This window comes from Hesperophylax consimilis, chromosome 9 (assembly GCF_061612785.1).
Source record: "Hesperophylax consimilis isolate HC1 chromosome 9, BYU_Hcon_1.0, whole genome shotgun sequence".
Lineage (NCBI taxonomy): Eukaryota > Metazoa > Arthropoda > Insecta > Trichoptera > Limnephilidae > Hesperophylax > Hesperophylax consimilis.
In genome coordinates, this window is record NC_142844.1 from 16,951,212 (window position 1) to 18,104,644 (window position 1,153,433).

At 33.1% G+C, this 1,153,433-nt stretch overlaps 1 protein-coding gene and 1 non-coding gene across 2 annotated transcripts; both read right to left on the minus strand.

The window, feature by feature from the left end:
* Window positions 1-119,094: 119,094 nt before the first annotated feature.
* Window positions 119,095-611,037, minus strand: LOC149420992 (protein O-mannosyl-transferase Tmtc2-like). The gene is made up of 11 exons (XM_089635668.1): window positions 610,841-611,037; window positions 576,564-576,761; window positions 491,001-492,219; window positions 337,804-338,836; window positions 256,309-256,423; window positions 185,791-185,876; window positions 175,763-176,007; window positions 173,612-173,737; window positions 147,339-147,462; window positions 121,002-121,125; window positions 119,095-119,985 (listed from the first exon to the last, which is right to left on the minus strand). Exons 2-11 carry the CDS (start codon window positions 576,647-576,649, stop codon window positions 119,952-119,954), a joined length of 3,192 nt encoding a protein of 1,063 aa, XP_089491794.1. The 5' UTR covers window positions 576,650-576,761; window positions 610,841-611,037; the 3' UTR covers window positions 119,095-119,951.
* Window positions 611,038-840,847: 229,810 nt separating this feature from the next.
* Window positions 840,848-840,920, minus strand: TRNAT-AGU (transfer RNA threonine (anticodon AGU)). The gene has a single exon. It is a non-coding gene; the product is annotated as a tRNA-Thr (tRNA).
* Between the last annotated feature and the right edge of the window lie 312,513 nt (window positions 840,921-1,153,433).

Here is a 1,153,433-nt window from a genome sequence, read left to right on the forward strand (position 1 = left end):
TTCATAACAGACAAAATAATAAACGTTGTGGATTTGTGACACATAATGAGTAGATTATTTTGTTGTTTTTTTAAACATCGTAAAGGATAAAGCAAACATTTTTGTACCTCCTGAAATCTTTCTCGTGTGACCAGAATCCTCGTGTAGAGTAAGCTTATGGTTTTGCTAGCACATACATGTATGTATCTCTGTATAGACTAAGTGCTTTACATGACCGCTGAGAACAGAAAGAGTGATTCGTGAAATATAAAACGGTTTCGATAGTGAGCACGAAGTATGTTATCTGAGTTAGATGGAGTTTGGCAAATTGTCAAGATTTATGGATTTCCCTGACCATGATTACTTAATTTATATGAAATATTATTAAATGTCGCCCATGAACGATATATTACACAGAAAGAAAATATTTTTTTAGGATTTCTTATACACGGAACTATTGAATGCGATCATTCTCATTCTAATTTGTTTTCCTCTTCTCCTGTTTATTTTACGAAAATTATTACGGCGTTCCATCACTTCCACAATACATTACTCTAACCTCAATTTTTTTTTCTCGAATAATAAAACTTTGAAAAAATATAATTTTATATATTTTATTTTTATATTGTATATTATACTATTTATATTTTGGGGAATATTCTGATCACTATTATAAATCACGAACATTACCTAATAAATCACTTATTCAGTTTCGAAATCTCAAAAAATCTAAACTCACCGTTTTAAAAATATCCTTTCTTTGTTTTTTTTATGTAAATACCACACAACAGTCCCAACTGCTCTCACCCGCCTGGAGCCAGTGAAACTAAGGGGTTCCCAATTTGGATACGTTGTGAAACTAAATGGTAGTGAAGGGAGGAAGAAGATGGGGAAGCGGAAGGTGGAAAAGTATCTGGATATTCGGTTGTGTTAACGAAACATGGCTAAAGCCATTTCAAGCAACGTTTCAATTCTGAATGGTAGTTTTACACCAGGGAGACACTGAGAGTATCTTCCACAAATATACTAAATATTATGTTAAATAACACAAATTTTTCAAATATAATTTACTTGCGCACGCCGGGATTTGAACACTTAACCTTCAGCTTGCTAGTCGAGAGCCTTAACCCCCGGAGGCCGTCATAATCTATCCCAATAAAATCTAGTTAAATCAAAATCTTAACGACATTAGTGATGAAGTCGTATAAAAGCACTATACGACCAACGGTTGACTTTGCCCTAGAAGGCCTGGAAAATTGATCTTTCCGTGGGGTTTATTTTAATTATATCTGATGAACGAACGTATTAATAAAATCTCAAATATTTCTAGAGGAACACCTCGGGAAGTTACTAATTCATCGTCTATAAAAATAACATCTGTTGCTTACTAATTTAATAATTGCAAAACGTTTAATAAAATATTTTTTTAGAAAGGTCTTGTTCTTATTAATCTTAAATATATAAATAACTTATATCCGTAGGGATCTATCTCTCAATTTGAGATTTAAGTAATACGTTTATCAGAAATAATTAAAATGTTAGCATCGAGCAATCTTCCATTATTACAATCTAATGTCGCATTAATTGAAATCATTTTTGATCCATCCACTATTATAATAGTGTGTTTTTCTTTGTTTTAATAACAAAAACAGTTTATAACTTCATTCACTTGTAAGAAGAGAAACTTACCTAAGTTTGGGAGTCCATCAATATTAAATATTTTTGTTGACTGGCAACAATTCTAGATGGCAACAATGTGTAACAAAGCGGTGGCACGGGAAGTTGTTGGCACTCGCAGCGCAGCCTCAGCCCGCTGAAAGATGTAGTTGGCTTAAGTCGGAAAGCATTTCGCCCTCATATTTCATCTCTCGGATATCGAATCTCGGACTCAAATGTGCTAAGGATTAGCCGACTTGATAAACGTCCCTCACGATACAAGGGGCGCAAGTCAAGTGTTTTAATTTTGCATAAGTACCCAATGCCGATCCGAATATTCCCCAGCCAGATTAGGACAAGGGAAAGAAAGAGAGATGAGTTAATTTGAGATTTTTTTGTTTTATTTTTAAATGTGCCTAAATAATATGTTTTTGTTTTAGTAATTACCCGAGTTCTTCTATGATTTCAACATTAATTTTAAAATAGAAGACAAACGATTTAATATATTTTTAAATTTTAATTAACACACAGTCGAAGAACTGGTTTTATCAGCATTATTTTAAAAAATAACTTGTACAGGATGGTTGAAAGGTATTTATTTTTACATAAGTAACGCGTCAGTTAATTTGACATTTATATTTACCTAAGTTTTTGTTGATCATAAAATTAAATTAACTTTTAAATTGATCATCAAATAACATATACTAAACTATACTATATCTGAATAGTACGCATCAGGTTCGTATTCTAAGGTAAACGAGAATTTGTGTGCAAGTGCACACGACGCGGCAGCGTGGAAACTTAGCTTAACATACGTTGCGAACATTTAAATTTTCATGTTTTAATGTGCAGATATATATTTTTAATTATTTTGTGAATGTTTCGCTCCACAAATGGTGGAAATATCGTAAGAATGAAACGACATGCATTTTTCAGACGACTTCATGATGCCAAAGATCACAACGCTTCATTATAAGCGGTAAATGTTGCTGGTGTGATAATATGCATTGTAAAAGCATATTGAATACGGTTTAAACGGTTTTACGGTTGTTATATTAAATTTCCAAAAAATTAAATATATTGTTTGATATTAAATCCCAATGGATAAAGGGAAATTATTTCCCAGTACCTAGTGCCAAATTGTCACTGAAAATAATAAATATTTATCATAATTCCTACGCGCACGCATCCTGTATGTTTTGTGTTTCCGAAAAATCTTTTTAAAACCATAAATAGACACAATAAAAACGTTTTATTCTGTCTATTTATTTGAATTTGCCTGCTTAAAGCATCTTAATATTATTTTTTTAACATTCTGTTGATCTGACGTTATCATTAATATTTTTTTATTGTGCTTAGTATTTTATAAATATTATTATTTACAGTAAATGAAAGTTATGTAATGAATAGTATTTTATTTTTAGCCATTATCATTCTGAGCCAATTGAAAGAGTCGTCTTTCATACACCGAAAGTTCTGTGGAAATTTTATAGATCAGATTCCAAGTTTTAACATTAAACCTACGCTACATATAACACCGTCATAAAAATTATATTTTTGAAGTTGAAAAATGAATTAACTAAGAGAATCTGTGCAAATATTGGACCCAGGTACGACTGGTACATCGTTGGCACTAAAAATATTCTGTGACCTACCATTGATTTTTAGTTTTGAATTTCATAAAAACTCGCTTAATATCTTTAAGTAGATAGGGCAATTGAATAAAAAAATAATATAACCTGTTCACAGCGATCGGTGAAATCTGGTGTTTTTAATTCGTGTCTATTTAAGATATATTTATCATGATGGGTCATATTATTCATTTCCTTATGTACATAGTCCTCCTCAATAGGGATTCCTGTTCTAAGACACTTTGTTGATTTATTTAATTTAGTTATGTCTACTTTTATTTTATTTTATTTATTTGGGAAAATCAACAGATTATTAACATATATAAGAATAAACTAAATAATAAAGATAAAATCCAATAACAGATTTTCACTTAAAATTATAATAATAATAAAAAATATATAAAAAAAACTAAGGGTTCTGTACCCGTGGCCTGAGAGATTTACAAAGAATACAATATTGTAAATAATAAATAAAAAAAAAATAATAAAAGATGTAAGAACACAAATAAATAAAAAATTAAAGTTAACTGATATACTAATAACCAGCTAAATTTCAAAAATTTAAATTTAACTGATATACTAATAACTAATAATTTCAAAAATTTAATACGAATACTAATCAATATGTAAAAAAAAAGTTTTGCGTTTCATATTCATCAGTTAACCTTCCCTCTGATACTTTTTAAAATTATGAAATAAAAATCAGACGATGCTAAATCCGGATAGCGAAGATAATTATTGTTGTTACTGTTTTGGTGTTCATTAAACCAAAAAGTGGTTAAAATTGGTTCAAAAAGTGATTCAAACCACACGATAAAATGTACCTTCACAGTGGCCTCAAGGTAATAAGTTGTGTATTGTGAATTGGGTACCTACCCTGCCTGATAAGCTTACGCTTGTTTTTCTATTATGTGGTTTGCGGTATTGCCATGATAATAACTATTTAATTCAATGGTTTATTTCCGGTCTGAATTTTCAAATCACGTGTTTTCAGAATTGAAGGCTTTAAGCTTGGGCATTAACTGATTATTTGATATTAAATTAATTCCGCTAGCAATTTTAACATGGCGTATACGTGCATGAAGATAGAATTCAAAAATATACCTACTATATGTATGAAAATATAAAAGTTAGTGTTCTAAGGGTAGCGGGGAATAAATCTAGTACATCACATGACTTTGGTAGAAGATATTTGAACAAGATTTCCAGTAGGTGTGTTTATTGTGTACTGACAGAATTAAATTTAATTTAATAATAAACGAATTAAGTCCATTGCTTTAAATGAACACAATTGATTAGTTTTTTTATTTTAATAATTAAATGTAATCAAAGGAATAAAGTAACGATATCTTGAAATAATTAATTGGTTCAGCAAACATAAGGCCAATAGACCGCTGGAATGGATATGAAAAAATTGTGACACATACCTTTTTTTATCCAAATTAATACATCATATTATGTATCTACACTTCTGTTAATCATTAATTATTATATTTAAAATACAAATGAGTTTGTTATTCTGTCAAATCTTGATTTTTTTCCTTGATTGTGTGTCATTGCCATGTCTTCCTGGGATGTAGGTACACGAGCATATCTTTTATCACTTGATTAATCAACAAAAAAAGTGTAAAGTGATAAAAAATACACAAAATATGACAATATGTAGGTACCAATTTTAAAAATTGTAGATACCTTTTTCAATTTTTTTGATGATTTAAATAAAACTTTTCTACACGAGTAGAGAAAAACAATATTTTCTAAATGTTTATTTCATTTATTTTCTCATCAGTCACCTACAATATCCGTGATGGGTGAAATCAGTAATTGACACTATCCCATAAAATACATTTATTCTCAATAGATACATTATTGGCTGTAGCCGGCGCGGCTTAAAGGGAGGTTTCAGGCGCCATTTGGATTAATTTTCCATTAGTTTTGGCTGCCGGGGCTGATCGTCACGCCGTTCAATTCTATTACACTTTTTCACCAACACAACCACCCTCGCTATTTGGGGTGAGTACCTTAATAAATCATGGTACTGATTTTACATAATATAGCTATAAAAGATTTACGAATCTTTATCTAAGATTTTCAATTGGTACAGAGACATTCAAAGCTATTTAAAAAAAATATTTACTAAAAAGAAACCTTAAGTTCATCTTCACCGGGAGGCTTTCGGGTTCGATTCCCCGACAGGGAATATAATTTGTTGATTCTTTTGTTCAAGCTGCTTGAGGTGCGGGTGTTATTAACAACATTTATACTATTGTTTTGTCAGTAAGCAATTAAGGAGGCGGGTATGGGTACCGCCATCCCGGGAATCATACATTGGATAAGTCACCCCGAGTTGTTCGCCATGTTCGGTGACTTCGCAGGGTGCCCGAGGTGAAGTTTGAAAAAGTGTAAGGTTTGTCAATGCGTAAGAAGGATAGATTCATACGTCCGTCACTCCTGGACACACTGACTCCGAGTTTCCTACCCACCACTACCTTTTACCATACTCCTTTTCTTCCAAGAACTTTCTCTCCTTCCTCTATTTTAAAAACCCTCCACACAGCATCCCCAACGACGACATAGGCCCTGAGAGAATTTATTTTCATCAGGGCCTCCTGTGTAAGTAAATAAATCAAATTATAAAAAAATATAATGATATAATTTCCAGCAAGGTTTGACTTGACCTATCACTTCCCTTTTCTTATTCTCTGAATTTTTTATTTTTTTCATAAATACTATCCTATACTTTTAATATACATTTTTCCTCTAATTTTGTGTTACTTATTTTGTTAATTGGACGTAAGTCTGTTGTAAATACGTTTTTGTTATTTATGTTTTCTTATCTTTTGGCTTATCTTCTCAGGGCTGTGTAAAGATTTTCTTCCTGTTATTTCATGTTGTTGGCTAGAGGCTGTTCAGATTTTGTTTAGCACTTGAGATTAATTTATTTTTTGTTGTTTTCATGTATTATTTTCAGAAATCCATTTAATTTCAATTATTTTCCATTTCATAGTATCCTAATTATAATATTTAAAATAAGTTTATCTAAAAATAAGTTCTGATATGTAATTATTAAACCGTGTCAATGTGTGAAAATGTAACAAAAACATTTGTTTAACAAGAGATATTGCCATTTTATGACAGAAGGTGCATCGAGTTTGCAATATGCATGGTTAGCTCCTGTCACACAAAATCACATGCTTATGTCGCTGTGGCTTATTCATTTATGCAAATTAAACTAATATCATAAATTGGGATTTCGGTTGATGACTTTTGGCTTCACTTGAAAATTTCATCAAAATTTAGGGATTATCATAATTATTAATAAATTTCGCTCAATAATTTGATTTATTCATGGATTAAGTGATTTAAATCATTATTTATTTATGGCTATCGTCTTACAAATAATCACTAATGTTTGTTTTTTATTAATCATTTATTTATAAAATATGAAAAAAGTAAATAATATAACGTTATATACCTTTGTTCATTAATAAACATTTTTTTTAATCATTCGCATAGCGCCGTTTTCTATCACCTCGGGTGAAATATCTATACGAATTAGACAATGAATTATACAACGTAGCCGGGCGTCAAATAACTAAAGAACTTACATTTCATTTAGTTTTGATCCCCAGTCAGAGACCCTACTTAAGACTTTCGTGGAGCACTTATAGTTTTCAGGTATTCGTTTCGTGACTTCTGGGACTTCAAAGTAAACTTCAAAAAAACTGTTTTCAAAGGAATTCAATTTTTTTAATTCGCTTTTTGGAGGACATTAGCAATTAATTCATATAGCCAAAGACAGAATGTTCAATGAATTTTTGTAATCCCTTCTACTTATACTTAAGACTAAGTAATTCTCATTTAAATAAATTCTTTAAGGCAGTTTTTAATTTGGAATAAATTACTTCTCGAAAAATCCCGAACATTTTTAATTTCCAATTACCATCTTTCTGATAGACGATCCGAAAACTAAAATCATAAAGAAAAAACAATAATAATTTTTTGGAATTCTACCCGATAGCTAAAAATTAACAGTATTCTGATATCCTATATATTAGTTTAAGAGGTTACCCATAGATGGCGCATAGCTGTCGATGTCGGTAATGCAGGGATCGAGACTCAAGGTCTAGACCCAAAATCATTTCTACCTACCGCCTGCTAATAATAATATCAGCCTGTTGTTTTGTATCACAAATAAAGTGCCAAGTGTTTTGTTGACCCTAGAGTTTTTATTTAAAGAGTTTGTGAGGCACAACAAACTGGCGCAGTCCGTAGGACTAACTTTTGGGTTTAGATCTTGAAGTTGCAATCGTATTTATTAAAGTATCAATCCCTGCATTACCGACACTGACAGCTATGCGCCATCTGTGGGTAACCCCTTAAACTAATATCTAGGAAATCACAATTATTTTAATCTGTAAAGTGAACTCAACCGAACGTAACCTGAGCTTATATTTACCCATAATAATTGCTCATTATGATTAAATTTGTTTTACCTATTAACAGAAAAATAAAATAGTGGGATGGTTTTCCGGTTTTCAGTCCACTCATTTAAAAAACCCGCCATTGAACTTTGTTCAGCTTTCCGGATAAAATATCACATAGGTTCAGAAAGGGCAGGATTTGTACTACCGTCACTTTGTTAGGCTTTGTTGGACTATTCTATTTAACAGTTTTGTTTCCTCTTATGGAAAATTATAATTGTTCGTCGCTCTATCCGTTTTTCAAAGAATTGTGTTGCGAGCTTTTACGGTTTATAAAAAGTAAATTTTAAAAGTAACGATGACGAATAATTATTGGCGAAATTTTTTGATCGAAGTTTCACTGCAAAAATAATATAATAGAGTATCAGTGGGCATATCATTTCATGATATTGCATCATGCGCGACTTCCGCAGTTGAATTTTCAACTCAAGTAATTAATTATTTTTTTTAAATCGCCGTTATTAATTTTGTTACACTCAAAAAAGTATTTTCGTTGTGCTGAAATGGCATTGGCATAATTTTTCATGTTAGAGCTGTTTTGCTATTTGAATGTACGTTAAGTCAGATCTGATACTTGAAAGCATATCTTAAGAAATAATTCCTCCGCCAGTCAATCGGTTACTGAATTTCCGTAAAACAGGCGATTCGCAAACTGATACTCGACTTCGCGTAGATCTCTATATAACTTGACTATTTTTACATACACGGAGCTTCTACCCCTACCGGAAGAGAGTCGAACATCCGAAGACTCGAATGGCTTGACGTTTATACGGATGTAGGTTTTATCTCAGCGGAAACCGCTCTGCCAACTGTGCCACCAGCAGAGGTAAACAGATACTAGACGAAGGAGAGGGGGGGGGGGATGAAGGACATCATTTCGCTTCCGCAAAGTCGCCAAGTCACATCGGAGGCAGGATTCAGAAATGCAAAATTTATGATTTGAATTTAAACGAGTTTGAAAATTAGGATAATTTAATGACAAAATTCTGAAATTATTATAAGTAATAATTACTAGTCTGAAACACAAATATAAGTCAATAATAATAAAAAAAATATCATACTTGAAAAGTCAAAATATTTATTTTTTAAATGAAGGCAAAGATTCGTTTATCAAATGCGTTTGAAAGACAATCATTGGGACCCAAACGCGATGTCAACTCAGCCACGGAACGGTCTACCATTAAATGATGATATAATATATCTCGACGCCACCTAGTAGATCATTTTGTATTTAACAATGCCTTTCCTACAAAAATAAAGTTGGTTGTTTTCGAGCGAAAAAATCAATAAGTAATAATTGTTGAATAAAATAAAATACTAGTCAGGAGGAAGCGGGTTCAATTCCCGTCGGCGGCATTTATTTTTTCAGTTTATATTTGTTTTTCAGGCTAATAAATTAGATTTCTCTCTGTGTATACTGAGAATCTCTTATAAAAGAGGTGCAAGTAATATTTTTAACACATTTTGTGGTAATTGATTTTATTAAAAAATTTAATTAATTAAAAATATATATTATTTACCTTATATTTTTATCACCACGAAACCTGAAACCGAGACTCGGAGCTAACCGCTATGGAAAAAAGATAAAATAATGAGATAAAACAATTGGGGTAGAACGAGTAGAAACTATACTTCTTAACTAGAGTTTCTTCTTGTTTTGATATACACTGCACACTGTCAATACAAATTCCTTTAAAGTTACGGAAAATTAAAAGAAAACTTTTAGTTTTTTGAGCAGTAGTTCTCGTGTCCAAAATTATGTTTTTAATTTTGTCTTATTTAATAAATCAAAAACAAAATTTCCTCTGAAATCACAGTTTTGGTAGCTGGTAAATAAACAATTACCTACTTAAATATAAACTATGTGTTATAAGTAACATAAAAAATAAGGAATAATATAATTTTTCTAAGTAAACGTTACTATCACAATGACAGTTAAGTTTTATAACTTTCTTTAGGCTAATAGAAAAAAACTTAAAATTGAAAAAAAAATTGAAAAAAGTCAAAATAAACAAGACGATTTCATATGTAAAAATAGAATCTTTGCTGAAATATTGAAACGTCCACCATCTTCAAACGTAAACGGAGCATACAAACAAGTTGCAGACAGACAAAATGCAAAACTTGCTCAGTTAAGAAAATTCATCTAATAAAACCAAAAAAAATCTGGTAGGTAGAAAGGTACTACTTCGTATCAGATACTTTCATAAACGATGGACCCTATAAAACATTTCATATTTTTAAATACCCTTTCGCTTATGCACTGAATTATTCGCCCGCCATTCAATATGATTTATACAACAAAATGGCGCTTAAGCCAACAAAATTTGCAATTCTAAATTTAAACGCAATGACGAGCAGTAGCGCCGCCTGGCGGAAGCGGAAGAAGTGTAACTACCCCCGATACAACATTTCGGCCGCGCCCACTGCGCCCGTTCTCTTTGAATATTATGCTTCATTAAAACTATAAATCTGTGTCGAGTATTATGAAACCCCCGCGATCTCGAACATCTTGCTAGGACTTAAAGGTGTAGGATATAAAGGTGCTTAATGTGCAAGGCGATTTGTACTTGATGTGATAAAAGGTATATAATATTTATTTAGATGAGACAAGTACAAAACTGAACAGGGCAAAAGGCTAATTTAAATAGAGTTTGAAAATGACTTTATAATATTACTAGACTAGTTATTGTCTCACAAAATTCATATATTTCCCCAAAATTATTAATTCAAACTTTGCTAATACATCTGGGGGCGCAACAGCCAAATTACGAAGTCATTGCTGTCACCAACTAAACTTCGCTGCTTAAAATAATTTAATCACTCTGTTTTATACATATGCTTGCAGTGAAACAAAAACAAATCAGTAGTAACAACGAGTATCAACAAGAATCGCCACCATTTGCAAGCTGTTGGCACGTTAATTTTAGTTGTAAGTTTCTACATATGTAATTATATATTTCATTAAGATAGTAGTTATAGGCCTTAGTCGTAAGTCACTACATATAAATCTTAGTCACTAGTTTTAAATTAGTAGTTCTAGTATTAACTATTTAATAAATATATTTGTACAGCGCCCTTGAGGTGATTTCTAACGAAAACGGCGCTATATAAATTAGCCAAATATTATTATTATTACCACTTCACCACCTTACAACAAAAAATCCGCCAGGCACCTAGGCTAACTCTAGTCGGCCAGTATTCAATGCAACTTTTAAATACAAAAACGCAGCCCTGTCTCATATTTTATTTCTTTAATGCACATACATTGCTTGAATATTTATTCAGACAATACATATATTTAAATGTTTATTCAAACAATAAATGTGTATTTACCGATGAATTGTTTTTCATTGGCTTTTATACTAGTGTTTACCGAGTAATTGAAACACTTTCTAATCACACACAAGGGCATTTTGGTACTTTTTAAGCCAATTTTCTTAGAGGTAGCACACGACCTTACACGACGCGTGACAGTTTAAGTACTAAAACTACGAAATCGAAAGCACTAAAATTGACGTTTTTTCTTGCAATCTTGAGATTTCTACGGCGCATCTGTTTATATTGTAACGTCATTGGAGTATGATTAATTTCTTAAGTTGACATAAAACGAAATAATGTTTTTTGATAGCCGCCCTCCTACAAATTGCCAATTTTAAAAGGGAAATGCACACACCTATAGATTTTATTTTGTTATTCATGGGAAGTTATCAACAAAGGTATTGTGCATCGATAATTTATATGCTAGACAAAGACATAGTTTTGTGACTGCTTTGTGCAAAAAAGTCATGCGAGTATGTAATTCACCTAAATAAACGTTTAATTGCTTATCCACGCTTCTAAGTACATCATGCATTGTTGTTTTCGGTCAAAGCTAACTTAATTTTGTAAATATTTTTAAAATTTTGTCTAGAGAAAGTACAGCAATCAAAACCATGTATGAGTAAAAAATTTACCTATAGCTTGACTAGGTGTGAATCCGTTAAATTTCTAAATTCAACTATCGTGGTGTTTCACAGTACCTACTACAACATTTTTTAATTGAAAGAACACTCCCAAGTCACCAGGCGAACCAGTACTTAGTGATAATCCCGCCTTCGGCCATTTTTATCAGAAGATGTTTCGCATCAAGTACAAGTTATTCTGTACAGCCCCGGACGACTTGGAAAACTTTTACTAATTACGTATCTTCTTAAAGCTGGTTTCGCATTATAAGCCTCCGTTTAATTTTTCATTTTGGTAAGTCTTTTAAAAGGAAACACATCTTTACTCGAACAACAGAACTGAGACAGGATTTTCTTTGTAGGTTTCGTTAAAGAAGTCAAGCAACAATTACTGCTTTTGAAAATCTCTTTAGCCTAATTTTGATAAATTACTTTGGAATTTTGTGAAACTCTGTGGAAAATGAAAAAAATATATACATTTTATGCAAGCTTTCACAATTTAAAACAATGTATTGACAGATTTAGCTTCGTTTTATTTTCAAAGATCAATCCTTTAACCTTCTGCATGCCAAAATGCAAAATAAAACTTGGGTTATCGTGAGCAGTGACTCTGACTCTGTTACCCCAGGCATTTTTTAATTTTAATATAATATTTTCCATGTTTTCTATAAATTTTATTGCAAATAATTCTTATGCTTTACAACATTTAATTTGTCTGCTTGACATATATATCATTGTAGCATTTAAAAAAAAACCTCTTCATCCATCAAAGAAGTGGTCTCCGATCAACGGCTGGGGTTGGACCAGGGGGGTATAACTCCGAGAAAAAAGTGGGTCAGAAAAAAAAGACACGGTAATCTCTATGGGTGACTTGTGACGTATATTTTCCACAAACCAATACGAACTTCATGCATGTTTATAGGCCGCTGTCATTGGCCGATTTTAGGCTAGCCAATGGGTTGGCTCCGAATGAGAATTATATTGTCTATGGTTGAGCCTTTTTTATAGTTTCTATCCTAGTCGATGGTGAGTATGTGTAGTAGTGACGTATATTTTTCAGTTACTGACTTTTATCTATGGCAAACATTAGGACCCATGGGCTCAGTACTAAAAACCCGAAGATATTGATCTAGTGAGTGGTTCATTTATGGGTTGGACTGACTTACCGCGTGTGATGGACGACAAATGATTTCGGACGATTACCTTTCCCCCTCCCGCAGCTTTGGTAATAACGCGAGCGAGTAAGAGGGCGCAAATCACCCGCGAGGCAGTCACAGATGTACAATGATTATCTACACATTTAAGATATATTTTCACATAGCACTCTTTTTAGGGTGAATTGCCTAATACAAAAAAAAGATATATTTTGTTCTAGTTCTTTAGTTTATTTTTTTGTGGTATGTTAAGTGTTCACAGATTTTGTAGGAAAACAAAAAAACACGTAATTTTAAAATGATATTCGTAATATAGTAGTTTTGGAGATTTTGGGTAACCCTGTTGGCAACGGAAAGGTTAATCAATGCAACCAGGATCTTACAATTCAAATTTTTCCGGGTACACGCGATCAAATAGAAGATCTTCAATTCTTATTGTTTGAATAGTTTCAATTATGGGTTATAATAATAGTAATAGTACTCGAATAATTTGTATACTGGCATCTATTTTTTCAGTATCACCTCACGGGAATTTTGTCTTTGGTTCTGATTGAGGTAGAACGAAACAAAATAATATTGTGTGAATCGTGAACCTGGGAAGAGGGCATTACATTCTAATGATTCAAAATCATGCCTTGTCCGGTTAGTTAATAACGAAACCGTCGCAAAATGTATTTATAATTATAACTGGTGTTTATTTCGTAGAACCCTTAGATAATGGATAACGTCCGTCCTCCACAACTATTAACTTTGTTCAGATTACTCATATGGATTAAATTGTTGTACTGGGAATGTTGTGTGATGTTGGAATTAGACCCCAGTATCTACCCAAACAGGAACATTAAAATTCCATTTCCGGGATATGAGGGGAAGTGGGAAATGAATAATTACTTTCCACACTCACATTCCGGACTTTATAAATTATATATTTGATAAAAAGGTAAAGCGATTACATAATGTGCTCGCGTTTCGTTATTTCATGAGCTTAGGTTACTCAATTAGTCCTCAGGATAAGTCATCGAACCATAAAATTCTCGCGAAATGGATCTGACTAGGTACGTGGCAGAGCGGCAAGATCATTGACTCCGGCTCAATTTCTTCAAACAATAATTATAGTCTTGAAAACCCATCACCCAAAACCGTCTTCACTTTCTCGACCGCACATGCGTCGGTCTTACGCCCGTCCTTCTTCCAAACATCACATTTCGGAAAATTATATTTTTATATTGTCATGGAACTATTAAAAACGAAATCCTTTTTTTTATTTTTTAAACCAAGTTTCAACGAAAGTGATAAGTGAAAAGGTACAATGATTTAATCACTATGATTTATACTCATTGGTAAATAAATTTCTTAATAGTCATCCACAATCAGTCACGTTGGAAATAAAAATGAAAATGAATACTTGCTTTATCGAGGTTTTCCATAATAAACTACGTTCATCAGAGCAAACAGAATCAGATTACATTGAATAATATTGCCTTGCATTAAATCCTCACTGTCCCTTTGTTCCATCGGATAAAAAGAGGATAAACGTAATTCAGGTTACTGTAAACATGCTGAGAAAATTCATCAGTATTTCGTGTCATTTTTTAGAATTCTACTTTCGATCAAGCAACGAAGCTGGAATTAGGTATTACATGCTTTTTTAAACTCGTCAAATCGAGATTTTAAAATTTATTGTGAGTTTTTTTTTCATAGGTTTTGCACTTGAAAATATGGAAATATGAGATGGTATCTAAATTAAACTCTATTGAAATGACGTTCATGGTTAGCTCTGTTGATAAGTCTACCAAACAATGGCAGAATACTCAAAGATAAAAAGACTTACAAAGTAACCGAGATATTCAATGTTTTGAATATCTATTTCTTATTTGTAGTTCAGTTCACCTCGGATCACTTTTCAAATCGTCATTTCCATTTAACAATAATTATGTTTTGATGTATTTTGCTAAACTTGAGCGGCCCAATGCGTCGGGTTCCCACCATGGTCGTTTTTTCAATCCTCTTCCAGCTTAGTCCTCCATCATCAGCGTTAAAATAATTATACTCATTAAACATGATATGATTTAAACTAACTAAAATTTACAATAAGGCAATAATAAAAAAAATGATAATCGTAATATGCATAATCTATAATAATGTGGTATGTTTTTTTGAATGTTCTTTCAGTAATATTAAAAATATCTCCTACTTCTGCATATTGGTTACCTGAGCTATGGAGTGATACAGGATAGCATATAAACAAACTGGTAATAATATAGTTACACATAGTTACAGTGAAAGTTATTTTTAGTTTGGGTGACTCTATTAGTAACATGAAATTAAATCAATTGCAATAATGCAGGACCTTCAGTAAGGGAAATAATGATTTTAGAAAGGAAAATTAAATCATTAAGACAGATTATTCGTCACCTGTTTTAGGCGAAAGTTAATTTTGCTTTTTCATTATTTTTAATTTGTTTGGCTAGGAAAAAGCTATCAAAAATTAAGTCATAACAAGTATTTACAAATAATATTGAATAAATCTGTCTTTCAAGAACATAATCCGGATAAACTGGATAGTCGACATATTTTTGACTGAAATGCCTACGGCAAAATCATGCGCGAATAAATCTGTTTGGATTAAATGTTAGAACAATCTGCATGGGTCGCTTTTACGATCGATTTACCCCAGAATTACGTGCTCCGGCTGCTACCACCCCATGGAAGAGTTACGTATTTACTTTGGGGTGCAATAAGGGCGCGTGCACTGTGCTGTCTGCAATGGCGGACCTAAAAATGCTTTGTTTTGGACCATTTCAACAAATTTCACATCATTTGAACCACTTTTCGATATCATTAGACTGATATCAGAAATATGAGGCAATTATAATAATAAGGTATAAAATTTTAATGGTTGAAAGTGAACAGGTTTATTTGCGGCTTAAAATTATAATAAGTAACGGTTAAGATAATAAAATTAAACTGAAATCAACGACTCTTAATCCCCGTCTCTTGAAATATTTTCCTGAAGTTATTTTTAACTTTAACGCTAAACCGAGCCTCTACCCTTGGCATTGTCTACCGGTTAAACAGGCTTTTCTTTGGCTGTGGTGAGATTAGAACGATAATAATTATTTCAGTAACATCATCCCAAAGGTATTTGATAAAGTAAAGGATTAAGTTTTATCTGCCTCTACCCTCCAGTCTAAAAATAGACGATTTTTTAGACCTTCGTAGAAAAAGATGGCAAATATTTCAAAACGTAGAACCACAATAATCTCATTTGGAAGGGTAATTTTAAGTTTAAGCCAAACTTTAATCTTTTAAATGCTTGAAAAAATTCAACTTTTTAAATATTAGGTGAACGGATAACTCATCAAAATGATAATTCATCACATATTTAAAAAGTTATATAAAGTCATGGAAAGTGATGAAACAAAAACTTTATTAACTGGGTTAAGTAGGTTAGGTTTAAATAATTTTTCATCGTTTTTAATGATTTTATATCACTTTTTAAAAGTGTTTTGAATTGTCATTGTGTTGGTTTATCATGGAACCAAATATTATACCAAATTGTGCAGCGAATAAACAGCTTGGGCTTGGACGACTAAAATGTACTCGTATTATTCCATAAAAGTTTTTCTTAAACAACTGTTACATATTAGATTTGTAACAAGGTGTGTGCATCACTTTATTTACATCGCATCTATGGTCTTGGTAGGTGGGACCTTTAAGTACATACACATTGTCATTTTGATATTGGTCAAATTGACAGCCCTGGAATTTTGACTTGGAGAGTTGCCATACCTGAGGGAGCTAGAATCAATGAATTTGCACTGGAAGCAGTGACATTCTTTGATCACCAGCCCAGAGCAGCGGGCATTCCTCTTAGCATTGACTATTGGATTGATTGAATCGGATGACATCTGTCGATCCTGATTGGTTAAGAGGAACCCTTTTGGAGACCAGTAGCGCGAGGCTATTTTGCAATGGACTACATGATTATTTTTTGGATAAAATTTAAACTGGGATAGTTGCTGTGAAGAACCGGAACCTACTACTCCGCATCAAGAACGAACTGGTATCACACCTTCATTTTACCTATGCAAGCCCTTTGCCAGACAGATTTAATAGGAGGATGCTAATTTTTTTTTTTTTTTTTGTTGCAATACATTTTACAAGGAAGCCAGTATTCAGATGTTTTCAAACAAATACCATAATAATTATTAAGTAACACAGGTAATCGACATGCACATTAGTTGGTCACTCCTAGACATACTTACCTCCAGATTCTAACACAACCGTCATATTTTCTTTCTTCCTAGAACTTTCTCCCCTTCCTTTCCTAAAAATACCCTCCCCACAGCATCTCCAAAGATGACGTGGGACCTGAGGAGAAAATATTTTCTTCAGGCCTCAATGGTCAGTTTTGTCGTCATTAAACATGAACACATTTCTCTGTTTGAATATTTTTAGAACAATGCAACTATTGTATTATTAGTTCCAAGCGTCATTACTACCAAGAGCTTTTGATGTTTGAAGTATTCGTTGCTCTGTTAAAAAATGAGGTTAGAACATAGAAGCAATCCTGTTGGTTTGAAATTTTATTAAATATACTAAGACTGGGATGACTTGATAGTGTGAATTGTATTATAAATTACAACAATAAATATCACTGACAGCTGTCGAGTTTTTTCTGTGTCTTACTAGAAACTTATAAATAGAACAAAAAAAAACAGTGTTTTTAAACAAGTTTCAGTATACTGCAACATAATTTAGTGCACTACGTTTATTTATTAATAATCATTTCGAAATCATCGTAAATATTCACCATTATTATAAAATTTATAAATCAATTTGTTTAATAATCAATTGTGCACAGTGTTCCCTACGTCTCGCTCTAACAAGTAACAGGATAAGGTATTCTCTCCCTCGCACTTACTGGATAACACTTGTGGACGCTCCCGCTACCTACTTGAGTTAATTACCTGTACATTGCGAGCAGGGTTGTCACTCATATTATTTTCTTATAAAAAAAAAAATTTAAATTTAACTTTCGAAATGAATAATAATGAAGCAATTGCTTTCCTAAACAAAGCTAAGGAGGAGATTAATAGCATCCACAATGCCATTACCGATCCTGTCTTAAAAATAACAAAAGACCAAATGGCAAAAATACTCAGTAAACTTTCTAATCTATCTGGAACTATGCAAGACCTAGGAGTAACTGTTGGAGTTCTTGAAGGAAAAGTTATGACATTCGAAAAAATCATTGAAAAGAAAGTATTACCACAGGAAACAACGCCAATTTGTGAGGTGCTCGCTGAGATAGAGGAACGCAAGACCCGCTCGAAGAACATAATTTTACTCAACGTCCCCGAGTGTAATTCGAACTCAACTACAGTGAGCGTCTTGGAGGATGGAAAAAAGGTATTAGCAGCTATTAGTGAAATTAATAGCGAGTTCAATCTAGAAGATGTGAAAATTTACAGGCTCGGAAGTAAAATTCCAAACAAAACCAGGCCAATTAAATTAGAATTTGATGAAGTCAAACAGGCGAAACTAATACTCTTTAACAAAACTACTCTGTCCAATGGAATTATAATCAAACCTGACAGGACACTACAACAAAGAAATCACTTAACTGACCTCTGGAAGGAATTAGAAGAGAGGAAAGAAAAGGGCGAAGTCGATTTACGAATCAAACATTTCAACGGAATTCCCAAAATCATCAAAACCCAAGCAAAAAACTAAAAAACAAACAGAACAGATTTTCTAGACTTACAGGATATTATCAAAATGTACGGGGAATGCGTACAAAATTGCACCAACTTAAAACTAACTCCCCAATCTTCTCACACGATATTCTGTTTTTAACTGAAACATGGTTAAATGCTGATATCAGCTCGTCAGAATTAGGCCTACATCAATATACCACATATCGTTCTGATCGAAATTCTATTACGAGCAAAAAGTCTAACGGAGGAGGTGTGATGCTGTGCGTATCCAAGAATATATCATCTACTAAATTACCGGTAAAACACAAAAGTGTTGAACAAATTTTTGTATTGCTCAATATACCTAATGGAAAAATTATTATTGGCTGTGTCTATATCCCACCTGCATCGGATTTGCAAACGTATAAAAATCACAATGAGGACATAGAAGTACTCAAATTCAAATATCCTAAAGTAAAATTCATTATTGCTGGTGATTATAACCTTCCTAACTGGACCAGCCAAGATGACAACGGACCTGCTACAAACCAAGCCGATTTACAGTGTGCTAAATGTAGTGAAATTCGTGATATGTCTTTATTTTTGGGACTAACTCAATCAAACAAGATTTTCAACTTTAACAATCGAATGTTGGATTTAGTGTTTTCAAGTGATTCGAAAATAGTGGTTGAGCTATCCGACGAATTATTATTACCATTAGATCAACACCACCCACCGTTGGACATTATCATAACAAATAGGCCTTTAACATCTTCAAAAAAAACAAGTGTCCCATCGTATAACTTTTCCAAAGCTGAATACCATCATATTACGGAGTACCTTGCCCAAACAGATTGGTCCTTTTTAGATGAGGAAAATAATATAAATGATCAATTAGAATACTTTTACTCGATTTTAAATACCTCTATAGAACAATTTGTTCCCAAGGTTAGCTTTACATCATCTAATTATCCGAAATGGTTTACAAGGGAACTAACTAATTTAATTAATAAAAAAAAATGTATCCACAGAAAATATAAACATACCAGAAATTCTAACGATTATATAGCATTTACTAAACTACGAAAACAATGTAAAGAATTATCAATAAAGTGCTATAGTGACTATGTTAACGTAATTGAAAATGAGGTACATCATCACAATGTGAAAAAATTCTGGAATTTTACTAAATCTCAACGAAAAGACAACTGTGGATATCCTAATAGCATGTTCTTTAAAGAAAAATGTGCCGACAGTATTGAGGGTATAGTTAATCTTTTTGCTGACTCATTTAAAAGTGTCTACGACAAAGATATTCCCATCAAAGCAGTCTCCAGTACGTCAGTGGAAGAGTCATTAAACCTAAGTCAATGTTTCATAAAATTAGATTCCATAGAAAGAAGCATAAAAGCACTAGATAGTAATAAATCTGCTGGACCGGATGGTATTCCTCCCATATTTTTAATAACTTGCATTGATAGTTTGATATATCCCTTACATAAACTTTTTAACAAATCCTTAGCGTCTGGCTGTTTTCCGGCTCTGTGGAAAAAGAGTTATTTAACGCCCATTCATAAAAAAGGCGACAAAAGCGATATATCTAACTACAGACCTATTTGTATTATGTCTGCTTTACCCAAACTTTTCGAGTCATTAGTATTAGATACCATTGTAAAACCTATCAACAATATTATTGTTCCTAACCAACATGGCTTTATCAGAGGTCGATCTACCTTAAGTAATTTAACTATCTACAATAATTACATATCTGAATCGCTCAGTCTGAAACAACAAGTGGATTCTATATACACCGATTTCAGTAAAGCATTTGATAAGGTTCGACATCATATTCTTATATCCAAACTCCGACTGTTAGGCATCAAAGGTAGTTTATTGACATGGATTATTAGTTACCTCAGTAATAGAGTTCTTTGTGTCAGGATTAATTTTATAGAATCCTATGTATTCGAGGCCACAAGTGGTGTCCCGCAAGGGTCCCACCTTGGCCCAATATTATTCTTAATATTCATTAATGACATTGTAAACATATTTAAAGATGTACAAGTCCTACTTTTTGCAGATGATCTAAAATTGTTTAAAAGAATACGAAATATATATGATTGCCTAATTTTACAAGCTAATTTAGATAAATTTTTTAAATGGTGCGAACAAAATATGTTATTTTTGAACATTGAGAAATGTCAAGTAATACGATTTTCCAGAACTCATTCTCATATCTTACATGAATATAATTTAAATAATGTTAAATTAACACCAGTATCACAAATTCGTGACTTGGGAGTTATATTCGAATCAAACTTAACATTGACAGCGCATATAGATGATATAACTAATAAGGCTTTAAAGATTCTTGGCTTCCTTTGTAGAACCCTAACTGATTTTAAGTCATTGGATTGCATGAAAACACTCTACATTTCACTAGTTAGAAGCCAAGTGGAATATAATTCACCTATTTGGTCTCCTTTCTATAAAGTACACTCTAACAAATTAGAACGGGTTCAACACAAATTTCTTAGGTACTTAAATTTCAAGCTTAAAATTCCAATAGAAAACATTAATTATGTAAATTTGATGAATGGACTTAATTTAATTACGCTGTCTGACAGAAGAACCATTTCAGACCTAATTTTATTATACAGAGTCATGAACAACCTTATTGACAGCCCTGCCATCGTTGCTGCTATTAAACTCTATGTACCGACAAGAAATACTAGACAAAATACAACATTCTTTTGCGACACATATAAAACCAACTATCAGTCAAACTCACTTACCAATAGGATGCATGATTTGGGCAACAAGTTTGGTGGTATTATAGATATATTCCATGATTCCCTTTATAATCTTAAATTCAAATTAAACCAACACTTTGTGGAATCATACAAATTATTGTAATAGATTTAACGATTAGATATGTTATTGTAATGTTTTATATTATATTTTGTTCTTTGTTATTGTTAAATATTATGTTGTTTAAAATGTTTCTTTACGCCATATTCTTCAAAAACTACTTGTATATTTTTTTAAAATTCTTCACTTTTATAACTCTTAGTATAAATTCTAACTCGATAACTTATGTAAAACTTATTTATAATCTATGTAAAAGCCCCTATGGGCGTATAACAACAACAATAAACAATAAACAATAATGAATCGGTTTTGTTTTAAGTGAAAACAACACTTTGTTGTGTGTTTTTGGTGAAACACACAGGATAAATATACCCGCAAAAGATGTTTCCCATCAAAGAATTGATTTTATTGTTGTGATGATTTTAAAATACATCATTTGACTTAAATAAATAGAAACTACAAATTGCTTGAGATTTTCAGGGCCCTTTTTCGGTATTTACTTTTGGGGTACTATGCCGTGTTGCGCCACCTTCTTGTCACCTGTCAAAATATTATTACCGATCTGCCCCGACGATTGTAGCTGTAACGCAGTCTAAAACGTTGGCTAATCAACCCTTTCAATGACAGAGTTCCTTCTGAGGAACATGGACAAAATAATTATATCTCTTAATTTTGTGGTAAAAAAAAAATTACCCCAAATTTGTTGGGTCAAATCACTTGCGAAGAATATTCCTCAAGTTGTCTATTTTTAATGCTAGGTTGCAACCTTTATTCTAGCAACAAAAACAGTAAATATAATGACAGATACCGTTTTGGTTGTTTTGCTTGGGCTGGGATCCAATATTATTTTTATTTTTTTAATGTTATTTTTACATTTTTGCACGTAACACTATAAATTCTAAGGGATTGGCTTGGATTGGATTGGAAGGGATTCTAGGGATTCCCTAAAATAATATGTTTAAAATCTGCTTAATGCCCTCAAGGCGTTGGCGTTGTAAGGAATGGCGCCAGCCTACACATCGGAACTATGTATCCGACAAAACGTAAGAGATACACAGCTTACTCTAACGTCAGCAGATCTAAATGTTAGTAATCGCCTAATAGAACTTTCTACGTCAAATCGAGTCGTATACTATGATCGCCCTTTTCGTGTAACAGACCCGCTCTTTTAGAATAAACTCTCCTCAGCTCTTACTAATCTCCAGATTTTGGTTGAATTTAAACGGGCTTTAAAAAAAACATTATTTAAAGATTCTACTATTCATAAATCTTTTCAATATTTTATTAAAAGTCATATTCTCAAGCTTTCGGTAATTGTTTGGTTTCGGTTGCCTCCTTATTGTACCTTTTTTATGATTCTCATTTCTGATCCCAAACCTCCTGTTTTATATTATGTTTTAGTTTTAATCTTCTTGTTTTATCCTGTCCTGCTGTTATTTTAACTCTTTGTTTTGTCACCGCTTTGCATAAACTTTACAATACAGTGTTATATTATTAGATCTGTATTGTTATAGTAAAGCGCACTTGAAGTGATATGACATATAACTGGGCCATATAATTCCTGTCATTATTAAATTAATATATTTTTTAATTAAAAAGATTGTTTATAAGATATGTTTTTTCCTTTTTAATAAAAATAACGTTTAGATGCCTAAAAAATTTAAAAATGAAATTAGAAAAAAAATTGAATTAGTGGGCAAAAAACTATTAAAAATTTTTACAAGGAAAATTTTATAATAACTGTGTTTTGTTATCAAGTTTAAAATATAGTCTATATGTGGAAATAAAGTGCTGTGCTGAAATGGTTAAGGACGTAACGAAACACGACATAATATACGAAAAATAAATCACAATAATATGACCTTCTTCGCACACGTGTACCCGCGAGTAGGCAGTTGGATTTGCAGACGAGTGGCATTACATGGAACTCGAGTGAGGCCATTGCTAAGTGGATTTTAAGTAGGTATTACGTAATCTTACCTTACTATGTACCTATTTAACTTGAAGCACATATTCAAATGTAATAAAAGCAAGGTGTACGGATATACAGATGTGGGTAAGTTCTCTAACTCATTTATCTAAAATTTAAAGCATTTTACAGTTACGAGTTCCTACATCGTGAATAAATCATTTTTGATATTTTCGTAAAAAAACATATTTCATACATAACAATCAGAAACGACTTTTTTATTTCGGAAAGCTGTTGATTTTTTATAAAACGATTTTTTTTTAAATTCTCTGTGAATTGTGGCATACCGGACATCTGCATGGTATCAGGATTTTCAATAAAGACGTTTGACTTTTGAGACGTGTTATCAGAACTAAAACAATCAACACTGCAAAGTTTTCCAAAACTTTGGCTTAACAAAGAGGAAAGAGAGTGATACAGCCTATTATAAAGAAATGATAAGGTAGGCGATACATAACGCTATACGCATCATGGCTTGGCCTATTTCAGCATATCACTCGCTATACACTATTATTGGGAATGTATGGCGAGCGATATGCCGAAATAGGTCAAGCCACAAAATTATGGCGTGCTTATAGCTTGGCCTGTCACATGCTTAAACTGCAATACAAACAAAATAACAACAGTATCATACAGAAGGAAGTGTATCAAATTGTTACAATAAGGGGTTGGAGGGGGTGGTGAGATAGTGTGTAGGTACTTGGCTAATTTGATAATCAATTTGTTTTTCTATTTTTATATTTACGTGACACCTCACAAGAGCGCCCCTCTTTGTACAGTGAAAAGGCAGGGGAGCTCTGGGGCTACCCATTTGGCCAGCATTGTGAGGCGGGTTAACGTAGGGGCTATAGATAGGGCTTTATCAATGCAGGCCTTGAAGAGGCCGGATAATATGAAGGAGGAAAAACAGATGACGGTAATTCGTTCCACATAAGAACCGTCTTACGCCAACATCAACTATGAACGGGTGTTCTGCTGGTGCACGTCGAGTTTAACGCGCGTGCACCAGTGCACCGGGCATCAATGCTGCTTGCTCCTTAGAGCAGGCTTCATTGAAATACCTGTATAAAAGACTGCATTAGAGATGGAAATCGGTCTATTAACAATTAATTGTCACTCAGACGGACCGCTCTCCTTTTAATTAATGTTGTACTGATATGAAGTAGATTTTGTTAATTTATTACAAATCTGTTCATGTTACTCGTTTTCCTGTTAAAAATTGAAATGGATTCCAATTAGGAATGATTTGACAAATTTCATAACAAACTATCTGTAAAGCACGAATATGTTATTATGAAGTAGGAAAACGTGTTCTTTAAAACAATCATCAATCATCACCTGCGTGAGCATGTGTTCAGAGATATTCCGAATAACTAATGTTCAATTGAGAAATGTCACATTTTCAACAGAATCATTATAAAAATAGCTTACTCATTTTTCTTCGTGTATTTCATTTTCACTCTCAGTTCGTTGTTTTTTCGGATGTATTGTTTTTTGTTAATAATTTGTTCGTTATAAATTACTTATTATTGAATTTTGAAACAATTATTTATTACTCTTTTTTTAAATTTTCTCTTTTAATAGTGTTTGAACGTTTTTAGGTTATCTTTTCGTAAAAATTAAATTTATATTCAGTGAAAACTTTAACAAGATAGAAAATAATTATGATAATACTTTTTGTATAACTGTAATAATCAATTGTGTCCCAATTCTCTTCCCATCACAAGCGTAAATTATCTGCCATAGTAACAACAACCCCTCCTGAGGTCCCGACTGCCACTGAGATATATCATTTGCGACAACATTGGTTTCCCGATGGGCCAATGTAGTCGCCATTATTTGTCACCAAATGCGACATGAAGATCCCTCGTGCATATGTGGCCAGCCATTTTCATTGTACACCATACAATTTCAGTTGTTTCCAAACCAAAAGAAAAACCCTCAACAAAGTGGATGTTGTTATAAAAGCAGCATCCAATTTTCATGTGGTAAAAGCATCTCTCCATAAAATAATTCAATTATGATGAATAAACAAAAACAAATACATTTCTTTCTCATTGAAACTAGTCCACACTTCTCATGTTTGTAAATCTATTATAATAAATAAATTATTCACATTTTACGAACAGTCCGAGAAAAATAAGCTGCGTTCTACCATTTGTCAATTCTTCTGTTCCGGTTTCGAGATATTGACGGCCGGCATAGTCCAGTGGTAACGCATTGGACTGCCATTCCGAAGGTCGCGGGTTCGAACCCGGCGTGCCCAAATAAATTTTATTTGATTAATTTGCGTTATTTCACAATTAATTAATTAAAATAATATATAGTATATTTGAGGCACGTTCCAGAGTGGAAGATACTACCAGTATCGCCCTGGTGTAAGACCACCATTCAGAATTGAAACGTTGCTCCAAATGGCTTTAGCCGTGTTTAGTGACTAGATCTGAATAGCCAGGTACTTCCCCACCTTCCTCTTTCCCTTCCCCACTTACCTTCAGCCTCACAACATCCCCCAATTGGGGATGCCATAGTCTCACTGGCTCCAGACGGGAGCAGTTGGGACTCTTGTGAGGTATTCACTATAAAAATAAAAAAATGACCGTTTTAATATAAGCCTGTCTGGAGAAAATACTTATGGTAGATTACGTACCTGCTATATTTGTTAAAAATATGTATAAAACCACTATCTAATAGACGATATAATTTACAAAAACATAATTTTTCAAAAAAACAAACATATTTTTTTCAAGACTGTGACAAATACAAAACTCTCTACATGACATTCCCAAAGATGAAACAGGGAAATCATTTTCCTCTGGACTTTTTGTATTAATAAATTAATAGAAAAAATTATACTATCAGAAGAACACCTAGTTGAAATCTTAGTGAAATCAATAATTTATTTTATCTCCTAAATAATGCACTTCATTTGAATGTTTTTCTTTAATTTTGTGTAGAGTGTCCAAAGGCTTTCAAAGACTATTTCAAAATTATTATACTTAGTTTGCAAATTTTTAGAGTGAGAAAGCATTACTGTTTCAAAGTAGCAACTTTAACCATGCGTAAATATCTGTGTTCATCAACCCAAAATATCTGTGTCAGGTCTGTTAAGCAAGCAACACACTCCATGGCGAACACAAATGCCGAATAGACGATGGCGATAAAAGTTACGTACGTATTTTATGTCAAGAACAAATTGTGCGTCCTATTTGTCGTGTCCTATAAACTCACGGAATATTCTAAGCCCTGCGACCCATGCATCAAATAAAACGCTTCCAAATCCAAGACAAGGAACCCGATCGTATCGTCTTGTTAAGGAATGCCAGTATTTTATTGCGGTCCCTATAAAATAAATAACGAAGCCAGGGTTTACCAAGTCTTCCAAGTTTACCTGGTGTCGTAAACTACGGCAGTGACGTCACAAGACGGAATTTAGTTTTTGTTTCAGGACCTTCCTTGCAACTAAGTTATATTAAATTTATGTAACGTCTCGTTTCATTTTTATTTGGGAGGTCGGTTGGAGAAACGTCCTGAATATTGAACGGAACATTGTTCTGCAGATAAATTGGTTTGAAATTTTCCACTTGCCGTATTTTTTTGACTGGCGGTAGTGAAACCCTGTTTTAACTCCACCATATGTCTATTCTTCTGTCTGTAAATTTGTTTATTGCGTTCAGGTTCCGGCTTCGAGATGTTGACCGTTTTAATATGTCGTGCGCCGCAGTAGCCGATAGGTACTGATATAATTAGCCTGTCTGGAGAAAATACTTATGGTAGATTACGTACCTGCTATATTTGTTAAAAATATGTATAAAACCACTATCTGATAAGACGTTATAATTTACAAAAACATAATTTTGCAAAAAAACAAGTAATAATGAAAATATCGTGAAAAACTTCTAACACCTTTCTACAAGGCATCATTTATGCAGTGTACTTATCTCATACTCCATGTATGGCCAGATAAACAAAAAATATTGAAGTTCAATCATATTAATATTTTGGACTAATATTACCTGTCCAAGCACCTAATTAAGTCAAATCGTCATGCACACCAATAGTCCTATTACGTTATATTTTTTTATGATTATGAAATAACTAGAAGTTATGTGAAGTAAAGAATTCTCGTATAACAAAATATGTTTCTCTTATTTTAAATCAAAATCGAAATTCCTTCACCAAAATTGACAAATAATAGTTTTGCGTTGGAAAAACTTATGCATTTTTGTATGGACGTATCGACATACCGTTGATACGTCCTACATGTTATATTGAAACTTTTTTTTTTTGTGGATTATGTACTTTGAAAGTCAAAGCAAACATATAATATGTTGGTTTTTATTAAAAAAAATAATTTTATTGTAGAACTAAAATATATTGATATTTAACTTAGTGCTAACTTTTTATTTCATCATTATTACATCATAATTGGCAATTTTCGAATTATTTTTAAATAAAGATGGCTTTTTACATTTGATGATATTATATATCTTTTCGGTAATAATTTAATCTAGTTAATATATGCCAAAAAGTTTTTCGACAGCAGTCAGCAGTCAGCAGTCAGCAGTCAGCAGTCAACTATCTTGAAAAAGATTTTTTCTGAATCGGAATATAAAAAATATCCATAACTGATTTTGCCTATCCTACTTTTATGGTAAAAAAAACAATTATTTTGTTGGTCAGTGTTACCACCTCACTATTTTTACATAACAATACGTAGATAATAAAGATGCAATAACAATCACAATAAAGAAGTGATTAGTTACTCAACAGCTCTAATGGATGATAAAACTCTATTAACAGTCGTAACTGAAATAGGCACACATTCGTACTTCCCACAGAAAAATACGGACTTAAGCTGATATAATGAATTTCCCAGATAAAATTTTGCCGACGCTTGCAAAAGGCGATATACCTTCCTAGAGTTTCGGAGCGGATTAGCGGAGCAAGTGAGGTTATGGAATCCTTAATTGGGCTACGCCGTGAGGCTGAAGATCGAGGGGAGGGGAAGAAGATGGGGAGATGAAGGTGGGGAAGTAACTCGCCATTCAGATCCGGTCACTTAACAAAGTTAAAGCCATCTCAAGCACCGTTTCAATTCTGAATGTAGTCTTTCGTCAGGGCGATACTGAAGGTATCTACAAATCTGGAACGTGTAGAAAATATATAATTATACATTATATAAATAAATAAAATTAAATATTGATTGAATAAACACACTTTGTAGTACACCACTTTTTATTTGAATTTATAATGACTGACAACCGGGTTTCGCTTATCTCAAGCTTCGTCAGGGCTTATTATATAAACTATAGATAATTACATACAGAGACATATATATGTATGAAAATAAAACAATGAGTGAATGAGATACAAATAGGAGAGAAGGAACCTTATTGGTGGCAGAAAGATATCGAAATAGAATAGAGAGAAACAAAAATATTAGAGAAAATGGAATAGAAGGACACAAAATATTATAGGAAGGGTAGGTAGGGGGTGGGAGTAAACAATTTCAGCGAAGGTTAACGGAATAAATTCAAAATGGGACTATTAGTTAATTTTTTTTATTATTAATTATGTTTAAATTATTACTAATGGCTTTTTTTAATTTCGAGGGCTTCTTAATTTTTTAACCTAATTCCGATTTCATTTTTATGTGTTTGCTTCATTTGAAAATAAATAAAATAATAAAAATAAATAAAATTAATTTACTTTTGCAAGCAGGAATTTGAACCCAGGACCTCCCTATTTGTAGCCAAGGATCATTACTACTCAACCACGAATATTTTTTCCAAAGGTTCTGTAAAGTTCTGTGAGGTTCTGTAGTAAATGTGAAGCGTACGCGTGTTCCGTCAAAAACTCGTCATGTACAGATTCTCATATTTTGATAAGTCGAAACTCTAATGCATAAAATCATCACTATTTATGTCATCAGAAAAATATCGTAGTTCATGATCGACACCATGATACTGGGTATTTCATAAATTAAAAAAATATAATCTAAATTTTGACACTCACGCCAGAAAGCATTGCGGTGTTGAAAGTAAAAAAACAAACGGTTATCACAATAATTGTTTTATTATCTCTGTTGTCAACTTACGTTGAATTATTCCACAATACTGATGATTATAATTGACCTTAACATCATAACAACGATAGATATTATGACAAACCACTGTCATAACTGCAAAAAAATAAATTATTTGATGATGAATGCTTAATGATAATGACTACACGGTCACTGTAAATGTCTTCACAAAACAGGCAACCGAGCATCCTAAAAGATATTTATTTTATTTATCCATATTAAGTATGATTGTAAATGTTTTTTTGATGCCTGTATCACTATGTATGTACACTGTACGCACATGCATAATAATGTATAAATACTAAGGTTAAATATATTTTAACGTAATTTCTTTAAAGTCGGCTGAGTATTTTAAACAAAGGAAATATCCTATAAAAATAATATACATAAATAGGTTAATCTTGGATAGGTTCATCCTGTGCGAGGCATAGAATTGACTGAATGCTGTTGAGATATGAGATACCTGAGGCGTGTGTGTGGTAAAACCAGGTATGATCGCGTGAGAAATGTGGAGATTCGCAAAGACTGCAAGGCTGATGTAAGCGTAAACGAGTAAGATTAAGAAAGGGACGCTTAGATGGTTTGGGCATGTATAGCAAATGAGAGAAGAAACGAGTGAATGGAGACTATATGACGCAAATGTGAATGGTAGCAGAAGTCGGGGATGTCGGAGGCAGACATGGCACGATCAACTGAATAAGATACTTGAGTCAGGCCATGTCAAGAACAAGACTAATAGAAGAGTATGTGTGAATGTGAATGAGGTAAGGAGGTGTGCCAAGATTTAGTTGCCTACCTCTGCGGGAAACGGCTAGATGGTTAGTTAGTTAGATTAATCCTATAAATTAGAATATTATTACAAATGTTGAAAGAAAAGATGAAATAAAATATACACAATAGTATTTATGGAGATTATATTATTATTAGGAGTAAAACTGTTGTGGAGGCTAGTTTGAATTTAAATTAATTAAGCAATAACATCTTGTTTTCTTTCGATGATAATTGATTTTTCTTTGTTTTCGAGGATTCACTTGTAGGAAATCAGTTTTGAAATATCCGCACCAACAAAACTTAGGGTGTTAAATAAGGTGAAAGTGTTGTCCATAATTGAGATCCTCTTCAACTCAGATGGTTGGTGTGAATGATGGCAAACTCTGAAAAATTACTGTTATTTAAATATGCAGGATAAAGGAAAAGCGCTTCTGAAACCAGTAGAGCAATTAAACATACAAAATTTTGTTTGTTATTCCTGCTCAATGCGTACTATTGTTCAAGTTAAATTAACTTTCAATTTTTAAATTAGAACTTCTTATCATATTATGTCAGGAAAGTTCTAAATTAGAAACCAACATTGCGTATTTATTTTGTTCAAATTTTCTTTAGATGCGTAAATGAATTAATAGAGTAAAGATACGTTATTGCGACAATGCTCGTGGACATAATTTAACCACCCGTTCATTTACATATTCTTTGGACGGCTACCATTTTCGTAAGCGGTGCTGCATTTTTTGAATAAACATTTCTTATATTTTTATAATTTCGTTGGACATATGTCGTAATTTTTTAAGTTTTCTAACATTCGAAAGTAAATTTCTTTTTTTGAAAAGCAATGATGCTGAGACAACTTTTTTATGCATGATTTCGGCTTCACGAATTCTATAATTATAACATCGCTCATTTTTTTACGGGTCTAAAGCCTAAAATAAGGTTCACAACAAATGTAAGTTTACATTGTAAATTTTAGTATTATTAATTATTTTAGAAAGCACACCCTGAATAGAAACACCCTGTGTAAAACAAGTGTATCGCGATTTGGCTGAATATTGAAAAGAGTCCGGAACCGGTTTCTCATCAGTCGATTATTCGCCCACCCCTGGCTGTTTGTAAAACGTTAGCTTTCCATAAAGGCGTCGGGCCTCGGTACTCTTAGTAGGGATTGGATACGTTTGCGTGATACGACCAACTCCGCCCAAATCCTATCAGCCGACGATAAATCATAATTTACTTATCTACTCGTAACGCTTTTGGAAATTGATTACTTTAAACGGCCTCACAAGATACAGTTATGCGGATATGCCTGAAAATAGCTTATAAGTACAAATACGCTGTATTACTATATCCCTATACGGTTGCATAGATTCTATTTTGGTTGAAGATTTTAGATTTTACAAAAAATTTCATTATCATTTTTTTTTTATTTATTATTTTTTAATAAAACATCTTAAAATGTTTTAGTTAGCTTAAAAAATACATTGTTTAAATTTTCCCATACAAGTAAGGAGGCAGATTAGAATCACTTTCCCGGCCTTGTGATCAAGGAGGTTTTGCTTTCACTCCATCGCCGGAATCGGAACTTACTCGGTTCTTCCGATATAGCTTTTGCACAGGAAGCCACGTTATATTTCAAAAGGTAATTCATTTTATTTATAATGTTATTAAATAAGTTATTTTTGCGGAGGATTACGATAAGATGTAAAATTTTTTTGACAATTCCAATTTACTGGAAATCGTATAGCACCCAAAACATCGAAATTTTTTTTCCTTACATATACCTCACGAGCATTAGAGATGGATAAATTATTTCACAACAACAACTTCGTGTTAATTTTTGTACTTTGTAGTTCGTGTAAATAACCAGTAATCGTAATTTAAACTTATGCTTAAGTATTCAAAATATCTTTTTGAATTTTTATTTTTGTATTGCTTATTCTTTAATGTTAGTGCGATAAGAACTTAACAAGTATATTGTCTTTTATGTTTTATTTTTTAATTTACTTATGGTGTTGTTTTCAACGCAATATTTAATCGTTACGTAAAATCCCAAAAAGACGTTAATACATAAATAAATAAATGTTTTATAAACCTTTTTTGTATTAATTGAGTTTTTTTGAACTCGCGAACTATCTGTATTATTTGTTTTGTAAACTAAAAATAGGTCTTCTTCGTATGATCTTATAAAAACATACAACTTAACATTATAAATTACAATTTTATTATTTCTTAAAAAATACAATTTTTTTTTAAAATACGCTTATAGCTAGCTTACAGCCGTAGGCTCTTTACTAAACCTTATACCAATAATGTACCATATGAAAAAAACTGATATTATTAATTCTTTATTTACTTAAGTAATTCCATATATATGTAATGAGAACGTCATGTTTCGTTCAATAACTATTGGAGAGTGTCAAACTGAATCGAATTTTGGAAGAACACAATTCATCTCATCCTCAAAGACCCCGTCATTGTATGTTTACCGATATTTGTATATTTTTAACAAGGCACAAGTACATATCAGGCCAGTGGGAAAAAAATCTAGAGCAACGCTGTAAAGAAATTAAACGATAACATATTTTTTTGTAAACGACTAGCAGGCAGGAGGTCGCGGGTAAAAAATACTGATATGTGCAAATAAAGCATATTTTATTTCATTAATTTTGGTTTCTTCACTATTCAATAATTTAAAATAGTATATTTGCGGCAAGTTCCCGGTACTTACTCGTATCGCTTTGGTATAAGACCACCATTCAGAATTAGAACGTTGCTTGAAATGGCTTTGGCCGTGTTTGGTGACCAGATGTTTATAACCAGGTACTTCCCCACCTTCCTTATAACCCCCCCCCCTCAAGCAACACAACTCCGATTGAGGATTCTATATTATCATTGTCTTCAGACGGTTAGGAGCAGTTGGGAATTTTATATTTTAAAAAAATGCTTAAATAATACAACGACTTTTCAATGTTCAATGGCAATCAAAAATTTTGTTTCCAGGAAGTCGACAGAATGAAGTAAGGCGTACTGCTGTTTACCAGGAATATTCTCGTAACTGTAGGTAGGCTTCATCGCTAAGTAACATTCAAGTAGTGATGTGAAGGACTGCGGTAGTGTGGGCGGTATCTAAAGCACTGAAAGATAACACTTTGATTGAACGAACGCGAACACTGAAAATTCGGGGAAATGCTGAACAAATTGGATGTAAACAGTTTTCAGCACACAAGAGACTTCATTATTTTTGCTGCCGACATATTTTATATTTGCCCATATCTTCTGAAAAACCCCTTTTATAATGAAATTCAAACACCAACGCTCTTATTTTGTTTTCTTGTCCTTTTTGATGTTCTACTACAACCAAATTACAATATTTGTGCTCCGATTAGTTTGTTTAAATCCTTTTTTTCGATATTAGTAAATATACATATTTTTTTTAAACCAACGAGAGTCTCAACTGCTTCTAACCGTCTGGAGTCAGTGAGAATGTGGAATCCCCAATTGGAATATTTTGTGAGACTAAAGGTAGTGTGAAGGAGAAAGAGATAAGAAAGGGGAAGGTGGTGAAGTACATGTCTATTCAAATCTATTTACCACCACGGCCAAAGCCATTTCAAGTAATATTTTAATTCTGAATGGTGGTATTACATCAGGGTGATGCTGAGAGTACTACTAATTTGAAAAATGCCGCAAATATACTATATATTATTTGAAATGATTTATTTGTGAAATAACACAAATATAAATATAAAATTTACTTGCGCTCGCCGGGACTTGAACTCGCAATCTCCAGTTTTCTGGTCAATATCGTTACCCCTTGACCACGGAGGCCGTCAAATTTAATTATAAACAAAATTGTCAGTCTAAAAAATAACTCATCCCATAGATCCATGAAATCGATGCATCCATCGGCAGTTATTATTCCTGTTTAGAAATATAATTAGAATTATTCATTAAACCGTGTATTGGATGGGGGGAAATGTACATTATATCCGTTTTAGAAACCTCAGACAAGTACCTAACTAAGTAGCAGTGGCGTAGTACAGTACAATCCAACCCAGGTGTAGTGTGTTCAATTCCTTGGCTGGATAAGTCCTCCATCACAATGCAAGCAACATTTTCCGCTTACTGTGGTGGTAGTAGGAGATTTTCAAATATTGTCAGGTTATTTGTAACCCAGTAATGTTTGTCATTCTTTAAAGTGGCGGCCCGTGACTTTTCAGTGAGCTACAGGTACTATTGAAAAGGTAGGTATGTAAATGTAAAGGTATGTAGGTAAATGTTACTAATAGTAGATGTTGTTGTATGTGCTCGTATCGTAAGTAAAACCTAAGTAGATATTAAGTAAATAACCGCCCATGGCATTATGAACTAATTAAAAGTTACAATTCTAAGCCTTCATTGGACAAGACGCAAGGAAAATAACAAAAAAACACACTTTTATAATAACGCCCATCAAAGTTGCCACCCGGTAGAACACTATAAGAAAGCGCAAGGATAAAAATGAGTATTGCTGATTTATAGCAATCCGTTTATAAACGGGGTTGCATTTTTAATATATCGGAACACACATTCATGCGCCAGCATACAATAACAAAATTTGAAAAAATTCATATTTTTATGAAGACGTGTTCCGACATCGCGATAACAGGTTGGGGTTTTACTGAAAGTTTATTAAGAAACCTATAAATTCATTTGTTAAAGGCTTGCAATCCCGTTTTTAACCAGATTACGAATAATTTGAAGAGTGTTAATAAATTACCCATATTTTAAATTTGTAAGTTTTCTCTGTTTTTTTACTATAATATTTGAACTCGACTTAAGTGCATTTTTCAAAAGTACATAAATACTAGATACCCACTACGTGCTTAGTAATTCTGGCATATTATTTTTTTCACCTGTTGAAATATTTCATTACTTAGAGCTCCCACTGTAATTATCAAAGGCTGGAAAGTGCTAACACCTGTAATCATTAACATTAATTATTCTTATTTCTACTTTGATCTCGGCGCGGCAAGTCAGGCTGTTCAGAGTCAGTCTTTATGCAATCAATTTTCATTAGGTAAATGTTTCCCGCACCCATTTACTACCTACAGCACTACCTATTACCAGAGGTGTCTAATTTAATTTAAGCTACAATCTTGTGTTATCATCAGCCGGCCTTGTTTAGTTCCCAGTATAGTAAATGTGATTACATAATATTGTTCACTGACTTATAAATAGGTTATAAACATAAATGCCATCGAAAATTTAGTTTCTCAAAAAACAGCTTAACCGATATAATGTTGTTCACATATGTAATTTTTTGTATACATACTACATGGAAGTTCCAACTGCTTCCAACTTTCTGGAGACAGTGATATTAGGGCATCCAAAATTTAAGTATGTTGTGAGGCTAAAGGTAGTGGGAAAACAAGTATAAAGCCATATAAGCAAGTTTTCAATATTTTTGAATGGTAGTCTTTCACAAAAAAATCTTTTGTGTTACGTATATATAATATTTTCTGTTTTTTTATGAGCAAACCAGTATAACGTTCAACAATGTTCCTGTTTCAGAATAAAACAAAAGGTTTTGGTTAATTACACATTACAAATATTTATATTAAATCACATACAACGATTCATCAAATTTTCAAATGCACATTTTTCAATTCTTGTTATCGAATACGCAGCAAATGTATAATATATTGTGTACACAATTATTCACTGTTTCAGCTAGATAAAAGCTAAAAAACACAAAATTTAATTATTTACTGCAGGAATTTTACACACATAATAATTATTATTACTTTTCGCAGAAAAATTCAGTCATTTTTGTGCGCAACACAATTTTACACACATACTTTTCGCTTAAAAATTCAGTCATTTTTGTGCGCAATCTCAATTTACGAAACTAAACCTAGTTTATAAGGAAGTGAATTTTGTGTTGAAAATAAAATAATTAACTTAAAATAATGTTAATATAGTTAATGGCTTTTTGATCAATATAAATATAAGCTGAACTTTTTAAAATAACTCCCTACAAAATAAATAAATTACCATTTCATTGCATAATCCGAAAAAACTACTGCAAAAACATATTTGAGACAACGCTTTGAATTGGCTAAAAATATTTATTAGGACGTAGTGAGTATACTATACGTTCGTTCAAAAAAGCAGTGCTTACTTATTTTATAATAAAATATATATATTTTACCTTTCACAGTGTATTTAGTTACAGACTTGAATTCGAAATAAGGACGCCAAATGTGATGATTATTTTGACCACAACCACTCCATTTATTAATCTTAAATTTAATTGTGAGAGTGGGTTGGATGATTATCCATAGATATAATTAGACTCTCTTTGTATTTGCTTAGTGATGGCAAGAATCACAGGAACCGTTGTCAAAATGGCCGACTGAGGTTTATTAAAATCGTTTCGAATTCATTGACTTAACTGAATAAACAGGGAATCTCGATTTAATAATGAAAAATGTTATTTTTATTAGAGGATGTGGGGAGGCTAGTGCAATCCCACGCGTCTCATAAGGATATACACATTTATTTTACAATAGATATGTTAAAATGCAAAAATGTATGAAGAAAAATAATTTATCTATAAGTACAAAAGATTTATACAAAAAAAATCGATCTTTCTCAATTTATTTTACTAAGGGGGTAAAGTCGTGTGATTTATCATAAAACTTCCATTATCGAGTAGTATTTTTGTCCGCATTGCTGTGGTCTCAGTCCTTCCCTGGCAATGTGTTTCCTAGAACATTTTATCTTGGGCGGCCAACTCTCCTTGGTTTTTAAATTAATAAAAAATATATCTTTTGCAGAAATGCTGGCATTCAAATCAATTTATATGTCACGTTCACAATATTTTGAGTAGTCATGTAAAGTGACGCAAGATTTTGATGCTAAAAGATTCTAAAATGATGAAGCCCTAAAGAAATCCCTATAGTATTCATTAATGCCGCGCTTCTCAAGAACCTCTTTTAAGCAGCTTTGGCTCTCAGAGATACAAATATTTTGAATAAGACAATTTAACTGTATAAACATGTTTTTTTCTATTAAAATTATCACGAAAGATTGACTAATTCCAGGAATATGAAAATTGCGTTTCAAAAAAGTCAAAAATTTTGGAGCCTTATTTGGTTAATTATGAATTAATATAATGGAGATTAATTTCTTAAAAATATCCAGAATTTTGAATGACGAACGATCCCCTTCATTACGCAGAAAGTATTTTCCAGCTATTTTCAGCTAATTTTCATCTTGCCGGCTTTGTGCTTGCGGCGGCGAGGTTTCTTTGCGTACGGCTAAAGGGCTTAGCTTAAATTTTAATTAAGAAGCCTTTTCACAGCCCTCCTCATATGAGTTAATAGCTAACTGTCGCTGGCGGGATTATGGCGGCTCGGAGTAAAGTTCGCCGCTTTGGGGGTAATGAATAGCCATGGTGGGATATTGCAACCGGCTTTAGGCGCTACCTACTCTTCTACTCTTCTACCCTCTACTCTACTCGGTTACAAAACGAAATTACACAGACGCGAGTTTTACGTACTGATAGTACACTACCAAAATTACACACGGACATAATTACACTTGGATGAAATTACGTAAGGAGATTATTTATTTACACTTACTCCAATCAAAAACGTTGAAAACAACATAATCTCATCCAAATTTGTGTATTTTTCCAGTATTAAATTTATTTAGTGCATATTAAAACACATTGTAGTCGGGAGCTTCAAACAATAGACTTTAGCCTATAGCGGGTGTTTTTCGCGATTAGCGCAAAAATATATCGCTTCAGCTAAATCTTCACCAGAATGGACCGACAAATTATAAGACATTTTCGAAGGGTAAAAGAAAATATCAATTAAATAAATTCCACTAAAAAAACACGTCTGTTTTGTAACTCTGTATATCATAACTAAAGCACGTGTATATTAGCGCCACTCTATCTTCACAGGTAACGAGTGCCGGGAATACATCCAATTGCTAAACAATGTTTGTGTTATCTCTCATTCAGGAAATGATTATTGTAATAAAATCCTCGGGATTATCTCATAAAAGTAAAGGTCCAATGAATTTATAACACGTCATAAAAATATAATAGGTACTCATATTCCCAGTACAACTAACAAACAATCTTTGAAATTTGACTCGATAAAATTGCCTAATTATTGCAAGAGTATGTGTGTACATAAAAGAAAAACGGCTTATCTTTTTTTGTTATATGTGTGTGTAGTTTGTAATGTCTTCAAGCGTTTAGATTAAATAGGCACGGGAAATAATAATAATAATTTTCCTTCCTCGCCTTTGAAGTGGAGCCGGCGTAAAAGGTATTTTTACCCGTCCCGCCGATAAGCACCAGTCGGCCGCGCGGGTAAAAATACCATTCCCGCTCATAGTGTGTTAAAAACGAAAAAAATTAATCCAACCTATTAAAAACTGATTTCTTGAAATATTTTATTGCAATGCGTGTATTTTAAAAACCTAGGTGTATTTCTATCTATATAATATTTCGTCAATTTTTAATTCAGGAATTTGAAGTTTGGTTAATGTACGCTTGTGTAATCTCGTCCTGACACTCGTAGGTACTATTTACCAACGCACGACTTTATGTGCGGAAGCTGCGTAGTACCTATTTATTGTGAAAATACGAGTACCCAGGCTACTGTTTTCAAGGTATGTTCAAAGCAAATTATTACAAAAAATAATCTTATTTGAAGTAGGTAAGTGAGAAGAGAAGAGACTAGAAATGGTTGGAAGGAAGCTAACAATGACGTACAAGTTTCGTGATTTTGAAGGTTTAAAAATAATATCTTTTTTAAACATAATTTTGATTACTAAAGGCCTTCAGGATAACTTACAGTTTTTTACGGTAACGTTATTTACCTTTTAAAAAAATATTGAAAAATAACGCACACGGAGAAAAATGAGTACAGCTTTTTTATCAAGAAACTGTTGAATATATTTTTATTTTTTTTGAAAATTTTATTTTTATATGAAAAATTTTCAGCTTGGGTATGCAGCGCTTCTCCAAACTAAAATAATCCATAAAAACTCTTTACATGTTTTTTTTCAAAATTCCTTCTAGCTAAATGAAAAGTCACAGGCCGCTTGACTATTTTCTAGTACAAATGTGTCATTCAGAATATACCTGACTTGTGTTCAACGCATGTGGCCTTGTCCGAATAAATATAATGGACGAAATGCGGAGAAATTATTATTTTGAAGATCACGTATTCTGACTTCCTCATAAAATATTCGTGCTTTCCTGATAGTTTGTTATGCAGCTTTTCAAATCATTCTTTATAAGCCACTAGTCCCGTTTTAACAAGAAAACGATTCATTTAACAACATTCAAACAAAACTACAATATTTCAAATCAGTAAAGGTGTTTTCTCCGTGTATCATGTGCCACTAATAGCTACAAACAAACAAACTACATATTGACCTAGTAACCTAGTAGTAGGTACTGTAAGCTCGGTGTAAATAACAATATATTGACCTTGTCATCTAGTAGTAAGTACTGTAAGAACGGTGCAAATAACAATATATTGACCTTGTTACCTAGTAGTAGGTACTGAAAGCTCGGTGTAAATAACAATATATTGACCTTGCAACCTAGTAGTTGGTACTGTAAGCACGGTGCAAATAACATAAAAGTCAAACTTTGTACATAAAATGTACTTATCTTTATTGAATAGGGAGAATAATTTATCTTGCAGTGATTTGTTTTAAACTCTTGTGAAATATTAAAACTTTTTGAGAAAAATCTAAAAGTATTTAGCATTTAAAATTTAGTAGGTTTATAATTTACCTAGGCAGCTGATATGAAATCAGGTTTCGATATGGAATTTATGTAACAAAAATGTGGAGCTATATAATATCTTCCCACAAAAGTGTGAGGCACTAGCAGGCATATTTAATATATTAATAAAATGGTGTAGGTACTTTAATTTACATTTTTTTAATGAATTTTATACATAATTTGTAACCAAAGTTCCGAAATGAGAGAGCAGAGAAATCACGGAGGCGAAATGGGCACATCCATCGGCGCGGCGGTGAAGAGTTCAGAGCAAAGTGCAGAATCGAGGGCGGCAGCAGTTAAAACAAATTAAATGTTCGTGTTATTTTACGGAACGGAATGTACAATGTACAATTCTCGACTCTTTCGGCATTAAAATAACACTTATGAAAGCTGATGACTATGAATACAACATGATTTCTACGGTCGAGGGAATATGTTTGTGGTATGCTGGTACATTGTGCTCACTGTTATGTGGGTCTGGTGGGTTACAAATTCAGATTGTAACATGAAACCCTGTTGATTTTTACGGCTTGATAAAGGAATTTCTTCAATATTAGCTCAACGACTTAATTAATCAACTGCTCTCTCGACGCATCGCCGTGCGCCGCAGTAGGAGGGATACATGCATATGTATGTCACTCCCGGACACACTAATCCCTAGATGATTACCCAACTCTCAAAAATGTTAAATATGTTAAAAATAAATATAATTTAGTACGTACCTATCAGCAAATCTGAAATTTGTGGTCCCTAAAACTACATACAAGCGATTCGCTCATCGACAATTATGGTTCGTTGCTGCTTAAATAATAAAAAAAATAATTGAGCACCGATGTGAAGTCAAATAATACAGGTATATTCCTTTTTACTATCCGTGTTCAACGTTGGATATTGAAAGGGGAGAAGATTTCTTTAAAGTTACTATATGAGTTAATAACACTATAAAAAAGAAATCATTTTATCGTTTTCCAATTACTTTCATTATATAACTGAATTGAAATGTGAAAATGTGACCATAAACATGTACATACTCTTTGAGATTGGAACCATGATAAACCTGCATTATAATTTTAAAATTTATAGTGCTTTTATTTTTTAAACTTAATAAATAATAATCCTTGGATTATTTAAATATAGCCGTTTTCGTGAGAAAATCACTTCAAGGGCGCTTAAAATAGGTACTTATGCTATGATTGCGTTTTAATATTACTTCTCTCATGCTATTTACATATTCTCATTAGTATTTTCTACAATATATGTGTTTTGATAAAACATTTTATTTTTGTTGTGATTTAAATTAAGATTTTTAAATTATTGAAGACAACCTTAGCAATTCCTAATCAAATATTTGAAACAGAAAAATTAGAAAAAGATACGGTCACATCAAGGACTGGAACCCAGGACCCTTGCTTTGCCGGGGCACAGCTCTACAGACGAGCTAATGGTACCCTATCTCCTTCGGTCATATTTAACTGTATGATACAGTAAGGTTTTACTCCTTAAGTTATTTCAAAAAAATAAAATTTAAGATAAAGTTTTTTCAGTTTTTTTTTTGTTTCTAGATAACATGTTATTGTAGCAATTACATTGTAATAACCTTTCACCGACTACCGTGAAACGGGCAGGAGCTTAGTATGGAAGTCAAGAAGACTCAAATATATTACAATAGAAAAATGTTTAGCAAAAGTATCAATACGTCTAATTTTCTACTCCTTCCTAAAAAAATATTTACTTCAAGGTTAGCGTTGACGGGCGACTTTAGTCAGACCAACAGTTTTTTGCTGAAACAAGTCATCAAACGTGGTTTGATGGCTGGTGTTTAGTGCTTTTTAGTAAGTTTACCGTGAATTAGAATATTTTAATTCTTTACATTTTTTTGCCAGATAAAATACGTTCATATTAGATCATAGTAGATGTCAATATTCCATTTCCGCCTTACACATTAACTCATCGGCATAATAATTTTTATTTGTGACGTCTGTGCATACTTGTGAAGGAATTAGACGCAGCCGAATATCAGAGAGTAAACAAAAGTTGGATAATACAAGATTACAGTTCCACGAATAATTTCAATAATACTCGTTTTGATAATATAACAGGGAGGTTGATGTAGTGCGCTGGGCGATCACACCGCATTCAGTATTTGGTATTCCCACACCAACACACGATTCTCCCTCTGTTAGCGTATTACATATTTGGAATAATGGCTCTCCGGAGAAATTATTTATTTAATATTACAGCCGAGGTCCGACACAATACAGACATGTAGACGAAATGAAGTCTGCATTAATTAAACGCTGGATAGTTTGAGTTACCTGTTACCAATGAATTTAAACCACCCAGAAAGGTTTATGCGGTCAAATTGTTGATTTCATCTCCTCTCAAAAAATACTTTTGTTATATGGAACCATACGTATTATTATTAGTAAAATATAATGAGTTCTTTATTCCTCTTTCATGATCCTCGTTTATGTGACAGAAAAAAACTGATTTGGTTTGATAATCATTTCACATTATTATTACATCTAATATAAAAAAATCATGGGGCTACCGATGTTTAATACGTTTTAAGGGGTCTCTGGCTCCGGAGGTGTATTTTTTAAAGGTTGCAATCCATCCGTAAAATTGAGGTAATATTTTACATGGATTTGTGTTTTTGTAAAGGGTATCTTGGGGTTTTAAACCTGATGTGGCTGTTAAATTCAATAGTAGGGCTCACTTGTAATTTGTTGTGATAATTGACATGTTCACATATTAGATATTGCAATACAAGAGGACCTCTCTAGTGTTTTCCATACATTTGCATATTATTCCTGTGTTAAGTTTGCGGAAAGCCGAATGTAGAAATTGTACAGGGATCCATTTCCCGACTGACAATAAAATAACAACGGTCTAACATAAACGTGGAACTCACTGTAAGTTCAAAATGTTCGGTTAATTTATATTGTTATTTAGTTACCGACGTATTGCGCACTTTAGGATAAAAATACAAACAATCCAAAAATACAAACAATCATATAAAAGTGAAGCAGTTGTGGGAAAATCTAATGTAATCAGAATTTTATCATCAGTCGTGCGATGTTAATATTGATTAAAACCTGTTAAAACCAGAATCAAACGGTAGTAAAAAAAATCTTAGTAATAAGTACACGAATTTTCAAACTCTGAATATTTAAAGCTTTATTAATTTTTTTTAAGTAAGAAATCCCTCGGAAGGCAGTTTGGTTTTAAGTAAGGGATCATAGATGTTTAAGTTATTTTATAGTAACATAAAACTGGTGGGGGTATTGAAAAAATATAAATTGTTGCATTAAAAGCAATTCAATAATAAAACTTTACTTATTGTAGTCATCTGATTATTGTTTTCGGTTTTGATACCAAATCAGCACTCAAAAATACAAACTTTTTAACTGTTAAGGCAAGAAATATGAATGACTTGTCTGGAAATTGTATACGGGTAGTGAATAAAATGTTTAAGGTTCACAGCGAAATTTATTTTAAAATGTTCTATATGAAATGTACGTACTCGAAATTTGGTAAAAAAACATTTAAAAAATTCCTACACCGTTTTTCAAACAGCTTCTTTACAAACGTCTCGGTAAGTATTTTATAAAATTTAACAGGTAACAGCTCAAAGATTTTTGTCCTTCAAACCTTCTCCAGTTTCATAACAACGTGCATATTATGTCACATATCACACATGTCATTGGTATAGCTTTAGTTAGGAAACTACAAAGTGAAGCTTAGGGAAATTTTTGGGGGCTGTACCAAGTTTTTTTACATTTATGGATTTTGTATGCGAAAGGACTTGTAAATGGTTATCTGCACTTATCAGATGTAATGTCTTTTTTTTCATCATTTTTTAGTATCCTTGTATTTCAAATACCTTTTGTACATTAACTCTACACAGGGGGCACTGATCAAAATAATTTCCCTCAGAGCCTATATCGACTTTCGGGATGGTATGTGGAGGGTATTTTTAAGTAAAAAGGGGAAAATTCTAAGATAGAAAAAGGTAGGTAGGAATATGGGGATCGGTGTATGGGAGAGACGTATGAATTCTTTTTGCAGTGTAAGGCTTTGGGTCAAGAGAGTCCGACTAGAGATGTCAAAGAATCTCTGCTCTCCCGATCCACCCCGCCATGCAGCTGGTAGGCAGATGCATCCGCCACCAAGACCTGGACAAACCTCACCTCTTGAACCCGTGCACTCCTGCTTAGTGACCAAACTTAGCAAATCACTTGGGGTGGCCTATGGCAGAGATGTTATCCAGTGAATGGTTCCCGGGGCGGCGGTACCTAAACCCGCATCCCCTATCTTAAATATTTTGTATAGGTTGCCTGTTTTGAATAATTCTCGTACATTTAACGTTCATTACATAATATCTACATACAATATGTTTAAGAAGGGGTGTACATAGTTGATAAAGTGTTCCTTTGAGAGCGATTTGAAGTAAGAAAGGATCCCCCGAATAGAATACTCAAGTTAATGTATACATAGCTTAGGTTTTTTTAGGACAGGTTGTTTCACAAAATCTGAAAAATTCATTAAATTTCAAAGTTGATTTTTAAGTTCTCTGAAGATTCTATTCAAGTTCTGTTATTATTTCAGTTTTGTGAAACAACTGGTCAAAAATGATATAATAATAGAACTTCAATAGAACCTTCACAGAATTTGAAAAATGGACATTGAAATTTGATGAATTGTTCAAATTCTATGAAGCGACCCATCTTTATATAGTAACTATAAAAACAAAGTTGCTCTATTTACAATTCATTGAATATATCACAAATATAAAAACAATAATTTGATGAAAATTAATAATATCCACAAATGCATATAGATTTCAGAAGCACCACGTTAATTAGCGCATATTACGAAGAAATAATACATTCCTGATGAACCAATCAAGACTAATTGTGAGCTTTAATTTGATTGCTCGAGTAACGAGCTATTCGCCTCGCTCCTGTAGGATATTTATTTCACTCACCCACTGCACAATAAACGACACGAGACAACTTACCCTCTGTTGTTACAGAGTGCAAAACACGGAGCACCCATTCTATGGCGTTCGGTTGTTTTGAAGTAGCCTTAATTGTCAATTATTAAAAAAAATGTGTTTTCAGATGAAATAGCAATATTTTTCAATCATACATTTGAAGTTCTATCTCCCTTGGTGGCATTAATCTCATTAAAGCGCTTCCAGCGCAGTCAAAGCCGCTATGAGCTTAGGATGCACAAATGGGGACTTGAGGATTCAATTTGTATACAAATAAATAAGGTTGTTTCACAGCATACTATTGAAGTATGTCCACTCCACCACTTCCAAAGGGAATTTCCGTGTTGTATAAAGTGACCCTCAGTGTTTTCCAATGGCCAACAAATCTCACTAACTCCTAGATACTGATGCATTCTAAAACTCATTCCGTTTGAAGAAAGAGTGAATAAATTCTCCTTAATAGTGTTATGTTGGATATAAAATGAGACAACCTGTGCATAAAAGTGTCATGAAACCATTAATGTATCCATAGATATAAAGGATTTTTTAGGTTTATGACTGTTTCACATAAAAAAGTGGTTATGTGCAATCCACAACTCTGTTAGATCGACTCAACAAATCCATTTGTTCCACTGTGGCAATCATACCATGAACTATTCGTATTATAACTCACCGTATCCACCGCGAACGAAGCTAAGAACAATAAAATTAAAAAAAGGTTATTTTATGCTAGTATTTTGAATTTTCTCACTCCCGCTGCTTTACGTTTTAAGTAATTTCAAATAATGTGAAAATGTTAAATGTGGAAATCTATTATTGGTATTTGTATTTTTAAGCACAATAAATATTTAAATGCAATAATAAGAAGTTAATATTGAATATTTCATTTTTTAATGAGTTTTATTTTTAATTAATAAGTATATTTGTTTATTAAATTTCATTTACTTTGCTACCGGTTTCGACACAACCGTGTCATTAACTAGCAATCTTAAAACTAACTTATAAAAAAAAAATATACAAATACAGAAATGAAAAATAATAAAAAAAAATAACATAATAATGAAAAATAAAACTCAATAAAAACAAAAATGTCTAGAAATTGTAACATAGTTAAAGCCCAAGAAATACAAAAAATTGAATATTTCAGTTGGATATCTGTACAAATGAAGTAAATTAGTCCATATTCATATAACTTCAAATATACCTGTATTAATATTTTATAGTAAAAGCTTTAAAATTTGTGCTAAAATAAAATAAAAAAACATTATTTCTTTTTTTTACAAGTTAATCTTTGCCTACTTATTCAGTATAATCATCCAGTTGATAGATTTACAGCTTAGAATCATTTCGATTACGTACATAATATAATAATAATGCAGAAAATGTATGCTACAATAAATGAAAGTTTAATACCTCCAAAAATCATAAATAATGCTATATATCATTTAAAAAAACTAGCGTGAATGCTTTTCATCACTTCATAAATAACCATATACTATGCTTTTTCATAAAATAAAATAACTTTGTCAAGCTGGCTTGTTCTAGACTAAATCTAGACGGTCCACTGTGCGGCTCAAGTATCGGGACTCTATAGAAGCCTGACTAAATTTGGCTTCCATCAAACTGGGCTAGCAGATTATAGAATAGTAACCAGTTGCTAACCCTATACAAATCTTAAGTACGCATAAAATTTTTATTTGTAAGCCACCTCTAGGCCGGAGCCCCACAGTACTTTATAAACCTACTCGATTCTGTGCAAAGGATGGTGGTCCATTGATTGTCAGTCCATTGTTAACAGACCGATCGCCACAGATTGAGTCTGTTTCACAAGTATTTTAATCTTTTAGTCTGGCAGCGTTGATCCCCAGTTCACCGGTCCACGTGCGTTCAACTGGAGGTACACGATCGGAACACACGTTTACTGTTGTGGCTTTGCGTGAACGGGCCGCTTTTTCGACTTGTTTTTTTGGTATAAAACGGGTCGTGTGGAATGAGTTACCGGCATCTGTTTTCATTATTTATGTAATCCGGGCCTCTTCAAGACCAATATTAATAAATCCCATCCTACAGCCCCTACCTTAACTCACCTCACAAGGCTGAAAAACCTGATGGTGATTTTGCACTCCTGCCCATTACACTGTATAGTCAAGAGCGCTCTTGTGAGGTATCACAAAAAGGCAGGGTCGACAAGAAAAAATCAAAGCTTTCGAAAAGTTGCGCGGCATACACAGGGTCATCCGAAATCTAAAATTTTGTTCTTAGTTCTAAAACTCAGACGATCCGTCATCTTTCTTACATCCGTGTTGCAAAACAACCCTTGAAAACGTAAGAAGAAATCCAGCGGAGACGGGGAACGGGAAGTTCACTAATTGTTCCTAGCCAATTAAAGCCTGACGCACCCCTCCCGCTATTTGCGCGGGCGACCTCGTTGCCAAGGAGAAATTCGTCTTCATTGCATCGGAGCGTGGAGGACTTATGCCTTATTTGTATTTATTATTCTATGGTAATGGCCATTGACTAAAGCAAATAGGGACGGAGTTGGGGTGATGGGGTCTTAAATTTGATTAAAAGTTATGAACCTTCTTCTTGTTAAGTCGGTTTTAATTCCGATGGCACAAGTAACATCACCATTTTAAGGTTTAAAACTAATTATTGAATTACGTTGGCTGATTTTTGGGTGTAAAACCGTGTTATACTATTTCCTCCTTATTAAGCCAAAGTTTTGCATAGCCTTGCTGTGTCTATAATCATGACAGTATAAATACGTGTTTTTTTTCTGCTTCAATCTATCTGGTGTGTGTGGCTACAATATGAATATTATATATCCACGAGTGTTTGTGCTTTCTTAAACAACTCGTTTTGCATTTTTTCTCTGGCTAAATAATAATAGTTTTATAACACCGGTCAGTGGTTGAGTGGGCATAGCGCTTGGGTCTCACCCGAGCGTCGCGTGTTCGATTCCTCGGCTGGCTAAGTCCTCCATCACAACACAAGCAACATTTTCGGCTTTCTGTGGTGGTAGTAGGAGATTTTAAAACATTGTTGGGTTAATCGTAACCTGGGAATGTTTGTCTTTCTTTTTAAAAAAAAAAAAAAAAAAAAACAGTATTTCTCTCCTTTGACTACTTATTATATATTATGAGGTTTAACATTATCACTTTGTGCACTAAGTTTGTATATTTTTTAGGACACTGACTGAAACGTGAGAAGATTCTGTAATTCAGAGGCAGACTCAATATTTCCTCAATTGAAAAAATGAAAAGTAGACAACACCTTCTTAGGATAGAACTCAGATCAATTGACTACAGTTTGCAGGCCACATATCTGCATATGCTGTGCTATTTGTTGGTGTAATTTTTTTTCTTCAGAGTAATAAAATTATTATGTGGTATTGGTTATTAACTTTGACTGGGATGACACAACGATCTCACAAAACCGTTCAAAAAATTGATTGAAGATCAAAAAACTTTAAGACGAGACAATACCCTAAAATAAAGTCAGAATTTTAACAAAGCAAGTGAAGAAAAAATATGGCAGGCCAGGTCCTGGTGTATTGGACAGACCTGCGGTTTAATTTTCCCTGGCAAATCTCTAAAATAAAGTAGAAATCTTCATGTGATGAAGTCGTGTAAAAATATTATTCGGTGCGCGGCCCGGCGAAATGTACGGACCTACGATCGAATTCGCCCTTGCAGGCTTAGACATTTGATCTTTTCGTAAGGTTTATTTTAATTATTTTTGATGAACGTATTAATAAGTTTAATCCTAGATGTTTCTAGATGGATCTCTCGGGAAGTTACTAATTCTGCAGTTACTAAAAAAAATCTAGTGCGTACCGCTAATTTTATAGTTGAATAACTATTTCTAATTTTTTTACCGTTTTCCAAAGAGTATTATGTCGCCTTAAAATAAAACATTATAAAACTTATGGTAGGTAGTATAACCATGAACAAAATTCGTTATAAACGTGATTCTTCTTCCATGAGTTTTTTTTATAATTAATAAAATATGAAACCGTCTTATAAGGATACATAATTTTCTAATCCGTTCTCGGAAAACTTAAAAATTTCCCCATTTTCGCCCCAACCACCGACAGAGAAACTCACTTTAATGACGGCGCTAAGTATTTTAAATCGGCTTATGCAAAATTTCCACTAAATAGAAATTTGCTGACGAGAAATTTCAATTTAACGAATTGGGTGTTTTCATTTCACTTCGTAATGATATTAATGCATTTATGGAAGGATTAAAACTGATGAAAATGAGGCCGTGGCGAATTGTTGTAATAATAATTGGATTATTTAATGAACTTTGTGCATTATTAACAAGGTGCGGTAACTTCGCATTTTCTTGATCATTTCTAAATAAATTATTTATGGAAATATTGAATCTAAAAAGAAATTATTTTATTTAGAAGATACCACAATGGGCATCAGTTGGCAAGTACTTTTGAATAACATTTAAATTTCTTTGTATAATAATAAAAAAATAAAATAATATTCTTAAGCTGAACACTCACGCGTTATGAAATTCACTACCCTCATAATTTAGTTTTCATTCGTGATCAGGGCCAGCCCAACGCGGACGCAATTGGAGCAGTCCGCTCCGGGCGCCAGATTGTCAAGGCGCTGATAATACCTAACATCTAACAGTCCTAACACATCACCCCCAAGATTACTTTTAGCGCAACACAAATATACAGATCATCCGAATATTATTGATACAGTGATCATCAACTTAGTTGTCTACTGATTTTGACAATGTGCGTCAAAATTTTACTCGCGCCAGGCGCCGTTTCGATCAGGGCCGGCCCTGTTCATGATGAATAAACGACTGGAATGAAACTGAAATTTTAATTTTGTCACCGTTTCAGATAATTTCGACGTCAATATAAATTACTGCATATTGTCAGCACACTTAAGCACTTCATTAATACTTCAAATATAATAGTACTGAAAACTAGTAATAAAACAATTATTGGGATATTACAATATAAGAATATTAAACATATTATTTTTCGGTTGAAATAACAAATAATATTTCCAAAAATCAAAAAAAAGTATATTAATAATTTCTATAGATAAATAATAAATATCACTTATTCCAATGTCATTCCTTTTTAAATATAAATTCCTGCTTAATGTAAAACATATAAAAAAATTTCAACAATTCTTACCTGGAAACCTTATGGTAAGGAAAAATGCAAACTATTATAGGGACACCACAATAAATATTAACTAAATGTCTTTTAAATTATGTGAATAACATAAGTGACAAAGAAAAAAATTTGTGAAAAATCACATCAGCGGTGCTGTTCAATAGAATAGCAGTAAAAAAACTGAATTTAATTTATTGTAAATAGATAATATTGCTAGTAATTAACAATATTTACTTAAGTGTAAAAAATTCCAGAGCTAAAAGTAAGTGTCCTATTCTGAAAATGTAAGTGACTGCCTGATTCCAGTCCGGTTGGAAAGAATTAAAAGTGGAATATTGTGGATAGTGGAATGAAGGTTTGAAAATTGGTTTCATTATACTTTATTCACACATACACCAAAGTCTTTTGAATACTTTCAATTTCTTCAAAGAGTTTCCCGTGTAAACAAATATAAAATTTCGTGTCAGTCAAAAATGTTGTATTACGTTTATTTTACTTGTAGGTATATCATAAAATTTTGTAAGGTTAATTTATTTTATAAATTTTTGAAGCTGCACACTGCAGCGTTGTAAAATTCATCTTGCATAACGGCAATGTTTCTATGTTTCGTTGTACGGCCCCAACGCGGGGTGGTTCGGACAAGTTGCCTCCCGACCGGCCGGACACGGCGGACAATAAATCAGACAACAGGAAATTAAAGTCACATCTAGAGGGCGATACATGGGGCTACCCGTGCCGTGCCAACTCGCTAGTACACCGCTCTATGGTTCAGGGCTAGGGCTACACGGTTACACCCTGGAGGATGGACACTACCGAGGTTATTTGGATGCTTTACAGAGCCACTTCAAAACCAGCCTAAATATACCGCCATTTTATATCACATATTGTGTAAACGTGTTTCCTTTGATTTTCGTTAGAACACATTTTTAAGCAATAATTACATTAGTGTTTAATAATTATAGTTATTCGATGACATTTCAATAATTGGTTTTACACAATAATAACAAACGTATTGCCTAATAAATTATGTATACTAGCTGATGTGTGACTTTGCGTTTTTCCGGGTTATAAATGGTTTGGAATAAGGTTTTGAGGTTGTGATTTCTAGTATACCTGAAAAAAGGGTACATTTTTAACATGGAAATAATATCATTGTAAGTAATTTATTTATTTATTTTATAAATACATATTAACAAAAATTACAAACAATACAAAACAAAATGAACCTTTGTCTGTCTAACTGGGAAGGATTCCCGTTTCAGGACAGCCAAATTGTGTTCTTGCAATGGAATGGTGATGCTGTCAAAACAAATTTTGAGAACAATGTTAATTGCATTCGAAGTGACAAGATGGTTTCTTTATCCTTGAAAGAATCGCAAAGATGTAATTTATTACCTAGGTCAATTTGGATAACATTAGTAATTGCATTCAGAACAGATGAATGGTTTCTTTCGGGAGATCACAAGTCTAAGATTCTTTCCAGGGCATTTTGGAGAACATTTACAATTGTGTAGTTAGAATTTCCACATTTATAAATCAGTATAAGACAAATGAATCCTATAGTACTAAATTTTTAGAATTTCTTAGGTGATGGAAATCACACATTACTAGACCAGAATATATGCCGTAAGACATATGAATTTCCAATTTTAAAATTTCGAATCTTTATTTATTAAATGGCTAGTCATTATTATACAGTAATCGAAATAAAATCGCGAATAAAATAAAATTGAATAAGTATTTTTTTCTCTTAATCGTGCCATGTCTTCCTCGACTTCTTCTACAATTCACGTCCACCTCATACATTTTCCTCACACTAGTATTTGTTTCCCTAAATAGAGCACGTCTTCCTCCAGCGGCCCTGACATATTCAACCCTTCAATTAATTCTCCTTACAACCCTTTTTATTAATCACATAAGCTTAATTTTACCAAACATAAGTTTTTTTTTTCACTTAAGGCGATGCACTACGTTGTGTAATATTTTTAATTGAGCCGCTATCAATAACAACCCTTACGTAGATGGCAATAAGGTTTAAATTCCCGCTTAACACCATCCGCCTGTTTTGATTTATGCAAGAAAAAAACATGGCCAAAAAGTGCTTTTTATTTTATTTTGTGGATGTTCAGGCATAAATATTAAAAAAAAATTCCGATCATTTTATAAATAACTTAACTTGCTACATTATACAATAAAATCATAACCGAAAATGGGTTCGTAAGTAGGAGATTTTGAACTTTAAAGCAGTTTTAATAGGCCTATACATTATTTTTTTCTGGGCTTATTAAAAGACTAATTTAAAAAATTACTCTATTGTTTCAAAGGCCAAGATATATTCTACTCGCATTATTTAATTAAAGCATCTGAAACATTTCTAGGCGACCAAATTTTCAAAACAAAAACACATGATTTTGCATTACTACGTATGGCATCGCCTTAATTCTGCCACGTCTTCGTCGGGCTTCCTCGGTTTTATCTATTATCCACTTCCACTTTATACATTCTCCTTAAACCCCTTTATGCGTTCATCACATAATTACTTGATTTCTTTGTTCGTGCCATGACTTTCTCGGGGGTTCTCGACTTCTAAAACCATCCACTTCTTCGTCATACATTCAACTTACACATTTTTCTTCATTCATCACGTAGGTATGCCTTATCTTACAAAAAAAATAATTTGATTCATATCTTCCTCATGCGTCTTACTCACTTCATGTGGTCTTCTTTCAGGAATTACTGTAGTTAAAGTCAAATTCATTCATGTAGTTGGATTCAAATTCATGTAGTTACTGTTATAAAAAAATCATTATATTTACTGTAATACGTCTACGTATCTCATTATAGTGTTAAGTTTTAAACAATGTTAAGTTTTCTTCTGGCGTTACTAACTTTTTGTACCTTTACCTGTTGCTATTAAAAATTTTCACTTTATTGTCTTTAATTTGAGTACGTACTTCTTTCCAGTGCTTAAACAACTCATAAAGTCATGTTGAGGCGTCCCGACATCTTCTTCCAATCAACTACAACAACTATCAAAACAATCCTTGCATTAATCAGAAGAAATTTTGAAATTTTCAGCCAAATCGATCTTGCAGTTTAAAGGATAGAAATTTTTTTAACCTCTGATTTACCCGATGAATCCTGTGCACCGTAATCAACGTTTCATATGTCGCCCTTCTGATGTTGATTGATTAGTGTTGTTTTGCTGAGGGTTATTTTCCAAAAACCCCTGCAAAAACAATGAAGCATGCCCACGCATACTACCTGTCGGCTAAGAGCCAAATCTTTAAAAAAAAGAGAAGTCATTAATTATAATATCATATTTTATATTTTCGATTCCGTTTTAACCACCACTTATACACGGTGTCCGGAATCTAGTACTACAAGTGAAAACTGGTCGAACTACACCGAATTTAAAACTTTGTGGTAAAAATTTATTTGAGTTTTCGTTTTCGAGTAGGTAGGTATATCAATTCCGTAGTGCGATTTTTAATTAATATTTGCTGAGGAGACTACTATAGGCTGTTTATTGTATTTTAAGCGTGTACCCGGTTTCAAATGCTTTTTTTAACCCTAAAAAAAGGAAGATAGTTTAAGATCGCAATGCTTGATTGATTTAAAAAATATTTTTTATAGATTTATACGTACATTCTAATTTTGATTCACCGGCTTCCTGCTTGTACCATTAGTTTCCGGACATCATGTATAATAAGTATCTTTCATTTCAGTTTCCGAACAAAATGAGATTTATACCTTTTATTACCATTCTTGCCAACCAAATAATTTTTTTACCGTTTTAAATAAATATAAACTTTTTAAGAATCATTCTATAAATCTAAGAAAATCGTATTTTCTCACCAAATTTTTTGAAAATTGATATTCTTTTTTTTGATGTCACTCTCTCCCTGATCTCTAACTGATTCCGAATTTTCAACGTATACTGAGTGAAAAACATTGTCCCCTTTTACTAATAAACGTGATTTAATTTACACAACTGATACACAACTATTTACCATACATTAATGAATGTTTTGCAGTTGTATAAATTTTAAAACAAGTTTGAGAAATACTATACGTATTATATAATAAGTTAAGGTCGTCAAAAGCTTTGCCCAAGTTGTGGAATGGTTTGTGAATTCTCCCCTCTAGAGCCGTTATTTTTATGAACCATCATATAAATTGTGCGATTAGTTTTTCCGGAAATTTTATCGTTAACATAGTTTGCTATTCGTAAATGAAATATGAATTTGCTTGAATCGAAAGTGTGAGCTATATTTATTATTATCTAAAATACAAATAATAGATTTTTCACCAAGTCGTAAAAACCAATGAAAAAAGTATTTTTTTCTACAGTTGTGCTGTTTTTGCCGAAATACGTAAATTGACTTACGAAAATAAAATGAGTAAGTATTGTTTAGCACATTTAAGTTTAAAAGATACTAAGATGACGAAGACATCTTAGAGTGTAATTTTTTTATTGGTATTTTTGGATTAAGTTAAGTGTTGTGTGTTAGTATGTTGATATATGTTGCTTCAAATAGTGCCTTACTTTCTGAATTATTCGTTTTGCTTCTCCATTGATTTTTTCTGCGAATAAAAAATTGTATCAACAGCTTAGAGATATTTCTATAATAATGTAAGTTTTTCGTTAAACCCACTTTAAATATTACACTCAATAATAAACTTAATATTACGAAATTTGTTCTAAAATTAATAACAAACATTGATGTCATGCTTGAGCGTTGTACTTGACGTCATGCTCGAAACTGCCATGAGCACTCACACAACTCAACAGCTTTAAAATCCGAAAAAAGAGTACGAAAAATAATTCTGAAGTTCAAATCTATACTAAAAATATATTTTACTAAAACAAAAACATATTTGAATACTCCAATATCCAACATAAATACTCAACCAGAACAATAAACCAAACTATACTGGTTGGACAGAGACATATTAAATTCTATGCCACAAAATTATACAATGCTCTACGAAATCAAACAAAAAATAACGGAAATAAATATATTTAAAACAATAGTAGAAACATGACTGAGAGAACAAAGTTAATTATGATCATATTACAAACATTATGAAGTGGATTTAAAGACAACTTGAAACCTTATACAATAGTTTAAATAACTACAGGATACCTCAGAAAAGGAAAACCCAAGTGAGGAGAAATTTAAAAAAATTGAAATTATATTTATGTTATACTTTATACCTACATCATGTACAAATTTTGCCATTGAAACTAATAAAAAAATATTTTCTCATGTCTATGATAGCATATAACTCCATACCAAAATAAATATATTCTACACGAGATGCAACAATTGAAATATCTTACCTAAGCGTTCCTTTAGAAATGTGTTTACGAAATACGTTGTCAAACCGACAGGTGTTACTTTGTTAAAATGACAAAAAGCCACCTTTTGCGGTTAACAGGTTCACAAGGTAAATATTTATAATCAAATATAGGTGTATTTAGTTAAATTAAAAAAGGGAGGCTTGGATCGTTTGTACATGTAGAGTGATTGAACGAAGAAAAGAGTGCAATGATAATATATGACGCGAATTCGAAAGGTAGAAGATGTGAGGGATGCCTGAGGAACACATGACACGACATGGCGTGATGGTTAGTTCGTTTATCTAACTAAATAAACTAATTGAAATATTTTACTTATATGTGTAATTTTACCATATAATGATAACATAACATAATGTAGATTACTTCACGGATGGTTGCAGTACATAGAAGTCATGTTTCACAAAGGCGGCATTTGTAATTTGCTAGCAGCGATGCAGACTGCAAGGTTCACGTATCCCCGGTAGCAGCCGACGCGCCCCGAGAGGAAATACCGCTTGGGTGTTGACTAGAACACCGTAAGGACTTGCATTCCGTCACGCTAGAATAACCTTTGAAGCACTCGTCTTGATTTCAGCAATCTAAAATTTTGTTGCATGATGCGTTTGTTTTCTATGTAAATTTCAATTTTGACTGCTGCACGCTAGCATTTTATATAGTAAATAACATAATTGCAAGGTAAGAATATTTATATTAAAATTATAATTTACCTACTTTCGATAAGAATAATAAATATGTAAGACAGGAAATAGTATTGTATACTAAACTTACAACACTTATTATGTACCAATATTTATTTAAATATATTACATTTTTTTAATATCTACCATTGTGTGATAAATGTCATGTGATATGCACAATTATTTTAACTCTGGGACTTTACATTAAATATGATCAGACATTAACTTTGTATTGTAACGTTAAATCTATCTTTTGCTGTACGCTTTGTGAAAAAATACTTCTCATTAACATTTGTAGGTACCTACCCAATACATTTTGGGAAAGTTTAAATCATTATGAGGTCATAAAACAATATTTTTGGCTTTGATCTGCAGTAGATTTTGATATGAACGGGTATGACTTAAAAATATAAATTATAAACAAACGGGAAAAATAATGCGTTTTTATGTCTTATTTTGAAATAATTAACCCTCCGCATGTCTGGTGGGGTCTGACAGACCCAGGGAATTTTAAAACAGCTGTACTTGTTTAAAAATTTACGCGCGAATGTTAAACGTTTTAGTAGCTGCCGCTAATGAGTCGCGCAAGCAATACATGAAAAGAATTAAGTTCTACCCATGCTGCCCAAGAAAGCATACGTTATCTAAGTTTGCGTGGGTCTCACATACCCTACCAGGCATACGGAGCAGTTGTTTGTAAGTAGCTATTTAAAATTTTTTTTTTAAATTTGCACTATTCACGATGTCTTCGGGACTAATAGTAGACGATATTGAAGAAAACCATGATTTTGAATAAACGAAAAGTTTAATTCACACATGTTTTCTTGATGATTCCAACCAGCTTTCCAATATAAATCACAGGTGAACAACATGTCTTTAAACAAAGTATCACAAGAAAAAATTTTTGTGTCACTCTTTCAGTACTCTTATTATAAATGTTCTAACAATCAATTTCAAAGTACAAAATCGAGTGTCTCCGGATTCCAAAAACCCTACCAAGCATAACTAATGGTAAAATTTTACCAGAAATTCAGAGGGTTAAAAGTGCATTTTACACTTCCATTGCTCATTATTGAAATGCCGTTCTTGTAATTAAACAAATTTTTAATGCATTTCTTGTAAATATTATTGTCACCGATAAAGTTTTGAAATTTAATTTTATCTTCAAAAAATACAAATGCCATTTTAGTAATTTATTTTTGGGGTATTACACCGTGTTGCGCTACTTTCTTTAGCTAAAGTTTTGGATATTGTTACAGTGTCCATCATCAGAGCGGATGTATAATGCTGTCTGAAACGTTGGCTAAATAAGGAATTAGTAACTAACTAACACGGCATAATACCCCAAAAATAAATGAATATAGTAATTTTTCCGTGAAAATCTCAAATTGTAACAATACAAAAGCCATGTTTAAAACAGTTTGGAATGGAAAAATAATTAAATGCATTGACAATATTTCAGTAGGTAATAGAAATAAAGAAGTTTTCGTTAATTTAATTTTTTAATGCATATTATAATATCACATTTAAAGAAAACGTTATTGGCAATCATTTCCAGCAGAAACGGGTAAGAAAACTTTACGAATACAGTTTTACAAAATTATTCTAATTGTGCTCTCCGAGAATTAAAATTTATAACGGAATATAACATTTGAAGACGTTGCGGCGAAGTGAAAGAAAAACCCCGAGGCGTTTCTCCATTATGAGAGACTTGCGCAAGTGTAAAGTTTAGCATGAAGGATCCCGGAATGAAACGAAAATACTTTTAATTGATACAAGTAAGGGGAGAGACAAAAGAGAAATTATAAAAAAGAAATTCAAACGTTTTTTTTAATGAAATTATTTCGTTTTGTCCGCAGAATAAAAAAAAATCTTTAGTGAAATAAAAAAAAAAACATCAAAACGAGACGTTAAAAATGCTTCCTTTCTAATGAATGTATTCAATGAATTTTTAAGCTAAATGACTACGTACTCTTTTATTTTTTTAACGAATTGTTAATTTAATGAAAAAAAAAAACAGTGCGGGTGATATAAAGAAGCCTTAACAAGTCTAGACATCTCGTTCACAACAACAACAACATCTTAATTCACTTTATCTACATTACCGAACTAAAAACTGCTGTCCTCACGATGTACCATTAAATAAGAAGGCGAACAGCCTTTTGATTTATCTAATTACTCAATGCGCAGATGTGATACTTAAACATTATGTTGTGATATCTGTTTAAATAGGTACTTACTCATACAATGAAAATCTTATTTATTTATTTTATAAATGTTAAAAAATTACAAATTTTGGTGACTTTCTCAACTACCACACTAGACTCATGCCCGTATTATGGCTGTAATAAAATAATAACAATCACAAAACATAACGGAAACAGAAATTGTTATGGTAAAACAAAAACTAAAAAATGCTCATCATTAGAGACACCATATAAGGAATATAAATAAATATAAAACTAAATAAATGATAGAGTTAAAACATTTTTTTAATAGATTTTTTAGTTTAGTTTATTATATATTTAATATGTATTTTTGAATTAGATAAATTAATTTGTTTGTATATTTCTGCTTATTTTCTAAGCCCAATTACATTTTTGATAAAACTTATTTCAAGACTTAAAATGTAACTACATATTACAAAACAAGAATTGTAAAATAAAGATTTCGAATGTGATATTTCTTAATACTATTTAATGTACATATGAAATAATAGTGAAGCTATACATATATATACATCCTTTTTACAGTAAAATTATTATTATTTATTATTTGTTCAGAGTAAAATATTTTTAATTTCTATTGGTATGGTATATTTATAAATTGAAAATTCCCCCGAAGTAGGATTTAATTTAATCGTTAAAGGTAAACCGTGGGATATTACCTTGTAGTGACCCAAGTTAGTAAAGAAAAAATACCTGAAAAGAACCTTGGATTATGATTCTTAAAAAAATACAATTTCTATTAGTAAGAGCATAAGAAGTGTTTAAGAAAAGCAACAATCTTGAGATTCTCACTGCCAAAAGTTTTATAGTGATTTATTTTTGGGGTATTATACCGTGTCGCGCTACCACCTTCTTTAGCCAATGTTTCAGACAGCATTACAGTATCCATCACTCATCTGCCCTGATGATGGACACTGTAAATCTGATTCTAAAACGTTGACTAAAGAACGAGATAGCGCAACACGGCAAAATGCTCCAAAAATAAATCACCATAAAGCTTGATTAATTTTGAAAAAAAAAATTATCTCTTCAAAGGGAATGTATTCTGAGAAGTCGATTTTTTATATAAAATGAAAAAAATACACTTAGTAATACACCACTCTTATATATTATAAGGTGTATTTTTATTTAATGCAGAATATTATAACAATCTCACACGGCAAAAAATTTGTTTATTTATTTAGGTTCATATTAGGTAACTAATCAGATGCACATTTTTTTGTGTTACGTTAGCAGTATGTTTTTATAAAACATTGTTTGGTAATATGTTTCTCCTTGCCGAGGTCACCATTTTACAATTTTATAAGATACAAAATATAATAACTGTGTTAAAAAAAATTAAATTTAAAAAACTTTTATGAAATATAAAGAAATAAAAAAAATAAAGCACTTAACATAACATTATAAAGGCAGTCATAAAAAATAGGCAATATTTTTGTTATTATTGGAACGGTTGTGTAAATATGTGTACTACGCTTAATTTTTTTCTACCAAGATATATATTTTTTGTAATATCCATGAGTGAAAAAAGGGAGTACACAGGTTCCCCGATATTCAATTGAATTAAAATAAATCAAGTTTGCATACTAGTGGCACAGCAACAAAACTTAAAATCAATTTTAAAATATTCTTATATTATGTGTAATGCAACCCTGAACAGCCCTGCTATTTTTTGTTGTTTGTTTTTGGGGTGTTATGCCGTGTTGCGCAACACGACATAACACCCCAAAAACAAACAACAAAAATGCTTTTGGCCGTGAAAATCTAAAAACAGCCCTGCTATTGATCACAGACAAAAATAAAACTAACAGTGTCTATGCCTTTTTTAAATTAAATTCATTGTTGAATATTCATGGGTTAATTTTATTTACAAAAATTAAATAAAAGTTTTCAAGCAGCACGAAAAACAAATCAAAAGTTTTAACTATGATCTGATGTTTCAAACAACATGTACCTAATTTATTTTGGAATACGTAATGAATGGAAAAGGAATGAGTTTGTGTATTTGTGAAGAATATTTAGCTGATAAGGATAAGGAATTATTAAGGACGGGTTGTTTCAGAGAATTTGAACAATTCTTCAAATAAATGGTAATTTTCAAGTTCTGTGAAAGATTTTTTCAATTTCGATTATTATTTCAGTTTTGTCAAACAACTAGCCTCTAATGATATAATAACAGAACTCGAATAGGATTTAATTAGAATTAATGTTAGAAGAAGTTGGGGACGGCCAAGGAATATAAAGCACGATCAAGTGAATAAAATAATGATGTATGGTAAAATATTGCGTATGTGATGAACGAAGAAAATGGGGGTAAACAAAACGTATGAAACAAATGGAAAAAGAAATCGTGGTCGCTTGAGGAAGACACGGCACAATCAAGTATAAAAAATACTTATCTATGGTAAAATGAAGCTTATGTATAAGGCTGAAGTAAGCGAAATGGATGACATTGTTCGGGCATGAAGAGCGGATGTACAGATAAACGAGTGTAATGGATGACATTGTTCGGGCATGAAGAGCGGATGTACAGATAAACGAGTGTAATGGATGACATTGTTCGGGCATGAAGAGTGGATGTACAGATAAACGAGTGTAATGGGTGACATTGTTTGGGCATGAAGAGCGGATGTACAGATAAACGAGTGTAATGGATGACATTGTTCGGGCATGAAGAGCGGATGTACAGAGAAACGAGTGTAATGGATGACATTGTTCGGGCATGAAGAGCGGATGTACAGATAAACGAGTGTAATGGATGACATTGTTTGGGCATGAAGAGCGGAAGTACAGAGAAACGATTGTAATGGATGACATTGTTCGGGCATGAAGAGCAGATGTACAGATAAACGAGTGTAATGGATGACATTGTTCGGGCATGAAGAGCGGATGTACAGTTAAACGAGTATAATGGATGACATTGTTCGGGCATGAAGAGCAGATGTACAGATAAACGAGTGTAATGGATGACATTGTTCGGGCATGAAGAGCGGATGTACAGTTAAACGAGTATAATGGATGACATTGTTCGGGCATGAAGAGCAGATGTACAGATAAACGAGTGTAATGGATGACATTGTTCGGGCATGAAGAGCGGATGTACAGTTAAACGAGTATAATGGATGACATTGTTCGGGCATGAAGAGCAGATGTATAGAGAAACGAGTGTAATGAGATTATATGACGTTGAAGGGAATGGTGGAAGAAGTCTTTGAATTGCAGAAGAAGACACTGCAAGGTCAAATGTATCAAATACCTGTTCTTGACAATATTATTATTTCCACCTTAAGAGCACACCCAGTTAACTAAAATTCACAACCTAAAAACTTTACTACCAACCATTCATAACCCCAAGCAAAGACAAATACTCTTCAGCTAGCACTAGATGAAAGAGTTTTTAAAAAAATCTACAGTTTTATTCCAAGATTGATGAAATTTTCACAATTGACCTTCAAAACAAGAGAAAATTCACCGTTTATTTGACGGAATCCATGATCGAGGGCTAAGGCTCTCGACTAGCAAGCTGGATGTCGCGGGTTATAAGTAGATTTTATATGATTCATTATTTTACAAATTACTCATTTAAAATAAAACATGGTATATTTGCCACTCGTTCCAGAGTGGAAGATAATCTCAGTATCAACATGGTGTAAGACCATAATTCAGAATTGAAACGTTGCTTGAAAAGGCGTTCGCCGTGTTTGGTGACTCGATCTGAATAGCCAGATACATTCCCACCATCCTCTTCTCCCCCTCTCCCTCCTCTCTATTCAGTCACGCAATATACCCCAATTGAAGATGCTATGGTATCACTAGCTGCATACGGTTGTTTCACAAAAACCTAAACAACAACAAAAAAACTAAAAACTTAAGATTTTGAAAAACTACCCATACCCTCTTTTTCCAACCTATAGCACACTTTGGTACGCATTGGTGAATTTTTTTTACACTAATTTACAAACTAGTTCAAATTGATAGGAAAATTACTTTGTTCAGCTGATTTCGAAAAAGTCTGTGTAAAGTCCAGGCACACCAGATTTTTCAGCTGGCTAATCAATCATTTGACTTTTGTTATTTATTGCATCATTATTGATTAATCATGAACATTAACATCAGATGAAGACTTCACATTATATAACATAATACAGAAAAATTATAAAATATGTGATATATGTATTATTATGGGATAATAACACTTTACCTAAAAATCACCTCAGCACTGGTTCTCCTAGTGAGATTTTAACAAAACCCACACAGTTACGGATTAAAAGCATTTTTTTATAACTGGTACATATTACATAAATTGTGTGTAAGATAATAGAAATTATTAATTTTACCCATATGAGTAATATATTGTATATGTGTGTGTATTATCTACCTAAAAGAAGTGTTTTTTTTAATGTGCATCAAATAAAATATGTTTTATATTATATTACCACAAAGTATAAAAAAAATATCAATTTTTAAATTTCACAATTTGTAATTGAGATAGTCAAGTCTTATAATATGATAGCTTGAAAATTATCAGACGTTGCTGAGTTAATTTGGCTGAAAAACTTTCAGGCAAAGTTTCAGAAAAGACAAACCAACCCTCCGTGGAACCTCCAAGTAGAAGCCTGCCGTATTTGTGTTGCAGGAGTCGGTCGGTGGGTAAACCTGACCTGGACTAGCAGTTAACTCCGCTGCTGAATATTTTACATCAACTGTGTCAGCACCTACCAAATACTAGGCACTACCGGCTCGTAGTTTTAAGGGTTGAAATTTTGCGTAAAGTTGTTAAAAAATATTTTGTAATTTAGTGACTTTATAGTGGAATTTTGTCGATTGAAACGCGTTTTTGTTTGTGTACATAATGTTTACTTATTATATTATATTATCCGTGGCTCTTGAGTAAAAAGGTATGACTCAATTTTTTTTATCAAATTTAGTTAAATATACCTACCTAATGCTAATTTCATCATCGTTTGAGTAAATGCGAATATGAGTATTACTTTCTATAAGCTGAACGCTGGTATTTGAAAAGGAAGTTAGATATAAAAGAGGGTGTTGTGTTTGAGTAAAGGGAAATAATTCAAGTTATATCTCTTTACTCAAATAAACTGCTGAAAAAATTAAATAGACCAAATTCTTTAGAAGTCATCAGTCGATAACGCAGAAACTTTCTCCTTAGAAAAATACAAAAACTCTGTTTTTTTATTCACTTTTATTGACATGTACACTTTTAGCCCAGAGCCACGGATTTATTATCTGTGTCAGTACTTATAACATAATTATTACACTTGTTGTGGATTTTAAAATTTGTATAAAACCGTTAATAAATAGAATTTTGAAAATTAATTTATGTTTGGTATCTGTTAGCTCATTACATGCCAAACGATTCCAAAATAGTGAGTAATAATATATTTATTATGCACAAATCCAAAATTTAAGAGGTGATGAACGGGGCAATTTCTTTCGATTGTGCACCAGTATAAAAAATGGCCTTTTATTAAAATGCTCGTAAAATAAAAGTTATTTTCCATCTTTAAACATCTAAATTTTATTGTAATTAGGTAATTATCATTGCTCGCTCATTGCTTATTCAAAAAATAAACGTGAGCATGCTGAGTACGTTAGGTAGTTAATTATAACTATTCACAGCATAGATCTTATGCGCACCTTTGTACAGGTAGTGTGCTAGTGCTTTAGGTACTCAGCATTTTTAAAGTATGCATGAGATACGGATATTTATTTGTTCATTATGATTTATTCTGGACATCTTTTATGACCACAATCGTAAATAAAACAATATATTCCCGCCTTCTTGTTTTTTACAAGATTTTAATTAAAATATTTAATTATTATTTTTTTATTTAAAAATACATTATTAAAATGAATACTCTAGGTACAAAATACGCCCTTCTCTTTCACAGAAACCGGCACTATTCAAACAAGCCAGTTAATTTTTAATTATAATTTATTTACCTAAAAATGTTTAAAAATATTAATAACAATTTTATTAATCCTCTTAACAATATTGAAGAACACTTAGTATTTTTTTCCAGCTTAATTTTACCTAACGATAATTTTCTCCGATGCCTTAATAAATATAATGGCGCTCCAGAATTAATAAATACGCAATTATTGTGTAGCTGCGTCTATATACAGGATGATTTAATTAAAGCTGATTAAGGCCCCGTGGCCGTTTTGCAAAGGATAGGAATTATTAAGACAAAACAAATCCCTCCCCTTTTTTCTTCAACACAATACTGTTAAACCTTATCGTTTTTTCTCCAAACAACCCTTAAGCATTCGGCATTCAATAAAAGAGTCTGTTCCACTCAATATTCTAATATTTTGCTGAAAGAATAGCGTTAAACTTTTTTACTATGTGGTCGCATTTTAACTCAGTTTTCTTCTTTTATAATAACTAAGATATTTACACATTTCTTGTTTGAAATCAAGCATAAAGGCACCTAATAAAATATGACGCTAATAACCTTTCAAATTTTTCTGTTTTTGAAAATTAATTAACTTTTTTTGCGCTGCGTTCTTAATTTATGGGGTGGGTTTTGGGATTTTGTGAGAGTATTCTGTAATAAGGGACTTTGGTGCTAGCGATTTCACGATTATAAGCCGAAACTTCTGGAAACTGCTGAACTTCGAGGGGTAGGCATTATTTTAATAATTATTATTATCGGTGCCTACCCCCCGCAGTACCAGAGGTCTTTGAGGCATCCAAAACAAAATGAAGAGGGTAGCACAGACGGTAGGAGGACTGATTACAGAAGTTGATTCTGAGATACAGAGGGCAGATTGATAGGTGCAGAGAATGGGCGCAGAAAGTTAGGTGGTAGATTGAATAAAGTAGGCTGGAAGATACAGAAAATGAATCGTAGGTTTTGGTTTTGACTTATAGAAAGTGTGTGGCAGGTAGAAAGCTATAATAAGAGTGTAATTTTATTCTTCGTAAGCCACATGGCACGAAAAATTTGTACGTAAAACCTACTTAAAAGTCTGCAGCCGATTATTGGTGGCTTAAATAAATTGGAAGTCGGCAGTTCGTCTTACGTCAGAGGTGAAGAACCTCCAGCCGGCGGGCGAATGCGGCCCGCGAGAACATTTGTCCAGCTTGCGAACACATTTTGTCCGACCTGATAAAGACACCGCAGGTAAAAAAATAAAACATATAAAAAAACCAAGACCGCTATGTATATAAATAGAGATATTTAAATATGATTTTTTCATCAAATATTGTTCATGAACAATGGACAAAATGGACAAAAATATGGTAAAATTTGGTAAAAATTTGTAAAAATAGAAATTTTCCGTGTAACTTGGAGAAAAGTAGGAAAAAAAATAAATTATTATTCGATACGGTCAATGGTCACACGTATTAGAAATGGTTCGAAAATCGTAAGTACTTTATTCTTTAAAACTTCATCAAATAAAGAAGGTGGATTCGAAACTACTTTTAACTCAAAATAGGATTTGAGCTTTGCAGGATTGTCACACACGCATACTATTCTATTCAATATTTGCTGAAGGTAGGTAACAGTATCTTTGTTTTTATCTGTGACAGATTTATTAATGGCTTGATTAACAACGATATCCGATTATCCAATCTGTATAGTTTCAATTAAGATTTTTTTCTCCGTGATTTTCTTTGAACCCTCTTATTTACGTGTCGTCACATGTTACAATTGAATCTGATACTAGTCCCGAAGAAAAGCAAATTAATTCACCTGATTTTTGATCAAAATGAAGAGTTAAAAAGAACTAAAAAGAGACAAGAAGAGCAAAAAACAATCAGGAAAAGTCAATAAGAACCAGGAAGATCCGAGAAGAGTCAAGAAGAGCCAATAAGATTTAAAAAAGAAGTAAGAAGAATGACATAACGAGAAAAAAACAACTCTCAATCGATTCCTTTGTTCCTGCCCATCCTAAATTCCAATATTGGCTGTTTACCGTATAGGCTGTATAGGCTATTGCCTGTATACCGGTCGATTGAACTCCAACATCCTTCCTCTCCTCGGAGTACATGTTCCAAATCCTAGAAAATCAGGGCCCGCTGGTATATACCGCTGACCACTGTCCGGTCGCACCGGGACAGGAGTGCTTTTAGCTGGGGTTGTACAATCGTATTGTAAGCGTGTTCTTTTAGCATGTGCATCACTTTGAAATCTCCGTTTTTTGAAATATCAGAAGAAAATTAGCCCATGCTAAAATTTCAATAGCTTTTAGAAAAGTTACAATGCAAGTTCGATTGTTCTTTTAACACTGTTCTGCAAAATCATAGTTCAGTGTACACTGATAATGGGTTATAGGGATTAATATCAATATCTAAGCCGACACCGTAACCGTTAGACACAAGATAATGAATTGATTTTTTTTTCCAACTTTTACAACTTGACAGCAAGTTAGTAGCGATAAGAGTGACAAACACAACCAATCACAACCTGGCGCTTGGACTTGCCGCGTTGCGTTTATTCATGGTCCCACTAGTTTTTAATGAGTCTGAAGGATATAAATAAGCAATGTTATACATGGTCTTAGAGCTCATTAAATATGAAAAATAGCGTGTTTGGAGTATTTATTTATTATATACAACAAAAATATTCAACTTCAAAATGCAATTTTGCAAATATATGTTTTTTTTTACAACAATCTCATTATTATTGTCCAAACTAGTCCAGATAACAAAAAAAAATATTTAAATAATTTTGACGAAGTTTTGTAAGCAGAATGATTTTTTTTTCAGATATATTTGTATATTTTAGTTAAGGAGATATAAGCGTTTTAGTAGAACCCTACACTTTATTGTTTGGTGGGGCAGAAGGAGGAAGTAAGCGGGGAAAGAGTGGAGCCTTTTGGGAAAGTAATCCCTGCGGTAGGTACTATTCACCAGCAAAAATTCAGCTTTCCCCTAATTTGTTCCAGTTAGGATCGATTTTTTGTATAGATAGACTGGGCTTTATTGAAAGTAGGATTATTAATTGGTGACTATTAATTGGTGCCATTATCAAATAATATATGATGCTCTTTTAAAATAAGTACAATTCGCTTACGGACTGTTGAGTTTTCCAAACAGTCTTACTGTGTATTTCGGTACACTGCTTTTCAATTTGGGAGGCGGGTTTGGAAAACGCCGTCCCGGACACCATTTATTAGATAGACACCTCTGCCATAGGTCACTCTAAGTGGTTTTCTACGTTTGGTGATAGAGCAGGTCTACCCGGGTTCATGGGGTGAGGTGTGCTTAGCATGCGCCTGCCCTCCAGTTGCGTGGCGTGCCAGATCGCTAGATACTGGTTTGGGGAGATCATTAATTTGACCTCTACAACTAGTCCAAAAAAAAGAAAAGTATGTTTATTTTTTTTATGGATTTTAAATAGATACATAGTTTGGTACTTACGACCTAATAAAATGATGCATATAATAATTATTCTAAATATTTTTTTTTCTTCATAAAATAGTGTTTCCGTAATTTTAAAATAAATTTGACACGTTTTTCCCTTTAATTTTAATTTCATCTGGTAAGTCGTCAAATATATTAGTTAGGATTATATAGAAGTTACGGTATATAACTTGTGAAAAATGATTGCGTTATTTTATAATAGTATAGATTTCGTGTATTGATTAATTGTCCTGCTTATGTCTAAAAGTAGTCCTGAAAAGTTAATATTTCAAATTCAATTTGATTTTATTTTAACCTTAACCTTACTAAATAAAAATGTGATGATGTAGTATTTAAGCGAAATCGTTGTCTATAAGTAAATATTTATCTAAATTATATGTAAATATCCTGACTAGACTATCAAACGTAGGTTTTAATTAATCGTCCCTTGATAACATAACTCTCTTCACTCTCATATTATTACATTCACCTCCTTTTAAGTCATACTTATTTACTTCTCTTGGTTTCTCTTTGCTCCACGATTATTGCTAAATTATTATTAAACGTTATGTTTACAAAACATCAGTTGAATTGCAATACACAGCAGGCAGATGATTTATTGCCAAAGTCCCCCGGTCTAATTGGTATTTAAATTTTCGATACATTGGAGAGTATGACTGCGCTAATTTTATTTGTAACGCTCATGAGGTAAAATTAATTTTCTAACGCTGGTAGAAACGGCGCAAAGTTCCGCCAAACTTTGCGAAACAAATTAATCATCAACAGTTCTCTCGTGCTTTCACACTCAGATACAATTATCTCAGTTATATTTCAAGGGAAATATTCATAAAGTTGGTCGGCCGAAGTACTCCTAGATACCTCCACAGTATTATATAATATACATAGTGCGTAATTACATGGATCTTTCGTGCAGCGTCATTTTTCTGAGTATCAGCCTTCGTTTTTTAATGTGAAAACAGCAAAAAAGGCCCAACTGCTCCTACCATATGGAGTCCGTATCGAGTGAGACCGTGATACCCCCAATTGTTGTATGTTGTAAAGCTTAAGATAGTGAGATGAGAAGGCGCTAAGTAAGAAGAAGGTGGAGTAATGCCTGGCTATTCAGATCCAGTCACCAAAAACGGATAAAACCATTTCAAGCAACGTTTCAATTCAGATTGGTGATCTTTTACCAGGGCGATACTGATGTGCCGTATATTATTTTTAAAGATTTTACTGTGGAACGACAGAAATTAATTAAATAAAATTGAAATTAAAATTGAGGCAAATGAAGAGAAGGAGTACAATTATTAATTGAAAAAAAGGTTTTGACCCCATCGTTTGGCTTTTACATTTGTAGTGGTACGCCACTACTTGACTCGAACGTTATTCTAGAAGTTTCCAAACAAGCTTCTTGGATTTTATTTTATTTTTTTGATATTTGTTTCTGTAGCAACTAGAATGTTCGAGAATGTTTTATTTTCCACCTAGATAAGCGACAACGTGAATGAAATGCGTCGCCAATGGCACAAATATCAAAACCCCAGAATCAAAACGGTCATCAACCGCCTTCAAGCCCAAATTAAAAAAAGCACTAACAGAGCACTCCAATTCAACCTGGAACGACAAGCTACAAAGCATCAACCTACAAGATGGCTCCTTATGGAAACTTGCAAAAGCCCTTCAAACCACCTCCATACCAAACCACCCCATCCAAACCTCATCCGGGCTCATCTTCGATGACCCGGACAAAGCTGAGGCGTTCGCAGACAGCCTAGAAAAACAATTTAGCCCCAGCCTAAAACACGCCGACCCCATACACATTACTAACGTCAACCGCAAAGTAAACTCAATCTTCAACACCCTCCCCTCCACCAACATTGATTTCACCACACCCGCAGAAGTTCGCCGAACTATAAAAAGTCGGAAGAACAAAAAAGCTCCAGGTCCCGACGGCATCACAAATTTCGCACTAAAAGCCCTCCCCGTAAAACAATTCTGGCCCTAGTAAACCTCTTCAACACCGCCCTTCGACTGCGCCACTTCCCCAAAAGCTGGAAGCACGCCCACGTCATCGTTTTAGCCAAACCCGGCAAAGACCGGCTCCAGTGCGAAAACCACCGTCCAATCAGCCTCCTCTCCAACATTGGAAAAATCTTCGAACAAATCCTCCTCACCAGGCTCTTCAAGCATATACACGAAGTCTCTACACTTCCCGACGAGCAACACGGCTTCAGAGCTGAACATTCTACCCTTCATCAACTCCTAAGAGTCACCGAACTCATTCTCGGCGGCTTCAACTCCCAGCGGTCAACTGGCACCATATTCCTGGACATAGCCAAAGCTTTCGACAAAATATGGCTCAACGGCCTACTTTTCAAACTCCACGACACAGGGATCGATCCCCAGCTACTCGGGACCCTAAAATCTTTCCTACATCGCCGCACCTTCCAAGTGAAGTACAGCAGCGCCCTCTCCACCACTCGTTTCATGACAGCAGGCGTCCCCCACCCTCTTCAATATCTACACACACGATATCCCACTTCCAGAAAATTCAACCCCTCACTCCAAAAAAGCCATTTATGCCGACGACGCGGCCCTTCTGGCGCAATACAGTTCTCCCAGGATGATAACTTACCGACTCCAACAAGACATCAACAAACTCCAAGACTGGTATGACAAGTGGCGCATCGATGTGAACCCCTCCAAAAGTGTAGCGGTTTTCTTCTCCCATAGAAAGAACCGTTGCACCCCTTGGAGGGCTGTAACTCTTCACCGCGAAGTCATACCGTGGCACAACACCGCCAAATATCTTGGAGTGACCCTTGACAAAAAACTTTCCTGGACCGCCCACATTTCAGAAACGCTTAACAAGGCCAGGAAAACCTCTAGTGCCCTCTACCCCCTCCTTCATGCAAACTCAAAAACCTCTCTTTACAATAAACTCACCATCTACCGCGCTAAAATCAGACCCATCGTTACCTACGCCTCCCCCATCTGGGCCACGGGGAACACCAAACGTCTGGAACAATTCCAAAATGCAACGCTCAGACGATACACCAAAAGTCCATGGTTTGTCAGAAACTCGATAATAAATTCAGGCACGAAAATCCCCCGACTTAGGAAACACATAGTCGATCTGGCCAAAACTTTCTTCAAGCAACCTAGCATCAAATCCCAACCCCAGCATCTCTAGCCTGGGTAAACCCAACCCAAGCGACACCCTCTCCAAATACCCATACCCCATCTCCATTCTACTCCCCCCCTAATGTGCGGGCTTAACAATATATTTTTAAAAATAAATAATTAAATTATACATACCAAAATACAAAACAACTAGTATTGTAAAAAAAAAAATAGTACCCCCGCCATAAAATAAAAAAATTAAAAAAAAACAATCTCACATCACTCAGTCGCCTAAAAGCAGCCCGCACATAGGGCACAAAACCCCCCCTCCAGGTACCTGCGCACTTCAGACAACGAGAAAAAAAGCTCCCAATAAGAGACTTTGCACCTAGGAAAAAAAAATCCATTAGATATCAAATGGTCAGTACAGTACCAGCAACCGCGACATCGTGACGCCCTTCGGAACATTCTCGAACCTTTCTTTCGTAAATCATTTTGCTGTATTTTCTACGTTTATTTATTGTTTTCGGATGTATTAATAAAAACCGCTCCAGCCAAATTTTGTCCTTATTTATTGATAAAAATAATACCAAACATAACAACACATTTATATAAGCGTTTGGTCGTTTTATTCGGTATGCTTCACCGTACCCAATTTAAAATTTCCACCTATCAGGGGTTTGTCAACAAAATATCGGTTTCATTGTATACTATCACTCCGTACACTGCAAATTATAGATGGCTCAACTAAACTGAACCCTTATCATTCAGTTCATTGTATACTATCACTCCGTATACTGCATCTTATAGAGGGCTCAACTAAACTGAACCCTTATCATTCAGTTCATTGTATACTATCACTCTGCATACTGCAACTTATAGACGGCTCAACTAAACCGAACCCTTATCATTCACGTTAAGGTCTATTTGGTGCCAAAATATTACAACTTTCAGATAATTTGATATTAAACGACTCGATAGTGACCATTCAACCAAAGAACCCTAAAAACGTGATTAGCTCCATCTGTTCAAGCTAACTTGAGGATACATCTCTTTACAAAATTCATATCATCCATAAAAACACATGGTGATATCGTTGTTAGAGGTTAGAGGTTGCTATATATAATAAGAAAATTTTACCAAAAATATAAATGAATATTGAATTATATCTTCCACTGATAAAAACCTTCGTTTCCTACTTACCAACTCAAAAATTTCAAAAAAATCTGCAATGCAGTGTTTTTAATTATAAAAACACCGGGAAACACTTTTCGTATTGGAAAACGTGTAGTCGTTATATGGATCTAGGTACATAAAAAAGTTCTGTTTCCTCGCAAATTGCATCGCCTTGATAATTTATGCCACCACTTTTATTCCTATTTTGCCTCCATTACCTGTGAATTAATGCGTGGAAACTTTCTGCAAACCGTAGTATAATTAAGGTCTCACCGATGGGCCAGGAAAAGCAGTGGAAAATGTTAAACAATTATGTATATTTCACGATTATTTAATATTCGAATACGACGAAAGATTCTGTGGTCGTTACTTTATCAAATAAGATTATGACATCCTTTTCGCTAAGGTATTTATTAACAGAAGACACAAAAAGCTTAAAAACAAGCAGTTCATCATTTTTACTATTCCAATTTTGCTATTTTACTGTACAATTATTATTTTTATGATTACTGACTAAGTAGAGTCAAACCCGCGCCAACTCTTTGATTTGAGTGTTTTGCCAGTGTAATATTTTCCTTAGTTTTTTTTCTGTTTTTTAAATCCTTCTTTATTTATTTTATTTACCTATAGAAAACGAGGAATTTGCATAAATAATGCCTTAGTGTTTTTTAACAAAGTGTCAAATTAAAATTGATTGAAAGAATATTAATAAATTTCTAACAATACGAACAAAAATAAAAAAATGAGGTGTGACCGAGAGTGGAACTCGGTTAAAAAGTTTAAAAATTATTATTAATTTTGAAACATTAAGAGTATGAACCAGGTATGGTCCCTGCACATATGTTTTGGATCCATAAAACCTCTTGAGTTCTAGATCAAAAAAGATTTGAACTTATTTTTTCTAGCTTGAAACTGCAATATTGCAATTTACGACAATATGCACGTAGCGAATCGAAATACATAGTGGTACAATCCCAATGCTCGAATATTTTGGTGTAAACGCACAGTGCGTAAATACACATATACCAACAACAGCGTCTCAGATTCACCCTAACAAACCACGACACAACATAATATGGCCATAATCGTATGCTCGAATATCTATGAACTGCGTACACACATACCAGGACCAAGAGCTGCAAAGAATTTCGCGAATGCTTATTTACTCCCGCCTGTCTAGAACTTTTAAGGCTAAATAGATAAAATACTATTTGACTAGAGCATGTAATATGCAAAACACGACATTAACGTTTATGCGTGTAATGCACAGAATAGCATAACTTATCACGAATCGGGTGATTATTTTTAAATAGTGTGTGCGTGATGAATTTTAGCAGTTTAGTAGTTGAACATTGTTGAAACACTAAATATAGTTATTTAATTAAGGATCTTTAAGGATGTTTCGGAGCGTAAAAAGTGTAAGGAACGAATTTTATATACCATTTTTATCAGTGATTTCATCTTGTTCGAAAGCTAGTTTGTGTTTTGATAGTAAGTAAATATCTATTTATTGTCCAATATCTACAACAAGTTACCGACCGTAACTCTGTGTACCCGTTTGACATTAAATCAATTTTGTGGTAAAAATTGACAGTTGTTTAATTTTTTGAATAAATAAATACACAATTATATACTATTCCTGGAATGGGAAGTATTCCTACTTCCCCGGAAGCCGGGTACAGGATGGGTACCTACGGAATACAGGGTGGGTACATGGAAGCAAGTTATGTAAATGGGGCAGGACGGGTATCGGGGAATGGGTAACGCCGAGAGACGCGTCGGGAGGTAAACAAAAGTGAGCAAAGTAAAAACAGGAAACTGCTCCTGCCAGGAAATCCCCCATTATCGGATTATGGTTAATATTACAACACTTGCAAATTGTCTCTGATAATTCTATTTAATATCAAATTTTGTATTTCGCAGTGTTCATTATTTGAATTGGGAAGATACAGGATTGGTATTTTGTGGTTAAAGGACACGACTATTAGAATGATATAAAAATAAGTTTATTTAATTTTTTGTTTTAGACAGATCCACCAAACATATAAATCCACTGCATAAAATGACCCGTAGCACCGGTGAAGGAAAAAATTAACAAATTTTGTTCATTTCTCATATGCAGTTAATATGTTTTAACACATTATGCTAAACATCCATTATTAAGCTTTCGATAAAAAGTTTAAGTTTTAGTTTAAGCAGTTTTAAAATGTTTGCATTATCGGGAAATTGAAAAACTATGTCGAAAACTCGAAAACAATTTTTTAATATTTAAAAAAAATGTTTTACACTGTTGAATTAGGAAGCCAAGGCAGAAACGGGCGGTTCGTTTGATAGATCTTAATAAGGGGATTGTAAACTAGATTAGACAAGATTATTATTATTATTAGACAAGCGTACAGAGAAAACATAAAAACTCCGACAGTAAATTCAAGCTTTGGACAAAGACACTACCAATACCATGCAATAAAAGCTTTCAACAGTTTAAAACTTGAAATTAAAATTGAGGAAAATAAAAATAAATTCACACAAAAAATTACAAAATGGATTAAAGAACAAAAAAGACAATATTAAGTACCAAAATTTCATAGCATAAAATACAAATAAAACCTTCACGTAACACACAAAACCAATATAAAAACACATCACTCACAAACACACAAGATTATTTTAAATATACTATTTTTTTTTTTAATTTTAAATATATTATTATGTATTTTTAATTTTAATTGTATACTTTTCTCATTAAATGTATTATGGAGTTTATATTTCATATTATAAAATGAAGGCCTCAGCACGGGCAAGCCACCCAGTGAGGCCTACATTACTGGAAAACCTGAATTGTAAAAAATATTGTACCTAATAAAAAAAAAAAAAACTTAAGCTGTGTAAAAACGTATGCTGTAATTTTATTGTGCTTATTACAATAAAAGATGCTCCGAGGAACTAGCGTCATTGATCCTTTCATTCCCTGGCACCGGTGTATTCTAGAAAAACACGCCAAATGCGCATCCAACATATACATTGTAAACATTCATGGTTGACATTTGTAAAACGAGAACGGGTCGCTTCTACGACTCATTCTTGAGTCCAACAGCTCGGTTCTGAAACGATTCCGGCCTCTGTGTTTTCTCCCTCCTACAATATGGTTCTTCTCCTCAAAAATACCCTCTACATTGCATCCCCACCCACCTGTGTGGATTAAATGTAAAAACATATTAAATTAAAAAATATGGATATAAAAAATGCAGCTTAAAAATAATAATGATTTGAGAACGTTGTTCGCAAAAATAATACGGTCTGTAGTATAATTACCATTCTAAAACTTTTTTTTACATCCTCTTCCGTAGTAATTAAAAACCATGTGATGTGATTATCATGTTACGATTCTCGTAAGTAGGTAAAAAGCACGGGTCTGATTTAGTACACCCCATAGTAAAGAGCTTCGCTTCAAATTGTTTGTTATCCATATTTGCCTCAGAATTTCAATACTGATTGTGTATATTTTATGAAGTTTAATGCTCGCTAACAGCATCATTAATCATACATTATTTAGTGTTTATATTTGGTTATGTTAATGCAACGTGTTACGCCGGGGCATGACGCGTTAGTCAAATGATGTATTATAATCATCTTAAGGAGTTTGTTCATTTTCCCTTAACAAAGATGGGGGGAAGATTGTAAGGATAAATAAAGAGCTTCCATGTTGGAAATAATTGTAATAATGTTTTATAAACACATATAATACTAATGCTAATCGTTCACAAGTATTACCTTTCCTTATGAAATACTAAAATATAGACATAATATGTAAAATTGAAGTAGAAATTAAAAGAAAAAGAGAAATGCTAAACTACAGAGACAAACTTTTAACCCGAGTCTTCTTATGGTTAAGGGTAAACGTTACATACGTTATAATCTAGGCGTTCATAGATGGTGATGTTTCAATTATTTTATGAAAGTTGCAAGTCACGCTTTTAAATAGTAAGACGAATTATTTTTTTGCTCGCGTACGTACGCAATGTGAATATGAATAAATTGTTTTGTCCATATAAAACACTCAATTCTTTCAAGAGAGGATTGAGTTAATTACCGATACAATATTTAAAAGCATAACTTTAATAATTCAATACCAACCATCGATTCATAGCGACATCTATAAACGCGTAAATTATAATTTTCGTTAAGTTTACTTAATACATAAAAATATTGTGATTGCATTCAAATAATTTTATTATTTCATTTTTTCTCCGCAAGGCTATCTGCCTATTTTTTGCAGTGCAAATCACCGCCAATTCTTACTTCCGCTTTTTGGAAAGCTAGTTTTTTTTTGTAAACAGAATATTTAAAACATTTAAGTGAAAATGAGTATTCATTTTTTCAAAATTGATCATAAGCTAAAAGTACCACATCAAATTTAACAGTATTTCACACTCAAATAATTTCATTTATTTATTATTTGAAATTTTATCATTTTACATTCATTCCTTTTTATAAAAAAAATTCGCTGCTTTCATTTTATATAATAATTATCATAAAAGCAGTCGAGATCAAATCACTCTAACTTTAGGGGCTTTGCTTTCAGAGAAAGTTGTGCTAAGAATTTTTAGATCGACGCGATTATTTTCTACTTTTACTTAAAAAAGTCACTGAGATTCTTTGAAATTATTATCAATCACTGAAAAATCAAATGATAATTAGTTATGATCTAATTTAATTTGGAAGATCTCTAAATATGCTTTTTTAATTTCTTTAAATTGAAAAACGTATTTGCATTAAAGGAAATTCTTATCTCCTCACGATTTTCTAAATGTATAAAATATGCGTATGCAGGAAACGAAAAATATTTCATCTAATTGAATTGACAGATATATTTTATGTTTAAAAGAGTACTTTAGTGTAATTCATGTGAAAAAATTAAATACATAACATGCTTCTATCTAGCGTTTACAGTGAAAGGAAGTAACTTCTTTGTATAAGCAAGCACATTATCCAGGTAATGCGACCTCTCACCCACACCCCCCATCCCACTTTGTTTCTTTATAACAATTAGTTTAAAAGCATCTGCCAAACAACCACCCTTAACCAACAATACAAAGTACCCATCTTAAAGCTCTCCAGACATTTTAGCCTTTAATATTTTTCCATCTTGCTAGAAAGAGCGCAAAAGAGTATTGTCTGTTTATCTTTGAATTGTAAAGTGTTTTGGGATAGTGTGGCCATAGCGACTCGGAAGCAAAAGGTGAGCACGATCCGTCTGTAGAATGTAGAACATTGTCCTACACCTAGACCTGATGGTGTATGGAATGACGTCATTAGACTTACGTCACAGAGTCCATTAAATTGGAATTAATGGATTCTTAAGATTAAATCTTTGGTTTAAACACAACAGTTCTAATTAATGTAGAAAATTAAACATGAAGAAAACTCTTTGAAACTTTTCGGAACGGGTATTAAAATGTACATCTCTAATAGAAATTTATTAAGAAAGTTATGTAGGTATCTAAATATGTAATAGTGCAAATAATTCATACATTTATTAATTTAATTTGAATAAACTTTGTTACATGTTTACCCGAAAAAAAATGTTACTCATTGCAAAGCACACTATTTTATATGAGTAAGACGAATTTAGGATAAATTAAATGGTATGCGTTTTAAGGTTTAATAATAACTTAAGGAAAACAAAATATTCAAAGCATACAGAAAAAAATATAACCCAGTTATACCGAATCCGATTTTGAATATCTTGTATAAAAATTACGCTAAATATGGTCAAACTACTTTCTGACGTTGACAGTTCTACAAAATGTAGTTAAATATTTGAGCGACAATACATTTTTTCATACTGTTTGGTATTAGGACAGGAACAAAAGCCATAAAAATAACCGTCAAAATCCTTTTCAAGTGTTTTGTTACCTCACTTCTTATACGATATAATTTAATTTTTGTACTAACGACAAATAGAATCCTCCGAAAAATCATTTTACTCAAGGTCTTTGTCATCTTTGGGGATGCTGAGCGGAAAATTTATAAGGAAAGTAAGGAAAGAGACGAAGTTCTGGAAAGGAAATGGTGTGAAAATTGCGTAGGAATCTGGGGGCTAGTGTGTTATGTGTGTGTGTGAGTGAATGAATTCATCCCATCCACTGAATTTGAAGATTGAAAATATAAGTCAATTTCTAACTGGTTAAAATACACTTTTTTGGACAAGGCTATCCACCAACAGTAACAAATTAAAAGCACCCTATTGGTGATTGAATAGCGCTTCATAAAGTAAACATTTATTCATTAGGTATAATATTATCATGGTATAAAAATCACAGTGAACTTTATGAACATATCTACAAAAAACAAGTTACTTTCATATACATAGGTTCTTGAAAAGAATTTTAGAAAGTCTGTTATTTTCCATAAAACACTTATGTTTCGTAGAATCTGAACAATTCATCAAATGTCAACATTCATTTTCAAGTTCTGTGAAAGATTTTTTCAAGTTCTGTTTTTATTTCAGTTTTGTCAAGCAACTAGCCTACAATGATATAATAACAGAACTTGAATAGGACTTTCACAGAACCCAAAAATGAACGTTGAAATTTGATGAATTGTTCAAATTCTCCGAAACAACCCGTCCGAAAAATGTGTTGATTGCTGAATAATCCAGACCTCTTTTCCCAGTAAAAAAATTTCTACGTGTCGCATAAATGATGAATACTTGAATATCTACATGTTTTTGTTAGGATTTTACGTCAAATTCCAATGACGTTGGCAAAAACTGGCAATGAATAAAAATGATGCTCAGTCATAGTCTTTGTAACACGATTCATAAATAAGCATGATACATTTCCTCCATTACGTTAATCACTGCGGAATGAATGGCGTCTCCGCTAATTATAATGAAAGGTTCCTTTCTTGGGTTTCCGCTAACAGGTTGCATGATGAATAAGCGCCATCTCTTGCTTGTCTTGCAAACTTTACACAATAAAAATGATCGACGACAAACGGATTTCTTAATTAATTGTGGCTTTAAATTGAACATAAAGCATGTCTTATACCTTTTGAATGGAAAGTAATCATGGTAAAAGCGCTGGTAACGTTTCTCCCCTAATGAAAGCAGTGCGACAGTACACAAAAAGTTGTAGGATGTAAGATTAATCGATTGCTTCAAAAGTTTAGGAATGGAACCATCCTTAAAATAACATGTCATTTTATAGCGGAGACGCGATTAATGCCGTATTTCTTCAGGCTTCAGGTAGATGAAAACATTTTTGCTTACAATTTTGTTTTGTTCGGGAGATTTAATTTTAGATCGACTTTAAATTTCTTCAGTATATAAACTCCTAATGGAAAAGGACCTGAACGAAACCTCAGAACCATGTCATATTTGAGGATGCTTTGTGGAGATTAATTTTAAGGAAAGATAAGTTTCTCAAAGAGATTTTGAAGAGAAGATTAAGTGTCCGTTATAGGATTAACACTATTTAATCTAGAAATTCGGCAGATTTCTTCTGATTTTTTTCTATCGTTATTCCACAAAATAGTTTTTGTGAAAAAAATCACTTCAAAGACTTTGAGATAGAAAAAAACATTGCATATAAATGAATTATTACCCCGAACATCTTTGTTGTTAATTGTTGCTGACTGTAACTATATATCAATTAATTATTATTAAAAAAATCTTGGATATAATATTGGTTAAAATAAAATGTGTTGCTCGTAATAAGTAGTCACAACATTATCTGGATTTCAAGCACGCAATTCATCGATATAGTGGAATTCATATCCATTGCTTATCATTCATTTATAAACTTATCATAATGTATGTGTAACACACTATTATAAGTTACATGAGTAGAATCGTCAATGGTCGGGAGAGGGTTAACGAGAGAAACAACCCTCATTTTCACCATCATTGGTTGTATTTTTTATGTAACGCTCGAAGCTTTCACGCATGTATCGCATTATTATAATGTAGAATTCTGGAAAAAACACATATTTGCTGTCTATAGTGTCTAGACGGGTTGATTTATGACTTCAAAATACCCAGCCCAGTATAAAATGCTCGTGATCACACAAAGTCGTGTAGGATTTCTTATCTCTACTTTTGAACCTGACTTGGTCTGTCTGTTTAGAAAAGTTTATTAAACAATAAAATATATGTACAGCATTTCTAAATATTTAACTATTGTAAATCGCTAACATCGTACCCTTATATTTATATTAACTGTACACATTTTCCAATTTTTTTCTTAAAATAAATAAATGACCATTATGTACCTAAACATATTCTAAATAAATATTTAATTAGAATGATTAAGGTACTTTACTTTCTGGCAATCGATAATACAATATGGAATTATAGGAAGGAACGTGGAACTTATAAAAGGCACACACAACCGCTTTACATAGCACAAAAAACAATTTTATTTAAACCATACATCAGAACTTCGGTTCAAAAAATTTGAAGTCAGAAAACAAATTGCAATATACTTCTAACATATAACATTACAAATTTACACAGATAATAATAATAATTCCAAAAAAACTGCAAAAATAATGAAATTTAAAAAAAAACTTGTATTTCCCCAAATCTAAAAGATAAAAAAAAACAATTGAGCAATTTAATTATAAATATATTCGAAATTTTTTTAATTCATGACTAAAAAGATTCAAACATGTCAATTAAAAATATATATTTTTTTAATTTCACCTTGAAAAAAAACAACACTGAAAATGTTCACTGAACATAGTAACAATTTGGTTTATTGCAATACAAATACTATGAGTTTCATTGTACATGTATTATATATTTTACAAAACATTATAAGTTTTTAATTTATTTAATTAATATAATGCATAGTTTAACAATTCAACATGGACACGTTGCTTGAAATGGTTGCTTAAAACACGAGTTATTCTCAATTAGGGAAGTATTAATTAACAATTAACAATAAAAAATGGCTTTATCCGTGTTTAGTAACCAGATCTGAATAGCCAGATACTCCCCCACTTCCCTTTTCCGCATTTTCTTCCCCTCCTCACTACCTTCAGCCTCACAACATACTCTAATTGGAGATTCCATGATCTCACTGGCTACAGACGGTTCGGAGCAGTTGGGACTCTTGTTCGGTATTAACATAAAAGGTTATATTTAGTCATGTTTACCCCATCAGAAAAGAGGGACTCTTGTGCCTAATAAGGAAGCCACGATTCTTACTTTGATTGTACTTTATAACATGTTAAGTTAATTTTGTTTTGAAAAACTTTTTAATATTATTTTTTTGTTCTGATAGGTTTATAATACAGCACAATTCAGAAGGGAAATGATTGTTGTTTTTTATGGCTGGTTAAATATAATGGTTTTTCCTTTGTGTTGTTTTTAGAATTCTTCATATTTTTAATATTTACAAATTTTGTTAGTTGAAATTTTGATAGCTTAATTAAATATATCATCGACATTTGGTACTGGAAACAGTTTAAAGAGTGATTTTTGTTGAGAAAACTAAACAAACAATAACGTTTATTTAAGTCAAATAAATAACTTTGTATGCACCACTATTTAATCAAAAGAATCGACATGTGTCAAAACAAACAGCTTTTGATAGACGTAAAAAAATTAACAAATTTAAGAATAGACAAACAAAGTTCCTTATTTTATTTAAATTAAAATGATGAGACAAAGTGAATTTGCTTTTATTGAAGAAATAACACTGGGATGCATACATATTTTACATTATTATGAAAAAAAAAACATATTTAAAAAATCTTGGTTACATTTCTGTCGAACTGTGATTTTTGTAGTTGAATACATTAGTGTAGTTATTTTTTGCAGTAGGTACTAGTTTTTCAACTTATTCTGGTGTCCTCTGATATCGGAAGTTGATGATCATCAATGTATCAAAGAATTGCAGTTAGAAAATTTCAGCAAAACTGTTTTCCTATAAGACATGTATTTTGGTGTCAACTTGATACTGTCAAGTGAAGCGGCGTCTTCTTTTACCACGTGCTCCATCAATCTTTTCATGTTTTATCAGTTTGATATAACTATATTTGTCGCCACACCATTTTAAGTACAGATCAATGAGATATGGTATCATTTTCACATTTTCTAGAAATTTAATACGACATATGACATAAGAGTCCCAAATGCTCCCAGTTGAACTAAGTCACCTCCTATTGGGATATTTTGTGAGGGAAAGGGAGTGCAGAGGTAAAAAAGAAGAGGAAGAAGAAGGGTGCAAATTAGGTACTTAGCTATTCAGATCTGGCCACCAGAAATGGCTTTTGCCTTTTCGAGGAATGTTTCAATTCTGAGTGTTGATCTTTGATCAGGGTGATGCTTGGAGTATCGACTACTCTGTAACGCTCTGAAAGTAAACTTCTTTATTTTTTTATACTAATTTAAATAAAACATGTCAAATAAATAAATAATATATTGTATGTTGGTACTTGATCCCACGACCTCGCGGTCTTGTAGCCGAAGATCTTAACCACTCTCGGTCACCTGTATTAAACGAATACAAAAAAATATAACCTTCTTACAACCCTTTAAATATTAGCAAACCAAATTCATATGATGTTTGGGACCAAATTTGGAATACTAAGAAATAATTAACGGGTTAACAAGCGCGATATCGACACTCCAATCAATTTTGGCACATCGTTGCATTTTAAGAATGTCGTCCGAGCTTGGTAGGCGTGAAACCAATAAGATCAAAAAAGGTTCTCCACTTGTTATTAGAGCAGCACCTCGCAATGTTCATCGAGAATCGAATACCAAAACACTTGCAAAAGCTCTAAAAGTTCAGCAATTGGGACCAAACTGGCCTGTATCCTGAGCTTTTTACAGATGCTTTCCTGAAAAGCACTTTGGTAATGAGTTTCAGAATTTAGCCTGGGGATTTTTCCCTGAGACAGGTAAGGTGAACAATCCCAAACAATAACTTGGAACCTTTGTCCACAGGATGGCTGAAACGCGTGTAGTATGAATGAGTATTTTTGTGACAATAATGGAAATAGCAAAAGGCTGTTTGTTTCGCTTCTTCACAAAATTTCGCAAACAAAAATTTCTGTTTCAATTTATTTGATGAAAGTCTTTTTTGTGTTTAAAATGGTTACAATAATGTTAAGGTTATTGTAAAACCCCGTTTTTAAATTCAATTGTTATTTGAGGTTTTTAAGAACATTGTCGTACGCATTCAAAACGAAGTTACCTTCTAGTTTTTTAAGTTATTTGCATTTTTTGTTACCGCTTCTAAGGGTTGCTAAGTTTTTTATACTTGAAGTAAAAATGGAAATAAACTTCTAAGAATTAGATAATAATACATTTTACAGATTATTTTGGTTAGATTGAAGAGTGCCATAATTTTTTTTAGAAAGTTTCTGTTGCATTATATTACATAACATGATGCATGTTTTACTTGCGATCAGTGGCTACATTTCCTCCTTAATCATACTGTAATATAATCATATTTACAAAAGAATTATAAATCTCAAACCATATTTTGATAATGCGTTTCAAACCTTAACGGTGGTGACACAGTAATTATTAGATAATGCAAATAAGTAGAAAAAAAATAGAAACGACAGAAAAAATCTAAATTTTGAAATAACTACCTCCGTGAAAACGAGAAAATCTCAATATTTGCTGTTTTACATAATCTATAACTTATACAGTATAAATATGGTGTATACATTTGATACTTCTTTTAAAGGTACCTTAAATTGCCAGCTTACAATCTAAGCTACACAATCAAGCAGAGGAATAAAGAAATTTTATCAAGTTTTAAATTTAATCTTGTTTATAAGTAATTCTTAGGATGGGTAGTTTCAGATAACTTGAAAAATTCATTTCAGTTTTGTGAAACAACTGCCCAATAACGATGTAATAACAGTACTTGAATAGAACCTTCATAAAGCTTGAAAATCAAATTTGAACATTCATGAATTGTTCCAGTTTTGTGAAACGACCCGTCCTCAGTGTTCCTTAGATTACACTCAAAAGCCTAATTAAATTCGATGAAAACTAATTTCTAATGGAAATATCTGAACGTTTGAAGTTGCAACTTTTTATTGTGAGATTTTGTTTGATAACTATTTTGAATATATTTTTTTATTCATTTATCATTCCAAACTGAATATAATTTAACATATAGGCACCTACCTTCATATTAAAAATACACTTCAAATAAGCCTAATACCTTCCCACGATGAAACACCTAATATATTCTTAATCTAATAAATTTAATCAATATAGATAGAGTTAACAATGAAAAACTGCGAAACTTTGTTCCACACTTTGTTGTGAGTGAAAATCTTGAAATGCAGATGAATCGCTTTAAATACACACAGAAATCTGTATTAAAATCTCAGAACGGCTATCCTTGCTTTTGTGTAATATTCCACTGGCGACCGGACACAATAAAAATATCCACACGAAGCAGGAATTTCCGAGTTATTCCAATAAAGTGGAGGTATGTTCCATTTTTTAGGGACCTTCCGTCCCAGTGCCGGAGAAAGGTCCCAAGGCAAGTAATGAAATACATCCATCTAAAGTTCCCCAGTCGTGCCCATAAAAACATTGCCGCTTTTGAGAAATTACAGCAACAATGTGATATTGTACCGAAAAAAAACACATAAAAGAAATACTTTCATAAACTATTTATCAAATGTTTTAATATACGAAAGGTTTGCTGCGCTCAGGAAACGGGTCATAAAAGTATCTGGAGTGGAAGATTTCTCGTATTTCTCCATTAAACTTGTGTTACTTACTGTTGAAACAACCTTTCGTTGTTATTTGTTATGAATCACACTATGGACAGTAAGGAAAACATCATCGATGCCGACGAATTGAATAAAGACTTGTGTATTGGAAATTACATCGAAACTTAAATAAAATAACAAAATGCTAAACTTGTTTGCCAATACAATATTAACATTAAAATGCATCTGGCTTTACTGATTATTTTATTTTATTTTAAACGTTATGATATTTAAATGCATCATAAAAAAATGAATGTTCCACTACATTTTGGTGTCAATGTAACACTGTCAATGGCACACTCATGGGAATTTTGGGAGGTAAAGATCTAAAAACGATGATTTAGACTGTAGAAATTTACAGCATTATTATCGCCTTTTTCTAGTTATGGGACGTCTCAAATCCAGTAGCCCATAACTGTTTTCTAAAGCAAGAAAGAAAGGCTTTTTTGTTATTTGTTTTTGAGGTGTTATGCCGTGTTGCGCTAACTCCTTCTTTAGCCAACGTTTCGGACAGCATTGCAGTGTCCATCATCAGGGCAGATGTGTTATTTATTTATTTATAACACATCTGCCCTGATGATGGGCACTGCAATGCTGTCCAAAACGTTGGCTAAAGAAGGAGTTAGCGCAACACGGCATAACACCCCAAAAACAAATAACAAAAATACTTTTGGGCGTGTAAATCTTAAATCATATTTGAAGAAAGAAAGGCATTTTTCTCTTTTAATATTTTTGTATGAGTAATATTATTTAGTATCCAACCAATTAAATAAAATGAGGCCTCATTCCTGTCACTCAAAATATAATTTTCTAGGAAGATGTAAACTGCCCGGATAGCACGAGGAGATTCGATAAGTAATAGACAAATCTCATTCAAGTCACAACCAACGGAAACAATATAGGAAGGTGGTAGTGGCGGTCGGAAACTTTCTGTAGAAGGGATGCTAAACAATAAATAGGTATACGAATATCTTCTATTAAAGCCGTAGGTCACCCTAAAATCATTCGCTACGTTTGGTGACTTAGCAGGGGTGACCGGGCTCATGGGATCAGGTTTGTCTAAGTCTTGGTGGCAGATGCGTGTATCCACCTATTGCGTCGCGGGTCGGATCGGGAGAGACTGGTTGAAGGAGACCTATTGATCTCTCCACCCGGACTCTCTCTAAACTCATCGTCTTGCACCGCAGTGGGAGGGATGGATGATGAGGGACTAACTAACTAACACTAACCCCACATTCCTACCCACCCCTCATACCTTCGTCCTTCCCAGAACTTTTCACCTTGCTTTTCCGAAAAAGACCTTCCACACAGCATCCCCAAATATGACATAGGTCAAATTTCGAAGCAATCAAAATGATTACATGTCAATAATATCGCAAAATTTTATCTGAAAAAAACGTGAAGTTAGCAACTAAACGCAAAATGCGAAATATACCGTGTTTTTGAGGATTGGAACTAGTCAAAAAATATTACATGAATTCAAAACAAATATTTTAACCCGAGCAGTATACGAGCCTCCTCACCGCATAGCTATACCAGTGCAGCAGCGGCGTTTAAGGGAATCTTTATAAGTAAGACTGTTTGAGTCTAAGACGCTGTTGCTAGTATGTGCGTATTTACGCGCTGTGCCTTTACACGAAGATATTCGAGCATTGCACATGTATAAATTACTTAATTTGTAGTATTTCTGTTTTTAATAAAGCTTTTAATTCAGAACACAAGAGAGTTGTCAATCCAAAGAATGTATGAAGGGACCGTGCCTGGTAGGTAGGTATCTCAGGACAGATCGATGTTCGAAGCAATTGAAAATTATAAGTAGTCGTGTAAGATAAGGTGTACTAGCCAAGGGATAAATCGTGTGTCGAAATTACTATTCGAACACGGGTTGCCTGTTGCACGTGAAGTCAGATCGGACAGCAGATGCGACTTATCAATGAGATAGATCATCTACAATCTTTAGGGACACCGTCTGTAGATAAGGCCTTCACCACGTGGATTCCTAAAAAGAAGTGATTAGACACTAGCTATTTTCTTAAATGCTTCTTGGTATTTCTTGTGGATACAAACTGTTGTGAAGCCACTTTAAAAACAAAAACAAAAAAACAGCCACCTAAACATCGATACTTTGGAAAGCAGATTGCATCAGAGAAAATTAATGACACGTCAATATTTAAATTAATATTTTATATTGTGTATGTGAAGAGTATTATTTACACTAACCCAGTAGTTGCCCGATCCCGGGTAGCCACATTTTTTATTTATTTATTGGACAATTTGTATAGCGCCGTTTTTGTGAGATATCACCTCAGGGGCGCTTAAACTCGAAACTGATGCCAATTGCGCAAACATGTCGATTGGTAGAACATGGATCTTAACATTGGCCATTACGAGGCGAAGATTGACAACCGTCACTCGCACATTCGTCAAGTGGGAGGTATTTTTGTAAAAAATCTAATAAATCGTATGTCAAGGGAGTTTTTACAAGGCATATTTTGATAATTGGGATAAGTGTTTTTAGGATAATTATTATTTTGATATATTTATCACCCGTGTGATAAATTTTATATAACGTGCTTTGTATTGACATATCTTCGCTCTGTTAGATTTCTGTTGCGACTTGTATGAAAGATTCGCGTTATGCTTAACACAGAGTACCCGGTTTTGCCTTACTAAGGTATCTGATAAGTTATTCAGTTCGTATTTATTTCACATATATGCATATTCATCTAATTTCAGAGGAAAACAATGAATGAAATGCATTGCATTAAAAAAAATGCCTCTCTTATAATGTTTATTTATTTGGAAAAGTTGACAGCAAATCTTTAATTATATAATGATACAATAATAATATTATTAATTATGCCAATTATGAACTTTCCACTGATGAATAGTTAATAGTGTTACAATGGTGTACAATGGCATAGAGATGTTCTCTTAAATTAATTTCTTGTTTAGTTAGAAAATATTAAAAATATTAAAATAAAGGAGGGTGGGGGGGAGGAGGGGGAAATATAGGATAAGGATTAAGAGGCAAAGGACGGGAATATATAGGAATTGAACTTCTGTTGTGGTAAAGAAGATTTGAACACCCTACCGTGATAATATTTTTTTTCACTAACCCCACACAGGAGTCTTCGAGGAAAACAATTTCTTCGAGGCCCTATGTCAACTTTGGAGATGCTGTGTGGAGGGTATTTTTAAGGAAAGGAAAGAGAGGATGTTATATGTAGGATATAGATAAGAGGGATCTAGTGGGCAGTGTGTCCAGGAGTGACGCTGCTGCTGCGGTGCAAGACGATGGATGGAACACACGCAGGTGAGCAGGCGCATCCACCGTAAAGATCTGAACACACCATACGCGATGAATCCGGGCACCCCTGCTAAGTCACGAAACGTAGCAAACCACTTTGGGTAACCTATGGCAGAGGTGTTGGTTATCCAAAAAAATGTTCCCGGGGCGGCGGTACCCATACCCGCCTCAAAAATTGATGAATACATTACTATTTCTGATACATTTGGTCGTAATTTAAGAACAAAAAATAATTAATGTTTTATAAACTTGCCTTAAATGCATGATTTATTTATTTTTCTGGAAAAAAATATATTTTGTAGATATTTACATGCATATGCAAGGAAATATAAAGAATTTTATTTTTTGTAATTTTTTAATGATATTTGATTTAAAAAATTTTTTTGCAGGTTTACACCATATATTTAATAAAAAATAATATGAACAATTTACGTATGAAAAAAAAATAAAAAACCTAAAAAAATTTCTCAAAACTAATAAGTGTACCGGAAAAATACGAGTTATTACATATAAGTATTGTATTATTGTATCTACTTACCTAAGAAAATCAAAATAATAACAGCAAAACAAAACTGTAATTCTAACCTCCAACCAATTTTCGAGAATCTTCACTTTGTTAAAGAAAAAGTGACATTTGACATTCGCGAAAGAAAAAAAAGGTGATGCCACTCGATAAAATATATGACCGTGAACTTGATAATTCTAAAACGGCGTGCATTAAGTATACACCAAAGAGTTAAAGGTGGTTTGAACGGTATGTTGCAGTTTTGCAACAGTATGCATTTAAGGGTTTATGTAATGCGTTTTATTTCAAAAGTAATTATTTAGTACATGTACTAATAATTGTGTACCTGTTATCGGGTACCTGTAAGGGGTATTTGGGTAGGCATTCGATCACCCGGTACCCGATAAATAGCAGGCATGGTACCCGATATACAGGCCTCTTTTTTTCGAAGTAAATATTTCCTATTGCATGTTTTTTCGTCCAAATTTGTAGGCCTGATCGCTTAATTATTTTCACTGAGCACAAATGATAAACAACAAGTTCAGTTAGGCACTCGTACATTTAGTATCAGAACATTCAATAATTTTCTTCATTTTAGGGCTTCTCACAAAACATACCTGGTAGCTAAGTCTATTTGTTGGAATATTAATTTTAATATGTATGTAATTACGATTGTAATGATACTAATCGTCCCGTTATAAAAATAACGGTTCCATGATAACTCAACACAGTGACAATTCAACACACTTTTAAAAAGTGATATAAAATCATTAAAAACGATGATAATTTTTTTTTACCCTAACCTAACGTACTTAACCCAGTTAATAAAGTTTTTGTTTCAACACTTTCCATGACTTTATATAACTTTTTAAAGATGTGATGAATTATCATTTTGATGATTTATACGGTCACCGTAAATAACATAGTAGAAGTCGGTAGAAACATTTTTTTTATATATTTTCTTTTACTGATAATTATCAGTACGATATACAATTATCAATCCAATATCTGGCACGGAATTCCTTGCATTAGGAAAATAAATGATTTACTTTCGTACGTGTCATTTTATGTGTCTTGCAATAAGAGTGGTAAGAACACCGCAATAATAAAGTCATTAATCATTACCAGTCGTACGTCGCGTATAATAAGTTCACAAACAACCTGATTTCGCACGCATTCTAACTCGCCTAGATACAGCAGCATAGTTGCGCGCCCGAATATCTCAGTTCTGTGCGTAATTACCGAGTAAGTAAGCTTTGGATGTTATTTTCAATGGTTTTTTTAATGTCAGTAATTAATTGAGAACACATTTATAAAAAAAAAATTCATTTCGGGAACATGCCGATCTGGGGTCAATGTCGCGCCAACGCTCAAATTTAAGCCACTGTGCGTCGGTACGAAATCAGCTTCGCGGAGAACTAAAACAAATTCATGTTACTTTAAAAAAATAATAACTCATGCGATTCCCTCTAACATCTACAAGCCTAGAGGTATGTATAAATATACACAAAACAAATATATAAATTCTACCTGGAAGGACGAAAATGCTTTGTTATCTTTCACGCCTTTGTTTTTTATTACAAGTTATACTATTATGTGACGTAACATTGGTGTTGACATTATTCTTGACACAATACATTACATAAATATCCTTATGGGCGTATTTACCACACATTAAGGCTTTTTCGTGACTCTGACATTTTCCACTCCCTTGTAAGTGAGGTTAGGACACAGAAACGGCAGAACCATTATTTTTTAGAATCCTTCAGATTCCATAACCTTGTAACTTGGTCTTCAAAGGATGCGAGTACACCGGTAAGTGTGAGGGTAGCAACTTCCAACCCTATTGCGTTCAAAAGTGGGTGTGAAAAATCTTTTAGGATTTATTTTAAAACCCCCACTGTTTTGAATGCGAAACTAATTTAGTTCTCAGCAAGGATGGAAGTTTTAAGGTCACTGTTAACAATACAAATCAAATTAGTTAAATTTTTAGGATTTTTGAAAAACGTTTTCAATAAATTTAATGAAGGTTTGAACAAAAGTTAGTAGTTAATTAACATAATCTATTTACAGAAAACATATTTTTGCATAGTAATATTGGTATTTTTTATCAAAATAATTTCAGATTTTTTTCACTACGGCGGGTTTTGGTGAATTGAATATTCGTGTAGAAGAAAACATTGATAATATTGCGCATTTTCCAAGTCAGTGTGTTAAACTTAGCCGGGCGTGTTGTGACTTTAATTTTATTTATTTATCGATTTACCGAAGAAAAATATTTTGTTTGTAATTTGATACCTTTTTGATTTATCTTTATTAAAACTTTTTACGCAAAAAATGCTTTCTCATTTTTTTATGCCGTCTGGAGTGCTTCAGGTAAGAAAATCACTTTAATTGTTTTAAAGAATTTTTTTCATATGAAAAAACTGAAAAAATAATGTCCATAATTAGGGCTTTACAATCGAAAAGAAATAGCTTATTTTTATGAAAACTCTTTCTAGTAGTGGCAATACATAACCGGATGGATAACAAAAGTGACATGTAATATTAAGCACCCCCACGTGTAAGGATGTGAAGTGCTGAAAGACATTGGAAAACAGCTTACCATTATTTATGTTGTTAGGTAAATTTTGTTTTTTTCTTATGTGTAATTTGTGTAAGAGCAAATTGTACACACCAGTGTAGTAATTTTTCAAACCCACAAAATTATATTAAGTAAACTTATTTGTCACCTTCTTATTGAGATTATCACAAATGTAATAGTTTGAGTAGATTTAATTTTTTTTCTTAATAATAATTTCTCCACGTGAATTGTAAATACACCAGTATAATCAAAAGTAGTAAGATAAAAATAAAATATTTGAGAGTGTCTTCTGAATATCATCCTCAAAATATTGCTAGCACAGGATTACTCAACTAACCAACCGATCAAAATGTTATGAGAAACTAAGGTACAGTGATTGGATTCATCACTGATTCATTTATTTATTTATCTAATATCAACGGTATAAATATACCATAAACAATGATAACATGACACAGTTAAAATCGTAGAAATATTTTAAAAAAAGAATTACAAATATATTTGGCATTTGAATGTGAAATGACATTAGAGAGTAAGTAAACAAATTCAAGTACATTTCACGCACAAAAATCGTCAAGCACTTCAGGTGAAACTTGAAAATCTCTCAGAATACCAATTAGTAGCATTTACATTCATCAAAATACTTTTTAATTAGTTGGCCCCAAGTTTTGTTGGGGTGAACGCAAAATAGTAAAACTTGTTGCGCGGCAGTCATAATGAATAATTTGAAAGGTTCCGACACGTTAAACATCACCCGGGCTGGCTGCACAAGTGAGTGGTGAGTGGTGAGTGGTAGCTCTGGGTATCTCTTGTCATTCAGAGCTAGCCAAGTGCGCTTTGGCGGGGCTTCTCAAGAGAAGCAATTAGCGAGCGGCAAGGGGGAAAAAGTTTCCAGCCGTGGCAGAGATGCCACAATATTTCTGCTTTTTACACTTTATATTTTTTGATGCATATTTTATATAAAAAAAATATTTTTTTACAACAAGTATCTTATTTGGTACTTGCATTGTTTCTTTAAATATTTGAAAAAAAATCCTATTTATTTTTTAAATTTACAAAAAAATTAATTTAATATCGTAGAAAATAATATGTTAAATGTAATTAATAATTAATTAAAAATTATATTAATATAATTATGTTCATTTTTACAATCTAATGCTAATTTACTTCTTTCTCCTTTCTAATTTCCATCTTCTACTTTTTATTACAATTTTTCCAAAATTTTAGCTTCATCTATAGTTACTAATTTCATATGTTTACACTAGATTTCATATTTCATACAAAGTAATTACACTCAATTGGTCACCATGAAACAGGCAGCCGCCTAGTATGGTGATTCATAATATCTACTTTATGTAAATTTCAAAATAATGTAACATGTATTAAATAAATAAAATAAAATTAATAAATTAGTAGAAATTATTTCACATATTGCTTTATTTTTTTACACTAATCCCACACAAGAGACCGCGAGAAAAATAATTACCCTCAGGGTCTTTATCATCTTTGGGGATGCTGTGTGAGGAGAGGGAGGAGAGGATGTTCAGGGAATGAAAAAAGTGTGAATAATGACAATCTTGGGATCAGTGTGTCCAGTAGTGACAAATAAATATATCCCTCCCACTGAGGCGTAAGCAATGAATAGGTCGAGATATCAGTTGGAGGGGTCAAAGAGACTCTCCAAACCAGCTTCTCCAGATCTAGTACGCCACGCAGGTGTATCCTGAATATACCTCAGCCGATGAGCCCGGGCACCCCTGTTAAATGACCAAACGTAGCGAACCATTTGGGGTGACTTATTGCAAAGGTATTGGTTATTCAATAAATGATTCCTGGGGCGGTGGGACCCAAAACCGCCTCCCACTCACTAATATATAAGATGTTCCACCATACAAAAGCCAGTCTTGTGTGTATGGAGAATACGTCATTATGTTCATTATTTATTTATTTGTTTGTTTTGTTTCTTAGTGGTAAAATTGCAATTTAATTAAGTATATGATTTTAAAATTTATCAAAAATGTAGTTAATTAAATATACCAAATATAAATGCACTTATTTGTTTGGATATTTATTTTTCTCATTGGACCGGACAAATGAGAAAAATAAGTAAATCAGTCGACCCGAAAATATTGAAAGGTGAAACATAAACAGATGGTTTGATTATGATGAACCGATATTGGAATGAATTTGACCAGCGAGTAGATTCGGGATTCTTTTAGGAAAACTTGACACGATCGAGTGAGATCATATATTATATATTATCGATCAAACCTGACACTAAAACAACTATGTTATTGAGAAGTTAAGGATATAATTATACAAAGAGGACTTGAGAACTGGGCTGGACAGGACTGATCTTGAGGACTGACCATCTCCGGATTTGACTACCAACACTGAGGCCCTCAAATCCCACAGCTACCAATAAATGGAAAGCTGCTCCAATAATACGAAGGAGTTGTCGAATAATAACAAATCTTTAATATTATTATTAGTTTTACTACAAATTTATATTTTTGTATTATTTTATTCTTATTTGTATATTGTTACCACCAAAATATGGGCATTTGCCTAGTTTTGGGCATTGTAATAAATAAATAAAAATAATATATATATAATATTTAAATATATAGAGATGACCGAAGAGTTTGTGTATGGAAATAAATGATTGTGGATGAAACACATTGTGAAAGATGGGTGCATAAAATGATACAATCCTAACCACTCTGCCTAATTCTTCCAGGAAACTCCGTGATGATTAGGTTAGGTTAGATTAAGTTAGGTTAGCACAGCAAACAATTTACAAAAACATAGAGAGCGAAAAACATTTTGGTAAAACCAAGGTTGCGGGCGAAAACACAGAATAATGAAAATAAAAAGATAATATTTAAAATTTTCACCACAATTTGACAAGCTCTCCTATTGAAGGTAGTTGGTAGAGCGTATGCGGGGAAGGGGTAGAGGGTAGAAGCGGACTGTTGAGAGCCTCCCCGCGGCTGCGGTAGAATCTTCACCCCACTGAAAGTTCCGGTAGTAATTGACGATCGGAGCCTCATTCACGGGCTTTTGATGTTTACCTTTCAAACTTACCAACTGCCGAATGGCTTTTTAATCTCCTTTGTCCGCAAAGAAAAATACTCGATGAAAGCTGAAAGCACATATCTAGAGGTTAGCGGTTAACAGGCTCTTAGATTAACTCGTAAATCCACCTTCATAATGTCGCTTATTTTAAAAGTAGTATCGGCGTAAACAGAGGAAAATTAATATTGTTTTGTTTCTCGATTAATTAATTAATCTGTTTCATCTTCGTGTAATTTAAGAAAATTATTGAGTAGCGAAGATTAATTATAATTTTTAAGACGAGAGCAGAAACGATACATTTTTATGTCTTTATACCTAATTTATTTTGTGATGTTACTTCGGTGTTGAGCTAGATAACTAGATACCTGTTTTAATGTGAATAATCGCTTGTAAGTGATATGGTAAATACCTATAGACCCCTGTGAAAAGATTAAAAAAAACATCAATAAACCATATCACGGGTAACCACAAAAACATAAAAAAATCCTTAAAACCCTTACATATTATATTATTTGAAGAACTTAATGAGCATGTAGCCCTGAATAAAAATTCAATAACTAAAAATTAATACTAAAAATAGTGTTTGAATTGTTTCCGTAGTGCTTTTTTCATGAGAAAATCACGTGAAGGGTTCTTACCATTGATGTATCCATGCTTAGTTAATGATTCTTACCCTATCCCTATCGGAAGGTAGTGTGCATAAATACCTAATGATAATGAAAATAATGGGATAATTTGAAAAGCGCCGTTGTTGTGTAAAATCACCTCAAAGGGCACTGCAAAGACAGGGATGAGACAGAGAATGGGATCATTTATACGTTTCATGATTTTGGCTATGTTGTATGTAGATATAATATTATTTAGGTATTGTTAGGCTTTGTACCGTAATAGTATTATGACAATTATGAGGTGCCTTTGGAAGGTAGTTTTATTTATTTTGAATATAAGAGAAAATAATTCGATTTGGTGACCACTTTGCGTATTTGTTTTACAGGGTGTTAAGGGACGTACTTGACTTTCTTTAACTGGTAAATCCTGACATTATTTGGAGTAAAAAATTAGAATAAAATTTTGGTCTCCGGTGACATTTTTTTTAAGCGATTAAAATAATATTTTCGAAGGAAGCAAACACTTTGGGGTGCGACATTATATATTAATTGAAAAAACACACTTTGTTGGACACCACTTTTTATTTGAATTAACAATGAGCCAACCGGGATTAGCTTATCTCAAGCTTCATCAGGGCTTATTATATTAACTCATAATAAGTAATAATCCTAATAACTAATTAATATAATAAAATAATCCCAGCAACTAAATAATAAGTAATAATCCTAATAAATAATTAATATAAAAAACTTATTAATAAGTTAGTATTATAAGCCCTGTTGAAGCTTGAGATAAGCGAAACACGGTTGGCTCATTATTAATTTAAATAAAAAGTGGTATTTTAAAAACTGTTTTTTTTTGACACGTCGTCATTGGTCTTTGATCACTCGAAAAAACAAAAACAAAAAAACACCAAAAATGTCATCGGAGACCAATATTAAATTAATTTTTTTTTTATGTCAGGATCACTGGTTAAAGAAAGTCAAGTACGTCCCTTAATACCCTGTATATACAGGGTGTCCGGGGGTAAAGTTCGCTAACTTCGAGGGGTGATTCTGAATGCTTTTAAAAGTAAAAAAGATAAAATAACCCTTTTTTGAAATTACAATGTTTTAAGGTAATTGTTAAGTAAATAGTTGAATTATTTGTATGGGAAAATAAATATTCTTCTATGAAAAAAAAAATCTGTGGGATAATAAATATTGGAGTTTCGAAAAAAGTCACCTGACCTTTTATTCTACCATCATGTATGTAGAATCACCTTCCCAAGTTAGCGCATTTTACCCCAGAACACCCTGTACATAACCATACATTATTTCTGATAAGGCATTAATAGATTGTTACGAGAAAAAGAGTACATTGAAAATTTACAAAAAAATGCAATTAATACGAACAAATTGTCATCCATCTTTTTTTCTAGAGAGAATCTGCAAAATAGAAAATGCAATAGTTTACCTTATTTTTTGCATCATTATTGCTTTTCATGCATGTAACTTTTCAGAGACCTACTACAGAACTCGGAAGATTGTATTGTGTGTGATTTTAATAAAATACCGTCTTCTTATCTTTTGTTGAAGATACCAACGCGACTTGGATAGTCGCCATAAATGTTTATTAACTTCCTAAGAGTTTAGAGTTTTCTACTTTAACTTTCCCACTTGTTCATGCGCGAGGTGTCGCTTCTCTCTTTCAAAGTCAAAGAAACACAGTCAAATCTTTGGTACTTTAAAACTGAAAAGATTGGCCTGATTTTCCACGAAACTTCATATCGAGAAGTCTACTGGGTCATAATTTGTAATAACAATTTCCAAATACGTACTCTTATTTCGTAGAATACGCTTAAGTGTATTATATTTTTTCATTTATTTTTATTGTTACATTAGAATAATATTTGTATAAAACATGTTTTGGTAATGTGAACCTCACTTGGTGCTTTACTCGTGCTAAGGCCACAATTTTAAAATTTCTATGACAAATTATGCAAGTAAATAAAAATGTACTGTATTTAAATCATTTAAATTCGTTTTAAAATAAAATAATTAATGCAATCATAAACACTGATAGTCAGTTGTGTACAATATGTGTAGGTATATTTTAAATAAATTTATTTTGTAATATAGCCATTTTTGTTTTTAAATCAATATAATTAGACATAAGGTTCAGTTTCTTCACCACCTAGGATTCTTGCTGCAGAGTTTCCATTTTTTATCTTCGTCGAACGTCACAGCGGTGCTGCCAACTGGTCTGTTATCTATGTGAGGATATTGTGTCAGCGCTTTATTAGTAGCAGACACATACCTGGACGGATGACGAACCTCGTGCTGGCACTGTTGGTGGACGCGGTAGACTCTCGCTGCAGCAGCTGGTCCAGTTTCTTCACCACCTAGGATTCTTGCACCTATTCCTGTTCTTCTCACCAATTCCTGTTCTTAATTTTACTTAACTTAACTTCACTTTATTTTTGTAATACCTTCATCAACTGTAAAGCGCTCCTGAGGTGATATCTCACAAAAGCGGCGCTACACAAATTGTCCAATATTATTATTATTATTATAAGATTTGAGAATTTAAATGTAAAATTTCCCTAACAAGATACATGGTCTATTGTATTTTTTAAAATATTTTTCATATGGTTTGACCGGTTGAAATTTACATCTATTGTGATACTTTTTTTGAAGATAATATGTAAATATAGTATATTGGTACACTTTTATATTTAAAATGCATAGTAAAATCTGTTTCTTATTAATTATAAATTGAGACGAAGCGCATATTTAGGTAGATCCTTCAGTTAGCAGTCATAATGTTGCAGGATTGTTGAACCACCTTTTTTATTGTTTTTGTGTATCCTGTATTAGTATTTTTTTAAATATCGTACATAAATCAAAGTAATCAAAAAATGTAAATCTGTTTGGGTCATCAAGTTTGTGGCAGGCTCGTTGGAAACGTCATCACCATAAATGTATAGGATATATAAATTAAAAAAAATTAAACACAGAATAATTTCTCTCCGTAAAAAAAGATTTTACATACGAAAATCATGCAGGTGTCGGATTAAATTTGAAATTTCGATTTGAATATAATTAAACTCTATATTTACAGGTACCGAGGAGTGGTTTTTGTTTAGCAGAGAGCGTTTGTAATGAATTTTGACAGAAAAGCACGTGTGTTAAAAAGTAATATATTATGTTAACGCGTGTTAAGTTAACTATTTATTACTGAAGTCAGCTTCGTGACGTAAAAACATAAACAAAAGCATTACAGAGCCCGATTTCAATACGTGGGTAATGCCATTGTTAGAGCTTTTCTGGGACAAATACGACATCTTTTCCCCCAGGAGTGTGTTTCCTACCAAGGAGCTTTGCAGAAATGACATTAACTATTTACACGAAGAGCATTGACTGAACGTGACTTTTTCCACACTCGAAAACAAAATCTTATATAGTTTATAAAAGTTTTTTTTCAAATTTAAGCTTTTTTATAAATATTACCGTATATAGCCAGTGAGACTACAGCAAGTGGGGTATATTTTGAAGAGAGTGCAGCAGGGAAGAAGTAAGATGGAGGTTCTATCAGGTTATTCACATTTAGCTTAACAAATACGGCTAAAGCCATTTCAAGCAAGGTTTCGATTTTGAATTGTGATCTATCACAAGGGCGATACTCATGGTATCTCAAGCACTTCACATATTTGTTCTGTAAGATTTTTTAAAAGTCTGTCGTTTATCGTATTATACAAACCGTCTTTAAGTTTTTAAAATCTGAAAAAAAACACATCTTTGCACGCCTCTGCTAAGATCCTGAATAACTATGTTCCACCCTTTTATCTCCGTTCATAATAATATTTTTCTCTTCCACGTGGCGTCTAGAGATCGGATAACATAATTATATCAGACTCTGTGTTATCTTTATGGCGTACCAACCTTTAAGAAGCGAAAATAATGGGCTTCGTTGCGTAATAGTCGATGTACTTGATTCTGAAATGTGGGTTTCGGGGTCGATTCTGTCTGTGTCATGATTTTATTAGTGTCATAAATGGGTATTGATTAGGTTTAATGAAATTGATATAGTTCGATGGACCTTTATTTTTTTCATCTATGGATTAACCACCTCGGGGTATCTAGCACGGTCGATCAATAAAGTTTTATCGATAAAGTCGGTAACTTGTCATCGTTTGCGAGCTGGCAACCACTGCAGATCGATAATGTACAAACAATAGCTTACTTAGAATAATTAAAGAGCATTTTGCCGTTATGAATAGTTTTTTGTTCGTAAGCGGTCTGCAGTCATGCGTGGGAGCGATAACAAGTTACCGACATAATCAATAAAACCATTATCAATCGACCGTTCTGGATACCTAGCTCTGAAGATATTTTTGGCTTCTAGCAATTTTATATATATGACAAAATGATCTATATAAAGGAACCATCAATTATATGAATGATTATTTAGTTCCCGTACTGCTATTATTTCTGAGTGTAATCGTTGGAAAACAGACCACAAGTGAGTTTGCTGTATTATTTTTGTGGTATTATAAAGGATGGTGCTTTTTTACGTCGGTAAATAACCAAGGATAGAATCCTCTTCAGAACGACACACCACCTGTCGTGTTTTCTACCTCCTACAATTGATGTCTCAAGACACAGGTTAATCCATTCCTCTTCTCTAAAATACCGACTGTAGGTAAAAGTTTCTTATAAATGGCACAAGCGCTGCGAGAAACGTAATCTTAATTTTATTTTGTCGTGTTATTTAGTAATACATTAAATTTGAAGTTAGTTTGATTGGTATTCAATAATCTTGTTATATACTTACAACCATGTTTGTTGTAAAATAATTCTGATAATATCGGAATCTGATTGTATTAAATTTGTAACTTGATAATGAGGACAAAGTCAATAATATAAGGAGAAAATTTTCATACATCGGTTTTTAAATATTTTCTTATCATGCGTGTTCATATCTACGAGAAATTTTAATTAAATTCAATCAGAACATACCAAGTTATTTCTTTATAAAGAAAGATAAAAACTACAATCGCAGATATCATATCATAGCCTTTATCATAATTGCCTGTGAAATCATCAAAATCAGCTGTAGTTTAACCATTAGTAGATGAAAGATTCCCAAAGATTCTTAAAGTACCAGGTTATGTCACATACCACGTTGTCGAGATGTGTTTTTACGCTATTTCTAACAGTGATTCTCATTTTTTTATGGTTGGGAAGGCCCCTTATGTCAGAAAAATATTACAATGTAGATTCCAATAACCCATTAAAAATTCTAAGCTTCCAAGATAAATGAGGTGCGGCCTATCCTTTATCACGTTTTTAGATAATTAATCTTATTTTTGACATTCAGTTTCTTCTATTTATATCTAATACAGTTTTGCAAATATCGGGGACAATACTTTCAACACATATGTCGGCGTTATAATAACCTTATTTATTTTCTGTATCTTATGAAGTTATTTATTTTATTTGAATAATTAAGGCCCATAATTCATCTGTATATTTATATTTGCCGTACATTAATAATAATTCAGAAAGCAATACTTCCTACGGATAAAATGAAATCTCACCCCCAGGGAATCCACCCTTATTTCTCTAGTCGGCGCTGGCGTTTCAATATCTGGGTAGGTTGATTTTTGAACTACAGCAGTAGTGTTTGTTGACGTCTTTCTAGAAATCTCCCTCTTTTGATCGCAAGTTTCTTCGACAAATTATTCCACGATATCTTACCGGGAAGGGGTGGCTCTGGAACTTCTGTCAAATAAATCACTGCGAATACACAACACGATTTATTAGTTGCTTCGAAGAATTTATCATCAGTTCTGCTAAGATAAAGAAGACGACTGTTCTCCCGGCTTAGACCGAATCTGAGGTTGGATATTGTTGAGATTTCGGTGAACCGAAATTAAGGTTTCGATTATAAAAATACTGGAAAAAAACATTACAAGGAGCAGAGAATTTCAGTAGAATCCAAGTAGGCTTGAAGTTTTAAAGGACAGTGTTTGATGAATTATTACTCATTGTTGTTTTTTAACATTTGAGCGTGCTATACTTATAAAAAAGACCTTAATGCACTATTTGCGAGACAATTAAAGTATAAATATCGAGAAGATAGGGTAGATTGAAAAGATTGAACATGATCATTTACATTCTCAACGTCTACTCTCTCGAATCTCTGCCTGCCGGCGGCTATCTTATTCCCTTTTCAGGGTTTTGGGTTCGGTTACTCCCACAAGGAAACATTCCAATTATTAACACTAATTACAGATGTTTTACTGATTTACCATTTATTGATATTAAAGTTATACCTACTATTACTAAATATATTTAACCTTTTGCTTTTAAACAATCAATCCTAGAAGTTACGGGCTCTGTGAGATTATATTTTTAAAGGTAGGTACCATTTTATAAAGCGCTTACTGGCGTGGAATCGTTGATGGATGCTCTGGTTACTTTCAGGGCTTGATGTGATGTTCTTCGGGCGGATGTCGTCATTGATAGCCGCGGATCAACTGGTTTTTTTGCGGGGGCTAGCGGCCAAAGCCGGGTGATGCAGCTCGCCTAACCTCTATCTCTTGGAACTGTCAAGGTTCCTAGTCCCGGCCGGATCATTCCCGCTTTTTTCCGTGCTATCTCCCCCACCTCATTGCCTTTTATGTGCATAATTTCAATGTGAGCATTTGCACGTGATCAAGGCATACTTTTAACTGCATCGCCTTGTGATTGATGTCGTGGCGTGTCCAAAATATGTATAATTTGTGGTCGTAGGGATGCTTGATGGAGGATATGGGCAAATCATAACAAGCTAATTATTTTGTTCTCGCACTCAAAGGGTATAAAAAATTACCATCGATTTTTAATGCTATATAAGAATTAGTGATTTTCACTAAATGTTAAAAAATGTTCCGTTTTTTGCTGTTTTGTGCCATTTTGTACTTTTTTGTTTCGTTTTGTGCCGTTTTGTTTTATTTTATGCCGTTTTGTGATGTTTTGTGCTTTTTTGTGTCGATTTGTTTTGTTTTGTGCCGTATTGTGCTGTTCTGTGCCGTTTTGTGATGTTTTGTGCATTTTTTACTGTTTTTTATCGTTTTGTGCCCTTTTTTCCGTTTTGTGCCGTTTTGTGCTGTTTTGTGCCGTTTTGTGCTGTTTTGTGCCGTTTTGTGCTGTTTTGTGCCGTTTTGTTCCATTTGTTTCGTTTTGTTTCGTTTTGTAGCGTTGCCTTTCGTTTTGTGCTGTTATGTGCCGTTTTGGGCTAGGCTGGTCTTTTTTGTTTCTTCTTGTTTTGAAATGTGCCGTTTTTTTTTGTATTGTGCTGTTTTGTGCCGTTATGTGCTGTTCTGTGCCGTTTTGTGATGTTTTGTGCAGTTTTTTACTGTTTTTTATCGTTTTGTGCCCTTTTTTCCGTTTTGTGCCGTTTTGTGCTGTTTTGTGCCGTTTTGTGCTGTTTTGTGCCGTTTTGTTCCATTTGTTTCGTTTTGTTTCGTTTTGTAGCGTTGCCTTTCGTTTTGTGCTGTTATGTGCCGTTTTGGGCTAGGCTGGTCTTTTTTGTTTCTTCTTGTTTTGAAATGTGCCGTTTTTTTTTGTATTGTGCTGTTTTGTGCCGTTATGTGCCATTTTGTTTCGTTTTCTTTCGTTTTGTGCTGTTTTTTGCCGTTTTATTTCATTTTGTTACCTTTTATCTATTTTGTTTCTGGCTATTATTGGTTTCTTTTATTTTGTTTCTTTTTTGTAGAATAATTTAAATATGTGAAGCTAAATAAACTTAAATTATGTAATTTCGATGATTAGAAAAGTTACATCGATGACAATTTACGTGATACTGCTAAATACTTTATTTAAGATTAACTGTCTGGACTAGTGTACGTATAGTACCATTTTGTTTCGTTTTTTCCGTTTTGTTTCGTTTTGTTTTGTTATAAGTAACTTAGTTGACATACCGTTACTTTTATGTACTTTGTATAATAGTTTTCTCCTATATTCTCCACGATAATTCCTGTGGTTACTTAACTAAATTCTTTTAAATCCTTCCACTCGAATTCTAAAGAAATCGGAAACCTTTTTCTCAAATAACAATTATGTTGCAACCCTGCCCAGTGTTGTACCTGCACTTGGCGTTCAAAAGATTGCGAACCCTCAAATTGTCAAGTTAATCAACCTTGATTTTTGAGTGGCTCTTGGCAGTTTGTTCACCCAAAAAATCGATGGGAGTATATTAAAGGTCGACGTCGTATTAATCAAAGCGTTACTCCACCCATTTCCTCGCATCTTCTTTGTCATGGCAGACGTTGCTGCGCCTTCTTTCTTTCTCCCTTTCGATTGAGCAATTTAATTCCTCTGATTATCCTTGGTATAAAATCCTTAACCAAAAATGCAGTCCCCTTTAATTCATATGTGATCTTTCCGATAGATGTCTCTGCCATGCTAGTTTTCGCCATCTTCTTTGGATTGTGTCACAACCAACATTCAGTACTACTCCATACACTGTTGACTTACAAGAAAAATGAATTTCCTCTATATTTTGGCCAAAAATTGACGCGTTTTTTATAAAAGTTAATATTTTTTCGTAACAATGTCTCATCAAAGGTTGTTGTGTGTTGTACATTTTAGGGGCAAAAAAAATAATATGCCTTTGGGCTAGTCTGGTTTATCTGGTTTATTTACTATAAAGCAATAAAATGTGTTTAAATACCCGACTTCTCTTTACCGTCTGGATCAAGTGGGACTATAGCATCCCAAATAAGGGTATTTTGTGGTAGCAGGGTAGGAAGGAGGTGCCATAGATCTTTTTTTAAGGGGTGAAGTAAGACGGCAGAACATTCAAAACTAAATTTACAAAGATCTCACCTGTGTTTATTTTATTTATTTTGATTTAAACTTTAGGGGAGCGGTAGTTTATTAAAAATACAATTAAAAAATCATGATTAACAGATATTATAAATCATACAAATTCCATCTCTCTAGTTAACTTTTTGCAAACTCATTTTAGACGCAGAAAAAGTGTGTCGCGTAATACTTTAAACGTTTTTTTACAACGTTTATTTATTATGACAAAACATTTTAGACTGTAATCAGATGATCAATATTTGGTGGGAAGTTTTTGTTAAAATAAAACCGTTCGCTATCAGTTTTTGATAAAACAATCCTTAGTTTGGGTAAATAGAACATTTTGTGCCGTTATAAATATGTAGAGATGAGTGATTGAATACAGGAGCAATGTATAAATGAGAAAAAATACTCTTTGTGGCTTTGTTGGGATTACTTTTTGGATTGATCGTTGTGAATTTATAAGTACCTACGTGTAAACATTACTTTGTGGCTTGCCATAATTACAATATAAAAATATGCATTTATTTTCAAAAATTGCCTAGTATTTTTTTCATTTATTTATTATGTATTCGTACATACAGTTTACAAGTAAATAAATAATGACTTCAACTAACACAAAAAATCTCAATATAAAGCAAGACAGTAGAGCCTAACATAATCAGTAACTGTGTGTAAATGGTTAAATAGAAATGTTTTGTGAACACCTCACTAAAACAACCCGTGCTGAAGTGTTTGCATGTTCTAGGTAAAATGTTATAGAATGTTGTATATATTATTATGTTAGCAGCAGTTAGAATGAATTATTATAGTCTAAAGACGTATTGACAAACAAAGTAGTGAAAATGAAAGAAAATAATAGGTGAAGTGAACAATAATACAAGACGAAAAGAGAATAAAACAAAATAAATGTAGACAGTAAATTTATTAACCTTTAAGTACTACACTGGGCCATTCGGACCCGACCAAAAATACATTCTTCTTTCCAGCTACTATTGTGCGTACACCACCGCTTGCCCCGGAACTGTCTTAACTTATCAGTACCATTTGAACCGTATTTGCAGCAAGATGTTACTTGTCATAGTCTTCAAGTTATTTAACATTTATGTTGGGTCTGTACGGACCTAGTGTAGAATTAGTGTCGCATGAAACACAAAGGCAAGTTGTTTTTGTATTCATTTAATTTGAGTGAGTTTATTATATTTTTGATAGATTTTATGCACAATTATTATCATCATTATTGATAAAAATTTGAGGTAATTTGTCATAGTTTCGTTCCTAGCTGCAATGAACTCATTTAAGTGTACTAACAAAATACTTACTTATAATAGGTTAGCGATGGGTAGAATTTGATCTCAGTCTGGGCGTTGTTTGCATCAGCTTTTGGGTGATTGTTGGGTTGCAAATAAGGCATAGAGAATTACGATAGGATAGATATCAGGATTAATAGTATGTGAACAGATGTGAACAGATGAAAGAGGAAAGGTTCGAACTTCCGTTCTAACTATAGGTACTCTAAATTGTATCATGCGGAGATAGGCTTACTGTAGAGGAAGTCGTGACCAGGGGACATTGGTCGGTCAGCGTCCACCTAGTGTGCTGATGCAGGGGGGCGGCTACCAACGGCGGAGAAATAGTCTACAACGCACACCCGGCGGAGGCGACGGAGACGGTCGTTGCTTCTGATGATGGCGGGAAAGCAGTTCTACAGCTCCCATCAAGCGATGGTAGAATCTGTGGCAAAGGAATCAAAACACGATGAGCATGAGGGACAGTCATGTGAACGGCTTCTTAATCACTTTCAAATCCATATATATTACTTACACCGTGCCGACGGGTCACGTGCAGCGCGTCTGGACGTGTAATTTTATTGTTACTGTCGTTAGTATAGGAAGGAATGATTTTACACCTTTTTTGAATTATAATCTTACCTTATTAAACTAGGAAGAAAAAATGAATAATCTTGCACTTGCACAAAAAATATAGTTACAAACAGACTAATAATAAGCAACGCATAAGAGGTGCATCTTGCAGTGATTTTTTGTGTAACGAGCATCATGTTATAACATGCACGTTATTTGTACAAAAATACGTGTTTGTACAGAACGTACCATTTATTTATTTTTACTATTTGAAAGTTTATTTGTTTTTAGATAAATTATTGTTGATTTTATTTATATATTTATTCCATGGAAGAAAGAAGGAAGAGGAGATGGCACTAGAGCAACTGAACTCATTTTGAACTTCATAATATTCAGTTTGTTCATCTGAATGAAGTAGAAGAAAAGTTAGTAGAAGAGAGAGGTCCATGCAATCCATTTTCATACAACAACAACTTTATAAGTTTTTACAAACTCGAAAATCATATCAGAATATGTTAAATTATTTAACAATCACTAAACAAACATTATTTAGCAAATACAAACCAAAATTTAAAAAAAAAATCATTTTAGACAAAAAAATTTATAAACACCTTTCTGACAACAGATGATCTTCGGCGAGCCAACGTTTTGCTTTTGGAATGATAGTTGAATTTGGGAGGCGGGTTTGGGTACCACCGTCCCAGGAACTATTTATTAGATAGCTAACACCTCCGTCATAACCAACCCAAATGGTTCGCTACATTTGGTGATTTAGCAGGGGCGCACGGGTTCAACAGGTGAGGTGTGTTCAGGATGCGCCTCTCCACTAGCTGCATGGAGTACCAGATCGAGAGCGGCTGGTTTGGAGATACCCTTTCACCTCTCCAACTGGTATCTCTACCCATCGCCTTGCGCAGCAGTGGGAGGAAAATATTCATATGTCCGTCACTCCTGGACACACTGATTCCTAGATTTCTACTCAACCCTCATACCTTTTACCTTTTAAGAGAACTTCCTCCCTTTCCTTTCCCTTTAAAAAACCTTTCAGACAGCATCCCAAATAATGACATAAGCCCTCAGGGAAAATATTTTCTTCTGGGCCTCCTGAGTGGGGTAAATGTAAAAAAGTTATTAGAGTTGTTACAATCAAGATTTTTTATTCACCAGCTTTCTTAAGGATAAATAAACATTATTGAAAAATAGAATACCACAAAAATATACAAATATATGGTACAATTTTTTTTTTCAGAACGTTCACCACAGCGAAAAAACATCAAATTGGGGGTTAAGTTGATTTCCCAAGTGGTTTTATTTTTGTATATTTTTTTGCAATGGCGCGTACATGGGCCTACGATAATAAATGCACTTTTAAAAAACATTTCTTAAATGGTCAAAAGTAATTGTATTTTTTAGATTTTCATTTAGAACAGAGCCCGGTTCGTAAGCACTGATAACAAAATAATGACGGGTTCATATGGACCCAGTGTTATATTGTCGTTTGGCGAAAGTAAGTGTAGTACTTAAGGGTTTGTAAGCATTTAAAAAATCTATGACATTTTCATGACTAATATAAATGTATTATAATGATTTATTTTAGGGTATTATGTCGTGTTGTGCTACCTCCATCTTTAGCCAACGTTTCGGATAATATTACAGTGTCCATCATCTGCCCTGATAATAGACACTGTAATGCTGTCCGAAACGAGGTAGCGCAACACGGCGTTTTACCCCAAAAATGAACCACTATAAGTAATCATTTATTTTGAAGTAGATCTAATTATATAATCAAAACGCTAATTAAGTACATGTAATTTGATTCGGGGAAAATATATTTTGAAAATTATGTAACAAATATTATCTTTGTTTGATTTGGGGTAAATATATTATGGAAATCTATACTTTGAATTTTAAATGGATGTATGGATTGTGTTTTTGTATCAGGTGTTTTCTAATAAAATGTTCAAAAATGTTGTAATACGATGTTTTAAGCCAAACTCTGATTTGAATTGCAAATATGTATTAGCCATTTTGGTCTTAAATTCGCATTTAGTACATAATATTTCAAGTTGATTAATAGGAGGAACTTACAGAAGCCTTCAATTACCTACGTACCTACATCATTCAAAGTCATTTCATAAATGAAATAATATATAATTACAAAGAGAAAGCTAAACGGGTCTCTTTGATCTCTGAGGTTCCCTCCTCTCCAACTCCACGAATCAAATATAAACTAATTACTCTAATCTTGCGCTAAATAGACATAATTATATAGGGTGACTACAAAGCTGATTGCCTTAATATTACCTTTGTATCCCACCTTTTGGAGGACAGCTTATCAGATTAAGATTGGATCAAAGGAATATCCTGATCACCACGTTAACGTCTCAAGTAACGCGTGGTTATCATTACATAATCTCGCTGAAGCTTGCGTCTGTTCACAGTCAAATATTAAAGTTCACCTACGGCATCTTATTATGACTTGGTAACTCCGTTTTATCCGGCTTTCATTTGACGAGTATTCATGAAATGGGGGTAAGTATTTGATAATGAACAGGTAATCCATATAAGTGTGATCTACACCGATTTGAATGAACGTTTAGAAAGTGAAACGAATCCTAGGCCCTATAGAGGCCAATGATTTTTATTATCAGACACATTGCAATTAATCAAATAAAATGTACTTAAGCACGCCGGCATTTGAATTCGCAACCTCCGTTTTTGCAACCGAGAATTGTAGCGACTCAGCCACGGAGACCGTCATTTGATAAAATTTTTCTATTAGTAAACGAAAAATAAATTTAATTTCGGGCACGCAAATTCTCCCTCAGCACGGTGATATTGTAAAGCTGTTATTCACGTATTTAATGATCCAGCAGAGATACTTAGGGCTTTTGACTACGGTTTAATGGCTTATTTACGAAAAACGTAGAAATGCCAATTATTCATCGCTTACATACCTTTGAACTTTGTAAATTTGACTTCCAAGAAAATGGGCGTCTTGTATAGGGCTAGTAGATTCTTCAATAGTAACCAGCTGCTAACCCTTTATAAATCTAAAGTACGCTCAACATTTAAACTTGGGAACCACCTCTGGGCTGGAGCCCCACAATAATTGATACACTTATTTGATTCTGTCAAAAGGAGGGCGGTCCGTATGATTGAAAATTACACACAGACAAACTGTGGGTAAATGTATTTTAATGGAACCTGCTCTAAGAAGCTAGCAAACATTGATCCACAGTGAGTTGATGCAAAAAACTCTGTGGATGAAACTCGACTTACATGAGTGGAACAAATGTTCACTGCTGACGTTGGCTTCATGAGAACGGGAAGCGTCTTCGACATGTTTTTTGTGTAAGACGTCTTGTATGTGGAACGAGCTACCGGCAACTTTTCCGCATTAATAAAGCCTTTCCGATAGCTCATACTTTAACCCACTTTACAACGCTGCCCAACTTGTTGGCCACATAGTTTCCTTGCCTTCACACTGTAAAGACGAGGGCGCTCTTCTGAGGTGTCATATTTATGTTAATTTTACCGGACTATTCTCCCGACAATTTATCAATAGTTTATTTGTGAATATTTTGTCCATAAATAAAAAAAAAAATGCATCGCATTTACAAACAGTTTATTTCGTTGAGTGCTGTCGTAAGAATTCGTATTTTTCTTGATAAAAACTAAAAAATCTACAAAACTGTTGCAAAATCGAATATTGTTTAATTTTATTACAATGTTTAGCTGAACTCTTCATCTACAGACTCTTTATGTAAAAGCTTTTGAAGAATACCTTAAATATTATTTTCTATTTTAATTATATCGGTTACGATCAAAAAGATTTGACTTGATAGAAAAAAACAAGCCCCCTCGTCCCGATTTTCTCTCCGTTCCAACCCTCTTAACTTCCCTCCCTCTCTTGCAGGAAGTTATCTATTAACAGTTAATAAAAGTAAATGTATTCTCATCAACACCGCTACACAAGGTACCATCTCTTTCTGGCTGAAAAGGTAGAAAAGGAGGGAGAATCGGAAGAAAAATGACCGAGGCCGCGAGCGATTGTTCGCTTTTGCTTTCCCAGAATTTTTAATTCTGTGAAATGTTATGGTTTGTACGCTTTTACGTATACGTTTATATTTTCTGGGTGGAAGTAAAAAAAATTAATTTAACCCCCGCAACAATACGCAAAAAATTAATCTTTGTTTTGTTTGCCCATTTTATGCTTACTTTCTTCAACGTGCATTTTTGAAGATATGTTGACAATATTGACTTCAAAAATCGCTTCCCGGAACTTGTACGACTAGTTTACTCAAGCTTTTTTTCCAATCATTCTAAAAAAATTGAAAACATCTGAAGACATTTTAAACAACATTGTGAGAGGTTTTTTCCATTTCTTTTAAATAATGCAAACACCGTTCTTTTAATAAGATATTATGTTTTGAAAGTTTTAGTAGATAAACCTATGTGTCATCATCAAGTTTCACTTCATCTACTAATCGGAGTTTGAATTAGAGTTAACGTTCTTAAAATCTGACAAAGACCGATTGACGTAACGAGACAAGTCCGACTCTACCAACAATACATGGTTTCCATTTTTAGCTTTCTCAAATTAGGGTGGAGTCCATTTGATAAATGAACGGCTCGAATCATTTAAATTGAGACAACTGAATGAATTAAAAATTGTCTCAACGGAGACATTCCTGTTATAAATCTTCGTCCAAAATGGAAAAGAATTTCTTAAAAAGATGCTGCAAAGAGCATTTTCAAGATGCTTCGTTATCTTTCGGAAATGTTTACTTGAAAGCATAAAAATGCTTTTAATTAATCTGAATTTCCAAAGAGTGAAATGATTAAATTGAATTCCCGAAATATCTGTTCAGTATGCCCACATTGCAAATAAATACACGAAAAACCAAAATAATCAAAAATTTAATTTTTGTATTTACGTCCAACTCTCAGCTAATATATTTTTTCATGGTTGTCAAATGCTTTAGACTTAATTTTCAGGGTTGTTTTCTGCCATAAACTTATTATTAGAATTATATCCAAGAATTTTTAATTGTATGGGTGCAATTTTTGTGGAAGTTTTTGTGAGTTATATTTATTTTTTACATAATCACAAGGTTTAAAACTAATGTCGCCTAATATACTGGCATTTGAAAGAATAAATTATTTATTTATATTTATGAGAAGTACTACGAAGTAATGCAACATCATGTGTTATTGGTTTGAAAATTTGATCCCTTAGAAAGAGTGTCATGAAATGGATATCCGAAATGTTTAACTTTCAACCTCGCAAGATGTTTTATATCAGGTACTAATGATTTTCTGTTCGAAAATAGCAACAGAAGACATTCATTTTCATCGGTCAAGGTTTTTAAGAGAGAGGGTTGCGAAAGTCATTCTATTCGAACAACGACTGGGTCGAACAACTCGTTCTATGAATATAATTTTGGCTTTGTCGAGAATCGAGGCCAAAGGGTAAAGTAAATTTAATTGTTGTTACAAGTTTTGGTTTATTCAAAGATTTGTTTTTGCTGAAATACATTTAAAATTAATAAATTTTCTTCAATTTCGTGCACAAAGAGATTAAAACTTTTCCTAGAAGAGCAGAGGAATTTTCTAAAATATAGTTCTCCAAAGGGGGCATTTTAAAGCAAAATGATTAGTTATATTTATAAACACATCTGTGGTTTATGTACCTCCATTTCCGAACATCATAATAAGCGTTGAATTTTTAAGTCAGCCATCAATGAGCTGAAATCACGGTAAATGACTCCCGATTAAGCAAGTGAAGAAAAAGTATTTGCTTTTCAGTTCATAATAATTTACCAGCAAAACAGATTGAGTCTATTTCCTTGTGTAAAAAGTAGCATGCAACAATATTTCCGATGTTTTAATTAAATTCTGCCAGTAGAACAACAGCAATACCTTAAGAATAATCGAGCGTCTTGTCGATAAAATATTAAGTCTTTTTATAAGTCAAGAAAAAAAGAACAGAGACCTGTAAAAGTTGTTTTGAAGTTCAAAATGTCCTACCTACAAACCCTTTTTCGGATAAGGTGTTATTTTGTATTGTGAAAAATTATTTTTTTCAAGAATTGGAGAAAAAACATTTACATATTTGAGCCTTAACCGCAAAATAAAACAAAACACACTTTTAAATCAGAAGCGGCCCGATTCCAAATGTTACATGACGTGGTGCATCGCCTTAAGTGAAAATTAAAAATTTGACGTAAGGGTGTAATTTAAGAATTAGTTACCTAATTATTTTAGTTCCAGTTGTTCCCAACCATCTGTAGCCAGTAAGACTATAGCATTCCCTATTGGGGTATGTGAGGCTGAAGGTAGTGGAAAGAAGAATGAGATGGGAAGAGAAAGTGGGGGAGTACCCGGTACCTGGTTTAGATCTAGTCACTAATCAAGGCAAAAGTAAAGCCATTTTAGGCAACGTTTCAATTCTTACACTACGGCAATATTAAGAGTATCTTACACTCTGGAACGTGCCGCAAGTATACTTAACAATATTTTAAAATATTAAATTGTTAAATGACACAAATTCATCCATTTAAACTTACTTGCGCACGATGGGATTTGAATCCGCAATCTTTGAATTGCTATTTGAGAGCATCACCCCTTGACTACGGAGGCTCAATGTTTCATACGTCAAAAAAACAGCCTCCTTTTACCCTATGTAAGATAAGAAGTTTTGCATCCCTTTTCCAAGCAAATCTGTAATCCGTAGCCTTTCTGTAACTCGTTCCATAATATCTTAACTTACATCTCAACCGTTCCTTAGCGGATCACAGAGGAATATTTTACCGAGTAATTTATTTAAGCACTCACTCATCTCGACAGGAGTGCCGGAGAAGCCGCGCACTGCAGAAAGTAACGTGAGACTGGAAGCTGTTCTGGGTAATCTTTAAAACCCAAATTTTCTCCCCTCGTTGACAAAACATCGTGGAAGGCATAAAGCCTTGTTACTCCTTTGAAGGTTATCAGTTCCTGGTATAACCGTGTTACCTAAATTGGAATTGGGTGAACGGTGAACTAAGCTAACTAAAATTAATTCTGAGCAGAAAATGAGCACGAAGGAATACATAATTCCGTTTCATAATTATTTTTAGAATGGAGGTTAGCGCAATAAACATAATAATATATTATGTATTCTATGAATAACTATTCTAGACATCACACAATAGTGAAAACAGAATATTTTGAACTGCGTAATTGATAAAATGTCTAAATTTTAAATGTACCGCAATGCGAAAATTACTACGTGACATGACATGATATGTGTTTGCATTTAAGCAAATTTTGTCGTGGCGATAATCCACTTGATTTTAATGTTTTTTTTTTAAATCACCGCCTTTGAAATCTAAAACCTACTTATAATATTATCAATGGTTTTCTTATTCATTCGAATGGGAGAATGATAACATTGCTATTATATAGTTTAATCACTAATTGTACTAAACGAAATTATTTATAATTGATCAGTAGGTCTTGTATTTTTTAGTGTTAATAGTATTCAATCTTATTTATTGTTACATTTAAAAAAACGACCATTATATAACCAACCATTTAAAATAGAAAAAATGTTATTTAAGCTAAACACGAAAATATACGATGATTTCATTGGAAAATAATTTGTGAATAACACCGCCATTGGAAACACGACGAGCCTTTGATTATTCACTTATCCAATAAATAAATAATAATATCCCATTCGGTATTATTTCATCTCTTCCGCCCCAACATCACCCGAGGCTAGGAAATGTATCAAGAAAGGTTTCCACTTCCAACTCTGTATGGCGACTGGTTGGAGGGAGTGGATATATTTAGATAAGAGAAGAACATTTTGCGAAAACCGATATTTTATTACAGTACTTATCGTGCGGCGAATATTTCCAAAGACAATGGGTTATGGAAGATTTGGAAAATTCATTTGGGCGATTTAGCGGCTGATTTAATTTCACGTTTAGGTTGTTTTTTTGTGCAAATTAGTTCCATGTGTTTCCAATTCTTTGTTATTATGAATTACTAAATTCATTTTGGCGATTTAGCGCGCAGGTTTAATTTCGCATTTAGATTGTTTTTAATGCGAATTTCTCAAATGTGTTTCCAACTCTTTGCTTTTATGAATTAGTAAATATATATTACTAAATTCGTTTGGGCGATTTAACGCACTGATTGAATGTAGTGTTTAGGTTTTTTTTTGCAGTGCGAATTAGTTCCATGTGTTTCTTATTCTTTTTTTCTTTTTTATTGACAATCAAAGAGAAAGTAACGTAATTAATCAAAATTTTAATGTATTTGCGTTTAATTTGAGGAAATTTATTTCAAATTTATTTTTTTTTTTATATATTTTCATCAATATTACTTTATAATTTAAAAAAAACAACCCACTTATAAACCAGTTACGTTATTTAATTATTATTTGCCTTCTTAAATTATATCAGTAACTGATAACGTCAAGAAACTGTGGTGAAGCCAGTTATTAATAATAACAATATTTGGGTGATTTTTATAGCGCCGTTTTTGAGTAAAATCACCTATGCTCACGGGCTCACAGACGGTATATTTCTATTATTTCCAGATAAACACTTAAAATGAAAAACAATTTTTCATTACTTTTATTACCTTTGCCCTTATTGATTTCCACGTAAAATGCCAATGATAATTACACATCAGAACTTGTTTGTAAATAACCTGTTTTTCGTCCTTCAAGGAAAATGGACAATAAGTTACCAAAAATAAACATTCGGAGATTGGTAACGATTGAATCAACGGTCACCCCACACGTATGTTCCATCTGCGGGAGAGCGAGAGAGCCGTGTGGTTCTGAGACGCTGAGGGAGGCCATAGTGTCTGCCGGGAGAGAAGTGGGCGTCGGGGATTCTGACGGCTACGAATAATCGAAGACATAAAACCGAACGAATGCCTTCTGATATTCCTATGAAAGCTTTGACGGGTAACTTGAAAGCTTTTCCACGCCGCTGCATACAAACTATGACCGTTGGTGCAAATAAAATTCTATACGCCTCCACTTGAAATTGCTTTGTTTCGGAAACGCTACGCCCGTTTATCATGACTTGGCATTGAATATGCATAGCGAATGTTCAACGCTCGCGAATATTATGGACTTATTATTTAAAGACTCGGGTTTCGCGGAACAGATAGCGATGATGGCTGAATAAAACACACCTCGCTGACATCGTGCAGTAATGTTAATGTATTATATATTCAATGCCTTGTTTACTCATAAATCATAGCACTTCGTCAAGGGTTAGCCACTTCATTTCAAAACAACTTGGTTATAGGCATAATATTTTTTTGTATTCGAATTTTTTTGTTTGTTTTAAATGCCAATTATTTTTTTTGTTTACACAAAAGTCTCACGAGGCCTGGCTGTAGTGTATAAAGCCAGAAGAACAAAATGGCATTTACTTTTGGGCTTTGTTGTTACCCAAAGTTAGGGGCAATAATGAGAGATCTCTAGAGGCTCAGCCGACAACGTCATTTGTGTACCACAGATAAGTCGTCAATCCATCAATAGTTCATTTTTAATCGGTGAACTAACAAAAAAAAAAAAATTATTACGGTATTTTCGTCATCGGGAGTTAATGCAGAATTCGAATATATGATTAGTTAAAAGACTGATTCTTCAATGACATTACGAAAATTACAGTACGATGTTGGAAATTTATCAACTTTTCTCCACCGGAAAGATGATTTGCAAATCGAGTCGTCTTACTTGCGATAGGATATTACCAGTTCAGACGGTAGGCGCTTGTTCACTGTGGAATGGACCTTTATAACTTTGTTAAGATTAACATTACCGTTTAACCCAACTTTTTTCCTTGCGCAATGGCCGTGGGCCATTACAAGTTATTTCCTTTTGAATAATTCGTTCATTTGGAAAGTCTACCGTATGTGAATAATTCTGCTACAATAATTACGGAGAGGAAATTGGTTCACCTCCCAAAACACTTTAACTCAGATATTATTATTCTTTGCGTTATGAGTTTTGTTAGAAAAACATTAAAAATACTACTTACAACTTTTGATTCTTGTTTCGATAAGTTTTAAATCGTTTTATGAGGGATAAAAAAGAAAGCGGTGTTTTTCGTAGGGGCGAGGTGGAATTGGCTATACTAGGTAAACATAGTAGGTCATATATACTTTGGTAGGTAAGTTCCCCTTTATTACCATTTTTTGTACGACTGTGAATAGCACTGTTATTGAGCCATGTAAATAAATGGGTTTAGAGCCATCTAGACAGCTACAGGGTGATTGGAGAAATGTTTGAAAATTTTGTTTTAATCATGTACAACCATATTTAATTTTTAATTATTATTTAACTAGTATTGATTTTTACCATTTAAAAATGGCTGTATTGTTTTATGGAATAAAACATAATAAATAATTTTTATAAACTGTGGATTAGGTTAGGAAAAATGCAGTATCAGAACTTCCAAATGAGTTCTTCAGTGCAACGAAAGCCAATCCCCAAAAATTTAAAATGGAACCGCGAAATGAAGGATTGAAAATGAAGAAATATTTTTAAAGATTGAGATAATTGCAAAAATGGGCTTTTATTGCATTAACGTATTTTCTTTCAAGCGTTAGCGAAAACCTTTTTTTATGCTACTACGTTTTCACTGAAGCTACTTAATGAGACCAGCCGGGAATGAATTCCATCACTCAGGCTTTGATATATTCTGTTTTTTATCGTTTATTTCCATGTAGTCATTTCTATAGAGTAACCCTGCGCGAAGCGTAGCTCGCTTTAGCCGTGGGCGCAATCCGAATAAAATTGGCCCTAATAATAATTATTATTAACTATGGTGTCCTAAATACTTCAGGACTCATGTGAAAGAAAGGCAAAAATTGCCTGGCTTTCTGAACCATAGTGGCTAAACTAAAAGTTCACTAAACTAATCTAAAGCCATTTTTAGTAACACCAACGTTTCAAATCTGTTCTCTGATATCTTTTCTTGGGTTCTTTTGGCTCTGGGCCTCTGAATCAATTTTTTTTTCTACCATCCGAATTTTAAATCTTATTTAATTTATTTCCATACTTTACTTAGGTGAAAAATATATTTCATTATTATTTATATTTTTGTTTTAAAGAAAGCAAATATTCCCGGGTTACGAATAACCTGGCAATATTTGAGTATCTCCTACTACCACCACCGTAAGCGTAAAATGTTGCTTTCCTCATGGTGAAAGACTTAGCCAGCTGAGGAATTGAACTCAACATGCCCGGGTGGGATCCAGATGCGATGCCAACTCAGCCACTGACCGCTCAATTTGTTTTCAATTATATGTATTTAACAATATTTACAATACGTGGTAGAATTACATAAATTTATTTCCCCTGTAAATCCAAAACTTTCTGCACGAATTTTCTGTAAATATATATTGTTTTAATTAATGTTTGTAAGAAATGTGCAAGAAATTTTAATTTAATTTTCCTTTTTTATATGTTCATTGTAGTCCCCGGTATTTCTAGAACTTACTCTGATGAGTGATTGAACGACTGTTAGAACTCAATGAAAGTTACGAAGTATCAAACTATAATAGATTCTCTTAAAACAAGTAAAGAACTGCTAAATTTATGAAAATATTTGGTCATCCGCAGAAGCTAGTGTAATAAAAATAGAATGCTCAAGATGTATAAAGGATGGAAATGGACATAAAAAACATAACTGTTTTTTCATTGCCATAAACCTCAGTGAAATCGCACAACTTATAATCGTAAACTATTTTTTTTTTTAATTTTTGTTGGTACTTAATCATATAACTCTTCTGCTGTGTGAAACTTTTATCGTTACCACAAGTATTTATTTTACTACACTTAAACACAGTGAATAACGTACAAGATTCCCAATTGCTCCCAGTGAGCCAGTAAGACTATGGCATTCCTATTTCTATTAAACTATTTTTACTATTGACCATTTTTAAAATGATTTAATTGTGAACCAACACATTTGTGTTGGTTTACAATTACATAACATCGACTAATAAAATTGGTTGGTTTAAACGTTGACCTTACACCTCAGCCACGGATGCCGTCAAAACTTTATTACTACTATAAATTTTGGTTGGTGCTGAAACTAGACGATAAGCCAATGTTTATTTGACCAAACATTTGTATCTTTTTAATAATTTAGTGACAATTGAGAATAAAACAACTTCTTACATAAAATAAATTAAGCTTTATTTCACATTCCTTAATTTATTCATAAATATAATACATGATCCTTTGGGAGATATCTGAAGCTTTAGGTATATATTTTTATTTTATCACTTAATTATTTATTATGATTTAAAATTAAAATAAATTAACATAAAAATGCAATTTTAGTACACAAAGATAAAAGCAGTCTGAAATGGGAGATCTCTCTTATAATAAAACAATATTGCATTAAAATACGAGTTTCTTCAAATTATGAATCGAGAAGAAACGAAATAATTATGTATAAAATAACCTTATAGTAAAAGTAAATGGAAAAAAATATTTATTTTAATTTTAATTTATTACATGAATTTAATTAATTTTTTAATTAAAGGGTAAACATACCGATGCAAAAGTTGTATGAAAATTTCAAGATCCCCCATTTAAATTTTAATTAAAATTACTCATAAATTGTGATATTTTCATACGGATTATAATCTTAGAAATATGTTATTATCTGTCACGATTGGAATATTAGCAAAAACATTTTCAATTCGGTTGTTATTTACACAAATCCATAACAAACCACTTCACGCTGTTGATTACATATCCAAACACTATTCACAAAAATTAGTCTATGTTTACAAATTGGTTATAATAATAAAAATAGTTGATGTAACTTTATTATTTACAAAACAAATTGTGAACAATTTATACATCATCATTATTTATAAACGCTTATTAGGCTGTAATTTTATTCATTATTTTTAATAAAAGCTAAAATGTACATTGCATTTTTTACAAGCAAGCAACGATATAAAAAGCAAAGTGAGTTTGTAGGTTTTAAAATCAATATTTACATTAATTGTATGCAATTAATTTTTCTCAGAAATTTGTTATCTTTGGAGCCAATGTATGATATTATTTGGGTTCGGAGAAGAATATGACATTCAGAAGTACAGAGACAAGAATTTGACAGTAAATTCCACAATTATTATTTTTCCATTTATTAAAAAATCTACTTAAAAACTGGTATGTAATAACATTTTTTTACTTTGCTGTACATATTGTGTAGGTTTTCCTGTTAAAATTAAGCGAATATTCTTTATAACGTTTATTAAAAGAGATTATAATATTATAAGTGAAAATCATTTTTAAGTCATCTTTTATGAAAGATTTACCTACCAAAAACGAGTGACAAAAAAGTGTTCTAGGGTTTATTGTTCATAAAAAAAGATAACAAGTTCATTAATTGAATTATAATTTTTAAAGTTTGCAAAATACAATTTAAAAACAATAAAATACTGTTAATATTTACAGATTACTTGGTTTTAGGCCATGGGAAACATTGCATTTAAAGTAAATACATTAATTTTACAATACAATACATTGTAATTGGTTAAAACATTATTAATATTAAGGTCATCAATTTTCAATGGATATGCACAATCGCGCAATAATAATTATTAAAATATGCAAATAAGTATAAAAATAAATAAGCTAAAACATTTCGTTGGGGAAACCTCTCGATATTTTCTAATTTACTTTAAGAAGCTTTAAAGTATTATTATATAAGATGAAATATTTAATAATGACAAAAAATTATGTTCAAAAGCAAAGGCATCATAGTTTAAAAAACATATTTATAGGCACTTGAAGAATATTACGGGGAATGTTGAAATTTAAAAAAAAAAACAGTTTCTGAAACACGAAATTTTAACTAAGTTACTATGGGATGTTGATATATTGTAATAGTGAAAATAAATTCATCATGAAACATCGCATCAAGTTCTCAAAAACACAATAAGCTTTTCATTGAGGCACTTTGTATTATGTCTCAATCTTATCCTTTACTAAAACATGTTCAATTTAACTGTTTTGAAATAATTTAAAAACTTTAAAATACACACCGGAATCATTACCGTTTAGATAATTTTATAGAGTTGTTGTATTTCTAAGGAATTGTAAAAAAATAAATAGCTCTAATTGTTGCTGATAAATTCATGAGACGCCAATGACCCTTTAGTGTTAGTTTGTTAAAAAAGCAATAGATGGCGCCAGGTATTTGCATTACGTGCAGCATGAATTTGGCGGTTCCACAGGCCTGCAAATAAAAAAGAAATTAAGATTCATGCATTTTGTAATTATCTCTTATTTTTGTATCAGATTTAGCAGGTTCTAAGAAATTTTCACAAATCAAATCAAATAATGATTTGTAATAATAAATTTTGGACCTAAAATTTAAAAAATTTTAACTATAACTCAATTTAAAAAATAAACCAACTACTGGTTATTCTTTTCTCAGAAGATTTCTTGCTATTATTTGTGGAAAATAACATAATACTTGTACATGAGAAAGAACATTATTTAGTAATTTAGATAGCAATCCCATTCTTGATTAGCTATTTCTATTCAACAAAAATGCTGTACGGGAACTCACTCATGGGTTAATTTGATATTTATGAAGCAAAATATGGACCATTCATAAGATTTATGAAAATACTGATTCAGATTTAACAAAAATGAACCGTTCTAAAAATTAAAATGTTCCGACATTGCCGAGACACATTCGTTTTTTACTGATAGTATATTAGAAAATTTGTCAATTTATTCGTTAAAGGCCTGCAGTCCCGTTTATAACAGGAATCTGAATATTTTAAATGAATTAGTAATATTTAAAAACAGTATGTTTTATCTCTACGTAACCACTGAACATATAAGCCCAAGGAATGATATTCCTATTTGAAAGTAAAGCAATATTGCCGATTTGCATCTTTTGCTTCCTACGCCCCAGAACTGCTGATTTTTTTAATTAAGTTGGTGGGTTCAACAGTTAAGATTTAAAAAATTTAAAAAATTTTGATCAATTTCAGTGGGTAAAAGGAAAAAAAATCAGCGTTGTTTTGGACAAACCTACGCGCCGACAAACCTTCTCGGGCTATCTCTTTAGTGACAATATTATAGTTTAAAAAAATGGAAATATAGACAAAAACTGAAGCAATTACAAATTAAAGGCAAGATAGACTAAAATACATTAAACATGTTACTCGTTATATTTGTAAAAACTTACATTTCGTTCTCGTAACAAGGTAAAAACACAGTAGGGATAAGTTTATTTACCTGCAGTTTGAAACAATCATTCCTGGATCATTGATGATTGAAGAAAATAGTTTAGATTTCATCTTCCTCCTTTCTTTGTTCCTGGCCAAAATGACTTGGTGACCTAGCTTCTTCAACAGGTATCCTGAAAATAAATGAAATGATTGTTTTTTAAATACGTATTGTAGTTGAAAAAAATATCGTTTATGTTAAATAGCGACAGAATATCGAATCCAAAGGGATGACAGAAGTTATTACAGGTATTTGTGTATTACTTTATCTTTCTACTGTACTCGTAATACGGAACCAGGATTACGTGAAAAATGCACAGTAGCTTTGGCGCTGATCGGAGGTGATTAAGCTCCGTGTTTTAAAGTAGGTGGCGCAATAACTTTAAAAGCAGCATGAACCCTTTCTCATTTCATAGTTTAATTAAGGTTACAGCCAATCTATACCGATGGAATCTTCAGAATATTAATGGCAGAAATTAAGGAGAAATGTAATTCTCCTCCATGTAATTATTTTCAATTTACGATAGCATCCGAACACTTCCGAGTTTGGAAAACACGAAAAACATCCGATCGCGATAAATTTACCCCGTTCAAATTAACGTTTGAAACATTGGAGAAGTAATTGAGTTCCTACGCTATGCAAATACAAAAGGTTATTTTTTACAACACATTGCATGTTAGGGCATTGTTAAAGGCTTCGAGCGCTGAGGCTTTATAATTACCACCCCCTCCTCCCTCCTCCCCGAATTACTAACTCTTCGAGATAGATGCTTTTGATTAACCGAAACTTCTTTTGCTGATACTATCTGATGAGGCTAATAACGTTGGAGTGGGTTTTTGCAGACGATTTCAACCATTAAAAGGGAATTTTTATGTTTCGTAGAAAGATATTGATCAAATTTTTCCCATCGGCCACCCACTTCATTTTAATTAGAGGTTTGCAGGAATCAGGTCAATTTAAAAATTTATTGCATTATTTTTATATTTCCAATTGTTTGTCTAAGCCTTTAGGATAATTTGAAAAAAAAAATAGGTAATGTAATCGACCCTAAAATATTTAGCGACCTTAGTTTGAGGTTCGGGAGTTCATTTTATAATATTTTATTGTATTCACAATATCAGTTTTTGACGTTAGTGGGAGTTGGATTTAACTATTTAACCTGATATTAATGTTGCGGAGTGGTTTCACAGGTATTCGGTGTAATAAGTTTTAACTCACCTAATTTGTTTTAGGAATGCCACATAATTTGAAGGAAAATGGAACAGGCAGACCAGATGTTTCCCAACATTGATTATTTAGAAAAAGAAAGATTTACAGATCTCGTTTTCTTCACAGTGGACACAACATTACTTTTTTCTACAAATAAGCTAAACATTATCGTCCAGTGTAAGTAAAACAATAACTATCCAGTTATATTAGATTTAGTAAGAATGTTTGAATAGTTTTTTTTTCTCCATTTTAAAGTCAATAAGTGGGTTATTCAAGAATCCACGCAGGTAGGATCAATTAAAATGTTAAATCGTTTATTAAAAACTCTAATTGTATGTAGATCACTAAATAATGAGATACCGTTTTGATAAATGGAAAATATATAAAGCAGCTTTCAGTATTTCAATTAGAGATACAGCGAAGAGTGCGAATAACTTGAAATAATGAAGAATGGCATGCGAAGCGCCTGTTTTAAATAAGCAGAGATAAAAAATAACAATTGTGATAGTAAAATAATTATTCCATTTGGAAATTTCTGGTAGGTTTAAGTGCTTCCATTATTTTCTTAATTAAAAATGATGGGTTAAACTTACAAGGCATGTCGAAAAACTAAGTAGCAGAGTGGGTTTTTTTACGAATTTTGGGGACTACTCTCAAGGCCTTAAATTAACAAATGGGTCATTTATTTTTCTTTCTTCGTGTATATATCGCATTCTATTTTCATAATATTACGCGGAGGTCTTAATGACTGTTGTTACCTCCCAGAAGAGCAAAGTCAATTTTGAGGGCTGATTTTTAAATCTATCGAAAATCACATTAAAAAATGATATAAATACAAATTATCAGATTTTTATTTGTCAATAACTAATAATTTAGTAAGGTTTATATTGTGAACATGACCCAGTAATGTTTGGATTTTGGATGCTCATGAATTTCAGTCATGTAAGTGGTGTGTTGAAATGGTTCTCTGCAATTAACTTCTGCATGCACTGCCTTAAGGCAGAATTTTCATACTTTATTTCTGCAAAATTTCATTACCTCATCATAGAATATAACCTTCATAACGTGGATAATAATTTCGTGTTTTGTAAAAAAATGCGTCTCTAGGCGATACCTGACAGTAATAACTGGGGTTGTGTAGACTCATATTTTAATTAATTCTGACCAATTTATTTTTATATAAATTTTTAAACGGAAACCCTCAGATGTAGGTTATTTATACTTAAAATTAATAAAAACAGTACCTTTACATCAAAATATTTTACGTAAATCGGTTTGAAAATTTTATAAATGGCTTGCAACTATAATATTAGCGTTAAGCACCAAATTTTTTTTTATTTAATCAATTTGTAACTTCCCGGGGTATTCAATTAGAAAGGTAGGTAGATTAGGGTATTCATCTGAGATTTTAGTAACACGTTTATCAGAATCAATTAAAATAAACATCGCGGAAAAATCCATTTTCTAGGCCTGTCACTTCATTTTAAAGTATTTGCTAGTGCAAATTTCACCGTAGGGCCGTCCAATACAATGGGGCCGCACATCACATATTTTTGTACACGCCTTCTTCACTTACGTCGTTAATATTCCGATTTTAAATTTTGGGTCGTCCACTCTAATAATAAAATTAAAATTGATTGAAAATTCTTCAGTTATTTGCGATACATCGTTGCATGTATGTCATTTATTAAAAAAAAAATTCTCTTTTCAAAATCTTCAAGTGGTATCAAATAAAATCTAAACAATCTATATGAATTCGAAATAAGCAATAAAAATAACATTTTCAATTATAATAACATAAATGTAACATTTATTTTTTCGATTGTTATTAGTTATTAAAGTCAAGTTTTACCATTAGGATCAGCAGATTTTTAGATTTGTAAAAATAAATTAACATATTAAATTGTTTGAACCAAATCTAGTGTAATTTTTCAATTTTTTATTTTATTTTATTTTTTTTATTTATTGAAACAAATAAACAAGGTTACAATTTTTTTTAACAATATAAACACCAATATATCAATCACTCTCCTAATAAAGCAGCTGCTTGTGTTTAGGAGAGGACAGCAAAAATATTTTTACATTTGTTTAAATTAAACAAAAAATATTAGTAATAAAACAAAAAATAACAATAAAAGTAATAAAAATAAAGGTTAGTTAATAAATGATTCAAAGAATTTAAAAGGCAAAAACATATTTCTAAACAATAAGTAAAGTTATGAGGTGGTACAAGAGTATTTTAATTTAATTTTTTTTTTATATTTTTCGTAGTTTTCTTCCGATCAAGGGGTAATTTATTAAATAATTTTACACCCTTGAATATATAGTGATGTTGTGCTGTTGTGGTTCGTGCTAGTGGCACGGTTAGTCCTCCAACAGATATTATTCTTTTGCTAATATTCAATTGTGGTAAATTATTTTTACTAAAGAAATCTTTATGTATTTGTAGAAGTGCAATTTTGTCATAAATTTTTGTAAGTGGGGGAACCGGTAAATCTTGAAAAACATTTATAGTTGGGTAGTAATATGGCTTTTTTAAGATGATTTTTATTAGTATTTTTTGAATAGTTTCCAGTGGGAGTAGGGATGATTTATATGCACCCCCCCAAGCCACGATTCCATATTGTAGGACAGAGTGCGCCAGTGCATAATAAATATCTTTTAGTATTTTTAATGATACAATATTTCTTAGTCTAAAAAATATATAGATTAGTTTTCTCATTCTGTCTACTGTGGAATTTATTTGACTTTTCCATTTAATGTTATTATCAATAATTATTCCAAGATATTTTATTTCTTTTTTACTACTAATGTTTATACAGTTTGAATTACAGGGTGCGAATTTAAGGAGGCAATTTCTTTCGTGAATTTTTATGTTTAGATTTACATTTGAGTTATTCCCTGTTAGGCTATATGGTATAAAATGGGTTTTTTCGACATTCAGTGTCAATAAATTTTCGTCAAACCATATTTTAACGATATTTATTGCATTATTAGCTGATACTACGACCTCATTCCATGAATTTCCTTCAATAGTTATAACTGTATCATCTGCGTAAGATATGATGTTTCCAATGATTGGGAGTTGAAAAAGTTCATTAACATATAATATAAAAAGTAAAGGTCCCAAAACAGTTCCTTGTGGAATTCCAAAATCTATATTTTCTATTTCACTTAATTCGTTGTTTACTTTAACCTGTTGAGTTCTTTGATAGAGATAACTTTTTAACCATGTTTTAGCTTTGCCAGTAATTCCTATATTATTTACTTTATTAATTAATTTTGAATGTGAGACACTATCAAAAGCTTTACTGTGGTCAATGAATATACATTTTTTGCCTCTATCTAATGTTTTGTAAATAAGCTTAGTTAATTCTGCAATTGCGTCTTGTGTGCTAAGTTTATCTCTAAAACCGTATTGACTAGGGTTAATACTTTTTTGGTTATCTGTATAATCAGTAATTTGTTTTTTTATTACTTTTTCGTGTATTTTTGCAATGTTGGATAATAAGGATATTGGGCGGTAATTGTTTACTTCTTTTGGATCTCCGGATTTATATACTGGGATTATAATGGCTTTTTTGTAGTTAGACGGGAATATTCCGTATTTAGTACTTACATTAATTATATGTGTAATCGGTTTGGTTAGAAAATTGCAGTATTTTTTCAAGATTTCTGTAGTTATACCGTCGTATCCTGGCGCACTACCATTTTTAAGTGATTGTATTATGTTTTCAATATTTTTTTCTGAAGTCGGTTTAAAAATTGAAAGATTGCTATTTGTTATTTTATCTTCATGTATGTCATCAGGTCGATAATTTTGGTCAATTTTATATGCAAGTTTTTGACCGACGGTAGCGAAAAATTTGTTGAAAATATTTGCGCACATTTTTGGTTCACGGATAGCATTTATTTTAGTTCCATTATTGTTTATGACATTTATTGTAGAGTTATTTTTATTATTTTTATTCATTATTTCATTTATAGTGTTCCATGTTTTTTTAGGGTTTTCTTTTGTGAGGATTATTTTCTCCCTGTAATATTTTTCTTTTGTGTCTTTGATAATTTTAATGAGTTTGTTCCGGAATATTTTGTATTCGTTTTTTACTTGGCTATTGGTAGGGTTTTTTTTGTGTCTATGAAAAGTTTTTCTTTTTTCCGGATAGATATGAGTAATCCTTGCGTAATCCATGGTTTGATTTGCCTTAATTTAGAACTTGGTTGATTATTTATAAAGGTTGTACAGTCTGCGATATGAGCATTTAAAGTTTCTTCAAAGAAGTTTGCGCACATGTCTGGGTTTTGGCAATTTAGTATTGAGGACCAAGATTCGTTACTTAATTTATTGTTTAATTTTACATTGTTCAATTTGGAAATTATGTTAATATTTTTTCTAGAGTCATTTAATCCTAAGTTTTTATTGAAATCATAAATAAAAATATTTGTATGGTGATCTGTTATATCATTTTTCCATATAATAGATTTAATTTTTTCTGTGTGTTTAATATTGCTCCATATGTGGTCCAGGCATGATGGCGATTGGTTTGCAAATTCTCTTGTGAAATTATTTACACATGATATAAAGTTCATTTCATTCATAGCATTTATATAATCTAATTTATTTTTACAGTGGTTATTAGGACCAATATTAATATTTAAATCACCTATTACGATACAATTTAGATGGTTTTTGTTACATAGTATTTTTTTTAATTCTTCTATAAATAAAGGTACATCAGAACTGTGTGTTCGATATATTGCGATTATATTGAATGGCATATTATTTAAAACAAAATTTAATGACAAACAGTTTGCTTTGCATATGTGTATTTCGGTAATATTGATATCAGTAAATTTTTCTTTAGCGTATACTACAATTCCACTATTTTTATTAATCTGATAATTTGTATTGTAATTTTTGTAGTTTGGGATGATTGGTATATTTATGTTTGCATGTATGTGCGCCTCGGATAGTATTATGAAATCTGGCTGTGAACATAATGTATTTAGGGATACCAAAAGTTCATCCATGTTTTTATTTATACTTCTAATGTTTAGGTGCAAGATTGTTAGTCTATTTATTATATTGTCATAGATCTTATTGCATTCACTGGCTGCTTCACATACGTATTCTTCTATATTTAGATTTTTATCAATTTCGCTTAAGTTAAAATTTTCCATTGTATTTATTTAGGTGTGATAAAATATGTATATAAAATTCTACGAGTAAATGAATAAGTAATAATGCTCATAATTAGTGTAACACTATTCTTGCTCGATTTCAGTTCATATTTAAAATTGTAGGTTTTGATTTTTTCTATAAGATTTATTTTATGTTTAGATAATACTCGGAGACATAGTGAGTATTTGTTTAATTGACAGCAATAATTAATTTGATTCGTTCTTCTTTTTATAATAATTACAATAAAAAATAGCGTTTGTAAGAATATATCAATAGTACAAGTGAACATATAGTGTAGAGATTTATTGCATATAGAATATTGGCAGCATGATATATGGGTTAGTAATGTATAAAATAATAATTTTGACAAATTAATAAATCTATAATTAGACTTTAGTATTCTGTAATTTACTAGCATTCGATAAATGCAGTTGTGGATTGTTATTGTATTTTCTATTTGCTGGTAGGAATATACAAATGTAGAACGTAGATGTAATGAATTGTAAAAATAAACATAAAAGTGTAGTAAGTAGAGATGTATTATCATGAAGAAAATATTTAGGTTTTTTATCTTCAATATAGAGAATGATTTAAATTTTTTGGTTTTAAATACATATATCCTGACTTTAAAGTATGTAGAATGATGAAAGATTTGTCGGTTTTTTAATGTATAAACTATATTATTATTATTTTTTATAGCTTGTGGATATTCAAAAGTACATGCGTATTTGTAAGACATTGAGAATAGATATGAAATATTTTTATAGACATCTTTAAAATTTATAACAATATTCCAGTTTTTGTTCCGTGAGAGCAAGTATTTTTTTGTAATATTGACAGTTCGTTTGATTATGGACATTTTTTTTTTAATTGTTAGTATCATTTTTGAATATTTCTTAGAATTTTCAGTTTTAATAGTAAGTATACTTGTTTTATATACTGGAGATTGATAGGGAACATCATGTTTTTTTAAAGAATATGTCATAGCATTATTAATTTTGTTAGTTTTTAAAATTTTGAAAGTGCAGGTACATGCATAATATATTGACAATAAACATGAGTTACTATGAAAAATATACCTTGAATCCAAATTAGTATTCAATTTTCTGTTGTGCGAATGCCAGCATTTTTTTATAATATAAACAGTTGGTTTTATCATTCGCATTATGATTGGTAGGAAATGACAGTTGAAATCTGTCATTTTGAAAAGTGCAGTTTACACACCTCGGTTGATTTGTTGAGGCACATTCTTTGAACAAGTGAGCAGCTCCACAGTGCGAGCAGGAAGGCGAATTGTTTTTCTCTTTCTGGTTGCAGTTTCTTGATGTATGTCCGTAACGTAGACAGAAGTAGCATTGTATTACTGGGCAGGCGTCGACAACCGTAACTCACTGGTAGCCAATGTTTATTTTTTCTTTATTCAATAGAATCTTCCTGGTTGTGCTGTCTACTTCTACTATGTAGTTAGCGGTGTCATTGTATTGTGTTTCTGGTGTGAGAATGTTTTAGTTTTCCGCGTTTGTTTTTATGATTTAATCAATGATTAATACTAAATTCGATTATCTAGACTTGGGATTCTCATTTTTTTTGGATGTAGAACCGTAAATGATTGATTTTGTATGACAAAACGCCTCTCTTTTAAATAACATTAATTAGTTATTTCTCCACCGGAAGACTTGGACCTTACTAAACGGCATCCAGTCCCAGCCTTTGCGCATATTTGATGCATAAATGGGGTCAAAATAATTTTAAGTAGCTTGAATATGGACATACTCAAACAACACAACACATCGTAGTAGAATATACCTGTCATCAGTTCTCCTGTTTCACATATGTGCTGAACCAAGTGACTGTTGGATAATCTCGGCATCCCACCTTGATCTCCACTAAGTATCCCCAACCATACGAAAATAAATAAGAGGATAATCTATATAAACCTATAGTGCAAATATTTGCTAAAGTTCTTCACTTCCAATTTCAAGTAACAATATTTCTATTAAGTCCGATATTTCACGATTTCCACAAAAAATCGACATCTGCTGTTATAATAATAATAATAATAATAATAATAATAATATTTTATTCCAGGATGTGGGGAGGTTTGTGCAATCCCACACGTCCCATATAGATATACATTTTTTTTTTGTACAATAGATATAATAAGTTATCAAATAAGGAAAACTATGCAGGGTGTGGTCTTGAGTGCGCTTGGGCCCAGCGCTCACTCAGGAGTGGCGCTTGGTGCTGGTAGGCTGCGGTCACCAACGTATTGGCGGAGGCCATTAGCCGCATCCTGGCTCCAGTGACCCGGTGTCTCATCAGGCCGGCAAATCCATTCAGTCCTAGTTCCGTGAACATTGTCGATGCGCTGCTGTATCTTCGGTATCCAAATATTATTCTACAGGCGTCATTATATTGAATTCGGAGTCGTTCCATCGAGCAAGTTCGGTAGTAACACCATGTCTCACACGTATACAGGCCAGTACAAAATGCGTTGAACAGTATTTTTTTAACGGTATTGCTGCATTTGCAAAATCTGCGGGCAATCATGTTAGAAACTATGCTAAGGCTTCTCCTTTGTCGTTCGATATCGCCATCGTCCGATAGGTTTTCATTAATAATGTGCCCCAAGTATTTCACGTTCGAACATGTATTTATTTTTGCCTCGTTAAGGTATACGGGGAGCATATTACTTGTATCTTGACTTTTTCCGTGGTGGAACGCAATCAATTCCGTCTTCTTCGGGTTGTACATCATATTATGCTGTTTTCCATATTCTTCACAAATGTTTAGGAGTAATCTTAATCCCTTGATCGACGGAGCTAGGAGGATCATGTCGTCCGCGTAGCTTATATGATTCATACATATACTGTTAACACGACAGCCCGTTCTGATGTCCAGGCGACTTGACAACTCGTCCATGTATACATTAAATAGAATGGGGGACATACACCCTCCTTGCCTTACTCCTGACCGCAAATATATCGGCTGGGAGTATGTACTTGCCCACCGTACAACATTTTCTTGCTGGGAGTGCCATCGGGATAGTATGTTTATAAATGAGGTAGGTATATTCCTAGCTTTCAATTTATCCCATAATGTTTTATGACAGACCCTGTCGAAGGCTTTACTTAGATCTAAGAAGCACCCGTATACGGTAGTTTTTCGTTTCTTGTAGAATTCTATTATTTGCTTTGCAGTATATATTGCCATATTAGTGGATAGTTTACATTTAAATCCCATCTGGTTATCTTTAGACATTAGTTTATCATTTATCTCATTTAATATTACCCTTTCAAATAATCTAGCAGTTATAGTTGCTAAAGATATTGGCCGGTAATTGCTGGAGTTAGTCATGTCAGGCTGTCCCGATTTCAGGATTGGAGTTATAATCGTTTTCGTCATTGCACCCGGTATATGGTTGTGTTTAAGTATTGCGTTGAACAGTATGTGTAGTAGTTTGGGTATGTATCTACCTCCGTATTTTATGTGTTCAATACTTAAGTTATCATGTCCCGGAGACTTACCAGCCTTAGTGCCTGTTATGGCCTTCATTATACTGCTTTCAGAGAGGTAAACGTTTTGTCCATCAAATTCCATAATATCAGGGACAGACGGTATTTCATTTCCAGAAATATCTGCAAAGGTTCTTCTAAAAGTATTAGCAATTTCCTCCGTGTTTGTAGACCCATCAATTTGGCTGGCGATTCGATTTTTTGGTTTGATCAGGTTATTGCTTTTCTTCCAGAACTGGGCAAACTGCTTCGTGTCAAGTGATTTTACGATATCATCCATTTTTGTTTGTTCAGAGGAGCTTTGGCAGTGTTTAAGAGCTATTTTGAACTCCTTCCTTTTTCGTTTTCTTTCATCCGCAATGGGACCATGTAATGGTCTCCCATTTTTAATCCACTCCATCAACGCCGATCTGGAATTTTCGTAGTGTTCCTTAACTTGTTGATTCCACCCAGCAATGTCACGATGTGTTTTTGGTTTGTTTTGATCGTTCTCCCGATGAAATACGGTATTGGCAGCCTTACTTAGAGCTTCAACGATGTCTGTGTATATATATTCCATGCTTTGTATATGGTCACATCTGTCACATATAGAATCCGAATTACAAATGGATTTGGAGTGTCTTTGATAGATTACACTAAGTAATGCTTCTGCTACAGACGTATATTCACTGATTTTCTTATTATTATTCCTTCTCCATATTATGTTATTAGGCTGTTGTGGAATATTAAAAATAGTTGCAGGTAATTTTTCAGCAGCGATTACGCAAGATGTCGGCCTGTGATCGGACCAGTCGGTATCATAATGTATTTTTAGACTATCTATTTTGTTCTTAAGATTATTGGTGCATATACAGTGATCGAGCCAGGAAGTGGTATTGTGTGCATCGCTTATATATGTATATGTGTCATTCGGTAGTCTTTCAATATCGATACAATTGTAGTTATTTTCGGTGTAGAAATGAGAGAGTTCTTTCCCGAATATGGAGGATGGGTGAGCGTTGAAATCTCCCATAACAATGGTTTCAGAGTGTTCGTTATCTTGAATGATCGTATGTATTTTGGAAAGGTAGTTGGTGAAGTCGGTAAGGTTGTCCGCGTGACATACCGGCATGTAGACAGTCAGTATGCTTATCGTCCCTCCGTTGGTGGTTATCTGAATACCAGCGATGCGGTCATCTCCACACGGTATTATTGAAGCTTGCAGCTCGTTCCTCCAAAGTACTGCGACTCCTCCGTAGGGTCGGCCTCGTAGCGGTCCGTTTGATAAATCTACAGCAGAGGTACCCCATCCCTGGAAGTTCGGGTGAATTTTGGATAGATTCGATGTTTCGTTTTGTAATAACCACGTTTCTTGCAAAAGTATTACATCGTAGATATCGCACATATCTATAACGAAGTTGACGTTTCGTTTAAAACTTTTGCAGTTTATTGAGATTATCTTAATTTTGTTCTTTTCCATTGTATTTTTTTTCAATAAATTTTCGGAAAACAGTACCAGTCGGCCAAAATTCTTTGTTCATGTAGGTTTTGAAATCCGTATTCGGTATAGTCAACTTGAAAGATCCAAACTGCGTGGGATTTCGTTGTATTATTTTTTCTATTTGGATATTACTTCCTTTTATTTTACAATTGATAAAGTTTCGAATATTGTCCTCAGTTACACTATTGTCGAACCTCGACACATAGAGCGTTGTTTTTAACTCGGCTATTTTTAGGGAGTTCTCCATCGCTATTCCAGTTGCAATAATATTTCTCGACCTCTTTAGTTTTCTTGTAACGGTTTTATAACCTTCCGTATTAAAATTAGTTGTCTCTGGTTTAAATGTATTTTTGTGAGATAGTGTGCGTGCAACTTTGGCTGATTCATCCATACCCTGTTGATGTACCTGTGATGTCTGAATTATGACTTGTTGCTGTTGTGTGAGAGAGCTAGACGCCGCTACTTTATTCCATGATTGAGGAGAGTGCATGACAGGTGGGGCAGCTAATGTGAGGGGCGCGGGCGGGGTTATCACATTACTGCAGTGCGCATTGTTGTCCAAATGTATTTCATTAGTTGGCGACCGTGAGTTTGAGCGGTTCTTATCTATGGCTACCGGTATGGTGACCTTCAATGTGCTCAAGGACGACGGCGATGTGTTTTCGTTTTGATTTGGAATACGGTTATGTTTATTTATTTTCAGTTCATTCCTTAGGAGAGCCATTTCAGAGCGTAATACTTCCAGATCGCTTCGTTTGGACATTTGTGACTGAATTGTGGTTAATTCACCCTTTAATGCCGTGATATCTTTTAGGAGACAAGTGACATCTACGTGATCGAAATTGACAGGCGGTAGTTTGTGTAGATTCTGAGCGACAAATGTCGGTAGAGCTTCATTCTCTGTTTCCTTCAGTATTTTAATGATATCATATAAATTCTTAGACTTCCTACCTTCGCCTTTCCTCATAATCCTGCGTTCAACTGTTTCACTGCACAGAATGTCTTTCGCAGCCTCCACTTCGTCTTCTGAGAAATGATTGGAGCATATTTGAACCGCGGTTAGTTCGTCTAAGACATCGATTTTGTTTTGAAGAAACGTTAGAAGTTCATTAATAATTAATTTATCACTTTTTTTCGTAATATTCATATTGTTTTCGTAAACGGCGGCAGCGTATGCAATTCGATCCTGCGCACGAGCAGTTCCGATCCTGCGCACGAGCAGACTGCAGCACAGTTTGTTTCCAGAAGTGAAAGAATTTTTTGAAAGCTAAATCTACATTTTAAATACCAAACCATTGATCTACAATGTTATGGAAAATAAAATCATAACCATAGATACTTAGTATATGTCATTGGACTGGCTTGTTGTGTATTTGTCCTAACATGGTCCTAACAGTAGATGTTTTGTTCTCAAGAGTATAAATCATTCAACGCAATGTTCTTAATACTACAATAAGTTACCTATTTGATCATTGTATGACAGCACCCTATTTTAAAAGTTGCTATTTTTGACTTAGCATCATATAGTTATAAGTTGAGGTTTCTCATAACCCGCTAGGTTATGGTACGCTACGCTCACTAGGCTAACCTGTGTTGAGGCAGTCATTTTGCAAGTTAATTTATAATACTTCTTAATATACCTACACTTATAAAATCTGTTTTGTTAAATTAATAACTTAGAATTTTGGTGAGTGCACCGTTGAACCCAATCAATATTTTTGATCCGAACGATTACGTTATCTTTGAAATTTTATCGTGTTTCACATTTTGTAGGGTATCAAAAGTTTCTTTGACCAAAAGTCGTACAAATTTCAGGAATTTGGAGAAAATTTTTGCTATTATTTCAAGTACGGTGAGTGTTTAATCTTTTTCATGCATGAATCAAACTGATTTATGTTGGTGGAAATGTGTGCAGTGTTGTGTTTATATTTACTAAAATAATTCTTGTTTTCAATCTGATCATGTCATCTGTAAGATGCTACGTAATATTGAACATACTGACGTCAATATTTTATTTTATGACAAACGATACTGCAAAACTCCTCCAAACATTAAAGAAGGACAATCCATGCAAAATAAATGCAAATAAAATGTTGTAAATAACGTTGAGAGAATAATATTTTTGTGTTTATGTTCTTCGGAAAACTGTGAATGTGATATTATTTTATTAAGTAAAATCTCCTTTTATTTTTTTCTCGTTTGCTTCTTTCTATTATGCATCACTCTAAATCACAACTTCACTTTTTCACACAATTTAAAAAAATCTCAAACCTCAATAAATTCTTATTGAAATAATATCTCATATTTTTCTTTGAATCATTGACTAACAGATAATAACAGATTCATTTAAATAATTGCAATTAGTAGAAACGAATTACATGAAACGAACTTTGACCGAATAACCGATGCTTTATTGCCACATATTAACCTTGCAGACTAATTTGTCCGCTTTTGGAAACAATTAATGTCTAATATAGATCGTTGTTCCTCTCTTGCGTAGCAAGAAAAAATACCACGCTTTATATTCAATTCTAAAAATAAAATACAAAAAAATTGAATTGTGCAACTTTATGAAACCAAAGGTTTCGACTGCAATTTGAGATTATCTTATGAGATTTTTATATGAAACAGCAAAAAAGTGAAGTGACTTACATTTATTGTAAATTTTTCCATTAAAATAAGGGTGTTTTTATCTATCGTTCCACTATTTTTGTGACAAAAAAAGGAAGGTGAGACTTTATTTGCCATTTTTTATGTTAACATTAAAAAATAACATAACACACATTTATTTTTTTTCTAATAAATAGATTTCAGTATATTCAGAAATATTCCATTATTTTGATTTCATTCCTAAGCGTAAATACTACGACTTTCTGACAGAAGATGGCTGAGGCTTGATTGATGAAGTTAGATTCCAATTACTATGTTGTTTTTTGAAATAATTATCCACAACCACATTCGTCAGCTTGTACGAAAATCGCAGTTTTTTAAGAAACCGTGTTTAAAAAACTGTACTAGACTCTCTAAGTTAATGCGATAGCTCGATTTGCCTTTTGGCTGAATTTGCCTGAGCTGTCTCAAAAAGTGAAAACTTACACAGCCAATTAAAATTCGAAAGAATTTTCAGACTTATTATTTTCCAAGAATCGGCCTTTGTTAAACCCTTAATTAAAATAAGCAATTATTTAACTTTAAAAAAAATAATTTTGTGAAGAAATTGCTTACGCAGATGTTATTCATATTTCACTTAGTAATTATAAAAATTAAAATGCGTAAAATAAGTTTTAAAAAACTTTCTTTGTGATACGCGTGTCATACTGTGATAACTACAGGTTTCATACCTAAAATGTATCTTTCTAGTAAGTATATACAAGAACTTTGCAGTGTATTACAATGAGCTTGATGATAAAATAACAAAGCCAAAATAATCATTTTCAACCGCGATGATGCAAACATTTTATATCGTCTGAATATATTTATTTCGATTTCTGTCTAAGCTTTTCTTTGGGGTCGTCCATCTGCAATCATGCAACAATTCCTTTGTTATTTAAAAAAAAATAATACATGTCTTTTACTGACTATTTCGGAATGAGTTCACGAGTGGGCCTTGTAAAGAAAATGTAATTTAATAAATTACAAGGAAACTCGCCGCTTTGAGATCTCCCAATCTAACCTTACAACATTTTGATAAAAAAAGTTAATAATTACACAATTTCTTTGTGAGTATTACTTTTTAAAAATGTCAATGGGTAAATCGAAACTTACATGAGGGATACCTTTAACACTATCTAAAATTTGACGAATGTACATTCCATCAAAAACTCATACTCCTTAAATGTATGCATTGTGCCACCCTGTTAAGAAATATTGTTCACTGTAAAAGTCTATGCAATATACATAAATATGAAAACGTCTAGTTGTTTTACACGTCTATGTAAGTGTTAGTATATCTCTTAGCGACCTTTTTGCTCACAAAGGAGGGAACGCGTCTCGCGCCCGTTTAACAGTGTCACCAACGGAACGACGCGACGTGAGACGTATTGTTGTTTCTGTTTGCAACTGCATGAAGGTTTTGTGCTTAGTTTTTTGTGCAACTAAGCCACGTTGCCATATCTTACTTTTATGTGAATAAGTAACAGTAAGTACATAGCATTTGAACCAGCGTGTAAAAATAATTCATTCAGTAGAAATAATACCACTGCAATTGATTTTACGTTTTGGATTACAAACTACAGTCTTACTAATAAACGTGTTTTAAATTTTACACAACTGTTTATCTAAAATTCATACTACGAAACTAATGTTCACCAGCCGTATGATGCTCATGAAAAGTTACACATTGCTTACACAGCGGAGGAGATTTGTTTAGCTGTGTTTTAGCGTTTATTTTTATGCTGTGTTAATAAAATGCATGCAAATTTGAAAAAAGATAACTATTTTAGTATTTATGATTTAAGATTTTCACGGTCATAAGTATTTTTGCTATTTGTTTTTGGGGTGTTATGCCGTGTTGCGCTAACTCCTTCTTTAGCCAACGTTTCGGACAGCATTGCAGTTTCCATCATCAGGGCAGATGTGTTATCTGGATCAGTTATCAGATAACACATGTGCCCTGATGATGGACACTGCAATGCTGTCCGAAACGTTGGCTAAAAAAGGAATTAGCGCAACACGGCATAGCACCCAAAAAAAATATGTTAGTTCTACTTAAAAATTTGTAGTGCAATGCAATTTTTCAATCTGTCAATATAATCTGAAGATCCGGGCCTTGCTAGTAACTCTAAAATGATAACGAAGAGTGAGTACACGTAACACGACTTGCGATTTTCCTGATGATATTATTGATTGTTACCTTTATTACAAGGCGACAGCAAATGAAGGCTTTAGACGTCCATCATGCCCATCATTACACCATAGGTATATCATTCAAATACCGCGATGTACACCGATGCCAAAATTAGTACATTATAAATATTTTAGAATGATCAATTTCTTATATATTACCAAACCCCGTACCATCTAAGATGATGGTGTGGGGGTTGATATATATTATGTTTCCGTATATTTATCTAATTTTAACGAGCTGCAATGGACTACACATCAGGCTCTAGTCTAAGATAATGTTATTTCAAGCAAATATGTTTACACTCATGCTCCTCTCCATTTGAAAGCTAATTTATTACCATGTCAGTCTTCATTACTTACAATGTTCGTGGTTTGTGAAATTCATATGAAATAATATTTATCTATTAGTGCAAACGTTTCTTTATGTCTTCGTAATGCCGTCTCAAAGGCATGCTAATGGTCTCTGTGTGTTCAGCCCCTAACACTGCTCTGGCGAACTTGATTTACAGTCCGACTCTTTAATAAAGTGTAGGGGTGCTTTTTTACTTGGCGAAATTATAACAAAGTGGTCCCCACACAATGGAAGACAGTCCACGGAGCAATGTGAATTTATTTACCTTAACGAGATTTACGTTGATACTATATGATTCTCCGCTACTCTGGGCTCAGTTCTGTGCAAAGATACGCGCCTTAGAAGGCCTGTTATCCTAAACCTTTTTATGGATTATTTTTAATAAAAAAATTTCAGATGAATGGGTTTTTTGTTTGCTCGGTTTTTCATTGTAACGTTATTATGGTGGCTTTGGGTAGATATAACATTGTCCACCAGGGTGAAGAAATTTTGCACAATAGTATATTATAGTTTAAATATATATTTTAATATATTATACTCGTAGTATTAATCTTATAGTTTTGTTAGATCAGTTAGCGTTGGGCATTATCATTATACTCTTTGATATCATGCTCACGAATAGCTGATCTGTTTTCGAGCGGTTTTTTTTTGTTATGAATAATTTTTGAAATAATGTTTTCACGATGTTTTCATTCCACAAAATGTTATCAATGAGGTTATTAAGGACTGGATCATACTTGAGAATAATTATCATACTTGACAATAACTACCAAGGGCTCTTCCAGATGTTTCGTGAGCTAGAGTGGTAAGATTGAAAACTACGACATTAGTGACCAAGTCGTAGCTGAAAAAACTTTTTTTTTTTCAAAATTAAAATTTTTGTATGAAGATTTTTCAGTTTGGGAAAGCACAGCCAGCAAAAAAAATTTTTTCAGCTTCAATAATACCAATAATATTTTATTTTTCAATCTTACTTGTCCACTTACTGAGTCACAAACCGCCACTGTCATGCAGTGCCATAAAAGTATTTTTAATAAAATAATCGAAAACAAATAAGAGGTGGAATAACTGTAAGGTAAAGCATTAAAATAATACACGCTAAGTTACGCATTGACTCTATTTTTACTACCTGAATAAAATACTTGATATTATCTTTCTGGATTGTCATATTTTCACATTCATAAAATGCCTGATAACGTTTACTGTAAAAACCGAAAAAATAATATTTATATCCGCAAAATTTATTATAAGCGTGAAAACTTTTAGTTTACTGTTTGTTTTTCTTACTATTTTGGCCTTCCCGTGTACTTACGTGGTGAATTACCGTATCATTTTCGTATTTTCATTCATTTGCCATGTCAGATGCAGGAAATCCTATTCTCTTAGGCTATTTTTTTTTCTTTCAAGAACAAAAAAGCACGCTTAAAGTTTTGAACGATGTTGAAAAGAAAAACATGCAAATAAATCTTCATCTTATCTTACGTAAGCTAATCTTATAATAAACTAAAAAATATAACAATTTCATGAAAACTTTGTAATCCTCAAGAGAATTATCACGTTTTGTAGGAGTATTACTTAAGTAACACTTCTTGGCTCTATATTGCTTCGTGATAACAAGACATTAAGGTTCCTAATGCAACACACTCGAGGTTGGTTTATTCTGCTACCTTTGCAGGGGTCGCTTCACAATCGCCGTATAAATCCCACCGGTAGCCCCAATGCACTGCATTGGTTCGATTGGCTTGTGTGAATCAGCACTTTTCCCGGCCATTTGAAGAAGAAAAAACAGAATATAGATTACACTGTCTGGTGGAAAATGAGATTATTCTTTTTTTTTAATTCCGGTGAACTTACTGGAACTAAACTAAACCAATGTGTATTTTTTCTAGTAGAATCCTTATGACAGTGGACGGTTCTGTTAATAAAGAAACTAAGACGACTAGGTAAGAGTATGTTTCTAATTTTAATTATTTAATAAATCAAAACCAAAAATTATTATTCCAAAGCCAATTTTTATAATAATAATAGTAGTCTTTATTCCTGAATGTAGGGAGGTAAACGAAATTCCAAACACCCCATAGATGTGTGGGATTGTATTTACTTAATAGCTTAATTATTACTTAATTTATTATAAACCCTGTGTTTTGTGCAACATTTTATTTAAAACATCAAATTATAAATTAGTCAAAAAAAACGTCACAATCTCAATGACAATTCCGTTTTGAAGCTTTCTTCAAGCAAATAGGAGCCATAATTTTAACCCCCTAGGCCTCTGGCATATTCTGTCAGAAGCTCAGAGCATAACCGTTTTGCAGTAAAATCCAAATAAATGGAATATTTCTGATTATGAATGGGACGTATTGAAAACCAAAAACTGTTTTTGAAACGTGATGAAATACGAGTTTCTAATTTTATTATTAGCACTGGGAACATAACATTTTTGTAAAAATAAAATTTTTATGCAAATATAAAAAAGTTTTAAAAATGGCACACCTTACGTTTTAAATAAATTACTGATACTAAAAAAACAAAAACACACACAATGTATCAGAAGAATGTATTATAAACACAGACATATGAATATTAATAGACTAAAACTTAAAGGTGAGGGGTAAAATCAACTGTTGAAGAACGAAGAAGGTAAAGCTGACTGTGATTCGTCAATAAATCAATCTGATAGTATATAGGTATCTCGCATCATAATATCACTATTTATTTCTTAAAAGTAAAATCTGCTTTTGAATGAATAGACATTTTTACATAGGAGCGCAAATTACTCGCCACGTTATGAACAAATTTGCGAAGTCCAAATTCGGCAAAGAAAAATTCTTCTATTTTCAGAGTCGAATATTTTGTTTACGTATTTGGTTAAGACACTTTTATAAATGTTCATAATTTACTTCCCAGTAACAACGATGCGCACACTTGAGAATCGCCAAGAGAAACCCAATGTTGGAGGGTTGTCACAACCGCTCTGTTCCTAGTAATAATAAAATATTGAAATCTTCTAGAAAATATATAATATTTCACTTTTAAAAAGATAATAGAAAAGTAAAACAACTAAACAAATGAAATTATATACACACAGCTTTTACCAGCAATTCCTAAGAGTATTCGGAGTAAAAATTTAGACATCATTTTGCCTTCCGATGACACTTTTTCAATTAATAACAAAAAACATGATTTTCTATCACACATCGCCACTCGGTATAACCTAGCGCATTACGTGATATGCACTCCTTCTCGTTCCAGCAGTACCGTACATACGAAACAAGCGCGTACCTAACACGTGGTCCGTTGCGACGTGTGATAGTATGATCCAAAGATAATATGTGATTGGTGGCGACGTGCGATAGAAAAACATAATATTTTTAATTTTAATAGATAAAAAATATCATCGGACAGCAAAATGACACATACATTTTTCATTCCAAACATGCTCACTGTATCTGCATTTTACTTCCAAACATACCAACTTTTCACAATTGATAACCAACCATTTATCCTATATTAATTGTTGTTTATGAGTTGTGTAAAATTCAAAACTCGTTTAGTAATAACGCCATTTAAGTGGAATAAATTTAAAAATGATTGGTTTATTATCCTTTATTAATACGACGGAGTTCCCGCAAGATATAACAGATGAAAAAATAGAAGTTCCAAATGATACGATTATGGATTTTATCAAAGCACAAAAGGCGAAGGCACATCCCTGATTCTTATGCAAACGGCTTTGTATTTTGCGTCCAGATGTATCTCGATGTGATAGTAAATGTTTCTACAACTGATCTTTTTTATACGATGTGAATAAGCTTAAAATAATGCTTACATATGGAATGTAATACGACAATTGGGTTTATTCTCTTTTTCACATCTATTTTTACTAGTTTTCATAGCACAAGCCACCATTTTGCCATGTTATTTCGTAAAATGCCTCGACCTATAGCTCGACGCTAGTTCGAACAAGAATGATGACGTCACATTTTCAAGATTCAGGGGAGGCCATACGCGAGCTCAACCGGCTCCAATAGAACCGGTATGGGGAGTGGGGAATAATACGCTTTTAATCACTTAGGGCAGGTCTACTAATATTCACATGTCTATGATTATAAACGTTTTGTATAAAATGTAAAATTCACGAAGTTTCATAATTTTTCCTCAAATTGCAGTGGGGATCTTTGGTTTCACAGAGGTGCACATAAATTTTTTTCTGTGGTTAACTTCTAAATATAAAGGGTGGTATTTTCTCTTTCTAACACCTCTTACATAATATTTCTTACCATGACAGTAAGGGATACATAACGATTTTTATGAGACTTGTATTAGCTGTTCCTAAAAGCGAACAAATTAGCCATTAATTTAAGGTGTTACAAAAAATGTAAATGAGAATAAAATAAACACGACGATTTCTCATTCGATAAAAGAAACTTAACTGAAACAATAAAACGGCCACCATCTTGAAAGCGAAGCGGAACGTACAAACAAATTTACAGAGAAACGAAATGCAAAAACGTCCTATTAAAGCAGGGGTTCGCTATGCTCAGCTAATTATGATTTTCGTCGTATGATTTCGCACTTGATAACGATGATGGTCCTATACATTTCGGGTTCGATTTCGATCAATATACGTACAATTATGATTATAAGCAGAAAATATTTTGTTTGAAACAGCAAATACAAGACAACTGTACTATCGTCAAATAATTCTTACGGCTCTTGTGCACAGTTTTTTTAAGTCAGCGAATTATTTTCAGCTTTCAACGTCGTAGACCTTTGCAATTATATAATTTCAGGCGGAAATGTGTCTTCATAATAGATAAGAATAATAGTAGAGGTGAAAAATACCGAACATATTTTCCACTCGATTCCGATTATTAATTATTACAATTATTAGTCTCAATCTGCACAAATTGCTGATCCAAGCTCTTAGTTCGTGACCATTTCAAAACGATGTCAGTTTATTCAAAATGTCATGTTTTTACACATTGCTTCCCCACCCTCTCCCCAGTAGATATATACCTCTTTGGTCCCTCTATCTAATACAGCTTCCGGTACCGATGGGGAACTTATCTCAATTTAAAGGCTTAGACGGGAATTAAAGCTTGTAGCCAAAGTTAACAGTGAGAACACAAGGGAAAGAAGAAGGAAGTTAGTTGAAAACGGTGAAGTGGGAGAGAAAGAGATACATTCCTCTTAAAACATCCCGTACGCCATTTCATATCCTACAAAAGTTTCAGTAAAAAAATATTAACGAAATTTTCTAAGGTTTCGAAAAACAGTTATCGGAAGCGTGAACTTATGTTCTATTTATATATTTGTTTAGTGCTAACTTATTAAAATATTTATTATTATAATTGAATATATAACAATCTCAACATTTTGTGTTGGGCTATTTTGAAAATGGGGTCGAAAAGTTCAGAAATGGCCGGTGAATTTGCTGAAATCCATAAGAAACAACGTCCATAGTTCGTAATGCAGAAAAGTGGCTGCTGTGGTAGACTGCATGAAAAAGGAGCACGATGTTACCTACTAAAGTCCCGCTGAAACTTTTCTCATTGCCTTTGGATTGCGTCTGTTTGTGTCTGCGGTTATAGAGGTTACATTATCATGGACACACATACAGCTTGATACCACAATACGGGCAGTATAGAAGTACATATACCAGCTGTACAACTTTCGTGTACTGTAGGCGGTGGGTAGAGTCTTTTAGTCTTTTAGATTTACTCACGAACCCACTTTCATATGTGCCTATGTGGTGTGTAGGCTAGGCACCTAATATCTTGGGTACTTCTGCCGTAATCTAAATTTAGAGAGTGGTAAATACTGTGCATCTAATTGAAAACAAGATAGACTAACGTGGAGACATAAGCTATTGGAGAACTAGAAAATTACCGCGTATCAGATATAACGTTGGAGCCGAATGCTGGCAAATTTTCAAAACAAAAACACATGATTTGGCAGTTGTTTAGTTTTGTAGATATAATTAAAGTGATTAAATAAGTAAAAAATAGAAACAAAGTTCAAGATAGTGGAAACTTGCTATGAAATATATATTTTGCTAACAGAGTATAAAATTAATTTTACATAAGATCAAGAGAACGCGATTTGTGTCAAAAACTTTTCCATACATTCAAAAGTATAATTATTAAATTTATTTTACCCGGTGTTGCTCGACTTTTCTCTACTTTTTTATAGTAGAACATATTTGATAGTAATGGATTGAAATGTAAATGTAAATAAATAAAACATAATTCTGGTTTTGGAGGAACTCGAGAAATTTTTGAAAAAACCTAGTCCCTGCAGATAAGGCACGCTTCAGTGTGTAATATAATAAAATTCTCAACACAGCAAAATGCGCCAGCATATTATGTACCCTTGTAGGTAAAATGGTCAAAACAAAAATAGATAAATTATGAGATCCTGGCCAACCTATTTTTGCAGGAAGATTTTTTTTTTATAACCTATATATTTTAGATTTTTCATGAAAATCGTTTTTTTTCTGGAATCAAGATCAAAGGGCCTGATTCAGGCTGTATGGGCGTTGTTCTAGCTGTAGTTTTACAGGTGTCACGACCTCGTAAGATTAGACAGCCATGGAGAATTATTAATATTAATGATATTCAAAATATTAATTACGATGAAAAAGCTAAATCTGATTACGCTGTCTGATAGGCGGGTTGTCTTTGACCTTGTTCAATTAAATACAAAATTTAATTATGGTATTGACAACCATGAATTTCACGCCAAAATTAAATTACATGTACTGAAAAGAAATACAAGATAAAATGTTATTTTTTTCTTTTGTAATTTATCGCAGTTTTAAAATAAACTATTTATAAATGTGTAAGACTACACTTATAATTCGACTGCAAAATGTTTGCGAGTGGTTTGTTGAATATTTTAACGTTTTCCGAATTAAAAATTAAACGAATTCTTTTCTGAAATGCACGTGTTAACAACTCGTAGTGAATATACATTTGTTCTATTTGTTTATTTTGAATTAACAATTTATTTAATATTTTGTACTTGTTACATATTTCATTTAATTTGATAATCTAATTTTTTATCAAAACGTTTTTTTTTAATATTATTTCACGTAGGTTTATTAAACTCAAGCGTTACGTACACTTAGTAACATCATTAATTTTATAAATCAAAACCGATACAATACTTAATATTTAAATGTTCACAATACTTGCTATACCATATTTTACATTAATTTCATGTAAAAGCCTCCTAGGGCTCGAATAAATAAATATTGTATCCATCTTAATAGAATACGTCATCAGTGAGTGTATCTATGTTACCTTTCTATAGGGGAGTGCATTTATATAGAGGTTAAAAAGCCTGTGATTACTGGCAAGAGGCGGAGGTTGTTCGTTTGAATATAAGCGGTCTGGGTGAGACTTAAAAACTATGTGAAAACCTATTATAAAATCATCAATTAATACTTTTGGGCTTCACTATGTAGATTCACATACCGTAAACTAATACCGCATTATTACAGAAAAGTTGTCCTATAACGGTTATGCCATACCCACCTACCAGCATGATAATTGTATCCTGCCAAGTTTCCATAGAAACCACATAACAAAATAACGCTGAACTTAAATCCAGAGGCGTTGTCCGGTCTTTTCTAAAGCCTTCGATAGGAATCGATTTACAAAAGTTTGCCACTGCGAATGGATTCCTACCAACCTGTTACAGCGTTAACATTTTATATTCAGGTTTTTGTTAATGTTAATTGACGGGTAATTGACCCTGCTAATAAATTACATCTTTGCGATTATTTCAAGGATAAAGAAACTATCCTGTCACTTCGAATGCAATCAACAATGTTCTCAAAATTTGTTTTGACAGCCTCGCCATTCCATTCTAAGAATATTATGTACTAAATACACAATTTGGCTGTCCTGAAACGGTAATCCTTCCCAGTTTGACAGACAAAGGTTCATTTTGTTTTGTATTGTTTGTAATTTATATATACATAAAATAAATATAATGAATTAACATAAATTATCCTCAATATGTTTAAATGAACAGATATATTTTGTATTTTATGTAATAAATGCTAAAATTGCCCTCTAAATGGATTAAAAAAACTTATTTAATAAATGTTTTCCGCGTGGTTGCTCACATGAAACATTTTTATTATTTTAATAATTGAAGACAATATTTACGATTCTCAAGAGAAAATTTGAAGCAGAAAAAGATATTCAGAAATTAAACCCAGGACCTTAGCCTTGCCGGGGCTCTGATCTAACCACTGAGTTAATTCGACCCAATTTCCTTCGGTCATATTTAATTTTATCATACTTCGACTAAGAACTACCAACATTAACTTCATTTTCTTAAAGGATATTTTTATTGGCTGCTATCTTTATGTATGATCACCAGATTCTTTCCGAACTTAATGCAATCTAGATAGGGTCTTGGATATTTTAATTTTAATGTGTGACATTTGTTGACCTTTTTCAAATCTGCGATATGAGATTATAGATCAGTATGCAATTTGAGATTTTACTCGTTAAAACATAAAAATACATATGTTTGTTTTTAAATAACTTTATGAGTAAAATCTCAAATTGTAAAATTCAATCATTGAAGATAGCGATTCTCCAACAAAAATTTGAGACAGAAAAATCAGAAAAAGATGCGGTTGCATCTGGGTATTAAATCCAGGAACTTAACTTTGTGGGGCCCTATTTCATATTTTACTTTATCTTACATTGATGGGTTCAACTTCTAGATGAAACCGTATCTTTTTCTGAATATTCTATTTCAAATTTTCGTTTGAGAATCGCTTATATTGTCAAAAAAGATTAAATATGAAAATTTAAGGTTATATCTTCAAATTATTCCAAAAAATAAATATACTTATTTAATAAATTTAGATATAGTAACAAAAATGATCAGGTTCCCAACTAACCTAACCTAACCCAACTTAACCTAACCTAACTGTGGGTATCCTTACCCGTTATGTTACAATGACAGATTTAGTATTTTGGCTGGGAGGGTATCCTGAATCTCGAAGAAACCTAAATTATTAGAACCAAACATTAAAAAACTTATGAAAACATCACAATCTTTCAATACGTATTAAAAAGATTAAATAAATGGAAATGAAGGGGCGTTCCGAATTACATACATATGTACATACAAATGTAATGAATTTTACAATAAATCCTTGATTTTTTGTTTCAAAAGGCACTATCTAATATATTAGGGGTAATTTGGATAGTGTTGCCAACATATTGAAAATTGGTAGCAAATAAAATACAAATGACCTACGCTAGAAGTGCTCTTGTTTTCAACGAGTGTAGGAAGTAGGAACCTAATAATGTAACAGTACGGAGAGTATGGACTATAAAATTTAAACTTTTAACATTTTATTCGTTCGGAAGTGCTCTTTAGACGATGGCCATTTGCGAATATTGTCGCTTTGGAATTGATGACATAAATTTTATTGTGGTAACTGCCGAAGTTTGGCGACTTGCGAAGAAAAAGGGACTCGAAAGAGGTTTGCAACGGAACTACTACATTTCGAAACAAATATCGATTACGTCAAATTTTGAACTGATAAAACACCTTTTTGAACAACAAAAAAAAACCGAAGGAGTTGTTTATTATGAACCATTATCACAAATTAACAAAAGTCATTCGTTTGTTCGTTATAAATTTTATAGAAATAAGATTTTAAAAAGTCTGCGGAAGTACTCTGATCGTCATATAAAAAAAAAAATTTGAATAATAAGGTACTTGCCATTATTTTTCTCATAAGGTTCTATTGATGATTTCTTCAGCGTGTCCTGATTGAATCCAGGTCGAAGGAGAAGAGATTTGAACGATCTTCTGTAGCGGTTCTCTACCCTCCTCACTCGCCATCTCTGTAAATAATAAAAATAATTTTAAATTAGTTGCATTAGGTAGGTACCTACATATTATGCCCATAAACGTATACTTAATGAAAAATGTATTTTCCCGTTGATACATTTTACAAAAGAAGTCAACAATAAACGATATTACTTAAATACCAGATGTAACGTTAAAGAATTGTGCAAGTTTAGATTGCCAGGGTAGTGCCCGATTATTGTTTTGTTAAGAGTTTTTCGGGTGACTGCCCTGCAATCGGTTGGACAAGCGGGCTAAATAACGAGGGTAGGAAGGTCGGGTGACAATACGGGAGAGGACGATTACGCGGTGTGCGAGTGCGTTGCGTTTTGCCAGAGAAATTGATAGTGAAAAATTTATTATTCTGTAGTTAATTTAAATAACTTAAAATATATAAAAAGTTTGATTTTTTAAGGTTCGCTGAAACGCATCAAATATACGGCATGTCCGGTGTGACGTCACAGCTTTCTTGTTTAAATGTACGGCATATCGGGTGTGACGTCACAACTTACTTGTTTAAATATACGGCATGTCGGGGGTGGCGTCACAACTTACTTGTTTAAATATACGGCATGTCGGGTGTGGCGTCACAACTTACTTGTTTAAATATACGGCATGTCGGGTGTGACGTCACAGCTTACTTGTTTAATTTGACAGTCGGTACTCGGTATTTAGTGACGCAGAATCAAGACATTTTTATTTATTTCTTAATTTAACCGCTTTCAATTGACGAACGCATTGTGAAATGTGGGCATCTCGTCATTATTATTGTCGAATTGTACCATTGTGCAAAAATAAAGCCGTTTCCGCATTCGATTCAACTTTTCCTTGTTGTTAAATCTTCCGATCTGTGCTTTTAAGGTTAATTTTTTTGATTAAAAATGGCATTTTTTTATTGCATTCATAGTAAACCATAACTATGTTAAGAATAATAGTAATTTATTAGAGAACGACTAATGAGTTACCTTGCTAGAATCAGCATAATCTGCAGAAGGTTTTTTTATTTGTGGTTTTTTCTATGGTAAGTACTTTTTATGTCAGCTTCATTCGAATGCTAGATTTTATTTAAAAAAATAAACAATACGAAAAAACAGATTTACTTCTAAAATATGGATACGGACTTCATAAAAATACTTTCATCTTTGTGAGATTCATTATTTAAATATATATATATATAAAACACTACATTTTTGACGAATTACTTACTACAATTTTCATAACTTACAGAGAATTTAAAGAAATCATAATATTGAGTTAAGAATTGGACCACAACATTTTCGGTAATTTTGATTGCAAATAACCTTTCCTATCACCCCACTTCATTTGATTCATGGCTTACAGAACATCCTGTAAATTTATAATCGGCGTTTGTTGATCTATGTGAATATATTGACACATAATATATGTTGTTCCAGACGTCCTCCATCATGACACAAGCAACATTTTCCGTCTACTGTGCTGGTACTAGTAGGAGATTTTCAAAATATTGTTATTTGCTACCCGGGAATGTTCGTATTTAAATACACATCATAAAGAATTTCATGTTAAAAAAAATATTAATACAGATATATATGTATGCCTTAATTTTTTTATTGGAGTTTTTATTACATCAATTTAATCTTGTATCATTTTAATGATCAAGTGATTTTAGTCTTTAAATTATATACATATTACGTTTTATATAAAATTATAGAAACAAGATAGTAATGATAATCAAAATAAAGAATACCTTCCCTGCTAAACCCCCGTCTTTAATTGCGCATATAAACTACAGTTTGAACTTATTGTACCTCAATAACAATAGTAATATTATAAATATATTTAATTATTAATGGTCTAAAATAGTTGAGATGGAGTTCAAAATTGTGTCACTATGTTATTGTAATATAATACCAACACGAATAATTGACAGCATCAAAAAAATTAATAATATTGACACATAATTTATTAAAAAAAATTATATATATAATGGTTTTTTTTATAATCTTAAACTATAATTTTAAAACAAAGGCGTAATTGCGTTTCTCTGTAAAAACAAAAGATTTATTAACAGTACGTATTTACAACTCTTAACCATCACATTATCTGTTAATAAAAGATTCACTCACCTGTAAAAACAAAAGAAACAACATTTAAAGCCCTTACTTCAGGTTTCTTAATAATGTGAGATGTTATATTCAGGTGTATTCGGTGTATTTAATGAAATAATTATGACTCTTTTACTTTTCATATCTCGCTTTAATTCGCTAATGTCAAAGCTGTCAGCAGTGACATCTTGTGGGCCACCAAATAATGGATAATAAGACGGAACAGCTAATGATCAAAAACAAATTACTAGACGTAAATAAACTATTCATGAGGAAGATCATTTACAAAAACTGTATCAAAACTTCACATCTCCACATACCTCACTCGCAAAACACAAGAGAAAAAATTAATAAGCACTTTCAAGTTCCCCATATCAAATCAACTTTTGCAAAAAAACACGAATCTTACCTAGCACCACACATTTTCAATACCTTCCTAACACAAACAAAAACTTACGTCACCCCAAATAATTTGAATTGGCTGTTCAAAAGATTTGTATTATGGCTGAATGAAAAGGAAAGAAAGGATATTCAAAATATTCTAAATAAATAACATTTCATACAATTTCTCACGAAATTTTATAAATTTCTCACGAAATTATATAATATTCAAATAAAACAAATGCGAGAAACTGCAATTTTGCAATACTAATTATCATGTAACCGCTATATCTATATTCAATGGTCACAAAATTTAATTTACTTTTATCTATGTTACATAGGCAATCTTCTCATGGAATGTAACTAATAAAAAAAATAAAAAATATGTATGTAAATATTTAATATACCACCACATAATTGTATCTTTTTGTCTTTTTACATACATATATATATATTTTTTTTTAAATACATACATTTCTTTTGGAACAAATATAATATGTGATTTACCCGCCTCGGAACAGACTTTGTCTAGTGAGGCGGGTAAAAATAAAAGAAAACAATGTAAACAACCATGAAATTAAATAAACGCCCGGGTTGCCGGCACTGAAACTGAACTGAACTAACTTGTCGGTAACGCGGCAAATTCAAACTTAAGGAAAGCACTCCTAAGTGGTTTTCTTTACATATATATTTACGATTTTCATTTATTTTAAAATGATTATAATAATAGGAATTTTCTTGAATCTATTTTGATAAAGTTTTCCGGAAGATATGAATTTTATTGTACTTGGGTTAAGGACGGATTATTTCATTATATATTCATTATATATATATATATATATATATATGCCACGGTGGAGCTTTGAGCGACGAAACCTCTCACTAAGTAGGTGCCTAGGTACTCCAAACAAATGAGTTATCGATACTTCATTACTTTAGATCTGCCTCGAATCGCTCATTCTCATGTCGTGTATAAAATGGTTTTAATTTCGAACCTTATTTATTTTAAATAAACTTCATTTGCGTTCGAAATTGCAGTCAAACATTTATTACTTAAATATATTTTTAAAATTTACGTAAATCTTATAATCGTAAATTTTATTTAAATAAATTATTACTCTCGTATAGAACAGGTAAAATGATTTCTTAAAATGATGAGTAGGTTCAGTACTTTCTTGGCATATTAGTAAGCTTTTAATAGGTGTTATTTGTTTTTGTTAATAAGCAAACGATGAAGACATAAACCATATTATATTCATTTCATGAATAAACTTTAATATATTGCCTCCCATGGCTATAATTTTGTGCGTAACACCAATAAGCTCATGTTTTAGCACAAAAACATGCCATTTGAAGACATTTTTCCTATAAACACTGCCATAAAATTATTATGATGCTATTATAGAATCGAGGACGGCCAATAAAAATGATAAATTTATTAGCGAATAAGAATCATCAAATAAGAAAAAAAGGTTTTATAACGTCTATAATATTCTTAGTAATTTGACGTAGCTAGATAAATTGTCCCTTTAACTAATCTTTTGTCAAAAAAAAATCATTTGTAAGTACGTTTTAACTTTATTGTTGAAAAATTAACCCGTACACAAAACATTTTTTTACGACATTTAATCTATTTTTAAATGTTTTTCATAACTTTTTTTGGTTGAATAAGTATTGAAATTTCTTGCATTAGAGTAAACAACTCTAATAACCCCGCTAAATGCAGATGGGGTAAGACAAACAATTTTTTCGTATACTAACTGCTGTAATATCTTCCGAATTCAGAGAAATTTGTACATATCCGCGTGTGTATATATGAGGTTGCCAACAAAATAAAGTTGATTGAAAGCATTTTCAACGACAACGAGTCTGCCTGCTGAGTTTCAGCTTGATTGGATATTGGAAAGTGGATTAGTTTCCGCTTTCAAAATTTTACATCAAGTCATCTATTAATTTGCAAAAACAAAAATAAATTTCAAATTCATGTATTTAAAAATGTGTAACATAACTATAAATATTAGTACAGCATTGGCTAAGTGAATAGTGATTTGTGGTTGAGATTGAGCAATGATTGATGAAATTTAAACTACGATTATTTATTTAAGTAAAAATAACAGACAAATGGTTTCTCAAGTCTATGGTAAAAACGTTCTTATTTTTTCTTTGGTAAAATCACAACACACAGGCAACAATATTTTGGGTTGTAACCTAATTCTTTTACTTATTTTTTCTCTCTCTCTATGCATGTTATGTTATAAACCTGTTAATGTTCCTAATAAAATAAAATAAAATAAAGTTTTTTTTTCTAAATAAAAGTTCATACTTTTATTCACAAGCAATTGATTTTCTGATGAAGTTATTAGTTCAATTCATTTATTTTAAAATGATTATTTAACAATAGGAATTTTCTCGAATCTATTTTGATGAAGTTTTTTGGAAGATTCGAATATTATTGTACTAGGGTTAAGGACGGATTATTTCACAGAACGTGAACAATTCATCAAATTTTATATTTGATTTTCAAGTTTTGTGAAAGTACCGCTCAAGTTCTGTTATTAACGAAGTACTGTGAAACAAGCGGCTCATTATTAAATAATAACAGAACTTAAATAGAAGTTGCAAAAACTCAAATTTGAACTTTGAAATTTGATGAATTTTTCAAATTCCATTAATTTAACAGTCCTTTAGTGTCTTTCTGTTGGGTTGTTGTCGATGAAATTCAATGTTTATTATTCTATCAAAAAGAATATAAATACTAAGTGAGTGATTATTATTGACAGATTATTACCGTAAATTTTGAGATTATTACCGTATTTGGTATCTGTCCATGTCAAAGGAATGATTGTAGATTACACTAATCTACAACTATAATAATGTTTTACATTACATTTTTGTAACGTTCATGTTTATCGAACCCTTTATCTTTTGATAAAAAATCAAACGTTTTAACCTGTAAGCCACATATGTTGTACGAGTTCTAATAATGTCAAAGGCCAAGTTACCTCACATAATCACTCCATGAAACTAGGATAAGATCATAATAGCATATCCATTACGGATGCATGTCCGCTACGTATAATGTAAAATTTACAGCACGAACACAAGGCGGGGATCTATATTGTAAAACACCTATTGATTTCAAAATACTTAGAAAAATAAAATAGGGCATATTATGTTAGTTTGAGAGTCTTAATTTAAACTCAACTATGCCGTCTCCATGGCAGTGTTCCAGAGTAAAACAAAAATCATTCCAATTGAAGTGACACGCGGAAAGCATTGACTGTGCCGATAAAGGTTGGGTTTAAAATTCAATTAAAGGCCTCTTAATTTTCATATATTTGTAATTACCACTGAAGATATATTATACTGAAAGATTTGTGTTGTAAGTCCGAAGGAAAGTAATTTTTTTTTACAAATACCGCACAAGAGTTCGAATTACTCCCAACCGTCTGGAGTCAGTGAAACTATGGCATCCCCAAATGGGGTATGTTGTGAGTCTGAAGGTAGTAGGAAGGGAAAGGAGGTAGGGGGAAAGGAAGATCGAGAAGTTTCTGGCTTTTCGTATCTGGTCACCAACTAAGGCTAATGCCATTTCAAGCTATGTTTCAATTCTGAATAATGGCTTTTGACCAGGACGACACAACATAATATCCTCCATTCTTACTTCCAAGTGTGTTGTGGGCATGCCTGTATGCCCAAGGTAGAAGTCAATTTTAAGTTACTTTGGATAAAATTGATCAATCAATTTCGAACGCCAAAATTCTCTCTTGAGAAGCAAATAAAATTCACTGGCGTATCTGTAAAATAAGGTTGAAAGGTTTTCTGTAAATTGACGACATTAGCATCCTTGCAAATTGGTATAGATCACACCGCTTAAAGATTGTCAGTTTTCAGTGATGTCAATATTATCGTCACTATCTTAATACGTCACATCATAATATCAGTATCATAATATAAAACTACACAATATTAGTATCGTAATGTCAGTATCATATTAAAAGTATCATTATGTCAATTTCTATCCCAATGTCCGTATCAAAATATCAGTATCATAATAGCAGGATTATAATTTCAGAATCATAACATGACATAGTTGCGGTTGTTCAATATTTAACAAGCACTAAGTATGTTGCATTATGTTGTTATATAGCACTAAAAATGCTTTGAAGTCTTTTTAACAGGTAGCATCGGCATATCAGCTTTTGCCAGGTTGTAAAATAAAATATTTTCTTCGTATTTTATAAAACTTATTGAAAATGTCAAGCAACGTTATAGGAACATAATACTAGCTGAAGTTCCCGGCGTTTTTCGAAATCAGATGTAGACAGTAATTTTATTCTAATTTCTTATTAAGTGTGCAAAATTTCATCAAGAAGTATCAAAATTCTCTAATGGGAAAAGGGGGTTGGGGTTATTTTTCGATATCATAGAATCTCATTCAGACATTGACATTTCTCCTGTTCTGAAGGTCAAGTGTGCACAATCTCCTCAATCTCAGATTAAAACTGCAAATTTGTATTAAAAAAAACAAAGTCGCCGCCACAAACATTATTATTAAATAATAGTGTCTGTCTAATCTAATAAAATGTATGTAGAGATTACCACTGCCTTATTATGGGCGATGGTATAATATAAATTGTATACTGGCATCCGGTACGTTGGTGTCCTCAGCTCTACGGAGAGCTTTACTGACTTAAGAAGAATAATATAACATTACATTATGACGTGTTCCCTGTGAATGTAATGTACCGTAGGCTGAAAAGTATTTTTTATATTTATTTTAATGTTGCGAACGTATATATTTTGTATCTTTATACCATACGTATAAAAATACAAAAAAATGGAACCCGCAATTTCATCTTCAGGTGGTACGGTGAAGTTTTTTAAATTTTTATGTTTTACCAAATTTTTTTTAACTTTCTCTAGCTTTTATTTTGTTCTAGGCACCCTTAAAAATATCTTAACCCATATTTCGCTGACGGTTCAAAAACGCACCATCCTGGTTGCTTGGTCATATTTTGATAACTTGATAAGGATTCACTGTTATTCTTTCAGGTATTTATAGAAAAGGTTTGAATTTACCGTTAAAACTAAACAGGTAGAAATATATTTGCTTCAGTCGCATTGTAGACGCCCCCAAAGTCGGACAAAATACGACACTCAGGTAAGCAATTTTTAAATAATTATTATATTTAACATATGACTAAAATTCTTAATATATTCTAGCATTTTTTAATACAGAATTGACTAGTATTTAATAATTTGAGCACTTTAAAAAAAATAAAAATTTCAAAAGTACTCATTTTACATAGTTTATTTAAGTGGTGCATTAACGCACCGTCAGCGAAATACGGGGGTAAAAACCTTGGCATTATTTTATTCATAATTACCGGCATCAATCGCTAATACTGTGTTTTTTCTTCTGAATAGGATGAATCCAAATGACTTTTTTACCGCACAAGAGGCTACTGACTTTATCACAGAGAATTGGAATGTAAACGATGAAGACGGCGAAGAAGATATTCCAGATGTGGTCGTTTTACCACCTGAAGTCGCCGAAGTTACTGATGAAGAGGATTTTGATGACAATGATTTACATGAAGACGCTGCATTTAGCCATACTTTCGGAGATACGGCAGGAACTTTGGAAGTCCACTCCAAGAGGCTGATGAGTGAACCTTCAACAACTCCATCCCAACCCCAACCATCAACATCTTCGTCATCAATGCCAAGGGAAATGCGTTGGAAGAAATCGAAACCTAGTTATTCGCAAGTGCCAAACAACGTTGAGAATAGAAGCGTCGAAGATGTGAAAAGAAAATTAGTGGGTAAATCTTGTACCGAGTTCTTTGAACTATTTTTTAATGATGATCTTATTAACTTAATTGTAGAACAATCAAATGGTTACGCTCTATTAAAAAACAAAGTAGCCACATTGTTGACGATCAATAATATAAAAACATTTATAGGATTTTTATTATATACTGGGTATCATAGGTTACCTCGTGAAGAAATGTATTGGTCTCGAGATGAGGACATTACAAATCCTTTTGTAAGGTCATGCATGACCAGACAAACCTATCGTGACGTCAAGAGTAATTTACATTTGGCTGACAATTTAAATATCAATACGACTGACAAACTTTATAAAGTTAGACCATATTTATCCTGGTTGAATAAAAATTTTAAACAGTTCGGAATTGTAAGGCATGCGCTGTCAATAGACGAACAAATGATCCCTTATAGAGGAAAACATTCGTGTAAAATGTATATTCATGGCAAGCCAATCAAATTTGGATATAAGTCGTGGACATTGGCTTCTGCAGATGGATATATTTATGCATTTGATATATATACGGGAAAAAACAAAGTGTCGTCAAATACTAATAATTTGGGTATGGGAGGCAACGTTGTGAAGAATCTAACTGGTCGTTAGATGGAAAGATAGTACTGTAGTTACAGTGGCATCTAATTTTGATAACGTAGAGCCCATTAAAAACGTATCGAGGTATTCAAATATTAAAAAAAGATATATAAATGTCACTCAACCCAGCGCTCTTACCCAGTATAATCGTTTTATGGGAGGTGTTGATTTAGCGGATAATTTCGTTTCAAACTATAGAATAAGGGTTCGTGGTAAAAAGTGGTGGTGGGCAATATTCTCCAACTTCTGTGATGTGGCACTTTGTAATGCATGGAAACTATACCAAATGGTTCATCCAGAAGAAAATATGAGCCTTTTGAATTTTAGAAGAAGTGTGGCCACCGCTCTCATGAAGTCGTCAAAAGTAAATTCTTCTTCTATTGGCAGACCCAGTAGATTTGCGACAACATCGAGGTCAAGTATAACAGAGAGTAGTCATTTTTTAAATAAGGGGGAAAATAGAAAAAGATGTCGCATATGTCATTCACACACATATTTTATGTGTCCAGAGTGTAATGTGGCATTGCACCATAAATTTAACGAATTATACCATACCGGAAAATAGTGTTTATTATAATATTTGTGTACGCTAATTTCTTATTATGTCTTTTAGAAAGGTGCACTTTCCTACCTATATATACAATATCTTTAATTTTAGTTAATATTAGTAATATGATTAATAAATGAAGAGAAATAAATCCACTTTCAAATAAACTTCTTTGGTTTCATACATTTACTTTTTACCCCCCTATTTCGCTGACCGTGCGAAAACGCACCACCTCATATTTTTGTAAGTATAAGTTTTTTCATTTTTTAAAATATTTTATTTTCTTAATTGTGTGTTTATATACCACATATCCAAATTTCATCAAAATCTGACCACGGGAACTGATAGCGGCGAAATATGGGTTAAACATCGAGTCAGTAATCACCGCATATTGTGGATACGTATACTCAATGATAAAATATGGAATAATTTTTTGGGGAAACTCAGTAAACGCCAAAGATGTTTTTATCATCCAAAAGAGGTGCTTACGAAAAATTACAAACTCACTGGGATTCATGTAGACCAGTTTTTTTAAATTTCAAACTTCTGACAGTGACGGACATCTATAAAATGGAGTTATGCCTGTTAGTTCGATCATCTCCAGAAAAGTTCCCGCAAAAAAACTCAACGCATAAACACGCTACAGGTTCACTGAAAACTTATTAATCCCAAAAGCAAACAAAACTATATTTAGAAAATGGACCACACTACATGACCATTAAAGTATATAACAACCTTCCACGTAGCATTAAACAAATAACCGACATATTTAAATTTAAATTATCACTAAAAACATTTCTTTTAAACAAATTTCACTACACCTTAAATGAATACCTTACATAAATTATATCCCTCTGTTTTTTTTTATTTTTTATTTACATACATCTGTTAACATGTTGGGTTATGTAATATAATGTGTATTTTTTGGGTTAGCTGGAAGAAATAAAATGTAATATATAAGTTATACCCTTTGTACTCTGTATTTTTGTGCAATAAATATTTTTTTGAATTTTGATTTTGAATTTTGTGTTTTAAATGTTTTAAGTGTATTTAAAGTTTCTCAAACACAGGAGACGAAAAATATTTATTTTATTGGGTATTTTTTTGTAAATAAGTGTGGCATCAGAAAATCAATGCACGGGAGTGATTTTGAGTTTCGTTAGCTTCGCGTCTAAGAAAATTTGCGACTGTTTGCTTAACGGAAGTCACTGGAAAGAGTTGTAAGAGCGAGAACAATAGTCCAACACGTGCCACCATAAATAATAATAATAAAAGTTACTCGGATTGCGCTTGTGTAGAGCTCTAGTAACAAGTAAAAAAATGTTTTTTGTAATTTTAAGGTAAACAGCGCCACCAGAAATTTCTGTCAAAAAAACATTAGTGTTTTTTTCTCAAATGGTGTAGGGTAAATGATTAAATATTTAGGGATTTTTAAATTCTAAACATAAAAAATAACTCCGACCCAATGCGCGTGGCTTGTAGTAGTGATGTAAAGTAATGTGTAACATTTGGAGGCTGTGCAAAAAACGACAGCCTCCCTGACAGATTCTGTTACCGCAAAACCTCTATTCATTTATTGCGCAACGACAGTGGGCTAATGTTGTTTTGATGAAGTCACGTTTGCCCCCGCGAATTACTTATGCTCTATGGCAGTAGTTGGCAATCTGCGGTACGTGAGCAAATTCTTCATATTTTGTCGAGTTTACCCAGTGTATCATTTGAGATTCCCCGCAAGAGTTATAACTTTTGGAAGAGAATAGAACGATGGCATCCCCATTTTGAAGTACTATTGTGACCTTGAAAGGCGAAACTGAGTTTCTTCCAATTTGTAGCGAGAGGCACACACAATTAAAAAATATATTGTAAGAAATATCCCATAAGTTGTCGTCAACTTTGATTCATTTCTACAATTTAACATTCACCAACATAATAATACAGTCGATTCCACTTCCATGGAATAAATCTCTTGTCTTTTTATACCCAGTGATCGATTATCACCTATTAGTTTATCATTTATTGACTGCATATATTTTACTGGATTGTACAAATATAATGGAATTCCAAATATCAAAGGCCATATTTTTGATCTCATCCTGCGCACTGACTTCAACAGGTCTCTGCTAGTGATGATCATGAGCTCTTTTCTATTTGATATGAACATGCTATTAAAAAATTGTATTCCCAATAACATCACCTTAGAGTCGCCCAAAATCCGCAAAAATTGTGTAGGAATATTAAATACCCGCTTTGTTATAATTCGCTTCTCTTTAAATTAACAAAAGATAAATACAAATTAAACTTAATAACAATAAATAAATACAGAGTTCTACAAATTAAACTTAATAAAAATAAATAAATACAACAGCTTTAAGAAATTCAAGATAAATACAAATCTTTCTGACTAAACCACTTTCTCTGTACTATGCTCACGCTACAAAAAAAATATCTGATATCTTCAACTTATTCTTTTAACATTTTATTTGTGTCTGAAACAATATTGCCCGAAACCTTCAGATCCTACCAGATAATCCCAATGAGCCTTGAATTGCTAGCACTCATAATATGGAAGTCAACTAACATCATATTCTAAAACACCTTGAAGATTTACGAATAGATTTCAAAAAATGCGCCGGACTACCTAAAATTCTCCTAACTAAAATTCTCCTAAAATTCTGCCTAACACTTGAAAAACAGCATTTGTAATTTCCATATTCAAAAATTTACAAAACTCGTACGTCGAAAATTATAGACCGATATCACAGCTCTGTATTTTCAGAAAAAATTCGAAAAATCAGTTTATGACCAGATGTTTTCGGTCTTGAGATCGTCATTCAAAATCAATCAAAATAGATTTGCGAGGAGAAAATCTACAATCATTGACTAAAGGCGTCCATCGAATTTTTACAAGACAACGTGGACCAACGCGTACAAATATGATGCAAAATACACGGACTAAATTTTTGATTTAGTAATTCATGATAATCTTGTTGATCAAACTTTCACAAATTGACGTGGGTACATGGAGACGGAATTTAACATATGTATTAATGACTTTGGAAAATATTTTCACCACTATTTTATTTATTATTCGCAGATGCAATGAAAATATTTTCTACTATGCACTATACTACCGTACATGCATACAAAAAGATTTAAATTGTCTAAATATTTATTTTATAGAACACAACCTTCAAATAAATGTTAATAAATCCCGTGTTATCAGCATCACCAAAAACAAAACCCCATTACTTTAAATTATGCTTTCAACGACACAATGTTGATAAAAAATGACAAAATCCAATGAATTAGGAGTAGTGTTAGACACGAAATTACTTTTTGACTACCATATCGAATCCATGGTTAAAAGGGCTTCCAAGGTACTCAACTTTATACTCAGAACATGCAAACATTTAAAAAAAAAGTAATTACTTAATTGGTGCTGTACTTTGCGTATGTACGCAGTTCTTTGGAGTAATTTTCTCAAGTTAAAATCTCAGGTACATATTACACACAGAAACGATTGAGAAACTGGAAAATCATTTTCTACGATACCTTGATTTTCGGGCCTTTGTCCTCACCTGAGGCCTGAGGACTCAGAAACGCTTTCTACGATTTCGTTACTAAAAAATCATAGAAATTCCACAGAAAATAGCCACCTTTATATTAGTATGCCCAGAATTACTTCAAAGAATTTAATTAAGTGTGCCCCTCAGACAAATCAGACAAAACCACACATTAAACATCCCTCAATGCAACACTAACCCAAAACAAAATAACAAAATACACTACGCTTTATACATTTCAACACTTGATACAGTATATTCGACTTATTTAACACAGCGTCCTATATTTTCAAACCTAAAACTATAAATAACATACACACAATACATATTACTCAACATAGACGAGATCCATCCTATTGTAGCTCTCTTCTCTTTGATGTTCACTAAAAAGATACGTCAGTGAAAACCTTTTATTGGTGGAATAATTAGACATATTTTACTATACTGAATTGAAGATAGGTGCAAATAAATTAATAAAAAAATTCATGAACAAACAATGACATGTTATAGTAACAGTAACCCAAAAAGTGCACTGCAAACTGAAGAAAATTGGGTTTTGAATGTCGGCGGCAAATAACCGGCGTCAGCGTAGGCGAAGTCTACCGAATTACTGCCAAATAAACTCGGAACACTCCCCTCACCACATACCGCATGCCGCTATTTTAACCAAAATTCGTTTACTGAGACACGTTTTGTATCGACTTTAGATGGAAATTTGTCCTAATTAAAATTAAAGGAACAGTATCCCAAATAACCGAAGTAAATTAGTAGTAGTTACTTTATTTGGTTTCTGTTTCTTGGATTTGGTCCCAAATAAACGGTTGTCTCAATAAACCAGTGTACCAATTAAACAGATTCGACGGTATTTAAGATTCTTAGGCGTTCATGACATTTACAAAAATATTATTATTCACCGATCGCCACAGATTTTAGCCGCTGAGCTGAGCAAAACCTTATTCAAAAATAATATTTTTACATAAGGTTTTGCATTGATTTTCAATGAAGTCGTGTTTCAAAGTTTCGAAAACAAAGCAAAAAGCACAATCCGAAAGTCGTAAGTTATAAAGGATTTTTGTAGTTAATGAACTAAAGTTCACCTCACGTTTTACTGAAACCAGTTTTTGTTTATTAATATTATTTAGATTTTACAATATTTTTGATCAGAAACCGTGTAAGGTAATAGGCGGAATATTTATTAGAAAAAAGGTGTTGCATAAAAAAGATTTTGACCTCTGGTATTTATATGGAGATAGGTAGGTACCGAGCCAACCAGCGGAGATACCAACCGGTTGCTAGCCAGAGATACCGACCCGAGATAACAACTTGCGTCGTTAGGGCGCCCAGAGACGTCCACCGGATGGGAAATTGTAAACTTTCAAGGGACCTCCAAAGCTTCTCTACGGTGAAGGGTTTTCAAATGGATAAATGATAAAAATTTTGTACATTTTAACGAGCTTTTATCACTGCTGAAAGGTTTTGGCTTATTTAAAGAATTATAAATCATATCCCGTAACTATCCATATCCAGTAAAGAGGCCTATTACAATAATTTAAAACTTTAAAAATAAACAGAAAAGAGATTATTAACCAAGGTGGAAACATGCCTGTTACTTAAGTACCTTATTCATTTATCATATCGTAAATAGATGGTGGCTGGTACTTGCCATGAAATAAGAAGAATGTAATAAGGAAGCTATAAATAGACTTAGTCTGCCATAACACGGGGACATCCAAGCATTGTGGCCAAAAAATACACCAAAAGTATTCAAAAACCTTACTTTCCATTTCTTTATAATCACACATTCATCCATAAAAAAGTCATACACTCATGGCCTCAATTTTTAACCATTGCTCATATTATAAATTAAATCTGGTCGATGGTAAAGTCGGGGACTGAATTTTTATTAGACAGTACATAATCCACCAATCACGTTGGTTGTGTATTTTTTTATAATTGAATGTTTTGTTTAATAATGCTGTGGTGCTCTTAAAATCAGTCATTACATTGATATTATTTGTGTAAAAAAGTGTAGGGCACAAATATAAAATCACTGAATAATGAGCATGCATTTTGTAGTTTGCTTAAGCCATTTACGGGCGGATCAATTGACAAAAAAAAATTAAAAAATATTTAATAAAATAATTAAAACACTTTGTTTTTACCATCATAATCTTTATTTTTTATATAAAGTCAACCATTCATTTGACATAAATACTGGTTTTAAAATTTTACACAATAATGTTAGTGGTTTTCAGTTAGACCTTTTAGAAATATTAGAAATTAGGAAAAATGTCAATAGAAATTTAAATATTATTAATAATCAAACTAATTTTGTGAATAACCCTATCTTAAACATATTTCCATTGTAATTTTTTGTCTTTGATCTTCTAAGCACCTCCCCTTTCCACCTCTCACCCCTCCCCTCAACCCCCCCACACTACTTCCTTTTCTACCCACACCTGTCTCTATATAATTGACAATTTAGTTTTTAGTACATTAATTGTCCTGATGAAGAGAAGATCGTTCTCGAAACATGTTGACTTTATATAAAAAATAAAGATTATCGTGGTAAAAACAAAGTGTTTTAATTATTTTATTAATAAAATGGTGCCACAAAGAGAAATTGCAAAATTTGAAGAAGTAAAAAATATTTGTTTATTTATGGTTCTCCTTTTAAATGGCTAAAGCAAACTTTTAACATTCTATATCATGCATTCTTCGGCTGATTGTAAGTATTGTGGTTGAACTGTGGAGAAATGGCGTTTACGTGAACTTTGTCACCACTTTTATATTTACATAAACTTGGTCTGCTGATATTTTTCATCAATAACCAGTCATCGTGTACATTATGCTATTTGAAGCCTTCCTAAAAACAAAACAAAAAAACACTCCGGGCAAATCCATTTATTCGCCAAATCGATTAATTTAGAGCGAAGAGGGTTTGCGGGAGGGAATTTTTCCACCCCTGTATAATAATATGGAAATTCCTGCGGCGTACCATTATGGCATACAGTATACAGTGCTCCTTTCAGTGCGCCGCAAAAGGCGCGCGTGTATCGAGTATAAAATAGGTGTTTGGAAATTACATTTGTATTGTATGAGGCGTGTGAAACTCAAACTGAAACTGAAACTGTTTTAACACTTAGAATTTTGTAAAACAAAACTATAGACTGGACATAATTTTAGTCGATAAATCTGAGTCTAGAATTTTTTCAACAATTTATCAGTATTATTTTCCTTGGTACATTTAGTTTTAGTTTTATTTTGTATTTATTTTTATTTAGACATTTAGTTTTATTTTGTATTTATATTTTATTTTTATTTATTTATTAAAGAGGATATTAAACCCGTAGCAAATAAATAAGAATCAAGTTACAAATTTACACGTGAGCTAAAACTCTTAAAAACAAAATAAATAGTTTTATTGTACCTTTTAAAAAAATCCACAAGCTTATGCTGTAAAAAACCGGTTATTTAAACACTGAGAACCAATAGAGGAATGAGTGAAAAAATGTTTAAAAATAAAAAAAAACAAGGAGACAGTTCGGAATTTATTTAAAAATTGAAAATTCCACTTGTAAGAGACGTCTACAATATTGGTTTCATTAACCTAGTTTAATTCCGTCACTGCATTTCTATCAATTGTCAGCTTTTTGATGTCGCAATTCTGCCTAATATGCAATTGAACAGTTCATTCGAACACGTTTTAAGAGTTTTCTGAAAATCTAAAAAACATGGTTTTGCGAAAATATTGTTTTTTTTTTCATTTCCAAGTATGTGATAAAGTAGTGAACTCTTTTCATTCATACTGGTAGAATAAACTTGTTTACTCTTTTCATACATACTGATAGAATAAAGAGAACAGAAATTTTTGGTAAATGTTTTCGAGAATACACAAATCTGACGAAAACTGAATGCTTCATAAATCTAATACATCAAGACTTTGAGATGATGTATTTAGATACCAACATTGGGACAATAATTAGAATTTCTTGTGGTTAAATTAATACGTAGACAATATTCTAACCATTTTCTTAGAATCCCATTCTCCAGTCTCTTTGTATGTACATAATACAATGTCGCTAAAGGGTACTGAAAACTGATATTGCTGGGTGTACAAGGGTTGATAATGACATTTAGCCTTCCGCCAACGGAACAATTCTGAATGTTCTCAGATCTTTCAGCGCAAAGTTACTTCGTGTTCAGGAAATTAAAGAGTTTGACTGCGGCAACCGAATTTATGATATATTGTTATAATAATATATGTGAAAAGTTTTGTGAAACACATCGCGTTGTTTAGTATGCAAAACGGAATAATGTAATCTAATGTTACTAAGTAATGTGATACTTTAATGGACTCAAATAATTGTTACGACTGAGCCTATACCGCCTATGTTGTAGGAAACGGAAAATATTAATATATTTTCTCTGTGTTTGCCGCCAATTCAACTGGCAAAATTGTTTGTACAGTTCGACATCAGCAGGCCGCCTAAACGGCACTAAGAAGATACGACATATCTCTTACAGGCTCGCTGTGTTTGCCGCGAAATCATTTGGCAACACAGATTGACAACAGCAGGCTGCCTGAACGGCGGTAAGCAGATAAGCCATATCTCTTGATGCCGCCAAGTTAACCATTTAAAACAAAAAACGTGTTCTGAAGGCATTGGAAACTAATTCAAGACTAATTAAATTTAATAGCTTCTCCCCGAACCTTTTCACTTAATCAAAAAATAGTCAAATTTAAATAATTCAATATCTCGCATGGCCCATAAATCCATCATATCTTCGCATGTCATCTTTCGCTTAGTCTGAGCACGAGGCATTAGAAAATTTGGCATAGTGAAATGGCGGCCGTATAATAAAAATCTAAAAGTAGTAATTTCGGGGGGAGGTTTCAACCTCCACCCCTTTCTGCTACCCTCCCACCGGCTGCGGGTGTTCAGGACGTCACGAAGTCACCCTAATGGACTCACGAAGTCGACGACAGCTGTAATAATGTTACATTAGCCGAAATTACACCACTTTTAAAAGCCATTCCTTTCTATTTGATGTAAACTAATGATAATTTATCAAGCGGCGTGTATTAGATTCGCGTTTTGCCCTGTATATGGGTTTTTTAAACGCGTGACATTTAAGCTCTGCACATCGGCCGGATACGACTTATGGAGTTGAGGCTTACGTGGTTCGTTTATTTGTTTATTTAAACCCCTCACAATATCCGTAAAGAGCTTTTTAAAAAAATCTATTTGAATTTCACTTTTTTTATTTTCAATAATGAACGATTGCGAATCTTGGGATCGAAAATTAACCCACATCCCGGCATTCTATCGAGCTGATACTTGGCAGATAGACTCCTTGTTAATGACTATGAATTCTATTAACTTGGTGTCAATCACGAGACACACACGGACATATAAGCATTTTGTCTACAATCAGAAGATAGTATAGCAGTTAATACAAGATAAACGCGGGTCTTATACGATCGGCATCAAACAGATTAAATGAAAAAAACTTTTTTTTTTACGGGTTGATTTTTTTATATTGCTTGTATAATACTTAGGTCAATAATGTCCACTGAGATTTCCTTATAAAAGCGTGTTGTGAAGTAAGCTCAATGTTTACTTACTTGGTAAATTGAGAAAACAATTATTTTAGATGTGCATTTCGTTCTCTAATAGATCATATATTTGATTAAATATCTGGGGCTTAGGAGTCTAATGGTCTTACATACAATTTTAACATCAGTATTCTTTCTCGGCATATATCACTTCTTGTGATCTTTTAGTAATGACGCCCTTCCACACGAGCGATTTTTGGCATACTATGCCAAATTTGTAAAAACGTTTTGAGCGATCGCTCGCCATATTGTGCTAAATTTATAGAACCTAAAAATATGTGATAAACGGTGAAATTCGCGTGAATTTATTGGCTTTAAATCGCAGTAAGCAGTTTTATATGTTTTTGTATTAATATTTTGAGGAATGGTATTAATTATATAATATGGTAAACATACATATATATTTATGATTCCAATAGCTCGAGTGGGACTGGAAGGCAAAAGGCAAATCTCTCGTTTACAGAATTTCTCTTAATTCATACAATTATTACTTAGTTAATACATTAACTGATGCACGTCTACCGCTGCAGGTCGACAAGTTATGCATAATTAAGGACAAGGTGCATTTGCGCGGAATGGTTCAACAAAACGGACTAATGTAATAACAATAAACAAGGTGTGGATATTGGAATTGTCGCTGTCAGAATAACAAGTTATGTATAATAAACTATGTTTAATATTGGCTTTGAGGAATCTTTCATTCAATACGTACATTATATTTTTTTTACCATTCGTTTATATGATTTTTACAGAAATTTAAAAAAAAATAAATGATTTCGATGGTGTTCCCTGTGTCTATGAGTAACTCCGGTTCAATAAACTTTAGGACTGGTATTTTCTTTAATTTTTAAAATTGGAATCGATTGTAGGAATGATTCAGATAAGAGATGAAGTAGGTAGATAGTTAATAAATTAATAAATAATTAGAATTTTTTAAAATTTTTCTCTTTTATTTAACAGTTTCGTTGATGTCGTAATTTTGAAGTCTGAGGCAAATTTATTTGTTGGTTTTTTTCTTTTCGTTCCATTTTCTATTCTAAATTAATTTTTTATTTTGTCCGCCTGTGATTTTTGAGCCAGAACTACTCATAACGCTACGGAGGCCGCCATGGAAATCAATAAATCAAGGAAATGTTGTTATTAGATCTGAAAGACTTGTGGAAAAAGTTTCAAAAATTAAAATTAAAGTTTTAACATAAAGGATGCATTCCCAATTTCTATCATTGTTTTCTTATCACCAGCTTTCTTATTTGGAAAACTTTTGTACTTCATTTTTCAATAAATGATCGTAACAAAAATCTGAATCTTAGTGAATCCCTAACTCGTAGACATAAATATAAAAAGTTAAAACTTAAATAACCTTTATTAATAAGTACGAGTATTGTATTACAGTAAGCGTCAACAAACAAACAACAAAAATTATTTTTACATAATAAACAGTATTTTTGGGTCCTCATTACGGACAGTATTTTTTCTCTTTTACCTGCTTCAGCAAGACTTGTAGTATTTTTGTCGTACGCTTTCCGTAATGATCTTGAGTTTTCAAAAGCTCAATTAAGATTTAAATACCGGTGACAAAATACTAAACTGCACTCACATAAATTCTACCCACATATTCCCCCATTAATTATTCGAAATCCATGGGGGGTGGGGGGTTGTTAGCAAATTTCTGTGATACATAATTCCCACAAAAAAAAATTCAGATGTGTACTTCACCACAAAATATAACAAATCCATGGGGGGGGGGAGGTTGTTACAGAACTTCTGTGAATTTTTTTTCCGCACAACTAAAAATTCATATATGATTCCTCACAATAATTTTTCAAAATCTATGGGGAGGATGGCAACGGAATTCCCTGTCGAAAAATTCCCCACATTTTTCCGATCAAAAATAAAAAATACCCATCAAAAATACCTGGTAAAAGTACCTTTTAAAAATATTTAGTCCCAGTATAAAATACTTGTGAGTATTTTGGAACCAGGTATTTTGGAGAGTACAAAGTATCGCATGAAAATACCCGGTACTTTTACTGGGTACGATAAATTCGCCTCACCTCTACTCGGTACCTTCCACCATCCGGTTTAGAACATGGTACTTTCCCTATCCGGTTCAGAACTCGGTACCTTCCACTATCCGGTTCAGAACCCCGTACCTTCCACTATCCGGTTCAGAACCCCGTACCTTCCACTATCCGGTTCAGAACCCCGTACCTTCCACTATCCGGTTCAGAACCCCGTACCTTCCACTATCCGGTTCAGAACCCCGTACCTTCCACTATCCGGTTCAGAACCCCGTACCTTCCACTATCCGGTTCAGAACCCCGTACCTTCCACTATCCGGTTCAGACTCTGCCAGCAGTAGTAGACATTCGATGCTTGGTAAATTTATTGATTACTTACTCTAAATTTAATTGCCACACCATCAGCATAATATCGTTTTATATTTTATGATTGACTATGAAAAAATACATTTTATTATTACGCTAAAACTTTGTTTGTTATAACGAACGCATGTATTAAAACCCCAATTTAAATGTAATTATTGGAACTCGCTTTGAAGCCACCGGTATTTTACAGGGTTAAATTTGATAGCCTCAATAAAAATATGTAGATCATGCCAAAAAAATTACGGTGGGTTATCCAATCATACGCCTCAAATGGAGGCTTAATTACATTTTGCAGTAGGCGTTACAGTGTGATATTCCCGCAGGACGCACCTGAAATATATTCACAAATTTGGGAGTTATTAACGTTGATGTATTGTATAATCACGCGGTTACTAAGAAAATGATAACATTATTAATGTTTACCAATGTGTTAAAACTTATACAACATATCAAACTATTATGTGTGAATCTTGTCTGATTATTTGGCGAAATTTGTGTATCTAAAGTCCGTATTTATTGCTCGTAAATTTTTTTCTAAATAATATTTTGTAAAGTCTGGTTGCTGAGTTTCACAACATAAAATGAATATAATTTTACGTAAGATGAAAATTAACATTATTTTAGAAAGCAGGCTTTGTGGTTTGATATATTTAATAAAATAAAATACGTAATAATTTTTACCCTGAAGATGCTTGAGTAAAGCGAAACCGGTCGGTTCTAAAAATTATTTAAAACTCGTGGTTTTAAAATAAAAAGTATTTTAATTTATTAAATTATGAAAATTAATATAAATTTAAAACTAAATAATCTGTAAACGCTATTGTTTATTTTGGATTTTTTTAGAACCAAATAGCCATGTGTATGTTTTGTTTTGTCTTTCCATGAAATTTAATAAACTGTTTTCATGCAATGGTCTTAAAAACACATTTAGGATTGCTTTCATTTTCCTTTTATTTCATTACCTAATTCTACCTTTCAGCTCTCATTATTATATCATAAGAAAGCAAAACCCATTACAAAAGTACGTTTACGGATATACAGATGAAGATAAAAGGTATTATTTTATGATGAGTTTGTTTCTCCGGATAATAGAGGTTCGTTTAAAAAATAAGTTTATTGTTTTCGACATTTTTCGTTTTCATCTAGTTGCCCGGTCGACCCAATTTTGTTTTATCTTTCCGCAAAAAAATGGCGAATGATAAAATTTTTCTTCATTCCAACAAAATTGTTTTCCGAATCTATTACAATTCGATTGACGATAATAAAACATTGTAGCCACAAATGATATTGGTAAAACATCGTGCCACAAATGGCATTAAGGCAATCGGAGCGTTTTCGCTCCTAAACAGAAGAGAATGGAATTGAATTCCAATAAAGAGAAATAATTTGGAGGCTTCGTGGGTAGTTTTGCCGCTTAAAGTGTTCAGAGGCTAACAAGCGACACGAGACAAGATGTCCGGTGGAAGAGGATATTGAACATGAACATCTGTACATCTGTAGTTTACCGCGGCCGTTGGCCTTTACAGACAAGATGCTGCTACACGAATCTGCTTTCCTATTACGACCACTATTTTCGGTTAGTCGATGAATTGGTGCTTATTTTATTGATCCATGTTTTACAATTTGAAGACTAATTAATGTATCTCTGTACGAAATTATTCAGAAGTTTGTTTTAGTAGTAGAAGGTTTGTTGTTTCATGATTTTAGAGAGATTTCGTTACTTTCAATCTTTTGTATGTTTTCCGGATCTACTACCATAGATGTTTACATTACCAAATACAAAAACAAAAATTACCGTTATAATTTTCATTTTTGCTTTAAATATCATAGGTATATAATCATTTATATTTTGCTAATACCTCACAGCGTGAATAATTTTTTTTTTCTTTGGATTATGTTTAAGAACGTTCTTTCGTATCGTCTTATCTACGTAATATAACGCTTTATCCATTTATTATTTAACGGAAACGTAAACACCTTTTTTCCTAAAATATGCTTTTATAAAACGCAATGACATTATGGGCCTAGCAAGTAGGCAGACGATAAGTGCTTTAAGAGCAAAATTAATTGTCAAACGTTAAGACATTTTTTATATTTTTAAATCTCGCTGGAGATTGCACGAACCTCGCCCTTTAAACGTCAAATTAGATTATAAATATGACACCTTTTGATGATAGTATCAAAATGGCTCATACCTTGCACAGAAGTGTGTGCCAAGACCGCGTTGTTTGGCGGACCGTCCTCTCTGCCTACCCCTGCGGGGAAATGGCGTGATGGTTAGTTAGTTAGTAAATTAGTTAAACAGTTAACATTACTGTATTATAAAAAATTGTGTCATTTTTTATCAGATAATGCTTTCATGCAACATTCGAGAAAATAAAAATAACTCCAAATATAAAATATAAAGTTAGTAAATGTGCTTTTAAAACATCTTAGACATAATGACAAATATTATAGTTTATAGTAGCGCAGACCTGTGAAAAATCAAAGGATTATCTAAATACTAAAAACAACAGTTTTAGTTTTGAAAATAACATTTAAAATAATCTTCATTAATAAAATAATTAAAACACTTTGTTTTTACCACGATAATCTTTTTTTTTTATATAAAGTCAACATGTTTCGAGAACGATGTTCTCTTCATCAGGACAATTAATGTACTAAAAACTAAATTGTCAAGTATATAGAGACAGGTGTGGGTAGAAAAGGAAGTAGTGTGGGGGGGGGGGTTGAGGGGAGGGGTGAGAGGTTGAAAGGGGAGGTGCTTAGAAGATCAAAGACAAAAAATTACAAAAGAAATATGTTTAAGACAGGGTTATTCACATAATTAGTTTGATTATTAATAATATTTAAATTTCTATTGACATTTTTCCTAATTTCTAATATTTCTAAAAGGTCTATCCTCACCATGGAAGCCCGCCTAACTCCATCCTCCAGCATTGACGCACACTGGAGAAAAATACTAGCTCCTATAATAGTCACGGCTCCCTAAAGGCTTTAAACTACTATTTAACTTATTATTATTATAATCACATACAGACAATTGACATTAGAATGTTTGATAATTCGCATGAAAGGCCCTGAGTGTAACCGTAGGGCATTTGGCAATATCGTCTAAGAATGATATATATTGTACAGTATGTACATTGTACAGATAGTGGTTTTTGGAAGAGGAATAAGTGAAATTGATATTACGAGAGGAAGGACAAATAAGATCGGGCAAAATTTACTGGAACCGAATTGTAAAGCTTAAAAACTAGTCGTTTTCATACTGCGGATAACGTCTACCGAGTAAGTGCCGGGCTTAAGTATGGCGTAATACCAATCTCCCGAAGATGTAATATGCAATCTGTTCATCGGTGCATTTACTAATATATTTATTTTTTTGAATAACGTAGTTAGTAAAACGTAAAATTGTAATATTTAATTATTGAAGACAATATTAGCGATTCCTAAACGAAAATCTGAAACAGAAAAAGGACTCGAACCCAGGACCCTTGCTTTGCCGGGGCACCTCTCTACCACTGAGCTAATGGGACCCTATCTCCTTCGGTCATATTTAACTGTATCATACTTCGAATAATAACTATCAACATTGTATTCATTTTTCTCACCGCACATTTCTATTGGCAACTATCTTTATGTATGATCGCAAGATTCATCCCGAACTAAATGCAATCTAGACAGTGTTTTTAGATCATCTTTTGATTTTAATGTGCGACATCTTTTGACTTTTCTGCAAGTCTAGGATGAATGTTTTTTTTTAATAACTTAGACTGGACGCGCACAAGGCAACCAGGCTGCCGCAGCCTGCAAATACTCTTAGGAATCAATGGTAAAAGCTGTGTGTATAATTTTATTTGTTTTTTTAGCTGTTTTCCTTTTCTGTTATCTTCTTAAATGTGAAATGTTATATATTTTCTTAAAGATTTTATTATTATTAGGGATAGAGCGGTTGTGACAACCCTCAAACATTGCTCGAATGTAGCGATTCTCAAGTGTGCTCATCGTTGTTTATTGGGAAGTAAATTATGAAACATTTATAAAAGTGTCTTAACTAAATACGGAAACAAAATATTCGACTCTGAAAATAGAAGAAATTTACTTTGTCGAATTTGGACTTCACAAATTTGTTCATAACGTGGCGAGTAATTTGCGCTCCCATGTAAAAATATCTATTCATTCAAAAGCAGATTTTACTTTAAAGAACTAAATGGTGATATTATAATGCGAGATGCCTATATACTGTCAGATTGATTTATTGACGAATCACAGTCAGCTTTCCCCTCTGCGTCCCCCAACTGTTGGTTTGACCCCTCGCCTATAAGTTCTCGTCTATTAATATTCATATGTCTATGGTTTAGATACAGAGAAACTTATTCGAGAAATCGTTAGCAATATGGGACATGTCTTCAGAAGAATATTGCTATCGGGATGTGAGAGACAAAGATGGGAAGAAATCACAAATATAATGTGTGAGGAAAGCTTAACGGAAAATGAAAAGAATGCATTCGATACGAGTATAAGTACCCATAATTGAACTTTTTATATTTTCCAAGAGGTTATCAAACGATTCCACTGACATTCTTGTATAGTTAAAAAAACGTTCTTCATGGTTACGAAGATTCTTAAAATAATTATTCTGAGAGTCCTTCCAGTAGAAGAGGATGAACCCTAAATCTTATCTTTGCTATGCGTTCCTTACAAAACAAGTGGTAAAGAGTTTTTTCTTCTACGTCCATATGGCTTGACGGAACTGGCTGTTCAATATTTAGTTTAGCTTAGTGAGTAAAACCTCAAATTAAGTTCGATCCTAGATGTGACCGTAACCTTTTTCTGTTTCAGATTTTCGTTTAGGAATGGCTAATATTGTCATCAATAATTAAGCAAAAATAATAGATTAATGATTTTATTGGTAAAGGTTCTAAATGGAATAGAAATCAGAAATCTAAAACAAGCGTTAACACGGTTGATTAAAATTTTCTGGATATTGATTGTTGAACAGTTTACAGTCCTTTTTATGAATAGAACCACAAATTTATTCGCAGACAATATTTGCGACTACAAGTACAATAAGCCCAAAAGATCAAGGCATCTAGTTATTACGAGCATCTTCCATCATGTATTCGCTCTTACCTCTGCAGGACTATGAAGATGTTGTGATGGGCTGTACTCCGGTGTTATTGCCGCCTCCCTGTAGCGGTCTGCCTCAGGCCAGCGTTGGAGGCGACCAAGTGCTTCACTCATGAGGGCGTACAGTTTCTAGCAGGAAAACATAATTATTTATCAATAAATGGTTTCAGAAAACAGTATGAAAATGACACATCGTTACTAAACAAGTGGGATCAGTTTGAATTACGAAGCTAAATCGGAAAATTTTACATGTTTGAACAAAATGATTTTAAAAATATTAAAGATAAATAACTTCATTGAACAATAAAATAATATAGATAAATCGAAACGAAACGTGAAATAGAACAAAACACAGAAAAATAAATCTATCGGTCACAACTGGGAATCGAACTCAGGATTCTGTCTTACGGGAACAAATCAATTTTTAATTAAAAATCTTTACATATTACTTCTTTATTGTGACTGTTACCTTTTTTAGTTTTATGTGTCTTGTTCTGTTTCATGTTAAGTTTAAATTTATTATCATCTTCTTCTTCAATGATGTATTATATTGATGGGGATACCATTTAAAGTTATTTAACATTTATTTTAATATAATTAAATAAATAACTGCGTATACTCGTATACCACTATTAAAAAAATTGGTTATTTATCTGGGAAGGGTTTTTTTACAGAATTTGAACAATTCATCAAATTTCAAAGTTAATTTTAAGGTTCTGTAAATATTTTATTCAAGTTCTGTTATTATTTCAGTTTTGTGTAACTGGCCAGCAGTGATATAATAACAGAACTTGAATAGATTGTTCACAGAACTTAATATTTAAACTTGATGAATTCTTCAAATTCTGTGAAACAACCCGGCCCTTTTGTTTATTTTTGTAAAAGGCAGATGTGTTATCTGATACAAATAACAAAAATACTTTTGGCCGTGAAAATCTTAAATCATATTACACATTTCCTGTTTTTAAAATCGATTAATTCCGGAATCTGTCTCAAAAACAATACATATAGAGAATATAAATATCAAAATTATGATAATATAGAGTAGTTTAATATGTTACCCATACTAGAAAGTACATAGTTGTCGGTAATGCAGGGATTGCGACCAATAAATACTCTTCCAACACCAAAATCGAAACCCAGATAATTTCTCCCATGTGCTAAATTAATGAAATTTCATTTTAATCTGTCACAAATAAAGTCGAAAATGTGTTGTTGACCCGGATTGTTAAATAAAGGGGTTGGGACAGACAATCCTGGAGTTACATCAAACATCTGTATTAGACAATTGATTACAAGAAATGCATTAATGTTAATTAAATGCCAAATTTCATGCGAAAACAAAATTTCATAAAAATCCTTAAGGCGATGCACTACGTCGGGTAATATTTTAAATTGAGCCACGTAGATGGCGATAATGTTTGAATTCCTGCTTAACACCATCCGCCTTTTTGATTTATGCAAGAAAATACATTGCCAACAGTACCTTTTATTTTATTTTGAGGATGTTCAGGCTTAAATATTTAATTTTTTTTCAATAATTTTATAAATAATTTAATTTGCCACATTATACAATAAAATCATAACCGAAAATGGGTTCGTAAGTAGGAGATTTTGAACTTTAAAGAAGTTTTCAAAGGCCTTTACATTATTTTTTTCTGGGCTTATTTTTTTTTTATAGTGAATACCTCACAAGAGTCCCAACTGCTCCCGTCTGGAGCCAGTGAGACTATGGCATCCCCAATTGGGGGATGTTGTGAGGCTGAAGGTAAGTGGGGAAGGGAAAGAGGAAGGTGGGGAAGCACCTGGCTATTCAGATCTAGTCACTAAACACGGCTAAAGCCATTTGGAGCAACGTTTCAATTCTGAATGGTGGTCTTACACCAGGGCGATACTGGTAGTATCTTCCATTCTTATAAAAAGACTTATCTAAAAAATACTCGATTATTTCAAAAGCGAAGATGTATTCAACTCGCAGTATTTAATTAAAGCATCTAAAAAATTTCTAGGCGACCAAATGTTCAAACCAAAAACACATGATTTTGCATTACTACGTATGGCATCGCCTTAATAATCGTGTAAATGACAAACTTACATAGCGCTGTTTTTGATCACCTCGAGGTGCAATAATAAGATTCTTTATAAAGTTGTTACCTGCGGCCTATAGTCCGGAGGTCTCGCCGTCAGCGCTTGCTGGTACTCCTGTAGCGCCCTCCGGTGGCGGCCCTGCGCGGCGTGCAGCGCGCCCAGGTACTGAAGCGCCGCGGTGCGCGCGTATGCGTGCGCGCGAGCGTCGCGCACCCCAGCGCCGTCCTGACGTGCGGCGCGCTGCAACGCCGATGCCGCCTCCACGCAGCGGCCCAGGGCTGAGAGAGAGGCGCCCATGTTGACGTACGCCACTGGAAGAAATGAAATTGTTAGTATGGATGTTGTTTTCAGATAAAATTATATAATTTACAATTTTTTTTCTGCAGGCGGCTTTTGCACGGCTTCGCCCAATTTGATAATGGTCTCTGAGAGTAGAGTTTTAGTACCATATAGGTATCATATAGGTACCTACTCTTTTTTCTATAGTAAAAAAAACACTTTTGTGAATATCATTGTTATGGTTGTCCATACGTACTTGCAGACCTACCTACGCATCTAATTATGGATACAGCTATGCACGTGGCCGGAAGTCAATCACGCGCTCATAGCATGTCAACACTACGTACGTATATGTAAACATACCTACACAAGCGACTGGAAGTCGATCATGCGGCCGTTGCGTGTGTGAACAAGCATCTACACGTACCTACAGCCAAAAGGAACGTTCATTTCAATAACACATGAACTACTGTGGCACGCTTGACCAATAAAATTGCTCAAATGCAAGCATCACCATATATGGGATATCCCCACCACGAGACCTCTTCACGCGAGCGGGACTGGGAGAGCCAGCGAGCGACGCCGTTGCGGGCAGTTGCCTGCAGACCGCGTTGAGAGTAACACATGGACCTTTTCTCTAATCCTCGGCTAACCGCTGACTCACTGACCCATTACATTGTAAAACTGTGTCATGTCTCCGAGTCCACCACCTTCGGGGCCATCACCAGCCACCACAGAGACATTACACTATATAATTGTGTCATGTCTCCGCCTACCACTGCCGCCCACACCAGACTGAGGCGGTGAACTTGTAGCCTCCCGCCCCAGTGCTGTCCATCCGCCCACGTTATCCGTTCCCCGCCTGACGCCAGCAGCCAATACTCAAGGCCCTCGCCAGCTGCCAACCCAGAGCCTTGCACCTGTCCACACCAGACTGAGGCGGTGAACTTGTTGCCTCCCACCCCAGTGCTGTTCCTCGTTGGCGTCCTAGGCGTCCCCGCTTAGGACCTCCTTCGTTGTTAACACGTGAGCTACTAATGTACTTAATTCTATCAGAGCCTTAAGATTCAATAGAATGCCCTAGTAACTACAGGTCTTAAACTGGTTATTGTAACTGTCTAACATTCCCCCTTTTATGTGTTAATAAACCTGTCATCCCAAAATTACCTGTTTCATTGGACATTGTACTACGGAACCTACCCCCAGAGATGGATTTCTATCCTCTGCCGGCACTCTTGTGCGGCGAGCATATAATACACTTTTACACAGTAATCTTATAACTTTATATCTTAACACTGGAATATACATAATGTTATGTATAACACTGGCGCTAACATGTTAGCCTTTCTGCAATATACATAGAGTTATACATAATAACAACATAATATACCTAAGCTCAAAGATTGCCGTAGATATTTCAAATTTTCAATTGCACAAGAGAAAATTGTACTTTCTACTTATCGGCGTTCTGTTTTCTTGACATGAAGAGCTTACATGCTTCTCAGACCTGAATTAAAACAAAACACTTTCAATCAATTGTAAAAAAAAAATCCATCCTATAGTGTTGTATAAATCAGTTTCCAATCGTCAACTCTATTGCGACAACTTATCCTTTGCAAATAAATGAAATAGTTGACAGTAGTTTCGACTCCATTACCGAAGATTAAAAGAAAACAGGTTTCGTCTGCCAGTCGCCTCGGCTAGTGACTGCCTCCGGGATGTTTTGTGGACGGGATACCGGATCGTGTGCAGCGCTGATAACACTCGTAAATCCAAGCAAATACAATCTCCTAAACCTGCACGGTAGCTCTAAAGCGAAGCAAAAACTGGATGATTCGCGATTTTATTTAGATAGATCAATTTGCACGAGCGTTTGGGTAAACATAAACGTCATAAAATACTGATGTACTTCAAGCTTTATGCGTTTAGTTTCGTTAAGGAATTAACGTGCTGTGCAGCTTTCCTCGGATAGCGCAATATAATATTTAAATATTTTGACCGGTCGGTGGCCGAGTTTACATCGCGTTTGGGTCCCACCCAGGCGTAGTGTGTTCAATTCCTCGGCTGGCCGAGTCTTCCATCACAACACAAGCAACATTTTCAGCTTACTGTGGTGGTAGTAAGAGATTTTCAAATATTGTCAGGTTATTCGTAACCTAGGAATGTTTGATTTTCTTTAAAAAAAAAAAATATCACATTTTGTTTCGAAGAAACAATAATTTTATTTGATTTATGCCTAAAATTTAATTAATATTATTTGAAAGGGGCAAAATAATATCACTCGCCAATTTCTCGCCCACATACATAGTTTAAGAAATTAATATAACAATGGTGTCGAAATTTTCAATTTAACAAGTTCGATGTTTAAAACATACTTAAACAATTTTTTTTTATGTCAAAATATTGTTTTTCGTTTATTTTTTTATTATTCTATTTTAGCAACTGTAATGTAGAAAATTATTTTTTGCAACCCATTGTAATATAATTTACCCAATCTAAAAATTGTTAACAATATGTACCCAAATGTAATAGCCCCTCAGGCATATATAAGAGTAAATAAATATCAGGATATTTTCATGACACAGCCCAATTAATTCAAAATTGTGAAATTCAAATCTGGAATTATTCAAGCAGAACAGAACTTTCAACTGATCTCCCAGAGTGTTAACAACTACACAGTGATCGATAACAGTATCTACACATTTTTATGAAATTAACTTTTTTAAGTATATTTATTCGTCAAACTTTTTTACTGAAAGGCAATTTTAATATGAAATGTTAATACTAAGGATTTGTTGTTTCATAGAAGCTGAAAAATTCATAAAATTTCAAGGATTACGGATCAAGATTTACGGGTTCTGTGAGAATTCTATCCAAGTTCTGTTTTTATATCGTTATAGGCTAGTTACTTGAATAAACTTAAAAAATAACAGAACTTGAAAATGAGCTTTGAAATTTGAAGAATCGTTCAAATTCTCTGAAACAACCCCATTCTAAGTTAGATATATTTGATAAACAAAAGAAAATATAAATGTTATTAATTTTCGGTTGTAAACTTTTGATGCTGTCAAATATCGATAGAATCGATTTTATCCGACGCTTTTTACAAAATTATTTATACCCACGTACATTAAGAATTGTGAAAAGAATTTGATTTTCAGCAATGGCGTCATTCATTCTTGTTACAAAGAAATCACCAACGCCAAGATACTTTGTATTTTCCACTACAAACTTCCTGGGAACACAACAACTTCAAGAAGTCTCTGTAATATTTCGTGCAAAAATGTGCAAAGTTCTGAAAATAAAGACAGAAAGGAACTGACGCTATCTCCAGAGTTTCTTCTTGAACACAGCCGAGTAAATCGGAAGGTAGGAGGATCTATGTATCTGCCATTTCTTTTGTTAGGGAGATCTCCTGAGTTGGGTTTAAGTTTATTTTTAACAAATACTAAACATTTTATTTCTCATAGTTTTTGCATTCATAACTCTTGAAATAAACCGTGCTAAGAGTTTTTTCTTTGAGGAACGACCTGGGAAAACTCTTATTTTAGTTCGTGTCTCAAGCTTCTGTCTGGAGATTCATAAAATATATTTATTTTCCCGAAGTAAAATCGCGCAATAAAACAGAATATTTAATGGAGTGATTAAAATTTTTAAGAATAAATCAGCTCGATTGAAAACTCCATCTGAAAGTATCTTTTTAATGAAAAACAATACTAATTCAAGCCAAAATGCTTGCCTTAAGAGACTGTGTTCAACGTATAATAAAATTCTCTCTGATATCGATATCTTAAATTTGATGCACGTTCCAAAGTGGAAGATACTCTAAGAACAACCTTGTGAAAGACCACGATTCAGAATCGAAACGTTGCTTGAAATGGCTTTAGCTGTGTTTGATGACCTGACTCGAATAGCGAGGTACATCCCCGCTGTTTTATACTCCAAATCCTTCTTCTATCACTACTTTTTTTATTTTATTTTTTTCATTTTTTTTTTTATTAGGTTTAATATTTTTTACAATTCAAGTTTTCCAGTAATGTAGGCCTCACTAGGTGGCTTGCCCGTGCTGAGGCCTTCATTTTATAATATGAAAATATAAACTACATAATACATTTAAAGAGAAAAATTATACATTTAAAATTAAAAATACATAATACATAATAATATATTTAAAATTAAAAAATAGTCCATTGAAAATAATCTTGTGTGTTTGTGAGTGATGTGTGTTTATATTGGTTTTGTGTGTTACGTGTAGGTTTTATTTTAATTTTATTTCAATTATTATTATTATTATTTTATTTTTTTTAATTTTTTTTTTTTAATGTAATTCTATATAACGAACCCTGATAGTGGAGGCCATATTCTCACCAGCTCCAGACGGTTGAGAGCAGTTGGGACTCGAGTGCGGTATCCACATTAAAAATTGTATTTAAAATGATAAAAATATGAACAGATTACAAGAGTTTCCTCTAGAAATTCACAATTCGTCGAGCCGTTTCAAAATTTTGCTCCGTCTAAAGGTTAACTTTATGCTTGGAAGACCAAAACCCAAAGAAGTAGTAAGATGGGAGAAAAAAGTATACGGCGGCTACTTCTGAGAGATAAAGTTTTTCTCTATATTGCATTGTTCAGAATTGAGGAAGTAATAATAACTATTAAATGGAAATGATGCAATTTGGTTACAAAATAAAAGAATGAAATGAAAAAAAAATAATCTACCTTTTTGTATGTGAAACTTACAAGACTCCTAACTTCTCCTAACCGTCTGGAGCCAGTGAGACTATGTCATCCTCAATTGGGGTATTTTGTGAGATGGAAAGTAGTGGGGAGGGGAAACAGATGGGTAAGAGGAAGGTGGGTAAGTACATGGTTATTCAGATCTGGTCACCAACAACGGCTAAAGCCATTTCATGCAGCGAGTATCTATCTATATGCAGATGAGAATATCTTCCACTCTGGAACATGCCGCAAATATATTCTTAGCAAATCCTACTAAATACCCCTTAATCACGGAGGCCAATTTAATTTAAGTTTATTTAATATCAACGATATAAATATATAATAAATAATTACTCATATACAGTGACACCAGAAAGTATAAAACGAAAGGATTCTAGACGACTATAATATTAAGAAATAAAAGTACATGCAAAACTTATAAGAAGACTTAGTTTATACTAGTTTTGATTTAAAAAATATATATTGTAGCCTTCTTGTACCTACATTTTATGAAGTTAAATAAATCCGCTACATCTGTGTACCTATTACTAACTACAGATACAGGCGAGTGTTTGAAATGCGTAGTCCCTGTATTGTTACATTTAAAACATGATTTTGGAACTACTAGTCTACGTGGGTATTTGATATTCAATATTAGGGCTGTCTATACTACCATTTACATTTTAGAAAATAAATATTAAGTCGGATATAATCCTTCGATCTAAGAGTTTTAATAAATTTAATTTTTTCATCAAATAATTATAGTTTATGCTTTTAAATAGAATGTTGAGTTAAAAATTAATGTAATTTAAGAATTTATATTGAATTTTTTTGATTGAATCTGAGAGTTTTAGTAAATTTAATTCTTTCATCAAATAATTATAGTTTTTGCTTTTAAATGGAATGTTGAGTTAAAAATTAATGTGTCTTAGGAATTTATGTTAATTTTTTTTTGATTGAATCTGAGAATTTTAATAAATTTAATTCGTTTATCAAATAATTATAGTTTATGCTTTTAAATGAAATGTTGAGTTAAAAATTAATTTTTTTTCGGGATTTATGTTGAATTTTTTTGATTGAATCTGAATGAATTAATGGGGGAAGCAGATCCAAGAGTTATATTTGATTGACTTCGATTTAAAGAAATATACAATATATTTCAATTTAATTAAATTAATGAAAGTAAACGGAATCAATTTTAACTAAACTATTTTGAAAATGTTCAACAAAAAATAATATTTGAATATATCTGAAGGCAGCAAATTTAAATTACATTATATTATTATTCTATTTACTATGGACAATATAAGGTTATATATTTACAATGTAAGGTTATGTAGATACTTTTGAAAAAATACTGCTCAAATTTTGATATAATTAAGGGATATAAATTATAAACGTAATACTCCCATTGAGAATATAAACTATAACTGTGTAATGAAAATCTAAGATTAATATAGCTGTGCGACAAAATATTAACATATTTGTTACCAATCAACAATGCAAATATTTGTACAAAGTTTGCAAGTTAAATTAATGAAATATAAATTTGGCTGTGTGTATTGTCATAAAGAATAAGCTTCTCGGTGAATAAATATTATCTACAAACACATTGAATATCGTCCGCTAAAACGTGTCTAAACAATCATATAAATAGAGTTATTTTTACAGGAATGCTTCCATTAAATATCACTTACCTGGAAGTGATATTCTTGTTGTTTTTTTTTTCTTTATTTTAAAGGCTGTTATAATCGTTTGCTGTATACTAACTCGAAATCTTGAATGTTTCTTAAATAAAATTTAAACTGTTTTTAACCTAATATTTCATAATTAGCCAACTAAAAATGGACGATCAAATCGTCGATACGTAATGCTGGACATATAATTGAAATTTGACAATGTGGATTTTTTAAAAATGCAGGCGAAGAAACTATTCTAGACTTTATCTAACAAAGGATCCGCATTGGCATATGCGTATGCGATGCTTATAAGTAATTAATTATATTCTCTTTTAGTATTATTAGAGTATTTTCTTTATTTATTCTATATTCAATGATTAAAATTGTTTTCGTCTTTAATAAAATGTTTTATTCTATATTAAAAGCCATTTGTACCATAAATAAATAAACATGCTTGTAATATGATTGTAAAAATAAAATTTTCTAATCTCTTTAAGAAAAATCTAAAAAAATAACTTAATCCCACAATAAAATGAAGTTTACTTCTTGAAATTGTAATAAGAGTTGTCTTTGCCAACAAATATGAATTCAGAACTCGATGGTTTGGAGAATAACGTACGAATGGTTTAATAATAACGTAAACATTCTCTCGTGACTCCATGCTTCCCTAATACCCGAGCTGTTAAATACCCAAATATTGCAATACTAACAAAATATGATAATAGAAACACATTAAGAAAACACCATAAATATTAACAAATAAATTCTTGGGAGCCGTTTTAAATTTTAAATAGCGCAATAAAATCGTAAAATAACCATTCTGAATTATAACAGAGGGTTACATTACATAAAATCGTAGTCAATGCCACTATTTTGTAGGATTTAAAAAGAGAGGAATTTTTTGCAAAGTTTTTCCTACGCAGATCTTCCCGTATGATGACGTGGTCGTTTAGGATAAGGGAGAAAATGGGGTAGGGGTAGGGGTGGATGGAAGTGGGAGGAGGAGGGAAAGGTTATATGGTGGAGCTATTCGAGGATAACATAACTTTTCGTTCAGCATTAAGTCTAACCTCAACCCCTTGGACGATTTTTTCCCTTTTGCCAGAATTTATCACGGCATACAGACTCTCTGTATTAAAACACCAACCTATTTATATTATTAATTAAGACACTCGTAATTTAAAACATAATAACATATTTAGTATGCTGCTAATTATGTCAGCTACATGCGCCTTTTTATCTTACCACTTTTATGTAATATTTACTCTGGTGATATATATAATTTTAGAGAATTGTTAGGTTAGGTTAGGCATAAATGCCTTGTGGACGCGTTTTGTGATCCAAATATTTTCCCAATCGGGGCTTGAATTTCCAATTCAAAAAAGTGTTTACAAAATTCGTTTTTTTACGATGTCAGCCGAGTGTAAGTGAGACAGAACGCTGGTCTATTGGGTGAAATGGAGAATTCGTTTCCATTTAAATTTGTAAATAAGGCATTTTTTAAGAAAGCACTGGTTTTTGAGGTATTCTATTGCTAAATCAACATCTACTTCTATTGCAAGACACTTTTAATGGTCAGCTTGCGGACAGTCAGTTTTCTTGCAGTTTGATAATGCCTTCAGAAGGCGAAACAGCTGTAACGTGTAGTAATAACTACACAGCAAAACGAGGTTAAAAATAATATGTTTTTTATAAATTGAATAATAATATATTGAATATTTAAAATTTAAAAAAAAACCGTACATATATCTAAATATATTATATCTAAATGTAATGTCCATTAACATTCAATTTGAAGTGGCTAATAGTCTAGGATTCCGACACAACAAACCCAAGTACACAGATCAAATTACTTTGAAGTGAAAATAGACATTTAATAAGCCTGAAAAAAGTTGGTCTATCTGTGCGCCTGTTGGAGGGTTTTGCGTAGTCGTGGAAATAGTGAACGATTTTTATCGTGAAAATTTCACTATTTCCATGACTGCGCGGAACCTTCCACGAGGCGCACCAGCAGACCAACATTTTTAAAGTTTACTAAGGACGGGTTGTTTCGGAGAATCTGAACAATTCATCAAATTTCAACGTTCATTTTCAAGTTCTGTGAAAGATTTTTCAAGTTGTGTTTTTATTTCAGTTTTGTCAAGCAACTAGCCTACAATGATATAAAAACAGAACTTGAATAAATCTTTCACAGAACCCGAAAATGAACGTTGAAATTTGATGAATTGTTCAAATTCTCCGAAACAACCCGTCCTAAATGTCTATTCTTACTTGAAAGTAGTTTTTTCTGTGTATTCGATGGCGTAGGTTTTGGTGTATCGGGATCCTAGGCTATAAATATTAGGTTGTATTGTATTGATTACAATTAAAATAAACTTTACAATATATTTTTTTGACGAGACATTTTTTTCCTTATTACATATTAGATAAAGAAGATACAATTATTCCCTTTTGCCTGAAAACAGCTTTTAAAGGTAGAAATTTCAAAAAAGTTATTTTTTTTTACTTTTTGTACAATGTATAATATCTTTTCGTTAGTTAGTTAGTATACTTTACTCCGGACACCTTATGATAATATGTCCTAGAATATTTGATTTTTTGTTTCAACAAATAATGTTCTCGAATTGAGAGTACTGGAACTTGAGCTTTTCAAAGCGTATCATTTTTGATTTACAAATAATCTTCAATAGGAATACAGAGCGGTATAACCCATGCAAAACAGGTTTATGGATGAGGGTAGTGAAAATGTATTTAATAAATCAATTTGAACTATTATTCATTTGGGTGTAAATGGATTCTTCGTTTGGTTTGGTTCCTGCTCACAAGCAACATGAAGAAACTTGATAATGAGTTTGGGTTTATGCCACAACAAAGCATTCGTCAGTGTTACAATTATAGACGTGGTTGAATCGATGACAGTACAAAAATACATTGGATTGTAAAAGATTATAACGACTTTATGATTATTGTTATAACCTATATAATATTTTTAATCTTCAAAATCTATTCCGATTTAAAAATGACGCCCTTTGAAATAAAAGAATTGTTTTATTTATCACTCACAGCTAAAAATAGTTCACAAAAACAAAACACGGTAAGAGAAGTTAAAATTTTTGGTTGCATGTATTTTTGGATGATAAAACTGAAAAAAAACCTAATTTTTTTAAAGTTTTAGATCTCAACAACAGCGACATCTATGAAATCGGTTGGGTGTCGAACAAAATGACGCGTGAATTTTTATTATAAAGATAACAATTTAATTAAAAATAATTATTTTTACATAATAACAGTAATCAAGTACTTATAAGCGATAAAAAGTATGTAATAATCATTTTGTATCCTTCCAGTACCCTACATCGCACTTTTTGAAATGTTTTACATGTTTACATAAAAGTGTACTTATTTGTTGGTACTTACGTGCAAGTGATGGCCTGAAGTGGATGGCCCTCTCGAAGCTCTGGATAGCTTCCTCGTATTGCCTCTTTCCCTGCAGAAGCACGCCCCTGTCGAGAAAGAAATAATATGACACATTAATCAATTGCTACATTTTGATTCGGGTCGGAAAGCATCATTGAGCGAAGTAATGAATCATCAATAACAATAAGATGGGGAGTGAGATAGACGAAGCCTCCTGGAATAAATGTAAGTGCTAAATAATGTAGGGATGACGGGAAGGAATTGCGTCATATTTTATTATTTCACTCTTTATTATTTCATATTCTCTTATTATGTTAGAAAAATTGGTTTCATCGATTTATTATTATTGGATACATTGACCAATTATTTTGTTGATTTTTTACAAGATCTTATTCATTTGGCCATAAATACGTTAGATAATTAATGTTGTGTACATTTTTGACGTATTTCTTATTTATAACTGTTTAAACTATAACCAATGCAAGCACATAAACATATAATGCATTATTGTATTAATCTAAAACATTGTGTTTGTTTATTATAAAAAACAAGAAATTCAATATAAACTTTGGGTATTTTCCCAAATAAAATGTTTTGTCAATCTTTATCATTGTTTGAGATGTAAATCGTTAACAGATTCAAGGCTTGGTCAACCAAGGAGCTAGGATATTGTGAACACGCCAGATGTATCCATTAATGTTGAACGAATGTCATTAAATAGGCATTCAACCAAATATAAAATAAGAAGTGCGATGTAGGCGTGTTTCGTGATCAAAAAGTTGAGCCGATTGCACGTCAATTTCAAATTCCCAACCCTTCAGGCTTTTCAATATTTTACACAGTTTGTATGTAATATTTTCGATGTATTTCAAATGTTCTAGGTATGTGGTTGAGTTAGCATCGCGTCTGGGTCCCATCCAGGCATAGTGTATTCAATGTTTCGGCTGGCTAAGTCCTCCATCACAACGCATGCAACATTTTCAACTTACTGTATGGTAGCAGGAGATTTTAGAATATTGTCAGGTTATTTGTAACCTGGCAATTTTGGGCTTTCTGTTAATTTTTGTTAACCAAATACTGCTTTAACAACCAGATTAAATTATCTTTCCGGTGTAAGCATTAACACAACAAATTGTATATAATTTAAATTTGAATATCAAACTTGAGAAATATTTATTGAACTTGATATTGTAAGAACACCTGCCTTTTGTTTAAAAAATTCGTGAAAAAACTTTTCATCTTGTTTATACGATAAAAAAATAAGTTTTAACCAGTAAACGGCGCGAAATAGGAATTATTCACTTGGGCTATTTTTATAATCAGTTTATCAGTATGTATAATTGAAATAAACCGAGAATAAGTATTATTTTTATTTCTAACGTCTAAAAATTACAGCATGATAGAAAAAAAAGTTTTTTTATGAAATATGGACGCCCAACGTGACCTTAAGACGTTCAAGGGGTTAATTTATTCGGTCTATCAGTAGGTACAAATTGAAACTACTTTGCAGATATTTCTATTTGAAGGTGTGTGTTTATTATCTATTAAGTGCACTACACGGGTAAGATGTATGGATACATATTTCAGTAGTTAAGTTAAATCGGTTTATTAAAGGGTGTGCGAATATTTTTCCTAAATATGAGATAAATACGGTTGCCTGGATAGACAGAGAAGCACTCATATCAATCCTGACAAAAAATCCATGATTCATCTACAATCATACAACCTCTATTATTTTTCAGATACGTTTCATGACTTGACTAATGACTAACCTCAGATATTAATTCAATACTAAGTGTCTTCTTTATACAAATTATTAGCATTATGAATAGTAAACGAGTAGAAAAGATAAATAATAAAGCTATTTTTAACTTATCTACACTGAAAAGAACGAATGGTAAAAACACTAGAAAGGTATTTATTCGATCGAACACTTCATTAATAATTTACGGGCCATATTGAAGGCGGAACGTATTCTTAGTAAAGCAAGAAACAATAAGGTAATTTAAGGGCTTATTAAAATTTAATATTCTCAAAATACAAAACAGGAAAGATCTAATCCTGTATTTTTGTTTTACCAAACAAAGCGATGAATATTATACGAGTTCACAGCAAATAATCAAATATTCAAATAAACAGGAAACAGGTAGATAAGATATGAGCCAAACGTTTGATACACAAAGGTAGACAAAACAGGAGCCAAACATTGAATACACAAAAGAAAACAGAACAGAAGCCAAGAATACACAATAGTAGACAGGACAGGAGCCAAACATTGAATACATAAAAGTAGACAGGACAGAACCCAAACTTTAAATACATAAATGAAGACAAGAAAGAAGTCAAACATTGAATAGACAAAAGTAGACAGAACAGGACTCAAACATTGAATACACAAAGGACTTCGATGAATTTTTATTGTAGTGAGCTGTTTAATATGACGATCGATGGTTCAATACAAACGCCGGCACAACGCACTGAGCCGCTCATAACTAACAAACAAATAAAGTGTCTAAAATCAGCAGTGACTAAATACTGTATTCGGGCTTTTCCATCAATGTTCAAATATTTAGTACATACTTGCTAGATTTTTTGAGATTTATGTTTGTTTATCTATGTGAGATTTTTTTGCTATTTATAAAAAATATATCTTAATTGGATTCTACAATTTCATTTAATTTAAGGAGATAACTAATAAGTTCTTAAAATTTAATTATTTTTTTATGTTTTTCTTAGTGTTTAATTTTTTTTCTAGTGATGTAAGTAACGAAAAATTTTTATTTCTTTAAACATGTTCCACAAAATAAAATAACACAAAATTAAGAAAAGTTAAAACTAAAATTTACAAACCCTTCACACGTCGCAGAGTTTTTTTTAAATGCACATTGGAAAGCGTTTGTAGGTTCTCCTATAAAACAATAATACTACCGAGAGCTAAAATTTTCCACAAAATTCTTGTTCATAGCAAAATTGTTTGATTTCACATGACACCATGTGCGTATTTAAATGCCCCTACCAAAAAACTTTAATTGAAGGAAAATTTATTGCAATGAAAGAAATTACATTTTTCAGTCTGTTAAATTTTAATCTTGCCGAACGGCGATCAACTGACGCCAGTTCTTGGGATTTTATGAACTTACATACACGACGTTAGTAAATAAGGGAGGTTTTTAATTTGAAAAACAGCCATTTATGATCGTATTTTACAAAGGTTTTATTTTTACTTCACATTTTTGAAACATGATGATGATGATTCAAGTATGGCCGAAATATTACTTTTTACATTGTACTTACAAATACTGCTCTCACTCTAGCATTTCTTTTCAATTATAAAAATACGTGTTTTTGTTGACTTACATAATTCAAACCAACTGTACAATTTTCTCCCTTATTTTGCCAATCAAAGTATAAACATCATACGATGAATTTTGAAAATTGTCTTTTTTAACGGTCCAAATGAAAATAATAAGATAAAGAAAATATCGATTTACTCTTCATAATTTCTGATAGCTTTCCCATCATCTTTGCTTGGAAAGCCGTTTCATTTCTTTATTACAGAGTAAACAGAGTTAAAGAGGATAAAGTTGTTAGTCCCAAGGAAGTTATTTTCACGATATAGCTACAAACTGACCGACACGCAAACCCAAACAAATTTCATAAATACAGCGTAAGGAAAATTCTACCAGTTGAATGTCGCAACAGAATATGAATATTCTCATAATGTTGAATCCCAAAAAGAGAGTGAACTCAATAAAATGATCTCACCATACAGAATTTTTAAAAAGATTTCCGAACGTACAATAAAACCTTGTGATGTAAGGGTAGTAAGTTTTCCAGCTTATGTCTTCTTTTGCCAGCAGCCCTGAGGGTAGTTTTTACGGATGGGGGTGAAAAGGGTTTCTTTTTCCGGTTTATAAATAACCCAATCTCTACCCGAGGGAAGGAAAACTTTGCCATAGTAATAATTAACAATACATAAATGAAACCGTGAAGATTGATGCCCTCCACGTTTTACGCTGATTTTATTTTGTACTTGATATAATAATAAACACGTTGAAAGGTTAGATATATATTTTAATTTGTGTTACAAAGGTGAAGAGAAATATAACGGTTTTGATATTTATAAATTCGAAGTCGAAGCAGAAAAAATAGTTTTTTGTAAAAGCTCTCTTAGGTTAAGAAGTACTTATTAATAAGATGGCACTATTATATGAGATATTTATTGATTCCCCTGCCGGTAGACCTATCAGTCTTCGGCCCCTTAAATAGCGGCATAGTTTGTAGTTGTAGGCCCAATTAATTAGGTATCTGCTTCACTCAACCTCATGGCCAACGTCGGAAATACCCATCTCATACAGGACCCCACCCAGAGACAGCCTGGGTTCTCATTGCCTCGCAAAACCTGGTCCGCCATCAATAGGTTAAGGTGATCCCATAACCGCTGTGCCCACATGATGCACAAATGGGGCCTCAAAGAGTCGGCGATGTGTGAATGTGGTGCAATGCAGACCACCGAACATGTGGTCCACGAATGCCCGCTCCATTCATTCCCCGGCGGGATTGATGAAGTCTATATGGCGACGCCTGAGGACCTAGACTGGGTCACATACCTAGATGTCCCCCTCTGACCCCCCACCATACGAAAGAAGATTATATGAGATGTTTCTGTGACCAAATTTAATAGTGTACTATATTATCAAGAGGAAAAGCGATTAGAAAATGTGAAAGATCACTAATTAAAAAATATATATAAATATGTCTGACGTTCGGAGAAAATTTGTAATTTAAAAAAATATTTGACCAAATTTTTGAAAAACCTAATCCATGTATTTAAATTTTAAATAATTAATTACTTCATATTCAATTTTTTCTAAGAAATTAGCATCAAAATTTCAATTGTCGGTACTTACGAGCCATTTTACAGATATCATTATTGTATGGCATGGAAAATACGACTCGATTTTTTTAACCACTTAATCATATTTGTCCAGAAATGTAAATTTATTCCGAAATTTAATTGTCCGTACTATGAAATGGCCACTCTCAACTAGGCATTTGAGTCAGGAGCCCAGAAATATTATGCTTCCAACTGTTTGCGTCGAGCAAGCAAACGGTGCATAATTATGCTTGCATTATAACCCTGGAGAGGAGCTGCCAGCCTAACTTTACTTGATTGTAGTCAGAGTTTTCAATGGTCCCACCCTTTAGTTTAAATAGCTTTACAGCTAATAAAACCGTTCTTCGAAATGTTAATAAGTGTCAATAAAATGCTAACACTGAGTTTTAAGTGTGCTCCCCCGAATAGAATAGAATACCACAAAATAATTGTACAAGTTTTATCAATAACTAAAAAGTTAAAGTAGTAATTTCGAAATTGAGTTCCAATACCCATTTCGAATTCAAGGATTGTTTTTCAATGATTTTCAAGGATAACAAAACGATATTGAAGCGCTGTAAAATTGATTAATGTTTTTACATTACGAGTACCAAATCAGTGCGCGATTGAAAGTAAACTGAATTATTTTCTTGAATAACAAAATGTCTTTCTTTCTGTTTCATCTCGTTTTCCTAGTCAAGTCCGGGACATATTGCTACGACAAGGCGCTTTCGGGAATTTTCAACATGCTCTACTTCTATGGTCTCCGTTTATTGCAGGCAAAGTATATTCTCGTATAGCATCATTTTCTCTTCCCAGTTTTGTCTGGGGCTACCAATTGAACTCTACTTTAGGATTACCGATAGAATTCTGAAGCAGTAATTCCGTTTATATTATGAGCGCATTCGTAAGCTAGTTCATTTAGGATTTTTCTACAAAGAGAAGTGGTGACGTGACGCCTTCCGTGATCGAGGGGTAGGACATTTGACTAGCAAACCAGAGATATTTGGGTTCAAATCCCGGGGTGCTAAGGTAAATCTTATTTGACAAATTTGTATTATTTCGCAATTTACTCATTTAAAATATTATCGTTTATTTGCGGCAGGTTCCAGTTGGAAGATACTCTCAGTATCGCCCTGCTGTAAAACGACCATTTAGAATTGAAAAGTTTCCTGAGATGGCTTTGGCCTGTTTCTTGACCAGATCTGAAGAGCCAAGTACTTCTCCACCTTCCTCTTCCCCATCTTATTCACCCCTCTACTACCTTGAGTCTCTCAACATATCCCATTTGAGGATGCCATAGTCTTACATTCTGCAAAGGGTTGGGAGCAGTGGGACTTTTGTGCGGTTTCACATAAAATAAAATAGTAATTCGAAGATCGAGAATCTCATTTCAACAGTCTGGACACCATATTCTCATTCTCTGTTGTCATCCGAATATCCGTATAGAACGATAAATAAATATGTTTTCACTTTATTTTCACATCTGTTCACCTTATTTCATTAGAGAAAGTTTTTTATTATGAAGAAATTAAATACTGTAAAACAACCTTTAAAAAACCAAATACAACGATCAGAAAACACCATAATATTACAAGCCGTTTTGCTGAAAAGATTATTATTTAATTATTTTTTTTTGTTACTTCGGCTTAAATTGATTAAAAACCAACAAACGAGTACCGCAGTAAATCTTATAAACCAATAAATACTGATTAGAGATAAATACATACAGGCAATCTGAGGTTAATGTAACGTAAATTCTCGTGACAATCAAAGCGGCTTTGAAAAGCAATAATACAATAATATGTACTCATTAGGAGTAGGTACAAACCAATACTTGAAGTGTTTATAGAGAATTCTAATTGAAGCCTCATACGAAATGAAAATCTAATCTAACGGCATGTGTTGTTAACACCCTATTAAGGAAAGATTCGACAATTGGATAAACGATAATGGACATTAAATAGGAATATATCGGTTCATACCAAGAACTTATCTTTCAGATATCAAAGCAATTGTTTCTAACCACGCACAAACCGAAAACTTACATCGTATTAAGGAATAGATGTATTTAAGGAATTGAAATGTTCTCATTTTCAGACAAATTATCTGATTCTGGGAAATATAATTTGAAACTCTCGTTTCACTCCAAATGGAAAATTTTAATTTTTAAATGAATATCGTCTTGATTTCTTAGCGCCCGATTTAGCCAGGGATGTTTAAATAGCCCCAAATTACAAGGGCATTCTACCATTAGAGTAATAAAATTGATTTGATACTCGGCGTATTTTTACCTCAAGAATTGTGCTCATATATTGCCTAAATGTATATAAAAAAAGATGCACTAGCCTGAAAGTGATGTCTTTCTGCAAATAGCAAGGCTCGTAAACATCCAGATCAATCCTTGGCACAAAAAGCACCATTCGCAAATACATTATGTTTATTGAAAGAAAAGTGGAAACTCGACCCAACGGAAGCAAAATTCACAGTGAATAAGCAGGTTTTAAAAATGCATGTGACAACAATAAATTTGAATTTTTGTCTAATTGGTCATTGTCATACCATCAAGTATGCTTTTCAATAAACACCAAATATTTAAGTCCATTGACCTTCCTCTTTTTTTAAAAGTCAAGTACAAATTTTTATCAACTTGGAAATAAAATTATAGGTAGATTTGTATACAAATCAAATCCACGCCGCCCTCCCGCCTGCTCACCCGTAACAATCAACTTTATATAAGAGATAAACAAACAAAAAAATACTCACCTAGTCAGTAATAGGCTAGTCACTAAATATTTTTGAAAAAGGAACAATCATTTATTTTCTAAGTTCATCTAAAAGCAATCAATTAACCATAATAATATTTAACCGTGAAATGATTTAGAGATCAACTATTTCCCTGCCATGACTAATGTAAATCATTAAATACTTAAATGGAACTAAAGAAGATAAATTAAAAAATGTTCTATGTTTCTTAAAGTAGATCAAATTCCACTCGAAAAACCAAATAAAATAATACATTAACTTAGTGAAAACCTCATAGTATCAAGGTATATAATGATTTTTAAAAGAATTTGAAATGACAGGTTGGAATCCTTCTTTAGTAAGGTAACAAAATAAGATTTATAATCTTAATTTAACACATCTTATGTAAGTTATTTTAAATGCCTTTATATTTACAAAATGCATAAAAGTTTTTCTTGTTTCTCGTAATAATTCTAATTTTCTTTTTCTTTTTTTTTTTTGGTTTTAGGTGAAATGCCTAAAACCAAAAAAAAAAAAAAAGAAAATTAGAGAAAAACTAACTAAAGGCAGTTTTTTCAGAATGTAAGTAAATGCTGACAAAACCAAAAAGATTACTTCCAACTAAAAATCCTTTATTGCTTCAAGCAGCCAGATATTCCACCCCAATACCACCCTTATCACCCCGCGTTGGTTTTCCTCCCCGCTTGTAAGTTCTAAGAGCCGAACTTCATTTGCCTTATCGTAACGGCATCGTGCGATTCACCAAAGGCTATATAACCGCATCCCTTATTCCATAAACTTTTACCTACACAGGTAATGTGTCAAACTCGGAGGAATAATTATCGGAATCGATTTGGTAGCTGTTAGTTCTACTATCAGATATCAGGTGGCAGGTTTAGTGCCAACTTGCGAGTTGTGAGTTTGAAAGACAATAAATTTGCAAGTTAATTTTGCGTTACCGATCGCAAAGATATTTCGGATTTCGAAAATTAATATCAAGTCAAAAATAAAGCACGCTGTTTTAATCTTGAGAGGTAACTTTTGACATTGCACGCTTTCTCTTCGAATATATATTTTAAACATATAATTTTGTCGTCTTATAAAATACGGTTTTAGAACTATCTTTACGATAAATATTATTTTTGACGCAATCGAAGCACCTTAGAAAATATAATATGATTAAGTCAATTTAAAGCAATGTGATCAATATTTAGCTAATCTGAGTAAGTAACTATATTTTGGGATTATATTATAACATCGTAGAAATACATATAAATATTCTAAATAAATGATTTTAATCAAAGTATTGGCGGCAATTATGAAGAGTGGCCTTTTTATGTATTACTACTTGTACGATTCTGATTTCAGTAGTTTTGGTAGGGCTCTTAAATCCTGAATTTAAAGTCTTTCGTTTTCATATTATTTTTCGCATGAAGAGACAAGCACTAAAATGCACTCATCAATTAACAAATATAAGATTGTCGAAGTTTGTAGTGGAAAATTGGTGCACTACTTAAAGGCTATGAATAAAATCAAACAGCACGTAAAATATTAGTCAGCGAACCCGCAGCCTGCAATTTATACCACCGATTCGTAATGCATAATAGAAAATACGGCAACTCGTTGCTGCTTGCAACTCTGACCTGGACGTTATTTAGATTACGGAGCGCTGGCTCCCTACCATGGCCAGCATTATAATTAGCGATAAGGCGCTGGCCTAGTGCTGACCCAGTAGCCCGGAATGGTCGCCAACTATTCACGTGGTAATCAGTTCATCATTACGGCACTTTTGAAAGCCATTAAAACTACTGAAATTATCTAAATCTGGAGAGCGGTTCGAAGTTTTTAAAGTGAGGTTAGACAACGATATTTATCTCATTCTCATTAGCATTATGACGGAACAGAATTACACCAATATATTTATTTACAATTTATTTGAACTTAAAAGATTAAGAGAATCAAATTGCAGAATATTTCATCGCACATCGCTGAAGCTATGCACATTTTATACCCTGATTGGTTTATTTCACCAAGGCGATAATAAAAGTATCTTCAGCTCTGGGTATCTTGTACAAAAGAATATAATAAAACCTTAAGGTGATTACAAAAATAATTAATAACTCGTAACGTAACTTTGATAAAATTAAAACAAATAATATAGGGCGTATGTGTTTTAAAACCATGATCATTATTATGTTTGTGGTCATCTGAATACGTAAGCGTAATGATTTAATAATATTGAGACTTTCCCATGGTTATGACAAGTAAAGTAAATGAACCGAAAGATGTGACACGAAAAACGGCAATACCCAAATCATTCAAACATTCGGTGTTATTATTATTATTTTACGGAGAACTTATCAAGGGCAATATTAGAATGTAGGACGATGTTACACGGTTAGATATTTTATTTCGGTAGTAGGATCATCTCAGTCGAAATAATAGGAGCTCAGAGTAAGAAGAATATTTTTCATAAACATGGATCCAAAGAGTAGACTATTAAAAATTTGCTTACCCCTGCGGTGAAATGGCAGTGGGTAGGAGAAGGAGATGGATAATAAAAAGGTGGGGAAGTATCTTGCCATTCAGTTGGGATACAGTAAATTTTTAATTGTGCCTATACTATAGATAACATGCGAGGATAGGTGATAGGGAAGGGAGAAAGTGGGAAACATGAGGGTTTACCGGGAACATGCTTAGTACGGGGCTTAACGTTAAGTGTAATTAATTGTTATTAATCATTTAACCATTGTTATTGAGGGGTTTGTGAAGATTACATTACATTACATAGTTAAGCTTTGTTATTGATAAGGTGGGATCATCATTGTACGGCGACTTAAATATTAATCCCTGCAGATGAATAATATTGCAATGAAGGAAAATGCATTTGATATACAAATGATTCCTGTATATATGGTGTTACATCCCTGACATACTTTAATCATTAATTCCTGACCTTATTTGGAATTAAAATGCCAATGTTATTTTGGTCTCAGGTCTATTTTACTCTCATTTTTTTCAAATTTTTATCAAATACAAACAATACTGGTCGCTCACTGGTCGCTCAGACCCACTTCCTTATCCTAACAACTGTCTTATTTCTTATGTCGTTTGTTGGAAAAAAAGGTCACCGGAGACCTAAATGCTTTTCATTTTTTTATTCCAAATTGCGTGAAAAATCCATTGGTTAAAATAAGTCACGTAAATATTTTAACAACCTGTATTTAAGATAGAGGTAAATAACAATTTCGATTCTTACGTACAATTATACAGGGAAACTACTTAGCAGTCAGAAAAAATGTATTATTTGAAATTACTATAAGTCCCTCAATAATAATCATAAATTAGTTGAACATGTTCTAACTAACACAATCGTATTATAAATCAAAAGGAGAATATAAACCCAGTTACACACACAGGTGGAGGAATACAATCATAATTACTATGTAAATCAGCCCATTTAGTAAGTTTCTCTTGTTAACCAGTACAAATAATCGCCATTGAGCAAGCCGCTATACAATTCCGAGGTAACCCAGAACACAGGACATAGGACAAACACATGCACGGGAGCTTCTACAATCTACAAGGCACAGGTTATGCCAAGTTTATTTCCTCATAGAACCAGAACAAGCAGAATCGCAACCAGAACTCGATGGGAGGTCGGCTACTGCGAGTTCACGTATTGGCGCGAGCAATAACGGGCACTAGTTTATCGAGCAAGTTTTCAAATTAAGATGTAAGATATCCCAAGAAATATCATTATTCTCTTGTAAACTATAGAGGATGCAAAGATCCTCGGAGATTGTGTAAAATTGGAACTCGATTGCACTGTGAATTGCACAGACGTAGACAATCTAAGAACCGTGGGAATTACTTCCAATTAGTAAGTTGCTGAATTTACAGGGAGCTGAAAGTACATGGAACGGATTGGAATAGAGAGTTTTAGAGTTTAACAAGATAGTATGGTGTTTCAACATGGGTGATTATTGCGAATTTCTGATACTAAATATGAATGAGTTATTCCAGAATTCATGTTGTTATTAAGCAAATTCTTGTATGTTTATACATAGTCATGACGTGTTGTTGGTACTTATTAGTTTCATGCCTACCATATCATGTCAAAATTGCCTGTCATGCCTATAATGTCAAAATTAATGTTAAATTGAAGCTGCAGCACATAATCAGAATTATCAAAAACATTAATTTTAAAAGTAGAAAGTAAGAACCTACCTAGCACGGTAACAGAACCAAGCGAGTTTTTACTTAGCGACAATTTATTATAGTTCTTGAAATGTAAAATCATTGCATGCTCGCTAAGCTCAAATCTTTTTTTAATATCCAAACGTGTAGTGCTCTAGGCTTGAATCGTATGAGAAAAGCGGTTGTGAATTGAATATTTTATGAATTGCAAAATACATGCCTTCCAACGAATTACTTTGGAAAAATTCATTACCATTTATTAGGGACAGATTGTTTAACAGAATTTGAGAAATTCATCAAATCGTAAGTTGATTTTCAAGTTCTGTGAAGGTTCTATTCAAGTTTGGTTATTATATTATTACTATCCAGCTGTTTCACAAAACTGAAATAATGTCATAACATAAATATAATCTTCAGAAACTTGAAAATCAACTTTGAAATTTGATGAATTGTTCAAATTCTGTGAAACAACCGGCCCTTAGTTTTTTTTAAAAAAAATTTTGTGATATTATTTGCAGAAAAATTAATTTCATGTCTAAAAAAATACACTCCACTATAGTAACAAATACAAAATCGCGTTTAAAATAAGTCGGGCTTGGAATAGTATACTTAATTTTTACCATTTAATTTTTTTTTTAAGGATGGATTGATTCACAGAATTAAAACAATTCATCAAATTTCAACTTTCATTTTCATGTTCTGTGAAAGAACGATTCAAGTTCCGTTAATATATTGTTATAGGCTTGTTGCTTGACAGAACTGAAATAATAACAGAACTTGACAATTTAATTTTAAATTTGAAGAATTTTTCAAATTCTCCGAAACGACCAGTCCTTAAAGTTCGAGTAAGATTTTTCATAGCTGAAATGCTTTTTTTACAAATTTTCTACATATAGCTTATAGCGCCCCTGAGATGATTTTTCATAAACACGAAGCTTTGCAAATGATCCCATTATTATCAAAGATATCTGCATACGTAATTAGTTTTAGCGATTGAACGAATCCAATGTAATAATTATTTTTAAATTATTTAATAATAAATTGAAACACGAAGGCAAACAAACACATTCAATTTTATTCCATCGAATAGGATTGTGCTTAAATATCTTCAATGTACAGAGTGTAACTTAAAGAAAATTGGAAAAAATGTTTCTTACGGTAGTGGGTTTACGATAGGCGATTTCCTAACTGCGGCGCTCATAGGAAGGTTTGGCGTAAACGGCACGCCTTACGACAGGAATAACAATGAACTTTTATCTGTTAAGCGTTGAGAAACGTCAGAAATACTTCGCAAACATGTTCCCAGTGCAATCAAATATTTATCACATATCTAAGTCTAATAAATGATTGATTCAATAACGATGGAACAGCAAGACTTACGACCGAGTAACTTTGGTTTAAACAGACAGCTCGGATATTTCTATCCGCCAGAAAGCAACTTTGGAACAAATAAAGTTTTATCCGTAATAAGATTACTATCTTATTTATTTCACTTTGATTGGTTCGGTTGCGTCGTATCTTAGAACTTACTCATGAGATGCGAACCTTGTTTTGAGTTTTAGAATCAAATACCAACCATGTTTTTCAGATTCCGATTGAAAATCAATCCAAGTTTTGAGTTTCTAGTTGAAATATTCATAATACAAGTCACTTTGGCGTTTGTAGATATTTTGAAAACTTATGAGAATTGTGTGGTCGAGATTTATTATTTTACCAAAAATTGAATCTACAAACGGGTCCTTCTTCTAGCGAGACAGAAATAGCAAAAACTATAACTCTTATCCATATAAATTAAAGAAATACAACATTAATTACAATAAAAAATAAGGTTTTTGATGTATGATGGATGAGTTTGAAAAAAACAAGGATTCATTTTTTTTCATTTCATTTAACATATATTTTGGAGAGAAAAAAATTTATCGGAAAATATAAAAAAACGTGCGTAACGGGATTATGATCTAAAAATGGTGTTCAAAAGACATTCTAAAAATGTTCACTGAGTAACAAATATAGGTACAGTTCCGTATTTTATCAAAGATTGAAAAGTTATAACTAGAATTCACTCTTACGATTTTCATCACAAATGTATTTACGAGCTGAATAGCTGAATGTTGAATGAATGATTCTTAATGAAACTACCGACCTATACTCATTTTAAAATTGAGATGTGATCCGTAAAAACGGCACCGAACATGATTAATCACAGCTTTTTCCCAGAATTTACAGAAAAGAACTTGAATATATTAGTATAAAGCTAGTTTCAAGCAAATCCAACGCTGAACTCTCCTCGTTCACATTTTTTTTTTGGTGCAAACAAAGCAATAATCTCTGCAAGTTACTGCATCAAATATCTTGGCAGTAGTAGATTGTCAGCTTCCATCCTATATTATCTCAGATGAAGCATTCCTCGAGAGCATCTTTCCTTTCTTAATATGGGAAAAGCAATCCGAGAACCCTGGTCCGGTGTCCCGGATTGAGCCATACACCAGCTGAATATAGAATAATATACAGTCCCCGGAAGTAGGTTGCCATCGGAAACGGATAGAGACCCTGATTAAATTTCTTATTCCGTTCCCTGCACCCTATTCGAATACGCGAAATGCAACTTGCGCTGCAAACGCGAAAGAAGATTATCTTTCAACGAGATTATGAAAGGATTTTACTGCACTGAATCTTGCATAATATTATTCCTTCGTTATAATTTATGCAGCTACCTACTTATGAAAATTCTATCATATCAATTTTATATTACATTTGCTTTTGAAAAGAGAAGTGTAGTCAGTTAATTGTTATAATACAGGGTTTTCCAATAAGAGTTATTATTTTGAATAGCCCACTATTTCAGTAGGTGTTACTTTTGAAGTTGTCATTTTTTAACATTTGACAAGTAAAAACTATGCCATTAATAAAAATGGAACAATACACGCTTCGACAACGCATTGAAATTATTAAAATTCACTTGAGTGAATCAAATGCAAATCATCTTGAGTGACGAGGCCCATTTCCACCTCGATGGCTTCGTTAACAAGCAAAATTGTCTCATCTGGGGCTCGGAAAACCCAAGAATTATTGTGGAAAAGCCTCTTTCTCTTCAACGTGTGACTGTTTGATGCGGTTCATGGTCTGGCGGAGTCATTGGGTCTTACTTTTTCGAAAATGAGGCTGGAGCAACAGTTACGGTGAATAGATTGCGCTATAGAGAGTTGATTAATGATTTTTTTATGGCCGGAATTGGATGGTATTGATTTGGACAGCGTTTACTTTCAACAAGACGGTGCTACGTGCTACACAAGCAACGAAACCATTGATCTTTTACGATTGAACATCAAAATAACACCTCTTATTGGAAAACCCTGTATATGGAGTATGTTGTATTCGTGTACTGAACTCATTCGCTAATTTTTTTATGTAAATACCACGCTCTTCAGAGTCAGCGGACTATGTCATCCTCAATTATTAGAAGTGATTGACACAGTGGGGTGGAATTGGGATGGGAGAAATTGAATGGGGGGAAGTACTTCACCATTCAGACCTGAAATAAAACAAAGCTTCAGGAATGTCAAGTAAGAATTTAGGTCTCTCACAGGGCAATAATACAAGGAATACCTTTCATTTCACAGAACGAAGGAGAATATATTATCCGGGAATTGAACCAACCATTTTCTCGATCTAGGACCAATTACAGTCACGCCATAAAGGACGTCTAATACGCGTAGTCTTTAATTATTGCAGTTGGATTCATTGCGCTTGATCACAGCGTTTAATATAACGAATATTGTTTATCTTATAATGAATCTTCAAAATTAATTACGTTTAAAAAATAATTGATCAACATTTTAAATACCCATAAGCCTCTACATACATTAATTTCTACTTGTAAGGCGTAAATAAATACCTACTAAAAATAAATTAGACATTTTATGAAAAAAGGAAAAAAAAATATTGTGCATTTGCGGCATGTTCATGTCGTTGATACTTTCTGTACACCCTGTGAAAGGAACCATTCAGAATCGAAAAGTCGTTTGAAATGGCTTTTAACCACATTTAAATAGTAAAGCACTTTCCCACCTTTCTCTTCTCCATCTCCTTCACTTCATCACTACATACCCCGATTGGAGATGCCATACAGTTCACTGGCTCTCTTGTTATAGACGTGTGAGAGCACTTCGAACTCTTGTGCGGTATTCATATTAAAAAAATAACATTGTATAGACTTCAGGCATGCAGAAACGCACATAACATACGTATGTATTTTTTATACTGCGTTCTACAAGATAAATGGATGTTTATTTTGTCAATCACCGAGATTTTTCCAAAGCAAAATCCATTTCGGAGGAAGGTCAAACAGTTTTATTGAATATCGAAGTAGCAGAAGAAAGCTGTGAGGACACGGTGACTTATTGTGCCTCTAAACCGAGCAAACAATGAGTCCATATTTTCCGTTTTCCTCATCGCTGTTTTCCTCCCCTCCGCCCTATTCCTCCTTTCTCATTTTTCTAACTTGATCTACTCTGGGGCCTGCTTCTGACACTTCATTAACGCGTGCCGGGCCACGTGGGAGAAGGAGACAACACGTCTGCGTGACAAAGGCCCGATCCAGCAAAGTGGGTCGCCCGAAAATTTTCATTATGTGGTCAAATAATAGGGTGGAAAATTTATTTCAAGTATTTTATTTGTCGTTTTAAGCGTATTCGAAAGCAATTACGCATTCGAAAACTGAATGAGCTCTTTAAGTGTTGACTGATTTCTGTAGTTCGAAAATATATTTTGGGGAGCGGTATGATCTTTATGAATAACTACAAAGGTCAAAGGTTTGGAAAACTTCACAGTAGAAATCAGGAAAATTATTATACATGAATTAACACGACAGTAAAAGAAAATATTTAGATTCCTTCAATCTTAAAAAAAAAAGTATAGACATTTTCCCTTAATATAAAGTATTCTGAAAGGAAGTTAATCAGTACAGCTTTGAATGGCTTTTTTAAAATTATTTATAATGGTTGAGGAATTATACATATTTTGCGTTCTAACTATTATAATAAAATATTATCATGTTATCTCACAGCTATGTTAGATACATTAAAAATATTTAAAAAAAAACCTCATTAAAGGTCATTATAATTTATTTTTTTTAAATATGTTCAAAATTATAGATAAGAGTGAATAGTTTGTTTGTAAAATGTATTTATTTGTTTCTATATCTTTAGGCTATATTATGTAAATTAATATGCCCACACGGCTTATGCTTCTTTTACCGCCCTCAGACTTTACTGTATTAGTATCATTGAAGTTTTATATTTATTTGAGACGTGGAAAATGGATACCACTTCAATACCTTCAATTGACCTCTAAGACCCTAACTAAAACGCGTTCTAATAGTGAAGCACGTTTTGACGAGATGATAGTACGCAATGGCCCCTCTAATTATACAGCTGTATTTGATAAGTGTATACTTGTATTAGATTAGTGTATACTTTATTATGTTGTCTCGTACAGTGTTTGTATTTTTTGCATTAAACCCAGACAGGTCACAGGAGGGTCTTTTTTAAGGAAAGGAATGAGAGAAAGTTCTGGGAAGGTAAAAGGTGTGAGTGTTTGATAAGGAATCTATGGAGCAGTGTCTCCAGGAGTGATAGACATATGAATATAATCTCCTCAAACCAGCCTCTCCCGATCTGGCACGTCACGCAGCTGGTGGGCAAGCACATCGTACCCAAACCCGTCTCCCAAATAAAAACGCGTACTTGTGTTGTTTTATATTTTTTTTAAAGAAAGACAAACACTCCCGGATTACGAATATTATTATTGAATATGATCTGGATGGGACTCAAACGCGATGCCAACTCATCAACTGACCGGTCATTATAATGTTGTGTTCGTGTGAATAAGTCTATATTGTATTGTGTAGTGTTGTTTTTATCTTAACCACATTTTATCTCAAGTTTCATTCGTACAATTATCTAATTTTCATTCAATTTATTTCTTGGCATATCTATGCCAAGAAAATCTTTTCGTGGATTTATCTGGGTTATAATAGAGGACTTTTTTATGACTTTGTTCTATTTTATTTGTAATTCATTTATTTTAATTTTTGTATGTAATGAATATTTTTTATCATAATTAAGTGGGATTGGATTAAGCTAGAGTATAAGCTCCTCTTTACTTGTGTTGGTAGAAAATGAGCCCTTTTACCAAATACACCAATTAGTGGAATGATTTTTTCTTTTAGTTTTTCTATGTGCTGTTTAAAGATCATATGTTTGTTACTATAATACGGCCTTAGAGATAGTAGATAATTGGATCAGTTGAGTTGTGAATCATATTAAAAAAATTATGGCAAGATTTTCAGAATGTCTTGTTTCTAGACTAAATCTATTCGTTTTCTAAAATAAGCCTACATGGAATATGCATCTCGGATAAGTTACATGCGTCCGCATATTGACATAACTGAGATTTTTTATTGATTTGTTCAGCATATTTATAAATTAAAATTGATGTAGAGTACATACAGCGCTAGCATACTGTCTTGTGCTGAACAGAATTAATGCAATAAAAATGGCCTTATAACACTGCTAATTAAATAAATATTTTTTCAATTTGTTTTTTTTTTTCATAGAATCTGTTTAATCAGCAAATATCCAATTAAAGAAAGACACACTTAGTTCATCCTTATTCCAAATCCTAAACTGATACAGAAGTTTAGCTATGGAGAGAAATTGTAAAAAAGGCTTCGATAAGCATTTTAAGCACGGAGCAGTTAAACAAGACCTAAACTTGTCCCCATGAAATTGAGTCTTGGTACTTCTGTGACTTTAATTAAAATTGAGAACGGTGCTGCGAGAGCTGACATTATAAATTATATAACATTTAATTAAAAGGCATAAATCTATCTATTTACACGTACGTATAATGTGTCGTGTTGTATTTTATTGTTGTTTCTTCATACATACGTATATTATCCAAATTCAGGCGGAGTGTAATGAAATTTTAGGCAGCTGAAAAATGTTTAAGCACGCTGATTAAAACAGCTACGAAATTTCATTAAATTTTGTATGTAGGTATTTAAAACATTAATTAAGTTGACTTTTGTTGGCAAACCGAAAAAAAATTAAAGAGTTAGTTCAATATTTACTATTCTGTAGACGAATTACACAAACACAATTTTTTTGTAAGTGAATTTAATTATTTAATTTCTATAACAAAAGTAAGATCCTTTTAATACTAGCACACATTCTTTTCAAAAGGATTTCATTTCTTCCGGCTTTTGACATGACCTGCCTCATGAACTTGATTAATCTGACAGTTGAATGACTTCCTGAGACATAACTCCTTCCATCCCCTTGGGTTTCATAATTTCTGCTGACACAAGAAGAACATGAGTATTGTTAATTTGTTAATAATATATTCAAGTTAAAAACGGGATTGCAGGCCTTTAACTTTATATTTTGAATACTTTATTAGGATATCAAAACACATTTTAGTACATGTATTCCAACATAAATATTTTTAATTGATTAACAATAGTCATTTTTCTCAGTGCGTCTCCCCAAATTACACAGAAAAAATCGTACCTTTAAAATTACCTGCACATATTGCGTGACTTATTTGAAGGTTTTAATTTAATGGCTAAACACAAAATGATTCAACTTTATTGTTTTTAATATTTTGAAACGAAACATTTTGGAGTTCCACGTTTCATCCAGATCAACTTAAGCTTTTCTCATTTCTATTGCTTTTATTCTCGTTGTTCAATAGGTTGTTGGTGCGAAATACAAAAATCACATTCACACAGTCCTAAATCTTAGTTATCAAGTCATATGCTAGAAATCTAGAATTTAATTTACATTTGTATATAATACAACCCGGTAAAATGTTTGTTTCTTACTTTTCGTGCTTAACTTCAAATGCAAACAACTCTCTCGCTCACAAGCATTTGTCACGGAAGCATTGTATACCGCCTTCATAGAAAAAAAGAACTCCACTGAAAAGTATGACCCTTGAAGAACCCTAAACATGTGAGACTTAATTCATCAGAACATATTTTAAAGACCGTTATGTGTTGCACAAAAATCCTATCCTTCTTTTGTTCACCCTGGAATATATAACAGACGAGTAAGAAAATACGTGAATATTCAAGAATCAACACGCTCTGCGACTGAAAACTGAAAAGAATTATTGTATTGTACAATGCCAAAAAAACATCGCTTCTTACACCTACATGTATCGGTATATAGACTAATGCTCGCCAGTAAAGGTTTGTCGTCCGCGAAGAAAAAGCTGTTCCGTACATACTGCTTGAGCCAGTAATTTGCAAACTCTGGGTCAGATTCACACAGAGTATGGTAAAATCATGCGTACAGTGTTTGGCCTCCCCTGGCAAAGCAGCGTCTCGCAGATGTTTGTGGAGGGAATGGAACATGGGTTCGCTGCTTTGATGCTTCACAGAGTAGCCAAAACAAGTCTTCATTTCTGGAAATTTATTACACGTCATCATGTAATTTTATGTGTCATTTCTATATTTTTTTTATATTAATCTTAAATTGGAGTCTTTTCCTTTTTTATGGCAGACATAATATTGCTTACCGAGCTCTGTTCCGCTGAATTAAACAATAAATACAAAATAAAGCCCATACAGAATGTTGATTTGCCAAAAAAATACGTGGTATACCTAAGTAATAAATGGCTGCTTTGATCACAAGCACGCCAGCTACTAATAATTTACCTGTAGTAAATGTACTTCAAAATGAAATTATCAAATCTGGGTGTGGTATCATTTTCCATAGTTCAAGTGAGAGCTTTCTTTCCCTATAATTTTGCAACATTACTTTTACCATAAACATTGAAATTGCTGTCATTATAAATGACGATATCGTGTAAGTGATTGAAAAATTAATTACGAATTAGGTAAAATTCTATTAGAATTTTCTTTTATATATTCAATAATTTAATTTTTCAATTTATAAAATTACTTTATTTATAAAAACTATGTTTGATAATACCTTCAGAAAGCGAAACAGCTATCACGCATAGTAACAATATTAATAATTAGAAAACATAACTTGTTTGTAAAAAAATTGTATCTTTATAAATTGAATAAAAATAACATTGACTACATAAAATAAGTACTTTAAATAATTAATTTCATTTTGATTTCATAGTGATATTTTTATTTTAACATTTTCGAATAAGGCCGAGTTATTCAAGATTATTTTTTAATAATGTAAAATTATAATACTATGAGATCGTACATAGCATTAAATTTTTGATTAAATACATACTTTCAAATTTTATTGATTCAACAAATGTGAAAATTACATTTAACTAACTTAATATTATTATAATTACACCCCATAGTGCATATGCACGAATGAGGAATATCAAAATTAAAATTATCGCCAAGTTTTTGTGCCAGCTTTGGTAACTTTATGGGGTATGATAATTTCACTATCAAACTAACTTCGTTAGTATTCTGTGTTTTAGACCGAAAATATATATTTTTTTTTGTGAATACAATAACTCGTTACTAAAGATCTCTCACTTTAATTGCTACTTACTTTGGTAGGAAAACGCAATCCTGTTTTCAATGTTTCGGCATGCGGATTTTTGATAAAAATTATCCACTTTACATATAATTACTGCATTTAAAAACTTTTTTTTTTTAAATTAGACTAAGTACTGAATTCAATGGTATACTAACAACCTCGCAAGAAGGGTGAAAAATAAACATAAATCCTTTATTCAGTGAGAGTCTTTGATTAAAATTGTTTGTAAGTGATCGTTTTTACTTACTACAAATAACATTAAATCCTAGAACTACCGAATGAAAAAGAAAATAACCACCTTATTAAAAGAGAGAAACAATGAAAACGAATGCACTTATTTGAGCGAGCTTGAGGAAACTTTTTTTTGTTAGTTGTCGTGAATTTACCCCAAAAGATGATACATTGCGGAGTGGTTGGTTGGTTGGCTTGGTACTAGGAAATGTTTTAAATAGACTGGCATGTTTGGGAGACATTAGAGATAAAGCCGATTAAGTATTCACACCGCGGTTGGCTCTATATCCAATACAGGAGCGTGAACTAAGCTAGTTTTATCGGTCATAAAGTGGATTCGTTTCACTTTAAACTCCCTGAAATGCCCACTTCACACCTTTTGTTTGGTGCTAGTTGGTTTATCATGCCATTCAATTGATGGAGTTGCGCTTCATTTTGATTATTTTACGGGGCATTTAGAATCACGGAACTACAACTTACTGTACCAGATTCATTGTCATGATTACCTTGGATTTTATTATCATAAGTGATTTCAGCACTGATTAAAATCTCTTTGAAAACAAACGAAACTTTTATTTTTTAAATATATCTAGTCCGTCTTTTTAAAAAGGTGCCGACAATTATAGATACATATTTAAATTTGGACGGTATAATTATTTAAAACATTAATTGAAAGAATAATTGATAATCATTATATTCTTTGCATTGTGGAATATTATATATATGTGGTTTCTTTTTACGACGATGATTACAGTCAAAATTTTTGCTAAGCATTTCTCTAATCGTAAAATAATATTTTCTGCTTTTGATGTAGGTAATGTGCAATAAAATAATCTTAATAGTAAAGACATATAACGTACATTTGACGAATAATTATAATTTAGTTGTTTGGGTTTTAATATTACCAATACGAGTAATATCTGAATGGTTATAATTATTAAAAAATATTTAATGAGTGACAATTTCAATATAATACATGATTAAAGACGAAAATATTACTAACGACACATGTAACAGAACAAGTCAGAGAACATAAAAAGATAAAAACTAGGAATTGAACCCACGATCTCTTGTATTACCTTCTTCTTCAATGATATAATTGATAGGTATAACCTTTAAAAGAGTTTTAAAAATAGTGTTCCTGAATATTCATTTCTAAAAACTAGAACTGGTTTGTAACCTAGAAACTATCTAGGTTACAAAACAATTCATTGGAAATGATCATTAAAAATTAAAATTACATTACAAATATGGGAAAAATTAGTTAAGATGATATTGTTAATTCTGAATTTGAAATATGAGATCGACAAATAGGTACCTATAGTCAAGTGGTTAAGACGCTGTCCTGGACTAGAGTTCCTGGGTTCGATTCCTAGTTGTGACCATTATCTTATTTTCTGTGTCTTGTCGTGTTTCGTTTAATTTTTTTAGTATTATGATTTACTTCATTAATTTATTTCATGATTCAATATATTACTAGCTGTCGTGTACCCGGCGTTTGCTCGACTTTTTTCTATTTTTATAAATATAATATGCATGTATCATATACATAAACCTTTCGGAAAAAAATATCCAAATAATTTTAAAAATTCTATCACTATCCGTTACGTAGTTTAGAATACCTAAGCGCACAAAAAAGATATTAAAAAAATTTATAATATAGAAATTTATTAAAATTATTATGTACCATCTACGCGCTATGCGGGAAGGGTGGGTTGCAGTACCCTCCCATCAATACGAGCGTATTTTTATAATTCTTTTTATAGATAATTTTATTTTATTTCGAAAATAGAAACATCGATAATACTGTGATGCCTTTCTGTAAAAAAATAATGAGGTAACATTTTGTTAGTATTCGGAGGCAAGAAAGCAGATATTTTATTATTTTAGTTGGCAGAGTATCAATTTCCCAGCATACGAGGACATGTTTGCCGAGTGTTCCAAGAGAGGTCATGAATCATAAAAAGGTCCTTCTCCGTCTCATCAAGCGTGGAGAGTATTGACAGCACGATTCGGGAATGTTTCGGAATATGGAATTGTCTTATAGTATGACCCTGATATTTAAAAAAAGATTGATTTCATCTCACTCTGATTAATGCAATTTTAAGCAGTGATTACTGAGGTTATTCGGGTTAAAAAAATCTTGATGACATTTTAGTCTCCGGTGACTTTTTTTTCAACAAAAAATGTAAGCAATCAATTTGACAGTTAGGGTCGGAGTGTGGGGTTAGGCGTTTACTCGCCTGAGGTAACATTTAGACATTTCTGTTTTTAATTTCAACCAACTACATGAAGCAAAGAACTGAGCTGTAGCTTTCGGAAAATATCCCATAAATGTAGGGTGCATACACTGCATACCTACACTAGTGGAGTTAGTTCTGGACGCCTTTAGTAAAATTTTGATTTATTTAAAATCTTAGTAGATTATTAGTCTTTGAGTGTCCAAAGTGTCCAGAAATAATGCCACCATTATATCCCGTGTTATAAAATAAGCAACTATTGGTAGAAATTCATTCACCGATGGAGCCATGTTTAGGACTGCAATGTGGACACTGCCACATTAGGAGGCATATATTTAGTAGCTGAGTGAAATAACCAATAGCTATAGGAAATACGTCGTCGATGAAAATATACAAACATAGTTTATGGTTCTAACGTCCCACGTTGATGGAAATTTATGTTGTGGATACAAGAGATTTTTTCATACACTAACCGACGACTAGTAAACTCGTAACATTAGAGATAACACAATTAACTTACGGCCTGAGTCATGGCCAATGTCAAACAGCGCCTGGCGCGAGTATAATTTTGGTGCCCCTTTTCAAAACCAGTAGACGCCTAGCTACACTGAAAACAATAATATTCAGATGATTTGTGTTTCAGTGTAACGCCGTTTTTATGAAATAATAATATCAAGGGCGATGTGTTAGGTATTATTACGAACGTTACTATTATTCGGCGCCCGGGGCGGACTGCTCCAATTGAGCCCACAAAGGGCCGGCCCTGGTCTGAGTTCTGAAGACCGCATATTGCAGATAAATATTTGTGAAAAGCCCTAGTCAGCGTATTATTAAATTAACTAGGCTGAAGTTCCTGTCATACCGTTAAGTAAAAACCTATATAGCAACAGTCTTCTTCAACTCCAAAAAGTCGGAAAACTTAAGTATTCAAGCCTTATTTGCCATCAAGAGATATTATTTAGAAATTCTAGTCTCCTCCGGACAGGCCATGTTTTTGAATAGTGAATTTGGAATGGTCCCGATGACGTATTTAATGGGCGCCATGGCAGCCCGACTCAATATTTCAGGCACGGTAGGCAATAATAAATTAAACGAGCCGCCGACAGTTCGAGGGCTTTCCGCACTTGTGGTCTGGCCGCTTCCCACTATGCGATAGACCTCCTGCAAAACAACAGCATGGTTGTAAACAATACGCTTTATTGTAATTATATGTGATCAATTATTTACTTAGCTACTCGTGTTTTTATTTTTTATCACAAGATTGTACATTCACAACTAATTCGTCATTCTACCGTGGTAGTGTGTAGACGTGTTTATAGAAAGACAATACATTATTAGAGAATTGTCACATTTATCTAAGTTTTGCCGGGAGCGAGGTGTTCCGCGAGGCGGTCACAAGCTTAACCCATTATGGACGTGCTGTCGATAATAGAAAACATAAAATTAGAAATTTCAAATATTTCTACGGTAAAGGACTCGAAAGCTAAAAATAATCTGGAATTAAATATAAAACTATTAGAAGAAAAATGGACTCAGGAAAAAATATCTTTTCAAAACGAGATTGTTTGTCTGCAGTCAAAACTAATTGAAAAATTAGAAAAAAAAATCGAGAATACGAGCTATTTTGAAAAAAAAACATACGCAAGTTGTCTCAAAGTAATCCCGGAATCCAAATTCTCATTGATCATCAAAGGTGAAGATTCGAACATGACATCGGATGCTATTAAAGAACAAATCGTAAAGAAAATTAAAATAGCAAACTTGGGTATCGCAGTGAACGGAATACGAAAAGCCTCGCAAAATAAATTAATTATATCTTGTCCTTCAAAAGAACATGCAGAGAAATTGACAGATGAAATCAATAAAACCCTTAAAAAAAACATGGTTGCAGAGGAATTAAGAAAGAAAAATCCAAAAATATTCATAAGAAATCTTCAAGTAGATTTAACTGAAGAGGACATAATTGAGGCAATAAAAACACAAAACGATGGAATAAAAGATATCATGAATAGCGATACTAAAAACACGATTAAACTAATAAAAATGTTTAAACCAAAAAACCAAAATGGACTCACTAATTATATATTTGAAACCAGCGGAGCAGTAAGGTCTTACCTCATGGAAAAGGAAAAAATTAACATTGGTTTTAGCAGAGTACGAGTGGAAGATGCCAGCCCCTTGACGCAATGCTACCATTGTCTCAAATTTGGTCACACTGCATTAAAATGTTTTAATAAGGACAAACGTGCGACGTGTTTACATTGCGCAAAAGATCACGAATGGAAGGAATGCCCTAACAAAAACACTGAAGAAAAATGTAGTAACTGTGCACATCAGAACAACTTATTCAAGATGACCCTAAATACCAATCACAAAGCTAATAATACTAATTGTTCTTACTACAAAAAGATGATGCATATCGCTCAAAGTCGTATAGACTATGATTAGGTATGTATTATAATTCTAAAAAACAATTACAATGCTAATCACAATTTTTTCATTTTTTAACTTCATATTATCACTTTCATTTATGCATCGTAATGTATATAATTTATTGAGACATAAATATTTCATATCCTTGCCGAAAATTTTTGCCATTTATGTTACAATGCATTATCCCATTGCCACAGTGTTAAACGCTAGTATACTGAAATCTATGATTATATTGATGTTCGCGCACTCTTCGTGTATTCGTATGTGTAGAAAAAGTTCAATATGTAATTATTGTTGCCAATTAGTAAACCTACCTTGTTCTGTACAAAACTATAATCTAACCTGGAACATATCGGAAATACTAACTGCTATATTGTTATGTATCTATCGTATTTATATTTATAAATCCCAATACATGTTTATATATTATTGCTGCCAATTAAAATATTATTCTATATGGGTGACTTGAACTGTGATTTTGATTCAGCAGAAATAGATTATGAACGCACGTCAATTTTTGAAAACTGGGCTACAAAAAAACATGTGTTAGGAAATAATAAAATAACTGCCCTCAACTTAAATATACGATCTTTATCTAAATATTGGGACACTTTACTATTAATTGTTTCTAGCTCTTTGAGAAACATCGACTTAATTTCGCTATGCGAAACGTCTATTAATGAAAATAATATAAATCTTTATAAATTACCGGGATTTAATTCGTACCATTTTTGTCGAACAAAAAGATCGGGTGGCGGTATTATTGTGTACGTGAAAGATCACCTTACATTTGAAAAAATAAATATTATGACTAATAATTTTGAATGCGTTTACGGAACCATTTCAGTAAACAAACATATTCGCTTACATCTTTTAGCAATATATAGACCGCCAAATACAAACAAAAAATTATTTCTTGATGAGCTGGAGACAATATTGGGAAATATTGATATAAAAGAATCCGTATTGGTTCTAGGTGATACGAATATTAACTTATTAAATGTACACGAACCCATAACTATGCAATATGAAAACCTCATGTCTCATTTTGGAATGACCAGATGTATAAATGATGTGACTAGAGAAGCGATATTGACTAATTATGTAACGGCTTCATGTTTAGACCATATCTATGTAAGAGTGAAGGAGACGACCGAAATCAGTTCATGCGTATGCGATTCAATAATAGCTGACCACTACCTAACTGCAGCTAGTATTAACTTCTGTTACTATGATAAATGTACCGTCGACAAATCGCACCAAGAGTATTACACTGCACTATCGGACAAAAGGATTGATTTATTGATCGAAATCACCGATTGGAATGCAATGTTAAAATTGTCTGAACCAAACATTATTTATGCAGAATTAAAATCGATTTTTAAAAATATTTATGAAAAAAGTACCTTTACAAAATTAAAAACAAAAAAATTTCGAAATAACCAAAAAACTTGGATGAATGACAGTCTCGCTGAAAGTATTCTAATACGAGATGCCATGTGGAAAAAGTGGAAAAACACGCCTAATAATAAAAAATATGAAATCTCTTTCAAAAAATATAGAAATAAACTAAATAAACAAATATTAAACACAAAAAAGGCATACTATAATAACAAATTTAATCACTGTTTCAAGAACATTAAAAAAACATGGAATGAAATTAATACAATTTTGGGTAGGAAAAATAAATCTGGTTGCGATGAAGTCTTATCTAAATATTTCCTAAAGTCACAATCTTCTGATGCAGTGGCAGAAAATTTTGCTAACTTTTTTGATGAAGGAGTTAATAAGTTGTTACATGAATGTGATTTCCGAGCGTCTAATCACTTGCAAGAATCCCTACCGCATTCAATGTACTTACCTAGAGCTAATGCTAAGCAAATTGAATATATTATCGGAGGTATGAAAAATTCAAAGTCACCGGGCATAGATCTAATTCGTATGTTTGATTTAAAAAAACATGTCAAATTACTTAGCCCTGTTATTGCTCACTTTATCAACAGAATAATCGATACCAGCCTCATCCCCGATGAATTAAAAAATAGCATTGTAAGACCTATTTTCAAAAATGGAGATCACTCCGAAATTAACAATTACAGGCCAATTTCTATTCTCCCGGCACTAGAAAAAATTTTAGAAAAATATATTTCGATAAATTTAGATAAATATTTGAATAATTTGAATATTATAGATGAATGCCAGTACGGGTTCCAGAAAAAAAAAAGTTGTGATAAATTGCTGGAAAATTTTTCTGATTTTATAAATTCTCAACTTAATTCTAAAAAACATGTACTGGTGCTTTTTATTGACTACTCAAAAGCTTTTGACACTCTCAGCCATATACAATTAATTAAGGTTCTTGAAAACATTGGAATCCGGGGTAAACTCCTCTCATTCTTTAAAAACTACTTAACTAATAGAAAAATGAACGTAAAGATTTTAAATGATATGAGTAAAGGAAGACATATTAAATCAGGAGTACCGCAAGGATCAATTTTAGGTCCAAAATTGTACATTATATATGTTATTGTTATGTCAAAACTCTTTAAAAAGGCCTTTAGATTCATTTTTGCTGACGATACTGCACTTGTAGTATCCAATGAAAATCCTATAATAGCTATTCAACAATTGCAAAGTGACTTTAACGAGCTACTTAAATGGGCTCATGATGTTGGTTTAATTATTAATGTTAAAAAAACAAAATGTATGTATGTAAAATCACCAAGCCTGGGAATATGGAATATACCCAAAATAATTGCTCATAATTCTGAATGTATTCATAGAAAAATTGAAAATATTTGCCACTGTGAAACAATTGACTTTACTAACGAATATACTTATCTGGGACTAATAGTAGACAATAAATTTAAATGGGATAAACAAGTGGCTAAAATCTGTAACCAGCTCCGATCTTTTGCAAGTAATTTTTATAAACTGAAATTTGTTTTGCCTCATTGTACTCTTAAAATAATTTATTTTTCTATGGTCGAATCCATACTCAGATATGGCATACGAACTTGGGGGCACTCAAGCAATATTTATATTAAATATATACAAAACTTACAAATTGCTATAATAAAAAAAATTGTACCACCGAATATCTACAGACAAAGAAGTAATCTAAAACTACTGTATGGTTCTGAGGGCCTACTTCCAATAAAGGGTCTTCTTTGGTACATTATTATAATGGATAATGAGGGAGATAGCAAATATAAAAAGCAACCGGTGCATAATCACACAACAAGATTCACTGAAAATAAGGGCCTCATTATTCCAAGAGTAACAAATAAGTATGGAAGCCGAACGCTTAAATATTTAATACCAGAGATATTCAATAAATTTAATAATTATTTTAAACCTCAGAATAATGAGAGACCCTGCCCCAAAAACACTAAGCGTTGGTTAATAAGCGACGAATCAATGTATCTCTGAACATTATTATTGATGTATTCCTGAACATCTCAACGTACCTGCCTAAATAATTTGTATATAGGTAGGTACTTTGATATATATTATTTTGTGATATTGTTTATTGTATAATTTTGTGTCATACATGTATTAAAAATTAAAAAATGTTTTATATATATTATTTGTAGAACCTACAGACAAGCCGTCATGTGTGACAGCTTTGTGGGACTGCATATACCTGTATCTTTAAAAATTTATAATAAATAAAAAAAAAAAAATAAAAAAAATAAAAAAATTTTTTTTTTTATTTATTTATTAAAGCCATTTTAGGGAATTTTACACCTGAATTGTAAAAACTACACGGCATTTGAGTCTAAATTTATTATGGTTCTGATACACTCACAAAAAGTGCTTCAAGTAAAATGAAAATAAGTAAATTATTTTTTTTTTCGCAAAATATCACACTAATTATGTTGATATTTAGTATAAAGGTATATTTTTTATATTCAAAGTGTTTCAAACAGTTTTTCGTGACATCTACAGATTTCCGAAAAATTTCAGAGCGGGTTGTGCAAGTCAACGAATCATTTATTATACCTACAGAACTAAACTTATAAACGATCTTCAATCTTTCAATTGAAGATATCTACTTACTGGGTATAATTATTTTAGTCTTTAAATATTCTAGGCAATGAGGAATACAGATGGTAGGTAGTCCCGGAATATCTGCACTGAAATAAATCCTGACTTCTTGTATTCTGAAGCGTAGCTCAATTCTGAACTATCAAATGTATCACTTATAATTTTACATCGAAATACCAAGTAATTGAAAATCATTTTCTCCGACATTTTTTAACACATTCAGTTGTAGTTAACGTATGTATATAATATACCTACATTGTCACATAAATTGACTATAATAATTCATTACAGAATTGCAGATACTCTTAGTCTCCTCATAGTAAGCGACTACCATAATTTAGAAATAAAGAATAGCCTGAAATGGCTAAAGCTGTGTTTAGTGACTTTATTTAAGGCACATACTTAATTTTATCCAATCATCTTTTTTCATTTGCCTCCCCTTTAATATATTATATAACGTGACTATTTCATGTAATTAATTACTAAATTTATCGTAGGTAAATATTTTCATAACCATAACAGTATCTTCATTGAATTAATATAAAACTGTACGTTAAATAAGGTTTTATACTAACAAAACAAAATGAATAGTGGCTAAATATTTGATATCCACATACTAGTACACTTTATCACTATATTCTGATTCCGGGGTAAAAGATTTTTTAAATTCAACCGTGACCACAAAACAGCAACCAACCTAATTTCCTTTTAATTGCTTACGTTACATACATTCATTTAATTTACCAGCGCGTATCTAAATTTACCTGATAAACTTATTCCCCTTTCACGTGCTCGCTAGTCGTATCTTTGATATAAAAACCTTGAAGCCCTCGTTTGTTTACGTACAAGTTCACCCTTAAACCCCTCTGCCGACCCCTGCTTATTTATAACACAGTCGCCACTGGGTAGTGGAGGTATACATTATATGTAGGTGGCGGCAGGGGTAGGCACTAACTTTCCCAGACGCCATTCTCGCCTAATAAATTTACATGGGTCTTCCGATGCCGGCAGCCGCCACGTATATCATTATTATACTTTATACGTTCAGGCAGCGTTTAATTGATTTTTTTTACTGTCTACCTTTTCGATTGCGTAAGTGAAAGCAAATCGTTAAATAAACGAATTATAAAACAAAACATGTACACTTTTAAAAATCAAATGAGGTGGAACTAAGCCACAAAGAGTTCAGAAAAATATTGTAAAAAAAAAACTTTTGCTTTGGATTTTATCGAATTCACTTAATTTCAAGCGTAATCATTTTCAACTTCTTCTTAACAAACGTAATTTTTCTAATAAATGAATTAGAAAAGACAATGAAATGATTTATTACCGGGATATAATATTGTTTTAATGAATGTATATAAATTTCTTTAACGATGTTATCGTTTTCATTATATTCATAACACTCAACCAGGATCCTGTTGTATTCACCGATTTGACTGATTTGACTGTGAACAGTGCAAATGATGGACATATCTTTGTAAACGTAATGAAACAACAAAAAACGAAAAAATATTTAAAAACTAAAAATTGTTTTTCACTTATGTTTACTGAAGCCGTCCTAAAATAATAAAAGGTATATGTTTATATATATCGCATCAATGATTGCAAGATTGAAGATACTCTCAGTATCGCCCTGATGTCAGACCACCATTATGTAATGAAAAATTGTTTAAAATCGCTATAACTATGTTTGGTGACCAGATCTGAACTGCCAGTTTCTTCTCCACCTTTCTCTTTTTCATATCCTCCCCCTCCCCACTACCTTCAACTTCACAACCCCCCCAGACGGTCGGAAGCAGTTGGGACTCTTAGGAACTATTCACAAACAAATTCCTTGAATCTCTTCGTTTTATGTCATGTTTTACGTGAGTAATTCATTTACCAAACATTTAAAAAAATTAAACTTACCTCTTCTCTACTTGTACGAATAATTCTTGTAGGGGCTACTTGAATTTTTGAAGTGGCTACCTGCGGTAATAACGTGAAATTAACATGTTTTATGTAGCGAAAAGAAAACGGGAAGAGTAATTAAGTGAAAGTATAATGACGGTAATTCCGGTTGATGATTATATACTGTGAAATTAGAAGCTACCTTTGGCTCCAAGCCTGAGTAATCAGGACTATAATAATTTATATGAATAACAATGTGCTTTCAATACGTAAACATTAATACAAAGATAAATTGATACAAATATATTTATTCTCTTCTAATGGTATTTTTTTTCTTTATGGTAAAGATAAATCTCGGTAAAGCCGTAATTCTGACGGCCTTGTGGTCTATTTTACCAAGATAAGGTTCTAGATTACGACTTCAGAGGTTGCGGGTCCAAAGTTCTGCATGCTTCAATACATAATAGACATTGTAAAGTGCGTCTGAAGCTTGTTCCAGAGTTGTAGATTTCTTCAATATCACCCTTGTGGAAGACCACCAATTACTTGAAATTGCTTCCGCCATGTTTGATTATCAGATCTGAATAATCCAGGCTTCCATACCTTTATATTTTATTTTTAAAGTAACAAAAATAATTTGTTGTTTATCCAGCTCAAGTAACATTAATTATCGACGTGAAAAGCTGCTTCCGTCAGATAAAAAGTTTTTTTTTTTCATATCAACAAACGTGAATAGGATGGTTAGATCTATAGTTGACACGGGAAGTCAACTAGACACAGTATTTTTACAAAGAACATCGCATTACCAATTCACAACGCTTTCAGGAAACGTGTTTTTTTACGTCCGTATCGTGACAGTGAGTGATGTACTCACGTAATTAAAGTTTAAAAACAAGTATATATGTAAATACCTAGAACTATATTGTGTTGATACGTAAATTCGTAGTGAATTTGGTCTTCGAGGCAACACAGCTATGTAAAGCTTTTTTAAACTTATTGCGTAAAAAAGTATGACGTTTTATTGAAAATATATTGATTTTTTTAGTTGTTGTTTGTTACAAAAAAAAATATTGACTAATCTTGCTCCAACCGATGATCACATTTCCTCTCTGCATCTAATTTCCTAGAATATTCAGTTTTCTATATTAACGAGAGGCCACGAAGAAAATAATCTCCCTCAAAGCCTATGTTTTATTTTGACAGGCTATTTGAAGGGTTTTTTTATGGGAAGGAAGAAGAAAAAGTTCTGGGAAGATGAAAAGAGATGTGGATTGTGTAGGTTGGTTCAGTGTTAGTATGTCCAGGAGTGACGGACCAATGACTATCTCCCTCCAACTGCAGCGCAAGGCGATAGGTCGAGAGATAGGTCAAAGGATCTCCCCAAACCAGTCTTTGAGCTGATCAAATCAGCGGATCTGGCAAGCTACGCAGCTGGTGGAGAGGCGCAACATAAACAAACCTTACTCTATGAACCCGGGCACCCCTGCTAAATCACTTAACGTTGCGAACTACTTGGGGTAACTTATGGCAAAGTTGTTGGTTACACAATAAATTGTTCCCGGGACGGCTGTACCTAAAGTCAGTAAACGACAGTCAGTGGGAAGCAGAATATTTTTTGACAGTCGTAAAAAACACAAACAGTCCATGATAAACAAATCTAGATTTAACACGGGTACAAATTTTGAATATTAGAGAAAAAGAGTAAACCTTTATTATTCTTCTTCTTTTTGCTTCCCATGATTTTGCAAGTAACCTCCCAGCCACTGTTTATAACGCAAAGTTTTCCATTTAGCCGCATAAAAAACTTTTTCGTTTTCTTTCCAGCCATTCGCCGTATATCGGAAGTCAGTTTGTAGGCCTAATAACGAGAAAATAAAAATACGACCCGAAGTTACAGAGACTCCATGTAGGTACTTTTACGTGTGGGAACATTTTATTATGATTAATCACCTTCATCACGGATTATATAGGTACCAACAAATGTATTTTTGTATTAGTTTTTTATTTTTATTTTTTTATGTGAATTTGCACAAGTCCCAACTGCTCCCAACCGTCTGGAGCCCGTGAGACTATGGCATACACAATTGGGGTATGTTGTTAGGTTGAAGGTAGTGGCGCGGGGAAGGAGTGGAGGAAGAAGAAGGTGGGGAAGTTCCTGGCGATTCATATCTGGTCACCAAACACGTCCAAAGCCATTTCAAACAACGTTTAAATTGTGTGGTGGTCTTACACCAGGGTGATACTGAGAGTATCTTCTACTTTAGAACGTTCCACACATATACTATTATTAAATTTATGTATTATTAAATTTTGAAAATTTCTAGATTTTTATTTTTTTGTTTTTGTCGAATATTTTCGTTGTTTCAACAATTTCATTGAAATTAAATACACTAATAAAATATCACTTCACAACCGGTAAAGGAGGTTTTTGTTACACGTTGTTTTATAATTTCTAATTCGGATTATTACTAATAAAAAATGTCTTTGACTGGTTTCGTAAGATCTGACAACATAGCCGTTTGGCAGACTAGCGCATGCGTCTTATGTCTTATACAACTGAAAATTTACAGCTTTGTTTTGTGATCTGTAATTTGTGATTTAAAATATGTTTTCTGTTATAACTTCTATTCTAATGACTAATTCACTATAATATTTGTATAATTCATTTTATTTACTATAATTTTTGTTATTTTTCGTCAATTTTAATCCGTTAATAATGTACCAACATAGTTTTATGCTACCGCAAAAAAGAGATTATTTTTACTTGACTTTGACCGTTTGAATTTAATAATACTTCCATGAAAATAATGTTTTTTAATAACATACATGCCTTTTGCATATGTATGTACATACTAATTTAACAAAAATCAACGTTTAACTTGTGCCAAAATTAGGAATATTTTGGTAATACTATGGAAATTATTATTATATTTCTTTTATTGTATGAACAAGATATAAAGGGAAGTGACGATTTTCTTTCAAATACTATAAAATAACGTTAATAAGTTGAATGAACGTTTCAATCAAATAAGTTTGTGATTAACTTTTTTTTTAAATCTTCACACTTAAGATTTAAATATTGCACTTTTGTTTATTTCAAATACAATAATCCAGAAAATATAGAATAGTTAAAATACCTTGGAAAAATTCCGAATTTGGTGAGAAATCATTATTCAATTTTATACAACAGTTAAACAACCCCACATGACTAGATAATCAATGTTAATCTTAGGTATAATTCCATGAACTATTTTATGTTTCAATTAGGTTAGGTTTATCAGTTGAATAAAATTTTCTCATTGCTTTTTAGTAAGACCGATTTTCTATACAAATTTTACTCTAAAATCTCGAATGCATATTTCCAAGAATCATCGCTTTGGATTTCACTCCTCAACCTCTAATTAACTCCCATTCAAATCACACCTTTTTGCTCCTCAGGGTATAAAATTTGTATTTGTTTGATATTTAATACGTTTTACAGAACACCGAATCACCATCCCAATTTCGATTTGACGCAAATAAAAAAATGATCCATTATTTATTTCAATTTAAATTAGTTTGTATCAAATAACGCTACGTCAATTTGTCTCTCGAATAGATTCGATTTCAGCCCAAATTCGAGATTCCCGATATTCCTTTTATTACAAATTTGAAACTGGCTTTACAGTGGGGTTCAAGATATATTGTCTGGTTAGTTGAATTAAATATACCAGATGCGTTGTATTATCTATCAAGATAATAGCCTGAGTATTATCTATCAAGATAATAATGGCCTAAGTACGTTTTATATGTAAGAAATTTATTAAGAGCTTTGGATATTTTTTTCGATGTTCTTAGGTTATGTACAGTTTTGTTGTCCTTTCTTATAATATTTTAACAGTTATGTTAAAGATTATCTATTTCCTGATTATTTTTAATGGGTTTTAATGCTTTTGTTTTTCATTATAAGACCCCTCTTTTAATATTTTTAAACACGCTCACACCCACATTGAACATGGATACTTTATTTTATATTATTTTAAAGATTTTATTACCACATCTGAACTAAAATAAAGAAACATACATAAGCGTGGACGTAACTACGTTACAAGACCGTAAATATAAAATTGAACAGTTGTTCTTTTTTACACTCAAAGTGCAGTACGTCGGTTTTATCACCTTATCTACATGCTTGTAAAATTAAAGTCAAATAATCGATTTTTTTATCGTTGTCAAGTTAATTTTGAAAAACTTCATTTCAATTTTAAATTTTTTGTTTTCATATTCAATAATATTATTATTTAATTTATGTATAAACTGTTTTTACGCATTTCAGCTGTTTCGCCTTCTGAAGACATTATCAAATTGTGTGTTAGGATCCTATCAGTAAGAATAATTATGCGGCAGAACTTGTTTATAAAAAAACTGCTTATTTATTAATTTATTTGAACACATTAAGTAAAAACTTTGAATGACAAAAATGACTTGAATTATATCACATTATTTCTGAATTTTATCTGCCTGTAAATTAAAATTCTTTTTTCTTTATTTAATTATCTTTTGTAACACATAAACTAAGGTAACATAACATAACATAAGCACCTGTTTTTTGCAACGCACATAATTTTTTTTTTTTCGAATTAATTTTAGTAGAATTTTTCCGGCTAACAAAAGCAAATACAACTCCTTTATACTTTTATTAAATAAATTAATGAATAATCTCTGATATAAAAAATACTTGTTTATGAGAGATTCTAAACGTCTCAAACATCAATGAATCTTCAAAATATACGCGATGCCATTATAATAATAGTATTTGTATTATATTATTCATGCAGACCCCGTATATCTGCAGTTCGCCTTCCGCAGTTGCTAGTCGCAAGTCGCTCGTTTCCAGTTCTTCAAAACTTCACAGACAGGATTATTTGAAAGCATAAATAATAAGCCTCGAAGATTGTAAGGGCCACTGGCGACTCGGAAGATTATTCATGGCAGCTCGTTGTGGCACGGGGTTCAGAACTACTAGGAGGTAACAGATATGAAAATTGAAGCATGCCAATATGTCGGTTTATCTCATTAAATAAAATTATGCGGTGAATGCGTAAGAGACGGGTTCAAAATGAGTTATTTGAAAATATTTGCTTTCCTTAGTAATGTTTTGTTTCGCTTCCTATAAATTAATTTATCTTATACATAACAGATGAGTCGGCAACATGCATACATAATTTATTTATTTAACCTAATATAAGTTTTCTAATGAAATTGTACTTTCCTTAGAATGATATTTATTTTAAATAACTTCCAAGTGGCAGCAATTTAAAAAAAAATAATAATTTCTAAAACAGCTATGTATCTTTTACATGGGTGATCTTTAACTTGTTCTTGTTAAGAATAACTTGAGTTGTTGCACAACAAATAATTTATAATATTTTTTTGTTTATTTAATTGAAATAGGACAACACGAAAATGTTATCGAATGAGCTGAATTTATCTTAATTGTGTGTATTTACGTCACTAACCAAGTAGTTAAAACTCTCGAACAACGAGTTTTAATTATTTATTTATAAATACATGATATTTCACATGGACACTTTCGGATATTAAATAAACACACTAAGCGGCTGCCTGTTTCATGGTGACTATTTTTTTTTTGGTTTGGCGTCATTTAAATTGCAGTACCTCTTTTTTCCACAATTTATTTCTGCAAATATAATTTTTGGGTCTCTTGAGTTATAAACCTTTAAAATATCCATTATAATTTCATAATAAGAACAATTCACAAATTGTTTGTTATATAATTATCTTGTCTTGTGAATAATAATAATTGAAATTAGGAAAAAAATGTTGTAACTCTGTGAATTCGAGTAGTAAATATGGAAGTTGGTTGACGCCAAAAATTTTAAACATTAACCTTTTCTATGCGTCATTAATTTGTATCACTTCGTTCACACGCGGGGCTATTTATTATCAATCTAATTTATGACTTTAAACAATAATCACGCATGGATTTTAAAATTTGTTTTAAAAAATACGTCGCTTATGTCTTGAATTATCTTTTCAAGTATAAATAAACAATCCGAACATCAATGGGGCTTGATAAAAATTCGAAGTATATATTCATAATGTAACTGATATGGTATGCCCGGGCGGCCATGTTTATTTCAAGGTTAACGATACACATGATTATAAACATGCCGGAGTAGAGCTCTTCAACTGTGGTGCGATGTAAGTGGTTGATTTATGGGTGCGATGTCGCGTTTGACTGGATACATGAAATATTGACACACTTAAAAAGGTTCATATAATAAAAAATAACTACACTTAAATTTACAAAAATAATGAAATAATTTTTCTGTTATTATGTCACCGTAAATATGTATCACTCAATATATTTTTTTATCGTGATTTTGAAACAGTTCTCAACGCATAACGGCAGAATCATGGCTTTCATGTATTTCAGCAGCTTCGCAATTATTATCGACGTCACTGTCACTAATTTCAAAATCTGAATCTATTTCTAAAGTAGCAACAAATATTTCTTCGTCATTAAGACCACGACCCGACATTTTGTATTTTGGCAATAAAAATACTTTCAAGAATTGATAAAAAGTCAAACTTGTACAACTTTACACTTGATTTTTCACTATAAAAAAGTTTTAACCACGTATCTTTATTTGAAAATAATCTATCACTGACGAAATTTTATATTTCTTCAATAGTTTGAATGAATGTATGTAACTGAACTTATTTTAAAATATGATAAATCAGATTTAATGTACACTGTAATTAAAATAGTTCATATCCACAAAAAAGCAAACAATAATTCGATAAAACAATGTAATCTACACGGCGAGCGTCTCTGTTTGAGAATCTTATAAAATGCGCCTGCGCAATAACGTGTGTAAAGACGCGGGAAGAATTCAAACTGATTCATTTTTCGCTCCGAGTTGGAAGATCCCTTCAAATCTTTGTATCGATGATTAGGATACGTATTATGGATAAATATCGTAAGATGTCAGTAGTGTAAAGATGTGAGATTTTTTAAGAGTATAAGTTTTACCGCGCTCAAGCATGTTTCATACCCATAACGCCGAAGAAACTTTGCGTCGCACAGATGTGCCACCCGCGTACAGGGCATGTACAGTGCGTCGCAGGCGTGCGTCTCCCGCAGAGAAAAGGTTAAAGAGTCCATCTATTTCCTGGATTCGTCGAAAAGTTGAAAAGTAGTTCTTCGCTCTAGACCCCAAGGAAATCTGATATGCAGATCTTGTTGCACTTTTATCTAGATCATAATATGTACAGGTGTGAAACTTTACAGTTCACGGCGAACTTTCGCGCAACTACTCTGAGAAGTGACTCCAACTTACGAACGCCAAAGTTTCGGTGAGTTTTACTTTTTGATTGATTTGAAGTCGCTAGAGATTCTTATCAATATTTTAAAATTAAATTCAAAATGTAGCCAAGAAATTTTCTTTGACGACTGGATTTTTTAAAGAAAAAAGTTTCTCTCTTAAGAAAAATGTTATCCTAAGATTTGTGAGTGCTGAATTGCAACTACTTAGATTTTCATAAAAAAATTGAATAAAAATGCATTTGCTCTTAAAAAAAGTCCATAAAAACGTAATCAGCCATGCTAAACTCGCTACGACCTGCAAGAGAAAATCTGTAAATCCAAAATCTCAAACTTTAATAATAAATTATGGAAACCCTTCAAACAACGTAATACTTTATGAATGTACGTATTGCCAGGAACCTTTTGATTCAATGAAATCAAATTCGGTAACTTTGTTGTCTTAATAAATTATTCATCCATTTCACAAAAAGAGTCGGCATGGAAAAGGGACACTGTCATGGCCCATGCATAATAATTGCATATTTCTCCTTTCACGTTCATAAATATTATTTGTTATATTGTCTATTGATATGAACAGACATAAAAACTTGATTCTTGTGACTATTTTATTCCGTACCAAGTCTTTACGTATCGCCTCTGACTTCTTAAACTATAATATTATCTCACCATCCGCATGATAAATTGCTTCTTCGGGAATTGAACCTGAGACCACTACGCAGAGATATTTGCAAATATTAAAATTTCAACAAATCAATGACACTTAGTACGTGCATTTGACACACTTAAATAAGAAAATTTGCGACTAAAACAATTTGCAACTGATATCAACAAACATTTTAATTTACATAAGAAGTTCGCTAATTCCGTAAAGTGAATTTCAGTGAATTGGGTTACGGAATGCCCGTAAACTATGAACTTAACAAGTGAAGTATTAGCATGTTCTTCCTCTGATTATTTCTTTGTTACTTGTGCCAAGGCTTTGGTGCATTTCACCGAGAAAGCCTCGCCGAAAAGAAAGAGTTGCCAGCTTGCACTGAAAACGATATTTCTTCGTTTTTCCCTGCACCTTTGCACATGTTTATGGTTCCTGTGTTCATTGTAAGTTGCGCAATGCTTGTTTTAGTGCCCTATAACCTTTAAGTGTACGGTGGAAATTGCTGTAACATCTGGCTACTGAGAGTATTATCACAAAATGAAGCGGTTGCTTCCACCTAACAAAAATTATTGGTATTGAAGATAAGTACCTACTCTCACTCAAAAAACGCATTAATCTCTTCTATTCTCCTAATTTAAATATAAAATGCTTTTACCATCTGATTTTGGATAGCATTTATATTTCGTGTTTTAATTCAAATAAAGATAAGGTATATAGGTCGTATTGATAAAAAAAAACTGTCTAAGTACCTACTACTCCGACAGTAAACACAATGTAAAAAAGAAAATTATTATAAATGATCTCAGTGCGTGAAAATAAAGTTGTGCAGAATTTTTCCACACCGAATTATTGATTTCACGATAAACCATGTTATAGAAAATATTAATTTAATGACCCTGAATTGTTGCTTTGTGTGATTTTTTGTAACATTTTAAAACTTCAATACCTGTGTAGAAACCTGCATTTATAGCTTCTCATTTAAATGGCTTCATATTAAAATGAATTTGATATCAGCATGAAAAAATGAGAATGCCGTCAAAATATCACCGTCAATAGTCAGACAAAAGCTTAACACATTTTACAGAAAAGTATGTGAATTTGCACCCAGGTATTCTCACATTCATCCAACAGATGAAATGACGGATGGATATTATGGTCAATGATTTTAAAAAAATGTTAAACCTGTTAATATAGAGTAAATAAATAGTATTCAATCCTCTCGCAATACGCTGAATATGCTCTGGTCGCGCTTTCCGTGTTAATTGCCACGACACGTAAATCGCATGAAAACTGTTTTTACAATTCTCTCCCACCTCGTGCGCCGTTATTTCTCTCGCTCTTATGATTGTGTCGCATAATAGCGGAGTGTATGCCTTCTGTAATGGAATTGCCCCGACGCACGCTAAGTACCGAGAAAAAGTTGGGAAAGCTAGTGATATCCGGCAGTACCGTGTTGCTGACTCGTAAACACGAAGAATACTTTTCAAAGTGCTCGAACATAAGATATTTTCATTTTATCGCCTGGTTTCAAAGAAAATGCGAGTTATTTCATACAAGTTCTCAAAGGACTTGTATGAAATAACTCGCGAATTAATATTTTCTTTTGCATTATAACATATTTCAGAGCTTCACAAACATTTTTGCTGGAAACAGAATGTTATGTTCAATTTTATTGGAATAAATTTTTAAAAGTTATATCCATCAACGTAATAATTTAAGAAGAAGATAATAAATCTAAACTAAACATAAAACAGATATTTAAAGAAGGTAACAGTCGCAACTGAGAATTAACCAAGAATATCTGTTTTTAGTATACCGTTACCTGTTAATTTTCTTTAAAGTCCCTTTCATTGAATAGAATTTTTAAAATATTTATTATTGCTTATGATTAATTTATATTCACTAAAAAAATATTTGAAAAACTTTTTATAAATTTATAAATTCACCATAATAATATTGTAATCATAATCTTTTTTAATTGCTTCATAATAAATTATTGAGTAAATGTCCTCTCTTTGAACTTTTAAAAGAATTATTATGTTCCGATAATGGTAAATGAGTTATAAACTTAATTATCATTAGATTTTTAATAGATGTAAGCGCTATTTTTTCCACTATATTATTAAAATATATGTTAATAAATAGAAATAAGACAACAGTATCTCTGTATTTATTCATCGATATTGAGCTAATTTTCTACTGTTCTCATAATTTTGAGTTATTATTTTGAAAAACAACCAATTTTGATATTTTGTCTCTCAGAAAATTAATTTTTCAACATTGTTAAATGACAAACTTACTTAAGTTATAGGTTAGATTAGATTTTTACGGAAATTTGTTGGTCTGTATTTTTTTTTACAGAAGTAGGATCTATTTGGATACGGAGTAAATACTTGAGTTGATAGGTTAGGTTACCTTGATAACTTACCACGAGAAATTTCATGAAACATTAATATTTCTGTTGGAATTACAACGAATAAAAATAATTGGACCGTTTTTTGCTAAATCACCTTGCCGGCCGGAAACAACACCGAACACTGCCTACAGTGCCTACACCCTTAATCCCTATTCATCACATTAAAGATGTATGTATTCCCGTAGGAATTCAATGGAGCCATCCCGTCCCGGCAAATATCCCGAATATCTTATTACCAAGTTCGGTTGGCTGCAGTAGTGGAATGGCTGGATTCGCCATGGATTTATGTGATCGATATGACCCCAGAGACTCCGGCTCCACTCAGCAGGTGAGCTCCGAGCTCCGAGTTCATTCTCCAATCACAGCTGATGGAGTGCTGAAATTATTTCTCGTGCGTCTATAGAAAGCTAGTCATGTGTCTAATTTTGTATTTTATTGTTATTGATGAGACTAAAATGGAAGATATTAGAAAATTTGTTATAAATATGGACATTCATCATGATAAAAAAAACTACGTCAAATGATAATTTAGGGTGGTGATCAGGTTTGATTTGTAAATATTAAAGAGGAAATTTTTTACATTTAACTATTCGTATAACATTAAATGTTTCTTTTTAAATTTCTTTATGAAAGGAACCTACTTAACCCTACTAGGGTGTTATGAGTATTTCTGAGCAATTTTAAGTAAAAAATGTACATGACATTTTCGTCTCAGGTGAAATTTCTGTTATTGCAAAAAACTTTAAAAAAACAGTTGGCGTTTGACATATAGAGTCGTCTGATAGAAGTGTCCAGTGACATGTGAAAAATATTTTTTTTAGCTTAAAACAAAAAATCAAGAAAGACGAATATTTGATTTACATTTTTTTCCGAATAAGGTCAGGAATGACCGGCTTAAGTTTGTCAGATACGTTCCTTAACATCCTAAGTATATGTTACGTTTTCGTTAAACAATTTTCTATAACAAAGTTAATACTTTTAGAATAATATTTTGATACCATTATAAAGTTCAAAGCCGGTAAAAATATGGCATACAAAATAAAGGGAATATTATCTAAAATAGGATGTTAGAAAGCAACGGGCTATTCAGTTTTGATTACCACACATGAATTACACTATTTCGATTTCGGTTTTCGATGGTAGTTTTTCTCTAAGGCGATTTAAAGAATACTAAATATAAAAAAAATTAACGCATGAAAGGATAAAAATGTTATCTAGAACAAGTTAATGCCTATTTAAATGGTCGGTTTAAAAATTAAATAACATCTATTCGTTGCCCTAAACACAACACCAAATCGAACGACTTATTTAGAACACCACACTGTAAGGCCAAATTATGTGAAAAACTCTTTAATAGGACTATATTTTACACTCACAATGCCTCTACTGTTACTTGAAAACATATACAATGCAGCTAACTTAACTGATTAATAACTTAATTTTTTATTTTGTAAATTAATTCTATCTACTTAATCTAATGTATTGTTTTTAGTATAATCATGCGAAAACTGTTAATTACTACTAACTGCCTTTAATTGTTTTACAAAATTTTGTAATTCCTTATAATGTTTATTTATTTTTATATTTCTTAATCATTTATAAATATATTGTGTAGGTGAGTATACTAAATCAACAACAAAACTTAATGGAACTTTAATGGTCTAGAATATACGAATAATTACTGTTTATGCTAAATGTATAAATGACTTTTAAAAAGTGAACTATAAATAAAAAAATAAGAAATCTACCTTATTCTCAGTGCTTCTTTAAAAAAATATATAACTCGTAATGAACAAGTTTATCATCCAATAAGAATTTTATTATGATACAATATTATGTATTTTATCACAAACTTGTCTATAAAAAAATATTGAATGTGTTCTGGTGTGTTGAGGGTTTTTTAGAAGTAATAAGTCATTCCAAAAATATGTAATTACAGCAAGTTGCATGATGACATGCTCCAAAATACGGCATGATAATAAAAACATTCATATAATACGGTGTTTAATGTAACGTTCGTCATCAAATTCACATCAATTTAAGGGAAACAAATTCCCCACAACCCTTCACATAATGTTAGGGCGGGATCGCGTGCCGGTGGCGCCAACATGAGGAATGGCCAAGACAAATATACACAAATACATAAACAACAATAGCCTTCAAAGCTGAACAACTTTCACAAATTCACATTTGGTAATGCGATCCCAGGCGCCTTCGATAATTTTATGAAGGATTGCTTTAGATTGTTTTTATTTCTAAGGAAATATTTCAAATATTTTTTGCATTTTTTTGTTGAAGCTTTTATGATATTGTTCTCGAAGAACACAGCGTCGTTTAATAGCGAGGATGAGATTTTTACATTAAAAGTATATGAAAAATAGAATACCGAGCAAGAGTCTCAACTGCTCAGAGCCAGTTGGAATATAGCATTCCCAATCAGGATATGTTCAGGAGCTGAAGAGAGTTTTAATGAAGGGGGAGGTTGAAGAGAAATGTTGGGAAGTACCTGTTGAAGTGCATACTAAAAACATAGGTTTCAAAAATTCATTTCTAAGAGGTGAGTAAATATTTACATTTACACGTCGAATCAGTGATTGTGTTGATTTAAATGACTTTATTTTAATTTTCATTGACTTTATAACTCAGAGAGAAAGAGTCTTTTTCTGGCTACAGTGTCTTTTTTTACCCGTAATGCATCTTGTGAAATAATTATAATGTACCATTAAAAATTATCATCAACGACTTTGCTTGGAATATCTCCAGACTGCTAATTTTTGCAGAGAAAACTTACGATTACGAAAATCATATTTTATATTTTTGTGGTACACCGAATTTGTACACAATATATCAAACTTTTTTAAAGATCCTTTTTTGTGTACCGGTGAGTTTTAAAATTGTAATGTTTTCCCTCTCCCCTCAACTTCTTGTTAACGAATTAATCTTTTGCTCGTTTGATTTACAACTTCCCGCGGTTTATCAACCCTTCAATCTTAACGAATTAATATGTCACGTTGTGTCAATTTTTTTGTTTCGACAGGGATTAATTCATTGAAGGATCCTGTTAATTGGTTGTGGTAACTTTGGTTCTTTTTAGATGAGGCGTGTTACATTCTGTATGGTTTGAAAATAAGACAATGACCGACTACCCTGATTTTAACTACCTTTTCCTACCTTGTTTGCTCGCCCAAACGTTTCCGGTTGCTGCAGTTGATAATGTGCTAATATAATGAGACAATTAATTACAAATTAAGTACATAAAATTCACTATAGACAATTCAATTCAAGATGCACAAGATTCTAAGTTAATGATTTGACTATGGATTGTTAGTTTTGTGAGTTATTTCTATGAGTAGGTATTTTCGGGAATAGCTAGAGACAAAACATGTGTTGCTTTCGATTGGTCTCCGTCCAAATCCCACCCATCAACGTGACCAGCTCGAGAGCAGCCAAGTTGATGGTCCAATCCCAACACCTCCAGAAATGAATTGAATATCGCTCAGCGACAGATGAGATAATGACATGTTTTGCCTCCTGCCGGAGGGTGATGAAGGTGGAATGTGGGTCCTTGGTGGTAGCTGTTGATGTTGATGTTGATGATGAATGATGAAGATTCATCTTATACCGTTAGGTACAAGGAGCTGCTCTGGTCCGGTGGCATGATAGCCTGGTGTCAGGAACCATTTGGGTCACGTGGGTAGCGCGAGGTTTAGGTCGCGTCAACCTCCCCCAAATCGATGATGAGTTGAGCTTCGCCAGCATGCCGAAAATTAGGAGTCCACTCTACTAACCTCAAACATAAACATATACTGAAGTGGTTTGCATCAGCAACGTCAGGAGTTCGGGAGTCCCGTGAACACCCCTCTGGTTTACGCTCGTAAGGATAATGATGAATTCAGCTTCAGTTTGTTCGACTTCGCCTCTGCAGTCACGCCACTCCAAATAGCTCCTGGCTCCAGTCTATACAGCTTCCCGTTCCAGTAGAGGTAATGACACATATTTATCATATGTACAATACAGAACATACTTCAAGTCTTTCGTCCACACTCAAAATAGTCATGTCAATATTTAATTTGAGCGGGGCGTCCATCCGACATAACGAATGTTTCCTAGACGGGAGATTTTACCCCACTTCAAAGTCATGGTCATTCGCTCTATCGTTTGTTACCCTCCGTTCGCTTCAAATATCAAAGAATGGTAGAAATTGATATCCTCGACTTCCGGCGCTAAGGATCAGGGATACTGGAATCATCAGGTCGTGAATCTGAAATCATCCGATCTCCGTCAGCTCAAACGGTTTCAGTCGGAGTCAATTTCCAACCTAATTCTGGATGACTTCTCCTCCTATAGTGGGGTAAGTACTTATTGAATTTGACAGGAAGGACGTCAGAAATCGCCGAGACAACTTCATATTCGTCACGATCCCTTCGTTCTGTCAGCGAGAAAATCCTCACCATACGCCAGACAAGAATAGCATAGCCCTTATCCGCTTTGTTCCTTCGTCTACCAGCTAACTCAAGTAGGAAAGCCCATTAGCAATTTTCGTTCCCTTCGATCTGAACTCAGTGAAAGCGTCCTCTCACCAGCTGAAAATACTCGAAACAGAGGTCTATTCCGGGTGACTATCTAAGGCTGGTCCGCCAACACCTTCGACAGAAACCGGTGCTTTTACGGGAATAACTCAACCACACCAATAGCAGGGGAAAAAGCCGGCGCTGCTATACTAAAATAGACGTTATATCGGTATCCAGGGTTATCGACTTTGCTAACACAAGAGTCCCTATTAGGCAAGCCAAATTACAAATTTCGTTCCCTTCGCTTTTGTCGCTTTGGTAAGATAGGACAGCCTACGGAAAATTCGTATACTTCGTCCCCGTCAAACCTATGAAAAATTAAAATCTCGCTTGATAGAATAGGAATGCCAGACAGATGCACTCTCTCGGCGACTAGCCTCGATCCGCTGCGTTATTCCGATTCAAAAATGAATTAAAAGAGTGATGTTTGAATAAATTATATTTAATTAAACATATTTTATGAATTCCGTATAGAATAAGTTGAATTCCCAAGGAGGATACGACAACTCATTTTCAAATAACAGGCATTGAAGCATTTAATTTACCGTTCTATCCGTTACTATAAAAACACTGCATAAATACAATGGTTTGTGTTCTATAAATTTTGGCGCTAAATATAACTACTAGAGAATTATTAAATCATTTTAAACTCATAAACAATGTCTATTGTTGGATGATCTAAAGCGGTTTCAGGGTAACCGTTCTTCGTCCCTTTTTTAATGGCCAGGTCTCGTAATTTATGACCTCCTTCGCTAACGGGTACCTATAGTGCTCAAGTTGAATACCCTTACTTCAAAATACAATTGGATTATTTGGTTTACATTAAGGAAATAAGTGTTAATAATTAGATTATAATAGACTTACCGATACATCTTAGTGTCAACAATCCAAATAATTATAAAAAAACAAACACAGTCACATGCAGAAAACTCATGCTGTTAGAAAACCGCACCTTCTACACTAAATGATTTTAGCCGTGTTCGCGTCCCGACGATTAATTCTTGTTGACGCGCTTCCTAGTTTTTTACTAACTCGACTATCTTAAAACGCTGACCGATCCTGATTATTCCTGACCGTCTCCCAGACCTTGAAACTCTGACCCCCTTGACTTTATTTCCCGCCTCCCAACGTTTTCAAACTGACTATCTTGAACCGCTTTTTCTAACCACCGACTATCGACTTCCTTCCCCCGTTCTTCAACGCTGACCGTCTCCCCGCCCGGGCTCATTAACCACGACTATCGACTTGCTTCTTCCGACCTTCAACGCAGACTCTCTTGAACCGCTTTTTCTAACCACGACTATCGACTTCCTCCTTCCGATCTTCAACGCTAACTGTCTATCCGCCCGGGCTCATTAACCACGACTATCGACTTCCTCCTTCCGATCTTCAACGCTGACTGTCTATCCGCCCGGGCTCTTTAACCACGACTATCGACTTCCTCCTTCCGATCTTCAACGCTAACTGTCCCGACCGTCTCCCCGCGCTTTCAAATCCAGACTCCCAAAAACTGACTACCCGCCCGCGCTCCTTAACCACGACTATCGACTTGCTTCTTCCGACCTTCAACGCTGACTGCCTTGACCGTCTCCCCGCGCTTTCAAATCCAGACTCCCCCTTCTCAAACCAACCCCCCAAATCACCATATGCGATTTCTAATTTATGTTCTTTTGAATTCTGAATGCTTTTTGTTTTCAAAAGACAGAAATGCACTAAAGGAACACATCAATTATGGCCCTAGAACCTGTCACATTAATTTTAAATCGTCTCAAAACCAATAAATTGTTACTCCTCCAGTGAAATGTCTAACTCTTTGTTCAAAGGATGAAACTTGACTACCCCCAGTCCAGTGGCGTGTTGGCCCACCAGCATTTTAGCTCGGCTTACTATTATCAACCACCATCACGGAGGTCTCTGCCGATACAGTGCATGTTCCTATTTTTTTTTCTCTACCCTAATAAATCTAAACACTTGTTTTAAAATCAGTTGTCCAACATCTGGTAATCTCCTATGTCGTGAGACCAACTGAAAATTTCTTTCCCACCATAATAAATCAACAATAAAAAAAATTTATCCCAGGGCGAGTCCATCACAAAATCTTTCCATTTTTTAAACAAAAAACACAAGTAAAAATTGGTTTGTACCGCTCAAAAACAATTTTATAAATAATATAAGCATAATATTCTTAAACTGTTTTATTTTGTATTTAGGGTCATGTGATTGTATACATAATATACATGCTTTTATATTCTGTTATAGGTACTTTGTTTTATTTAGTATTTTGAGTCATGTAATTGTATACATGCTTTTAAATTATGTTATACTTTGTTTTGTTTAGTATTTCGGGTCATGTAATTGAATGCATAATATTTATGCTTTCGTATTATGTTATACTTTGTTTTATTTAGTATTTCGGGTCATGTGATTGTATACATAATATACACGCTTTTACATTATGTTATACTTTTTTATTTAGTATTTCGGGTAATGTAATTGTATACATAATATACATGCTTTTAAATTATGCTATACTTTGTTTAATTTAGTATTTCGGGTCATGCAATTGAGTGCATAATATACATGCTTTCATATTATTTTATACTTTGTTTTATTTAGTATTTTGGGTCATGTAATTGTATTTATAATAAACATGCTTTTGCATAATGTGATACTTTGTGTTTTTTAGTATTTCAGGTCATATTATTTAAATTTAATTTACATCACAGGATTAGTATTTTGCTAATTTGTATTATACTTGTTTGATGTTATGCTATGTTTATATTAATTTATCCTGCTGTACTAAGAAACCGTAAATAACTCCATGTAAATGCCCGGTAGGGCGTTAATAAAGGAGAAGTAACTAATGGCAAAGAAATTTTTTTTGCTATTGTTAAATATTTAGTTCATGATTTTTGTGTAAAAAGAAAATTAATTTAAAAAAAAAAAATCCTGTCATCTGAGCAGACACAAATAATGTTTATAATAAAAAAAATGTGCGTGGAACAAAAAATACATATTTATTATTCCTACGTTTATGTTAAAATGGTAGGTAATATAATATGTTATATTCAAGCCGTCATTATTAAATAGGTACATACATTGTACAGCCAGAGGCAGCCTTCCATCACGCAAGAGTGACGCAGCCAGTAACTGTTACATGTTTTGGAATAACTTACAGATTCCCATTTTGATAATGCCAAAGTGTTTTGAGAATGAAAATTAAAAGCAACCTAGCCCGATTCGCAATTCGGTAAAATGTCAGTTATTTGTGTTTAAGGCCAAAACATTAGATTATGAATCTAACATGAATAATAAAGTCCTAATAAAAGACCCTAAACCTCGTCTATAAATTTATGCGATTTATTTTTACAAATTTACACGCCGTTAATACCAATTATTACGTAAAACTAAACTTTGATAAACATCTCTTTATAAACAAAACTAAAAATGGTTTTACATTATTTATGGAGATACAAGAAAGGATTAAATTGTTGAAGGGCGATATATCGCCTCCGAAAGAAAACAAATTTTTCAGTAGAAGGAAGAAGCGCAACGCAGCCGCAACAATTTTAAATCATATCAAATTGGTCAGTAATTTAAAGTCAAAGATTCACGTCAATTTTAGGGTTCTATAAACTAGATACAAACAATAAGCTTTTCTTGTAAAATATTGAAAAATACTAAAGATTTTTTTTCCTCTCTCATGATAATACTTTTAAACCTACTTGTCCTTCCAATAACATATTCAGAATCGAATCGTGTTGCTTGAAATAGCTTTAATTACTTGAAATTGTGTTGTGACAAAATCTGAATAGCCACTTCCTTAGGTCTAAAAACATTCGTCTACTTGATGTATTACTGGAACTGACACTTATTCAAAAATCACACACAAAAAATCTCGTAAAAAAATTGCGAAACTTCCGTATTCAGATCGTGGCATTCAATATTACATTCTTCGTATTTTATTTTAGAACAAATTCACCCTAACTTTCCGGTTCAAATACCTCCTAGACAATGCAAGATAACCACCGTATCCACCCCCAAACCCAAAACCCAGAACCCAGAACCGAGGACATACCTGTAGTAGGTAGTGAGTATCCGGGGGTTGTTAATGAAGGGCGGGCCAAAATGGCTGCACGTTGCGACAAAACGATCCCATCTGCGAGTATCATCCACCACACACACCCCGTTCTAATCTACCCAGATTTATAATGTGTCCGTTACAGGGATGACAAGGTGTCCATTTTGGTAATTCAAATCCTCAAATATATTTTCATTAATAAGTCAAAATATTTTTTCAAAAACCAAGGATTATAATGATATAATTAATTATTGAATTTAATCTTTTTTGAAGTGAAACTTCTTTACGCGCGTTATGCATTTTCGAGGACCGGAGTAAAACCGACTCATGACTGTCACGAAAAACCGTGATCATTTCGCTATAAGAGCCTAGCTAATATTATATACTTAGTTTAGGTCACTCTCCAAACTCAGCTTCGCGGTCTAGAGGCAGAGCGCCCGACTCTCGTCGTGAAGAACCGAGGTTCGATCCCCGCTTTAACTAATTTTTTTTTTCTTTTTGTGATTTTTTTAATACGAGGAAAAGTGATAAAATGCTCTCGTGCTGCGACTTTGTCAGGCATAAATATAAGAAGATATTTACATGATTGTTGTCAAAAATGCACATTTATATTTTTTTATTGAGTAATTTATTTTTAGAATTTTTGCGATCGAACCTTCTAATTCTGTTTGAAACGATCGATTGAAGGAAGCGAATTTTGTATCGTAATATAATATCATATACAAACTCCGTTATAAAAATAAGCGCGGGACAAGTCAATTGAGGAGTACACGTTGTATACGCGGTTCTCGTCGTGCGAGATATTTCTCCTCGCGGTCTAGAGGCGGAGCGTTCGACACTCGTTATGCAGGACCCGGGTTCGAATCCCATATTTTTATAACTTTTAATTTTTTTTATCACATGCTACTTATAAATATGTCAATATTAGGAATCTAGTTAAACGTTCATTTGTTAACAACTCGCCTATAAATAAATTTATGCTTTTTAAAACTATAATGTACAGCATTATGAATAATAATAATATGAAATGAAAAGAGAGAGAGAAGAATACTAAAAGTTTCACTTCCTTCGTGCGTAGGCTTGCCACACACTGTATTTAAAAAAAAATAATTTGCTAAAAATGAATTCACTAGAACTATTGTGACAACGACGAGAAATTATTTTTATAATTATATTCATAAAAATGAGGGATTATTGTAGAAGAAGAATCCTCTTCCGGAAATACACTTTTTTCTAGATTTCTAGTCATGGACCAGAAATAGAGCCATTTTCTGAAATAAAACTATTTTATTCAGTAGGTCAATAGCATAGAATCTCTTTCATACAAGGAATCAACCTGTGCTAACGAGCACAATATTTTATGGCGAACACAAAGAAAAATCTTATTCCAAGAGTAGAAAAATATCTTAGATTTTGTTTTCTTCACAAAGTATACTGCGTTGTGCTGGTGTTTTTTTATCATTTGATCCGTTCATCGTACAAGAAATCAGTCACTTGCTGTGATCCATGTAATATTTCCGACTACAGTGAACTTTTCAATACTTTCAGTCAGAAGATACAGAATTACGTTTATTTGTACGAGTAGTTTAATTGACCTTCAATAAGAGGTTTTAAATGCATGCATAAAAAATCATTACCTTGACGACTTTATATTTTGTATGTTTAGATAAATTACAGGATTTAATAGTTCAGAAAACCTCTGCGCTTCAGAAATCGAAAGATAAGACCCCTGAAGTGATTTAAGCTTGTGTATTCAGTTGGAAATATGGCTCTGGATTGAAGGTCCACTGAGCGGAGGACCTGAGACAATGCGGTGGGTAAAGTTCATCGCAAGTTGGCCTAAGCCGGCTCACATTTTCCTATCTACTACAACTACAATACTTAACTCGCTATTGTGCACTATGCAATATGAATTGTGTGCTGACGGCCGGATTATGCGACCTGAAATATTATGTCGATCTTCTGCAAAATCCTTTATCTAAATTTGTTTAATTAAGTCATTTTGTTCTAAGATAGCATATTTTCACCTTCTGTCTTCTTCTTAATAGTGAGATATTATATATTTATATGCCGGTTCAACGTTAGTATCGTAAAGCCGGCCTTGAGCCTTTTTTTTGTTTATTTAGGAACACCAACAGATTTTTTACATTCTTAAATAATCAACTTATAAAAAATACAAATAATATCTAATGATAGGTTTTCAATTAAAAAAATAATTATAATAACAAACTGAGGGTCCAGTACCCGTGGGCAAAAAATATTTACAGAAAATACAAAATACTAAATAAAGTAAACATAACATCGGATATAAGAACACAAGTAAATTACAAAATATCAATTTTATCCTCACACAACACCGATAATCACCAATATATGTATATACCTCCAACTAAACTGAACAGATGTTTATAAAATGAGTCACTTGTAACTGGACAGGGTTCATATCAACAACATGATAACTTGCAGTATGTTATTAATTATTATTTAATAATAGCTAAGGAATCTTTTTTAAATGTTCCTAAACTACACGAAAATATGTCAATATAATTAAAATTCTTATTGTATAGGGTACAAGCTCTGAATATAAAAGCGTTCTGTCTGAGATTAGTAGAGCATTTTTGAAGATGAAAAAATGATTTATCTCTAGTTCTAAAGCTTGGGATTCTAAAATTAATCTCAGACAAAAGGGGCGAAAAATCAATAAGGCCATTGATTATTTTATAGAGATATATTATATCTGCGGAGTCTCTTCTAGTTTTTAATGGCATTAGTCCATAATATTCCATCGAGCTGTTAATCCCGTGGTTACCAATATTCATCTTAAAATTTAAATGATTGACAATTTTTTTTTGGATGGCTTCAATGCGCTTTACATAAATATTATATTGAGGATTCCATATCTGAGAAGCAAATTCAAGATGACTACGAACATAAGAAAAATACAATATTTTAAGTGTTTGAATTTTATTGAATTCTTTTCCAATACGGAATAAGAATCCTAACATTCTAAGGGCTTTCTTCACAATCATATCAACATGCGCCTCAAATGTAAGTTTATTGTCAAGCAGAATACCTAGGTCACGAATTTGTGTAACCTTTTAAAGTACTTGACTGGCTATGTAGTAGTTATGTTCAAATTTTATTTTGTTTCTAGTGAAGGTAATAACATAACATTTTGAGGTGTTCATGTTGAGATGATTGATAATGCAGTAGTCATCAAGTCTATATAGATCTTCTTGTAATTTATAACAGTCAATAATAGAATTAATAGGAAAGAATATTTTCATATCGTCGGCGAAGAGTAGAATATTTGCATAACTAAAGCATTTAATAATGTCGTTGATGAAAATTGTGAACAGCAACGGTCCCAGGTGAGATCCTTGGGGCACACCTGAAGGTATATTTACAATCTCAGATATGAAGCCATTAATAGTTACTCCTTGAGTGCGTCCATTAAGATAGGAGACCAGCCATCGGTACAAATCCCCGTGAATTCCCAGAGCTAGTAGTTTAGATAAAAGAAGACTGTGATCAATTTTATCAAATGCTTTAGAGAAGTCTGTATAGATTACGTCAACTTGGATTTTATCATCCATAGATTTTGAAATATTTTCAGTAAAAATTGCAAAATTAGAGACAACTCGGCCCCTTAGGGTCAAAAAAACGTATCTCATTTTTTCTCTACTTTACAGGAGAGCAAGAAAACATAGTTCTCAATTAATCAGTGTTGTATACTTTTAAACAAACGAAACATATTAATAATTTCGTGCTTCTGAACCATCTTATAAATATAAAATAGTAATTCATTTTACCATCCGTAACTCAAAATCGATAAAAATTGAGTTACGTTTTTTTGACTCTAAGGGGCCGATACTGATCTTTTTTTCATGAATCCATGTTGGTTAGCAATTATTACAGACTGGACACAGTCATACAGTTGTTCATGAACAATTTTTTCAAATATCTTACTGAATATCGGTAATTTAGATATTGGACGATAGTTCCGGACTTCATTTTTTGCCCCAGACTTAAATACTGGTGTAATATGAGCACACTTCCAGCGATCCGGAAAGACACCTTCTTTCAATGAGGAAGAGCAATAATAGGGGCTTCGAGATTACCTTGCTTCACATTTTGATAAAGAATGCCGGAATTTTATCGCTACCTGCACTTAATGAGCAAGAAATAGTATCAATTATTTTTTCTTTTTTTTCTTTGGAAACTGATACCGAAGATATGTTAACTTGATTGTCTACGTGATAATTGGTAGAGTGAACATCGGAAACAGTTTTGTGATTAAAAGTTGAGACGAAGTATTGTGAGAACAGGTTGCATATTGCGATGGGATTCACGGCAGTTATGTCACCCAGTTTCATAATATGCGGTAAACCAGAATTATTTCTCTTTCCTTTAATATAAGTCCAGAAATGTTTCGGGTCACGGGATATATTAAGTTCGGCGTTTATTATAAATTGTTTAAGACATTCCCTAGACATTTTCTTTTGCCTTGATCGAAGAACACAAAATTTACGGTAGTCCAAAGGATTTGACCACTTTTTCCACATTTTGAACACTTTATATTTTTCTTTAGTGAGTTTTATCAGGGCTGGATTAAACCAATAAGGATAAGAGTTGTTAATATGAATTTCCTTTGATGGGACGTTCAAACGAATAATTTCATTTAAAATAACATAAAAACGGTCAATGTCATTATTAGTTGATAGGTTTAAAAATTCTGCATCCCAATCAATATTATTGAGGATGTTATTGATCTTTCAAAATTAGCATTCATGAAGAGATAGATTGTCCTTTTGTTGTCCACCATAGGGGTTTCCAGAGCTATATTGATGTCAAAAATAAGAGACTTGAGAATGGTATCCGTTTAATCATACAAAAGCTGTGGTAATAAGTTTTTCACTGTTCGTGTGTGTCCGCGAGAAAGGGGGTTTGTATGAAGCAATATAATTTTAAACATATCTAAACAGGGATGGGATGCCTATTTTTTCCTTAGATTTCAGAACAAGTTTGCAGGAGGTGAATTTGAAAATTTCCCGAAATCCTTAGAAATTTAAAATTTTCCAGTATTGGCTTGATAAGTTAAGAACAAAATATATATTTTTTTTAATTTTGCGGTTTTTCAGGTTGCTTTTAGAGCTTTCGGTTTTTTATTACATTAATAACATTTTTTGCAATATACAATTTGGTGAAATATTAATTTTTTCTAATGTAATCAGATGTTTGTGCTTGTGAAAGGATTGTTCGTTAATATAACAAAAAAATAAAAAATGTATCGACTAAAGAAAAAATATACAGAAACTGAATACCTAACAATTTTATAAAATTACCAATGTATGTAAATAATATGTAGTATTTTATTTATAAGTAAACGAAAAAAAGGAGAAGGTATTGAATTTGTCAGACTGATTAAAGGAACAAGGCTAATATCGTCATATTGTCTACCAAAATACAAATTGTCATAAATAATTCAGTTTTTACAATGCTTTCATTTCTATTGTTTGGACTGAAAACTATATTATTTATATTTTTTAAACAAATACAAACATTCCGCGGCTATAAATAACCTGATAATATTTGAAAACCTCCCACTACCATCACAGTAAGCAGGAAAATGTTGCTTGTGTCGTAATAGAGGACTTAACGAGCCGGATAATTGATCTCACGACGCCTAGGTGAGAACCGGACGTTATGCCAACTGAGCCACTGACATTGTTACATAAGTAATTTGTTTTATAACTTTTTTTTAATAATAACATTGTGGTTCAAGCGTATGCACCCATATATCTTCAAATTGGACATTTTTATCAAAAGCTTTTAAGAATTACGCATTTTTTGAGAAAATTGTAGCGGTATAATCAAAAGTTCTAATCATTCTCGCCAGGTGCCATCTTAATTTTGAGGTTGATCAATGAAAATTAATCTGAATATTTTATTTTTGTACGCATATTTCAGATTACTATCAGTGACCGGTCAGTGGTTGAGTGGGCATAGCGCTTGGGTCTCACCCGAGCGTCGCGTGTTCGATTCCTCGGCTGGCTAAGTCCTCCATCACAACACAAGCAACATTTTCGGCTTTCTGTGGTGGTAGTAGGAGATTTTCAAACATTGTTGGGTTATTCGTAACCCGGGAATGTTTGTCTTTCTTTAAAAAAAAAAAAAAAATCTTATATTTTTTTTACTAGCACCGTCAAAAATATTGTCAACGTGTGATATGATGACGTACCTATATCTATGTGTAAAAAACGCATACAGATTTACAACTAGTTAGTGTAGTTATCGTGAAATACTTGTGTTTTATACATACTTCTTACGAAATCACTGATTCCCAAATCTTATCGAGCTCTAGCAAAAGGACATAATCACAAGATCTTGATCGACAACAAATTATCCCGGCCATCGTGGAGGCTGGAAACTAGGTTTTGGGTAACCGAGTAAAATTCTTTGATAACTTCAGCCGTATTTACTCCTAAATTTTTTCGCCGGACCGTTAAACCATTCAGGTCCGGCTAAATAAAATTTCTTTAGCGTATCGCGACGAACAATGGCCGCCTGGCCCATTCGATTACGTGTAACTGCTCAAAGCGGTCCACATCGAGTTTTTCATTAATTTCCAATTTTTCCGCCCCATAAGTAAAGTCACCGGCAAGTTTTCCCACCCCCTGGGACCAATTGATTTATAACCATCCCTGCGAGAGAGACTTGTGGGAGGTTTACCACCCCGTCGGTTCTCCAGCCCTCCCGCCCACAGCTCCCGCCCAGAACGGGACAGAAATGTCGAATAGTGATGCAACTAACAACGGAACCTTTTCGGACTAACTTCGGTGACGAGTTTTGCCCCTTTCCGAGAATGGATGTAAAGTTAGAAATAACTTCTAAAATTAAATTATTGTTCAAAAAGATGTATTTTCTCGAAAATATATTCTCAGAATGTATACATACATTTTATCCACGAGTCAAAGAAATTTATTTACGAAATTACAAGAGTTCTAGGTACCTATGTTTATTTTTATAGTTATAATAAAATTTAAGTTCGTCACTCTTTTGAAGGACTTTTGGAAGGTGGAAGAGCTCTTGGGCACCAAAATATGAACCTTTTAAAAAGCATGATTCTTCTAAAAGCTCGTGAATCAATTCTGTCGTTGCGCCTCTACTTCTTGAAGCTCATAAAGATATATTTAATTTTTCACTTCACCATATAAAAAAACAAAACAATGCTGTTTATTGCAAGTGTAAAACTGTTTATTTTATTTCAAACCTAAAACATAGGCACTAATAGATAATAAATAATAGGTGTAACGTGTTCTATTACACGTAAATGAACTATAAATCAAATCCACCCAAAAACGACAGTATTAAAGCTCATTCAATTGGTTTTGAAAAATCACGGGAAAAGTGGAATGAAGGAACAGCCTACCTTGAATTTCCAAGAATCCCGGTAATAGGGCTCTCGACAAACTTGCACTGTTCACGGGGTGAAATTTTCTCCAAAATGAGATAATCTTTAATATGATTTTGATATTTGCAAACAAAGTACAAAGCATGTGAATAATACGACGATGACCCGAAGATTGCACCTTAATGCTACACGACACGAATTGGAATGCTGTACTTGGGACAATTTTCAATGCAACAAAAAATCTTCTTCTTTCCAAATGTGGGTAAGGCTGTTTCTAAGGAAAGAAATGGTTAGTACATAATGGAAAAAATGGCAGGTTTTATCCAAAACTGTTTAAATACTAAACAATAGGTATCTACCGCGTAAATAAATAAATTTAAAAAAAATATATGCTCTTAAATCTAATCCCCAACTACAACATATTTTTGAAAAACATAACATAATGACAAGGTATATTTTACCAGTTTAATAATATTTATTAATACTGGATTCTTAAGGTTCTATAGTAAGCCTTCAAAAAGAAGAAGAAGATGGTTTTAAAGGGAAATGTGTAAATAACAATGTTAAAGGGAGCGCGCTTATATAAACAAAATGATAATAACAAAGCGAAAATTATGAAAATATTTCATAAACACGACTCGTTTACAGTACACCAAAAACCTCTCGACAAATTCCTAAGTTGCTTTTAAAGATACACTCTGAATTATTTCATACCCATAACATATTAAATAAGAGAGCAAAATTTGTTTTAAATAATTAGAATACTTTGCAATTTTTTCCATCGGTGGAATTTCACATAAATACCCTTTTGGCTTTACAAATAGGAAATTACATATGCAAACTATTTTAAAAAATAACATATATTTTAGGGATCTTAAAAACTTAAAAGTATTCAATAGAAATATGTTTTATCAGGAAACTGCTTGCAATCACGTTTTTAACCGGATTACCAATAATTAGGAGTCTAAAATACAACATCAAAACTTGTTGCAGAGAAGTTCCTTCTAATCTAAGTAATGAAGAATAATAAGTGTTGCGTATGAATATAACACGATAAATTAATTTAGTTAGGCAGCTGAAACATATTTGATATAAAATAATTACATGCATGATATCGCTGTGGTCGAATTTCATACATATCAAAGGCCAGATGTCAAACAATAATTTCAACTGCTTCACTTTGATTCACATGAGAACCTTAAGAGGAAGCTACAAGCCAAAAATGTGTACATTCTAGGTATACCTTATATCGTATGTAATAGGCATTAAAATCGCTTGACGAACGGAGTCTAGAAACGTTCGATTTTAAGCAAAAAACTGGTTTTTATTTATTTGTAAATAATTTTATAAGAAAACAAAAAAGTTAATCAAGTGAAACTGTCACAGATAATCTTAGCTATAATACTGTATTTTTTAAAAGTTTTTCCTTTATGCGTTCATACATTTACATTAAAAAAAAATTTTTTTTAGTAGTTTGCATTTATATTTTTTACTGAGTTTTTTTTTGTATTCTACTCAAGCGAAGCGATAGAAAAATCTTCAATTTATCTGAAGCATATTTTTGGTATTCATAATGTACACTAATTCGTCATAAAGATTAATCAAAATAGTGATTTGGCACTAAACTTCGTCTTAATATCTAAAATTTTAATTAATTTGGCCAGCAAAGTAGCTTCATTAATCTGTTATCTAACCTAGCAAAAGTAATACCACAACGATTACACATTATGTAATACATATAAATAACAACAACGAGTATTTCATAAAGTTCATTAACAGCATACTATAATATGTACTATCACGCCTGTTGTGTTCGTATCTGATAACGGTTTTTTTACGGATTTGGAAGATATTTTATAACATGTGCCCCTGGAATAACGGTTACCGGACATTTAAGGACAGTGGAAATTCAAAACACATTTGAAAAATGATATCAAGTCATGAAAAAAACTACTAATGTTCTAAGTTGCTTACTTGTTTCATGTACCTATGTGGATTGCCACTGTCCTAAGTTGCCAAATAACCGTTGTCTAGTTGTTTCAAGTGAGTACTTAGGTATATTGCCACTGTCTGATTTGCCATGGAACCGTTGTCTACTTGTCTCATGTACCTATGTAGATTACCATTGTCCTATATTGTTATAGAAACGTTGTCTACTTGTCTCATGCACATGGGTAGATTTAGCGTTAAACCATTTTAAAAACATTAGTGATAAAGTCGCCATGTCGGTGAGCGAGTCTCAGTTTGCAAAAGGACTGTGCCTTTAAAGCTATTTATGTCACATTTAAAAATACGCCAAGTGACCATAAGAACATAAGTACCCAGTATTCCATCATGGCTACATGGCCACATGATGTAGGACATATATTATCATCATATAGGGCATATTGGTAGGATACATTTTCAGATAGTCTCAAAAAATACAGAAACGTAAGGCAGAGCTCTAAACGAATAACTATATTCATTGGCACAGCGTTCTAGATTCGAATATTTTATTAGTAGGTATTACATAATGATAGCCCGCATAGTAAAATAGCTATCAGAAATTAAACGTTATTTGGATTTGGCAGTTGTAGCTTTCTGGCACGTTTACCAGATCTAAATAGCTCAGAAGGTACTCTCCGTCTTTCCTCTATATCTTCCCTTCCCTTCCTATTTATCCTCTGCCTCACATTACCACCCAAATGCAAAGGTCATAATATAATAGTTCCCACGTTAAAGAGAGCTCATCTAGTGTGTCATACTTAAATGTCCTCGAGCCACGCGGTGCTTGATAGTGATGGGGAAGCAACTTGAAACGGATCCCCGCTCCCCGTTCCCGCTCTGGTTTCCGTTACCCGCTCCGGTTACTGTGGAGAGCATCTTTGTTAAAACACTCGTGAATGAAACGTCGATCCGTCTCTGCCAGTGTCACGTTACCTCCCGTTACGGAGATGGCCACTGGATTTGCATAGTACGCACTTGACCGGTTTTTGTTTTTGACAAATTGCGTCAAACGCAAGGGGCTGAACGGATTATAATATGCCAGTATTGTGGACCGTGACTAGCTTTAAACAGGGATGTCATGATCCTTCATTGTCCAGTACCATTCCAAAGCGCTCATTGATACGTCAGAAGCAATGACAGAACTCGGCATTGCGAGCTTATGAACCTTGGGTTATGCTTAAACCATTACAAGTAAATTACATAAAGGTCAAACAAGTGAAAGATAAATTATTACGCAACGTGTTTTGGCACCCTTTTTGCGTTAGCGATTACTTACTTGGAAATTAGGATTTCAAATAGCAAAAATTTTTCTAGATGGTTTTTGATCAAAAATTCACTAATATTAATACAATTGAAAAAAAACTTTATGAATTTGTATGTATTTTACGTGTTTTTTTTTTATTTAACACAAGGCAATGCATGACTATAACATAAATAATAAAAATCGCAAGATAAATATTATATTTAACCGTTTTCAGCTCGAGGTCTTTTAAATTTCTCAGAGCGATTGTTATTTTACCATTTAAATAACCTTTTCCGGAAAGTGTAACAAATTCCACAGGTTTTCGCAGCATTGAATCCGAATGAATCAATGTTTTTCTTCACTTTCTTTGTTCGTTTCAATTCATCCCAGTTACTTTCATATTATTTATCCTAAGCCTAAGTTGGAAGTTATTAATGGCGGCTTTTTGTTCCAGCTTAAAGCTCTCTCATGGGCAGAGCTTACAGTTGCGAAGAAGTTGGAATTGGGAACGTGTGTTACGAATTAGATCCGGTTGATTTGATTCCTGTTTTAGACTTGTGTGGCTAACCTTGTGGAAATGGGAAGTAGGAGCTATCGACACGTATTTCCGGTCGTACTGTGGGTAGATGGGAGATACATTCTCTTTATTTGTTTGAGTCTTTTGATAAGGGAGACGTCTTTGTAGAGAACTAAGTGATTATGTCAACATAAGACATTGTTCAACCAGCGTCTTAGTAATTGACTCTTTCTTCACATTATCAGACTAAGAAAATTCAACCTTTGCAAAAGTTAGAAACTTTTCTCAAAGAAACTGAGTACTTCTCTACTTTTTCAAAAATTTGGACAAAAAATAATTTGAGTAAACAAAAAACTATATATTATAGTAGGTACCTACCTTCATTTTTTTTATTTTACTTTCATCCCTTCATTTTCTTCTCCCTCTACCCGACCTAATTACAATATCTGTATCTCACTCTATCCAGGTTAAGTTATAATCATACATATTATTATATAATAATTGCACACCAAAAGTCACTCTACCTACAACTGCGTCAAATTAAACCAAGCTGATACCATTGCTTAATTGTTGCAACCTGATTGTGTTTTTTACATTTTTTTTATTTAAATATTCGTTATTTAAAAATAATACGCTTTAAGGCTTTTTATGTAATATTTCTAAAAATAATAAATGATCAAACAATATAAATTTTCATCGTTATTGTATCATATTGTTTTAAGAAATCTTCAATGAAAAGTCGTTAAAAGAGTTCAACCCAGATGTTGTTGTTCTGTAAAATCTCATTTGTTCTTGTTCTCAATCACGTACTCTGATAATTTCTGTTCCTGCTACTATAAAATCACGAACGCAGATAATTGTTCCTGTTTCTGTGAAATGACCAATATAGATAATAACAAATCTTTGGGTGAAAAATACAAAAACGTAACTATTAAAAATAAGTTTTTGAGATATCGATAAATACTCACTATAATCGATTTTATTCTTAACGTAAAGAAGTATCGCCCCATGCTCTATAAGTAAATAATCTGAAACATATATCATTATTTGCATGTAAGCATAAAACATAACAACACATCGCCTTTTACGTTTATGTGGATTCTGATAATGTTCTCATGCTAAACGGCTGTATCGTGAAAGGTTAGAAACACAAAAACATATCATACTCTTATATTTTTATATTACCAACTGGAATATCTTATAATTCATTTTTAATTTAAAATTTAAAAACTGAAAATGTTTAGTAACACAAACACATAAGAGGGTAACTTGATTTAAAATAGATTAAAGATTTTCGTTAACTTTCTAACTCAAAGGCCTCATATACTATGTGTCGTATTGTATCAAGTTACTGCTGCCACTACCTAGCATTTACATATAAACTTTACATTTCTTATTAACTAATTTAAATCTGTTTAACTTAGGAGAAGGAATATTCTTATTTTTATTTTTGTACTATTTACTTGCTGTTATAATATGTCAAATGGATATGGTTATATGTATTTTTACTATTACTTTTGTGAACTTACAATCTTCAGAATATTATTTTTTATGAACTATGTATGTAAAAGCCCAATGGGCGTATAAATAAATAAATAATAATAAAAAAAATTAAACAACAACAAAACACATTATATTTAAAGGAGAGCACGTCATTCTTACAAATGAAATTTACAATTAAATATTTATTTTACTTTTTTGGAATAACTTAATAAGTAAAATTTCGATTTGTAATATTTAATTTCTAACAGTCCTAGATGTGACCGTATATTTTTCTATTTCAAATATTCGTTTATGAATCGCTAATATTGTCTTCAGTAATTAAATAAATATTTGTTAATATATTTATTCAAACAAGGTAAATCACATACCAAAAATACTTGTTTTCTGCTTTCCTGAACATTTTTCATTTTGTAGACATATGTCTGTGTTTCATTCCAATTGAATGGTTCGCATAAAAATCGCTTCAGATAACTGTTCCTGTTCCCATAAAATCACAAATCCAGATTACATTAAACGTCAAGTTTATGTACGTGTTTCTAATATCAAATCAGGCCATCAAAGAATCGCCTGTCACGACAAGCGATGCACTCAGTCCTGTAACTATTCGATTGCAGATTTCGCAGTCGATTTGCTCTCACGCGATATCTAACGCGAACACGCCACCAGCAGCCGCAAGCAGCGGCCGACAGCTGGCGGACGGACCCGATAAACCTATCCGAAAATAATTCAGGCCTAATGTACATTCCACTCGCACTACTCGTCGTATCAACAAACAACAAACTACCATAAAATAATCAAATTTTGCGTTTATTTCGATATTTTTGGGTTTGAACGTAAATCAGTGTCCGAAAGGCAAAAAGAGATGAGTCGAATAGCGACTAGTTTTTCAAACAACGAATCATATCATACTTCTTTTCCTTCAATGAAAGTCTAATTTATTTTATATGTTCACCTACATATGTTTTTCTTTCTTTCATTTTATTGTTTTAATTTATTTAATTTTTATTTTTATGTGAAACCGAACAAGAGTCCGAAACTGCTCCCAACCATATGGAACCAATGCAACTATGGCATCCCCAAATGTTGTATTTTGTGAGACTGAAGTTAGTGGGGATGAGAGAGAGTTGGGGAAGAGAAAGGTTGAGAATTACCTGAAAATTCAGATCTGGTCACCAAACACGGCCAAACCCATTTCAAGCAATGTTTCAATTCTTAATGGAGGCCTTTCACCTAGGCGATACTGAGAGTAGCTTACGTTCTAGTACGTGCTGTAAATATTGAAATTATTTTTAATATTTTAAGTGAATAAATTGTGACATAACATAAATTGATCAAATTAAATTTCCTTGCGCACACCCAAATTTTAAAACTCGACCTCCAGCTTGCTAGTCGAGAGTCTTACCCCGGTCAAAAGGTACTAGACTTTTTGACTCATTTCCATAAAAATTAAATGTATGTGGAAGGGTAAAATAAAACCTTTATTAATTTGTTAAGCCTACATTTGGTACACAATTTTATACTAAAATGCCCACGTTAATTTTGTGGGTTTATCTTTGATCTCTTACTTTAAATTAGGTTGACCTTAATGGGAAATCATATTATTCTATTAAATTAGTTATCATAATCATATTTATTGTGATCTGACTTTAATATACGAAATTTTCTTTTGTTATTTGTCATTCATTAGAAAAATCATTAGATTTCCATTAAAACGTTGACAGGGCACAATTTAAAATCAATGGCGTTTTAATCCAGAGTTGAAAGAGAAAAAAAGAATTATTCATTAATATTTGTTATGATTACTATTTAAATCGTTATTATGTTGACTTACGAGTTAATAATAAAAACCTCAATCGTGTTAACTCACAATTTAATAATTAAAATCTCAATTATACAAACTTAAGAGTTAATAATTAAAACCTCAGTAATTCAAACTTACGAGTTAATAATTAAAACATCAATTATGCAAACTTAAGAGTTAATAATTAAAACCTCAATTATGCAAACAATATATATTCTTACAAATAACCTTACTCATAAATTTACAAGTTCTAAGCCTCTGTTATAATACAGATCTCGTTTTCGGTACGACAATATAAAATAAATAATTTATCCAAAATCACATCCGCTTAACTTTACAACAAATACGCGCTCCTGTCGTTGTCAATACATACCTTTCAATAATTTCCGTGACCATTATTATTTCGATTCATTGTAGATAAATAACGTTTAGGTTTGTGTTTGACGTGATGTGACATCTACCATTTCAATCTTTACAAACAGGAACATAATAATGATTGAGCTTTTAAAATAAAAACCGAGATTCACATCGGTGATATCGAATGATGAACCGCATAGAGTATTTTTAATGGTCATTTTAATGTGCATATTGTGTCATTAAACCTTTTAATCCTTAATGCCGTACTTTAATACATTCATTATTTGTTATGACAACGTTTCAAAATACAAAATGTATAGGTACATTCAATTCAAGAGGATTTAAAATGAAAAACGAGCTTTGCAGGATTTCCGATGTTTTGCGAGGTTTTGAAGTTGAGTGTTTTTTTTTCAATCCATAGTTTAATACAAAAAATGCCTCCATAACTTCGTACAGTTCATTTTAAATCATTCCATTGTGAATTAAACTATTTTATTTATCGAACAATGCTGTTCCAAGTTTCGCTTTGTCCTTGTTGGTCTGATGGTTTGATATATTTACTAGTACATCTTTGTTTGTCAACTAACATTTACTCTTGATTTTGGTTATGCCTTGGACTTTTATTCTATAAAATATATTTCTTAGTTGTTATTGGTCTTATGATCCCACACAAAAATGCTAAAAATGAATCTTTTAGTTTGTCGATTATGTTACTTATTACTTTTATGAGTATCCCTGTGTGCGCCCCATCATACTTTACCTTTTGATATTGGGAGAATAAGTAAGATGGATGTCAGTTTAACGATGTCAAAATTGCATTAACTAATTTTAATTCAATGTAAATTTTTTTGGAAAATAAAGTTATTGTCTGCAATCAAGTGAAAAAATATTTGCCTTTGCTATTTCCGACTCCGTTTGCCTAAATTTCCAGGTAATCGATTTCGTTTTATAAATTAATTACTATAAGAATTGGAAAAAAAAAAAAAAATTTAAATTTTTCAGTTTTTTTTTTAAATACTGAATGTACAGGGTTTTCCAATAAGAGGTGTTATTTTGATATTCAATCGTAAAAGATCAATGGTTTTGTTGCTTGTGTGGCACGTAGCGCCGTTTTGTTGAAATTAAACATTGTCCAGATCAATACCATCCGATTACGGCCATAAAAAATCATTAATCATCTGTCGATAGCGATCCATTCACTGTAACTGTTGCTCCAGCCTCATTTTCTAAAAAGTAAGGTTCAATGACTCCGTCGGACCATAAACCGCACCAAACAATCACACGTTGAAAATAAAGAGGCTTTTTAACAACAACTTCTGGGTTTTCCGAGCCCCAGGTGCGACAATTTTGCTTGTTGACGAAGCCACCGAGGTGGAAATGGGCCTCATCACTCAAGATGATTTGCATTTGATTCACTCAAGTGAACTTTAATAATTTTAATGCATTGTTGAAGCGTGTATCATTCCATTTTTATTAAAAACGTAGTTTCTACTTGTCAAATGTTAAAAAATAACAGCTTTAAAAGTAACATCTACTGAAATAGCGGGCTATTTAAAATAACACCTCTTATTGGAAAACCCTGTATTATACTGAAATTCGTTTCCTTGAAAGGTATATAACAAAGTGCTTATACAAATATTATTAATATCATAGCTTTCCTAATTCTTACACAAATAAATACATATCGGTGATACATTAAATAAAATAAAATAAAATTCTTTATCTTTATTATCAACCGTAACAAAAAATCCATTAAAGTGTTATCTTATCCTTGATTTAGCACATTAGGCAATTGAATCATCCCGATGAACGTCCGTATAGATATACAATACCCTTCTGAAAAGAAACCCAATCAAGCTCTCGTTCTCTCGCAACGCCACCGGTATGATGAAAATGTAGAAATATTTCATCCCCTCGGGGTCTTTTATTTAAAGGCATCGACTGATGATTTATGGCCCGGGCCACCCGCCCAACCCCTCCCGGGGGTTGGTATCGGAGAATCTTTTAATTCCCCCAAACGGTGGACCAAGTTTACTATGCAAATGAGTGGATCCTTCCCGCTTCTGTTAACGCTTATGGTCTGATGCCGCCCTAATATCTTCCCCGCAATTTTGGAATTCTTACCGATAAAAGTCACGGAAACTCTTTAATTTGCGAGCTTTATTAATTAAAAAAAGGAATCCCCTCGACTTTTTTGAAAGGCTTTATTTTTTGGTGAAAACTACTTAATTTACTGTAAAATCCAAGAATTCTAGCACACATTTATCAGGATTTGCTATAAATTTTGGTGAGAAAGCTCCAATTTAACTTTAGAATTCAAGAATATCTAAAAAAGAGTTATATTATTCTAATGGTGCTTTATTCCAGTGATGAGTATTCTTAATTCTCGTTTAACCTTCCCTCTTCGGACAGAGATTATACACATCTCGCAAACGAAAGTTTTATTCAATATCTTCGTATTCTTTTAGATAACAAATCTTTAATTTAGTTAATCCTAGATGAACTATTCGGTAATCGATCAGCATTTTAGAAACATTATTTGACTTAATTAATCCCCCCCAATTCATTTTACTTTAGATAAAATTTTCGTCGCAAAGAAGCTGCGAGTGCGATCGCAAAAGGTGCATTTTACTGGAAAGGGCTGCAATAATAATATACTGTTACGCTCGAATTCGTGCTTCAATTAAATCACTTTTACCGCTGTGTGACTGTTGGGCAAAGATGGGCGCATTGCCTTTAAAATGGTAGGTAGTAAGTAGAAACTAATATCTGATAGTGACTGGAAAATGTAAAATTAATATTAAGAGACAAGGCTCTGCGATATATAGGGGGCTTAGTGACCTGCCTTTTGTTTGTACGTGATTTTTAGATTCAGGTACCAAAAAGGAACAAATAATGAAATGAAAAAGGTATAGAAATATAAATTATGCAAATATATGTTAATAAACTAGCCCTGATGAACCTTGAGAAAACCGAAATTTGGTTGGCTGTCAGTTATTAATTTAATGAAAAGTGTTGCATTACAAATGTTTTTTCATTAAATAATAATGTCACAAGTATTTGCTTCCTTCGAATATCCACCTATATACGAGTTTGAAGATATGTCGATATATTTGTAGAAAAAGCAATAAATCGATGAATCTAATTGATCAAATAAAAGAGAGTCATTGTCATCTTATATCAAATAATATGTTGTTTGAATTTATTTTTCAAACTCATTCCACTCCAGATTCTTCGAAATCACAATGATTTTGCCAGTTTTTTTTCTACAAATAGATTTTGTTCGTAATGAAGAGACTCGAAAAAATTTCTTTCACGGCTTTGATTTTATCTCAACTCTTTTTTTCCTGAGCGAAGCGATGAAAATATTGTGTATTTCTAAAGGATAAGCTCATTCTTCAATCACTCCCCTCACAATAAGGCTTTATACAGCGTTCTCTTTCATCTTATATCTAGATGTTGGACCAGTAGAACAAAGTAAGTCGGGATCCGGTGGGTTGATTGTAGTGGTGGGATATTTCAATAGAATGAGGAATTTCAATAATTATCAAGAGGGGCGTCAAGGGATTAATATATTAATTTTTGCCTACGTTTTATTCTCCGTTAAAAGTTAGGACTCGATTCCGCACCTTTGTGTTTCCCCGGCCTCGATTCAATTGTGATCTTTCAATCGAATCGACCACCATGTTTAAAAATGCTGATCCTTTTCAAGGGATTTATTTTAATTGAATATTTTTAGATGGAGAACCTACGGCGGGTATCTTTGATTCGAGATAACATCGTTGAAATAATATTGTTTTTAATTTAAAAGCTTTCTGTGATTTCAATGGATGCTTTGATGAAATTCATTTGTCTGATGAAAAAAAAGATTCTGGCAAAGATTTACATTTACATTTGAAAACACGTTATTAATGGCAAAAATTTGCTTATTTTCAATAAAAATAATATTTTTTTCAGAATGACTGATGTTATCTGAGCGAACACCGTAACTATGGTCACGATATACTGAGGGAAGACAGTAGGATACTGGTAGATGTAGTGGCAATTCCTAAAACCGGCCAGGACTCTTCGAAGGTTGTAGGTCCGAAAATAATGATCATGATTCATAGCAACAGAGCTTACATTATTTTAAGTTCAATAATTTAATATTTCCTTTTAGAAATGGTGTGCTATGGGTGAAGTACCGCTGATAGATCTGTTACAATTTACACACCCTTCAAGAAAATATCAAATGGGGTGCTGGTGGACAGAATAAAAATCTGTCTTTATTCGTAAATTTCAATACAATTTTAGTTACCAAATAACAAATGTTTAGTTAATTTTTGCTTGATTATCGTAGGTATGGTGTACAACGCCATCAAAGGGACGATTTTAGCTTTGCGTTCAAACAAAATGCACTGCAATAATTATAATAAAATACAATTAACTCACAAGTTGTAATGGACGTCCGCCATGTTGGGCCTGTGACGTAACGCCTCGTGGAAGGCTACCTCCGCCTCCTTGACTCTGCCCAATCCACTTAGTACGCTTCCCAAGTTGCCGAAAGCTGAAAACAAACAGAATACATGATCAAAACGAGTCACAAAGGAAACATTGTTGTACTTATCTCCTAAGGGTGGGGGATGTGGGATATAGTGCATAATATAATGTGTAAGGGGGAGAACTAACTAAAACGCGTGGCTTCATTGATACGCTTCTAAACAAAAAGCAAAGGGTAAAATCCGACCCACTTAAAAAAATTAATATAATACGGTTTATCGTTGTAAACTGAGAATAAACTTTTGATCTGAAAAAAATGTATCCTTACACTTGTATTTTGTGTTTTTACTGCCCCATTCTCCTATCAAGGTCACTAAATACTATATAGGTAATGAGGGGAATAATGGCACAGTAGTAGTAATTTTTTATCTTGGTGTAAAAAAATTAGAAAATTACTTAAATGTGGAAACTTTTCTTCAAACAACGAAAAGTTTCCATTCAACATAATAATCGCAAGTTCACATTAATTAACAGGTAAATTATGTGAATGTGTGTATAATATAATTCTCACTCTCTATTGATTTCCATCATGTAGACATTGGTGTACTTAATAAGGGTACCTACCTTCCAATCATTTTTTGTTGTTGTTGATATTTTTAGTGCAAAATTATGTTCATTTTCGATATGCGATACTTGGTACACCAAAACTAAACACATTAATTTAACTAATTTTTATAATGAAATACTAGCCCTAAGACGATTAACCGTCGCAACATGGTATCAATTTTACATAAATAAACACACAATCCACACATCTGACACTATGATGGACACCATAAGGAAGACCAAAATATAGGCCGAATTCCGAGATATCGACTTATAATTTGGGAATCGTTGTTTAATTCCGGAAAATTTGGAAAGTTCGCGTACTGAAGACGTTAGATGTGGGTTAGATGTTGATGAAATTTCCAGAAACACTAATAAAAGATGCTCATTTTAGTTTCATGGACAAAATAATACCTACATTATCGAATAATAGAAAAACGGTTAAGCCTGTTAAAAACTGTGTAAAGAGTGTAGTCACACGGAGTAAAATCGATTTTCGACCCCATGGTAAATTAACAGGTCTCATTATCAATTTAAGAATGTTTTATCGATTGGCCTTGATAATATATTATGATGATACACAGAAGTTTCCTTGTAATGCAAAAAAAATATTCTTGAGAACACGTCTTCCGACACCAAATGTATATTATATTTGTATTTTTTCCCCAATAATTCTATTACAAATAAGTATGCACATGTACTTTTAATATTTTATTTTCATAAAGACATCATTCTAACTTTATTATTTTAGCAAGCTACTTGATATTGTGACTTATTCAGTATAGTTTATTTCTTTATTTAATTGATACAATAATAAAATTTTTAAATTTAATATTAAATATCTTTACTAGAAAGTTACAAAAACTTTACCAGGAAACCCGTTTTCAACCTATTTTAGCCCAAAATCCCGTTATTAACCGGAATTACCAAGAATTTGAAGAGATTCTTAATAAATGAGCAATAGTCATTTTCCTCCATCAGTGCTGAATAAGGTTTGCAATTTGTTTTTGTTTTTCTTTTTTTTCCTTTTTTTGTTATCTCTTCCCTTTTTTATTGCTTTTTCTCTTTAAATGTGATTAATTCATTTCTGAATTCAAAGTATTTATTTCATGTAAAATGGAGGACTGGCTTGAACTATCCTACCAGTATGTTTATTAAGACATTTTTAAACTGATTAAAAACTTAAAGTAATAAATACCTACTTCTTAAATATTTGCAAAATCACGGTAATTTCAAAAGCTTAACTTTGATTACAATAATTATTTTATTTATTTTGTGTAATTTTTGTTAATAATAATAACTAATTAATCACGTCTTATTTTAATATTTTTGGTCCCTAGACACTGATTTGTCTAAATGTTTATCAATTCTTATATTGTACACTTAAACATGACGTATTCCTCTTGTTGGGATCCCTTTCAAGGTGAATAAAGTTTTTTACTTGGAAGATAAGTATTAAAAAGCACCTTGCAATTATTGCTTATATAAAAAATACACAACTAACAACTAACGTACTAAACAAGTGTTGGGCATTGAACAAATTTACGAATTATGTAGACCTTTATGAAAAAGGTCAAAAATGACAGATTTGTATACCATGGGTTTATGTTAAGCTATATCTACAGACTAGGAAAGTTTATGACATGGAAAAAGAGTTCTAGGAAACTAGGAAAATCTGTCGAAGCCATTTATTTTTGCCAAAAATTTAAAAATAAGTGCCAAATCGAAGAGTTAACAATATCCATCATAATATATACGAGTGTATTGTTTCATCATAATTATTGACCTATCTACTTTTCTCAAAGATCATTTCATAATGACATATTTTTAATTTCAAAATGAATAATTGTGCTTTCACCCAATTTAAAAAATGTGTATATATTATATATAATTGCATAACATAATTGTTACAAAATTATCATGTCATGAAAAAAGTAGGTCAATATTTATTTATTGGAAATATCGATTTATTATTTTAATTTAAATTATTCATTTTTTCCCTAGAATGTTAAAAATCAGTGGTAGGTACCATTAACTAATTCTTTTCACGTATAACTTACTGCTATGTATGTGCACCTTTCTGTTTTCCGTTTTCAGTCCAGTAAGAGTCAACCGTTAACCCTCCGAGACCTACAGAGGAATCGCGATAAGATCCATCCGTGGAAAGCCTAGGGGATTTGGCAACTCCATTCCAAAGTCCTTGCGATAATGAGAGAATTCGCAAAAGGTAGGACGACTTAACATCTGTAAAGGGCTGCCATCCCCCACCCTGCCTTATCCATTCTGAAGATTTGACTTTAATTCTTAAACACTGGACACGTGATCGCACGCACTCCAACACGGCTCTTGGACAGTATCGGGAAAATCAAACCCATGTTTTTGTTTGGCTACATATTAAATAATAAATTTGTCGTTGTATTGTGTTCCATAGATATTTTAAAAATAATATAACGATAATAATTTAGTCGATCTAACTTAATTTAAATCATTTTAGAGGTCATTAAATTGGTTAATTTAGGAATGTAAGTGATCGGATTGTTCGACAATATATCCGTAACGCGCAGTTTCCTTGTGAAATATTGATTATGGATTATTAAATCTTAATTTTGTGTATGCATATCCATAATGGCAGTAGTTGTTGAATTTCGGAAATTGTAGGTGGTGTTAAATAAAATCAGGCTTACCCCCATTATTCAGAAGGTGGTTTATTGTATAAAACTAATTATTATTATTTTAAATAGATCGATATAGTTATAAATTAATCATTTAACACAGGAGCAAACTGGAAAAGGGCAATTGGTCTAGCCGAGAAACAAAAAAAACAATAATTCTTGTGCGTCAGATCGGAGGTTTTAATCATAGATTACATAAAACTAAATACAAGATATTCCCAAAGTATTTCCCCAAGTGATTTATATTATCACTTACTACATTATTATACAGAAGAAAGTCTTGTGACCACTTCACCGCATTTTCATTTAATCATCTGTTTTCGATACTAAACCTAAAAAAAAACTATTCGATTTTGGTCTTAAACAATGTTGAGTTATTAAATGTGAGGGCACTATTATTTGTTTTGTAATACAATACGAAAACAACATGCTTAATGTTTACCTTATTTCGTTAAAATCCGTTTTTGCAATTAAATTTAACGAGCCCCCAAGTCGAGACATGTTTAATTTTAATTTATGATGATTTTAACCTTTGTCACTTCTTATCCGCCTTATTTACATTCTGTTAACAAGGCAGGTCGCTTTCTTTGTAGAAACAGACATCAGAGGACATACCATAAATATTTTCAAGAGAAAACATGCTTTGAATCCAGGCAAAGTTACTTAGGGACCCTAAAATACAAACGTAAACAATTTTATCTTATTAAGAAGTTAAGAGACGCAATTAAAACAGCGTTTGTTTTTTTAAGTTTTGACGTGATCGTAATTTCTTAACAATAAATATTTACGTTGTAGGATTGCTACAACTTTTGGAGTGTCGTGAGAAAAGTTGATCTTGTTTAAATAATAAATAAAATAAAAATTCTCGTGATAGAGTATTTTGGCCTTCAGGCATTTCGAAATCATTATGAAAACTTTGAGGTTTTCATTTCTTTGTGGAAGCTCAAAAAGTTTTTAATTACTTCTGGTTCCGAAGGCATCAGGGAAATGCTAAATTGTTTAAAGGTCCGCGCACACTAAGATAGAAACCATAACAATTAATTAATAAAATGGACTATTATATTCACAATGAATTCCTCTCTAGATTCCATTACTGCCAAAGCCGGCTAACTGTATTGGATGCCGCGATGGAATTTCTGCTTAGTTTAATGGCAAAAGTTATTTAAACGCAATCTGCAGGGCGATAATCTATAGAGTACCGATAATCATATTCATTATTTCTCTCGTGGAGCCATGATTGGGTAATGGTGTTACCTGCACTTTGCGAATGCGGGGGTGTTAGTTAATTAATGCGCTTAACATGTTTACATAAGGGTGAGCTTTCACATGTTGGTCTATGCGTCAAACAGCTCTCTCATTTTTCTAATTAAAATGACTAGTTTACGGACTAATGCTTTTATTTTATAGACGTAAAAAGGAAAACCGATAAGTTACATTAAAGTTAAGTAACACGGAATTCGATTTGAGTTGATAAATGTAACTTTTGCACGCTCTACGAGAACACTCAAATTACAAATTGATATTTTATGATTGGGTAAATTTATCGAAATCCCCATTATTCATATTTGGGTAGACATAATCACTCATCTGCTAAATCATATTATAAAGAATGCCATTTGCGAGAATGAGAGCATCTTTCGAGAGGGTATGACTGCATATTTTACAAATGAGAGTTCTACGCACTTTCTTACAACATAGTTTTACCTCTTAAATTATATCCTTCGTTTGTTTCACATTCGCTTTAGCCTTGTTTAAGCAAGCGAAAATTGTTCGCGTACATAATTTACCAGCAACTTCTCAGATTTAGTGTCGACAGATATTTAAGTTGTCTGTGTATAGAATTGTCTTTGTGGATGTATTACAAGACCGGAATATCGGAAGAGATCGTTCCATTCCAGAAATATCTTTTCAAATTGTGAAGAATATACTAACATATATATGCCGGAGAAGTTTTTCATTTCTAACGAAGAAAATTTATGTTTAAATACTTACGCTAATCCGCTGAGGAAGCGTGTGACTCAGCCTGAGACATTTTTCAACAACTCATTTTTAAAGTGTTTATTTAGTTTACCTACCTTAATGATTTTACGCTAAATGGAAATATTTTACCATTTCATAATACTTTTACTTACAAGCAAAATACTAGTATTTTTTAAACAGCTGAGGATATTTGAATTCAAATAATGATAGATCTGGTAATACAATCGTTTCGTGACAAATATTATATTGCTTTTTTACCATATTGTAAGACAATATGGTAAAAAAACCCGCTTCCAGTAAAGAAATAAGACCTCCCGATATAAAGAAATGTCATTGGACATGGCTCTGAAAATATACTTTTATTATTTAAAAATGTTACATGCATGTCAAATGTGTTTTTGGAAATATCACTTCAATGGTTTCATGTAGAAAATTCTAGTACAACATGATAACTATTTTTTGCTGAAAGGTATTTTTAATAGGTACTAATACTAAATTGTGCGTAGTTTTTCGGTTAGTTCTAGAAATCCGTAACTGAAATTACTCAACCCTCAAATATCTCATATTTATAAATAGAATTGCTAATAAAATTCTAAAAAGCCAAATAACCACTATCATTCAATCATTAAAATATATAATTAGTTTTCACAATCCGTAATTATTTGTTTTTATCGTCTCCTGTAAATTTTTAATTTTGTATCTTGAGGGGTTTTACCAATCAACAGTCGTCGATATAATCTATTGTATTATATTATCGTCATTTGATGTAGTTACTGCTTATTTCTAGCAGATAAATCGCTCATATAATTGGAGGAGGTTTTTTAACTGGCATTTTCAGATTAACTTTTACCAGCTTTTAAGTCTGGTTCCATCACAAAACCGCACTATATTACAGAGTAAAAATAATGTACTGTTATTATTTTACGGCCACATAAAAAAAAACTAAAAATAGTATTTTATCTTCGACGAAAGTCAAAAATTCTCAACACTTATAATTTATAATTGATTAAAAAAACTTCCTGACTTTCTGATTTAATAATGTCGATGGAAAACATCAGCGTCTCTATAAATTCCTAATGTTTTACAAAATGAAACTGTTCCCATCATTCAGCGAAGAGCACTTTCCTATTCAGAATTCATTAGGGTTGAAAGTTTAAGCCAGACGATTAACTCAATTTAAATCTGGTGAATTTGTGAACCCCGGGGCCCTTATTTTGGTACGGAACCTGGGTCTAAACAGGCTTTATTAAGCCGTCCTACCTATAAATAAATAATAAGACAGGGCGCTTAGGAGGGTCTTCTCTCGTGTACACTGTACAGTGTACGTGGGTATGCAATACACTGCAAAATGTAAGTAGGTACGACGTACATGTATCTTCCGGGTAGCTACCGAGAAATTATCCGAAACTTTGGGCTGAGTGAATACAACGCCTCGGAGAGACCGGGATTTTATGTGGAACTTTTATTTTTGTTTTAAAGATCCATGACCTGAAATTAGTACGGTAATTTCATTTAAATCACTTATTTTAGTAGTTTTTAAATACCTATGTAAATAAAGTTTAATGAAATTACTGCGTGGCAAAGTAATTTTCGCGACATTCGGCTTGTTGGTCCAGAGCCTTACCCCTTGACCACGGAGGCCATCAGTAATGATTAAGTAAAGATTTTTTGCAAATTTAAAATAGTCGTGTTTATTTAGGGTGTTTTACATGATTTTTTTTCAATATAATGGCACCTGCATGAAGAAAGAACGTAAAAATAATTTAGTTTCTTTGGACAAATTACACAATTCCTAATTTGAAAAAAAATCTTTTCTCAACCTAATGGATTCTGCCGCTGTAAGTATAAACACAGTGTCTTCCTTAAAACTCTGCAGGAAGACACTCTGTGTTTAACCATGGAAGTAATATAACATATATAAAAATAATAATTATATTGAAAACTCAATTACTTTGTTTATGTCACTTTTTGGAAGTAGTGTTAATGAAATTATTGGGTTTTCAGTATAAAGCTTATAATACTTTTAAAAAATTTAACTACGTATTCATTTACAAATCTCTAAAATATTCTCGTTTTAAAAATATGTAACATTTTTGATTTTTTGGGGGAAAATTTTTGAAAAATTATAACATACACATAAATTTAATAACATGTCAGTTTTCTACATTGTGACATATACAATTTTTGCAGTAAATCGAATTTATGAGTTTATTAAATTTAAATATTGAATTACTCGTACGTAATTAGAGCGCATCCTTTGACCAATAAGAAAAAACCGGATAATTCTGTTATTTTAAAATTGTTTTTAAATCAATTTAAGAAACTGTTTATTTTCCGTGTAAATTAAATATTTGTAATCCTTTTTGCTTTGGTTACATATTACCAGCCCGCCGCCATAAGGTCATTAACATGGTTCTGTTTTACCCGACTTTAAAAATTTCATATTAATATAACTTTTCGCATCATAATCCCTTCCATGTCATTCACAATTTTATCATTTAATTTAATCTCGGATTCCGCCAAGTTAAATACCCTGTGAAGTAGTTTGAAAGTGGCGGCGCCGCCAGCTCCACCCTCCCTAACACCACCTAGCACCACCCAACACCACCCCCTTTACACCCCACACACTCCTCAGGACAAAGTTGTTCTAGATATGCAGGAAACTCTATCCCAGCACGATGAGCATAGTGCCAGATCAAATTGTTTGAGAAAGACCCCGCTGAAAACGAACAACTTAGATATCTACTATCATTTTGCCAGTCATTGTATTTGATAAATGCGAGATACTGGAATGTACAAACACAACCTTAACTTAGCAACTCAGAATATCTGTTTTATGCTATTTAACGTTTTTGGGCTAGAGATAAAAATACTTGTTTTAAATTTGAATCCAAGGTGACCAATACAAACGGTTCCCCGCTGACCTAGCCGGTCAATCGCGGAGCTTTGGACAATCCTAATAGTTACGATTTTGAAAAAAATATTGTATTCAATTTTTAAATTTACAACCATGGAAAAAATTACGTATCCTGGTCTTGGGGATAAATTTGATTTGCTATATTCAGGATTATCTGTTAATGAAGTGATTGAGTGGTCAACGTTTTAAAAATAAAAAAAGTCACAGCAAAACCTGACTATTCAGATCTGGCCACCAAATACGGCTAAAGTCATTTCAAGCAACGTTTAGATCTCGTTTATTTAATTTACTAGCGTACCGCAGTTCATTCTTTATTTATTTTATTGTAGTGGTTGTTGTTTTTGTAGTGTTGTGGAGATTATTTCGGTGGTGGCTGTGGTGATTATTTTACCGTTTCTGTTGTGATTATTTTGGTGGTTGTTGCCGTAGTTATTGCGATGGTTCATGTGGTAGTTGTAGTGGTTAATTCTGTCGTGTTTTTTTGGAGGTTTTTTGGTTGTACTTGTGGTTGTTTGTTTTCGGTGTGGTTGTTGTTGTCGTGGTCATTGTGATAATATTTGTGGAAGTGCTTGTCGTGGGATTTTCCATAAGAGTAGTTTTAGAAGTAGTTTATTTTATGGGTTGCGGTGATTGACGTAGTGGTTGTTGGGGTGGTAGTTGTTTGGTAGATGTGGTGGTGGTTGTGGTGGTAATTGTTTGGTGGAGTTATGGTGATTGATGTGGTGGCTGTTGTGGTGGAGGTTATCTTGATAGTTTTTGTGGTGTGTGTTGTGATGTTTGTGGAGGTTGTTATGGTGGTAGTTGTGGTGGTGATTTTGATGATGGTTGTGGTGGTAGTTGTTTGGTGTTTGTGGTGGTAGTGGTTGTTTTACTGGTTTGGTGGTTTTAAGCGCAAAAGTTTAGTATTAATTATTATGCGAAACAAAAAAAATTCAAACCGTTGAGTAAAATATGCATGCGTATGTATTTCATGATGATAGACGAAAAAACAGTATGTTCGTTAATACCCATAGAAACAACAACGTGGGAACTATTCATTAGTTTTATGTTCAGTGTTATGAGTTGCTCTTATCCTCCGTTAATCAAGCATCCCTAAGACCACGTATTACTCTTGAGACTTATTAAAAACATGCAATTTATTTATAAACCAGCTAAATTCCCTGGCGTTGCGAGTTTTAGAAATCTAATATAAGTGTCCTTCTCGTTTTGAAAGTCAAGTGTGGAAAATTTCTTAAATTCCGGAATAAAGCTGTAGCTTTGTATACAAATCAAACCCACGTCGCCCGCCGGCGGCGTCCGCTACAGGCACTCTCTTTATATAAATAGATGGCAAATGAAACCTCACGTGAAATGCTGAATCTATTGATACTTTTTAATTACGCTTGTACATTTAATGACAATAGCTGATAGTTTTAAACATGTCATTAATTAAATGATGTCAAAAGAATTTGAAGGAAATACACGGGACGAGAAATACTTTCAGTAATAGAGTAAAATAAAATATACATATTTAAAAATTGGGTATGCTACTGTATAACTTATAAATAAATTAGACAACTAATTATTAGAAGATTTGAAAGATTATAAGTAAAAAATAAAATGTTTAAGTACCGTTTTTTAACAAAATTAGGACCTATGTTAAGTTCTTTCCAAGAAACACAACGATACATTTTTAGTTAAATAAAATTAAAAATCGAAAATTAAATAATCAGAAAAATATGCGGTCACATCTAGGACTGGAACCCAGGACGTCGTCTTGCCGGGGCGTGTCTCTTCTAATTGAGTTAATGGGACCCTATCTCCTTCGGTCATATTTAACTGTATCATACTTCGAATAAGAACTACCAACTAAAACTCCAACGGCTCGGAGGACTTTGAAGCAGAGAATGGACAGTTATCTCGAGAGTATTTCCTCCTGGGGTAAAAATAATCTCGTCGAATTTAATGTTTCAAAGACCCAATCCTGTCTGATTACGTCTAAAAGGTATCCAAATGAAAATCTACTCTCCTTCCACAGAAGCAATCTTCCGAACAGGCCTTCCATTGATATGCTTGGTGTAACTATAATTGACCATTTTTGTTATTTGTTTTTGGGGTATTATGCCGTGTTGCGCTAACTCCTTCTTTAGCCAACGTTTCGGACAGCATTGCAGTGTCCATCATCAGGGCAGATGTCAATAAGACATCTGCCCTGATGATGGACACTGCAATGCTGTCCGAAACGTTGGCTAAAGAAGGAGTTAGCGCAACACGGCATAATACCCCAAAAACAAATAACAAAAATACTTTTGGCCGTGAAAATCTTAAATTATAATTGACCAGCTCAGGTACGGGGGCTCCATCGAAGCCAGAGTAAAGTTGGCCTCTCAAAAGCTGGGCGTACTGTACAGGGCCCGCAGATACTTTAATAGTACACAACTGCTGACCCTGTACAAATCGCAAATGCGCCTTACTGTCGAATTTGGCAGCCATCTCAGGTCCGGAGCCCCTAAATACCTGAAAAAAACCCTTGACTCTGTGCAGAAACGGGCGGTCCGTTTGATAGATTCCCCAATCTTAACAAACGGACTGCAATCTTTAGAGCACAGGCGTCAGGTAGGTATGCTGTCCTTGTTCTATCGGTATTACAATGGAAGATGCTCTGAGGAACTAGCGTCATTGATCCCTTCGGTACCGGTGCATAGTCGGGATACACGCCAAACGGGCGCCCAACATTTGTACACGGTTGACATTTGTCACATGAGAACGGGTCGCTTCTATGATTCGTGCTTAAGTTCAACAGCTCGGCTGTGGAACGAACTGCCGGCCTCTGTGTTTCCTCCCTCCTACAACATGGGACTCTTCAAGACCCATGTTCACTCCTTCCTCTCCACAAAAAGACCCTCCACACAGCATCCCCAAAGATGACATAGGCCCTGAGAGAAATTATTTTCTTCAGGGCCTCCTGAGTGGAGTTAATATAAAAAATATTTGTTTATATATATATATATATATATATATATATATATCTTCATTGCTGTGATGTGACCGTATCTTTTTTCTGTTTAAAATATTCATTAAATAGTCGCTTATATTGTCTTCAATAATTAAATATTAGGTACTTCAAATAGTCTTCAATAATTAAATTTAAGATTATACTCATTGAGTTATTGAAAAAAAAACAGCAAAAAAATTTTTATTGCTTGAGTTTGTAACGAATGTTAGTAACAAAATGTATTATTTGTGAACTCTTAAGGGGGGTAATGTCCTTTTTACGAATTTCGGGAAAGGTATTATCTGAGTGGTATTATGACTGTCCATACCAAAAAGAATAGGAATGAATACTGGTCATTCAAACCTCTTAAAATTATTTGTTTTAACATGTTTCACGATTAAGATTACGAATCCCAATTTATAAAAAGACAATATAATTACCTACCTTTTACCTTAATACAACTTAATATTCTGTGTGTTCTGTAAAATACCACCTTCAGACGAAAAGATTGCGAAACATTACTACCTTCTTTCATTAAAAGTTTTGAAATGTAATTACTGTTAATGATACTCTTTGACTCGAGTTGAAGCTTTCAGCCTTTAATGAAGGTTCCCGACCTGTGAATAATCGGCGCTTTTTGCCGATTTAATCAATGTAGTTGTTTGTGAGAATTCCTTAATGATTAACTCGCGTACTGCCAAACGACAATGCCTCTCTTAACAATGACAGGGAAATTCATTAAAATTTCGGGCACACAATTAAAAAGGCAGGCCTTCGGCACTGTCTGAGTCCATTGAATTATAAAAAAACCATCATTATTTGCACAACAGAATAATTGAGTTGACCGTTAGATGCAGACGAATATTTTTTGTTCTGTATAAGCAAATAATACTTTTTGTTCTCCATAGACAAACATTTTTTGCTCTCCATTTTGTGGGGTTTCATTGTCTCTGGTTTTAAGTTGCAGAATTTCAGAACATCAGGGGTAATGGAGCAGTTAAAAACAAAGCTTTTATTATTTGAAATGCCGAGCTTTCATTGGGCTGAAAACACAGGGGTGTAAAATGTGTACATGGTGCGGCTGATTGTTACTCCCTTACTAACAAACGTGTTTTAAATTTTACAAAATGATAAATAACCATTTATCATACATTATTGGTTGTTTAACAGTTGTTTGAAGTATAAAACACGTTTAGTAGTCAATTGAATCTCAGCAGTGGTTTACTAAAATAATAATATTTGAGAGGTTAATACAATGTTCGTGGAAGGAATATTACTGTTAGAAACGCATTTGAATGGTTCAAATGGTCTGGCAAAATTAGAAGTTAATATGTTTATGGTTTCTGCACTGAACTATTTTTAAATAACCATATATAATGTTTGCTGATAAAGTATTGAAAATATAAATGTCTTTGAATACTAAAGTTTTGGTCAGTTAATTGAACATTGTTTGATCTATTCCAAATTTATAATAAATGTAATAAGTTTGTATGCATTGTTAGGTCGTTGCACTGCTTTAAATCGTCATACTACCTCAAGTCGTTATACTGCCTTAAGTCATCATACTGCCTTGAAGGCAAATAAAGCTAGACAGTCTACAAAATTAATTGACTCTAAAAAAAATAATTTTGTCCGTTTGAATAAATATTTTAACTTTTTAATCTTTTGAAGCCGTCTTGAAGACCTAATTTTCACAAATATTGATGATAGTAAAGAGTTTAGAACTATTTTTTTAGATCAATTTTTTTTAATATCAAATTTAGCATTTCATAGAAATTACGTGAAGCGATTTTTTTAGGTTTCCCAACTGGTTACGAAAGCGATTTTTTTGCTTGCAAATTTTTCTCCTTTAACGTTCTTTCAACTAGTAATATTTTCATAGAATTACAACAAAATTACATGTAGTTTTTTATCCTGACTACTGAGATTTTAAGGAAATTGAAAAAGCCAATCACACCAACATTAAAATTATAATGTACCGCAGGCTTTTAACTAGACATTTAAAGGTAAAAGTTATAATTTAATCGAGCTATATAAGTTGTGGAGTAAGCTCGGGGCACTATAATTTGTAAACAGCCACCAGAATTTCACAAAAGAAATGCAAAGAAACAAACCTTAATGCAAATGAACCGCTTTTGACTTATAAACACAATAAGCCCAAGCCACTATAGTTCAGTTAACACTTCAAGTGTACTACAACAGTATTGTAAAATATTTCAAGTAATGCAATGCAACGTATTATTAATTTGTAATCTGATAATTATTTACCACGAACGCCTAGTTGTATCTTCGCTTTCATATACTTATTTTCTCTCAAATTTTAAATTTTACCCAATTTTTCATTTTTTTTATATTCGCCATTAGTGTATTACCTACTCAATTTGCTTGTCATATTATTAAACAAGATAGTGTTACTATTATTTTTTTTTAATGTTACTGTTATGTAATTGTAATTGTGTACATGTATGATAATTTCAAACCTGTTAATTTGACTGTTCTAAAACGGGAAACCTTCCTAGTTGGTCAGTCAAAGCTTCCTTCCATGTAATATAATGTGTCTTTTCAAAATAAATAAATTTCATTGTCAGTATCGGACTAGTGAGAGATTATCGTGAACAATCTAATATTTATTTTAATGGCTGGAACAGTAATAAAAATTATTTTATTATTAATAGACGCTGTGTAATATAATTAATTTTGTACTAAATCTCACATTGCTTATACCATAATATATTTCCAATTAATGTTAATTGCTAGTGACTTATAATTAAAATTAAATTTTGTACATAACTAGTGACAAACAACATTACAAAGATATTTAGCATTTACGTATTGAGACTTATAACTAGTAACTCACGTATAAAACTTATAGATATTGTAAGTGATTGGGTCAACATTGATAGGTATTTATTCTAAAGACTCCGTATCACCTTTCTCGTTTTCCTTTTTCCTGACTTTATACCCCTTTTGGAGACTCCATAGTTTCCTAGCCTTTGGCAGTTAAAACTATTATATAGTAAAAACTTTAAAAGAGGATACTAACCTTTCTCAGCTTACTTTCAGAAGAAGGGTAGCTTTTTTACTCAAAATCCATCACTAAAACCAATACCAACTGTCAAGTAACTATCATTTTACCGAATAAATATACTAATACCTTGAACGTCATGATCATGCTCTTTGTTCCTTTGTGTAATTTAGAAAGTTGCAAGCTTTGCTTTTTAAACTTGATTCTCTCAACTTTCAAACTATCCCCAGCAACTTATTTTGTTTCTGTATTTACACTGACAATCCGTATTATATTCCTGCCTCTTGACCATCTCGTAATAAAATTACAGCTTCTAAGCTTTACGCTTTGCGCTATTACTAGACATAATACTCGTACAGTATTAAATATCTTCTTTTGGCAATCAAAAATCTATAACTTTAAAGGTACGACTGCAAGCCAATACAAGAAAGAATGTCGCAAGAAATAAGTTTGTAAACTGGGTTAATGCTTCTTCGTCCGCCCCTTTCGTGTTTTCTCAATGCGGTCCTTATCAATAATAGTGGTAGGCGGAATTGCCAAATGATACTCGATAATGCATAATGATTACCAAATAGTTGCCTGTGATGCCAACATTCAAAAGGAACTTTTTTGAGTATTTTCCTTAGAATGATCATTAGGTTATAATAATACCATTCTTACAAAGCAAATGGGTAGGAATCAACTTTCGTTAAAACTGGAAATCGTCGAAAAAATTGTAAAAGACTTGTGATTTTGGTCATATTATTGAGGAAAGTAGAACAAAAATTGAGAAGTATTCATGAAAAAGTATTAATACTCGCTCCCATTTATGAATTATTTAATCATTTCGAGGTAACTTATCTATTTTGACAGATGCTCTCTGTGAATGACAGAGTTACAATTCAGTAGAGCCCAGGACTGAATATCTCAAGTCAAAGTTTTACAAAATTATCTTTTTATACTAAAATAAATGAAGTTTTACTACGTCAAGATTTGGTTCAACATGAGCTAAAGGAGCAACCAGAGACAAAGGAAAAAACGTCTGCGGCCAGCAGCAGTAAAGGTCAGAGGTTTGTTTCCAGGATATTGCTTTCTTTCTTTCGCTCACCTTGCTATAATAATTGAGCATCATTCTGTGAAAGGATTCATTCAGAGAAATGAACTAAAAATATTAGTCACTGGGATAACTATTTGTCTTTTCTGTTAAAATGACGAAATTTCTACCCGTTTAACGACGAAGAAAAACCAAAGGTGTGAAGTAAGAAATAACTGAACTTAGAAAGAGACAAAAATTTAGATGACGATTATTATTAAACATGCTTTTAAGCTTGTTTATCCATAATAAACAATAATAACACGGCACGGCTTTTTATATCTTAGCCTATGAAATGCATTAAAAGATGTATGAAAGAGAATTCAAGTGATAAATATTTTTTTCTCGTTTTCCTCTACACGGAAAAAACTATTAAAAAATAAAAAATTACATTGATACAAAAATAAATTTACAATCGAAGAATTTATAAATTCAGAATAAAAATTTTAACTTTTACAAGGAGCGCAGATTGATTGTTTATTGAATCAGTTAAGAAATAAATTATTTTCAGAAGGTTGAGAAGCCAATAATATCAAGGTCTCATTCAAAGGTGATTGCATGTCCGATTGGGTTTCTGTGTCAATTAACAGTTAACAAGTATATTTTTGTGTTGTTGTCTTGTTTATTGGAAAAAAAATTTTATGACTCGTATCATAAATGTAAAGATGCACAATAAATACAGACATAAGCTTTTAAAATTTCCTCGACCCCTTCTCTCGTCAATATTTTCAATCGCATCAAAATATTACTAAATTTATGCCATAGATCTCACTGTCTTTGGACAGCTTTTGTGGGACGTCGTATTTAAAAAGTCGTGTTTATTTTATTCTTTTTACCACTATTCTTCCAAAACTGTCATAATATCATAATATTGGCTAAAATCATCCAAGCAAAGAGGTTTGTTCCAATTCAGGCCATACAGCGCAGGCATCATTCGGTTGGCACATAAATGGAAGTTTTTCTCCGGCACATAAATGATCTTGTTCCCTCAAACTGCTGGGGAAGTTTAATTTGAAAGTTACTCGTGTATATTGGGCTCGAGCGTGACTTTGACGTATCGACTATGTGCGGGTGTTAAAGCGAATGGAAATCGTGTCAAACGAAAATTATGTCAACGCCCGGGCGGCGAATTGGATTTTTATTAAGACCAAGAGCGGAGTTTTTAAACCGGCAGCCACGACTAGAATTCGGGCTGGGTACGGAATTATTTTAAACATCAGAGCCGAGAAGGTCGAACATATTATAAAACTCAAATATTTTTTGGTATTGAGAATAGTTCAATGCTGGCTTTTATTTTATTCAGACGCCGGCACCTTTATACTACCATACAATAAAAGTAATGATTGATTATTTTAAACCCGCGTTTTTGGATATTGGCAAAATATTAGATGAATCGACACGTGCGTGTATGCTAAAAAGATTACATTTTGAGATAATAATATATTATATGAACATATAACTGACACTCTTTCCAACTCATCACTTCGCCATGAGATGATACACGCCACAAAACTGATTTCGGCATTCTCTCCTTGCTATAAAAATATTTTAATTAATAATTATATCTTTTATCACGTACCATACGTTCAAAAACAAGTATTAAATGCATTTGACAATTAAATATTTATATATATAATTTTTTTAAAGAAAGACAACCATTCCCGAGTTACAAATAACCTGAAAATATTTGAAAATCTCCTACTACCACCACAGTAAGCGGAAAATGTTGTTTGTGTTGTGATGGAGGACTTAAGCAGCCAAGGAATTGAAAACACTACGCGATGCCCAAGCGCGATGTCAACTAAGCCACTGACCGGTCGCCGATATTATACTAGCTGTATACCTCCACGCGTTGCTGTTACACAGTCTGTCCATGCAGATAGAGAAACAATTTGCGCGTTTTGCTTTTATGTCCAACAGATGGCGCTGTTTTTAAAATAAACATGTTTTTAAATGTAACAGGTAACATCTATTTCATATGGATGTAAAAAACGCGCGCGTTTTCAAATGTAACGTTGTGTCGAAATTTCAAAAAAACTTTTGGAGTTTTTAAATTTTGAACAAACGAACATATACAGTTTTTATTTATATGGAAAATTTGTAATTTAAAATAATGTATATTTTAGGAATTTGTTAGAAAAAAATCAATTCATTTTTCACAGCGTTTAATTAGTAAACAAAATTTAAGCTACGAACTTGCTTTTAATTCCCAGAAAATAACAAAAAACTGAAAATTTTAAAGCATTGCTTGCACATTTTAAAACGATTATTTCTTCGATACATGGTTACCTACGCATGCATTAGGCATTTACGTTATAAAAAACACCACTTTAATGAAGTTCTTTAAAAACCATTAGATTTACATTTGAATATTCGTATAATCGTTTGAATCTACTTATTCATATAAAATGAAAATATATTTTATAATATGCAATTAGATTGCAAAATTAAAAGCAAATAAATTGGTTCTATTTGGAGTAAATTACTATGTACGTATAATGTTTTCAATGGACGTATTGTGTTGCAATCTTAGAGCACAACAAATAATCCCTCGTTAGTTAAGGCACGAATGCGGTAATTAAATCAGATACTATGCTAACTGAAACACGGTCATCTACATGTTTAACTCAATGAGACACTAGGGACACTATAATACCCTTCTCATCTTCTGTTATTACATTTTTTTCTGACTTTATTAATTACTTGTGTGTTCTGTTTCAAATTTATTTCGACAAACAGTACCTACTTATACATCCCTCAAGCTTATTGAATTTAATTTTTTTTTTCAACTTTGTATTTTATAAATGTGAACAAAACTTTAAAAAAAATTGCTATTTTCGGTAAACTTACTATACAATTTAAAATATTTAACAAATTTAACATATTAATAGTGATTTTACATTAAAAAGTATGATAAGTACACAATTAGTAATTAAATAATCACTTACTGTTTTTTTGAGTGTCTATTCAAATGTGCCAAAAAAAAAATTGAAAAAGTCGAAACGGGCCTATGTCTTATTTTGGGATGCTGTGTGGAGGGTAATTTTTAATGACGGTATGAGGGTTGAATTCTAGGGATCAGTGTGTCCAGGAGTGACGTACGTATGAATATATTCCACCCACTGCGGCGAAAGCCGACGGGTCAAGAGACCAGTTGGAGAGGTCAAAAGGTCTCCCCAAACCAGCCTCTCTCAATCTGGCCTGCTACAATCTGGTGGGCATAAGTAACTAAATACGTCTTATCAAATAAAATAATCTATGATAACCAATTCAGCTTCAGAGAAAATTAGGCAATTAAGATGCAATCGCGAAAATAACCTTAACAATGCATAATTCTATTAACTCAGGAAATAATTGTAAGGTATATTCATCGACTTACAAAAAACTTTAAACAGTATATGCCACTGGAAGCTTATCATTAAATTAGAACATATTGGAATTCAAGGTACAGTAACAGTTTGTAAGTTATTTATCTAAACGACACCAACATGAGAAAAATAATAATGTATTGAGCAAACCCACACATTCAGAGATTGGAATCCCTCAAGGAACAGTCCTAGGTCCAATATTGTTTATCATTTACGTGAATGAAATGCTCATCAATTCCGAAAACTAGAAAAATTATATTTTTCGCCAACGACACAGTCTTGATCATACAACAACAAAATACCTGGGAAGAAGCATATCAAAGCGAGAATGTAGAAATAAACGGGTTAAAACGAGGAAAAAAAATATCTATCAACAATAAATTCAATAATGCTTATGCATAACTCCTTTAAAAATTATTCTGACGACTCACCAAAATGCTCAATAATGACAAAAATAATTGCAATAAATATTGATGCATATCGATAGATCGACTCATTAAATGGACAGAAAATTTTGCAAAAACTTTTAAAAGAATATTTAAACTTCACAACATTTTCCTCAAAATAAGATATATTCTTAAAAAATCTATGCTACAGAAGGTATACTATGTATTAGCCCAATCAACTCTACAATATGGAATAATAGGCTGGGAAGGAGCATATAAAATCAACTAAGCCTCACTGGAAATAGTCCAAAGAAGACTCATTAAAATAATTCTAAAAAACCGTCAGATTAGTCAAATCGTGAATTTTTCCACGAATTAAAAGTTATACAACTAAATAGGAGTAGAATCTACCGAAAAATGCATTACTTCAAATCAACAAAGATAAGCTAAAAAAGGAGTCACTGAGCACCAGACCAAAAACCACGGAACAAATAATAATTCGTAAATTCGATACAACAACGGCCCAACGTCATTACTCCTACTTAACTCCATTAAATGTTTTACCATACTCCCTTAAGAAATACAAGCTGAAAAATAAAGTAATTTTTAAAAATAATTAAACTAATTTGGTTGTGTGGCGTAATATTGTATAAATCGATAAAAAAAATTATATATGCACACGGGGATTTCATTTTAATTAAAATTTTCTGTAAAATTATTTTCCCAAAGTTATTTTATGTATAATACTCAAGACGACACTCCCTCCCTAACAACGAATTATTCACAATATGTATTCACTTCATTAATAAAAAAATAAATAATAGTAGTTTAACTTTAGTGCTGTTCATATTAGTAGTTAGTTGTTTCGTGCCACGTTAAATATCTAGAATAGTTAGTATTTTACTAATATGTTTTAAAGAGATATTCAAATAGTCAAGGAAAACGCTCTTTTTATTGGGAGGTTTTTTCTCAGGTTACATATATATTTTTTATTACTGAATATTAAAAATTGAGCACTTCAGCATTGAGAACTTGCTTGAATCTTTATTTGAAGGAAATTTTTCATAAAGAAAAAATATTACGTCAGGAAAATATAATATATTAGGATAAAAATATTAGGTTATGTCCACCCCATGGTTTGATTTACACGTTCAAATATTTTTTGTCCAATTATTACACATGGAAAATCAAATATCCAAAAATTCCGTAGTCTTCCGTGAAGCCGTATTTTCATTAACGTCACAGGAGAAAAACAGTTGACCATATTAGTATCACATGAAAGGTAAAAGTTGTCACATGATAGATAAAATGTTTTTTTTTATAACAAATTATATTTTTCCATTGATTTTTGAAGCAGGCGTTTTGGTTAATAAATGTATGAAATTCCAATACTATATAATATAATGTATTCCACTATACGCTATGTTTTCTGACCTCTTTTGTAACCTTTTTCCGAATTTGCGTGACAGACACCCATTTCATTATGTGACTGATGTAAACAAGGGCCCTTATGTTAGCCTGGGTTTCTACGTCGCTACGAAAGGACCAATACTACGGCAGTACGGTGCTACAGACCTTTGGAGCAGGTAAAAGCTGGCAAGAAGAAAAATGTTAGAACTGTCTGTAGACGTGGGTGGAGGATGTGTCGGTTACATTAAGTATCTGTCTCAAAGGAGCCCAACAGATTATAACGCTGTTTGTACACCAGCAGGTGGTCAGGAAATTTATAAGAAAACACCTAAATTTTATTTCATTGATTCCAAAAGTTTAAAGATGAGTGACACCACATAATTTATTTTTATTGAAGTGAAATTTATTTACGCGCGTCATGCATTTTCGAGGACTGGAGTAAAACCGACTCATGACCGTCACGAAAAACAGTGACCATTTGATGGTGGGGGTACGGGACCCCCACCACCGCTCACCGTTCACTGTCGCTCTCTCATCGTAGTCGCTTACTGAGGTGAGGGAGCCACTGACGAACGTTCTCTCTCTCTATTGTCTCTTTTCCTCTCTTTCTAGCCAACGACGCCACGCCAGGCATCAGCTGCTTGCTTCGTGTACTGCGCGGTGAGTGTAATACGAGTGAAATACGTAATTGATTGTGGTTTATTCGATTTGGAACAGAGTTTTAGTGTCAAAAATGAGTAGTGACGAGATAGAAGTGAGAAAAACATTCGTGGCACAAGAATAATGGAATGCAAAGAGAGAGAAGAATACTAAAAGTTTCACTTCCGTCGTGCGTAGGCTTGCCACACACTGTATTTTTTTTTATATGGCACATCACAAATGTGCCCATGTCTGTACAGTGTGTGGATGAAATAATTAGAGGAGTTATGGCGCCACCCGGATGGGCGTTTTGTGAGATGGGTTAATGTAGGGAATGTGGGAAGGGATTTATTAATGCCGGTCTTGAAGAAGCTCGGATAACATGGAAAAGGAAAAACAGATGCTGGTAGCTCGTTCCACATACGAGCCGACTTACGCAAAAAATTATTCGAAGAAACGGCCCGTTATCATTGTGAACGGGTGTTTCGCTCGTGGCTGTCGGTTTTTACGCACGTGCAACGGTGATCAATACTACAAAGCTCCTTAGAGCAGGCTCCATTAAAATACCTGTAGAGTAGAATCAGCATACCCAGATTGGTGTCTGTGCATTAGAGATAGTAATCGGTCTGTTTTTTCTGTACCATAGGTGTTGGTTTTTTGTCTTCGCTATGTCTTCGCTAGTATTTAAACACTGTGGAATAAGTGTGTCTTTAGTAAATATTCTGATTATGGTAAACAAAAAAACTCTAATGCTGAATATTTAGAAACCTGGATATGTAAGAAAGTAAATATTAATTTTATTTCTCGCTTTTAGTTCTTAGTGACAAATCGTCAACTATAATTACCCATTTACATAATCAATTAATTATTTATAATGCATCCATTATCGAAAAGTGAAGAATGTCCCAACATGTGACCCACAATATCGAAACTCGAACGCGGCATTTCGCACAAATATTTAAAAAAATATATGTATTTATATTTTTTTTTGCATATATATAATACAATACAGTAAAGGTGCATTCAGAACACCCGGTGTATGTTTTCTTCTGCCCAAATGACGAGGGTGTGCCGCATGCCATTCTAGAACAATCTACCGGTAAAAGCAAAGCGTTGAAACCATACCAACAATTCGCTTACAATAAATTATAATACTCACACACGAATTACAGACCTTAAATTAATAAGTAACAATGCTACATTGATAATATGTGAAATTTATGTTCAAAATATAGATATAATATCTACAAAAAATGTCTTTAATAATATTGTTGATTTACCTTGTGGCATCATTTTAATTAAATTAAAATGATTTACTTTGTTTGAACCATTACCTTAGTTGTTTAAAATACCTACATGCATGAAAAAAAACCGTTGGTTCTAAAACCTGTCGGTATATACATATATGTATTTATGTAATCATGTAATAATTATAGCTACCATGAAAATGATTTTTATTTTTTAAAATTATTTATATAAATATAACTATTAAGATCATATACCTAGTTGTGTTGTCTGTGGGTTCTAACAAGTCATTATATAATATATCCAAATATTTAATAAAACGTACATCTCTATTTTTACTTATGGTGTAGTAGTTTCCATACATGTATATTATTTATTAAAAAAAAATTGTACCGTTTTTCTTATTTTCCAATCATTGAAAACTAAATAACAATAATATATTATCCTGAAAAACAAAATACCATCATGCAGACTCAATAACACACATTTCAAAGATCACGAGATCTGAAATTCAAAATACAAGCGACAATATTTTTTTTCTAAAATAATAATTTATGTGAGATCATTTTATTGATTACGTTTTTTGCCCATCAAAACAAAATCAAAGGAACAATTCACATAATAGATTTTTTTGAATATATTTGTAAATACAAGCTTTGAAAATTTGAAAATCATTTCAGTGACTTCCTTGCAAACTTATTCCGGGTATGGCTAAGTAACACAATGTTAAATAATTTCATCTCTCGTAATATGTAAATAGTATGTCCCGTATGCCCGTGGCTTTTCCTAAAAATCATCGAGGCTCCCTGTTATTAAGACGAGACAATACCCTAAAATATAGCCAGAATCTTAACGACGTAAGTGAAGCGCCCGTGAACAAAAATATGCGACGCGCGGCCCTTGTGTATTGGACAGACTTGCGGTTGATTTTGCTCTATCAAATCTATAAAATAAAGTGGGAATCTTAACTACGTAAGTAATGAAGTGGCGTAAAAACGATATTCAGATAATATTACCTACGGTCGACTTTTACGAAAAAAAAATTAAGGATGAAAGTAGATTGAATGCTGTTGAAATGAGATCCCTGAGGCGTATGTGTGGTTTTTACCAAAACATGGTTTTCATGTTTGATCGTGTGAGGAATGTGGAGATCCGCAAAGAGTGCAAGGCTGATGTAAGCGTAATGGGTAAGATTAAGAAAGGGACGCATAGATGGTTTGGGCATGAAGAGCGAATGAGCGAAGATAGGAGTAGTCAGGGACGCCCGAGGAAGACATGGCACGATCAAATGAATCAGATACTCGAGTCGGGCCATGTCAATAGTCAGAATAATAGAATAGTATGTATGAGACGATCTATGAATGTGAATGAGGCAAGAAGTGTGTGCCAAGACCGAGATGTTTGGCGGTCTTTCCTCTCTGCCCACCCCTGCGGGGAAACGGCGTGATGGTTAATTAGTCAAATTTTCCCTAGCAGGCCTAGAAAATCGATCTTTCGGCGGGGTTCATTTTAATTATTTCTGATAAATGCATTACTGAAATCTCAAATATTTCTATCACTTAGAAAGTTACTGATTCATCGTCTAGGAAAATCATTAGGTGCTTACTGTTAATTTAATGGATCAAAAACGTTTTATAAAGTTTTATATAAAATATTTTAACTGTAGGGTCCTGTATTTATTAATCTTTAATATAAATATCTTATATCAGTAGGGATCCCTCTACAAACATTTGAGATTTTAGCAATACGTTCATCAGAAACAATTAAAATGTGAGAGTCAAGCAAACCCGTGGCATTAGAGTCATATGTCACCCAAGAAGGCAAACTAAAAAGACAAACATAAACATAACATATTTTGTTGTTTTTCTTGCAATAAATAATATTAAAGTGATCAAATATTATAACATCACGAGAAATATAAATTTGATAACTCATTCCCATCATTTATGAAATATTTATTTTTTATAATAGATACAGAAAAGATTCAGTTACGAGGGGGAGGGTCGAATCAGGTAGGTGCAAAGCCCCGGTAAGGTTAAGATCTTGGGTTCAATTCCTAAATGCGACGGAATGTTTTTATGATTTTTTTTTGAGAGTCGCGTTCGTTGAATGATAAAAACATAAACTTTTTGTTTGCAGGAGTAGAAAATATTGGCAGACTGATTTAATTGACCTTGGAAATCTGTTCCAACAATTTAGGTCGATTTAACTTAATCATTTTCCAAACTAAGCTCACATCATATTGTATAATACATTATGAGCAGGATAATGCTTAAGCTCTTTGAAATTATATTATCATAGCAAACGGGGATTAGCACAGGACGGAGTTTGTCTGAAAATTGAGGAAAACTTTGAATCCTCAATTGTTTACAGGATTAGCAAATCCTTTTTCATATGAAGGCACAGACTCACCCCCACGTTGTACCGAGAGTAAAATTTAAATTATTTGAAATCTTGGAGGTCTTAGTGAGGATTTAAGGACGTTTAATGGGAAACGTTTTATTCAGAGGGGGATTAATAAGTTTTTAGGTTATTACGAAGAACGTGATACGATAATGCCAACTTCAAGCACACGTATGGTGGTATTACGAAGCGTTGTTCTTCAAGTAGGTACTGGGAGGTTTGGTGTATTTAGTTTCTTTAATATATTAAATCTCTCCAGAAAAAGACAATTTTTTTAATGTTTCGCTTTTAAAAATTAAGATTTCTTACTCCAGAAATCATTTTTTTCCTAGTACGTCCATTTTAAAAACTTTTCAAGCTAATATTGATTACTTGAAATAAAGTAAATTATATATTTTAACAATTATTTTACAAGCAATAATTATTCGCCTGAAACACTCATCCACATTGAAAAATCTCCTGGTAAAAGATACATGACGCCAACGGGACTCGAACCCGTGTCCCTTCGATTTCCGGTCGACAGCTCTGACCACTGAGCTATGGCGGCTTATCTCTTATCCGCGAAATAATTCAATATATACTAGTGTTTCATTCAACAATTACTGCTTGTTACATTTTTTCACCTGAAAACAACCAACTTTATTTTATATGAGAAAGGCATTGTAAGTGCTAACTCTCTCACTAGATGAGTCCCGTTGGCGTCATGTATCTTTTATCAGGAGATTTTTCAATGTGGATGAGTGTTTCAGGCGAATAATTATTGCTTGTAAAATAATTGTTACCCTTTGTGCTATGCATAAAAAATCTTGTCTTAAACATTAGTTTACCAAAAAATAATAATTTATATATTTTAAACTTACTTCAACGAAGTTGCATATATATATACAAGACTGGATAATATTTGTGTTAATTACTTCAACTAGCACTGAATATTTAATTTGCTTCCAATGGTTGGCACTATTCAAATGACTAGGTTTTACCATAAATGGTTTTTTTTAGTATATTGTGAAGAAATATTTCAAAATATAACCCAGTTCCTTTTTGTACCTATTTTCAATACGAAATATTTTATGGTCCTATGGTCGACGATCCATCGCTAACCATAAGTAACCATTTGTTTGATTAACCTGATTTGCAGGAATTACTATGCAATTAAGAAAAAATACATTATCTATCAGCAAACAAGCATCAGATCTCTTACGGCGACATAAGACTCTAATAGCGGGGGTTTGCTCGAGGCTCACATTTTAATTATTTCTGATGAACGTATTACTAAAATTTCAAATGTTTCTAAAGGGATCTCCACGAATGTAAGTTATTTATATTTAAGATTATTAAAAACAGGACCTTACCATTGAAATATTTTTTGGAAAACAGTTTGTTTTTCATCCATGAAATTAGCGGTAGGCACCTGATCGAAGGATCCCTCTAGAAACATTTGAAATTTTAGTAATACGTTCATCAAAAATAATTCCCCATGGAAAGATCGATTTTCTAGGCCTGTTGGGGCAAAGTCAACTGTAGGTCCGTCGATAATGTCGGGCCGCTCGCCGAATATTGTGACTTAATCACTTATGTCGTTAAGATTCCCACTTTATTTTAGAGATTTGATACGGCAAATTCAACCGCAGGTCTGTCAAATACACCAGGGCGGAGCGTCACACATTTGTGTACACAGCTGCTTCACTTACGTCGTTAAGGTTTAGGGTATTGTCTCGTCTTAATGTAACTGTTGACAGTTGTTATTCACAGTATTTATTTTTGTACCCACGCAAGCCGTGTTTCTCCTATTTTTGAACAATACTTTCCTAAAGTTTGCGTTATGTTTATCGTAAAACCAATATTCTATTATTATTTTGATGTTTTATTCCGAATACCTCGGGTACAAAAGGTCAGATCTGCAAAAACTTTTTAAACTTGTAAATTCATCATTGCGGTTTGAATTTGTAGTTTTAGCAACATTATTGTAAATGAATGACAACACGCTACCAAACTCCAGCTGTTTCATATTCAATAAACATTGTTTTAATTTTAAAGAATGTAACATTTAGTGTTAACCAAATAACTGGGAAAAAAATGGTATATCTACATTATTCCGATGAACGCCAACGGACTCTAATGTAATGTACAGATTTGGGATGATCACATTTTCAAGGGATTTTGAGCCTTAAAGTTTGTTCATATAATACGTACTAATATTTTCAACAGATTTTTTTTCATTTTTACTCTATGTATAAAATAAATATAAAAGAAAGAGATAAGTTATTTAATATGGTAAATGAAAACATAATGTTCAAACTCGCGGCAGGCCAGCAACTAAAACTAGCTCAATAAAGTAATAACTACAGTGAAACAATATTATTATACGTAACTTGAGCGAATCATAAACTTACTTACGCGTAAAATATTATTATTTGAGTAACACGTAAACGTGATATTATCTGAAACTTTCAGCCCATAAACACTGTTTCGCCCTACATACATTCACGTTTGTAATGTTTAAACTCCCCATGAAGTAATATTCCACCTAGTGAGCTGTCAACATAATATGACATCTAATGAAGGACATATTCTTGATGTATTTCGTACATAATTCCAATAAAGAATGTATTATTTTTGACAGCCAGAATGATAAGAGGTACTTTGTGGTGTTTATTTTAGTCTACCCAAAGATATTAATATGCCCTACCTGTGTGAGAATATTTCCATGATATTGCCGGTAGAATCTGATATTATTATTACGCTAACGTCTGGACGGTTTCGGCCCTCTGATTGGTCAAATTCAAATCTTTCTGCCGCTGGAGTAGTTTGTCTATTGGCCGACAGAGCGCACCTCAGGCGGCATTATAGCGAAATAGTGTTTCATTTGAAACAATCCAAAACAAATAGGTGCGTACAATTTCATTTATTCAAACAACGGTTATTCTTTACGTACTACCGTCATAATACGCATTTAAATATAAAACAAACATTTGATTCATCTTAATGACAATAAAACAACTCTTTGCACTTACTATTTAAAAAAATATTGATATTAAATATTATTTACGTAAATAAAAATTTTGAACCATTTTGACAGAAAACCGATATGAAGTTCGCGCATAATACGCGTTTGTTTGTAGGAAGTGTAGGCACTGCCAACCCAATAAAAAAACATGAAACATAATTGGAAGCTAGAAACGCTTCATTGATTGTAAAGTTAGCCAACAAATCTCTAATCTGACATGTACAAATACATAATAAAATTATAGAAATTAAAATTATAATAAATAATGACATGTACTTATATGCATAGTAAAATGATAGGTTATTATAGGTTAACTGTTGTTAGTATCACTTAAACTGGGCGAAGACTAACGAAGTGCCGCCCGCAGGGCCTAGCAGAAAAAAACCGGTGGAGCGGGTTTTTAACTGCTAGAATGAATAATTATTATTACTTGTTGTGATATTCTGATTTTGTTATCATTGTTTTAAAGGAATGCTGATCGATCAATCAAATAAAAATTTGGGAACCGATATTTTTTCTTTTACCTTTTAACTTTCTGGAATTATAAAAAGAACTGGTTTTGGTATTTATACTTGGTCAAATGAAGAGCTTCTCAAATTTTTTTATTCAACTAAAATCAGATAATTAATGGAAGGTTTCTCTTTTATTTGAGTTTACTTGGGTGCTTTCACAAATAATAATGCATTGGCTCGAATCCATAATCTACTTTTCACCGATGCAGCTGAATATTTTATGAATACAATTGAGGGATAAATTCATACGTCCGTCACTCAAACTGGACATACTATTTTCCTTCCAGATATTCTCCTCGTTCTTTTCCTTAAAAATACTCTCAACACAACATCTCAAAATATTACATAGGTCCTGAGGGACATTATTTTTTCTTAAGGTCTCCTGGGTTTTAGTATAAAAATGTTCTCAACGTTCTTCCGGAATTGAGTGATAATAACGAATAATATTTTATAACGCCTTAATTTGTTTTTAATATACAAATATACCGATCTATAACAAATTCATCCGTAACAATATATCATAATTACGGCAAGCCACAAAGTGATTGCCGTTCACAAAAAATATTAAAATGAAGTTATTGCATCATTTCATTTAATTATGGCAAGCCACGATGAACCTAATTGATTGCTTTCATGAGCCCTTTGACATTAATTGGAGTAATTTTTATATAATAAATCAATATAATTTATTGCATTAATAATGTTTAAAGTTGATATTTAATAATACTGCTACCTACCATTACTTTTTTTATCCAAACACTTGGGAATTGTTGAGAGTCTTGACAGGAACAGCTTAGTTATTTATCAGTAAGAGGAGTTGTTGGTGAAACAATCATTCAACATCTGTCATCATTACTTTCAGACGTATTTTCTCCTTTCTTACCTGATCTTCTGACCGCAAACATCAGTCAAAACCCAAGAATCGGGAGTGGTACCCAACCTCAAAGGGTTGACTCACCACAAAAAGCTTATGACCAAAATACTGAATTGATTAATTTCTGAGTAGCTTTATTTAAGTGAAAACAATAGATTCATAAATATAAGAAAGAGTTGTTTATAATTACATTAAAATTAAATCTCAGTTATTAATTTGAACAAAATGTACAACATGATGTCACCAATGTGGCTGAAAATTATAATTTATCAGCAGTGTTAAAAATAAAATTTCATGAAAATAAATAATTATGTATAAATCACTATTTAATCCAAATAATCGGCATGTTTAGAAATTAATGGTTTATTCGTTAGGATGAATATATCATTAAAATCAACATATTTAAGAATTGACACATAAGTTCCTATGAACAAAAATACTACTATACCTAAACAGTGCTTAATTACTTATTATGTAATGTTAATAAAATTATTTAAAAAGGGTAAATATTGCATTTATGTATGTATCCAAAACTTTTGCAATATTAAACAACACAATTAAAGTTTAGGCAACTATTTATATAGGTTAAGTGCGCTCTAATTAAAATTTTTAAATTTCTTAAATCTTTTGTTTATATTTGTGTATAAATTTATATTAAAAGCAGTTTGAATACGTAAAATTGAGAATTGTAACTATGACTCATATGTTTGTTTATTTGTATAATAGTATGGTGAAATGGAAATGGACAATATCAATCAATCTCAGACAATCTCACAAATCTCTCGCCAATACTAAGATTTTATTAAACTTACCTTTCATTTTTTGACAACAAACATTGACAGTCCTTAAAACAGGAATCGGCCTTGCCGACGCGACTTAATTACAAACAAATCGCAGAGGCGAGAACCTTTCATAAACAATATGATCTAACTTTCACAGGTGGCACAAGTGGTATATAATTGATCCAAAAATAATACAAATATTATAGTATTATTTTATAAGTCATGATACAAGTAAGATGCTCCCCGTATACCTTAACGAGGCAAAAATAAATACACGTTCGAACGTGAAATACTTGGGGCACATTATTAATCAAGACCTATCGGACGATGGCGATATCGAACGACAAAGGAGAAACCTAAGCATAGTGTCTAATATGATTGCCCGCAGATTTTGCAAATGCAGCAATACTGTTCCACGCACTCTGTACTGGCCTGTATACGTATGAAACATGGTGTCACTAACGACTCCGAATTCAATTTAATAACGCCTGTAGAATCATATTTGGATATCGAAGATACAGCAGCGCATCGAAAATGTTCACGGAACTAGGACTGAATGGATTTGCCGGCCTGATGAGACACCGGGTCACTGGAGCCAGGATGCGGCTAATGGCCTTCGCCAACACGTTGGTGACCGCAGCCTACCAGCACTAAGCGCCACCCTGAGTGAGCGCTGGGCCCAAGCGCACTCAAGACCACACCCTGCATAGTTGTCCTTATTTGTTAATTTATTATATCTATTATACAAAAAAATGTATATCTTTATGGGACGTGTGGCATTGCACTAACCTCCCCACATTCAAGAATAAAATTATTATTATTATTTTTATAATGCAAAACATTTGTCTGACATTTTTTTCAGTGAAAAAGATCATCTCAAACAATGTCCAATTAACAGCAAAATTAGTTTTTTTACACTGTGCCATTCCTACCTATTAAACTCTTCACACCCAGTCGGGCTTTACATTCTCTTGTTATTGGTCGCCTAGGAATTGGCCGACATTCTCACTGAATTATGCATTGCCATTGCCATTTCCTTGTTTGCAGAACAATGAAAATATTTAGTGTTTAGGAACATATGAACTTAAGCAGAAAATTTAAAAATCTCTGATTTATATAGACGTAATTATACAGGTTGGATTTTTTTCGTGTAACAGAACAAATCAGTCGTGAAATGTTTATTTAGTATTAATGAAGGTGCGAAGAAATGAGCTTTCACAAAAGGGCGTTATTATGAGCTTAAATTTCGACAAACTACAACAGTATATTTGAATCGCAACTTTCTATATTCTTGTTCTCTGCTATAAAAGCGGATTTATCGGCATTCGATTGGTTTTTTTCTCTGTGTTTCGAAAAAAACTGCAATGTTAATCAAAAATTAAATGTATTTTATACACGTTCAGATTTAACACGATTTGGTCGGCTGGCAATATATTTTGCCCATTGTTTATTGATATAATATGTTGATATCTCAACCAATATTTGCACTCGGTATGTATTGTAATTAAAAAGGATATTCACAGAGCGATTTATTTTCATTAAATTAATATGACGCCACCAAATGAATGTGCATTAGTCGAAGAACGTAATAAATTTATTTATTTATTTATTCCTTCATGTTCTTCATAAAAGGTTATTACCTACACCAATCTATTACGGGGGAGATTAAAAATTTAAGGTACATATATGTACTGTTTTCAGGTAAATGGTCAATATAGAATCGTTAAGCAGTTGATTCACTCTGTTGATTGTTGATTGGCGCGTTCTGACAGGCAGAAGTCCTCGCCCTTGAAGCATAACAAAGTGAACGGAATCTCCCACGAGTTTACTTGTTTGGCACATATACCTAAGCTCAACCCTTTCAAACTAGGTTGATAAAGTATAGTTCCAGATATTAACTGAGATTTTTTTTACCTAAATCATAATAATAACTAAATAACTATTTCATTTTTTTAATAAATTCTTTAAAAAAATGAATAAATTGACATTTATTAATCTTTAGTATTTCATAAATATCCTTCAATCTAATATGATTTAAAATAACACATCTGCCCTGATGATGGACACTGCAATGCTGTCCGAAACGTTGGCTAAAGATGGAGTTAGCGCAACACGGCATAATACCCCAAAAACAAATAAAAAAAAATAAAAAAAAATCCTTCAATCTTGCCAACAAAATTTAAAACTTTAATTATCGATAATTGAGCCAAGTGAAAAAATTGTCAATTAAGATAACTTTTACAATTGTTTTTTTTTTTAATATGTAGCTACATTACTAAAAATTGAAATAGCTAGAAATGTTTTAACAAGAATTTCTTAATTGAAGAAGATCGAATACAAGGGAACTTTTAAATTTAAAACTTCACTTCACTGAACCGTAAGGTGAGCACATTTTTTTCCAAGCACGTGTCACAGTTAATAAAAAGTAAGAATACTCATTAGAACCAAGGAGAAATTTACTTATGTGTTAGCATTTCAAGTCTTGCAAAGTTCATCCTGAAATGGCTACTATCGCAGTCTAATATACAATACAACTTGTTTGATATTTGAACTATTGATCTTGCAATAACGTTTAGTAGTTTAGATAAACTTGTTTTCGCAACTTCTGAGCAAATTCTTTCGTAATTTCTCAGCCATGATATTCTATTGTCTAGTACCTATTTTTACGGTGTATCCAATAACGGCATGAAAAGTAAGTAGGTAACTAAATGTGTAGTTTATTTTCTAATACGCTGGTATAGCATTATATGTGCATGGCAAAGTGAAAAGTCTTAAAGTAGGATGCTAAAACTTTATTATTCGAAAGAATACCTCAAAGATTTTCTGTGATGTGTCTCTGTAAATAAGTAATAAAATAAGCAAATAATAATAATTATTTATCAACATGTCACAATTGTCAATAATATGATATCATTTTTCACTATGTACCTAGTTATCAACAAGTGATGAACATACTTCATAATGATCCTACATATAGTTTCTTAAATCTTGGGAATACTCTGTGTATCAGGTTTGTTTTATTCAATTTTTAGAAAATAATATTTTTTTTTAATTAAATTAGAATTTTTACGGAATTATCAAGGGGGTCAAAAATTGAGTCGGGTCATGTCAAAAGTTGGGACTACGATAGAGAATGTTAGAATGTAAATGCAGCAAGAAATGCGTGAAAAGACAGAGATGTAAGGTGTTCCATCATCTTCGTCGAAACCTGCGGTAGAATGACTTTATTATAATAATTATTTTTTATATCCAAGTGGAAACATATTAGAAAGGTTTTAAATATAAATAAAATAAAATTCATATTAAAATAGAATATGACCATGTATTAACCGTTTCAAAATTAAATAAAATTTTAACAATTCAACGAAGTTAACTTCAAAAATTGGAAGTTCCATTCATGTCCTCTTATCATTTTAGTTACGTGAAGCAACTGGCCCATATTGATATAATAACAGAACTTGAATAGAACTTTAAAATAACTTCAAAATTTGATGAATTGTTCAAATATCAAAGTAAGAATTCAAGTTCTGTGAATGTTCCCTTTATATTTTGTCATTATTTCATAACGGGTCAGATATTTCATAGTAGTTGAAAAATAACTTAACCTGAATAGGACTTTTACAGAACTTGAATATTTATTTTGAAATTAGATGAATTTTATAAATTGTGGAAAAACTCTTCCTTACTGATTAGTTTGTTTAATTACACGCAACAAAAGGTTGACAAATTATTAATAAATTTAACACGATCTCCTTTATAGCTGTTGTACTGCCCTATAATGAATGGGTATGTTGGGTTATAACGTGTTCAAGCGCTTATTTATCTCTCGGGTGCTTTGGTTAATTTGGTGAAAAGAGTAACTGCTTTCGATCCGCCGAGATAAATGGAAACTGCCTTACCGACCTGACGACTGTTCCCTACCGTACTCGGTACGAATATTGCATAATTGGGAAACCAATTCAAACCTTCGGTCTCGAACTGAATCATTCCGTATAAAAATAATGAATACATATATACCCAAACAGATAATTTACTATTTCATGCATGTTCGAGGAACGAACAAGGGTTGGAATAGCCGCACTTTAAAGGGCTATTCCACACAGATAAAGTATAAATGAAGTCTATGGCTTGTGATAGGCGAATGCAAAACACAATGCGTAACGTTACTTCACAATCAACTTACCGCGAGGCGATGGTGAAATCTGCATAGTGAGCATCATCTGTCAGCACTGGAACGTTTAGCGTATAAATATAGCTATAAAATACGTAAGGTAGTTATTTCGATAAAGAACCGGCGATGATGTTTTGACAGGACGACCGGTTTTTGTGCAACTAGTTCGGCTCACGGCTCTCCGTGGTTTTAGCTGACGTGTGCAAACTTAAACTACACAGTTCAAATTCTGACGATACGATTGGTTAGTACACGGCCTGTCAAAAGCAATCGGCGTTACGGAACAATGCATGTTATAAAACCTGTGTCAGAAGATGCTATACACATCAAGCGTTTTTTTGTTCGTAACCTATTTGGATTATATTATGTTGTAGTGTTACACGAAGCTGTAATTTTTTTCACTAATGGGAGATCAAGGAATGTCATTTATTTGACCACGGCACCTCCATAATTGATCTGACCCCCCACTATTTCACACTTATAAAACATCATCTGTCTGGAGTGACATGATTGTATGGGATTATATAGCAAGTAATATGGTGATCTTTATAGGCGACGCCCAAAAAAACGATTGATAAGTATAATAGCGTCGCCTGACACTACTACTAAGGTTGCTATGCAACAGCCTACTACAGATTTACAATCGAATCTCTGTTCATAGACTGACCGCAAAATTAATTACTGAGAATGTCTGTTGTCTATATCAGTGAGACTTTAAATGAGTGTTAAACAAATATCGAAACCAAAAATAACACGATAACTCGAAAACATGCTGTAAAGAAAACCCCTTTAACACATTTAACACCTTTTATATATTATAACAAACAAAATATTTGGATCTTCCAGAATGCGACTTTTACATATTGCTCAGTAAAATTTAGCCTTCAGGCCAGTTCCCACAGTTCGTATTTTAATAGTATTGCTATAACTGGTAGGTACAGGCGTACCTACGCAGGAGCTAGTGTTGAAATAACTGGTAGGTACATGCGTACCTACGCAGTCAGTCCTGCATTCCATCTGACGGCGTGTTCTCGTACCACGATAGCATGTACCTAACAGAAGTTCAAAATAAAAGGTTTATTATTATTACTATGGAGTATCGAAAAATCTTGATAATCTTATATATATTCTTCCAAAATGTAACAATTCCAGACTGTACTATTAATGCTGAAAATAACATGACAATATTTCAAGTCACCTCAGAGGACGAAATAGTATTTATTATAAATGGTATGAAAGGAGGTTCTGCACCGGGCTTTGAAGAAATTACAGTTAGTATTTAAAAAAAAACAAATTTCTAAACCATTAATGTACATAATAAATAGAAGTATTCCAATCAATTGAGTTTTATGAAAGGTAGAAGCAAACAAGATGCAATTGCTAAATTAACTAGCCTTTTTTATAATTAATTAGGTAATTCATTTCATAGATTTTGCATAGATCTCAAAAAAGAATTTGATGGCATATCACAAGATAAACTTATAAGTAATTTAGGTTCTATTGGATGAAATGTGTGCAGCTCTAGAATGGATAATTAGCTACCTTTTCAAACGCCCTCATGTGGTAAAAATCAACGATGTGCTTAGTCAGCAAAAATTAATTAATTTTGGCAAACATCAAGGTACTGTCTCGGGACAATTACTGTTTATCATTTATGTTAATGACATTTTTATACAAAAACTAAATGCTAAAATAATGTCTCACGGTGATGAAATTGTCATAATAATTGAAGGCACTGACTGGAATACTGTAAATAACCTACTAGACTGATTTAATATACTGAAAAACTAGTTCGATGAAAATCTCCTTTTCTTAAACACCGAAAAAACAAAATTTAACCCATTCTCTATGAATAAAAAAATAAAACAGAATAAAAAATTGTAATACACCAACAAAAATATAGCAGAACTAATTACACTCAGCATGTTCTATTATTAGTCCAACATACAGCATTACATATCTTGGGGTATATTATATAAATCAAGATTTTTAATGATGAGTCAAAAGAATTAGTAAATGTATTCAGTATCATATGAAAATATTTTACATCCAAATAAATAAAATAAAAATATTGAAAAACAAATCTTCATTTTCTTCCGTCAATCTCTTTTCAATATTCAAAGTACTAACAATAGACAAAATGTATAAAAAATATTCTGTACAACTATTTTTTAAGGAAAAGCAGTTAAATAACTTATAATTCAATATATCAGCAAGATATCACAAAAATTACAAGAAATTATTTTAAAATATTTAAATCCCAAAATTTTTTTTTTTTTAATATTAACTCCACACAGGAGGCCCTGAAGAAAATAATTTCCCTCAGGGCCTATGTCATCTTTGGGGATGCTGTGTGGAGGGTCTTTTTGTGGACAGGAAGGAGTGAACATGGGTCTTGAAGAGTCCCATGTTGTAGGAGGGAGGAAACACAGAGGCCGGCAGTTCGTTCCACAGCCGAGCTGTTGAACTTAAGAACGAATTGTAGAAGCGACCCGTTCTCATGTGACAAGTGTCAACTGTGTACAAATGTTGGGCGCGCGTTTGACGTGATTCACCGGTGCCGAAGGGATCAATGACGCTAGTTCCTCAGAACATCTTCCATTGTAATACCAAACACATTCAAAATACTTATCTCTATCTAGGTATAACTTACTTTAACCACCTTTCTTTAAATTTAAAAATTATCGAAATCATCATGAAAATTATCTAAGACTATTTCTTTTTTAAATCTGAAAATCTGTTACTGGTAAATCTTTCGTTTTTATAACTTATCTTTTTGTTATAACTTATTTATTTTTTACAATATTTTATTAATTCCGTATATGATTTTGTATAATTGAACTAGAATTTCTTCACCAAACACAAGAACTTTCCCTCTTTATGGTGAGAAAATGATATTTTTAGTTTTTACATTACGATACTGCATGACATGTAAACATTACATATTTACTGTATAAAATACAAATATTAAATAGTAAATATTTTTACATATGTTTTTTTGTTGGAATAACTAAATGACTTAAACCACAAATTGTAATATTTAATTATTGAAGACGATATTGGCGATTCCTAAACGAAAATTTGAGATAGAAAAATCAGAAAAAGATACGGTCACATCTAGGAAATAAACCCAGGAGCCTTGCTTTGCTGGGGCATCGCTCTAACAACTTAGCTAATGGGCCCTATCTCCATATTTAATTGTATCATACTTAGAATAAGAGCTACCAACACATCTTCATTTTCTCACCGCACATTTTTATTGGTTGCTATCTTCATGTATGATCGCAAGATTCAACCCACTTCAACTAAGACACTTAACTTGCAATCTAGACAGTGTCTTAGATAAATTGATTTAATTTTTATTTTAATGTGCCACATCTATTGACTTTTTCTGCAAGTCTAGGATGAATAGTTTTTTTTTAAATAACTAATGAGTAAAACCTCAATCTGACTCCTCTCTCTTCTTCAGATTTTTCTGACTCAAATTTTCGTTTAGTAATCGCTAATATTATCTTCAATAATTAAATATTTCAATTTGATATTTCACTTATTGATTTATTCCAAAAAATAAAATATTCACATTTGCAGAAAAAGTCAATCAATATCGCACATTAAAATAAAAATAATACGTATTTATCTAAAACACGCTAATATTGTCTTCAATAATTAATAAAAAACAATAAAAATTTCGAATATATTCAATGGATAATTGAAGATGTTGGCACGTGCATTTTTTAAAGATAATGAATTAATTTATTATAATAATTTTTTTTACAATTTATCCGTTTTTTTAATAAATTTTAAAATAATATTATTGAATAAATAAAGATTTTTTAATTGGTACCGACTATTGGTTGCCCAACTATTTTAATGCTTATTTTAATCGGCATTTTAAAATAAAACTCACAAATAATTATTATCGAAACGGTATAAATTTATGGTAATATTTATGAATTACTCCAAAGCAATTATTTGTCAACCCAAAGGCTGGTGTTATTTTTTTCTCAGTAAGTTAATAAAATTATTGTTAAAACAGTACCTTATATTTCTTTGGCAATTAAATAATTTGAGTGAGTTTAAAATTCAAATCGAAAATTCATGGAAACAGAAAGCTCCAAAAGAGACTTCATAATTTTACTTCTAAGAAAAAGCGTTTATTAATTATATTTTAGAACTGTCAAAAAATTTGTTTTATTTCAACGATTTTTTACGAAAAAAATTACCTTATTAATATTATGAAATCAAAGTTTTGATATCATGCCTAATTTCATTGGCGGGGAGGTTGTTTTGTATGATTTTAAAATACAATAGTCATTTAAAACAATATCAGAAACATCCCTTATTTGATGAGATTCACATAAAACTACTGGCTTCGTCCAAGTTTCAACCCTCTTTTTAGAGAAAGATTTTTCCATTTAACAAATAAAAAAATAACTTTGGAAACACTACTTTAATTTTTCATACCCAATGTGAACCAGGTTCCGCTACATCCGTAGCTTCTTCCGGGCAGTATAATAATTAAACCTACAATTGTGTAATAAATATATCACCTTTTTTCAGAGGATTAAACAAAAAACTGGTGTTTACAAAGTTATTGATTTATTTAAAATTGTAATGTCACATTAAAAAAATTATGTGCCTCAAATGAAAAAAAATGTTTGAACGATTGAACGGAATTCTTAGTAAATAGTATTCTTAATAAAAAAAATGTTTAAACGATTGAACGGAATTCTTAAAGCTAACCTAGGTTCTAGGAGATCAACAGATAAAAATTTTCAAATTGCTTTAATCTAGCGCTCATTTCTAGAGAGTTTTTTTCATCATAAAGGTTTTATTATTATGATTCACTAAGCGTAAATTTAAATTTAGAAAATCAAGGTACCTAGTTGTGCCTGAATAATCTGCGCCTCGATTCTTGACGAAGTCATTCCACTCGAACAACGAGTACTTCGACCCACTCATTGTTCGAGTGGAATGACTTGACGTTTGGCGTATGTACATATGTACTTCGACGATACTCAAGAATAAACTCTTCGATCAATGTGTGCACATACATTGTAAAGTATGTACATGTAAGTATGTGCTTCGAAGAGACGCAAGAATAAAATCTTTGACCAATGTGTGTACATACATTGTAAAGTATATACATTCTTGAGTCTCGTCGAAGTTACATACTTACCGCCAAACGTCACTAAACATTCCACTCAAACAATGATTGGGTCAAACCACTCGTTGTTCTAGCGGAAGGACTTTTCGCGAATCGAGCCTCTGAACCTTAATTTGCAGCGAGCGAAAAATTTCAGTGATATTTCAATGAAATAATTTTTTCGTACATTTTTGAAATATTCAGCCCTCGTAAAGAACATAACGTAATATTGCGGAAAACCTTTTCTATAATAGTTAATAAAACTACGAAGGTTCGTTCTTTCGTAAAAAAAGTTATGTCTACCCTTCCAGCTAGCCCTAGTAAAAATATCAAATAATCCTTTGAGGCTGGAGAAAAATATCTTAGTTGAAATCCCTTTGTACGGATTCAAAAGAAAATATATGGTTTTATTATCTTAGGAAATAAAGTGCAATGGTTTGATTTTAAAAAAAATGAAATGTAATAAATCACATTGGTGTGCATTTATTTGATGTCTTTTCTTCTTAGTTTTTACAACATCCACTAAATGAAAAAAATGTTGTGATACAATCAAATTTCTTAGTTTATGTGATTCTTGGTGACTGTTATGAACAGTTCGATCTTTGTGGTTCTTCTTCATAAATGTTGACGTTTCAATTTGCTCTTTCAATCGCACAAAGGTTTTTTAGAAATTATAAATCATATTGCCTGAATATATTGTGAAAATAGTAATATTAATTCAAATAACATGAGTAATTTGGCGGTGGTGAAAGAAGTGCCTTAGACTGGCCGCGCACTAGGCAGCCAGGGTGCCGCAGCCAATCCACATACGATGACTCATTGGAGCCCGCGCACTAGGCGGCCAAGAATTCCTGGCTGCGCCAGCCAATAGATCGCGTAAGATTACACGGCAGCCACTTCTACGCCCATTTCACTTGAAGGAAGGGTGACTACTGGCCGTCGACTCTGGCTGTCTAAACTGGTTGCTCAATATTTTGGCTGCGGCAGCCTGGCTGTCTAGTACGCGGCCAGTCTTTTTCAAATCAATCTCAAAAACTTGACAACGTCGATCGTTTTACCTGTAACTGTACTACTAACGTTTTAAAAAGTGCTGATTGGAGTGAGTGAGTGAGTGAAAGTGAGACATTAAAAAAGCTTTAAAGTTGTATTTACTGTATATTTATATTAAAATACCTACTTTTTCCTCAATCCCTTTACAATACGTGTCGGAATATTATAAAAAGGTGTGTATTCTACCAAATTTAAGGGGCAATTCTCATAGCACAGGAACATTGTAAAAGTCGTTGTAAAAATCATTAAATGTATATTGTTCACGGAATATAATTTACTTTTATTATAGCTCAAATTTTTAGTACCTCGGCAGATACCGCATACCTAACACAGCAGAGCCATAGCCTGCCCTCGGGGCTCGTTTCTGAAATAGGTTTGGCTGAATCATGTTTTGAATAACATTTCACTTCATCCACAGCCCAGGGCACTACGCCCCTGGGATTTTAACCCCGAAACCTGAAATAATATATTCGGATATTTTTCATGGGCGCCCTTCTTTAGAATATGAAGTATATGATAACAATGTTTTGCATACGAAGTTTCAGGAAACTCACTCGTAAAGCAGTTTATTTTAATCCCTTTCAAACGTTTATTTTATTTTATCCATATTGTTTTTGCTTCATATTACACTTAACATAAAAAAAAAGTAAGTTAGCCTTTGCTTTACATAAAAACATATATATTTTTAGGCTCTGTTCCCTTAATTTCTGGGGGTTATTTTTTATTATGAGGCATAGTACCGCTACCTTCACAGAAAATGCGATATTATTTAATTGTTCTTTTATTTTTCTAAATAAGAATTTTACGGTAAACGCTATCGAAAAAGATAGTTTCAGTGTTTTTTTTGTCCTTGAAAATATCTACGATGGTGAAGGCATTTTCGTTTTATTTTTATAGTGACAAAAAAAATTTCTGCCACGATTTAAATTGTGCTTTCTTCAATTTGGCGCCAAAACGATAAAAAATCTTTTTTATTCGTGAATATGGTGGCGTTAACATCACGCCGGGCAACGTTGCTTACCATCCAATGGTGTTTTTGTCATAATGACTTTTTAGCAAATTGCGGTTTAGTTTTTTAAATCAATAATTTTATTGATGAAATTATTAAAATAATATTTATTTTTAGTATAGTCAGAAATCATAATCAAAAAAATGAACTTTAAATCTTCCACACATTTTTAACGAAGTAAGTGAAAAATTTTTTCAACAAAAAAATTGTTTATGTAAAAAAAAAAGTTGTTGCTTGACATTTAAACCACCTTTTGGGAGTTATTTACTCTGCAACGCAATTTATTGTAAAATATAAACAAACCTATTTTGTAGTTATTTATTTTTTCATTTATTTAATTGTGCCATGTTGTGCTACCTCCTTCAAACGCTTCGGATAGTATTACAGTATCCATCATCACGGCAGATGTGTAATAATTACTCTGCTGATCACTATCTTATAATTAATTATCTATCTACTAATTAATTAATTAATAACACTGCTGTCCAAAATTTTGGATAAATAAGGAGGTAGTGCAACACGGCATAATACCTCGAAATAAATCAATTTAGTTATTTTGGCCGTGCAAATCTAAAATCATATCTTACCTATTTTAAAGTTTACACAACTGATAAACAACCATTAATTTAGTGTTAATGGTTATTTATAATTTTTATCAGTTGTGTACATTTTGAAATACGATTATTAGTAAGGGTTAAGTATCCTACTGATGAGCATTTTGATTTCAGTTTGTTTATTTGAATGTTTGATGAATATTTTACACATTTTATATTTTTAAGGAAACATTTAATAAATGATGTGAATTATTGTTCTGGGAGAAAGTCTGCTTAATTTTTCTACCCATTACAAAATTTAAATTAATTTAATAATCCCCTGTTTGGAGCGAGGAACTACAGTAATTCCGACTCTTTGGCAACACAGCATGCAACAAATACGTCCGTACCCAGTGCAAAGGATTTGCAGCAAGTTTTCATTTCGCATCATCCACCTTACTCCCCCTCTTTCCTCTATCACGCTTCCCTCTACCCCACTGCTACCCTTATTCCTCCCCATCATAGCCGGAGTAAGCCCTTAAAATGCACCGAATGCGACACTGAACTTTGAACGCGACTTTGTAAAGTTTTCCAGCCGGAAAAATGGGGGCGGTCAATCACGTAAGCATTTACATTTATGTTTTAAATTTAAACTGGTGAAACGTATTTTGGGTTGAGGCAGTAGCGTTTTTGAGAATAAAATTGATTTAAGTTTGTATGAATAAATTTGTATATGTATACCAAAAACAGAATGTGAGTGATTGTGAACAGTACACTAAAACTTCAAACAAAGAATACGCGCAAATCTAAAGAACAGTTTTTATTCCCACAGGTCTCGAAACCGACTCTTGATCGCCGTTTTTGGAATTAAATCCGTCCAATGGTATTTTTTCTACATACGAAATACAAGGGTTTTACGACCTCCAATGATATAACTCTGATTCTGTCGTGAAAATCAACCCTTAATTTTCTCATTTAGCTTGTTCCGTGAATTTTGGAATAATATTACTTGAAAATTTTTGAGGTTTCAAATAATAACCCATATTGTTTCAAATATATCAAATACACATGAAAAATTCTGTGATAGCTATTTAAAGGTTGTCGAGCAAGTATTGTAGTTCGGAAAATATTCTGCTTATTTCGATTAATTTATTCGAGTTTTATATTGTAAACAAATGAAGAACCCTAAATAAATAAGTCAATTAGTTTCTATGATACAAAGTGACGAAACATATATTCGAAATTAAAAGAGCAATGATTTTTTTTCGAATTTAAAACTAAAACATCTCATTCAACTTTGTTACCTGTTTTGAAAAAATCTCGATTCTTTGCAAACATAAAAAACATTAGCTTCAAAATAGCCACATTGTAAAAACAAACGGCTCTTTGTTCCGACAATTCAATATTGACAGATGTCGTATCTATCCAAGCGAGAAAAATTTACCATAATTTGACAAGGGTTACCGAAGAATCTGTCAATATTGAACCATCCCTTATATTCTGTATAAAAGAGTGAACAACCCGACGCACGTCGGGAAATTAAAGTTCGACATGCCTCCTCTTTATTTTTATATTTTATATTCATGTCAGTCAAAGTCTCCATGCAGTCGGACGGAAGCGATAAAGCTGCCTGGAGGTTTTATCCCGCTTCTAACCCTAAAGGGACCATTGTTTGCGACGGGAGGGAAGGTTCTTAGTTCTTACTAACCCTTAAATTAAATGTATATTGGTTAAGGCTCTCTAACGGTTAATCACCACACCAACTTTATGAAACCAAATTTAAAGTATGTATTTAATAATTGTTTGAGATTATTGGGTAAATAATTCAATTAAATAAGATTTCATGGAGTATTTTTGAAGAAATAAGTTCTGGAGCGATTTGTAAACAAAAATTATGTTATGCGTCATGGCTTTCCAAAACGTGTGTCGTATTATTAATATTAGCATGATAAAACTGTTGCAGTAATATCAAGAATAATACAATTTCAGACATGGACGTGTATGCAACTTTTATACTTTTTACGCCCACGGGGCTTTAACAGTGGGCACACGAAATAGTTGCAACTTTTTACACGAGGTTTAGAGGTAAGTAGTGTTTGCAAAGAATAATGACTTTCATTATAATGGTTCACAATTGGATAAAAACAAGTAAAATTATCAGAAATAATATTTTTTGCGAAAAACTTCTAAATCTTGTAAGTTTTTATTATATTTTTAGACTTTTGTGTTCATTCCTTCATTTCGAAAAGTACATTAACGCTCAAATTTATCTTACGTCTTTTGGTACTCCTTATGTGTCCCAGAAGAAAGAGATTTGGAACCTAAGTTCTAACAGATATAAAATTTGACCAAATGGACCACTTTATCGTTCCATGCAAAAGACATTGCTGTGCTGGACAATCTCGAAAACCGTTTTGTTAGAACGAAGTGCAAAAATTGTGGGTTGTGTATTCTCGTTTATCCATGTATCACACAAAACCATTAAAGGTTATAATAATAATAATAATTAAATATCCATGTTATTTTTTACAAGCTTGAAAAAATATTGGTCTAGCACTTGATTATTAAACTTTTTACTTGTTACCATATTTTTGCACCGACTGAAACCATATTCCCCCAGCGATACCGTAAGGTAGCAGCTATTTTTTTTTGTGAACTATATTTTTTAAGATAAAAAATTACAATGTATATTTTCACTTTAGCCTCATTAAAACTAAAAAAATGGAATAACAAAATTCATAAAACAAATCTAAGCAGTCGTTAGTTAATAATCCTTAGTTGTTAAAAATGTATATTATATTTGCATTATGAGGAAAAATATGAATTAGTTAACCTAGATAGACAAACAACCACACTCATAAAACTTTATATGATACTTACAAAAAGTAAAATTGTAATAACTCACGCCATGTGAAATCGAATGTATACAAAAAAAACAGTACAAAAAGTTACATTTTCAATAAAATTTATATCTGCGGCAATAACGTCAACACCTTTTTGTGTTGAGAATTGTTTATTATGATTATATCCAAATATTCCAGTATCATATTTTCTAGGGAATCACTAAATCAATCATCCGTAGCCGCAAACAATCGCGATGCCTTTTCGACTTTGTCCCGGCAAAACGTGATTCAACAAACCCTTTCACGAGCGTGGGTGTGAGGGCGCATTGACAGAAGACATTTGTAAATGATATTTGCTCCCCGGGGAGCCGAGCTATTTACTTCTCTACAGAAATAGCGCTATGTAAGGGATGACTCGGCTGAAGAATTTACAATTAGCCATTGAATTGAAGAAGCGAGGGGAAGAAACTAAAAACTCACCCTTTCGAGATCAAACCGTCGCAGTGGGGGGGTCGTGAGACGACTCATTGTCATGTGCAACGATTATTTGTTTTTGGCTTTTAACGAGCTAGTTTTGCATTTTTCAGACATGTAAATAATGATGGGGAGTGCTAGTAAAGTTGAAACTGTGTGTTTATCTTTCTTTATAATAATATGTTTTGGAGTATGAAGTTAATATTATAATAGGATTTGGAAAATTTTTACACTGCGACGAAATTTTTAGCCGAATAATACTTGCGATATTCTGATGAAACATCGTATCGTTCATTAAAGATAATATCAACTGCTTAAAATGGCAGAAATAAAATTATTGAAAAGGGTTCAATCCACAGGACGTAATACAAATTCCGTACCCGATAACCGAAAATGCGTTTTTGTTACATCTAAAAAACCAGATAGAGATGGGAAAAGACAAGTGGGAGTGAACTCTTTTTTTAGATCCAAAAATAGCCTATTCTCTAGTACTCCAGGTATTGTATCGTCGATAGTGATGATTACTAAAGTAAAACAAGGAAAAGCAAAAGGGGGAAGAGGTTTATAATGTGCGTTTTAAATATATTATTAAATGAACGCAATTACTAGATGTTATCACAGAAATTATTAAAATAAGACAGTCTGTGAGTTTCACTGTCTGTTGAAGCTATTAGACAAAGAAAAAACATAAAACAGAGGCGAGTAATAAACATGAGATAAGTGGCAGGCCCTCGGCGGTCTTAATTTGATACGGAATTGATATCCAGCCTCGCGCGCCCGTACACATGTTTCCGCTAGTGACAATATAAAACGCCGTAAATGAGAATTTACGATGTAGAAGCATTCTTGTATTGGATTCCCCTAGAACGGGGTGTCTCGAGTCTACGGTATGGCGCATAGCGTAGCCAGCGAGCGCCGTAGACCTTACAACTTTAAGTCTACAACGCCATTGCTACGGAGGCAAGTTTTATGCTGTAGGTATAAAACAAGATAGCCTTGCTTTATTTGTTTTCCCCGGCACGATTGTTGCTATAGCAGTTAAGATGCAGACAGATGGTGGGTGATATTAAAAACGGGCTTCAAATATTCCGCGAGCAATATATTTTATCGACTCCTATAAAGTGCCTCTCTCCGATAAAATATCTTTTCTGATCGTTAACCACCGAACATTTATTTTTGGTACTAAATTGCTTTGTTCAGACTTTTATTCCTTCCGGGAGTCCGGTATTCGCTGAAATTTTACAGTTCGTTATTAGTTAGAGGTTTTAATGATTGCATTATTTGAAGGGGCGGCGCGCAATGAAAAAAATAACGAGTCTTTGCACTGCTTTCGGTTTTAAAAATTAATAAAGTAATTAAATTTGAGTTAATTACTAGTTTTTAACTCAATAAGCTCATGTTATTATCGAAAGTAAGCCGATCTTTTTGTTGACCTTGCGTAGAAAAGTCCTGTTTTAACTCGAAAATTTTGCAAATCATCTGTCTGTTTTTTTTTAATTTGTTTATGTTCCATGTGCGGTCAATTTTGTCAGGATGGTAGCCATGTTTGATAGTACCCTTTTATTCCGCCGGATCGCTTGCGACTGTTGCGAGTCGGAGCAAACAACATAACGCGAAGCCTAATATTCACAGTAGTATAAGTATTATATTTTTTCGTCACACTGTAATAATGCTTTCCGTAAATGGGAAAGTGCGGCGTTAAATATTGTCACAGCTTAACTTAAATTAAATGATCGATACAAGTTTGTTTGTTGGGCGTGACATTCGGACATGAACTATTCAAATTTCAAAGAAGATAAAGAAATGTAAGTTTGTTATGATTTTATTACAAGTTAATTAGCTTACTGAAATGCGAATTGACCTCGTTTCTAATGAATTTAATTAAAAATAGATAATATGATTTTAGATTCACGAAAAAAGGAAGTTTCTATGTTAATTTTGACAGAAATCTTAAAAGCTTTTATTGAGTAGAGTAGAAAAGCCTTTGATTGCAAAACCATGTAATTAAAAAATAACACAAAATTAAACATATATAACATAATTTTAGTTATCTATTTTCATGATGTCAATCATACTGCACACATTTTTATTTAAACTGATGGAAATCGACTTACTTATTTTGGCATGTTCTAACTAATGGAAAATGTGAATATGAAAAATAAAGCATTCCTCCTTATTATAAAATAAAAAAAGACCAACTATTTTTTTTTTTTTTAAAGAAACACAAAGATTCCGGGAATTTGATACACCTGACAATATTTTTAAATGTTCTACTACCACCACGGTAAGCGGAAAATGTTGCTTATAAGAGGATATGTAGAAAGTATTATTGTGTGAATTCCTACGTCGTACATTAAGCAGGTTCATTGCAGTAAAACGAAAACATATTACCAAACACACATTTGTATACGAAAATGACGTTGATATATCCAAGACACTAAAAAGAAATTTCGCCAATCAATAAAAAGCACTCAAACTACAAACTGTGAATATTTTTTTATCGAGACTTGTGGAAAATGTTAATCAGGTTTGATAGCGCGACGGACGTAGGAAGACGTCAGGAAATCCGGTGTCCGTTTTACTTCCTATAAATTTCACATTTCTCCCTCGTGTATTTCCCTCTACCGTTTTATTTATTTCTTGTTCATTGCAATGCGATAAGGGGTCGTGAATTTATATTGGATTTAGACTAAAACTTATGGAGTCATTTCTCAAGGATTTAAACGACGCCTTCACGTTATTTGTGTGCATGCTTACGAGATTGATGCATTTTGATAATAAATAAATAAAATTGTCACGAGATGCCTGGCATGTGTAATACATAGAAATTGATATTTATTTTAGAACGGGAAGCAGTGCATATACTTGTGATGATTTTTCATTTGCACTGTCACTGACCCTCTTATTCCAAATCAATAAACACTTGCAATATATTAAGAAACATCGTCCCGTCGCGCCATACAAGAATCAGCTTTCTCCGCACAGAATTATAAAATATAAAGATAGATAGATATAGATAAGAAACACTAATTTTACCCAACACCTTTATACACACCAAGGAAAATGGCTTTTTAATAAATTACCAAATTAAATCAGAATCGTGAATGATAAAGTACAAATATTGCTGCACTCTATCAAAAAATATTTAAGAAATTAATATCATTGACAAAAAACTTCATCCCGAAGGGGAAATAGTTTCACCTGAAAATCATACAATTAATCATGTAATATTCTTATAGTCTTGTAATCAGATTACACATCTGCCCTATGATAGACACTGCAATGCTTTCCGAAACGTTGGCTTAACATAGAGGTAGCGCAACACGGCATAATACCCCAAAAACAAATCACTTTAATACGTTTGGCCGTGAAAATCTCAAATCATTCTTGTAATATTCTAATCTTCAACAATTTTTTTTCTATCCAAATACGTAAACATGTTTGTCTTTAATTTTCATAATCATGGTTACAATGTAATCATTACTAGTCGCATTTACGAAAAAAAAACTATTTGAAAAAATTCTTTATTTCGAACAGAAATTTTCACATAACCAGCGTTTGGACGGCTTAGGCCCTCTGATTGGTCGAATTCAAATAGTTTGTTTCGGATAAATACCGCACAGGAAAGTATCACGCATTCTAGGGTTCCTTGAAAATGTCAATCCCTGCTTTACCGGCCGCTGGAGTAGTTTCCCTATTGGCCGACAGAGCGCAACTCTGGTGGCATAATAGCGAATAATTTCATTTGAAATAAACCATAACAAATACGTACAATTTCATATATTCAAACTACCGTTTTAATACGCATTTAAAAAGAAAGCAAACATTTGTACTTATATATTACTTATATATTATAATTAGAAACTCATATCCGTTTCGTAACACAAAAACACTGACGTTATTATATAACACACTAGTCCTAAGTGTACTTGAATCAAACTCGATCATCTGGGCTCCACATGAATTAACATACACTTTACGCATTGAAAGAGTCCATAAAAATTTTTTAAGGTTTTTATTCTCGCGGCTCTATGGACGTTACCCTTGGCTTTACCCATCGATTTATATATTAGGCATGACCAATTACCACTCCCTAGAGACACGTAGAGGTATTGCTTTGCTTAAATATTTTTTCCAACTAATAAACGGTCACTTATCTAATAATGAGATACTGGCCCAATTAAATTTTTTTGTACCAGAGTCTCACTCTCGAGGACGTCATCACAATCTTCTATATAGTAGAGCAAGCCGCACTAATTTATTAATGAACTCACCTGTGGGGAGAGCTACGTGCTTTTTGAATGCGGTAGATAAGAAATTAGATTTATTTTTTGTGTCCTATAGCGCATTTACGAGATTTTTGGCATTGCATATACACTGCATAAATGGTACAATTATAACGTCTTAGGCTTTATTACCTGTAATTGTTATAAATAAATGTACAAATTATATATATAAATAAATATAAAAATAAAAATAAAAGTATAATAAAATGTACATGTCGTCTATGTATTTAATAAAATGAATGGTTAGTTTAGGTTAGGTTGGGTAAGGTTAGGTTAGGTTAGGTTAACTGTTGTTAGTATCACTTAAACTGGGCGATGCCCAACCAAGTGCCGCCCGCAGAGCCTAGCAGCAATAAACCTGCGGAGCGGGTTTTTTAATGCTAGTGTATATTATTACACCTAACTATACTTGTACAAAATTAAAATTGTACAATAATGTATAGTTAAACACATGCTTTTTCAAATGTACACTCCTCTTCCTTCCACGAGCAAACAATTCTAATTGAAGATCAGTATAAATCATAAGATACTATTGTAACTTAATTATTAAGTAATGTAAAAAAAAATATGAAAAATGAAACAAACAGAACAATAATTTTGGAGGCCGGGCAGAAAGAGCCGACGAGTCACGAGGCTGACCGAATGAATCGTTGTTCCGTCGTTCCGTTTTGCCACGCTAGCTAAGCAAAAGTCAGTTTTACCCCTCTTGACAGGGCAATAAGATTTTTTATATCAAAAACATCTCTCAGATGGTCTGCAGGGGCATGTGTAGAGCCAAGCCTTCCCGGCATGGCAATGGTGTTGTTGGATTGGCGCAGTGTGCGTCATAGGCTTCCCATGCGGTTGCGGAGTAGTTATTTTAAAGAGTTCCTTCATTACAATGTACATAACGCTACAGTACCTAGTTTAGTTATCATAAATAAGATTGCAGGATCTTTTATTACCAGTAAAAATATCAATTTTTAAGAGTTTTTAATAGAGATAAGATTTAATCAGAAAATAAGATCATTACATATTCTAATTAAATAACCATTTCATAGACGTGAAAGCAATATTATAATATAGTGTCATATTTAATGTAACAAATCTCATGTCGAAAAAATGATTCTAATCAATTGAAATACATGTGAGAACTTACTACGGCAACCCTAATTTGGTGAAGCCAGTATAAAGAGGCTGAAGAAAGTAAGAGACAAAATTAACTACCTAAAAATCCTACACTAAAGTAAAAGCAAGAAAATATAGGAACTATTACAACAAATTCGAACCGTAAAACCTACTATAAAATTTATCAATTCATCGAAGCAGTGTACTGAATCGATCACAGATTAATATTTATAACCTTTTCAGTGGTGGATATTAAAAACCAATTTCGCTCGATGAGCTTGGAAAGTGTTTCATATTTTATAGATTAAGCTGTTACCAATCGTGTTCGCGAATAACTCTTCAAAATTGTTGGTTATTCGACAAGTTTGGCAAATCGCCAGAGAAAAACGGTGATAAATTTCGTGGGGAGAAATACGTGGACCGTAAACTGGCTGGCCTGGGTCCTTTTGAAACGACTGTATCGCTTTATTACTAAGATTTACACGTTTTTATTACTATTTATTCAAAAACGATTATAATTGGGTTAGTGTTCACTTCCTGAATGATTTCCATTAGTTTGGAAAAAAGTAAAAAAAAATGATTGCACATTTATTTCAATATTTACCTTTCCCAGAAAAAAACCGTTGGGGATCCTTCGCTCATAAAAAAGTATTCCTAGTTTGAAATATGCCATTTTTGAACCCCTTTTTAGTATTTGTACCAAAATGTTCATTTTAATGGAAAGTACGGGACCTTGGTTCGGAATGAAAATAAAACTGTGGATTTATTCATAAAAGATGCTTCCTATTCTTTTGAGAGACTTAACGTAACTTTCGGCATCGTACAGACGTAAAAAAGTATGATATACGGGTATCTACCACATCTACCACAATTACCACCTACCACGTCTACCATATCTATTACATCTACCACATTTAGGACATCTACCACCTTTTTTACAATAACTCCACATAGGAGGCCCTGAGCAAAATCATTTCACTCATGGCCTATGTCTTTCTTATATCTTTTGGAATGTTATGTGGAGAGTATTTTTTAAGGAGAGAAAAGAGAGAAACTTCTGGGAAGGTAAAAGGTATAAAGATTGGGTAGGAATCTAGGTATCAGTGTGTCCAGGAGTTACGGACATATGAACATATCCCTCCCACTGCTGCGAAAGGCGATGGGTCATGAGACCAGTTGGAGAGGTCGAAGAGTCTCCTGAAACCAACATCTCCCGATTGGTCAATTGATTTTTTTAATTTTTTTTATTACTAACGCTCTTATTGATTTTCAGGTAAATTGTCTGAAATTATTTGATGTTACTATGCAAAGTTTCCCCACTTATATTATTGCGGAAATCTCACTAAAGTTCGTTAAGACGATAATTTAAGAGTTCGGCAATTTACTCGGAAATTAATAAGGGCGTTGGCAAAATAATTCAAAGCAACCTGAGTTTCATTATAAGTAACTGAATATGATTAGTATAAATAAATCGTTTGTAAGAGGCCTCCCTTCAGTTTGTAAGTGGCCTCATGCAGTTTGTTATAGGACCCGCTACAGTTTGTAAGTGGCCTCAGTACAGTTTGTTATAAGCCTAACCACAGTTTATTATTGGCCCACTACAGTTTGTAAGTTGCCTCCCTACAGTTTCAAGTGGCCTCCCTACAGTTTGTTAGTGGCCTTCATACAGTTTGTCTATAAATTAGCCGTTTTTCATAAATGTCATAAAGATATTACTTTTTAAGTTAAAGAAAAACATACAACTAATCAGTTTTTTTAAATTTACCATTTTCCAATATTGGGTATAAAATCTCACTGGCTCCGGGCAGTGGGATTCTAATCCGGAATTCACGTAACAAAAACATTGCGATTCTAACAGTATTTATTAATTTATTCTAATTTATTTGCATATTTGAATAATTTTTTGTAGGTATTATTTTACAAACTCCCTAAAATTTAAATGACATACCTAAAACCTTCCTAATACCTATCCATCATTATACATTCTAATTTGGAAAAAACTTTTTATTATATTAACAGATTGTTTTATGAATAAATGAATTTTGCGCGGTATTCCATCCCGTTTCTTTGAGATCCCAAATCACAAGGTAAACAGAATTCGCATTTATTCTGACTTTTCCGTTATTGATATGCCGTTTGTTGGTTTATTCAAATAACCTGTCGTTTCTCGTAAATTATTATGAATAAAACTTTAGCATAAATCACAAATCGGATTAATGTTTCCAAGAAAAGTTCCATCCGAATGTCAAGATTACTTTGGGAATAATACCGAAATCAATTCAAATTATTTGAATTATCGTTCGACCCAAGTTTGAGCAAATAATATTCAAAAGGATGTTTTTTTTATTACAAATACCAGAGTTTTTAAAAAGATGAATAGAGTATATTTTTAATAGCATCCTTTGTTAAAAGAATTTTTTATGTTATACAGTGTACGTTTTATGTTCCAGGTGATGTTTTAATAATTTAATAATTTTTAAATGAAATGCAATTTTATAATTAATTCATTGATTATTATGGTCTTTAACATTATGGAAGCCTCTAGCCGTGGCAATGGCAAGTTTTAAAACGTTTTCGCAGCAAATTTAAACATTAAGGTTGTGGTTGGTTAATTTATTTTTTTGTATGTTTTTATTTAGTTATAAAAAAATACATTTAATATCTAGTATAAATTTTACTAAAAAACAACTTATTTTTTATAGTATTTAGGCAAAACCCACGAAAAGCAGAAAGGCTCTACAATTTATTTGTGTACACCTTTTCCTTCAAGTACCGCCATAAGAAGAAATCGTGAGGGGGGGGGGTTAAATCGGGGAATTGTAGAGGCCAGTCGCTATCACAATTTTTTAAAATTATTATTCTGTTAATCACGCAAAGTTCTCCGCGTTCACAAGTGAACAATTGTTTAATTGTTGTTACTTATAATAATTGATTGTTATCGACTAGTCTACGACTGTCAAATGCTACCATTGCCAACCGACAAATATCATCCAAACCAAAATGGCGGCCAAGCAAAATCGACCTGGAACATAAAACGCACCTTGTATCATTAAGTGAATTATCGATTTCCTTTGTTACTCAAATTATTATAATAATATTTTCCTTCTGTTACAAATAATGGGTTTGTACAAATTAGGTTTATTTCAAGTGAATACCGATGTATTTGAGTATGTTTTCTCTCTTAGTTATTGAAAAACTAGAATAGAAAAATCAATCGGGAAACACAGAAAAAAATTACTTTATTTATAAGGAAGCTTATTACAACAACGATTAAAGGAGGTTTAATTATTTTGATCTTCTGGCTAACCTTGTGGGTAATGAATAAATTAAAATATGATGATAATTTATTATGCAAAACCATCATCAATAAAGTCGTCTCCTAATCCGGTCCGATCAGATCGATCCGGATGTCGATGATTGAGAATTCTTTATAGAAGCTATATCTACATAAAAAAGTACTGTATTCAAATTTAATAAGCATGTTCCTTGAAATATTTAAATTATGTACCTACTTTATAAATACTCGTTACTTTAATTGGTTCACTGTCATAGATAATTGAACCTATCTTTAATTTAATTGGTTTACTGTTATAGATAATTGAACCTATCTATAATTTAATTGGTTCACTGTCATAGATAATTAAACCTATTTATAATTTAAGTAAAAAAGGCGTGGAGTAAAATTTTGTGAAGTTTAAGATTGAATTTATTTTTACTGGATAAATGCAGGAAAATAATATGATACGATGCGAATACGAAGCTGAACGAAGAGCATACATCATCTCAAGATCCTCTCTCCCATGGGAGCTCATCACATCTGAGGAAACGGACGAGAAGTTTGCTTTTTAGGAATATACGTCGGGGGCTACGGAAGTAATGTTTCACTTAACGATATCTGACTCCATCTTGAGTTTTGGTTATTTATGGGGCCTTGTTATATTGAAGGCTCACGGGATAAAAAATAAAATTCTTGATAAAAGTAAGACAGCGGAAATAAAAAGAAATATGATTCATTCGTCTGAGAAAACGTGATAAGATGTACCTAATTAAATATTTTATTAAAACAAATCAGCTACATATATTTTGCATCAACTTTTTCGTTACCAGCATCATGTCTATATAGTATTTAACTGCCGCATCGCACTTTTATTAGCTTTCGTAAAATGCTTTCTAGAAAACCTTTTAGTTATTACAAATTTAATCGAAACACTTTTTTTTAATATTTGTTTTATTTGTACAAAATTATTAAATTTATTTTTATTATTCACACTTATTTACTGCACCGTTCATGATTTTGTTATTTCTACCCATTTATATATGAGTGTACAATTTTTTTTACTCAGCTTTTAACGGGCGTAAATGAATAAATTAACAAACAAACCAATAAACTAGACCCATAGGCAATGTAGAATATAAATGGTAGATACAAGGTAATTGTGAAGCTTAGTGAAAATTATTAAGGTTAAAATGTTAAAGTTGTACAAAACAAAGAAACTCCTGTCGTATAACATATATTCTCTTGTAATAAAAAACATGTCTGGTAAACGTTTTTTTTTTGTTAGTCGTCTGACTCCTTTGGGTTGGTATTACAGCAAGTTACTCGCACTTGATATCCAGTTGACTTCGTTATTAGCTCCTTACTCTGTACAAGTACATAGCAATAGCAATAAACGTGGTGAAATAATGAAGTCCCTCGTCTGAATAGGTTACACGCCATTAGGTTACAAACGAGATCGTAAAAGAATCATACAATTTACAGGGACGACAAATTCACCCGCGCCGCGTCGCTGTCAAAGGCGAAAATTGGCCTACTCTCATTATTTCTGCTTTTTCCCGCTTTATATTTGTCCTTTGAGCAGAAAAGTGGAATAATGAGGAGAACTGGCGAGAAATATGAGTTGTAAAAAATCTGGGAACGTTTCTTCTTGCCAGGAGCTGAGATGCTTCTTAACGATGCTGCCCACCCAAACCTCGTTATCAGTTTCACTTTGTTTGCGGTAGACCAATAAACTTCTCCTGAGCCTGATTGTTGATTCAGTATCATCACTTTTTTAACACTTCAAAAGATTCCCTTTCTTCTCACTCCTGTGTTGTTCTTAAGCGCTTTTTGTGATTTCAGTGGCAGACTTTTCGTACAAAATGACATATCCCACAGAGTAATTTATCTCAATAGCACATTCTTAAATGAGTATTTTATCTTAAATAAAATGAAGTATTTAATTATTTTCGTGGTTTATTGATTGTTAGAAAAAAATCGACAATTTTAACGAGCATTTAATTTTTCACAACAGAAATATAATACCCTTCATCTTAGATAGTTTTAATTATCCAGTTTAATGAGGGAAGTGTGATCTACAATATTTTCAAACAATAAAACTGACTAAAAAATAGTATTGTCAAAAACATTTGTTCTATTACTGTCGAAATTACAAAAAACTAACAGTGCCTAACTATCGTAATAATTAATTAAGCTAAAACTACAACAAAGGAACATTACATATTATTTTTATTCCCCTGTTCAACGGTCACACCGCGAATATAAAAGTTATTATACATTTCTCATTTTGTGACATTTACAAATCGTTCATATAAACACACCTTTGTGATTATTATTGCTTCAGAGTTTATTTATTTTTTATTTATTGTTTATTTGCAAAAACAGTATGAACCAGAACATTGCAATATCGATAATTAACATTTACAAAAAAGTGAATAACAAATAGGTACATTTACAAGTGGGACAAAGAAAAAAATTTCAAATTTAGATTTACAATTTTAAGTATTGAATAATAATATTTCACGTTTAAATACGTTGTAGGACATGTGGAAAATATCCACATTTCCTGCGAGGCAGTTAATTAACCTAGTGATTCTTCCCAAGGGCATCACCATTGGTAAGTTAGTTCTGCACCTAGGAAGAATCAAAAGCCTGTGTTTGCGGCCTCGCGCGAAATTATCCGGGACATAAAATCCTATTTTAGCCAGAATGTCTGGTATTGATACTAAACCGTTTAGTAGCTTATACGCCATCAGGAGTAATGCAACATCCCTTCTGGAACTAAGGCTGCATATACCCAGCATTCCCGAGATAAATGCTGTTGGAAACAGCCATGGGTAATAACCAAACTCTCTCATGTAGAGGTATCGTAAAAACTTTTTTTGTATCTTCTCGACCATTAGTACATAGACAGTGTCCTCTGGCCCCCATACCTGAGATCCATTCTCGAGAATGCTACGCACTAAGCTAAAGTAAAGCAGCCTTATTACTGCAAGGTTGGTCAAGTCTTTCGAATTGTGTATGACAAAACCCAACATCTTAGTGGCTGATTTACAGATCTTTTCAATATGAGCGTGAAATGTTAAGCGAATGTCGTACACAATTCCCAAGTCCTTGCAAGTCACCATGTGCTTCAGTGACGTATCTTTCATTTTGTAATTAAAATATATGGTCTTGTGTGCCCTTGTAAAGCACATCACTGAACATTTTTGGAAGTTGAACCCAAGTTTGTTATCAATACTCCAGTCAATAATTGCATCGATATCTTCCTGGAGCTTTCTACAGTCTTCTATCGATCTTATTCTCAGAAAGAGTTTGATGTCATCGGCAAAAAGTAGAAAACGGACGAATTTAATCTTTCCCTGAATATTGTTTATAAAAATTAAAAACAATAGGGGTCCTAAATTGGATCCCTGCGGCACACCAGAATTTGTAGGATATGCATTAGAGTTGAACTCACCATAGGACACGAATTGTTCTCTTTCACTCAAATAGTTACAAAAGAGTTTCAATAAGTTTTCCGAAAAACCAATTTCTTCGAGCCTATTTAGAAGCACTAAGTGATCAACTCTATCGAAAGCCTTTGCAAAGTCATGGTAAGATGCGTCAACTTGCTCGTTGTTATCGAGTGCTCTCGACAAGTAATCTGTAAATACCATTAAATTTGTAGTGGTTGATCGGCCATGTCTAAATCCATGTTGTTGTTCGATCAAGAATGGTTCAACTTTGGTATAAACATATTTATGGATAATTATTTCCAATAGTTTAGCAGGTGCGGAGAGAATCGCTATAGGACGGTAGTTGGTTGTTTGATACTTGTCGCCATCTTTGTGTAAAGGGGTGACTTTCGACAGCTTCCATAATTTAGGAAAAATTCCGTTTTTAACCGTAAGATTAAATATATATAGAAGTGGCTTACATAATGGTTCAGAACATCCCTTAATAATAAAGGGTGGAATGAAATCAGGACCATACGATGTTTTTGGTTTCAATTTCTTTACTGCTAAAACAAAATCTACAATATCAACGCTATGAATAGATATATTTTGAGCTTTTGTTGATTCAGTCTGTCTTGGAACATAAGATTCAGAATCAACTTTTTTTGAATTATATACGGATTGAAAATACTTTGCGAAGGCTTCCGGTATGTCGGATCCTTTGTGTGTGCTATCATTTAGATTAACATGACTTAAGAAACCTCTGTCACGTTTCTTGTCAGAAATATATTTCCAGAATGATTTCGGATCGTTTTTCACGTTATTCTCTACCTCCGAAATATAATTTTTGTGGGCTATTGAAATATTGCGTTTAATTCTAGTACGATAAGTTTTAAATAACTCGTGTTCACTTTCCAAACCTGATTGTCTCCACCGCCGGTGATGTATGCGCTTCATCTTGTAATGTTTTCGCCTTTTCTCCATTTTCTTTTATTTTTATTTGTTTAAAACAATATAAAATTTTCTTCTCTCTTGGCTATGACCGATATTTAATTTTTTCTCTAAGGCTTTGCATATGTGTTCGCAGGGATGGAAAATTCCTCCCCTACAACACATAAGCCTCCATGAAAATTGGACCCTTTTCTTTGATATCTACAGAAAGCTACTTAAAGCTCTCTTGTACTATATATCTTCATAGACATATGTACTCAACTAATTAATACGTTATTTACGAACTTGAACGCAAATATTTCCGTATTTATATTGTAATTAAATTCCATCAAACGTTGTGTAATTTTTTTGATTTATGATATAGGATTTTAATTACCTTCATTTTTGTGGTAACCCCCTTGGTTCTGATCGAGGTGTTGAGTTTCACAATTTTATTGGTCTTTCCATTGCAAACCTAGACTTAAATGAATTCTCTGGATGAGCTAACTTTCCTATTGTAATTATTCTGATTCCCTGCACCCTAACAAAGTCGTAGTTAAACGCTGATAAGATATTATACATGTTTATTTGGACAGGTAATTTGATATAACTCAAATGGTTAATTGTTAGTAAATTTGATTTTGGTAAACTCTTGTGTCTGTGTGGCGCCACTCCTTCATGATTCTGCTGCTATAAGGTACATGTAAAGATTGATTTAGTAGGTTAATGTAATTAGTTAATTGCATATTTGACGAACTCGGAATAGCCCATTTGCTGGCATAATTTGGCTCCAAATCCTCCTGCAAGTAAACGAGATGATCGTGAGTCAACAAGAAATTTGCACAATCCTTTGACACGGCTCTTTGATTGATACCTAAGTTATCGCGTCCCAAAGAGCCTTCCACGTCATCATGTACTGCATTCAAGTTTCCCCTCGGGTCTCGATACCCCCAAATTCCGACCCCTCCTTGGACTACAATTTACTTAGGGCGAACCGGTTTCGTCCTATATACAATCATATACTCACGGTTGGTGTGGACTTACGGGTCGTGAATCCTCATTCCACGCTTAAAAGAAAATGCGAGAGTGGTCTACCGACCTAAATGCAAGCTGTATGCAGGTCCGCATTCTCCAGTAAACAGTACATACCAATAAATATATGTATACATACAGTTTGGGAAAGGTTTATAACTCGCAATATGAGGCTATCTACCTCGCATCCCGAGCTCGGATCTCGCGCCAAGAACTCTGCGAAGCTCTAGGTCTGGTAACCGAATATATACGTACTAATAAGGTGATACTAATAAATACTAGTAGAATAAGGTCATATTTGATAGTTTGTTTTGGAGAGCTATCGAACTCCAGGCTTTTGTTTGTTTGGTTTTGACGTTTTTATTTAAGAGAATCGCCATCTCTATTTGATTTGGTTAATGGTCTTGTTATAGGAGCGACCACTGCCTCCTATTGATGAACTGTATTTGTTTTAAATTTTTCCTCCAGGGTTCAACATTAATTTTTGTTCATCCTATCCCGTGATTTTCCAATTGTTTCAAGTAGTTGATTGCCACATTAGAGAGTACTCGACCCTCAAATATCTCAGGCAACTGATGGGGTTTTGTATGAGCACCCAATCAATAAAATTCAAATGTTTCGTATAATTATTCGATATAAATCTGGCTAACCCGTGATTTTTCAATTGTCGATTGTGAATGATAAGTATTTGTGAGCACGCATCTTCCAGCTGTTTCAAGTAACTAATAAAACTGTGCGATTATCTAATCAATGGTATTCAAATGTTTCATGTAATTTTTTGATATAAATCTGGCTAACCCGTGATTTTTCAATTGTCGTTAGTGATTGATAAGTATTTGTGAATGACCCAAATCGCTGCACATTGCACAATAACATCCTGATGTTTATTCTTATAACTCCGATAAATTATCTAATTACGGCCGAGGTCGTTTCCAAACTATGCAGTTGACCCAATTCTCCAGTGAGCTCTTTATTTGTAAACAAATAATATAAACATCTCCTGACACACTAACCTAAATGTGAGATTTGTTTATTTTAAAATTCCTTAGAAGTCATTTGTGCCTCTTTACTTTTATTGTGCACTATTTATTAAAATATTTTTAAATCCTTTATTGAAGTTAAACTATTTTTCATTTTCCGAATTTAGTAAACTTACTAGGTTAAATGAAGAATAAATATACATATATATTTAAGTACACATATCTCTATTGTCAAAATATGTTAAATAAGAGTACATATATTAATAAATAAATATAAAATATATGATTCTACATAGTCTGGAATATTAATAAATACATATTTTCTTTTTCAATAATATAGATATGTCCTCGGGTAGGTATTAAAAATCGCTACCATTTCGATGCTTCGATTAATAAATAAAATACATATATATAAATACATTACATATATATTTTTTTCTTTATATACAATATATTATTTTATATTTATAAATATATATACAAATATACAATATACATATATTAATGTGTAATTCTTTGTTTTGTTGTTTTAATTTAATATTCAATTGATATACTTCCACTTCACAGCCCTTCTGTGTCTCCTGGGACCTGAAAATTATTTATAATAGGAAAACTCACCCACGTCAAGGTATTTCCGGTCGGGTAGTACACAACAACCTTGATGAAGAAATCCTACCTAATTAATTGTATTTTTCAACTTATTTCAAAATAAATCTTTTCGACTATTTATTCCTATTTAATATTTTATTCTCGCTTGAATCATATAAATTAGCTGATATTTAATTTTTCTTCCGAACGAAATCCTAATTCAGAAAACCCGTTGATTTAATAACACTTTTCTAGTTTAGGCTTTTGAATGATAGCTGTTAAAATACTTTTTTCGAAATGGTAGATTGATGTTTAGAATTCCGGTTAAAATGACAAACACTTTTAACACTGTCGCTATACGCACGATGAATTTTAATTGATCAATTTTTTTTAATTCTAAATTTCTTTTTATATATTTTTATAAGAAAATTTTTTTCGAATTGCGCAGACTTTTAATTATCTCGATTCTTAATAAATTAATTTCTTTTCCGAACTGTTAATTTTAGAACAAAGGTTTAAACGTTTATTATTATCGAATCCTTTTTTTTTTGTTTTTGTGTTTCTTTTAACCTAAGATGAAGTATTTACTATTAATAATTTTAAACAAAATTATAATCTATTTTTAAATATCAATTCACGAGCACATCCACTTTAATTTAACGATAACAAACTCTTAAATTTAATTTGAATGTTTTCACTTTGAATGAAATAATTATTTTTAAATTTTAATTAAATTCTTAATTCCGTAATCACTTTCTGCACTTCACTTAACACTTTTAAGCACTGAGTTTAAATTATATTTATTTTCACTGTTTGATTTAAATTAACTGACTTATTAAATTTCACTGACTCTTGTATTTTTCACAAAATTTTCCTAAGTCCAGGGCTTATTTAAAATTTAACACTTAAAGATTTTTCACTGTTAATCCTACCAAAGACGTAGTACTGCCACGTAACAACTTTTCGAATCCTCGGCGCGACTGTCTCCTGACTGATGTGTTCCATCTTTTATACTCCTCTCAGGTTCCAAAAGACGTATCTGAATTTCTCTTGATGCTTAATTCTATCTCCTATCAACTCGTAAATCCGAACACCCCTTCCATCAATATCGATTGTGCTTCCATAAGATGTTCTGCTTTCCGGCTCAAGGCGGTGGTCAGTTTCCATCTCACATATCTAAATCGATAGGGTCCGAATCGGGTAAGTCTGTGTTAATCGTCCAAGCTCCCTTTGTCCTCTGTTCATACAAAAATGTAGTTAAAATCTCATGATTTTGTGTTCCTTTTTTTTCTCAATTCGCGATAGGTCCATCCTCAATAACATATATATAGATCTCAATTTTATGCATCTCGTGCGAAATTGTTTAAATCCATGCTGAAATCTTTACTACGCATTTTTGAATTTCGATTCGTCTAAATTCTACTCAATTTTATTGTCCCTTATATGGGCTTTTCCATTTTCACCAGTACTTTCTCTCTTAATGCCGCAGATTTGAATTTTTCCTTATCTTCTTGGATTTTCTTTTATCCGCGACGTTTTCTTGCACAATTTCTTCTTTTTTTCTTATGTTATTTCTCATAACTCTATAATTAATTATTTTCCAAGTCGTATTTATTTATTTCACGGATAAATTTGAATTGTATCACTTTTCTCCACTTGGATTATTCTTTATCTCCGTTCTTTACCCTTTCTTTTATCTTTTCTCCACTTTTCCCGATGTGTGTGGTCTCCAGGAAAATTTCATACTTCATCTATTATTAATTAATATATAGTTTTCCACACTTCTATGGGAGATATACCTAATTTGACTCTGGGATATCTGTCACTTTTATTGCCTGATCCAATCTCCGCCCCATCCTCCATCCCTCACTTACAAGATTTCACATAAATTATATGTCTGGACACCTGTTTACGTTTAAAATTTTGGTACTAGACTCGTAAATTTAATTTAATTTCAAACCTATTAATTTTAATCTCTTTTGCTTAATCTAAATACTTCATAAGGTCCACGTTAAAGTTAATCGCTTTTCTAATCGTTTATTACCTTAACGTAAATAAAAATCATGTTCGGATTTTGATTGTTTATCCTTCAAAATATACATTAGACCGCCAACCTTTTATCTTGTTTCGATCCCTCCGTAATATTGGGTAACTCTAATATATATCTAACCTAATAATTATGTAAAATGTCTCCTTTTCCTGAATCTAATCTATCGCTATATGTTTAGTTTTACTGTCTTCTTCTGATACTCGATTTTCACGTCCCTAGAACCTTCGTAGCAGTCCAAAATCTCTGTATTATCCTTCCATTCGATCGCCGCACTTTTCTAAAATGTGTATTTTTTTTTGCGAGATTTTTCATTCAAAATTGATTTACCAATATGTCCGTTTCATCTTAAATTGATAACGATTAATTTCCATTGTTTCCAAAACTCTCACCTCTCTTTAGTACGATTTTTATCGAACATGACACCCTCCTTCTATCATAAATAATTGTACTACAGTTGAAAATTCTGCCAGTGATTTTCCTTCGCTTTTCCCGTCCTTTTTTTATACTATCACGTTTATAGTTTTTCCATTGCATTTTCGTGTGTGTGTTTTTCAACTTGTAAAATCTTCAAAGCACTCGATTTAAATGGTTCGCCATCCCATAAACGTCTCAGTTATTGTAAACATTTCCAGGAGTTTGTCACCTTGAAAGTCGATGTTGACCCTAAAGTGCGTTCACCTCTAATTTCTGTGGGAAAGAAGAAGCCATTAATTATCTTTTTTATTGCCCGATCCAAAGTTTATTCCTTTGTCTGTCGTAGACACACTCCCCTCCGCTCACTGATTGGTTACTCAAAATTTTATAGCTCTTTGTTCAGATCTAATTGGTTGACAAAATTCAATGTTTATTTTTAGGCCTAGGAAAGGGGATGTACCAGTCGTCCTAGACGATTTTACGACCTCTCTGCTTTCGTCCCGGAACCTTGATTTAATTTCAACTATTACAGGTGTCTACTGCAAGCAAGCTGGATCAATTCTTTCTCCGCCAGATGTCGTTAGCATGTCCGTTTTCATAAATAATTTGCATATTTTCTTGCAGCTATGGTTTATCTGTTTTTTTTTTTTTTTCACTGTGATTTAAAGCCTCTCATCACAATCTTTATGTCCCCAATAATTTCGCGCGAAAACCATTTAGGATAGTTTTCTTTTCGATGCCTTTTTTTTCTTGGGAAGCATTCATCTAAATACGCGAATAGGATATCGTAAAAACATTTAACTGCCTCGTCAACATCGGAAATCTCCAAGATAGCCTGCCAATTGTGGTCACGCAGTTGGCTGTACAGCTTCTCAAAGTCTCCCTTGTAGAAATTCCAACCACGGAAGTTATTTTCTGATAGTATATGATGATTTTTTAACGGTTTATCATGTTTAAGGTTAATTTCTGACAAAAGTGTGGGATGATGGTTGTCTTCTGGAACAAGACAGAAATCAGATTTTTCTATGACCATATTAAAATTACCTAGCACTAGATCCAAAGTACGACCACTTGAGTTCAGAACTATATTAAATTGTTTCAGCTGAAATAGTTCCATAACATACGAGAGTTCGGTTTTCACAGCACGTGGATTTTGTGAAGAATTGATATTAAAATCACCAATCACTAAAATTTTCTTGCGAACAAGGTAGTTTAAATTACTAATTAGCATTTCGAAAAAAGTCGTGTAAACACTTGTTTTGGAACTGGGTGGTATATAAACCGCACAAATAAACAAACAAACGTCGTGAATAGTGACCTTGACCCATAAATTTTCATCGCCCGTTTCTAGTTGTGAAAAACGTTCTGTCTTCATGTTTTCTTCATTCAGTAATGCCATCAGTAGTCCACCACCTCGTGTTTGTCCAGTGCTTCTGTCCTTTCGGAATACGATGTATCTACTGTCAAAAATCTGTGCGTTGAAAATCGATTCATTAAGCCAAGTCTCAGTAATTACGATAAACTTATGTTCTTGGCTAAGAACATTTTCATAAAATTTGTTCATCTTCGATCTGAGTCCTCGCACGTTTTGGTACAATAGTAGTCATTGTGTTTGAAGTGGCTTTTTATTGTTTTCTTTGTCAGAAATACGTTTTTTGTAAAAACTAAAATGACGGACAACCACTCCTCGGGGCCAAAGTTCTTCTTTTAATAACAACTCGATGTTCCGCTCGTCGACTCCTATTTTAAAGGATGAGTATTCTTTAGAAAACGCCATAAACTTTTCAGCATTACAGCTGAGAGCTGTATTCGTTTTGACATGGGAAATGACTTCCTCCGTCGTCGTGTCGGGATCTAAGCGTGAAACGATAATAAATTTTTGTTTGGGTATTACTTTAATCTTACTCGAGTCATTGGTTCCTACGACTAAAATTTTGTTTTTATTGCGTAAGGCGGCACTGTATGATAACAATGGGCAGGAGGGCGGCTCGGTGCGGGGGGTTGTCAGTTAGTCAGCTGTTCTATTTAAAGAATGTAAGGGTAGTTATTTTATTATTCTTAAACTTGCAAAAGTAAAGCTAGGATTACACTGGACAATTTTAAGTAAAAAGTTTAAAAAAAAATAAGAATTGCTTAATTTAAAAAGACATAGATTGGATGTTTTTCTGAGATTAACATTAATAACCAATCCCTTAAGTTTTACACTATGAGCGTGGAACTCGGTGTATAATATAGTATCGTAACATTTTAGTTACTAATGTAATTATTTATTTTAAGGCAACATACTCATATTTTATAAAAAACTACATAATTATAATCCGTTCTTCACGAAATTTATTCAATCAGATTTTTCGATTATAATATTTACTGGAGTACCCGGAGTTGGATGGACTTTTTTTACGTGAACACAAAGCTTTTCGAAATCAGATGTAAACCATACTTTTCCTCTTATTTTGAACGCGAACTGCGTTATATTTAATCAAGAAGTATTAAAATTCTTCTTTGAAGCTTGGAAAGGGGGGGGCATGGTTTTTTCTGAATCTCATGTACACAGTGACCTCCCTCCAGTTTGAAGGTCAAGTGTGCATCAATCTCGGAATAAAGCTGCATACTCGTTAAAACAAACTCACACGGGACTCTCTTTCTTATATAAAAATAAGCTGTACCCCGCCACGCATTGCTGTGACTTCTAGAACTTTCAAGAGCATTATCGAACTTTCCGAAACCTTCTAGACTCATCGACACACTCCGCCACTTAGTGTGGAACTTAATAGAATCTTCATGAATTTTCTCCTTCCTGAACCTTTTAGAGTTTTCTAGAACCTTCATAAACTTTCTGGAACCTTTCAGACTCACCGACTCAGTCGCGGGCCCATTTTGAAATAATTTGAAGGATTCGCAGCCTTCCCATAACAATGAAAATTTTCGTCACCCCTACCGAAATCTCTTACTTTCGATGTGACACGGGCTATCCATCTCCATAACAACCCTTGGGTGGCAGTGGCTGGTAGGGAAACACAGGTTTCTTTTTAAAAAAAATATATATATATATATTAGTTGGTACTAAATGTTTTATTATATTATATTTTTATTACAACTAGAGCCAATGACATCATCTTTGAGATCTTCTGTGCTAAGGATTTCATTTGCGTACTAAAATTTGATTGTATTTAGGAAACCGACCTTTCATAACTTGGCAATGTTCGGGGTTATGAATGGTTTAGAGTAAATTTTTGAAGTTGTTCATTCCAGTGTACCTGAAAACTGGGTGTAGGTTTAAGGTGGAAATAATATTATAGTTGAGTATTAAAAAAGCTTGTTTTTTCAAGATATTTATTTCACTCGATCATGACATGTATTCTTCGGGCACCTTGACTTCTTCTACCATTCACTTAAACGTAGGTAATTCAATAAAATGGAACAATTAGATTGGCAAAAATTTTATAATTTTAGCACTATAAATGAGGCGGTACACCTTTTTATATTTGTATCTATAGTATATTTGATGCCTGTTTTCTTTTCTCCTCCCACTAGAAGTAGTCACCGATATAAGATGTGGTTTTGCCGTGATACGATCGCAAGCATTTGGGTGAAACATGCTCTCCATAAAAAATTAAGGCTTCTGGCTGTTAGCGTGACCATGATGTGTTCAATGCACATAGAGCAGTAATTAAGCACAACATTCGCACTGCTTTCCAATCACATGTAAATTCAATTGAACACGATATCAAACATGATCCTGAGATGTTCTTGGACTATGTCAAATCGCTACAATATTCAAGATACCATGATGCATCATGATCGGGAAGTTCGAGGAGTGGATGTAGTTATCGCGTTTGCAACACACTTCCAACCCGTATGAGTCTCCAATACTAAATATTGATACTGCTGCCAAGTTAAATTTAAAGGGAGCCCAAAATATCGCTATTGGTCAAATTGATGAATCGGATACAGAATCGTTCAATCGGAAAATGAAAAATACACATTCACTTGGTTCAGATTCTCTTCCGTTATTCTTTTTTAAGTTTGTGCCGAGTTTTTAAAACTGCCCCTAAGCTTCTTATTTAACTTATCACTAAAAACTGGTTTATTTCCTGATTTGTGGAAAATATCAAAAAATTATCTTTTATGATTTATAAAAGCGGTACAAAGACTTCTGTGGAAAATTTTAGACCGGTGACAGTACTATCTGCAATGGGTAAATTTTTCGAATTGATTCATCATACATTCACGCTACCACAATTAGAACCGTTATTAATTTCTGAACAGCATGAATTTAAAAAAGGTCAATCGACAGAAACCAACCCATTGCGTATCAAAATCATTAGACTAAGGCCATCGAGTAGATTGTTCATGCAATGACTTTTCAAAGGCCCTCGATACTGTTTGTTGATCACCACGTCTTACTCAATAAACTGGCTATAATAGGATTATCCATAGGACCGCTCACCTTTTTTGCCAGACATCTCGCAGACAGAAAGCAGATTGTTTCTCACGGACTATTGCAATGCATACATTTTTTTTATCGATCGGGGTTACCCCAAAGCAGTAATTTAGGCCCACTCCTCTATTCCATATTTACTAACGACATTTAAAAAAAAAAAAAAATAATAATAATTCTGCACCCTAGGTTTCTTCTCTTTGCTGATGACCTAGAACTTTTCTTATAAATACTAAATTTAGAAGACTGCAATCAACTCCAGTCAGATATTGATAGAATTTTTGACTGGAGTAAAATGAATTGGATCGAGTTTAATGTTTCTAAATGTTTAATTTTGTCATTCACTAGGGCGAGTCTTGCCTGGAATTATCGGTATACAATGGATGCCAGAAGTTTAAAACGTGTCTCGACCATGAAGGATCTTGGTATCATGTTTGATAGTAGGCCGGCATTTAATGTTCATATTGAGACGGCTTGTATCACTTCACTGATTGCAAGGAATTTTAGAGATACCCGGGTTCTCAAAGTTTTATTTAATCCTTTAGTAAGGAGTAGACTTGAAAAAGGGACGGTTATTTTGAGTACACGCCAGGTAAAGTATTTTCTTATGTTGGTTAGAGTTCAGAAGAAATTCTTGAGATTTCTCTACAATGAGGCAGTATGGCTACTAACCGTGGCTTTATCTTATCGAATTTCTTTTGTGTGCGCTCATAATGAACCATCTACGTGTCAGGGGAGATTTGCGCATTCCTACACATTTCTTTTGACTAATTCATGGATGATTTGAAAACTCTGTCATCATGGAGAGCATTCATCTCTATGTTCCCGATGATTATCTTCGTAACCGATAACACTGTTTTCCCGGCCTCCAGGACTTACTTGCCATGGTCATTCAAGTGGGGAGAGCAATCTTGTTGTTGAACGGAATAAACTCGGATATTGACATGTATAAAGTTTTTAGTTTTTACTAATATAGTTTATATACGCACCGTCTATATTTATGTAAGAATTTTCGATATTAAATATATTAAAAAATTAATTAAAATTAACCATTTACTAATCTTTATAAAATTTATATATAAATTATAAAAATTGAACTTAATTTCTCCTTACATCCCTTTCTTCGTTCATCACATACACCTCATTTTACCACACATAAGTTACTTCAAAAGTCTCTTTTTTTGACCATTCACTTAATGTAGTGCCATGTATTCCAGATTGCTACTGTTATAAAACATTACGCTATATTATGACTTCGTATTTCAATTCCGACTTTTCTATCATTCATTACTCTGTACCACATTGTTACTGTTAATTATAGATTTTGATTCGACTCTGTATCTCATTCCAGTGTCGGGATAGCGAGCAATAGTGAAAAAAAACACATTGTTTCAAACAAACTTCGAGAAATATAATGTACAACATAGGAATAGATTCACCATTATTAAACTATTTCTCAGATCACACAAGTAATTTGCCACTTTCAGTGGCATCTGATCTGAAAAATCACATAAATAACAAATCAACAAAATTATACCTTTCATATGACATTCAAAACAATCCCATTTTCATTTAGGACCATCTTTCATTAACAATATGAGTCCACTTTTTGTATTTCTAATTTACATTACAAAAAAAACTTCAAGACGGCGAAAGTCCTTCAACAATATACCCTCATTTGGAGACACTATCAGAAACCCAAAAGTTCTTTTATTATATCTAAATACATCTCGGAACTTTTTTCGGAGTGTCTCTTTCTTACCAGGACGGAGCTTTGAAAGTTATATATGTATATATATTATTTCTTTATGTCTCCGAGCTTTTTTATTCCGTCCCTGAATGAAGATTTACAAGGAAGTGGATTCAGCGAATTAAATTGATTATTAGGATGGACAATGCGGTCTCGAATTCGTAAACAGATTTACCGGCTTATAAAAAATATATCCCTTCTTCAGAGATAAGTATTTTGGTTATTTTGAAGCGGATGAAAATAAAAAATTTTCAGAAAACATGAGATCGACAAAGGATTAATGTAAAAAAAGTTTTCGCAGAAGAGATATATTATTTTCTAAATTTATCAGGTAGAGAAAAAAAAAATGGTGAATTATTTTCTAAGATTCTCAAAAAAAATCCTTTGTGGCTTTATAAAGAATAATTAAAATTAGCGTATATTTCATTTATTTATTCAAGCCAGTACTTCTTGAGTTTTGTAGTGACAATTTACTGCGAACACAAGTCAACACTTCTTATTCAAAACCGTGTTTCGCACATAACATACGAGATTTCTTGTGTTTTTTCATGGTTAAATTTGTATTTATATGGACAATGTATCGCGAAAGAAGGGACATCGTAATTAAAACTCTAGACCTAGAAATTCCTTAACAGATTTTTTGTACAATTTTTATGCGACAACTTACCACCGTCAATGTGTTGCTGCAAGCAGTTTTTTTAATTATAATCAATTACAATGTTATATCTTTCAAAATAAAATTCATGATAAAAATACACCGCAAAAAATTATCTATATATTTCTTGTAATTTCTTATAAGTTATTTTGAAATTCGGGCTTGCTACCTCATTAAAGTATTTTAATTTTACTCGAAATATTCACCAATTAATTTAGTAAAAAGTATAAGTTTTCTGAAATAAGTTTAATTTTACTCTAGTATGATCAACGATTCTTGGAATAAAAATCCGCAATGAATGTTTCGCCGGCAAGAATCTAAAGCATCAAATCACGAATTTTACAAATTTGTTCTGTAAAATGAAAATTTCAAATTTACTTGTTGAACTCGTCTTTCAGAAGTTTATTTGGAGATTTGTTTGTTGGCAAACGCCTTATATAAGTTTTTCATTTGGATTTATAGGGCTGGGAGTGGGTACTACTAGTCGGGGACGGATTATCGAGTTACTTACACAGAATAATCACGATAAACACGCAAAAGAAAGTTAAGCTCCTCAACGCTGAATTTTGTCAAATTAACATACGTGGATGAAGAAAATACATTAACAGTAAGGAAGAAGCACGTATTATTAGTACAAGATTTAAATAGCTTTATGGATAACAACACATTAGGGAACACATTTTGATGAAAGTTTTTGTAATCTTGTTTTATAAGTACATCATTTTGGTCTATGTACGTATATAATTGTACATTTGTTTGTTTGTTGTATGAATATCAAACACTATGTGAGATTAAGTTTATTTTGAAGTTAATAACTACATATTATGATTAATTAGTGAGTCGAGTAGTAGAGGTTTGGAAAACGAAGTTAGCCCTTCTATCAGTTCTGATAGAATATTCATCATACTCGCAATACTCATGTGTCAGACTCTCTTCGAGGATTTCGAGTAATTTACCTTAAAAGTGTGATTTACGAGGTTTGAAATGATTGTACCTATGAATGTTATTCATATAAAATGATAAGATAGACACGCGGCAACAAAGTGAAGGGTATGTTACCCATTTACAATGGCTATACGAAAAACAGATTTTTTTTAAATTTGTCTGTTTCGTTTTAATTTTTAATGTAGAATGTCTGATGAAATTTTAACAATGCTAACTATTTAATTTATTTCGTATGGACCGAAAACGTGGTTCAAGTCTTAAATATTAGATTCATACAATTGCGCCATAGATTTCTACTCGACTAGGTTGGACACTTTTGGAAGCCTTGTTAGTTTGAAAGATCGCTAGGGGCTGGTATACGGTACATAGCTTGTACTGGGGAAGGCTTTATAGATGCGTAGGAATAATTAACGGTACCAATTTATCTATCCGGATATCCTAGACCCATGTGAGGTAATTTGGTAGGCTTCAAAATTGACGTGATAAACACAGTTAATGTCAATCATTTGGCCAGTGTGGTTATTGCGTGCTCATTTTAATATTTATTTTAAACTGGTTCCTAGTTATTTTTTTATGAGAACAGTTCGTGTGAAACTTCCGCGATTAAATGCGTGTTGACATAACTGCAATTGAACGCGAAGAATTTTAGTTAAAATGTACACATTGAGTTCGATACTATACAACTGCCATCATGATGTAGACGAAAATTTGGCAACACGTAGTCTTCGTCACGAATATTTAAAATACCACACGGCAGAATACATGTTCTATAATGTATTTTATTATTTTATAAGTACCTGTCTTCCAAAATATTGTACTGTTAACACAAAAATTACCTTTCCAAAGAACCTAGTTCTCCCAACCTCTCTCGCAAACGTGTCAGCTATATAACATCCATTGTATTGGCAATATTCCGGATATATCTATTTAGCGATAGCTTCCATAACTTTACAAAATCTCTTAAATCTCTAGTTTTAACTTGACTTCACTCTCAAACATGTTGTCTCCTGTTTTTTTACATGCCTACTAATTGTTTTATGTTTTCACATTGTTGTGAACCGTTATTAAACCGTTGGTATTAATTCTCTGTGATCATTTTTAATAATGTGTTTGTTGTGAACATTGAGAAACTAAATAAATAAGCAAATTTCATTTTGGTTATGATTTGAGAATTTGGCCAAAAGTATTTTAGTGATTTATTTTCCTGGGAACTGCGCTGATGATGGACAGTGTAATAATGTCCGAACCGTAAGTTAAAGAAGGAGGTATCGCAACAGGACATAATACTCTAAAACCAAATCACAAAAAAATTCCATTTTATTTGATTTTTCTTCAGACGAGTTTCTGTATAGCGAGTTATGAGGTAAGATATATTAAATGGTGTTCAAATGATTTTGCTTCATTATTTCTCAAAAATTCAACTATTTTTCAGTCCATAAAAAGTGACATAAAGTGATTTGTAAAAGGTAGGAGTACTTCCGAAACAACTTGCCTTATTTTAAAGGAAGTGCTGCAGATTGTTTTTCCTTTTTTTAATTTTTTTTTCACAAATTAATTTATAGGTATCTTATTCTGATTACTGAAATTACTCAAATACTAGGGGACGTGGATTCGTGAAGCAGTTATTTTCAGTAATATCTATGCGAGTTGTTCGAACAATGTGCAAAACTTGTGTTGAATTGTTATTTTCTATATCGTGGTTTTTCGTTTGATTTGTTGACAAGCCGTTTTAGCAGTTTAGAGGGTGTTTATAATGAAAACTAAAAAAATATACAAATAATGATATGCAATTTCTCAGATATATATTACAGTTCTCCATCGTCGATTGGCGTTCAATCGGTGTTGAAGTGCAAAAGAACATTTGATAGACGTGTGGAGTGAAATAGCAGTTTTAGTAGAATTTGATGGGAAGGAATGTGAAACGTTATGAGCTGCAGTAAGCCGGAACAGTCGAATTCGCAATATAAAATCTTCTATGTGTTTTTTTAATTTCGTTCACCTTTTGCCCGTCTGTCAGTCTGTGTAAGTGTGTAGGTGTGTAGTTTCATTTGTTTGATGTTTTCATTTGGGATTTGTAATTCATTGATACCTTATCGCAGTAATTTTTTAACAATTGATAGATCATTAATATTTGTAACTGATTTGATCATTCCGACAAGAAAAAAATTACTAGTTATGTGTTAATATTAATAATATTAAATAAATGAAATAATATTACACAGATTAATATGCTTATTGAGATATGTTATTGTGTATTTGAAATCTTTAAAAGTCATCAATTTCTTTTATCTTTCATTAATTTACTCCTTCTTCGAAAGAAAATTGGTTGAATGCCCCCCCCGCTAACGAATAGATTCCGTTTTCATATTTTCATTGAGGGTTATTTCTATTTTTTTTATATTATCTTAATATATAAAAATCACTTGTCACCATGTTAGTACACGCTAATCTCCGAAACCACCAAACCGATTTCAATGAAATTTTGTGAAATTGTTTTATAGGTTCCACTTTGCAAATATAATAGTTTTGGAACCGATATATAGCGCTGTTGTCCTATCTAAAAAAAAAATCATATTGGCCAAAGATGAATTGACAAAATATATTGTTCACCAAACCGCACTACATTAAGTTAAAATTCATTACTACAATTTAATACAACAATGTTGTTTAGACTTTAGAATTAATCTTTATTTAACTCATTTATAACATTTAATTTTTACCTAATACCAATTAAGAATTTTCATTTTATTTATTACACTTGAATATGAGATAAATAAAAATTGAAGTGAGAAATGTATATTGAAAGTGCTATTTGTCACACTGTAAAACATATAGGTTTACTTATTTTTTATTGTACTCAACAATAATTACAATCTGCTGAAATGATCGATATCAAATGAAACGTCAAAATAATATCTACGATGGATGTGACTTGCGCATGTATTCTATATGTAAAATTAATAACATATCCGACAACAGCGACAACAGATAAAAGACGGTCTACATAAAATGAGGTCTATATAAAATGTGGTCTACGTAAAAGGCGGTCTGTGATTTTATAAAATGAAAATATAATACATATTTAATGATTGATATCGTCTGATGATTGGTGATTATTATAATATTTAGTCTTCTTTTATAATAAATTAATTTATTTTTTCAATAATTTTAATATAACTAACTAAAAAAAACTTTGATCACTTCTTCCCACGATAGATATTCACGGCATTCACTTATAGGTACGAGACATATTTATCTGGGTAGGTATAAAATTTGTCGGCGTGAAGTAACATTCATAGGTTTTTTTTATTCTTATCATTGTTGCATAAAAAAAAATTACATAACGTCGTGAAAACCTCGAATTTTAAAACAAAATATGTATTTCTTATAAATTGCCAACTTGTCAGAATATTTTTTTTTAACCAGACCAGTGACAATATTACGAACTCCAGGAATTAGTACAAAACATAAAATAACTAGAAATTTCCACAGTTTAATAACTTCGCAGGAAATTGAAGGAATCGGCCAAGCTGACAGTGCGCTGGTTCTGAGAATTTGTTACTTGACTGCAGTCAGGAAAATAACACGAACATTTTATTATGATTTGACGTAAAATGAAAACTTTCTCTGGCGCAGTGGTGGTTCTTGCAGTGAGGCAAAGAAGGCTCTACCCTAAAAAATGTAGGAAATAATAGGAAAAAGATATGCGTATCCATTCTTGCAAAATAAAGTATTAGCAAGTAAAGTTACTTCAATTTGAATATTATCCATTTATATTTTCACTAGGACCGGCTGTCTTTGTAATATTACATTATACTGGCCGACCACACTTGGATTTTAGTTTACCGAGCTACACATAACTGTGAAATTCAAAATACCCTAGCTATAGTCCAGTCAAGATGTACATCCGTGCTTGCAAAAGGTCCAGTCATTCTGAATTTTTTATATGTTGTTAGGACCTAAACCAGTATTAAAAAAAAAATTTGCAACTTCGAAAGTGCTGTGCGAGCGGCGGTGGACCTAAAAAACCAGGAAATTTTCGGATTTTTTTCAGTTTTTGCTCAATATCTCAGTAAAGGAAGGGTCTGACTGGTGTAGTCGATAAACACACTTTTAAAGAAGACTAAATTTTCTATAATTTGAGACCAAAGCAAGCTATATAAAGCCATTGGTTTTCAAGATACAGTTCTTCAAAAATAGGCAAATTTTTCCAAAAAGTGAAATTTTTTCGAAATGGTCACTTATTTTGTAAAATAATTTCTAAAATACGCATCTCACGTCAAATATTGTATGAAATAAAGTTGTTGTAAATTTAATAAGCTTTTATTTGAGACTAGATTAATATCTGTAGACTAAACGGTTATCTCAAAAATGGCAGATAACCAAAAACAGTCATAAGTGGATTTTGGGTGAAATGCAAATAAACTGTTCTCGCGTCTTTTTATGGTTTTATTGTGCTGTGAAGTAAATCCATTAATCATCGTGGGTTTATCCTAGGGTTATAATATAATTACGACTATTTCAAATTTCAAGTACCCATTAGTACCTATACCCATGGGTACCCATATGAATGGGCACGCATATTCACGAGCTGTTCGAGCCCACATTTTGGCAAACCTCACACTGGCCAGCATTGTTTTTTATGAGGTTGACATAACTCTTGAGGAGCGAGACGAGACTGAAAAATTGCTGCGAGACACTGAAAGGTCTCTCACTATATCAGCAGAAGAAATTGGTACCTACCAAATACTAAAGGCAAAATTTAAAAGTGCCTTGGAGAAAATTAAAGCAAATGGTCCAACATCACAGTTGTGGGTCCAATACTTCCGTATGACCACTTTGATAAAACTATTCATCCAGGCAGAGCGTGCTGGTGATTGGAACCTTCATTTGTACACTGTCCACAAGATGCTCCCTTTTCCACGCAGCTGGACATTTTTTGTATGCTAAGAGCGCGCACCTCTATCTTCAGGATATGATGGCTCTATAAGATCGGATTGATAAAAGTGAATACGACATGTTCACAAAAAGATCCTTCACCATTCGCCGGTCTGACAAGTTTTGGTCTGGGTTGTGGTCAGACCTAACAATTGAGCAGAAGCTGATGCGATCCATGAAAACCTACGGTGGGTTGACCCAAGGAAGAGGAATCTCCGAAAGTGTTCTGGCAAGGTGGACAACAGGAATGGTGTTTATGTTGAATATTTTTGAAGAATTGGAAAGTTTTTGCATCTTATCAGGTCATACTGGAGAGCAGCATGTAGACATGAGACCTTCTCGAATCATCCGAGATAATAGTGATGTGTAAAAACTAAAAAACTGGTTTGCTCTCCACCCTCCATTTCCCAAAACTGACAGTTTAATTTCTATCAGTAGTGGTTTACTGGCAGGTCCTGAAATTAATTGCCACACAGCCCAGAGAGTTGGAACGGAAGGAGTAATGAAAATTGTGGGGAAAATGTACGACAAAGTAGTAATAAAACAGAAGAATAAAGTTACCACGCTGGCATCGATCACCTCAACCGTTAAACTGCCGGACAAAAACAGAAGAGTGGCTGTGGATCCGCTCACAATTCTTCAGCGAGTGTGTATTGCAAAGAAATCTGAACAGGATTTACAGGATGACTTCAAGTTGGCCCCGTTCCCGATGTCTCTGTTCAATGAACAAGGGATGCGGAGGGGCACAAAATCTACTCTGTACTCTCCCTTCACTCCTCTTTCCAGCCACACGCCGATAGATGCCAGCACTCACGTCATTTTGGATGTTGGCTACCTCTTGCACAAGGTCGTGTGGCAGCGGAAAAGCACGGTTCGAGCACTTTTGGCGCGTTATACCACTTACGTCCGAAACCACTTTGGGAAGAACGTCTCCATCGTTTTTGACGGCTACCCGAAGATGCTACCAAAAAAAAACACCAAAACAGCGGAACGACTCCGGCGCTATGCAGCTCATTCCAGCTACGAATTGACTTTTCCAGCTATGAATCCACAGTAATTCAAATTGCTCAAGAGCATGTTTTGGGCAATGAAAACAATAAGAGACGCCTTATAACTCTTCTCTGTGACGCCTTTCAGAAGGAGGGAGTAGAAGTGGCTGTTGCCGAAGAAGATGCTGATCGAGAGATCGTCATGATGGCGTTATCAAAAATAGCAGATGCCGATCGGGTCGTCATAGTGGGAGAAAATGTCGACCTGCTCGTTCTTCTCAATGGTTTAGGCGCTGAAGAGACAAACGTCTATCTTCAGAAGAGCACGAAGGGTGAAGCTGGTTGCTGTCACTACTCTACGACCTCCTACAACAACCAGGACTCCCGACAATTACCAGGAACGGTACTATTTACCCACGCGTTTGCCGGGTGCGATACCACCTCAGCACCGTTTGGCCAAGGAAAGACCAAAATCAGCAAACTTCTGAGCAAGAGTGAACCACTTGCTGAGCAAGTGGAGGTCTTCCTTCGGCCAGACTCTACCCCACAAGCCGTGAGTGGAGCAGGCATCAAGTGCTTTGTGGCTCTATATGGGGGTGACATCGCGAGGGATACTTTGGATTTCCTGAGGTATAAGACGTTTGTCACTTCAACAAACATAAACCTCGCCCGTTTGCCACCGACGGAAGATGCTGCAGGCCACCATGCAGCAAGATGCTACCTCTAAGTGTAGAAGTGGCGGGGAGTCAACTTGAATCCCACTGAATCGGGGTGGAAGCTGTCTTCTCAAGGACTCACCCCCATCCCCACCACGATGGATCCCGCACCTTCTGCCCTCTTGCGAAAAATTTCGTGTAAATGCAATGAAGGATGCTCTGGGAGCTGCTCGTGTAGAAAGGCTGGGCTCCACTGCTCAGTCCTCTGTCAGTCATGCGGTGGCAAATTTTGCATTAACGTCCCGGATGTGGAGCTGAAATGCTCGGACGATGAAGATGACCCGACTACAGACTGGGCGCCTCTCCCAGCTAAGATAAAAAGAAAGACATGATTTGGCAACCAAGACACAATACCTACATGATTTATATTAGTTTTATTTTTTGTGTACATGTAATTTGTCCTTATAGTAGGTACCATGATGTTTGTACAAGCATTTTGGTATGTAGGTATATACAATGTTTGAAGATGACGTAATTCCCGATAGATGTAATATCTTTTCTTTTTTTCATCAAAAATCTGTTAACTGTTTGATAAATAAAACCATAAAAAGACGTGAGAACAGTTTATTTGCATTTCACCCAAAATCCACTTATGACTGTTTTTGGTTATCTGCCATTTTTGAGAGAACCGTTTAGTCTACAGATATCAATCTAGTCTCAAATAAAAGCTTATTAAATTTACAACAACTTTATTTCATAAAATATTTGACGTGAGATGCGTATTTTAGAAATTATTTTACAAAATAAGTGACCATTTCGAAAAAATTTCACTTTTTGGAAAAAATTGCCTATTTTCGAAGAACTGTATCTTGAAAACCAATGGCTTTATATAGCTTGCTTTGATCTCAAATTATAGAAAATTTAGTCTTCTTTAAAAGTATGTTTACCGACTACACCGGTCAGACCCTTCCTTTACTGAGATATTGAGCAAAAACTGAAAAAAATCTTTTTTTTAATACTGGTTTAGGTCCTAACAACATATAAAAAATTCAGAATGACTGGACCTTTTGCAAGCACAACCCCCTTTTCATGTTTAACTTGACTGGACTACTAGGCAGATGTACGGATCATCTCCGAGAGCGGATGATTTTATGTAGGCGCAGGGCACTGGGTAAGTCCCATGAAATCGAAATGAGTGGTAACTGATTTTTTAATTTGAGGCGCGCCTCCAACACTTATTACCGAACTAAAACATATCATTATCCTTTTGTTTCTTTTTTAATTGATAGTAAATTATATGGTTTTGGATTTTGGTTTAGGAATATGCCCGTGTTGCGGTGGTCGGAGTAGTTCTCCATTTTATACGATCACTGACGGCCGGCGTGGTCTAGTGGTATACGCTTTTGACTACAGATCCGAAGGTCGCGGGTTCGAACCCGGCGTGCGCAAATAAATTTTATTTGATTAATTTGTGTTATTTCACAATTAATTAATTTAAAAATAATATATATTATATTTGCGGCACGTTCCAGAGTGGAAGATACTCTCAGTATCGCCCTGGTGTAAGACCACCATTCAGAATTGAAACGTTGCTTGAAATGGCTTTAGCCGTGTTTGGTGACCAGATCTGAATAGCCAGGTACTTCCCCACCTTCCTCTTCCCCATCTCCCTCCCCTCCCCAATACCCTCAGCCTCACATCATACCCCAATTGGGGATGCCATAGTCTCACTGGCTCCAGACGGGAGCAGTTGGGACTCTTGTGCGGTAATACTGTAAAAAAAAAAAAAAAAAACTATACAATTTTATCTATACAATTGCATTGTAATTGTAATTAGTAAAAGCACAGAATATTAAAACGGTCACATTTGATTTCGTTTGCCCTTTTGACTCATATAAATGTATTTATTGGTAGGGAACTGCAACCAACGATTGGAGCACGTGACTTTTTATTATTCTATAAAAACAAAATACGAAATATACTGCTTATTGATCCTAATTAAATTTTCGTACGTAGCATTTGAATAAGGAATAATTCATGAATACTATACAATTTATGGTTAATATATAGAAAAAAAAAGAAATATTGCTAGGCAATATAATTTATCGTCATTTGTAAACAAATAAATGATTGAATCAAAATACGTACGTAGAGGGAAATTGTGATAAATATCGTTCGAGTATTTTTTGTACTCAACATTTCGTTGCACACATCAACTTTACGACTAATAAGACTTTAAAGATGCTTGGTTTCCTTTGCAGAACTTCTACTGATTTTAAGTCCTTAGCTTGTATGAAAACCTTCTATATTTCATTAGTTAAAAGTCAAATAGAATATAATTCACCTAGTTGGTCCCCTTTGCATAAAGTTTAGTCTAACAATTTGTTTTTCTTTCCTTTATTCGTAAAATATATTTGTATACAGTTTTTTACATGCTTTTCGACTACCACACTAGACACATGTCCGTATTATGGTAGTCGATAGAAAAAGTTCAGCACAAATACTTAGGTACGTTAATTTGATGCTGAAAATTTCAATTGAATACATTAACTATGTCAGTTTGAAGATCAATTGCATTTTATGACGTTAAATTGATAGGAAAATTATGTGAAATTTGGTTGAGTTACAGAAAGGCATTAACAAATTAATTGACAGCCCTGTCATCTTTGCCATTATTAAATTTCATGTGCCGACTAGGAACATGACAAAAAATGTAATATTCTTCTGCAAATCATACACAACCGACTATCAGACACACTCACTAACCAATAGAATGAATGATCTGAGTAACACATTTTGGGCTACTATTTGTATATGTATTGGCTCCATTAATACCAGCACTTTGTTGAATCCTATAAATTATATTAGCGTCGGTAATGTAGCTTTAGTGATTTGTCTTATATGTAGTATTGTTCTAGTTTAAATATTATTTTATGTTACTGTAACATGTTTTGCTAATATTTATTCAATCAATTTACTGTTATTTAATGCTATAAAAAGTTTGTATACAATTTTTAATAGCTCACTAGGAATGGACTAATAAGTTTGGCGTAAAAACAAATAAAATAAAAATAATCATCACAAAACTCAAAATTTCTGATAAATCCAATAGTATTTTTGAAAAGCCTTAACTTTATTTAACCGGTTTCTAAAAGCGTATATAATTAAATACAAACTTCTTGAATTTATTGGCATGGGTTATGTTTTATGAAAAATAATATGCTTACTAATTAAATTAAGAGTTCAGTTATGAATATGGGGAGGCATTTTGTAGGGGTGCCGACGCCAACTAGATGGAAGATATTTAAGATTAATTTATTAAATTACATTACTAATTACGAGATAAATTGCTATTGTGCTGCCATCGCGTTACGTAGGCTGCCTGAAAAGCCAAGGTGATATTCAGCACGTAACCCATATAATAATTGAATTAATTTCTACCCAATATTCTGAAATGAATAAACAAGCTTGCAAATTAACGATAACAACCCGATTCGCAAGATCAAATAAATAGGATGAGGACGACACTGTTTCATTATTATCTCACTTGTATATATCAGAAATCTGTTTTCTCAGGTTCTCAGCTAGTGATCATAAGACACAATTACTTTCAATTTGTAACGTTATTTAGACAACAATATGAGTTGATATGATATTTAAAAATAAACTTTACGACAAAATTACGAATTATTTAATATGTTTGCCTTCATGCTATCTTCAGAACCAGCGACCTTTACCAGTTTTTGGGCTCTTAGCGTAGAGCTCAATTGCTCTGTAACAGGGTTTGTTTAATAACGAATTGATTATTATGTTAAGTACGTTTGATGACCCCAGAAATAGTATTAAAATTAAACAATAATATAAAAGCACTCACCTTTGGGAGGATTAACCTTGACAGCGCTCCTGTAAAGACTTTCCTCATCCCTCCAGTCCCTGTTGCGCACCAAAGTCCTCGCACTTAGCGCCAGTAGCAAGGCCCCCAGAGCCGCCACGCGAGCCCTGCTGCCCAGGCGAGCCCCCACCTTGGCGCCCCCGATACCCATCAATAAACTAAACCCAACGCTTGGCAGATACAACACCCTCTCAGCCACCACAAACCCCACGTAAAAAAATAGATTCGTCGCTGGCAAAAAAGGCAGTGTCAAGAAAGAGGCAGCCAGAAGCAGAGCAGAATGAGAGCTCTTTCTCATGTACACTTTGGGTTTTTCCAATGGCGGCCAAACACTAGCAACGGCTACGTAAGGCGAAGGTGGCGCGCAAGCACAGGTGGACTGAAGCCCCATGGAGTTGTTGTTATTAACAGCCCGGCAAGAACTGGAATGGTGGTCAGTCAACACGTGCCTGCAACACGAACAATGACAAACAGTTTTGCCATTCATTTTTCCACTGCTAACTAACACTCTACCACTTTTTATAACACTCGTATAACCGCACAAACTATTGAATTGATAAATCAGTCCGTTTCTGTTCACCTTCAAGCACCGGCTCCCGTTGATTCCATTCTTTGGGTATCCATAACTGTGTATTTTATTATTGTCTTTTCTAAGATTAATTAATTGTTTGTTTTTTAGTTCTCCCTGGCGATAGACGGCTAAACTGCTTTTGTACAGGATTTTTGATACGAAATAGTAAAATGATATTGATAAAAAATTCCTAGGGTCCATCAGGGAGGTTATTCTCGGTACTGCATCCATGGACCAGTCAAAACTGAGGGTTGAAGGGCAGACCAGGAGGAAGAAGTTGAAGACTGGAAGATAGTAGAAGGTAAGGAAGCGTGTGACTATTGAAGGATCTCTGGCTGTGGGGTTATCGGCTCTGGCGAATTTTGGAGTGGCACTGAGTGGGACGCGAGCAGCAAGAAGTGCAATGAGTGCGGCGAACAGCATCCCAAGACTGACGATTCGCCTCTGAAACAAACAAGAAAAACACACGTTAATATATATTAAAATAAAATTGTGCTTATAAGCCAAATAGATTTTTATATGATCTAACACAAGACTTCACTGGCTATTTTCACTGTTATTAGATATTATTTATCTAGATATGTGCAAAAAATTATGAACAAAATAAACACATATCGGTAAATAAAAACAACTATGTAACGTATATTATGCAAAAAAGATGGGACACAACCATTAGCAGATACATCGGTTAGTGGTGAGTTTGCATACACCTTTATAAGTTTTAGATGACGCTTTGTATTTTATGTGATTAATGAGGAATTTCTTACAACCACACTGAAAAATACTCAGTTTTATCACAACTTCTAATACTACTTATGTTAGTAAGACCAACACTGTATGTAGTGATGTCCTTTTATAGATAATAGTTTCTTGGTTTAGATTTCAGATATTAATCAATACAAGGTTTTCGTAAATTTTATTTTATTTTTATTTTGTTAATTTTTAGAATTAAGTTGTTAGAAATTAATACGTACAAAATATAAACTAATTTCTTGAGTTAATGATACAGGTATGAATTGATAAATTACTAAATACTATTAAACATCGCGTAAACAAGTAAAACTTACTGATATGAAATAACGTTAATTTATTAAAAAGAAGTTCAAATTATTTATTTTCCTGCTAAAAACGGGATTGCAGTTCTTTAACGAATTACACAGAGTAAAGTTAAAAGTGAAAATTTTATGAGGACGGCGGAACACGTGTTCACACAAACATTGATAATGATATTGACGTACTAATATTGTAGCATTATGCCGTGACATTTATTAGGAAAATAGCACGCGTTCTACATATTATATCCTAATATTTTAACAAGAAATTGGCATGCTAACACTTTTTTAACAGGGTCATTTTTCTCCAAGTGCAGCAAAAATTTTACGTGTAGCATCGTTATAAAATAAAATAAATGTTTATTTTAATATTATTAACTGAAAATGTGAAACGCAAATTGATAGATTTTTCATAGGTAGGTAATCACTGCGCATTGTTTCTAAAATATCGAATTGACCCGTCAAACAAATTAACTAAATTTTGGAAGGAAATATACGGTTTACGACCCGTTCGCATCATGTTAAAGAAATGTTTACATTTTACGCTTCGATATCGAATTTTCGTATTTACCTTTTTTACCCTGCGGAAGCGAGGATGAAGTTATTATATGTAATCAGATGCTAAAAAGCAAAATAACGAGCTTTCTGTAAGCTTTTCTTCCTTGGCGTGTTGCAAAGCTTTTCATAAATAATTCAGTTCGAGTAGGTATCGATTTCCTGCTTTGGGAACGATTCTCATCTCTTTTACTTTTAATTTAGTGCAAGAATTTTAAACTAAGCCCCTTTGTACACGCCATTCCTCTTCGCCTCTGGGCTTGTTTATTTCAAACACATAAATCATAACAATTACATGTAATAATATACAGAAGTATTGCTTGCGGAAAATAATTATTTTGTATTTTGGAGACATTTTGCTTATTGGAAACAAAAATATTATTATAAACATCAAAACAAACAATATTTCCTAATGATGTACCAAATAAACTTGAGAGCATGATAACTTAATCAGATATTTATAAATAACTACAATGATGTACTGTACAGTGTACATTCCTATTCCAACCACAAGCTAAAGTTTCATGGGGAATAGTATTCCAATATTACAACAAGTACAAACACATATAATATAAATATATATATATATTATTGGTAAATGTTACGATATATCTACTTACTTTAGATATTTTCATCTCCCGAAATTAACCCCATTACGTCGTATTAAAGGTAATTAAAACAAGTAACATATATTACCCAGTCAATCATTCTAATTACAATTAATCGTGATTACTGTTTGTGTTACTATGCCGTATTGTACTTCCTCCTTTTTCTACGTTTTTGACAGAGTTAAACCGTCCATGATCAGGGCAGACATCTAGATTGCGGTGAAAACTGTGTTTTTCTGATACTGTGTTGCGCGTGTTAATCCTTATTATTGATATTGGTATAAGTATAATAATTACTTGAAATGGTGTAGTTTTCGGAATTTAGTTTTGGTGTAGCCATTAAACGCCTTGGTGTAGCTGTAAAAGGAGAAAGAAGCGCAAAATGGCAAAAAAAAAAAAACAAAAAATCATCATAATACTTGTATCGAATGTGAAAACACGAATTTATTGCATTAAATATTATAAAATTTACGAGTTGAAAAATGCAGCAAAATAATCGGTTACTAGGCGAATCAAGCCGGAGAAAAATCAAAATATTGACAAACCAGTCGCTGGGCGAAATTGTTATTCTCACCTAAAAACACCTGCGTCTGAAACGTAAACAAGTTGTGGTAAAGATATTGACGTCACAAGAAGGCTTGCTAGAGAAATTATAAATATAGTGGACGGAATACCTCCAGTTAAATCGCGATCTGTTAATTATAATTAAAAATTGAAAAGAACAGGCCTTCCATTGATATGCTTGGTGTAACTATAAGTGACCAGCTCAGGTATGGGGGCTCCATCGAAGCCAGAGTAAAGCTGGCCTCTCAGAAGCTGGGCGTACTGTACAGGGCCCGCAGATACTTTAATAGTACACAACTGCTGACCCTGTACAAATCGCAAGTGCGGCCTACTGTCGAATTTGGCAGCCATCTCTGGTCCGGAGCCCCTAAATACCTGAAAAAAACCCTTGACTCTGTGCAGAAACGGGCGGTCCGTTCGATAGATTCCCCAATCTTAACAAACGGACTGCAATCTTTAGAGCACAGGCGTCAGGTAGGTATGCTGTCCTTGTTCTATCGGTATTACAATGGAAGATGCTCTGAGGAACTAGCGTCATTGATCCCTTCGGCACCGGTGCGTAGTCAGGATACACGCCAAACGCGCGCCCAACATTTGTACACGGTTGACATTTGTCACACGAGAACGGGTCGCTTCTACGATTCGTTCTTAAGTTCAACAGCTTGGCTGTGGAACGAACTGCCGGCCTCTGTGTTTCCTCCCTCCTACAACATGGGACTCTTCAAGACCCATGTTCACTCCTACCTCTCCACAAAAAGACCCTCCACACAACATCCCCAAAGATGACATAGGCCCTGAGGGAAATTATTTTCTTCAGGGCCTCCTGTGTGGAGTTAATATAAAATAAAAAAAAAAAAAATCCTTAGTGTCAACTAAATCCTCCATCACGGCACAATCATTTTAAAGATTACAACTACTTGCAAGAGCTGTTTACGACCGGCATTCTATCAGCTGAGCCAGACGCATCAGTCATCATTACAATAATGGGGCGTCTCCGTGTGCCGGCTCTTATAATCAAATGACCATGCTGCCGCTGATCACCTAGAGGCTGGCCAATCCCTGCTGCATTGATGCTGACAACCTAGAGGCTGATGAATTCCTCCTGGCTACCGACTGAACCAGTCACAGATGCTGACAACCTAAAGGCTGACTAATACCTGCTGGCTACCGACTGAACTGCCCACTGCCGGTGATCACCTAGAGGCTGGCCAATCCCTGCTGCATTGATGCTGACAACCTAGAGGCTGATGAATTCCTCCTGGCTACCGACTGAATTAGCTATTGATGCTGAAAACCTAGAAGCCGGCCAATTCTTCCTGGCTACCGACTGAATTAGCCATTGATGCTGAAAACCTAGAAGCCGGCCAATTCTTCCTGGCTACCGACTGAATTAACCATTGATGCTGAAAACCTAGAAGCTGGCAAATTCTTCCTGGCTACCGACTGAATTAGCCATTGATGCTGAAAACCTAGAAACCAGCCAATTCTTCCTGGCTACCAACTGAATTAGCCATTTATGCTGTAAACCTAGAGGCTGGCCAATTCTTGTTGGCTACCGACTGAATTAGCCATTGATGCTGAAACCTAGAAGCCGGCCAATTCTTCCTGGCTACCAACTGAAATAGCCATTGATGCTAAAAACCTAGAAGCCGGCCAATTCTTCCTGGCTACCGACTGAATTAGCCATTGATGCTGAAAACCTAGAAACCAGCCAATTCTTCCTGGCTACCAACTGAATTAGCCATTTATGCTGTAAACCTAGAGGCTGGCCAATTCTTGTTGGCTACCGACTGAATTAGCCATTGATGCTGAAACCTAGAAGCCGGTCAATTCTTCCTGGCTACCAACTGAAATAGCCATTGATGCTAAAAACCTAGAAGCCGGCCAATTCTTCCTGGCTACCGACTAAATTAGCCATTGATGCTGAAAACCTAGAAGCCGGCCAATTCTTCCTGGTTACCAACTGAATTAGCCATTGATGCTGAAAACCTAGAGGCTAGCCAATTCTTCCTGGCTACCGACTGAATTAACCATTGATGCTGAAAACCTAGAAGCCGGCCAATTCGTCCTGGCTACCAACTGAATTAACCATTGATGCTGAAAACCTAGAGGCTGGCCAATTCTTCATGGCTACCGACTGAATTAGCCATTGATGCTGAAAACCTAGAAGCCGGCCGATTCTTCCTGGCTACCAACTGAATTATTAGCCATTGATGCTGAAAACCTAGAGGCTGGCCAATTCTTCATGGCTACCGACTGAATTAGCCATTAATGCTGACAACCTAGAGGCCGGCCAATTCTTCTTGGCTACTTACTGAATTGGCCATTGATGCTGAAGCCTAAAGGCTGGCCGATTCCTGCTGGCTACCAATTGAACTGGCCACTGCTCCAGCAGTCACCTACGCCATTTGCTGTATCGTATGGCGCGATGATGCACAATGAGGTCCAATCTGAAATTATAGCTGAAAGGATTCAGATTGTATCAGTTTTCTATCTGTGTTTTAAATCCCAGTTGTATTGAAATACATATAACTATTTCTTGTGAATTGGGTTGGCTGTAAAAAATAGGAAGTACCTATAAGCTACACCTCTTTGTACGTTCTGTATACCAGAACAATACTTGCAATTAAAACGTGAATCCTGATTCGAATCGTCTTTATTTTATGATGGTTTGAATAGAACACCTCACGGTGTTTTACTTAAATCATTACCCAGGTTGAGGACTGATGTGTGCCGGTGCTTATTATTTACAGTCTTTTCTTGTGCAGGCAAACACGTCCCGTACAATACTTTTGTCTGTGAAAATATCAAATCACGGATTTCCAATAACAACTTATTTAGAAGGAAGAAACACAACAAGGCAAACCAAATAATCAATGATGAATTTTGGCCTTGTAAAATGTCCAATAACATCTTACTTCACCATGCATATGTTTAAGTGTTATTAAGGGTGTTAATGTACCAAAAAATTATATTTCGCATTCAAAATTTTCGATCATAATCATAAAATTGTTCCGATTAATTATTTTTATTATTGGTTAATTATATGTTATGTATGTGAACACCCTACTAGTTTGGATCTTTTTTTAACAACGAATGTTTTTTTGAACTAAATATATGTATTTGTTTCATTACAATATGGCTATGTCAGAAAGGATAAGCACATTTCGGTACCAAAAAGCTGATCACCTAAATACTTATTTAATTATAATTTCGAAGAAATCTTAGAATTGACCCTGTTGCTTTTCAGAATTCCTTATAGAACTATGTAGATAAGTGGCTGGGATTACTTGGAAGGTTATGATTTGTAATACAAACAACAATAACAATAACAAACATCAGAAAAAGAGAGCAAGTAGCTATTTGGCGTAAACATCAAATTTGAGCCGATCGACCGGGAAATACAAAAATAGTGTTTTTTTTACTCAATACGTAGTAACAGTACTATAGTTATAAATATTTTACATGAGTAAAGACAGACATCACTTTATGTAACGTTTTGTCCTAAATATAATATATGTAAATATTATTTATTGTAAAACACCACTTTATTTTTTTAAATACTTATTTTTAATATAATTATTGTATTTAACCCTGAATAAGGAACGATGATTCTGAAACCGGTCAGAATAATATTCTAAATAAAATAATTACCGTAATTAGTTTTTGGGTGTTATTTCACCGTGATGCGATTCCTCATTCTTTAGATAAGGTGTTAGTAGACAGCAATAATATCAACGGGGGAGATGTAAACAAAACTTTAAAACTCAAATTGTATGTTTAACTAATAATTTTTTTTTTTTGGTTTTATAATAAAAAATATTCGCCAAGTAAATTGACAATATTCTGGTTACGACCCAAAACTAAGTGATTTAATTTGTTTTTAGATTCAGGAGACCCAGATTTTTTTCCCAAGGGTCTATGAAATCGTTTGGGAGGATATACGTATATTCCTTCCACTGCGGCACAAGGCGATGGATAGAGAGACTAGTTGGAGAGGTCAAAGGGTCTCCCTAAGCCATTTTATAAATTTGTTCAATTACGTTTGCTAGCTTAGATATTAATACGAGTAAATACCTTCTTTGAGATCCTTGATGGTCCAAGCTAATTAGATTCCGATGATTACGGTTTATCATGTGATATAGTAAGGAGACAATAGTATAATACGCACATACCCTCCAATTACATGAATTCTGCTTGCATGAACGTCCTTGTGCTTTGTGTACTCCTCTGACAGAAAGCCCACTTGCCAATGAGCTTTCAGCGTTATTAAGCACTGCGCCGCAAATCCCACTAATTGCTGCAAGTCACTAATGACAGATGATTCCGAATGATGAGTCAAAGGGCTTGTGATCGACATCGGCTGTCAAAAATGTACTAGAGCTCAAGCCCCTACACTTTGCATTCGGCCCTTGTGCAAAGCGCAGAATGAAAAGTGTTAATTGGAAGGCTTTTTTTAAAATACAAAAAGACTATTGAATTATGCTGTTTTAATGCAACTATCTCTCTGAAACTAGCTCTACGAGGTGTTTTGTTACAGCAAGGAAAAAATAAATTAAAATGTTATTTGGAAAAATTCATTAAAAGCATATTTGTTGATGTAATAATACAGGGTTTTCCAATAAGAGGTGTTATTTTGAATAGCCCGCTATTTCGGTAGATGTTATTTTTGAATATGTCATTTTTTGACATTTGACTAGTAAAAACTACGTCATTAATAAAAATGGAACGATACACGCTTCAACAACGCATTGAAATTATGAAATTGAGTCACTTGAGTGAATCAAATGCAAATCATCTTGAGTGATGAGGCCCATTTCCACCCAAGAATTATTGTTGAAAAGCCTCTCTATCTTCAACGTGTGACTGTTTGGTGCGGTTTATGGTCCGGCGGAGTCATTGGACCTTAATTTTTCGAAAATGAGGCTGGAGCAACAGTTTCGGTGAATGGATCGCTATCAAGAGATGATTGATGATTTTTTATGGCCGGAATTGGATGGTATTGATCTGGACAACGTTTACTTTCAACAAGACGGTGCTATGTGCCACACAAGCAACGAAACCATTGATCTTTTACGATTGAATATCAAAATAACACCTCTTATTGGAAAACCCTGTACTATAAATTAAATAAATAAAAAAGAAAATAAGTTTAAATCATTTGCGCCATTTTTGTTGCCAATCGTTTTCGACGGCGCTTCCTTCTTTCTGCAAAATGGGTGTTATGGTAGCCCATTTACCTTACTACGCATAATAATGAATATATCAGCACGTGGCCGGAAACATAACATGCGTCGACGGCATGTCAACAATCGGATGATTACCAATACATACGCGGACGTTCGCGATATCACTGCATGGTACGGCCTACGCGTACTAACGACCAATCAAATGTCCGAATGAGGAAACGTGACCTTACAAGGAGCGATGCGACCCTCTTCCACTTGCCTCGAGTAGCAAACGGCAGAAGTACTTGCCGGCCGACCCAGGCCGCCAGTCATTGAGACCCGGTTGAGATTAACACGATGGATTTAGTCTCCCGTCCGCGGGGTGCCGCCGATTCCCGGCCTCATTACGTTTTATAACTGTGCCGTATCTCCAAGTCCAAGTTCACAACTTCAGGACTATCACCAGCCAACCACACAGACATGGATATAATTGTGTCATATCCCTGTGCCGCTGCCGTGCACTAGCAGCCGACCAAGCTGTACCAACTACAGGCCCTTGCCGCCTGCCGCCCTCCTTCGCCCGGAGCCGCCCAACAGCCGCCCTTGCTGTCCAATACTCAGTCTCTGCATCTGCTCTGCCGAGGCTCTGTCGCTCTGCCGCCGCTCTGTTGCTGTCTGCCGCCGCCTTGCAGTCCTGCGCGCCCGCACACGCTGCCGCCGCCCCTTGTAGGCGTCGTACTGCCGCCCTCAACAGCCTAGGCTCTCCACCTATGGCATCCTACGTTAATTCACACGTGAGCTACTAATGTACTTAATTCTAACAGAGCCATAGATTCCGTAGATTGCCATAGTAAAATATAGGCCTTAAATTGCCATGTATCTTATAGAACAGTCTGACCTTCCGTATTATGTGTTAATAAACTTGTCATCCCAGATAACCTGTTTCATTGCAAATTGTACTAATACCCACCCCCTGTATAGAGGGAGTTTTATCCTCTGCCGGCCTCGGTAGCCTTTCTGTAATATACATATAGGTATGTATATAACACAATAACACGATAACATGATAACTTTAACTGTCCTAAGTTAACACTGGCGACCCAAGTGGTGCTAGGTTACGTTAACTAACAATTAAACAGTTAACATGGGTCTCTTCATGACCAAGGTTCATTCCTACCCTTCATTAAAAATACCAGTTACACACCTAGCTTGTCCTATACCGAGTATCTGTGCGTTTTTAATGATGTGTGTATATTTTCAAGTAGGTACTTGACATATTTATTGTTACTGAAAGGTCAAGAATATCTTAAAAAAACGCCAAGTTTAGTATAAAAACCTAATATTTTCACGAAAATGATCTTTGAATAAGCGGCGTAACCTATATTCCCACGGTTCCCCGTTCTTGGCTCGGTAATGTTGTTATACGGCAAGCTTTCAAACACTTGCTGTGTGCCCTAACTCTAGAGTGCTGTCCATAATGACGCTTCCCAGAATCGCTTACCGCGATGCCATTGACTTATGCCTGTCATAAAACAGAAAATAATATCATCAACACATTTGCAGGATTTAAACCGTTTTGCCGTGAGGATGGCTTTTTCTTCAGAAATATTCAATTTTGTAAACCAGAAGCCAAGAAACGATCTGTTATTTTTTAGACATCAACCTTTGAGTGTGGGTATTTTCTACATTTGCAAAACCTAGTGATTTCCTTGGTCCTACAAAATGGGCTTTATAAAATAATGATCTATCTTCATGCAAACATTGATTACTTTTAGCCAAACATCCAGATATCTGTCACACTTGTGGCATGCCAATTTCAGACTTTCAGTAGTACCTAGTTGTTAGTAGACGTAGAAGTTACGCATTTGAATCCCACCACAGCGCGTGCATATTACTAATGTTAACTGAATTATACATTTTTATGGGATCTGCCAATATGAATGTTGTGATATGGATAATATTGGAATATTTCAAAGAGCTCTAACCCACCAACTTATTATATAAAATTACTCATGGTTTAAAAAAAATTGTTTTACAAACATTCAAACGATACGGAACAAAAACTGTTTAATGTTATGTCTTCTACGATTGGTGTCATAGTTACTGATTTTAATTGTTCAGAAAAAATCGCTCTAAAACATTTATTAAAACCATCTTTTTTTTTTTTAAATTTATTTATTTCATCAAAAAATTACAGAATATATATAATATATCATTAGTAAGTTGTATAATTATATGTCAGTTAGAAACAATGAAATTGTTGAAAGAATAATGTTACAATAATACGGCAGTTTCTAATATAAGAAAAAATATATATGAATGTAAGAGTGTTATATAGAAATGGCATAATATACTATATTTTAGGTTGTGCATAACCTGCCTCACTAGGCGAACCTGTATTGAGGCAGAATTTTTAGTTAATTATTTCTCCATTTAGTCTATGGTTTGCTAATATGTAAATGTTTAATATGGGTTCCCATACAGCAATCCATTATCTAACCATATAACCATCGATATAATTTAACAGATTGATGTACCTTACAAAGTTGGTTTTAATACTGTGGCAAGGAACATTGACAGTTTAATTATCGCATGTATGCAATGCTTAGTGACAGTAAAAAATTTATCTTCCTATTCCCATACATAATTATTGCAACACAAAATAATAATAATCACATTTTTCTACCTGATTTCTTGTAAAGTGTTTTAGTAGGTATTTGAACACTTTAGCAAATGTAAACTTGTTTGCATAATCAGGAAAATTCCCAGCAAAAAAAAGAAATTTTGAATCTGGTTCCTATGTTTTTACGAAATATACAAAAAATATTCTGAATCGAAATTTTTGCAAAGTGGCAACCCTGATTCCCCTGCTTCCTTTCTCCCCCACCTCCGCAGTGCTAGTGTGGCACGTACACGTACAGGCTTTAATTGCTATTCGCATCACATGTCTCTCTTATTGCCCTGAATACGTCATCAAAACACGGGAGAGTGGTGACTTTTGCAGGGAAAAATACACCGTCGGCGGAAACATACCGCCGCGCCGCGCCGGCGAGTCGCTCCCGCCACCGTTAGCAGGGCCGGGCTCAAAATTTAAATTTTACAATGACAGGCGGGTGTGACACTGACGAGGGAGCAAGCCGCGCCTCGAATAATCGTTACGAATTATTCGAATATATTAACTCAATGGGGGTGGGAGAGGTTTAAAGTTACAGAGTGAAGAGCGTTTCACAGATGGTATAGCGTGAAGGTCACTTTACAACAGGGATAACCCTAAAATTCGATTATTTCTTCTCTTCACTGTGACTGTTAACTGTGGTGACATCTGTGACCTTTATAAGAAATGACACGATAAAATATTGTAGATAATTTATTCCAAAGCTTTCAGTAAAGCTGTACATATATACATCAAATACAAAGTATTTTCTAAATACATATTTAGCGCGAGCGATTCTGAACTTATTTTTCATACAGTTCCTAGAAAACAAATTCTTCGATTTTTGTATGGAAGACACCGATGTCCCATCCACAGTTGACAGGGTAAATACATGTGTATGATTTGTAGGTATTTTAGTACATACAATTAGAAAATGAGTTCAAAATAGTACATTTTTATCACTTATGCGTTGGATTTTAATGAAAAGTGTACATAAATAAAATTATAGTTGCCCAGCTGCGGCTTGCTGTTATATACCACATCCGCATAATATGAAGGTCCATCTGTCGTAAAAATAGTGCTTAAAACCTATGGTAATTTGGTCATTTTATCGACATTTACCGCTGCTACTCAAAATTCGGAAAATAGTTTAATTTTAAAGTATTTAAATATACGGTTTTGAATGTTAGTACAGCTAAACTACCTTCGATTTTAAAGACTGATTTTGATACAGTACAGGAATCTGGGGCGCAATCTGTCCAGGTGTGATGGACGTGTGTATCCATACCTCCCACTGTGGTGCAAAGTGGTTGGTCGAGGGAGAGTTCGGCTGAAGAGGTCAGATCAGTCTTTCCCGATCCGACCCGCCACTCAGTAAGGCAAACCTCACCCTATGATTCACGGGTACCCCATGCTAAGTCACCAAACGTAGCAAACCACTCGGAGTGACCAATAAATGGTTCCCGGGTTTGCGTCACCAATACCCACCTCCCAAATTGAGAAATTCCTTGACAATATTGTATTTTATACATAAACCCGTGCACCTTATTTCGGTTGATAATATACCACAAGAAAAACATAAATTATTAGTATTACACAAAGAAAAAATTGTACTACTTTTTTATCAAGATACTGTTTAAGTGTGACTGCATGACCATTTCCTTATAAAACATTAGTCATTAAGGATATATCTGAACACGTGTTCAACATTGGTAGCCCTTGTCCGAATTAATAAAATGGACGAGATGCAAAAATACTATTATTTTGAAGAACACGTGTTTCGACTTCCTCATAACATATGCGTGCTTTACTACTGATAGTTTGTTATGAAATCTGTCAAAACATTAGCTGTACGCCTCTAGTCCCGTTTTTTTAACATGAAAACGAATAATTTCACCATGTTTTTTAATAAATTCACAATATTTCACTAAGTTTTCTACGTGTACATGCATCAATGTGCATATTATTGGTTATTATACACGTGGAAAAAACAGCGAAGCGCAAATTAATAAGCACATATTTTTAGAATTCGGGAAACAAATATTGGTTGTAGACATAAAGTGTAAACATAATAAAAACAACATTCATTTTAAAATAATTAAGTTCCATGTTTTAATCAAAATAACAATGTTTAGTATTTAATACATATTAGAAATAAAAAAAATAGTTTTCTTAACGTTGTTATATTTTCCAGATAATTTTCCATTTCGATAAAAAAAAATCACCACGTAGTTCAAGCCTTTGAAACTCTGTATCATTGATTGGAGGATCTCTGGAGGATATGGAAAATTGTGTATTGAGACGGTTTAAAAGCATGTGTTTTTTTATGTTTTTTAAATTACTTGCTGGTCGAGTGCCTTATCCCTCGGCCTTCGTGGTCACGACTAGAAAGCTAGAGGTTCGAGGTCGCAGGTTCAAATCGCGGCGTGCTCAAAGTAATTTTTATTTGATTATTTTGTGTTCTTTCACATATTTTTATTTATACTGGGTTTTTACAGACGATCTCACTAACGTGAGAACAATCCAGTTATAAAAACTCAGTTAACATACAAATACACACACAAAGACACATTAATTCTCATATACCTAAATAAAGATTAAAATATAAAAAAAATAAAAATAATAATTCAAAATTAAAAATAAATATGAAATACAAACATTACAGAGAAGTAAGAGACGCAAGTAATACATAATATAATCAGTGAAACATATTATTTAACAAGAGCAGAATTTTTTTTCTGAATCCATACAAATTATCGACAAATATATCTACTTCAGCACACTCAATCTTATTGTACAATCTACACATTTGGGTCAAAGGGCTAAAATACGCGATATTATTTTTGAAAATATGAATGTGAATAAGACAAGAAGTGTGTGGCAAGACCGAGTTCTTTGGCGGTCCGTCCTCTCTGCCTATCCCTGCGGAAAACGGCGTAATGGTTAGTTAGTTAGTTACTAATTAAAAAAAAATAGTATATTTGGGCACTTTCCAGATTGGAAGATAATCTCAGTATTGCCATGGTGTAAGACCACCATTCAGAATTGAAACTTTCCTTGAAATGACTTTGGCCATCATGTTTGGTGACCAAATCTGAATGGTCTGGAACTTCCCCACCTTTCTATACCCCATCTCCTTTACTCTCCACTACCTTCAGCCTCACAATATTCCCGAATCGAAGATGCCGTAGGACTGGCTCGAGACGGTTGGGAGCAGTTTGGACTCAACAAATTATTATAAGCAATAATGACTCGCCTGAAATATCTAAACAAATTGAAAATATCTCTCGAGTAAAAATAAATGCCTATGACGAGAATTGAACCCGCACCTTCTGATTGCAGGTCAGGTGCTCTGAAGCACTAAGATACGTCAGCTTAATTTATTCATTCCCTTCTTCTCTTTTTTTCCATATTTTTTTGTATAAGACATTTGACTGTCCTAAAACGGGAATTCCTCTTATTTAGATAGACAAAATATTTTTTAAATGTGTATTCGTATATCTTGAGCCAATTAAATAAATATATTTAAAAAAACGATTAAATTTTGTAACAAATGAAATTCGAAATTTGTATAAAATTTACATCTCTGCCTTTAGCATTTTCAATTAGACGATATTCAAAGGCTGCCGGGAAAAATGATTAAATGAACGTTCTAGAGAATAAATTACATTATTATCTTCTGTCAGCTTGAAAAAAGTTAACTGGAGCATGGCACTCCACGTCACTCTTAATTATTAACTTATTTTGACTTGAAAGCAATTAGAAGCTCGTGAGGATTTACGTAAATCAGATTGCGATTTATAACTAACGAAACTCGGCTCAGGTATTCTTTTTAAGTAATTCGCTGTGAATTAAGATCATTTGTATGTGGGCGAAATAACTTTTAGATGTTGTTTCTTCACTGAAGACAAAATTACGAAAGTTTTTTATTATAAAGTGGAAATTTAAAAATGAAAGATTAAACTATGTATTTTTTGTGCGTTTGCTTGTAACATTTTCAAAATTTAATAAATATTGTATGTTAATAAAAAGAAAAGAAGACTGTTGATTATCAGTACCATAAAATGCCTTTTCTATTGAAAGTGCTTAACTTTCTATTATATAATGCCTTTCGCTTCTTTCTTGCTTATGATCTTGAAAGACCTGCAAATATGTCATTACCGTCAATAAACGGTGTTTACGTAGGTACCAAAATAAATACTGGAAAAAACATAATTTTAAACGTTTAGTAGACTAATTTCCCAACAAAAACATCCCATGCTGGCCACAAAAATCATAGCTTCGGGATATGCAAGACCTTTTTTCTCAGAATTTGGTTCTTTCTATGATCTTTATTTATGGAGATGTATGTTGAATCCTCAAAGGAGGTCTAAACAATGGTCGATCCCCAAAGGTTGGAACGTGGAATAAATCTTAAATCTGCTCTACAAAAGTAGACACCTCCAATAAAATATATAAAGTGGTTCGGTTGACTTTACTGATAAACCTATATCGCTTAGGGCGATGAAATAACAAAAGGATCGAGTGTTAAAATTAATACGATTTTCGGGATATTGAAATTGATAGGATCACTCACCCAAATCCTTATCAGTAGGTAAACATTACATTTAAATAATAGAAAGTGAGGGGTGTTCAGTATCTATAAATATATCAGTAATCGCAGCTTACCACTATTTCGCATACTTAATAAAGCTGATAAATTCAGGATGAAATTTACGCTGTCGTTAAAAACCATATTTATGTTCTACATGAAAACCATATCATTAAAATAAAATTTTGAGAGAGATCAGCGGGAAATGGGTTAGTAGTTTTGAAAGAGAGACAAATTCTTTAAAAGGAAACATGTATAAATGGCAAGAAAACTATTGCCCTTTTCCTAGACCTGGCCAAGGCATTTGACACTATATCTCATAAAATTCTTTTACAGAGACTTAGAAATATAGGAATAAAGGGAAAAGCTTTTCAATGGATAGAAAATTATATATCTAATAGATTTCAACAAACCAGAATTAACGAGGCTATTAGCACTTCACTAAAATACACTTTTGGGGTACCACAAGGAAGTACACTTGGGCCCCTTCTCTTTATTATATACATAAACGAACTTTGTAACCAACACATTGGTGGCAAAATTATCACGTTCGCTGACGATACAGTTATTTTGTTTGAAGGAGATGATTGGAAAGAAACACACCACCTTGCGAACACAGGTATAAACAGAGTAAAACAGTGGCTGGACAGTAATTTGCTTACATTAAACATACAAAAAACAAAATATCTCACATTTAGCGCTACCCTTGCAGGTCAACCCAAAACACCTAATCACCTCACATTACATAATATTAAGTGTAGCCTTGGAAATAATAACCATACTTGTAAATTCGAAACCCTTGAATGTGTTAAATCTATTAAATATTTAGGTATAATAGTGGATAACCATCTTAAATGGAAGCAACAAATTGAAAACACAGCTAATAAAGTGCGCAAGCTTATTTATATATTTATAGCATTGCGGGAAATTATAAAAACTCAAGACATTAAAAAAATATACTACGGGCTCTGTAACTCCGTCATAACCTACGGTTGCATTGGATGGGGTGGAACAGGATTAACAATATTATACCCGCTACTGAAGGCACAGAAATCCATTCTACGCGTCATTATGAAGAAACCCTTCAGATACTCGAGCGACGCTCTCTTCAAGGAGTTTAATGTGCTTGATGTTCGACAGTGTTACATAAAAAAAAAAACAATCTGCGTCCACAAAAATAAAAAAAAACGATAACAGTCGATCATAATCATCAAACCAGAAGTAAGAGCAGAAACGACCTTTCTATTCCAACTAGCAATACTGCGGCTTATCAAAAAGTTTTCTCATACCTGGGACCAAAAATATACAACAAAATCCCCTATCAATTTAAACTGTGTGAATTATCAGCCTTCGGTACTAAAATTACTAAATGGTTATTAGACTTAGGTAGGACAGATTCCGAAAAATTATTAAAAAACGTAGTCTGAGTTGATTTCTTCGATTTTGTATTTTGTATTTACCTAAAAAAAAAATTTTTTATTTTTCTTTCCTACATGTCATTGATATATTATATTTTTATTTTATATTTTACATGTTAATGGATTTTATTGTTTATTACTGCTAAATTGTATTTTCCTAAAAAAAATTATTTTCTTTCTATTTTTCTTTCTTACATTTATATGTTATATTTTAATTTTATTTTTATATTTTACATGTAACTACCTGGAATTATGTACACGCAACCTGCCAATTTGACTGTCCTAAAACGGGAAACTTCCTAGTTGGACAGTCAAAGCTTCCTTTTATATTTGTATATCTTGTATGTAATAAATGTAAAATAAAAAAAAATAAAAAAAAGCAAAAAAAAAGGTCTATATTCTTGGCATACCTTATATTGTAGGCAATAGGCATTCAAATTGCTTGACAAACGGAGTCTAGAAACTTTAAGATTTTTAGATTTCAAGCACAAACATGGTTTTTATTATAATAATATTATATAATTTTATAAGAAAGCATAAAAGTTAATCAAGTAAAACTGTAGCTATTATACTATTTTTTTAAAGTTGTTTCCTTTACGCGTTCATACATTTCTAATAAAAAAAAAGTTTTTTAGTAGTTTAAATTTATATTTTTTAATTAGTAATTTATTTTTTTATTTATATTCTACTCAAGCGAAACGATAGGAAATCCTTCAATTTATCTAATGCATATTTTTTGGTTTCATAATATACACCAATTCGTTTTAAAGATTAATCAAAATAGCGATTTAGCACTAAGCTTTGCCTTAAAGATCATTTTTTATAATATTGTTATTTTTTTCTCTAATGTCCTTTATCAGGGTAAAGGCTTTGGGAATGTTGGTGTTTTTTTTAGATGATATGAAAACCTTACAAATTTTCCACTTTAGTTGGATTAACATTAAAATGTTATGCTCTTGAGTTTATACTCAATAATTTAAAGCACCTAGATTAATGGGGTGGTGTGTACGGTTTTGGCAGCGGATGCGTCTGCCCATTTTCTGTGTGGAGGCTGGATCGGGAGAAATTGATTGAAGGGAACCTTTTGACCTCTTCAGCCGAACTCATCGCTTTGCACCGCAGTGGGAGGGATGGATTCTAACGTCCTTCACTCCTTGACACATTGACCTCCAGATTCGTATCCACCCTTCATACCTTTTTCCTTCCCAGAACTTCTTCTCATTAATTTCCTTCAAAATATCCTGCACCAAGCATCCCCAAAGATGACGTAAGTCCTGAGGGAAACTATGTTTCTCAAGGCTTCTTGTGTGAAGCTAATGTAAAAAAAAAACAAGTTAAGTTTTTTTTTTAGTAAAGTCCTATTCACATATAGGCGATATTCGCTGCCGCTGTGGTAACGAAATCCGAGTCGGTGTGCGATGTTCTCACTGTTCTATCCGAATTAGGCGCATTTTTTTTCTGCTATAAGTTTCTCAAGTCTAGTTAGTAACGTTCCAGCCATTCGTAAATAAATACATACACTGTAGTCGTGCGTGACCACCGAACAAAAATTGTTATTGAAATGGATAGTGATAGTGCAGTTGCACTATCTAGAATTTTTTTCTAAACTATATACTTCTTATATTCTCTTGAACTCTATACGCCTTATTTTCTTGTGTATTGTAAACTTTCTATATTTCTTTTAATTTCTTCTATATCATGCATTATATATCCTCTTAATGTACTTTATATATACTCGTAATCAACCACCACAAAACGGGCATGTGCCTAGCTTGGTGGTCTAAACATTCTTAATGACTGTTATAAACAAGGCACTGAATAAACAAAAACAATGTACTGTTGCATTCAGCTAATCATACTTTGTTGTTGATCATTAAAAACATTAAATATTTTCACTTGGTAAAACACCACTTTTTTTCCAAACGATTTCTGAACGACTGTTCCTTCAGGGTTAACATATTGTATGAGGATAATATATTGTTTTATAACGGGTTTTCCAATAAGAGGTGTTATTTTAAAGAGCCCGCTATTTGGGTAGATATTACTTTTGAAGCTGTTGTTTTATGACATTTGACAAGTAAAAACTATGCCATTAATAAAAATGGAACGATACATGCGACAACAACGCATTGAAATTATTAAAATTCACTTGAGTGAATCAAATGCAAATCATCTTGAGTGATGAGGCCCATTTCCACCTTGATGGCTTCGTCAACAAGCGAAATTGTCGCATCTGGGGTTCGGAAAACCCAAGAGTTATTATTGAAATGCCTCTTTATCCTCAATGTGTGACTGTTTGGTGCAGTTTATGGTCCGGCCTTGTTATTGGACCTTACTTTTTCGAAAATGAGGCTGGAGCAACAGTTGCGGTAAAAAGATCGCTATCGAGAGACGATTAATGATTTTTTATGGCTGAAATTGGATGATATTAATTAAGACAACGTTTACTTTCAACAAAACGGCGCTACGTGACACACAAGCAACGAAACCATTGATTTTTTACGATTGAATATCAAAATAACACCTCTTATTGGAAAACCCTGTATTCCTGTATTACATAACTCTGATGATGGAACGGCGGTGGTAGCGAAACCGGTCGGAAAAATTCTCTAAATAAAATATTGTTTTACTAAGTGTTATTATTTTATAAAAACACAATATATGAATTAATTGGGTTAAACATTATATAGCTTTATATTGTATTTTATATACCTCTTTGAATGCATTTCTTTTAAAGTAAATATACTGCAGCAGCACCGGCTTTGTTATTCCAAATGAAACTCAAATAATGGAGATTTCCAAATAGAAAAACCTATCGGTAATATTATTTCTTGCTCAATTTACTGAACTGAATCACCACTAAGATCCAAGATCAAACACATTATCGGCGGCGGTGCATTTGGTTCTATATTAGTTTAGCTGCGTCGAGTTTCCAATTACAGTGATTTCATGCAGCGCCACATGCACTGCTGCAACTGCAACTACGACTGTTTGACTCCTACATATTAACTGCAGCTGTCACGGTGTATTTGTCCGGGAAATGGAGAGCGTCTAGTTCGGAGAGCTAAGTGCATTCGACATTCTACATAACAACTTAGATTGACGCCGCTTGCTGAACTGCAGATTGCGCCACGGCCTGCTTTGTTGCGCGTTAGCAATTATTGTATTCGCGATCGTAAGTTAACATGATTACGTTATTAATGAATACGGAATTTGTGTTGGCTTGAGTTAATTTAAGATTGAGGCAAGGAATAAAATGTTTTAAACCACTGGTTTACGGACTCATCTGTTATAATAACAGCTATTACTGAATAAATTATAACCGCGTTTACGCATGCATTATAGACATAGAATAATAAATAACACATGTGCCTTGTCGGCGTGTTTCGTGGTCCTAATATTTGCCTAATCGAGGCTTAAATTTCTGAGATAATATTTTATTACGAAATTAAAATGGGATGGAGATCTACGATGTCAGTACGTGAAACGGAGCGCTGGGCTATTGGGCTAAATATAACATTTTTGGTTAACATTCAAATTTAAATTGACGGTTTTTCCAATATCTTATTATTTATTCTATGATTAAATAAGCATATTTTATAGTCCTTTTCACTTTCAAATTCTGTACGCGAAAGTGAATTAAAATAAAATATCAACTCAAAAGACGAAAAGCAAATAAACAGTTTTTTTCATTTATCTTTGTACAAGAAAACATGTCTAGGCACACGACTCCTTAAAAAATCTCTTGTCATAACGGACAGATACGCTTATTTTGTAAATAAATTCAATTTTATGCGGGTATTTATGGAAATTCTAACAATTTCATTATTTGCCCGGGGCTTTTTTGTAAGTCCACTTAATATGTCCTTTCTTACATTGGAGGTCAGTCCATCGCTCCCGGCCGCATAACCTGACAAATTTCAATTGCATGATATAGTACAATTTAGAATGAGATACAAGTTGAATTAAAGTCGAAATTGATATAACATGACGTAAATGGTTGGTGACGTCGCAGAGGCCCGAGGAAGTCGATCAAGTGAAATAAATACTTACAAATGATCTTTTCCTGTTTTTTTTTGGTAAATATTATTTTTTTACCACATGAATTTAATAAAACTATATAATCAAATAATGTTTTTCAACAACCTTAAAGCCTTTTGAGTATTTTTATTTTATTTTTTATAGTGAATACCTCACAAGAGTCCCAACTGCTCCCGTCTGGAGCCAGTGAGACTATGGCATCCCCAATTGGGGGATGTTGTGAGGCTGAAGGTAAGTGGGGAAGTACCTGGCTATTCAGATCTAGTCACTAAACACGGCTAAAGCCATTTGGAGCAACGTTTCAATTCTGAATGGTGGTCTTACACCAGGGCGATACTGGTAGTATCTTCCACTCTGGAACGTGCCGCAAATATACTATATATTATTTTAATTAATTAATTGTGAAATAACACAAATTAATCAAATAAAATTTATTTGCGCACGCCGGGTTCGAACCCGCGACCTTCGGAATGGCAGTCCAATGCGTTACCACTGGACTATGCCGGCCGTCAAATGAGTATGAATGTAAATGTCAATAAAAAGGTTTATATTGTGACAAAGTTTCCGATTTTTTGGTTTATAATAATAATTTTTAGTTGTATGAACAAGATAAAAGTGAAGTGACAATTTTCTTGCAACTTTTTTTACATAAAATACCTGTGTGTTGTGAATTTTGAATTCTGTAAAATTTTTCGACGTTTTGATCAAAAAAGTTGTTTGTTTTTAAAATTTTATAATATTAATACTAAGCTAGCAGTTAAAAACCCGCTCCGCGGGTTTCTGCTGCTAGGCCCTGCTAGGCGGCACTTGATTGGGCTGCGCCCAGTTTAAGTGATACTAACAACAGTTACATTTAAAAGATAGATATTAGGTCATTCACAGAGAGAGGGTGAGTATATATTTTTAAAAAACGGAACAGGAAGGAGTTAATGAATAATAACATGCTCAATTTAGGCATAATAAGAATGACAGTTGTTTGAATAAATGAAATTTTACGTATTTGTGATGGATTATTTCAAATAAAACACTATTATTGGCTACATGTCTACAACTGATATTAACTGTTATGGTACCCAATATAATTTGCTCATAGGATACGTGCAGTGCTTAAATGTGTGTTACAACTGTCAATGTCTATAAGTTGAATCAATATCGTATAGTTTGTCACAACAATTAAAGATAGTTATAACAAAGTTTACTGAAATAATAGATTATTACATATTGATTAATTTTACCCGTGTTTATGGATAAAATGAGGGTAATTGTGCGATGAGATTAGCAGTCGGTTTAATTAAAAGGTGTGAACTTTAGTCCAACTGGTGGTAATTCTTTACCTTAAACTGTTACTATATCTAATAAAGTTTAAAGTTAGATTATATATCCACCTTCATCAGGAGAGTAAAAATCTATATATAAAGGTAGATTAGTACAATATAGCGCCCCTGAGGTGATATCTCACAAAAGCGGCGCTATGCAAATTGTCCAATTAATAAATAAATATAATGTTTACATTTTATTATGTACGTATGCATTGATATACAATGGAAATAGATAAAATAATGTTATCCGATTAAACTTTATTTTATTAAAAAACAAATAACTTTTTTAACATCACTTTATTATACACAACCAATACATGTTTCATGAACGAAGTATACACCGAAGTCAAAAATTAAATATAGATTACAATTGGAAAAAAGAAGTGGAAGGGGGGGGGGGAGGGGTAAGAGTTGGCAGAGTTTATAAGAATTAGGAATTACAATATGAAAGACCAGTTAAGTGGGAAAATATTTAAAAGAGAGTTTATAAAAAAAAATTCTTGTTAATTATATCTACTTTTATAAACATGTTCTCTTATTTCTAAAATTTCGAAATTATTTATTTGTGATGCTTTATATCCTGTGTGAAGTATTTTAATCCCTGAAAAAAATTGCATGTAACCATAAAACAATATATTCATAAGACAAATAACATTTAATAACGGTTATTCTAATAAATTGATAGTTTAAATCTTAATAAAAAAATTTAACATATTCTCTTCAAACGGTATTTTTACCCTATTTCTTAAGATATAAGTAAACAATGCGTAGAATTCTGTTTGTGGATAACGATACTTCTAAAATTATATATGAAAACATTCCTGGTACTATTCAACGGGCGTTTTACACTAATAACAGAATGAAGAAATATATTCTTAATAATAAAGATGGCGAAAATCAAAAAAAAAAATTAGGAGTTTATAAACTCAATTGGGATATTTGTAATTTCTTTTAAAAAGGTAGAACCAATAGAAACTTTGAAGTCAGAACTAAAAAACATCTGAGGGTTCTAAATGGAAATAGTGAATCTGAGTTTGCAAATCATCTTTTGAATCACACTTTCGATAAAAATTCAGGTATTAAAATACTTTGCTCAGGATTAGAGCATGGCAAATAAATAATTTTGAAATTTTAGAAATTAGAAAACATGTCAATATAAAATCAGATATAATTAATAAGCAAAAAAAAATTATAAATAATAATGAAAAATGCCATTGCAAAGTTGAAATAAACTTCCAGCGAAATCTTATTATTAAACGCTTGATGTTCAAGTAATTTTGCATATTTAAATATACGCGCCAGTAATTTGGTTCGTTCTTACACCGCCAGATGTGCGCTCTGTCGGCCACCTATTGCCGCGGTGCGTATCGGGCATATTGAATTAACGCGTGCTTTTTTCGTCAAACGTCAAACGTAATCACGTAATTGTGGATAATTTTTACTGTAATGTAATTAATCTAATGGATTATGAACTTTCTAAAACATATTTTCTTCGATATTATCCAAAAATTGTATGAGCAGAAACGATATTTTTGAAAAAATATCGTATTACATGTGGCGATTCTATTTCAGTATGAAATCGTGTCTTAATTTTTAATGTCTAATTTTTTTTGTATCCGGTCGCCTGCAAACCGAAATGAACCTTACGGTTGCTTAAAATTGAGGGGCAGAGTGGTATTTTTTGCCTGCCGACCCCTAATGTAGAATTTATCCGAATTACATAATTTGAATTTGACCAATCAGAGGGCCTACATCGTCCAGACGCTAGGACAGTAATACTATCAGATTCTGCAGATTTTCAAACCAGAAAATACTTGCAAAACTTCATTATAATATTTTAAGAATTAAAAAAATGGAGATCTACGAATTAAACACAAAAATAATTTATAATAAAACGTTGGTGATAAGCTTTATTTTCAACCTTTTTCATGTTTGAATTTAAAATATTGCACTTTTTAAATATGAAAATACGAATACAAAAATCGCAAAGATTTATATTTGGTTTTTAAAATGGTATTTGTTTTTACGAAATCATCAAAATTAATAAAAAAAAAGCATTGGAAATAATTGGGAAAAAATTCACAAATGCGACGAAAAATTGCTATTATTTCAAGTTTACACAACAGATAAACAACCATCTTTGACCGGATAATCAATGTATATTTCATATGCAATATATTATAATATATATTTTCCGTGAACTATTTTATGTCAGTTTGTTTATTACGTTTCAATTAGTGTGGATTTCATGCATAATTAAAAAAGGTTTCACATTCACGGTCGTTTATCAATCGAAATTTTTTTTCTTGTATTACTTATGCACCGTTGTTTTTAATAGCAAAAATGAATATACAATAAATTTAACTCTGTGTTGCTACGACGCTCAGTGATAAACTTTATGGTATCTGACTTGAAATGATATATTTTAGAGTATTCACCACAATGGTTATTTGAAAAAACAAGCCACATTTCTCAAATATTAAAAAAATGATCAAGTTATTTCTGATATACAAGGTGAAAACTCTATGATCATTAATATTTTTTTAACGTGTAAGCCTCAAAAAAAGTTAAAATTTATTTTTATATTATAATGATGATTATTTTGTATCTGAGATAACTTTTATAATGATATATTGAATCAATTTGATACTTTTATTCACTTATTCTATTATTTTACCGTTACCGGTTTAAGCGTGTTATATCCATCTTTATGCTAGGACAATTATTCCTTAATCTTTGGTTTATGGGAAGTATTTGAGGGAAGGGGTGGAAGTTCACTGAAATGGTTTGGGTCAATTTTTACATGGATTTTCCTTTCGTTTCTATGTGCTGTTTTACAGTTAAATTTCCAATTATTTTGTTATTACCAAAAAGCATATTTACTTCTGTTTTACGGATTAATTCACTATTTATTTAGGGAATACCTAACTTAAATGGTTTTCTCCCAACTGGTATTAAATTCTAACACCTCTAAACCGTTATTTAAGGAATAATTTAACCAGTCTGAAGATGGCTATGAAAAGCTAAAACCGGTCACGGTAAAAGAAATTAAATATGTGGAAAAAGTTTCAATATATCATTTAAATGAAATTTCACCACGAATATCATGAGTATCATAAGCTTAAGTATTCATTGGAACATTGACTGCTTTATCTAATTGCATTATTATCACGCCATCATCATTCAAATGTTTTCCACAAAGTGCAAATTCACATTTTCCGAACATATTAAAATAGTCTCAAACTGTTACAATGTTGTTGTGTAAGCTTTTGTTTATATTCAATAAAGCTTTACACTCAAAACTGTTCGCAACACGTTTTGAATTTCATCACAGATGTATTCCAAATAGCAGTGCAGTCTGTTTTGATTTCGTTGTCTAAATAAATCCGCAGTAAAACTCGAGTCTTTAGGAGCCTTCAACTACTGTAAAATAGTTTGCCTGCGCATCCATTCAGTATTCTTCTACTATCATTTTTTCCCACTCTGACAAGGATGCGAACTAGTCCGGAATGCAATATGTAAGAATTTCTTTTTAAAGACTTATCTTTCTTATTGCAAGCTATATTACTAACATAAGATGGATATCAAAAAGCGTACTGTCTTTTTAAGAAATTGCGTTCAAATATACGTATTTTATGTGCAGATTTTATAATGACTTATTACCAATCACAAAAAACGGAATTTTTCACAATCTTCGCTTTTTCTCAATCAATTGCTTGTAATGAAGTCCTGGGCAAAATATTGAAACCTGGCATCGCCCGAGATATAGGTATTGAACATGCCTACTAAATGTACCTGAGTGGGATATTTTCAAATTCATTAAAATTAATTGGAATTATATTGAATTTACTGAAAATAGTTGGGAAAACCATTAAACTATGTAGATTCTTCCTTCTAGGCCACAATCAAAATCAATATCAATCACGGTCTACTAAGAAATCCCGTAACTTTCCATTTTCCTTTCCAATACCACCATAACCTTCTCCCAACCTCTTTTATTATAGTCGACCCGTTGTCCACAATAGTAAAATAACATCCACTGTAGTGACAAGATTCTGGACATATGTATTGTTTCATAATGCTTTCATATAAACAAACTATTGAATTCCCTAAGTCTGAGTTTAAGACAATAAAATAAAGTAAGAATCTTAACGACATAAGTGATGATGTCGCTTAAAAACATTATTGGATCCGTCAAGTCCGCTTGATGGTCAATTTTGCCCTAGCAGGGGCACGTTTATTTTAATTTTTCCGATGAACGTTTTACTAATTTCTCTGATTTTTCTATAGTATTCCCTCAGGAAGTTACTAATTCATCGACTAAAAAATAAAATCTGGTGCTTGCAGCTTATTTGATAATTAAACCGTTTCAAATAAAATATTTTAATAGTAATGCAATGTTTTTATTAATCTTAAATATAAACAACTTGCATCACTCTAAAAAAGGATATTAACTTTACGAATTCGTCGAAATTAATTAAAACGTGAGCTTCGAGCGTTTACAGAAACTTTAGAGCGCACAGTTGACACCCGCGCTATCAAGCAGGTTCCCTACAGAGCATTGGACCACACCCCCTCTCCCTCGAGGTAAAAGCAAAGACAGAAAACATTTTATTCTAGCGGTTAGAAGATTCCAAAAATACTCACACTTTCGAACATTCTCTTCGTCTTCTTATTCGTATTCCTCTCCTTACTCCTGATTCATCTTATGCTCCATTCACCATTGCTTATCCCTCCCTACGTGCGCATCTTTTTTTGGATGTGACACGAGTGCTAAGCCTGCCGAATGATCAATATCAACCTATTTATGTTGTGAAACAGAAAGCATGTTATGTATTTCTGTGAATTTATTAAAGCGATATAAAACATGTTTTTCACCACAGCCTAAAGAAGCTATGCCATTTATTATAATACATGTTTTACATTTCGATCTTACGTGCCGTATGATTCAGTCGTATCTTGCTGATGTAATACATGCTTACAGCGATCCATCTCGACGTGTAAAAGTGCGTTTTTGAGGGCGAAATTATACAAACGCAATTTCAATTTGTTTGAAGTTGAAATTCAAACGAAACCCAGCATTACATTCGGAATCAGGTGAAATCACACAATCCTTAGGCGAAGTAATTTAAGATAAGGTTTTAATTATTGCTTAGCACCGACGCTGTGATTTGTGCAAAAAAAAACATCGCTTAAATACATATTTTATTTTATTTTGTGAAGTTCAGCCACAAATCTTGCGTATATTATTTTTTAATATTAAAACGTTTTCTGATCATAATCTAAAGAACTTATATTGCAAAATTATACCACTAAACCATTTACGGTGATAAAATGTGTTCGTCAATGGGAGACTTTGAACTTCGAAGCATTTTTTATAGGGCTTTGTAAATACATCTATTTGAATTTTGCTTTTGTTTTTGAAAATAAATGAAAATCTTAGAAGTAGAAATTAACCCACTTCGTGACATAATTTCCAGCATAAACTGTCGATAACTATACATTCTGCAAACAGATGGTATTTTCTCCTCTTTCAGTGCAAAACACTTCTCATTACTCGTTGAGTGAAATTTATGATTTGATTTTTTTAATTTCTTTATTAATCTTAATGATATAAATAACAGATTTAATTTTTTTTGCGTTATAATCGTGTTACACTATTTTTATAGCAATGCTCACATTTAGGTAAATAACGTTTTAATGTAAGGTTTAGAAAAACCTTTAAGACAGAGCAAAAGAGAAAAAACAAATAGATTTAAAAAAGAAAAAAAGTAGATTTAACATAGAGAAATATTATACGATGTTACAAAGTATAATAAGTTTATCGAAGAAAACTATTGAAAGTGTTTGTTATGCTTTTGAATTTGGTATAATTTGTTTTTTTTTTATCTCATTGTTAACTATTTAAGAAATATATTTGTACAGCGCCCTTGAGGTGATTTCTCACGAAAACGGCGCTATATAAATTAGCCAAATATTATTATTATTATTAAAGGGTAATTTGTAACTTGATTTGGTAATTCACTCCAACACATTTGTAAAATGATTGGGTTTTGGTGGTATTACGGTATGAACGGGATGGTTATATAGCCAAGAACATTAATTTGGTTTTTTGCTTTCCAAAAAAATTGTTTAATTTTCATTTTAAAATCAAAAGGACTATTTTTTATAAATAATTTGCAGTCAAGGGATAATAAATTTTTGAAATAATCTGACAGTGGGGAAATCATATGGTTTATTTAAATTAGTTTTATTTTGTTAATGACTTCTCATGGCAAGGAAGACGTTTTGAATTCATCACCCCACCCAACATCTTCATATTGCAATACAGATTGAATTGGGGAAAAATATGATTCAAAATATTCTAAAATTCAAATATTTTTTATTGTGTATTATAGTTAAATAAACATAAATATTTCACTGTCTGACTAATAACATACATAAAAGCTAAATAATTTTAATACACATAACCGCCCTTGAGGTGATTTTTTCACGAAAACGGCGCTATACAAATAATCCAATCATTATTATTAACAATAATAAATTTACAACCACAATTATATATATATATATATATATATATATTATCTCGTTTCAACAATTATTCTACATGAAACGTCATTATAAATTATGTCACTTATCTTAAGATTGAACAGTTTTTTTTGTCAATTTATTTATTTGATTCTCCGTTTTAGGGTACCGAGGAGGTTTTAAATCCAAAACCCACAAAAAAATTATCATGGCCAGTTTTTTTCTTACCCCTTTCATTTTTTAATGTATTAGTATTCAATTAATTATATTGTCTTGTAAAGTGTTGGTGTACTATTGTTGTGGCGTTTTTATAAATGTTGTTTTCGTTAATAATTGTTCTGTGACAACATTTTTTAACACCCAAAGAATAATACTTTCATAATAATTTATTTTTTATAGATTATAATTAGGTAATAAAATGTGATTTTTTTTACTTTGTTTAATATTTTTTTCACCACGCTTTCACAAAACCTTCTCATGATTCCTGAAAAGATAGAACCAAATAGAAAAAGCGTATTTTTAAGAATTTAGACTTTAAAAATCTCGTGGAAGCCACTAAAATACGGTTTTCAAATTAAGCGACGAAGTCACATTCTTGGTTTCAATTTTGTAATGAATATTTAAGTCGTTTGCTTGAAATGGGACTTAGCAAAGTCAAAGAAAAAGTAATTTAATCAATTCCCTTTGTTTTATTTAAGAGAGTTGTCGTTTTATGACTTCGTGTTCAGAAATAATCATTTCTCTTCATAATTTACTTGGAACAGCGAAATTGTCAGATAAATATCAATAATTTAACACTTAAGCGTTTCGTAAATAACAAACTACGCCTTTTTTTATTTTAAACAATCTTTTACATAATGATGCATGTTGATTATCATTTAAAATGAATGATTTTTTGTGGTAATAGTCTCAAAGTAGAAAATAAGAATGATATTATTTACCTTTTTTTAAAAAAATATATATTTAGATAATAATAATTGTAATATCGCTTCGAGGCGTCATTCCGCCATCCCCTTTTCCCACCCTTAAAGCACCAGTCATAATTAAGTCACGATAGTGCAATATTATATATTGACGGCGTCCGTGGTCGAGGGGTAAGGCTCTTGACTAGCAGGTTGATGATCGGGAGTTTAAATCCCGGTGTGCGCAAGTTAATTTTATTTCATTAATTTATGTTATTTCACAAATATCTCATTAAAAATATCATAAGTAATTTTTCAGAGCAATCCAGGGTGGATCAAAATCTCAGTATCACGCTGGTGTAAGACCAACAGAATTGAAAATTTGCTTGAAATGGCTTTGGTCTTGTTTGATGGCCAGATTTGAATAGCCAGTGAAATACTGAGGTACTTCACCACCTTCCTTTTACCCATCTCCTTCCTTTCTCCATTACCTTCAGCCTCACAACTTACCTCATTTGGAGAAGCCATGGTTTCACTGGCTCTTACATGGTCTTGTAGCTTATTTTTAAGCCATGATTTTACTTAGATTTATTGAGAACGGATAATTTCTTTGCAGAAAACGAAAAAACTGGAGTTAAAGACATAGACACACAATTGATATTTGTGGGTTATTTAATATGCATGACCCTATTGAAACAATATAAATTAGCTTTAATAATTGAAAAAAGGAGTTGAAATCGTGACACAGTCCTTAAAATTTAGATTTTCTTCACAGAAAAGCTCTTTGTTTGACAGTAACGATTTACAAGCAAAAACAAACAAATTTAGAAGTGTATGTTTTATTGGGTTGACAATAACAATCACCATTCTAAAACAGAAACGGAACATAGAAACAAAACAGACCACTGGAAATTAAAAGAAAAATGTATTAAAATCGAAATGATTGTGAATGGGGAGAGAGGCGTCGAAAGTGGGAGTAACGCCGGGTGTGGTGGTTCGACGTAAAGAATTAGGCACGATTGGACGCTTTTTATTTTCCTGTAAATCAATATTTTTTTTTAAAATACACTCTAAGGTCTACGGTTCGGAAATATGTAGATAATTTTTATTAAAATGGTAGATTAAACAAAGAAAATTACTTTAATTTTTATGAGGATTTAAAAAAATATATACTTAAATGTGAATAGTATGATTAAGAAGATGATTAAGTATATTTATTACGTACGATATCCGAGATAATATATATAATGCAAGTTTAAAACGAACAAACAATATATTTTAAACTATTAATAACGACAATTCCAAAAATTTAAATGTGTTACTATATTTTTGCATTGAGCGGGAATCGAATCCGAGTCTAATGTGTAAACTTTCACCGTTAAGCTACTGAGGTAGTTAATGATTTCCAACATACATAATAAATAGTATTAAAACGGAGATTTTTTAATTAGGTTGTCAATTTCTGATTTGAAAAAAAAACAAATTTGGTAGGTTTAATTTTTAATTAACATATTATTTTATCCTTTAATTACTTATTATGCTTATACTATCCATCGATAACGAATTAAAAGTTAAAATATACACTCGTAAAAAAGTTTTGGTTAAGAAATAATATTATAGAATACGTTTCACAAAGAATGACTTATTTCGTGTTGATTTTATTGTAATAGAATGATAGTACGGTTTGGCTCACGCAACGTGCGTGATTCTCGGACCATTATTTACCGACTCGATAGTGGAAAATAATAAATACGGAATGCAAACAGTTAAGCTACCTGTCAATTAAAACTTAGCTTTAATCGATATACCTCGCAAATGCAATACCTAACCAACACAGAAAAAATAAAAAATTAAAATAAAAAATAAAAAATAAAAAAAAATATTTTAAAATCTTTACTTTAAAACATGAATTTGCTATCTTATTTTCTGGATCCTTTAAATGATAAGCTCTGACTTCAACAATGTTTTGGAATATTATCTTTTGTCTGGAATATCCAAGACAAATCATTTTATCTTACAAACATATTTCTTTATTGAGTTATGGAGCTTTGAAAGAAAACAATTACGTTCGAGCAGTAGGGCAGGTATTTTTTAAGAATAATGCTTTATATTAAAGAGTATTCAAACTGGAGTGAAACTATATTATATTATACATCTAAATATGCAGGTAATTTTAGTATTGTAAATATTTTATATTTATTAATTTTTTGTTTTTATAATATTAATATAAAAAAATTGGTTGAGAGGGTAAAGGTAGTGGGGAGGGAAAGAAATTGGAGTAGAGGAAAGTGGAAAAGAACCTGGCTATTTAGATCTGGTTACCAAACACAGTTATTTCAAGCAACGTTTCAATTCGGAATTGTGGTCTTACACCAGGGCGATACTTAGGACGGGTTGTTTCGGAGAATTTGAACAATTCATCAAATTTCAACGTTAATTTTCAGGTTCTGTGAAAGTCCTATTCAAGTTTTGTTATTATATTATTGTAGGCTAGTTGCTTGACATAACTGAAATAAAAACCAAACTTGAAAAAATCTTTCACAAAACTTAAAAATGATCGTTGAAATTTGATGAATTGTCCAAATTTTTCGAAACAACCCTCTCTTAGAGTATCTTCCATCGTTTAACGTGTCGCAAACATACCATATATTATTTTTAATGAATAAATTGTGAAATAACACAAACGAATATAGTAAAATTTATTTACGCAGGCCGAGATTTGAATCCGGCTTGCTAGTCGAGAAACTTACCCCTCAATCATGTGGGGAATAAAGAGTATTCGAAAGTTCACCCAAGGAAAAGCATTATTAATAAATATTAAATGCATAATTGCATAAAACGAACACATTTCGAGGTACTTGCATACGGTATATTATAGTATAGGTATTGAATATTGGTTGTTAGAAAATAATAATATATGTATTACGAACCAACAAGAACAAATAAATAAAATCAAACTTTTTTTCCAAAAAAACTTATATTAAACAAAAATAAAAAAATAAAATATATATATATATATATATATATATTTTTTTTTTTATTAACTTCCGATTTAGTTGTCCGGGTTAAGTCTTCCCCAAAGGAAAAACTTAACCCTTCCACTCACTTTTCCACAAATGATCAGCTAGTCAATCAACACTATGTAAGTGCATTATATAAGTAAAATAAATACAAAACAATACAAGAACAACAACACGTCAAATCACCAGATATCAAATGGGAAAAAAAAAATTCACCGTCTCCAGATATTTTCATATCAGAGGGTTCGGCTCGGTAGAACTTCTAACAGGGCCTATAAATCCTACTGATCCCTCAACATAAATATTTAAAAAATCTTTTGTTATCTTACATGTATTCAAAATGACCGACTTTTGCATCTTTATATATAAATTTTTTGATAGATCTAATACGTCTAAATTTTTAATTAGAGAGCTAGGTATAATGCCAGTAGCCGAAATAACGAATGGTAATATTTTTATAGTCTGAGAATGCCAAATTCTTTTTATTTCATTTCCTAAATCTGTGTATTTTCTTATTTTTTCACTAACAGATTTTTGAATATTATTATATATATATATATATATATATATTATTATTATAATATATATTATTATATTATTATTATTATATCTCATTATGAATTATGAATCTAAGTAAGAATCGTGGCTCCCTTATCAGGCACAAGAGCTCCTCTTTTCTGATAAGGTATACATGACCATATATGAACCTTAATATTATATTTTGCAAAATATGTATGTAAATGTAACCCATATGATGTATATTAAAATAATAAAAAAAAAATATATATATATACTTACGCAATACAAAATACGACTAGGTACAATAAATAGTATAAAACGTGGATAGGTAAATAACACATAAAAACAAATCAATAAACCACTTGCAGGATGTATCACCCCCACCCCTTTGATTGGCCATTGTTCCGAAAGCAAGAAGTTGTTGGGGTGGGGTTGGGAGGCTACAGGGTTTGTAATCCGCAGAGAATAAGAGGCTTTTCTCTTCCCCCTGCGTCAGAGAGGTTATTTAAATGCTATGTATGAAATTTATCTCTTGTTCGGCCGGAATAAGATGCTTCTATCTATGTGGAGTACGATTGTGGGTAGTTTTGCTGAAAGGAATTGATGGCGGGCTAACGAATGGGTATTCAATTCCCGACAACTCAAAAAGTAATATCATTCTGAATTACACAGAAAGGAGAGGATTAAATTAATTCATCTCGGTTTTTGAATGTGATACGGTTAATGGCTTCAACGAACACAAGCACTTAGAAGCTCGATAGCAATACTTTCAAAAAGTCTTAGATTAAGCCATTAATTAAAACTAAGAAAATACATTATTTGATTTGACACGTAACTAAGGTAATAAAAGTCTACATTTTCACCCACGCTACGAGTGAATTTAGGGAGTGGAAATTTTATGAAATATTAAACTTAAATTTGAATTGTTTGTACGTTTGCTTAAGATTTTGAAACATTCATGGAACTTCACATCTCCTCTTTTTTACCATACATTTTAAAGATCAAATTTTTATTCATACAGAAAAAAATTAGTAAAATTATTTTTTTGTACCGTAAACACGAGATGACTTTGATAATCCTTCAAGCTTTGACCTTCTGAAAACTTTATTTTTAATAATTTTGGCTATTCACGTTAAAGTTTTTTTGTTTAGGTTGCTATTTATTTAATCAACCAAATATTTCCTCTATAACAATAAAAGTATAGTTGCTTTGTTGTCCTAATAAGGTTAAGTTCTTAATTTGAGAGACAAATAAGTTATTATAGTTACATTTTATTTTCAAGCAATAATTATTAGCCTGAAAAACCTATACAAATCGAAAAATACATGCCGCCGATACTAAAAATGTTACCATAAGTACCAGTATAGTCGATATTACTGTAAGTTCTTAGTATTTTAGAATATCAATATGAATAATTGACAAAGTTGGATACAAATATCAATTTGCAATCGTTTACCGTTTGTAAGTTAATCATTGAAGGTAAAGCCTAGATATTAAAATTTCCGTTTTAAGCCTATACTTTCATTTTAATCTGAAAGAGATTTGAATACATTACTGAGAATAATTAACAATTACGCAGTAGCCATTGGTATTTAAAACACTAGACTGAAAACAGGGTCGCAAATATGACGTTTATTTGTCATTCACAAAAATGAAGAATATGGAAACTAGACTACAGCCGGACTTTTTTACCATCCCTATTTTCACCCCCTCTTCTGATTCGAGTTGGGGTATCCTGTAATTGTAAAAAAATTTCTATAAGTATATACTGAGGAATAATAAAATGTTATAATCCATAGCTAAAAACAATTAATAATTATGCAAATCCAGTAAGCAAAACGTTGATGTGTGAAATACATCAAAAATATGTTGAAATTTTCGATCGAGAGTTCAAAATTATAACTATTCATATATTATATGAAGACCCAATGAGCCCTGAATATATATCTCAGAGCCAATTGGCCTTCGAGGATTACTGATTTCTGTTTTCAACCGATGGTCGTTGAGTTAATTCAAAGGTGTTTAAAAAAACAGTTTTAAATAAGAGGAAGGTTCCATCTAGTGCACTTTACATATATGAAAACGCAATGCTACGAAACTTTAGTTGAAATTGTGTTAATATGTTAATTATCCTCACCGATTTTCAATTTGAAATAACAAATTTAGCGGTGGTAGGTAGTTAAATTAATTTATCGCAGTGATAATGTTTGTGTGTTCTAATTAAAAGTAACCATGCTTTATACAGCCCAATTTGTAAATGAAAAACGTCATTATGGTTTTAAAACAAACATTTACACATACTCAACATCCAACCTTTCATGACCATTTATATTTGCTGCTTATATTAAAAATAACAATAGACCTCCATAGGTTTACTAAAAATTAAAAAATATATATATTTTTGTTTTATTCTAACAACTTGTAATATAAGTTATAATTTTGTGGATTAATTTGGTTCCCTAAATTTTCAAGATGTTACGTTATGTTTACTCTTTGGCCATAAACTATCCCAGAAGGTACAATGGAAAATTATTTTGCCTGACGTATTTAATTATTATTATTATTGACTTATTAAATATGAATTGTTTCGCTGAAGCTACAAATCACGTATATTATGCACAAGTATTTCAGAACAGAGAACATGTAGAGAACGAAAATCACATTTCTAAAGTTTTTTTAATAAATCAGCCTGGCAGAAAAATATATATTTTTTTAATTTTTTACAACAGATATAAGTATTTAATTTAAAATGCTATTTATTTATTTTTAAAAATCTGCTAGGTGGTACTGAGTTTTATATCACTTAAACAGAAAATATCAAATATGCTCAAAAAAGGCCGAAAGTGGTTGGCTACTAAATTTATAAATAGTATTTTCCCAACCAGCAGAGTAAAATTATTTATATTTTTTAAAAATAAGCTTATGTTTACAACACAAGGTTTTGATGCAAAGCACAAAGGATAACAAATTATTGTAAACAATAATAATTTTTATCCTGAAACACCCATATTCGATTCCCGTCGGCGGCATTTTTTTTTCTGAATATTTATAATTTTATAAAGATATTTTAGGCTAATAATTTTTGTATTTAATAATTTATTATCCCTGATGCTGCGCATAAAAACCTTGTTTAGTAAACATAAGTTTATCTTTTAGAAAATAATAGTTATTCATTATTTATTTCATTTAATCAGACGTAATTTAATTATAAATAAACATTCTACCGATGAACAGCGAAGAGTTAATAAATGTAAGATGTGTATTTGACGTGATAGAGACCTTTTTAATATGCGCACTGTGCATGTGCATTTTGTGCATGTGTATGCAACATTAAAGCAAATTATGCACATATTGCACACGCATATTGAAGTACGTTAATATGTTTGCGCAAATGCATGGGTGACTAATTTGAATAATTTTAAATTAATGTAAATCAATTGATACGTTTTTCATGATACAGGTTCGCGTGTCTAATTTCAAAGTTTTCCTGTTCACTTCTAATTAGCAACTAGAGAAAATTGCCTAGTTCCCACCCATTCTCCCAATATCTGTGGTCCTCGAATCATGATAAATAATAAGATAATAAGGTTTTCATTGGTACAGTTATATTATTTTATAAAACATGGTAATGTGGGCTTCACTGACTGCTTTACCTGTGCTGAGGGTAGCTTATATGTCGTTTCCCCGCAGGAGAGATCAAATTAATAGCACGTCACACGTTTTTCAGTAGGTATCAACTTTTCGCGTATACTTGTACAAGAAAGTGGTCATAGTACGTCATCAACGAAGAATCTCCCTTAAGCTTATATGGAAACAACAACAACAAAAAAGAATGACGTTTCGTAAGATATCCATATGGGACTACTTTAGTATTTTATTGACACGATGCAAATGAATTTGAATAAAATAAAATAAAAAATAATCACTCTATTATGTTCTTCAATTTAATCATCTTAGGGCATCTCCGACTTATTTTTAAATAAAATTGCGTTTAACGTTGCATTCCTGGTTATCTTTATAGCAACCAAATTTTAATTAACTTGTGATAACGCTGTATACGACTTATTATTATTACTGAATAGTTGCAGATTGTAAAAATGTTGAAATTAGTAACGCGTAAGGCTAGTAATATTTCTCATTCGAATCCTCCTTCATTATATTTATATAAGACAATGTTATGCAATACCTTTAAGATGAACAGCTGCGCTTTTCAATAAAATACCTAAATTTGATGAAGCCACAATACGACCAAACTGATTTTTTTTTTTAAAATCATAAGGTATTTAAAATATCTAGTACGGATGTGAGCTACTTTAATTAATTGTGATTTAATTTATATATTATAAGCCACAAAGAATTCAATTTTCGATTTATGTGGTAATTTAAAGTTAATGGTATTTATTAAAAGAATAATCTTGACCAACTTACCATGGAAAAATAATGAAACAAAACAAAAAAAATAAACACCTTCCAAAAAGTGATTGAAGGCCAAAATTTAAAATTTAAAATCCAATGTAAATTGGTCATTTACAACCATCAAAATAATATTTTATAAATCATTATATTTACATAGAGGATAGTAGAAAATTATGTTTTTAAATCATTATCATTAACTTGAATAATTGTTAAAGTTGTCGAATCGATTTATGTTTTTGCCTAAATTGTATATTTTGAGACAAAAAATATACGTACTAGATTTTAAATGAAAATAATTATTCAGTATTTTGACCTCATATCCAAATTTATTTTTGTACGAAAAAGCTCGCAGAGTTGTTGCTCTTAATAATTTGTATTGCTCATTTTCCATGGTTTGTCTTTTTTAAAGCCTATGCAAAGATGACCTTCATTGTCCGTTATTTCATCTCAAATACTTTTTCCCTCTTAGAAATGTGAAAAAAAAAAATTTATTTATGTTTTTAGATAATTACCTATCTAGCTCACTTATACTGATGGATAGTCTCTAAAACTAAAAACTACTAACAATAAATTGTAACACAAACAACACTGTATCAAAATAATGACGACCTCCGTGGTTGAACGGTCACGATCCTCGGTTACGATTCCGGAGGTAGTGGGTTCAAAGTCCGGCGTGCGTGAATACATTTTACTTGATTAATTTGTGTAATTTCATAATTTATTAATTTTAATAATAATAATAATAATAAATCATTTTTGCGGCACGTTCCAGGGTGGTGGGTACTTTCATTATCGCCCTGATGAAAAACTACCATTCATAATCAAAATTTTGCTTGAAATAGCTTTTGTCGTGATTGGTGACCCAATCTGAATAGCAAGGTACTTCCTCATCTCTTCCTCCTCCCAGCTACCTTCAACTTAACAACATACGCCGATTGAGAGATGCCATAGTCTGACTGGTTTCAGTAGGTTGGGAGCAGTGGGACTGTTTTACGGTACCCACATAAAAAAAATTAAGAATTACCCTATTAGCATATAGTTCTTCCTTACATATTGATGACGCCAAACTACTTATTCCGAACACATGCATTTCCCCCAGGGTCCGGGGGTGAAGTGCATAAACTTCTGGAGGTGATTAAACATGATAATACCAGTAAATAATATGAATAACCTTTTAAATAAAATCAAACATCGCGGTAGCATTCAGGAAAAAAGTAGAATTTTGAAGTTGGAAAAAAATCTTCAATGAAAATATATTTTTTTACTTCTACCATTAAGTTAAATCACCTCCCAAGTTACTGCATTACCCTTGGACATCCTCTTTGTAATCTTCGGTAACCGGGCAATTCAGGATAGTTAATAATGATATAGTCATAAATAATGTGAAAAGTACAATCGATAAAAACAAAAACTGGCCATAAACCCAAAAATAAACCAGATTAAACAGGTAACGATAGGTTAGGTTTATAGACCAGAACTTTTCTTAATAACTTTAAGTGACTTTATATCAGTGGTGTGTTAAATTTCCACTGACCTGAGTTATCATGCTAACATCTTGTGAACAGTTATATAAAGTGCAACATTATTAATAATCTTTACCATGCGACGCATCAGCGCGTATTACGCCACTGCAGCAAGGTACACATCCTTCAATTAAGTATTAAATTTCTACCTAGGTAACAGAAGTGTACAGCGGGTAACGACCTCATTCTGCTGCAGGAATCTCCAGACTGGATACGGGACGATAAGATGGAAGATCGCTCATTTAAAATGGCGGCAGATATTTATGAGGTTCGCTGATACCCGTCCATAAAAACACGGAGCTGCGCGACTTTTTACAGCCAATTTAAAGAGAACGACACAATGCAACGGCGGTGAAGTCTAATCTAATGAATTGCGAAATGTTAATGATTGCCATATATTGTCAAATAACTTGTCAAAACTTTTTATATGGTGTCAATATAAAACCTTATAACTGAACATAAAAATTCTAATTATGAGGTTTTATCGAATAATGAAAACAATAATTTTTGATTATTCCATTAATAATATTTTGTATGTTTCTGTTTCGGACTTGGGTATTTATTTTAATTTGAAACTCAATTATATAAAGCATGTAGAATTCATATCCAACAAAGCTTTGCCAATATTGGGCTAAAGTTTATTCAGTATTCAATGACTTTCATAGTATCAACACTATCAAAACATTGTATGTCTCTATTGAGGATTTATATCGAGTATAAATTCCAAATTATGAAGTTAATTCCCACTCGGTTGAAAAAAATCAAAATAAAATCCAAAGATATGTAAATTTTAGAGTTTGTATTCTTGTTGAATGTCTAAATTACGGCTACCTACTTTACTGATAAATTATCGTAACGGAGAATTATTTGCTAATGAATACTTACATTTCCCATATGTCGCTATATTAAATTTTTTTCTATGTTCCTGTGAGGACAGTTACAAAAAAGTTCCTACCATATTATTGTGGCAATTCTTTTTCAACATCGCAGTATTTATAACATGCCTGTGAGGCGAATCCAAAATATGGGAAACATATACTATGATGTTATAGATATATTTAATTCAACAATGTTACATTGTAAGATGGCTTCAAAACGTTTTTTTTTATCTTCAAATATAGCTGATTAATTTAGTGAAAAACTGGTTTAACTTCTGATGTGCAAAATGATGTTGTTTTATGTACGCTAAAATTTAAAATGTCTTTCTTTTTTTCTCATTTGACTTTGTTACTATATTGTATAAAATATATGAAATGTAAAAGTTTATTTAACGGGAGTAAAAGATAAATAAATAAAATTGTCTTAATCTTCGTCTTCTTCTCTCGTATGGTGGGGGAGTCAAAGGGGGACATCTAGGTCTTCGAGCCATTCAGAACCTCATCAATCCCGCCGGGGAATGAATGGAGCGGGCATTCGTTGACCACATGTTCAGTGGTCTGCACCGCACCATATTCACACATCGCCGACTCTTTAAGGCCCCATCTGTGCATCTGGGCTATGGGAGCACCTTAAGCTATTGATGGCGGACCAGGTTTTGCGAGGCAATGAGAACCCAGGCTGTCTCTCGGCGGGGTCCTGTATGAGATGGTCATTTCCCACGTTGGCCGTTTGCCACTCAAATTTCCACCTATCTTCTGGGCCGAGAGGTAATCGAAGGAGCCTCTCTCCTTCCGCCCAGAAGGGCTTTCGGGACTTTAAGCGGCCTTCTTATACTACTTTATGCAAATTCTTCGACAATGTAACTACAAGGTAACATGAAAAGAAAATTTTGTAGGTAATGATACTTATTATATTTTTGTTGTTTGTTTTTGGGGTGTTATGCCGTGTTGCGCTAACTCCTTCTTTAGCCGACGTTTCGGACAGCGTTGCAGTGTCCATCATCAGGGCAGATCCGGTAGATCCGAAGATGTGTCTTCATCTACATCTTCGGATCTACCGGATCTGCCCTGATGATGGACACTGCAACGCTGTCTGAAACGTCTGCTAAAGAAGGAGTTAGCGCAACACGGCATAACACCCCAAAAACAAACAACAAAAATGCTTTTGGCCGTGAGAATCTAAAAACTTACCATACTTATTATATGTACTTTTATATTTTATCTGTATTATTATGCCTGTCTTCTGTATTATTCATCTTATATTATATCTGTAAAAGTCCTACGGACGTTCGATGAAAAAGTAAATATGTGTAAAAAAATGTGTTTATTTAATTACAATTTCATGAACATTTAAATCGTCTATTCTGATATAATAACAGAACTTCCTACAAACTTTAATATATTAACTTTTGAACTTTAATGAGTTTATTTTTCAAGTCTGTGAAACAACTGGCCCTGCTATATATCAACCTTTTTTATGTGAATATTTCACAAAAGTCGCAACGGCTCTCAGCCGTCTGAAGTTTATCAAAACGGTTTGTTGTTGTTTCACAACATGATAACCAAAATCCTTATTTGCAAAATTACATATCCATCGGCTCATATTAATGCGGTTCAAGTTTGAACTCAATTTAAGTGGAAGAAGGTATTGATTTCAACGTGATTATAAATGGAAATCTGAGCCTAAGAACGTCTGAAATAATAATGCTGTATAGTTGTTAGGTTCGGTTCAGGAAAGGCTCGGAAGATAATTCCAGGTGCCTCTCAATGGTATTAATAAACGTGTAAACATATTTAACAGATTCGCAAGCAGAACCTTTACAAGGGTGGCGGGATGTATAAAATTAGATTTTACCGCAGTTTCTAGAAGGAACTGCAATAAAAGTAAAAGATTTCCGATATATGATAACATAATACTTTAAGTCATTTATCTGAATCAGCAAAAACTCTCAAAATATTAGCTATGGCGTAATGACTCTGAGCTAATTTGCACGACTTTCCCAACTGTTCCCAACCGTCTGGGGCCAGTGAGATTATGGCATCCCTAATTGGGGTATGTCTGAAGGTAGTGAGGAGATAAGAGTAATAAAATGGGAAAGAGGAATGTAAGGAAGTTTCTGGAAATTTAGATATGGTCATCAAACACGGCTAAACCCGTGTATGGCATCATATTATGGTATCCCCAATTGGGGTATGTTGTGAGGCTGAAGGTAGTGAGGAGGGAAGGGTAAGAAAATGGGAAAGAGGAAAGTGGGGAAGTATCTGGATATTCAGATCTGGTCATCAAACACGGCCAATTTTAAACAACTTTTCAATACTAAACGGTGGTCTTACACCAGGGCCATACTGAGAGTACTTTCCACTCCTTCCTGAAATCCTGACAATTTTAACTGGCAATCTAGAAATTTGAAAGTAGGAGAGATCACCACCCACCACTGGCGTCTTTGCCTGTCCCTGTTTATGTACTTACAAAGGTGTTTTAGAACATTACATACAATGTACATAATGTATGTACATATTTTTATCAGTGCCACCACACGCAGCACGCAGCACGCCCGGAACTAATTTCGGCAATGTGGCAAAAGGCGTGCCCGGAATATGGAAACCGATTTTAAAGATATATGCGAGATTAAGTTACTTCCTGCCAGGAGTCTTAACAAATAAAATCAGGGGTAATTCTTCCCAGAACCACTTTTTACCAGCTGTCCGTCCTTGTCTGAGGATATAGAATTAATGACAACGAACTACTCGCAGGTTGAAACGACACAAAATATATTGAATAACACGTTTTATTGATGCCTATACCGTTGAAATTATATTATTTGGACGATGTTATTGATTAAAATATTTTAAAGGTAATCATATTCAAAGCATAAGCTAGTAATTACTCTTCTTATGTTAGGTACTGAAGGAGTCCCGAGTGCTCCCAACCGTCATGAGCCAGTGAGACTATGGCATCCCCAATTGGGTATATTGTTAGGCTCAAGGTAGTGGGAGGGAAAGTGGATGATGAAGAGGAAAAACGGGATGTACTTAGTTCCGATTGTCAAATACATCTAAAGCCATTTCAAGCAACGTTTCGATTCTGAATAGTGGTCTTTCACCAGGCAAATACCGAGAGTATGTTCAATTTACTTATTTGACTAAAATTTAAATATTGAAGACAATATTAGTGATTTCTAAACGAAAATCTGAAACAGAAAAATCAGAAATGGATACGGTCACATCTAGGACTCAAACCCAGGACCCTTGTCTTTCCGGGACACTGCTCTACCAACTGAGCTAATGGGACCCTATCCCCCTCAGTCACTTTTAACTGTATCATACTTCGAATAAGAACTACCAACATTGTCTTCATTTTTACACCGCACATTTTTTTTTATTGGCAACTATCTTTATGTATGATCGCAAGATTCAACCCGAACTAAATGCAATCTAGACAGCGTCTTTTTAGATAAACCTATCTTTTTTAATGTTTTAATTTTTTAATTAATTTTATTAATTAATTAATTCATTTTTTAATTAATTTTAATTTTTAAGGTTTTACTCAATAAAGTTATTCCGAAAAATAATATTTGACTAAACATCGTGTCGATTATCCACAGGGGTAGGCAGAAATGATGTAGGTAACACAACAATACTCGGTCTATGTATAAACTACTTAATTCAGCTATATTTATTCATACTTTTCTGATAGTTTGAATCTAGAGATAACCGGAATCAAGTTTGTTATTGATCGTAACAAAACTTTCCATTTATCCATTCACTTGCACATCATTTGCGTTTTGACCCACTTTTCTTCATCCCGCCGCTTGGCGTGGATGAACCATACATACACCAGAAATTAACTTTAATTAGTTCTGGAAGTTCATCACATCATACCTATCATGTTTATTTACACAAAATAGATTTTAAATAAATTATGTATTATATCATGTGACGTAATACATTTTTATAAATGAAATGAAAAAACGAAGTATGTAATCCACGACTTTTATGAATTAATAAATGACAGCCAAACAGGTTTAGTTTTTGTGCATAAAAAATGTTTTTATACACATTTAACTTAAACTATATATTGAAAATAGAAGAAACATTAAACATATTTATAATAGGTAATAAATGGCATTTACATTACCCTTGATTCCTTCAAGGCTTAAACTGTTGATTAAGCTTCGTCAGGGATCAAGTAATCACAATCTCATAAATACACACATATATGCTGTCTTAGTCTGCTTCCATAAAGGAGAAACATCAAAAAATTCAAAAAAAAACTAATTTTTATATATCATTATTGTTAATATATATTACACTTACCTTTTTTATTAAATAAAAAAAAAAAATAATAAATAAATATATATAAAAGTATTATTTTCTCATAAATGTATGTATCTATAAGCCCTGACGAAGCTTGAGATAAGCGTTGGTTGGCTATTAATTCAATAAACTTGATCTATTACAAAATGTGTTTTTTTCTTAATGTGTAATGTCTCACGTCAAAGTATGTGCTTCCTTCGAAAAATCAATTTTATTTATTGATAAGGAATAATTTTGATAAACGGATTGATTTAAAATATGAAACCTTAAATTTGGCAGGAAAAAAAAATTAAATACATTAAAAAATCTATTGATCGTGTACACTTTGAGATTAAGGTAGTGACGATAACGATATCCTTAGATACAAATATCTGAATATTTTACTACACCAGTGTTAAACGTTTGAGAATTTTGGCTGTTTTGGCACAAATAGTTATTTTTAACGTTATTTATAATCCGATTGTCTTCTACTACAATGAAGAGCACAGGCTTCCTACGTTAACTTAACATAAAATAATGAAACAAGGCTTCTCTGAGGCTTGAAAAGGCATTTGAAATTGTTTGGAAGAAACCAATCATAGAGTACATTAGTGTCATGCATTATTGAACGCAAGTTAGTTAACACAAAACGCAAGAAAGCGTGGAGTGTCAAAAGGAGACGTATTGGAAACGGAACGTTTCCCGTACAGCTTTAAGTAAACATTAATTTATTTCCCAAAACCACAGTTTATATTACTTATTGGAATCGCTGTCAGTAGATCTTTCTTAGTTCTAACCATCGATGAGGAATAAACTAGATAGCCTTCGCAGCAACAAATACGTCTTCAAATCGATTAATTTGGAAACTAATATATTTTCTTTACCTTAATAAATTTACTCTGATTCTGAGTGGCGTGACGGGATGACACTCTTAAAAACATGTAAAAAATTATATTTCCAAGATAAATAATCAAACTCCAACTAAAATGCTGAAATTCTTAAAAAACCTTAATATGCTTTTTTATTATAAATTGAAATGACTCTGTACACCACTATTTAATCAAAAAGGAACGTTTCAAAACGTTCATAAAAATATATTAAAACATTGAATAATGGTGATTAAAAAGTTATTTATTTTACTGAAATCAAAATGACGCCACGCCATTTGTAATGACTGAAGAAAATATTTAATGCTTTTTTACTAACCTCCCGACGTATTTCTGTGGAGAAAGTATTGTTTTCTGCCAAAAAATTAGTTATGGCAAGGACAGTGTACAAAATCAAGGGGTAGGAGAGTCCTTCTTCTGGGCTGTGGATCGAGAGTTATTCGTGATAGTCGCCAATATTATTTAAGCAAAGGGGAACCCAAAATATAAGAAAAAAGTCGTTGCATATAACATGTTGTGCTTCAAAAGCTAATACTTTCTAATTCTCCTTGAAATGCTGTAATTGTAGACTGTTCCTTTCTAGCTTGTCATCTTCTCCTTAATTTTAAAGTTGCCTTTCTCACAAAGGGCATATCTAGTAATGTCTTAACCAGTGGTTCTAATGGATTCCATATGTAATTCTGTATTCAGTGTTAACTCGAACACATGAACGCTTATAGAATCTGAGAATCGTTTACATAAGAAATCCATTAATATGTTCCCACGGAGAAATAGGCACCGCTGTTTGTCTCACAAAATACAAAATACCTGCTACAAATGAGATGTCTCGCAGAGTTGTGTGTGCCGATGGCTCAATCACCGGGGATGTTAATGTTTACCTGTAACAAATGAAAATGTAATTAGAAACAGGAAAGATTTTATGCAGACGATGATGACACGTGGGAGCAAAGAATTTCGAGGATTTAGTTTTTTTCTTTATATGCATTACTCTGGCAATCATTACAAAAACCAAATTGGTTCATTATGTGGAGTAAAATATTTTCTTTTATGCAGTATTTATGAAAATTCAGATTCAGAGTTTTTTTTAAACTAAAATCTAAAATGATAATTATTCAACAATGACAAAAAATTGCTGATTATTTTGTAGTGTTAGATTGTAATTTACTCATGTGGTAATTAGGTTTATTTAACATTCAAAGAACATCATTAAAAAACGAGGAAAACAAAAAAAGTTCAATGACAAAACATTTTTGATAGCAAAAATTTAACTTTTAGGCAAGTACAATGATTTTTCCGTATTTAAGTCAGTAGAAGGTGCAGCAAATTCAAGATTTCTAAGGAGTATAGTCGACTTGGAGAAGAAGTGCGAAAAGTTATCCCTCACACTTCACAGAGAAGAAAGACATATCTAGGTTTTCTGTATCAGAGGGAATGTGTGTAGTAACTACTCTTGACTTTATCTTACTTAATCCTACCAATTCTCACTTAGGCATGACTTCATATCGAATCATATCCAAGTCAGAAGAGATAAGTATTTTGAACTGATTTCTTCGTGGGTGGATTGATTCACCCTTCATTTTAATGTGTCCTATAATTATATTTATATCTTCCAAGTTGGCAACAAAGACAGTTCTCTAAACCTGCAGGACTGCCGATAGAGCAATCGTGTTGTTGAATAGAATCGTATCAGAAATAAAATTGTTTTCTTCAGTGAGGTGGCATTTGTACGGATGGCTTTTATATGACTGGGCGCAAACAGAAAATTTAATTTTTCACTTTTGTTAGGAGTATCGTAAAGATTTAATATAGGTAGGTACCATAATATATTTTTTTGGAAGAACGAAATTGATGCAAATGAAATGGTTATTGTTTTCTAGATAAACCTAAATGCATTTCATGGATCGTTATACTTGATGAAAACTTGTGTGCATTGTGTAGTAACTAAGTGATATTTAAATATAATGAACTCCGCTGCATTATGGTATACTTACTAATTCTTCGTGTTAGAAAGCTGATAGGTGCCAGCAATAATGTCTTCACTTTAATTGATAATCCAAGTCTAAAATCCAAAAGTCCCAAAGATGAATTTTAGCCATTGCTTAAAATAACTTTTTTCCTTATTAAATTACCAGATCTGACTAGCCAGGATCTTCTCTCCACTTTTATATATATCCATTCACCTCACAACATTCTTTATTCAGTAGCGTGCATAATAGTTCGACGGACTCTAAGCCGTTTGAATTAATGTGGTGTATCATATAAAAAAAGTTTGCTATTTTAATGAAAAATCCAAGCTGTCGCAAATGGATGGAAAGCAACAAGAAAAATTCTCTAAAATTTTATAATTGGAAAATAACAAGAATTCGAAAATATCTTGCGACGTTACCGAATGGTTAAAAATAGTCTGTCCGATATTTTCCATTTATACCCCTAACCCGAACGATCGAATTCCCGACATGTGGTTTTCTCAATACGGTTTCCTACTTTATTTATTATTCAAGCAGACAAATTGTTTTAAAACAAAGAAAATAATTGAATTCACGCGGTAGAATTCTACGAAAGCATAATACGGTACACGTTTTAAAGACGAATCTAGTTAAATTGTGCGCCGTACCAAAAATAATTCCTTGTTCGTACCGGTTGGTTTCCGCTGTACCATTTATTCACACCTCCACATTGTACCATTTACATTGTACCAATGTGGATAATATCTCACCAGACGTATCCGTAACTTGATTACACACGTTTTGCTTAGCACGCTTTCCTTCTCCATTCATAATCAACAACCTTACAAACCCTTTTGTCCTTACAGCAGGCGATGGGGTGTCTAGGGCGCAACCACCCTTCCAATTTTCTCTTTTGTTAACCCCTGTTTGAACACAATGAAATTTAATCAACCCCACGTATTAATTTATTCATGCTACTCACCTTGATTTGCAAATAGCTGCTTACCTGCTTTCATAACTGATTTCATACTTTCAAACGTTTATTATTGAATTACCTACCAAATATCTGATATCGAGTTGGCAAATGAGGCAATTTCTTGAGGAATGACCATGAATTGATAAATCATTAGCTTTTTTCCGCTGGCTTCAAAATATCGTTAAAAAAATATGTTTAGGTTAGTGTGTACGACGCAGTTAGGAAAAAAATGTTAAAAAATTTGTTCACAATATTTTGCAAGGTAAACAAAAATAGTATAAACGAATTTATCAGCGTTTACCTGTATATGAAAAAACGAGGGGCATTCCAAAAATATTTTCATATTTCTTTTACAACATTCATGGTGGATGATAATTCGGAATCAAAATGGTTTCTAATTTGATTGTTAAGAAAAATGTTCTCTTCATTTTCATGATAATAAAACTAACTCAGTTTTTATTGGAACAACTTTCTATGGTTGTACTCACCAATGTAATATTTCATTGCAAACGACAATAATATTAACAAATCTTAACAAAACATGGGTTCGATTCCCGGTTGAGACTGATCTTTTTTTATTTTGTGTGTCTTGTTCTGTTTCATGTTTCATTCAGATTTGTTAGTATTTTCTTCTTCTGCAATGATAAAAAATAATCGTTAATTGTTCATCAGTTAATATGAAATATCTAACTAACGAAGGACTGGCCCAGTGTAGCTAGGTATTATGTTGCAAACAAAGGACCTTAAGACTATGTTATTTGCATTCCATGACGGGAATTGTTATTGTCGGGAACATAATTAGTGGTGTGCATTTAAATCCTCAACGTTTTCAAATGAAAAGCGGATAAAAATTCCAGTAATTGGTAACTTATTTAATAAAAAAAATAATTCATCTCTGTCGTGATTTCAGAGAATTAATAAGCTTTCAGCTAGTTCTAGTTCAATTGTGTAGGTACGTATTGTTACCTGCATGGCACGGGTTGCATTATTATATTGCGAGTGAAGGGTGACATACATTTTTTGAGAATAAAAAACAAGTCGTGTTAGTTAGATTAAGTGCAAGTATCTTTTTTTATAATATGGTAGAAGTCGTGTACAACAGTATATTTTTAAGAGGGCTGAAAATCTACTGAAATTTATATTATTGTCACTGATTTCTAGATTCCAAGTGCATCCAAATAGTATCCCTCCGCCTGAATACAATAGGAAATAAAAAATGCTACATGGTATCTTGATTTATGAACTTTTAAAATAAATACGTAAAGGATTGCAATTCTTTACAATCTACCGGTCAAGAATAGGTTTGTGGAGATTCGTCGTTTCTGGATCTAGAAATTTGCTTATTTCAATCAATCTATCTTTATCTACATATCTTAATTAAAGTGTGATAATTTCTATTGTACATATTGAAATCATCCCAGGATAAGCTAAACTTTAGTACCTATAATAATAATACCGATAAATAATAATTACACAACAATCTTCGTATTATTGCAAGTTATGTGGCATTTGCTTAGTTAGACCGTATCGAATAATATAATTGCATTGTGGCCAGTAGTTCCAGTATCTGCTTGAATTCCACATTCTACATTCCACAATCGCAATCAATGCGCAGTTATAGGAAATGTCTGTAACGCATTATAGTCAATTCTCCTTGCAATTTTGACCTTCTCATTAATTAAATGTGAATAATAGTACTGATTGTTCGAAGTATGCAGAGACAGAATTTTTGATTAATAGAGTCTGATTATCCGATAATAGAGTTTTACCATACCTTTCCATTTTATTTACAAAAAACTTGACAAGACAATGATAAAAAGAATTGAGAAAAATAGTGTTCAAACCCTTTTTAACTTTCTCTACACGTGACTGTCAAAGATCATCAGATGATCTGGTTCGGATAGTAGACTTCTTTAATCGTATCACAATTGTTTACTCAGGTTAAACAATTACCTTTTTTGTATATTGGTACCTAAATCAATGTGATTGACTTTTGAAATATTGCCACATGAAATTATATCACATCTATAAAATATATTATTAAAATTGGATTACATGTGAAGTTAATACTACCATAGCAACGACTACTCAACTTTATTGAGTGCCTTAAAAAATTTTAAAAGCCTTTTTTCAAAAAATACATTTTATGGAATAATTCTTATGAGAACTGTTCAAAGAAAATCATTTTTTGTCATAAGGTGACAAGGGCTTGTCATTTACAAAAAAAATGTTCACAAAAAATCATGTTTAACAAACGTAACCCATGATTATGAACAGTCGAATTTAATTCATTACTCAAATAACATTTGACCTTCAAATAAAAATTATTTCCTTATCAACATATAACAAAAGTAATTAATATACGCATTATAAATTATTGGTTCCCTCTATAAGCGTAACTTGTTCAAAATCATACCTTGAGTGATTTCCCAAACTAATAAATATAATATTAAAACATTTCGAACACAAATTGTATCCATGAATAAAAAATAACGATCCTTTCTGGCAAAATGTAATACGAATATTTAGTAAATCCATAGAAGGCAAAGGCAAGATAATGCGAGTAAATATGACGCCTTGTGCCAATATCCAGCGATTCTATGCGATCGAGATTCAATATCAAAAATCGGCATCGTATTAAGGACTGTTCTCTTGTATTTGGTCCAAATGCGGGGATTTTATTTTATCTTCAGGGTCGTGAGTCGAGATAGCACGTTTACCGAAACTTGTTTTTGTATTGCCTGTACGTCCTTTACTGGAAACGGGCAGATTCTAGAATGAAATAGCACTTTTAAAGGAATCCTGGGAAACGTCGTCATCAGTTCTACAGTAAATAGTGGAAAAAAATAATATGAGATCCAAGTCGACCAACATTCTATTTTAAGGTAAAGAACTTTTGTTGGCTGGACAATTTTAGCGGTGCTACGGCTTTTTGCGGACAAATTCATTGTAAACCACTAATAAATTGTGGTAATATATAAAACAGATTAGGATAAACCAAACTGCCTTTGCAAAATGCATTTTTATCATTTGATATCCGAAAAACGGTGGAAATAAAATGAATTGGCCACAAACATTTAAACATTTGTTTTTAAAAGTTTGCAAATGATATGACATTGGTTATTAAGGCGATGCACTACGTAGTAATGCAAAATCATGTGTTTTTGGTTTGAAAATTTGGTCGCCTAGAAATGTTTCAGATGCTTTAAATAAATACCGCAAGTAAATTACATCCAGGCCTTTGAAATAATCGAGTATTTTTTACATAAGTCTTTTTATTAGCCCAGAAAAAAATACTTTATAAGGCCTTTGAAAACTGCTTTAAAGTTCAAAATTTCCTACTTGCGAACCCATTTTCGGTTATGGTTTTATTGCATAAACTGGAAAATTAAGTTGTTTATAAAATGATTGGAAAACATTTAAATATTTATGCCTGAACATCCACAAAATAAAATAAAAGGCACTTTTTGACCATGTTTTTTTTCTTTCCTAAATCAAAACAGTTGGATGGTATTAAGCGGGAATTTTGGCCTTATCGCCATCTACGTAAGGAGTGTTATTGGTGGCGGCTCGATTCAAAATATTACACGACGTAGTGCATCGCCTTAAGCCCTATAAACCAACAAAATTGCTTTAATGGCTGTCTAATGAAAATATTTGTATAATTAATTATCTAGCTACATGTCATTATTGTTTGGTGAATTTTAAACGTTCTGTACCTGCAAATAATTATTTGTTGAATTGAATTGAACATAATAATAGTCACGTAACAAAAATGTGAATGTAAAATATATTGAGTTATGCGAGCGCAAGGAATTCCCTGACTAATATAGCTTCATGGTTATTCTAATTTCGTAGTTTGTAATATTTTGTTACCCAAACCCTCACAAAGGAAGAAAGTCAACAACTGATATCTTGAAATTTCAATCATCTTTGAAACATTGTATGAGGAGTAATATGGGTGCGCGGTCTTATACATTATTACCATTATTCCTTCTTGAATAATCTGCCGTCTCGTACAATGACCGCTTTCTGAAAAGGACACTCTATGCTATGTGAATTTATGCAGTCTGAAGGAAATAGCCTTCCTATAGTCGATGGATCTTATGCAGTATTGAAGAGCGCTTACCTATTTTCGATAGGAATGGATGCGGCTATTGAAAGAGAATAATCACATACAAAGAGTTTCGAAGCACAGCGATGAAGCAGTTCGGAGAAAATTGAAGCGTGTTTTCTTGGAAAAGTGACGTTTTCAACAAATGTTTTACTTATTATGACGGTAACCGTATTTTAATATAATTTTTTTACTCCTAAAAATTGGTGAGGTTTATACAATTCTCATAACACACGCATTGCAGATTAAAATGGATTTGAATTTTCTTACAAAATTACGAGATATCATTAAAAATTATCCAAATATAATATTTAATAATATCTCAATCATATTTGGATAATTTTTAATGTTTTTTCAGGAAATCAAGTGTTAAATATAATGTGTATTTTTAAATACATCAATTTGAAGTTCACTTTTTTTTCAGGTGATGAAAGAATTCAAAACTCGGAATCGGAAATTAACCCACTTCCCGACATTCTCGAAACTGAAACTCGGCAGACTTATAGTCAATGACACACGTTTTTCCGAAATTGGATAACATTATACCAATATACAGCAGTTGTTGTACGAAATACATCACTATGTTCACTTACTATGGTCATTCCCTGGGGAGGAAGGTTCAATCCTCAATAACAATTTGTTTTAAGTTTTATAAGATATTTAAAAAGTTCATATAACGTTTATTTAACTTTTTATTTATTTCAAATATGTTATTATGTAATTTGTCCAAAGTAGTGTCACTATATCAGTGATTATTATTATTATTTTAAAATTTTCTTCTGCAGGTAGGTATCTATCATAATATTAAAAAAGCGAATAATCAATTCCAAACAAACATGACATTTTCTTAATTGAAAAAAATTTTTTTAGAGAAAATACCAAAATAATAAAACGTATTCTACTGCAGACTTTTAAATGCTATCGTAGCCATAATATGAAGATTCTTTTTCTTGCAAATAGACTGCTTCATTCTATAAGAAGTACCTTGAAGTTCCACAGTCTGGCTCAAGCGGTCTCCACGGTGGACTTTTCTACTCTTTTCTCCGTGCAATTTACATCCCCCGATAAACATATAAATAGCAGGTCACAATGGTGCGCCGGATCCTCGCAGGTTGTATGGCTGGTACCTTGAGTTTATAGGGTGTAGTGGTGGTTAGTGGAGGGTAACGGGAGTAGAGGCTGGAGAAAGACCAGTTACCGTAGTGTTGGTACAGTTTTTTAGTAAAATGCTTTCAAATTACAACTTTTATTAAGATAATGACTTGGACTCAGAATCCGGCTGTTTCTTGAAAAAGTTTGCGAAGCTACCAATCCAAAAAAAAACAAATATTTAATTAGAAGATGCCTGATTTTTTGTATGTGGCACCTTACAAGAGTGCCTCTGTCTGCACAATAAGGAAGGGGAGCTATTTCGTCACCCGGTAGGGCAGCGTTTCGAGGCGGGATAAGGTTAGGGGTGTAGGAAGGGATTGGTTAATGCGGGTCTTGAAAAGGGTAAAACAGATGAGGGTAGCTCGTTCCACATACGAGACGTCTTACACAAAAACAAGTCAAAGAAGCAACCCGTTTTTATGAAGCCATCATCAACTGTGGACGGGTGTTCCCCTCGTGTACCGCGAGTTTTACGCACGTGCACCGCCGCACTGGGGATCAATGTTAGATCAAAAATCAACTCCTTAGAGAAAGCTCCATCAAAATACCTGTAGAACAGACTCAGCATTCCCACATTGTATATGTGAATTAGAGATGGCAATCGGCATGTTAACAATGGATTCTCAAACAGACGGACAGCCCTTCTTTGAACAGAATCAAGTAGGTTTATCAAATATTGTGGGGATCCGAAATTCAACTGTTGGGCGTACTCAAGATTTGTAAGGGGTTAGAATCCGGTTACTTTTGAAGAATTTGCTAGCTCTATATAAGTCGCCCAGTTTCTTGGAAGCCAGGTTTAATTGGGCTTCTATAGAGCTCCGATACTTAGCTGGTTGTATATTGTGACTGGTTATTGGGGAAGGTTCTCATTTGAAAAACTGCATTAGGTTTATTCAAATTACGTAAAGAAAACATCACAAATAAAATCATGAACGATCATGTGACGAAAAAATCATGAAATATTATGTTCATAAGAACACCATACCTCTTTTATAATTTTAACTATGAAAAATATTTAAAAAAACGTAAACTTACTCGATGAATGTCTTCTTTCCTTGAATAGTACAAAACTTTGTATAAAATATTATTATTATTAAAAAAATGTTGTCTACTTGTTTGAAAAATATTATATTTTTGATTTTGATTCACATTCTACGACTTGTTCTTGACATTTCCTCCCACCTACAAGATGGGTTTCTTCAAGACCCATGTTCACTCTTTCCTCTCATCTAAAGACCCACTACACATTATCCCCATCCACAATGAGGGACTAGACTACTAGATGTTTTAGAGTCTCCTGTTATCCAAGTATTTTTATTTTTATATTATTATTTATTTTTTTAACATATACGTTTTTTTTTAGTCTTCCGATTTTATTGTCCGGGTTAAATCTTCCCCATGGGAAAAACTAAACCCTTCCACACACTTTTCCACAAATGATCATCTAGTCAATCAACATTATGTAAGTGCATTATATAAGCAAAATAAATACAAAACAATACAAGAACAACACGTCAACTCACCAGAGATCAAATGGGTATAAATAATATAATATAGTATGTTCAATTCCTCGGCTGGCTAAGTCCTCCATCACAACACAAGCAACATTTTCAGCTTACTGTGGTGGTAGTAGGGGATTATAATAAATATATGTAAATAATTGTATTATTATTTAATAATATTTTATTATTTGTATTATGTTACCACCATGATACGAGCAATTGCCTGTTTTAGGGTATTTAAAAAAGTACATATATATTTACATGTATAGGCCGTGAGGGAAAATGTTTTTCTCAGTGCCTCCTGTGTAGAGTCATCGTAAAATAAGTTATTAAGCAACATAACAGATATAATGTTAAAACAAAAAGATTTGTCTCTTTCCAATAATGCCTCATGATTAATTCATTCCACCAGACAATAAAACGAAATCTCGTAAAAATGCAGCCCCCATTATCCATACAACTTCCACAAATCAAATTCCCTCTACTCGAGCATTTCCTTAATGGCGGTCACCCCACCGGGCCGTTGTCCTCGAACGATTTCCAAAATTATCAACATCCCTTTCCGCCAAAGTGACCATTGTTTCAGCGCCTGTGTTTCAGAAATTCTGGGACCGGCCGAACCCCCAAAGCTCCAAAGCTCAAAACGCCGGTAGTAGAAACACTCGACTTCTTCCGGTAACCACTACAACGCGGCGTAGCCAGTTTATGTCTTATTCTAACCTAATGACTTAGGGTAATGTGTTTATCTTTTCAGTGTATTGTGTGATAAGAACATTACAACAGTGGGATCGTAGTTTGTTTTGGTTAGTTTGAAAGGAAAACCTCCAAAAGGTAAATTATGAATCTCTCTCATTGCAGGTGAATCGAAAACATGGGTATTTTATCGTTCACAAAAAAACATGGAAGTAGCAAACATTTGGAAAAATACTGCTGCTAAAATGTTTTGTAGTTTTTAATTTATTTTTTAAAAATAAACTTAATAACCCCACTTGTAGCTGCAGAACATGATTTTTTGATAGCACCGTTCGCGATTCGTGCCTAAAAGCTAATTATAAATCTATTATTGATGACAGCAAAGTATGTTTTCTCACATAACAAGGCTGAGCTTGAATTCTAAGACAAAGCCGTAAGGACATTATTTTACAAATTATTCTTACGGATATTCGAAATTACACACTCAATATTCCTGGTACCTATTTATAATATTAAAATATTTGACTCCAGTGGAAAGGCTCTCAGAGAAACTTACTGTTTCAGATTCCAATTAGCCAGCTACTAGTTAGGTCGACTATCGAGTCACCTTTATAATGCGCGGAGTATTAATAAATCCCTGATCAATCTAAAAGAACCACTTATTTATTTACTCCTTCCAAGACGAGTTGGAGACCTGTTTGTTTGAACACAACACATTTCAAAGTTCAATTGTTCAAGATGCTAATGACCTTGCCAGATAAAAAATAATTGCTAAACTTAATAACGTACTGACAACAAACTTACAAAGATTCTTATATTCTATGTCTCAATTCTACCGCGTTTTCTTTTGACGCATCACTGACAGTCGAAAATGCTGAATCACAGGATCGGTAATACAAAACGTAGGACCGCTGCCTGTTGACCTCAGAGCGCGTGACCGGTCCCAGTAATCAGGCCAGGCCTGCATCTCATAATTGCAACCGCGGCCCATTTCGCCAGCCCGCAAGCGCTGCGGCAACCGGCACAGCATCCCATTCCGTACATTGTGAGCGGTGAGTTCCCGGATTCATATCGTATTACTTGTATAGCCGGGAATACAATGTACGTACTGTTCAAGTGAACAGCCCTGGAATGGCAATGTGAGATGAGCTACATTCCTGATTGTAATCCTACTTCTCGTCAACACATGTTTGAATTTATACACTTTTTGATATTATTTACCACGCTTTCTGAAATAAAATGGTTAATGGAGTAATGAGTTATTATGGTCGGTGGCCGAGTTGACATCGCGTTTGGGTTCCACTCAGGGGTAGTGTGTTCATTTACTCGGCTGGCTAAGTCCTCCATCACAACGCAAGCAATATTTTCAGCTTACTGTGGTGGTAGTAGGGGATTTTCAAATATTGTCAGATTATTCGTATCCTGGGAATGTTTGACTTTCTTTTAAAAAAAAAAAAAAAAATTTCACCATTGAAGAGAGATACAGATAAAGGTGTTAAGGGCGAATTTATGTGCCCGAAATTAGCTAAATTATTTATTACTTCATCTATCATTATGTAGATATTGTAAGTGAGTTGTTTACCCAAACCAAATCCAAAACCAAAAACATTACACTCTTAAACGGTTTACAAATAAAACATAATAAAGTTTTAAAAAAAACTTTTCAATTATAATCCAGATACTCGAAGATAAAAAGTAGAAAATTTAACAAATGTCGCATATTTAATTTACAAAATACAAAATGGACTAATATCTACTCGTACTTCAATTTGGCCCCGAGAACTAAATATCAAATAACAAACAATTCTGCCATAGGTCTCCCCAAATAGTTCGTTACGTTTTGTGACTTAGCAGGGGTGCCCGAGTTCATCGGGTGAAGTTTGTTCAGCATGCGCCTGCCCACCAGCTACGTGGAGTGCCAGATCGGGAGAGGCTGGTTTGGGGAGACCCTTAGACCCCTCCAACTAGTCTCTCACTCCGTCACTTCTGGACACACTGATCCCTAGATTCCTACCCTCCCCTCATTACTTTTTCCTTTCCAGAATCCTCCCCTTTCCTTAAAAAGACCCTCCACACAGGAAAGAGGGGAATTATTTTCCTCAGTGCCTCCTGTGTGAGGTTAATGTAATAAAAAAAACATACGAAAACAAAATTTATAAAAACGGCACAAGTATACATCATAATAAATTACGAACGTAAACAATACTTAATTGTATATTACGTTCATGTGGAATAATTTTTAAAAGAAGATATTATGGATTTTTGTTATATTTTATGTAAATTTATTATAATTATAATGTTGTTGAATTATGTACGTAATTAGAATGCGAAATATTTATATTTCTTTAAATAAAACAAAAAAAATCATCTAGGAAAATTTGAAACAATACTCAAACAAGTAAATAATCATTGCGGTGATAGGTAGGTATTGTTAATTTATTGGTTCGTAAAATGTAGGTATTGTTAATATTAATTGTTTATCAAGAATGAGAAACAAAAAATTATAGTTGAAAAATATCATTTTTTCGCAAAAATAAATGTTTTACTCGGAAATATTATGAAATGATAATGCATAGATTTAATATTATTGTTTTTAACTGGTTTTCAAATAATTTATAATTTTATTCAGTTTTATTTCACTCCATTTATTTTGTCAGAATATTGGAGGCCTTTTTGAATTTAAACGCAGATGTTATAATAAGCTTTTTTCTTAGTTTTTTATGAGTTTTCGATTTTGATTGATTGATGAAATTTCGATGACAGTCAGACATCTAATTATTGGGAACGCATCTTTTCTGATTCACATATTGTAATATTGCACTTGAAACATGAAAAAAGTTCTTAAACTTTTACAATTTTTGAACATGTGCTATTATTTTGTATCTTTTATTTTCTGTCAGAATAAATGTTTTCATCTTTGACAGTTGGTATTTACTTATTTAATGTAACGATATTTGAAATAGTGTGACTATTGTAAGCCACATTGCGCTTTAAAAAAAAAGAAAACTACAAGCAACTCTTCAACATTTATCAAGTAATTTTCACAATTCTTCGAGATTCCGCAGTTTTTACTCTCGAATCGCAACATCACGCGATTCACGAGATCTTCATACCGCTGGCACATTTCTATCTCCTGACACGAGAAGCCGAGAACCCGAGAAACTGAGATTCTGACTTATTCCTCGTGTAAAACCATTTTGCGTTTTAGGTGAAGAGATTTGTATGTAGGAGTATTTCGGTGGAATTTACGACGACCACGTTTACTTTATATTGTACCCCGATGGTCCCTTTACGGCTGTGTTCTCCGCCAGAGATGTTTGATAATATTAAACCGAGCAATATCCCGCTAACATAATATTACACAATAACACATTCAACAATACTTTGAAATATTATGTTCTATTTCACACTTAACGTTATTTATTACGCGATTAAAGTTATTTTCATAAAACACTGTGTACAAATTACTGCGGAACGTTATTTATGTTAAGTTCTTACTTTACTCAAAAATACGTAACACTTACCCCATCATAATAATTTAAGCTTTACTATAATAGCGTTTTATACGTAAGTACTTTTATAAATTTGCTTTACATGTGAGGTTATTGACAGTAATAAAATGGCCAGCGGTACACGCACATGAAACATATCACTATTTTGATAAATCGATTTTAATTTAGTTTTTTTTTCAAAGTTTTTCTGCCATCTATGAAATTTAAAAAAAAATCTGAATATTCAGATGTTTCTTATACCAACCTCTTTCTCTTATATTTAATTATCCTATTTTCTTCCGTCTGCAACAGTTTTCTCTTAGTATAGTACTTAATAATCTTACTTTCCCTGGACGGGCAGACATTCGTACTAATGAAAATGGAAAAGTAGACTGTAAAGATCAATAGAGAAAATAATTAATTTTGCGAATAATGAAAAACCCTTGTAAAAGTCCCTCGGAAAGCCAATATTATCTAATTATTTCAACGCTTTACAGTTCATTTGTTCACGTTTACAACATCAAATAGATTGTAATAATAATAGTCGAATGTGAACATAAAACCCTTTGTTGATTACTGTTTCGGCTTAAGCGGAAATTACAAAACGAATTTTAGTAGCGGATTTTCCTTCCTGCCGCCCTAAGCATTTTATACCCGGCCCTGGCTATAAATGTACCCCAAACTCCGACACCTGTATAACAAAGCAGCACTGATATAAGTGACACTCGATATCCCCCCGAAATAAATTGGGCATACCTACGGGTTTAATTCTATTGGATGGTCCGATACCCTTCGCGTCAACACATGAACAGCGTGGGTGTAAAATACTATATGCTAAGTTGACATAGTTTATGGAGAACAATACTTAGTTCGTGTGAAAACCTTTAGTTAAAATTTAATACAATTTGGATCCGAAATATCAACAATCCGAATGTCTTCGAAAGAATGAGAATTTTATTGTTTTTTTTATAAATATACGAAAAATTTGCATATATTTTGAAAAAAATGCACCCGTTTACCTAGTCACAGTTTTTTTATATATGCTCTTTAGCATGCATAATATATGTAGTTATTTTACACAGCAAAAGCCAATCTAGTTTTTTCTAAACCGTTGTTGGAAAGCCGTGAGAAAACATTGGCAAAGCTTTTTATGCGTGTTATTTCATTTATGGACAATTTACGATCCGCACAGTGTTATCGTTTTATTTGTAAAATAAATATTGCCTACTCTTCTCCGTGACAGTGACACGCTCGAATCGTCTTAACCTTAATATAGCCAACAACAAAAAAAAACTAATAGAAAATCAATAACGTGCGCAAAGTACCCCGTTCGAATAAATAGAGGTACCGTAATAACATAAACTACTTATAAGTGACATTTGACAATATATTTACTTTCATACCTTTAAGTACTCTGTCTTTATTTGAAGGGCATTTTTTATATTTTATAAAATTAGTAAAGTTACTACCCCCAATTCTCGCGAGTCTCATCAATATTTTTTTAAACGTTTATGCAACATATTTTGCTTTTATCTTTGAGAGTTTATTGAATATTTAAAAGACCTATGATTTGAAGAACTATTCGTGCCAGAACTCCTAGATGAAAAGTTTTACACGTTTCTTATTAACAGTTTTAACAAAACAGATTGTTTAAAATAATTTAAAAAATTTTGATCTGTTTTTAAAAACGCATTAAATATTTATGGTATGGTTATGACATGGTTATGACCCGGTTATGATATGTTATATACATATAATATGTTGTATATAATGTACAACATATTATATATAGATCCTGTTAGCTGTGTAAAATTATGTTATATTATTAATACAATTGATGGTTGAGCCAAATAGTTTACATCAGCTGTAGGCACACTGATGGAACCTAAGCGCAAGCCAAATACTAAGTTTGGTGATCGCGCTTTCGGAGTATCAGGGCCGAAGGCTTGGAATAAACTTCCTCCAGAACTAAGATCCATACCAAGTCCAACAGAATTCAGGTCTAAACTAAAAACTTACTTTTTCAAGCTGTCATACCCTTAATTTAAATATACCATTCCTTAGAGAAAGTCCAGTTATATCCAATTATTTTATTTATTTTTTTTATTTATTAATCTGAAGTTAGCTCACATCTTCGTGTGTGCTAATAGTTAATAGTATGTCCTAAATGAGGTATCTAAATTTCGCTTATAAACAATCAGTTAATTTTATTTAAGTGTTAATCTCAAGTGATCTACCAGGTAAGTATTGTACTGTATAATATCTCCATATATAGTAAGTTATAACATAGATCATTGTAGAAATGTATTATATACTTGTACAGCGCCCTTAAGGTGATTTTTCAGAAAAACGGCGCTATAAAAATCATCGAAATATTATTATTATTTATCGTAATACGTAATACCTCACAGTTTCATTAAAAATAACATCATCGCGAAAACGATGTTTACGTTAATAAAATAAAGCAATTTACAAAAAATTGCAAGTTTTACTCTTTAAAATGACACAAGACTTTGCTTACTTATGCATTGTTCGGCTATGGAGGGTTGGTTGCCTTATTTGGCTGTAGAGAGTTTCTTGGTTCCAAGCGCCATTACGCAATAGCTCGATCCTCTCTGTAAACACATAGCGCTCGCGCTTTCCATATCACCAATGTCAGCAGACTAAACATCGCTTAAGTAATATACGTTTTACGTGCATACATTGTTTATCAACAGAAGTATTGATTTATACAACCCTTTGAATTTTACTCCTTCGCATTTGGGAATAAATTACGATTATTTAACATATTTTGGAAACATGCAAAATTAATGGGTTACTTTGTAATGGTAAAGTAAGTATTTTAACGTTTTAAAGAAGATACATTTATTTATTTTCTAGGCAAAGTGTAGTGCAACTTGAGATAGGTCAACAGATTATATAATCCAACGAAATGAAAAAAGTGTTAAAAAGATCTTATGAATCTTTTTTTGGAAGCTTTAACTTTAAGGCTTTCTGTAAACAGTAAATCTCCTAGTTTGAAATAGACTTTCATTTTGCAGAACCAACAAAAATTTCAGGTAGGTTAGCGTCAGTCATTGGTCCAAAATGTTCTAGCAAGCACTTTTGGTAAGATTTTATGCAAAACCCAAAATATATATACAAGGTTTTCCAATAAGAGATGTTATTTTGATATTCAATCGTAAAAGATCAACGGTTTTGTTGCTTGTGTGGCACGTAGCTCTTGTTGAAAGTGAACGTTGTCCAAATCAATACCATCCAATTCCGGCCATAAAAAAATTATTAATTATCTCTCGATAGAGCAATCCATGCAACGTAACTGTTCCTGTTTAACTAAGGCTCCAGCCTCATTTTCGAAAAAGTAAGGTCTAATGACGCCGGACGTTTTTATATATATTTTTTTTTATACACTAATAAACCGCACCAAACAGTCACAAGTTGAGGATAGAGAGGCTTTTCAACAATAACTCTTGGGTTTTCCGAGCCCCAGATGCGACAATTTTGCTTGTTGACGAAGCCACCGAGGTGGAAATGGGCCTCATCACTCAAGATGATTTGTATTTGATTCACTCAAGTGAATTTTAATAATTTCAATGCGTTGTTGAAGCGTGTATCGTTTCATTTTTAATAATGTTTTGTCAAATGTCAAAAAATGACAGCTTCAAAATTAACACCTACCGAAATAGCGGGCTAGTCAAAATAACACCTCTTATTGTAAAACCCTGTATTTATTAAAATGACAAATTATTATAAGCAATAATTATTTGTCGGAAATAAATATAAATTGACGAAATCCTCCGGGAAAAAATAAATAACAAGTCAATATATTTCACATCGCAAAATATTTCACCATTAAATGAAGATATAATATATATCGAAGCCACCTCGTGAGAAATTAAGTATTCCAACAAAAATAAAATTGGTTGTTTTTAGGTGAAAAAACTAAAAAAAGCAATTATTGTTGAATGAAATACTAGTATTTATATAATTATTTGGAGGGTTAAAAATAAGTCGACGTGGCTCAGTGGTTCCGTGCACCAGGGGGTTTAGCACAGTAAAAATAATAAATTTACAATTTCAGATTTATAAACGTAACTGCCGATGCGTTTATGCCGATTCATAAAACACTATGTCAATACGATATTTACGAAATCTATAGTCAGTTCGCGGTGTTCGCGAGCACGGTAAAAATATGATTCCGATAGTCGGTAGACGAAAGCCGCTGTTTTTTGCGAGGACTCCAAGGTGTTGGATAAGCTGTCAATATCCACTACTTTTTGGATAATGTCGTTAGTTATGCGAAATAACTGGCTAATTAATGAATGGAGGTGAACTAACTAAGTCCTTACGTTGAAAGAAATTGTATACACGATTCATGGACGATCGAAACGCGATCGATTGTTTCCGTTTCAACTTGGGGGAGCAAAAGTTGTTAATCAAACCAGTTTACTAAATCTCTACAAATTCGTTGCTTATTCCGTTTACCGATCCGATATTGTAAAGTTATCGATATATACTGGCAACACTAGGGTAATTTGACATTCCGAATCATCAAACGTCATATATTTACGTACAAATATTAACATAATTAATATTAATAATTTTTCTTTCGTATGGTGGGGGGTCAGAGGGGGACATCTAGATCTGCGAGCCATTTTAGGGCCTCAGGCGTCGCCATGTGGACCTCATCAATCCCGCCGGGGAATGAATGGAGCGGGCATTCGTTGACCACATGTTCGGTAGTCTGCACCGCACCACATTCACACATCGCCGACTCTTTAAGGCCCCATCTGTGCATCATGTGGGCACAGCGGCTATGGGAGCACCTTAACCTATTGATGGCGGACCAGGTTTTGCCAGGCAGTGAGAACCCAGGCTGTCTCTCTATTAATTAATAATTAATTGAAATGCTCACCTAAATATCCATTGGCAGTCCGTATTTACTTTTTGGCTTTAAAAAGGGAGTTAATTAGGTCTTTATTCAAGTTGGTCAATGAGATCTTTAGTTATAATATTAGATATACGAAACGAGCGTCTGAATTTCGGATTTCCTAGTACGAACGGATTTAATTGATCGCATAAATTACGTCTTCCAATCCTAGGAGATTCGTTAATCTGCCTCCGTTCATTCATAAACCAGAAATTTTGCATATAAAACGATTATTAAAAAAATTACGTATATCAACAGTCGCCCAAATTTAACTGAAAGCCAAGGAGTCTTGGTTGGCTTTCTTTGTCGGAATTTCTTATCGATCGTCCACTGTTCTAGGGGATATTGCTAACTGACCATAGATCACGAATTTAATCAATATCATTTTGACATATATTATGGTTTTATCGATCGTCCTTCTTAGGCCTCCCGATCGGCAATCAGAAGGTGCGGGTTCAATTCCTGTTGGCAGCATTTATTTTTTTCCGGAAGATTTTTTCAATGTTCTGTGTTTCAGGCTAATTGTTGCTTGTAATAATTTTTTGTTGTTTTTTTGCTTTTCATAAATCATTGTCTTATAAACATATGCTTACCTTTAATAATTAATATTAATTAACTAGAATGATTGATGTATAATTTTAATGAAGTCATGGACTTTTACTCGCTAACTTAATAAGAAAAAACATGTAGATATCACGAACAAACGATTAAGCTCGTTTAAATTTTACATTATTCTTTTAATAAATCTGTAATAAACGTTTACAACACCATTTTAATATTTTCGTTGAATACATTTTCATTCAAAACACATAGCAAACTCTGTGACGTGGAAGCTGGCTTCATCCCCGTCTAGTCAATCGTCCCTTTGTGAACTGTTCCGATTACAGCGCGGATAGTTCCCGTGCGATGAGGCTGCATTCTGCGAAGGTTTATGACAGAAGTGCAATTCAACCGCACTACAAGTGCCACAGTTAATCAATAACACATTAACATGCGCAGTAATTTTACTTGTCAAGCTGCTAGTAAATAAGCAATGCACTGGAGAATTAATCTAGGATTTTGTAATTCCGATTTTAATATTACTTACAAAAGAACAATGATGCTTGTTTCCCTTGTGTATATTTGTAGATAAATGTAAAAGTATTTTAGTTGAAGTTTCTAAATCTTAAACGCTCGGTACCTAAGTTGGGTTGAAAATAATACAAATTAAAATTAATCCTGAGTAGTTGATACTCTGATTGCCTGGGTGAAAGACTAATACTTCAACTTCGCTTAAACTGTCTTAAGCTGTGTTGGGTGACTATATTTGAAGATCCAAAATACTCCTCAACCTTCCTATTTCCACTATTTTCAGTCTCACAATTTTGAATCTCCTCTATACAAAAAGCACTTGAATATAAACCCCAGCTGCTCTTCAAAGAAAAATCACTGCTTTTATAGTGTGTACATGTGCATGTACTCAAATGCCAGCAGAACGACTACTGTATGACATTTTATCGGCACTTCTATAGGGAAGACATTGAGTTGATCGACCCTATCAAACCTGTGCAAAACAAGTGCAGGGACAATGCAAGAAGCAACAGATTCCATCTAAAAGAGCGCAATAAAAGAGCGCTAAAGCCTTATTGAAACAATGGGTCCCTGACCATTTTAAGAAAATAAGTTTAAATCGATAACCAAATTTTATTTTATATTAATTACTATAAAACATTATAGGTACTGGCATACTAATATATATCCGACATATTCCAGAGGGTCTGATGCTCTCAGGAGTGAAGAAAAAAAAGTTGGTTGAAATGGCTTTGGTCGTGTTTTATGACAAACAGCCAACCTTCCTCTTCAACAACTCATTCCATTTCCTACTCTCTATAACCTCACAACGTATCTCAATTGATAATGCCACAGATTCTCCGAATCCGAACAGTCCCAACAGTTGAAACTCTTTTTTACACAAAAAGTTGAATTTTCAGTGATAGAGCACTACCGTACATAAAAAAATAATTAGAGTTAATTATTCACAAATTTTAAATTTGTCTTCAAGTATCAAAATTAATTACGACCAATGAAATAAATAATATCCGCAGCAGGTGCTTTTAACGGTCCAATAAAACTTGAATGCAATCAACGAGTTTGCCCAAAAAGTAGTTGAAATCAACGGGTGAACATTAATGTTCCGCTGCCAGAGAGTATTTTACTGCCCCTACCGACTGCAGCCCTATTAAAATATCGTTAGCATTTTTATCTTTTAAACTTCAATTTTAGCATAATGAATAATAGAGCAGCAGTAGCAGCGAACAGTGACGTGGCTCAAACAAAAAGCTCTGCAAGCTACGAGTATTAAAAGTCGAGAAATAATGAGAAGTTCGTAATAAAATACACCCCACAAGACTTGTACTGCGACTATTAGTTTCCTGTGTAGTATTAAGTTATAATCTGTATGCAAAACGGTCTTCCTGCCTCGGAACATTTTGCTATTCTGTGGGACATGTTTTTAGGCGCTTTTTATCCTCCGCTTTGTAACATCCGTATTACACGTTGCCTGAGTATAGCCTCGGGAATTATATATTTATCATTATTTTATGCTGCGGGCGAGAATGAGACCAGACGTGTGTTAAAGAACGGAATTATTACCAAGTCGCAATATTAACGGGCGGTGCCGAACATTTTTCTCGAGGTGGACTAAAATTTTATTTGTTTTGGGTATTTTTGAAAGTCACTACAGATGAATTCAAGTCGTGTGTTTATTAAGCAAGATAAATAAATAAAAAATACAGACATGTTTCAAAATATCCTAAGTTATTGTCTCAGCATGGGAGATCCCAGTGAGGATATAATTATCTCTATGTTTTGTCTCTAAACACATATTACTAAAGTTATTCTCAATTAGGGAGGTATTAATTAACAGCTTGGAACATTTACTATATACTTAACCTTATGCAGATGATTTGAAATAAAATACTGTTTTGTGTTGTTGTGTTGGTATATATACTTTGTTATTATGTTGCAATTTTCTTAACATTAACCCTCTATCTGCTGTAAACTTAATGATGTTCGTACTTATCAGTATGTTTTTTTTTATTTTATTTTATTTTATTTTATTATTATTATTATTATTATTATTTTTTTTTTTTTTTTTTAAACAAAAAATTTATTCAATAAAGAAATTTACAATGTGTGATATACAATGTACAATATACAATGTGTGATATATATATATATTTCACTAGTAATAAGATAAGATATTATGATATGATTAATATTTATTATTTTTCAATGTTCTCCCATAATAAACAATTGCTTGTGTGTATGGGATGAGGTATTATTTGTTTAGTTTCTTAGATTTTTATTTAATTTTTAAATTTTTTGTTTTTGTTTTTCTTTTATTTTTTTAATTTTTTTTTAATTTAGTTTAGGTTTTCAGTATATTTTTTTAATTGTGTTTTGAATTCTTTGAAACTATCATTTAGTGATCTTATATTTTCTGGCAATTTATTGAAGAAATTTGTTCCTAAGTATTTGTAGTTTTGCTGATGTTATCTTCAGTTAATAAATAAATAAAAAGGTTAAAAAAGTAATTTGATTAATCCCTTATTTTTATTAGTATGTACATAAGTGCAGCCCTTTGTAAACTATATGGATTGTTAGTTTAGATGGTTTTCACAGATATAAATGGCAGAAATCGTAACTAAAAAGCAGGAAAATTTGCTTGAAGCAGCTAATATTCTAAGATTTTTTTTCTGTAATAACCAAGCTAACAGGTTTCAGTTGACATTGGTATTTTAATAAAGAGCTTTTAAGTTATGAGGTATCCACTAATTTGTCAATTAATAATACTAAACGTAACGCCATATTGTGCAATTAAGAAAAAAGCTTTCGGTAGATTCATAGTTTTGAAATGCAGGTGGCAAAGCTTATAATAAAAAAACTACTCAATTGAAAAGCGTGCTTATGACTAAGCTATTTGCAGAACTTAATAATTATGTTAAAATTTAAAATTTTAAAACATATTTTGACAAATGGTTTTTTTTTTTGCAAAATGGGAGCAAAAATAAAGCCGAATTATTCTGGCACAAAAAATAACAAACAATTTTAAGCTCATACAAACTGAGCAGCAAGCAAGGTGCTTATTATTTCCTAGGCTTTAAAGCCGACAAACCAAACAACACGGTGTGTCGCTTGAATCTTTCCTCTCACATAATTACAGAATCTTCACAGGGTTACCCGGCAAGTACGGCCGTTGGGCCAATTTGTATGGCAACTCCACGCGCATACATTCCTGTTAGCGCGCCCTGTAATCCTAAAACTACACAGTCATTACATGGGAGCAATTTTGCCGACAAAGGACAAACTTCCTACGCGAGCGAAACAGCGACTGGAATTTTGCAAAATCTTTATAATCATAAAGGGAATGGAGTGCAGGCTTTTAGGATTTTGAATAATTTAGCTTGTGATGTCATAAGGAGATACTTTTTTAATTAGTTTGTGTTTAATTACTTAAGTAACTACAGACATTATTTTTTTAAATTTTGTTTTGACACCACATACTAGAGATGAAATTATGCGGCCAAATATCAAGAGATTTCCCCAAATTCAAATGTCTACGAAATCGTTTAGGATAAAACATAAAACAATTATAATTACTAGCAGTTAAAAACCCGCTCTGCGGGTTTTTTTCTGCTAGGCCCTGCGGGCGGCACTTGATTGGGCTTCGCCCAGTTTAAGTGATACTAACAACAGTTACATTTAATAGGTAGATATTAGGTCATTCACAGAGAGAGGGTGAGTATATATTGTTAAAACACGGAACAGGAAGGCGTTTAGGCATAATAATAATGACAGTTGTTCGGGTAAAACTTTACCTTTCCCGAATAATTGCCTAAATGGCTAAAGGTAAATTAATATAGGTAAATATTCGGAATCGCTGGACACGGAAAATAGGAAATATTTTTAAATAATACCTTCTGATTTACCTTAATTACTATAAAAGGAATCGAACAGCATTTGGGAAAATTTTAATTTTAGCTTTTTAATTTTTAATTACGTAAAATGAAAATTCGCTTTCGCTGTATGGGATGACAGCCTGAATAATTTCTGTTGATAACATTTTCTTTTGTCGGTATTCCTGAAATGAGCGGCTAGAGACAATTGAAAAACGTAAATTAAAAAAATATAATGTAATACAATATTCCGGCAAAATAGTGCCTACTTAGCACAAATGATTTATTTGACTATTATTTTATTTAACCTCACCTATAATAACCTAACCTAACCTATAATAATCCAGCCTAACCTATAATAATCCAACCTAACCTAAAATAATCCAACCTAACCTATAATAATCTAACCTGACCTAAGCTTACCTCACCTATAATAATCCAACCTAACCTAACCTATATCCTAACCTAACCTATAATAATCCAATCTAGCCTAACCTAACCTAACCTAACCGTACCAATCCTAACCTAACCTATCCTAACCTAACCTAACCTATACAAATCCAACCTAACCTATAATAACCCAACCTAACCTAACCCATAATAACCCAAACTAACGTTACCTAACCTAACATAACCTGACTTATCCTAACCCATAATAATCCAACTTAATCTAACCTTACCTATAAACTAACTTGATAAATAATATAATAATAACATAGAATTTATATAGCGCCGTTTTGTGTTGTTTCAATTCAAGTGCGCTTAACTATAATAAACTTAAAAATAAAATTTCCTATTGTGTTCCTTTAAAAAAAATTAATTACATAAAATGAAATAAAGAATAAACGGTTTACACAAAAAGAACTATACTAATCCAACCTAATCTAACCTAATCTAGCATAACCCAACCTAACCTATCCTAACCTATAATAACCTTTTTTTAAATATTTCCTTACTTGTAAAAGAAACCAAAATCCCAAAATAATATTTGCATAGAGTTAATTATGGTAAAAATTCTAGACACTCATATCAGGAATACCAAAAAAAGAAAATGTCATCAATAGAAATTATTCCGGCTGTCATCCAATACAACGAAAGCAAATTTTAATTTTACGTGATTAAAAATTAAAATGCTAAAATTCAAAAATTCCCGAATGCATTCAGATTCCTTCTATATTAATTAAGGTAAATCCAAAGGTTTTACTTAAAATATTTCGTATTATCCTTGTCCAGCGTTTCCGAATAATACCTTAATATATATTATATAAATATTTATACCTGGCAAAATGATTGTTTTATTATACATATAAGTACATGTCAGATAAGAGATTTGTTGGCTAATTTTACAATCAACGAAGCGTTTCTATCTTCCGATTGTCTTTCATGTTATTTTATTGGGTTGGCAGTGCCTATACTTTCGCGTATATCATATCGGTGTTCTGTCAAAATAATGCGAAATTATTATTTACGTAAATAATATTAAATATCAATATTTTTCAAAATCGTACATGCAAAGAGTTGTTGTTTATTGTCATTAAGTTGAATCAAATGTTTGTTTTAGAAACGATGACATTGCAAAGTTTAAATAAACTTCCAGAAGAAATCTTTTTATTTTGCATATTTAAATATTCGCGCCAGCCCCTTGGTTCGTTCTTTCACCGCCAGAGGAGCGCTCTGTCGGCTATCTTTGACGCGGTGGCCATGCGTATATATCGGCCATGTTGAATGAACGCGTGCTTTTTCGTCAAACGTCAAACGTAATCACGTAATTGTGGATAATTTTCACTGTAATGTAATTAATCCAATGGATCATGAACTATCTAAAACATATTTTCTTCGATATTATCCAAAAATTGTATGAGCAGAAACGATATATTTGAATAAATATCGTATTACATGTGGCGATTCTATTTCAGTATGAAATCGTGTCTTAATCTTTAAAGTCTTATTTAAACACAATTTGAATTTGACCAATCACAGGGCCTACATCGTCCAGACGCTGGGACAATAATACTATTAGAAGACTAGCAGTTAAAAACCCGCTCCGCGGGTTTTTGCTGCTAGGCCCTGCGGGCGGCACTTCTTGCACGGCACTGATATTAACTGTTATGGTACCTAATATAATTTGCTCATAGGAGACTTGCAGTGCTTAAATATGTGTTACAACCGTCAATGTCTATAAGTTGAATCAATATCGTATAGTTTGTCACAACAATTAAAGATAGTTATAACAAAGTTGACTGAAATAATAGATTATTACATATTGATTAATTGTACCCGTGTTTATGGATAAAAGAAGGGTAATTGTGCAATGAGATTAACAGTCGGTTTAATTAAAAGGTGTAAATTTTACTCCAACTGGTGGTAATTCTTTATCTAAAACTGTTACTGTATCTAATAAAGTTTAAAGTTAGAATATATATACACCTTCATCAGGAGAGTAAAAATCTATATATAAAGGTAGATTATTACAATATAGCGCCCCTGAGGTGATATCTCACAAAAGCGGCGCTATGCAAATTGTCCAATTAATAAATAAATATAATGTTTACATTTTATTATGTACGTATGCATTGATATACAATGGAAATAGATAAAATAATGTTATCCTATTAAACTTTATTTTATTAAAAAACAAATAACTTTTTTAACATCACTTTATTATATACAAACAATACATGTTTCATGAACGAAGTATACACCGAAGTCAAAAATTAAATATAGATTACAATTGGAAAAAAGAAATGGAAGGAGGGGGGAGGGGTAAGAGTAGGCTGGGTTTATAAGAATTAGGAATTACAATATGAAAGACCAGTTAAGCGGGAAAATATTTAAAAGAGAGTTTATAAAAAAAAATCTTGTTAATTATATCTACTTTTATAAACATGTTCTCTTATTTCTAAAATTTCGAAATTATTTATTTGTGATGCTTTATATCCTGTGTGAAGTATTTTAAGACCTGAACAAAAAAATTGCATAAAACCATAAAACAATATATTCATAAGACAAATAACATTTAATAACGGTTATTCTAATAAATTGATAGTTGAAATACTAAATAAAATAATTAAACATATTATCTTCAAACGGTATTTTTACCCTATTTCTTAAGATATAAATAAACAATCAGGATTAAAGCATCGCAAATAAATAATTTTTCAATTTTAGAAATTATAAAACATGTCAATATAAAATCAGATATAATTAATAAGCAAAAAAAAATTATAAATAATAATGAAAAATGCCATTGCAAAGTTTAAATAAACTTCCAGAAGAAATCTTCTTATGAAACGCTTAATGGTCAAGTAATTTTGCATATTTAAATATTCGCGCCAGTTGTTTGGTTAGTTTTTACACCGCCAGAGGTGCGCTCTGTGTCGGCCAGCTATTGCCGGCCATATTGAATGAACGCGTGCTTTTTTCGTCAAACGTAATCACGTAATTGTGGATAATTTTCACTGTAATTTAATTAATCCAATGGATTATAAACTTTCTAAAACATATTTTCTTCGATATTATCCAAAAATTATATGAGGAGAAACGATATTTTTGAATAAATATCGTATTACATGTGGCGATTCTTTTTCAGTATGAAATCGTGTCTTAATTTTTAATGTCTTATTTTTTTGTATCCAGTCGCCTGCAAACCGAAATGAACCTTACGGTTGCTTAAAATTGAGGGGCAGATTGGTATTTTTTGCCTGCAATGCCCCCAATGCAGAATTTATCCGAATCACATAATATGAATTTGACCAATCAGAGGGCCTACATCGTCCAGACGCTGGGACAATAATACTATCAGATTATGTAAACGAAAATATGAAAATACATAAACGTGGAATGATGTAATAATTTTTCATTATAATAATTGCATGATAAATACAGGGTTTTCCAATAAGAGGTGTTATTTTGAAATTCAATCGTAAAAGATCAATGGTTTTGTTGCTTGTGTGGCATGTAGCGCCGTCTTGTTTAAAGTAAACTTTGTCCAGATCAATACCATCCAATTTCGGCCATAAAAAATCATTAATCATCTCTCAATAGCGCAATCCATTCACAGTAACTGTTGCTCCAGCCTCATTTTCGAAAAAGTAAGGTCCAATGACTCCGCCGGACCATAAACTGCACCAAACAATCACACGTTGAAGATAGAAAAGCTTTTCAACAATAATTCTTGGGTTTTCCGAGCCCCAGATGCGACGATTTTGCTTGTTGACGAAGCCACCGAGGTGGAAATGGGCCTCATCACTCAAGATGATTTGCATTTGATTCACTCAAGTGAATTTTAATGCGTTTTTGAAGCGTGTATTGTTCCATTTTTATTAATGACTTAGTTTTTAATTGTCAAATGTCAAAAAATGACAGCTTCGAAAGTAACATCTACCGAAATAGCGGGCTATTCAAAATAACACCTCTTATTGGAAAACCCTGTATAATCGACATAGTTTTAAATAATGCGCGCCAGTTCCTTTTGCCGTATAGAAATTAATACATAGTCGATTTAATGGGATGAACAATTCGTGAAATTTCAAAATTCGTTTTCAATTTTCGTGGAAGTTTTATTTGAATTCTGTCATTATATCATTGTAGGCCAGTTGCTTCACAGCAACGAAATAAGAACAGAACTTGAATGAAACTTTCACAAAACTTCAAAATTGATGAAATATTCAATTTTTTTAAAAGATCCGTGCTTAATATGCATTTAAATTTGATAATGCAAACATCGTGTATCAACATCCATCTCGGTGTTTCTTTGTTTTTTTGGACATTCACGGAACATTTTACTACAAGTTATATGGTTCTAAATCAAATTATACGTGGTTAATATACCTATTACGTATGTTCTTAAAATTTGTGAGTAACGATAACAAAGAATATTAATTAGGAAGAAAGTACATATGTGGACAGCGGATGAACCTTTTTTTTAAATCAATTAGTATACGAAACTTACGAATTGAAATTGTCTATTAATAAAAGTATTTGCAATTTATGTGCAAATTGTTTTTGAAATATATGTTGCGCTAGAAATTTTATTTAATTAGTTTAACACATTAGAAAAAATCATGAAAAATGTCTAGGTTGAACAATTTTTTGCAGTGAGTATATGATTTGATTGTGCGAGTGATTGGTGAATTATTTGCTGCATTATTGTATTTGGCGTCTGTATGAAAAAGCGTAGAACGCCTGTTACGCCTCGTTGAAACATTTAAACCAATGACAGATAAGGATTTTATTATTTAGCAACTTATATACAAGTTAGAGGTTGCATATGTTGCACTGTATTTGGTTGTAGTATCAATTTTGGAGGCGGGTAACAAACACTTATTCCATTGGTCACCCCAAGAAACTCGCTATGTTTGGTGACTTAGTAAGGGTCCCTGCTCTTCAGCTACGTGGCAGCCCGCTAGGCAGTTAGCCTCTTCAGCTGGACTCTACCGATCCATCTCCTTGCACCGCAACGGTAAAAATAGATTCAGACATTCGTCACTCTTTGATTCGCTAACCCCCAGACTCCTACCCACCCCTCATCCGTTTTTCCTTCTCAGAACTTCCTCTCTTTCCTTTCCTTAAAAAGGCCTTTCACACAGTATCCCCAAGTTTAAAACAAGCCAGTACAAAGGTCTTTTCAGACACAGGAAGCCCTGAAGGAAATAAAGTTTCTCAAGGTCTCCTGAGAGACAATGTAATGACGTTTGTGTAAGAGCAAAAGTCAATATTAATGTTTTTTTATATGTTGTTAATATACGTGTACTTGTTTTTATCTTACTTTCTTTATTTCTTTTATATCTGTGGTAATAAGGATTGGAAGATAAATTCCTCACCTGGATTTCTCGTCCGAATTTATTTTATCTTGTCAACATGTCGGGCTCTCTTACCTGTGAAAAGAAAAAATATATTATTAGCATTTTGATTACGCATACGTTCAGTGTATCGACATATTTATTCGAAACGAAAGATTATTTTTCAAATCACTCGAAGTATTTACGGATTCAATAATCAATTTTGTTAAAAAGTAAGGAGTAAAGAATGTGGTGTATTTTGTTTCATTTACATATTCTATTATACGGTTTCACGATAACTCAACACAGTGACAATTCAATACACTTTTAAAAAGTGATATAAAGTTATTAGAGACGATGAAAAAAAAATAACCTAACCTTACCTAACCTAACCTACTTAACCCAGTTAATAAATTTTTTGTTTCATCACTTTCCATGACTATATATAACTCTTTAAAGATGTGATCAATTATCATTGTGATGATTTATCTGGTCACCGTATAATACACATCCCCATAGATCGTAACGGAAATGTTATTGCAATCTGAAATAAGTTGACTGAACATACACATTAGATTAGGTAGAGTTGTAGTCATGTTTATTTTAAATTCCATATATCTGCTTCTTTCTGTGTCACAACTAAAAAATAATGTAATATAGATACTTTCCCAGTTGTTGTTTCTCAGCACATTGCAGTTATAGGCAATGAGATTTAAAACTTGAAAGGCTTAAGAATAAACTTCTAACTACAAACTACTGTTCTGAGATATTTATACTAGCTCAAACAATAAAAAAAATCTAACACTAGATTAATTTCATATTAAATAAAGTTGCATTTTTATTGAGTGCCAGTAGACGTATCTTCTTGTATCATGAATAATTCAATAATTAATTAATACAAATATCATATAAGTCTCTCTGAATCTAATTCTGCTTAAAATTCTGACGTAAGTAGTAAGAAGTCAATCAGATATTCCGCAACATTGCCTAGTGAAATTAAATTGCACTGTTTTTTGTTGCCAAATTCTTAATAAAAATGGAGCAAGATAAAGAAAGACCGTTGTCACAAACAATAAAATCTTATAATCCGACTGGCTGTATCACGCTTTTTTATTATTTTGAATACTGCGCGTAATGCCAACAAGTTGGTACAGATAAGTTAAATAGCCTGAATATTAATTAAACAATTATTAGGAAACCTTTTACTGTTTAAACAGAGATAACCCTTTGCTGCTTTAATATTTACAGCTCCTCATGAATATATTTTTTTAAAGCACGCAATTTAAAATCAAATAATATCTTTGTAAACAACTTACACCTGCGCTTGGTATTAACCTGAAATTTGGGGTAGTAAATGCACCCCACGTTCACGCTTTAGATCTGGTATACTCTATGTACACACCTTTTATAGCCGCAAAATGGCGTCCCATTTCTGAATTAAAATGTCGTTTGGACTGCAGAGGCGAGGTGGAAGAATTGTTACAAGGAGTTAATTTAACAAAATAAAAGATTTTTCTGCACTACAAGATTTTATTTCAATAATATCTTACTATTATTGAAAATATTATATGGTGGATACACTACTTTTACAAAATTGCCTCTTAGGGCCCGTTCCCACTTCCGTTTTCAAATCGGAGGCGGATCCCGTTTTAAAATCGGATGCCCCATGGCCCTGTTCACACCTCCGTTTTAAAAACGGATCCATTTTAAAATCGGATCCTACTCTACGAAAAAAATAATTGTCGATTCAAAACATTTTATTTGCTCATTCTTCAGTAGACGTTTGTGCGCAATAGACGACGATGAAGCTCTTGTTGTCATGTGGTCCTTATTAAAAAGAAGGAAAAAAGTTAAACAAAAATTTTGGGTTCACCCAATCATAGCTGAAAGCTTTTCTATAGGAACTTTCCAACTTTTAATTGGTGGGTTGAGAAGTGATGAGCTAAAGTTCTTTAATTATTTTAGAATATCTATCACTTCCTTTAACCATCTACTGGATTAGAAAGCTTAGATTTCAGAAAGCTTAACATATCAAAATACAAATTTGAGAGAGTGCATTTGTCCTGAAGAAAGGCTATCGATACTTTTAAGGTAAGAAAACAAAAACAACTCAAATTGATAGTTGACCAATTTTTTTTCTTTGTTTTTCTTCTAATTTCTCAAAATTCGGCATGAATAAACAGCACACTTCTCGCCAAGCCGATAATTTTAATGAATTATTTTCATACCCTTCTGTCGTTTTATCCCACAGCACAACTCTTTCTTCAACCAGTGGGATTAAATTTTCAGGATTTATTTCCTTATCCATTATTACAGTTTTAATTTATTTACACAAAATAACCAAATACAAGTACGCAGCGCGCCTGCTTCCTTGTGACTGGAGCGGGCGGGGAGTGGTTAGGGTGTGGCGGGGGCTCTGCCGGAACGACTAGGCGGCAAGTGTGAACAGCTCCATATAAAACTATGAGCGAGCGAGTTCCAACACGATTTTGAAACGGACGCGCTGCGCCTGGCGATCCATTCCAATCCAAATGCCGGATCCGTTTTAAAATCATGTCGGACAAGTGTGAACAGCTCCATACATCCACTACAGCTGCTAGGGAATCCGATTTTAAAACGGGACCTGCCTCCGTTTTTAAAACGAAAGTGGGAACGGGCCCTTCTAGTTAGTGCGAAGGCAGAAAATGAGATAATTGATTTTGTAAATGTACCTATGTACTATGTACATATTTTACATTTTAAGAACTTAATCTACTATATTTGGGAATAATCTAAAATTATTCGAGCTAACACCCCCCGGTCTTGCTTACTTTGGCATACTCTACGTGCACACATTTTATAACCGCAAAATGGAGTCGCATTTTTGAACTAAAATGGCGCGTCGGACTGCGGGGGCGAGGCGAGAAAATCGTAACGCGGGGTTTATTCAACGTAATTGCTATTACGACGCATTTTTCTGTGAAATCAGTAGATTTAAATTTGAGAGTCATTTAGAAGATTTCGTTTTTAATGCTCTGAGTAAATATCGAACGGCGTGAGGTGTGAGCGACCTTCAGAGAGAAAATAAGATTATAGATTACGAACAGATGCGTAAATTACATGATTATTAATAGACGTTTATTTTGTTGAATTCCATTGTCGATTAATACTCTGTTTGTTTGAAATGACATGATATATTTTTAAAGATTCGCCAGGACAGCTGGTTTCCCCTTGCTAGAAAAAAAAACTTTTCAATAACAATAACATTGTAAGTACACTAATTGGACGTGGATTTTTGTGATCTATATATTTCCGGTAAAATGTATTTGCATTATATATGTAAGAACTCATATTTCGCAAAACACTTTATTAAATCATTTTAGCAATTTTTTAATCATATGTATTGTATCATATGTATTTAACTAATTCCTACTAAAACTGTTATTTTCTTCAAATGATTAACAATGCTAAAATGTTATTAAATAATTATTATATGTTATTCTTTAAATTACTTATTTATGGTCAGCGAAATAGTTGGTGAAACTGTATTTCTATTGTATTTCCTTAACATTTTTTTTATTAAAGAAATTAAGTAATTACATATAAAACCGTAGTTATTTGGTAGTTGGTTTTCTACATATAAAGAGATTTGAAAACTAGTCTTGTACAGAAGCGTCAGCTTGTGTTTAGAAGAGGAGTGTACATTACATTATTCTAGTTATTTATAAGTAATAAATAATATAATATGTATCACGTGTTGTAGTAATTACATTGCAGTGAGAAAGTAAAAATAATTATATTACAAGTTTGGTGGATGTGATATAAATGTAAGTAGGTAAGTAACATACTATATATAAAAAAGTGATAAAGGTTATTTTTAAAAGCTATTCATGTGGAAAAAAAATTCTCTCACTGTGTTCATAAAACATATCTTAAAATTTCTTGAATTAACCGTAAACCTTCATTCATTTTTTCAAAACCTTTCTAGACGCAGAAAACATTATTTAAATCCTCATACAAAAAGTAGATATGAAACGACAGAATCCTAGTCATAAACAATAATTCCTTCCTTTGAAAGGTCCCCATTAAGTGGCAGGATTTTAGGAGAGGTCCGGTGGGCCCCACCTGAACAATGGACCCTTATACGTGGAATGTCCCTGGGGTAAAGTTTATTGCATGCATTCTCGTTTATTTGCCTCTTTTTGAATGGGATGATATAATACATCACCAGACCGGAATAATAATGCGGGCTCTTGATATATTACAGTTATGTGAATTAGTCTGATAATATGTTATGATTGTGCTTTTTATGTCTGAATTTCTATTTAAACTGAAATACTGTTCTATAAATTGCTGACGTCATAGGTTAAGGTAAGGAGTTCGGACTTTGCAACCACTAAAGGAATTTTTTTTATTTTTTTTATTGTTATTAAGTTTAATTTGTAGAACTCCATTTTATTTTTTTATTTTTTATATATTCAATAATATTGTTATTGTGTTTATAAAAACAGTTTATTTTTAAACAAGTTCTGCTGTGTAATTATTACTACGCGTGACAGCTGTTTCGCCCTCTGAAGGCATTATAAAACTGTCTGATATGACAGTTTGATAATGCCTTCAGAGGGCGAAACAGCTGTCACGTGTAGTAATAATTACACAGCAGAACTTGTTTAAAAATAAACTGTTTTTATAAACCCAGTAACAATATTATTGAATATATAAAAATAAATAAAAATAAAATCACTACTTATAGGAATTTTTTTTTTCTAAAATTAAACTTGTATCGTAGGTTTTGGCATTTGGTCTAAATTATTTTTAATTTTAAACATAAAGTTTACATTGGAAATGGCGACAAAAGTATTTAATTCATAAGCACTTGTACAAGAGAGTCACATTTGGAAAGATGTTAGAAATTGCCCGAAGAAAACGGATGTATAAAGAAACCATGAATAAGAACACCAAATTAAAACCGCTATTATATAAACAATATAGATGATATTGACATGTTGAATGCTAACTTGGTAATTTTTCGAGCCTTATTAAATATTTAATTCAAACCTATTCTTAAACTAGATAAATGATTTTTTAAATTACTGTTTCTTGTGTATTTTATCTGTTGTAATTTTAATTTTATTATTTCTTCAACATGTCAAAAATTGTGTATTATGTTAAAGTTGTTTACCTGTATGCAGTAGGTCCTTTGCGAGTTAAATAATAAATACAAATAACTAACTGAACAAAAATAGTTTCTTTTTTCACAGGAGTAGGCAGAGAAGGCGGACCGCCAAACAACTAACAGCCTTACTAAAAAACCACTTCACATTCATTAAACGGTGTTTTTGTTACAGGTTGTATAAATAACGTAAAAGTTACGATTCGAGTTGGTTCTAATAAAATAAAAATTAACAATTTTAATTTTTACAATGTTTATTGCGACTTCGCGCCTGCGCATTCTGATATTCTTTAAGCTCAGAAGCCGCGGTTAACAATTTTTTTGTCTTTTGAAATATCTTCAAATCAAAATCATCAAAACGAGTTTTGTTAATAAAATTGTCAATTTACTGTTATATTCGTGTAATTCAACGTATTTACAACTTATGCGTGTTATTTTTCATCACGTTTGAAATTAAAACATAACATTTTTTAAATTTTAAAGCATATTTAAAATACAAAATGATTTCGAAATTCGATGAGAAATTATTATTGTTTCAAGATTTTACAACAGAATAACAACCTCCTGTGACTGGGTAAGCAATATATTTTATGTATCTCCCCATGAAATATTTTGTCAGTTTCTATTTTACGTTTCAATTAGCAAAGTTTTCACATACACAGTCGTTTCAAATGAATAAAATATTCACCACGTTTTTTTAGTAAGACCGTAGATGAATAAATGAAATAATTCGAAAAAATCATGTGAGGCAAAAATTTCTTTAAATCGGAGATTATAGGCTAAGTGCTTTTAAATATTATGTTTTTTAAGTATGAAGTCGAGTCACAAAGAGGCAGTAGAAACAGAATATGAATATTTTATTATATGAATTATTTATGGAGTATTTTTTTTTATTATTGGTGCATCTCTCTCCAGAGGGACATTAGGGGGACTCCATCCCCGTAGTCAGGGCGATGTGAAAATTATTGTTGAACCGACTTAGTTCGTAGTAGAAAGAATATTTTGAAACGTTTTTGATCTTTTTAATTACTTAAAAAAGTTTAGTTGCATCATTCGTGAGTTGTGTTGACCACGGGGAGTGACTGGATAATAAGTTTTTTTCGACATTTCTACAATCACGATCTCTCAAGCCGCATAATAATTTGCAATTATTTTTGTTGATTGAGAAGTATAGTTCTCAACTGTTCACGATCATTTATTTAGGAATCATAAGTTAAGATTAACAAATAAAGAGATTGAATTCTATTAAATGTATTTTGGTAGAAACTTTTTTTTAGTTAATCACAATTTTCCGCTATTCAAGAATAATAGGTCATTTTCACCCAAAAATAGAAGCTCGTAACATCACAATATGTAGGTAAAATGTTGTATTCAAACTGTTTTGGTTCACCAAATACAAGACATGACAAATCTTTTCTTGTGTTGGGCATGTTTATGTGGCAGCAAATATGTGTGGCATCAAGAAATTGATGAGCGGAAGTGGTTTTGAGTTTCATGCGCATCTCGTCTAAAACAATTTGCGACTGTTTGTTTTAACGGAAGTCACTAGATATAGTTGCAAGAGTGAGAAACTTAAATTGTGCTTTTTGAGGAGCTCTACAAACGTATCATTTTTTAAAATAAATTTTATGTTAACCGCGCAACCATGTTATCGCAGGTCAATATAATATTGTCTTTTTTCTTTAAAACAAAAAAAAAATCACTTCGGCCTAATATATTGGTACATTAAAATGTTTCACATTACTTAATTTCAAAATATCCGTACAACATCGCTTAGTGTTTTTAAACTTGAGTCTAAACTTCATACTTTCGACCATAATCGTATCTTCTTCCTAAAAATGTAACAATTTTTAAGAATAAGCAATTTGAGATTATAAGTTTTATCGATAAAAATTGACTTTTCTCTAAATGTCTTAGTGCATGCTAACATTTTTTATTATTTTAATGATTTTCCACTAAGAATAAATAAATTGAATACTAAATTATATATTGAGATCATGCTAATAAACTTGATTTCTTTTGAAAATTTTTTGCAAAAGTTTTTACATTTTAAAAACTTTGTAGTTACACGAAAAATGACGCATTTTCACCGACCATGTTTTTATTTAAGAATTTAATTTTTCTTATTATGATTATTGTAATAAAAATAAATAATATTAATATTTTCATTCAGTATAATTGATTTCAAAAAAAGTCTAAAACCACACATTCCAAAACGGTTCCAACTGGCTACATCTTCATAATGCATATAAAATACCAAAGTCTTGTAAGAAGGCTGTAACCAACGTCGCCAGGCACGACGTCAACGCCGCTGAGTACACGAATTAAAACGAACATGTTGTTTTGGTGGAAAATCGAAAATGGCACTTTTTAAATCGTTGTAGTAAATATAAAATAAAAATACCTTCTTTATCGTTGATATTTTCCTCAATTTTTCGAAAATAAAAAAAAAATCGTGAAAATACTCTTATTCGCATCAAGCAGCTTTACTGAATTATAAACTGGTTTTGGGAGTCTTATTTATGTACCGCTGGTAGCCTCTTAAGAATTAAAGGGCACTTTTGTGTCCAGACGCTATTTGATGAATAACTACGGGTATTGTTTTTATCAGAGCAGAAGATAAAATCGTCAGATGGCACCTATTTTTATTATTACGCGTTTATGATGTATTGTAAGACTATGATTATCATCAGTGTAATAAACTTTGTAGAAGAGTGGTGAGCTACTTGTCTCTGGACCTAAAACCTGAGATATTGCAGTTTTTTTTTTTTTAAGAAAGTCCAACATTCCCAGGTTACGAATAACCTGACAATATTGACAATAAACCGAGGAATTGAACACACTACGCCTGGGTGGGACCCAAACGCGATGTCAACTCGGCCACCGACCGGGCAGTGTTCCTATAATATTAGTTAAAAAAAATCAATGATAATATAGGCAAGAAAATATTAAGTTTACGCCAATCGTTAGGCCAACCCGATTTCTCTCAAACCAAATTCAGACTTATCGGTGACAGAGGTCTTCAGGTCGTCGATCGTTAATTATTAAAATCAATAATCATTTTCACCAATCTGTACGTTGATATCAATTATTTTTAGTTTATATTTAATTAGTTTTTTTAAACTTGAACAGCCTTACGAATAAAAAATCACTTCACAGCAGTCAAACGGTGTTTTTTTTATATTTTACTTTAAAAGTTCGAGTTGGAACCAATCAAAAAAATATGTTTAACTCTGTTTTTCAAATTTCGCAACAATGTTTTTTGTATATGAAACCGCGGTTGACAGCTGTTTTTGTATCTTCTCAAAATATCTTTAAAAAATCGCGTTTTGTTTATTAATGGTCAATTTAATATCATATTCGTGTATTTTTTTTTCGTTTTAAACATGTAATTATTTAATAATAGCAATTGTAAAATCTACTTTCACGTTACGTCGTAAAGTGGGGTTGAACGGCTATGCCAATATTCAAATTGAGTTTTATGGTCTGTATCTAATCAGAACTTCATAAAAGAAATCTGTTTAATAACATGAATGCCTGATGAACGTGTTGGTAACCATGTAAGTTAAATAAACGTTTGACAAGCATGTTTGCCAAATAAACGTTTTAAAATGTGCAAGCAATGCGTTAAACATTTCAGTTTTTTTGTTGTTGTTTCCTGGAAATAAAAGGCTAGTTTAAACTTTTTTTAATATCCATTTTTTGTATTAACAAGATAAAAAGTGAAGTGCTGGCTTACGTGCAAATTTCTAAATTTAAAAAAATGGGTTTTTTTATTTTAATTTTTTTGAAAAATATTTGTGGTAAGTTTTTTTTTCAACTTTTTTTCATGTTTGAAATTAAAATATTGCGGTGTTTAAATACTACAGTATATTTCAAATACAATAATCTAATAGATATTTTTAACTTGTTTATAAAAAGTATTCGTTATTTCGACATCTTCAAAATTAAGAAATATATACGAGTACATAGAACATTTAAAATACCAATTTCCGAAATTGGACGAGAAATATTATTATTTCAAGTTTAAACAACAGATAAACAACCCTCTCGACTGGATAAGCAATGTATATATCTTATGTATCTTTCCATGAACAATTTTATGTCAGTTTATATTTTAGTATTCAATTACTAAAGTTTTCACATACGAGGTCGTACATGGTCGTTTATCAACTGAAAAAAAATCACGTGTTCAAGTGTTTTGTGATATTGGTTTTCTATTTATGAATGAAAAGGGCTACCTATTTTAAAAAAGTTTAAATAAAAGCCAAAAAAAGTTTTTTTGAATGGTCCATATTGAATCAAATAAAAGGAATATAAAACTCGTAGATTTTAGCACCATCCTTCCAAGAAATCTAGAAACAAAACTCAAATTCGTTAAAACCCTCCTCGGAACATTTCAATGAAATCCATAAAAGAAGAAATCAGTTCAGTGCTATCTTTGTTCCCGATTTCGCGTAATTACCATTTATCGAACTCACCCCATAAAGTGGGATGAAGGGGAGGTACCTTCGTACTAGCGTAGCGAGATACCCACCGACGTAGAAATCTACTCGGCATAGCTAGGTACCTACCCGGTGTACCTCGCGCCCCCCTTGCGCAAATTTAATATCGTAGCCACCCCGAAATCGATCTGATGGCATTGTGCAAAAGGGCGCATGGATGGGCTAATGCACGCCAATATGTTGTTTTACGGGTTTTTGCGCTTTGTTTACGGCGTCGGAAGTACGTGTTTGCGACTGGCCTCACGTCCCGTCGAGTTTCTCGTTCCCCTTTTCCCAATTGAACAATGAACCTACGGAACATACTCGTATTCCGTTGCAAGAATACATACGCCCGCTCATTGGACGGCTGGACGGGTTGGTTGAGTTCGGCTGCAGTTCACGTAATTGACTGAAACATTCAATTTAGAACCTGCTTGCATGCTGATGGTGACAATATTATTAAATATACAATATACACGGTGTTATCTGACCTACTTGTGATTCTGAAACCATTTGTAGTAAAAAAGGAAGGTAGTCCCTGGTGACTTTAAGAGCGTGAGCACACAGAGAGCGGTCAGGAGTTCCGAGTTCCGAGTTCCGCGTTCGGCGTTCATTAGAATGTACTGATACTATAACAACAACGTACACAGCGGGCAGTCAGACCGCGGCGGTCAAAGCGGAACGCCGCGTTCTAAGAGTTCTTTTGCCGCCGAGGCAGAGAACGCCAGAACGCCGTGATGTTTGAGGTTACAAACACAGAAAAGTTAATTGAATTGGTTAGGGAAAGGAGTTTGTTATACGATTTAAGTGATGTAAATTATAAAAAACGCGAAAAAAAAGTCGAAGCTTGGTTTGAAATTGCTACTAGTAAATTTAAATTTCAAGTAAATTTTATTATTAGTAAATTCGCCTTGTTCTTCTCGCGTTGTGTTGATTGGGTGCACCCAAAATTTTCTTTTCTTTTTAGAAGCTGTTAAGCTCCACAAGAGCAATATATTTTCACGGATGATGAACTTTCTAGTGACATGTTGCATATGCAAAGACCCAAACGAAACTAGAACGCGAGAATTTGAACGCCGCTTGTGTGCGTTGGAACTCTTGAGCGGTCAACGGTCACTAGAACGCAGAACTCTGACCGCTCTCTGTGTGCTCACGCCCTTAATGTATTTTCAATTATATTTTTAAAAAACGAACAATATTTTTTCTTCTACATGTCGTCACTAGTCAATAACCCACGTAACTCTCAACTCTTACTGTCAAATGCCTAAAACGTTTTTAAATATTTTAATTGACAAAAATATATATTCAAAGCGTCAACAAAGACCCAAACAATGCCAGAAATCACTGGTTGAAGTAAATCGGGTACGTCCCTTAACACCCTGTGTGGATCGATGTAATTTTCTATATGCAATATTCAATAATAAATAGATACATCCTTCTTTTATACATTCTTCTAAGATGGGCATCGATTGGAAGATGTATTGATGATGTCACTGTGTACGATAACAACATTGTTTATCTATTGCAGCACAATTCTCGAAAAGTGTGCTCTGGCGTCATTAAATTTATATACGTGGGTTTAAGACTACATGGCATTGAAGTGTTACAATCATGAGGCTGAAAGCGGTTTTGAATACGATCATTGTTAGAGTTTTGTACAAAGTATTTTTGAAGTGGTTTTTGGAAATGTATTTCAATTCTTTTTGGGGACAGAAATTTGATAAAAATAATTTAACTTTTATTCCGTACATTCCATTGGCGTTGTACATTTTCATCTTTTACTTTTAACATATTAAATAAGTAAGATTGAATATTTATTTATTTTTCATGGTCTCTGTAAAACGGTTATACATACATCATATATTATTACATATTATCGGACGCAATCTGCGTGATGCGGAAGTCTTTTTGCAAGATATCCAGGGACCCATTACTTTAGTTACGAACACAATTGTACCGTCTTAGCAGGGCAGTTAAAATAAAGCATTGTTGTGTACTAAAAAGACTAAAAAAAGGCATCGTTGTGATCAAAATCATTATAAAATTATTGAAATTCTAATTTATTAAAAACTAATTTTATGTCAGTCTACTGACGGCGTAAAGTCGTCGTTAAAATATATAGATACAGCTGAATAGTAATACATTTTTGATTTTGTTTCTCTGAGTGAGATTGGCGAAATGACAAATATTGTTTGAACATAGTTCAGTTCAAAGAAAACAGTCCAAACCATAATAGATTGAACGGTCTTGGAGTATTATTATGTTCCTCCACAGAGATAATTTAAAGAAATAATATACATTGTATTTCATTTTAAATTCAATATATTATACTATACCACGACAATATTGCGTTTGTTTCATAGTCATTTGAATTAGAATACATTCAATTCATTAAAAAAAAAATACAGTGGATACATTTTTTTTATTGTGACTTCAACCACCATGCTAAGGACGCCCCCAAAGATATTAGAAGAACGAGATATGCTATGTTGGCCGCCGGACCGTAGGCGGAGTACTACCTAATTAGGGTACTTTGAATACTGTCGGGACGTGTACGCACAGAATTCTGTTCTATGTATTAGTGCGGATACCTTAGCGTAAGCGAAGGTGTGCAGTAGTATTGGTGAACAAAACCGGCGACACTCGGCAAAACAATTCCACACAGTATGAACTGCTCATAGCACATCTCGTTCTTCTAATATCTTTGGACGCCCCTGTGTTATGAAGATTATGGTTATGTTTATTGTTCCTTTGAATATTTCATTAATTACGTTAATTTTAGTATTAGATTTGACAAAACATTACAATGTCAGCTGTGAAAAGAGCAACACCAATAAATAATTATAAACACTCGTTTGATAATAGTGTTTTTCTATTCCACGAAGAAGACATGTTAAATAACTTAACCGTTCCATGGTTGAATGGAATAAAAGTCCCCGCCTTCTGGATTAGTTATTACTATTCTTTGTTAGATTTATCCCCATAGGACTCTTAGATTTAAAAAAAAATGGTGGGAGTAGTAAATTTCGGTTTTGTTTCAGTGAGCTCCGGCTCAATTTTCTCCTAGCGCACCCCAATTCCAGTTCTAGCTCCCCGCAGTCTACGTTACCTCAACTTTATTACCCTCGTAAATATTAATGATGCAGATGAAGTTAATGTTGCAAATTCCTCCATAACCTGCCGACTAGTTACTAGTGGAGCTACTTAGGCTTGCGCCTGCACAATGCCCTCTGTGCCATGTCGGGAACCACAAAAGAATATTTAAGGAACTATTGAAAATTATTTTAATGAATGTTCATAGGAGTGTACTATTTGTTTGACTGATTAAGTGAAGATTTTCTGGAAAGTTGAGTATTTAGGTCAAAACAAGTTTCATTTTTATTTGTGTGGCTGCAATGCATTGCAATTGTTATGATAAAGATCTAATGTTTTAAGCAAGAAAGTTTTCATATTTTATAACAACTCTTTCTAAAAATACCTGACGAAAGAATGAAAGTCGATAAAGAATACAGTTTTTAGATAGTGCATCTAAGTTTTATTCTCTAAATTTCGGTTTTAACCGAGATCATAAATAATACCTTTCAATTGAAAATATTGGTGACGATTTTCAAATTTAAAATTTTTATTTGACTATACAATTCAATACAGGGTTTGTCCTAGTTACTTTACATATCGATGCCGGAAAGGCAAAAGGGCTTAGCGACAATTTAGTAAAAAATTGAGTTTAATAAACCGTTTTGATCAGACAACAATTCTAATCAACACTGTATGATTCACTTATTTTTGTCTAAATTTTCGCTTACGCCATTTTGCATTTCCAGAGACGATATATTAAAAATATATAAATATAATAAAAATTACACCCCGCTACTGGTATCTCCAAATTAATAGATTATGATAAAAAATTATCATGTTGGTCAAGATTTCTCAATATCAAAGGATATTTGCTCAAACGAATCAGTTACAAGTCCAAAATAATTGAAACTAGCAGTTAAAAACCCGCTCCGCGGGTTTTTTGCTGCTAGGCCCTGCGGGCAGCACTTCGTTGGGCTTCACCCAGCTTAAGTGATACTAACAACAGTTACATTTAATAGGTAGATATTATGTCATTCACAGAGAGAGGGTGAGTAAATATTGTTAAAAAACAGAACAGGAAGGATTTAATAGATAATAGAATGCTCAATTTAGGCAAAATAAGAATGACAGCTGTTTGAATAAATGAAATTTTACGTATTAGTGATGGATTATTTCAAATGAAACACTATTATTCCCTACATGTCTACAACTGATATTAACTGTTACCGCATCTAATATAATTTGCTCATAGGAGACTTGCAGTGCTTAAATATGTGTTACAACCGTCAATGTCAATAAGGTAAGTCAATATCGTATAGTTTGTCACAAAAATTAAAGATAGTTACAACAAAGTTGACTGAAATAATAAATTATTACTGATTAATTGTACGCGTGTTTATGAATAAAAGGAGCGTAATTGTGCGATGTGATTAGCAGTCGGTTTACTTAAAATGTGTTAATTTTACTCTAAGTGATGGTAATTCTCAATCTACAACTGTAACTGTATCTAATAAAGTTTAAAGTTATAACAAAGAAGAATGAAATAATAGATTATTAAAATATAATGTTTACATTTTATTGCGTACATATGCATTGATATACAACGGAAATAGATAAAATAATGTAATCTTTTTAAACTTTATTTTATTAAAACACAAATAACTTTGGTCTTAAAATACTTCACACGGGATATAAAGCATCGCAAATAAATAATTAAGTAATTTTAGAAATTAGAAAACATGTCAATATAAAATCAAAAATAATTAATAAGCAAAAATATGATAAACCCTCTTTTAAATATTTTCCCATTCACTTGGTCTTTCCCGTCTAACGATATTGTAATTACTAGTTCTGATAAACTTCACCCACTCTTACCCCTCCCCCCTCCTTCCACTTCTTTGTTCCAATTGTAATATATATTTTTTACTTGTATACTAACTGCAGTGTATACTAACTCCTGATAAGGTGAACTTTGTTCATGAAATATGTGGAGATTGTCAATGCAAATCATAATAAATTGTTTCATGAACTCTGAACATAAATATTATCCAAGTTCAAGACCAGTAAGATAGTAACATGATGTAAACAATTAAAGTTATTTGTGTTAAATAATGCCATCACAAAGTGTTAAGCTTCCAGAAGAAATCTTCTTATTAAACGCTTGTCAATGGTCAAGTAATTTTGAATAACTATGTGTATTGTTAGCTGCATATTTAAATATTCGCGCCAGTCGTTTGGTTCGTTCATATACCACTAGAGGTGCGCTCTGTCGGCCATCTATAGCCGCCGACCGTGCGTATCGGCCATTTCGAAGGAACGCGTGATTTTTTACAAACGTCAAACATAATCACGTAACTGTGAATAATTTTCATTGTAATGTAATTAATCCAATGGATTATGAACTTTCTAAAAAATATTTTCTTCGATATTATCTAAAAATTATATGAGCAGAATCGATGTTTTTGAAGAAATCTCGTATAATACATGAAGCGATCCTATTTCAGTATGAAATGCATGGAGGTCTTAATTTTAAAGTCTTATTTTTTTGGATCTGGCCGCCTGCAAACCGAAATGAACCTTACGGTTGGTTAAAAATGAGGGACAGAGTGGTCGAATTTTGCCTGCAGACCCCCTACGCGGAATTTATCCGAAACGTACGATTTGAATTCGACCAATCGGATGGCCTAAACCGTCCAGACGCTAGCGTAATAAAATAATAATAATAATAATATCAATATAAGTGGAATTAGTGCAAAGATTTTTTTATTCATAATTTTATTAAGAATTTTTTCAGGAAACAAACTCCAAAAAAGAGAAAAGTAACATATTTTCCATGTTTAAATAATTTCTATTAGAAATGTATGAGTTTTTAAAAATAATTAATATAGGCCATTTGCGTGCTTTCTAAATTAGTCATTCATATACATTTTCTCAGAATTCAGTTTATTACAACAGGAACAAATTTGATTTATTTGTTAAAGAAAATATGAATTATGTTCATTATATGATTTGAGATCAATAGATGTTCGCTCATCCATCATTGATTTAAATAATTCATCTCGGTCAAAATCTCAGCACGCTTCCGAGTTATACGATTTGTAATATTTTAACATTTTCAATGGAAGTTAATTATATAATATTCCTGAGACGGAAAATCGGAGTTCTCATTTTCATAAAACGACATGACACGATTATGTAAATTGAGTTCGCAAAGCGAAAAATTACACAAATTTCCCGTTCTCAAAATTATTCAAATTCAACCTCAGCTGTTACAAAAGTACCCAACATTTTGTTTCAAACTATACCACGGAATCAACTTTCATAATAATGGATAAAATATTATTTAAATAACGGTATTGGTTTTGAATTAAAGTCGTTTACATAAAATTTTGAAACGGGCATAAATTTAATGTCTTGCAAAACAATTTTGTGCTTGTGTAATTTAACAAATCAGTATGAAGTTTCGTTTTTCTTTTGATTCGGAATTTTACAAAAGCATCTAGTAATAACTAACTTTATTTTGTTAACCTACACAGAGTTGGTTGGATTATTATACTATTATACGTATTATGCCATTAAGACACGATTTAATCAAAATCACTTATCACGAAATGAAATCTTATTTGAATAAATTTGTCATGGGAAATATCTTTCAATATATTTTTCGTAAATAACAAAATATTTTTAAAAAAAAATTGTGAAATCTCGGTGTTTGACGTACAATACGAAGTTGTTTGGGTGTAAGAGATTAACTAGAAATGAGTGTGGAAAAGCTCATCTGGCAACCGAGAGATCGGTATTAAACATTTATCAAAACGTATTGTATAGTGGAATAGCCGAGTAGGTCATTATTTTAGCAATAAGTCGGCTTACGATTATGTTCACTACGCAAAATAACGTATTTTCCCGCTGTTTCCATGCTTTCAGCACGCCATTAATTGCAATAAAAATGTAGGATTATTAATTCCGTAATTCCTTCAAATTACTTGCACGAGAACTGCCATATAAAATAAAGAATGCCATTGCGGAATTAAAGCATTCTATGTTATATCGGTGGGTTGAGCACAAGGTAAAAGTGCCAATGCATATTTTATTAGGAAAAAATCTGGCTAAATCCTTATCCGCCATCGAGAACTAAGTATCATATTTACGGCTTTTTTCTCTCCTGGACTCTAGTCTTATATTCGGGGGTAGTTGCCAGTTGCCAGTTACCACCCCCAAAGCAACCCAGTTTCCTCCCCAGGCCATTCGGCTGAAATATAGGTCCGCTGTCGGTGCCCGCCGCAGCCTTCGCGTAAACCTTCTGAAGGGCCGTGAAAGAACCTCGCCAGGGATGGACTTATTTTTTTAAAGCTCGTGGGTCAGTTATTTATTTTTAAGGGTGAAAATACCACTGTGGGTTGTCTGAAACAAATACGCACTCTCAAGAATAAGTCCAACTTATGGTTGTTTAGAAGGGTAGAATGTTATACTTAACACTGTTAAAGTCATTAATTATAATGAGGCGTAGCGTTCGAAAGAAGCGTATTTACGTAAGCAACACACTGTCACGGTAAAGTCTCATAATAATTAAACGTAGAATATGCAACAGAAAGTGACTTGCAAATCTAAATGTTAAATGTGATCAAAACTTTATTGGTTTGTTGATTTTATTTTATTTTCTAGCTCGAAATCAGCAGAAAATTATGTCATATAAACGATGAAAAGCTAGATTTTCCATAATCTCTTCATCAATGTATCATTTTATATAGCTACAAAATAATAAATTGGAGTGTTTTTTTTTAAATAAGAGAAGTCCAGTTTTGTTTAAGGTATCCAATTTTACTTAATTATTTATCTTTTTGTCGTATTTTTCCTTAAAATAAACTGATTTCTTAAATTAATTAATTTAATTTACAGTAGACATTAAACAGTTATTTCAGACAAAAAAAAGTTATTTCCAAGCAAATCCATTTCTTTCAGGCACACCACTATAATATGGTAAATTAAGATAATTTATCTTCTTAAAATATGTTACTTGGTATAACTATCTAACCTTTTGTTACTGGCAGCGTCTTATCTTTCTTTACCCCTGGTTATGAAATAAAGAGATAACGGTTAGAGGTGTTAGACTGTTTGACATTTCCAAACCTTTTCGATTCTGGAAAATTTTGCAGATATCTGTGCGAGAAACAATAATTCAGACTTCTCTGAATATTACTATCTGGGAGGTTAAATATACTCTCTTACTAACTGTTTGTTATCGATAGGATAAATTTAAGACAAAGTATTAATATCAGGAGGTCGCAAGGCTTTTATATAGATTTCTTCTTTCTGCAATCGGAGTACAATAACGTGTTTATAAAAGTCAGCATTTATTACAACGTTTATAACCTCACAAATGGAATCACAATTTTTAATATAATAATAATGTTTCGTGAGTTTTGGAGTTTTAATTATTTAAAAAAATACCCACCTGCTATTAATAGATTTCTTGAAAGGGAAAAACTTGCATTTCTACGAAAGAAAATTTGCAGAGTTAGCATTTCAATTGTAGTAATGTTCTACCAAAGTGCACCTGCTTTACCTTTTGCTACTTTTGTTAGAATGCATAATAAAACTTCCTTTATTTTTTACTGAAAATAATTATTTATTAGTCCAGTTTCTAGGAGAATCTTTCTCGTCGTGAGAAAATAAATACAGATCTCTCTACATGTTACTACAGAATGAAAATTGCTCAAAGTCAGTACTTCTGCTGTTACATTTGATAATTTACACTAGTGAAATATTTGTTTTTCATTGAAATGTGTAGTTTATGTTCTTGTTTTTCCTTGTTTTGATATTTGGTGCTTTAAATTGATCTATTAAATAATGTATACTTGATACGATAAACTTTAAGCATATGAAAAACATTAATTGAAAACCGTGGAATTTGCAGAATTCTACAGCAACGAATTATTTCTTACTTCTACGAGTACAAACCTACGCTTTCTGTAAAAAGTTGTGGCAGCTCATGACTTTTGGATGTGTTTTAAGATAGAATTTTTATAACATGACATTATTTTTTAAAACATGGCATTAATGACGTTTTTTATTTTCAAAAATTCGGTTTTATGTAAGAATAATATACCTATTCAGGAAATCAGTGCAATGCACTGCCAAACTTAAATTTCCTGAAAATTTTCATACAAAATACCTTATTATTGAAAAAAAATCTTTCTGTGTTAAACATCATCAATAATGTCGAATTTTTCGAACACTATTACCTGCAAAAGTCTCGAGCCGCCACTCTTAACGACCCATGTTTTCATTGCCAACGTAACTCTGTCACTTTTGAAGCATAATTTGGTCTATTACTAAGGCCTTGATATGTCTAATATCGCTTAGTTTTATATTTGTTATTAGTTTCTAATAAATTTAAATGTTTACTATAAAAAAATAAGAGCAGCTCAGTTTTTTTTGAATAAATCGTGATTTTTTTATTCTTGGTCATGAAATTGAATTATTCTTTACAATAGGTTTAAAATAGGGTTTTTTGTTCTGAACTTGATATTAAATAATTTTTTTTTAAATTAGTTAGTTTAGTAATTAACAAATTTTTCATTTTTACGCTTTATTTCAAATTGAAATAAACAGGTATATACATTGGTTTCAGGTGCACCACTACATAACATTTATACATAAACAGCTATATACATTGGTTTCAGGTGCACCACTACATAAAAATGTATGTTGTTATAATATGTTATTTGATATTTTGTTGTACAACCTTTTGTTCCTGGCAGCGTCTGAATTTCTAGATACGACTGAATTTTTTTCTGATTTTTTGTTTAAATTTTTGTTTGAGAGTAACTTATATTCTCTTCGCTGATTTAGTTATACGTTGCATAAAACGTATCATAAAATAATAATGTCACAATTTTCATGAATATATTGATGTAAGGTGTAAAACAAATGCAAACTTAATTCTACATATTGGCAATACGAATTAAGATGCCTGTTTGAGTTTTCAAGTTGCGCAATAATTGAGTATACAGTGTAGAAGCATGGACAGAGGCAGGGCTGGAATATGGGGAGATGTGACTACACCCAAACAGAGGGAGCAAGTTCGGTTCGGCGAAGAAGCGAAGTTCTGAACCAAGTGGGAAACTTCACAGATTCAGTGCAATTTACAGGATGAAATAGCAACAGACGCAGATTTCTAACTAAATGTGGGTGGATTCTGGTGTTAGTGCTCTATTTTCATAAAACTATATGAATAAAGATATTCATTTATTGCATTTTGTGCCTTACAAACTGTTAACTGGAAATGCCCTTTACGACAGATGTACATATTTTTTGAGTTTCCACTTATCTTAAAAAAGAATATAATAAAACCATACGTAACAGAAATAAGGGTGGTGTAGTTGTGAATCATTAATCGCTTGAAATCGCGCCCTCACGCGCGTGTCGCAAACTCACTTGATTTAAAATAAATATATTTTAATGCACATAATTGTACATTTAATTTTTATTTAAATAAAAAACAAAATAATTTTACATATTATTTTATATATCAATTTAAACACCGGAAAAATAAGTTGCATTGATTAAAAAATCCAAACATTGAACATTGTAAATAAATAATAAGATAAAAATCTTTTCATTTTCCATGATTTTCTTTGTCACTGCAATTTACTTCCTACAAGAAATACTTGTACCTATAATTTTATAAATAACTAAAATAATGTACTGTACAGTCTGTACACTCCTCATCTAACGACAAGCTAACGATTTCACGGAGGAGCAGTATTAAAAACTCATTATATGTGGAAACCTAATTTAAATACCATTTTACATTTCTTATTTCTTCATTTCTTCAAAAATATGTAAGTTCATTAAATGAGACACACATTTTTTCTTCATCTAACTAATTCCAATTATAACCCATAATAATAAAAATATTTTGATGATTTAAATAGCGTTTTTTTTAACATTATTTCTGGCTTTCACCCTTCAAGGGTGTTCTTGGCCATCATTTAAAATTATTGAGAAATGAAAGGTGAATTTAAATATTAATTTTATTTAAATAGGCAAATTTCAAAATTATAATGAAAATTGGAGTCGAGTTCAGACTTAGAAGAGACGAGATGTTGAATGGAGGGGAGGCAATTTTAGATAAGGCTTGATAGAATAGAGGATATTTGTTTAGAGAGGGACAACCAAAAAATATGTGATCTAAAGTTCCCACTTCTAGACCACAGAATGTACAATCTGGGGAGTCAACAACGTGAATTTTAAAAAGATGGGAAGGAACGGAACAATGTCCGATCCTCATTCGAATGAGTGAAGAAATTTCTTTTTTGGAAAAATGAGGGAATTGCTGAAACCACGGTTTTGATGGAATAGTCCTTTGTATTGAGGCATAGCAGGCTCCCTTGGATTGACTAGCAATGTGCCAATACTCCGACCAAACATTGCGGGATCTATCTTTGATGATGGAAAAAATGTCAGATAGGGGAATGTGGTTTACGAGGGTAACAACAGGGTTGGACGCTCCTTGTTTTGCCAAGGCATCCGCAATATCATTACCCATGATACCAACATGTCCAGGAATCCAAATCAGAGTTACAGTTTTACCATAACTTTGAATGGAGGCTATCATCTCTCGAATAAGGCATACAAAGTGATCATCAGGATGAAGAAGAGGACTGGATTTAAGTTTTTGGAGGGAACTGAGAGAGTCAGAGAGAACGAGGGAATGTTCAAAATTATTTTTGATTATATATTTGAGAGATTCTATTATAGCAATGCACTCGGCTGAAAATATTGAAAATTGATTTGAAATTGAATGAAATATTCTGTCATTAGAATTATTGTGGTAAACGTTAATACCTATACCACAGTTAGGAGAGTCGGGAGATTTGGATCCATCAGTAAATAAAAGAGAAAAGTTGGGCCATTTAGATGAAATAATGTCATTGAACATATTATTGACAGTTCGGGCCGGGAGATTGGAATGACTTTTAAGGATTCCGATCCCTTCTATTATTGTTGGGGATAGGGTGACGTGACTATATTTTAATTTGTATAAGGGTAGTAGATCATTTTGGATGATGTGAAGCTCTGAGAGAGACTTAAAATTTTTACAGATGTCAGGAAGAGGTTTAGTTGAAGCTCTGTTTGTAGATGAATGGGTTGAGTCAATGAACAACGAGACGCTGGGGATAACCTGATGACATTTAGAATTTAAACATTTAAGAACAAATTTGTCAGCAAATAGTTGACGCCTTAAATAAAGAGGAGGATCAGAACATTCTACTTGAAGGGAATTGATGGGTGACGATTGCATCGCTCCAGTTATAATTCGCAAAGATTTAGATTGAATTTTGTCTAATTTATCAAGTACATTTTTTGAGGCAGTACTAAAAAGTGGGCAGGCATAGTCAAGATGGCTTCGAATAAGTGCGTTGTAAAGCAACTTAATGCAAGTAGGGTGAGCACCCCACCAAACGCCAGATAATGATCTGATGATATTTAAATTTTTTTCGCATTTAGTAACTAAATTATTAATATGTGAAGACCATTTAAGTTTCCTATCAAATGTTACTCCCAAAAATTTTACTTCAGAAGCGTTGGGGATTGGAGAATTTTTAAATAAAATTTGAACGGGGGGGTTTTTATGGCGGTTTGAGAAGGTGACACACTGAGTCTTTTGGATTGAAAGTTCAAGACCATTTAACGTGAGCCATGTGCAAAGGGCATTCTTGGCTTCGTTAAGATATTTGACGGCGAGAGGGATGATTTTGGATGATAAGAAGAAAGCTATGTCATCTGCGAACTCAATAACTTTTTCTTGTGGAGGAATAGCGACATGCATATCATATGTGTATATATTATACAGTAAGGGGGACAATACATCGCCTTGTGGTAAACCCTTCCAAATAGACCTACTTTGAGGAAAAATATCTGGAAGTTCAATGAAAATTTTTCTATCTAGAAATAGATTAATAATAGATTGGACAAACATGGGGGGAAGGCCAAGGCCTAGAAGTTTTTTTTTCAAGATTGGGATGGAAACATTGTCAAAGGCGCCTTCTATATCTATAAAGACGGCAAGACAAACTTCCTGTTTAGAAATTGATAAATTAATATCAGTACTGATGATGGCAAGGTTATCTTGAGTGGATTTTTTTTTCCTAAATCCAAATTGAGATGGAGAGAGAAGCTGTTTACTCTCGACAAAAAATTCTAATCGGTTTTTAATTAATTTTTCATAAAGTTTACTGAGGGTGGATGAAAGAGCGATTGGTCTGTAGTTGGATCCAGAATTTGGTGATTTGTTTGTTTTTAAAATAGGGATGATTATTTGACAACTCCAGTCATCAGGCATTATACCAGTCTGGAAGATTTTATTTAAGATGCTTAAGAAGTGGTTTAGAACATTATCATTACTATTTTTGATTATGCTGTAAGGTATACCATCTCTGCCTGGAGATGAGTCCTTGACTGTTGATAAACAATTTTTTAGCTCAAGTAAGGTGAACGGAGAGTCTAGCCAATGATTAGACATAGGAGTATTATAGATGGGCGTTATTTCATCTAAGTTAGGTACAGAAGGGGGGGCAATTTTGTCCGAAAATTCATCAATCCATTTAGAATGAGACGCTCGAGGAGATGGTGAACTGAAGGAAGATCTAAATCTTCGGATCATAGACCAAGCTTCCAAAATTGGAGTGTTCGGAGATACTGAACTGCAGAAGTTGTACCACCCGGATCTTTTTTTTGACCTCAATACCCTTTTGGCATTGGATTCAGCGTTTTTGTATATAAGATAGTTCTCCATAGTCATATTGTAACGATAGGAAAGAGATTTAGCTTTCCGAATTCTTACTACTTTGGAACATTCCTCATCCCACCAGGGAGTTGGAGGGAGTTTTTTGAGAGATTTAGTTTTAGGGGGAGGATTTGATTTATTTATTGCAGTTATGAGCATTGATTTGAAGTTATTATAATCATCTTTGACGGAAAATATATCGGTGGCGGGTGAATTTAATAGGAACTTGTCCATATGAGAATTAAATTCATCCCATTTGGTGTGTTTCGTTTTAATTTTTGTCGAAATATGAGACTTGTCTGATTGGAAAGAAGTTTGATAAGTAATGGTGATCGGGAAATGATCACTGGAGCAAGGGTCGGGGGACACCACCCACGAGGAGAGAGAAGCCAAACTAGTAGAACATATCGATAGATCCACTGCACTGGGGTTTGTGCTGGGGCGTGAGATCCTAGTAGGAGATCCGTCATTCAAAAGGAAAAGGTTGGATTGATCTAGGAAATCCATCACACTTCGACCATCTCGGTCGGAGAAAGCAGAACCCCAGACGGGGGAATGGGCATTAAAATCGCCTAATATAAAGAAAGGAGGGCTTAGTTGACTTACAATTTGCAACCAAGTTTGTTTATTGAAGTGGGCTGTTGGGGGAAGATAGACTGAAATAAAGGATGTGTCCTTTATTTTAGCTGCAACCATTTGGAAGTCAGCATTGGGGGGTTTGATATTATTTATTGGGGAAAATGATATGGATTTTTTAATAAAAAGGGCAGCACCGCCGCCCGAACCTTCCGGGCGGTCGTCGCGGAGACAGGAATACCCTCCCACATTAAAGTGGGTGGATGGAGTAAACCAAGTCTCCGAGATAGCAGCCAAAGAAATAATGTTGGAATTTAATAGGTTAAGGAGATCAGATTTGTTAGAAATAGCACTTCGGCTATTCCACTGAAGTATTCTGACATCCTGAAGAGTCATTTTGAATAAATGATTTTAATGTGGAAATAATAGTAGCAGCGTTGGACGGTAGATTAGTTTGAGAAGAAATAAGGTCAATTAGAAGCATAATAAGAGTTTGGATAAATGAAGAATTGTCTTGGGAGAGTTTTTCAGAAAGTTTAAGAGAGTTCATTGAGGACGGATTATAATTATTTGCACACCCATTTGTGACATTTGAAAGAGGTGAACCATTGGGATTTAAGAGTAGTGAGTTGTGTTGTTGCTGATCGTATCCAGGAGCCGGTTTAGAAATAGCGTTTTTGTATGTGAATTTAGTTGAACGAGAAGAAGTTGTTGTATTGGAGGGAAGAGGGTTGGATGAGGAGTTGCTGGATAAAGCCTCAGCAAATGATTTTTTGACAGGCGGGAATAGTTTAGAAGCCTGCAGAAAAGACAAGTTCTGAGAAGCCATAGAAATTTTAATATTTTTTTGGCGAGATTGTTCTGGGCAAGATGTGTTGATAGCTGTATGTGAGCCTGAGCAGTTAAAACATTTAGGTGAGGAGTAAGAAGGACATTGGTCAGCTGCGTGGTTTTCTCCACATTTAAAACATCTGGGTTGAGATCTGCATGCAGCTTTGGTATGACCAAAACGGCAGCAATTGAAACATTGAGTGGTGGGATAAGTATACATTTCAACTGGTAATGAGTTGAAGAATAAATATATATGGGAGGGAAGAGATTGACCTTCAAAGGTGATAACGACAGATTGGGAGGGCTTCCAGGAAATTATACCCTCAGAGGAGTCCTTGTAATTTAGCCTTCTGGCTTTTATGGGATTGCCAATGTGTTGGGGGGTTGAAAGTGAAGACAGAATTTCTTCGATGGACAGATCGGTCGAGATACCTCTGACCAGGCCCATGCGAGTGACATTGAAAGTAGGGATATATGCCTTAAACTTTGAATTAGATGAAATGAAGATATTTTTGATGAAACTGTTGGCAGCTGACCCTGAGAGGAATTCGACGGAGATTCGGAAGCGACCCTCGGCTTTTACACCTCCAGGCTTGATTGAAAGATTCTTGCTATTTGATAGGAATTTGCCAAATTCAAGAGGGTGGATGGTTTTTCCTTGCTCAGTTTTTTGGGCGTATACTATGAATGGGCCACGGGAATGAAGAGAATAAAAGTTTGTTGGAGGAAGTTGAGAAAGTGCTGGTGGGGACTGTGAAGTCGAAGGCGAGTCAAGTTTTATTGGGGAAGAAGGAGTAAATTTCCTTTTTTTGGTAGAAGTCAAAATGACAGAATCACTGTCAGAAATTTCTACATTTTCCCCGTCTGGGGGGTCCGGAGAGGGATCTGGGGGCTTTGTAGGGGGTCCAGGAGGGAAATCTTCCTCCATTATTCACAACAGTAAACAACTACAATAATAGTATGAAAAATGACAGAAGTAAAAAAGTTTATAAATATCTGGAAATCAGCAGCGAAAAGTGACTCCTGGAAGATCAAAAGGGAGAAGAAACCTCAAGGCACAACACACTACACTTTTTTTTGGCTAGAAAACAAAATAGAATGGAAAAAAATTAATTTTAGATAGAGCAAAACAAAACAACTGATGACAGCCAAATGTTATTGTTGCAATCCCTTTATATAGCGTTGTTTTTGTAAAAAATCACCTCAAGGGAGCTGTTTAGGATTTTTTGTTTCACAAAAATCATTATACAGAATAATTCTTTTTAATATTTTTCTTCTTTGTTGAACACACTTTTTCTCTCTCTGTTCTTATTAATATTCTTCTACGCTACGGAAATTTTCACTCGAATGCTTCCAGTTTTGCTGGTTCATCTGAAACAAGCAGCTCTATGTAGGTCGAAAGGAAGTATCATTTAATTTGTTTTGACTTTTATTTGTTTGAAATCCGACATGTTGCAATAATTGGAACAGTCATGCGCTAGCATGCATTTGTAATGATAATTTAAATATGCAAAAAAAAATTCCTTCGTTGTTAACTTTTTTTTTGAGTTCCAGTGGGGTTATTTTTTTATTTTAATTAACACTTTATTATTTTTTTAACTATTCGATTTGTTAAATTAGCTCAATAAATTCGTGCATTATTTTTTTCACATCCCTAGAACTAATATAAATATATTATTAATAATATGCTTTTATTTGAATACATCTTATACGTTGCGATATGGTCACCGTATCAGTAACAAATAACGAAACGCCTAGGAGCAGATTGCAGCGGAAAGAACTATTTCTGGTTCATCGGTTCAGCGTGATACAGACGGTTAATTAGTGGAAGTGGTAAAAACTACGCTAGCCGAGTACGTAAGGGACGCTATAACATCCCCTCATATCCTTTTCAGCCCATATATAACCTACCCCCCATGAGTCGCCCACAGCTGATTTCATCGCCCCTCACGTGGGGTGTTTGTATAAATGGCCTACCCCGCGGCGTATAAATGTTGTCACACACTTAAGTCGTGCCTTTTTCGACATCGTTGTATAAGAACTTTATGCTCATGTGTTTGCGGTTTATTGTTATTTAATGCCCATGAACTGAATTTAATTATTATGATTAATGGTTATTGTAAGCACCAATGCGCAATCCTACAAAAATTGCATGTCGTCCATGAATTTAATAATCATTTGAATTGAAATACCCTTTAACTCAAATCAAAAAAACATCTTATTGATTTTTTTTCAATTACGTGTTTTTTTTTTACTTACTGCTACTTTTAGTACACTTTAGTTAAATATTCGGTTATTATTATTAGCCGTATATCGAAGCGGTGCATCTTAAAAGCGTGTACTTGACCCAATGAAAATTGCCGCATTGACGTCAGGTAAATATAATTAGTTGCTTTCTGGCTCTATTTAATTTGCAAAATATTTTTTTAAATTGCTCGAGAAAAATGTGTTTTTGACAGCTTATCAGATTTTATAACAATTCTCGAATGAACACAAACTTTTCTGCAGACCGTAAGGTATGGCTGAATTCTCTGTTTAAAAATGTAAGAATCGATAAGCCACCAAAACTGGTGCTAAATTTTCTCAAAAGTTCCTGTTACTGAAGTATATAACGAAGCCTAGAAGCCTTTAGTGAGAAAACCCCAATTTCTGGAAAAGCCTTGATAATTTCTGTCCCCTAATGGTAAGGTCGACTTTGCTATCTCTTCCCTTTAACGAGTTGTGGGCTTTTGACTCTTTTGATCTTACCCTCTCAAGATCCAGCCCCACGATGTTTGCCAGAAACAAAGGATATCATTTATATTTAGAATAATAATTTTCACTTTAAAAAAATAAAAGAACGACGCTCATTAAAATAAATATTGGAAACCATCGTAGCATTTTTAAATCTTTCATCCAAAAATCATGTATATCACTAGAGAAATTTGCTTGTTTCCTCAAAGGTTCATTAACAAGGTTAAAAAAATGTAAATAAATAGATAAATATGTAATTATAATATAAATAAGGTTAAATATAATGTAAATAAATGCAAACAAATGCAATTATAATTATAAGCAAGGTTAAAGAAAATTTAAATAAATTCATACATACGTTATTTCGTATATCCTTTGTATGGTGAACGGATATATCATCCAAACGATAATTCATCACATATTTAAAAAGTTACATAATGTCATGGAAAGTGATTAAACAAAAACTTTATTGACTGGGTTAAGTTGGTTAGGCAAGCTTAGGTTAGGTTAGGTTAAAAAAAACTTTTTTCATCATTTCTAATGACTTTATATCACTTTTTAAAAGTGTGTTGAATTTTCATTGTGTTGATTTATCATGAAACCCCTTTGTATATAATACATCCTTTGGCTAAATAAGTACATTTTTTAATAAAATAAAAGGAAATTTTACTAACTCATAAAAAAAAACATAACTCCTTTTGAAATAAACCAAGATTGGCCAACATTATTAATTTAAATAGTTACTTCGTAACTACTTCTACTTACTTACAAATAAATATTTTTGCATAAACATGTCGATAAATTAATTGTACATAATTAAATGTTGACGCCGTAGGTATGAAGTAAATTTGGTGTTTTCCCATTGATAATATTTTTTCCTGATAAAATAATTGTGTACATACGTATCAACAAAAAATTTTATGAACACCCTTTTCAAAATAAAAATGACATAAAAAGTTTTTAACTATAAATAGATCAAGCAATGTTTTCAATTTGTTGAATGTGTGAACGTAAGGGTTGCACGATAACTCAACACACTTTTAAAAAGTGATATGAAGTCATTAGAAACGATAAAAAAACATTTTTTTAACCTAACCTAACCTACTTAACCCAGTTAATAAAGTTTTTGTTTCATCACTTTCCATGACTTTATATAACTCTTTAAAGATGTGATGAATTATCATTGTGATGATTCACCGAACGAATTTTATAAGAGTGTTTTTTTTATGTTTAGAAGTTTTTAAAATACTGTTTAACCTTGTTTATATTATATTTACAAATGTATGTATTAATTTACACGGTGTTTAACCTTGTTTATATTACAATTACATATATATGTATTTATTTACATTTTATTTAACCTTGTTTAATATTATAATTACATATTTATGTATTTATTTACATTTTGTTTTATCTAGTTTATATTATAATTACATATTTATGTATTTATTTACATTTTGTTTTATCTAGTTTATATTACAATTACATATTTATGTATTTATTTATTCCCGTTGACTAAACGGGACAACGGAAGGAGGAAGGAGGGTTTCAACAAGGAAGGTTTAAAAGTTTATTTATTAAGGTTTGAAAAAATTAAATTTTTAATTTCATTTCGTTATTAAGAATAAACGACCCTCGTAATCCCAGAATAGCAATCGCCGGTTATACAAACTGGTGTACACAGATCTCATTCTTCTCCCAAGCTCACATATAAAATACAAAATATAGATATACTTTCTTAAAAATATTTAACTTATAGGTAATAAGTATCATGTAAATATATCCTAAGGTATTAAGTATTAAAAGTATAAGAAAACTTTAAGTTCAAAGAACTTGAAAGTAGAGTGCTTATAGAGAAGGTTATTGTATTATAACATAAAAAGGTGAAAATAGTTGTTTACAGCATAAGTTCCCAGAAAAATTAAGTGAAATAAATAAAAATCCAAGAATTATGAAATATTTAAGTATACATTTAATATCAAAGATATTTTTCTTTAAATTAAAAAAAATCGTAGTAATAAATCTGTAAATAATGCGTTGGATGAAATTACAGTGGCAAGAAAAAATCATAACAAAATAATATTGAATACTTTGTATTAGCTTTTTTAATATGTGTACCTACATAAATATTTCGCTAAGCGAATAAATTAAAAGTCATAAAGAGCTGTGTTTAATTAGCCATATTTCCATAATCTTCTCCATTTTAAGCTTTCATCTACCGAAATAGCCTTGAAAAGTTTTCGACATTACAAAGTTTGCAAATTATTTATCAGGGCCTTTTCGCAATTTTCATATTTTTCCCTTCACGGAGACTGGCCGAGCTTTGTTACAAAAAGAATTATAAATGGAATTTATAAAGTTTCTAAATAATACATCCGGCACTCACATTTATTTTTTTCCAGTTTTTTTTTTATTTCCGTTGGCAAACAGGAACTTCAGCTTATTTTAAGTACATTTAATAATATTATTTTGACTACCAAGATTAGCTTTTTTCATTCATATTATTAGTTTTGTAGGAATATTTGTTTCACAAAAATGTGTAGGTACAATGTCCAAATGAAACGGACTTAATGTTAATTTTACGAATGTCTAATTTATTTGTATTCTCTCGATTACCTTAGTAAACTAATGCAAGTATCATGGTAGTCGTACAAAGGTTAAATTATAAAGCAATAAGAAGAATAATAATATTTTAAATATTTGTTTAGATTAATACCACGCAGGAGACTATGAGGAAAATAATTTCTTTGATGGCTATCTTTGGAGATTCTGTGTACATGATCTTTTTAAGGAAAAGAAAGGTTGGAAGTTCTGAAAAGGAAAAATGTATGAGGGTATAGAGGTCAAATGGCAGTGCGTCCAGGAGTGGCAAACGTGTCAATCCACCCCTCTCTGTATTGCAAGTGATGGGTCTAGAGAGTCCAGATGAAGAAGTCAAAAGGTCTCCCTCAATCGGCATCTCCCAATATTCTCCGCTTGGCAGTCGGTGAGCAGAAGCAACTGCCGCCAACACCTGAAAAAACCTCACCCCATGGACCTGGCCCCCCCTGCTTAGTCAACAAACGTAGCGAATCACTTGCATATAATACAAAAAGTTTGTTTATTTTACCTTATAAGGAGACCAAGTAATTTATTTTAATGCATGTTATTTTAATGTACTTTAAAGTAGTACGACGAACACTTAAATATCTACGAACATAATAAAAATAGTATTTATTTGTGAAGAAGAAGACCGAGTAATTTATTTTAAAATTATAAAAATCTTCTCAATTTAATGACTAATAATATGATCTACATTTTCCCCCAGTGAACTGAAATCAAAACTCCTCAAGTTAGTTATCAAAACAACCCCTCAAATATTCACAGGTGGTGTTCAAAAAATCTTGGTACATCCATAATAAAATATTTTCCGCTAGCTCAGTAAAGGGAGGAATCGTTGCAAGGCTAAGGGTTGGGGGGACTCAAGGAGGCTTTGATTTAAAGCTTCTGCGCGCACTAAGTCAGGGTGTCCGACACACGGCCGCCTTTAGAACCAGCCTGCTAGCCTCCTAGCATCCTAGCTGCCTACAACCAACTTGTTGTAAAGGTGCCGGGGCGTCGGCGTCGTATTTACTAAATTCGTTAGAAAATTGAGTTTACGAAATGAACTATCAACTTTCGACGTTACCGGAATCTTTATGGACACATGTATTAATTATTTTACTTCTGCCTTCTTTCGAAGATATTTTTTTTAATTAGAAGTCCTTGCGACATCGGTTGAAAAACATGCACATCCTTATAACATATTTACATTTGATGTCGGTTAAAGAGTTTTTCAAACAAGTTAATTGTTTGTTGTGTAAAAAAATATTCCTGCGTATACCTTCATCAGATAATTTACGTTCAATAAACTTTTAACTTTCAAAATTCGTTGTGGGAACAATTCAAACAAACGATAAAATAAGCAACAAAATTATTTATTTAATGGATCGGTAATTCTATATTTAAAATGTTTATTTCTTTTTTAAAGATTTTTAACTGTGTTAATTCGAATGGGAATTTTCTGTTCGTCTCTAAAATAAACAAATATTATTTCATAAATACTTCCAGCTTCGCAAATACCACAATTTTAATATCTAGTGAATTTCAATACTCTGCTCTACTTTGTAATTTTGTGTCATTTTTTTTCTGTGAACATAATTAAACCTCGTGGAACAGTACTCATTTGCAGTATTTTATGTAACAGGATAAATATTGCAATAAACGTTCATAAAAGCATCAGATCTATTTACTGACAATATCAAGGAATTGATTATATTTTTGTATTTTACGATGCATATTTAATTCTTCATAATACTGTACTAATGTAAGCTCTAAAACGCTTCATTTCACTAAACGAGCATAACCCTGTAACCCTTCAAAGATAATATTTAAATCAAATTATAAAAATATGTTTAGGAATATTTTTTAACAATTTATTTCAGTAATGTCTAATTTCAGCACTATCACACAGTTATCTGCTCCACAATAGCCATAAGTCTTTTCTAGCCTGTCATTTTAATGGTTTATTATAACGTTTAAAATATTTTACTCCCTTCTTTGCTTGACTCTAGCACGGCCCACACAAATCAAATACTCCTCCATCTTGCCATCTTGCTGGGGGAAAACTATTATTTTTGTGAAGATTGGCCAAATGAATATGATAATGAAAGCTGTAGTCAGTAGTGGAGGCAGTAGTGGAGGTGGTGTAATAAATATCCTTTAATAGAGGCGGGGTGGATTGCGCCTGCAGCGATTTGTCCTTAAATATATTACACTTGCCACGCCAGCGGTGCCTGACGTGATAATGGAATATTTAATGACGAGAACTATTATAATTTCACTCAGTTTTGAACAAGTGTGTTATTTGTTTTGGGTTCATTGTATTTTGAATTTATGTACAAGTAGAACTGTTTCGTACAAAACTTTAAAATTTGTATGACAGAGGTTCTTTGCATCAGTATTTTATTTTTTTATAAAGAAAATTTGTGTACTCACTTGAATATATTTTACGTTCGATCCATATTTAAGCAAGTATAAATAAATAAACATTTTTTATGTTATTTTAACATATATCTAAATTTAAAAAAAATAAATTTTGGTAACAACGCATTTTAATAAAAATTATGAGCATATTTCAAAGTCAATGTATTCCTTATCAGTATACAATATACACATGCTGAAAATAAAGATATATAAGAATATACAAATAAAAATTGACAGATATGTAGACAAATATATAACAATAAACAGTGGTATCTGATAATTAATTAGTTATTATTGTGAAAAATGATTATATATAAAAAATAAAATCAAAATTATATTATTTTAATATACCAAAAAAGCTATAATTTAGGTTTTTCAAGATGTTTATATTGTCAATTATTTTTCTGTAATAATATGTAATATATAATAATTTATTTTTATTTTCAAAGTTAAAAAAATTCTATTAAATTCATGTTATTACTTGTAAATAATATTTTATTATATATTTACTCTCTATATGGAATGTGTGGGATACCACAAATCTACCCCTATTCCAGAAAAAAAATAATCATAAAATTATTTTTGTTGTTATTTTGAAATCGTATTGTTTCCAAAACTTCGAAAATATTTTTAAGCATGAAGGTACCTCTGAAATAATGAAGTAAACTGGGGTACATGTATAGAATGATTTAATTTGTACTTTCTGATTAAAATACAATAAAAAGAGAGTATTTTTATGAAAACTCGCCGCCTTTTTCATTAGGATGAGGAAGAAGGGATATAATTCAGTCTCAATACACCGCGATAAAAAAAGGTCTTTTTATAATGATGATTTCTTTTGATGAAAGAATAGGAAAATTTAATCACAAATAATTTGGCAAACTGTGTATATATATAAGAAATAATTCAATGAGTAGAATAAAAATTTAAAAGGACGACACTCAGATTACTGAGGAGTAAGTGTGAATAAATCACGCGAGACTGTCTGATGAGGTGTTTTAAATTAATGTTATCACACCTAGAATGGATTAATGTAGATAAAAAATTAATGGCATCAACTTGGATGGATGTAACAGTCGGATTCTTCCTAGCAGGACACAGAATCATCAAATAATAAGCATCACATTATAAAACCAATGAATTTTTCAGTAGTGAAAGTATGCTTCTTAATATAGCGGTAATTTTTTTTTTGGTATTACAAACCCAGACTCGCGTGGTCAAATAAGCAATTTTTCATTGCCTGTTTTATCGAATAAGTTCGTCATAATATTTATCCTAATGAAATACTTCCGAGTGGTCTCAAGTAGACGCACTCGAACATAATGTCACGTCGTCTGTCACTCTCCTCTTTCGATGTCCTAAAATCCGTGGGTGGCAGAGATTGGTGTGGGGATGGAGAATGGTGAAGGTAGTTTGGAAAGCTTGACCGCTACAAACCACTCCAAATATTTATTCACTCGCCACATACATTTGTATATAGAAGCTATACATTTCTGCGAACGGGACATTGGACTTCTATTGACAGCAAATATTCAGTCAGCAAATAGCTCGAGTTTGAACTTTAGGCGGAAGTGATTATTTAATGAAAAACAAACTGAGAAAGGGTTTTATTCAAATTATTTTTCAACAGTTTACTGGTTCCAAGAAGGTAAATGAAGTTAGTTTAATAATTTAAAGTTTAGTATGATGAATTATTTAATTTTTGTTAAATGAAAATATAAACAAACTTTTTAATACACCACTTTTTTATTGAATTAATAACTGACAGCCAACCAGGTTAGTCTCTCAAGCTTCATCAGGGCTATTATTTTAACTAATAATAATTTCATCGAGACACATTTATAAACTTTAAAAAATACTGTGAGAGAAAGAGACAAATGGAGAAACAGACATCACATTTGTGCCAGAAAGAGATAAAATAGAAAAAAGGGAGACAACACATTATAGGAGATGTAGATAAGGGAAGGGGAAAATAGTTTCAGCGGAGGTTAAAAATTGTAACAAACTTAATTGTCGTGATTGTTGAAACTGTTTTGATAGTACAGAAATTCCACAAAAAAGTTTTTATTCTTCGCACACATTCAACTGATATAAATCATACGAGTATAATAAATACTGTTATTTACAAAGATATACAAATGTATATAGGCATAAAATTTATGTATATAACAATTAATAACGCAGACTGTAAAACTATTGAAATTTGTTGAATTCATGCGAGAATGACCATTAAATTTAGAAGCATATTGATGATTTATACTATAGCACAGAAAGAAAATATTTAAAATTTGAATAAAACCGGTCGGTCATGGTAAATTAAACAAAATCGTAGTTTTATACAAAGTTATTGTTGTTTTATTTCATTAACACGTCAAACCACAAAGTGACCTTTCTACCGAAATATGCCATCAGTTTAATAAATATACAACTAGATCTATCGAATTACCCCACTTTAAGCATGATCCTTTTTTATAGTGATTTATTTTTGGGGTATTACGTTGTGTTGCGCTAACTCCTTCCTTAGCTGACGTTTCGGACAACATTACAGTATACATTAATAGGACAGATGTGTGATGATTGACACTCTCATGTTGTCCAAAACGTTGGCCAAAGAAGGAGGTGGCGCAACACGGCGAAATACCCCAAAAATAAACCACGACGATAATTTTGGCCTTGAAAATCTCATATCATATGTTCCCTTTTCTTTTTCTACGCCAGCTTTTACCCTCTCTCTCTCTTACCTACTCTCACCCTCTACTCTTTACCCTCTCTCTCTCCCCCAAGTCACTCACCGAGGTTGATGTTCTCTCTCCCACTTCTGTGTTTCCTTTGCACCGTATTCCTATAATTATTTTAGTATATTTTTATAAAACCCTTAGGAAAGGTAATGCGGAACTGTTAAATTATGAACTCGTAAAAGTGGAATCCAAACAAACTTGTTTTTATTTAAATATAATTATTTATCTAAGTGATTGGTACACGTCAAAGAAAATATTTAGTTGCTTGATTAAATTCCAACAAAATTTTCTCCACTTACCATGTGAATACGTTTCTTAAAAACAATACAACAAATTCTTTTCATCTTGATTTCCTATCGTCCAAAGTTTTTTTTCAAATAAAATTTGGGTCCAGTCTCGCATTCATTGAGATATTACAGCTTATCTAGCTTTATTTTATTTTCTTTGATGTCCCAGGCAGAAGAAAGATACACTTGAAAAAAATCACAAACCCAGACAAATAACACAAAGGGAAAGGTAAGTTTACCGAGGCAAAAAAATAGGATGAATAAAAAATACAAATGTATATCCATTCATCTCTGAAAAAGCTCGCGAAATCAAAGCGCATAGATTTGTCCTTGTTTGTTTTATGGAACCATCCGTCTCAGAAACTCAACGGGAGCGAGACAACAATTCAACCTTATCGCGCACTTGTATCGACAGCGGACGAATTTATGAAAATGTATTCAACGTTTTAAATCGGCTACGCCGTGCCTATGCTGCCACGGCTGCTACGCGGCTGCTCCGGGCCGTAGAGCGAACAACGGCACCGTTTCGGCAGTGTAACGTTTAGCTGTGTCCAGAATTTGCATAGCGCTTTAGCAAAATTTGCATTGCGAGAAGCTGAGGTTCGCTTTTTCGTCGAGATATCATGGAATATCGCGAAGAGCTCATTAACAAGTCTAATTCTTTAACCCGCTGGGGCACTAATTATTGGCAAATGAGTCGGTTTATTTTTCCTACAACGTTAGGGCACTGTGTCGGTTACGGTGTCACGTGTAATTCCGGACTAGATTAGGCACGCAACCCTCGCTTAATTATTATGCAATTGAATAGCGAATTATGCAAAGCTATTGGTCAAAATGAATTATGACTACTTGGAATATAATTATACCTGAAATACTCAATAAGAGTTCTTTTTCACTAGTGAAACATTTGGTTAGTTGATATTAATAAATTACTTTTGTGTTAGGTTTTTAATATATATCATTTTTACCCTCTTTAAGCAATTGCTCGGCCGTCGCGCTTTTTTTTACAGAAACAACTCTATTCTAAAACAATACTCCTTTATATTCATAAATATAAAACACATGGAATAACAACTGACACATATATTAGAAACACTAGATCTCAGGGTCAAAAACATATCCAACAAACAAAAAAGCTTTCTGTACTATGGTACTAAACTTAACAACAAAATACCAATCTCATTCAAAACTCACAACAATATTTTGATGCGAATACAGTTGACAACCAGGTTCTTGTTTAATTCCCCGAAACCACTTAGACGCGATTTTGTGTGAATAAACTTTTCGTTTATTATTTAATTAAGATATAACACCAATAAATAATTGCTAATTTATCTAATTGGTAAATCATGGAGGGTATTTTATGTTGCTAAAAATTCAGTTTTTTGAATCGTTCTATTGATGATTAATAATACGATTTATCTTGTAACACTATTCGAGGTATATATCTCGAAATTGAAATATTCAAATCTGAATTAAATCAGAAAGCACTGCTTTAGCGCTGTTGTAATAATAAATAAGAGTAGATTTAGACCACGCCATCAATCAAAGTTTTTTTTCATATCTCAGAGCAGAGCTCCCACTTATATTGGAACAAAAACGAAAAAGCTCCGTCAAAAAAAATTATGTTCTGAAGTTTACACGTCTAAATTGTGCCAAACAAGAAAACTTTTAATATTCTTTTAAAAAATATAGATTAAGGTCATATCTTTTTACTCTTCATCGTTCCGTACACAATCTGCAAATTTTCAATATAATATTGACGCCAGAAAAGCAAAAAGGATTAAGCGACAATTTTGTCACAAATGAGTAAAATATACAGTTTTGATCAGACAAAAATTCTAATCAAAACTGCAACTCATTTTTGACTAAATTGTCGTTTACGCCCTTTTGCCTTTCCGACGTTGATATGTAAATGTGTTTTGTCTAGATTTTGCTTAGTCGAATGGGATAGGTTCTTGCGCGCTATTGGAACACGGTGTGAGGCAGAGATAGAGTTTTTTTTATTAAAATGGCCGACATAATGGCGCACCTAACGGAAGAGATAACGCAGGCTTTGCTCGTTTTTCATCCACAATGTCAAGGATTTCATAACTGTGGGATTACAAGAACTGCGGCAGGATTAACAATTTTCTGAGCATTTCTTTAAAAGGGTACTGGTGTATAGTGGTCAGTGTGTAATAAGAGCGGTCTTTAAAATACTCCATTTGCAACTAAATGGCGTGAGTTTGAAACTCTTAACAAAAACGTGTACCACTTAATACTTATTTTATTTACGGTTTATTAACTTACGGCATATAATACGAGCTTGTGGGTAACGGTTGGTAAAGACAAAGACAAATGAAAGATGTGTGGTCTGGTGGTGGTGGTGGTGGAGATCACGGATCTTTCTGGTTCACCAGTGAGATGCTCAATTTCCCAGGACGATGTTGGACACCGTGAATGGTGGAGATAAACGGTGTTGATTTCCGAAGTGTGTTCACAGCAATGTAATTGGTTCTCGATGCCATGCGGGCGGAGGCTGGACAGTGCGCTAGGCTCGAGTCGGATTGGGCTTCAGAAGCCAGCGCGTGGCGTTGGCCTCCTAAGTATCGTCAGTGGTGAGTACTGGTAGACTTAATCGTAGCTAGACTTTGTTTGCTAGACAAAACTGAGCCTGAATTGTGGCGTGGTGCTTTTATATACGCGCGCGTTTTGGTAGAGCCGCCCAGACGGTTCTAGGCAGCGCTCGCCCGCGTGCTGCTCGTATACTCCCCAATTCTCGCAGATTCTAGACTGTGCTACATGCACTGTTATAGTAGCTTGTTACTACGGGTATAGAGCACTTCTGGTTTAATAATTCACCACAGTTAAATTATCACAATAAAATGGTAAACATATAAACTAACTACAATTTATTTTCGCAAATTACACCTGTTTAGAAGTAATCAAACTTATAGTCGTTTCCGATCAAGTTATGTTTACTGAAAATACTTGTAATAGTAAAAATGTTTTGTGTACAGATTACAATTTGTTTTTAAATTTATTAAATTTAAAACAAAAAATTTCATGTTTCGTTTGCGAAATGTAGAAATCGTCCATCTTTAAATGGATCAACGCATAATTAATGCTAATGATTCACATATCATCTATCTTTAAGCGGATTTATGATTAGTGCTAATGATACACGAAAAACAAAATATAAGTACTGCCACCTCGGAACAGGCTCATCCTAGTGAGGTGGTTTGTACAAAAAAATTTTCTATTAAATTATTTAAGTATTTCTACTCAGTATTTCCTAATGCGTTTATAATTTATTGAAACAAGTTGTGGAACATGTAAAACAGTATTGTTTTCTGATATTATTTGTACGAGTGCAATAAAACCTTATTTCTTCATATACGAATACGATTTCACATTAGTTAAATTAAATCAAGGCTGCGTTTGCACAAAACGTTTAGGAACGCCTTGCCTGTATATCAGATACATCCACACCCGCTGGCTGGGAGCAGTGTGGTGGTGGGGGTGGCGGGAGGGGGCGGTAGTGACGACGCCTGGAGGTTGTATGGCGCAATACAAATGACACGATTTCCGTTCAGGCCTTTTGCGGTCACGCTTTATTCCGACCCCTTTCGTATAAAGTATACCTCTCGCATGTATTTTTGTAAGTCATTAGAGTGAATTCATACTCAATATACAGGATGTCTTGTTTAAATTGCCGAGTTCAATGTGAATAATAATTATAAGCTTAAAATAATTTTGCACATCGGACCGCAGTGAAAAGGTCACGAGTATTGTTCTCAGTGTCGTGAGTGCGTGCGTTCATGTTACAAGGTTTGCCGTAAGCAGAACCGTACATTTTGAATAAATATTGGGTAACTTGTCAATTTTGGAGCCACTAACACTACCTGGTTATTTGGGAATTTAGAAAATATTCATACTTTGCTCTTTTACTGGTTTAACATTTTTGATTTACAGCCATCATACTTAAGTAAACGGTGATTTGATGTGAAAGATATAATTTTGTGGTTTATTTTTCTATTCAATTCATATTTCTTTCAAATAATCATCTGTGAGAAATGGTCAAAAGCAACTTACGGTACGGAGGACTGTGTGCCAGTTCTAATCAATGTTTATTTGTTTGAATTCAGGGGTATATTGCTGATAAAAAAAATCTTTGAATACGAATGGTTTTGTACTTATTTATTAATTTTCTGGAAATACTTAACATCTTAACAGCATGTGAGTCATGAGTATTAATTATATTAAAAATAAAACCAATCATTGATTTCGTCTTCGCGACTTATAGATAGGATAAGACAAAAAAATAAATACATTTATAGCAAAATTATAAAAGAAGCAAAAAATGCGAGTGTCGAAAATCTGAAGTGATTCTACAAATCTATTTTTAGATCACAAATTTGTACTGATTTTTCATTTGTTGTGATCTATGAATTATAGTTATCTATCATTCGTAGTGATCTATCATTTGTAGTGATCTATCATTGGTAGTTATCAATCATTTGTAGTTATCTATCATTTATAATGATTATAAGTAGTGATTTATCATGTAACATGATCGGGCTTATAGAAACACAATTAAATAAAAAACAAAATGAATAATAATTTTTTTCATTTACAAACATTTAACCTCGCATTTTGTTTGTTTTAGTTAAAAATTTAATTATTGCTATTTCTTATCGAGAAGTTAAATATCTCATATTGGTCGACTTAAGTGGGACACCCAGTCTACTTAGTGCTGCGCCGAAGTAAAAATATACGAAGGTGAAAAATGTTACCGTAAAACGTAATATCCTCGCCACAAATTGAGTGAGCCAGAATATTTCCGGTTGGGAAATCCCATTAAATAGGACGTAAATTAGGTGTTATTCCTCATTTACTTTGAACGTCGCATTACATCACAAAAGAATTTAAATGGGTTTGGGTAATTCAGGCTTTTACACTCGTTCAGTTTTTTTCAACAAGGTAGATTATTCTAATTATAAAAACCCATACTATTCTCGAAGTCGTAGTAGCACCATCCACATGTCATAAGAGAAGAAAATGTACATCTAAAAGCAGGTTAGTTTTGTTAATTTTGTCAATAATGTACCTTAAGGATTGGTACTAAGTGATCAAAGATGATTTGAAAGGGACATATTATGTATATACGAAAATTAGAGGAGACGCGCTTATATAAAAAAAACGATGATAATTCAGCGAAAATAGTGAAAATATTTAATAAAACACGAGTCGTTTGAAAATGAGCAAAAATCAATGTGAAGTTTTTCATTCCAATAAAATTTAGGACGGGTTGTTTCGGAGAATTTGAACAATTCTTCAAATTTCAAAGTTAATTTACCAGTTCTGTGAAAGATTTTTTCAAGTTCTGTTATTATTTCAGTTTTTTCATGCAACTAGCCTGTGATGATATAATAACAGAACTTGAATAGGACTTTCACAGTACCCGGAAATGAACGTTGAAATTTGATGAATTGTTCAAATTCTTCGAAACAACCCGTCCTTATTAAAATAACAGAATAAAACGTGTTTTTAATAATTTTCAAAGCTTCCTGTGCGATTTTTTTTTTGTATCGAGGAAATTTCATATAATTACCGGTTCGGCTTTTCAAATGTACGAGTATTTATATTATCTTCAAAAATAACATATATTTTTAGGAACTTTAATTGTTCAAGATAAATATGTTATAAATTGGAAAAATTTCGGAATGCGGGGGCTTAACACAGCAATAAAGTAATTCATGATTTGTAAAATACCCACACCTATCAGCGTCCATTATAAATATATCCTCCCAAATCAAAGTTAAACACGCGGACCACTTAGCCACGTTGATCGTCTGTAATTTATTTTAGTTTACTTTTGATTTAGGTTAAGAAATGTTTCTCCTCAATGATTTCCAATTCATGCAATATCTTCATAAAAGCAATTTATTTATTTAATAACCTGACTTTTATTTTTAATAATAATAATAATATTTGGTTGATTTTTATAGCGCCGTTTTTTTGCAAAATCACTTCAAGGGCGCTGCTGTTGCACTTAATGATATATTGTTTAAATTAATTTGAGATTGTAAGTAGCGTAGGCGACAGGTGGGAATACTGTCATTGTACTACCGGTATCTTATTTAAAAATTCTCCGAGGAACTAGCGTCATTGATCCTTCGGCATCAGTGCATAGTCGGAAATCACGCCGAACGCGTACACAAAATTTGTTTACTATGGACATTTGTTACAATATGATAACGAGTCGTTTTTACGATTTGTTCTTGAGTTCAATAGCTCTGTTGTGAAATGATCTGCTGGCATCTGTGTTTCCTCAATCTATATGTTTTGTATGGTGACCGGATAAATCATCACAATGATAATTCATCACATCTTTAAAAAGTTATATAAAGTCATGGAAAGTGATGAAACAAAAACTTTATTAACTGGGTTAAGTAAGTTAGGTTAGGTTAGGTTAGGTTAAAATTAATTTTTTTCATCATTTCTAATGACTTTATATCACTTTTTAAAAGTGTGTTGAATTGTCACTGTCTTGAGTTATCATGGAACCGTTTATAAGGGTGACCGGATAACTCATCAAAATGATAATTCATTACATCTTTAAAAAGTTATATAAAGTCATGGAAAGTGATGAAACAAAAACTTACATCAATACAATGACAATTAATTGGGTTAAGTACGTTAGGTTAGGTTAGTTTTAAATTTTTTTTTCATCGTTTCTAATGATTTTATATCACTTTTTTAAAGTGTGTTGAATTGTCATTGTATTGATCATGGAACCGTTTATAAGATATGAAATAGTCTCTGAGAATTTAATTTACAACGGACCTCCTGTGCGGTGTAGAGTCGTAAGTTTTCTTGACTTCCTTATTGTAAAAATAAATATTTTAAACCAAGTAATTTTTTTGTATAAAATTAATATGTCGTTTGGCTCTATTGCTCGTTATTATTGATTTGACAAAAATACGTTTTAAATTTGAATTTTAACTTCACATGCGTCATATTTGGGATGCTGTGCATAGAGCTTTTTTAGGAGAGGATCGGAGTGATCATGGATTTAGAAGAGATTTATATTGTTAGAGGGAGGACACACAACTGTCAGGTCGTTTTGGAGCCCAGCTGATGAACATAAGAACGAGTCGTAAAAACACGTACCCTACGTTAAGTACATTTTCTGAAAATTTTACTTGATATTAGCTAACAATGGACAGAATTTTTGTTATTTTGATATTATTTAACCTTGAGATTATGATTTAAACTAAATTTGTTTTTTTTACATTTTCCATCTTAGTCCAAAAAATTACCTTTTTTGTAAATTATGCGTAAATCATAGTTTCCTTGTCTATGAAATTATTTTGTAAAGTAAATACCCACAAGATTAAGAAAGGGAAGCTTAGATGGTTTGGACACGTACAGCGAATGAGCGAAGAAAGGAGTGTAAGGAGAATATACGATGCTAATGTGAATGATCGCAGAAGTCGGGGACGCCCGAGGAAGACATGGCACGACCAAGTGAATCAGATACTTGAGTCGGGCCATCTCAAGATTCAGAAAAATAGAAGAGTATATGTGAGACGATGTATGAATGTGAATGAGGCAAGGAGTGTGTGCCAAGACCGAGTTTTTTAGCGGTCCGTCTTCTCTGCCTACCCTTGGGGGGAAACGGCGTGATGATTGTTAGTTAACTACCTACATTAACTATTTACTTATCACTGTGTTGGTTATTGGTTATTACCATTTCATAGAGCAATTAAAAAATAAATAAATGAAAAGTGGGCGTGTTTCGTGATTCAAAAGTCTGGTACGTGGACCATATCTATTATATAATTTACAAATCAAATGAAATTTAAATGGGATGGCAATATACGATGTCAGTCACGGGTATAAAATAGGGTTCCATGATAATTCAACACAGTGACAATTCAACACACTTTTAAAAGTGATATAAAGTCATTAGAAACGATGAAAAAAAATTTAAATCTAACCTAACTTAACCTAACCTGACCTACATAACAAAGTTAATAAAGTTTTTGTTTTATCACTTTCCATGACTTTTTTTAAACTTCCGATTTAGTTGTCCGGGTTAAATCTTCCCCAAAGGAAAAACTTAACCCTTCCACTCACTTTTCCACAAATGATCATCTAGTCAATCAACATTATGTAAGTGCATTATATAAGCAAAATAAATACAAAACAATACAAGAACAACACGTCAAATCACCAGAGATCAAATGGGAAAATAATTCACCGTCTCCAGATATTTTCATATCAGAGGGTTCGGCTCGGTAGAACTTCTAACAGGGCCTATAAATCCTACTGATCCCTCAACATAAATATTTAAAAAATCTTTTGTTATCCTACATGTATTCAAAATGACCGACTTTTGCATCTTTATATATAATTTTTTTGATAGATCTAATACGCCTAAATTTTTAATTAGAGAGCTAGGTATAATGCCAGTAGCCGAAATAACGAATGGTAATATTTTTATAGTCTGAGAATGCCAAATTCTTTTTATTTCATTTCCTAAATCTGTGTATTTTCTTATTTTTTCACTAACAGATTTTTGAATATTACAGGAATTTGGAATAGCGACATCAATGATAAAAGTTATTTTTTTAATTTTGTCATGTAAAACTATATCGGGTCTATTATGACTAATCGCTCGGTCTGTTAGTATAGTTTTATCATAATATATTTTATAAAATTCGTTTTATAAAATATATTATGATATATTATATATATATATTTTATATAACTTTTTTAAGATGTGATGAATTATCATTTTTATGATTTATCCGGTCACCATAAAAAAGATGCTAAATGGGCTAGAACCAAAAACTGTTAATTAATGGGCGACATGGGTTTTCATGCAAATCAAAACGGAAGGTATTGTTTATTTTTTGTGTGAATTATCAATTTACTTTTTGTACTCTTTGTAAAAATGAATATCATAATACATCTTGTGATACCTGTAGAAGTGTCAGTTCTGAAACATTAATTTGTTGCCTTTTACAGCGATTAAAATTTACCAAAAAAGAACACTTAGTTCTAACAAAATCAAATATATATTAGAGACAATACATATTCCCGTTTCTGGAAATTGTGTAATTCTGAATTAGTGAAACTCTACTGATTTCTGATTGATGACATAATTATTGAGCGTTGTCTTGTGAAACTAACCACTTAACACAAAACTCAAACAGAGATATGATGAGGTAACAAAGCCTTCTAAAGTGTGCTTATTTGCATTTAATATGACGGACATATGAAAACGTCAAACTGAAATTTACATAAACAATACAGAGTTATTTTTGTATTTATTTTCTGCATATTTTGCTATTTATTGCTTTAACAATATTATTATTGACACCCCTTTGAAATGCCTATTTTGGATATTGTATTTAATTTATTTAGGACTAGTTGAAGTTCCCGGCGTTATCCAGGCTTAACGCAGACTTTTTAGAAAACAGATGTATTTAATCAGAGGGTAATTTTCTTCTTATATTGAACTTTAAGGTAACATTTTATCAATAGGTGTGTGTGAAGTTCTGCTTTGAGGAGTGGAAAAGGGGTACGGGAAAGTTTTTTGAAAATCTCATAGAGACAGTGACAATTCTAACGTTCAAATGTAAAGTAAAAATCATTATCGGGATAAAACTGTAGATTTATTAAAATAAAATCCACGCCTCCCATCAGATAATATCAAATATATAAATAAAACTACATGTTTTACAATAGGTACTGAAAAAGGTTAAATTATTATATTTGAAAGCTCCATTTTAGAGAAAAATGTCCGCATGGTCGCCCAAGGGATAATTTAAAATTAACATAATTTTGGAACACATAAATTCGAAATTTAATGCACAAATCGTTTATTCTATTACCTAAAATAAATAATGAATACTTTTTGTAGGTAACTGAAATAAATTTGTAAAAACCGTTTCATTTATAAACTTGGTAAGTCCTGTACCTTCTACTCCAACAACTCCGTAACTATGTATATAGACTCATCTAGCGTAATTTGTATGCATAATTACCGTCTCCCACACGCTCACCTGTCAAAATCAACCTCAAATTATAACAACAAACCTTGAATCATTCAAAAGTTCGTTAGCATAAATATTTTCAACTTTCAGGTTGAAGGTGGGGTGGAAAAGTGAAGCAATAGGAAATCTGAAATCAATAAGAACAGCAGCTGTTTTTGAAGGGCGTATGTTTTAAACTACTAGCATTAAGAGGGAACATGTGGCCCAAAGTAAATATAAATTCTAACGAGCATCGCCATCTCATGATATTTTGTACCGAAAACTTTTCGCTAATGTCCGATTTTAATGCCTGCCAAAAAGTTTTTATATTTGTTATAAAAGTTTTAAGTATTTCGACAGCAAGTTCTTGCAAAAGGTGAGAGCCGGTTACCTCAAATTATTCGAAACATCTGTAATTTATTGAAATTTTATGTACTAAATTAATATCTACTTTCCAAAAGTCTTTTTAATCTCTGTTTTCCATTTGGTGTATACATAATTTATGTAAGTGTTATAAGGGTGGGTACTTTACAACAGCTGTGAAATTGTATAATATAGCCAAGAACATTATTCAATAAATAGAAAACGGTTAACGGTTTTTCAGATAATAAAATGCAACGAAAGTCAGTTAAATAATGATAATAGTATTTGGACGACTTGTACAGCGCCGTTTTTGTGCGAAATCACCTCAAGGGCGCTGTACAAATTTATAATACATTTCTACAGTGATTTCTTTTATAAATAACTATTTTTGGAGATAATATACAGTACAATACTTACGTGGTAGGTCACTTGAGATTAACACTCACTTATCATTAAATAATTGTTTATTAACGAAATTTAGATACAGGATCTAGGAAATAATTGGAAAATTGGATATAACTGGACTTTCTGTCAAGAATGGTATATTTAATTTAAGGATATGACAGCTTAAAAGGTTAAGTTTTTAGTTTAGACCTGAATTCTGTTAGACTTGTTATGGATCTTAGTTCCGGAGGGAGTCACCACACTTAGTATTTGGCTTGCGCTTAGGTTCCATCAGTCTGCCTACAGCTGCTGATTTTGCTGATCTAAGAGTTGACTGCCTCAAACCAGTATTTTTCGGGACGCATAATTCTGAGATGTAGGGTGGGGCCATTTCATTGATGGATTTAAACACCATCCAGCACAATTTGTACTGGATTCGTTCAGGGCACTTGAGCCAGTGAAAGTTGATTGAACACTGATTGAAGTTTGTCATTTTGATATTTTGGAAGGCTGACATAAATGCCGTTGCAGTAATCGAGACGTGAAACTAAGTAAGAGTTGGTTGTTAAGGTTGGCTTCCTTTACTTAGAAAAATACACTGGATATTTACTCCGTTTATTAATTGAAATTGTCCCGCTGTCCGCGCGCTATCGACACATTATTGGTTGTCCAAATAAATAGTAATTATCTGTGGCAGAATAGATGAACGCCGCACAATTCTGTGGTGAAACAAACTTCTACATACCACACTCACACAGCTACTCCTAGTATTTTAACTATTGAAATTCCCTATTGTTTGACAAATCGATGTTCCAATAATCTTGGGGTGTCCTGAATGCTTCTTCCGGTAATTTGTGAGTCATTTTTTCTCTTGGCACTCGTTAATCCACTTCACACTCGTGGGAGATTCTTTGCAGTTTTATGCTCCGAAAGCGAGAGCTTCTGTCTCTCAGAATGCACCAATCAATAGAGCGACTGAACTTCTTAACGATGCTGCATAATTGACCATTGACATTTTCTACGTCATTTACAGACAGTTTAGTAAGTAACATTTAACGCATGTCTCAAAATAGTAAAACCGCCCCCCATGACCTTTGTATGTCTTTGCTCTATTTCCTATCAACCTGTTCTAGTTGTACCAACGTAATACGCGATAATGTCAAATCTTGCATGTTTATTTGATATTGTTGTATTTAGTTTTGCTTTAAATCTTAAAATTATCTCATGTAATGTTTTTTTACTAGTTCTCATTGACTGTACTTTTATATGTATTCTTAATTCGTAATTTCTGTAATGAATTAGTAAAAAACTGGTTTATGGAAACTATGAAAAATAAATAAGTAAATGTCGAAATCGTATTAGCTTCCATATCAATTTTTTCATTGCGCTCATTGTTGGAATAACATTATTTCAAAATGTTCTCATTCGCAATAGCTCATTCTAGGTTTTAAAATGCGAACGCATCAGGGACTCAGTGTTTAACATTTTCAAATACCAAAGTTCTTCATTAGGAACATGAAGAAAAAAAGAACATCTCTTGATTTTGTGAAACAAATCGCCCCGTATTTTGCTTTTCGCTTGTGAAGGATATAGTGTAATTATAACGATACTAGCATCCTACTGGGTAAATTAATATTTTCTTAAATGAAACAATTGTTTACATGATAGGTTTTTTCCTTGTTAAAATAAAATAACCCTTTGAGGCCTAAAAATAATAAAATAAAAAAATAAAAATTTAATTAGTAAAACAAAAAATTAATACACCAAACATAGTCAAATAATTATTGAAGGTGTTATCGATCATACAATATGGTTTCTTCATGAAAACAAAAGTGTGGTACTGAAAGGGTTAACTAATGTCATATAGTAGGTCAACTATCTTAAATTTTATATATCTCTACTTACAAGCAAACGGTTTGGCCAATGTTTGCATTGAATTCTATATTCGTACATCTTGTTTACTCAATATCTAAAGAAATCTTAGGATTTTCTCATCAGTGTTGTTTTTTCAAAGGTCGTCATTGAACTTTATTGGCTCTCACTGCCAAATATTTCAAAGAAGGTTTTTTGCGGGAGAGCTATGAAGATTTATGATTAAAGATATTACTCGTACGGGCTTAGAATCGGTAATATATTTAATGGTAGCCTTTTTATAACTTATTTTATACAAATCATCTGAAGAAATCTTATCCCCAGTGGATTTAATTATACATTAGTGGAAGTAATAATATTAAAATACATCAATGCTATGTAGAACTACGGCATACTTATTTTTACGGATATTACATTCAATTATTGACTGATTGAGTAACCAATCTGAAAATAATGACAAATTATGTTTACAAATATAAAAATCGTTAAATAATTAATTCTATCAGTAGAATATACAATGCGAAGGTAAAGTAAACTTCAAGAATTTGGGGGCCCCCAGTAAAGAAATGGCACGATGAAGTAAATCAAATACGCAAGTAAGGAATCAGAATAACAAAAAGCATTTGTTACTCAACTAACTAAACATTAGTATTTTCGATTTCGAAATTGACAATGACAGTAAAGTTCTAGAATACTTTTTGTTTTTGACTTCTTAAAATAAAAGTACATTTTAAACGCCCTGTCAAACAATCCGTATTGAGGATGTATTGTTTCTCAGAATCTGGTTCTATTAGTGTTCTGTCATTATATCATTATTGGCCAGCTGATTCACAAAACTGAAGTAATAACAGAACTTGAATAAAACTTTCATGAAACTTGAAAGTTACCTATGAAATTTGATGAATTGTTCGAATTATGTGAAACAATACGTTCTAAAATTCAGGCCAAATATTTTCTAATGTTTTTAAAATGGAGATCCATTCACATTCTTGTAAATAAAGCAGCTGTTTCGCCTGCCGCTAGAAGGCTGCTCAGCACGCGCCGCGCCGGTGGAAAAGGCTGCATAAATCCCGCCGTCTCCGTCTTGCCATTTTAATGACATAAATTATCAAATATTATACAAACGACCACAAATGGACCAAAAGCCGCGAATTTATGTAACGGTTATGGAAATTTCTAGAATAAACAGGGTTCTTGTAAAAGGTTTATGCCACCGGGAAATGTGCCAACAGCATCGCCATCGCCGCAGCCGAGGACGGCCTCTTTCAAATCCTATTTAACTTGAAAGGACACACATAACTGAATTATGGCACCAGTTATTCACACTGTTACCCGCCGCACTTCCAGCAAAGGCTCTGTCTCTGTACCTACTCGTAACATGTTACTTCTCGTGACAGAAATAACCTTCAAAATGCACTTTTCAACCTCTCTTTTAAAATATACCAATTTCTGAAGCATTTTCAACAATGATTAGTGGTTTTCCGATTTCTCTGGAGTTTCAAGGTTCGTTTAGAGAAAATTGAATAATTTCAGACTGAGTCATTTTATTGATATATTTTTTTTATTTTTATTTGTGGATACAGCATAAAATCCCAACTGTTTCCGATTGTCTAAAGATGATAAACTACCATTTATGGTGTATTTTGAAACTAAAGGTGATAGGAAAGGAAAGGAATGTGTAAGAAGAAGCCGAACACGGCGACGCCATTTTAAGCAATGTTTCGATTGTAAACAATCATCTTTCACCGGGGCGGAACTGACAGTATTTAACACTCTGGTAGAAGTATCATAGTTTCCACAAACCAAATGACGACATGGTCTCAATTTTTAATAGTATTTTTCATTGTTCTATAATTTATATTGGAATGAGGTAGTAACCTGAAAATAGTTGTGTTGATTCAGAAATTCTGAAAAAAATAAACTGGGTATATTTCATTGTAAGACTTGCCTCACACCAAAACTCTGAAACCTTTGGGTACAAAACAGAATGTAAGAAGAAAAAAAAACATATTAAACTCTCAATATTTATACGGTTATCTTTAGATTATCAGCAATTCTATTTAAAAAAAATATTTGGCACATATTAATAATTTTTACGATTATCTTTAGATTATCAGCAATTCCATTTAAGGCGATGCCATACATAGTAATGCAAAATCATGTGTTTTTGGTTTGAAAATTTGGTCGCCTAGAAAAGTTTTAGATGCTTTAATTAAATACTGCTAGTAGAATACATCTTGGCCTTCGAAATAATCGAGTATTTTTTAGATAAGTCTTTTTATAAGCCCAGAAAAAATAGTGTAAAGGCCTATGAAAACTGCTTTAAAGTTCAAAATCTCCTACTTACGAACCCATTTTCGGTTATAATTTTATTGTATAATGTGGAAAATTAAGTTATTTATAAAATGATCAAAAAAATGTTTTAATATTTTTGCCTGAACATCCACAAAATAAAATAAAAGGAACTTTTCGGCCATGTTTTTTTCTTGCATAAATCAAAACAGGCGGATGGTGTTAAGCGGGAATTTAAACCTTATCGCCATCTAAGTAAGGGTTGTTATTGATAGCGGCTCAATTTAAAATATTGCACGACGTAGTGCATCGCCTTAAAAAAATTATTCGGCACATATTAATACTAATATGTCAAAACAAGTAATTGTGCCACAACTTAAATAGAGTAATGTTAATTGAGACTTGGCAAAGTCTTTATGGTCGTTAAATCTTATTGTCAGGTCATCAGTTTGTTTCTTTGTCAGAATTACTGAATTATTCAAAGACCATTTCATCTGAACGGTCACAATTTATCCATAGAGCTTTTTTATTCCACACGAAAAAATATAATATAAAATTTTTCGAGGTAAACGAAAAATATAGGGTCATCACGAAATTTTAAAAATTGGCAATTGTGCATTATTTATTGGGCCATAATATTATTAAAATATTTATTTTATCTTTGAATTATTTAGCCCAACGGTCTGAGAGCGTCGGGTCGGTATTTAAATATTTTCAATGGCAAAATTACATTCAGGTAAAAGAGAGTTGTCTTAATAATCTTTTGTTTAATTAACAGGATCAAGCCGAGGTGTGGATTATAAAAATAAATATTTCAAATAACAGAGTGATTTAATTTGTTATTTGACAATTTAATCAATAATTCCAATCTCTTTTGTTTATGGTGACACCTGATTTTTGGTGGAACCCAGTTTAGCAACGTTGTAAGATGGGTTAATGAAGTGGCTTTAGGAAGGGATTTGTTAATTTGTACCTTGAAAAGGCCCGTATTAAATATAAGAGGAAAACATTTTTCCTGTAGATCATTCCATATAAAATGAGCCAGCCAGTGTCGTGAATTGCCGTATAACTGATGGTAACTGTGTATAGTTTCCGAGTTCGGGTAAGAATTATCGCGCATTGAGTATTTTAAAATGGGCACTATATTGTCAACTTACGCTAATTGTAGCGGCCTAATAATACCTATTTGTATTAAAAAATAATTCTTCGTTTTTACAAAGGTAGGCACAGTTTATTTTAGGGTAGGCACAGATTTTCATCCTTTTCAAACGGTACACCACTGGAGTCAATTTTCACTAAAATGTTTAATTATTTTAAGCTGACATGAAATAATTCTGCTTCCATCACAAACATATTCCCTTGAAGCTAAAAATGTCAAACAGTAAGTACTTGATTTTTGTTAGGTTATTCCATACCAACGGACATAATTGATTACGAAGCAGAAGAAATACTTAATCTTATTTCATTGGATAAAAAATACATATCAGCAACTCATTATTCATTTTCACTAAGAAAATAAGTTTTGTATCATCCTATTCTAGAAATAAATATTAATTTTTTTATTCTTGAAATCTAGAAACCCATGGCCCCTCAAGACTTAACTTTAAGAAAGCCGACTAAGAAATGTTTGTATACCTTTTATATTCCATTACATTTAATCTTTTTGTCACTTAATTGTGTAAAACTTTTACTTGGCTAATTATTGTACCTGCAATTACTAAACATTAATGTATTTAAATTATGGGCGGCGTGCCTATTTTACGTACTAAAATAAAATAAAAATGAAAATCATGGCACATCTTTTCGTCGTTCCTGTATAAGAATTTATCGGACGAAATAAATTATTATCAGGAATATTGTCACTTTTTTCGACCATGTGTGATAATATCAACGTATAAAAGGGATAGGGTATTAAGCCGTAAAAAGGGTTTTCTTTGAGGAAATCATCGCTCGAAAGGTCGGCGGGTTTTCAATCATAATGGTCGCGAGGAGACGATTTCCTGACCGCTGACGTCACCGATCAACCCCCCCGGGGGAAGGTATGGGAAAGGATGGGATGAGGTCACCTTCCGGAAAATGTGACGAATAGCATCATCGTCAAGAAGTCTTAAAAGTAAGTTTGTATCGTGGAAGATTTTTCGGGCAAAAGAACCAACCTTTTGTTGTCTTTCAATTGTTTGTCCAATCAAATAACAACGTTAAAAATTTTAAACCAAATTAAAACATGAAAAACACATAGAAATATTAATCGGATCTGATAAAGCTTTAAGGTACAAAAATTGTGTTTTTTCAAATATTTTCTAGGTTTACATTTAAACATGGAAAAGATATCATTATTAATAACAATGAAAGAAATATATCTTATTTATTCAATCTGCTCTTCTTCAATTATGCAGCTATTCTGTTACTAAAACTTTTCAATTCAAACTAATAGTAAAACAGGAAAAAAAATAAAGAAATGTGATATCATAAAAAATATCAATAAAAACTACATCGGTAAAATACATGCTCTACATTGTTAATAAAGTTTTAGCGTAGACCCGTGAAATAATGGGATATTATAATAAAATGACTTTTGAAGCTTGAAGTTTTAAAAAAGATATATTTTACAGAATAATTGTTTTTCGAAAAAAAACATTGTCAATTTTAGAGACGATCAGAAATTTACCTTTTACGAGAGAATGAACGAATTTAGTAAACCTGAAAAATAATTTAGTACCTTCTCGTTGTAGTCCGTACAGCCTTCCCAATCAAAACAATTACTTGTACATTATTTAGTTTCTTCAATTCTTACACTTCGCAAGGAAAACTTTGAAACTACAGCTGGTTCTGTAAAAAGTAAAAGAAAGCGTGTCCGTGGGGTTGGGACGGAAAAAGAAAAGAAGGGTGGGAACCCACCCCCGCAAAAACTAGATGCGGGAGCCAATTTTTTAGCATCCCTTGACGCTTATATGAACTGGGTCATCCAAATAAAACGGAGGCATCTAACTGATTTCATTGGACGGCCAGACGAAAGAAAAGTGACGGGTTTAAGATGAAAACGGAAAGGTCCGTTTTTGGCGAAATAGGGGTGTCTTTTGCGATATTTTGCCGTCTTTTCGGGGGTTTTCCTCCACACCCGTTCTTCTGGAAGACGACAAAATAAAAACAAGGCTGTCGGGGTCGGGCTGACGGGTGAATTGATGATGACCGGAACTTCGTGTACACTATATTTGTGTTAGGAAGTTAAGGCAGTATTTTACGGGGAAATGTGTGATGCTGAAATGTTTATGGTTATTTTGCAATACGTTCAGATTTTTCATGAAAATACTTTCTTGAGGAATTTTATCCATGTTTCAGCGAACGTAATAGATTACTCTTTCAGATCATTTTTAACAAGACTTCTTTAAAAATATCAATTGTTCGTGCTCGTGTTTATAGCAGGCAACCATTTTTATTAGTAAATTGAAAATTTTATCGTAAATGTCTCGTATTTTATCATTTTCTTGGAATAATTGATAGTTTGAGTGACCGAAAATAGTTTTAAGAAAAATTATGTATTTAGTTATATATCATCATCTTCATGCTTTTAAATTTACGCTTTGAAAGCAAATACTCTACCATCATTCCAGCTAACTGAATTATTATGTGATAAAAAAGTATGGTGCAAAGTTATTTAATATTAATATCGTTCATCAAATATGATGTCTTTATTAAAACCTCTTTGGGCTTTTTTAACATTGCTTCATTTAAAAAAGAAAATTTACACTTCCTGGGTTAGTAAGAAATTTGTTGAAAAAAGATTGCTGAAAAAAAAAGTTAAAATTTTTAATATGATTTCAACTAAAATTAAATTCGTGGTTTATGACGTTTGAGACAGTTATCTTGTTATTTTTCTATGTCTTGTTGTGTTGCATATTTCGTTCATATTTATTAGTATCTTCTTCTTCTTCAATAATTTATTATGTACTTTAGTTCTTTACAATTGTTTGTTTAGATATGTATTGTGCAAAGTTCAGTGGGCGTCTATATTAATAAAATGTAATGGGTTTGGTTAAATATAAATTTAAAGACGTAATACCTACGTTGCAATACATACAATTGTAGTCTCAAGATATCACACTAATCCGATCATAAACGCGAAAATCTTATATACTATTAGGAAGTATTAAAGTTATCTTTTAATACATTTTTGCTTGATAAATTCACGAATGTCCTTGCCGTAAAATGACAAAAATATTTACGAGAATTTCCTTTTTATACTTAACTTGAAAAACAATATCCAAGCATAAATCGTTTATTCATATTTTTTATCGATGCTTCGAGATCAATGATGTCATAAATTTTCCTCCGAAGTTATCCCTCTCCCTCCTACACCTTTCAGAATTTACAGGTAAAGCGATATTGACCATATTTTTTCAATGAAAATTCCACGGATAAATACTATCAAAAGAGGCTTCTTTAGGCTTTCTACTATTTTCATTTAGGGCCTATTTTTATTTCTCAGCACAAAAAGGTAGTAGTACAAATTTTTTATTTTTTATTGTGAATCATATATATTTCGTATTATTTTAACAAAGGTATCAATTAATTGAAAAAAATTATTCCTTACCTTTCTCTAACTGTCCAATTAAAATAACAACCATTGGTCCAAATGCGACAATCGTGTAAAATGAAAACCTGACATATTTTACGTCACGATCTCTTGAAAACATATAATATTCATCGTGCGGTGTCTCTCACGACCATGACCTAAGCGTCGCTAAGCTTTCTTATGGACTTTCCTTATTTTTACTTAAACAAAAGACATTTAGTTTACTTAAACAAAAGACGCGCATAGGGGAAGAAGATACCAAAGCCGCGGACATTTTTTTATATTGACCCAGCGAATCGTATGTACTGAATGAAAATGAGTGTATGAAAGATTAGAGGTAATAGATGTCACTGCTCGTTACTCGCCGCTGCCGCTCGCAGCCCTGCTATTTCGCGGTACATTTCAAATAAATTAAGAATTAGACCAGTTTTTTGGAAGTCCATAATTTATTATTATTTTTGTCTTATATTTTGGAGGGTCAAAAACCAATTGACCTAAGGGAAGAACCGCCCCTGTGTTTTATGTTGACCATTCTGATAACAACATTTTATTATTAATATTTTTGTTATACATTAACTACCTACACAACTCTTTAATTTAACCTCAAACTAGAGAAATTAGAAAATTTACTTTGCTTTATATGCACGGTGTCTGTAAACCCATAGTATAAACGGGTGACTTGTGAATCTACATCACATAGAGAATAAAAAATTTAAAAAATTTCAATCGGTCCATCTTGAATTTTTTTCTTTTTACATTTTTATCGACAACTGGAACCGGGTCTACGCTTCGATGCATTTTAAAATACATATAACATCTGATACTAACCCCCCCCGCAATCATTTTTGTTTTACGTTGTCGACCTAAAAAAATTCCAAATTCAGACTCGATTTACTCGAAAACGAAAGCTCAAATCAAAAAAAGTTACATTGTGAAATCGAGGCAAAATGTGATTTAGATTAACCATTTTTTTGCTAGCTATACAAGTTTCCGGACACCATGTAACTGAACTGAAAAATAAAATTTGAATAATTTGAGTGTAGAGGGTCAAAATTGCAAGGGTCTTATAACTTGGACGATAAGAAACTTTTCATTGAATAATTAATGAATCTAATCTTACATGCGAAGACTTTAGAAATATGTGGATATTTTTTATTTCACCAAAAATATACGAAATTCACGAAAAAGGAAACTATTTCCTTCTGGAAATAAAAATTGACCAGTAAAAAGAATGAATCGAATTTATCAATCGTCAGTTGGTAAGTAGCTAAGCCAACTTTCTTTTACGTGAGGTAAACTTTTTCAAATTGAAAATAAAACTTCTCTTAGTTGGGGCAAATGTACCCACATCTACTGGGAGTTACGTGTCAAATATTCTTAAGAGACGCTTTGCCAAAGTTAGGGAACAAGTTGCTGGCTTTTGCCGAACGAAAGGGCAAATTTATATCCAAAGGGTTATAACAAATATGAAATAAGTTAACATGTCGTCAATTTTGTTTTGAAGAAAATAAAATAACATTTTTCGCAATGATTTTGGAATGCTCAAGGACATCTATATTTTTAATACATTTTTTTCCGTATCTTATATGGAGATACGGGAGGAAATGGAGACCCTTGTTTTAAAATTCATAAAAATCCAGCAATATGAAGAAGTTTGTTCTTACATTAACTTCATAAACATGAACAATTATTCCATTAGTCAAAGGGCTGCAATCCTGTTTTACCCGAATTACCAATAATATTAAGAGATTCTTAATAAATAAGCAATACTCATTTTTCTCCGTGTACCTATCGCCTATGCACTAAATGATACAATCCGTTTGTTAAGATAGGGGAATCTATCATACAGACCGTTCGTTTCTGCACAGAGTCAAGGGATTTTTCACGTGGTTTGGGACTCATGTATACCAATCCGATAGTGAGGCACATTTGCGAGTTATACAGGGTCAGCAGTCGTATGCTATTGTACTAGGTATAGTGTTGCGAATCCCAAATTAACGTCGGGAGAAAACACTGCGTCTATAGGTTATCTCTCGTGCTTTCAGAAAAATACCCAATTTCTTAGAACTTCGGTTTCTCGCTGCGTCCTTCCATTTCCATGTATCACAAAATACAGTGTTTTCCTATACAGCTACTTTTACGTAGATCTCTCAATACTCCTTCGTTATTATTTGAAAGCCTGTTTCGTGGTGGATGGCAACCTCAGTAAAGCCGTGTCAGTTAAGTTTTGTCATTCCACTGACCTCAGGTTAAGTCAGTAACCTAGCCTAATTAAAAAAAAAAGAACCAGAAATTTCAATTCAATACTATGGACGGGTTGTTTCGGAGTATTGGAACAATTCATCAAATTTCAACGTTCATTTCTGGGATCTGTGAAAGTCCAATTCAAGTTCTGTTATTATATCATTATAGGCTAGTTGCTTGACAAAACTGAAATAAAAACAGAATTTGAAATAATCTTTCACAGAACTTGAAAATGAACGTTGAAATTTGATTAATTCTTCAAATACTCCGAAACAACCCGTCCTAAGATCCCTCAAAGAAAACTCAGATCCTCTACATATTAATCAATTCCTTTTAATTGCACTCGAAATTAAGCTCCCTACGGAGAATTTAGGTTCCCAATAAATACATAAATTGTCAAAAAGAATTTTTGGGCTAAAGCTATTCTCCTTAAGCCCGAGCTTTTCTGGGCAAAAGTCAAGAAAGATTTATGGTTGAGGGTGTACCAGGTTCAATGTCTTCATTGAAATGGTGATTTAGTCAAATTCCTGACTGCACACAATGGCAAGTATCTAATAGAAAAATAGTGACTCTCCAAATCTCTGAAGGGTCCTTTGTGATATTGCGACAGTGTAACGGAATATTGATAAATCTGAATTTCAAAAAGAAACCTTTGTCACACACATGTCTGTTTTTAGCTTAAAGCTACCAAATAATACCGAATAACACAAAGATAGAAAGTTAGAACTATTACTTAATAAAAAAAGTTGTTTTAGCAAAAGGGATAAGTAAGAGATTATGTTCTGATTATGTGAAGCTAGCAGTCTACAATGGAGTACTGGTACCTACCCTGATTTATGGAAGTGAGGCATGGAACTGGCAGAGAAAGGATGAAAGCAGACTGAATGATTTAGAAATGAGATACTTGAGGCGTATGTGTGGTAAAACCATGTATGATCATGTTCGAAATGATCATGTTCGAAATGTGGAGATTCGCAAAGAGTGCAAGTCTGATGTAAGCATAATGAGTAAGATTAAGAATGGGACAATTACATGGTTTGGGCATGTAGAGCGAATGAGCGAAGAAAGGAGTGAAAGGATAATATATGATGCAAACGCGAATGGTAGTAAAAGTCGAGGACTCCCGAGAAAGACATTAATCAGATACTTGAGTCGGACCATGTCAAGAGTCAGAGTAATGAGTATGTATGAGACGATTTATGAATGTGAATGAGGCAAAAATTGTATTCAGACACCGAGTATTTTTGGCAGTCCGTATTCTCTGCCTTCCCCTGCGGGGAAACGGCGTGATGATTAGTTAACAACAGTCGTTTTTTCAGGGTCTTTCGAGTGAAAACCACATTCCAAAACTTAGGCTTTATTATCTTAAATGACTTGAATGTACCGTTACTGTTTTTCTTTTCCAGTAATCACGTATTTTTAATGACAACCAAACAATTTAAGTATTCAAAAAAAATAATTTATAAAATTAGTTGGTAAAAAATATTTTTATTTCATCACAATAGTTACCAGGACACTTATGAAAACTGACGGTACGTACATACATCTAAATCTACAACGGAGTACAAAATCATTTCTCTATATTACGAACTTGTTCATAGTTGAAAAACCCGACGTATTCCTGGTTAATATTACTTTTACCGCTTTTCCACGAAGCTCTTCACTGTCAGGCACTTGTACTTCCGACTTTTAAATATCATATTTTATGTTTCAAATAAAGCAAAAGCTTATTCCGTAAATATACAATGAAAGCTTCCAGCATATTCTTAACCGTCTATGTTATTTGCAACAGTCAAATCGAAATATCGCCTGAAGTAATTTTAATCCGTGTGAAGAATGTATTATTCACTTATAATAATATCCAATGGAAAATAAGTTCATTCTAAGACATTATAAGAAATTCCAACTTCTTCGTCTGAGAGTAAAATATAAGTACAATTCTTTACCCTAGTAAAATTTCCAACCCTTCTATATAATATACCTTCTTAAATATTAACGTAAAATGCATTGGTTTCACGCAACAATTTCAAAACAAAATTAATATCCTTCCTAATCATGATATTACACTTGTTTTGCGGGTAGGTTATGTAATTCCCATTTCAAAACTTGAAATTTCGAGAAAAAGAATTTCGCATATTATCTTCTCTAAGAAAAATTGTAACCCATGTGAAATTTTCCTAGTATTATAATTTAACTTCAGTACAAAATGTATAGTTTATCGAAGTACTAGTACAATTCCTGAGAGAGTCAGAGTCAGTTATGCAATTTCAAGAACCTGTATAAATAGGATTAAATTTACTAAAAAAAAAATTTTTGTCAAGTATTTATAACTCACGTGATAATTTAATTTCAGCACAAAATTAAAAGCTTTTTTAAATCATAATTTTAGGACATCTTTGTGTTAATTCCTCAGGCTTCTGACATATTGACCATTATATTTCTTAAAGATGCTGTCAGGAATTCTGCGTGTTTCCGTTTTTTAATAAAACCCACATAAATGGAATATTTCCGATCATTTTTTAAAACTACAAAATGTTCTTGAAAGATTATGAGATAAGCCTTCGAGTGTTATTATTAAAATAAACTACTATTTATTTTCTCAAATAGCGGTCAGAACATTTGGTTTCATAGATTTGCACATTTTAGTTTTTCAATAATTATTTTCTACTTATTTTATATAAACTGTAGTGTTTTTCTTTCTAACACCGTTTAAATTATATTATTCACTACGACAATAAGGAATACACAAAGATTTTTATAAAACCATACTAGCTGTTCCAAAAATCAAACAAATTGACTCCACGGATTCGTTCGCAGAACCCAAAAAATTAGCCTGAGGGTTTAAGGGTAGGTTATGAAAGTTAATACTACACTAAACTTGGACAAATTTCATATCTGAAATGTTACTCAGGTATAATATAATTTCAATACAAAATAAATAGCCTTTCCACATCATGATATTACGCTTCTTGGTTTGAGAGTAGGTTATGCAATTCCCATTACTACACTTGCACAAATTCCATATATCTTCTGGGCGATAAAGCTTCGCTTACCTATTACAGTCGACGTTTTATCATTCCGCTGTTGCTAGTAATAGATTTCATGTTCTCCAATACCGTGTCAGCTGTGCAGGAGCTGCAGCGTGCTACGGTAACACGTATACTCCGAACCTAGACATGGAGGGGTCTTCAACCCGCTGTACTTCAGTCTACTAAATTAAAATATAGTTTTTAATTCAGTGTGTTGAAAAAAAAATCGGTTTTCCCGTTTATTTAAATTGATCCAATATTTTCGAATGGCTTTTCTGTGGCTATAATGTTAAGCCGAGTCAAAAGGAGTTATACAAATTGGCAACATCCAATCTCTTTCAAATCGGTGCTTTCAACATACAATGCATTGGTATATTTAGCACTCTTCAAAGCATTACGAACCAAACTTTATGCATTGCACTCAGGTCAATAAATTTTCAAATCGATAATAATATATGCCAACGGTTACAGAGCACAATGTTTCCAAGTAATCATCATTTCGGTTATGACCGACTAACCACCGAGACAATCTTAAGATTCAAACATCAAATTAAGCTTAAATATTGCCTAAATGTTTGAAACGGCATAAATATTTGGAAATTAAAAAAAATATATTTTAACCACTTTTTACAAAGAATAATAAATTATAAACAAAATTTTGTATAGGAACTATTCAATGATATCAGTAGCAAAGAGGTGAATTTCTTTACTTTGTTAATAAGTGTTTTTTTTGTTGTATTAATGAAATAAAAATGAAATTACTTCATTGACGGCCGGCATAGTCCAGTGGTAACGCATTGGACTGCCATTCCGAAGGTCGCGGGTTCGAACCCGGCGTGCGCAAATAAATTTTATTTGATTAATATGTGTTATTTCACAATTAATTAATTAAAAATTAATTAAAATAATATATAGTATATTTGCGGCACGTTCCAGAGTGGAAGATACTACCAGTATCGCCCTGGTGTAAGACCAACATTCAGAATTGAAACGTTGCTCCAAATGGCTTTAGCCGTGTTTAGTGACTAGATCTGAATAGCCAGGTACTTCCCCACCTTCCTCTTTCCCTTCCCCACTTACCTTCAGCCTCACAACATCCCCCAATTGGGGATGCCATAGTCTCACTGGCTCCAGACGGGAGCAGTTGGGACTCTTGTGAGGTATTCACTATAAAAAAAAAAAAAAAAAAAAATCTACGTTTTTGAAACCCTCATCTGCGCGTCATTGGTGATAAGATATTAACTAATTACTTAGCTACTTCAGTACTTTCTAACCTTCATCGTCTCTTTTCACTTACCTATATTATTTAGCCTGACTACACTCAAATATGTGTCCCATTATCTTGAGCAATTGGAATTCTTGTTTGTTGAAAAAATCTCCTATATATGAACATAATATTTCTTGCCAATGTTTCTTATCACTGCAGAGGCTAGGAAGTGATCCAGTGGTCCATGGCGGAGCTATTTCACCCGATATCAGTGCAAGGAATGCAGTTTGAGAGAGTTATTCTAGGCTCTATTCGATCTTCTTTTCACTGCGGAATAATATGTTACTTCAAAAAGGATGGCTTTCGGGAAACCGGATTGAAGTTATTGATGACATTCTGGAATCGAGATCTTTTATTTTTCTAGGAAAATTATTTGATAATTTAAAAAAAAGTCGTTTTGGCACTTCGCTTGTATTTCTTATACTTCTACCTTCCAAGCACATGGGTATATAATAATTTGTAATAACTCTTTTAATAATAATACCTACATATTTTAATTAAGTAAACACTTCGTAATGTGACACTATGACATAAAATAAAACCAAAACTTTGTTTTATACAACTTGCGTAAACACTAAGATATTATTGTTTTATTATTTACTGTCCATACCCCGCCACGATATAAGAGAACATATAGATGGCCTTTTTTCAAATTGGAATGTTTTCTGAATGCAACTTTGTGTCAATTTTTTTGTAAAGCGATCGGTGAAGACTTTTTGGAGATTTAAGATTTTTAACAAACATTTGCATTCATATATTTATATATAGATTGATTAGTCTGTGACACTCTGCGGGGGCTTACAATTAAAAGGCTTGTTTTTTTTATTATATAATTTTTTATTTATTTATTAACGCCCTTTTTCTGGGCTTTTACATGAGAATATTAATAAATATACAATATATATATTGTACATTACTTAATTGCTTCATTAATAACATTTTATATTTACTTAAAGATAATTTGAAGATGTTCACTGACTTGGTATAATTGTTTCCCCCCATTAGTATTCTGGGCCAAGAGGAATACATATGGTAGTTAGTCCCAGAATTTTTGCACTGAAATTTTGAAAACTACCATATGGATGCATAATTAGAAATAGGTACCTCTGGTTTTGATGGTAGAACTACTCTTACGATGATAGTAATACGCGGTATTAAATGAAAAGCATTAAGATAAATACATATTTTTAATATGTGCATTAACACTAATTCGTTTGAAAAAGTTTAATAAGACACATTGCCGGGTTAATTTCTTGTTTTCGTAAAAAAATATATAAAGGATAACGAAATTCTTTATGATTCCTCAGAGAAGAGAATGAACCCTTGACCTTTGCATAATGGCATCAGTGAGAAAGTTAGCGCCAACTCGACTGCATTTCCATTTAACGTTGGCAACTCCCGCTGACTAGTTTCGCTTCGTGACATCTTCAACTGACGACTAAACTTCACTATTAGTTTAGTCCGAATGCGTCACCTCGCTAAACTTGTCACCAAGAGAAGTACTCGTGCTTGCCAGCCGTGAAATGGTACAGATTCATGATTATATTACACGGGAAATAAACTATTTCTGGTCTGAAATGCTGTCAGAGATACCTGTACAAAAGAACTGATTGGCAAACTATCTTCTAAGTCTACGTATACCAATAATACTGCTACTAGAATAATTTCTAGTACCTCAATTGAAGGGCTGGATATAATTCTATCGCTTTTTGGTATCTCTATTCCTTATTTAAGTTACACAGTTTGGGTTACACGAAAAACTTTGAATACTAGTTTTTTTTAACACTAACCCCAAACAGGAAGCCCTGAGGAAAATAATTTCCCTCAGGGCTTATGTCATCTTTGGTTTTTTTTAAGGAAAAAAGGAGAGGTTGTTCTGGTAAGGAGAGAGGTATGAGGGGTGGGTATGAATCATGGGATCAGTGTGTCCAGGATTGACGGACGTATGAATTTATCCCTACCACTGCAGTGCAAGACGATGAGTTAAAATAGACCAGTTGGAGAGGTCAAAAGGTCTTCCCAAACCAGCCTCTCCCGATCTGGCATGCCACGCAGCTAGTGCGCAGGTGCATCATGTATACATCCTGATGAACCTGGGTACGCTTGCTAAGTCACCAAGCGTAGCAAACCACTTGGTGTGACCTATGGCAGAGGTGTTGGTTATCCAATAAATGGTTCTCGGGGCGACGGTATACGAATTACGTTAAATTAGAAATCAATAACTAATAACAAATTATCAATAAATAATTCAATTGATATACTTAGCTAAAACGTGTTTCTGCATAATCTTAGCAGTTTTCACGGGTTACACAGAAACAGCTGGGCAAAGCGAAAAACGCAACATAAATTTTATTAGGGAATACCTAAACATTCCATCTATTTCACAAGGGAATACCTAAATATTCCATCTATTTCTAAAAGAGTTATCGTACAATGAAGTTTCATACCTGTAAAACCTTTTAACTAATCGAACATTCCATGTTTGTAACAAAAGATCAATATTTCTTACTTATTCTTTGCTTTCTTTCACAAGTTCAAAATTTCTCAAATAAATAGTGTTGAAATTTCCGTTCATGACAAAACTGAACTATTTAGAATATATACTTAAATACATACTATGAGAAAGCAGGAAATAATATAATTTAACTTCAAACAAAATAAGACAGTGCACGGAACAAAAGAACGAAGACGCGGTTCAAACACAACGTTCATAGATTGCACTTTTAAAGAAATAGACTATAAGGCTTGGAATAAGTTTCCATGTAAGGTCTTATAATAAAAAATACTAAGCAGAATTCCAAACCGATCTTAACTAAGAGCTTATACTTATGAAAACATCGATTTTTACTATAAGATGTACAACAAAAAAAGGAATTTGTTTACAATTATGTTGACTCTTGTACAAATCGCTAGTGTGCAGTACAGGTGAATTTGGCAACCACCTCGGGTCTGGAACCCAAAAATATCTGAAAAAAACCTAGGCTCCTTGCCGAAATGGGCGGTTTTTTTGATATATTCTCCTTTCTCAGCAAACGAATTGCAATCTTAAGAACACAGGTGCCCACTGGGAATGCTGTTCTTGTAATACCAGTATTTCGCACATCCGGGAAACATGTCAAACGCGCATCCAAATTTGTACCCAGTTGACATTTGTCACCTGAGAACTGGTCGTTTTTACGATTTGTTTTTGATTTCAATAACACGTCTGTGAAATCATTTTCCATCCTCTGTATTTCAAGAGCCAGATTTTACTTCTTTCTTTCCTCAGAACGACCCTCCACACAAAGATGACACAGGCCCTGTGGCAAATTATTTTCCTCAGGGTATCATGAATAGAGTTAATGCAAAAAAGGTGTTATTTCACAAATTTAATACAATAACCTATTAGCATATAATATCTAGACTATATCCCCAAAATATAACATTTTAAACTCTAAATATATAACAGTCCGCAACAACGCAACAAATAATGTATTATGTATAATATGTAAGTGTATTCATATGAGACATTGATTTAATTTTTAAATGAGTATTAGATATAATTTGAATTTTTCAGTAGTTCAACGTATTTCAAAATACTTCGAATAAAACTATGCCCCATTTAAATTTTCCGCATATATTTAATTGTCGTTTGTTTGTATTAGGTTGCAGGAGAAATGATACTTTTAAATTCGAAAATTTGGTATTGCTTGAAATGTTTTTAGTTTCGTTAAACCAGATCTGAATAACAAGACATTTTTCAACATTATCCCTCCCTTTCCTTTTCCAACAGCATGATAACTTTCCCAACATAAGGATGTCGTAGTTCCATCGGCACCATTGACTGCGTAGCATTTATATGAAATTATTATTAATCAAATATGTATAAATACTTCATGTTCTCTGTAAAATAAAGCAAGTATCAAGCTCATTTCATAATTTTACTGTTCAGGATTATCTCCGTTCTCTCCGGACGGAAACACAGAGAAATTACTTCGTATTATGCAATTGCCAGTGCAAAGCTTTCTCCTCTGCAAGTAAAGGGCACATCGATGGAGACGAAGTGACGCTGCATAAGATCCTTTGTAATAGTCCGAGGAATATTTGCCTTTAGTAAATTTCGACGAGAACGTAATAAAGTCGAGATGGAGGGGGAGAGGGATGAAAACAGTTCCATAGGGTAGGAAAGAGAAGGAGATAGAGTGTGCAGAGGGTAGATTGTAAAGAGAGATAGTTCGTATAAGAATAACAAACTTATGCAAGAAAGAGTGAGTTGAACAATGATTTACAGAGCTAGGTTCATAATTGATTCTACGTCTTATTGAATTCTTATGTCTTATTCTAGTAGTTTTTTTTACAGTCTAAAGGAAAATTTGTATTATTTCATTATCCTTGAAGGTCACTTTCACCAATTAAAATCAAGCAAAAAATTCCACCTCAAGTACGAGCCGCGGTAAACTCCTGCGAAGGAATACTAATTTAAATTTGGACCATCATATTTTAAGCTTTTACTATGCGGTATTAATGCATATTTCCAGCCCGATTTTATCAACCTTAAAACATACTCAAAACTTTTGATGTCTATGATGATAGTCTCTCTTGAAATTATATTTAAAAAGAAGATTTCGATAAAAAAAATTACTTCGTGAGCGAACAATACGGTCTGTCGTATTTTTATGACACCGATTTTTGGTTTGTGAAAAAAAAACTTCGTCAAAAACGGCTTTTAGACTGTCATGTCCCAGATTTAAAATTTTTAATGTTTTCATCTTATGGTGATTTTTTTGAAGAAAAGGTCTGAAGAAAGATATTATTTTCGTGTTAGTTAATATCTTATATCTCAATTTTTCAAGCGTTTGCGACATCTAATTGAAATATAAATAGTAATGAACCTTTTTTCATCACTTCGCTGAAATACCACGTGGGTGCTAAAGCTCCACCAACACGCAAATGTACTTTATTATTTCGAAACACGCAGATTCTTAAGCTCAATAATAATTAAAAGGCTACTGATTAAATGCACAATTTATTTATAATTTGATTACCACGTAGAAATAAGGTCAGTTGCTGTAAACGTCATTAATGTTTTGCATGTTTAAATCAGGTAATTTCTATGTGTTACACATATTATGTTACGTACACGAAATTATATGCTTCAAGCCACAGGTACGTCAAAAACTATGTTAAAGGTACTTATACTAGGTTGAATTTAATACTTCTGCATTTGGGAATCATTAGTTTTCAATTATAATTATATTTTTCAAAAAATATTGTTTTATAGAAGGCAAGTCATACACCAAGGAACATTTTACAAAAAGTGTGAACAGAAATGGAGCTTGTTCATAAAAAACTTTAAATTTTCTTTTAAAATAATTCAGAATAAAGAGATTAATTTATGCATTATATGCTCATATGGTATTTTATAAACATGTATATATTAATTCAGTAGAACAGTAATCAAAAGAAAAAAATATTTGAAAATTATATAGAATCTATGCAGAAGAAACGTATAATGCTATTCTTAATTGTAGTTATTACGGAGATATGTTATTTTGGATTTATTGTAACTATATGCCATGCAGTTAAACACGTCTACGATTTCTGTGAAAGTGTTGCCAACTTCATTCATTCTAGGTACAAGTGAGTATCTAAATGATTCAGTCATGATATTACTATATTTGACCCGTTTGACGCGTGCTTTCTATATTAGCGGTGATCACAAGTATGTACATTCAAATGAGAGCTTTAAGGATTCGATTCATTTTCGTCAAATCATTTTGCCTCATTTAATAAAAACTAATTAATGTGTCAAATAATAAGGCCACATTTAATATAAACTGATTTATATTTCAAATCATTGTGCCTCGTTTAATAGAAACTAAATAATATGTCAAATTGTTGAGCCTCATTTAATAGAAACTGATTAATATTTCAAGTCATTATGCCTCATTTAATATAAAACAATTAATATGTTAAATTATTATTCCTCATTTAATAGAAAGTGATTAATATTTTGACTGTGTATTAAAAAAAAATTCGCATAAAAATATTACCATAAATGAATTAAACATATTAAATAATATTTCCACTTTTCAACGTAATAAGGAATTTGAGTTATTGAATTATTAACATTACATTCAAACTTAAATTCTGGTATTTTTTTAATTTCGTTTTCATGGTTAAATTAATTCTCCAAGTCTGAATATTTTTAGCCCGTCAAAACGATCCGAATCCGAGCGGTGAGTAGCGGGAGGGTGCGTGACGTCATAATTTTTTATTCTTTAGTAAGGAATTCCAGTACTAATTATCAGTGTTTATTGTCTAACTAAAGTGAGGGTATTTTTTTAAATATCAAAATTTCATATTAAAATTAATTATCAACATTAGAATTTGTGATTCTCGTCAAAACATTGCCAGACAAAGCCTGTACACTGGAGTCTACACGGTATCATCGATGAACATACGTAGCTCATGCCGCAGCAGCACCGCGGGCTCTTGCCAGCGGCGTTATTGTCATTGCTTTTACGTAAATTTGATATATGTTCCTATTTATTCATTTTTACAAAAACTTCAAATTGGCATGTAGGTGATTTTAGTTGTTTGAGCTGCATTACATTATAAAATAGCTTCAATTTTAACGTTTTGAATTTAACAAAACCTTCTAAAATGTCAGAAGATAGGTACTACGATGTGAGTTAAAACGATCGATAAAACTAAAAAAACTACCACAAATCATCTCGAAAACTCAGAGCAACACATCTAACTATACAATTCAAAACTCTATAGCAACCTCTCCCTCTTATTATCAAAGTACGCATGTAACTGAAAGAGATGTTTAATGTTGTACAAACTTAACACAGAGTACATTTGACATTATATTTCATTTAAGAACGATTTAATAATTCTGAGAGTAAAAATGTATATGTGTATTCAGAATTGGTGTTTTTTAATCTACAAAAATATACTTTTTACTCAAATTCCTTGTTGTTTTTCATGGTTCGATTATCACTGCAAAAAAACACAGTCCAACATTGCAAAAAAGAGTAAACACATAAATTTAAATAATTTATTTGAGATATTAAGTACCTTTGTATGTAGGAAGTAACTATACTAAATATAAAATATTATCTCTAATTTTTTTTCTTGAATGCATCAAAAAAATAAAATGTATTTTAACAAAGACGAATCGGTGAGTTCTGTTTGTTAAGGTTGTTCATTTTTATTAACGAATGCTTTTACTGGTCTGGGGCTAATGGAGATATTACGGAAAAGGTTTTAACGCTTATTTTATTTGAGCTTTTGTACATTCTCTTCCGGCACTCGCGATAATGTTTACTATAATAGCTTTTAAATTGCTGCTGGCTGCCATTTTAAAATTGAATTTTAATTGATGAAAAATCATTGAAACTGAAATACTATTTGTGGTGAAAATATTCGGTTAGCAAAATACTTTTTTGAAAGGCCCAAGTTCCTCAGCATCTTATAAACGTGATTGCAATCCCAACGCTTATCTAGGTTCCTATAATATTTGAAGGTTGCTTAAGAGTGAAAACCACTTTTAAGAATTGAAACGTTGCTTGAAATGACTATTATATAACCATATTTCGTGACCTTATCTGAATATTTAAATACTTTTCAACCTACCTCCTCCATCTCTTTCCCATTATCACTAACTTCAACATTACAAACTACAATATTGATGAAGTCCATAGTCCTACTGCCTTTCGACCATTAGGGCAGTAAGAACTTTTATGTGGTATTCACATAAAGAAATTTAATACAATGTAAAATCAAATATTATTATGGGGTATCGTGAATCATAGATATTGATTCAAAAAGACAAAACCATATTTTTTTAGGTTCCTAGGCTTGATGACGCGTAGAAATAAAAATGTCAAAACACTGAAGTGACGAGAAGACCACTCATTGTTCCATCAAACCCTTGTAACCAACAGCACAAGAACTAATCGATTAGCAAATATATGTCACGTATACCAAGCACGAGAGGACAGAGTCATAAAACGGTGTACGAAGCCAAACCGTCTGGTCCAGGCTCTTAGACAGACCAAGAGAGCTCTTTATGGACAACGTTCTGGCCGATCTAGAGCAAAAGGCAATAATATCGTTGGATGTGGAAAGGCATCATTAGGAAAGCAATGATTGCATGGCTGTTGGACTGTTAAAATAAGGTTATAGTTTTCACTTAAGGACTTTTACCAAAAATTGTACCGATATTCTTAGAATTCAAATAAGAGAAACTCGCCTTCTTACTCTATATTTTCGTAAAACTGGTAATAAAGTTTGACGACTCGACGTGCATTATCGTTTCCTTATCAGATCACAGATGTCAAACGTAATAAAACATTAAATTATCTTCCAGCCGATGTACAACAAGCTAAAATTCTGGCGAAATATTCTAAAAGTTTTGATGACAGACTTATACAATTTCAAGATGAGATTTAATTTCAAAAATGTCATGATTGACTTTCTAAATACACGTGTAAAACAATTTAACAAATATGTTTTTTTGTATTTATTTATGATTTTGTTATGTTTAATTATTTGTTTCTTTCCCATCCTCTAGACACCTTATTGTTAAATTAGTATAATCGTTGAAATGAATGTTTTCAATAATTTTAAACTAATCGTATTTAACGAAACGAAATATCATTGGCGTTTAAACACAACCATGCCGACAATTTAACTATGCCAACAATGGTAGCAAAATGAAAGCGAGGACACGCCGCACCGAAATTGAATTGGACTCAGCCAAATTTGTCCCGGCGTTAACACAGTTAGCGAAGTAATAAAGTGGGTGTATCAAACGGCTACATTGCGATGCTTTCGACCATGTTTTCCCAGTATGTTGTTCGGGACAGTCAAGTTAACAACTTCTACTTCTTTTTAGCGCAGTGCCGCGTCCGAGCGCCAAATTGGTTGCATTTCCAAGGACCGAGAATCGATGAAAATTAATGTGATTTTTTTATTTTTTCGAATTTTTATGTAAGAACTGAAGATGATTTTTTATGTACCTACTTATTTTTGTCAACAAATAAAACAAATCAAATACTTTTTCATAATTAAATCTATATCATAATATAGTGTATGACTTCAAATTTAAAAATTAACACACCTAACTAAACAAAAAAATATTTGAAAACGTACTCATTTTTTTGTTTTATTATCTACGAATATAATTTATGAACTATTTTTTCTGGCATAAATATGATTGCATGTTTCGATTTCTAAGTAACATATGGGTTAATCCAAATAATGTCAAAGGTGCAGGAAATATCTTAATAATTATGATAAGAATTACAAGTTTACATAGTTTCAAAAAAAAATTGTGAGCTTTAAAAAGTATATTTTTTAATTCCAATTTAAAATAAGTTTAACAAACTTAATCTGGAAAGAAAAACAAGTCGCCACATTTTAATTCACATTAAACATAGCCTTCAAAGAAAAATACGTAAACATTTTTTGAGGGCGATAAGCTGTCCTTTACAAAACATTGATATTTGTGCAGATAATCGTCTACTCTTTTGAAATTACCTGGAGGGCTGAAGATTTTAACAATTTCACGGCCACAACAATAACAGTGCCACGTTTTGGGTCCTTGATCTACCATGTTGATCAACATCACTACTATAATACGGCATATTAACCTGTTTATGATTTAATATAATTTTGTGTAATGAAATTTTTCTTATTATTCTAAAATGGTACAAAAAATAACGTAATAAAACACTTTTAGTACAATTTCGTAAAAAATAAGCTTCATTCGCCTTCCCTAATTCCATCGTCCCTAGGGGCAGCCCTGCCGATGCCGAAGGAGGAAATTGACAAAAAAAGCAATCAACGTAAAAGCACGGATAATCCACTCCCTGACATAATGTCCCCTGTCCCCTGTCGCAGTCCCCAGTCCCCAGTTCCCTGCCCCGCTCAGCGTCCACAGTACGAGACGCCTGACGTAATGAAATTTTGTTTGTCTATTTGCTCGTTGGCTTGTCGAACAATAATAATTATTGTCTTATACGCTTTGATGTTGAAGAAACGACGACACGAAGCTGCTGCGCGTAAAGATTAGAGTCGAGTTAAAAAGTCCACAACAAAGAAACTACAATCTTACCCACCTTATTTATCTGCACACAAACATACAATTTTTGCAATAAGGTACAAGGTTTTTTTTTATTTTTTTTTTATTGTTATTAAGTTTAATTTGTAGAACTCCATTTTATTTTTTTATTTTTTATATATACAATAATATTATTATTGGGTTTATAAAAACAGTTTATTTTTAAACAAGTTCTGCTGTGTAATTATTATTACGCGTGACAGCTGTTTCGCCCTCTGAAGGCATTATCAAACTGTTTGATAATGCCTTCAGAGGGCGAAACAGCTGTCACGCGTAATAATAATTACACAGCAGAACTTGTTTAAAAATAAACTGTTTTTATAAACCCAATAATAATATTATTGTATATATAAAAAAAAAAAAAAAAAAAAAAAAAAAAAAAGTACAAGGTTTTCTCTATAAGCATCTACAAGGTTATAAAATATAATAGTTTGAAGAGCTGAATAAAAAATATTCATAATGATAAGATAGTTTCATCATCGTTATTTCGAATTTAGTTGATAGGTACTGGAATAGAGTAGGTTGTGTCTCAATGATTTACCTAGAGTAAATTCCGACCTTCTTTATATTGAACCAATGCCTTTAAACAGACTTTTCCAAAGTAAAAGAGCGATTGGGCAAGAGAAGAAAGAATCAACCAACATAGTGGAATGTTATGTGAGAGTCCTTTATTTCTTTACAATACTCTTTAATCTCCTAGAAAAAAGTCGCAAAGGTCTTAAAAATGATTGTATTATTTCATTTCATCGGATAGCTCATATAATTCAAATTTATTAACATTTTCACTTTATTCACATTAAGAAAATAATTTTTTTTAATTTGTTATTCTCTCCACCAGACAACTTTTATCCATCCATGAATATGTATTTACTTACTTTAACCTGAACCTTTCCATTCTAAGCTTCCTTTTTTTTAATCAGAATATAGCAGGCGTAGGTGTTATATTATTAATTTAGCAAGTAAGTTTTGAGTGTTTACTTTACAAAAGTAATCACTCTTTAATGCCCGAATTTCAATACTTTGTTCTTTTCTAACAATAATTATTGTAAAATATGATTATTCGATTTGTTCTCGTTGAACAATTGTAGTTATATCAACTTGTTTCAATAATTTACCATCAAATGGCTATTTGGGTGCTTTATAGGTCATGATAGAAATGACGCTGAGAGCTCACGGAATGATCCATGCCTATTTGCACGCCACAAAATATGTACTAAATATAAATATGACTTGACACCAGATTCCCTACGTTTCCACCTAATGCCGCTGCACCAAAAGTGAGCACGCCGCTCGCGCTGCTGTTGCGAACAAATTGAATAGATACTCGACTCTCTCGGGAGATGTCACATACGCTGCCGCATCCATTGACACGCGAGTTCTCGCGGAGGCATGCCACCCAACAAGTAGGGGCGCATCGAGCTGCAGAACGGTGTCAGCGATAGCTCTAGCGGCCTCCACCACTTATGCACTGTTATGTAGTCACTGTCTGTACACCGTAAGCTGTACGGAGGCGTTCGTGTGCATATGTTGCACATGTTGCCTGTAGCCTCTTCCGTTCGCTGCACCCCTGGTAACGGTGAAACTTTTCTCATTTAATGGCCGCGGGGTGGATACAAAAGCGCATCGGAGATTTGGTTGTATTATTTTATAAAGAAAATACACCTTTACTAAATGCAAATAAAACATAGTTAAAGCACGTGAAGTTTAGAGATAAAGATAAATTCAGATATAATATATAACATTTGATCGAATCGGATTTTCATGATAATTTAAGCCGAAGTTTTTTTGTTAAAATAGCCATTATCTAAGTTTATTATTTTAATCATTATATTAACGTTTGAATGCAAAATATATCAAAATTTATATTCAGTTTAATAGTTCTGATATAAAATATATTCAATTGAGATGTTCAACACAAAAATTAACAATTGTTGAAATCATGTCATTATTTTTAGTTTTGAGATTGATTGATTCAATTAATGGATGCATGCATTGAGCTTTGAAAGCCTTTTTACTATCCGTGTTCCATAATAGATTCCTGAAAGAAGGACGATTTTTTTAAAAAACACACAAGTTACTACCACAAAAGGTTGAAAAAATTCTTATCATTATATCTTTTTCCATTTTTTTCATATCGCTGATTGACAATGTGACAACAAACATTTACTCTTCTAGGTAGTTCTACCATATTGACGTGCTTTAAAATGTTTGTTTCGTATAAAATAATTGATATAATTTTAAATGGTGTATTTTAATGGCGTATTACTCAGTAATATTAGGATTTTTATTTCTATTTTCATTAAAACATCGTTTTTTTATCATAGACTTTAATCTTTATTTCTATATTCGTATTTTTTTCCTTAAATGTATATTTTTTCCTTATGCTTCATAATTATTTTCCAAAATGCTATTTTCCTTGTTCCTACATTATTACTTAAATCATTTACGGCTACCATAATAATAGCATGAGTTTTGTATACTAGTTATGAAAATCACAAAAAAAAATCATTTATAAAATTTATCAATAAAAAAATAATCAATTCTTGCAATAGTCCATTTGTCTTTTTTTATAACCTTACCTATAATATTTATATTCCATACCATAGCATTATGTTTAACCGTTGATTTGCCAACATATGTAAATAAGTACTCATGGACTTGTGTATTATGAAAATGGTTTAGTTAATAATGAACAATTTTGTAGAACTTTTAAACTAACTATTTCACATGAATTGTAAACATGTCATGTTTCCAAGCAGGTTAACGAATGTCCAACATCGCACATTATGAGATAGGCGCACGTAATCGTTATTTAAAAATTTATTAAAATATTTGTTAGTAGAATAAATTTATTTGTAACACACGCCTTAGGCTATCAAGTCTTACAAAAACATTCGAAATTCAAGGGCATAAAAAAAACCTGCTGAATTTAGCTTTGAACCTAAAATGAACGAATGCTATGAAAATTATACAAGAAAAACGTTTAAAAAAGCTATACCCGATGGCTATTACGATTTAGTAGAGCGTTGAAATGATTGAAGATGGTTACAATTTTAATACCTTGCCATGAAAATATGATGCATTTTTTGATGTTTTTATACTTCGTTCGAGATTGCAATACTTTCAGTATTAAATTCATAGTTTGCCTGAGTAGTCTGATTTGTAAGAAAACTAATGTCGTCAATCACATAAAATTCCTTTCACTATCTAAATGCCGGATAAATCAATTCAATTATATATCTGCCCACGAAAGAATATCAACCATTGAAAATACTTTATGAATTTCGGCAGAGGTTAGGTAAAATTAAGTTTACTTTGGGCATACGAACATACCCATAGCAAACTTCTATCGTTTTGTCTCTTCAGCACAGACCAAACTGTTAGTTGCAATTTCAAAATCCAGGACAGTGAAAATAAATCAAAAATTAAGTTAATAAAAACTGTAAAAATTAAATATTATATTGTTTTAATGAATTGTAAGGGTATCCAATTGTATAAAAGGGATATCCGAGTATTAAAGAGACTAATTGGTATACAATAAAAGCGTATGGTTGTTGTGTTTCATCGCCTACCTTACTAACTTGTGCCATCTTCCTTAACAATAATTACCTAGAAACAGCAACTCAAGCATTTACTTGATAGCCACCGCTATTATTCATACGGCAACAGTAATAACAGTTGGCACAGCCGACAAAAGAAGTGACCAAACGTAAAAGTGGGTTCATTTCACACAAACTGAATATTTAAAAAATCATATAGCTTATATTTATGCACTTTCAGCATCTTAGGTAAGAGGTCATTATAAAAACAATTAAAACTTCGCAACCTCATTCTTCTACTTTTCCCACTTCCTTAGTACCACAACGCACTATACTTGGGGATGCCATAATATCACTAGCTTTAGACGAATGAGATTTTCATGTAGTAGGATATTCAAATAGAAAAAAAAAACGTTTCTATTAATTTTACAGTGTTACTTTAACCCTTATAGTAGTTTAGAGCGTGATTTTCATATAAATATTTCACTAAGTTATTGAAAATTTTATTTCGCTTGAACATCCAGTTACGTAAGTTTCAATTCTCCATGAAGTGCTCCTCGTGCCGAATTATCATTCAAAGCTTCGCTGAAATACGATATTTTAATAACTAGTACTGCAAGTTTCGCTATTACGAATGTGCATTCCGTTAGAAGATTTTAAAGCTCCCGACTCGTTGCGGATGCACCACTGAATGTGACAACAATCATTTTTTAAAGTTAAGCTAGCTCAGATGTAAGCCTTCATATTCTCATCATAGACTCCTCCGTCGGCGTCATTTCAGAATATTATAACTATATAAAATTCATTGCTTCTACTTTATGAATTTCAACGATATCAAATAATGTTTACATCGTAATGAAAACGCAGTGCAAGGCATTTTGTATGCGAAAATGAATAGATTTCATAAGATTCAAGTAAAAAATGAGCCCAAAATATATCCTTATTGAAGTTACAAATTTAATTTTTGCGGAAAATTGTCGAATGGCGGGGTATTATGGGTACTAACTAATCCGTCAAGCATGTTGGGATTGTTTCTCTGTAATGAATGTAAGTAATTTATTGTTAGCACAATTGAATTAACAATTCAAATTCAAATTGCACAATTCAAATAATTACTTAAATCAGGCATTCCCTATGCCCAACCTGCGGCCCAAAACGAAGTTTTAATCTTTTTATTATATTTTGTGAAATAAAACATTCATGTTATTAGACCTCGGACTCTGCATGTGGGTTTTGATTAAAAATCTAAACCTAAAACTTTTGATTAAAACCCTCCTCCTAAGATGCGACTACCCTTTTGAGACGAGTTACAAAACAGAGAAGTGGTATAAAGTTCAAATGCTTCCAATCATTATATTACTAGTATATTTGTGAACAGTGGTCTTCGCGTCATTGGTGATATTCGGAGAAATGATTTTTTTGATCTTATCTATCGTTTTCTGCGACGCACCACAGGTTAAAACGGTCACCATCTTGAAACAGAAATCGGATGGTAGCAAATTAATTTATAGTCAGTCTAATTATATAGGACTTCGCTACACTCAGTCAACTATGGTATTCCATCATGAGCTAACTGCTTCAAAAAGGCAGGCATATTATTAAATTTTATTTTACTTTACCCATTATCATTATAAAAGTTTCCTTCGACTATACCTCTGTATTATTTTTTAACTTATGTTTTATTTGTGAAAATTTATTTGATTTTTGATAAACATCGTTGTCGAATAGGTCAAGGTTTCATACAACTCTGTACCCGGGTAATGCGATATTGCAACATGACTGCTAATCGATAATGAAGGCTCAAGCAATATTCGCAGTAGTCGACGCGTTAATGGGTGAATGGGTGACCACTTTGACCTCCAGACTGCGGCTAGCTGGGATGTGCAGTTAGAGGTAAATGTGACCACCTGACAAGTGTAGAGGTAAGCACAAGGATTGTCGGGAGTGCTAGAAATAGTAGCCCCAAGCGTGTTGTATTTGATTATTGGTAATTGAGAGAATGTTAATAAAATAAATAAAAACATATAAAGACAATTTAACACAAGATCAGGAAAAGAGATAAGAAAATGGCGATAAGGTTTGAATTCCCGCTTAACACCATCCGCCTGTTTTGATTTATGCAAGAAAAAAAAAATGGCCAAAAAGTGCCTTTTATTTTATTTTATGGATGTTCAGGCATAAATTTTTTTTTTCGATCATTTTATAAATAACTTAATTTTCCACATTATACAATAAAATCATAAACGAAAATGGGTTCGTAAGTAGAAGATTTTGAACCTTAAAGCAGTTTTCATAGGCCTTATACATTATTTTTTTTCTGGGCTTATAAAAAGACTTTCTAAAAAATACTCGATTATTTCAAAGGCCAAGACGTATTCTACTCGCAGTATTTAATTAAAGCATCTGAAACATTCCTAGGCGACCAAATTTTAAAACCAAAAACAAATGATTTTGCATTACTACGTATTGCATCGCCTTAAATTAAATTTGACTGTTTTAAATATCCACTCAATATGTTTCGGAAATTCATTAAATAATAAAAATTTTACGTAACCATAGTAATTTATACTATAAAAAAATACCCGGCGTCATCCGTAGAGAAAAGCAAATTAAGAAAAGTTGAATAATTTAGATAAAAAAATATATGTTTTCGCAGTATGATATTCAGAAACCTGGTGAAAAAGCTGAAATACATCACATATTGGTAGCTTCCTTTAAAATTCTGCAGAGATTTTTTATAATTTAAATTTAAATGATTTTTACCTTATTGTTCCACGTAGCGTCTTGCGCGGCGCGCACCAGGTCGTAGAGCGCGCATGCCGCCAGGGCTGTAACTCCAGTCTCCTTGCTGAGAGTGGCAGCAGCGGCCAGCAGGATGCAGCAGAACAGCGCCCCGTGGCACTTCCAACCCCAGTTGCCCCCGCCCACTCCACGACACTTCCCACACAACTTATTCACTGAGCCACTGCTTTCACCCAACCTTCCATCTTCACCCTTATGACATTTTGCAGCCCCATTCACTAGGCCGTTTCCGTTCTGATGATGATATGTCCCATTATGACCCGCGTTACCGTTTAATAATGCATTATGTCCAATTCCATTGCAGCTCGTCGCGGAACTCTCGACATGACTGTTTCTCTTCACGTCGCCGTTTATGTTGTTATTATTTATGTTCGTGCAGGGTCCTTTCTTCAACTGCCACGTATTCAATCCGCAGGAAATAAAGAACTTCACGACACAAATAATGCCTCCGCTGGCGGTAAAGTCTTCCATTTTCCCGAACCAATTGCATTGTCTGATATTGTCGATCAAGTGGAACAATATATTATGGTAATTCAAGCGTTCCGCGTTATAAAGGAAGGATGCCTTACTTCTTGATAAAATATCGCTTTCCGCTACGTAGCCATTAGTTACTATATGCCCGTTAGGCGCGCCATTTGAAGTGTGCTCTAAGGTTTTTTTTAAGGTCTTTTTGACTTGATTTACTCCGTTTATTCTGCTGAGGCATCTTTGAACGCAGCACCCGTTTAGAGGTAAGTTATTGAAGGTGACATTGTAGTTTGAAGTGTCCCTGTATTTTACGTGGGCCACGTAGACTAAAAAACTGAGTAGGTAGAAGTTACAAGCCGCTAGATCAGCCCTTCCTACCACTCCCGCCACCGCCTCCGTGTGGATGGGGTGGGAGGCGAACGTGAGTCCCGCGATTGCTGAGCCCAGTTTGGTTTTGGCTGGTGGTAAGATGGCTCGGGCGACTCGCACTACCAGGGCCGTGGCCAGGCAGTGGAGGAGCACGTTAACCAGGTGGTAGCCCCAAGGTTGGAATCCTCCCAAGAGATAGTTGAGGCGGAAGGTGAACACGCAGAGCGGGCGATAGGACCCGTGAGAGCCGCTGTCTGTCAGAGGAGTTCCCCAAAAATCGTTCTCCAGGAGGTTCTGCCATGGTGTACTTGGCAGAAGATCGGGGTTGCTCAGAATAGCTCGTCTGTAACAATAAAACAATAAATTATTACCAAATAACATCAGACAATCTAATTACCGTGATTTACATCATTAATCATCAAAAATACTAATTTCCGTCGTGCGTCTGGCCCCTAGTTCCATGGTCTGGCCTGCTGTACTATGGTTCAATAAATTTCCGTCGTGCGTCTGGCCCGCTGAACTGTGGTTCAATAAACTCTTGGACTCGGATATGCTTTAAATTTAAGTATCATTTTCCAAATTGGAACAAATTTAGCGAAAAATTCTAAATATTCCAAGTAGATACCTACCTGAAAATATTTTTAAGTTATTCATTATTTAATGGACAGGCAGCATTTTGCTGAAACGCTTTTATCTTATTTCACAATTAAGTTTCACACTAACAAGCGTTAATAAAGAAAAACCACTTCACTTTCGTTGAATGGTGTTTTGTTACATATCCATTTATTTATTATTATAAACGCCCTGTTGGGTTTTTACAAATATGTGTATTTGACATGATAAACTACATAGTTCAGAGACACAGTAGTTTTTTAAAGTTTAGATAACTAAATTTAGATACAAATCTTCAACAAATGAACACATCACATGGCTATGACATTGTAACTAACAATCAACTTAGCAACTAGGGCTTTAGCTGTTTCCGTAGTTTGTGTGCCTTAGGAATTTGTTAAAAAATTTGTTTTTATTTCCGCTTTGCAATGAAATGCGCATGTTTTATCTGTTTCTATGAACAACTTAAGGCGAAACTTAATGCAAAATCACTATTTTGATTAATCTTTATAACAAATTGGTGTACATTATGAATATGCTTTAGATAATTTAAAATTTTCCTATCGTTTCGCTTGAGTACATACAAATAAAATAATAAATTACTATAATAGTAGGTAAACTACCAAAAAAAATATTTTTTCAATAGACTTGTATGAAGGCGTAAAGGAAACAACTTAAATATTATTATTGTTAAAATTATCTGTGACAGTTTAACTTGATTAACTTTTTTGCTTTCTTATAAAATTAATTACTAAATAAATAAAAACCAGTTTTGTGCTTGAAATTGAACGTTTCTAGACTCCGTCTGTCAAGCGATTTTAATGCCTATTACCTACAATAGAAGGCATACCAAGAATATACACATTTTTGGTTGTAGCTTTCTCTTAAGATAGGGATGTACAGCGTTGTCTGTTGTATTAAAACTGTGAAAATTTAGATTCAAGATGCCATTAAAAACAAATATCTTAATCTGGGCTCCGAAAAAAACTGGCAACTTTAGATTTTCCGCAGATTGACCCGTGAAATTCCGGTCTTGAAAAGTTAGATTATTTCGGATATATTATTCTTTAATTGACTGTTATCACATGAATTAAATATGAATTCTATGAAAGTGATATTTTATACTAACTTAAATGTATGTATGTATAAGGGTAAATATAAATCGTAGAAATCAAATTTTATGTTGCGCTAACAATGAATTCAAAATGTCATTTTTTTTATTATTCTCTGGGAATGATTATAATATTCATTTAAATTTACTTGTTTAAACGACATTAAAAGTACGGTTAGAGTTTCTTATAAATTCCTAAATAAAAGGAATGTGTTGAAAAATATCGCATTCTTTCAATTTTACGACGATTGGATTACAAATATTAAAAACAAAAATTAAAATATTACAAATTATAAATATCAAAGTCTTATTCAAATTAAAAAAATTTAAATGTATTTTTATCTAGCTTATTAAAAAGCTTTATTTTTACGGCATCTTCGAAAATAATAAATATAATATAGCACATTTAATTTTTTTTAGAATTATTCTGAAATTCGATAAGAAATTTCAAGTTTATACAACGGATACACAACCCCTTTTTAGCTGTGTAAAAACAAAAATATATTATATGTAGGTATATATATCTTTCTATGAAATATTTTATGTCAGTTTCTTTATTAGTACGGTTTGCACAATCACATAACAGAACATTATTTCAATTGTTTTTTTCAAAGTTGTAATTTTAATATCCCGTAATTTATCACGGGCCTGCGCGAGTTTTGCAATAAAATCTTAAGACACGCTTTCTTCACATAAAGCAAGACATTAGCTTAGTATTTTTATGTACCCTGTTCTTTGTTTACCCAACTCAAATTTGGTGAAAACTTATTTATCAGTTGAAAAGGGTTTCCTTAAGTAATTTGTTTCAATAGACTAGCAGATAAGCCACGAAAGGCTGGATGTGGATAAGGTATCTTCCGGTCGGGCCTAACGGATGCACGGTGGACTTCCCCACTAAACACCGAACGGCCGCCCACTGAGATACCATCTTACACGACGCTAGCTGACCTGGTAGACTCGTGTTCAAACCTAAGTTTTATGTAAGGGCTTATGTTTATTATAAACGCATAGTATAAAGTTAAAAAATCAAAGAAAATAAAAAATTTTACAACGATCCTAATACTTCCAAAATTTAACTGCTAAAGTAAAATATTCGAGTATGTATACATTTCGTTTATACAACATGAATACACTGAAAATGGTTGGACATAAAATAGAAAAAATATGGTCAAGTTACTTTTTATATTATATTTTCAAACCGTTAGTTAATAATTCTCAGAAAGCTGTGAAAGGGCACAACACACGTTCAATTTTTATTTGCTGTGTAAGTACATAATATCAAAAACTTTTCTCTTTGCAAGCATGCACTATGTGGAAATAACGCAACGTAATTTTAAAAGTCTAGGTTGGTATCAAAATTGGTAAATGGCATCAGATATTAAGCTCTCTTTTATACAAATACAAAATGAACGTTCATAATTTGAATACGGATATGTACACATTATGATAAAAAAAACATAAAAAATGTACCTAATATGTGCATTTAATAATACTTTTAAATGTAAAGCATACTATGAAATTATATATCTATGTTGAACTATTTATGTATGATAGATACGATTTTTATTTATGGTTATGGAATGTCAATTACCTCTCAGTAAAGAAATATTGACAGGGTTAGCATAGATTATAAAATAAGCTACTCTAACGATAGAACAGTTGTGCCGAAACCAGTTCGAAAATTATTATAAATAAAGTGATGTTCTGAAACCTGCATTTGAATAAAAATAATACTCGTATATTCGAAGAAAGTATTTTAATTTGCGGCTTGTCAACCACAAAAATTTGTGAAACCAATTATTTCTCTACCGGTTTCGGAAGAGGTATTTCTTCAACAATCGTGTAAATCGTTCAACAGCTGTACAATCACGTATATACTATTTTCAATCGGAAAAGGATACGTTAAAAAAAATATTTTCTGAATATAATTCGATATTGTGGGGAAACTGCATATAGTAGATAAGATACAATTATTGTAAATATATTAAAACATTATCTGGTAGGAAGACACAAGTTACAAACATATAATTTTGTAAAAAACAAGCAACTTATGACGAAAATATAATCAACACCAACCACACTGAGATTTAAAACTAACAAAATAGATGACTGACAGATATGCTTAATTATTTTAAACGTTGGAGTGGGAGATCATTAAAGGGCAAGGGGTCATTAGTTTAATTGGTTTACCTCATAATTAAACTACATAATTTTTTTTAACCTCACACTCGGTTAAAATATTATCCTGATGAAGAAAGATACATTCCGAAACAGGTAGAGCGATAATTAATAAAATAAAGTGGTTTTGAACATGTATGTGTTTATATTGTAAAATGATAATGTTCTACCGCAAAAAAATTTTTTTTTTCTAAAATCTTAGAAACTCGAAAAAAACGAGTGAAAAATTTCCAATAAAACTCGTTAAGCGCTTCAAACAAAAAATTTAAATCAACAAATTTGTCCAATCGCGAATTCTCCTATCAACATCAACACATATCCATTCCACCCTCCCACACCACGGGGTGGATTAAGGTAGTTGGGGTGTGTTAGGGCGGCCGGGGGTATATCGCCGCTAGTCCGCCGGCCAGTAAGGTTTATCTTATCAAAAGCCAGAATTAACTGCCAAGCGATAAAGTTTAGCACACTACTTCAAGGCTTAGGGGTGTTCTGGATTCAGATTACATTTCGTCGAATCGTTTCTCAGCTGTTTTTGTGCGGGGAATATTGCCAGAATGTTGGCCAATAACATGTGTTATTTCGAAGGTTCGATAATGTGGCATTTCGAAACTTTGTTTATTTCAATACTTTGATTTTAGGCGGTGGTGAAGCATTGTTTACTTCAATATTTTGGTTTTAGAAGTGGTGTAGCAATGCTTATTTTTGTATTTTTTCTTTGAAGTTTATCGATAGTAATATAATCCATTTGTTTATTTAAAGACTCAATAGTTGCTCAAATTTGTTTATTTTTGTTGTTATACTTTTAAGTTCAACGTTATAAATACTTTAATGTCAGTGTATTTTTTATGAAATTATTGAAAAAAACATTGGAATGTCAAGATTTAACGAAACTTGAAGAGGCCTCCATCTAGCTGTGATATTTCAAAGGCTGATAATAAATAATAAAATTAGTTAATGAAATAATTCGACCATTATCAAAATTTTTAACAATGTTAGTTTTTGAAAAATTAATAAGTTTTTATAAAAGCATTTCTAACCACTAAAGCGATAGCTATCTAGTTTTGGACAGCACCGCTCATGCCCTTGAGCGAAAGCTACCCAAATTTGGTGAACTCTAATTAAGCTATTTTATAATTAATGTATTTTTTTACAACACTAAAATAAATAGGTTAAACGGTGAAATGACGATGGATTTATTGATTTTAAACCTAAGTAAGCAGTTTATATATTTCCTTATTAATATTCAAATGTGTGCGGCCGAATCTAAAACCAAATATCTATAAAGCTTTTTATTAAATATGTTATTGCTTGAGTGGTTAATTTATAATTGAGTAAATATCCCTGCAATGGATAACGTTTTTCGTTAGAACGGGCCTACCGCTGATGCAAATGAAATAGTTATGAAAGTGTGACCATTCCAGGAAAAATAATATGCAATGTGTTAAAGCACTACAATATTATACACTAAAATGAAGCATAATTTCTACTCAATAAACAAGCTTTCTGCTGAAATTCTGCTGATAAACCCTGACCTGTGACTCAGTGGGGCTCCGTAGGCTCGCGTGCCCCCATTTGCAAACCCCTGCCGTAGCGATAAGTGTATTTACCGAGTGATAAAATATTTTATTTACACCCTTTAGGTTGGAGGGTTGCGGTTAATGCGTTAAATTATAAGGGCGAAAAGGACCTTTTAAAAACAGAAAAATCTTTCCACTACAGTTTAGTTCTTTCGTATTAAAAAAAAACTGTAATATTATAAGTTAAACCATTATGGATACCATATTTTACTCAAATGTTGTGTGTGCAGTTATTGAATATGTTTTTGACTCTGAGATCTAGTGTTTCTAATATACGTTATAGCTGTTATTTCTTGTGTTTTGTATTTGTGATTATGAAGGAGTATTGTTTTAAAAAAAAGAGTTGTTAAACTGACATTATGTAAACATTGTTGAAGATTTCGTCAGTGCTAGTTTTCACAGGGACTTTAAGAATAATTTTCATCACGGTTTTTAGGGTTTTGATTAGCGATTTTAGGATATCGTAATTGACACCGCCCCATCTGATAATCAAAATAAAAAATAATATTATATAATAACCTAACTAGACAGGATACGACATTATATTTTTTTTAAATATTTTAAATGTATAATTTAAATGAAATACACCATTTTGTATTTTTTTTATTCACTTACAAAGAAGGCGTAAAATATAAAATCTAAATACCTAAAATCAGTAATTTTTAGTTTATCGTAACTGACGAGTTAATCAAATAATTATATTGAACTAACCAGATATAAATATATGCTCATACCCACTGACTATAATTTTAATATTGCAAAAGATAAAAAGATGTCTATTCTATTATTAAAATTATATATATTTATTTATGTATATATACGCCTAAAAAGGCTTTTACATAGAAGTGATACATGATACAGTGTACATAGGAGAAAATTTGTATTATACAGAAGATACTGACAGTAAATAGATGTTATCCACTGTAAAGAATTTAAAAAATACACAATTGTAAAATTGTGATAACAAGTATTGTGAGAAAGTATTAGGAAATAATTAAAAAAAAAAAACTAAATATGAAGCAATATTAGTAAAACGTAAGAGTAACATCAAGTAAAAAAGAAATAACAACAACACTACATATAAGACAATTTGACAAAGTGGTGGTATGGATTATGCTTAATTCTATAAATGGAGTCAATAAATAAATCAATAGCACACCCATACTTGTTGCCCAGATCATGCATCCTATTGGTCAGTGAGTGTGTCTGATGGTTGTGAGTACATCAAATGAGTTATTTTAGTTGCGTAGATGCCTAAATAATGAATTATCGTGGACGCGAAATTCTAAACGGTTTATCAATTCTTATGGTTATTTATTTGTATTATAATATAGTTAGTTATAACATTTCTGTAAGTTCGGTAGCAAATATTTTTCTATAAAAACTTATTTACGAATCATCAAAGTACGCGAGAGCAAATTTCGGAGCGGTAAAGTGAAGGTAATCGATATTTTACAACTGCTATGAATTTTAATGTAAGCCATAGATATTTTTACTATGGAATAAAAGTTTTGTATGAACACTTTACTTTACTTAAATAGCGAAGTGAAACGTTCGCTCAATTCCTATGGTGAATTTTTATTTTATATTTGTATATTGGATTTTTATAACGACCTCCATAGCATGATGGTAAAAAATGCAGTGAAGCGTTGTGCTCGGGCGTGATTTTAGATAAATAAATAACTTTATTAACTAGTATTGTAAAAAAAAGTCTCCATAATTCCAAAAATAATTCAAGTCATAGTCCCATCAACTATGATTTAAAAAAAAATAATGCGAATGCTGCACAAGAACCCCAACTATTTGGAGCCAGTGGGACTAAGGTATCCCCAATCGGGTTGTTATGTCAGTGAATGAAAAGAAATCTGAGGCTTATCCTTAATAAGTTGGAACATTTTCTCCACAAATGAGTCGGTACTTCTTCAACCTTTTCAAATATCTTACGGCTATTGGTGCTTTACTCTTCCAACGACTGTATAGTATATCTCCAGAGGCAGCAATGTCAGCCCGACAGCCCGACTAACTCCCTTAGTGAGTTTGTATCCATATTAAGTAGTTGTTCTCTAGATCATTTGGGGTTAAGACCGTCCAAGAGTTCTTTAGATTGTATTATTTTGGAATAAAGGTCGAACAACTTCAAACACAAAAAAATCCAACAAACATTTATTAAAGTTTTATGCGTAGTAATGACTTTGTTCGGAAACCACTTTTAAGTAGACAACTTAATATATAAGACAACCAGTTTCGGTTCCACCTGAACCTTCTTTAGCCTCTAAATTAAAGCTGAGTTCTATATTATTGTAATATTTTTGTATTTTTATTGTATATGTTTTATGGAATGTGTGGGATTGAAAAAACTCCCCACATTCCGGACTAAACTCGTTATTATTATTTTACTGATAAAACTTGGGTAATCTTTTGATCAATTCAAAGCATAAATAAAATGACTTTTTAAGTAATTCTGGCAACGGCAAGCTTAGATTGAACGATTTTCCAGCATTTTAAATTTTACGCAAAACTGGAAGATGTGTTAAATCGAGGTTGGGTGAACACATGAGATGCCTCAACAGCTTAAGCTTTTCAAAATTTACTTAACATTTAATTAATTAATTGATAAAGTTCACTCATCTAACTGATTAATTTATTGATAAAGATTTCAGAAATCTTTGGAGGTATTCATACTTTATATAAATGGAATAGTTCAACGTCTGAATACTCCAGAAGTTATAGAAATCCTTCAATATAAAAAAAAATAATTTACTAAATAAATCGCTAGATTTATAGAACAGCCTCACTTTAATAACCTCTCCCTCTACCTCGAACTCCCCCCTTCTTCCCACTCAAGTTGAATATTTACTCTTACCCTTCTATGTTTTAGTTCAACTGTAATTTTGGAGTTATTTTATTATGTTTTGTCGACATCGGTTAGTATACGTAAAAAAACCTGGTAAACATTTATTAACTTTGAAATAATTTTGCGGTTTTTTTAAGTTGTTATTTTAATGCTTATATAGCCTAGTCGTATGATTGATGAGGAACGCAAATATGTTATCAGTCATATTCTAATTAGAAAAAAGATAATCACTCATAGACACAAAAAACGGCATTATTGTGTAATAATGTAATGCTGTAAAGCGCGCCTTTTCCTGAAACAAAATTAAAAAAATTACTCACATTAATAATGAGTAATTAATCTCAATTTGTCGTGTAATATTTCCTAGAAAATAAAACATTATTTTGAGGAGGGAAGCCGGCTGACGTTACATCCCACAATAACATGACTAATTGTTACCTATTGTCACATAATACATGTCTCATAATCATCATTAGCTTAGGTACACCTGACCTTACGTTGACCTCTAATCTGATGTGAAATTAATAGAGATATCTACCAATATATTTGGTATATTATTATCACTGAGTACTATATTAATTTTGAAATGATGTTTTGCGAAATAGACAATTTTTTAATGTGATACCTCAAAGGAGCGCCGTGTAAAGATGGGAAATTTCACATATATTCTGAATTTCTACTATTTTCTCGGGAAATCGACTTGCTATCACTTTTCAGCAGGATCATTTGTTTTCGTGTGTGACGGGGTGTTCCGTTCGTGTTCTTAACTTTTTATTATGACTCAATGAACATTTTTTTGTAATTTCTCAAAATGTATATTTTATTTTTTTTACCGTCGCAGTTCAGTGTTGCAATATTAGTTTGTTGTTAAATTTTACTAACACGATTAGAAGGTAAACTCTTAAGAAAAATTAGGACTAATAAACATTGAATTCAAATACGCAAAATTGTCACTCATTCAAATTTACATTCCTTGTTTTTTTCCCTGTAGTCCCCATTGTGAGGTAAAGTATTTCAGTGTTGAAAATTATCTCCTGTTCGCCTTTTTAAAAGATTCCACCATTCAGCATAAATACATACCAGAAATTTTCTTTAGCCATGTTTAATTGTTTATGAACCAGGTCCTAATAAACTGACTCATTCAAACCCACTATTGCACCTTTACCTACCTCCCTTCTTCACCATTTTCTTCTAACAACATTTTCTTTATTTTCCAGAAACTTTAGACTAACTTAGTCCGAACAGTTGGAAAGTGTCATCAACCGATTAGTAGCGTGAACAAAAAAGCTGAAGGTTCCCGCCTCGGCATCGTATTGTGTGTTCAATCTCTTTCTATTTAAGTCCTATATAATTTAACTTTAAAAAATTTCCATCTATAAAAATAAAAATTGGAACAATTCAAATATTCTCAAGTTATTCGTAACCCCGGAAAGGTTTTATTTATTAAAGATTAAAAAATATATATAACCCACCTATGTTTACATATTTTCAATAGTTTTCCCCAAAAAAATAAAAGTCCCTACTCTTGTATATTAACTCTAGTGGATTTTAACTAAAAACTACAGAAAATACCCACAACCGATGGAGGACAACATAAAACTTGGTAAATTACAACAGCAATTCCAAGACAATGTTTCTTTATTGCTAGCCGCTTCTACGAAGGACAAATCGCCATTAGCCTTATCAGATAATAGCAGCCCTGCAAGTATTTCACAGGCTTCTTTCCATCGATATAAAAAAGGCATTTTTGAAACCAGTAAAAAACTCCCGACTTCTGAGGATTATTAAAAAATCTTCGTTTATAGAGTCGTTGTGCAAATATGATCGTGACTAAATTATGTCTATTAAACACAAAATTAAATTTCATCCATTATTATCTAGAAAATGCCAACTGCCAAAGTCAATTTCAAGAATTTTAATATTGTGTGTAAATTCATCGCCGCGTCTTCCACGAACCATCAAAAACTATTGATTTTCAATAAATATATATGTACATTAAAACTTGGAAGAAAAAAACTTTTTGTGTATTTTACTGTAGAAGGGTTTGAAATAGTAAAGTGCTAGAATTTCGATGGAAGCACCTCAAGGTAAAGAGATAAAATTTTTATTTAATACTATTGTAGTCACCAGAAATAGAGTTCATAAAAATTGAATATGAAATAAACAAAGTATTCTATTCAATGTAAATATATTTTTTCGTGTTGGAAACAAATGTACTGCCAGAAGTCATTAAGTGAAAAATTTGTCAAAACTTTAAATTTTATTTTGGGGAAATTAACAGTTCGCAATGCGTTTGGTTTATGCACGTGCAATTTACTTAACTGATAAACCAATTATAGATTTCCTCATTATACAAATGCATTATGTATTTGACATTTGTACACGTATTACATCTATATAATTACAACAGGAGATACTCCATCATTACATAATATACCATTACATTTTATATAGTTTGATTTTGGGATATTAACACATTTTGGATAGAGATTTAATATTTATTTTCGTTATAAATGAAGATATTTACACCAGAAAAAATATTATTTATTATGTGTTAAAGACATTATCATTTAGACGAGCTTGAGAGAGTTTGTTATTAAAAATATTAAGCGAACGTTCGTGCCGTCTAGATCCAAATCTATTCTGTTTAAACATTCAGGACAGAGGCGATTTACATAGCAGCAAGCATCTGAAAACTGTTTATGTTCACTCAAAATATTTGCATCCAGAAAATTGTTAAATGGATTGCGTCATTATTTATTATTTAGTAAATGAGTAATTGTGTCGAATAACACATTGTTTATAACTAATTAAGCACCCAATTGTACGCAATGCTCAAATTGTAAATATTTCAACACACAAATATTTTAATGACTTTTGAAAGTGGAATGATGTGTGGAAATATACATGAAAACGCAAAAAACTTTAAATAATTACTAAAAAAATATGTATATTTTTCTAATATATGAATAAAAGTGCATTTTTGCAAAATTTTGCATTTGTGCAAAAATCAACTTCAGTTTTTATTTTAGCTTAGATACAACTGGTTAAAAACAGTTGAAACTTATCATTAAATAATTTACTTCAGTCAAATAAACCATTTTCTTTAAAAACTTGAAGATTTTAACCAGTTCGGTCGGATGATTCGTTCAATTTATTTCTCACAATTTATTAACAGACCTTCAATTACATAATAGATAATACATGTACACACCATGTAGATTTGAATAACCAATTCTGCCATTGTTATCGCACGTACCTTTTGATTACTAGATCGATACAGCCAATCAACATTGCGTACTCTGTATCTCTTACACTACCTGATTTTGAATCACGAAAAACAACTACGTATTTTCGTTATTTTAAATTATTTTCCACCAATCTCGTACACTTTATACCAATGGTTTGGTTGGTACCAATTATTTACTTGGGGATAGAAGGTTTACAGCCTGATAATGAATGGATTTTGCCACCTTTTCTATCTTTGAAAAAAGGCTCTATGTACGGGGAAGGGAAGGTAGTCACTGTATACGGTAAACCGTACGTATAGGAGTATATTATGTAAGCCCGGTTCGGATCTACTCCCGCTAGGGAATCGGAAGGTAATAAAACTGAACGTGAAATCGGAAAATCATTAAAAATAAAACGACTACCACCAAGTAGTAAGTTTTGACCAAATTATTGATTTTTAGTCTTATTTTTCTATTAAATCTGATATAGTATAATCACTTATACAAAAAAAATCAAACAAATGAATGCAGCTATTAAAAAAAAAGTATGTTTGTATCATTACGATGTAATTTTAAATGTATGTTATGGGTTCCACATTATATCATCGATTTTCATGGTTATAATTTCCGGACTGAGAATTTTTTTATAAAATAGTGTCATCTAGTCTAATAGAGTTTTAGTGACAAAATAATGCTTCTGTATTTTAGCAAGATCACTATTGGCAACAAATTATCTGGGAGAGGTGATGTGTATAAAGGTGAAACGGTTGATGATTCTTCCTGCAGTCACTCATTTTTAATCGATTCCACTCTGAAATAATTAAATGCGGTTTATAGGTAAGTAAGTCAGAAGTGCCTTCCACTGCGGCTGATTACTTACTGTCACCCAAGGGAGGAAGGGACCAAAGAATAATACATTTCCATATTAAAATCTCGGTTCCCGATAGTAAAAGCCATTCGCCATTTTGGGCGCAATCTGGTATCATCTGATGTAAATGTATTCTCTTTCAAATTTAGATCTGAGATATAAACTATAAGAAACCGAATGATTTTCAACCTTAGTATCTTTATTAAAAACAATCTACTAATACTTGGTAAGGAAAATATCGAGACAGCTGGAAATATAATCTGTCTATGGCTATAAATGTATTGTTTTGTAAATTTTTTCGTTTTATACAATCTTTTGTTTTATTTATTTTTTTAAATTCACATTTCTTTCTTACAAATTTAATTTACTTATTTCATATTATGCTGTCTCAGTAGAGGTAAAGTCACAAATAGGAAATCCATAATTGGTTTTATTGGTTATATAATACTTATATACAAACTGATTAAATGTAAACTGTGGATTTCCCGAAACTTAATAATATATATAATATATTTTAATTTAAGCACGCGTAGTTAGTATGTAGTTTTTTTACGCGAGTTTAATTGAGTAAAAGCTTATCAAAAACCTATTAATTCATATGTACTTCCTGCAATCTCGTTTTTAACCGGATAACCAATAATTTGAAGAGATGCTTGATAAATTAGTATTACTCATTTTTCTCAGTGTAGATGACAGGTTAGTTTTTTCAAAAACCATAGCGGTATTATTTACCTGTAAGGTGGAAAATGTGTTTACTGAAGTAGAAAAACCTCAAAAAAGGTTAGTTCTAGTGTCATGAAATTATTGTACAAAACGAAAAAGTTATTTAAAAAATGTGTCTTGAAACACTACCAACGTTGCGTCATGTAGTAAACCAAGAATCAGTTTCTTATAAAATTACCCTCAACAAGAGCATTTCTTATAACATCAAAGTGAACATTATGATAATGCCACGTTCTCTAGAGAAATATTAAATCCGCCATGCGGTAAGCACCGGCACTAGCACTAGGTACAAATCGCCATTTTCTTCGCATTCCGCGCGCTCTCCGCCCTTACAAGTTTCGAATGCAAAATTTCGAATTTAGAACATCGCGCGCGCCTTACTTCCCGCCATATAAACATTCCTATTTTAAATTCCCCGCTTCACACGTTGCGGCGCGTTGAATTTCTCTCTCCCTTCCTCTCTCACCACGGCCTAACATTATGTGTGGGTGGGTAAGAAATATAACCCTGGGCATCGCAAAGATCTGTCGCTAGAAGCCAGACTTTAAGAAAGGGGTCGTGTTACTACGAATTTTTAAGAGTTAGCGTTTTATTGGTACGATTGCTCTTCCAGGAGGAAAGAAAAACTTTCAAAATACTTTAACCTTTTTTTTATATATAATAATGTTTTTTATACGTTTCTTGTATTATGTGTTTATTTCCTACATTTCAACTCCTACATAAGTAAACTTAAAAATAACAACAAAACACACGGTAAATTTATGTGATCAGAATCATTCATCTGATTCCATTGGATTTTTTATGTATCTGTTAGTGGTTTCACCATAGTTTGATAATGCCTTCGCAAGATGAAACAGCTGTCACGCATTATTATAACGACATAGCAGAATATTTTCATTTAAAAAAAAGCTTTTTTATTGCGATTTTTTATAACATAATTTTATTTACTGATTCTTAGTGATTTAGTAATTAATGTATTGTATACGCGCACATATTATATTGAAAATTTAAATATTTAAACTTTCATACACATTATGTTTTACATCATAATACACCTAGAAATATTAAAAATATACGCAAGTAAGTACATGATAATGAACGTTACAAAAAACTGTGCAGTGTATATTATATTATATTGTAACATGAAGTAATTTCTTTACAAAATTAGGAAGCTAATTCAAATTATTTGCGAAGATATTAGTTTTTGTTTGTTATAAGAAGATATTTGATACGTGTGGTGGCAGGTAAGATTAATGTTTTTGGCGAACATTAATTTAATATAGGGTACTTGAAAGTGTTTATTTTAAGTCCTATGTTTTGCGAGTATTTTTACTCTTATGTTTTGAAGCATGTGATGAGTTTATGTTTTAATAAAGTTTTTGAAAGTTTATTAACGTGTGTAATTTGTTTTTAATCAAGTGTACAATTTTGTAGGCGGGTATGGGTACAGCCGCCATAGGAACCATTTATTGAATAACAAACATCTCTGCCATAGATCACCCAAAGTGTTCGCTACGTTTGGGGACTTAGCAGGGATTCCCAAGTTTATGGGGAGAGTTTTGTCTAGGTATTGGTGGCGGAAACGTTTGCCTATCTACAGCGTGGCGGGCCGAAATGGGAGATACTGGTTGAAGGACACTTTTTACCCTCTCCAACTGGACTCTCTCGACCCATCACCTAGCACTGCAGTAGGAAGGATGGATTTATACATACCCCCAGATTCTTATCCACCTCTCACACCTTTTTCCTTCCCAGTACATCCTCTCGTTCCTTTCCATAAAAAGACTCTCCACAACGCATCCCCAAAGATGACATATGCCCTAGGGGAATGTTTTTTCTTAAGGCCTCCTGTGTGTAAATAATGTAAAAAACATAATAATATTGTAATACCTTGAGTCGACCGCACAAAAACAGTTCACATAAATTTCGCGTAAGAATGCCTTTTAAAGGTGCCCTTTATTTTCAAAATAAAAATGTGATGTCTTACAATATTTCCGTTACTAGTGCTACAGACGTAAGGGGTGTTGTCTCCCTTTGTACGTTGTATTTTATTTCACGTGTTATATAGACAAAACCAAGAGAAAGCCCTGTGACCGACAGCACTCTTAAGGTTTTCCATTTTATGACTCCTTGCAACAGAAGAAAACCATTAGATGTTCCAACCGGTGGCTTGGCATGACACTACGTGAAAAAATGTCATACTCCCCTCTTGAGGCATTGGTAGAAAACCTTGAAATGGGTACCTTAATTTGTTGGAACATGAAATAATATCTCAACGGCCTTCGTGCTCTGGCCGTCTTTGGTGACCAGATCTGAATAGCCAGGTACTTCCACACCGTCCTCTTCCCTACCAATTCCCTTCCCCACTACCTTCAGCGTCACAACATACCCCAATCGGGAATGCCATAGTCTCACTGGCTCCAGATGGTTGGGAGCATTTGAGACAATAAAAATAAAAAAAATATTTCACTCAGCCACCGGTCGGTGAGTTGACATCGCGTTTGGGTCTCACCCAGGCGTAATGTGTTCAATTCTTCGGCTGGCTAAATCCTCCATCACTACACAAGCAACATTTTCCGCTTACTGTGGTGGTAGTAGGAGATTCGCAAATATTGTCAGGTTATTTGTAACCCGGGAATATTTGTCTTTCTTTTAAAAAAAAACAAAATATACATAAATAAATATATATTTGCAGTATGTTTCAAAGTGGAACTACTTTCAGTTTTGCTCTGGTGAAAAATTTTGAGTTTGTTGACAAGATCTGTAAATCAAAGGTTTTTGTGACTGATTAAAATGATAATCCACGGTTTATTTTCCACGACTAATCATAATTTGAGGTACTTATATTCGGCATAAGAAATACTTTCAATTGCATTATTGCAGTTAAACGGTTTAGTACTTCCAAAGAACAATACAAAAAACTTTTCAAGTGTAAACCAATATCATATTAGAAACTTGAATACGTTCATCTGTAACTAAATAATTCACTTTACATTTAAGCAAGAAGGTACTTATGTTTGAACATCATTCAAGTAACAGACTTTTCACCCGTTGGATAATTCAAGGCATAATTTAATTTCAGTTACACAATCCGTGAGTAAAGATTAAACTTGTCTGGCACCGATGAAGCACTTTGAACACAATATTTCATTGAAGTTTTTGCAACACAAATACTATATTATTAAAACTAAACCCAACCACATTGCAAGGTTTCCCGCCCCTGGCCAAAGTATAAACTTCCCTAAAACTGCTTCAAAAGCACGCCACCCGTATTGTACTACAGGACGCAAAACAAATATTTTACCATCGGTATATATTCACCGTAGAACTTTTCTTTTATTTGAAACTGTTTGGAAAAAGTTTTCATTTCGAATTTGCAAACGACATTTGGGATTTGGATGCGTGGCTTAAACTTTGCAGTCAGATTGAAATGAACATTATTTATAGATTCTTCTGTGCGATTCTATAAATTACTGGGAAATTTCAGTTTTTGTATAGGTTCGTAACAGTGGCAGTCTGCGACTTTTTAATGAGCTTCTTGAGTGGTAGGATTGAAAAATATGACACTTATAATGTTAATGTTACACACGTAAGTACAAGACTTTTAAACTCTTGAATTAATATTTTTATTTTTTCAAACAAATCGATTTATATTCGGATGAGGTGTATTCAGTTCTTAGGGGCAGAAGCGTCTGTCCACCAGCTTCGTGGCGGGCCAGTTTAAGGAGACCCTTTGACCTCTATACCTAGTCTCTCTCAACCGTCCGTAACTCCGGGACACACTGACCCTTAGATTCCTACCCAACCATCATACATTTTTCCTTCTCACAACTTCCTCTTCTTACTTTCTTTAAAAAGACCCATACATAGCATCACTAAAGATGACATAGACCCTGTATATATGTTATTGAATGAAATGAAACACTTTTAATTCTTTTAAGATAGACCAATTTATTTATAAGTTATAATGCAACGTCTTTTGTAGCCTGAGCTTGTTTTTAGAGAGCGGTATGAAACGGAAGCTTTCCTTTACATAGACAACAGACAATTGACATATGATAATGCAACAGACCTCAAAGGAAGTAATTTTTCTCAGTGATTCCTATGTGTGGTTAACGTAAAAAAGAAAACAAGATGTTTCGAAACCAATGATTTTTTAATCAAGATAACCATTTTATTTTATTTATTTATTTATCTATCAAAATAAAGGTTTTTAATTGTATTTATCGACATCTGTCTCACTAGGGTACACCTGTGTCGAGACAGACGTATACATATAATTAATTAACCATATAATTAACATATTATTATATTTATATAGAGTCGAAGAAGCCATAGGTTTCAAAATATGCGTAAAATGTGATTTATTTTTAAATGACGCCACAACACGAATTAGCAATTGTTGAAAAAGTTATATTTTCCATTTTTCTATTTCTACCTTTCATTTTTTTCATTTTCACGTTTGAGTTTTAATAAAATAAGTACTACTCCATTACACGTTTAAAGTGTTTTTGTAATAGTGTATTTTTACCAACATGCATTTAACAACTGGTAGTAGCTGATTTGACAAATGTGTTTGGGTACCTCCCTTCTAGCTTCATCAGAAAAAAAAATTCTTCTCGTAGCGTGTAATTGGTAGTAGATTTGGTAAAAGATTGCCTGGTTAATCGTAACCAGGGAATGTTGTTTGTACATAATTAAAAAATAAATAATTTATATTTATAAGTATAGTAATCAAAACGTAACTTTTAAATGTATAGTTAAATTTACATAACGTTGTTTCTCAAAAGTAGATGTAACCTTATTATTTGTAACTGTATTTTTTAAATAAAATTATTTTGATATTCTATTATTTAGCAAGACATGACAGTGTTCTGCAAGCCCGGTGCTTTGTGTTGTTCGAGCATTTTCCTTCACTTCATTCAGAAGTTCACGCTTGAAACAAACTTAAGCTGGTACGAATCTGTGCCTGCGTATCTATATGTCCCTACTTCTACTGTGTTTTGTACCTACTCACGAGATCTTAAACTCCCTACCGCCCTCTTTCCCTCTGCCCTTCTACCCTCTTACCGCGGAGCTTCATACGAGTCAAGTTCTTCACCAACTCGACTACTGTAGAGATGCATATTTATATCACTAAATGCTTCCACCTTCATGTATTTCTGCCTCTAAAAAGAGATTATGTATGCACGTAATAAGTGGAAGACTTGAAAATTTACTTCAAAGTTATTTTTTATCGTGGAATTTATCAACTTTATTGCGTAATACCTACGATACCGAAATAGACATTGCGCAAAGGTCCAGTTGTTTCGCAGAAATTCACGAATAACAAAGTCATTCAGCGCCATTTTGTTTGTTATATTTGAACATTCCCCGTTAAACGCCGATTCTAGGTGTGTTGTAGCTTTCTATCAAATTAAAATAAGCCGACAAGCTTACCAACATAACAATCGTCCTCGTCTGGTGATCACAATTTATTCAAACGCAGAACTGGAACTAGAATCGACAATTTAACGGGGACCTTTCTAACTGTCAAAAAAACAAAATGACGCTGAGTGGCCATTTGATCGAAATTTGCTCTTATTATTGTATATTATTGTTTATATTTTATGGGATGTGTGTGATTGCACAAACCTCCCCACATTCCACTTGTATTTTTATTATTATTATTATTATAGGTAGTCAGTAACTGACAAAAAGTTCTCACAACTTTATAACGCACTGGTATGTAGAGTGGATGGCATTCAATCCTTGCTTTATTTTGTATCATAACTGATAATTTCAGTTTATATTAATAATTATTATAATTTTTCTTTTTTTAACCAATGTAATGTCAAAATTTTTTTTTGCAACCATCGTTATATTCCTTTTGTATAAAAAAATCATAGTTAGGTTTAAATATTTAATTCACTCGAATCTGCCTTTATCTTCCCTGTTTTTTTTAATGGCATGTGTATATTTTTATTTAAATCAAAAAAATATATATTATGTTATCCGAATGAAATCTCTATCACTTTAATAAACGTATCATTTGACTATTTTAATCCCGATTACTATGCAAATACTAGCAGATGTTACCCATTTACTTAAAACAAAGCTATTTTAAATCATAATTTGCGTATTTTGCCCAACTAATTGAGCAATAACTATTCCCTTGTCAAATAACGATGCAATTTACTGAATTACAAACCCTCATTCCGCGTTACAATCCACAAACGTAGGAACGGATGAGTATTTGCAAAAGCGCATATCTGCAACATAAATTTTGCAATATTATAGGTCTATAACGAAGTGCACCAAACAGATGCAGTGGCGTATTATTCATTTGTACCTAGATGTCTGCAATGTGCATTTTGCAGTTCGTACTGTTCCACTGCAGTTTCGCCTTATATTTGTTATATTAAAATACAATGTTACTGACGTGGCTGTAACAGTCTGAAGTAAATTGGACACCCATGTAACTTAACTCTCCTATTGCACTTTTATTTCTTAAGTAATATCTCCAGTGTATTTGGGGGGAAAATAGTTACTTTATAGGAATCTTCCGTACATATTTTCTTTGTCATTTTTCTCTAATGCCCCAACAGGCCGAAGTCATTAGAAAAAAAACACGTCCAGTTCGGAGAATTTCGCGAGAGTGATAGAAGTGGGTAAACGATTGACGTCATCAGGTTTGTAAAGATATATTCAGATCTATTTATGCCTTTTCGATTTTAAATGTTGGCAAAACAATGTATTTTTACGGCAAACTGTTTTTAAAAAATGACCAAAACAATATTTTCTTTTCTAAATTAATAAATCATGCTTTTTTCGTAGGTATTATTATATGATTTCCGATATTTACTCGGAAATCAATATGGCGTAGGTAATAAAAATAAAATATATTAAATTTGTTTTCATAATAAGTACCTTTTTGAACAAATATAAATAAATTGTTTGTAGAACTTTTGGCAAATTCCGTTGAAATATTAAGGAATATATAATGGAAAAAAAAATAATTAAAATGGAGTTGGAGTGGATATTATCATATTAAAATAAAACACTAACAATAACAAATTTAATTTTTATGTATTTTGGAAAAATATTCCTGTACTCATAGTTTTGTACGCTACTGATTTGAATGAGTTCGAAACTCAGCAACCATACAAAATGAATACAAATTTATTCACTGACTACGCTCACATAATAATAAATATTTTCGTATTGATTCGTCTATTAGCCATACAAATATTTTAGCGTCCATCACAAGTAAATTGTTCCTGTTTATTCAAATTGCAATAAGTGGAATAAAGTTTTTTATTTGTTTTATTATAATATATTGCAATAGTAGAATTGTTCTCATAATAATTCACACATTAATATATATAAATATTCATCATAAAAAGCACAAGTACCTATCCTAATGGGTTTTTTATTGTTTGAAGTTCGTCATTTTTGAAATGTTTTTATAACTACTAAATTTTTTATTTGAATTGTCAAAAGGATGAATACGATATTTAATAATTCTATTTATAAAACTAAACTATAATAATGTATGTTCTTATCATAAGCACTGCCAAAGTACTTGTCTTGTGGTGGCTCCTTACAAATAAGCAAACTAATGAGTTATGCGAGTAGGGTAGATAGGCGCTTTCAAGTTAACTTGCAGTTAAGTTCTCCCCAGAATATAACCAAACTCTTGTACAATGGGCTCAGGATACAATAACATAGTTATACGACTTCTCGGGTGAGGTAACCTTTAAAAAAAACTCACCTTTGCTCTAAATTTATCACGTATTAAGATCTCAAGTGTGCCACTCAATTTTTTTCATTAATATTTATACTTCTCTTGATGCGTAACCTTCTAATGTCTCAACAAACAAACAAAAATAACACTCCGACACTTCACACTATCTGACTTCAAAATAAAACTCCGACACTTCACACTATCTGACTTCATCGATCTTGCCATAAACCCCCGCATTATCAATTTATACCGATTTACAACGAATTTTTTAAGTTCCAAAAAATATATGTTATTTTTGAAGATAATATCTGTACATTTGTTATGCCGAAACGGTAATTATATGAAATTTCCAAATGTTTAAAGTAAGTTCCGAGAATTATTAAAAACAAGTTTTGTTCTATTGTTTAATATGTTATAGGTATGAAAAAAATCACAGTGTATCTTTAATTGCATCTAAAAAATTTGTCGAAAGATTTTCGATCTATTTCAAACGAGTCGTGTTTTATTAAATATTTTTAACATTTTCGCTTAATTATAGTAGCCTTTTCGTTTTTTTTATATATATTAGCGCTCTCTCTCTAACATTCGTTTATACATATCTTCCTTTCAAACTACCCTTAAACGCTTACTTCGGGGTTAAGTCCTAAATAATTAATTCAAAATAATAGATGTGTTCTTGTTATAAGAGGGCTATAATAACATACTTTTTAAATAATTACTTATGTTAAGATAATACTTTTCTTCCGCATCACTCATGGGTAGATACTATATAATTGCATTAGCTAATTTTACTTCATGATTAATTTTGCAATTACTGTATCATATGTTTTTTTTTAAATCCCGGGGGCTTAATATTATAAATAAATAAATTATTTAAGACGTCCCCAACGTCTGATATCTACTTCTGCTTACTTCTACATTTGCTCTTTTTAAATGATTTTCAATCTTCTGCTAACTCGGTTCACTCCATAAAATGTTCAATATAACAAGTATCAGCACTGAAAAATTCATCAATCAGAAGACGTAGAATGTTTTGTGGAAAAGAGTATTTTTACTGGGCGCCTCAAATTCCCCTCTCGGACATAAGAGAGTTTAGTAAACTTCTTCATCTTTCTCCTTCCTGTCACGTCCTGGACCAATTGTATGGCAGAGCAGACGTATCCTGTTTTTGCTTTATCTCGTCCGAACTTTTTCCTTCTTTTCTTATTTTCCAAGAGCTTTTTTGTCATCGCATGTGACCATTCGTTTGTTCAGTCTGTCTTTTTTCGGAAGTTTTGCAGCCATCTTGAAAACATGTGCACCAAGAGTAATGAGTTCATTTCCTACTCTTCGCCCGACTTTCTCTCTGTTTTGAATATGGGAATATGGAAAAGTTTTTCTTGTGGTTTTGTCATAACAAGTTTCTCCAACGAAAATTACAGAATAATGTTTGTCGGTTGAATAGTCATGATTTTTCGTTGAAAAAAATTTGCTAACTCTGATTATGTTTTTATGTTAATTCCAGATAAGATGGTCGAATTTTCAAACCGAGGAATTTTCAAAAGAAAAATCTTTTGAGACGTATCGAAACAAATGAAAAATACAACGGTGAGAAGAAACGGACATTATACTATGGTAATTAAACATAGCTTAGAATGATTAAATCATTGTTCCGATAGTAATCACATGGGTCTTTGCAATGCTCACTTAAATGCTTAATTAGAACAGTATATAATAATTGAAGAAATCCTAGCATTGCATACATATTATATAACACATTCAAATTAATATTGAAGCAATATAAATTAGGTACCAAATCTTACGAATAAAAAAAAACAACCCAAATAGAGGAGTACTGCCAGAGTTGGCATTTTAAACCTACACTGTGTTCGTGACATAGAAAAATATGAATAGTGCTTTCATATTGAAAGAATTTTTTTTTTCTTAGGTTTGTCAACAGTGATTCATATCAAAGCTCTCGAAATACAATTACATTAATTAAACTTGGTTGATACTATCACTAATTACAAACAAACACAACATTTATGAACACAACACTGTAAGTAAAGAATAATGTACATGTATGTACCTACATGCATACATGTATACACACATACATACACTTCATATACATTTCATAACAGCAACAGTAATTATTTTTTAGATCAACACGATAGGTAGCTTTAAGTCTTGTTTATGTTTGATTTGAAGGTGGCCGATGATGACATTGACAAATCAATGGAATGACTTTTATATGTCTCGTTAAAATAACGGCACATTCTCGGTAAAGGTGAGTCATACCCCAGCTTAGTTTTATATTTGATTTATATATAATAATAATTTGACTTATATATTATATTTTGAATCCCGTTTCTATCACAACAGAAGAAAGTGCGGAATTTCTGTTTTTATCTTATTTCTCTGATATGGACTTTATGAAAATGAAATTGATTTTACAATGTTGCAAAAACTTAACTTCAAAAAGGACCTGTAAAAGACTACGTCTCCAATGATGTCCTTCCAACATCAATCTCCGGAAACAATGTTTTATTAAGGGTATCAAAATTCAAGGTAAATATTTTCCTGAGAATTTCAGTAGATTTCGATTGTTTGAACAGTATCTGCAGAAGGCAATTTCGGTGGGGGAATAACTTCAGTCTCTCCCGGAATCTCCTGAGCACCAAGAAGAAAAATGTCTTTACAAATATATTGGACTTCATCTTGAATTTCAAATTTGATACCGCAAAATGGTTTCGGAGGGACTTTTCGATTGAAATATTATTATTCGTAAACGTTCTGTTACCAAAAACAAACAGTTTCGATTTTTAAATACGTCTATTTGAATTTCACTTTGTTTTCGTGAATGATTGAATGTAAATCTTGGTAGTGGAAATTAACCTACTTCTCGATATCCGATCGAGTTGAAACTCGGCGGTTAGACTCGTTGTTGATGACAATTCATTTTATCATTTTGGTGGCAATCACGCATGCACACGCGGACGCATTCGTATTAACCAAATTATTAAAAAAATCTTACCATTAATAAATCTTAACTTCTTTTCAATATTTTTAAATAATTTATATTCTCAAACTTCCTGAAATTGTTTGGTTTCGGTTGCCTCATTATTGTACCCTATTTAAATGTCTACTCAGAAAATTCTTGTTGTCTTGTTGCCTCATGTTTCATATTACGTTTGAGTGTAAATTTTCTTGTTTTATCCTGTCCTGCTGTTCTTGTTATTCTTTGTTCTGTCATCGCTTTGTATAAACTGTATTTTTAGTGTTATATAATAAGATCTGTATCGGGTAAGGCACACTGTAGGAATAACTTAAAGAGCATGACCACTTATACTAAATTACTGTTTTTAAGTTTGTTATGGTAAAGCGCACTTAAGGTCAAATGACACTAAACTGCGCTATAAATATTATGTTATTATTATTCTCTGTAATTGGATGATATTAAAGCAGTTAATATAATAAATAAATTACGTTCCTACCCAAATAGCGCGGTTGTTAGCACCTGTCTGACCTCAGTTCTTCGGGAGAAAGGTTCACTCCTCATTCAAACCAAACAAGCCGGCCCAAGAGATGGCGCAAGTAGGTCGAAAATTAAAAATAGATTTATTATATTAATAAAACGTTTTTTACCGATTGATTTTTTATAATATTCTTTCAGATATTCAAATAAATTAAACATTAAACTCGAGCATTGGAAGCTAGCCCACCAAAGATTTGTTAAAAAAAAACTGACTCTTTGAAGCTGTACAAATTTTCGAACGGTAAGCTCTGGTGGCGTGAAATTTACACAAGATTTCAGAATAGAATTTCTATTAACGCAATTGCATATTTTTTAGCTGTCGACGTCGTGCATAAAGTAATAATTTTACTTGCGATTTTTACTGACAAAAACAATTTTAAAAAAAGGATTTGCAGAAAAACGTCTGGCAAATCCGAGTTATAATTACAAGAAGGTACCTATTTTAAAAATGCTTTTACAAAATTTTTAATAGATACCCAAAAGAACAAAGAAAACACAAATTTTTGATTCTGAGTGAAAATAAGATATCTATTGCTAACATACTTTTATAAAATAACTCGACCAACAAATTGAAAAAAAAACCTTCTGTTTGCAACATTCTACCAGCCTTCAAACCCCGCATTTTTCCGTGTATACACAGTACCTTTATATTATTTCGTTCGTGGGCAAGTTGATACAAATATTTTATCGTCATACCATACCGTTTTGTTGGTACGGAATAAACTCAGTTTTGCAGTAGACAGCGCCGATTTGTTTTGCGCCGGTTCGTCGGACACATTTTTCAGTGTCCGGTTCAGATAGCTATCGAAGGCGGTGCTCGTGATTCCAATACAGATACAATAAATTTCATTTAGGCCATTGGAGTCTTTTGCGCTATACTGGAGCTGGAGTTTGTATTTCGGACATATACTTCTGTTAAAGAAGGAATATTATTTTATGTAACACACAATTATTTCTTGTGACACCCCACAAAAGCACCCTATTCTGTAAAGTGTAAGGGCAGGAGAGCCATGTCGCAACCCGATTGGGCAGCTTTGTGAGGCGGATTCAGGAAGGGGGTGTACGAAGGGATTTATTAATGCGGGTCTTGAAGTGGCACGGATTTTATGAAGGCGGAAAAACAGATGCCGGTAGCTCGATCCACATAACAACCGTCTTACACAAAAACGAGTCGAAAAAGCAGCCCATGAATATAGCATTAACTGTGAACGGGTGTTCTGCTCGTGTACATCGAGTTTCACGCACGTACACATAGCTCCTTAGAACAGGCTCCATTAGAATACCTGTAGAATATGACTCAGCATGCCCACATTACATATGTGAATTAGAGATTGCAATCGGTCTGTTAAAAATAAATTGTCAATCAGACCGACCGCCCTTTTTTTACACAGGATCATGTGGGTTTATCGAGTATTGTAAGGGCTCCAGACCAGAGGTGACTCCCATATTCAATTATTGGGCGTATTTGAGATTTATATAAGGTAAGCAGCCTGTTTCTATTGAAGAATCTGCTAGTCTTATACAAGACAGTATGATAACATATAAATTTTCATACGTACTTGTCAATACAATGCAGGTAGTAGGGGAAGTTAAGTTAGGTTAAATCTTCTTGGGTTAGGTACTACAACTAGACTACTAGTTTTAGGAGTAATCGTAAGTTTATTGTATACTTAAAACAGTGCGGTATTACACCGTCCATATAAATCTTAGATTTCGTTATAAAGTAAGATCAACGGTTAATGAATTCTTTTATATTATTTAGGGACAATGTAGTACAAATGTACTAGTTACCGCAAAGTGAGTATAGATTGCACCAACGGCTGCAACTTTGCACTACCATCCGCCAAAACTTGTTACAACCATTTTTCGTTGGTAATCGAGTGTTTCGAACGGAAAACGTTTGCAAGTCAACAGATGGCATTTAAAAATATTACTTGCAAGCATTCTGACCAGCTTTCATATTTTTGTGAAAATAGCATATAACCGTCAAATTTTTTACCAAAATTAGAGATGACAAAATCACACAAAGAAGGTGATTAGTATCTAAATAACCGTAAATTTACGCAACGTGTCCACCATACCAAGGTTTATATTTTGGAAATATGTTTTAAAGTGTAATAAGTCCAATAAAAATATGTTTTTAATCTTTTTTTTTAAATCGCGTTTTCTCTGTAATTTTTTAAAATAAAGTCCAATAGAGTATGTACTATTCGAAGAATGCACTAGGCCTTGACTAATAACCAATAAGCCCATATAATGAGTGAAATGTCCACCACAACTGTGTTTTAAGGTATAATTTGTTTTTTTGAAAATGTAAGTACAAAGTTGTACGGTGCACGAAGTTACTTAGGTACACCAATTTAGAAAAAAAATTAATAATCTTATATTATTTCTAGGTATGCACGATGTAATGAGTTGTGTTTGTTATTTTAAGTTTTTTTTATTACAATCTTTACTGTTTATTTATGTGTATATTTAATGATTATAACTGTATAATTTATGCTGAAGCTGAGTTGGCACTACTTCTTGGTCCTACCCGAGCATCGTAAGTCAATTCCTCGGCTGTCAAGTCCTCCATCACGAAACAAGCAACACTTTCCTCTTACTGTGATGGTTGCATTATTCGTAATCCGTAAATGTTAGGCTTTCCATATAAAAATAGATTAATTGATTGTAATTTAAAGAAATATATTATTTTACTACACGATGTTGATAAAATTGCGTATTTATATTAAATTATTTATTGTATGCTGATGATGCGGTGCTATTGCTAATAGTATGGATGATTTGCAGTCTCTCGTGTCTAGGATGAACGAAGTATGCATGAAGAATGAGTTAATGATGAATGTAAGTAAGTCTAAAGTAATGGTGTTTGAAAGAGAGAGTACGAAAACAGTGTGCAATATAGTTGTGAATGAGGAATACTTGGAGCAGTTGGATGAGTTTGTGTATTTAGGAAGCATGTTTACGAGAGATGGGAAGGCTGACAGAGATATTGAAAGAAGAGTAAATGCAGGTAACTCCATTAATAGAGGACTGAACGCAGTTGGCGCGAACAAAAAATTGTCCAAAGAAGCGAAATTAGCAATCCACAATGGAGTGCTGGTACCTACCCTGATTTATGGAAGTGAGGCATGGAACTGGCAAAGAAAGAAGATTGAATGCTGTTGAAATGAGATCCTTGAGGTGTATGTGTGGTAAAACTATTTACGATCGCGTGAGGAATGTGGAGATCCGGAAAGAGTGCAAGGCTGATGTAAGCGTAATGAGTAAGATCAAGAAAGGGACGCTTAGATGGTTTGGGCAAATTTGAAAAAAACACGTTTCAGTTGCCCAATTGTCACTTTTCAAAGAGTATCGATGATTATATCTGACTTGGATTTGCTTAAATATGCCTGCACAAGAAAGAAACATTAAGTACCTACCAAATTAATAACACTTTTAACCGACTTACGTCATAAAACTAACTCCACGGTTTCTGTTGTTGACAGAACTAAACTGAGCTAACAAATATTCCAAACCGCCCACGCACTTTAAAAATTCACGAGTGAACTTGTAAAGAATTGTGCAAGAAAGTAACAAAATCAAAGTTGCTTGGGTTTTGAAGATAATTCTTTATTTAAAATTTCGTCTTGATACCTGTAGAAGTAGAATTATTATTTTACTTGTTTATAAATACAGTTTAATTTAAACTAATTACTTTTATTTTGTGTACATAGTAAAAATATTTTTCTGGTTAATTTGCTATTGTGCCTGTAACAAGAAAAAAAGTGTGATAATTGTTAACTACAATTGTTAATGTGTATAGTTAATTCTAGATCTTGGAGAGGGTGGTGCAATCCCACGAGTTCCGTATAACACATTGATTACAAAGTTTAAAAAAATGTGAGATGATACATAGAAAAGAAAAATAATAAATTACATTCATAAAAAAATAATAAAAATAAAATTGAATTTTTAGATATTTATGACATCAGTAATTGGCTCCATCTCTTGAAAATGGGCCCCTGCTAGGAGTCCAGTGCTGCCATCAGAAAAGCATTTTTTATTATACGTTTGGGTTTTATTAACTGGGGAGACCACCATAAATACATAAATATGTAGATTGATAGTGTTGCATAATGTCAACATCTTTCTAAAACAGCTATCTTTAAGCAAAGTAAATCTTTAACATTTTATGATATAGATTCACTTTGGGTAACCGTACGCGGTGAGAAAGTGTACGAGGGTGATAATGTGTACGCGGCGATATTTTCGTGCATGATTCACCTGCGTTAATTCCTCAATTCTGTTGTGCTTCAAGGCGTCTTTAATTCGGCCATGTGAATAGTGAGCCCTACGTTGAAAATAAAAAATTGACATGTAAAATAATTTTCATCAAGGTTTTTTTTTCGCATTTATTACCGATGGTTGCTATTGTAAAACCAATTGTATCAGAACGGTGGGTTCCATGACAATTTTTTTGTAAAATAGTGTAAGTTTCACGGGTGCAAGGAGGCATTTTTCAATTTCGGTTAATCCACCGGTTTTTTAGATAATTTTATTTTTTGTACGCAGTTTTGTGGGCGCGTATACTTACCCGGACACAAAACAAAAAGATTTTAATCGCATACATAACTCATCTTACTGCAAAATATTCCGCGAGCAAGAAAGCATCCGGATAGGTCATTTTGCACCCAACAGCAGATTGAAAGCATAGTGCGAATACTTACACAATGCTATGCGTATACTTACGCCGTCTACAGATGAAGTATCCGAAATCAATATATGTGCGAACTTTTTAACACTCATTTTGGATTTGTGAACCGTATAAGATTCTTTTAATTTGTTGAAAGACCTTAGTAATGAATCATATTAATAAACAAACATTTTGAATAAAATAACTAGAGCTTTTTCACAAAAATCTTGCTTTTGAAAACCCCGCATGACGCAATATATTGTTTTTTTTTTCGAAATTACGTTCGAACCGTTCATCAAAACAAATAAAAAACAAAAACGGGCGAAAGTTCGTTAACAATATGCATAACCATGTATATTAGGTTAATAATCCGCCATTTAAGATTGCTTGCAAAATATTTTATGCCCTCGGTTATTTGAGAAAATAAATTAATAAAGACAAATTCAGGAAATACGATCACCATAAAATCAAAAGCGCATGATTCTAATAAAGGAAACTTTACGAGGAAAGTTGTCCAACAGTTTCGAAATGAATATATCATTCCATTGTCTTACTCTAAATGGTAATAAAAAAAAGAGCCCACGTTCTCGACTTCAAGACATAAATCACTGGAGGAAAATTAATTTAAGAATCCCCAGTCTCTAAATAAAGCTCGCCAAACACAAATTTTGTAATCTCACTTCCTAACTGGGCGGAAATAAATATAAAAATTCTAAAAAAGTTCTTGGATTACGGAGAAATCTCGCCCTAAAATCATTCTTACTTCAAATAACCTTGGCTTTAATATACCTTAATAATGTTATTATGTCATACCATGTCTTGGAACTGGGCAGAGAACGGACCGGTCCGCCTTGTTGATGATTCATTATTTTAATTGGATTAAACCATCCCTGTTATTACATTGATTGGAAACACAAATTCTAGATTTAAACACACATAAAGTCTACTTTGTCTGCCAACAAAATATTACAAAGAAATACCCTCACACCGAGCCTAACAATTATAATTTTAAAATTCATGATATTTTAAATTAGTTTCAGTTCGTATTCCAATCAGTCTAAGCTTGCTAAATTAAAACAGCCTAGTAATATATATGAGGCTTTTAGCGGAGGCGGAATAAAATTATTTTATAACTTGATGCCATGAAAAATTTGCTTCAAAAATAGGGAAAAAGAAGGCGTTCTCCCCGTTTCGAGGGAGGAAATGTCCTGCTTAGCATTTGCAGCTAAAATCTACCAAAATCTTGAGGCGTTTTCATTATTTGTCTAACAACTGGTCCACAAATTTTCAGAATGAAAATTAATAAAAAGTCATCAGTTTTGGTGCTTTGAATCTTGAAAAAAGAGAGATGAGTTAAGTCCTTTATACTTCGTGGGCGTGCTTTATATGTCATTAGGGCTTAGTTATTATCCTTGCTGGGTAAACCTTATAAATATTTCAATAAAATACTTAAATTACTTTCCTTTAGAGAAGCTTGGAGTCACTCCTGTGTAGTATGGTTTATTTAACAAGATTTTTTTTTGTATTTTTAAGACTTGAAAATTGTCTTTTTATTTTTGGATTAAAATAAATCAAAAGCTTTTACAATTTCGCTCAGCTAAGCACGAGAAGTGAGCAAACACGCATAACCGTACATCAAGGTAACAGACCTTTTTATAATTAATTACTAATTTGAAACAATATTGAAAATAAAGTACCGTAAAAAGTTTTTCTATATTAAATAATGAATAAAAAGTGTTGAAGCATTTGATGAAAAAAAATCGTAATTTAATAATTATTATTTAAGTTTTGAGACTATTAAACCAAAAAAATTGTTTTTTTGTGGTAATTTTTGATGGCTTTTAAAACATTGTAATTTTTGTGGTAATTTTTTGATCTTTTCTAAATATTGTAATTTTTTGATCGAGTAATAATTATGTAATTTAAAAAGTATGTAATTTTGAAGGTAGGATAGTTTTCTGTTTCACGTTTTCACAAAACAATTTGGTTATTTGATACCCAGATAAAGTGAATTAGCGGGAAATAAGTGTTTGTTGATAAATATACGTATCTAAACATTTTCACAGATACTAACTAACTACTTTGTAGTTAATCAATACATTTAAATTAATATTAAATCAAAAAGGAATTTTGTAACATGGTAATTTATAGTGATGTAATAATTTTGTCAATAATTCAGCCCTTCAAACAAGTTTTATTTCAAATATATTAATGATTTCATTATACAACATGTATCCAAATCCCCCCACGCATAAAACAATAATAATAATTGGTTAAAAAACAGCCAGTAAGTAACCGGTTTTCAGAATCAAATTATTTTTTTATTCGAAGTCTTTTTCATTGTGAAACCATTTCGCCAATCAATTATTTGTAAAAACGTTACAAAAAGCGTACTCCAAATAAGTACGATTTGATCAGAATTCCATCACTTTCGGAACACGTGCTCATTTTATAAATATTAAATTACAATGCGTCGGAGGCTCGTGCTATTTTTTACTAATCAGAGAGAGCCGCGAAGCCTCGCTGAGTTTTTATGCGCCTTTTTTTAATTACAGCCAGTTTCGCCAACGTGTAATCAGCCGAGTAGCCTTAACTTCGTGGAAAAATATTTCGTATTAAATAACGCGCGTCGGAAACAAAAACGAAAAAGGGCAACCGGCAACATATCTGGTCCTCGCGTTTGATTGATTAAAAAAACATTTCGCTGGGACGCTATGCGTGGGTATAAGCACTGTCTCGTGGGAAATCATAGGTATTCTGTTATCCCGACCTTTTATTGTTGCTTTCGTGCCGACACACTTACCTACAAACTCTAGGTGTATTAGTGTCCCACGTACTCAGTGGTGTTACAAACACTTTTAGTGTGGTTTACTGGTGTCATGGTTCACTACGGTACGGACGTATGGTACGCGTCAGGTACGGTTTATGTCAGTACTAGGCACACTTCCATTAATATATTATGATTGCTTATATCCATAGTGCTTTTGCTTTTGCCACTGCAAAAAAGATTAAATATATTATACAGAATATTTAGGTAATTGGGTACCTACCCGATTCCGGTTAAAAAATAAGCAAAACATTATTATCAAAAACCAGTGGGATGTTTTCATTTTTTCAGATTCTGCGTACAAACATATTGAATGAACGCTTCGTTCACTTAGAAACAGAAATAGAATAAAGGTATTTTGGTATGTTACAAAATGTGAGAATATTTAGTCAAAGGTTTTATTATGGATCATTATTATTAACATGACTGGCACACTACGGTACAAATAATGGCATAATACTTTTATAATATGGTGTAACAGTCATGCTACCGAAGCATAAAGAAGAGGCACTGTGCACTTCAATTATTTTTTTTTAAAGTGTGAATACCGCACGAGAGTCCCAACTGCTCCCAACCGTTTGAAACTAGTCAGACTATAGCATCCTCAATTAGGATATGTTGAGAGGCTGACTTAAATGGGGAGGAAAAGGAGATGGGGAAGATGAAGGTGTTGAAGTATCAATCTGGTTATTGAGATTTGATCACCAAATGTGACTAAAACCACTTCAAGCAACGTTTCAATGCTGAATGATTGTCTTTCGCCAGGGTGATACTGAGAGTATCTTCAGCAGTGTATCGTTTACAAATAACACTTTAGTCCTTTTATTATTTTACTTGTTATCTATATCCTTAACTACAGAAAAAGGGAGGTAGGTACAATTTTTTCGTTGTTGTGTCAAAATTTATTATTTACAGCGATTATAAGAGTACTGATTGGTATTATAAAACGCCACGTACTCTGGTTCACTAAGTATGATTTATTATATAAACTGGGTTTTAACAGATGTTCTCACTTCTTTAGAATAATCCAGTTAGTATATCCAAACTTAGTTAATATACATACAATAACAAAATCTACACAGATATATTAAACATTAATAATAATACATCTAAATGAAGATTAAAAAACAAAACAAATAAAAATAAATAATATAAATTATAAAATAATATGAAAGCTCACTGAAATGACAAATAATACACAAAACAAAAGAGACACAGGTAGATTCACAATAATATTATAATTAGGGTTATATATTTTTTACAACAGCAGCACATTTTTTTCTTAATTATTATTTGCATGCCATGGTAATTATTATGGAAAAAGTACAAAACTTAAAGTTAACTTCAGAAATCTGATGAACTTAAATGATAATTTTATAACATTTACTAGTATGGTTCTCTAAATATGGCACACTTCAAGAATTGTACACTTTACGCAAGAAGTGCGAGTAGGCATGATATGGCTCTCAATACAACGAAAGCTCAAAAACTGGCTCGTGCGACAGGCCCAGAGCTTTTGGGATGACGTGTTATGTTTTTGGTTTTACGCAACTTTTGATTGTTTTCAATATGAAACCACAGGCGGCGCTCGAGTAGAATAAATCAATTACTCTACTCGTTTCCGATGTGTGGCACTTTTTCCAATGATATCACAGTGTCTTTTAGAAAACCTTATACGTGTTTGATGGCTTTATTGCTTATATATTTTTGGGTAAAAATTGGTTAAATGTAATACCTAAAAATATCAAGTAAATTTATGAGACAATATTGATTTTCTCAATGAATGAATTTATTTGAGATTTTGTAGGTATGAGAATTGTAATTTTTAAAGTCTAAATTGATGATCAACCAAATTAACATAGATCAAACATCTGTCGTAAATCTATTTGTTTTCTTTAAAAGAAAGACAAACATTCGCGGGTAACTAATAACCTGACAATATTTTAAAAAGTCCTACTACCACCATAGTAAGTGGAAAAAGTTGCCTGTGTTGTGATGGAGGATTTTGCCAGCCGAGGAATTGAATACACAACATCTGGGTGAAACCCGAATGCGATGTCAACTCGGTCACCGACCGGTATATAAAACTCTATATCAATATCGTATTGATATAGAGTTTTATCAATCGATCATGCTAGATACCCCGATCATTTGTCTAAATAATAGGTATCTACTCAGAAAAATGTTAACATTGTTACAATTATACATATTAATAATTGTTTAAATATCAAAAACTACTGCCAAAGTATTTACACGTCTATTTAAAACAGATAAGCTTACTCTCACATTTGCGCTCTTAATAAAAGTTTTGTCAAAAATCAGGAGCTACAACTCGGTAACAGATGGCGCCACAGTCGGAGTAGAGAGCGGAGTGGTAGATATACATTACATTATACGCTAGGGATGCGGATGGGGTGTTCGGCGTTCGTGTTCCCGAGGCCCGGGGAGCAGAAAAGCGAAGGGGTGAGTCTGCTGAATAAATAATTTATACCGACGCAACCCTATTTAGGGGATGCAATCTGTTTACCTACAATAATAGCACGTTTGCTGCACCGGCGCACCGCTCGTCATTTTTAATTAAAACCATTCACATTATTTATTGATACATCCTTTTGTAATGGGTTTTACAAGTCTTTGTTACTTTGCAAGTGTTGTGTTGTATGGCTACAAAGCGGTTTTTTTTTACTTGTGCTTATTGTATTACTCATTGTAGCCAAAAGGGTAGGCAGACAAATGGTGGGTCGTAAATGGTTGACACATTTTATATTTTGGTTCAATATTGCAATCGCGGATAACAACATTACTTATGTTTAAACATTCCATGTCATTATTTTTTTTTTTCATTAAATTCGTTTTTTTTTGTGAACTTAAATATTTATTTTCAATGTGTTTTACGATTTCCAATTTTGTTTATTTTCAATTTCGTATGTTTATTTATGTATCAACTCTTTTTATAAGTTAAAATAACTAAATAAATAAGTGATTGGCGGATTCAAAATTACATTAACGTATAGAGAAAGTTTTTAAGATAATGATTAATATTATTATCATTAACCATTTAATATGGTCGAAGTTGTGTTGTGGCAAAGTCTTTAGTGACGATCCCTACTACATTAGATTCAATCATTTTCTGATATTTAAATAAGAATCTCTAAAAAAACTCAAAAAATACAAACATAGATATCCTTGAAAGAATCTCAAATCTTAAATACAAAAATAATCAAAAATAATAACAAATCTATTGTTAACAAGTTAAACTACTTCACAACATAAGCACCAACTGCTTGAAAATAAAAATGTAAATCGCTGAACGAGGGCCGCGTAAAGCTTTGGGGATTTTTATTCCTCCATTCAAAGTCTATTACCTGAAAGCTTTCCTTGAGAGCAGGGATCAACAAGAGGCATTGTGAAATGTTTGGTGTCAAGGTGAGGGCCCTTCGTCCTGATCGCCATATTTTATAATTAATTTCTTCCTGATACAGCGCTTGAACAAAGAGAAAAAGCTGCAAAAAAGTGGCAGAAAAAGTCTTTCTCAAATGTCAAGTGCTTACTTAAACTGTGGGTCTCTTAAATTTTATTACTTTAAAATTTTCAAGGTGTGCTTTGCAATTAAATGGTGTGAGGACATTAAATTATAATAAATATTTAAGTTAGTTCAGAACAAAGGCTTTATTGTAAGGAAAGTAGAAAATAATTAAAAACAGTAAAACATTTATATAAAAAAAATATAATTATACTCGCGGGAAAGGCGATACAATGGGTTATCTCCGACTCAAACATCTTATAAGTACTCATATCTAACTAACGGTTTTCAGGTTTGAAGCCTATTGCTAGATCAAGAAATCTCTAAGACCTCACTGGAAGAGACGACACATCTCATTACCAGGATCGGGTTTTGTGCCTTCGACGGGCTTGGGATCACTGCTCGTTCAAGGCCATCCTTGGTACATCATTTAGTATGTAGCTTGGAGCTAGCATCTGATTAGTTTGTTAATACTTTGCGTAATCAGTACGAGATCTGCAATGTCCTGCGTTTGTTGCGATAGGAATGCCGTGATAGGTGTGAGCGAGAAAGTATTCGGGTTCGCGCGGTTATGTCTCATTACAATGGCTATTAAAAATTCCAGAGCTTTGTTGCTTTGTTGTATTCATTTAAGATATTGAAAGATGTCTTAACTTTGCAAGAAAAAAATAGCTAATTCATATAACCGCTGCAGCATAGGATTACTTTACCACCGTTAGTAATAATAACATTATATTATTTGTAAAGCGCAGTATTGCATTATTTCACTTTAAGTGCGCTGTTTGTACAGAATTCTCAAATAAAATATATGCCGTCGCGTCGGTCTAGAGGAAAATTTTGGTGCTTTCTGTCGGGAGAAAATATACAAATTTATAAAAAATCTGAATGTTTTGAAAACACATGTTTTTCGCCATTCAAATTCGTTGAACCTTACAAAACGGTACCAAATTAAAACAGTAGGCATCGATAACCCTCCAACAAAACACAACAACTATTTGTGCCTTTTCACCCATAGTCAAGTATTAGGGTAGCAGCTTCAGTGGCGCACCGCAGGGGTGATTGAGAGGATGCGGGAGGCGGGGAAGCAAGGGGGTGTGGAAGGGAGTAGCGGAGGAAGAAGGGAAGGCGGAAGGTATATGCTCCAGACACCAGATATTAATATCACTGAAGGGCGGGAAGCGGTCGGCGCACGAAATTGCTTTAAAACGATCTCGATTAAACTTGCGTGTAATTTTCGGCTAAAAACAGGAACTAAGATTTTGGGCATATTTACATTTTCTTTTATTTGTCTGCATTACATGCCAACAAACTGCTGTGAATACATTTTGTTGAATAAATGGAACTGATAAGATTTTTTGTCGCTTTAGAATATTCAATGGAACGGTTTTTTATTATTTGTTGTTTTATTTATCTGCGTCTTTAATATAAACCTTCAAAATTTGTGTGCAAAACTTGGATATGTTAAGAACATCAAAATGACACAATATTTTTGGCGGATACCTACTTTATTGCTTATCTGATCGATTATGAATTTCTGAATTATTCTCCACACAAGCTGTTCAAATTTCGAAAATGACACATAAATTTAAAATAAATTTGTTTGACGTGAATTTAGTACGTTTGATTATTTACAATGCTGCTTAAATTCAAAGCAAATTTGATATCATTGAAAGCAAATAATTTCAGATAGGAATAACGCACCGACAAACGAAATTATTGAGTTTGATCGGCTTTGAAAGTGGTTGGGAAAATATAATTTAATTTGAGAATTCGTTTTTTTTTCTTTCGGTAGATACACGTAATATTTATGCATCACACTGCACAGTGCCCAGCTCACGGGCTCTGCGAGAGTTGCGTCGGTTGCATCTCAGTTTTCCGGCGTGGCTTCCTTACAACCTAATTATTTTATCCAGAGGCGTCGCGCAGCGTTAAAGCGTCGGCGTCGCCGCCCAGGTTCAAAAGCGTTAGTGAAGTTACTTTCATGGAAAGAAGGCTCTTCATAATTTGTTTCGACGTCATATGCATTATATTCACCAGCGCCCATTCTGAAATGAATCGCTTAATTAGACTAATGTCAGCGACATTTATGCTTTTATCTTGAGTACTAATTATAAAGCGTAACCACCGGCCAAGTTGTTAATGGCAAATTTGTTCTTAGTAGATAAAAAAAACGGTGCTCATTTTGAAGACAAAGGAATAATAATTTTTACATATAAAAATACATAAAAATAACTTTGTTTTAAATACTACTTTGACTGACAACTGACCGGTTTCGGATAACCCATATTAAATATATATATATATATATATACAAATCAGTGTGTCCAGGAGTGAAGGACGTATGAATGAATCCCTCACACCGCGGCCCGAGGCGTCGAGAGACCAGTCGGAGAGGTCAAAGGGTTTCCCCAAAAACCAGCCTCTTCCGATCTGGCACGCTACGCAGCTGGTGGGCAGGTGCATCTTCAACAGACCTCACCCGATGAACTCAGGCACTCTGCTAAGTCACCAAACGCAACAATCGACTTGGGGTGACCTATGGCTGAGGCGATGGTTATCCATTAATTGGTTCCAGGGGCGGCGGTACCCAATCCCGCCTCCCATATTAAATATCTACACAAATCTTGGCGTGATCGAGAGGTCATTAGAATATTTGGATCCATATGTCACAACAACAATCCAATTAATGCTAAATTGTATGTCGCTAATTGCTAGTCCCAACTATCAGTAAGATTACGGCATCCCCAATTGTGGTACGTTGTGAGAATGAAGATAGTGGGTAAGGAAAGGAGATGGCAAAAAGGAATGTGAGAAAGTACTTGGCCACTAAGATCTGATCACCCCACACGACCAAAGCCATTTCAAGCAACGTTTCAATTCTGAACGGAGGTCTTACACCAGGATGATGCTGAGAGTATCTTCCACTGTGAAACTTACCGCAAGTATACTGAATATTATTTTGAATGAATAAATCGGGAAATAATACAAATAAATTTTTCAAAGCATTGTTGCGAAAGCGGGGATTTGAACTCGTGACCTGTAGATTTTTAGTCAAAAGACCTACACCTCGACCACGGATGCCGTCTTTTAAGCTCTCTCAGGGTGACATCAAATTTATGAATTAATAATCATGTTTTCGTATGAACCATTCACACTTTGATAGATTTGACTGGCTTTCCATTGAAAGTGAAATCAATAATTACATAAAACGATAAAATAAAATGAGTCAATTTTTTTTAACTTAGTCCTAAAACGTGAATATTATTCTTCATTATGCTTTTTTGTTGATGAGTCTGAATAAAATCTTCTGACTTATTTAATATTTTTAATTACGCTCGATTATTAGTCCTCTCGACATTTCTCCGTTTCAGTTTCAAACTCGGTCAGAAGTCGGAAAGTTCATATATTACCGCGACAAATCGATGAGTTATCGCCCTATAAGGCCACCCAGTAACATAAATCAATGTTCCGTGAAACGAACGAGAAAAGTTCAATAAATATTCCCGGTGACTGTAATGTGTAATTCATTAAGCGAGGCTGGGACACCACCCCTGTGGCCGGTGCTGTACATGAGATGTCACATCCCTCCAGAGATTGAACCAAGGCCGTATTTCTGATATTGATTGCGCCATAATGTCGGGTAATCAGTTTTGTTGAATGAACATTCTTTGGACCTAGCTTAACCCTAGAAAGAAAAACATATTTTAAGTACCTACTTTATAATATATTCACATCTGTAAATGATTAATTGATGTTAAAAAGTGTTTTCTTCAATAATATCAAGATCTTTTCGTGATGTCATTTTAGTTTAAATAAAATAAAAACTTTTAATATACCACGATTTAGTCAAAAAGTATCGACATGTTCAAAACATGTCTAAACGCATATCCTGCCGAAGAAACATTGATTTTTAAGCTGTAGATCCGTTTTGATTATATAGTGGTTTTCAAAGTTATATAGTGGTTATTGAAAAAAATTATATTTTGTTCTATACTTTAATTAAAAATGTATTAACACGTAGGTCAATCACAGGAGAACAGCATTTTCGTTGAGTAAGACATGTTTTTGACTAACTTTTGGCATTTTTCTCTATCACGTTAGGAAGTCAAGATGCCCCCCCAAGAAAATAGTGACAAATTTAAAATTATTTAGTTTATGCAGAGACTTTATTTTATTACTGTTAGTAAAATTGAATGTAAATTGACGTGAGAGTAAAGTTAGGTAGCAAATCCATTATTAAAGCTTATCTTAAAGTGTTCAATCTGTGGACAACCCACCTGAAACGCTAATGATGTCAACCGTCATCTGTTCATCCCATCCACCCTGATACCATTTCTCTATGACCTTCAAATCTTGAAATACAAAAAATGTTTACCGGGCAAAAGATGACTATGCATAAAATGTACCTTGATGAACATGTGTTTTGTAGGTCTTCAATAGTTTCTAGACAATTTCGGTGAAGTATTAACTCGCTTTGTATTTAGTGTACCGTAGGTATACCAAACTGCAACTTATCAATATTTTTATTTTTGAGACCGATAATTCGTGGTGGAATTCCATTATAATATATTATAATTAGACAAATAAAAAACTTTATTCCACTTAATTTTATTTTGACCGTAACCGGTTTCAGCTCGTCAAAGCCATCTTCAGACTGGTACACAAAATTCTTAGTCTAAATAAACCGTAGACTAAGAATTTTGTGTACCAGTCTGAAGATGGCTTTGACGAGCTGAAACCGGTTACGGTCAAAATAAAATTAAGTGGAATAAAGTTTTTTATTTGTCTAATTATAATATATTGCAACTTATCACGTTTTCCTTTTCGTCCACATTCGTAATATATTTCGAAACACTGCGGGACCAAGACTTATCTTGACCGTCAAGTTTTACTGTAAAATATACAAAATTGACTTGACTGAAAAGATCACTGATGTTTGCACTTTGACTGAGAATGATGAATCTGCCACAGATATAACAACAATAATCAGAGCTGTTTTTGCACTCATGGCGAGAAACAGCAGAAGTGTCTCTCATTCCTCCCCACCTCACTCTTGGTCCGTGGAAGAGCCTGAACTCTTGCTCCCCTAGATCCTAGGCAGTAGCCGCATTAAGATAATTGGTGGAGAAAAAAACCTGACGTTATTGATTTGAAAAATCTTAAATTGCTGAAAAATCAAACTCAACAGATATTATGTTCAAAATTGTTCTGTGTGATTCATGCATTCAAGCTACGTAAGAAATTAAATGTAGGTAATATACAAAGCTTAATAATTTATACGTAAATAATAAAATTAAAACTACCTTATAACATTTAATGAAAGTTTTTTTTGTTTGTTTTTATATTAACTCCACACAGGAGGCCCTGAAGAAAATAATTTTCCTCAGGGCCTATATCATCTTTGGGGATGCTGTATGGAGGGATATATTTAAACTAAAATAATTAATGTCTTCTCTTTCCTTTAGTATATACCAAGTATATACCCAAAATTATGTTTATTTTTCACTTACATAATATATAACCTAATTTATGAATGAAAAGTAATATAAAAAAAATGATAAAGGCTTACGAAAATATCGGGGGTGTAAAAGTTACACAAAATATGAACAAACGTTTCTCTGATTCATAATATCCCTATATTTAGTTTATTACGGACTTAGATCAATATTTTTGCGCCGCGTACGTTTTTGGAACGTAGACTATCTTTTCAGGGTTAAAACCTTTGCCAGTAGTTTTATTATTGATGTTGAATTTCTTCATTGTAAGAAATGAGTTATTGACGAGTTAATTAATTTATCGGATTTTTCTTATGTATTATTAAGTAGACTTATTCCGAAACATTTAAATGAAATATTGTTTGAATTAATAATATGGTGGATTATTTACTTCTTTATATGAATATCCCGAAAGAGTACCAAGTGTCGTTCATAGACGTTGTGTTCAGATCTGTCCTATAGTAGCTTTTATAATCTAATGGAATAATAATGTTTGTCGCCAGTAATCTCCTTCCGTGGCTTGAAGGATTGAACATATGTACCGAAATTTTAATCTGTTTATCTTTTTTTTTATATAAATACACAAATTTAGCTGGACTTTATTTAATAATGGCCATCAAAACAGGCGTTTCACTTTTATTGGATTAAGCAATACCTATGTTAGAACGGCCATCAATTATTTTTTTTATTATTTATACCAGATTGAACATACATAAATTATAATAAGCTAGATAAATAATATTCTCAATCATTGAAAGTATACTAATATTAGGGCTATTGTTATTTTATTATCTTGTACATTAATAATGAAATAATAATATCTACTGTACTCAAAGATATTAGAAGAACGAGATGTGCTATGCGCAGTTCGTACTGAGTGGAATTGTTTTGCCGAGTGTCGCCGGTTTTGTTCACCAATACTACTGCACACCTTCGCTTACGCTAAGGTATCCGCACTAATACATAGAACAGATTTCTGTGCGTACACGTCCCGATACCGTTCAAAGTACCCTAATTAGGTAGTACTCCGGCTACGGTCCGGCGGCCAACATAGCATATCTCGTTCTTCTAATATCTTTGACTGTACCTAATAATTATAAATAAGTAAAAATCTATTATTGATTCAATTAACATACATAATAAAAGATTGTAACTATTGGTTTTTACAAAAATATAACATATTAGTCATTTATAATAAGCGAAGTTTTAATAATCTTGCGGGTATTACACGTAACGAGACTTAAGACTTAACATAATATAGTTACTATAATATCTAACTAGCATGTGAAGAAATTCAATGACAAAGCAAAGTAGTTTGGTATTGCCAGCATAATGAAAATTGTTAGTTCTTTTTTTATACATTTCTTGAATATTAAGCCAAGCTATTCTCTCAAATTGGGCACCTTTTTCAAATGGTTAGAATACTATATTAAATTGTAAAGTCATTTTTAAAGTCACGTTTTGTTTGAAGATTATGTTTTGTTTTTTTAAATAAACCGTTTAGGCTAGGTTGGTTTACTATTAAACACAATAAAGTATAATAAATTTCCTGATAAAAGAAGGGTAGGTAATTTAATTATCTTTGTGCTATAAATGTTACCAGGAATATATAATGTAATATACATATATCGAAATATAACCTTTCGATAATGAAGTTAAACAAAGAATTTGAATTGAATTATATTTTGTTTCCAAACAACTCTTTAAGCAACATAAAATTAGCGACCTTCGTGGTCGAGGGGTAAGGCTCTTGATTTGCAAACTAGAGGTCCCGGGTTCAAATTCCGGCGAGCGCATTTTAAAATTATATTTGACTATGATTATTTCACAGATTTTGCTTTAAAAAAATAAATAATGTGTTTTCGGCACGTTCCTGAGTGAAAGATACTTTCAATATCACCCGGTGTAGACCACCATTAATAATTGAAACGTTGGTTAAAATTACTATGACCGTGGTTGGTGAATAGATCTGAATAGCAAGGTTCTTCTCCACCATACTTTTACCCATCTCTTTCCCCTACTAACATACCCCAGGTTGAGATGCCATAGTCGCACTTGCTCTAGACGATTGGGATCAGTTGAAAAAAACCGTAATCAAGCCATCTATAATGAAATCTCATTTAAATAAAATTTCGTATTTCTTTTTCAGATCCTATTAATAATTATTGACATTTTCATTAAATCATATTGATTTCCAGCGTTGATGGGTAAATTTTCATCGGATGTGGATTAATGCCTTGGGAAATCTAGAGCACGATGTTAACCCGCTCCACTCCGAGAATATAATCAACCTCGTATAAGATTTATATCATTTTATTTATTGTCTCTTTGGTGAAGATATGTTACGGACTAAAAGTTATGTACCGCAAAAAATATTTGGCCCAACCGATGATAAATGTATGACGTGTACAGATTTGTAACGAAGTTGTATATTTCATGACTAAGTAGCTTCTTAGATAGGCACTTTTTAGCAGAAAATAATGAATTGAATAATAAATATTTTAAGCATAGTCGTATTATTTAAGGACATAATCGGCAAGATAATAAATTATTAAAAAGTGATTTTTCAAACATACCTAAGTAAAAATTTATGAATTTCAAAGGAATAATGAATCATAAGCTATAAGCATAAGAATTATAAGCTGTGTAACCAACAAGTTTAAACCTCATTACGCCCATAGTTAACTGTATTTACATTTTCAAATGGGTTCTCAGTCATGGCGCATGCGCTGAATCATTACCGTTTCAAGATGGCGCATCTGTCAGGTGTTGTGGATGACTTGCGCAATGATTTAGATGATTTTAAACAGTTTCATAGTTTGGGTGATTTCGGAAAAATTAAGAAATAATATTTATAAAAGTGAATTAAAAAAAATTTACTCTCTTAAAACGTATATATTACAAAGTAACTAATAGGGAATCACTGGGATTTAAATGAATATACGGATGGTTTCAGCGTAATTGCTTTTTTAATTATTTTTAGTTTGAAGTCAAACGAATCTTTTCTGCAGCTTATCTTTTAAAATAAAATTAATGTAAAATTCACAAGGATATAAAACAACATTTTCTGGATATTTTTTTACGGGCATTGCTTGTGGGTTAGAAAAAAATCCTTTGGGTTGGGATCTTCAGCGAATAAAATATCACTGGATGTTTATGAAGTAGGATTCATCAAAAAGTAAACATTTTCAAATTTTGAGTTGGATGGTATATACCTAAAATGATCCAATCGGCGATGCCATAGCCCAACTGGCTGCGGGCAGTTATGACTCTTATCTACCTTAGCAGTATTCTCGTAAAAAAAAACAAAAGAACTAAAAGATAAGATGTTAAAATACGTGAACCAAAAAAATAGTCTTAAAAATTTTATCATTGAAGACAATATTAGCGGTTCTTAAACGAAAATTAGTGACAAAAAAATTCAGAAATTGAAGTTTGCCATATGCTATAAAAATCATTGTGTTTACATCTGAGAGTTTATATAATTTGCTGCAATTAATACAAATCCGACCACAGAAAAATCTTAGTATCAAAAATGAAATAATTTATATAATTTACTAGCTGCGAAAGCTAAAAAAGATAAAAAGCAGAGTTTTAATACAGTATTCATGCTCTCCATATTATAGTCCTTTACGCTGAAAGCCCAGAATAAACTACTGTATCAAATCTTCCCGGGAAAATGATGACAAATGGCGCGTGTATAACGCCACGCAGAACTGCTGGCAAAAAGCAAAAATAAGGGCTGTTTTTGTCCGCCAGTCCCTCAGGCTACGCAGAACGTGAGCTGACCCCTCTAATCCAATTTTGATTAATCATCTGGTGACGTTTTCTCCAAATATATACACAAGTCCCGACGATTCTGCAAGATTATTACAGGCTTCATGAAAGCCGCCCATGAAGGCCGCCCTGAATGCTAAGGTGAAAATAATGGCACGACTGATTAATGGAACACCCGGTGATATAACTGGTCAGAATTTATTTTATCGGTTTTGTTTGTTTGTGTGATTTTTACTACTTTCTGCTAAGCAGGAATATTGAATTCGCTTTGTACTGAGTATGTCACACAAAGTATGACGTACTTTCAATAATAACAATAATCAATTTTTAAATTATGTTTGTTGTTTATGTGAAACCTAGAGTCCCAACTGCTCCCAACCATCTGGAGCCAGTTATACTATACCCCGATTGGCTTTGTTGTGGGGTTGAAGGAAGTGGGAAGATAAGAGGAAGGTTGGGAAGTACCTGGCTATTCAAATCTGGTCAAGAAACACGTCCACAACCATTTCAATAACGTTTCAATTCTAAATGGTGGTCTTACACCAGGGCTATACTGAGAGTATTTTCCACTCTGGAACGTGTCACAAATATACTCTTCATTATTTTAATGAGTAATATGTAAAATAACATAAATCAATCAAATTAAATTTATTTCTTAACCCGCGACCTTCAGCTTGCTCGTCAAGAGCTTTAGAATAATATAAATATATAGTTGCGACATCAAAGCAATAATTGACTGAATGTGTCAGCTATGTTTTAACGCGATCATTTCGGCATTTCACCGGTCTGTAAATTTGTTTATTTATGTTCCGCTTCCGGTTCAAAATGGTGGCCTTCTTGAATACATGTTTTACCTCGCCAGAGTTCGTATGATCGTGGTTCTAACTTTGAGCTGGCTATATTTTTCTACCTATCAGCCTGAAGAAACGATATTTTAATTAAACGATATAAGTAACTAATTACAAATCTTATAATTTCAGAGGGAATTTTGGTTTTTGAATTATTTAATAAGGGAAAATTAGAAATATGCTACTTTTGGATACGAGGTCTACTTATTGTTCAAAAAACTATTAGTTTATATTTATAGGCAACAAAGGAAATATACCCAACGTATAAATAATACTCTAATATCATTTTCATGAAAAGAAATTCGATTTATTTCAAATAATCAATTAAATCACGGAGAACTCGTAATATTATGCAAAGTCCTGATTTAAGTTTAGAAATACAAAGTTTTTTATATTTAAAGGAATTTTTATTTAAAACCCTTAAATGCATACTGTTGCAAAACTGCAACATACCGTTCAAACCACCTTTAACTCTTTGGTGTATACTTAATGCATGCCGTTTTAGAATTTTTAAGTTCACGGTAATATATTTTATCGAGTGGCATCACCTTTTTTTTCTTTCGCGAATGTCAAATGTCACTTTTTCTTTAACAAAGTGAAGATTCTCGAAAATTGGTTGGAGGTTAGAATTACAGTTTGGTTTTGCTGTTAATATTTTGATTTTCTTAGGTAAGTAGATACAATAATATAATACTTATATGTAATAACTCGTATTTTTCCGGTACACTTATTAGTTTTGAGAATTTTTTTTAGGTTTTTTATTTTTTTTTCATACGTAAATTATTCATATTATTTTTTATTAAATACATGGTGTTGTAAATCTGCAACAATTTTTTTTTAATCAAAAATCATTAAAAAATTACAAAAATAATAAATTCTTTATATTTCCTTGCATATGCATGTAAATATATACAAAATATATTTTTTTCCAGAAAAATTAATAAATCATGCATTTAAGGGTTGAATAAAGCTTTAAAATAAGCCGGGAAAACGCAGTTTTTGCTTGTGTCGGAAGAAATACAATTGGTCAATTTTCATTAGGAAAGGCATGCGGAGCCGCACAAATTGTATTCATCAATGAACCGGGCTGTTCACAGAGACAGACGATTGCATCAGCCGTTAGCCGGTCCACTTGTGATTCGAGCAACGTTCAATTAGGCTTTGCATTGGGGACTGCAATAGTGGAACGGTGGAAACTCAAGGTAAATTGCCATTTCCGACTGCATGCGGCAAGCGGCACTGAGGCGCATGCATTATTATTTCAATGGATAATTAATTGTAACTGCATATCTTTGGTTTGGTAAAATGATATTGTAAGCTCCTTTGAATAGGTTTATAAAAAGTAATATTAATAAAAGCATCCACTAGAAAAAGCCAAAAAATAAATGATTTCGGTAGTTAGCGCACAATCAATGTGAAATATTCCTGCCTAATATGTTATATCATTCAAGTTCCATGAAATTTAATTTTAAAACTTGCTCATAAACGCATAACAAATACATAAATCATATAATAAAAGCTATAAGGTTGGTAATTAAATATTTTTATTAATTAAGTATTTTACTAGTGGACCGTTCATTTGGCTATTTCATTGGTAGATATACAGTGTTTTCCAAGAGGTGTTATTTTGATATTCAATCGTAAAAGATCAATGGTTTCGTTGTTTGTGTGGCACGTAGCGCCGTCTTGTTGAAAGAAAACGTTGTCCAGATCAATACCATCCAATTCCGGCCATAAAAAATCATTAATCATCTCTCGATAGCGATCCATTCATCGTAACTGTTGCTTCAGCCTCATTTTCGGAAAAGTAAGGTCCAATGACTCTGCCTGACCGTAAACCGCACCAAACAGTCACACGTTGAGGATAGAGAGGCTTTTCAACAATAACTCTTGGTTATCCGAACCCCGATTGATAATAACCGACAATTTTGCTTGTTGACGAAGCCACCGAGGTGGAAATGGGCCTCATCACTCAAGATGATTTGCACTTGATTCACTCAAGTGATTTTTAATAATTGCAATGCGTCGTTGAAGCGTGTATCGTTTCATTTTTATTAATGACATAGTTTTTACTTGTCAAATGTCAAAAAATGACAGCTTCAAAAGTATCATCTACCGAAATAGCGGGCTATTCAAAATAAAACCTCTTATTGGAAACCCTTTATTATTTGACTGACTATCCTTTTCAAAAGCGGTAAATTTTTTGATCGATTAGTATGAATATAAGGTGTCTTTATATGGATATTATAATTTTTCACTAAAATTTCAAAGGTAAATTTCTTCATTTGAAAGGCAAATATTTTTTGTAGAAATAAATTCATCTTTACAAACCCTACAATTATAATATCCCGTCACATTTAACCGGTTTGCGATAGTACATCAAAAAATTCAAATGCTCTAGCTTACTTAATTTTATCAATAAGTGTGGGAAATTCTAAAGGTTGAAATTAACACATAAATTTATTATTTCAAAGAAAATTTAAATTTTGCTTGTTTATTTATTTATTTTAGATTGAAAACAAAGCGTAGTTTGATTTGTAATACTAACCTTATTTTAGGAAACTAATATGGTTTTTTCGAATGACATAAATACATTATGAAGGTAGGTAATGTTGCGTCTTAATCAAATGGGAAGAAAATAGGTGGTATTTAATGATGAAAAAAAATAAGGCATACAAATAATCTATAATTCTCTCCGATTCCGTAGCATTTCAACAAATATAGCCTGTTACAATCTTCCAATTTGCAGTAAATAAATAAACGTGGCTTGTATGACGGAAAAAAGATAAGATACTCTCTGGCTTAGAATTTGTACCATAAAAATAACGTTCAAAGCGGCTTGAAGTAGCTAATCTTCTTCCGCCTTAATGCGATGTTTTTATTTAAGTGTTTTGAAATCAATGTTAAAGTTATATCTGATATTTAGAGTGCCAATACGAGGATAATATATTTTTTCCTCGGCGAGGTTTTCAATTTTACCATGGAGATTATGTTATTAAATCAAATCAATTATTTTTACGAACGTAAGCGTTAATACCCTATCACAAACGATTCACTACTTAAATAATAACAATGATATAGATTGAAATACACTCAATCTATGTTATTATTGAAGACAGTATTAGTGATTCTAAAACAAAAAATGAAAACAGAAAAAACGAGGTGTCCCGGCAAGACAAGGGTCATCATTTTTCGGTTTCAAATTTTTGCCAAGAATCGCCAATATTTTCTAAAATAATTAAATATTACAATTTGCGGATTTACTATCTATACATACTATACTATTGTATTGTTTTTAACGTCCTCCCTGGGCAAAACCAAAGGAAAGAAGCCAGATAGATCTTCTTACCTCAGTTCTTGTTAACGGATTAATATTTTGCTCGTTTGATTTGGCTCTTCTCGCGGTTTATCAACCCTTCAATCTTAACGAATTAATATGTCACGTTGTGTCAATTTTTTTGTTTCGACAGGGATTAATTCATTGAAGGATCCTTTTAATTGGTTGTGGTAACTTTGGTTCTTTTTAGATGAGGCGTGTTACATTCTGTATGGTTTGAAAATAAGACAATGGCCGACTACCCTGATTTTAACTACCTTTTCCTACCTTGTTTGCTCGCCCAAACGTTTCCGGTTGCTGCAATTGATAATGTGCTAATATAATGAGACAATTAATTACAAATTAAGTACATGAAATTCACTATAGACAATTCAATTCAAGATGCACAAGATTCTAAGTTAATGATTTGACTATGGATTGTTAGTTTTGTGAGTTATTTCTATGAGTAGGTATTTTCGGGAATAGCTAGAGACAAAACATGTGTTGCTTTCGATTGGTCTCCGTCCAAATCCCACCCATCAACGTGACCAGCTCGAGAGCAGCCAAGTTGATGGTCCAATCCCAACACCTCCAGAAATGAATTGAATATCGCTCAGCGACAGATGAGATAATGACATGTTTTGCCTCCTGCCGGAGGGTGATGAAGGTGGAATGTGGGTCCTTGGTGGTAGCTGTTGATGTTGATGTTGATGATGAATGATGAAGATTCATCTTATACCGTTAGTTACAAGGAGCTTCTCTGGTCCGGTGGCATGACAGCCTGGTGTCAGGAACCATTTGGGCCACGTGGGTAGCGCGAGGTTTAGGTCGCGTCAACCTCCCCCAAATCGATGATGAGTTGAGCTTCGCCAGCATGCCGAAAATTAGGAGTCCACTCTACTAACCTCAAACATAAACATATACTGAAGTGGTTTGCATCAGCAACGTCAGGAGTTCGGGAGTCCCGTGAACACCCCTCTGGTTTACGCTCGTAAGGATAATGATGAATTCAGCTTCAGTTTGTTCGACTTCGCCTCTGCAGTCACGCTACTCCAAATAGCTCCTGGCTCCAGTCTATACAGCTTCCCGTTCCAGTAGAGGTAATGACACATATTTATCATATGTACAATACAGAACATACTTCAAGTCTTTCGTCCACACTCAAAATAGTCATGTCAATATTTAATTTGAACGGGGCGTCCATCCGACATAACGAATGTTTCCTAGACGGGAGGTTTTACCCCACTTCAAAGTCATGGTCATTCGCTCTATCGTTTGTTACCCTCCGTTCGCTTCAAATATCAAAGAATGGTAGAAATTGATATCCTCGACTTCCGGCGCTAAGGATCAGGGATACTGGAATCATCAGGTGGTGAATCTGAAATCATCCGATCTCCGTCAGCTCAAACGGTTTCAGTCGGAGTCAATTTCCAACCTAATTCTGGATGACTTCTCCTCCTATAGTGGGGTAAGTACTTATTGGATTTGACAGGAAGGACGTCAGAAATCGCCGAGACAACTTCATATTCGTCACGATCCCTTCGTTCTGTCAGCGAGAAAATCCTCCTCACACGCCAGCCAAGAATAGCATAGCCCTTATCCGCTTTGTTCCTTCGTCTACCAGCTAACTCAAGTAGGAAAGCCCACTAGCAATTTTCGTTCCCTTCGATCTGAACTCAGTGAAAGCGTCCTCTCACCAGCTGAAAATACTCGAAACAGAGGTCTATTCCGGGTGACTATCTAAGGCTGGTCCGCCAACACCTTCGACAGAAACCGGTGCTTGTACGGGAATAACTCAACCACACCAATAGCAGGGGAAAAAGCCGGCGCTGCTATACTAAAATAGACGTTATATCGGTATCCAGGGTTATCGACTTTGCTAACACAAGAGTCCCTATTAGGCAAGCCAAATTACAAATTTCGTTCCCTTCGCTTTTGTCGCTTTGGTAAGATAGGACAGCCTACGGAAAATTCGTACACTCCGTCCCCGTCAAACTTATGAAAAATGAAAATCTCACTTCATAGAATAGGAATGCCAGACAGATGAATTCTCCCGGCGGCTAGCTGTAACCCGCTGCGTTATCCCGATTCAAAAATGAATGAAAAGAGTGATGTTTGAATAAGTTATATTTAATTAAATATATTTTATGAATTCCGTATAACCTAATCGTTAAATATTATTACTGGAGAATTATTAAATCATCTTAAATTGCAGAAAACAAAATTGTCTAGCTCATAAACAATGTCTATTGTTGAATGATCTTAAGCGGCTTCAGGGTAATCGCTCTTAGTCCTTTTGTAATCGCCAAGACCCGGTCACTTCAATGCATTAGGTGATTTATGGCCTCCCTTGCTAACAGGTCCGGACCTATAGTGCTCAAGTTAAATACCCTTACTTCAAAATACAATTGGACTATTCGGTTTACATTAAGGAAATAAGTGTTAATAATTAGATTATAATAGACTTACCGATACATCTTAGTGTCAACAATCCAAATAATTATAAAAAAACAAACACAGTCACATGCAGAAAACTCATGCTGTTAGAAAACCGCACCTTCTACACTAAAAGATTTTAGCCGTGTTTGCGTCCCGACGATTAATTCTTGTTGACGCGCTTCTTAGTTTTTACTAACTCGCCTATCTTAAAACGCTGACCGATCCTGATTATTCCTGACCGTCTCCCACCGTTTTCAAAACCTGACTATCAAAACTGACTACCCGCCCGCGCTCCTTAACCACGACTATCGACTTGCTTCTTCCGACCTTCAACGCTGACTGTCCCGACCGTCTCCCCGCGCTTTCAAATCCAGACTCCCAAAAACAGACTACCCGCCCGCGCTCCTTAACCACGACTATCGACTTGCTTCTTCCGACCTTCAACGCTGACTGTCCCGACCGTCTCCCCGCGCTTTCAAATCCAGACTCCCAAAAACAGACTACCCGCCCGCGCTCCTTAACCACGACTATCGACTTGCTTCTTCCGACCTTCAACGCTGACTGTCCTGACCGTCTCCCCGCGCTTTCAAATCCAGACTCCCCCTTCTCAAACCAACCCCCCAAATCACCATATGCGATTTCTAATTTATGTTCTTTTGAATTCTGAATGCTTTTTGTTTTCAAAAGACAGAAATGCACTAAAGGAACACATCAATTATGGCCCTAGAACCTGTCACATTAATTTTAAATCGTTTCAAAACCAATAAATTGTTACTTCTCCAGTAAAGTCTAATTCTTTGTTCAAAGGATGAAACTTGACTACCCCCAGTCCAGTGGCGTGTTGGCCCACCAGCATTTTAGCTCGGCTTACTATTATCAACCACCATCACGGAGGTCTCTGCCGATACAGTGCATGTTCCCATTTTTTTTTCTCTACCCTAATAAATCTAAACACTTGTTTCTAAAGCAGCTTTAAGGCCAACATCTGGTAAACTCCTACTTCGTGAAATCAACTGAAAATTTCTTTCCCACCATAATAAATCAACAATAAAAAAAATTTATCCCAGGGCGAGTCCATCACACTATTATGTACTTGCCTAAAACAACATGTATTCATCACCGTTGTTTGCAATTCATCAGAACTTTTAAATTGATGCGTAATGAACAACTATGTGTGAAACTTTGAATTACACATGAATTCAATATTGCAAAGAATTTGTAAAATAATCGATAAATCTTGTATATTATTTAAAAACTACAAGCAATATCGTACATCTACATTATACGATGCATTGTAAAACATACGTTAATCCCCTTAAACGCAAGATACGGGATAACTTAAATTTTAATCCAGGTACAAAGTTTCGCGTTTGTAAAATCTAAGTTTCGAGTTCTAGTTTCCGAAGAGGCAAAGTCACTAAAGCCTTACGGACTCCTCCCTCCCCTATCTCAGATTTCCCACCCTTTCCTCCCCTATGACATTAATCCTGGGCCACAAAGGAAAGGCCGAATAGTCCCGCATCTTCCACAGTTTTGTCTCTACTCATCCTCTCTGTCATTCGTATCTCTTTAAGTGAGAATGATATTTGCTTTGTTTTGGGAGAGGCAGTTTAAATGGACCTTTTGTGACTTTATCAGGATAAATCCGGAATGAGAGATCACGGCTGAAGAGATTTTTGTTGTTTTAAAAGTTGTGGCAGATAATCAGATGTTTCACTTGGATATTAATATGTAGAAAATAATATTCACATTTTACAGAACTGTCATTAAAATCATGGTTTAAACTTAGTTAAATTTTGATAGGTTGAAAAGCAGAATTCTGGATGATGAGCAGAAAATTACTGGAATTGCAATCTAAACCGATTTTACAGGAAATCCTTAATCGCAATCTAAACCGACTTGAAAATAAATCTGGAATCGCAATCCAAAACGATTTGAAAAGAAATCTGGAATCGCAATCTAAGCTGATTTGAAAGAAAATCTGGTATCGTCAATTAGTACAACGAAGATCAATCAAATTGATTAGGTAAAGAATTTTGATTTTTTTTAATTTGTTTGCAATTTCACCGGAAGTAATATAGAAAGTTTTTAGAAACATAGAAACGTTTTCAACACACTGAGGTATCTATCGTTTTATCCCTTCAGTGATTCTATAAAGTTGATAGATTATTTCCAAATATTAACATTTTGAGGCTTTACAAATGGAAATGTATTATTTTTTTCTGTGGAAATAGAACAAAAAGCATGCAAAAATTGTTCGTTATTTAAATATAGATAAAAACATCGTCCATCACACATAATCAACCCCAAATTCTCCCACCACACAAAGCGTTAATCTTTACGAATTCACGAATATTCTCAACAAGGAGTAAAACTGAGAACAACGATAATAGGCACAGTGCCATACCAATGTTGTATGATTGGCTCAAGTGAAAGCGTCCGGACAGGCGCCTCTGGTTGGCGAGGGACCAACAGAGATCCGGACACCCAGAGAACCCGGACACCCCCGAGAACTCCGGACACCCCGGACGCCCGGATGCTGAGCACCGTGCATATATCATCCCCTAGACCTCGTGCCCTCTCACCAAAGCAGATAATGTTTCAACGGGAATATTTTGCATGCACGTTTCTCGGCGTATAGCACTTCTATGTATACGAATTATTATTTGTTTGACTCGTAAATTATTTCCCTCAGACTGCGGAGATGTTTCTACGCGCCGTTATAGCGGTTTGTTTCGGTATAAACTGGTACGATATTAAGGTACGTGTTTAAATGAAAATTACATGGTGAATGCAGTATTTTGATATTTAACAATGTTTTATTCATAAAAAACAATATTTACAGTATTAACACTTTATTTTATTTAAAAATCAATGAAAAATTAAATACTAGATAGTCTGAGCATTTATTTTCGAACAAGGCAATTCTTTCTTATCACTTTGTTATAAAAAGTCAGCAAATTAAGATTTTAACAAATTCCGTCAGCGAAACTTTTCTATCAAACGTTTTGCTCATAAATATTCCTTCAGTTATTTAAATTCTCAGTTAAACAGAGCGATTCTGAAGTCACTAGCTATAATATGATGTAATAGTTTTAAAAAGATGTGGAAAGGAAATTTTCTAACTTTAAGAACTACATTAAAGTACTTTGGTTTATCTTAATGATTTAACTCAACACCCAGTATTTGCGTTGTCTGCCAAAATTTACGAATACGGGTAGCACGTTCTACTGATTTAACACCCATGGAAATATTAGTTTGGGGAATCATTTAGTCTGAGACACATTATGGAATAATAAAAGATCATTATTGTTACTGAAACTATGTTTAGGAGAGTACCTGAAATGCTTGGTCATGTGTTGTGAGAAGGTTTGTAAATTAAAAACCACGTACAAACTAATTTAAAACAAATTTGTTTTTTGTGAAGTAATAAACAATTTCGCAACTTTTGAATAGAATATTGTTAAAAAATTAATAATAATACGAATATTTTTAGGAAATAACAATTCGATTCAACAGTATTCTTATACAGGACCATAATAATAACTATTTACATTGTGGAAAACGTCAAAAGATGTAATAAGGCTAATTTTTTTGTCAGTCAAAGTTTCAATATTTCATGTGTTCTGACAGCATCGACATTTTTATTTGATGTATTCGTATTATATTTTTTGAAAATAGTGTCAAATAAATGTCACAGTGCTTTGACATTTATGTTGTAGACATATAAAGAATAAGTTGACGAACAGCAATGGAACGATACACACCTGAAGAACGATGAATTATTGTTACTGCTTATTTGACCAATTTCCGGTATTTTATTTTGAAGCAGAGTGAATTTCAGTGCGCAAACAATTAAACGTTTGGCTGAGTGTCTCGACAAACCTTGAAATAAACTTTCCGTCTAAACAAATCCCTTTTTTTTCTAAGAAAATGGCAGTTAATTCACATAATGAGATTACTTTTGCCACATTTGCTTTAAAACAACAGATCGGAAATCGGTCAAATAAGCAGTCACAATAATTCCGCGTTCTTTAGGTGTGTATCGTTCCATTGCTTACTGTCAACTAATTTTTATCTGTCTAAAACATAAATATCAAAGCACAATGACATTTGACACTATTTGAAAAAAAAATTGGAACATTCACATTATGACATTACTTTTGCCCCACGCCTAAAATGTATCAATTCAATAATAAGTTTCATTTTGCAATACAAATTTATTTTCGTAAAACTCATTTTATAAAAACCCTGTCACTCTGCGTAGCAGAAAAGTTCCTTCGGTACAAAGAAAAGTTTTCATTATTTTCGAAGTTCAATCAAATAAATAATGAGATGTTTTGACTTATAAAAAGTTTGCGCAACTTAAAAGATCGGATGCTGTTTTGTTTGCTTGTTTACGTTGCTAAAGAATCAATCATCTTCAAGTTAACATATTCTCATAATGAACATCGAAGGCTACAAAAGGAATCAAGTAGGTTTGATGAATAAAGTCAGCTTTAGAGATAACTTTATTTGAAATCATTATCTGAAAATTAAAATAACGTACAAATAATGACGTTCAAGATGATATTTCCTGCACAAACCGTTCACAATAATTATTTTTATTTACCTTATCACTTAATATACTATCATTCGCACATAAAAAATGTGATTATTTAATTAGAATCCACTTTACACATCAATATTATTCTTACAAAATTCAACAGCAAGAAGTTAATTAAGAAAAAAGTTTGTTAAGTCCCACTAATGCCTAAATAAAATACCATAAGTTCCCAAACATTGTTACTAAACCTACCTTGCACACTAAAAAAAATCGTTACTTTGTTGTTTGAAAAAGTCATCCACATTTTTTTACTTCAAATTACTTCAGGAATCACTGGTTAAGGTTTGTCAGGTGCGTATCTCAACACAATGTGTAGAGAAAAACTAAGAGAAGTGTTTTGTGAGCGTATACATTTGCCATTTTCTTACTATAATATCGAAGAACTTTCTTAAAAAGATAATTTAATTGGCTTGTCTGTGATCAGGAAGCCAATGGTCTTTTGTTTATTGGCGACATCAATTTTCTTTAAGATCGTCAATGTTTAGATCACACTTAATCTGTTTTACAATACACCGATACATTTTTCTATGATACCTACTTTTTTCGAATACATTTCTGTATTCTTCGTGGCTGTCAATACAACCACAATATAAATAAAATTAACATTTGAATTGTTTAACCAAAGTTTTGTTTTTGAATGTTTAGTTAGATTTGTGCAATTTTTTCATACATCTAGAAAGACATAACGAAGTTGTTATTTACATTCAATGATCATTTAGCAGGCTTTAGCTTTTTTTCATTCCTCACTTTAACACCGTTACAAATGCCAATAAATCTGTAAACCTCATTCCACCAGAATGAAAAACTTGAAAAAGCCTTGTTCTGATTCATGTAGATAAGTGATTTATATGGTCTGGAAGGTGGCACTCTCCTCGTGATGAATAGCAGCGAGGTTATTGCAAATTTTGAATGATGGTCCGTCCATCGCAGGTGACGACGCCGCTGACGCTGTGTACGTGGATTATAAGTAGATTGATCGACAGTCTCATGGTCTACTGCCACTTGTAGCGAGAAAGCTCTGACGGATAAAGCTCTAAGAGCAAAGTCAGGTCTGGGCTTTTTGAAAATGGAAAGATGCTGTCAATAATAAAATGGCGCCACATTGTGTACGAAAGAAATGATGAAAAGATTTGTAAAAAATCGCTTCTTTTAAAAAATGTTGACTTCCTTCGAAAAATACACACATCGTCAGTGAAATATTATATTGCTTAAAGTGATGTATTGGTAAACATTATAATAGTAAGTGATTTCTAGTGGTATTTTACGAAAACGTTTCCATTGAATAATAAAATATTTTAAAAACCTTTTATAAATTAACCCAAAAAAATTACGGAGTAACGAAAATTAACCAAATACAAATTATTTTGAACATCGACATTAATGTTAAAAATAAATTCAAAAGATAGCTTTAAAAAAAATGGTTATTAACAATATTTGATAGACAACATACATATTTTTTTAAGAAAGACAAACATTCGCGGGTTACGAATAAGCTGACAATATTTGAAAATCTTCTACCACCACCAAACCCAAACGCGATGTCAACTCAGCCTTATAATTATTAATACAATAATTTTATAATAATTTATATTATTTTTAATTGTTTTTTTTTTTAATAATAACTTATCACCGCTCATGGTAATAATAGTTTTGTCCATATATACTTATTTGTCTGTACTTGCTCATCTACTCATAAAAAATTATTAATTTTCACTATACGTTTAACCTGACGAAGAAATCATTGGTTTTGAAACATTTCGATTATTTAGATTAAATAGTGGTATATGGAAAGTTATTTATTTTCATTAAATATAAAACATGTTTTCCTTTAAGTAAAAATGAAAGGGTCAGTGTATTTATTTATTTATTAACACCCTATCGGGCTTTTACATAGTAAGTTGACAGTATATGTATGTAAGTGTAACATGTACCTGGATAAAATAGCTAAATATAATTTACTCATAAGGTATTTAGAAAATAATATGGTGAAGTAAATCAAAGTGTGAAAGCAAGACCTTTTTTTAAAGCTAATAAATAATGAACTTTGATAACTAGCAAATAGGTCTAAAATTAGTTGCCTAACACCAAATATATCAATAAGTTTACAATATTTGTAATGATTTCTTGGAATTGGTGAATACATAGAGTAGTTAGTATTGAGGTTATTGTTACATTTAAAAGTGTCTTTATGAAGATGTATGGTGAGGATGAAGTCGAGGGTACATCTGAGGACACACCTGAGGGTATATAAACGAACATTTATGAAATACATGTAGAAAAAAATCATAATTTTTTCGAATAACAGTTTTTTTAGCGCGTGCAACCATAGCTCCTGACATAATATTTTCATAATTTAATCAAAATTTCATACATTTTGATTAATATAATCATTTTTTTAAATTGTCTAAATTAAAAAAAAAATGTACAATCCCTTTGTATTCAAAGATACATTATGCTGAAAAAGCAAATAAACTATTTTATTAAAACTAGTATGTTAAACAAATCATTTTAAAGAGTACTCGTTTGAATATATTTATGCACACCCATTGAAATTTCAAAAAAGTTTTTCCAATTGGTTTGGAATACCCGCCCGCAGTCCCCTCATACCCCGAAAATGTCCAAAGATACAGACTTTCATTCAATTCGACAATGTTATTTTTGTTTGTTTTTTTTTATTATTTCATTCATCAGCTTCACAACAAAAACAAAATTATTATTAAATCAAATTATTATTTATAGTACATCCAAGCAATGGCCTTTTTAAAATGATTTAACTGTTTGTACCTATCTACTCGCTTCGGAATGCTCTGTTCGCTCTTCGCTACGTTCACTGCTACATGGCAGGAGTGCGGCCGGCTTTGCATACATTAGTAGGTGGATCGCCGTGCGAACCGCCACGTGTTGGCTAACACACTATACATTAATACCAGCACGACAAAACACTAAGTTTAAGTTCAGCAAATGTGCAGTTAATCTTATTTGTTGAATTTAACTGGTGTTGTTCTAAGGATCATCCAAACAAGATTTTTTGACTATATTATTTTTTGTCTACGAAATTTGTTTAGTTTATTGTTCTTGTTTTTGGAGATGATGAAGAGTTTTTATTTGCAAAATTTGTTACTGGACTTTAAATCAAAAATCAAAGAAATATTCGTAATTAGAATGGGATGACAGCTGAAATTAATACCGGATAGAGGAGAGGCGTATTTATCGTACCCAGTACCCAGTACCCAGTACCGGGTATTATCATGCGGTACTTTGTACTTGTGACAAATCTTCAAAATTCCCGGTTCCTAAGTATTTGTCAATATCACAGGTCATGAAATTAAAAATACTTGTTTAAAGTACCGGTTGGAAAATACTCATAAGTATTTTATACTGGGACTGAGTATTTTTATTAATTCTTTTTTCTTTGAGTATTTTGAACCGGTATTTTTAACAGGTATTTTTTTGTACCTGTACTCACTGTACCCAGTAACGAAAAATACTGACAGGACCCACCTCTAGTACAGGAGCGTTTTAAGAGGGTCAAAATAAAATAAAAATTTAGTTTTTTTTCCTGCATTAGTTTTCTAGCATATTCTTCATTTGGGTATATTTATCTTAACCGTATACATTAATTCTCATTTTTTTTGTATTTAAAAAATATTATAATCATTTGGTTAAAGTTAATCAAGTACGTCCCTTAACGTCTAATATGAAACGTTGTTTTACATATTATTTTTATGTTTGTTTCTACAAAGTAATAATATATATGTACAAACTATAGTCTAGACAAACTATTATCAACGTATGGCCAACAGATTGCATTCACCGGTTGGTCGACAATGCATTTGACTAATGAACATGATGCTGCGTTAGACTGTGCACATTCAACAACAACAATCATCACAAGTCTGACGTTTGTCATTTCGCTCCCTATTAATCTTATATTTTCTTCTAAAAACATCGACCCTTATCCTAAAATTTTAATACCAGCTGATAATATTCATAGAAGTGCATTAAAATACGAAAGTGAGTGTTTGTCTGGAGTGTAAAAAGTGCTAAATCTAGAGTTTTAGTTATTCTTCAAAAATCTTCAAGCTACCCACAGTATTGTAATCTATTGCAGCCGCAAGCCAAACATAAGATGGATACAACATGCAAATATTGCGTTAAGCAGCTGAAACTGGCTGAGTGTATAAAGTGTTCAACCTGCAAATGCACCATCCATTTCGAATGCGCTGATATTTCGGCAAGTGTTTTTAAACGCATGTCGCAAGGTAAAAAGGATGCGTGGAAGTGCAATAATTGTATCCAAACCCTGGACAATTTAGATACCCAATCCTGCTCCTCAGATCAAAGCAACATACTCCTAACTGTTGAGATCAGAAAAATGGCACTACAAATAGAAAAAATGAGCAGTAAAATGGCGGAATTCGAAAAAGTCATCATTTATAATAATAATGTAATGGAAGATTTTTCAAGTAATATGAAATCTATAAACGAAAAATTAGCTAAAATTGATAAACTAGAAATGGAGGTCTCAGAATTAAAACAAACAGTTTACATGTTAGAGAGGGGAAACGACGAAAGGGACCAGGAACTTCTATCCAACAATATAGAAATACATGGAATGCCTGAGACCACCAACGAGAATCTACCTACCATGATGTCGAATATCGCTACAGTCATTGGATGCCCTCTCCATCAAAGCGACATTGAATACGTTAGCAGAATCAGTAAGCGCCATCGTACACAAGCCACGACAGATGGACGTCCGGGTAACATAATCGCCAAATTCACCTCCCGCAAGAAGAAGGACGAATTTATCGCAGCCATCAAGAAAAGAAAAGGAATCACTACCAAGGCCATCGGGATGGTTGGAGCTGACCAGAGGATCTTCGTCAACGACCATCTCACGCGGAAGAATAAATCTACATTGAGGTGCGCTAAAGCCTTTAAAAACGAAAACAACTATCAGTTTTTATGGATAAGAAGTGCAAAAATCTACCTACGGAAAAACGAAACATCACCACCCATACACGTCTCATGCGAATTACAGCTAAAAAACCTTATCTAACTACCATTGCAATGTTAAACCACCTATCCTCTCATAACTACTATTTTTTTCGTATTTTTTTTCAAAATTTTTTCAACATCACCCTTTTTACATTAACCCCACATGCTAATAATTACACTAACTGCTCACTACTACATTCTATAATATACTCACTCACTTTAATTGATAATAATAGTATGTTGTGCTTTGCTAAGCCCAGTGGACTCATGACTAATAACATAACTCTAGAATATAATATTCTTAAAATATATTCTACAGAAACCGAACATAATAATGTAATTACCGAAAATTCTCAATGCATGATTCATTAATAATTTTTTATCAAAATTCAAGAGGTTTGCGCTCGAAAACACTGGAATTTCATCAAAATATACTGCTCAATAATTATGATTTGATCTTCATTACCGAAAGTTGGTTGGTTGATAGTATCCGAGATGAGGAATTATTCGATAATCGCTATTCTGTTTACAGAAATGATAGGGATATACACCGCACTAGCAAATCAACTGGCGGAGGCGTACTCATAGGAATTAAAAAAGAATTTTTTGTTACCCCTCGCTCTTGGAAATCAGACGCTGAGGATATCTGGATAACTGTCAATACATCAAAATCGAATCGTCATTGTTATAATATTCATATGTGCTGCGTGTATTTACCTAGCGTCGGTCCAAAATTAACATCTTCAGAAAGATTAGCATTATTTACTAGTCATACCAATACTATTTCTGACTTAACAATTCGTTTTCCCAATGACAAGTTTTTAATCATTGGCGACTATAACATGCCCAATATCGAATGGAATAATCAACAAATGCCAAGTAATAGAGATCAATGCGCACTCGCGTTACTTAACTGCTTATCTTTTGCAAATTTAACCCAATTTAACCATTTACCTAACAAATACGGTCGAATTTTGGACCTCGTCTTTTGTAACACTTCAGTTAATGTGTCGCTTGCCGACCACCCATTAGTTAAAGAAGATGCTCATCATAAATCATTGATTGTAGAACTAGAATTTCCATCCACTACTGCAACCCTCTCAACTCCTCGAACAATAAAATTATTCCATAAAGCAGATTATGCAGAGATCAATGAGAGACTGAAAGAAACCGACTGGTCAACCGTTATAAATGCACCAGATGTAAATACAGCATTAAATTCGTTTTATGTTATAATTGAACAGATTATCGAAGCGTTTATTCCTAAGAAAGTTGTGAAATCTGGAAAATACCCACTATGGTACACGGCAGCCTTAATAAAAATAACAAACGAAAAATTAAAATTCTTTAGAAAATGGAAGCGCCATCGGAACCCCCTTGATTATCTCTCATTTTCATTGCTTCGCAAAAGGCAAAAAACAGTCGCTTCAGCAGCTTACAAAACCTACATTTCTACAATAGAATCCGGTATACAGCACAATGTTAAAAAAATTTGGTCCTACGTCAATTCTCAAAGAAAATCTCCTGCCATCCCTGATCATATGATTTACGGTGAAAAAACTGCTAATGACAGTGGAGGAGTAGCCAACTTATTTTCTGAGTATTTTGGATCTGTATTTTCGAATGCTCAACCTGCACATACAAGCAATGCCAGTCTTTGCTCTAATTCAAATAGCATAATCAACTCAATCGAGATCAATGAAGACATCACATTCAAATACCTTAAGTCCATTGATATCAAAAAGAGACCAGGGGATGATCAACTTCCAGGGATCTTCATAAATTATTGTAGTAAACAATTGACACCCCCCATTTTTGTTATTTTCAAACTATCGCTATCCGAAGGAACATTTCCCGACAAATGGAAAACAGCCCTGATTACCCCAATATATAAAAATGGCAGTAAAAATGATGTCTCGAACTATCGACCTATATCCAAATTACCGATACTAAGTAAAGTATTGGAAAAAATTGTTTACGATCAATTATATTCTACTATCTCACCCTCACTCTTAAATAATCAACACGGCTTCATGAAAAATCGCTCAACAACTTCAAATCTTGCATTTTTTACAAATTTTCTTCATGCTCAAATGGATATGCGATGCCAGGTAGATGCCATTTATACGGATTATTCTAAAGCATTTGACCGTGTTAATCATTATATTCTTTTACAAAAGTTATTAGGTCTAGGAATTCACGGTGACCTCTATAGATGGATCGCATCATACGTCAATAATCGGCACCAAATCACGGTTGTCAATGGTTTTGCATCTTGCTTAACGGAAATCATCTCAGGTGTGCCCCAGGGATCGCATCTTGGACCACTCTTATTTAATATTTATATAAATGACATTTCCGTATGCTTTAAAAATAGTTACTTTGTTTTATACGCAGATGACATGAAAATTTATAAAGCTATACGTTGTTTATCCGATTGTATGGAATTGCAAAGCGATCTTGATAATTTGTGCGTATATTGTGAATCAAATTTATTGTCCTTAAACATATCTAAGTGTCACTCGATTACATTTACTAGAAATAAAAACAAAATCATCTATCCATATAACTTGAATAACAAACCTTTACAACCTATGTCTACGTGTAAAGATCTAGGTGTTTACTAAGATAGCAAATTAATTTTTGACAAGCACATTGAACACATTATTTCTAAATCCTACAGAATGCTAGGTTTCTTATTAAGAATATGCAAAGTTTTCAAAAGTGCTAAGACTCTGAAAATTTTGTTTTGTTCATTGGTCAGAAGTCCACTGGAGTATGCTTCCACAATATGGAATCCTCAATATAAGGTATACATAGATTTAGTAGAAAGTATACAGAATAAATTTTCGAAACATTTACTCAAGAAATACAACAATACTACAAATAATATGTTAACTTTACAAAAAAGACGCACATTGTCAGACCTGTTGTTTCTACATAATCTGCTAAATAATAAAATAGATAGTCTCGAATTACTATCCGTCATTGGTTTAAATGTTCCAAGGAGGCGTACCAGAAAATAATTTTTTTTGGGCAGTAGGAAACTATAAAGATTTAGAATTTATCTTCCTAAATGTGATACGTTCCTCGGTGGGACAGATTGAGGAGTAAGGCTTCATATAATGTAAATTCAATCAGAAAAGTGTGATTTGGAAATATTTTATTATATTATTATTTTTTCACTATAATATAACCAATATACGACTACCATGATACGGTCATGGTACTACCATTATATTATAGTAATCGAGAGAAAAAAAGTTTATACGCAAACTTAATTTTTTTTTTCAAATTAATTCAAATCTCAAATTTCGTTAGTATATTAAATCGAACATCTAATAACAATAAAAAAACCTGGGTAGGTAAGTAGGTACCAAAAATATTTAAATTCTTTACGATTCTTAACACATTTCCACGTGAAAAAAATGTTCTAAACTACCGCATCGTTTTATTCTATTCAAAAATGATTGATCTCTCGATCGCATGCTGTCAAATCGGGAACGAGTTACCTGTAATAGTGTCAAAACCTAATTATTATTGTTAATTGGAATGTTAATGTCCGCAACCATTATTGATCATGGCCGCAAATTGTCAATTCATCGTATGCCAGGAGGCCAGGGCGGCCGTTTCATAAATCAATTGGCAGATATCGATTTGTCAGCTAATATGGGCAGATTGATTAATCGCTTCGATTATCCCTTTATCAACAGACGCTTTGTTGGATCAATGTCTTTGTTTCTTTTGTAAATAGACCCTTGACTTTACAAACGCTGTCAAGCATTATACGATGTGGTAGATAAACTTAGAAGCCTACTTCAAATAGGAAGAAGATTTTTTAATAACAGGTTGAGTAGTAAGGGGTTGCCTTGTTTCTAGTTATTAGATCATAATTTTCAGCAAGCAGTATGGTAGGGCTAAGTACATGGTTTCGAAACGAAGTTTTTCTACTGTTGAAATAAAAATAAATAAACATCTGAGACCTTTTTAACTAGGTACTTGGTATTTACACCTCCTTTCAACCATTTAAAGTAATATTCTCAACTTTAAATAAATTGTTGGCAATTTATAAAATAATGCTTTTTATTCCAACTTGGTTTTTTTATGCGTACAGTAAAAAAAAACAATAACATGAAAAAAATATTTTTTATAAATAAGCTGAACAAAACGTTTGAAAGAGGAGGGCGGCTGGGTTCAATTTAAGAGGCGGGTTTGGGTACCGCCACCCCATGAGCCTTTTATTGGATAACCAACACCCTTGCCATAGGTCACATTTGGTGACTTAGCATGGGTGCCCTGGTTAGTGGAATGAGGTTTTTTTAGGTCTTATCGGAGTTGCGTTTGCCCAGCTGCTGCGTGGTGAGCCGAGTCGAGAAGTAATGGACTCTCCAAAGCCGGACTCTCTCGACCCATCGCTTTGCACCTTAGTGGGAGGGATGGATTCATATATCCGTCATTCCTGGACTCATTGACCCCCAGATTCCTACCCACCTACATACCTTTTTTCTTCCCTGAACTTCCTCTGCTTCCTTTAGTTAAAAAGACCCAACACACAGCATCAACAAAGATAGCATATGCATGGAGCTTATGTAAAAAAGCACAAACCGACAAAGCACTACTAAATTAATTAAATAAATTAATATAAATTGAGATTTTAAGAAAATGCAATTTACTGGCAAGTCCTGTCATGTAAACATTTAACAAATATATTTTTTCCATCTTTTTAATGAAAGTCAAACGTAATCAAAATCATTAGCTATTTGTTGTTATCAAAAGATTTGAAAATGAATGCAATGTGATTATTACTATAATACTTTTTGAATAGGTTCAACTACCTCTATTTAAAATCCTGTGGGTGATTACAAAAGGTCATCTAATTCCTATTTTAGCCTAGCCTCGTGCGCTGTTTTGCTCCGAGCACCTCTCACTACAAAGGGGATAAATGTGTAAGATAGATAATGGAGCTATCTTCAGTAAGCGGTTTATAAGGGACTTCGGGGATATTGGGGATAGCCAGCGCCATCACGGATTAGTGCTGGAAAAAAACAAGAAGAAGTGATGTGTAAACTGGTTAATGGAGTCAGCCGCTTTAAGGGTTAGAACCAGTGGCCAAGGGAGGTTAAAATAAAGAAATTCTTTTTTTTTTTAAATCGTAACCCATCTTTATCATAATACATGGAAATTTCCTGGCTAAGCGGGATATAAGTATATTTTTTCGTCTTTCTTACTTTATACTTTTAATTTCGTCAACTGATTAAATTGGTTCAAGCTGTTGAATTCATCCAATTTTATTGATTTTTTTTTCAATTCACTGGTTGACATCAGACCAGTTTTTTCTATTCACTGATTGACATCAGACCAGTTTGTTCTATTTACTGGTTGACATCAGACTAGTTTTTTCTAATCACTGGTTGACATCAGACCAGTTTTGAAAACGTGTTAAAACATTATAAGAAACTGAAAATCGACAGAAATCCTTCAAATAGAAGATTAAACGTAATGCGTGCCGTACCTAAAATGATATTTTTCAAAAACTATGTACATATTGCATACAATAAAGAAGTCTGGTCGAAAGTACACAAAAAAAATGTATAAGATTAAACAGAATTTACGCATACAGTACAGAAAATTAGACTCAAAACAATTTTTTTTCAAACTTAAATCACATGAATGGACTTATATCTAGCATTAAGTGAACATCGATTTGTTCTTATGATGCAATTTAATACTTCTTGGCATGTTGTGCAGCTGTTTTTATTTTTATTTATTTCTTGCTTTTGATGCCATTCTAGAATGAGTTCCTCGATGAGCGTTTATATTTTTTTTTAAATTATTTCTTCTCAATCGACTATAGATTTCATATCAAGGCTATTTTCAGGCCATGGAGCGTTGGAATTTTGCATATCTTGTTGATATTTTTGGACAAATTCGGCATCGTGGCAGGGTGCCTTGTTGTGCATGAGTGTTGCATCACCAATTGGAAACACAATCTGAAATATTTAAAAAAAAACAAAGACCAAACATAGTTATAATGAATAATAGAAAAACAACTCAAAACAAGATGAATAAAATTATCTCTGTAATTTCGATAAAATGTTAAAGATTTTTTGTCGACGAGCTATTGAACGTTTTATTATCGTCTGTTTTAGGAATCTTATCAATAAAAATATGATTACAATATCTGATGCTTACCATAATTGATTCAGTTTTTGCGTTGGTTGTTATGAATGAAGGAAAAGATTAAAAGCTTAATTAAAATCGACTTTGTAAGCGGTTCAGGAATCGAATGTCCCGCCTGCATAGTGCACAAGCCTGCAGTGGACATCGCCGTTAATACGAAAGTTTTAATGCTTTTTGTATCGTTCTAGGAAAAATACTTAAACAACTTCAATGACATAGAACTACGTCACTACATTATCGTTTTTTTACTGCAATACAAGTGGAAAATTCCAGTCAAAATATGTTTACAAGTAATTATTTTTATTAACTTTTTGGAAAAACTTAGTTAGTAAAACCTCATATTGTAATATTTAATTATTGACGACAATATTAGCGATTCCCAAACGAAAATTTGACACAGAAAAATCAGAAAAGGATCTAGGACTCGAACCCAGGACCCTTGCCTTGCCGGGGCGCCGCTCTACCACTGAGCTAATGGAACCCTATCTCCTTCGGTCGGATTTAACTGTATCATACTTACGAATAAGAACTACCAACATTTCGAAATACAGCGAAATAAATTTTAAAAATTGTCCATCTACGTTCAGGCAGCCATCGCTCAAGGCCTAGATGACAATGAGACCTAAACATGGGTAGCCATCGTACTACTGACTAAAAGTGAATTTTGTTAAATGCAGATGCTTTAATAAAAATTTGTAGCGCCGTTACATTTGACACGAGGTTAACGCTGAATGATGTTCTTATGCTAATTATTCCAAACCAAAAACTGATTGCTGTGGCTCAAAAGCTAATGTCAAAGAAGTATTTTTGTAACTGATAATTCTACTATATATACTCAAAATAAGTTTAATAAAGTTTAAAATTGTTTAAATATATCATAAAAAGGTTTGAATACTTATCATTTATTTATTTAAGCTGAACTCTGTTGCGTCTTATTTTTAATGTCCAATTTTCTTTTGTATAATTACGCCATAAATTATATTTGCGCAGAATTTTATTTTGTCATTTGAAGGCAAAGTATGAAATAGGGTCCTAGTAGTTCAATGAAATATGAACAGTTTACTTTACAATGTAATCTTGTAACTTTCTGCCACTATCGGAACATTATTAGAAAACCCGGTTGTTTTACCTAATGAAAATCACTCCACAAAATCACTATTTCTTCTGTAAAATTTCTTTTAAAATACGACGTGAAAGCCATTTTTTCCTTAAATAAATATAAGATTATAGTAAAAAGATAAAATAACACGAAATAACTGAAATCAGAAGGCAAGCGTTGGGCCACAAAGCATTTAGGGGGCGTAGCTTGCTGGTTTCCTCGAGTTGAAAAGCTGGTTTCCACATATTCGATTGCACGCTAGGGGTAGCTAATAATACACCCACCCCATCTGAGTGGGTTCTTATCTGAAATCTTCAGACAGACTAAAACTACCACCATCATCATTTGTCTTGATTAGATTTGCCGTCAAGTGTCTTCAGGCTGACAGGGTGAATTTAATCAAACGATTCAAATTATAATATAATTCATCATCACGTGTGGCTTACACATTTGTCATTAATTATTACGGAAAGATGCTGCAGTAACGTCTAATACCATAATACCAATAATTTTTTATATTCCCTTGAGTATCAATATATCTTGAACACTTAATATCACAATCCCTCAAATTTCCTTTATTAATTTTTTTCAAACTGTTTCTTTCAAACATAAGCTTTCAAGTTCAAATTGAACAATTTTCAAGTACGTATTTATTAATTTACTTGCTAGTTGGGAGCGGCTCAGTCCGTTGTATGGGCGTCGTAATGACGGATCCATTAAGCAAATTCGTTCAGAGCTACATTTTAAACCATCTTATCTGTGATTTTAAAATTATTGTCACGTTATAATTTTCATTTTGCTTTGCTAGCCAGGTAAGACGCCTGCGGGCATTTTTATTTTGCGCTACTTCAGTGGCCTCTTTCATTGCAGGCCCAGTCTCTACTCTTGTATCTGTCTATGTGTTCAACTACTTTGTCTAAAGTCTTGAGCAGAGATTCTCAAAGTTGTTTATATGGCTCCCACAGGGGTCGATTTCGGCTTGCTGGGGGTCGATGTCAGCGAGAAAAAAATGTAAGGGTCCACGAGAAAACACAATACACCTAACACCGATAACACAGTTATCGGTGTTGCACATTATATAATACTAATAATAAACATAGAAATTACTTATTGAACTTTTGTAAAATCGTTTATTGAAGTATAGTTAAAGAAAAGTCACAGTCCTTAGAGTTAAAGAAAAAAACATGGGAAAATATTAATTTGAAAGCCACAGAAGATATACATAATCTAAAAATATGGTTTGACGATAACCTTCTGTCGTTAAATAGTGAAAAAACATATCCCCTTTGGAATAAATACCAACAGTATATCTCCAAATCTTCAATTAATCCCACATGATCATTCTCTCAAACAAAACGACGCTAACCTGTCGACAAACATGCTCTTTTCAGAAAATAGCGGATAAAATTACATCTAATAAATAAATTCAAATACAAATAAAAATATTTTTTTCCTGTCAGAATTAACATGTGGAAATAAAACATTTCAAAACCAGTTCCCTAACTTAACGTTAACAAACGTTCAGGGTATTGACGGTCTACGTTCAACATTTAAATGTACTTATTAGTAAAACAGTATGAACCTACTAGTAAAACAACGAATGTACGCCGCATTTACCTTTATAAAGCGGCTACGTCGCAGTACCTGGGACAGTCAGTTTTAAAGCAGAGAACATTCAGTAAGTAAGTCCTGAGAAAAGGCTAGCCGCCTACTGAGCGGCCGGTCACCCATCCCGCGCGACGGCCTACGCGCCGCGTCCCGCTCTTACCTCATCACGCCTCAATGGGCTACGGACCTACTACACCCGGCATTGCACGACTTTAAAGGAAAGACATCGACTACACGTGATTACAGCAGCGTATTGGCCTTGTGATATCTTCCCTGGCCACCACATACTTCACACTGGAGCACCAAGAAGACTCAATGTCTTCACCAGTGATGAACACCACCTACATGCATCTACGCATGATGCACACCAACTGACGACATCGTCGTTCGTCGTCGGTAAGATCGGTCTGCACCAAGGTGTTTTCCAACCACCGACTTTATCGCAATAACTCCTTCACTCCGTTCATCTCCGCTTCATCTGGTGTTGAACATTGACCTTTGGGATTCGCCACTGACTACATCCACCGACGCGGTGTTGATTTTCGGCTCAGGGAATTGGCCACCGATCAAGTCCACCAACTGCGTTATTGACCAGGAATCATCTTTCACAACTCCACTTAATCAATAAATGCTGTCACTTTACAATCTCTTTAATTCGTCTCCATACCACGTCTCCAAGTGGTGACTCCGATGTGATCTGCAGCCCGACGTGATGTGTTACCCTGACTCATCGGTAGCCCCATCTCAAAAATGGGTGATTGGTAGAGACACCACGTAGCAAAAAGAACTGATCGGAATAAGCACTTATGAATAACTTAAGGGGCAGTTCCATCTTCAAATTAAAATTCCTGTTACTTGATCCTGCTTTATGGTCATTTTTATGTTGAGTTACGCCTCACAAAGGCGCCCTTGTCTGCACAGTTTAAAGATAGGGGAAGTATTTCGTCACCCGGAGGTTGGGCAGTCAAGTAAAGGGAATCTTCTTACGAAAAAGCAATGAAAATGAAATTCGGCGTAGGTTTATGAAAATTCCATATTCGGTCCTGCCTTCCGGTAAACGGAAAAACAATCGGCAAACTATCTACGGGGCAAAAAGTTTGGGAACCTCTATTCTAGAGCGACTAGTTGGACGTCTTCCCTCTAGAATTATCGATAGAATTGTGTTCGGTCGTCGTTCTACTAGCGTACTGAGCACATTTTCAAACACTTTATCTGGGATTTTCTATAAATAGTAACAGCAGGGGTTAGAGCGTTTCTCGAAAAGTGGAGACTCCCACCACCCCCCTTTCAAGAAGCTAAAAATGTGGATAAAAAATATCATCAAGCAACTGTTGTGGTATATTTATTTAAAGTGAAGCCAATATTTTTCTGTGAACGTGGAGGAGTATGATTTTCACTGTTTAAAAAAACCTATATTTTTTTATTTAAACTACTGCAAGTAATACCCAGCACACAGTATTACATCACATCACAGTACCTACTACTTTCCATTTTCGTAGTTTTGTTATATTTTAGTTTTTTTAATTCATTATATTTAAGTATATTATTTTTTAATTTATTTTATTTTAGTATTTCAAAATGGATATTCGTAATGATCGCTATTCACTTTAACTTATTAAATTCTGACACTATCCTGCGGTATGTTTCTAACTCACTTGAGAATGTGAGAGACAGAGCTTTACAATTAGTAAGGAGTATCCGCTAGTAGGTGATTGAAGTAAATTTGAGTCCAAAAGAAAGTAATAATTTATGAAATGTCTGTGTATAAATTCAAGGGATTTCAAAATATATAATAAATGACTTTTTGGCTATTTTTTTTTTTAATTTCTCTACCAAATAACCGCAAGCACAGAGACTTGTAAGACCTCTTCCGAGAAATCAGATGAACACAATGGGTAACATCCGAGTGTGAATGTTAGGATGACTTCACATACTCCGTGAGGGTGGCTTTAAGCCAAGGGGAGAATGACTGATGTTCTTATATACTGAGGAGTTTCCCTCTCTCGCCGGCGCCACCCCTCAAATCCATTTCGCACCTAATGGTAAAGTTATAATCTCACCCTTAGGCCCCGAAAGATTTGCGTTGCAGAAGTTGCCAATAGGAACGAAGAAAAATAATTCATTCGTATATGATCAAAATTAGGAAATATGTATATTAAAAAAAGAAAAATTTCCCTTACCACAATAATGTAATAAAATGTTTAACAAAGTTTCTGGTACATATTAGTAAATTATATATATCATTCGTAAACGCACCCCACAAGAAGATAATATATAATACTTAAAAGATGTTTTTCGCGTGTGATTCTGAAAATCAAATCTGATACCTGACAATGTCTTATAATACAATATGGACCAAACATATTGTAATTTTTATCGACCTAGAATTAAAAGTTTTTCTGAAGAATTGTATTTTTGGTGCCTCGCGGATATGAATCAGATGCCCTAGTTTCCACATTATTCTCGTCCGAATAACTAAAATTTTGTGAAACTGTCTCCCCTAAAAAAACGTAAGAATATAGGCGTGATGTGAATAATCTCGTCCTATCTCTGATTAAAATATATGTAACTCTGTATTCATTTGGCTAGAAAAATGAAAAATATTTTTATTGCTTAAGAGCCATTTATGTAGAATTCGATGGTTCCGATGCTAATGATACTGTCCAACCATTTAACACCGCAAAACGTACAACATGCCAAACAAACAAAATAATCATACGACCTTCTCTCTCTTCATCAATCACCCCACAAATGAGTAACGTAGGAATTTATTCAAATGTTACCGAATAAATTTTGAAAACAAATATGAAATTACTATCATTTTGCATAAATTTAATAACGTACGACCGAGGGTGGGTTTGACATCCCTTATTCACTGGTATTTGAAGCACATGCATGGCTTGGGACGTCTTTCTGCTATATTCAATTTGTTATACAAAAAATACTGAAGTTGTACAAATGAGATGCAGAAAGGGTGACTTTTTTACAAAGTTGGATGGAAGGGTGTTAAGGGGAAGAAAATGTTACCAGAGGCAGAGAATTTGATGGAAAATTATGACTTTTTAAATTTTTACGAGTGTGGCTTTTCTCAATCACTTAGTTAATGATTAGCGGAAGTGGGTTCCGCTATGGAAGAATTATAAAAATGAGTGTGACGTGCTTGACGTATTTCAGCTATTCTGATTTTCGAAGGCACAACCTATATATCTCATTTATAAATAAATCATTTCTACGCCTTTTTTTAAAGATTGATACCAACCCATTTCAGACAAAAACTTGCTTTTTATTCAGGGTGGTTACAGTTTATATAAGTAACGCTAAACTGGATTACACATTTACATCAAACAGTTATCAGAAGGTTTGACAAACGCAAACAAACCTTCCTATAATGTGAAAGTTAATTATAATTATCAAAAAAATGTGTAAACTACTGACATCACGTTGAACGAAAGTTAAAGACAAAAAAAGGTTATTGTGTACTGTATTCGAGAACATCCTTTGAATTTTGCGACATCGCAACGTTAATAATTCTCCTCCGCAGTATGCGGTTGATAATTCTGCATACACAATATACATGATCCGAACATCTGCCTCGTATTTCGTTAAACGACAAAAGAAACGCCCGTTACTGTGCGAATAGCACCCGGATCTGTTGTGGCTAAACTCTAAACTACAAGGGATAGAATTTAGTGTTTATGGAGGCAAAACAGCGTTGGCAAAATGCGTTGTCTTCCATTTGACAGCTTTGGATTTTGTTCGCTAGGAATTGGAAAAAAATCTTTAAATACAGTAGTAAGGTGTTAATAAAGCGCTTGTGTTGAGTTTGCGGCAAAAAAGATTTGTTATTTACTTAAGCTAGGAAATCCGGAAAACAACAATTTTAAATATTTTCGTATCTACCAAACTAATCAAAGGTTTTTTTTATTTATCTTAAATTAAATGTGGATTTTATATTTGACTAGTAGATACAGTAGGTACTTTGTCAACAGGTAAGTACATGATAAAATGGCTTCTAAACGGGTATAGTTGAACGTTGATTTTATAGGATAGGTGAATGAATATCTCTATCGTGCAGTCATTATTCCAATTATGAATAAGTGCATACGTTGTTTGGGATTATTACAAATAAATTTAGTAATGAAGTAAAATTATAAATATTTGACTAAGAAAGTGAGTTTGTTAATGATTACTACATGTCCATTTTTGCGTTCCTTGATAACTCAACACAGTGACAATTCAACGCACTTTTAAAAATTGATAAAGTCATTAGAAACGATGAAATTTTTTTTTTAACCTAACCTAACCTACTTAACCCAGTTAATAATTTTATTTCATCACTTTCCATGACTTTATATAACTTGTTGAAGATGTGATGAATTATCATTGTGATGATTTATCCGGTCACTCTATGTTTGTCTTACATCATCTTTGTTTCATGAATTGCTCTTTCTGCTACATACCTCTTAAGTTATAAAAATATTTCCAATTATTGTTTACGATTTTATTAGTGTTTGTTCTACGTTCACAATTTTTTTTTCATTTCTTTCGATAAAAATATTTTTATTTTCAATTTTATAAAGGAACTAGGAACCAAAATACTAGATCCATAAAAATGGCAATTGTGTACCTATATGTGCGTCGATTCGATCTCAAGGCATTAATATATTGTGTTCAAAAATACATGGATGTTAATAGGAACTGGTAAATATACGATTATCTCGATGTAAACATCATCCCCATTAGGAGAGAGGGCCATTAAATACAGATAAATGGTATATCCGGGGGTCGTCACACCTTCAGGGGTAGAATTTCATTTGTTGGGAGAATAAGACTATTAGATACACAGTTTTATGTACGAGATTATCTCGTGCTCATACAATGGAAAAGGTTTAGTTAAATTTTAAATGTATTTTAGTACATATTTAATAATATACCTACCTCTGTGCAATGACAATTTATTAGAGGCGACGGTAATTGGACAGTTTTTCGCCGATATTTAAACAATTTCTTAAAAAAACATATAATCTAAAAGTATCTCTTGTACTAGTATCATTTAATATAAAATTATTCTTTTTTGGTTAATTTATTGTTGTCATTAAGATAAAAAAATTATGAATGTCCCAATTGCACTATCATCGCGAATGATAGTGCAATTGGGTATTAATGTTTTAAATCCATATAAAACAGCTTTCGAGAATATTTCTATTTTTATTATTTATAAAAGAGTTGAGGATAAAAAATAAAAGACATTATAGCAGAAGGAAAAGACATCTTGGATAAAATGTGGAACAATTTTATTTTACGATTCCTATGAAATTTTTCGTAACATTTCCCCTCCTCTAGACATGTTACACATTTCTTCTACACAATTAACTTTAATCTGCCATAAAGATGATAGCAATTTTCTAGAAAAACATTATTTTTCAAATCTGCCGTAGCAAAAACAGACTTACGGCACGGAGAATATGGGCTATGTAGTATTATAATATTGTATATAGCGCTTGTTAGCCGAAACTCATAACGAGATGGCTCGGGGTTATTACTCGCTGGAAGTTTATGTGTCGAGTTTCAAGATTAATACCGTCAGTCCCTGGTCCTGTGCTTGCTTTTCTTATATCACTATACAAGATAACCACGCAGCCACTTAAACCGGTAAATACAGTGGACTAATCTCAGAACCTTGCGGAACTCTTTTCAAACTTCTAATGAAACATGAAATCATGGAAAAGTTTTTATCATGCTTAGCGCAACATGAGACATTTTATTTCTTTGTATCAGAAATTGATCCGGTAAAGAATGGGGAATAAACAGACTCTGTTGTTGAAATTTTTATCATTTCGCTATATTTAGTTAGTTGGCAAACTAATAACATGTTTTAGATTTTAAATTCAACTAAATTACTTATCATGTTGTAATATTTCTATGCCAGATAAGTAGAAATGGCAATCTCATTGATCAATACACTTTGCTTTAAAAACAAATGTTTTTTTTAACACCCTATTAAAAAAAACATTCTTTAATCTTCTACTACCATCACAGTAAGTGGAAAATGTTGCTTGTGACGTGATGGACAATGCCAACTCAGCCACTCTAAGTTGTTTTAAATAAAATCTTTGCAATATCAGTTCGAAGGATAGGTTGTCATTAAATAATAAGGTTTTTCCTTTTATTCGAAGGAATTTAATTAAATTTTTGCTTTCCAAAACGAAAATAAATAATATTATTTCGAAATAGTCTACCAATTTACGTAATTTACTAAATATTTTTTTCTAAAAAAATAGTTCCATTATATTTTGAATCCACAAATAATACCTATCAAAATGATTACCGTGTTTATTTTGGTAAGCATTATTTCGAAAACACAAACGCATAATACCCATAGATGAAGAATATACTAGGGAAATAAATCAATTAAATTTAAGAACTGCTGTGACCATAACCCAAAAAAATAGAACTTTCTATGTTTATAATATTGATTGACTACTTTAAATCAAGTCAATGTATACATTTCCTAAATATTTATTTCAGTCGATGAATTCTTCGTTTACACGTGGTCTTTTAGCAATGCAAATAAACCATTGATTGACCTTTTTGAGTTACGTACACACCCTTTGAATGTTTATTTTTATTGAACGATTCAAAAGTATATAACATGTGTTTAGATTTGCCAAATACAACGGATACTTCGCAAGCTAAAACTAGTCGAGTCTACCTGTAAAACCTAAAATTAAAATAATGTGCAACTTCGATGCACAAAATGACATCATTTTCTGCTTAAAAATGAACACATTTTTTGCTGCTTCGTAAACACATAACACTTTGATAAGGATTATGTTTTATGTGGGCGAAAGGCAATAAAGCCAACCTTGTGCGTTCTTTATCGAAGGTAATTACTAATAAATTGTGTTCGGTGACAGCCAGTCCAGGACACGGAGACATTGCTCCATTGTGACAATGGAATCTCGGAAAACCCTTTATTAGAACCATTCATCATACAAAATGAAACATTCTGACAAACGATATTAATCGTCGATATTAATCTCGGTGGACAAACAACGTTTTTATAGCGCAGGGCGATATTGCCGTTTATTTAATTTTGTGATGATGTTTTATTGCCATTGTTTTAATGAAAATATTCAATAACATAATTTTTAACAAAAAGCTCACCTTTGTTTCGTTTTAAACAAGTATATAACGTAACATTAATTTACATAATGAATTTATTAATAACATGCCAAAATGAACACTTATCTATTATTAAATTTTAAATATTCTGATATGTACGTGGTCATACATAATGGAAAACCAATAGTTTATTAAATAACAGATTCCATAATATTTTAACAACAACTACCTACTTACTCATAAATCTATTTCAGGTATGAGGGTTTTAGTTGGATAGTGAATTCTCACTTGTTTCAGACAAAATATCAAATATTGCCTACGCAATAGTTAGATAACGAACACGTGGATACTGAACATTACAATTTGGATTTTTTACCCACTTTAAACATTCAATTTTGAATAATTACATTTTATAGCAGTAGAAGAATTTAAACATTAATTTATTTGAACTGTTTTAAGCCTATAATATAGATGTTAACTTAATATATAAAGGCAATTATTTAATACGTTTTTTTTTGTATTTATGATTGGTTGATATAGGTAGTTAATAGGTACAGTATTGGGATATAACGAAGGATAGACTGAATTCTGTAGAAATGAAATCCCTGACTCGTAAGTGTAGTAAAACCAGGTATGATTGTTTAGAAATTTTGATCTCCGCAAAGAATGCAAGGCTGATGAAGAGAATTTTGAGCGAATTAACGAAGAGCTGAGTGTCAGGAAATGCATGACAAAAATGTGAATAGTAGAAGAAGTTGGGGACGCCTGAGGAAGACATAGCACAATCAAGTGGACCAGATACTTGTGTCGGGCCATGTCAAAAGTCAGAATAATAGAAGAGTATGTGTGAATGTGATTGAGGCAAAGATTATAGGCCAAAACCGATTAAAACCCAAGGAAACGGCGTGAGGGTTAGATAGTTAGGAAGGAAGATTAAAAGTTGTTATTTGATGTCCTTTTTCTCATCTCAAAAGGTGATTTGTAGCTCAGTATGTAGACAGATCTAAGTGTTCAGCTCTCACCGATATTATAAACACACAAGTCTTATAAATTATTTTCACGGATATGTTCACGGACTTCAAAAAACCATTAACACTCGTATTTCAGCAAGAACACCATTGGTATAAGACCATTTTAGGTCATTTTATACGTCAAGTACTGAAACATATTTAACATAATATTTAAATCTTTGAACGGCACTGACTGCATTTTTGTGTTACAAATAGTGAGGGCTGCAAAAAATCTTAAAATGGGCAGTTAAAGATATTATATAATTATAGTTAGGAACCTACTTAATCGCTAGTCTGAATTTTTTCCACAACAATTCAAATTTTAAAAATGACATGTAAATTCAAAACAAATTTGAACTATATTTCACAAGTAATTATTAACACACATCACAGACAACCGAAATTAGTATTGGTATTGTTTGATGATGTAGTTATTTAGTTTACTACTTGAACTTCTTGATGATGTCCTGTCATTAAAATATGAACTATCGATTAAAACGATATTTTTGCTCTGTTTAATGGTCAATATTATAAAGTAGATGTACTATGGTATCCACATTGGGGTATGCATCAGGCTGAAGGTAATGGGGAGGGGTAGGATATGGGGTAGAAGAATGTTGGAAAGTGCCTGGCTTTTCAGATATGGTCACAAAACATGACCAAAGCCATTTTAAGCAATGTTTCAATTCTGAATGGTGGTATCATACTGAGAGTATCTTCTACTCTGGAATGTGCCACAATATACAAATTATTCAAATAAAAATTAATTGCGCACGCCGGGATTTGAACCCGGCTTGCTAGTCGAAAGCCTTACCACTCATTTTCTTAAACATCCAATAAATGAAGCGTACACAAACATAATGATATGAAAAATATTATTATTAACCTCTCCATATTAAAACATTTACAGTTAAAATGTGTTTGTCAATTTAAATCTGTTTACAACCGTCTTACGCAAGGGAATATTGTTAAGTCATAAAAGTCACATTTAACGACTTAAAATTATTATGTGATGGGGCAAATAAGCAAGAAGCAATATTTTTGGTAGAGCATTTTTGTTTAAATACAGATTCCCGTATTTCAAAATTACTACAAAAAATCAGAACTCCCTCAGGGTTTGTGTTTTATAATATCCTCTATGGTTGACGATAAGAAAAACGTTTTTAAATATCAGAAAAATTAATTGAATGCAAACACACGTCCATAAAGCTGAAAAGCTATTTCGAGTAATTCGTGCTTTATCTTTTTTCCAGGCATTTCCAGCTTTCTCGAGTGTACTTTCAGAAATAAGGTAGAAATATTTTCCCGAGTTCCTTCATTGTTGTGGCATCGCATGCAGCTTGGGCTATAAACTTCCCTGGCACTGAGCTTTGAATAAACGTGTTGAAGTAGCTATGTTTATTTTGGGGTGGTCAAATGAATAGTTATATACGCAGTTAACATTTAATTTATAAACTCACTTAATTTCAAACCTTTTTTTGTGTCATTTAATTAAAAGTTATAACATCCTTTCGTCACCTTGAGGAATATTAAATAAAGGTTAAGAATAAAACCCAGAACCTTCTATCAAAAGTAAAAGAACATAACATTTACTGTAAAAAAAATTATAATGGAATCTTTGTAGAACATGAGACTCTCGAGAATTATATTGACAAATCTTAAAAATAATTCTTAATCTCTGTTGTGGTTTTCATCTCGAAGAGACTCAAAAGATTGCTAAAGTTAATATGTATCATACAAATAATTATCTATCTACCCACAAGTGAAAAGATTAAAGTCCGAAAAATGTCATAGTTTTAACCTAAGGGTGCCAGTCTTCCTATAGTCATTGGAAAATAAAATTTATATTAACATTATTAAGTGACTACCAAGTCATGAATTTAAATAGGAAATATGTACGTCTCACGCTCTCGTTGTTAAACCCCATCTCGGACACGAGGATCTCCTCTCACAGACACTATCACCCGACGGTACTTGTTTGAAGACTCAAGCCCGGGTTTGTCTTTGGAAATCTCTTCTCTGTAAATTACGCGTGGCTAGAATTCTCGCAGTCCCATTTCTTGGTAGGTACTCTGTGACGGACGTAACATATCAGTTCGTTACAAAGTTTATTCCTATATAAACTCTATAATATATTTTTTTTCGAAATGCACCTACTTAATAAAATTAAAACAATAATGGAACACTCTTTAATAATATTTCAGCTAAAATTTATAGAATACACCGGAATTGGAAGCTAAAACCGAGATTTTAAAATCAGTTACGCAGATTTTTTCTTTTGAAATTCAATTTCAAAAGTTTAAATACCTCTGTTTACTCCCGATGGCGTTTTAACGACTATATATAAATGTACTGTAAATTTTAAACATGAATGAAGGAATGAAGCCTTAACTTCACGTACATTTTGTCTCATTTCGAAGTTCACGTTGCTTGTGTAACTTTGAGTTCTTAAGTGTACACTTCGTAACCTCAATCTATTTATAATTCTACAACACGGTATATTATTTGGGAATGCATAATTCACGCGATTTATTTGAATTTTCTAGAATAATCCTAGTTTGCAGGTAACAACATTTCGAGTGCAAAACGAATAAATATACGAGAGCTCAATAGCTTGCCATCTAATGACCCACAAGATATACTTCAAGATATACTACACATGAGTTGGAAATCTTGAAGTCCTTTTCTTTCTTGCTTGAATTAGGTATAACTCCGAAAAAAAAATGAAAGGAGCAAGGGAGATAGCAATATTTTAGACAGCTTTTCAGAATATGGAATGAGTCTCAAAAAAGTTTCAATATAAACTGTAATGGATATATGTCTACATAATGAGAGAGATGTTCGTATATGAGAGACGCATCATGATTTGGCCGAATATAATAAATGTCTTTTTACCTATAGCTTCGTTCCAAGTAACATGTGCCAGTAAGCTGCAATAAACGTGTAAATAGTGTACCCATAGTCCAGTATTATTATTGTGAAGCTACTCATCATTATTATACTAGATCGTCGACTGATATCTATCCGAAGAAAACATAAAGTATTAAACAAAGAGGAACCAGTCCAATACTAAGTGAGTCAGTAGTCACCAAAAATCAGCACAAACGATCGACATTAAACAACCTCATAAACTTTGAAATATCAATTTAACGCTCAAAACATGACGACGTATCGTATTTTTTCAATTGCTCAACTTGACATTTCGTAGTCAAATATTTGTTTAATTATGATTTCAACATAACCCCCATTTGATTCAGGTTTAAAGATCTAATCTCCAACTAAGCATTTAGAATTATGACAAAATGTAAGTTTAAGAATAACGACGAGTAATTACTAAACGTAATGTCTTCATTTATCATCATGAGTCTACAAATGTTAACGATACTGTAAATTTTATTTGCTTTAAGAAATGTTAATTCTGCCCTGACATTCACTTAACAGACCATATTTCAAAGTACGCTGGACTACTTTTGGTACAAAAAATCACGCAATACAAAAAAACATAAGGGGAGGGTGTAGGTATTAGGATATTTTAATATGATCTTGATTACCTCCAGTAACTCATAAAATACTAGAAACGCTAAATAAAGACGTTATTATCATAAAAAATAACAAAACCGAATAATTAAATATCCATTTACATGTAAAGTTGACGTGTTATTAAGAATAAAATGAATTAGGTATTTGATGTAAGTAAATTATTTTTATTAACAGTTCTGTTTCGTGCTGTGTATTTATCGTTTTTAAATCAAAAATACTATTTTCGGTTTTCTATGCATCCAGGGTAATTGTGGTTCAATGAAATTACCTTTGAATTTGTATCATTTTCGAAATTGGAACTGATTGTGTAAAAAATTCAGAAGAGCCGTAAAGTATCTATCTATCTATAGTATAATATTTTAACAGAAAATTATTTTTACTCATATTAGATTTATCTCCGAAATAAGAAATAATTTGTCAAAAATTCTGACGATCCCGTGATTTTCACTCGTCTGCGTTAGTAATTCATAAAATTACATATGTCAACATGGAATTAAATAATAACAGTTAAATGAAATTATTTATTTTAAAATATTGTAAATTCAGTTCCCAGGGCCATTGCGGTGCTAGAATTCTAATACTACAAAACACTAGTACTAATACGGAGCTTTCAAATATAGATTTTACTGTTGCAAATTTGACAAGATACCTAATTGTAAATAAGGAAAAAGATTTCGTAAGAGTTGCATTAAATCTAGGGAAAAACCTGTATATAGTCGCTAAAATACTCAAATCATATTGACTGTGTTTTTAAACTATGATATGTATTTTATTTATAAAATCATTTAAATTTTATACAGCGTTTCAATTAAACATTCGTAAATGATTATCAGTACAACTGTGATATTAGTTTCTAATCGTAGAAAGCTTGTCAGGTAGGAAACAATTCTCTCGATTATTATCAGCTGATAGAAATAGTCCGTACAATAATAGGATACTGATAGAATTTTTGTACATGTTTATTAGCCCCTTGACTAAAATAATTGTCTCCATTAGATATTTAATTTTAAATCAAGTGATGTTTTTTTAAAGAGTTTGCATGCAAAATTTAAAGCACAGAGGCTTCAGGTGTTAAGTTGAAAGTTTTGTCGGAGATGTGAAATTGGAAAGTTTTCAGCGAGCTTCCGGAGTAACATATAAGCGTAGAGCCATTCGTTTGTAGCTGAAATTCCAATTTATGAGATCGTGTTCAAACACTGAAAGTGTTCAAACAAAGAACAAAAAGCTGTGTTCTCGAATACATAATACGAATAAGCCACGTAGTCTATAAATTGGCAGCTCGTGGAGAGGGGCGAAAGCTAACCGAACTTTAAAACGCTCTTTTATAGGCAAACATTTAAAAAAAAATTGATTTAATCCATGCCAGTTGAATGTGAAAGGTTATCAGGATTGAGTTCTCCTCCTGTCAAATTACTAGGTTAGAAAATCGTACAACGCTAAGGTAAGTTTTAACCGTGATTTTCAGGGAATGCATGGCCATAGCACGTCGGTATTGACCCTGTTAAGTGATTTAAACAAAATAAAGTTTCAAGTCAAGTCATAGACGTCTTATAATATAAAGTATTTATTAATATAATTTTGAATTTATAGATACTGGACTCGAGCAATGTCTACTGTACTAACAGCATTACAGTGTACAGCAAATGGATAAACATCTGACCTGATGATGAATACTGTAATGCTATCCGAGACGTTGGCTAAAGAAGAAAGTAGCGCCACACGGCATAAAACACCAAAAATAAATCACTATAATACTTATACTATTATAGCTTTGTGTATTTGCATTTCGCCAGAGATTTTAGTGTCAGAAACTCCCTGGCAAGAAACCGCCACTCAGAATTGAAGCAGCCTCCTTATGAAACAGATATTAAATAGAGTTTTATGAATTTTCCTCTTTGCTTTCCTCTTTACTTCCTTCTGCCAGTCTTAATCCCTAATTTTTGTATCAAAATGCATCTTCGACCTAGTTTGTAAATGGAGAACTTTAATATTTAAAAAAAACTGATTGATTGTGTTAATTTCAGTTTTAATTTTGTGCCAGCTATTAAATATACCACAAAAGGAGTATAAGAAGAATATATAACGCAAATGTAAATGGAAGCAGAAGTCACAGACACCCGAGAAAGATATGTCACAATCAAGTGAATCAGATACTTGAGTCGGGCCATTTCAATAGTCAGAATAACAGAAGAGGATTTATGAGACGATGTATGAATGTGAATGAGGCAAGGAGTATGTGTCAAGACCGAGTCAGTTAGTTAGTTAGATACGTTATACCACATTTTTATTTGTACGTTTTAAGTGGTTCATTAATTTAAAGCTGAAAAACCGAATTATTAATAAAATCAATATTTGTCCGAGAATATTTTTCAGTTATCGCCCCATTAATGTCGACAGGTTTGTCTAAATTGTTTTATAATGACGTGAATACTATAAATTAAAGTCAATAGCCACCAGTTATTACCCGACTTAGAAAATGGATGTAAAAGTACGCAAAAAATTCTTGCATTTTAAAAAGGTATTTTAAAAAAAATTGTTTTTTTATTTAATTTTCAATTTATTGAAATTTTTTAAGAAGCGGAGTACAGAAATTTTTTATTTTATTTTTTACTTTGGTTATATTTGGTTCATTTATTCTTTATTTTTTTCTATAATTGTGCATTTTAATTTAATCTATGGCCCTTTCTTTTTATATGAAAATGTTAAGAGTCGTTGTTGACAAGTATGACGGATTTTTAAATGTATCTATATTTATTTTTACTATGGCAATTATAGCTTATTGAAAATTATCTCAGAAACTTTAAATTTTAATTAAAACTGTTGTTATCACCTCACAATTTTTTACAGATGTGACTTCACAGAAAATAAATTTGAGATTTTCTTGAAATTCCTTAACGCTTGATCAAAATCAACTTTGTTAGTGTCCCTAGCAATTATGTATCTAATACATTGGCGCAGCCACGTAGCATTATTTCATGATCCCCTTATTATGCTGACTTAGAGATCATCATTTTTTAAATTTAGATGTCGGCGGCGTCGATAATATAGATTTTTTGCATACAAAAATCTATGAATTGTAAAATAGTTTGTACGACCATCATTAGTCGTTTGGCCACCTCTATCGATAAATGTGTTGAGCAAGAAAAGGTTATCTATTTAAAGTAATAGTTCACAATGCCGACTATATCTTTATATAAATAGTATGTATAGTATTCTCACCTGTCATCGTAGACAAACCCCGCGTCTAGCGTGTTGTAGTAGAGCAGGAAAGCCAGGAGGCTGCACGCCAGGCTGACCCAGTCCATTGCCAGGCCAATGGGCGGCTTGCCCCACGGCGCCGCGGACTGGCGTGCCAATCACGTGAGGTCCAGCGCACCGGAGCACCACGGAAACACTCGCATTTTCACCGCACTAGCTCTGCAAAAAACGAAACAAACGATTAATAATCGTATTCTTTAATCATAATAGGTGGCCAGGATAGGACATGAACTTAGGTCGCCAAAAGACTGACTGGCGCATACAATACTGGCAGCTATTTTACAAGGACGAAGTCCAGTTGATTGGACTCTCGGATCCCTATCTGACTTAAGCATTTTATTTGCATAAGCATTATTTTCTGCATTCATGTACAATGTTTAGATCATATGTTACACTAGCATTCCTTTTTCTCCTTCACATTTTCAAAAATCGTAAACTCAATAGTCAAACTGAGTACGAAAAAAATACGGTGATAAACTGAACAAGTGGACAGCGTGCCAGATGACAAAACATAAAAAAGTATCCAAGTAAAGCCTCCCAGATGTAGGACTGCGCGGAGGATAATTGGAGCAGAGCGGGGAGGCCTGAAATCTGGAGAAAAATGACGAGGGGTATTGGGATTCAAAATTTTAGTTTTAAATTCACATTTAAAATATAAAAAAGTGATGGTTTTAAAAATGCATATAGAATAGATTTTTTTTAAATTCTTATTCGGTAACTTGATCATTTCATTCCTGCATGGAATGTAAGGAAGAAAAAACAATAAACTTTTTTTTATTTTTTTTTTATTAATTTTTTTTTATTCTGATAAAATAAGAAACATATACGCATCATTACTTAACTGTAAATGTATTATAAATGTGAAATGAAAAACCTCATATCGTCCATCGCCCCCGTTCTGCCAGAGAGCGTTCACTCTCGTTTAGCGTTTTCTGCCAAAACGAGGATGATACTCTAGAAATATATATTTATTTTAAATGTCACGTGAAAGTGAGGCTGTAGGCAGAAGAACGCAATATAATAACGAAGTCGTGTTGGCAAACGGAAAACATTTGTATTTGACCAATTTCAATGGACTTTTCTTTTAAATACTTGAAAATATTTTTCTTACTACGTAACATTCTATTTAAAAACATGACTTAAAATGATTGTACTAATTTTCTTTCCAAGTACATCTGATATCGTGTTTGATGTTATATTTTTATTCATATTTGAAAAAATAACTTACAGATGGATATCTTTTGAGTGTATTTCCATTTTCCTTGATAAAAATAAATAGCGTTAATGTTTATATTTAAAACACTTTGTTTCTGAAATTCTGACTTCTCAGGGATCACTAACCCCTTGGTTTACATATGTAAGACCTAGAGCTGTGTTAGTGTCTAGGTGATGGAAAACGTATGAATTTTTGTAAAATCTGAGAGTCGATATGTTTTTTTGCTCTTACATAATTCATTTTTCCGAATGCGCCAAGTGTCAGAAAATCCGTTTTAGAAATGTAAGAAGGCGAGTGTATACTTCTCCACGGTACAAGGCACTTCGTTATTCCAAGTTATCCTTCCAAAAATGTGGGATGAAATAAAATGGGGCTCTAAATAATAATGTATTTTTTTGACGCGGCGATCAGTACTTGAAGACTTTCCAGAGACTTATTTTACTTTCTCTGGTAACTTTCATTCTGAAATAAAAGCCGAATCTAAGACAGTATTTTGTACGTTTTCTCTGCTTCTGCCATGTAAATAAACAATTTCCTCATCACACCGAGTGCTTTCTCCTCCACCAGCTACAGGAAAATCTTACTGGGAAACGTCTTAACAAAAGCGTAATTTTCTTCAAAATATTATCATTGGCCAAAACAATTTATGGCTGTAAAGTCTATGGAAACCGCAAAAATGGTTTATAAGGCACCTCGCCATGCATGACTTGTTATACAAGATATGTTCATTTGTGTTTTCTTTTAGTATTTTTTCAAGGATAAATGTATTTTAAAATTAATTTGTCAATCAAGAATTGCTATTTTTTGCGTTTTTTACAAATAATAAAATATATAATATGTGTGAATAATTATGTTTTTCTTTTTCCTTAAGTTTCGAATTGAATATTTTTTCCGAGTACCGGCATAAAATATTATTTTCACTCGCTCGTAATTACTCACACATTCATTCATTTCGCAAAATACCAGCAGGATAAAGGTGTTTGAACGCCTGAACAGCTCGTGTAAATGTGGGTCGACACATATCACTTCGGTGAAGGCAAATTTTGATGCATCCAAAAAATAACAATTGTTATAATGCACAGATGAAAAAATACTTTACACATATTCTAGGAATATCGACTGGAAGAATAGATTGAATGCAAGCTTGTGGTAAAAAAAATCATGCAGCTTTAAAAATTATTAATATATACGCCAATCTCAAAAAGGAAAGAATATTCTTTGAAGTTTCTAACGGAATAATGGAATGAATATAGTGTTACAGCAAATTCAATTAAAAATAAATGACTTTCTGGCAGATCTTTGTGCAGGCAGATCCTCCGACTGCCACTCTATCACATCTTATTTCCCTCCTCTCAACCGTTCCTTCCATTCTGTCCTATCTCTCGACGCCGAGAAGAAAGGCCATTTTTCTTAATGCATGAATAAAAAACGACGCCGCCGAGTGACGTCGCTATGCCAAAGGAGCGTCACTCTTCGTATGGCGTCGCTACCAAGTCAGGGAGAAGAGAATAAAACGACAATTTTTCAACTCAACTGAACATTTCTTTGAATTTCAATCACATACTACATTAATCTTCTTCTTTCTGCAAAATAATGTGTTTGGTAATGAAAAATTCCCGAAGGTTATTATATGCATGATTTCATTAAGAAATCGATCCCCTCTTTGCGTAAGATAAGTTCAAGGAATAGATAACACGTTAAGCAAAACGTAACACAATAAGTATTAGAAAATTCTCTTTAAGGAGTTTCATAGTCGTCTAGCTCTTATATGATTAAACTTTTGCTATCTCGGGTAGTTATTATGGTCACCGGGGGTTTGTTTTGTTTTTCCAAAAAAAGTATAACCTGTTGTGGTTAAAATGTAATTACTATAATAATACACAGTTTTTTGGGAATGCGTCTTTTGGTCCCCATTTCAGAAGATTCTATCTTCTCCGCCAATGGATAATTTATGACCATTTGGCGCGGAAAAATTGAAATACATAACTTATGTTTAGTCGAATTTTATTCAAAGCGCACATAAAAAGAATTTAACAAAGATTTATTGTGATTGAAAAGGTAAAATGATATTATAAGATACAAAAGTATTCACAATAATACTTTCGTATGAACTTATGTACTAAAAATATGGATTTATTTAATGTTACCTACCTATGTGAATTAAAAAAGACTTATTCTTTGACTGAATTCAATAATAATATTATTCATTTCGATAAATCTTCTTTTTTCCATAGTATTGAAGTATGGGGAGGCTTTATTTCTGCCTCCTACTCCCGGCAAATATATTATCTAGATAGGGTCTGGTTGCCCTGACAACCGTTCCTGCTCCACTGACTGCAGGCTGTGAGAGTGACAGCACCATGGAAAAGGCTTTCAAGCAAACGACAAGATGAGGCTGCACGGAATAAGAGAAAAATAATGTTTAAAATTCTATTTTTCAGATTTAAAGTCAATATTTAGGATTTTACAATTATATTGGTGACTAACCCTGCTCAAAATATCTAAAAGAGATTTTAATGTGGCCAGCTTTTTAAGCCACATTGCTCACGTTCAAAGACTATAATTACTAAAAAAATATTCAATGAAATTAACTGATGTAAGTACCTACTGCTTTAATATCCGTTAACACCATAATGCATACAGTTGCAGGCTCAACCCTGTTAGACAGTTTTTTAATGTCCAAGCTATATAAAAAAGTCAAAATTCTTAGTTGTCTTAAATGCTATAAAATCATAAAAAATCGTATTTTACCGTAAAAATATCGTTTACCAAATATGGACATGTATAAAATAGGTTACTTTTGGAAAATATGGTTAACCCTGTTAAGAATGGTGAATATGTAGTAATTATTGTCAAAATGTCTCAAAATATTCAAATGAATACAATCACATTGTTTTAATTTTACATATAATGCAAAGTAAAGGTTTAGATTAAAAAAAAAATTTCCTGAAAATTTAATTGTATTTTAGAACTAGTGATATGTGACCTTAACTGCACATGAAATGACTTATTTAACGATCTGCGTTTTTACCCAATAATGTCCATTCATCGTTTGTTATGAAGACAAACCTATCTCCTAACAAATCGAAAATAAGCAGGATTGAAAAAAAGCTTTAAAATAACATGTTTTTGAGTAGTGTTTTAGAAATCCATTAGCACCAGCATCAGTTCGGGGAAGTTTACCGTTTTGGGGTTAAAAAATAGGGAAGTTCCTTCTCTACCAGGTTGTTATACATCCTTTTCCCTCAACCCTTAACTGCGCCTTCGACTATCTCTCCTGGCAGCCTTTCCTCCTCTGTTACCCTCTGCTCCTCCACTTCTCTTGCACCCTCTTCGCTTCCCTCTACCCGTGCGTGATACGGGACGTGGCAGACAACAGGTTACCTTGAATCAACAATCGTACCGGGTAAATATTTTTTACGGGAGGGTGTGAAATTGAACATTTCTCCTCGGAACATGCTCCGAACTCTACAAATGATTTAGGTAAATATTGTTTCCGGCAGTGAGACTTACGACGGTTATTTGCTGGTGTGCAAGGGTGAATTTTCAATGCAAACAAATAAAAGAATATACTTTATTACCTATTGCTTAGATTATTATAACTGATATTTAATTTTGTTAATACCTGCAATTTTTAGCAAAGAACTAGAAATATTAGCACACACATAAGATTTATTGTTAAATGTGTTGATCATCCAATTAAAAAATATTTTATTATGAAACCGACAGAAGTAGAAAAAATGTTCAGATATCGCAGTATTTGTAAAATAATTGAAGACATAAAAGCTAGAAATACACGTCGTTGGGTTGTTTTCCTCAAATAGAAACATAGAAATAGGGTTTTAAACTTTATATAACTTAGTCGGCGAGTCTTGAATTTTGATTCTGTGATCCTATATTATTTTTTTTCGTAAATGTTTATTTATTTATTTTTATTTTACTTCTTAAAAAAAGACAAAGATTCCCGGGTTACGAATAACCTGACACTATTTGAAAATCTCTTACTATCACCACAGTAAGCGGAAAATGTTGTTTGTGTTGTGATGGAGGACTTAGCCACCCGAGGAATTGAACACGCTACGCCTAGGTGGGATCCAAACGCGATGTCTACTCGGCCACCGACCGGTTTCACTATTATTTTATGTAAATGACGCTACAAAGTAATTTTGCAATTAATGAAGAAGTTTACACTATTTTTAAAAGAAATAAAAGATATTAGTTTTAATGTTCTCATAGAGAGACAATCGAAAATGCATTTATGTTAAAATATTGTACAATATCTCTTCGACTGAACTCGTACACGCAACTTAGTGTGACCGCGAATATTAGATCTAGGACCATGATATTTGTGCAGTTTTCTTAGAATTTGTACATTGTCAGTCATCATGCTTTGAAATAAGCTTTTTCATTAAAAAAAGGTTTTGTTTTGTTTTTTCAGATTGTCATAATTATGTGAGTGCCGCACAAGAGCACCAACTGCTCTCTCCCGTCAAGAGCCAGAGAAACAATGACATCCCCAATAATTGCGGTATTTTGTGAGTAAATAAACAAGTTTATAAAAAAATGGTCGAAACTCGGATTGATCAAACTCATCGAGCGTGCAACGGAAGCTGCACAGAAGAATTACGTTCTATATTCGATCCCATACAAAATAAATATTGTTTTATCCAGTATACCGACATTTACACTGCACGGGGGCCATGCTGCAACTTCGCTAACCCTCTTGCAACACGTGCCACATTATTATTTATGAAAACTGTATTTTTAAATATTTACTTTACATTCTGTATTAATAAGCCGAATGCATAAACACTGTTATGTAATTCAAAGTTGTTCGAATGGAGTGAATTTGAAAATAAGGTGAAAATACGAACAGGAAATTCATTTAAGTAATAGGTATATATCTTATCCATTTATAAAAAGTAACACATTCCTACCCAGTACTACTGAATACTCGTTTGAATGAATTGTTCATATTTACAGCGAATACCTAATTAAATCATAAAAAGTTAAGCGTCAATAAAATACTTATACATATAAAACTAACCTTTTCAGTTCTTAGGTTTTTTTTTTATTCAGCTATATAATTTTTTTACAGTTGTTTTTCGATATCTGCCTCACTACGATATACTTGTATCGAGACAGACGTATTGAATACATAAATGAGTATTTAAATATATGGTTGTATTGGAGATGTTAATGATGTAATATTGTATATTTATTGTTTTGGTGTTTAATTTGTAGAACTCCATTTAATTTTTTTAAATAAATAAAAAATATTCAAATTTAATAATGTTATAATGATTATTAAGTTCTGCAAGTATTTCTGTTATTTTTACAGTTTTTTAATGTGACAGCTGTTTCGGCTTTTGAGGCCATTATCAAACTGTCAGTTTGATAAAGTCACATTAAAAAACTGTAAAAATAACAAATACTTGCAGAACTTAATAATTATTATAACATTATTAAATTTGATTTATTTGAAATTTATTAAAAAAAAATAAAAAATGTAATATTGGTAGTAATGTTGTAGAAAATAAAACTTTAAATATTACGAACAACTTTGAACGAAGTCCACGGGATATTAAATAAAATATAATTAATCACGTCATCCCACGAGTCGGTAAAACATGTTAGTAACTAAAAATACTTAAATCAAACTAATTTACCAGAAATTTCATTTCAAGTTTTCAGTTTTTGCTTACGTGTTTAAAAGAACCGTTATTTTATATTTCTCCAATGTCTTACAATCACTTATCGATAGCTAAAACGATACTTTTTAAAATAACTTGACTTTTCCCAATTGGAATTGTGGTTGAGTTTCGTGATTGTATCAGTTAACTATGTCATCACAGCATCGCTGACGAAATTGGAAAAGGTTTGTAAACATGCACCTCGAGGGAGGCAAGTATTTTGAATTTTCGTTGGAAATACTCGGAATTTTTGCATGCATCGAATGTAAATAGGCACGCTCTTTTACTATCGAAATATCTAAAATATTTCATGTTTATTCTGCGCGATGGAATGATTTATACAAACATAGGGTAGTTTTCAGTTGTTCAAAAGAATGCTTGCATTTTCAAAAGTAAATGTACAGCACAAACAGAAGTGTTTACAAAATAAAATGAATACTACCTTTCGGCCCGACCTGCGTTAAGTCCTTTTTATTTCCTCTCGGATTCTAGAGATGGAAACATTGATCGTCTTTTGATCCCCAACAATAGGGGCTCATGCTGCTGAATAATATTGACCCGATTCCTCTTCAAAAGAGATATATCATTAAAACTAAAATTTTATTTTTAGGAGATTTTCTACTGATTTGTCATATTATTTGTATTTGAACCTACAGATTTTTACTGGGTATTAGCTAAAGTCAACAGCTTTGCCCGGGTTTCACAACGTGTATTTCGAAATCAGACTTAGAAACTGACTTTCTAAGGTGGTTCTTTCTTTTTAAGGTGAAGTGTGTAAAATTTCATCAAACTCAAAGCGGTGTCTACCATACGGCCATAAGCCACAGACGTTCTTCTTTATGTAAATAAACACAGATTTTATGAAATTATTTACTTAACTTGTTAATAATAAGTGAGTTTAATTTCTTATTGTTATTCGTTTAAGGTATTTTTGACAGACAATTATCAATGCTGCTTTATTTTTTTCCTCTATGGGATGTGTGGGATTGCACTCACCTCCCCACATCGTGGAATAAATATATTATTATTATTATTATTATTATATATTTATGTTTTATGCGTAAGTTATATAACAAGTCAGCGAATTTTGATCCAAATGCGTATTAATAAATATTCGTAAGTACATTTAAAACAATAGTTTTGTGAAGATCCGTCAAAATTTGTTATCTTGTTATATGAGGAAAGGTATTTATTTATATTAAATTGTATCTATTAAAAGGGTCTATTCAAGATATAAAGGTCTTCAAGATTACAAAATTATGTGTAATGCATATCGTTCAAAAAATTTAAGTTCAATAAAGAGTAGTCTCTGAAAGATCATATGACTACGTTTTTAGGGTTAGAAAATAATGTATTTTCCTAATGGTTGATCTCGAGTGATATGCGAAATAAATATTTAGGTATAGAGGAGAACATTCTAAATGTTCTTGTAATTGCAGTTTTACACTTTAAAAATAATGGACTTTGTGCATTTGCACTTTTAATTGAAAATGTTAGTTTGAAGAGAGGGGTTTGATATCTTGAAAGAAAACTTCCCAGAGCTAAAACCTACTTTAACGGCAACGTTTCACAAAGGCAACTACTGTTTTTTTATTCCCTTAGTGAAATGAAAAACTTTCTTACTTTATGAAATTTTTTATAAAACCCTTTTTGTTATTGTAACATTTTTAATACTTCATTACTTATTCAAAAATGCTACGACAATTTAATTTCAAAGCTCAGGCCGTAACAAAAAATAATAACTGAACACAGCTCTATATTTGTCGTAATGCTCTAAATAATTCATTTTCTTTGTTTTGGGTCGTTGCATTCAAAGCGTAGTGGGCAAAGCATCGACTAGTTATCAGAAAGTTACAGGTTCGATCACGGAGAGCGAAAATATTTTTTTACAAGAATTTAATAATAAGGATGTGCATGTTGATTGTATATCAATGTACATCGATTGTTCATTTTGACGGTCCTTACAAAAATTCTTCGAAGTCTGAACTGAATAGTGAATGCTATCTATAAGAACCGTGATAAGAAACGTTTTATTTTGTTTGCATTCTCACATGCGTTCATGCGGTTTCGTTCGTTACAGTCTTCATGCGTTTTCCACATTAAACATTACGTTTAGTTTCTTTTCCCATATCATATTTTATATAGACTTCGCGGGTTACTTCCTCCCTCTCTATTAAAATCGATTTACCATGCTATGATTCACTCACATCTAATATATCTCGCCGGAATCTGGGGATTTGCTACAAAAAAAATGATTTCAGAAATCCAAGTCGTCCAAAATAGAGCCCTGCGAAATATTTTCAGTCTACCTTGGGACACACATGTCAAAGACATCTACAGAAACACCCAAATACTTCCTTTTAATACCATTCCCACTTTTGAAATAACGAAAACTATATTACAAGTAATTCAACACTCGGCACATTCCAACACTACACTCTATTACAATTGCGACGTACACCAACACAACACAAGAAATCACAACAAACTTCATATACCAAAAATCAAATCAACAAAATATGGACTAAGATCCCTAGAATACATAGCTCACACAAAATATAATCAACTACCAAACGAGATCAAATGTGCAAGTCAATGTAAAAAGATCCAAACTAACATGCTCAAACTTCAACTTTTTAATGACTATCTGAAATAATAATGTTGTGTATGTCCCATCATATGTCCATTTAATACATACAACTATATGTTTCATGTAATGCGTATCATTCCCGCAATGAGTTTATTAACTCCTGGGAGTACGATGCTTTATATAATATACTATATTCTGTATTGTATACTTTTAATAAAAATAAAAAAAAATAATAATCATATAATATTCTCGTTTTTCAACACGTGTTGTTAAAGCTGACAGATACAAATGTTGTATAGGTAGTCATGTATTTATACTCATCTTATATTATCCCGTTGGCAGTCTCAAAAGAGATAAAGCATGAGCGTGGGTTATTTTTACGACTTGTTATTGAGATATATAATAATAATAATATCATATAAGTACTATTAAGGCTTCGTATTATGCGTTCAAAAAGAAGAAGAAAATGTTTTGAAAGAGAGATATGTAAAAACGAATGTTAGGGGTAGCCCGCTAAGATAGAAAAAATATATTGTAAATGAGATACGTAAGCGAAAAATTCAATAAAGAATGACTTATTTAAAATAGTGAAAAAAATTCTAAAGTAGGATTTAAAGAAACACTGTAATTTTTTTCAAATCTATAAAATATTAAATTATTTAATAAAATCTCTTTTAATACTTTTTCGAGCATATTTTGCAATATTTTTCTAACGAGGGAATGTCTTATAAGTAACGCTTTGGCTCAACAAATGCGTAGATAATGTCTTTAAAAAATGACACATTAGTTTATTTTGAATAAGAATACTTTATATCCATATTTTATCAAAAATGAACTTTACACAGTTACTATATTGCTATATTCAGGAGCGTTTTCATAACTACACATTATTTCCACAATGGTGTTAGTATAGTAGAAACAGGTAACAACCTACATTAGTTTGAGTTGAGTTTCCTACGTAAAACACAGGTCTCTTCAAGACCAATTTTCACATTTTCTTCGTTAAAATACCCCAAAACTCCTACACCCCCCTTACATGTGACCAATGGAAAACTCTGACTCAGTAAACTTTTTTAAATTTCACAATTATAATATTCGCATTTGAAATTCGAAATTTTTTGTTTCCCGACATCACATTTAAAATGTTAACACCGCCAAACATTTACAGAGCAGAGTATGCTGGTGATTGGAGGGTAAATTCGAGTTTCGTGATGACTTCGGGACAAATTTTTCCATTACCGCTCTCTGTTTGCTTAATATTATTCGCGGCGAAGGGCGGCTGAAGCAGCCTGTTGACTAAACCTCTCGCGGGCCGAGCCGTATTGTGCCAAACTAACAAATTGAAAAACCCACAGACGCAGAATATAGGCTTATTTTTTGTTATTCAAACACTAGATTCGGTACCTACTGACTTTTGTAATGTACCCGATAGAGAATTAATTAATAATCACAAAGAACAATAATTTTAAAAGCGTACGAACACTACGAAATTAATTTTCAGCCATAATTGATGTTTGTCAGAGTTTATTAGCAGTCACTTATATTTAATCATTAGTTTCAAAGGGTGGACTACTACTTACAGTATTATATTTGTAAATTTGCACGGCAGAAGTATATTGCAATCTGTTTTCTGACTTAACATTCTTTAAACAGCATTTCTGATAAATATTTATTTGGTTTAAATAGAATTGTTTATAATATTCTTTTTTGTGCTGTTTAAAGTGGTTGTAAATATTCAATTTATTCAATTGTCACCTGAGTTCCATGCTAACCTATTTCTGAGTACAATTATTTATTTGAGATTGTGAATACAGCGCCCTTGAGGTGATTTTGCACAAAAAAAGCTCTATTAAATTTTTTTAATATTATAATGGTTTCTTAAACTAACTGCAGATGGATATTTTAAGACCAACTAACATCACAAATCTGGCGGTGCTACCTAGTGTTGTGATTTTACATAAAACGAAAAGATATTTAGTTTCAGTAGTGTATTAGTATATTTCATCGCCACCCAAATTAAAATGCGTGTGTCATAGTAGTTATGTTAACCACCGAAAGATATCTTTATTTTAGTCTCACCTAACCTTGTCTAAACAACCAATAAACCTTTAAATCTTGTGTCCTCATTTCTAACCTCGCTAAGGTAACAAATAATAATATTTGGTGAGATTAAGGAGTAAGCATTATTATAAGATTCATCTATTAAATTTTGCTTCATATCGATGTAAACAACTTAAATACGTGGTAAGAGAAAAACGATGTCTTAAGTTGAGCATAACTTGAAGTACTTCTTAAAACAAATTTGTATTTCCTGAATAAATCATTGATGTTGTTAAACAAATTCAGTTTCAGAGCAAAAATGCTTTCTTTAAAACAATTGTCATACTGATTTTATCTCTTTAATAGTAATTATTACGGACAACATTTAGGAAAAGTTGTTTCACAGAATTTAAACAAATCATCAAATTTTAAAGTTAATTTTTTTAATGAATAACTAATGTTTATAAGCCAAGATTTTTTATGCATAGCACAAAGAATAAAAAATTATTATAAGCAATAATTAGTTGCTAGAAATATCCATTCAAATTAAAAATATCTCCTGAGTAAAAATAAATGCCGCCGACAGGCGTATTTATTCAGATATTTTCAATATTTATGGATATATTTTAAAGACTAATTATTGCTTATAATTATGAGTTCATTTTTAAGTTTTGTTATTATATCATTTCTTCACAGAACTAAAATATTAACTGAACTTGAATACAACTTTGACAAAATTTAAAAATTAACTTCGAAATTTTATGAAGTATTTTAAATTTTGATTATATTTATTGCTTTAGCGGCCTTTAGCGGAAAGAATTGAATTTCCATATGCTCATTTATCTTATTATCCTAATCCATCCCTCCCCTACGCATCAGTATATAATGTAGGGTATAAGGATGACTTTTATAACCATCAAGCACAACCCTATAATACACATGACTAAATAAATGGATTACGTCAACAAACTCAGAGCAATATAGAGTTTCACACCAGGCCACAATGTCAATTAACCACGTTACCAATATCTCTTACGGCTCAATCTTCCCCCCCCCCCCACCCCCATCTGCTCTCATCTCCGCACATAGTGAGATTTCACCCCGTCCTTGGCCATTTAGGAGGCTGTTGCGAGTATCCTGTTCGCAGTCTTATCTGGATCCTGCCAATGTCAATTGATACATCTTATGATATGGATTAGCCAAACGTTTTTAAGATATAAAGTATTAAAATGTTTTATCTTCAAGGTCGGTCGGGTTTTTAATGGAATGTGTATAAACGGAATTAAAAAAATACACTTTGTAAAAAAAAAGAAATAATGTGCTTTGATATTTTTTTCTTATGACAGCATTACAAAAAAATATAAATCGAAAATATCTGCTCCAGATTAAGATCCACTAATAAAAATTACTTTCTTTAACCATAAATAGATATTTCAGTTTCCACCGGCGATTTCACTCAGACAGTGAACCCATCGAGCGAATTCATCGGCAGGGGAATTAATTATATTTTAGAGGACCTTTCATAATTCATTCATAGAATCGCATGCTTCAGGCGGGGCGGGAGGAATCAATATCTCATGTTACGAGGTATGAAACAGAAATCTGTTTGATCAAATCTTGAAAAAAATATTTATTTTCTAGGTCAATGCAACTATTTTTCAAATCATAACGTCATCTCTAAAATGATATTTGGGTCTTAAATAATGATTTAACTTAATATATCAAGATAAGATATAATAATTGCAGATAGACTTATGCTGTATTCATTTTAAGTATTGAGTACAAGCACCGTTATGTTGTTGCAATTGACCTGATAATAAACTAGATATACTTTTTGTAGTTTAAAAAGGTTTTACTTATAAAATTATAAAGTAAATAATATCCGTGGCCGAAGTAATATGTCGGTGAATGTAGATCATTCAGGGATCGTGCCAGGGAGGCGTTTCGGCAACTACCCATGTAAATAACGCCCATTTGTAGTACGTGCGTTTTTTACAGTCCCGCCGCTTTCGCTGCTATTTATCGCCAAGTGAAATACACAGCCTTAAATAACTCGCCGGAAGGCTAACGATTGGCGCCGTAAAGTAACGGAAGTCGGACCCAAGGTGTCGAAACTTCATTTGTATATAAAACACTTTGTAACCGCAGCATTATAAGGTGAAATCAAATCAGTGGGGAAGCAAAAGAGAGAAAGTTTTTTTTAACATTGATAAACTTATAAGAGTTTAAATAAGAAGCTTTGTACATAAATGATGAAACTTCGGAAAAAAAATAAATATATAAAGATTTCTGCTCATTTAAATATGATTTATATGAGTCATTGTTTATGTATACTAATGTTTTTTAAATGAATTTTGTTATTACTAAAGCGAAACAAACTCTTAGCATTGCTTTGGTGAAAGATATTCCTTAAAATGATAAATGTGTACACCTGAATAGCCAGGTATGTACTTCCTACCTTTTTTCCTCATATTTTTTCTTCTCACTTTTTCAGCCTCAGAATATTCACTAAATAAGTTAGCATTATTCCACTGAAAATTAATTGAACGGCTGAGTTTTACGAATCTAAAAATATCGAGATTAAAAAAAACATTTTTACTAAAAGGTAAATAATTCAAATTTAAAGTAGCAAAAAATAATTCATTTGTTATAATGTATAATTAAAAAAAAAACTTATATATATTTTTTTTTAATACATTTCTTGACATTTTTTATGTGCATAGTATTATCATTTGAATATTAAATAAATTTAGAATACATCCATACCAAATTAAAATGTATGTAGGTACATATTATATTATTTCTCAGAATAAGTTTATTTTCTAGTTTTTTTTCCCTTTAGTTAAAATTAAATTATTATTAAATTAAACATATTTTTTATTTCTATGACTTTAAATTCACTAGAAAAATGAAAACCAAAATAGTAGGAAAGTTCAAAAAACGTTATAATTAACTGTATGACAAAATCAATTGATTAACGCTCCGATCTCATCACCAACTCAAGAAAAAAAGTGTGTAAAATTAAAATAATAAATTTTAAGTTATTGGACGATGCGTGATGAGGGGATTCCACAAAACCCTCTGTCTGCTAAGATAATACAACTTTAATTATAACTTTCAAATTCCAAGACATAAATAACCTGATCTGTCCGGTGATAAGCGAGGGTGAAATGCAAAAATGTTAATTCATAAAAACCGGGAAATCCAACCTTCTTTTGTGTTAAATTTACTGAATATTTCTTATCCGGTATTAACAGTTGCTGAAATAGTAATGGTAAATGGGGATAAATTGTCTGAAAAGTTAATGTTTTATGCCTGATTATCGATGAAATGTTATTTTGAAATAATATCAATAAACTAAAAAATAATAATAAACGCAAAAGAAGTTATGGAAAAGACTAAATACTCAATGAAACAATATGTGGCCTTCATTTTTAGAGCTTTACATGGCTTAGAAGTTAAGAAGGTAAGGCCATTCGTGCACTGAGATACTTACAAGCGACTCAAGTCTTTTGCGCGTAGCATACGCGCCGCTCGTCTATGGGGAATTATTCTGCTAAGTCTGTTAGGAAATCTTTGTACACTGCTCATGGACTCCCTTTTAAATTCGTTTTCTTATGTAAAAAAATAGTTTTATTTATTTTGTTAATGTTGTCTTTCCCGAAATGAAATTTTTAAACTCACCGGGAAAAATATACCATGATTGTTATTATTTTTTAAGGTTTTATCACTAAATAAATAAAATTCCGAGCATGGCAAACTGAAGTTAGGGCAACATTGTAATGCGTTGTTGCCATTTATATTTCATTACAGTCATTTATTTTTCGAAGTGTGTATTCATCATTATCGACATCTGTTGAAATATTAAAAAAAAGCTTTTAGTTCGAATTTGCGCCGTATAGGATTGAATGAGCGCTACTTTACGGCAAGAACATTAATTATTTTAATAACCTGGCATATCTTATTTAAATAGTGGTTAAAAACATGTTTAGGAGACGAGAAAAATAATAGCAATTTTACATCTTTATTTTTTTTAAATAAACGTAAACAAATATTATTAATAAAACTTAAAAAAAACACGAAAGTTAGTTATTGTGAAAAAATAAACTAAAATCCTATTGTACTTCATTTTTTACTTTAGTTTTTAGAGAAAACTCTCAAGAAATTTTTTGAGGATATTCAACATTTAAATTTTTTTTGTAAAGCATACGAAATACGGTCAGAAAAATGTCACCTTGATTTTGATAAATGCTAAGCTTATTTAATACTCTACTATTTCAAATTAATAAACAATTACTCTCCGCAGATACGCATCCAGAGTCAACAAATGGGATGGAATGTCATACGCCACTGTACTACTAGTATACGAAAATATCTACGTCCAGGTTTCTTAAACATACTCGTAGTCACTTGTAGTTACTCTCATCTAGATCTCACATCCAGAGTCAACAGATAGGATAAAATGTCACACGCCACTGTAGTGCTAGTATACTGAATAAAAGAGAAAATATCTACGCCCAGGTTTCTCATACTTATTCGCAGTCACTCGTAATTACTTTCTTAGATTAATAAGCTATTTTGAAGACTTATATAGGTACATTCATATTTAACTTTGCTTATAGTTTTATTCTCGTAACACTTCATTTTTATAAACGATGTAGGTATCCAAATAATCTTATCGTCTTTTGATTTATCAAAAAATAAATTAAATTCGGTTTTCTTAAAAAAATAAACAAAATAATGCGTGCTTTTGTTTACATTAAAACCAATCTTACGACTTAAGAGAATATATATATGAAAATATTGTAACTAGTTCAGACCCATGAAAATCACGGAATAGTCATAAAAGCACTTCTGCGTACATCTTGTTCAAACGTGTTGTGTGTTGGGAGCGTTGGAGGTAAAATCGGACTAATTGCAGGTAAAAAATTTCAACCATATTTTTGTCTCATGTGTCATGAAAATATAATACATCAATAAATATATTCTGAATTCTCGATAAATCAGTTCCAATTTTGAGAATGGCAATTAAAATAATTTTCCGTCGAAAACATTAAAATACTTATTATTAGTAGGTACTTTATCACATGTCTGAATTCTCCAAATAAACATTTTCACTTTGGAAAATTATAAATTTAAAACAAATCGAAGAGTTCATTGTACCGGAGTTACAGATGAAGTCACAACGTATGTTAAAGCGTAGCTTACTCCTGTTTTAACTTGACCGCTTAGCATTTTTTGTAAATTTTTTTGTAGGTTCCGGATGCGGTTCAAAATGATGGCCGTTTAAATTGTTCCTAAAGATTCGTTTTTCAAATATGAAATCATTTTTATTTGGACTTTATTATGAGTGTTTTTTTTAAATATTATCGCATGAAGAAAGTTTGAACAAAGAATGATCTTTGATGTTTCTTTGGAAAAATTATTTCATTATTCCTTATTTGAAATTTCAAAAATGTTGCATAAAAGTTTTATTAAAAGATGGGTTGTTTCACAGAATTCTAAGAATTTATCAAATTTAAACGTTCATTTTTGGATTCTGTGAAAGTCCTATTCAAGTTCTGTTATTATATCATTATAAGCGAGTTGCTTGACAGAACTGTGATAATAACATAACTTGAAAAAATTAACTTTGAAATTTGAAGAAATGTTGAAAATTGAAAAAATCCACCCTAAATACGTAGGTATTTAAGTACCTTCTTAGAAATCCTTTGATTTCAGAGGAAATTTTGGTTTTGACTGATTAAATAAGAGAAAATTGGAAACATACTTTTTGGACGGGACGTCTAATGTTCACAGAGCTTCTAGTAATATAATATTGACACTAAAACATCCGCTTATCTGTCTGATATAGGCAGCAGGCACCTAATGTAGATGGAAATGTCTAATTATAACTGACGCCCCCTTTAATTCGAGCTAAGTGTACGTTGAACAAACTGTATTAATAATTAACCCTTTGCCAGGCGCATTAGTAAGTAACTCCTCCAAACAATACTTTTTACACTAATGTTCGTAGAGAAAGTAAATTGCCGAGGACCGGAGTGATGGCATACCACTGTCGGCTACCGAAGGTTTTTAATCTTGGAAACTCCGTGTGAAATGGCCGGAAGTAATTTAGTCTGACAGGCGAGACCAGGCCAAATTAGCTTAGCGCAAAAAACTCCGCTAAGACAGAGGCAATAGAGGAAGACATTGTTTATTGTGTGAAGAACTAACCTTCTTTAAGGCAGTAAGTCGTCAAAGTCTAGAACTTTCGTCCGCTCAATTGCAGCGCTTTGTTTAAACAAAAGACAAATTGCCCTCTAAATTACTAAAGAAAATATTTTTTTATGTAATACGGGTTAATAAAAATGATAGGTACTGTGTGGACCCTCAGACATCAATATAGTACTTTCTTAAGGCGATCCATTTTAACTCTTCAGTCTGATATATTTTAATATTTTTACCTAATAAGATTAGAAACTATTTTGAAAATATTTTTACCTATTGAGACTAGAAACTAATTAGATAATATTATTAATTAATAAGATTAGAAACTTTTCGGAATTTATCCGAAGTATTTTAAGAGTTATGGTAAAAAAATACAATTTTAAAAATGTTGAGATGTTTGTATCTCAAACCAACATTTACGTTTTTAAATAATAACATTTTAATATCAAAAGTGAAAAAATTAACAAAAAACTTGTCGAAATATTTTGTCTTGAAACGTCTATAATTTTGAAAGAAATAATAAAAAGATATTTGGAAAACACATTCTTTTTGTGCAGGGAATTAGTAAAAAAACCGTAACTTCACTTTTAAAAAAATATATAAACGACCTATGCTTCTTTTATAATAATACAGCTGGATCACCCGCTATGCTTCACTATTGCTAATGTCTTCCTTGGGCGTCTCTAACTTTTTCTACCATTCACTACTGTATATCACAATGTAACCGTTAAAATTTACATTACTTCGACTTTAATTCTACACAGTATCTCATTACGGTGAAGAGACATAGCGTATTTCTCGGGCGTCCCCGACTTCTACCATTTAAACACCTCTAAACACTCCTGGCACTATTAACAACAAACTTTGAAATCTTCAGCGATGTTAATTGACCGCTTTTGGAGTTTTGCGAGCACAAACATACGCAGGCTGATTTTTTTTTATATATTAAGATTAGAAACCGGTTAGAATTTAAATCAACCATTTCAAATGCCTTTTATAATATAAGACGTTGTCCTGTCATAGACCGCTATGTTAAGAAGTTAAAATGTATGGTTGAATATTTTTTTTTGAATGAGAAATCTGAAAAAAAATTTTTTTTGGTCCAAAACTATAATTTATTTCAAGTTTGAACCAACCTTACATATACTCATAATTTCATTGAAATGGGTAATTTTGGAAATTAGCGTGTACGAACACAGTGAAACATGATTTTTAAATAGTTAAATGAAAATATACCAGTATTATTTTTTATTGTAACCGGTCGCGTTTATAACCGCTATTTTAACATGTCAACTCAATGCGCCTGTCGCATCGTAATTAATGAATTACTTATATTCATATAAAGAAAAGTGGATGTTTTCGACGAAGTGTGCATTGTACAAATATGTTCCACTAGTTTCCACGAGGACGAAGTGGAAATTGCCAATAGAATCCGTCCCTGGCCATCGCATCGCAAGAAAGGGTGACGGAAGATAGCATAAAGACCACGAAGGAAACAGATCCAGACCAACTTGCAACGTTTGTGGCCCGTGATCTTAACAAGTTACCTCCAGTTACTTTGACCATATTGACGTCACAAGACTGCTCAAAGAAAGCCGAAATGGCCGGAAAGGCAAAAATATTCAATACAAACGCTTTAAAGCACGAGTTCAGTCAAATAAAAGAAATTGTCAAATCACACAAGAACACTCTAATCAACCACCGAAAATGTGAGTACTTTCATAAATTTATTCAATATTTTAAACGATAACAATTCAAGTCACGAAAATTCAATAAATATGCAACGCTTACCGCCACTCATGGAGGTTCATAAAAATAGTTCGACGAGGGCCCTTCCACCGTTTCTACAGATTCTGCTCGCGATCTGGCCCGAAGCAAAATGAACCCACCTATCGAAACTGCGCTAATCCGGCCACCGACAAATGTAAATCATAATTACGATAGCGGCAACCGAAATACGCCGGACTATACAGTTGTTATAAATAAACATCGGAAGAAACGGCTGTAAGACAGTCGTGCCATAGGAACTAACGTAGGAAATTAAAAAGTAGCAAACCTGTCAATAGGGCTGTATCGAACGTCATCAGCATCATCAATATAAAATGTACATCAATTATAAAAAAACACAACAAAATGCCATCATATTTACCACTGTCGAAAACTATGTAAAACCTTCCATAAAACTAATGTTGATAAACCTGCCTTACATATAGGTAACTCATGTTTAAAAACCTGCCCTGCCGTTTAACGGTAAATTTTATCGCTCGGACCTAAACGGCAGTTGTCTCGCTTCAACTCAAGCAACCATCTTACTCTGGCTAGGCAGCCGCTGATTGGCTAAGCACAAAACCTGCTTGAGCGACCCACGTGTATCCAAGAGATTTGTAAAAAAATACAAATTTGCAAGCCCTTCCTGTAATAATAGGAAACAATGTTAACTAAATAATTATATACAAAGATACTTATATGTTAATTAAATAAGCTCGAATAGAAATAAAATATGTTACACGTAAGATAATTATGTAATCAGCGAAACTCTGAAAATGTTACAGAGATTTGACCACTTATCTTGTAGAATATGTCTTATTATAACTAAATAAACAATATTGCGACGATGTGGTTTTGGCAGGGCGACAGAGGCAGATAAGGTCTAATATTATAAAATATTCCTATATTTCTGAGATAAACAGATTTAATCCTACAAGCGTGGCGAGCTTCATAGCAAGAAAAAAGCAAGCTCGTTACGGGAATTTCATAATACAATCAAGGGTCGGAGGCGCGGTCCTATAGAATCTTATAAAGGCGCCGCAAAAACCGGTCCCTTCACCATTCCGCCATAAGCCCTGGACCGAGCAACATCTACCGCTGTCCGCTCTGCCTGACCCGCTTCGCTACCTGAGAGCAACACGCTGTGTTTGATTTCAACCCGGTTCCCCCCCCCGCTCCACTTCCGCTGTCTACTGCAACTGCCTGCTGCTGAGCTCGCTGCTCACCGACAAGCCAACGACGCCCCGACGTCGCGGCGCCTCTGCCTCGGGCTTCACTGAGCCTTCCCAACAGCCAGCCTCGGAGAGAGGATCTGCCATTGCCTACTGAACCAGCCAGCGCCCCGCAGAGCCGTTACCGACTGAGCCTGGAGGGATACAAGAAGTTGCACCCGCAATAAAAACCAACCGCTTTTATAAAAGCGTTCTTTTCAATATGCAAATTACAAATGTCGAATATATCGTCTTTCTCAAGACGCATTCATTTATGCAAACATACAAGAGTCGATATTCCCTGGATCGAGGGGACTGAACGTTGCCGACTGAGCCAGCCCGCCTGCCAGCCCGCCTGCCAGCCCGCCTGCCAGCCAGTCCCGGAGAGCCTTCCCTCCAGCGTGCGGTCCTGCTCACTGGCCCCGATGTCACAGAGCCGTTACTGACTGACCTTGGACGAATACAAGGAGTTTTATCCGCAATAAAAACAACCGCCTTTATAAAGGCGTTCTTTTCAAAAGCAAATTACAAATTTCGAATATAGCGTCTTTCTCAAGACGCATTCATTGAGGCAAACATATTACAATAGTCGATATTCCCTGCATTTTTATGATATTTTAAATAACTCTGTAATGGTTCAAATGAAATACCTCAAGTGCTTTATTTGAATCATTACACAGGACAAAGGTAAATGTGTGCCGGTGCTTATATTTTTACAGTTTTCTCTTGTGCAGGCGACACGTCCGTACAAGGGCTATATTACCCGTTTTGCACAATATTGAAATCCTAAAACCTTATAAGAAAGCTAATTTAGTATATTTAAGATTATGATCCAGCAAAACGACATTAAAACTGTAATGAACCATGATTTCTGGCCTCAAGGCACAGCATTCAGAAGATTCAGAGAAGTTATCGAGCGAACTACGAAAGAATGAAAACAAAATAGGCCTTAGCACGGGCAAGCCACCCAGTGAGGCCAACATTACTGGAAAACTTGAAATGTAAAAAATATTGTACCAAATAAAAAAAAAATAAAAAAAAATGAATTATCACTTCGATCAATTGCCGATCTGTAAAAAGAGAAAAAAATATTTTTGATTGTGTACTATAAACGACATTATTCTCTTATAAGAGACATTAATGTGTTTGTCAGCGAAATTTACCTTTAATTTATGAGCTATGGTAGTTTAGCGGTAGACATCTCTAATGGTACACTAAGATGACGGCCGTATGGGGGACTAGTTATACTATGGAGGAAATCATTCAACACAGTAACGATCGACTGTCATACTCCCAGAAAAATAGCGATTGATTTCACACTAGACACTAGAACATTACTTGTCATGTGTGTATACATGTGCCAGTGGACAACACTTATAATTGATCAGAATATTTATCTATCTAAATTGCCTATGATTATCTTGGAAAGAGAAAACCCTAATTTTATAATCCTGGGAAACTTTAATACCGAGATAAATTCGCCGGTTGGGCGTGAGCTTAAATAATTCTGCTCATAATATAAACTACAAATTACGGATATTGACATGCTTCCGCCCGACTGGTACACATATGTAAGCGATGCACATAATACAACTAAGTGGCTCGTTCATTGTCTCGTATCTCAGGCAGTACATATACAATTGAACATATTTATTGACTACAAATCCGACTGGTCTGTACAATAGCTATTGATCCATGCCGATGGTGGTCCGGAAGTCGAGCACAAGTGCAATCCTAATCGAAATATCCCCAATTAGCAATAGGTCAACATGAGAAAATTTGTGAAACCAACATAGCAACTGATGACAGCTCCATGTTAAACGCAGCCCACATCAATGATCTATATAAAAAAATTGTACAAGCATTACGTACCACAGCAATATCTGCGCTTAATATAGAAATAAGGCCTACATATGGAAGAAAATGGAAGACTACAGCTGGTTGGAATAAACAGGTTACCTTACATTGTGAAACGTCAAGAAATGCAGAATGAATGACCTACTGAAGGTCATGGAAGCTCGAAAACAATGTAGATCGCTTTTAAGAAAGAGTACAAAAAGTTTCAAAGAAACATCGAACAGAATAAAATGGATCAAATAGCAAACGGCTTTCCATGCAAGAACTTTTCGTCTTTCTGGAAGAAAACCAATGCTGTATTGAAAGAAAAACATACCGCACCAAGCCATACTGATGGAAAATTGGAAAATTAGGATGTAACTAAAGTTTTCGGGAATAATTTTTACCCCGCACAAGTTTAACCACAAATAATGGATATACGGATTGCTGTACGAAGGCATCAAACAGAGCAACTGCCGTCTGAAAGCTGAAATATTCCAGCGAGCAATACGCAACGTGGCAGGATCTAAATCTGCAGGTCACGATGGACTTATCATAGAACACGTTAAGCGTGCTTAGGGTAGATAACAACACTGCTCGCTTCTCTCTTTACTGCCATGATCGGGCTCGGACACATTCCGAAGGAAATAATACCGTTATAATAAAACCATAATAACAACAATTTCAAAAAGCCGCCAACTTAACTCAAAACTTGGATGCTCTACTGATAGAGCCATATACAGAATAAAACAGACAATCGAACACTACAAAGCCAGAAAAACTACGGTATACGCTTGCTTCCTGGATTTAAGCAAAGCTTTTGACAGAGTTAATCATAATAAGTTGTGACGACAAAAACTGACCAACTATCTGACAAAACTGAGTACCACCGCAAATTGTCAATATATAGAGCACATGGTACGACCAGCAGGAAAAAATTGTCAGATGGAATGAAAGCCCATCAGAAGCAGCTAAACGAAAGTGCGGCGTTAGACAAGGAGGATATCCCCACTGCTTTTCAACGTATATATAGACGATATTCAAAGCCAATACTGGTCCGGCTATCATTCCGTCCATATGTCTCGGCGGAGCAAATCTCAAAATCTGCAGCAAAATAAAATATCTGGGCACGTCGTCACTGATGACCTAAAAGACAAAAAACACATACAACGTCAAAGAAGAGTGTTAAGCGTGCGAGCCAACATGCTCGCCAGGAGATTCTACAGGTGCAGTCCTCCAATGAAGAAGCAACTATTTCAGACATACTGCATGAGCTTTTACATTAGCGAATTATGAAAAAGCAACACACAAGGCATCATGAACACACTCTGAGTACAGTATAACAGTATACAAGGCGCTGTTCGGCCTCCCTTGGCAATGCAGCACCTCACAGATGTTCGTAGAAAGGAAGGTGCATGGGTTCACTGACTTGATGCGTCACAGAGTAGTCTTTGAACAATTCTTCAAAATTTAATGTTAATTTTTATGTTCTGTGAAAGATTTTTTCCATTTCTGTCATTATTTTAGTTCTCTCAAGCACCTATCCTATAGTGATATAATAACAGAACTAGAATAGGACTTTTATAGAAACCAAAAACGAACGATTAAAATTGATGAATTTTTAAAATTCTGTGAAAAAACCCATCCTTAATCGTCTTTTTTATATGTATAATTATTTCTGATAATTTCAGTTAATAATTTTATTTTTATTTTATCCAATTGTAAACCACTGTAATGTAATTTTTTTTGCAATCATTGTTAATAACCCTTATGTAAACATTTCAATGCACGCAATGTTAAAGAAACACTTGTCGTATAAAAAGATTAAATAAAATTTAAAAAAAAAACATATTGACCATAACCTATTTACGAGAAGGAAACGATGTTAATAAATATAAGGGAATGAAATATTGCAATTAAGGTAATATCTTTTCTCTAAAATATCAAACGAATTAGTGAAAAATAGAATAACGTAAGGAAAGCTTAAATTTAAAGATTTTTTCTTATTTTATTAAATTAGGATTAAAGAAATATTACAAACGATTTATTTACCCCCTTCATACTGAAAATAATTTGCTGTTGTTTTGAATATTGAAATAGACATATTATTCGCGTCTTCTGATTGTGAATTACCTTTCATCCCTGAATTACCTTCCCTCCCATCTCGAATAAACATTAATACTGATTATGGAACGTCGTGAAGTTAGTTCATTTAATGATGGAATTTCCGGCACTCAGAGACGCTGCATGAAAGGTATTGGAATCGAAATAAGACGGTTGTTGTAGTAAAGAGAAGCTATGGAGTCTAAGAAAGCTTTATTGGTGTAGGTGTGAGGGTGTACTGGAGTGATCAATTTACTCACCGGTGAATACAGAATTATTGAATGTGTATGGGTGCATTGTGTGAAGTTGTCAGTATAACGTGTATCTGTGTATACTCAAGCTGTTTCAGTACATTCACTGCCTTTGTACCAAATCAATCAGATTAGGTTCTAAATTGTAGCTTGTTGACATATGTTTCAGTTTGTAGTAAAGTCATTTCATAGTTCAAGGAACGAACCTCTAATCAATTCTATGAGCAGATGAACGAATTTAATTTGCATAAATTTTAACTTCATACTTTAGATCAAAGGGACATAAAAAATATGTTTCCATATACACTTGGGTGTGTGATTAAGGTGTTATTTCTATAAGCCGTTATTTAAACGTTTTTTTTTCATTGCCGCACGGCTTGCATGGTTATTTCATGGTGTTTATGATATTCTGAATTTAAAACAGATGCGTTAACCTGGACATTTCTGACTAAAACATAGAGCTATTAGCTTAAGAGTTTTCGCTACGCCAAATAAACAGATGTTCTGTTTTACAGCTGCAGTAACAGAATGGTAAATGTAAAGGATTTTTCAGTATCACTCTAGTGAAAAACTTAAGAATCGAAATATTGCACGTGGCTTGAATTTACTTTTCCGTGTTTGATGACCAGATATAAATGGCAAGGTACCTAATTTCCTTTTCCCCGTTTTCTCTCCTTCCATAAAACTCTTCAACTTCACAGCAAACCTCAACTGGAGATTATGTAGCTCCATATAGTCGGTAGCAGTTGGAACTCTTGTGTAGTACTCACATAAAAGGATTCCAAAATTTAACAAAAAATATAGATAGATAACGAGACACAATAATTATGGCTAGAAATCCGGAGACAAACTACCCTAAAAATGAAGATAAAATCAAAAAATTAACTGTTATCAAGTTAAATATATAGTAATATGCTTGTATATTAATAATATTTAGTAATAGTGGGCACATTATTACTATGTAAGTTAAATATATAGTAATAATGTGCCCCGGCAAGGCAAGGGTCCTGAGTTCGATTCCTAGATGTGACCGTATTCTTTTCTGATTTTTTTGTTTCAGATTTTCGTTTAGAAATCGCTAACCAAATATTACATCGCTAACAAACATCAATAATCAAATATTACAATTTGAAGTTTTTATCAATAAAGTTATTCCAAAAAATATTATAATAATATGTTTTACTTGACAGTGTGAAAATAACTTCAGAAGGCGAAACAGCTGGCACATGTAGTAATATTTACGAAGCACAACTTGTTAATAAATAAACTGTCATTAAAAATTGAATAAATATTTTTGAATTTACAAAAGTAAAACTTACTAATTTTCCTTTAAGGATTTAAGAAGAGTAGAATTGATTATATTACTAACGTATCATACAAGTAATGTTTTGTTGCGCACAAATATCTCTGGTAAATTTGTAGTGTAACTATTTAAATGTATTCTTTTATCTGTAAAATTTCTTAAATAATCATCATAATTTTTACGTTACACCTACAGCTTAAAAATAAATTAAAACCGTGGGTATTTATCGCCTAGGCGAATTGAGGTCAGCACGAATCCAATCACCAAATCTGACTGGAGCAACCCTGCGATGAATAGCGAATTGTCCGATGAATTTGAAGTTTGCGAATTAGAGGGAGCTGGTATTCAAATGCGCTTACATTAATTCAAGCGTTTCAATTAATGCACAGATGGGACCTGACTGAGGCCCAGTCGTGATTATCCCTTTAAATCCCCTGTAATTTGTGCTCATAAAGGAATTGCGGCGTATTGTTATCATAACTGATATTATGTTAAATAAATATGTCTTATATATCTATAGGCAGAAACAATGAGAAAAACTGTTCAAGTTTGTGCCGAAAATGAAAACCTTTTTATATTAATTCCAAACAATTTTCAGATGTATTTGTAAATAATAAACCTACTAATTTAAGGTTTAATTATACAATCTGTAAACTCAGTTACCAGATTTTTTGTGTAATAGTAGTAGGTAAGTACTTGAAATGGCATTTTTATGTGTTTATATTTCGTATTTGGTATTAGCAGAGTGAAGTGAATCATACAAATGTCAGTTACAGTTACATTTATCAGAGGGGCTACGATTAATTGGTCAGCTGTCACTTGGTATATCGGCTTTAAAATTGTGTCGCTGAACGTCACGAACGGCCGGTGGAGTTTAAATTGAAACAATTAACTCAATTGTAGATAAGTCCTCGGACGTTACCAATTCAAAGTGACCTCCAGCAACATTAGTTGCTGGCGTTAATTAAATGCTACAAGTGTTAAGATAATAACTTGTGATTCATCTGCATGAGTGATAGAGCTTTGGAACTTTTTATGACTCTTGATAAACTGTTCGTGACAAACTGCCGATAAACTCCTGATAAACTCCTAGTCAACTCCTGATAAATTCCCGGTACACAATATGACCCTTGATAAACTGTTGATGAATTGTTCTTGACAAACTGCCGATAAACTCCTGATAAACTCCTGGTAAACAATATGACTCTTGATAAACTCACGATAAACTGTTTTGGAAACGAAATGAAAGTGATGAAATAGAAAGATGGAAAAATGTTGACGAGTGAGGAAAAAATTAAGGAGAGATGAGAGGGATGAAATATTTTGAAGAAATCTTGGACAGCCACCTGAGTGATTCCAGCGGCGAATGAAATATAAAGGATGATGGGATGAATGTTACTAAAATCAGCATGGATGAAATAAAAAAGTCCATTAAATGTGTGAAGAATGGTAAGGCTGGTTGTTTTGACAATATTGCTGCGGAATACTCCAAATGAGCTGTATAATTCTAACACGGTTGTGCAAAATAAAGAAGTGTTTTGGATGGTTATACGCTGTTATGCGATTATACGATGGTTATACGAGTATTAGATTGGAGAAGAGCTGTGAACGTGCCTCAAAGATAAAGGGTCACGTATCGAATGTGGAAATCAAAGGGCTATCAGCCTACTAAGTTCAGTTGGAAAGCTGTATGGTAGAATATTGATTGAAAGAGGATTAAGAATGGAGACAAAAGAAGTGCAAGGAACTTTCGTGAGTGGAAGCGGATGCATGGACGAGATTATTACGTAGCGTATGCTCACTAAAAAGTTTATGGCAATAAACCAAAAACTTTTTTGTGTATTTCTAGACCTACAAAAAGCTGAGACTGAGTCAATAGGAAAAATCTATAGAAGATGTTGTCCAAGTACGGAATGAATACGAATCTCACACAGGCAATTGCTTCTTTACATGATGGAAGCGTTGCATATGTGAAGGTGAACTGTTGTTTTAGGGATGGTTTGACATCACGTGAAGTGTTAACCAAAGCTGTATAATGCACCGTGGTGAATCAATCTAAACAGTTGTACGAAAAAATGAACGAGGTGGGATTGGACGTAAAATTGAGTAATCTGAAAGTATGTTGCATATTTTAAGCCATTTCTATCAATACGTTAGATCTACAGTATTTTGTGCCTATGATGAATGAGTTAGTGATGAATGTGGTGAGTCTTAAGTCATAGAGTTTAAAAGAGAGTACGAAAACAGCATGCAATATAATTACAGTTGTGAATGACGATTACTTTGAGCAGGTGCATGAGTTTGTGTATTTTGACAGTATTTTTACGAGAGATGAAAAGGCTGCTAAAGATATTAAAAGAAATATAAATGCAGGAAACTCCATTATTGAAGAACTGAACCCGGCTGGCGCTAACCAAAAAATGTAAAAAGAAGCGGAGGTTGCAGTCCACAATAGAGTACTTGCAGAGGAAGAATTAAAATGTGTTTTGTGTGGTAAAACCATGTGTGGTGGTTCGAGAAATATGGAGATTCCCAAAGAATGCAAAGCTTGTCTAAGTGTAATCAGTAAGATTTAGAAAAGGACTCTTAGATGATTTACGCATTTAGATTCAATGAACAAATAGAGCAGAATATATGATGCGAATGCGAATGGTAGAAGAGTCGGGGACGCCCAAAGAAGACATGGCTCGCTCATATGAACCAGATACTTGAGCCGGGCTTTATCAAGAGTCAAAATAATAGAATAGTACGTATGAGACGATGCTTGAATGTGAATAGGGTAAGGGGTGTGTGCCAAGACAGAGTTTTTTGGTGGTCCATCCTCTCTGCCTACCCTTGAGGAAAACGACATAGTTGTTAGTTACTTTTGACTCTTTCCGGGAATACGATTGTTTTCATGTAACAATAAATTAGAACTCACTTGCCACAATAAATCATCAGTTTAATAGTTTCTTCACAATAAACATTATGCTAGAGAGTTAATTTAGTTTAACGTATTATTACCAAAAACAAATATTGTGAACATATCACGTTACGTGTTATTCACATTATTTCGTTATATTTATAACGGAATTCACAATGTTAATTTATATTTTTGCTGTACGGGAATCGAACCCGCAATCTCCATACTCGTAGATACATATATTACTTTAAATATAATAATAACATTTATTATGTTCTTTTTGAAAATAAAGTGGAAAAATTGGATTAATGAATTACGCTCAGTTTCACTCTTTCATCTGATTACCGAAATGCAATTTTTGTAAGTATCGGGTTAATAAATTTAAAAGAATGTTGCAAATTTAGCTGTGAAATTTCTCCTCCTTTTTTGTGAAACAATTATTATATTTCAGATTCTCGCAAGATCTGTATTTGAAAAGATCAGAGGGATGGTTTACTTAGAACCGAACAACTAAACTAATAATATTATTATTTTAATACCTAGAAAACTTTTTAAACTACCAGTTTTTATGTCACTTTCTTTTCATGTTTTTAACTTATTAACTTTACTAAATGTCATGAACCTTTACAGCGGCGTTTAGCATAACATGTGTTCAATTTTAGATACGAAATTCTTACAATAATATTATTTATATTGCAGAAGATAATTATGAGAAAGCAATCAAAAAGATAAATAGTGACTTAGAAACATTGTCAAAATGGCTCAAACTAAATAAATTAAAACTAAATGTAAATAAGACAAAATACATGCATATAGGCAGAACAAATACACATGAGGAACCAAAGGTTTCTATAAATGGAGAAATCATAAAAAAAGTGGAAGAAATTAAATATCTAGGTTTTATTATAGACTCAAAATTGAACTTCTCAAAAAATGCAGACTATACAATTAAAAAAATTGCAAAAAAATATCATTTCTTGGTAGAATCAGAAACAAAGTAAATAAAGGAACATGCCAGATAATATACAATACAATTATATCACCACACTTTAATTACTGTTCAAGTATTCTTTTTCTCTGCAATAAAGAGAAAATGAAAAAAATGCAAATACTGCAAAATAAAGCAATGCGAATAATACTTAAACGCAACATATACACACGGATAAGAGACATGTTAAAGGAGCTGAATATTTTGACGGTGAAACAAACTGTGTATTTGAATGTACTTATTTTTATACATAAAATTAACTTAGGGATGATGTCTAAGGAACTGAAAAGAAAAATAAATTACAATAACGAGATACACGGACACGGGACGAGAAATTCTAAGCAAATTAGATTGCCAACAAGAAAAAAAACAAGCACCCAAAAATCTCTGATGTACCAGGCCGTTCAACTCTATAAAAAAATCCCGAAGGAAATTGCTGTGATAGAAAATATTAATAAGTTCAAAAATGAATTAAGAAAATATGTCTACCTCAATTATTAGGACGGGTTGTTTCGGAGAATTTGAACAATTCATCACATTTCAACGTTCATTTTCGGAATCTGTGAAAGTCCTATTCAAGTTTTGATATTATATCATTATAGACTAGTCGCTTGATAAAACTGAAATAAAAACAGAACTTGAAAAAATCCTTCACAGAACTTGAAAATCAACATTGAAATTTTATGAATTGTTCAAATTCTCCGAAACAACCCGTCCTTAATGTTTCTTTTTTTTGTGACTTTATTGAAATATTAAAAGAAAGATTATGTTTGCCAAACAATGTACATGTTTATATGTTTATAAAACTATTAGCACACACGAAGATGTGAGCTAACTTAAGATTAATAAATAAATAAATAATAAACTTTAATGATCGATTATCTCAAAACAAAATATATTCTTTAACGCATTAAGTTTTTCACAGGTGAACGAGTTATTCTGAGAATATTTTCCTACATTTTATTTCAATGTATTTCATTATTGAATATTTATTTCAAACTCCTCGTCAAACGACGTAGAATTTCTCGAAAATTCTCTTAAAAAATAACTTGTCTAGTAAATAAGATTACCATATAGTTTTGCCCCTTGCAGTTTATAATTTTAATCAATTCACCTCTGACACATCATTTAAAAATGTTCTCATACTTGTCATCTTTTGTAATATGTTGAATGTTCTCTACAACTTTATAAAATATTTCTGAGGCAATAGCGTACATTATTGAGATCTACATTCGAATTTTATATAAATTCTTGAAAAATCATTGATATAATTTGCAGAAAACGTCAAGAGTGATCAAATGTCTATTTATTGTAATTAAGTTTAATTTGTAGAACTCCATTTTAATTTTAATTTTTTATATATTCAATAATATTGTAATTGGGTTTATAAAAACAGTTTATTTTTAAACAAGTTCTGCTGTGTAATTATTATTACGCGTGACAGCTGTTTCGTCCTCTGAAGGCATTATCAAACTGTGATATGTGTTTGATAATGCCTTCAGAGGGCGAAACAGCTATCACGCGTAATAATAATTACACAGCAGAACTTGTTAAAAAATAAACTGTTTTTATAAACCCAATAACAATATTATTGAATATATAAAAAATAAAAATGATCATATGTCATTATTCAAAATCCATTATTTAATCCATATTTTTGTAGGCTCTTATAAAATTAATTCTTATTTATGGATATCGAAAGGTCTAAAACGGACTATCGATTAAATCCTAGAACAATATGATTCCGACAGTCGATAGACGAAAGCTACTTCTTTTAGCGCGACCTCCAAGGTATCGGATAAGCTGTCAATATACACAACAAAATAACCTGATTATTAATGAATGGTAGTGAACTGAAAAAAATCCTACATGTGGGACCCCTGGACTTAATCAATTCATCTAAGATGTGACCAATTGATTCCAACATCGCAGAAAAAAAAGTTGTTGGTTATGACTAATGACCTCAAGTTGATTAACTCACTTCTTAGCGCCAAAAACTGCAAGCAGTCCGCAAGGTGTGTATAATAATGTTTTCATTTCATTTAGGTACTTTTAATAAGTATTTTCAACTTTTATATGGCCGGATGACGTATAGGAATGTCAATTCTTAGACAGACGCGCCAGTATTGCCCGCGTATGACAATTTGCAGTATCAATATCAAGCTATGGAAATCGGTGTAAAATTACAGGTATTGGTCTGATATTGAAAAGATATCGATTTTACTGTGCTAGACCCCTTGAATCAAACATTTCTTCTTCTATATTTATATTTATAATGGATGATCTGATCTGAATTATTTATTTAACAACAACTCTTGACATGATCTCATGTTCTGTTATTATAACGAAATTTGAATCAGGAAAAGCACCAAAATTCTTTAAAATCATAAATATAATATTTGAGTAGGAAATATAGTACTTATGGACTCGTGAATTAAATTTTATGAACCTCATTTCATTATTATTTTTTATGGTGTCTGCAGTTAAGATATTGATTTTTTTCTCTCTCTTTCGTGTGTTCTACAATATATGCACCTTTTGTACCTACCATGTATTATGTCGTTTTTTTTATTATAAATAAATAATTCCATCTTCGGGGCAGATATTATAATGCTAAGGTAAACTAGTTATTAAATAATATTTTTTTAAATTTTCAAAAATGTGTGTAATTTTCTACATGGAAAAAATTCGCTATTTTTAAATGATTGTTATTTTAAATGGACCGCAGTATTTTATTTAACCTTTTCAGCAAGTATTATATTATAAATTGAACAAAGTATAAAATACTCCCAGGCGCTTCACCGAAGCAAGTGATCGAGTTCATTGCACAACCAACGTCGTATGAGGTGCCAACGAACACACTTTGATCTGTGAACTGGAAACTGATGCATGGACCAGAAGAATTCGTTTGGGCATCAGTGAACTCAGAAGTAAAAGGTCAGCAAATTTACAAAACTCTACGTGAATTTTCACCTAATTACACAAACAAATTTTTATATTGAAATAATTTCTTTTTCGAATCGAAGTTTTGCTTTTCTTTTGATGACGTGATATATTATTTCCGAGCGGAGTTTAGCTTTGACAATTTTTTATTACGCTTAAATAGGTAATATTTTTATTTCAATTTAATTGGAACTTATTTGGGTTTTCATAATATTTTCAAGTTTTTTCGTATTAAAAACATCAGAAATAAACGCGAGAATAAAATTTACTATTAGTTCTTCTGGCATCACAAAATTTGAACAGATCTGTTTATCGTAAATTTTTGAAACCGGTTCAATATTTTTTTTAACACCTCAATACATAACATCCACCACAATTATGTGAATTAACAATAAAATGAAAAAGAATTTAAAATGTTTGTTGCATACCTTCTGATATACAAAATTTAAATAGTTGAATAATAATAACAGAAAAATGTTAAATTTTCAGTTTTAAGTTTTTCTAATAAATAGTAATTATTAATTCAGATTTTTTTTCTAAAGTTATTTTGTAAATTGTGTTATTTAGTGCCTAAGCAATTGGATACCAAAAATATAAATAATATCGGTCATAAAAGGCCCTACAAGGTAAAATAAAAATAGTAGGCGGAAACCATTGGTTTCAAATTTACATTATAACATAAGGGGCACACGTGCCATAAAAAAATCCATCCCTATTTATCTAACTGTCACCCCTTTGAAATAATATACGTAACTCTTACAATCAAGTCCCATAAATTACCCAAGGGGATGATTATTTTAATTAAAGGAAATAAATTTATTTGATGTTCGTTTTAATATTTGTAACTTGTGATTTTTTATTCCATTTTATGAGTTTCAAGTTTAGGGTCGTCAATAATAATTATTTTTGTCTGCTTTGATTGGTTGATAATGATATTGAAAGACAAAGAGATGATAAAATACACGAAACCCTATTGTTATAATTTTGTAAAAGTTTATATTTCCGTCCCAGCTGTGTTTTCTTTTCTTTAGACGTCCTGTATGTTCTTTAGAGCTGAAAAAGCATACATCGTTCACATTGACTTTTCAACATATGTAAAACAAGGAGATAACATAACAATGAACCAGCTTCCCATGGAAATCCCTTTGAAATCTCTCGCGCTTAGGGATAAAACATTAAACTTACATTGTCAGTCAATCCGATTTGGTGAGAGAAAAGTTTAAATCCGATCCTCAACTTTGCTTGCACCCAATGGAGACGGAGAGAAAAAAAGTGTCACCCCTTATACACGCGTAATACGATTTATGTTTATAAAGACGCGGCGCGATTTCACATAATAATAGCGTCGTGACGCCTCTTCGAGAGACGCTCACCGCTCAAACGCCGCGGCACAACTGACGCGCTGCGAACTAAAGGGTTCGAATATAAGACACAAACAGGCGTCGCGGAAATATTTGCACCACCGCACATAAAACCCGACCACCTCAACAAAAGTTATAAACCACAATCCAAAAGCTCACAAAAAATGTATCGCGTTATAGCTAAGTGCCACTGCTTTAATGATTGTTTGAGTGTGTGCAGACAATTTTATGAGGATTCCATCTCTCTTTCTCCCAAAGAGCGGCGCAGCTTTCCCGGTAATCGATTGGCCGTAAGGGTAGGCAGTGCGAGCGGGACGACCGGCTTCCTACTGGCGCGGGTGGGTGCAGAGGGAGGGGGTGGACACGTATGACCGTCTAGCTCGCACGCTGCTTCCTGTCCACTCTGCGCGCGCAAATTTGTAATCGGTAATCGCGCGCATTCCGAGCACGACGGCACGGCCGGCAGGATACAGGAACAGGTGGTTACTGATGCCGTGTCGCGATGTCAGTGGCATTACTTCATTAAAAGTTATGTTAATAATGCACTGATTCATATTCATACCCAATTAGAATAAACATTTTTTCATAATTCTTTCTCTCAAAATTTAATTAAATTTGAAGCGTTGCAAGTTATAAGCTTTATAAGGCTCCAATTTTGAAAATTTCAAAATATTTTTTTCTATTTAATCAAATAAATGCGACCAAATCACATTTGATAATATTTATATATAAGACGACTTAATATGAATGTGAATGTAGCTGAATATCGTCAACCCTATAATTTATTATTATTTGGGAGGCGGGTTTGGGTACCACCGCCCCGGAAACCATTTATTGGATAACCAACACCTCTACCATAGATCACCCTAAGTGGTTTGCTACGTTTGTATTGGTGATTTAGCAGGGGTGCCGGGCAGTGGCGGTTCGTGACTTTTGAGTGCTATGTTTGGAAAATTCGACAGCATTGATGTTGTTTAGTCCAGAAAAACTTTATTTTTTTTTTTCGAAATTTTGATTTTTTGTGTGAAGATTTTCAGGAAATTTCAGTTTAGCCGTACGGATTTCCTGAAAATCTTCATCAACCAAATTTAAAAAAAAAAAATTAGTCGTTTTAAGCAGGTGGCTAATTGATTCTGATGGTTGTCCTTACCCGAGGAACGTGGAGCATCTTCCGTTTTTAATGAGGTCAGATGCTAATGTACGACTTTTGTACGAATTCCGTGAGTGAATAAATACAACTAACTAACTTTTTGATTTAAAAATAAATCAGAAGTAAAAATATTAGTTTTTTATGTGAGTGCCGCACAAAATTCCCAACTGCTCCCAACCGTCTGGAACCAGTGATACTATGACAATCCCTCAAAGAAAAAACTTGATAACAAAAAAATATAGCTAATTTATTAAAAATCTGATCACATCATTCTTAATAGTATTCCTGTTAAAAACGAGATTGTGTACCTTTAGTGAATGAATTGATAAGTATCATAAAAAAAAAAAAAAACTAGCAAGGTTATGTTACAATGTCCGACTATGTGTTCATACAAGTCCTAAATTTTTCGTAGGAGATTGCGTCCTGATATTTTATTAATACCAACGCAGGTGGATGAACACGTTTTCCGATATTATTACGAATTTACCAACACTTTATCAGGATAATGACTGATAATATAATTTAAAGACATATTCAATAAATCAGCACCACTCATTTTTCTCCGTGCAATCGGAGTATGTTGTGAGGATGGAGGTAGTGGGGTGAGGAAGGAGATAGAGAAGAGGAAGGCGGGGAAGTATCTGGATATACAGATCTGATGACCTAAATTGTCACGGCTAAAGCTATTTCAAGCAATGTTTCAATTCGAAATGGCGCTCTTCCACCAGGGCGATACTGGGAGTATCTTCCACTCTGGAACGTGCCACAAGTATACCATGTATTATTTTTAAATGAACAAATTGTAAAATAACACAATGTACAACACTTGCGCATGCCGGTATTTGAACCCGCGACCTTCATTTTACTAGTTGAGAGCCTTAACCACCAACCCCGTGGACCGTCATTAATTTTCAATTCGTTGTTATCACAGTCAAACTAAAATTCTTTAAAATCCATAGAATTAAATAAAAATGTGAATATTGAAAATTGAATTGAGCATTGAACAGGGCCTGTCACGCGACTTTTCCATGTGTAGATGTAAATCCCCGGATAAATCACTCGAGCCCGATAATAAATCGCCGAATCAGCAACATAAATGTGAAATGCCAATTTTTAGTAGTGAATCCAGTTAGTCCAAACCAAATAGGCTATACATTTCATTTCAAAGCCTGGAAAGCTGAATGAGCACCGATTTTTGTATCATTGCCGTTATGTCACTCTCTACAAAATAATGATGTTGGTTTGTAAATATTTTTTTGATTTTTTTTCTCGATTCAAAATGGTACGCATAAAACAGTTTTAAAGGCCTTTCAAAACGTTTATATTTGGTTCCGAGTAAATAATGAAATACAAAATTAAAAGACATGTTTTAAAAAAAAATCCAGAGATGAAAAATTCGTCTTTACAATTAATTTATTGGTAGCTAAAGGCAACCTTTAAAATTTAAGTTTCCATTGAAAAATAGCTTAATACTATTGCAAAAAAAAATATTATGCATAAATAAACTACTGTTGAGATGTGAAAATGGCTTTAGATTACGGGTCCTCAAACTTATTTCGACCACCGCTAACTTTGATTTAAAAAAAATACTAGTGCCCCCATATTTTTTTAATTACCTTTTTACATTGCCATTTATTGCGTACCTTAAAAACAGTTATTGCAAATGTATCATTTTTAAACATTCATTATTTTATGGATTGGATTTATAGGTTGTGACCCTTATTCTATTTCTGAGACCAAATAATGTTTCAATGAGGAAATAAAACTCAATCTTGATCATATTTAGAAGTATTTTTATTAATATTAAAAGGAGGCTTTAAATTTAAAACTTATCTCATATCATGGATGAATTTGATGCATTTTGACGAGTTAGTTTTAATATCGAGCTCAAATTTACTTCAAAACAGCCGCAAGTCACCGAGTTCAGTAACTTGCAGCCGCTTTTTTTCTCTTGTATTTAGCAACGTTGCCACAGCACTATACCCACTTTCACACAAATATGACGGTAAGAATAAGCGAATCAGAAATTGTTGTACAACCGACCATAACCCAGTGGGCAGGGTACAGTTGGGAGATTTGCTTCTGCAGCCAAAATAGTTGGTCGTCATTTTTGAATTTAATTTTAAATTCTCTGTTTGTTGTCAGTTCCATAAGTTGTTCTTCTAACTGAGTCGACCCTGCTGTATTGACATTTGATAAAGAATCCAACCTCCAGTCTGGTGCATTCATGTTTAAAATGTCCTCAAATCGTTCCTTAAAACAGTCGTTGAGGATCTCCAAGTTTTGTTGAAGGAAGTAAAACAAACGCTTATTATTTAATTCAGTTAGATTCCCTCGGATTTTTATATATGTACTCGTAACTTGTTTGCCGTCGTTCCTCTAGATTTCCTTAACGCCCAAAAATTTTCTTTGATCCTTTTACTGCCCTCCCTGAAAACCTCCATCGCCCATTTTGCGAAATACTGCTTTAGGTGATTCATAATTTTTAACCAGGTGAAACATAAAAAATCATTTTAAAATTATATATATGCGTATTTAACAATTTTTTCTGATGGTCTTTTACATAATTAATAAAATGATCAAATTTACTTTTAATGGAAGTGATTTGTGAAAAAAAAAGTTAAAACATGAAGCAATTCACAAATTTGAAAAACTTACATTTAGGAACGGCTAAAAGTGCCTTTTAACCAAATATTTTAGTAACAATTTAGTATTTATCTAGATTCAGTACCCAACAAATTGTTTTACGTCAATACCGTACAAGAGTCCAACTTACTTCCTGCTAGCCGGAGCCAGTTGGACTATGGCATCCTCAGTTGGGGTAGGTTAAAAAGCTGAAACCTTATTGAAAGGCAAAATAGAGGGTCGCAGAGGGCCTGGCCTGCGATTCTGGAGTTAAACGATCAATCGTTTTCGTATGCGCCGTCTTCGAGTGAAAAACTACTAGTCGTCGCGACTAACTTTTTCGAATGTTTCAATTTTACGTATTCTTGAGCGTCGAACGGTCGAAGTTGGTAGAAGAGATGATTATATTGGCACCCCTGTGAATATTGTCTATGTTCCTGATGTTTTTGGGATTTCTATGGTGTGACTGTCAAACGGACAACAGTTATTCGTTATTCAAAACAGAAATGGCTGCGGGACATATTACAAATTGCCAAAAGCAACTCTTAATTGAGCTTGTAAGCTCCGATAAAGACTTAGTAAGTGGGAAATTTTTACCCACTTTTACATTTGCGGAGTCCGCGCGGTAAAACAAAAATTGACAGCTAGACTAGATTTTGACAGCCAATTCCATAGAAACGCCAACAACCTACCACTCGCTGCCCTGTTTCTACTGGTTATACCCAGTAGTTGTTGTGTAGAACGACTTTTGACGTTTGGCGTCGAAGTATGTACCTTCGACCAATTTCGGGAATAGCAACGACGGCCAACGTACGTACTTTCGACGGCAATTACGAGCGCCCTCGATTCAGGAATAGAGCCCCTAGTAGGAGACAAATGTCTTGGCTGCGAAATATACGAGAGTAGACCGGCATTAGAAGTGTGGAGGAGCTATTCTGGGCAGCGCAAGACAAAGAGACATTTTCTAGAGTGATCGCCAACGTCGGGGGGGCCTGATACGGCACATACCTAAAGAAGAAGAAGAAAAAGCTGAAAAATATGAGGAAGAAAGTAGACGTGGGAGAAAAAGGTGAAAATTACCTTGAGATTCAGATCCTGTCTTCAAATACGAATACAGCCATTTCAAGCAAACGTTTCGATTCTGAATGGTGGTTTTTCCACAGGGCACTACCGAGAGTACTACCACCCTAGAATGTGACGGACGTAAGTATATTATTACATGTTATTCTTTATTTTTACACTACTTAAATGTGAAATAACACAATTTTTGAACTAAATAAAATTTACTTCGATTCGAGCCCACGACCAACAAATTCGTAATCGAGAGCCTTACCCACCACGGATGTAGTCATTAAAATTGAAGATAAAAATAATACATTCTTACTGCCAAGGTCAGTTAGTAGGAGAGAGGATTTGGGTACAGAAGGTTATCTTTTTTTTTTTAATGTATATTTTATTTAGTTATAAGAGTTTACATCTTATACCTAATATATTATTTTCTATGACTAATACAATATTATTTACTACTTACATACTAAAATTTAGATTTCACAACATTGAGACATAATCCACGAAAAACTGCAAGACTTTTAGCTTCCTTAACAATTACCGGGAGTTCATTGAACATTTTAAAACCTTTATAATAAATATTGTTTTGTGTTCCCGATAAATGTGTTTTAGGAAGCCTAAAATAGTTGCAGTTTCTCGTAGGATATAAATGAACTGCACTATTAATTCTAACATTCTTTGACATATAGTCAGGTAAAATTTTATTTTTTAGCTTATAAATAAACACTAAGGTATTATAAACTAATCGTTGCCACACACTTAAAAGATTGAGTTAACGTTGCATGGTTTTTATTCTGGTGTACCTGCTACAACACAGTATTGACCTCGTGCCTCTGTTCTGGATTAGCCTCCTTGCAGATCTATTGAATATTCTTTCTTATACTGAAATATTTCTGATATGTAGGCACTTGAAGGTTTCTTCGTAAGGATTAGAAGACTTTGTATAGGAAATATTTTTTAACTAGATTCGGTATCGATGGCAAGACTTTAATTGGGGTGTTTTTTCGTGGTTTGAATTTCAACTTTGCATAAATACTTACTGGTATTTATTATTTTAAAATAAGATATCATTTCATATATTGCAACACAAATTACTTGTGAAAATGAAATGAGCTTTTTTGACATAACATGAACATAAGCTTTGTAGCTAAATGAAATATTTTCTTTTGATATAAAACATATTTGATGTTTTTTAGACAATCGTTTTTGAGAGATTTTATTTTATTTGTTCAAACATAAAATCAACATGATTTATAATTACTAGGGTTTTTTTTCTCCTTTCGACTGAAAATCCGTTTCCATGTCAGATCTAGTCTGTAAACGTAAAGTTCGCTACAATGATTCTGAAAGATCTGATATTATGAAAAGGGATTTTTTTATTATTCTGAAATTTTTTCTTCTTTTTCTACATCGGAATATGTATAATTTCTCCTTGTTTACGTTATAAAATACACACTTCAGTAAATATCAGTATAGACAAAATATTAAATTGACACCTTACTAGGTAGATACTTTCAACAATAGTAGTTTAATAATTCTACCCACCCATCTCATTCAACCCTTGTACGAAAAGGGATAATAATTTTAGCCGAAAAAATCAGTTTTTTAGAGGGTTGCGAAAATAAATCATATTTACGTTGGTTTAGGGAGAAATATTTCAAACATTTCATTTCATAATTTCTATCAAATGCAACAAAATAATACGGATTAAATCAACTTAACCCTTCCGGCTTAACAATATTTTTTCCTTTAAGTCCCAACAACACGCTGAATTATTTTTGGAATGCTTCCGACATATTTTAAAAGTGCTATTTTTTTATTTGGAGTTGTCGTAAAAACAAATAACATTTTAGAAACAAGATAAAAATTTATTTTAGATGTTATTATGATTAGTGCATTTTAAATAAAATTTTACCAAACTTTTACTGACACATCCACAGTTAAAAAAAAAAACTATCACTTAACATTTTGTTTCATTCTACAATAAAATAATATAAAATGTTTATTTAATTTTCAACTGTTTCAACATAAAAACCCCTAAAAATTTAAATAACATTTTTTTATGATTTTATCCACAGAAACACGTTTAAATATTTGAGACAAACTGAGAAAAATATTTTTTTATTTATAACGACGAACAGATTACATATCACCTCATTATAGAATAAAAGATAAAAAATATTTTTTCGATGTTTGGACTCCCGGTCAAATCTGTCCTTCAGAGGCTCTAATGAAATATGATGTTTGTGCCAGAAATGTTCTTTCGAGGTTTAAGGGGATAAATACATTTTTATCCCACTTTCGTAGAACCGTAAAGACTAAATAATAATTACAATCTTAGGGAGACTTTACTACGGTGAAAATTTTACCGCAAAAGGGGTAGGAAGGAAACGGGTGATAAAAGGAAGATTGCGACAGTTGGACTTGTCGAGTTAAAGCAACCATTTTTTCATATCAGTCTTCTGTTCTACCTAACCTACTAATACTGGTAGGATTACTTTCATAATACAAAATTTTTGTATTAATAAATTATATTTTTGAAATGTGCACTATTCTATTGTTTAATATTTTTGGGAAAATCTTGACAACTAAAGTCGGATTAATTGTACTATATAGAATTCAGACTATCCCGTGATTTTTCACCAGTCTGCGCTAGATTTTGTACTTAAAATAAGTTTGTCAACCCTGACAAAAAAAAATCTCAGTTCGTCAATTTTTTGCATCCATCATTTGGTCCCGAATTGATACGGGCCCATTTGGTGCCGGCTCCGTGCTCGCCGAGGGAGAAATAAAGCAATGTTTATTACCGGGCGGATGACTGCAAGATCCAACGGGGCTGTTGAATTTATACCCAAATATTAAAGAATTATATTTTAAGTTACAAGCCAAATTAATTAAACGGTTAATACGCGAGCATGAAGCAAAATTTATAGCAAATTGTTTTATATGAAATTTTTTCCATGCTGTTCAAATTATTATTTCTGTTTTAGAAGGGGTAAGTGATTTTAAAATTAATATTTAATACGTAACATATATATCGATTTTTTATTGTGCAGTTATTGTGTGTTATTTAATTTCTTTAAATCCGTACTTATTTCATGTCAGACACATCCGCTGCCAAGACCTGCAAAGGCCTCACTCCATGACCCAGGCACCCAAGCTAAGTCACCAAACGTAGCAAACTACTTGGGGTGATGGTGTATCTTGTTATTGAATGGTTCCCGAGGTGGCGGTACCCGCCTCCCAATGCTCGTTAGTCAAACCCTCAACTTCAACCCTCAAAATAAAATCAACACACTACCATTTACGTTAAGGCGATGCACTACGTCGTGTAATATTTTGAATCCAGCAGCTATCAATAACACACCTTACCTAGATGGCGATAAGGCTTTAATTCCCGCTTAACACTATCCATCTGTTTTGATTTATATAAGAAAAAAACATGGCCAAAAAGTGCCTTTTATTTTATTTTGAGGATATTCAGGCACAAATATTTAAATCTTTTTCGATCATTTTATAAATAACTTAAATCGCCACATTATACAATAAAACCATAGCCGAAAATGTGTTCGTAAGTGGGAGATTTTGAACTTTAAAGCAGTTTTCATAGGCCTTATACATTATTTTTTTCTGGTGTTATAAAAAGACGTATCTAAAAAATACTTGATTATTCCAAAAGCCAGGATATATTTTACTCGCAGTATTTGATTAAAGCATCTGAAACATTTCTAGGCGACCAAATTTTCAAACCAAAAACACATGATTTTGCATTACTACGTATTGCACTGCCTTAATAAAGTGTTGAAAATGTTATGTTATTTATCGAGATTCGAACTTGTAATCCCCAGAAAAAGTTTAGAAACTACAAATCTAATGCTACGGCGATGAAATAATTGCGACTGGTCAGTGGCTGACTTGGCATCGCGTTTAAGTCCCATCCAAGCGTCGTGCGATTAATTCCTCGACTGGCTAAGACCTCCATCACAAAACAATCAATATTCTCTGCTTTCTGTGGTAGTAGTAGAAGTTTTCAGGTTTGCTTTTCTTTAAAAAAAATCCAATTTTAATGCCAAAAATAATTCAAGAATTTATCTTTTTTTAAACTAACAAGAAAATATCGGTCACGAACATCGAAGCAATATATTGACATTGCATTTTGTCAATAAATATTTACAGAATTGGCCTATGTAGTCGCATCAATATCCCTGATATAATAATATTAGTATTTATTGAGAAATAGAGTGATGGGAAAAATATGCCAGAAAAATGCTAAATTACTTTGAAAAATGCCAAAAATCTTCATCTTCATCTTCATCTTCATTGTAATATTCTCCATCTTTTCGCCATTCTTTTATTTGTTTAAAAACAATATAAAATTTTCTTCTCTCTTGGCTATGACCGATATTTAATTTTTTTTTCCTCTGAGGCTTTGCATATGTGTTCGCAGGGATGGAAAATTCCTCCCTACAACACATAAGCCTCCATGAAAATTGGACCCTTAATTTCTTTGATATCTACAGAAAGCTACTTAAAGCTCTCTTGTACTATATATCTTTATAGACATAAATATGTACTTAACTAATTAATACGTTATTTACGAACTTGAACGCAAATATTTCCGTATTTATATTGTAATTAAATTCCATAAAATGTTGTGTAATTTTTTGATTTATGATATAGGATTTTAATTACTTTCATTTTGTGGTAACCCTCTCGGTTCTAATCAAGGCGTTGCGTTTCAAAATTGTATTGGTCTTTCCATTGCAAACCTAGTCTTAAATGATTTCTCTGAATGAGCTAGCTTCCCTATTGTAACTATTTTGATTCCCTGCACCTTAACAAAGTCGTAGTTAATCGCAGGTAAAAGATATTATACATGTTTATTTGAACAGGTGATTAAATATAACTCAAATGGTTAATTGTTAGTAAATTTGATTTTGGTAAACTCTTGTGTCTGTTTGGCGCCACTCCTTTATGATTCTGCTGCTATAAGGTACATGTAAAGATTGAGTTAGTAGGTTAATGTAATTAGTTAATTGCATATTTGACGAACTCGGAATAGCCCATTTGCTGGCATAATTTGGCTCCTAACCTCCTACAAGTAAACGAGATGATCGTGAGTCAACGAGAAATTCGCACAATCTTTTGACACGGTTCATTGATTGGTGCCTAAGTCACCGCGTCCCAATGAACCTTCCACGTCATCATGCACTGCCTTCAAGTCTCTTCTCGAGTCCCGAAACCCCCAAATTCCGACCCCTCCTTGGACTACAATTTACTTAGGGCGAACCGGTTTCGTCCTCTATACAATCATATACTCACGGTTGGTGTGGACTTACGGGTCGTGAATCCTCATTTCACGTTTAAGAGAAAATGCGAGAATAGTCCAGAAGACCTAAAATGCAAGCTGTATGCAGGTCCGCATTCTCCAGTAAACAGTACATACGAATAAATATATGTATACATACGTTTTGGGAAAGGTTTATAACTTGCAATACAAGACTATTTGTCTTGCATCCCAAGCTCGGATCTCGTGCCAAGAACTCTGCGAAGCTCTAGGTTTGGTAACCGAATATATACGTAAGAATAAGGTTATACGAATAAATACTAGTAGAATAAGATCTTATTGATAGTTTGTTTTGGAGAGCTATCGAACTCCAGGCTTTTGTTTGGTTTTGACGTTTTTATTTAAGAGAATCGTCATCTCTATTTTGTTTGGTTAATGGTCTTGTTATAGGAGCGACCACTGCCTCCTATTTGATGAACTGTATTTTTCTTTCCCCAGGATTCAACATTAGATTTAGTTCATCCTATCCCGTGATTTTTCAACTGTTTTCATGTAATTGATTGCCACATAAGAGAGTACGCGACTCTCAATTGTCTCAGGCAACTGATGGGGGTCTGTTTGAGCACCCAATCAATAAGATTCAAATGTTTCGTATAATTATTCGATATAATCTTACTAACCCGTGATTTTTCAATTGTTGATTGTGAATGATAGGTATTTGTAAGCACGCAGCTTCCAGCTGTTTCAGGTAACTAATAAAAATCTCTGCGACTATCTAATCAATGGTGTTCAAATGTTTCATGTAATATTTCGATATAAATCTTGCTAATCCGTGATTTTCAATTGTCGTTTGTGAATGATGGGTATTTGTGAATACGCAAAATTGCTGCACATTGTACAATGACATCCTGGTAATTATCCTTATAACCCTGACAAATTATCTAGTTACGGCCAAGGTCGTTTTCAAACTATGCGGTTGACACAGTTCTCCAGTGACTTTATTTATAAACATATCGAATAATATAAACACCTTCTTCGACACACTAACCCAGATGCGATATTGTTTATTTAAGAAATATCTCTACTTCTCCTTGTAATCCAGTTATGTTACCTTTTATTGTACATAGTTAATTAAAATATTTTTAATTCCTTTTTTGAAGTTAAACTATTTATTTCATTTTCCGAATTTAGTAGATTTACTAGAGGTTAAATAGAGAATAAATATAATTATATATATATTAGTGCACATATCTCGATTGTCAAAATATGTTAAATAAGAGTACATATATTAACAAATAAATATAAGATATATGATTATATATATAGACTTGAATATTAATAAATACATTTTTTCTTTTTCAATAGTATAGATATGTCCTCGGGTAGGTATTAAAATCGCTACCATTTCGATGCTTCGATTAATAAATAAAATACATATATATTATTACATTACTCATATATATATTCTTTATATACAATATATTATTTAATATTTATATATATATATACAAATACACAATATACATATTTTAATGTGTAATTCTTTGTTTTGTTGTTTTTAATAATTTAATTAATATACCATAATCAGCTGTGCCTCCTCACTCCTTGGGCCTGAAAATTATTTATAAAAGGAAAACTTACCCTCATCAAGATTTTTCCGGTTGGGTGCCACACAACAAAATCTTGTCGAAGAAAACCCTACCCAATTAATTGTATTTTCCAACTAATTTCAAAATAAATCTTTTCGACTATTTATTCCTATTTAATATTTTATTTCTTGCTTGATTCATATAAATTAGCTGATATTTAATATTTGTGATATAGATGTGCCGGAAAACTATAAATTATTTAGTTCGAACTATTTTTGTTATTTTCACTCCTTTTTAATTTTTTTTTTATATAAATTTATAAGGAAATTCATTCCGAATTGCGCAAACTTTTAATTATTTCGATTCTGAATAAATTAAATATCTGTTAAAACTTTCTTCTAAATTGCACTGGTTTCATCAATATTTTAACCTATCCACAATTAGTTTTTTTTTTTTTTGAACTGTTTCTTTTTGAACAAAAGGTTGGGCGTTTATTATTATTGAATCCTTTTTTGTTTTTGTGTTTCTTTTAAACTAAGATGAGGGTATTTACTATTAATAATTTAAACAAAATTATAATCTATTTTTAAATATTAATTCGCGAACACGTTCACTCTTGACTAACGATAAAAACTCTCAATTAGATTTGAATGTTTTCACTTTGAATGAAATAATAATTTTTAAAATTTTAATTAATTCACAATTCACTTTTTAGCACTGCTCACTTTACACTTTTAAGCACTGAATTTAATATCTATCTTTTTTTTAACACTGTTTGATTAAATTAAACAGACTTATTAAAATTTCACTGATTCTAGTACTTGTACTATTCACAAATTCTCTAAGTCCAGGGACTTATTTAAATTTTAATACTTAGACTTGTTCAAAATTTAACACTTATAGATATTTCACTGTCAATTTTTACCAAGAAACGTAGTACTGCGGCGTATGCACCTCTTCAAAACCTCGACTGACTGTCCCAAAACTGGTGTGTACCTTTATTTTATACCCCTCTCAGGTTCCAAAAGACGTATCTGAATTTCCTTTGATAATCAATTCTATCTTTTAACAACTCGCAAATCCGAACATACCTTCCCATAATTTCAATTGTGCCTACATACGATCTTCTGTTTTCCGGCTCTGGGCGGTAGTTAGTTTTTATCTCACGACTCTAAATCGATAGGGTCCGAATCGGGTAAGTCTGCGTTAATCGCCCAAGCTTCCTTTGTTCTCTGTTCGTACAAAATGTAGTTAAAATCTCATGATTTTGCGTTCCTTTTTTTTCTCAATTCGCGATAGGTCCGTCCTCAATAACATATATATATAGATCTCAATTTTCTGCATCTCGTGCGAAAATTGATTAAATCCATGTCGAAATCTTTACTACGCATTTTTGAATTTCGATTTGTCTAAATTCTACTTAATTTTATTGTCACTTATATGAACTTTTCCATTTCCACCCGTACTTTCTCTCTTTATGTCGCAGATTTGAGTTTCCCCTTTTACTTTGAATTTTATATTATTCGCGACGTTTTCCTCCACAAATTTCTTCTTTATTCTTATGTTATTTTTCATAACTCTTTAACTAATTATTTTCCAAGTCGTATTTATTTATTTCACGGATAAATTTGAATTGTATCGCTTTTCTCCACTTGGATCATTCCTTATCACCGTTCTTTATCCTTTCTTTTATCTTTTCTCCACTTTTCCCGATGTGTGTGGTCTCCAGGAAAATTTCATACTTCATCTATTATTAATTAATATATAGTTTTCCACACTTCCATGGGAGATATACCTAATTTGACTCTGGGATATCTGTCATTTTTATTATCTTACTTGATCTCCGCCACATCTTCTATCTCTTACATACAAGATTTCACATATATCATACGTCTGGACATCTGTTTACGTTCCAAATTTTGGTACTAGACTCGTAAATTTAATTTAATTTCAAACCTATTAATTTTAATTTCTTTTGCTTTATATAAATATCTCATAAGCCCAACGTTAAAGTTAATCGCTTTTCTAATGGCTTATCACCTTAACGTAAATAAGAATCATGTTCGAATTTCGATTGTTTATCCTCTGAAATACACATGAGACTGTCAACCTTTTATCTCATGTCACTTTTTCTGCAGTCTTGTATAACTCTAATATCTATCTACCCTGATAATCATGTAAAATGCCTACGTTTCCTGAATTTAATCTATCGCTATATGTTTAGCTTTATTGCCTTCTTATGGTACCCTATTTTCATGTCCCTAGGACCTTTGTAGCAGCTCAAAATCTCTGTATTATCCTTCCATTCGGTCGCCGCACTTTTCTAAAATATCTATTTTTTTTGCGAGATTTTCATTCAAAATTGATTTACCAATACGTCCGCTTCATCTTAAATTGGTAACGATTAGTTTCCATTATTTCCAACACTCTCACCTCTCTTTAGTACGATTTTTTATCGAACTTGACACCCTATCTCTATCATAAATAATTGCACTACAGTTGAAAATTCTGCCAGTAATTTCCCTAAGTTTTTTCGCCCTCTCTTATACTATTACGTTTATAATTTTTCCATTGCATTTTCGTGCGTGTGTTTTTCAACTTGTAATATCTTCAAAGCACTCGATTTTCTATGGTTCGCTATCTCGTGAATGTCTCAGTTATTGTAAACATTCCCAGGACTTGTTCCCTTGAACGTCGATGTTTACTCTATAGTGCATTTACCTCTAATTTTTGTGGGAAAGAAGAAGCCATTACTTATCTTTTTTATCGCCGGGTCCAAAGTTCATTTCTTTTGTCTTCCGTAGACACACGCCTTTCCGTTCACTGATTGGTTACTCAAAATTTTATAGCTTTTTGTTCAGATCTATTGGTTGACAAAATTCAATATTTATTTTCAGGCCTAGATAGGGGGTTCCTTTCTCGTGCTAGACGATTTTACGACCTCTCTGCTTTCGTCCCAGAACCTCGATTTAATTCCAACTATTACAGGTGCCTACTGCAAGCAAATTGAATTACTTTTTAAATCAACAGATGTCGCTAGAATGACGGTTTTCATAAATAATTTGCATATTTTTTTGCAGCTATGGTTTATCTGTTTTTTCACTGTGATGTATGCCTTTCATCACATCATCTTCATCTTCATCTTCATCTTCATCTTCATCTTCATCTTCATCTTCATCTTCATCTTCATCTTCATCTTCATCTTCATCTTCATCTTCATCTTCATCTTCATCTTCATCTTCATCTTCATCTTCATCTTCATCTTCATCTTCATCTTCATCTTCATCTTCATCTTCATCTTCATCTTCATCTTCATCTTCATCATCATCTTCATCTTCATCTTCATCTTCATCTTCATCTTTATCTTCATCTTCATCTTCATCTTCTTCTTCTACATTAACATCAGCTGATGTGGAAGGCTGAGAGACGGAGTCGTAACTTTCTTTGGTCGCAATGCAGCGTAGTACTTCGTCAGGAACAGTGTAAGAATAACAGCACTTTCCTGCTCTCTTTAGGCCAAATTTCACGGACAAAATGGCATTCAGGGTTCTCACCGCCGAACGATTTCGGAGTTTTGTTTTTATAGGATAGAGAATCAACAAACGCCCGAAAAAGTGTTGTCCATAGTGCAAGTAAGGTGGGGAGACCGACAAAGTTATCGATATCATTTTTGTTAGTTAAAAAATTGGTTTTTATTATTTTCATGTTTCTGTAAAAATAAGCCAAATAAATATGCTATATGCTAAAAGCATAATAGTTATGCTAAACATGGAGTAATTATGCCAAATTTAGCATATAATATGCTAACTTGGCGACACTGCGTGTATATAGTGTTTGGAGCTGATTTATCGAGAATTCAGACAAGCGATAAAGTACTTGCCAATTTCTAATAAAATTTATTTTTTAACCAGAACATTATTTTTATTCTGTATTTGAAGTGTATATATTTTTCTTCTTAAAATTATAAGGGTTTACTTGAGATTTTTACTAAAAGGCATCTTTCGTACCATTTTATAATATTTTATAATATTACTTACAGTAATAAAATGGTCAATTTTAAATTACGCCGTTTCGTGATGCAATCGCTTCAATCAAGTTGGGAGGCGGGTTTGGGTACCGATGCCCCGGAAACCATTTATTGAATAACCAACATTCCTGCCATAGGTAATCCCAGGTGGTCTGCTACGTTTGGTGACTTGGCAGGGATGCCCGGGTTCGTGGGTTGAGGTTGTGATGTTTTGGACACTCACATAAAATAAACGAAACGAACGTGCTCAAAAAAAATTTTTGTTTAGACAACGACGGGAGATTTATTGACAGACAGGCCTGGAGTAAACACATTCACACGGGACAGGGCGCAGGGACGGGCAGTCAGGTTTGGAACTTGAGTGCGTTGACAGCTCCATGAAATCGATACAAATGAGAAGTGTTGTGTGAAATTGCAGTGAATTAGTGGATTCAGATGGTGTTAATAGTATTGTGGAATTTTGAACTAAAGTGAAATATTATTGAACCGGTTTTTGTGTGAAGTGAAAGTGGTTGGACTCAGTGAGAAAACAATTAATAATAATGACAATAAGGAACAATCGGATAATTTGTAGAGCGCCGTTTTGTAAAAAACCCACCTCAGGGGCGCCAGGTGTTGTGCAATCGCGATTGTGTTATAAAGTTGTGTTGATTTAAACGTGAATTCGTATACAGTTCGAACTAGATTGCTTGTCTTGAAAACATGAAAATAATAAAAATAATGATTGCGTTTTTAAGACAGAGTGAACGTATTTAAAGGCAGGAAGTGTTTAATCGGGCTAAGTTATTGATTTGGCGAGATGGCATTCTATCCACGGAGACCGAAAACCAGAGAATCAAATAGATTATTAACTGTGGGTTCGAATCCTAACAGATTAGGGAGGTACAATTTATTTACAGGAATATTTAATTACCCTTTTATAAGCGTAGGGAGGAGGTCGAAAATTAAAGTGATTTAGCTATATAGTGTAACCAGGTAAGCTTCGCGCTGAGGATGAGAGGTGACTAACTGGGTGAGTTTTATATTATTTATTAAATTTCAGAGGACCTTTTTAAAAGACGGATACAACCGAGGTACAGGAACTAAGTTTACGACACCTGCCGCCCAAATAATGTTATCATTAACAGGGATGTGCTAGGCGAACCGTCAATCAGCTGTGAGCGAGAGACGAGTCAACGACCTTTTCATATATAGGACAAGGCGCGGTGTACAGTCAGTCAAAGGGGAAGTTTTGCTAGCGTATGCCGTCCCGAATTGAAAGCGATCAGATGCAACCAGACGGAACAAAATGAAAACTTTTCTTCTGTTATTTGACTTTCTAATTTAATACTTTTCATCTATTATTTGACTTTCTAAGTTACGAATTGGGATGCACAAAAATATAATACTTACAAAACCAAAACAAACGATTATTTGCACACCAAGAGACCACCCGCCCTTCAGTTGGTCAATAGACCGCGAGATTGCAAACAATCTTTACCTGAATCATTGTAAGGGAGGTCTTAGTCCAACCAGGTTGAGGACCACCTAAACACGCGAGTCGAGGGGCGTGTTTTTTCCCAGAAAAAAAAAGAGATTAATTTTGAGTTTATCAAAATTAGAGAAAATTCCATAAAATAAAATCTACGCGAAAAGAAAATAGAAAATACAATGTGATTCATAGTCAAGGTTGCTAACAATACAAACAGAATGAGGGGGGGGAGAAAGGAAATAACAGAATGGAAAGAGAGATAGGGAATAACAGAATGAGGGGGGGGGGAGAAAGGAAATAACAGAATGGAAAGAGAGATAGGGAATAACAGAATGAGGGGGGGGAGAAAGGAAATAACAGAATGGAGAGAGAGATAGGGAATGATAGAGTGAGGTAGAGAAAGGAAATAACAGGAAGTGATGTAGGAAAAGGAATAACAGAACGAGGGGGGGAGAAAAGCTAGACTACATTTTGAACACAATTTCGATGTCTAAAGTAGTATACAACGTTAGCCACAGCAAATTGAGTTCAGAGGGGGGAACTGTGATGAAAGGCTTTAAATCACAGTGAAAAAAAACAGATGTCAGTGCATATGTTTTATGTGAATCCTGGTATGAGAAAGATAGAAAATTGGGCGGAGATTGGGTCAGGCAATAAAAATGACAGATATCCCAGAGTCTAATTAGGTATATCTCCCATAGAAGTGTGGAAAATTATATATTAATTAATAATAGATGAAGTATGAAATTTTCCTGGAGACCACACACATCGGGAAAAGTGGAGAAAAGATAAAAGGAAGGGTAAAGAACGGAGATAGGAAATGATCCATGTGGAGAAAAGCGATACAATTCGAATTTATCCGTGAAATTAATAAATACGACTTGGAAAATGAGTAATTATAAGAGTTATGAGAAATGACATAAGAATCAAGAAGAATTTGTGCGAGAAAACGTCGCGGATAAAAATAAAATTCAAAGATAAAGGAAAAACTCAAATCTGCGTCATGGAGATAGAAAGTACGGGTGAAAATGGAAAAGCTCATATAAGTAACAATAAAATTAAGTAGAATTTAAACAAATCGAAATTCAAAAATGCGTAGTAAAGATTTCGACATGGATTTAAACAAATCCATGTCGAAATGAATTGATATTTAAAAATATCAATTCACGAGCACATCCACTTTAATTTAACGATAACAAACTCTTAAATTTAATTTGAATGTTTTCACTTTGAATGAAATAATTATTTTTAAATTTTAATTAAATTCTTAATTCCGTAATCACTTTCTGCACTTCACTTAACACTTTTAAGCACTGAGTTTAAATTATATTTATTTTCACTGTTTAACCAAATTAAACTGATTTAACAAAACTTCACTGGTGGGGTTTTCAGAATTTAGAAACTGAATTTAAGACTTTTTACAAAACTTTCTAAGTCCAGGGACTTGTTCAGAATTTAACACTTAGATTATTTCACTAGAATTTTACCAATAGACGTAGTACTGCCACGTAACAACTTTTCAAATCCTCGGCGCGACTGTCTCCTGACTGATGTGTTCCATCTTTTATACCCCTCTCAGGTTCCAAAAGACGTATCTGAATTTCTCTTGATGCTTAATTCTATCTCCTATCAACTCGTAAATCCGAACACCCCTTCCATCAATATCGATTGTGCTTCCATAAGATGTTCTGCTTTCCGGCTCAAGGCGGTGGTCAGTTTCCATCTCACAACTCTAAATCGATAGGGTCCGAATCGGGTAAGTCTGTGTTAATCGCCCAAGCTCCCTTTGTCCTCTGTTCATACAAAAATGTAGTTAAAATCTCATGATTTTGCGTTCCTTTTTTTTCTCAATTCGCGATAGGTCCGTCCTCAATAACATATATACAGATCTCAATTTTATGCATCTCGTGCGAAAATTGTTTAAATCCATGTCGAAATCTTTACTACGCATTTTTGAATTTCGATTTGTTTAAATTCTACTTAATTTTATTGTTACTTATATGAGCTTTTCCATTTCCACCCGTACTTTCTATCTCCATGACGCAGATTTGAGTTTTTCCTTTATCTTTGAATTTTATTTTTATCCGCGACGTTTTCTCGCACAAATTCTTCTTGATTCTTATGTCATTTCTCATAACTCTTATAATTACTCATTTTCCAAGTCGTATTTATTAATTTCACGGATAAATTCGAATTGTATCGCTTTTCTCCACATGGATCATTTCCTATCTCCGTTCTTTACCCTTCCTTTTATCTTTTCTCCACTTTTCCCGATGTGTGTGGTCTCCAGGAAAATTTCATACTTCATCTATTATTAATTAATATATAATTTTCCACACTTCTATGGGAGATATACCTAATTAGACTCTGGGATATCTGTCATTTTTATTGCCTGACCCAATCTCCGCCCAATTTTCTATCTTTCTCATACCAGGATTCACATAAAACATATGCACTGACATCTGTTTTTTTTCACTGTGATTTAAAGCCTTTCATCACAAGGTTTGTCTATGTCTTTGAATGCGTTCATCTGCTGCTTGGTGGGCCCGATTGAGGGAGTTCTTTTAACCTTTTTTGCCAGAATCTCTAAACTCATCACCTTGCACTTCAGTGGGAGGGATGAACTCATACGTCTCTCACTCCTGGACGTATTGACCCCTAGATTCCTACCCACCCCTCATACCTTTTTCCTTCCCAGAACTTACTTTCCCTAAAAAGACACTCCACACACCATCCCTAAAGATCACAAAGGCCCTTTAGGGTTTTTTTTCCTCAGAGCTTCCTGTGTAGAACGAATGTGAAAAAGGACATTTTACACTGGATATTTTAGGTAGATTTTCCTACAAAAAGTTTTCAAAAACATGTTTCTGATCTTAGACTAATGGAAGGTTAAACTAATTTTTTCCCACCCCGCTGTCCCCATACATTTCAATTAATTTTGTATTGTAATGTATGAATGTTGCATAATTTTGAATAACGAATGATATTTCTAAAAGAGCTGTGTATATTAACAACTAACCGATACTTACCTAATACTATGTAGGCCGCGCTAAAATTTGTATATCGTCTTATTTTGTTTATCGTGCTTGCAAATATCGCTAACTGACCATAGATGACATAAAATCGTATCGATAAAGGGTATTATCGATCGATTGTATTAGATAAACTAAACGCGAGTCGAAATAGCCAATGTCATTATTAGTATTCAGTTGCACGAAGTGTTTTAATATCTAAGAAACTTTTAACAAGACATACAACATTCAAAAAACTAAGTCGGTTCAAGTCTTTTTGATCGCTTAAGGTATTAGCTTCCTTCAATAATTCCGTGCAGCTCCCAGGAGAGCATCAGACAGTGAAGAATAAATCCACTAAACGTTCGCTACACAAAAGGCACACAGGTATAATACACAACACGAATATTATAACATCCTACATTCATGTTATAATACCTAATCTCTTTCGCTTTCTTAACTCATGTTAAACTAGTCAGCTTTTCTACCGGGAGCGCGGGAGATTACACAGCACAGCTCGCACACAATAGGATCACACCAGTAGGTTCATGGTTCAACTAGTACATTCAAAGTGTAAAGGTAGTGTTAAATCATTTCAGATATACCCTTGCTTGTGTAGTGGCGTACAGGTAAATCATTTTAACGAGACCCTTGCATTGAATGGGTAAAAAATACGGTTACTTACATTTTTAACGCTTGACGTTCGAATGCAAACAGAAATTAAAAATTTAAAAAAATAATGAAATAAAAAGTACAAAAGGATAAGCATTTAGGTATTCCTATTTCTGATGGCTAACCCAATTGATGAAAAGTAAAATATACGTATAATATATTAAAGAAAACATCAAAAAGTGTAAATATATCTAAGTCACGATGATAAATTGATAAAAAAAATATTGTTAATAAATTTGAATGGAATTTATAAACGTCGCTATTCACCCAGTATGGCATTTGCGGGAATAGTGGGGAATGAGTATCCCAAATTATTTCGAAAAACATATTTTAATCTTTTGATACTATCGGTGATCGGTGTGACCAGATACATTCAAACATGTCCTTTTTGGAATAATGTGTCTGCACATAACATTAATATTCTGACGACTGCATAAAAACAAGATGGCTCAGCCATCGTGACCGAAGAAATAATGCTAATGGCTGCTGTCTTCGACCGAATTGAGCAATTGCTTATGTAAAATAAGTTGACAGTCCTAACTCGGGTAAGCGGTGGACAACTTACAGTCCTAACTCGGGTAAGCGGTGGACAACTTACAGTCCTAACTCGGGTAAGCGGTGGACAACTTACAGTCCTAACTTGGGTAAGCGGTGGACAACTTACAGTCCTAACTCGGGTAAGCGGTGGACAACTTACAGTCCTAACTCGGGTAAGTGGTGGACAACTTACAGTCCTAACTCGGGTAAGCGGTGGACAACTTACAGTCCTAACTCGGGTAAGCGGTGGACAACTTACAGTCCTAACTCGGGTAAGCGGTGGACAACTTACAGTCCTAACTCGGGTAAGTGGTGGACAACTTACAGTCCTAACTCGGTGTCTTTACCGCAGCCAATCCCTTTATTCCCCCAGCGATCTTTAAGGCATGATGATTTATACTAATAATAATAATGTATTTTAGGTTTTTAATGAGTTTTTATTATTCACAATGTACATTTGTTACGTATAAATTTTTTATAAAATTAGCGACCGGTTTTAAAATAGCTAGTTAATGACACGGACGTGTCGAAACCGGTCGCTAATTTTATAAAAAAATTATACGTAACAAATGTACATTGTGAATAATAAAAACTCATTAAAAACAAAAAATGTCTAGAAATTGTTACATAGTGAATGCCAAAGAAATACAAAAAAATAATAATGTATTTATTCTGGAATGTGCAGAGGTAGTGCGATCCCACACATGCTATGAAGCATAATATATTTTATCAGCAAGCTCTTTAACATTTTAACTCTTGTTGTTGTTGTTGTTGTTGATTGACCTGGCCAATAAGTTTCACTAGTATGCCACATATAACTGTGATGCATCAATACGTCCAATGATTTCAAAACACCCTGTTGACAAAATCTCAGACAACAAACTGAAAATACACAAAACTTATTCAGACTCTTACACACAAATACATGCTTTTATCAGCAAGCTCTTTAACATTTTTAAATCCAGACGTAAGTCGACTCGCCCCAAAAGCTCGCATCTATAAGACGCGGTATTGCCTGGCTTTTGTGAGTGGCATTCGTTTAACCGCGGTAATTGTGCTTGTCAATTCACCGGCGTGGTTTCTCAGCCCACAACCGCATATATTTAAAGCGCGATAGGGCGGTTTTCACCTTCAAAGAATGCAGCCTTCGAAGGTGGAAATTAGATTTAGAACGCAACGCCACCACGCAGTTAAACGGTGCTGGATTATAAACGATCGCGAGCTAAGTCGAAATCATTGGATGTTTGCCGGTGGCGTTTGCTATTACAAGTAATGTTTTTTTGAGAATCAAGTCTTCAAAAATCAAGACTTGGAAAATCGTGAAAAATAAAGGAAACACTTAAACCGATTACAAATAAAATTTAAAATTGCAGTTTATTTTTAAAAAAGGATTTAAATAAGCATTAAATTCAATATACTTGTGAAGTTACTATCACACTCTCTTTAAAAAACCATTTAAATTTATATATGAAAACGAATATGCATGGTTTCGTAATCAACGTTATTTGTTCAAGTACAATTCCGTAAGTTTTTACGGGCTACAACGTAAAGCTATGTAGCCAGCCTCTGAGAAGACAGAGCACCAAAACAATATACATATGTTGTAAATTTTGCTAAAATTTTTTTTTTTAATCTTTGAGATCTCTCATATACCAAGCCGTTCAACTATATTTGTAGAAAAATCTTTAATTTTAAAACAGTAGAAAAAAACGTCCGCCACATTCATTAATTTTAAGTTAATAATTGAATATCCTTAAACTTAAAAATATATATTTTGTTTAAATATAAGCATATAAGACTTTTTTCTTTTTTAGTTTCTCTCCGACCGGTTTCGAATAATAATGCAAATAATATTAACAAATTAAAAATAAATACAATAGCTATAAGCAAAATTGTACCAATCTGAAGATGAATATGAATGTCCAAAACTAGTCCGGTAGGAGAAAAGTAAAAGTGGAAATAAGTTTAAAAATTGGTTTATTTGTACTTTATTAATTTGATGGACTTTCACTAAGTTTTAACAGTTGAAAAATATACAACTTTTGAAAAATGTTGGCATATGTTTATTATTGTTATTTATTTATGTTTTTACATTTATAAACATGCACAATGATGTGAGCTAACTCAAGACTAATAAATGAAAATAAATAAATTCTCCCTCCATAAGGTTTATCACGTCGGGATGGTAATGTCAGCAACTTCCGACTCGCGTTCATGTCATGTACCTAAATTATGAGCCACTGTCCTACATTTTCCCTAAAAGTCGTTATTTTAAAACTTTTTTTTTTATTTCTATGATGAACTAGATTTCCTACCAGCAAAACTTTTTCCATAAATAATGTCTCTGGTTTTTAAAAAAATAGCAGACCCTACGTTTCCATTAAGCCGACATGAAAAATAATAATTTCACTGAAAATTCCTGTTTTCAGATGGAAAAAAACGGAATCCGTTTCTTTTTATTTCCTTCACTTGTCTCCCAGTGAAAGTTTGAAAGTGAATATATTTATGACCTACGCATCAGAATCAAACAATGTATCATTTTGTTTACGGTATATTAGGACGTTGTTTTTTCGTCTATTGGAGCACGACATAAAAAGTTTCCCCTTTTATCACGTAGGAACATTGGAATATAGTTTGCTAGGGAAGCTTTCGTATAATCATGTATTTCCTTATCTTCATTTTGTTTATCTTCGTTAAGGTAAGAGCGCCTGCAGACAAGAGCTTTAGTCCCAACAACAGTTGGAAAACACTCCAAAAAAACGTACAAATTCAAAAAATTCTCCCAACTCAAAATCTATAAGTGCTGTAGTGGATTTTTATGCCCGCTACTTTTGCAACACAACTGTCTCCGTAACTAAAATGTCTTTTCTGCGGACGCCCTCTTATTTTAAACATATCAGTTTGATTTTTTTTTAAATAATTTTGATCAAATAATCATGCATTGATACCGAGAAGTTTTTGGACCACTAAACCGCAAAATAGTGTATTAAAACTTCCATTAGAGTAATATTGGGAAACTGTATGAAATAAGGGAAAAGCAAGGGAAGAATGAATGGAAGTACCTACCTGACTCTTCTGATCTGTTTACTAAACAGCGCAAAATTCTGAGTTCTGGTATTTCACTGGAGCGATATTGATAGTAACTTCCCACCTACAATACTTTTAGCACGACAATCATTCCCAATTTTTTCCTTTATTAGTATCCAGTTATCAAAACAAAATTTTGCTCCAATATTCATATACCCTGTAAGTCATATACTTTTGCCTAAGCTGGATCGCTTTTAATTAGGACATGGTATTGCTCTGTAGTATCCTATTAGTTGGTATTCTGGCAAATCGCAGTCTATGTGTTTTTGAGTAAAGTACCTAATGGTCATTATCTTGATGCTGAATAATGTAGTTTAAAGTCTGGTTATCATATTTAGCACACTGATCTATGTTATCAATCTGTCATTCTACCACAAAACCAATCTCAGAATCCTTGTACACGAACTTGCTTTTCACATGTATTTTTATACGTCTACCATTTATTTACCAATGCTCCGAAAAATATTCCTTAAAAACTTTTACACATAAATATAAATAATAAGCAACGTATCTCATACAAATTTCGGCAGAGAATCATCTCAAATGTACCGTGAAAGGGAGAGAAAGCAAAAATGCGTGATAATGTCTTTCAGAACTGCTATTAGCAATTTTAGCATATCTATTCAATGAGATAGCCCACATCTCCTGTAGCAGAATAAATGCCCTAACTTTCATTGTGGCTTAAACGTTAAACGATATCTATAACATTTAATATAAGTGCGAAAGTAACAAATAAAAAGGAATTATTTCAAAAAAAATGCTGTTTCGAGTCCACGACGAATTTTAGAGGGTGTTTTTCTTTTGTTAATTTTTTTTTTTAAATTGATGATAAATATTTATCTGGGTACTTTACCATGCATAACTAAGGCATAATATTATTTAAACCCTCTTACTAATAAAAAGTGATTAAAATTTAAAAAAAAACCACTAACCATACATTTTGTTGTCTAACAACGGTTGGTTGTCTAACAGTCGTGTTAAATTTAAAACATGTTTAATAGTAAGGCCCTAAGTGTTAAATTCCTGCATTCAGAGAATGTAAATATTGCGGTCCTCACCGGTCTTTTTTTAATTTAAAATCGTTTAGTAATTCGCAAAAACTCTTCATCGCTCACTAACGAGTTTTGACTTGTTTTTTTTTTCTGAACTATAGTCTCAATTCAATCCTTAATTTATATTGCACCGGTTTGTGTTTATTCTGGAAGTGTTTTTCTGAACTGTAGTCTCATTTGATTCTGTATTTTATTTTTTTCCGGTTTGTTTTAATTCTGGAAGTTTTTTTTTCTGAACTGTAGTCTCATTTTTTCCTTTTTTTACTTGTCTCAAATTTGCGTTGATTCTGGAAGATTTTTCTGTACTCTAATCTCATTTCATTCCTTATTTTACCTTTGTCTTGTTTGTGTTTATTCTGGAAGTAGTTTTCTGAACAGTAGTTTCATTCCTTATTTTACTTGTCTCGGATTTGTATTTATTCTGTAATTTTATTCTAAACTGTGGTCTCATCTAATCCCTTATTTTAGTTTTTCCAGATTTAGGTTAATTCTGGATTTATTCATTGAACTGTAGTCTCATTTCATCCCTTATTTAACTTTTTTCCGGTTTCTGTTTGTTTAGATTTTTTTCTAAACTGTAGTCACATATAATTCATTATTTTACTTGTCTTTGGTTAGTGTTTATTCTGAAAGTTTTTTTTCTTAAACTTATAGATTATTTGTGACCATTGATTATTTATTTATATTAAAAATATAGTGTGAAATTAAGTGTAAGAATGACAATTCAAGCTTGGATTCAATGAAAATAATGACTGTCAGAGAAGCATTTTCATTAATAAAATGATGAACAATGTGAGAGAAACGGTGCTACAGAAAGTTGATTTATGACTTTTTATATAAAAAATAACAAGATTGTTGTGAAAGATTTTTTATTTTAAAAAAAATAATAATATAATATAATTATATAACAAGGAAGAAAAGTTCCCACTTTTTAGTAGACTGTCAATTAGTGCTTTTAACGGAGGTAAAACGTATTTTATTTACTTAAATTAGCGAAAATATGTACATATATATAAGATATGTGTAAATATATATACACATATAAAACAATTCATACAAACACACATTATAAAATAATTTTGATACTAGAAGAAATAATAAAAATAAAACATTTTAATTATCTTCCACACGGCAGATCTACAGTGATAATATCCAACCACAATAAAACTGTAATAAAACCAGGTGTGTATGCATGGGGGATGCGTCATTTAATTCGTTATTTTTGATATAAATGCCAAAGTATTCCGTTTATATTTTTAGTGTGTTTTTTAAAGTGAATTTTAGAATATTTGTTTATATTTATATGTCGGATACTTTCTGGTAATGAATTTAAAAAAATAAGATATTTATGGTTGAATGGCCCCATTTTTTTTACATATATTTAGAAACTATAAAAATCAAATATTGTTAAAATATACTGTCAAGTTACCCATTTGGTAACTTATCAAATACATATATATATATATATTTTTTTAAATTTTGGTGTCTGTATGTAGTATTACTACATGTTTGTGATTACTCTATGTTTGCTTCACTCAAATGTAAATTATAAATCTTGATACAGAATTAGTCCTAGGTTAATTTTTCCGAGAAAAAAACATGATTTATGCAAAGTGAGATGCAATAAATAAATAAAAATATTATGTGCACTTAGAAATAGTACGATTTTAGAGATGATAGTCCAATACAAGTTTATTATTTTAGCAAGCCAAATCTTCAACGTAATATAAGGTTTTAGATTTGCACATTTTTTAAGTTGGTGGGTAACATATTAAAGTAATTAGGTATTATGTAGTCCAGCTATCTTTGGTCAAATTTTTTAAAGGGTTTAGGTACGATTGTGGTCCAGTCTATTTAGGTAAACAAGGCTATTCATATGCTGAAATATTATTTTATCCCACGAAATTGCTTTAACCGAGAAGTTTAATAAAAGTTTGGGATTATTATACCTTTCATGAGATAATAATTTAACTAATGAATTTTGAATTGATTGATCATGATCAATATTTGTTTAACAGGAAAATCCTTAAACCGTAATTCATCGTTTTAAAATATGTGTTATGCCAACAAGTTCAAATATACCTCAATCGCTGAAAGAAAACAGATAATGTGTTTCGTCGATCAAAGCTTTTAAAATAATTTTACGGGGAGTCTAATATTTTACATTCTGGTTACATAAATTTAAATCATCTACACCGTATGATAATATTATTTTCTTGTTAAAACATTTGTTCCGCATTATCGGATAACAGAAGTTACATTATCAAGGCTTACAGCTTTGTTTCAAAGGTAATTCATTAAAATATATCCAGCAATAAATAACAATTCTTTTGGTTATAAAAAATAAAGAAATCTCCCCTTGAGAAAGTTTTGTATTAATGCTAGATTAGCCTTGGAAAATAAAAATATCGATTAGTTCGAGTGGGATGTTTGGTTGGCCAACCTTAAGCTTCATACTGAAATAAATATACAATTGATTTAGTAAGTCACAACTGCAGTCCCTGTACACATTTCAGGTGCGCCTAACTGTTCAGCTAAGCAGTTATCTGTCTTATGAAGAAACTTTTGACCCTTTACAAATTTGTGCAATTTTTTGATAGATTTCCCTTTCTTAATGGGATTAAAATTTGGAACATGTAGAAAGCAGTGTAAACACTGGAGAGAATATCATATGTGTCCCTTTACTCATCCATGTAAATAGAGCGTCTGTAGAGTGATCGATTTCTTTAATTATTACCGTACTACAACAAAGAGACCCAAGACCAAGTCTTATACCTAACTATCCTTGTAAATAATCTCATTGTGTCATTTCCATGAGCTAAAACAGAACATTTTTCTTTCAACTAATGAGTTACATAAAAGCCACGTAACCGTTCGATTTCAACTGATTTTATATGAAGATCTCTTAATATTAAATAATATAGGCTAGATAACAATACAAAGTTTGCTTGAAATTCAAATTGTTTTTTAAAAAATTTTGGAAAGAATTTCTTTGTGAGGGGAAAATCATAATTCTGATCAAATTATAATTTAATGCTTTTCAGTTCAAGTCCTTAAATTTGAGATTATAAAAACGAATAGCCCGCAGCATTTTAGAATACATGGGCATATTTTTTTATAAATTTAGTATAAACATATATTATACATATTTATTATTCTTGTTTGCATGAAGTATTCCGGTAGGATTTTGGCTTCAGGCGTTTAAGGTAGGCAGTTACTTCAAATTCCAATAATATAGAAATTAACATTTACGCCAAGCCAACCGGTGACCTGTTTGTGAAATATTACATACCAACTAATAAAACTGTAATATCAAATGTATAAATTGGGAAAAAATAAAGGAAATAAAAAAAAAAAAAACTCACTTAAAAAACTCACTTAAATAAAATCATCAATAAAGTCATTTATTACCTGGTTTTGCGTCCAACGCAAATTTAGTTTTAAAATATTAACTTGGTGGAATCTAAGTCATTTATTACATGGTTTTCCGTCCAACGCAAAGTTAGTTTTAATACAGCAAAATATAGTACGGTAAAATTAAAAAAAACTTTCTTATCTTGCAAAACTCCGTACAAATATAAAACAGGTAGAAATCATTTATCAATTGTAATACAATCATTGGAACCACCTGACCTATTAGTTTCTAAAAAGATTCGATCATCAGCATCCGTGTCCCATGATGTCCCATGATTTGACGAGTGACCATATAAGTATGGATACATTTTATTGACCGGGTATATCGAATCTCGTTTTTACGACAGACAAATAAAGATGGTCGCCATGTTCAACCTACTTATGTCAATTGAAAGTACTCGATCCAAGATCGGGTGACTTCTACTAGGGTCTTGGGTACGGAAGATAATTACTTTAAAAAATACGATTTTTTCGTATATCTGAAAAATATGTACCAAAAAAGCCACTTTTTAGATGTTAAACGAAAACAAAACAAAACTTAATTCACTGATCAAAATAATGATATTTAAAAAAAATATTCTTTTCCCCTTGTTTGTTTAAAATTAACTATCTAACTCGAATGTGAAGAAATTCAATGACAAAGCAAAGTAGTTTGGTATTGCCAGCGTAATGAAAATTGTTAGTTCTTTTTTTATACATTTTTTAAATATAAAGCCAAGCTATACTCTCAAATTGGACACCTCTTTCAAATGGTTAGAATACTATTTTAAATTGTAAAGTCATTTTTAAAGTCACGTTTTGTTTGAAGATTATGTATTTTTCTAAAAAAGAAACCGTTTAGTGCTAGGTTGGTTTACTATTAAACACAATAAAGTATAGTAAATTCGTGATAATAGAAGGGTAGGTAATTTCATTATTTTTGTGCTATAAGTGTTACCAGGAATATATAATGTAAAATACATATATCGAAATATAACCTTTCGGTTATGAAGTTAAACAAAGAATTTGAATTGAATTATATTTTGTTTCCAAACAACTCTTTAAGCAACATAAAATTAGCGGCCTTCGTGGTCGAGGGGTATGGCTCTCGACTATCAATACGGAGGTCATGGGTTCAAATCCCAGCGCGAGCAAATAAATATAATTTTTTAAATTTTACAATTTAATCTTATAAATTAATATAAGAGATATTTGCGGCATGTTAAAAAGCTAAAGATACTCTCATTATAAACAACAATTCAAAATTGAAACGTTGCTTTAAATGGTTTTATCCATGTTTGGTGACCAGATTTGAATAGCCAGATACTTCCCTATCTTCCTTTTCTCCATCTCTTTCCCCTTCCCCTCAATTTCAGCTTCGCAATATACCCTAATTGAATGCTCACTGAATCCACGCGGTTGGGAGCAATCAGAACTATTATGCTGTTTTTACACAAAAAAATTGAAACCAAAACTTTATTTTGAATGGAAATAAAGAATTGAATTGAAAAACAAAACACTTACTTGGAACGTAGCTTTATTACACGTGTATCCATTTGAAAATCAAAAAGATTTTTAAAATACTTCCTCTTGTAAATTTCCCTACGTATTCATTTTAATCCACCACCATATAACCGATAATTAAAATACGAAAACGCATATTTTCATTCCATAAATTTCCTGATTTTCCGTGAAGTACTCCATTCTTAAACATCAAATTAAATGAAACAATAATTGCTACTTTGAACATGCAAGACTTCGGGTTCTGTAGACACAGCACCCAGTTATTAGCTGGCAATTAATTAAATCGCTTCATGGTACAATTAATTGTCTATCCCAGTAACGCACAACCAGCAGGTTTTGCTAAACGTTTGCAAATCCCACTTTTGAATTGGCGTCGTAAGTGCCCGGTGCCAATGGGATTATTGCATTTCCAATTGTGTCGTCTTCTACAGCAAAATTTCATATATTTTTTTAAATAATCACATTATTAGAGCTCGCTGAATTCAGAACTTTTGAAATATTTGGAAAATACCGAACAGTAGTAGTAAAAATTTTGATATTTGCGACTGACCTAAAAAACATGAGATATCTACCACTCTAATTATTATACATTTTTTAATTTGATATTATAGAAACAAAAAACACATCACTGTAAACAATTTACAGATAATAAATATTTCATATTGGGTACCTATCATATGTTTCCTTGTAATATCTTGGATGTTGAATGTAGATTTAGTAATTACCAGATGATGTGTGCAGTATATAGGTGTGTTTGTGTAGGTGTGAGTGTGTGTGTGCGTACAAGTATGCATTATGAACAATTTATGTTTTTCTTCAGTTTATTTCGGCTTTCTATATCGGTAAGACATCACGTAATGTTAATATTAGGATAAAGGAGCATCTTCGTTGCCTCAATAATAACGGTTTTTCCGAATTCGCAAATCATTTGATCGATAAAGATCATACATTCTGTCATAGCACCTGTGCTATTTCTTACATAAAAACGGGCATGGTAACAGACTAAACAACTTAGAGGCACTAGAAATTAAAAAAAGCTGTAAAAACCAAAAGTCAGATACTTAATAATCAATTAGACATATCAAGTAGTCCAATATTAGGTCTGTTTCCAATAAACCCATAAAAAAATTCCCAGTTCTCCTTACCTCTTTACCACCATGCCAGTTGATGCTTTGTTTCTCCCGATTTATTGATATAACCCATTAGTCTACATAATTATCTAGCGGTTTTTCCATTACTTGTGCACTTATGGTAATGAATTTTATGACCGTCTTTGTGTTGCTTATATTTGTATCATGTTGTCTCCCTCTATATTTTGTTATATATATATATACACACATTATGTACTTCTTGTTTAGTATTAATTTGTACCCTGATGATGCTTAAGTAAAGCGAAACCGGTCGGTTCTTAAATTAATAAATATCGTGGTTTTAAAACAAAAAAAGTATTTTATTTTATTAAATATTTAATAGTTGGGTTATGTAATATAATGTGTATTTGTTGGGTTAGCTGGAATAAATACGATGTAACCTATAAGCTATACCCTTTGTACTCTTTTTGAACAATAAATATTTTTTTGAATTTTGATTTTTTTAATTTGTACTGGGCTGAAAATAACCCAAGGTTACTTCACCGGAGATCTCTTTACTCCCCAAATGTGACCGTAGGGTGTGCGATTTCCAACTTTGTGGTGATTGGACTTATTTTTTCAAGGAGACTCGACGAACCGTGACTGTCATCGCGCAGCTTTATGCTTCTACGATGGAAAAAAATTTTATACCTCAATTGGAAGAACTAACGAAGGAAACAGCTATAAATAGATATCGCTTCTGGAGGCCATCATTTTTCTGATGTCGTCTTCAGGATTTGATGCATAAAACGCCATAATGTACAAAATAAAATAACACTCCATTTCTGTAAGTTATTCGAAAACGGGACTGTCTGTTTTGTTGCATCCTATATCTATCACGTTTCTTGTCATTAAATACAATTATTTACAATGCTTACAAAAAGGGTTTAAATGAAAATTTGCATCATTATGTCGAGTTTCACGCACGTAAACCGGATTACCAGGGGTCAACTCTACTAGGTCTTTAGATCAGGCTCCCTTAAAATACTTGTAGAACAGACTTAGCATGTAGACAGTAGCAATCGGTCTGTTAACAATGGATTTTCAATCAGACGGACCGCTCTTATTTGCATAGAATCAAGTAGATTTATCAACTATTACAAAAAAATTAAATAAAAAACGTTACTTGCTGAACTTAAAGAAAAAAAAGTAGTGATAAGAGAGCTTACTGACTAAATGGATCTGATGATCCCAAGAACTGTGTTCTAAATCGGACTGTACTTATGTATTTGAAAGAAAAAAGAATAAACTTACATTCAATTGCACACATAACACTAATATCTTTTGACTCCTAGATCAATTAACATAGTTCAAGAAAGCAATTAGACATATATTTTTTTTTTTTTTTTCCTCATTAGAAAATGGATTGGAAAAAATTGGGATATGCCCTAAACACACATATATCGGTTGATCTCTTCTGTAAGCTGGCCAAATATGTATTGAGCTCTAAAAATTGTAGTGCTATCTGAAACGCAATTAAAAAAATTATATCAATAAAATAATTTTCAGTAAAAAATATATATTTTATTGATTGAAATTGCAGAATAATTTATAATTTAGCGCAATATGTTCCCCAATGGATAGAATATAAATACAATACTGAGGGAACCAAAGCGCACACCAGATATAAAATTCAATGAGCGTGTTTTCGGAGTGTCAGATCCAAAGCAACAAAGCCTGGAATAAACTTCCACATGATTTAAGAATGATAATAATTCAATAGAATTTAGAGCTACTCTTTATATTTCAATAAATCGTTTCCATAAAGCGATTAACATATTACTTTTACAGTCCGCGGCATTGTAAATAATTAAATATTAAAAAAATGCAAATAACTGTTTTACGATTTCATATTATTTAAACCAGTGTAAATGTATTAAAAATATATATAATAAGACAAAGCCTAGGAAGTAATATTTGTACACCGCTATTGAGGTAATTTTTCACAAAAACGGAGCTATACAAAATGTCCAATTATTAGTGTCATAATTTAACATCTTCAAAAAAATTCTTCACCACGCAATAATTATTTAAGAGCACAATGTTTGCTGACTCCTGCTGCTTCACATCGTTTGAATGATATATGAAGCATGAACTACCAGTAGTGTAGTAGGTAGTACAACAACTGTAGACCAGTCCGATAAATTCTATCACGGTATCAATTAAGTACAGTTGTTACGACGAGGGGTACGGATAAATAATTCAAAAATAGTCGGGGAGGGGGCAGATCCGAGATAGTACTGAGGCTTGAGGTCCGACTCTGGGGTCACGCCCCCTGCTCAAACAACTTGCGGAAGTATGCTACTGTTTAACTCTGCTTTGTTTACTGCCCTGCTGAACTTTGGATTTCAAAACAAAGTTATTCTTTACAAAATTCAAAGGATGTTCAGAAAATAGTTAAAGATTAATGAATCAGATTTTGAAGACTTTTATTTATTTATTAGATTAAAAACTGAAGGATACTAACTCAGGGAGTTAGAAAGACAAGTGAAAATTGATAAAAAAATTTGAAGTCATGAAATAAGTTTTAAAAGTATGCGGATATTGAGATTTGAGTAGCCACACAAAATGGGCCGTTGGCATAAATTTTTCTAAACAACAACGCAATTTTATTTTCGTAAATGATATGCATTCGTGATTCGGAAGTCATATATAAATATATAGCAGAAATATGTATATCTGAAGCAGCGGTCATGATTGGCGAACGAAATTAAATGTTTTCTAAGCGACTGTTTTCAGACACCACGATTTTTTCCATCGCATGGAAAAAATCTATGGAGCTTATAAAATTGCATTATTTTCAAAAAGAACCACACCATTGGAGTTCGCAAATTTGAAAGAAAGTCAACATTTTTTCAACTTTTCATTGCACGTTATTCCCAACTTGTGATGTTGAACGAAGTTAGATAGCAATTCAACTGAAGTCTATAATCATTTTGTATTCGCTGGAAACATAACTCATGGCATGAGTGGTACTTAATGTTCAGTTTGTTCAACATATAGTATCCGATAATTCATTTATTAACGCCCTATTGAGATTTTACACTAGGATTAAAAATTCAATTAAAAATAACAGCAAAAAATAAATAAAAATATTTTTAATATAAATCATGAAATAAAACTATCACACTAACTAAAGATCCCTTGGAGTAAATAATCAAACATACATTATGAATACTTATAGTAATATATCCATAAATAAATCAATATGAATAAATATATCAGTAGATCATAAATTTGGTTCAATGATAACTCAACACATTGACTGATATAAAGTCATTAAAAGACATGAAAAAAACTAACCTATAAACCTTACTTACACGGCGATAAAATATATAATTTATGTCCTCATGATAAATTATCAGGCCTTATTAATATAACGTAAATTAAAAAATGTTTTGTTGGTTTGCCTTAAAAATATTTGGATTTTCATGAACACGTGTTCTGACATCATGATAACATTTTCTTGATTTACTAAAAGTTTACCTGAAAACCTGTTAATTCATGCGTAAGGCCTGCAATCCCGTTTTTATCTGGAATTACCAATAATTTGAACAGATTCTTAATAAATTACCAATAGTATTTTTTTTTCGTGAACGTAATCTATTTAACCTAGTTCTTGTTTTATCACTTTTCATGACTATATATCACCTTTTAAAAGTGTATTGAATTTTCAATGTGTTCAGTTATTCGGTTACCCATACATTTCAGAATGTTTATAATCGCAATCTGTTTTAGTTTGCTTGGAAATATGAAATGATTTTAATTTCTACATCGTACGTAACTTCTAATTGAAAGTCAACATAATTATTACCAAAAACAAATTATTTATTATTTTTTGAACGTTTATTTGTATTAATGATTAACACTTGGGCCAGCACTTGGGCAATAAGTAGATTTTTTCTTGTACCTACTTATTTTATTCTTTGCAAATTCTGAAGTCACCCTAAGTAGTCTTCTACATTTGGTGACTTAGCAGGGGTGCCTGGGTTCATTGGATGATTTTTTTTAGGTTTTCTCTTTACTAAGTAAAATCGTAGGAATGCTACCATCAGCGCAAACTTTTTTTTAGTTTGGAAATCATGATGAATCTTCTCACACCCATTTCTGACTTTTTTCTGACAGCTAATCAAATGACTAACTAACTAACTACCAAAATTGACTTTTGAAAAATATACCTAATATGAGGAGGAACACTGTTAACTAGACCTCGAAGGTTAACGGACCTTAAACTCTTAAAATGACAACAGGTAGGCGTAAAACACAACTTTTCCCGACAGAACATTTTTAAATGCGCATTTTTTGTTGAAAAATGTGAACACATGAGCAATTCAAGTGCTTAAAAATTCACGTTAAATATTCAAAAGGGTTCCGTATGTTTAAAATGTTCATAGTTCAAACACGATACGTATTCTTTTGATGCTGAAATTTCAGGCTGGTAAAACTGGAAACATTTTTAATTTATTTACAATGTTTTTCAAGGGAAAACCTTAAATGCATAAAGGATTGCTAACATGTTAGGGACAACAGAAGTCTGTGTACTTAGGACAGCTTTGTTCAAAGGTTCTACTAGAAATAAGGCTCTGGGCCACAAATTCAACCCTTATTTTATAATTCAAATAAACAAACTTCAGCACTATGCGCTTATATATACAGGAAAATTATAAAATAACACAAAATGTTAGTAAGAGAAAATTTTTGTTGGAATTCTTCTATACTGCTTACGATTGACTCTTAACGTCAAGGCACAGTTAATTCTTGGCGTTGCAGATTAGCAATGGCAATTTATCATGGCAATTTTGAAGATAAGAAAAATCATTAAATGATATAATGGAGATTTTTAATGTCAATTGGAGGAGATTGTTTTTGTATTAGCAGCTCGATGGCGTTCTCTGCGTAAATACTGATAAATAACATGCAGGGTCCGTTTTTATTTGAATTCTCATTCTCTATCAAAGGTTAGATGTCGTCACCAAAATCTTCAAACAGTCGACAGACAAGTCACATAAATTATAAACAATTGGCTTCCTCTTTATTGTCTCTCAACAATCTTCCTCGTACTTTGTCGTTAAACAACAAGACAGAATGGATCACACTGCCGCGTGAATGCATCCAAGTGTCAGTGACTGAGAGGCGATAAGAAGTTAAGCTGATAATTTATGCCAGGACTGCATAATAGTTGAAAAGGTGAGGCTATAGTTGTATCATTTAGTTCAGGAGATAAGCTTAAAATACTTTGGAAAGGCACGCATAACTCGTTGGTAAGGAGGGACCATTATTTAGTGCTGATAAATATGCGTTTATTGAAATATTTTTTACAGTTTCATACAAAGCAAAGTATATTTTACCATTTGCTACATAAGTCAATAGCATTTTAGCTTAACCTATTCGGTGCAATATTACTGTCATATTGGTTATTTTAAAATTGAAATCTTTGAAAGTAATAATTAAGGCAATGTAAAACGTAGTAATGCAACATCCAGTGTTTTTGGTTTGAAAATTTGGTCGCCTAGAAATGTTTCAGATGCTTTAATTAAACACTGCGAGTAGAATACATCTTGGGCTTTGAAATCATTGAGTATTTTTTAGATTAGTCTTTTTATAAGCCCAGAAAAATATAATGTATAAGGCCTATGAAAACGGCTTTAAAGTTCAAAATCTCCTACTGACGAACCCATTTTCGTTTATGATTTTATTGTATAATGTGGCAAATTAAGTTATTTATAAAATGATCGAAAAAAATTAAATATTTATGCCTGAACATCCACAAAATAAAATAAAAGGCACTTTTTGGCCATGATTTTTTTCTTGCATAAATCAAAACAGGCGGATGGTGTTAAGCGGGAATTTAAACCTTATCGCCATCTACGTAAGGGGTGTTATTGAAATCGGCTCGATTTAAAATATTACACGATGTAGTGCATCGCTTTAAGTAGTAAAAACAGAAGAAAATAGTATTATTTTAGATGTACAATGATGATAACATAAAAAATAGAATTTAAGTGAAAATGCAGGACAGTAGTCATGCGATTAGTAGGGCGTAAAGAAATACCAGTTCTATTTCTTCATAAGGTCTTCAATTTTTGGTGATCTTTTCTCATTAGCCATTCAGTGGTGTTTTTGCTGAAGGAATACTGTGTAGTGGCCTCAATTTAAGTATTCCTGTGTCTATATTATGGGTAATATGCATTGACAATTTTTATGCATGGGTTGATGATGATGAGCTTTATATTTTGATGTTGGTGAACATTATCTGTTGATGTTATGAGCATTACATTTTGATTTTTATGAGCATTATCTTTTGTTGTTGATGAGCACTATCTTTTGAAGTTGATGAGCATTATCTTTTGTTGTTGATGAGCACTATCTTTTGAAGTTGATGAGCATTATCTTTTGTTGTTGATGAGCACTATCTTTTGAAGTTGATGAGCATTATCTTTTGTTGTTGATGAGCACTATCTTTTGAAGTTGATGAGCATTATCTTTTGATGTTGATGAGCATTGTCTTGTATTACAATTGCGAGATATTGAGTATTCTTCAATGAACTAGACACAATGGACATACTTCAGTGGCATGATCGTCAAATAATAAACATGTTTTATTTGCTTTGTATAAATGTAGGTATTTATTTATGTCTATTCTCGAATACACATTTTACAAATGATTACAGTGGTTTATAGTGTAGTACAGAAAAAAGTACAAAAATTAAAAAAATATGTTGATGAGGTAAAACTGTGTGTGGGTAATATTGTATATTACGTGAACCCTCACTAGGAGAACCTGTGCTGAGGTGTTAACGTGTTTGTCATTAAGTGTGACAAGTATTTATGTGTTGTAGTGCAAGACTCGTTTTAGTTTATTAGTGATGAAAATTATGTGTTCAGTCCAGTGTAAGTGTGTATCAATAATAACTCCTAGGTATTTTGTTTGTTTTACCCTTTCGATGTATTCGCATTGGCAATTGGATGATGTTTGTTTACAGTCATGCAAAAATAAGTCTACGTTAGAAGGAGGTTGATTTCTTTGTGTAATACTATGTGTGATGTATTTTTTTTTTGATTGTGTTAACAGTAAGAGTATTTCTGTGTTGCCATTTTTTGTCAATTGACAAACTGACAAAAAATTTTCAGCTGTTATGAATAAATTTTTCCACGTGGGCTGCTTGACACAGAAAAACTGTATCATCAGCGAAGGTCACGATTTCACCATCAATTTCAATGTCACATAATTAGGAACATCCATACACGAGGAATATTAGCGGGCCAAGTACACTTCCCTGTGGGACTCCGTGCGTAATTAAAAGTGGTTCACTTGTCTTGTTGTCAATTTTAACTTGTTGTGTTCTGTCGGATATGAAACTTTTCATTAATTCAAATTCTACTCCATTAATGCCAATGTTTTTTAGCTTTTTGAAAAGTTGTTCGTACAAAATTGATTGAAATAACCTTTTTGCATCTAAATTATGGGTAATAAATTCGGTTTTAGTGGAAATTGCGTTTTCTGTGTTTTTTATAAAGCGATGTTGGTTTACTGAGAGTATCTGCATGTTTTCCAGATAATGTTTGCAGCTGTTCTTTTATTGCTTTTTCAAGAATTTTCGACAACGTGTTTAATAATGTAATGGGTCTAAAGTTGTTTACATTATTTTTATGTCCTTATTTACAAATTGGAATAACCAGGCCTTTTTTAAGCGAAGATTAATAACGTATGATAGTGGTGTAAGTAGTTGTTTGCTTAGTGTTATTATTGTTTTAGATTCTATCCCGTCAGGTCCTGATGTTGTGTTATTATTTAGGGAATGTATTAATTTTTTGGTTCTTCTAGAGTTACTTTAGGTAATTTGAAAATACTGTCACTATTTTTACTAGTGCACTGAGTCGGAATATTTTGAGGTTTTTGACTATCGTTACTAGACGAGTTTTGTTTTATATTTTTGGCTAGGCTAGCTCCAATAATTGTGTAATATCTGTTAATGTAATTAACACTAGAAAGACCGGGTACTGCTCCATACCTCTAAAGACCACAACGGTCATTTTGACCGCTGATAGCATGCGAGTTTATTATTATTGAAATTGTGTAATATTTGGCATAATATTAAATAAATAAAACAATAATTATGCATTGATATGACTTACTTTAATCATTTAGGCGCACATTTAGTACAAACTGTAGTTTTTTTTATAATATCCGAGGCACTTTCCGCAAACAGATTTCTTACAATTATCACATGTGTCAGTTGTTTTATTTTGCTTACATTATTGTTTTGATTGTAATTTAAATTTAAGCCCGTCAAAATGCTTCTTATGATAATTCATATTTTCAAATTTTATATTTCATTATTATTTATATAGTTTGTAGAACATTTTTTCAAAATTATTATCAGTAATTCACAAATAATGATTAAAGTTATGTCTAAACTCGTGACAAATCAATTTATTTAATAGCCCATACTTTATAATTTGAAAGACAAATAAATAAAATAGCATATTTATGTATTAGATATTTGCTATACCTTTTGATAAACAAAATAAATACTCAGTTTGGTCAAACATTTTGGCCTAAAATCTACATTTAAGTCGTGTATGAAAAAGACCGCGCAGCCGTTCCTCTTAAGCCAATATTTCGAAAAGCCTCCAAGTATTCATCTGAAAAATTATTTGTGAGAAAGAAGATACTAATTTAGCTTTAATTAGGAAAAAAAGGACTATCTTACATTAAGAATTTTTACCAGGGTGATGGCGATGGTCATTCTAAGAATTGAGTTTATGTTAAATTTAGATTCAGAACAATGTTTTATAGTTTTTTTTGTTGTTTGTTTTTGGGGTGTTATGCCGTGTTGCGCTAATTCCTTCTTTAGCCGACGTTTCGGACAGCGTTGCAGTGTCCATCATCAGGGCAGATCCGGTAGATCCGAAGATGTGCACGAAACGTCGGCTAAAGAAGGAGTTAGCGCAACACGGCATAACACCCCAAAAACAAACAACAAAAATGCTTTTGGCCGTGAGAATCTAAAAACTTACCTGAATGTTTTATAGATTTGATAACGATGAGAAAAACTACAAAAACCTTTTGAAACCTTTCAACTCGGTGTGTTGTTATTCACACGGAAGTTGATAAATAATTAACGCCTAAAAGCAGGAGTAAGTAGAAACCAGCAAAACTAACTCTAAATAAAGTTTTGCTTGTTAGTGAAACAGGAAATTAAGAATAATTATCTACATGTTGAAAAGTTTTTCTTAACATTTTCGTTAAATATGAATACGCTCGTGTCATTTTTATTTAGGTATCAATTAAGGTGAGCTGAGTAGTTATCAATATATGTTATATATATATATTGTTTATGTACATAAAAAGAGAAGCTTTTTCGCGAAGATAAATACTACCCAACGGTTTTTTTTAATTTATTTTTATTCGCTATGTAGGTGTCTATGTAAGGGCTAATTAAAAAAATAAATATATTCACCTGCTTTAAGTGGAATAAAAAACAAGGAATTTTCACTAACTATTTCCACTAAATATCTACATCCATCTATAATAGAAAAAACCCATTATTATCTTATTTCAATGATACTGAAAAGGCCTTCAGTTACATAAAAAATAAACTTTGCTCATTCCTAATCAATTTTTTAGCCTTGGTATTTTTTTCCTTTATTTATATAATTATACATATTTTTAAAATACAAAAATAAGTATCAAATATTAAAAAAAGGTAAGTTAAGGCAACCCACAAAAGCACTACCTATGCGTGGGTAATGTAAAAAATTACCAATAAAATAAGAATAAAAATCTACTTTCCAAAGAAAATAAATTACTAAAATACCACATCAAGCAAGTTGAAATGTAAGTTTTAAAGTTACTATGTATTGATGTAATACCGTTGTTAACAAGTGAAACATGAAACTTCACAATTTAACGTCTGAACGTATCAACGGTAGGAATTAAATTTGAAATTTTAATCGCAAATATTTATAATTATTTCTTAGGTGTAAGTAGGTACCTAAAAAGATCAAGCAAATGTTCAATTCTATTTTACTATGAACTGCAATTTTATTTTATGACTAATATGCATTTATATATATTTCGTATCGTGATTTTTTTCCGCAATTTTTTTCTTAAAAAACGAGTGTTTGTCAATAATTAATTGCGTGTCTTTATGCATTTAAAGATCATCATAAAATATTGACCCCGAGTGATTACTCAATTAAAACTGTCCCATGAAAAAAAAAGAAAACAGTCTTCAATTAGCGTTTTCTCGTAAGTATTATCAGAGTTTTTCTTGATATCTCTCAGCCGAATCCATTTTTGACTGAAGTTGATACGATTTATAGTCAGTAAATTTTGCCAACCTTCGTATTTCTCTTCAGCCTCACAACGTACCCCAATATGGATGCTATAGTCAGGAACTTTGAACGCCGTTGATTGTTTTTACCATTTAATCATTGAAAAATATAATATTCCCTACTCTCAACTGTCAATGAAAATATGAAATAGATAATACGAAAAGAAACAAAATAAAAAGGGTAACGGTCGCAATTAAAATTTGAGGATCAAGGACTCAAGACTGGAGCACTGGAGTTCGATCAATAGTTACAACCGTTAGGCTTTTGTTTTATGTCTTTATCTGTTTCATAATATTATCACTGAAAGTTATTGATATTATCTTATTTAATAAATGAATTGCTCAAAGAGGTTTAATAAACTTGAATAAGTTAATAAATAAATTAACCATTAATTCTATTTTAAGGTATTTAAGGCAATTATTTTCACAATTAGCAAACGTAAAAATTATTTCGTATAAATTTATAATCTATTACAGAGCTTGAGAATTTGTTTAATTAGTTTCAAGAACTGCGAATTGTATGATAACTTAATATCATTAGCATCATAAAGAAATAAGCAAAATGTTTTATTCCATATTTAATTATTACAAAATTTCTAAGAGCAATATTTACGATTGAAAAGTTATTATAGGAAAATATTAAGTAGGTACTAATATTTACGACGCTACCGAGAAATTAAGCAATTAATATTCATAAATGAATAATGGTCGGTGTGGGTTAAAATTATTTTGGGTGTTTATGATTAAATTTAATTAATTATATAAATAATAAAAAAACGAAATTATATAATAAATTAATTTTAAATAAAAAAAAAAATTTTGTTTTTTTATTAATTAATTATGTAAAAAATTAATAATAAAAAATAATCAAATATAAAATAGATTAATTAATTATATTTAAAAAAATCATCCTTGCTTTATTTCGATCGTATCAAATAATACGAAAAATATTATGAGCGTACCAATATCATTATTCTCTTCATAATTTTTTTATTAATTTTCCCAGTAAACTCAAGAACCCAGCGCATCGACCAGGCGCCTCTGGGCACTCCCGTATTTCACTTATTTAACTGCCTCCTTCAAATGCTGGCTCATAACCGTTCAGGCTAATTTGTTCGCTTTTGGGAACAGCTCATACAGGTAAAAAAATCGTTGGGTCTCCCTCACTGTCGTGGTGAGGAATATGATCTAAACGAGATCTATCGAGAATCTATAAAGAAAAAGAAAAAAAAAAAAACACCACGTTTTATATTCAAATCTAGAAGCTAAACACAAAATAATTTAAAATTACACTTCTATGAAACCAATGTTTCCAACTGCAATTTGAGAAAAAAATGACAGTTATTCAAATTATATTACAATACTAATATATGATTGTCACAGCATAAATATAAGACTTAACTGTCGAATAGTAGCAGATTGCAAAATAATTTAAAAATAAACATTAAAAACTACATAGACACCTTGTATTTTGCTTCAGACTCGGCCACTCGAACAATCACATGACGTATTGAAAAAAATCGAATGCGTACAGACAAGGGATCACTAAAATCGTTGATAGTAAATAAAGATATATTTTTGTTACATTTACAATTCAGTTCTGACGTCATAGTTTCCATACAACACGTCACTACTCACCAGACAGGAAGATTGGCAACCAATGTGGGCAAGGCCGACTACGGTATATGCCTTGGCGCGCAACCGATTTTGTCACGTGATCAAGTCAGTGCCATCGAGCAGCAACAATTTGCAAATAAATACGGCGGAATTTAAATATGTTAAAATTCGTTGCAAGGAGTGTGCGTTATTTTACTGCAAGCATATTTATTTATTTTTATCATATGCCAATGCAGACTTTTAGATACATGTAATATGAATAATAATTTAATGGAACATTATTAAAGACGTAAAATTTATAAAAGAAATTATAAAACAAAACAAATGCAAAAGAATAATAAAAGCTAACGTTCATATTTTATTTTATTTAACTTTTTGGTTATTATAACCTTCTTGTTATAACACGTCAACTATTTCTGAGAAAGTATTGTTAACTGCATGCAATCTAGATACAAATAGGTATCTAAGTAACTAAGTGACTCATTGACAGAAATACAAATATCCTCCTCTGTACGCTGTATACTCGTGTAACTTTTATGTAAAAGCCTTTTTTTGACATTCACGAAGAAAAATGAGTGTATCTAATTTAATAACAAACTATTCAAATTACTGACAATCCAGTTTAAAACGAGATTGCAGCCCGTTTCCTGATAATTTTTTTTGAAAATTCGTAATAATATCGGAACACGTGTTTGTGCACCTGCGTTTGTTTCGATTATATATAATAAAGAAATGCAAAAATATTAGGATTTACCTTACCTATCAATTCATTCAACAAGGGCGTGAATCCCGTTTTTTACCGATTACGAATAATTTGAAGATTTTTAAAAAATTTGAAATTTTTTTTATTAGTTATTTTTCTCAGCGTATAAATAAATCAATTAAATTAAAAATACCTGCAAAAGTTTATTATTTTAAATAAAAATATTATTTTCTGGAATTCATCCCGAAATTGGAAGTAGATAAAAATAATATTAGTGTACAAGGTAGTAGTAACCTATATATAGAGGGGGACAAGGCGGTCACCATTTCGCCAGATCTAAATCAAACCAACAATGCGACCGCATTTTGTGGGAACGCAATCCCGGCGTAGGCTTAGGCGAACTACGCCTGTAATCTCGGTCGGATTATATACAAGGTTATGGACTCTATCATATACAAGTAGCGCCTTCCTGAAAATTGCTGATTTCAATTGTTTGCGATACAAAATCCGTTGACTAATTGATTAGAATTGTTTCTCTATAAATACAATTTAATAGTAGTCGCGTGCAATAGTGAATGATTATTTAATAAAAAACCATTCATGGGTACGAGATATTCTCAAAAAATGTTTTTAAGTGCATGCTGTTTGTTTGCGCAGTTGATAAAATCATATAAATGCGCGTGTCGTTTTCTTTCCTACACTCTCTTTTTCTCAATAAACATCTGGATAAAAACTACCTACATCGACTCATTGCATATACCAACACCGCTCTCACAAACATTAACATAATACTAAAAATAATGCATTACACATTTCTTTAGATAGTGTTCCATCGCAAAGTAACCAATTTATATGCCAAAAATTTAGATAATTCAAAGCTCCATGTACGATCGTTGCTTTGACCTATAAATGCCATACATAAATGTTTGTAAATTTCATGGCGTTAAGGCTCACTGCTGAGACATAATTTTACGGCTTTTCACAAATGTTTAGCTTTATGGTACCTAATATTTGTGATACTGAAAACAATGTTTTTTTACTATAATATATATATTTTAGTAAACAATACTTTTTTTTGGTTTGGTGAAGATAGAACCTTCCTCTCTAGGAACTGGAATAACAACTGAGCCAAACCCTTATTGGGTAAGACCGACATTTATTTTGTGTGTAAACTGCTGTAACGTCATCCAATTTCAGAAAAAATCATATATGTATACTTACAGCGACGCTACGAGATTCATCGAGAATGTCCCGTCAATTCAAAAAGCATCGTAACCAGAACTCTCCAGACAATGCGAAGCATTCCTATCTTGCTACCTACCTGTCTAAGAATACCTACTTGTGAGCGAACTACCTACTCGCGACGTCTAGAGCTACCTACAACAATACGTTGCAAATTGGACTAGCACATTACGCGCATTCGCTAGAAGGTTCTAGCTTATTGCTTAGGCATAATTCCAGCGCCAAAAAAAGTACCAGAAGCACCCAGACTGAGCGAGTTGTCTCCATTTTACAAGCGATCTCGTGCAGCTACTGACGCCATCGGCCGGGCTATATGAATAGCCCCGACGCAGCGAGCAGTCAGTCAGTCAATCTTTAGTCATTCAACAATTTACAATACTTTGCGAGTGACATCCCGCGCACCTCAGCTGCGTGCAGGACAATATACCCGGCTCTGCATGGTTCCTTCATGGACTCCAACGGGATCACACCGCCCCGGTCATCGTTCCTGGCCAGCGCTTTACCGGATCACAGCCCCTGGTTCCAGCACATCTGACCAGCGCTACATTTACGCACCTAGGCCATGCGGCATTGGTCCTCAAGTCATCTCATATACGTCAACTTGACTCAAATAAAACATTGTGACCTTCACAACATTTTTCATTGCGTGCCTCCTTGCCAGATCCCCAAAGATTGCCACCAAAGGTTGATAGAATACATTGTCATCGACAACGAGTTTATTTGCTAAGTTTCAGCTTGATCTGATGTCTGGATGGAGGTTGATTTCCACTTCCAAGATTTAAATCCATCCTTTTGTGAAAACAAAATCGAAATTCAAATAGAGGTATTTAAAAAAAAACTTTCAATTAAAACTCTTTCCATTATTAAATTTATATAATTTTCGACCGAAACAAATGCATTGAGATAAAACCCGAATACCTACAAGTTTGGTAAGTGTATTCACGTTCAAGATCTTGAGTTTCAAAAACATCAATAATTTGACAGTGTAGTTTTCCATTTGACTTGAATGAGTTAATTCAACCTATTCTTTAAATACATCTCTTGATGTTTGGGTTATCTTAAAATACAGTGTACAGGAAAAGCTGTGCAAATTTCGTGACAACAGAGATAAATTAAGATTACGTTTATTGGATACGAATCCAATTGCAAATAGATAGTCAAAACATTATGTACTTCCTGGTATTAGAGAAGAGGCGAATAGAAAGTAGGCGGTTGCTGACCCCCCTGAATGTTGGTTTAGGGAAGGGATTGGAAGTGTATAAGGGGCAACCGCATAACGGAATTGCCCGTTCCGCGGCCTGTTTCCAATTTCCACGGACAGATGCTGCCGTAATCAGCCCGCGGCAGGTAGCGGCCGGGCACGCCACTGTATATAGGTATGGAGGGCCATTTTGACGCTTACGGTCTAATAGACGTATGGAAAACATTTTCCACTTAAAAACAGGGTAATGAAAAAAAACCACTTTGCTCACTTCGCTAAAAATATTATAATAAAATGCATTATAAAGATAAAATGTACTGATGGCGGAATCTTTTACACAAAAGGAAGAAATAAAATATATAATGTGTATTATATCTAAATATATTTTTGATTTCCAGAGTCGTGGATGCTATTAGTATCGCCCTGGAGAAAAGTATAGTTGATTTAAATGGCTTTATCCGGATCTTAATTTCCAGTTACTTTCTAACATTATTTTTCTTCCCCTTCCCGCTACCTTTGTGTCCGGACCCATTAGAGTTATGGAATCCGCGATCAAGTTATGTCATGAGGTGGAAAGGAGTAGAGAGGTGAGAAAGGTTGACAGAAAATTATAAATAATAACGATTATTTATATCTCATGATACAAATAATTGTTGTGAGGAGTATTTTGAGTTTTTCTTTAAAATTACACATACTTTCAAATCACACTGCTAATCGGGAAATTTTGCTTTCTTGATACCTTCAAACTTTATTGCATAAAACCCCAATGGGTTTTTACAAGTTACGCAAAGAGAAAATGAAATATGAAAGAAATTTACATTATTTCTATTTTTTATGAAGGAGGATGGTGGGTTTTTAGAATTGGATTAAACCCGTTTCCCTGGCGGCTGGCGTGTTTTTAAAATGCATAAAATTACATCACCTTTCCGGCTGATGCCTTGCCGAAAATGGTATTTAAACATCAAAAAATGTAGAAATAAATATTTTACGTTGAAAACAAATTTCGGGTTACATGGAGAATTTTAATCCTAAATTTTTCAAACATAAAAAATATATTTTCGTTATAATGTACTTACAATTAACTAACATTAAAAATTAAAAGGTTTATTAAAATATCATACATTGACAATGATGGACATTGCAAGGTTATTCTTAACGTAAAGGCCCCGTAGTAAGCGTTCAAAGATGGTTTGAAAGGGAGATATCTTGATAAAAATATTATAATGAGCGCGCTCATATTAATAAAAGATAATATATTTGATTAAATGCGACTCGTTTGAAATAGGGATAAATTTTTCAATAAATTCTTAAGTTGCATTTAAAGACACACTGTGAATTTTTTCATGCCTATGACATATTAAATAACAGAAAAAACCTGTTTTAAATAATTTTCGGAACTTACTTTCCGATTTTTTTTTATCGAGGGAATTTCATATAATTAACGTTTCGCACAACAATTATCTTCAAAACTAATAAATTGGAACTTGAAAACTTAAAGAATGAACGAGTAACTTGTTATAAATCAGTAGAAATTGGGTATGCAAGGGCTTAACTTAAAAATGCAATATGGCTCTACACCTTTAATCTATACTTTTACTATTACTTAACGCATATTGTTTAGACACGAGTGGCGGTTTATCGATGGTAATTTAAATGGACCTAATTTTAGAAATTTTTGTAATTTTAGGTAAATCAATTTCGAGTGCAACCAGAATCACGAGCCTTTTTAAGCAAAGACAATATGTACGAATATTAAAATCTTGTCATCTCTTTGAATTTTTCTTCATCTTTCTATAAGTAGGTAATACTTTTACCCTTAGAAAACGGCTAGTATTAGATAGATATAATATTGAATATTATATTTGAAATAATTGACAGGCATCTACAATTTCAACGTTTGAATTTTCATGGACAATGTTGAAATGCGTTAAAAACTTCTAAAACCTAGCTCTATACACTGTACATGGCAGTGCACCTGAAGGTAGTCATGATTTCACTGAACTGCTATTGTAGTTTGTAGTATCTTATGAGTTAAAGGAACAAGGTAGATGAAAATATTCTAAATGCCACCTTGGTCCATGGAATAGTCCCAGGGCTAAAGAAATATAGTTTTGATTTTCATCCCAACGCTATCATTGTAATATAAGAGAGGTTTAATAACTCGTCTATAACTATTTCTGTGGTCATCTTCTGTCGGAGGTTGGCGACCACTAATACCATATTAAAACAAAACTGTATATTATGAATACAATAAAACTTTCGTCATTAGCTAAACTCCAAAATTGACAATGTGGCGGTACTCTATGATCATTACATTTATACCTACCTTTACGAATATATATAGATTCAAAGGTTTGAACAGACTGCAGATTTTTGCAAAAAAACTAAAGTCAAATTTAAATTAATAATGAATTTTTTATGAAAGTCACATATTAACACAAATTTCGTAACTTTTTTGACTTAGTTTTTGAGTGCTTGAATACATTTTTTAATTCAAATGAATCATAAATTTTACAACACATCTTGGAAAAAAATGTTTGGCTATTTTCAATAGTAATTTATTAAAAAATATGATTTGGAGAAAAAAAATTGAAAGATTGTTAATGAAATTTTTCCTGTCATCTAAGCAAATTTTCTAAAATGTCACGTTTTTAACGGTAAAATAAATTTAAATGTAAAAACTCTTGATTTAAGTGTGCCCCTTTGTTTGTTAGTCCATATTATGTTTATGTAGTTCTATAATATTAAAAAAATCCAATTTTGCTTTGCCTTAAGCTTTCTTCTGCTCTTTTATCACGAAAAGCTGAAAAGCCAGATACACTTAATCTCAAACTTTTATTTATTTTTTCAGTGCAACGGTGTGAAATTGAATGAACACGATTGATTCTCTTCCGGAATCTTTGTTTATCCGCCATTGCTTTAAACAAGCAAAGCTTCACCGTAGATAAACGTGAATTGTATTTGTAATCGGTATTTTTCCACGTGTCTTTATTTTTTTTCATTTCAGACTAGAGAGAAAATATTGTCAAATGAAATAAATCGGTTAAGATTATAATAGCAACTTATTTTTGGTGTTAAGGGACGTACTTGATTTAATTTTTACTGCAAATAATGTAAAGAAATTTTTGTCTCCGGTGACTTACTGGATTTTTTTTTCTAAAAAAACATAAAAAAATAGTAGAAATTGGACAGCTAGGGCAGATGTGAGGAGTTCGGCGGTTACGTGGCCGAGTGATCAGTGCTGACATGTGTAAGATTTTTTTTATAATTTTTTTTTATAATTTTTTTTTATATATTTTTTTTAAATAGTAAATTTTGAAAAACAAGTCGTTTCTTAACAGCCTGCAAATATTGATCTTTTCAAATGTGTATAATATTATACTATACACATAAATTAGTAAGATAAAGTTTATAATTTATTCTTAAAAAAATTCTTCGTGCTTTTCTTTAGTTCAATAACAATGAGTTGAATAACAAAGATTTCAAAAAAATGATTTAAATGATAAAATTTAATGGCCTAGTATGCGTTAGGGCGTTGTTGCTTATGTGTTCCATGATTCTCGATCTGATGCTCAATGACTCTATTATCAGCTTCACTTTGTGGATTTGAATTAATGCATTATTTTAATGTCTTTTTGGACTATTTACAGCAGGGCTAAGTAGTAAGCCAATTACTCAATATTGTAGAATTGATCGGGCTAATGCATAATAATATAGGGTTTATGTTTTTTTAAATAAAAGCAAATCATAAGCATATAAGCCTTCATTTTGGTGTGGTTTCACCGTTTCAGACTATTAAATGGGTAACGAACGCGAACCGCTGAATCTGATTATCCTATGCCCGGGACCTTTTGGTGCCACGGAAGCTGCAAACACATGCTGGCAAATCAAATCAGGATTCGAGCAATTAAATGCGAAAACACTAATTTTCTGGTTGGCAAGCTACTTCAGATGTGTTACGAAGCGCTAAGCTCTTAAATTGATAAAATATTAAAACAGTATTAATGTGATTTTATTTTCGTAGTTTTGTGCCAAACGCTTTCCGTCTTTTACAAATTTTAACGGTGACTAAAGTGGGTAGATAGATTTCACATTTATGAAAAACAATGTATTTTCACAGCACATTTTTATAAAACTATTTGAATAACTTATTTTGAACAATACCTGCTTAGTGTTTAACGCTATATTTTTGTCAAGTTTGTAAGACAACAGCATGACGGCCTTCTTGGTCGAGGGGTAAAGCTCTCGACTAGCAAGTTGGAGGTCGCGGGTTCAAATCCCAACGTGTGAAAGTAAATTTTATTCGATTAATTTGTATTCCTCATTTAAAACCATCTATAGTATATTTACGGCACGTTCCAGATTGGAAGATACTCTTGTATCGCCATGGTGAAAGACCAACATTCTGAACTAAAACGTTGCTTGAGATGGTTTTGGCTCTGTTTGATGACCAGATTTGAATAGAAATATACTTTTCCACCTTCTTCTGCCACTTCTCTCTCCCTTCCGCTCTACCTTCAGCCTAAAAAAAACCCGATGCCATATTCTCACTGGCTTCAGACGGTTGTGTGCAGTTGGGACTGTTGTGCGGTTTCACATAAAAAATTAAAACGACTATGTTTTTATTAATTTGTCGACTCCGAAGATATAATGATGTTTTTTTTCTTAGTACACCTAGCATTATTGATATTACTATCAATACGACTTGAAAAAAAAATCGATCGTCAAAAACTGTTTTTTCAGATGCCATAATAATACAAATAATGATGTTTCTGCATTTTGAATGGTAATCATTGCTCCCTTTATATGCGCTTAGTAATGGTTATTGTTCCATACATTATCTATTACGTATATTTGATGCATTTCAAGCGCTTGCGCAACATTGGCGCCACGTTCAACGACACAATATAGTTCGGTTCTTATTTACATAATGTGTATCGCTATTCATCTGACAAGTATGTATTCAAAGCTTAGAACGCAATCAGAAATAGTAGAATCGTTCTACTTTGCAAACAACTTCCACTATATTTACAATTTAAATTATGTCAAATCACTCCACTCCTAAAAATGTTCTTCTTCTTAAATTGACATCAGTCCTAGTCGTAAGACAGCAGTGTTTATTATTCAATAAATATATTTGTTCTACGCCCTTGGGGTGATTTTGCGCGATAACGGCGCTATATAAATCAACCTAATATTATTTTTGGGTTAAAATTTCGATATTGTATAATGCAATGAACAGGCTGTTACCATCATATTTGAAAGAGCTATGTATGGGTCAGTTTTACCCAAATACAAATTACACTCCTGTAAAACAGAGGTACCTGGAGAAAAATGATTATGTTAAAATGGTGATATTATGCCAATTTCCTGATAAAATATTAGTCTTTCAGAATATATCAAGAACACGTCTTCTTTTTCCTAATAAATATTGTGACGGAACGCGATAATATCCAGTATATTTTCACGTTTTCCGCCAACATCATAAAACAGAAGATTTTAACTGATGCTCGGTTATAAACTCTGTTGATTAATTCATTAAAAGCCTGCAGTCCCTTTAACAGGAAATAGAATAAATTAACCAGATTTTAATAACTAAACAGTATTTTATATCCATAATTTTTTGCCGTGTATTACAATATAACGATATCTCGAAATAATTTAATGTTGCAACAGCGCTATACAACATTATTCAATGATTTTTTCAGTTCTGTGATAAGTAAGGAGAGTTTGTGTCCATCTAAAACATTTTATTTACAGCCTTATCATCTGCATGTAGTGTGTTTCATCGTAATACATGACTCGGTATTGGTTCGTGTAGAAACAAAATAATTAAGAAGTAATAACTATGTGATTCATTATTAGTAATAACTATGTGATTATAATAATTCCGATGTGATTCATTTCCATCGTTAGTATTACATCTCTCAATGTGAGTACAATACCAGAGTATAATGCGTAATGAGCCCATTCCAAAATCCACCAAATACAGTAAAATTTGTAGAGCATAACGTTGCTGAGTTGAACTCTTATAATTAAACTGCTTCTAGAATACAATAATAAAAATATTCGTAAATTTATTTAAACAGCTAATTTTTACTGCTCAAAAGTAGAGTAGGAGTAAGTAAATCTTAAAAGATGACAGTGCATTCGCGTATCTAAAAACTGCACGGTATCTTGCTCGTGTGATTTACCTCCAAGTCACGAGGGTCAAGAAATGTAATTAAGTTTCCAGCCTGTGGGGTTCTGGACCATTAAGGAAGCGGAAGCTCCCTCTTGCCGCCCTGCGACAAATATGCCACTCACCCCCGCGCTCTCAGCGGCCGGGTACAAAATACTCCGGAGCTTAAAACTTAATTGTGAGGTTTTAAATAAATGGTGCCGCCCGCTTATGTCATTTTGCCTAGCTAAGAAAAGTTTGTAGTGCGGCTGTCTGTTGTGCACTTTCTTGGAACTAGATATCTTTACGTACAGAGGCTTTGACTACCGTTGTTTAAGGAAATATTTAATACCAGCTGCGACTGAGAAATAGAAACATTTTAATGTTGAAATTTTCTATATATTCATGTACTTATCGTAAAAACACACTATTCATTTATCGAGTAGCTAATAAACTATTCTTTGCTTTTTGCGAAATGTGACTTACTTACTCGTCGAAAGTATCTAATATCACAAAATAATTTTAAAATTACCTCGAAAAAGGTTCATTTTTTCTGACAGAAAAATGCACTTTGATATAGACTCCTACCGGATAAAGTTCTTTAACTTTGCGGCGTTTTGTGAACAGAAATGAATTTGAATTATGAAAAAGGTTTTATATTCATATTAAATGCATATTGATACTTCTTTCTATCTAGCGGAAGATATATTTTGCCACTTAAAAAGTTCCTATCGGAAGAGTGATGTTCGCAGAATTTTTTTCCTGTTTTAATTTCCACTGATGATATAGCTACTCGATCTATTTCAATTAAATTGAAATATACGAGCATTCCACACATGAGTTCTAACTTCCATGAGCCGTTGGTGCAATGGCTTCTTCTGTGTAGGAAAATATTTTAATATTAATGGAAAGTAATGAAGGAAGACATATTGTGTAATGGTTGGAATAAACTGGTTAGGTTTTCAGGAGTGTTATTTGAGCCTATTTGAAGCCATATCAAGCAAGCGAGCAAACAATCTCAGAATGGTGGTATTTCATGCGAACAATTATAAAAAAACCATCCTCCCAACTGGTCATAGAAAACCTTCAAATTCAATCCTGAATGCAAGTTTAGATGTAAACTAAAATAATTATTCATTTTATGACATAAATACAAATATTTACATATTTAAAAGCTTTGTAGATGTCATTTAATTCGTAATGTTTAGCAAGACAATGCAAGTGTTGATTTTGGAAAAGTTTGTATTCTCTAAAAAAAAACGTGAATATTTATGTTTGAATGATATCTGAAACTCACAAACGGTGAGATTTGGCTTCCTGAAAGTTACATAGCTTCTGGCCTAGAGTTTTCAATAAAGTTATCTTTTTTAAACTTTTCAGCTCACATCGCCATTTTTATCGTGATCTATATAGTTCAATAATCTGAGCTGCAAAATAATATGTGGTTCCCTTAATATAACATTTTTTTAAATATACATATACAATGCAACTCATATTATTTATATTACAAAATATAATATACCGTACATGTATAAGAGTATATCATTTTTTTACAGGCAAACGTACTTATATAAATATATATGTACGTTTGCTTCTAAAAAAACGATAACACGTCAAACATTGTCACAAGAAAAGATTGTTGGGTAACGCCGGGAGGTAATGGTTGTATATTATAATTATTATGCAAATTTGAACAACATTCCCCAAGTTTCCTTCCAGAAAAAGTGGCCACCTTGAATTTCAGGCATCTTGTTAATCGTTTTGTTCAAAATGCCATAATGCCAAGGAGATTTTCGGCAAGTTCACTGTTAAATATGTTTGGCTAACGACTTTGTTTGTTTAATGAATATTTCGTACAAAGGTCTATTAAGTTTTATTAAAATTACAAAGGGGGTAGTTTGTTGGGCAATATCCCCCGCTGCACACGATGCCATCTTACGGGAAATGGGGGAGCTGTTTACATTTTAAATTCTCTCCTTTAAATATTGTGCTTTAATGGTTGTGAAGATAATGGCTACGGTACACTAGAAAATTTACAGTAGGTACACATTTATGTTGGTACTTTAGTGAGGTAAAACACGGCCAGGCTTTCAAATCGTACAAGCAGTATGATTAACACTAGAGTTAAATGATATTTATGTCTTTCGCTATGAAACAAATATAATAATAGTGCTACAGTCGTGTTTTATTCCCAGTTACTTCAGAGTTGTAGATATTCTCATTTGGTGGCCAAGCGGTAAGGCTCTCAACTAGCAGACCGAAGGACGCGGGTTCATGTCCCGGGGTACGCAAGCAAATTTTATTTACTTAATTTGTGTTGTTTCAATATATATTTTTTGTTCACATAAAGTAATACATAGTACACTTGCGACACATTCCAGAGTGGAAAATACTTTCAGTATCGCTCTGGTGTAAGACCTCCATTCAAAAATGAAACATTGCTTGAAACGGCTTTAGCCATGTTTGGTGAAAAAATCTGAATATTCAGGTACTCCACCACCTTCCTCTTCCCCATCTCCTTCCCCTCCTTACCACATTCAATCTCACAACTTATCCTAATTGGAGATGCCATAGTCTCACTGGCTCCAGACGGTTGGGAGAAGTTGGGACTTTTGTGCGGTATTCACACAATGAAAAAAGTGTACAACAACTGAAAGCCGAAAATTAAAAATCACTCGAAATTATTTTAGTCAGGTACTTCTAAGTAATAGTTTTCAAAGCCTCTACCTTCGTCATCTCCTTCCCACTCCCTCTCACTGCATTTCCGCCTCAGCATTCCTCCCGGAGAGTGTAGGTAAAGATGTTTTAATAAAGTACTTTTATGGATATTTTTAAAAACAATAAATGAGCAAATTTAAAAAAATAAAACAATGTCACTTTCGATCTGGGTGTAATGCTAGAAGTACATGTGTCAGTTTTTAGTTATTTTGATTTAGGTACAAGAAAGTACTTTAAAACATCCTATATTTAAATTCTTCCAATATCTATGTCAGGTGTTCTTGTTTGATGAAATTGTGGCCCATGTTATAAACATGACTAAATATTTTTCGTCATTTTTACGACAGTAAATAAATTTCAGAGCCATTTACAAATTTGACATAGTCATTTCTAGCACTAGGCCTCAGAATTATAATAAGACATAACTCAACATGGAACCAAATATCATGGAAATTTTAATTAGTAGACGCTGTCAGAAAAATAAATTGTTAATTTAATTACAGAGTAGAATGACGGCAAAAAATTACCTCACGTGATGAGATGTACTAAATATAATGAGTGCCTATTTATTTAATGGGACAAGAAAAATACATTTTTCTAAATGAAATTGGTTTACCTGATACGTGATCCTAGAGCAACACTTACTAAAAATAATATTTTAGAATAATCTTTTAGCTGAACGAAAAATGTCACATTTTTTTCTGGAATTTTTTGTGTTTTTCAAACGTTAAAACCTTTATTCCACTTATTAATGAATGATGCTACTAATAATTGTTTTGAACAATGTTATGAACTAAGTTTATCATTTTACAACAATGGAATTCCGCAGTGGAGCAGTGGACCAAAACGAGTTATTATCAGATATGTCAAAGGCAAACCTTCAAACATTCAAATACTTTGTTAAACTATCTATTACTTTCAATGAATAAATACTAAATACCGCTTTATTTATTTGAATCTAAAAACTTTCAAATTTGAGAACCAGTGGGTTTATAGCAAATTATTTTATCTCAAATTATTTGGGATTATTTTCATGCAGAAGAAATAGGGGTGCAAACGAGAGATGAACCTAATCTATTGTGTTCATTCTGAATGACGTTAACCATTGTTATTGGTACAAACTAAAAATATCTCAATCAACAAATTATGTATAATTATTGAAGAGAATTGAGTTTTTTTATGTACAAGTGGTGTCTAAATTGTAGAATTTATTTGCACCTCTCCAAGTTTTCAAGCCATAATGGGTCTTATTCTTTGGTCACAAATATTAATACATCCCTCCCATAGCGGAGCAAGGCGATGGGTCGAGAGACCAGTTGGAGAGGTCAAAAGGTCTCCCCAAACCAGCTTCTCTCAATCTGGTCAGCAGACACACCTGACCCGATAAACCCGAGCACCTCTACTAAACCATCAAACGTAGCGAACCACTTGATGTGACCTATGGCAGAGGAGTTGGTTATCTTATAATTGGTTCCTGCGGCGGCAGTAAGGAAGTAAACCCGCCTCTAAAATTGAAAATTTCACCCCCGTACAATAAATAGTTTTTTTTTTCGTTTAAAAACTTTGTTCGTTAAAGAAAGGCAAACAAATGCAAAACTGTATCTGAAATCCGATCCATTATCGTATTTCGAGTTTCCCTTTCCCTTACTGTGCTAAACACATCCACGCGTTCCGTGCTGTGTAGTCAATACACATCTCAAAATCAGTGATTTAATATAGGAAAAATATGAATTTTTATAGCTAATCGATTATGTTTATTATATTTTATATCAAACATGATAATAATTGTAATTTAATTGCTGAAAACATGAAAAAACCATCGGCAGATGCTAAAGAAACGTGCGAGGGGTCAACATCTAATGACGGTTTGCGAGCGACTGGCTAGCGGCTGGCGCTGGCACAAACACAGCTGTGCGGTCGTAGGTATCGATGATCTAAATCAAAATACAACTGCAGACGTGTGGATGTCTCATGTCCCCGTATAGCGAATTAAAGCGGGACATCAATAGCGTGTCATTTTCTCGCACACTCTTCGCGTATTAGTATCACACGGTTGATTGTATTGGTGTATTTGTTCCCGATTTTTAACAAAAATCTCCGATTTTTAATTGAATTTGAAAACAATGTAAAATATTATTTTTTAATTCAGTGCATAAATGTATAACGGAGGAATATCTAAAATCTGAACCTAGAATTTATTATATTTATAGAGTTATTAAAGTTATTAGAAGCAATGTGTAGTAAATACACACCACAGATAAGGTTAACACCACAGTTAAATGGACAAAACTATTTATTCATGCTCATATAGCGTGTGTTCGGGCGCAAACAAATAATAAATCTTAATATTTTAAAGCGTAACTAGCAACAGTGTTTTTCCTAAAATAATGAAATTAGTACCATCTACGAAACAGCAAATTAAGAATCCCTTCGTGTTTACCCTTAAGTCATATTTTTTACGATTCATTACATAAATTTCTGCTCGTCAGATTATACTAATCCGAAAAATATAGGTATCTTCGTCAAATTTTATAGTACAAATAAATTGCTTTTAAACTCCCGCAGCTTTGGATATTGATGCAGTTATTTATCAACCTTCAGGTACACCATAAGAGTTGAAGATTTTATCTCAGAAAAAATATGTTTGTTTCAAGACATCTAGGTATTTATTTTCAGGGCATGTAGCGTTCATAACTCACACGTCCTGCTTTGTTTACTCAAAGTCTTATCTCAGCGAGAAAATACTCACATCGAATGGAACTCGAGTAAAAGAAAACATTCCTACATTTCCGATACATTAGGCTTTCATTATGTATGGTGAATGCATTCCGCGCTAAACAAAGTAGAGTAATTTATCACCGAAAAACTAGTAGTCGGAAAACAACCCCCTGGGCTGTGGGCCGTAGATAAACACATAACAAGCCAATATAAGACTGAAACGTTTTACACAAATGCGTTTATTCTGAAATGATGATTAAAATAGTTTTTGGCTTCTTTCGCTGGTACCATTTCCTATCAGAGGTTGGAAACTATCAGGTAAATCCACTAGTATTCATATAGGTTTCATGTCTTCCTCTACAACGTTTTTCATCAACATACTAATTATTTTCTTAGTAGGTTTGTAGTTTTTGCTCCTTGTGATGTAAATAGAGTATTTTTAAACAAATTATTATAAGTAATAACTAATTAGCCTGAAATACAAATATAAATTGAACATTTTTTGAATATAAATTGAAAAAATGCCGCGGACGGGAATTGAACCTGCACATTTTGATTGCCGGTCCAATGTGCTACGTTGGCTTATTTTTAAACGCCAAATAATTTAGTTAGTACCATTATTTCATTAAAAAATTATTGATTTTTTTTTTCACCTGAAAAAAAACAACCAATTAATTATTAATAAGTTGGTTTTACCCACAGACATAAGAATTAATAGACGAGAAGATAATGGCGAGGGGTAAAATCAACTGTTGAAGAACGAAGGGGGTTGAGCTGACTGCGATTCGTCAATAAATCAATCTGACAGTAAATAGGCATCTCGCATTATAATATCACCATTTAGTTCTTAAAAGTAAAATCTGCTTTTGAATGAATAGACATTTTTACATGGGAGCGCAAATTACTCGCCACGTTATGAACTAATTTGCGAAGTCCAAATTCGGCAAAGTAAATTTCTTCTGTTTGCAGAGTCGTAGTTAGTTTCAGAGTATTTAGTTAAGACACTTTTACAAATGTTTCATAATTTACTTACCCCAGTAAACAACGATGAGCACACTTGAGAATCGCTACATTGTGATGTGATAGTATATGTTTCTAAAACTGATCCATATAATACGGTGTGAATAAGCTTAAAATAAAGTAAAATAATACTTACTTATGGAATGTAATACGACAATTGGGTTCATTCTCTTTTTCACATCTATTTTTACAAGTTTTCATATCACAAGTCAACATTTTGCCGTGTTATTTCGTAAAATGAACCGATGATGCCTCGACCACAGTTCGCACAAGAATGATGACGTCACGTTTTCAAATTTCACTTGAGGCCATACGCGAGCCCAGCCGGCTCCAATGGAACCGGTATGGGGAGTGGGGATAATACGCTTTTAATCACTTAGGGCAGGTCTTCTAATATTCATATGTCTATGGTTTTACCACAATATTAATCGAGACCTATCGGACGATGGCAATATTGAACGATAAAGGAGAACCCTAAGCATAGTGTCAAATATGATTGCCCGCAGAATTTGCAAATGCAGCAATACCGTTAAAAAATACTATTCAACGCATTCTGTACTGGCCTGTATACGTGTGAGACATGGTGTCACTACCGAACTTGCTCGATGAACGAATCATATTTGGATACAGAAGATACAGCAGCGCATCGACAACGTTCACGGAATCAGGACTAAATGGATTTGCCGGCCTGATGAGACACCGGTCACTGGAGCCAGGATGCGGCTAATGGCCTCCGCCAACACGTTGGTGACCCCAGACTACCAGCACCAAACGCTACTCTTGAGTGAGCGCTAGGCCCAAGCTCACTCAAGACCACGCCCATAGTTGTACTCTATTGTTAATTTATTCTTCTTCATATATTTTTGCATATTTCACCTATCTATTTCACAAAAATATGTATATCTATATGGGACGTGTGGGATTGCACTAACCTCCCCACATCCTGGAATAATAATAATAATTATTATTATGTTCGTAGGAAAGGTAATGTTAAATATTTGATTTTTCACTAGGTGTCGTCGATATATATATTACATGTTAATTTTAATGCTGTAATATTTTGACTTCTCAAATATTATTATTTTTTTATTAAAGGTTTACTTATGTTTACAAGACTAGGTTTTTATGCGAAGCACAAAAGATAACAAATTATTATAAGCAATAATAATTATTAGGGAGTATTTTTTTTCTTTTTGGATATACTGCAACATTGTAATTTTTGTATAAACGATTAACTATCTACTTCTTAACTCTTCCCTTATAGGTGTTTGGAAGATGTGTCTAAAGGTCCAGATTTCAAAAACTTCTACCTTTTTTTCAAATTACCTACTACATAATTTATACATTTAAAAAATATTATACTAAACATGCAAACATTTTTTTATATTTACTTTTACTTCATCTTGCTAGGAGAACACGATATGAAACACGATCCCAAGATATTCTGGGACTACGTCAAATCGCTACGTAAAGATGGTGGTATTCAAGACACCATGATGCATTTTGATCAGGAAGTTCGAGGAGTGGATGTAGCTTACGCTTTTGCAACACACTTCCAATCCATGTATAGTAATGAGTCTCCAATACTAAATATTAATAATGCTGCAAAGTCGAATGTGAAGGGAGCCCAAAATATTGATAGTGGTCAAATTGATGAATCGGATATAGAATCTTCCATTCGGAAACTAAAAAATACACATTTAGTTGGCCCAGATTTTATTCCGGTATTCTTCTTTAAAGGTTGTGCCGAGTTTTTAAAACTGCCACTAGCTTGCCACTGCCACTAGTTTTTTATTTAACCTTTCCCTAGAAACTGGTGTAATTCCTGATTCGTGGAAAATATTTTAAAAATTTGTCCTATTTATAAAAGCGGTACAAAGACTTCTGTGGGAAATTTTAGACCCGTGGCAATACTATCTGCACAGGCTAAACAAGTTGAGCAGTTCTTAATTTCTGGACAGCATGGATTTAGAAAAGGTCAATTAACAGAAACCAACCTATTGGTGTTTGCGGATTTCGTATCAAAATCATTAGACAAAGGCCATCAAGTAGATTGTTTATACAATGACTTTTAAAAGGCCTTCGATACTGTTAATCACGACTCAATAAACTGGCTACAATAGGATCTCCATAAGACTACTTAACTTTTTGCTAGCTATCTTGCAGATAGAAAACAGTTTATGTCTCACGGACTATTCCATTCTATACATTTTTTTGTACGTTACGGGTTACCCCAAGGTAGTAATTTATGCCCACTCCTCTTTTCCATATTTATTGTAGAAGTAATTCTGTACTCTAGGTTTCTTCTCTTTGCTGATGACCTAAAACTTTTCTTAAAAATACTAACTTTAGAAGACTGCAATCAACTCCAGTCAGACATTGATAGAATTGTTCACTGGAGAAAAATAAATCGTATTGAGTTTAATATTTCTAAACGTTTAATTTTGTTATTCACTGGGGCGAGTCATACCTGGTATTACGGGCATAGAATGGATGCCCGAAGTTTAAAACGCATCGCGACCATGAAGGATCTTGGAATCATGTTTGATAGTAGACTGACATTTCATGCTCATTTCGAGACGGTATGAGCACTTCACTGAGAATTCTGGGTTTTGTTCTACGCACTGCGAGGAATTTTAGAGATACCCGGGTGCTTATAGTTTTATTCAATTCTTTAGTAAGGAGTAGACTTGAAAGTGGGTCAGTAATTTGGAGTCCATACCAGGTAAAATATTATCTCATGTTAGAGAGAATTCAGAAGGAATTCTTGAGATTTCTCTATATGGAGGATTATGGCTACAACCCGTGGCTCTATCTTATATACTTTCTTTTGGGTATGCTTGGAATAAACTATCTACGGGTCAGGAGGGAGGTGTGCATTGCTAAACATTTCTTCAGACTGATTCGTGGATGGTTTGAAAACTCGGTCATCATGGAGAGCATTCATTGCTATGTTCCCGATGGTTATCTCCGTAACCGACAACATAGACTATTCTATCTCCCAGCCTGCAGAACTAACTTGCTAATGGTCATGCCGGTGGGGAGAGCAATCTTGCTGTTGAACAGAATCAATTCGGATATCGACATTTTTTGCATCAATGAAGCTGCCTTTAACAGACAAGCTCTATTATTTCTGGTATAGTTCATTTGCACTCTGTTTATATTAATGTAAGAATTTTTATTACCAAATTTATTTAAAAAACTCATCAACATTAATATTAACTGAATTGAATTGCATTGAATTGAATTGAGATCACATGTAATATGCTAGGCAAAGATTTGGTGGACTTAACTTAGTAATTCATTTTTTTTCCTATATTCATTGATAATTTTATATTTACAACAATTTCATGTTTTTTTCGGCCACCAAACCACGAGGATTGTTACGTAAGTAATTAAATATCCTATCATAAGATAAGGTAATCATTACACAAAAATGAAAATCAAACATCAAAATTTCACCCATGCCATAAACATCAAAAATAAATTACGCAATTAAACGAAATGGGGAAAGAGGTGAATAAAAATCCAGTTTTGAAAAGCCATATTTACTCTTACGTTTATTCAATTTGTTTTATACTCGGTGTGAGTTTCTTACAGTTGTTATAGCTTTTAACAGGTTAAAAAATCAGAGCTTGTCATTCCAATGTTACTGTTACAGTAAACTTATATTTAGCTTATCCGCATGCTTTGCTCTGGTTTTGTTATTATATTAGGTGATAGCCTTTTTGCATATTTTAAAGGTGAACCAGAATATTTTTAAGAATACATATTTGGTATACCTAGAACATCGAACTGTTTGAAGAGTTCTATTGTTGACGTCCTCGTTGGGACCTTTAAAATCGGTTCCATGCTAACTCAACACAGTGACTATTCAACACACCTTTAAAAAGTGATATAAAATCATTAAAAACTGTGAACTTTTCTTAACCTAACCTGACCTAACCTACTTAACGGAGTTAATAAAGATTTGTTTCATCACTTTCCAAGACTTTATATAACTTTTTAAAGATGTAATGAATAATCATTTTGATGATTTATCCGGTCACCTTAAAATGATATGTATGATTCATTTCCGATTTAATCGTATATGTATATAATTTAGCTTTATGTGTGAACCCCATCTTACTGTTCCATATTTTAAAGAATGAGAGTGGCATAAAGCCATATATTTCATTTTATTTTTTTATTTTATTAATACAAATGGTTTTTGTGATATTTCACCCTCCATGCTAGGGATGACCCTGAGTTATGGCGGGTGAATTTTACAGTTTGTACAAAATCTATGCATTATAATCTCTTTAGATTCTTAGTTGACAAGATATTTGGTCATTTTTTGAAAAATTAGATTTATTAGCTTTTTGAGGTTCCGTTATTTCATTAATCCTAGCGGAGTTTATTGTTCAGAGAGAATTTTTATTTTTATTATTCGTTATTTAAAATTTGTGTTGCTACATTTCAGCAAAGCTAAACTGATTATTCAGAAAAATTAGCTTACATTTGACAAAATCGTTACTTTTCATCATAATTACTCACTAGGCTTGTAGTCTACGATAAATAGAATTCTGATGCATGAAAGTACTTACTGACCTTTATCTGATTGAGATGTAACTGATTTGTTTACTTTTCATTGATAAACTTAGAAGAATATTGTTATAACGTGAAGCTGACCGTTTAGGAAACTTCACAATATGCCATTACTATTAAATAATACTCGATATTGCATGCTGCTGTTTAGTATTCAAAAAATATTGTTAAAAAAACTTCGTAGCGCGTTCCAGAGTCTGCCGCCCTGTATTTACGTCTCCTTGAAGCACTTTTACAATTACCCTGCTAAAATGGTAATTAGTAATTACGCAGGTGGTTGAACCTGTAATGAAAGAGGTGCAGTTCTTGCGACAGCATGCGAATGGGGTCGATTGCGCCACTAATGATGTCTTAATTAGCCCTTACCCTCAGGAACTCCTCAAAAGTAGGGGGAGTTGGAATATCACCTGATTCTTATCGGAGGTAAACGATTACGTGCTCTAGTTCTTAGAACGTATTACAATAATGGCGCGTTTTACTTACATCATACTCTCATAATATTTCTCAGTGAATTGTAAGTTATTTTACTGAAATCATGATCCTGACACTTTAAACTGGTTATTCATTAAAAATACAGAGCCATTTTATATGCAGAAAACGATAACAAAAAAGTTTTGGAGAATCATTTATTTATTTATTTTATTTTATTATTATTATTTTTTATTTTTTTATTTTTTATTTAACAATTTTTTATATAATATAATGTGTATTATTATTATATTTCTATGTCCCAAAAACAACAAAATAATGTTGTTCAGATATCATTAAAAAATCTTAACTAAAAATTACTATTTAGATTTTCTTGGTTAGACGTAGGTACTTGCTAGGCAAAATGAAACTGGAGTAATCTTAGGAATCTTCCCGTAATGCTTTAGCTTATTCGTGCCCGAAACTATAGCCGTTGTATACGTGGGTTCTCCTGTAGTATGAAATCGGAAGAACAGACGTTCTGGCACATTCTAGAAATGCAAAAGAAGTGTTGGTGGGAACGTAGTTTCAGAACAAATATAATGTAATATACCACTATATTATACACATCTGTTACATATTTGCTATATTATAGTAAATTAATTCATCGTATAAATTAAGATTGAATATAAGATTTAACTGCAATTTGAAAAATCTCAGGAAAAAATTGTAATTCGGTAAAGCCAATGTAAGCAATCCACATCGGTTTTCGGACGTGAGGAAACTTCCAAAAATGTGAGGCAAATAATTTAGAGAAAGAACGTTTAAATTTATTATAAATGCTCTAAAGAAGTGTAGTCGTGAAAACTGATTGAGGGATCAACTGCCCTAATAAATCAGTTTGGGAAAAGGGCAGGTATTCTCTTCCCACAGAAAAAAGTAAACTATTAATACATATTGAGTAAACTTGAGTACTCTCTGGCGATTGCGTCTTAATTACTAAATATAATATTAGTGATTCTTAAACGAAAATTTTAAATAAAATTTAAGATACATTATTCTTCATTAGTTAGTTATTCCAAAAATAAATATTAATCCTGGATTTGCAAAAAGGTTAATAGATGTCACACATTAAAAAAATATATTTATCCAAGACACTGTCTAGATTGCATTTAGTTCGAGTTGTAAGTTTGTAAAGATAAAAATGTGAGGTGAAAAAATTAAGTTAATATTTGTAATTCTTTTTCGAAGTACTATTCAGTTAAATATTACCGAAGGAGATAGGGTCCCATCAGCTCAGTCCTAAATGCGACCGTATCTTTTCTTATTTTTCTGTTTCAAATTTTAAATATTGTCTTCAATAATATTAAGCTATTTAAGGTTTTACTCATTAAGTTATTTCAAAAATAAATAAAAAGATATTTGTTTTAGGGAATGATTCAGCCTATACCTTTGAGGTAATGTCGTGAAAGTTTAATATTATGTAAAGCATATTTATTTAAAAACCCTGTCAGACAAACGTTATTCATTCGTATGTCTTGTTCTATTCATCGATTGATAATACGGAAGCGTATAAAGAGGCCAGGAAACAGAATATCTTAATTATTCAGTTTTCAACATTTTGAAATGGAACGGAAGTCATGAATATTATTTTCGACGAGCCTTAATTTGACGTGCGTGGAAAATAATATATAATTCATACATGTATTCCTTCCGGCATAAATGCTTATGAAAAGTTTTAAACCTTTTTTTCTATTCTTGATTCGGTCTCCATAAAATCAATGAATTAAGTTTTTAATGCTTTTATGCATCATGAGCACTTTCGCGGGCTTTATACCCACATTTTACTCTTTTCGTGAGCCCGATTATATCCTATCTAACTTCTTCCAACATTTTTCCATATAAAATGTGATTTCTTGAATACCTTTTGGCTGCATTCGTCAATCATACAGAGTGGTTGATTAATTAAATTTGGCTCAAACGCGATGGTTTTAAATTTGAACTCTACTAAATTCGGTTTCTTTAACAGCAACTTCTTATTACGACCGTGCATTGAAGTTTTCAATTGTCTGTATATATTCACTATCAGATCGATATAAGTCTTTCTTCCTTTCTCCCATTACCATCAAATTCCATTTTCTCATTACTCTGATTCCTTCTGCCTGTCTTTAACTAGTTTAACGTAGTTCAACGAATTATAGAACTTTTCATTTGAATTTGGATCCATAACAACTCAGGACAGTGGCAATTCCCCACAATTTAAAAAAGTGATATTAAGTCTATAAACCTTACCTAACATCACCTATTTACCTAAGTTTTTGTCATCACTTTTCATGACTTTATATCACTTTTCAAAGGGGTGTTGAATTGCCACAGATCTGAGAACAAAAAAAAATATTTTAATTGTAAGTTAATCGTAACTAGTTTATCGAGAGTGAGGTCGTCTACTACTTGGGTATTTTATAAGTTGACAGTGAGGTCGTCTCCTATTTAGGTATTTTGTCTGTCGAGAGTAAGGTCGTCTCTTACTTGGGTATTTTATTTGTCGAGAGTGAGGTCATCTACTAATTATGTTTTTTATTTAAACGAACTGTTTTTTTACAAATGTATCATACAAGTACCGAAGATATAAGCCAACAAAATGTTGATTTTTGTGGCCGGCTGAAAAGCTTGTGACATCACGGTACTGTAGTACTGCTATTCTAATTATTAATTGTACTTAATCGCGACTCTTGGGACGTCACGAGACATCATTGCAAATGTTTTACCCAAGTTCAATTCAAGATACCAAATATAATGACAAAATAAAAATAAAATAAAGACGACCTCCTTCAGACTCCACTGTGATTTTTGCAGTTGTACTTCCTCAAAATCGTCATCGTCAACGTAATAAATCTCAAAAGCTGAAGAATTATTAATTTCCTTCAAAAAGAATCTCCATCGACTTCGGTCCCTTTCCTCATTTCCCCATTCTATAAATCTTTTCCTTTTGATAATTTATCAATATTTTTTTACGTCATTATTGCATTTTTTTCTTCATTTTTTCGGGAATGAAAAAAAAGTAAAAATACTTGATTACATCCCGTCAATTTCATTAACTTCATACTTGCATTTTTAATAAAATATGTAGTATTAAATATTATTGTTAATTAAATAAATAGTAAGCACCATTATTTAATTTAAAATGTCTAAACATGTCTATTGTTTCAAAACCGACAAGTAAGTATTAAAATATATATAGACAAAAATATTAAAATGAGCGGTGATCAATTATTTAATATTTAAAAACAATTATAAATATAAAATAAATTAAATTATCATAAAATAATGTAGGAACAAAACATTTTTTTTTAATTATTACCAATATTTGTATAAATGCAATAATAAATTAACATAATAACAAGCGGTGATTAATTATTTAATATTTAAAAACAATTATAAATATAAAATAAATTAAATTATCATAAAATAATGTAGCAACAAAACATTTTTTTTAAATTATTTCCAATATTTGTATAAATGCAATAATAAATTTAGGAGTTGACTATTCAAATATAAATACTTGGTATATAATAATATTTAATTGATAATTTTTAACAATTTTTTTATAGTTTCTAAGTCAAAGTCAAATTAATAAACCCCGGTTGGAATCATCCTTATCCTTGTTATTTATTTTTATTTTTTTTGTGATTTGATATAAGCATAAAAAACTGGGCTTTTTAAATTATCAATTTTGAAATATGATTATATGAAAATACTATTTTTCTCCACTCTTACATTGTCAACAAAATCAACTATGGGTGGATAAATATAAGATCTAATAATTTTTTTCTTTTATTTTGTGTTTAACCTATTATGAATTAATTTCGTAGGCATTAAAACCATAATTGATCGCATTTGTTTAATTATATACAATTCTAGAGCTGGTAAAATCTACTAATCTAATAAGCATGGTAAAAAAGCTAATATATTTTTAGCAAAAGTTTGTTTTAGTTCGATATTTTATATGTGTGCTGTGAAAAAAAATTCAAATTTATTTTTGACAGTGGAAATACTAAAATACAAAAATATGTTACAATTTTTGATAATTACTAACTCAAATAATTTTTTTTGTGGAGTTTATTAATGAAATTTAGGAAAATTTGAAATTGTATTTTTACTAACATAACCTTCAATTATTTCCCATACTTTTGGGGTGCTTTCTAATTTAATCTTTTTTGTGTGTTTTCTGGGTTCATGTGAGTTGTGAGTTTTGAGTTCGAATCCCAGTTGTGACTTTTACATGTTGATTATCTTTACCTCTTTCTCTTGAATGTTTTCATTGAGAGTTTTGATATTACTTCATCAATTGTTTACTATATAATTATCTTTTTCCAATAATTCCGAGGAAATCAAATTTTATGGAAACTAATTTAACTATAAACTTTCATTTGGCGGTGTATATATAGAAACACCTTTGAAACTGCGTTTGTATTTAATTCCGAGTTCAATAATGAAATGATAAATGGCTTTCAAGCTCTGGAAACAAGTATCTATTCCTACTTTGAAACAAATGAAACTACATTATATTCAAAAAATAATTTGAATTCCGACATCCTTTGTAATTATCGGAGGTATGCGGGCGGGTAGGAGGAGGGTTGGGTGAAAGGTCAATGGGAGGAGGGACGGGGGTGTTTATTGTTGTTTGGGGGGTTACTCACCCCTTTTGGGTCACCATCCATTTTTACATTCGATGCCGACCTACGATAAAACAAATTAATTTTTAATTAAAACCCGCTGACTTCGCGTCATGTGGTGTGATATTAAAATGTTTTCTTTTCATATGAAGCAGATACTTTCATGTGATGTGAACAAAGCTATTGTTTTATTTGAAATTAAAATGTTTTATCTACTTTCATATATTATAGAAAAATACGCGTTTGTACATCGTACAAACATTTCAGTGTACCGAAATCATTATTTTTTAAGGTCAACGTTTATAATCTTAATTAACTGTTCCACTACTTATGATTATCATTCATTCCATGACAGGTGGGTATACGTTTCACTACGAAAAAACTCACATATGTGCAAAACAGTAGTATCGTAATAAATTTTCCACCCGGACCATATTTAAACGTAATCCCCAAATTATTAGCCACGAAATGCATTCGTTATTAATAAATCACACCTGGTTTAAATGTAATATGGGTGTGTAGCTAGTTTTTTGAAGCTAGAATTAGAACAGCAAAAATACTCATATGACGCACACGAGTTATGCCTAAACTAATCTCAAAGAGGTGGATTATATAATTCTTCAAGTAGTCGTTTATCGATCCTCAATTTGACCAAATAAGTGGGTTTTCATATAGTTTTCGTTTTAATTTAAGGCTGAGAGCTGATCAATTTTATGATATTAGATAATGGAGAACTCTTTACACGCACAGGGAAACAACACAAAATAAGGAGAACAGTGGAAAAATTAAGTATGCCAGCAATTTAAATTATTTCAATTCCAAATGAATATTTGTTGTTGTAAATAAAATAATAATACAAATACATTTACCACCTAATGTTAATACCGTTTTTTTATTATTAAACAATCGAAATTTTTTGAACAAGTATTTCGGTTGAATGTCATTATTTTTTTGTTCCATGCCTTAAAAAATCCTAAACACTGTCAAATATGGGCTTATATGGACTGTGTGTTATGCTAATAGATAAAATAAATAGAAACAATAATAACAAAATAAACTCTTTGCTCTTTAAGACCATTTTAATATCGAGTGATTATTTAAAATAGTGATAAATAATAAAAAACATATTTTTATGTTTCCCTCTTGAATACCTACTGACTTTTAAATATTTATGTTTACCTCTTGAATACTTACCGACTTTTAAGTATTTATGTTTCCCTCTTGAATACCTACCAAATTTTAAATATTTATGTTGAGCGAATTGTTCGCTAGAGTCCTCCGCCTTGATTTATTTCTAATGGAAACGTTATTCTTTGGGGAAATAATAATAATTGTTTGCTTATTTTGATTTATTGGATTGATTCAATCAAACAATCATACCACAGAAAAATATTGCGTTAACAAAACACTCTCATGTCGTCCAATTTACTTGAATCCAAAACACATGATCCATTATTACCACGTTGCGTGTGTCATGCACTGAAATTATTCATAAGTTTTTTTTCAATTATCTGATGACTTGCGTATTGATATCAGCCTAAAAATGGCAGAAAGGGAAAACTCACCTTATGTAAATAATTTACACAAAATTACAAGGTTATTTATTCTAAAAATGTACAACATACAGTATAAATAGCACGGGACAGCTAAAAAACAACACAAACACCAAAAAATACATGAATGTTTATACACCGACATCTGCAATTTCCCTTCTCTAGAAAAAACAGAACAAATAAAATATCTAGGAATTGTAATTGACCATTACCTTAGATGGATACCTCACATCAAACAAATCACAAATAAACTCCTCAAAACAATATACATTTTTCTAAACAATTGAAAACAATATATTTCGCACTTTGCCAATCAATAATAGAATATGGAATTATTCCTTGGGGAGGAGCAACAGACTCGGCTATCAATTACATAGAAATCGCACAGAAAACGATCTTAAGGGTAATACTAAAAAAACATAGTCTGACTGATACATACCAAATAATCAACATCTGTGACGTACTAGATATACGCCAATTATACGTCATAACACTACTAATGTACATTTTTGACAAAAAAACAAATTTCAACATACACAAAATATCACTAACAGACCAGTTAGACAAGCGTACAAAGAAAACATAAAAACTCCGACAGTAAATACAAGTTTTGGACAAAGCCACTACCAATACCATGCTATAAAAGCATTCAACAGTCTTACACTTGAAATTAAAATTAAGGAAAACAAAAGTAAATTCAAGCACAAAATTACAAAGTAGATTAAAGAACACATAACACATTATTACCAAAATTTTATAACACAAAATAAAAAAACCTACACGTAACACACAAAACCAATATAAAACACACATCACTTACAAACACACAAGATTGTAGATTATATTTTAATATTATAAAAAGAAAGCCTCAGCACGGGTAAGCCACCCAGTGAGGCCAACATTACTGGATAACTCTGAAATGTAAAAAATATGTACCAAAAAAAAAAATAACCCATCAAACTGCTTTACGAAAAATAATCATCGATAAATTTTTTGTTATTTATTTGATGAATTAGGACCAGTTTAAGGGCTTTTACATGTTCAAAACTTGACTGCCTCAAAAACAAACGTTTGTATATATTTAGACATATAATGAATATATCTACTGACTCAGCAAAGTTAGTTATCTCCATTAGTATATTTATTATTTATAAATATATTGATAATTCGGCACGGTTATCCTGGCTCGCAGTATATTACGACCTGTATCTATATAAACTAATCAAAAATTACTTGAACTTTGTCACTATTTTGTATCATCCGTTCAACGACTATTATTGTCAAATGTTTACCTTTCTTGGTAACCAAAACTTTTAGAAAAGTGCTTTTAAATACATGCTTAAACAGTATTATAACAAAATTTCGTCTATTTTCTGGGAAAGTATTTTATCATTGTTGAGAACCGCAGCCCCGGTTAACGTGTTTAAAAAGAACTTTTATTTCAATCCTCAGCACGGGAGATCCCAGTGAGGATATAATTATATCTATTTGAAAAAAAATTAAACAATTATTATTATTATTATTTGCAAAGACTTGGTGGATAAGAAATCTTAAATCCTGTAATAACCTACCCTACCTAGTCCTACCTACTTAATGCACCCATCCCAAAATGTCAATAAAATAAAATTATGCTAATTTGGATAAACCTAAGACAACACTACGCCAACACTATAACCGTGGAATAAATTATTGTGAATATAATTTAATATTCATATTTGAAGTGAGCGCATCCAGAATCTGGCAGACTCCCATCTGCGATGGGTGAGTTCCTTTTATCCTATACTCCAATATGGGCTTGTCTTATGTTCCAGAAGTCCAGGCTTAATCGTTGAGAAATACTATAATTCAACAATTTGTACTTCTATTGCGAAAGAAAAAAGATTTAAATAACAGTATTGCTCAAACTGTAGCACGTAAGTAACTTTAAAACCGTCACCATTTCAGAAAAATATCCCAACAAATTAACAAGCCTCAAATGAACACAAACAGTAAGTACGAGTACTTGCGGAATGAGGTTTATTTGTGGTGTCTGGTAGAGTATTTTACTGGCTTGTGAAACTACTGTCCACAAGTACCTTCATTATGCAAAAACCAAAAAGGGGTAATTGGAAAAAGCGTTATTCACAGTCACACCCGCGCTTCCAAACATTTGAGGTATGCAAATGTTTATTTGGTCTGCAAATTAAGGGAGGACCAAGTCCTAAATTATCAGCGGAATATCCTTCCAACTTCCAACAATGGCGAGGTTTTTATACCACGCGGTGGTGGAGAATAAATAATGGCAATGTTATTTATCGTCCACAGGTTATTTTTCGTTCAATGGAGGATCTCAACGGGGTCTGTGCGGTGAATTGTTATTTTAAATTACTAGAATAAATCTTTTCCACAAGTACACTGGTACAGTCCTTAGCCAATACAACACCCTTTCCCATGTTTGTTTATAATCGCAATTTTAAAAATGCTAGAATTTTAAATGGGTGGTTCTCGCTCGCGGTTGCTTTATTGACTTGGTAATGGCACACTCATAAACTTAACGGGTTTTTATGAATTTTCATGATTAAATATTAATTTGGGAGGCGGGTATGGGTACCGCCGTCCCGAGAACCATTTATTGGATAACCAACGCCTCTACCATACGTCACCCCAAGTGGTTTGCATCGTTTGGTAACGTAGCAGGGGTATCCGAGATCATGGGGTGAGGTTTATACGGGTTTTGGTGGTGGATATGCCTGTCCACCAACTGTATGGCAGGCCGGATTGAGAGATATTGATTGAGGGAAACCTTTTAACCTTTTGACCCCTCCCACAGGATTCTCTCCAAACATCGTCTTGCACCGCAGTGGCACGATGGATTCTTACGTCCGTCACTCCTGGACTCACTAATCTTCAGATTACTTCCCACCCTTCGTACCTTTTTCCCAAAACCCATCGTTCATTTCTTAAAAAGATCCTCCACACAGAGCATCTCCATAGATGACATAGGCCCTGAGGGGAAATTTTATCCTCAGGTCCTGCTTGTGTGGAGCTAATGTAAAAAAAACGAATAGAATGAGAAAACAATACATGAGCGATGACGTGGTAGCTCGCCACCACGTACGGGTTAGAGGAAAGGATTAGGTCGTCTCTCTGCCGAATGAAAACCTGTGATACCGATACAGGAATGCGCTGTCCCAAACCATTCACAGAGTAACACACAATATTTTACTCACCAGCAGGTTTAATTATCTTGATGTGTTAAACTCAAAGTATGTAAAACGCTAATCATTGCACAAGCACACGGCGATCAACACTCGCAATGATTATGTTTTTCCACAGCGTTTACGGTGAACCATATCAGTAGTTATTGACACAGAGCTTATAATATGTAAAATAGAACATTTTACTAGTGATACACTCGTCGAATTCTCGAGTCATGAGGAGGTCAGAAATCGTGGCAGACTCGACGCCGCAGGCGACCACCAGTACCTACAATAATGCATAGACTCAAGTTAAAGGTTTGAGTTCTGGTGAAAACAAAGGAAGCGTGAACGAATGGCGTTACGAAACAATACTTAAGTTGTTTTTTTATAAAGCGATGTGCGGAAAACTTTCAACTTGTTTAAAATTTCACACTGACATTGTGAATTAATTAGAGTATTATAACAATACTCAAGGTTTTTTAAAAGATGAAGACATTTTAAATATTCTAGATTTAATAAGCCGAGTAAATCTTCCACGAAATTCCTTTTTACGAAGTTTGTAATCTTGATAAATTAATGCTTTTCAAAACACCCTATAGTTTTTTTAAACTGCTTTTAACCCGTGCGTGTAACACATATTGAAATGTTAGATTTCACCTAAATTTTTCACTTCACTTAAACCTCTGCATTTATTTTGCATATTGCAATATATTGCAAGTGTATGCAAATAACACGGTGACATTTGAATGATTCCAAACCTGAATTGATGATTTCGAAAAAAAATATCATTTACATTTAACCGTCACATTAAGAACGGGACCATAGCCATTCCATTAAAAAGATTTGTTCAACTCTTCCTGTACGGTTTTTGTTCCAGTGTGTTTTTTAAATTTATTTATTTTTTATTTGTTTTGAATTTATGACTGCGGGTTGGAATGTATCAAAAAATTTCTTTTGAGAGAAGCCTAGTTGAATGACTGCAACACCCCAAAAAAATATTGTTACTATTTAAGGTTTTTCAGATTGAGATATTTCTGCAATAGAATATCGACCCATTTTCACGACCCATGTGGTTTGGATTTAGTAGACGTGGAGTTGATAAGTTTTGTTGAGCTGCACGGATAAAATTCAATGATTAAAAATATTTCTAATTCATAAAACTCTCTTAAAATTATTCGTTATCCAGTTAAAAACGGTATTGCAGGCCATTAACGAATGAACTGATAAACTTTTAGTAAAATATCAATGTTTTTCACGATGTCGAAATACGTGTTCCTAAAAATCCTAAATTAAGATAAACGCACATGCATGAACACGGGTTCCGATATTATTACAAATTTACTAAAAGTTTCTTATGAAGCGGCTTGCAGTTCTATTTTTAACCGGATTACAAATAATTTGAAGAGATTTTACTAAATCAGCAATACTCATTTTTCACCGATGATGTTTTCAAATAATCACATCTTACAACACAATATTATGCACGTGCATATTAACTTACCTAAATTGCCAACACAGGGCAAAAAAGTTAAGTAGGTACGAGTACCTAATATAATATTTTGCAAAAGAGGCATAACATTAAAAAAAAAATAATAATGTGGATCAACGAACTAAGATAAGTAGGCAAGGTAAACTATTCTGAGATGTTCGAGATGAAATGTAAAATAAACCCAATAGGGGGCCTATCTACGTAAACCGATTTACATAAGTAAGCAAACAAATCGTTTTTTATTTATTGAGCTAAGCATTAAAGTTTTTTTTTTATATTCAAGAAATTTTTTAACAGAATATTTAAAACTAAGACTGTCCTACCAGGAAATTCCCGTTTTAGGACAATAAAATATTTTAGTTCATATTAGGTACATTCATGTACAAGAAAAAAGATATATAATATCTACATTATTTATGTATTTGTAAAATTATTTATTAGCCAATAAAATAACATACATTTTTTTTTACAATCCACCTCACTAGGCTGAGCCTGTTTCAATGTGGCAAGAGTTTAATCTAATTTTAGTTAATGAAAATTTACATAGAATCAGAGATATAAATAAAATTATGTATAAAAAAATAGTTAGATAGATAAATAAAAGAAAAACGTACGAAAGACATTAAAATTTAAATAAATGAACTAGGCCAAAAGAGAAAAATACAGGCGTGGAGGGTGTTATAATTTATAATATTATAGATTTTATCTGTCCGCAGTATACAATGCCTTTGTTGACTATCCATTTGTGAATTTTGTTTCTTAGATTTAAACTTGCTGCCAGGTCTTCAATATCTTTTTTTTGGAGCCAGATTGTGAAAATGACTTTGTCCATAATTGATACTTATCTTCGGGGTCATGTGTTGATGTCTGTTTCTTGATTCGTAATTGTATTGTACAGTATGATGGTTAAGTTTGTCTTTTGAGTAATATAGAGTTATAATTTTTATGTATAGTTGCTGTGTGTTCAGTTCGGTGAAGTCCTTAAATAACTGTACTGTCGAGAATTTAAAGGCTTTTTGCGCTTTGTCAAATATAAGAGTTAAGTTACATACTAAATGCTATTAAGTGAAGTGTAAGTTTTTTTTTACTATTTATTAAAGGTATAATGTACATGTATATGTATTTAAAAAAACGGACAATTTTGTAGCAAACAAAAGGTTTTATAGAGCCAATATATTTTATTTCTACGGGTATGGCGAAATTCTACGGAAAGGATATTTCTATCATTATTCTATAAGTTATTATTTATTTATCATTATCATCAGTAATAGATTCGAAAAACTCGTCTTAATGATTCCATTTTATCGCGAAAATAATAGCTTTAAATAATATAATGTAATTTATAAAAATACCCTCTATTACTGTTGATAATAGACACCATTCTGCATCTGTGGTATTGAAGCAGTGGCGCGGCGCTGATTTCATTGTATCGCTCTAATGGGTCCAATAACACGGCGACATTTGGCTGATTCGCCACGATTACATAAGCGTTAATATCCGTTACGCGCTCTTAATGAAATCCTCGGCGCGATGGGGTGATGGCAAGAAATGTCGCTGGGGGCCAGACTGGTCTCAGTTGCAGCCGTTTTTTGTTGAGAGATATAATCACTTGATTAAGATCACTTCTTGCGTCCTTTTTTTAGTTGTTCACATACCTATATTACCCAAAATGCAAGATCATTTTTATTAGTTTTTTTCCTTGATTCAAACCTTTTAGTTTAGTGAACAAAAAATATGTATGTGCCACTAGCGGCATAAGACATTGAAATGCCACGTCTCCCCGGATAAGTGCTAGATTTAGGTTCTTTATAGGGTTCTTCTAATACAAAATTCACTATTTTTATATGTTTTATTAGCATTGTTTTTGGTGTGTTGATTCAATATTTCTCTGACAATCTGTTTAGTTTGAAAACTACCAGGGTCAAGACACAACGCCACGATAATTCAATTCTTTGGCAAACAAATGTAATTATAATCGCTAACCCAATCCATACCCTAAATCCTGTAACACAACACAGCGCGCCCAAGCTGCTATCTTTTCATCCCGCCTGTTTGTGATTGTAACACACCCTCCATCCCTTCACCCTCTATCATCTCCTCTCCGATGTGTGCCTCTGGCCCGTAGCATAATATTGATGGGGGAGGATTGACATATTTCACATATTAAAACAACGACCTTTTAACCTCTGCTTAATGAAAGCAATTCGATATTGCTAGCAAATATTGTTTTAATGTGGATTGTTGAATTTTGACAGTAGATTCAATTACAGATTCATATTTTTTGTGAGAATTATTGAAATATTAAGGATGTGGTGGTAAAAGCTGCTCGTAGCCAAATCAGGTACTATTGAATAGCTAAGTAAAACCACATGTGACGAAAAGCATGTTGAATTTGCGCGGTTCCTCTTTTTAGTTTCGCTTTGATTTGTTTGACGAGTAGGTTGTTATACCTACTAGCTTAAGGCAGTTAAGGCAAAGTTTAATGCAATATCATTATTTTAATAAATCTATATAACGAATTGTTGTACATTATGGATACCATTAGCTTAAGATAAATTAAAGGTTTTCCTATCGTTTCGCTTGAGGAGAATACAAATAAAAAATAAATTACTCAATAAAAAATATAATTTTACACTACTAAAATAAATATTTTTTCAATACAAATGTATGAACGCGTAAAGGAAACAACTTTTAAAAATATAGTAAAATAACTAAGATTCTGTGACGGTTTCACTTGATTAATTTGTTTGCTTTCTTATTAAATTTAAAAAAAAAAACAGTTTTATGCTTGAAATCGAACGTTTCTAAACTTTTTTGTCATGCGATTTTAATGCCTATTACTAACAATATACGGTAAACCAAGAACATACACATTTTTGGCTTGTATCTTCCTCTTAAGAATTCCTATGACATTCTAATTTGGCCCACTGGATAGGGTCACACATATGTATTAGTTAAGTCACTGGTTGTAAGACACTTGTTATCATAAGTCTTAGGTGTAGGTCTGAATAGTTAGTTGCAAGTTATATAATTCTCAGTTATAATTCACTAGTTATAAATCTTAGTTGTGAGTAACTAGTTATAAACTTTGGTTGTGAGACATTAGCTATAATTAATTTTAGGTGTAAGTAAAGTCTCAGTGGTTAGTTACTCGGTATATATATTTTTATTTTAAGTCACTAATTATATATCTCAGTTATAAGTCACAAAAAATAGCTCTTGGCTGTAAGATATTAGTTATAAGTCTAAGTGACAAGTTATAAGATAAATAAACAAAGTTGTAAAGATCCCTTGAACTGATTTTCTCACAAAAATGCCGCTATAAAAATAAACCAATCATTATTATTATAAGTCTAAACCGTAAACTACTGTGGTTTAACTTTAGACCAATTAAATAATTACAATAAATGCAAAGTATTATGAAAAAGTAATTAATGAATAATTAATGCTAAATATTATTTAATCATTTAAGATAATATTAACTCTCAAACGAAAACTGTTAAAAAAGATTTAGAGTATTACTCTATGTTATTCCACTATTAAAAATGCTAATTATTATGTTTAATCCCTACATATATTAAACTAAAAATTTTCAATTATTCCAGACATGTTTGTTTCTGTTCCGATAAAGTTGATTATATTCATACAAGGCTGGAGAAACAGATACAGAAGCTGTGGGAGGAGAGATAGGGTCTGCAATGGATCGAGGCCAACGAAGTAGGACAAAATCGGGTGGAAGGGGAGGCGCCAAGAAGAAAATATGAGCCACCCACCCAATCTTAAAAAGTGGATTATAATTATTATGGTACTATTTATCCAACCCGACCCGTAAAAATACCTGAAGAAGTACGTATTTTCAGGTATCCGGGTATCTAGCACGGTCGATCGATATAGGATCTATCAATAATTTCGGTAACTTGTCATCATTCCTGAGCCCGACTGCAGATCGCCAACGAACAAATAACAGTTCACAACGACTAATGACGGGTTGTTTCGGAGAATTTCAACAATTCAAATTTCAACGTTCATTTTTGGGTTATGTGAAAGTCATATTCAAGTTCTCTTATGATATAAATATGGGCTAGTTGCTTGATAGAACTGAAATAATAACAGAACTTGAAAAAATCTTTCACAAAACTTGAAATTTGTAGAATTGTTCAAATTTCTCCGAAAAAACCCGTCCTAGGTGTTATTAATATATTTGACGTGAACTGTTGTTTGTACCTTAGCGATCTGTATTCGTGATCCGGAACGATGACAAGTTATCCACACTATTTTTTTTTTAATCGACCGTGCTAGATACACAGGACAAAATTACACAAGCGTGAATTTTATGTACCAATATACCTGCACTATTGCACTGCCAGAATTATGTCCATGTGTAAATCCGCACCGACGGGATTACACATGGAAGAACTTACGCATGGAGATTATTATTACACCTACTTTCAATAATACCAAAATTATAATTTTTTTAATAGGTCAAAATTTGAGAGCAGTTTTCTGTGAGCTAAACAAATTCCACATTGAAAAATAAACATTTGTTACGTTAGGTTGAGGTTGAGAACTCCAGTAGGTATTATTTTATAATAATACCTACTGGAGACGGGATAGATCAAATAACATTTCAATGAATAGCATTAATAACTAAAAAAATTCTCGTCGAGGCGGTGGAGTGATGATCATAACACATAACAATCTTAACGCATACCCTCGCGAAGACATAGTGTGCAATGCTGAATGCATTTGGTCACTATTCCTCCCTCTAACTATACATCCAAACGTACTATCCATGTAGCTTGTGTATATCTCCCACAAGGTCATGGATATGAAACCGCTCTCAGTTCATTTTTTTTATTTTTATTTAATATATATAAAGTGGGTACAGGATACATATGAGTACATAAAGAATATATTTACATTACAAAATATATTTATGTTCGCAATCTCACCAATGAAGAAACTGGTTCTTGTGCTTGGTGAGAGAGTTACACTAATTATAATAAAAATAGGATCATTATGCTATAAGTAAGTATATGTATGATAGGAACAATATATAAAGAGATAAAATCTAAATACAGTGGAGATGAGTATAGACTGATAATAAATATCAATGAATATCAATGAAGGGAAAGACAGTCAATTATTTAGTTGATTATTTCTGAAAGAGTAACTTTAGTTTTAGTTTAAGTATGTTAATATCCTTTAATTTCTTTATTTCAATCGGAAAGTTGTTGAAATACTTTATTCCTAAATATTTATAGTTATTTTGCATTTGTTTGGTATTACATTTTGGAATTTTGATATTGTATTGATATCTTTTAGATAAGTGGGTTTCAAATTTTTTGATTATATTATCTTTATAAATTTGGAAAATTGCATTTTTCTTGAATATATCTTCTACTCGGGGCACCCCGAAATCTGTAAATAGCGTTTCTGTTGGATACGTGGAGGGTTCCTTGAGGATTACTTTGAGGATTAACTTCTGGACCACTTTGATCGGGGTCAGAATCTTATGGTATGACCCCCCCATTCAATAATTCCGTATTGAATTAACGACTGGATTAGTGCGTAGTACACCCTTTTTAGGTTATTTCTTTTTAAAATATTTCTTAATCTTATGAATATGTATACACACTTTCTGATACGCTTGACCAATTCACATATATGTCTTTTCCACTTCATATTTTATTCTATTATCACTCCGAGATATTTAATTTCTGATACTGAGTTCAATATTGAACAGCCTTGGATACATATGTTTTTATTACATTTGTTATTGTGAATAATTATTTGAGTGTTAGGGAGTGTTTGTAGTTTTTTTAATTGAGAAATGTATATAGTAAGTCTGGTTAGTGTTTAATGAGAAAAGATTTGTATCAAACCATTGTTTAAATGTGTTCATGCAATTATTTTCTTGTTCGTTTACTATATTCCAGTCGATCCCATTCACTATGATAGCTGTGTCGTCGGCATAGGATATTATGTTTGCGTTAAGTGGTAGTTTGAAAATATCGTTGACATAAATTATAAATAGTAGGGGGCCTAGGACTGTGCCTTGCGGTTTCCCGAAATTACTTGTTAGTGGTAGACTAAGTGAGTTGTTTATCTTGACTACTTGGCATCGTTCAAATAAATAGCTTTTTATCCATTTTAGAGCTTTATCGTTTATCCCAACACAATTCAATTTTTCAATAAGTTTATCATGAGAAATACTATCGAAAGCTTTTTTAAGATCTATGAAAATTCCGAGACATTTCAAAGATTTGTCTAATGTGTCCTGGATTATGTTCGATAATTTGGCAATTGCATCTTGGGTACTTCTATTTTTCATAAATCCATATTGTTTGTCGTGAATTACGTCATTTTTGTCAATAAATTCAGTCAATCTTTTTTTGATAATTTTTTCAAAGATTTTCGCAATGTTTGAGATCAGCAATATTGGACGATAATTTGACACTTCTTCTAGGTTGCCAGATTTATGAATTGGAGTTATGATGGTTTGTTTTTATACAGTTGGGAATATTCCGCTTTGGAGACTTATGTTGATTAAATGTGTTAAGGGTTTTGAGATATGTTTTTTGATAATTTTTAGTGTTTCGACAGTAATTCCATCGAAACCTGGTGCTCATCTTCCCTTCATGCTTGAAATGATTTGCACAATTTCCTGTGCTGAAGAAAGGTGAAACATGTCAATTTTGTTTGAGATATTAATGTTAAGGTTCTGTACGTCATTGGACGGTACTTTTTGAATTTGATTTGCAAGGTTTTTGCCTACATTTGCAAATAAGTTGTTGAATATGTTAGCGGCATCTAAAGGATTTTATTTGCATCGTATTTTGATATTGTTATTTGTGATGCTTTGTATTTAATTTTTTTTATGTTTTTTCTTGTCTATGATTTCATTTAAAACATGCTAGACTTTTTTTGCATCGTTTTCCGTTGCTTCCAATTTTTGCAGAAAATAGTTTTCTTTTGTGTTTTTTATTAAATAAGTGAGTTTGTTTTTGTATGTTTTTAGGTGATTCTTTAGTGTTTCATTTGTAGGTTGTCGGATAATTTTTTTGTATAGTGCTTTTTTGTGTCTGATTGATACAATTAATCCAAAAGTTATCCTTGGCTTAACCGGTTTAAATTTTGATGATTGTTTTCTGGAATCAATGAATTGTGCAGTACTTACGTGCGTTGATAGTTTTTTTCAAATAGTTCGAAGCATTTATTCGTGTCATTACAATTGAAGATGTCGTGCCATTTTTCTTTACCTAGATTATGTATTGGGGCATTTATGTTGAGCGTTTTGCGTCGGCCGTTGTCCTTCTCCGGAGTTAGAGTTTGTATTGGTAAACATTTTTTATCGTAATTGTACGCAAAAATGCACCCGAAATGATATGTGATTGTCGTTTGTAAGACTGCAGATACTATGTTTTTTACATCTTGAATATTTGTGAAGACATGAACTATGCACGAAGGTCGTTGACCTGGGATAATTCTCGTAAATGAATTAATACACGAAATATAATTTAATTCTGCAATCATATTCAGATAATTATCTTTGTCATATGAAGAGTAATCATTTGCGATATTGAGGTTAATGTCTCCGACAATGATGGTTTTCTTATTTCTGTTCGCAAGAAGAATGTGTTTTAGTTCATCTACATAGGTTGGTAATATTGAGGCATGGGTTTTATATATGGCGAATATGCTAAAGGTGTACTTTTGGAAACTGATTTCCATATTTAAAATGTTTACATTGTGCATGTGGATTTCTCTGTAAAAAGTCACAACATATTTATTTGAAATAAATATTGCGATTCCGTTGTTTTTATTAATTTGGGTATTTGTTGCATAGTATGTATAACCCGGAATATTATAATTTATATCACTTGATGAATGCGTCTCTGTTAATATTATGCAGTCTAGTCTGTTAAGTGATTTTATTGTTACCAGGAGTTCGTCTAAATGCCGTTCTATGCTCCTGACATTCATATGAAATATGGTTAAGCTAACTTCGGAATTTATCGCTAATATGTTGTTTGTTCCGTTCACCGATGTATATATTCTTTCGTCTATTGATATAGTTTTATCTATAGCATTTACCACAAAGTCATCCATATCGAAGAAATAATAATATTGAAATTCATTAGTAGCCGTGAATCACCTTTGTTCGTTTCACTGTTGGAGTTAGATTTTATGGAGAACGGACTTGTTGAGAGCCTTTGTGTTTTTTTTATCGCTAATAAGTAGGTGTGCAATTTTATTCATATTCTATTCTCTCTTTGGCGATTTGAAGCATTTTTTGTCTGTATGTGCAGTTGATGCTATCAGCACTGTGGTCGTCCGATATGTTTGCTTTGAATTTTCTATTATTGCAGGAACAGTTGTAACAGATTGGTTTATTGTTTCTTCCTTCCTTTAACACCAAATTATTTTTTAGATATTAAAACTTCATTTCTAATGAACTTTAACATAAGAAACTTCTGTGGCGTGACTTCAGATAACTTGTATATTTATATCTATCATTTTATATTATATAACAGCTGTTTGTTTCTTACAAAATAAATAATGTGATTTTCTCTCTATAATTTGATATCGTGTTTATTTCTGGTATTTTAATATTGGTACTTGAAATTTTTGCCTGTGTAGTCTATTCATGTGCGTAATCCTTTTCTTCTTGGTGACTTTATAATAACAACAAAGAATTAAAAAGTTTTATTCTAAATATATTCGTTAAAGATTCGATTATTAATTTTTAGGCATTTTCTAATCATATATTTGCAAAATTGTTAAATTTATTCTAATGATCTGAAGAATTGAATTGATTTCTACCAAAATGTATTGCTGACAAACCCATACATTTTACAGCGCACAATCACGATATATTGTTAAACAACGTTTACCCTTACGACCAGGCAAGTAGTAGTAATGGGACGGCAAACCTTCGCTCGGAATAGAAAACAGAATGGATGTACAAAATAATGGCGGGACGTTAGAAAATTATTAAGGAATGTGTTCTTGAACGTTCTACCTCTGCGGCCATCTTGTGCGGGTAATACCTGCTACAGGCTAAGTAAGGGGTGGACTGCCAAAACAATTGCACTACAATAATAATTATTTTTTAAGTCCGTGTTTTAAGATAGACTATCTGACTCTCTTATATTAATATATAAACTAAATTTAAAATATTATTCTCAGTATTACACGGAAAAAAAATGAGTACGGCTTTTTTATCAAAATACTCACAGCGTTTATTCTGAGTCAGTTGGTTGCACAGTTAGGAGATGACAGTGGATCGATGAGGATGATACTAGGTGTAGACGGCGATGACGGCGATAGTGTGGTCGAGGCGCGGGTCAGTGAGTCGACGCCGCGTTGATGGAGACCGGACTCGTGGATGTGTTCAACACTGGTGAAGACGTGGAGACTTCCGGGTACTCCGGTGTGAACGAGGTAGCCAAAGGTGCGATGGGCCTGTCGGCAGATGAGCGGGAGATGCAGGCTGGTGAAAATACCGCGGGGCCGAGGCGCAGACCGGCAAAGATGTCGCAGGGTCTAGGCGCGTGAGGTCAGCGCTGGCCAGGAATGATAGTCCATAATGATTGTAGTCCGTGCAGAGCCGGGTGTAGGTGATGGTCCTGAGGAGGTGCGGTGAAGTAAGAGCGGGACGCGACGCGGGGGAACCTGCGGTCGGTGTCGGCCATGTCATGTCGGCATGCAGCAAGCAGTAACGGCGCTCGCATTGGTCACTCGTAAAACTGCTAATTAATGACTGACTGACTTAGTACTTCTTGATGCGCCTCATTATATACCCCCCCCCCCAGTGCAACGAGATCATTCCAGAACTGTAAGTAGGAACGCGAACGCTCACATGCGTCTAAAGAGTTCCCGCTAAAATGCGTTTTGTACGGGCGATCATTCCAGAAAATTCTCGTAGCATCGCTACAGAACATTACCGTCTGACTTATTCTACAAAAAATCTAAAATATTTAAAATTTGCAAATTATTTGTGATGAAAACCACGAAATATATTTATAATGGATTAGTTAAAACGATTAATTATGTAGTTTACGTCCACCAAATCAATACCAAATTAATTAAACACTTATTGTTCCGCGTACATTTAATCTTCTACCAAAATAAATATTAATTACTAATAATATGACAACCATATTACTACCATAATACGGGCATAAGTCTACTATGGTGGTTGTCAAGAACACAAACAATGGTAATCACATAAATTTTATGAAAAAAAAAATATAACTTATTATATAAATTCGTTGTTTTTTAGTGTTTTAAGTAAAAGCCCGGCTGGGCGCAAAACAAAATAAAATAAAATATCTTGCGGCATCATGCAAAAAATTCAATAGAATATCCTTAAATTGAAAATATTTACAAAAAAAACGTTAGCTTGGTATTATGAAGGGAATCACATGTTTTTCCAGCATTTCAGAGATATTTGCTCAATTATTCGTTGTAGTCAAATGACAAAAATCTCACTGTGTTTATAAATAATGGCGGGCCATTAACTGTCAAATTCTACCGGGCGGTTCTAAAATTGTTTACAAAAACCTGCGTTTTTATCCGAAATTGTGTAAGAAAATTTATTTAGAAAATTTATCTGAAGGTGTTGAAACACTGTTCATATAAATTCGTTGTTTTTAGTATTTTAAGTAAAAACCCGGCTGGGCGTAAAACAAAATAAAATAAAATATCTAGCGGTATCGTGCAAAAAATACAATATTAAATTTAAAATATAAAAAAAAATCGTTAGCTTGGTATTATGATGGGAATCACATGTTTTTCCTTATTTCAAAGATATCAGCTCAATTATTCATTATAGTCAAATAACAAATAACTAACTCTGTTTATATACTGGGTTTTCCAATAAGAGGTGTTATTTTGAATAGCCCGCTATTTTGGTAGATGTTACTTTTAAAGCTGTTATTTTTAAAATTTTCGAGTAGAAAATACGTGATTAATAAAAATGGAATACACGCATCAACAACGCATTGAAATTATTAAAATTCACTTGAGTGAATCAAATGCAAATCATCTTGAGTGATGAGGCCCATTTCTACCTCGGTGGCTTCGTCAAAAAACAAAATTGTCGCATTCGGGGCTCGTAAAACCCAAGAATTATTGTTAAAAAGCCTCTCTAACCTCAAAGTGTGACTGTTTGGTGCAGTTTATAGTCCGGCGAAGTCATTGGACCTTTTTCGAAAATGAGGCTGGAGCAACAGTTACGGTGAATGGATCACTATCGAGAGATGATAAATGATTTTTTATGGCCGGAATTGGATGGTATTGATCTGGACAACGTTAATTTTCAATAAGACGGCGCTACGTGCCACACAAGCAACGCAACCATTGATATTTTACGATTGAATATTAAAATAACACCTGTTATTGGAAAACCCTGTATAATGACGGGCCATTAACTGTCAAAATCTACCGGGCGGTTCTAAAATTTTTTACAAAAACTGCGTTTTTTTCCGAAATTGTGTAAGAAAAGTTTCTACGAAAAATAACACTGACTAATAATGTTACCCATGCACAGACAGTACATCTGTGGGTTCCCTTAACTTAGCTTTATTTAACGTTTATACGTATGTATGTTTTTATTCTGAAAATATGTATGTAAGCTATGTACAAAAAAATACTGGGAAAAAAGGGTAAATTTCTCAGTCTTATAATTATTGCAGCTCCCAAAACGCAATAGTTACCTGAACCTGATTTGAAAAAATAATGTGTTTTGGCTATTTGACAACTAAGGTCACCAAATGATTCATCTTCATAAAACCCGCTTTATCTTATTTGCCTTTCAAAAACAAATATTAAATCATTAAATATCATCATTATTAAAAAATATAATGACAATAAAAATTTAATATAAAATATAACACACATATTTCCATTAGGTATGAAATTATTATTTATATAAAATAATAAATAAATTTTGGTTCTTTATCGCTTGTTTGAATCAATCAATTCCAATTTTGAAAATGACAGTTAAATTTGATTTCATCGAACTTTAGCATAAAGTCGTGGACTCATCTTCAAGCTGTAATCGTATCCGTTGGCAACGGATATTTTAAAATATTTTATTACATTTCTAAATTTTCAAAGACTGAGTAAATGGCCGCTTTAATATTTTTTTAACTATGAGCATAAAAAGAAGTTACATCGTACGGCAGATAACTTATTATTACTTTTTATTGATTCTCTTATTTATTTCTGTAAAATAACATGCAAATAAAATCCATTAAAGAGAAGAAAATTAAGGCGTACAACTCACTCCGCTAGAAGGCGCTAGTATAGCATGTTGCCATCAGAATGAATGGAAAATGTCAGACGTTGAAGGTATTATATTTACATATTACAGTGTATTTGTAACCAGGTTCTAATGTGTAACCTAGGCCTGTATACATGCATTGGCTCGCTGCGAGTCGTTCGCGAACGTAACGTTAATTATGCTCGCAGATGAGTACGCGGCATTACACGACATTTTATGACACAATCACGAATGTGCACACCACCGACAGCTAAAATTAGTATGTTTATTGGTATGTACACAGATTAGTACCGAAATTTGTAGGTACACAGAGAACCTTATAGGAAATACATACACCTTGAGGTGATTTTGCACAAAAACGGCACTATACAAATCATCCAAATATTATTATCGAGAATCAACAGCGAAAGATAAATTAAAGAAGCAATCCCAAATAGAGAAAAAAATTTGCATTCAATAATATATAGAAAATTATGTCCGCTTGATTTTTGAGAGGTTTCTAAAAGGTCTTCAAGACAAAAGGGAAAAAAAATCGAAAAATGACTTTCTCTCCTATACGACTTTCAAGGCCCTTTGAATTGATGTTTTTCTTCGAATTATGAATAAATGCATAAAATATCTGTTATCAATGTTCCCTACTAGTGAATATTTTTTTTAAAACAAAAACCTTACTCGTTGGTTGTAGGCCCTTCGGGAAATCTCCGGTAACTCCGGCGAGTCCGCCCCGCGCAGGCTACAAGAGGAAACGTGGTACGTGGCACTTCCGGTGCAAGAAAAATAATGGCGGCTTCCGGCACGGGGCTCATATTCCTGGATATTTATTGGCAGAAGTATCCATGTAGCTGCCTATTTAGCCGAGGAAATGGCGCTTCTGCTAAACTGATTTATGGACCCTTGTGAGGGAACGCTGTTATTATTATCATTGGTTATTGTCATGGAAACAAAGCATTACTGGAACAAGGGTAATGAATAAGATAAAGAGTGGGACGCTTCAATGATTTTGTCATAAACATTTCTTGGATCATACGGTATGATTGTTATTTTATTATGCGAATTAACACCTGCTCAGCAAGCTTATAAAAGCGTGCCTTGAAATAAATTTATTTTCACGTGTACATATATTTAAAAATATACGCATATGAATATAAACGAAGCAAAAGAGACCAATGTTCTTTATTCCATTATGACTTATTTCATAGATTGCATTTAAAAACATATAAAAAGAATAATGTACGATTATAAAAGTACTAGCTTTTAAACACAATTCTAAAGTTATAGGTGTAATTTAGGATATTCAGTAAGTTAATTAATAAATGACATTATGTCGTACCTACTCATAAAATCAAAGTAGAAAAAAACATTCCCTTTCAGAACGCAGTTTTTTTCCACATACCTACCTGAGAAAATTATTTGAAAACGTTTGGTTTATGAATATATTTATTTTTCTTTTGCTTAATAAGAAGTGTAATTTTTTTTATGTATTATGTTGAAGTGAAGTTTTTTTTTAATAATAAATAATGATGGAATCCAGACCAAGCAAGGCCACTGAAGCGGGATATATCACTATATATCGCGAAACACTTGCGGTTGCTTCGTTCCTTTCCCATAATTCGTTGTTCGGCTAGTGTTTTTTTTTCTCACGTGTACATGCAGCATAAAATGCGGAATTTGTCGCGGGAACAAGGATTGCCACCTAGCAAAAAAAAAAATAAACACACACCATGGAATATTATTTACAAGTGATGAGTAAAACACGAGGACTGTAAAATAAATAAATAGTAATAATTTTGTACACGATGTACGAGTATAATATAAATAGGTATATACTTATATTATACTCGCACATCGTGTACAAAATTTGCAATAGTAACTAATATATTTTTTTAATTGATTCATCAAATAAGGAGATTTATATATTTTTCTTCTCGTTATAATAATATAATTATTCTTCACTACAGTTTGATAATGCTATGAGGGCAACACAGCTATCATGCGTAGTAAGAAGTTATAATTATGCACCAGAACTAGTTAATAAATAACCTGTTTTTATATTCAAATTCAATAATAATCGTATTATTATTATTGAATAAATATAAAAGATTAACTTAGAGTGGTAAGTGGGCAGAAAAGTGGTAGCAATGTGCTATTTGTATATGGGCGGCCTCCGCGTTCGACTATCAATCCGGAGGTCGCGGGTTCAAATCCCGGCATGCGCAAGTAAATTTCATACGATAAGTTTTATGTGGAGGATATCAGTATCGCTTCTTGTAATACCACCATTCAGAATTGAAAAGATCTCAGATCTGAATGACCTTCTCCTTCCCCTCTTCACCACTTCCCACTACATTCAGCCAAAAAACATACCCCAATTGGGGATGCCATAGTATCACTAGCTCCAGACTGTTGGGAGCTTGGACTTTTGTGCGGTATTCACATTAAAAAAATACATTAATGATTTGTTGAGATTATTTATAAGTCGTCGAGTTGACCTGCATGAGAAACAGTTTCAGAGGTCATATAAAATATATTTAAATATACATTCGCAAACTCTGTACACGAAAATATATTCGAGAATTCTATATATTTCAGTTATAAATTTGGTATTTAAATTAAATGTTATTTGAATTAAACAATTACTTCGATTTACATCACAAGTTTATGTTTGTCATTATAATATCGTATCACAAAGTGTTTCAATATATGGATCGTGTTTCAAATGACTTCTTACAAAATCAAGAATGTTGATGGTAGCACTAATATATTTTTTTCAAATATGAATTAAGTTGGATAAAAAGTGGTTATTTGATTTTTTGTGGAATATATATTTTATATTGCACTTGCAGCTTAAGATTTTGTTTTCGAAGAGTTTTATTTTATAATAATTAGAATTCAGTAAGATAAATAAGCATTAATTACTCGCCTGAAATATCCATACAAATTAAAATTATCTCCCGAGTATAAATAAATGCCGCCGACGGGAATTGAACCCGCACTTTCTGATGTCCAGTGAGGTGCTCTGAACCACTGAGCTACGTCGGCTTATTCCCAACACGCCAAATAATTCAATAAGTACTTCAATCGACAATTATAACTTATTTTATATGTTTATGTAGAATAATTTTCTCGGTCTGTTCGAACGGGCGCGCAAAAGCGTTCAGTTTGAGACAAAATTCAAGACATAAGACCTCTGAAGATGGACAGTGAGATCTGTTCGAAACGTCAGGAATTAAAAAGTCCTTTTAAGGACTACGTAACGCGGGTAAACCGAGGAAATTACTCTACAACTTACACCCATGAAAACCTTAACCATAACATTGATATATATGTATACATCAATGTTTATGTAACTGCACTATTTACGTAACTACCTACAACGCCTACCTCGACACAGCAATTTCCCAGTAAGTCAGGCCTTTAAAAATAATTTGGTATTTCAAGATTGATAAAAAAGAATGTTAAAATTTTCCAATTTTGACCTTCATTAGATACTAAAATATCAAAAGTTTTCAAGGACATTAATTATTATCGCTTTTTTAGATTTGGCAAAATTTTAATTTGTGAGAAGTTGGCTAAAATATTCTCATGTCGAGAATCAATATTGAAATTCTCAATAAAAAGCAAGTTATTGAAAGATTTTGAAATATTCGCTGAGTATATTTTAAAGTTATTAGTATATCATATTCCGTATAAGATAATTTTGTAATAAATGAATTAAAGTGCTTTTTAGACTTTATTTAGCTGCATAATGTTTTGAAAATCATAAATATTGGCAGTTCGAAATGAATACGTTTGAATTCATTTGACATACAATAATTATCGAATAAGAGACAAAGATAGACAAAATAAACAACGCTATATCTAATCAAAGGGTAAACTCTGCTGTCGTGAAATTTGTGATTTGGATTTTTTCAACCTATATCTACCTTTCTTACTGGCAATATCATACCATAGAGAACTATAGATTCAAACAATATCAATAAAAAATGATTTGTTTTTTTAGAGTGAGATCAATAAAATAAAATCAATAAAGTGAATATAATAAAATAAAAAGCATTACATCTTAACCTAATGCTGTATTTAAATCCGTGGTCGAAGAGTAAAGATCTCGACTAGCAAGCCGAAGGTTACAGATTCAAATTAAATGACTCTAGCCGTTTTTGGTGACTAGACTTGAATAGTTAGGAACTTCTCCACCTTCCTGTTTCCCATTTTCTTCCTCTCCCCACAACCTTCAGTTTCACAACATACTCCAATTGGGGATGCCATATGCTCATTGACTCCAGACGGTTGAGAGCAGTTGGGACTCTTGTGCGGTATTCATATAAAAATACATGCTTATGCTTTTGTCTTTTAACCACAGAATTTATCTTTTACTGTTTGATTGTTTAAAATGTTTTTTTTTCTCTCTAAACCTAATATCTGTTTGTGGTTTAACCTAGACGGGGCAACTGGAGTAAATCGTGTGACGTTGTATGTGACTTAAATCGAACTCAATCCCGCCCGCTCTCCCCTACCCGTAGTGCGCCATATTGTTCTCCCACTCGGCGCGAAATTGGATTTAGACGTATTGAGTCGACTTTTTCGAATTAAATTTGTTCCATTGTCTGCTCAGACACACGCCCAAACTGTGGATTGGGGAGGGCAGGGCAAGACGATGCAGCGGGTAAATTGTTTTTTATATTTCTTAAATACCTGACCCTGAAACCAGAACCAAACTGGTAGTTTTCAGGTGTAATGTGTGTTTATTTACAGTCGTGAAATATTAAAAAGATTTGCCGTCTTTATAATTGCTGTGTGGGGGGTAAAGTAGAAAAATAAACATATTTAATTTAGCATTTAAAATGAAAGTTCAAACCATGTAGATACACTTTACTCTCGTAAGCAAGTCAAAACTATTTAGGTGAGGTTTTTTATGTTTCCAGGTCTAGATTCTCTTGGTCGGGCCAAACGTAATTATATAATGAAAATCACAAGAGGAATCAACTGTAAAATTATCCTTCAAATATCAAATAGCAAACATAGTGGCCTCTATTTCCTAAATTCAGCAAAAGATTAGTATAATATCATATATAATATTATATTATATATTATGTTATATTTTATTTTATTTTATTTAATTTTATTTTATTTTATTTTATCTTATTTTATTTTATTTTATTTTATTTTATTTTATTTTATTTTATTTTATTTTATTTTATTTTATTTTATTTTATTTTATTTTATTTTATTTTATTTTATTTTATTTTATTTTATTTTATTTTATTTTATTTTATTTTATTTTATTTTATTTTATTTTATTTTATTTTATTTTATTTTATTTTATTTTATTTTATTTTATTTTATTTTATTTTATTTTATTTTATTTTATTTTATTTTATTTTATTTTATTTTATTTTATTTTATTTTATTTTATTTTATTTTATTTTATTTTATTTTATTTTATTTTATTTTATTTTATTTTATTTTATTTTATTTTATTTTATTTTATTTTATTTTTGTTTATTGCAAAAAAAAAACAGTACATAATTACATATATGACAATAGTTACAAAGTTATAAAAGTTAGTACAATAATTGGTACCAATGACAAATCGCTGACATATATACATATGAGGTATATTATACATTTTACTGTTAAGCTACATTTTTAAATTAAGTTAATTAGTGTGCTGGGGAAAGAGAGAGGTGTGTGTGAATGTTTGTGTGTGTGTACGTGTGCATGTGTGTCTGTGTGTGGTTGCATGTGTTATGTGGGCGAATTCAGTGTGCTAAAAAAGTTTTTCTTAAATAGAGAAGTAAATCAATATTATAGTATAATATTGATTTACTCGAATAAAAGATGGGTATTATAATTGAAGAAAAGTTCTTGCAAAAACGTGTAAAAATTTCAATGAGGTTAGCGGATTTAAACTGTGGTAGGTAATACTTTTTGAAAAATATTTTTGTGGCTATTGCTTACATCTACCCACTTCTCCTCTTTTAGATATAACTAGTGTTGGATCAATGTATTTTCTTCTTACATCGAACTTGCATAAAAGTTTAGGATTGAGGGTGTAAAACTAAAGGTATCGGAAACAAGGGCGTAAATTTTACGATCGCATCTTCGTCTTCTCTCACCAGGTGAAAAGTCACAGTGCAATCTGAAACTAGAATCGAAAATTTAACAAGGTTTTTTATGCATAGCACAAAGGATAACTTATGATTGCTTATAATAATTTGTGAACATATGTATATTGATATTATTTCCACGTGTGAGAGATATTCCAATAATTATTGTCGGTCCCTTTTAAGGTGATATTCACTCAATGATTAGACTACCAGTAATTAATATTTTGTCTTAGTGCGTTTATTTTATATTGAACATAGGTTTATGAAATTTGTCACAGAAAATTCACACATTCATTGAAATAGAGTTGGAACAAAAGTATTTGAAAACTCAAAAAGTGTATGAAGAAACGGGATGAAGATGCTTTATCAAATAAGTATGCACGATTACTGTGAGAATACGTCGATGGCTAAACTGTGACATATACAAAATATGTATGTATTAATGTAACCCATAGGATCTATATTAAAATAATAAAAAAAATAAATAAAAAATATATATATATATATAATTATGATATCAAAATACCAATGTAAAATTTTAACTATTAACTCCCAACTAAGTATTGTTCCTCTTTTCCTAAAATTATTTTTGTAACTCATCGGGATCGCACATATACATATATATATATAAAGAAATATATATATATATATATGTATATTTTATATATTTATTTTATATATATATTTTCCTATTATCTCTCATGACCATTCTTTACGGTTTGAACCAATATAGATGTTCCAAGTGATATTTCACTTACTTTTATCATTATTTCAAATACGCCTTTATTTTAGTGTCCAAAAATAAAAGTAAAAATATTTCACGTGATTTTAAAAAAAATGTTTTAAAATTACATGAAATATTTGGCACTTGAAAAAAAATTTATTTCCTCATTGATTCAAAATGTGCCTATTCAGCGGAAGAAAGTTAACTCGACGAGGGACTGACAAAATGCAATAACATTGTGGGTAAGGGATAAAAAAGCAAAGAGACTGCGAATGTCTAGAAAATATTTCTTAAACACGTTTTCGAAGTCTGAAAGAAATAGTCGTTTATATAGGTATCTAAAACTGCAAACCTTCAAATATTACATCTGATGAACTAAGTTAAAGGAAAATTGATGCATTTCGTCAAGTGATGTTACGTTATTGCCGACCAAAAAGACCAATTTACCTAGCATCTAATCTAAATTTATTTATAAAAAAATTTATCAGATCTTCTATGGCAATGAAAAAAAAACTTCTGCCTTCTGAAAAAATCCCACTATAGAAGAGTTATGACACCAATGACAAAAGAAAATAAGATTCTCTAAATATGAAACAGAATGATCAGAAATTGCAAAACAATGAGGGCCATCACGTTTGTTTGAAGGCGATAAATTGTATTAACGGCGTAAGCTGATTATTTAAAAAAAAAAAAATTATTTAACTATCAGAAGACTGGATGGTATTATTTTCGCGATGAGTGCAATCGAAAAAAGGGTAGCTCTGTAATAAGGTCAGGTATTTTGATATACAATATCAAGATTACCATCATCTATTACACATGTGACTTCATTTTCAGTGGTCAGAAACAAACAAAAAATGATCGCAGTGGCCATGCGGTGAACAAAATTGACTACTTGCTGGTCAGAAAAGTTTACAAAACAAGAGAATACGCTCTATTTATCGGATGGCTTGGCAAAAACCAAAGCCTTATTATGTTAAATCACTTTTTTATTCAGATTTTTATGACCTGCAGGCTCTTAAAATATAACCAATGAAGAAAAGGTAAACTGGCTTAAAATGAAATGGCTTGGATTTGAATCCCTTAACCCTAGAGTGGGCGCGCTATGAGCATTTTGCCACCTTCTGCAAAAAAACTTTGATAATTCTTAAATCTATTGCACGTAAACTTTGCAATTTTTAGTAGCTGCCCCCACTATCGTTCGCAACCCGTGCCGAAAGATTGGACGCCATCGCATCGGTATGCAGGGGGCTGCTTGAGAAAGAGGTTGTTAATATCAAGTGTCATCCGGCGGCAATTTGCTCACTGCGCGCCTACTGACGTTAGTAAAAATTGTGCTCTATATTATTAACGGTTTAATATATTTATTTTCTCAAAATGAAAACTATTTACTTATTATGAAAAATACAAGTGATACTTTAATTATTAGGAGACCAAATTTGTCCCCAAACATCATACGAATTCGAGTTCCTGATATTTAAAGGGTTAAAACTAAATATAAGAAATACTTATGAGTATTATAGTGGGTACTTCTAAATAAAAAAAACTAATAAGTAGTCGGAAACTATTAGTTTGCCAATAAATTACAGTATTGTAGGTAGAATGAAAAGGTGAATGTTCTATTACGTATCATTATAAACGCAAGTCTATAGCAATTGGAAATTCTATTATGTTTAGGGTAAATAAGAGTTGTTTACTTAAAAAGTTAAGATGTTGACTATATTTTATGGTACTTTTATTGTAAAAACTAAAAAAGCCCTTTTTATTTCAATGTATCATACGTGTCTAGAACCATGCCAGAATTTTCATTAAAATTCATATTTACGTAAATGAGGGAAATGAGGTTGTTTTTTTAAATGATTAATATTGCCGGTATAAATGGCCAAATAATTTATAAATCCAATACTGAACACTTGACGCTACGCTGACAGTACTTGAAGGAGATTGCGATGGTCCTGGTTAAGCCATATATGACCGCAAGGTATTTTGTAGACACTTTAAATATTCCTTTGAGGGACTAAATTGCTTGCTTTGTTCGTATAGAACAAGCATCATCTTCAAAGAAGGAAGGCAAATGTATAAATATGCCCTCAAAGAAAAATAGGCGCACGAAAAAGGGTGTTGCAGATGCTCAAAATTGCTGTGCAATGAACATTTGCACATACTTATGTGAAGACTTTTTCGCCGAAGAATATTATGTAGATTTAGAAAACATTTAATTTTATTATTTTTTTTTTTCATTTTTATAAATATTATAGAAGGATAATGCAGGATAACTTAAAAAAGTAAATCAAAATATTAAAATTTATTAAGTCGACTGAAAACCAAAGTTACTTGAGCACAGTTCAATAAATATGTCGATTTGTAATTTTTTATTTCTGTTTTACTTAAATCCTGAGAAAATAAAATAAATTGCAGTATTCCTACTTAAAATTGTCCACGAAAACGAGCGGCAAAATGCTCCCCACGCGCCCATAAAGTTTTACGGAAAGACGCGCCCACTCTAGGGTTAAGAATACAATATAAATATGACTTGACCGATCAAAACTTTTTTAATACTGACATCTATCAAAAACAGACAGAAGGAAATAATTCTATTCAATTGAGCTTTAGCCTAAATATCCCGACAAATTACTTGTATCAGAAGAAAAAAGAAGGATCTTCTGTATTTAGTCTCTGTTGGAACAATTTCACAAGACTATAAGACTTTCATTAGAGAAATTCCAACTAAGAAGGATTTAGATTTAGAATAAGTCTTTCTCATGAACATTTATATCTTTTCCATTTCATGTTTTTTTTTTAATTAACTTTTTTTGATCATTTGAGTACAGAGAACTCCTTTTTTCCTAAGTTCTGTGAAATAAAAAGAGGCAAGAAAAGTATGTATTTAATTTTTTCACAATAAACCTCAATTATTTTTTATAATAAAACTAGTCAGACTACCATTTTATAATAAATAAATTCTGTATGGTAAAAAAAAATTAAAATGTTATAAAAACCGTAATATAAATTAATCGATTTGAAACCATAAATACTAGTACATCTGATAAAATTTATACAAAAATGTGCTATATTAATGAAGCTGCTATATGTTGTAAGTGCATCCATGTTTTTCTTTCCTCCTAAAAAAGCACATAAAAAAAAATAACTTAGACTTGTTTTCCTTTTATATCTACTTACTGAAAATCTATAAATTACGATATTCGATAATATTATGGAGGAAATTGTTTCAATAAATGATTTTTAATTTGAAGTAAGCTTTAAAATTTGCTTCTTCTCAAATTGAGCAATCTTGCTCATAACATAATATGTGTGCGAATGCATTTTTGTCAATCAAACACGTTATCAACTAACAGTGGTTAAAACAATATCTTCTCAGGTTCTTTGGTGCTTAATTTGAGCAGGTCTTAAATCCTATATTAGGCACGATAAAGTTTCTTAGAAAAAATGGATCAATTTTTCAATAATAAAGTAGGAATCAAAAAACGCGCTACTAAGGGCTCCTTCGAGTTTAAAGGAGAGCGACAAAAAGCTCAAGGATTTGTTGATCACTAGCAGTCACTTGAACTTTGGAGGGCTAAGATAAGAAGGAGGATAAAAAGTATGCCTCTTACCAATTTTAAACACAGTGGAAGGACATTTATAAAATGTGTTGGGTGGCCTAATCTTTAATGAGAAACATCCGAAGAACGGCAGAATTGGTGGAATTTCCTAAAGACGGTCAGGGTATCTAGCACGATCGATCGATAAAACCCTATATCAATACGATATTGAATAAATCCGTCACACATGCTCAGTTAGTCAGTATATGATTCCGACAGGCGGTAGACAATAGCCACCGCTTTCAGGGTAAACTTCGGGCTGTCGGTTAGTTGTCAATACATTAAACGCTGTGCATAATGTCGTTCGATATGTAAAATAACTGGCTTAGTGTTGAATGGTGGTGAGCAACGAAACTTATAGAATCAAAACAAATCGTATAAGCGATCTATTCACTAAATAATTAAGTCATTAGGTTCCAGCTTCGAGAAACGAAATTTGTTCAAATATCACTAGTTATGATGACTAAAGACCTCATTAACTAATAAACTCCCTTCTTAGTGTCAAAAATTACTAGGAGTAAGTACAATAAGGACTAAGAGTTAGTATTTCAATACAACATTTTCAATTTAATCGTATTTTAAAATGATCGTTTGACTTTAAGGAATGTCATTCCATTAACAGATCCGCCAGTATTGCCTTTATATAATGATTTCATGTCAATATTGGTTCGGGTATCGACAACGCAACCGTGCGATATGGATATAAAATCATTGGAAGTTAAACATAACAATTCGATATTGTTAAATTATCAATTTGATCGTCCTCTACCGATCGTGGTTACTAGCGCCGATGATGTAAGTGGTGAAATCTTCTCTCTTTTTCAAATTCCAATCAAATATCATCACGTTACAACAAGTTGATTATTCATACCTTTGCGCACAATCCTAAAGAATACATTGTTTGTCCTAACTCAATGCATGTCTGTCTCACCTCCGTAATGTTTACTGGCAATAACTTACCCTATTTCAAATGGTGTCCGGACAAAATTACACAGACGTAAATTTCTGTTACCAATAATTACACTGCCAAAAACACTCACGGACAGATTTACACGTAGAGAGAATTACATCTACTTAAATTAAACATCTTCTGGAAATACATACTTAAAACGGTGTTTTTAACTGGTTTAAATATCAAAAAGCGTGTGCTAAATAAATATTATATTTGAAAAAAAAAGTTAGGTAAGTTAAGTGAGGTTATTTTTTACTTGTTTATTTCCAATAGGTATAATTTTTTTACGTTAGTTCTCCACGTGTGTAATTTGGGCGGTGCAATATTGGTACGTGATATCAACGCGCGTGTAATTTCGTTATGTAACCATTTCAAATGAGGTACTAAGCTTTTAACTGCGTCAGTAAATTACTGCGGATCCAAACACGTCCCCGTTGTTACTGCTCCAACATAACTAGTTAAGTACTCGTATGTGAAAAAGGTTATAAAGACTTTACATCCTCGGACGGAATTTGTACATTCGCATATTATAATGTTGGCAATAAACTCATCAAGAGAACTAAATAATAAATGTTGTGGTGAAACGACGCAAACGTGTCAGTTTTATTTACGACCGGAGCACCACTGGTGTGGATTGGATCAAGCTATTTATTTTTGAGAAGTAATAAAGACAATACATAATTAGATAATTATAGCAGTTGTTTGAAGTTTTAATGAACTGCTAAGCACTTACGCATTAAAACGAAACATATCTTCCCGCTTCCACATAATGGCACAGTAATAAAATTCTGCAAGGTTTTCAATATATAACATTTGTGTTTAATCGTGAAGTGAAAAATTATAATGTTGTAAATTAATAACTTTATTTATTGCGCAAAATAAATGATTGTTAAAGTGCAAACGAGATTCATTTTTATTAAAATATTTTCATCTGAGTTTCAATGAAATAAACTAAGTACTTGACAGCCAGAGGTCGCGGGTTCAAACCCTGGCGTCCGCAAGTAATATTTATTTTGTGTTCTTTCACAATTCATTCATTTAAAATAATATACGACGTATTTAAGGCACGTTGCGGAGCGGAAGATTCTCTCAGTATCGCCTTCGTGTAAGACCACCATTCAGAATTGAAACTTTGCACAAAAAGGCTTAAACCGTATTTGTTCGCCATATATGAATAGCCAGATCATACATCTGCCCTGATGATGGCCACGCAATGCTGTCCAAAAGGTTGGCTAAAGAAGGATATAGCGCAACACGGCATAATACCCCAAAAACAAATCACTATAAGGATAGCCAGATATTTTATTTTATTTCTTGGAAAATGTGTATAGCGCTGATTTTGTGAAACATCACCTCAGGGGCGCTTTACAGTTGATGCAGCTATTACAAAAAATATAAATATTACAAAAAAAAGTGAAGTTAAGTAAAATGAAGTAAAGGAACATGTTACATGAAGTTCCTCCACATAGTTTCTCACCTCCCTCTTCCCCATCTCGTTCCCCTCCCCACCATTTTCAGCCTCATAATATGCCCCAATTGGGGATGCCATAGTATCACTGTGCAAATTCACAAATATTTTTTAAAAAATTACGATTATTTCAATCTGAGAGCACACTGCAAGAAAGACATTAATGATTTATTCTTATCAAAGTTGAAAACTTCAAAATTAATGACAAAGTATTTAATTTTTTTAATTACTTTATTTATTTTCATTTCTTTACACAAATTATACATATTAATAGATAGTATATAATAACACAATATATAATACCAAATAGTATACACAAGAAATGAAAACCCACTAAGGCACTGCCTGAGTGTGGGTAATATAAAACGATTACTATATTTCAAGTACCTAAAGTATAATATACATTCGTGGAAAAGTTTTTTTTGTTGTTTATAGTTATTATTAAAAGTAAAGAGAAAACATTATGTACAATAGTTTATAAAGTTTCAGCAAGTGAGTTGTATTATGCATTACTTTTTAATAAAGTTAATTAATACATGCGAAATTGTAAGGTTAAGCTTTTTCATCGAATTGTGAATCATTCTCTTTATTCTATCTTATACGTCGACGGTTTATTGAAAGTGCGACAAGTGTCATATTTTATTAAATGCTAATGACTTTTCTCCTTTTTCTAAGCCAAAAAATGTAGTAGTTCTGCTTACTTAGGTTATGTTTGAAATAAGTTTTATTTTCCATAAATTTCTCTTTAATATTGTACTTAAACACAAATAATGTAGTAAAACAAGTGCTTGAGATTAATTAAACAAAATAATTTCGGTTGTTGGTGGTGTTCTGCGTAGTGCGTAAACTTGTAATTTTGAAAATTGTAAATACTTATCATTATCAGAAAAGCGATAAAAAAGATAAGAAAATCATTAATAGGTGATTTAATAATTTTTATTCGAAATTTAATTATTTGTTATGTTTATATTTTTGGCAGATATCGTTATTACATTACAGATTTTTCATTAGTTTACTGCGGAGTTCATTCGAAAGGTAAATTTCTGATCGTTTCTTTTCGGATTTTTTGTTACTATTTAGTTGTTGAAGGGCGTGAATCCTGAAGCAAAACTAGCTTCACATAACGAGTATTGCGTAAATATTGAAATATCTTAATCAGATTACAATGAAAAGAGAAACTAAAGACGAAGCCTGTAAACGTCGGAAGGATAAATTTTGAATAATCTCTAATTTTTCAATAGAAAAAATTATATTTTGAAGAAAATTTTTACATCCAAAAAAATTGAAAATCCTCAAATTTACATATTTTGCGATACAAGTATCGCAACCAATGACGTGAAAACAGACAAAACAAGGAAAGAGAAAGAGAAAAAAAAGCCAGTAAACGTCGGAAAGGTAAATTTCTAATCACCTCTCTAATTTGTCAATAAAAAATGATCAATACGAAGAAAAGGTCTTTATTGTGGAGAAAAAACTGACGATTGTGGCTATTATGAAAAGCATTGATCAGGAGAACTTTCAGTTTCATAAATCCTTTACTCTGCGGTCTGCGCTAGTTCCAATCAAATGTTTATATTATTTCAAATATGATGCAAAGGTCGGTACACATATCTGAAGTACCTGATTTTTTATTACTTTTTAGCGATTTTGGTACATCGAGTATTAGCACCAACGCGCAACACCATGTAGGAATAGTAATAGAGTCATCAGTTAGAGAAAAGAATAAACGTTACGGTGAAACGTCGTAAAAGTGCCACTTTTATTTATTACCGCATCACTAGTGGCGTATCCCCTATTCATCATGTCCCCTTCTCACCTGGAACTTAACCCTTTCTGAACCAATCTGGATATCTTCGCTTCAATCAACCTCCTGACCTCACTGAAAAATTCATCAGCCTGCACTCAAAGGGTTAGACGAGGAAACATCAATAAATCATATGGAGATTAAATATTCTGATTTCACCTCTCGACGATATAGAAAATACTAGATGTTCCTGATACAATATGTACAGCGGAATTGAATTTAAGCCCAATGGGTTCTTATTCTAGAGTGGTTAAACAGATTTTAAAGAGGTTGTGGTATTACGTATTTATATAAAGGAATGGTACTTTGTTGTAATTAAAATGCAATGGAATATTTGCACCTCTTTCCAGAGCAGAAAATCTTTTAAAACTCAGAAAGTTTCTTGAAGTGGAATCTACGTGATCAGATCTGATTTGACAAATGTTTCTCCATTTTTCTCTTCCTCGTCTTCTTCCATAGTCACTCTTTGTAGTCATAGTCGTCTATCTCTCTCTCTTCGACTTCCAATAATCCTACAATAATCCTCAAATAATGGAAATTTCACTGTTTCACCGGCTTCGCGTATTTGTGACTCTTGAAAACAACTAAGTACAACATAAAAATAAAACATAATGTTATTTGATGGAGAATGTCATGAATGTGAAACAAGTTAATTTTAATTATTTCTTCAAGTGGTTGTACTTTTTGTATACCAAGATTAAAAGTAATATATTTAAATTGAATTTTTTTAATGGATTCAAAGTGGATTTTGAAGTTAGGGGACCAGATATAAGAATATAAGATTTTGAAAGTAGAAATATCTTGGACATTACTAAAAATGCATTTTTAATCCTTTATTTGATACAATGAAAGAAAATTAAATTTGGAAAAAAAATCAATAATGCATGTATATGATATAAACAATTTTTTCAAATTTTACGACTGTATTAGCAAAAAGTCATAGCAAGTAAGGATGAAGTGATGGATAACAACTGTTGTTAGAGAGAATGTTTGATATGGGTATGAATATATTTTTACCATTGGGTCCATGTTGACTGTATTCGCTCAGTGGTTATACCCATTTAATATTAAAATGCTGCAATAAACCCATGAAAATGTTGTTAGCCTGATAGTCATAAGGGTTAACTGCCAGTTTTGAATACGTTTTTTTTATTTGCAATGGTATAATAATATTCCATCGATAATTCGCGATGGATACGTTCAATGGTCAAACTGACACATTCATATATTTAAGAAACATTATAAACCCTTATTGACATAATAACAACTTCGATGATAGTAATATGGAAAACTGATTTGTGACATATTCAAATAATAGAAAAATTTTACAATAATTCATTCGAAAATTCTTTGAATTAAAGAACGTCCAGAAGAAGCAACGATGATAATTATGATGATGATTATATATTATTATTATATTTTTATAAACTTTGCAATGATTGAAAATTCTTTGGATTAAATATTGTGAAACCTCGAAGCGTTTAGAAAAAGCAATGATGATAATGATTATAGTGACAAAAATGATCACAATTATGCAATGATGGTAATGATCATGATTATTATAATTATGATAATGATAGAAATAATAATAAAGATGATTATATATAATGATTATATTATTATAAACTTTGCAATGATTGAAAATTCTTTGGATTAAACATTGTGAAACCTAATAAACCTAAACCTAAACGATGATAATGATGAAAATACTGATAATAATGACAATAATAATGATGATAATTTTGGTAATGATGAAAATTGTGATTAAAATCATAATGATGATAGTGATGATGTTGATGAGAAGTTTGATAATGATGATAATGTTGATAGTGATGATAGTGCTGATAATGAAGCTAATGATGATAGTGAAAAAAATATGATACTTATTATAATGATGATTATTTTAATGATTCACAATATTTATTCAAAGAATTTTTAATCATTGCAAAGTTTATAATAATATAATAATGATATATAATCATCATCATCAATGATGATAGTGATGATGTTGATGATAATGATGATAGTGATTATATTGATGGCAACAGTGATATAATGATAGTGATCATAGATATGATAGTGATCATAGTGATGATAGTGATCATAATGATAACTAGCTCTCTCATTAAAAATATAAGCGCATTAGATCTATCAAAAAAATTATATATAAAGATGCAAAAGTCGGTCATTTTGAATACATGTAGGATAACGAAAGATTTTTAAAATATTTATGTTGAGGGATCAGTAGAATTTATAGGCCCTGTTAGAAGTTCTACCGAGCCGAACCCTCTGATATGAAAATATCTGGAGTCGGTGAATTATTTTCCAATTTGATCTCTGGTGAGTTGACGTGTTGTTCTTGTATTGTTTTGTATTTATTTTGCTTATATAATGCATTTGCATAGTGTTGATTGACTAGATGATCATTTGTGGAAAAGTGAGTGGAAGGGTTTAGTTTTTCCTATGGGGAAGATTTAACCCGGACATAAAATCGGAAGTAGAAAAAAAAAAATTAATAATAGTATGAAAAATTTAAATTACTAGTATGAAAAGGGATGAGGTTTATAAGTATTTAGGATACCCACAATCAAATGGATTAGACCACAGTAGTATTAAAAATGATATTAGGATTAAATTTCAAACTAGGATCAGGAAAATTTTAAAATGCAATCTATCTGCTAAAAATTTAGTAAAAGCAATAAATACTTGGGCAATACCTCTATTAACGTACTCATTTGGCATAATTAAATGGTCTAATACAGATTTAGATAACTTGGAAAGATTAATTAGAACTACGCTAACAAAGTTTAATTGCCATCATTCAAATTCAGCTATAGAATGAGTTCATTTACCTAGAAATTTAGGAGGTAGAGGTATAGTCAAAATAACTTCTTTGAAACATAATCAGGTAGAAATGCTAAGAACTTTTTTCCATAGGAAAGCTCATAGCTCAGAAATGCACAATATAATTTGCAAGGCAGATAGAAATATTACACCTTTAAATTTATACGATGAGAATGCCAACATTTTTATAAATCCCAACCAGGAATTATTATATTCCTGGTCAAATAACATTTAACACGCAAAACACTTCAATTATCTCAACCAAACGTATGTTGACAAATTTTCGTCAAACAAATGGTTGAGTATTGGAGAGTTGAGCGCAGAAATAGAAGGATTTATGCTTGCCAATCAGGATTCATTAACGAATCGATTTAATCGAACCAAATTCATTTTTAGAAAACGAATTTTATAAAATATATTATGATAAAACTATACTTACAGACCAAACGATTAGTCATAATAGACCCGATATAGTTTTACATGACAAAATTAAAAAAAAATAACTTAATAACGATGATTATGATGATAATGATGATTGAAAAAAAAATATAAGCCTGTCAAGGACTAGAACAATTAAATTTGATAAATGTCTAGTAAATGCTATTAAATACCAATTCAATGTAAAAAATTACCTGTTTTAACTCGATTCAAAACCAATTTTTCCCTTCCCAACGAATTTTATCTTTTACATCTTTCAGAATTAAAATTAACATATTTAGTTACCTACTTAAAAAACAAGTCATTAAAATCATCATATCAGAATGCTCAAACCGTGACGTGTACTATGCATAATAACTGATTTAATGTTTTATTTATTTAAAAAGTACCTTTTTTAAATAGACATTTACAAGAACGTGAATTAAATTAACAGATTGTTTTTTTTAAATTTTGAATGATTAATAGTATTTTTATTAACTATTAACCCTCTTTCTATTTTCAATTGCTTGAAATGACTTTAGCCGTGTTTGGGAATCACAACTGATTAGCGGGTACCCTCCCACCTTTCTCCTCCTCATCCCCTTCCCTTCCCTAATACCTTCATCCTCACTACATATCCTAATTGGGGTTCCATAGTCTCACTGGCTCCAGACGGTTAAGAGCAGTTGAAACAGTTGTGCGGAATTAATATAAAAACAGCGCATATTTAGGATGGTATGTATTTTAGCATAATATATGTACATACTTCCCGTTTATGTACAAAGCACGTTTGTCTTGTTCACGCCTACTTATTATTAGAGAAAAAATGAAAACAAATATCTACAATATATTCGAAATGTTTTTGCAACTTACAATTTAATTCTGAAACAATCGTAGGTATTTTTTAAATTTTTACATTATGTTTTCAATTCACTGGAATTCTGTCTTCTGAAGTCAAATAACACCTTAAAATAACACATACCTATATCTATCTATATCTTTGTAAGTTCTGGTTTAGAATCAACATTCGCTACTATAGCAGTTTCAATACTACCGATAAATTTATCAGGTCCAATCATTGCGACAAAAATTATGAATCCTAATAACACAATTAAAATAATGCTCGGGAAAGAATTTAACGGCAAGTAATATAAAAAAAATACATTTTCATTTTGCTTAAGATATCGTTATTTCATAATTTTATGAGGTACGTAAGTTATTCATTGTTTAGCTTAAAAAGATTTCCCTAGGGGAGTTTATTTTTCCTAATCACACATAAAACAAATTTATTTCCAAGTAGGTTTCTGCCTTTCGGAAAAGAAAATATTCGTTTTTTGTCTTGATTGAAAGCCAATTTCGATTTAGTAATTGGCTTTTATTACAGTCTTGTTTTTTATTTGCCTCGAAAATAAACATTCATTACCAAAACTGCCTTAGGCCATATTTGGATTCAGAAATGTAACGTATTTACTTTTACACGTATTTACATAACATAGAATTTAATTTGGGCAGATCGTCGGGTTTGCTATTTTCCACCCGGATTCAAAACGAAAATAAACATCCGCAACAACTAAAAAATATTTTTAATTACAGTTTTTTATTGCGTTAAATATGTGCCTTTTTTTTTTTTTTTTTTTAAAGAAAGACAAACATTCCCAGGTTACGAATAACCCAACAATGTTTGAAAATCTCCTACTACCACCACAGAAAGCCGAAAATGTTGCTTGTGTTGTGATGGAGGACTTAGCTTACTTACTTACTTTTTATCTAATTAACCAGAATAATACAACTACAAAATTCAAAATCAGGGGAGTTTTTACATTTTTACTAAATGCGAATTAAAATAAGTTGTGACGAAAAACCAAGCGTTAAATTCTTTTAATAGTGAAGATAGTTGTGACCTGTAAAAATACTTAGGAATGTGACTTGACTTGCATATTTCCATTATTAAAAATGAAATGCAAAAGTAAGCAAAAATATGTGAACTTACTCACAATTCGGACATAATACTGTATGTAATTTATTAGAAAAAAACCTAGGAAGTCACGTTGTACAGCGTCCTTGAGGTTTTTTTTACAAAAAATGAGGCTACATAAATTATAATATCATTATTTTTAAAGAAATAAATTAGTTTTCTGCTCAAATGACTAAAATATGTCATAGGTGGGTACTTTATAGCTGGTTTGGATTTAAAATGAATATTTTAACGATTTTTGCATGATTTTCATCATTTCCAATAAGTTTGGAAAGTTCACGCCCATGTAGTACTCGTAGGAATTCAAGACGCTCACAAAGAAAATTATAATATAAATGGATTGCGTACTTTTTTGTATAAAGTAAAATAAAATATTTGGGTAGACTTTATGAATTATTCGCTTGCTCCCTCTCTCTAATAGCAATGGTTAATGTTTGATTTGGTTGTTCGGTAACTACATTTTTCAATTATTTAGTTTTAAATTTATTAATTTTATTTTAAATGCACATCAACAGTTAACATAATCAGGAATAAATAAACGTTATAATAATTAGTTAAGTAATGATACGATTTTTAAATATGTTCAGTTGAAAAATATCTATGTCGGGGGACAAGATATTTAAATCAGAATCATTTTCCGAGCGACATTACCAATGGTAGCTTAGTTCTGAATCCTGTAACAACAAAAATCTTGTGCCTGTGAGCTCTTGTGAAGTTGTCGGGAACATAAAACTATTTTTTTTTGTATAGTATCAGGAATACAGATATTACGTAAAGCAGTTTTACTTTTACCAAAGTAAGCTATTTATACCCATTCATACCGGACAGAAAGGCAATGGATATAAACATATATACTACAGAACCGTTTATATATTTAAAATAGAAAATAAAACATTTTTTAACTTATTTCCACTTGTTTATTTTACCAGTACCGGTTTCGTCCTATTATGGACATCTTCAGGCTGGCAATTGAAATTCTTTTGTTACAGTATTTATACAAAATTAGGTACACAATGTCAAGGTAGGTACATTTTTTTTTGGTTATTAAATTACAATGGTTCTTTAAGGTTGAAATAACAAAGAATCATTGTAATTTAATAACCCAGAAAAAACAAAAAAAAATGTACCTACCTTGACATTGTGTACCTAATTTTGTATAAATTATGTAACAAAAGAATTTCAATTGCCAGCCTAAAGATGTCCATAATAGGACGAAACCGGTACTGGTAAAATAAACAAGTGGAAATAAGTAAAAAAATGTTTTATTTTCTATTTTAATACTTATAATTCCACCACGTATAACAGTGTAATAAATAAATTTATATATTTTTTATTTTTACGAGACTTCTTACGATTGCGAGATATGTAGAATGGATACACATCAAGCCACATCATAAATCTTTTCTTTTATATATAAAAGGTAAGCCTATCAACATAATCACAATTCAACACCTCTTTGAAAAGTGACATAAAGTCATGAAAGTTATGAAACAATACCTAGGTTGAATAGGTGACGTAGGTTAGTTTTGTTTTCATCGCTGTCAATGGCATTATATCATTTTTTTAAAGGTGTGTTGAATTGTCACTGTGTTGTCTTATCACAGAAACATCGGGTAGTAACTAGTAACCACGTTCTAATGTTAATAGTACCTTTTATGGTAATTGGTTTGTACCAAAATGATTTATTTTACATAAAAATACGTACTTCCCAAGTAATTAAATTAATATGATTTTTCATACCCTACATGGAAAATTCATGAACTTAATAGTAATAATTGTATTTTAAAGTAAATATTAAAACTGTGTTTCGATGGGGAAAAAAGTTGGTCCAATATTTTATATCTGAATATATTCAGTATTAGTCACATAAATAAATCATTAAACTAACGAAAAACATATTTATGACAACATCGAAACAGCATAAATGCATTAGTTAATAAATATTTAATTATTATATAACGTTCAATTCTAATTTTAGCCCATTAGCCAGTTGAATATAGAATTGATAAAAGTAATCTTTTCATTGGTAGCATGAACCCAAAATTAAATAAATGTATTTTATGATTAATTCTTATCATTTCGGAAAATTTCAATTTACTCCGGCTGCATACTGCGTTTGTAATCCGGTTTGGAAATCAATAGGCCCTTCCGTGAATTCAAATGGGTTTAATCTATTGAAATGCAAATTATTTTTGAAAATTTGATTATGTGCAATTTTCCACCAATGAATAATGTACTGCAGGCATCGGATTTATTATATGCAAGATAGGATATTTGAAGTTTGGTAAGAATAAATATACCAATATGCTCAAATTAATGTTTCACTTGTTGGAACGCATAAACCATTTCCATGTTTTCATTTCAGTCGAATTTAGTACCGATAAATCGGCGTTAATTTATATTTTTTCAACGATGTTAGTAGGACCCATAATTATTTTTTTATGTATCTTATTACCTATCTTACTTCTGGGTTTTCCAATAAGAGGTGTTATATTGATATTCAATTGTAAAAGATCAATGGTTTCGTTGCTTGTGTGGCACGTAGCGCCGTCTAGTTGATAGTAAACGTTGTCCAGATCAATATCATCCAATTCCGGCCATAAAAAATCATTAATCATCTCTCGATAGCGCAATCCATTCACCGTAACTGTTACTCCAGCCTCATTAACCGCTAAATTAACAGCTAAATAAACCGCACCAAACAGTCGCACGTTGAGAATAAAGAGGCTTTTCAGCAATAATTCTTGGGTTATCCGAGACCCAGATGTGACAATTTTATTTGTTGACGAAGCCACCGAGGTGGAAATCGGCCTCATCAATCAAAATGATTTGCATTTGATTCACTCAAGTGAATTTTAATAATTTCAATGCGTTGTTGAAGCGTGTATTGTTCCATTTTTATTAATGGCGTAGTTTCTACTTGTCAAATTTAAAAAAATGACAGCTTCAAAAGTAAAATCTACTGAAATAGCAGGCTATTCAAAATAATACCTCTTATTGGAAAACCCTGTAGTTACTGGGTGTAACATTTTCCATCACCAGACAAGAATGTACAGTAAAAATATTTTATTTAAATGTTATGATCGACAATTTAAATATTCGTGCACCGATTATTATTATTATAAGACTTCATCACTTATGTCATTAAAATTTCCACACTATTTGAGAGATTTGATAGGGAACATTAAACTGCAGGTCTGTACAATGCACCAGGGTCGCGCGTCGAATATTTTTGTGCACCGCTGCTTTACTTGTGTTTTTAAGATTCTGGCTTCATTTAAGGGTATTGGCTCGTCTAAATAATATAATTTCATTGCCATTATACGGTCGTACACAAAAACATTACATACAAAACACTTGATTTACGAAGAAGTTCGAGTAAGTAAGGTTGGGTAGGTTTATTTAGTAGTATGGATATACAATATATACATACATATATTTCAATTCCACACATTAACTACTACTCAACGATTATTTTCTTGTGTTACGAGATTTTTTGTTTTGCTAATTCTCCAAAATGGAGCAACGAGAAGAAAACTTACATGAAATATATTTACAAATGTAACTAAGATTCTAAAGGAACTCGATTTATTTACATATTGTTAATTAATTAATTGTCAAATAATTAATTGTTAATTAGTTTAATTTTATGTTTTATTTTTATACATTAAAAATACGGCCAAACGAATACGCAAACTAATTTTCTTCTTGAAAGATATACGCAACATTGCTGATAAGAAAACCATTAAAATTGTGTACTATGATTTGTGCCATTCAATTATCAGGTATGGCAAACTAAGCTGGGGCGGTGCAGCCAAAACTAGATCCGTTAGCCAAGGCACAAAAACTTGTAATAAGAGTGATGGATAAAAAACCTTATACGTATCCATCGACAAGGAACAAAGTTATTAGACGTAGACAGATTTATATAAATGCACTCATAATGTACTTTACGAACAATCCCAAGCTTCATAGTGTTGTAGATCACAGTTAACTAAAACTCACCTTTTCAACTTGTCGTATCCAGAATGATGACCTTTTTTATTGTTTTATTCATCAGTAGTATTTCATTGCTCAGTCCAGGGGATTTTCTATTTGACTTTTTTTTTCACCGTTATTAACCGTTTATTACGCGTAAACAATTTTTTTTAAATATTTTATAACTGACACCACGCGCAGAAATTATAACAATCGGTATTTGTAAATATAAATTAAATATGTATGTTAGTCGTAAATCTCTAGTTTAAGCCGTAGTTGTAAGTCGTTTTGTAGCGGTATTGTGTAAAAATGCCCACTTGGTCATAAAAATATGTATAGCTTAAGTCATTAGTTAAAAGTCTTAGTTGTAAATCACTCGACATTAGTCTTAGTTATAAGTCTCTCTCTATCTATGAAACTTAGTTATAAACCAAAAGTAATTAAGTCTAAGTGATCAATGCATAAATTAAGTTGTTAAGCGCCCTTGAGGTGATTTTCTCACGAAAACGGCGCTATATAAATAATCCAATAATAATTATTATTATTAGTTAAACAACAAGACAAGGACCAGAACAAAGGATGATAGTGCCAAAACTGTATACATCGTTTGGACAACGTAACAAGTATTTCTGGCTCCTAAGGTGTATAATGGGTTTAAGAAAATATGCAGTTAGGTTACAACAGACCCTATTCAAAAGCAAATTACCGTATGGCTGATAGAAAATTTGAGAACGAAATCGGAAAGCTTTCTGAATGAAATTATAGTGTGACTGAAGAAATATCGTTAAGTGAAATCATTCCGAATGTATCCCTAATATCGAATGTATATAAAAAAAAAAGTTTTTCTATTACCATTTGTATAACGATATGTGTACAACATTGTATTATTGTTTTTTAAATGTTCTTATTTATCTTTCCACCATAATATGGGCATTTGCCTAGTTTGAAGTATTTATAAACTTCCGATTTTATGTCCGGGTTAAATCTTCCACATAGGAAAAACTAAACCCTTCCACACACTTTTCCACAAATGATCATCTAGTCAATCAACATTATGCAAGTGCATTATATAAGTAAAACAAATACAAAACAATACAAGAACAACACGTCAACTCACCAGAGATCAAATGGGAAAATAATTCACCGACTCCAGATATTTTCATATCAGAGGGTTTGGCTCGGTAAAACTCCTAACAGGGCCTATAAATCCTACTGATCCCCCAACATAAATATTTAAAAAATCTTTTTTTATCCTACATGTATTCAAAATGACCGACTTTTGCATCTTTAAATGTAAATTTTTGATAGGTCTAATAAGCCTATATTTTTAATGAAAAGAGGTATAATGCCAGTAGCCGAAATAACGAATGGTAATTTTTATAGTCTGAAAATATAATTATTAGCTCATTCGCCTTCTGAAGACATTATCAAACTCTAAACAAAAATTACAATCAAAAACGTGTTTTAATAATTACACAGCAAAACCAAAAATAAATTGAATAATAATATTACTGGACATATAAAAAAAAAACAAAATTTTAAAAAAGGAGCTAAATTTTACTGGCTAACATTGGAAAATATGCTGATATTTATTATTGAAAACATATGCAACCTGTTGCCAAAATACTTTTTAAAAGAAATTATATAGAACAAGGACATTGAAAGACAAAACGCAAGACATACAACAGCAAGCAAGGACGTGCAATGAAATCAGACTTCCAAAAAGGACAAAGCTAAGACGCAATACAGTTTATTCAACAAAGGGATTAAATATTATAATGCGCTATAGGAAATTACAAACACTACACCAATTAATAATTTCAAAATAGATTATAAGTATTTTAAAGCAAGATAAAATAAAATGTCGTAATTAATCACTTGTTAACTTAAATATATAAATAATTCTTTTTTTTTTAAATTATATGGTTTTCCAATAAGAGGTGTTATTTTGAATAGCCCGCTATTTCGGTAGATGTTACTTTTGAAGCTGTCATTTTTTGACATTTGACAAGTAGAAACTACGCCATTAATAAAAATGGAACGATACACGCTTCAACAACGCATTGAAATTATTAAAATTCACTTGAGTGAATCAAATGCAAATCATCTTGAGTGATAAGGCCCATTTCCACCTCGGTGGCTTCGTCAACAAGCAAAATTGTCGCATCTGGGGCTCGGAAAACCCAAGAGTTATTGTTAAAAAGCCTCTTTATCCTCAACGTGTGACTGTTTGGTGCGGTTTATGGTCCGGCGAAGTCATTGGACCTTACTTTTTCTAAAATGAGGATGGAGCAACAGTTACGGTGAATGGATTGTGCGCTATCGAGAGATGATTAATGATTTTTTATGGCCGGAATTAGATGGTATTGATTTGGACAACGTTTACTTTCAACAAGACGGCGCTACGTGCCACACAAGCAACGTAACATTGATCTTTTACGATTGAATATCAAAATAACACCTCTTATTGGAAAACCCTGTATTTTGGGACCTTGGGTGTTCGAAAAGTTCATGTAATATGAGTATATTACTTTTTTTGTTTATTATAATTATTATTACGATACTAACTCATTGATAAAATAACCTTCCTCCATCGCCTAACGTAACACTTTTTTGTCTTTTCTTCTACGTGTTAATTTTTAGTATACTTCATATCCCAATGAAGTAACCTTTGGTTCTGATTGACGTAGATATTTTTTTTTATCAAAATAGTGGTTTGTACAAAGAAAATAATTTTAAAACAAATAAGAATAATAAAGTAGTAATATATAATATTCAGTTTCCAACCTTTCCATTCTTGCTATCTGTTGTCGAGAGTGAACTCCACCGCTGTTGCATAAGCTAGTTAAAGTAGGATATTTTAAGCTTTTTCCGTATCAGGCAGGTCCACGAGAAGAGAAGGGAAATGGGAACCTGCAGCACAATGCGCCCCATGCGCCACTGGCTGCATTAACCTCTTAGCCTTTTCCCGTGCCCGATGCTCGGCGAGTAGACTTTTTTTACCTTCTTTATGCATGTATTTTGTTCGGGTACGTATGGAAATGAACAAAAAAAACTTAATGCATTTTAGACCACCTATTTAACATGGTAATAGGATTTTTTTACAGAGAGCTTTGAATTGTAGGGATTTTATAATATTTTATTACGACTCCACAATACAAATATTCAGGACCTGGGTTTTTGCCAACTATAATTTGAATTGTGTTAATTTTTCAAACGAGAGTAATAAAACCATTAGTGTAAAATACAACTGATTACTGAATTTAATATTTCCCAAATGCAATCTGCTCTGGACATGGATGTCGCGTATTCGAAATCTAGTTTGGGAAAAAAATGGTTCAAATAGTTACATCACACTTTAAAAAAATATATATTTACAAAGCAGATCACTGTAACGCTGTTCAAAACATTGTCTAAAGAAGGAAGAAGCGCAATACGGCATTGGTAATAACCTAATAAATTATCATGTGAACACTTTTCGCCGTAAAAATCTCAATTCATGTCATAATTTGTTAAATTATTTTTTAATAAATTCACTTGAACGTAGTAAAGCTTACCTGTTTCTTGAACGTGCAAGTGAAGCTCGTTCCACGTCAACGTTGTAGATCAACGATCATAAAACTCAGCTTCACTGGTTCTTAGAGGTACGATTAACTTGTTTGCATTGGTATCAAATGAACCTTATGAGGTTGTGGTTCTACTGGCATTACCTATATTATCACGGTGTTCAGAACTGTAAAAAGGTTCTATTGCATTGATAGTTTTACTTCATTAAATTTGATTTGCAGTCAAAACCTCTTGGATTCTTAATTCTCGTTTCTCAAAATCCTTGAAGTTCATTGTTAGTAAGATCATGTTGAAGACGAAAAGGAAAAGAAAAGAGTTCGAAAAAAACTTCTATACTTTCCGCAGAGGGTTGCAAATTATTTAACTTAAACCGCGTTTTGCTGTTATATGACTGTACATATAATTATGAGTTTTTATAAATTGAGTAATTCATACAACAATCTAAGTATGATATTTACCGTACATCTAAGAGTAAATGAAGTAAAACAGTAAACAGGAACTGTGTAAAAGAGATTCACATGTATTACAGTAAATCAAATTAAATTTACTACATAACGCATAACGCCAATGGCTCCACAACTTTTCCTTATATCTCATAACAAAGGAAAAATAGTTAAAACGGAACTCTCAGTGGTATGACCACATTATATTGTGTTTTTGTTTTTAGTCTTTAACATGAGCTTAGGCGTTATTATGGAAGCTAAGGATAGTGCATTTTTAGGCAAGTCGTAAATGTAGTCATAAATAGTACGACCTTTTTCGTTTAATGTGCCAAAATAAAATTAAAATAAATTTAAAAAAAAAACATTAATAATAAAAAAAAAACAATTATAAAACAGCGCAGATGAAGAGGAAAAGAAGATAATATATTTAACTAACTCACTAACCATCACGCCGTTTCCCCGCAGGGGTAGGCAGAGAGGACGGACCGCCAAACAACTCGGTCTTGGCACACACTCCTTGCCTCATTCACATTCATACATCGTCTCATAAATACTCTACTATTATTCTGACTCTTGACATGGCCCGACTCGAGTATCTGATTCACTTGATCGTGCCATGTCTTCCTCGTGCGTCCCCGACTTCTGCTACCATTCACATTTGCATCATATATCCTCCTTACACTCCTTTCTTTGCTCATTCGCTCTACATGCCCAAACCATCTAAGCGTCCCTTTCTTGATCTTCTCATTAAACTTACATCAGCCATGCACTCTTTGCGGATCGTCACATTCCTCACGATCATACATGGTTTTACCACACATACGCCCCAGGGATCTCATTTCTACAGCATTTTTTTATTTCCTGTATTTTTTCCCAATTTACATATTTCACAATACAAGTTTTTTAATAATATGAAAGGGAACCCACTAAGGCGCAGCCTGTGCGTGGGTAATATAATTTAATACATCAGATTTTTGTACCTAAAAATATATAACAGTAAAAATAAAATAGAAAACAGTAAGCATAATAAAGAAAAACGGTAGGATTATAATTAAAGTTATTCTAAAAGATTGTGCAAGAGGAGCATATAAAAAATAAATCAAAGTAAAAATAAAGTTGAATCATTCAGTCTACTTTCCTCCTTTCTCTGCCAGTCCCATGCCTCACACCCGTACATCAGGGTAGGTACCAGCACTCCATTGTGGACTGCTAGCTTCGCTTTTTTGGACATTTTTTTACTAGCGCCAACTGCGTCCAGTCCTCCATTAATGTAGTTACCTGCATTTACCCTTCTTTCAATATCTCTGTCATCCTTCCCATCGATTGTAGATCATATAGATAATATATTTTAAATAATAATAATATTTATTTTATTAAGCTGATTACAGCAGTGAGTGCAATACTCTTGTCTTCCATATAAAAGCATACATATGGGATAAGTGAAATAAATGAAAACTCTAAATGGCACTTGTATATGGGTGGCTTGAGGGAAATTCTCATCATTATGTGGGACGCGACCTGCCACTGTTCGACAGCCTGGACGAGAGTGCTTTCTGACTTCCTGTAGCACTGACCCCTCCAGGCTACTCCGTGGCGCATCAAATCAATGAATCCATGCACCTTTCCATCTACGAGGTGCTGCATTGCCAAGGGAGGCCGTTCAGTACCCAAATATTATTGAAGATAATATTTTATTAAATATGCATTCTTGTTGCTAGGATTTTTTTTAAAGATGATGATGAATTATTATTTCTGTTACTTCTAAAACTGAAATAAGCTTTTCCGATGATATAATATGATGAGGCATGGAACTGTCCGAGCAAGGATGAAAGTAGATTGAATTCTGTAGAAATGAGATCCCTAACGCGTATGTGTGGTAAAACCATGTACGGTCGTATGAAAAATATGGAGATCCGCAAAAGATGATGTAAGCATAATGAGCAAGATCAAAAAAGGGACGCTTATACGGTTTCAACATGTAGAGCGAATGAACGAAGAAAGTGTAAAGAGAATATATGCCGCAAACGTGAATGGTGGTCCAACTGTCTTCACGGAGAAAAATAATCCTGTTAAAAAAGTTAGCAAGCCAATTTCCTGATATAATATTAGTCATTCAGAATATATCGAAAACACGTGTTATTTTCCTAGTAAATATCATGACAGAATGCCCCAATATCATTATGTCAATATTAATATCATATTTGTTTGAAAACGTGTTCCACCGTCCTCATAAAACACTCGCTTTTAACTTATTATTTGAAAGAAACTCTGTCGATTCATTTGTTAAGGGCCTGCAATCCCGTTTTTAGCAGGAAAACGAAAAATTTGATAAGATTTTTTTTAAAAATTAACAGTATTTTATGTCTCTAAGTTTTCACTATGTAACCCTGCGGGGAAACGGTGTGATGGTTAGTTAGTTACTTAGTTATAATATATTACATGTCAAGATAATAATATGGTAAACAGACTCCAACAAACTGACGTTGATTTGAGGAATAAATCAATTTGTACCCTCAAAGGACAAGAAGAAACATACGGCAACCCTTCTTTATCACATTTGCGTAGTTTTGCAGAATATGGGAGGTTAGTTTTTTGAAGTAGTCGGGATGTAGAGAAACGGATCCCCTGAGTATCCGAGGGTTATTTAAGGCGTAGGGCGACCATTTTTTCCTCACAAAATAAAGATAAGTTATAAGTCAATTAAATAAAACATAAGTAAAGTTATTATTTCATACCGTGCGCGGAAAGGCAAAAGAGAAACCCCGGAAAACAGACATGACATTTAACCCTCCGATATGCAATATACTTTTACTCCTTTGGATGGGTAATGTGGCCTAGCCAGGTCATATAATAGGAGTGGGCTATCAAACTACTTTAATAGGTGAGCAAATTGTGGATATGCACATGTCAATATGTGTATATATATATATACCTGTTTTCGCGTACAGTACCAACGATGGCAAGTCCTTTTTCCACCAGAATTTTGGCCAAGTCGAGTGACATTGTTCGGCTAGGCTAGCTAGAGTGGGGGACCCACCTTGACCTTGATACCGTATATTGATACTGCTTGCCAAAAAGTCGGAAAAAATCACTTTTGAAAATCAAAATGGCCTGACCAGGCCACATTGCCCGTAGGAGGGTTAAAACTTTTTTTATAAAATCATTAATATTTTTTAAAAGAAACACGAAAATTTCTCCAGTTCCTACAATCCGATAATTTAACGATATTTAAGATATAACTAGACATTTGTGTTTTGTATGTGTGTCGGTGTGCCGAGGAATGATATGTTTCCTTACTTCTTGTGAAATTGATCAAACGTTTGACGGTTTCTATGGTTGAGGTCGCGGGTTATGCGGAAGATACTCCAAGTGTCACCCTGGTGTAAGACCACCATTCAGAATTGAAACGTTGCTTGAAAGGACTTTGGCCGTGTTTGATGACCAGATCTGAATAGTCAAGTACTTCCTCACCTTCCTCTGCTTCATCTCCTTCCCCTCCGTGTTTTCTTCAGCCTCACACTATATCCCAGTTGGATATGCCATAGTCTGACTGGATCCAGACGGCTTGGAGAAGTTAGGGCTCTTACGAAAATCAAAAATAAAAGTCTCAAATAAAAATAATGAAATGTCTTTAGCCGTGTTTGGTGACCAGGGCAGAAAAAATAGTTACTTCTCAACCTACTCTTATCTCTCCATCTCTTTTATTCTATGGGATGCCATAGTCTCACTGGCTCCAGATGGATGAGAGCTATTAGCACTGACATGAAAAATAATTTTAAAAAGTAATCTTAATTCTTACTTTGATAGATAATCTTGAATAACTAAGCATATAAGTCGAACGGTTTCTTTTAAAACTGTACAGATATCTTTACTTTGAATCGTCTGTTTAGCGGTTAGCAACCACTTGAGAAATGAATCGCTTCTGCATTGCTGTAAAGAAAATAGTCTTGAATTGGGTACACAGATCTTGGGTACAGTGAGATCCCATTTAACCATTTATTATATCATTATAAGTTTTCTTATTATAATAATATACTATTTTCTAACAGGGAATATTGGAAATATTAATTTGTTGATAATATCTCCCTTCAGCTTCATAAAATAAAATACAATACGACTTTAAGTTCTTGATATTAGAAAAACGTATTACTAAGTTAATATTTATTCTAATCAATCCAAAAATAGGATTCATAAAATTTTCAGATTCATAATCTCAACGACTGTATAAAAAATCTCACGTATTTCTTAGCATTGGCCTTAACAAAAGAATCATTCGAATACGTTTTTTGACCACGCTGTGCACACATATCAGCTATCAGATAACCTTTCGTATTCCAATAAATCTGTATGGCGTTTTTCATAAGAGAAACTGCGGTGTGACAACGAAGACAGACGAAGGTGAAAAATCAATTCATTTTCAAAGTATCCCGACGAAGTGATACCCCATTACGACCCTATAAGGTCTCAACATCAGCTCCAGAAAGCATTGACACCTTATTGATGCTTACAGCCGCCCCCAGTAACAGAATCACCTCCTCGGCGAAGTGCTGCAATAACAACCCCCTCCCCATTCCTAGCAGAGGGTAGCGAGGCCCCAGAGGAATTAAACGTCGATGGGTAAAAGGGTTGCTAACGCCAAGTGGATTTATTAGCTTATAAAAAGTCTGTGCCAGACAAGGTGTTGAAGACATTGAAAAAATGGCACGCTCATCTTTTTGGGATAGTTCAGCTGAAAAGGGTCCATTCAGATACACTTAAAATAGTTAGATCAAAATAAAAACGAAATTATTTAATCCACCTAGGTATTTGTTTTGAATTTTATGCAATTGTATAATGGAAACAAGATCACTTGAATTCTCTAGGGTAAAGATAATGGCAAATAACTCGTGTGTCAAACAAAAATAAAAATAATTCAGATTGATATTGAATATTGCGTTTATTCTATATCTTAAGTAATGTAAACGTACGTGATTTGTCCCAATATCAACAACGTTCCAGAACAAAATATTTTCATTTGGCATTTTTTTATACTAACACCACACAGGTGGCCTTGAGGAAAACAATTTCTCTCGGGGCCTATGTCAACTTTTGGAATTCTGTGTGGAGGGTCTTTTTTTAAGGAAAGGAAGGACAGGAAGATCTGGGAAGGTAAAAGGAAAGAAGGTAAAAAGGAATTTAGGGATCAATGTGCCCAAGAGTGACAGACGTGGGAATATATCCCTCCCACGGCGACACAAAGCGATGGGTCGAAAGACCAGTTGGAGAAGCCAAAGGGTCTACCTAAACCAACCTCTCTAGATCTAGCACTCCAGTCAGCTGGTGAACACACCTCAATCAATGAACCCTGGCTTGAAGTGGAAAATCTCAAAATATAATTAACTAAAATCGTATTTTATTTTGATCCATAAAACTTCCACAAAAATGCAATTGTATATATATTAAATAATTTATAAACACATCTGTGTTAAATTATCGAAGAAAGCAAACACTTTTAAATTGTTTGAAACCACTTTATTTGAGTAAATTTATATTTCATTGTCCTGAAGAAGGTTGAGTGCAACCGAAACCGGTTGACGTATATAACTCAAATAAAGTGGCTTAAAAGAAATTTAAAAAAATATAATTAATACTTTTGTATCACCTACTGTCACGAGGATTTTTTTTTCAATTATACTTCTATATTACTTACTGTCACCAAGATTTTTTCATTTATACTTCTGTATTACCTACTATCACCAAGATTTTTTTTATTTATACTTTTGTATTACCTACTGTCACGGAGATTTTTTTTTATTTTCGAAAACGATTACTTCTGGAAGAACGAAGTACGATTGTACGTTGGCATTCCATGAGCTGGCAACCTCACTGGAGATAAGGTTTAATGTTAGAAGCAGTGTATTTTGTTTTATCTTAGTTATATGCATACCTTGAAGGAATGTTTTGCCTAATCCTCAACATTATCATCCTTGTACACTTAAATGGAGATTTGTCAAATTTCGCTATCAAAAAGACATTGTGCAGTCATCTACACGCCTTAGATCCGATAATGACGTTTACATGTAAATGGTTTCATCATAGAAATAACAAAGGAATTCTGTAGGAAATGCGAAGGTCCCACTTTCCTTTATTCAGCCTGGGCTCTTAGTATTCATTGAATGGCACGTTAGGGACTAGGCGTGTTCGTAGACTATTTGGATATGCATTCGGCTTGTCCTAATGCTGATGGGATGTTCTACATATTACGTACCTAACCTAACCTTAGCATGATTCCCACGTCGTAAGCAGTAAAAGCATATTTTCTGTATCGTATTAAAATTGCTTTTATTATTTTTTTGGTAAACTAATATTTAAGAAAAGATTTTTTATGCATAGCACAAAGGGTAACAATTATTTTATAAGCATTAATTATTAGCCTGAAACACTCATCCACATTGAAAAATCTCCTGATAAAAGATACATGACGCCAACGGGACAGCAAAAAATTGCTTTTCACGTTTTCATTAATAAACTGGCCTTTCCATCATCCACGTCATTCACAAACATTTGTGTATAATAATATAGTTATCTACTTATGTTTGTTAGCGTGCGATGTCGTACTTTTCTAAAATAAATGTTTAAAACAGATCGATCTTCACTAAAATGATATTTGGTTGCGTAAATTTCACGATACCGTATACTCGATTTTTTTTCATTTTCGAACACAAATTATTGACTTTATGGTTAAAATTTACAAAAACTTAGCTCAGGCAGGCATGTACTTAAAGCAGGTAAAAAAAAATAAAGTTATTGAAAGGAATTTTTCTAGATATTATATATATCACTATAACTACATAGTTTAATATACTCGTATATAAATATCACATGTATAATATAATTTTTAATTTTTAATTTTCAAACCCAAGTCTTGTAGATATTTATTTAACTTAATTGCTGCGCAGGAAGTACACATTCTTAGCTGAAGATTAAACTACGGTGGATGTTCCAGCTATTAGTTACGCATATAAAAAATTACGCTGTCAACAGTTTGAGACTATATAAAATTTTCAAATATGGGAAAACCCTATATATATATAGAGAATACTGTTTTTTTTTTAGTTAAATAAATTAAGTAATTCCGGCTTCGACTAGCGAAATTTCTTCGCATATTTTCTCCTTTTTCTAAGTCAATGTATTTTTCTATAAAGTTTCTTAATAAAATTTACAAAAAAATTATGCATTAAAAATGGTTAATTTTTAAATAATAAAAAAACTTAAGTAACTAATATTCTGAATACCCTCTGTATCTTTGCTATGTTTCGTTTTGGATAGTGGCCTGACTTCTTACTTCGTACATCGTCTCCCAGTCAATATATTAAAACAAAACTGTGATACGTAAAAGTCCCCATTTCACACATTCTCAGCTGTCATAAAACGTACCACACGTTGGGTAAGTATACCAAAAGTTCTGGTCATATTTATTACACCGACTCCCCGAAGAGCGCCAGTCCCCAAACAATCGTGAACGGCGAGTTAATCTTCGATTTTATTGCATTCAATATTTACATCTCATCGCCGCACTGACCTAGATAAAGACACTCCAGATCACTGAAGAGATAAACCAATAGAAGTGAATCCGAGTGCCGGAAGAAAGCTCAATCTGTCCCCACTGCTCTTGAAATTGTTCAAAAATTTCCAAATAATCTTTTTCTTCTTATTGTCTTATTCGGGTGTGGTACCCATCGCTTTGGGTAACACAATTCATGGATTAAATTCACCGCGGAACATTCACCGCGGGGAAGATTCACTGCCACAATTCTCTGGGGAAAATTTGCCATAGAAAATCCACGACTGCGAAACTTATTGTTTTATTATTTGAAAGTTTTTTTTTATGAAATAATTTAGTACAAATAATAACCAAGTATTAAAATAATAACAAATAAACCATCACGCTGTTTCCCCACAGGGATTGGGCGAGAGTACTTCAATTCACTTGATTATAAATACAATAATATTAAGAAAATAAAAATTATAAAATCAATGATATGCCATAATCTCGTAAGGTAAAGTTGGGTTAGATTAACTCGTTACTATTAACGTAATGTAAAAAGACCATTCAGGCATTTTATTCATTGTGTGCGGTGAATTTTCTGCGGTAAATTATGTTTGGTGAATTTTCCCCGCGGCGAATGTTCCTAGAGCCATTGCCTTGACACGCCGCGGCGCCGCGCCTGCTCCAGGTTTTAAAATGTTCAATGAACTTCCTTTAAATTTTAAGGAAACTCAAATACCTGCAGTTTTACGTGGGTTATTTCCAAGGTTTAAGTCCAAGTTTAATTAAGTAGGTTATAGAATATAATTATAGTTATTTTAGAATACATTAGACTCAATGTTTGATTTGTTTGCTAAATAAAATACCAAAAAAGTGTCTCCTGCCTTGGTTTAGTGGACTTCATCCATTATTGGTTCAGCCTCTTCTCACACAGAATCTAGAGTTGCTTACTTCAAGTTTGCTCGAGGCGATCTACTGGACGTCTTCCCTTTACAATTACTACCATTATTTTATGTTGGAATCGGTCTTCAGGCATTTTGAGCACATGTCCAAGGTTTGATCTGAGCACGGCTAGTTGGGTTTCTTACCTGATCTCATTTTATAATTCAAATCACTCCTCTCAAAGCAAGGCTGACTACATCTAAAATCTATTTTCAGCATCTTGGATCATACGTACCTACTCTCTCGTTTGTCATCCAGTTTCGATTATGAGTAATAATTATATTTTTTAGAGATTTTTTTAACATCAAATAATCGACTACTTGATTCACCTGATAGTGCCATGTTTTCCTGAGGCATCTATGAGGCAATTACTCTCCTAACAGTCATTACAATTATTGTTATTTGGTAATAAGAAAATAAGTCATTTTTAGTTCCATTCTTTCGTGTTTCTTTTAATTCACAATTTATTGCTCATCTACTTGACAACTTAACAGGAGCGACTGCCAGGCATTTTTCATACAAAACTAAAATTTGAATTAGAAGCCAGATTAGAAGTCAGGTTCAAAATTGCACCCTTTCAAAGCATAATTACTTAATAACACATAAATTATTTTCACATCAATTCCACAAAAAGACATATTTAATAATGCTTATATACTTTCAAAATGCATTCTAGCAAAACGGCAATAACATTTTAATATCAAAATGTTCGTGGTTTGAAAAGCAAACTAAATGATTTGCACTGCGAAGTGCTCAGTTGCAATTATGATTTAATTAGTCTTACAGAAACATGGTTAGACTCCTCAATCTATGACCATGAAATAGTAGATGATCGATATAATATTTACAGACGAGATAGGGACACATCAAGTTCTCTTAAAAAATCAGGTGGTGGAGTTCTAATAGCCATAAAGAAAGAAATGACATCTATCACAGTCCCAGCACACAGCTCAAAATTTACAGAAGATTTATGGATTAAATTTAAATTGCATGAAACATCTAGGCTAACCATCAACTTATGTTTGGCGTATTTGCCTCCAGATATACCAATTGAAAATCTCTCAGATTTTTTCGAAAAGTGTCAAACAACATATAATAATTTATCATCAGAGGATGTAACAATAATAATGGGTGATTTTAATGTACCATCTATTCAATGCCTACTAAATGTCAATGAAATTCATACCAGACCAGTCATATATAATAGCCAAAAATCAATATCCCTACTAGACTTTCAAAATTTGACTGGACTTAATCAGTTCAATCACGTCTCTAATAATAAAGATCGAATTTTAGATTTAGTGTTTTCCAACCATGACCTTGAAATTCAAATTGCTTCACATGTGCTATCTAAAGTTGACTCCTATCATCCTCCCATTGAATTCGATTTTTTAATGTCTTACAGAACCCTACCCACCAACCCAGATCACATCAAATATAACTTCAAAAAAACGGACTACACTAAATGCAATGAAATGCTATCACTAAACAACTGGAACGATTTTAATACTCTGAATTGTAATGACTCCCTACTACATTTTTATAACTTATTATGGCTATCAATTGAAAAACACACTCCGCGCTTAAGAAACAGCAACAAAAGGTTTCCAATTTGGTTCAGCAGTGCTTTGATCCACCAACTCAGAGAAAAAGAAAAGTTTAGAAAGAAGTGGAAAAAATACAAAAATCAATATGACTGTGACAGTTTTTCCATCTTGAGGGCTAGAGTAAAATTATCCATACGTACCTGCCTTAAAGCCTATGTAGATTCAATAGAAAATTCTCTCCCTAACAATATCAAAAATCTGTCAACCCTCATTAAATCGAAAAGAGTTTCTAATTCCCTCCCAAAAATCATGCATCTCCACGACAAATCAGCAACAGATGGCAAAGAAACATGCGAACTCTTTTCTACTTACTTCTCCTCTGTATTTAGCTCACCATCTAATTCTAAAAGTGACTCTAAACTTTCTCTCCCACTCTATAATTATCCACTATCTCATATGAAAATAACCCTAGACGAGGTCAAGGTGAAGTTGAACACTCTCGATATCAATAAGGGTTCCGGTCCAGATGGTATTCCTCCACTATTCATTCGAAATTGTGCAGATCAACTTGCAGCACCTTTACACAAATTATTCGTCAAAAGTCTGAACGAAGGAGTATTTCCAGATCTGTGGAAAGTTGCCCACGTCATTCCGATCCATAAGTCTGGCAGTAAAAACGTTGTAAAGAACTACCGTCCTATCAGCTTTTTATCTTGTTTTGGCAAAATATTTGAGTCCATTGTATATAAAGACATATTTAATCATGTAACACACATACTTAGCCCTTTTCAACATGGCTTTGTAGCTAAACGATCCACAAACACTAATTTAATCGAGTATATGGACTTTCTGTGTAAATCAATGAATAAAAAAACACAAGTAGATGCCGTATACACCGATTTCAGTAAGGCTTTCGACAAAGTTAGTCACCCTATCTTAATGAATAAACTGGATAAAATCGGCATACACGGAAATCTGCTTCGTTGGTTAGAATCATATTTATCAAATAGAAGTCAATTAGTTACTGTTAACGGTTTTAACTCTTTCCCAATATTAGTCACGTCGGGCGTTCCACAAGGATCACACCTTGGACCCTTGCTTTTCTTAATCTTCATTAACGACCTTACATGTAAACTCCACTGTAATTTTTCTCTATACGCTGACGACCTCAAGATATATAAAGCAATTAAATCTATGGAAGATTGTGAACTCTTACAACAAGACCTTAACACATTATCTGCCTGGTGTATTGACAATGAAATGGAATTGAATATAGCTAAGTGCAAAGTTATAAATTTCACCAAGAACACCAACAAAACTCTTTACTCATATAGCATATGTGGTCACAATCTGGAAACAGTTGAATCGATCAAAGATTTAGGAATTATATTCGACAACAAACTAACGTTCAACCAACACATACAATACATTGTAAATAAATCAAATAAAGTACTAGGTTTTATTGTAAGATCAACTAAACTGTTCAAGAACTCTAATAGCCTAATAATTCTATTCAATTCGTTAATCCGTAGTGTTCTTGAGTACGGGTCAACAGTCTGGAATCCACATTACATTACACAGGTATCCAGACTTGAATCTGTCCAAAGAAAATTTACACGAATTTTGTCTTATCGATCAGGTGTCTACCATCTTCTAAATGGGTATGAACAAAGACTTACATATTTCAAACTAGAGAGTTTAGTTAAAAGACGAAATATAAATGACCTCTTAATGCTTTACAAAATTGTGAATAATCGTGTAAATAGTAACTTAGTCAATCAAATCAATTTTTACGCCAGGCCCAAATATACTAGAAATATGAACATATTTTGGACCGAAATTTTTGCCAATAACACTGGTTATTTTAATCCTATGTCTAGAATGTCTCGATCATACAATGATCTTGCTAAAACACACACTGTCATAGATATTTTTGCAAATAACATAACTTGTTTCAAGAAATATCTCCACGATTTCTGTACTTAGATAAAAAAAAAAAAAAATAAAATAAAAAGAAAAATAAATAATTTAGTATATCCTCTTTAAATTTTTCTACTTATTATGTGCTTCAATCTTTGTAATTAAGTTTTAAGTTTTGTATATAAATACTGTCATTGTTTTACATGTTTGCTTATGTGAATGTGCAAATGTGATTGCTGCAGACACATTAGTCTAGGGATATTTATAATTGTATTTTTTTATTATTCTGTAATCCATAATTAATTTTTTTATAAATATCCTGTTTGTGTCTCGGATAAATAAATAAAAATACTTTACAAAACTAAAGTTATATTTTTAATCAAAAGATATGTGCTTCTTATTTATTTGTGTTTAAATGTTAAATTTTCATGATTTTAAAGCCAACTTTTACAATTTTTAAAAGTTCATGTTAATCATTCAAAAATAGTTTGCACAACCTAAAATGTAAATATAATGAAATATACATTAAAAAAATATATACATCACATATAAAATTGATTTATGTGCGATAAATGTTTGTACCAACGTAAATCTGTCGTTTGTAATTTAAATTTATGCTCATAAAAATGCCTTTTTGCATTGATCTGATAAAATGCATTTTATATTATATTTCATCATATTTAAATAGTGAAGAGAGCAAAATTAATCTTTTAAATAACTATCAATAACTCATCAATAATTTCCAAAAATACCTGAAAAACATGAAAAATTAAGTTATTTAATGGCCTATATTTTATAATTTATAACAAAAATAAAAAAGGAGTACATATCTCTAATATATGTTTGCTATACCTATTTATAAAAATAAAATAAGTCTGTTTGGGTATTTTGGCCTAAAATCCATATTTAAGTTTGGTATGAACAAGGCCGCGCAGCGGTTCTTCTAAAGTATTTATTTCATATTTATACCTTTTATATTTTAGGTTTTTATTACTAGAGATTTAGATTTGTAAGACTTTTAGAAAATTAGAAGACAAAACTAGAAGATTAGGCAGTTCTTTGTGAACTATTTTATATTGTTATATACCGTTGCCTCCGTAATAAAAGGGTAGTTGGATCCTCGTTTAAGCACCACATAGGGTAATTTTATTTTTCTTCTAATTTTATCAATTATTTTTTATGTTTGATGTTAATTTTCCGGAGTTTAATTTATTTCTTTAATTTGTCTGTCTTTATCATTATCTGTACTAATTTATTATCAGTACTATTTTTATATTTAAACAAAGGATAAAATATGGGATGTGCAAGGTGCTTTTATGAGTGGAAGGGGGTGCATGGACCAGATCTTCTCATTGCGTATGCTCACTGAGAAGTTTCTGGCAAAAAACCAGAAACTTTTCTGTGCCTTTGTAGATTTACAAAAAGCATACGACCGAGTCGACAGGAAAAAGCTATGGAAGGTGTTGTCCAAGTATGGAGTGAATACGAATCTGACTCAGGCAATTGCGTCTCTGTATGAGGGAAGCGTTGCATGTGTTAGGGTAAACGGTGGTTTTACGGGGTGGTTTGATATCACAAAAGGTGTTAAACAAGGCTGCGTAATGTCACCGTGGTTATTCAATATATACATGGATAATTGTATGCAAGAATTGAAAGAGGTGGGACTGGGCGCGAATTTGAATAACTTGAAAGTATGTTGCCTGTTGTATGCTGATGATGCGGTGCTGATTGCTAATAGTATAGATGATCTACAGTCTCTCGTGTCTAGGATGAACGAAGTATGCATGAAGAATGAGTTAATGATGAATTTAAGTAAGTCTAAAGTAATGGTGTTTGAAAGAGAGAGTACGAAAACAGTGTGCAATATAATTGTGAATGGGGAATACTTGGAGCAGGTGGATGAGTTTGTGTATTTAGGAAGTATGTTTACGAGAGATGGGAAGGCTGACAGAGATATTGAAAGAAGGGTAAATGCAGGTAATTCCGTTAATGGAGGACTAAACGCCGTAGGCGCTAGCAAAAAATTGTCCAAAGAAGCGAAGTTAGCAGTCCACAACGGAGTGCTGGTACCTACCTTGATGTATGGAAGTGAGGCATGGAACTGGCAAAGAAAGGATGAAAGTAGATTAAATGCTGTTGAAATGAGATCCCTGAGGCGTATGTGTGGTAAAACCATGTTTGATCGTGTGAGGAATGTGGAGATCCGCAAAGAGTGCAAGGCTGATGTAAGCGTAATGAGTAAGATTAAGAAAGGGACGCTTAGATGGTTTGGGCATGTAGAGCGAATGAGCGAAGATAGGAGTGTAAGGAGGATATATGATGCAAATGTGAATGGTAGCAGAAGTCGGGGACGCCCGAGGAAGACATGGCACGATCAAGTGAATCAGATACTCGAGTCGGGCCATGTCAAGAGTCAGAATAATAGAAGAGTATGTATGAGACGATGTATGAATGTGAATGAGGCAAGGAGTGTGTGCCAAGACCGAGTTGTTTGGCGGTCCGTCCTCTCTGCCTACCCCTGCGGGGAAACGGCGTGATGGTTAGTTAGTTAGTTAGTTAGTACTATTTTTTCGTCCATACTATTAATTGCTGCCGTGCACGGTCACTCGAGGATCTAGATTCGTCCAGTAAAAATGTAGCTTCCTTAAACAAAATGAGAGCCATTGAGAACAACCTGAATGAGTAACTCCTGTTACATAGCATGGGGTGGGGTAGCGGTTGGTGTCCTCAACTAACAGTCATTTTTGTTCATTCATTTACACTTCAATTTTATTGGCCTATCTGGAACAGGAGTCAAAAAGCATTGGTCTTGAAACTGGCCACATCAATTTTCTTTTAAAAAAATGACAATTATCACTTCTAGGTATTATGTGTTCAGAGATGCAGATACTTGGGAAACCTGCGGACGGACGGAACGCATAAAGCGTACCACAATGTCCGCATGCAAATACCCGTAGACCCAGCCATAAAGTGACTTTTTAACCGCTGCGCCATTTGTAGCATTACTGCCTAGTATTTTTACCTCGCGAACGATCATTGAATACGAGTGTCGCAGAGGAAACAAGTTAATGGCTTGCCATAAAAAGGTAATCGTTTTCCGATATTCCTCAATTTTCCTGATCACCCCGCCGGCGGCCATTTTTCGGTCGTATCTCACCACAGGTGACAACCGATAGAAAATATCTTATTGTTAAGTCACTGGAGTCACATCATGCTAAGGATTTAGATGACAGCGATGTAAGCGGTTGAGTGGTTGAAACCAATTTATGTGCGTGCCTCACTTTTTTTTCATTTGGAAACAAAAAAATAAAGGTCTATTTGCATCCACCTTATTCTTAGTGGAGACCGAAGGATACCAACAAGAAAAGCTGATAATAGCAGTGACCCGTGTCTTCTTTTTCATTGGTTTTGACTAAGTATCTATACTCACCCAACACAATTCATTTGTGACTAACACCCTCCCTCCTATTTTAAAGCAGTGCAGAGATACTAGAGTGTCCAAATTTATTTTGAAAAGTATCTTTTTTTATTAAAAAAAACGTTAATGAGTCCGAATTGTGTCGATGATGAGGTAAGGGGAAAAAATCTTTCCTTGCAACGCCGTTCGGAAATATGTTACTCTTAATGTGTAGATTATAAAATTACAAAATAAAAATGACAAACAAATGGCTTTTTAAATTTTTAAAGTGATCATGAAGCGTATAGAAGAAAAAATACGATAACTGACAAAGACTGATCTATTCTATTCTCAATTTCTGCACAAAAATTAATTGATTTATCGTCTTACCATCACGCCATTTCCCAAATAAAGATTCTACACAACATTTTTTTGGCATAAAATCCTTTGATTATTCATGTTCGTTGATCATACATGGCCCGTTTATCCGATACATGTTCATTTGATCTGAGGCATCCACGTTTGCCTATTTTCACCGCCTCTACATATCGGAAATCGCCTTAACATTAATGAAAAAAAGCTTGGTGGTCATCTATAATTGTATTGTTTTAAATATAAGAATTTTACCAGTTATTAACATAACACAATGGCTTTTATCTATGATAACTTCAGTCATAGTGACAATCATTAAAAACTCTCTCTGATTCCTAATGGTATCACAAAATACCCTGAAAAATTGTGTTTTTAGCGAAAAATGACTATGAAAAAAAGCTTTAAGGAACCTACCTGACGGCTCTTAACCTATCCCGTTCCCATTCCAGCCAGATTAATCCACGGAAATACCGCCATCCGTTTTCGACGGCCTTTCTGTTGAGACGAAAGTTCTTTTTTCTAATAAATTAGTCCTCGCGGTCCCTTTATGGGGAGCGTTAATATTGCCTGGTGCCAACGCCGCGTAGGGTCGACCCGATAGCTACCTGCTAATGTTGCCAAATTCAGTTGGATTTAATTGAGAGTGGATCAAAATGGGATACCCAAGTAATGGCGTTTTTTTATTATTACTTGTTTTTAAGAATCCTAATTCAGTCATATCATTATTGAAGGAAAATATCTACGAAATTAGTATAACGATCAAAAATACTATTTTAGGTTTTAATGTAATAATTTTGGTCTTTCCGTATCTCTGGTTCAATGAACCCTTGAATTTAGTTTTATTTGCATTTGAGTTAATTCAAACTGATTGTAATAATGCCACAAATCAATAAACTACTCACACTTATGTTATTTTTTACCCGGAGTTAATTTGTATAAATTTCTTTTTAACTTTGTTTCTTACTAAGAGTCCCTATGTATAATAATATAATCGACCAATCGTAGCGAAGTCCTGTTTTTCACTCAACTATTTGGCAAATAATTTACATTATAAACTTTCCGATTCCAGTTTAAGATGGTAACCGTGTAGGATACTACCTTTTCTTCCCGCCGGAGGTCGCATGATGGTTGTTCCTTCAACGAGTTTTCAAACCGGAGTAATCAATATTATGGTATCTATCGGCATGAAGAAAGTTTGAAAAAAGAATTGCATTGAGATGGTGACATTTCTGTGGAAAAATTGTATAATTTCAACTTTTTTTTTTAAGTTACGTAAAATATGTATGGTTTGTGATTATGTAGGAGAGTGTTCAAGTACATATCTACAAACCTTATCATTTGAGAGAAAAAAATGGTTTTGATTTAAAATAAGAGAAAATCTGAAAAATTATTTTGAAAACGGATTGTAGTGCTATATAGCCAATGAAATCACAAACATTTTACCATTTATCCTATACTTTAAGGATTTATAAAAAAAAATAAAAAAATTGTAAATGCGCGAATCCGCGAGTCAAAAATGACATATTATGATGAGCGATCTCTCAAAAGATTTTGCAAACTCTGCATAGTATGCCGAAAATCACTCGAGTGGTTAAACGTCTTTATCTTCAAACCGCTACTCGTGCGTAACAATAACATGACTTTGGTGACCACAGCTAAATAGCCAGTAATTTGCTTCCCTTCTATCACTTCTTTATCTTCTTAGCAGCAATGTTAGTTTCATGCTTTTAAGGGCAACATAAAATTGGTAACCGGAATTAAATAGCCAGTAACTTGCCACTATTTGTCTTCCCTTTCATCGCTTCCTTTATTAATTAGTATAGTAGAACAATGAGTTCCCACCCAGGTATCGCGGGTGCAATCCTCTGGTAACTAAGTTATCCATCCTTGCACAAGCAACATTTTCCGCTTGTAAATATGGAAATAGGAGGAATTCAAATATCGCTTAGTTATTCGAAATCCAAGAATATTTCCCTCATAATATTTTTTAATTTGAATTCCGCACAAGAGTTCCAACTTCTCCCAACAGTCTGGAGCCAGTTAGACTGGAATCCTAAATTTTGAGGCTGAAGATAGCGTGGAGAAAAATTAGATGGCAGAGGAGAGGAAGGTGGGGGGAGGGGTATCTGGCTGTTCAGATCTGGTCACAAAAAATGGCTAAAGCCAACCATTGTGCCGCAAATTTATTACATATTATTTGTAATGAATTAATTGCGAAAGAACACAAATTAATTAAGGAGATATTAGAGATTATAAGAGAGGCTGATTTGGGAAAAAATTGGTTGAAATGTTCAAAATCTATGAAACAACCCATCCCAAGTAAAGTATAAATGATATACAATAATATGTAAGCATCTAAATATACATCTTCCTTTCAAATAATCACATTTCAAATCGTGAATTTTCAAAATGTTTACATGACCGCCGCGCTGCATCTAAACAAACAAGTGTAATTTATTTATATTGTGAACGAAAATTTTCGAAATATGTTTACTGAAAACAAATAATGCGTTCTGAATGATGAAAGCGTTTAGAAAACTCTCGGTAAATCTTCGACCGTCGGTTCACCGCCGCCATTAATAATGCCAAGTTTCGGTACGTTCGAGTATTTAATCGAATGTCTCCCGCTCGCTATCGGCCGGTTAATTAACCGATACGCTGCCGATATAAACATAATTCTAAGCAGGCCCAACAACGCTCGAGTTTTGGATATGGATAGGCCCGCAAACTGTGTAAATTGACGATACGAGCCGAGAACAAAGCAAATATTGCCCCGGCGCAGGGTCGGAGCAGGGCAGAAAGCGGTTGAACCGGCAACAAAATTTTGTTCATACGAGGATTTTGTTCGTTGTTGATTGCAACGTTGTAATTTTTGAAGCGTCAGGTATGTACATATGGCGTTTTGTGTGCTCCGAAGCAAATATTATTATGTCTCATAAAAATAGTCATACTTAAAACCATCGCAAGGGGGTTCATCAGGCAACGCTGTTTCGTTTGCTGATTGTCGATATCAACTTTGCAATATTGAACGATACATCATGAGAAATCGAACAGGCAACATCATTTTAATTGCATGATAATGTTCCTAAGAGAAATTTACAAGATTTTTAAAAATATTCTAAGTGACTATTAACTGATAAAAAAGGGACTATTAGTAAAGCACGAATACGTTATACGGGAGTCGGAACAGGTGTTCTTAAAAATAAGAATATTGTCGCATCTCGTCCAATATATTTATTCGGACAAAGACACCTGCGTGAACAAGTGTTCAGAAATATTCTGAATGATATTTATTGAATGATATTTTTTTAGGAAATGTTTATGCAGTCACATTTTAACAGTATCTTGGAAAAAAAACCTTACTAATTTTTTTTGGTGTTATATCATCGTTTAACCTATTTATAAACTATATTATTAGTATTTTTCATATCAGATATTGACTATATCAATGAATGATGTAAAATTAATTGTCTGAAACTAAATATCAATATATGCAAAATTAAATCCTTATACAGAACAAAAAAAAAACGGTTGTTTTCGAAAACAAACTTAATAAAATTAGATTAACAACTGTAACATCTGTTAAAGACCTTGGTTTCTCTCTAGGTAGCAAACTTTATTTTCGGGACCATATGAATATAATTGTTAATAAATCTTTCTAAAAACTATTCGGTTTCATCAAAAGAATTACTTCTGACTTCAAAAATGTAAATACCCTAAGAACTCCATACTTGAATATGCGTGTGTTGTTTAGTTTATTTTTTATGTTGTTTATATTCGTAAAATTGTATCCTTTAAACATCAGTTCTTAAAAGGGATTGCTAGGAGATTTGTATAAGAAAGAGGAAATTACTCATATGGTCAAATGGAGCTAACCTTTCTTTTTTAGAAAACTTTATTTATTATTATTTATTAACTAACGGATTTCGACCAATATATAACAAAACGAAACGAGATTTAGGACAATGTACAATGCAAGTGTAAATGATGGTATATAAAAGCAGAGACAAACAGGAAAAACAAAAGAAAATAGAAATTCAATAGTCAAGTCAACTCGTTAGGAAGGTCGTTGCTAAAACTAAAGTGTTACAAAATATCTTCAATTGCATAGTGAACGACAAAAAACATTCTGACTTATACCAAAAAAATCAAGGTCTTGACGTGAGTTGACCATTCTACATATTCTCGACAATGGTGAATTACAAGCATAATTAGTCGAGTGTTGATTGAGGAAGAGCAAGAGCAAGGAAGAGTTTTTTTTATTTTTGAGTCTACGAAAAGGTATATTGAATGTGATAAGTTCTAGTAATGTAGGTGAGTCAATCAAATTGTTGATAATTTTAAAGAAAAAATTAGATCAAATTTTTTCCGACGGTCTTCTAAAAATTAATAATTGTATTATTGATTCGCCTACTTAAAACCTTACACTAACAAAAATACTTTTAGTAGTGTACGGTCAAATATTTTTTTAAAGTAATCAAAATTTTTACTGTAATTTCACTCAAGCAAAATGTTAAGAAGAGCTTCAATTTATTCAACACATGTGTTTGGTATTCATAATGTGAACCGATTTGTTGTAAAGATTGGTCGAAAATATTTATTTCACGTTAAACTTCGCCGTTTATTTAATGTAACCGTATTGAAATATTGGTGAAGACGGATAGTACTCTAAAAGTTTCGTGTGCTTGTAATTCTTTTTTAAAACTGATGTTTCACACCCACACAGTAAAATAAAGGCAACATGATCTTAATAAATATATATGCATCTCTAACTTTACCTTCACTCTATAACCTTTCATTTAAAAACATCACTTGGTGACTTTTCACTTCAATCTTCAAACTTCCCTTTGAAAATTATAACTTTAAAATTTTTCATTTTTCAACTTGACACAATAATAAACATATTATCCCTAACTAATATCCATTCTCTCTCTATCTCTGGTGAGTTGACGTGTTGTTCTTGTATTGTTTTTTATTTATTATGCTTATATAATGCATTTGCATAATGTGGATTGACTATATAATCATTTGTGGAAAAGTGTGTGGAAGGGTTTAGTTTTCCCTCTGGGGAAGATTTAACCCGGAAATAAAGTTGTAAAAAATTATAACTAATATTAGTGTCTAACTTTCCACTTAACTTCACTCTGCAACATTTCACTTTAAAACATAACTTTGTAACGTTTCACTTTAAACTTCGCCTTGAAAATTATCACTTCAAGGGTTTTCATTTTATAATTTGAAACAATAATATTTATTTACAAGTAGTTGTGATAATAATAATAATAATAATTTGATGACTTGTATAGCGCCATTTTTGTGCAAAATCACCTCAAAGGCGCTATAAGTTATACTATCCTAAGTACAAGCATTAGCTTTATCACGATAGTGCGTGTAATATAATATAAATCAATGTTTTTTTGTTATGATAAAAATTAAGGGGAAACAAAAAAAATAAGAGTAAAAATAATATATTGGATACCGCAAAAGAGATTTGAACTTTCGAGGGCAATGCACAATAGTGTAGTGGAAATCCCAAAGATATTAGAAGAACGAGATGTGCTATGAGCACTATGAGCAGTTCATACTGTGTGGAATTGTTTTGCCCAGTGTCGCCGGTTTTGTTCACCAATACTACTTCATACCTTCGCTTACGCTAAGGACGTATCGTTTAAGTTGGCACTAATACATAGAACAGATTTCTGTGTGTACACGTCCCGATAGTATTCAAAGTACCCTAATTAGGTAGTACTCCGCCTACGGTCCGGCGGCCAACATAGCATATCTCGTTCTTCTAATATCTTTGGGAAATCCCATAATGGGGAAGTACCTAACTGGACAGATAATGTCATTATACACTGCTGTAATAATTTGCATAAAAAAACGTTTTTAGAAATTCAAAAGTTTCTTTCAAAAAACACTAAAATATGTATTATTTGCGTATTTTGATATCTATACGTGAAAAAAAATTACATGTAAATATTATGCTTACACGTGATAGTTAAATATCATGTTATGGAGATACACTATTTGATGTAAAAGTATTTTAGCAAGTAATTGATTCAGGTGAAATCAGTTGTTTCCGAGTTTATTCCCCACGGGCTACTTGACAACTAATAACAACTAACAACAACTTCCCGATGCTCCGTAACTTCCTTACAGGATTGAATAATTATTAAAATGCTGTTTTCTTTTCGAACGAGCTAGTATTTTACTTTAAGTCGTCAATAAGGGTAGCATTCAGCAATAACAAACACTAAGCGATTGCCATGTTAAAATGTAGCTTTAATCAACAATATCGATGTCGCCATCAATATTTAACTCATTTTGAGCGAATTGATTTTTAAAGTGACTTCACTTTAAAAAAAACGTTAATTTAATAAAAAGGATGACTTTTTTTTTTTATATTCTAGCCGGCAAATCAAAATGATTAAAATTTATATATTTATGTGAAAACCGTACAAGTCCAAACTGCCCCGATTGGAATATGTTAGAAGCTGAAGAGAACGGAGTGGAAAAAAGATGAGAGAGAAAGGATGGAAAATGCCTGGGTATTTAATTCTGGTCACCAAGCACGACGGATGTCGATATTTCAAGCAACAAACGAATGGTTTTTGAATGGTGCGCTTTCACCTGGATAAATAAATTATAATATAATATTTAGTGCAAAGGAGTAATACATCACTAAGTCTTCCGTTAAGGGTTAAATTTAACCTAACTAATGGTTTTCGCTCGACTTCAAAAGGGTTTTTGTGAGACGTTTTTAGCCGTAATATCTGTTACCAGCCCTGCCAGGCCATTTCGGCATAACAGTTCCCACAGGTGCAATACAAGGTACATTATTTTATCCGTGCTGGGAACAATGATGGCGAATATACGATGATTTATTCTACCCTGTCGATTCATTAATATCGGATGATATACACCTACAACATCGCAAAATTAATATTTATGGGAATTCGGAAAACATAAAGTAGAGACATGGTAAATTGGACGCAAGCGGCATGATTGCCGTTTTCCTATGCAAACGAAACTATTTATCAGCCCTTTACAAAATTTTCCGATATATGTATATATACAAATGAAGCTTTGTACGGTGTAAAATTTTTTTATGAATGCGATTGTAATTATGCGAAAAAAATTTTTTTTCCATATGCAACCGGGAATCTTATGAGTAATTTTTCATTTCTTACATTTATAAGCGTATCCATTATTCATCAATGAGTTGATATTTATCGAAATGAAAGTGGCTTCCATGGGCAATTCAGGACGGTGGTAATCCATCACACTTTATCAAGTGATCTAAAGTCAAGTGATCTAACTCACTAAGTCACTTTATCAAGTGATCTAAAGTCAAATGATCAAGTGTAGTGATGATAAAAATGGCCTGTGAGCTAATTTAACGCAACCTTTTTAATAAAGTGTTTTTTTCATAATTATTCATGACTTTTTATCACTTTTCAGTGGCGTGTTGAAGTGTGTTGAATTACCACAGTCCTGAGTTACCCGGTTACCCAATGAGTTTACGGTACCTACTTATAATGTATCGTTATTACAGGGCCATTACCTAAATGATTTATTTTATTTTTTTATAAAATGGAAACAACATTATCACTCTGAATTTTCAGCCCACCCACCCTCTCACCAGAGCGCCTAGAAAATTGATGCCTGAACGCAACGCTTGGAGGTAAGTAATCTTCCTAGGCAAATTTGTGTTAGCAATGGGTAATGTAACGGACGTTGTTGGCCACATTATTTAATTTCATAAAAATATGTTTTACATTTAAAAATGTGCCTACCCCAAGCCACTGGCGAAATCATCACTCCCCGCCACTGGTCATTTTGTTCCCATTTTCGGCCAAGGCGGCCTGAAAACTTTGATTCCGAACGGCATCGATACCGCATCGCGCGTCTATCTCTGCCGAGCGGATCGATGTTCAACATTTTACTATGTATAATTTACTAGGAAAAATCAATTTTTAAATGTTGCAAATGTCTCTATTTTACTTGTACATCTCCTCGGCGGTAGTTAAATAAACACTATTTGCTATGTGCTACCACTGAGGAGATATTAAAAAAGCTGCTTTTAACATATATGTATAACCATTTTTGTACAGTAATTTTTACCTTTTTGCGTATACAAAAATCCAAGAACCTCGTAGCATAGTGAATCTTATCTCTTTCTGAGCGCTATGTTACGGGGGACCTGAGAAAAACACTAACTTAACAATGTTTACAAATTTGATCGCTTCAAGAGCATTTTTACACTTTTATTTACAAACTTTTCTTATTTTTTATCGTATCTTGGCAAACTAAAAATCTAGTTTACACATTCTTATAACTACTATGCATTTAAACTATGTAATTTTTATTCATGTAAGCCTTCAAAATCTTTACAAACTCGCAAATTCAAGCGACTACCTTCGGCTATGCCACCGGCAAAATGAATATGCGACATTTTGCCGGGGCATATAAACACATTACTGGCGCGGATAGAATCCCCCACCACTTTTTTAATCACAGCCCAATTTCGGGTGCGAGTCATGCTTATTGCATATAAGCAGCCACATAAAAAATAAAAATTAGTTCATCTTTACCACCAAAACCAAGCGTTCTCTTATCTACAAGTGACTCCTGCCCACCATCTGCCTCACCTCGCCAAGTCCTCTGCTCCAAACCTTCTTGCGTTACCTCATTAAGATCAGCCGGCCCTACTCTGGAAAACCGCAAACGCCAGAAGCGAGCAGAGACGAAAGCACACCCAGTGCCTAACATTCATCAAGCACTGGGTGCGGGAGGCAGATTTTATCATAAATTTGTCAACTATCATCATCATCGGCCGTAAAGGAGCATTCTCATCGGTTGAAGATACGGTTTGGAGCCGCGGCGCCCAAATCTACAGTCTTGTGCGGACTCCCGTCCAGTACAGGTAAAATGCATTTAACCAAATTAAATACATTAACACTTTTTTTTTCTTATTCATTTAACGTCCGTAGGGCTTTTACATAAGTTTATGTGATATGATTTTGACATGATAAATAATTAAGAACATGAGAAAGAAATAATAAAAAATATAATTGCATACGTGAAATAAAAAAAAGAAACGAAAATTTCAAAAATACAAAGAGACAACCAAAGATTCAAAAATCGGGTTGGAATATGTTTTAAATATAATCGACCATATTCACCAAGTTAACATTGAACGTATCAATATCACCTAAGTATTGATTTCCCATAGCGTGAAACCTCTGTATCGGAGAATAAGCAATGTAGTTCCGTTTTTGCACACTGTAGTCGAATAGAGTATTGTGTCGTATTGGTATGTGTAAGGTTTTTTTTATTTAAATTAAATTAATGCACTTTTTAAATAATTTAACTTAAATAAAGCTTAGTTTTGGAAAATACATGGAAAAATAAAATTTTAAAATCATTAAAAATGAAAAAAAAAAATAGCCGAATCTGGGCAAATTATTTTCCAGGTGATACTGTTCAATGCAGTCAATGTGAAGAGTGCGGTTACAACCCCGGAAACGACAGGCCGTTAGATTTTTTTCGCAATGTTCAACAAAGACGAAATTTGCCAAGATACTACAAATTACGTTAGAGGCACACGATTCTCATTCTATATCATGGCCTTCTTCATACATCCTCTGCAGTTCTTAATATTGACTGATTCCGAAAAGACAATAAAATCGTTCAAGAAATGTCCAAAACTGAGTATCTTCTGAGAAGATTTTCCATGTCATCTGGTCATCTAGTTTCCCTACTTCCTCAAAAAGCAGTGCATTTTCTACCTATTTACAAGAGCGTTGCTGAAGCAAGACAGAAGTAAAAACGTAAATCTTGAGCTTAAATTGACTCGAATATTTCTTATTCTGTTATTAAGAAAGTCAACACCACCCATTCCCACATTACAATTTAGCAAAAGATTTTTTGTCGTTTTACATACCTTAAAGATTATACCTTACATAGATTAAATGCTGTTGAAATGAGATCCCTGTGGCGTATGTGTGGTAAAACCATGTTTGATGGTGTGAGGAATGTGGAGATCCGCAAAGAGTGCAAGGCTGATGTAAGCGTAATGAGTAAGATTAAGAAAGGGACGCTTAGATGGTTTGGGCATATAGAGCGAATGAGCGAAGATAGGAGTGTAAGGAGGATATATGATGCAAATGCGAATGGTATCAGAAGTTGGGGACGCCCCAGGAAGACATGGCACGATCAAGTGAATCAGATACTCGAGTCGGGCCATGTTAAGAGACAGAATAATAGAAGAGTATGTATGATACGATGTATGAATGTGAATGAGGCAAGAAGTGTGTGCCAAGACCGAGTTATTTGGCGGTCCGTCCTCTCTGCCTACCCCTGCGGAAACGGCGTGATGGTTAGTTTGTTTAGTTAGTTAGTTAGTTTTTTACATACCTTACTGGCTCCTTTCGAAGATGGTTCGTGGCCAATATTACTTCACAGTTGTCCTGTAAACGGCATACAAGTATTTTGTTTTCCATGTCTACCACCGCATTAAATTCACCTGTAATTAGAAAGAGAGAGAGAAAGAGTTACGTAGTGGTGATGGTTACACATATCCTTGAGGATCATCAAATAGAAGATTGTGAATAAATTTTGCAGAATAAGGCGTGCGGGGAACTCTACACATTCAATCATCGACAATACAACGGATGATCCCTGACATAATTCAGGGGCATTTTCCTTTTAGTGGAAGCGAAACACCAAATCTCGTAGCCAATTTTTGTTTGCTTAATCTTTATGGACATTTTGCAAGAATGTCGATCGAAATTGGTCACCATTTGCTTGTCAATGGAAAGTTATTGGTCGAAAAACACCGAATCGAAGAGATTTTATGTTCAACATATTGATCAATGGATGAAATAACAAAGGTCAATATGGTCTCTATTCATTTCATATATTTTTTAAGTTTTTTTGATAAAAGGTATATTTTAAGGCTTGTTTACAATTAATTAATTAAATATCGAATAATTGTTTAAATTTGAAATGATGCGTAACGTTTTGGCCGGATTCAGCTTTTCTCATGGTGAAAAAAACTCGTCAGTTTAATCTATTTGAAAGATCACTGTAGACATCATCATAGAGGTAAAGAGTCAAAATAATTAATAATATTTAATGTATCCTCATTTGCGCTCCAGTATTTAATTCCTAAGAATAGGTAATTTATTTATTATGTGAAAAATGTATCGAGTGTTTAACAATTATTACATTAATGAAATTACCATTGGGATATGCATAGATTTTAACACTACAATCAATGCTTAGGTTTGACTAGGTGGAGACGCTACTAGTGAAATAACAGAAATAACGACAAGCAAAAATAAAATATAAAACATGGTAAGTATACCGTACAGATAAAGTGGAGAAAGAAGTAAAGAAAGCAAATTACATAATTTTTTCTTACTTACACTTCCATTAACCGTGACCTCATATTAGCTTACAGCTAATAAAACTACCACATGATTTTTAAAATTTTCGAGGTTATACAATCTACACATTTGATTGAAATAGGCAATAATGTTAAAAAATTACTCAAGATGACAAGTCGGTGGTTAAGTTGACATCGCGTTTGGGTCCCACCCAAACGTAGTGTGTTCAATTCCTCGGCTGGCTAAGTCCTCCATCACAACACATGCAACATTTTACTGTGGATGTAGTAGGAGATTTTCAAATATTGTCAGGTTATTCGTTACTCAGGAATGTTTGTCTTTCTTAAAATAAAAATTTATGACTCCTTAAATGAAAACAGACTCCAAAAAACTGGGATCCGGAAGCAGAGAACAGAAACAACATAATCAGGTAGACGAGAAGAAAACAAAAATAAAGAAACACATTAGAATTAAAAAAATGGACCAATATAAACCTCCCTATACTTCAAAAGGTCAAACTTCTCTGTCATTCATGTACCTTAATGTAAGAAGTTTAAAAGGTAAAATTGAAGATATAGAATGTCTACTTAAATCCACAAATTCCAGTTTCAATATTATTCTGATGAGTGAAACATGGCTGAAAGAAGGGGAAGTAAAGTACGTAAATCTAGAAGGTTACCGGCATGAAGTATCCTGCCGCCCACAAGGAGCTGGAGGTGGAGTGTCAATATTTATCAAAGATAACATGGACTTTAATGTAATCAACAACGTGTATGACTCCGACAACAACTTCCTGTGGATACATATAAACAAACTTAATTTAAACATAGGTGTAGTGTATAAAAAGCCTAGTACTAATTATCAAGACTTTTTGGATAAACTTAGCCCCCAACTTGAAGCACACAAAAGATGTATTATTTTTGGAGATTTTAATATAAATCTACTTGACTCAACAAATACTCAAACACGTAAGTACACAGACACAATAAGATTAAATAATTATACCATCCTGAACAAAATAAACAACAAACACGTGACACGCATTACAGATAATACTAACACAATCATTGATCATATACTCACCGACATAAAACTAGAATACTCATTAACTAACTGTGATAATTCAATATCCGACCACAATATTTTACTCCTTGATGTAATTCACACATATACTAAAAACACATCTATAAAGTCGTCCCGAAAATATACACATATTGATTTTGATAATCTAAAGAATGATATCATCCAAAATCCCTTTCATCTTAACATGAATAACGACTCGGTATTAAACTATGACAATCTTTTAAACTACCTCAAAAATAAAATTAATTATAATAGCATCACTAAAATTAACACAAAAAACATAAATAACCCAGACTGGATAACCAAAGACCTTATAAAATTAATCAACAAAAGAAACAGATTACACCTGAAACTAAAAAAACAACCAAACAACACATTATTGAAAACAGAATTCCTAGTAGTAAGAAATAATATTACTAAGAAAAAACGAAACTTAAAACAAAAACACTACGGTGATCTTTTTAAAAAATGCGAAAATAACAGTAAAAAAACCTGGAAGTTAATAAACAGCATTATACAGAACCAATCGAATACTTTGAATACTTTTTGTAATAAATTAATCATTAACAACGAAATAATCACAAACAACGTAGAGATATGCGACCACTTAAACAATTTCTTTTGTAACATTGGCTCCTCCTTAGCTAATAATATACACAACAAAATCACACACAATCTAGCCAATGAAATAACATTAGTGCATGATAGCATGGAATCATTATATCTTCAACCTACCACGGAATTAGAAATAAGTAAAATAATAAAATCCTTAAAACTAAATGCAAGCGCTGGTTATGATACACTCAAATGTAAGACAGTTCTAAGTCTCTCCACAGAATTGGTTCCTATTTTATCAAAGTTAATTAATCAGTGTCTTAAAGAGGGAACTTTTCCAGATAGTTGCAAAATTGCTAAGGTAATACCGATTCATAAAGGTGGGTCCAAAACGGATACCTCAAATTACAGACCCATTTCTATCTTACCAATCTTATCTAAAATCTTTGAACGTGTAATCTACGATAGATTAAACAACTTTCTATCAAAAAAATCGTTCTTATATAAAAAACAATATGGCTTTAGGAAAAAATCAAACACACTTGCGGCAGTAAATGACTTAATCAGTAAACTTAGAAGCAGCATTGATGGTGGAAATTATATTTTATCTATACTAATTGACCTTCAAAAAGCCTTCGATACAGTAAGCCATGACATACTTCTCAAGAAACTCGAGAAAATTGGTGTAGTTGGTCCTGCTCTTAATCTATTCAAATCATATCTTAGCAACAGAAAGCAATTCGTTAGCATCAATAATCAAAATAGCAACCACCTACCAATAAACTACGGAGTTCCGCAAGGATCCATACTAGGACCACTTCTGTTCCAAATTTATATAAATGATATCTCCCAATTAGATTTAAACGGTGATATTTTTTTATATGCAGATGATACTGCAATTTTCTACTGGGGTAAAGATTTAAACATCTTACTAGAAAATGCACAGATTGACTTAGACAAAATTAACAGTTGGCTCCAATCAAATATATTAACAATGAATGTTAAAAAAACAGGATACATGATTTTAAGCTCAACTCGTAAAATAATTCCTCCTCATGTACCCTTAAAAATTGAAAATAACAACCTGCAAATCCTGATACAGGAGAAATATCTTGGACTGTGCATTGATAAACACCTAACTTTTAAACAGCATATTCAAGATATTAAAGATAAAATCACCCCCTTAATAAGCGTATTCAGCCGGATATCATATCTGTTACCAAATAAAATTAAAAAAGGTTTATATTATAGCCTCGTACACTCACATTTAAACTACTTGGTTGAAATCTGGGGAAATACATGTGAAACATATATAAACGAACTACAGGTAACACAAAACAAAGTAATCAAAAAACTATTTCACTTCAAATCTAGAACATCAACAAAAAAATTATATATGGAAACAAAACTATTAAAATTAAGAAAATTATATGAATATAATATATGTCTTCTTATTTACAAAATAAATAATAAACTCATACATACAAATACAGAACTCATTAAAACGTCCCAAGTACACACACACTTTACACGGCAACACGATAAAATACATTTAAACACCATACATACTCATTATGGCAAGCAATCCATTGGTTACGAGGGAAGCAACATATACAATTGCCTCCCAGACGAAATTAAAAATGAAAAAAGTATAGGTACATTTAAAAAAAAATTGCTCAGTTTTATGCTCAATCAACAAAACAATGAAAGTGAATAATATCAGTGTGTAATATATTTATGTGTAATATCTAGAATAAAAAAAAAAATAAAAATAAAAAAAAATAACGTCTATGGGAACTTTAACATGAATATTGTTTAGACGAAGAATGCTCACAAGCTTTAATTGTTAGTAATTTTTTTTTTTTAAAGGAAAGACACACATTCCCGGGTTATGAATAACCTGACAGTATTTGAAAATCTCCTACTACCACCGCAGAGCTGAAAATTTTGCTTGTGTTGTGATGGAGGACTTAGCCAGCCGAGGAATTGAACACACTACGCCTGAGTGGGACCCAAGCGCAATCGTCGATTTTCAATCGGCCTAAAATATTTTCAAAACTTTACAGAGTTTCATCTTTTAATATGCCAATTGATACCATTGTGTAATCATCAATAAATTTATGTTTTTAATTATATTTTAAGTACAATGATAGAAATTGCGCCAAACCTTTTTATATTCAACAAATTTCATCATCGCGATAACTTTGTTTTAACACAAACTTTCTTTATAATCAAGAAAAGTAAAAAAAAAATTATACCAAAAGTCGTGGTAAAAGCTCTTAATCAAAATATTTCATGGAAATCGTATCTGAAACTCAAATATTTATCATCAAACTATACCTTAATCCATGTTTATTAGCGTTCATTAAAAATAAACGTAAATTATTAGGTAGGTATTAAATGCTTACCTTAGATACGGCTCCATGATCGTGTCAATATTTTGGTTTCATCCCTTAGCTAATAGGGATTTATGTGTATTCACGCAACCCCTTTTACTTCCCGGGTATTAATATTATTAAACCTTAGCCAAGCAAACGCTATTCGAATAAATAATTCAACTACATTTGATAACGGCCTGCTTTACGACCTAAGGCAGATGAGAAAATTTAAACATGAACCTTCTAGCCATTTGTTACTAACTTGTTCGTTTAATTTCAGAAAATATTTTATTTTACTGGAATTTTATTATTTTTGTCATAAGCAAAAAAAACTATTTACTTAAAAATGTATAATGTACAGTACACGTACATAAAGAAATTTTTGAAAAGGATAACTTGTCTTGAAAAGGTAATATGTTGGTTTGCCTCCTGTAAGTATAAAAATGGGTTTGTCTAATCGCTAGTCGAGCATCTTACTCTCCGAAACATCGGACACCTAATCAAAGTTATATAATGATTTCAAATGATTTAGTGTTTACAACAAGATAACTTTTTGCTCATAAGATTAATGAGTAAAATTAAAATGTTCTAATATGTTACATAGGCAGTAAACAATGATATTAAAACATTTTTGATGTGTGCTAATGTTTTGAAGTATATGTTTTCCTTGTAACTTTATTATTTTATATATATATATTATAGTTTGAAAGAAGGTTAAATGCAGGTAATTCCGTTAATGGAGGACTGAACGCAGTTGGCGCTAACAAAAAATTGTCCAAAGAAGCGAAGTTAGCAGTCCACAATGGAGTGCTGGCACTTATCCTGATGTATGGAAGTGAGGCATGGAAATGGCAAAGAAAAGATGAAAGTAGATTGAATTTTTTTTATTTTTTTTTTTATAGTGAATACCTCACAAGAGTCGCAACTGCTCCCGTCTGGAGCCAGTGAGACTATGGCATCCTTAATTGGGGGATGTTGTGAGGCTGAAGGTAAGTGGGGAAGGAAAGAGGAAGGTGGGGAAGTACCTGGCTATTCAGATCCAAACCACATCACGATACCATGTTTGATCGTGCGAGGAATGTGGAGATCCGCAAAGAGTGAAAGGCTGATGTAAGCGTAATGAGTAAGATTAAGAAAGGGACGCTTAGATGGTTTGGGCATGTGGAGCGAATGAGCGAAGATAGGAGTGTCAGAAGGATAGTGTAATAAGTGATGCGAATGCGAATGGTAGCAGAAGTCGGGGACGCCCGAGGAAGACATGGCACGATCAAGTGAATCAGATACTCGAGTCGGGCCAAGTCAAGAGTCAGAATAATAGAAGAGTATTATGAGACGATGTATGAATGTGAATGAGGCAAGAAGTGTGTGCCAAGTCCGAGTTGTTTGGCGGTCCGTCCTCTCTGCCTACCCCTGCGGGGAAACGGCGTGATGGTTAGTTAATTAGTTAGTTATTATATTTAAGACGTAATTTTTATATCGGCATACATTTTTAAACTTATTTCTTAATCATTTTATATTTTTCTTATCCTCTCCTATCGGAGATCGAATATATCTCAATTGCACTGTTACCACCGAGTATCGAAACCGGTGACCGGATAAATCATCACAATGATAATTCATCACATCTTTAAAAATTTATATAAAGTCATGGAAAGTTATGAAATAAAAACTTAACTAAATGGGTTAAATAGGTTAGGTAAGGTTAAAAAAAATATTTTTCATCGTTACCGAGGAAGACATGGCACGATCAAGTGAATCAGATACTAGAGTCGGGCCATGTCAAGAGTCAGAATAATAAAAGAGTATGTATGAGACGATGTATGAATGTGAATGAGGCAAGAAGTGTGTGCCAAGACCGAGTTGTTTGGCGGTCCGTCCTCTCTGCCTACCCCTGCGGGGAAACGGCGTGATGGTTAGTTAGTTAGTTAGTTAGTTATCTTATGTCCTTGTCTAATTACTTTATATCACTTTTTAAGAGTGTGTTGAATTGTCACTGTGTTGAATTATCATGGAACCATCGAAACCATGCTTTTGGAATGATGCTTTTCCTTAGGCTTATCATACACTATAATACCATAGTACAGGGTGCGCCAGAGAAACTTACTTATTTGAAAGTTCAATAAAAACAAAAGCACTGTAGTTATTGTTGTAATTCTTTTTTTATTTGAAAATGCAATGTACCAAGTTTTTTTTCATACTGTTTTAAAAATTACATCTTTTAAATGGCGACCCTCATCGCGCATACACTGGTTAAGTCGTTTTTTGAAGTTTTCGTCCACTCTTCTCAGCATATCAATCGGAATATTGGCAATAGCATCAAGAATGTTGTTCTTCAGGTGATCTATGGTCCGTGGTCGATTGACATAAACAAGGGATTTCAAATAACCCCATAAAAAAAATCACATGGAGTCAAATCCGGAGAGCGCGCCGGCCATGGGAGATCGTCTCGGAAAGAGATGAGGCGGTTGGGGAAATGTTGTCGCAGCAAATTCATGCCCGCTGCTCTCTAGACCACAGCATAATGGCAACTGACGAAAATGGGAAACAAACTTGGGGTCATCTTCCTCCAGATGCGCCCCCTCCTGCCCCTCCACTTGCCCAATTCAACGGTCGGGAATTTTTTCAAATAAGTAAGTTTCTCTGGCGCACCCTGTATGTATCCTCGTTAACAAGTTATTTCAGATAGGGAAACCTTTTACGTAATACACTTTTGCAAATTTTTACCACATAAGGAATATGCTCATTTGTTCCCCTGTCCAAAATGTTTTGTGAAGACTTCTGTGTATTTCTGATTATGAAAAATACTTGTCTCTCATGGCGTTGCTTGTATGCAGATTTCCACGGCATACAGAGGATTTTATAAACAGAGACCGAGCTGTTGTGTTTTTTTTTTTTAATTCAGCTGTGTCTCAAATAGTATTCTATTTTATATTTATTTTTTTGTAGATAATAGATCTATATTTTAACACGAATTTCACTGTAATATAACTAAAATTTATAATTTATAATCAATATTTATTAAATTTAAAAATTGTATTGTAAATTTTAATAGTAATTTATTTCAAATTTAAAAAGATAAATTGAAATGAATTTTAAAAATTACTTTCAATAAATTAAAGTGTACTTTAATTTAATTAAATTGAACTGCAATTCAGAGTTAATTTTCAATTTTTATTATTATAATTAACTTAAGTTTAAATTTTATTAACTTATGTTGATGTAACTATATCTTTATTTTAAAACTTTTGCTAACATAATTCCATTTGAATATTACTTTTAATATATTAAATTCAACATTATTTTTTGTTCAATTTTATTCGTTTTAACTTTAATTTAGCTTCACTTAAAATATATAACATCGTCGGGAAATGAACTCATAAAAGCCGCGCCGAGTGATTTTATCGTGGCTTTCTCCCTACTCTTGTGCTAGGTTGGATATTACTTCCGTTTATTGTTGTAAAATTACACCTTTTACATAATTTCTAAATGACACATGTACGGTACGTGCTTATAAAAAAAAACTCCGACTATTCCAACCCGCATCAAACCCGTCCGTTTAATTCAATCTATCAAGGCAACTGATTTGCTTTGGGCGGACCCAAAAGTAGGTATCCGGAATTTATTTATAAAAAATCGGTTATATCTTTTTACGTGTTCATACTTTGGTAACCTGTACAATAATCTTTGTTTGATACAGTGCCCTTATCGAGTTGTTTTTTCACTACTTGAAACAGTATTGTTTAAACTCATTAATCCTTATGTGTTTTTTGTGAATCTTCTGTTTTTTTTTCATTTCACTTCTTCCGCAACGGCAAAATGTTTCCCACTTTCCAGCTTTCTTCATTCGGAGGGGAAAAAATAATTATTTATCCTGAATATGAATAGGTAGATTGAATAACTAAGGTAGTGCTGTTTTTGGCCGAAAACCATTGGTGAGTGCATTAACTTCTTTAATAATCTGACGGCGGTCTCCGATAAAGTTTTGCCTTTTCTTATAATCAGCCAATAAAAAATCAGGTTAAACTTAGAAGGCATCTAACTAAAAAAAATAACTCGGTAAACGCGGCCTTCTAAAATAACATCTACTAGCACGATGATGAAGGATTCATATAATTCTCAATTTAGTAGAGGTAATTTGCGGTAAAAAAGGCCGGCACTCCACTTTCAGAAGAGAATTCCAGTTACTTTTAGGAGACCTAAGTAATCAAGAAGTAAGAATTAAATTCGATTTATTGAGTTAAAATAGGTTTCGTATCTTGGTTGTTACTTTGAATCAATGAAAATGTTGGTTACAATTATAAATATATTAGAAAGTACATAATTAGTACTTGTTTAGTATTGAAACAGTTTGGGATAATACTTACCATCATTTCCCATCATATGCTATCATACCTACTCTCCATTTCCTTCCTTAAAACAGCCTTACCCACATTGAAAAGAAGAAGATGATTTTGTTGCATTGTAAATTGTCGCAAGTCAGTACATTCGCATTCGTGTCGCTGTGGCAAGCAGTTGCATTCGTTGTGTCGTCGTGAATTGGATTCATGTATTTTTTTATATGTTTTGCAAATAATCATCTCGTTTTGGAGAAAATTTTCGCCCTGTGTACAGTGCCAGTTCGTCAATAGCCATACTTCAGGGATTCGCGGGAATTCAAGGTGGGCTGCTTCCATCATTCCACATTTCCGTGATTTTTAAACGCAATTGAATGTGTTTTATATTTTCGCATCCTTCCTGATTTGGTTTACAGTCCATTCCGTGTAGTAGAATACGGTACCGTACTCCTTTTTAAGTTTGAACTCCAGTGTCTTTCACTAACTGAGCTCTTCCAGTGAATCAAAGTGAACCAAAACCGATTAAAAGTAATTATTTGTTATAATTATTCTGGAGGCTACCAATATTTATTTCAAATTAACAGAATCAGAGCGAGTGGATCATCTAAATAAAAAAAACTTAATGTTGATATAAAATGATTTAGATCGGTTGGGAGATTTTTGCTCTCGTGAAACACAAATCATTGAATTAACAAGACTGGAGATTGCTGATGAATCTTCAAAACATCAGTTATGATCCAGATATGATGGATAGTAAATACGAAACTTGTTCTTATTTTCAGCCAAAGTTGAAAATATCTGCAGCATAATTCATGTGAAGCGTGCATTTGAAAAGTTGCACTCGGCAACTCGGAACATTGCAACGAAAATAAATTCAAGAATATAATTGACGAGTTTCACGAGGAAGTGCTTTATCGTTATGGTTTAACCTGGAACCATTTTTGAGAAGGTTTAGGTACAAAAAAAATTATTATTATTTTGTAGCAGTAACGAACTAACTTCAAAAGTTTCCTGATGAATATATCTAGTTTTTTTGTAATTTTTTTAAGATATCGGTTAGTCAAATGGAAACAATTACAAATAATTTTAAAATCTCGAAATATAGGACCACTAATTAACTTATTATTTATGGGTCATAAAAATATGTTTACAATCATTACTTAATTTTATACTAGTAATAAAAACAATTTAATGCCTTTTAAAATGTAAGATATTGTATTCGATGCCCCTTTTTGTGACTGTCCAGTAACGTCATTAGATTTTTATCAAGAAATATAACATACCTACAAATTGTCTCTTAGGTATAATATGGGTATAATACGTTCCTACACAGAATTATTTTCTTTCAAGACTAAAATTGAACTGGCTTCAGCGTAATGAAAATTTTTCTCTTCTCATATTATATACATTCTCAAAATTAAAAATGTATTTATTTAAATAGCACTCTCGAAGCGTAGGCGTGCAATTCAAGCATGATTATGAGATCTTCTCGTATTGCCCCAATTCGGTAGCAAATTCAGAATCTTATTTCTGATGCAGCCGGCAGTTGGACTCTGCTTAAGGCTGGCTTACTCCCATCTTGAGTAATATTCCCGGATTGTGTTGTTGTTTATATGAGGGGCTTATAAGCAGCCTTCATCCCTTCATCCCCCCATACCCCAGTCATCCGAGCTCCTCCCCTATACGCTGGAGAAATCACAGTTTGCATACTTAATAATGTTGTATTTTGTTATTCGAGTCAGATAACGGATTGGTTAAGTCTGTACTCTATACGGAAAGGCTGCGTTGGGTAGATAGATAGATAACTTGGCTGAAAAAATGGGGCCTGTAACCTTTTTATTATTATATTAATTGACTATAACGTTTAAAAAATATATAATAATTTGCAAGGAAAAAGATTTTAATGCCCATAGCGTGTTATTTTGATATATCGTTTTCATGATAAATATCATTCCATTAATCATTTAAAAAAAAGCACGAGGGACACGGGGAACCTTTGATTTTCACGCCTCTTTATAATGCGCTTTATCACCCATATTTAGAAAATATAGACTGGTCATTAGGCATTACCTTAATCATATGTAAAATGTTGAAATTCTTCGATAAACTTCAAGTTATCTGCTTTGATATTTCATAATTATGAATTTATGTTTATAAAACTTCCTTCAGACGACGTAAAACAAGAACATACTATAACATAATATCTAATTAATATTACCATTACTAGTAAGGTTAAAACATGTTTGAGATAGGTTAGAGGTATGAGTAATTCATTGTAGATATGACGTAATGTATGTAATTTGATGTTAATTAGCAGGAAACAAAGACACGCAACAACAAGCGTCAAAATACGTGGAAAATAAGTTTAATTAAAAGAACAGCGAGCTGCAAACACGCAATGATATTTAGTTTTAAAAAATATTCTTAAAACTGATATAAATGGCAGCTTTCACAAATAAACACAAAATTCTAACGCTTAAATTGTATAAATAATATAATATTTATATTATTTATACAATAATAATAATACATTAACACAAAACAATAAAATCCACGGAATACATTTCAACTACAATACCTATTCATTCTACACTCTATCAATTTAATCACCTTTCAGACAAAACATAATATATCCTTATTCCCTAACTTAACGGTATAGTATGTACATAATTAATTAGTGTGATCTATTAACGAATATTTTTTTTAATTTTTCATCTTCTTATAATTCTCTAACTTCTCCATTCTCTTTTTGCAACCCAAACTAGCTATACACCATTTTTCTTATTTTTATTTTTCATATTATAGTAAAATTCACCCGCCATAACACATGGTCATCCCTAGCATGGAGGGTGAAATATAACAAAAAACTACATGTACTCTCTAAATCATGTATCAATAAAATAAAATAAATAAATTATGCATGGTGAACTCCTCGGCAAAGATTAAACATAATTTTTTGCAAGGCGTTCGTTCAGTGGAAAATTATTATTTAATTTTATTGTTAAGTAGAAAATAAAAATACAGGGTAATTTTTAAGATTGCCTGTATCTTTCCACTTGCGATATTTTGTCAATTTAAACTCCACGAAACTATGCGGACGTCTTTACAAAAAAAAGCGTAGCGGATAACAGTCCATAAAAAAATATTGGTAATTTTAAGTGCTTCGTTAAGTAACATGTATGAAATTTAGCGATGTTGAAACCAAGATTATTTGTTCTCAATATGTTCTCAGTTGGTCAGTATGATCCATGAAAGAGGCTGTAAGAGTCCAAAGGTTTGGCGCAACTGAGGTCAAAAACGACATATCTTGTCGACGAACGACATTAATAACCGGATACAAATTGAGATTTTATTCCAAGACGTAGTTTCCCTTTTTTTTGCTACACACAATATACCTTTGCCATTTTGTTTTTCTTGTTAACATGGATAGCAATCTTTGTCAGTGTCATCCATGAATGCTAATAGGGGCTACCCATTTGCCTATTTATAGAGAGAGACGTCAACATATTGGGACTTTAATTAAATTCCTTATTATTTTTCACTTACGAAGGCTAAGGTGAAACAAATAAGATTCTCGATCCGAACACTGTACCTATGTAAACCGCGGTCGAAAGACCAATAAAGCATTTAGCACCTCGTGTTGCACAGTGTTTTTGGTCTGGCTTTTGCAACTATTATTATTGTGCTCTTGTTTTTTGATTTCATTTATTTGTGGTTTTTTATTATTTTATTTTACTTTGAGCTTAAGTTGCGTAACAAGACTAAGTTACCTAGGTTTGATCGGTTCATTTATGAACTTTATATATAAATGTGGGGTAACCACTGTGATGGACTCGCCCTGGGATAATTTTTTTTTATTGTTGATTTATTATGGTTAGAAAGAATTTTTCAGTTGATTTCACGAAGTAGGAGTTTACCAGATGTTGGCCTTAAAGCTGCTTTAGAAACAAGTGTTTAGATTTATTAGGGTAGAGAAAAAAAAAATAGGAACATGGACTGTATCGTCGCAGACCTCCGTGATGGTCGTTTGAATTCTTAGATTTTATTTCAGTGGAGAGCGAATTTGGACTGGGGGTAGTCAAGTTTCATCCTTTGAACAAAGAGTTAGACATTTTTACTGGAGAAGTAACAATTTATTGGTTTTGAAACGATTTAAAATTAATGTGACAGGTTCTAGGGCCATAATTGATGTGTTCCTTTAGTGCATTTCTGTCTTTTGAAAACAAAAAGCATTCAGAATTCAAAAGAAAATAGATTAGAAATCGCATATGGTGATTTGGGGGGTTGGTTTGGGGATGGGGAGTCTGGTTTTGAAAGCGTGGGGAGACGGTCGAGACAGTTAACGTGGAAGAACGGGAGAAGGGAGTCGTGATTAGGGAGCGCGGGCGGATAGACAGTCAGCGTTGAAGGTCGGAAGAAGCAAGTCGATAGTCGTGGTTAAGGAGCGCGGGCGAATAGACAGTCAGCGTTGAAGGTCGGAAGAAGCAAGTCGATAGTCGTGGTTAAGGAGCGCGGGCGAATAGACAGTCAGCGTTGAAGATCGGAAGGAGGAAGTCGATAGTCGTGATTAAGGAGCGCGGGCGGATAGACAGTTAGCGTTGAAGAACGGAAGAAGGAAGTCGATAGTCGGTGGTTAGGAAAAGCGGTTCAAGATAGTCAGTTTAAAAGCGTGGGGAGGCGGAAAATAAAGTCAAGGGGGTCAGAGTTTCAAGGTCTGGGAGACGGTCAGGAATAATCAGGATCGGTCAGCGTTTTAAGATAGTCGAGTTAGTAAAAACTAAGAAGCGCGTCAACAAGAATTAATCGTCGGGACGCGAACACGGCTAAAATCATTTAGTGTAGAAGGTGCGGTTTTCTAACAGCATGAGTTTTTCTGCATGTGACTGTGTTTGTTTTTTATAATTATTTGGATTGTTGACACTAAGATGTATCGGTAAGTCTATTATAATCTAATTATTAACACTTATTTCCTTAATGTAAACCAAATAATCCAATTGTATTTTGAAGTAAGGGTATTCAACTTGAGCACTATAGGTCCGGACCTGTTAGCAAGGGAGGCCATAAATCACCTAATGCGTTGAAGTGACCGGGTCTTGGCGATTACAAAAGGACTAAGAGCGGTTACCCTGAAGCCGCTTAAGATCATTCAACAATAGACATTGTTTATGAGCTAGACAATTTTGTTTTCTGCAATTTAAGATGATTTAATAATTCTCCAGTAATAATATTTAACGATTAGGTTATACGGAATTCATAAAATATATTTAATTAAATATAACTTATTCAAACATCACTCTTTTCATTCATTTTGAATCGGGATAACGCAGCGGGTTACAGCTAGCCGCCGGGAGAATTCATCTGTCTGGCATTCCTATTCTATGAAGTGAGATTTTCATTTTTCATAAGTTTGGCGGGGACGGAGTGTACGAATTTTCCGTAGGCTGTCCTATCTTACCAAAGCGACAAAAGCGAAGGGAACGAAATTTGTAATTGGCTTGCCTAATAGGGACTCTTGTGTTAGCAAAGTCGATAACCCTGGATACCGAGATAACGTCTATTTTTGTATAGCAGCGCCGGCTTTTTCCCCTGCTATTGGTGTGGTTGAGTTATTCCCGTAAAAGCACCGGTTTCTGTCGAAGGTGTTGGCGGACCAGCCTTAGATAGTCACCCGGAATAGGCCTCTGTTTCGAGTATTTTCAGCTGGTGAGAGGACGCTTTCACTGAGTTCAGATCGAAGGGAACGAAAAATTGCTAATGGGCTTTCCTACTTGAGTTAGCTGGTAGACGAAGGAACAAAGCGGATAAGGGCTATGCTATTCTTGGCTGGCGTGTGAGGAGGATTTTCTCGCTGACAGAACGAAGGGATCGTGACGAATATGAAGTTGTTTCGGCGCTTTCTGACATCCTTCCTGTCAAATTCAATAAGTACTTACCCCACTATAGGAGGAGAAGTCATCCAGAATTAGGTTGGAAATTGACTCCGACTGAAACCGTTTGAGCTGACGGAGATCGGATGATTTCAGATTCACGACCTGATGATTCCAGTATCCCTGATCCTTAGCGCCGGAAGTCGAGGATATCAATTTCTACCATTCTCTGATATTTGAAGCGAACGGAGGGTAACAAACGATAGAGCGAATGACCATGACTTTGAAGTGGGGTAAAATCTCCCGTCTAGGAAACATTCGTTATGTCGGATGGACGCCCCGTTCGAATTAAATATTGACATGACTATTTTGAGTGTGGACGAAAGACTTGAAGTATGTTTTGTATTGTACATATGATAAATATGTGTCATTACCTCTACTGGAACGAGAAGCTGTATAGACTGGAGCCAGGAGCTATTTGGAGTAGCGTGACTGCAGAGGCGAAGTCGAACAAACTGAAGCTGAATTCATCATTATCCTTACGAGCGTAAACCAGAGGGGTGTTCACGGGACTCCCGAACTCCTGACGTTGCTGATGCAAACCACTTCAGTATATGTTTATGTTTGAGGTTAGTAGAGTGGACTCCTAATTTTCGGCATGCTGGCGAAGCTCAACTCATCATCGATTTGGGGGAGGTTGACGCGACCTAAACCTCGCGCTACCCACGTGGCCCAAATGGTTCCTGACACCAGGCTATCATGCCACCGGACCAGAGCAGCCCTTGTACCTAACGGTATAAGATGAATCTTCATCATTCACCATCAACATCAACATCAACAGCTACCACCAAGGACCCACATTCCACCTTCATCACCCTCCGGCAAGAGGCAAAACATGTCATTATCTCATCTGTCGCTGAGCGATATTCAATTCATTTCTGGAGGTGTTGGGATTGGACCATCAACTTGGCTGCTCTCGAGCTGGTCACGTTGATGGGTGGGATTTGGACGGAGACCAATCGAAAGCAACACATGTTTTGTCTCTAGCTATTCCCGAAAATACCTACTCATAGAAATAACTCACAAAACTAACAATCCATAGTCAAATCATTAACTTAGAATCTTGTGCATCTTGAATTGAATTGTCTATAGTGAATTTTATGTACTTAATTTGTAATTAATTGTCTCATTATATTAGCACATTATCAACTGCAGCAACCGGAAACGTTTGGGCGAGCAAACAAGGTAGGAAAAGGTAGTTAAAATCAGGGTAGTCGGTCATTGTCTTATTTTCAAACCATACAGAATGTAACACGCCTCATCTAAAAAGAACCAAAGTTACCACAACCAATTAACAGGATCCTTCAATGAATTAATCCCTGTCGAAACAAAAAAATTGACACAACGTGACATATTAATTCGTTAAGATTGAAGGGTTGATAAACCGCGGGAAGTTGTAAATCAAACGTATAACAAAAGATTAATCCGTTAACGAGAACGTTGAGGGAGGGGGAAAACATTACAGTGGTGCCGTGACCAGGAGGTGGGGTTTTAAAATGTTTTACATTCTGTTTGGTTCAAGACAATGAAAAAAAATATATAAAAAAGCCAGGGCTAACAGTTCAGTATTTTAAATACAAAACTGCGGAAGGTAGTGAATTTCTACAATAATAGTTGAGCTATACGTGAATTTATCAGTAGGGTAAAAATCAGTTTATTTAAATTTCCAAATAAAAATATACGACCGAAATTTAATGATGTTATCCAACCTCCGATAGGACATAGTGAGTAAAGGTATTACATTGTGGAGGGAGAAAATAGTTCCTTCAGTAGTAGACCTAACACCAGCGCATTAGTTTATTTGCTTTAAATGCTAAATATCCGAAATAAAAATATCCGTGAATTATAAGCCGAGAATAAATTAGGTTATTTAAACATCAAATAAAATTGTATCCGTAATAAAAATATCCGTGAATTTATCAGTAGGGAATAAATTAGATTATTTAAATTTTAAATAAAATTGTAAAACAAAATTTTGTATTGTCATCCAACCTCCGATAAGACATAGTTATTAAAGGTGTTACATTGTGGAGGGAGAAAATAGTTTCTTCAAGTAGTAGACCTAACACCAGCGCATTAGTTTATTTATTTGCTTTAAATGCTAAATATCCGTAATAAAAATATCCGTGAATTTATCAGCAGGGAATAAATTAGATTATTTAAATTTTAAATAAAATTGTCAAAGAAAAAAATTTTGTATTGTCATCCAACCTCCGATAAGACATAGTTATTAAAGGTATTACATTGTGGAGGGAGAAAATAGTTCTTCAAGTAGTAGACACAAACCCAGTTCATTCTAGAGGCTGATGTCCAACCTCGGATAAGGGCTGAAATAACAGATAAAACTTTTTTTATGTTTCCTTATTCATTGAAATTATTTATTACATGCATTTAGGATTTTTTCGACCGCCATGCTAGGCACATGCCGTGTTACTTTGAAGGGAGACGAAAAGGGAAAGTGCAATTTAAACAAACATTTTAAAGTCAATAATAGACGTACGGTGAGGAAGACCCTAGGGCCAAGACGGTTGTAAAATCTAAACAAAGATGTATTGTACTACTAGACCGGAGCCTCTTCCCGGGGGGGACAAAACCAAATAATAGCTTATTACGTCACTTATTATGAACTTGACCATTTATAAGTGGGTCGACGGAACAGATTTATATTATCTTGAAATGTTAGAAAAAATTCAGTGAACAATAAAAGTTGCGTATTATGAATAAAGGGTTCGTGAAAAAAAAAAAATATGTATACATATAAACATATTTATACCTAGGGTTTCCCTGATACTTTTTCAGACTCCCCACCAATTCAACATTAATTACCTCGGTAGTGTCATCAACATTACTAAACCTTTCCCTGTCCCGATTTTCGACCAACGATTAAACTTCATAATTGGAGAATTAGATAGTTTCGCTGTAATAATATCACACAAATATTAGCAAGCCGAAATGGGTTCTTTTCCTGCGCTATCATGAGGACGGGGGCTCCAACATAAACTGGGCAGTTCAGCGCGGCGTACTGAAAGCTTCACCCTTTCGCGGTTTTATGCAATGAAAAAGGGAATGACAGACAGGGTGAGAAGACATGAGTGACTCTGGGATGAAAAGAGCGTAATTCGCTGTTGAAGGCGTCTAGCTGAAGGTAACCTGCGAGGTTCCTGCAAGGTTATGTGGAAGAGATGTTCGCGCGATATTCCGTAGGAATAAACCCGCTAAAGTTCTATCAAATACTCCAATGGCGTCGACCTGGAACCTGATGTAAGCCAACGCAATCTTGGCTGAATTACAACAGATTCTAAGAGGTGAAGTGTAGGTCTGACAGCACGTGGAAGGAGGGCTTCATCAGACGAAACTTACATGACACATTTTCGCGTCAGCATCGTGATATGGGATGCAATTACTTTCCCCATTTAGAGACAGTAAAGTAGGTTCACAGAAGTGAATACGCTGGAACAGTATCTGGAAGTGTTGGGAAGTCTCAATTCGTTTTCCTTCAGGCGTGGTGGGTTCTGGTAGGTCACGGTACCTTTAAGAAGTGGGTCGCCAGCTATTAGAGTATAGCCTAAGACACGCTGAGGTCAATGTTTGAGTTCTGATCACCATTCACCGTTATTGTTTGGCTAATGTAAGACAGCGTAGTTTGAAAGAGATTTCATTTGTATAGTTTACCCCTTTTTCCTTCCCCTCCCCCTCCACACTTCTTTTTCCTATAATACGACATAGTTGTTCAACAAAACTCTTATCAAAATATTAGTAGCTACTACAATATTAGGTTCCTTGAGTTAGCTTTTCACGAAAACGGCGCTATATAAATTATTCAATAATAATAATTATTATTATCAGGCGTCCTGTAAGGAGGAATAGGAAATAAGGCACACGGTTTTACGAGAAATAATTTATCAATTAAATTGGTAAAGAGATTATCCACTCTAATTAGACGGAACTGAATTACCGCAAAACATATAGGTACACTAATAGATTGTTCATATAGAAGGAGTCCTATTCACATGAATTAAAACATCAAAACAAATTACCCAACGCTTAAAAATGCGAAATAACTCTCAAGATCTCGGTTACTGTATGCTCAGTCATAAAACAATTAACAACGGCAGGAACACACAAAAAGTTAACAAAAGGGCCCCATAACGGACAAACCAGAGGTTTAACTGATAGCGTGCGGCCAAGGAAAAAAAAATAAGAACGTCGAGCGAGACAGGGGCGGATTGGGAAATCTTTCGTAGAAAAAAAATATATATAAAAAAAAAAAAAAAAATAAAAGGTAAAAGGGATTAGGAGTTTTAACAATTTTAGCGACAAGAACAGGGCAGTGGGGAGCGAGTGAAACCTAGGAAGGGTTGAGAAAAAAAAAAATATTATTGGCGAGTTCAAACGTGTTCTGCTGCTAGGGTGATGGAACAATAATAGCTGACAATAGCTTATCTCTGTATCTACTCCCACTATTATTTTTCCAGAAGGGAGCTGTGATGGACTCGCCCTGGGATAATTTTTTTTTATTGTTGATTTATTATGGTTAGAAAGAATTTTTCAGTTGATTTCACGAAGTAGGAGTTTACCAGATGTTGGCCTTAAAGCTGCTTTAGAAACAAGTGTTTAGATTTATTAGGGTAGAGAAAAAAAAAATAGGAACATGGACTGTATCGTCGCAGACCTCCGTGATGGTCGTTTGAATTCTTAGATTTTATTTCAGTGGAGAGCGAATTTGGACTGGGGGTAGTCAAGTTTCATCCTTTGAACAAAGAGTTAGACATTTTTACTGGAGAAGTAACAATTTATTGGTTTTGAAACGATTTAAAATTAATGTGACAGGTTCTAGGGCCATAATTGATGTGTTCCTTTAGTGCATTTCTGTCTTTTGAAAACAAAAAGCATTCAGAATTCAAAAGAAAATAGATTAGAAATCGCATATGGTGATTTGGGGGGTTGGTTTGGGGATGGGGAGTCTGGTTTTGAAAGCGTGGGGAGACGGTCGAGACAGTTAACGTGGAAGAACGGGAGAAGGGAGTCGTGATTAGGGAGCGCGGGCGGATAGACAGTCAGCGTTGAAGGTCGGAAGAAGCAAGTCGATAGTCGTGGTTAAGGAGCGCGGGCGAATAGACAGTCAGCGTTGAAGGTCGGAAGAAGCAAGTCGATAGTCGTGGTTAAGGAGCGCGGGCGAATAGACAGTCAGCGTTGAAGATCGGAAGGAGGAAGTCGATAGTCGTGATTAAGGAGCGCGGGCGGATAGACAGTTAGCGTTGAAGAACGGAAGAAGGAAGTCGATAGTCGGTGGTTAGGAAAAGCGGTTCAAGATAGTCAGTTTAAAAGCGTGGGGAGGCGGAAAATAAAGTCAAGGGGGTCAGAGTTTCAAGGTCTGGGAGACGGTCAGGAATAATCAGGATCGGTCAGCGTTTTAAGATAGTCGAGTTAGTAAAAACTAAGAAGCGCGTCAACAAGAATTAATCGTCGGGACGCGAACACGGCTAAAATCATTTAGTGTAGAAGGTGCGGTTTTCTAACAGCATGAGTTTTTCTGCATGTGACTGTGTTTGTTTTTTATAATTATTTGGATTGTTGACACTAAGATGTATCGGTAAGTCTATTATAATCTAATTATTAACACTTATTTCCTTAATGTAAACCAAATAATCCAATTGTATTTTGAAGTAAGGGTATTCAACTTGAGCACTATAGGTCCGGACCTGTTAGCAAGGGAGGCCATAAATCACCTAATGCGTTGAAGTGACCGGGTCTTGGCGATTACAAAAGGACTAAGAGCGGTTACCCTGAAGCCGCTTAAGATCATTCAACAATAGACATTGTTTATGAGCTAGACAATTTTGTTTTCTGCAATTTAAGATGATTTAATAATTCTCCAGTAATAATATTTAACGATTAGGTTATACGGAATTCATAAAATATATTTAATTAAATATAACTTATTCAAACATCACTCTTTTCATTCATTTTGAATCGGGATAACGCAGCGGGTTACAGCTAGCCGCCGGGAGAATTCATCTGTCTGGCATTCCTATTCTATGAAGTGAGATTTTCATTTTTCATAAGTTTGGCGGGGACGGAGTGTACGAATTTTCCGTAGGCTGTCCTATCTTACCAAAGCGACAAAAGCGAAGGGAACGAAATTTGTAATTGGCTTGCCTAATAGGGACTCTTGTGTTAGCAAAGTCGATAACCCTGGATACCGAGATAACGTCTATTTTTGTATAGCAGCGCCGGCTTTTTCCCCTGCTATTGGTGTGGTTGAGTTATTCCCGTAAAAGCACCGGTTTCTGTCGAAGGTGTTGGCGGACCAGCCTTAGATAGTCACCCGGAATAGGCCTCTGTTTCGAGTATTTTCAGCTGGTGAGAGGACGCTTTCACTGAGTTCAGATCGAAGGGAACGAAAAATTGCTAATGGGCTTTCCTACTTGAGTTAGCTGGTAGACGAAGGAACAAAGCGGATAAGGGCTATGCTATTCTTGGCTGGCGTGTGAGGAGGATTTTCTCGCTGACAGAACGAAGGGATCGTGACGAATATGAAGTTGTTTCGGCGCTTTCTGACATCCTTCCTGTCAAATTCAATAAGTACTTACCCCACTATAGGAGGAGAAGTCATCCAGAATTAGGTTGGAAATTGACTCCGACTGAAACCGTTTGAGCTGACGGAGATCGGATGATTTCAGATTCACGACCTGATGATTCCAGTATCCCTGATCCTTAGCGCCGGAAGTCGAGGATATCAATTTCTACCATTCTCTGATATTTGAAGCGAACGGAGGGTAACAAACGATAGAGCGAATGACCATGACTTTGAAGTGGGGTAAAATCTCCCGTCTAGGAAACATTCGTTATGTCGGATGGACGCCCCGTTCGAATTAAATATTGACATGACTATTTTGAGTGTGGACGAAAGACTTGAAGTATGTTTTGTATTGTACATATGATAAATATGTGTCATTACCTCTACTGGAACGAGAAGCTGTATAGACTGGAGCCAGGAGCTATTTGGAGTAGCGTGACTGCAGAGGCGAAGTCGAACAAACTGAAGCTGAATTCATCATTATCCTTACGAGCGTAAACCAGAGGGGTGTTCACGGGACTCCCGAACTCCTGACGTTGCTGATGCAAACCACTTCAGTATATGTTTATGTTTGAGGTTAGTAGAGTGGACTCCTAATTTTCGGCATGCTGGCGAAGCTCAACTCATCATCGATTTGGGGGAGGTTGACGCGACCTAAACCTCGCGCTACCCACGTGGCCCAAATGGTTCCTGACACCAGGCTATCATGCCACCGGACCAGAGCAGCCCTTGTACCTAACGGTATAAGATGAATCTTCATCATTCACCATCAACATCAACATCAACAGCTACCACCAAGGACCCACATTCCACCTTCATCACCCTCCGGCAAGAGGCAAAACATGTCATTATCTCATCTGTCGCTGAGCGATATTCAATTCATTTCTGGAGGTGTTGGGATTGGACCATCAACTTGGCTGCTCTCGAGCTGGTCACGTTGATGGGTGGGATTTGGACGGAGACCAATCGAAAGCAACACATGTTTTGTCTCTAGCTATTCCCGAAAATACCTACTCATAGAAATAACTCACAAAACTAACAATCCATAGTCAAATCATTAACTTAGAATCTTGTGCATCTTGAATTGAATTGTCTATAGTGAATTTTATGTACTTAATTTGTAATTAATTGTCTCATTATATTAGCACATTATCAACTGCAGCAACCGGAAACGTTTGGGCGAGCAAACAAGGTAGGAAAAGGTAGTTAAAATCAGGGTAGTCGGTCATTGTCTTATTTTCAAACCATACAGAATGTAACACGCCTCATCTAAAAAGAACCAAAGTTACCACAACCAATTAACAGGATCCTTCAATGAATTAATCCCTGTCGAAACAAAAAAATTGACACAACGTGACATATTAATTCGTTAAGATTGAAGGGTTGATAAACCGCGGGAAGTTGTAAATCAAACGTATAACAAAAGATTAATCCGTTAACGAGAACGTTGAGGGAGGGGGAAAACATTACACCACTCCCACGAAGGGAAGGTAAGATCCTTGTTCCTGTACCACTTAAGGTATGTCTTTCAGCTATTGCGCCTCATTCTTTTTTAAATGTCATTGATGTTTGATTATTTGCAGTTATCTTCAATAGTTCTAGTATTTTTACTGTATAGTTAACTTTTTTCTTATCTAAATTATTGTGCCCTGTAATTCTACACTTTGGTAACCCATCTACAAATACTAACCCATCATTCATAAACATGCTACTAATATCCTGCTGTGCAGAGACACTCGAGGATCTGGAGAAGTTTTACATAAATAAGCTTAATTTAAGAAAAAAATAGAGTCCTTGTGAAAGCTCTGAAGGAGTAACCATCTGTAACTTATAACATTGCCGAAAAACGCTAGATATCATCAAGTTTACCTTTTTTTTAACACTTAACAAGATAATTTTCATAAATATATTAATCTTTGAACATATATTAAAAAAAAATGTTTTTCATTTTCAGTTCAATAACAAATAATTCTATTAAATTTTATAAAATTGAAAATATCCGCTCTTCTACTCCACATAAATACATTTTTCTGTCAACTTCCACGTATTAATTTCTATTTTAGGTTGGCTAAATTACATTTGTAATGAACATCATAATTCAACTGGCTTCCGAGGAAGCCGGAAAATACATAAAAACGTAATGCACACATACGAACCAATATTGTACCCAAAATCATGGCTATATGGTACAAAATGAACTTTACCCAGCAGTCGATCTAGAATGATTCTAAAAAAGTTTAAAATTACGTAATTAATTAAAAAATAGCTGTCAGGGACGCATGGCAGATGTGAACATTTGAGCAGTGCATTAACTATTAATGTACAGGTATACCCTAGTGAGACAGATGAAAAAAAATATGTTTAAAAACTTTGTATTGATAAATACAAACAAAATATCACTGTCACTCATATTTAAAATCAATAAACACTTGCAATGTATTCAGAAACGAAAACGGCGCTTTGCTCGAAACAACGCTCTTGTTTTTAAATTGGGCGGAAAGAGCTCACGAGTCACGAGACTGGCTGAGTGAAGCAATGAATGGATGTTCCGTCACGCAACGCAAAAAATAGCTTTCCACGCACAGAGTTTTGGCGGCCGGATGGAAAGAGCCGATGAGTCACGATGCTGATCGATTGAAACATCCTTCCGTGTGAGATCATCGTCCCGTCGTCCCGTCATCCCGTCTTGCCTTCGTTGCTACGTAAGAGTCGATTTTACTCCACCTAGGCTCGCAAAAAATTTTTCACATCAAAAATCACAAGCATATGTGCACTGTCTCAGTTGGAAAATGGATATCATCAGAGAATGTCAACCCTTCATGTTGCAGCTTGCCACAAGTTGACAGAATTATATTCTTCCTGTCACGAAGGTTTCGAAACCATCAGTTAGGGTATCTTCATTCGTTTCCATCTATCTTCCTTTGATTTTCAATTGCGTCAAATGCGTCAGTATTGGAAGAAAAACATCCTGCCTAATGACATGGACCATACATTGAACCCGTTTTCCCAGCGCGGGTGTAAATTATGTTAACTAATAAAATTTTGCCCCTAAAATATATTTTGTACTCAATTTATTTTTTAAATAACAGTGTTTAATTTGAAGTTTTCATTTTAATTATAACAAGAAACAGGTACTCAGTTAATACACCATTAAACATAGAAAAGAGAGCAAAAAACCAGCATAATTCTACGCATAACGACTTCTCCCTCTCCAAAAATACTTCTTAAAATAATGAGTACCAACGCGGCAGTAAAACCATGTTAGTAGGTACACTAATATTTTTTTATGCTGCGCTATAATCTCCGGGAACTTTATTCTTCGCAGCCCCCGATAGTTACCATCGCGGCACGTCCGACTGGCAACGGGCAACGGGCAACGAGCATGTACGGGTACGGGGATGTAAAACAAGGGGTAGCAATGGTACTTACTCGTAGCAGTAGGCACGAGAAGACGGCGGCTCTGCTGTTGAGCCTGCTCACTGCTCAGGGGTACGACGCAAACATCGGTATGTCTTTAGCAACGATATTTCCACAGCGATGTTTTTAATGTCTTACAAATTAGCCGACTGTTAACTTTTAGTCGTATTTTCTTCTATACAAATAATTTTATTTCACATGTTATGTTAAAAAGTATTCATTTTATGTAACTAATTTCGTAATATATAGCATACAAAGGATGGGTTGTTTGACAGAATTTGAACAATTCATCAAATTTCGAGGTTGATTTGCAATTTCTGTAAAAACTCTATTTAAATTCTGATATTATATCCTTAAATTTCGAGGTTAATTTGCAAGTTCTGTGAAAGTTCTATTCAAATTTTGATATTTTGTCATAACAGTTGTAGGTTGATTTGCAAGTTCTGTGAATGTTCTAATAAAATTCTGATATTATATCAGTATGGACCAGATGCTTCGCAGAACTGAAATAATTACTGAATTTGAATAGAACTTTCACAAAATCTGAAAATTAACATAGAAAAGACTAATTCAAAATAATTAATATAATAGAATTATTGACTAATCTTCTTAGTTACAACTTATCCAGTACATTTCTTTCAGTGAACTAATCAATTAATGAGTTGCTGTTCCTCAATATTCATAGTCAATTAGTCATTATTATGGATACCATTCTTATTTTTCCAAAATGTCAAAATTTCAGATTTATTCGTTTGACGTTATATTGTTTATGGAAAATTACGCCGTAAAATAAAAAAATAATTATAATTACGGCTTTTTTTTATATTTAATTAAAATCAAATTTAATTATATAATTAATAATATAGGCTCTCAAGGCCATTTTTAAACTGTCAGTTTGAAAATGGCCATGAAACCCGAAACAGCTGTAACAATAACAAAAACCAAAAAATACTTGCAGAACTTAATAATTATATTATTAAATTTGATTTTAATTAAATTTAAAAAAAAATTAAATGGAGTTCTACGAATTAAACACAAAAACAATAAATAATATTATAGAGCTTAAGGGCCTAGAAATGACGTTAGATTTATGCACAATCTACCGATTAGTCAAGGAACGGTAACAAATTATTTAAAAAAATGTATTATTTAATTGAGAAACGCTCGAGTCGTAGAAATAAATATCAATGTGGCATTTGTTGCATCCCTGTCTTCTAGGGCCGAGGGTAGTTAGGCCCGTGTCACGTACAGGACACAGTCGGCCATAGGCCCACTGATATTGCTGTAATATTCCTTGGGAGGCTGTAGCGAGGGTTGGTGGGGTGGCTTTATTTTATTCCAGTTTGTATTGTTTGAGGCGCAATACAGTGCTATGATACATACATTAACTACCCGTACCCTTTATGTTCTTGCTGCTATGAGGATTACTGATGTAAGGAAAGTATACATTAAAAGTGGGTTTATTACACCAACATCCGTTATTCAAAAAAATGCATACGTAATCGAAGGTATACTACCCAAACATCTGTTATTCTAAAGAACGTATAAATTAATCGAATTTAAAACTGGAAAGTAAACATTTAAAGCAGTTATATTACACCAACATCTGTTGTTCTAAATAATGAATACATTAATAATAGGTATATTATACCTACATCTGTTATTCTAATGAATGTATATATTATTTTTTTTTTTTTTTAATATTTTTATTTATTTTATAAAATACAGTATAATGTTTAAATTTACATAGTAAGAACATATTTCAATAAAAATTAACATGTTTACCTTTACAAGAGTCTAAAACTCGTGTGTAAAGGGATATATAAATAGAAGGTATTTTAGACCAATATTTGTTATTCTAATTGCTTGTGGTATATAATAATAATACTCGGGTATATATACCTGTATTGTTATAATATATAATAATATTATTATAGTTATTACATTCGGTTAATTTTTATAACTCATGTACAGTGAAAAATTACACCAAACTTAATAAAACGAATATGCTTTATTATTGACACGGTAAAATTCTAGGGTGAGTTTTTAAAGCAAGGAAGTTAAAAAATTATCTCACTACACGCCTCTGCAAGGTTTGCATCTCTGTGCTAGCAATCTTGGATAATGTGTTAAGTTTCTCACTCCTCCATTTATTATGTAGTTTCTAGAATATTGCTAAAGCGCCTGTAATTAATACCTCCGCGCAGATTATCTTGCATAATGGAATGCATCATTTTAATACCTTTATGTAGGTAGATACGTGTATATATGAGGGTATATAATATTTTCTGTAGTTTATTTGAGGTAAATTTTCAAGTTATGTTATTATTCCATTATGAACCAGTTATTTTTTTGTCATTATTTTCTTTCGTTTTATCCATTCCGACGTCAATGGTTTTACCACTATTATTTTAGTTATAATTGTTATATTAGGTATCTCTTGGAACTGCACCATCCTCCATGAGAACGGGAATAAAAAATCGTTTATTACCTATGCGTATCCAGATACATTTTTTTTATTTTTTGGGCAGTGTAAAGCTTTTCATAACTTCGAAGGTATATAAAATTATTATACTTTACTAAACTGTAAAGAATATCATAATGACACACGGTGTATTCACCCCAAATAACCAATGGGACATCTGAATTTTGACGGTATATTGAAATTTACACTTTTTATGATTGAAAACACTCTTTGAGAATTATCTTGATTAGATTTGAATGCTACACCTTTTTACACAAGGTCGTGGGTAAAATTTAACTCTATTTGAAGTTACATTAATTTTGATAGTTTTATGTTTGATTTCGATGGCTCGCATCTTTAATATTGTTCATTTTGTATATAAAACATCTTTAGGTTTTTGTAATATATTTAATTTCCTATATTTATTTTAAAATAAAGATAATCATTCCCGGGTTAAGAATAACCCGACTATATTTGAAAATCTCCTACTACCACCACAGTAAGCGGAAAATGTTGCTTGTGTTGTGATGGAGGACTTAGTCGCCGAGTAATTGAACACACTACGCCTGGGTGGGACCCAAACACGATACATACATTTTTGAATTTTTTTTTATTTCGTGCTTTATGGAATTCTAAGGACTCGAAATAATTTATTTTTTTAATATATTTAATAAAACTTGAATATTGTTTATCTACATACAATAGGGCTACAATAATCTCAAACGTTCATAAAAAATGATAAAAAGACCTATTAAATATTTTTAATTATTAAAAATACAAAATTCAATTTCCGTGTTTTAGAATATTTTTCAGTACCTTAACTTTAATTTCGCGAACCCAATTTTATTTTTCGTAATGCTACATTTTCTAGAAGGATTTTAAAAATTTTCATGAAAAAACACCGGGTAATTTTTGGATAGGGCCTGACACGCTTATTACGAATATTTTTTAGAAAAAAACTTTATATTCGCCTTAATTACTATAAAAGAAAACTTTTTGCATTTCGGGCGGCGGAAAATTATGAATTTAAATTTTCAATTGCGTTAACCAAAATTCACTTCAATTCAATTCAATCAGCTGTCATTAGGTACGTCACTGTTATGTTGGTATCCCTGATACATTGATTTATATCACAAACCATGTTACACAAACCTAGCGTAGCCGGTAAACTAGTTGAAAACTGGGATGTTTTTCTTGCCTTGACGCGAGCAGGCGTTATTAAGGGGCACTTTCTTTTGTATCACAAACCATATTACACAAACCTCGGCATCCCACGAAGATAGCAACGGTCGTATTTAGCTCTTGTTAATGCATCAGTGATACCAACATAACAGTGCGTTCCTAATGGCGTCGCGTTGTCGCCACATCGATTCGCGAAGTGAATTTTGGTTTTATGCAATTGAAAATCAAAATGCATAATTTTCCGCCGCCCGAAATGCAAAAAGTTTTCTTTTATAGTAATTAAGGCGAATATAAAGTTTTTTTCTAAAAATTATTCGTAAATAGCGTGTCAGGCCCTATCCAAAATTTACCAAACACCGAATTGTTTTTTCACAAACAGACCAAGTTCGCAAAAACACGATGCGACGTGGGCTGATATATCAACCTATAGGTTGGCTACAAACTTATAACAAACGGCTAAAGGAGAAACTAACGAACAAATTAACTATTCTTTGTAATAATTACAAACCAACGCACCTAAATACATTTTGGTGACCACAAAATCTGCTCTAGCGACGCAATAGACTGCATGATGAAGTTTATCGGTCCATGCAGATATAATATTGAATACAATTGATTAAAAAGCATAATTTCTACGTAGTTTGATAGAATTCTGCAGGTTTTTGACTATGGTTTGTGTAAATTTGTTTGTATGTTCCGTTTACGTTTCAAGATGGTGGCCGTTTTAATGTTTCATTAAAGATAATACTTAGTTGAAATCATCGTGTTTATTTCGACTTTCTTATTCGCAACTTTTTTAATATTATGTTACCAACCTACATGAAGAAAAAGAATTGTCATCGAGATTTCTATATACATTTCTTTGGAAAATTGTTTTATATCTCAATTCGATTTTTAAAATTTTATACTAAATATGAGGTTTATAGTTAAGTAGGTAGTTATTTAAGAACCTACTAACAAATGTGATGATTTCAGAGGAAATGTTGGTTTTGATTAATTAAACAGGAGAAAATTGTGAACATGCTTTTTTGGAAGCGATGTCTTATTTAATAGAACCTTTAACTTCTAGTAAACAAATAAATTGTGACAATTAATGATGATATGTTCTACACATTTCTCGCATTTTGTCTAATGCTTTAAGGGTCTCACATCAACAACCAACATAGAATTAGTGCGTCTTATACCTACGCCCATAGTGTCTTGTGTAATGTTGAATAATAATAATGGTAAATCCTGCTCGACAAAACTTGCGATATATCATTACACACTATTTGCGTAGATATCACTTGAGACACTCGCGAGCAACGCCTCAGAAAATTTCGCAGTATCGTTTAAAATTTAATACCTTCCCCTATGCGGATGGTTAGCGCGCGGGGTAGATAAATCCTGAAGGAATTGCCGCGATAATTTACGAGCATCGCCTCATTTACATCTCACACTCTGTGTGTTCTACACTTTACATTCTACATCCTCTCGAGCAGGGGTGCGCACAGAGTGGTGCGAGAGCCCGAGGCTGTACCGATAAAACCGGGGATTCCGGGTAATCCAGAACACCAATTTTACACATGGCATCATTTTCAATGGTGATAACAATATGACCAGTGAACCAATTTTTCCGGGGTTAGCAATTTTCCCTTTTGATACAAATTATACCGCTGTACCAATGGGATAATTAGGAATTTTATTAGTAATGCATGTAATAGTTAAACGAGTTCACTAATAATAATGTTTACCATTGGCCGTAAATATAATAACGTTAATATGATGTTAATTCTTGAAAAGTTTTTTTTACTAATAAATACCTATGTAATAGCATCTATTACCGGTCATACACTATTTTCAGTAGTCGGGACATTCTTCATCCCCAAATTTTGTTACTTTATATTATATAAAAATATTTAATTTGATGCCATGTCGTGTATTATATGTAGAAAAAATTGAACAAATTGGTTTGTTAACGCGTTCTTACGGTGCTTGTTGACTAAAATGCTTTTAGTTAACTGAATGTTCTAATCTAAAAGATTATCGACCGTTAGTTTTTTAGCATCATTTAAATGAGCAATTCATTAGTTATTTGCTAAAGCTATTTTCCGGAAATTTTTCAAAAAGTTTTCGCACCTCTACTCCAAAATCCCATGCCCCAAACTGAGGCATTTTTAAAAGTACAAAGGGCTTAGACAAGGTCTGGGAATACGAAATGTCCCAACGTATGTTTTTATAATCGGGAATAAAATTCCTACTACGTGCATATTTCCTTTTCTAGCACAGCAATACATGGAGACAAGTTTATCGAATGACATTTTTGAGAAATATCAAAACTTATATTTTATATCTTACCACCCCCATACACACAAGCCCTGCTTATTTATGGGGGTACATCACATACTAATATTATGTAATTAATAACTGTACTTTATTGTGTAGATAATTATATTATGTAATTGTTATATTATGTAATTCGTAAAAAAAAAGTTCAATATTAATTTACTGGACGTGTTAACAATAAATATAAATATAAAAGTGAAAGAAAAAAAGCTCGGCCTATTTAAATATGATTCCTCCATTTTGTTAATAAGTCACGGAGAATTATTAAAAATACATGAATGTTTAAATACCAACATTTGCGATACCCCTAATCTAGAAAAAAAAACAAATAAACTACCTAGGAATCGTAATTGACCATAACTTAAGGGGGACACATCATATCAAACAAATCACAAATAAACACCTCAAAACAATACACATTTTCCTAAACTTGAGAAAAATATAGAAACTTAAACAAACGAAAACGATATATTTGGCACTCTGTCAATCTATAACAGAATACGAAATCATTATTTTGGAAGGAGCCACAAAATTAGCTATCGGTCATATAAAAATCGCACAGAAATCAGGTAATTCTTAAAAAACATAGAATGATTAACTAAGCCCAAATATTCAACACGTTTGACGTACTAGGTGAACGACAATTATACATAAAATACTACTAAATTTCATTGTTGACTAAAGCAACAAATTTCAACAAACACAAACTATCATTTTTACATTTACAAAAACATTAAGAAAATCCGACGGTAAACAAAGACACCACAAATATCAGGAAATAAAAGTGTTCAACAATCTTTCACTTGAAATAAAAAGTGAGGAAAACCAAAAAACTTTACAAATACAAAACTAAAATATGGATCAAGAACAAAAAGGCAATTTTAACAATAAATTTATAAACTTTAAAGATTAAAACATAAATACGTTATCCACATTCTCAACAGTATCTCACAATATTTAACAATTTTCTTATTTTTTCATAACAGCCTTTATTATTGTATTTTATTTTATTTTATATTATCTTTTTTATTGAATATTATTAAATGGTTAAATGGGGGCCTTGGCACGGGTGGAGCACCCAGTCATGCCCACATTATGAAATAATATTATAAAATATTTGAAGTTATTGTATCTAATAAAAATAAAAATAAAGTATTTCATATTTCCTTAGTAAAGTTGTACCCCGGAATACGGAAATCTTTATCTTATGAGTTGTACTAATTTAGATAAACCGAGAGATGGCACTAATTGCCATATTTTCTGGCCGTCGCAATTTGTTTAAAAAAACTGTTCCTATTTAGATATTAATAAAAAACAATCTCTTGAATGTGCACATCGTACACATGCACAAATTTCGTAAAGTATAAAGTAAACATTGAATACTGTCTGACAAGAGGCACGGTAGAAAATAATTTTCTTTAGGGTCATTTTTCGGGATGAGGTTTGGAGGGTTTTTTTTAAGGAAAGGAAGGAGAGAAGGTAAAGAGTTTGAGGCTTTTTAGTAGAAATTTAGGAATCAGCGTGTACAGGAGTGACGAACAATATGAATATATCCCTCCCACTGCGGCCATCGCCTTGCGCCTTGTCGAGAAACAAGTTGAAGAGGCCAAAGAGTCTCCTCAAACCAGATTCTGCCGATCTGGCAAGCCTCACAGCTGATGGGCAGGTGCGTCCTGAATACTCCTCACCATATAAACCCGGGCAATCCTGCTTAATCACCAAACATAGCGAACCACTAAGGGTGACTTACGGTAGAGGTGTTTACTATCCAATAAATGGTTCCCGAAGCGGCGGTACCCAAACCCACCTCCCAAATTAATTGACATACTTAGTTTCTGCTTTTGACATATTATGATGTGCTGTGCTATGCGGCACTGTGATTTTTATCTAGATATCGCGGGTATTTTAAAAGCATATTGTTTTTTTACAATAAGCTCGTCAATTTTAATATTACATATATTTTTTTTATAAGAGTTTGGTAAGATGGGCAGTGCTTGTGGGCCTATGATATGGAATGCACGCCTCTGGGTATGAGATAATAATAAATACCGTAAAAGGTAGTTTATAACAACTTTAGTTAATACAATATTGTTATCACCGTACAGGTTTTTTTATATATTTTTTTATAATTTTGAAAATAATATTAATTGAAAGAAAATTTTAGGTATTTTGACGAAAATAATTTAGAAATTTTCACAATCATGTTCAATTTTTCATAATATCGTACCACGTGTTTTCGGTTGTGATATCATAAATAGGTAAATCATCAAATTAAACGAAAAAAAAGCATATATATTTTTTAATCTTACTGTAGCATCATAGATCTCCACATTTACATAGGACACATTGTTAGGCAGTCCAATATATCTGCCTCCCGAAAAGGTGACTTTAGTCAGGATTGAAAAACGGCGCCTTTCATGTAATGGAAAACCGCTTTTGGAAAGTTATTTTATTTGTATTCAATTACGGTGAACACGATTTATAGGCAATTTAAAATAAGTTAGCGATTTTCAGCAAGGAACCATTCGCGCTCGGAATATTTAAAGGTTGCCGTTTCATTCTGTTACTAAAAACACATTTATTTTGTAAATAATTGACTCGCGTCTAGATTAAAAAGACAAGATAAATCTTCTGTTTTGCTTTCACAGACATATAAAAAGATTTTAACAGTACATTTTTAACACTTAACTCTAACAATTTTATTAAGTGCGTAAATTAGTAATTCTAATTTTCTTGACTGAAGTTGTTTTTAAAAATGTGTCTTAAAATAAGGATATATGTAAACGGGTATGTGTTAATTTATTTATTAGTGTCTTTAACCCATTACCTAGATGACGATGTCTATAGGCATCAAAAAAATAGATGAAAAGAATGATTTTTTTTCACTATGAATAAAGCTAAATCCCATAAAGTTCTTATGCAGCATTTACAGATTGGTATGTTAGCTTTCAATAATTAACATAATTTTAGAAAACGGAAAAAAATAAAACATGTGTAAAACACATATTGTTTTCAAAAGATGAAATGGTCGGCAACATAGTATTATATGCATAAGATGACCACTAGATGTCACTGAAATCAGGTGATGCCTGCGCGCAACCTTTGGAAGTTAGCTGTGACAGTGTTTACATACGTTTTTGCTTAGCTTGCCTCTAAATAATACGGTTTTGTAGTGTTTTTATAAGTATTTTTTTAGGATTAAGAAGATGAGTCATGCCATGACGAGCATGAACCAGATAAATTCGCTAATGACCTTGACTGGAATCAGCCTTCGACATCGTCTGGTGGGAGTCGTAATACCTTGCGAATATCTATTTCAAATGCACCACCAGCCAAAAAATCAAAACTACAGTACAAAAAGAAGTCTCACTATAAACAAAAATTGTCTAAGGCATCGAAAAAAAATTCATTGAGGTAATGGGTTAATTTTAAAATACAGCCCTTTAAAGAGTTCAATTTTCCATGATTTTATAGCCAACATGGACAATTTTAGTTAAGAGTTTTTTAAGACGGTGGTACGGTACTTTATGTATTAGTATCTTTAATTTTAAAACACGGCCCTTTAAAGACTTTATTTTTTTAATGATAATATTGTCAACATGAACTATTTTAGTTAAGACATTGAACATTGTTATGGGAATACGTTTTTAAATTTTTTTATGACAAATCTATGATCTAACTTAAATCGGTCGTTTGAAATTTCAATGAAAGCCCATCGAAATGCTTTTTACTAATTCATATTTTTTGTTCTATATTTCATCATATTATCATGATAAATAGGGCAAATTATTATTAAAAATAATTATCATTAACTCACAAATAATTTCCACAGTTGCCTGTGAAATAGGAAAAAATTGGTTTCTTTAATGGTTTATATTTTGTAATTTGAATAGATATACGCTTAACCTTTATAAAGATATTATTATTCAGTTTTGGTTGGATATTTTGGCGTTAAATCCTAATTTAAGTTTTGTATGTAAAAATGTCGCGTAACCGTTTCCCTAGACAGGGCAAGAGGGATATTTTAATATTTCAATATTTTGAACCTTTTCGCAGTCGCCTGTGTTCCTAATAGCAAGTCAATAACCAAAAATGTATGACACATGCGTTTTCTATCTTATCAAGCATAAACAAGTTAGAATTTTTTTTAAATACTTATATATATATTTATCTTGGTTTACAACTGTATAAAACATCACTTTTCAATAAATTGTAAATCTTTTGCCAAAAGTTTTTCTTCTGTTGTCATACATGAAAAGAAAAAATATTTTGTCATAGTACACATTTCAACCTACACGAACCCGTTTATATATTTTTTTAAATGTCCAAACCACAAATTAAAATAATTTTTAAAAACTAGGTACGATTAATGTACTTTTAAATTAATTTTAAATATTTAAAAACAGGTATTAGAAAAAAAATTAAATTAATAAGTTATTTAAAAATTTACTCTTATATCAAAATTCAGTGATTTGTTTTGTAATTGTTCATTTTTCTGGTGATTGAAAGAGTGGTATTAAATATTTAATGTCAGTCTCCGGCCAAAGCCCGACATAAAAGCACATACGTGACGCTCGCCTTCGTGATTCAAGTATAACTTCAATGGGTCAAAAGATGACACTTTTACTTGACCTTTTACGATTGTTATGTACCTAATTTACGATCCACATTTTTAAAATATCGGATTGGCCACCTGGTCTGTCTTTAAAGAGATCAGGGACTTTCAAACCTGCATTTAATATCAGATCGGCCACCTGGTATGTAGTCAAAGAGATCAGGGACTTTCAAACACGCATTTAATATTACGTTAAGGATAGTTAAAAAAATGTTTCTGATTAATAAATAAATCTAACCGATATATTTTTTTTAATTTACGTCAAGAAAATTTGCATTGGACGATACATTTTCAATGTTATTTCAACCGCCATGCATCCCTAATCCTGTATTATGGCGGGTGATGTTTACATATTGAAGATTTTCATAATATTCAGAAGAGTTAGTAAATTATACAGTTCCGATTTAATTAATAATTATGAGACACATAATCAGTTAATAATGAATTAATTGGGTTAATTGAGGAATGTGAGTGATGTGTGGATGGAGATTTAGGGGTTAAAGTGTAGAATCTATGGATGTTTAATTGAAAAATATTTCAGATGTAAGTATCCATAAAGTTATTTGTGTTTTGTATGTATTAAGTATGGAGTTGAATATTGTAAATTAAAGTTATAAGAAGATAAGTTTCGTGTGTATAATCTTTTCCGTGGTATACAATTTTTTTTTTTAATCTTCACGAAAGTTATACAGGGTATCCAAGGGTAAAGTGCACAAGCATCGGGAGGTGATTCTACATGATATCAAGTAAACTGGACAAATATTTTTCTTCAAAATTTAATTGTTTTTCCCATACAAAAATATTTGTCCTGAGAATATTATTTTTCCCATACAAACAATTTAACTTTTTACCTGAAGACTACCTTCATAAAAAAACCACTAACTTCCTTAAAATGTTGATGGCTGTTCAATAACAGGTTTTAATTCCTGTCTTAAGAGGTAAAAAAATTAGTAAATAGTAAAGATTTCCATGAATAAAACATTAATTTCACCATTTATTGGCGATATAAAATGTTAGGAATATAGATTTATTTTTAGCTTCAATCCAACAATGATACCATCTCCGGTTGTGATTTGACAGGTGTCAGTTATCGTCAGGTCCAAAGAACGAGAAGCTTCGCTGTCGTTTATTAATTCTGGCCATCGAAAAGGACAATCCGTTGAATTTACTGTTTATCAGAACCAAAATAGCTACCGTGATATCTAATAAACTACTCCCAGCGAGAGCTCGTACGGTCTTCTACGTTCGATAAAAACGACTTATTAAATGGAATGAGAAATATTCTTCAATTAGATTTTAGAGAGTTTTCAGTTTTCGTCCAATTTTTGAAGATTTCATCAAAATACTAACCGAGACAGATATATTTAAAATGTATTTCTTATTATTTCTTAGTGACTGAGGTTCTCATCGTTGCCCGGGTTTTATTCTGCTTTGAGGGGTGGGCATGGAAAATGGTGGTGAATTTTTGACATCTCATATAAATCAACAAATGCAGTTAAATATTTAGGAATAATCATAGACAATCAACTACGGTGGAAAGCCCATATCAGTGACACAGTAAACAAACTTCGTAAACTCTGCCATGTATTCTGCTCCCTTAGGTCCATCCTTGATTTACAGACTTTAAGAAGCGTAAATTTTGCCCTTTTCCAATCTAAAGCAACATATGGTATAGTGGGATGTGCTGAATCCATTATTAATCCTATTATTACAGTTCAAAAACTAATTTTGAGAATTATATTTAAATGCCAACCTACCCATCCCTTTAATGAACTCTTTGCTAAAATCAGGGTCTTAGATACACGACAGCTATTTACTAAGGTAAGCATTTGTTACAGACGAAAAAATAACTTACTGGTGGCTCCACAATATCAAGCTCACACACGCTTTTCATCAAACCTGGGTTGCGTGGTTCCTCAAACTAAAACCTCATTCGCTCAACGGCAATTCTGGTTCATCGCGCCTAAAATATACAATGCATTGAGTACCGACTTAAAGTCAAGAAATTCTATATCCATATTTACCGCCCGTGTAGGTACATCAATGGATATTTGAAAGGGGACGACCTTTCTCTAAAGATTATATGAGTTCCTAACATAAAAAAAAATATAAAAACTTCTGTCCAACGTGTCTCATATCACGAAAATTAAAATTAAGTGTTGAACATAAACATGTTGTCTTATAGATAATACTAACGATAAATTAACATGCACACAAACAATCATATGCATTAAACAATCAATATTAATTATGTTTATATTTTAATCTTAATGTTTAATATTTTTAATTTTTATTTGTATCTTTTTAAATATACATATACATTTTCTTTATTTTTCAGTTTAAAATTAATTTTAATATATTCGTTTTTAGTTTTATTTCATGGATGATTCATACTTGCATACTTATGTTTCTATAAAATAGTATTTTTTAGTTCTTGTAAGTTATTTTTATTATTATTTCATGTGTGATTCATACTTGCATACTTATGTTTCTATAAAATAGTATTTTTTTTTAGTTCTTTTATGTTATTTTTATTATAATTTCATCTACGATTCGTATTTGCATACTTATGTTTCTATTTGTATTTTTTAGTTCTCTTATGTTATTATTATTATTATTTCACGTATAACTACCACAACACGGGCATTAGCCTAGTATCGTATTTAAAATGTAACATATAAACATTTATTAAATAATAAATTTAAAAAAAAAAAAAAAAAACCGTGACCTTCCTCTAGTATTGAAGGTAAGTGTCCAAAATTTCATCAATGTAATCAGTTTCGGAAAAATACTCTAGATTTGTAGACAAATCAAATTCAGTCCGCTCGCCTGTCACAGGCACTCTCCTTTATATAAATGGAAGATAGATAGACTAGCTGAAGACCCCGACTTGGTCCGAACTTTACAAAAAAAAATCAGATGTAGACAATAATTTTCCTCTTATTTTGAACATTTACCCACTTACTAATAAACTTGTTTAAAATGTAACTGGTAAGCAACCATAATAATGATAGTTTAACAGTTGTGTAAAACTTAAAACACCTGTATTAGTAAGGCCTCTAGTGTTCAAAATTTCATCAAGAAGTATCAGAATTTTTTCCGAAATATATTGTAAACAGTGACCTTTCTCCTATTTTAAATGTCAGGTGTGCAAAATTTTACCAATTTCGAAAAAAAACTGTAAATTTGAATAAAAAATAATAACTTCTTTGATAGTTGCTAAATTATTTTGTGGCGTCATTTTAATTATTTTAAAATGAAATACTTTGTATACACCACTTTTAAAAAACAATAATCAACGTGTTTCAAAGCAAATGGCTTTATCGTCGGGATAATTAAAATTAATATCAATTAAATTAGGTTCATTCTGACAAAGAAGCCATATGAAGCGTGTAGATTTTTATTTTGTGGTGTATAAAATGTATTTCATTTTCATACAAAAAAAATAAAGCCACACCGCCACAGATACTCTTCCATACATAAATTATTACATAGAAAGATAGATTTTCAAACTAGTACTTTGCATTAGTGTCAGCTTTCAACTTGTTTTATATTTGTTATTTTTTTTTGTTTACCGAATAGTTTTAATAATGATGATAGAAAAATATTACATAATTTCGGAGGCGGGTATGGTTACTGCCTCCCCGGGAACCATTTATTGGATAACCATCACCCCTACATTTTTTTACAGTTGGTGACATAGCAGGGGTGCCCGGGTTTACGGGGCGAGGTTTGTCTAGGTATTGGCAGTGAACACGTTCGACCACCTACAGCATGGCATGCCAGATTGGGAGAGGTTTGCTGACCGTTCCGGCCGGACACTCTCGACCCATCTCCTCGCAGTGCAGAGGGAGGGATGGATTCATACCCACCCATCATCACACTTTTCTTCTTCCAGAACTTCTTTTCCTTACTTTCCCAAAAAAGTCCTTCTACAAAGCATCCTTAAAGATGACATAGGTCCTAACGAAATTTAAAAAAATGTAGGTTCATAAAATGACATTCTAAGCTACGATTCTATTATATATTTTTTGTAGCAAATATTAATATATTGATAGAGACGAAGACATCACCGAATGTATGAAACATTAAATCATATTAATTTCTAGGAACCCAATTTTAATGCAATATTAGTAATAATATAATAATGTTTACACAATCCTAAAAGAAAATACGGTAAAAATGATTGGCTGTATAATATATAATATTTCTTTCCCAATAAAACCAGAAACTTTTTTTCGCCTTTTTCAGTAATGCGATATTTACGACAATATTATTTTTATCACATTTTGGAATCCATTCGCTTTACACGGGAGTTTTATTGAATTTAACCTCTGACTCCCATCCATATGGCATTTCAGAGAGATTCCTCGAAGTGATAGAGAATTCCTTTTTTACTGGGGCTTCTATAAAATTCCAGATATCAGTATTGGTTCCGATTCATCTGGGATCCTTCCTCTTTCCCTTCCCCTTCCTGGCTTCCTGGTATTCCGTCGCAGCTAAGCCTTTGACGCCGCTGAGGTATCCGCAAGGGACCGCCGCCATTTTCAATTCCTTTCCCACCTTTTTACGCGTCGCGGGCGCCATCTCGCGATCTGGCGCCAAAGGTAAATAAGTTAGACGTATGCAGATATTTCTCCTCACGCGCACGTCTTGGAATTCTATACGCCAGTAAAAGCTGTCGGAATAACGAGAACCACTTCGGTGTTTTCAATAAATTTACAATACAGAATAAGATCATGTTTGCAAAAAATAAGACACCGCATAAACTCTATGTAAGTTTGTGTTGTCTCGGTATAAGCGCCCTTGAGGTGGTTCACAAAATATATAAATCATTATTATAAAAATGATAACATTCCAAAAAATCTTTGGGGAGACGAGCAGTGGTACATTTCAATATTAACACGTTCATTCTTAAATTTATACGCATATATTAACAGGTAAACCAATATTTTAATATGGAAGTCAAATTCGAAAAATTTCACTAAAAGAATTTTTTTGATCAAATATATTAATTTTTAAAAAATGTAGCTTACGTAAAACATGAAGCACATACATAAGTGTCTATAAATTCCTGTATCCATCATTGTTTAGTTTTATAGGCGTATTCAGTTCAACACCCCTTCCCGTAGACTCCGAAATAATGAATTGCTGTTCCTCAATCAACATTCCACTAATTATGGTTACTATTCTCCTTTGTCCAGAATGTCGACACTTGTCAACTCAGCGTCAAGTCATTGCATTGAATTTTCTGGTGTGAGCCTAAATAAATTTCGACAGTCTATAGGTAATGTGTAATTTTTAAAGCCCTTTAAACCTTCTTCATACATTGTCATTGTAATTGTCTTGTAACATTTGTAATAGTCTTCCTTTTGTAGTTTTTATATTATATGTATATTGTCATTGTTTATCATTTATATATGATCTCCTTTCACTGCCATCCCTGTTTCTTATTCGTGTAATAATATTATATTGTTAATGGACTATTTGTCCGTAAATAATAAAATAAATAATTTTTTCTTAACAGGAATGCTCGATTTCAACACCTTGGAAGCCTACAACAAATATTTTTTGGCAAACACTCTGCAACTATACTTAATACAGCTATGTTTTGGTTTTGTGCATAGCATTTATAATGCACATACATTTATAATGCACATGTAACATAAACTACACATTTAAAAAATAAAAGAAACAACAATACATATTTATAATGGGTAATGAATGGTATTTACATGCCCGTTGAATTCTACTGAAGGCAAATGTCAACAGTCTTATATTATTTAATAGCGCCATGCCTCGTGTCATTCTTTGCCGAGCCAGTACGTCCGTTCTGATATGGGGGATACACATGATCATGGCGCCGTCTTTTGCTGTGGTTGTATGGTACAAAAAACTTATGGCATTCCAGGATTATTAAATTATTCATAATTCTCCGTTACTGCTAGGGCTCCACTCCTCCTCCATTGGAGACTTTGGTAGCGTATATATAATTCTTTATTACAAGATGTGGGGAGATGAGTGTAATCCCACACATCCTATAGAGGGTATAAGTACATTTAATATTTACATCAAAGGAAAATAAAGAATAAAGATTCAAAATAAACATTAAAATTAAAAATGAGATTAAAGCAGAGAAGCACAGGAATCCATCGGATCTAAGATTGTGGGAGCAAGTATCTTTCTCCAATAGTCTTCAATGCTCGATTCTGAAGTCAGACAAGATTCTATGATGAGAATATTTCTGGAATGGTTTATCCTTCCCCTCAGTCCTGCAATCCTGTTTCTTAATAGAGCTGTAAATCCTGGAACTTGCCCTTCTGTAAACATTGAGGAGGCACTGCAGTGCCTGGAAAGTCCGAACATCAATCGGTACGCGTTATTGTATTGCACCCAAAGCCTTTGCATTGTTCTTTTTTTGAAGTTTGCCCCGAGCTCACATGTGTTCAGCGTGGTGCAAAAGGCTATGAAGGGCGCCCTTTTCACTCGTGGACTACAGAGCTGAAATCTTCTATTTTATCGAGCGTATCTTCGTGATGCATGAATCGCGGGTAATCTCCATGCATTCTCATATAAAAGTATCTGAGGAACTTTTTTCAATCTATTTTATTTTCTCAATGTATTTTTGCTGGTAAAAGACCCATACAGCTGAGGCGTATTCAATTTTAGACCTTATAACGCAATAATACGTAGCACCGGGCTTAGAAAACTCTTTGCAACATCTTATCACAAATCCTAGAAGCTAGTACCATGATGATGTCTACTGCAATATGTGGTCTGAAAACATAAACTCAGGATCAAAGAATACCTTTAGGTTCTTGATAGATTTTACTGGTGACAATATAACTTTTTTAATAAAATTATCAAATTTGATGGGGTTTCTCGATATATCACATAGCGACACATTTTTGTGTATTCAAAAATAATTCATTTTTGTCAGTTCATGATAAAATTGAATCCAAATCGTATTTTGATTTAACATAGTCTTGCCCGTTTCAAATCTAAATAAGTAATTTGAGATCATCAGCAAAAATCAGGCAAGTGGCATATTTGATGCATTCTTGAAGGTCATCAATTAAAATTATAAATAGAAGAAGTCCTATATTTGAAAGAGTTCAACATACATGTGCCTAACAATTATACTCGTGGGAGATCCCATGCAATTTTTTAGGCGCCAATCAACGAGCGACTCAACCGCTTAATGATTTGCATTGACCATCGACATTTTCAACGTCTCTTACAGACGTTCAGAAATCTATTGACACGATAGTAAAACTTCATCATAATCTTTTTATGCTCACATGTATTTCAAATTTGCAATCTTTTCCGTAATATGTTGATGCATATTGCGTAACTAATAAACACGAGTTATTCTCAATTAGGGAGTTGGTGATGATCTGGCTTGTAGTCACACAGACCATCGGGGAATTATTAATTCCCTATGAAAAAAAATGGATTTATTATTAAATTCACTCTGCAGGAAAAGTAATCTTAGCAGAAAAGTCAACATCCAGCCACCGAATACATAAAAAAGGAAGACTGACCAAAAATATCACTCGCATTGAGTTTAGCTCCTTAATCTTCAAATCCGGCAGCGGACGGCAATCGGCACAATAATACTTGCATTCGCATTATGAAATTATAATCTGCCACGACCAGCTCTCAATAGAGTAGAATTTAGAATAATAAAGAATTAACACATTGTAATTCTTAAGTACTGTCACTTTATTGTGACAAAAATATTTTAATCCTTTAGTCTCAAATCCACCAAATAGGAATAGTGCCCTCTTTTGTCAAATAATATAATTCGGATGCATCCATCTGATTAATGCAAAGATGACTGTAATTCATTATCACGATGACTTCATAGTTTTATTATTGCTGTTCAGACGCAAAAAATTGTCATTACAAAGATATTTAAATTTAAAGAGTTTAACCGAAATTCACTGTAAAATTTTGGTACCTCAAAGTGGCGAAGTGTAAGAGCTTGCATTGTGCATTATTTAATTCACACTTAACCAACTCATAATAATCCAAAACTAATATTTGAATACGCCAAGTGTCAAACAATTTAGTATTTTTATTGTTAACTTTGTGGGTATCTACCTATACCGAAGCCGCAGTGAGTAGTGTATTGGCCAGTATAGTACCTACTAACATATTGGTTCCGAGTGCGCTGAGATATCTAGGCTGTCCCATTAGCCACATCTGCAAGTAAATAATTACAACTTTTTCTTTCCAAAAACCATTCTTAATATGGATGCTCAGGCATATATTTGTCTCGCAAAGGACGCAGTGAACTTACTGACCAACATGATTATGGATCCCAATAATAAATTCACGAAAGAACATATCGCTAAAATTATTCCTAGAACCAATGACATATTAGGAACAATTGGCCAAATGGCTGTTAAAATGGCGAATCTTGAGGGTGAATTAACAGCTCTTAAAACTGCAACCCCTAATGTGTGCACCCCCTCAGTTTCACAAACTCAGAGTGTCTGTGATATCCTCGCCGAAATCAAAGAACAAAGTTACAGAGATAAAAATTTGATTATTCATAATATTCCGGAGAATACATCGTTATCTCAGACAGAATCAATAAATAGCGACATAGTGTCAGTGAAAAAAATAATTTCAGATTTAGATATGTCAACATTAAATCTTGACTTGAAAATCTACAGATTGGGTCAAAGGCGTGCCGATAAACCAAGAGGAATTAAAATCGAGTTTCCGGAAGCTAAATGGCCGAAAATACTACTAAGCAAGAAACACGCATTAAAAAATAATATACGTATTTACCAAGATCAGTCATTTATGCAGCGGAAACAATTGAGTGACCTAAGAAAAGAATTGAAAAATAGAAAATCTTCTGGTGAAACGGATATCACGATAAAATACATAAATAATAATCCGTCGATAGTCAAATCGAACCCAAAAAACTAAATTCTAAAATAAAAATATTTTATCAAAACGTACGTGGACTAAGAACAAAATTACAGGACCTGAAATCAACCTTACCTACTCTGGATTACGATTCTTACGCTTTCACTGAGACATGGCTGAACAAAAACATTGATACTACGGAATTGGGTTTCTTTGAACATACAGTGTACAGACAAGATAGAAGCAATAGCAATAAAACTAGAGGAGGTGGTGTGTTAATATCCGTAAATAAGAAATTCAACTCAAGAAAACTCAAATGCATCTACACTCATCTGGAACAACTATTCATCATGGTGTCTACCAATAAGGAAAAAATTATTGTTGGCTGCTTATATATACCCCCTTCTTCTGATGCTCAATTATACAAAGACCACTACCTCGAAGCTGAAACAATACGAAGAAAATTTCCAGATGCCACTTTAATATTAACAGGAGACTACAATCTACCTAATGTAACGTGGGACACAGAAAACAATAAAACTTCATGCACGGACAACATCAATCATGGTTCCCATGATATAATCGAGATGTCAAATTTTTTAAGTCTCCGGCAGTTAAACTATGTCTACAATGTTAACGCTCGTCTTCTCGATCTAGTGTTTTCCAATTCTTCTTCTGTAAAAGTATCCGCATCTGCTGAAGATATTCTCACAATCGACAAGTATCACCCTCCTTTAACGATCGAATGCTACAGTTCAAAAATAGAAAAAAATCCATCTCCATCAACAAAATTAAACTTTTTCAAAGCTGATTTTAAGCAAATCACAAATTTTCTATTGTCTACTGACTGGAACTTTCTTGACTTTGAAGAAAACCTAAATGTAATGGTAGACAAATTTTACTTAATTTTAAATAATGCAATTGAATTGTTTGTACCCGTCACTAAAATCACTGTGCACAACTACCCAAAATGGTTTAGCAACGACCTTATTAAAATAATTAGAGACAAAAAAATTGCTCATAAAGTTTATAAATCGTCACGTGATCCTAAAGATTATGTAAAATTTTGTGAACTAAGAAAGACAACTAAAAATATGTCCAATTTATGTTACAAAAGGTGTATCGAAAACTGCGAAGAATTGGCAGCAGCTAATCCTCAGAATATTTATAAATTTGCGAACATGCTCAATAATAATGACTCTAGTATTCCGTCAAACATGTATTTAGATAATAAAATGGCCGATACCCCCCAAAAAGTCGTCAATCTGTTTGCTGAATTTTTCAGCAAAGTCTATGATACTGCAAACAACTCTCCATTATTCGATACAACTACAGCTAACAATGACAACAAGATCGATTTTAGCCAATGTATATTCAAAGAAAGCGATATTAGAACTAAATTAAAATCCCTTGATATTAATAAATCGGCCGGTCCCGATAACATTCCTCCAATTTTCTTATCAAAATGCTTATCAGTTTTAACATTACCTCTAACTAAACTTTTTAACTTGTCTCTAAAAATTGGTACCTTTCCACAAAAATAGAAAACCAGTTTTCTATTTCCAATCTTTAAGAAAGGAAATAGATCAGATATCTCTAACTATAGACCTATATGTATCCAATCGTCAATCCCTAAACTATTTGAATCTGCTCTGCTTTCTAAACTCTCGCCTGAGATTAACAAAGTTATTTCACATCGTCAACATGGTTTCATGGCAAAAAGATCTACTTTTACAAACTTGATGATCTATCAGGAATACCTATTTAATACAATGCAAAAGCGTCTTCAAACAGACGTAGTGTATACTGACTTTAGTAAGGCATTCGACAAAGTCTCACATAAAATTCTCATACATAAACTTAGTGCCCTTGGAATAACAGGGAATATTTTGAGATGGTTTGAGAGTTATCTGCATAAAAGAAAAATATGTTTTAAACTCAACTCACACTATTCACACCAGTTCGAAGTCTTTACCGGCGTCCCACAGGGGTCTCATTTAGGACCAGTACTATTTTTATTGTTTATCAATGATATAACTACGGTTTTTGATGGAGTCATGATTCTCTTATTTGCAGATGATCTCAAAATTTATAAAACCATTACAAATAGTCATGACTGTTACGTACTACAATTTAATCTTGTGAGGCTACAAGAGTGGTGCACCCACAATGAACTATTTCTCAATATTGATAAATGTCAAACGATAACTTTTTCCCGAATCAAAAATCCCATTACGCATCAATATAGCATCAACAACATTTTCCTAAAAAGAGTTGAGAATATTAAGGATCTTGGTATTATTTTTGACATGCAACTAACATTTGCTCCTCATATAAACGAAATAACCAACAAGGCCATGAAATGTTTGGGTTTTATATTAAGGACAACGAAAGATTTTAAATTAATAAATTCCTTCAAACTGCTATTCACTGGTTTAGTTAGAAGTAATCTAGAGTATAACTCAACAGTCTGGTCTCCATTTTATAAGATTCACCAATTAAAAATTGAAAGAGTGCAACATAAATTTCTGCGATTTATTAATTATAAATTAGGAATTCCAAACGAATATCTTAATTACACTTTCCTCATGAACTTACTAAATTTAACCGATTTATCATTGAGACGCACAGTGTGCGACTTAGTATCTCTTTTCAAAATTTCGAATGGCAGACTGGACGCCATTGATTTGACGAGTCTTATATCGCTCCGTGTACCTACGCGCGACACTCGACAGACCGCTCTATATAATTTTCCCATATCTGCTAACAATTATTTTCAAAACTCACCTATTCAAAGACTCCACATACTCGGTAATAAGTATAGCTCAATTGATGTTTATCATCACCAATCAGTATACAAACTAAAATACAGTATACTAGAATGTTTGTAACAGATTCATAATTTTTTTTTCAAACGCATATTTTATTGTTTCATTAACTAAGCTTTGTTTTGTAAAATTCCCAATCGGGCAAAATAAAGATTGATGATTACAAAGATGGTTTACAACAAACTGTAGTGTTTATCTTTATAATAATAATAACAAACTTACTTGTCTTGTGTGTATTACCTACTTACATTATTGTACTCTTGTAACTACACTATATTTATATAAACTTATCGAACTCATTGTCCAAATTCCAATAACACCGTAACTATATACTTGAATTGTATCTACTTAACTACCTACCTATATCTGTTATATTTTTCTCAAGTTTATGTATTAGTTTAACCTATGTTCTGTAAAATATTCAACCGACGTACTTTGTACAATAAACTTTGCTTGCTTATGTTTATAAAATAATAACACCATAACAATAACCCTACACATTGTTATGTAAGTTCATACTCAATTTATTATGCTATGTAATTAAAATATTTTATAATGCTACTGAACAACAAAACCCATAACATGTATATGTAAAAGCCTTCTAGGCGTTAATAAAATGAAATAAATAAATAAAAATCACTCACCTGCAGAGCAAATCTATACGAAACTGACCAGAGATGTCTATTCTGTCCACTATTTTTAATTTTTAATTTTCAAATTTTATTTCAAACTAAATTTAAGTCTACTGCTTCTCCAGGAGGTGTTAAATAAATTAACAGCTTAGAACTTTTAATTTATTTTTGCATTACTTATATGTCTTGCATTTTCGTTTTATTTTATTTTATTTTTTTGAATATAACCTAATCGTTTATAATTACTTGTTGTAACTTCTAATAAAGTTAATACCTATATATTTTTTTAAGAATTATATTTTAATAAACAATGAAAAAATAAAATAATAATAAATAACTGTTTAATTGAGAATATGACTAAATAAATAAATAAATAAAAAACCTCGTAAGAAAAAGGACACCCTAAATGCTTGTTATGGCGTAATGTAATTTCTTTAGTAAGATTTTGTTTTTGCTTAACTTTTTCATGCAATAAGTTTTCTAAAGTATCTATTTTCTAATGATCTCAAATTTCACTCAATACTTTATGGATTTCATTTGCGAAATTTGAAAATCACCGTCATGCTTTTAAAGATTGCCTCCTACTACATTCAAATTTTAATTTAATGCTCAAAAACATGTTTGCATTGAACGCATACAGAAAAGTCTGAAACAAATCCGAATTTACCACAAATAATTTTAATTCAAAAAACATAAAAAACAGAACTCGTTTGCACATATTTCGTTAGAACTCACTTAAAAGATATATTATAATTTAGTTTGTAAAATTTCCTTGGATGACTAGAAGTATCCAACTTATTTTCAAAAACGTAAAGAAATACTTAAAAACTGGATAATTTTTAAATACTGCAAGGGGAAAAGCGGCTTTGACATCAAGGAATGGAGAAATATCGTCGGGTTAAAAAACGTCAAAGCGAAGTTAGAATTTCATTCAATTTTGCGAAACGTCGGTGCAAAGGGACCGAAATTCGCGACTAGTTCGCTACGGAGTTAATTCGTGTGAGACTTCTTAACTCTCTCCTTCATTCTCTCCTCATCTCTCTTCTCTCCACTCGGCTCTGGAATAGTCTTACGACGCGTATCACAAGTAAGGAGTTGCCAAAGTAAGCAAATGCTCTTATGACGGTACTCATCATATTGTATACTGCGAATTTGGGTCTCCGACTGGAACCAAACCATTGCTCAGCATAAATGCAGGCCGCCCCATAAAACAACAACAAATTTTGGTAATCATAAGTTTAAACAATACATTAAAAATCTTGCAAAAAAGTTAGAATGCTAATATTCATATTTATATGTTATAAATATAAATATGTCTATATATATATAACATAAATGAGTAATAGCTAAATCATAATCTACAGTATTATTGGCTGGGGGGAATAGGAGGTACGATAAAAGCAAGGAAAGCAGTAATAGAGTCATCACTAGGAAACATTTCAGGTACCGTAAATTGCCCTATAATGATTTTAATATTCTGGACGTTCGGTGAAGTTTCAATAAAAAATGTTGATCCTAATAGTAAAATCAAACTCACGTGTCAAACCAGAAGCCGTAGCAGAAATGATTTAACATTCTCCGTAAGTGCTACCATAATGTACCAAAACGGTTCCATGATAACTCAACACAGTGACTATTCAACACACCTTTAAAAAGTGATATAAAGTCATTAAACGATGAAAAAAAAATTTAAACCTAACCTAACCTACTTAACCCAGTTAATAAAGTTTTTGTTTTATCACTTTCCATGACTTTATATAACTTTTTAAAAATGTGATGAATTATCATTTTGATGATCCGGTCACCGCTGCCGACCGACCTGTTAGGTAGCAGCGTAATCTTTCAGAAATGTCCGTTTGTTTCCGAAATGTTTCCGTCCACCAAACCAAGGGCGTATTCATCGTTTTAATCATTTTAAGTTACGATTATATTAATCTATGTATAATTGTATACATAAATTTAAATGTATGTTTTTTAAGCCATGATATTTTTTACTCAAGTTTCTTATTACTACAACTTAGTTGACTTCGAATACCGGCAAGTAGTTTTCTTGAATATATATGTCACAATTTCCATATTACCGGTATCTTGTCTGTATCTTGGCTGTATCGTTGACAAGCAGTAAAAGCTCGAGAGCAAAGCTCCGTCGCAGCATCCGAGTTACTGGCACTTAAGGCTCTACCTCCAGCTACCCTCTCACCCTCAACCCTCCCGGCTCCCAGTTCACTGGATGTGGATGGTACGTCGCGGGGTCACTGTCAATAATATATTAGCTACACTCCGCTTGTTACAACTTACAAAAGCTTCTTCCAAAGAACATTTGTTTCGGTACAGTTAACATAATCTTACATTTAACGGAATACTAATGCTGTTAAGAGAGTTTAAAATTCAACGTTTTGCGTGTTGGGGTACAAGCCACGTACTTGTTTAACAACAACCTAAACATTGCGTTTAATTCAAGATTAGTAGAAATATACAGTTATGATTTTACAAAACTTTTCAATATGGAATATGTGATGTTTTGGACATCCACAAAAATAAACGATAAATAATAAAATAACGTGCTCTAAAAATTTTTTGTTTAAACAACGACGGAAGATTTATTGACAGACAGGCCTTGAGTAAACAGATTCCCACGGGAAAGGAGAGACCGGAGGACAGTCAGGTTTGGAACTTGAGTGCGTTGACAGCTCCATGAAATCTATACAAATGAGAAGTGTTGTGTGAAATTGCAGTGAATTAGTGGATTCAGTTGGTGTTAATAGTATTGTGGAATTTTGAACTAAAGTGAAATATTATTGAACCGGTTTTGTGCGAAGTGAAAGTGGTTGGACTCAGTGAGAAAACAATTAATAATAATGACAATAATAATAATTGGATAATTTGTAGAGCGCCGTTTTGTAAAAACCCACCTCAGGGGCGCCAGGTGTTGTGCAATCGCGATTGTGTTATAAAGTTGTGTTGATTTAAACGTGATTTCGTATACAGTTCGAACTAGATTGCTTGTCTTAAAAACATGAAAATAATAAAAATAATGATTGCGTTTTTAAAATAGAGTGAATGTACCTAAAGGCAGGAAGTGTTTAATCGGGCTAAGTTATTGATTTGGCGAGATGGCATTCTATCCACGGAGACCGAAAACCAGAGAATCAAATAGATTATTAACTGTGGGTTCGAATCCTAACAGATTAGGGAGGTACAATTTTATTTACAGGAATATTTAATTACCCTTTTATAAGCGTAGGGAGGAGGTCGAAAATTAAAGTGATTTAGCTATATAGTGTAACCAGGTAAGTTTCACACGAGGATTTGGAGGTGACTAACAGGGTGAGTTTTTTTATATTATTTATTAAATTTCAGAGGACTTTTATAATAATAGGATACAACCGAGGTACAGGAACCGAGTTTGCAACGCCTGCAACCCAAATAATCTTCCCATAAGAAGGGACACGCTAGACGCATTGTCAATCAGCTGTGAGCGAGAGACGAGTCAACGACCTTTTCATATATAGGCCGAGAGGCGCGGAGTACAGTCAGTCAAAGGGGAAGTTTTGCTAGCGTATGCCGTCCCAAATTGAAAGCGATCGGATGCGACCAGACGGAACAAAATGAAAACTTTTCTTCTGTTATTTGACTTTCTAATTTAATACTTTTCATCTATTATTTGACTTCCTAAGTTACGAATTGGGATGCACAAAAACAAATCTAAAGTCGAAAGAGGGAGATGGTAATCTCCGAAATAAAACTACCAACCGAACAACTTTTCTCAACAGGTATCTTTCGAGAGGTAGGCAGCCTCTTTAAATTAAATGCAAAAAATCAAACCAATTATCCGTTTATACCTTACCTGAGAGGATAGGTATTCAGTAGAAGTTACCCATACCTAATACACGAGGATGCTAGTAACCTCATAAAATAAATACTGGAACCAAATATTAAAATACAGACAGTCCTCATCCCAAATTTGGCATTTCGAGTAGACCTTACATATATCTCACATGATAATTGGCTGAATGGGTAGGCACACAACCTATCGTTAATAAGCAGGCAAAATGTCGACAAGATTGTCGTGTGTTATCTATGTATTGACCTAGAAAGGGATGTAAATCCCCGACGACGTGGGAGTTACAACGTTTTCTAGAGGTGGCACGTAACTTAGGACCTTACGTGTCACATTTTCGCGACTAGATTCGTGATAAAGGGATGTTATGGTTTTCCCCTTCTACACTCAGTAAAGTAGTTTATCCTGGAGGTGTTTGAGATTGGGGCAATTCTGAAATTGGTGAAGAGACCTGGTTTTCTTTATTCTGGCGTGAAGGTTGCCGATTTGGAACAAGGGGAGACCCGGCCGGTTGTGATATCCAGACACGCAGATATCGATCGCCTTGCTCAAATTATCATCCATCAGTTTTGTTTGGTAAGCGGAGGAGCCAATCTTAACTTGAAAAAAATTCATTTCCTTTCCTCTCCTTCCCCTCCCAAAATATATACATGGATGGCGCCGACAACTAACACCATAAATTTATCGTATGTATATCACATATATAAAATCTAACACTTTATTATATTCACATTACCCTACGATAGGTAGAATCGAGTAGCTAGGGGGGGGGTGAGCAGGCGACTTAGAAGATAAGGTTTATAAAATGGTTTTGAAAAACAGCGGTAATGGATTCAACTCACTCTATCTCAAAAGAACCAAGGGATACCACACAAAACATAAATAACTAGGTTTCTAAACCGAGAAACAAAAACCCAACACAACGTTCGGTGAAGCCTTTTTATACTGAACCGTCACGTGAAATGAGTACGTTCAAGGTCGTACGTCACGTAGACAAACTAGGATGTACACACTTGAAGGGGTGTGTAATAAAGAAAAGACGGCAGGGAGGACCTTCCTACCCCGGATATATATATAACCAAAGCCTTATGGAAAAGTTACCTACGGGACTTAAGGAAAATGTATCGTAGAAAGAAGAGAAGGAAAAGTTTGAAGTAGAAAGGGCAGATCATTACAAATATGACTGAGTTGGCATCACGTTAGGGTCCCATCCAGGCGAAGTGTGTTCAATTCATCGGCTGGCTAAATCCTCCACTTCAACACAAGCAACATTTCCGATTACTTTAGTGGTGGTAGGAGATTTTCAAACATTGTCAGGTTATTCGTAACCCGGAAATGTTTGTTTTTATTTAAAAAAAATGTAAACCTGTCCCACACAGCCAAAGCGCAATTTGGAAGGGACCATTTTAACATCTGTGCTCCATTTTTTGTATTGAAAGTTTCATGGGCATAAAATTTTCGAAATATAATGTAATTTATTATAACATTATAGTGTCCATCGTATATTAAGTCGCTTTCAATTCTTTGTGCCATTGAATGCTTTTGTATAATGTTGACATTTTTTTATTATCAGAGAAAATGGAGGACTTAAGGAGGACGGGAAACTTATATTTGGATATCAGGCCAAAACACTTAACCAAAATACAAAATTTAATTTAATCAAAACATATAGCAAATTTCTCTTACGAATATGTGCTATTTTATTTATGTTTGTTTAAATTATTAAATAAAGAACATTAAATAATTCAATTATTTATGATTTGAAAGGCAATTATTTGTAAGTAAATAAATTAAAATTTCCACCCAACCAAATTATTTTAAAGATGTTTTATGTTTTACTTTATTTTTCATTCTATATTAAATGAGCAGATAGGGTAAAGTTATTTTTTTAACTAATACAATCACAAATAATTCCAAAGTTATTTCTAAAATTATCCAAATTGCAATTATTTAATGGCCTCTTTTTTTATAATTGAAAGCATAAATAAATAAGGTAGTACATATCTGTTATAGATATTTGCTAAAAAATCAGTTTAGTGAAGTATTTTGTCCTGAAATCCAAATTTAAGTTTTGTATGAAAAAGGCCACGCAGCCGTTCCCATTAATGTTAGAATTTTCAAAATACACGCAGAATTTGTAGATCAAGTAAACAAAAAAGTTTACACAATATCCAATAAAATAATTGTTGATGATTTGGAGTGCATTTTCAATCGTAAAAATGCTAAACATTGGTTTTGAAGGTAAATGATTGATTTTTGCTGAAAATTTCTATGATTATCAAACAAATTACTTTCAATATCTACATTTTGCTTGTTGTTTCTTGAGTTTAGCATCATACTGTTATACACTACAAATAGATAGCTAATAATTTACAAAAAACCTGTCTAATCAAACCATGAACCCCAATTACACAGATTGTCTCATCAGTCCAGGGGGTATAAGTATCGGGGGATGGGGTTGATTCACTTCTGATCGCCTCCGGGTCAGTGCCTACCACCTACCCCTATTACTGTAGGGGTTGGTTGGTTGCTTGAAAGGGTAGGTAAGGATAGTTTGCGGTGAAGAAGGCTCCAGAGGCGTGCACTGAATAACTCATGAGTGTCACATCTTGGCTGCCCGCAGAGCGGTGACCCGATATCCGATGGCAGCCTCCGATGGATCGATGCGTTAAGGGATGCATTTTATAATGCGAACTGATAAAATGTCTCCACCTGTAATTATAAAAGTATGTATTTTGTAAGTGGAAAAAAAAATATATTTTTTAATAACTAACATAATTCGAATAAACAATTTTAACATAGCGTGCAGTGTGTTAGGGGTATAAAATATTTTGGCCAATTTTCGAACTCCGAATCATAACGCAATTTTTTTAGAGCACCATTCATTAATTATTTATTTTATAAATTGCTTTTCTCACTCTTTAAAAGATAACATATCTACTCTCCTCCGATGGTGTGCTTATAATAAAAAGAAGAGATAACGTTTACCCCTTATAAGATACCCACATCATTTTTAGGCAGTGATTTTTATGTGGGGTTCTCGTTGTAAGGTAATTTAAACACTATTAAAATATTCAATAAACACAGAGTGAAGACATTTTCACATTAATTATTTTTAAATCATCTTACTTTAATTCGGCTAGCAAAATGCAAAGGTCTTTATTTACTTGGTACGCAAATATATTGTATCCACGTTCATTCAAACTTATGTTTGCAAAAGATGAAAACAATTTTGTTGCATTTTGATATTTATATAATAATATCCTTACATACATGGCTGTAAGCACGATCGTGGATAGTAATGATTTCCACATTACGCACGTGCACGTATTATTAAATTATATTTTTGTATGGTTAACGTCTCCACACTTTGGCATTTCGTTGTGAAAATACCCTTCCGAATTCCACTCTCAAGTCTGTACTCATGTTACAAGACACAACAGCGCACTTGATGTGATTTTTCACAAAAACGAGCTTTTTAAAATATGAATACCGCACAAGAGTTCCAATTGATCCCAGCTAGCCAAAACTAATGAAACTATGGTATCCCCTGGTACTCAGGCATGGGGTACGCAGGGTATGAGGAGGGAAAGGAACTGGAAAAAAAGAAGCTGAAGAAGTACCTGGAATTCGGACCTGGTCACAAAATACGGCTTAAGCCATTCTAATTCTATGGTTTTCATCGGCGCAGGTAATACGGGTACATAATTATTTAGCCGTTTTTTTAAGCCATGTTTTTTTTTCACACATTTAAATAGTTTGCTACAAGTATATTATACTACAATGAAAAAGGAAGAGATGATTTTCTATCCTACAAAGGCCATGAGGGACAGATATCAGCGCTTTAACATGTACGAGTATAATATTACTTTAAGAGGGATGGCTGCGCGGTCTCTTTCATATAAAACTTAAATTCAGATTTAAGGCCAAATTACCCAACAAAACTGTTTCTTTTTCTTTGGAAGATGTAAAAAATATCTAGTACGCACGTTTGCAATTTATTTTTTTTTGTGTTTTACAATTAAAAAAGTATGTTTTTAATGTCGTTATTTAAGTTAAAATTTTTCTACTTTTAATTTTATTTCTAAATAATATTTCTCCAGATTGCATTGCTCTCTACATGAACGAATGTCGACTTCGAAGGGGAGTTTTATTCTTTTTTCTCGTTTCATTTATTTGTTTGTGCTGCAGGTTTTCAATTTTTCTTAGAAATTTAATTAATGTATGGCCATTAGTTGTTTTTTAGATTAAAAATAGAGTATTGAAGTAAATTGTTTATTTCAATGACAAGCTATTCAACTCCTTTAACATTTTTGACTAACTTCCTTAATTGCAAATGTTGCCTCTGAAATAAGGAATAATTTAATTTTGTAATGGCTTATATTTTATAATTCAAAAAATGATAAGTTGCACTTATTTGTACAAGGTTTTTGCTATATCTTTTAATAAAAAAATAAAATTTCGGTTCGGTGGGGTATTTTGGACTCAAATCAAAAATATTTTTTTGTGAAAAATTCCGCGCAGGCGTTCCTCTTAAGAATCTGTGTTTTCATTTATAATTTTTTTTATACTTGCATGAGACTTTTACATTTAAAAATAAATGGTTACATTTTCATACACGTGTTAGTTATAAACAATAATTGCATTTAATAAACACAAAAAGTTTTCCTGCAAAAGGCATGACAAGATAAACCATAAAATATTATTCAGGAAACTCCAAAACGGCTAATAAGTAAAATTTTACCATTTATACAGTGGGTTTAAATATAAAAACGTAAAAGTAAACCTCTTCCAATCAAATACGGTGCACCGCAAGGAAGTGTCTTAGGACCTTTATTATTTCTGTTATATATTGATGATATCTGCAACTTACATACCAAAAGAAAAATAATTACTTTAGCCAATGACACCGTCATTGTATTTGATGAAAGTGATAGGATATCCACATTGTTTATTGTTTCTTTACACTGTAACAATATTGTTATATTATTTTTCTACAAATTGGATACTAACTAAATATTTGAAGTTTTATATAACGACCAGAGGAAAGCCAGCTGATGATTATACTCTTAAATCACGAGTAAACGAGTGTCTAGTGAAAGCTTGACGCCATCATGCCAATGTCTTACTATAACACCTTCTAGGAGCATAAAATACCTTCCCATTGAAATCTATGAAAATCTTTGATTGGACTCCCACATGAATAGTATTACAAAGAAACTCACAAAGCTCATGTACTACTTAAGAAACATTCGCAATATACTACTTAAATGTGATCTGTATAAAATCTACTTTGCTCTTTACTAATCACTTAGGGAATTATTTGATGGGGATATACCTCAAACACCCACATGAAGCAGCTCCATCAAAAGATTTTTTTTAAACTTTAATGTTTTCTGTATTGTAAAACTCAAAAAATGCTCCACTCAAATTTAAAGGAAAAAATGAGCATTCTACAGACCAACACACCCACAATATTAGGATGGAAACCTTAAATTGACTGTACATTCCCAAATTAAATACATTTTTTGATCAGAAAACCTTTAATTTACATGCGAAAAAATAATTCCCTTCCCAATGAAATTAAAAATACCATGGAGATAAAAAGGGTTCAAAATGAACATATGGCTAACTTAACATGGAGATGAGGAAATCATTAAAATTATGCAGTAAAATCGACACAACGTAGAGTCAAAATCCATGAAATTTTTTTATACATATCAAATCAAAATAAATCAAATCACATATATCAAAACACATGAAGATGAGGAAATCATAACTTAACATCTATACAACAACCAATAAGCATTGGAACAGGAATACTTAGTGAGGAGAACTGTGAATAAAATACTTCATTAATAATAAATGACTACAAAGTGTGTGTTTTCAATTTTTCAATTTTTTTAAAATCCAAACAATATACAAAACTGGTTATCTGTAATAAGGTTTATAGTTTATAATTACAATATTTAATACTACTCTTTCAAAAAAGCATTAGCTTGTGGTTGGAATATTTCTCGAGTAAAAATTTTATCTCTAAATTAACTTTCAACAAAAACTTTATATTACGCTGATGCGATTATTCTTATTTTTGTTTCCACTATCCCTAACATTATCTATTGATTTTATTTGTTATCCTACTTTATTTTTATTTTTATTTTTCACCTACTTCAACTCCTTCCTGTATGTGATCATGTGCCTGATATTATATATTCAGAATTGGTTATTTATGAAGGGAAGGAACTATTTTAAAGAATGCCTGACAAAACTAAATTAAGTTCATTTGCTTTATTATTATTTTTTTCATTTAAATTCTGTTAAATTTTTTTTATTTATTTATCTTTATTTTCATTATATCAACAAGTAAAGTCATTTGTTTATTTGCCCATTTGTATTTTTATTTATATTTATTTTATCTCATTAAAATCAACAGTTTGCAATACGGTTGGTTTATTCTTGTGAAATCTACTTTACCAGAAAACAAATTAAATTATTAAATATTTTACAAATACATTGCATTTAACAAAATAATACATTAACAGATGAACGTGTATTACATTTATATAATTATATACAAATTACGACTACCATAATACGGAAATGTGTCTAGTGTGGTAGTCGAAAAGTATGTAAAAAACTGTATACAAATATATTTTACGAATAAAGGAAAGAAAAAAAAAATCTGAAATAAATTTAATATTTTTTATATAAATTTAATATTTCAGACGATCTCTATAAACTAGATGTTTGCTAAATACATTATGAGAAATATCCATCTGTTGTGTCGGTTTTAAATTAAATCCATGAATAATAATTGCAAATTCGAGTCATTGCATCAATGTGAGTCAGTGTAATTCACTGTACACCACCATCGGGTCAGTAAAAAAGAACGTCAAAGTAACTCATTATTCGTTTAAAATATTTTTTTCATTTACTTTGTCAGAAAGTTAACCAAATTAAGATTTTCCCAGTGAAACTAAAATATGTTTCATAAAATTAGAATGAATGAATGGGTTTCTCTTGACAGACAGATACGGTTAAAGGAGCACTTTTTTGCAAAATAATACCTATGGGATTTTCTGGAACTAAGGGTTCAGGGGAACTCAACTTTAATATTTATTTTAAAAAGAAAGAGAAAAAATGCCGGGTTACAAATAACCTGACCATGTTTGCTACTACTACCACCACAGTAAGCGGAAAATGTTGCTTGTGTTGTGATGGAGAACAGCCAGACAAACATGATGATGAATACACTACGCTTGGATGGGACCCAAACGCAATGTCAACTCAGCTGTTGATATTAATTATTTTGTGAATTCAATTGACCGATCGGTGGCCGAGTTGACATCGCGTTTGGGTCCCACCCAGGCATAGTGTGTTCAATTCCTCCATCACAACACAAGCAACATTTTCAGCTAACTGTGGTGGTAGTAGGAGATTTTCAAATATTGTCAGGTTATTTGTAACCTGGGAATGTTTGACTTTCTTTAAAAAAAAAAAAAATTAATGTATTTTTTCATCAACTACTTGTGCAACTTGATAAAAATCCGCCGATAGTGAAGGGGAAAATAAAATAAATATAATATAACAATTAACATAAAATAAACGGTAGAATATTTATCAATTTGTTAAGCGAATATTGGTACCGCCGCCCTTGGAATCATATATTTGATAACTTAAATCTCTGCCATAGATTATCACAAGTGGTTTGCTATATTTGGTAACTTAGCAGGGGTGCCCGGGTTCATGGGGCAATGTTTGTTGGAAGGAGTTCTTGGTACAAGGAAAAACTGATGTTGAATTTCGCAAACATTCGCGGCTTGCAAACAAATTTAAATTCATTTCCTTTCCGAAATACAAAAAAGCCAAGCCCCTAAACGCGTCCTATCTGAACTGCCCGGGTTTCTCCCTCATAGGCAAGTTCAGACCCAAAGAAGGTGTTTGTCTTTATTAATAATCGAGCTGACGTCAACTCTGTGAGACTGTTTAATCTGAAAAACTCCAGAGTCGACGTAATACGGGTGAGCGTCAGTCTGCCAATACGGTAAAACTGTACGCGCTTCTATACCGCTCTCCGAACCTCAAAAAATCAGACACATCCGAGCTATTCAAACATCTGAGCGATAATATTGATGATCTCTTTCCCTGCTACGCTTCAGTCGAGTTTGTGATTCTGGGAGACTTCAATATTCATAACAAAGCATGGTTGAAGTTCTCTGGATTAACAAATGTGGCTGGACGACAGGCGGAATCATTTGCCGTTTGCCACGGATTGAAACAGATGGTACAGGTTTCTACAAAGTTTCCTGATGTCCAGAATCTCCTCTCCAATTTCATAGACCTATTTCTAACCACTGTACCACACGGATACAGGATTGAGGTCACAGTGCCTTTAAGATCGTCCGACCACTTCCAGGTGACGACATCAATCCTTGTTTACTTCAGACCGCCAAACAAGAGGCTGAAGAGAAAAGTGTGGCACTACAGGCCAACAGATTGGTTTGATCTGCGGACACATTTTAATGCCTTTCCGTTGTAAGCTATCTCTTTTCAGACTTTAAGGATCCTTCCATATGTTCCCAGGAAATTGGTGAATCATCACATCCGCGATGGGTGGCTTCATACGTCGTTCATTCGAGAGTGCTCCGAAGCCGTTCGACAAAATAAACTCAGCTTACTGAGCTTATAACACATCTCGTAAGTTGAAAAACAGATCAGTATGTAACAAAATTCAAAGGGAACCAAGAGAATTGTAAAGAGGTCGAAATTAGAGCACTACCTACAGATCAGCAACAAGCTGACGGCCTGCCCACATGACAGCCAATGATGCTGGTCACTTGCGGGCTCAATAGGTCGCATTTTTTTCAAATTCAGTCTACCACCTCTTACCAGACCTGACGGCTGCCAAAAAGGCCAACTTATTTGGTAAAATATTTTCGGAAAACTTGACCGTTGATTATCGGAGTGCTGTCCCGCCGTCGGTTCCTCCCTGCGGTTTTGACAAGAAAAAGTTTAGAATCCAACATCGGGATGTACTTAAAGTCTTACGGGGGCTCGATTTTAGTAAAAGTAGCAGACACGACGGAATATCTGCCTCGGTATTGCAGAGAAAGGTGACGGCTCAAACCGGCCAACTACCACCTTATAGCGATCACATCTATTCTATCCAAGGTGATGGAACGTGTGATCAACAACAAACTGCTCACATACCTCGGGATGGCCAAAATTACTAACGACCGTTAATGCGGCTTCCGGTGACTAGCTCAGGCACAGAGGATCCATCGAAGCCAAAGTCAAGCTAGCCTCACAGAAGCTGGGTGCACTGTACTTTAAGTGTACACAACTGCTGACCGTGTACAAATCGCAAGTGCACCTCTTGGAGCTCTTGGTGGCAATCAACCTTTTATAACATTTGCGTTCATAGATGGCGTTCATTAAAATATTTCAGAAAAAAAAAACACTTTTTGCACGTTATGCTTTAAAACATTAAGATGAATGGTTTGTTGGCACATTTACATGCTGAATATGAATTTGAATATAAAGTTTAATAATAAATAGTGGTTAAATCCAGTAGTGGATTTGTATACCTTTCTTAAAAAAATTTACTTTGTATACGGACAAAATTGTTGATTCATATTCATATTGCATACATACGGTCGCAAAAAATAAGTTATCTTATATTTTAAAGCATATTTTCCAAATAGTGTTTTTCCACAAGAATAATTAAATTGGCGGCATCTATAAACAAGCAGTTTATGAATAGTTTTAAGGATATTTCATTATTTACATCTGGCTAGAGCCGAGACCCCTACTTCGCAACCCCTCCATTAGACAGATGCACCCGTTCAAAGCCTCCTGTCTCTGACGGTTTAAAGTATGAAGCCAGAAGCTCTGGGTAGATACTCACTGCTAAAAAGAACGCTTTGCTAGCTTACCGGTAGTTGCGTTCTGCGTTGCGGAGACTTCAGGGGGAAGATTTTCGGAGGGAGATGGGGGTTTATTGTTCCGCTTTGCCTGCTAGAGTTCGATCGCTTTCATTTGGATCGTATGATACAAGTGTTTGAACGAGAGCTTAATCTGAAACCTTTGTAAGTCTTTTGAAATGGAAGCAGTTTGCATGTTCCAATAATGTAATCAATCGACATCTCCGTATTGAACAATGCTAACCATCAAAAGCCTTACTTTAAAAAAAAAATCACTTCACAACCATGGAACACTATTTTTTTACACATTTTATAAAGGCTTTAGAAGTTAATATTCATGTTGGTACTAATACAAAATATCCTTAACTGGGCTCCGAAAGATCTGGCAACATCGCCTTTCAGACACGTGAAATTCCCGTCTTAAAAAAGAGAGGTTATATCATACATTTTATTTTTTAATTGACTGTTACCGAGTAAATTGAATAAAAAACTCTATGAAATTGATGTTTTTAATAACATTAACGCAAGTAAAATAAATCATACATATCAAAGGTTATATTGCGATGAAAAATAATTCAAAGACATTTTGAGATGACAGTTTTCTCGCAAATTCCCTAAATAAAAGAAAATGTTTTGAAAACTTCGAATTCTCTACAATTTTCGACGTTTGGAATGCTTTTCTCAAATTTCATTACATTTAAAATTAAAATGCTCCAATTTGTAAATACCATAGTATATTTCAAATACATAATAATTTAAAAGGTAATTATATCTAGTTTCTTATATTAGTACTTGTTTTTACGACAAATTCAAGAAAAGGAAATATATATAGCAAATATATAATTTTATGAGAAATTTCATGTTTATATAACAGATACACAACCTCCTTTAGATGTGTAAACAACTTATATATCTTCTCATGAACTATTTTATGTTAGTTTCTTTACTAGTAATATTTTCACATATACGGGCGTTTATCAATTAAATAAAATTATTTTCACCGCGTTTTTTGTGAGGCAGTTTTATATGTCCAACAGCTCTTTATCCCTGCTTAATTTAATTAGTTTTACTTTGATAACACTCTTTGCGCAAATTTACTTGCATAAGCAGTCTATGTTAAGGAGTTCAATGTTCGGACTTCCCTCGTATTGTAGTGACTCCTTTATGTTCACGGAAGGGCTGGATTTGCACCAATAAGAACCAGGTGGTGCAAATGAGGAAAAGCATCAACAACTCCACAAATGTTCTCATCATAGAATCCCGTCAGAGTTCATCGAAACACATTAAAGAAAGCTATTGGTCCCAACAATCAACAGATTGACTGATAACTGCTCAAATAACTATGTATTTTTATGCATTTATTATTTTCTCTTTTTGTATTATATACGGAATAATAATGAACGTGTGACTCGGATAAATGTACGACGCGAACGGAAAATTTAAATTGTCAATTAGGGTGTTAGTGAATTGCCTCCAATTTTGACCGTCGTACCAGTTTTACTTTAATTTTCCGAATTTATGTCCGGGATAAATCTTCCCCACAGGAAAAACTAAACCCTTTCCATACACTTTTCCACAGATCTAGTATATTCATATTATGCAGGTGCATTATATAAGCGTAATAAATACAAAATAATACAAAAACAAAACGTTAAATTTAAAAAAAAAAATCAAAATGGGAAAATAATTCTCCGACTCCAGATATTTTCATATTAGAGGGTTCGGCTCGGTAGAACTTCTAATTGGACCTATAAATCCTACTGATCCCTCAAAATAAATATTAAAAAAAAAAATTGTAATCCTAAATCGTATTTAAAATCATTGATTTTTGCATTTTTATGTGTAAATTCTTTGACAGAAATACGCCTAAATTTTAAAGAGAGAGTTAGGTAAAATGCCAGTAGCCGAAATAACAAATGGTAATATTTGTATATACTTATTATTTGAGTCTTTATTTTATGGTGCCTTTCTATTAGATAAACATTTTCATCGAAATATTTATTTATTTATTTTTATTAATCCATGATTTGGAGGGTACATGTGGTTTTTGTGATATTTCACCCCCCATGCTTGGGATGACCCTGTGTTATGGCGAGTGAATTTTACTATAATATGAAAAATAAAAATAAGAAAAATGATGTATAGCTAGTTTGGTTTGCAAAAAGAGAATGGAGAAGTTAGAAAATTATAAGAAGATGAAAAATTTAAGAAATTATTAGTAAATAGATCACACTAATTAATTATGTACATACTTTACCGCTAAGTTAGGGAATAAGGATATATTATGTTTTGTCTGAAAGGTGATTAAATTGATAGAGTGTAGAATGAATGGGTATTGTAGTTGTAATGTATTCCGTGTATGTATACTATGTACTTTTTAATAATTATTTATGTTCTTACTTGTTTGTTATACACTCTATTTAATGTGTGGGATTCCACTAACCTTCTCGCATTCCTAAATAAAATCAATTATTGTGATTTTATGCTTTTCTTTTATATAAAAGCATTAACTTATACATAAGTCCTAATACAAATTGAATAGTAATACAATAAAATAAGTAAAAGATAATCCTTAAATTCAAATCGAGATCTACAAATTAAACAATATATTATTATGATTATTGTTAAATAAACCTCGGCAGTAATGGGTTAATGGATGCTACTGCAAAACTCAATTTCAATAGTTGCTATTTCATAAAATCTCAATATATAATGATCATTCATGTCATGTGATATACATTTTAATAATATAAATAATTTGGCACTTACGAAACAATATTGTATTTCACTCTTGTAACTTCGTGAGGGTGTTAAAATTTAGCCTGAGAGTTGATGTTTTTGACTTTTTTCGTTGGGAAGTTCCCGGTTCGATTTTCGGCACAACATTAATACACAGTGCATAGCACATGGACAAAGTTATTATTTTATTTGATATTAGCTGTCCAAGTCCGAGTTTGTGATGCTCACTATAAAATCCTTTGCATCTTACCTTCAAATAAAACCGCTCGCTAAATATATATAATAATTATTAATAGGTTCCAATAAAAACTAATAAAATTTATATTAACTTAAGATTATATGTATTCGTAACATTATTTTTAATTTAACACTAAGAATCTATTATAAAATATTTTAACTGCTACGCGATTCTGCAAACTAATTTATCATTAAGTTTAATTTTTCATTCTCCTCAGCCGTTTCACAAATCAATGCCCTTTCAAAGCCCGCGAATTTTTTTTTTTTAATCATTAGATTTCATCCAATCATCCTACAGCGAATAGATTGGTGTTTTTTTAATGAAATTATGACAATTTTTTCAGTTTTTTACCCTATCTGGATGATATTTCAATAATAATATGATAATAGAATTATCATAAGTACTTTTATGTTCTAAATAAATGTAATCACATTTGGCGTGAACTAAGTGCGAAAATATGTTCAAATGTCATTTATTATTCGTTAATATATAATGCATTTTATTTAATAGTATTAACCCTACATAATATAAGCAGTTAGAAACTTCCATTGGATCAAAAAAAATCCTCGAAACCCTTAGTTAGATAGAAAAGTTTACCGGAGACGGAATAAAAATCACAAGGTACCTCTATCCAGAAAAAAACGATGCGAAAACCCAAAGGCCCGCCGCAATCAGACCTCATTCAGGAACCGACGTGAAGCCAGAGTCGTATAAAAATTACACACCCAGCATTGCCCCTGCCAACCCCTTCACTCCCGGCCATGGCACAATGCTTGAATTAGAGACGCGTAGTAATCAGTGGTATTTCAACGGCACTGCTTTTTGTCGGTCGCATTTACATAGAAACAAATGACGGTAATTTTTTTAACTGGAGAAAAATTGTGACAAATCTCTGTGGCCGCTCACCCGGTGTCGCCCGTACTTTTTACCAGTTTCTGTTAGTATCCTGCAACACGTATGCTGTAGGCAAATCCAAAACCCAAATGTAAATCCAATGCAACATATTATTACCAAAACAATTATGTTGGACTTCCTTCGTAACGTGGTGGTATACAGATTTGATTTTCATTGGGCAGATTATTATATACCAGCCTATAATGAACAATAACTAGTAGTTTCTTGAACAGTATTAGACTTCGTGTAATATTGATTATTCCGATTTTATAGATCGTAACGCTCAAGCGAACTTGGTGGGGAAAAAAGGTACTATCCAACACGGCCACCATCTTGAACCGGACATGAAACACGCAACAAATTTACTGACATAAATTCCGACTCCGGTACGCTCAGTAAAAAAACCCATTGTATTGAAAAGAAAAGTAATTACAATTAATCCTTTTCTAAATAATTATGTGTAGTCAGTGAACATATTTAATTTATCACTTACAATCAAATACAAAAGATTGTTACTAAGGTATTTTAATTATGTGTGATAAATATGAACTGTATTAATGTATATTTTTGAAGTGAAACTTCTTTAGGCGCGTAATGAATTTTCTGGGACGGAGTAAAACCGAGTCAGGATCGACACGAAAATGCGGGTACCCCCACCACCGCTCACCGTTCACTGTCCCTCTCTCACCATATGCGCTTGTTGAGGTGGGGGAGCCGCTCACGAACGTTCTCTCCCGACACGGGACAACAATCGATGCAGTTTTTGCACGATTCATTAAGGATTTAAGTGCTCATGTATATATCTCGCACTTTAGTTACCATAACCCAATTATCACGACATTAGGAAATGATATTCATGAAATTGACAATGAAAATGGCACATGATTGGTAAATTGTCATTGTAATTTCTTTGTAATTTTTAATTGTAATATTGTTATTTATGTAATATTGTATACTTGTGAATAAATTGAAAATTTTTGGAACTATACATTAATCGAACGTCATTCATCTATAAGAAAATATTAGAAAAAGCAAATCCATGCTTCGTCGTTGAATTATTTAACCTCTAATTTTCAAACTAACCTAAGAGAGAAAATAGAGATGATGAAATGAAAATAGAGAGAGAGGAATACTAGAAGTTTCACTTCTGTCTTGCGTAGGCTTGACACACCCACTTTTTTTATTAATAAAATGCAAAAGCCTATAAAAAGGGAATTAATAATAATAAATCAATGAAATTTCAAAGGATAATCCGTAAGCTCGACTACAAAAGACAAATTTTCATCAGATTTTCTGTTAAAATATTTAATCCTTATTTCGGTAATGTTACTTTCACAGTTGTGATGCTTATAAACAAATTTGCCATTTCATTACAATGTACTGGTCAATTAAATATTATTGGTATTTTTTTGTGATTTTTCTTACTCCCATGAGGACTTTGGCATTTTTCGACATTTAAACAAATATCTTTGGCGCCAAACTCAACAGAAATACGAGTATAACTATTTTTCTTATTCAATGGTTGAGGAATAGATAAAGACTTTTTATCCAAAATATACCATTGTTCTTCAGTGTGCAAGAATCTATGATACTTTCATGTTTCTCATTGTAAATTTTGTATCATTAGCGGTCATTGGTTGACCTTACCTTTATAGATGTGACTTGAGACGAAAATGCTTTCAAGGGATCGGGTTAGAAATTCCGGAAACTACTAACAATATGAAACAGATCCTTCATCAACTCATCGCTAATTATTATTGTTATCAAACTACCCTGATCTCGTCAACGTAGGATCTAAATTACAAATTACCAAATCTCTACTTTTGTGCTACCAAAATGACGCCATTAACCCTCAAAGGTCGCGTTATCCTAAACATTGTAATACAGCCTGGGAAAACCCTTTGCAAATTACCAACTAATTGTATATACGCGGTCCGGGGTAATGCTCAGAGAAAAACTTCCGTTATTCAGTCCTTCCTACCCTAAAAGTTACTTGCCTTCTGCGAGTTCTACGCACGTAAACTTCAATTCCTTTCAGAGACACTCTAATGTCTAGGAAAGGAAATTGTTTCAGGTTTTTTTTAACGTAAAATGATGGTAATTAGTTTTTCCAATAGTTAACTAAACACGTAAAGGAAGTCAGAAACTGGAGACAAAACAGTTCACCGCTTGTAGCTACGTAATTGATTTGCAACACCCTTAGGTTGAAGTTTACCAAAGATTATACTTAATCGTTGTTACACAAATAGTAAACATTATTTTTTTATTTATATTCTTGGTATAATAAAACAGAAACTGAATGTAATGGAGCGCTGAGTTTGGTATAAATTCTGGCGGTACCTGTAATAAACGACATAAATTGTACCAGATAACTTCATCTCTTCCAAATATAAAATGAAGCAATCAATTATTATAACTCCAATCGAACTTGGTGAACTAAATTTTAGGTGCTCTCAGTATCGCATCGGTGAAATGCCACGATTCAGTTCATATTAAAATAGTTGCTTGATGACCAGATTTGAATAGGTGAGCATAGAATAGATGAGTTTCTTCCCTTCTTCGGTCCTTCCAGCCTCGCAACATATCCCAGTTGGAGATGCCATAGTCCAATTGGCTCTGGACAGTTGAGAGCAGCAGTTGGAAGCAGTTGGTATTATTATTCGGTATTCACATAAAACAGTATCATATCAACTTATGCCCTGAATTCAGATAAAAGGGGGTTTATTATTTCATACCCTAAAAGCCAATCTCTTGCATATCCCCACAATGCCTGCACGAAATTTCCACACTCCCGCACCATGTGACTTGTTTACCAAATGAGCATAACGACTTCTTGGCCAGAAGTTCTGTAATACATTTAACAGTCGCCATTATGGCCAAGGACACGTAATTACATGTTAAGGAGTCGGCCAGAGAGCTATATGACTTTTACTAATTGGTACTTAGGCGGATATTACCGCATTTCGGAGGGACTTGGGTCCGCGGCATTGTTTATCCAGACATGCGGATTCACATCTTGAATTGTTATGTCTATTTATTGCACACATGAAATATTCAAGAATAAAATTGTCTCGACTTTTACGTTATCTACTTTGTTTTCCGCAGTGTTATTAAGGAGATTGTTCTGCTGCTTTAGAAGTTGCACGATAGACTTATTTTTTTTAATTTTGAAGGTGAGATATTGAATTTCGAAAATTCAAAAAGGTTAAAAAGGTATGAAAGACTCATTTTTTTTTAATTTTTGAAGGTCAAAAATTCAAAAAAGATAAAAAATGTCAATAGGATGCACTAACTTCTTTAAATGTTATTTTATTTTCATTTACAATGGGTTTTTTTTATTTTTAATTACAACAGGTATATTTTGGCACTAATTAGGTTATATATATCATTTTTAACGAATTGCGTAGTACCAAATTCCGTAACATATTTTTGAAGACTTTATGGTTTTATTTTAGGAAAGTTTTTAATTAAGAATGGGCGATTGTAAGTTATTGTTATCAAAATGAGAAAGTTATTCATAAACCGGTTAAAAACAGAATTGCATTGCTTTTAACGAATGAATTGGTAGGTTTCCTGTTAAACTTTTAGTAAAATAGGAATGTATTATCATGATATCCAAACAAGTGTTAATTAAAATAATAATATTTTCGTATTGAGTCATTATATATTAATGCAGGTGCAAGAACACGTGTTCCGATGCATTAGGATCTTTCTGAAAGTTTTTTTAGGAAACGGCCTAATCAATAAACGGCCAATCCCGTCTTCAACCGGATTTCGAATAATTTGAAGAGATTTTTCTGCAAATACTTATTATTAATTTCCATACACCGTCATAATAAGCGGAAATTGTTGCTTGTGTCATGAAGGTAAACACAGCCAGTCGAGAAAATGAATTCACGACGTAGGTGGGGAGCAGACGTGAAGCTGACGCAACCATTGACCGGCCAGCTCACATAACTCATTACTGTTTCAAAAGATTCAGAACAGTTAATTTAAAAAGAGTTTTTTTTTTTTTTTTTTTTTCTATTTTTGAGACCGATAATTCGTGGTGGAATTCCATTATAATATATTATAATAAAACAAATAAAAAACTTTATTCCACTTAATTTTATTTTGACCGTAACCGGTTTCAGCTCGTCAAAGCCATCTTCAGACTGGTACACAAAATTCTTAGTCTACGGTTTATATACACAACATATGGGGGAGGGGGGAGAGGGGTAGTTTATAGGGTTTTAATCAATTTTATTTGTTACTAAGTCGTTTAAGATTGTCGAACTTCTAAATATTTTGTAAATCCAGTACTGGATTTACCAAATTTACCGGTTACGGTCAAAATAAAATTAAGTGGAATAAAGTTTTTTATTTGTTTTATTATAATATATTAAAAAGAGTTGTTTTGCTCCCCCTTCTTAAACATTAACAGCCTTACTAAAAAACATAGTATAAATATTAAAATAGTAAAAAACTGGTCTTATTACCATAACGTTTGTGTGGTTAAAACGTCCTTAAGCCAGCTTTACCACACAAACGTTGTACGAGCGTGTAAAAATCTAATTATTAAGGTGGTATTTGTATAAACACGAACTAACCACTGACTATGACAGTTTGAATATAGCCTCTTTGGCTAACAAAAGTGTAATTTTGTACTCTTCAAGACACTGAGGCGGCAGCCGGCCTGCAGCTGACTCAGCGCATACCACACACCAGCGATGGATACCTAAAGAATTCTCTATTTCTGACCAAATAGGTAAGGTAGATGAGGCGTATGTATTGACGTTATTTGAATAATGTGTGTATAAACACGATAATTGGCTGCAGGAGATATATTTTTTATGTTGATAGATATCCGAAAATTTTGATATATTAAGCGTGGATATCTTCTTCAACCGCGTAGGTAAGTATGTTTTTCATAATACCAGTAAATAAAACGAGAAAGGCGAGATTGATTTAAAAAATGATGCATAGTCATTGACAAGACAAAACGTACAAATAAAAATTAAAAAGGATTTCGAAATAACTAGAATATTTGTTTATTTTTAAAGCGTCTTGAAGGTTGATGGTATTCCATTTGCAAAGACATTTAATGTAACTTTGAATATACGTAGCTTTACGTTTGTTCCCGCACGATGCAAGCGAGTGTTGAGATTGCGGAAAAGCGACCCGAAAGTAAACAGAAGAAGTAATGTATGAACAGACAGCAAGTAACAGCGATACGACATACGATTGCCACACATTCCAGATATGTTTAAAGGACAAGATTGCAAAATACATGGCGTACCATGGCAATGTTTTAATAATATTATTTTTCCAAAAAAGTGTTGATGGTAGCATGTAGATGCGTTTGTAATAGTATGTATAGGATTGATGTATTGTAATCCAATTTGGGCAACAAAATATCGCTCTATGATATTAAATTATTTTCCGTTTTCTAATTTTTTTACATTTGAATGGTCGGAAAATGAAATGGCACTATTCGTCGATTTTATGGCCATCAAAAGATGAAGTTTAAAGTAAACCAATCAAATGGTTGAGTATCTGAGTGGTTTATAAAAGTCACTTAGTTTGTGGAAGTTCTAATATCTAATACGGTGTGATTTTCAGAGAAGTTTTATATTTAAAGAAATATTTTTATAAATTCATAATAATTTGCCACTTTGATTCATTATAAATTTTAAGCTTGAACCCAGAATATTTAAAATAAGTATTTTGTATCGTCGTGCTTAATAGCCTCAAAGGCATCGGTTAAGAAAAATGGAATAAGCGTTCATTTTATTTCGTCGTACTTAATTGCTTCAAAGGCATGGGTTTGAAAAATAAAAGAAGAGTGCGAGCATTTGAAAGATTACATTTATTCATATTTATCAATTATTCACTTTGGCCACAAAGTCCTTAAATTTACTAGGTAATCAAAACTTTGGGGATCCATTCTTCGAAAAATCTCTCCATTGGCGTTTAGCTTAAACTTATAATTCTTTACATAAAATATAAATTAAAAATGCTGTTTACGTCATTTTTCTGCATTTTTTGTAGCACGAAATACGTCATACAAGCAAATGGAGCAAACGCCAGTCTTTTTTTCTTTTTGATGATGAATTTGATATTTAAATAATTCACTAGAAAGCTACGGTAATTTAACCAGCTCTCCGGCTTAAACCTAAATCTCAAAGCAGTCTACAAACCCAGATGACATCATTTCTCTGCAATGTTTGTACTACGAAATACGTCATACGAGCAAATGGAGCAAACGCAAGTCTGTCGTTTTGATGATGCATTTGATATTTAAATAACTCACAAGAAAGCTTAGTTTGTTAGTTAAAGGATTTTTTTTTGAATTTTTCTCCATTATTCTTGTGAAACAAAAAAATCTGTGAAAGTTATACATTGATTTTAGTTTTTTCTTTGTGAAAATGCAAAGTTACACACTCTTTTCAGAAACAATATAAAATGTTGACACATGTTTCACATAGAATATTTTAATATCTTTGAACAACGTTTTCGTAAGAATCTATTTCTTAAGAAAGAAAAAAAAAATAAAACAGAAAATCAGTATTAACTATTAAAAGTTTTATTTGTTACTTCGTCATAAAACCCGCTAAACTGCCACAGCGGTCGGGTTTATATTGAATTATTCATTATTTGTTCAACGATTTACATGTTTTAATATTCATTTTAACTGAAAAAAGTAAAATAACCTGTCATTAGATAACCTCAAAATTAACGCTATCCCAAACATTCCAATTTGTTTGGATTTAATGAAGCTGTTATTGTGTGAAGTCTAGGTTTGTGATTGGTTCTTAAGTATCTCTTATTGGAACAAGAAACAACTATTTACATCGGGGGAGATGGAAGTATATGCACCAAATAGGATATTGGGTTCTTCGTGTGGGTTATTTAAATATTCTGTGCGTAAAGAAGCTCTGAATTTTTAGAAATATAATTACATAATAAACTTCCTCTCAACATCAAACAAATATAATATATCAAATAACTACATTAAGGACATCAAATCTTGGCTTAGGAAAATATCGGAAAAAGAACTAGCTAATTAATATATTAAAAACATCATCTTAGTCGCTGAAAACGTATACTAACATATATGGTCCCCCTCAGCACAGGAACTCCTAGTGAGGAGGACTTCAATGATCTGTTTAATTTTATATACATATTTTTTTTCATGTGCCATACAAAAATGTACCTAATTATTTAAAAAAGTAACTAAATAAATGAATAAATTTATTGCCACGTAAAAAAATATTGTCTTTCGGTAAACGTCACATACTAACAAGATCCAATATGGCGTCAAAACACGGAAAATTTTGAATTTTGAATGAAAATAAAATAACTCTTGAGTGCATATTTTGTCATCTCCCCTTAACTACATAGTTGATTCTTGAAGGAATTAAGTTGAAAATAAGTTTTATTTAAATAATTTGTTCGTATTGTTGACGTAAGCCAACCATGGAAATTTAACATGATATTTTTATCCACCTTGCAAAATTAAATTTTTGCACAATTTATTGGTATGGAGTTCGCTGGAAAGTCACAAAAGTATAAGGGCTTTCTGAGCTTTCCAAAAGTTTGCACAATGCAAATCAACCAGAAGTTGACAATCCTAAATTCGGATAATATTAGTGTTGTACTGACTAGAATCTTGGTATAACAGTAACAGTATAAAATAGAACAGCCACAGTCACAACTCCTCGTCTTTTGTTACCGAAGCTTTGAGATAACTGCGCTTGCCCCGAGATTGTTCCACACTCGGCACTGGCGCTGCGGGATCTTTGTGTGAAGTTTCCTTATACGAGTATGAATAATTATTATAATATATGAAAGTCTCGCATCGCGGTGTGGAATGGCGAAACGGAGTGTAAAACTTTACCACCGGAATCATGCCACCATCTCATCCATCTCCACAACACTCTCCTTCTCGAAGCAAACAGCCATCTAGCCAACCCAGAGATGGCCAACACCAAATTACCTTTATACTGAGATACACTTAAATTGTTTTAATTTAACTACCACAACATCTAGTCTATCTATCCATATAAATAAAAATGAAAATGTTCGTTTTTCAAAATCTTAAATCACCAAAAGTTCTTCACCGATTGGTTTAAAATTTTAACACAACGTAGCATTGGAATATGCGTATGTTTTTTAAAACCGACAGTATCTCTAAGGACGGGTTGTTTCGGAGGATTTGAACAATTCGTCAAATTTCAATGTTGATTTCCGGGTTCTGTGAAAGTCCTATTCAAGTTCTGTTATTATATCAGCATAGGGTAGTTGCTTGACAGAATTGAAATAAAAACAGAACTAGAAAAAATCTTTCACAGAACCTGAAAATTAACTTTGAAATTTGAAGAATTGTTCAAATTCTCCGAAACAGTTCTTTATTGTGACAGGCAAAAACATGTGTTTTTTTTAAAAACAGAGTGTATTGGACAAAAATTTTTTTTGAAAAACACTAAAAAACTTTTGGATGTAAAAGCAACAAGCGCTATTGTTTCTCTATCTGCACAAACATACTGAGCCATAGTAACTCGTGGCGGGGTACAGCTAGTTAATAATAAAAATATTTTTTTTATTGTCATTAAGTTTAATTTGTAGAACTCCATTTTATTTTTTTAATTTTTTATATATTCAATAATATTTGTTATTGGGTTTATAAAAACAGTTTATTTCTAAACAAGTTCTGCTGTGTAATTATTATTACGCGTGACAGCTGTTTCGCCCTCTGAAGGCATTATCAAACTGACAGTTTGTTATATAAAAAATAAAAATAATAATAATTGGATAATTTGTATGGCGCTGTTTTTGTGAAAAATCACAAAAAGGACGCTGAACAATTGTGATTTCCTATGCCGTATCTAATTTTATTATTTACAAAAAGACGCAGAAAACTTACTTACCTCGCAGGAAAACTTCAGATGAACACACTTTTATTAGAAAGTTTAAGCTTGGAGAAGATACGACTTTGGACGCAAAGTGCACTATATTAGAAAACACTGGAGATTGTATTTTACATTTTTGCTGTTTTACCGAATATTTTTTTAGGTACAATACTTAATATATTTTAAAACAGGTAATTTAGGCTCACCTCACTGGGTGCTTTACGTGTATTAAGGCTCTCATACCTACTGACTTTACATTATCAGAAGATTAGTGGCAAAAGAAGAACTGATATTGAATTCAAATATAAGTAATTTAACTGTTTAATTTTATACTGAAGAAATTTTATGAAATGACCTGAAAATGTTTCTGACTTTATGGATATGACTGTCTTAAGAGATAAGTTTTTAAAGCATGACTTATTCATAATAGAGGGGAAATCTCTCCACAATTGTGTAAAAGAAAAAACTGTTATTTTTTTCGTGGATATAGTTAAAATGCTAAAAAACAGAACCAGATGTATTTTAAACATTTGTTGGGGCATATTTTGCTATTTTTTTCTATTGAGGAAATTTTACAGGATTACTTTAAAATTACTGAAATTACGGAAATTTTAAATAATGTACTGTAGATGTATGAAAATTATCTTCAAAATGAATATAACATTTTTTAGAGATAAAACATCGTATTCAAGAGAAATATGTCATACGTTGGAAAGAATTCGGAATGCGGGGTCTTAAATTTAGCTCTAAATTCTTGTAATTTTTTGTGCGGCATTTTGGTTTAAAATCAAATTCATCCGAAAACAACCATTTTTAAGTTAACTTCTTTTGTCTTATTCAAGTTACATTGTATTTTTCTATTTATTACACACATAGTCTTAAGCGAACTTTCTATCACCTTCATTATTTTGACCGCAATAAAATCCTGGCAGTCACCTAATGTCTCCTTCATTGTTTGTTGTTTTTCCACACAAGAATGCCAACTGACCAGAGACGTTGGAACTATGGCATCCCCAATTGGGATATGTTTTTAGGCTGAATGGAGAGAAGAGGAAGGGAAGGTCGGGAAGATATAGGTCTGAATTACCTGGTTCTTTAGATCTGCGTTTCTTTCGGCAAGATTATTTTTATAATTTTATTCCATAATATTTTTATCGATTAAATGAGACCCCTTTGAATTTTTATTAGCTCAATAGAAAGATCGGTACGCTGCATTACATGACATAGTAACCCAAAACAAATCCCGATAATTATTTCATTATATTTAATTATCAGTTGGAATTTAGTGGAAATTAGTGAGGTACCAAAATAATACCTTGTTTTAAAGCATTTTTGAATAAGCATAAACACAAACACTTTGAGTTTTAAAACTCCTAAAAAACCTTATTTTTGAAAACAACCTTTGTACATTTTTCAAGTTCATGTGTGATTGTTATAGTGTTAGTAGCCTATTCCAAGTACTCAGATAGAGGTGTATATATTGTTTATATGCGTGAGGATGCGTCATATGGGTGTATGTATACATGTGTTGTTATATGTATATAGGTATGTCTGCTGCTATATACACATGTGTGCTTGCATGCACACATATTAAAAATTAAATATATAATTATGTACATTTTTACAATCTAATGCTAATTTACTTCTTTCTCCTTTCTTATTTCTATCTTCTACTTTTTATTACAATTTTTCCAAAATTTTAGCTTCATCTATAGTTACTAATTTTATATGTTTACACTAGATTTCATATTTCATACAAAGTAATTACACTCAATTGGTCACCATGAAACAGGCAGCCGCCTAGTATGGTGATTCATTATATCTACTTTATGTAAATTTCAAAATAATGTAACATGTATTAAACAAATAAATAAAATAAATAAATATAGTATTCAAATGAAATTGCATCGATAGAAAATAAAATCGCCAAATATGCTTCGAAATTTATAAAAAACACATCTCGTTCTGTTATTTTACTTTTTGTAGGTATGAAAAAAATCACAGGGTTTCTTTAAATGCCACTTTAGAAAAATTTCTACATTTTAAAAAAGTCGTGCTTTATCAAATATTTTCGCTAACCCCTATTATTTACAAACGTTTTTATTTCTTATTTAAGCGCATTCTATCTAATATTCGTATTTTAAAATAACCCTTTCAAACCATCTTCTGCTTTTTTTAACGTTTACTTCAGAGCCTTAAACGTGGTGCAAATGCAGCGTTATCTTTTAAAATAAATATAATAAAGTAAGTAGGTGTGTATAAGTTTCAAAGTCTGATTATTATTAGTGAGTAGGTAATGCAGTTTGCAGTTTGCAGCTTACGCTATTGACTGCGTTTGCCTCCTCTGCCGAATTCTCGTGTCGGGCGACTCTGCTCCCGGAGTCCCGCTATAAAATATTGTTTTACTTTCCCGACTTCATACTTACATGCATAAGACGAAAGTTTAAATTTTATTACGCTGTCGGAGTTGTTTTAAATTTTATTGCAGGCTGTCTTTGGAATGGTAGACGTTAGTTTGAAACTTTCGAATACCCAGGAACGGGACACTATGCCCAAATGCTGATGTATATAATACATACGAAATAGTACCACTGAAGAGGTAAATCATTAGAACGCGTTGCTGGCGTGTACGTGTGCCCCAATTAAGCTTATTTTTTTTCCTATGAATTAGATCAAATACCATTTTTTTACATTAGCTCCACACAGGAGGGCCTTAGGAAAATAATTTACATCAGAGCTTATGTCGTCTTAGGGGGTGAATGGAAGGAGATTTAGTTCTGAGAAGCAAAAGGATAAACGACCTGTACGTGAAAACCTAATTGAAACGTTCAATAAAAACAAATATAAAATTGTTCATGGAAAGTTAAATACATTACCTATCCAGCCAATGGGGGTTGTTTGTCTGTTGTATAATCTTGAAATAATTAAAAATTTCTCATCAAACTTCAGAATTTTTCCATAGTATTTTTAATGTTTTAAGTATTTTTCTATTTTAAAATGTCAAAAAAAAACATAGTTTAAGATAAAGTAACCTTTTTGACTTTTGTATTCGAAATATAATCGACCTGCAAGATATGTCACATGGCCGGCGCTGGCACCGAAACCACTTGTCATCGCGTTTATGAGATGCCCGCTACGCTGGTGGAACAGGATACAGAATTCGTAAACTGGACTGTGTGCCGCATCAGAGAGTTTATTGGACTTACCATCTGTACTAAGTGCCAAATGATTATACAATCGTACAAATACTGCAGAGACACTCTTTGATGTGGACACTGCTGAAGAAGATCACACCAGCGAATTCTGTCCAAATATCGCGGTCAAATCAGTATGCGCTACGTGCACTACATTTGGAAAGCCCGCTACGCACTAATCTGGAGATAGGGACAACTGCCCGGCCTACAAAGCTATTTTTTAAAAAGAACCTTGCTACGATCGATAATAGCGTCAAATAATTATTTTTTTTGAAGAGGAGATTGATGTTGATGTTTTAAAAACTAGTAATCTACAAAAATGGTTGGAGGTCAAAATAATTTAAAAAATGATGATGAGATACATGTTAATATTATGTAATCGAACTTGAAGTACATTTGTAAATACTGGGACACTCTTAACATTTAACTTAATATCTGTTGAAAGCAAATACAAATTGCGAAGTTATATGAAACGGAAATTACAAAAATGACCTAACCTATCCCTATAAATTTCCTAGTTACAAATCTTACAACTATTGTAAAAAAAAGGAGGCTGGATGTAGTAACATCCAGATAATATATCAGAGATAAAATCACTTTTCTACAAAAATCACTAAAATCAAAATATTTTAATGTATATTTGGTATTTTAACTTAACCCAATAATATAAAAATGAATATTTTAGCAATATACCGTCTGTTTCTGAATGAAATCTCAAATAAATCTTATCAAATGTTATTAACCCGATGGATAATATGTTTTTTTTGGAGATGTTAATTTCAATTTATTAAACCAGTTATTATGTTTCACCAAAACATACCATTAAGCCACTATTTATTAAAGTGTATCAACGATGTGTCAAGGGAAGCATTAATAGCTGGCAATGTTACGCGCACATACATATCACATTTTTATAAGGTTTAACAGCAGACAGCAACAAGCTGACTTACTTTCATCTTATGTTTGTGATTTCACTTTAGCCGTTCACTCTTCGACAGCACTTAACATTACAAATAATGGTGCAATTACAAAACCCAAACAACTAAGGAAATGTATTTTGATAATATCCCATAACCGAATTGATAAAAACAAACATAGTTATAATTGAAATGCCTTGCTTGCAGAACAAAATTGTGTTGTCAATTGTGCAAGTCAGCACAATAAACTAAAATACATTTTTTAAAACCAATATGAAAAAATAAAATTGATATTTGTCCAAAACCGTAAAAAGATCATTTACAAAAATAAAGTTAGTGGATGACATTTTAGAAAAAAAATGAAAATCTGAAACTCCAATATTCATCCACTAATCAAACCTATGAAGAAAAAATACAAATCATGCCGAAATATTGTTACCAAGTTAATAATAAAAAGTAAAATAACGTATTTTAATGAAACATTTAAAAACTATCTCAGCAATTCTAAACAAAACGTGGGAATATAAAATAAAAATTTTTACCGTGTTTTTGTTACATATTATACAAAGACTGTATAATTTAATATTAATTAATTAAATTATTACTAATAAAAAATGTCTGGCAACATTGCTTTTACATATGCTTTGAAATACTTTCATCGCAGTTTGTTTTCGTTTTACGTCCAAAACGTAAAAAAAATACGGACGTAAAACGAAAACAAACTGCGATGAAATTATTTCAAAGCATATGTAATAGCAATTTTGCCAGACATTTTTTATTAGTAATAATTTAATTAATTAATATTAAATTATACAGTCTTTGTACAAAATGTAACAAAAACACGGTGTAACGGTTGTGAAGTCTTTCTATTATTAGTAAGACCGCTAGAAATAATCTGTTCAGTGGACACAGGACAGTTTTCTCCAAAAGCTCCACGTTATGACGGTACGCGCGAAGAGTCTAGAAAAGTACACTTCTGCCGAAACTCCGGTGCATATTTTACATGCGCTGTTTTGCCCGTGATTCAATAATGCTAAGTGCAATTTATAAAGAAGGGAACTGTAGCGATCTATCGCAGATTGGCAATAGTAGTCCTTGTGTCGGAATACATCTTCCCCTTCCCCTACTTACCTCCGAAATAACAAATAAAGTTTTGCGTAACTTCTTCACGAATAGAAAGACATCAGCCTGTTTCCTCTCAATTGTATTTCGCATTACTACTTTTATCCCATGTGATTCTAGATTGAACTGAGTTACGAATTATGTTTTTTACTGCAATATTTTATTTATGCACAGAATGTTAAGGCTCCGTAGTAAGCGTTTAGAACGAAGAAGAAGATGGGCTGAAACGGATACATATAAATTCAAATGTTAGAGGGAGAGCGCTTTTATTAAAAAAAAACGATTATATAATAGACGTAAGCGAGAATATTCATAAAATATTTAATAAAATTGTCCAATATCTTGTGAGGCATTTTAAGGAACACTGTGAATTATTCCAAACCAATTTATTTATTTATTGCATCATGTACATAAATAATGTTTTTTCTCATAAAAATCAACCTCACTAGGGCTAATCCTGTATCGAGGTTAACCATTTAAATTTAAGTGAAACAAACATAGAGTAATCACAAACATAAAGTAATAATACATATAAACACAAAATATTTCAAAAAGAGAGAAAAATATGTATTAGATGTGTTACCAGATGGGTAATTTGACAGTACATTGTAACAATATTTGAACCATAACTACCTACTTATTAATCATTATTCCCAAGAAGAAACAGAGTACATAATTATAGACAACTAGGGTGTCATTCAGTTTTTAGCAAATAAAATGACTACTATAAATGGACTACTATAAAATGTTATTATTTAAGAAAGGACAAGAATTAAGTTTCGTTCACCAAAATAAGTTTTAGTATGTACAGCCACAAAGATCAATGTAGAGCCCATTCTAGTTACACGGGTTTGTTGTGTTATTTCTGCAAATTTGATATTGACACCCGTTATGGAAACGTTGAGTCATCTATATTAAATCATGTTACTAACTAACTAACTAACCATCGCGCCGTTCAGCAGGAAAAGGAAGAGAAAACGGACCGCCAAACAACTCGGTCTTCTTCACTTCTCGCTTCATTCACATTCATACATGTTCTCATACATACTCTTCTATTATTCTGCCTCTTGACATGGCTTGACTCGAGAATTTGATTCACTTATCGTGCTATATCTTCCCCGACTTCTGCTACCATTCGCATTTGCATCATATATCATCATTACACTGTTTTCTTCGCTCGTTCGCTCTACATGCCCAAACCATCTAAGCGTCCCTTTCTTAATCTTACTCATTACGCTTACATCAGCCTTGCACTCTTTGCGGATCTCCACATTCCTCACACGATCAAACATGGTTTTACCACACATACGCCTCAGGGATCTCATTTCAACAGCATTCAATCTACTTCATCATTTTTCTGCCAGTTCCATGCCTCACTTCTATACATCAGGGTAGGTACCAGAACTCCATTGTGGACTGCTAACTTCGCTTCTTTGGACAATTTTTTGTTAGCGCCAACTGTTTTCAGTCCTCCATTAATGGAGTTACCTGCATTTACCCTTCTTTCAATATCTCTGACAGCCTTGCCATCTCTCGTAAACACACTTCCTAAATACACAAACTCATCCACCTGCTCAAAGTAGTCCTCATTCATAACTATTTTGTATACTAGTGAGGCAGTATTTGAGAAACCTCAATTGTACTTTTATTTTCTCTTTACCTTCATAATATTATGTTTCCATTTTTTCTGTTAAGTTTATAACCTTAAAAATAATAGTGACAAAACAATGTACACCATAATATGTATTTATAGTTGTAATGTGTAAACTTTCCTAAATAAAGATATTATTATTATTATTATTATACTGTTTTCGTACTCTCTCTTTCAAACACCATTACTTTAGACTTACTTACATTCATCATTGATTCATTCATCATACATATTTTGTCACGCGAGACACTTTAAATCTTCCATACGGTTAGCAATCAGCACCGCCTCATTAGCATATCACAGGCAACATACTTTTTGATTATTCAAATTCACGCCCAATCCCACCTCTTTCAATTCTTGAATACAATTATCCATGTATAGGTTTATAACCACGGTGACATTACGCAGCCTTGTTTAACACCTTTTGTGATATCAAACCACCCCGTAAAACCACCGTTCACCCTAACACATGCAACGCTTCCCTCAATATAGAGACGCAATTGCCGGAGTCAGATTCGTATTCACTTCATACTTGGACAACACCTTTCATAGCTTTTTCCTGTCAACTCGGTAGTATGCTTTTTGTAAATTTACAAAGCCACAGAAAATTTTCTGGTTTTTTGCCAGAAACTTCTTAGTGAGCATACGCAATGAGAATATCTGGTCCATGCACCCCCTTCCACTCATAAAAGCACCTTGCGCATTCCATATTTTATCCTTTGTTTCCTTTCTTAACCTTTCAATCAAAATTATACCATACAGTTTGCCAACTGAACTTAACAGGCTTATCGCTCTATGATTCCCACATTCCATACGTGACCCTTTACCTTTGTATAATGTCATGATCACAGCCCTTCTCCAATCTAAAGGCGTGTAAGCCTCCTTCAAACATTGGTTAAAAAGATTGCACAACCATCTGAGAATTATACGGCTCCTTTAAAATATTCAGCAGCAAAATTGTCGAAACCGACAGCTTTACCATTCAAAATAATTTTTTACGTTTTATTAATTTCAAAATTGGTATTCCTATTATTGAAATCAATTATGTCAATTTACGCAGTAAACTTAACTTATCGAAATTATCTGAAAGGCGAAAAATATTTGATCTTCTTTTATTATATAAAATTGTTCATTCAAGGTTAGACTGCCCTGACACTATAAACTTGCTATCTTTACATATACCTCCAAAATATACTAGACGGAATATTTTATTCTACAACAATAACTTCTCTACGAATTCTGTGTTAGAAAGAATACATAGGTTGGGCAGTGTAAATAATGTATGAGAAATCATTATATTTTATTTCGATTTTCTATTGTTTGTTTTATACTGTTGCTATAATTGAAATTTGTAATTTTTATGTACTTAAAAGCCCAATAGGGCGTCAATAAATAAATAAATGATATTTCGAGCAGAAAATAATTGCGTTTATCTAAAAATTAAAGTTGGAAAGAGTCGTGTTTTAGGTTAAGACGTCAAAATCTGAATTTATCAGATTTTTCTGCTTCAAATGCTTCAGAAAGTAGATTTCAGCTACACAGAAAATAAAATTACTTCAATTTTGTGAGTTTATTCTCACGTTCTTAACAACTATGTAATTTCTTAATGCGTACGAGTGTGAAATTTTCATAATAAGAACTGACGTATGCATGAAAAACTTATTCAAATTATTAAAATAAACTTTCCAAATCATAGCAATATATCTTTTGAAATCAGATTTCTTGTTTCACAGAATTTGAACAATTCTTCAAATTTCCAAGTTAAAATTGAGGTTCTGTGAAATTCCTATTAAATTTATGTTATTAACTATATACCATGAAACAACGATGAAATGACAACAAACCTTAAATTTCAACTCTGAAATTTGATTAAAATTCTGTGCAACAGCCCGTCCTAAATATCATAACCGCTAATACAAGTATTGATCATTTCCCTAATTTTACACCGTGAGTTTATCACATTACAAATCTTCTTAACAACCATAAATTAAAGCAATTCGTTAAATCCATCGTGAATAAATAATAACGAACGGTAAAAAACCAACGACCCGCCATAATTCTTAAATATTTTACAGGACTATTAACGCCCTATAAATCTGTATATGGGGAAGTTGTGGAATTTATGAACTCTCATACTCTCGTTTACTTTCTCTCTTGTGTAGCTGCGTATCTGTTGGCTCTGGGTGGTTTCGTCGTCATACTGCAGACGGAAATTGCCGTCTAATATTAACAAGACAAATGGCTAAAGAAGGGGAAACTTTACAAGTTCGGAATAAGTGGTTTAAGATGTTCTTGGCATCATATTGAAATGTATAAGATGAAAAGGAAATGAGAATCTTTATGTGCGGTGCACTGGTTTTTATTTAATCATTGACGAAGATTATATCAACCACTCTCGATTGAAATACGAAAAACACAAATTTAAAGCTAACTGTAACGACTAGGTCCCAGTCTGCATAATAAAATTAATGCATGATTTTGTTTATTTATTGCAAAAAAATTAAATTTTTAAATATAGTGAATGAATGCAAATATTGGAAATTAAAGTACTGAAACTCGTCAGATAGTCTCTTTGTCGATGACAATGCATTCTATCAACTGTGGCAATCACGCACAGACACGAGGACATATAGCAATCATCATCAAATTAAATAAATATCAGTCCCACCCAATCGGGATTTGGCTCAGTTGTTAGCGCGATTAACTCCAGTCCTTGGGGAGAATAGATTGATTTTACGGGTTTTTTTTTATTTACTATCGTCAAGATAAAAAAAATAGTCTAATCATGATTAATTTTTGGGTTATTAATGCCGTGTTGCGCTTCCTTTTTCTTCAGACAACGTTTTGGGCAGCGACACAGGGAACAACATCAGGGCATGTATGTAGATTGTGATAAAGTGTGTGTTTACGAATGTAGAATTTGCGTGCATTAATCCTCTTGTGTCCGTTATTTCAATACGATTTCTTTCCGCATCAAATATTATTAATTTTCATATTAAAATTACATTTTCATTAGAAACTCTTAATTAAATAAAAATCAAATCTTTTCCTAACCTTTTGTACCTTTTTGTTTCGTTGAAAATAACTCCTCTTTTCTGATTATATATTTTTTTTGGACTAAATTATTTTTAATTTCAAAACCTTACCATCATTTCATTACTTTAATTTCCTATGCATAGATAAAAGTTAGCGGCCGATCAATATAAAACATCCAGTCATGTACTAAGTATCTTCCATTCTATTAAAAAATATAAAAGCTGAGCTTTAACCATTTTCATAACTTTAATAACGAGCTCTGGCAAGATAAAAATAAATATGCAGTAACATTTTCCGTTGCGGGATAAAGGGCAAAAAAGTGTTTAAATATAAACCGGTTCTGCTTTCCGATTCTTATATACGTAATGTTTAGGTGTTTAAAGGTAGATGTAGGAGAGTGTAAAATCTCAGTGCTCACGTGGTCGAGTGAGGAAATTACAATTTTTCTCATTTCATTTTACGGTACCGCGGGAAATGTATTTCAACCCTAAATGAAAATTTTATGAAATTTGCTACGTTAAAAGGAATTGTTACTTTATTAAATGAGAAAAGGTACACGTAGAAAGAAAACAGCACAAAACACTGTTTCAAAATAAAATTCTAATGCATTTAGTAAAATATACATATATATTTTTTTTTTAAGTTTTGAGAGAAGTAATTTATAATACTGGAAATAAATATCGACATCTTTTGAAGTGTGAATAATTTGATTAATTTATTAAGTTTAATTTGTAGAACTCTTTTTTAATATCAATTATATTTTCCATACTATAATTATTCAATTTTATAAATTTCAAAATAATAATACGGACTGCGTTAAGATAAAACATAAATTTATTGGATTCTTAAAGGTAAAATTGCTAAATGGAAATACCATATCAATTTCACAGTGGAAAGAATAAGAACACCCTATTGCAGTATGTATGACATTATTAGAGAGGGGCATTTAAAGCTAGCCCATAATTACAATTCAAATAATAATTATTAATTTTATCCTTAGGAAACCATACCACTACAATCGTACTTTAAAGGTATTTCAGGAATTTAATGTATCAATTATTAAAGAATTTTCTCAAAGAAATGCCTTTTATCAAATATATAAAGAATATTTTATCAGCAATAGATTCAAAACAAATGGCTTAATACACATCCCAGTGCTAAAACCGACCAATACTCAGCGCCACTACATGTATTTAGATGTGAGATGGTAGATTATTGTCCAGAAACAAAATAAATTTCAGTCACACTTTAAAATATGAACAATACAAAAACAAAAAAAACCTCTCAGTGATATATTGTACCCTCAATATAGGTTTATTATAAAAACTACTAATCTAATATTATTTTAAAAGTTTGGAATTTTTTTCTAAAACTAATACTTTAAATTGTGTAAATTGAAGAGCGATTGTAGTTTAGAGATATTTAAAAAGTCTTTGATTAATGTTCACAAATCGCCTCTTCAGCACTATTTTCTCTTTATATATAAATATTCCTCCCATAAACACGAGCTACTGGAACTCACCTTATAGAGCAGCAGAATATTTAGGAAAAACAATGAATAATTTTGCATTCTGTTGACATGATAATTTAAAATGTTATATTATTTTTTAATAAATAAATACAGGTTGTTTATAAATAAAATCAGCTGTGTAATTATTATTACACATACAACTGATTCGTCTTCTGGCATTATCAAACTGTGAAAGCGCTCAGAGGTCAAAAGCGAAAGCTGTCACACGTAATAATAATTAGACAGCAGACCTTGTTTATGAAGAAACTGATTTTTTAATAAATTGAATATAAGCTTGAATATAGGGCCTTAGAGCAGACTCAATTGAAATATCTGTGGAAAAGACTCAGTGCTTCTGTGCATTGGAGATCAAATTTTTACATCATCAATGGCATTAGCCTACAAATTCAAAACTATCAAATAATATTTTCTCTTTTATCGTTATACTCGAATAATTCTTCCAACATGCATGTCTTTAATGCCCTACATTAGCAAGATCACGAGAAAAAACAGATTAGCGTCACAAAGCTGACACACATTTTAAGTGGCCGGCAAATCTTAAGTATCCCCTCAGCTAAAGCGCCCTTCGAAGCTTTTTCACAAAGCCCGGGAGTTTCGGACTATGAGGAAACTCTTCTGTTGTCAAGAACTTCTTACGGGGGTATCTGCAGAAGTTGGAGTGCGGTGAGATGTAGTGGAGGTTGGAGCAGGGGATAGTCGCAATCAGCAGGTACCTTTTGCTCCTGTCTCCAGGTAAACACTCGGCATAACAAGAGTGCTAAAAGTCATAAGTTTTTTTTAGATAGTGAAGTTCACTTGACCAAGTTTTGCATGAGTCTAATTAGAATACAGTTGGTATGTTTCAAGTAACACCAGGATATAACTTAAATATTAAATTAAAAGGTTAAACAACATCGTTTAAAAAAAATGTATTGTTATTTTAATTAATTTGACTATCAGGGTCGATCTAAGTTAACAAATCAATGCATTGATGTTCTGAGAGCAAATAACGTCATAACCTTAAGGGGAACGGCTGCGCGGCCTTTTTCATACAAAACTTAAATTTGGTTTTAGGCCAAAATACCAAATATCGAAACGTATAGCAAATATCTAGCACAAACATGTGCTATTTTATTTATATGTGTTTGAAATTATGATCTGTCAGGCATTAAAGAATTCAATATCATATGATTCTAAAAGCAATTTAATTTTAAAGAAGCAAAAAGTAATTATTAAAAAAAAATCTTCTGCTACTTACGGTTCAAATATATTGAAAAATAAATCTTTCATTGTAAAAAAAACCTTTTTTTTTTCGAAGGAAAATTTTAATTTATTGAACGACAAATTTGTATTCCAACGTAAATCGGTCTTTAGAATTTAAGTTCTCATCCATCAAAAGATTTTCTTAATCATATTAATGTTTTGTTTCATTTTCGTAAATCTTAGACAATGGAGTAAAAAAAATTTTTTTTTTCATCACAATAATTGCCAGTGCCTCTAAAATCATGAAAAATTGGATTCTCTAATGGCCTATATTTTGTAATTAAAAAAAACTAGTAAATATAATACCTCATACTATCCGTACTAGACACAGTTTTTCATTTTGGTCTTGAATACAAATTTATGTTTTGTATGGAAAGTACCGTTCCTCTAAAGGAGGTGCATTGTCATGAGAAAATCATGTGAGGCAAATCAAATCTTATAGAGGCCTTACTTAAATACTAAGAGTAGAACACGTCTTACCTTTGCTATAATCGAACCTTTTACTTCTTTTCATAAGCCTGGAGTAAAATTATATTCGGGCTTATAAAAAATGCTTTGAAGTGCAAAACTCATGCATACGAATCCCGTTCCTTTTCGGATGTAGTTTTATTGTATACTCGTAATAAAGCAAATTAAGTTTTTTAGGTTATGATTGTATATGTTTTTATGTTCGTGCCTGAAATTCACAAAATAAAATAAAACATTTATTTTAGCGATTCTTTGCATAAATTAAAACCAGCGGATGCTCTTGAGCGAGAATTTTTACCTATTTTTTTATGTTAAACTAATGTTTATAAGACAGTTTTATGCATAGAACAAAGTATTACAAATTATAATAAGCATCAATTACTCGCCTAAAATATCCATTCAAATTGAAAATATCTCCCGAGTAAAAATAAATGCCGCCGACGGGAATTGAACCCGCACCTTCTGATTACTGGTCAGGTGCTATGAACCACTGAGCTACGTCGGCTTATCCCCAACCCGCTAAATAATTCAATATGTACAAGTACTTCAATCGACAATAAGGAAGTTGAGTGAAAAATATTTTGACTTCTTTGAAATATGTTCATGTAGATCAAAAAATATCGATTCTAAATATATAAATATATTTCTTTATTATTATTATTAGATTTAGTTAAACGTTCTTGAAAAAGCATTAAATAGCAATAAACTGAATACGCTCCACGATTGGTCGAAAGAATTCTGACGTCACATGTGTAGTGACTTATACGTACAACGGATCACCTATAATAATAACCCCTTTGTCAATAGGATCTATGTGAAAAAAATAGCTCCCATCTATTGTCAAATATTTATGCAGGTATTTGTTGTTATTATTATATAAAATGGATTTCTAAATATACACATATTCGTATAGTGCTTTATAATAATATGTTGTTTATTGCATCGCTTAGAAGTTTTTATTATTATACATGTCACATCACATGTGATTACACTTCAGGCCTCCGCGCAGAAAAGTCTCACAGTGAACTGGGCTGTAAAACATTATTTTACTTTTGGTCTTACTTTTCTGCGCGGCGGTCAACAAATAGCGTCTTCAATACCGTGCGGGCGGGAGAAGCAAATATTCTAACTTAAAATATTAATTTAACTATGAAATCTTATTCAATTTTTTCTTTTTTTTTAATAACATCAATTTTAATAGACGGTTAACATTGGTAAAAAATTTACTGGAATTCCTTGTTGAAGAATTAATTTTTTTTTCATCCAAAATGTTTAAGCGACGTGGTTCTCACAGTTTGAATGACGTCACACCCACACCCCGCCTCTTACCGCTCGGATTCCGCTCGTTTTGGCGGGCTTAGTAAAATTTAAACTTTGAGAATTAATTTAATTATGAAAACAGACTTTAAAAAAAAATACCTGTATTTAAGTTTGAATACGAACATTGATAAAAAAAAAAATTAAAAAAATGAACTCAACTTCCTTATTACTGCTTATAATCAAGCAATAATTAACCTTAATGAGTAATATGCACAAGATTTTGATAGTCAATATTTCAGGAAACTGAAATTATGGAACTAAAGTGGATCTACCAATGTCTTAAATTTATATACGAGTACACTCGTCATAACAATTTCCCGAAAAACCCAAGCTGCTCTAGCCAGAGAAGTATCACATGCGTGTACACGGTACCCCACTGCAAAACCAGGCTGGCCCATATACCGTGATGCCCAATTTTCTCAATTCCATCAACATGTGTCAAATCCTAAATTCATAAAAAAATGTTGCAAGATTGGTAAAAAATATTTGGAACTGCGCAAACTTTTCCTATAATATATACTTATTCTATTCATATTTTAATGGCTGATATCTAAAATATTTCATGTATATCTATCTATTAGTTTAATTCCTCGGCTGGCCAAGTCCTCCATCACAACACAGGCAAAAAAATTTGCTTTCTGTGATGTAGTAGGAGATTTTCAAATTTCTTTTTCACGTTATTCGTAAACCGGGATGTATAAATTTTAAAAAATGACCTTAATTCACAGTAACTCCAATAAAATTTCTGTCTATCAGTAATGTATTTTTCTAATTAACTATTTTATTCACATATGCTATAATACCCACGCACAAGCTTTGCCTTGGTGGGATTTTTTTTATTTTTTACTTTTTTATATTTTACGTTATGTTTATTTTCGACATATTTTCCTTGTAAGTTGACAATTAAAAAAACGATATGTATACGGTTTTCTCTATAAAGTAGGAGAAATAGGTAGTAAAAGTATGCATGTATATGGTAAATGTGGCTGTTTGGTAAGTATGCATCCTTTGAAAGACAATTTTAAAACAAATATCTCTCTAGCGTCGTTAAGCAGAAAGGAGTTCCTTCCTAATTTATTCTCCAAACTGAACGACGAGTGCTCAATTTTCACAAAGTTATAATGACACGTTACAGTTTAAATACTGAAATAGGATACTTTTAAAATGGCATAACGCTGCCCGATGCAACACAGTACAGCCCAGGGCAGAATAAATTGTAATACCTAGTGCGGCACTGCACAACGTGGTACAGTACCGTGCGCACAGTGTGTTGGCGGCATCTGTCGCCGCGGCCATTAGTAACGTGATAGGCCTGTTCGGTGTGCAATATGCAATGCACAGTATGTGCTGTGCAGGGCACCGTATGAGGGTACTCTACCCTCTAGTTATATATTTTAATAATAATTGGATAACTTGTATATCACCATTTTTGTGAGAAATCAACTCAAAGAGGGCATTATTTGTTGTTACATCGTGCATAATAATAATGAAATAATTTTAATCAGGGCTGATGTGTCGATTTTGCATTTTTAATATGGATTCGATAGATTGGATGGATAGATTTTGTCAAAAATGATTTTGATTTCGAATTAATAAAAATATGCTTTTCTCGCGGCTTACAACGCGCATTTGTCGTGAAATAAATATTTTTAAAAAAATTACACATACGAATAAGAACAGTATTCAGAAAAAAAAAAGCTTTTTTGTAAGATTTTTCTAACAGGAATTGTCGATGTGTACGTATGAGTGAAGATAGTGAGGTATGTATGTCGATGTGTATGTATGAGTAAAGAGGTTTATACCTACAAATAATTTTTGTATGCATTTACTATTTACTAGCTGCTATAATATGTCAAATGGATATGGTTAAATGTATTATTAGTGTTACTATTGTGAACTTACAATCTTCAGAATATTCTTCTTAAAAACTATGTATGTAAAAGCCCAATGGGGGTATAAATAAATAAATAAAATATATATTATCGGTCTCACTAATAAAAAACCAACTTCACTTGTGCACTTCGTATTTATAATTATTACTAATAAAAATTCTGGAAACATTCAATTTTTCAGACTTATGCGCATGCGCTATTTTTACGCATGCGCGCCATGCAAGTCAGTTTCCCGCGAATGACTGTGTTGATTTGGCATTTGTTATTCAATTCATGTTCTTAATAATGATTTTTATTCTAATTACCAATTAACTTTAGGATAATAGGATTAGGATAATTCAAAACAATTTCCATTATTTTGTTTTCGTCAATTTAATCCATTAATAGTGTAATATTGTCCATAACATAGTTTTATTTTTTCGGCAATAGCGAGGTTAATTCGGACTTATTATTTTTAGTTCACTTTTACAGTGTGAGTTTAATAAAACTTCCATGAAAATAATATTGCTTATTAACAAACATAAAAGCCGTATGATCGTGTAGATAAATAAAATTTAAAAAAATCTATATTCATATTGATGAAAAAATAGGTCTGGATTTTTTGGTTAAAATTAATTAATTAAAAATTATTAATATGTAATCATTTTTAATTGTATAAAGACGTGTTCTTTGAATTTTAAATTCTCTTATTTTTATGATTTTTTTTTGAAAATCTTTGCGTTAAGCTTTTTTTTCTTCATTTTTTCATGTTTGAAATTATAGTATGGCAATTTTAAATACGAGTATAAAAGTATATTGCATAGTTAAATTATACGACATTTTATCCAGTTTCCAAAATTGTGATTTTTCTACAACATATTTAAATTATGAAATATATAGAAAAATTGTATTAAAAAAATTTGAAAAATTATTATAAATTCAATTTTATACAACAGATAAACATCCTTCATTGACTGAATAAGCAATGAATAAATCTTTTACATCTTTACATGAACTATTTTAAGGCAGTTTTAATTAGTAAAGCGTCAGCTACACTACTCGCTTCGACGCTTCGACGAAGTCCTCGACGAAGTTAGCCGAAGTTCGAAGTGCGTGCCCACACACTCGTGCAACTTCGCGAGTAACGCTTCGAGTCCTTTGACTCGGGCGCATTTACCGATAACAATCGGAAGTCGGGCGAAGCGAAGCGAAGTTGCCCGAAGCGAAGTGAAGTTCGTGCCCACACTATCGTATTCGGTCAACTTCGATCAACTTCGCGAGTAGTGTAGCTGGGCTTTAAGGTTTTCAGATACACGGTTGTGTATCGATTGAATAAAGTTTTCACCAGTATGTTTAGTAAGACCGTATATCAAGAGCAAATATTATATTGTTGTAAAAGAATTTCATTAGCTTTCAGATTGGATTAAAAAAATATCAATAATCTAAATTTATGTGTTTTTCAACACTTTTATGTTTGTGAAATAATAAATCTCGTTCTAAAATTATATACAATGGCGACTTTTCGACACATTTTCCAATTAATTTTTTTTTCTCTCGAGTTAGTTAGTTATAAGATATATTTACAAATATCATAAATAATATATTTCTCGGGATTAAAGGTACCTATAAATATCTCAAATAACGCATCGGCTTGTTAAATCCTCATTACTATTTTCGAAAACATCAAAATAATAAATATTACGTTCATAAAGCAAACGTCAATGAACAATGAACACATCACGGAGCACAAATAAATTTAAAATACACACCAGGATTGATTTAAAAGCCGATTGGAATTAACGTTAAATTAAGCCTTTTGAGAAAAAATTGTGAATGGATTTGTAATAAGTATTTTTGTAACACAGTTTATTTTTTTAACTGCTGTTTACAACGTTGAAATGTAGCCAAATAAATTGCTTTTTGCATGAGAAAAATATTTTTGAAAAAGTGGTTTGAAACTCGGGTGAGGTCGGGTAGTAACAACCAGTCATTCATAAAACAAATTTCAGAAAGTCGGCAGGATTTGATTACAAAAAACATCTCACAAAAGTAGAAGGTACTCAGTTAAATCAACTTGGGTTTTCATGTTGAAAGACAGGGCTTAAAATAACCTGAAAAGATAAACATTTTCCCCACCACCTTCATAAAAAGCTGAAATTGGTGATGAAAATATGGAGGAATTTTTACAAATAAATTGTTTTTTTCAGAATATAACTTATTTCTTTTGCTTACTTTTTTTTGTAATTTCTTAATTATTTTTATTATTGTCTATCCCTATTGCATATTTATAAAAGTTTAATTCTAAAAGATTGAATGTGTTAACACGATTCGACGAATTTACATTACATTTTAAAGAATGAAATCTGTTCTATCACCAGTTTACATTTTATCCCCGGTTTGATGAACTTTGTATTATTATTTCCATTCCTTATATTGACGATGAATGAACAAGCTTTTAATGAAACAACATTCAACATGGTTCATGTGTTGCATTGTTGATAACTCCCTCGGAATTCGACCATCAATGTTGAATTCAGCCAAACAATGGAACGGAATAAAAACCAATGTTTATTAAAAAGTACGCACGAATACACATTGACGTAGGATATTACTTAACTATCCTCGGGAATTTTTAAATATTCATAATATATACTGATATCAACACGAATCAACAAATAAAATAGACGTACATACCAGGCAGTGGCGTGGAAAGACTTTTATTGTAAGGGGTGACAATTTTTTAGAATGAGCGAGAAAAAGTTACATACAAATGTTTTGTATGCATTAAAAGTACTTGGTTCCAGCAAATTTTATATAAAAATATCTGAAAAGAAAATATAAAATATGGTTTTTTTGTATGTATACAAAATAATCCCCAATTTTCTGGAAATATTGTGACGCAGGAATTCGGGAAAAGGAAGTTTTGAAAGAGTATATTTTTAGAAGTGGCAGAGATAGGGGGAGAAAGAGGAGGAGATAGGGAAGAAGAGGGTTAGGAAGAACATGATAGTTAAGATCTGATCAGTAAACATCGCTGAAGGTATTAACAACAACGTTTTTTTTAATAATGTTCTGCCACCAGGACGGTATTATCAGTCGTGTTAAATCTGTGATGAGGTGCTAATAATTCTGTTAAATTAATTATTATTGATGTTGTTAAAATTCGACAGCAAATTTTAAGGATATTGTTAGATTATTTTCACACAAGAGAAAATAATTTGTCTTAGGAAAAATGTCATCCCTTTGATTGCTGTGAGGAGCGTATAATTGATTCACGTTTATTACATATATCATAATATATTAGGTGTCGAACCCGAGATTTCTGTATTCAAAATCAAAGTAAGCCACATAGTTCATTACATTACAATATTGCGTAGGAGTTCACAAAATATATTTTCTGCCTCTGATACGTGGTACAAACATGGTAAACATTTTCAGTTCAATTTGAAGTTTTTTGCGCCACTCTGTGCTCCCAATGAAATTTTTGAGTTTGTGGTGTGGAAATTATATTTTCAACGTAATTGAGTTTGTGAAGTAAGCTATCAGAACGTACGTAAACATAATTATGATATAATGAAATAATTTATTGGGTTAATGAATTAGACTGACTGGAAACGTTAGACGTTATAAACTCAAATAAGGAAATCCGCAAGTTTATTTTTTCTTTTTTGTACCTACGAACTTAAATATTAGTATTTTTTACAAACGTCGATTTTCAGAGCCCGCCAAAACGATGGCTGACGGATCTGACAGGGGTAGAAATTAATTAAATTATTTTCAAGCGCTATCCAATCAATGATCTTGGGGTTATTTAAGACAATAAACTAATTTTTTACCAACACATCAATTATTTATTTATCAAAGCATTCAAGCTTGAGCAAACGCTGTGGCTATTATAAAACATACTAGTCATAACTGTATTGGAGTCAAATTCAATAATTTTGGCCCCTTATATTACCCCTGGCTATACCCATCTATTTATATCCTGGGCATGATCAATTACCACTCCTTAGAGACACGAAGAGGTATTGATTTGATTAAATATTTGTTATCTCTTAATAAACGGTTACATAACAAAGAATGATATTTTGGATCAAAAAATGTGTATTTACCAGAGTCCTCTTGAGGATGTCGCCATAACCTACTTTATTGAAATTCGAGCCGCAACAATTTGTTCATGAACTCACCCGTGAGGAGAACCAAGTATTTTCTAAATTGAGTTGAAACGCACTTATAAGATTTTTATCACTGAAAAATACTTTGTATAAACGGTACAATTATAACGACCTAGAAATCCTAGACCCCAATCTGTAATTTTATTAAAAAAGATTACACAAATTACAAAATACAAACGTATCTCGATAATAAATAAATTTAAAAAAAATCATTTCGCTGCAATCCGCAGTAAAATATGTTATCTTTTTTTTAAGATAATCGCTTTTTATTCGAAATCCACAGTTCAATGTTGCTATCACTGAACGAAAAATATTTGAAATATCCTGAATCCTGATTCACGATCGCAAACAGCGGGAGAATTTAATCGGCGTGTTTATTGCAGAATATCTACTGCAACGCGAACTGAAAATTGTTCAGTTTTAAATGACGCTAAAAACTGCATCGATTCCTGGGGCTTTTCAAAACTCGAATCGAAAAAACTCCATATTAAATTGGCCTCGTGGGAACTATCCGAACACTCGGTATTAGTATTTTACGATTAAAATATTTTGAATTTGAAATGAATCCGAAATAAAGTAATGTTGGTAGGTTTATCACTGATATAAGATACATACATAGTAAGTATTAACGAAAAAGAAACTTATTAATTATTCAGTTCTTTAAAAACCCATAAGACAGTAATGAAGTACTGTCCAATCAAAACTTTTGTTCTGGTTATGTAAAACAACGATTATTAAATTGATAATGTTTATTTCGCAGCGATTATTAAATTGATAATGTCTAGCAGCCGTCAATGGAGTAAATGAAGCAGAATTTTCGCTATCGACAAAAGCTTCCATCCAAATTAACCGTACGTAAACTTGCGAGAAGTTTACCACACCGCGGTCCAAAATTCATGCATGTATGAAATTGTATCGAAACTTCCTTAACTTACCAACTGAATTCAATCGAGCGACGTTGGCACCAACATTCATGCAACAATATTTGAAAAAAAAATAAGAACTGATTAACGGAAAAACATCAATGATAATGATTATATTTTATTAATAAACTAATAAATCTTCGGACTATGAGCTCTAGCGTCATGTATTTATAACATTTACTGTGGAATTTCTGGATCAACGTAGCTATTTTCAATTGATAATGTCATTATAAATCTAAAAATTAATCTTTTTAGATACATAGAAATGTTTAAAAATTTTTTTTGATATTTTAAATTAGATCGGTCAGAACTTCGTAGAAAATACCTGATTTTTTTTTATATTTTATGATTCGAGCTATTGAAATCTTTGGAATGAAACGTTCGGAAATAAAAATTCACAGACTTAAAACGGAAATTTTGGTTGCTATGATCTGGTAACTAAATAAATATAACAAAAGCCATTTAGAGCAACTATTTTTTTAAAAAACGTTGTCCCTCACCAAGATGATTGTAATCCTCTCTAGCACTCTAAAATAATAACAGAATACTCCTTTAATATCTGAAAAAGTAAACAGTTCTGCAATAAATAGTATTTCGCTGGACACAGCATGATAAAACAAGTTTTGATTGAATTCAAATTTGAAACGTGATTCTTCTATGGGGTTTTTTAAACTCTTACGAAAGAATCACTTTAATTTTTCGTTGAGTTAATGTTACAAAGTTGAATTTTTCCTGACGACGCTCAATTTATGGTATCGATATTACTACGTATGGCATTTTCATAAATTAAAAAAAATACATATATATCTAACTCATAGCCGCTGGCGTGGTTCTCTGAGACCTACGCTTAACTTCCACGTTTTTCTACGACTCTAACTACCTTCATCGTAGTCGGGCCGGTGAACAAGTGGGTGGGCCAACGACGGGAGATATCAGTAACTTTTTCTTAGATTCTCAGATAAGCAGCTTTACGTGTTCGTTTTTCATTCCAGTTTTTACATCATAATGGAGAACCAAACCCACTCACTAAGCCTTTCCCCTCTGTGAACCATTCTTGAAAGAGATAATATGCATTATGCAACCAAAGAATTCCTACTCAACTCCATGGCAATAGCTAAACCGTTATGAAACTCCCACGTAGTTATCAAAAAATACATTTTTTATTTTTTTTTTTTTTTTTTTTTTTTATTTTATTTATTTATTGTTATTAAGTTTAATTTGTAGAACTCCATTTTATTTTTTATTTTTTATATATTCAATAATATTATTATTGGGTTTATAAAAACAGTTTATTTTTAAACAAGTTCTGCTGTGTAATTATTATTACGCGTGACAGCTGTTTCGCCCTCTGAAGGCATTATCAAACTGTCTGTTCAGAGGGCGAAACAGCTGTCACGCGTAATAATAATTACACAGCAGAACTTGTTTAAAAATAAACTGTTTTTATAAACCCAATAATAATATTATTGAATATATAAAAAATAAAAAAAAAATAAAAAATAAAAAAAAATAAAAATACAGTTTATATTCGTACTTTAATATATGTGCATAGAATGATTAGCTCAGAAGCAAACAAATTTTACCATTCAGTATCAAACTAAACTCTTTTTGAAATTGTGTTAGCCGTATTTGGTGACCAGATCTGAATATTCAGAATCATTCCAACTTTCCTCTTCGCATATTTTTCCTTTCTCAAATGCCTTACATTATACTTGAATGAATATAATAAAAACATAACACAACAAAATGCGATGTAGGTGTGTTTCGTGTTGAAAGTCTGATTATTCTTTGTTAAAACTTCAAATAAAGAACAGCGTTTCATTTCGCTCAAATAAGATGGCAATATACGATGTCAGGCAAGTGTAAGAGAGACAAAGGATGTGCTTAATAGGCTATAACAAAAAGGTTATAAGTCAGTAGCGATATTGGTTTTAATGCAAATCTACAACAAAGGCATTCCTAGTGTTCTTCTCTATTATGTGCCCAAATGGGAATATAGTTCAACTAGTTATGGATGGTTGGAGCACTTTGGACTCTCGTGCGGTATTCACATATAAAAAAATACAAAATTGCCCCAGTTTTTTGCTGCAATACTTATACCACTGCTATCATATGCATAAAAAAATATTCGATTTAAATGCAAGTCTATACCATCTGTCAGCAAAACCTATCTGATGTGACGCTGACGGTTCATATTTTTTTCAGTTTACCTTACAATGTTTACGTATACCTTTTTGTACAGCGCTCCGCAAAGAAAGTTGTTCGCGATTTAACAATGAAATAAATTAAAATCCCTACAGGCGGTCCTGTCGTACTCCTATCAGGGGTTTACAATCGCAGGCACGCGTGCTGCTTAATTTGATAACATGCCTGATAAGTTGTTGAAATGTAGTGTTTTATGTAGATGTAATTATTAGTGGGGAGAGTAATTACTTCTTTTTGTTTTAGATGCCAAGAGTTTCCAGAGTTGGGTAGGTGCGGTCATAGTGGTTTGTATAGCGCCGTTTTTTGAATTTGTCTAAGGTTCGAAATTGAACTACGGTTTTCCAATTGAGACATTTATTATCGACCGGTTACAGGTTCAAGGATTTGTCTCAATGGTTCGTCGCAAATGATTTCAGTAATGTCAGATGTCAGTAGCCAGATGAGGTAATGTTAACATATTATATAGGATGTCCGGGTGTAAAGTGCGCTGACTTCGGGGAGGTAATTCTATATGATGGTAGAAATAAAAAAAAAAACCTTTTTTGAAATTACAATTTTTATTTTCCCATACAAACATATTTCTCCATAGAAGATATTTATTTTCCAATAGAAACAAATCAACTTTTTAACCTAAAAAGTACCTTAAAACGTATTAATTTAGAACAAAGTTATGTATCTTTTTTACTTGTACTCATCATATAGAATAAACTTCCTTCCTCCCGAAGTTAGCGCACTTCAACCCCGGACACCCTCTATGTTAAAAAAATTGTTAGTTTATTGCTATCCTATGAGAAGCTGTAACGATTTTAGGCTTCCTAAGATAAGTTTATCGGGATCACAAAACAATATTTGTTATTTATTTATATATAATTTAAGCTTTTCAGCTTTTAAATTATGATAATTATGTATAAGAAACATGAGTAAATAACAAAGCAAATTGATATTCTATTTAATATTACAATATTGTAAAGAAAAATATATATATATTACATTATCTATCTTAATTAACTGACTTAAGATAGGTGAGGTACACAGTAAATGCTTATAAGTAGGTGTATATTAAGTAAAGCATATTTCAAGTTGAGAAGTTCTAAATGAGAATTGTGCAAATAATAAATAGCTCTTATAAGCATGTATAACATCAACGTAATATAACACAGAAGGTAAGAACATAATAAATCTAAATAAAAAAGCTAAGAGTGAGATCTTGTACTATGAAAATATATTTACGCAATACAATATGTAACCTACTTAACATAAATATGAGATATTTATATGTAGATAGATGCTTAACGGTTGGTATATAATAGGTTTTGTATTCCCACAAACAGTTCACCAACTCGTCGTGAAAGGAGATTTTAAAGAATGGGTTCTTTATATTAAATCAGGGATTTTTTCATTACTTCGCCTATTACAATAGTGACTTCGATAGTCGACCTAACTAGGAGCTGGCTAAATGAGATCTGCAAACACCATATTTATCTGGAAGCAGCCTAACTGGCCCTAGTGACTACTGACTACTAGCTGCCATCTTGCGGACTTCCAAGCAAGCTCTTTGCACTACCCTCTATGAGTGCATCTGTGAAGCTCTTAGCTAACTCACTTCCCAACAATGAGTAAAATATATTTTTAGTTGAGATGATGATTATATATACCTCACAAAACAAAAAAACTAATTTCCTTTGAGACTATGATAAATGCATTACGTGTTTAAAATTTTGAAATAAACTTTAGTAAAATAAATTTATGGTATAACAGGTTGTAAGGGTTTATATGTTTTCTTATAGATTTAATAATTAAAACACGTAGGACAGTCGGTAGCAATATGTATAGTATTTTTCTGATTTAGTTAAAAAATTTCGAGATAACTTCTTATAAGTATTTACATCAGCCGTAGATAGATGAGATAAAATATGAAGATTTTAAATTATTCAATGAACTCCATTTAAATGTTAAGGAAGCTAAAAGGCAGTTCTTTGTGGGTTATGTCTCAATTTTGTGAAGTTCAAATTTGACTACGTATGTAATATAATATTATTATAGTAGTTTTAGAACAGATATTAAATGATAAACTTTTACATTATAATAATATTACAATTTAAAAAAAAAACCTTATCGACATACCACAGGTGGTGCATAACATGTTTATTACAATATTTCATATTACAATAGGACGTCATACACAACACCACGATAAATACTTTAAGCAAATGAAAACGTTTGAGAACCACTGGAAGTGAGATGAATGGGGCGTAGTCTTCGCACTTTCCTTCGACGGTGCGCAGAATATATGGAAAATGTTTATTTTTTAATAAATGAAATAATCTCAAACAAATGCGCACGGATAAATTGTACCGCGGCCTCCTACTGGTTTTAATTCCGCGCAAAAGATCAATTTGCCCGAGATGGGATTTTTCATTAAATTTTAATTAAAACGCATATTTACTAAGCGAAGATTCTAAATTTTCGGTGTAAATATTTGGAGGCGAGGTATTTTTTAAAACGACGAGTAAAAAGCTTATTAAATTTCGCGTTTATTTTATTACTTACACAAACAATGGAACCTCCTTTTCACTTCATTACAAAAATAATCTGAACCTTCATTATAATGTAAGCTTTTAAATTACGAAAAAATAATAGTTGAATAACCAAAAACGGATTTCTGTTCCTACCGTTATAGGTATTGGGATCAGAATACCGTCAAACACAGTATACGCACAAATATATTGCTTGCATATAGGATGTTTTAAAACTGTTTTTCGACTTCATATTTAAAAATTTTCCTTTTAAAAATTATGAAAATAAAACACTCAAAATATTAACAAGTAATACAAAATATTGTCAAGTAGGTAACTGAAACTTCATCCCAAAATGCTTATTAGATTTTCAAGTGGGTAATTGTAACGACATTCCAAAATGCTAATTAGATTTTCAAGTGGGTAAATGTAACTATATCCCAAAATACTAGTTAGATTTCCAAGTGGGTAATCGTAACTACATTCCAAAATGCTAAATAGATTTCCATGTGGGTAATCGTAACGACATTTAAAAATGCCAAAATGCTAATTAGATTTCCATGTAGGTAATTGTAACGACATTCCAAAATGCTAAAATGCTAATTAGATTTTCAAGTGGGTAATTGTAACGACATTCCAAAATGCCAAAATGATAATTAGATTTTCAAGTGGGTAATTGTAACGACATTCCAAAATGCCAAAATGCTAACTAGATTTCCATGTGGGTAATCGTAAGGACATTCCAAAATGCCAAAATGCTAATTAGATTTTCAAGTGGGTAATTGTAACGAAATTCCAAAATGCCAAAATTCTAATTAGATTTCCATGTGGGTAACCGTAACGACATTCCAAAATGCCAAAATGATAATTAGATTTTCAAGTGGGTAATTGTAACGACATTCCAAAATGCCAAAATGATAATTAGATTTCCATGTGGGTAATTGTAACGACATTCCAAAATGCTAATTAGATTTTCAAGTGGGTAATTGTAACGACATTCCAAAATGCTAATTAGATTTTCAAGGATATCACTGATAAATGTGAATACATACACACCAATACACACAATCCTAAGTTTTTGTTATTTGTATCAGCTTAAATCGTGGGACCTATAATAATCTATAAAAAGCTATAATTATTTTTAATTTGAGAAGCGGGTTTGAGTACTACCACCCCGGACACCATTTATTGGATAACCATGTAATGTTTTCCCGTCTCCCCTTATTCTCGTTAACGGATTAATCTTTTGTTATACGTTTGATTTACAACTTCCCGCGGTTTATCAACCCTTCAATCTTAACGAATTAATATGTCACGTTGTGTCAATTTTTTGTTTCGACAGGGATTAATTCATTGAAGGATCCTTTTAATTGGTTGTGGTAACTTTGGTTCTTTTTAGATGAGGCGTGTTACATTCTGTATGGTTTGAAAATAAGACAATGACCGACTACCCTGATTTTAACTACCTTTTCCTACCTTGTTTGCTCGCCCAAACGTTTCCGGTTGTTGCAGTTGATAATGTGCTAATATAATGAGACAATTAATTACAAATTAAGTACATGAAATTCACTATAGACAATTCAATTCAAGATGCACAAGATTCTAAGTTAATGATTTGACTATGGATTGTTAGTTTTGTGAGTTATTTCTATGAGTAGGTATTTTCGGGAATAGCTAGAGACAAAACATGTGTTGCTTTCGATTGGTCTCCGTCCAAATCCCATCCATCAACGTGACCAGCTCGAGAGCAGCCAAGTTGATGGTCCAATCCCAACACCTCCAGAAATGAATTGAATATCGCTCAGCGACAGATGAGATAATGACATGTTTTGCCTCCTGCCGGAGGGTGATGAAGGTGGAATGTGGGTCCTTGGTGGTAGCTGTTGATGTTGATGTTGATGGTGAATAATGAAGATTCATCTTATACCGTTAGGTACAAGGAGCTGCCCTGGTCCGGTGGCATGATAGCCTGGTGTCAGGAACCATTTGGGTCACGTGGGTAGCGCGAGGTTTAGGTCGCGTCAACCTCCCCCAAATCGATGATGATTTGAGCTTCGCCAGCATGCCGAAAATTAGGAGTCCACTCTACTTACCTCAAACATAAACATATACTTAAGTGGTTTGCATCAGCAACGTCAGGAGTTCGGGAGTCCCGTGAACACCCCTCTGGTTTACGCTCGTAAGGATAATGATGAATTCAGCTTCAGTTTGTTCGACTTCGCCTCTGCAGTCACGCTACTCCAAATAGCTCCTGGCTCCAGTCTATACAGCTTCTCGTTCCAGTAGAGGTAATGACACATATTTATCATATGTACAATACAGAACATACTTCAAGTCTTTCGTCCACACTCAAAATAGTCATGTCAATATTTAATTTGGATGAGGGCGTCCATCCGACATAACGAATGTTCCCTAGACGGGAGATTTTACCCCACTTCAAAGTCATGGTCATTCGCTCTATCGTTTGTTACCCTCCGTTCGCTTCAAATATCAAAGAATGGTAGAAATTGATATCCTCGACTTCCGGCGCTAAGGATCAGGGATACTGGAATCATCAGGTCGTGAATATGAAATCATCCGATCTCCGTCAGCTCAAACGGTTTCAGTCGGAGTCAATTTCCAACCTAATTCTGGATGACTTCTCCTCCTATAGTGGGGTAAGTACTTATTGAATTTGACAGGAAGGACGTCAGAAAGCGCCGAAACAACTTCATATTCGTCACGATCCCTTCGTTCTGTCAGCGAGAAAATCCTCTTCACACGCCAGCCAAGAATAGCATAGCCCTTATCCGCTTTGTTCCTTCGTCTACCAGCTAACTCAAGTAGGAAAGCCCATTAGCAATTTTCGTTCCCTTCGATCTGAACTCAGTGAAAGCGTCCTCTCACCAGCTGAAAATACTCGAAACAGGGGTCTATTCCGGGTGACTATCTAAGGCTGGTCCGCCAACACCTTCGACAGAAACCGGTGCTTTTACGGGAATAACTCAACCACACCAATAGCAATTTGGTAGGCGGGAATGGGTACCGCCGCCCTGGGAACCATTTATTGGATGACCAACACCTCTGCCACAGGTCACCCCAAGTGGTTCGCTACGTTTGGTGACTTAGCAGGGGTGCCCGGGTTCATGGGTTAAGGTTTGCCCAGGTCTTGGTGGCGGGTGCGTCGGCCCACCTTCTGCGTGGCGGGCCGGTTGGGAGATGCTGGTTGAGGGAGACCCTTTACAACCGGTTACCGCTGTCCGGGCCGCTCGATAGTACAGGGGCCCGACCCTCAGGCTCACGACTAAGGGTGGGCTGCCCCATCAGCGAGTGTAAAAACCCCGCCACTGCTGTTGTGCCGGTTCGTGACCGGAGGGGACCCAGCAGCAGCGTTTGGGGCGCATTGGATGCCCTCTCCAGCCGGACTCTCCCAGCCTATCGCCTAGCACCGCAGTGGGTGGGCTGGAACCAAACGCTCATCACTCCTGGACAGCCTGAACCCCATATTCCTACCCACCCCTCACACCTTTCCATTCCAGACCTTCCTTTCACTTCATACCCTTAAAAAAAAAAAAAAACAAAAAAAAAAAAAATTAAAATCATGAATATACATAAAAACAAACATAACATCTTTACAGCGGCGAGTAGCAGGCGTCCCCGGTGCGGGCCAAAACTGTTGGTAAATTTTGCCAACATTCGCGGCCTGCACACAAATTTAAATTCCGTCCATCACCATCTTTTGTCCCAACGTCCCAACCTTCTTTTCCTATCCGAAACTCAGATAGCCGAGCCGCCAGACTCCTCCTATCTGGACTGCCCGGGCTTTACCCTCGCAAGCAAATTCCGACTGAAAGGAGGAGTCTGCCTCTATAGTCGAGCTGACGTCAACTGTGTGCGACTATTGAGTCTGGAAAACTCCAGATTCGACGTAATGTGGGTGCGCGTCAATCTTGCCAGTACGGCAAGATTCTACGCATGTCTATACCGCTCACCGAACCATAGCGAATCAGACACTTCCGAGCTCTTCAAACATTTGAGCGATACTATTGATGATCTCTTGCCCCGCTACCCTTCGGCCGAGTTTGTTGTTCTGGGGGACTTCAACGTTCATAACGAACCATGGTTGAAGTTCTCAGGCCCAACGGACTCGGCTGGCCGACAGGCGGAATCCTTTGCCATTTGCTACGGATTAGAGCAATTGGTTCAGGAGCCTACAAGGGTTCCTGATGTCCAGACTCACCGCTCCAATCTGTTAGACCTATTCTTAACTACTGTGCCACACGGTTATAAGATTGACGTCACAGCGCCTCTGGGATCATCTGACCACTGCCTAGTGACGACATCAATCCCCGTTAGCCTCAGACCAACCAATGAGAGGCTGAGGAGAAAAGTGTGGCACTATAGGTCAGCAGATTGGTTCGGTATGCGGGCCCATTTCAATGCTTTTCCGTGGTCAGCTGTTTGTTTTCGGACTTCGGACCCTTCAAGATGTGCCCAGGAGATTGGTGAAGTCATCAAATCGGCGATGGATGGCTTCATACAATCGACTACTAAAGAAACTGGTGTGGGCTCAAAGCCGTGGTTCAGTCGACAATGCTCCGAAGCAGTTCGACGAAAAAACGCGGCTTACCGAGCCTACAACACATCTCGAACGCCCGAAAGCAGATCAGCATACAACAAATCGGCAAAGGAATGCAAGAGAATCATCAATAGGTCAAAATTCGAACACGACCTGCAGATCAGCAAAAAGCTGGCTGCCTGCCCGCATGGCAGCAGAGCATTCTGGTCGCTTGCGGGCTCAATAGGTCGAAATTTTTGCAAACCCAGTTTGCCACCTCTTACCAGACCTGACGGCTCACTAGCAAACACCGCCACCGAAAAGGCAAACCTTTTAGGGAAAATGTTTGCGGAAAACTCGACCCTCGACGACGGGGGTGCTGTTCCGCCGTCGGTTCCTCACTGCGGCTTCTATATGAAAAAGCTGAGGATCCGGCATCGGGATGTACTCCACGTCATACGGGGGCTCGATGTTAACAAAGCTAGTGGACCTGATGGAATACCTGCCCTGGTATTGCAGAGGTGTGCTGCGGAAATAGTTCCAGTTTTGACAAAGCTCTTCAAAATGTCCCTGAAGTGTGGCACTGTGCCCTCTGGTTGGAAAAAAGCGGTAATTCACCCTATTCCCAAGAAAGGTGACCGCTCCAACCCGGCCAACTACCGCCCCATAGCGATCACATCAGTTCTGTCCAAAGTGATGGAACGTGTGATCAACGACAAACTGCTCACATACCTCGAGAAGAACAAAATTATCAACGACCGTCAATACGGATTCCGGCGGAACCGCTCGTGCGGTGATCTTCTCGCGTATGTGACGCATGTTTGGGGGCGGTGCCTGGAACGTCACGGTGAGACCCAAACGGTCGCACTAGACATATCCAAGGCCTTTGACCGGGTCTGGCACCGAGGACTTGTCAACAAATTGCATTCTTACGGACTTCCCGCATCCCTGTGTACGTGGATTGCTGACTTTTTAAGGGATAGGTCGGTTCAGGCGGTTGCTGACGGTTTCACCTCTTCCTCGCACTCCATAAATGCTGGCGTCCCACAGGGATCGGTTCTGTCTCCGACTTTGTTTTTGTTGCACATCAATGACCTTTTGACATGTGCACCGATTCATTGTTACGCGGATGACAGTACAGTTCATGATAGCTTTTTGTTTGACAAGCCCCCAAAGGGCACACAAACTCCAACGGCTCGGAGGGCTTTGAAGCAGAGAATGGACGGTTATCTCGAGAGTATTTCCTCCTGGGGTAAAAATAATCTCGTCGAATTTAATGTTTCAAAGACCCAATCCTGTCTGATTACGTCTAAAAGGGATCCAAATGATAATCTAGTCTCCTTCAACGGAAGCAATCTTCCGAACAGGCTTTCCATTGATATGCTTGGTGTAACTATAAGTGACCAGCTCAGGTACGGGGGCTCCATCGAAGCTAGAGTAAAGTTGGCCTCTCAGAAGCTGGGCGTACTGTACAGGGCCCGCAGATACTTTAATAGTACACAACTGCTCACCCTGTACAAATCGCAAGTGCGCCCTACTGTCGAATTTGGCAGCCATCTCTGGTCTGGAGCCCCAAAATACCTGAAAAAAACCCTTGACTCTGTGCAGAAACGGGCGGTCCGTTTGATAGATTCCCCAATCTTAACAAACGGACTGCAATCTTTAGAGCACAGGCGTCAGGTAGGTATGCTGTCCTTGTTCTATCGGTATTACAATGGAAGATGCTCTGAAGAACTAGCGTCATTGATCCCTTCGGCACCGGTGCGTAGTCGGGATACACGCCAAACGCGCGCCCAACATTTGTACACAGTTGACACTTGTCACATGAGAACGGGTCGCTTCTACGATTCGTTCTTAAGTTCAACAGCTCGGCTGTGGAACGAACTGCCGGCCTCTGTGTTTCCTCCCTCCTACAACATGGGACTCTTCAAGACCCATGTTCACTCCTTCCTCTCCACAAAAAGACCCTCCACACAGCATCCCCAAAGATGACATAGGCCCTGAGGGAAATTATTTTCTTCAGGGCCTCCTGTGTGGAGTAAATATAAAAAAAAAAAAAAAAAAAAAAAAAAAAATAGCAGGGGAAAAAGCCGGCGCTGCTATACTAAAATAGACGTTATATCGGTATCCAGGGTTATCGACTTTGCTAACACAAGAGTCCCTATTAGGCAAGCCAATCACAAATTTCGTTCCCTTCGCTTTTGTCGCTTTGGTAAGATAGGACAGCCTACGGAAAATTCGTACACTCCGTCCCCGCCAAACTTATGAAAAATGAAAATCTCACTTCATAGAATAGGAATGCCAGACAGATGAATTCTCCCGGCGGCTAGCTGTAACCCGCTGCGTTATCCCGATTCAAAATGAATGAAAAGAGTGATGTTTGAATAAGTTATATTTAATTAAATATATTTTATGAATTCCGTATAACCTAATCGTTAAATATTATAACTGGAGAATTATTAAATCATTTTAAATTGCAGAAAAAAAATTGTCTAGCTCATAAACAATGTCTATTGTTGGATGATCTAAAGCGGTTTCAGGGTAACCGTTCTTCGTCCCTTTTTTAATGGCCAGGTCTCGTAATTTATGGCCTCCTTCGCTAACGGGTACCTATAGTGCTCAAGTTAAATACCCTTACTTCAAAATACAATTGGATTATTTAGTTTACATTAAGGAAATAAGTGTTAATAATTAGATTATAATAGACTTACCGATACATCTTAGTGTCAACAATCCAAATAATTATAAAAAAACAAACACAGTCACATGCAGAAAAACTCATGCTGTTAGAAAACCGCACCTTCTACACTAAATGATTTTAGCCGTGTTCGCGTCCCGACGATTAATTCTTGTTGACGCGCTTCCTAGTTTTTACTAACTCGACTATCTTAAAACGCTGACCGATCCTGATTATTCCTGACCGTCTCCCAGACCTTGAAACTCTGACCCCCTTGACTTTATTTCCCGCCTCCCAACGTTTTCAAACTGACTATCTTGAACCGCTTTTTCTAACCACCGACTATCGACTTCCTTCCCCCGTTCTTCAACGCTGACTGTCTTGAACCGCTTTTTCTAACCACGACTATCGACTTCCTCCTTCCGATCTTCAACGCTAACTGTCTTGAACCGCTTTTTCTAACCACGACTATCGACTTCCTCCTTCCGATCTTCAACGCTAACTGTCTTGAACCGCTTTTTCTAACCACGACTATCGACTTCCTCCTTCCGATCTTCAACGCTAACTGTCTTGAACCGCTTTTTCTAACCACGACTATCGACTTCCTCCTTCCGATCTTCAACGCTAACTGTCTTGAACCGCTTTTTCTAACCACGACTATCGACTTCCTCCTTCCGATCTTCAACGCTCACTGTCCTCTCACCGTCTCCCCGCGCTTTCAAATCCAGACTCCCCCTTCTCAAACCAACCCCCCCCAAATCACCATATGCGATTTCTAATTTATGTTCTTTTGAATTCTGAATGCTTTTTGTTTTCAAAAGACAGAAATGCACTAAAGGAACACATCAATTATGGCCCTAGAACCTGTCACATTAATTTTAAATCGTTTCAAAACCAATAAATTGTTACTTCTCCAGTAAAATGTCTAATTCTTTGTTCAAAGGATGAAACTTGACTACCCCCAGTCCAGTGGCGTGTTGGCCCACCAGCATTTTAGCTCGGCTTACTATTATCAACCACCATCACGGAGGTCTCTGCCGATACAGTGCATGTTCCTATTTTTTTTTTCTCTACCCTAATAAATCTAAACACTTGTTTTAAAATCAGTTGTCCAACATCTGGTAATCTCCTATGTCGTGAGACCAACTGAAAATTTCTTTCCCACCATAATAAATCAACAATAAAAAAAATTTATCCCAGGGCGAGTCCATCACAGCTCCCTTCTGGAAAAATAATAGTGGGAGTAGATACGGAGATAAGCTATTGTCAGCTATTATTGTTCCATCACCCTAGCAGCAGAACACGTTTGAACTCGCCAATAATATTTTTTTTTTTCTCAACCCTTCCTAGGTTTCACTCGCTCCCCACTGCCCTGTTCTTGTCGCTAAAATTGTTAAAACTCCTAATCCCTTTTACCTTTTTTTTTTTTTTTTTTTAATATATATTTTTTTTCTACGAAAGATTTCCCAATCCGCCCCTGTCTCGCTCGACGTTCTTATTTTTTTTTTTCCTTGGCCGCACGCTATCAGTTAAACCTCTGGTAGGTCCGTTATGGGGCCCTCGCTACCTTTTTTGTGTTAGCGCCGTTGTTAATTGTTTTATGACTGAGCATACAGTAACCGAGATCTTGAGAGTTATTTCGCATTTTTTTTTAGCGTTGGGTAATCTGTTTAGATTTTTTTTTTTCTATTAATTCTTTTCGTTTTTTTTTTTTTTTTGTTGACCGTGCTCGATCTTTGCAAAACATTGTAATCACAATAACTATCGCGTCTGGAGTGCATGTTTGCACATACTCCCAATGGAACACAAGGCCACACCTGGGTAATTACAATATATGCAAGAATGTATAAAAAAAAATTTTTCTTTTTGGGTGCGCACCCGCCCGCGCTAACCCGATGGCTTTCTACCTTTTGACCAAAGCCTCTAGTACAATGTTTTAGCAAAGATCGTGCCACAATCTCGCGAGTATAATTTAGTGTTCAGCGGTCGCCAGTCACGCGTGCCCTCATGGCTATTTGTAACCCTTGTGTGTTTTTTTTTTCGTTATTTTTATTTTCATATTTTTTCTCTGTCAATATTAGTTTGAATTCGCTGTTCTCTAACGACCGGTGTACAACTTGGCAAAAAAAAATAAGACAATTGAAATATCTGTTGCTTAACTAACACATTGAAACTGTTAACATTCATTTATCGTTGACTTAAGAAAGACTTAAAATTAATGTTTTTTTTTTTCTTTAATGACAAACTAGTGCCTACAAAACAAAGTATTTTATTTTTCTCTAGCATCTTTTCCAAATAATTACTGCTTATCAGCATTTCTTAAGATAATCATAATTACAACAACATTTATTCTCAAGTGCATTTATGAAAGGCTTTCAATAAAGAGTCTCGCCTATTTGTTCTAACGGAACATCCTGCCTTATATAACCTTGCACAATAAAATCTTAACCTTGTGTAAACTGCCCTTACTTTGTTAAATCCAATTTTTTTCTTAAAGGAAACACAATTATTAATACTACTACCGTCCTACTGTCATAAACTATCAAAGCCATTACTCTGCCCTTTTGACTCCTAACTGATCCATTCATACGCTCTCCCCTTTCTTTCTCTTAGTCGCACTTGTCCCCGCTAGTCTGTGTCTCGCCTTTGTTAACGTAATACCTCGCTAGATGTATGGCACTGTAATTACCCCTAATCTTCCTAGTTTTTGGGTCTACCAGTGTATAAGTATTGCTATAGGGGGTGGCCCCGATGACGTAAGGCCCCTCAAATAACAATGAGAATTTTTTTGTCTTCTTTTTCAAAAGGTCCGACTGTGTGAAACGCCTCAGCTTTACTATTGCACCGATCTCATAAACGGCTAGTCTCTTCTTCATGTTAAAGTAATGTTGCCTTTTCGTAGCATTAGCTTGCAGATTCTCGTAGGCCTTCGCTTTTACTTTTGCTAAATCTACGATAGGTACCACACTATTGTCCAAATACTTATCCAGACTGTACCTAGGCCCATTTCCAAATACTATCTCATTCGGAGAAAACCCTGTGCTACAATGTATGCTGTTATTATAAGTATCTTCAATATTGGGCAACAGCGTCGTCCATCTGGTGTGTTTGTCGTGACAATAGATTCTAAATATACGCCCTAATTCTTTGTTGACGCGTTCGGTTATGTTGGGCCCCGGGTTATGCACCGAGGAATGCAGTATTCTAATACCTAACCTACTTAAACAAAGGTTCCACTTTTTTGAAGTAAACTGTGTACCGTTATCCGTCAAGATGGCCGTTGCCTTAATAACCTGCAGGAACTTTTCCAGACACCTTAAAACTGTTGTTGTGTTCGCAACCCTTAAACTAAACAAATTTATATATCTGCTGAAAGAGTCTTGAATGACGAATATATACTTAACTCCAAGTAAACTTCGAGGTAGTGGCCCGTAGAGGTCTGCCATTATCAGCTCGCCTACTTCTCGGGTGATGATCGACTTTCCCGGTCCCACTGTCGGCTTTATCTCTTGTTTCGACAGCTGACAGAGTTCACACTCCCGCACTAATATTTTCGCCTGCTTACTCATTCCTGGCCAGAAGTACCTTTCTTTTAAAGCAGCTATGGTTTTAAATCCGCCTCCGTGGCCGATTTCCAGGTGTACGTATCTAATTAGCTCACTCGCCATCTCTTGTGGGACTGCAAGTACACTCCGCTGTTCTCCGCTGAGATAGTACAATACTCCGTTCTTCAAATTATAATTCTTGCCGTATTTACTCAGGCTCCTACTCGGTGTTCCCTGTAGCCCCTTGTCTACAAACTCTCGCACCTTTATCAAAAATTCATCTCTTCCCTGTAGCACACCTATGTTACGCAACCCCTCTTTAAGCTTTCCTTTGTCTCTGACGATAAATGCCGCTATATCTGGGCACTCCGTTCTATCCTCTTGCACTTCCAAAGCATCGTGCGAATATCGAGATAATATGTCCGGGCCTATGTTATCCTTCCCTTTTACGTATTCTACTTTGAAATCGAACTGTTTTAGGTACAGAATCCACCTAGTTATCCTACCGCTATACATTTTCCAACTTTTCAGGAATGACAAAGCCTGGTGATCCGTTCTAATGATCAACCTGACGCCGCGCAGGTACGTTTCAAACTTATGTAAACAGTATATGATGGCAAATAATTCTTGTTCGGAAACGGTCCACCTCAGTTCTGGCCCCGTTAACCCCTTACTAACGAACCCTATAACGTGGTGGTTGCTATCTTCATCTAATTGGTAGAGCTCTCCGCCAATTGCGTATCCAGAGCTGTCTGTTTGCAAATAGTAGGTATTCTGCGGATTATGATGGTGTAAAATAACCGAAGATAAAAATAACTCTTTTACATTGTCGAACACCCGCTGTTCTTTGTCCGTCCAACGCCATGGTTGATTTTTTTGTAATAAACTGCATAATCCCTTGGTCGCCTCCCCGTACATTTTCACGAATCGCCGGTAGTAGTTGCACAAGCCTAAAAATGCCCGAACTCGTTTAACTTTTTTTGGCACAGGAAATTTTTGTATCGCCTCCACCTTTTCCGGATCCATCTGGATACCAAAGGGAGTAATAATGTGACCTAACATATGGATTTCCGTGTATAAAAACTGGCATTTCATCAGTCGACATGTCATGTTAGCATCCTTCAGCCTCTTCAAAACCGCGTCTATGTGCCCTAAATGTTCGTCAAGTCCACCGCAGGTAAATACTACTAGGTCGTCTAAATAATTTGCGCAAAATTCGCGGACGCCCGGGCCCAAAATAAGGTCCATCGCTCGGCTAAAACTACCGACAGATGTTTTCAACCCTTGTGGCAGTACTCTGTACACGAATGATTTACCATTGTAAACAAACCCTGTGAACTTGCGACTTTCTTTACTGAGGGGGATTTGAAAATAAGCATTATTTAAATCTAGCGTTGTTATATGCTTTACGCCGTGAAATCTCTGTATGATCTCTGAAGTTAGAGGCGGCTTCTCCACTTCGGACTGCATTCGCGTATTAAGCTCCCTCGCATCTAGCAAAATTCTAACGGTACCGTCCTTTTTTAATGTAAATGTGAGTGGGCTCGAAAACTGTGTCGCTTCTCGGCTAATTATATTCAGGCTCTCCAACTCAGCAATCTTAGCATCTACCTTATCCCTATACGCGAATGGCACTGGATAAGAACGTTTCACGAACGGCGTCTCATCTATCATTCTAATTACATGGGTGTATGCATTCGTAAGGCCCGGGTTTTCAACAAACACTTCCCGATTTTTTAACAATACTTCCGCAAGTTTATCCTTAATAGCTACCTCTAGTTCCAGTTCACCTACAAAGTCGTTGATCTTAGCCGACACTCCCTGTATCATATCTGCTTCGTTGTCAACATCGATGGTGTGCACATGGCACCTGTGCTCGCCCCTGCCGGGATATTGATTGATATTATCTGCTTGCGGCTCAGTACGGATTATTCCTGATAACCTTAATTCCGCTTCAAATGTGCCTAATTCCGATGACAGTACCAAACTACGTTTCCGTCCACACTTTAATTCTGCGCTATAATCGTCAAGCCAATTAATTCCTAAAATTATAGATTTTATTAGCTTCGGAACTATAAGACAAGGGGTATTAAACAATGCGTCACCGAAACGTAGAGGAATTAGTACTAAGCTAGATATGCGTTGACTCTTCTGACCTACGGCACCCCGTAGCTGCATAGCCGTCACCGGTATTACGGGATATCGTCTATGGTCGCGCAGTTTACATTGCCACAATTCTTCCGCCACGCACGTTATCTGACTACCGCTATCTATTAGGCACCACACCTTAATCCCGTCAACGTCGGCTTCCACTTCGGGTAGTTGGGACAAGGTACTACCCCTTTCTACTTCATCGTACACCCCTTCCTCAAAAATCGTGTTAAAACCCGCGTATCTCTTTCCTTTCTCACGCTCTCCTACCTCACACTCGTTCCAAATGTCGCTCACATGTTGTAGTCTTTTCACACATGAGCCGACGTCCATACCCACATACTCCCTTTTCCAAGCTCTGCCTCTCAATGTCTCGCCTTCTTTTATTCTCCTCGCTTTTACAGGCTCAACCCTTCCATTCTCTCCCTTCCCTAACCCTTTTCCTAAATTCCAATTTTGTCGTAACATTATCCTTAAAGCTATGTTTGTTCTCGCCTCCGGTGCCCCGCTCTCTGCTGGTTGAGTCGATGTCCTCAGGGCATCGGATCCGACTCGTCGGCGTTTCCCGCGTGCTCAGCTTCTATCGGCTCCTGCTCTGCGTTGGGGCCCTCAGATGTCCTGCTATTGGCGTTCATTCCAGCCGGCCGGCGTTTTGAACTTTCCCTTACGAAAGTGTTTATATTCCCCCTCTGGAATCGGCGCCTTTCGTGTACTCGCTCCTTTTCCCTCGGTTCCTCTCTCCGTCCTCCCTTCTGGATGTTGCCGGCGATGGGCGGACTAACCATATTGTCCATCTTCCTCAGGAACTCGGCAGCGTCAAGTTCATCTCCCTGTTCTCGAGAGAACCACAACGCTTGCGTTTCCTTCGGGTAATGCCTCATAATTTCATTGATTACCCCGGCCGGGGAATCAGTTATTTTTAAGGCCTTCGCCAGCTCCCAGTATCCGGCAAAGTGCGTAAGCATCGTCTTGTCACCGTTTGGGTCCCAAGCCGCATCTGACAACTTCCGTTTGAGTTTATTCTGGCACACTTCTCCCCAATAATTGGCGAGGAAATCTCTCTCAAAATCTTCGATCGTCTTCCATCTGCCACTATAAATCTTCATCCAGCTCTTAGCGTCTCCCTTTAGGCTTTCCTTTGCCACCATCACTTTATCCGTCCTCTTAGTCTTCCGAATGTATTCCCGCAGGTCCTCCAGGAAAGAGATAGGGTTCTGGCTCCCCCCTTTAAAGGATGGCTTCTCCTGCGCAGGAAGTAATTCCACAACCTGTCGCATGTTCCCGGATCCTAGGAGCACTTCCGCCTCGCTCTCTTCCCGTCTTATCACCCGTATTTCTAGTTGTCTTTCAATAGTTTGCACCTTTTCTACTAACGGCCCTAGCGCGTCCTGGATAATCCTCGTCACCTGGCTCAAATTCACCGGTATCGGCATCTCTCCAACCGTCTCCACTGCGGCAGCGACTTCCTCCCTCGCTGAAGGCCGCCCACGTCCTTTGGCCTTACGTGCTGACCCTTCCATCTTTAACTGCTACCGACACTAGTTGACACTTTAAATCCACAAAGAACACACTATGTTAGATTTCTTATTATTATTATTATTAAAAAAAATTTCACTTTCAATTTATTTTTTATATTTTTTTTTTTTTTTTTTTTTTTATTCAATCGATTCTACTTCCGTAATTGGGATTCTGAAACTAAATTATTTTAAAACACTGTTAACATTCAAATACCAGCATCCTGTCCGTTGACCCACTTATAACGGTCAAGTTCGTAATAAGTGTCGTAATAAGCTATTATTTGTTTTTGTCCCCGGGAGGGTCCGGTCTAGTAGTACAATACATCTTTGTTTAGATTTTACAACCGTCTTAACTTTCTCACCGTACGTATTATTGACTTTAAATGTTTGTTTACAATTGCAATTTCTCTTTCCGTCTCCCTTTTTTTTGTTGTTTTTTTTTTCTCTCCCCAAAGTATGTGGGTATGTGCCTAGCATGGTGGTCGAAAAAATCCTAAATGCATTTAATAAATAATTTCAATGAATAAGGAAACATAAAAAAAAGTTTTATCTGTTAATTCAGTCCTTATCGGAGGTTGGACATCAGCCTCTAGAATGAACTGGGTTTGTGTCTACTACTTGAAGAAACTATTTTCTCCCTCCACAATGTAATACCTTTAATAGCTATGTCTTATCGGAGGTTGGATGACAATACAAAATTTTGTTTTACAATTTTATTTAAAATTTAAATAATCTAATTTATTCCCTACTGATAAATTCACGGATATTTTTATTACGGATACAATTTTATTTGAAGTTTAAATAACCTAATTTATTCTCGGCTTATAATTCACGGATATTTTTATTTCGGATATATAGCATTTAAAGCAAATAAACTAATGCGCTGGTGTTAGGTCTACTACTGAAGGAACTATTTTCTCCCTCCACAATGTAATACCTTTACTCACTATGTCCTATTGGAGGTTGGATAACATCATTAAATTTCGGTCGTATATTTTTATTTGGAATTTAAATAAACTGATTTTTACCCTACTGATAAATTCACGTATAGCTCAACTATTATTGTAGAAATTCACTACTTTTCGCAGTTTTGTATTTAAAATACTGAACTGTTAGCCCTAGCTTTTTATATATTTTTTTCATTGTCTTGAACCAAACAGAATGTAAAACATTTTAAAACCTCACCTCCTGGTCCAACGGCATCACTGTAATGTTTTCCCGTCTCCCCTTATTCTCGTTAACGGATTAATCTTTTGTTATACGTTTGATTTACAACTTCCCGCGGTTTATCAACCCTTCAATCTTAACGAATTAATATGTCACGTTGTGTCAATTTTTTGTTTCGACAGGGATTAATTCATTGAAGGATCCTTTTAATTGGTTGTGGTAACTTTGGTTCTTTTTAGATGAGGCGTGTTACATTCTGTATGGTTTGAAAATAAGACAATGACCGACTACCCTGATTTTAACTACCTTTTCCTACCTTTTTTGCTCGCCCAAACGTTTCCGGTTGCTGCAGTTGATAATGTGCTAATATAATGAGACAATTAATTACAAATTAAGTACATGAAATTCACTATAGACAATTCAATTCAAGATGCACAAGATTCTAAGTTAATGATTTGACTAAGGATTGTTAGTTTTGTGAGTTATTTCTATGAGTAGGTATTTTCGGGAATAGCTAGAGACAAAACATGTGTTGCTTTCGATTGGTCTCCGTCCAAATCCCATCCATCAACGTGACCAGCTCGAGAGCAGCCAAGTTGATGGTCCAATCCCAACACCTCCAGAAACGAATTGAATATCGCTCAGCGACAGATGAGATAATGACATGTTTTGCCTCCTGCCGGAGGGTGATGAAGGTGGAATGTGGGTCCTTGGTGGTAGCTGTTGATGTTGATGTTGATGATGAATGATGAAGATTCATCTTATACCGTTAGGTACAAGGAGCTGCCCTGGTCCGGTGGCATGATAGCCTGGTGTCAGGAACCATTTGGGTCACGTGGGTAGCGCGAGGTTTAGGTCGCGTCAACCTCCCCCAAATCGATGATGAGTTGAGCTTCGCCAGCATGCCGAAAATTAGGAGTCCACTCTACTTACCTCAAACATAAACATATACTGAAGTGGTTTGCATCAGCAACGTCAGGAGTTCGGGAGTCCCGTGAACACCCCTCTGGTTTACGCTCGTAAGGATAATGATGAATTCAGCTTCAGTTTGTTCGACTTCGCCTCTGCAGTCACGCTACTCCAAATAGCTCCTGGCTCCAGTCTATACAGCTTCTCGTTCCAGTAGAGGTAATGACACATATTTATCATATGTACAATACAGAACATACTTCAAGTCTTTCGTCCACACTCAAAATAGTCATGTCAATATTTAATTTGGATGAGGGCGTCCATCCGACATAACGAATGTTCCCTAGACGGGAGATTTTACCCCACTTCAAAGTCATGGTCATTCGCTCTATCGTTTGTTACCCTCCGTTCGCTTCAAATATCAAAGAATGGTAGAAATTGATATCCTCGACTTCCGGCGCTAAGGATCAGGGATACTGGAATCATCAGGTCGTGAATCTGAAATCATCCGATCTCCGTCAGCTCAAACGGTTTCAGTCGGAGTCAATTTCCAACCTAATTCTGGATGACTTCTCCTCCTATAGTGGGGTAAGTACTTATTGAATTTGACAGGAAGGACGTCAGAAAGCGCCGAAACAACTTCATATTCGTCACGATCCCTTCGTTCTGTCAGCGAGAAAATCCTCCTCACACGCCAGCCAAGAATAGCATAGCCCTTATCCGCTTTGTTCCTTCGTCTACCAGCTAACTCAAGTAGGAAAGCCCATTAGCAATTTTCGTTCCCTTCGATCTGAACTCAGTGAAAGCGTCCTCTCACCAGCTGAAAATACTCGAAACAGGGGTCTATTCCGGGTGACTATCTAAGGCTGGTCCGCCAACACCTTCGACAGAAACCGGTGCTTTTACGGGAATAACTCAACCACACCAATAGCAGGGGAAAAAGCCGGCGCTGCTATACTAAAATAGACGTTATATCGTTATCCAGGGTTATCGACTTTGCTAACACAAGAGTCCCTATTAGGCAAGCCAATCACAAATTTCGTTCCCTTCGCTTTTGTCGCTTTGGTAAGATAGGACAGCCTACGGAAAATTCGTACACTCCGTCCCCGCCAAACTTATGAAAAATGAAAATCTCACTTCATAGAATAGGAATGCCAGACAGATGAATTCTCCCGGCGGCTAGCTGTAACCCGCTGCGTTATCCCGATTCAAAATGAATGAAAAGAGTGATGTTTGAATAAGTTATATTTAATTAAATATATTTTATGAATTCCGTATAACCTAATCGTTAAATATTATTACTGGAGAATTATTAAATCATTTTAAATTGCAGAAAAAAAATTGTCTAGCTCATAAACAATGTCTATTGTTGGATGATCTAAAGCGGTTTCAGGGTAACCGTTCTTCGTCCCTTTTTTAATGGCCAGGTCTCGTAATTTATGGCCTCCTTCGCTAACGGGTACCTATAGTGCTCAAGTTAAATACCCTTACTTCAAAATACAATTGGATTATTTGGTTTACATTAAGGAAATAAGTGTTAATAATTAGATTATAATAGACTTACCGATACATCTTAGTGTCAACAATCCAAATAATTATAAAAAAACAAACACAGTCACATGCAGAAAAACTCATGCTGTTAGAAAACCGCACCTTCTACACTAAATGATTTTAGCCGTGTTCGCGTCCCGACGATTAATTCTTGTTGACGCGCTTCCTAGTTTTTACTAACTCGACTATCTTAAAACGCTGACCGATCCTGATTATTCCTGACGGTCTCCCAGACCTTGAAACTCTGACCCCCTTGACTTTATTTCCCGCCTCCCAACGTTTTCAAACTGACTATCTTGAACCGCTTTTTCTAACCACCGACTATCGACTTCCTTCCCCCGTTCTTCAACGCTGACTGTCTTGAACCGCTTTTTCTAACCACGACTATCGACTTCCTCCTTCCGATCTTCAACGCTAACTGTCTTGAACCGCTTTTTCTAACCACGACTATCGACTTCCTCCTTCCGATCTTCAACGCTAACTGTCTTGAACCGCTTTTTCTAACCACGACTATCGACTTCCTCCTTCCGATCTTCAACGCTAACTGTCTTGAACCGCTTTTTCTAACCACGACTATCGACTTCCTCCTTCCGATCTTCAACGCTAACTGTCTTGAACCGCTTTTTCTAACCACGACTATCGACTTCCTCCTTCCGATCTTCAACGCTCACTGTCCTCTCACCGTCTCCCCGCGCTTTCAAATCCAGACTCCCCCTTCTCAAACCAACCCCCCCCCCAAATCACCATATGCGATTTCTAATTTATGTTCTTTTGAATTCTGAATGCTTTTTGTTTTCAAAAGACAGAAATGCACTAAAGGAACACATCAATTATGGCCCTAGAACCTGTCACATTAATTTTAAATCGTTTCAAAACCAATAAATTGTTACTTCTCCAGTAAAATGTCTAATTCTTTGTTCAAAGGATGAAACTTGACTACCCCCAGTCCAGTGGCGTGTTGGCCCACCAGCATTTTAGCTCGGCTTACTATTATCAACCACCATCACGGAGGTCTCTGCCGATACAGTGCATGTTCCTATTTTTTTTTCTCTACCCTAATAAATCTAAACACTTGTTTTAAAATCAGTTGTCCAACATCTGGTAATCTCCTATGTCGTGAGACCAACTGAAAATTTCTTTCCCACCATAATAAATCAACAATAAAAAAAATTTATCCCAGGGCGAGTCCATCACAACCAACACCTCTCCTATAAGTTACCCCAAGTAGATTGATACGTTTGGTGATTTAGAAGGGGTGCCCGGGTTCATCGGGTGAGACGTGTTCAAGATGCGCCTGCCCACTGCGTGTCTTGATCGGGAGAGGCTGGTTTGGAGAGACCCTTTGACCTGTCCAACTGGTCTCTGGATACGTCCGTCACTCCTAGACACAACGATCCCTAGATTCTAACCCAACCCTCATCCTTTACCTTCCCAGATCTTCCTCACCTCGTTTTCCTTAAAAAACTTGCTCCACACAGCATCCCAAAAGAAGACATAGGCTCTAAGGAAAATTATTTTCCTCAGGGCCTTCTCTGTGGGATTAGTGAAAAAATAAACAAAATCGACATTTAACCAATCAATGATGTGAATCAAAAATTTAAAATTCAGAACTTTTTTTAACAACGTTCATATAACGTTGATTCCCACATCAATTCAAATCTTAACATAAATATGTTTAACTTATGTAATTACTTATAATATTTGTTTAGTTCATTTGAATCGGATCAATAAAGAGAAAAATTGTAAAATGCAAATGTGATGAAAAAATAGGCGAAGATTCATCTTAATCTCGATGAAGAAAGTTTATCCGAAATGTATGCCAGCTTTGGTAACAGATATATAAAAGCGGTCGGATCAACAAATGCAAACGAATCAACAAAAACCTCGCGTACGTCAAGTTGGATCAACATAGTACGAGAGGTGTCTAAATACATGTCTAAGAGAATGAATCATTTTCACCTATTCCAATCGAGGTAGGTACTTATCACATGGCGTTCACAGTAATCAAGTTTCTTACTTAAAATTTCTCTAAACTGGTAACTACATAAAATAAATCACTAATCCCCTCCAGAAGATTACATTATGTTATCTGGCGGCACCAATTTTCAATCTATCGCACGGAAAACTTGTATTTTACAGCACGAAATGTGGGACTCGATTCTCGAACTCGTACGAGAAAGTTTATTAATAAGTCAAAAAATTAAGCAGAGTTTAGTTCATACTCTTCAAAGTAACTGCATTTGATATTATAATATTACTCACATATTTTTTGTAACTAGATACAACAAACATGTTTAATGAGCTCAGCTAAGCTTACTGCATCACTCATCAGGGTTTACTTAAAACTAAATTACATATATAGGTAATGGGAAAATTAATGAGAAGGGGTTTACAATTGAAACAAATTTATTTTTCAGTAGTGTCCGAACAATAAAAAGTCGTTGGAAAACGAGTATTATTTTTAATTAAAATGGTGCCACATGGTAAGTTTGAAGAAGAAAAATTATTTTGTTCAAATAAAGAAAACATTGATATAAAAATATGGGTTCTTGCCAAAGATAGTTCTTCTAATATCTTTGGTTCTTGCTATATCTTCTTATTTTGCCCGTTGACATCATTAAATTGAAAAATAAAAATACTGCTAATGATAATTTATAAAGTGTCGCACAATGAGGCATTTTTTACAGTATCAGGAATCGGTGCCCTGATAAAAGTTTCGGAAGCTCCGGTATAAATGTACCGGGGCTCCGGGGCAACGCCATCATTTGATTGCTACGGTGCTGTAAAAACGTTCGTGATTTACAATTCCCTTCCTAGAAAATACATAACGACTCTCAAACTTTGGCAATAAAGAACTTCGGTGGAAAATATGACGACTATAAAAAAATACATTTAGGTTTTTTTAGGTAAATATCACCTAAGAGTCCCCCCAACCGCTGTCCAGAGCCATGGGGACTATGGTAGATGGGGAAGACGAAAAATGGGAAGTACCTAGCCTCCAAACACTGCTTAATTCAAGAAAAGTTTCGATTCAATTCAAGAAACCAGGCCGATGCGAAATTGAAATGTCAACGAAAAGATTTTTTGCATTGAGTTAAAAATTTAAATTTAGCTTTCTTTCCAAATGTTTTAGAACCATCCACGGAATATCAGGCTTATGGGCGATAAAAATGAATTATTCTTTTTTGTTTATGGGTGTTTTTCCCGGTCTTTTTTTCCATGGTGAAAAACTAAAACTCAGCTCAATATTCAAATTTTGTTGTTTTAAATGGTTCAATTTGGTATTCGACACTTATAAATTCATTCAAACTTCAGCGAGCAAAGATTTCGGAATACTTGAATGCGTCTGTCAATTTCCACATAATATTATATCTCTCTTAATTTCGTCTTTTGGAAAGTAGGTATTTGATAAAATATATTTGAATTCTTGGGAAGCTTGGGAAAAAAAAAGCGAAGAGTAATTGAAACCATTTAAGAAAATAGTTTTAGAACAACCGCAAACTTATTTAGCGATCGGTTAAAAAATTACCATTTCAAAAATCAAACAAGATTTTTCTAAAATAAATCAAGAAATTAGTCCCTAGTGTCTAGTTCAACAAGTTACCGCAGTACTTAGCGCGGAAATTTGACTGCACCTTTCCTAATAACACACCGCCTTTGTATCTGAGCTCAGTCACACGATATTCCCTTTGTGCCCCGTGCCACCGGGAGTTAAACGCGTCGGGTTCGCAGTGAACAGAGCAGCCCCCCTTCCTAACGGGACCTTTGAGGACCGCCTTACGGGGAACTAATCAGGTAAGCACTGATTAGTAGATGAAAACATAATGATTGCAAATGGTGACGCAATTTTGAATAAAATTATAATGTTACAAATTATTAGGTTCTTTATTAAGTGATTTGTACGAATCCAGGGCAGCTCAGAACAGTGGCAATTCAACACACTGTTAAAAAGTTATATAGTTATTAAAAGAGGTGATAAAAAACATCTTACCTAACGTAACCTGTTTAACCTAGTTTGTTTTTTAGAACTTTTCATGACTTCATATCACTCTTCAAAAGTATGTGTGAGTGTCTAGAATTGCCACTGAGCATCGTAGCCCGATGACTATTTATAGAGATATTGAAATAATTACATGTGGATATGTGAAATCAGTATACAAATATCGAATCACACGAATAAAAATGAGTATTGTTAATTTGTTAAGAATATCTTCAAAATATTGGTGATCCGGTTAACAACGGGATTTCACGGGGACGGGATATTGTGATAATACATTTGTATTTTATTAAAAGTTTATCAGGAAACCAATTAGTTCATTCGTTAATGGCTTGCAATCTTTTTTAAGTGGATTGGGAATAATTTTAATAAATTCATAATAAATTAGCAATACCTACTTATATTTCTCCGTGTAGGGCTAATAGTTTTCCAAGTTATTTGTGATCGGAGTGGACTGGAAAAGAGTTGTCTACGTTATTACCGCATATAGGGATAATACTGAGTAGACAAGCAACTCAAGCGTTAGATAAGCTGCTAACGAGGGGCTACAGTTCCTAGCTCCTGGCAGAGACTCCAAGGCTCTGACGCAGTGGCAAGAGAGGCAGTAGAAGCAGTAGAAGCGGTAACAGGTATGGCAGTAGGGGTGGTGTAGGGAGAAGCATCGGGGGCGGTAGTGTCGGGACTCGGGATTTCAGCTAAGGACGCCGTAAGCTAAGTGAACTAGCTGTGAGCTGATAAAAGGACTAATGCTGCGGACATATTTTCAGGGACTTACTTCTAATCCATCTTAGCTCCTTGCAGGAGCTAGTGTTTACATATTACCGCTGAAATAATAAATATAATAACTCCTTCTTTGTAAGCACCTCTTTTAAACATTTAAAAAGTTTAGTTTCCCTATAGCCGTGAGTTCAAACGTAATCTGGGATTTCGGAATTAGACTTTATGACTCGTAAAAGCACACTGTTAAATAAATAAGTATGTTCAAGTATAGTCTTTGTACGTAATAATATCTGAACAGATAATCCCAAGAAGTGTTATTTTAAAATACCGATTTTTTCAGTCAGCATAATACACTCATACATACAAGCACATCTGCAACACAGTTTTATCGATTTATCCTTTCAGTGATAATAGCCTTAGTCCTTGATAAAATAAAGTATTATATTTAGTACCATAATTAACTGAATTCCAAAACGGTATTAAATTTCATACATTCTTAAGTTCTTCGACTAATTTAATGTAATGCTTTTGTTGTTAATAAACTATTGATGGAGTGCCGAGGATACTAACGAAAACATTTATTTTGAATTTCAAGAGAAATTTCCGATAGTACCTACCTATTGTGTGTTCCTAATTGAATTTTTGTTTTAATGTTTACTCATAAGAGTTTCAACTTATAGTAGCGCCCCTGTTTAGAGGTCGATTATAACACCACCCTGTTGGGCAGCGGTGTGAGGCGGGTTAGGAGCTGTAAGAAGAGAATTTATTACGGCCGGCATAGTCCAGTGGTAACGCATTGGACTGCCATTCCGAAGGTCGCGGGTTCGAACCCGGCGTGCGCAAATAAATTTTATTTGATTAATTTGTGTTATTTCACAATTAATTAATTAAAATAATATATAGTATATTTGCGGAACGTTTCAGAGTGGAAGATACTACCAGTATCGCCCTGGTGTAAGACCACCATTCAGAATTGAAAAGTTGCTCCAAATGGCTTTAGCCGTGTTTAGTGACTAGATCTGAATAGCCAGGTACTTCCCCACCTTCCTCTTTCCCTTCCCCACTTACCTTCAGCCTCACAACATCCCCCAATTGGGGATGCCATAGTCTCACTAACTCCAGACGGGAGCAGTTGGGACTCTTGTGAGGTATTCAATATAAAAAAATATATATTAATGCTGTTCTTGAAAGGGCCTGCGTTATATGAAATAGGAAAAAAAATGCAAGTAGCTCGGTCCACGTGCGAGCCAACTCACTCACAAATTAGTCGAAGAAACGACCCGTTCTCACGAAGCCAATATCAACTGCGAATGGGTAGTCTGATTGTGTCCGTTCATTCACGCCTACGCATTCACGGAAGATCAATGCTTGTAGCTCCTTCGAGCTGGTTCCATTGAAATATATGTAGAACAGATGCATTAGAGATAGAAATTTGTCAATCGGACGAAACCGCCTTTTTTTGCACATAATCGAGTAGGCTTATCAGGTATTTTTGGGGTTGCGCCCCAGGAGGAATTCCCAAATTCAATTGTTGAATATTGGTACTTGAGATTTGTACAAAAGAAACTGCCAGCCCTATTCAAGACTGATATTTTTCATCAAAAACTTCAGTCAACCCGTTCAACCGTTGTATAGCCTGTGGATTTTCCTTTTTACCAGATCAAAATACTAATATATTTCCGATGAGGTAAATTTTTCAATAAAGCTTTAGCGCAGAAATCCCACCGATTATTGTCCATCTTCCATTAAAGGAAGCTTTCTTCTGATTTGATCAGTCTGATCTTGACACTAGAAGCGTTAAGCCTCTCTGCTAAGGGAATAAAGGTGTCGAGACTTACTCAGAATCTCAGAATTCCAAGCTTTGAGCTGCGGGCTTCAATGGGTAAGCCCCGCCAAGGAGCCTTTTTTTATTTGAAGGAGCTATTCGGCGCATTAAAAATATCGGCCAAGTCCCGCTAAGGATTACGGAGTGAAGCGAAATATTCAGAATTGAAATAATAAACCTACTAGGAACTTAATCACTACTTCGCAAGTAAGTCTACTTATGGCCAAATTATTTAGTTAACCGCATTTACCTATAGCTTGAACTAAACCTAGTTGCCAACACACAACAACCTGTTTGTTCTTTATATTGTGTAGATACTTGAAAGGAAAAGAGAGAAGTTTTACTGTTCAGGTTTGCATTTTGATGTTATTTATCAATTATCAACGCCCTTGTGTGCTCTCACGTACGTCAACTTTTCAAATCAATTATGCATACAGATAACTGAAAAAGTTTTTAAGGTTTAAATATCAAAAAATAAATAAAAATCTAACAAAATGAACATAATCCGTGGTAGGTATAAGGTTAATTTAAGTCTATATTATATTATATAAGAAAGGTAGACAAAAAAAATTAAAAATTAAACTGCACAAAGCATAAATGTAGTAATGAAATTAGGTTCTAAATACATAATTTATAAGTATATAATGCTCAACAAAGTGCATGGTAGAGAAGAAAAAATAGGGGAATAAGTTTTTACATTATGGAAAATTTTTAAGAATATAGAACCAATAGCTCGTACGCGATACTACTAAATAATAATAATGATGTTAGGTGAAAATATCATTCAAATACCTTTTAGATATGTCTAAATTTATAATATTAAAAATGTCGATATTCGAGTTGAATTTGTTACTAAGTGTTTTTGTGTTTCCTCCCTGCTACCTGCTGTGGGTAGATTCAAGATCCATGTTTTCTCTTCGCTCTCCTCAAAAAGGCCTTCCACACAGCATCTCAGCATCAAGTATTTTCCGGAGGTATTCTCCTTTGTTGACTTAATATAAAAAAATATATATTGAATGGTGTTCTAAAATTTATTTAAAACAGAGTCAGCATTCATACATAGCTGATAATTTTAAACAACAACAAAAAAATCTGTAAGGTCCAGACAAAGCTTCTGATTTCGAGAATTTTTACATCTTCTCATATTTATCCAAATCTACATAATGGTTTTTTTCGTTCACTCAATTGTGCTTAGAAGATAACCTAATTTAAAATCATTTCCCACTTCCGAAATTAGTCCCTTTTTAGTCTGCAAGTATCAAGATACCATGCGCTTACCTTGGGAATATTGTCATTAGGTTTGTTTGATAATCGTCCTGTAATATACAACAGAATATCACTAAGTCAGCATTACCCAATAACGTTTAGCATATCTCTATGATACAACATTGTGTTACATCGGTATGTTACAAAACTAGCGCAGACCCAGAAAAACTAAATAATAAATAATTGTATTTTTTAAATATAAATAGTTTCCTTGTCACATGATTTTTAACGATAGCTACTCGTACTATCACTGAACAATAAATGTTTTAATAATAACCAAATTGAAATACCCAATCCTATTTCTGTGCTCCTGATATTTTGTTTTTGTCGGCAGGTTCCCGTTTTGATATTTATTATTATTTTGTATGTTTATGTCATTAGCACGACCGTGGAAATTAACACAAATGACATTTTTAAGTTCCTAATATTTTGTACCTGCCGACGGGTTCACATTTTGACATTTATTTTATTTATAAAATACCTACAATTTTTAAAAACACAAATAAAATTATCATCTGTTTAAATGTTGTATTATACTTAGGTAGGTACATTGTGAATTTATCGTTTTATTATAATCGTTTTCAATTTTATAAATGATACTTAAATTCAGAGCAAATCTTAGAATTCAATTTTCTAGAGTTCATTGAACCGAAGTTATAGTTATAAGTTATAAGTTTACCTAAGTTAACCGATTTTGTATTCATACTTTGAGTCCTAATTCACAAGTGCCTACGTAAACAACATACATAGACAGAAGCATTATATTGAAATGCGGTTTCATTTCGAAATATACCTTATCATATAAATACAATTAGTTTATTGTTGAAATATGAAGTATTATTGAATATCAGTGGTTAAGCCATTCACAAACCACGCCTCTCATTAACACATACCTACATTTAAAACATCTGAGCTTGGAGATAGTGTTGTTGTGATTTCTTTAATCCAAAATACCCTGTCACGCACTTCTTCCGCGCATGGCAGTTTGCTGGCTGCCTTTTGCAGAAATAAACTTATAACTGAACCTAGAATTTCGCCGCCCGCTTTCCCCTGCTTGTTACTATAATACGTGTAAATCATTTCAATACATAGTGTTATATTGTTAATAACATTGCGACATATTTTCTTCTAAATGCAAAGGTTATTCACGCACAAACATTCATAATCAACGGTCGTTCGATTGCACATAAATACTTTTAGTTACACATCAATCAGTTTTGCACTCGGTTTTTTGTTTTTATAGAATATCAAATTGAAATATCAAGCATGCCGGTAAAATTAATTGCTTGCGTTTCCAACCGATTTAATTTAACCAGATGAAAATATTTGTATCTAGAAAGTTCTAAAATATACTACCGTCTTATAATATATTTATATTATTCAGTATTGCACTTTGGAGAGTATGTTAAATCACAGCGCAGATTGCACAATGCACAGCTTCTCAACCTCTAATTACTTATCTGCTCCTAACTAAAGAGCAAGCACAGTTCATAAAGGTGCATGTTGTTTCAACCACTAAGCTCAGGCAAAGTCACTAATTTCACTTTAAAGATTGCAGCACACGGGCACAGGCCCAGGTCCGCTCCTTGCAGAGGTTTAGGGGAGGTTTGCGCCACTGCTTCCTCTCTGGCGGTTTTGCAATAAATAACAGGAAATAGGAAAGCCGCAAGTTTCCTTTTCGGGGGCTAAATTAAAATCGGAGAATAAAGTGGAATCTCAGGGTGGTAAATGAATATACTGGACAAGGAATTACGCAAACCAAGTTTGGCAACTAAGATTTATATCCTATTCAGTCAAGAATTAAACTTGTTTTTACGCCAGTCCGGGTCATGGTTTAAAACCCGTTTTAACGGAAATATATCGCGGTGAATGTTCAGCTAAATGGGTTCATTTTGCTTAAAATTTACGTAAACAAGACAGATTTTTATGATAGTATTCATTTTCATGAAAAATTATGATGGAAATCAATTGCTTTGAAAATCTGTAAAATTCGGAGCAACGTCGTTCTATCTGATTATTTGAATTACTTTTTTTTGCTAAATTAATTTTTTTGTAACCTAAATATAAATCAGTTATAATAATATCCTGCGTATCTATTATTTTTACACGTGAAACCTAGCTGTCACAAGCGAATGAGCTCGAACAAAATGCAAAAAAGAACCGCAATAAAACTAAGTTGATCGAAAAAGTTGGCAAATGGAACCCCAAGGTTCGAAAAAATAATGGTCAAATATTCTAAATAGAACTTTGTAGCATTATTAATTATCTTTGAACTTATACTTGAGTTGGATATATTTTAGTTGTGATTTCAAGGAGAAAAAATTCTGAGAAACTTGGTGTAAAAAAGTAAATTATATCCAGAATGTCAGATAGAACTTTGTTATACCAAGGGCGCGAGGTAAGATTCGCCAAAAACCAGCCATAATTTCGCTTGAACGGTACGTGTGGTTTGTAAAACTTATAAGAATCAAAATTATAAGAAATTTGGTGTAAATTATTTTTGTATGAAATAATGTATTTACCAAAAAAAGCCTGGATAAAAACTCAAATTCCTATCATTTTTTCAGTTGGCAAAACTCAGATTCGTTATCAGCACCCTATGAAACGTAAATGAGGAAAAATCAGAACCACCCCAGAATTTGTTTTTAATCACTCTTTTGAAGCACCTAATCACTTGACTAAACCGATGGTGTAAAAATAAAGAGTACCTACCTGTCTTTCTAAGACAGTAAAAGATAATGTTTAAGTTAATTCGTGAGAAATAGTTTGGATGCAGGTGAATTCTCTAGTTGATGTTTTGTATATTCTTGTCAATTGATATCTGTATCTGTTTTTTCTCCTAAATAAAAAAAAATTTAAAAAAATAAAAATAATAATAATGCAGGAAATTGAACATTGGTGCAGCGCACTGCCAAACCCAAATTTTCTGAAATCTTCTAAAAAAAACGGAATTTAAAACAGAACAAAAAAAACTGTTTTCGACTAAACAACATCAATGACGTCAAATTTTTCAAACTAAACACTCTATCACGCTCAAATGTAACTAGATGCTACTGTCTTGGACGTAGAAATAATATTTTCGAAAATCAATTTGTGGAATTTCTAAGTTTTTTTGTGACAGGCAAAAAGACTTCGAACAAAAGACTTATTTTTTTGTCAACGTTTTCTTCAAACTTCAAGCCGTTACTTGTGTCAATTTGAATAAGTAATAATTCCTTGCCATCATGAAAGTTTTAATAAGGCGCATAATAAATAATTAATTGGCTATACACGCTATAAACCATACAAGTGGACGTAAATAACGGATGAAGTAAAATTAGACCAAAAATACAATATAATTAGGTACACCAATGTTAAATCCTTTACATTTTACTTACTTACCATGAGTTATAGTATTGTTCGTTACTAAATATAACAATTATATCCACAATAGTAATACAAATTTTCTTAAGCCCGGTGAGTTTTAATTCTGAAGAAAAAATATAAGTATTAAATTATTTAAAGCAATGCGAAAGAAATATTATAAGGGATATTGGCGTGCCGTCAAGTCACCATAAAGATATATAGGCTTACAAAAAATAAAACTTTAAATAATATCAGTCTTTTTTTCCATTTCTTCTAATTTGTTAAATTTTAATTTAACAATTTTTTTGGCTAACTATGTTTTCAGCGTCGCCCTCTACTTTATTTATAGTTTGAAAATAGTATCTACGTAGATACTTGTATATTCATACAATATGTCCCAACCCATATAATTCCATTTTTAAGTTACTAGTAATTAAATTAAAAATTAGAACACTTATCATTTGTACAGAATCCGTTGAGGTTTCAAAAGAGTCCATGAAACTAGTAAACGTACTAGAACAGGCGTTAGCAAATCAAAAAGCAGCCGCACGCCTCTGCCACAATGTTTATTTCAGGAAACCCTCGTCATATTTACTTTTAATAAAATATGAGGAGGGAAATCGCTTTACGTGAATAAAACATATCAATGTATGTTAGTTACGCCTAACGACTTTCTCGGAGGCAACCTCGTAAATGTTCAGGTAAGAGTTTTTTATGTTAGATTATGCAAAGTCACCGCGTTGGTCTGGGAAACAAATAATCCAAAGATGGGACGGTTTTGTATCTTATTCAAATCAAGATAAGGGGATTTCCATTCCGTTTTCATCACAAACCTTTTCAACAAGATTAAATTCATCTTATAAACCGCAGACATAAACCTGCGTTACGTCAAATTAGAATTGCCTTAGCGTTGAACGGCTTAGTATTCATTCCTTATTTTTATCACTTTGGCTATATAATTTAATTTGTTAGGTGTTGATGAGAACATGGAAATATTCCTTGTTACTCGTGGTTATGGAAGCTATGGTAGGTGTTGTCCAAGTATCGAGTGAAAAAGAATCTCACACAGGCAATTGCGTCTCTGTATGATGGAAGTATTGCATGTGTTAGGGAGAACGGTGGTTTTACGGGGTGGTTTGATATCACAAAACGTGTTAAACAAGGTTGCGTAATTTCACCGTGGTTATCAATCTATGCATGGATAATTTTATGTAAGAATTGAAAGAGGTGGGATTGGGCGTGAATTTGAGTAATCAGAAAATATGTTGCCTGTGGTATGCTGATTATGCGGTGCTGATTGATAACCGCGTGGAAGATCTACAGTATCTCGTGTCTAGGATGAACGAAGTATGTATAAATGTTAGTACGTGCAATTTAGTTGTGTATTTAGGAAGTATGTTTACCAGAAATGAGAAGGCCGACAGAAATATTAAAAGAAGGATAAATACAGGTTACTCCATCAATAGAGGACTAAATGCATCTGGCGTTAGCAAAAAATTGTTTAAAGAAGCGAAGCAAACAGTCCACAATAGAGTGCTGGTACTTACCGTGATGAAAAGTAGTAAGGCATGGAACTGGTAGAGGAAGGACGAAAGTAGATGCTGTAGAAATGAGATCACTGAGGCTTATGTGTAGTAAAACCATGTATGAGCGTATTAGAAATGTGGAAATCCACTAAGAATGCAAGATTGATATAAACACAATGAGTAAGATTAAGAAAGGGACGCTTAGATGGTTTGGGCATGTACAGCGAATGAGCAAACAAAGGATCGTAAGGAGAATATATCACGCAAATGTGAATGGTAGCAGAAGTCGGGGACGAACGAGGAAGACATGGCACGATCAAGTGAATCATATACTTGAGTCGGGCCGTGTCAAGAGTCAGAATAATAAAATAATGAGACGATGCACGAATGTGAATGAGGCAAAGAGTGTAGCCAAGACCGAATTGTTTGGCGGTCCGTCCTGTCTGCCTACCCTTTTGGAGAAGTGGCGTGATGGTTAGTTAGTAACTCGTAATTTCTCTATATATTATGTAAATGCATTAAGTAACTTTGACGGAAAGGTCTGTGTGTAAAATCTGAAGTAACTTTTTATCATTCAAATATGTGAGTTTTTCTTTTTCTCTTAATCATGTTTAGTAATTTGTTTTCTGTTTTCTATCCCCACTCTCTTCAATATTGCTTACTTATTTTCTTTTCTTTCATAAATTCGTTAAAATTGTGTCAATAATTTCCAAATATGTATTTTTTGTCATATGGTAGAGATACTCTTGCCATTCGACTTCCGCTAGCGACATGTTAATGTTAATTTTGATGATTTGTTAGTCGGTCATAATGGGGGATAGGATGCATGGGAATAATTTTTTTAACGTTTTTGCTGGTGTAGGCTCTATTTTGTTGCAGACTCGACTGGACAGACCACTTACGGGGGGTCAAGGAGGTAAAGGAGGTAAAAGGAATAAAGGGGGTTAAGATTCAGGTTGGTACCAGTAAAAAATATCTTTTTCTCTGCTTTTTAAATTTAATAATAATGTTTTAACTTTAAAATATTTTTCAAGGGCCGAAGTCGCGGTTGACAGCTGTTATTTTATATATTATTTTTATTCTAGATAAAATAAAATTACATGTTTCACTTATTTAACTAGAAATAACGAATACATTACACAAATATATTATACAACGATATTAATCACTTTCATTATTTTGTTGATTGAGCATAAAACTGAACAATTTTTTTTAAATGTACCTACACTTTTTTCATTTTTAATTTCGTCTGGGAGGCAATTATATATGTTGCTCCCCTCGTAACCAATGGATTGCTTGCCATAATTAGTATGTATGGTGTTTAAATGTATTTTATCGTGTTGCCGTGTAAAGTATGTGTGTACTTGGGACGTTTTAATGAGTTCTGTATCTGTATGTATGAGTTTATTATTTATTTTGTAAATAAGGAGACATGTATTATATTCATATAATTTTCTTAATTTTAATTGTTTGGTTTCCATGTATAATTTTTTTGTTGATGTTCTAGGTTTGAAATGAAATAGCTTTTTGATTACTTTGTTTACCTGTAGTTCATTTATATATATTTCACATGCATTTCCCCAGATTTCAATCAAGTAGTTTAAATGTGAGTGTACTTGGCTATTATATTGACCTTTTTTAATTTTATTTGGTAACAGATATGATATCCGGCTAAATACGCTAATTAAGGGGGGTGATTTTATCTTTAATATCTTGAATATGCTGTTTAAAAGTTAGGTGTTTATCAATGCACAGCCCAATATATTTCTCCTGTATCAGAATATTGAAACTTCACAGATCGTGTTTTGTTCATAAAATGACAAATTCACTATGATATTCGTATTATTCAACATGTTTCTTTTTTTTATGTGACACCTCACAAGAGCGTCCCTGCCTGTGCAGTGAAACAGACAGGGGAACTATGTCACCACCCGGTTGGGCGGCGTTTGGAGGCGGAATAAGGTAGGGGCTGTAGGAAGGGATTTGTTAATGCAAGCCTTGAAGAGGCTCGGATTAAAGGAGGGAGGAAAAACAGATGCCGGTAGCTCGTTCCACATACGAGCCGACTTACACAAAAACGAGTCGTAAAAACGGCTCGTTCTCATGAAGCCAACGTCAACCGTGAACGGGTGTTCAGCTCGTGTCCGTCGAGTTTCGCGCACGTGCACCGGTGCATCAGGAATCAATGCTGCTAGCTCATTGGAGCAGGCTCCATTGAAATACCTGTAGAACAGACACAGCATGCCTACATTGCGTCTATGCATTAGAGAAGGCAATCGGTCTGTTAACAACGGATTCTCAATCAGACGGATCTCTCTCCTTTGCACAGATTCAAGCAGGTTTATTAAGTATTTTGGGGCACCAGCCCAAAGGTGGCTTCCAAATTCAATAGTTGGGTGGACTTGAGACTTGTACAGGATCAGCAGCTGGTCACTGTTGAAGAATCTCCTAGCCCTGTATAAGACGCCCAACTTCTTGGAGGCCTGATTATATCGGGCTTCTATAGATCCCTGATACTTGAGCCGGTCTCATATAGTAACTCCAAGCATTTCAATGGAGTCTTTATTGGGGAGAGTGCTCCCATCAAATTGCACCAGACAGTCATTGATCTCCCTCTTTGCCGAAATCAGACACGCTTGGGTTTTTGTGACGTTGAAACTGACCAAGTTGGCCTTACCCCAGGCACGAACCATCTCGAGGTGGTGGTCAATTTTTTGCTTCAAAACTTCCCGAGCTGTTCGGACATCATAGGTGGAAGAGGGCCTGTCAAAAAGATAACCCTCGTGAACGGTGCTGTCATCAGCGTAGCAGTGAATTGGTGCACATTCAACGAGATCGTTGATGTGCAACAAAAACAGCGTCGGAGACAGCACAGATCCTTGTGGCACCCCCGCATTGGTTTGGTGCGGTGAGGAAGAAGAGCCGTCAACCACAGTTTGAATTGTTCTTCCCCTCAGAAAGTCCGCAATCCAACTATGCAGGGTTGGGTGGATCCCATACGATGGTAACTTCCCGATAAGCGCCCGGTGCCAGACTCTGTCAAAGGCTTTGGAGATATCCAACCCAACGGTTTGAGTTTCACCAAAACGCTCCATGTACCGCCCCCAAATATGCGTATCCGAGTAGATTGCCACACGATCGGTTTCGACGAAATCCATATTTCCGATCGCTTAGGATATTGTTATTCTCGAGATATGTGAGCAATTTGTTGTTAACCACCCTTTCTAATACCTTCGAGAGTATGGAAGTGATGGCTATGGGGCTGTAGTTAGAAAGGTCGGAGCGTTCCCCTTTTTTTGGGATTGGGTGGACGATTGCCTTTTTCCAAAGATCTGGCACCTTTCCACCTTTGAGGGAGAGCCTAAATAATTTCGCGAGCACTGGAGTAATTTCTGCAGAACACCTCTTGAGGACCAAGGCAGGTATTCCGTCCGGCCCACTGGCTTTGTCGACTTTCAGCTCGTTCAAGACTCGGAGAACCTCTCTGTTCCGAATCTTCGGTTTCTCCATTTAAAAACCGCAGTGCGAAATAGAAGGGGAATTAAAAAAGAAAGAATTAACCATGTATGACGATAGCGATGAAATAAACGTTTTAAAATGTTAGTTTTTTTTTTATGTTTCCAGGAAATTAAAAGCAAGTTCTATATTAAAGCGTAATTCGGATACAAAATCTAATAGAGAATTTTAATCTTGTTCTTAAAATGCTATTTGTTTTCACGATATCTTCAATATGAAGAAAAATATAAAGAACAATAAAATACCTTGGAAATTCGATAAGAAATTATTATTATTTGAAGTTTACACAACACATAAACTACCCTCTGGATAAGAAATGTATATATCTTATTTTCAATTAGAAAGTTTTTCACATACACGGTCTTTTATCAATTGAATAATATTTTCACAACGTTTTTTAGTAAGACCGTCAGCGATTTTATTTAGATTTTACTTACACAAATAAATAATATTAGAATTTTCCAAAAAAAAAAACTGCTTTAAAAATGATTGTTTTTGGTGTTCTTTGAAATTTCAAAAATGCTCGAATCTACTACTCATTTCTCACTTAGGCAATGTATTTAGGTAGCACACAATATTTCAATAGTAGGTCAGTAAAATAATTTTAAATCATTACGCAAAGAAATGCATTCAAATTCTTTTACCTCAATTCAATTATACATTTTATACCAGTAAGTTGTACCTAGGGCACATTTTTGGTAATTGGTTTCAATGGTTGAAGTAGAATCATTTGACTTCAATTTCATCACATTCTTTCGCAGTCTGAAGATTTCGACAAATTTTTCTTTTGTTACGTTTTGACTCCCACTAAAATAAAATTAGTATTTCACTTCTTTCACGAGCTTTGGTTTGCGTGCTGTATGAGTAATACATATTTGAGCAGATTAGCGAAAGAAATAATGATAGCGATAAAAGTTTCGCACTGCAGAGGAATTATAAATTTTAACATAAAGCTTTAAAACGTGTAGTTTTAGATGAATCTTATATTACGTACGCGCATTATTTTCGAATTTATGGTCTTGAAAGCACCATAACGTTTTATGTTGCTCCATTTCAGCATATTTTTCACCTTATTGTACAGCTTTTTGCAGTTGGCCTAATAATTTTGTAAATTTTAATACTGCTTTGTGAAACCTTACAATGAATTAACCATCGCTTAAACAAATTTTTTTAAAGCGAAATATTACTTTTTTATAACGTTGATGGGTAGTAGTAATGGGTGTCTTATAAAAGTAAATTATTTCTTCGATCAATTTGAAAAAATAAAAGTCAGAGTCAGAGAAAATTGTTTTCCTTAATTGTAAGTGTCCCTCGAGTGGTGTCTGAAAGATCACCGGAATTCCAAAAGCCAGTTCTTTGCAAAGTCTTGTTGCACTGTAGTAAAAAGTGTGAATGATCCAGAGTGGTAGGTCGATATTTCAAATTATTAATCTCTCATTAGCGATAAAATTCATAAAAATGGATTCACACAAGTGTGCTTGAATTTTAGATACCTATGTACAAACTGTATCCAATTACAATCAAGGGGAGGAATATTGGAAACATTACAAAGGAAACAGCAACAATCAAAAAAATATGCCGATGCATTATGACTTTATTGTGTCGCATTTATTAAATTAAAGAAAAATAATAGAAGCCGCACACAAGCTGCCTTATGGAAGCTTCGTATGGTTACTTTTTTGTTATTATTAAAATTCTAGTACCTAATAACAATGTTTTGTAATAAAAACAATAAATAAATAAACCGGAAACACATGTTTGACTTTCTTTACACGAGCCATTTTTTGCTTTTTTAATTTATTTTTATTTTTTATAAATGTTGTCTTATTAGAAATTCAGTCAAAAAGAGGAAATCCTTAATTTGATTCATCTTGGCAAAACTACACTGTAAAATATAATAAGTAATTTATAATATAACCAAAATTTTCACTTCAGCAAGTAAATGCGATTCTTTCATATTTGGTCTGACTAACTATTCCTATGTGTAATGAACATGACTCGAATTCACAAATCAGTGTTAAGGTTATCAATAATTATTAGCAATAACATAGTTCTATATAAGTTGGGTAGGAATTTGTAAAATAAATAAACAGCCAAATAACTTTTGACCCACTTCGTTCAATTGTTCATTCCAACTTGTTAACACAAGCTTTTAAAGTTCTCAATAAGATTTTGAGGAATTATATAATATATAGGTCTCTAAAAAGTACTTGTTAGTTGGTTAACTTGTACATTTAAATTAGTTAAGTCTTATACCTAATCTATCCTTTTGACAATCTTTCCACGTCCTTATTGCGATGGTGAAAGTTTGGTGAAATTTTAACATAAAGATCAATAAGCATTTTGGCATGGATACTACATTAATGGTATTTATTTTTTACGGTTTTATTATTAATATTGCATTAAAATGAAAAAAGCTATGCTCAATTAAATGGAAGGACCTCCTTGAAAATTTATCAAAGAGGATAATTATTCATATTGCAATCCTTAGAAAAAACTCTCAAGTGTTTCTTTCGCAGGGGATTAAAAGAACTTGAAGTATTTATCCTAATTCCTCTCTTAATTTTGAATTATTATGCTTTTAATTAGTTGTGGAAGAAGTGAGCGTCGTTAGAACGTGCGCAGGTAAGGGTCCTTTTCCCCTGAAGGACGTGTAAATTTTCCTCTCGATGAATATAAAGTGACCACTTAAAAGTTGTTGTAAAATGTTCCTTGGTAGCAATCCCCACAGAGGGTTGTCGGGTCGATCCAACCCTTTCGATCCTCTCGAATATCGTTTTAAGGTAATGACTTTTGGATTAATTCACTTCCTTCCAGAAAATTCTGTTTGTCCGTAACCTAATTACCAACTTACAGTATTTGCCTTTACTTCTGTAAAAACAACGTTACACAATATTACCGTCAGATCAGAATTCTCTGCCCACTGCTGGGACCTATAACAATTTGTATCGAATTACTAGCATTTTCCTAGCATTACTCAAGGTAGAGTATTCAACGTCTCGCTAGAGTGAAAACTCGTGGGATGGGCACCTTCCAGGTGTTTTTGGTTTATTTTTTAAACAAATTTACAAAATAATACAAAAAGTTTTATTTTAAATTACTGGAAAAACACAATTTTATTGACTTTTATTTAAATATCATGCTTACTTTTATTTATTTTTTTTATAATTTCACTGTCACGTTAAAAAACATAATTTAGAAAATGTATAGAGAGAAGAATAATAAGGGTTAATTATTTTTTTGTTACTAAAATTAAGAGTTTCATTTTATATTCTCATTATCGAAATGCTTTTATTGTTATTGATCAAATCTTTAGTTATTATTGTCGAACATTATTTTCTAAAGTTGAAAGCATTAGCGATATAAAAATATTTTTGAAACACTGTTTTGTTGTACATTTTATGTACAACAAAACATTATATTTTGAACGACAAATTACCTATTTTAACTCTTTTACAGAAGAATACCCAAAATACACGTTTCGTTATCATATGTATTACTATACACAAATTACACATTTCTACAATAATACTAAAAAAGTTTTAAAACAACCCCATAAATTACGTCATGCATATCGTAAGAACTTGTCAGTTGCCTTCTCTAGCAGAAGAAAAGAGTTAGATATTGATGTAGAAATATAACATTAATAATATGCTTTTATGACATGCTCTAGTTTTGGTCTAAAAAAATTGCTACACCGTTTTCCTCTTAAAACACGCTCCATAATATTTTTTTTATGTCTGTTTGATTTTCCTTCCGATAAACTGTGAAAAATTCTATGCAAAACCTTGGTTCTTTCAAATTCCCCCTAATCAGTAGACGGCATCTGTTAGGCGCGACCGAAAGCTTCCTACGATTTTGACACCTCCTAGCGAACTCCACTCCAACTAACGCATTACGTTAATTACAACTCCCTGGCTATACGTTAAGTCTCAGTCGGACGGCCAATTCTGGAACCTTCTTCTTCTGTCTGTTTGAAGGTTTAATTTCGAATTAATTAATAGCGTGTAAAACGTCAAATTTCGGATAATATTGAATATTTTTTTTAATGTATTTATTCATCTTATTATACATAAATCACATTTTTTTCTCATACAAATTAACCTCACTAGGACTAAGCTTGTATCAAGGTTAATAATTTACATTTGAGTGAAGCAAACATAGAGTACTCACAAACACAAATTAATACTACATGCAAACACAAAATATTTCTAAAAGAAAGATAAATGCATTTGATGAATTCCCATTTGGGTAATTTGACAATATATATTGTAACAATATTTGAACCATAACTACTCATTAATCATTATTCACAAGAAAAAAACAAGTAGATAAAAAAAATAGCTAGGGTAACATTCAGTTTTTAGTAAATGGGACTCATATAAAATCTTATTATTTAAGAAAGAACAAGAATGACAAAAATGTACGAATTTGTTAATTTTTTCTTTATTAAGATTTTCTAGATTTTGAAAAAATATCAGTACAGTATTTCTTGTGGTTCATAACAGTAATCTATTCTAATTATAATGGTGACCGGATAAATCATCACAACGACAATTCATCACATCTTTAAAAAGTTATATAAAGTCATGGAAAGTGATGAAACAAAAACTTCATTAAATGGGTTAAGTAGGTTAGGTTAGGCTAGGTTAAAAAAAGTTTTATCGTTTCTAATTACTTTATATCACTTTTTAAAAGTGTGTTGAATTGTCACTGTGTTGAATTATCATGGAACCAATTATATGTACATTATTTTGATAAGCATTGGTAACTTATGATTTTATGTATACGGTAGAGTTTAAAATATTTTAATTTACTTATAATACCTTCTTTAATAATCTTAAAATAATTATGTGACATCATTTTAATTTAACGAAAATAAAAAAAAAATTCCATACACTAAAATTTAATCAAAATAATCGGTATGCTTCAAAACCAATGGAAACGTTTTCGTTTTCTTCGGTTTCTTTGTCAGGATAAACGTATAGTGAAAATTAACAAATATAAGAAATGACAAATAAGTAGCTATAGAGAAAAATATTGCAATGTGCGGTGATAAACTAGTTACTTTTACAAAAATACAATTACGTAAATTAAATTAACTTAATATAAAAAAGTAATTATCGCATTAATTTAAATGTAATTTTTTATATGTATTAATACAACAGTACAAGGAAAAACAAATATCTAAGTAACAAAACGTAAATTAATATCAATATTGGTATTAAAGTGAAAATAAATTTGAAAGAATGTGTATTTTGTTTTTAATATTTGGCAATTTGTGAATTTTAACGGACCATTAAATATATTTCAATATTCTAAATTTTTTAAAGTTATTTAATTGTTAACCCATCGTATTTGTATCTAAATATTTATTTGGTTTTGAAACATGTCGATCATTATGATTAAATAGTGGTGAATACAAATTTATTTTTTCATTAAGTACTAACCGCATAATGAATTAGATATTAATTTATACGGTTGTTCAACGTTTGTGCGGTAAAGACAGCCTTGGTTTAAGCCCCCGCATTCTCAATTTACAACATATTTCTCTGTAAGTTTTTATGTTCTAAAAAAATATATGTCATTTTTGAAAATTATATCTATATATTTGCTTTGCCGAAAAGGCAAATATATGAAAGTCCCTCAATAGGAAAAAATCGAAAAGTAAGCTCCGAAAATTATTAAAAACGTGTTTTGGTTGGTTCTGCTATTTAATACGTGATAGGTATGAAAAAATTCACAGTGTATCTTTTAATGAAAATAAAGCTTTTGTTGAGAGCTTTTGCTCTATTTCAAACAAATCGTGTTTTATTAAATAATTAATAAAATACGATTTGTACCATTTTCGCTTAATTATTATTGTTTTTTTTAATATTAGCGCGCTCCTTCTTACATACGTATCTACTCATACATGTCTCCTTTTCAAACAATCTTAGAACGCTTACGACGCGACGGGTCCTTTAGACCGTTTTAACCATACAAACGTCGTGGTATAAGTCATCTTTGTAACTGTTCCGACCTTACGCACCGTTTTAGATTTACACCGCGTTTATAAGTATGGAAGTAATAATATAACTATAATATATGTCCATCTTGCCATGTGGCTTAAAAATCTACATAAATAATAAGGTTTTTTTTATTGTTCTCAGCTTTACTGAGAACTCTGTTTTAATTTTAATATTTTACTTTTTTATTTTCAAGGATATTATTATAAATTTATTTTTTAAAAAAAACTTTATATTTATAAACAGATTACAAAGCAAAATTAGTTAAAAATATACCTTTTTTTAAATACATCATAATATAATTGATTATATGAAAGAAAAAACTTTAAATGTGGATTACATTTCAATTTAAATTGATTTACGAAGAGTATACAGAATATGAAAGGTTGGCGAATACTTGTAAGGGAACGTGTGTCTAAATGTACGAAAGAGATAACCGTGAATGAATGAGACAGAATGATAAGGCGTATTTTATAAAAAATATTTCACTGCACTGTTTCACGTCTTTGCCTGCGTACCTTCCAAGATTGAGCTTATTTCGTAGTACAATATGATACCCGTTTGTTTATTACCCACAAGGGAATTAATTATTTACTATCCAATTTACTCGGTGATCAATCTCATCTCAAACGAGCCATCACCCTACTGGTAGAGTGTTCTTTGCAATTGTTAAGTAATTACCATTTTATTCAACCTCTTTTGACTGACTAGACCAGTCATTTCCAAAGTGGTCTACATCGACCTTCAGGGGTCCATGTCAAAAAAATTGGGGGTGCATGAGATGTAAATGGGGCCCACTAGAATGGATCCCATTTTAGTTCATATTTATGGGAATGTAACTTTTTTGTGGTTTTAAATGGAATAGTTTTCAAATGATAACATTAATGAGACATCTACGGAAATCCTGAAATTTTGACGAAGAGGTCAAATTATGGGAAAATCTCAAATATTTTAGTGGATATCTCAAAACATTCAAATTTTCTGGCGTAAATTTTGCTACACGAAAATATTGTGGGGAATTGGTGTCCCTTCTGAAACTTTCTATCCCCTTAAATATGATTTAAGATTTTATCATACTTAAGCTCACATTTTAACACAACCTCAAATAACACATCTGCCCTGATGATGGACACTGCAATGCTGTCCGAAACGTTGGCTAAATAAGGAGTTAGCGTAACACGGCATAACACCCCAAAAACAAATAACAAAAATTTCTATCCCCTTGTTCGAAAATATTGTGTGGAGAATTAATATGTTCGAAAATGTTGTGAGGAATCAGGTGCTGAGCAATCAAGAATACCTCATACATACAAACCATTTCTGATATCCAAGTATGAAAAATCAATATAATCAAAGCATGGGGTCTACGTAAAACAGAAAAATCGGAACGTGGTCTACGGGACAAAAAAGTTGTGGGACCTCTGGACTAGACGATCCAATCCTTATTTATGTGCGTCCATATGAATATTATATCCGGGAAGCATAATATTATCTTCACGCTAGCCACCAAAGTTTAATTACCAAGTCAGAACAACCACAGAAAATCTCTAAAGCCTCTAGAAATAATAGAGTCTAGAGTCAGCATTTAGCAGCACTATTCCTCACACAAATAATATGAAAGCTCTGGCGAAGGATTAATCTTCTGATTTAATGCTGCATAATTATAGATTAGGTAGCTACCTTTGTGCTGTGCATAGAGTCGGGAGCTTTACGTTTCATTTAACATGAGCTTTTGCCGAATGATATCAAAGCGCTGAGTCTAAATGCGAACTTTATTGTCTTTTTTAGGCACGTATTAGAATCTTCAATGGGATGTCAGGCTCTATGCTAATGACGTGTGGGATGTTAAAAAAAAACAATTGCTTTGGCCATTAGCGTCGCGGCATCTATCGCATACGAAGAAATATTTTACTTTCATGGTAAAGTATATTATTACGAAGGTTTTAAAAACAATTACTTTTTCCGAAAACAATATTTTAAATTATTGAAGACAATATTAGCGATTTCTAAACGAAAATCTGAAACAGAAAAATCAGAAAAGGATACGGTCACATCTAGGACTCGAACCCATGAAAAAATGAAGACGATTTTGGTAGTTCTTATTAATTTGAAGTGTGATACAGTTAAATGTGACCGAATGGGATAGGGTCCCATTAGCTCAGTGGTAGAGCAGTACCCCGGCAAGAAAAAAGGTCCTGGGTTCGAGTCCTAGATGTAACCTTTTCTGATTTTTCTGCTTCAGATTTTCGTTTAGAAATCGCTAATATTGTCTTCAATAATTAAATATTACAATTTGAGGTTATACTCAATAAAGTTATTTAAAAAAAATAGACAATATTTTTACGTTACACCGCTCAAGAGACATGCCTGTGGATGGTGGGACTACACTTGGTTTAGATTTATTTTTTTATTATCTTTTTCTTCTTCAATGATTTATTACAAAACCTTCATTTATATTATGCACTCAGACTTTTTAATAAAGTCAAGGTATCCCAAATAAATAAAAATCGAATATGTTTATCCGAGACACTATCTAGGTTATAAACCAATTTCTTTAGAAACTTTGTTTCCATTAAAAATTGGTTGCAAGATAATAATGTTAATTTTGAATTTGAAATATGAGATCGACAAATATGACGATTAATAAATAGGTCCCAATGGTCGAGTGGTTTAAGACGCCTGTCGCGGTAAGACAAAATATCCTGGTTTTGATTCCTAGTTATGACCGTTATCATTTTATTTTTTTACTAGATTTTACTTGACGATTTAAAACAAATTTAATAAATGTTTTTTTTTTCTTTACTCCATTCGATAAACCCATGTGGATTTATCATTTTAAAATGTCTCAAGCGTGATAATTTCCAGCAAAAGTGTGAAAAGCAAAACCACCCCATTTTTTTGTTTGAACTTATGTGAACTTTAAAGCGAATGGTTTCACAATAAATCGTTATTACCAAAAGCTTGATTACTCTTTTCTCTTTATGGGGACGTAATAAAACCTTAAAACAAGAACTCTAATTAAGTAAAAGCTAATCGGGAGAGATATACATCTCACTTGCTGTAAAATAATTAGTTTTTCTGTGGCTATAAATTTTAACAATTTACTACTCGAAATTCGTTCATTTCTTATAACTCAAGTTATACAACCGAAAATAGCTCAGTGGTTGGGAACAGGGATGTAATCCAGCAAATTAGATGTGAAAAATAGAAAAAATAAAAAAAAATAATATTATATATTATTGATTAGCCCACTTCATCTGAAGTATTAATTCATTCGTTAGGGGTCGGTAATCCTGTTTTAACCGGATTACCAATAATATAATTACCAATATAATTTGAAGAGATACTTAATAAATTAACAATACTCAATTTTGTCCGTGAAAGCGTTTGTCACTTGTCACATTATTTGAAATCCTGAAGACAAGTGATTCTAAGTTCTAATCAATGTGCAAATACTACACAATAATTAATAACATTATCATAAAACTATATGAGGCTTGTTTATCTCGGCATACATAGTGCAAATCTCATTAGCACCTGAGTATCTAACTAGTCGCTCTATCGACATAACGCTCATCTCCAACTTCGTGAATATAATATTATTTACCGTGTAATTAGCCGGTAAAATTATATCCAATTATAACATGATATTAGGGGCAGGACCCGCAACAAAAGGATACATCCGCCATCCACTGCTCGGGGAATCTGAACCTTAATAATAACCTTTGTCCCGTCCCAGCCAGAACAGACGGCAAGGTGTCGGTTACATCATTAAAGCTGAACTTGCGTTACACAAAGGTGTAATAATTAAAGCTAAAGTTGTATTACACGAGGGTGTAATCAATCACGTTGAGATCGCTCCCCGGAGCCGGCGGCTGAACGTCCTAACGCGGTTTCACTGTTCCAAAATCTTACGATGCATAATATACTCTGCTTGCTTTGGTTTTCGTAATTTGCTCCAACGATACCTTATTGCGTTCGTGGATAATGAAGAAGTATGGAGAAAATAGTCGATATTCTTCCGTGGTGTATTCTTACGGTCAACATATGATAAAAGTTCTTTAATATTTTCTGAAAAAGACTATTTGAATATTTTTTCACAAAACCATTTGCGACAGAGATATTAAAATATTGACCAATCTTAAAATGGGAATAAGGGTGGCATGTTTCAAGTAATAAATAAAAATTTTGTGTCTGGGTGTCCTCTTTATCAATCGCCTGTGCAATGTTTACGTTGTATGCTGCACTTGAACCAGTCACCAGTCACCAAGTGCAAAGCGGCTTTCTCTGTAACCTACCTGCGTCAACCAGTTAAGTGGATGAACAGAAAGGAAAAAAGCTACTCATTTCAACACAACAGAAATGGATTGACGTTTTTAAAGATGGGAAGCGTAATAATAACATGAATCTGCTTAGATGCAATGAGCTATATTTTATACAAAAAAAATGTTATTAGCAGTCAAATATGATTTAAGATTTTCACGGCCAAAAGTATTTTTGTTATTTGTTTTTGGGGTATTATGCCGTGTTGCGCTAACTCCTTCTTTAGCCAACGTTTCGGACAGCATTGCAGTGTCCATCATCAGGGCAGATGTCTTATTTGAGGTTGTGTTAAAATGTGAGCTTAAGTATGAGGTTGTGATACCGTGTTGCCAGCTCCAACCCTCTGAGCTAACATTAACGTATCATTTTTTTTTTATTTTTTTTATTTTTTTTTTTTTTTTATTTAAAGTGGTTTTCTTCGTTTAGCTCTGGTGTATCCGTCAATTACCAGATACCAAGAACTGTTAAGCTTAGCTCCATCGTCTCTATTAATGTTTACGGGATTTTTATGAATTTCAATGGCCTCCGTAATCAGCCGTGCTCTATAAGTTTTCGGTCTCCTTAGGATTTCAGGAACAAATCCAAAGTAATGCCCGGTGTCAATCAAATGCTCGGCAATTGCCGATTTTTCAGGGTGGCCGAGTTTACAAGCTCTGAAGTGTTCTGAAATTCTTTTTGAGATAGTCCGCTCTGTCTGGCCTACGCTCTGTCTGGCCTGAAATCCTAAGGAGACCGAAAACTTATAGAGCACGGCTGATTACGGAGGCCATTGAAATTCATAAAAATCCCGTAAACATTAATAGAGACGATGGAGCTAAGCTTAACAGTTCTTGGTATCCGGTAATTGACGGATACACCAGAGCTAAACGAAGAAAACCATTTTAAATAAAAAAAAATAAAAATAAAAAAATAAAAATAAAAAATAAAAAATGATACGTTAATGTTAGCTCAGAGGGTTGGAGCTGGCAACACGGTATCACAACCTCATACTTAAGCTCACATTTTAACACAACCTCAAATAAGACATCTGCCATGATGATGGACACTGCAATGCTGTCCGAAACGTTGGCTAAAGAAGGAGTTAGCGCAACACGGCATAATACCCCAAAAACAAATAACAAAAATTATTAGCAGTGTTTTAGAAAACTGTCATGTTAGGAAACAACCGCGCTCTGTATAAAACTGACTCTGTGCTGAAACGGGCGGTCCGTTTGATAGATTCCCCTAACCTAACAAAAGGATTTCAATATTTAGAGCACAGGCGTCGGGCAGTAATGATGTCCATACTTTACTGTATTACAATGCGAGATGCTCTGAGGAACAAGCGTCATTGATCTCTTCGGCACAGGTGCATACCTATATGATTGACATTTGTCACATGAGGACGAGTCGCTTCTACGACTCATTATTGAGTTTGACAGCTCGGCTGTGGAACAATTTGCCGGTCGCTGCGTTTCCTCCCTCATACAACTTGGGTTTCTTCAAGACCCAAAGATGATAAAGGCCCTGAGAGAAATTAATTTCCTCATGGCCTCTTATGTAGGGTTATTGTAAAAAAAACATTATAAGTACTATATAAACAATACATATTGTAATTGAGTACAACTTGCTTCCCTTTCTTGTACGATGCGATTATGTATATTTCTTATCTTTCTCAGCTTTCAGTAGTGTGTTTAGATATATGTCATATCGGAGTGTGAAAGGTGCTGAGTCAGCGCAACCGACTGACTGCCGCTTCGTTAATCTCGTGGTGTACAGTATAACAACACGTCTGTTTGGCTATAAGTTTATTACGTGCTAAGTTTAGTTGTAAGTATGTGCTTATGCTGAAAATATTTAATGAGGAAGCGCATTCTCATATAGTCACAACACGGGCATATCGGTACAAAATACATTGGTAACATGCAAAAACTAAAAAAATTACCAGTAACCTAATTATTTTTTTTTATAATTTAATTTATTAATTTCGTATTACCATTGCTATTTTTTTATTTCAAAGCTTGTCTGTAGCATTTTCAGTTAAAGTAGGATCCTATATTCAACGGTTTATAAAATACCCTTTATGATTTTCCCATCTCATAGTCTGTCCCGGTAACCGGCGGAGTGGCATCCAAAGAAGACTTTCCATTAGCTATTTTTTGCACCCAGAAGTCCTGCATGTAAACTACAGCGCCATCAGTTTTTCTTGAGTAATTAATTCCCTAAAGATTTCACTGCGAGGAAATGAAGGAGTTTTATTTTTTTCTACTCCATTAAATCCCATGGCCACTCAATAATTTCCGCTGAAAAGGTAATGCAATTTCCAGGTATAAAAAAATATGTCACGTTGGTGGGTAGTACTGGTAGATATCTAAAAAGGAATGATTTTTTAATAAGATGCAATACCTTTCAACCTTTTTTCCCCGGTTTCCAATGAATGGATGTTTTTCAATTTTTCGATGGTCAAATGTGTTGAAAGTGTTTTTAATACGAAGGTTTTTTTTTCGCGTCTTGTAAAATGTTATGAACATTTATTGCGCCTTTAAAAAAATAAATAAAATACATCGTTTTATTTTAAACACTGTTTATTTTTTTTGTGTCAGAAAAACATTGTCATATTTAATCTAGATTTATTTATTTATTTTTATTTATTTATTTGCTAAGACATACACAGTACAATTAGATACAATTAGATATTTTTAGTTATTACATAGTTGTAGTACCTATTACGTAGGTCCATAAAATATCATTACGTAATTTCGCCTGAGATTGTTATAAAAGGAAGGAAGTGTGTGGATAATAATAAAAATAATAAATAATAAATTAATTGAAAACAAGAATTATAATAAGCTCACGAATTGTAATTGACTGTTAATAAATAGGAGTTTTGAAAAAATATGTGAAAATATTTTTGAAATATGTCATGCTAAGAAATTTAATAAGTTAGTTTTGTATGTTAGAAAGGAATCATAAAAGATGTCTTAATGTAGTAATAGATGATGTTTAAGAAGTTTTTTTGTGTGAATACCGCACAAGAGTCCCAACTGCTCCCAACCGTCTGTAGCCAGCGAGACTAACGCTTCCCAAATAGAGGTATGTTGTGAGGCTGAAAGTAGTAGGGAGGGGAAGGAGATGGGGGAAAGAAATCTTAGGAAGTACCTGGCTATTAATATCTGGTCACCAAACGCAGCTAAAACCATTTTAAGCAACGTTTCAATTCTCAGTGGTAGTCTTAAATCATGGTGCTACTGAGAGTATATTACAATCCGAAACCTGCCCCATATTATACTATACATTATATAATGCATAAATTGTAAAATATCACAAATTAATCAAATATTATTTACTTGTACACTCTGCAATTTGAACCAGGATTAGATTACTAGTCGAGAGTCTTACTCCTCGACCGCGGAGGCCGTCATAGTTTAGTAAAATGTTCCTGTAACGTGCAAAAGTTTCCACTTAACTCGGTCCCACGAGTGAGGCGAATTAATTTGTAATTTTGATTACCAAGCTGCTGCTTTGGGAGGAAACTTTTGTAATTATTTTAAAATCAGCACTAAGCCGTCTGGTCGCACTGTCATTATACATTGTCGTTCCTGTATAATAATGTACAACACGTACAACGTTGAGATTTTAGACGTCCCTAATGAACTCTAAACTCACCTTTCATAATTTAAAGTTACCTTACCCTAATCTTTCATAAACTAATCTTCATGTCATATCTTAACTAACTATTAAACAATTTTTATAACATCTTTTTTAACATCTTGCTTAATTTCGTTGAGCAAAGTTATTATATGGAATAATATTGATAGTGTATTTTGATGTAGGGAAAAAGGGATTAATTATACTAGTAGGTAACATTTCCGTGGCTTTTGGGTTAAGGGTTACATAACGATTTTTTTGCTCAAATGAAGTTAATGCCGAGTTCCCACGAGAAAAATAAACAAAACAATACAATATTGTCCCCAGCTCGACCACGCAGTATAGGACAATGGGATAATACAACTATTCTACCGTATTTCAAACGTAGAACTCTGCGAAAATGGATACACGACGACGCGCGGTAATAGCGAGTTATAAAAATATAAGGTCTTACCAAAATGTATTGTATTGTTCCATTTACACAAGTCGAAAGATATGTACGCGTAGAGCGACTGGCTTCTATTGGTCTACTGTCTTGTCCTAGCACGTTTATTCATGTATGGTTGGGGAAAGACATTGTTCTACGGAGTTAATCTGCCCGTCTATCTTTTCTCCACTATGATCGGTCAATTCGTTGGTGACAACTTATTTTCTACGTTTGTTATTTGCCTTTTTATTATGTTACTAAAAATTGGTTTATGATACGCAGCTTGTATATTTTCATGTTTGAATCATACTTACCTGTAAATATTGTTTTCTTTCTTTATTATTTCACTTTAAACCAGACCAGGTGAAGACATCTCTGATGTGTCTTTATTTTGAGTTACTATAATGTAAGTATGCATACATTATTAAGCACTAATAATCATGCATGCAGGGACATTGGGGGGTCTAAACTCGTTTTAAAATAAATTTAACTTCTTTTTACAGAAAAATTAGAGTCCTGACGTATGCGGCTAAGGAGGTTAAACAATCAGTTTTCTCACACAGCCGTTGGGTAAGGGTGAATGCCATCCAATGCCGGTCTATATCTAGTCTTGGTTCATTGTCCTGCCCTCCAAACTGCTTTTCATACTAGGACAATGATTCTGGATGTGGGACAATTCAATATTTTCCTTTCCTCGGATGAACTAGGCATGAGTATGCAGATCAAATTCGAATTTGTTTTATCCTCATATGAGTAAAGGGAAATATCGGTATTAATTTTAATGAGCGAAATGTGGGTATGTGAAAAGGGAGTTAGAAAGAAAAGTGTAATGTTATGTTTGCGTAAAGGGAAATGATTCGAGATATATTTTTTTACGCTTTATCAAATGCTTTAAGGAATTATAAAATCTGATGTTGTATTTAAGTAAAGGGAAATAATTCCACATATATATCCTTAACAGCTAAAAAGAACGGCAAAGAAAATGGCTTGTATGTTGAATCTATGGTCACATTTAAAAAACGACGTATAGCAGTAGCATATTGATTATTGACAATGTATTTACATCCACTAGCTTACATCTATATATGAGTATAAGCCGTATATTGTAGTTCGATATTTGGGTAAAAGGATAAAACTGAGTACCCTAAAAAACTTTATTTATATATTTTATAAATTGTTATAAAATCCAATGCACTTGCAATATGCATCATTGGAAAGGCGATTTAATTTCCAAAATGCTTTTGAAATACACTAGTCGATATCGTAGAATAACATTAGTCGATATCTTGGGATAACATTAGTCGATATCGTAGGACAACATTAGTCAATATCGAAGGATAAGATTTTTCTCAGATTTTTTTTTTTTCTTGAACTTTTACTAAAATATAACCTTTAACCAGAGAACCACGGACATTTTACACATCCCAACGATTAACTATTTATAATACTGCCAAAGCTACTTGCATTGAACTAAGTGATAGGGGTATATCACAGGTCATATTATTCAATGTGTTCCACGATTATACGGCGAAACTTTATGGGGTCATTCATTAAAACTTTGAAAAAATTAATACTTTTTATTTCATTATTTGAAATAAAAAAAATATTTCATTTTTTATTTTTTTTGTTTGGTTTACAAAGCGTTCGTATAAACACACCTTTATAAGTAATAACTTTTATAAATATTATTTCAGATTTAAGATGTGAAGGTGGCCATTTTTTTATATCAACACTTGCATTACTCGCAAAAGTAAAGTACACTACGATGCAAACTTACAATGCGATTACACCAGATAATTTTTATAAAATTAACTTTTATTAGAATTACTTTGCTTAAAAAAACTTTATAAGGATTATCATTTTCCTAAATAAGTGAAAATTGTTTGGTAAATGCCTAATTTATTACACATTCTACTTATGGGCTACATATATTACACACTCAAACGTATACGTTATTGTAAGAATTTTATTTAATTTTATTCGTTTTAATTTTAAACATTATTTCTTATTTCTGAATTTGTCGTAAAAAGAAACACCATTTTAGAAACAAGATAAAAACACAGACTACCCGCCAATAATGCATATGAATGGAATCAGTGCAAACAATACACAGGATATTGTAAACCTTTTTTCGGACTTCTTCAAAAATGTATATGATGAAGACACTCCAGATGATAAAATACCCGAATACAAATTTAATATGACCACAAACTTAACAAACTGCCAAATCACACAAAAGTGTTGCGAACAAAAATTACTTTCCTTAGACACTGACAAATCCGCTGGCCCAGACAACATTCCACCAATATTCCTCAAAACATGCTCTAATACATTATCTAAACCACTTACATTACTATTTAACCGTCTCTTGTCCCTTGGATATTTTCCAGACCGCTGGAAATCTAGCTTCATTACACCGATCTACAAAAAAGGAAACGATACTGACATAGCTAATTATCGCCCCATTTGTATACAGTCAGTACTGCCAAAGCTTTTTGAATCATTGGTCCTTGATGAAATCTATCCCAAATAAATAAAATTAATTAATCAAAAACAGCACGGTTTTATCAAAGGAAGATCCACCGCAACTAACTTTACGGTATTTCAAAACTTCATTATACAATCATTTGCAGAAAATAAACAAGTCGACTGTATATATACAGACTTTTCGAAGGCATTCGACAAAGTATCCCATAAACTACTAATCCAAAAACTATTTGCTCTAGGAATAAGGGATAACATGCTAAAATGGTTTAGTAGCTATTTGTCAAATCGTAAACTGTTCGTTAAAATAAAATCTTGGATGTCGAAAGCTTTCCGGGCTACCAGTGGCCTACCGCAAGGTAGTCACCTTGGCCCGGTTTTGTTCCTCATTTTCATCAATGATATAACCAATTGCTTCAACGATGTCGAGGTATTGCTCTTTGCAGATGACGTTAAACTATACAAGAAAATAACTGATATAAGTCATTGCCATATACTACAGTCAAATATTAGTAAGTTTAGAGATTGGTGCGTTCAAAATAATTTATTTTTAAATGTAGTAAAGTGCAAAACCTTGACTTTCTTCAGAAACAAAAATCCTGTTTTATTCGAATATTCCATCAATAACATAGCTTTAGAAAGAGTCACGGAAATGAGAGATCTTGGAATTATTTTGGACGAAAAACTAAGTTTCACCAATCATATCCATCAAATTGTGAACAAAGGTATGAAAACACTAGGCTTCGTATTAAGAACAACTAAAAACTTTAATTCTTTGCAAGCCATTAAACTATTATACGTATCTCTAGTAAGAAGTCTAATTGAATATAGGTAACTCAGTAGTTTGGTCTCCATCTTATACAATTCACATTAACAACATTGAGCGAATACAAAAAAAAATTCTACGTTTTATAAATTTTAAATTAAATATCCCTGTCGAAGACTTAAAATACAATTTCTTATTAAATACTCTAAAAATACATACATTAGAAGATAGACGTAAAATAAACGATTTAACGTTCTTATTCAAAATACTTAACTCTAAATTCGACTGTTGTGAACTCCTGCAACTTATAAACATACATACACCCACAATAACAACACGACAAAATACAATATTCTACAGCAGCACACATAAGCGTAACTACATTGCCCACTCTCCGATACAACGACTTCACACCATAGGAATGGGACTTGGGTGATGTTGACATATTCAATACCAACCTTGAGGTGATTTTTCACAAAAACGGCGCTCTACAAATTATCCAATTATTATTATTATTATTATTGGCAAGTTTTGTGGATCATTTAAAACATTTATTTCAACAATACTCCTAAACACATCATGTAAACCAACAAATAGCTGTAATTTTCTGTTTTTGTTTCTTGTGTTTGTATAACTTGTTACATAGCTTTTATCAAATGTAATTTTATTCCTATTTTTTATGTTTGAAAGTATTTGTCAAATTAAAATTATACTACCAACCATGTAAAAGCCCTCTGGGCGTTAAATAAATAAATAAAAAGATAAAATTATCATTGAAATTTTGAGTATATTTAATAAAAATTAAAACATGAAAATGTTAACAAAAAAACTTACCGGGATATTTTGACTCGAAACGTACATGGTTCAGAAAGAATTCGATATTTAGAAAACACTTTTCTTCTGATTAGGGAATTGTTAAGAAAACCTTATGCCGTTATTATAGAAAAAAGATAAATTACTTTTATAAAATATGGACGGCCCGGTCAGATCTGTCCTTCAGAACCTCTAATGGAATGTGATGTTTATGGCTAGTAATGTTCTTCTGAGGCTTGAAGGGTTAAAATAGCTTCCACCCAGTAGTAATGTGACAGGGGACGCTTGCAAAATATCAAGATGTTGCCTAAGCAATGTATCCCTAACCGACCATTAAAGAGTATGAAAATTGTGATGCTAAAAACTTAATACTTTTGAACCACATATTAAATTATTGTACGGAAAAAAATATTTCGGATTTCTTGAGTGTATAAAATCGGATTTCTAAGGTTCGTAAAACTGGTATCTTAGCTTTCAGGGGTTAGCAATTAAAGCAAGTCACAAACTTTTTTATTACAAAACGGCCATCATAAAATAACTGTAAAATTAAGTTGTCTTGTTCGACGCATAAAATCTTTGCTTTCTTCGCCTAAACACGCATTACCTGACTCTGAATCATTTCATTGTTAGCATTCATCTCTTCATATCTCCCGGTCTGGGGTAATCCATCAAGCAGTGTTCCTCTGCCCTGTCATTCGCTTATCCGGGCTAAACTAAACCTCATTACACCATTCAAGAGATTCCCCCATCCTTAGGAAGAAAGGACGAAGATATCTTGGGGCCATTATGTAAAAAGGGCCGGTAATTAATGATTATATGATGAACCGTAGCCTCCTTGAAAAAAAAATTATACATGTGGTCTTCGTGTGTAACAATGTCCCGTGCATAACTTTGTATTCAATGTTTATCCAGAAATCAGCTGTCACACTGCACATACCCATCATTTAGGAGCAATAAATTTCTAAATTTCCTATGTATTGCATGCTGAAGTATTCACAAGCATTTTTAAGGCCAACTACTGTACAAACCTTGGCGCGCTACAGATTTTGAAGTGTCACGTCAGTGTCATCGAGCAAAGACAGTTTCCAAAAGGCATCGATTGTTATTTGCAGTACTCGTTGTTACCACTGATGTGTGTTGTTTTCCTGCAAGTATCAAAAATACTCATTTCGGTTGGCGTTGCGTGATGTGAAATATTCTTGCGTGAAATTATTCACGTTCAACTCGATATAAGTATCATTTTGAAAATTGTAACTGATTATTGAGATAAGCGATAAAGTTGGTACTAACAATCATCAGAAAACTGATTTATTTTAATTAATTAATATTTCTATAAACCAAATGCATATTTCTTTTATTGTTGACAGATTTCGTGATTTTTAAAGTTCGTCCTGAAGGTGTCAAGACCAAATATAATCATTTGGTGAAAAACATTGAGAGTATCATTGAAGACGAATATAATACTAATAAATCTAAACGAAACATAAAACAGTACAATTTATGTAAGTTTACATAGCGACAGCACTGACTTCGTAAGTGTTTGGCCTCGTCGGTCTCGCTTTTTCATAACTGACGCGGTCAGTGCAGAAGGGTAGCTTTTGAAAGAGGCACTAACTGTTGAAATTATTACAAAACGTCTAGGTAAACCAATATTTTTCTGCAATTTTTTTCAACTTTTCTTAGAACCACCTTCAAATTTTAAAACATGGTTTGACAACTCTCAGTTTAACGTCTCTGTGGGTTACACAACGGTTAATACTGTCAGTATGTCAGTTGCCCTAGTGAAATACTTATTTGGTGACTAAGTCTGAATAGCCAGCTACTTCTAAACCTTGATCGTTCTCACGTACTTAATCCCACAACCTTCAACCCCACAATACTTTCCAATTGGAGATACCATATTTCCAAATGCTCCGGGCAGTTGGAACCTATTTTTTATAAATCCTTAATAACTCTCTCTAGTGTTAATAAAATGTTTTAGTTTCAATACAGCTCAAGAGATGTCGTTAGAATGTATAGATTTAAGTTCATGCTCATGTGAAAATACCTACGCATCTGGCTCCAAATAAGCTGGGTCAAACTTTGCTAATGTTCGTTCAACAAGTTTAAAGCCTTGAAAGCTTTGAAATGTTGTCCATTACGTTTATTTCATCATGATAATCTGATAATGACACCAAAGGAGTTTGATGGTCGGAATAATACTGCAGACATGGACGCTCTCTGGCTGCGCTCTCTTCTCTAAACTGTTTAATACGTAATGCGAATCATATTCGTAGTGGGGAAAATGCATATTGATTTCCGGTAAAAGGTTTCAACATTTCAGTAAAGAAGACGTATTACAGCATCGAGGGATAAGAACATTGGCTTTTAAACCAGAGGTTATGGATTAGTCCAGTGTTAAACAAAATATAAAAAAAAAACAATTTTCACATTGTACCGTACAGATTATTTGCTCTTCATTCCAGAGTGGAGGATGCTCTCAGAAACGCCTTGGTGAGAGGCCACCAATAAATTTTTTTAACTAGATTTGAAGAGCCAGAAGTTTCTAAGTCTTCCTCTTTATTTTCTTATTCCCTTCTTTTTCCAGTCTCACAACTTTGCCCGATGGGAGTTGCGATGGTTATTATATATTGAAACCACGCATCCGTAATAAGTGGATTACGCATCGATATTGAAAAAGTTGATAAGCTCCTGGTTATTTTAAAAAATGACTGAAATATACTGACTTTATAATACTTTGTATATTTATGAAATCAGCTGTTCACACAACTGCAAACACGGCAGAGGTGCATTATGCAAATAGTACATGGTCTTAGAAACTAGTAACTCGTGACAAAGCCTCAATCCTGCACCACCATCCCTGGAGGCTCAACCGCGAGCCACTACCGGCAACTTGCTGCAACATAAACCTTAATACACCCTGCGCCATGCACACTGCGCCCTGCACACTGCGACCTAGCCTATCGCTGCTTTCTACCTCCCTGGTGGCCGCTACTCGCTTCTACTGCCTTCTATCTTATTCCATATGCTCTACAACTACTAGGTATTACTTGCTATCATCTACCTGTTTTCTATACCGCCAGCATGTAGGTGCTTCCTACCCTCTGCTTGTTTTCTACCCCCACTGCCTGCAAGCTAAAGGCAACCAACCTTTAGTGGAGAACATCCAACACCTCTGAAACCTCAGGGGAGGAAGACGAAATACTGAAATACCGACACCTTCCTAGGGTAAAGATTCTCATTGGGTTCGAAAACATTGAAATATTCTTCGTTACAATTGCTTCAATTTAATTCGGTTGAATTGATCTTTAGAATTATTAAGGTTTGTACCTATTTAAAGTATTTAAACGCTTTCAAAACCAGTTATAAACTATATTACCGCTAAAATATGTATTTCATATTACGTAAGCAGTGATGTAATAAAAAAGTCGATTTCTCGATTTTTATAATTAAATCCTGTGGTTTTTATTATTATAGACAGATTTTTTTCTAAAACCAGCTAGTTTTATTTCTACGTCTAGTGAGCTACAGCTAGTCTTATGAGCATTAAAACAAATTTCGGATCTGAAAAAAATTTTCAGATGTGATCTCTCTATGCGAAAAAGTATCCCTGTGAGTTACGATCTAGTTACAGAATATACAAACCTACATACAAAATACCGCACTATGGTAATGATGAATGATATTTTTAAAACAATCTTCCTAAGAAAACTACGAGCGTAAAACATGTAATTCAAAACCGATTTTAAAATGTTTTTTTCTAATAAAATATAACGGATATGCATTGTAATCACTTGACTAGACAACGCTGAAAATATGTGAACATTACAATTGTGGAGACATTTATGGAGTTTAATATTCCCTTGGAGGAAATATTCCTCTTCCCAAACTTAATGGAATAGAAATACTAAGAATTCAAATTTTGATAGTTCGCAACTGGGATAGTCTGTTTATAAATTTTTAATATGGGTGCTATCGGTGGTCTGTCAAACCATGAATGGTTTATTAATAGTCTTACCACAGTAAAGCATGCAGATCAATATCAAATGTCACATTTGACAGGTTAAATATAGCGGCGGGGTTGCCTTACAATAAAAAAATATATATATATATATTATACACTCTATTCAAAATTTCAAACAGAATAATTATTAATGAAAACATAAAAATTCCATTGAATTATATAATAGTCTCAAATAATAACATAAATGGATCCCAGTGCCTGCACATCAATCTATTCTTATGTTATGATGTTCATGTTGTATTTTTAGTAGGTACGGCTAGCACGTCACCAGAAAAATCATCTAAATAGCAACGACATTACAAACTATAGAAGTGTTGTAAAGATCTCAAAAGTGACGAGCAAAAGAAACGGTACTTGTCGTACTTTGGATTTAGTAGTTATAGTAAAACTTTTAGTGGGCTTAGTACTGTTGTATGGGGTACGTAACACGATGAAATTACACGTGCCATAATTATACTGGAAGAAAATTATATTTGGAAGAATCTGTAAATAGAGTAAGTAACACGTGAAGAAACAATGATAAAATTACACAAAATCGAGATTCATTATTGGGTTTTACTATTATTATTTTGGTGTCATATTATAAAAAAATAGTGTTGCTTCAACTTATGTGGTGTATGAACGCACTCCCGAGACTTGTGGATTTTTATATATATTTTTAATTAATGCGCAAGTATGGCAACTACGTGAAATCTCTATCCAATTCCATAGGCGCTTTAAAACATATGGGCTAGAAATTCACTCGCTCCTATTTCCATGTAATCGATATTCTCCCAGCTAACAAGAACGACGTTTAGTTTCATGTTTGTTTTAGAACTAGCATCATTTCGCATAATATGTATCTAAAGATAAACAGAACTGCAAGCTTTGTACTCGATAAATTGAACTGAGAATACGTTAACTTAGCAATTTAGACATCTCTTGTAACATATAAACATATCGAAAACTAACCATTGGACTGACAAGATAGAAAACCTAAATCTTGGTATGTCATCATTTTTTTAATGTTAAATTTGTTCAATGAAAATTATGTTCCAACTACTTAATTGATGTGCTTCCCTGTTTACGAAAATTAAAAAGTTGAATTACATAAAGCATTGAAATATCGTTATTTTTTTAAGTTGACATTAAACATTTAGAATAAAACACAAAACGGATGCTATTAAATGTCACAAATATCAGCCGGCATTACAAATCACGTGGGATAGGTCGTAGTTTGTAGTTCCGACGTAGACCGCACGCCCCTGGAGGGCGAGTGTCATGTTCAAATTACGAATTAAATGACACACGAATGGCGGAAACCATTCAAGCTGTCACTGGATAACCGACGGATTTTGGAAACGTCACAATTGTAGACTTTGGCATTTCACGGTTTTAATTTCCTGTTTAAAGCCTTTTCATATTTCTATCACTATCAGTTGTCAGGTGCAATTATCGTTTGGGTATGTTTTTAAATTTTGTCAGTCATTATGCCAATCAGTCATTTTTAAACTTCTACAGGGTTTTCCAATATGAGGTGTTATTTTGAATAGCCCGCTATTTCGGTAGATGTTACTTTTGAAGCTATCATTTTTTGACATTTGACAAGTAGAAACTACGCCATTAATAAAAATGGAACGATACATGCTTCAACAACGCATTGAAATTATTAAAATTCACTTGAGTGAATCAAATGCAAATCATCTTGAGTGATGAGACCCATTTCCACCTCGGTGGCTTCGTCAAAAAGCAAATTGTCGCATCTGGGGCTCGGAAAACCCAAGAGTTATTGTTAAAAAGCCTCTCTATCCTCAACGTGTGACTATTTGGTGCGGTTTGTGGTCCAGCGGAGTCATTGGACCTTACTTTTTCGAAAATGAGGCTGGAGCAACAGTTACGGTGAATGGATTGCGCTATCGAGAGATGATTTATGATTTTTTATGGCCGGAATTGGATGGTATTGATCTGGACAACGTTTATTTTCAACAAAACGGCGCAACGTACCACAGAAGCAACGAAATAATTGATCTTTTACTATTGAATATCAAAATAACACCTATTATTGGAAAACCCTGTACAATCAGAACCATTATTTCCTTTAAATTTGTCATTTGAATAGGATTTATAGTTATTTCGACAAAATTTAAATTTAAAAAATTTTGAAAATCATACAATAAATAAGTTGGACGGAAGTAATGTGACGCAAAATTATGATGCATGCACGTATATGGTTGTAAAGCTATTATCTGTGAAGTCTTTATCTTAAATGATGAAAGCATGGTAATTCAAATGCCTACCTGCGTATAGTTAATTATCTGCATACAAGCCGAATTGCTATTAAGTTATCTGCATGGATATACCAATTAACTCGTCATGTAAGGCCGTGTATGCGATCCGAGCCTAGTGCCAGCCTCATATGTCCCTCGTTAACTATTCAACTGAGGTAAAGCGTATTTGTAATTGGGGGGTCATTTATTGCAGGAGCGGTGTGGTGTGGGGCTGACGTCACGGGGGGCGACGTCAAGTTGTAGAAACAGCCCTAATTGCAGTGTGGCGTCCTTTGCCGCCATTACGCTAATGAGCGGGAACGGGCTTTGTTTTGACCTCATAATTAGAGTCGCCTGGTAGTTTTTCTACGACAATGTGTAGGAGCGTTTCAGTCTTGCCTCACAGTGTTGTATCACACCTTGAGTCGTACAGCTGAATCAGAACAAAATAATGGCTTTCGTGAGGTTGTTAATATTCTTGGCTTAAATTGCTCAGACCGCGTCCAAAGAAATTGATCCACCAGCCTTTATGCTTAGTTAAAAACACCATGAAATTCATCTTCTCCTTATCCTCTAAATAAGATTTTTTAAGGAATTTTATTTATTTTTATTTTAGTGAAAGCAGAAAACACTCCCGGATTCCGAATAACTTTGCGATATTTTTAAATCACTTAATACCCCATTACAGTCAGGGGAAAATGTTGCTTGAATCGTGATGGAGGATATGGCCAGCCGAGGAATTGAACTCATTACGCTACACTTTAACGCCAAACGCGATGTCAACTCATCCATTGACTTGTCGATTTTGCATATTATTATGTGCGTATTGCTCATTTAACACCCGAAAATAAATATTACTAAAAGTTATGTTGTTTATAATTTTAAATAGAATAGCTAATTTAAATTACATATATATATTAGTTTATATATTACATATATACATATGTTTTTATTCCACATTCATTGAACAATATCATAACGAACGAATACATTTAAAAATTAAACATCATGGGTTTATTATATTCCATATTAACGCTTTTAAAAAACCTTATGTGTGATTACAGAACGATTTTTTAGAATCGTAGTTTTTAATCGCATACAATAGACACGATTTCCAATTACATAACATATTTAAACTTCATCAAAAAGGCTTAGCTGGATAATTCATAACGATCAACTTTTACAGAATATCTTTATAAGCAAAAGTTCAGTGCCTTATATTATTTTAAAACTTACGAAATTCAAAATAAAACTTCATAAATCAAGAACTCTCCTTACCAAAATGTTCAATCCTTACTTGGAACAAAATTAAAATTTATTCGAATTTTCCTTTTTGTTATTTTTTATGTCACTTTGTTTTATTTGGGAAACATTGTAATCCTTTCCTCGAACAGTAAAATCCTTTTTGTCAAATTATTTAGCTGAACTCCTAATACCATTTAATTCACTTTAACTTTCCGCCATACACAGAGAACTCCGGGCGTATTTTGAAAAGTCAAATCCCTCATGTGTGCTTAAGCCTTAAAATCAAACAACTCAACAAAAAGTTTCATTTTGTCATTAATCTGGAGTTTAACTAGAACAATATTTGCACGAGCCGAACTTTAGACCAAAGTTTAGGGAAAGATACCCAAGTATATATTCTGGGAGAGGTTTGTGTTTTCCTTTTGATTGTATTAAGCAAATTGGAGAAGTTTTAATAGAGATAGTACTATCAAATGCGCAACATTGAAAAATACAATCCATTTCGCTGGACTTTTTTTACTGGGAGAACGGGTACATTTTACAAATATACACAACCGTAGGCCGTTTTATGAATGAAACATACTTGAGAAAAAAGCGTCATACAGGAACTTTTTTTGATAACGTATTATTTATCATAGTGTAGTAACTAATGGTTATATCGCTAAAACAAACAAGGTAAGTGTAACAAATAATTCACAGGATTTTTATTAAAAAAATCATAGTGCATGGATATTTTTTAATATAAACGTTTTCATTGGTAAATAAAATTTAGGTTTGTATCAAATATTACCACAGCGACAGTGTATCAATGTTTTTAATCACCAACCTGGAGCTAAAGACATATTTAATGTTTATTGTGTATGTGTCACCAATTATGTAAAAAAATATTAATCAAATGAAAAAATTGCATTAAGCAAAATAACTTAATATTAATAATATTCACGTAGGTAGGTATATCATAATATGTTCGCTATCGACACCTCACAAACGTTGAACAAATAAAAACCGACTGTAAAATTATCGTTTTCAAAATATTTTTAAATGTATTTTCGTTATCTGCATAAAATCGTCCATTTTCTTTAACTGCCGCTCGTCCACATCACTCACGGCATTACGGTATTACGGCATTACGCCACGAGTAGGTTCCCCTACAACAACTAGGGCGATATATTAGGCGAGTGTGATGGGGCTCAGATCGCACGCCGGCAATAAAAATGGCTACTGGGAACCATTGCAATAGGCCCGTTAAGGCAACAATAAAAGACCACTTTATTCATGCATTTTAAACCCTACAAAGACAAAACTATTCAGGTTTTGTTAGTTCTGGCGCTTTCGTTAATTAAGTTCCAATCTAATTTGGTAGAAATTAAAAAGAATTGTTGGTAGTAGTGACGTGAAACTTTTTTTATAGTGCGCAGAATTTTAACAGCATATAAAAAGTAAAATCACAAACATAATTACAGTATTTAGCCGGTTATCATATTTGTTACCAAATAACATTTTAAAAGGTCTGTATTATAGCTTTGTACATTCACGTTTAAATTACTTGATTGAAATCTGTAGAAACGCATATGAAACATATATAAATGAACTTCAGGTAACACAAAACAGTAATCAAAAAGCTATTTCACTTCAAACCCACAACATCCATAAAAAATAAATATGGAAACAAAACTGTTAACAAGAAAACGATATAAATATAATACATGTCTCCTTATATACAAAATAAATACTAAACTCATACATACAAATACAGAATTCATAAAACATCCAAGTACACACACTACATGGCAACACAATAACTTAAATTTAAACACCGTACGTACTCACTATGGCAAGCAATCCATTGGTTACGATTGGAGCAACAAATATAATTGCCTTCCAGACAACATTAAAAATGAAAAAAAGTGTAGTAACATTTAAAAAAAATCACTATGCTCAATCAGCAAAACACTGAAAGTGAATAATATGGTTATGGTGTGTATTTGCGTGTAATGTAATTAAAAGTTTTATTTTTTAGTAATTTCATAAGTGAAAATGTAATTTACTTTTATTTGGAATAAAAAACTTTAAAATAAGAAAATATTTTTCTCTCTGAAAACAATGAAACAGTTCAAAATTCACAATATGCCCCTAGAAGCTTATTTATATATGCATGTAGCGTCTGTAATTTTTGTAATTTTGCAGACAAAAGTTTTTAGCTGGTGTTCTCAAATTCAAACCCACTTTGATGTAACGGATTGGAAATGGATGACGGAATTCAGTTTTTAGGTTAGTTTAGGCTTCCAGTAACATAATATGTCGAGTGTCTTACAAAACAAAATATTAATAGTTTTTATATAATTATTCCGGTCGGTAGGGTTTACATCATTTATGCAGTTTATGGTAAAACTGAGTACACGAAGTCATTCAAATTTTTTTTGGTTAAATATAAAACTTACACTTTCCTTCTTACTTACCTTAACCCTTCCATAAACTTTAATATATATATTTTTTTTAACAACGGCTTATTTAGGTAAACAATTTCTGTTGTGTAAGTATTACTCAATGTTTTATTCCATCCGAAGCCATTGTGAAACGGTTTAACTGATGCCTTCGTAAGCCGAAACATTACACATCAGAACTTGTTTATAAGAAAACCATTTTTTTATTGAATAATAGTAATATTACATACTCAATACAAAAAAGCTTTAAATTTAAATGGATTTCTACAAATTAAACTTGATAACCGAAAATAAAAATATATATTTTGTGAACTTCATGTGAACCCTGAAAATATTAATTTTTATTAATGTTTGTTTTTTAGACCGATTTTTAGAAGTTTGAGGGGTGGGTATGGGTACCGCTGCCCCGGGAACCATTTATTGGATAACCAACAACTGTGCCAAAGGTCACCCCAAGTGGTTCGCCACGTTTGGTAATAAGTTGATTGAGGGAGACCTATTGACGTCTCCAGCTCTTTCTCAGAACATCGATTTGCACCGCAGTGAGAGGGATGGATTCATACGTCCGTCACTCCTGGAAACACTGACCCCAGATCCCTACCCACCCCTCATGCCTTTTTCCTTCACAGAACTTCATTCCCTAAAAATACCCTCCACACAACATCCCCAAAGATGACATAGACCCTGCGTGGAATTATTTTCTTCGGGGCCAATTGTATGGAATAATGTAAAAAAAAAATTAAAAAATTATCACACAAACATTTCGGTATTTGAAGGGTGAACGAAAATGGCCGATTTTCCGATACAAACGGTCCAACAGGACTAAGGCCAAAAAGCGGCACAATATTTGGCCGGGGAGACCAATTTTGTTTATCAGACATCGTTTTATATTGGGACTCTGCACGGGCTGCGGAGGCCATAATTCTCCTGGCGTCGGAAAAATTGCAAGCGATGCCATTTCCCTCGTTTAAAATTTTATTGCATCAAATTTAAAATTATTGTACAGGATGCTAGACAGCTAAAGAAACCGAAACATCTATAACGTAATAATTATAAACTCTACTTATCAATATTTTAGTTATTTACATTTTTACAATACGCTTAATAACATAAAAGTTTATTTAATTTTGAACGTGTAAAGCAATTTAATATTTCATTTAAACTTTAACTCTCGCTGAATGAAAGCACACATACTGTTTTTTAATAAAAATAAAATGTTATTTAAACTTAGACATTATTATATTTGCACCATTAAAAATGTAAATTTTAGATATGATCCAGGTCTTCAATTACAGCACGGCCTCTTTGGTCGAGAGGAGAGGCTCTCGAATATGAATCTGGAGGTCGCAGATTCAAAATCCTGCGTGAGCAAGTAAGTTTTGTTATTTCAAAATTATAAATCATATTATAATTTACAAAAATTTATTATTGCCCCGATGAAAGACTTCTATTTTTTATTGATACGTTGCTTCGAATGGCTTTAACCGTGTTTTGTGACCAGATCTGAATAGCCAGATACTTTCCTAACTTCCATTACTCCATATCCTTCGCAAAACTTTCAGCCTCAAAACACAACCAAATTGGAGATGACATAGTCACGTTGTCTTCAGATGGTTTATCTGTGATATCGAAAAAAAATAATAATTGAAAATTTTGAAAAATGTGACATTATTGTGGTAGGATCTCGTTTCACTTTGAATCAATTGATTAATTTCCGTGTTCACTTAAAACCATTTTTGATGTCAAATGTCAATGTTACATTCGTTATTTAATGAAAAGACTTTGTGCCATCAATCACGTTGCAGTATTCAATCACATGACAAACGTAAATCACTTTTGACTGCAAATTGGAAGTGACACGTGACTTGTAAATAATCAGCTTTGATGTGAATGACACAATCCACATAGCAGGTGTGCGCTACTGTCACCTGCAAAAATCTATTCTCTTAGTTTCCCGTGGTATCTGACATTATCACCATCGATCAAACTCGAATGTGCAAAAGCATATGGGTAATATTGCATATCACAATACCATATGCCGGCATAAAACATTACCTTATTAGTGTTTATATATAAAATATCTCTTTTATGGTTTTAAGTATTTTTGCAAAACAAAATTACTTAATTTTTTTGTGTTTCTTGTATTCATTATATGATATTATTTTTTTAATTTAGGAGGCGGGTTTGGGTACAACCGCCCCGGGAACCAATATTTGACAGCCAACACCTTTTCTATAGATCACCCCAAGTGGTTCGCTACGTTTGTTGTCTTGGCAGGGGTTCCCGGGTTCATCGGGTGAGGCGTGTTCAGATACGCCTTTCTACCAGCTGCGTGGAGCGCCAGATCGGGAGGAGTTGGCTTGGGGAGACCCTTTGATGTCTCCAACTGGTCTCTGATCCATCGCCTTGCACCGCAGTGGGAGGGATATATTCATACGTCCGTCACTCCTGGAAACACTGACCCCTAGATTCCTACACAACCCTCATACTTTTTAACCTTCTCCGAACTTTCTCTCGTTCCTTTCCTTAAAAAGACCATCCACACAGCATCCCAAAAGATGACATATGCCCTTAGAAAAACTATTTTTCACGGGCCTCCTGCGCCTCCCTTAAAAAAGAAAGTAGTTTCTATAAAAAAAATTTGTAGGTATATATATATACTGGGTGGTAAGTCACATACCTGACTTACAATCTGAATGACATTTTGGCATCCAATGAGTTTTATTCTCCAAAAATATAAGAAATCAGTAAATTTTTTAGTCTAAGATAGGAGACCGGAGACCATAATTTTATTTACATTTTTCACCCAAAATAAGGCTATGAATCACTAGTTAAAAAGAGTTAGGTACTTGTTAACACCCTGTAAATCAGAGGTTCCCAAACTTTTTTGCCCCGTAGACCACTTGACAAGTATTTTTTTTCCGTTGACCCCCTGCCTGCCGAATATTGAATTTTCCTAAAACTATTAACGTCCCATGTGATAATCATTATTTTTTTAGTAAAAATATTCCCTTCCCTTGCCTGGTGGTGGTATAGTTGCTCTGTTTACATTGTGCAGACAGGGGCGCCCTTGTGAGGCATTACAACAAATGAAAATGAAGCAAGATAAACAACTGGAATTTCTTTCTGTAGCTAGCCCTACAGAACTGCCCCTTAATTCTTTTTTCAGTCCTTATTCCGGTCAGTTCTTCTTGTCACGTGATATCAGATTCTTCAACGTTGCATTTCCACTGTCAAAATGTCCTCAAACTTAGTTTTGAAGTTTGTGTGAAGTGTTTATTGTGAATTATTACCCTGGACGTTTTTCAAAAACATGTTGGAGAACTGGGAAAATTCGCGGCTTCCAATGTGCAATGTTTTGATTGAATATATTAATTTTGACAAGAAAAGGAACGTAGATTCTATTTATATACCTCAATTAACAACTCTACGAAATATAAAAATACAAATATCAAATAAGTAATTTCTCAGTCTATTATATTTGTATTGTGTATTGTGTCATTTACGGACCTACTAAAAGTTGACTTGAGGTAAATGGGGTTCCGCTCGTATGTACCCCCATTTGAATCTCGTGGACCCCCAAATTTTTTCCTTGCTGACATGGACCCCCAGCATGCCGATATCGACCCCTGGGGGTCCATATAGACCACTTTGGAACCTCTGCTGTAAATGAATGCGTGTTATGCTTGTAACGAAAACAAATGACGGTTTTATTTTAAACAAGTTAAATCCAACATTTGAATATTATTTTTCAATATAACATATGTCTAGATTCGTTAAAAGATTCACACTCGTGTGACAAATTATCACGAATGAATAAATATATATTAAAAACAAAACTAAAATATTACAATAAATAAGCATTTTAGCTTCATCAATTTAATTGTGGATCCTGATGATGCTTGTCTTAAGCGAAACCGGTCGGTCGAAATAAATTAAATATTTTTTTTACTATAAACAAAGTTTTATTTTATTATAAACTATAATAATTTGCTTGAAACACAAATATAAATTGAAAAAATCTTCCGAGAAAAAATAAATGCCGCCGATGGGAATTGAACCCGCACCAGCAATCTAATAATTCAATATAAAATTAAGTTTTATTTCTTCTTCAATAGTTGCAAAATTACTTGGTGGCACCATTTTAATTTTATGATAGTTAAATACTTTGTATGCACTTATTATAATTATTATTTAATTAACCTAACTAATAATTAATTAGACTTATAATTGATTTACTTATAATTGACTAACATTTAATTGATTAACTTATAATTAATTAACTTATAGTTGACTATTATTAAGATTTAATCTTCATTACTAATTTATTCGCAACCGTGACGTTGTGACGTTCGCGTACAACAGTATGATTTTCTTCGGTTTTTGTTTACTCTGAGATCCCCAAATAAAAATCTTTTAGCTTCCTTATAAATACTATTCTCAGTTTCGTTATTATGTAATAGTATACTATTACATCATAAAATATGTGTGATTAATTTTTTTCATATTTCAAGAAGTTTTATAAAAACTGTTTGTGTACAATTTTCATCCAACAAAAAAACCTTATTTTTGCTTTTGCTTCTAAAATCTTAATACTTCAGCTCCATGTCACAGGTGTCAGCAAGGTTTTTAAAATGCTCGCTCCCCAACTTTACCCTGAAGACTTAACCTTATGATGATGAGTATTTTTCTCGTAATAGTACAGACTGTCAGCATTTAGTTTTGGACGATGGTGCCTCGTTAATCTAACTACAATCAGTAGAATTTGTAAAATACGCTGCAGTCAACAAAGCTATCTGGCTAAGTCTGACTTACTGCGTTTTTTGCAGTGTGACTGCGCAATTTATGAGTGTTGATTGTGCTTCGTTAGTCGCTGTTTTATTTGATAGCTTCCCTTTTTAGGTACGAGGCTTTAATCTACATCTGTATTGCAACGGATTGCAGAATAAAAGCATGGGGACATGCACGGTACTTGTAAGTAGTACTGGAAACGTAGATTGTGGAAGCAATCATTAGATTTTTTCTTTATGTATGTTTTACTATCTGAATATTATATCACAAGTTTTTTACGGGTAGTATTCAGAAGGACTTTGAATAGTAGATAAATATGCTGGACCAAAGAAAGGGGAAAGCAAATAAGAGGGCGATTTGAAAGATTGGATGTATCAGATCTAATAATTACATATAGTAAAAAGCGATACTCAGTAGACATGCTACAGATTAAAATTGTTGAAAATTATTCAAGTTAATTTACGCATTCTGAATGAATCATTGTTCCTATAATATGTATTTTACATGTACATGTTATTATACTAAGATCAACTATTGGTTTTTGCTGTGCAGCGTGGGCAGATGGATAATCACCGAGGAAACAAAAAAAAAGAAAACAAAGAAAGAAAAACAAGAAAACAATTCCTTAAACAGCCTACGGACAAATATGTTAATTAAAAGGAAACTAGTCATCTAAAAAAAAAAAACCTAAGACACGATTGTCGAAAAAAATCCTGTTGACCATTAAAGTAAATGACTGAATCTAGGACCAACTTACGAGAAGTAGTTCATCGTGCACATAAGGTGGACATTATCAAGAAGAAAGAGTTGTCTAAGATGAATAAACTCACTAACAATGATTGATTCTGCTGCAAAACGTGGTCAATATATCAATATAAAAGAAATAAATATGAAACTCCACGAACGAAACAGAATCACCATAATCCGCCTGATGTTAACAGAATATTTATGGGTTGTTTCCAATCTGTTAAGATACATTTTTCTTTACCCAAACAAGATTAAAATCAAATCATGGGCAAACTACATTAATCCGATTGTTTCCCGATCTTAATATATCTGTATCTCCGAAAATCGTCCACTGCTAACTCAATTCGGTTTGAAAAAAATCGTTAAGCGATATTTATTAGTGGGGGTGGTGGATCGTGGTACATTTGGTTGCGTATGCTCTCTGTTCTCTGCTCTCTGTTCTCTCCTACTCGTCAATACCGATCCCTAAATAATGATGATGACTGTAAAGCCTACAGGGTGGACTCCGGAATCTACAGACATCTCAAATTTGTCAGTGTGACCGCAGACCCGACTGCCTTCAAAAACTTTCGCAAATAAATGTTTTTATAGAAAGTATTATCAGAATAAATTTCTTTAAAAATAACGCTTATCTAAAGTTTCATTAATATCTCAGTTTCTTTAATTACCTTTAAGCGATATTTATTTAATTGATCTGAAAGAAATTCATCTTGTGTACTCAAAGTTGAGAAGTCAGATATGAGGTAGTTTGGTGAGGTGGTTTGTATAAATATATATGTAGGTATTTCAATATTTAAAATGAATTTAATAGCCAATGGTAGATATACTAATAATTTCACAAATATTGTGTCTTACTCATCTGATGAGATACAGTTTCGAAGTCAACCTTCGCATTTTTTTCCTGAAGTTGCTACTTAGTTCTTTACGAAATCTTACTTCTTTTGTTGGTTGTTATTTTGATGAGGGATTTAAATTTTTAATGTATTTGGTATTTATCTTTTTTTGTAGTTATGCTTTATGACATGTTTTTGAACGATTACCATTATTTTTTCTTTCATTCAGTTTCTGTTTTGATTTCGATCGATTTTCCTTACACGGAGAAAAATTAATATTGTTAATTAATAAATAATTAACAATAAAAATCCTGTCAAAAACGTGTTGGCGATCCATTTGCTGATAAAATATTGGTAAATTCATTATATAACGGAACACGTGCTCATGCAAGTGTTATTTTCCTGATAAATATAATGTGTTCTGCCATCCCCACAACACCTTCGCGTTTTTCTGACACTGTGTTATGAAATCTATCAACTCATTTTTGCAGTCCCGTTTTTAACAGTAATACAAATAAATTCACCACAATTTTTATAAATTAGCAATATTTTGTATCAATAAGTTCTCTCCGTGTAATTTTTTGTTATCCAGCATTCTATAAACAACTTTTATGAGCTATTTATCAGTGTCATCGTAGCCTTTATTAGTTTCATCGTAGATAACCTCTTCTCACTAATACTAAACCAATTGCTTTCATACATATAAATATTTCTACTACAAATTTATTTCAATGTGACAAATTTTAATCATATCTTATCTACGTAAGAAGCGGGGTGCCCTCCACGTCAAGATTTTTCCTTCTGGGCGGGTCTTTTCGGTCGCATAGCGGAGCAGTATAAATAATGCATGGAGATACGCCCATACGGCCGGCCCGCCCACAGAGCCTATAGTGGGCGTACGCCACTGCGGAATACTAAACCGATGTGTCATCTCCGCCGCTGGCATTCTTATTCCCCGCCAGCCGCTAGGGAGATAAAAATACCCGGACTTGGCCCCGGCACCAGATGGAACTTATTATTGTGGGTACCTACGCCACTGGAGACATGACTACTGATGTTATACTAACGAATTTTGGATACAACGTGCACATCTTATCTTCGTACATTAGTTCGTAATACTTTAATAATGCTATTTAATGTAGACAGGTAGAAAAAACATAAAACTGTAAAGATTGAGAAAGAAGAAAATATAAAGAACATCAAAAATTACCTTCAGTAAGACCAAAAAACTGGATGCCATATAAAAATACAAAATTATTTTTATGGAAACCATATGCCAAAAACAGTAGGAAATAAAATGATATGAATTTTATCAGGTACATAGCCATACCGCACGTTTTTAAATCTTCACTACTACCATTATAAAGCCTTTACTTTTATCTAAATACGCAAGGTTGTGTGTGTGTGTTTATGTATTTATTTAAATTTTTCTGTTCGAAATTGGTACCCCAAAATCAATTTAATTACCATCTCATACCAAAGGGTCTTATAAATGTGTACACTTTATGTCATATATTTTCTCACGTGTTATTTCTGGCGGTGTTTTTAGAATATACGTTAAAAGAAATTGTAATTTATTTCTTCTATGGAGTGCATGTTTCAGTTCGTACTTATTTCTGTTGGCAATTTTTTGATAGTCTTATTTTTTCAATCAACTTAATACTGGCAATTTTTTCTTGTAAATTTGATCACTTTTACCGCAAGCAATTAATATTCGGTACCTATTTATTTATTTAAATGGGTACATAGTTATGTATGTCTTAATACAATCCTTATACACACGTAATATACAAATAATTCAATCCAATATTTTGGAAATTTAAGTTTAAATTTGTTAACGTTTTCTTCTAATTTTATTTCTTCCAGTAAGTCACTAAATATCTTCAACGTTCCGTACATCAACGACTTTTGACTATGAGTTTTTATTCTGAATGGGAGTCTTATTTCATTTATTGTCCTCGTCTCATGTAGCTTTGTATGAAGGTTTTCATTTTTTTTTCATAGAAATTCAATTGATGTGTGGATATTAATCATTTTTTAGATTAAACATAAAGGTTTGGAAGTAAATAATGTTTAATTCTGAAGATATTCAACTTTTTTTAACATTTCCTTGATTTTCGTACATCTATTTTGTAGCGTTGTCATTTGTTTCACTAATCCATCGTTGGCTTAGAATAAAAAGCTACCACAGTAATAAACTTGAGGTACAATAGTTGCGTTGTATACATTTTACACATTTATCAACATGTTAGTAATTAATAACAGATAAAAAAACAAAATAAAGAAACAATAACAAAGATTTACTCCAAATTCCTGTAATGCATACTACTTTCTTTAAAAGAAATTTCATGTACATTACAACAAGATTGTACAATTACTCTTTCAGATAACATCAAAAAATATGATACTCAAACAAATTTTGATAAAAAGTAATAATAGGGCTTTTACCGGTGCCCTTACCCTAATTCAAAATTATTGATCTCACAAAAATATTGAGCGATTATATTATAATGTAAGTGTAGGTATGTATTTAAATTAACTTTTAAAATGACTGCCTCAACCCAGGCTAGCCATTAGCCTAGTGATGCAGATTATGAGAAACCACAACTTTATCTATTTGCTAACTTGTATTCTTAGTTGTTACAAATTTCAACTACTAAGAACAAATTAAAGTTTGTGTTTATTTAAAAACGTTTATACAGGTGGGTAACCAAGTATATGACGCCATTTTCTACCTAATTTTTACCCCCTTATTATTAATGACGTACTATTTTACTGAATTATCTATTTTTATCTTTTTTGACTTTTTCGATAAGAATAAATACGTCGGCAAAGAATTGCTCAGTAAAATACGTTTTATTGGGTTTTCCGTATGGAACTCCCTTCGCTCTTTTACTTAAGCCCCGTATAACCAATTTCTACCGATTTGTAACAAATTTCTCGTTCACTCCTTAAGTTTTTAAGTTCCAAAAATATATATGTGATTTTTGAAAATAATATCTATACATTTGTTATACCGAAACCTTAACTATATGAAATTCCCTCGATAGAAAAAAATCGCAAAGTAAGCTCCAAAAATAATTAAAAACACGTTTTGTTTTGTTATTTAATATGTTGTAGGCATAAAAAAATTCACAGTGTATCTTTAAATGCAACTAAAGCATCCGTCGAGAGGTTTTGATCTATTTCAAACGAGTCGTGTTTTAATGAGTATTTTCACCATTTTCGTTTAATTAATATCGTTTTTTTATATTAGTACGCTCACGCTAACATTCGTATGTACATATCTCCCTTTCAAACCATTTTTGAACGCTTACTACGGGGCCTTAAGCATAACATAACCTAATTTGTGTGGTATGGTTTCACTGGTGATACTGTCCTATTCACAAAATTTTACCAACTAATTAATAGAATAAAATAAATTATACTCTCCTATAACACATACTGTATAAAAGTAGTTTATTTATTTAATCGTTCTACATAATCTACATTTCATTGTTTATTCTTAAATCACGTTTGGCCAGCGCGTCCCCTGCAATATCTCCGCCAGAGAGTTCTGATATGAGAAATTCCTCGTGTGATCCCGCAGTTCTTCGCAGAGCTCGTATAACCAAACATCTCCCGCACAACAAGCAGGGTCTGCCGGGAATATTTATTGTTTGCATATTTTGTATTGAGCTCACGTTTCATCAGTAACTCGCGCGAGCCACTTTTCGAGTTTTTCGAGATAACGTGCCAATCGAGAAGTCGAACCAAACTGGCTAAATTGTCAAAAATTTGCATTTAAGCGGTCTGTTTACGTACTCCGGCGAGTTTCACGGTCCAACTTGGAAACAATTTGTTTGTTCTTAAAATCGACTTAGGCGAGGGGCCACTTGAAAAAATGCGCTCCGCGAAAAAAACTCGAAAAAGCACTTGGGCCGATAAATAAAAATTCTTCAGAAACGTTCGAAGTTCAAACTGTTATTAAGTTTCGACGGAGAATATTAAGTTTTGCTTTAGTTTTAAAATACGCTCTCTGTTAAGTGTATTCTTTTCCGCAAGCCGAAGTCTGGCGAGAAATTTTAGCCCTTTAGCCTAAGTTTCAGAATTTATGCAAATTTATTGACGATGGCTAAAACTTTGGATTTAAATTTTAATGCGAATGTTTTTAAAAATTATAATAATATAACATCTATAGACCAAAACTCGCGGCGTAACGAAATCAGCTAATAAAATTCATATTTAAAAATACTAACAACATTTAATATATATTTTTGAACAGTGTCCTTGATATGATTTATTACGACAACGGTGCTATATAAATTAGCCAAATATTATTATTATCAATCGTGATAAACTATTTAAACTCGCTTTGAAACCAAATCGGTACAATTCTGTTAAGATTCTAGTGTGAGACGAAATATATATGTAAGTATGTGAATTTAAAAAAAAAATGTTTTAGCTAAGTCACAGTTGTGTAGCGTTTAATAATCTCTGCCTATCGTTGCAGATAGTGCTGTTATGCTAACCATAGTTAGTTATTAGTTGTTGGGTTGTATTGACCTTCTCAGTCATTTTTTTACTAATTTTAGTGTAGCCATTTGTACATCCTAGTTTATAACTACTATTTTTTATAACTTACATACATACAATTTTTGTATTTCTTATTTTTATTGATTCAAATGGCTCTTACAAACCAGCTTGAATCAACCAATTGTGACATACTTTATAGCTTCCGGCAGAGCATTATAATATTGCATTCCTTTGCATGGTAAACTGTTTTGCTTATAGGCTGTGTCGTTTTCTGGTCTGATTTCATTATACCTTATTAAGGGTCTGTGAATATAATTTTTTTTTAAATTTTTTTTAGCGGATAATAGGTTTTTTATTATTTTACCGCTAGCCAATTTAGTTCTTTTAACTTTTTAATTACTTTTTATAACCTATTTTACTTAAGTATTATTACCATTGCTCTATTTAGGAGAACTTGCAATTTTGTATGTTCTCTGTCGTTACACATGAAAAGAATTGTTGAGCAATGAGCATTGTAAAAAATTAGAGCAATAATCGAGTTCTATATAGTTATTGCAGTTTTTCTGGAAATTTTTGAAGAATTCTTCACATTTCTTTCAAATTTTATGTTGTGTGTATTAACATGCTTGTTAAAGGTTACTAAATACATATTATAGAAGAGATACTCAATGGTTTCATCAATTTACTTCATTGTTTTATTTTTATCGTCTCAGGAAGAAGGAAACGTTTCAAATTTAATCAAATTTATTTATTTAATGCAGTTAAATCTTTGAATTATTCTCATTCTGTAAATTCCACCCCTTCCTGCAAGCTGCAACTTAATGCAAGACTTTCAAGAAGCGCTCTATCCAAAACACTTTGTATTCCACGGGACTCTTTGACGATCCTTGCTATGGAAATCAGGGGAGACAATTGCTTAAGGAGACTTAGTTAACCTGGTATTAACTAAATTTAAACTCAAGTATAAAATATAATCGATAATAATCTAATAACTCACATGAAGTTTCAATTTTGAACGTCATTTTACTTATTGAGTATTTTTATCTACCATTTGCATAAAACTGAGATATTGAGGATCAAATTTTGAATAGCGAATAAAATAGGAAAAATTTTAATTTATGAGAAAGTGTATATGAAAAATGTATTGTAATAATAGTTTTTATATGTCATAACATTCCTTGCGAAAAAAAGTGACCATAAACCAAAATAACTTACGAAGTAAATAAATAATAATAATAATAATAATAATGTTTATTTCAGCTGGACAGAGCGGTGTGTGCAATGCTCTGCCTGCCATAAAAGTTTACATAATACATAAAAATAAAATGAATAAAGACATAAATGAAAATAAAAATAATAAATAAAGAATCAATACATTGATGTGCACATTAGGACTTTATGGTGGCTTGAGTGAAATTCTCCATCTCCGGTGTAGAGGCGCTCCCTGCCACTGGGCAACGGCCTGGACAAGAGTGTTCTCCGATCTCTGGTAGCGCTGACTCGTCCCGGCTATTCTGTGGCGCATCAAAGCAGCGAACCCATGCACCCTTCCTTCGGTGAACATCTGTGAGGCGCTGCATCGCCAGGGGAGGCCAAATAGGGCTCTGTATGCGTGGTTGTACTGTACTCGGAGTGTGTTCATGACGCCTTGTGTGTATGTCGTCCATAGCTCGCTAGTGTAGAAGCTCATACAATATGTTTGGAAAAGTTGCTTCTTCACCGGAGGACTGCATTTGTTGAATCTCCTGGCAAGCATGTTAGCTCGCACACTCAGTACTCTTCTTTGACGTTCTATGTCTTTTTTATCATTTAGGTCATCGGTGATGACATGCCCCAAATATTTGATTTCGCTGCAAATTGTCAGGTTGGCCCCGCCGAGACGTATGGGTGGAATGACAGTGGGACCAGTATTTGCTTTAAATATCAGCAGGGATGACTTTTTAGCATTGTACATCAGCCCATGACTGTCAACGTAAGCTTCGCATATTGCCATAAGTTTTCTCATCGCTCTTATCGATGGAGCTAGTATGACCATGTCGTCTGCATAGCTAATATTGTTCATACATACCCCGGCAATATGGCATCCGATTCTTGTCGTATTTAGTGTTTTACTAAGTTCATCCATATACACGTTGAAAAGTACTGGGGACATTGAGCCTCCTTGTCTAACGCCGCACTTTAATTTGGCTGCTTCTGATAGGCTTTCATTCCATCTGACAAAGTTTTCCTGTTGGTTGTACCATGTTCTCAATATATTAACAATTTGTGGTGGAACTTGTCGTTCGGTCAGTTTTTTCCACAACGCATTATGACAAACCCTGTCAAAGGCTTTGCTTAAGTCTAGGAAGCATGCGTACACCGTTGTTTTTCTGGCTTTATAGTATTCGATTGTTTGTTTCATGCTATATATGGCCGTATCAGTAGAGCATCCAGCTTTGAAGCCCATTTGAGAGTCCTCTGTATTGAGCTTGTCTTCCGTTAAATTTAAGATGACCTTTTCGAAGATTCTTGCAATTATTGTGGCAAGAGATATGGGTCTGTAATTAACAGATGATGTCAAGTTCAACTGGCGGCTTTTTGGGATCGGTATTATTATTGTTTTGGACAGCTCTTTCGGAATGTGTCCGAGGCCGATCATGGCAGTGAAGAGAGAGGCAAGCAGTATTGTTAAATACTCCCCCGCATGCTTTACATGTTCTATCACTAGTCCATCGTGACCTGCAGATTTACCTCCTGCCATGTTACGTATTGCTCGCTGGATCATCTCAGGTAATATGACGATGGACGGCTGTTGTTCTGGTAGATGCGTTGTTGTCTCAATCTCTTTAACCATTATTCGCGGTTGATCTGGTGCGGAGCAGAATGTATTTCTGAAAACTTCAGCAATATCTTTATTTACAGATTTTCCATCAATTTGGCTCGGTGCGGTGTATTTCGCCTTCAATACGGCATTGGTTTTATTCCAGAAAGATGAAAAATTCTTGCATTCAAAGCTGTTCGCTATTTTGTCCATTTTGTTCTGCTCAAAGCTTCTTTGACAATTCTTATATTTTTTCTTAAAAAGCAATCTGGTTTCTTTTCTAGCTTCCATGATGGGACCTTCAGTAGGTCGTCCATTCTGCAGCCAATTTATATGTGCATTTCTAGACGCTTCATAATATAAGGCAACCTGCTCATTCCAACCCGCTGTAGCCTTCCATTTTCTCCCATTTTTTGGCCTTCTCCCTATGTTAAACGCAGATATAGCTGAGTTACTCAATGCTTGTACAATGTTTTTGTATAGGTCATCGATTTGGGCTACATTCATCGTGGTGCTGTCATAAGTTTCTGTGTTGGTTCCATAAATTATCTGAAGTTGACCTATTGCAAATTGGGCATACCTGGAGTAGGACTGCACTTCTACATGACTTTTGGGCCGCCATCGACACGGATCCTCTACTTTTGTGTGACTTGCGGTATATGTGGGTAACCCATTAGTTCTTAGAGTGGTGTGCATTGGTCTATGATCAGACCAGTCGGACTTGTAGTCAATATGCATATTTTCTATTGTATTGAGTACTGCCTGAGTCACTAGACAGTGGTCGAGCCATTTCGTGGTATTATGTGCATCGATAGAACAACAGATAACAGATAGAACATTGTTACTTTTAAAATCAGCTTTATTACCATTTTGCTCCAAACATATTTTACCTATCGCATATAGAATAAAGTTACATTAAAATTTTCAAATAAAACCTTGTAAAAAACAATGTTTTTAAATAGAGCTTAGTTGCTCGTAAATTTCAAATAAACCATGTGGTTCGAAAAAAATGTTTTAAATAGAACTTCGTTCCATAATTATTCGCGAATTATAGGACCTGTTTTTCCAATTGCATATTTTATTGTCTTAATTAATTTGAATTCTTAAAGCTTGATGATAAGTTGTGTAAGAACTGACTCAGTGCTGCAATGCTTGTTTTTCTTCGATTAAATATATTATTATTTCTCTTGAATATATTATTGATGTACCTTTTAATGTACATAACAGACAATCATCATCAACTTGTTTATAATAGAAAGGTTCTGAACTGTGCACGTTTCTTGTGTCTGATTAATCACTGAGTATTTCAAATTAATTAAAGTCTAGTAGCGAGGTCATAAACATTTATTAATTATTTCTTCAATAATAGCAAAATCACTGTGTGGTGACATATTTCTTTAAAAAATAACAAACTTTTTTTACACCAATATATTGACAGCCTCCGTTGTCGTTGTCCTGTTTCACACAACACAAGTTTTAAAAACATTAATTTCCAGCCCTTTTCGCTAGCGTTTTGTTCAAATAACAAGAAAAAGATTATTCTTCATCGCCATCTTCAGTCGCCATGTACATAGGTTATTGTTCAGAGAAATAACAATCAGCAGGTTTGTCCTGCTGAACGAAGGTATGAATTCATCTGTACTAATAAATTTACCAACAAAAACCCCAAATTGTCTGTCTGAAAAATATTAATTCAGATAAAGGAATTACTGCTACATGCAGAACACTTCTTGTGTGTCTGAACTATTATCGTTATAATTTGCAATATCGACATAGTATTTAGTTAAAACCATTGATAATATCCACACAATTCCAATAAAAGGACTCTAGAATTTTTCCAATTTCAAGAAGTATGTTCATCAAGTAATGGTAAGATTCCGAAAAATATTTAATTCATCCCACATAGGTGGAGTTTTCTTTGTCATATCTTAAGAGGCTTTTAAAAGCCTCCGTAGTCGAAGGGTAAGGCTCTCGAAGAGAATTCCGAAGTAAAAGCCATTTAATTTATTTAAGTTGTGGCACAATTTATACAATTAAAATAATATAACGTATGTTCCTGCACGTTCCAAAGTGGAAAATACTGTCAGCGTCGCTCTTGTAAAAGACCACCATTTAGAATTGAAATGGCGTTAGCCGTATTTGGTGACCAGATCTCAATAGCCAGGAACGACTCCACTATCCTTTTCTCGATCTCCTTCCCGTCCCTACTACGTCCAATCTTACACCATACCCGATTGGGGATAACATAGTCTAGTCTCACTGGCTCCAGATGGTTGGTGACTTTTGTGTGGTATTCACATAAAAAACCTGTATAAATTATTCAAACCAAACATATGTCTATTCTTAGTGTGTCCTATTTCACCACAAATATAGGTAATACGCAAAAATGAACACTTGGCAAGCGAAGTTTAGAACTGGTCGATTTAAGTGCAAAAGTGATATTCATTTATTTTGTGAATACTTTTACGACAAAGAAAAAAGTTAATCAAGGGAAAGTTTTATAAAATAATCTTAGTCATAAAATAATATGTTGAAAGGTTTTCTTAAATGCATTCATTTTTGTAGCTTAGCATCACATATTAAATAATGTAAAAACAAAAACAAAAAAATGTAATAAGAAAAAGCATTAATTTATCCAAAGCTCATTTATTGGTATTCATGATGAAAACTGATTTGTCGTAAAAATTTATCAAAAATAGTGATTTTAAAGATACATTCGCCCAAAACTTTAAGGAATGTATATGTATATATTATATATACATTACTTAAATATCTTATTAAAAAAACTTCATCATTTAAGCAGACGAGAAATAATTATTGTTGTTGACACGGGTAAATTTAAATAAATGTGTATTTTCCCTCGCAAAATTTAACGTTACCAGAATGAGAAGGATGGAAACAACATCAACTTGTTGTATTAAGAACCGCCATCACATAATTGCGAAAAATGGGACTGTCAGGACAAAAAGTACTCCCGGTTATATTTAATAAAAGGCTCATTTTGAATACAGGCTTTTTGTTTTCTCCTCTTAAGTGACATACTGACTGGGGCGGCATTATATTTTCATTTACCCAAGTGTTTCAAAGGTACGGAGCCCGGCTGTGCCTCTCATCACAATCTCTCTTATGTGGTTACTAACTGAAAAAAATACACCTCACAGCCCATCCGCTGAAAGGAGAAATGTCTTTCTCGTACCTTTATAATTAATATAAAGTTAAAACGCTTCATATTCTCTCGCAAAGACTATTTTTGTGTATATGAAACACTAGGACTTGTAAATTATTTAACATTACAAATGATAACAATATGCAGTCTTATATATATTTTTTTCGTTATTATTCTACTACTCCATAAGTTGAGCTCCAGGATCTCATATTTATGGGAGGAGTATTTACCTTTAGTTCTAATGATTTTTTAAACAATAATCAAAAACTTATGATATAAATACAAACATAATTTTAATGTAGGTACGCAAATTAGAAAAGTGTGTTTTTAAAGATAATTAAAATAATGTATCTTTTTACAGAATAAGTAAACGTGAGGAAATTAAGGGTACAATATATCAGGTACACAAATTAGAAAAATAGTTTTTAAAGACAATTAAAATAATATATCTTATTACAGATTAAGTAAGCGTAAGAAAATTAAGGGTACAATATATCAGGTACACAAATTTTAAAAAAAAATTATAAAGACAATTAAATAATATATATTTTTTACAGATTGAGTAAGTTTAACAAAACCAGGGGTACAATATATCATTATCCAATTTTAATGACTCAGTTAACTTTTTGAATTGTTCATAATTCACAGTTTCGGTTGCACTAATTTTGTTTTTGGACAATAATATAATGTACCATCTCACAACTAAATACGAATAGTGGTGCTGAGCCGTGGTCGTTTTTAACATAGGTATGGCTATTAAGCCATTAGTTTTGAATCTATTGCTTATACTATCCGAAGGGTGAATTTTATGTATAACATATTCTTTATAAATTTGATATAAGACGATTCTCTTATACAATTCTGTGATAGATGGTACATTAAATTTCCGAAATATCTCTAAAGTAGGCGAGTCATATGGTTTCTTAAGGATAATTTTTATAATTATTCTTTGAATTGTAATTATGGGCTGTAAGGAAGCCTTATAAGCCCCTCTACACCCAATAATCCCATACTGCAATATGGACTCAATTAATGCATAATAGACAATTTTGATGGTTTTCTTATTTAAAATATTTCGTATATCATAGAAAACATAGATAAGTTTTCTTATTTTTTCAACAGTGAGATTAATATGGTCTTTCCATCAAACATTTTTATCTATTAAGATTCCAAGATATTTTATATTAGTTAACGATTTAGTTTTGCGCAGTCCGTATTACATGTACCGTCATTTACACAATTTTTAGAATAAATTGTTATGTTAATTAGATTATTTGGCACATCTTCTTGTAGAGTGAAAGGACTACAGTATGTTTTTTCTGTGTTGAGTGATAATAAATTGCCATCGAACCAATTTTTTATAACCTACATGTCTTGATTGGCTGCATTGGTAATTTTGTTCCATGTCTTTATTCGATAATTCAGCAGAAGAGTCAGCAAAGGATATAAGTTTTCCATTAAGTGATAATTTAAACATATGGTTAACGTAAATTATAAATAAAATTGGTCCAATAACAGTCCCTTGGGGAATTCCAAATTCTAAAGTTTCATCCACTTTAGATCCAATTTTGTTTATATTGATATCCAATTTGAGACGTAATTGTAATGTGTGTACCGCAGAAGAGTTGCAACTGCTTCCGACTATCTGAAGCCAGTGCGAATGTGACATCCCCAATTGGGTATGTTGTAAGGCTGAAGGTAGTCGAGAATGGAAATGGAGTTAAGGAAGAGGAAGGTGGTGAATTTTCCGACAGTTCAGATCTGGTCACCAAAGACGGCTAAAGCCATTTCAAGCAACATTTTGATTCTGAATGGTGGTTTTCCTCCAGAACGTTCATTATCATGTAAAACGTTCGTTATCATATATACCATATTATTATTTTTATGTGAATATTGCAGAAGAGTTCCAACTGCTCCCAATCAACTGAAGCCAGTTAGACTATATCATCCCCATTTGGGGTACTTTGTGACGCTGAAGGTAGTGGAAAGGGGAACAAACTGGAGAAGAGGAAGGTGGGGAAGTACCTGGCTATTCAAATCTTGTCACTAAACAAGGCTTATGCCATTTCAAGCATCGTTTCAATTCTGAATGGGGGTATTACACCAGGGCGATACTGGGAGTATCTTCCATTCTCATATTATTTTTAATGATTAAATTATAAAATAACACAAAAATATTTATATATATTTCACCCCACGACAACAGAGGCTATCAAAATTTGCTATTATTGAAGAAATAATTAATAAATGTTTATGACCTCGCTACTAGACTTTAATTCATTTGAAATACCCAGTGATTAATCAGACACAAGAAACGTATACAGTACAAAACCTTTTTATTACAAATGTATAGACTTCCCGTAATTCGTAGCAATCACGTTCCATGTCAACTGCCCTTAGCAGATTCCTCGGACGATCGGTTTGCCAAGAATCCCTTCTACGACATCCCTATGCCGAGCCATGCTACGGCAAATAATTCTACGTAGTAGCGCGGAGGCTCGTACTGAAACGTACATTGCGTCGATTCGTTTCGCTACGCCAAATGTAACTGCCAGAAGACTTCCGCAATTTTGGGTCTAATGAGCCGCAGCAATTTTTGATTTATACCTCGTCGTTTAAAATCCGGAATTTGTCATTGTGTCGAGAACGGAGCCTTTTTAGCCATTCTCAATTATTTTCTGAAAATACTACACTTTTTACATGGGACGTTAAATGTACGGAAACAAATCCTTGATATTCGAAGATAAATTAAAATATCCGTAATAACCTTGGAGGAATTCACATTTTTGACAAGGGTCAACCATGATTCTGAGCAGGATTACAATATATTAACGTTTAGGAATAGTCAAATACGGAAAATTAGATAAACATCGTCTATTAGGATCCGACTACTATTTCTGGATGGATCCTGCATGTTTTTTTGCGATTTCATGCAAATTTCTGTAAAAAAATACAAGTAGGTTGGTTTATTAAAACCCTGAGATATTTATGTAACTGCGAGTCTGCTTTAACCGAATACATTTCTTATAACCGACTCACTGTTTATTTGATTTCTATAGGAACAAAATAACGAAAATTATGTAAATATATAAGGAATATAATATACATAAAATAAAAACGATCGAAACTTTTTGTCGAATTATGTTTTTTAAGAAAATTGAGAGCAAATTTCCAGCTCACATGTGATTTGGGTACTTAACGGAAAAATATTTTTTAACACGCTTCATTTTTCTTTTATACAAAATGGAGAATTATATCTTCGAGGCATGAATCATCAATTTTGCGCGATAATTTTACTATAAATACGTAGATGAAAAAATTGACATTATTCAATTCGATAGATATGAGTAAGGTAAATAATTTAAATCATTTCACTTTGACTTCATGGTTGTGTTCATTTTCAAATACCTGTAAGTAATTTGTTATTGCCATGAAATTTTAATGTTTATGTTCTTTTTATTATCGTATAACCCATATAAGCAAGTACTAGGTACTGGCGTTTGTACTGAATAATATTTAATTAAAAATCGTACACTGATTACTTGGAAGCCCCATTGAACCAAGATTCCAAGATATTTAATGACTGTCTCAATGGAACAGTGCTTAAATTAAATTCCATATCAGATGAAGATAGAATTCCTTCCATCTCTGATTAAGTGAATCATTTCTGTGTGTAATTTCATCCCATTCCTGGAAGCCAGGACTCGGACAGGCAGAAGAGATGAGGGGGGTCGCTATGCTGTCAGGAGATGAGGGGGATTGTGGACAGGGGGCGGAGAGGTCCAATGGGAGTTGGGGGTGCAGGGGGAGGTTTAGAGGGTCACCCCAAAAACACATGGCGCAGGACAAGTGTAAATTACGAGGGGCACTCTGAAAGTGATGAGCACTAATTAATTACACAAAACCGCTTTTGGCCACACCTCGTATTTTGCTGAAATGTGTACGTCATCGTATTACACCGTATTCAAGTGTTCCATATTTTTTTCGAATCTCTGGGTACTCTGGAAAATTTCCGCTTTCAAAAAATTTAAAAAATCGTCTTAATAGTATATATATATACTATTAAGACGATGAATATATATTTTTTTAAACTGACGTAGAGACTTAGAGGTATTTACGTCATATCAACAGATGTTCAAAGCAATCCTACCGTGAAAAGTTATTTTTAATTTCACGAAAGTCGAAGTATTCAAATTTCAAGAAAATATGTCATATCCTTTATTTGAAATAATCACTAGCTTATTTTAAAGTACCTATACTCTAAAAGATTTACTTGAGAATGAAATAATATCTTTCGAACTATATTTCTTTTAGTTGCATTTAAATTTTTTTACTGGTGAAACTGTATAGAAATTTCACTGCTTTTAACTTTTGTCGTTCTGTACCAAAAGTACAAATTTTTGTTCAGTTATTTCCGATCAGATCCACCAAACGAATAATTTATTAACAACCAACATATATTATTAAGACTATTTGCTTAAGACGAGACAATATCCTAAAATAAAGCCAGAATCTTAACGACGTAAGTGAAGCAGTCGTGCACAAAAATATGTGACGCGCGGCCTTCGTGTAGTGGACAGATCTGCGGTTAAATTTGCCCTATCAAATCTCTAAAATTAAGTGGGAAACTTAACGACATAAGTGATGACGCCATGTTAAAACAATATTCAACGCGCGGCCTGGCATAATGGACGGACCTACGGTGGACTTTGCTCTCGCAGGCCTAGAAAATCGATCTTTCCGTGGGCTTTATTTTAATTATTTTTAATACAAAAGTTACTAATTCTTCGTCTCGAAAAATAAAATCTGGTGTTTACCGATAATTTTAAAGTTGAAAAATGTTTTATAAAATCTTCAAACCGTTTTACATAAAATATTTTCATGGTAAGGTCCTGTTTTATACATCTCCAATATAAATAACTTATTACCTTGAAACATTTGAGATATTAATATTACGTTCATCAGAAATAATTAAAATGTGAGCGTTTTATTATAGTCTTATATCGCCTCGTTTTCACCATATTTCTCAGCTAGGCCATATGTACAGAGGATGGAAATAACTCTTCTTCGGTACGTATTTCTTACTTTATTTTGATGTATACGTCTTCTTAAAGATAATTATAATATAATTATGTTACAAAACATTTAACAATCTAAATTTTTATTTTTTTTAATAAATTGCTATTAAACAAGCATAAACATTACACAATCACGATCTATTAAAAGTATCTGAATTTCAAAAAACCTTAAATTCATATCAAATATCAACAGTTCATATTGTAAAACCACCCCTTAGCAATCCGTATTTTCCTCGCACCTACCCCCGCACTGTTGATAGGCAAAATCTGAATAAGGCACGAAACGGGATGTTCCGGCTTTGGGCGGGCATTTGACCGGATAACGCGGATCAGGCACGCATTTCCCGGGATGATGCTCCGCTTAGCGAGGCCCATTCTCCGGTCTCTACGTTCATCGTATTTACTTCGCAGAGGAGTGAACCGCTCTTGCTCGAAGCGTGACGAAAGCTTAACTGCGAGACCGGCAGGAGGAAGACGGATATCAACGATTTGTCACTATATCCCAACCGCATTTCACTGAAACTAAACAACAGATATGAATTCCGTTATTTTGCCATTAAATTGTTACAAAAATTCGGTGAAACGTGGTCTATAACCCGTTCAACAGTTTTTGTCGTTATACGATGTGTATAATAATAGTACCACAAACGATTCTTCAGATTAAATTACCTTGAAATATGCTCGAACATAATCTATTCTACGTAATTTTTGACAAAATTAAAGTTTAAAAAAGACCATAAAGACTGAAAAGTTATAAAAAGTTTCGATTTTCCCATAGTGTGGAAAAGAAAGAAATTAAGAATTTTATATATTTCACTCTTAAGGGTAGTGAAAACAAGTATTCAATGTTTTGAATATCCATAAAATGTTTTTATGGGTGTAGAGCGAAGCAACTAACAGTTCTCTCACGTATGACTTCAAGGCTTGTGGTCAAAATCAAAATCCTTTGAATGTTTTTTTATGAGTATCTATGCACATTTTTTCTTCAAAGTAGAGTTTCTCTCCCAATCCCTATAAAACAGTAAAAAATAACGTCTCATTAGTTTTAAAACGTAACACGCATGCAAGCGATAACATTGTTAAAAAGTCCAACGTAAGCGTATTTCTTTCTTTCACTTTTAGTTGAGAGCAGCACTAAGAGAATTGCTCCTGTTCGGCGTAAAACATTCGAGTAAGTACCTAGTCCTGGAAATCTTATAAATTTCTTGACGTCGGACTGGCGGAATAACATCTGGGTTGTGGAAGTGTCAATTGGGGAAGTTGATGGGGAGTAAAGTTGATCTTATGTCAACTCCAACTAAGAAATTTACTATTACTACTGAAATTGAAACCATGTACCTACCTTGTTAATTAACAACGTTTTTGTTCAGCATTCCATTTTACAATAATTGAATTATGACAGCTAAAGTATGTTTAAAAAAATTCTATCTTTCTGAAAAAAATAGAGATTTATGTGCATTCATAAAATACTTCGATTTTATTGAAATAACTTTTTTTATAACTTGTTGAATGTTGGAATAACCTTTGATACTAAATTAACTTTTACTGATCACATTAATATCATTACTAGTAAAGCAATGAAAATGTTGGGCTTCATCCTAAGAATATCTAAGTATTTCAAAAATATCCTTACATTCAAAATACTTTATATAACTCTTCTTAGAACCCACTTAGAAAACAACTCCTATATAGGGAACCCTTTATACAAGATCCATTTTAATTCAATGGATAGGACTCAACCCAATTCTAATTTTAAGTTTGGAGTTCCAGCGGACGACATCAATTATGTTTTTTTTTATTACAAACAATGGGACTCTTATCGTTAAAAGATACACGAAAACTTAATTTTTGTTATTTAAAATAAGCAGTAACTGGTTTGACTCCCCTAAAGTTTCGTTGATAAATTATCATTACCCAGTAGATCAACTCGACTTATATCACCATATTATTGTAACAATACTGCCACAAACGCAGAATAATATTCAATAATATATCGCCTGCATAGATTAGGAAATAAATACTCTGATATCAATGACGCAGGAAGTCTGTTATCATATAAAAAATGCATATTTTCTCATCTGCAAGAATCAAAAGATAAGTAATTGAGCCTACTATATTCAGTAACTGTATTTTTATGATGGTGTTGATTAAATTACCGGAACCTTTTTTTATTTAGAAAACAACAATTTATGATATTGTTGGTTTATAGATGTACATGTGTAATTCAGATAAGAAATTAATTTGTGTAAAATGTATTTAATAATTATACAGTACAGCTACTACATATTATTTAAATTTACAAGAGAAGTTACCCCGTAATGTATGTACTTTTGTTTATTTGGAATATGAATACATTTTTAACAGAGATATTTTTTTTCGTTGCAATTGAAGATATCTACTTCAGACAGAATATTATTATATTATGTTGAACACAATCTAAGCATTCAGTTTCGAATTCGTTCACAATGTTTTTCATTAAAAATAATTCACTAAAGCCAATGCCTTTTGATTCCATTTAATAATTCAAGGATATTCAGTAAAGCAAAGTTGTTTGCAATTTAATATAATAATATCAGCAAACTGTTTACGTACACTCAATGAATCATTTTTTGAAAAATGCATCTACAACAAGATTATAAGATCGATTGTAACATTTGTAAGAAAAGTATTTATTTATTTATTTTATTTTATTTATTTATTAGATACAAATAATTACATACATATTAAGGAAGCTTTGGCTGTCCAACTAGGAAAATTTCCCGTTTTAGGACAGCCAAATTGCCTGGTTTAGTTAACATTTGTACACGCTGCTGTTATGAATTATATTTCCATACTTTACATTAATAGTTACGCTAGTAATATAGTCTATATACATATATATTTATCAAAGTAATCAAAATAAAAACTTTTTCAGACAGATTTGTACACCCGAATATTAGTTTTTTTTATGAAAACACCTGATAAATTTTATCAAGGTACATGTATCATGTTTCATGATATATTTTCCGATTAGATTCAATTTGGTTTATATTGTATATCATATTATAACATGTAATGCATACGTGGAAACTGCATATTCGCCGCAAACTCTTGCTCCCGATACTCAATTTCTACCGATTTATTACAAGTTTCTCGTTAACTCTTAAAGTTTTAAGTTTTAAAAAGAATTTTATTTTTGAAGATAATATCTATACATTTGTAATGCCGAAACGTTAATTATACGAAATTTCCTCGATGGAAGAAAATCGCAAAGTTAGCTCCGAAAATTTAAAAACACGTTTTGTGATGTTATTTAATATTTTATAGGCATGAAAAAATTCACAGTGTATCTTTTAATGCAACTAAAGCATTTGTCGAGATATTTTTGCTCTATTTCAAATAAGTCGTGATTTATCAAATATTTTCATCATTTTCGCTTAATTATTGTCGTTTTTTAAATATTAGCGCGCTCCCTCTAACATTCGTATTTACATATCTCCCTTTCAAATCATTTTTGAACGCTTACTACGGGAGCCTCAATTTCTTCATTTGTATTTCTTCTTTTTGATGCAGATATTTTACCTGTTTTGTTTATTATCTGATTAGTGTTACGTTTATATTGTTTCTCACTAAAGTTCTCATTTGATAATTATTGATTTACTTACATTATTTTTCTTTTTTGTATTTTCTTTAACCACAAAAAATAACTAGTTACTCTGAAAACAAATATAGCTTCGTTACTTACGTCACTCGTAATTATATAATATTGTTTTTTTCAAACATCAGTGGAAAATATTTTTTTATGTTTTATCAATACGTCATTTAAAAAAAAAATTGTATATTTTTATATTTTCTTACACTGTAAACTTTGTACTTAACTTTCAAACCTTATATACATGTTAATGGCACACGTTTTGTCGCATGTTTTTAAATAAATACACATCAATCTGTAAAAAACATATTTAGTTAAATATGCCGAACTGTATTTATTAAAACGGCTGTATGTGCGAGATAGAGCTTCGTGTCACTAGTAAATATGATTATGGCATTACCGAAACCAAGCTTAACTCAAAATACCACTTTTTGTAGTTAGACCCCTGTAATTTTAAGACCCCGAATATATCATTTAAGAAGAAGATAATAATAATAAATTTAAACGAAACCTGAAACCGAACCACATAATAAAAAGGTAACGATCACAACTCATGGAAAAAATTATTTGAAGATTATATTGTGAATTTTGAATTTGAAATATGAGATAAACAAAAGTCAAGTAAAATTATTCCTGGGTTTGATTCCTAGTTGTGACCGTTACCATTTTATTATTCTGACTTGTTATGTTTTATGTTTCATTTGGATTTTATATTTTCTTCTTCAATAATTTTGTTTCAATTAATGCATTTTATTTATTTTTAAATTATGACATAAATATGGTTTGTAAACAATATGTCACTAAAAATACTTTAGGTATTTAATTTATTTTAGATTTTATAAAATGGACTATATTTCTGATGGCCTCCGTGGTCAAGGGGCAAGGCTCTCGACTAGCAATCTGAAGGTCGCGGGTTCAAATAATGGCGTGCGCAAGTTAATGTTATTTGATTGTTTTTTGTTATTTCACAAATTACTCATTTAAAATAATAAATAGTATTCTTGGGGCGCGTTCCAGAGTGGAAGATACTCTTAGTATCACCCTGGTCTAAGACCACCAGAGTTGAAAAGTTGTTTAAAATGTCTTTGGCCGTATTTGGTGACCATATCTGAATAGCTAGGAACTCCCACACCTTCCTCTCCCTCATCTCCTTGCCCTCCCTACTACCTTCAGGCTCACAACATATCCCAATTGGGGATGCCATAGTCTCACTAGCTCCAGACTTTTGAAAGCAGTAGAGACTAGAGAATCTTATGAAGTTTCACATTTAAAAAAAAAAAAAATCTTGAGAGTCAGTTAAATTTATGTTAGTAATAATATTCACTAATTTACATTTTCACAATTGGTATCCGTGAAGGTGTATATTATCCTCATTTAACTAACTGTACCAACACGAATCTGAATACGTTGACAACATGAGCCAAGTATGAGCAATGAGAGTATAGTATAGTTTTATTTTCACTTACTACGTTAAAGCTTTATTTCATCAGTAAATAGTTATGTTAAATATTAGTAGGTATTTGTGTAGTGTCATTAGTTGACAAAAGTTTTGTTAAAAGTCTTCAGTCACTTTTACTATAAGCAAAAATGTAGCTATCGAATTTGTCCAGGGAGATATCATTTTAATATTCACCAAGATTTTTTTTCAGTATCAAATGAAGAACAGAGTATTGATAATCAGCATATCATTTTTTTCGAAGCTTTGGTTCTTGAGATAAATCATGACAAAATTTTGTGAATAAAATAATAATTTGATGAAATAAGCCAATTTTAGAGCAATTATTTTTTCAGTATATTTAAGCCATATTATTCGTAAATATTGTTATACAGGGTTTTCCAATAAGAGGTGTTATTTTGAATAGCACGCTACTTCGGTAGATGTTACTTTTGAAGCTGTCATTTTTTGACATTTGACAAGTATAAACTACGTCATTAATAAAAATTGAACGACACACGCTTCAATAACGCATTGAAATTATTAAAATTTACTTGAGTGAATCAAATGCAAATCATCTTGAGTGATAAGACCCATTTCCACCTCGGTGGCTTCGTCAACAAGCAAAATTGTCGCATTTTGGGCTTGAATAACCCAAGAATTATTGTTAAAAAGCCTCTCTATCTTAAACGTGTGACTGTTTGGTGCGGTTAATGGTCCAGCGGAGTCATTGGACCTTATTTTTTTTTAAATGAGGCTTTAGCAACAGTTACGGTGAATGGATTGCGCTATCGAAAGATGATTAATGATTTTTTATGGCAGGAATTGGATGGTATTGACCTGGACAACGTTTGCTTTCAACAGGATGGCGCTACGTGCCACACAAGCAACGAAACCATTGATCTTTTACGATTGAATATCAAAATAACACCTCTTATTGGAAAATCCTGCATTTATGTAAAAGCCTTAATAGGCCTAAAAAAAAATTTTGTGTTCATAAAAAAATATATATGTATCTTTTTTGCTAAAAGTGAATTAATTTTCAATACTAAAGGAAGACTTTCAACTCCAACATTTATGTGTGTTGGCCAGGGCTATCGATAATAATACACTCCTGTCGTGTCGTAAATACATAACGTAAACAAATAAATTAATACCCTTCCAGGGGTGTTGTTCTCGGCGCTCCCGGGACTATAATAATATGACTATTGTGGCATTGTTCCCTGTAGAAGTGTTTGTAGAAACAGCGGTATTATCTCGGTGGACCGTACAGCCTTCCTTATCCCATCTAACGGAATTGTTTCCCGCGTCTCACACAAAGCGATGCTGCAAAGTGTGAAAACGCCGCTCGTGTTATGCACACTTTACACAGACCTTATCATAAAGGAAAAATATCTAGACAGTTTTAGTTTTGAGTCAATTCTGGCAATGCGTTCTTTAACACAACAACCTGCAAAAGGTTCACAAATTGAAATAATTCAATTTATTATGATAACTTTTAATGGTTGTACACATCATTGTAATAAATATAATTATCAAAAAGAAGGTAATATTAATTAGTTTATTTAAACAATACAATGATGTAATGAAAATACAAAGATAACTTTTGCAACTTGGAATCGAACACAGGACCTTTATCTTACCATGAAAACACTCTAACCACTACCTGTTTATTTTCCGTCAACATTCAATTTCAGAATTTCCAAATTGAAGATAAGAATTCTATAAAAATTATCGGAATATAATCAGGTCTAGCTCCCCTGTAAGACAGCTCGGTTCGACTTATATTGTCATTTTGTGTCTTTTTGCTTTTTGTTTCGTTTATATTATTGTATTATTTTATTATTACTATATTTTTCTTCATTGATAAAATAATTAAATTAATAATCCAATAATTCACGGCGTTTTGCAGGGTGCAAATAAGAGGGAAGATTAATTAATATAACGTGTTAATTAATTTTCCATTCAATTTCTTGTTGATTTATTTTATCTTTTGACGCATTCCTCAACGTTGAACTCAAAAGTTAGTTTCCGTTCTTCTACCAACATCCCTCTTGCACTACTCCGTGGCATTATGATATCATGCACGCTGTACCACAACCATTTCAGTGTAAATGAATCTACAACGCGGCCTAAGAATGGGGTACCCCAGTAAGGTTAGATTTGTATTTTCTTTCCTTTTGTAATCTGTAAACTAATGAATAAATATTTTGCTCTTTGCGCCCTTGAAGTGAAATGGCACAAACTACGCAATAGAAATGTATTGATAATATTATTTGTATTTTTGGTTGCAAAATTTTGATTTTTTCCCTATGATGTCTTTTTGTGCATAATAATTGGAAGCTTGGCTTAAAAACAAAATTTACACAACATTTTTATGAACTAAAGCATTATCACGTTTTCTGACCATAAAAACACCAGATATTATCGTCGGGACGTGCTCAATTTTGCCGCTTTTATGGGCAAAACGCCTTTGCATTGCATTCTACCTTTCAAAATCAGTGTGAATATGGCATCTAAATAATGCTATCGGTAATTTATGATCTTTTGAATAAATTGGTAAGCCGATAAAGTATTTTTTTCTTACGAAATTTATATCTTATAATGGACCCGAGATTAGTGAAGTCTTATTTGAAGCAATACGCTTAATATTTTTACGTATTAATCAAGTTTTTGCTGATCTGTAACGGCGAATCCCATTATAATCAGCCATTAAATCATTGAATTACGGCTTATTACAATTACGGCTGGACATTTAGGGAGTTGTTCAAAGAACAGATTAAACTCTTATTATCAATTCGATTCATTGCAAAAGTTTTCAAATTATTACATGGCTATAAAACCATTTAGTGCGTTAAATCGCAGGAATTGGTTCATAGGGTATAAACTGAAATTTGCAGAATCTGACTAGGGACCTTTTCTAAGTATATTTTATCAGAATTCTCTCAAAATAACAAAACTAACACTTGAACTCATTAGGATATTTAGTTAAGGTTACAAAGAGTGCTACTCACCAGGCGCGGTCCCTCCATACATACTACATGCATAAAAATTATTATTATTTATTCTGAATAAAAAGCATTATAATTTCTAATGGTTAACAGTACAGCTAAGCACTGTTGCAATTTCCGTCCCAAGAGCCTTAACCTTACACACACAACGAAACGACGCACACACGGAGCGAGTCGAAATACATAGGTATACTAACATTATCAATACTAGACTACACAGATACCAGCAATAGTATGGAGGGGATAATATGTTGATTCCTCATCCATAAAGGACGAAAGTATTATAATATCGCACAAGCGCACTCAGTCATTTCTGCTTTGATCTTTGAATGTAAATTACGCGTCCGACAATAGCATTCAACTTCCAAAATACGACTTTATTGTAATGCTTTTAATGCACATAATAGCATGACCTATTACGAATTGAGTGGATTGTTACTGACGATTACTTACTGACAGTTTAGCTATAATTACTCAAGTCAAATTTATTTAGACATTCCAAAATTTCACTTACATTTTTTAATTCAAATAATATCAGGAATCACTGGTTAAAGTAAGTCAAGTATGTCCCTTAACATTCTTATATTCAGTAATTCCTAGAATTCATCGTCTTGCAAATAAACATTTTGTGAGTTTCAAAACTAATTTAAGACCTATTTTTTTTAAATTTTGTCTCTTATAATATTTTACACTGCACCTACCATCACATTCTCTATTTTTAACCACACAAATGTGTTTTATCTGTTTTAAAACACATTTGTGTGGTTGTATAGTGTACAAATGTACTCTCTTTATTTATTGTACTTTGATTTATTTATATTTTAAGTCCTATTATTTAAATTCTAAATTAATTATAGTATTCTCATTTCGCCTATTTGTATTAGTTTTCTGTATGTACAACTGATATAAATATTCTTATTTCTTTAATTCTTCTCTCGTTTATTATAAATATACACCTTGCAAGTAAATTATTTTCATGTTTTCCATTTTACTATTTTGTAACAAACATGGATAATTGTGTACGTGTGCGTAAATACATAGTTTTGTATTTAAAGTTTTGTTTTGTACCAGTTTTTATTATTTGTATTCAATGTTAATCTTTTTAAAGAATTTGTATAAATTGTGCCATGTGTACTACACAATATACAGGGTGTCTGGGGGTTAAAGTAAAAAAATCATAATTAATAAATTCTGTTGCTTTTTCTTCCATACAAAAATATATTTCCATAGAAAAATAATAATTTACTAGCAGTTAAAAACCCGTTCCGCGGGTTTTTTTCTGCTAGGACCTGCGGGCGGCTCTTAGTTGGGCTTCGCCTATTTTAAGTGATATTAACAACAGTTACATTTAAAAGATAGATATTAGGACATTCACAGAGAGAGGGTGAGTATATATATAGTTAAAACACGGAACAGGAAGGAGTTAATTAATAATAACATGCTAAATTTACGCATAATAAGAATGACAGTTGTTTGAATAAATGAAATTTTACGTATTTGTGATGGATTATTTCAAATTAAACACTATTATTGACTACATGTCTACAACTGATCTTAGGTACCTAATATAATTAGCTCATAGGAGACTTGCAGTCCTTAAATAAGTGTTACAACTGTCAATGTCTATAAGTTGAATCAATATCGTTTAGTTTGTCACAATTAAAGATAGTTATAACAAAGTTGACTTAAATAATAAATTATTACATATTGATTTATTGTACCCGTGTTTATGAATAAAAGGAGGGGAATTGTGCGATGAGATTAGCAGTCGGTAAAATTAAAAGGTGTTAATTTTACTCCAACTGGTGGTAATTCTTTACCTACAACTGTTACTGTATCTAATAAAGTTTAGATTATATATACAACATCATCAGGAGAGTAAAAATCTATATATAAAGGTAGATTATTACAATATAGCGCCCCTGAGGTGATAATTCACAAAAGCGGCGCTATGCAAATTGTCCAATAAATGAATAAATATAATGTTTACATTTTATTGTGTATACACCGAAGTCAAAAATTAAATATAGATTGCAATTGGGAAAGAAAAAGTGGAAGGAGGGGAGAGGGGTAAGAGTAGGCTGGGTTTATAATAATTAGGAATTACAATATCGTTAGACGGGAAAGACCAGTTGAGTTGGAAAATATTTAAAAGATAGTTGAAATACTAAATAAAAAAATTAAACATATTCTCTTCAAACGGTCTTTCTAAAGATAGAAATAAACAATGGCGTAGAATTCTGTTTGTGGATAACGATACTTCTAAAATTATATATAAAAAACAATCCTGGTACTATTCAACTGGCGTTTTACGCTAACAATGAAGAAATATATTCTTAATAATAAAGATAGCAAAATTCAAACAAAAAAATCAGGAGTTTAAAAACTCAATTGGGATGATTGTAATTTCTTTTACAAAGGTAGAACCAATAGAAACTTTGAAGTTAGAACTAAAGAATATCGCAGGGCTCTAAATGGAAATAGTGAATCTGAGTTTGCAAATCATCTTTTGAATAATGATCACACTTTCGATAAAAAATTCAGGTCTTAAAATACTTCACTCAGGATATAAAGCACCGCAAATAAATAATTTTGAAATTTTAGAAATTAGAAAACATGTCAATATAAAATCAGTCATAATTAATAAACAAAAAAAATATAAATAATAATGAAAAATGCCATTACAAAGTGATAAGCTTCCAGAAAAAATCTTCTTAGTAAACGCTTGTTAATCGTAAGTAGTCAAATATTGTGAGCTGCATATTTAAATATTCGCGCCATTCATTTGGTTCGTTTTTAAACCGCCAGAGGTGCGCTCTGTCGGCCATCTATAGCCGTGCGTATCGGCCATTGAAGGAACGCGTGATTTTTTTATAAACGTCAAACATAATCACGTAACTGTGGATAATTTTCATTGTAATGTAATTAATCCAATGGATTATGAACTTTCTAAAACATATTTTCTTCGATATTATCCAAAAAATATATGAGCAGAAACGATGCTTTTGAAGAAATCTCGTATTATTATGAGGCGATCCTATTTTAGTATGAAATCGTGTCTTAATTTTCAAGTTAGCGGAATTTGACCGAAACAGGCAATTTAAATTTGACCAATCAGAGGGCCTACATCGTCCAGACGCAAGAGTATTAATACTATCAGATCCATTGATATAATTCAACTTTTTTTTCTTGAAAACTACCCTAAAAGGATGAAATTCCGAAAAAATCATAGTATCTCTTTTACTCGTGAGTCATGTAGAATCATCTCCCTAAGTTTATGCACTTTATCCCCGGACACCCTGTTTATATCAATGTATCCTGATATAACTTCATGCTCTGACCAAATGTCAGTTTACTTGCAAAAGCCCAATATGGCTATAATGAATACTAAATAAAATCTCTAAAGCACAATCTCATCAATCAGCCCCAATTAGTGCAAGCCGTTATTTTTTCAATTAGAGATAAACCGATAGAAATGTGCTGTGGGCGTATTTGTGTGGCCGATTTAGTCCCAACTTTCCATGCTTCTGATGAAATCGAATAAACTAGGATTTTAAATGTCGTAAATTTTTTGGCGATATCAGTTTTATTTCAAATCGGAATAGAGCACGTCATGCCCTGGGATTATTTATTCTGTTTCATTAAAACTTCATTCAATCAAAACCGTGCCCGACATTATTTAACCAGCGATTCCTTAACTTATTAAATTTAGGCTAACTTCACAAAATAATGGTCTTATAAAAAATTGTTGGATCTCTCTTACTGTCATGGTGAGAAATATGATCTAAACGGTGTTATAAATAGAAAACCTCACGTTGTATATACAAATCAAGAAGCTAACCAAAAATTAGTTAAAATTTACACCTCTATGAAACCAAAGTTTCTACTACAATTTGAAAAAAAAAAGAAATTTCCCAATTTTTCAATTAATTATTTTTATATGAAATGGCCAAATAGTAAGGTGACAGTCACGTTTGTAATTTGTAAAATTATTTGTGTATTTCTAATCATAAAATTTTAAAACGCCTTTCAAAAACAGGTTTTAATTTTCAGATATGCTAAGAAATTTTCTATTTATTTGTAAAACGTTTTTGGAAAATGTATTGCAAACTGGAAATAGTCCGACTTTACAGAATACTTTGATAGAATATTGAAGAGAAGAGAAGAAAATATTACAGAGGCTTGGAGGGTCGAAGATTAAAACCGGGGATGGAAATTTGAAATCCGATGACATTTTACTAAACATAAAACAAAAAAACGAAAAATTAGCTAGTAGCTTTACGCGATGCTTTTTTTTCGTCCAATTTCAATGTGGGTTTACTTTTCATATTTGATTATGTCATGTGAAAAAGGACCTCTTCTCTTTTGGTATCAATTTTTGTACATTCGACATTTGTCGTTTGTCATCGTTTTATGTTAACATGTTTATTTTTGGTTTTGCGTATAGTTCAAATATTTTAAAAAACGTTTGTTTATTACTGAACGTGTATTACTGTTCAGTATCGTGGTATATTTTGTTGACGACAACGCAAACGATAGATGCATTTGCGTGATATGATCACCCTTTGATCGTGGTTGACACTGTTACTTTGTAGTACTTTTTAAGTCAGTAGAATGTTTTATTTGTCAACTTTTAAAGTACCGCCTATCTTTAATTTTAGTTTGTTTGTTTGTTTTTGTAGTGTTTTTTGTAATAATTTTGTAAGTTATATTTGAAATATTAAGTTAACATCCATTTTTTTAACATCCCTAAATAATAAAAAACAAAAAACGATCTTTTTTAATCAATGCAACGGATATTGATAATATAAAAAAACCTAAATGTACTTCTTTGTAAGAGTAAAAATGATACTCACTTTTTGTTATATGATTTTTTTAAATAAGGAAATTTCACGCCGCACCTTGCATTTATAACGTGCATATTATATTTTTTATAGACAGTAGAGAAATGTCTCCGAGGAACCCCGGGTACACGTCAGCTATTTTTCTATAATGTTAAGCTCCACGTCTCGACACAGGAATATTCTAGGGAGGTGAGGGGCTCGTGATTTTATTGTAGTATACGTACTATTTTTAAATACATACATAAAGAGTTATGTTCAAGTTGTGGGCATTTTTTGACAATTTAATGCTGTCCAAATATATTATTTCTTATCTAATAACAACCACCTTAGTGAAATCGTGGGTATAAAAATGTTGATCGTATAAAGCAAAGATTTTTCATATGGGTCCCGATTTATTTTCCATATGGAATCGATTTGAAAAAAAAAGGTTCATGTAAAACCTTTTCATCATCCAGCGCTATGGGAACAGGACGACACGCGTTCTCCACACATCTTAATGAAAATTTCAGATTGTCAAGACGCCACAGTACAGTGATTATTTTAAAGTAAAGATTATTGACAAGTCCAATTAAAAACTATTTCCTCTCCTTAAGTAAAAATTCTGAAGTCTTTGTTTGATTTTGTTTGGAAAGCAGCATAGAGTGTTTCCGAGAATTTTATTCCTCGTGGTTATGTCGATTTATTTCACATTGTTATATTAAGATTAAACGGCTTTATGTATCATGAGTATAACATTTGATTCCAGTGTATTTGAGAGAAATTTCGCAATCTTTATGGTTTATTTCGCTCGGGTTTATTTTGTGTTGAGAGAATAATCTTGGATTTCGCTAAGCGCCGATACTAAAAGTTATATTGCCCAAGCTTTTCTCGCAGTAAAATACACGCATTACATTTTTATCTTGAGATTGTTTTAAATTATTTTATTTTTAATGTGACTACCACGCAAAGGGGCAGATATCTGGAGTTGGTGGGATTAGATCACCTCCTCGTTGTAATTGTTATAGAAAAGAGAGGGAAATAGAATAGTGGAAGTCAAGTTGCTCCTGGCAATTCAAACAAAGTTAGTGGACATATTTATTTAATATTATTAAGTTATTTCAAGAACCGTTCCATCCGAAGTACTTACTCTCGCCAGAGGGTTGAAGAAAGTATAGCTCTCGATAAAACGATGCAAAAATACGGTTCCATGATAACTCAACATAGTGACAATTCGACACACTTTTAAAAGGTGATATAAAGTCATTAGAAACGATGAAAAAAAATTAATCATAACCTTACCTAATCTACTTAACTCAGTTAATAAAGTAATTTTTTCATCACTTTCCATGACTTTATATAACTTTTTAAAGGTGTGATGAATTATCATTGTGATGATTTATCCGGTCACCAAAAATACGTAATTTACTATGAAACATTGTAATTGATACTTTCATTAGATGATTATATCAAATTTAAAATGAAAATAAGAAGGCTACGCAAAATGCTTGTATTCGCAGAAGTTGTGTGTAAAATTTTCAATTGAATGATCCTGAAGTGTTCAAAAAATCTAAGATACTTACATCAAATTACTCTCACGCAATCATATAGTACCATTAATCATAACTAATAATTATAATGATTGAATCGTGTTTATAGCCCCGTTTTTGTGAGAAAATCATCGCAAGTCTCATAAATAATATAGTAAATTAAACTGATGAATACAAAGTGTACAAACAGCCTTTCATACAACGTAAAATATGTAATGTCACGTGATAAAAAGAGACAATACTTTGCTGAAAAATGCTACACTAGAACAAAAGATATTTCAAACAGTGAAAATATCTACAGCATCATCTTCCGGTCAGGCCGGAAGCTGCGGGAGCTTTGGTTTGCCGCCCTTCCGCTTCCGGGGATAAAATGGCGGGAAAAGGCAAAAAAGGCGCGAACACTTGCCAATTCGGGAGGAGGGGGCCCGCATGGACCCACTGGAGAGATAACTCATCACGAAACAGCGGTCTGCAACCTCGGGGAGTTTGCGATCTCTCATCGACTGAAATGAACCTTGCTATCCAAAGTTGCTAAAACCTTAAAATTTGTAATATGAAAAAATACTTTATTTTCTAATATTCCAATAACAACCATAAAATTTATAAATTTGTTTTTTAAGCAGCAAAAACTCTCAAAATTAGCTGATATTTGCCAGTATATGCCGCTCGTAACTTCACGTCGATGAGATATGGAACTTCGATTAAGTAAATTATAATATTTGTGTTTTATCATCATTTATGATCACGGAAATAAAAAAAATGATCACACCAAGTGGTTTGCAATATTTAGTAAATTAGCAGGGGATTTCGAGTTCGCGGGGTGAGGTTTGTCTACTGCTTTGTGGGCCGGATCAAGAGAAATTAGTTGAGGGAGACCTTTAGACCTCTCCAGCCGGACTCTCTCGGCTAATCGCCTTGCACCGCAGTTTGAGGGATGTATTCATACGTCCTTCACTCCTAAACGCATTTACCCCTAGATTGCTACCCACCCCTTATACCTTTTTCCCTTACAGAACTTTTCTCCTTCCTTTCTCTAAAAAAACCCTCAAACAGCATCCACAAAGAAGGAAAAAAGTTTCCCACAGGACCTTCTCTTTAAAGCTAATGTAAAAAAAAAGTTATTTAAATCTCGTTTTTTTTTTCAAATTATAACTTTTGAATAGTCACAACTATTAATTATTCATAAATTCATATGAAACTGAACTTCAAAAAATTAAAAAATGTGAATAATTATCATCTACCATTTCTCAATTATTTTCATCCATCTTTGGTTTTCACTGATACACATGCGATGATTAAATCAAATCACGCATGTACCTATCATTATTTTCTGCTGTGCACAGTAACCATTCAATACAATAAATCTGTGCTGTGACCAGTGGTTGTCTACACCTCTCACAAGAGCAAAGTAGGAAACACACTCATTATAACATCTGTTTGGTCTATCCTTCGATTTGGCTTCAGATCCGGCCCACGGTTGACCGATGAAATAATTTATGAGTATGGGGGTGATAGTCTTAAGGGAGAAGGAAGCCATCATTATTATTATTGGTATTTTGGAAAGAAAATTCGGAAAATATTGCCATGCCAAAATGAAGAAGAAGCGATTTGAAAGTTACTTACAGGTGAGATGACAGGTGAGAACTACAAAAGCAGAGTTCTGACCACGCACTTTATTATTAAAATTTCTTCGCGAAAATTATTACGAAATACTATTGTCATAGTACCAGTAAATGTTTTAATTTATTTTTGTTGTTTTGTTTAAATTTGTTCGTGTTAATATTATGCAGGAAAAAAACGTACATTTCCTCAATATTTTTTATAGGCTACCATTACCGAATAAGGCCTTGATATGGATCGTTTTCTTTATGTTATTTTCAGTGTCTTTTTTTCCGATTCGATAAGTTAATCCCAGTAATTGAATATTTTCGAATTGTAAATAAGTGGAAACATTTTCCGAAAATATATAATTTGGATGAATAGGTTATCCGAGAGACTATTTAGGATGTAAATATAATATTCTCCTAAGAATTTAGCAATCATTCAAAAGATAGCAGCTGGTGATTCAACTGCGATTCCACTCTATTAGCTGTGCAATACACATGAAATACCGATCCAAGAACTATGCTAATTGCAATTTTATATGGGACAATTAATTTGTAATGCATCAGCAGCTTGATATAAAGTATTCCTCAATGTTTAAACCTTGGCTTCTGGAACATAAGAAAACCCCGAATTGGATTAGAGGATAAAAAAGAATTTACCAGTCGCAGTCGGGGCTCAAAATATGAATATTAAGTTATATTCACAATAATTTATTCGCGGTAATGTTATAGGTCAATTCTCCCTGTCTGAGATACTATTTTATACTGAGCTGTGCAGAGCTCCAGATGAGCATAATAAATGTCACTTTATTGTCAATAAAGAGGTGTTATTTTAATATTTAATTGTAAAAGATCAATGGTTTCGTTGCTTGTGAGGCAAGTAGCGCCATTTTGTTGAAAGTGAAGGGTTGTCCAGATCAATACCATCCAATTTCGGCCATAAAAAATCATTAATCATCTCTCGATAGTCCAATCCATTTAACGTAACTGTGGCTGCAGCCTCATTTTCGAAAAAGTAAGGTCCAATGACTCCGCCGGACCATAAACCGCACCAAACAGTCACACGTTGAGGATAGAGAGGCTTTTCAACAATAACTCTTGGATTTTTCGAGCCTCAGATGCGACAATTTTGCTTATTGACGAAACCACCGAGGTGGAAATTGGCCTCATCACTCAAGATGATTTGCATTTGATTCACTCAAGTGAATTTTAATAATTTCAATGCGTTGTTGAAGCGTGTATCGTTCCATTTTTATTAGTGGCGTAGTTTCTACTTGTCAAATGTCAAAAAATAACAACTTCATAAGTAACATCTACCGAAATAGCGGCCTATTCAAAATAACACCTCTTCTTGGAAAACCCTGTACTTATATATATTGTGTGAACAGCAGCCTACAAAAAAATTTGAAAAAATATTTGGGATGTTAATAAAATGTGAAATTAAATTAACAACATATACTAACATACGATATTTTTAACATACGATAGGTACTCAAATTATACTTTACGCACATCGTTTAAAAACAATGGATGAATTCTTAAAACATTTTTACAAGTTATTTTATTTTCATTGTGTTTAATTGTCTTCTACCGTGAAATTCGTTGCATATTTCGCGCATTCCTGGGAATACCGTTTCGCATTCCGACTGCTGCTTGGTAATCACCGCACGACACTGATACCACTTGCTCATATTATAGCATGTCATCCCATATATAACTTTACATGTTATATGCTCAGTTTCTAGTTTCAAATTCGTGCCGGAATGCTCGGCTGAAGGCTGTAGGAAGTATGTTGGTTTCAGCCATAGAATAAAGAATTCAACTCTAGAATTTCATTCAAATTTAAATGGAAAAAAATAATGTTACATTTAGCAAAACCTTTTTCTTTCAGAAGCCAATTTTAGCTGGAGGTAGCAGGTTTATTTGTATTATTTCACAATTAACTTATTAAATATAATATAGTACATTTGAGGCACGTTCCAAAGTGAAATAAACTCTTAGTATAGCCCTGGCTTAAGAAAATCATTCAGAATTGAAATGTTGCTTGAAATGGATTTGGCCATGTTTAGTGATCAGATCTGAATAGTTAGGTACTTTCCCCACCTTTTTCTTCCCCATCTCCATCATCCCAACTACTTTCAGCCTCACAACGTTACCCCAATTGGGGATGCCTTAGTGTCACTGGCTCCAGACTATTGTGAGTCTTGTGCGGTTTTACGTTAAACAAAAAAAAATGAGTTGTTATCAACAATCGACGCTCTCTTTTTTTCATTCCTTGTTTTTTTGAGACTTCAGATAGTTACTTTTTTAACATTACTTGTTATTTGACATGTTTTTTCGCGAAATGAGCGTTTATGAACTAATTATTACTTAAATATTTGAATTCTTATTAGTTCATTATTTGTAGATCCTCACACGCTAATTACAAGAATTATACAAGCATGCGCTGCATAAATCATACTTTATTTGACCTATTTCATTTCTCTTACGTAATTGAGAAAAAGTTTAGAACTACGTAACTTTTTTTACTAATGCACATAAATCCAACGCCTTAATTTTAATCAAAAACCACCAAAAGACAGAGCGTTTCTTTCAAGCGCCAAACACCCAAACAACGGTTTCACTCGCAACTTCTGTATGCGATAAATCTCTTGAACGACGCACGCGAGCCGCCTTATTCACGGTTAGGCACTGCGGGTACTGGGAGCACAGACAATGCGGGGATTACCCCGTTCTACCTCCTACACACTCGTATCACAAGTGATGAGTGCCATGAGACGAGTTTCTCCCGATTATTGTCTCGGCGTAGCGGCCTAGACGTGTGAAAGCGTAGCGCTGCTGCTACGACTCTACGTTAAATTAAATTAAATTGTTGCTTTAAATTTTATTTTGCAGATGGTAAATAAAGAGTATTCCGCAAAATTTAATTAAAAAAGAATGGACTGGTTTTCCGATATGAATTGAATATAAAATCAATGAACTTTGTGTAACACAATTTTTCATCAATATCGTAAGCGGGGTTTGACATGAATCTAAGGTTAGTAAAGTATTTTGAATATAATATGATCAACCAAAATTATAACTCAGATTTTAATGATTTATTGTGGTAATGGTAGGTAGAGATAATAAAAAGGGTTGAAATAGGTATCACTGCGGTTATTACGTAGACAGTATTGTTGCATGCATCACGTTGGTTTGCATGTCGGCCCGGTCTCATTGCGTCGGGATGTGGATCGGTGCTCAGCTATGTGTGGTCAGCTGGTGATGAAAATCAAGGATCTTCCTGGTCCTTTTGTGATATGCTTGACACCGTGGGTGGTGGAGATGAATGTTGACGAATTCCTCTACGCCGATGTTTGCCACCGTGGACGGTGAAGATGAACGGTGGCTAATTTTCCATGCTGATGTTTGACACCGTGGATGGTGGAGATAAGCGGTGGCATATTTCCCTGGACGATACTTAACACCGTGAGTAGTTGAGATAAACGGTGGTGAATTCCAAAATGTGGTCGAAACGTTAGAATGGTGGCGCGACGACGTTCGGGCGAAGATTTTGTAAAGAAGTCAGCTGATGGTACGTAAGGCTAGAGGCATAAGTCGGCTCCAAACGGCTGGTGTGCTGCAAGCCTTAGGCCGGCGATATTTCGCCAAGCGTAAGAGTGAGTGAGTACTAATATACTTACCTATATTTGAGTATTAGACTAGATTAACTGGCCGGTGGCAGAATCGGCATTTATATAAACGCGCGTCTTGGTGGAGCCTCCCGGACCGTTTTAGAAGCTGTGGAAATGTCAGGGTATTCTATTTGCCAATCTTGAAGATTCCCAAGCTTGCGCGCGGCATGCCGGCTGTACTAGGAGTAGCGTGTTTCCACTATTGTAATCGTAGGAAAGATTTAATAAACAAACACCACAAGATAAGCAGAAAGTTTTGGACAACACACACGCCTTGCTTTATCTACATTCATACATACATATTGTCGTATTTTTCCTACTCTTAAACATAACCTATGTGTTTGATTCACCTTATTCCATTGTTGCATTTAGAATGCAATATGCAACATTGATATATTTAATTTTCACAAAGTATAATAAATATTAGCAGAAATGTATTTGATTGTTTCCAGCACATTTCTCTTGATGCAAACTGAAATTGAGAAGCGTTTTCACAAATAAAAATGTCTACAAAAGCTTTCTCTTTTGTGAGACGGTTTTATGTTAATAATAAGTCGGGGTTAATATTTTATGACTATCGTTAAATGCAAATTAAATTAACTGTAGACATGATGAATAAATAATAAGAAAAACCATCTTTATTAAAAAATAATTACGACGAAAGAGAAATATCTTCATATTTGAAAAAAAACGTTTTCCCAAAGCGAAATATCAAAACTGGTTTTAATGAAAATAAAAATTATTTATTTGCTTTAACTTTGATACATAAATAAAAATCACTTTTTAAATAACTAAGGCCCTACTCTTTACACATTGAAATAAGGTAATAATGGCTATTTCACTTTACATACCTACCTATTTATTTAATTTATTTTATAAATATAAGTGGTTGGTCATAATCTATTACATATAAAGCAGGTAAATAAATGGATTCATGCGAATCTGAATCAGCTACTTCATAAACATCTACAAAGAGAACAAAAATTAAAAACTCTTTGGGGTAGATATTTATTTTTGTGAAAACGCAACTTGAACCATTGTGTTTGCCCGGAATACAACTATATTATCTTCTCAGCGATGATATTTCTATAATTTGCTTTGATCTAAATTTAATTGCAAAAAGTGAAAAGTGAAAGAGAAAAAACGAGACAGACATCACGATGTCTGTCTCGTAGTTTAAAATTGGAAAGTTGCTCGAAAACGGCTAGGAGAAACCAGTTTTTCATGAACATTATTTAGGTAATCATTTTGCTTATTTAAAATGTTCTGATTGTACTATTTTATACTTCCATAAAACCTAATGAGAAGTTAGTGCCGCATTTAATTCCAACTTTATTTCCGCCGAGCTTAAACGCTCTTAAGTAAAAGAAAACCATTTCAGAATAATTAGTAATTTTATTTAACTTTGGAACGACAGCGTAACGGTTTGGGTTTCCCAACGCCTCTTCGAGGAAGGCTATAAACTTATTTATTGTACGGTTATAAAATGGTAGAACCTTCCCCAGTAGGGTGAGATAAACAACATGAATACGTCACCCCCTACCCCTTCTGGAATCCTGAGCGGTAGACTGACAATTCATCCCTTATTTCCAATATCCAGCCCAACTCTAAATATAAATTCATATCCACTGAGAAGGAATCAATTTCGGCATTTACACAATATGTAGTCCTTTATTGAATCCAGTAATTGATACCATTTTTCTTTACGCTTCGAATCCGTACATTTTAAAGCGGTGTATGGAAAATGTTTTATCGTATCGTATGTTTATTGGATGTTACGTTTTAGACGAGGAAGCTGTACTAGTTTTAGAAACCTATTATACTGTTGAATATTAATTTTCAACCTCAAATATGTTTAATTATATTGTTTTAATGATTTATTTTTATTTTGATTTAACGAATTTGGAAGCTTGGGTTTTACTGGGGGGTTTGATATTACAAAAGGTGTTAAACAAGGTTGCGTAATGTCACCGTGGTTATTCAATCTATACATGGATAATTGTATGCAAGAATTGAAGAATAGTAAGAGTAATGGAAAAGTATGTTGTCTGTTGGATGCTGAACATGCGGTGTTGATCGCAAACAGTATGGAAGATCAACAGCCTCTCGTCTAGGATGAACGAAGTATGTATATGTATTATGTAATGAGTTAATGATGAATATAAATTAATGGTCTAAAGTAATGGTTTTTGAAAGAGTGAGTACGAAAACAGTGTGCAATAAAGTTGTGAGAAAGGAATACTTGGAGCAGGTGGATGAGTTTGTGAATTTGGGAATTATGTTAACGAGAGATAGGAAGGCTGAGTTAGATATTGAAAGAAGGATAAATGCAGGTAACTCCATTAATGGAGGACTGAACGAAGTTGGCGCTAACAAAAAATTGTCCAAAGACGCGAAGTTAGCAGTCCACAATTAAGTGCTGGTACCTACTCTGATCTATGGAAGTGAGGCATGGAACTGGCAGAAAAAGGATCAAAGTAGACTGAATGCTGTAGAAATGAGATCCCTGAGGCGTGTATGTGGTAAGACCATGTATGATCGTTTGAGAAATGTGCAGATAAGTGTGCAAGGATGATGTAAGCGTAATTAGTAAGATTAAGAAAGGGACGCTTAGATGGTTTGGGCATGTAGAGCGAACGAACGAAGAAAAGAGTGTAAGGAGAATATATGCCGCAAATGCGAATGGTAGCAGAAATCGGAGACGCCCGAGGAAAACATGGCTCGATCAAGTTAATCAGATACTTGAGTCGGGCCATGTCAAAAGCCTACCCCTGAGAGGAAACGGCGTGATGGTTAGTTAGTTAGTTAGTTGGGTCTAAAAATATTCAGAAAACAGAATAAACCCTTTTTTAATTCGAAACCGTACTGTAAATCCAACATAAGAACTTTTGACATGATCTATATCATTTTAACAGCTAATTCTTAAGTTGCTTGTAAAATTATAAGATAAAATCAAATACTGCAAATGTAAGATAGAAATTTGAAACCGAGAAATTAACAAATTCATTTTATCTCTGACTATGATGAACCTAACTCGGAAGTGACCAGTTAGTTTGCGGCAGTAAATATATATATAAAACGTAAATTGACATTGTATAATATGAGAAGAGCCCAGAATATTGACTACGTTAAGGTTTATTTCAAATTAATCCCAAATGTGAAAAATTATCAGTCGATACCGGTCGGTGGCCGAGTTGACATAGCGTTTGTCAACTCACAAGAAAGCTCTCAGCAAGTCCTCCATCACAACACAAGCAACATTTTCAGCTTACTGTGGTGGTAGCAGGAGATTTTCAAATATTGTCAGGTTATTCGTAACCGTAAAAAAAATATATATATCGGAATATATATTTTTTACATATAAATGTGTTTCCTGTAGTGTTGCCAGGAGTACCCTATTTAAGTGGTTGTTAGGGTATTTATCTACCACATCCCATAATTATTTCGGTCCTGTTTCTTGTTTAGTGCCTTTATTCACACAGATTGCAATTTTTGGAAAAATAAGCTGTCTATAGCAGAAGTCCGAACAGATAATGCTTTAGAAATTTTGGTTAAAGAATTCGTGGCAAAAATGCGTTTTCCAAATATTTTTCCAGATAGAAAAATATTTGAAAAAACATGTCTGTGTTATTATTAATTTATTTTAATCCTAGCAATGTTAACGATTTTGTTATAAACAATGATGTAAATATGTTTTGAATGTAAAAAGGGAAACGAAAAGTGCAATCTAAAAAATCTGACATTTTATCTAATTTTGAAGCAAATAAACGAAGTTCTTCTTCACAGCTTTATCTGGGTCAAAATAAAAATTCGCCATCTCATTTAATTCTCCCTAGATACATTCTGTTTTTAAAATCCATGTAAAACCCCGGCTGGACGTAAAACCAAATAAAATATTGAAAAAACAATGGTTACATTAATATTTGGTCACATTTTTATATATATTTATAATTTTGTTCTAAACGTAATATAAAGAAATCAAACTTGCAAACTAAAGTATTCAACTAAAAAATATATAACATTTTGATTTTAAATTTTACAATTAAGTTTTCGCACAAATTTGTTAGCCGTTAAATATTTTAAAAAGAAAATTTTTAATATTTGCGTACACAATTTATTTAAGAGACAATATATCTGGGTAACATCTTTTTAATTTTGTAATATACTCTTCCTGTTCAAAAACCATAATAGATATTAATTGATTCATTATCAAATTACAGTAGTTTTGTTAGTTTTCAATGATCTAATATTATATCAGTTAACATCATGTTAGATTTCATCCAATTACTCGTTGAATAGACCACAGGGGAGAACCCGCGCAGTTGGTAGCATAAGCTTAGTCTTGGAGTTAGTTATGGTTATGTAATTGATAGTTCTGTTTACGTTTCCTCCTTGCTCTAATTGTTTATAAGTACTAAAATAAAGTAGCGGCGCACCCGGCGTTGGTCGGTGATACTAATTTACTTGGTTTCTCAGAACACCTTTAGGAAGAGACATCTGATTGCGTTCAGGTGAAATAATCTACTCGATTCCAAAAATACAGATATTAATTATGTTGCTAATATATTATATATCATTGAGTGATAAATACCTACTCTAATAGTTTTTTTTAATGCGAAACCGCACGAGAGCTGCAACAACTGCTCCCAACATTCCGCAGCCAGTGAGACTATTTTTTTTATAAGTTTATTTATTCATTGAATTGTTTGTTACATGCATTGAGGATTTTTCGACCACCATGCTAGGCACATGCCCGTGTTATGGCATCGAAAAGAGATGGATAAGAGGAAGTTGGGGAATTTCCTGGGTTTCAGATCTGGTCACCAAATACAGCCAAAGCTATCCCCATGCAACGGTTCAATTCTAAGTGGTGGTCTTACACCAGGGAGATACTGACAATATACTCAGAATAAGAAATAACACAAATTAATAAAATAACATTTACTTGCGCACACCGGGATTTGACGACCTCCAGCTTGCTAGTCGAGATCCTTACTCCTCGACCATGGAGGCCTTCAGACCGCTTTATATCATCAAAATTCAAAAGATAATATTTAAGTTATATTCAATTTCTGCTAAGAAAATGGCACATTATTGTATAATAATAGTAGGTACTTGAGTAGAACTTTCATGGAACTTGGATGCTAAAAATTTGACGAATCGTTAATATTGTTAAGCTCTCCCAAACATCTGGCTCTAAGGGTCGCCCTGATAAAATACCATAATTTAAATCAACCATAACATGAAACCATCGCTTTAAATTTGTTTAAATATATTTAATTACCAGATCTGAGTAGCCAGATACTCTCCCAACCTTCCTCTTGTCCTTTCCCGGCTCACTCACTCACTTTTGCCTCACAATATACCTAAATCGGGATTCCATAATCTCACTGACTTCGGACCGTCGCTCGTGAGTTTTGTCTTCACATAAAAAAGAGAGGCATCATAATAAACAATGAATTGGCATAATTTTTAGCAGTTTTTAATTATTTTGTTGCAGGTCAAGAAGAGACAGCATTATGATGCCAGTTCAGGATGTTGACTGCTAATGGGAGCAGTTGGGAATCTGGTGTGATTTTCAAATTCAAAATATCTTATAAAACGGGTGTAATTAAAGGGATTCAAATATACCTATAAACCATTTTTTCAGAGATAACTCATTCGAATAGGGGCTTGATATAGGTTGAAGAATAGACTTCAGGCCAAAAGGTTGAACGTATTGTAACATCAAACCACGCTGAACGTTACAATCGACTCACGCTATCGAGACTACAGCTGTCATCATTGATGAGAGCGGAACATTATCCATGACTTCAGTCTTGAATAAGTGATCTCAAAGGAAAATTTACCAAGCGGGTTCTCCGAGAGCGGGTGGAATGGCGATAATAATAAAAATAATAATATTTGGATGATTTGTATAGCGTCTTTTTTGTGCTGTTTTGTCACCTCGAGGGCGATATAACGGAACACGAGGAAGAGCCAATTATTTGGTACAGTTCATAACTTTTCACTTGGTGTACCTCCTGTTTAATTTATTTTACTTTTTTTCATTATGTTTAATATTCGATTCAAAATTTAACTTCCTTTGACGTATAAATTCAATAACCAACAAAGGATTAAAAATGCTTGGTTTCATTCTACGAAATGGCAGAGACTTTCGTAAAATTTCTACATTAATAATCTTGTATTCTTCTTTAGTTCGTAGTCAAGTCGAATATAATTCTTCTATCTAGTCCCCTCACTTCAAAATCCACTCTGACTTCATTGAAAAAATTCAGGATAAATTCCTAAGATTCATTAACTTTAAACTCGGTCTACCAATTGAAACAATAAACTACAATCACTTGATGAAAGAACTAAACTTATTAAAACTCTCAGATAGAAGACTTGCTTCCGATTTGATTTTTATTTATAAAATTTTTAATGGTATTATAGACAGCCCTGTTTATTGAGTCTAATTACCTTTCATATACCTACAAGAGCTAGTCAATCTAAAATTCTTTTTAATTGCAACAAAATAATCAGGAATGAGTCATTTAGATACTCGCTTGTACCTAGATTACAAACAGTTGGCAATGTTTTCCCAGATGTAGTTGATGTGTTCAATTGCACGGAATGTAGTTACAAAAAGGCTATAATAACATACCTCATAAATAAATATTAATGTTAGCTTTTGTTATATTAGTGCTAAATTATTATAATTATATCACATGTTTGTAGAAGCCACTATGGGTGTGTAATATAAATTCCAATTTCGTTCGAATTCGATCGACTGCATATCCGAATTTAACACTTTGAAACTAAATAACTTTTTTTTTCTAAATTCATTTGTTTATGAAGATTTTATTGCACATGTTCAAACCATCGAGATATAGATGTACACAATTTGTTGGGGGATCAAAAAAATAGTGGTCAAAGTCACCTTTCGGAGAGGGATGACTTTTACATACAATTTATAAACTTATTACAATGACACGCAAATCAAAAAAAATGTAAAAAACGAATCACACTTATATAAATATATGAAATACATGATAATACACAACTGTAATATGTAGTGAACAACTGCTGACCCTGAACCAATCGCAAGTCACTTGCATTAGTAGTCACCTATGATCTGGTGCCCCAAAATAATTTGAAAATCCTCAATGCCGTGCAGAAATGGGTGGCCCTTTGGAAGACTGCATTTTAGATTCCAGGCGTCATGTAGAAATGCCTTACTTGTTCTACTGGTAAGGAATTAGCATCATAGTCGGGAAACAAAACAATATTATTATTTCTTATCCAAGAGTATGATAAAATCGTTGACATCCCTGTTTTACTAAAGCCAAATTGCGATACTTGCCCAGCTATTCCAAGTAGAATTAATTTTGAAGGCAACAATAAACTCACTACTAATTACTCTAGTATAATATTTAGCTAGATTACACATGTGAAAAGTCACTTTTTTATACATATTAATATTCTGTTCAAATAAAATATTCTCTGTTATTATAACATTCTAGGCTTTAATAGAATTTACTTTATATTAATTACTATTCATTATCATAAACACCTCATACCTCGATTTATGTCAGGTTTTATACCTACAAACCTAGTATTCATTCAACTATTTCTACACTAGTTGATATTTCTTTTAATTATGTATTGTTTAACTGCACTTCTATTAACAACTGTATCACTTTTAACAATATTTTTTGTATACACATTACTTTTTTTATTTTTTGTATTTGTTTTTGGGGTCTTATGCCGTGTTGCGCTAACTCCTTCTTTAGCCAACGTTTCGGACAGCATTGCAGTGTCCATCATCAGGGCAGATGTGTAATTTTCAATAAATAATAACGTCCGTAAATAGTAACTGTCCGAAACGTTGACTAAAGAAGGAGTTAGCGCAACACGGCATAAGACCCCAAAAACAAATAACAAAAATACTTTTGGCCGTGAAAATCTTAAATCATATTACACATTACTTGTTCTGTAATCACTCTATTGTATCACTCTATTTTAAAAGCCATTTTATGGCGTTTAAATAAATAAATAAATATTCATGTTCAAATATGTTTTATTTCTCGTAGAAATCACGCAAGTGATACACTTTGGGAGGCGGCTTTATATATTGCTGCCAAAGTAGGCATTTATTGGATAACCAATCCCAAGTGATTCACTACGTTAGGTGATTTTGCAGTGGTGAACGGGTTAATTGGGTGAGATATATTCAGGATACGCCTGCCCACTAGCTGCGTGGCGCGCCAGATCGGGAGAGGCTGGTTTGGGGAGACCCTTTGACCTCTCCAACTGGTCTCTCGACCCATCTCCTAGCGCCGCAATTGAAGGACATACGTCCTTCACTCCTAGACGCATTGACCCCTAGATTCCAAACCACCCGTTATACCCTTTTACTTCCCAGAATATCCTCTCCTTTCCTTCTCTAAAAAGACCCTCGCACAGTATCCTATAATATGACAGGGAAATGTTTTCCTCATGGCCTCCTGTGTGAGGTTAATGTTGAAAAACAAGTGAATTTAATAAATATATATATACGCTGAGATATTTGTACAATCAAACTAAGGACAGGATGTTTCTAAGAATTTTGACAAATCTCGATGTAAGTTCTAAAGTTATTTCAGTTCCATAATGATAAAATAGCAGATTTTAATAGAACTTTCACAGAACATGAAAATTGACTTTCGAATTCTGAGAACCAACTCGTCAAAACGGTAAATTTAAAAAAAAACCATTAGCTTCGCTCTTTTCAAGTAAATCTTAGCATTTCTTTACATGCTCTATTCTTTCTTATAACCCCTAAATATTAATGAAGAACGCAAATCATGGATAAGTGTAAAAAAGGTCTCGGGTTTGTTTTCTAGAAAAGAGTAAAAGTATAATGCTTTATGTGTTTTGTTTTATTTTCTTTATCCTCCTACACCCATTGCGTTAAGTTTAGTTATCTACGCACACACACCGAAGACAAAAGTCAGAAGATGACGAATTAATCGTTGCTAAGAATGGATGAGCGGTGCTGAGCGAACATTTTGCTTTCGGAATGATATTTAAAAAAAGTTGTTACTAACAAGATTTTATTTTACCAACTTTCTTAAGGATAAAACAACATTATTGAAATAAAAATATACAAATCTTTCGAAGAATTTTTTTTTCTAGAACGTTCACCACTATGAACAATATCAAATTAAGGTTGTTAATGACAGCGTCATAACATTGACGGGATGTGACCACTGCATACGACTCGATGCATTTAACGCGTCGTGCGTCGCAGTGAGCCCCGAACAGTCGCAGTCACAATCATAATATTTCAATCACGTCGCAAGACACGGGAAACGGGTTGCAGGACGCGGGACGCGGGACGCAGGACGCGGGGCGCAGGACGCAGGACGGAAGGAAGATTCACGATCGTCGCTGAAAGTTTCGGGCTCATTGGGGCCGGTGACAGATTTATTGTTGTTGTTTTTCTTTTTGATGCCACATTTTCATAAAGTCCGTTATCTTACCATCGCGGTGTCCGGAACTAGAAAAGTTTTAAAGTTCTTTGAAAGTAAAATGTGGATGAGTTTAACTTTTTACAGTAAATGAACACAAGTATTCTAGTATTTAGAGTGTTTTTAGTGAATGACAATTTCAATATGAAATTAATAGCCCACCCTAAACATTTATAAATATCAGAGGCATGTAGACCACGCTGACCATAAAGTGTATTTTCAGTATCTTTACGAGAAGAATATATCAACAAACATATTTTTTAATACCTAATCCACCCTAAAATATTTTATCTCGTATATATCTTGAACCATAATAGGTTTACAGCATAGACATATGAATATTAGTAGACCTGCCCTAAGTGATTAAAAGCGTATTATTCCCCACTCCCCATACCGGTTCCATGTGTAAGCATTATTTTACTTTATTTTAAGCTTATTCACATCGTATAATATGGATCAGCTGTAGAAACATATACTATCATATCGAGATACATCTGGACGCAAAATACAAAGCCATTTGCATAAGAATCAGGGAAGTGCCTTCGCCTTTTGCGCTTTGATAAAATACATAATCGTATCATTTGGAACTTCTATTTTTCATCTGTTATATCTTGCTGGAACTCCGTCGTATTAATAAAGGATAATAAACCAATCATTTTTAAATTTATTCCACTTCAATGGCGTTATTACTAAACGAGTTTTTAATTTTACACAACTTTTAATTTTACAAACAATACTTAATATAGGATAAATGGTTGGTTATCAATTGTGAAAAATTGGTATGTTTGGAAGTAAAATGTAGATACAGTGAGCATGTTTGGAATGAAAAATGTATGTTTCATTTACTGTCCGATGATATTTTTTATCTATTATAATTAAAAATATTATATTTTTCTATCGCACGTCGCCGCCGATCATATATTATCTTTGGATCATACTATCACACTTCACAACGGACCACGTGTTAGGTACGCGCTTGTTTCGTATTTACGGTACTGCTGGAACGAGAAGGAGTGCATATCACGTAATGCGCTAGGTTATACCGAGTGGCGATGTGTGATGTTTTTTGTTTTTAATTGAAAAAGTGTCATCGGACGGCAAAATGATGTCCAAATTTTTACTCCAAATACTCTAAAGAATCGCTGGTAAAAGTTGTATTTTTATAATTTCATTTGTTTTTGTAGTTGTTTTACTTTTTTATTGTCTTCTTAAAAGTGAAATGTTATATATTTTCTTAAAGATTTCATTATTTTATTATTAATAGGAACAGAGCGGTTGTGACAGCCCTCCAACATTGGTCGAATGTTGCGATTCTCAAGTGTGCTCATCGTTGTTTACTGGGAAGTAAATTATGAAACATTTATAAAAGTGTCTTAACTAAATACGTAAACAAAATATTCGACTCTGAAAATAGAAGAAATTTACTTTGCCGAATTTGGACTTCGTAAATTTGTTCATAACGTGGCGAGTAATTTGCGCTCCCATGTAAAAATGTCTATTCATTCAAAAGCAGATTTTACTTTTAAGAACTAAATGGTGATATTATAATGCGAGATGCCTTTATACTGTCAGATTGATTTATTGACGAATCACAGTCAGCTTTCCCCTCTGCGTTCCCCAACTTTTGATTTTACCCCTCACTTTTAAGTTCTAGTCTTTTAATATTCATATGTCTGTGGTTTACAGTAAAAATTTGACTAGCCACGTCCATAAAGATAAATTATTTTAAAGAAACCCTCGCTTGTTTAGTGTGCCTACTGAATGTTAATGAAGTGTTAATTTATTTATTTATTTAAACGCCCTGATGGGCTTTGACATGATACATATTTTACAAGATTCATTGCATAATACAGTGGCAACAGAAGGTTTTCATTTTTAAATTAACAACAAAATAAATAACAAAAGACTTTAAAATTACATAATAAATGGTACAGATAATTTTCCATTTTGATGTACATAATGTAAGTAAAGAGAAATAATAAATAAACCAGTTTTAAAAGTGCAAATGGAAAAATAATATAAATAAATAGAACAGGTTGATAATACCCAATTTACAAGTGAATACAATACAAATACAACTAATACACCTAAATCACTCGTCTTTTAAGTAGGTATCTAATGGCGTACTAATGCTATGTGAAAATTATTATTTTTAATTTAATGATAATATTTTTAAGAAATATAATAAACGCACTCAGGGTCTTTTGAAATTTTCGGAGAATGAGGGGACTGCAGACGGGTGTTCGAAACTAGTTAGTCAATGCTATCGGTGGGTACGAATTAGAGATGCAGCACTCCAAATACCGATTTATTTATTTTTATTTAATTTAAACAAATTTAATAATATAATTATTAAGTTTTTCAAGCATTTTTTGGTTTTTGTTATTGTTACAGCTGTTTCGGCTTTCAATGCCATTTTCAAACTGTGTGCAGTTGCACTTTTGTAGAGTTTGAAAATGGCCTTGAAAGCCGAAACAGCTGTAACAATAACAAAAACCAAAAAACACTTGCAGAACTTAATAGTTATACTAATAAATTTGATTTTTATAACATTTTTAAAAAAATTAATGGAGTTCCACTAATTAAACACAAAAACAATAAACAAATTCCAAATACCTAATGATGAAAAAAAAAACGCAAATTGATCAAAACGTGTTTATATTTAATAAAATAGTATAATTTTTTTTATATTATAATCAGAGGCAAATTGTGGTGAATTAAACCCGTTTGTCTGCGTGGTAACCCGTAGAAATACATTCGAAATACGTTTGAAACGCGTAGAAATACACATTAAATTGAATTCTTCTAATCAATCAGGAACGTCAATATTGAATACTGAATCTGAAATATGTCAATTCTGAGTCTAAATAGGTATTCAAAAAAAAAATTAATTAAATTAAAAAGCTGCTTCTCGATTGCGACTGAATGTTTGGTCTGTAACAAAGTTGTTACCAATGAATAATTTAATTCTTAGTAAGTATAATAAAGCAAAGCTTACTTCTTCTAAAGCTTCGGACAGACATCTCATTAGTAGCACGAAGCATGCTATTTTGAGCAAATGCTACTAGAAACATGTGTGTGTAAAACATTGCTGGTATTACAAATCAACAGCCGGTTGGTTTGTAAGCATGCTACTTGCGAGGGTGGAAGGGGTGTGCTCTTAACATCTCTGAACTGATTATCCTGGTATCGATTCGATAAATAATAATTTTTAGAGAATAGCTCATCAAATTTCTGCGGAATTATGATTTTTTATAACCATTGACATTTTCTTTTTGCATATCTACTATCAAATAATGATTCCCTTGCTTCAAGACTTCCTCTTTTAATTATCCAATTTATTAAATCGACCAATTTATTTTCTTTGTTTCTTATCAATAAGATTATTTTCTATAGTTCATTGCGGATGGAACTGGCTATATTAAATCGTTGTAACTTTAAGGTAGTAACACTGTTTTCATCGCCTGTATTTTCTTGGAAAGCTTTCATGTTGCCCGTGATCCTGCATTTAAATAGCATGTGTATTTTGTTGTTCGTTTTAAGCTTGCTTATTCAGGTATTTGCTTAATACAAACATGCTGGAAGCCATTCACAGGTCATACCAATTGGTTCACTACGTTTGGTGATTTAGCAGGTGTGCTCAGGTTCACGGGGTGACATTTGATTAGGTCTTGGCGGCGTATGTGTCTGCCCGCCGACTGCGTGGCGGGCCTGTTCGCAAATCGGGAGAAACTGGATGAGGGAGGCTTTTTACATCTCCAGCATGACACTCTCGACCCATCGCCTTGCATCGCATGTGTGAGGGATGCATTCATACGTAGGTAGGTATCTTGATATCGTGGTAGGTATCTTAAACACACTGGTCCCCAGATTTCTATCCACACCTCATACCATTTTCCTTTCTATAATTTTCTATCCTTCCTTTCCTTAAAAAGATCCTTCACACAACATCACCAAAGATAACATACGCCTTGAGGGAAATTATTTTCTTCAGGGCCACAGGCGTGGAGATAATGTAAAAAAGCCTTTCAAATACAAATGTGTAAAATTAAAGAGTTTTGTCATGCTTGTATGCTTATGTATGAGCTTGTCTGTACGTAACTTTACAGAAGAAGAAGAAAAAGTAAGTGAGTAAGGAAGCTATAGCAAAAGTAGGTACAAATAATAAAATAAACAGTAAATTCTCAATCCAAATTTGAGTAAGTTATGCTCGGTTCAAAAAGTTATTCCTTCTATTTCAAATGTCGACCCCAGATTCCTCATTGTTTTGTAAATTCCGAAGCATATTTCAATAATGTTTAGTTATTTTAGACAAAATTGAGACAAAAATAAGCGATGAGCTAACTTGATTTAAACTTTTCGGAATTATTGCAAGAAAAAAGTTCACAATTTTCGTGCTTACCAAGAAAAAATTATGACTGGCAAGGAATGATTATTCATTAAAAGTAAGAATTAAATTCTAAAATTTAATTAAATTCTGGTTACAAGATTAAAGTTTTTTAATCCGTTTTCCCAAATTTCAATTTGGCTTTACTGAAATATGTAATTCAAACCCAGCATATACACATTAATAAACCAATATTTTAGTTAATTAACGAATATTTACATTCGGTATTATTTTATAATTACCCAGGACCTGGAATACGCGGACTGGGTAGGTTTAATTGGAATGTATGCCAATTGCCTATGCCTCGTACTGTTTTCTATTAAAACAGTTTTGGCTGTACCCAGTTCAAGGCGAGAAAACACATACAGCAACCTTTTGCAGGCTGTAGGCTCACATTATACGAGTATTGTTTGCACTCCGTCGTGTTTATTCCATTAGCATTAAATTAACGGTTACTTGGCATATTACACGGGGGTGAATTTCACGTACCAATATTACACTGCCAAAATTACACGCGGACGGAATTACACATGGGCGAAATTACGCAGCGCCTTTTTTGTTGATTAATTTTAATTTAGCTATTTGTACACCGAAGTTTACAAATGTCTTATCAATTATTAATTAAATGCATATGTTGTCATTTTTATTATTTATTTCATTTTCTTTTTATTAATGTGGCTCACACAATCCAGCTTGAATCTATCAATTGGTGCAGACTTTATGGTTTCTGGCAGCGCATTATAATATGTTATTCTTTCGTACAATAAACTATTTTGTATATTGTACCCTAAATGCATTGAAAGCTTTTGTATTATGTTTGTGAATGTCCTTGTTTTTTATAGTTTTCTTGGAAAAGAGTTTTTGTAATAGGTTGTTTATTATTTCATGTATAAATATCATCGTGTTCAAGGTCAGCATCTGTTTCACTATAAGCCAATTTAGTTCCTTTAACATTACTTCGAGGTGATTTTTAACACCAATATCGTAACTATCAAATTATTATTATTGTTGTGAGAATTACTCCTATTAAAATCACACGTTTAAAATACCTAACCCAACATTTATTTTATTTTTCAATTTAGAAATTAATTTAGGACGCAAATAATTTTTTTTGACGTGATTTGCTTATACGTTAAACGAACTCACATTTTTTTGAGGAGTTTTACTGTAATTAATTATTTTCTGATTATAATATATAAAAATAACTTAACATACTTACAAATTAGTTAGCGAAACGGTATCAAATCTAAATACATAAGCACACACACTTCAGCACAATCTTTACACACCTGTCCTAATAATGGACACTGTAATGCTGTCCGAAAGGTTGGCTAAAGAAGGAGGTAGCGCAACACGGCATAATACCCCAAAAGATAAAAATAAAAACTAAAAAGGGGAAAATACTGATTTTGCACCACTGAAATCGGAGGAAAGAATGATTTTTGTAGGGACAACTAGAAAGAATTTACTATATTATAAGCAAAATTTTATTTTTAATATTACTTTCTTGCAAAAATATTTTTCTCAATATTCCCAACTTGTAAATCTGTTGGTAGGTGGAGAAGTTGATGTATCTCAACTACCACATATGCGTGTGTCATTCCAGTAGGTGTAATTCTCTCCATGTGTAATTTCGTCCATATTAAATCACGTCCATGTATAATTCTGGCAATGTAATATTGGTAACTGAAAGTCGTACCTAAAAGACTTCAAAATATAATGTGTGATGTTTGTGTTAATACGAAAATATCGGTTTATTTAAAAGTTCCATAAGAGACAAACATTTTGAAAGAGAAAACGTTATAATGTATTTTCAAATACATATTTTTGAATTTCACTTTTGTTTTCCGGAATGAATGAATGCCTCTTAATAATTTAACACTCTTTCCGACATCCGATCGAGTTCTGCAAATATATATTCCTTGTTGATGATAATGCGTTTTATCAACTTTTGATGGCAATCAATTTATTTTGGTAGGGGGGTATTTATTGGATGACCAACGCCTATGCCACTATTACACCAACTGGTTCGCTACATTTGGTAACTTAACAGGAGTGCTAGGGTTAATGTGGTAAAGTTTGACGAGGTCTTGGTTGCGGGTGTTTCGGCTCACCTTCTGCGTGGCGGGCCGGATTGGGAGATGCCAGTTGATGGAGACCATTTACAACCGGTTACCGTAGGGACCCGACCAGCAGACTCACGACTGAGGGTGGGCGGCCTGTAAAAACACCGCCTCTGCTGTCGTGCCGGTCGTGACCAAAGAGAACCCCGCAGCAGCGTTTAGCACGCATATGGCGACGTCTCCAACTGGACCCACCCCTTGCCTTCCTCCTCAGTGGGTGGGTTGGATTCATACGCCAATAACTCCTGGACACACTAATTCCCAGCATCCTATCCACCCTTCATACATTTCCCTCACAGACCTTCCTTTCCACAAACTAAAAAAAAATGAAAAAAAAATAATGACATCATGAATTAGAAATGAACAACAATTAACGTCCTAACAGCGGTGAGTGGGAGTCCTTGGTGCGGGCCAAGACTTGAATTGAATTTCGCCAACATTCGCGGCCTGCACACAACACCTTTTGCACCTTTTCCATTCGGAAACGCAGATAGCCGAGCCTCTAGACGCCTTTTATCTGGACTGCCCGGGCTTTATTTCACTAGGAAAGTTCAGACCCAGAGGATGTGTATGCCTCGATGCAATGTGGGTGCACGTCTGTCTCAGTACGGTAAAACTCTACGCGTGTCTATACCGTTCTCCAAACCTCAGCGAATCAGACACACAAACCAGACTTCTCAAACTATCGGATAGAAGAGTTCTAACTGATATATTATTTTTATTCAAAATTATCAAATCTCTCATTGACAGCCCTGAATTATTGGAATTAATTTTTATGAATGTATCTGCTAGACAAACTTGAAGCAAAGACACTTTTAAATGTAACAATAACCTCAATACTTACTACTCTATGTATTCATCAATTCCAAGAATTCATTACCTTGCAAACAAATACTGTAAATTTATTGGTATATTTGATGTTAATAACTTTGTGAGTTTCAAAAGGCAACTAATTTTAGACCTATTTGCTAGTTATCAACGTGTTTTGTTTATTAGCTTTAAAAAAATAAGGTCTTGCTTACATACTTTGATTTACTTCACCATATTATTTTCTAATTACATTATGAGTAAATTATATTTAACTATTTTATCCATGTACATGTTACACTTACATACATATACTGTCAACTTACTATGTAAAAGCCCGATAGGCCGTTAATAAATAAATAAATAAATATTAGCTATTCAAACGTTTGAGTGATACCATTGATGATTTCTTGCCGAGTTTGTGGTTCTGGGGGACTTAAATGTTCATTACGAATTTTCACTCCTACAATGTAAGCATGAATGTATGTAATGTGTTTTCTTTTTCATTTTTTTTTTTTTGTGTCTGTACATGTGGCCTAGTCTTTTTTTTAATTTTATTTTATTTTTTTTTTAATTTAGTAATGTTGGCCTCACTGGGTAGCTTTAAGCAGCTATTTCTTCCATTATTACTTTTAGACTTATTTTATTTTTTGTATACCTGTACATATTTTAATACTATTAATTGTGTTTTTGTGTATATTGAAGGCATCCTGCAGCCTCACCACTATGTAGTGATATTGTGGGTCTAGATTATTTTTCTAATAAATGTAGAGTCGTTTAACCAAAAAAAATAGAGTCCTTGTGAGAGACCTGAAGAAATAACTATCTGTTACTTATACCACGGCTGGTAAGTGGTGGATAACCTCCAGTATTCATAACGAACCATGGTTGAAGTTTTTTGGATTAAGAGACTTTGCTGGACGACGTGTGAAATCCTCTGCGCTTTGCCATGGATTGGAGCAAATGGTTCAGGAATCTACAAGGATTCCTTATGTCCAGACTCACTGCTTCAATATGTTAGACCCGTTCCTAACCACTGTGCCACGCGGATACAGGATTGAGGTCACAGCGTCTTTTGGATCGTTTGACCACTGCCTGGTGACGACATCAATCCTTATTAACTTCAGACCGCCAAACAAGAGACTGAAGAGAAAAGTGTGGCCTTATTAGTCAGCAGATTAGTTTGATCAGCGACCACTTTTTATGCTTTCCCGTAGTCAGCTGTCGGTTTTTAGATGTGCCCAGAAAATTGGTGAAGTCATCACATCCACGATGGATGCTTTATACAATCCTCTATTAAAGAAACTGTTGTCGTATCAAAGCCGCGATTCAGTCAACAATGCTCCTAAGAAGTTCTACCAAAAACCTAAACTTAACTTTGATAAATAGATTAGCTAATAACAAAATGACAAAGGAAAGCAAGATTATCATAAATTGGTTAAAATTCGATCACGACCTGCAGATCAGAAAAAAGCTGGCCCGCATGACAGGTTTTGGCCGCTGGCGGGCTCAATAGGTCGTATCTTTTGCGGATCCAGTCTCACCCAAATCTGGCGGCTCACTACAAACAACGCCACAGAAATGGTCAACTTATTCCAACATATTCGGTCAAACTAGACCCTCGATGATTGGGGTGCTGTCCTGTTCAGTTCGACTGCAATTTCTATGTGAAAAATCTGAGGATCCGGCATCGGATGTTATCCAGGATCTAACTTATATCTTGTCGCTTATGTGACGTATTGAAATGTATGTATGAAAAAACCTTTGACTTGCAGAAACGGGCGGTCCGTTTGATAGATCTCCCTATCTCGACAAGCGGTTTACAATCTTTATAGCACAGGCGTCAGGTAGGTAAGCTGTCTTTGTTCCACCGGTATTACAATTGAAGATTCTCCAAGGAACTAGCGTCATTGATCCCTTCAGCATTAGTGCATAATCAGGAAACAGGCCAAACGCACGCCTAACTTTTGTACATGGTTAACATTTGTCACATGAGAACTGGTCACGTTAAAGTATCGTTCTTCAACATTTTGGCTGCGGAACGATTCGCCGTCCTCTGTTTTTCCTCCCTACTACAACATGGGTCCCTTCAAGATCCATTTTAATTTCTTTCTCTCCTCAAAAATACCCTCCACATTTCATCCCCAGAGATGACATAGTCTCTAAGGGAAATTATTATTACTTCACGTGGACATATACGCATTTTTCTGAAATAGAGTGACATTACATCAGTTAAAATACTAAATAAATGTCAGTCCTACCCGATCGGTATTTGGCGAGTTTGGTAGAGTTATCGGCTCCATTTCCAGGGTTGGAGGTTCAAACTTCATTCAAACAAAAAAATGTTTTAAAATACATTTCCAAATAGATATTATAACATCTACATAACTTTTTTTTTAACGGGTTGATTTTTTAAAGAATTTATTTCAATTTCGATTTTGTTTTCGTGAATGAAAAAATGAGAAGAAATTTGAATGTGGAAATTAACCCACCCTCCGACATGCGATCGAGCTGAAACTCAGCTGATAGACTCTTTGTCGATGACAATGCATATCCATCAATCAGTTGCAATCACACATGCACCCTCGGACATATACGGATTTCTCTGAAATTGGATGCACACCGACAGTACTGACAGCTTAAAAAAAAATTCGGACTAGTTGAAACGTCCGAAACCTCATCTTTAGTACCCTCTTACCCCGCAAATGTACAAAAATACTGGGTGAGTATCGACGTGTATCAATTGAGTTTAAATTTAGACTCGTGATTCAATTCTCTTTTATTTATTTATTTTATTTATTTAAACGCCCATAGGGCTTTTACATACAATGCTATTATGTTTTTTAAATACAATAACAATAAAGAGTTTACATGTTCTTTATGAAGTTTTTTATGGTTCATCAGCTTCCTAACAAAAACAAAATTATTCTTTATTAATCCAGTACACCATTATACAAGCAAGAATAACATTAAAATAATTTACTTGTGCGCTATCATACAAATTATACACAGTTTAAATTTGCTCTAATCAAACTGGAACGTCATGAAAAATTTGAAACGGCGCAGTATTGATTCAGCTTAAAATGCAGGGAGAAAAATGAAAAATATTGAATATTGCTAATTATTTAAGAATTTCTTGAAATTCTTCAAAATCCTGTTAACAACGGGATTGTAGGCCCTTATTGAATGAATTGATAGGTTTCCTAATAAACGTTTAGTAATTACGGATGTATTATCACGATGTCGGAACACGTTTTCACAAAATTTGTAATATTTTCACATTACGTAATTGCATATAATCAATGCTAATGCAAATGCATGAACATTAGGATTTTACAAAAAAATTATCAACAAATGTTCCGCAACCCTGTATTTAACCAGATTACTAATAATTTTAAAATATTTTCAATAAATTAGAGATTTTTTTTTCCGTGTGTTTTCCGATAAAAAGTATTACCCTATTCATATCACTAGTAGATATTGTTGCGATTTACTGAATATATTGAACTACCGATACAAAAACCTCAATTTTGTGAGTATTATTCAGTACAAAGCTCATTCACATCAATATAATAAAACATGTTAGTGACCATACATAATGATTTCCGATATACTAACACAATCACTAAACTGTCTGTAGAAGTGTAATCTCCACCCATTTGAAAATAATTAAGATCCTGGATTAATTCTGGTTCTGAACAGTAATGGTTGATTTCAACACTTTTAAGGTCGCCGAAAATATTTTAAGTTAAAAATTAGTTTAAGTTAATATCTGAATCTGTACTCCACCTATGTTGAAAGAGGTTAACTTATATGTGCCTAACAATTATACTCGGGGAGATCCCATGCACTTTTCATGCTCCGAAAGCGAGGACTTCTGCATATCAGAACGCGCAAATCAGATTCAACAGACGCAATAATTCTGTATTGACCATCGACAATTGAAACGTCACTTTAGCACAGTTCAGCAAATATCTTTTTACGCATATCACACTATAGTAAAACTGCCCCCACGACCTTACATGTATTTTAAACTTTTAAGCTTTTTTGTAATGTATTGGTGAAAACCCGTTTTTTTACATTAACCCCACCAGGAAAATAATTTCCCTTAAGACCTATGTCATCTTAGAGGATGCTGCGTGGAAGTTTCTTTTAAGGGAAGGAAGCAGGGGAAGTTCTGGGAAGGTAAAAGGTATGAGGGTGGAGTAGGAATCTTGAAATCAGTAAGTCAAGGAGTGACGGACATATAAATATATCTCTCACTATGGCGCAAGGCGATGGGTCGAGAGACCAATTGGAGAGAGCGGTCAAAGGTTCTCTCCAAACCAGCCTCTCCATATCTGTCACGCCACGCAGCTGATGGGCAGGCGCATTCTGAACACACATCACCCGGTGAATCCGGGCATCCCTGCTAAGTCACCAAGCATGGCAAATCACTCGAGGTGACCTATGGCAGAGGTATTGGTTTTCCAATAAATGGTTCCCAGGGGGGCGGTATCCAAACCCGTATTTCAAATTAGAAGGAGAACTAAATAAATAAATAATGACGTCAATTTTCATAATACCTATCGATTATTAGGACACTGACCCGGCAATGGCTTAAAGAAAGAATTATCAATGTTCGATAAAATTCAGAAGAAGTAAGGAAAAATTGAACTCACATCAGGTACATGGATGCGCCCAAAACAAACTTCTACCGGTATATGTCTTCAGCGGTTACAACCCTAGTTCATCTGTCCATTCCATGGGCTAAACAGAATGCAACCACAAATATTATAAAACAATTACCGAAACTCGTAATGATTTCACCTGTTCATTATTACCATACAGTGCATTGAAGATATTTCCATGAATTTTGACCGTTGAGTGAACATAATTAACTTAACCAATCAGTTATTTCTGGTTAATTAATTGATTGTTAAATTAACGCACGATGACCATTATTGCCGGTTAGTAAACGCAGCGTTTGTTTATACTTGCCCTATTCTGGATGACACTCATGGCTAGTGTAGACGGCAGAGGGGCTGATTGACGTGGCCAACATTTTTTCGTTGTCAAATTTTCATCATATATTAACCTTGAGTATACGAATCGATGCAGTTTTTTTTTCAAGTGGGAATACATCGCAGAGTGTTGTGGCAGAAAGGTTTTTCTGCCATCGATATGTTCATAAGTCCGTCACTCCTGGATACATTGGTCCCTAGATTCCTTATACCACCCCTCATACCTTTTGTCTTCACAGAACTTCTTATCCTTCATTTCCTTAAAAAATACCTTACATACAGCATCCCAAAAGATGACTTAGATCTTGAAGCAGATTATTTTCCTCAGGGTCTCCTATGTGGAGTTATGTAAAAATAAATTCCAACGATCGACGGCTTATTATTATTATTTTTATTTAGGCTTTACTCGGTGCTTTATGCAAAAATGCTTCTATGCGCAATAATCTATTTAATTAATTCCATAAGGAGATGCATAAATACTAGAGATAGCTTAAATCGTTGTTTTCGTATACACCACACCCACACGACACACTGAGCCGCCCCCAAGCAAGAAAATAATTAACTTAAGCAGTCAAAAGGGCAAAATACGGTGTATGAAATCAATTGAGACCATAATAGTATATTCATAATATATATGTTCGAACGTAAAATACTTAGGGCACATTAATCAAGACCGATCGGACGATGGCAATATCGAACGACAAAGGAGAAGCCTAAGCATAGTGTCTAATATGATTGCCCGCAGATTTTGCAAATGCAGCAATATCGCTAAAAAAATACTGCTCAACGCATTCTGTACTGGCACAGGCCAGTATATATACGTGTGTGACATGGTTTCACTACCGAACTTGCTCGATGGAACGACTTCGAATTCAATATAATGACGTCTGTAACTTCATATTTGGATACCGAAGATACAGCAGCGCATCGACAATGTTCACAGAATTAGGACTAAATGGATTTGCCGGCCTGATGAGACACCGGGTCCCTGGAGCCAGGATGCGGATAATGGCCTTCGCCAACACGTTGGTGACTGCAGCCTACCAGCACCAAACGCCACTACTGAGTGAGCGCTGGGCCCAAGCTCACTCAAGACAACGCCCTGCATAGTTGTTAATTACTTTGTTGTTAATTTATTCATCGTCATATATTTTTTCAATTTCACATACCTACTGTACAAAAAATATGTATGTATTTATGGGACGTGTGGGATTGCACTAACGTCCCCATATCCTGAAATAAAAATTATTATTATTATATTTGACCTTCCCATCGAAAGATTAGCCCCTTCAACTTACTTCTTAAAAAAAAAGATTAAAAAATCATTTTGGTCAATCAATCATCAGATGGTTGGGAACAGTTGGGACTCTTCGGTATTCGCATAAAAAATAGAGAAAACAAACAAATTATCTGTATCAAATCGTTTAATACATTTTTTCCACCATTTGCTGCTAAGTATGTAGCTATTTTATACAAATTATGTAGCCGTCAGTCGCTCCGATATGCCAAACACATCTCGTGATTTGTTTAAGGTATTTGATTATTAAATGATGTGTTAAATGTATTGAAAAGCGTTGTAATGTAAGGCTCATATTATCAAAAAACTTTTATAAAAAAACAAAAATAAGAAGATTAACTGATAATTTTTTATGGCTTGGACTTGTAGAGCAGATTGTTTAAGAAAGTAAAAGCATGTATGATCGTGTGAGAAATTTGGAGATCCGCAAAGTATTCAAGGCTGATGTAAGCGTAATTAGAAAGATTGAAAGGGATGCTTAGATGGTTTGGGCATGTAGAGCAAATGAGAAAAGAGTGTAAGGATAATATATGACGCAAATGCGACTGGTAGCAGAAGTCGGGGACGCCTGAGGAAGACATGGCACGTTCAAATTAATCAGATACTTGACTCGGGCCAAGTCAAGAGTCAAAATAATAGATTGGAATAAAAAAAATTAGGTTATTAAAAAGAGCGTGGACTAGCGAATCAATTGCTATAGTAATTCAATTCAAGAGTCCACTATTATCGTAAATTAATGAATGCTGCGTGTGCTTGTACTACTTATATTACATTATTTCTGCCTAATCCCGCTGAAAATTTGAGTAAATGTATGTTTATCTTTAGTTTGGTGATGATGAATTGTTAGTTAAAATTATTAATTTTTATTATATTTATGGCAGAACTGAGAAATCTTTCACTGAATAGGCGAAAATGTTTTCCAATTCTTTTCTCCTTAAACCTGCTCTCAAATTTAATGTACATTTCTGTTTAGAATGAATTCAATTTATTTTTAATAACTCTTTATAATCCTTTTTTAATTCTTAAAATTTTTGTGTTTTCATTTGATTAAAATCCTTGCAATCCATTTGAGAAATTTTCACTAAAAAATAAGCCATGCTTATACCGCATATAAACTAAAATTTGAATTCACTCAATATTCAAAACTATTAAGGATCATCAATGGAAGGTTGCAGAGGGATTATGCTAAGTATGGATACAAATATGTCATTTAGAGGATTATTTGTTCACATAACCAATACTGCCTTCGAAGCCGATTCCATAACTGCCCATGATTTGTCATGCTTTGTGAAAATTCTCGCATATTGTTGAGCAATAGAGTTATTCCAAGAAGCCACCCTTTTCAAGAAAAAAAAAATTTTCAAACCTCGTTCAAAATTTGGTACCGGGAACCGGGATGACAAATTACAGGTTAAAATTTCTGCAAAAGCACAAAAAAATATAAAAATATCAATACTTAAAAATTCTGATATAAGTACCTACGATATACTAACTGGTTATGTCTCTTCATGCACATATGAATTTACAGAAAATAATTCGTTTTAGGTAGAAGTCAAATGTAATACATTTTTCCATTCTACATCTTTTTCTTCAAAAATATTTTTTCGATTCCCTATTCACATTTCAAATATAAAAAATGTTTTAGCTATAACTTTTTTCTTCATATGAAGCGGTTACTTTGTGATGTGACATTATAAGTTATTGTTTAATTTTAAATTATAACTTTTTTGTTGCTTAATTGACAAATGTTTTGCCTAAATGTTTTTAAATTTGTACATATTTCTAATAAGTTAAACTCATTAAAAACATTTAACAATTACCTTCTCGACTAGCATACTCATATACACGGCTCTTTTTGTGTTTGCATCAGCAAATACTTTTAATTCAATGCCTATACTGTATTCAAATACATTTCAATGGAAATATCTGCAATATATATACAAATACCCAACTTCAGGTATAATATTAGATGTGGACATACGTCACTCTTTCATCCCTGCCCTCGATTCAAAGAACCCAAAGCGGAGGTATGCGCCTTTTTAACTCCCTATTAATATCTCCGTTCAGAGAATTTTCAAAACTTCACATGAAAACTAGGACGTAAATGCGAACCTTGCGATACATCCGCCATGATAGTACGACTCTTTAAGTGGATTCTCTTGTTGTTTGAAAATAATTGCGTACTTGTACAAAATAAATCCGGATTTATTGTACCTACCGTTTTGCAATTACTGTGTTCCAATGTAGGCGGTATTATTACGGTACGGCCGCCAGGCACCGGTGGGGTACAGTGGTTCGGAAATGATTGAACATTTTGTATTTATTCATTCGTGAAGACAAGAGTAGCGAAATAGGAAAATCTTTTGTTTTGCGCAAACTGAATATTGTGTAGTGCATTTTCGAATAATGAAATATCATTTGTGATTTTCTAACGAATGTAAATAATGCTGCAATGACTGGGGCATAATTAAATGCAAGAATGCAATCACAGCAAGCTTCATGCTGTTGAACACAGATGTTAAATTATGGCTTGGATTAACGTATATTCTTAAAGTGGTAGTTTATTTGTATAATACTCGTAAATATGCTTTTAATAATGCCAATATAAAATAATTAGTTAATGCCTTGATGGAATCAAAATTCGTTTATATAATATTAACGGTATCAGTGTACAAACATGCATTTTACAAAAGTTCTAGTTATTTGAAATAATCGGTTAGTATATTCAGAGAATCAAAATGTTTCAATCAAAAACCATAACTTTGCGACTTATATTTACGTAATATAATGTAAAAAAGTTTTTAAATGAAAAGGGATGTTCTAGCACCAACAAATGCAATTGAAGATTATTTCGTTTTCATGAAAATGCTTTATAGTATATCGTTGGATCGGTGACAACACACCTTTAAAAGTGTTTTGAAGTCAAAGTGATGAAACAAAAAGTAGGTGAAATATTTTATTTGTTAGCGATATAAATGATACTAAAAACATTATATTTTTAGCATGTAATTAAGATCGTTATTACACTTTTGTAATGAGCAAAAGCTTGTGGTAAAAATGTGGAGAAACTTGAAACTTGTTTATAATTTTTGTTTACTTGAACAAAAAAAAATAATGTAACAGATATTAGACAAGAAAGAGAAAAGTGAGAAAAAGTAAAGAAGAAAGAAAATAATATCATATTTTATTATTGAGAAATATTAAATTAATTTTACAAATAATAATAATGTTGGTCTGTGGTGGAACAGTTATAGAACCGAGAACATTTTGTCTGTTGCTGTTTGAAAAAAAGGTTAAGTTTTAAGTGTCGAAATAATCTTTGTGAATTTGTAAAATGATCTATTTTCTTATAAAGAATTTATAGTGTAGGAACTTAAAATAATTTGACTGTGGGGTAATCATATAACTTATTTAAAATTGTTTTATTAACATTATTTGCTTGATGTTTTAAAAGCACCACCCCAGCAAACAATTCCATATTAGTCCTTCATAGTGTGAAATTTTAAATGTTTCGTCATCTAATAAAAATGTACAATGGGTCATTAGTTCGTTTATTCATTTCTAATTGTTCAAATAAATTTAATACGAAGCCCTTTTTTCTATATGTAAGTGTTTAAGCTCGTTGTTTTCAAGGAATAGAATAATCACAGAACTTAAAAATCAACTTCGAAATTTGATGAATTGTTCAAATTTTCTGAAACAACCCATCCTAAGAGTTGTTCTGCGAATTTTAAAAAAGTGCTTTTATTATTGAAACATATTATATGTTCTTTATGTTTGGGATTTCTTAGGAGATAAAAAATAAATAAAATATTTAAAAAAATAATAAAAAATTCCACAATCAGTTATTTTCAACTATCCACCCTATAAGTACACTATCACCGTACTTCTTCGTATTCTCATTAAACCTGATTAGATTGTTATTTCGCAGTTACCGTGTAGCCCGGAACGTGTATTTTTGCATCGAGATCTTCTCAAAACGGGAGCGGGGAGCCGTGTACTACTATTGTTTGTTCCCATTCGTGTATGACATCCCCGAATGAAATTTTGAATTTGACGCGACACACAATATTACTCGTATGCTACAAAAATGGTTGCGCTATTATGCGACAGTGTGCAGTTTTGAAATCAATTGAACCGATTATTACGTGGAAGTTTTTTATGATTGCGACAGTTTTATTCGTTTTTATTCTCAAAAATATCATTAATTGAAGTGTATGCTATAGTGATTTTGTTTACTTTAATGCTAAACGAGTCAAAATGACGAATGGAAACATTGACCTATTTAATTGCTAAGCTCGTTGTAAATGTAAGAAAATTAATAACACAATTTACACTACATGGGAATCAAACGAAATAAAATCATAAATATATAGAAAATAATTTTAAGCCATATTAATGAATGAAAAAACGCATTAATTTAAAAAAATATTTTTTGAATGAAATCAGACGGCCGGCGTGGTCTAGTGGTATACGCTTCTGACTACAGATCCGAAGGTCGCGGGTTCGAACCCGGCGTGCGCAAATAAATTTTATTTGATTAATTTGTGTTATTTCACAATTAATTAATTTAAAATAATATATAGTATATTTGCGGCACGTTCCAGAGTGGAAGATACTCTCAGTATCGCCCTGGTGTAAGACCACCATTCAGAATTGAAACGTTGCTTGAAATGGCTTTAGCCGTGTTTGGTGACCAGATCTGAATAGCCAGGTACTTCCCCACCTTCCTCTTCCCCATCTCCCTCCCCTCCCCAATACCCTCAGCCTCACATCATACCCCAATTGGGGATGCCATAGTCTCACTGGCTCCAGACGGGAGCAGTTGGGACTCTTGTGCGGTAATACTGTAAAAAAAAAAAAAAAAGATAAAACATACTGACCAATTTTTCATTTCCTATTGAGATGCTTTATAAATTGGGAATATAGTCTTTACGACTTAAATATTCATATAGATATAAAATTTTATTAGTAATTCGTAATGATTCCCTAATATGGCGATTCAAGAGTTATTTTGTTGTTTATGTCTATAAATTTGTTTTTAATGTGTCTATTTTTGTTGATTATGTCTATAAAATATATTATTGCTTTTTATATTAATTATTTTTTTGTAAAATATTTTCTTTTTCTCTCATTTTTTTAATAGAGTGTAAGATTGTTGAATGCTTTTATTGCCTGGTATTGTATTTGTGGTGTCTTTGTCCAAAGCAATATATAGAAAACAAAACAATTGATGTAAATAATAAATGTAATACCAGTACAAATGTAAACGATAATTTTCTCTATTATTTTTTTTTATTTAGGTACAGTGAGTTATATGTAAAACTGTGTTAAGCACGTATCACAGTTTTACATATATGTGTGTTATATTTCTACCTTGTAACAATGTAAGGTTATCTATTCTATGTAGAAATATGGTTCAGTTTTAATTATAGACACCTATTTATTTTATTTTTAAGTTTTTGTTGAAATTGCGCGGGAAAAACCATTTCAAACGACATGATTATGTTTCGCTGAAGAATGATTGGTTTTCTTGATCTGCCCAAACCACTGACTAATCCAAAATAGCACTTTTTTTAAATTAATATGAAAATATATGAACTCTTATAAAATGAAATATTAGAAGAAAGAAAAAATATCTTTGATTACTTATAACCTCTCGCTCTAGTCACACTTTCGGGTGAACAAAATCACAAAAATGCTATACAAATTTTCTGTTTGTCACTTAAGACAGTTTTATACTGACCTTTCGTAAAAAACATAATTCAAATTCATTTGTAAGACTTGGCGTCACCCTAATAAAGTGAAGAATGCTAAAAGCTCTTCTCCACTACGTTTGTGGGCACACACTTCCATATCACTAGCTTCCTACTCCCTTACCTGTGAAAGCATTTCTCGGGGCAGCGACCTGCCCTAAAGTGTGATTTACTGATTCGGCCCGATTCAACAGGGACCTCCTCGCCAAGTCCGGGTATTATTTCTAATTTGTGACTTTTTGTAAATCGCATCCCTACCTCGTTAATCCGGCCAGGGGTGGATCCGTAATATAAAACAATGTAGTTTATTTTTCTTTTGTTTAAGCCATTACAAAATAACATGTTTTTAAAGATCCCTTACCAATTCAAGGATAAAAGTGTGTTGTTATTAATGAGTTAGATTTAACTGCGGCAATTTAAAAATATTAATTACTTTAAAAATGGGTATTTCATGTATCTGTTGTGTCTTTTTGTAAACTGGGAAGCCATGGGGAAATAATTACCCTAGAGCTTTTTTGATGAAAAGAAGATTTTCTTAGTGTTACCATTATTAGCGATAATATATTACGCCTTGGACTGGAGACTTCTTTAGTAAGGATTGCGTTTTAAGCCACAGAATTTAAAAATGTAATCGATTCATTCGAGAAACATACTTCCAACATCTGTCTTACTTTAATCTTTTTTTTATTTTTTAAATAGTTTTTCTACGATCCATCAACTTTTTCCGTTTCGCAATTTTCATTTGACGCAATTTTGAATAATTAATTTTTAAATTTAATTCAAAAGATTATTTTATCAGCGAGATTTTTCACATTCACCCCACTTACATGCTTAGAACGGGTCACAGGAAAAATGTATTGTAAAGACCATGATTACCTTTTCACATCTAAATTCGCTCCTCGTTTTATAATTTGTTTCAGCTTTACCCCTAAAATGATAAATCTCGGCCCGGCCAAGAATGCTTTCTCATCCTTTTCCAAAAAGGCGGCCTAACATAAAATTTAATTCATTTTAATTGTATTTTATGGCCGGTCCCTCCGCGGCGCGGCGAACTAAATTTAAAACTTTTCTCATATATTATATTTAACTGAAAAGTTATACATGTATTTTTTATTATAATAATTATTTAGAACCGCTTTTATAACCATTGTTTAACACTTGTGATATCTCATTTTGTTATTACTACATATATATCTTTAAGGCGATGCCATAAGTAGTAATGCAAAATCATGTGTTTTTGGTTTGAAAATTTTGTCGCCTAGAAATGTTTCAGATGCTTTAATTAAATACTGCGAGTAGAATGCATTTTGGCCTTTGAAATAATCGAGTATTTTTTAGGCAAATTAAGTTATTTATAAAATGATAAAAAAAATATATATTTATGCCTGAACATCCACAAAATAAAATAAAAGGCACTTTTTGGCCATGTTTTTTTGTTGCATAAATCAAAACAGGCGGATGGTGTTAAGCGGGAATTTAAACCTTATCGCCATCTACGTAGGGGTTGTTATTGATAGCGGCTCAATTTAAAATATTACACGACGTAGTGCATCGCCTTAAAGCAGAAATCTAATTGCATAATATTAAAAAATAAATTCGACCAGATGGGCGATTTTTCGAAAAGAAAAAAATCGATCGTTTTAAAATCTAATTTTTCAATTACCTCAGGGTAAATTATTTAAATTTTTATACATGTTGTCCTGTATGAAATGGCGACCTTTGGCACTATATAGTAAATATGTAATAATTAATACGATGAACATAATAAATCTTTTTTTCGTTTCATAATTTAATTCTCAAGAGTAAACATCAATTATTATTGAAAATCGTTCTACTTGACAAATTCAATTAACATCAAGAGGGTTGGATAGATTCGATCATAATGTAAGTGATTCAGTATTGTACTGATCCTCATACATTGTAAAACATAAATGCTTATTAAAATATTCTTAACAATATTTATTTTGACAAATTTTATGGTAGTTCTAGTGATCCTAATAAGGGAAAATTCTTCATCATTGTAGAATCAATATTTCCGTCGCTTAACAAAGTCCAAGGTGCGGCAAAGCAGACAGTGCAAAAATAGACAGCACAGTTTTGAAGGGCTATCAAAAAAATTGGCGCAACTTACAGAAGTGGGGTTTATTTTATTTTATTTGGTACATCATACTGTTTTACGCATAATTTCTGAAGATGACATCCGAAATATGATATCCCCCAGCAGCGATATATTTCTGAAGGCGATTTGTGATGTTTTTGGTCGCATTTTGGCACATCTCGACGGGTGTGGCGGCGTTTTCCTCCCGAATGCGATCCTTGAGTTCTTCTAATGTGAGAGGTCGATGTTATTACATATTTTTTAAGAAGTCGCAAACTGCAGCCGAAAGTCGAAGGCGACGAAAGAGCGGCCATTTTCAAAAACATGCGGACGGCAAAGCCCCGGTATTGTCCGGACAAAATCATGGTAACGACTGAAAAGGGCATGACCCTCCTGACACGGAATGTACCGGCCCTTTAAAACTGCTTTGACTGTTTTGCAGCACCCAGTATATTATGCGATTGCAGTGTTGAAATTAAAACAAAATAATATTAGACTTTAGAGAGTAGGAAAATGATGAAGACCGCGGAATTATGTACACAAACTTAAAAAAGGAACGGTTTGCATAAGGTACATTAATGTCTTTACAATACATTTTAACAAGACCAGCATTTCAATATTGACTGCAGCATGACCCAGTGGGAAATTGATAATTCATCCGTTCCTGGGGTTTAAATTTTTACACTATGAAAAACCGTTTTGAATAACGAAAGTTCAACCAAGGATTACATTTTTCTAAAAAAATAATGCTTAACTTTCTTTAACATTTTTAACATTGGAAAACTCTTTTGAAAAACAAAGAAATGCAGCGTTTTGAATAATCGTACGTATGCTTAAAGTTATTTTAGTACAATCGAATTAAGTATTTAGTGTGTTCGTACAGATAAAATCTTGATACTTTTAAAAGGGAAAAGGGTCTCGGATCGATTTTTTCTTAGAGGGATGAAATAATTTTGAACAAAGATCAAGAAATTTTACGATCTGTATCCTTAATTGCTTATCCTAATTTGGGAGGCGGGTATGGGTACCGCTGCCCCGGGAAACATTTATTGGATAGCCAACACCCATGCCATAGTGTTGTTAGGTCACCCCAAGTGGCTTAATACGTTTGGTGACTTAGTAGGGGTGCCCGGGTTCATGGGGTGAAGTTCGTCTAGGTCTTGGCGACGGATGTGCTTCCAACCTCCTGCGTAGCGGGCTGGATTGGGAGAGAATGGTTGAGACTTTTTGACTTCTCCAGCCAGACTCTTTCGAACCACCGCCTTGTATCGCAGTGGGAGGGATGGATTCATACGTCCGTCACTCCTGAACAAATTGACTCCCAGATATCTACCCACCCTATGTATCTTTTTCCTTTCTAGAATGTGTTCTCCTCATTTTCTCTAAAATGACCCTCCACAAAGTATCCTAAAAGTGTCATAGGCCCTGAGGTAATATTTTTTTCTCCAGGACCTCCTGTATGGAGCTAATGTGATAAAAATTCTTAATGAAAATATAACCTCAAATTTACCGTAAAATCCTTTTACTTCTTTCCCTTTTAGCAGTAAGTGATGGCTAGATTTTTCTAGTTCAGTTAATATCACTACCACAGCAATCCTAGAAATGTAATGATAAAAGCTCCAAAAATACGACCAACTGAACGAAATCAACCCTTTATTAATATTTCTTCGTTAAAATGACCTTATCCCTGTCATTTTTCTTCATATTGTGGGATCCAAGTCATTCGTTTTACAGTTAAGGATCACAGAAATAGTTTTTTTTTTGTTGCTTCTAACTTTTTTTTACAGCTGTATAAATCATAATTTGGATACGTGTATCTGGAAAGTATGTTTTTTTTATTTATAAAAAAAGGTTTCGCTTTTATGTGAATTCTGAAAAAGTTTAGCTACTCTAGCTAGAATAATTGTGTTTATTTTTAAAAGGTTTGGTCAAAAAACTCCTTTGATATTTGAAACATTTTATTTGAAAATATAAGTTTGACCTCGTTTTGTAATAATAAAATAATCATCATTATTCGATGTTGTTTTTTCCAGTTCAATAATTTCGGTAATATTTTATTAATTCACAATAAATCATTTAGAACTTCGGATCGAATATCAGCTTAAAGTCACGATCAGTCGACAATACAAATCAGCTGATTGATTGTGATTGATTGGAATAATTATTTTATCCATCTTATTAAAACTAATCAAAAGAAACTGGACCGCGCCTTGAATGTGCGTCGGAACGTGGTCTTGGTTTCTTCGGATTAATTTTATAAAACACCATCCATCATTGTTCATGGCTCATTTCAGGTTGTTTTCATATTGTTCAATTTCAAAATTATTTCCAACTTTCCTTTTATAAGCTTGGGTGTCATTTTTCAATCGAGGCTTTCAAAAGCTTTATAATGTTTGTCAAGCAAATTTGTTCACGATCCGTGATTAATGGTTCAATATTATTCGATACCTTCATCGCAATGCAATACACAAATTTCATCTACACTAAAGATTTTTTTCAATATAATATTCTAAAAATTTCTGGTCTTTTTTGAAACTTTCGGTTTGAAATTTTTATTTTAAATGGTTTCTTTAACAACAAATTACAGTTGCAGGTACACTTTCTGCACGCCTAAGATACAGGTGTTTCATATACATTTACATAAACTATTATAACCAAAAGGATAATAATGAGGCTCGTGTAACAACTGTTGGGGATTATTTTTACGCATTAACCGAATTTTTTTAAAGCCTGTGCAAAAGTAATTTTAAAAAGCAAGAAAGAAGTTTTAAAATGTAAATTTTGCTATTAATATTTTATTTTAGAATTATTTATGTTTTAAAGATATTTATATTATATATATATTCGACCGCCTCCGGAATCAAGAGGTAAGGCTCTCGACTAGCAATTCGAAGGTCACGGGTTCAAATTCTGGCGTGCGGTAGTAAATTTTATTAGATGAATTGAATGATATGTTATTTCACAATTCATTTTAATTTTTTATTAGTATAAAGTATACTTGCGGTACGTTCCAGAGTGGAAGATACTCTCAGTATTACCTTGGTGTAAGACCACCATTCAGAATTGAAACGTTGCTTGAAATTTATTTTTATGTGACACCTCACAAGAGCGCCCCTGTCTGTACAGTGTAAAACAAGGGAGCTATGTCACCACCCGATTGGGAAGCGTTGCGAGGCGGATTTAAGTAATGGTGAACGAAGGGATTTTTTAATGCGGGTCTTGGGAGAGGCTCGGATGCCGGTAGCTTGTTTAACATATGAGCCGTCTTACACAAAAACGAGTCGAAAAGCGGCCTGTTCTCGTTAAGCCAACATCAACTGTGAACGGGTTTTCCTGGTAGTGTACGTTGAGTTTTACGTTGTGCACCGGTGTACTGGGAATCAATGCTCCAAGGTTCTTAGAGCAGGCTTAAAATAAAAATATCTATTGAACGTCTGTCAGCATGCCCACATTTTGTCGGTGGATTAGGTATAGTAATGGATTGTAAATCAGACGGACCCTCTCCTTCGCATAGAATTAATTAAGTTTATCAATTATTGTGGGACTCCAGCCCAGAAGTGGCTAACAAATTCAATTTTTGGGCGTAATTGAGATTTTTATAGGGTTAGGAGCTGGTTACTACTGAGAAAACTGCTAGTCCTATTTAAAACGCCCATTTTCTTGGAAGCCAGATTTAGATATTTTTCTATAGAGCCTCGATATTTGAGTTGGTTTTATATACTTCCTCCAAGCATTTCAATGGAGTCTTTGTTGGAGAGGGTGCTTCTATCAAATTTCACAAGACATCCTTCTTTGCCGAAATCAGACACGGCTTTAAACAGATATTAATAGCCAGGTACTCCTCCACCTCACTCTTCCCATCTCCAAAAATCTTCAACCTCACAACATACCTCAATTGGGGATGCCATAGTCTCAGTGGCTCGAGACAGTTGGGAATCTTGTGCGGTATTCACAAAAAAAACTTAAAAATTAAACTGACATGATTTTAACAGAAAAACAACTATAAGTCTACTAAAATGTATTTTATCGAAACATTTTAGTCTTATTTTGTAAATTTAATTTAAAGAAATTATTGACGGCCTCTGTGTTTGAATGTTTATCATCCTTTACTGATCCGAAGGTCTTGGGATCAAATCTCGACGTCCGCAAATAAATTTGTATTACATTAAATTATGTTATTTCACAACTTACTCCTCCGGATTTGTAGCTAAGGATCATAACCACGTCATAGAATTAGTTTATTGATATAATGCAATTAACCTTTCCAAACGATTTTCAAATAATTATTATATTTTTAAGACCGTTCCGGAAAATGCTGAAGAAATATGTATTTTTTTGAAGAAATACGTATGGTAGGTGCTTAGTAGTTTCCGAAAACTTTGTATAAGAATATAGCATTTACGTAAATTAGAGTTTTCACTCTCAGGAGAAATGCACGTCCCTATCTCTGTTCTTACTCAGATAATAATTTGAACCATCTGCTTACAAAAGTTTTTCAAGGAAAAAGTTCTCCTATCATGCCAACCACTATATGTCTTGAGCTGTATCAAGCTCTGTAGTATGTTTGTTCTTCCCTGTACCCGCGGTCAAATATTTTAATATTAATATAGATTACTGTACACTGAACATGCGCGCATATAGACGTGTGGCGATCGGAATAGTCAAGGAAGATGTGATCCAAATACTACTGTACCAGATGCCATATAAGTTTCCCTGAAACTTTCGTTCCATTATCTTCTGAAATTAAATAATATAGCTTAAAATTGTACAATACACAATCGTTAATATTGTTTGTTTTTAATTATTGTTATTAAATTTCTTAAAACACTTTTACGTAAGAAACTATAAAAATAACATTGTCTAAACAACGATCTATAATTTTTTTTTAGAAACTGTGGATCTTTATGAAGATACAAAATGTACTGAAACTTGTGACATTATAAGAATAAATACACAAATAACCATAAGCTGTGGAAGAAGATAAATAATTACAAATTATTGAATAAAAAAAATTCCAATTAATTATTGTATAATTTAATTTAAATTTTTTGAAATTCTAAATTACAAAGTCAAGGAGGATTTAAGGTGCTTAATAATAAAAAAGAGATTACAGGTATTAATTTGAAAATTATTTTAGGAGTTGGCTATTTTAAAAATACAAAATTGGTTAATAACAATAGTTGTAAAATTATATAATAAAATTGTATTTGTATTTAAAATTTGTAACCCCTTATTTATGTCGATACAAAATGTGGTTAACGAATTCAGAATAAAGCTTGTGACAGACCGTGCTATAAGCGAGCTATATTCTCGTGGTTTGGCCTACTTTAGCATATCGCTCGCTATACATTCCCATTGTGATTTTATGGCGAGCGATATGCCGAAATAGGCGTGATGCGTATTCCTCAAACACACTTTGATTATTTTTTAAGTCCAAAAAAATTTTATTTGTTAGAAATTAATTTATTGACCCCAATTTTTTAAATCATCCTTAGCCTTGTGATTTAATATAGATATATTAACTTGTATTATTTGTCACTGCTGAATTGGAATCAATAAGGTATTCGCAGAGTCAATGCTAAGAAGTTAGCATTTCATATATTTTCATTCATTTTAATATTCTTCACTTAAAACTGAATTGGATAAAAATCACGACGATTATTTTACGTTTTACAGTATTAATAATAATATTTGAATGATTTTTATAACGCCGTTTTTGTGTAAAATCACCTCAAGGGCGCTGCATTATCTATGTATAAAGAGACAATGTCAACATCGCAGTCAGATTGTACAAAATACTTTCTTAGTTGTTATGTAAGCAATAGAAATTCCTCTTTTGACGGATTTTTCAACATATACAATTATCCACACTTAAATGGAATAATACGTAAATAAGAACGTAAAAAGTAAAACATTTATTCGTTGCCTGGTAGAACAATATCCTGTTGTTGCAAATATTGTGAGGTAGTAAGGAGTGATAAGGAAGAATAAATACTTGCTACACAAATCTGATAACTAAAAAGCGATAGTGAGAAAATTTCCGCTATCTCAATCGCAAACATTTTACTTTTTTTAAATTCCTTCGATGGACAAAATAAATGAAAAAACTGAATATTTGCAATCGTGGTAAAAATTCTTCTTTTAAAAGCGCGAAACTGGTAAAAAAAAAGATTATAACAATTTCAAATCAGCAACCCTTTCATAACACCTGTTCGCCGCAACTAGCGACAAACCTGCAAAACTTTATCGGAGGCGCAAACCGCTTTTTCCGCCCAGAATATCAGAGGCGCACCGCGGAGATTTCCCAGCGGAGAGCACTTTATTTGCTTTTTTCATTTTTGGAAAGCAGCGAGACGCCAGGGGTGGTAAAGAGGTGGGGGCAAGCGAGGTCTCTGGAGAGGGCTGGTTCGATTCAAATCCGCAAAAATAACGAACGAATTATAGTTACAACCTATATTTTAGAGGTCAAAAATACCTTTACAAAGTTAAGCTCTCTAAAATGGTTATAAATCAATATTTTCGTACTTTCTTAAAACGACTAGTTATTTAAGGTTAGTTATAAAACGAACACCAACAAATGATAATTTTTAGATGACATTATTCTGGTAGAATAAATATTGTCGTGAATTCATAATGTACTTTAATTTTCCTATGAATGTTGCGCATTTTGACCAAAGTCCACTTATTTCATATCTTTAGTTAAATTTTGTAACAAATCTATTTTATTCCATTGGTTTTAATAGAGTATTTATGTCTACCTAGGTACATTGTTGGTTGTGAAGTTTTATTATTTTGAAGCATCGTCTTTTTTATATATTTTAATGCTTTTATTCTATTTTTTTACTATTAATATTTTGCACCGTTTTTTATCATAAAAAAACTGATAGTGGTCGGTGCACTAAAATTAGGTTTTAATTTTTTTTAACGGCAAACTTTTTTAATCCTGACATTATCGCAAAGTTCATCCGATAGATATGGTGAAAAAATTTTGTAATTGAAAATCAATATATCAATCGATCAATTCTCTATTTGAGTTTTAGTGGCGTAACATAATTTCAAGTAAACTATCAAATATTTTACGCCTTGGAATGATTTTGTATAAAAACGGCGCTATATACATCATAAAAATATTATAATTTGCAACCGTATGTTTGTTTACTTTAAACCACTTTGAATGAGCAAATTTTAACTTATAATAAAATATGAAAGTTCGGCGTTGTCACGCTTGACGATATTATTATTATATTTTCCCAGCCATAGTTGTGAGAGCGGCCGCCAGGCGGGCGAGCGGCGCTAGGTGTTGCAAATTAACTTCCGGCTAGCTCGAAAGGGTGTTTACTTCTGAACAAAGTTCCGTCTCTTTGCTATGGGCTACGGGGCAGTGGTTTTAGAGACGCGTCTCAGTGGCGGAGGGTAGTTTACTAGTTCTGCAAAGCGGGATGTGTGTTCAGGGTACGGCGTATAGTGTACATGAGGACTTTGGATTTCAGACGCTGGAATGTACTCCGGCACTTTGTACTTACTTGCCAGATGACCACGTGTCGTTTTGGTGCATTAAAAGTCCGATATCTATGTAACCTTAGCGGAAAGATTTTAATTAATCAGCATGCGACAACAGATGTTTTGTTGCACTTGGTTTCCGAAATCTTCTTGACGTTGTAGCAAACATTACACTATTAATTTGTCAGGTTACATCCATCGCGGTGAAGTCCAAAATATATCATTCTTACTTCTTCAACAATTGCAAAATTACTTTGTACCACCTTGTTATATAAATTAATAAATATCATTGCATCTAATAACATTATCTGACAAGAGAATATTTCATACCTGGTTGTGTTACATAGAGTCATTAACAACGTAAATGACAGTCCTGCCATCGTTGCCACTATTAAATTCCATGTGCCGACTAGGAATACAAGACAACATATAACATTCTACTGCAATACATACACAGCCAACTATCAGACACAATCACTGACCAATAGAATGCATGATCTGGGCAACAAGTATGGGGGTACTATTGATATATTTATTGACTCCATTAATACTAGAACGAAGAATAATCTATACTAGCACTTTGTTGAATCCTTCAAATTAGAGTAGTTTTTGTAACGTAGTTTTAGTGTCTTGTCTTATATGTAGTGTTGTTCTAATTTCTATTGTACATATTTTATGTTACTTTTACGTTTTACTAATATTCTTTCATATTTGGTTTTTTTTTATTATGTTCTCACAATTTTACATTTGTGTATTCATGTGATGTTGCACAAAAACAGAACTTTATAAATCATCCAAATATTAAAGATCTATTTTGTACCTACTTTATAATGGATTAAATCTTTTTACTGTTAGTATTTACTATATAATATAGATATTCTCCTATGTACACTTCATCATGTACTACTTTTATGCAAAAACCCTTTTAGGAGTATAAATAAAGAATTTTAATAAATAATAACGTTTTAATTATTGTCAGTTTTTGGAATGAGATAAAGTCCTTCTTAATAACAGTAATAGCATGGAATTTTCGATGAAGAGGTTTACAACTCACTGAGCGAGTTTGGAATGTATCCCTAGTTAATTTTTTTTATTGGAAGATTCAGATAAAATGGTTTCCATCTATACTTTTTAATAAATTAAATGGAGTTTTTGTTTCGATAAAATGGTTTCCATCTATACTTTTTAATAAATTAAATGGAGTTTTTGTTCATTTTTGCTATATTCTTCGCACATAATGCTGGGTATTTTTCCTGTTTAATGGCATATTGTGAAATAATACTTATGAAAATTAAGTCATAAATATCTATTTCGTCATGTTTAAAGATCTACATTTTTCAGTTTATTACGACACCAAGCTTTTATGAAACTACTACACGTCTCTTTTACAACTCCCTTTAATATTCGCATCAATTACCAATCTCTCCACATGAAAGTGTCTGTAAAATATATTGCCCACAATATTATAGTGTCTGGCACTCACAATTCTATGGGGGGTTATCTACCCGCTATAAAAACCACAGTATCCAAAACCTCTACACTCAATTATATTATCCTGCATAATGCATGTAAAACATTGCATATTCCTTGCAAATAAACATCACAATGACATTACAGCGGTGCTGCGTCTCACATCCGAGCGAGAGACGACAATTTGTGTGTGATCCGAGTCGGGACATCAAAGCGCCCCTTGGAGAGAAATGATGCTAGGCTGTATCTGGATTTGAATACAGCGGGATTTATGGTTAATGCATTCTGAGCGAATTACTGTTCCAAAACTTTACGAGTATTTAGTTACATGAAAGGTAGAGATATGTTAGTTAGTTATCTATGAATTTCGAGCATGTTTATTTATTCTGATTTTTTACGCACAACTGGGCTTTTTACATGTTTTTTTGCCAGACAAAGAACATCTAATTGAGTAAAACCATATAAAAACCAAATTTTTAAATGGAAGATAGAAAAAATCGTAGATCAAGTATAGTACAGTACTTGAAAAATCAGTGTGTTCAATTAGATTTGTTGTTCTGGTGGCCAAAATAAATTCTACTAAGATCTATTTATATTCAGTGATTGGTGTTTTTATTATGTCAACAACATCCTTATATTGAAGATACTCTTAGTCTTCATAATTGATACCTTGCTTGAAATAACCAGGTACTGTCCCACATTTCTCTACCCAATTTTTTTCTCCTCCCCACTACCTTCAGCCTCAAAATATACCGCAATATACCTCGCTGGCTCCAGACGGTCGGTAGCAGTTGGAACTATTGCACGGTTTCACATTAAAAAAAAATTTAAAATCATTTCTGAAATTCCGTATATGACCAAATTGGTACCAAATGTAACCCACGGGGAACACCGCTGTTGGCGATGTTATTTAATTATTAGTATAAAAATTTAACATAAGGTATACGAGATTACCGTGATTTTCTTGCCCAGTACTACTACCCGTCATTTTGGGACACTATTCATGATGTCTGTAAATAATACCGATGTTTATTTTCAGTAATAGTATATTTTATAAATGTTTTAGTAGAAAGTAATCACTTTGCGGGTTCACATTAAATGTGAAGTGAAACACATAACTTTGTTTCGGTAATCGTGCAACCAATTTCGCTTTTTTGGGGTTATATAAAAACTAGCAAAATGCATAAATCTAACTGGGCAATGAGGGAAACAGAATAAAAATAGATACCTAAACAGTGAAAAAAGATAACAGTGATATTATATTAAAGCAAAAGACAAAGAGACAGAGTGCTAAAGGAACAAGGGATTAACGTTTTGTTGGATATTTTCTATTTTTAATAGAAAATGTTTCTAATGTAGAACAACTACCACACAAAATTGATCATTGTCAACCAGCATCTATATTTCTAAAGCGTTTTAGCCATATTGTGTCTAGATACTAATAATTCATTCTCGTAATTATATTAATTTAAAGTAACAAAAATAAAACCCATAATCTAGAATATTTCACCAGAGAAAACTTTGCTACAACAAACATGGAAAACAAGTTATGACACGTAAGAACATGAACGCAACATTTCGGAATGATGATTGAGAAGAAGTGCTTTGTCTCTTCTGACTGTTTCTGTATAACTCTGAGATTCAAAGGTTATCTTGAAATGTGCATAACAGAAGCGCGCGAAAGCCTCCCTTTGTGCGAAGGCTCTATTGTTGGCAGCTTGAATGCTGATTCGCGACGTGCGCACTGGAAGTACTGCCACTGAACTAAACAAAAGATAAGGCAAACTAAAACTCGGCGTGTGTAGCCAACTGTCATTATTATCGGTAATACAATCGACGTTATTTCATATATCCCAGTTTTGATTGCGTGAGAGAAACTTGAATGTATTTTCATTTTCCAATAACTGTTATTCCTTTATCGGGCGTGTTCATCCATCAAACTAGATACTCGAAAACTCTGTGTTATAATAATATAATATCAAACATTCTGAGCCAAGTTATGCAGAAATGTACGTCAATATGAGTACGACTAGAACTGAGCGCCTTTATTTTGTTTTATTTTTAAAAAGTTTGTGCAATATGACTTTTTTTATATAAAGTAATATAAACTTAATTGTTTATCTTTTTAGTAAAATAAATAATGCTATCACGCAGTGATTACCGGTTTGAAAAACTTTTCTTCGATAAATCAATTATATACGAAGGTAATAGAATATGGCGCAAACAATAATGTATGACGTATTGTATTAGTTTTTAGTATTATGGAAGTAGAATAAAAATATAATCTGACGTATTGCATTAGTTTTTTCATTATTATTTAACAGCAGTAGAACATGCCACAAAAGTAAATGTATGGGGTATGGTATTAGTTTTTAGTATTCAACAGTTGTAGAATATGACGCAAATAATATTCACAATCGAAATGTTGATTAAAGTGGCTTTAGACGTGTTTGGTGACCAGATCAGAACAGCCAAGTATTTTTCAACAACCTCTTCGTCGGCTCTTTGCTTTTTTCTCTCCTTCAGCTTCACAAAACACCTCAAATGTGGATGTCATAATCCCACTAGCCCCAGACAGCCTGGACAATTTGGTTCTCTTACTCGGTATTCACGTTAAAGTTTAAAAAAACCATTTTGATCAAATCTGATTTCAAATTGCACGAAAACCCACGGCAATATTGCAAGAAATAAATTAAATGTTGTATTAACTACTAGCCGTACCCCGCCGCGCATTGCTGTGGCTCAGTCTGTCTGTGCAGATAGAGAAACAATAAAACTTGTTTCTTTTACTTCCAAGATTTTTTTTAAACCATGTTTTTTGTCACAGGTGAAATCTATATAATATAGGTATATAAAACAGGCACGTATTGGAATGCAACGTTGGTTGTGTCAAAATTTTATGGCAATCGTTGAAGAACTAACGCCAATAACGTCATCTTTGTGCAATAATTAAAGTATTATTATTATTTATTTTTTTTTAAATTTAAAATTAAACAATTACTTTGTAAACATCACTTATAGGTAAATACTTAATGTCGACCGGGTTTCGCTACAACCGTAGCTTCATCAGGACAGTATAATACTAAACCTAAACATCTAAAATATAAATTAACAAGTGTTGATATCACGGTAAGTAGACGGTCTGAGCTACAGTGGAAGAGGTAGAGATAGGTGGGAGATTGAGATGCGAGTGCTCTTTGTCAATAGGGAACAATCTGAGTATAGGGCTTTTATTTAGGTTTATTTGGTTGTTGATGACTTTGCTATTGACGTTTTTGGCTTTCCTTAACTCTAGCGCCTCTAAGTTATCCAACCTAAGGCCTATTCCGTTTTTATGCAATAGACTGACGCCAGTGTTTTTGTCAAACGTATGGTTGGTTGATATGAGATGATTTGTGAATTCGGAGAACCCATTACTATTTAAGCATCTCAGGTGTTCTTTGACTCGCGTGTTGATATTACGTGCTGTTTTGCCCATGTAAAACGCGGGACAGTCACTACATTGCAGTGAGTAAATACCTGAATGATTTAACCGATGTTATTTGTCCTTAACGTTCATCAAAAATTTACCTATACTATTGTTAGTGTAAAAATCTGGTTTGATATCTGGTGGAAGATTTTTTATGCTTTTTTGAGAGAAATTATTGATTTACAAAATTCTACGCCATTGTTGAGGTTGATTATTATTAGTTGATATATTATTATTATGAGGGGAGCTGTTAAATAGAAATTTACTTGTCGATAATCTTTTTAATTTCTTATTTAGGATGTTATTGACCATATTTGCATTATAGCCATTATTAATCGCGATTTGTTTAATCGTCGCTAATTCTAATAAGAAGTTGAAATTTGATTACGGGACGGTAACTAATCTATTGATCATGGAATGGAAAGCAGAATGTTTGTGGGAGATGGGATGGTTAGATGAATTATTAATAGTTGTATCAGTGTAAGTGGGTTTACGATAGATTTTAAATTCTATTTTATTGTTAATGATTGATAAGGTAAGATCCAAAAAGTTTAAGCTAGAATTAGTTCCTATTTCTATTATGAATTTAATTTTTGTATGAAAAGAGTTTATTAGTTTTAGGAAGGAATCAAGTTGGCGCTCAGTACCTGTCCAAATACAGAAAACATCATCGACATATCTCTTCCACAATAACACATTCTTAAATAATGGCGATTTACAGTTAAAAATGTTATTCTCAAGATTGTCCATAAATATGTCGGCGATGAGGGGAAAAGTCGGAGCTCCCATCGCCAGGCCATCTGTTTGTTGATAAAAAAGTTCATTGTATTGGAAATAATTTTGGCCTAGACAAACATTAAATAGGTGTGAAAGTTCCTTAGAGAAATTATTTGGTAGTTTTGAATTTTGTAATAATTTGAACAATTTACTTTTACTTTCATCTACGGGAATATTTGGAAACAAGTTAACAACATCACAGTCACAATAATTTAGTCACAATAATTTATCTTTTTCTCTATCACACTTTGCATATTGTAAATATTGATACTTTAATAACTCAATAATTAAATATATAATGAAAGGTGACGTTTTTAAGATAATTTTAATTTTATAAAATACATATTTTAAAAAAAACGAAATATCTACCCAAATGTGATTTTGCGGTAAACACAAAGCGCGTTAACATAACATAACATTAAAATTTGCGTGCGATTTCTGCTGGTATCCAAACAACAATGAAAACAAAGCGTTTTCCCAGATTCCCAGATTGTATCTTCCCCTTCCAAAGTCCCTAACAGATCTCAGATCTTCCGTTTCACCTCACATCCTCCAAGCGGACATCTGAATCCAAGTAACAGGCTCTTAATTAATAATTTCTGGTAGATATCTGAAGGTTCTCTCTTCTCGTCTGCCTTCTCGGACCCGCATCAAGCTTGTCAGGGATCACCAAGTTGCGGTACGTGTGCTCTTAATACCTACAATTTGAATACTCTTCGGTGAAACGAACCACTCGGATCACGTAGTTCTATATCTGTCCCCATTAAACTCGTTCTGTCTCCTTTTCTATTACTTCATTACATCAACTTTCAGCGAAAATCACAAACACACACGAATGATTTATATATGGAATGAATATTTATATGAAATTGGCTGACATTACAGCAGTTAATACACAAAATGAATGTCGGTCCCGCCCATCATCATCTTTTGGCAAATTTCGATCTTAAGCCAAAGCAAAAAAAAATTTCAAACGACATTTTCAAACAGATGAATTACGGAAAAAAATAATTGTTTTTAATGAGTTGATTTTTATTTTGATATAATATTTCATTTATTTTCGTTTTTACGTAAAACAAAAAAATAAGAAACAATAACCTTTTTAAAAAGTCTGCTCAACTAAGTGTGCTTTTTTGTTATTGTTAATTCCGTGTAAAGAGTTAAATAATCTTTAATAGAAACATCATCGGTAAACGACTTTTAAAACTTTAGTGATGTTTAAAATGCGTTAAAAAGTCAATATTTTTAATTTGCATGTATCCGTTTGTAATATTCATATCTGAAAAGGCTTTCATCTGATTTTTAAATCAATATTTCGTCTTGAAATACGATCAAAACGGCGTAGATTTTTGAAATTAATAATTAATAATAATGATACGAAAAAATTAGTTTTCACAATTTTTTTTTTTTTGATTTTACTCTTTTATAGAAGCAGACGCTTGTTTTTAAAAGAGTTGCTGAGTATCGAGATGAACATTATTTATGTAAGCATTCTTATTAATAATTTAAGGAGTCTTAACTCAACACTAACATTAAAAATATAAATGTATATCAACAATGTACAATTTAACGATTTATAACGTTACATTATTCAATTGACGAATTTCGTTATTTTGATTTTTTTACATTGAAGTGTTCTTTGATCGCTTTGAGTAGGCTTTTGTCGTCTTCGATTTTTCTGATATTATCAGGTAGGTTATTAAAGTATTTTTTGCCTAGAAATTTTTAATGATGTTGTGCAAATAAGGTGTTACATTTTCGTATTGGAAATATATGTTTTTGACGAGTGCGTCTTTCAGTTGAAAAAATGTGATTTTGTTTTTCTTTTATTATTTGAATTATTATGTTTTTTCGGATAAGATCATTAAATTTTAGTACTTTTAATTCTTCAAATATAAGTTGAGTTGGATAATTTCTCTTTTTTTTCAATATTATTTTAACAATCAGACGTTGTACAATTTCAATAGGTAGGAGATTAGTTTTGTATGCGGATCCCCAACTGGTTACACCGTATTGAAGATTCGATTGTACTAATACGTAGTAGACTGAAGTTAAATTTTCCAATGATAGAAAGTTACGCAGTTTCAGAAAAATATAAATTTATTTCCTTATTTTGTTAATGGTAAGGTTGATTTGATCTTTCCAGTTTAGGTTTTTGTCCATTATTATTCCTAAGTATTTAATTTTATTTGTAATTTGTAGTGTGGAACAATTTTTTTGTACAGTGATTTGTATTATGTTCTTTAAAGTTGTCGTGTATAATTATGTCAAAATTTTGTGGAATATCGTTTGATTTTATTGCGAATGGCAATACAATAAATAATATTATAAATAATATTTTTTTATTATACTTTTTGTAGATAGTAATCGCTAATAAAGTCCAAATCATTGATTCGATGCCAATAATTGTAAATAATATATCACCAAAAACTCTATTGTCCACAAGTTTCACTAACAAAATTAGTAATAAAAATTCGGCTGTCTGCAAAGCAATCAAATATAAAAGTCACTAAATATTTAAGTCATTTTAGGCACTATTTCTAATCTGAAATACTAAGATCAACCATCAACCAGTAAAAATACGTAAGCAGGTTACGTAAAAGCAGGCTTAGATGGATTTTACACATGCAGTGAGTGGACAGAGAAAGTAGTCGCCGAAAAAAATGTTTTTTAATATACACCATTTTTGTGAAATACTTAGTTAGATCATGTCAAGAGTTGAAATAACGGAAGATGTGCAAAGATATTGAAAAGTTAGTGAACAACGATGAAACTGTGAGAAGTTTAATTATTTGGTTACGTAAACAAGTTTTTGCACCCCTGATAAAGGATAGACAGTAGACATAGGCAACACGGGGAATTGTAGATGATTATAAGGCCACGTTAACCTCCGTCTTGATGTGGTCTCAAAGGCTAAGACTAGAGATCGGGAAGATGGGACAAGAGGACATGTCTCACAGTGAGACCACATTTATTGTTTGGACGTTTAGTTACATCTTATATCAACTCCCCTTTCAAGCGTTTGATGGAGCAATTCAAGCCTAAACAGTAAACATTTTGTTAGTTCAAGAATAAATTTCATAATATTACATATTTGCACAGGGTTCGGAAACTCGTAGAACAAATAGGAAACCAGTGAATCTACATTACACAAGGAACCCAAAAAAACTTTTTTTCGATTTTTCTTATTTTTTGCTAACTAAAGGGTTAAAAAAAACTTTTGGAGCAAGGTCAACGCTTCGACCCCGTAAATATTATCAAACAGCAGATCCTCTAGCGACAGATTATATCAAATTTGAACCAAAAAAATCCTCATTATGCTTATTGATGATGCGATAGTCTCACTGCATCCAGATGGTTGATAGCAATTTGAACTTTTTTGCAGTATTTACATAACATTATTTTTTTATTTATTTTTAAATAATATATATATATATATATATATATATCAACAGAAGATGCAAATCAGTTTGAATAACACGGTTTAACTGTTTTTTTTATTATAACTTGAGATTTCAACTACAATTTGCGATTATTTCAAAATATTTAAACTTAATTTGCTAAAAACAAACTGATGTTTTTAAATTAACTCCACACAAGTGGCTTAGAGAAAAAAATCTTTCCCGGAACCTTTGTAATCAATATGGATGCTGGGTGAAGGGTCATAGCTTATTTTAAATAATTGAGGTGTCTGGCTCTGTTTACTCCGCGTTGAAAATGTAAAAAGAAATAAAATTCGATTGCTAGATAGTTCGCGTTTTTTTCAAGATCTCTCTGATAAAACAGAAAATACTAAAAAACCAATCGAAAATATCTGCAAAAGTCATTAACGTTTACTATCTAGTTTTAAAAATGAGTTTTTTTGTTTTAATTAGTTGTTATGTTATATTACATATTATTTTATCCACTTATTTTCGTCTATGATATAAAAATATACACATTATATTTTATTAACAAGTTTTTTTGAAAAGACCAAAAAAAAATACTAAAGATAGGTTGTTTCACAGAATTTGAACAATTCATTAAAGTTCAACGTTGAATGTCCTATTCAAGTTTTGTTATTATATATGACATATATCAGTTACTTGATAGTAGTGAAATAATATCAGAACTTGAAAAGAAATTAACTTTTAATTTAGAAAAATCGTTCAAATTCTCTGAAACAACTTGTCCTAAAAATTAAAGCATTATCTACACAATTTTAAAATTCACTGGCGATAATGGAGCTATTTTTTATAAAATTAATATTTCGCCAGTAGGACTTTAACATTTGTTTATGTGATATAGTATTGATATGATTAAAAATTTAGAACATGAGAAAGAAATAATAAAAATAAGATTACAATAAACAAAAAAAAAACATATACACCTCAAATGAAAATACGAAAAACAAAAATATTAAATTTATTTTAAAAGCAATAATTATTAGCTTGAAACACTCATCCACATTGAAAAATCTCCTGATAAAAGATACATGACGCCAACGGGAAAAATATTAAAAGATACAATGAATCAGATATTAGCTATGTAGTTGCGCTTCTGCACACTGTGGTGGAATTGTGTCTTGTTATTCTTGTAGGTATGTTTAAGTTTATAAGTTGCAAGAGTTTGATTGATAATATAACCGTGCTGTTTTTCGTCAATTAATTTTATTTGGAAAGATTTCATTGTACTAGTGATTCAAAAAGCTCGGGTGGTAAACAAATGGGGCGATAATTGGTCATGTCAATGACGTCCCCTTTTTTGAAGATATGAATAATTAAGTTTGATTTTCAGCGGCTTGGAAAATATCCAAGAATGTTATGTTTTCTGGATATGTCAGTGTCTAAGTGGTGATACAGTTCGCACGTATCATGTAAATCTTGCATTATCTAAAGACAACAAAATAATTATTGCAAGTTAGTTTCCCAATTTGTTATAAAAACCAACTGTTTTTGTATTTTTTTTTGTTTTATATGAAACTGACCAAGTGTCCCAACTACTCCCAACCGTCTGGAGCCAGTGAAACCATATCATCCCCAATTGGGGTATGTTGTGAGGGTGAAGATAGTGAAGAGGAGAAGGAGATGGGGAAAATGAAATTGGCGAAGTACCTGGCTATTCAGATATGGTTACTAAACACGGCCAAAGCCATTTCAAGCAATGCTTCAATTCTGAATGATGATTTTGATCTGAATATCGTAAAAAAGTCAAGACAAGCCACGAATTTATAAATTTAAAATGACATTCAAAATTCAATGTAGGTGTGAAAATACTTATCCGTTAACAAAAAAATCAACGTTCAGCTGTCAGTTTTTATTTTACGAGATTTGAACTGTCACTAAAATAACGTCAAGAAATATGTATTATCTAGTTGACAGAATTTTTAGATTTGTTTTTGTGTTAAATAAGAATTTTGACAAGATAACAGATTTATTTGGAATAAAGAAAAACGTCGTAAGCTTTTCGTGTCAAACGTCATGGAAATATCAAGTCTGTGTTAAATTCCGCCCAAAATGAAGCTCCTTTGAATGATATGAGAAAGACTTTTGTATTTTTACGAAATCTCATTTCTGAAAGTCGAATAATCAAAAGCTGGGTTACAAAGCAATCGTTTTGTCAATATAATGTCAGAATGGAAAATCGTCCGTCAAAAAAAAAATATTTCGAAAATGAGAAACCTTCTAATGCAGTGCACAATATGAAATTTCGTTTAGTAAAACCATTCGCAAATAAAATACAAAACTTTCCAGAAAACGCCGCCGGTCATACTATTCGAATCTTCGTTTTATTTGTGTTTTGCAATTTCAAGATTAAATCTCGGAAGAACAGTGCAGATCTACAATGGCGTAGTTTTCAAAATGTAGCTCACAAAAATTTCAGGAAAATTTTGAATACAGTTCAACTTAAGAAACTAACTTTTCTCAAGTATGTTGATAATTACCTAAAATTATTATTTTACAAGCAATAATTATTAGCCTGAAACACTCATCCACATTGAAAAATCTCCTGATAAAAGATACATGAGTCCCGTTGGCGTCCCATTTTTCAATGTAGATGAGTGTTTCAGGCTAATAATTATTGCTTGTAAAATAATTGTTACGCTTTGTGCTATGCATAAAAAAATCTTGTCTTAAACATTAGTTTACCAAAAAAATAATAATACCTAAAATTATAAGTACGAAATAAATTGAAATAATCTTGACAAATTAACAAAAATTAAATTTATTTCGTTTATACGTTTATCATATATTCAATAAGCTTCACAGCTTTAATAATTTCCGAAATTTTACTCGGAAATCAATAAAGGCATTGGTAATAAAAAAGCAATATATTTGTCATCATAAGTATCTACATATATATATGTATATATATTGACCGGTCGGTGGCCGAGTTGACATTGCGCTTGGGTCCCACCCAGGCGTAGTGTGTTCAATTCCTCAGCTGGCTAAGTCCTCCATCACAACACAAGTAATATTTTCAGTTTACTGTTGTGGTAGTAGGAGATTTTCAAATATTATCAGGTTATTCTTTACCTGTGAATGTTTGTCTTTCGTTTATAAAAAAAAATTTAAAAATAATAATAATAAATAAAAATATACCGTCTCGAAGTGGCTTAACCTTAGTTTGATAATGCCTTCAGAAGGCGAAACGGCTGTCAAGCGCAATACTAATTACACAGCAGATTTTTTTTGTTAATAAACTGTTTTTTTTTTATAAATTGAATAATAAATTATTGAATAATTGTTACGTACAAAAAAAATAATGAAATGTAGTTCTTCAAATTAAACTGGATTACGAAAATAACGGAAATTTTTTTTTAATATTATTTGCATCCAGGATTCTTTTATTGAATTATTATTGTTATCAAGATTGATTTGTAGAACTAGTGTTCTTCTTTTTTAAAACAGTTTATCTATAAACAAACTCTGTTGTTTATTTGTTATTACCCGTGATAGCTGTTTCGCCTTCCGGAGGCATATTATCAAACTGCAGTGAGGCCACTTACAGTCGCTAAATTTATATAATATCGATACAGGTATATTTGTAATAAAAATCTTTCTACAATTGCGTTTATTTTTATTACATATGCCCTTATTGATATCAGAGTAAATCGTTGAAAATTATAAATGTTTAGTTGCCTACTGTACTATTTAAATTCGACTTAAGGCTGTTAAAGCGGGGTCATTGGTATTCCACATTATTAATTTCGATGACGCTTGGGTTTTTTCCTGTATACATTTTATACGAAATGGCTTACAATTTATTGAACTTGACTTATATACATGTTACCTAGAAGTGGTAATCGAATATTATATAATTTATTAAAATAGCTTTATGATTATAAGAATTTGTATTAATTTCTAACAGCTCTAAAATATTAAGTTTACAGACTTTATTTTGAATATTACGTAACGGAATTATTTTTGCTTATGAGGTATTTGAAAAATTATGTCTCTTTGGATCGACCAGTTTGTTCAACATTCATTGAGGAAGCCTTATAGCTCATTTTTGGGGGTAACAATATTTCAAATTGGTAGAAATAAAGAAAGGGATCCAGCCAACCTGGATTTCGAAGAGAAGAATATGTATGTTTTTTTTTAGATTAGCTCCACACAGGAGGCCCTGAGAAAAAAAATACTCACTTCCTAAGTCATCTGTGGGGATGCTATGTAGAAGGAGAGGAAGGAAGTTCTGGGAAGGAAAAAGGTGTGAGACGTGGGTAGGAGTCTGGAGTCTGTCTAGGAAAGACGTAAGTATGAAGAAGTCAAAAGGTCGAAAAAAAACCGTAGCAAACCACTTGGGATGACCTATTGCAGGGGTGTTGGTTTTCCAATAAATGGTTTCCGGGACAGCAGCACCCATACCCTCTTCCCTAAATCAATTACATCAATATAGTAGGATGAATGACCTATATGGTGGGAGGAATTATAGTGACTGACAAATAAATTCCTCTTCTCGTGCGACAGGTGACGTCAAACATATTCCAAATTTAGGCAAGCACTTTCCGGCTGTGCACCGCTGTCAAAGGATTCAATAGTTTACTTAACGCCACTGAGGTGATGTCTCACAAAAGCGGCGCTATACAAATTATCCAAGAAATATAATAAAATAAATTAAATTAGGATAACTTATCATTGGTATCCCAATATAACAAATACAGCTTGCATCATTCCACATTTGTGGAATCATTAAGTCTCAATGCACATCAAAAATTAAAATAAATTATTTCGTGAAAACTTTTAAAAACTGTACTAATGTCAATGTTGGTAAATCGTCATTCATCTCTTACTCCGGTGTTTACTGGAACAAAAGCACAGAATATATCCCCGAAACCTTTGCACAGATAAAATTGCGTCTAGGCAAATTCGCATACAAGGGAACAATCGCTGTTCAATTTAAAAGCAATGTAATATTTCCAAAACTGAATTGTTTTGGCTTGCTTGGCGAGGGTTTGAATGGTTGCAACTGGGCTACATTTATTTATCTTCACTTTTGCGAGCCAACGCCAAAACGGAATATTTAAAATCTAACACTCAGCAGGAAAACATTATGTGACTTTAGACTAGTTCTGTGCATTAAATAAAATCTTTTAGAAGTGAGTTAAAAATTCGAAAACTAACTTGTTGTCATAATAACTTTACTGTCATTAGAAAATTCATGATTGCTTAAAGTTTCTGCTTCGTTTCTGTACAGTGAAAATATGTGTGAACTGTACCACCACCCGGTTGCGCACAATTGTGGGGCTGTTTAAGGTGGGGGCTGCAGGAATGGCTTTATTTATGAGGGTCTTGAAGACGCCCAAATTATATGAACGAGAAAAATTCGATTCCGGTAGCTCGTTCCACACCAAATGAGCGCCGACACAAAAACATGTCGGAAAAACGACCTGTTTAGTGAAGCCGACATCAAATTTATATGAACCGGTGTTCCCTTCATGGCTGGATTTTCGCATACGTGCATCAAATATATCACTTTAAAGTGATTACTATACCTTCGGATTAAAAGATTTTTGGACAATACCTTTTGAATGCATGATTATTTTTTTAACACTATATTTAAGTGATATGGATGTTAAATTCTTATAAATATGAAATAAGTTCAAAGGAGTTGTAATCAATGAGTTCAGATAAGTACGGATCAGAACCGGGCAAAACCGATTGGTAAAAGCAACATCAAAATATTTTGAGCGAAAAGGTTATTTTAGTTGTTTATTTTTTCACAAAATCTGTGCTATATAATATTTCTTACAAAGTCGGTACAGTAAAAACATATTATTCTAATATGTTATGAAATTCGATTCATTTGAATATACCTCTCCAAATTTAATAAAACTTTAATATAATAATAAATCTAACTTTCTTGTATATTTTAGTAATGTACTATAAATTATTTTTCCTATATTGATACGAAAAACAGGTTTATTTTTGGATTTTTTTATTTTTCAACACACCGATATCCACCTGTCCGTGGATCCAAATTTATTCGATTGGGTTAAAAAATATACATATCATGTGCTTTTGCTGTTCCTTGCCTTTCCGTGAATCAAAAATATAGCCATTCATCTCGGTTTTTCATTAAATCCCGTTCTGAAGAACAGCATTCAATCCGGAATCTATTAACCGGGATGGGACCCGCTATGATTACTTTCAAGAACGGGGAAATGAGCAATATCCAGGGAAATATTTCTTACAAATCTGGTTCGGAAATAAATCTTGAACACGGGGTGGAGAATGGATCGAGAATTATTGGAATCAGTGTTATGGTAAAGCATGGAAACTCGTGCATTTTAAATTAAGCAGGGTAGCTCAATTTTATATATGTATAAATATAAATTAAATTTTAAATATAAATAAATAAAGCCGGTAGTTTAGTCAAATGATGTGTTAAGAGGAAGCTCAAAACCAAAATAAGTTGTTTCATCAATGCATTCATACATTTCTATTAAAAAATACATTTTTTAGTAGTACTAGTAATACATTTTATATTGAGTAAATATATATTTTTTTAATTCTACTCAAGAGTAACGATAGAAAAAGCTTCAATTTATCTTTAGCATATTTTTTGGTATTCATAATGTAAACCAATTCGTTATAAAGATTAATCGAAAATCACTACTTTCAGAAAAAAGAGCAATTTACCAAGAGAGAAGGAAATATCAGAAAATGGTAGATACTCACAGCATTAATCTTTTGAAAGACCAATATTCAGTATCGAAACGTTGCTTTGTTTAATGGCACTAAATATTTAACATTTTTTAAAGAATCTCCAATTAAAAAAAAATCTCGTGCACTATTAATTTTAGTAAACATTCTTTAGGAATTTTTTCATTGCTATTGTATCATACGTATCCAGACAAACCCAGCATTTTCAATGAAATTCATATTTACGTAAAAACTGGAAAAACACTCTGACCCCGAAACCGCTAGATACCGTGTCACCGACACACTTAATCTTTAAATCAATATAACTCTATCAAATGATATGCCATATGTAATTAATCAAGAGAATTACATGATAACAGATCCTGAAACACATCTGAAAATAAACGTCTATCTCCTCACTCGGAGCCACCAGTCCGTAGATACTTATTATTTAATTTCGGAACTGTTAACCCATCATTGCGCGTGAATCTAGTGCTGTATTTATGTTTTAATTTATCTTTATGCTGCGGGGTAAATATATGCTGAATTATAATTTTTTTCCATAGTGTACCTGATTTTAGAAAAAAAGAAAATTATAGTTTTTCGAAGAAAACTTCTTCTAACTGCTTTTCACTTTGTGATGGCATTATTTATTTTTTATTAAAACACAAATAACATGATGAACACAATTAAATGAGATTTTGTATCGAAATAAAATTACAGTGCCTATAACGACTATTTTTCATGTAAGTTTTTGTATTAATTCTACTGCGTAAGTTTCATATCATCACACCTTTTTAAATGCTTTTATAATGTTCTCAAATAAAAACTAATAACAAAAATAAAATGTAAAAACGTTTTTAAAAGAAAAATTAACGTCATTACCTTTTACATGAAGTACCTTCAAAAGACCTAAAAAATTACATAAACACTTAAAGTATTCCAAATACACGACGTCGATAATAACGACAAGAACCATCGATATAAAACTCCTTAGATTGGTTTTTAGTAAGTCTTATACCAGTCAGTCTGACAATAATTAATAAACACAAATGCTGTTGACAATTATCCTAAAACTGCCTTCGTGTTAAGCATTTAAAATGTATAGATTAACATTTTTTTAAACCATTAAATGTGTTATTCAGATTACTTCATTAGTTTAGAAATAATCGGGTTGCCCAATGATTTTGCTTGCTATTTAAAAAGCATTGGCTCTTCTGCTATTTTATATTTCTTTATTTACAGCACAGTGTAGAGAGATTTCATTTTAGATCTGACTACGGCGTAGCAGGCAGACTCGTAGCGCCTACGGTAATGGCCACGGTTATGTGCTACGACAGGTTTTTTAGACTTTTTCCTTCTATCCATATTACCAACCCGACACTGCATACCTAAATAGCTTGACGTTACATTAGATAATGGTGAATTCGCTGGGGTAATGATCTGAGAGAAATATATTTAACAAGAAATGTATTTACGATAAACACTCTGAACAGGCTTTTTGTATCTTCGTTTGAATTACGGAAAGCGTTTGTGTTATATTTAAGTGAATTTTTAAGAAATGAAATTGAGCGTTTATGTTTACGTTTATTTTTTCATTCATAATAGATACTGTAATGACTAAAATAAGAATGGAATTTCGGTATGATTGGAAAAGCAATGGAAACATTGTAACACAGGTTTTATAGCGAGAAAGAAAGATTAGGAATCTATGAAAAATCTTCTTCACTATGAGGCTACAGCCAATTTGTGTTTTCACAGTTTTTTTTATTCTCTTAAAAATTTATATAATTTAGGTATTTTTAAGTCGAAAATACATTTTGTGCAACGATTTAAAATGTGCCATTTTAGAAGACTTGCTGCCAACACGATATTTTCGTTCTTATTCGTGAATTGAGCGGTATTGACTTCACTTCAGGCAATTTTGGTGACAGCTTGGACAGCTTGGACACCAGACGTGACATACATTATTTTACTACGAAAAGCATAATCATAAAAATAAAATCAAAATCTTCCACAAATGTTCAACGATATTCACAGTTTGTGAAAATACCACATTAGGAGTGCACCCGTGTAATGGCAATATGCAATATCTCCAAAACGCTGTTTTTAGATAAATATCTTATATAAATACTTTTTTTGACATTTTTTTACTTTTCTCGCAAACTAAGAGAAGTCACAGTTTATAATTTTTTTAAGGTTAGATTGACCTTTCATTGAAAAATCTATTAAGAAAAAACAAATATATATTTATGATAGCTGACAATAAGTGAGGCCAATACGCAACTCAAACATTCTGTCTCCCGCATGGCAACGGCCGCATTATAATGGCAAAATAGGGTATTTGTGGGGATAACATGGCAGAGTGCTGTATTTTTATTTACAATGTTCTGTCATTACAGAAGTGTTTTGACGTTACAGTATTGTGTCATAGTCAATTTTGTGGAAGTAACCACAGTAAATAAATAAAAGTTAGTTAATATGATATGACTCAACAAATGAAATTGATTTAACGCTGTAAAGTCAAAATGCTGTAACTATAGATACGGCATATTGCCATAACACGGGGAGTGTCGAGTGGCCTAAAGTTAACTAACTAAATGAAAAAGTCGTTAGTTGGCGACTAACATTACAGATACAATAATCAAGGTTACTAAAAGAAAGTTTAGATTATCATAAATTGTCAGATTGGCGAAAATATTTGATTAGTTTATTAATGAGAAAAAACAAATACCCGTATTTAAATGCAATATTTGAAGCAATGACATCTGTACATAAAATTATTTTATATTCTTCAGAAGCAGGTAAATGGATAAAATTCATACTTAGTACTTTGAATAACTTTTAAGAGCTTTGGTCTAAGTAAATAATTAAATACCTAGTAAGCAAATGTTACAAAAATGCTTTCAAAATAACAATTTCTCGACAAATTTAATTTATTTTTTAATGTAATATTGTCAGAGAAAACCAATGTGTGCTTTATCCTCACATGTTTTTTTCCGTATCAAGATTAGATTATATTTGTTTTATTTTATAAGAAACATTTATTACAATTTAATCTCTACAAGAAGCAAAACAAAACAACAAAATAAATATCCCATTACGAGACCAGTTTGGTAAAATAAAGGTCTACCCTCGGAGATCTATACCACTTTTGCAGCATCAAGTAATTGAGATAAAAGCTAGTTGTGGTTGTGGAAAAAATCGAATAAATTGTATCATCTTCCGTCCCGATCTTCGATATAAGGTACATTCCAGTGTTATCTCCATTCCCGGGATGCTGGGTACAGCCCGCATAGAAAGAAAGAGGCAATAAACAAAATGTACAAAATAAACGGACTCAGAAATAGGTTGGTGGTCAAATTATCCGATTTCTGGCAATATAATGCTCCATATAGATACCCTTAAGAGACAGATAAGAATAATACACAAACTAGCAAACAAGTAAAAAAATCCAGTTTCAATTCCGTTTTTCTTTATTTTACTTAGAACTTGAATCTGCGTTGCTATAAAGCGTATCTTTTACTCTTTTATGACATTTTTGGATCGTCGTTTTAGTCGTTTCCACTCGGAAATAAGTTTTTATGTAGATTTTATCAGTGAATATCCGATGTCTGAAGATCTTCCTCGCCGATTTAAATTCTTTGCATTAAAATTTTACTGTCGTGTTTAATATCGAATGTGGTGCTTAAAGTTTATGCGGACGATTATCATATACTTTTTTGCAAAGGTAGTGGCTGCCTCTCCAAAAGGTAAACGGTTATTGGTTTTCCCTTAATATGTTATTTAAACGGGGCCTCGTTTGATTTGAAACCCATATCATTGACTCCAATAAATTTATATTATATACCGTCATATTTCACCAAAGTACCAGCGCCTTACTTTTAGCCAGTATTTCAACAATACAAACATAGAAGAAATGAAAAAAATAGAATGCTATTTAAATAATGGACATTTTAATTAAACTCTTAGAACATAACCTATAAGACAATTAATTCGATAAGAATAATCGAATCCGGATTCACTGAAAACTACAAATGTGTTTTCGATAGCATATATCATAGTATTAAATTTAATAAGTTGGCATTTTCACTAATTGCATTATTATTGCATAATCTTATGATGTGACTTTTTAAAGGTTCTGCAATCTACAACCACGACTCACAAAACTACGACTCAACAGTTTTATATTAGCATTTAACTAGTATTGTCTTACAGGATTGGTGAGTTCTCTTACGTTTTCTTATTTGATCTAACCATAAACAAAGCAGTAACTGTTCTATTACTACGACGTTTCCCGAAGGGAGATACTGGATGTAAGAAATCGCATCAAAACAACGCTACGTATAATAAAATACTCGTCCATGTGCCAAACGACAAAACTATTACCACTTCAACCCTTACAATTCAAGCTTCGTTCCTAAACCATCCCTTGCAGCTGGGCTACGCTCCAATGGTACGCGAGCCCTTAGCTACTTATTATATACTGTATTTTATTCTTCATTGGCATTATTGCGTCCAAATTTTGACCCTTCCTTCCAAATTTGGTGAATTTCTTAACCATTTCGGCCCATTTAATTTGTAGGCGATCTCAGTTTTCTTCATTTAGGGTAATCCGTTGGCATTATGGTCATGTCCATGATATCATCAATTTTCCAGAATAAGCTTTTTGGTGTTCGTATTTTGAAGATATTCTTTTATATTATCCATCTTAGAAACTTACATTTACCTTTTGTAGATATCCAAAAACCTATTATTGTGTTTCCTATATAATAATAGTTTATAATAATGTTCGTATTCCGAAGATATTCTTTTATATTATTCACCTTAGAAATTTACATTTACCTTTTGTAGATATCCAAAAACGCATTAGTATGTTTCTTATATAATAATAGTATATAATAATGTTCGTATTTCGAAGATATTATTTTATATTATTCATCTTAGAAACACGCATTTACCTTTTGTAGATATCCAAAAACGGATTATTATGTTTCTTATATAATAATAGTACACGTATTTCGAAAATATTCTTTTATATTATTCACCTTAGAAACTTACATTTAGCTTTGTAGATATCCAAAAACGCATTATTATTGGACGTCTTTACAAACCATTTGCAGTTTGTTTTAAAAAAATATAGAAAAAAGGCGTATCGCTTAGCTAAAAATACAATTCAAATATTGAAATTTAACATTTACTTACGACTAAACAAACAAAAAACTTTGTAAATTAACAAAAAGTTTTAAGGTTAATTTGATATTTTAAAGGGGCGTGCTTATAAAATGATGTTTCAAGAAACTGCTAAGATTTAAAAAATATTTGCAGACCCCTGCCTCGTCTCCGAACCCCCCTCCAGCCCCATCCCCCAGTACCGCTCCAATCAAGATAGCCTCTTGACGACATTATTTTTCCATTCACTGCGATGACGTTATTTATTTGTGCTTAATTCGACCAAAGCGCCATACAAATTGCTTTCTTTTCTTGTTCTCCCTTCTCTCGTTGCGAATAGTTTCAACTGCCGCCGGCCTAAAGTCAAACCAGGGGTCGATAAACTCATGTTATATCATAGGGATATTATGCGGTTGCAAAAAAATTCTTATTGCGTTTTACTGGCGACGTCACAATTTATTTTATTTTTCACAATTTGTTTTAGAAATATTATTAATTATTCAAATTTTCTTGACATTATGACAATTTGCATTATGTTGTATTTTATTTTAATTTAATTTATTTCCATTTTAAACCGCCTTTATTAATTCATATCTGACAGTGTTAACAATATAATATAAACTATTCAGATAAAAAAAATCTGGTTAAAACTACAATAAGTGTTTTTTTTTTATATTTCATAGTTAAACATGGAATGGGTATCAATAATAACAATAAAAAAATAATAAATAATAATAATAAATTCAATTCAAACTTCTGAAAACAAAAATGGAAAAAAATATTCACTTGAACATTAATATTTATTTATATTGGAATATTTTTTTTATTATTTTAAAATACTTACTAGAGGTGATTGGTCTACCGCTAGAATTCGGAACCAATACGGAAATCCACTGCGCCTGTTTTTTTTTTTTAATTACAGTTTGTTTCATATATAAGTCAACAGTCGTATGATGCAGTATTTACTAACATCAGTTATGAACAGCCATAATGCCCTTGATTTCATTTAGATTTGCACAATATTTATAAACTTTTATCAATCTAATTTTTTTTAATTAGGTACCAAATGGGATTTGTTCTTCCTAATGAAAGATCATTTACTAACTGATTTGCAATATGGGGAACATATAACCCCCATATTTGCAGTATCTTGGAATATATCTCCATTATTTGGCCTCTTCTGAACAAAAACTATATCCTAGAAATAAAAAAAGGATATTAGAGGTTTATGCGTCATCTATGTATATGAGAAAACATACATACTATCCATTCTGCATCCATACTTGTTCTTAACAGGAATGCTCGATTTCAACAAGCATTCTAATCTCTGGAACTATACTTAATCCACTTATATTGAAAAAGGTTAACTTTTATGTGCCTAACATGCTTGTGAGAGAACCCATGTACTTTTTCAAATCAAATCAACAGAGCGACTCAAATGCTTAACGATTCTGCACTAGTTACATACAGAGAGTTTAGCAACAATCTTTTAACTCGTGTCAGAAAGTAGTAAAACTTTCTACTTTTTTTTACTCACATGTTCCTCATTTTTTTTCTTAACAATTTATCTTTAATACATTGGTGCATAACCGTTATAAGGAGAACATTAGTAAATTAATATTTTATTTTTAGTTTAAAACTTCCAATGAAAATGTTACTTTTTTATTTTCATTTAATTTATTGTGTTTTTTATATTTATTTTATAGCATTTATCGTAATTGTTAATTTTATGTTCTAATATTAAACCATAGAAATGTTAAAATAACTACAAAAAATATCCACGCAAAGTGTGGGATTTTTCGCTACATGCTAACTTCACTGTATTTTGTATTTGTTAAACAGTTCCAATATATCAAAACATGTACCAAAGCTTTCAATATTTTTTGTTTTAACATGTTTTGTCCGCTATAGTCAAAATGATATTATTTTAAAAACCACATTCGCTTGTAACAAATAAAGGCCAACTGAGCTTTGCCAGTGTATTTCTTCAACCTGAATTTCAAATTCGGGATGCAGAAGCAGTCTTTTCAAAAAGATTTTTTTTAATGTTTTGTTACTATAAACTAGCTGTACCCCACTACTGTGTATCTGGTGTCTGTTAGTGCAGTTAGAGAATCAATAGCGCGTTATGCTTTAACGTCCAACAGATTGATTTTACGTTTAAAAAAAGAAAACATTTTTTAGCTGTTACACATAGACTAAATTAGACTAGACACGGCATATTCAGTTAAAAATAACCCCAATTCAATTTTGGTTTAGTTCACATGCACATTTATGAAAAGGCCCACGCATAATGTCGCAATGCGAAATGGGCACTGTGCATTGCGTTTTACCTTTTGTTGGTCTATTTTGCTTCTCAGCTATGCTGGGCAAGTTCATTTTTTCAATCACAAAAATAACCCAGTTCCAAATATTTAAATTTGAATTATGTCCATATTACAACACCTCTGACAACAAATTCTCCGTGGTTTCGCTTACGAGTTTGAACGTTTGTACAAGGAGTTTAAACAGAGTTGGGTTGTTAAGTTCATCTCCATATTTGTGACGTACGCTACGTGGCGTTATTTTAAAAATGAATTTAACTAGACAGGGCTAATCTAGTATAATACATCAATGCTGTTACATAATTATAATTTGGGTATATAAAATAATACACGCTTATTCAAATGCAATGTTGTGTCAAAAATTAAAACCAGTGGGTGAAGAACTTTGGAAGATTTAAGATTTTGAACAAACAAATACCACTAAAAAATTTCCACGTTCTACAAACCTCAGCTTTGCTTGAAATATACATTTTGTTCAAAAAATATATTTCAAGTGATAATTTACTAAGCGGTCAACTCAAAACTTAATAATGTAAAGGTAAGTCAGCTAATTTTATATTATTAAAAGGTTTTTTGTTAAGAATTTAAATTGGAAAGCCCAATGTACAAATTGGCCATCCCTCTGAGAGCGAGCCCTCCGATAGTAGACTGTGATTTAATCTTTTAATGATATTACGTCTTCGAGTGCTGACAAAGGAAGAAAACATCGTTTCTCCGGCGAATGTTATTCCAAGAAACAAAATTTAAATGAATAATAATAATTCCCCAAGTTGCGTACGTATTTAAGATTAAGTTAAATTATAAATGTCTTTGCTTTTGGGAGAATCCGCTCTTCCATTGCACGATCTGTGCGCCAGATTTAATTTATCAATTTTAAAGATTTTCGTACAACATAAAAACAGTGAAAAATGAAATAACAAGAATGGAAAACGTAATAAAAGCACTTTTTGTAATAGTAATTTCTTAAATAATTTGTCTTTGGTTCCCTTCATTTTGGCCCTAGATATTATGATGTTATTATTTCGACGCAATAGCTTTTTATTTATTTTTTAATGTGTTTCATTAAAAACTACTTATATAAATAAGGTTCATATCGAACCTGTTTGATCAGTGTCAAACAGTAAAAGCTTCACTAAGTTAATGCATTTCATTCGGTAAACCGCTTTCAATTTCGTTTACTACATTTTTCAAGCATATTTTCAAAATGGGGGTTGATTTTTTTTAATAAACTAGGGGCCTACTCTGTATCTTTCGGGTATAGAAACCAGTAAGTTTGTGGTTTAACCTTTCCTTGCCATGGCTGTTAACTGAGTGAACATCGGCTCTAATTAATAAAATATATCTCTATATGTACTAAACACAGAGTTTAAATTTTAGGTATTCCTCAGCAATACATTTATTTATTGCATTGAGCAATTACAATATATAAATATTTGACGATTATACAGCACCGGAGAACGAGGAATTTTTGATCGCCATAAGGGAAGGGTCAATACGGGTTTGTAACATGGCTAAACCGGAGGCAAAAAAGTTTCGGAAATTACAGAGTAGGCCCCCTAAAGTGTCTATGAACACGTAACACGGAGACCTAAAAATATGTTTTCATTACATATTCTGCTACAACCGTTGCTTTGACTAAAACTTTTTCATATCAATAACTGATTTAAATAAATCTGTAGAAATTTCTGCCGAATATTCCTTTCATGTTAAACTATTTATTTTTAGTAAATAAATGAATAAATAGTTTTACCTAAAAGGAATATATGCATTTTTTCTATGTTAAAAACTGTGTTTAGAATAAAACTGATTTAAATAAATCTGTAGACATTTCTGCCGAATATTTCTTTCAGGTTAAACTATTTATTTATTTATTCAAAACACAATTTTTAACATAGAAAACATACTATGTACATTTCATTGGGGTATTCCTGCATCAAGATGTGCAGCTTTACAATTACGTCATTAAAAAAAAAAACAAATATGTAAACTTAATATAATACTAACATTAAATTTAAACTTAAAAAAGAAAAGATAATGACACGGTTGTTTCTAGACCGGTAAACAAAATTTTAGTAACAAATGTTCGAAAAATAAAACAAAAATCTCAACAAAAGAAGCATTGGGCAGTACATTTATAGTAAGTTGGCAACAATAATATTCTTCTGTTAACTAAAGTACAAGTTACCTGTACTGGCTTATCAGATACAAGCATAGGGTTACCATACTAACAATTACAAGATGGATAGTATGAATAAAAAATTATAAGAAAAAATAAAATAACTAAATAAAAATAGGGAAATAATAACTCATAGATAAGTAAATAATATTAATAATTATAATAATTAATAGTAAGTAAGAATGAAGTAGATAGTAATAAGTACATTATAATCATAAGTAGATATTAATAAGTATATAATAATAACAATAGGAGAATAATAATAACAAAAAGTTATTTTAGAAGTAAATAAGTACATGCGCAGTAAGTAAATAAGGATTGTATCGAAACAGAGCTTCCACACGGAAGATGATGCATTCTTCCTACAGTCTTTTCTTTATAATTCTCAAATAATTAAACATTCCTCATTCCTCATGGTTCCTTCTTGTTAACAGTTAAGGCTCTACAAAGGTAAATCGGCTTGGCAACCTGTACAAGATCAATTATCTCCAATATGTGGATGAAATCGACATTTCTTAATCTGAAAAATTGTTTAGTTTTATTTAGGTCAATATGTGTTAACAAATTTTATATTTCCCATTCAGCTTTCTAAAACTGTTTACAAATTGAATGTATTTTCCATCTTAACCATATTAAGTTTGAAATAAAACAATTATTTTCGCGGAATTATTTATTAATTAAAATAGCGAATAGTGTTTGATGGTTTTAAAGGAAAGGCGTACCAGACACGAAGCACTTCTTCACGTAGGAGCCAATAACACTAATACAGAAAATAACTATCAATCCCTATTGTGCGACTGGCTATTTGCAGTCCAGTGAAATCATAACTAGCTTACAGGTTTTATAATTTTGTGTGGCATTTCATTACTGTCATGGAAAATTCTAAAGTAAGAAAGGTTATTTTTTCGTGTCTATTATTTCAAATCTAATTTTCAATATTAAATCTGGTTTTGAGATATTTACAAAATCTTACTTATCTCATCGGGGATAACATTATTATTACCCTCTTAAAATGTTTCATAATACTTTACAAATAAACAAAACCAATTTAGGTTTTTTTTTTAAATTAATAAATTAATAATTTTTTTTCTAGAACTACTTGCAACTTATTTTTAATTAAACTTTTATTAATAGTCAATTAAAATTGGTAAGCAAATAATTCTCGATTTCAAAAATTTTCCACATTTCTCTACAGCATCTCACCACACACTTATTTTTTATTATTATTACTCATTCCTATTGTAATTCATGTTATTGTAATTTTTTACGGTTCTGGCATAAAATTTGCTACAATTAGAGCTATCAAACGTAAATACTGTCAATTGAACCCAACAAGCATTTAAATCAGAAAGCGAAGAGTGCAAAAAAGTTATTTTAGTGGACGTTACTGATAAGTCGTATAAAAATATGTTCTGGGGGCGATCGTATCTCGAGTTACGTCCCGAATGAAAACAAAGTTCCCGGTCTTGTTTTCCCATTCCAAGTCAACTTGTTCTTTTGATTGGTCATAATAAAATTGATAAGCCGCGAACGCTGGCGGCATCGGACTTATCGGGACATTAACCGCAAACCAACCCCTTCCACCCCTTACCATCCCCTACCCCCCTCCCCCATCCCCCACCCCCATCCCCCTACCCGAAACAAATCATACCACCCAGCCGCCACTCTCATCTCTCAGTCGGGGGTGACTAAACGTCTGTGGATATTTTGAGTGACTATTCTGAAAACAATTAGCTTAACGGGGTATAAATGCCTACACTCTTTCAAGTAATGTAAAAAAATCATAAAACCTGAGAATATATACGATTTATTGTTTTTATGAAAGATATTACGTTCATGATAAAACACATATTTTTTTCGTAATTTTTCTGAATTAAAAGCACGCTTACTCAATTATGTTTAAGGCTGCTTTCGCGAGAGACTTTTAACTGAAAAATACTATATAACATTGTATTAGTTCTATAAACAAGAATCAAATTGACGACCATATGCATTAAAATTGTTGGTTTTCATTCTTAAAATATTAGTAACTAGCTGTTCCAATCGCGCGTGTTGCTTTTACGTCGAATAGATGGCGCTGTTTAAAAAAAGCACATTTCTCCAACAGATGGCATTAAAAAAAAACATGTTTTTACCTGTCACAGGTCTATATCATCTATACAGTACGAATGCAGTTGTGTCAAAATTTCAAAGCAGTCGGTGAAGAATCTTCGGAGACTTAAGATTTTGAAGAAATGAAATTTTACATTTTTATTTATGTAGATTGGATGTTTGGTTATATTTTAGAATGTTATGATTTTACATTACTCACAAGAGAGCTTAGTGGAAAACTTTTTTCTACGCAAAATTCCGAGGATTATTTACGATGTAGTTAAATGTAATTTTTCGTTGATTTCAAAAGGTTCGTATTTACGAATAAAATAAATTGTTTATTTTTATTCTGTCAACATAGTTTGAAATAACCTTTCTCATTTCAAACATAGACTTTTGCAAAATTGATTAACGTTTTTATCTCGTACTTCATTTAGCGTTATTTCATTTTATTTTTGCCAGGTAGAAGTACTCTTTCCAATTTAATTATCTTTCAAATTTTACAACTAATGCTTTCTGAGAAAAAAGTGGACTCTGTTTAAACTGATTTTAGAAAAGCTTTTGATTCAGTTTCCCATAAAATTCTTATTTGGAAACTAGAATTGCTTGTTATACGGGGGCAACATATCAACCTTATTTAAGATCTATATCTCACTGGTAGACAACAAATTGTTAAAATAAAATCCTCCCAGTCAGAGAAAGTGGAGACCCACAGGGTTCATACCTTGGTCCAATATTTAGTTTATATATATGATATTTTAAAAATATTTCATTTTGTGTTTATCTTACTTTTTGATGATCAACTCAAATTTTGTTGAATTGTTCAAAATATTTATCATTGTAATAAGATTATATAACAAGATTATATCATAAAATTGTCAATTTGGTGCAATGAAAACAGAATTTACCTTAATATCTCAAAATTTCAAGAAGTCAGATTTTTTTGAATAAAAAATCCAGCGATCTTTAATTATAACGTTGATAACAATATTCTTGAGACATTAACACAAATTAAAGACTTAGGACGGGTCGTTTCGGAGAACTTGAACAATTCTTCGAATTTCAAAGTTAATTTTCAAGTTCTGTGAAAGATATTTTTAAGTTCTGTTTTTATTTCAGTTCTGTCAAGTAACTAGCCTATCTGATAGTATTATTGTCCTAGCGTCTGGACGATGTAGGCCCTCTGATTGGTCAAATTAAAATTGTCTGTTTCGGGTAAATTCAGCTAACTTGAAAATTAAGACACGATTTCATACTAAAATAGAATATCATACCTATAGGATATCAACCTAATAATAATACGAGATTTCTTCAAAAGCATCGTTTTTGCTCATATAATTTTTGGATAATATCGAATAAAATATGTTTTAGAAAGTTCATAATACATTGGATTAATTACATTACAGTGAAAATTATCCTCAGTTACGTGATTATGTTTGACGTTTATAAAAAAATCACGCGTTCTTTCAATATGGCCGATACGCACGACTATAGATGGCCGACAGAGCGCACCTCTGGCGGTATAAAAACGAACCAAATGCCTGGCGCGAATATTTAAATATGCGGCTCACAATACTTGACTTCTTGACCATTACCAAGCGTATAATAATAATATTTCTTCTGAAAGCTTATCACTTTGTAATGGAATTTTTCATTATTATTTATATATTTTTTTGCTTATTAATTATATCTGATTTTATATTGACAAGTTTTCTAATTTCTAAAATTTCAAAATTATTTATTTGCGATGCTTTATATCCTGAGTGAAGTATTTAAAGACCTGAATTTTTATCGAAAGTGTAATCATTATTCAAAAGATGATTGGCAAACTCAGATTCACTATTTCCATTTAGAGCGCTGAGATGTTGTTTAGTTCTGACTTCAAAGTTTCTATTGGTTCTATCTTTGTAAAAGAAATTACAATCATCCCAATTGAGTTTTTAAACTCCTGATTTTTTTGTTTGATTTTTGGTATGTTTATTATTAAGAATATGTTTCTTCATTGTTATTAGTGTAAAACGCCAGTTGAATAGTACCAGGATTGTTTTTATATATAATTTTAGAAGTATCGTTATCCACAAATAGAATTCTACGCCATTGTTTATTTCTATCTTTAGAAATACCGTTAAAGAGAATATTTTTAATTTTTTTATTTAGTATTTCAACAATCAATTTATTAGAATAACCGTTATTAAATGCTATTTATCTTATGAATATATTGTTTTATGGTTGCTATTTGTTTTTGTCAGGTTTTAAAATACTTTAGAAAATTAGGAAAGCAAACATAATTAACAAGATTTTTTTTATAAACTCTCTTTTAAATATTTTCCCACTTAACTGGTCTTTCCCGTCTAACGATATTGAAATTCCTAATTCTTATAAACCCAGCCTACTCTTACCCTCCCCCCTCCTTCCACTTCTTCTTTCCAATTGCAATCTATATTTAATTTTTGACTTCGTTTTATACTCAATAAAATGTAAACATTATATTTATTTATTGGACAATTTGCATAGCGCCGCTTTTGTGAGATATCACCTCAGGGGCGCTATGTTGTAATAATCTACCTTTATATATAGATTTTTAATCTCCTGATGAAGGTGTATATTATATAATCTAACTTTAAACTTTATTAGATACAGTAACAGTTGTAGGTAAAGAATTACCACCAGTTGGAGTAAAATTAACGCCTTTTAATTAAACCGACTGCTAATCTCATCGCACAATTACCCTCCTTTTATTCATAAACATGGGTACAATTAATCACTTTGTAATAATCTATTATTTCAGTCAACTTTGTTATAACTATCTTTAATTGTTGTGACAAACTATACGATATTGATTCAACTTATAGACACTGACGGTTGTAACACATATTTAAGCACTGCAAGTCTCCTATGAGCAAATTATATTAGGTACGATAACAGTTAATATCAGTTGTAGACATGAAGTCAATAATAGTGTTTCATTTAAAATAATCCATCATAAATAGGTAAAATTTAATTTATTCAAACAACTGTCATTCTTATTATGCGTAAATTTAGCATGTTATTATTAATTAACTCCTTCCTGTTCCGTGTTTTAACAATATATACTCACTCTCTCTCTTTGAATGACCTAATATCTATCTTTTAAACGTAACTGTTGTTAATATCACTTAAAATGGGCGAAGCCTAAGGAAATGCCGCCCGCAGGGCCTAGCAGAAAAAAACCCGCAGAGCGGGTTTTTAACTGCTAGTAATGATATAATAACAGAATTTGAATAGGACTTTCACAGAACCCGTAAATGAACGATGAAATTTGATGAATTGTTCAAATTCTCCGAAACAACCCGTCCTTAGGCATCACTTTTAAATAAAACCTTTCTTTTATCTACATAACGGAAATTTCTAACAAGGGTTTAAAAAAATTGGGATTTATAACTAAGTTAACTAGAAATTTCAACAATATTATGAATATTAAACTGTTTTATTTTACTTTCATTAGAAATACTTGCACAATTATAATTACTTTTAATACCTGTAATACAATTCTCCCGTCTGTAACCCACATTACAATATTCATGTACAAGCTATTGGATTAAAACAAAATAAATCATTAATTTTCATAAGTTCTAAAATAAGTATTCAAGCAATTTTGTTGAACTACAACATTCTTTTCAATTAAATGAATATGCTTAAATTGTTTGGCGGATGGATTTTCTGTGACGTGGTATTTCTATGTAAAATTCTAAACTATACATTTGATAGTTCAGAATTGTTTGCATTGATAAGCTTTCGGATTCCACAACGTAATTCTAAAAGTCGGGATTAATTTTAGTATAGAAATTCGGGTACTAACTACCATATGTATTCTTCATTGCACAGAATACTTATGGAGGGAAATAATTATACCGAGTCAGTGGACATTTTTAATTTATCACTTGCTAACAAAATTTTTTACTGAGACAGTTGAGTAATGTAAAGTAAGTATGTACTGTATTGATATATTATATTTACTATTAATATGTAAAAGCCCCTAAAAAGAGCGTTAATAAAGTAATAAATAACTTCTTAAGTGGATTAAACTATATATTTTTATTTCTTACTGACACAACTAACGAACATAACTTACACGATATAAGAATAATCTCTTAATAAAATGAAAATGGGACATTAGCGATTGAATTTTACTATGCAAAAAATAACTTTGAGAGTAAAAAACTTTTAACGTGCTTAAGAGATAAGACCGGTGTCTTCATAAATTTTCATGGGAATGTTTAGAAGAGGAAAACAAATATTGAACAAAGAAACAAGACATATTTTATCATGCGCACTGGAATAATCCCGATCGCATGTGAATTGATAAATTTTACAGATAATATGTTGCCTACGCCTTTCTGCTAAGCATTAAAATCAGACACCAGGTGAAAAAAAAGTATTGTTCCATTTAATTTTCCTATCGTAGCTGACTTCCTTTTTTGACTTGTCATAAGATACGCCTTGAAAATGGCGTTCAGCGACTTAACATTGTTATTATATTCTCATTATTTGTTCCGATTTTTGTTAGTATTTCGCCTTACAGAATGTAAAAAATTGATTTTGAAGAAAAATATTTAGAGTAAATTACCCGATGTATTGTTGAAATTTCGTTGTTTTGTTTTAGTGAACACCTCATTAAGAGAGCAGGCTGAGAACCGAGGAGCACTGGCGGTTCGTGACTTTTGGGTGCAATACAGTGCTAATATTACAAACTATTGGAATTATTGACTTTGTTGTAGCTGAAAACATATTTTTCGTTAACTCGGAAAATTAGGAAATTTCAATTTGGCCGCACGGATTTCCTGAAAATCTTCTTCCAACAAACATAACGTACGAAAAAAAAATTTTTTGGACTGAACAACATCATCAGAGTCTAATTTTTCAAGCTTAACAGTCTTTCACAATCTGCCGAGTCACGAGCTGCCACTGCCAATGAATTTCCCTTTTAGTTTTTTTTTAAGAAACACAATCCTTCCCAAGTTACAAACAATTTGATAGTATTTAAAAATGCCAACTTTTAAGTGGAAAATGTTGTTTATTCAATGATGGAGGAATTATCTAACAAAAGAATTGAACCTACCCACGGCGGCGGTGAGTGGGAACTCGAACCATTATTCAACACAGCAATCAACCGATCCTAAGAATTTTATTTTATTATATACATATATTTTTTAGGTTAGCTCCACAAAAAGGCACTGAGGAAAATAAATCCCTCGGGACCTGGCTAATCTTCGGGGATGCTATGTGGAGGTTCTTTTAGGGAAAGTAAGGAGAGGAATTTCTGGAAAGGAAAAGGTATGAGGGGTGGGTATGTAATGTGTCCAGGAGTGACGGACTTATGAATCCATCTCTCGAACTTCGGTGCAAGGTAATGGGTTAAGAGAGTACGGGTGGAGAGGTCGAAAAGTCTCCCTAAACCAGTCTAACACACCTTAACCGATTAACCCGGGCACCCCTGCTAAATTTCCGAACGTAGTAAACCACTTGAGGTGATCTAAATCTAATCTGTGCAAAGGTGTTGATTATCCAACAATGGTTCCCGGGCGGTGGTACCCAAACCCTATAAACACTAAAAATATGTGTTAGTAATAAAAATGACAAGTTTTTAACTTTATTGATGTTTTGTCATGTTTTTTAAACTATGAACCTAGCTTTTTAATCCATATTATTTTTAGACGATTCATGAAATTAAATTTATCACGTTAGTCGATTTTTATCAAATTTTATAAAATTTTGTGGACAAGATCGACAAATAAAATCTTAATTCAACCAACACAATTCTAATTAAATATACAAATTATAGTTAATTTCATACGGTGGTAATCCTTGTAAGGCCCACGGGCTGAGAACGTCCCGCAGGCTCCAACTTACAGAGAAACTCGTTCCGTAGTTATTGTACCTAATTCAGTGGACATAACAATCCATTGACATTCAAATATACTAGATAGACCTTGCTATCTAATACATCACCACACAGAAGTACGCTTTGAAATCTACAATACTAAACCGAACGTGCAAGTTCGAAATTTCTGAAACAACAAAAACTCTCGAATGGAGAGCTCTTGCTTCTCGAAATTTGGTTTGTATTTTTTTCTAGAATTTATAGGTTAATGCAACAATTTTCAACCACCAACATGCTTTCTGCCGTGAGTTTGAGAAAACCAGGAAAGAAACTAAATATTTTATGATATGTGTGAATACTTGTTTTTCGTTTTATCTGTACGTACTAGCTTTTTAAGATCACACAGTGAAAAAAGTTAATTTTTGCTACAGATTTTATAAGTCTACGTACAAATAACTCGATTTTTACAAATGACACCTTTTGGCTATTAACGGCGAGTCCATTTCAAAGCGACAAAAGAAAACTACGGCGTAATCAAAACATCTCCTTTGTCTTCAACGTTTTATGGCATTCGCTAGCGAAAATAATTCCTGTAGTAAAAAGGTAAAAAAAAACTGACAAAAATACTTGACGTGGTTAGTAAAAATAAATTTAAAGATTTGGGAAATTTGAGGAACAGCCAGCCAGCCAGCCTATCTCTACTTATAAACCAACTCGATTAACTCCTATCGAGTTGTCCATAACATCGGCTTCCGAATTCTGACTAATCATTTTTAATTCATTTTTTGTCGTCAATGGAAAATGTAATTACGTCATTAATAAGGTCGTTTTAGATGATAGATGATGACTATGATTCAAATATTTCAAAATTTAAATATCTTAAAGATGATCGAACTATGTACTCAAATGAATTCATTTTTATTTTTAAAATGTTGAACAGCCAACAAAGCTAAGAATTTCCTAGAAAATTTAATAAACATCAACACAAACATAATTCCCCCATGAAAATTAAATGAAATAAGACATCCCATTCGAGAGAAGATGAAATCACAGAACATTACTATAGAGAGCGATAAAGATCTTCCAAGATGTACTGACCAATATAAAAGAAAAATAAAATGTGTTTAAATTTACGGTAGACGTGATGCAATGATGTGTAAAATGATTTTTTTAAATAACGTTTTTGATAACAGTTTTATTTCATATATATTTTTTAAATCATTACACACATTATTGCGTCACGTCTACCATTTAATATAATATGTAACCATTTATATTATGAACTATATACATCAAATCAATAAAAAATAATTTGGTCTTTGGCAACTCTATGGTAAGGTTTTATAACTAATTAAATTAAATTTAATAACTAAATAATAAGATCGAAAAAAGAAAATATATATATCTTTTTTTAATTGGTCTCATTAGCTCAATTGGACGAATCTTCTCCCGGCAGTAAGACAGAGATTCTGGGTTCAATTTGCATATGCAACCATAACCAATTGGTAGAGTGTTGTTCCGGCAGTAAGACAGAAGTTCTGGGTTTAATTCGCATATGCGACCATAACCAATTGGTAGAGTGTTGTTCCGGCAGTAAGACAGAAGTTCTGGGTTTAATTCGCATATGCGACCATAACCAATTGGTAGAGTGTTGTTCCGGCAGTAAGACAGAAGTTCTGGGTTTAATTCGCATATGCGACCATAACCAATTGATAGAGTGTTGTTCCGGCAGTAAGACAGAGGTTCTGGGTTTAATTCGCATATGCGACCATAACCAAATGGTGGAGTGTTGTTCCCGCAGTAAGACAGAGGTTCTGGGTTTAATTCGCATATGCGACCATAACCCATTGGTAGAGTGTTGTTCCGGCGGTAAGACAGAGGTTCTGGGTTTAATTCGCGCATGCGACCATAACCAATTGGTAGAGTGTTGTTCCGGCAGTAAGACAGAGGTTCTGGGTTTAATTCGCATATGCGACCATAACCAATTGGTAGAGTGTTGTTCCGGCTGTAAGACAGAGGTTCTGGGTTTAATTCGCGCATGCGACCATAACCAATTGGTAGAGTGTTGTTCCGGCAGTAAGACAGAGGTTCTGGGTTCAATTCGCATATGCGGACGTAACAAATTAGTAGAGTGTTGTTTCGGCGGTAAGACAGAGGTTCGGGATCGATTGGCATCATTCCAGTCACCATTCGGTTATCATTTTTTCTATTTTTTTACAATTCATATTATAGAAATAATATTAACATTGTTTTATATGTAGAAATAGCATACGTTGAATAAAAACACATGGAATATATTTTTGGTGGTGTCGTAATAAGTATAATGAAACCAATTAAAATTTGATTACAGTTTGGAATAAAGTTTCAAATTGGTTTCCGCAAAAAAATCATTAACAAAAAAACATCTTTTTTCAGTATTTTTGGAGTTTTACCGACGATCACGCTTAGTTCTTAGAAGCCAATTTAAAAGCCTTTTTAAATTACAACGAAAATCTATTTAGGTACTTCGTATTTCCGATACAGGCAATAATAGCGTTGTTTCTTTGAAAACATTTCTTATTTTTTCCTATTTCTACCCTTTATGCTGTAAATCAACCCCCCCTTGGAACTGAGACCCTTCAATTATTTCTCTATTACTTTCGTTATCAAATTTCCCTTAGCCTATCATTAAAATTCGATTAGAAACTGGATATGATGTGACTTTTATTGGGGCTTAATCGACACCTTGGCTCCTTATTTATGTCAGAGAATTACGTTTTATGGCTACATTTATTTTTATTATGATTGGTTATTCAATTTTCAAAAAGTACATTATTTTAGGCGTACGGATCGAAACATATCACATCTAGTCCAATAAACGGTAGAAGACACCAGAACTTCAATTAGGGGTGTTGAAGTTTTGTAAGAGAAAACCATATTCATATAATTGAAATTTGCAACACAATTAGTTAATCAATAAGGAAAATACAGAAAAAATCTGCATTGAAACTCAAATTTTAAGAATAGTGAATAAGTAATATCGACTACTAGTATCACTGATTGAACGTGCATTATATGTAATATTGACTATTGGTATAACCGATTGATGCATTATAAGTAAAATTGACTACTGGCATGAACGATTGAACGAGCGTTCTAAGCAATAGTGACTACTGGTATGGCCGATTGAATTTGCATCATTAGTAGTATTGACTACTAGTATGGCCGATTAAACGTGCATTATTAGTAGTATTGACTACTAGTATGGCCGATTAAACGTGCATTATAAGTAATATTAACTACTAGTATGGTCGATCGAACGTGCATTATAAATGCCTTATTGTACGCGCATAACAATAGTGATCAATTAGTTATACACGTCGAAAACATGTCTATTCTTAACCTACATCGTGCAATCTAGGTACAGATCTGAATGACTCAGTTGTGATAACATTGCTACAAATAAACAATGATCGTGTGTGAAATATGATTCGTGTTTAATCGGGGTCTACTATCGGAAACATTAATATTAGAGTAGATTTTAAACAGTCTGCTGTTGTATTAAGAACCACGAAAAGTTTTTGAAGGCGTGAAGTAAACGTAGACTAAACTTATGGAAACGAAGTAAAAATAGTGTTTTTTATATCATCAGAACTGCGCAAAAGTCCATCTGTTTTTTATTGTCCGCAGCCAGCGAGACTATGGCACTTACGTTTGGGGTTGTTTATTTGGGAGAAAATACAGATGCAGACAGTAATTGACAAGACAATATAACACATTAACTGAAGAATTAGTCTGCATACTAACTATTTCTCACAGATTTAAACTTTAGCACGGTTGAAAAGTGAGAAAGGAGAGATGACTAGGAAGAAGAAAAAGGTTATAAAGGACCTAGTGATTCAAATCTGGTCACCAAATACGGCTAAATTCAATTCGATTCTGAGCTTGGGCCAGGGCAATACTAAGAGCATCTACCACTCCGGTTACTAGATTTACTACTAAAGATGAATATAAATACTGCCAATAATTGTTTCGTTAACTTTCTAACTCAAAGGCCTCATACACTATGTGTCGTATTGTATCATGTTACTGCTGCCACTACCTAGCATTTACATATAAACTTTACATTTCTTTTTAACTAATTTAAGTTTGTATAACTTGGGAGTAGGCATATTCTTATTCTTATTTATGTACAACAGGTTTATACCTACAAATAATTATTGTATTCATTTACTATTTACTTGATGTTATAATATGTCAAATGGATATGGTTATATGTATTTTTACTATTACTTTTGTGAACTTATAATCTTCAGAATATTATTTTTTTATGAACTATGTATGTGAAAGCTCAATGGGCGTATAAATAAATAAATAAATAAAATCTTATGGACATATTCATTATATGGATGTATTGTAATTCGTTTATAAAAACAAACTGTATATAAATCATTCAGTGGGAAATTAATCATCAACAATTTAATCCATTCTTCTTTTCAAGCAAACAATAAAATCGTCTTGCCTCTATTGAGCAGTGGTAAGACGATGACAAAACTATCCCCGAAAATGTCGCCTTATTATAATTTTTTATAACTCATCCTCAGAAATTATTCCGTTTCAGTTATAAAGAAAGCTTCCTTATACAAATAAGCCAGACAGCTGGAAGGTAATTTATTTTTTAGTACTGGCGATATTTTTGATGTTCGAGGGACGATCTAAAAACAAGGCAATTTTTTATATATTAAATGCTACTATATTTTCAACCTCAATATCCATTAATTATGATTAAAAATATTTAGTGTCATTATTCTATAACTCACCTTGGTAGAAGGATCCCATCAATCACTATTTGTAAGGTAGGTGCATTAAATTATTACTTGTCTTTCTTTCTACGTCCATTTTTTTTTATTCAGATTAAAGAAATATACATATTAAATATTTTTAAATATCCTTATTTACTACCTTAGTAATGTATTCTTCTTACATAAGTACATTTTAACTTGGCTCACTAATCTTAAGAGAAAATACTAAAAAAAATTAAAATCTTGTTGTGAAGGAAGATTATGCCTAAAATAATAAAAAAACTAAAGCATTTAACTTTCTGTAATAACACAAGTCTACGTCATACTTTTCTTTACAAAATTGTCAAAAAGTCACTGCACAGTGTTCCGGACCCAAAATGCAGCTGATTTTCTCTTTAATTATTTGTTATTCCTGAAATTATTTGTAGAATAAAATGTAAATAACATATTGGTCTCCGGTGACATTACTAAAAACATAGAAAATCAGTTGGTATTGGACAGCTATTGTCGATATGAAGGGTTGAATGGTTACTCGACCGAGTGACCTGTGACGACATATGGAAGTTTTTTTAAATTGTTGCTGAAACAAAACAAACAAACAGAAAAAAACATTTTAAAAGTCACCGGAGACATTTTTTTACTCTATATAATATCGGAAATCACTGGTTAAAGTAAGACAACTACAGCGCCCTTGAGGTGATTTTGCACAAAAACGGCGCTTTACAAATCATCCAAATATTATTATTATTATTATTACTACCCCTTATTAACTATTAAAATATATATTAAATTCCACTTTTTTTTTTTTTCCATTATTTCTGGCTTTCACCCTTCAAGGGTGTTCTTGGCCATCATTTAAAATTATTGAGAAAGGTGTATTGAAAGGTGAATTTAAATATTAATTTTATTTAAATAGGCAAATTTCAAAATTATAATGAAAATTGGAGTCGAGTTCAGACTTAAAAAAGATGAAATGTTGAATGAAGGGGAGGCAATTTTAGTTAAGGCTTGATAGAAGAGAGGATATTTGTTTAGAGAGGGACAACCAAAAAATATGTGATCTAAAGTTCCCACTTCTAGACCACAGAATGTACAATCTGGGGAGTCAAGGACGTGAATTTTAAAAAGATGGGAAGGAACGGAACAATGACCGATCCTCATTCGAATGAGTGAAGAAATTTCTTTTTTGGAAAAATGAGGGAATTGCTGAAACCACGGTTTTGATGGTATAGTCCTTTGTATTGAGGCATAGCAGGCTCCCTTGGATTGACTAGCAATGTGCCAATACTCCGACCAAACATTGCGGGATCTTTCTTTGATGATGGAAAAAATGTCAGATAAGGGAATGTGGTTTACGAGGGTAACAACAGGGTTGGACGCTCCTTGTTTTGCCAAGGCATCCGCAATATCATTACCCATGATACCAACATGTCCAGGAATCCAAATCAGAGTTACAGATTTACCAGAGCTTTGAATGGATGCTATCATCACTCGAATAAGGCATACAAAATGATCATCAGGATGAAGAAGAGGACTGGATTTAAGTTTTTGGAGGGAACTGAGAGAGTCAGAGAGAACGAGGGAATGTTCAAAATTATTTTTGATTATATATTTGAGAGATTCTATTATTGCAATGCACTCAGCTGAAAATATTGAAAATTGATTTGAAATTGAATGAAATATTCTATCATTAGAATTATTGTGGTAAACGTTAATACCTATACCACAGTTAGGAGAGTCGGGAGATTTGGATCCATCAGTAAATAAAAGAGAAAAGTTGGGCCATTTAGATAAAATAATGTCATTGAACATATTATTGACAGTTCGGGCCGGGAGATTGGAATGACTTTTAAAGATTCCGATCCCTTCTAATATTGTTGGGGATAGGGTGACGTGACTATATTTTAGTTTGTATAAGGGAAGTAGATCATTTTGGATGATGTGGAGCTCTGAGAGAGACTTAAAATTTTTACAGATGTCAGGAATAGGTTTAGTTGAAGCTCTGATTGTAGATGAATGGTTTGAGTCAATGAACAACGAGACGCTGGGGATAACCTGATGACATTTAGAATTTAAACATTTAAGAACAAATTTGTCAGCAAATAGTTGACGCCTTAAATAAAGAGGAGGATCAGAACATTCTACTTGAAGGGAATTGATGGGTGACGATTGCATCGCTCCAGTTATTATTCGCAAAGATTTAGATTGAATTTTGTCTAATTTATTAAGTACATTTTTTGAGGCAGTACTAAAAAGTGGGCAGGCATAGTCGAGATGGCTTCGAATAAGTGCATTGTAAATCAACTTAATGCAAGTAGGGTGAGCTCCCCACCAAACGCCAGATAATGATCTGATGATATTTAAATTTTTTTCGCATTTAGTAACTAAATTATTAATATGGGAAGACCATTTAAGTTTCCTATCAAATGTTACTCCCAAAAATTTTACTTCAGAAGCGTTGGAGATTGGAGAATTTTTAAATAAAATTTGAACGGGGGGGTTTTTATGGCGGTTTGAGAAGGTGACACACTGAGTCTTTTGGATTGAAAGTTCAAGACCATGTAACGTGAGCCATGTGCAAAGGGCATTCATGGCTTCGTTAAGATATTTGACGGCAAGAGGGATGATTTTGGATGATAAGAAGAAAGCTATGTCATCTGCGAACTGCGATAATTTTTATTTGTGGGGGAATAGTGACATGCATATCATATGTGTATATATTATACAGTAAGGGGGACAATACATCGCCTTGTGGTAAACCCTTCCAAATAGACCTACTTTGAGGAGAAATATCTGGAAGTTCAATGAAAATTTTTCTATCTAGAAATAGATTAATAATTGATTGGACAAACATGGGGGGAAGGCCAAGGCCTAGAAGTTTTTTTTTCAGGATTGGGATGGAAACATTGTCAAAGGCGCCTTCTATATCTATAAAGACGGCAAGACAAACTTCCTGTTTAGAAATTGATAAATTAATATCAGTGCTGATGATGGCAAGGTTATCCTGAGTGGATTTTTTTTTCCTAAATCCAAATTGAGATAGAGAGAGAAGCTGTTTACTCTCGACAAAAAATTCTAATCGGTTTTTAATTAATTTTTCATAAAGTTTACTGAGGGTGGATGAAAGAGCGATTGGCCTGTAGTTGGATCCAAAATTTGGAGATTTGTTTGTTTTTAAAATAGGGATGATTATTTGAGAACTCCAGTCATCAGGCATTATACCAGTCTGGAAGATTTTATTTAAGATGCTTAAGAAGTGGTTTAGAACATTATCATTACTATTTTTGATTATGCTGTAAGGTATACCATCTCTGCCTGGAGATGAGTCCTTGACTGTTGATAAACCATTTTTTAGCTCAATTAAGGTGAATGGAGAGTCTAGCCAATGATTAGACATGGTAGTATTATAGATGGGCGTTATTTCATCTAAGTTAGGAACAGAAGGGGGGGCAATTTTGTCCAAGAATTCATCTATCCATTTAGAATGGGACGCTCGAGGAGATGGTGAACTGAAGGAGGATCGAAATCTTCGGATCATAGACCAAACTTCCGAAATTGGAGTGTTCGGAGATACTGAACTGCAAAAGTTGTACCACCCGGATCTTTTTTTGACCTCAATACCCTTTTGGCATTGGATTCAGCGTTTTTGTATATAAGATAGTTCTCCATAGTCATATTGTAACGATAGGAAAGAGATTTAGCTTTCCGAATTCTTACTACTTTGGAACATTCCTCATCCCACCAGGGAGTTGGAGGGAGTTTTTTGAGAGATTTAGTTTTAGGGGGAGGATTTGATTTATTTATTGCAGTTATGAGCATTGATTTGAAGTTATTATAATCATCTTTGACGGAAAATATATCGGTGGCGGGTGAATTTAGTAGGAACTTGTCCATATGAGAGTTAAATTCATCCCATTTGGTGTGTTTCGTTTTAATCTTTGTCGAAATATGAGACTTGTCCGATTGGAAAGAAGTTTGATAAGTAATGATGATCGGGAAATGATCACTGGAGCAAGGGTCGGGGGACACCACCCACGAGGAGAGAGAAGCCAGACTAGTAGAACATATCGAGAGATCCACTGCACTGGGGTTTGTGCTGGGGCGTGAGATCATAGTAGGAGATCCGTCATTCAAAAGGAAAAGGTTTAAATTCCACTTAAATGAATAAATTTTTTGGAAATATTATGAATACAAACCAAATTCATTTTTAGAAAACGATTTTTTTTAAATATATTATGATAAAACTATTCTAACAGACCGAACGATTAGTCATAATAGACCCGATATAGTTTTACATGACAAAATAAAAATAATAACTTATATCATTGATGTCGCTATTCCAAATTCCTGTAATATTCAAAAATCTGTTAATGAAAAAATAAGAAAATACACAGATTAAGGAAATGAAATGAAAAGAATTTGGCATTCTCAGACTATAAAAATATTACCATTCGTTATTTCGGCTACTGGCATTATACCTAGCTATCTCATTAAAAATTTAGGCGTATTAGATCTATCAAAAAATTTATATATAAAGATGTAAAGTTGGTCATTTTGAATACAAGTAGGATAACGAAAGATTTTTTAAATATTTATGTTAAGGGACCAGTAGGATTTATAGGCCCTGTTAGAAGTTCTACCGAGCCGAACCCTCTGATATGAAAATATCAATGGTGAATTATTGTCCCATTAGATCTCTGGTGAGTTGACGTGCTGTTCTTGTATTGTTTTGTATTTAATTTGCTTATATAATGCACTTCCATAATATTGATTGACTAGATGATAATTTGTGGAAAAGTGTGTGGAAGGGTTTAGTTTTTCCTATGGGGAGGATTTAACCCGGACACAAAATCGAAAGTATTAAAATTAATTCCCCTTAAATCTCTATTTTATAAATCAATGTGTTTCTGTTTGGATGGGATTTTGTTAAAAAAGACTACACATTTCAGAAGTTCGTGAGTCACTGATTTGAATTGCCAGCAGGTAATTTATCATTTAGTTCAACTTTTTTTTAAAGCATGCCTGTACATAAAATAAATATTTTTTGTTAAAATTAATTTATCCGATAATGGTTGTGGAAATGTGTTCAAATAGGTATTGTTAGCTATGGTACACATGAAATGATTATATTAAGTTGTGTGATTTTATCTTTGCTTAAATATTTTGATTTAAGACTCTCATTGCCAATGTATTTTACTGTTCGTTATTTGGTTATAGGGCAGTATTACTTTTATATCTCCTTCTTGGGCCAACGTTTTTTCTCAACCTTGCTGTGTTCATTTAAATCTGCCCTGATGGCAAACAGTGCAAAAATGAGCAGCTTATAACTCAAAAACTAGGCAATATTAAATTGATGTAATATCTTTTTAAAAGAGATGATTGTCAGTTTTATTCGAGTAAATCTGCATCCTGAAATTTTACATTTTTATAGAAGTAAAAATAGCACATTAATACGTAGAACACGCATAATTATATTTAGCTTTTCTCGGTAAAGTCCAACACAAAACGTGAAAGTAAAATAGAAGTAGCGTGATATCATATTCCGCCTCTAGGTTCATCCCAGCTTTACGAGTGATATTTCTCATGTTGGGAAAAAGAATCACTATTGTCAACAAGAGACTGAGCCATTATACGGAGATGAGATTTTCAGGAAATTGGCTGAAACATTCGCCCCTCACCCCGCCCTTAAAGGCTACGGTGGTCTGTCGCTATGCGATTATTAGAATCTGGAAGAAAACTCGCAATATATTTGTACGCGTGCCTAGCAGTGGCCTGCAGTAACATTTACCATGATTTTTGCAAATAAGAATTAAAAACCAAAATTGTAGTTATATTTCTGTTCATATTAAGCATATACTATGTGTGTGATATTATAACTTAAGAGAAAACAATAACTTAGTAAACACCACTTTTATTTTTTATACTTAGTGCCGACCGGGTTTCGCTACAACCGTAGGTTCATCAGGGCTGTGTACTACTGTATTAAGTATTATACAGCCCCGATGAAGCTACGGTTGTAGCGAAAAGCAGTCGGCATGAGTATAAAAAATAAAAATGCTCTTTACTAAGTTATTGTAGTTATAAGGTTTGCATTTTTATATTCAAACTCAAACTTTCAAACAATTTTTCTAGTAAATGCACTCATTTACAGGTCCACAGTTTCAGTATTTCCAAAACGAACTGCCTATAAATCTTATTAAATTGTAGTCTTTTTTCCGGGGTATTATGCCTTATTGCGCTACCTCCATCTTATACAGCATCACAGTGTCAATCATCAAGGCAGATGTGTTATCTGTAAATTACGCATATACTCTGAAGATGAATATTGTAATGCTGTCCGAAACATTGGTTAAAGAAGGAGGTAGAGCAACACGGCATCATACCCAAAAAAAACCTTATAATAAATACTGTTAGTCGTGAAATTTTTAAATCAAAACCCTATGTAAGTAAATTATAACTACTTTTTCTGTTATTCCACACCAAATAATAACTGTTTTCGTATAAAGAAATCACTAACCACCCATTAATCAATGCGATTTGTCCTTTAGTCTTATATTGGGTATATTTTCATTTATATCTTCAAAATTTTTCACTACATCTTAATCCCTTTCTCCCTTGGCAATCTGTATCTTTTTTAAGTGTTTTATTATAATGGCTTGTCTCTGTCTTACTATTTTGTATTCTGTCTCCTTATTTGCCTATATTTATTTATGCACACGCTAGGTATTTGTGCTAAGTTTCTCTAAATCATTAATTATTCTAAATAATGATGAATTTAATTTGTAATATATTTCTTTGTATTTATTTTATTAATAATAAAATTATTGTTTCAGTATCAAAAATATAAAGACTTGTTTACTTTCATATTCACTCCCTTCAATAAAACTATTTCGATTATTCTCATCTGACAAGCTATATTAAAAAAATATATTTGAAAAATAATAATTACTTCTGTTTTGAAACTTTATTGCTCTTTAAAAGTAAGATTTTTAATACGATGCCATTTTAGAATAACTGAAACATTTATATTACTCCCAATCTAACTTGGCGGTAGAATGAGAGGCATATAATCTGTGTTTATATGTCAGAGGCTGGTAACACGTGTTCACTAACCAAGTGCCTCCTCCCCATTTCCTATTGCACCCACCACCCACTTCCTCCTCTTTACACCCAAAAGCCTCCGATAAGGGATTTATTACTTTCAGGCTGCTTCTCTCACCGCATAAGGATGATGAAGAACCTCGTGCTGTTTAATAAAGCGAACAATCTTATTATTTCTTGGATTCCAGGCTATTTGCATAAATTGACATGTGTTACGTTTATAGATACCTAAAATACGATTTATGCCGAGATAAATAAATTCAGCAAACACGTGCGACAATAAATACAACCAAAGCGGGAAGGGTTTAATCCAGCAATTAATACACGATTTCTGATGGCAATTATGATGAAAAAGTCTTAACCCTTAATTGGGCAAAGACGAAATGAAATTCGAATGATTTGACATTTTAATTGGGTTTTTGGGTCGAAAATCATTAGAGGAAAAATAGAAAAAAAAATTGTCATTTTCAGATTTTCAAAAAAACAATGTTTACCATGGTGAACATTTATAAAGTTATGTGACACAGCTTCTAAATTCAAATGTTCACTTCGGTGAACAATGACAACGGAAGGAGGTCGAATTAGATACAAATAAAAACGATGAAATAAAGTTTTCTATATTTATTACACATAATTACAAAAATGAATGCATGACTTTTATCTTTAGCAAAATAATAAAATAATATATCGTAACAGGGCTTCAATTCTCAAATAAGTCATTCCACTCGAAATGACTTTTGACGTTCGGCGTATGTAAGTATGTACCTTCGAGGAGACTCAAGAATAAAAACATCGACCAATGTATGTACTTTCGACGGCGATTGCGAGCAGTCAGAAAAAAAATGTCGAATATATCATAAAAAACATTTTCACAACAATGAACATCATGACATCAAATTAATGGCAAATGGCGCTTTATTTTTATTGCAAACCATTTTTACCTAGCTCATTTATATTTGATTGGTTTTTAATATACCCAGATTTCAGCTTTTAATCGCATAACGTCATAGATTAAAAGCCAAAACTGGAAATAAAGAAAAATAAATCTGTGATCAGACCATAGACATATGAATATTAGTAGACCTGCCCTAAGTGATTAAAAGCGTATTATCCCCACTCCCCATACCGGTTCCATTGGAGCCGGCTGTGCTCGCGTATGGCCTCAAGTGAAATTTGAAAACGTGACGTCATCATTCTTGTGCGAACTATGGTCGAGGCATCATCGGTTCATTTTACGAAATAACACGGCAAAATGTTGACTTGTACTATGAAAACTTGTAAAAATAGATGTTAAAAAGATAATAAACCCAATTGTCGTATTACATTCCATATATAAGCATTATTTTACTTTATTTTAAGCATATTCACATCGTATAATATAGATCAGTTTTAGAAACATATACTATCACACCGAGAAACGTCTGGACGCGAAACACAAAGCTGGTTGGTTGCTGGGAAGTAAATTATGAACATTTATAAAAGTGTCTTAACTAAATACTTAAACGAAATATTCGATTCTCAAGATAGAACCGAATTTTTTTTCCGAATTTGGACTTCGCAAATTTGTTCATAACGTGGCGAGTAATTTGCGCTCCCATGTAAAAATGTCTATTCATTCAAAAGCAGATTTTACTTTTAAGAAGTAAATGGTGATATTATAATGCGAGATGCCTATTTACTGTCGGATTGATTTATTGACGAATCACAGTCAGCCTTACTCCCTTCGTTCTTCAACATTTGATTTTACCCCTCGCCATTATCTTCTCGTCTATTAATTCCTATGTCTGTGGATCAGACTAATTTTTATAGTTTTTCTTTTATATTTTCAATAATATTGACATTCAATTAAAATTAAATTTGTGTAATCATTACTGCCAATTTGTGCAAGTAACTAGAAGGAGTTTGGTCAAAAAGCCGAACAAGTACAATTGCACAAGTCTCCATCTAAAATTTACTGAACATGTTATACCTGAAGATGTATTGTATAAGAAATAATTGTAAATATTTGTGAAAAAATAAAATTGAATTCCTTACATTTTACAAATGACAAACAAATATTTGCATTTAAAAATGCTTTCCTAGAAACAGAAAAAAACAATTTCTTCTACAGAACCAACTTTAAATTAATCATAATAAACATTCCAAATGAATTCATTTATCAAAGGGTTACGGTTGAAGTTTGCACGAGAAGTGTGATCATTAATTTCGCCCACTCATCGTAGTATGTCAAATCAATTTGGACCGGAAGGAATGTTGAAGTCCCAGCTTCAATCACGAAATGTAACGCTTTAATGTAAAACTAAAGCATCGTTCAGTCGTCACTTGGAATGTACAAATAATACAAGTGGAAAAATCAATGTCTGAACGAAGACAATTCAGCAGTGGATTGTGATATTCGGTGCAAGGCAACTGTGGAAGACTTTTAGAGGTTATGTTAGGTGAATTTTCAGACTTTTCTCATCGTGTCGACACCGACAGTCGTTAAATTGTGATGATGATCTCCCGGTGGTACAAATGCCCGACGCCTAGTGACCATACGCCAGCTATTCGTCTATCGATTCGTCTTTCGATACATCTCTCTTAATCAGTATTATTTTTTTAAAGTTCATAGGCTTAATCGATTGACAATTAAATGAGCAATGTTGGTTTATATCTAATACTGCGTATATATTTTCGATTTGAAAACTGACAATTAAGGGATTCAATCTTAATGCATATGCACATATTTTTAATTTACTTTTTCATTTAAGAACATCGCATAGTTTCCGTGTACAGCGTGACACATATCTGTATTACATTTTATTCGCCGTGTGTAGTGGAAACCCAAAATTTCGACCTGGCAAAAGACTACCATTCAGAATCGAAACGTTTCAATGCATTTCAATAAATTGCAAACGCTGTGACCAAAGTGACCTTAAGTGACCAGATCTGAATAGCCAGCTTCTCCCCTACCACTTTCAGTTTCAGCCATCACCTGCACCCCCTTTCCTTACCCTTCAACCTCACAAAATGCCCACATGGGACTGCCATAGTCTCACTGGCTCCAGATAGTTGGATTTCTTCTGCGATTTTCACATTAGTATTATATTAAAAGTTTTCTAGTGTGTTTTTATTTATCACATAAATAATATCAAGAAAGATTTCACTGTAATACGCTGTATGTAATCAATTAAACTGTTTGAGTAGTGTGTTTATGTCAAATACGATACTTTAAGAATCTGTAAGTGCATCCTCTCAAATTTTCTGATCAAAGGTCCACAGTTGACAAACTCTGCAATGCAGATTTGTCTCGCAGTACTTGAAAAATAATGATTTTTAGTTCCTGAAGAACCACTAGAGGCACTGCCATATTGAAAACTGAAATCATTATTGGAAATCCGTTTTGAGGCATTCATTATAATGTCGACTGTTTTCCCGGCCCCACAATAAAGGCTTCCAATAAAAACACAGCCTCATCGGAACACTTTATACCATTTTGTTTTATTATTTCATATTGTGAGTTCCTTCATTTTATAATATTTATATATATCGTTGTGTATTAACTGGAGAAAATGGAAAAAGAGTACCGCAGGGAATGAATAAGATAATATATAAGTGTATTACTACCTCGGCCTCCATGGTCGACGTGTAAGGCATTTTATTATCCAACGGTCGCGGGTTCAAATCTTGGCGTGGGTCATTTTTGTTATTTCTCAATTTATGAATTACAAAATAATATAAGAACATTTGCGGCACGTTCCGCAGAAGTACTCTCAGTATTGCCCTGATGTAAGACCACCATTCAGAATTGAATCTTTGATTGAATTGGCTTTAGCTGTGTTTTTTGCCTAATTTTAATAGCTAGATACTTTTCCACTTCACGCTTCTTCATTTCCTTCCCCTCCCCATTATTTTCAACCCCATAACATACTACGATTGAGGATGTCATAGTCTCACGGGCCTCAGGCAGTTGAGAGCAGTTGGGAATCTTGTGCGGTATTGTATTTAAAAAGAAATATTTAACAAAATAAAATAAAATACAATGCTACTGACAACCATAACTATCTAAATGTTAAAATTGCTTAGGTCAACTCATTCATCAGTTATCATCATCGCTACATTTGGTGATTTAGAAGGGGAGCCCGGGTTCATGGGGTGAGGTTTTTCTAGGCTCTGGCGGTAAATGCATCCGCCTTTCTAATGCATGGCAGGCCAAATTAGAAGACACTGGTTAAAGGAGACATTTTGACTTCTCCAATAGGACTAACGATGACCCATCGCCATGCACCGCAGTGGAAGAAACGGATTCATACTTCCGTCACTCCTGAACACTCCATGCACCGCAATGGAAGAAACGGATTCATACTTCCGTCACTCCTGAACACTCCATGCACCGCAATGGAAGAAACGGATTCATACTTCCGTCACTCCTGAACACTCCATGCACCGCAATGGAAGAAACGGATTCATACTTCCGTCACTCCTGAACACTCCATGCACCGCAGTGGAAGAAACGGATTCATACTTCCGTCACTCCTGAACACACTAACCCCTTGATTCCTACCACCCCTCATACCGGTTTCTTTCTCAAAGCTGCATCTTCTTTATTTCCTTTAGGTGTGGGGATGTGTAAAATAAAAATAAATAAAAAATGATCGTGAGTAGAGGTTAAATGATGCCAAATGATATGTCGTAAGTTATCGATGAAAAAAAAGGGTTCCAGAAAAGAAGTTTTCACTTCTGAGACGAATATCATTATAGAATGGAACTTTCACGGAGCTTGAATTTAAACTTTGAAATCAAATTTTTCTTGTGTATACAATTTTGGTAATATATATATTGTTATTATTTACTGTCTATTATTATGTATAATATATGTAAAGAAATGAAAATAAATAAAGTAAAAAAAAAAAAAAAAATGATTTGTTCAAATTCTGTGAATCAACCCGTCCTTACTACTCACTATTGTGATATAGATACTTATTTTACCCTTTCGGCAAATAACAATTTTAAATTATAAACACAAATACAGGAAACGTTTCTAGTAGGAGCAACGAGTCAAGAATGCCTTTTGTTCGCGTATGCATGGCTGGCGCGCACTCTATCCATTTTTTTCACTTTGTTAAATATTAATGGTATTTCTTTAAAAAGCTAAATTCATGCAGGAATTAACTCTTTCAATACCAAATTTTTTTACTCAGAAAATGAATATATCTTTATTTTGTGACACGAATACCACCGTACTTTGCGGATCGCTTGTGAAGGATATTCCTTGTAGCTTCAATTTTTTTGTAAAGTTGCAATAACACAAATATAGTGACAGATCTATTATAACTTTTATGTTTTTTTAATGTTCACGGACTCCTTGGTCGACGAATAAGGCCCTCGACTAGCAAGGAGAAGGTTGCGAGTTCAAATTCCGGTGTGTGCAAATAAATTTTATTTAAGTATTATGTTTTATTTAACTTTTTTTTTAATAACATATAGTGTATTTCCGGCACGTTCCAGAGTTGAAGATACTATCAGTATCGCCCTGGTGTAAGACCGCTATTCAGAATTTAAACGTTGCTTGAAATGGATTTGGCCGTGTTTGGTGACCAGATCTATATAGCCAGGTACTTTCCCACCTTTCTCTTCCCCAACTCAGTATGACCGGCTCCAGATGGTTGGGAGCAGTTAGGACTCTTGTGCGGTCGTTATAAAAAAAATTAAAATATAAAGTTATCTTGATTTATTCGTGTTACGCTGTATAAGTACGATTAAAAAATTTATAATTGATTCTTTACCAATAAAAATCCCTTTGGAGCCTCAAAATAATAAATATCAAATTAACATAATTATTATTTAATTATTAAACAAAAATTAAATTAAACGTCTTAAAATTTTTAATGATTATGTAAAGTATTATCAAACACGATATTAAACGCTCGAAAAGAGAAAACAAAAGTGAGATAAACTTGTTTTTGTTATTTCCATGTTGTTCTTTTTATTTTTTTTCTTGATTACTTATTGTGTATTGAAACTTAATATGGTGTTAAATATATTTTATTAAATACAAAATTTTCAATTGTGACTCAGTAAAGGGTTTGCAATCATTAAAAAGTGCAGCAGACTGGAAAACCACCCTTATTTTTTATTTTACATAAATAATATTCAAATTAGCTGATGCAACTCATAAATTGCACGGCAATAAATCAAAAGATGATTTTAAATTCAATCTGCATTAGGTAAACAAGATTATTTTTCAATCCCACGATACTCCTGCCACCTTAAAACCTATGAATTTAAGTGTAATGAGCGGTCAGTGCCTGAGAGGGAATCGCGTTTGGGTCCCACCCAGACGTCGCGTGTTCAATTCCTCGGCTGGATCCATCAAAACACAAGAAACATTTTCCGCTTACCGTGGTGGTCGTAGAAGATTTTAAAATATTTTCGGGTTATTTGTAACCTGGGAATGTTTAAAGAAAAGGTAATATGGAAATGATGATACTCATAAAAGGACCGGACCCTAGACGAACTAAAAAACTACTCGATATAGACATAAACTCGCTGAGGAAACTGGTAGGACTACTAACGCAAAAGTACCATCTCAGGAGACACATGCAGATATTGGGACTGGAAAACACCAATAGATGCAGGAAATGTGAAGAGGATGAAGAGACTCCAATTCACTTATGGTGCCAATGTCCTGCCCTGGTGGAAATTAGGCTCAGATACCTGGGGAGACATGCAGTAGAACAAGAAGACATATCCATGTACCCAATAACAAACCTGGTGAACTTTATTAAAGGGACTGGGTTGTTGTTAAAGGATTGAGGTAAAATGGGAGATAGTACAATGGGTTTATGGCCTAAGTGCTCACGAGAACTACGTGTAAGCCGTCTAAAAAAAACACTGTAACAACTACTGCCTATTCGTTGACAGTGAAATTTAACTTAACCGCGCAAGGCTAAGTGCAATTTCTGCTCAGTAGTATCTACACCAAAGTTTATTCGACTATTTTTGTCAGATTTTGAACTGTTAATAAGTGCAACGTCCGCATAGTTTCATTTCCTGTCAAAACCAAATCAAAAAGTGATTTGAAGTAAAATTGTTTGATTTCCACTAGATTATTTTGAAAGTTACTTTGCAAAACCATTCCAATACTATATTATTTTACCTTTCATTCTCTCAGTGTTGTTTGGAGAATCCTGCTGTGAGCAGAACAATAAATACAGCGGAAAGGTGAATTTCTGAATAAGCGTGGAAGATGTTCTCAGTATCGCCCTGGTGAATGAACACCATTAAAAATTATAACGTAACTTGACATGGCTTTAGGCGTGTTTAGTGAGCAGATCTAAGTAGCCAGATACTTCCTCAATTTCTTCTTCGCCCTCTTCAACATAACCAAATTGGGGATTCGATCCGGACGATTGGGAGCAGTTGGAAGTTTTGTGCGAAAAACTGAAAAGCTGTAGCTTTCTTTCTCGTTTGCATCCTGTGTTTTCTTTTTCGATGGCCACGGAAGCAATCTATTGATTTATCGCTGCTCACCAGTGAAGCAGAACCAATAAGGCTTTTAATTAGCACACCCAAGAGGTGTACTTCCGGCCGGTAATGAGTTCGGACTATCTCAACGGAGCATTCAGTTCAAACCGGATGTGATAACCGGAACCCTGAAAGATTAGTGGGTTAGTTCCTGGAACTGGAGCTGGTGCATTGTTTGCATTTAAGTTCTCGACCATTATGCACACGAAAGAGAAATTTGATGTTATCTGTATATTATTATATGTTTCAAGTTTTTGTAAAGGTTATTATGGGATGCATGGCAGATGTGAAACATTGAAATTGATTTTTATAGAATGAAGTGAAAATTAAAGTATATAAGTCTTTATTTATGTTTTTGATAATCAAACAATTATTGAATTGTTTTTTAAATATACACATGATATATTTGCATATTCATATACATGTATATGAATATGCGTGTTTTAATATGTACCTATATGTATATATATATATATATATATATATATATATATATATATATATATATATATATATATATATATCACCTCTGACAGATAATAATGTATTTTTTTAAAAAAGAGCGTTATCTGTTCGACGTAAATTTTATTTATTTAAGTTTGTAATCCAGCAGGACTAGGACGGTAGTGCAATCCCAGTGTGCCATATTACTTCATAAATATATATATTAAAGAGAAATAACAACAATGACATATAAAAATAAGATAAAGTACCTTATGACTTCATAAAAAAGCATTACATGAATAAGATAACACGCGATATTGTTTCTCTATCTGCACAGACAGACTGAGCCATAGCAACGCTTGGCGGGGTACAGCTAGTCGAAAATATAAAATTTGTGCTAGCATAAACACTTTCAATTCAATTTAAAATTACAGCTGGGCATTAGGTTTAATGTTAACAACAATAACATTCTACTGACTAAATAAGTACGAGTATTACAAAGTATGTTGACTATTAAGTATATTGACTTATCAGCCACAATCTAATGGTGACAATACTGAAAATGACAAGAGGGATACTAATAATTGGAGTAGTATATTAATTAGTATTAATATATTGTAGTGAATGGTTTAAACAATTATCCTTTAATATAAGATTGTTAACAAATTACAAAAAAGTAAAATAAAATACTATTTTAATAGTATTTCACAATTATTTTACTTTGTAAGCTTATATAATATTTATCAATGATAATATTGGATATAAATTAAATTTCAAAAAATTAAACCTTTTTCCTTGAGCATCATAGAAAATTTTGATAGGTATGAAAAATATACGATTCTTATACTATCGTTCTTATATGTAAAAATAATAACATCACAACAATGCATTATTCTCTAAATGACTCCAAACATCATCTGGCTCTTGTAACAATTCTATCGATTTGATTAAGAACCCAGCCACCTGCACAACCCCCACTGCACATTGCGTACTATATAATGCACAGCACAGTGCACTTTGCTCACCTGATAGCTGATAGGGATAGGTGAACAATGTCATTCTGAGATCACTATCGAGCACAGTTCACCTGTGCACGCTCAGCCATATTAGCTTCAGAATAACCTCACTGAATGCACATTACATGTACTTGTATAATATATGCGGTAATAATACATGTACTCGACTGGATTGTACAATATAAGCGGTAATAATATTTGTAATTTTGAAATGCACAATGCAGTATTTTCACAAACTATTGTTAAAATTGTGTAAAATATTATTTAAACATTTTTAATATTTTACACATTTTTAACAATAGTTTGTGAAAATATGGTTAAAAATGTGTAAATAATATTTTACACATTTTTAATATTATGGTTAAAAATATTATGATATTTTAATAATCTAATATTTCATCATTTTTTTTTTTTTTTTACGAATTTATTATCTGGCTACAACGTCGTTTTCTATGCCATTATGACGTTGTAGCCAGTTACAATAATGATAAAATATCTACTTTATTGTATCATTATTGTACTAAAAATGAGTAATTTTAATATGTTCGTTTTAAAATTGATCTAAAATTGCATATTTTGACACAGTTCCAACTGGCTACAACGTCATTATGGCATCGAAAACGCCAATGCCTGGTAGGACGGCTGTCACCAACGTTGCCTGGTGTGACGTCAACGCCATCCAATTCCCGAATAAATAAAAACATGTCGTTTTGGTGGCACATATTATTATCAAATTAGTTCGTCATTAATAAAAACGTAATTTTTTAACTTACTATGTAACAATTTCTACACATTTTGTTTTGAAGAGTTTTATTTCGCACGTACGTTTGTGCAAAAATCAACATGCACATTTGCACAAAAATCAAGTAACAAAATGAACTTGTATATTTGTACAAAAATCAAGTAACAAATGTACAAGTGAAATTAAACTCTTCAAACCAAAATTAAAATGCGTTCACCGTCGAAAAAAATTTTATGAACAAATATATCAACCTACCTATAATATAAGTTAATAGATACTGTTGCGCTTGTCAGTTTTGATTGTCGTTTACAAAATTGGAATCATAATATCCTGTGATTTTTCACAAGTCTGCGCTAGTGTAGAATAAATAAATATATAAATAAAGCAAAATTCGATTTTAAAATTTAATATGAATACCCAAATGAAACGAAATCAACGGAACTGAATTTATTTCCATTCCTACTTTATCCTTACAAAGAATAATTGGTTATATGTTGGGCGAAACCGGGTATCAAATCTACTTGATAATACTATAGATAAATCTCTTGGCCATGAAAATTATTTTGTACGGCATTTCACTGAGAAAAAATCCAGTTAGAATTTCATAATTAACTTTGTGGCAAAGTTCTGTAGTTTATCATTTCTTGTATCACCAAGCTTTTCCACCATTATACGGACAAATAAAACTTCCTGATATATGCACAGTATACATACCTTACGTTATCTTTCTTCTGCTTTGTTCGGTATAACTTTCTGTCTTGCGACGGCTTTTGACGACTAAAATAATAATACCAACTCTATGCCTGAAACTTTGAAAGCTCTTATAATTTCCTTAGAAGCTTTTCGACAAGTATTGTTATAATATTCACGTAGGTTTAGTTTTAGGAAGTTAGTCTTTCTTTAGTTGAGAATGGAGTCGACCTCTGTGGGAAAGGCCCCCGACTACGAATCCATAGGTTAAGAGTTCAAATCCCGGAGCATAAAAGTAAATTGTATTAATTCAATTTGTGTTGTTTAAAATAATATATCGTATATTTGCAGCTTGTTCCAGTGTGTAAAATACTGTCAATGTCACCATGGTTAAAGATTATCATTCAGAAATGAATCTTTGCTTGAAATGGTTTTAACCGTACCATCGGATTTTATTTTTAGGGTATTATACCGTGTCGAGTTTTCTCGGTCTTTAGTCAACGTTTAAGACGCGTCCATCATCAGGACGGATTTGCAGATTGTGGTGAAGTATCTGTCTATCTATATTTTGCGATGTCAATGAGTCCATTGGCACAAGAATAAGGTATCGTAAGTTCCTCAGTATTATAAAGATATTATCGGTTATATTTTTACATAACATTGTCGAGCAATACACGATAGGCTCTGCCACACGTACACTTCGAAAATTTGGAAGGTAAGGTTTACAGTGCAATCCATTGGGAGACTTTTCTGCGAATGGACTGCCACAAGATTTAATAATGATCACAAACTCGACAAAATTTAGAGCTAAACTTAAAACTCATCTTTTTAGACAGTCCTAACCATAGACATATGAATATTAGTAGACCTGCCCTAAGTGATTAAGAGCGTATTATCCCCACTCCCCATACCGGTTCCATTGGAGCCGGCTGTGCTCGCGTATGGCCTCAAGTGAAATTTGAAAACGTGACGTCATCATTCTTGTGCGAACTATGGTCGAGGCATCATCGGTTCATTTTACGAAATAACACGGCAAAATGTTGACTTGTACTATGAAAACTTGTAAAAATAGATGTGAAAAAGAGAATAAACCCAATTGTCGTATTACATTCCATATATAAACATTATTTTACTTTATTTTAAGCATATTCACATCGTATAATATAGATCAGTTTTAGAAACATATACTATCACATCGAGAAACGTCTGGACGCGAAACACAAAGCTGGTTGGTTGCTGGGAAGTAAATTATGAACATTTATAAAAGTGTCTTAACTAAATACTTAAACGAAATATTCGACTCTGAAAATATAACCGAATTTTTTTGCCGAATTTGGACTTCGCAAATTTGTTCATAACGTGGCGAGTAATTTGCGCTCCCATGTAAAAATGTCTATTCATTCAAAAGCAGATTTTACTTTTAAGAAGTAAATGGTGATATTATAATGCGAGATGCCTATTTACTGTCAGATTGATTTATTGACGAATCACAGTCAGTCTTACGCCCTTCGTTCTTAATCAGTTGATTTTACCCCTCGCCATTATCTTCTCGTCTATTAATTCCTATGTCTGTGGTCCTAACCATAAAATCAAAACCTTTTCACCTTCACAGTCCGCAACAGAATTTCTAAGGACGGGTTGTTCCGGAGAATTTGAACAATTCATCAAATTTCAATGTTCATTTTCAAGTTCTGTGGAAGTTTTTTTGAAGTTCTGTTTTTATTTCAGTTCTGTCAAGCAACCAGCCTATAATGATATAATAACAGAACTTGAATAGGACTTTCACAGAACCGGAAAATGAGCGTTGAAATTTGATGAATTGTTCAAATTCTCCGAAACAACCCGTCCTAAGTCTTTTGATCATTTCATAAAAATTCTACAGTCCTAATATTGTTCATTCAAAATATCAATATTTAAAATAAGTATCAACTCTACTTTTGCCACGAATCTTCTGATAAATAAAATAGCATTAGCAATGGAAGGTCAAATATCGAACGTAAAAACATGTGTCATGTCAAGAATTTTGAATATATTGTCCTCTGCGTGTATAGTATATTTTAAAAGCCTAAACATTACAATAAAAGTGTTTTCATTCGATGTGACCTGCTAGGTAAATATTTTTTCTGCATCTATTTTTAAATAATAAAAGTAGATAGAGCCTTGAAAAGCATGTACTGCAAAACTAATTGTCTAAGTGTTTCTATGAAGTTATATAATATGCTTTTAATTTTTAGGCGGGCATGGGTACCGCCGCCCCGAGAACCATTTATTGGATATCAACACCACTGCCATATGTCACCCTAAGTGGATCGCTACGTTTGGTGATTAAGCATGGATCCTCGGGTTCGTGTGGTGAGCTTTATCCAGGTCTTGGCGATGGATGCATCTGCCCACCTACAGCGCGACATGCCGGATCGAGAGATTCTGGTTGAGGGAAACCCTTTTACCTCTCCAACATGAATCTATCGATCCATCGCATTGCACCACAGTGGGTGAAAAGAATTCGTACGTATGTCACTCCTGGACACCAGTTTCCTACCCACTCTCCCTGTTTCCTTTCCAAAACTATCTCTCCTTTATTTCCTTAACAGCATCCTCAAATATGACATAGACCGTCAAAGAAATTATTTTCTGCAAGACCTTTTGAGAGAAGCTAATGTAAAAAAAAACTTATTTTATTATTACACTTATAGAATGAATGCTTAAAAATTTTTATAATATTATTTCAACAAGAAATTCGTTTAATTGTTGAAGACAATATTAGCGACTCTTAAACGATAAATTGAAATATATCTGAAAAATATACGGTCGTAGTCCTAGATTTTCATTTTAAGAATAGCTAATATTGTCGTCAATAATTAAATATTAGAGAGTGAGGTTGTACTCATTAAGTTATTCCAAAAAAATTAAAAATAAATTCGTTATTACTGACTGAAATCCACTTCGTGGGTACTGGAATGTATGACTTCTATGTTTGCATTGTACACTGTGGGAAATCAGTATTATTGAGCGACCGCCTAAGCCTAAGGGATATTGCTAAACTATTAACACTTGCATACGTACATAATTAACACTATCAGTTGATTGCCTCCTACATACCTAATAGGATGTGTCCCATGCGCATCAATCATTTTGACACCATGTTGGTTATTACCATACGATAAAGAAGTGTTTTGTATTTCTTCAGTCGATTTAATAACCCTTTGAAATAGATAAAACAGGGCACAAGACAAATAAATGCCATACCAAGTTTGTCGTTAAAAACGACTACTTTTATACCTCCCGGCAATCTCTCATCCTCCATTGAAAATATGTTTTAAAAATGCAATGCATTTATAAACCATTCACACAATGATTTCGAGGACGGTTTGTGTCACAGAATTTGAACAATTCGTCAAATTTCTAAGTTATTTTTCAAGTTCTATAAAAGTTTTGTGAATGTTCTGTTATTGTTTCAGTTTTGTGAAGCAACTGGCCCATAATTATATAATAACAGAACTTGAATAGAATATTCACCAAACTTCTTAGTTAATTAAATTTGATGTATCATTCAAATTCTGTGAAACAGCGGTCCTAATCCATTGAAGTTAGTTCAGTGGGCACTTTATTTTAAAATAAATAATTTACCGCTTTCAAAATTTCTTAAAACCGACATGCTGTATCTTTTCATAATTTGGTAACCAGCATATTTCCAATTAATCGATTATTTTTTATTTATTTATTTATTTATTTATACATTTATTACATACAAGATATATAAATATAAAGGGAAGCTTTGACTGTCCAACTAGGAAGTTTCCCGTTTTAGGACAGTCAAAGTATTATTTTCAAATTTTATTAAAAAACCTTGAAGATACGTTTATGAAGGCTGATTTGTTGAGGCATCCCCTATTGAGCGTTTCCGATTACTTCAAAAATTCACTGGATAAAGACAGAGTTTTGCAGACACGACCAACATCGACAGGGAATAGTAACGTCAAGTTACGTCATTGATGCAATTGACAATTGCTGATCGACCGTTTACTGGGGCAATTGAAGCGGTTGATAATTGAGAATTGGAATAATGTGCATTTTGATTGAGCGCATAGACGCCATATAAAAACGCCACTGAGGCAGCGGAAAGATCATTTCGCTTGGCGGTAATCGTTCGTTCAATTATTTTATCTATCGAGTTAAGTTTAATTAAAACCACCCGAGCAATTTTTGGCATATTATGCCAAGTGAGCAAAAACGTTTTGAGCGATCGCTTACCATAATATGCCAAATTCATAGAACGTAAAAATATGGGAAATTTAGGTGGATTCGTTGGCTTTATACAGTGATAAGCAATTTCATATGTTTCGATATTAATATTTTGAGGAATGGTATTAATTAAATGACGGTAAATGAATGTATATGACATCAATTGCTCGAGTAGAAATGGAAAGTACATATATATACTATGGAAAGTATAATCAAAAGGTTATCACTCTTTCGCATACTTCTGTTTTCGCAGATGTCTACCAAGCCACCGAGGCAAAAATATAGACAAATAGGCTGAAGTTCCATCAATCGCACTTTAATAGGAAATTTTAACTTTTTTTTGTTTTATTATTCTCGAAAAAAATAACGATAATGAGGTATTTTTATGTTGACGAATAAATTTAAGACGATTGAAAATACACCATTTTCGATTTCCCGCCTATTATTTTCATTCCTGAATTCGGCGGCAGCCGTCTTGCCAAACATTGGCGTTTTCTATGAGATAATAATGTTGTAGCCAGTTGGAACCGTTTTGGAATGTGCGGTTTAAGATCATTTTTGAAATGTGTGAATGAAAATATTACTTATTTTTACATTAGATAATAAAAATACAAATAAAATTATACACTTTTATTACGATTTTCACCATCGTAAATTTTTTTTAAATCTCTCAACCTATTTTCAAAGGTATTCACAGTTTGTGAAAACACCTCATTGGCGTCTGAATATATGTTAGCTTGCTTAAAATAAGTTGTTATTAGGCGAAAAAAAAAATTTTTTTTCTTGAAATTTTAACCAATTTTTTTTTTTATAAGTGGAAAGTTACTAAATCAGTTTTATTCGTTCTTTATTTGAAACGTATTAAACTGGCGTTAGGGTAATTGACAATTTGATGCCTACTTGTTCAAATACAACAGGGAATCGCATTTGGTACATATATGTAGGTACATATCTTGGTAGACTGTACCTACCTGCAATCGTGATTTCATGACAATTAATCATTCTGAGCATATACCAATTTACATACCAGAGTGTATGCGGCCATTGGAACAATGCACGTATATTTGAATGCAATATTATAGGCATATATAGTTACATATTAAAGTGTGAATGTAGGTATCAGTGGCGTTCAGAAGCTATATTTCTGATTTCCTGGAAAACATTGTTTAAGATTTTGTGATGTATAACCAATTGTGATATTTAAACAAAAGTGATTTTGTTTCGTCACTGAGTTTCATTGTCATTTTGTATCGAAAAACACTTATACAACTAACACTTAGTGTTGTGTAGAAAAATAGTCACCTGCCCTTGCTTTGAACCTAGTAATACAAAGTGTAAGGGGGTAAAGTGCGCTAACTTCAGGGGGTTATTCCACGTGATAGAACAAATAACTTTTTTAGAAATTTCAACTTTTTATGGTAGTTTTCAGATAAAAAACTTTGAATTAGTTGAAGTATAGGAAAATATATATTCTTCCATGGAAAAATATATTTTATGGGAAAATTTACATTGAAATTTCTTAAAGTTATTTATCTTTTTACTTCTACTATCATGTAGAACCACCTCTCGAAATTAGCGCACTTTACTCCCGGACAACCTGTATAATAAAATCATGTCACGGAAAGTGAAATTAAATATTCTAAACCTTGAAAAATTTCATAAGATCCTCATTAGGAGGTCCTGAGGAAAATAATTTCCCTCGTGGGTAGTAATCTGGCGTACAGTGTGTCCAGAATCGACAGACATATGAATTCGGGATAGGATCGAGAGAGTCCGGCTGGTGAGGTGAAAGAGTATCCCTCAATCGGCCTATTCCAATCCGGCTGGCCACGCAATTGGTGGAAAGAAGCATCCGCCACCAAGACTTAGACAAACCTCACCCCAAGAACCCGAGTACTCCTGCTAAGTCACTAAGCGTAGCGAAGTACATGAGGTGACTTATGACCGAGGTGGTTGTTGACCAATGATTGATTCCCGGAGCGGTGCGGCGCGTTTCAAACCCACCCTGTCCCAAATGTAAATTTACATTACTTGAAACTTTGAATTAACCAAATGAACTTTGTCATATATATTTGTGCATGTATTCTCAAAATTTTAGATAGCTAAAGAATCAATTCTGTTTAAAGCGTGTACATAATTAATTAGTGTGATCTATTTACTAATGATTTCTCAACTTTTTCATCTTCTTATAATTCTCTAACTTCCCCATTCTCTTCTTGCAACCCAAACTAGCTATACATCGTTTTTCTTATTTTTCTTTTTCATAATAGTAATGTGTACATTATGTGTTCGCAAACTGTAAAATTCACTCGCCACAGGGTCATCCCTAGCATGGAGGGTGAAATATCACAAAAACCTCATGTACCCTCCAAATCATGTATTAATAAAAAAAAAAAAAAAAAATCAATGCCTTCCGAAGAGAGTGAACGAAAAAAAATAGTGTTGCTAATTTATTAAAAAATCTCTTGCAATTATTGTTAATCCGTCTAAAAATGGGATTACAGGCCTTAATGAATGAACTAACAGGTTTCCTGACACAGTACTATTAAATCACGAATATATTATCACGATGTTCATGAAGCCAAATGTACGTGTTCCGATGTCGAATAATATATTCGTAATTTGCTAAAAGTTTACCAGAAAACCTGTTAATTCATTCGTAATGCCTGAAATCACGTTAATAAATTAGCAATATTCGTTTTTCTCCGTGTGCATTGTGTAAAAAAAATTGTAAATCTAGCGCAAAAACATATTTTTCTATACCATTCAGCTTTTGCGAATTTTCTTTTTTTATGTGAATACAACACAAGAGTCCCAACTGTTTCCGACAGTTCGGAGCTAGGGAGATATTCGTTATTTAGAGTTAATTGTTTATTTATAGTTAGTTACTTTATTTTATCAGATACTTGTTTCGGGCCATTTCAAGAGTCAGAATAATAGAAGAGTATTCATGAGACGATGTATGAATGTGAATGAGGCAAGGAGTGTGTGCCAAGACCGAGTTGTTTGGCGTCCGTCCTCTTTGCCTACCCCTGCGGGGAAACGGCGTGCTGGTTAGTTAATTAGTATAGTTTATTTTATAGTTAGGCAGAAGAGATTTGGGAAGCAAAGAAGATGGGGAGACTAAGGATCTGAATTACCTGGCTATTCAGATCTGATCACCAAACACTGTTAAAGCTTTTCCAAGCAGCGTTTTTTTTCGGAACGGTTCTCTTCAACCAGGAAGATTCTGACTAAAGCTGGGGAATCAACAAATAAAAGCGTAAGCTTTAGGAAAATATTTTTTATTGCACTGTTAAAATACTCTACGTAATAATCTTGAGATAATGAAGAGCGGTAGTTACTTTCAGTACCGCTCTAAAAGATCACCGTTCAGAAGAACGTTGCTTGAAATGGATTTGTCCGTGTTTGTTGATCAGAACCGAATAGCCAGGTTCTTTCCCATCTTCCTCTTTCCTATCTTACTCTTTCCCACCTCCTTCCCCTCCCCACTACCTTCAGCCCAAACCAAACCCCAATTAATGATGCCATAGATTCACTGGCTCCAGATGGCTGGGAGCAGTTGGGTCTCTTTTACGGCATTTTTTTAATTTTTTAAAGGGTGCTGTGTGAGTATTAAATGCGTCATCAAAATTAATTTGCAGAGAATAATTTTTTTTACTGTATATATTTATAATTGTATTTATGTTCAAAAATATTATTTTTTTAGAAATCCGTTGGCCAAATAACATGGACAATGTCCCTGCCATATCTCCGGCCCTGCTTGTTAGTAGGTTAGATTTCTCACAACTACCATTACATTTGTTCCCAGTTGTGTTGCAACTAGATCTCATCCGTACAGTATCCTCCAGCATTGTCTCATACATAATGCAAGCAATCTGGCCGACAGATTTCAAGTCTGGTTCATACAAGATTTCAAAACACGGCCATGGGTTATTATCGTTTAATTAATTCGGCTCTTCTCCACTCTCCAATGTTTAAATTGTCTAAATCATTGCAATTGTCTAAAGCCGATGCAATTTCTTGTTCAGATTGCATATAACAGTCTTTAACCACTCGAGTACTCGCGTCAATAACTGGAATATGAGTTGAGTGATTAGCGTTCGAGTTGGAATTTTCTTGCCCTCATTTAAAAAAAAACGTACCCCAGAATTTTAATACTATGACATATAACCAATAATTTCACATATATTTTACCATTTATCCTATATTTAATAGATTTAAAAAAATATATTTAAAAATCTGAAATGCGCGAAATGACATATTATGGCGTGCGATCACTCTAGACGGTTTGCAAACTCGGCGTAATAAGTTGTCAGAAAGCTTTGTTTTTTTTATAATTTTCAACTGCTAGGAACCAATGAGACTATGGAGTTTTTAATTTTGGTATTTGGAGTAACAGTCTATTCAAATGTGGTGACTTTTAATGGTTTCAAAAATGTATCTACTGAGAAATTCATTCCGGAATTGCAAACAAATTTACCTGCCGCATTATTTTTGATATTCGTCAAAGTGTAAAATAAACCATAAGTGTTTTTATTGACAGGTGCCGGTTTACAAACCACGATTGCCATTTTCAAGGCAGCTGTTATTAACCAAAACATGGCCATCATTTTCATCGTTATATTACTTGATTAGTTATTAGATTGAAATTGTTTTTTTTTATAAATAGAGAAAGAGAAACACAAAGCGTAAGCTGAGTCCGGGAACAAACTTCCTTTCTTCTCTAATAATATTAAGTTGGGTCTCCCTCTAGAGACTAAATGTTTTAAAAACATTTAAAAAACTTTGGTCGGGGCCAGGTTTTTGTTTGGTCAGGACCACAATATATAAGCATGAAACATTGTGGCCTTGTCTCTATGTTTCATATTTGCACAAACATTTAGTTCAATATTTTGTGGTAATATTGTCGCTGGAGCTTTTAGAAGTGATTTCTTAAGATTGTTTTGTACTTGTCCGCTAAGAATGAAAACATACCAGTTTTTGTGTGTTTTCGTTGTTCGTTTATTATTTATTAAAAATAATAATAATTTAATCAATTACTTAATATTATTATCCGGTCCATTTCATTCTAATTCGCCTCGCCCAAGTCAAAGCGGGCCGGGTATGATAACTCACCTCATCGCCTCGGGTTGACATCCAATCAGTGTGAATTCCTTTGAATGCACACAGGACAGTACGCACGAGGACAATTCGCGATTACTACGCTGAGCGGTGTACCTATGCAGGTAGCGTGTAAGTCATACGTCCCGGGGCAAGACAATGATTGTCTATTACTTGGCTGAAGGTAGTGCGAATATACAGACGTATTCATGTGAGTTGCACTTAAGGTAAATAATTAACAATATTTCAACTTAATTTCAAATGAAAATAAATATATTGTTTTACAATAACCTCATACAGGCGGCCAGAAAAAAATTTCCCTCGCGGCCTATGTCATCTTTGAGGATTCTATGTAGACGGTTTTTTTTAAGGAAAGGAAGGAGAGGAAGTTCTGGGAAGGAAAAAGGTATGAGGGGTGATGAGGAATCTAAGGATCAGTGTGCCCAGAAGTGACGGACGTATGAATCAATGCGATGGATCAAGAATCCAGTTGGATAAGTCAATCAAGAGCACTAAATTTTCTCCTGCCAAAAATGTTCCATTTTCCAAACCATGTTCCGACGAAGCTTAAAATTTTATTTTCTTAATTAAATAATGAATAATGGTTTTATATAAAAAAATAAATAAATATATTTTAAAATCAGAATGTTCCGTTTTGTTTACGATTTTATTATATTTTAAGTTTTACGCAAGTAAAAAAAAAGCGTAACATTTTTGTTAGATAAACATTAGGGGGTTTGTTTTTGGCTCGTGATGAATTAAATTAAGGGAGTTGGAATGACTGAAATTTTCTTATTTATAGAAGAAGATAGATTTAAGAAAATAGAAAAAAAAACTTTCATGTTTACAAAAAAAAAGTATCGCTGGGTCCCACAGACCCTACCAGTCACTACTAATGGTATAATTCCTCCAGGCATATGGAGGGTTAAAAAAACCTACATTCCAGCCCTCATTTACGAATAACATCACAACATTCCGCGTCCGAATTCCATATCCTCCTTGACTTCTTTCCGCCTTTATTACAACTTAAAAGAGTCATACTAGAGATGTTATGTAAAAAAAGTATCCGAAAATATAAGTGCTCTTAAAATGCTTCAGTAGGTAACAATCTACATTGTAAAACATTTCTTCACAAAATGTATACAGATCAAACAATGTTTTTTTACACTCGTTTTATCCATACCAACTGTAATTTATTAAAGAAAAATTCTTACGGATCGAAAAAAAAAATCTTATCAACTATTAGTTGCCCTTGAAAGTTCATGGAAACGTAATGAATATAATATTTTGGAAAAAAGTGCCAATCTGAGTTTGAAAATACTAAAGTCAAGTATTTGATTATTAAAGTGAAAGCAAACAAACTGAAATTGACAGTTTGTACAAAAAAATTCCAATTACATATTATTTGAAATAACAACATCTTCCTTGCACAACGTTAACATGTCTTTAATTTGTAATAACAATATTTGGATAATTTTCATGGCGCCGATTTTGTCGAAAATCACTTCAAGAAGACTACAATTTTTTCTTGCTGGGCGTATTAATTTTCATTTATTCATTTTTCTTACTACATAGCAATCTTAATGAGTTATTAAATTCATTCTGGGACGAGGTTGAATTTAATAAATACAATTTTAATATTGAAGAATTATAAATTCATATATATGCATTTCAGGTTACTGTATATTACACGCAATTTCAAAGTTTCGGTTAGGCATTTTGCATTTTAATTTTGCACTTGTTTTGTAATTATTTCATATTGAACTGTATTTTACCACATATTTCGGGCCTTGGGCACAAACCACTTAATAAATCAGTTACGTAAATTATGAAATTTTGGAAGTTGGTTAGAATTATTATTTTTTGCTTTTCTATCATTATTATTGTTTTACACCCAAATTAGCTTTCACAGTTTACGATCAGGATGACTGTGAACTTATGTTTGTTAAAATATAGTTTTAAAATAAAATAAAGATACAAATTGGTTGGCGTCAGAAAAAATGTGATGTGAAAAAAATAATTATGATTTCTAACAAATTATTATAACCAATAATTATTAGCCTAAAACCTACTGTGCAGTTGCATTCTGCAGCTGGTGAGGGACGGAGGGAGGGAGGCAAGGCGACGGAAGGCGAGGAGAGGACGATGCAAGTCAAGGTGTAGGCAAGTGGTCGGCAAACTCATTAGTCGAAAGTGCTTGATATCAGCAGTACAACTATTTAAAGAGACTAAATAAAAAACTTTCAATTTAGGAAAGCCCGTTTTAAACTTGGTATGCCTAGTGCATAAAACTATATTGTGTATCATACTTAATAATAAATTGAAAAAAAATTTACTATAACCAATATATTTTTTCATTTTTTCAATAATGATTTTTTTTGATAAAAAATTTATGTACTTATGAACCACTTATATCGATAATTCAAAAAAATAGGGACAATTATTTTTCTCATTTTTATTATTATTTTCAAATTACTGATCAGAATTCAACATAAAAATGTCTGATGTGCAAATGTAAGAGAAATGTAATTAATTGCCAAATAAAAAATTCGCAATAAAATCATTAACCGAACCACGCTAACCACACACTATTTAAAATGTCTTCAAAAACTCTCAACCGTACCACGCCAACCACACACTATTTAAAATGTCTTCAAAAACTCTCAACCGTACCACGCCAACCACACACTATTTAAAATGTCTTCAAAAACTCTCAACCGTACCACGCCAACCACACACTATTTAAAATGTCTTCAAAAACTCTCAACCGTACCACGCCAACCACACACTATTTAAAATGTCTTCAAAAACTCTCAACCGTACCACGCCAACCACACACTATTTAAAATGTCTTCAAAAACTCTCAACCGTACCACGCCAACCACACACTATTTAAAATGTCTTCAAAAACTCTCAACCGTACCACGCCAATCACACACTATTTAAAATGTCTTCAAAAACTCTCAACCGTACCACGCCAACCACACACTATTTAAAATGTCTTCAAAAACTCTCAACCGTACCACGCCAACCACACACTATTTAAAATGTCTTCAAAAACTCTCAACCGTACCACGCCAACCACACACTATTTAAAATGTCTTCAAAAACTCTCAACCGTACCACGCCAATCACACACTATTTAAAATGTCTTCAAAAACTCTCAACCGTACCACGCCAACCACACCCTATTTAAAATGTCTTCAAAAACTCTCAACCGTACCACGCCAATCACACAATATTTAAAATGTCTTCAAAAACTCTCAACCGTACCACGCCAACCACACCCTATTTAAAATGTCTTCAAAAACTCTAAACCGTACCCTTCTCACATGAATATTTTGACTTATTTAGTAAATACCTTTCGTAATTTTTATTTTCGATAGAAACATATTTTTTAATATTTGAAATATTATTAGTAATTAATAAATAAAATGTATTACAATCACATCATTTGTCGAAGTCGAACAGCCGTACTCAAATGGCCAAAGAGCCGCACGTGACTCATGAGCCGCAGTTTGCGACCACTTGTACGGGCTGATTGTCCGACACAAGCGTGCATCTTCATTATGAATGCACCGGTGACACAGCTGTGTCGGTGTCGGTGTCGGTGTCAGTGTTGTGTTGACGCCGATAGCTCGAGCTATTGCACTTTGAATAAGCGCCAGTGCATTTGAACACTGATTGTCTTGGGTTGAGTAGGCCTTTATGGGAAACCGAAGCAGTTTGGCTATTGACTGAGTATTGATTACGTCGATTTATTATATATGCAGATTTTACAATTTTTTTTTTTCAGTTTTAATTTTTTCCACATAATATTGTATTCTTTTATATATGCATGCATGCACTTTTAGTAGAAAAGTTTATACATTGCGTACTTTTGCTCATTTCTCTACACCATTTTTAATTTAACCTGTTTCCCCTTTAAACTTTTCTTAAATAATATTTTTGGGCAAACTACTTAAAATAGATATGTTCAATAATAATAAATATATAAACAAATTTCTGCTAAGAAGATACAATTTACAAAAACCTAATTTTTCAAAACGCAAGTATTTGCGAAAATGGAGTCATTCGCGGGGGCTCGGCGTTCAAATGTTTTAATTTTTGTTTTGTTAATTACTTTCAGTATCTGTATTTTTCCTTAAAATATAAATATATATAAGTAATAAAAAAACATCGTTTTGAACCTATGTGGAAAAACGGCATAAATTCATCTAGACCAGTTTTCCATATATTGGCGACAAATTTTCGTTCAAAATTAAATTTATCCATCACCACAAAAGAATGACTTTATTATATTACATTCACTAAGCAATTACTTTCGTGTGTCACATTTGACAAGCATCCATCACAACAAAAGAATGACTCTCTTATGTTACATTCACTAAGCAATTATTTTCTTATGTCACATTCACCAAGCATCCATCATCACAAAATATTTACTTTCTTATTTCACATTCATCGAGGGATATCACAACAAAATAGTGACTTTCTTGTGTTACGTTCACCAAGCAATTACTTTCTTATGTCACATTCATCAATCATCCATCACCACAAAATAATGACTTTCCTATGTCACATTCATCAAGCAATTTCTTTCTTATATTACATTCATCAAGCATCCATCACCGTAAAATAATGGCTTTATTTATTTATTTATTTATGTCTATTCTTGAATAAACATTTTACAAATGAATACAGTGGTTTATATTGTAGTACAGAGAAAAAAGTACAGAAAAAAGGTATAAAAAATAAAGAACATAGGTTGATATAGGTAAAACTGTGTGTGGGTGATATTGTATGTTACGTGAACACCTCACTAGGAGAACCTGTGCTGAGGTGTTAACGTGGGTGTGATTAAGTGTGGCAGGTATTTATATGTTGTAGTAGAAAGTTTTTTTAATTTTTTTCAAAGACATATATTGAAACATGAAAACACACATAATGTTTTTGGATAATTCTTGATGAACGTGTATAATATTTAATTTTACTTATTATATTTTGGTTATGTTTGGTTTGGAATTGTAGTGGTACGCAACTACTTCATTCGAACGAAATTCTAGAAGTCTCGATTTTTCCAAACAAGCTTCTTGGATGATCTTTTATTTATTTGTTTGGAAAATTCTACATAGCAACCAAATTGTTCCAGAAGCTTCTTCACCTTTTAAAAAGCGACAGTATGAAGAATCTAATCAGTCAGTCATCAATCCGCCATCAGTTAACAAGGTGCTCAACGAGTAATAATCCGCGCACCTCACTTGCGCGAAGGACATTCTTCCCGGCTCTGCTCATGGACTCCATCGGGACATCATCATAGCGCTTTGGCCCAGATCGCCGTTCCTGGCCAACGCTACATGGATTACAGCGCCCTGGTTCCAGCGTCTCTGACCAGCGCCTCATCCACTCACCATGACCACCACGAGGACACGCAGCATCCTCACTGGTCTGCTCAACTCCCACTCAACCGCCTACAAGGTCCACCGCACCTTCGGCCTTCCCGTCAGCACTGGAGTACTGATTGCCAAGATCGCCAGTGCCTGACAGTCGACGAGTCCGGTCACTAGCGCCCGGCGTCGACTCACAGACCCGCGCTTGACCTGCCATCACCGCCTGCATCCGGGGAATACTACATCTGTCCAACGTCATCTCATCACGGCTACCTGACTCATCAAATAAACTCTCTGACCTTCACGACACGTCTTTCATTCCGTGCCTCCTCACTAGATCTCCAAAGAATTATAATCTTTTGAATAAAGTGAACATCTTGATTTTTTATCCAGGCTACGATATGTTTTTTGAGAAAGTTTGTAGATGTATCTGTAGTCATTAATTGTTTCAAAGTAATGATACTTATGTCACATTCACCAAGCAAGTAGTATACTCTAAGGAGTCGGTTTAAATTAAACATCGTATTTATTTAGCGGATTATGTTATTTTTCCAGAACTCCATTAAAATAGTAATTAGATAGTAATAAGTATTATTACATACTTCATTCACAAGGTTCTAAAAACTCTGCTGGGAGTACTTTCCACAAAAGACGTCCTTACTTGAATTGTTTTATACAGTGACATGGTTATTATAATTATTTGGTATGTTTAGACCACAAAGCTAGGCACATGTTCATGTTGTAGTGGTTGATTGATTGATTTTCATGATAGTTAAATTTGGCACCAAAACCGATTAATAATATGAACTAATATTTATAAAGGTAAGTTAGTTAGCTTATGATACTCATCATCAATCAAATATAATACTCTTACTCTTTGCTAACTATTTAAAAGAAAGGGAACAATTCGTTTCCTATGGTGGTTTTAACTCTAACGCGTATCCTACAAACTCTGGTGTGCCGCAGGGTTCCAATTTAGGACCCTTATTGTTTCTAATTTTTATAAATAATATTCGGGGAAAAATCAAATTCGTCCGTTTTTTACTTTTTGCAGATGATATTAAACTGTTCTTAAGAATAAGATCATTAGAAGACTGTAAAAAGCTCCAGGAAGATATAAATGCAATTATTGACTGGAGTATTGACAGCAAACTCGGTTTCAACTTCCAAAAATGCTCAGTTATGTGTTTTACGAGGTCACAAAAGATCGTATATTTTAATTACAAAATGAAAGATACATCACTAAAGCATACGGCGACTTATAAGGACTTAGGAATTGTGTATGACGCTCGCTTAACATTTCACGCTCACATTGAAAAGATCTGTAAATCAGCTACAAGAATGTTAGGTTTTGTCATACACAATTCAAAGGAACTGACAAACCTTGCAGTCATTAGGCTGCTTTACTTTAGCTTAGTGCGTAGCATTCTCGAGAGTGGATCTCAGGTATGGGGGCCAGAGGACACTGTCTATGTACTAATGGTCGAGAAAATTCAAAATAAATTTTTACGATACCTCTATATGAGAGAGTTTGGTTTTTACCCATGGCTGTTTCCAACAGCATTTATCTCGGGAATGCTGAATATCTGCAGCCATAGTTCCAGACGGGACGTCGCATTATTGATGATGGCTTACAAGCTTCTGAATGGTTTAGTATCAATTCCAGACATTCTGTCAAAAATAGGACTTTATGTCCCGGATAATTTCACGAGAGGCCGCCAACACAGGCTTTTAATTCTTCCCAGGTCCAGAACTAACTTACCAATGGTGATGCCCCTGGGAAGACTCACTAGGTTAATTAACTCCCTTCCAGCTAACTTGGATATTTTCCATATGTCCTACAACGACTTTAAGCGCGAAATATTGTATTTGTTTTAACTGTATACTTATGTATAATTTTTTTTTTCCATATTTTGTTTACCGCTTTTGCATATGTTTTAACTGTATACTTATGTATAAAATTTTCTTCAATAATTTGTTTACCGCTTTTGCAATGTATTGGTTTTTGTACTGTTTTTGCAAATAAATAAAATAAAATAAAAAATAAAATAAAATAAAATAATAATATTTGAAGTATGTGAACTGAATTTGTAAAGTGTGTGAACACTGAATTCAAATTTGCTTTGAATTTAATTGTCATTTTTAAAATTGAAACTGATTGTGTGTAAAATTGACATTTAGTAAAGTAGATACCTACCTACAACAATATAATGTTTCGAACAGAAAATTATATTAATTAACTTTTTCGGAACGGAAATTTAAAAAACTCACACTATTCCGTGATTTTTCGAGAATCTGTGTTAGTACATATTTATATAAACACGAGTGTCTGTGGGGGTATATTTTTTGACAAAAGTATACTCTTAACCTTCAAAACGAGAAAAACGTCGCTGTCGACACAAAATTTCTAAATCCACACTTCTCCCCTTTTCCCATCCCTTAAAAGCAGAATAAATCCCGAGCAACTTCAATTAGTTATTTATTATTATTTGCGTAATTTTGTAATTTATAATAATGATGTAAATATTAACTGAAAAAAATTTAGAAGACCATTATCAGATCAAACAAATTTGCATATAAATATTCAGGGATAATGTTAAAGTACCTACATCAATGTTATCATTTATTTCAGCTCCATTTTGCAAACCAATCGTCATCCACCATTTTGTGGCCGTATTCGATAGTAAATTAATTCGCATGATAAATTATTCCGTGATTCTGTTGTCAGACCAATTTTTGAACATATTCTTTGGTTAGATTTAATTGCATGAACAATGTTTACCGATCCATTAGGGTGCATCATTATTCTAATGGGTTTGCATTGATTTAATATTTGATGTGCTTTAATGTAAATTTTAACGATACGCACGAAAGTGTAATTCATCTTGAAAGATTATAAAACATAAATTTCCACATTAAATCTGTTTAGGAGTACGTACTTATTTACTGCCTAGCCAGGAGTAGGCATAGAGAGCAACTTGGTCTTGGTACTCATTCCTTGCATCATTCACATTTATACATACTCAATCATGTAATATGTTTCATTTAATTGAATATAGGTCTTTAATCATAAGACTCACGTCATATTATCCTGGCATGATTATTGGTACTATTTTAACAGTGAAGAAATAGATAAAATACCTGATCTCTTCGTCTTACATCCCTCCAAACTTCCCTTCCAACTTTGATAAACAATTTCGTAAAATCACACTTGTTGCTATGTTGTAGCATGTACCGAAGGGTAATGGTTTTTCTTCCTTTTCGTGTCTCCTCTTTACTGAATTAATTACATTGGTAGAGCTAGGAAATTAAGTCCAGCATAATCGAATCAAAAGATATCTTCACAAGTCACGAGTCGAAGCTAAATATACACCCTACAATGGAGGTACATGGGCAAGAGCATCTTGAGAAGATTGGTGACCGATTGTCGCTTTGAATTGATGCTTCTTATTTGTATTAACAATGTATGTAAATCTCTTCTAGTAATTTAATCATTTTATTATATGCGCTTTATCCACCCACCACGCGACGTAAACTATAACCTTTTTTCACGTGAGTAGTGCAAAATACATGAATTAAAAGAAAGGATAAACTCTCAAAAAGATTTAATTCGGTTATCATACGTTCAAGAACAAATATTTGCAATGTTTCTGGTATGAAGTGGAAACTTTATATTTATTTGCCCACAACCGTGTTTCATTGAACACATACTCATTGAAATAAATTGCAATAAAATACATAATACACGGTGTCCGGAAACTAATTTTACCCCAGCGGTAAATTGGTGAATATATCTATCGAAGTCGATTTTGTGGTATGATTTATTTTTATGGCGCTTTTGCTGTGGGGTAAATCGAGTTCGAAGTCGAGAAGTCTGAAGTATTTTATAGGTCAAATAAAAAAAACATCAGTTGCTAGGGTTAAATATCATCAGTTTAGTGACCTTTTTTAAATGCATAAAGTCGAGACCCGGCTCCAAAAGTTTGTTACTTTTTAGTTGCCTGAAAAAAATAAAAGGTTTAAAATATTTATTAAATTTTCGTTACATCTGAATTCCTCATCAATTCACCATAAATCTTGTCTTACACTTATCACTCCGCTACCAGATTAACATTGCCTTAGCTCGAGCCAGTCAGAATTCTTTAACACCATACTCCAAGCTAGTGAAATAAGGCGAGTCGGTGCCGATCCACGCCGAGCTAATATACGAGTATGTGCGATAACCTTAAAGGTGTATATATTTCAGAATAAAAAATCAGCAAAATAATTTTGATATTTTTTCTAAAATATTATACAAAAGTAAAGTGGAATGGAAATCCACCCAGAACTGAAGCGAACTATGGAGCATTTAGAATATATGGAGTTTTAAGCCCGGCTCTAGTACGGCCAACAACTTTACGTTCTCGATAATCCGTCCGATCTCCGCGAACCGGAAAATCGGAAATCTCTCCGGACGAGGATTACGCCAATGTTTTTTTTCGAATATTTTGCAGGAATCATTTTACAAGAACGGTTACGGCTAAAATAATCCAGGATTTTTTGTTACGGATAAACGGGCAAATCTGATATATGTTACGCGTATATGAATAGAAGATCTATGATGTATTTTTGCTGAAACTCTTTCCTTTTAATACAGGGTCAGTTAGACACATTCTGTTATATATATAAAATCATATTTTTTTTAAATCAAAATACTAGGTATATCTGCGAAAAGAAAAAATCTTAACTGTTTTTTTTCTGCGTTTGAGCTAACTTGCAAACTTAGTGTTTAGAGCAAAACCACACGTTTCTGCTAAAATTAATTGGTAATTTTATAGATAGGGATGCGTTTTATTTGCGCTAAGGTGTGTTCAAAGTGCGCCAAGCAGATTTAAAAGCATTTTCAAATGTAATCATGGTATTGAACACAATATATTAATATCACCAATTAAGTGATTGATTAATCTAATTTATTTATATTAAATAATTAACAGTCGTCTTCATACTATATTGAAGTTAATTAATGTTCCCAATTTCTATTGTTTAAGTCGCCATAGCATGTTTCATTGAATACATTGCTTTCATCACATTTAAAAATAATATCGCCTATTTTAGCCCTCTGACGCGAACGTGTCAACTACATAATAAGTGTGCCGAAGTTGAAAAAAATGTTCCGCTCTTCCTCAAACATATGTAATAATTGTTGAGCTAATTATATTATGAGTCTCTTTTGGGGTATCTTGCCTCTCTTTGCGTTATTTTTTACTTGAGTTAGTTATTATATCACTTTTTAAGTTTGTAATTTTGTTTAGCTATTTGTATATTAAATGAGTTTTTATAACTGGATTGTAGAACACCTGTAAGAACCCAGTAAAATAGATAAAATAAATCAAATCAACTAATTGATCATAAGAAAATTGTTAAGATTTGTTGATTTTTTCAGTCATGACGCTCGAGCTCTCCAGAAGAGACGTGGCCAACTCAGTGCTAGAACTCGCCAACAATCATCTTGTTGTAAGCTCAACTGGTTCTCTCTCCCTCAGCAGATGGAAAAATATAATCTATAGAACGCATCAGAGACTATTGTCCAAATTGACCAAATTGTACAAACTAAGAGTCATTCACAAATTCAAATTAGTTTTTTTTTTTTTTATGTGACACCTCACAAGAGCGTCCCTGCCTGTGCAGTGTACAGACAGGGGAACTATGTCTCCACCCGGTTGGGCGGCGTTGTGAGGCGGAATAAGGTAGGGGCTGTAGGAGGGGATTTGTTAATGCGGGCCTTGAAGAGGCTCGGATTATAGGAGAAGGAAGAGATGAAAACAAGTCGTAAAAACGGCCCGTTCTCATGAAGCCAACGTCAACCGTGAACGGGTGTTCAGCTCGTGTCCGTCGAGTTTCGCGCACGTGCACTGGTGCATCAGGAATCAATGCTGCTAGCTCCTTGGAGCAGGCTCCATTGAAATACCTGTAGAACAGACACAGCATGCCTACATTGCGTCTATGCATTAGAGAAGGCAATCGGTCTGTTAACAACGGATTGTCAATTAGACGGATCGCTCTCCTTTGCACAGATTCAAGCAGGTTTATTGAGTATTTTGGGGCACCAGCCCAAAGGTGGCTCCCAAATTCAATAGTTGGGCGGACTTGAGACTTGTACAGGGTCAGCAGCTGGTCACTGTTGAAGAAGAAGTTTATCGATATCTCCAAAAAATATGAGCTTTCATAGAGAACATTGGTAAAATGTATGCAATAGTGTCCATGTAATCCAGGCCGCTCGTAATAGCCGTCGAAGTACATACATTGGTCGGCGTTCTTATTCTTGAGTCTTGTCTTGTCTTGAGTACATACTTACATATGCCAAACGTCAAAAGTTATTCCACTCGAACAACGAGTGCGTTGAACCACTCGTTGTTCGAGTGCAATGGCTTCGACGAAAATCGAGGTCCTGTGAAATTACACGGAGTACCATTAATAATTCGAATGGCAGTGTTGCTGTACCGCCGCACATGACCCGTGAGGTCAAAGACTTTTCGGTTGGCCGCAAAAATCAACATTTGACTACTGCGCTATTCGGTTATTTGAAAAATTCTAAAAAGTCCTGTTCTTTAATTATTAATATGACACACTCGTTGTAGGAAAAGAGATCATTACCCCAGCATATCATTTTAGCCTCCACTAAACAAAGTAGAATAATAATTATTATTTTTGTCATTATTCATTGTCATTCTTCGTATTACACCCTGTATTATACAAAACATTATTCCGTATATATGTTTTTATTGAAGCGGATCGAACTACATTTATTATATGTATATATTTCACAAAGGATTGACTTTTGAAGCGGATAAATCACACAAAAAAAACAGTAAAGATTTACGCTGATTTGTTCAAAGAAAGCTTTAATGGAAAAAATGGTACTACATAATATATAACTTATCCGAGCGAATAATTTGTATTGTAATATAACAATTGTGACCTTCTTCGTTGTAAATTTGGCTTATGTTCACCTTATTTTTCCAAGTGTGTTTTTTGGTATTTTACTCAAGAGACTCACAATCAGGAGTAAGTCAGATGATAGCTCTGTAAATGGAGTAATACGAAGAGGAAAAGAGTTGGATAAGGTAATACGATGGTAAGTACCTACTTACATACGTAATGTATTTTTAAGACGCGGTAAGCCCTTATATGTGTTTACTAAGCATAACCTGTTCATAAAAAATTGTAAGTCAGTATCTACTGATAGTTTGAAGCATGGGAATCCAAATTAATAGACGAGTCAATCGGGGAAAGGAAAACTAACCAATTCGATGGATCGCGGGAGGCGTTCCACTTTCGAATAAAATCTGCTTAGGAATTACTATTCCTTTTTACAATGACGCGCAAAATGCTGGCTGCGTAAAAAAACTTATTTACATATTCCAAATCGGAAGAATAGTTCGGGCTTGTTTCTAAAGTTAAATATTTTGTTACACTAGTTAATTTTAGACACTTTCACAAATGTGTGATAATTTCATTTCACTTGCGTTGCTACGCCAGGCGATTTTTTTGAGAACGAACATTCGGATTTTGCCCAGAAAAGTCCCACAATGGACAGCGCTGCAAACCTTTGCCTTACTTTAGCTAACATTACTTGTCTGTGCGTGATCTGGTTATTTTAATGTGCGTTCCATGGTGGTCAATATACGACTAATGTTATAGTTTATTCAAACCATTCTTAAACGCTCCTGTCGTAGGCCAAAGTGGTTTGCTACATTTGGTGACTTCGCGGAGGTTCATGGGTGAGGTTTGTCTAGCTCTTGACGGTGGATGCGTTTACCCACCTACTGCGTGGTGGGTAAAAGATCGGGAGAGACTGGTTGACAGGGAGACCTTTTGACCTCTCCAGCCAGACTCTCTCTCGACCCACCGCCAGTGGGAGGGATGGATACATACGTCCTTCATTCCTGGACACATTAACCCCCAGATTCACAAAAAAGACCCTTCATAAAAAATATAAAATAATTGAAGGCTTGTGTTTTGAGCTCTATCTTTTCGGTAGCTAGTCAAACAATCTAGCACGTTTTACGAGTTTTATGGACAAAAATTAAAAGTTATTTCAACCTTATATTCGGACAGCATAGGTGTTATATTTTATTTTTAATTACTCATCTAATTTTCCACTGAATTCTCTATTTAAGATGTAAATAGGTTTATTATAAAAATATTTTCACCAAACCTTGAAAAATTTACGCCAAAAAATATCTGCATTTTTTTCAATTTTTTAGTCAAAAACGGACGATGATGAAATTCGTTAGAGAATGATTAATGGGAACCCACGCTCGACTATTCGCAAATGTAATTTAATGTGAAGCATTTCTGCAGTATTTAAAAAAAATGTGTAAAAAGTTACAAACTAACTAAATATTCAGATAATTAACTAGCTTTTGAAGCGGCAAATTGCGGGGAAAATTTTTTGCTTCAAGTCGGCTAACTTTTTGGGCCAATTTTTTTACGTATAAACTCTCAGCTAGAAATGAAAAAAAACGAAAATTTAACCAAAATGGTGGCGAAAAACTGAATCGGAACTTTATAAAATAATATATTTTATTTTATTAGGAACATTAACAGGTTTATAACATAACATGCATAGAGAGAGAGAAAAAATAAGTAAAAGAATTAGGTTACAACCCAATAACCAATGTTCACATCATGCAATAAAGATAAAGAAGGTTAAAAAGCAATAAACAAACAAAGAAAACAAAGAAAGGTTAAAAACAAAGAAATGTTAAAAACAAGGAAATAATAAGAGAATATATATATATATATATACACGTATAAACACATACATACATCCATATATATACATACACATGCATATACACATATAAATACACACGTACACACATACATATACATAGTTGCATACATACATACGCATACATACATGCATACATACATACATACACACACGTACATTTGATATTAAATACAAATAATATGTAAGAGTGATAATGACTAAATGATGAATGTAATGTATTAAATTTAGAAAAGGGTTAATTATTAAAATACTCTGTTAACAATTTTTTTAAAAGCTCCTAAGGTACACGACAGGATATCAGCATCAAAATAAGTTTTATTATAATGATTGCAAGTTCTTAGTAAGAAAGAATTTTGCCTGAGACTCGTTGAAGCAATTTCGATATGAAACAATGATTTGTCTCTAGTTTTCTTACTTGGGACTCTAATATTGATTGATGACAAAAGGACTGGACAGTCAATATGACCACTCAAGACTTTGTGTAAGTAAATCATGTCCGCAGTGTCTCTCCTGCTTTTTAATGTTTTAAGTCTATTTATTTATTTACCTACTTTAATATGCAGAAAATAAATAATTTCCTCAAAATATGCCGGAAAGGTAAATTATTGTTTAAATGAATAGCGTTCTGAGGGAATAGAGATGATGTTGCAACATCTGCTATTATTTCAAATTTAACACTTTCCAGGCCGTGCCTGGACCCTGTTTGGTATGCACTTTTCTTCCAGTTGGACGGCACTTTACTCACCTTCTTCCTCATCCGGCCGAGTACGAACTCCGTTCGTGTAGATATTTTCAGCTAATTGGCCGAGTTCGAACTAGGTTCGTGTTTGGTTTGCATATTTTTCCTATCTAAACTGCGTATTCTCTCCGTGAGACGATTCAAATCAAAATTCACATTCTAATCAGATGTATTGTACTGGTATACAGAACGTAGAAAAGGGTGTAGCTTATAGGTACTTCCTATTTCTTATAGCCAACCCAATTCACAAGATATAGTTATATGTATTTCAATACAACTGTCTATTAAAAACACAGATAGAAACTGAGAAAATCGAAATTCTTTCAGCGATAATTTCAGATTGGAGTATATTGTGCATCATCCCGCCATACGATACAGCAAATAGCGCAGGCAACTGCTGCAGCAGTGGCCAGTTCAATTAGTAGCCAGGAGTAATTGGCCAGCCTCTAGGTTGTCAGCATTAGTGGCTAATTCAGTCGGTAGCCAGGAGGAATTGGCCAGCCTCTAGGTTGTCAGCATCAGTGGCTAATTCAGTCGGTAGCCAGGAGGAATTGGCCAGCCTCTAGGTTGTCAACATCAATGCAGCAGGGATTGGCCAGCCTCTAGGTGATCAGTGGCAATCAGCGGTGGCATGGTCATTTGATTATAAGGGTCGGCACACGGAGACGCCCCATTATGGTAATGATGACAGATGCGTTTGGCTCAGCTGATTGAGTGCTAGCAGTAAACAGGTCGTTGCACATAAGTTGTAATATTTTAAAATGATTGTGCCTTGATGGAGTTACGGAAGCGAATACAGCTTTCAGTCGAAACTCAGTAATTTGTAATTTGAAATTATAACAAATCGCGTTATAGCCAGAGGTGTTCCGTGTTCTGCTCGTAATTCTTGAATCCTCCAATATTTTGTTTTAATGAGCTATTTATAATATCTCCTACAAGCCTTTATGTGACGTCAGCTTGTACAAAACATATTTTCGTTTTCAAATGCAGGCATTGTGGTGCGAATAATATTTTGTCCAGTAACAACTTTTTGGCTTAGTCAATATTTTAATTTCGTTTTATAAAATAGGGTTATCGAACTGTTATGTTCGATCCAGTTGTTTTGCCGCCTGGTGACAGATTATTATTGATGCATTTTTAAACTGGTAAATATTATGATTTGGAAAAAGGGGTCACTAAACCCGCAGGTTTAGCCGCAATTGATATCAAATGCAATAAAATCGTTTTTCATGTTCGATACAGGTGTTATGTTTAGAAGTAAGTGGAATTCATAAATCACATACACTCCCAAAATTGTCCCAGTATAACAAACCATTTTTATACGGTGAAAGTTCAAGTGCTTCAGTTGCCGTAAGCCGTAAGCTTGGCGTGTGATAAAGGTGTGCGATTTTTAGAGCGAAAATTGCTGAAAAACAAAATTAGAACTAAAATTTAAATACGTTCGTTAGTAAGTCCTATATTATTTAAATACATTGCTTAAAATAAATCAAACACATATCTTCGTAATTTAAGCTTAAATTTGTTTAAATTACTAATTTTATTTCTTCTGGTAATTCTGTTATTACTAACTATTTATGGAGATAATATACAGTACAATACTTACCTGGTAGGTCACTTGAGATTAACACTTAATTAAAAATATCTGATTGTTTATTAGCGAAATTTAGGTACAGGATTTAGGACATAATTAGAAAATTGGATATAACTGGACTTTCTCTCAGGAATGGTTTATTTAATTTAAGGATAAGACAGCTTAAAAAGGTAAGTTTTTAGTTTAGACCTGAATTCTGTTGGACTTGTTATGGGATCTTAGTTCCGGAGGGAGTTTATTCCAAGCCTTTGGCCTAGATACTCCGAAAACGCGATCACCAAACTTAGTATTTGGCTTGCGCGTAGGTTTTATCAGTTTGCCTTCAGCTGGTGATGTTGCTGATCTAAGAGTTGACTGCCTCAGACCAGTGTTTTCCGGAACGCATAGTTTAGATGGGTTTAAACACCATCTACCACAATTTGTACTGGATTCTTTCAGGGCACTTGAGCCAGTGAAGGTTACGAAGGTGTTCTGAAATGTGCGAATATTTTGAAATCCCAGTTATCAGCCGTGCTGCTGCATTAAACACTGATTGAAATTTGTCAATTTGATATTTTGGAAGGCTGGCATAAATGCCGTTCCAGTAATAGAGACGTGAGACTACGTAAGAGTTGATAAGTAGTTTTGTTGCTTCCGTAGGAAGGTTTCTTTGGACAGACTTGAGTTGTCTTAGGTGAAAAAAACCGATGCCTACAGTCCTATTTATTTGACTTTTAAATAAAAAGTCTGAATCTAAATTGACACCAAGAAGTTTGACTGTTATTTTTGGGACAATATCGCTGCCGGAAATAGTAATAGGTGAATTGTCTATGAAATGTTAACGTTTGTTTGTGGCCGCCCAGAGAAACTCAGTCTTAGGTGGATTGAGCTTTAGCTTGTTTGAAGACATCCAACGAGTTATTGCTTCTAGACATTCAGTTATACGGATCTTCAGAATATTGATTTTGTTTGATGATCGATGGTAAACTTGCCAATCGTAAGCGTAGCAGTGAGACACGAGATCAAATGACTCGATTATTTTGGCGACATCATTTGTAAAAAGAGTGAAGAGAAGTCGACCCAAAACGGATCCCTGGGGTACCCCTGAAGAAAGTGTTGCGAAGTTGGACAATTTATTTCAAACCCTCACGGCTTATAAGCGATTGGATAAATAGGATACCCGCCAATTTTTTGTGTCGGAATTCAAACCAAATGTTTCCTCTAATCTCCTAATGAGGAATTCATGATCAATCGTGTCAAACGCTGCACTCATGTCTAGGAGTGAGATAAGTGATAACTTACCTGACTCTACGGCAAGAGTTATGTCTGAAAGCATACGAAGTAGTCCGGTTTCAGTTGAGTGGAACTTTTTGTACGCAAATTGACGTTTTGCAAATAATTTATTCGAATTCAAGTGACTGGTTATTTGTGCGGCAGCAATTTTCTCATGTAAGTTTTCAATGTAAGTTTGAAACAGGTCGATAATTACCTAAGTTATCGGCGTCTCGTTGTAAATTTTTCAGTACTGGTATAACTACAGCTGATTTGAGTGGTTCAGGAAAGTCACCCGTGCTCAGTGATTTATTAAAAACGTGAACTAGGAATGGAGCTAAAACAATAAAACATTTTTTTAATAACCATGTCGGTATAGGATCAAGACTGCACTGCTTATTAGGCGAGCTTGAAATAATTTTTAATTGAATTTACAGTGAATATTGGCGGAGGGGCGTGAGATGCGGAAGCACGAATGGATTCAATTTTTTCCCGAAAAAAAATTTAGAAGGCTTCCGGGGTAATATCTATTTTCGTTGGAATAATGACTTCGAAAATTACAGTCTTTATGAATTCCAGAGACATTGCGGGTTGCTTCCCTCAGAGTTAATCTTTTCCTTCCAATACTCTGATCTTTTGGAATTTTTTTTACTCGTATACTGTTTTTGAGCAAAGATCCACTCGTCTCTTGTAGTTACAGAAAAGTCTTTTCTATAGGTCTTCTCTAATTTCCGCATAAGTCTCTTCTGGTTTCGACATTCATCATCAAACCAGCCGTCAGACTTTCGAACGTTTCGTGTTTTTGATGATGTCGGGGCATATTTATTTAACAGACATGAAAGTGTTTTATTCTATGTAGGGGTCTTTGTTTCCCAAACATTGGGTGTACATAAGAGAGAGGTCTGTAACTCTTCCAGAAAATCACTAAAGCTAAATTTACGTCATTCCCTTGATACAATTTTTCTATATGGTACTTTGGGAGGATTAAAATCAATATCAGTGCAAACAAGCCCATGGTCTGACAGTCCTATATCACGAATATCTGCTGAAAGCGGTGGATCACTGTTCTTTGATATTAGTACATCTAATGTACTACCAGCATCATGAGTTGGGACGTCAACCTATTGGCGGCATCCAAAGCTGGCTAATAGATCTAAGAAATTTACAGTGTTTGGTGATGTCACGCGCTCGAGACGAATATTAATGTTGCCTGTAATAATGAGTGCGTCGGAGAGTCCGACTGAAAGTTCCAAAAACTGTGAAAACTCATTATAAAATTCGACAGAGATTGGTTTCGATCCGGGCCTATAAAGGGTGCACAACATGAACGACGTTCCTGGAGAAGAAACCCTGCATCCAATATACTCAAACGTGTTAAATGTACCGAGAGCTACTTTGTTTAGCCGTAATCCTGGTCGGGATATTATCGCGACACCCCCGTGATTTACGTGTGAGATATTCTTTGATGGTAGGACCCCACTAGGTCGGTCTTCTTAAAAAAAAACACATACCCTAAAGCTCGGAGTCTCTTAATTGAGTACGAATCACAGCAGCTCGGGTACGGGGGCTCCATCGAAGCCAGAGTAAAGTTGGCCTCTCAGAAGCTGGGCGTACTGTACAGGGCCCGCAGATACTTTAATAATACACAACTGCTGACCCTGTAAAAATCGCAAGTGCGCCCTACTGTCGAATTTGGCAGCTATCTCTGGTCCGGAGCCCCTAAATACCCCTAAAAAAAAACCTTGACTCTGTGCAAAAACGGGCGGTCCGTTTGATAGATTCCCCAATCTTAACAAACGGACTGCAATCTTTAGAGCACAGGCGTCAGGTAGGTATGCTGTCCTTATTCTATCGGTATTACAATGGAAGAAGCTCTGAGGAACTAGCGTCATTGATCCCTTCGGCAACGGTGCGTAGTCGGGATATACGCCAAATGCGCGCCCAACATTTTTACACAGTTGACATTTGTCACATGAGAACGGGTCGCTTTTACGATTCGTTCTTAAGTTCAACAGCTCGGCTGTGGAACGAACTGCCGGCCTCTGTGTTTCCTCCCTCCTACAACATGGGACTCTTCAAGACCCATGTTCACTCCTTCCTCTCCACAAAAAGACCCTCCACACAGCATCCCCAAAGATGACATAGGCCCTGAGGGAAATTATTTTCGTCAGGGCCTCCTGTGTGGAGTTAATATAAATAATAAAAATAAAAGAATCACTGTTCTCGTGCCAAGTTTCTGTGACGGTAAGGATATGGAGTTTTTGGTCTCTGAAAATATCGTCCACTACCTCTAGTTTGTTGTTATGGGATCGCGCATTCCAGTAACCAATCGCAAGCTATCTGCTCTTATAGTTGGCATGTCTTTCTAATCTAAATTCATTGAAGTTGTTGTGGAATTTATCAGAATCGCGGAGGGCTATAGACGGTAGGTAATTCTGTTCTGTTTCATCGATTGGTCCGACTACTTGAATACCCTGTACTGACGGAGACTTATTATTATTTTCATTACTATTGTTATTATTAATAATTTTTTAAACGTATTGTTCCTCCTTGTATAAATATTTTGTTTTGTGTCCACCGCGACACCCCCTAAATTTCACATTCGGATCACGGACTGGATTGTATAAGGTTGCTTTTGCAGTCACTGAAGGGTTCAACACACTATCACTTCTAAAACTTATGAGTGTAGCCCGATCACTTACAACGGGAGTGTTTTCGGCCTGTGCTGCATCACAAAATATTGCGTTATTTTGTTCCTTTCTGATGCACAGTGTATGTTTTTTATGATAGCGTCCAGCACGGCAACCACGAAATCTAATTTTATGAGTAGTATTATTATCGCGTCCAAGGTCATGTAATGATATTTTTGCAGCTAATTTAGGGTCCATAAAAACACTTTTACTTTTGAGATGTAGTAGTGTCGCCCTGTCGTATCGGATGTTGTTTACAGTCACCATAGTTCAAAGAATACCCATTATAAATCACTTGACGCATTGACACTTGACACTGCCCGCCAGTCTTCAAACTGCACGTGTGGCCAATTCCTTAGGCCGATTACCGATGCTGCAGAGTTATTGTGCACTTCTAGAACAACGTGGTAGATTTGAACTTAAAATATTTGAAATTTTGTATTAAAACTTGAAATAGTCTCGAATCAGCGACACTAAAATAATTTTATTTTTATACATCTAAGTTAAAAATTATCGCGGTTATTTTACACCTTATCTACACCGTAAAAATTGAGAAGTTCCCAAGATTTTCAAAATAAACTCGGAGCGCTTTAAAAAGCAGCCGGCCGCCCCTAGAACGCCATCGCTCTGTAGATCATTTTTTTTCTTCACTACAGGAATTCTGTTTAATTTCTTTACCTCGTTATATGTTTGTGCTGCAGGTTTTCAATCGTTCTTAGAAATTCAATTGATGTGTGGCCATTAATTATTTTGTGGATTATAAATAAAATATTAAAAGGAATAATTTGTTTAAATGTCAATCAAATCATTACTCGCTCCACATCGAAGGAGTACAGTCGCGTAATTTTGTGACAAGTAAATCAAGTAATATAGTTTACATTAATAACTCGCCCACCTGGGCGATACATTCCATCCAAAATGGAAACTCAAGAAATTATTAAAAACATTAAAGATTTAATAAACAAGATCACTTCAGTGAAGGACTCAAAAATAAAATTAACACTGGAACAGAACATTATATCACTGGAAGAAAAAATTCAATATGAACTAATAAACCTACAAAAAAAGATTATAGAATTACAAGAAACAAATATTAAAAACAATCATCACTACGCACAGAAACTAGAAGAAATTCATAATAATAACAAAAGGACATATGCAAATGTATTAGGTGACAATAAAAACTTCGTGAATACAGGTGCACACATTCCAGAACAGAAGCACGCCATCATAATTACATCTAAAAACACCTTGAAGGCCGAAGATATAAAAATAAAAATTCAAAAAAACATTAATTTAACTAAAATAAAAGTTGGAGTGAATGGAGTAAAAAAAATCGGAGAACAAAAATTACTGATCTCGTGTCAAAAAAAAGAAGATGCAGAAAAGTTAACCGAAGAAATTAATAAGGTAATTGGAAAAGAAATATTGGCCGAAGAAATTAAAAAAAAGAAACCGTGTTTAATGTTGAAAAGGCTGCAATGCCAATTGACTGAAGAGGAAATTATAGATGGGATTGTACAACAAAATGAAGGATTAACCCTGGAAGACAAAAACAACATCAAGCTTATCAAGGAACTAAAAAACAAATACAATGAAGGAAAAGAAAACGACACCACTAACTACATTATTGAAACAACCGGTAAGTTAAGAAAAACGCTACTAGAAAAAAACAAAATAAACATCAAATTCCAAAGAGTATACATAGAAGACTGTAACCCGCTTACTCAATGCTACCACTGCCTTAAGTTCGGCCACACAGCGCAAAGATGTCTCGCCAGGACGCAGCCCCCCATTTGCCCTCATTGCACAAAGGAGCACATTCTGTCTAAATGTGAAAATAAAGAACAACCTCCAACATGCAACAATTGCTGTGTTCAAAACAAAAGATTTACTATGAATTATTCTACAGAACACAGAGTTGATAGCATGAAATGTCTCTATCGGCAAAAAATGCTTCAACTAGCTAGGGAGCGCATCGACTATGAATAATACGGTAAATTTCATTTCTTTAAACTCTAATCTAAAACTTAAAAATGAATGATTTTTTATGTAACGCATTAGATAAAAAAATGTATATTGAAGAAAATTTATGTCAATCTATGAAAGATTTTAACTTAATTTGCTCTGAGAAAGGATTTACCCTATTTCATGTAAATATTAGAAGTTTAGAACGAAACATGGATGAATTAGTTATAACATTAAAAGAATTAAATTTTTTCCCGGGCCTGATTGTGTTAACAGAGACACACTCTGCAGGCGAAATCAATTACGCTATTCCAGGCTACACATACCATGCGACAATAAACAAAATAAACAAAAACTCAGGTATCGGATTATTTATTTCTAACCAGTATAATGTTCTCAATATTAAAGAAATAATTAATGTTAGTAATGTTAACATATTAAATATAGAATTTAAAGACGTAAATAAATATTATAACATTATTGCTATTTATCGTACGCATACATCGATAATACCTCAATTTATAGATGAATTAAAAAATATTCTGTTAAATTTTAGAAATAAAAATACTATTATCGTTGGAGATATGAATTTAAATATTGCAAACGACTATTCTAGTAAAGATAAAGACACATATCTAAATATGTTAGCAGAACTCAATTATTTATCGTGCATAAATTCTTATACTAGAAATGTTAAAGGTCAACGCCCCTCATGCTTAGATCACATTTTTACAAATATTCCTGATATCCAAAATATAAAATCAGCTGTCATTCATACAACTATCACTGATCATTATTCATGTATTTTTAACTATAAATTAACCAATCCAACTTTGCCATTATTTAAACAAAATAATTACTCAAAAAAAGTACTTAATATGGATACATTAAAACACCAATTAGAATCAGAAAATTGGAATAAATTATTACAATGTAATGATGTCAATATATGTTGTAAAATGTTTGAAGAAAAAATATCTAAATGCATAAATGACTCGACAAATAATAATATAATAACCAAATCCAAAGTGTCGAACTTGAAACCTATAAAACCATGGATTACTCATGGTTTAGTAGTATCTGTACGACATAAGCAAGCTCTTTACAAATTAACTACTCAACAACCAAATAATAAAAATTTACTAAATCATTTTAAAGCATATAAAAACAAACTTTCATATATTATAAAAAATACAAAACAAAAGTATTATAAACAAAAGTTGAATCAGGCTGAAAATGATAGTAAAAGAGTGTGGACAGTTATAAATGAAATAATTGACAAGAAAAAAAACAAGAATAACGACATCGCCACTATATTTCATGACAACATGAAAACATGTTGTAAAGAAAATCCCTCAAAAGCTGCAAACATATTTAACACCTTCTTTGCGAACGTAGGGGAAAATCTTGCCAATCTCATTCATACTGACCCAAATATAACATTTCCAGACTGTAGTATTGATACTGACAATAATATAGCAACATTCCAAGTCACCACAGAGAACGAAATAATATCAATTATAAACGATATGCAAGGAGGTTCTGCCCCGGGTTTTGATGGAATAACAGTTAATATTTTAAAAAATATTAAAAATAAAATTTCTAAACCGTTAAAACACATAATAAATGTAAGTTTCCAAAGCGGAGTATTTCCATCAATCTACAAACAAACTACCATTACTCCAATATTTAAATCTGGTAACCCAGAAGAAGTTAGCAATTACCGACCCATATCAGTAATATCGAACATAGCAAAAATTTTTGAAAAGATAGTTAAAAAAAGGATAAACCAATTTGTAAAATGTAATAAATTAATACATGAAAATCAGTTCGGTTTTATGGAAGGTAGAAGCACTCAGGATGCAATTGCAAAATTAACTAGTCTTGTTCATAATTCATTAGATAAATCATTAAAATGCATTGGAATTTTCATAGATCTAAAAAAAGCTTTTGATAGCATATCACACGACAAACTTATAAGTAAATTAAGAAATATTGGATTAAGTGGTACAGCTATAGAATGGATAAAAAGCTACCTTTTCAAACGCCCTCAAGTCGTAAAAATCAACGATGTACTTAGTCAACAAAAAACAAGTCACTTCGGCATACCTCAAGGTACAGTCCTGGGACCGTTACTGTTTATCATTTATGTAAATGACATTTTCAATCAAAGATTAAATGGAAAAATAATATCTTATGCTGATGACACTGTCATAATAATTGAAGGTACTGATTGGAATAATGTTAATAACTTAGCAAATACTGATATTAATATACTGAAAAATTGGTTCGATAAAAACCTCCTCTCATTAAATACTGAAAAAACAAAATGTATCCCATTCTCTATCAACAAATTTAAATTAATACCAGAATTAAAAATTATAATACATCAACTTAAATGTAACAGAACTAATTGCAATCAAGAATGTTCTATACTTAGTCTAACTTCTGAAATTAAATATCTTGGTATATATATAGATCAACATTTTAAATGGAAAAAACAAATTTGTGAACTTGTCAAAAGAATTAGAAAATGTATTTATATATTTATAAGACTTAGAAATATTCTTAGACTAGAAAACCTAAAAACAGTGTACTATGCAATTGTACAATCTATATTACAATATGGTATTATTGGCTGGGGAGGAACTTATAACAATATATTAAATCCACTTAAAATAGTTCAAAGATTGATAATTAAAGTAATATTGAAAAAACCATCCAAATTTTCTACCGAGATTCTCTTTTCAATATTCAACGTACCCACAATAGACAATATATATAAAAAATATTCAATTCTACAAATTTATAAAGAAATACAGTTAAATAACTTACAATTCAATTCATCAGCAAGATATCAAAAAACTATCAAAATCCCAAAACTCAATACAAAGCACACACAAAATACCTATCTCTATCTAGGTATAACATATTTTAACATCCTTCCATTATATCTAAAAAATATTGAAGATATTCAGGAATTTAAAATAAAATTAAAAAATTACCTAAAACTACTATAAAAGTCCATATCTTATTCTTATTATTATTTCCTTCAAATCTTGAAACTGTATTATTGATAAATCTTGCCTATTTCTTACTTATCCCTTTGGTTTTGAAAAAATATTATTTACTTACTTACATGATTCCATATAATTGAGCTAGGATTCACTCACCAAACACAAGAGCCTCGTCTCTTTATGGTGAGGAAAAGCTATTATTATTCACCTTTATAACACTGTATAATATGTATAAATTGTATATTTATTGTAAAACATACAAATATTAAATAAAAAAAAAATAAAAAATGTCAAGAACTCTTTCAACATTTCCCTGATTTACGTGTATATATTTTACTTCATTATAGTTCTCATAGCTCTATTTTGTAATATTGTAATTTGTTTCATAATTCCATGGTTGGAATTGATTATTCCAATGTTGCTAAGTAATAATTGCATTTTTATAACAACAATGAAAATATAATCACTATAACCTTTAGGTTAATTCTTTGAAAAATCGAGTCTCTATGGAGTTACTACCAGTATTTATTGCCTTTAAAAATGCGACGAAGTGTAACCCGCTCTCCAAAAGTTTTTAAATCATTTGGTTCAAAATAATTCTAAAGTTCTCCAGGTGATATAGATTTAGGAAACTTGTGGCACTTTCCTGTATATAGGTAATGCTATTATTTATTTTAATCGTATACTCTACACAATCAGAGTACATGGGGACAAATGTTCTCCAGGTGATATAGATTCACCAAACTTGTCCCACTTTCCTGTGTATAAGTAATGAAATTGTTTATTTTAATAGTGTACTCTACATAATCAGAGTACAGTGGGACAAATATTCTCCAGGTGATATAGATTTATCAAACTTGTCCCACTTTCCTGTGTATATGTTATGTAATTTTTTATCTTAATACATGATCAGAATAATTAAAATAAATTTCACCGATAGTTTACTTTATCATTGCGACACTAAATTAGGTCATCTTAATATATTGCCCCTTCCTGAATAAAGCTATTTATCTGTCATAAATCTTATATTTTATTTCCGTCCAACATTTTTTATTGAAATGAACGGAAAACATTTGTTTGACTGCGTGGGTACTATGTACCTATCAGTTGGCAGGGGTTGTAGGGTAAAGCGATGCTACTCATAGAGCATGGTTTATTTTGTTTGAAAATAATACTTACCTGCATAGCCGGCATCACAGTTCTTTCTAAACTGGGGGCCGGGGAAATTATATTTTCGAGTAAAAAAAATTCTAGCTATTAATTGAGGACATCATTAAAGGCCTGTGAGTGATTATGGTTCTGGTTTAATGAACTCGGAATTGATTTGAATTTAAATAACATTTTCAAAATCCAAACCGATCGTGTCAAGAATTCAGACAATATTTCCATATTTGAAATGAGTATTTCTTTTGTTAAAATTTCTTATGGGTAATCTTGAGAACTGACGTCAGATTTCATGATTTTTCGAGGGTCTCCGCATTTTTCTATCTTCAAGAAAACGTTATTTACTAACATAATATCCAATGATTTTTCACAGTACTGCGGCCTGCGCTAATATATAATGATATACTAATGCCGTGTTGCGCTAACTCCTTCTTTAGCCAACGTTTCGGACAGCATTGCAGTGTCCATCATCAGGGCAGATGTGTTATTTGAGGTTGTGTTAAAATGTGAGCTTATGTATGAGGTTGTGATACTGTGTTGCCAGCTACAACCCTCTGAGCTAACATTAACGTATCATTTTTTTATTTAAAGTGGTTTTCTTCGTTTAGCTCTGATGTAGCCGTCAATTACCGGATACCAAGAACTATTGAGTTTAGCTCCATCGTCTCTATTAATGTTTACGGGATTTTTATGAATTTCAATGGCCTCCGTAATCAGCCGTGCTCTATAAGTTTTGGGTCTCCCCAGGATTTCAGGAACAAATCCAAAGTAATGCCCGGTGTCAATCAAATGCTCGGCAATTGCCGATTTGTCAGGGTGGCCGAGTTTACAAGCTCTGAAGTCTTCTGAAATCTTTTTGGAGATAGTCCGCTCTGTCTGGCCTACATAGACCTTGTCACATCCGGAACAGCTGAGTTTATACACTCCATCTGTTTCCAGAGGAAACTTAGTCTTTGCAGACCTCAGTAAGTCCTGTATCTTTGTTTTTGTTCCGAAGACAGTCTTGATATTTTCCTTTCTCAATAGCCTGGCAATTTTGTCTGTCACATTGTGCACATAAGGCAAGAAGGCACAGCCTTTCGACTTTGTTCAATTCTGTCTTCGTTTGGTGCAGATTTGGCTCTTATGATTTTCCTGGTCTGACTTGCTGGGTAGCTTTTACGCTCCAGTGCATCGGTCAGCTTCGTAAGTTCCGCTCCGATTTTATGTTCTTCACATATTCTGGTCGCTCGGGTCACCAATGTATGGATCCTCCTATGAGTCCTCTCTTCTGCGCTGGGTGGTGGTGCGAATCAGCGTTTAAGTACCGATTCGTATGGGTTGGTTTCCTATATACAGTATGCCCTAGGCTACCATCGTGTTTTCGCATCACCTCCACATCTAGAAAAGGCAAAATTTTATCTTCGTTTTCCAGTTCCATTGTGAATTTTATTTTGCTGTGGAGAGAATTAAGATGGTCCAAGAATTCTTTTAGTTTCTCCGTTCCATGAGGCCAAATGGCGAAGACATCGTCGACGTAGCACCACCATACTTTAAGGGCAGCCGAAGCTGTGTCGAGTGCCACTTCTTCAAACTTCTCCATAAAAAAGTTGGCTAGTACTGGCGACAACGGACTGCCCATCGCAACTCCCTCCAATTGCTCAAACAGTTCACCCTGAAACGCAAAGTATCCCGTTTTGAGGCAGTGTTCAAAAAGTTTGCAAATGTCTTCCTGATATATCTCCCTGAGCATTGTCATGGAGTCTTCTAGAGGCACATTTGTAAAAAGAGACACGACGTCAAAGCTGACCAGAATATCTCCTTCCTCAGTCTTAACTTTCTTGAGCTTACTAATCAGATCTGTTGAATCCTTAATCCACGATTCGGTTTTTCCAGTTTGCATAGGCAGTAATCTCGAGAGGTATTGGGAAAGTTTGTATGTAGGAGCACCAATAACGCTGACAATCGGTCTCATTGGGATTTCCTTTTTATGTATTTTTGGGAGACCGCACAGGGCAGGAGTTCTAGAGGCTCTTACAAAAAGCTTAGACCAATCCTCTTTCCTGATGCTAGAAGCTTTCACTAGTTCCCTTGTCTTTATGTCAATCTTGTTGGTGGGGTTGTTTTTAATCTTTTTATAGGTGCCGGAATCGCACAAGAGGTCTTCCATCTTCTTTGTATAGTCTGCCGTATTAATCACGACAGTGGCATTTCCTTTATCGGCTGGCAGAACCAAGATTTCCTCATTGGCGCGTAATTCTTTTAGGGCCGCAAACTCTCCTTTCTTGATATTGGGGCGGGGTATTTCAGCCTTTTTCAAAATATGGCAAGTCTCTTGCCGGATGTCTTCTGCTTGCACCTCTGACATTTTGTGTACTTTCATCATTGCATGTAGTGCAGTCTCTACACCCCCATACGATGGATTCCACAGTTATCTTTTGGGGGTCACTGCAAAGTTCATCCCCTTTGCCAGCACAGAAGTTGCGTCTGGGCTCAACGCAAGGGTCGAAATGTTGATGACAACTTTATTTTGATCGAGTTGTTTTCGATCACCTTTTTTGTCTCGGCTGAGCCTTTCAAAATTTGTTTCTGTCTCGCATCTGTTGACTGCTTAGATCTTTCTGCTTGTTGGTAAGTCATGTTGTCAACTTTTCTCCAGTCTTCTTCGGTAAGGGTTGCACTTAGGTGCAGATGTAGAGCGAAAAGGTCCCGAGATACTCCATCCAGCTCGCCTCGCACATTGTGGATCCTCTCCCTTAATAGCGCAGCCTCCGCTCTTTGGAATACTCTATCTGCTTTCCGGGATGTGATGTGTCTTTTTATTTGGATGTGTACTTAAGAAATTCTTGGTATCCGGTAATTGACGGCTACACCAAAGCTAAACGAAGAAAAGCATACTAATGATTATAAGAAAAGGTTTATGCATAGCATAAAGGATAACAAATAATTATAAGCAATAATTAGTCGCCTGAAATATCAATACAAATTGAAAATATCTCCCGAGTGAAAATAAATGCCGCCAACGGGAATTTAACTCGTGCCTCCTGATGTCCGGTCAAGTGCTCTGAAACCACTGAGCTACGTTGGAATTATTTTTACTCGGGAGATATTTTCAATTTGTATTGGTATTTCAGGAGACTAATTATTGCTTATAATTATTTGTCATACTGTGGGTGTTTAATTTAGAGTATGTTTGGGGTAGTCATTCATACCGTGGTGTTTTATTTAGAGTATGTTTGTGTAGTAATTCATACTGTGGGTGTTTAATTTAAAGTATGTTTGTGTAGTAATTCATACTGTGGGTGTTTAATTTAAAGTATGTTTGGATAGTCATTCATACTGTGGGTGTTTATTTTTACATGCCTACTTACCTATGTATTTATAACAGTCCGTACAAAGATTACATGTTTTTTTTAACAATTTTCTCTGATAAAGCAAATGTATGCCATTGATTCAATTGGTTTTTCCACAGAAATCTTTTTCTGAATATCATATTCAGATTTATCTTCATTATCATATGAGCACATTTTTTACCTGAATACCGCACAAAAGTCCCAACTGCTCCCAACCGTCAGGAGCCAGTGAGACAATTGGGGTAAGTAAGGCTGAAGGTAGTGGGGAGGAGAAGGAGATGCAGTAGAGGAAGGTGCGCGAGTACCTGGCTTTTCAGATTCAAGGAAGATACTGAGAGTTTCTCCCAATGTAGAACTTGCCGCAATTATACTTTATATTATTTTTAATTAATTAAAATAACACAAATCAACTAACGCAACCCTCGACTATGGAGGCCATCAAATAATAATATATATAATATTTCAGTTATTGTGCCAGTTTGATATGCAATACACCATTATTATTGATTACGGGTGAAAAAATATTCTATCGGTGCTACGTTACATGTGTTGGGGTTTTGTAACAAGATGCGCTTGATTGTCTATATAGAAGTACAACAGTTTTAATAAAATATCCATTAACTTCATTAAAGAATTAATGAATCTGGTTTTTGGTTCACTTGCTCGTGCCATCTCTACATTCGTGTCATATATTCCACATAAACCTCTCTACACGCCCAAACCTTCTAAGCGTCTTTTTCGTAATCTTACTCATCAAACTTACATAAACATTGCATTTTTGAGAATCTCTACATTTCTACAATATTCAGTTTACTTTCATCCTCAGTTACTTGCGTCACAGACATTCATCAGGGTTGGTATCAGCACTCCATTGTGGACTGCTAGCTTCGTTTCTTTGGACATTTTTTGGACTTTTGGACACTCAAAACGGAGTTTCCTGAATTTAACATTCTTTCAATATCCCCATCAGTCTTTCCATCTCTTGTAAACATACATATTTCCCAAGTACACAAATTTGTCCACATGCTCCAAGTATTTCTGTTTTAACTATTTATTTTGCACATCGTTTTTGTACTCTCTCTTTATTTCAAAAATGACTTACACAGATTCATATGCACATGATTTGTTTATTTTTAATGCTTACATTATTGTTACACTTATAAACTAAAGTCAGTTAGAGTAGTTTTTTTGTTTGCAACCTTTGAGAATACTTGCCTGCCCATCCCCAGTCGTACCCCCTTTGCGTTCCCCAAAAGGCCTTAGGCACTCCATAGAGAGGAATGCCGTTGAATTCCTATGTTGGGAAATTGTTACTTTTACAGTATTACAAATTTCCCATTATAAGTTATGCTAGAGAAATTTCGAACAATCCGATACGGAATTATTGCAAAGGAAAATGTTTCGCAACAGAGAATAGAAATTTCCGATTTGAAGATGGTGAACCCATTCAAGTCCGAATATTACAGATACTCATTACTAAGCGAAATTCCAATCGGTTTGATGTACTCTGTTTACAAAATTGTTCAACTATTCTATAGAATAGAGAAAGAAATATTTGTGTGTGGCAGGGGTGTGCTAAATTTTTTGACAATATTATTTTTATACAATTTGGATCATTATTATTTCATTTTGAATACTCATATTTTTGTATAATGTTTTACTTTTCTTCGCTTTTTTGTATTTTTTATGGGAAACCCCACAAGAGTCCCAACTACTCCCAACCGTCTGTAGTCAGTGAGACTATGGCATCCCCAACTGTGGTATGTTGTAAAGCTGAATGTAGTGAGGAGGGAAAAGAAGTTGAAGAAAAAGATGGTGGAGAAGTACCTGGCTATTCAGATCTATTCAATAAATTCTGTCAAAGCCATTTCAAGCAAAGTTTCAATTCTGAATGGTGGTCTTACACCAGGGCGATACTGAGAGTATTTTCCACTTTGGAACGTGCTGCAAATGTACTATGTATTATTTTTAATGATTAAATTGTGCAATAACACAAATTATTCAAATAAAATTTACTTGAGCACGCTGGGATTCGAACCCCTGACCTTTGACTTGCTAGTCGAGAGCCTTACTCCTCGATCACGGAGGCAGACCGGTTTCGCCGAACCCTTTTCATCGTAATACAAACATCTACAAGATGCTTATGTCGGAAGTTACAATTTTCATGAAGAAGCTAAGTTGTAGTGAAACCTGGTCGGAAATTTAAATATCTAACAAAAAAAAACACACAAGGATCTGGCTGCAATTTTTTGAAGTTGTAATTTTGTTACTGTGCAATTTAATTACTTCAATTTAGTCATAAAACTATTGAGAAGTCGATTTTGTATTTAGTTTTAAATTGTTTGTCTGTCTTGCATACTATAACCATGATATTATTAAGTCATTTACCATTAAAAAAGTCCTCCACAACAAAAATGAACTCCTAGCGTTGACGACAAAATACATATATATGTATCATTAATCGTTAAGAATAATAAATAATGAAAAAGTGAAAAAAATAAAACGATATTAAAAAACTATATTATATTATTTTAAATTATAGTTTCACATTGCACAGTGTCTCTGGTTCGTGTAAAATTAATAATTTTACCATTTAACCAAAATAACTTTTATTTTAAGTTTCAAAGAATTATGAAAGATACTTTGTGGACACAGAAAATAGTTTTAATTAAGAAAAAATAGAGATTTACTCAATATTTTTTCAAAGTTAAAAAGTGGTGGACCAACTTTGATTAATATTGTAAAATAATTAAAATCTCCTTCGGTTTCTTAAGGAGTTAATTCAAAAAAATTCAACAATGAAACACGGGATGTTTCGAAGATTTTTTAAATCTGTAATGTGTGGAAAAGAGACGAGTTCAGTACGATGCTTGCTAACAAAAGATGAAAGACGGCTGCTGACAGAGTTTCAAGGGTTTTGTATAAGGTTCTGTAATCGGAAAAATTAAAATAAATTATCTAAATGCATTGTTTATTGATGATGTGAATAATTATATTCAAAATTCATCTACGACCCACATATTGGGAACCTTCGCTAAATAATATCACAAAATTATTTGCTAAAAAATTAAAAAGGAAAAATTTAAGGTATTTGCAAAGCTATTTTATTCCATACATGTGTTTTTCAACACTACTTATTAAACATAAAAAAATCACACAAACGAGCTATTCCTTAGCACATTTATCAACCAAGTTGCTTTATAAAGGCTAGTAAACATCTCCAGCAATGGGAGCTGTATCCCGATTTGGTAATTTACATTTCATTTACCTTCATTATTCCCAATTCTCCCTCTGATCTTGTAAAGGAAGGTTTCTTACATAGTGACCGGTAGTACGTTAGTAACGGTAGTACGGTAACACAATATGCCAAATCAATCAGGCAACTTTTCAGAACTTGTTTAAATTGATTCATTTTAACCACTAGATTAAACCTCAGGGGTATTTAATAAACAGTATTATAATATTACACTTAAGTTGGTAAGACTTTACAGTGATTAATAATGTACAACTATTCAATTGGAAATTAATAAGGACATTGGTAACAAAAAAGGATTTTGTCAGAAGAATTTCGTTACAAGCACCTATATGGTAATAATATAAACAGTTATTTTGTATCACAACATCTGTAGGTGGTATCACCAAGGTTTCGTAATGCCTTCGCGAGGCAAAACAACTTTTACGCGTAATAATAATTACCTAGCAAATTCTGTTTTATAAATTCAAAACCGTTTTCTTAAATTAAATGTAAAAAAACCTTAAATTAGGTTACTTAAAATTAGTAATGAATTAAAATTTGGTACTTAAAATTCGTAATGATATATGTAAATTCATTTAATAAAGAATTGTTGCTATGAACGGACATGTTGTCTAATTCGAGTTTTTAACCGTGTTTTACATAAATAATGCAACTTTAATGTCTATCTACATTCCCAGTCATTAATTTGTCTGTGATGCTTTTATACACTGGTATCCCGATGTTTGTCTATGATTGTGACGGATGGATAGATCATTCTTTAAAAAAACACAAGACGAAACAAAAGCTCTCGCCTGGTGTGTTGCTGATGAATCAAGAACGTATGAGATGTAATTTTAAAAGTGGAAGACAATACTAATCCGAAGTAATCGGAGTATCTTATCGCCCGGCGAGGCAAATTCTAAAAGTGAAGAACAATGCTAATCTGAAGTAATCGGAGTATTTTATAGCCCGGCAAGGCAAATTCTAAAAGTGGAGGACAATGCTAATCTGAAGTAATCGGAGTATTTTATAGCCCGGCAAGGCAAATTCTAAAAGTGGAGGACAATGCTAATCCGAAGTAATCGAAGTATCTTATAGCCGAGGCAATTTCTACCCGTAAAACAAAGATCGTATTTTCATTTCCTTTCTGACATTTTGGTGAAATCGGGATTTTGTTAATGCCCCTGCTGCTTTGGACATGCAGCATTGGCCTGAACCAAGGCCAATTTACTGCCTTAATCTTGGATCAAGGATCTCCAAGATCATTCATCGTACCATATGTATCATATGTATCATTCATCGTACCATATGCATCAAAAAATATGTCGGAATCCTTCAGGTTTTGGTTTTTATTATACAATTCGCACATTTTGATTGGATCTCTGACACCAGCACTTGGGCGCTTACGGCTAATATGGAATAAGTCGTTAAGCCTAGTCGTTCTGAAGCTGAAAATATTGCTTTTGTTGTGATGGAGGACTTAGCCAGCCGAGGAATTGAACACACTACGCCTGGGTGGGACCCAAACGCGATGTCAACTCGGCCACCGACCGGTATCATATTTGTGTATCCCCGTTTAGGTGCGCTTATTCTGTGATTGAGGTAACGCAGAAATTTCTTCTGGATATTTTCACGTTTCTTAGAAATTATTTTATAATCCACTAGACCTACACTAACACCAATTTTGTGACCAACTTTGAACATGCAAGTAAATATTTACATCCGAATTCTCATATTTTCATCTTCTTTGGCTACGCAAGTATCCGATACTCGACGATTCCAGTTTCTTGGCGACCTCCACAATACATCAGTCTCCCGCAATCAGCCGCAGAGGTTGTTCCCACTGACTCTAAAAAATTTGCCGTCACTTGTGTTAAACATTTTGTTTGTACTTTAGATCAATGCTAGGACAAAACAGTCAACAATTAATAACATGATGTAAAAATGACAGATACCGCATATGTTTTTTTGTAAGCGAAAGATTCTAATTTTGACATTACGAGAGTTCAACAGGAACTTTTAGTTTGACCGCACGGATTTCCTGGAAACCTTCGTACAATAAACCTAATTTTCAAAAAAAAGGACGTTTTCGGCTACAACAACATAAAAAATTCAATTTTTTGTAATATCAGCACCCTAGTACACCCAAAAGTCACTAGCCGCCACTGATTTTCAATAGCGACGTGTACTGTTCGTGACAAGTTCTTTTCGACGTGAGTACACAACATGAGTATCAGATAGTTGCATATCCCTGTGATAAAAGAGCTTCACCCTACCCGTTTCATTGAGCCTCACAACATACCCTAAATTTGCACAGAAATAATATTGATAAATATATTTTTTAATTCTCTAAATTACATTTAAGCATATGAATTGCCAGTTCCAGTGTTTCGAATATCCGGTCGGGTTAAGCTGGTAAAAACTAAATTACGAAATCGAAGTAATGCCTGAAGAGAAAGGGGCAAAGTTTTGTACGGCTTTAAATTTATGGATTCCCTCGAGGTGTGTGCCATGGGCTGGTTCCTCTCACATTCATCAGGACCACCCCCCTGGCCCGCACCTGCCGCCCGACTACTTCCCCCTAGTGACGTGGACCCCGCTCCACCCCTGGACTGAATAACTTTACTAAATAAAGAACACTACATGGACAGAGGTGCAATAATGGAAAACATTAGATGTACTTTTAAATTTTAAGAGCTAATTAAGTTATTTGATATGACATTGTGTTCTTCACTCTCAAAGAAACTACATAAATTATAATTTTATTGTGCATTTGTGAAATCAAACGATGTGGAGTTAGGAAGACAAAGAATATTATTTTACGTAGGAAAAGTAGAGTGAGACGACAACAGATGAGCCTTTATATAGAGTGGCGCGATCTCACTCACTCTCTTTCTATACTAGACTATCATCCATGTTAGACAATAGTTAGCCATAATGTTATTCTATAAATCGGTTTATATATTTTTTTTAATTGTCTATTACATATATTACCTAAAACTTTACCCCTCATTTTTTTTAAATTGTATACTTTTTAATTTATTTTATATTTCATACTTCATACTTTCTATATTTCATAATTTATTATTTTAATGTAATGTATATATAATCAACCACCACAACATGGGCATATGCCTAGTTTCGTGGTCTTAACATACCAAATAATTGTATTAACCACGTCACTGAATAAGAAAAATAAAAATCAATGGAATAAACTACAGAAATAGAAGAATTGACTGCAATAATTGAAGAACTTTTCATAAACCGAAACCTAAACACTAAATAATATTGGCGCAGCCGGTAGGTATGTATCTATTATATACTATGAAAACTGTAACGTTATACAATAGTCTTTTCGATACCCATACATTTTCCCAATTTTTTTCCGTATAATCCTAAATTCCTCGGTTTATACTTGCCAAGATGAAAACCGAGGAATTTAGGTTTTCATCTTGGCAATTATAGTTACACCGTGGATTTGAAGGGCTTAGTAATTTGACTTCCAGGTTTCAAAAAATATATATTCAAAACATAAAACAACAATATGGTGCTTTCGTCTATTTTTAGACAGTGCAAAATTTCATAGATTTTATTGGTAAGTTTTATTTCTAGAAAGATGCAATCTCCGGCACTGTATTGTAACCTATTCCTATAGGTAACAGTTCTTTCCGATTATCCGGAAGCGGACGAGTAAAATGTCAAACTGTCTTAACTTTTAAATGGAAACACAATAGTAGCTCTACCTGACCACTTTATAATATTGATAAACTGATATCTGGGAACTTTATATCCTTCAACAGGCCGACTATGTATTTTACTCAAGAAAAACACCCACCAACCGTATTTTGGCCATCTAAGTGATTTAAAAAAACGATGCTTTGTTTACGATTTTGAAGATACAATGTACATATTATTGTTATGTATACCTATTTTTTATATATCACTTGTGATTTCAATTGGAACAAACAAATAGTGAAACAATCTTAAAACATTACTTATTATTAATATTTAACTTTTACACCTGTTGGCTGTCGCGGTGTATGGCAGTAAGATTGCCTACGCAGTCGGAAGGTCGGTTCTCCCATTACACGTTATCCAAAACCGTAATCTCTTATATAATTGGAGTATAATTCACCTATTTGGTCCCCTTTATATAAAGTTCACTCCAATAATATAGAAAGAGTTCAGCACAAATTTCTTATGTACGTAAATTTTAAGCTCAGAATTCTTATTGATTACATTAATTATGTCAGTTTGATGAATCAATTGCTTCTAATAACACTGTCTGACAGAAAAATTATTTCAGACCTGGTTGTGTTACACAGAGTCATTAACAACTTAATTGATAGTCCTGCCATCCTTGCCACTATTAAACTCCATGTGCCGACTAGGAATATAAGACAAAATATAACATTCTTCTGCAATACATACACGACCAACTATCAGACACACTCACTGACCAATAGGATGCATGACCTGGGCAACAAGTATGGGTGTGCTATTGATTTATTTATTGACTCCATTTATAGAATCAAGCATAATCTATACCAACACTTTGTCAAATCCTACAAATCAGAGTAGCGTTGGTAAATTAGTTTTTAATGATTTGTCTTATATGTTGTGTTGGTTGTAATTTCTTTTTTACTTTATGTTACTCTTACGTTTTACTAATATTGCTTCATATTTAGTTTTTCTTTTAATTATTTCTTAATATTTTCTCATTATACTTGTAATCACAATTTTACAATTGTGTATTTTGTACCGTCTTTACAATGGATTACATCTATGTACTGTCAGTATCTCCTGTATAATACAGATATTCTCCTATGTACACTGCATCATGTATCACTTCTATGTAAAGGCCATTTTAGGCGTATATATATAAATAAATAAATAATATATAAAGAAGAGTGTTCTGGTATGGATTTGTTTTTTAAACAATTTTACAGCATTGTTTCAAAACATGAGAAAGATCGCTGTTTACATGAGATTTCGAAACACCACCCCCATCCCATTTACCCACCCCTTAAAACAGAATATTTTTATTTTTCTTGATGACGAAATTTTGCACACTTTACTTTCAACATTAGAGAAAAATAACGTCTGCATCTGCTCGAAAACCTCTGCTTAAACCCGGGCAACGCCGGGGACTTTAGAATGTATTAACTTTAAAGCAGTTAACCGTTTGTATTCGGAAGTATTAGACCCTTACCTCTACGTACGTCAAAAAATTATAAATTTTATCAACTCCTAGTAAATCTTTCCAAGAAGCTTGACCGTTCATAGTTTACTTGATTGCAACAATTTATTCCGTTTGAACTCTCTTCAAAGTGTTGAATTCCTTTCTAAATCTTTTGACATATTGTTTCAATTTCTTGATTTCTACATAACCTTTTAAACCCATATTGAGAACAACTTTTTGCACATATTATTTTGTTTAGTTTTCTAGGTTAACAAAGTATATTCCGTTAAGAGCTATGAAACATTTAAATATTCTCTTAAACGTCGACAAATTATGTGAAATGTAATATTTTTTGGCTAAACTAACGCTGAAATCGGTAAAAACTATAATATTACTATTAATGCATCGGGCATCTTCATTTGATACTTTATCCTTTCAGAAGTTGGCACTCACCAAAATAGCGAAAATAATCTGCCCTCTAAATCTGCAGCCCAGAACGACTGCATGCATTAAGCAACGGCAGTTCTTTAGATTAGGTACTCAAGTTGTATCCGATCTAGCATATTTTCATAAATTCTAGCATAGTCAGTCCAGCTTCTCAATCATAACAGCAAACCCGCACAGTTCACAGATAATTATGCCCATGTACCTCATTACTGTCCCCGGGAAATGCCAGCATTACATCATTACAACTATTTCATGAATTAATTTAAAGTTTCGATAGCAATTATAGTCGGGGCCGCATCGCCAAAGACTTAAGTGTGACCGCACGCGACATTTTGGATACGTATGAACATTTAAATGAAACATTCGCGCAGCAAGAATGCGCACCGGGGGACAGCAATTCTAATAGAAACAAAAGCCTCGACCATTGGGACGGGCATTCCCGGACATTTTACTATGTGGCTAATTACTGCGGAGGTTTATTATAGAGGCGAATGAGGTAAAGTAAGGATGCAGCTTACAGGGAAATTATTTTAGTTGGGAGATAAAGCGATGTTCAGCTTGCAGCGTTATTTAAGGTTAGGTTTTTCTACTTGGTTAAAAATATTTAAGAATATTAACAAAAAACATTAGTTTATTGAACTTTTTATCTTGGATGTTAGAAAAAAATTACCTCGACGACGATTTACAATGACTAACGAGAACCATCGAACCAATCGTTATAATTGTTTTTTTTTAAAGAAATACAAACATTTCCGGGTTATGAATAACCTGAAAATATTCGAAAATCTCCTACTACCAGCATGGTAACCGTAAAATGTTTCTTGTGCTGTGATGGAGGACTTTTTGCCAGTTGAGGAATTGAACACACTACGCCTGGGTGGGACCCAAACGCGAGTTAAACTCTGCCACCGACCGGTCAATTTATTTGTTGCTTTATGGTGGAGAGAAGTGGAGGTAAATGAAATCATATAAACTAGCCGTCTCGATGTCTCGATAACCACTATTTGTAATAGATGTGAACGCTGAACTTGTGAACTTTTTTAATTACCGTATTTTTATATTTCATTTTGTCTTTTTCTTTTTCATATTTTCATCGTGAATTATAAAAAACTTATTACTTGCCGTATTAAAAATTATAATTCGTTTTATATTATTTTGCAGGTCACGCACCAATATGAGGATGGACACCTAAACTCAAACTGATAAAAGTGATAAAATTCTGCAAACAGAAAAGGATTGGAAAGATCGAAGGCCAACAATAGATTTTTTTTAATTGACTAATTTAGAAGCTGTTTTAAGGATCTGGCCTTAGACCACCGCCAGGATGCCTATGTAGTTAGCTATGCTACCGAAAAGAACATATATCATGATCAACATTAAGCAATTAAATATTGATTACCAGGAACGAAAAAATCGCCAAAGAAACCTTCCTTAGAAACTTATCCCTAAATACTTTTTCGACCATATTACAAATGCACTACATTTTTGTGTAGTGAGAGCACCGCGTAGATGGTTAGAACAAAACTTTATTCCACGGTCGTTTGTACGGCAAAACAATGCCCGCTTGATAAATATGCCGAGTGGTAGGTTTCGAACTGCAGAAACTTCCACGAAGGCTACGCTTGCAATGCAAACGGGATGAGAAATTACACTTCACCTAAAAAGGGTCGCATATCAGAGATTTAAAAATTTTTAAACATACTTGAAATTAAATCAACTTTTTGATTTCATGCTTTGTGACCAACCAACAACAACATTTGGATCATTTCGACGAGAATACCTGCAAATATGTGAAAATATGTTCTCAGAAAAGATGGATTTAAAGTATTCTTAGCAGTTTTACAGTAATTAATGTTTTTTTTTACTTCAAACACAAATATTTGCAAGTTGTATTTTCTTACTATCAAGTCAGAAGAAAAATAGCTCTTTGGATCTAGTACCTGAATCTTTTCCTGATGCTTTTCGCTGGATACTATAATGTTAAGAACTCTTTTTAGGGTGAATTGCCTAATACAAAAAAATAATGTTAAGAAATGTAAAACAATTTGATACATAATACTACGTTAAGTTGTTCATTTCATGCACTTACTTGTTTACTTTATTGTTTGTTTTGTAACCCAAATAATTAAAGCGTATAATACTGTTTCCAAATCCGGTGAGATAATTGGTGATTGGGTTTTGCTAATGATTCAACTTAGTTAAGTTTGAAACACTTAACTTTGCGGACGGCCAAATGAGGAACGAACAGTAAAACAATATGTTTATATATTTATTATTTTATATTTAGTAAAACATATTTAATTTTCGAGGGGAGATAGATTGCGTTTAATATATTGCGTTCTCGCTATAGCCATATTTAACTGCAAAAAGTTCCGCATTGAAAATTTTCGATGGGGCGTATATTCCATATAATACTCGTATGTCGAGTTTTCGCTATAACCATATTTAACTTAAGAGGAGGCGTAGATTGTACATAATATATTGCGTTCTTGCTAATATGACTCGAAAATAGTGCGTATTGTGACATCAAAAATACGTCACAATACGCAAGCACACGAATAATATAAAATACTGTCTGAGGTTCTAAGGAACTATTCTAACTTAATTGGAGCCTTATTAATCAGCCTCATTAAAAAAACATTTACACAACTGATTTACTTATTTATTCATTTTCGCAACATGGTATTAAAACGACCGTTTACCATACATTTATGTGTGGTAAACATGATAACCATACATAATGAAACCATTAAATATGAACATTCTATACAACTGAAACTAATACCATTGAAAAGTGTTATGGTGTGGAAAGGTTATTTTTGTCTTACATTATAATACTGTGTAACAAGTGAAAATTATACATTTATAAAAAGTAGCTCGGCTGCATATATAAAATATATGCTCGGCTGCACTGTTTAAAATATATATAAAATATGTTTTAAACAGTGAGGCCGCGCTTGCCTTTTTTTATTTTTTGCAGTTAAATGGTTATTTCAAAGCTCCATACTATTGAAAAATTATCTTGGGAGCAAAAAATATTTGAGTTGACGTAGAAATTTAAGAATGAAACAGTTGAGCATATAATATGAGCCTTTATGTTTTTTTATACATTTCGTACATGTGAATTAATGATTTTTTTTTTTTTTTATTTATTTATTCACATTTAAACCCGCTAAACTACTTATGTAGTTTGTCAGCAGTACTTATGTAGTTTGAAATCAAAGTTTAAAATTTTCTACCGTACGTTCGTTTTCAAGTGTATAACAAAAGAACATGTAAATGCATGTTCAAAAGGAGTTTTAAATGTTTATGAAGTTTACGGAAAAATAGTTAAACATATAATAATATCATGTATACAACACGGTGTAAAGCAATAAAAGGCAAATAAAGGCGGTGCAACCACGCCTATAAAAGATTTTTTTTTTTTAAATCGTCTATTTTTCATTGGTGTCCAAATAAAAAAGTTATGGTAAATTTATAAACTTTGTATGGTTTACAAAGCGTTAATATAAACACACATCTATAGTTATTATTACTTCCCAGTCGATCAGCTGTTATATTTAAGATTTGAAATGTTACCAGTTTATTTTCCGAACATGTGCATTACTCGCAAAAGTAAAGCTTCATTTAAACTGGACATTTTTTTTTACAATTTTTGTGTTTTTGTAATTACAATTGATTTGCTCAAAAAATGTTATAAGGATTTTTTATTTTAGATTATCACCTATAAAACCCCTTTAAGTTTACAGTATGATCATGGAACACTGTGTATATGACGTTGAAAGCTAAAAAGCTTTTTATCATTTTTGTGCGACTTATAATTTACGATTGCACGTAATGTATGTGGCGTGGAGTTTTGCCATCCCCGTGAAAGTAATAGGGTGGTTTTCCATTCATCGCAAAATACAACAATTACCTTTCATTGAATCGCCATGTCCAGTAACCGTGCCACTGCCGTAATGGAAACTTCTACAATGGGAACTAAATTACTTTATCAATTCATAAATTCGGACGTCAATTTTTCAGCGATACGCAGTTCTATTGTTTTCCGAAAAATTCTCCACGCGAGCTTTTGTTTTCCGACGTCATATTTCTTTTTTATATGTTAATCCTCCCCCCCCCCCTCCCTTACCCCGTTATGGACTGCCCCATTGTTAGGGATATTTTTGTGTCCATTTTTTAATAAAGTACATTTAAATTTTATCAGGGTAGCGCGAAATTAATTGGCTATGGGAATGATCAAAAATGAAATAGTAAGATTTTGTTAAAATTTTGACTACTGTCACAACAATAACTTTGAGACATTGATAGAGTGGACATAAATACGTGTTTTTTCTAACTTTTTAGGTTTAAGTGCGGATGGAAGGAAGCTTGTTATTGACGTCAAAATTCAACAATATTTAAATTTAATATTAATAAACCTAAACATGTTTATAATTGATATAGTAGGTGTTGTTTAAAAATAATTTACAAATAACTAGTACACTAACTAGTGTTTTTTCTAACTTTTTTGGTTTAAGTGCGGATGGAAGGAAGCTTTTCATTTATGTCAAAATTTAACAATATTTAAATTTAATAATAATAAACTTTTTCTGCATCAAACATGTTTATAATTGATATAGTAGGTGTAGTTTAAAAGTAAATTGCAAATTGCTAGTACACTACATTATATTATTTACTTATAGTCTACTTGTAGTATCTTGTGCTTAGCGCTAAAACATCAATATTATTAAACCCGTCTTTTTTGTAATAAATGTTAATTTAAACGATTTGGAAAATGGTTATGAACGCCGAAACAACTGTATTGATAATTCATTTTTTTTTAAATTAATGAAATCCGTCTAACTAATTAGATTCTTATAGCTCGGTTCAACGTTGATATGGTAAAGCCGGCCTTAAGCCTAATTTAATGCTGATTTAACCATACAACCGCTATGGTTATAAGTCAAGTTTTTTACTATTCCTAATGGCGTTTATAAGTAAGGAATAAAATTAAATGGAGTTCTTTATAACTCCATTTAATTTAAAAAATAACCACCATATTTATAACAATAAATAAATATATATTTTTATTTATATATTTATTTTTTTATGATTAAAAAATAATACTTTTTTTTTTAATCATAAACTAATGTTTATCCGTTAATGTTTATATGAATGTTTACCGACGTAGATTACCTGAGCGGACATCAGAAGGCGTGGGTTTAATTCCCGTTTATTTTTACTCCTCATATTGTATTGATATTTGCTACCAATTATTTCTTATAATAATAAATAAAAATCATTATCCCTGCATTAGTTCCCCAATATATGCAGTCTTGGCATTGGTGAAGGGGTAATTTATTGTCAGTTGTTGAAATATATTTACAAAACTGTGATAGTTGACCTACTTAACCGATTTAATATGATTAGCTAAAAAAATTACAGTATTGCGGGGCAACTTATTGAGTTAAAAATTTGACGTACATCAAATTCAAATTCAAAAAAATATTTATTGCACTAAAAGAGTACAAAGGGTATAATTTATAGGTTACATCCTATTTCTTCCAGCTAACCCAACAAATATACATTATATCACATAACCCAACAATGACATGTTAACAAATAAATAAAAATAAATAATAGTAAATAAAAAATAAAGAAACAGAGGTATTTAATTCATGTAAGGTATTCATTCAAGGTGTAGTGACATTTGTTTAAAAGAAATGTTTTTAGTTTGATTTAAATTTAAGTGTGTTGGTTATTTGTTTGATGCTACGTGGAAGGTAGTTGTATATTTTAATGGCCATGTAGTGTGGTCCTTTTTGAAAAATTGTTTTTTTTTGTTTTTTTTTTCGAACTATTATTATTGGCAGCAAAGACCATATTGTACATTGATTTACATATTTTTACATTAATATATCATTGAAAATAAAGAAAATATTAAAAAATCTCAACGAAACATGAAACAGAACAAGACACAGAAAAATAAAAAAAGGTAACAGTCTCAACTGGGAATCGAAACCAGGATCTCGGTTTAACCGGGAGAACGCTTCTAACAACTCATTTTAAATTCATCATCAATTATTTCGATGTATTTTATAACTGGTTAGTTGCATATTATCATGTTATTTTATATTTCAGAAATAATAAAAATATTGATTTATTCTGATAGGAAAATACTGATACTGAGCCTTGTTTATGAATACGTCAAGTTTAGAGTTAGTTCTACACAATAAAAGAAAATAAAACTTCAATAATCTTAATAAAACCATTATTGCAATGCATTTGAACTGCAGTGAGATGTCGCTGCACGCCACTGGTCTGTTGGATTACATTTTCTGTCGGGCTAACTCCGGATATGATTTATTATTTTGATTGATTTAAAAACAAAGAGAATACCAGGATAAGCCAATTTCCCCATTAAAAAGCCTATTCGGACTAGAAAACAGCCTTTGTTGGTTTACGCTTGAAATGCACTCGTATTTTATAATTATATTTTTTTTTTTAAAAGAAAGACAAACATTCTCGGGTTACGAATAACCTGACAATATTTGAAAATCTCCTACTAACACCACAGTTATCTGAAAATGTTGTTGTGTTGTGATGGAGGACTTAGCCAGCCGAGGAATTGAACACACTACGCCTGGGTGGGACCCAAACGCGATGTCAACTCGCCCAACGACCGGTCAAATAATAATTATAACATAACCTGTAATTATTCTTTCAAAAACATTATTTTCAGTATACTTTATTCAGTCTGTTATGAATCGTATTGAACGAACTTGTTTCGCCTCCTAATTTACTAAAATTAATCAATGGAGTTTTCCAAACACTCCATACATAATTAAGCAGTCACAATGGCAAAATGCTGTTTATAAAATATTCGTGCCTTTCCATGTGTGTTAATAAGTATTAATAACTCACTTCTTAGTTAGGAACGGCACAAGAGCATTGTGTGGAGTGTCTGCACGAAACTAATCAGTGGTTGAGTGGACAAATGAGTCTTGTTACCACCCTGGCATCGCAGGTTCAGTCGCCTGCTGGTCCTCCACCGTTGCACAAGCATTTTTTCCGCGTGTAACGATAAATACAGTAGGAATTAAAATATTTTCAGGTTATTCGGGGCCCAGGAATGTAATAAATGAAGGTAGGTCGAAGATTATGGAATAAAAGTGAAGGTACGAGTAGGTGACTATAACTCAGCGTCTGACCGGTCCTGCACAGGCTTAGTATGTTCAATTACTCTTAGTATCAGGAGATTTTCAAATATTGTCCGTTTATATGTTTTCTATCTTTAAATAAATGTCCTTGATGAATGTGCGACACGAATCTTCTAGTGTCAGTATTTCCATTTTGACCGTTACTGGTTTTACTTTAAATATTAATACACTTATCGTTTCGGAGACTATATTTTATTGCACCTTTTATTTGCAAAAAATAATTCAATTTTAAAACATTTCTCTTATTTCTGTTTTTAATTGGTTTAATATTGATATGTAGATTAAATAAATTAAATAAAAACACCAAATATCTCTCCACATACATTATTCATTAAATCCCTTTGGAAACATTTAGCGCGTCGTCCGACTGGGTCAGTATCGGTTAGCAATCGACATAAACCGAAGACCCTGCGCAGAAAAGTAAAAATTCGCTATGGTTTGAAGGGCAAACATTGTGGGAATTTTCTACGTGGGGTCTTAGGTTTATGTCGATATCATACCGATACGGACCCAGGGAAATAATAACTATATTGGTAAGTTATACAAACGGGTGTTTTATTCCGAAGGCTGTTTAATTTTATGTTAGTTCCACTTTTCTCTTGACGAAGGAAAGGTTCTTCTGAAACTTATTCGATATTCAAAACACATGTGTTAATAATTCCGACACACTATTGAATTATTATTGAATTTAATCTGAAATAAATAAAAACATTTTTTTTATGTCGGTACCTACACGAGGGAAATCTGTCTGCTTTTTTCATGGTGTTACTTTATGTAGCGCATTAAACTTATGGTCGAAGACCGGACACATTTGGTTCGGACAGGAAATTAAGTATTAAATGGACCCTTCTTTCCGGAAATCCAAAAGGACTTTATTTAGTTTCTCCCCCAAATTCGTATCATATTCGGCCGGACGCCATTTTATTCCGGAAACATAAAGAAAGATGCCACAAATCAAATTATGGAAAAAAATATGATTTCGATTCCGGAAAAAACAGTTTCGATGCCTTCGGGCCACTTTGGAGAGTAAATTGTTGTGTATTTCTATGATTTACCAACATTTTTAAGCCCAAAATGTTAAGTATTTTATTGCAAAATTTTTTCTGAAGCACGGTGTTCAATAATAAATTTTGGCCTGCCCAATAGTTTATTTACTTCTAATCTTGGTAAGTTGCTAACTATCCAAAAAAAACGATAAAAATATTAAATTAACGGAGCTGTTACAACATACAAAATTCAAAATAAATAAAATCGTAAAAGTAATTATTATTGTTTGCTCTTTATTTTTCCAATGTTTGATAAGTAAGAGGGTGTTTTCTAGAAAATTGTTTTTAAATCAATGGCAACTGTATCTTGTCATGACAACATTCTTATTTTTCTTTATAAGGTTACATCATTTAGGTGTTTGGTTAAAAATAGATAGTGTTTGATTTTTTACGGTTACAGTTTGTTTGAATTTACGGGTTTTAAAATAGATAGACTTTTATTACTTTATTTTGTAATACTTCTATTGTTTTACATTTTGTAAATACTTTACGGTTGTCAATTAGCTGTCCGAAAAATGACCGAGTTACATGATAGGGTATTTTCACTGATTTTTGTACTCGAAACAAATAAGAAAAACATTGTTTTAATGATGGCATTTTTATATTGAGGAATGAATTTTCTATAACTATCCAAAATGTGCTATTTACGATTTTCCGCAAAAATGATATCGTTGGCGACAGCTGTCTTACCAGCCAGTGTCGTTTTCTACGTCAAAATGACGTTGCGGCCAGTTGAAACCGTGTTTAAATGTGTAGTTTTTAATATCAATGATTGTCGTAAAAAAATTTAAAAAATATCAGAACCAGAAAAAAAACTTTACATTTTCCACCCATTTTTAACTGTGTTCGTAAAATACCCCATTGAGTTTATTTGACTAAGCGAAGTGGACCACAATAACTATTACATTAAAAGGGTTAAATCGTTCATTTAACCCCTTTGGTCCTCACAAGCCACATTAGTAATAAATGCCAGGAAACGTTTAGTATAATATAATCATAAACCGGCTTTCAAGGTCTGGATTAGGGGGAATACAAAAGTGCAGGAGAGGTTCAGGATCTGTAAACTGTTAACCTGTACCCACACATGTATGGGTAACAGTATTTAACAAGAACTTAAAAATAAAATACATTAACTTTACTAAGATGGCTGCATGATAAATTGTTTAGGTTGAGTAAGTCCATAAGATGGGTTGAGAGTGAAAATAGAATTTCTGCAATGGACAGATCGGTTGAGATAACCCTGAAATAATTAGTATAAAAGTTGTAATGTAAGCCTTAAATTTTGAATTTGATGAAATGTAGATGTTTTTAGTTGGTTAATGGCGGCTCAGTCCGTGAGACATTCACGCCTATTAAACTCACCTATATTTTTTCCCTCCAGGCTTAATTGAGAGATTTTTGTTATTTGATAAGAATTTATCAATCTCAAGAGGGTGAAAAGTTTTACTTGGGCCAACACCATATACCTATGGGCCACGGGTATGAGCATAGTAGAAGTGTGTTCGATGAGATTGAGGAAGTGCTGTATCCGCACTCAGCAATATCCTCCACTTTTGACGAATTTACTAACAACAAAAAGTGGAGGATGAAAACTGTCAATTAGGAAAGAAAGTTTATAAATATCAATAAATCAAATATCACAAAACCCAAGACTTTTTTGGACAGAAAACAGAATAAGATTTGTTTAGGATTATTATTAGAAGGAACAAAACAAAACAACTTATGACAGATAAATACTAGTGCTGTTATGAGTAATTACTTCCTTAACTAAGTATTTGAACTTCGAATTGAAATCATATAATTAATCTTCTTACACCGGTACACCGTTTTCTACATTTGCTCTTTCGTATCTTAATAATAATTAAATAGGTACATGTATACAAATCATCTGAGCAGATGGTCAAATGAGTAACTTTTATCGTTGGTTTTTCCAACACAGTAGCAACGCTACCGACTGACATATTCTGACAAGTTAGTGCATTAAAAGTATTTAATTTAGTCATTATGATGATGTACCTCGGCATGCAACATTCGAAATTGGATAAAATCATGCACTTCTTATGCAGATGGCGATTCCCGCTTATTACCAATAAAAATTCGCTTAAATTTATCTACCTAAATATTTTTAGATAATAATCTGAAGAACTTAACTTTCCACAAAATACAATAAAACCATATCCGTGTTCGATTCTAGACTTTTAAAAGGCGCTCGATCGTAGGCCAAGAGTTGCTGGTTGCAGCAACAAATTAATTACAAATATATATTCTGGTCTATGGTCAGTACAAAAAGTTCATAATTGCGTTTCCATCGTCGCTGGACGTAGATTTAGTTTTACATTTAGTAGTTCCAGCCCGTTTGACGGAAAACAAAAGCCGGCTACAAAATAGTCGAACGAGAAATTTTCCGTTGGTTTATGGAAAATAATCCCAGTGGATCAGACTTTTAGACTGAAAATTTTAATTATTTTACCTACAAGAAATTTTACATGCTCAACTACACACAAACATTGATTGCTTTTATCTCTTTAGTAGCTGGATATTGTTGTTGAAAATTGTGTTTCGTTGGTATAGTGTAGAGCAGGGGTGCTCAAACGGTCGATCGCGATCGACCGGTCGATCGCGAGTGCTTTTTGAGTTGATCTCGAGAAAAATTTCCCATTTTTCATATCTTCTTTTTTTATTATTTATTTGTAGTTTGTAGAATTTAAAATATTGCAATCGACTAACTGACGAACATATATTATGTCATCGTGCTTGCGATTAGCACTCGGTAATTACGTACCATAGTATGAAAAGTATGCTGAGGATATGCAGTGCCACGCTTCAACATCCAAAGTCATTATTTAGTTAAGTTTAGAAACTAGAACTCGTTTGTTTTTTGTAAGAACCAATAAACTTGCAATTTTGAATAAATATAAGTTTTTTCATGGACTTTTTAGTGCAGACCTCCACCTACCTTGACTAAAAAAAATGTCGTTCCTCCAAATTCTATGTGGATTCGTGGCCATGCAATTATGCAACGTCCCTATATCTATATATACACCCTACCTACATAGACGACAATTCTGCATCACACATACTTGCAGCCTCTTAGAGTCGATCGATCGGAATCTAATAATATTGAGATAGATCGCCAGCAGTTCAAGTTTGAGCACCCCTGGTGTAGAGTGAGACAGATAGTAGATCAGATTAGGTAGTAGGTTTTTCCTAGGAACTACCGATGACAATGATTTTGTAGAGTGATTTTATAGAAGTGGTACCTAGTGGCGGTTTTCTGTGGTGCGTGCGTTTGTGCAGTAAACTCCAATAAAAATAAACGGGTCTTGAAGAGGGCAGTGCAAAGAGCTTGCTTGAAAATCCGTAAGATGGCGGCTAGTGGCCAGTAGTCGCAAGGTTCAGTGAGAATGCTCCCAGACAAACTTACTGTTCCCAGATCTCATTTAGCCAGCTTATACTTAGGTCGACTATCGATTCTCTCTTGTTCTAAATCCCTGATTTATCACAAAGAACCAATTCTTTATAATCTCCTTCCATGACGAGTTGGAGAACTGTTTGTGGGAACACAACACCCGATTGTACCGGTGCCAAGGGGATCAATGATGCTAGTTCCTCGGATCATCTTTATCATCTTCTTGATGCCTGTTCTCTAAAGATGGACTGACTATCCGTTTCTACACAGAGTCGTGGGTTTTTTCAGGTATGTTGGGGCTCCTAGCATTTGTACAGGATCAGCAGTTGTGTGCTATTAATATATCTGCCGGCTCAGTACAGTTAGCCAGTTTCTGAGAAGCTAACTTAACTCTGGTTTCGATGGAGACTCCGTACCTGATCTTAGAGTTCCACAAAGTATATCAATGTGAAAGCAAGTTGGTAAAATTGCTTCCGTTGAAGGAGACTAGATTGTCATTAAGACCTCTTTTAGACATAATCAGACATGACCGGGACCTAAGGGAAACCTCCGACCACCATGTGTAGAGTAATTAAAATTATTTTTTGCAAATCATGCCGTCGATTCTAAACTCAGCGGCAGTAACTTGGACTGTGCTGTGGTCTGAAAATTACCGAAAGTACTTTACTTTGAGCCCTTACTAATTTAATTCCCTTCTCATTAATCAAGTGATTCCCGCATATAAAAATTGGACCTTACCTCAATTTATCATTCCTTGGTATTTCTACATAGTTAATTACATTTACACCCGTGTAACACAATGAAAATAAAGGTACCGGGTGGCTACCTACCTTGTACCGCGGTGGGTCAAAAAAAGTGAGCGTAATCGCCAAATCCGCACCAAGAATCGGCACCCCTGTAGCGAGGCTAATGCGATTCGGTCGGAACATTACACCATTAGCACAGACCTGTACAGTACCGGGCAAAAGTTCCGCAACACCACCCTACCCCACCAACCCGGCGCACATCCAACCAAAAGTTAAGGGACTACTGGATGTACGTATATACACGTACCTGGTGATGTAGGTGAGCGTTACGAGCAAAGGGAGAATCATGAATCATAATGACATACCATTTTTCAATGCGACCAAATAAGATTTTTTTCCTCTTTTTTGTTCAAAAATAGTAAAAACAAGAACGTTATCAGAACCTAATTTACGAAAAAAATTAGGCGTATTCTAAAAATGAAATTTAGCTCTCCCAATAATTCTATACAAATTTAAAAAACAGCGTTTAAAAAAAATACGTGTTTTTTCTTACCATACTTATCGAGTGTTAACCGTATATTATGAAGAAAACATAAAAACCTTTCCTCGCCATAAAAAAAACTAGGTTCTATCTAGGAATATAAGTACATCTATAAACTATAGCGCCCATAGAACTTTCAATACCAACATCAGAACTTTCAATTGAAGCAAAAACATTCACAGGTAAAGACTTCCTTCCCACTCCTATTTTTCCTTGTGATAAACTCGATTGTTCTTTCTTATGTTCATGTTAAAAATTACAGTCCATTCGTCGAGTACCAATACATTCGGTACGCAACATTTTTTGGTATTTTCTGCCAATATCCTCCAAATCAATGATAATATTATTAACAACGCATAAAATTGTTGTTATAGACAATAGTTCGCCAACACGTTTAAAGTATTATCAAATACATCCATATCATTTAAATATTTGTTCCATGACTATACGCAAGACTTAGCGCGCTTGAGGTGATTTTTCGGAAAAACGGCGCTATTCAAATTGTTAAATTATTATTATTATTTAAACGTTGTTTTGGTGAATGCAAACTACAGTTGGAATGAAATATATTAAATACAAAATTTTAATGTTTTCCTAGTTGTTCGTTTAGGTACACGTAGATTTAAATCAATCGAATTTAGGGTATAAAGGGATGGGTCGTTTATTTTTCGTCTGTTCTCTAAAGTAGAAATATTTAAAATATTTAATAACGACAATTAATTTATGTGCTCTAAAAGGATGTTAGGTTAAATAATTATGAAGCCTAGAAATTTTAAACATATTTTATTAAATATTATTCAATTGCTTTAAATACAAATAATTTTTAAGATTTACATACATATATAATAAAGACTATAGTCTTATATTTAGTCGATGAAGTCAATAAATAATGTTGTTCATTCACCTGCTGACAAACTGCTTGAGCAGTTTAGCGGGTATAAATAATAAAAATAAAATAATTTAATAATTCAAACAAAGATAATCTGAAATAATAATTCAAACCACTTATTTTACATATAAAAACATTTTTCAAGCATAAAATTCCCCGCAGTAATTGGCATAGTAAATTGCCAGCATTAGATTTATTTTTACTATCCGGTTTTGCTTCAGTTTCAAAAGGATTTTTTTCCAATAAGGAAGTTAGTCCATTTTTTTTATTTTTTTTTATCAATGTTCGCATTCAAACTTAAATACTGGTAATTTTTTTTTTTTTTTTAAAGTTTGTTTTCATAATTAAATTAATTCTCAAAGTTTAAATTTTATTAAGCCCGCCAAAACGAGCGGAATCCGAGCGGTAAGAGGCGGGGTGTGGTGTGACGTCATTAGAACTGTGAAAACCACGTCGCATAAGCATTTTGTATCGAAAAATTTGTAATTCTTCAACAAGGAATTCCAGTAATTTTTTTACCAATGTTAACCGTCTATTAGAATTGATGTTATTAAAAAAAAGAAAATTGATTAAGATTTCATAGTTAAATTAATATTTTAAGTTAGAATATTTGCTTTTCTCGCACGGTACGGTACTTGTACCGTATTGCCGTCGCTACTTGTTGACGTTCCCCGCGCGAATTCAGGACCACCGCGCAGAAAAGTAAAGACCAATAGTAAAATAACGGTTTACAGCCCAGTTCACTGTTTGACTTTTCTGGGCGGCCGGCGGCCTGAAGTGTATCACATGCTATGTGACATGTATAATAATAAAAACTTCTAAGTTATGCAATAAACAACATATTATTATAAAGCACTATACGAATATGTATCTTTAGAAATCCATTTCATATAATAATAACAACAAATACGTACATATATTTGACAAACCCAAATAAACGTTTGGCCTATACACCTCTCTCATCTAAACCGACCATCTCTCATGTAATAGAAAGAGATGCACCATAGGTGATCTGTTGTGTGATGGATTCGCCCTGGGATAAATTTTTTTTATTGTTGATTTATTATGGTTAGAAAGAATTTTTCAGTTGATTTCACGAAGTAAGGGTTTACCAGATGTTGGCCTTAAAGCTGCTTTAGAAACAAGTGTTTAGATTTATTAGGGTAGAGAAAAAAAAATAGGAACATGCACTGTATCGTCACAGACCTCCGTGATGGTCGTTTGAATTCTTAGATTTTATTCAGTGGGGTAGTAATGGATTTGCCAGAGTAGGGTGGATAGAAAAAAAAACCTAACAAGATCGATAAGAAACAATTCGACTAGGTTGAGCAATGCTACTAAGTGGCTTTCTAAGTATGAAATACGCCGTTAAATATAGTTACGTAATTTTCTAAGGATTCAGACGAATTATAATTATGAATAGCGAGGTAAATAACATTTTAACAGGACGAGTTTCGAATTTGCCTAATTAAATTAAAATCTCGCAAGAAGATTAAAAAAATAAAACTATCACATCATAATTATTTACTACATTCTAGAATAAGGTTGGTAATTTGAAAAGAGGCTAAAAACTGGTGGGCCAACACGCCACTGGACTGGGGGTAGTCAAGTTTCATCCTTTGAACAAAGAGTTAGACATTTTACTGGAGGAGTAACAATTTATTGGTTTTGAAACGATTTAAAATTAATGTGACAGGTTCTAGGGCCATAATTGATGTGTTCCTTTAGTGCATTTCTGTCTTTTGAAAACAAAAAGCATTCAGAATTCAAAAGAACATAAATTAGAAATCGCATATGGTGATTTGGGGGGTTGGTTTGGGGAGGGGGAGTCTGGATTTGAAAGCGCGGGGAGACGGTCGAGACAGTTAGCGTTGAAGATCGGAAGGAGGAAGTCGATAGTCGTGGTTAATGAGACGGTCGAGACAGTCAGCGTTGAAGAACGGAAGAAGAAAGTCGATAGTCGTGGTTAGAAAAAGCGGTTCAAGACAGTCAGCGTTGAAGAACGGAAGAAGGAAGTCGATAGTCGGTGGTTAGAAAAAGCGGTTCAAGATAGTCAGTTTAAAAGAGTTGGGAGACGAAAATACAGTCAAGGGGGTCAGAGTTTCAAGGTCTGGGAGACGGTCAGGAATAATCAGGATCGGTCAGCGTTTTAAGATAGTCGAGTCAGAAAAAACTAGGAAGCGCGTCAACAAGAATTAATCGTCGGGACGCGAACGCAGCTAAAGTCATTTAGTGTAGTGTGTGGTTTTCTAACAGCATGAGTATTTTACTGCATGTGACTGTGTTTGTTCTTTATAATTATTTGGATTGTTGACACTAAGATGTATCGGTAAGTCTATTATAATCTAATTATTAACACTTATTTCCCTAATGTAAACCAAATAATTCAATTGTATTTTGAAGTAAGGGTATTTAACTTGAGCACTATAGGTACCCGTTAGCAAAGGAGGCCATAAATTACGAGACCTGGCCATTAAAAAAAAGGACGAAGAACGGTTACCCTGAAACCGCTTTAGATCATTCGACAATAGACATTGTTTATGAGTTAGACAATTTTTTTTCTGCAATTTAAAATGATTTAAAAATTCTCCAGTAATAATATTTAACGATTAGGTTATACGGAATTTATAAAATATATTTAATTAAATATAATTTATTCAAACATCACTCTTTTAATTCATTTTTGAATCGGAATAACGCAGCGGATCGAGGCTAGCCGCCGAGAGAATGCATCTGTCTGGCATTCCTATTCTATAAAGTGAGACTTTCATCTTGCATAAGTTTGGCGGGGACGGAGTGTACGAATTTTCCGTAGGCTGTCCTATCTTACCAAAGCGACAAAAGCGAAGGGAACGAAATTTGTAATTGTCTTGCCTAATAGGGACTTTTGTGTAAGCAAAGTCGATAACCCTGGATACCGAGATAAAGTCTATTTTAGTATAGCAGCGCCGGCTTTTTCCCCTGCTATTGGTGTGGTTGAGTTATTCCCGTAAAAAACACCGGTTTCTGTCGAAGGTGTTGGCGGACCAGCCTTAGATAGTCACCCTGAATAGACCCCTGTTTCGAGTATTTTCAGCTGGTGAGAGGACGCTTGCACTGAGTTCAGATCGAAGGGAACGAAAATTGCTAATGGGCTTTCCTACTTGAGTTAGCTGGTAGACGAAGGAACAAAGCGGATAAGGGCTATGCTATTCTTGTCTGGCGTATGGTGAGGATTTTCTCGCTGACAGAACGAAGGGATCGTGACGAATATGAAGTTGTCTCGGCGATTTCTGACGTCCTTCCTGTCAAATTCAATAAGTACTTACCCCACTATAGGAGGAGAAGTCATCCAGAATTAGGTTGGAAATTGACTCCGACTGAAACCGTTTGAGCTGACGGAGATCGGATGATTTCAGATTCACGACCTGATGATTCCAGTATCCCTGATCCTTAGCGCCGGAAGTCGAGGATATCACTTTCTACCATTCTTTGATATTTGAAGCGAGCGGAGGGTGACAAACGATAGAGCGAGTGACCATGACTTTGAAGTGGGGTAAAATCTCCCGTCTAGGAAACATTCGTTATGTCGGATGGACGCCCTCATCCAAATTAAATATTGACATGACTATTTTGAGTGTGGACGAAAGACTTGAAGTATGTTCTGTATTGTACATATGATAAATATGTGTCATTACCTCTACTGGAACGAGAAGCTGTATAGACTGGAGCCAGGAGCTATTTGGAGTGGCGTGACTGCAGAGGCGAAGTCGAACAAACTGAAGCTGAATTCATCATTATCCTTACGAGCGTAAACCAGAGGGGTGTTCACGGGACTCCCGAACTCCTGACGTTGCTGATGCAAACCACTTCAGTATATGTTTATGTTTGAGGTTAGTAGAGTGGACTCCTAATTTTCGGCATGCTGGCGAAGCTCAACTCATCATCGATTTGGGGGAGGTTGACGCGACCTAAACCTCGCGCTACCCACGTGACCCAAATGGTTCCTGACACCAGGCTATCATGCCACCGGACCGGAGCAGCCCCTTGTACCTAACGGTATAAGATGAATCTTCATCATTCATCATCAACATCAACATCAACAGTTACCACCAAGGACCCACATTTCACCTTCATCACCCTCCGGCAGGAGGCAAAACATGTCATTATTTCATCTGTCGCTGAGCGATATTCAATTCATTTCTGGAGGTGTTGGGATTGGACCATCAACTTGGCTGCTCTCGAGCTGGTCACGTTGATGGATGGGATTTGGACGGAGACCAATCGAAAGCAACACATGTTTGGTCTCTAGCTATTCCCGAAAATACCTACTCATAGAAATAACTCACAAAACTAACAATCCATAGTCAAATCATTAACTTAGAATCTTGTGCATCTTGAATTGAATTGTCTATAGTGAATTTCATGTACTTAATTTGTAATTAATTATCTCATTATATTAGCACTTTATCGACTGCAGCAACCGGAAACGTTTGGACGAGCAAACAAGGTAGGAAAAGGTAGTTAAAATCAGGGTAGTCGGTCATTGTCTTATTTTCAAACCATACAGAATGTAACACGCCTCATCTAAAAAGAACCAAAGTTACCACAACCAATTAAAAGGATCCTTCAATGAATTAATCCCTGTCGAAACAAAAAAATTGACACAACGTGACATATTAATTCGTTAAGATTGAAGGGTTGATAAACCGCGAGAAGTTGCAGATCAAATGACGAAAATATTAATCCGTTAATAAGAACCTGAGGGGAGGCGGAAAAACATTACAGTTGTACGTACAATCACGACACATGTGACGTCAGAATTCTTTCGACCAATCGTGGAGCGTATACAGTCTATTGCTATTGAATGCTTTTTCAAGAACGTTTAACTAATTCTAAGAATAATAATATAGAAATATATTTATATATTTAGAATCGATATTTTTTGATCTACATGAACATATTTTTTATAAGTCAAAATATTTTTTACTCAACTTCCTTATTGAACAAATAAAAAACATGGATCGATCAATAAACGTCATGTCTGATACATTTTTTTTTATATTTCAACGCTGTGAAGTAGAAACAGCCCGTGATAGATATTTGGGAGTTGTGAGCAGTTACGATATTCTATTAACTGAATACAGAAGAGCTCTGAGATATTTCTACAATAATGTAGGAACCTATCGGAGAATTGATATGAAAGTTGTGTTAGGTAAGGTAAGGATTATTGCAGTGCTTATTTGACGCGTTTAAAGTAATAATGTAGTATAATCGTGGGAGCAAATCTCCGCTTTAACATGTTAGTAGTAGGTATCTACAATTCAATTTGTTCCTAATTCCTAAAACGATTTATTTTTAATTTTGAACCACTTGGCGATTCGCAAATGCTCCGAATTCAGGATGCTCCCGTTACGTGCCCGTACATACACACCCCCGTTCTGGCGTAAAAGCATTATACCACCTCAAATCACTGTCGCGTGAAGTAACTTGGATTTTTCAGATTCACGCTTTTAATGTAATAGAATATAATGGGATTGAATTCCCACCGCAGTCGGAGACTGTATTTCCGTTACAGGGTTTACATGGAGCTGGAGAGACTGAAATTATATTGCCTCGTATACATTAAACACTCTCCTAGCGTATATTGTTGTCATCTTCGATAGATGTTCTTGTGCGATGGGTTTCTTTTGCTGTCGTTAATACTAACAACATTTAAAACTAAAAAATACAGGTGCCTTTTTTTAATTATGCATTTTATTGTTGATAATTTGTTCAAGTTCTAATTCTAACGGACAGGCGTTCCAACTATAGTATATATATCTAATTAATAATGATCACAGCACAACATGCAAATGCAGCACATCTTTTAATAATTTTGTTTTCTTACCAATACTAGTCCATGTCCAAAGTTCAAAGTATTTAATTAGATAATTTTATTTAAATATAAGTTTTTATCAAGTCAGTGTACCTTTTAGTTGTAAGTGTTTACTCTTTTTTCTAATAATAATAATAATATATTTCATTTACTTTACGGGTCAATTCCTAATTTTTTAATAATATTTTTTTATTAACTATAGACATATTTCAGGTTTTTTTTCTTCTCTTACAAGAGAGAATAAAATTGTTTTCCAATTTTTGGCATTACTGCTTTGAGCACTATTTTTTAAGGTAAAAGTAAAAATGGATTTTGTGAGAAATACAAAAAGGTACTGTTAGAAATATTGAATTAAAGGATATGAAAAAGTTAATTTCTTAGTTTGGACGGAATTTTTACTAGGCTTGTTGTGCATGTCTATAATATCAATTATTTTTTAACAATTCACTGTAATTCTCTTTATTTATTGGCTAATCTTATCTGTGATTTCACCTGTATTTCTCTTTGTATGATGTTTGAATTTCACCTGTCATCAGCGATGATTGATTAAATAAGTTATATTTCAGGCGTACCGGACAATATCCAAATCCAACTTCCTGTTGTCCGAAATCCTGAATGGCGAACATCCGAAATGACACGTTCCAGAAATCGAGCTGGCACAGCTGAAACCCGTGAGTAAAGGGTATTTTATATTGTCTATTTACAAAACAAAAAATCGAAACCAAACTTCTATTGACATTTCATAATTGGAGGGTACATAATTATGTTTATTAAAAATTAATCAACACGTTTTAACAACCTTTATTACATAAAAAATCAACTTGTTTCGAAAATGATGCTTACACTTACTTCTTCAGGGTGTACTTAAAATTAAATTACGAAAATAGACAAAGATGTTAAAGGTTAGGCGGGATAGGGAAGAGGGGGAGGGGGGGGGGGGGTATTAGGGTGTAATTTATAATGGGAACAAATTTAACAAAGGGTTATTATAAAAGATTTTTGACAAGATTTTAAGAAAAGATTATTGATAATATTTAAGCCCTCCTTTACACTATTTCTAATTTCCCGTTGTTTTTAGTTTCTCTTTGCAATCTCCGAGAATCTATTACTGTTTAAAATAATATAGATATATACACATACATTTGAGAACATCTCAAATATATAATTTATTTTCCAGGAGGCCCGGAAGAAAGTAATTCTCTCCTGGCCTATGTCATCTTTAAGGTTGCTGTGTGGGAAACAAAAAAGAGGAAGTGTTTACGGAAACAAAGGAGAGGAAGTCCTGGGAAGAAAACAGGAATGAGGGGTGGTCAGTGAGTTTAGGAGTGATGGACGTATGAATTCATTTAAAAGTTGTTTTCTTACAACTTCTATTACGAATGTGAACTTTTTTATGTATTTATTTTAATTTATAAAATAGGGTCGTTACAGACTTTGTGTTATCATGATTTTAGACAAAAATTTGACAATTTTTTGGGAGTTAGTGGTAATAACGAAAAATCTCTTTCCCAACCTACTACGTTAATATAATGATAACATTTAAAATAAAACACAATAAAGTTCATCTGGTTGTACGGTATAACTCTAAATATAATGTAATCACCTTTAACGTAGCTTTAACTGTACCTAAGTGAGTATTTGACTAGAGAACATTTCAAATTTAGGTTAGATTAATTTCAGCTGACATCATAAATAGTTGATTTGGGTGATTTTGAGTATTTACATGTTCTATTAATAAATGTAGTTTTTTCGACAAATTCATGATAGTTTCTAGATTCTACTCGTACTTTTTGTATATTATAAAATGTATTTTATAATATACAAAATATATTATATTACTGTATTTTTTATAGAAAAACCACGAATGCGTGTATGAAATACATATTTCCACATGCGGGCAGATGGCAGCGGGCAGCAGGCTGGGCGAGGGAAGGCTTCGCAAACAGAATAAAGGGACGGACAGAAACTGTCACTCCATTTGGCGATGTAACTCCGGGTGACATTATTTTTGACAACCCTCTCAACTTAATGAAATATTTCATTTACAGCCTGACATTAATATTTTACGATCTCTCTAATTAAAATTCAGGGTGTCCGGTGAATTAACCGAATTTCACAATAAAGAACAATTGTCCGAAAGTTCAAAGCTAAAAGACGGAACAATAACCATCCGCAAGGCAATTAAGTTGACTGGAAATATTCAATTAATTACGCTAGACGGAAAAAAGCATTCCATGGAAAAGTCATTCGATTTGGAAATAAACATGATCAAACAAGAAATTGTGTAAAAAAAATTAAAACTAACTAACCATCACGCCGTTTCCTCGCAGGGGTAGGCAGAGAGGACGGACCGCCAAACAATTCGGTCTTGGCACACACTCCTTGCCTCATTCACATTCATACATCGTATCATACATACTCTTCTATTGTTCTGACTCTTGGCATGGCCCGACTCAAGTATCTGATTAACTTGGTCAGGAAAAAATTAAAGGTTAATAATATTGTGTATTTTTAAAGACCGATCAGGCTTCTCTTTTGTCCAGGCTTCAAAAGGCAGAAAAATATGTACAATGGTATTTCACTTTGTTCTATTATTAAAATAAAATCCTCTATTGCATTTTTTTACGTATTCTATACTACCTGAAAGTCGCCATCAAATCGAGTAAATATTAATTCAATCAACTATTACAGAGAAATTCAATCAATTCGCCGGATCTGAATTCAACATGAGTACAACCCATCCCCGGGGCATCTGCTATGTTAATTGTACTGGCCTATAACTTACAGGGTTGTTTTGGTAGACACCACGGTCGTAATTTGACTTTGAATTAAAATTACCAATTGCCGCGTAATTAAAAGGGATCCGTTTCAGACGAAGAAAATTGTTTCAGACGAAATATTATTCCTCTATTCATTTACGTCTCATTTTCATTCTCAAAGATATCAAAACAGGAATCAGAATATTATTTTAATGGTGGAATATCTCTTGAGACGTAGTTCTGATGATTTATGTACATAATTGTATTCGGAGGTTTTGTATTTTGTGTATGTTTAATATTCTAGTTTTCCACTTAAGTTATTCGATTGATGCTTCGTGGCAATTTTGCTAACCAATTCTTTTCAATGACAAAATACGTTAACCAGTAAACAACATTAGCTTCTAATACATAAACATTATTTTTTTCAATTAAAAATCTAGTGGTTTATAGATAAAGAAATGATCAAGCCAATTTTTAAAATTAGCCTCGTTATTAAATTATTGGAGATTGAGAATTTTGAATGGAAAGTGGAATTTTTTATTAATATCTGATGCCAACCTTCAAAACTCCTTGACTGGACTGCTTGTTGCATTTCAACACAACATGTCCTAGATACTCCGGTATTTTGATAGCGGTGGAACCGATAATTAATTTGATTCGATTACAGATTTTTTAGTTTACTTCTTTGATATTTTTGAACTACATAGATCTTTCATAATAAGTGTGTTATTTTACACAAATTTCAACATATATACCTTGAAAAAAAATCCACCTGTACACTTTCAAAATAAATGTATCTATCCACTTCCAGTAAATACATTTTCCACGAATTTTAAAAAACAATGCGTTTACGTTTCATCTATAATATTTGAATGAAATTCTACTTTTTTTTTTCCTGGAAACCAATAAAAAAACTCTTTTTTTTCGATATTTTACTTTGCGATTTTTTCTATCGAGGAAATTTCAAATAATTAACGTTTCGGCATTACAAATGTATAGATATTATCTTCAAATATAAGTTTTTTTTTTGGAACTTAATAAATTAAAGAGTTAACGAAAAACTTGTTATAAATCGATAGAAATTGGGTATCCGGGGGCTTAAGACAAAATACTTATTTAGAGCTTGTTAATTCCAATGCATGTAATATGGAGTTTGAAAGATAAATAATAAATATACAATATATATTAAATTAAACAGTAAATATATTAATTACTACAGTAAAATATGAACCCTCTTACGAAATTTGTTTTGCGATGGTTTTGTTAACATAAAACCGAAAAGCGGCAATGTCAGTTTCTTGTCACGACGTGTTCACATTATATTGCGTTTTAACATAAGGCAAATTATTTTAATTAAATGAAATTTTGTTTCTCTTCCTTGCATGATTAATTATTGTTTTCACTAGAAATTTATTAGTTTCTCAGAAATATTATTGTAAATTTCATTTAAACATACTTATCCTGAGAAGCTGTCAAATGAGTGAATATACATTTACACACCATTCACCGGTATATAAATCTCCGTTTGAACATTTTACGCATGGAAAAAATCCATGGATAATGTTTTTTTAAATACCATATACGTTGTATTTACTACACATCTGTAAGTGTGGAACATTTATAAAGAAGAAAAAAAAGAACAATTTGATTTTTCTTTGTGAAGAAAAACCGACCTTCAAATAAATATATAGTTTCTGATAAATTTAAAATTGAATGTTGCTGCGAATTGAAAACAAATGAGTTGCGCAAGAAATTTCATTCGAAAACCGTGCACAAATTTACTCCGATCCTACCGATAAAGTGTGATATTTACTTTGTCGTTGTGATATCTAGTAGTCTAGGCAATTCATTTCACCATTCCTTTCCGATAGAGGTATATAATATACGTATGAATAATGAAGAAATACGTGTGCGAAAACGACGAATATGATTTTTTTGATAATGCTAGTGCTGTTTCTACTAGTGTATTTTTACCTGTTTTAGGTTACAGTATTCAAGGCATCCACAGTAGTTTAAAAATCTGAAATAAATAACAAATTTTGCAGGATTACTATAAACCTAAGGCCCGTTAATTTTAAATTATTATTTTCTTTGCCATGCTAATTACTTTTCTTGAAGAGCGTGTATCGCCTTAATTAAGAATAAATTAAACTTGGTAGTGCCCTTGGATAAACACGAAATTTCGTACTTTCTGAATGTTGAGAACGAATTAAAATGAGAAAATAATATTATGAAGAAGCAATTGTTTTTTAATTAACATTTTTTTCTAAAAAGGCTTCAAGAAAATATTTTTCAAGTAGGCTTTTCAGTAAAAATATTTCGTGTGAATTATATACTTTACCTATCTACTGGTAGGTACGCACTTACTACTCTTATATTTGTTTATTGAAAATTGAAAAATGTGGAAGTAAGATTTTGGCGATTTGTTTTTTGGCAGTCCTGTAGATATTTCAAAGCGCACGTTTGAAATGAAACATAACCATCCATTGCCTACAAAAATACCTTGGCAAAACTGTTCCCATCGTAAATAAGTTATTTAATTTAAATATAATGTAATAGTGATGTTTAAAATAATGATTGTATGGTTTGTGAAAGACATAAAAAACTTTATGTTTTTCGGTTTTATCACTTCATATTCTAAATTCTAAATTATATTCTAAATTCTATCTTCAAGATCTTCCTGTTTTGGTGGCGAATCTTTAGTCACTGTACACAACAAGTGAACTTCAACTTAAATTTTTATTAGCTTTTGCTCACTTGATATTATGAAACTTACGACTATTGAGCTTTAACGAATTTGTGAAAGTGCGCCTACTGTTTCTCAAGTAGGCACTCAGATTTCCATATTCATCAACATTATTCCCAAATATTCATAATTTTAAGTTTTTTTAATTACATTTTCAAGTGGGTTCGCATTAATGAATTATAAATTAATTTCAATATTAAATTCTAGATCTTAAAAGGTCCGAAAATTAGTATTTTTCGTCTTAAAAAGATCTTATGTTCGTAATAACCTTACATAATTTATATCATATTAAAATAAATTGATTATTCAGTTAAATAATTGTATTAAAACGTTGATAATTGTATTAATGTATTCATTTACAAATGAAAGCCATAATAAGTCAGCTTTATGTTTTCTGTAAAGGAGTTTAGTAAAATGAAGTAACTTGATTAATGAATCATAATGTCCAAACATATTTAGCATAATTTTTTTTTTTTTTTTGGTTTTAGGCATTTCACCCTGAAAAGAGTGCTTTATGAAGCATAAACCTTAATGTATGACCAAATCTTCTTCTCTATAATAGCTTTTTTGTGCATACGTGATAAAATGTCTTGTAAAGAAAGGGATGCGTGCAAAGAACATTAATGGCGAATTGAGCAGTGTTTATGATTAGTCTTTTAAATCTTGTGCGATATTTGAAGTTGGACTTTGAGAGTGTTTAAATAAGAAAGAGAATCCTTTGAATGAAGAACACACCGGGCCTACAAAATGGGCAGTGACTTATGAAAACAGAAATCGTTCTCACAGACCAACATTTTATATTCGACCGATAGTCAAGGAATTGAATATTTGTACATAAAGAATTACAGAGATTTCCTCCACAACCATTTAAAAATTGGACATGTATTCGCGCGTAGGGTGCCTAGAATGCTAACCCCATTTGGCGGACAGCGGCGAGTGGAAACTTCTCATGCATTTCTCGAGATGTGTGAAGAGAGTGGGGAAAAGATCTGGGGTGAATTTGAACATGATGAGACTTGGATCTTAAGGAGAAACACCTCCCAAGAAATTCAAAGCTCAGCGCGCCACCACCAAACTCATAAAAAGGTATTATCTTGTCGTCTAAAAGGGGGGGTACATTGCATGTCAGATCTGCCAGTTTTGATTTTTTGGTGAGTTGTTTATGATGTTGGTTCAATGAATAATCCTAGTTTCCGATCTCGATCGCTGAACGCAACACTATCAAAAATCCAAACAACCTCGAAATGTTCTATATTTCTTCGTTTTTTTTCGATTTTACCCCTGAAGGACTACTTTTCGATTCTAAAATTTCTGAATTCTAAAAATTTGATAAATTTATAAAAACTGTCTTTTGAAAATTATTGGGTCTACATAAATGTTTCCAAGCTCAAATTTGTAGCAATGTGTCTACTTTGGAAACATATGAAATAATTATAGTCGAAAACTAGTCCTTCAGTGTTAAAATCGCCAAATATTGAAGAAAGGTAGAAAATTTCGGCGTGTTTTGGATTTTTGACAATGTTACATTTGGCGATCGTGGTTGGAAACTTGTATTATTCATTGGGCCATTATGATAAACGGTTCCATGCTAACTCAACACAGTGACTATTCAACACATTTTTAAAACGTGAAATATATATAAAGTCATTAAAAACGATGAAAAAATTTTTTTTTTAACCTAACCTAACCTACTTAACCCAATAAAGTTATTGTTCCATCACTTTCCATGACTTAATATAACTTTTTAAAGATGTGATGAATTATCATTTAGATGATTTATCCGGTCACCATGATAAACAACTCATCCAAAATTCAGAATTATCGGATCTGACGCATGGTCTGATGTATACGGTTACTGGACTATAACCTATATCTTTTGGAACAGTTGGTGTTTTCTGAAGATAGAACTACCTAACAAAAAGGACTACGATACCTGAGTTTTACTACGAGATTGGTTAGCTGTGGAAAATCATATAATCAGAAAAGAACGGGCAGTTAGGGAACGATTTGATTTTCCTTCGGGATAATGCGCATGACACGGCGCAGGTTGCGAAGGTTGGTTTGAGGAAGTCAAGGACAAATTAAAAATGTTACCCTCCCTACAGCTAGATTTGGCCACGTATGATTTTTTTATTTATTTTCAAGTGATGAAAGCTTGCCAGCGTAAAGATTTACTGATAAAGATGATATGAAAGTAAGTAACTAACTAAACTGAAATTAAATAGCCAAATTATGTGAATACAAATAATTATTTATAATTATGTGTAAGAATGTTTCTGTATCTGTTTTTACATTATAAATAGTCTTACAGCGCCCTAGAATCGATTTTTCCGATAATCCGATTTTTATAATTATTATGAAGGCCGCTGTCGAGGTCCATTTCTACGATACAACTTGTGATCTTATTATCAGTTTTTAGATATTGTATCGGCGAGCTTTGACATTCAGGGCTTAAATTGAAGTATTAATTAAGGAATGTATTTTTAAATCGGTTAAAATTTTTAACCCTTGACTCATTTTTCATCAAAACCTCCTGCAGCTAGTGCAGTTTTTCCACATCTAGAACTCTTGTCCAGTGATGAATATTTAGAATTTTTTTTAAATATTAGCAGTCAAAATTTCAGCAGCTACAAATGAAGATTGGTTAATAGACATGTTAAAAAAATTGCATGTCATTACATGGGATTGTGGAAAAACTTCAGGAAAGAACAGTTATAGGTTGGAGGTATACTAACATAATGCATTCCGAGTGGAACCCCAGTACGGATACCAACACTCCATCAGCCGGAGAATCACTCGAGCCTCGAAAAAGCGACAACAAACACTCAAAGCCTAAAGTCGATTTCATGTGATCATTGCCACATTGCACGCATTTGGCACGATAATTATAATTGTAAGTCTATAAAGATGTGTAAAACTTAGAAGACTTAACTTAAACTTAGACTTATAAGTCTATCTTCAACATTTAACATCTACAACCACTTTTAAAATAAAACATTTTCACTTACAAGCTTTGTATAATAATCTTTAAATCATTCAATCGCAGTTATTTATTCTGGTTTTCATGTTTTTTATGTTCTTTTTTGTTTTCTTTCTCCTTTCAAAAAGAGATTTTGGGTTAAAGATTAAATTTGCTTTTAAAAAGTAATATAGATTTTTTTTCAATGACCATCTACTGGAATAGCCTTTTTGTTCCTTATCTTTATTTCAGGGTGGTTTATTCTTATCAGGATGGTCATTTTACATTCCCCAAATCCCAACCACTTTCCTTCCCTCATTTTCCTGCTAAAGGACTAAAGAACCATTTTTTAAGACGAGGATTGCCAATTTCAGAACATTGCTTCGCATTAGAATTCTTTTGAAATTTATTAATTGAGCCCATTGTCAAATTCCGTTCTGTGCATGAAAAGAGGACAGTCTTTTGTATTCGTATATTCCCGTTTTGGTCTAAGTGCCTTATTATTTTTCTCCCCAACCAGAAATTCGGATTAATAAACGTGATTTTTACGAATATTATGGAGATTTCAAAAACATTTATCTGTTTGAGTGGAATAACAGCACAAGTAAAAATATGTCAAATAAATATCTGTAAAGATTTGGCCAAAGAGTTTGGCTCGTGTTTCCGAAAGGAAAGCCGAAATCCCTGAAGTAAAAATAACATTTATAATTCTCATTAACTACCCAATTATATTAATAGTTGTTAAAAAGTAAATATGTCCTAAAACCTTCCTTAAATACAAAAATGTTTGTGTAAATGAAGCACATATTTTCGTAGATTTTTCGAGTTCAGATTTAGGTACACGGGATCTTTTTACTGTTATAAATTAGGGTCCTTTTAATTAAACTCCGTTATTTTTGGGAGCAAACTAAATCATTTTATTTAACAATAAATATACACTATCACATGATATGACTAGGCACTCTTACATTAAATACTCTAGTTAACCACAGGTTAGTTCCTGTGGTTCTTTAGGAAAGGTGAAACCTTTGGTTGTTTTTGAGCAAGAGACTTATCGTCCCTTAGCTTACAACACCGCTCAAGTCGAAAATTGGCGGTTTTCACATTTTAATGCCGATAGATAGAGCTGCTCATTGCGCGTCTAACCATTGGTCACATGATATAGATTTCAGTCAATTAGAAGCCTTCATTCAAAAAGTAGTAACAGCGCGCAAGTCGGTTAGCCTCTCAATACCGCACAAATCGTTAGTCTGTCATACATTTCTCGTAAAAGTACTTCGCGCTCCGTGATTATTATATTTTTATGTGAGTTTTATCGCTGAAAGGTCTTTGCAAGATGTTTTAATAGAAGATTAAGAGGTAAGCTATATAATACAGTAATGTTTATTCATTATCACATAATATTCATATAGAAAGAAATCATTATTGAATATCTTCATTTACTTAAGCGGTGTTTACTAACCAGCTTTTTTAACTTGGGCGGTGTTTCAAAATGTATTTTATTTCTTTTAGGAAGCTCAATAATTGAAATACACTATGGATGGAAAAGAAATTGATTCATGGAGTTCAGGTGATGATGGTGTTTTGCAAGAAATCTAAACTCAGATCATGTGACAACATAACGAACAAAAGCGGCAATATTTATTTGAAAATTTCTGGAAGAACATGAACTGGGAGCAGCAAAGATCATTTATAACTTCTCATGTTAATAAAGTACCAAAGAAAATTACAAAAAATCCAGCAATCATCCAAAAGAACTGATAGTCGAACTTACGTTTTCACGATTGATAATGTACGTCACCAAGTCTGTAAAAAAATGTTCTTGGCCACTCTTGGCATTAAAGATTCGTTTATAAGATATTGGCTGACAAAAACAGACTGTGCCATGCCTCCAGATTTGTCTACTTCAACAAGTAACCGCAGAAATCTAGAGAAAATTGAAGACCACAAATATGTTGAAAAGTTTTTAGCAGGTCTTCCAAAGATGCCGTCGCATTACTGTCGTGCTAAAACATCACGAGAATACTTAGAACCAATTTTCTCGAACATGACACAGCTCTACCACACATATCAAGAGAATTGTGAGTTAGAGGGTAGAGAATGCCTTGGTCGTAAATTATTTGACAAATTATTTTTGAAACTCAATCTGAGCCTATTCTACCCGAAGAAAGATCAATGTAACGATTGTTGCAGTCATAAAACTGGAAACATTACAGATGAAGAATACGCACAACATGTTTTGAAGAAAGATCGAGCCAGGAGAGAGAAAGATACTGACAAAGATATTGCACAGTCTGGAGCTTGTCATGTATTCACACAGGATGTTGAATCGCTAAAATTGGCTCCGTATCTTCAAGCTAATGCAATTTATTATAAAACTAAATTATGTATCCATAATTTTACATTATACAATTAAGCAACTAAAGAAGTAATGTGTTATTGGTTCGATGAGTCAAATAGCACACTTGAAGCCTTTGTTTTTGCTTCATGCTTAGTAGACTATCTAGAGAAAGTTTTGAGCCAGAAATTATTGCCTGTGATTTTATATTCCGATGGCTGTTGTGCTCAAAATCGCTATGTTACCTTAAGCAATGCTTTATTACGTTTAGCGATTGAAAAAAATATTGTAATTACTCAAAAGTACCTGGTAAAAGGCCATACCCATATGGAATGTGATTCCGTACACAGTGCAATAGAGTGTAAATTAAAAGGTAAAGAAGTTTACCTTCCACAACAATACATGGCTATTACTAAAACCGCTAGGAGTGATCCTATGACTTACGAAGCTCGTTATTTGGACTATACCTTTTTTACCGACTTTTCGAAAGAATTAATTTATAAATCTATACGGCCTGGTAAAAAGCAGGTGACCCAGCCGTCACAGATGTACGTATGCTAGAATACAGACCAAATGGCACAATTTGGTATAAAATTGGTTTTGATGACGAGCTTCAGCCGTTACCACATCGTCCCACGCCAATTAACAGCATTAAACAAATAAATCACCTGCAGAAATTGTATGCAGCTAGAATACCAATTACAAATCGGAAGTATAAAGATTTGCAAGACCTAAAAAGTGTATTACCATCTAGTTGCCACTCTTTTTATGATGACCTTCCGCACAGCAATCGCTAAAGACTGCAACTAACTATTAGACTGGAGATTTCGAGTATATTTTTTTAATTTTATCATTTTATTACTATTATATCTTGTTTGGTTGGAGTTTATTAAAGACTATGTTTTAAATATTTTCCTGGTAAAATAAAAATAATAATAATAATAATTGCACTTAGGTACGCTCTAAAGGTTCGTCTGTCACCAAATAACTTAAAGCAATTTATCTCAACAATGTTATTCTTAAGATTCAGGTTGTAAATACCTATTTATAACGATTGTTAATTATTTTTGAAATATTTCTTGATAAAAACTTTTCTTTGTAAATCATCTTTAATACCTTATTCCCTAACATTTCCGCAAGCAACACCGCCTAAATCTAATAAAATATCAGTCAACACATCTCAAGTCATAAAATAAAAGTTAAAATAAAGTAAATTGTCAAAGTAAGTATAAATAATTATTTCTTAACCTCTAACTAGGGTATTTATTAAGTAATAACAGAAAAAATCCACCGATTTTTTAAAATAAACAGTTTTTTTCGTCTCCTGTAAAGTTGGTAAAAATGACTTATGCGGTGTTGTTAGCTAAGGGACGTTATGACTTATGAAATATTGGCATACAGAGCTCCGGACCAAAAATACCCCTTTCTCTTTCATCATATTTTTAAATATTGGTTGTAGGATAATTTTAATTTAATTTTGGTTGTTTTTGGAAAATATTTATGCAAAGTAACATGGCTGCAAGATGGAGGGATTTAAGGTTTACGGAGGATTTGTTTAGGTTTTTTATAAGCAGTTATTATATTTTCGTACTGTGCGAGGCAGTTGATGGACGCGTTTTCATGGGTGGGGAGGCCCGCATAAAATGATTCCGCGAGACTTAAGATATGATCTTTAAGGAGGGGAACTTCAGAGTCCCGGTATAGTTGAGAAACCCTCATCCAACTAGGAGCTCCCAGCTCAATGCAAATGGCTTTATTTTTAAATGTTTGTAGTTTTTTTAACTGAGACTCTGAAACGTGAGCCCAGATAGGGCTAGCATAGGTGAGTTTAGGTCTTATTGTGGATTTATATATTAGTAGTTTGTTTCTTGGAGATAATTTTTTGTTCTTTTTGCATATCATGTGATAAAGGGCTGCAATAGTTCTATTGGCTGAATTTAGAGTTTCGGTTATATGCTTTTTCCAAGTTAATCTGCTGTCTAGAGTTATTCCGAGGTATTTAATGTTTTTTTCCAAGGGACGTTTTCGCCGAACAAGTGTATGTTAGGGGGTCTTTTAGGGCGTCTACGGGAGAAAACACAAGCGGCACTTTTTGAGGGATTGAAGCTAATTCGCCATTGTTTAAAAAGGGATTCTAGTTTTGAAGCGTGGTCTTGGACGCGTCGTGTAGCGGTCATTTTGCTTACTGAAGTCGACATGACTTCAGTGTCGTCTGCAAATTTGCCTATTTTGGTTTTTTTGGTGCGATAGTTATAGATACTGGGGCGGGGGATATCGTTTAGGTAGATATTTAAGAGATCTGGCGAGAGAATAGAGCCTTGAGGGACACCTGCTCTTAGCGATCTCACTGTGGAAAAAATTCCATTTAATTTTATTCTAAATTTACGGTCTTTAATAAAATTAGCTATGAGTTGAAGCATTGAAAGGGGGATACCGAGGAGGTACATTTTATAAATGAGACCTCTGTGCCAGACTTTATCGAAAGCTTTGCAGACGTCTAGGGAGAGGCCTACAGTGTGTTGGCGAGAGTTGAAACCGTTTTTTTATTTGTTCGACCACCCGCAGAAGTTGGTGGAGAATTGAGTGGCCCAATCGAAAGCCGTGTTGAAAGTCGGGGATGATTTTTAATTTGTCGAATTATCGAGCAAGAGAGAGTTTTTAAGGAAACCCAACCTTTTATATGACAAAGACAGTTGACAAACTTCAAATTCAAAAGGCCGCAAAACAGGAATCGGCCTTGCCGACGCGACTTAATTACAAACAAATAGCAGAGGCGAGAACCTTTCATAAACAATATAATCTAACCTTCACAGGTGGCACTAGTAGTATATAATTGATCCAAAAATAATACATTTACCGAAACTTCGATTTAGAAAAGTTATCATTCGATATTTTCACAACTAACAGTCAAAAATGATTTCATGTAAACAAAATTATTAATTTATTTTGACTTACGTTGATATTACCAACACTCATCAAATTTAAAATTGAAATTCTTAAGTGCTGTCATTGACTAAAAGCATTTACGCACAAAATTTACAGTATAATATTTACGTACCTATATCCTACTTAAATATATCAACTCTTTATATGTTTATTGGTATTCTTGCTGCAGAATTTGTTACTCGTATTTTTTGTATCATTGCGCCAATTAAAAAATTAGGTCCATAGTATTAATATTCGTGTCAAAAAAGTGCCTCTACTTTAATCTACGAGAATATATTAGAAATCAAACACAAAACCTCCTCAAAGCCAGGCACACGCCAAGCCCACCCCAGAGTTGCTACGAAATCGCTTGGGGTTTTTAAAAGCGCCGATGGGACAACTCGCCAAGGCAGATACGACAGAGATGGGTAAATGATAACGCTATTGTGTTTTGCTAATGATGTTTGCCGAGATAAAGACGAGGTTCTTCGGGACCAAAGCAAAACGGGACGGGACGAAGGGATGGGGTGACGCAATTAAATAAGACATCTCCAATTTCGCTTCAAGCTTTTATATTCTTTATTAGCTTTCTAACATCAAGGAGTGAATTGTTCTTCTACTCGCAGATTCTCATCCAAGACGCAAACCCACTTGTTTATTATTTTTTTGGCCTCTGGGAATGTCAAAAGAATTTCCGCAAATAAATTTAATTATAAATCTTTTTGACAACGAGTCATTTGATATCTATTCGAAATATCGTAGGAATTTGATAATATTGTGTAAAGATTTTTGGAAGTCGTTTTCGATGGTAAAAGAAGGTATCATGTTGTAATTATTTTTTATTTTTTATTATAATAATGTAATTGTTGATATTTCGCCCTACCTAATACTCTTTCAAATAGAAATTATATTAGGCATGATATATTTGTTGTTCCATCAAACAACATGAAAAAATGTTTTTTATATCTAGATAACAACAATCTTCAAAAAATTTTGCAAATATGAAGTTTATAAGAATCTTAAAAACTGCAAAATGTGGCGTACTGTTTCATATCTCTGCAAAGCTCAAAAGGTTTGTAAGTACCCTTCATATATATTAACAAACTGCTCAATCAATTATTAAGACATCATCCTTTGAATGTTATAGAACCTATTCGGTCATCTTCTATTTCGATCTTTACAGGATCGGTGGTGAATTTGGAGAATAAACAATAATCCGTGTATAAAGGAGTTCAAATAATTGCGTTAATTCCGTCTCGTTCCACAGAGTTAATGGTTGGCCCGAAACCATACTGGTATAAATTACTCAAACAGAATTTTGTTCAAAGGACTTGAATGTCTTTAGGGATATTATCTCTCAACAGAATTGATAGGAGTGTGGGAAGAAATTTGTTTTTGAATTCGGGACGCGGCAATTTGATGGCATGATTTTCTTGCAAAATAGAAGACTTAATTATTCTATGGAAAGATATTCAATTTATCATTCACACTGTTGACATAGAGACCAAAATTCGTTATATTTAGACGTTTACCAAACCTGCAGTAACTAAGTGTCAAAATTTAACGTTGCACCAAATCCTCTCCGAGATGCTTATGCAACCAGCCAAGAAAATTAAGAACCTACACCATCATTTTGGTCCTAGATAGCACTCTGGGCATATCTCCTAGGCCGTACTAACAGCTATCAACAGATAAAAAGATTTACTACTCATAATCATACGTAAAAAAACACTATGTTGCAGTCATTTTGTACTCACAAACGCGGTAAGTGGTTACTTAATTTATTAGTATGAAATGGCAGTGTCATTTGGATAAAAAATTCAAAGTTCAAAGTCATTGTTGTTGCATGAACTTCAAAAATCTATTTTTAATTGTGAATTTGGTTCCAGTCATATCCAGTAGAATATCCGCATTTACTTCCAAGAAGTTAATAATTGTAAAAGTTGCCCATAGCTATGATGGATTGATCTGCCAAGTATATGGATGTTTACAAGCCTTACTATTTGCAGGAAGGCATCATTTTCAGGTTAGTGCATCTTTCAAAATTTCGGCAATTCCTGATCACAGTCCTCGAGAGTCCTCATAAATTAGTTATTCTTTTCTATGGTTAGAAAGCCCTTCCTTGTTTGAGGCTAGGTACACGTTCAGCTTTATTTTTATTATTTACCTATTATGCGTTCATCTATGCTGTTGATAATAACAAATTTGGTTACTAAAATACATCTAACGATGACACTCTCATTCACAATAACAAAAATAATTTTTAACCAACCAAAAAACATTTAAGGGTTTTAAAAACATTTCAAACTATCTTTATGCTACCCATCCCGTGAATTCTTCTTAAATATCTTACCGCTAGCAAACCACCCTTCAAGATGTATTACAAAGCTTTACTCGAGGCAAATATTTCTATAAGTAATTCACACAGTGCGACTTGTAGCGAAATTGTCCGCTAGCAAATAATGACTTCTTGGTACGAATTCTCAAGGAATAACTCCATTTCATAAACATAACGAAAGTCTGCTCTTCTGTTTGAATTGCGTTATTCTCGGGAATTTTCTAAACGTTTAACATCGCACAAAAATGCGGAAAATCTTCCACTCTAAATTAACAAAATATTGTAAAAGCTTTACATTCAATATTGGTTTAGCGACGCCGATTTTCTTTTGGGTCGTTTCTCTTAAGAATTATAAAAGTATTTCGGGACGTAAAGTAAATATCTGAATTTTTTATCTCCAACGGAATATTCTTAAGGTTAAGGTGATTGTTTTTTTAACGAGCAATTATATAATTTACTGAAGAAAAACTACTGCGAAGAATGGATTAAGCTATACAAATTTAGTTTGTGTGCAGTCTGGAGGAACAAAAACTCTCGTAAAGTGAAACGCCTTGCCTCATGAAAAGTGCGATTTTGTAATAGATTCTTATATTGTGAATATAAGTGACCGTTGAACCGAGAAAACTTACTGATATAAAATATTCTTAATTTATTGACAGTATCTTCCACTCTGGTTGCAATGGAAGATTGACTGATAACATCATTATCATTTTCTCGGTACACCGAGAAAACTTACTGATATAAAATATTGCTAATTTATTAAAAATCTGCTCAAATCATTCGTATTCCTGTTAAAGTTTCGACAGGTTTCCTTATAAACTGGTCGGTAAAAAAAAAATATGTCATTAGGATGTTGGAACACGTGTTTATTAAAATTATAATTTTGTCGCATTTTGTCATTAAATTTATCAGGTAAAGCACAGCAACATGAACACGTGTTCCGATAAATTCTGAATGGACTAATATTTTGCAAGAAAATTAATTGCATTACGTTTTTAACAACATTTCAATAAATCAGCCATACTCAATTTTCTCCGTGTGCTATGAAAATGAGGTTTTCTTATTTATTATTGTTAGACAAGAAACAAGTTTGAAATATTGAATTCAATTTCCTCACTCTATCTGTTTATTCTTTAAGTTTTTGACAGTTAGAATTTCTTACCTATTTTTTGAGTATTTTTTTATTGAGTCTGTACTTGGAAATACGAGGTCCATCCAGAAAGTAAGGTTACAAGGGCTCCGGAGACCGGGTGAATTTTTACGTTTCAACGTTCTACCTGATATGTAGGTGGGATCCTGACGGTCAGTTTTTTTGGTCGCGCGTGTTTGTCGGCCATTTTGTTAAGTCACAGTTAATTCTTCCGATGGAGAGGTCGTCGCGCGTTCCCGCCACCTCCTGTCCGTGCAAAATCCGCGCGGTAATCCGTTTTTTGACTTTTCAGAACAATACCGCTGCAAACATTCATCGGAAGCCTGTGGAAGTTTATTAGGTATGAGACGTGTATGGGTCCCTACACCCCAGAATCCAAAAGACAAACACGTTAGTGGTGTTATTCATCTTCCCCAGCCACCAAAAAGTTCAAGACGACCCATTCTGCCGGAAAAGTAATGGAATCTGTTTTTGGGTTCTTTGCCTAAATGAATGGATGTGGATTTTATGCCTAAAGGGACTACAATTAACGCAAAGGCTTACTGCAATACCCTAAAAAACTCAGAAGAGCCATTAAGAAATGCAGAAGGGCAATGCTGACCCGAGAAGTCAGCGTCTTGCATGGCAACGCCAGACCCAAAACTGCTGACATCATTTGGATGAGATATTTTCACACACTCCTTACCATTCATTTTATTACATTTTCACTAGACTAAAAGAATATTTAGGTGGGCAACGTTTTTCCAACGATCAGAAAGTCGAGAAAGCTGTGATGAAGTGGCTAAAAGAGCTGGTGGCGGAGGTCTAAGACACTGGCATACAAAAGCTGGTGCCTCAACTAGAGAAATGTCTCTTCGGCGATTACGTTTAACAGTATTTTCATATATCTGTATGGACATTTTGGAGGTCTTGTTTTGAAACTTTAAATGTAGACTCGTTATATCAAACAAATTAGCGTCCATGCGAGAGCTCTACAGGGGTACCATCAGTACTTAAAACAGGGTGGGGAAGTGGTGGGCCTCCTCCAGAATATCTGTGAAATATCCTGTGAATTTCAATTATATAAAAGCATTTTTGATCCTAAATAGATGTTGTAACCTTACTTTCTGTATGACTTTCATATATGTTTAAATTCCGTTCTAACGAATAATTTCCTATTATTAAAAAAATATTTGTTTTATTTTATTGTTAAATTAAGTAAATGTTTATTAAATCATTAATATTTTATAATATATAAATGGAATGTGGATAATATTATGCGGAGTCAAGTTAGAATGGTATTTAGCGTAAATTAATTAATTTAATTTTTAATAAAACAGGATTGGAAGGATCATGCAATCCCAGTCGGCCATAAAAATGAAAAAAAAACGTCACAGGTAGGTAGCTAGATACCTAATGATAAAGTTAAATAAAATTTTAAATAAGTTAAATCTAAAGTAAATTAAATTATGTTAAAATGAAAGGATCGTCCATCAGGGAGGTGACCGCATCATCTTCATCCATCGCTCATTGGGTGGAGAGCTGAGCTACTCGGATACAGGCACAACGATGACGTGTCCAGCCCCAGAAGCCGGCTGGTCGGTGGTAAATGCGGAAATGAGTGCATCATCCCTTGCCATCCTAGTGAATTTCGTGGAGGCACTACAGAAACTTTGTAGTTGCTTAAGTTGTCTGTATGCACTGTTGTAGCACAATCTCAGCTTGTCCCACTGCGCTACAATATTTTAACAATATTTTAAACGATTTATATATGAAATTAAATTTATGAATTAGAGTTATGAACAACTAAGTTCGTTGTGCAGGTATCGTGTGTACGGAACCAATAATGTAACTGACTGTAGAGTTTAATGGGGGTGACGGATTACCATATAAGCATTAAAGCGTTTTATATAACACCATATCGTTCACCATACAAGCACATACAGACCTGTCATACCTGACAACGATGGCGTGGCGACGATTATACGCCGTGATCTGCTAACCAGGCGATATTTGAAAATTATGCGACCTCTTCTCCAACACATGGCAAGAGCGGGGTCAGATTAATTTACGTGAAAGCGCCGTGATCACGTGCCTATCACCTGTCAAGGTGACTGATCTCATACAAAGAAATGATATTCCGTGGCAATTTCCCAATTGATCTGACCCCCCCCCCCCCCTCCTGAGGAAGATTATAGCGTAGTGTGATACTTCAACTATAATCTGCTTAAATAAGCGTTGATGCATATAGCATAATATGTCTTTATCCGTTTATTTCAATTGAGTAGTTTATTTTAATAGTATTCCACCACAGAATTAATATTTTTGATCATCAGTTGTTTTGTTTTGCTCTATCTAAAATTAATTTTTTACCATTCTTTTTTGTTTTCTGGCAAAAAAAAAGTGTATTGTGTTGTGCCTTGAGGTTTCTTCTCCCTCCTGATCTTCCAGGAGTCACTTTTCGCTGCTGATTTCCAGATATTTATAACCTTTTTTTACTTCTGTCATTTTCCATACTATTATTGTAGTTGTTTACTGTTGTGAATAATGGAGGAAGATTTCCCTCCTGGACCCCCTACAAAGCCCCCAGATCCCTCTCCAGACCCCCCAGACGGGGAAAATGGAGAAATTTCTGACAGTGATTCTGTCATTTTGACTTCTACCAAAAAAAGGAAATTTACTCCTTCTTCCCCAATAAAACTTGACTCTCCTTCGACTTCACAATCCCCACCAGCACTTTCTCAACTTCCTCCAACAAACTTTTATTCTCCTCATTCCCGTGGCCCATTCATAGTATACGCCCAAAAAACTGAGCAAGGAAAAACCATCCACCCTCTTGAATTTGGCAAATTCCTATCAAATAGCAAGAACTTTTCAATCAAGCCTGGAGGTGTAAAAGCCGAGGGTCGCTTCCGAATCTCCGTCGAATTCCTCTCAGGGTCAGCTGCCAACAGTTTCATCAAAAATATCTTCATTTCATCTAATTCAAAGTTCAAGGCATATATCCCTACTTTCAATGTCACTCGCATGGGCCTGGTCAGAGGTATCTCGACCGATCTGTCCATCGAAGAAATTCTGTCTTCACTTTCAACCCCCCAACACATTGGCAATCCCATAAAAGCCAGGAGGCTAAATTACAAGGACTCCTCTGAGGGTATAATTTCCTGGAAGCCCTCCCAATCTGTAGTTATCACCTTTGAAGGTCAATCTCTTCCCTCCCATATATATTTATTCTTCAACTCATTACCAGTTGAAATGTATACTTATCCCACCACTCAATGTTTCAATTGCTGCCGTTTTGGTCATACCAAAGCTGCATGCAGATCTCAACCCAGATGTTTTAAATGTGGAGAAAACCACGCAGCTGACCAATGTCCTTCTTCCTCCTCACCCAAATGTTTTAACTGCTCAGGCTCACATACAGCTATCAACACTTCTTGCCCAGAACAATCTCGCCAAAAAAATATAAAAATTTCTATGGCCTCTCAGAACTTGTCTTTTCTGCAGGCTTCTAAACTATTCCCGCCTGTCAAAAAATCATTTGCTGAGGCTTTATCCAGCAACTCCTCATCCAACCCTCTTCCCTCTTCTACAACAACTTCTTCTCGTTCAACTAAATTCACATACAAAAACGATATCTCTAAACCGGCTCCTGGATACGATCAGCAACAACACAACTCACTGCTCTTAAATCCCAATGGTTCACCTCTTTCAAATGCCACAAATGGGTGTGCAAATAATTATAATCCGTCCTCAATGAACTCTCTAAAACTTTCTGAAAAACTCTCCCAAGACAATTCTTCATTTATCCAAACTCTCATTATGCTTCTAATTGACCTTATTTCTTCTCAAACTAATCTACCGTCCAACGCTGCTACTATTATTTCCACATTAAAATCATTTATTCAAAATGACTCTTCAAGATTTCAAAATACTTCAGTGGAATAGCCGAAGTGCTATTTCTAACAAATCTGATCTCCTTAACCTATTAAATTCCAACTTTATTTCTTTGGCTGCTATCTCGGAGACTTGGTTTACTCCATCCACCCACTTTAATGTGGGAGGGTATTCCTGTCTCCGCGACGACCGCCCGGAAGGTTCGGGCGGCGGTGCTGCCCTTTTTATTAAGAAATCCATATCATTTTCCCCAATAAATAATATCAAACCCCCCAATGCTGACTTCCAAATGGTTGCAGCTAAAATAAAGGACACATCCTTTATTTCAGTCTATCTTCCCCCAACAGCCCACTTCAATAAACAAATTTGGTTGCAAATTGTAAGTCAACTAAGCCCTCCTTTCTTTATATTAGGCGATTTTAATGCCCATTCCCCCGTCTGGGGTTCTGCTTTCTCCGACCGAGATGGTCGAAGTGTGATGGATTTCCTAGATCAATCCAACCTTTTCCTTTTGAATGACGGATCTCCTACTAGGATCTCTCGCCCCAGCACAAACCCCAGTGCAGTGGATCTCTCGATATGTTCTACTAGTCTGGGTTCTCTCTCCTCTTGGGTGGTGTCCCCCGACCCTTGCTCCAGTGATCATTTCCCGATCACCATTACTTATCAAACTTCTTTCCAATCGGACAAATCTCATATTTCGACAAAGATTAAAACTAAACACACCAAATGGGATGAATTTAACTCTCATATGGACAAGTTCCTACTAAATTTACCCGACACCAATACATTTTCCGTCAAAGATGACTATAATAACTTCAAATCAATGCTCATAACTGCAATAAATAAATCAAATCCTCCCCCTAAAACTAAATCTCTTTTAAAAAAACTCCCTCCAACTCCCTGGTGGGATGAGGAATGTTCCAAAGTAGTAAGAATTCGGAAAGCTAAATCTCTTTCCTATCGTTACAATATGACTATGGAGAACTATCTTATATACAAAAACGCTGAATCCAATGCCAAAAGGGTATTGAGGTCAAAAAAAAGATCTGGGTGGTACAACTTCTGCAGTTCAGTATCTCCGAACACTCCAATTTCGGAAGTTTGGTCTATGATCCGAAGATTTCGATCCTCCTTCAGTTCACCATCTCCTCGAGCGTCTCATTCTAAATGGATAGATGAATTCTTGGACAAAATTGCCCCCCCTTCTGTACCTAACTTAGATGAAATAACGCCTATCTATAATACTCCTATGTCTAATCATTGGCTAGACTCTCCATTCACCTTAATTGAGCTAAAAAATTGTTTATCAATAGTCAAGGACTCATCTCCAGGCAGAGATGGTATACCTTACAGCATAATCAAAAATAGTAATGATAATGTTCTAAACCACTTCTTAAGCATCTTAAACAAAATCTTCCAGACTGGTATAATGCCTGATGACTGGAGTTGTCAAATAATCATCCCTATTTTAAAAACAAACAAATCACCAAATTCTGGATCCAACTACAGGCCGATCGCTCTTTCATCCACCCTCAGTAAACTTTATGAAAAATTAATTAAAAACCGATTAGAATTTTTTGTCGAGAGTAAACAGCTTCTCTCTCCATCTCAATTTGGATTTAGGAAAAAAAAATCCACTCAAGATAACCTTGCCATCATCAGCACTGATATTAATTTATCAATTTCTAAACAGGAAGTTTGTCTTGCCGTCTTTATAGATATAGAAGGCGCCTTTGACAATGTTTCCATCCCAATCCTGAAAAAAAAACTTCTAGGCCTTGGCCTTCCCCCCATGTTTGTCCAATCTATTATTAATCTATTTCTAGATAGAAAAATTTTCATTGAACTTCCAGATATTTCTCCTCAAAGTAGGTCTGTTTGGAAGGGTTTACCACAAGGCGATGTATTGTCCCCCTTACTGTATAATATATACACATATGATATGCATGTCACTATTCCCCCACAAGTAAAAGTTATTGAGTTCGCAGATGACATAGCTTTCTTCTTATCATCCAAAATCATCCCTCTCGCCGTCAAATATCTTAATGAAGCCATGAATGCCCTTTGCACATGGCTCACCTTAAATGGTTTTGAACTTTCAATCCAAAAGACTCAGTGTGTCACCTTCTTAAACCGCCATAAAAATCCCCCCGTTCAAATTTTATTTAAAAATTCTCCAATCCCCAACGCTTCTGAAGTAAAATTTTTGGGAGTAACATTTGATAGGAAACTTAAATGGTCTTCCCATATTAATAATTTAGTTACTAAATGCAAAAAAAAATTAAATATCATCAGATCCTTATCTGGCGTTTGGTGGGGAGCTCACCCTACTTGCATTAAGTTGCTTTACAACGCACTTATTCGAAGCCATCTCGATTATGCCTGCCCACTTTTTAGTACTGCCTCAAAAAATGTACTTGATAAATTAGACAAAATTCAATCTAAATCTTTGCGAATTATAACTGGAGCGATGCAATCGTCACCCATCAATTCCCTTCAAGTAGAATGTTCTGATCCTCCTCTTTATTTAAGGCGTCAACTCTTTGCTGACAAATTTGTTCTTAAATGTTTAAATTCTAAATGTCATCAGGTTATCCCCAGCGTCTCGTTGTTCATTGACTCAACCCATTCATCTACAATCAGAGCTTCAACTAAACCTATTCCTGACATCTGTAAAAATTTTAAGTCTCTCTCAGAGCTTCACATCATCCAAAATGATCTACTTCCCTTATACAAATTAAAATATAGTCACGTCACCCTATCCCCAACAATATTAGAAGGGATCGGAATCCTTAAAAGTCATTCCAATCTCCCGGCCCGAACTGTCAATAATATTTTCAATGACATTATTTCATCTAAATGGCCCAACTTTTCTCTTTTATTTACTGATGGATCCAAATCTCCCGACTCTCCTAACTGTGGTATAGGTATTAACGTTTACCACAATAATTCTAATGACAGAATATTTCATTCAATTTCAAATCAATTTTCAATATTTTCAGCCGAGTGCATTGCAATAATAGAATCTCTCAAATATATAATCAAAAATAATTTCGAACATTCCCTCGTTCTCTCTGACTCTCTCAGTTCCCTCCAAAAACTTAAATCCAGTCCTCTTCTTCATCCTGATGATCACTTTGTATGCCTTATTCGAGAGATGATAGCCTCCATTCAAAGCTCTGGTAAAACTGTAACTCTGATTTGGATTCCTGGACATGTTGGTATCATGGGTAATGATATTGCGGATGCCTTGGCAAAACAAGGAGCGTCCAACCCTGTTGTTACCCTCGTAAACCACATTCCCCTATCTGACATTTTTTCCATCATCAAAGATAGATCCCGCAATGTTCGGGCAGAGTATTGGCACATTGCTAGTCAATCCAAGGGAGCCTGCTATGCCTCAATACAAAGAACTATTCCATCAAAACCGTGGTTTCAGCAATTCCCTCATTTTTCCAAAAAAGAAATTTCTTCACTCATTCGAATGAGGATCGGACATTGTTCCGTTCCTTCCCATCTTTTTAAAATTCACGTTGTTGACTCCCCAGATTGTACATTCTGTGGTCTAGAAGTGGGAACTTTAGATCACATATTTTTTGGTTGTCCCTCTCTAAACAAATATCCTCTCTTCTATCAAGCCTTATCTAAAATTGCCTCCCCTCCATTCAACATCTCATCTCTTCTAAGTCTGAACTCGACTCCAATTTTCATTATAATTTTGAAATTCGCCCATTTAAATAAAATTAATATTTAAATTCACCTTTCATTTCTCAATAATTTTAAATGATGGCCAAGAACACCCTTGAAGGGTGAAAGCCAGAAATAATGTTAAAAAAAAAATAAATAAATATTTTTCAGATGATTTTATAAAACAAAATTTGAGTAAAATATTCATCTCACACAATATTTTCGTCCATATCTGTACGTATACATACATAAACCAAACAATAGTATGTTTTTGGCTGGTTACGAATTATTTTGCTATCCCCTATTTTTTACGGTCATCCTTTACATTCAGACCAAGAGTCTAGGCTGTACTTTTTCTCCACTGCAGTCTACAATTCCAGAAATAACTCTGCATCGTTTCAATCTGCAGTTTGCAGTATTTACCTCAGAGACGATCTGATAAGACTAAACCCCACAAAACAGACATCAAAAACAGGTTGTTGGATTGACCCCCGGCTATGGTTGGTAAGGGGTGGTGTGCGTGGGGGGATTGAAGGCTGTTGATAGCGCCCGTCTTGACCATCCCAGATCTGCAATGATAAACCACGTGACCGCAGAAGCCTTCCAAAGCTCTTTAGATAAACTGAAAAGCGAACTGAACCCCCGCAGCAGTTTGTTTGAGAGTTATATGCGCGCAGTCTGTGCAGTCCGGATCCAGTCGCGTGCTGGATTATTGCTGAGGGGAAACTTTTTATGCTTTCAATCTGCAGTTTTTTCTTTCTCCGTGATGTTTTTTCATAAATTAAAAAAACTTCAACAATGTATTAAGCTGATACGGTTTTAAATTATAATTCTTTTCGTAGAATAAGATAATTGGAGGAAAGCGGAAATGTTACAGGTTTTGACTTTTGGTTGACTTTATTTATTATTTATTTATTATACAGAAACAAAACAGTACATTTATTACGTTCATGAAACAATTTACAGATATTAAATATTTCATATTGGGTAACTGTGATGTGTTTATTATTTTTGTTAGGTACATTTTAAAATTCTTATTTATTTACTTATATAAATACAAACGGCGCAATATATTATGACATTAACATAAACATTAAGTGGTTAAAAAATTAATTTAGAATAACTAATAATAATAATTACAACATTTTTTTGTGTTTTGCAATTCCCCCTAAAAAGAGTGCTTTGTGATAACAACAATTTAATAAAGCAATAATAATCCCAAATAAAATTTTGATGCCAAATTGTATAAACTCTAAGATAACCTAAATGATTATCAAATTTAAAGCGACTAATAACGTAGTTTTTACTGTCATAATAACAAGTTATTTTTGATTATTCAAGAAAATACAAAAAAATTGAAAATCAATTATCTGATAAATAAAAACTATTGTAAGTAACGATATAAATGTCACAAACAAAATGCCTGGATTAATAATAAGAAAAACAAGAGACTTCACAACAATTATCAAATCAAACAACTATACTTTTGCATTCGTCTGAAGGCGTTTAGAGTTGCGTCGACTATGTGGTCTTACATTTACAAACACACTAATACACACACACTCATATACAAATCACCCAATGAAAAAATACAGTCGCAGTAAGATAAATATAAAATCAATCGTGGTCTTCATTAATGCATATCAAATTATATACAAAGAAAATTGAATGGGTACAAAAAAATAATGAAATACATTTCTTACAAATCGCACGATTGATTTTATATTTATCTTCCTGCGACTGTATTTTTTCATTGGGTGATTTGTATATGAGTGTGTGTGTATTAGTGTGTTTGTAAATGTGTTTTGTTTTGTTTTTGATACAATATTTTTTTTAGTATGAACTAGCACTCTTTTCCTAAAATTTAAGAACCAGCGTATGTTATTAGATTATTCTATGAAATTGTATACTATAAAGTCTGTCAACCATGTAAAAGTTTGAAAGTAACCAAAAACATAATAAATTAATATGTTTTATTATTTTCATATATACATTTTTTTAGGTTTAATTGTATTTATCGTATGAATTCAAATCACTACCTTTCAAAAAACTGCCAAAAGTAAGTACCTATGTCTAAGTGGTACCGAATTAAAACTAAATCTAATGAAAAAAAACTGCAGTGGTGCAAAATGGTGCTGTGTCCATCGACGCGCGATAAAGCTCCCATCGTGCGCCTTGGTGCGAGTGAGACGGCTTCCCCGACGTCGGTTTCGCCTGGAATTTTAACGGGATTAACGTGTTACGGATAACTACCGAAACGTTAACAGCTCCCTCACCCCCTCTCCCTTCCTAGCCCCTGTAGAGTCCTGGGTCTTTTCTGCACCCTTTATCCATTAGTGAAGCTTTCCTAGAGGTTTAGGGAGATCTAGGCAGTGAATAAGCCATATTAGCTGAGGTTCTAAAGATATCAAACTTTGAGGCGCAGCCATTTTTCGATTCTTACAATATGTTAGATTGATTATTAAAATTGACGAATGGCTATCATTTAAACAGTAATCATTATTTTAGGGCTTTGATAAGCTTTAAAATGTGTTTTGCCGACAAATATAACAGTTGTGCAGTCACATGTTTCAAGCACGTAGAACAATGTCAACCCATGACCTAACCTAACCACGTATTGTGCCTGATATTTTTTCACTACCGACAAAAACATGGTAAAGAATGTCCAAATGATTTAATATATGTTTTTTTTCTCACTAATATTTAAATTGCAATCCGTTTGATTATTTATCGATCAAAATAATAATAAAAATTAAATGACAATCTGATTTTTTTTTAAATTTTTTATTTTGGCTTTCACCCATTAGGGGTGATCTTATCCATACACAATTAACATAACGAAACATATATAAACCAAACATAACATAAACATAACATAAACATAACATATAATAAACATTACATAACATACTCAACATCAACGGTACAGAGCTGGTAACAGTAGGTTATCACAAAATTATTAAAATAGGAACCTGTGTACAATATAAGTGGGCGCTTTTCGTTATTTAACCAAAGATTTTTCTAAAATTAGTAGCATTAAATTTTTAATAACAATCTGATTGTGTTTCTGAAAAGGTGAAAAAAAGCATTTATTCAAAGTTATAACTTTATTTAGAAAAGAAAATATTACATTCCAGTTTATTAAATGACTAGAACAGACCGATAAAAAAGTCACAGAAAATAATAATTTATTTTTAAAATGTTTGCGAAGTGATTGAGAAAGGATGAGGGGGGCAAAAGAATCATTGCCTTTAAAAAACAAATATTGTGATGATCCGAAATTTAAACAAAAGAAACATCTATTTCACCTATAGAATTATTTAAAGTAATTAAAAAATTTTGAAAAATTAACGCCTACTTCATTGCTTGTCGGAATTGTTCCAACAATTAGTTCCAAAAATATTTTGAAAATCAAAGCAAACCCAAATTCTAGAGTGTATTGAACCGGAGTTACAACCAAATTTGTATTTTTGATTCTCTAAGCAGGAATGTTACAGGTAGGTACAGTTAATATTTTTTTTTAAATAATTTAAATTTGCATATCATTTATTTTCTTCATTTCGCATATCTAAATAACCATGTGTTGTATAGGCCGCATTATGGTAACACAGGAACGTCCCTATTATGAAGGGTGTAGTGAAACGAATGTTATTTAGTTACATCTGTTGTACCTAAAATGTATTTGGTCAATGTTGTTTTAGCGAAAGGGATAAGTAAGCCTTTTGAAATAAAATAAGTTTATTTTAAATTGTCCCGCGCTTTGAAGATCTCTGTTCAACGTATAACGAGCCACATGAAACTGGAAGAGCAATTAAAGTGGAAATCATAAAATCTGAAAAACCTCTTCCTTAGATTCGGAATTCCGCATTTTCTTTTGGGATTCCGTTTCTTTACGGTTGCGACGAAGATACCAATAAATGTTATTTATAAAGCTTTATGAAAATTCATCCACCGAAAAGTTTTTTTACCACTTCGAACCAAAAAAATCGATTTCGTTTTTGATGATTTAAAAAAAAAGTAGATGATCTAATATAATTTCTAATTTTCACGGTCAAAACTATTCTCGTGATTATGTTTTGAGTTATTATGCCGTATTTCCGTATAATTAACAGTTACACCAAAACTAAACGCAGAAAACCACATAAAGAGGATTTGCGCTTGCAACAAGGTATCACTGCTATACACATAAACATATACTTCACCAAAATCTACATATTTGTCTCGACGGTGGTTACTGTAACGCGGGCTAAAGACGGAGAAAGCGCAATACAGAAAAGTAACCCAAAAATTAATCACGATGAAAGTAGGTCAACTATATAATAACATTTCAAATTTGTAGCTAGAAAAAATAACTAAATTTCAGTTTATAAAGCATTAACAGCACAATTCACTTTGAAAATACTACTAAACCTTAAAAAAACTATTTTCTTTCAAAGCTTTTACGTTTGGAATAAACTTCAAAACAATTTCGTTCAAATCCTAAGAATGTTCGTTTTGACAATAAATTGTTATTTTTCACCAGAGTATTTTTTGTGAAATGTTGTATTTTTCAAGAAATAATAATATATTTCACAAACACGCGACAATTACAACAGATTACTTTTTTCTTTTCGACAATCGAAACTTCGTTGTTAACACCATTGGCCTAAAGCGCGCTAGATTCACTATCTAAGTAACCTAGTATCAAAATTGATAACCTTTTTGGTACAATACCCGTAGCCGTTCTCTAGAAAATAGAACTTTCTTGTTAAGTAAGCAGTATTTTGCAGTACTTTCTGGGTTAAGTTAGGTAAGGTTGATACTACGAGATTCTCAACTGGCCAAATCCAGTGGAACTATTGCATTTTCTATTATTTTATGTGTAACGGACCACGTCCATTTAATATACTCATAAGGTATAGCGGCGATTTGATTTCCTCCCGAATTCGATCGTTAAGTTTTTTCAAGGTTAAGGTTAAGTTTGAGGCTGATGCTTAAAAACATTTTCCTTTAGGTAGCCCCACAGAAAGAAGTCGCAAATGCTTAAATCAGGTGAGCGTACGGTCCACCCCACGTCACCCCTCAGAGACACGAGGTGCGCAGGAAGTATCTGTCGCTGTTTCGTCATTGAAACTCAAGCAGTATGGGACGTAATGGGCGCAAAATTTTGTACGCCGTTACTGCAAGGGCCCCACTACTTCTCTACTGGATACTTTGGTAATGCGTCTCAGAGAACAAATCTTCGGGATGTATAAATTGTGGGTACTCGCCGCGCATTCTCTTAAATAGATTGGTAGCTGAGATTTTTTCCTGATTTGTTCCAATATGTCTATTTTTTCTGGTGTAGAGCCCATGCAGCAGAAACATACTCTAATTTGGACCTTATAATGCAGTTGAACATAGAAGTCATGGCTTCGGGTTTGGTATTTGCTAGAATTTTTTGGTTAACGCTGTAAAGTTAAAAGAAGGGGGAGAATGAGAAGATGCAGAAAGAAGTTATTTTGGCTATCCATAACTAGTTACGCAACACAAATACAGCTATGTTAAGCACGCTGTGATTTCGGAATGGTGTTTTAACATGTGGACACTGAGAGAGGTGCGAACATACCTCCATCATTTTTCAGTCTGGGTGTTATAATGATGAGTCTTATGTTTGTTGGACATATCAAAAATGAATTTAAAAATAATCTTTTAAACTATTTAAACCAGCTCATGGTGTTTTAGTCTAATTATCAAAGTAACTAAACTTGTCGATGATAAATCAAATTCTGTACCTTTAACGCCCTCCGTGTGAACTTTGTACCATTGAGCAAACACGTATACAATTTCACACGGCGACAGTTCAAAGTTGACGTTATTATTTCCACCATTTTCACACAAATTATAACTATTCCTCGGTGAATGTGAACATTTCTGGTGTTGTTATTCCGTCCCTTGAAAATTACATTTTCGCAGTCAGTGTCCCTCGGTAAATAGAGAAAAATGTTAATATTTTTATTTAGTCGCTTTGTTTTGTTTCTGGATTGCCCCTGCTCGTTTCGGCATATCGTTTTTATCGAGGGACGGTCATTTATTTAAAAAACTTGTAGTTCTCTCACGAAATTACATGACTTCGCTTTTAAATTAATAAATAATATATGTATTTTATTTATTTCTATAAAATTCTACCTGAAGCATTTAACCATTGAGTTTAATGATGATATTTGATCAAAACTGTTTGTATGGTTGATGGGAATCCACAAACTAACGCTGGAAATAATGCCACGCGTACCGTCGGTCTACCGACGACGTAGCACTGACGAGCTGCACTGATGGTTCTTGTACGCAGCGTGTAGTGAATCGCGTGGCACAACAGTTTTTCATTTATTTACCTAAATACATACTAATTCAAGCGATTGATGCGACGTATGCAACCGATGTACGCGTGGCACCATCGACATTTTCAATGTCACTTACAGACAGTTCAGCACCATCTTTTGATAAATGTCACTAAATAGTATAACTCCCCCCCATCTCCACTCCACTCCTGAATCTAATTTTTCTTGTATGCTGTCTTACGAAGTCGATCCAGTCTTCACCTCTATAAATGTCAAAAAGTCTGAAAAAATTTATTATGTACTTAATTATGTCTGTGCAGGTAGATACCTATAATACAATTTGGAAAAACGGAACACGATATTGCAACACGAGACAGAAACGAATCCTAAAATATTAAAATAATTTTCCGGGTGGGCACGCGGCGCTCCGCTAAGCAATTCCCTTTTGGTGTTGCTATTAAAATTACTCATATATTCCCTATTTCCCTTTTTGCGCGCTTTTATTCCCCGATCCGGGAATTACGGCGCGAACGTGGAAAATGTGTTCTTGTTAATTGCGTTATTTGTATGAAACAAAGCGACCGTCGTTATTTAGGGACATTAATACAACAATAATTCTGGACCAGCAAAACAAATAACATAAAATGAGGACGTTTGCTGACGGCAAACCGAAAATTGATTGGACGACCAATAATTTATATATTACAGAAGTAAATTGAATCCATGAATAATGATTCAAAACATTATGTTGCTCATTTGTAGAAATCGTGAAGATAAATATCAGACTTCATATATCTCTCGAAAAATGAAGTCTGACGTCATCAAAATTTAATGTCTTTTTTGTTCCAATTATTCAGTTTAATGCCATTGTTTTATGCTTGATTAGTTGATATTTTTTGTACTTTTGGTCGCACTCAATACATTGATCAGACGTAATAAAGGGTGAATGTCATCGATACGAGATGGATGTCATTTATTAGCCCTTCAAGCTAATTTATTCGCCTTTGGGAACAAATCACATGGTTTCATAGAAAACGTTGTATCTCCCTTACTGTCATGACGAGAAATATGAACTAAACTGTATTAGAAAGAAAAAACAACCCGCGTTATATTCCAATCGATAAATTAACCACAAAATTTTCAAATATGTACCTTTATGAAACCACAAATTTCGAACATATTTGAAAAAAAAATGAAATTTTATGAATTTTTTAAAATTATTTTATATATTTATACATTTGTCTAAAAAAAAATCGTGTTTTTTTGTTATAAGTAATTTAAGTTATAAATAATATAAGGTGAGCTACTGTTCGTTTTTATTTTTCGCATTAAAAATTTGTAAATATCAATAATTTTATAATAATGAAATTTGAAAACGTATTTTATCACCTTTCAAAAACATTTTTAGGTTTTCCGATACGTTCATAAATATTCCATTTATTTGGATTGCAAAACGGAAATATGAGCTAAGAATGTTGATGGTTGATGCGTTCCATCTTGTTCTATAATAACAACTGTTCATCTTTTTCATTTTAATAATATACTTTCGTGTAATTTTTACTCAATTTTTAGCGTGATACAAAAATCTAAAATTACACCTCACCCCCAACCATCTTTTTTTATTTAATTAATGTCTTTTCTTTCCGCTCACTTTCTTCCTTCTTTATTACCCTCGCCTAGTTAGCTAAGAATCCTTCTCATTCCAGACAAATGGGCAATACGAACAATGGTATTAAAATCGTATACCGTTTAGTTACTAAAATAATGTAAATTTAATATATCTACCTAATAAATTATAATAATCACTTAGATACTCTGTATAGTTTGCATGGCATTAAAAAGATGTTCGTCTGATAACTAACAAAAAATACTTTATTTAAAATTACTACGTGTATACGTTTATTGTTTAATCCACAATTAATATGTTGCTTTGTGCAACTTTACGTAACTACTGTCAATATATTTATTAATGTTTAGAATGTAGTTTTTATGAAAAAGCCCTGTCTACCCTTCTAGACTTGAGAAATGAAATTAATTTAATACACGGCGTATTTTGTCTAAGGGATTGTGATCATAAATTACCTAAATGTATATGAAAAGATGCACAAACCTGAAAGTGATACCTTCATCCAAATTGCATCTATTTAAATCACATTTCAACAAGCACTAAAAATTTTAGTGATTCTTTAAATGCGCATATTTGTAAATTTATTTATATTTAAATATTTGTTCATATATATGTATTTTAATAGGCATGAAAATAATATTTCTTGAAAAAGGTATATTAAAAAAAAAGGATAAACAAAACAAAAATAAATAATTATCTTGGTACTAAACCACACTGTTTAGGTACTCTACCTCTTCCAATAAAATATACTTTAATTATTTATTATTTTATTATATGTGTTTGTATATATTTTTTTAATATATGCAACATTTTATTCTTATAATAATATGTAGGAACCTATGTTTTGAATTAAAGTTGTGCGGCATAACAAAAAAATTCGCTTCTGTGGGTTGTGCGTACGAGGAGAGTGTTATTGAATTAATTGTGGTTGTTTTGGTTTATTTTTTTTATACCTATGTACTTTT

What these genes read in the sequence shown, in the direction of transcription:
- LOC149420992 (XM_089635668.1), bottom strand. Translation starts at nt 576,649, where the DNA reads ATGGACTGGGTCAGCCTGGCGTGCAGCCTCCTGGCTTTCCTGCTCTAC. An exon ending in ACGCTACGTGGAACAATAAG is followed by an intron (nt 338,837 to 491,000) that starts GTAAAAATCATT and finishes TGTTTGTTTCAG; the next exon opens with AGGCGAATCGTCAGTCTTGG. An exon ending in CTCCGGACTATAGGCCGCAG is followed by an intron (nt 173,738 to 175,762) that starts GTAACAACTTTA and finishes TTTTCCTGCTAG; the next exon opens with AAACTGTACGCCCTCATGAG.